Here is a 1,153,433-nt window from a genome sequence, read left to right on the forward strand (position 1 = left end):
GAGGGAAGCCCACTACAAAACCTTGATTGATTGGTTCCTAGTTCCCACCAAACTTAAGCTGATTTTCCCACAGACCTCAGATCTTTGCTGGCGCGGTTGCGGCCTACCGGGAGACTTTCGCCACATTTGGTGGGATTGCCCAACCATTAAACCATTCTGGGGAGAGATCTTAGGCCACATGAAAGAGATATTGGGATACCCCTTGCCGTACTCTAAGGAAGCGACTCTTCTTGGCCTTCGAGACGCAACCTTAGAACACCAAACCAGGGCAGATAAGGCAATCATGTGGGCGTGCATAGGGGCAGCAGAGAAGATTGTAGCAGCCGCATGGAAGAGGAAGGAAGATCCGTGCCGGCACAGTGGCACTGTCAGGGTTTTTCTCCTGTGGCTCCCAACCCTGCCCCTTTTCTTGATGGAACCGCCCCTTTCTTTCCTCCCCAGCTACCCGAGTCCGAGGTACGCCTGCCCGGAAGCGAGGATTCCCCTCATCTCTGGCCCATTAAGGATCACGGCGACGAGGGGACAGGCCCCGTCCCCTAGAGGTGGGACAGCAGAGCATCAGCAGCAGAAAAGGAACCAGCAACCTATGAGGTGTGTTCTCAGAGCCGGAAGACGAGCGAGACCCTCGAGACCCGGAGACGCAGGAGCAAGTACCAGCCGAGGGAGGACCGTTCGCCAACCGAGGACCCGGAGGAGCAGTAGCGGAAGAGCCAGGAGGCCAACCTCTTCGCGCTGCACCCTGCCACATTCCTGGATGGACGTGGCTTGAACAGGTGCGTGCCCGCATCCGGGGACCCGGGAGGGTGTTTACAAGCGCACCGGGAGGCAGGAGCGAGTGACGGGGAGGATCCAAGCAGGACGCCTAATGTGTGGTCCTGCTCCCTCTGGTGCCGGCTACCCACTCCCACACCTTCTTAGAATAGAGACGGTTGCTGCCTCCCTTCACCTCCTTCCCCCTATATACTTTGGACTACCGAAACTCTAATAGTGCTTCTCTCCCGTTTTGTTTTCCCCTACCTACCGGAGTATCCTGCTCGTCTACCCCCCTGCCAAGACGTCAAGGAGGAGAACACCCCCATCCCCCTGAAGAGAACGTTGGCTACAACCCTGTCTTGTGTATAATTGATTACATTCTAAATAAACACCCCAGTTAACAGCATCTTTGGTGTCGTGGTCCTACCTGCCCTGGCGACAGGCACTCACGCCTATGGAAGATACTCACGATGGAACGAATGTCTGATATCTTTAGAGATGACAATAAGAATTGTGAGCATAAATGGGGCCCATTGGTGTCCTATCTCACAACGTGGCTGCCGCTGGCGGTATGCCTCCCCCCACACTGAAGAGTCTACACTTGTTCCAATTTTAGGTGACCACTGGGAGGGTTCCCAGACAATATCTACTAATGGGTGGCAGGGGGCAGCCTTGAGGCCACGAGGGAGGAGACTACTCCACGTTCCGGACACTCGCAGAGGATAGCAAATTGGACATTTAGGGCTTCTCCACCACGAGGGTGGGGGGCGAAATAAAGTTGTAATTTCGATCTACAGACACAAAATAGGCTGCAGATAAACGTTATAAGATTGCAACTCCTGCTAAGTAAGAAACTGTGTTCTCTTTAGCTTATGGGGACTACAGGAGAATCATGAGGCTTTATAGCCTTGCTGTATGTGAACTGTAGATACTTTTGATAAACAGAAGTTTGACAAAAAGTATACAGCGCACAAACGATAATGTGTGGAAATGTCATCACCTGTTGTATTGATTTGTTTTGATCATATTAAAATATTTGTTTCCACCACACTTCAGAATTACCAAAAAATATGCTTCATTTGTGCTTTACATAATCTACACAGTTCATTTACAGGCATTTAAATGTTATTTTGTACTAGAAAAAATTTAATCTCACAGCACACCCCGAGTAGCCAGCATGATTGTCGCATAAATCCTCCCACTTTGAAATCAGAGAAAGAAAAGTGAACACCAAGCTCCCTGGAAGACAGAGAATTACACTTGACCTCGGTCTCTAAATGCAGAGCAAATGTGACAAAATAGAACAAGATTTAAAGGCCTGTTTACAGAAATTGAGCCCAGGTGCAAGAATACAGTAAATTCGATTTGGGCAACGGAATGGACGACTTCAAGTTGGACAGCCAAAAACAAATAAAGCCAGCAAATAGAAAGCAAGCGAATGTGAGTTACAATCCACAAATCCAATGGTGATCAGTCAGTGGAATGCATTCCCAGGGAAGCTTTCCAAATGTCTCAAAGATGTTGTTAGCACAGACAGCTGCGCTGTCAGGTAGGCTTCGACCTAAAATGGCCTCCTGCTACATGCATCTAATGTACTGTTGCAGAAACAGGCTGCCACGCACCATAGTGCATAGATGTTTGCATGCTGTGTAGTATAGGTTTGTAGTGGAGGGGTACCCTTCTAGTACAAATACTCTGCTTGGACCTTTTTTTCTTTTTACATTGTGCACATTGGATGTGTGATCCACAGTGTAGCATACATCCAGTGATTGAAATGTTTGGAAAAATGTCTCCTACTTAACACCTGTTTCAAGGAGGTGTTATTCTTTGACACAGAGCAAGCTCTGACAATCTTTGTGGATCTGGCTTTGAGCTAAAAACCATGGGTGGTAGCTTTGGATACCCAAGTGCCACCCACAGAACATCCCTGTTGACTAAACCTAGCGCTAAACAGCACAAAGCCATACTTGAATTAATTTAAGGCCAACTTTCCAACCCAAGGTGTTGGTAAATCTGCCCGGTAAATCTGCCCGTTGAGTCCCAATGACCACATTTTCAACCACTGGGATACAGACTGCTTGAGGGAAAGCTATGCAGCTGCTCCGGATGGGTTTACTACCCCATTGGTCTACAGAAGGCAACCCCCAAATCCTGTCCTAATTCCTGCAAGAAATGCCCGGAAAGGGTGTTGCCCTAGTCAAAACCCTGGAAGTGTGAAGTACTAGCCTACAACGCTCTCAACTTCTCTAGGCTCAGCACAAGTTCTCACTCTCTAACTTATGCCCTTATCTAGAACATTCTATCCCAGCAGATGCCAGGTGCATCCACCCTTCCATGGGGCCACCTACTCTTTGAACACTGGAGCCAGGGCCTAGCCCATGCAGTCCATAAATCATGCCTTCCATTACTACAGGAATTAAGAGTCTTCCCAACACCTCTCAGTTGTGTTTTCAGTGCGACCTGAAGGGTCTAGTGGGAGCAGGTACCCAAAGAATCCCTCTTATTATGTTGACATTGAGACACCAGCCTCAATATTCACCGTCCGAGGGAGGAGCCTAGCGCGTAACCAAGATGGCCGCGTAGGCTCAAGGCTCCCGAGGGCCTCCGCAACCTCCCACGTCTATCCTGAATTAATCCTGGTTTTGTCGACGGGCTTTTGTTGATGAGCTTGAGCTGAGGTGCCATCCGTTCTCCAAATTCAAATCGGGCTCGGGGAACCGGAATGGTTGCGATCTGAAGTTTACGGCCTGCTCCTGCCTTGGCCCCGAACTCGAGTTGGTGAGGTGCCCGGGTACGAAGTGAACAACAGCGGCATGCGGGGCCTGGCCTGTCACGTACCCCACACTTTCACTTTCGTTTTCGAACCTGTTTGCTGACATCGGCTGAGGGACCTTGATGTTCCAGAGGAGCGTGGATGGTGGAGTGTTTGGCCTGGATCTCGGACTATACACAGGCTACAGTCCGTGACGGCTGTGGTCCCTTGAATTAGCTGTCTGGTCCCTACTCCTGTACTGGCAGGTGCCGATCTCAGTGGTCACCGGACGATGGCGACGAGGCTGGACGGAGATAAGCAGAAACCCAAGAATACCCGGCGGGGAGTTTACACCCAGGCTAATAACATGGACCGCTATGCGCAGACAAAGGGATCCCCTGGTGGGTCGCATAAATCGCCGGAAAGGTCCAAGGATGTCTCGGGCCTATCTGCTGACTTGACTTTGATAGACGTCATGGGCGCCATTGAGGAGATGAAGGTTGCAGTGGGTCAGCAGTTTGATACCTTGGCTCGTAAATTGGATGCAGTCCTGATCGATGTAAATCTGGTCAGGGCGGATCTGTCTAAAACGAATGAGCGGGTCAATGCTTTGAACCACACAGCAACGAGCCTAACTGTGGACGTGGCCGCCCTGCAAACGGAGGTTCGTAGATTACAGCTGGCCAGTGATCTAACTGACCGTCGACTTGAGGATTCCGAAAGCAGGGCCAGGCGGAACAATGTTCGTATAATTGGGGTACCGGAACGATCGGAGAACCCTGCTGCGGACCTTTTTGTGGAGGATCTGGTGGTCAACCATCTCGCACCCAAGGGGCTGAGCAAATTCTTTGCGGTGGAGCGGGCTCACAGAATTCCGGGTGGTGCGCCGAAAGTGGGTGCTCCCCCGCGGCCTATAATTGCCCGACTTTTTAACTTTCGGGACAGAGATGCTATCCTTCAGGCGTCGAGGGTGAATGGGCAACTCTAACGTCAGCTTCTATCCAGACTTTACGCAAGCGGTCCAAAAACAACGACTGGGATTCTTGGGCGTCAAACGGCGCTTGAGGGACATGGAGCTGAAGTATGCGATGCTATTTCCGGCCAGGTTGCGGGTTGAGTTTGAGGATCGCTCGCACTTCTTCGACCGGCCGGAGGCGGTTGGAGACTGGTTGGATACCCTGCCTCGGAGTCGAGGTCGGGATGGTCAGACGGCAGAGAGTGGCGAGGGTTCGGCGGAACAGGACTAGAACTTTGGTTCCCGGTGATGGACTAGGCTGGTGACATTTTGTACCTTAGCTCTATGGGACTCAAGTTTGGTGCAATATGCCCTTCAAATGCTCGGAGGTTGTGGAGAGCATATTGGGGCCCTTCCCTCCTTCAGGGGTTCTTTTTGTGGTTCAGTATATGTTAGGGCGACAGGCACACTGCAAGTTGGGGGGGCTGTTTGGGCTCAAGCAGGGGTGCAGGGAGGGGGGAGTTGTGGTTTGGATATTGTGGGGGAGGCGGGGTGTTGGGGACTGTTTGTTTGTTTCACAAGGCAATGTGAGATTAGCTGCTGATTTGTCCTGGTTGTGTTCTCCGGGATGTGGGCATCATGCATGGGAGCGGGGTGGGGGGTAAGGGTTTGAGAATACTTTCGTGGAATGTGAACGGACTGGGGGATAGGATCAAGCGCGGGGTGGTGTTGCAGTTTTTGAAACGGATCTCGCCCGACATTTTTTTCCTGCAGGAGACACATCTGATTGGGAACTCCTTCCATGCCCTGAATAGGCGGGGCTATCGCCTTGCTGTTCACTCTGGTTTCACTTCTGGCTCTAGGGGAGTGGGTATCTTGGTCAGGGCCTCTCTCCCGTTGGAGGTGGACGAGGTGCTCCACGATGATAGAGGGCGATATGCAGCATTGGTGGGGAGATGGGAGGGTAGAACTGTTTCGCTCGTTGCTGTCTATGTGCCACCGGGATTGCAGACGGCTACATTTGCTGATTTGGGGCGTTTGGTCCTGGGACTCCCTGGGGGGGTTCTGGTGTTAGGGGGTGATTTTAACGCTGTTGTATCCGGTATAGAGGACCGTCACCCCCCAGGGATCTCCCTAGAGCCCAGGCCTGGCTGGGTGGCTTTCTAGATACTTTAGGACTTATAGATTGCTGGAGACTGATTCACCCGGGGCAGGCACAATACACCTTCCACTCGGGGGCCCACGGGAGTCTCTCGAGACTTGATTATATACTTATGCCGGCGTTCCAGGCTGGAATGATCGGGGAGGTGCGTCATTTGGCCCGAGGTATTTCTGACCATTCCCCTCTATTGTTGCAGATGGAGGTTGTTCCTGGGGCAGAGGGAAGAGTAGCGCCAATTAACCCCTGGTAATTACGTAACCCTAATATTCGCGCGGAACTGGTTAGGTCCATTGATCACTACTTCGACGATAATGTAGGGTCAGTGTCGTCTGCTGTCTCCCTATGGGAAGGTTATAAAACGGTGATCCGGGGGCATGCCTTGTCTCTTATTTCCCATGCTAGGAGGTGCGGGAGGGAAGAGGTGGTTCGCCTGGAAACTGACATAGCTGAGATGGAGGGGGATTTGGAGCGTGGTGTTACGGATGAGAAATTGCACGTTCTCAGCCTTAAACAGTCAGATTATAGAGCGCTGGTCACGGATGCTGCTAAAAGGATGAGTAGAGAGCAACAAGGACAACTGTATGATGTGGGAGATAAGGCCGGAAAGTTGATTGCTTGGTTGGACAAGAAGGAGAGAGCGAGTAGAGTGGTGCCGGTTGTGGAGAGAGTGGATGGCGTGTGTGTGACTGACCCGGTAGAAATTGTTAACTGCTTCGCGGATTACTTCCGTGGGGTATACTCTCCGGTCTCTGGGCGTTCGGAGGAGGACTCTCATCTGTTGCTTAGAGATATTGCATTGCCGTCCCTCTCGGAGGCTGGTAGCATATTGATGGAGGCGAAGTTGTCGCCGGATGAGATTGCTTTGGCCATTCGCTCGATCGCTTCTGGTAAGGCCATGGGTCCCAATGGTCTCCCCATTGAACTATATAAGTTGCGTCCAGATAAGATAGCACCGTATCTCCGTGACATGTTCCTCGCTGCACGGGCGGCGGGCTCCCTCCCCCTTGACGAACGTCTTGCCACCATAGTTGTGATACATAAAGAGGGGAAGCCGCGAGACCGCTGTGCCTCCTACAGGCCTATCTCATTGTTGAACGCGGAACCCAAAATTCTGGCTAAAGTATTGGCCAATCGTCTGGTTCGGGTCGTGGGCGACTTGATTCATCAGGACCAGTCCGGTTTTATACCTCATCGTAATACCGCCCTGAACCTGAGGCGGTTGCATGGCTTGCTTGCTAGAGCGGAGTTTATGCGTGAGCCGGCCATCTTGGCGTCTTTGGACGCTACCATGGCGTTCGATACTTTAGAGTGGCCGTATATTTGGGCTGCGTTAGCGAAATTCGGGTTTGGCCCTGAATTCATTGGGTGGGTAAAATTACTATACGCTGACCCATTGGCGCAGGTTGTGGTGAATGGTAGGGTGTCGGCTCCCCTCGCGCTGGGGAGAGATACGCGACAGGGCTGTCCGTTGTCGCCCCTCCTCTTTGCACTTTCTTTAGAACCTCTCGCTGCCTGGTTGCGTTAGGAGCCGTCGTTGCGGGGCATTAGATGGACGCCGGAATTTGAGGACCGTGTCTCCCTTTATGCGGATGACATCCTTTTGTATCTCACCTCTCCTCGAAAGTCGCTAATTGTATTGGTGGACGTATTGAATCCCTTCGGTCGTAATTCTGGCCTGGTTATCAACTGGGCCAAGTCATGTGTTTACGTCCTCTCGGGCAAGGCCCCCCTCCTGCCGCGGGGGTGCCCTATTCAGATTGCTACATTAGGGTTCAAATATTTGGGAATCTTCATATCACTGGACCCCGCGGTCCGCTATGAGCGAAACCTTCTCCCTCCACTCCAGCGATTGAAGGCCGACGTCGCGAGGTGGCGATGGCTTCCGCTCTCGACGCTCGGACGGGCGGCATTGTTTAAAATGATGTCGCTGCCTCGCTTCTTGTACGCTTTACAAAATACGCTAGATGTCGTGCCGGCCCGTTACTTCCGTGAGGTGGAGGGTCTTCAGCGCCAACTGTTTTGGGACGGGCGACCGAGGATCGCTCTCGCCAAGTTGACACTCCCTTGGTATGATGGGGGTGTTGCCCTCCCCGATATTAAAAGATACTATTGGGCGTCTCAGTTGGCGGCGGTGAACCACGGGATATACGGTCCTGCTTTGAATCCGGCCTTCGAGATGGATAAGTTATTACTTCCGGGCGGGGATTACAATAGGGCACTGTATTCGGCGACTCCGGATGCACGGTTGACAGGACCAACGCAAGTTGCGGTACGCGTGTGGCATGCGGCGAATGCTGCGATGGGGTGGAGGGATCGCTTGACTCGAGCGACGCCGTTGTATGCCTTCCAGCGCTTGGGTTGTCTGTGGAAAACGAAAGGCTTTGAGAAATGGGATATGATTGGTATAAGTAAGGTGGGTGACCTCTGGGCGAAAGGGTCCTTTAACCTCTTCGATGCCGATGACGGAACGGTTCCGTCATGCACGCCGGTTGGGCTGTGCTTATGACGGAACCGTTCCGTCATGGCCCCGCCCGCGCTCAAATCTTTCAGCACTGCGCGGGAATCCGCGCAGCGCTGAAGAGGTTAAAACGTTTGAAATGCTCAAAACTGAATACAAATTAAATGATAGGGAGTACTTCCGATATGCACAGGTCTACCATGCGCAGTGTTCGGTTTTTCCGGATGTTGCAGCTATCCCAGAATATTCCCCGTTGGAAGATAGGGTGTTAGATGGCTATGTGCCCGACAGCACTATTTCTCTGATCTATAAAAAACGTATTAATGATCGTACAGACTTGCTGACCCATCTGCGGGAGGCGTGGACGGCCGACGGATTGGAACTGGACGATGAGGATTGGGTATCGGTGGTGGCCTCCCCGAAAGAGGTGGCGATCCCGGCCCGCCTTAGATTTGTGCAGCTGAAGATACTCCATAGAGTGTATGTCACAGGGCCTGGTTTGATACGTATGGGTTATTCGAGGGATGGAATGTGTAGGCGTGGCTGTGGCTTGTTGGGTACCTTTCTTCATATCCTATGGGAATGTTCGGCGGTCGTACGATTTTGGAACGGGGTACATACTGTAATGGAGGAGGTCCGCATGTCGCTTTGTTACCAGAGGCTAGGAGGTGTTTGCTGAATGTCTGGGAACCAAATGACTATAATGCGGCGCAGACGCAGTGGGTGGCTTTGGGGTACATGGTGGCTAAGCGCAATATCGCACAGTTGTGGGGATCCCCGAGGCCGCCTACGATTTCGGTATGGAAGGAGAATATGGATTGGTGTATGTTCAGGGAAAAGACGGTGTATGTGGCGAGAGGCAAGCCTGGGAGGTGGACTAAGGTGTGGGGTCCATGGAATTCCTATCGTGGAAATATCTGCGCTCCGCCTCAGCCGCGAGAGGTCGAAGTCGCTTTGTCCCCCTAGCCGCACATTCTACGTAATTGTGTATGCTTTGTCCTCTTCTCCGCCGCCCCCCACTACCACCTCCTGTCAAGAGTTATTCCAGATAACGTGGATCTTCCCCCGTCCTGGGGAGCGCACGCTGCTATTTCGGACTCTCATTGCCTTGTTTGTGTGTTATTGTTTGTTTTAATAGAAAATATGAAACCGTCCTTTTTGATCGCCCTTGGACTGTGGCCGCGGCCTGTTATATGTGCTTACGAACTTTCGGGAGCATTTGCTTCTGGCTCATTTGAATGTATGGCGTTGCCTTGCTGGCTCCCAAGCTTTCTAGCGGCCGGCCCTTGTGGTTGTAGGCCCTTGTTTGTATCTTTTTAATGTGTAATAAAGGTTTCTTATAAAAAAAATAAAAAATAAATATTCACAGTCCATTTGCTCTGTTGAGCGGGACCGCTACTTCCACACCACAGAACCCCCATGCCTATGGTCACTCAAAAGTGCACGTGCACAAATGGACACAGAATAGCTGTGCATTGAGAAGCGGCCTGCAGCAGCCCTTTATCCACCTGATACTAATGCTACCTCCAACCAGTACCACAAGCTGCATTACAGCCAAACTTACAGCAAAGACGCTATTGACAAGTCCATAGCGGTGCACCAATCTGACATTAGTTATTCACAGCCCTTGCTATTATTGCGCAACTCCACAATGCTCATTTTATAAACCTCAGAAGACCAAGAGGCTCAGGTGACCTAGTGTGACACCTGCAGAGGACACAAATATTTCTGCCGTAGGTACATTTACCACCTGAGGCCATTTAATAATCTCTAGAACAGAGAGGGAGAAGATGCAGCTGAGTGACTTCCTCTAAGGAATGGTCACACCCAGTTGCTGCCTGATACTTTGAGTGCCTGCAGGTTACTTTGTTTAGTTTTTCATCAAACTTGGCAGCCTGTTGGATAAACAGAGTATCAGCCTGTCGGACTGGAGGATGGACCAGGCTGCTAGAGGTTCCTGTCTGAGGACGGTTCAGCTGAATGCCTTGCAAGAGCGACAGGAGCACTGAGTTAAACAACATACACAGTGGAAACATGAATATCAGCAACATTTGTGGAAGAGACCTGTTCTTCAAAGATGCACTTACATTCTTCTCAGAAAAATGTATAATCGTCATCACACTTATTTATGCATTCCAACAGCTATAAATTAAAACAGCCGACACGTGTTTCGCAGGGTAGTTAGCAGCAGCGGCTCCTCCGCTATGGCGGCAGAGCATCCCCCCCCTGCCAGTAGCAGCTGCAAAACTTGAAAAATAAAACGATGATAAAGCAGGTTTACTATAGTTTCATTTTTCTCCATGCCGTGGAGTCTTGGTGGCCAGGGGAATTATAGGCACAGGGGGACTGGTAGGTGCACTGTTCTCAGTGTGCATGACGTTTCGCCGTCCGTCTCAGGTCAGCCAAACCGTCATGCGCACTGAAGCGCTCTCCAACCCGAGCTGCGTTGCCGGGGTGGAGAGAGCAGGCACAGGCTCCCAGTCTCCCTGGGAGTGCAGATCGAGGGCGCTCAGGCCAATCCTTATGCTCCTCTCATGCTGTGAGAGCAGCGTCAGGATTGGCCGCAGAACAGTCTGGGAGCCTGTGCCTGCAGTGCAGCCAGAAGAGCGGCGATATTCAGGCCATTTTTTGTTTTTGTTTTGTCCCCCCCATCTCATTGTTTTGCCCCGTCACCAGCCGCGACTGGTGATCAGGCTCTGCGTTCTCAGGATTAGGGTCTACATGAGAAGTGGCGCGGCGTGGAAGCCCCATATGGAATTCCACTCTGTCCAATCATGAATGTCCCGATAATCAGCCAGTAAAGTGAATTTAGGTTTGTCTACAACAGCACCCAGGCCTCATCCCCAGCCACAGCGACTTCCTTTACTGGTAAGGGGGAGGGTGCGTTCAAAGCTGCACCCAGCCCGATACTTCTTCCTCTTCCCTCCCCTACTACAATCCCCACCCCACGCAGAAGCCCCCGATCCCATTGCTCAGAGCAGGGGGTCAATAGGAGTGATAATAAACCACACAGAATTTAGAATTGCGTTCAGTTTTACACCCTGTAGAATTGGGCCCATTCCACGGAGTTTAACATGCAAGTGCATGGTACTGCACGTGATGGTCCCTGGAGACATTGCGCCCCCATGGGGTGGTCTAACTTGGGCCTACCTTGCCACAAGGGCGCACTTCCCTGTTTGCGCCACTGTGGAACTTAAAACAAGTGCATCGGGTGCAAATAGGGAAAGTGCGCCGTATTATGGTGAATGTGCTACCCTCAGGGCAACTTCGAATTTGCCTGCACTTTCAAGAGGGGAGTTATATCCCCTTGCAGACAGGTGCAGTGAGTGACTGCACCCACCTGCAGGGGGATGTCTGAGGGGCCATGGCACCCCTCCACCTCCCCCCACCAGAGGGCTGCCTATAGGAGACACACAAAGTGTGCCACCTTTTTGTGGCACACTTTCAGTGCGCCCACGTCGGTAATACGGTGTGGGCACAGATGCAAAGTTACACCTGTTGTGCCCCTAGGGCACAATGTATAATATGGCCAATGGTGCACACCCCTCAGTGCTTACCTGGCGCATCATTCTCTTGGCACATGTCACCTTTGCTTCCCTGATACACTACACCTGGTGCTCACCTGAATCACAGTACCCGGTGCTCCCTTGAAACACAGAACCTCTCCTTCCATAGGATGTTCTCACCTGAGGCTGTATTACATAAATGGCACCCTTGCCCTGTTTGTGCACCTTTAAATAGGTGCGCTGAGCACAAACAGGGAAAGTGCGCCATGCGCTGCTCCCCAGCTGCATATCACCCAGTGCTCTTGGCTGCATATCACCCCGTGCTCTCGGCTGCATATCACCCCGTGCTCCCCTACTACACATCGTACTTTATCACCTACTGCACATCCTCCGGTGTTTCCCTGATGCACATCACTGTTCGGTCTTCTGCTGCACACAGGGCTCGAGTCGGGGGTACACGCGGGTGGACTGTGTCAAGAAGTTGGGCCCCACTGAAAAATATGCTGAATTTGTCCCGGTGTTTTTTGCAAACAACAAAACACATTCAGCAGTGCCTGCATGTTGTTGTCTGCTTTCAATCGCAACAACGTGGCGGCTGGGACGGGGCTTTCTTAGTTTGGACTTCTGCTGGAGCCAGAACAAAGGCTCATCAGGCCTCCTTTTATTCCAGTCTCTTGGCTAAGAGCAGTCAGGAGCCTCACACTTAGAAGCAAATGCAACAGAGGGGAAACAAAGGCTCACACATTGTTAGCACTTCACACATGCTTGAGAGGAAGCTTTTCACTTTGTTCAGTCCCTGTTTACAAGGTATGCATGTGCTGTAAGAATGTCAGATGCATTGGTCTTTCCCTGTATTTACTCAAAATAAATGTAATTTATATAGTGCTTACTACCCCTGAGGAGGCGTTGAAATAATTTAAGTACCACTATTTTTCTTGTAAAGCACTATGGGTAGAGGAAGTTTGCACTGACAAAAGGTAACATTGTTTTATGCACAGCTTTCAAAAGTGTGAATCTGCTGCCTCAATCAGGAGGGTTTGCGTGTATACTTGAAATGTGCTCCGATGTACTCATGATGGACCTGCTAAACATATATGTGAGGACTCAAGATCTGATGTCACCTCTTATGATGACACTTCCTCTGATGTCACACGCCGTGAAATCGCGCGCTGTGATGTCACACACCGTGATGTCACGCGTCATGATGCCACTTGCATTCTGATTAACCAGGTTAGTCCCCCCACTTCTTTTTTAGGTCGAGGACTATCCGGTCTGCCGAAGGCAGAACCGGAAGTCGGAGATTTAATGTTTCTGAGAGTGGCTCCTTAGCCCGCCTCTCTTTTTGCCTCTCCTCCATTGGCTGGCTTCCTAAACGGAGGCCAGCCATTGGAGGAGAGAGCCGTCCCTCCAAATAGGCTCCGTCTTTTCCAGATTCGGGGGCGTGTTCCTTGCTGTTCTTTCCACTTTCTAGCCACGCCCTTTCTCAGGCGTGTTTTTCTCTCCTCCAGCCAATGGCAAGAGGAGAGAAAAAGAAACACGCCCCCGAATCTGAAAACGCCGCTGCGTTTCTCCGAGGCATTTCTGCTTCGCCTCGGAGAAAGGCAGTGGTGTGCTTGTCCTCTCCCCCTGCCCCTCGGTTTGAAGGTGCTAATGAAGCCGTGCGGTGTTGTCACGCAATGAGCTTGTCACTCCTACGAGAATGTTTTCGAAGTGCTCTCAAACGTATGGCGTCTGGTCAGAAGTGCATCACGTCATGATGATTTCCATTGAACTTTGCCCTTCCTCCTCTTCGCTTCTCTCGGCTCAGGCAGCCAGACTCTCTCTGCAAGGAAGGTGTGCGCAGTGTTTACCTAACTTTGAATCAATATTGTGGTTCATTTGGAGCGGCGAGGGAAGGGATTCGCCTTCTCCCGGACCGGCGCACCCTGCGGTCTCCACCCACGTGCCGGGCTCCGGACCAGGGACCCTTTCATACGATAACCCGACGACCCCCACATTAGCTACCCCCTCACTGTGTGAGCGGGGCGGCGTTGGGTCTATGGGTGCGTTTCTCTCCTTCTGCATCTAAATGTTTCCCTGTGTGTGCCTACATGAGGATCTTTGTGCTTTTCTCTTTCTGTACCTGATTATTGTGAGCGTGTGCGTTTGTTTTCGTGTGACTTCGTTTCTCTCTCTCTGAATGTGTTTGTATGACTGCGTGCATTGTTCTCTCTCTGAGTCTGAATGTTTGCTATTTGTTCGTTTACATGCGTGCCTGCGTTTTTCTCTCTCTATCTGAATGTTTGTTAGTTTACGTGTGAATGTGTTTGTTTTTCTCTCTCTCTGTTTCAATGTTTGTTATTTTACACATGTGACAGTGTGCCTTCCCCTCTCTCTGTATTTTAATGTTTCTGTGTGTGTCCGTTTACATGTGTATTTCTCCCGCTCGGTATCTGAATGTTTCTTTGTGTATTCAAGTTTGTATGTCTGTCTATGTGTGTCTTACTGAAACCCTGTAGGTAAACGAAATTAACAGTAGGCGCCAGTACAGCGCGCGCGCACAGGTTCACTTGAACGCGCGAAGCGCCAAAAGATCCGATACTGATTTCTGAGGCCACACAAGGCTCTGGGAGGGGGGGAAGGGGGTGGGGGGGGGGACTTATTTACAAGCCCTTTCCGACACCGGGGCGTCACTTTTTCGAGATGTTTTAATCCGTTTTCGCCGCTAAATTAATGAAATGTGGAAAATCTGAATACATACAAACGGGAATGTAAAACTAATTTTAAATGTCATTCTTTCTTTATCCGAGGTAGATGAGGCGAGCGGGGTTACACAGAGGAGCAGTGATATGAGAAACAGGCCCGGTGGACAGAATGACGGGCCTCATGGCGCATCTTGCAGGGGTCACAACTCATCCAGCTCAATGCATTGTGGGACTTGTCCTATCGGGAGTACTGGCCAGTAACACCTGGCAATAGGCCTCTCAAAAGAATTCTATGACCTGCAGTCCTACACTTACGCTCTGAGGCTGAAACGTGTAGTTCCCAGAGCACAAGTATCAAGGGCCGGTTTTGCTGGACTTACAGCCACTCAAAATATCTGTATTTTCCGAAGTTCTTCCTTCAATTTCACTCCCTGCACCAGGACATGGCGCACTCAATCGTACAACCCGTTAGCCCCGAGGCCGTTGGATGCCCGCTTCCTCGCAGGGAGGGATGCCTGCACACACGGTCACAGGCAGGTACCTCTGCCCGCCCAGCGCCTTTTCCTCATTTCAACAGCTTCGAGCACCAGGTATGGGGCAGGAGGTGATATGTTTTCTAAAACCGGCTCCCACACTTGACTATACCGTGTGATCGTGAGCGATTAGTAGGGGGGAATGTGGGAGGCCTCGTCGATGCTGTTGGGATTAGAGAGACCCGTATGACAGGCTCGACGCCAGCATACAGCTGTAGCGAAGTCATGGCTACCGGAGGCTGTCACTGTTTGATCTTAGACAGAGCACTTTGTACCACCAAGATCAGGTAGCCGGTTGACTCAGGGTTCCACTGTTTAGCCCAAGGGCACACGTCTCAATCCTAGTGGGGACACGCAGACGTTTATCCCCAGGAGGTCACTAAAATGAGTAAAAATAAACATCTGTTATTTGGTGCCCAGATGTCCAGAGATGGCCACGCTTTCATGTAGCTACGCACTCAGGTCCCGATATATAACATTGAATAAAGCTTCAGAGACAAGTTTATGTCTGTACTCTGATCATACATTACGTCATTCCATGGATTACGACACCGCTGCTCGAGAGGCCCTGCCCGCTGTTGCTTAGTAACGAGTGAGCATGGCAGGCGATAGCAGAGGTGCACGCGCCGTACTCATGGACAGCGCGTGGCCCCTCTGCAAAAGACTGAAGGGAGAGGAAGGTACGCAAATGCAGTCATGTTTATTTTCGTGGGTTTCAGTGTTTTGCCAGGCGAAGAGGTGGTGTTAATTTAAGCTCGTAGCCCAACAGGTAAACACCGTTCGTGCTTAAAGGTGGCAACTTGCGAGATAATAAGTAGGTTACTTTTCGCGCATGCGGCTATTAATTTTTTATTTAACTAATTATATGGTTGTTATTATACATACCCAATTTCCCAAGACTGAAAAATTCTGGTCCGGGCAACAGTGAACAAAGGTAGCAGAGATGATGAGCCACGGTCCTGGGGCTGGGTACACACTATCTTGGCTCCAAGGCCGTTCGGCGTGTGTCTACCATTCTAAGATGTGGGAACGGGTCTATCTAACAGCGGAAGTATGCAACAATAGAGAGTACATTCATTAGTGCAGCGGAACTCGACCTTGAACAGTACAAGCTGAAGGTACAGGAGGCAGTTTTCTGCTGAGACAAGCAATATGAGACAGAAGCTTAGTTTCGATCACAAAACAAAATGTCGGTTACTAATAAAATGGCGCCATGAATGCTAGCTTAATGCAGCACATAGAATGAGCATGACGATAAGAACATTTCAAATCGAACAGGGCAGTAAGGGGAACAAAGGATTCCTTTGCGATAACAGAGGGAGTGTTGGGGACCGGGAGATTAGGCACAAGGGGGACAAGGGGTAGAGATGCACCAGGGGGGGGGGGACTACAAACAGGCGATGTCAGTGAGTCAGAACGATTATTTTGGTTGCAACCTGGAATGTGAAGGGCCTTTCTTCCCCTTTAAAAAGGCAAATGATTTGGAAATATTTGACAGACCATCAGTTTGGTGTAGTGGCTCTTCAAGAGACACACCTAAAGAGACAGGATGAGTTACGGCTGTGACACAAAAGCTACTCTCTTGTGTATAAATCCTCAGCCAGCACAAAACACAATGGAATGGCGTTGATGTTCAATAAAAATATACAATTTCAACCGGAAGGGATAAAAATGGACAGGGAAGGATGGGTGATGATGGTGAGAGGGAAACTTAGGGGGCGAACGGTCACCTATGTATCAACATATGTCCCCAACATGGCCCAGGCAGTCTTCGTGAGCTCTCTATTGGATATGATAGGGGGGTTTGCCGAAGGACCAATAATTGTAATGGGGGACTTTAATCTTACTTGGCACTTGGGCCACCCCCATAGATCTACAGGAGGGTAGTTTTCCTAAAACATTGAAACATACATTTCAAGAGCTGGGCCTTTTGGATGCCTGGAGGTCCCTTCACCCAGACACGAAAGATTATACGTATTACTCTCATGTTCACCAGACCTATTCCAGGTTGGATTATGTCTTTGTCTCCCAGGTGTTGCAGGGTTTAATTAAAGATGCCCAAATTCTTCCCCTCGCACTGTCAGAGCACAGCCCGGTCACTGTTAGCCTTCGGTGGGGAGAGAAGAGGCTGTGGCCAACGAGATGGTACTCCCCTCTCTCCCCCCCCCCGCCGATATCACAGCCCAGACAAATTATCTGGCCGCGCTTGAGCTCCCGAAAATTCCAGCTACTTGGAGGGATCAGCTGGATGCCCCAATTTCCGAGGAGGAAGTGAGACAAGCAATCTCATCACTAAAGTCCCACAAATCGCCTGGGACTGATTGTCTGACAGCACATTTTTACAAGACCTACGCATCAGAACTGACTTCCCATCTGACTGCATTATTCAATGCAATAGTGACAGGGCAAAAGGTGTCACCCTCTATGGCAGAGGCCCTGATTGCGGTAATACCCAAACCAGGGAAAGACCCTCAACAGTGCGCGGCATATAGGCCACTTGCCCTCCTGAACCTGGATGCCAAACTCTACTCGGCTATATTGGCATCCCGCCTAGAGAACCTTATGCCAGATATCATCCACCCGACCAATTGGGATTCATAAAAGGGAGGCAAACAGATGACAACATCCGCAGGACGCTTAACCTTATAGAATGGGTGAACAAGTTCAGGGTGCCGACGGGAATGGTTGGTTTTCACACAGAAAAAGCCTTCGATAGAGTAGATTGGTACTATCTCTTCCTCACTCTGAAGAGCTTAGGCTTCGGGGACGCATATATCAATATGATCAGAGCCAACTATGCATGCCCATGCTCAATTGTACAGGTCAATGGAGCAAACTTGAGCCCCTTTGTTGCTCGCCCCGAGTATCGAACCACTGGCGATTCAACTACTGGCATCCCCAGACATCCATGGGATAAGAATCGGGGGGAAGAAAATAGGGTTTTGTTGTTTGCGGACAACGTTCTACTGACCCTCACCACTCCCAGATCCTCACTACGAGCCCTGCAAAAGGAGCTGGAGAACGTATTTGTTTTTAATTTTATTTATTCATTTTGCGTCAAATATACAAAATATAAACGTGGAAAGTACATCACAACAGCACGGGTCACATATGCGCTATTTGGCGAGTTGGTGTTCTGGAAAGTATAGGCCACAGATCAGTTTTCCTTTAAGTAGACAAATAGAGCAGCATAACATAATGGACAGAACATATTCCATACATAGTCTTTGAGAGATCAGCTTGTATAATTGTAAAGAACCAGTTTCCCTTGCATCATGGTGTCAGTAGTGCATGAGGCGATCAGTGCCGGGAGTGTAAAAGGGGGGCCTTGTGAGTTGCACAGTTAGCTAGTGATGCCAAGTGAGGTCGTGGGTGAGAGCGGTGTGCTGTTGTTGGGGTCTGTGGGACCTGGCTTGTGAGTCGTAGGGTTTTCTGGTGTGCATCGCGTCGCTGCCCATGTGACAAACGGATTTCAGATATCTTTGGGCCTAGACGCCGTGGGCATCAACTCCCTGTACGCCATCAGCATCTCCTGACAGTGAGAGATATCCTGTATCCATATGTTTACTTTGGGCGTGTTTTGTGACCCCCAGTGTATCGCAATGCGGCGCTTGGCCAGGAGGACAGGCGGCCCGTGCCCAGAGGTGCTTCCGCAAGGCTGTGAGAGGGGTGCAGGCCTGCCGGAAGCCTGTTACGTCTTGAATGATATCAAATACCTTGTGCCAGGGAGCTGGAGAACTTTGAAGTTGTTGAGGGGGTTAGGAGTCAACTTGGGGAAATTGTACGTTCTAAACTTAACACTATCAGATAGAGAAAAGCTATCTGTGCAGGGGGAGACCTCCTTCACTTGGGCTACACATAAGCTTCAATATCTAGGAATCCAGATCACCCCCAGACTAGAGGGCCTTTTTAAGGCAAATTTCCCGCCACTGCAGTGCAACATGAGCTTAAACGTTGGAGGCCTCTGTTCCTATCTATGAACGCAATCAACATGACCGTCCTCTCGAAACTGCTATATCTTTTTCAGACACTCCCAATCGCATAAGAGAAAAGAGTTCTTATCAGGGGTTTGTTCCGTGATCATACGCTATACTTGGCAAAACGGTGCAGTGCGTTTACCCTCCATATATTAAGGCGGCCAAGGGCCGAGGGGGGTGTAGCACTCCCAGATTTCGGGTTATACTACAAGGCAGCTCAGCTACTATTGGTGGCGGAATAGTCCTTGAGGGAATAGGACAAACACTGACTCTACATGGACCGAGACATTGTGGGCAGGACAATCTGGGACGTACTGTGGAAACCCAAAAAGGACGGACCCCTCAACGCATTCCTTAGCACTCCCACTCGGACTAACCTCAGGTTTTGGGACGAGATCACCCGCGGCCAGGGCTGGAATTCTTTTCCGTAACTGTATACCCTGATGCATTTCAATCCGGAATTCCCCCCGGGCCTGCAGGCGGGTCCATTTGATGCTTGGAAGGAAGGAGGATGCTTGGTTCTCTCCGATTTATTCCACAATCACGACATTCTCACGTTTGAAAACTGTCAACGGGACTTCTGGGTTGCTCCTTCGGAACACTATCTCCAACTTAAAAATTGGGCACTTCATCTGATAGGGAGGGAGGTGGTGACGCGGGAGTTGACACCGATAGAAGTATTTGTAAGGAGGGTGGCCTCCATGAAAGGGGTAATCTCGTTTCTGTACAAGCTATCGGTCTCTACATCAGTAGGCCCGAAGCCACGATATATCCATTTCTGGGAACAGACATTGGGAAGGGAGGTGATGGAGGGGGAGTGGACAAACCTATGGTCTGACATCGCCAAGCACAATCCCTCACTAGACCTGAGGGAAGCCCACTACAAAACCTTGATTGATTTGTACCTAGTTCCCACCAAACTTAAGCTGATTTTCCCACAGACCTCAGATCTTTGCTGGCGCGGTTGCGGCCTACCGGGAGACTTTCGCCACATTTGGTGGGATTGCCCAACCATTAAACCATTCTGGGGAGAGATCTTAGGCCACATGAAAGAGATATTGGGATACCCCTTGCCTTACTCTAAGGAAGCGACTCTTCTTGGCCTTCGAGACGCAACCTTAGAACACCAAACCAGGGCAGATAAGGCAATCATGTGGGCGTGCATAGGGGCAGCAGAGAAGATTGTAGCAGCCGCATGGAAGAGGAAGGAAGATCCGTGCCGGCACAGTGGCACTGTCAGGGTTTTTCTCCTGTGGCTCCCAACCCTGCCCCTTTTCTTGATGGAACCGCCCCTTTCTTTCCTCCCCAGCTACCCGAGTCCGAGGTACGCCTGCCCGAAGCGAGGATTCCCCTCATCTCTGGCCCATTAAGGATCACGGCGACGAGGGGACAGGCCCCGTCCCCTAGAGGTGGGACAGCAGAGCATCAGCAGCAGAAAAGGAACCAGCAACCTATGAGGTGTGTTCTCAGAGCCGGAAGACGAGCGAGACCCTCGAGACCCGGAGACGCAGGAGCAAGTACCAGCCGAGGGAGGACCGTTCGCCAACCGAGGACCCGGAGGAGCAGTAGCGGAAGAGCCAGGAGGCCAACCTCTTCGCGCTGCACCCTGCCACATTCCTGGATGGACGTGGCTTGAACAGGTGCGTGCCCGCATCCGGGGACCCGGGAGGGTGTTTACAAGCGCACCGGGAGGCAGGAGCGAGTGACGGGGAGGATCCAAGCAGGACGCCTAATGTGTGGTCCTGCTCCCTCTGGTGCCGGCTACCCCCTCCCACACCTTCTTAGAATAGAGACGGTTGCTGCCTCCCTTCACCTCCTTCCCCCTATACCGAAGCTCTAATAGTGCTTCTCTCCCGTTTTGTTTTCCCCTACCTACCGGAGTATCCTGCTCGTCTACCCCCCTGCCAAGACGTCAAGGAGGAGAACACCCCCATCCCCCTGAAGAGAACGTTGGCTACAACCCTGTCTTGTGTATAATTGATTACATTCTAAATAAACACCCCAGTTAACAGCATCTTTGGTGTCGTGGTCCTACCTGCCCTGGCGACAGGCACTCACGCCTATGGAAGATACTCACGATGGAACGAATGTCTGATATCTTTAGAGATGACAATAAGAATTGTGAGCATAAATGGGGCCCATTGGTGTCCTATCTCACAACGTGGCTGCCGCTGGCGGTATGCCTCCCCCCACACTGAAGAGTCTACACTTGTTCCAATTTTAGGTGACCACTGGGAGGGTTCCCAGACAATATCTACTAATGGGTGGCAGGGGGCAGCCTTGAGGCCACGAGGGAGGAGACTACTCCACGTTCCGGACACTCGCAGAGGATAGCAAATTGGACATTTAGGGCTTCTCCACCACGAGGGTGGGGGGCGAAATAAAGTTGTAATTTCGATCTACAGACACAAAATAGGCTGCAGATAAACGTTATAAGATTGCAACTCCTGCTAAGTAAGAAACTGTGTTCTCTTTAGCTTATGGGGACTACAGGAGAATCATGAGGCTTTATAGCCTTGCTGTATGTGAACTGTAGATACTTTTGATAAACAGAAGTTTGACAAAAAGTATACAGCGCACAAACGATAATGTGTGGAAATGTCATCACCTGTTGTATTGATTTGTTTTGATCATATTAAAATATTTGTTTCCACCACACTTCAGAATTACCAAAAAATATGCTTCATTTGTGCTTTACATAATCTACACAGTTCATTTACAGGCATTTAAATGTTATTTTGTACTAGAAAAAATTTAATCTCACAGCACACCCCGAGTAGCCAGCATGATTGTCGCATAAATCCTCCCACTTTGAAATCAGAGAAAGAAAAGTGAACACCAAGCTCCCTGGAAGACAGAGAATTACACTTGACCTCGGTCTCTAAATGCAGAGCAAATGTGACAAAATAGAACAAGATTTAAAGGCCTGTTTACAGAAATTGAGCCCAGGTGCAAGAATACAGTAAATTCGATTTGGGCAACGGAATGGACGACTTCAAGTTGGACAGCCAAAAACAAATAAAGCCAGCAAATAGAAAGCAAGCGAATGTGAGTTACAATCCACAAATCCAATGGTGATCAGTCAGTGGAATGCATTCCCAGGGAAGCTTTCCAAATGTCTCAAAGATGTTGTTAGCACAGACAGCTGCGCTGTCAGGTAGGCTTCGACCTAAAATGGCCTCCTGCTACATGCATCTAATGTACTGTTGCAGAAACAGGCTGCCACGCACCATAGTGCATAGATGTTTGCATGCTGTGTAGTATAGGTTTGTAGTGGAGGGGTACCCTTCTAGTACAAATACTCTGCTTGGACCTTTTTTTCTTTTTACATTGTGCACATTGGATGTGTGATCCACAGTGTAGCATACATCCAGTGATTGAAATGTTTGGAAAAATGTCTCCTACTTAACACCTGTTTCAAGGAGGTGTTATTCTTTGACACAGAGCAAGCTCTGACAATCTTTGTGGATCTGGCTTTGAGCTAAAAACCATGGGTGGTAGCTTTGGATACCCAAGTGCCACCCACAGAACATCCCTGTTGACTGAACCTAGCGCTAAACAGCACAAAGCCATACTTGAATTAATTTAAGGCCAACTTTCCAACCCAAGGTGTTGGTAAATCTGCCCGGTAAATCTGCCCGTTGAGTCCCAATGACCACATTTTCAACCACTGGGATACAGACTGCTTGAGGGAAAGCTATGCAGCTGCTCCGGATGGGTTTACTACCCCATTGGTCTACAGAAGGCAACCCCCAAATCCTGTCCTAATTCCTGCAAGAAATGCCCGGAAAGGGTGTTGCCCTAGTCAAAACCCTGGAAGTGTGAAGTACTAGCCTACAACGCTCTCAACTTCTCTAGGCTCAGCACAAGTTCTCACTCTCTAACTTATGCCCTTATCTAGAACATTCTATCCCAGCAGATGCCAGGTGCATCCACCCTTCCATGGGGCCACCTACTCTTTGAACACTGGAGCCAGGGCCTAGCCCATGCAGTCCATAAATCATGCCTTCCATTACTACAGGAATTAAGAGTCTTCCCAACACCTCTCAGTTGTGTTTTCAGTGCGACCTGAAGGGTCTAGTGGGAGCAGGTACCCAAAGAATCCCTCTTATTATGTTGACATTGAGACACCAGCCTCAATATTCACCGTCCGAGGGAGGAGCCTAGCACGTAACCAAGATGGCCGCGTAGGCTCAAGGCTCCCGAGGGCCTCCGCAACCTCCCACGTCTATCCTGAATTAATCCTGGTTTTGTCGACGGGCTTTTGTTGATGAGCTTGAGCTGAGGTGCCATCCGTTCTCCAAATTCAAATCGGGCTCGGGGAACCGGAATGGTTGCGATCTGAAGTTTACGGCCTGCTCCTGCCTTGGCCCCGAACTCGAGTTGGTGAGGTGCCCGGGTACGAAGTGAACAACAGCGGCATGCGGGGCCTGGCCTGTCACGTACCCCACACTTTCACTTTCGTTTTCGAACCTGTTTGCTGACATCGGCTGAGGGACCTTGATGTTCCAGAGGAGCGTGGATGGTGGAGTGTTTGGCCTGGATCTCGGACTATACACAGGCTACAGTCCGTGACGGCTGTGGTCCCTTGAATTAGCTGTCTGGTCCCTACTCCTGTACTGGCAGGTGCCGATCTCAGTGATCACCGGACGATGGCGGCGAGGCTGGACGGAGATAAGCAGAAACCCAAGAATACCCGGCGGGGAGTTTACACCCAGGCTAATAACATGGACCGCTATGCGCAGACAAAGGGATCCCCTGGTGGGTCGCATAAATCGCCGGAAAGGTCCAAGGATGTCTCGGGCCTATCTGCTGACTTGACTTTGATAGACGTCATGGGCGCCATTGAGGAGATGAAGGCTGCAGTGGGTCAGCAGTTTGATACCTTGGCTCGTAAATTGGATGCGGTCCTGATCGATGTAAATCTGGTCAGGGCGGATCTGTCTAAAACGAATGAGCGGGTCAATGCTTTGAACCACACAGCGTCGAGGCTAACTGTGGACGTGGCCGCCCTGCAAACGGAGGTTCGTAGATTACAGCTGGCCAGTGATCTAACTGACCGTCGACTTGAGGATTCCGAAAGCAGGGCCAGGCGGAACAATGTTCGTATAATTGGGGTACCGGAACGATCGGAGAACCCTGCTGCGGACCTTTTTGTGGAGGATCTGGTGGTCAACCATCTCGCACCCAAGGGGCTGAGCAAATTCTTTGCGGTGGAGCGGGCTCACAGAATTCCGGGTGGTGCGCCGAAAGTGGGTGCTCCCCCGCGGCCTATAATTGCCCGACTTTTTAACTTTCGGGACAGAGATGCTATCCTTCAGGCGTCGAGGGTGAATGGGCAACTCTAACGTCAGCTTCTATCCAGACTTTACGCAAGCGGTCCAAAAACAACGACTGGGATTCTTGGGCGTCAAACGGCGCTTGAGGGACATGGAGCTGAAGTATGCGATGCTATTTCCGGCCAGGTTGCGGGTTGAGTTTGAGGATCGCTCGCACTTCTTCGACCGGCCGGAGGCGGTTGGAGACTGGTTGGATACCCTGCCTCGGAGTCGAGGTCGGGATCGTCAGACGGCAGAGAGTGGCGAGGGTTCGGCGGAACAGGACTAGAACTTTGGTTCCCGGTGATGGACTAGGCTGGTGACGTTTTGTACCTTAGCTCTATGGGACTCAAGTTTGGTGCAATATGCCCTTCAAATGCTCGGAGGTTGTGGAGAGCATATTGGGGCCCTTTCCTCCTTCAGGGGTTCTTTTTGTGGTTCAGTATATGTTAGGGCGACAGGCACACTGCAAGTTGGGGGGGCTGTTTGGGCTCAAGCAGGGGTGCAGGGAGGGGGGAGTTGTGGTTTGGATATTGTGGGGGAGGGGGGGTGTTGGGGACTGTTTGTTTGTTTCACAAGGCAATGTGAGATTAGCTGCTGATTTGTCCTGGTTGTGTTCTCCGGGATGTGGGCATCATGCATGGGAGCGGGGTGGGGGGTAAGGGTTTGAGAATACTTTCGTGGAATGTGAACGGACTGGGGGATAGGATCAAGCGCGGGGTGGTGTTGCAGTTTTTGAAACGGATCTCGCCCGACATTTTTTTCCTGCAGGAGACACATCTGATTGGGAACTCCTTCCATGCCCTGAATAGGCGGGGCTATCGCCTTGCTGTTCACTCTGGTTTCACTTCTGGCTCTAGGGGAGTGGGTATCTTGGTCAGGGCCTCTCTCCCGTTGGAGGTGGACGAGGTGCTCCACGATGATAGAGGGCGATATGCAGCATTGGTGGGGAGATGGGAGGGTAGAACTGTTTCGCTCGTTGCTGTCTATGTGCCACCGGGATTGCAGTCGGCTACATTTGCTGATTTGGGGCGTTTGGTCCTGGGACTCCCTGGGGGGGTTCTGGTGTTAGGGGGTGATTTTAACGCTGTTGTATCCGGTATAGAGGACCGTCACCCCCCCAGGGATCTCCCTAGAGCCCAGGCCTGGCTGGGTGGCTTTCTAGATACTTTAGGACTTATAGATTGCTGGAGACTGATGCACCCGGGGCAGGCACAATACACCTTCCACTCGGGGGCCCACGGGAGTCTCTCGAGACTTGATTATATACTTATGCCGGCGTTCCAGGCTGGAATGATCGGGGAGGTGCGTCATTTGGCCCGAGGTATTTCTGACCATTCCCCTCTATTGTTGCAGATGGAGGTTGTTCCTGGGGCAGAGGGAAGAGTAGCGCCAATTAACCCCTGGTATTTACGTAACCCTAATATTCGCGCGGAACTGGTTAGGTCCATTGATCACTACTTCAACGATAATGTAGGGTCAGTGTCGTCTGCTGTCTCCCTATGGGAAGGTTATAAAACGGTGATCCGGGGGCATGCCTTGTCTCTTATTTCCCATGCTAGGAGGTGCGGGAGGGAAGAGGTGGTTCGCCTGGAAACTGACATAGCTGAGATGGAGGGGGATTTGGAGCGTGGTGTTACGGATGAGAAATTGCACGTTCTCAGCCTTAAACAGTCAGATTATAGAGCGCTGGTCACGGATGCTGCTAAAAGGATGAGTAGAGAGCAACAAGGACGACTGTATGATGTGGGAGATAAGGCCGGAAAGTTGATTGCTTGGTTGGACAAGAAGGAGAGAGCGAGTAGAGTGGTGCCGGTTGTGGAGAGAGTGGATGGCGTGTGTGTGACTGACCCTGTAAAAATTGTTAACTGCTTCGCGGATTACTTCCGTGGGGTATACTCTCCGGTCTCTGGGCGTTCGGAGGAGGACTCTCATCTGTTGCTTAGAGATATTGCATTGCCGTCCCTCTCGGAGGCTGGTAGCATATTGATGGAGGCGAAGTTGTCGCCGGATGAGATTGCTTTGGCCATTCGCTCGATCGCTTCTGGTAAGGCCATGGGTCCCAATGGTCTCCCCATTGAACTATATAAGTTGCGTCCAGATAAGATAGCACCGTATCTCCGTGACATGTTCCTCGCTGCACGGGCGGCGGGCTCCCTCCCCCTTGACGAACGTCTTGCCACCATAGTTGTGATACATAAAGAGGGGAAGCCGCGAGACCGCTGTGCCTCCTACAGGCCTATCTCGTTGTTGAACGCGGAACCCAAAATTCTGGCTAAAGTATTGGCAAATCGTCTGGTTCGGGTCGTGGGCGACTTGATTCATCAGGACCAGTCCGGTTTTATACCTCATCGTAATACCGCCCTGAACCTGAGGCGGTTGCATGGCTTGCTTGCTAGAGCGGAGTTTATGCGTGAGCCCGCCATCTTGGCGTCTTTGGACGCTACCATGGCGTTCGATACTTTAGAGTGGCCGTATATTTGGGCTGCGTTAGCGAAATTCGGGTTTGGCCCTGAATTCATTGGGTGGGTAAAATTACTATACGCTGACCCATTGGCGCAGGTTGTGGTGAATGGTAGGGTGTCGGCTCCCCTCGCGCTGGGGAGGGGTACGCGACAGGGCTGTCCGTTGTCGCCCCTCCTCTTTGCACTTTCTTTAGAATCTCTCGCTGCCTGGTTGCGTTGGGAGCCGTCGTTGCGGGGCATTAGATGGACGCCGGAATTTGAGGACCGTGTCTCCCTTTATGCGGATGACATCCTTTTGTATCTCACCTCTCCTCGAAAGTCGCTAATTGTATTGGTGGACGTATTGAATCCCTTCGGTCGTAATTCTGGCCTGGTTATCAACTGGGCCAAGTCATGTGTTTACGTCCTCTCGGGCAAGGCCCCCCTCCTGCCACGGGGGTGCCCTATTCAGATTGCTACATTAGGGTTCAAATATTTGGGAATCTTTATATCACTGGACCCAGCGGTCCGCTATGAGCGAAACCTTCTCCCTCCACTCCAGCGATTGAAGGCCGACGTCGCGAGGTGGCGATGGCTTTCGCTCTCGACGCTCGGACGGGCGGCATTGTTTAAAATGATGTCGCTGCCTCGCTTCTTGTACGCTTTACAAAATACGCTAGATGTCGTGCCGGCCCGTTACTTCCGTGAGGTGGAGGGTCTTCAGCGCCAACTGTTTTGGGACGGGCGACCGAGGATCGCTCTCGCCAAGTTGACACTCCCTTGGTATGATGGGGGTGTTGCCCTCCCCGATATTAAAAGATACTATTGGGCGTCTCAGTTGGCGGCGGTGAACCACGGGATATACGGTCCTGCTTTGAATCCGGCCTTCGAGATGGATAAGTTATTACTTCCGGGCGGGGATTACAATAGGGCACTGTATTCGGCGACTCCGGATGCACGGTTGACAGGACCAACGCAAGTTGCGGTACGCGTGTGGCATGCGGCGAATGCTGCGATGGGGTGGAGGGATCGCTTGACTTGAGCGACGCCGATGTATGCCTCCCAGCGCTTGGGTTGTCTGTGGAAAACGAAAGGCTTTGAGAAATGGGATATGATTGGTATAAGTAAGGTGGGTGACCTCTGGGTGAAAGGGTCCTTTAACCTCTTCGATGCCGATGACGGAACGGTTCCGTCATGCACGCCGGTTGGGCTGTGCTTATGACGGAACCGTTCCGTCATGGCCCCGCCCGCGCTCAAATCTTTCAGCACTGCGCGGGAATCCGCGCAGCGCTGAAGAGGTTAAAACGTTTGAAATGCTCAAAACTGAATACAAATTAAATGATAGGGAGTGTGAGAAGTTGGCCTGATATGTAGTGCTCACTATTCTAGTGATCACTGTGTATCATTCCAAACGTCCCTTATTGATGATTGGTTGTAAGTCAACCTTATAGACCAGCTATCCTAGTAGCGTGGATACGAGCAGTCTTAGGCTAAACTCTAGAGGGCGTGTTAAGCCAGCTGTTTACCATCACATATACCCCTTGAACACCAAGTGAAAGGACACCACACAAGTTGTTATGAAAATAAAAGGGTATTTATTTATAACAAGACTACCCTGGCTCTTTATGAGTCAGGGAGCTAAGCACACTACAAAACTCTTGGGAAAATACTTCAGTTGCACAATTTACACAAATGCCCGAGGGGCACGAGAAACCATCTACACTAACAGTGAAATGCGAATGGTTAGAGTCTGGAGGTACTGATTCCGGAGGGTTCCGATCAGTGGGACTAAACGAAAAAGGAACTGGACACTTGTAGAGCGAACCTGCGATGGAGCACCGAGATGCTCGATTTACCTAGCCCGGAGGCTGCGGCTGCGTGAAGGTCGTCAAGATGTCGGGAGTCCTCGTGTAGTCTCAGGAGCCTGAAAGAAGAAGTTGCTGGCAGGCGACCAGTGACGATGTTCAGAGCGATCCAAGCCTGGATCGGTGATGAAGGAAAACCTGAAAGCAGAGGGGACTCAGTTCTCAACCGCTAGCCAGCGATCGTGTGGGTACCAGGAGGGTACCGGCTGAAGTCACCTCGACCAGGTGAGTGGGTGACGTCGGACTCGGCTGTTCCTCGGACCAGGAGGCGCGGCGGCGACCAGGATGGAGGGCGAGCTGTCCCACGAAGGTGTCTGCTGTCGATGATGCTGGGCCCAGGAAGGGGCAGCGGATCTTGGCAGTGGCCACCCAAGCGGGGGAGTCAAGATGGCGTCGGGAGTGGACCAGGAGGGTCCGGGGTACTCCTCTGTTGAAGGGGAGCAAGTGTCAGTCTGGAGCAACCAGACTAGTGATGAAAAATAATCTTGGAGCGTCGTGAAGAGGGCCACAAGCCGGACGGCAAGTGGTCGGACAACGCGGTGAACAGCAAGGAGCGGAAGGGCCCCCCACGCAGATCTCGCGGATGCTGGGGAGACAGACTTCGATGCTGGAGCTGCTCAGGGTTTAGGGCTTCTCAAACCCTAGGTGCACTCACTCGAGGGTCCCTCGGTGGGCGTGCTAGATAAGCGTCGTGCAGGTTCTGAAGATAGCCGGTCCCGCAGGTCTCGTCACACCTACGGCTCTCAGCTGGGCTGATGAGGGAGGTAAAAGGTCAGAGATGGCAGGGAACTCGGGTCTCGTCGAGCTGGGCAGTCTTGATCCGTAGGAGAGACTTACAGCAAACCGCAAGCGCTTAGTTGGTGCCTGCTGGAGCAGGGTGGCTACTCCTTAGCCACAAGGGAGAGTCTTCAGAAATAGTCAAGAGTTCCTTTCGTGGAAAGTGGTTCGTGATTCGGAGGTATCCGATTATCTGATTATCCAAATTGGGAAGGGGACTCGCTCCTACCTTTATTCTAAGAAAAAGGGGTTGGCCCGTGACTAGGTTCTACCTATGGGTGGAGCCAGGAGGGGGGTGGTTACACCCCTATCCTTTGTCCGGCTTCGCGCCAGCTCAGGGGCTGGTGTGCCCCCGAAACTGGTTTGAGCCGGGCTATGCACAGTGAGCACCGGGGTGCCACTGGCAATCACCTTCCTTTCAGCCCTGCCTACCTGGGATACACAACCCTGTCTGGGACGGTGCTAACACCGCCCTCGACAGGAAACCCTTTGTCCAAACTCCCTTCGCTGGAAGGTCCCCCAGCAGCAGGAGGTCAGACTTGTGTCTGGTGGCAGCATCCATTTTGTGATGCTGAGGCTTGAGTCAACTTTAACCGGGGTTCAGGGTTACTTCCATGTCGTGCCCCTCTAGAAGGGGGGAATGCTAACCCCGTCGCCAGAACTAGCGAGGGGTTCGTATTCCAATTCGTATGACACCTTACGCGACATGTGTAGGTGATGCGATGCCAAAGTTAGCAAATAGTTGGCCCGCGTCACCATGGAACGGCTATTAGGACTTGGTTCCGCAAGCCGTCGACGGGCTCGGCTCGCGCCAGAGCACCATCCCACATGACTCCCCGCACTCTGCCTTCAGGATTGATAAGGCCTGCCATAGGAGTGACTGATAGGAATCCATGTGTCCATTTTAGGGTTAGGTGTAGGACTACTACACCTACAGCAACGGGTGATTACACCACGTGGCCCCAGCTGTCGTGCAGCCAGTTGTGTCAGATTTGGGCGGCCATTCCAGGAGTGGCATAATACATGCTGCAGCCCCTGGTAGGCCCTGGGTACACCGATGCCCTGGATACCTGTGGTATGCTGAGACAGGGACTGACAAGGCGGCCCAGTTCCAATTAGTGGATGCACCTAACGTACATGTGTGTTAATTTCGAGAGAGAACAGCTAGGCTGTGGGTCTGATTGGCAGGCCCACAGCCGGAGAAAGTCGTAAACCAATGAAGCAAAAGCAAAAAAATCTGGGTGATCATAGGATTGCAGACCCTACTCTCCTACATGGAGTACTTCCAATATGCACAGGTCTACCATGCGCTGTGTTCGGTTTTTCCGGATGTTGCAGCTATCCCAGAATATTCCCCGTTGGAAGATAGGGTGTTAGATGGCTATGTGCCCGACAGCACTATTTCTCTGATCTATAAAAAACTTATTAATGATCGTACGGACTTGCTGACCCATCTGCGGGAGGCGTGGACGGCCGACGGATTGGAACTGGACGATGAGGATTGGGTATCGGTGGTGGCCTCCCCGAAAGAGGTGGCGATCCCGGCCCGCCTTAGATTTATGCAGCTGAAGATACTCCATAGAGTGTATGTCACAGGGCCTGGTTTGATACGTATGGGTTATTCGAGGGATGGAATGTGTAGGCGTGGCTGTGGCTTGTTGGGTACCTTTCTTCATATCCTATGGGAATGTTCGGCGGTCGTACGATTTTGGAACGGGGTACATACTGTAATGGAGGAGGTCCGCATGTCGCTTTGTTACCAGAGGCTAGGAGGTGTTTGCTGAATGTCTGGGAACCAAATGACTATAATGCGGCGCAGACGCAGTGGGTGACTTTGGGGTACATGGTGGCTAAGCGCAATATCGCACAGTTGTGGGGATCCCCGAGGACGCCTACGATTTCGGTATGGAAGGAGAATATGGATTGGTGTATGTTCAGGGAAAAGACGGTGTATGTGGCGAGAGGCAAGCCTGGGAGGTGGACTAAGGTGTGGGGTCCATGGAATCCCTATCGTGGAAATATCTGCGCTCCGCCTCTGCCGCGAGAGGTCGACGTCGCTTTGTCCCCCTAGCCGCACATTCTACGTAATTGTGTATGCTTTGTCCTCTTCTCCGCCGCCCCCGACTACCACCTCCTGTCAAGAGTTATTCCAGATAACGTGGATCTTCCCCCGTCCTGGGGAGCGCACGCTGCTATTTCGGACTCTCATTGCCTTGTTTGTGTGTTATTGTTTGTTTTAATAGAAAATATGAAACCGTCCTTTTTGATCGCCCTTGGACTGTGGCCGCGGCCTGTTATATGTGCTTACGAACTTTCGGGAGCATTTGCTTCTGGCTCATTTGAATGTATGGCGTTGCCTTGCTGGCTCCCAAGCTTTCTAGCGGCCGGCCCTTGTGGTTGTAGGCCCTTGTTTGTATCTTTTTAATGTGTAATAAAGGTTTCTTATAAAAAAAAAAATTAAAAAAAATATTCACAGTCCATTTGCTCTGATGAGCGGGACCGCTACTTCCACACCACAGAACCCCCATGCCTATGGTCACTCAAAAGTGCACGTGCACAAATGGACACAGAATAGCTGTGCATTGAGAAGCGGCCTGCAGCAGCCCTTTATCCACCTGATACTAATGCTACCTCCAACCAGTACCACAAGCTGCATTACAGTCAAACTTACAGCAAAGACGCTATTGACAAGTCCATAGCGGTGCACCAATCTGACATTAGTTATTCACAGCCCTTGCTATTATTGCCCAACTCCACAATGCTCATTTTATAAACCTCAGAAGACCAAGAGGCTCAGGTGACCTAGTGTGACACCTGCAGAAGACACAAATATTTCTGCCGTAGGTACATTTACCACCTGAGGCCATTTAATAATCTCTAGAACAGAGAGGGAGAAGATGCAGCTGAGTGACTTCCTCTAAGGAATGGTCACACCCAGTTGCTGCTTGATACTTTGAGTACCTGCAGGTTACTTTGTTTAGTTTTTCATCAAACTTGGCAGCCTGTTGGATAAACAGAGTATCAGCCTGTCGGACTGGAGGATGGACCAGGCTGCTAGAGGTTCCTGTCTGAGGACGGTTCAGCTGAATGCCTTGCAAGAGCGACAGGAGCACTGAGTTAAACAACATACACAGTGGAAACATGAATATCAGCAACATTTGTGGAAGAGACCTGTTCTTCAAAGATGCACTTACATTCTTCTCAGAAAAATGTATAATCGTCATCACACTTATTTATGCATTCCAACAGCTATAAATTAAAACAGCCGACACATGTTTCGCAGGGTAGTTAGCAGCAGCGGCTCCTCCGCTATGGCGGCAGAGCATCCCCCCCCCTGCCAGTAGCAGCTGCAAAACTTGAAAAATAAAACGATGATAAAGCAGGTTTACTATAGTTTCATTTTTCTCCATGCCGTGGAGTCTTGGTGGCCAGGGGAATTATAGGCACAGGGGGACTGGTAGGTGCACTGTTCTCAGTGTGCATGACGTTTCGCCGGCCGTCTCAGGTCAGCCAAACCGTCATGCGCACTGAAGCGCTCTCCAACCCGAGCTGCGTTGCCGGGGTGGAGAGAGCAGGCACAGGCTCCCAGTCTCCCTGGGAGTGCAGATCGAGGGCGCTCAGGCCAATCCTTATGCTCCTCTCATGCTGTGAGAGCAGCGTCAGGATTGGCCGCAGAACAGTCTGGGAGCCTGTGCCTGCAGTGCAGCCAGAAGAGCGGCGATATTCAGGCCATTTTTTGTTTTTGTTTTGTCCCCCCCATCTCATTGTTTTGCCCCGTCACCAGCCGCGACTGGTGATCAGGCTCTGCGTTCTCAGGATTAGGGTCTACACGAGAAGTGGCGCGGCGTGGAAGCCCCATATGGAATTCCACTCTGTCCAATCATGAATGTCCCGATGTTCAGCCGGTAAAGTGAATTTAGGTTTGTCTACAACAGCACCCAGGCCTCATCCCCAGCCACAGCGACTTCCTTTACTGGTAAGGGGGAGGGTGCGTTCAAAGCTGCACCCAGCCCGATACTTCTTCCTCTTCCCTCCCCTACTACAATCCCCACCCCCACGCAGAAGCCCCCGATCCCATTGCTCAGAGCAGGGGGTCAATAGGAGTGATAATAAACCACACAGAATTTAGAATTGCGTTCAGTTTTACACCCTGTAGAATTGGGCCCATTCCACGGAGTTTAACATGCAAGTGCATGGTACTGCACGTGATGGTCCCTGGAGACATTGCGCCCCCATGGGGTGGTCTAACTTGGGCCTACCTTGCCACAAGGGCGCACTTCCCTGTTTGCGCCACTGTGGAACTTAAAACAAGTGCATCGGGTGCAAATAGGGAAAGTGCGCCGTATTATGGTGAATGTGCTACCCTCAGGGCAACTTCGAATTTGCCTGCACTTTCAAGAGGGGAGTTATATCCCCTTGCAGACAGGTGCAGTGAGTGACTGCACCCACCTGCAGGGGGATGTCTGAGGGGCCATGGCACCCCTCCACCTCCCCCCACCAGAGGGCTGCCTATAGGAGACACACAAAGTGTGCCACCTTTTTGTGGCACACTTTCAGTGCGCCCACGTCGGTAATACGGTGTGGGCACAGATGCAAAGTTACACCTGTTGTGCCCCTAGGGCACAATGTATAATATGGCCAATGGTGCACACCCCTCAGTGCTTACCTGGCGCATCATTCTCTTGGCACATGTCACCTTTGCTTCCCTGATACACTACACCTGGTGCTCACCTGAATCACAGTACCCGGTGCTCCCTTGAAACACAGAACCTCTCCTTCCATAGGATGTTCTCACCTGAGGCTGTATTACATAAATGGCACCCTTGCCCTGTTTGTGCACCTTTAAATAGGTGCGCTGAGCACAAACAGGGAAAGTGCGCCATGCGCTGCTCCCCAGCTGCATATCACCCAGTGCTCTTGGCTGCATATCACCCCGTGCTCTCGGCTGCATATCACCCCGTGCTCCCCTACTACACATCGTACTTTATCACCTACTGCACATCCTCCGGTGTTTCCCTGATGCACATCACTGTTCGGTCTTCTGCTGCACACAGGGCTCGAGTCGGGGGTACACGCGGGTGGACTGTGTCAAGAAGTTGGGCCCCACTGAAAAATATGCTGAATTTGTCCCGGTGTTTTTTGCAAACAACAAAACACATTCAGCAGTGCCTGCATGTTGTTGTCTGCTTTCAATCGCAACAACGTGGCGGCTGGGACGGGGCTTTCTTAGTTTGGACTTCTGCTGGAGCCAGAACAAAGGCTCATCAGGCCTCCTTTTATTCCAGTCTCTTGGCTAAGAGCAGTCAGGAGCCTCACACTTAGAAGCAAATGCAACAGAGGGGAAACAAAGGCTCACACATTGTTAGCACTTCACACATGCTTGAGAGGAAGCTTTTCACTTTGTTCAGTCCCTGTTTACAAGGTATGCATGTGCTGTAAGAATGTCAGATGCATTGGTCTTTCCCTGTATTTACTCAAAATAAATGTAATTTATATAGTGCTTACTACCCCTGAGGAGGCGTTGAAATAATTTAAGTACCACTATTTTTCTTGTAAAGCACTATGGGTAGAGGAAGTTTGCACTGACAAAAGGTAACATTGTTTTATGCACAGCTTTCAAAAGTGTGAATCTGCTGCCTCAATCAGGAGGGTTTGCGTGTATACTTGAAATGTGCTCCGATGTACTCATGATGGACCTGCTAAACATATATGTGAGGACTCAAGATCTGATGTCACCTCTTATGATGACACTTCCTCTGATGTCACACGCCGTGAAATCGCGCGCTGTGATGTCACACACCGTGATGTCACGCGTCATGATGCCACTTGCATTCTGATTAACCAGGTTAGTCCCCCCACTTCTTTTTTAGGTCGAGGACTATCCGGTCTGCCGAAGGCAGAACCGGAAGTCGGAGATTTAATGTTTCTGAGAGTGGCTCCTTAGCCCGCCTCTCTTTTTGCCTCTCCTCCATTGGCTGGCTTCCTAAACGGAGGCCAGCCATTGGAGGAGAGAGCCGTCCCTCCAAATAGGCTCCGTCTTTTCCAGATTCGGGGGCGTGTTCCTTGCTGTTCTTTCCACTTTCTAGCCACGCCCTTTCTCAGGCGTGTTTTTCTCTCCTCCAGCCAATGGCAAGAGGAGAGAAAAAGAAACACGCCCCCGAATCTGAAAACGCCGCTGCGTTTCTCCGAGGCATTTCTGCTTCGCCTCGGAGAAAGGCAGTGGTGTGCTTGTCCTCTCCCCCTGCCCCTCGGTTTGAAGGTGCTAATGAAGCCGTGCGGTGTTGTCACGCAATGAGCTTGTCACTCCTACGAGAATGTTTTCGAAGTGCTCTCAAACGTATGGCGTCTGGTCAGAAGTGCATCACGTCATGATGATTTCCATTGAACTTTGCCCTTCCTCCTCTTCGCTTCTCTCGGCTCAGGCAGCCAGACTCTCTCTGCAAGGAAGGTGTGCACAGTGTTTACCTAACTTTGAATCAATATTGTGGTTCATTTGGAGCGGCGAGGGAAGGGATTCGCCTTCTCCCGGACCGGCGCACCCTGCGGTCTCCACCCACGTGCCGGGCTCCGGACCAGGGACCCTTTCATACGATAACCCGACGACCCCCACATTAGCTACCCCCTCACTGTGTGAGCGGGGCGGCGTTGGGTCTATGGGTGCGTTTCTCTCCTTCTGCATATAAATGTTTCCCTGTGTGTGCCTACATGAGGATCTTTGTGCTTTTCTCTTTCTGTACCTGATTATTGTGAGCGTGTGCGTTTGTTTTCGTGTGACTTCGTTTCTCTCTCTCTGAATGTGTTTGTATGACTGCGTGCATTGTTCTCTCTCTGAGTCTGAATGTTTGCGTGTTTGTTCGTTTACATGCGTGCCTACGTTTTTCTCTCTCTATCTGAATGTTTGTTAGTTTACGTGTGAATGTGTTTGTTTTTCTCTCTCTCTGTTTCAATGTTTGTTATTTTACACATGTGACAGTGTGCCTTCCCCTCTCTCTGTATTTTAATGTTTCTGTGTGTGTCTGTTTACATGTGTATTTCTCCCGCTCGGTATCTGAAAGATCCGATACTTATTTCTGAGGCCACACAAGGCTCTGGGAGGGGGGGAAGGGGGTGGGGGGGGGGACTTATTTACAAGCCCTTTCCGACACCGGGGCGTCACTTTTTCGAGATGTTTTAATCCGTTTTTGCCGCTAAATTAATAAATGTGGAAAATCTGAATACATACAAACGGGAATGTAAAACTAATTTTAAATGTCATTCTTTCTTTATCCGAGGTAGATGAGGCGAGCGGGGTTACACAGAGGAGCAGTGATATGAGAAACAGGCCCGGTGGACAGAATGACGGGCCTCATGGCGCATCTTGCAGGGGTCACAACTCATCCAGCTCAATGCATTGTGGGACTTGTCCTATCGGGAGTACTGGCCAGTAACACCTGGCAATAGGCCTCTCAAAAGAATTCTATGACCTGCAGTCCTACACTTACGCTCTGAGGCTGAAACGTGTAGTTCCCAGAGCACAAGTATCAAGGGCCGGTTTTGCTGGACTTACAGCCACTCAAAATATCTGTATTTTCCGAAGTTCTTCCTTCAATTTCACTCCCTGCACCAGGACATGGCGCACTCAATCGTACAACCCGTTAGCCCCGAGGCCGTTGGGTGCCCGCTTCCTCGCAGGGAGGGATGCCTGCACACACGGTCACAGGCAGGTACCTCTGCCCGCCCAGCGCCTTTTCCTCATTTCAACAGCTTCGAGCACCAGGTATGGGGCAGGAGGTGATATGTTTTCTAAAACCGGCTCCCACACTTGACTATACCGTGTGATCGTGAGCGATTAGTAGGGGGGAATGTGGGAGGCCTCGTCGATGCTGTTGGGATTAGAGAGACCCGTATGACAGGCTCGACGCCAGCATACAGCTGTAGCGAAGTCATGGCTACCGGAGGCTGTCACTGTTTGATCTTAGACAGAGCACTTTGTACCACCAAGATCAGGTAGCCGGTTGACTCAGGGTTCCACTGTTTAGCCCAAGGGCACACGTCTCAATCCTAGTGGGGACACGCAGACGTTTATCCCCAGGAGGTCACTAAAATGAGTAAAAATAAACATCTGTTATTTGGTGCCCAGATGTCCAGAGATGGCCACGCTTTCATGTAGCTACGCACTCAGGTCCCGATATATAACATTGAATAAAGCTTCAGAGACAAGTTTATGTCTGTACTCTGATCATACATTACGTCATTCCATGGATTACGACACCGCTGCTCGAGAGGCCCTGCCCGCTGTTGCTTAGTAACGAGTGAGCATGGCAGGCGATAGCAGAGGTGCACGCGCCGTACTCATGGACAGCGCGTGGCCCCTCTGCAAAAGACTGAAGGGAGAGGAAGGTACGCAAATGCAGTCATGTTTATTTTCGTGGGTTTCAGTGTTTTGCCAGGCGAAGAGGTGGTGTTAATTTAAGCTCGTAGCCCAACAGGTAAACACCGTTCGTGCTTAAAGGTGGCAACTTGCGAGATAATAAGTAGGTTACTTTTCGCGCATGCGGCTATTAATTTTTTATTTAACTAATTATATGGTTGTTAAAAATGTGTAAACTTTTTTTCCCGCTTGTTAACCCAAGAACCTACTCTTTAGCCAAATTCCGGAAACGGACCATTCTATGTGCATTAATGCATGTACAGCGCAGTGAGGCTGGGATCCTGTCAGATATCTTCCGAATCCGACACAGTTAGTATTGTTCGGGTCAGTGGTTCACACAACACTTAGTTTTTTCGGAAAATTGTACTCCTTCCCGATGATATTCATCTCTGCTTTCATCTACCTTTTGCAAAGTGTTCTAGACACCCATCTGGGCGTGCTTCATGCAACCCCTGACGTAGCAAAGCGATAACGAATATTTTGTAGTGCCAGAAAACTTGTGACGGAGAGCTATGAGTGAGATGTAAAATTGAACCCATTATTATAAACCATCACACGTGCAGGAATATTGCCTCTCTAGTTATAGTTACATGCATAGAGCATTTAAAAAGTTTTTTTTTTATTTCCTAATAACTTTTACCACTGTTGGCAAATTTTAAACAGACTTTTCACAAAAATGTATCTGACTGAATGATTTTTTATGTCTTCTCTTTCTTTCCGTTTGTTCCCCCCACACACCTTCCTTCCCTTTTAACTATCTCCCGCCCTCCCTTTCTTGTATTTTATCCCCTGGCTGCCGTCCCTTTCTTACCGTTTATCCCTTGACCGCCCTCCCTTTCTTCCCTAATTGAGTGTACCCAGGCCTACCAGCCTTTTATGGATAGCAATACATATTTTATTGAAGTGTGTGTATTTTTGGTCCAAATGCGGTCGCTTTCACTTTCGCGTGCTGTGCTCGTTTACATTTCTGTTGCTTTGCTCCCACCCCCACCCACTGTCTGTGTTCACAAAGCTCCCACCCCCCCCCCTCCCGTTGGATGGAAGCTGCAGGCTAGTTGGGGGCTAAATGAGTGATTGGTGCACACGCGGGGGCAGGGGATCGTCTGCCGAGCTTGGAGCAGAAAGGCTGAGGCATTTGTAAAAGGCATTTCAATGTGATACATGTGCTTCGGTAAGGTAGATGGTTTAAGAGTGTGGTTATGGCGTCGGGGGTGGGGCGAGTTGCACTCGAGTTCATTAAAGTATATTATATTGGAATCGATGAGCCACACACTCTCTATCTCACTACCTCACTCTTTCTATCTCACTAACTCACTTTCACTCTCTCTTTCACTACCTCTCTCTCTATCTCACTACATCACAACATCACTCTATGCTTATATATCACTACCTCACAACATCCCTCTCCCTCACTACCTCACTCTTTCACTACCTCACTCTCTCTATCTCACTACCTCACTCTCTATCTACCTCACTCTCTATCTCACTACCTCACTCTCTATCTACCTCACTCTCTATCTCACTACCTCACTCTCTCTCACTACCTCACTCTCTATTTCAATACCTCACTCTCTCTCTCTATCTCACTACCTCACTCTCTCTCTGCTAATGCAATAGGTATCACATATGCAACAAAAAAGCTAATGCCAATAGAAATGACAATGCCATTTATTTAGGGATACAAAAATAATAAAAAAAATAATGAGCAATACCAATAGCTCTACCTATAATATTGCCGAGACCATTGCATTGTAAATGCTTGTTTAGGACTTGTGCCCTGGCTGCACAACATACGTTGCCAACTACTACTATATAATGCTGTGTTCCACGGATGTGTTCAGATTCTGCTGCGCATCATACAGGCTGAAGTAAGGACGATACAGCATTTGCAAGAAGACTTCCCTGGTGCACATGACATTGTGCACCCTGCTGCAAAGCGTAATAAACTTCTGTGTTCGGGCATGTATGTATGTATGAATGCTTGGGTGCGAGTGCGTCTGATCGGATGTTACTGTCTCTGTGTAAAATTCAAACCGATTGGCCCTGTTAACTTAATAAATGCAATACTATACCCTGCGAGTACTGGCTATCTGGCTCATAAAATAGAAAAGGGACAACCGTGTTTGGCTGCAGATCTGAAGCAGCGGGGCAGGCCTGTCTCTCTTCACCGCAGGCACGCGAGAGCCCGTCTCCATGGTCTTGACTCGGCTACAAGGCCGTCTCTGTGAGGGACGTTTCCTGTCAATGTTATCAGCCGTGAAAAGGCCGCTTCCCGCTCCTCTGGAGGAGAGGAAGGACAGCTTGGGTCGGTAGCCGATCAGCCATCTCCTGCGTGCCCTCGAGATGTGACTCCCGCCTTCCCGCCCTCCTCTGCTCTGCAGGGGCTGCTGGTCTGTGACAGGGGCAAGCACTGGCTTGTTACAGCGTCGACCTTCCACCTCTCGCGCATGCGCAGATCTCCCTTGCCGCTGGCACTTGTGGAATGTTCCACCGAGCTCCCAGGTTTCCCACTTGGCTACCTCATAATGTTAATGAACAATATTCCTGGTCTCAGCAAGGAGGAGACCCCGCCCACCCCCCTGAGTGCTGTCCATAACTGACCTCTAGACATGTTACACTCAATGCACAAGGCCCCACTGCTGCCCAGCCAGGCGTCTGCTAAATTAACACCAATACATGCAAACACACGCGATCTCCGAGTAACTAGTGCCTACAATCTCCGCATCAGCTCCATGGGTGTGTTTGTCTGTCAAGCCCGGCCACCTCCAGGAGTCTGCGGTTGTCTAGGTGCTGTTGGTTTAACTGTTGCCCCATGACTTGCAGTGTTTGAGCTGTGACCGTCAACAGCCTCTGGGTATTTTCTTTTCCAGTTTGGTATGTTTTGCAGTATAAATGCTTACAGGTACCTGCTTTTGTGTAGGGAGAAGCGCTTCCGAAGCTTCACAAAGATATCACAACAGGTCGAGTATTAGAAGAAGCAGTGCAAGCTTCCCTCACTCACAAGCAGAATGAGGTCAGCAGGAGGGTAGGCTTATCCCAGTCAAAGAACAGGCACAGCAGCAAAAGAGGCGGCTACCCTCACAAACACACAACTTGTCCACCATATACTGCAGCCAGGCAATAGCAGTGCAGCCTTCCGGCATCGGTGTAATCTCTCACACAGCACAGGCAGAGCCTGCAACTCGCATGTGCAATTTCCCCTCATGCATAAAGCATATGCACAGGCACAGCTCAGCCAGCAGCTCTCCAAAGCCCATGTGCGACACAGCTGGCAGCCGGCTCGTCTGTCTTCAGCTCCCCAGTCCTAAAAGAGTGAGCAACTGCTTCTCCACAGGACAGAAGTTTCACAAAGTCCAAGTAACAATTCCCCACCCACCAAGATGGCTACAGTGTTGCCACATTCTGAAACCTGCCCCAGGCCCACAGCTGCTCCAGTATAAGCCCAAATTTAGCCCAATGCAGACCAGTGTCATCCCAAAAACCAGCCCAGAGTAGAACTCTCAAATTATGCAAAAATAATTTTCAGAAAATAGTTTAAGGATGAATCTAAATTCTCATCAATATACAGATAGTGGGAGGAGGTTAACTGGGCACCCGTTTTAATAAGTACTCTTTTTCAAGACCAGTCTCCACTGTGACTTTTCCACTTGTAGTTCTGTCACCACAGTTCCAAACCCGAACCTGGCATTCATGAATGAACTCTACAACAGCAGATAACACACTTTATGTCGACGAATGGGAATATCAATGCTATTTCAGTAATGTGACTCCAAAAAAGAATACTGAAAAAATCATGCAGAATTAACACCACACAATGATACACACATACACACAGTAAGAAACATCCCCTTGTATTAAAGTAATTGCAACACAACTTGTTTGGCACAGCTTACGTTCTATCTACTCACCTGAAGATCTTCAACAACAGCAAAAGAAAACACTTCTTCACAATGACAAATTTGAAAATCAGTTTTCGTGCAAAACAAGCGCACATAAATGTGAAGCAACAGTGTGAAAACTGAGTGTTGTATCAGCAAGATGAGAGTTCCACACCTTTTCAGTTAAAATGTGCTGATGGGGCCAGAAAAGAGACAGTCACTTACTCTGACCAATTGCCTGCCCTCCATTCCACAGTCCTAAACCGTGACCACTCACTCTGGAACTAAGTTATAGAGAACATTGTTGTTTCTACTGTGTTGCCGCTTCCGCTATACTAAAGCTCCTAGTCTTAACAAGAAGCAGATGGGTTTGTTTGGGGTACGGATGAACGCAAGGCTGATGGGGCAGAAAGGAAAATGAACCAATTTCCCAGAACTTTTGGCGACACCCTCAACACGGACACTCCCTCAACTCTACTGACACTGTCATCACTCTTCTTGCTCTATCCCACCGCTTTCCTCTTCATCAGTAGCGCTGTCCCACTTCCATACCACCATTGGCCTGGGCCATCTCATGAGGCTCCTTTACACCCATCACGGGCTTTAATTATTCATGCTATTTACTTTAAATGTAAATGTAAATGTAAATTGATACTTGTATAGCGCACTACTCACCCGCAAGGGTCTCAAGGCGCTTGTACGAATACCGCTGTGGAACCCATCCTGGCTTTCCCTGTGAGGCGTCCACTCCTGGGCACCACCAAGGTGGAGGCCAGGCATCCTTAGCGTTGTGGGGGCCGTTGTGGAGATTAAGCAAGCTATTGCCCAGCCCAGAGTTGCAGAGTGGGACTCCCTGATTGGAATGGCACCGAGGCGAGAATTATCAGGTCCGTGGAATTTTTGAGCCCAAGACCCGCCGAGGCGGGGAATTGAACCCTGGTCCCGGGCTAGACCTCTGCATCAGGGTCTGCCACTCTAATCATTGAGCCACACTTCTCCACATTCTCAGCAATGACTGTAAACACCCTAAGGTAATCCATGTCAGCAAAGCAGTCCATGTTTGCATTTCATGTGTTTTACTTCATGCAGTGTTCCAAAAGAGTATTTCCTTTATCCAGAGGATGCGTTTCTGTAGTTTCATTTTCACAAAACATACTTTTATAGAACAAACTGTGAAATGAGTCGCCTTCAGGTCTGGGTGAGCTCAGATTGCTAGTAGATATTTATGAGGGACACGATTGAGAGTCCCGAGGCTGAAGGCAGTACAGCTTTCTCACAGTGCCTGCCACTAGGTCATTAAGGTGTTCAGACTATATGCACATCCAATCCTTGGCCTCTCAAGAGAGCACATAGAGCGATGGATATATAAATGCCAATTGTAAATTAAAGCTGTACTATGCATGTGCACAATGAGGACTACAATGTGTAGGAGTCATATCATGCACACTGGTTGGCATTCTATGTTAAGAGCACTTGGTCTGTAGAAATAAGTCATCAGGTGAAATGCTATGCAGTTGTTGAGTGTGCTAATAAGTCCTTACTATCCAAAGTAACCATTTTTAACAACCTTGGAATAACAACAGATTGAGAATAAAAACAAGGTTCTAAAGCAGTGCCTTTCTGTTTTCATGCTGTTCCTTGATGCAGGGTCCTACCACACTGTTCTATATTAGAAGGATTGTGACATTAGCTGCAAATAACAACAGAATCTCAGCATTAAAAGCAGTGATGGCTGGTAATTTTACCAGGGAAGGGGGAGGGGGGGAACACATATGTTTATACATACACTCAGGCACCAAACATACAAAACTAACCTTAACTGCAGCTCTCCAAGAGGGAAACCTCAGAGGTCCCAGGAGGGTTGAGGCTGCTGCCTTCCTTGCCTCAGAGGTCCCAGGAGGGCTGAGACTGCTGCCTTCCTTCCCTCATTTATGACTGTAGGTCAGCCAATGAAGGACGGCAGCAGTCCCAGCCTCATCACAGAGTGGGAGGGGGTCAGTGAGACTGCTGGACCCACCACACTCTGTGACAAGGCGTCCCTGATTAACTCTGGGCCATGGGCACTTCACAGCTTAAAAATGAAGCGCCACGGTCTGAGGCAACTGGTGAAGCTCCCCCTCATCACAAGGATAAGGGCCTCAAGGCACTTTTGCCAGGCTGAAAAGGTCATGCCCACAGGGCTGTGAATTCCTTAGCCTGGCAAAGTTCAGCTCCGGCAGTTGGGGGTCTGCGCATTTAGCGCATGTCCAGCTCCTGCCTGCCTGCCCTGAATGTACGAAGGCGGCTCTTTATATGATATACCAAAAAGAGGTATCCCATGCAGAGTCCAGTAATTCCCTTACTAGCAGCCAGGGCCTTGCTCTAGCAATTCCAAGGTACTCTTTCAGGAGGTAGCGCAGTTGGGCAGCCTTAGGCTCTCAATACAGAGATCCACACCACTTTATATTAATAACATGCGTCTTTATATATATTTGGCACCAGAATCAATACGATCAGGTAAATACCTTTCGCAAGAGATTTACTTTTGTATTTAAAAAGTAAATTGTGCAATTTTCAGACTGCAATATTATCCTGTAGGAGGAAAACATGTATTACATGCAGACACTCAGCAGCGATTTGCGGGACCAATTTTCTGGACAGAAGGTGAGTATGGGGCAAGGTCCAAGGCCACACCAGCAGGTCACCTCCAGCAGCACTCGTCCAATAACTCCTGCGGTTTAGGGGGCAGCAGGTGGTGGAGAGTTCACCTTAACACGCCTGGGGGTCTCGGGTGCAGTGGGGCTTGGTGGCGTCGAGTTTTGGCAGTTCCGGCATCGGGTTTTTGGAGTTCCGAAGTCCTCGCGGTTCTTCCTTGGGTGCCTGCAGGATTCAGGGGAACAGATCCGCTGTATCACAGGAGTCCATGAGTCTTTACTGAAGGTAGGCCATCCTCTCAGGCTTTGGAGGCACGACAGCTTGCAGGCCGAGACAATTTTGATGCAATTCGATAGGGAGACATATTATATGCAGTGTCTCAAGGAATGGCACACAGGGCTGTGTCATGTTGTGTTTTCACTTTTCTGCACCAAGACACGCAGCCTGCAGCAGCAGTTTGCATGAGCTTGGTGATGGGTCCCTTGGGGGGCACAAGTCGTACTGCTGCCCTTAGGGACTCTCTTTAGTTCCTCAGGCCCTATGTAACAGGGGTACCATTTACTAGGGACTTACAAAGAGTACTAAAGGTACTGCCAAATGGGGAAAACAATCACACAGTTTTGGAAAAGAGATCTGGAACTGGGGACCTGGCTGGGAGGGACCCAGCGCACTTCCAGTTGAAATCACATCATAGGCCAGTCAAAAAGTGGGGTGACCATGTCGAAAAGGGCACTTTCCTACACTGAACAAGAAGAGTGTCTGTCAGCCTGCCAGACACTCTTCTTGCCTGAAAAAAGGTCCGGGCATGGCCTCTCTGCTCATGTGGACGGGCTTCTGCTGGTTAAAAGCAGTAACTTACTGAGCGATATACATACAACACAATAGAGTTGGGCAAGCCTAGCCAAAGATGAGCCATGAAAATATTTGCCATGTATATCATGCAACAAAAATTATGTTAGGATAAATTAAGGTGTGTTGACAATTAAAAAAAGTGCATTTTTAACACATGGAAGCACTTTACTTTAGGAAAAGACAGGTAAGAGCAGTTCCTCTAAATGGCCAATTTGGAAAAGATCGTGATGATTTTGCTGTTGAATCTGATCTGGGAAGGGAAAATTAAATTTCAGATCTTGTTGCCCTCACACACCTGTTAGGGTGTCATGCTTCATCATTGGGCGCTCCTCGTCGGACCGGCGCTGCAATGTCCAACGGGCCTGGTGGCATCTTTAGCGGAGATCTTTTGATCTGAGAACGCCGTTTTGTGTGAAGACCATGTGTATGACTGTGGAGGGTAATAGCTCCTAAGAATGTGGGGATTCGAAAAAACTAAAATAGACCCTGGCCCCTCAGTAATTTTAATTAGGTTAAGTAGGGCTGGGACTAGGTAAAACCAGGGAGGCTACTCAGGTGATTCTAGGTATCAGGGTAGCCTATAGTTGACAGGGGTCAACATGTTTCGTGTCGTGGATGCTCAAACTCGAGCGACACTTCTTCAGGACCGTGGGACCAATTATAAGTATGGGCAATCAAACACAAGAGATCTTTGAACAGCGTACACCCTGCACTTGTGTATGTGACAATAAACCAAAAAACAGGAGACTCAGTGAAATACAGTATTTTCCCAGGATCGTACAATTTGGTCAAGCAGGGTACGGCCACTAGATGGGTATCTATTTTCTCAATCAAATCGAAACAATTTGCTTTAACTTTAGGGGGATAAGATTAGATCACCCATAACCAGTAGAAACGAATGGGATATTGCGTCAGTAGTCAATATTTTACGTTGGCAGTTTTACACAGTGAGAAGCTTGTTCCGGGATATAAGAGCAAGCACTTCACAATAGCCAGAGACTACATTTCATGCTTTTTGACTAATGGGAAAAAAAATCTTTCTGGCAAGATAACTTTTTATCATACCTTAAAAATTTGCTGGGCAAACAGGGACTGCCAAGTACAATAGAAGCAGGCTGCAGTGTAGGCCAACCAGCCCTTGCCTTGATACTCCTGCTCCCCAAAGTCCACATTACATCGAGTCCGCGCCGCAAGAGGCAACGATTCAAAATAAAGGATGATGACAAGCCTGCCCCTCGTACCATCATTGGTCCATTTTCTATATATGGGCAGGCCAGCAACATGTAGCAGGGCCGTCATAGGCTACGAATTGACAGCTCTAATTTGAAACCATGGGTATCGCAGAGCCTAAGCAGCCTGCATGGAACTGCAGAGCATATGTGGGTGCTGCGGATACTACAAAGATTGTGCACACAGGGGCAAAGGTCACCCGAATGTGCACAACCCACCAGGGGGAAAAATATAGCCCATTTGTGCGGGAAACAGCCCAATCTGGCATTACTGGATGGCTTCCTTATGCAACACCTCCCATCATGCCCAGAATAAGAAGGCACTCCATCCTCACTGCTTATCTTTTTCCGTTCTGTGACGCAAGTTCCCAAAGTGGTATACAAGTAAGAATGTTCCTTGAAATGTTTATAATAGTTGTGCTTGTTGGGAGAACCTATAGTTGTTTAATTGTGCATGCAGAGGTCTCACTCTAGCCGACTAACGGGATCATTCTAGGGGGATAAGAACATACAGGGTGGTAAAAGTTGTTCCTGTAAAGTGTTTTGACCCCTTTTATCAGGAGAAATGGGTCGGAAACAAGAAAAATGACTAGAGCGACCACTGCCTGACTTTAAGATGGCAGCGGTCTCTCAATTACCACGATTTTTAGGCTGCCTTTTGGAGACTCCTGCTTTGTTCCAAGGCGGGAGACTTGGTTTGGAGAGGCAACATTGTTTCTCTTTACCTCCTTTTGTGGATTATGGAGCAGCAGAAAAGTGCTGCTAAGAAGCAGAAGTAAACAAAACACATGATGGGTGGATTTTCAAATTAGTTTTCCCTTTCTGCATCTGTTGCGATTAGAGGAACAAATTACACTGATTGCTTACGCAACTTTAGATTACAAATTATTACTATAATGACCATCTTATGTTTGCAAAATGAAGATGAAACGGATTACTTTATCTCGTATTAGGTTACAGAAGATTACTCTTACATTTTTTTTTACTGTATTATTAGCGATTGCTTTACTGGATTATATTACAGCGTGACATTGGTTTACCTCCTTTGCCCTGATTTTGTCCTCCATCAATTCCTGCCTTGTGTCTCCTCCCATGCCCCCACCTTTGTACAATGTTCCACTGCTTTGTAGCTTGGTTTGTTCCATATACATACTTAGTATTTTGGCAATTGTTCAGGGCCGCCTCTAACTCCATCCTTATTTTGCAGATCATGCCACCTACGTTTGGACCCAGCCATTTGCAAATCAGTCTTGACCCTGTTCCAGTAGCTCAAACTGCCAGGCCAGGTACTGCATGAACTAGAACACAATAAATCGAAGACTGATTTGGCTCTGGTTGGTGATCTTCATTCGGGTGAAGCTTGGTTCCAGTAGCAGAGGGAGCATGGACCCACATCTGGGCCTACCCATTGCCCTTAGGGCGTTGTATTAAGATAAACAAAAAAGTGATTGAGTAATACTTTAATTAGTTTCAGACACTGGTGATTACTCCAGGCCTCATGTCAGATCATTGTTTCTTTGCCCACCATGCCACCTCTAATTAGCTCCAATCTTGTGCAGATCAGTGTTGTTCCAGCTCCATTAGGATCAGTCGAGCCCGAACTGCCAAGCCAGGGTGTCTCTGAACCCGAACACAAGCAACCAAGACCAGTTTCACCCTAGTTGGGGCTCTTCAGTTGGGTGTAGCTTGGTTCCAGAGGCACAGTGAGCACGAGACCCATGTCTGGACATACCCATCGCACTGAAATAAACAAAAAAGCAATGGATGGAATGCTAGAAGTAATCTCACACCATGCCACCTCAGATTAGAGGCAGCCATATGCACATCAGTCTTGGTCTTGCTCCGACAGGAACAGTCCAACCCACCCCACTTCACAGCAGTACAAGCAAAAAGTTCCTGTGACCCCAGAACTGTTTCGGGCACTGCAGTGGTGGTTGAATCAAGAGATCATGACCAGAGGTTTTCCTCTGCAGGCAACCCCACCCAAGATCCCGACCACAGGTGTCAGTGGGATTATCTGGGGAGCAGTTTTAGAGAACAGATCAACCTCTGGGGGAATTGTCTTTTAGTTAGAGCTTTTCCACCAAACTGGAGAGAATTGAAGGTGATCCAAATGGCACTGCCCCATTTCACTCCATTTCCGAAATGTCACAATGTTCAAATCAGGACAGGAAATGAGGAGTCCTGGCATATATCAACCATCAAGGGGCCTCGCAAGTCCAGTCCTAGCTGACACTGGATCATACACGTACTTGTGGACTGAGGCCAATCTCCTGCCTCTTTACATGTTCCAAAGAGGGAAAATGGACCTGTGGATTACCTGAGCAGATTCTTACCCTCCTCGCTAGACCTTTCCCTGACCCAGGCAATATTCCAGCAGCTTGGGAAGTCCGAAGTGGATCTGTTTGCATTCATGGCTTGCTCGTTTGCTCTTCTTTTGTACAAGGGTTCCTTATCAGAAGGTTTGGAGGGTAGATGCACTCTCCTTTCCATGACCCTAGGCACTCTTTTATGCCTTCCCTACCATTTCCCACATTTTTAGGGAATTATGGATGGTGCAAGGTGACCAGTAGGAGATACTTCTAGTATTCTCATACTGGAGGGGTCAGCCTGGGTTTCCTCTTCTTCTTTAACTGGCCAACAGTGAGTGCGCACATACTCAGTATTTCCATTGAGGCCCTATCCACTGAAGTGCGGACCTCAGCCTTGTGTATCTTTGGGGCATTGGCACCTGAAAGGGCAAACTTGATCAGCTTGGTTTGCTCCTTTTAAGCGGCTAAATTTATTCAGTAGTCTGGTCGTCCACTACTGGTAAAAAACAACTATACAGTGGCAGAACTTTCAAAGGTGATGTTTTACTAGAAATTTAAACCTGGTTTCTAATGGTCCAGCTTCTGTTTAGATTTTTTGATCTACTGGGTTGACTTCCTACTGGGACTTGCAGATTCTACCTTGGGGGCTCAGAGGACACCTGCGAGGGCTTTTAGGCATCCACAGTTGGAAGTATTGGTTCACTTAGCAGCAAGGTTATTGAGGAGTTTTTTTTCCAAAGAGGCTGTTCTATCTTGGAACCTTAACCTAGTACTAAAAGCACTTCAGAAAACACATTTGAGCCTTTGGGGGTCTAACTTGAAGAATGTCATATAAAGTCATATTTTTAGCAGCAATTTTTTCAGGTAAAAGAATTGGAGAATTGATAGCCCTCTTAAGCTCAGAGACGTTCTTAAAGTTTTTTTTATACAAAGTAGTTGTTTTAAAAAACTCTTTATATTGTGATTTTCCAATTCAAACCATGCTGCTTTATAAACCAGTACACAACATCTTGCATTAAATCACATTTATCATCCCCCAGACATATAGAACATTTGAGTACAGAGTGAGTTGCTAACAAAACTGTGCATATCCGTTCCCCCAAGGTCTTTAACCCATTGGTTTTCACCTATCCCTTTGGATTGCCTCTTTTGTGACCGGGTCGCATTAAATCAAAATAATCTCGCTAGTGGCGCCATATCCTTGTGTGTTTTTGGGGACAGTCCCTTGCTCTATAGAGTGACTCTTCAGCAATGGAACAATAATTCATACCTCTTAACCACTCAAACAGGGGGGGGGGGGGGGGGGGGGGAGCTAAGATCGCCAGTGGTACACTAGGTCCTGTTTGGCCAGTATACACCCTATACCAGTCAGTAGTTTCTGGCCCTGATGATCTTTCTATTCTGGAAACACTCCCAATCTTGCCAACTTGCAGTCGCAATCTGTCAGGATCCCCCACCACTTCAAACAATGTATTGAATTTTGCAGTCCAATAACTCGGAATGATTGGACATTCCCATATCACATGCAACAGGGTATCTCTAGCCTGCCCGTATATCAGACAATCTGGTACGCTGCCTCCACCCATTCTCCACAGTCTGTCAGAGGTATAATATATTCTGTGGAAGTACTTAAATTGGATTAGCCTCAGACGGGATGGAACAACCAGTTGGCCTCAATCCAGTCCTCCTCATCCAATTTTCCAAGACCCAACTCCCATCTTTACCATAACTTCACCTTTGGGTATGGGACATTAATCATCAGTGTTCTCTACAGGTGTCCGGCATCCCATAATCCTCCCATCCTGCACATGTCTGTGTCCCTAAAGTGGAGCGAGTACAAAACCAACATAAACCCCAACCATAAACAGGAAGAAACCATAAGCAAAGCATTCTCTGGGTAGCGGATGGTAAACAAGCTAAGTCCAGAGGGTGCTCTTGGGTAGGGGCCTGTGAAGTCCGTCTCCCATGGTAAGTGGTGAAGTTGTCCGCCCGACTCACTGCTCCAAAGGCCATATAAGCCGTACAAGCGTGGCAGGGAGACCATAGTAGCCGCAGGTCTGGAAGGGGTCTGAGTTTGATTCTGGTCTCTACCCATCACCAGAGAGGCTGCGGGTGACTGCCTGCCGCCCCAACGCTATGGCATGGAGTCTGGGCAAATGCCCTTAGGCGATACCGGCATTCTTTTCCACCAGTTACGCTGTCTCTCTTTGTGCCTGTGGGGCCCACAGGCGAGCCCCCCTCCTCCTCAGGAATGTTCAGAAGTCTGGAAGCCTCCGCCAGAGGTTTAGGTTAATGGAGCCTTTCTTTCCAGTGAAAAATAAGTTAAAACAGTTGGGCCCAATTGTAAGAGATCCGTTTGCTCCTGAGGAAGAGTTAAAGCAGACAGGTCCTGGTATAACACCAATTTATGTCCTTGGACCCGTACAGGTTGTGTGTTCCTTGCCTTACGCAGAATGGGCTCTTTCAGTTGGAAATCATGAATGCAGTCAAGGAACTCAGTCGGTCGGACCCTGTCTGTTCTTGAGAGACCTACTCTATAAACCTTGTCAGCTGCACATACGATTCTGCTTGTGGTTCTGGAAGAAGAGGGCCTTCACACAGGCCGAGATGTCTGTGTCCTCAGCCCCAGTCAATTCCCCTCGAATATGCATATTGTTAGTGCAAGAAGGATTTTCAAAATCTTCGGTATAAGCCTGTAAGGTGACTTGTTCACGCAGTCACAGAACTTCTTGCTGCAGATGCTCGATTTCTTCATCTTATCCAGATTTGCTGTCCTCGAAAGTGGACACTCTGGAACTCACATGTGACCTCAAAGAGGTCAGATTAGACCTGGAAGAGGTTGGTGACAGTTTCACCGTTTGGATATCTTCACAGGATAAGGGTGTCTCTTAGGGACCTCAGAGGATGGAGGAAAGCTATTCCCATTGCCCCTCCCGCTGCTGGGTTGGCCAATGGTGCTGCTAGTTGGCTAAAGCACTCCTTGAGTACTCGACTTGGCTAGTGGGCCGTCCATCCTGTAATACCCACACATGGCGGTGTCAACCGGGGGTTCTTGTCTAAGTGTCCAAGTGCCCCAGGGCAGCCACACCGCCTTTACTTACCCCCAACAGCTACCTCGGTCTTCCAATCTGTGTAGGCAGGGGGGCTCCATCACAGATGTCTATTCCCGTCTCTGCCACTCTCTCCCACCTTGCTGTCACCAATAGTCCACAGGAGCCCCAACTTTGCAGGGGGAAAATCTCCATGCACTCCAGCAGTTTGAGTTTGGATTATAATGTCAAGGCAGTGTTATTACATTTATTCTTGCACGCTAGCATGCTGATCATCACATTTCACCGTGTGTTGAGGGAGTCCTCAAGGGCTGAGCAGATGAACACGTTTGCTTATTGTTTGTTAAGTCTGCTTGGTAATTATTTGTTTGGCGTGAATCTATGCCATTTAGCAGATCCTCACTCTATCTCACAATTTTTGTCTTTATCCAAGGATGAATCACGGATTATACTTGCCTGTGTGAGCAACTCCACTAGTTGACCGTCCAGATTAAACCAAAGGTCTTGTGTACCTGTCATAAAGGCGCAGATGCCTGCAACACCGTCATTACCATCTTTACCTAGACTGGTGTCAGCCTTCATTGTCAGATTCCCACATACTAACAGACAATTCAAACTTTTGGGAGATCAGAGTTGTGACTCCATGTTTCTTGTTTGTAGAGTTTGACACTTATTAGCCATAACCTCCTTTAGTATAATTTTTGTTTCTGCGAAAAGCATAAAATCCCACAGTATCCAAGTATCGTCCATCTCTTACTGGGTAATTAATGCCCTTTATGTTGAGGGAAAGGATTTTTATGAACGTTATGAGATATGGCTACTAGAGGGCTAGTGCAGAGGTAGTTTCAACATAGTTTATTATCAGTGTTGTTGAGGCTGTCTACCCATCCGAGCAAACCTACAAATGGCGACACCAGCACTGAATGATTGGTCTATGAATGAATGAAGATAACATGTGGAGTGGTCAGCTGCTCCTAGGAGCGTCTCAGTGCTGCAAGGATTCTCAGAACCGCAACCATAGACCAGTTAAGTTGATGTAAAAATGGCAATTATAAGTAGAAACCTTTCAATAAGCACCCAAGTCCCCAAAATTAAGCTGAAACAAGTGCATTGGAAAATGTTGCTTAACCGAAAGGAGCAAAATTAGAGGAAATGGAGCCTCCCCGCAAACAGGAGCATGGGAAATACATGGCAAACAAGAGAGAAGTACCTCTCCTGAGCTCTGCTCACGACTCACATTTGCACTGCATTAGGTGCAATGTAGTCCCAGGAAAGAATCTGTCACCCACCCATCACACCCTGCCCCTGAGACAGACATCTACACCAGATGGTATAAGCATGTCCTCTTGCCCATCTCTGTTCAATGATCCACAACTGTGTTATTAAGAAGTAACTCTTCTACAAATTGAGGCAAAAGCAGGGCCTACGAGCCCTGGTTCTAACATCCTTGAGAGCTATCATATACTGAAGTAAATAAAAACAATTGCAATGTGGGCAGCTTCAGTCCATCAATTTGCACTAACCACAACAGTCTCTTCCTGTTCAGCCTCAAGGTTAATTCTCAGATTGTTACTGGTTAAGACCCATTCTTTAATAGGATCACAAAACAGTTAGTAGACATTCAACGTTGTAACTAGTACACAGAACATTATCTTCCCACAGAAACCTTAACTTGTGACCATAGGGGCTTATAGTTAACTTGTGACATTGCAAGGTGAGCTAATTCTTACACTGACTAGTAGATTGCTTATCACACACCCATGATGATGGGAGAAGGAAGGAACTAATTGAACATACCTAACCATATGTTCATCTTTGCTAAAAACAAATACAATAAAAAAAGTAGTGTGACCATTTCCTATCCAAACGTACCTAGCAATGGAGGATCTGCTCACCATTGAGTATACCAATTTGCATTTCTGCTACATCCTTAAGTCAATTTTCACATGTTTACGTTTTATTCTGAGGTGTTGTTCAAGAAGGACGCCAGATCATTTAAGAGCATGAAAGAAACAGGCCTTCTTGTATATGACCCTGAAAATGAGACACGGCCACAAAGGAGAAACCAGTATTCATGTCCTTCAATCTATTTCTAAGCATCAAGAAGCCCTTTCTGAGCTGAAGAGTTGCCTTTGAAACTTCTTGAGAAAAGTCAATATTGGAACCTTCCCACTTGAGTTTAACACATATGTTGTAGTATCATTTCAGTGTTGAATCATAGCTGTTGAAAGAAGAGATCTCTCAGGGATGTTGCTCCTTTCAGTTTATATGATGGAACACAATGGGCCCTTTCCAGTTAAAAAATATCTCTGGAATGAAATGCCAAGTGTCTTCAGTTGCCATGCTTTCCGGAACTCCACACAATAGTTTGAATCAATCTCCCTCTACTCTGGGAGGCCAAAGATTCAAAGGTTGCCTCTCTGACTGCGGTTTTCTAAGTTAGCAACCGTGCAGCCTTTCCATCTTTTGTCCTGAGAATTTGTGTTGTTTCTTAAATGTATCTTGGAGTCCCTCTAACTGACCCATTCTAGTTTCTGAATCTGCGACGGCCAGTCATAGCTCTCTGAAATCTTTCCTTATACTAGCAATTTTAATTCGCATCAGGTTTGTATTCGTTTTGGTGCTTTGGACAAGGTCGTATATGGCTGCTAGATTCTTAATGATCAATGTCCTGGATCAGATCAGCCTTCTCCTTATGGGGAAAGCCTGGGATATTGTCTTCATCTTTAGTTTTCTAAAGATCTGGGGATTTCGGTTCCATATCCTTCATGTCTAACATGATCCATTGTTGTCCTGATGGGTCGGGTATGTGATTCTCAAACTTGCTGTCAGGGTTGCCGCAGTGAATCAGTAGCTTCATTCCGATTTAGGGAGCATGTGTGCCTGTGGCAGCTGCAAAACGTTACTTACTTTAGAATGAAATCCTCCTTAAGTGTGGTGAACAGATGTGAAGATACCTCTGGAAGGAGGGTAAAGAAGGTGAGCACGAACAATAGTAATTTAATAAAGAGTAGCAATTACATCATCCTTGCTGAACAGTAATAAACATCTGAGTATCAGATTGTACTACCTATATGCTCCATTCATTGGATAATACCATTCCAAGATGGCCAAAACAATTGCTAGTCCAGAAGACTTTAAGTGTGTTCAACTTTCAGATATATCTATTCTCTGTTGATTATACAGATGTTTTTAGGTTCACTTCAGCATTATTACAATGGGACATCCAATTATAGGCCCATCTCAGGGTGAAGCAATATGTGCTTTCAAATCTCACTGCCCTATGTCGGTCAGGGACAAACAGATGGAGCAGGAGCAAGAATGGACTGGATTTTCAGGCAGCGCAACGCATGTATGACTTTGGACAATGGAAAGCAAGCTCGGAAGCATGGGTATTGTTACAACCCTGAGGTCCATTGGATGGGCAGTCGAGACCAAGTCAGAAGGTGGAAAGAAAGGAAGTATGCTCTTCAGGAAAAGAGACATGAGCCTATTGTCACCTAGCCAGGTCAGCGCTCTCTAGACTCCATTAGGAAATATCAGGTTGGGCCCAGCTTAGTGGTACATAGAGCTTTACAATCCACATCCTGCAGTGTAGGCCAGTCTCATGGTGTTTCCATTGCCTGATAGACTTTAGGGAAAGAGCTCTACAGTTGCAAGTCTATTCTAACCCAGGCCACCCTTCCCCCAAGAATGCCATACGATTAAAGGGACAGCCCTACACTTTCTATCCTCTGGCACTTGGAATTACAAACTTACAGAAATAGTCAAAACTACAAGTCTTATTCACCGTGTAAAGTATGAAGAAAATATAAATGTGAGGCGTCTACTTTGTAACTCAAACTACATTTATTCATATTTGATATTCCATAAACAAAACACACTAACACAGAAAGTGCGAGAGCTCCCTTTAACTCGTACTCACTTCAGATACTTTGATGAAACCATCTGTAGATGATCAGTCCCTCAAGCACCTAACATCTAGTGGTAATATAATTAACAGTGCAATCTCAGTCATTGTTATGTGTCAGTGGCTGGATTATGTGCAAACGGATACAATTTCGTATTTCTCCTTCACAAACGCCATAGATGCTTAACATTACCTCACAGTTCCTTAGGCCCCTGTACGTAGCAGCAGAAATCCAGTCGGCTGCATCAGAGAAGACGATGCTGCTGGAGAACGACTCCAATTCATTTGCAGGCAGTATTGGCAGCATGATTCCAACTCTTTCAAAGCTTCTTTTATGGTTCCATGGCACACCGAGATACTGGCAGGACACTCCTGATTTCCTTCTTACTTGGTCCAAAAAGTGATTTCAATCAGAGGACTACTATTGGATTCTTTGGGCTGCAAGCCCAGTGCCAGCAGTGCTGCAGGTAAAGGGGACTCTCTGTATTTGTTTAATATTCCTGTTGTAGGACTGAGGTGTTATTTATGGTTTAAATGTTTTTATTAGTTTGCAGGCTTCAAACAAAACTACGTACACATAGCGATCATCATACACTGCAGTGACAATCATTGATCAAGTCGTTGTAAAGCATCATCTGAACAGTGTGCGCATAGTTGAATAGTAATCTTGACAAGGAGAAACTCTTAAATGAAAAGGAAAAACGGAAACCCTAAAAAGCCCCTTCCCCTACCCTCGCCCCTCCCCCTCCCCGTGCTCCACGTCCTTTCCAAGGCCTTGCCGAACCCCTATCGCCCCTATCGGCAAACCTCCCCCCGGACCTCTGTGATGCGTAACAGCCGGAGATATCGGGGGCATGTGACTTCCCTAAATTCAGCGGCCAAAAGCAATAAAAAGGGCTGCCACAACTCACCATATTTATCCCCCTTCCCCGCCATAGTCCGTGCTAATTTCTCCATACCCAGAACATACCACAAGCGGTGCAACCAGCCCGTGAAGGTCGGCAGCTGAGGGGTGCACCAGTGTGTGAGTATGTTTTGTGTAGCTGACCCTAAAGCGATGGCCATCTGTCTACCCCTACGAGATCGCAGTGGGTAAGTCAGAGGATTGGGAAGACCCAATAGTACATAGGCTGGAAAGCACGGTATCTCAGTCTCGAAGTGTTTGTCCACTTCATCCAGTACCTGGGTCCAATTGAGGTGTTATTTAAACAATATTTGTGTCTGGGTTGCTGGTTTTTTGAGATAGGACTATGCGAGGTCTTTGGTTAGGCTGTAGCCTGCTCACTCCCAGCCCAAGCTGATCACGTGCTTTAATCAGGAACTCTAAATATTCATAGAACGCACACTCACGCACACCAGGTGAGATCTATTGTACAAACTTCCCTGGAGGCAAATTTATATCAAACTCATTTATTTTAGCTGAATGCGCTGCCCTACCCTCTCAGAGCCCAACACTCCAAGGAAGGATGGGAAAGGAGGGCCTTTCTTCACAATCATTGAACTAAAATATATTGATACAAAGGCAACTAGGAAGTAACAAGAATAAATCTAGAAAACATGGAACAGCTGCTTTTGATCAGCTGTCCTGACAGACTCCATTATTAGAGATTTTATCCAACAACGCTAGAAAATATTAAAGCAAACTACTTTGATGCAAGTGCCTCTAAAAGTTACAAGAATATTACACTCAACAATAACATTGCATTTAAAGTATAATTTTGTCAAAGTTACAATGTATTTTCTTACAAAGCCCACATTCTTTAAGAGCTGAACGAGGCATAAAAACTCTTATCAAATGGGATCATGTAGATACGTTTTACTGTTAAATGACATTTTTATTACGTACATTTACGATCTATTAAACTCAGAATTAAATTGTTTTAACCTTCATGAGGGTAACAGAGTTGACAGTTGCAAGTCAGTTCACATTTCAACGGGTTGAACCTGTTTTATTCACTCTGTCCTCAGTCTTTGCAGGATGTTCTCTGGCTGGAAAGTAAGATCTCCATTAGCTTGCTTGCTCCTGATATAGTTACTCTGGCCTTCGTTATCACGGTCCTCTCTCGTGTCCCACTACAGGCTTCCTTTTCTTTCTTGGATCAGCCACGGATTAGAAGTCTGCAGGATAAAAACACTGATCACAACTTGAAGATCTCCCTTCTCTAAGCTATAGTAACCTTCCATACTAGATTTAAGCAAGACCCACCACCGGCCACCCTACCTTAGCCTACTCTTATAGCTTCAATAATGCTGGGGGGGGGGCTTCCTCCTTTGCGGTAACAGAGTGGAATGTGCAATACAGCTGCATATTAAACCCTTAATTATTCCAATATCTGACAGGATGGTGTCTGAGAAAAGATGTAGTCTACACCCACTTACTTTATGCACTCACCAGATGTCCCTCCCTCACTTGGCCTTGGTCTCTGTGCCCTCTTTACACCTTTATACTTGTCCTCTAGAGAATCTGTGTTTCTTTCATGTCAAGTGTACATTTTGGATTGCTCCAATTGTATGAATGAACTGTTTTCTTATTCTTTGAGCCTACAGAGCCACATATCCCTAGTCAAGCAATGCAGGTCTGCGTAACAAACAACACAAATATGCACATCTCCCTTACTGTGTCCTGCACTCCTCTCATATACTCACAGGAAATAGGCCTGTGCTACTGCCCCGAGAATTCCTCCTACCTTTACCTGGTGATACACATATCTCATGTACCTGTAAGACCCACCATTCCAGCACCACAATATTTTGGAGTTTCTTCTGCCTTCATCCATGAGGGATTACTTATGGCATGCTACCGTTTACACTCGCATTAATACCCTCCAATGTCAAATTAAACCCTCTTAAAACGCACACTGATCCAAAACACCAGTATGGCTGCATAGTACATCGACCCAACATATGAGACACTGGCTCACAACCTCAAATCCAATTGAAGATGCTTGTCGCATGGGACATATAATGGCACCGGTTAACATTTTGACAGGGGGGTACAAATTATCTGAATATGATATCGCTTACAGCCCTAGAATTTCAGAAACAAGAATTAAAGACAATAGGAGACAGAAAAAACATTTCATTTTGTTATTAAGATAGTTTTAGTAGTAGACATTCGTTGTGCTGAACAGTTAGAAGTTACCCACCCCAAAATAGTGCAACAGCTCACACAGTTGGGGCGTAAACTCCAGGACTTGCACAACAGGGTAGGAAAGGCAGACTATAAAGAGTATTTTGTGAAACAGCATGCAGAGGGAGATAGGGCTGGCAGGTTCCCAGCATGGCTGATAAAGTCGGAGGTTCTTAGGACCTTGACTGGTGCTATCAGGACCGCTAAAGAGAGTTGTTAACTTACAAAATAACAATAATGTCATATTTAGTGAATATTATAGATCTCTATATAACCCGCCTTTTGGAAGTGGGAAAATCTGAGTTGCGCATTTATCTAGACAACATTCCTGTGCCTTGTGTTGACAACCTGCAGGGTCAGTCACTAGAGGAACCAATCCAACTAGAAGAAATAAGTGCAGCCATTGCCCAAATAGCGAGAAAAGAGACTCCAGGAATAATCAATTCCTGTGGCGTTTTATGAAACACATGGGACTTTTCTTACCCCATAAATATTAGTCACATCCTTTTCGGCACGTCAGGAGGGGATTCTGCCAGAGTCCATGAGAGAGACGCTCATTGTGGTCCTCCCCAAGCAAGCTCAAGATTCTTTGGATGTGCGGTCCTGCAGACTACCGTCTATCCTTAATCTGGAAAACGCTACTGCACCCAGACCAAAACGGGTTCATACCTTGGAGAAATACCTTTTTGAACCTCAGACGGTTGCTTCATTTGATGGATACAGACTGAAGGGGGAACGATTTGCAGCTAGCAGTTTCTCTAGAGACAGTGTTTGACACATGAACCTGGTCTCATTTTATGTACGTCAGAGAATGGGCATGGGATTGGAGTTTCGGGTTGGGCCCAACTGTTTTACAGGAATCTGTTCTCAGGAGTTTGGACTGGTTTGACTATATCAGCATGGTGTAAGGTTCACTGTTTGCAATAGAGTCCCCCATCCACCTTAATCCTTGCTTTGACCATGAAGTCATTGGCTCGTTTACTGCGGCAGAAGGGATCCGAATGGGGGATTAGGTTAGCAGAAAGTTGGCATATGGTCTCTATGCATACTGACAACACTCGCTTATCTTCGTAGCCTTGTAGAGATTCTCCTGACCTTGATGTCCCGATTTTAAAAAAACTAGAGGAAATACTGTTTATTTCCCCTTAAGACGGACTTTGGCAACTCACCAGATTAATTGGCATCCACTAGACTTAATTGGTAACCAGACACGTTTAAATATCTGGGAAAACAGGATTACCACATGGATGACAATCTAATTAAGAATAACTTGAGATGAGTCATTATGAACAATGCAATCCATGGATTGCATTACTGCTCTCCCCTCTTGGCCAGGTGGCAATTTCTAAGATGCTGGTACCACTTAGGCTGCTACACTTACTTTCAGCCTTACTGGTAGTCCTAAAAAAAAAAAAAAAACACATTCCTTAAGGGATTACATGCACTTCGTCAAACCTGATCTGGGCTGGAGGCAGTAGGAGAGGAGCCTTGTCCAGTATTCAAACCCCTTTGGAAAAAGGTGGGTTGGGACCTCTGAACTACGAGCTGTATTTTGCAGCAGCCCAGTTGCAGTGACCCACGAGATGTCTGGGAAATATGGTAGTGGAAGAAAATACTTAACTGTATGTGACTGCACAAGAGTGAGGGGCGCAATTTTAGATGAACCCTTTGTTGGTACCTGCAAAGCAGACACAGCTGATAGTAATGGCTAAAGGTTGCTGGGAATGATATAGAGTGATCGACGGATGACCTCTACAAAGACATGCCACACGCACCTGCATTACCATAACGTAACCATGTGGCGCAAATCATGATAAATAACCATGGTTAGAGATGAGGGAGAGGATATTGGGTGACACCTAGGAGCATAGTATACTGTGGTCATTCCAGAATCTTATGGAAACATATGAATTGGGTCCAGGCCAACTTTTTACCTATAATGCTCGGGCACTCAAGCTTATCTTGCTGTGGGGTCAAGATCGGGATAAGACCCCAGGATGAGGGGTTTTGCTCCATCTACTTACCCTTGAGAGTGGTGGGAAAGCAATAAGAGTTTTATATAGTATGCTGAACTCCTAGAAAATGGGAAAAAACCTGACTGCCAGGGATTAAAGGACAAATTGCCCAGGCATGGACCTATCTGATAGGCAGATGGGGGGTGCATTAGAATTGGTAAAAAGAGTATCAAGAAACCATATGCTAGTATAGGGGCCTGAGAAAACGACCGATATCGCTGGTCTGGGCTCAACTGATGGAACAGTTCAAGGCGATAGGCGCCTTAGATCTAGCAGTATCACAAAATAGTATGCGAGTAAGTGGGGCGGATGCATAAAAGCAGGTGGATGCATGGCGACCGAAGCCCTGAGTAGGTATCGTTATTGTAGGCCCCTCTCTTTGATAGGGATCTCCATCATCTCCTGTGCACACGGTCCCCTCCTGTGTTCCTTCTGACGCCGGCTCCCCCCCCCCTATTATTCATTTCCTCCTTTCCCCCCCTGCCTCCCTCCCGTGCCCTTCCCTCCCTCCCTGTCCCTCCCCCCACCCCTCGGTACAGACCCCTAGTTGGGGGTATTTGAGCTTGGCGAGCGCCTGACGCAGGTACATCGGCGGGGGTGGTTCGGCCAAGCAGCAGCATATAGGTTCTTTGTTTGTTTGGGTGGGGTGGGTGGAGGGTAGTTGTGGGAAGGGGTTGAAATGAGTATTATATTGATATCTGCAACTCTGGGCAATAGCTTGCTTAATCTCCACAACGGCCCCCACAACGCTAAGGATGCCTGGCCTCCACCTTGGGGGTGCCCAGGAGTGGACGCCTCACAGGGAAAGCCGGGATGGGTTCCACAGCGGTATTCGTACAAGCGCCTTGAGACCCTTGCGGGTGAGTAGTGCGCTATACAAGTATCAATTTACATTACATTACATATATGCATTTAGCAGGAATGGTACAAGCTGCAGGGGGTAATGGTTTGGTTACCTCTCTCGCTTATAACTATTGCCATCGCTGGAACTGTTGCATTTCACAGATGGGGAGACTGGACTTCGTGAACCCAATATCAGATCACTGACTTTTTAGAAATGTGTCCAGTATGATAAATTAATGTAAGATGTAAGTATACTCTTCATGGGATGCTCAATAAAAATATCTTCAAAAAAAAAAAAGAAACCATATGCTAAAAACACCCAATTCAACTGTATACATCATTTATCTCCTACACATAGACCTATTTTCAGTGGAACCTCCACAGAGTGCCCTAAATGTATGGGCCTGGGCTAGAGTGATTGAGGCAATCTCAGAACTTGTAGTAAGAACCTTGAATAGTGAACTCCGGTTGGGTTTACTGGGACTGAGGTCTTGAATAAAAAAAGAACAAATATCAATGTAGGCTTTGTTACAAATATTGTATACATGGTTGAAAAATATTTCAGATTTCTTAAATCAAGGTTGAAACATTATTGATGGAGTTCCTAAGTAAACTGCTTCGTTTGTATACGAGTATTATAAAAATTATACAGGTTCATTGAACTTTCATAGGATCGCATTTATAGATAAATCCTGTGAAGATGGCAAGCAACTCCTTTTCTCCCTCTTGGACAAGACACGCAAAACAAAAAACAAGTTGACTACCTGCATGACCGAAATAGCTAACTGGATGAAAGCCAACTGTCTCAAGTTCAACTTCAACAAGACAGAAACAGTGATCTTCGGCGACAACTCTCCATGGGACTCCAACTGGTGGCCGGCCAAACTCGGACTCACACACCCAGAACACAAGCCAGGAACCCCAGAATAATCATCAAAAGCAAACTGGACATGATCACACAAGTTAATGCAGCCACTGCATCCTCCATCCACACCCTGAAGATGTTGAGTAAGATCTTCAAATGGCTTCCAGCAACACTATAATAAGTGTCACTCCCACCCTGGTCACCAACAAGTTGAACTATGGGAGAACCCTCTACGCAAGGACCACAAAGCAACTCACTAGAATAGTGCAAACCACACAGAACTCGGCAGTCAGACTCATCCTCAATCCCCCACACAGAACTCACATCACACCACATGAAATACACAAACTCCAGGTACACAAACATGCTCAATTAAAACTCCTAACACACACATTCAAGGCACTAACACAACTCAGGCCCCACCTACCTGAACAGTCTGTATCTCCTTCCACCAACCACCCCCACTCCGCAGGACTTCCACTGACACACGCATACACAGAACCAGATCAAGAGGATGGGCGTTCTCTTACATCACTCCTAGAGTATGGAATGACCTCCCACTCAACACCAAAGCCTCCTCCTCTTGTCTTGAATTAAACAAGAAGCTGGTGACCTGGCTTGTAAATTAACCAACCAACCATAGGCAAAGCTAGACAGACAACTGCTTAGCGCCAGGACACCCTCGCTGGCGATTGTACACTTTAACAAATACACATAACATAACAGAGATAAATATACAGGTGAAAACAAATATAGAAATACTGTAAAGTAAGATGGTTCTAGTAGTGTTAGGTGTATACTCTTAGTTGGTTCTCCTTTTATCATCAGGGAAGTGAGACCCCATATCTACTTAATTACATCATTTAGGCAGCAAAAGAATTGTAATCTTTTTCATGTACCAAAGGCATCAAGCTAAACCCTGAATTTACAGTAACGATGAAGCACATCCATTCACTCGGAGGCTGCCTTGCCGTTATATCAGTCTTGATTTCAAGAGCCTACCTTTATTTGAACATGGCAGAGTGTACTTTCATTGACAACACCAAACAATCCCAGATCCAAGAATAGCTCTCCACCAATTAGCTGAACTGTTCCACAGCAAAACTCTCCACAAACTCAACACTAGCATACATTATCGACAGAGACAGCTGCTTCAAAATCCAGGTCACGGGAAAAAAACACAAGAAAATCAGAAAGCCTGATACCAGCTCTCCCTTTTAAGGGAATAAAATCCAACCTCCTGGGCTCAGAATTCAGAACAACCATCTGGCTCTGGACCCCTCCCATTTGATTGCTGGCAACGTTCTATCCTTTCTTGCCCTACTGAAGAGAGTCTTGCACACCTTTCACTGCCCCAACATCTTCCTCGATCGGATGCAAAATGGTGCAGGACTCTGCTTGACAGAAGAACTGACAATCTCTGGAGTTAATGCAATAAAGTATCACGACTGCACATGAAACTAAGTAGTAAAAAAGGGAAAATAATAAAAGATAAGAAAGCTCAGGGAATGCACCATGGATCTGGAACAACATTTCTTCACACATTAGGCTCGGTCGTTACACCAGTAATTCCCAATAGCGCAAACAACGAATATATGATGTTACTTAGAATACCGTTACTCCGCAGGTATTTACTTCGAAGTTTTTGCTTCGCAAATACCATTACTACGCATGATTTTAGTGTGCATACTTTTACTTCGCAAATATATACAGATACATTAAAAATGCTTTTACTTCGCAGTTAATTATTACGCATACCATTACAACGAGTTATTGGTACGTCAAAACAAAAAATTAATCGTAATAGTAACCTACCCCTGGCATGCACCCTGAACCCTAGAAATGCCCCCTACACCCCAAAACCCTATCTCACCCTGACCCCTAAAAATATCCCAATACCTCAAAACCTAAACGCACCCTGAACACTAAAATTACCCCCTACACCCAAAGACCCTAACCCACCCTGACCCCTAAAATTACCCCAGCACCACAAAACCTAAAAGCATCCTGAACCCCAAAAAGACCCCCCACACCTCAAAACCCTAACCCACCCTGACCCCTAAAAATACCCTGGTACCCCAAAACCCTATCTCACCCTGAACCCCAAAATTACCCCAGCACCCCAAAACCTTAAACGCACCCTGAACCCTAAAAATACCCCCTACATCCCAAAATCCTAACCCACCCTGACCCCTAAAAATACCCCAGCACCCCAAAACCTTAAACGCACCCTGAACCCTAAAAATACCAGCTACACCACAAAACCATATCCCACCCTGACCCCTAAAAATATCCCAGCACCCCAAAACCTAAATGCACCCTGAACCCCAAAAATACCCCCAACACCCCAAAACCCTAACCAACCCTGACCCCTAAAAATACCCCTGTACCCCAAAACTTTAATTTGCATAGTAACTCCATTATGCGTAGTGTGCATGCTAAGTAATAGAACATGTGTAGTAAATGCATGCTAAGTAATGGCATCTGCGAACTAAAATATGCGCAGTAATGGTAATACGAAGTAATGACACATAGAAAAGGTAGAATACCGCAAACAACATGCATAATAAACCATTAAAAACAATGAAAAGAAAAATTCTGCCCATATCTTACTGACAACGTACAAAAAAATCAACATTTAAAAAAAAATCAAAAATTACAGCCTAAATCAATTCACACTTATTGTATGTTTAATTCCAGTGCCTCTAATGATCTGCCAGCTCCTCCCCACGGGTTCCTCAGGTACTGCCCATTCAGCCCACCTACCCTTTTTCAGCCCCCCCAAAAATCACATAGTTCGCTGACCCAGAAATTGCCCATTTGGACAGCCTGTGTGTAAGCAGGGAGGGAGCAGTGGCCAAGGGTGGCCTGGTGTGCTGTGGCAGGAACCACACATTTTGTGCACCCCACTGAGCAGCTGGGAGTAGGAGCCCTCTCAAGGTGTTCAGTAAGGTGGGGGATAGCAATTGTTCCAAGTTCTTGGGCTATTTGAAATTCTCATGGGAGATCATATGAGAATTCAAAACCTTGGCAAACATTCTGTGAAACAGTGGTATGTATAGCTGCGATAGATTCTCATTTGCCTTGCTAAGCAATTGCGACTGGACGGGTATCTTCATGACAACAATGACTCCGATGTTGCAAGAACACTTGCCTTATTGCCTTTGTCCCAATCTGCTCCCAATAGTCAAGGGATCATTCTTCAAGTCACGTGGCACCAGAAATCCGGCATCCAGAACCTATATAAAAGATGTGAAAGAAACAGTCAGTCATGGTTTTCGGTATATATATATATAGATATGCATAAATACTAGGACATATTATAGCTCAAATAAGTATACAGAAAGTAACACCCACATAAGACTAAACCTACGCAAGACCTTTAGTATATGAAGAACAGTTGCATTAAAAAAAAAAAAAAAAAAAAAAAAAAGGAGTCGGGGTAGGGCTTAGACTTAGAGGCTGGTATGATGGATGCCTTTTTCTAAGCTTTGGACGCGCTTTTGCCTTATGGCTTCAGACGCAAATTTTGGCACTCTTTCTGCCAAGATTAAAGAGATGGGCTCCAATTGAGCCCCATATGGTGGTGAGCTGCAAAATGGGAGGGTCTTGATGGCAGACATACTGGATCTGAAATGGGTGGCCCATCAGAAACAAAGTGACAAGATGATGGCCGGATGCAATATGCAGAGCCAGAGTGCTGCCTGTAATGGACCCGGAGAGCGTCACTGCAGTTGTTGTGGTGCAGGTCGCTTCCAAAGCAGATGCCAAACACTAGCTTAACCGGGGCTGGAATTACTGCACAGCCCACTGACCTGACTGGTGGAGGTGTGGGCATGGAGGAAGTATCTGCCCAGGAGGAGTGACATGGATATCAAACCCATATGGATAGCTAGTCCTCATTCGGTGTGCTTGCACAGCAAAGGTACTATAATGCAGAAAATGAAAATAAATATGTCGGACAGAGGTCACAGAAGAAGATAAAATCATTTTTGCCCCAGTGGCATACAGGAAGAAGAGAGATGTGAATTCACTTGACCCCTACTTCGCTATAGAAGATCCTGAGGATGATATAAAAGGAGTGATGGCTGACCTTGATAGGAAGGTGAGGAAATTGGACACAGCGGAATGGGCAAGGGAGGCTGCAGAATCTTACTTGGGGATGTTTTGAGACCCAAATATCAGGAATGGAGATGGGTTGAAGACGCTGGGTTCTGTGGTTAGATATATGGAAAAGCCAAATTAATCATGTGGAATCTGACTCATGAACCCAAGCTGAGTTTCAGCCTAGGGCGTCCAAAGTTTTACTGTTGCTGGATCAGGTGAAGACATGGGAGACTCAAGCGTGTATCCCAGGTGAGGGTTCTAGGCTCCCCACTATTCCTCCCTTTCAAAAAGGCGATGGCAGCAACAGAGTCATTTTAACAGAGCATTGCTCCACACCTGGGCATGATGGAAGAAACTTGATTAAAAAATTATAATATTGTAATTGAGACTTTTGGCTGCACAGAAGATAAAGGAGGAGGAACCATTATAGTGACATTGAATGACCCAATCCTGACAGACACGATCTTGGAGAAAGCTTAGTGCTTAAAAGGTGTTCTGCAAATGGGGATAAACAGATTTCTTTCCTAGGTTTAGCCCAAGCACAAAAACCAAAAGGCAAGATCTTCAAGAGATGTTCAAAAGTCTTGTGCGTCTGAGAGCTGCTGCCTCATTGTTTGTATACAGCTCACTTTAAGGTGACCAGGGAAGGTAAATCCTATGTCTTTACCCAGACTTAAGTGCCATATGGATCACTAGACAATATACAACGGTGTTTTATGTTTGAAATAGATGGTGGTGATGGCTAAATGTAGCACATTGCATTACTAATGTAACTACTTGAATTTTCTTGCAGGCATTTTGAGCCTGTAGATGTGTATAGGGTGCTTTCTTGTTGGCTTACATCTTTTGGCCATCATAGCATCAGATGTCCTCCTGTTTTGATGCTTACTTTGTTTCCGGCTCCCTTTTTCTCCTTCCCTTTTACTTATTTTTCATCATCACTCTGCCTGTCTTTCCCCATCCGCCCCACTTCTTCCTAATGAAAGATTGCATATTCCTTTTTGTCTTGTATAGGTTTGCTGAAAAATTTAAATGATGGAGTCTGCATATGGTGAAAGTACAGACTGATCAAGTCTATGGGGATTCTTGTGGTAAAACTCGGTTACTAATACTTAGAAATATAATATGGAGCATTACTGTGCTATGGTCTGTTGCACAATTTATCATAAATAATTGAAAATAAAGAGCCAGATTTTAAGTTTGATGTCTTTTTTTGTGTGGCCACTAGAGGAAGTTCTCTTTAGACTGTGCCCCTACTCTAAAGGAGGCCAACAGACCAAGGGTTTGGCTCTGTCGCCTATGCGATGGAGTATCTTGTCTGCCAAACTCTAAATTGGGCTCAAAGTTGATTTAAACAAAAAAAACTTTAAAAAAAAAAAAATTTTAAAAAAAAGAGAAAAAAACCCACAAAAAAAACCACACAAAACAAAATCAACCAAAGAAAGGAGTATGAAGCTTGTCGCTCTTGTAACAGGGACTGTTTGAACAATTGCACTTAAGTCCCATGAAGAAGCAGGCTGAATTGAGGTGGAACAATTTCCTGAAAAAGATGTTGACCCTGGTCTAGTGTAATGATTTAGGTGCATTACAGAATTCGATCATTGCATACATAGGTTTCATTAGGACGCGAAGAACCAGAACTCAATAATACAAAGAGAGAAGTCGAACAGGATAGTGTTAACTTAGGCATTAACACTGCACACTTGCAATATTCTTGTGGCTAGAACAGTGCTGTTTCGAACTTATACTCTTCCGTTGCTAGGTGTGAGTCGGTGCTGCTGTTTATCAAACCTCTACTGGCAAAACAAGAGGTGTAGATATCCTGAATTTCGACCAGGGGCTTCTACGTCATTCACTTCCCCTTTTCCCTTGGGGTATCCCCCAGACTCATTTAGTAGTGGAGGGACATTTGAGGGGGTGAAGTTGCCATTCATAGCTCCTGCCCAACCAGATAAACAGGATGGAGCTCAACAGTCCTAGGCATCTGGCAAAGATAATTCCATTGTGCGATATTATATATGTTTTGATGGCCACATGAACACCGGTTTGGATAACTGTAGATAGTGGAATGTTGTTACTGAAAAATATGATCCAGGAAAAAAAAAAGGCATGGGACAAGATCAGGGAGGAAACTAAAAGAAAATATGTTAAGTAGTGTCTCTAAAAAGGGAATTTTAAAAAGGGGGGGTGGAGACACGCATTGGGCTACAGCTAAAAGTGCTGAGGCAACCTACAATACAAATGTTATACTATATATATATATATATATATATATATATATATATATATATATATATATATATATATATATATACATATATACATACACACACACACACACACACACACACACAATCCCGCTTCCTTAGATGCTTCCAAGGAAGAAGGCACGGACATCAGGCTGTTAGGAATATGGCTTCTTTTATTATTTCAGGTCACCCTCGACCCAGACATACGAGAGACGCGTTTTGGCTTCGCAGAAGCCTTTGTCAATCTCTATGTATAAAGGTTTAAGGCTAGGGGATATCCAAATAGGATTCTAATGAGAGCAACAGAAAGGATCAAACTGTATGGACCTGGGGAGCCAGGAAATACACCCTCAAAGAAACAGGAAGGAGATCCCAACAGAGTCAGGGTCACTACTACCTTTAATACGGAATCTGGATGTGTAGCTAACATTTTAACAAAACAATCGGGAAATCCTTAAGAGCTAAAGGGACAATTAAGGCACACGTGGGTGGAACACGGAGTATCATCTAATGCAGGAGTAAAAACATCAGAGATATAGTGGTCCAGAGTAATTTTCAGACGAGAGTGCAGTGCCATTGGTTAGGTAAATAAATAACCCATGGATTTCGTTCCCTGTAACAACTGCAAAGCATGCAAATACAATCCAAGTAGAACATCATATGAAATCAGGAAATATAGTTCCTGTAGAACAGACCATAGAAGATACATTTGGGAACAAAATTTTCCAAGTTAAGAAGAGTATTCTAGAACACGTGAGGGCCATCAACAACAATGACTAAGTACCCAGTTGGCCGTCACTTTCAGGAAAAACATATGGGAGGCTGGACGCTTATGTGATATTATGGTCTGGACAAGGCAAGTAAACATCAGAGAGAGGGTGACCTTTGTTTGAGACTACATAGACTGGAATCTGAATATACTATTTGGAAACTATAGACCCAGGGGGACCCAAGATGAGTGTAGAGTTAGCGATACATTTGGAGGTATAGCGAAATGAGAATTTAGTTGTTGTTCCCTTTCCGTAAGACTCCAAGTAGCTGATCAAGGGAGATCATCTGTTGACATGTTTTTTATACTGATTGTCTTTTATATAATCTTTTTTCTTGTTGATTTGTTTTTTAAACTTTTTGTTTCACATGATAAGTTCCCCCAGGGAAGAGAGGTTGCCCAAGATTAAGTAGTGAGTCTGAAACACCTGCCCACTAGGGCAACGATTGTTAAGGTTTACAAAATGCTGGAACAGAAATGTGGTAAAATGGTGCCACAAATGATGTAAGAGATGGTAGCCTGTCTAAGAAATAATACAGTACAATTAATGATTTTTTTTTGTTATTCTTTACACTTTATTTTGTAAGATTGCCATGTGTTAATCGAACATAATGGAAATGATGAATTAAAAAGTTATAATGTTAAATGTTTTCCGACGATGCTACCCAATTGGGCTTTAAGTGGCCAAATGAAAAAATCTGTATGGTGCGAAAAAATACCAAACATCATGAAGAGGCTACATAATAGTAACCAAAGGCATGTGGTTTTTAGCCTGAGAAATGGCATGACACATCAAATCTTGGACACCATTTTTAGAAATGAACTGTGAGCTGAGATATTTGTTGTATTGTTACTGCCCTTTAAATTAGGAAATTGAGCAGTTGAGTACTACGAAAATTTGGGTGAAGGTTGTCAAAAGAAAAAAAGACTACATAAAGATACATTTTGTTTTTTCAGGTTTATTATTCTGCACAAATGCACTTTCTCCTTCAAAAATCTTTATGTTTTTAACCACGCCCATCCCTGAGCAATGCTCGAGGTGACGACCCAAAACGCGTTGGGTCTGCAAAATTCTGTAAATTAGAAAAGGACACTTTTTGCACACCAGTTCTGGACTGTGGTGTTCAATTTCTTGGTAAAGGGAGAGAGCGTAATGGAGGCATATCTGTTTCCGTGCCCCACATGCCGTGGCTGCCCCGGGAGGGATGGCAGCGTGAAAATGGAATCCGATTAGACACACCTAATTATAAATAACAAACACAGGATAAAGTGATGTTAGAGTTAACTAAGGTTTAAAAATGGAAAAACCACTGAAATTCACCGGTTATATTTTGGTGAACAAACTATAACTGGCGCCCGCGTAATGCACTGGTTATGCCCTCACATATTACATCACTCATTGGGAGTCTCATCAAGCACCATGGGACCAGGTGTTGGTTATGCGGTTCCAAGATTGACCACAAGGTTTGGGCAGAAGTCCCCCCGAACCCCCCCATGGGTACCCAACCTCTGTGCCAAGTCCTAACGAGTGCTAAACCCACAGTGGGTGGCCAAACCCCTGCAGCACACCTTTGGCAGTGTGCCGAGGTCCGGGCCCAAACCCCCCCCTGGTGTCCAGCCCTCCTCCCCATCCCCCAGACTTTACCATTACCCTCTGTGGTGGATTGTCCCTGTGCCCAACTCACTAAGGCAGACACCCCCACTGTGCAAAGCCTTTAGCTTGCACAATGGCAGTTTGCCCCTGGGGCAGGTCTATTGCTCTTTTTTTTTTTCTTAATTGTTTTTGGTACCTGCACCAATACTGCAGTGCCAGAGGGTTACCTTGCCGATTACTGCATTACCAGGTGCTAAGATCTCAAACCCCACAGCCCAAAATATTTGGTTTTTAATTTGGACTTAGATGAGGGTCCCACATGGACCTCGAGGTCAGGTGGTGACCACCCGGCCACGTTATGTGGCTGTTGTTTTGACTCTGGGACCAGGTCCCTGAATGGCTGCTACAACATATTCTCCATTATCTTGCCAGCCAATCAAGATCCACCCATCCACTCTGAATGGGCCAACCAAAACATATCTGGACACCAGCAGATCGCTGTCTTTTTACCCGCATTAACCCATTACTGCCCAGCCCGAGCACTTTTTTTTAATGCAAATTTCTTGAAAACAGCTAAACAGACTTACAACAAATAGCAAAAAGCACACTTTCTGAGCAAAGTTAACTTTTTTTTTTTTAAATTTGGTGCAATTCCCTTCAGCTGTTTTTTTCTGCATCTGAGAGCAAACTTTCCTCTGGGAATTAACATGGGAAATGGCACCTTGAGAGCCCCCCCTTTTTTTTTGTCCCCCTCTTCACAGATTGGTGATAAACTTTCCATGATGGAGTCAGTGTTTTTTAGATTTGTGCAGATTCGTAAAACAGCACCAAAGTTATTAAAGAAACAAAAAAATCCTTCCTATGAAAATTCTGACGTATCTGTAAATACAATGGGGCAACCATCAGGAAAGGTTTCCTTAAAATGTATACATCTGACTTTGTATGCGTGTATCTGTCCGTATTTTTTCACATCGAAGCTATGTTTCCGCACACAAAACAAAATTAAGCAAACACCCCTGCTTTGCTTGGAAAGGTATTTGTAATTGTATACAGTAAATAATGGTATAAAGGAAAAGATACACAATAAATTCTGAATAGAGTACATTTAATTTCCCTCTTCAAATAATTTCTTCTTGATGAATTAAATCAATACACGTTTTATATATAATCTACATTAAACGATGGCTCCTAATCCAAGAAAGGCAAAAACATAAAAATGACATATCACAACATTTATATACCAAATCATAAAGACATAAATGTATTTTTTTTTTGCAAAAACAATTTTTATTGCATTACTCAGACACAGTTGACATCCACAATGTTCATCTGGCCAGTGGCCGCCATCCGCATTAAAGACATAAATGTATAATACAATAACCCTACAAAAATTATTTACAATGGTGTCCTCCTTAAAGTTCTGGGCGGACCACTCAGAGGTAGTCCGGATGACACACAAACAACCAATCAAATAGTATCTCTCATTTTAGTGTGACATCCTGAAATTCAAAACCGATACTATAGTTCCATCGACTCCTCCATGGCAGGGTATTTGGACCAATTAATTAATGTGAGTGGCAAGATGAAGTGCCTGTCTGTTTTTCTGTGGTGGCTCCTGTCACATTCAACAGCTGTGATGATGGAGTTACGGGGGGGGGGGGGGGCAGGAAAAGAGAGGACAGTGCATGTCCTAATGATGCTGCTTCCCACGCAAAAATAATGAAAGATCTTTTCAGTGGCCCTGGAAGGTGAACTGAGAAACTGGATGCTTATTGAGCAAACTGCGATTTGTTACACATGAGGATATGAATGGAAGCTGGAGAGATACAAGTTTGTGAGAAGCAGATATGGAGGAATCTTCCATAAATAGTGAGCATGACTCACAGGGAACTGCACTGAAACACTGTCACAGGATTGTGGCAGAAAAGTATCACCTGTCCGCCACTGGTGACAAAGATCTTCAAGGCTGAAGAAATTCCGGTTTGGCGCATGAGAAGTCGGGCAGCGGCAGCCACAATGCCAAAGAGTGTAAATTGCTCTGAGAATTAGTCTAAGAATATAGTGGAATATGTAATATCCCTTTAGCTCACAGTTTTAATGTAGTTGTAGGCGTTCATTGTGGGTTAGAGGGAAGCACGTAGTGAGCCTGAAAAATGTCTATATCTGAACAGAGCCGCACAACTTAAAATCAAGGGTGACAAGCAGTGAAGACTTACAAAAATAAAGAGACCCCTTGGGTGGATCACCTCTGCACATGCAGCTTTGAACAGTGTAGCAACTTTGAGGCAACAGAAACTTGTATCAGTCATCTGGAACCATCAGTAACGTTGAAAGTGGCAGGCTGTTCCCTCCTACAGCGAGTCATTTTTATGTTGCGCATTCGGTTTGGTGAACTAACTATAACTTGCGCCCACTTCACACCCTGCTTATGAGCTCACATAATAAATCACAATTTAAAAAAAAAAAAAAAAAAAAAAAAATCAGTATCTCACTAGGCGCTTTATCAAGAGCTGTGGACCAGGTGTTGGTAATGAGATTCTGAGATTGACCACAAGGTTTGGGCCCAACTCTCTGCAGGAGTCCAACCCCTCATGGGTGCCCAACCTCTGTGCCCAACTCCTTAGGACCCACAGTGGGTGGCCATATCTCTACGGAGCATGATCTTTTGCAGTCCGCCGAGTTCCTGGCTCAACCCCCTCCACCCACATCCCCCAGGTGCCCACCCTTCATAACATATCATAACATGTGTATTTGTATATCGCACGTTCTCTCAGAAGGTTATCTTGGCACTAAATAACAGATGCTCGTTGTTACCCAACTCAATGGTACACAATTTTATCGACCTCAGAAGGATGAAATGCTGAGTGGACTCACTGGGATGTGAACCTGTGACGTTGAGGTCAAACACAAGCCTGTGCAGTGGACGTATTAGTCACTAAGCCACCAGAGTCAGCCATTGGCTGATGTGGGTTGGCCCTAGGCACAACACCCACTGTGCACTGCCTGTAGCTTGCACAATAGCAGTGGGCCCGAGGGTCTGGTCTATCTCTCTTTTGTTTTCTTAATTGTTTTTGGTACTGTGGTACCGGCACCAATACCGCAGTACCACAGGGGCACCTTGCTGGGTACTCAATTACCAAGTGCTAGTAACGCAGAACCCGTAACCCAAAATATTTTGTTAATTTTGATTTGAGAGGGTCCCACATGGACCTGGATGTCAGGGAGTGCCCACCCAGCCCCATTATGTGGCCTTTGATTTTCCCCTTAATGGCTGCTACAACATATTGTCTATTATGTTACCAACCAATCATGGTCCCCACCCCCCATCCATTCTGAATAGGCCTATCAGAGCATATCTAGACACCAGCGGATCCCTGTCTTTTTATCTGCATTAACCCCTTACTGCCCAGCCCGAGACCCCCTTTTTTTTTTTTTTTTTTTATAAAGGCAAACTTCTTGAAAACAGCTGAACGAGCTTACACCAAATAACAACAAGCATTTGCAATGCAATAGGTCTCGCATTTATTGGAGTTGGAGCTATTGGTATTGTAAATAACAAATCCTTTCTATTTAAGTATTCAAAAAGTAATCCCAAAAAAAATGCATTGTTATGTGCAATGCCAATATCTCAAACTCGTGTCAATGCGAGATCTAGTGCATTGCAAATGCCTGTTTTTAAATGCGAGACCTATTGCAGTGTAAATGCTTGTTTCAGTACTGCGTGCTTTTTAAAAGTTGTAGTCAATACTCAAAATGGAATCCATGTTATCAGCGTTCCCAGTGCTCCTTTATGTTTAATGGCCTAAATGAATCACAATGTTTAAAGCAGATTGCTAAATAGGATCTCCAGCCCCGAGGACAATGTCTCACTTCATGGTGGACAGTGTGTACCCTGTTTTCATGCAGTGCCAAGACGGGGTTAACTAATGCAGAGAGTGAGGTCTGTTAGCCTCCGAGGATCAAAGCATTCCTTGCAACAGTGCGCTGTGGCACGGTGTTGCCATGTGTACAGCACACACTTTGCAACAGCAAGATGGTTTGAAAGTTGGGGGTGACTTTCTAAATTTTCCAGAGTGTTCATCGGGTTTGTTGACAGCGTATTTATGCTGTCAGCCCAAAAATTGTTTGTGGTTGTGTGTGTGTGTGGTTGTGTGTGTGTAGTTGTGTGTGTGTTGTTGTGTGTGTGTGTGGTTGAGGGTGTGTGTGTGTGGTTGAGTGTGTGTGTGTGTGTGGTTGAGTGTGTGTGAGTGTGGTTGAGTGTGTGTGTGGTTGAGTGTGTGTTTGTGTGTGTTTGTAGGTGTGTGTTTGTAGGTGTGTGGTTGTAGGTGTGTGTTTGTAGGTGTGTGGTTGTATGTGTGTGGTTGTATGTGTGGTTGTGTGTGTGGTTTTGTGTTCGGTTGTGTGTGTGTGGTTGAGTGTGTGTGGTTGAGTGTGTGTGGTTGAGTGTGTGTGGTTGAGTGTGCGTTTGGTTGTGTGTGTGTCTGTTTGTGTGTGGTTTTTTGTTCTGTTAGTGTGTGTGGTTGAGTGTGTGTGTGGTTGTGTGTGTGGTTGTCGTTGTACTAAAACACTCACATGAATGGATCAGTTTGGCAGCGTGAAACCTATACAGCGTTTGTCAATAGCCACCTTGGGCAGTGCCTGTGTATACCCATGGCGCGCTGTAATGAGCACCGGCACAGAACTGAAAGTGTGCTGTGTGCGCGTTGTACTAAAACACTCCCATGAATGGATGTGTTTGGCAGCGTGAAACCTATACAGCGTTTGTCAATAGCCACCTTGGGCAGTGCCTGTGTATACCCATGGCGCGCTGTAATGAGCACCGGCACAGAACTGAAAGTGTGCTGTGTGCGCGTTGTACTAAAACACTCCCATGAATGGATGTGTTTGGCAGCGTGAAACCTATACAGCGTTTGTTAATAGCCACCTTGGGCAGTGCCTGTGTATACCCATGGCGCGCTGTAATGAGCACCGGCACAGAACTGAAAGTGCGCTGTGTGCGCGTTGTACTAAAACACTCACATGAATGGATCGGTTTGGCAGCGTGAAACCTATACAGCGTTTGTCAATAGCCACCTTGGGCAGTGCCTGTGTATACCCATGGCGCGCTGTAATGAGCACCGGCACAGATCTGAAAGCGCGCTGTGTGCGCGTTGTACTAAAACACTCACATGAATGGGTGTTTGGCAGCGTGAAACCTATACAGCGTTTGTTAATAGCCACCTTGGGCAGTGCCTGTGTATACCCATGGCGCGCTGTAATGAGCACCGGCACAGAACTGAAAGTGTGCTGTGTGCGCGTTGTACTAAAACACTCCCATGAATGGATCGGTTTGGCAGCGTGAAACCTATACAGCGTTTGTCAATAGCCACCTTGGGCAGTGCCTGTGTATACCCATGGCGCGCTGTAATGAGCACCGGCACAGAACTGAAAGTGTGCTGTGTGCGCGTTGTACTAAAACACTCCCATGAATGGATGTGTTTGGCAGCGTGAAACCTATACAGCGTTTGTTAATAGCCACCTTGGGCAGTGCCTGTGTATACCCATGGCGCGCTGTAATGAGCACCGGCACAGAACTGAAAGTGCGCTGTGTGCGCGTTGTACTAAAACACTCACATGAATGGATCGGTTTGGCAGCGTGAAACCTATACAGCGTTTGTCAATAGCCACCTTGGGCAGTGCCTGTGTATACCCATGGCGCGCTGTAATGAGCACCGGCACAGATCTGAAAGCGCGCTGTGTGCGCGTTGTACTAAAACACTCACATGAATGGGTGTTTGGCAGCGTGAAACCTATACAGCGTTTGTTAATAGCCACCTTGGGCAGTGCCTGTGTATACCCATGGCGCGCTGTAATGAGCACCGGCACAGAACTGAAAGTGCGCTGTGTGCGCGTTGTACTAAAACACTCACATGAATGGATCGGTTTGACAGCGTGAAACCTATACAGCGTTTGTCAACAGCCACCTTGGGCAGTGCTTGTGTATACCCATGGCGCGCTGTAATGAGCACTGGCACAGATCTGAAAGCGCGCTGTGTGCGCGTTGTACTAAAACACTCACATGAATGGATGTGTTTGGCAGCGTGAAACCTATACAGCGTTTGTTAATAGCCACCTTGGGCAGTGCCTGTGTATACCCATGGCGCGCTGTAATGAGCACCGGCACTGAACTGAAAGTGCGCTGTGTGCGCGTTGTACTAAAACACTCACATGAATGGATCGGTTTGGCAGCGTGAAACCTATACAGCGTTTGTCAATAGCCACCTTGGGCAGTGCTTGTGTATACCCCTGGCGCGCTGTAATGAGCACCGGCACAGATCTGAAAGCGCGCTGTGTGCGCGTTGTACTAAAACACTCACATGAATGGATGTGTTTGGCAGCGTGAAACCTATACAGCGTTTGTTAATAGCCACCTTGGGCAGTTACTGTGTATACCCATGGCGCGCTGTAATCCGCACCGGCACAGAACTGAAAGTGCGCTGTGTACGCGTTGTACTCAAACACTCACATGAATGTATCGGTTTGGCAGCGGCTGAGGGGGGGGCTTGCTTAATGAGACAGTGTGAGGAGCCATAGCCAGAAATACGATGTTGGTAGCATTCCGATAATAAACGGAGCCCTTTAAAGTTTTAAACTTGTGCCTTTCCATTTTTTGGGAGGGTGGGGGAGGATGGGGGAGTTTGTGCTGAACATGCGAGTCCGACTTTGTATTCTCCACAGTTCACGGGGCCCGCAGGCTAGAGTGCAATGGGCTTGAAGTCTGTAAGCAATAGAATGTGTACATTTCTGTGGTAGAACTGTGACTACACGCAAAACTGAACAGTGTTTGTAGTGCGCCTCGAGGCGTGTGCACGCGGGGTGGGAGTTCTGCTCGGATTGAAAGTGCAACGCATGGCCCGGGGCCACCTGGCAGCCGTGACTCACTCCTTTGGGAAGCTTCTGGCACTGATGGAGCAGTACGTGCGAGTGAGAGCGGGAGGAGCTTGTGAAGTGGGAGAACGGAGAAAAAGTACAGAAGGTGAAAAGGAAGCAAGGAGAGGGAGAAAGGGGCAAAGAGGGGGCAAAAGGAGGGTGCAAGGGAGGTACATGGGGAGCAAAGAGTGCGACCCCATGAGGAGAACAGGACACATGGAGAGGGCGAAAAGAGTGGGTGGGGTTACAGGTTATAGAGAAAGACCTAAAGCGAGCGCTTACGGGAACACATAAGAATGCCATTAATCAAGCAGGATGGCTCTGTCTCCCTTCACGCCCAGGGAGGAGGGAGATGCGAGCAGAGCATCAAAGGGCTGGGTGAGAAGGGAGGGGGGAATGCAAGGGTCAACGCGGCGAAAGTGAAAGTACTCCAGCAGAGCATCAAAGGGCTGGGTGAGAAGGGAGGGGGGAAATACAATGAGCAGAGGAGCAGCTGTGCACGTGCATGTGATCTCGTGCACTCAAGGTTTAGGCCAGCCAAAAGTGTGGGTAGCACTTTGAAATTCCCACATATAAAATGTCTCTTTCGAGCCTTTGGCTCGCGAGACCTAAAAAGCACACTTTCTGAGCAAAGTTCTAACTTTTTGGGAAATTTGGTGTCATTCCCTTCAGTTTTTTTTCTGCATCTGAGAGCAAACTTTCCTCTGGGAATTAACATGGGGAATGGCACTTTTTTATGAGTTCCCTTTTTTGCCACCCTCTTCACAGATCGGTGCTAAACTTTCAATGAAGGACTCCGTGTTTTTTTCTAGGTTTTGTGCAGATTCGTCAAACACCACCAAAGTTATTGAAGAAACAAAAATAGCTTTCCTATGGAGTGTCTGACCTAACTGTAAATAGATGCGGCGACCGTCAGTATATGTTTCCTAAAATGTTTAAATCTGACTTTGTATGCGTGTACATTTCCATAAGTTTTCATATTGCATCGATCTTTACACATACACAAATTTAAGCAAACACCTCTCTTGTGTTTTGAAAGGTATTTGCACAAATGAATACGAGTGGCAAGATGCAGTGTCTGTTTGCTTTTCTGTGGCAACTCCTGTCACATTCAATAGCTATGGTGGTAGTGTGTCCCATGGTGCAGGAAATATAGAGCTGGGGCACAAGCCCCCCTTACCGCCCCCCTCTAAAGATAACAAATATGTCCCAATGATACATCAGGTCAACGCCGTCACCTCATCCTGCTTCCACACGCTCCGCCTGCTTCGAAAGACATTCAGATGGATCCCCACTGAATCCAGAAAAACAGTCGCCCATGCACTCATCAGCAGTAGACTCCACTACGGCAACGCACTCTACGCCAGTGTGACTCAAAAACTCCTCAGGAAACTACAGAACGTTCAAAACGATGCAGCCAGACTGGTCCTCGACATCCCTCGCCGCAGCCACATATCCGAACATCCAAGAACTCCACTGGCTCCCAGTCAACAAAAGAATCACCTTCAAGCTCCTCACTTGCGCCTACAAAACCCTCCACGACTCAGGACCAGCATACCTGAACCACCATCTCTCATTCCACGTCCCCACCAGACACCTCCGCTCCACCCAGCTCACTCGCTCTGGCCACCATCCCTGGGATCCACAAGACATGAACCAGAGGAAGATCCTTCTCCTACCTCGCCACCAAGACCTGGAACACTCTGCCTACCCACCTCAGACAATCCCCGTTGCTGACCCAATTCAGGAAGGACCGCACGACCTGGCTCTTCGACTGAACACCTGAGCGCAGACAGACCAGCAGCCTCCCCCCAACCCTCCAAGCGCCTTGAGACCCTCACGGGTGAGAAGCCGCGCTTTACAAGCCCCGATTGATTGATGGATAATGCTGCTTCCCAGGCAAGCATAAAAATACATATTTTTTTGAGTTAACCTTTGTTCTTAATTGCACTGATGGTCTGTTTCACACATCGAAAAGCAGCATTACTCTGCCTACCAATTGTAGGTGATCCGTAACCTCCTCATGAAAACAGTACGGTGACTGCACATTTATTGATCTGAATGTGGTGACAAAGTAACACCAAAAATAATTTACATCAGTAGTACCCAACATGGGTTCAGGAGGGCCAGACTGATAGCAAAAAACAACATTTCAGGATAGCACCGATGTAAATCGTTTTTATTAGGATTTGTTATAGGGAAATTTATTTTATGTGTATACCCTGAAAATGTAACAGATCTGGCCCTCCTGGAACTACAATGAACACACCAGATATACGTTATCTCATTCTGAGACCTTACCCTAGCATCTTCTTCTCAATACCTTTCCTCTGGGCTCGGGCCTGACTGGGTTTGTTTAATGTGAGTCATGTCAGCACCTGCTTTAGGTGGGTATGGGCTCCATGCTACGCTTAGGAAGGGTTCACGAGCACCCGAAACCAGCACCTCTTAGACCTGTAGTGATTTTGGCAAACATGCTCTCCTACGTTGAGGCACTTGAACTGGATCCCTCTTCAATGGTTAACAGATTAAACCACACCAGCTGGTAATCACCAGATCCTATGCCAGATTACAATCTTTTGCCTTTCACAAATTTCACATAATTGACTTTCTCTCCTTAATCCAGGGATTCCCAGATCCCCAAATCCACTCGAAATACGACAGACTTCTGGTAGTTATACTACTGATTTCGGCCTGTAAATTTGTTCTAACCAATTGGAAGAATACTCCTGCTACCTCCTTCCGATCTTGGCTGAACTGGATTACCTACCCAAGGAGGGTGGACCATATCACCCTTCGGAACTCCCCCTGGATACCACAAAACGTCAGGGTCTGAAAGTCACTCAGCAACTACTTTGCCACGACCAAACTCCCATAAATTCCCAAATAAGCTAAAAATCGTCCTCCTTCTCAGACCTGCTTGGAATCTGCGCATATACATAGAAAGAAGGTCACCCCCCAAGACATGTGTACAAAATTGTGTAAGTTACCATGACCCATAGGCTTCATGTTAATGCACCCTGCTGAATATGTATTTTCTCCCTGCTCCATATACTTCTTTACGTAGGTTATGCCGTCTCTCTGCAGACCTTCCATGCTCATGGAAACATTACACTGTACCATCAACATATAACATGTGTTATACTTTGTGGTACAATTGTCTCTCCTGTATTATGCTTTCCCCTGGTACCCCATTGGGTATGCTGCTGTCCCCGTTTAGCTGAGATAGTAGTATACTGCACCTGTACTGTAGTTGGTCATGTCCGCCACCGAAACCCTTTTGTGAAACTCTCCTTTACCTTCCTTTTGTTCTAGATGTTGTTCTGGATATTGCTTTTCCATTTTGTACGAGTTATCCTTCAGTTTTTGTACAGTCCACAGACCATCGCCTGAACCTGCGCATGAAATCTGTTTATTGCACTTTATGTACCTTGCTATGCAATCACATCATTGTTTCTCTTGTTCTGTTTTGAAAAATCCAATAAAACTCTTTGAAATTAATAACTGAGTTTCAAATCCAATACTGGGCCATCGCCCGCCCAACGAGCTTTCCCTCTACAGTAAGCGAATGTCAGAATCGAAGTTCTAAGCCTTGTACATACGATACTAAAATACTTCGGTGTTAGCCGTGGTAGGATCGCAGCTCCATTACTGCAAGAGACAATCTGTCAATCATGTAACAGTTGTACAAAGGGTTTACAGCCAGGCTCCCACAATGATCAGGAGTACACAACACGCGGAACAATTATGATTACAAACCAAGAAGAATACCTTAGCACAATCCTTGCATCCCTCCGCTCATTTCCTATTAGTCAAAAAATCCAATTCAAGATACTATCTCGTATTCATGCTAGACGCGGTGGAAAGAAAAGCAGACAATGTCATTAATAGACTAATCCCAACCAGTAATCTCGACGGCTCAACCCAAACTTTTACATTTTCTACTTGCCTGTAAGGAGTACAAGGAGAAAAGTAAGACAGGGAGGATAGTGATAAAGCTGGGTGAAAATACTTCTTTTAAAACTTACCACAGAGATGAGACAGATAGCAGACCATTACAGCAAATGAACACTCCAAGGAAAGGCAAAAGGCAATCATCGATGACAGCAAACGGAATTGGCCTAATGCATGCCACGTCTTGTTCTACATAAATGTCGAAACAAAAATACACAGTTACCACTGGGATTATACAGTCAGCATTTGGCAAATTGGAGTCCCCTAGATTAGTAGTCCACATTCCTTTGCTATTTTACTATTACAACTAGCCTCCTCTATGCCCATATGATCCCACCAGAACAGCGATGTGTATATTCCATGACTACTCAGAGCAGTCCCATGCTCCTTCCATAGGGTTACACAGTGTGCATCTACATGGCTTGTTATTCCCTGTATTTTTCTTTTATTCAGTCCTTGAAATAAACAGCCAATCCATTAACTCTCTTATCTGTAGCTAGGTTTCACTATATCATGTATAGCACAGTGTTAAGCATTATCTGTACCACTGTGTGTCCAGACGTGGAACACAATTATTTACGCAAGAGGACATGTGTAAAAAGTGATCTCTCCTACAACTATCCTTTCTACCGGCCATCTTGCATCCCATATGGTGATTGAAACATCTTGGACGCTGATCTAACACATCTGGCATGGCTGTAATGCAATGCGTGTACAGGGTTTATCTCATTTTCACTAGGCGTTTACATTAAAAAGGATGAACTACAAACTTTACATCAAGTGAGCAGTTCAAGAGAGCTTTTTGAAATTTGTTGAAATTTCATATGAAGCAGAGCTGGCAGTATGATCACAAAGAGGGCTAGCCCAGTGGTTCCCAAACATTTGACTCCTGAGGACCCCCATTGAGTCACCACTGGAAGCCGGGGACCCCCAAGCAATTTGTAGGGTTTAAATTTCAAACATTAAAACAGTAATTCGAAAAACATTAATACACGTGTGCACACAAAACAAATACTCGATTTATAATGATATTATGTGCATATTTATAAGCCCCTATCACCATGGGAACATCACTTTTTGAGACGTTCCCTTGGCGATAGGGGCTTCACCTTATTTACAAGGCAGCGTTAAGCCACTTAACGTGGCTTAACGCTGCCTTGTAAATAAGACCCTCTTTCACCCAATGCTTAGCGTGAAAGGGGTGGGCAGTGGGTGTTGCGGTGGGCGTTTCCCCTGCAACACCCATTGATTTTGACGCAGCCCCCTATTTACAAGGGCAGCGTAAATGGGAGGCAGCGCCAAAATTAAGACCAGGTAAACCTGGTTTTAACTTGGCGAAACAAGGAGAAATGCTTCATTTCTCCTCGTTTTTGCAAAACGCCTTGGATTGTTTATGTTCAGCAAGGTGACCCTTCCTGCACATCAACAATCTTTTAAAAAAAAAAAATTACATTTTGTAACTTCCATATGTGCTGCATTAAGCAGCACACATAGAAGTGACAAAACGACATTTCAAGATTTATTATGTGCAGGAAGAGGGACCTTCCTGTACATAAACAATCTTCCCCTGTTAAGTGTAGCGCCAGCGCAGGGGAAATGCAGGGCTGCACCATATTCTTGTAAATATGGTGCAGCCCTGCGTTTCTGAAGTGGCGGAGTGTGTTGTTAACACCTTGACCAGAGCGCGAATTCCGCCGCGGTGCTGGAGAATTAATGAGTGGGCGGGGTTCAGACGGCCCACGGTCGTCCTCCGCACATGCCCACCGTGACATCAGACGGCCGGGGGCCGTCCGCAGCATGTAACGGGTTAAGCCAAGGAGGCTAACGACACTCTCCGCCACTTCTGTTGTATTTTATATTGAAAGAATTTGCAAGAAAATGAAAAAAGTTAATGGGAAGGTTGGTGCTGCATCCGTGACTAACTTCTCAATGGTTGGTTTTGTTTCGCAGTACGAGGCTCCTGCTCCTGACAGGGCCAGACTGGAAATCCAAAGCAGCCCTGGCAAATGATTTCAGACCAGTCCCCATACGGTGCACACCAAGTGCAGTGAGTGAGCCTGACCACTACAAAGGGGGTTTTGGGAGGCTCCCCCCCAAAACATTTAGGAAACAATGATGCAGTCTACAACACATTTATCATTATATATTGAATTGTATTAGCTTTTAAAGAATAGTAAATGAAGACCTGACTATGCACCAGAATACGACAATCTTTCTGGGGGGTCTTCAATGATTCCCCCACTATCACCCTCCAACAGTGCTTCTCATCTCCCCATAGCCCCTCTGTCACCTGTATTTCATTTTTTATAGCATCTCTCATACCATTGTAGGATGTCAGAGCACTTTACATCACACACATATAGAGACAGTGAATCATACGTGTAAATCAGTGTATAGAAAATGTTACTTCAGGCAAAGGGGACTACAAGGTGTAGAATTCACATGTCATTCATACTGGTAGGCATTTTTAAAGAGTGCATGGTCTGGAGAAGCACAAACTCAGGATTCAGAACATAACACAGTGGTTTGCATTGACTTTAACAATAAAAATGTATTTCCACCCAAATAAACGTTTTTAGCAGCATCAGGATAATGAAAGACTGGGAAAAAACACAAGTCACTAACTTGTACCTTGCAGTTTGCAAGCAGCTGTTTGATGACAGTTTATAGTTCACTGTGCTAGACTACGATTGTCACTTATGAACTGCACAGTAACAAAAGAATCTCTCTGACAAAAGCAGTAACCCACTGACCTATGCATATAAAATACAGTTTTTTAAAATGCATGGTACACGTTCTTTGCAGTAGGCATATTAACCCTCTGTGCTACATTAGATAAGTCAAAGCTGCCACTGGACAAAACTCATCTCTCTCCAGCAGGGACATTAATCACAGGCGTTATCTTGACACTTTTATTGTTCTTTGAAAACGGCTAATTAAACAAGATACTTTGCAGTGCTTTCAAAACTGCTGTCTGTGGACCCCCTAGGAATGTGTCAGGGATACCTGGGGGTCCGCAGGACCACAGTTTGGGAAACACTGGGCTAGCCAATTCTGCTGAGCAGCCTGCGTTTACTGGAAAAAAGAGCAGTCAGACATTCATCTCTAGAGTATTACTCAATAGTTATAGGAGGTCATAAACTACTGCCCTTCATGACAAAAAGCAGCAGGGGAGCCATTTCTTACTATGATATTACCCACATTCACAAAACACCACACTAGTGTCCTTTGAGCGGAGAGCGTACCAGATTTTCTAAAGACCATGCATGTGAAGTCTCTTATTTTAAAAAAAATAGGTAATGTTTCTGTGGACATTAACAGCCAGATGCCATCACTGGTTTTGGCCAATGTAATCAGAGATGGCAAATCAGATTTCAGTAACTGCCCCCAAATAGCTACTCTATGGGAAGCAGACGATGCTCTGAACATCTTGGGCAGTAGAGAGTCCTTTCTAAAATGAATACACTCACCAGCGATACAAGCACAGTACCAGCGATAAGTCTCTTAGTGCGGATATGTCCAATAACTTAGAGATGATACTTCAGGCAACCTTAGACAAGGGCCACAACCCTTCGAATACATCAGATTACAAAAGGGAACTTTTATACAAGGCTCATACAACACTATCCTTTCATTCTGAAACTCACCCTTGATTAAATCCTGACCTTTCACGTCTTGGCGATGATGAGTGGATACAGGCCTATCCTGGTCAGAGCCTCCAATGAAAGTAGGAAAACTAGAGCCAAATGTGCCATGGTATGCCTACCTTGCACGTTGATAGTGTGGCCTGAGAGGCAAAAATTGAAAGTTGGATCTTGTCAGCAGCAAGGTACCATTCAAAGGTGCCTTTGTGGAAGGAAGCCCAGGGCTCATGACCCATGTCCCTACTGAGATGAGCTTATGGGTCACCGGAGGCAGTCAAAGTTGAAAGAACATATCTCCTCTAATCAGAAGCAGCTAGGTACATTTCACAGTGAGTAGCATCAGGTCAAAGGAATTATTAAAGATTGAACGCTGCAAAACCACACATTCGGTCAGAACTTGAGTAATGGAGGCAAACAAATAAGTTGGGCAATATGGTCCGCTTTGAACAGTTAGTAGCAAGCCATCAAGCAGATATGGGAGAAGGGTGAGCAGTTGACATCCTTAAGCTCTGCTAGCACATTGCAATATTGTCACAAGGAAGGGAACCTGGAAGATGAGAGGGGGGATATTAAGCATGCACAGGTAGCTGGAATGAACACTTCTCAAGCCTGAACTTTTGTGGCAGTCTTAGACTTAAACACGCCTGCCAAGCATCACCAGCAAAGTGATGATATTAGCAGAACTCAGCAATTTAGTCCCAGAAAGATAAGGCTTACAGGAGGTTCCAGATGTGTTAAAGTCCAAATCCAGTTGGTGGATAGTCACAATTGGAAGACATAAGGCTTGATAATCAGACCCCAAGGTGACAATGTGGTCAGGGGGAAGCACCAGCCAGTTACGCTGTTCATCAAATCAATGGGTATGTAAGGGTCAATGAGTGCAAGAATGGCCCGGTTAGCGTGGGCATGGCGATGGTAAGAGTAAGTGCAACACAGGTGTGCATATAGGATGAGTTGAACAAGTGTGACCCCCAGGTGAACAGTTGCTTGTTGGGTATAGTGGAGGGTCAGTGATGGTGTTCAAGGAGTGAATCTACGCTTAGTGCTAGCATGTACTTAATGAGGGTGAGCATGAATTATGTAATGTAAAGATTAAGGGTAGTGTGGGGGTGCTCAGACTGATCAGATCTGAGCAGATGTTCAATGAGTAAGAAAATGTGAACATGCAATATTTGGACTTCAAGGTGAGCATGACTTCAGCCGACTTAGGGCAGACAGTGACAGTACTCATGGAGTCACTGAGTATTCGCAAGGACTCAATGACGGTGAGCATGGGGTATACAATGGTGATAATGAGAACAGTGAGGGCGAGTTTGAGGCCAGTGATAATGAGCACGAATTCTGCAAGTTTGTGCATGGCACAAGTAGTGGTGAGCATGATGTCCACAAAGGTGAGCGTGGGGTCCGTGAAGGTGAATTCGGGGTCCATGAACGTGAATTCGGGGTCCGTGAAGGTGAACATTGGGCCAGTGGGGATGAATAATGAGTAAGTGAAGGTGTGCTTGGGGTCAGTGATGTTTTGAACAGGGAGAGTGAGGGTGAGCACGAGGACAATGAAAGGGAACCTGGAGTCAATGAGGGTGTGCATGGACCCAGTGAAGGTGAGCATGAGGCCAGTGAGTGACAGTGTGGAGTCTGTGGAGGGCTGCGCAAGGCCAGAGGCGGTGAACATGGAGACAAAAAGGGTGACCTTGGGGGGTGTGATGGGGAGTATGGGGACAAAGAGGGCGACCTTGGGGACAGTGGGGGTGAATATGGGGAGAGTGGAATTGAATATGGGGACAATGAGGGGGAGCTGGGGGAATATGGGGGAAATGAGAGTGAACTCGAGGACAGGGAGGATGCGTATGAGGACAATGAGAGCGAGGGTGAGCATGGGGGCACTGAGCATGAATGAATGCCCAGCGAGGGTGAGCATCGGGACACTGAGCATGGAGACATTGAGCATGAATATATGCCCAGTGAGGGTGAGCATGAGCACAGTGAAGGTGAGCGTGGTGCCTGAGAGGGAGAGTATGGGGTCAGTGAAGGTGAATCCGGGGGCAGTGAAGGTGAATCCGGGGGCAGTGAAGGTGAATCCGGGGGCAGTGAAGGTGAATCCGGGGGCAGTGAAGGTGAATCCGGGGGCAGTGAAGGTGAATCTGGGGGCAGTGAAGGTGAATCCGGGAGCAGTGAAGGTGAATCCGGGGGCAGTGAAGGTGAATCTGGGGGCAGTGAAGGTGAATCCGGGGGCAGTGAAGGTGAATCCGGGGGCAGTGAAGGGGAGCATGCAGCTAGTGACTGTAGGCATGGGGTCTCAGAGGGGGAGCATGTGGTCAGTGAAGGTGAAGACAAAGATGGGGAGGCTGGTTCTGGGGCATACTGGTTCATTGAAGGCAAATATGGCTCAGTGGGACTTACTGTGGAATTGGTATGGGTGACTATGGGAACACTGAGGGAGAGAATGGGGTGTGTATAGGTGTATATAGGGTCATGTACAGGGAGCATGAGATTCGTGACTGTAAGCACAGGGTAGGCACTGGTGAGCATAGGGTCAGCAATTGCGAGTAAAGGGCCAGTTAGAAGAAACATTGGGGCAGTGTAAGTGGGGTTACTGGTGGTAAGTATGGGTTCAGAGAGTGTAGTTGTGGGGTTATTTAGGTTTGGAACAGGGTTAGTATGTGTGAGCATAAGGGCAGTAAGTGTAAACGTGTTCGTGAAGATAACACTCAGTAGGTATGTGTACACGGGTATTGGGGGGAGCGTTTGGGTATATAGGCGTTTGCCCGAGTGACGGCCTGTATGCTATCTGTTAAATATATGGGTGAGTCACTAAACGCGATATAGAATAGTGAAAGTGAATATGAGTCCGTGAAAGTCAGGCTGACTACAGGTTTGTTTGGGCGAGTTTAGCTCTCTGATGTAGAGTTTGTGCCATTAAGTGTCAGTTTAATGCAGCAAAAGTATTAATTAGCAATTAGCAAGTGGAGGCAGATATAGGGTATCAAGTGCGGGTCCGTGGGGGTAAGTGTGAGTTTAGCTCACTGAGGACGAGTGCGTCTCAAATATACACCACTGCAGTAAATGGGCTGGTCCTCCTTGGTGTCCCTGTGACTCTCTTCTGCGACAGGTGACAGTAAGCCAATGAGACCGCCCTCCCCCTCGGTGAGAATGGAAGAGTCCGCTGCTCGTCACACCGCCACCTGTGATGCGGGCGCGCTGTCCCCGGGCAGCGACGCCGAGCGTCAGGCAGCTGCTCCCCCTTTCGCCGCGAGTGAGACCGTCCGACGCGCGCCAGCCGATACCTAAGGAACGTGCCACCGCCGTGAGAAAGGGTGGAACTACGTTGCCCCGCCCCCGTTTTACCTGAGACCCCCTCTGGCGCGTGCTCCCCGCCGCCGCACGTGCAGCGAGCCCTCCTGCGTCACCCTGATGAGAGTGTCTGGACCATCCATCCATACCCCAGCGTAGGACTCGCCTGCCCTCCCTCTCGGCTGCGGTTGGTGCCGGCCCCACGCATGCGCAGTGTCTTCGCAGGGTCCGTTCGTTGGTCTGACAGCTCGGCCGGCCCCGGAGTGCGGGGGAGAGCCAGGGGGAACCCGAAGAGGAGCCCGGCACACGGGGCGCTGGAGGAGCGGAGCGGCCAGGCAGGTGAGACCCAGGAGTGTCCGTGCCCGCCCACACGCTCGCGATCCAGGTGAGGGAGGAGCGCGGAAAGAGGCCCGTGCGGCACAGGGTGGGGGTAGCCAAGGGGGCTAGGAATTGGAAAAGGTGGGCTCCGAGGAGTCAGTCACAGGCAAGGGCCTAGGCTTGGAAAGGGGACGTGAAAAGAGTGCGGAGAGATGTACTAGGTAGGGCCTTGGAAGGTGGGCACAGACCCTAGTGTGGAGCCCTGGGAAATAAGCGCAGGCCATTGGAAATAAGAAAAGGCGCAAGGCATCGGGGAGAGAGAGTCCCAAGCCGCCTTCCTAGGAAACGGCTCGTCTCCGCAAACAGTGAAGTTTCAAGTCATAGGAAGGGGCGCAGGCCTTGGGTGATAGGATGATACTTAGTCTTTAGGTTAGGAAGGCTTGGGCCGAAGGACAAACGTAAAGTACTCGAGCCTTTACAAATCATAGGAAGAACATATATGACAACATTTTTCACAGGAAAGTGGGAGATAAAAAAAAAAGAAATCGGGGGGGGGGGGGATATATTTTTTCCACTGATTTCTATTGAAGCATACGCACTTTTAGACGGGACTTAGCTCAAATCAAGCTATTTTGGTTGAAAAAATCGTGAGTCTCCAGCCTGGACAGATAAGGGTCTATTGGCATGTATGGAAGTAGGCACAGGGGAGAGGGGCATATTAAATAGTGCAGGGGCACAGCTGGACTCACTGCGAGTGGAGAGAGACTGCATGCTAATATAGAACAGTGAATGGGTGAGGAGACAACATCAGGGCAGAATGAAAATAACTAGTGTGGAGCCTCTCGTCGCTGTTCCGGTGCAATGACTACCTGGAGAGGCATTTTTGGGGACTTTATGTGGTGAACAGAGGATTGTGAAGTACTCTAGGTTAGTAAAATATTTCTTAGTATTGCAGGATTTAACATCACTTTTGTGGGTTTTGGACTTCTCTTTCAAGGAATTTTAGCAAAATAAATTGCAAATATTCTATTTTAATACACGAGCCAAAAGGCCTACCTAGTACTGTATGAAATGAGAGTATGTGAGTAATAGCATTATTGTATGATTACCTAAAACCATTACAAGCATATCAGAAATCACAATTATAATTCCTTCATACATAAAGATATTTCGATGCCTACGTAAGATGCTTCAGTGCATTTAGGCAGTTACCCTAAAACAAATATTAAGTGGAGCAGAGCAGAGACTGGGCAGTTGGGGTGTGATTTCCAGCAAGTTGCCCTTTAAAAGTGCCAGATGTATACATTTTTCAGATTTGGCCACCTCGGTCACCGTTTCCAAAGTGAATAGAAGATTTTGGGCCTCTATGACAGATCATGTACCATGGTGTAAAAAGATTGGCCTCCGGAGTGTACAACCGGTATTGTGTAGTGCCGGAGAGCAGCATAGTAAGCCAGCGATTTGTTTCTATAGTCATGCAGTCTACTACGTATGATGTTTTTAATCGATTTTCAGCTGGTGTTCAGGTCTCTTATTGAAAGTGGCTCCAGCCTTGACCACAATATTAGTTTAGACCATGTTTGACCAGTGCCTGATGGAGATGTGGCTTACTTGACTGATTTGCAGCTATTTTTAGGGAGTCATGTGTGCCCCTTTTCATGTAAAGTTTTAATATCCATTTCGAGGGAGCGGAGGTGCAATTGCTTTTTTATAGCAGCTTTAATAGCTGTATAGTTGATATTTTGGATCCAGTTTTCTTCTACGAGTTGCAGCTTCTCCTCTGCCATTTTGAGATTCCCTAACCAGGGATAACTCGGCTGTAAAAATTAATTTTATGGTCTCCTTCATTGTATTCTCTGGCGCGACACTTGACTGATAGAAATATTTTGCCAGGGCGGCCATACACAAGATTTTGTTTGATGAGGCCAAATTTAAATCTGATCAGAGTGTTCCTCGTGTGGGAATGCACACTTGAAACCCATGCATTGAGGCTTGTTGAGTTTGGCTGCCAGCATACCTGAAAACGCTTGCGATGCGTAGTTAACTGATGGTAGGAATTTTGCCCTGATCACCCTCCTAATGGCCTTGGTCGTTTGGCTGTCGAGGGTGTTGCTTGGTTTACTAGGCGCATGTACGACCTTCATTCCTTTGTTAGATAGTTATGGCTCTGAACGCATTCTAGTCTCTGTGAGCCCAGTCACCATTTCTTGACCCTTTTTTTCGGATGGCGCCCAAAGATTACAATTTTGGTTTTGCTTGCATTAATGATAAGTTCATTCTTTATATATTGTATGTGCTCAATGCATTGAGGGACTTCTGGAGTCCAACATTTCTGTGATGTAAAAGGATGGGGGGCGTCTCTGCGTATTGCATGAGGTAGATTTTTTTTGTGGCTAGGTTTGCATCAATTAATGCTGGGCCTAGATCGGCTGTATATAAGTTGAAAAGGATTGGCGTAAGCACGAAGCCTTGTTTAAGCCCTCGTTCCGTTAACATTTTTGTGGTTGTCATATATCTGGGGAGCTTGATCCCAAGCCCATTTCCTAGTGTAAAGGGACATGATGGCTTTCAATAATTTGAGGGGATGTTCCACTTCTCAAGCTTCTGCCAATGTGTGTTCCGGACGACTCCTTCAAAGGCCGCAAAGTAGTCAGTGAAGCAGACGAAGAAGGGCAAGGTATTTTGTGTGACCGCTTGGTGGACTATGTAGGAGAAGTTAAAATAGTAAGAAGGGGCCCCCCTCACACCAAAGGGACAGGGCACCGGGATGACAATTAGTCAAGTAAGGGAAATCCCTTACTTGACCTATGTAGGAGAGGGCCACTATGTTGTCAACTGTTGAGCCTCCCGCTCGGAATCCCGTTTGGTTAAAAGGCAGCAGGCCCTCGTCGGATACTCATTTGCCTAGCTCTTGTAATATGATGCATTAGCTTTCCCCTCGATGTCCAGCAATGCAATAAGCCTATAATTTCTGGGATTGGTGTTGTTACCCTTCTTGAAAATTGGCTGGAGTCCATGATTCCGGGATGTATTTGTGTAGTTTACATTCAGCGTACAGCGGAGCGAGGGCTGAAGCCTAGAACTGGGAATCTGCGCTCACAAGGACCCAGGCAAACTGTTTGGTATGGGTGTTTTTAGGGCCTCTATTACCACCTGGTTGTTGAGTACAGGGTGTTCGCTGTTTGTATATGGCATCGAGTCATCGTCTTCCTTATCCTTAGTTGGGGGGAGCTGAACTTAATTTTTTGTGCAGGCTCTTCTGGGGACTTAGTATAAAGGAGCATAACATGAGTTACCCATTTTTCTGCTGATACTGAGTTACCCCTTCTGCTCTTAGCATGGCATGGGGTGTTAACATACTTCCAGAATTGTTGGTGTTTATTAGGATTTTAGCCCCTTCAGTGCCCATGACGAGCTGGACTCGTCATGGGCTGCGGTGGCGCTGTGCCCATGACGAGTCCAGCTCGTCATGAACTCCGCCCGCTAATGGAAGGCGCGGCACTGGGCGGGGAAAGGGGCGGGCATGCAAGGGGTTAATTCACTTGGCCTCATGAGTTTTCTTTTGCTCTCTTATACGAGTTGCTTCTTTGCTGCCATTGCTAGTACCCCCCTCGAGGTGGTGATTCTTAAGTTGTTATTTACCCTTTTTGCATCCCTTAGTTTCTGGGTGCATTTTAAAATCTCTAGCACAAATCCCATTGTGTGATTCGTTTCCTTTTTGGCTTTATTTTGGCTATGTCCTTGCAGAAGACAGTGCAGTTGTAAAACCAGAGTGGTGCAGCCTTGATGACGTCTGACATTTGTAGCATGATTGGCCAGCCCTCCCATTGGCTCTTCCATCCCTCTGTCCTTATTACGGATGTAGGTGACCATTTTATCCTGAGAAGGAATTTGTAGTGCTTTTCACTTTTTTTTTTTCCCAGTGCAGGTAGTAGTTCACGATTCCCTCCTGTTAATTCATTTGCATCATCAGGGCGGCATGACCTCTCTCTGCCCATTGGAGGACATCAAAATTCGATATGGCTTCACTGAGACCCTGATTCAAGAATACATAGTCAATTGGAGTTTGGTTATTAAGTGTGTAGGTAAAATTCAAGGGTTTGATCCCTTTTACTGTCGCCTGTATTGATTTCAGGTTGTACATCTGTAGAAATGCGTTAAATCTCTGAGTTGTTTCTCTGGGGCCCCTAATGCTTGTGCTGTCCTCTCCTAAGTGGTGCATATTGAAGGCTCCCAATATGATAGTTTCTGAGCCCATGTGAGTGCTGGTTAATTTTCCCATGTGACCGAATAGGTTTTCAGTTTTTTCCAATGTGTTGCCACCATGGGAATTGAAGTAGACCTTGATGATTAGTGTCGACTCAGTTTCCCTGTTGCCTCTGAGACCCTCTAAAATTTCTGCTTGTAGCATTTCTGACTTGGCATTTATTTCTAAAATGGACATTTTTAGTGAATGTTTGATGTATTTTGGTACATCTCCTGAGGATCTCCCTAATTGGTGGATCTTCTTGGCGGGCGTATAATATTCCGCTTACCCTGATAGCAACATAGTTGTTGGTGCCCATGTCTCTTGAAGGCAGATGATGTCAGCTTTATCCAAAAATGCGAGTGTGACCTTACTTTACAAGATCTTGGTGATTCTGGTCCCATTCCAGGTACTATTTTGTTTGTTTCTGCCAGGCTTTTTGGTCTCCTGCCTCCATGTAATTTCTGCTAGGGATGTCTTGATTTCTCTCGGGCAGAGAATCAGACAAAGTGAAAAAATGTAATAACTGTTACAAGGGTGGAAAGCAGGGACCTGCAAGGGTGAGATAAATGGACCGGGAATATCTGGTAGCGAATTGAAGAGGCATAAATTGGATTTAGGACTACACAACCTTGGTATTCGGTGCGCTAACATTCAGTTGCACCAGCCTGGGCTTCTGAACAGAGCCGTTGGCACTACCACTCATTCTTTTACAAATTGAGTACTGCTAACAGGACTTGGAAGAGCAGCTTTTCCACGATTTTGGAGTATGTTACGCTCGAACATCAAAGGAGATTTTGGAAAATTGTCAGCAAATAGTACACCATAAGCACATTTCTTGTTATTTTTCTGTTCATACTGTATTTATGAGCACACCATGTTCAATGGTATCTGCAGAATAGAATGTCAGTATGCTACATTACATTTACAAGATATTTGAGAATCCTCCCATTTATAGGAAATCTTGGAAAATTGTTTACCAATAAAACAGGTTAAACTAATTTCTTTGGTTTGTACCTTGTTTTCTAGTACTCAGTACTTTGAAGTTATTAGCAGAATAGGATGCTAGTATGATAGACCACTCGTGCTGTCATCGCAAGGTTGTCTAAGCGCTCTAATACATAGAATGTTTAATCCTTATTCTGTGGTAGTTCATTGTCTTTTTGGAAGCAGGGATGATTACCACCACCCTTTATCGTAAACCTACTGACAGAAACAGTCTTCTCCTTTTCAGTAGTCATCACCCCAGGGCATTGAAACACAATTTACCTGTTGGCCAGTTCCTCCGTATCAGAAGGAACTGTAGCACCCTTGGTGACTATAAAAAAGAAGCAAACACGTTGAAGCAAGATCTGCTTCAACGTGAATATCCAAAACAGGTGATCAATGATGCTTACAAAAGGGCGTGGAACAACAACCGAGAGGGTTTGTTGGAGGACAGGATTAGAGAACCAGACTCCACCATCACATGTGTCACTACTTACACCCCCGATTCCAATCGGTTAAGAAACATCATTCGGAAGAATTGGGGGATTCTCAATACTGGTACATTGAACCTCTCTAAACCTAGATTCGCTTTCAAACGAACGAACAACATAAAAGATATGTTGATACACACTAGACCTAAGAAACACCCTAGCATGATACAGAACACTCTTTGGGACTTGCCACCAGTCCAGGGACACTTTCCTTGTGGTTCTTGTTCTGCTTGTCCCCAAACTAAGGTCACCAAACAACTGAATCTCTCGAATGGTGTCTTGTGGCGGTTGACTAAACATACCAACTGCAACACAGCCGTTTATCTGGTGAGATGTACTTTCAACCTGGTCTACATAGGGTTGACAACAAGACAAGTGAAAGTACGTATGATGGAACATAGGAGCACCTTTAGATGTGCTAAGACCAATACCAAAATGACTACCCATTTTAAAGAAAGACAACATCCTCCCGATTCCTTTGAATGGTGCATTCTGGAAGCACATCCTGGCATGTCGAAGGACGCCTTGTTCCGTTTAGAACAACGATGGGTCCTTAGACTGTCATCTGATAAATCAGGACTCAATGAGGATATCCCTTGGAGCCTGTTGACCTCATAACTGAGTGGTTCTTACAGTCATTCATTTTCTCTGCTCCTCTGTACGTTCCTAACTGGAGGTTTGGCACTAGCTAGAAATCCCATGCTCCCATCTCTGTGTTTGTAACAAGACCCTTGTATAACATGTTGGCATCACTGGCCTCTTCAAGCTTGCCTTGTTTTTCATTATTTACTAGCGTCTTTATCCTTATATTTTTTATATTGGGCTTTTTGTTATTCTGCAATTATACGATTTCGGGGGCACTTTTGTGATCGGAATTAACGCCATTCCAATAATTGAAACTATTCGATACAGTGCTTGCACCTTTAGGATCGCCAGACTATGATTGGTCCTTTTTCCATTGCGTGACTCTGCTCGGGTCACGTTTACTCTTCCAACATGTTGTGAGTTATTGTACAGCGCTTTAGTTGTCAATTCAACCACCCGGAAGCGCAGGGGACACGTACTCCACGCCTTGCCTTCCTATATACCTTAGTCAGTAACCTTCCGGTTACCAGACCGCGTGGACCGGCCGATCCGTGTGAGGTAGGATTAACTCTCTGGTTCAACTAAAAAACCGTGAGTAACCTTGCCACTTCTATTTATTTTTCTACACGCAACAGTATGGCCATATGTAGAGCCCTGCGGCACTCCCCGCTAAGATGGGCCTGAAACCCCAGCAACAGTAAGCAAATGTAATTTTTAAATCTTTATCCAGCTTGTTGTTGTTGTTACCGCCTATTGGGTGAAGTAGACCTTTTTGCAAAGGGTTTTTGTATGTCTGGGCAGCACCTTCGTACGCTATGCTTCCAGCACCATTTGCAGGGGTGGTACTAACTTAAACGGCCCCTCGATACATATACACGTGTCTGACCAATTTTACAGTGATATTAATTACACTCTTGATTACCAAGATGTTTTTATATTAGGTACTTTTTCTAATATAATCCTGAGTTCACCATCTTTGCTGATTTTATTCAGCATCCTTTTTAAGAACTAACATGCTTTTACTATATATCGGGACACTAGATTTCAGTGTCGACGGCGACCGGTACCATTATGGCCCGGAACGGACTCAACGAGGGTGAGATACTTTCGTGTGGTGTGTCAATCGGTTCTTGAACAACTAGACCTTCCATACCAAATCTCCACAGCGTAAAATTACCTTTTTATCTATTAATTTTTCCTTGTTCTTCATCATTATAGTACTTTCTTATTGATTGAATACTGTTTGAATGCATCAAGCATGTCACTGCCCTAGGGGTAAATCACATGTGTTTGATGCACTATCACTAACTGTTGAACCAATAGTATTGGCTATCATTGATATGATGTTGTATCACTTTGCTTTTGACTGTTCTAACTGTTTTTATCATTACAGGTTAATACTTGCTAATCTTTGTTGATACCAAAGGTACCCCCACATTTTTTAGGGTGCTGTAAAGGTGGCCGCTTCTCACTGGCTGTGTTGGGTGACCACCACCAAAAAATGTGTAGGTAGTACAAAATAAGGTCCTGAGGAATTGCCATCAAGTTTGATAATAGGGCAAGAAACATGTCGACCTCTTTTAAGCGTATTAATGCACAACATTGAGTGACGATACGCAATTTTTTCATTTTAACTAGGGAAGTAGCCAACCTCATTAAAATTATTTTTGATTGGACTATTTTTCTCTATTTTAACTTCACTTTACTCACCACATTCACCTACACTAGGACTCTTACTCACACTTCACCTATCGGCTTTGGAATAAAGATCTCCGTGAAGTAGGCCCCATCACGGGCGCCTGATCGGGCATTGCAGCGTCGGCCCGAGTAGGAGCAGACCCGATGATGAAGCAAGACACCTACTTGTCGGGTGTGTGAGGGTCTTTTTCCAACAAGGAGATTGCTCTCCTGTGTTTCACCCGGTTCAACCCTACAGTTATTACATGTCATTTTTTTCTTTCTGATAGGAACTTCATACTTAGTGTTCTCACGTAGTTCATTGTCTAACATTTAAAAAAATGTTCTTGGTTTTGAAATGCTTGGGTAATTTTATAGCCTAAAACACAAACCATTTGTGGAAAGATTTGCTATAATTGATGGATGAAGAGAAGAAACCGAGCACACAAGTGTAATTATCCATGGTAACCCCTTGTAACACATGTATATTAATTAGAGGTTGCCAGGGGTAGAAAGTGCTAACTCTGGCTTGCATGTGGTACCGCTGGCAATCTCCTTGCTATTCCTTGTCTCGTGTGTCTTGAGGGCAGTGGCAGGACCAAAAAGTGATTGTCTTTAGTTTGCACTCCTTTCCTTCCACGTAGCCAGTAGACAGCAGATAATTGGTTACTAAAGAGCTTAGAAAGGGACAAAGTGTCAAATTTTGATGCCATTGGAGGTCAAAGGCATGTCGTGTAATGCTGACTGCTTCTGGCATTTAGTGACTCAATGACCATTGCAGTGCAAAACCTATACCCAATTTGTGACATGCCCATGAACACAAGTAGGCACAGGGTATTAAAGAGTATTACCCTTCCGTTAAATATTTACGAACAGTGCAAGGACAATACTTTAGCCTATGGAATGTTTTCACAGATGAAAATACTTCTGTGGAATTCTTTTGTGAGGCATGGAAGAACTTCTTATGGGAATGTTCAGCAGCAGCATAAAAATACTTTAAGAAAGAATGGAGCATACAGGAGTCTGGCTTCTTACATGAGTGAGGGGGCTAAATCAGAACAATTGAAGGAGGTTCTGGAAAATAGGACCGAGCACAGTATGATAGAAACTGGATTGCATATAATCTAGTGTCTACTGTGCCGGGGCAGGCACGAAACGGGGCACAATAGACGACTTCCTTTGAATGGGTAGAGTTCCGGCTTTTTGGACCAGGAAGCAATAGCTCCATGACAGAAAATGCCATCATTTAGTTTTATTAATTTGTAGCATTATCCCTCTTTCGTACCTACCCTTTTCACTCCCACCCTCATAAGAAATTGCTGAAGACATGACCTCTCCAACCCGATTACCTGTGTCCTCCCAGAAACCCATATCTTCCTGCCACTATCTCTTCTGCTTCACCTTCTACTAAATGTAACTATTTGAGAGAGGCTTATGACAGCTCTGTCATTAGACAGGTGAAGCGGGTGGGCAGTCTTATGTATTCCAGGAGCTTTCTTTGGCTTGCCTTAGTATCTTTTGAACACTGTACCCTTATTTTGAAATCACAGTCATGCCCTTCCCTGTCACTGTGATCTATCACCCTGAAATCTACCTCCTTCCCTTTCCTGATCGCTTGTGTCCTGATTAGTTCTGAATTTCCTGCTCATCCACCATTGACCAGATGCTTATGACTGGGACATACAAAACATTGCTGCTCTGCCCGGTGAGATACAATGTCTTGTGAAAGACTCGCCTTATCCACAAGGCCCCTTGCTCATTCTCACGCCTTCCATTCCTTTTTTCTTCTGTCTTTCTATATGTCCACCTTCCTCAGTGCTCTGAGGCAGCTTTAAGGCGGTCCAAATAGTCATAAGTAATATTCTAACTAAAGTCCCTTTCAACCACAATTGTAGGTCTTTACTTTAAAGTGCTATGGGCTTCCTCATACTCTCTATCTGGGCCACTGACTGTCTTTTTTTCTATGTCTTATTCTCTCACTGTGGTGCTTTTTCTGTTTCTCCCATTTGCCATGTGTTGGCATGTGCACAGTGGCAGAGTAGAACACAAAGAAATCATTCATAAGAGAAATACTGCAGGAGCATGCTGTCACTATTGCATCACACTGCAAGGATTTCATAGACCAAAAGGTGTTTTTTTTCCCAAAGGTTTTTTTTTTTCAAGTCCGTATATGAATCCTTAAAGAACAAATCAACTTTGAGCAAAATTCACACGAACATAAAATATACTTGGCCTACAGATGTGCATATAAAAATGGTAACAATAGACATGCCTTTTTCAGGAAAAACTCTTTAAATATACCAAGACTTAAATATTGTTTGGATGTGCACTGAAAGAACAAAGTCGTATCCAGTGAGTACCTGAAAAAACAAGATTTGAGTAGCTCTTCACAAAGCCATAACCTGTGCAAGGTCTGTACATTTGGTTACTCTCCTATCAACATGAAATGCTATGTCATGAACATTTGTACGGGGCTTTTATCATTAATATGCCAGTGGAGTGTTTCTTTGTGGGTGCTCTTTTAAAAGTTTTCCAAGAAGTTGCTGCGACTGAATGAAAACCCCATCTGCTGCTTACCAATCCAAAATTTATTTGCCTGTTCCTACTGATGTAGAGGCCTACAAAAATACCTCGGCTTTTGTATGCACCTTCGCTGATTCCTGAAACTACTTCTGCATCCTGGGAGGCTAGAACATCTAATTTGAGTAACCTAAACATACTCAAAAGCAAGATCCCACCTGTCAAACTTAGCATATATCAACTTCTTTCAAGTTGGCTGGACTGATGCACAGAGCTGTATAAACTCTGGACACAATCTTTTTTCCACCAGGACTCTTCAGCAGTGACTGGAAGTCTTGCAGTCATCTGGTGAGACCAACACTCTCAATCAGTAATGACTTGCCTACCAGGGCAGTCTCAAAAAGCATACGACATTCTACAGGCACTGCAACAAGCTCAACTTGCACCTCACGGCATGTTTGCGAAACCAATCGCATAGCAGAAGTGAAGACTAGTCAAAGGCTTCAACAGGCTTATTATCCTCAAGACTCATGCCAACACTTCCAACTGAACAGCCCTCGCTCAAAGATACTGTAAAGTTTTTAAAAACTGAACGCTGGAGTATCAATAGATGTCACATGACTGCATTGGTAAGCTCGTTTCCTGACGTCACACAATGATTCATGCACTGGTCATCAAAGAAAGTAAAAATGCTACTACTCCCATTGGAGTTCCAAAATATCATGCCCATAGAAGAAACTTTGCAGAATCCTCTTATAATTCATCAACTGATGTACCCTGCTACCAACATCGCACTACACCAGGCTTTCTGTGATTCACTTGCAGACCAACTCTTCATGAAACCTGAATGCCCTAGAGAAATATCACAGAAGCAAGCCTTCATGCGACTTTCATCCTCTGATCTTAAAGCATAATACCAAGTTGGATACCACACAACACATTTGCAGCCTTCAAGCAACTTCCTAAAAAAACTCTAGGAATTGGGCTTGGCCAGCATACTGATTGGTTCTCCATCGGACACTTGTCCACCTCATGTGTCAAAGGTTTTACAGCTTTCCATTAACATCTCCATCTAGGCCAGAACCATCATCAACCACGCCACTTAACTTAAGAACAATAATGCAATTGATTCAGCAAGGTAGTGCCATATCTCCAATAAGATAATACAAACTGATTTGAAAGAGCTGCTTTGACTCAAACCTCCAACAATATTCCACTCTCCAGGTTTTAAACTGGCTGCTGTCCTGGCACAGAAACAGAACATACTCTTCTCCACAACTGACAGTGCCTCTGTCAGGGGAGAGTGGATGCTAATCAACCACCTGAAGATCAACTTATTATTGAAAACTGAGATACTCTAAAGTGGAAAATCCTATTCAAAAGCCTACAAAGAATGCAGTTCAGAGGCCATTAATCACACTATGCCTACCTAAAACCAAATACTTCTCCTTCAAAGCATTTTTCATTGCCTACTAGGGAATCCAAATGAAACTGTGGCCATCAACACAGACTAAATACTGCCCATTGGTACAGCTTCTTTCATTGTTTAGGCAGCAGACTTTAGCACTAACTTCTAACAACGATAACAAACTATACAGACTACATGAAATTCAGGAAGGTTTTAAAGACCTGGTTGTTCCCTAACAGACAGTACCCCTATCACCAAGCAGTGCCAGACCCTAACCATTCCACAAATTAGAGCCTGTCAACCACATAGATGGTATAGATGGTAGGCACTGGCCTATGAAAATGAACATCCCCCTCCTCTCGGCCCATAAGCATATCTTCAATATTGTTGCAACAAAAGTGTATCCATATGATCATCATGCCCCACACCAACATGCTTCACATCTGCGACACACTTTAACCCCTTCGACGCTTATGACGGAACGGTTCCGTCATGCACGTCGGTTGGGCTGTGCTTATGACGGAACCGTTCCGTCATGGCCCCGCCCGCGCTCAGAACCTTCAGCACTGCGCGGAAATCCGCGCAGCGCTGAAGGGGTTAAAAGAACACTGTAGCACCCAAGCACAACCATGGTATGTAAGTGTCTGTATCTCTCACTATCTTCGCTCCCGCCCATGCTGAGGTGCAACTACATGCTGCATCACAAAAGGAGCACGTCACTAGTCGCCACCATTGACACCAGTGCTCTGTTGCGATTGCATCCAGATATCCATTGGTAAACAAGCACTAAAAAAAAATATATTCATCCTGGACTGTGCACTGCATAGCTCTACATAGTTACTAAACTTAACTTAATGGATCAGTTTTAATTATGAGTTAATGGTTACAATGCTGGTGTAGACTATCTGTTACATTTGCAATATATCAGACATTCTGAAGTGCATCAGTTAAGGTGCTTTTTGAATAAAACTTAACAGAACCTTTCTCTAATTTGGAATGACCACCATTACTCTACAACACATGACCTAACTAGGCCTGAATGAAATTTCTATTACGCTGGCATAATCTAGCTTAATTTCTGTATTCTGGGTTACGCTTGTTGTGTGAATTTCCAGAAGTTACACTACGTTCCGTAATTAGAACCATTCATGGCAAAAACGTAACATGCTTCGCTATGAAGAAGAATATGAGTAATGGATAAAAAATTATAAGAGCAGATTTACCGCCTTCCAATAGAAACAAAGACCTCAGAACTCTGTTCAGTGTGAAGCCGTTAAAGGGCCATCATAAATGTGGTACCTGAACGAGTTGCAGTAACACAATGGTGGGCACTGACTTCATACATGACGACATCAAGTGGACAAGGAAACACTTCTCTAACTGCAGGACAAAAAATGTCATGTATGCAATTGTTTGTCCCTGCCCAAGAATTTATATTAGAAAAACCACACAAGAGATTTGTCAACGCGTAGCGCAGCACCGATCAAGGATTAAAAACAAAGTAGTAACAGCACCTATGGTGAACCACTTTATTGACTCCAATCTTCATGACCTCTATTTCAAATGGACCGTGCTATCAGTCATTAAACCATCACCAAGAGGTGGTGATGCTGAAGCTTTACTGTTAAGGAAGGAAGCTTATATGATAGCCCGTTTCAATCGTATTACCAAAGGACTGAACGAAATGTCAGAATTGGGTAGATGTTGAAACACCAATAACAGTTCCAGTCCATGACTTCCTTTCCCCGTATGCACTTAGCTAAAATAAGCCAACCCATGGAACCATGCACACAAATGTATTAATATAACCATCTAAGCACACATAAGCTTCGATAAGCTTTATTATCGATTATACCTCTGGATATGGGCTGTTTTAGATTCACACAAAGTAATGATAGTTGTGGAGTTAAGTAGGTAGCGCACATTCATGCCCAATAAACTCACTTAACCAGAAAGCAATTGGACAGGGTTAGTCTTAAAATACTTAGTGACCCGAAAGTACTTGCCAGAGAGAAACCAAGAATGTGATACGGATAGATGCCTTGCACTCTGCTGAACAAAAGTAAGATTATGCAAATTCTCCGTATGCAGACGCTTTAAATTTTCTTATTGCGTAATGGGGCATACGCTGACGCTCTGTTTTTATGTACACAGAGAGACGTTAAGCGGTTCGTTTCTGTGCACACTGAAATCACAGATCGAAGTAAGCCTATTTACCGCTTTCTAAAAGCTGTTCCATAGCGGCCCCTCTTAAGCCATACTAACAGGAACTGGCTTCTAATAAATCAGCAGCAAGCAACAGAGAAGCTTTAGTTAAAGCATCGCCGGTACGGCGAAAGTAAGTGTCTGCCCTTCCGTCTTTGGCTACAAAGTAACTAAATACCATAAATTATGTACACAACTGATGTAGCATTCATTTTTATTTTACATTGTGCCTTTCAACTTGGCTTTCAATAAATCGGCAGCAAGCAATGCTAACGCATTAGTAAAAGCGCCGCCGGATTGGCGAAAGTAAGTGCCTTTCCTTGCTTTCCTGGCTACAAAGTAATAGCATTCACTATTTTATGCACACAACTGATGGTGGATTCATTTTCATTTTAGATTGTGCCATCTATATACTAACTTGGCTCTTCGCGCCTGCAACGTGAAAAACTATTCCTCTGTTTGATCAGGTACTTTTCGAGGAGATTTTATCCCGAAACTTTAATATTTGGGAAGTTTAGAGTTCTGTCTTATTCATAATTCATACCCCCTCTTACCTTAGATAAACCAGTCCACGTCCTGAAGAGAATCCCGCAAACCACCCTGGGAATCGAAACGCGTCGGCAGTACACAACGCGGGGACTCTTGCATCTAATTAAGTTCCCCCTAGTAGAAATGTTATATGAATTTTCTTACTACTGGGCCTAGTGGCTTTTTCCCCACGGGTAGAAGCACTCTGAATGTGACATACAATTTGGATGTTAAAGGTTGTCCTAGTGGCTGCTACTTTTGTGAATTAACCCCTTCGCTGCCAGGCCTTTTCCCCTCCTGTGCCACGCCCTTTTTTGGCTATTTGGGGTAGTGCGTGCTGAGGCCCCTGTAACTTTTTGACCACATAAGGTATCCACGCCAAATTTGCGTACTTTTCTTCCAACATCATGGGGATTCCAAAGGTACTCAGGGTTTGTGGATTCTCCTAGAGGGGTCACAGAAATGAGCCAAAATACAGAAAAATTTGTTTTTTTTTTTTTGGAAAAATGGGGAAAAACGGGCTGCAAATGAAAGCATCTGGGTTTTTCCCTGCAAATGTTATCAAAAAAGGGTTTGTGGGGTTGAAATCACCATTTTCCCAGCTTTTCGGGAATACCAGACTTTTGTCAGAAACCCAACATTTTTTACACAGTTTTGGCATTTTTCTGGGACATAGCCTATTTTTGCTATTTTTTGTGCTTTTGACCTCCTTCCAGTTAATGGCAGAAATGGGTACAAAAGCAATAATGGATCCTGGAAAGCTATACATTTTCGAGAAGAAGACAAAATTCAGAATTCAGCAAGGGGGTCATTTGTGTAGATCCATCAAGGTTTTTTCTTATAGAAACTAACAGTTAAATATAGGATAAATTGAAAATTAGTTGAAAAAAACAGCCTTTTGTGTCAACGTTTTCACCTGTAACTTCTTCTAATTATGACAGCTCTTTGAAAGCAATATACCATTACATCCGCTGGACATTACTGGTTGTGGGGATATATAGGACTTGTAGGTTCACCAAGAACCCGACGAACCCAGAGCCAAAAACTGAGCAGCAACTTGCAATGGTTTTTTATTATGTACCGGGTATATAGTAATTATTCTGTAAAAATGTGTACATGGAAAAATCGGTATGAAAGACACCTATGTATTTCTGAAATGGGAACAAAATATAGAGTTTAGAAACAGTAGATATTTGCACATTTCTGAAATTGGGAATACTCATACTAGCATGAGAATTATCAGTCATTTTTTAGAATGACTTCTTTTTTACACAATATCTTTCATTTGGAAGGCAGAAATGCATCGAGAGTCAATAGATAATAACAGACACCCAGGGGAATCCAGGATGGGGTAACTTGACTGCCTCCCACCAGGGTCTGTTACCCAGAATCCCTTGCAAACCTAAAAATTTGTCAAAAAAACACATTTTCCCCACATTTCTGTGGTGGAAAGTTCCGGAATCTGCGTGGATCCACAAATTTCCACCCACCCCGCATTCCCCAAAGTCTTACGAGAAAAACGGTACCTCACTTGTGTGGGTCGGCCTAGTGCCCGCGACAGGAAACGGCGCAAAACGCTGCGTAGTCACACCTCAATTTCGCAGTGAAAAATGACCCTTTTTTGACAAAATGTCTAGCTGTAGTTTTTGAACCCTAGCTCTGCGGGCACCTTGGGAAACCTAGCAAACCTATACATTTTTGAAAACTAGACACCCGTGTGCTTCCAGGGAGGCATGGCTTGCGTGGATCCCCCAACGTTTCCTTACCCAGAATTCCCTGCAAACCTCAATTTTAGCTGAAAAAAATCACATTTTTCACACATTTTTGTGTGGGAAAGTTGTGGCATCACCGGGCTCACTCCAATTTCCAACCACCCAGCGTCCCCCCGGGTCTCCCGGTAAAAATGGTGCCTCACTTGTGTGGGAGGCCCAAGTACCCGCGACAGGCAAGGGCCCAAAACGCAGTGAGGCGACATCAAAATTGCCTATCTCAAAACCACCTGGTTTTGCAAGGGGGGTCACTTGGGTTTTTGGCCCGGTGCTCGGCGGCCATCTAGGGGAAACCTACCAAACCCATACATTTCTGAAAACTAGACACCCGTGGGCTTCCAGGGAGGTATGGCTTGCGTGGATCCCCCAACGTTTCCTTACCCAGAATCCCCTGCAAACCTCAATTTTAGCTGAAAAAATCACATTTTTGTGTGGGAAGGTTGTGGCATCACCGGGCTCACTCAAATTTCCCAAAACCCAGCGTTCCCCCGGGTCTCCCGGTAAAAATGGTGCCTCACTTGTGTGGGAGGCCCAAGTACCCGCGTCAGGCAAGGGCCCAAAACGTATTGAGGCGACATGAAAATTGCCTTCATCAAAACGACCTGGTTTTGCAAGGAGGGTCACCTGGGTTTTTGGCCCGGTGCTCGGCGGCCACCTAGGGGAACCTACCAAACCCACACATTTCTGAAAACTAGACACCCGGGGGATTCCAGGGAGGTATGGCTTGCGTGGATCCCCCAACGTTTCCTTACCCAGAATGCCCTGCAAACCAGTGTGGGTTTGGTAGGTTTCCCTAGATGGCCGCCAAGCCCGGGGCCAAAAACTCATGGGACCCCCTTTGCAAAACCAGGTTGTTTTGTGATAGGTAATTTTGATGTCTCCTCTATAGGTTTTGGGCCCTTGCCTGACGCGGGCACTAGGCCTACCCACGCAAGTGAGGTACCATTTTTCTCTGAAGACTTTGGGGAACGCAGGGTGGGTGGAATTTTGTGGACCCACGCAGATTCCAGAACTTTCCACCACAGAAATGTGAGGAAAATGTGTTATTTTGGACACATTTTTAGGTTTGCAATGGATTCTGGGTAACAGAACCTGGTGAGAGCCAGTGAAGTCCCCCCATCCTGGATTCCCCTCGGTGTCTAGTTTTCAAAAATGTACAGGTTTGCTAGGTTTGCCTACGTGCCAACTGCGCTAGGGCCCAAAATCCACAGGTATGCACATTGCTAAAAAAAATTCGGAGCTCAGTGGGCTTTCTGCCGCCTTGGGGGGAATCGGGGAAGGGGGTTTCATCCCGATATGCCCCTAAAGGGGCAGAAAGACTGTGGCTATTTTTTGTGGGGGTGGGGGCATTGGTATGACCATTTTGGGCAGCCCCCTCCCCCACGCATAAAAAAAGCTGGCGTACTCGCTGGCGCCTAGTGGGCTTTCTGCCCCCCCAGGGGGCAGATCAGGGGCCACTGCCACCATCTGCCCTCCCGGGGGGGCAGAAAGATTGGAATTTCTCTGGGAGTGGGGTGGGGTATTGTCATGCCCATTTTGGGGAGCCCCTACCCCTACACTAATAAAACAAAAAAATCCATGGTTTCTAGAGGGCATTCTGCACCCCCCAGGGGGGCAGATTGGGGGCTACAGCTCCCATCTGCCTCCTGGGGAGCAGAAAGACTCATTTTTATGGGGGGGAGGGTGGGGGCATTAGCGTGCCCGTTGCGGGCAGCCCCCACCCTAAAAAAAAACTAAAAACGAATCCCTGGTTTTTAGTGGGCTTTCTGCCCCCCCCCCGAAGGGGCAGATTAGGGGCCAATGCCCCATCTGCCCCCCGGGTGGGGCAGAAAGACTGTAGTAATTGGGGGGTGGGGTGGGGGCATGGGCCTGCCCGTTTTGGGCAGCCCCCACCCCTATATTTTTATTTTTTTTATTGCCCTGGTGTCTAGAGGGCTTTCTGCCCCCGGGGGGGGGGGCAGATTGGGGGCCAATGCCCCATCTGCCCCCCGGGAGGGGCAGAAAGGCTTTAATGGTGGCGGGTGCGTGGGGGCATTGGCGTGCCCGTTGCGGGCAGCCCCCACCCTAAAAAAAAACTAAAAACGAATCCCTGGTTTTTAGTGGGCTTTCTGCCCCCCCAAAGGGGCAGATTAGGGGCCAATGCCCCATCTGCCCCCCGGGGGGGGGGGCAGAAAGACTGTAGTCATTGGGGGGTGGGGGCATGGGCCTGCCCGTTTTGGGCAGCCCCCACCCCTATTTTGTTTTTTTTAAAAAAATCCCTGGTGTCTAGTGGGCTTTTTGCCCCCCCCGGGGGGGCAGATTGGGGGCTACTGCCCCCATCTGCCCCCCGGGGGGGGGCAAAAAGACTAAATTTGGCCAAAATTCTTTGGGGGGAGCAAAGGCCCTTGCCCAAGGGGCCGCTCCCCCCTCCCTGGTGTCTAGTGGGTGGATCCCTGCTTGGGGATCGCCCTCCTGTGGCGATCCCCAAGCAGGGATCCACTGGGGAGGGGTACTATTGGAAAGGGGAGATTCTCCCCTTTCCAACGATACCTCTCCCGTCTTTCTACGTGCTCAGGGGGCTGAGATTATCCCCTGAGCACGTAGAAAGTGAAACTGAAATGAGCCTCTTGGCTCATTTCAGTTTAACTTTCACTGTAATGACATCGGCGTGACGTGCGCACCGATCGTCATTACAGTGAAAGGGGGGGGGGGGGCCTCGGGAGCTGGGGAAGCTCTTCCCCAGCTCCCAAGGCTATTTTGGCAGAAAGGGAATCCCTCTGAGAGGGATTCCCTAGGGTATGCCTCATGACGAGCTGGACTCGTCATGAGCACAGCGCGACTGTTCTCCATGACGAGTCCAGCTCGTCATGGGCATACAAGGGGATAAGACTGGTGATATATTGTTTATATAATTGTTTTTGAGCATCATTCTCCATGTATTGTTGGTTTTATCACATTACCTTTTCACAAAGCTTGTATGTTTTTGTCATAGTTGTTGCTTCAATATGCATAATTTGTACTAATTGAAATGTAACCGCACTTACTTGACCCATGGAAAAAATGTGGATTAAGGTTAAAAGAATGAAGTAGCAAATAAATGCTTGAAGTCCATAGTAATTGTATTTATGGTCATTAGTCTGTTGAATTGTTTTAACAGCATTTGAATGTGATGGCTAGGACACCTCTTTTTCCTGTCAAACACTTAACATGAGCACAAGGTAATGGCGCAAACCACCAGAATGTGAGCCGGTATTACTTGCGTCGCTTCTGTTTTTTTGTGTCGTATATCTTTGATTTCAAAAGTTTTTATTAAACATTTTAGAGCAAAACAAGTGGTTAGCAGATGAACATGATTTGAGAGTACTGCAAGTATTGCGACAGTAGGTTGCATACATTCGTCTAGTTACCGTATGGTATTACTGTCAGCCATGCTCAGACATGTGGTGGGAAAGTAAAAAAAAGAGAGAGACAGACAGATGAACAAGAGGGGGTAGCTAGATAGTGGGTTAGGGTCTGTAAACAAAGGATGTCCCTAGTTCAGCGAAACAGGTGTCATTGTTCTGATACGTCAGGTAAATGAGACTGTTTTAAGAGACCTTTTGAACTGTGTATTAAGTCTTGGTGATATGAATGCCGGGGGGTGGTATATGTGGTATGTCTTTAAGCTAGCAGTTCAAGGAAGGTTGACTGGTTCACGATGTCGGTCTAGGTTGTTCCATAGAGTGTTATGTGCCAAAGTCCAAGGATATTGGGTAGAGAGGGCGTTAGGTGCATCTTGGGCCCAGTCATTGCACCATTTCTTTTGGGTTGTACAACATAATGAGGTAGACAGTGCCCTTAGTTTGGCATATAGCTTGGAGGCCAATTGTCCTCTTTTCATAAATGATGTTAGAAGAGATGGTAGCTAGGCTTCTTTAAAAGGAAAGACTTTGTTTGGATATGGCTGCTTTGATTTTAAGGAAGCCAGAAATTGGAAGGATCAATATCGTATTTGCGTCTAATATCTGAGAACGATAGGGGTTCTAGTCTAGAGCCGAGGTTCCCTACACAAGAAATACCTTTTGATCTCCACGAATTTACAATAGATATGTTGGGGTCATGTTTGATATCTTTATTAAACCAAATAGAAGTTTGTAGGGAGCCTGAAATTCTCACGGCCGAAAGGCGTAGGCCAATATATAGTAAAGCATTTCTAGTGTGTTTTAGAATCGATTTACTAAATATGTGATTATCTTTGGAGATGGTGAGCAGTGAGATCAGAGGTAGATTATCATTTAGGAGTTGTTCCAGGGACAGCCAAGGGGGTACGAAATCGGGGGATCTGTCTAGCTATTTTCCACCTTTGGCTGTAAAGAATGCTAGTTGATATTTCATAACGTCTGCCAGATTAGCCCTGCCTAGATGTTTAGGGAGACAGAGTTTTTTTATGGTTATACAAGGTTTTTTGGAGCTCCTTGAATTTAAGGAAGCGATCTATGGAATGGAAGAATTAATCTGAGCAGGGAATGGGGAGATCTGCTCAGGGTGTAGTTAACAGTCGGAGTGATAACCATATTTATGGACTCAAGTTTACCACACCACATCAAGAACTTTGTGGATCATCTGTCTAAGTTAGTTTGAGCTTTCTGAATAACCAAGTACTGGTTGTGTTGGATAGATTCAGTGAGGTTGTCATTGAACTCAAGGCCAAGGTATTTAGGAAAACTGGGTTGCCATGCTAGGCTGGAGGAACCTAAGACCTCTTTGGCGCAGTACCTCTGATTTATCTTTAAGGGTGTAACCCGAGACCACGTAGTATTCAGCGATCTTGGCAATAATTTCAGGGATAGCAATGTTTGTATGTTCTGTCATTATGAGAATGTCATTTGCGTATGCCACCATTTTAAAGGAGGAGTCCTTGATGTTAATGCCAATAGAGTTATTGTGTTCATTGATTGAGACTAGCAGAGGCTCAATGGCTAGTAGGAAAAGTGAGGGGGGATAGGGGTATCCTTGTCTTGTGCATTGTTTAAGTGAGAATAAATCATATAGGATACCATTAAATCTGATTTTGGCAGTAGGATTTGTATATAGTGCAGTGGTTCCCAATTTTTTTCAACCTGCGCCTCCCCTGACCTATTAGATGTTGGCCGTGGCTCCTCATTATGTTTCTTTTTTTGGGCGGGTGGGATGATGTAAGACCAGCATCGGGAGTACTTCCTTTTACCCACCATAAAATAATTCTGATGAAGCCGATGAGGTATTATAATCCTAGATGTAATTCTGTCCTATCCACTGCGTAGCCCCATGCAATGTCAACAACTGATTGAAGGGGCACAGGGTTCTCGGAGAAGTGAACTGTTACTGCATTGTGATGTAGTGCTCTTAAAAGAGGTGTGTCTTTAGCTCGTTCCCGAGCAGCGTTTTGGAGGCCCTGATAGATACAGGAATGTTGCTTCAGATCCAGATTTCTGCGCCTACTGTCTAGTTTTTCTCTTTTGCACATTATTGCATCCTGTCTAATGGTACTAGGCTGTCCTTGTTTCCTTAGCTGTGTGGTCCTTGAGTCTGAGATTGGTGTCCAGGGTGAATACAAGTAACTTGGTTTTGTGTTAAAGTTGGGGTCTGAATTGTTCCCAGTTCATGCCGCTGACTTATGTTGGCAAATAACAGCCCCTTGAAGGCCTGGGTTTCAGATCGGTGCTGAACATCCCCTTCTTACAAAGTCATGCGTGCGTGGGTCTAAAATTCGAAAGTTTGCAGAGTTCACATTGAAAGGCTTGCATTAGTGACTGTGTGTGAAATTAAACATTTGAACTGGGGAGCCACACCATGAAAGGAATGCAGACTAGACAATGCAAAGGGTCCAGGCGTCTTAGGACATTTGTAAAATAAACAGTTTCCTTCATGCAAAACAGTGGAAACCATTTTAACCAGGTTTTCTTCCGTCAAACTGAGCATTTTTAACCATTTTTAAGCCATGCTAAAACAAACATATACCTGACCCAAGCCATTTCAAAGTATAAATCGGATTACATATAAAGAGGCAAGTTGAGTATGAAAGGTGAAGGGATGAGCGCTGCCCCTGGAGGGATTTTCTTAGTAAAAGAGAAGGGGGTGAATGCTGGGCCCGAGATCTGAACAGAAAGGCTATTAGCATACAACTGATGGCTTTCCTGTGCCAAGTTTGCGTTTCGTACACCTACAGATCACCCATGGTCAGCCGGGCTCTGCTTCCGAAGATTAGTGGAACCTGAAAAGTGACGCTGTGTGTGAATGCGGTGCTCATCCTGTTTGCCCTCCTACAAAATGCTGACCTGGTTAAAACTTACATTTAAAGTAAACAAGTATAATGGCAGGACACGTTTGTACCAGTAACCAAAGAAAGTCCATAGACTTTCTAGATGGGTATCGGGACATACAGCTGTCCGGGATCACAAAGTGCATCTCCTAAACTTGGCAGGTAGACAGCCCTCAAAGCTACCAATTCAGGCCTCACCATCTAAGACCTAAAATTACAATTACCTTTCCAGGCAAACTTCTGTTTATTTAGAAAACGTGGCCGTCTGAAGGAAAAAGAGACACCTGCAGGCGGTTCTGTCCAGAGACAGGGTCTGGAGACACACCGCTGTTCAATGTTCCAGCAGAGCCGGTGGCTAGCTGCAGAGCCACAGCGACCGGCCTTTCCACAGTGGCGAAAATATCACTGCAACCTGCCAGGAACCGAGCCTGCTATGAAGCGAGCGCCCGACTCCTGAGTTATACAAACGTAACCTACATTTTCATAAGAAACCTTTGGTGCAGCAGTAGTTTGGGCAAGATGGCGGCTGGTCACCCGGCTGAGTGAGCTGGTGCTGTGAGCTGTCCTGGATAATCCCTCCAACTCTAGGATGTTACTGCTGCTGTGATGGTCGAAATTTTAAGCAAAAAGTGTTTTATTCTGATATTGATTTGAATCCAACAAAAAACGAATGTCCTGCTGAGGCGGCTCGCACAATTACAGAAAAGACTTACGGGCAAGATACTCTGGCTTTGGCTCGGGTCAACTCCGATTTTCTTTTGGTCTCCTGCGTCTGCCTCATTGCTCGTTTGGAATCATGGCCCCGAAAGTGCAGGTAAAGAATGTGACTGGGAAAGCACGAGCGCTGACAACGCAAGCAACTAGCCCCGGTAAAGCTGCCAGCAGAGCGAAGGAGCTTTATGCTCCTCGGGGGGCTGATGAGGCGGCGGCTGGAGATGTAGCCAACCTTGCAGTCCCGCATGCTATCTGCATTCAACAAACTACTGAATTGCTCAGTCAAAGCACTGCTGTTGGAAGTCCAGCTGTTCAAGGTGCACGCCCAAATGGCTCCTCGGATGTTAATGGATATACCAAGGAGCCTGAAGGGGGAGATATATTTTACTCGATGTCTGACCATACAGGCTTATCAGAGGATGAAGGTCCAGACAGAGAGTGGACAGATGATGATAGTGATCCCGCAGACTGGCGGTCCAATGAAGTATCTAAGGACGAAAATTCACCCGTGGTCCTCGTACGGTCCGCAAAGCTACGAAAATGAAAGATCAAGGGGCTCTTCTGCCAAGTAAGGACCCGGGGTCGCTGGGTTCAATGATGTGGGACTATTCTTTCTCCATGCAACCTGGAATAGTTGGTAACGCTGTTGCTGTGGTCAGGATAGTGCTGCTGGCCCCCCTCAGGTCCCTTCTGGGGAAATGACTTTGTCAATTATTTATCAGACCATTATGGCACATTGAGAAGAGACTTGTCAAGAGAGTGCTCGCACACAGGGTGCATGTCGTAGTATGCAAAACTAAATCCAAAGAGAGGCTAAAACATGCTCGGACATTGCTCTCAGAATTGTAGAGGCCGAGGAAAGGATTTCCACTCTGGAGGATGAGTTGACAACTCAGAAAGGACTTACAGACCTGATCAAAGTGCAAATGGATGACATGCTCTGGAAGTTGACTGATCTGGAAAATAGGGCCAGGAGAATTAATTTAAGGATCTTGGGAATCCCGGAAGGTAGGGAGGGGTCGGAGACTAGGCAGTCTGTGGTGGGGCTGTTTTCCGAAGCTTTCCCGGACACCACGCAGTGGGATTGGCAACTGGAAGTTCAACGTGCACATCGCTTCCCCTTCAAACAAAGGCAGAACTGTGACTCGGCTGGCGATGAGCCTCGGGCAATATTAATTTGTTTAAATAACTTCTTGGCCAGGGAGAAGGTTTATGACCTAGCTAGGCCAGACAGGAAGAGGGTAGGGAAAGATTGTGAATTTTTCGTTAGACCAGATTTTTGTCCGGCAACTGTTGAGCGGAGGTGGCAGCTCCGCCAGCTAATAGCCCCATTCCAAGCAAAGGGAGCACAAGCTTTCCTGCTCTATCCTTCCAAGTTGAAAATAATCCATCAGGGCCAGACTAGGTTTTTTCGTATCTGAAGATCGGGCGAAGGAGCTTTTGAACTCTATTTAGTTAACAATGTCTGCTTCTTTGGTTTACCATTGCAGGGGCTTTGAGGTATTATGACTGGGGTTGAGCCGATCTCTAGGGGTTTTATTTTTCTTAGTATTTCCTTTTGGTTATGATCAGCTCAGATCCTCGGATATTGGTTAAATAGGAGGAAGGATCTAGGGGAGAGTGGGGGGAACCAGCCTATTCCATCCCAAGGACCTTGGTCCTGTTGCCACATAAGGGAGGATGAAGGGTTTGGAGGGGCTATGGGTTGGGGGGAGGTAGGGGTTAAGGATGAGGGTGGGTTTGGGTTGAAGGGGTTGGGTTTTGGGGGGTGAGTAAGGTTATGGGTTTAAACTATAGTCGTGGCATTGTCCACAGCAGTTTTTGTGTTATGTTAGAATTTGTAATTAAAAAGCATATTTGTTTTGAGCGGAGATTAGGTTTCATGTTTTGTCTAAATGGGGCAGGGTAGATTGCGTTTAAGTTCATGGAACATCTGTGGCCTGAATGACGGGAAAAAACGGACCTTGTTCTCTAAAATTGTGCGAACTATGCAAGTTGAGATCTTTTGTCTGCAAGAGACACCTATACCCTGGGGAAAGTGGGAATGTTTGAAGGTTCCTGGTTATGATCTCGTAGCCTGTTCTTGACAGACATCCATGATTAGAGGTGTGGCCATTCTGCTAAAGCAAGTTGTTGGGTCTTGTAAAAAAGTGAGAGAGGATATTGCAGGCAGGTGGGTTGTAGCGGAAATGGTTAATAATGGTAGACCCCTATCTGTCTGCACGATATATGGGTCAAACTTAGACGACCTTGAAGTCATAAAATGTTTAAATTTAGATTTAGCACCCAATGTTTATATGTGGAGATTTGAATATTAATTTGGCAAGTAATTTTAATTTGATTAGTGACCAAAAGTATTTTGGTAGGAAACCCAGGGTTTTCAAGGCTCTTCAGACTTTAGTATTAGAGCATGGATTGGACGACGTTTGGAATAGGCATAATAAAGACGATGATGGGTATACATTCTATTCTGCCCCCCACAATAAAATGGTTCAGCTGGACTATTTTTTTTATTTCTGATCAGTTGGTAGGGGCAGCTTCTATTGTAGTAGCCCCAAGAATTTTATCGGATCATAATTCACTGATAGTCGAGTGTCCTTGGGGTCGGCTGGTTAGAGTTCCTAGGCCGTGGACATTTGAAAGAAACTTACTTTTGGACCAATCTTATCGGGATTACATGATAAAGTGGATAACTGAATTCTTAAGTATTAATAGGAAAACCGGCTCCGATTGTATAGTTTGGGATACATTTAAGGCTGCACTCCATGGTCAGACTAAAAGCTTTGCAACTTATCGATGGAAGATTATACAGGAACAGACCAAGGGTCATGTGGAGGAGTTGCAGGTGGCAGAAATGGCACTAACGCGTAATATTAAGGATGGCCTCGATATAGATCAGAGTCAGCAGGCGGTGGCCATAGCCAAGGCTAAATTATTGGAATTCTTTGGTCAAGACTTGGCCGCAAAGTACGTGCAACAGTGTACGATGATGTATGAGTTTGGGGAAAACTCGGGCAGAATGCTTGCCAAAAGATTGCAACAGAAAAGCTTGGCAAATCGAATCATAAGAGTTCAGGATCAGCAGGGTGTTATTCAGGACACGCAGGAGGGGGTCATGGATGTTTTTAAGAAGGTCTATACTTCGCTTTACGAGGAAGAGAGTGTTCGACTCCAGAGTGAGTTTCTGGCTGATGGCTTTCTTCAGAATATCGACACTCCTAAAGTTACAACAGGGCAGAATGAGGTTCTTTCTGCTCCAATTACTTGGGAGGAGGTCGAGTTGGGAATAAAATCTCTGGTCAACGGGAAGGCAGCGGGCCCAGATGCCATTCCTTTAGAATTTTACAAGGCGTACTCTTTAGAGATCCGCCAGGACATGTTATCAGTCTTCAGGGCAGCACAGGGAGGTGTCATACCGGATTCCTGGCGGCAAACTACGATCATGTAGTTTAAGAAAAAAGATAAATCCGAGCTAAACCCGTCATCCTATCGACCGATCTCACTTATAAATACTGATAGCAAAATATATTCAACATTTTTATCTTCTAGACTCGCGGAGGTTATCACCCCGCTAGTCTCTCTGCGCCAGCACGGCTTTATCCCGGGCAGGGATACGGCTGACCATGTTTGTCGGGTCATTGCCCTACTTGATTGGACTCGGGGTCTCCCCTCTGAGTGATCCTGTTGGACGCCGAGAAGGCGTTCGACAGGGTCTCCTGGGGGTTTCAATGGGCAGTGCTCCGCTGGAAGGGCTTTAACACCGAATTTGTCCAGGCTATTCAGTCACTATATATCTCTCCAGCCGCAACAATTTGCATTTCAGGGCAGGAGTTGGGGCTTTTTAACATCAGCAGGGGCACCGGACAAGGGTGCCTCTGCTCGCCCTTACTCTTTGCTCTGTACATTGAACCATTTCTCAGTAAAATCGAAGGGATCTTAAATATTCTGCCGGTTAGGGTCAGTGGTGCAGAGTACAAGACGCTGGCTTATGCTGACGACATTGTCGTTTTAACCAGCGATGTTGGGCCTGCCTTCGCAGCTCTAAAGATCCTTGCTGAACAATTTGGCTTATTATCGGGGTATAAGTTAAATGTCTCAAACGCAGGTTATTCAATCAGCCACCATGTCTCCCTCTGATGTCCCTGCTGTCACAGAAGCAGTGTATTTGGGGGTCAAAATTACTACCGCAGTAACGAATATTCCTGAATATTCTTCCAGTGGTCGAACCCGTCAATGCTAAGCTGGAAAGATTAGACCATTGCATTTGTCACTACATTGTCGTTGTAGTGTACTTAAAATGCTGGTTCTCCCAAAGCTCTTGTACCTGTTTAGAACTATTCCCTTGGAGCTCCCACAGTTGAGCTTGGTCAGGGCTGAGAGGGTCTGCTATAGGTTTCTTTGGGGATACCGCCGGTCACGCAGGGCGGCCAAGTGGATGTGTCTTCCTAGGGACCGAGGGGGCTGTGCGGTCCCCAATGTTTTATTATATTATTGGTCAGCCATGCTGCAACACTTTGGACCACTGCTGGTAGGAGACAGGGCAGTTGTCCCACTGTCTAGTAGACCTTCTATATATGAAATAGGTTTGGGCGAGGCGGCTAAGGGTATTTTAATGCGGATATTGGAACCTAGTTACTTAAAAAAAACAAGATTCAAAGTCATTGGGGCTCTGTTTTACAAAGGGCTATTTCGAAGGTTAATATTTACACGCCCTTTTAACGCTGTTGGCGTCTTGCCCCCTATTTTCCAGGATCAGGTCATTTTTAGATGGCAGCTATTGGGTTCGAACGATATGGGCAACTTATGTTCGGTTGGGCAAATTACTTCTTTTTCCTTAAGGGAAAAATTTCATGTAAATACCCAGATTTTTTCAAATATCTCCAAATCAGAAGCTTTATTAATAAATGCCATCACGATACCCCCACAATGTTTGATAAGATCATTGTAATTGAATTAGCTCAAAGGTGGGCTAGAATAGGTACTGTTTATCAACATCTATTATCTGGTCTTCCGGACGATCTTGACGCACAGAATATCAAGTGGGAGGGGAAATTGGGTATGGCTGGGGTGGATATAAGGCCTGCATTGGAATTAACAAGCCATGTCTTAGTCTCCGGTAGCTTAGGGACTCAAAGCTATATGGCAATGTTCGATTTGTATTATACACCAGCAAAGATTGCAAAGTGGGGTGGTCGGAAGGGCGATTGCTGCGCTAGGTGTGGGCTTCAAGCGGCCGATGCTATACACATGTTTTACTTGTGTCCAAATCTGGGGGACTTCCTCCGTGAAGTTGAGATCTTTATAAATACGGTGCTTGATATCCCGGTTGTAATCTCCCCAGAGATGGTCATAATGGGGTGTGAGGACACTGGGATGGTCGGAAGATCTAGATATGTCGTCGCTTTCTTGTTTGTAGCGATGGCTATGATTCGGCTTTGTTTTACATCTCAATGGTTAAGTTTAGAAGCCCTTACTATTTTGAATTGGAGAGCTAGGATGTTAACATTGTACAACTTGGAGTCCTCGGTGTTTCTACTAAGGGGGAGAAGGAGGTGGGAGTTGGCCTCTAAGATATGGGCCCCTCTAGAGGAATGGTCTAAGCGCTGATTTCGACTATGGAGAAGTTTCGCATGCCATCTATTTTATCTATGTCATCTATGTACTGATTATTCGTAGAGCTTTTTGCTCTGTTTCTGCCCATTAGGACTCATAATTGATTGTTCACTCGATTTAATGTTTTAGTATTTCCTCCGCTTTATTCTCATTAATTTTTGTTTCTGCTCTTTGCTTTATATATCTATGCAATGATGCTAGCCATGACTTGTTCTGTTTCTCAAATAAAGAAAATAAAGTTTAAAAAACAAAAAAGAAACCTTTGGTGCAGTTTGATAAAGTTCAGAATTAAAGTTTTGCTAAGGAAAGTCTGCTCTCAGATGTAAATGACTTTAGGAGAATCAAGTCTCCCAGCCCACTTTATTACCACACTGTGCTAACGCAAGGACATTTTCATTTGCATACTCATCTTGGCTCGAGTGCCCGAAGAAAACAAAACAGGTGGTGAACGTGACATAGTGGTTCCCAAACTGAGTGCTTGGTACACGGCACCCCTGGCAGGATTTGCCGGCGCACGGGGGTGCCCTGGCACACAGACTGGGAACCAATGGTATAGGATCATCACCATCTTGATAATTGACTCACCTAGGTTGAAACAGGACATTGTGGCTTTCAGGAAAGGCCAAACGACCTTGTTGAATGCTTTTTCAGCATCGAGTGCAATGGGTGCTACTGGTGAGTTTTTGGTTTTGGCAATCTGTATTGCATTTGCTAAGATCCTAATATTATCATTGGAGAGCCTGCCTTTAAGGAACCCAGATTGGTAAAGTTCGATCAGCGTCGGGAGCATTGGCTCAAGACGGTTAGCCAGGATTTTTGCGTACAATTTGTAGTCTAGGTGTGAGATCGGCCCGTAGTTTTTCGGTAGGTGTGGTCTTTTCCTTCTTTGGGTATTAGGGCTAGAGTTGCTTCTACATTGGTTCCTCCGATGTAAAGGCATCCAATTGGACCTGTGGGGAGCAGTCAGTTGGTGGGTTTTCATAAAAGAAGTGTGTGATGGCTTCCCAAATCGTGTCTACGTGTGTTTTGTCACTTAAAATGTCAAGATTGAGTCACCATGGCTTATCAGTAGGTGTAGATGCTGTCCAATTCAGTGAGGCCAAAATTGATGAGTGATTTTGTTGTGTAGTTCCTATAAACCTATATAGGATCTGCGCGTTTAGACAACATACACTGTGGGATTGGTGTCCAGACTGATTCCAGACACCCACACCGGACTGGGCATGTTCGCCTGTATACCAGCTAGCTCACAGTGCCACTGTAAACTCCTCTTACCAAGGAGAGAATAGTTCTTGGCAACTATTGAACATGACAACTCTGTTGCATTAGGGATCGTGGAAACAGTACAGTACTTTTCGCTCAGTCACTCGTGCTTACTTTGTCTCTGAGAGAAACAAAGAATAAACAATGGGGACATTTTTCAATAAGCATTTATTGAACCAGCATCATTCTAGTGTAAAATACGTATGCTGAAACAACCATGAGACAGAAACATATGTAAATGATTAAAAGCACCAATAGAGTAAAAGGATTGTAGATTCCTACCATAGTGCTTAAACCATGAATATATGCAAGCATTTAAATACATGTCAAAAAGAATGGGTACTCCTATGATGCAACACTAACTAGATGTACCTAAATGTACCTAGCATGTATGTAGGTGTAGAGCCAAGAATCCCTCTAGGCTGAAGCCAACCCCATTACCTGAAGTGAGAGACCCCATCTTGGGCTCGAGATAGACACCCTGCGAGGGATGTCAGACCACTGCGAGCTGGAGTATCCGCATGCAGGAACCTCAACGTCAGTGTGTCAGCATGGAAGTCTTTCTCTTCTGCCCGCCTTGGCAAAGATTTGGTGTATATATACCCAAAAGGTACCCTCAGGGGATTCTACCTTGCTGTGTCATGTCGGCCGAGGATGACGGAAGATATGACCCTTATACATTGTTATTATGCAGAAGATGGTAATCCTGCTGGGATTCTGAGAATCTTCATGCATGATTAATGAGGCTAGTTTTCGGGTAAAACCACACAACATTTTATGCAGCACATAACTAGGTAAAAGGTCAATACCAAAGTCAGTTATGTAGTGTAATGGTATGGTAAATGTAGGTGAAAGGTTAGAAACATAACACCCACTCCTCACCTGACCAGACGACATACTAAAAAGGTAATGTCCTTCTAATTAAAGCATAAAAACAGTTTAAAATCTCTTCTAAAAATGTTCCTAAAAGAAGGTTCTTTATGTATGGTAAAAGCTTCTCTAAGTCCATTAAAATATATATATTATATATAAATATATATATATATTATATATTATATATATGTTCTTCCCTGCACACAGAGAGACACATTTTTGGGTCCTGTGTGGTAAACGCATCATCACTGCTGCTTGCCTTCGCAGATGACGGTCACTGTAACACCTCACAGATCAGGTCAATTGAGCAAAGATGATCTTCCTCAGTTCCCACAGCCGACGCTGGGGCAGCATTTGTAATATCCAGTGCCTGTAGTGGAGCCAATATCCGATCCAACTGGAGCTGAAGTGTCCCATGGTGGCTATAAGAATGCCGACATCAACATAGGAATACGCTGGGGACACTGCAATACGTGGGCCGTTAACGGGTCCAGCAATGCATCCACGTCCGGTGGCGCAACCGATGGGGAGTGTTAGATAGAGATCCAACACACATTCATTTCCGCAGAACAAGCAGCAGAGGACAGGCAAAACACAGTCCATACCGACTGGTCGAAATGATAGGAACCAAGACTAGCTTAGCTCCAGAAGCCGAGTTGTGCCTTGTGGAGTACTATGCAGTCACGGTAACAGCACTCCAAGAGCGTTTTTTCCATCTCCTTGATTACTGGGACGTCCATTACGTAGCAGCAAAATTAAAATCAGGATACCCGCCACCAGTAGCAGGATTAGCAGAAGTCCTCCGAAAATGCTTCAGAATACGGGGTGTATAAAAGCTGGAATCACTCCGAAGACTGTCTGAAAGGTGCCTAACAGTCCAGAACCTATGGTCTTAAATAGGTGTACTATACCCTTTGTATCAGACATGTTAAATATACCCTGTACCATTTCTCTGAAATGGAAAGGGAAGTTAGTTCGTACAAGTGCCTGTATCTTAGCTGAGGACCTTGCTACTTGGAGATCAAAAGTATCTCGGGCCGAGGTTAAGGGCGCATCTTACTGTAACAGCATGGCTTTCATTCAGCTCAGAGTATCAAACCATGTGAAGGAAACATTCAGCGAAGGCCATAACGGCACCTCCCTGACTGTACGGGTCAGTGGAAACAATACTTGCATACAACAAGTAACCCTGGAACTTAGTGACAAGATATGCGATGCCTGGAAGCATCCCACAACCACCTTGATTATTCAGCATTAAGTATTAAGTAACTATTAAGTAACTACCATTCGAGAGCAGCCTGAACACTGGATTAATCATGGCAGCCGGGGAACCTTTCAAATGACAGGATAAGTTAGCAACTGAACCATTACAGGCTCCATGAAGCATAATGTCCTGGCAAATGAGAGAACCACTCAAAGAATTCTCGCAGTCTAGACCACTGAGAAACACTTCCGTGTCCCCATTCCTGCATCTAAACGTGTACGGTAATTCCCAAGATTCATGGATGAATTCCCTATCCATTACTTCATACCTGACTTCCTGATGGTGTTCTAGGCAATATTGAAACTTGAAAGTCATTACTGACAATGTTGTATGGCCATTCTGTGGACGGTGACTCTGACACCGTGAAAGGTAATCGGTCTAATTTTTCTATGCGCAGCATTGTATATTTCGCATCCCTTTGTGCCATTGTTATCTGCTTTTCAGTCAAATTATATGCATAGATGTACTGTTAATATATCGCCAGGGCACATAACCAGAGCGCAAAGATTGTAGAGTCCAGCTTAATAACACAATAGAACGTAACTGTGATTGTCCGTGTTGTAAGATGGACAGACCCTGTTCCAGTATATCTATAGCAGAAGATAAGATACAATGTTGCCCAGTGAATAAATCCTGGATGTTAATGTGATCATACCATTATCAACCACTGCTAAGGCCTTTTCTAAGTTAATTTTCTCAATTTCACTCAATATCTCGCAGCTTCCTGTTGAGAGAGTTTCCAAATTTAATTGTAAGTTGCATATAAGAAGTGTTTGGTACGACGTGGCTTACAGCAACCTAGCAAAGAATCCCTTAAATCCATGTTGTCTGACAGTAGGAACAAGTGTTTCACCTGAGACAGTGTTGAGGTTCTTAGCCAATCTAGGCATAAATTCCCAACACTGTATGATGTCAGCACCCCCGGATGTTCTCGTTGTACATAGTGTAAGCCGGGCCTATGGATACTCAATCATTCGGTGGTACCCCTGAATCTTGACTGATACCTATTCGTGTCTACAGGCCAAACTAACCATCCTTTCCAATTGGGTTCTGTTGAATTGTATGAAATGTCCTGCATGATGTTATCTAGTGTACCATCACCAATTTCTGTGTAATTTTGCCAACCCTCAAAGTGTGAACACGAGGTAATACTTGGTGTGTTCCAATCCCTAATCTTGGCTGACCTAAGACAGGTAGTCTGTTGCACAGTGTTAAGGAAGATGATTTGTTGTGGTATGTGGCATTCTCTGAATAGTGCCTCTGTTCCCTGCTGAATAGTGCCTCTGTTCCCTGAACCTGGCAGTCCTTAGTACCCAAGATATATTTTATGTCTATTGTGTCCTGTTCAGACAGTTCGGCAATAATGGATGCAGAGTATATCTGTGTTGTGTTGGTGAGCATACTTTTCTTTGCAGATGCAGGTGCAAGCTTATAATATTAGTGTGGATCTGATGTATTAAACCCAGAAAAGTAAGCAAACTTCTGTGCAAACATTTTTGAATTACCTTTCGGTGGTGTTGGGAAATGTTCCCATTGGTGGTATGTGAAAACATTACGTGGTGCACTTGTTTTATGCATAAAGTGATGACCATAATGTTGATAACAGTACTTAGTGTTAAAATCAATGGTGCCATCAAACAGTTCCTTCTTATTCTTCGTAAATGCTGCAGACAGTTCTAAATCAGAGAACATTATTTACAGTTTCAAAATATCAATCGTCACAGTATGCACTAGGTGATATTATTTAAAAACGTTTGAATACATGTGGTGTTTTCAAGAGTTCAGTGGGACCTAATACATCATATGAAACCACATCCCAAACTATACCCTCTTGAACTGGAACTGCTGTGTTGTTCACATAGGACAGGTCTCTTTGTTCACGATGTGATGACGTTTGAGGTTTCAGTACCAAGTTCACATGTGATGTTGTGGAGCGTTCTGGAACATAGTGTCCATTCACGAGTAAGAAAAAGACAGTCACTAACCCTATCCAGAACAGTAGGAAAAGTATTCCGGTGATTATCCAGAGTTGTAGCCATGTGAGACTAGATATGTCTTTTTCAGAAAAATTTAGAAATCTTGAAATTGTTTTTGGGGGGAAACTGGAGCTGGCAGTGACTCAGGTTAACTTGAATCAAGAGAAAAATTGCAAAAATCGATGAAGTATCCAGATGCGGCTCGATCTATCTTTGGTAGCTCAGCAGGTTTTGATGAACTGGTAGGTGTCTCCTGTAGAGGCATATTGATGTAAATGTCAGTTGTAGGTCAAATTGATATCTGTGTTTCATTTGGGTGTTGATGATCTGTTTCAATAGGAACGAGTTCCATTATGTTGTTGGTAACTTCATTACTACGTATAGAAGACTCTTCGAATGTTATAAGTCTTTCTCTCTGAACTTCCTGTATGGTAGCGAGAGGAGAACAGTGGCTACCCAGGAGCCCACGTGGCCTGCTATTTAGGATTGGCCACATAGTGTGGTTTGATCAGATCAATTGAGACTAATCTCTTTTTTTCTTTCCAGCAAGAGGTGGAAGAAGTACAGTTCATGTTCCTTCGACTGTCAGGACATGTACAGGCTTTCTGTAGGATGGCCCAAATTATTTCTTGTACACAATCTTTTCTCTGACCAGATCCCCGACTTTTGGGATCCAGGCAGTGCTTGCTGTGACTGATTTGACTTCTCCAGCGGTAGTGCATTTTACTTGCACGTTGCTCTGTAGTGCCCGGAATTCATTGAGATCCTGTAAAACAGCCAAACGTTTATTGAAATCAAAAGGTTTCTCATCCACCACTGTGCTTTCATAATAGAGATCTGGTACCCACGTTCTCGTTCTAAATAGGACTTCATAAGGGGTGACACCTCCTAGGGAACTTCTTAACATATTATTTAGTGCCCTCTGGACCCCATATATGTGACTGACCCAAATACCACCCAAACCTAATACCCTTGCTCTTAAAGATTGCTTTAAGTCCCGTTTTTTCCTCTCCTCGACCGAATTTCCCTCGGGATGGTACGGCGAGGAGTACTGCAGTGCTACGCCCAAACTTCCCATGGCTTCCTTGTAAGCTCTAGAGCTAAACACGGGGCCGCGGTCAGAATGTAATGTGCCAACTGCGTATGTCCCTATGAAGACTCCGAAATCTTTTATAACAGTTTGAGCGTCAGCCGAGCGCTGAGGCCAAACCCACAGGAATCTAGAACATGAATCCACTGCCTCAAAGATGTACTTGTAAGCCCCATCTGATAGTAAGGGGCCGCAGTGGTCCAAATAGACCCATGCGTGAGGTCTGTCTGATATAAGTAGTGGTGTTTTTGGTTGCTACGGTCGAACCCTTCATCTGCTGACAGATGTTGCACTTAAGTACAAACGCTTTCGTCTATTTCATTAGACCAGGCCACCAATAGCGTTGTTTTAGTAATGAAACAGTCTCCGTAAACCCTGCGTGTGCAGAACCCCAGACCCTTGTGTGCAGCTAGAATTAAACCTAATCTGCGATCCATGTTCGGTATTACTCTATCCCCCACTCCTGGAATTCGAGCATATGGAATGTTCTTTGAATCTAACTTGTAGGAGTACTTGAGTGGAAAACCTTTCGGCAAGGCTGTGCTGTTTTTGCGTGAAGCAATGACAGCTACCATTGTGCTTCCGTCTATTCTCGTACTAGAACGAGTGATTGCAGCTACGGCGGCAGTTCGAACTGCCCCCTTTGCTGCTTCATCAGCCAATGAATTCCCATCAACTTGAACGCCATCACGTTGATGACTCGGCGTGTATATCACATGATTTCTCGGCAAGTCTTTTTTCAACTCTGCCACTTCTTCCCAAAGCATTTTATGCTTTATTGTGCAAGGTTTTGAGTCTTTGAACCCATTCTGAACCCAGTAGTGAAGATATTCATTGGAAGACTGGACACAGCAAAACGAATCGCACACTATAAGTGTGGGAATTCCCGATCCGTTTGTATTAGTGCCAGTAATAACGCTTTTAATTCTACTAGCTGTGCAATCTTCTAAAGACTGTGTCTTTGTACTGCTAGGATGGAACTTGCCGTCCTGCATATGTCCTTTTACAGTCGTACAAGCTGTCTGTGTTGTTGTTTACTTCCTATGGCAGGCTGAGCAGAACCGTTGGTGTAAATAATGTATTCATGCTGATCTAGAGGCATTTTTTCATTCAGGAGAGGATATTCTTGTTCGTATTGCAGGAATGCTTGTGTTTTTAGTGTAGAATCACATTTGTAGTCTTACATCTGTTGCAGTGAGAGAATTAGCCCATTGTATCCATCTCGGATGTAAAGCTTTAGCATTTGATACGCTTGCCTTTGTAACAGCCTCTAAGGCTGGTACTGGAGTTACGACAATTATTTGTTTCCCCTGAATCAGTGCTCTTTCTCTCACTACAGCAGGCTGTACTGCTGTCAGAATTTTTTCTGTAGAAGCAAAACGCATTTCAGCATTTGTGTACAAGTGTGGTATGTATGCTATGGGCACTGTTTCGCCTTCATTGAAGGTTAGGTAAGTGTACCCTGGTTGACCCGCGATTACACGGATCACAAGATTTGTGGTATTTACACGTGTGTAAATATTTTTAAGCTATTATGTCAGCTTGTAGAGAACAAAGGATATCTGTGGGATCCTGTGTCAAATGTCTGATTGAAAAATCAGGTCTAATTAAATCGTAGAAAGGTTTCACTTTTCTGCGTAATCTAAAATGTGTGTTCTGCCAAAGTTTGGGAATCCCAATATGGATTGTACATTTTTCAAAGTTTAGCAGGTTGGAGCAGTGCACACTTTTCTAAAAAGTTAGCTGCTAGGCTTTTGCTTTCACTTGATAACTCATATCCCAAGAATAGGACATTGAGGTGGGCTGATTATTTTTAATTGAATTTGTAGCCCTCAGAGGCGAACCCCAAAATTATGTTGCTCACCCTGGTCAAATGATCCATTAAATCATCATCTGCCAGATAAATATAATCTAGATAGGACAATGCCTCCTCATCCAAATTTTGAAGTAACTATGTTACCCTAGCTGAGAACAACCTGGGGCCATTCTTATAACCTTGTGGGAGTCAACAGAATTGACGCTGAGAGCAGAGGGCTGAGAATGCTGTCAAATACCTGTTTTCAGTGCTATATTTTGGCAGAAGAATCCATTTGAGATATCTCGTGTTGTTTTGTATTTTTTCTGCACAATGTTATTCATTAATACGGCACTGTGTGCATTCTGTACTGCAAATGTCTTTGTGCATGTGTTCAGCTGTCTGTAGTCTAAAACTAGACCATATGAATGATCAGGTTTCATTACAGGAAACAAAGGGTTATTCATTGAAGACCCTTGTGTTCAACTTGATCTAATATCTCTCTAACTTGTTTTTTCGCTTCTTTAATAGGGTACTGTCTCTGAGAAGTCGGAGTATTTTTTTACTGGGATTACATATTGAGGTGGCTCAGCATCCCACCCTACATGGTTGCAATATAATGTTACAGCAAGTGCTACCGGCCACTGCTACGTGTATGAATGTTTTAAGTATATCGGAATGAGGTCGGAAAAAGCTGGTAAAATTACTGTTTCTCCCCCCTTCGGCTCTCCAAAACCATCTCAGGTGGCAATCTTTTCCCTAAGTTGGCAGGGTATGCCCAGACGTGGGTCCCTTGCTCACTTTGCCACTGGATTGAAGCTAGCCTGGCTGATGAGTGAGGTTAACCCGAAACCAGTCACATGATGCTTGTTTTCGGTCCAGGGAAGACATGGCTTGGCAGTTCAGGCTGGACTGTTCCCATGAGGCACAGGGACAAGACCGATTTGCATATAGCTGTCCCCTCCATTGGGAGTGTTATTTCATGTAACTGATGTGGGACACGTACCCTTGTATCGGGTGTTTCCACTGTGATGTGTTCATTCAACTCCGCTGTCACCAGAAATTCCATCAGGTTCTGGCGGGCTATTGTTACTACTGCTGCACTGTCTAGGATCGTCGTAGCCCATTCCCCTTTCAGAAGTTGAGTCCTCAGAATTCTGGGCATGTCTAACTTTAACACCTGCTACCTTCTACTTTTTTAATTGAGGTTTTGATTTTGGTTTATCTTCTTTTTTGATATTATAGTCCGAAATGCAACATGCGTCTCTGGACTTTGTCTGTGTTCTGATCTTTATTCCCTCCTGGAGTTTTTTGATGAACACTGAAAGGAACGAGAGGAACATGTATCCGTATTCTGATACCTTTCCGGTTTCTTACTGTTATCACGATTCCTAAGGTTGTACCTTCTTCCGGAGGGCTCCTGTTGTTTTTTATTTTCCAATTTCTTCTTGGAAGACTCCGGTCCCTTCTTGGTGTTATCCTTTTCAGGTCCACCCATGAGTTGAGGTTTTGTTGCTCTAGCTCCTAAACTATCTCTACCTAATTCGGCATAGGTGTCTTCGATAATTTTAGGTAATTAACGCTCCTGTTGTAAAGGAGTGAAATCCCTCAGGCGTTGGCGTATTGCCACCGCAGCTGCCTCCCCTTTTACGTTCTGCTCCATACTCATTCTGTATTTGTCTTACTATCTCTGGTATTACTGCTATTGAAGGGATACCATGAGTTCTGGTATATATGGCTGCGAAAACTGTACACCAAAGAGGTACAATCCTCTATCTGGGGAGCTATCCCCATTGGCAAGCAGATTGTTAGGATTCTGTGTTTTTCTTTAGGGCTTCATATGTACTTGGGCTACCCTGTGCCAGCCATTGCTACTGCTGACTTTGTCAGTGTCTGCTCATATTTGAGAACTGTGCCTGAAAAAAGAAGGGCATGAAGACTGGGGATGACACGAAGTATAGAATGGAGTGGCATTTCATAAACCTTGTGGTGTATAACAATCCAAAAAATGGGGTGGAAAGATGGGACAATGTTAAAAAGATTAGAAAGTAGGGAGATTGTCCATAGAAATCTGGCTGTTAAGAGAGTGCATGTCGTAGAAATGGGTGTCTACAGAAGAATCTTGAAATGGGGGTATGGAGAAGCAGGCCATACAAATGGTGGTATGAAGCAAGTTGCAGGGCTTTAACATGTTTATATTGTTGTTTTTATTTTTTGAGCGTATTTATTCAGTGTGCGGAACTGGCCAGGAAGGACAGCCCAGCTCTTTACACGTTAATATCAAGTGTTGTTCATGTCACTAATAAAAAAAAAGTTTTCGGGTCAGGTCAAAAGGATGGTTTAAGAGAGGTGTTAGGTAGGTGGTGTGGGGCAAACCCACAGTGATGGTAATTGTGTTCCTGATTATGTTCTAGATACTCTTGAAGGTGTCTAGTTGCTGGATAGGTTAGAGATTGGTCGATAGTTAATCAGCTGTTTGAGTCTTCTGAGATTTCTTGAGGAGGGATGTGGTAATATTATGTTGTGGAAGGCTTTGCAAAGCTCCAAAGAGGAAGGAGGTATTTATTGCAGAAGAGAGACCCTCCTCTAAAGAAGAGAGGACTTTTTTCATGCAATCTTCCTGCTGGAAATTAGACCTTTTGAGTATTTTTTTTTGGGCCAGTCTGAACAAGTCCTCCATAGACATTTTTTGGGAGGTGGTGATGGAGGTTTGCCATGGGGTTTGGGAATGGGGTAGAAAAGTATGGGGATGATGTTGCAGGAGACAGTGTCCCATATCTTGGAAATTTTGATTGCCGTAAAGCTGATTGGGCTGTTCTTAGGCCATCAGGGTTGGTCAGTTTGTGACATATATTAAAGCTCTCCCTCGTTTGGGTTAGTGGCTCTCCGACACAGCAGTGCTTTTGGATGCTCTTAACAGCTTCTTGATAGGTTCTCCTATGTTTATTACATTGTGCTGCATCTTTGCTAAAAATGGGAGTTTAAGAAAGGTTACAACTGGACATAGCCACAGACAGGCCATAGAAATTTGCTAGAAATTCAGGGAAATTTGATGGGAAATCCACTTCACAGAAGGCAAAGGAAACTCCCACTCCTATCAACAAAGGCCCTTCAGTGAAGATTGTTCTAACTCGTGTGAATGGGGTCTACTGTCCCAGAATTCTCCTTCTTCTTTGGTTGACCAGAGTTTCAGCAGAAGACAGTATGTCTCATGCCAAACAACGAAATATAACAGCTGCCAACTGACCTGATGTCTTGTCTTTCTGCTTGAGCCAGGCCTAGTTTTTAGTTGGCAGCACTTTGTATTCTGGTACTTTTAAGTCCATTTGTTTAATGGAAAAAAGCAAAACTGTAGGCCCTCATGATCGAAGGTGTGGTTGGCTAAAAGTGACTTTTATGATATAGGTTGAATCATTAGACCTCTTTTTGATCATACTTTCACCCATCCCTCAAAGATGCTCAAGCTTCGAAATAAATACTCCTATTACACATTTATCAAGAGCAGAAAGTGATCTCACAGAGACAAACGGGTTTAGCATGTTTGAAAGCATTGTTAGGTGTGAAAGTGCGTGTTGGTAGCCAAATATAAACACTTTGCGCAAATGTTTATTTGCACACTATGAATGCACACTGCACCAGTATGTTCTTTGCTATTCAGGATTTTGGTTATATAGATCTCTATGTCCAGTACTTGTATATGATTCAATGTCTGTGGGACACTTTGGTTCCGGTCCTGGACTCTCCGTTAACAAATGATTACATTCTGTGATTAGTAGTCTTGGTTTATTTCTATTCAAGAATTTAGACTAACTTGTAAAAATAAAGAATTGCGAAAAAGCAAAGTCAATACTGGAAACCTTATGTTCAAATCACATTGAGTCATCCAATAACCAATGGCAAATGTTGAATAATAACTAATTTGTTTGTTTGTGTCACACTTGCTGCCGCAGTTGTCTCTTTGGACTACATTGTACTGGTTTTACCACTGCCTAATATATATATATTTTTTTACCAGTCTGTTTATTAGCTGTCAAATAAAACTGTTCAAATATTTCAGCTTATCCGAGGCAAATTGTTCTATTCCTTTTTACTTGCTCTATTTCTTTTTTTAATTATTTGTAATTGTCTTTAATCAAAAAAAATTCAGTGCAGACAAATCGAAACAATAAGAAACAAAGGAAAAAACTGAACAATGGGGGGGTGGAGGCAGGGGAGGGGAATATTCCAAGTCAGCATTTACAAACTGTATCGGAGATAAATCATCAGGGAATCACATGTAAAAGCAATCCTACGCCATAAGTCATTGCAGTCATAAACATACATCACATGATAGAATAATCAAGGTGTTACAGAACTAGTTGCTATTATGAACCAGTGAAGTTTGAGTTCTTCCCAAAGTTGGGTGTGCACATACATAATGTTATCAAACTCTTTTGTGCCTGACTTGCTAGGTAGGTGTTGTATAAATTCCCAACATTTTTGGGTCGGCTTCTGGGGGTAGTAATTTGCTGTTTAGTTCAGCTTGAGTGTTGCAAAACCGCATGTCTCTAGTCAATTGGGTCAGTCAGTGGGCCCATGTCAACTAGACGCCTAATATCCTTTTTAAGACGTTCCGAGTAATGCAGTATGGCCAATAATGGATCCGGGCCAATCTGTTTGTCTGTGATGTCGCTTAGTTAAGCAAACATTTGCATCCAGAAGGATGCAATAGGGGGCAGGTCCATGCCAAGTGCAGGAAATATGCCCCTCTCTCCCCGCACCTCTCACAGCTGTCAGAATCTCGCAACCCAAATTTAAGAAGTCGAACGTGTGTGTGATAAACTCGGTTGAGGAATTTGAATTGAATAAGGCGATGTCTTCCGTTGAGGGAAATGCGTTTAGTGGCACTACAACAATATATACACATGTTATCATCTATTGCCAGGTTCAGGTCGCGCTGCCATTCCAGTCTTGCTTTAACATATTGGTTACGCGTGGGTCTTGTGTCTTTTTATAAATGTGTGCAACTAATCGGCACGGTGACTCGGTGCGAAGCATGGCGGTGAATGCCAGCACCTCCGGCTGTGGAAATCAAAAATAATTGCTGTTAGCAAGAGTTGAAGCCATCTTGTTTCCAGCATCCATTTTGTTAGCCTTGTGATTCTGCCGTCTTCACTGTTGCCTGGTTTTCTATTCTGCTTGAGCCATCAACTTTAGTTAACTCCTTCTGTACTGAGCCAGAGCAATGTATGAGCTCAGGAAGGCCTGTAGCTGCTAGAATGCACCTGTTTGAGAATGTAACTGTCTATCATACTACTGATGTAAGCAGTTCTGTTTCCCCTCCCACTTTGCTGACTAAGTGATATTCATCTGCCCCTGTTTGTCAGTATCTATTACTGTGTAGGCCTGTACCTTCTATTTGTAACTACATACTTACTCTGCAACAAACTGTGTATAAAAGGCCCACGGTTTTTGTATTCCATGTACTACCTCCCACAGCGCCTGAGAGTGTTGTACTGATGTAGTCCCACTCATGAGTGATAAATAAACTTGTTATTTTGAAATCCAGCTTCAGTGCCAATCTCTTCTTTGTTAGTCTAAGTACCTGTGGACAAACTTAAGGGTGAACCCCGCACCGGTGTGCCCCTGAAAAGGCACATTTGCACACGGCAGCTCCAGCAAGTCATCCCCTAGCAGCGCACTTCGGACCTTAAAATAATGGAATAGCATTAAAGTGGACATAGTTGTGTCATTGTCCACCAATTCGTCCCTTCCCTTCAAGAAAAAGGTCTCCGATGTATCTATACCCAATGCATGGAGAGCCCCAGTGACCTTTGGCGTAGTGAGTTCCGGGAGCCGCGCGCACCATTTCAGGGGCGTGATAGGAGAGTAAAGGATAGAGGTTGCTTGGCGGTTCAGCAGGTTTTGCCAGGCGTGTGCGGTCGCATTGATCGAGTCCAAGGTTCCTGCACAATGCTTTGCTGTGCAGAACAGAGCAGCCAACAGGTGTTCTGGGGCCATCGCAATCCGTTCTATGTGGAGATGGGGGAGGGGTCTGTTGATGTAGGCAATAGTATGCATGTGAGGCCTGAGTGGCCCGATAATAAAGATCTAGGTCAGGGGCCCCCAGCCCCCGCATCTCATAGGGGAGGGTAAGAATGTCCCACCTAACTCGAAGTTGCTTTGGCCCAAGCCAGTTTTATTAGCAGCGTTTTCAGGCGCTTAAATAAATGTGCTTAGGGATATGAAACTGGGGGAAAGATTCTATAAGGTTATCAGAGGCCAGAATCTATATGGTAAATTTTTATATCCTCAATTTTTATATCCTCAACAGTTGGAAAAAAGCTCCGGTAACGGAGCTTTTTTCCAACTGTTGAGGACGTAGACGAAGGAAACGCCGAACAAGAAGCAAGTCGGCACCTACAACCTTACGAACAGCAAGAGAAACTAGCCGCCAAAAGAGAGATCGAACCAGAAACACATGTTATTCCTTCACCCCAAGAACCAACTAAAAGGGCAAAGAAGATGTCACCAACCTATAACCGATAGAAAAAGATGCCCCATTGGAACTACATATGAGCCCTGACGAAGACCTTATGAATAAAATATAGGTCCAACACCACATAGGTCGAAACGCGTTGGCTAGCAGAGATCCAGATACGCTTGGGATAAAAATCCGACACTAGCGTCCCCCGAAGAGCAAAAACAACAATTTAGTTACTGCTCTCTAGAACTACTCTGAAATATTCCTCTCTGACCCTGCTCAGGACCACAATAAGCAGTTAATGTTGAGGAACCAATAAGTTTGAGTCCCCACAATTCACAAAATTGGATATCTAAGTACTGTAGTGCAATAATTTTTCCGTTTGTTTAAAGTACTTTATTTATGTTTGTTGATATGTCACAAAGTTACTGTGAAAATGTAAAGAATTTTCTACGTTTTATGTAAAGGACATGTGTTTGTCAAAATGAAGAAGTGTTCTACTTGTTTCAAATAATTGCAGATTGTAATAATTAAATTAAAACTCGCAGTCAATAAATAGACCTGCTGATAAAAAATAAAAAATTGTGATCTATGGTGTCAGAGGCATTTGCATGATATATAAATAAATGTGCTGGCAAATCAATCGGGATATTTGAAAACAGAAAGAGAAATCGGGGCACCACTACCATTTTCATAATGGAGATCCTACCCAGGAGCGAGAGAGGCAGGCGAATCCACTGATTGACATCATCCTCTAATTTAACTATGGCCTTGCCGTACTTTTCTAGGAGCACCACCTCTGAATCTTTGTGAATCTGGATCCCTAAGTAGCATACTGGATCTGTCGATCAAGTCAAGGGAAAGTCAAGGTCTACAGGAAGCATCACAGGAATTAAGGGAAGAATAATGGACTTTGCCCAGTTCAATTCAATTCAAAATAAGCTTTATTCGGTTGGGACATACAACCATAGAAGCACAATATATAGCACATGACATACTAAAATACCATGATGCAGATCCACATATAATATTAAAACACATACAGTTATCATTTTACAATATCCAACAGACCATGGTTATCTTCTCTTAAAATAAACAGTAAGCACAGAATAGCATTGCATATTTACATTAGGGGGAACCATCGAGGCTTTTCAATGTCCGGTATATAGTGCGTAAGTTAAAACAAAACTCCAGATGTAAACAATGGACTCAGAGCAGCGTACCTGATATTAATAGCGATAGAGAAGGATCAACTCGCAAAGGCTTAAAAAGTACAAAAGCTAAAGTGCAAAGTGCGTAGAGTGCAGGAGCAATAGGACTGTCCCTAACTTAATGAAGGATAAAGGTTCACGTTAGAACAGCATACTCTTTCTTATCTTAATTGAACTTAAAATAAATGTAGCAGTATAAAAACATACATCAGGGTCGTTGAGTGCAAAAAGTAGGGTCATAGCAGCATTGATGGTATTGGTTTCATACTTTTTAAACAAGGGCTTGAGATAGACAATCCTTATAGGCAGAAAAAGATCACATAAAAACAAAGTGCAAAGTGCTTTTTTTTGTGGACCCGTCACAAGGACAAGGGGTAACTGGGTGCTGGTTCATCATAGGAAACGCAACTAGATGGTGCACGAGGCCTAATCTCAATCTGGTTAATACATAACGATGGGAAGATCTTGTGACTAAAGAGAGATGGGATTGGAAACTTTGCCCAGTTGATTTTTAGTCCGGAGAACTCTCCAAATCTCACCACTGCTCGCAATATTGGAGAGAGATTAGCCGCTGGGCCCCGAACATATAGTAAGGGATCATCGGCATAGGATGAAATTATGAGTTTTATGCAGGGGACCTGATCCCTCTGTGGCTATGATATTGTCGAAGGGCGTAGGCCAGCAGTTATGCGACTATGGCATATAGCAACGGGGAAAGTGGACATCCCTGCCGTGTGCCTCAAGATCGCTTCAATGGCGCTGTGACTGTATTGCCCACTCGCACGCGGGCAGTTGGAGCGTTATAGAGCGTTTTCACTAGGTGCAGAAATAGGCTACCCAAACCCATGCGTTCGAGCACCAGTACCATGCAGTTTCATTCCACCAAATTGAATGCTTTTTCCGCGTCTAGGAAGATCGTGGCTACTTTGGTGTTGATATGTTGGATTGTGCTAAATACTGTACGTAAATTATGGGTTAGAGTCCTTCCCGGGACAAATCCCGCTTGCTCCCGGCCTACTAGGATTGTGAGAAGGGGGCCCAGGCGATTTGCCAGGATTTTACCGAACATTTTCGTGTCTACATTTAAGAGGAATAGGGGACTATATGCAGCACAGTCATGTGGAGATAGCAATCAGCAGGTGCCATAATTCCACTTTCTCCCAGCTCCTCAAACAGGGACATCAGATGAGGGGTAAGTTGATCTTTGAATTCTTTATAAAACGCAACGGTAGGGCCATCCTAGCCCGGCGCCCCGCCGGAGCGCATTGAACTCAGTGCGTTATGAATTTCCCAGGTCTCTAGAGGTCTCATTAAATACTCTCTGTGGCTATTCGACAGCCAGGGTAATTTTATGTATTCTAGATGGGCCTGCATGTCTGCATCCGTGCCATGGGATCTGGAGCGGTATAATTCAGCATAAAATGCTCTAAACTGCTCCGCTACCGCATCCTGGTCAGTTATCTTCTCACCCGTGTCCGAGAAGACCTCTATGGGTTGAGTGGCCGCACGGTGTCCCTTCACAAGGGCCGCTAAAAAGGCACCAGGGCGCTCCCCCTCCCCATAGGTTCTCGCTATAGCGCATTTTCCCATCAGTTTAACCTCTCTATCGGCCTCCAGGTGATATTCTTCTTATGTGGATTGGAGGGCCTCCGATGATTGTTACCTCCAGCCAGTACTTCCCTCTCGAGTCTCGCCAACTCCTGTTCCAGAAGAGCGAGCTGTCCTCTAATGGACTTAAGCACTCCTGAGTGCTTAGATATTGCTATGCCATGAATATAGACTTTTAACGCTTCCCAGACCGTGGCAAACTACTTGACTGACCCAACATTGGTAGTAAAAAACTGTCTGGCCTCTGCTATCTCAGACCTGAATACTTCATCTAGTAGGGCATACGGGGCAAACCGCCTGGTGAATGGAGGAGGGAATGATCAGAATAAGAGCGGGGGAGCACCTCGCAATCTCAAACAGCGTGCCCTAGGGATCTTGCCAAAAACCAGTAATCGATCCTAGTATGCAGGTTGTGAGTGGGGGAGTAGTGTGTGAATCCGCCAGCCTCAGACATCAATCATTTCAAGCTCAGTCAGGATATCTGCGATTGTTCTAGCTGCCCTAGACTGGCGTCGTATCGGGCCTCCCGAGAGGTCAATGTCCGGGTTCAGTATGCAGTTGAAATCGCCTCCCCATATAAGCGGAAGCGGGGGTAGTTGGAGCACTAAGGTTAACAAGTTGTGGAAGAATTGGGGGCATTCATAGTTTGAGCCATACACATTCATTAATATGCACGCCTGCCCCTTCCCTTACATGTGGATTTTGTGAATCTATCATCGGTGTCCGTGTGTATTTTTTCTAGGGCAAGTTGAGATCTGGGGTTAATCCAAGTAAGCACCCCTCTGGCGTGCGAGGTGAAGCCTGCTGTGTGAAAGGTCCCACGGATTCGTTTCCAAGGCCAGTGGGAGACTAGTCCTGGGGAGATGTGTTTCCTGCAACAGCGCCACTATATCGATATTGTGTCTGGCAAGGTATGCCATAACTTTCCTGGTTTTGTGTTGGTCATTGAGGCCCCTAATATTCCAAGTCAGCAACCGTATTCTATCCTCCGTGAGGGCTAGGGAGGTGATGGTGGGCACTCAGCAGCAATGTGTCGGTGCTCCTTAGTGAAGGGTAGGTGGGAGTTGATAAGCCTCCTAGGGTTGTTAGTGTGTGTTCCCTGTGCATTTTTTCCATCGTGACCAACATAAGGACAGTAAAAAGCTAAAAGAAAGAAACCCCTAGAAACTACCTTCCCCCCCCCTCCCACGCCATGCAATCCCCAACTTAGCACAGTCAGCGACCCCACCTCCTCCCACCCTGTCCATTCCCTTTAGAAAAATCAGGCAACAAGCCATGAAATGTGTAACACGTGGGGGCGGATATTACCACAGTACATCAGGCAACCATCGGCATTAATCCACGTAGGTTCGAATAAGTGTGGACATTCGGACTCAACTAGGCTTCTATCAGCCTTAGCATGCAATTAAGAAGAGATCACGGCCAAACATTTATAACCTTCAAAGAACCTCTTCCTGAAGGCGTGTTAGAGTAGGATAACTAGGAGCTAGTACTTTATGGTAGGATAAACAGTCACTAATGCAGCCAAATAGGTAAATAACAGTGATACTTGCAAAAGTTCTGGTTAACACGTTTCTCGGCTAGCGGCTTACAGGTGGGAGAAATGGCGGGAGCACCACAGACCAATAGCACCAAGTTCGGGTATGTAACGCATGCTTATATACTCTTTCGGCATCTCCAGCGGGGGATACTTTGGGGGGTGGGAGGGACTCCCGAGTTCCGGAATGTCATTCTGTGTCGTTTTGGCCCACCTCTGCATCTCCAGCTGTTGCTTCCTCCGGAAGGTCTTTTAGTGTCTTTTGCAATACTTTAGGATCCGAGAAAATACGGGATGACCCATTGAGGGTGACTCTCATCCTGGCCGGGTAGAGCATGGCATAGGCAATATTCTGGTCACGGATTTGTCTTTTAACAGTGGTGAACTGGCGTCTCGCTTCTTGGACTTTCATCGTAAAGTCTGGGTAGAGGGAGATTGCCGAGCCCTCGTATTGAAGCTCCCCTAGTTCCCTAACCCGCTGCAGGGCAGAGTCTCTGTCTCGATAATTCAGCAGTTTCGCTATCAGCGGGCGTAGGGGGAGCCGGGCCCTGGTGGCGGGCGTGGTCCCAGAGAGCGGTGGACTCTTTCCACTACAAATATATCTGAGAAAGTGTTGCGCTCCAGCAAAGTAATTAGGAGTTTTTCTGTGAACTGTTCAGCATTGGTCATCTGGGTGGACTCCGGAAGGCCAGTTATGCGGATGTTGCTTCTTCTGGAGCGGGCTTCCAGGTCCTCCGCCTTGTCCTGCAGGGTCGTGAGCGCTTTGGCCATTTGTTTTTTAATCGAGTCCGTTTTGGTTTGGGCCTCTTCTGCTTCAGTGATTCTATGATCTGCCATGTCTATACGTTCTGCATGTTTGTCGAATTGTTCTGACATTCTGTCCATGCGAAAGACCAGTGAGTCGATCTTCCTATCTATCACCAGTAAACTTTTCTGGACTGCTGTGAACATTTGTTCCACCTTCCCCAGTTCTTCTTCCGAGGCCTCCATCTGGGTGTCAGCAGAGCATGCGCCACCCGTGTCTCTGGTTCTAGTTCTTTTGGGATCAAAGATCAGTTTTGTCTGTGTCTTGTCAACCTTGCCCATGGCTTATGGTCTCGGGGTTCAAGGGCCGTTTCCTAGGTAGCAATGATAGGGTAGGCCGGACCACTGGTGTCTCAAGCCTTGCTCCTGAACTCCGTTCTTTGCTGGGCAAGCGATGTGGCCAGGCTACCTGCTAGGCGTGTTCGGGGTCTATTCTAGCATGGCCCTGTAGGTGCAGTACGCCATAGAGCGTCGTCTCTCCGCCCCGGGCCAAGTCGTCGTCGTCTGCGCTGTGCCTTCTCCATCTCCCGGGTACCAGGCAATCGCTCCGTCTAAGGTTCACAGCACACCCTCGGACCCAGAAGGGCAGGGATGCCGCAGCTCGGGGGTAGGTCTCGTAAGGGTTCTGCAAGCCTGCTTTGCTCCTCACAGGTCCAGAGGGGCCCCTGATGCAGTTGGGGCAGCTATAGCCCACTGTCCCCCTAGGTGCAGAGTTCCGGTGGCGGGGCTACAAATGGCGAAGATTTCCTCCCTGAGACAGGGGGAGCACAACAACCCCAGGCAGTCCAGCCAATGCTTAGGGGACAATCCCCAAGTGGAAAGCCACAGGTCACGCAGGAGCAGCGCGCAGGATTGAGTAGGTCCCAAGGAGGCCCGGCTCGCTCCCCAGCCACGCACCACGCGGGGGGGAGGCCAGGATCTCACCTTCGGGACGCAGCTGCAGGGATGACCGCAGAGTGGCGCCTAACAGGTGCGAACACAGGGGCTCCACAGGTGTGCAGCCTTCGTTAATCAGTGTTGGTAGGGGAGCAGTGTTGGGTGAGTGATCCTCTGCCACCGAGTCCCCACTGTTCGGCTACCAGGCATCGGGTGCAGCCACACCTCTTCTGGAGCGCAGCAGGTCCCGGGGGCTCCTCCAGCAGTGCCCGTATCGTAGCACTGGGGATTCCGATCATGCTCCCGTCTCCGCCGGTGGAAGGAGTGCTCGGGGCGCCGCAGCGTCAGCGGTCATAACTCCCCAATGCTGGCGGTTATTCTCCAGGCCGCGAGGCCCAGGCTGCATCGCACAGTTCCGGGGCTGTTAACTCAGCAAACGCGGTATCAGAGGAGAGCTCCGGGTGTCAACCGCTCAGATCTCTGCAGTGTTCCCGGCGGGGAGTGCTGAATGTCCGGATAGTTGTTGTATAATGCCGATGGCGCACAGAGCTCCCTTCTCATGCGGCCATCTTGCGGTGCGGCAAGCTCCGCCCCTCTACCACTGCCTAATTTAATACTGCTAATTCAAGTATTAGAAAGATGAAAGGTTGAATTGCCATTGACTTTTTAACTTCATATTTACAGGTTGCATACACATCGCTTCACCAAATACAGTAACAAGTTTGTTTATACTCGTGTTTCATGATGTAAAGATGATTCAATTGAGATTGCTTACCCTGATTGTTTTGTAGGCATGTGTGAGGAGCTTGAAGGTGATTCTTTTGTTTACTGGGAGCCAGTGGAGGTCTCTCAGGTGGCCGGTGATGTGGCTGCAGCGGGGGATGTTGAGGATAAGTCTGGCGGAGGCGTTCTGAATGGTCTGCAGTTTCTTGAGGAGTTTCTGGGTGATGTTGGTGTAGAGTGCATTGCCATAGTCTATTCTGCTGCTGCTGCTGCTGAGAGCGTGGGTGACCGTCTTTCTGGACTCGTGAATCCACTTGAAGATCTTTCGGAGCAGGTGTAGCATGTGGAAACAGGCTGATGAGACAGCATTGATCTACCGGCGGCTCATGGTGAGCGAGGAGTCAAGGATGATGCCAAGGTTTCGTGTGTGGTCTGTGGGTGTGGGGGGTGGGAGTTCCAAGGGCTGCGGGTCACCAGGAGTCACCCAGGCGAAGGGGGTGGAGCCCATCCTGAGGACTTTGCTCTTCTCTGAGTTGAGTTTGAGGCAGCTGTTCTTCATCCAGGTGGCGACATCTTTTATCCCGTTGTGGAAGTTGTTCTTGGTGACTGTGGGTTTGTTGGTGAGAGAGAGAATCAGCTGGGTGTTGTCTGCATAGGAGATTATGTTGAGTCCGTGGTTCTTGGCGATGGCTGCGAGAGGGGCCATGTAGATGTTGAAGAGAGTGGGCTCAGGGAGGAGCCCTGAGGTACTCCGCAGCTGTTCTCTGTGGGTTCAGAGTGGAACGGTGGTAGTCTGACTCTGTGTTCGGCCGGTCAGGAAGGAGCAGATCCATTCCAGGGCAGGGGAGTCCAGATGAGTAGGGTCTGTTGGAGTCTGGTGATGTTGGGTGTGAAGGTTGTGGGCGGGACGGGAGGGTGTTGGTTAACGAGGCTGTCGAAGCTGTTGTATATCTACTTAATCTTGCTGTGGAAGTTGTTGCAGATGTCTTGGGAGGGTGGGATGTCGGCTGTCTCTGTGTTGGGTCTGGGGAATTCTTTGACCACGGGGAAAAGTTCTTTACTATTGAGTGCATTGGTGTAAATCCTTTCTTGTAGGGCTGCTTTCTTTGTTGTTCTAATGAGGTGGTGGTGTGCGGTGACAGCAGTCTTGACGGCCGATTGGTCTTTTGGGGCCTTGCTGCTCCTCCATTTCTCCATCTACAGGTGCGTGTGGACTCATGAATGGCGGGACAGAACCAGCTGGCTTTCTTGAAGTGTTGTTTGCCTGGTGCTTTCTTCAGGGGAGCCAGAGTGTTGGAGTAGTTGGAGATCTATCGGCGGAGTTTGTGTGCTGAGGTAATAACGTCCATGGATTTTGGTGGAGGGGATTTGCTGAGGGAGGTGGTGAGCTGTTCTTCTGTGATCTTGTTCCAACTGCTGCAAGGCTAGCGGTGGGCATGGTGGTGTACGGTGGGTTTGCTGAAGGAGAAGTAACCCTGTGACAGCTCCCCTGTGTTTGATCTTTCCAACCCCACAACAGGCTAGTCTGTCCTAACTTGTGTCATATTTTCCCGTCCTGTGAACTACAAGGTTGCTGGTATGAGTGAGGATCAGTAAGAAAGCTGCAGATGTCTTGCCGCTAAAACTCATCTTCCTGGGAAAGTGAGCTGATCGGCCTAGTGTGCTATTCTGAAAATTGCTGGAAATTGTACCTACAGAGAGGTCCCTCCTACTTTTTATTAACAAATATCAGCATTTCAATCGCATTACAGAGGAAGTCATAAATCCAGCAGCACTACTACAATAGGCAATAGAAACCATTACCGAATATAGCCTGAAAAGTCTAGGGCGAAGGGGGATCTTCATTGCTTGCGGCAAGGGGAGGTTGACATGTATCCCCCCCGATAGGCATTCCACAAACCCCACACTCGAGTTCACTTCTTAGGGCATCCTCGGACCACATACACTGTTTTCTCCCGAAACATTAACCAGTCCAAATCTTTCTCCCAGTCTCTCACTGTAGGTGGGAGTAGTGCTCCCCACCGCTGGGCAATATTTCTCTTTGCAATCATAAGCCCCAAAGTAACCCAATGTGTTGTGTAATCATTTAGGTCTGTCGACTCCCATATATTTAATAAGCATCTGCGGGCGTCCAGGCGAAGATGTGTGGACAAGACTGCATTAATGGTGTCGTGTATAAGGCGCCAATAAGGTTATATAAACTCACATTCTCAAATTATATGCATAAAGGTGCCAACCTGACCAGACCCCTGTCTGCACTCGCCCTTGTCCAATCTCCCCATTCGTACCAGCTGAGGTCCAGTCACATAAACCCTATGGAGGATTTTAAGCTGGACTAATTGGAGACGAGCAGGTATTGCCACGACTCTGGGCGAAGAAACGGCGTCCTGCCATTCCTCGTCATCCATCTCGATACCATCTTTGGACCATTTCTCTCAAAGTGAAGAGGGTCTGGCATGTTATTTATACGTTTTTTTATATATCATTGAGATCGTTCTATCTGGGATGTGGCCATCTAGTACTCTATCTTCCCCCTCTTGTGTTTTTAGGACCTCCAGAGACTGCGTGTCGCTGGGAGCTGGAAGCGCGACGCTACGAGGAAGAAGCTTGTTCCCGACACAGCTGTTGCCGTCGCATCGCCGAAGCAGCGTGCTGCCGCCGTAACTGTTTGCCGTTGCATCGCTGAGGAAGCGTGTCGCATCGCCGGAGAAGCGTGTTGCCGCCGCAGAAGTTGCCAGCGCATCACCGGAGAAGTGCGTCGCAGGGCCTGTCGTGGCTCAAGAAACCATTGATTTCGCCGCACGGCCATCGGGCGTGCACGCATCGTCTCCAGCTTGTCGCATCGCTTCAAAGACGCCATCTTGTTGCATCGCACCGGATTGTCGCATCGCATCGAGGTTCCATCTTGTCACATCGTTACCGGGACACAGTAAGAAACAGACGCATCCCCTCTTCTCCGGTAAGGAACAGACACATTGCCTCCCCCGGAGCAAGGAACTGACGTATCGCCTTCCCTGCACCTCTTTTGTTTTTATTGCGTTACGCATCCAAGGTACGTTCAGAGTAAAGTGTCGCATTTGCCATCTACATTGAACGAAGCTATTTCTAACATTTGAAAGTCATATTTTTGAATACTCTATTGTGGATTTTTGTCGTTTGGTCTTGTGTTAAATCTAGATAAAGATTACTTATTTTTCTAAACTGGTGTGGTGTCCATTTGTAGTGTTTTCACTGAATTACTGTATTTGTTCACAAATGCTTTACACACTGCCTCTGAGATAAGCCTGTCTGCTCGTGCCAAGCTACCAAGGGGGTGAGCAGGGGTTATTATAGGAGTGTATCCCCCTTTCCTTGACTAGAATCAAGGGTCCCTATTTCGACAAAGGTGCAAACCATTGCCAACTAGAGACCCCCATTTCTAACACTGGGCAAATATTTTGTCTAATGGAGCCGCCTTTTTCTTTATTATCACATTAGAGAACACCTTCTAATATGCTAGTTCACAGTTTGTTGTACAAAAAAGCTCTTTTTATTTACTAGACACTAACGTTTGTATAACAAGAATTAAGCACACATATCTGGTACACATGATCCATGGCTTGCCTCTTAGTTCTCTGATGTCTGTCTATGTGGGGATATTTGTAGAGCGCACTTTTACTCCAAAGAGTGTCCTGGTGCTAAAGCTGAACGGTAGTAGCATGGAAGAAGAGAGCTTAGCGGCAAGAAAAAAGCCATGTTTTCAGTTTTGTTCAGGACAAGGGAGTGGATTCAATGCATCTGAGATGAAGTGGCATTTTGTTCCAGTGGAAGGGCCCCAGGAAAGAGAGAGACTTACCTCCCAGCCTGGACTTTTTAAAACGGGGACATAGGCCAGCAACAGATCGACGGAGCAAAGATTTCTTCGCGGAGTGTAGAAGGAAATGCTATGTTGAAGGTAACCTGGTCCCTCCCCATATAGGGCTTTCTGTGTGCCAAGCCAAGTTTTTAAAACTATTCGTTTCCTTTCCGGGAGCCAGTGCAGACTCCTCAGAAGGTGGGACACACGCGCATTCCGAGGGAGCTCAAAGATGGTACGGGCTTCTGCATTCTGGACAAGCTGAAGCCTGTCCAGCAAGAATCTAGGCATGCCAAGATAGACTCCATTCCCATAATCCAGCCTGGATATAATCAGAGCTTGAATCACCTGTTGTCTGACCGCTCTGGACAAAAAGAACAAATATTTCCGTAGAAGATGCAACAGAACAAAACAGGATAGCATTGTCATCTGGGCAGGAGCAGGAATATTTCTCAGTTCATGTTTAAAAACCAAGTTTTCATAAATATATTGCTAAAGCATGATGTGGTAGTGCACTATAATTTAAAAATAACACTTTTTCCATTGAAATGGCCACACGACGTTCTCACAAAAATGTAGTTTTACTGATAAAACTATATAGCGCATAAACAATGTTTGGAAATTGGGTTTCAGCAAAAAAAAAAAATATTTGCACATCATCAAGTAAAGTGTCCTGATTTATTTTAATGCTATAAAAATCTTTAGTTTCACCACAGAATTACAAAAATGTGTCTTCATAACTAGTGAAATATATTTTCACTTATTAGCTATTTCACTGTTGTGTTAGAAAAAAAACCTGAAATCTTACAGCCTTCCATTTCACATGTTTAGCACAGCGCGGTTGTCACGTTCACTTTACAAAATTCTCTAATTTCATTCACAGAAAGAAAACTAAATGTAGGAAGACAAACTGACTTTTGACCTGTCTCTGAAAGTCGAACAAATGGGACAAGATAAAGACTTAAAGGCATCTTTATTACTCATTCACTTTGTGAGCAAGGTCAACACCTGTTGTCAGGTCGCTAGAACTGGCTAGTAGGCCCTAAAAATACCTCGTCCTGATTAAATCTGGCTCGCCATAGCGAGTGGATTTTTCGAACCTTGGATGGAGCTAGCAAATGGGAAGCTTACGGGTGGGCAGAAAGCCACAAAGTCTATACAACATGTCTCGAAGAGACAGCGCGAGCCCTGTCTTGACGATACATAAAAAATGTTGGAGGGATACCACCATTTAAAAAAATAATAATAATAATGAAGAGTCAGTTTAAAGCCTTTATGGGCAATGTGTAAAAAACAAATTAGCAGCTCCTTTCTTAAATCTTAAAATATAGTCACAAAGGCACCCACAGGTCTATGTGAGTGCTGAGTCACAACATTTAGGAATTCTCAAAAGTTTACAGAAGTGGGCCTGGAAACCTGCCACAGTTTCAAGTTTCCAGGTGTAAACTTAGGAAACCAATATGAAATCTGTTTTTGCTTTAGCAATTATAGAAGTATATGCTGTGCTGTGTATCTGCAAAGACCTGGTTTGTGTGTGCTGAAGTGAAGGGGGTTTACCTGAGTAGTTCTACCTCGGCCTTACCCTCTACCTGACTGCAGTGATAGTTTGCTTTTGGTTGTCCATGATGCATATAACCAGTACGTCAAAGATCATATTCCTTTGTAACCTATCCAAAGCTGCCCTCAAATAACACAAACCCCACAGTCTCAGACTGAGATCTAAACCCTCCTTGACCAATACGCGTTGCTTTTTTAATTCTTAAAGAACATACAAATCTCTCCCTTTCAAAAAAAAAAAGTGTGCTAAAATTCAGCACATTGTTAAATATCCTAAAGATCGCAACACCTTTTGCATTGGCTAGCAGAATCAAGCCTACTCCATGGATGGCTCCTTATAATAACTTTAAGAGGGATAGTTGTCTTTGAGGCAAACACTTCTTATCCTCCAACGCCTCAAAATATGCATGGAATAGGGCTGTCCACATATCCCCTCCTCGCCGCCATTGTTACAAGAAGGATGTCGGGTCTGAACTGTGAAGAAACTGCTTTAATTGAAGATACAGGTAAGCGGACAGCTAGACCCCCTGCAAAGTGACATTCCACCCCCCCCCATAGATTCCACCCTTCACAATCTGTTCTACTTGTGTATTTCAACTTCCATACAGTCCACCCTAACCTCACACCATGCACTCTACCACACCATGCTTACCATTACTGTCCCTACCAACAGTAACATTAGAAGTTGCTGTCCTCCAGTTCATCTTCTCATTATCACTCAAACGCCTGAAAAAAGATTTTTGGACACTTATACAGCCCAAAATACTGTTGGGTACCAAATTCACATTCCTCTGAGTAGTCCCCCCACCACAACCTTATCTAGCCTCTTTTTGTCAACCAACCTCCTGAGCATGTTCACATACACCAGAACAACAGCACAGAAACTGACTCTCGATAAAATGAACTCCACCGTCTAGGCATTAATCACCTAACTGCTGTTATTGCTAACCAGAACTCAAATCTCCTATGCACTCCCAAAGCAAAGTGCTTGACATCAAACTGAAGCTGGATCATCTGCATGAACCGATCTAGGTCTGCAGTTTACACACTCCATATCTCTCTCACAGAGGCTACTTTCACACAATCCCCGTTAGACCTCATTTGACACACCTGCACCTGAAGAGCTTATCACACACATCCCCAATGCTTTGGAGAATTCCCCCAAGCACTTTTCCTCTAACACATGCCACTCACTCATACCTTTCCCTAAAATGTTATATTACTAAATTTTTTAAAGCTAACCGTCCTATGCCCAAGCAACCCCATTAATTTCATTACAAGACCGGAGGCTACATTATGCATTAATCCTTTAATGCAGATCACAAGCAGCCGCACTACATCACTAAGAGAAAACAGTTCTAGAATGCGGTGAGCACAGGCTATAAATGGCATGAGGGACAAACAGACTGCCTCTTTTAAATGCGGCTCACAAGCAGATAAGTATCATCTCCTCCTGCTTACTTTTAGACAATGTCATGATTTATATGCCTTCGTATTGTGTTTTCAATTTCTATCTACTGCTCTTCTCTATTCAAATGGTTTCCTCTTTTTACACTTCATTACTATTCCTTGGGGTTTTGCCTCAATAGCCTGTTTTGTGGGTGACCCTGGTTTATTTACCCCCCCCCCCCCCTCCCCCCTTCATACGACTTCCTATTAAGGTCGTCGTCTCATTTTCACCCCTCCCTACCTCCGTAGGGATTACCTTCTATCGTCTTACTTTCCCTTCTCAGCGAGGACGAACTCCCTTCCTTCATTTCTAAGGTATCACTCGCACATCCATTCCGCTCCCTTTTCTTCATGGCAAACCGGCACAGTTCGATTTATCCTGCTTATTTTAAAGGCATTGTCAAATTTCTCCGACGCGCTCGCACCGTCCTCGTGAGCGCGTCTTTCCCTTGGAGAAAAGCACCTTAGCAACGGTGCCGTCACACCACCCTCCCCCCTACGGGCCTTCCTCTAATCACCTCCCCGGCAGCAGCTGAGCTCGAGCGAAGCTTTCAGTTACTTCGCTGTGATCAGCTGCTGCCAGAGACCTTTCGTACTTAGTTACAAAAAAAAAAAAGGGGGGGATACTTCTTTTAGCCTATACAGGCTAATACCAATATTTAAAGGAGGCTAATACCAATATTTAAAGCTTGCCTGCCTATACAGGCTAATACCAATATTTAAAGCAGGCTAATTCCAATATTCAAAGCCTTCCTGCCACCATTTTAAGTTACCCTGATTATAAAAAGAAAAAGGTAGCTTAACCACCTTAACCAGTTTAATTATTTATTTCAAATAATTTCAAGGCCAATCTTAACAGCTTTTCCCAACATGTCAGACCTTGATTCAGACGAGGCTACTGCCAGCTCCCCCATTCATGACAAAAATTACTTTAAAGCTTTCCTTCAGAAAGAAATGAGATCCTGTATGCTTTCTACTTTCAAAGAGGTGATGTCCTCTAAGAGGTCTCTCTCCCTTCCCCGTGGTGATCTCCCCGATGGACTCAGTAGTCAGCGTAAAAAAATCAAAAAACTGCGATCACCCTTTTGACTGCAATTTGGGAGGTCGAAGCACCTCAATTGATATGGGAGGTCCTAGCACCTCACTTATGATGGGAGGCCATCGCGCCTCAAATGATAATGGTGTCCCTCGTGGCACAAATATGATGGGTGTCCCCATTGGCACAAATATGATGGGTGTCCCCCGCGGCACAAATTCCAATTCTAATCAGTTTGATGCAGTCTCCCTTACGATGAATTCGTACTAGACCTAGATGACCAAGACGTCGAATTAAACAACCCCGTTTACCTCGACTCCCCTTCTTCCTCTAAAAATGTTATCCTCAACCCCCTAGGAGAGGAAATGTTCTCCCCTCAATATTTCACACCCCAATAGCTCAAAATGGTTCCCTCAAGAACACGTCTCTAAATGTATTACTAGGTGGCTAAGAAACTATCTCGAACGAGACACCAGAAACACCCTGAGATCAGAGTGTCCAAGACCCTCCATCCAAGATAAGGTCTCGCAAACCCCCAACCTCGACCCCGACCTTATAAAATTCCTATTCAAATTGGGGAAGGACCCTAGAAAAGGCCTAGAAAGAGCTCTCAAAGGTTGTCAAGACCGCCTACTCGACATCCTTGGACCACTCACAAGGATTCTAGACCTAGCCGAAGAATCACACATTTCCAACACCCCCCTTGACGTTAACCTCATTCGAGGCTGGAGCCAAAGGGCCATAGTACTCCTCGGGAATGCCAACTCTAGCCTCAACATCGAAAGAAGGAGAACTATCCTCACCAAGATTAACCCGAAACTGGGTGATTTGGCAGAAAAATAACCCTCCGATAACCCTAAAGGACTCCTCTTCGGAGAGGACATGATTAAATCTATTGTTAAATACGTCGCAACCTTTACTGCCCTGGATAGGGCTCAAGCTAACATGAAGAGAGTTTTCAACTCCAACCTTTTTGGACAGGCTGGAAGAAGCGGCCGCTCTTCCGGCCGTGGCAACCAACAGCCCTTCTCAACTTTCAGAGGTACCGGTAGAGGCTTCTACCCATCCAACTGGCAATTCTATCGACAACGAGGTAGAGGAGAGGTCCACGAAACAGAGGCTACAGATCCAGAGGAAATCCCAACAGCTCCAACCCTCAAAGTAAGTCTTCCTCTTCCTTCCGCTTCTTCCCAAGTAGGGGGCAGACTAAAATACTTTTACCATATATGGGAATCGCTAACTCGAGACCCATGGGTTCTCGAAACCGTACAGGGTTTCAAAATAGTTTATAGACATTCCTTTTCAATCACGACCCCCAGAACCCCCAACACTTTCGGAAGAACATCAGAAGATTGTGGAAGAGGAAATCTCTTCAATGCTTCAAAAAGGAGCTATCGTACAAGTTCCATGGTCACTAAAAACCTTTGTCAGCACCCTTTTCCTCGTTCAAAAAAAGGAAAAAGGATGGAGACCAGTCATAAACCTTCGGGAAGTAAACAAGTTCCTAGTTTACAGACACTTCAAAATGGAAGGCATTCACCTTCTCAGGGACCTTCTCTTGAAAGGAGATTGGTTGGTCAAACTAGACTTAAGACGCTTACTTTACCATCCCTATGGCCAAAGAACACCAACCCTTTCTCCACTTTACTTGGAAGAATCGCCTTTTCCAATTCCAAGCTCTTCCTTTCGGTCTTTCCTCTGCCCCTTGGTGCTTTACCAAGATCATGAGGACTATTGTCTCTCTTCTGAGAGAGAGAGGGGTATTCGCCTCATCATTTATATAGACGACATCCTCATCATGTCTCAACTCTACTCTACTCTCAAATTTTGAAAGACCTTAATACTACAATGGAGCTTATCGAGAGTCTTGGCTTTATTATAAACGGGGAAAAATCTATCCTAACTCCCTCCAAGTCACTAGAATTTCTGGGCTTCACTGTAGATACCTCGAACTGCCTTCTCCCTACCAAGAAAATTGCGAAAATTGGAAAAGAGATCAGGTATGTTTTTAAGCAAGAATCTCTAACCCTCCGAGAATTAGCCAGACTTCTAGGCCTACTTTCCTCCTCCATCCAAGCTATCTTTCCGGTCCCTCTGAATTACCGTGCCCTTCAAAGAATAAAAGGGAAGGCTCTCAGGTGTGGTCTCTGGTACGGAGATTTGGTGACCTTAGACGAGGAAGCCAGGTCAGAACTTTCATGGTGGCTGGAGAGCTTGGATGCCTGGAATAAGAAAGCTATCTTAGGCTCTGCCCCGGAATTTATTCTGGAATCAGATGCCAGCCTCCACGGTTGGGGTGCTCGCCTCCTCGAGCTAAACACTGGTGGCGCTTGGTCTCTCGCGGAATCTTCCAGTCACATACATTTCCTAGAACTTACAGCAGGCCTGTACGCACTAATGAAGTTCAAACACTCTCTTCAAGGGAGATCTGTTCTCCTGAAGATGGACAATATCTCCGCAGTCTCTTATATCAACCGCCTTGGCGGTACCAAATCTGAAGATCTATCCGCTTTAGCCAAGAAACTCTGAATGTTTTGCTTAGAACACAAGATCTCTCTGAAGGCAGAATACTTTCCCGGAAAGTCGAACCTTTCTGCGGATTAGAACTGAAGATGCCTTTCAGACCTCACCGATTGGAAACTCAACGTGCATGTTTTCAATGTTCTCTTTCATTTTTGGGGTCCACTGGATGTGGACTTGTTTGCCAGCAGATTGACTTTCCAACTTCCGAAATATTTCAGCTGGATGCCAGACCCGGGTGCTCTGGCTGTGAATGCTTTTCTCCAATGCTGGTCGAACCTTCAGGGCTACACCTTCCCTCCCTTTGCTATGATACAAAGGGTCCTACAGAAGGTCAGAAAAGACCAATGCTCCTTGGTTCTGATAACCCCGTTTTGGCCGTCTCAGGCATGGTTCCTGACTACTCTGGAAATTTCCTGCGACATCCCCTTCCTCATTCCAGCGAGAAAGGGTCTGGTTTCCAACGCAGACGGAGAAGATCATCACCTAGTCACTTCAGGGAATTTGAACCTTCTTGCTTGGAAAGTGTCAGGCAATCCAACGAATTGTCTGGCCTTCCGTCATCTGCTCTCACTCTCCTCGGTGAATCATGGGCACCCGGAACGGACTATAGATACAATAACATTTGGAAAAAATGGGTTTGTTGGTGCATGGAGAGGAACCTGGATCCTATGGAAGCTCCTATCGTCAATATAGTTACATTTCTTGTCAAACAATTCGACAGGGGGTTATCCTATAGATCTATTAATTGCTACAGATCAGCAATCTCCGCTAGACATTCCCTTGTCAACAATAAGACAGTAGGTAAAAACGTTTGTAGAGTTATGAAAAGCATTAGACTGAAAAGACCTCCTAGATCTAAATACCAGTCCATGTGGGATGCTAAAGCTATCTTAGAGCTTTTTTCTTCTTGGCCCGATAATGCTTATCTTAATAGAAAATACCTCTCGCTTAAACTTGCTACTCTTTTATGTCTAATCTCTTGCCGTAGAGTTTCAGATGTCAAATGCCTAGATATTTCTTATAGTCATTATGATATGTTTGGGGTTAAATTTGATAAATTTAGAAGAACTAAAACCATGTCAGACTCTATTTTCTATCCTCGTTTTGATCTTTGCAAAAGGCTGTGTGTCGTGGATTGTATGAAAGAATATGACTTGAGAATGAAAGACCTTCGCCCTTTAGATGCTAAACAACTCCTTATCTCTTTTGTTAAACCTTTTAAACTAGTTGCTTCCTCCTCCATCGCTAGATGGGTCAAGTCAGTTATGAACCTAGCTGGTATTGACCTTTCTAAATTCCAAGCACATTCTCTCAGAGGTGCTATGGCAAGCAAATCCTTTTGGTCTGGCGGTAAGTTGAATGATATCCTTAAAGCTGCTGATTGGTCAAATGCTTCAACCTTCGCTAACCACTACTGTAAACCTATTGAGCATATGTCTGATGTTGTCCTTCAGGGCTACCAACATGCATAATGTAGCCTCCGGTCTTGTAATGAAATTGCGATTCTCCTATTTACATGACTAGAGAATCTGGATTTCATTAAAGACACGGAGGCTATCATTATCCCACCTGTCCCTCCCTTGGACGGAGTACTTTTTGCATTGTTGTATTACCGTATGCATATGCTTATATTTTGCCTTTTGCGGTAGCTCATGACCTTCTTACATTCTCACCTTTATTTTCAGACAGCTCGGCCTGATGTCCTGCTCCCATCCTTCGGAACTCTCTCCACCTTCAGTTTCAAGATCAAGTTGGATCTCTCCTTTGAACTTTTGTTGCTTTGTTGCATTTAAAAGAGGCAGTCTGTTTGTCCCTCATGCCATTTATAGCCTGTGCTCATCGCATTCTAGAACTGTTTTCTCTTTGTGATGTAGTGCGGCTGCTTGTGATCTGCATTAAAGGATTAATGCATAATGATAGCCTCTGTGTCTTTAATGAAATCCAGATTCTCTAGTCATGTAAATAGGAGAATCGCAATTTCACTCTCTCAACCCAGTCACCCCTGTCCTACACATTGCATCACACCTGCCCTCCTGAACTGTAGATCTCTGCTCTGTAATGTAACTTTCATATCTCTCTCCATCCAAAACTGTGATCTTGACTTTTTTTTTTAACAACTTTATTTTAATGTTTATCACAGAAAAGAAGTGCAAGGGAGAAGGAAGGGAAGGAAAATGTACACATGAGCGCTCAGACGTTTTCACTTAGGTCAGCGAGCCCCACGAATACAATTAAGTAATTAGGGCTTTTCTAAACCTATTTTAACACACTTCTTGCACTCCACTACACTAATCACTCGAATCCACATACCCCCACGCACCTCACGGCTTTATCTAAAAGAACTCCCTCAAAGAGCCCATTCGTGGGTGCCTGTCGGGCATTGCAGCACAGGCCCGACGAGGAGCACGCCCAAATGATGAAGCATGGCACCTCTTTCGGTGTGTGAAGGCACTTCCTCCAAAGGGAGGTTATTTCACAGACCTGACCACCTCTACCTATCTTAAGGAACTGCACACCGTGGAGATCTAGGCATAAACAATATGGCCACTTTAACTATGATCCACTTCCAAACATCCGTTAGCAATCTCCTGGTGTTATACATACCTTCCACCCCATGGCAACATTCCTTTTGGCTAATATTACTTCAAGGTTTACGCATTTATATATCTGCTTAGCTTCCTTGGTTCTCATCATTTGACCCAACAATCACACCAAGGAATCAAGCACCATACTTTGTTCTACCAGACACTTCTTTTATTGAGTCTAATATGTTTGTTCAGTATTGCTTTTTTTATGGCAAACCCATGCGTTATGGTGAAAGTTCTACCTGTGCCTGCAAGTATGTTGGGCAAGAGTTAGAGGCCCCGGGTACATTCTTGCTCTCCATGCTAGTGACAAATACATATGCTGTAAATATTTAAGTTTAGTTAACTGGTGATTCCTACTGACCTTCATTGTGTATCCTAGACTAGTGCCACAGTGTTTTCGTCTGCATTCTCTTTCTTTAATTTCATCTCCCAATAATGTTTCAGCTGTGTCATATTAGTGCAAAATAATGGTGTGTTCTTCAGAACCAGTAGGGTCACGACATGTCTGCAGTTCTCAAGTGTTGTAGGTTTAGTAAACTGCTCTGATCTACAGGTTCATTCTATTCTGCAGTCCAGGACTGTCTCACCACACTCACAATAGCATTATACATCATAAATAGTCCCCACGCGGGTCAGATTCCTTTCTGACTGCCTCAAAGGAGAGAAACCAACCTCCTGAAAATAGGTCCTCCATCACTCATATCCCCAATTTGTGCCATAACTTGTTATCTTCAATTTTAGACCGATTCTCAAACTGTGGCAAACCCCATAAGGGAATCACTGGTGTGTATACCAATTCCAATCCTGTTTTCATGGCCTGTTCACTCCAGTGGTGCTCGCCTCACAGCCCTAGGGTATGGACTCAAGAATTTTGTTTTATTTAGCAACACTATCAGAATGAAGTTCCTACCCAGTATGACTTTCATCCACTGTCCGTCCTGATCCCAGACACATCAGAGTCGCCGCATTTGCCATATCAGCAGTGCAGCCACATAATATGCCTCCATGTTTGGGGTTCCCACACCCTGCAAGGGTGAAAAGCTATTATCTATGGCTATGCTCTCTCTTGTGAGCACATATTGAATCCGACAATAAACTATCTCTGTAAAGAATGTTCTATGCAGTATTGCAGGGTGCGTAACCAAGTACTAGAACAACCTCAGCAAAACCAACGTTTTCTCTTTGGCCACTTTCCTCAGTGGTGACAAGGGGAGTTCACACCAGAAAGGAATGGAAGCCCTTATAGGTATTAAAGCTTTTTCCTGATCTCCTGTTTTCAGTCTCTTGCTTAACTGCTCCTTTTAACTCTTTTTCTTTTTTCTGTATTTCATACAGTGGGGAGTATCGACTCCAGGGTGGACTCATTTTCAGTGACTCTGCTTGTTAGCTTCTTCTAATCTGTGCGAAGCAAGTTTACCTCTTTTGGAACTGAATCAATGTTGTGTTTGAGTAGTTTTCATGTTGAGTATGGCATATACTTTGGTGTAAAATGTTTCCATATGTCACTTGAACTCTGTTGTTCACCATTCAAGGCCCTGGGTTGATCAGCCAGGGGCCGCTTCAGTTGATCTTGGCTTCTCCATTGCAGCTGCTGCCATGTATTCCATACATGTGCACCCACAATTCAACAAAGTTTCATATGGTCACGTCACTAACCTGCCTATTCACCTCATGATCTATACCAGGGTAGTGTTCAAAATTTCAATTAGGACAGTGCCTCTTATTACGTGACAACTTAGTGTCCCACCATTCTCTCTCCGACCACCAGTTTCATTGGGTCTAGAACCTTGCACTCCAATACTCTAGCAGCCTGTGTCATTCCAAACTGTGTTTAGAGGCCTTGCACACCTCTCACCAGTATGCCCGGTTAGTCCCATCCACTTCCAATTTGAAGACGTGCCAGTGACCCCCAACACTTGTGCAGCATAGCCCATGCATAAAGTTTTTCCCACTCCACTCCACTTCTTTTTCTTTTGTTTTCCATTGAGGAACAACATTGTCAGAACACATTTCCCCTCTTTTGCTTGTGGAGTCTCTCCACACTGTGTGGCACACTGCATGTGGCATTCTACAGGCTCTGTGGCTGGGCCTCTGCACTCCCAGTCTTGAGTTGTGCAGGGTGCAGCCCAAAGCCCCAGCATATAAATCCTTTTCCAGCCTTGGGTCCTCTGTGTCTGGGGATGCAGTGTCCTATTCAGGCACCTAAATCCTCACAGTCAGCAACACAGGTGACCCCCCCCCCCCCCTCCTCCCCCTCAGCTGGTCACCTATGTTATCCAGGGGCGTTCAGTTTCACTCAGTGCCCTTGGCAGCTCATATCCGCCTTTGTAATAGTCACTATGCTGCAGGCAACTATGGTACCATTTTGGACTCTCAGTTGCCTCTTCTGTATTGCTAATCTAATGTAATCCATCAAGACTGGTCTATCTTCTTGGTCAAAGTATAACTTCACCTTAAATACAGCATTGTTTGGTAAAGATCCTGGATTGAACATCCCTTACAAGTCAAGAAAAACAATGTGCCAGTTAAACGTTTCAACCAATCACTTAGCGTTTAAGGGAAGATGAAATCTGTAATGGTAAGGATCTTGACAGTATTCCTTTAGCCCAGGGATCTGTAGCACCCTGGTGAGAAATGTAGCACAAACTAGCAGTGGTGTAGCTGTATCGCTCCACTCTTACCACACAAACTTTTATTTTCTGCTAGAACTGGGTTTGACCATTTGATATCCAAGGTTACATGTATTGAAGTGTCTCAAGAGGCTTTACATCTGCCATGTCATATCCTGAAAAAGGACACTGTTGAAAACTTCATTTGTACCTTATTACACTTGTATAGTGTCCCATGTACGCATGCTGTGGAGGGAGTAATATTTTGATTCCAGTAATGTCAGTGCTTCTTGGTTAGTTACCCAACAGTTTATTAACAACAACAGATCCTTATAGTACGTTATGGATATCCTTCTACTCTCACACTTTGGTCATTTAAAGGCTAGTTTTACACCAGTAGACTTCTTGCATTGCAGCAGACTATGTGCATGGACATATCTGTAGCACGTGTGATATCTTTGAGTCTTTGCCCTGGCTGAAGTCCTAACAAATTGGCCACTTTTACATCGCCCCATAGCGCCATATCCATTTTGTCATGTTACCGTGTTATAATCATGCTGGTCAGCTACCCATGAAGCACTCTAAAATAAAAATGATTTTATTTTCTCCCCTTGGTTGCTTTCAAACTGAAGTGTGGTACCTGGTATTTATATTTTTGTGGAACTTCTGCCTAATATGACTTGACCAGGGACCGGAACGAACTTAATAAATGAACAGTTGTGAATGGGTTATGGATGCATTCCTGTTTGTCCAAGGTACAGTCTTTAAAATAGCCTGTTTTTCTATCCAAGTGTACCATGCCTAGAAACCAATGGTTTATATCTTATTGCTCTATCTGATTTTTGTACATATGTCCTACTTTTTTTCAGTAACTCTACTCTTGGAGACCGAGCAGTGGCAGCAACTGTACGAGGTAAGGAATGACATTGTTTGTATTCTTTTTTTTTTTTAGTTCAAAAGAGTTTTATTAAACCATGAACAGGAAAATGCAATACAAAATATCAATAGGGGAAGAGAGGGAGAGACAAAAGGGGTAGGAAAAGGGGAGGGGAGGGGGACTGCAAATGAAACGAATAAGAGAAATTGCACACAAAAGCAATGAACATGGGCATTAAAAAGAAATAAAGAAATTGTATCAATCCTGACTAACCAATAAATTACAAAGAGCATAAAAATAAAACAGCAGGGTAAAATATGCAGAACGTGAAAAGGGTATCATGGGGGCTTGGGAACTTCTTGTTGAGCAGGCGATGGAAGGGAAGAGCGAGCAGCACAGTTATCTAAGTATAACGTAATGGGGAGCCACAAGTCTGCACGTTTAGCTGCCAATTGAACAGGAAAGACAAATGCATTATCGAGTCTATGGTTATAACATACATTATACCACCACGCTTTGAAAGAAATGTTGGATGCATTTTTCCAATTGACAGTAATCTGCTGAAAAGCGACAGCCAATAGCAAGTCAACAATACGAGCAGACATATCTACATTATTCCAGCTAGTGAACAGACTGCCCAGGAAAAGGTGAATAAGAGAAAAGGGAATGCAAGTATGAAAAATAACATTGATTTGGGCCCACACCTGTAACCAAAAATCATGTACATGTTTGCAAAGAAATAGCATGTGTGGTAAGGTAGCATTGGGAGCATCACATGACCAACACTTGTCTGGGGTAGTAGGAAACCGCTTATGTAGTGTAGAAGGAGTATGAAGTAACCTGTTGTAAATAAAAAATAGGGATTGTGTCAACGAAGCCGCTCTGGAAGTTTTGCGTAGTTTTGTCCAAATTTTGTCCCATAAGGATATCGGCCAGTCTATCTCGAGGTCACTTTCCCAATGAAGTTCAACCTTGGATTTAGGTCTAAGTGACTCGGGCGCGTGAAGGTATTTATAAAGAAGAGATGCTTTGGGGGCAGTGCGAAGGAGAGAATGAAGTCGAACAATAGGGGTGATAGAAATAGGGGGAGGAGAAGAGGCCGAAAGTCGTAGATAAATCTCCAGAACAGCAGCCTTGAGGAGAAGATACTTGGAGAAAAAGGATTGGGGTAAGCCAAAGGAGGAACAAAGGTCAGGAAAAGAAACAAAGGTGGAACCGGAAAAGAGCTGCGAAATCCAAATCAAACCACGGGTTCTCCATGATTTCCAGTAAAAGGGCTTATTACCAATTAAGAGATATTTATTATGCCAGATAGTGGAAGAAATGAAATCAGCCACGGTCATAGGAGGGCCAGGAGCAGCTGATAGTAAGAGCTTAAGAGTATACTTGTGAATAGGAGTGGGAATCAACGAGGGCTTACGGGAAAAAGCAAGATATTCTGCAAAAGAGAATGGGGAGAGTAAAGTATGCTCAACCTTAAGCCATAAAGGGCAGGGGGAAGTGGAATCTTGTAACCAGAGGGAAGCTTGACGCAATAAAAAGGCCTTCTGGTATGCAGGGAAGTCAGGAAAGTTGACACCACCTTCAGAAGCCAGACGAATGAGCCTAGCCCGAGACATTCTGGATTTTTTGGAGTTCCATAAAAACGAGGATAACGTTGAGTTAATCTTGGTAAAGAATTTCACTGGAATGGGGACCGGAATATTGGAGAATGTGTATAGAACAATAGGAGATATCATCATTTTAATAGTGTCAAGACGTCCCCACCAGGAGAGGAATAAAGGATGCCATCTTGTCGTGAAGTCTGCAATCTTCTGTGAGCATTTGGACATACATAAAGAAATAGTGTCTGAGATTGAGGGGGTGATATATAGACCTAGATATTTAATGTGGGACGGACTCCAAGTAAACCGAGATTCAATAAATTCTTGCTTGAAAGTAAATTTGGTTAGGGGAAGGATCTCACACTTATCATGATTAAGTTTATATCCAGAGATAGAGGAAAGAATTTTTTTTTACTTCAGTCATGAAAGCAGGGATGGACTCTGCAGGTTTAGATAGAAAAAGTAATATATCATCTGCATAAGCAGCGAGTTTAACATGCGAATCTGCAATCTGGAAACCATGGATAGCAGGGTTTTGACGCAACCTGGAAAGGAAGGGCTCCAAAGCAAGGTTGAAAAGAAAAGGGGATAAGGGGCAACCCTGGCGAATGCCTCTACCTAGGTCAAAATAGGAGGAAATTTGACCATTAGCAAAAACTGCCGCTCTAGGATGAGAGTATAACAGGGAAACTAAAGAGATAAATCTAGGACCAAAACCAAACCAAGTGAGAGTGTGGAAGAGATAGCGCCATTCAACACGATCAAAAGCCTTTTCGGCGTCAAGGGCAATCGCCGCAAGTGAGTGCTGGTAGCGTGAGGACTTTGACAGGATATTAAATAAGAGTCTAGTGTTGTCCGTAATATACCGACCCTTAACAAACCCAGATTGCTCCTCGCCTAGTAGGTCTGGGAGAAGGTGGTCCAGTCGAATCGCTAATGTTTTAGCGAAGAGCTTGTAATCAATATTGACTAAAGAAATGGGCCTGTAATTTTTGCAATATTGTGCATCCTTTCCGGGTTTAGGTATGAGGCAGATATGGGCATCGGAGAAAGTCCCTGAGGAGGCACCGCAAGAAATAAAGGTATGAAGTAGAGAGTGAAGTCGTGGGATCAGTAGTTTAGAAAAGTGAAGGTAGAATTCGACAGTAAAGCCATCAGGACCGGGTGCTTTGTTGGGTTTGAGATGTTGCAATGCAGTAAGTAGTTCCTGGTGTGTGACTTCCGATTCTAAGGAGGAAAGATCTGGAGGAAAGTCAGCCGGTGTATGAATGGTGGAGAAGAAACGAGCAAGGGAGCTGGGGGTAGACTGGGTTTCAGAGGTATACAGGGTTTCATAGAAACGTGAAAATTCAGCAAGAATATCAACATCCATATGCTTTAAATTATCATCAGAGTCGTAAATGGATTCAATATTTAACTTATTGTGCTTAATCTTCAAATAATTAGCTAGGAGTTTTCCTGCTTTGTTCCTACCCCCATAGAATTTAGCAGTAGATTTCAGCAGGTACAAGGAGGCATCTTCTGTAGACTTCTCATTAAACTTCATTTTTGCTGCAATCAGGGCTGTCAGGCTGTCAGCAGAGTGTGAGGTAAAATACGCATGTTCCAGTGTTTTAATGTCAGAAAGGAGATTTTTAGTAAACCTTCGGGCGTTCTTACGTTTGTTCGCAACGTAACTAATAATAAAGTCACGTGCTGCTGCCTTAAAAGCATCCCAAATAGTGTGGTCAGAGAGAGTATCGTCATCGTTAAGGAGGAAAAATTCATCAAAAAAAGAAGTAAAGGTGGCTGTAAATTTGGGGTCTGTGAGGAGGGAATTATTGAAACGCCACCTCCTAGGGCCAACATTTTTAGGGAGTACATCAACACTTGTAAGGACGGGAGCATGGTCAGAGAGCAGTATCGGGCCTATCTCAGAGTGTAGGAGTGACTGAGCGAGGTTGTGGGAAAGAAAGATGTAATCAAGTCGTGACTGGGAGCGGTGACATGGAGAATAAAAAGTGTACTCCCGCAACTTTGGATTGGAAAGGCGCCAGGAATCTACTAGTTTATGCTGTGAAATAGCATGGCTAAACAGCTTGTGGGGCTTGTTGGGGACATAAGGGGCTTTGGACACCCTATCGATAAAGGGATCAAGAGGTTTATTACAATCCCCCGCCAGGATAAAGTTGTGGTCCATAAATTTAGTTAAAAGTGGAGAAAAATCGGCCCAAAAAGAAGGTTCACCTGTGGTAGGACCATAAACATTGAGAAGAGAGACTGGAACACCTCTAAGTGACAACTTAGCATAGACCCAACGACCAGAAGTATCCGACTCATGGGTGATAACCTGGAGGGGAAGAGACTTGCGACAAAGAACTGCCACACCATTGCGTTTGCCATCACCTTGTGAGAAAAACAATTCACCCACCCAACCACGCTTAAGCTTAACAGATTCAACCTCAGTTAAATGCGTTTCTTGGAGGAATGCAATATCAACATTCAATTTGGCAAGATGTGACAGAATCCGTTGTCGCTTAATCGGGGAATTAATACCCTTCACATTCCATGACAATATATTCAACGACATAATAGCAACTTATTTATAAAAAATGTGAGTGACATATCCAATGAGAGAAAAGCCCATAAAAAGTAGAGAGTACAGAAGGAAAAAAGAAGGATTAGTGGAAACATGTTGAAGAAAAAGAAAGAAAACAAGTGGTCATAAGTAAGAGCCATATCAAGAAAGGGAGAATAGAATGCAACAACGTCGGAGGTGACCCCGTAAGCTAGAAGTAAGGAAGAAGTAGAGAGAAACATGGAGTCAGGAGGACAGGAGATGCAATTCTTACAAAAGACAAGTGCAAAAGCAGTAGCAGAAGGCAGAGAGTATAAGAAAAAAATAAAGACACTGGAGTAAGGAGCTAGAGAGGGGAAAGAAGTTGAGAAGCGAGTGTAGCAGGAAAAAAGAAGAATGCAATCCTCATAAGAGCAAAAAGTTTCGATCAGTAATAATAAATCAACATGAAAATATGCGGACAAGCACACAAACATGAGAAGAGGTAAAGGGGAAGGGAAAGGAGAAAAACCAAAAGAATTGACGGGAGAAAAATAAGGGAGAAGAAAAAAAACAAAAAGGGTGAGAAAACAAAAGGGAAACATACCTACATGGGGACATACCAAGCGGAGACGGGAGGGGGGGTGGAACCACATGGAATGGACGATGCACCAGGGATCGGCAAAACGGGAAGCCGGGGAAGACTCAAAAAGCAGGTGAAAGGGATCTGTAACAATGAAAACAGAATCAATATTAAAACGTACAAAGAGACAAATATCAAAAGGTGTAAAAACAATACCAAACATAATCTCAGAAGAAAAACATGACAAAAATTTCTTTAAGTATACTAGCACTAAGAGTCAAAGGATCACCAAACAAATTATCAAACTTCTGAGAGGAGAAAAATGAAACATTAAGTCAATATGTCAACGAAAGAACCATTTTACACACTCAAAGAGAGGAAGCAGAACCAGAGGAGTCCATATCGTTAGGTTTGCATGAATTGATAAAACTTTGTAGGCGCACCGGATCTTCATAGGTGGTGGTTCTGTTATTGTATGTGACTTTGAAAAGACATGGATGGAAGAGACCATATCTAGCTCCCAAGGAGCGCAGGTCGGCTCTCATATTCAGAAAAGCTTTGCGTCTGGCAGCAGTAGCCTTCGCATAATCTTGCGCAAAATACAAAGATGATCCAGACCATGTGAATTTAGGAGAATCTCGAACTGCTGAGAGAACCTTTAGCAAATCCGTATATTCCAGAAAGTACAAGATGACGCCTCTAGGCCGTGACGCAGGCATAGTGTGAGCTGGAGGACGGCCCAAGCGGTGCGCTCGTTGAATGTTAAGGGCCGTCCCTTCTGGCATGTGAAGCAATTTAGGAAGGAATGACTTGAAAAAAGCAAGAGAGTCCGTCCCTTCAAGGCCCTCCTCCAGGCCATAAACGCGTAGGTTGTTGCGTCTGCTGCGGTTCTCCAAAGCCTCAACCTGCTTTTGGAGTGTCGAAACTTGAGAGTGTAGATGAGAGACAGTAACACAAGTGTCTTTAAAGGAGGATACATTGTGCTCAACTGATGATACTCTAGCCTCCAACTGAGAGCAAGTGTCTGTTAAGACTTGTAGTTTGGTGTTGGTTTCTTCCATGAAGGGTCGGAGAGCCCTAATTTCCTCCAATAGTAGCTCCAATGACACTGGTGAGGTTGGTTTAGGCGGCGAAGGTGGGTCTTTCTTTAGGCATTTGGTATTTGATTTCACTGATACGGTAGGGGCAGGCGAGGGCTCCATTGTCGTATCCAGGCGTGGAAAAAATGAGGTTGAAGAGTCTTCTAATTTGGAGAACTCTGTAAAAATCTTCGAGTTCTTTATGAAAATGCGCTTTGGCTTGGAGAAAGAGGAAGAGGAAGGTGGAACCTTTATTCTCCCCATAAAACTTTATGCACAAAAATCAGACCAGTGGTAGTATGACAGGAAAGCGATACAAAAAACCAGGCGCAGGACATGGAGGAGCCTCATCAAAAAAGAAAGAGAGGAGCCTTTGAAAAGGAGAAGCGCTCGCTGGTAGCTAATCACCATGCCTTCTTTAAAACTGCAGTGAAGTATAAACAGAGGTAAATAAGCCAGGAGCCCATACCAGCGCCGAGAGAAGAAGCGATATCGCGCATGCCACCAGCATTTAATGTAGGAAGAGACCACAGTGAATTGAGCGTTGCATAGTCTCGTTGTAATGGGCTGGACAGAGGTAATCCTACACACAGCTGCAATATCCCCACATTCAAAAGACTCCTCACGAAGGTACCAGCAAACTTGTCATTGAAGAGATACAGATTGCCTGCTTTATAACGCCACAAATCCCTCACAGAAAAAGCTGCCAGATGCCTTAAACAGCGAAGAAATGTTGAGCAGGTTCATTTTAGAGAAGACATATTTCATTCCGATGTCAGTCTGAGGGAACGCGCGTTCGCGCGCTAAGTACAAAATGGCGGCCTCGCAGGATACGGAGCCGGTGAGGAACTCACTTTGATGACATTGAAGTTCCCGCGCCGCCGTAGAAGTCAAGAGTGAGCCCACAACCGCTCCGAGCCATTAGGCAGCAATGCAGTCACTCAGCCGAGCAGCAGCTGAGGGCAAAGCGCCGAGTCTTCCCGGTGGACCACGGAGCTTCACCTGGGCGCCGCCATTCACTCTGGCGCCAAGCCACGCCCCCCGACATTGTTTGTATTCTAAGAAGTTATACTATGTATAGTAAAACTAGAAACGCATCTTTTTGAAATTTAAGTCCATACATATTAAATATTCACCACTGAAGGGGCTCATGTATGCCTCCTGCTACGAGGCTGCTCCCTTTTATGTGATATTTTCTAGATAGTCTGCGGTATAGCATTTCAGGTGTCTGTTTATCCTTGTTCTTTTCTCTAAACAGCTTATTCTACACTTTCTAATGTCACCCTTATTGGTTTTTGGAACGAGACAAACTAATCTAATGTCCTTTGTGCTGTAAATCATAGCCCACCTTATCTACGGCAGTGTCGGTTTGAACTGTTAAGCAGCGCTATCAATAAATAAATGGGGTCTATACCGGGATGTACCCAGAAAAGTTGTAAATTGCTTTTTTTTGATCGGCAGGATGTTTAATGTAAGGCTTTATGGTATGCATGGAATATTATAATAGCCATGGTAAAATTAACAATATTTCTTACAACAACTTGTAGGTGTTAGCTGCTAGTTTTTTACCCTGCAAATTATTTAACTTGCCGTACAGAAAAGCTTGTGTTGCAATTAACGGCTTAGATATATTAGACATTTAAGTGTTTCAAAATAAATGGCTTTCGGTTGGTGCTCATCAGGGTAAAACAAGTTTGTTGACAATAATCAAATCGAAATATGGCTCTTGTATTTAACATATAAAAGTACCTAATATCATGACATCTGTACGCATTTTTTTTATCACAGCTTTAAATACATGTCGGTCCACTGGTCTTTGGGGCCTCAGGACATAAAAGGTCAAGCATTACACAAATTGTGTACATTAAAACTTGGTAAAGAAAATATAATGAAACAAAACGAGCGCACACAAAATGGATACAGAAAGAGAAAAAACAGGAGAGGATGAGTAACGTGTATAAAATTTGAAAAAAATACGAATAACAGCAAAATCGGGGAAATTCGGTTGGATATCAAAATAGCGTGCACAAGTGCAATCGTGTTACTGATATTCAAACTTCAATAAGCCTGTTGTTCTGATGGATACTTCCAGCTGCTAGCTCCTCACACTTTTGAATCCTCCTAAGCGCTAGACTGGATCCAGAAACGTCTGCAAAAGGTACACTCATTGTGCTGACAGGCGTTGCTATAAGCTTCCATGTCAACGCTAGACTGCTTTGAAATGTGATGACCCACAAAGCTGTTGGGGGCTCCAGCCAGATTCCCCAGTCAGGTCTTTCCTTTGGTGCCATCTGACCTTGTTTGACCTCTACTCCAGGGATGGTATCAAATCTAGTTGTTTTAACTTGTACAGCAACGGGGCTACAGAGTGTTGGTTGCAGCTGTGCTTTTATTCAAAATAAAAAAGGTGCAGTAGACAGTGTGTAAATGCTTGGAGAGATACCTCTTTACGGTAATGCAATTTGTCTAGTGCGGCAACGTGGGGGATGAGAGAGCATAAATAACAACTGGTGTAAAATGTAGATGTGCCTATACTGTGCATGTGCTGGTACCTGGTACCCACATAGTTTCTAAAAAAACAGTGTGGAGAGGATGATGGTCAGTATCATTATCAACTGTTATGCGCATACTTATAGTAGTTGATGTAGGATAAAATAAATGGAAATAGACAAGCTCGAAAAACATCTGTATTAGTGCACCGAGCAGGGAAAAAAATTAAGGTACATAACTTTAAAATAAGTGTTTCTTGTTGAAGTGGTCGAAGGAGGCTTTACTCCGGTTACTTCTATTCTCTCCCCTCTTTTTACTGCTCGGTATCTGAAGGGATGGATGGCAAGGCTAGGGCCATGCAGATGTTGGAGAGAGAAAGAGATCTATTGCTTGTAGCTGCACATTTGTCACTGCAATTACTGTGGTGTCAGAATCTCTCCACTGGTGAAAAATTCCTGATGCAAATAGGAGTTTCCAATGGCAATGGTGTCTGTTGGTCATGCACTGAAGGGGTGTCAGCTGGAGGGGCACTGATGCGCGTGGCAGTTAGTGTACCCTGTTTAGAGCCAAACTTTGACACTTGTGTTTGCTGAGACAAATAGACATTTCAGCTTGTACTATTTCAGGTGCACTCCCAGTCTGCCACCTATGTGTATCTAGCAACACAACAGTGTTCATCCTTCTCCCTGTCACTATCTGATGTGGGGTCAAATGGTGGTCTGAGCCTTAGGTGTTTCTCAAAGTTAACAGTGCTAGTGGGAGGCGGTACAACCAGTTCTTTTCCAATGTAACACACAGTTAACTTATTTTGTTTTTAGTAGGCTGTTGAAGCTCACCAGGATGTTGTTACTTTGGGGGTGGTAAGCTAACGATAGCTTTTGTGTCAAAGTGGTGAGGTGGGAAAATATATTATTGACAGTATGTGCTAATGTCAAATATAATTCCCTCAGGAATGACCCACCAGGACCTTAACTCACGTAACCAGAAAATTAGCAGCAAACTTGGCATCACAGTGGACACAAAGTCCGACTTTATCACTGGTGGCGGCCAGTGCGACAGTGTTTATAGGTGCTCCCCAATGACCACCTCTGCCACTGATTCCCTCACTACCACCCTTTAACAGTGCCCCTCAAGACTCCATATACTCTCTCTCAGATGCATTTAATTAGTTCTGTAGCTCCACTAATACCAGGGTAGGGTGTCGAAACACTCCACACCACACATTACATAGAGACAATCAGTCCCACGCGTAAATCAATGTAAAATAAATATTTCATAAGACCGAGAACTACAAGGTGTAGGAGTCGCATGTCATCCATACTGATAACAACTCCGCATTTAAAATGTAACCTGTTGCTGCCTCTTTGCCTTCTTTCTGGTGACACTGCTGTTTCCTGTTGCGGGCACTGACACCCGCCAACGCCTGCTTCGGAGGCTTTACCTTGTTGCTGCATTCCGCCCAATCACCCTGAGGACCACATCATCCAGGGTGCAACGCGACTCCCACAGGTGTTTCGGGACCTGCTGACGAGGGGGAGGCACTGGACCATCTCCGCGCATAAAGCGCAGCCTCTACCCCTGCAGCGCGGGACGTGCCGGGCAAAGCCCGGGCCAAGGGCGTGCCCATCTGAGCCCGTCCGAGACAGATCGAGGCTGGGCTGGGCCACCCCCCTGTTAAGTTGTGTTACGTGAGTGTCCATGCTTAATGACTGGGCATTGGCCAATTTCAGTTGAACTTGGGAGAGCTTTTGGGGGTTTTAAAGTGTGAAGTTTTGGGATTATAGTATTTGAAGTACTGTAGGGAGTTTGTCTGTTATACCCAATTGATCAATCATTTTATCTGTATTCCCTTTATCGAGGAAGCCCAGCTCTTACACAAGTATGGGGGATAGCACCCCTCTGCCTATAAGGCCAAATACTTGACAGAAAGCATCTGTGCGAACCCCCATTGTGAAACCCACAGCTATCGATAAAATGTTACGGCAGGCAATTGGGGCTGTCTCCAGTGAGATAGAACGCACAGAGAGACGCCTCTCCCTAACACCAACAGGAAACAGGAGCTTCTGATTCTCCCCAAACAGTAAATCTCTTGATCACTCCTGATTTAATGCCTGCCCAAGAAAACGCAATCCTTGAAAATTTAAGTAAAACTGACACGGGGCGGGCAAATAGGAAAGGTGGTCAGCGGAAACAAGCTCATAAGGGGGGGGAAGCAAGCGAACCATATATAAAGGGTAGCACCAAAGCAACTGACAGAGGGTCACGTGGTTGGCGAAAGTAGTACAGAATCAATGGAGCCACCAATATGGGCGTCAAATTTGGTTAAGGAGCTCAAAACTCACTTTGAAAATCTTATAAAATCCGAGCTAGAAGTTGTAATGAGACGTATAGAGAAGCTGACCTCGCTGGTAGATTCTTGGGGGAGTAAAATAGATACAATTTTAAATACTATTGAAACTACTAAATCTTTAGATCAGGCCTCCGTTCACCAACGAAAACATGTGATTCCACCTGTCTCTACTGATCTACCCGTATCAAATGTTCCAATTGGGCCTATCCCCCTTACCCAACAAGTCGTAGCCCCAGTCCCTCTCCAACATGGGGCAACACAAGCTGGTGATATTGCACATGGCTCTAGGAATATGGCAACAACTTTCGATCTGCTAGTGGAACATAACTTATCCAGTAATTGCAAAGGAGAAAACGGGAATACACGCCAATCTAACTTAAGGACAACAAATCCTACCCTCCCACGTATAGACCTACCTCTAGCTTCTACTCCCTATGTAGTCATATTAGCTGGAGTACCAGAGTTGGCAATAGGTAGTGGGGAGTCCTTTCCTGAATTAAAAAATAAAATTATCTTTTGGCTAAACAAACATAGACCTCTCCCACCCCTAATACAGAGTGAAATCTTATTCGCTCGGAGGGTTAGCTGGTTGGGGCAGAGGCGGAAAGATATTTTGGGGGATTGTGTTCTGATCAACTTTAGGGACATCAGGGTGGTTCAACATATTCTTAAATCGGGATTGCCTTGGGAGAATAGTGGCATTCAGACTCCCCCCCCTAGGCTACTTCTATCCTCCCAGTCCTTTGTTAGAAAGAATGGGAAGTGTATATAAAAAGTGGAAAATGAGAGCCCAGACTGAAAACTTGCTAAACATGGGTCGGGGCTCCGAAATCACCTTGCCTTTCAACATCCCAGTTAGTAACAGATACAGTAGCCTAGATCTGGTTGATTGACTGGATCCTACAGCTAAACAAACAGTATGTACAGTTAATCAGTCAGTTGAGCATCAAAATTGTGAAAGACCTGAGTTTGTGGATCACCCTCCTATGAACACTTGTGAGGTTATAGTGGCACTTAGCAGCTCTGGTGCCCCTATTAATACTCCAGGGGAGTCTTATGGTACAGCACAGGGACTGGAGGGGATTCCCCACCAAGTGTCTCACCAGGAGGTGGGCCCCCTGCACATACAGATTAATACAGTAAAAGATCCGCAGAATACGAAGATCTTATCCTGGAACATAGCAGGTCTTATTTCTAAAATGGTCGTCCCCGACTGGGGAGAATATATTGACACACATGAGCTATGTCTCTTTCAGGAAACATGGTCTACTTTACTACTTTATAGAGCAGGATATGTTGCATACTCTATTCCAGCTGTCCAGGGGCCTAGGGGGAGACCCTCAGGGGGTCTCTGTATTCGGGTTGCCATACATTTGGGTTGTACTATTAAGCTGATAGACACGGATTCCCTGGACATCTTGTGTATCGTCCTTTCTTTTGATGACTCACTTAAGTTGGCTGTCATTAATATTTATTCTCGTCCGGTGAGGATGGGGCAAACAACACAGACCCTGGACCGTTTGGCCTCCTTCCTCCCCACTTTACCGGGGTCTGTACATGTAATCATTGGAGGGGATTTTAATTGTCATTTTGAACCTCTTAATGGCATAAGCACCACCATTACAAGCGAGGAAGACTCTGTCTGGGCAATCCCTGAATGCAATATTTACCCAATAAGGGGGTGGACCCCCCTTGTTCTCCACATGAACTCACTCACATTCAGCCATTCGCTTAGGGCATGTAATGGTCGATTCCCCTCTGATAGTCCGGGAAACCCTACTTTTAATAAAATGGGACAGGCTTCTACAATTGATTACATCTTGGTAGATGTCGAGAATTGGTTTAGAATTAGGGACTCTTCGGTCCAATCTCGACGTGAAAGTGATCATAATCCATTGGTGTTAGAGATAGCCTATTCCCAACTTAAGGATGATTGGGGTTCGCCAACACAATCTGTCCCAAATTTAATTGCAACAGAAGGAGGTAGAAGAGTACGCTGGGGAACATTTGTAGCATCCACCGAAAAAATAGCTTCCCTGTACACAAAAACTATTCCCTTTATAGAGATTGCTTTTGATATGTCTGAAAATCATCAAGGCCCTGAATCTTTGTTGTTGTTAAGTAGGAATCACCAGGATATGTTTTCAAAGTTGGCGGAGTTTTTTTATAATTGCGGTAATAGCTACAATCCTGACCCTAAACTCAAACATCCCTGGTATAACAAAGCGTGTAGGGAAGCCAAACGCGCATGGTTACTTTGGATTAAGAATAAGGACATTAAAAGTACCAAAGTAACCAGGTTACATTGCAAATAAATCCCTAGCTGAAGCCAAAGCAGCATGGGAGACTGAAAAATGGGAAGCAATCAAAAAAGCTTTAGATACTAGAGACATGAGAGGCTTTTGGAACTTAGTCAAGACTGGTAATTCCGAAGGCAATTCTGCTATTGAACCAAATCTGGGGGAAGAAGCTTGGAGATCTCATTTTGAAGTTTTATATTCTAGGCCTCTAGATGAAGTTGTAGCATATAGGGCAATAGATATAGATCAAATTTCTCCAAACATGGGTCCACCACCCTGTACATTGGCAGAAGTTAGACTGGCGCTGGACAAAATGTTACCAAATAAGGCACCGGAGTTGGATAGAATACCTGGTGACCTGTTTAGAAATGAACAAGTAGTGTGGGCACCCTATTTGCAGACTTTATTTAATGCCATCCTTCAAGGTATGGCACTTCCTCTGGTGTGGAAATTATTCCTATTTTTAAAAAAGGCTCCCCGCATAACCCGGCAAATTATCGGCCAATAAGCCTAATTGATGTTACCCAAAATATATTTGCCCGTGTCCTATTGGGCCGATTGCAATCATGGATGGACGAGATGAATGTATTAACTCCCTTACAAGCAGGATTCAGGTCCAAAACCTCGACCATCGATCAGATCTTCAGATTGCAATTGATCCATTGGAAAACTGTTATTTTGGGGGGTGGTAGCCTGTATCTAACCTTTGTGGACCTTAAGTCCGCATTTGATATGGTGCAGCGCGACCAGCTATGGGGTTTACTTTACGACATGGGAGCGCCAGTCTACCTTTGCCAGCAGCTGAAGCGCTTACATTAAGGCACCTACGCAAGGGTAAGATATGGCAGGAAAGGAGAACTGACAGCTCCCTTCCTTGTAGAGAAAGGGGTGCAGCAGGGATGCGTTTTAGCACCAACCCTCTTTTCCCTTTTTCTAAATGGTTTAATTGAAACGCTCCCGTCAGTGAAGGACATAGATTCACCAAGGCTAGTGAAAAGCAAAATACCAGCTTTAATGTTTGCGGATGACACGCTGCTCCTGTCTAAATCACCAATGGGTATGCAGCGTGTACTGGAAGAGTTTAGCGCATTATGCAGGAAGAGGAATCTGGAGATAAATCTCCAGAAAACTAAAAATATGGTCTTTCATGCCAACACTATCAATTGCCCACACCCCCAAATAGAGGGTAGGTCCCTAGAGAGAGTGTCCATTTTTGATTATTTGGGTATTACACTTAACGAAAAGATGGACTGGGGGACCCAAATAAAGAAAGCCAACTTAAAATTAACACAGTCAATAGGTGGCATCTTGAAAGTTCACAAAAATTGCACCCATAAAGCGGTTGGCCCGCCAGCAGAAATCTATAAAACCCAAGCAAGGGGAGCTTCACTGTATGGAGCTGAACTTTGGGGACATTGCCCATCCAGTATTTTATCTGTTACAGAGAATACCTTAATTAGGCAGTTGTGGGGCCTCCCAAAAAATACTCCCAAAAAGTACTCCCTTAATTCCACTTAGGATGGATTTGGGTATTGGACCTATAGCTATTCTAATTGCCTCTCGCCCTCTTCTATACTGGCATCGCTTATGGAGCACGCCCGAGCTAGCTACCTATAGGGAGGATTTGATGGATGTTATGTCCATATTGGGAGCAGGAAATCAACCTTGGCTGTCATATATTAGAAGTGCATGCCTCTCACTGGGGAGGGCAAATATCAATCAATCAATCAAGCATTTGTATAGCGCGCTACTCACCCGGAGGTTCTCAAGGCGCTTGGGGGAGGGGGGTCCGCTACTGCTCGAACAGCCAGGTCTTGAGTTGCTTCCTGAAGGAGAGGTGGTCTTGGGTCAGGCGGAGGTGGATGGGGAGGGAGTTCCACGTCTTGGCAGCCAGGTAGGAGAAGGATCTTCCTCCTGTTGTGGCTCTTCGGATGCGGGGGACGGCGGCGAGGGCGTGGCTGGTTGATCGAATCTGGCGGGTGGGAGTGTAGAGGGTCAAGCGGTCGTTGAGGTATCTTGGGCCTTGGTTGTGGAGAGCTTTGTGTGCGTGGGTGAGGAGTCGGAACGTGATTCACTTGCTGACGGGGAGCCAGTGCAAGTTTCTCAGGTGTACGGAGATGTGGCTGTGTCGGGGAATGACCAGGATGAGGCGTGCTGAGGCGTTCTGGATGCGCTGGAGTCGTTTCTGGAGTTTGGCTGTGGTTCCAGCATAGAGGGAGTTGCCGTAGTCCAGTCGGCTGGTGACGAGGGCCTGGGTGACCGTCTTCCTGGTTTCGGTGGGGATCCACCGGAAGATCTTACGTAGCATGCGTAGGATGTTGAAGCATGATGCAGAGACGGCGTTGACTTGTCTGGTCATGGAGAGGGAGGAGTCCAGGACGAAGCCCAGGTTGCGTGCGTGGTCTGTTGGTTAGGGTGCGCTGCCAAGGGCAGGGGGCCACCAGGAGTCGTCCCAGGCGGACGGTGATGATCCCAGGATGAGGACTTCCGTCTTATCTGAGTTCAGTTTCAGGCGGCTGTTCGTCATCCACTCGGCTACGTCTTTCATCCCTTCGTGTAGGTTGGTTCTGGCGGTGGCAGGGTCGTTGGTGAGGGAGAGGATCAGCTGGGTGTCATCGGCGTAGGAGATAATGTTGAGGTTGTGTTGGCGTGCGATGGCTGCGAGGGGGCTCATGTAGACGTTGAAGAGGGTGGGGCTGAGTGATGATCCTTGTGGTACGCCGCAGATGACTTCGGTGGCCTCGGATATGTGGCTAACCCCAGAAGAGACCTGTCCCTCCATCCCCAAAAAGTCTTAATCCCTAGCTTTTAAAGAACACAAATTTACCCTGTTGACCCAGAGTATGAATTCATGCTGCCTGACATCTAGGTTTCTGGATGTCAAGCAACAGTACAAACTGGAACTGGCTTTGGACAGTATTCAACCATTCATGGCAAAGAAATTGTTTTTACAATTTAGGCACGGGACGCTCCCGCTCCGTGCATTTACAAACAAATGGAAGGGAGCAATCAAATTAGATAGTCCTAGGTGCATTTGTTCTGAAGAAACAGAACTCCATGTTATGTTTTTCTGTCCTGCCTATAAAAGGTCTAGATCCAAGTGGGTCTTCCAACTTTGTAGAAATCTGGGGCTTAGAAATTATATCGAAGTTTTTAGGCTACTTAAATATGAGACACATCCACTATTTGTAGTCACTTCTTCAACATTTTTATTTGCGATGTGGTGCATACGTAGAGGCATCATAAAGGGAAAAGAGATGGGCAATAATTTGACTGTGTTCTCCCACTAGAAATGCTACTGTACTATATTTGTACATACCTTCACCTAGAGAAATGCTTTGAAATTTCTTCTTTTTTGAACGAGTAATTTTTTTTTTTTTTTTTTTTTTTTTTTTTGAAAACCTTTATTGACAGTTCAAGAAGAACAAGTATGGGCCTACAACCCCCCAGGGCCGGCCGCTAAGCAATCAGAGCAATAACAACAAGTAGAAACACAGGCAGCACTTCGGGGAGCAAAATCGTACTGCTAATACTGTGAACAGCGTAAGTAGGGCACCAGGAGAAAGAGGTTTTCATTTTATGATGAAACGAGGCAGAAGGATCAGGTGACAAGCAATTTTAAAAACAACGATCACGGATATGCGGAGTAATGAACGTTAGCGATTTACAGCAATCTATTCGGTCAATGGCGCAAACACAAGAACATCAGGATGGGGAAACACATAGTATACAGTTGCGCCCGCAGTCACCCGCCAGAACTCCCCAAGAACACCCCGGAAGTTGTGAACACATGGAACGGCAACGAGGCATAGCAAAAGGAGGTGTATCACGCTGATCCCAGAAAAGAAAACAAAAAGAATCAGAGAAGAAAAAGGAGGCCATGGAAAAAAAGATGAAAGAATACAGAATCCCCTCCCCCAACCCCCCACCCTGCACCTCTGCAGATGAGTACGGCCCCCCCCCCCAGCAGTGTGCCTGTCGCCCTGGAACCAGACCCGAAATGTAGGAGAATAGGGAAAAAGAAGTAGGAAAGGACCCCCACCAGACGGGGGGGTAGAGAAAGTATTTATAAACTGGAGGAGGGCCTTCATAACAGACCCCCGGCTTCTCCCTCCCGCACGGTAAGGTTCCCCTAAAGTGAACAAGGAACAGCACAAAAACAAACTTCTCAAACCTCGATGGGGAGCATTATGCACCTATTGTGCCAGTAGCCATGTCAGGAGAGCACACCACCCCAAGCCCGTCCGTCCACTAGGCGACCACCCCCGAGGGGCTAGCCTCATCCCTGACCACTCTTCGGAATTCTGCCCATGCCAACCCCTCGACCCAGCACCATACCCAATGTTCCTAGGCAGAGGAATGTCCAACAACAACAGAGAAGCGACGCACACAGGTGGGGTGGAAGTCTCTGAGCATCAACACAGTCCGCCGCTTGAGGAAACAGGCTTCCCAGTGCTGCCCTAGGATCTGCTCTGCACGCAAGGTTCAGGAAGGCAGAAGCAGCCAAAGCAGACATTAGGTGCTGGAGTTGTCTCTGGGTCGCAGGAGGGCATGCACGGGATGAGGCCACCACATCCCACTCAGGTCCGACGCCTCCGGGAAAGATCAGGCTCTCAGAAGGTCGAACACACTGTAGCATACTGGCCGGGGCGTCCAGTCGTACACTAACCTCAGGGGTGGCCGCCACAGCGTCCTCCTGCGCGCAGTGTGGGTAGACTCCGTGTTCGTGCGGACAGGCGGGCCGCCACTGCCCCAACTCCGACGCCACACCATCGAGCTTACTCCCCAAGATCACGAAACCATGAACCAAGGAGGAATGAAGAGTACCAATAGCCTCGAGGAGGTCGCCGTACCCCAGCTCAGCTCTTTGTGATCTCGCCGCCACACTCTCAAAAATCGTACGCTCACAGGCCCGCTGCGGCCCAGCGGACAGGATGGTAGGCTTCATCGACCCAAGATGGCCGCCAAGTATGCCCGACCCTCACCGGGGCCGGGACCCCGGGACAAGCGTCGCGATGTCCACGTCGCGGGTGACCGGGTTCCGGGGGCAGGCAAAAAAAAAACTATCCGTGGTCACGGGCAACAGTCGTCCCCACCACGGACCAGCTCCCGTAGAAATCCGGGGGCGGCCCGCAATGATCGGGGCAGGATACGGACGGCGGCCGGGCAGCTCACCAGCAAGGCAGGGGCAGCCACCGGAGGATCCAAGATTTGCGCCCCCGGTCATGCACTCGGTCAGCTACACTGGGCAGTAGAAATGACCACGCCGAGATGCAGGCCGAGTTTGGCACCGCTCCGGTGGGCCGACTCCACCCAGTCACCACCAGCCGCTGTTGTCGCACTGCCACCCGGCCACGGCGCCCACTCGATGTCCCGGCCCCAGGGTCGCACAGGCCGCAAGGTTCAGATGCAGTTTTCTCCGGCGATAGCACTGCTAGAAACCTCGGAGTCACACAGTCGGGAGCCCCTCTCCTTCAGAAACACGACCACGTAGCACAGGTTGAGGATCTCAGGCAGGATATTCGTGCGGGATGCGGAGGTTCACGGAGCCGGGAGTCTACGCTGCCGTCCCGGTCGCCATCTTGGCTCCTCCCCTGAACGAGTAATTTTAATGTTTTTCTTTTAAAACATTTTTTTTTAAAAATGCTTCAATTCTAATTGTTTTAAATGTTTTTAAATTTTCCACTTAGGAAATCCTGGGTATACTTGACACATAGGGTCGCCAATTTTAGGGGGTCGAGTAGTAGGGGTGATAGCAAACTATATAATAAAAATGTAGCATATTATCCTACATCCATTTAATGATATCTTGTACAACTATTTTTAGCCCTTACTTGTTGTCCATAATAATTAATTGTATTCTATGTAATGTTACAATTATTTGTACTTTTATGGTTGTACAGCCGAAATAAAGTTCTTTGACTGACTGACTGACAAAATGTAACACTATGTTTAGGAGTTCTGTTTATTAATAAGAATTTAATTCTACTTTTTGTAACATTGGAAAAATGAAAGACTGAATACCAAATATATCGCTGTAATCTATACCCTTTAGTATCTCTACAGCTCTTTGATGATAGTTAATAAGTCACTGCTTTATATTATGAGTTTAACATATAAAACTGTAAGTAACAAAAAGCTTTTGCTGACAAAAACAGTAACCGACGGTCATTTTGTGATTTGCTGGAGGCAAGGAATGCTAGCAAATTCTTTTAGAAACATAATATACTTGGATCCGGCACCCACCACCTGAAGTCCAGTGCCCAATGTGGTGGCACCAGTCACACTGTCCTAGAGCCATCCCTTATTACAGTGGAGGGCTTGCGTCGTCGGAGTATTATAGAAACTATTACCTTGATGGTGGGGTTTAATGAATCCTGCTGGCACACAGTACAGGTGGGTATGCACATTGTGATCATCTGATGTAAGTTGGAAACAAACCAATTCGGCCGTATTTGGAGAGATATGTTGTATCTGGCAGTGTGCGAAGGGAAACATAGCTAGTTTAGGGCTACAAGCAACAATCCTTGGGGCTTCACAGGCTTCTCTGTGGATATCTATCTGTATATTAAATATGTTTGTCTGTGTGCATCCAATGGGCCTGAAGGTGGTGATGTTCCACTAGCTAATAAAACTATAGCATGTGCGTTGCAAAGGGAGCGTTTTGCACTGTTGTGGTGATATAGGCTAAATCAAAGTATATTGCTTCCCCTTCCCCTTGATTAAGCGCTAGCACCAAAGCTGCTAGTTCAGCAGCCTGAGTTTAGTAACAAGGTCGCAATGGTAATTGTTCGATATCAGCAATATATTTGAAGAGTCATGCTGCATGGCTTTAACCACTAGTGCACCTGTGTGTCTCAAACCTGTGTCCTAATCTATTGTGGAAAACCCATCTACAAAATATAAAAAACAGTCTGGAATGTAGTCTTCTTGTGCTTGGCTATACTTATCTTGAGTATATGTGGCCTAGTCATGGATATCATCACCGGTATCTGAAATGGGTAAATCAAAGAAGGCTGCTGTGTTGACTTTATGACATTTAACTACCTTGATGTGAGTCAACTGAGAAGGACATTGGTTTTCTCTCGATATCCCCCCCTTCTGCTTTATCACTAAGACCCTCTGGCTTTGGCCATTTTCTGAGCCTCCCTCTTGGCCTATTCTGGGCTTGTGCAGCTACTACTTGTTTCTGTGAGTGGATTTTCTTTAAACTGCCCTTGGATCTGCCTCTAAGTCCCTTCTCAGTGGGAGGACTGACAGACTTCTGATTTTTCTTTGTACTGCCCTTATGTCAGCCCCTGGGTCTCTTTGAGTGGGAGGGCTGACAGGCTCCTGGGACCATGGGTGTGTGGTATTTAGTGGCTTTGTGCCATTCTGTGCAATGTTTTCTATCCGGTCTCTGTTTTTAGGGAATATCTCGACCAGGCTTCCTACAGGGGACTCCATGGCACTTTGGGGGACCTTGTCTTATATTTGAATAGGTACGTTGCTCTGGAAAGTGCATCAATTTCTACTCCATTAATTGAGAGTCCACTTTTTTCCAACCTCCAAAACCCCCCCTACTTTGACAGTTAGGTAGGCTTGTTGACTTAGTACCTGTATTTATGTCACCTTTTTTATATTCCAGAATTCTTTCATATGATCATATTGTTCTAATTATTTCTTATTATCCTGGAGATCCAGCCGTCTCCCTACTCCTGGCGTACATTCCCTATAAATACAATCTGTGTTTCTTCCCTTTCAACTCAATTAGTCTCAACATTCTAATAAATAATCTAGTTTTGTTGGGCCGGTGAACCCAAAACAGAGTCTAGTCTAACATTTTCGACTCTCTACACATTTAGGCATATGAGACAAATATTTTAGTTTACTTTTAGATTTATATTAAAATGTGATTGCAGTCTCAAAAATGACATCCTCTTCTACTGCAAGTTTGATTTACTGAATCCTGTGATAGGAGAATGCTGTCAAACAGTGACTGTATACCCTCAAGATATTCATCTATGTCCCCGTAAGATGTTATAAAAAAATTCCAATTAATTCTAATCGTCTAACGTTATTACATCAATTTATGTTGTCCTTAGACCTAAAGGTGATATGGTGTCAATACCTAGGCTTTCAAGAATGTCTCCCATTAAGGGATTGTTAGATGGCACTGGTATTGGTAGTCTACTGGGGTCAGTGCCATTGAAGAAACCTACAACCTGGCTGTTATAAAGATGGACAATTAATTTGGAGACCTGTTGTAATTGATCACTCGTGGACTCTTGAGACATGTGCCTAACTCGGTCAATTACTTAGGTTTCCTTTCCTAACATTCTACAGCATTCCTCACAAAGTAGGAAATCCTAAGTTTATACACTGCATAACATAAACAACATAAAACAACCATGACATTAATCTGTGGCCACATTTCTATTTACATTTACATAGACCTACTTATCTACTCTAAACTTCATACTAAGGCAAAACAAAACTACTGGTTACTTCTCCCCAGATTCATAGGGAGGACAGCTGTTTACTGCTTGTAACTACAAACTGTGACTTCCAGACTTAGTCTGGGGAGTCTGACTTGAGTGTTCTGATCTTACTGGGGATAAAGTTCCAGTGAACACCAGGTTTCCACCTGTTCCTTTGCCACAACGTCAGAACGTACGCGGGCTGTCCAGCCTAAAGTCCTACTCTTCCCATGACCACTTCCGGCTACTTTAACCAGGTCCCTAGTATTTTCCGGATTTACCACTGGGATCCTTTAATATTGTGTCAATACACTGTCATGCATGCAAATCTATTATATAACATATTCCAATGTCAAAAAATTACTTGTAAAATAAAAGGAACGAAGTTTGCACTGTTCTCAACTCAATGATGCCAGCTCCTAAATCCTACCTGTCGCCAGACAAGTTAGATGATCTTGAAAACCGGTGTCTTCCTTACTTCTTTTTAAATGTGCAGATTCATTCAAAGAGGACAGGCAGTGCCCTGGATGTGGCAGTCGGTGAGAAGAAGTGGAACTCCTGGCTCAAATGCTCGCCAATATGTTAGAGGTGAAAACAAACACCAAGAAAAACAAGTTGACACAGCAATATGGGTTTAGTACAACACTGCAGTGAAGATAAGTCACTACAGGAGAGATCAGTTCACCTCTGTGGAGATGCAACTTGATGTCTGAAGTTTTAACTCCGAAGCAGCCCTATTTATTACCCCAAGCCACAAAGCAGGTTACAAGTTCATCACTGATGCAATCAATATTCACACAGGACATACAAGATGTCATCATTAGATGTAACAATTTCTTGAAAACAGAAGGTCAGGTAGGTGGGCCTAGCCTCACATTATGAGCGTGGAAACCTCCTATGTGATTTGATTCTTGGAATTTAAGCAGAGCAAGGATATATTTATCGAACTGCGCAACTCGTGGTTATATCCTGCTCACCGCTGATTTGCCAAGCTTATCTGACCTTTTGCATGTGGTTTCTTCCATCAAGCCATCTAGCCGGTTAGGTGTGAAGCAGTGGTTTCTGCAGTAGAGAGTGACCAGCAATACGACTTTTAGGTGTGAATCCAACACAAGTGTGCATATGTGTGTCAGTATGTACTAAGGCAGGATGTGCACCAGGTATTTCTTCCTATGTACATGTTCAAGCTAAATGTGTAAGAATCCACAGCGCTTCAGAGGAAGCTGGCTCTTATATGATTGGTGCATCTTGGCTCGTACCTCTAGCAGATGGAGATTGTGGTAACCTATTTTTTTAGCCTCTGCGCTAATGCACTACTGGTTTCCTGAGTCTGGAGGGAGATATGATCTTAGTTTCATGCAGTAGCTCAACTTACTGACCGCAAGATGTTTCCTGACCTTCTAACGAACAATGTGACCTATTTATCTCTGCTAGACATATTGTTCTCCTAAGTCGCTGCTTCTGTGCAGAGGCCAGTATTGTTACAGGGTCCTAAAACGGTCTCTAACCTTGGCATGGAGGTCTCAGGCCCCAGATACCAGGCCAGTCTCAGACTTAATTGCCAGGGCTGGTTTGCGTTCTCAGTCCAGCCCTGATGCCATGTCACACTTTGAGATGATAAAAGTGCAGCCTGTAGTTCTGGATGACTCCCTTGTTGCCCCATGCCCAGGGTCCTCCTATTCATGAGAGTTCCTTCTTTGCAGTGGCGGTGCACAGGGCCGGGGAAGACTTGGGCTTGCAGATGCCTGTGGTGGGTACGAGGTTAATTTGTTGACTGAAATTCTTCAACTTTGGCCATCTACCTCTGAGCCCCTTGTTGATTTTAATTAGATTGTTACAGACTGCCTTTCAGGAGCATGGTCTAAACTTTCTTCTAGCCCTCCTGCCACATGAGCAGCCCGATTGCACAGAGCCATAGGCCATTTTCGACTTAGCTCCACACTCCGGAAAGCCTTATGTTGCTGGTTTCCACTTGCAAGGTTAAGATAAATGCCTTTTTGATAACTGTGCTGGGCAAGAAATCCAAACAAATTGGTTCTTTGGCACAATTGTTTTTATCTGCCAGTTTGGACCTCAAGTCTTTGAACACAGTGTGCCTCTTAGGCCTTTATACTCCTACTTTTAAGCCATGTCGATTAAAATTTTGCCTGCCCTTCCTGAAGATTTCAAAAATTCCTTCTCATAGATGATGCACAGCAGGCAGGATGTGACCAGTTATTTTCTTTGGGCTAACTTAGACACCATGGATTGCACGGACACAAGTGGTTATTCATTGCCATACCTGGATGTGCGCCACTGGCTTTTCCAGTAATGCTCAGGCTACTTTAATGCAAATGCATTTGATGGAGCCGTGCTCTTTGAGAAGGCATAATCTGTTCCATAGCACTTGAAAGACAACAGGGATATGGTGCGCTCATTGTGCCTTTTTCCCCTTGCCTGTTAGTTCCACCAACAGCACTGAAAGTTCCAGGGCTATTTGAGAGGTCTTGTGTATTGCCAGCAGCAGCCCTCGCAACCTATCCTTTTTGTGACTCAAAAGGATAGGCTGGTGGCAAAGGCTGTTGCCACCAGCAAGTCCGGTATTCCTCTTTCTCCACTTCACTTGCTGCATCTGTCCCAAGCTGCTTTAGTTTCACTTCAGTCGTCATTTTAGGCTAGTGGGGAGGGGGGGGGGGGGGGGGTTGGGGGGGCACATGTTTTCTATGTGCCCAACTGGTGTGAAGTTATTTCAGACTACTGAGTCTTTTTAGTTGTTCAAGTTGGTTACTCCCTCCTTTTTGTTTCCACCCCTTCTGAAGTTCCTCCAGTTATTATTAGGTCTCGCCTGACCCAGCGCATGCGCTGGCCTGGTGAGACTTATAGAGAGGGCTCCAAAAAGTGCTACCAGGCCAGCCTAGAGCTACAGTGCATGTGCGCGGGTGCGCGCGCCGCGCTTTAGCGCAATTACTTTCACTTTAGCGGCAGCCCGGCCGCTTTGATGTTTGATCGTGATCGGGATCACTTTCGCGGCCGCACGGCCGCTTGGCATAGCCAATAGGTCTCGCTTTTGGGACCTTATAAGTCTGTAGTTATGCATTTATAAGGTCCCAAAGGCGAGACCTATTGGCTATGCCAATGCTTGGTTAGACTTTCTCTCCAAGTTCAGTCTTTGCTTCCCAAGGGTGTGCTCAAGAAGGAATCGGATGGTACAGGATGTTAATTTTGAAACTTCCTAGTTCCTAAGGAGGATAGGGGGTTGAGGCTAATATTGAATATCAGACTTCTGAATACCTTACTGAGGAAGGACAATTCAAAATTTCAACACTTGGCTAGGTGCTACGGGCTTGGATGACAAACAGTGTGTGGTCTCCTTGGACTTTCGGGGTGCTTACTTCATGTGTCGATCCTGCATTTCCTTCCACACGTTTATCTTTAATTCGTAGTCTGGAGGGTGCATTACCAATTTACCATCCTGCTCTTTGACTTTATCTTAACCGCCCGGATGATCATCAAAGTGTCTGTGGTGGTGACACATGCAATTCGGCTGAGAATTCATTGATTCCTCGATTTATTATTCAGACATTCTCTCCAATGAAGTTCAATCTGTTTGCCAAGTGTGTAATCAAGATGGTATCTGAGGCAGTGCAGGGGTACTGGATATAAATCTTGAAACTTCCTAGTTCCAGGCTTCTGAGAGCACCATTACTTCAGCTAGTTACAGACCACCTGCAGGTGACCGTTTTGTTGCTGCTTACTCTGGGGTTCTAGATCAACAAACTAAAATCCTATCTTTGAACTATGAAGCAGGTTCTCTTCATTATGACCATCCTAAACACTGTGTCTTTGAAGGCCTTTCCAGCCACACAGTGAGCCCGGGACAGTCAGACTATCATCCCACTTGTTGTTTTGGACTTGTACCTTGGTTCTGGCCTGAATGTTTTGGAGTTTTCTTGGTTATCCTGCTTGGGCATCATGCCTGCTGGCAGGTAAAATAAGTATAGAAAACAGTAATGGATGACAGTAATGGATGGCATGCTTGAATTAATCTCAGTCACTGGTAATCACTCAGGCCGCATCCCAATCCATTGTTATTTTGCACACGATGCCTCCTCAGTTTGGACCCAGCTATTTGCAAATCACTCTTGACCCTGCTCCAGTCGGAACAGTCCAGCCCGAACTGCTAAGTCAAGTCCTCCCTGAACCGGAAAACAAGCAACCCAGGGCCGGTTTTGCCCTAGTCATAGGCTCATCACCTGAGTGCAGCTTGGTTCCAGTGTCACAGTGTGCATGGCACCCATGTCTCAGCATACCCATCCCACTTTGGGCGATTCAATAAGTATACAAAACAGTGATGAATGCAATGCTTGAATTAATCTCAGTCACTGGTAATCCCTCAGGCCGCATTCCAATCCTTCATTGTTTTGCACACCGTGCCACCTCAGTTTGGACCCAGCTATTTGCAAATCACTCTTGACCCTGCTCTAATCTTAACAGTCCAGCCCGAACAGCCAAGCCAGGTCCTCCCTGAACCTGAACATGGCATGTACTGGCACTACACTGGAACTTTAAGTTGCAGTGGGCCCAACTCTGGGTTGCCTGTTAAACAACATCCATGTCTTGGAAAGGCAGCCTAGGATCTTCACTAATGGATGACAGATGTCATTCTGATATTTGTCAGACTCTTTTCCACCCCCATACAGCACTCATGGTTGTGACAGATGCAACAATCCTGCTAGTACTGCCACCTGTATGATGTGGTACTCGGAGGACTCTGGTCTCCAATGGAGCAATGGCACTTTATCAGTTTTCTGGAGCTGTATGCAAGCTGGCTGCCCATCTGTGCTTTTCCACCTTTCATCAGGGTGCAGGTCTGTCTAGTAGATGGCACTGTTGCCATGTGGTAGGGCAACAAGCAGGGTGGTGCAAGGGTGTTGTTCTGTGTGTTGAGGATCTGCAACTGTGGTGGTCACTAGTTCCTCACAGGGTTTCTGTAACGATCAGTCACCTAACTGATTTCCTCAACACCAGGGTGCACCATTTTGTGGACCATGATTGCTGTCTGCATTGAGAGGAGGCTCAAAGTGTCTCTGCCCAATGGGGCATGCCTGTGGTAGACGTTTACTTCCTTCTAGAACATGTAGTGTCCTCCTACCTTTTGCACCTTGGAGTTTCCTTTTTTTGGTTCTTAAGGAGACTCATTCTACTTTTGGTTGGACTCATGCCTTCTTTATGCATCTTGGCAGCTGGCGCTTATCCTACAGGTCCTGAAGAAGGTCAAGCAAAACCTAGTGCAGGTTATCTTGATAGCCCTTACTGTCTGGCATCCTGACCTGGTAAATCTGAGCAAATGCCCTCCACTTTGACTCCTTCGAGAGAGTCGACTTTCCCAGCAGAGGGGCAGTGTCATGCCCCCTAACCTCATTTTACACCTCCATGCCTGGAAATTGAGCAGAACCAGCTGAGTGTATTTGTAGACCGTGGATTTGATCCTAGCTGCTCGCTACCCATCCACCAAATCTTTCTATGCTGGCCAATGGACTTAATTAATGCCCTGCTGTGAAGGCTGACTGTTCAACCCTTTTCAAGCCAAATTGTCTTATTTCCTTTTGTTTGTTTTTACCTCTGGTTCAGCAGGGTGTTGCCTTGGGCTCTGGTGAAAAGTACTTATCGGCTTTTTCAGCATTTCTGTTTGCCTAATCAGTCTTCCTATTCAAATCACATGTTGTGATGCTTTTTTTTTTTTAAGGCTTTATCTATATGTTTCCACCTGCGCCTTTTGTTATAATGTTGTGGGACCTTAATTTAGGTCCTTGAGTTTATGATGTCCACAACTTTTACTCCCAGTTACATTTGTTCACTTAGATTGACTCTTAAAACCGTCTTCCTTATTATGCTTACTAGAACGTGTTGTCTCAGGGAGCTGCAGGCTCTTTGTGTGCATTGTCCATAACCAATCTACTTTCCTGATTAAGAGGTGAATACAGATAAGGTATATTTTCTACAAAAGGTGCAAGTGCCTTTCAATGTGGGACAGTCCATTCATATTTCCTGCATTTATCTCTTTGCCTCCTTTTTGGAAGGAGTAAGAGAAACTACTCCAGCTGGATCTTAAGTGGCCCTTAGTTCTCCAACATTGGATCTCTTATGTTTTCTCATGCTTCAATCCTTCCCAGTTGTAAGGCTGGGAATCCCCGGTACATGCATGTAGCAGTAAACAGTGTAAAAATATACTGTATACAATACAAAAGGCTCATTGGCCTGAAACAGCATAGTATCTTTAGTAGCAAGACCACTTCTTTTGAAAGAATCCAAACTTCAGTCAAGGAGGTGGAAGCTTAAGCACTCCTACTTCCCCCCTAGAGGCCACCATAGCTCAGATTTCTACTGCATGTCGTGTGTGAGGGAGTCCCCTGTCAGAGCTCTGCGCTAAACTTCTAATAAACCTCAAATTGTTACTATATTGGTCTGCCCTGGAATGAACTAGCTCTATCTTCAGCACTGTGGTACTGTGAGTTGGTTTAGGGTAGATTATTAGATTTTCTGGACCACACAGATCATTAGATCTAACAACTAACTTTCACCAACTGTCAACATGTATAACAAAGAGAAGAAATCTCTATTCTATTTAAAGCTTGTTCATCTTGTGGGATCAAGAAGATTTACATTGATGACTCGCACTCTTAAATGTATTCATTGCTTTTGTCCAATTTATAAGCCATCGGAATGCAATATTTAAGTCTTTCTCAACTAAAACACTAAAGGCTAGAGAAAGGAGGTTGGCATTCTTCCTTATGGATAAGGCAAATTTTCCTCCTTCAGGGAAGGGTTTTGTGAAAACTGCCCCTTCAAGGACTTACACAAAGACAGTGCATAAGGGGAGACTTATTTTGTATCCTGGGCATGATTTATTTAGTAACCACAAACAAGAGAGGGAGTGAAGAGGTACGGTAAATAGTGGACTAAGCCTCCTCTATAACTTGTGAAAAAACAAAGAAAGTCCACACTTCATTCATAGAAAAAGGTTTTCTTCCAGAATTTTTTCTAAAGTGTGTGTTAGAAGACAATACGTTTTCCTAAAGGTGTATAGGAAAACAATATGTTTTGTTAAAATAACCCACACCCACCAAAAGGTCCCTTGGTGGCATGCTTCATCACCTGGTTCTTCCCGCCCCGCTGCGGGAAGGGACATGCTTCGACCGACGGAGACGTGGGAGCTCTTGTTAGTGAGGTGATTCTATGTGTTGGTGTGAGAGTGTAAGGGTCAGAGGCAATGAAGTGAGTTAAAAATACCTGGCTGCATGGAAGCTTAATTTTAATACTACCTGTAGCTGGTATTGGTAAAAAGGGGAGAGGAGGAATGTATGCTATAATGGGCGGTTTCCTCCCTGGTCTACATGTTTCAAAGCCTTCCTCTCCGCTTTTCTTCAGGGCCAAAGGGGTTGATCCCTAAATCAACTCTACAAGTAACCTTTGTGGTCTGCCTGATCAATGCCAGAGTCTAATGCGCATATGGTAAACATGCATTCATACAATACCTAATCGGTATGTTCCTGGAAAAAAAATCAATCTGGAAGGGTAGAATAAAACATGATTATCAAAGATTATATGCTCTTGAAAAAACCACATTACCAAACTTGTGGAAGGTCAATTTAGTGATATATTTTCACTCGTGCAGGACTACTCCTTGTTTAATCACGTGAGTGCCGTGCTGCCCTTTGTCATGACGAACAACGAAGACAAATAACAAAAAACACACATTCTATATGAGTTCATCTGTAGAAATCGATTCCTTATTTGATTATTTCGTAGTGTTACCATTGTTTTAACACTGGAAAGAGACATCAGGTGACTATCTGCCATAATACATTATGTGAGATTTATAAGAAAAGACTATCTGCCATAAAACATTATGTGAGATTTATAAGAAAAACACAATGAGGTAACGTACACTTTCGGTGCTTATCTAATGCCCCATGAGCTTAAACACGGGAGGGGAGGAGCGCTTGTAGTCAAACACTGTGGGAAGAAAAGGGTTCAATAATGAGTCAAAATGTAAAAACCCATACCTCGTTATTGGGAAATGCTTGTTGCCCAGGGTGATCGGCTGTGCTGTACATACATCGTCAAAGCTGCTCCCTTACCTAAGCAATGCCTACCCGTGGCTCCGATGAATGAGGGTTGTTTGTGGAGAGTCTGTTTAAGTATCCGGTAGCATCTGCATTGTGCGCGTGTGTGTGCCTGAGAGCTAGAATGCTAACAGCACAAGATGGCCGCCACTTAGGTACATAACTGGCTCCAGGTGATTGCGGTGACTTCTGCGTATGATGCGCAAGCGTGTGAGGCAACTAGAACATTAACACATACAAAATGGCCACCTCGCTGTGGCGTTACTTCCTGATTGTGTTTTTTTGTAGCAGGCGTGAATTCGTGGTTACGCTCTGCTAGTTCATCTAAGATCGAATGGATAAGAATTTGTGATAAAAAGGCAAATGTCCAACAAACAATATTTTTGTAGGTCTCTCGTAAAGGTTTAGTAAACTATCAAGGAATTGCTAAATATTATTAGAGGTCACTCCTATAAGTGTAGAAGATTATAGGAGGACCGAAAGATCCCATGATGTTTAAAAGTGGTAACGAAGAGTACTTTCTTATGATGGTTGGTTCTTGTTCTAGGTGTTTCCCAAAGGATACAGAGGTGGGACTATCTTGAGTCTGTGCAACCCATCATGGGGAATATCTAGAGTCTGTGCTACCCATCATGGGGGGTACTGCTGCTCACACGGGTGGATAAGGGTTACAGCTAGTAAGGTATTGCTCATAAGATATCTACTTAAGTTGCCCCCATGGTATGTCATCATTGAGTCCCCTTGTATGTGTGCCCAGGCGGAACACCCAGAGCTGTTCCTTTTCAAACAGTGTCGCCTCATTGTTCACTTGCTCAATGACTGTCCATTGTAGGTCCAGTATTGTGTGATTTGTTCCCAAGCACTTGACGTTACTTCTGTGTTCGCCAATGCATGTTTTGACAGGGCATGTGGTCATCCCAATGTAGTGCAGACTGCATGGGCAGGTGATCAGGTAGATCACGTTTTTGCTGTTACAGTTCGTGAAACTACGTTGTTCCCAACCTGTGCCATTGTTAAAGGTGATGTTTTTACTTCTTGTGGTCAGTTGAAATACACTAATGTGCCCACAGGGATGATGGCCCATCAAGGGCGGGAGTAGACTGTTTGGTGCCCCCTCTTCTGTTGTTTTTTGTGGCCTTGTGTGCACCACCATGTCTTGCAAAATCCTTCCTCTTCTGTGTGAAAACATTGGTTTAGGAAAATTCAAGTGCCCACAGTTGAGTATGCACCAGTGTTTATTTATTACCTTGGTTACTTGGTTGGAGCCAGTGTTGAATGTTGTTATACAGATTGGTGTCTCTTCCTTGGGTTTCTGTGGTGCAGGTTCCAAAAGAGCGTCCCTGTGGTTCTCCTTGCTCGTTTGAGCACTTTGTCCACTACCCTGGTCGGGTAATTCCTTCTTTCCAATTTTTTCGCAGATCCTCTGCCTGTTCCTTGAAATCTTTCAAATTGGAACAATTTCTCCTGAGTCGCAAGAACTGACCGTACGGGAGATTGTCCCGTAGGTGCCGCGGATGACAACTGCCATAGAGGAGGAGACAGTTTTTTGCTGCACCTTTGAAATGTGTCATGGTTATTAAGCCACCATCCTGTGAGAAGATGTTAAGGATCAGAAATACTGTTCCTTTGTTGGAGATGGTGCTCGTGAACTTCAGAAATTCATTTGAGTAATTCAGGCAACTCATGAACCTGTTGTCTGTTTCCCTGTCGCCATTCCAGATGACTAAAACGTTGTCTATGTAGCGCATGCATATCCTGATGTGTGGCTGGAAAGAGTTATTTGAGTTAAGGATCTTATGTGACTCCAAATGATGGACATACAGACCAGCTATACTGGGGGCGAAGGTACTGCCCATGCTGGTCCCGTGTTTCTGGAGGTAGAGTGTGTTTTTGTATTGAAAGACGTTTCTGGTAAGAGCTAATTTACAGCAGTCCATCACAATGTTATGCGGCGTTTGGTATTCCCAGTCAATCTCTGAGTACATCTTCAATGATGCGCAATGTTTCATCATGAGGGAGACTAGTGTAGAGGCTCTCAACATCCAAGTCCATGAGGAATTCACTTGTAGGGTCAAAATTCTTGTCCTGCAGGTGCCTCAGGACATCTTTCGTGTCCTTAAGGTAGGTGTCTGTCTTTTGTACAAGAGGTCGCAGGAAGGCATCTGCAAATTTAGACAAAGGTTTCAAAATGGATCCTATGCTCGACACAATTGGACGTCCTGGGGGGTGGATCAAGGTCTTATGGGTTTTAAGTATTGTGTAAAAATAGGGTATTGCAGGTGACTTGTTGATTAGAAATCCACCCTCTTTGTTTGAGATCCAGTCATGGGTCAGTGATTCCTCTACCATGCTAGCAATATGGACCCTTATTGACTCAGTTGGGTCATCTCTCAAGAGCTCGTAATTCCTGGGATCCTCTAAAAAGGCATTTACATTCCTGATCGTAGGCCTCTGAGGTTGGGATCACTATCACTTCTCCCTTGTCAGCAGGCTTAATGACTAAGTTGCCGTTGTTTGCCAGTTCCTTGATAGCTTGTTTTTGTTCTTTCATGGTGTTGTGGAAAATGCGGTGGTTATCCGGGTTGATGTCCTCTATCTCTTTCATAACTGCCTTCTCAAAAACCAGTAACTCCGTTGGCACCAAGGTATTAGGGGGAGTGAAGGTGGGGTTCATCCTAAGGCCTGTGTCATTTTCCTCTCTGGTCTGGTTCTTTTTCGTTGAAGTAGGCTCCGCGTTTCAATTTCCTCATGAACTCGTTGACTTCTTTGCAAAGTTTGAATTTGTCTAGTCTCTCCATGGGTACGAAGCACAATCCTTTTTCCAGGATTTCCTTTTGTGCCTGAGTCAAGACCTGGTCGGTAAGATTCACCACTGAGTGGTCTTTCTGCTGGTTGTCGGTTGGTTGCTCAGGGCAGCTGTCACACTCCTGGTCGATACCACTGACGATTCCTGTTTCTGTGGACCAATGGACTTGGCTCCTCCTTCCGATTCCGACCCTTCCTGGGGCCTGGGCGTGGCCCTAAAAAAGGTTTCTGAGGGTAATATTTTAAGTCTTGTTGGGGAATGTTCCAGTGGTTGTAGGGTACCGGTGGGCCTTGTGTCATTGGTGGGCCATAAGGAAAAAGGGAGTATGAAGGGGGTCCTTGGTAGGGGCCCCATCCTCGTGTCCCTCTGAAATGCGCTCTCCTTACCTGAGTGGTTCTCCCTTGATAGCCAGATCCAGGGTGTCTGCTAGAGCCTGAGCTGTTGGAGCCTGTGTCTGAAGTGTCCCCGTCTGTGTTCAAGTCCTGATGACTTGATGATGGAACGTAATCCTCTCGTATGTAGGGGTACACCCTCTCCTGGCTGAATCGTCTGGTATGCTTCTTTAATTATGTGTATTTGCTTTGTTTTAGGGTGGCTTCGAAATCATTCATGGTTTGGTTGAGTTCTTCAAGACATTTCTTCAAAGCACTGGTAGGTTGGTAACTTTTGAGGTGTACTTCAATAGTTTATATCAGTCTTTAATTTCTGGGCAATGTGGGTGGCAGTTTTTATTATTAGGATGAACCAATCCTGTGTACAGTGCCAGGATATTAAAGACCAATCCTTTTTAAATGCCTTGTCGTGCTGTAAAATGAATGGTTGTTCTGTACTATCAGACTTTGGGGGCAGCGTTTGCCCTTAAATATTCAGTCATCATCAGACCGTGTAATGCTGTCTTAATCTCGGTCCTTCTAAGTGTTGTCAGTTCATCCGAGTCGTTTTTATCTGGGCTGGGATCTGGGTTATTTAGTTCCTCAAAAGGGCTAATGGTGGCTAGGATCCTCTCAACCTCCTCGTTGGAGAAAATAAGGCCTGTGATCTCTGCCATGATACTGTGTTTGCTGACCTCTTAACCAGGAGATCAGGTCTACTACAAACAATTATAAGGGGAGGGCTACCCCTAGAAAACAGGAAAAAACTCCCACAGCTGTACGCTGTCTAAATAGTAACCACTAACAAGAGAGGGAGTGAAGAGGTACGGTAAGTAGTGGACTCGGACTCCTATATAACTTGCGAAAAAACAAAGAAAGTCCACACTTCATTCATAGAAAAAGCTATCCTTCCAGAACTTGTTCTAAAGTGTCTGTTAGAAGACAATAGGTTTTCCTAAAGGTGTATAGGAAAACGATATGTTTTGTTAAAATAACCCTCGCCCACCAAAAGGTCCCTTGGTGGCATGCTTCATCATCAGGTTCTTCCCACCCCACTGCGGGACGGGGCGTGCTGTGACCAACAGAGACGTGGGTGCACTTGTTAGTGAGGTGATTCTATGTGTTGGTGTGAGAGTGGAAGGGTCGGAGGCAATGAAGTGAGTTAAAAAAAAAATACCTGGCTGCATGGAAACTAAACTTTAATACTCCCTGTAGCTGGTATTAGTAAAAAGGGGAGAGGAGGAATGTATGCTATAATGGGCTGTTTCCTCCCTGGTCTACATGTGTCCAAGCCTTCCCCTCCGCATTTCTTCAGGACCAAAGCGGTTGATCCCAAAAACCACTCTACAAGTAACCTATGTGGTCTTCCTGATCAATGTCAGAGTCTAATGTGCATATGGTAAACATGCATTCATACAATACCTAATCAGTATGTTCCTGAAAAAAACAATCTGGAAGGGTAGAATAGAACATGATTATCATAGAGATATATGCTCTTGAAAAAACCACATCACCAAACTTGTGGAAGGTCAATTAAGTGATGTATTTAACTGCCATAAAACATTGTGTGAGATATATGAGAAAAGCACAATGAGGTAACGTACACCTTTGGTGCTTAACTAATGTCCCATAAGCTTAAACATGGGAGGGGAGGAGCGCTTGTGGTCAAACACTGTGGGAAGAAAAGGGTTCAATAATGAGAGTCAAAATGTTAAAACCCATACCTCGTTATTAGGAAATGCTTGTTGCCCAGGGGTAGCGGCTGTGCCGTACTAACATTGTCAAAGCTGCTCTCTCACCCAAGCAATGCCTACCTGTGGCTCCGATGAGCAAGGGTTGTTTGTGGAGAGTCGGTTTAAGTATCGTGTGTGTGTGTGTGTGTGTCTGTCTGTCTGTCTGTCTGTCTGTCTGTCTGTCTGTCTGTGTCTGTCTGTCTGTGTCTGTCTGTCTGTGTCTGTCTGTCTGTGTCTGTCTGTCTGTGTCTGTCTGTCTGTGTCTGTCTGTGTCTGTGTCTGTGTCTGTGTCTGTGTCTGTGTCTGTGTGTGTGTGTGTGTCTTCCACCTATGATGCGCGCGAGGCAACTAGAACGTTAACACGTACAAAATGGCCCCCATACTGTGGCGTTACTTCCTGATTGTGTTTTTTGTAGCAAGTGTGAGTTTGTGGTTACGCTCTGCTAGCTTATCTAAGATCGAATGGATACAAATTTGTGATAAAAAGCCAAATGTCCAACAAACAATATTTTTGTAGGTCTCTCATAAAAATTTAGTAGACTATCAAGGAATTGCGAAATATTATTAGAGGTCACTCCTATAAGTGTAGTAGATTATAGGAGGACCGAAAGATCTCATGATGTTTAAAAGCGGTAACTTAGAGCACTTTCTTATGATGGTGGTCAACAAGGGGGTTCTGGTTGGTTCTCGTTCTAGGTATTTCCCAAAGGATACAGAGGTGGGAATATCTAGAGTCTGTGCAACCCATAATGGGGAATATCTAGAGTCTATGCTACCCATCATGGGGGGGGAGGGGGTACTGCTCCTCATACGGGTGGATACGGAGCGCTGTTCCTTTTCAAACAGTGTCACCTCATGCAATATTTGTAAGTCTTAACTAAAATACTTACGGCTAGAGAAAGGAGGTTGGCATTCTTCCTTATGGATAAGGCAAATTTTCCTCCTTCAGGGGATGATTTTGTGAAAACTGCCCCTACAAGCACTTACACAAAGACAGCGCATAAGGGGAGACTTATTGTGTATCCTGGAGCATGATTTATTTAGTACAGCGCTTGCAGCCACCTCCTCCGGTAACAAACCAGATAAATGTCTCCAAGCGCTATAGAGAGAATCTACCTGTTGTAAAGAAGAAGACATTTTCAAAAGACTCCTCTTTAAATGGTACCTTGTCTACAATGAGATCTACAACTTCAGTTCCGTCAACGACGATCACACCATTGATAACCGCCATAATGACGTTGACGTCGAACAGACTGTGAAAAACTGCAATACTGTCGACGACCTCACAGTTGAGAGCCATACAGCTAACAAAAGACATAGGAGGAGATGTTTTTTCACCATTAAGGGTAACAATTTTGCCTCCAGCTCAAATATTGCAATCTGTTCAAGAAGAAGAGGATTGTGATTATGCATCACAGACCTACACAATTAGATGCAAGATATGTCCCAGAATTTGGAGCTAATGAAATGGACGACGAGGAGCCTTACACTCCTGCTGGTAAACATATTCATTGTAAGTTTGAGAGTACTCCGAGTAGTTTAGGGCAGAAACCACCAAGATATTATAGAGAACCAAATGTGGTCCAAGTGCTGATGGGATTTTTATCAATGTTGCAACATATAATGAATACTATCAACAAGTTATTACCACAGCAACCAACTAATAACCCTAACATGGGGTTAATTGCTGTACCCAGTCTGCCATCTCCTCAGTCTGCTCCTTTACCGAGTTCGCCTCCTCAGCACCCTTCGCTACTAGCTCCTCCAATGCTAAGGGAATCTGTTCAAGGAGAGGATATGGATGATGTTAACTCTAATGTTTCTGTATATTTTGATGTAGAGGAGGAGGAATGTGGATTTCCGCCAGATGGTGGCGGATAGGATGTTAATGGACAGGAATTCAGTGTCCCAAGTGGAAATGGTGATGGACCAATTCTGCAGGATTCTACTGATGATATCGCTACGTTTTATTCATTAATTGAAAGAGCTGCCAAGAAATTCAACCTACCAATGACGTCTGTAGATCAATCATGCTTTCTTTATGACTTTTCAGAGCAACCTCAAAAATGTGTTAAGTCCATACCCATTCTTAAATAGGTCTGGTCAAAGGGTTTGAAATTAATGAAGACAAGTGGTACTGTTCCAGCAGTGATACCTTGCCTGGAGGAAGAATCTAAGGCTCCGGATTCAGCTCCAGCTTGCCTCATTGATGATACTAAACTGGATTTAGTCATTTCTTCAGCTCAAAGAAGAACCAAGACCCCAATAATATCATATTGTAGACATAGATAGAAAAAACATTGATAATAAGGGGCAAATAAATTAGTCTATGGTAGCAATTTCAATAAAGACAGCCAATGCTTTGCAGATTCTTGGTCGTTATGATCGCCAAATGTGACATGATATTGTTCCATTCCTGGAACTCATTCCTGAGATTAAAAAGGAAGCGGTGAGAGCTATCATAACGGAAGGAGAGCTAACGTCTTCATTATTGACTCCGTATTGGATGCCTCAAACACAGGTTTTTACCAATTGTCAGGAGGTACTGAGCCAAGAAAACAAGACTGGTTAAAGTCTGCAGCCTTCCGTACTGATGTCCAATCTAAGATCCTAGATATGCCTTTTGATGGCCTCACTAACATGTAGAATGAAGCATTCCACGGTCTTAAGACTGACACTGACTCCACAAAGGCATTCAGACTTGAACAGTATCACAGATTTGGGATTTCCAGTTTTTGTGGCTCAAGAAGATTCAGTCATTATGGAGGTCAGGGACGTTCATATTATCCTCAAAGACAATCTGGTTACGATAAAAGTTGTTCCTTCAGTCAGAACCAATGACAGTCTTCTGGTGGGTCTTCAGGAAAAAAGCATCGTTTTTCACTAGCATGAAACAATGGTAATCAAAAAAGAGCTTGACTCTCAGGTTGTACCTCCTTTTCCATCTGGGTTTTAGAAGTTGGGGGTAGGGGAGAATTTACCTTTTTCCTCCTGCATGGAAGAACGTGACATTAGACATTTGGGTGATACAAATTACCCAATCAGGCGATATGTTGGTATTCATTCCAGAGACTCCCAGTTTGTCCACCACGAAAGGAACATCATCTTTATTTGAAGAAGCTGCAAATGGAAATTCTCATGCTTTTCTTCCAAGTAGCCATAGAAGTTGTCCCCAAATCATGAAGGAACCAATGGTTTTATTCCAGGTTCTTCCTAACCAAAAGGAAGGCAGACCAATGGAGAACAATAATGGATCTGATTGAGTTGAACTAGTTTCTAAAGAAACAGTCATTTTGGATGATTACCATGCAAGAAGTCTTCCTGATGATGCAGGAAGGGGATTTTTTGACCTCCCTGGACCTTTCGGATGCATACTTCCACATACCCATTCATCGAACACATAAAGTATCTTTGATTCTCAGTAGCAGGTCAGCACTATCAATTCAAGGTGCTCCCTTTTGGACTCAAATCAACACCTCGAATATTCACCAAATGTCTCACGCCAGGTGCCGCTTTTCTCAGACGAGAAGGTCACCAGGTGTTCCCGAATCTGGACAACTTGTTAGTCAAATCACCATCCAAGGAGGAAGCAAAAGCTTCTGCGAATGCCTGCATCAAGCTCTTCTAGAGATTGAGCTCACTTTGAGAGAAGTTATCACTGGAACCTCAGACAAAGTTCCAATTTATGGGGGTGAAACTTGACACTCAGTTGGGAAAAGCTTTTCCATCAGCAGAAAGGGGGAGGTGAGAAGGCTTCAGACAGTGGCAAGGACTATTGCTGGAAATCAATCAATCACAGTGAGGCAATACAAGTACATATTAGGCCTGATGGCATCATGTTTAGGCCTCATTCCCTTTATCAGGCTCCGTGTGAGACCTTCCAGCAAGAAGTGGATCTGCAATGGAAACAGATAGAAGGCTCATGGGAAGATAATGGTCCATGTCAAAAGGCACTTGAAGCAGACTTTGATGTGGTGGAGGATCCCAGCAAACCTAAATGCAGGTCTTTCTTTTTTGCTGATACCAAAAAGGTTCATACTCACTACTGATATGTCCATGGACGGATGGGGAATCTCATCGGCGAGAACTTTAATCCAGAGGCCTCTCGTCAGATGCAGAGAAGAGGCTCCACATCATGTGTTGGAACTCCGCTCCGTTTGACTAGGTTTACAAGCGTTTCTCCCCAGTTTGGCAAGTCAACTAGTCCTAGTCCGAACAGACAACTCAACATCCTTGTTCTGCATAGCCAAACAAGGAGTAACATGGTCCAAACTCCTTTCAGAAGGAGATTAGCTGCTGTGGAACGGAGTAGTTTCTCACAGGATAGACACTGCTGTGGAACATCTGCCAGGTTACCAGAACGTTCAGGCGGATGCACTCAGCCAGCAAATGTCGAATTGTCACGAGTGGGAACTAGAACAGAAACGGGTGGATTACATTTTCTGATCAGTGGTTTCACCCCACAATCGATCTGTTTGCCACTCTTAACAAGAAATGCCAGTGCTTCGCAATCAGGTTCCCGTATCCAGGAACGATGGGCAATGCTCTTTCAATTAGTTGGTCCAAGATATTTGACTACGCATTTCCTCCAGATCCCTAGGGTGTTGAAGAAGGTGAAGATAGACCATTGCACTCTGGTCCTCTATGCTCTGACATGGCCCGCCAATTTTGTTACAGTGAGCTACTGCAGTTCTCAGCACGTCCATGCATTCCAGGATAATTTACCGACATCATGGAGAGATTCTCCACCATGATCCCAAGTTGCTTTACTTGGCAGCATGGTACCTGCCCACCTACAATTTGCCCATTTGGATCAACTGCAGGAATGTAAACTGATTCTGGCTCAGGCTCGAGCTCCAGTGACTAATAAGACTTACAACGCTAAATGGAAGCGTCTCTGTGTCCGTTGCAGGAATAAGGGTCGTCATCCACTTCAAATAAATCCTATTCAGATCATTCCCGATTTGTTAAATTTGGCCAGGAGTGAACTCAGATATTCTTCAGTCAGGGTTCCATCTTGCTGCTTTCTCGAGATTTAGAAGAACTGATACATAAACGTCTACGAGCATTCCCACCTCTTTGACATTCTCCAGTTACATGGTAACTTGATACACTCCTCAGTCAACTGATGTTACCTCCAGTCAACTGATGTTACCTCCTTTTAAGCCTATACATAAAGCAGACTTGAAATGAGGTTCTTGGAAAACAGAACTTCTCCCAGCTCTAACATCTGCCAGGAGAGTGGGGGAGATTCAAGCACTCACCATCAGGGAACCTTTTCTCCGGTTTGATGGAGAGGGTAATTCTCAGATCCAACCCTAAATTAATTCCAAAAGTTCCAATTGATTTTTACCTTAATAAACCTGTAATTCTTAGATATTTCTTTCCAAACCCATCTTCAACTGCAGAAAGTTAATTACATTCTTTGGATTTACGGAGAGGTCTCACATTCTATATAGACAACACAAATGACATACTCGCATCAGACCAGCTGTTTGTGGCGTTTAGTCAACCATGAAAAGGTCAAGCCCTGTCCAAATAGGGTATAGCCTGTTGGCTCTTAGCCTGCATCACTTTCTGTCATGCCAAGGACAATCGTCCTGTTCATGGAACAGTGAGGGCGCATTCCATCAGGAGCATGGCTTCAACTGCAGCACTGTATGCTTGGGTGCCCTTGAAGGACATCTGCCACGTAGCCACCTGGAGGAGCATGCATATGTTCACAAATCACTACTGCCTATACTTGGACGCAGAAGCGGAAGCTGCAGTAGGATAAACAGTCCTGAGAAACCTGTTTCATTAAAGATGGTCCTGCTCTGTTGTATCTTATAATATGTACTGCTTGCTATTCTGATTCAAGCATGTGAAAATATAAAAGATCCCGTGCTGGAGCAGAAATGTGTTACTTACCTGTAACAACGGATCTCTCCAACTATGGAGTTATATATATGTGTGTGTGTATGTGTATATGTATGTGTGTATATACACGTGTGTGTGTGTATATATATATGTGTGTGTGTATATATACATGTATGTGTGTGTATATATGTAGAGAGAGATAGCTACATGGATAGATACGGATGGATAGATCTAGATGGACACAGATAGAGATAGACGGATAGATATAGAACGAGATCGATAGATATAGATTGAGATATAGATATAGGGATAGATATGGATGGATGGATAGATATAGATGGATACAGATAGAGATAGACGGATAGAGAGAGCAAGATAGAGATAGAGATATAGATACATGGATAGATATGGATGGATCGCTAGATATAGCTAGGATGGATGGATAGATAGATTGAGCTCATTCAGAGCGAGATAGTGATACTCGAAATATGATGACCCGTATGCAATTAGCAGTAGGATATATAAATAGAATGAAATATGTGGGTTTAATTCAATAATTGGTTTTGTGCACAATTGTGAAATATGTACTGAAAGAATTGAAGTAGTATCACTTTTTCGAGAAATATATAATAGATGTTCCAATATATCAGACAGTATGAAGATATTTGTCATGTTTTTCCACTTTCCCCCTTTCTTTCTTTCTTTCCCTTTTTCTTTCTGTTTCCTCCAACTATCACTATCCTAGATTAACTGTCTAAATGGACTAATAATATGGTTGAGAGGATTGAAGGCTCATTTTAGAGCTAGATCGTGAACTAGATGTACAGACAGAACGCGTCTTGAATATATGTCAATATTGAAATGTCTAAATCAGATCACGCAAAGTGATATATCAGGGAAATAAGTAATATGGAGTGAATATTGAAACATAGGAAATGTGGAAACGACTGCCTGTGTAACCTTGAATCTGTTAAATGCAGAGCATTTAAAGATGGCGGCTGTTATCTTGTAAAGCTGTTCGTTGCATTTGTGTCCTATTTTGATGACTATGGTCAAATAGGAAGTGAGATGAATTGTATATAAAAAACACGGTAAAACTGCTTTGCACTGGATGTTGAAAAAGGCGTTTGCCGAAACGCGTTCGTTGTTCCAGTAACCCGAGAATATCACTCGTGAGTGCCGTCTCCTCTTTTGAGGTTGGGAGCTCGATGTTTGTCGCGGCCCCACCACCGCGGATTTAGACAGGCACCCACCCAGAGTGCTCAGCGTTTATGGTGGACTTGAAGCTTGAAAATATATATAAAATATATAATATATATATATATATATAATCACATGCAACTGTCCCTCCTCCCCAGACAGAAGCTCATTATATTTTATTCTCACACTTTGAAATCTGCACTATGGTGATCTGTCGGGGAGCTTAAGCTTCCTCCTCATTGGATAAAGTTTGGGTTCTTTTAAATGTGGTGATGTGTTAATGAAGATACCATGTTTCATGCCTGTGGCCCTCTTGCCATGTAAACTGTATATTTTTACACTGTTTACTGCTATATTAATGTACTGAGGATTCCCGGCATGACGGTGAATGATTCAAGCATATGAATATATAAAAGATAGCAATGTTTGAGAACTGAGGTAACAGGTAAGTAACCAATATCTTTCTAAATTGGAAGGACTATAGAACACTGGATGGATGACCAACTCTTTGTTGGGTACGCCAGTGCAAAGAAAAGGAAGGCTGCTCTATAAATGGACCTTGGATTGTTTTGTGAAAAAAGTTATGATGCGCTTTGGCCCAAAAAATGTCCCCTGGCTACTTTCGAGCTCATTCAGCCAGAGCCGAGGCTACACCTATAGCCTTTGCTGGAGGCATTTTGATGTTGGATATCTGCCAGGAGTGAACACGGACCTCCATCCACCCCTTCATCGAGCAATTACTGCATTGATTCCGAATTTAACAGGTAGGGCTATTCTGCCCGCTCAGTCCTGCAGGACTTCCTAGTATAAAGTCCATTTCTCACACCCACCACCTTTTAGTGGGAACATTTTTGGTATTGAGTCAGGAGATGAAGAATTTGTGGTTAGAAGTATTCATCAGAAGAACAAGTTATTTGCCTTTGGTAACGCTCTATGTGGTGAATTGTCAAGAATTCCTGTCATACAAGGGAAACACGCCCTTATGTAAACAGGAGAGCTGTTACATAACTCAAGGGAAACACGCCCTTATGTAAACAGGAGAGCTGTTACATAACTCAAGGGAAACACGCCCTTATGTAAACAGGAGAGCTGTTACATAACTCAAGGGAAACACGCCCTTATGTAAACAGGAGAGCTGTTACATAACTCAAGGAAAACACGCCCTATAAAGGGAGGAACCGGGAGGTACAAGGCTGTCGGATATTGTGTTTACACCGACGTACCTGCTTCGTGAAGAGCAGTGTTCCGGAGTGGTGCTCCAGTAAGGCAAGAACGGAGGTAGGTCGAGTCGTTACTCCCTGGGCCGTGTCTTGCCCCATCGTCACCTGTGAAGGACCCGGAAGCTCTACCGGTCAACCATTGAGCTTCGCTTTTTGACTCGGCTGAGTCCAAGCGCAGTGGCGCTTTTGCTGGTTGGAGTCGTAACTCCCAGCCCGACCAGAGACACAGGGACTGCCAGCTGTAACGCACACCAGGAGGTGTTTGCCGCGTTACAGACTCGGAAGTCCACAGGATCGATCGAGCGGCTGCTCTCGGTTCAGTCTTCTTGCTTGTGATTGGGGTATCGGTGACGCATCACCAGGAGGTGACTCCGCGTCCCGGTGCAGTCTGAGGAAGAGGTTGAGCGGCTGCTCCCTTCAGGTAGAGACCCCGGCTGGGTGTTTCCCTGACTCCTCGATTCTCCCCAACACTCTTCGTGCCCCTCACAGCCTACCGATTGGCATTGTCGGCCATTTCATTTCTGCCCTCTGTTGGCATACGCCGGGATCGGCGTATATGCAGAGGACGGTTAGGACCATCCGTGCTGTGGGCTGGTAACGTACTTAGCCTGGAGGATTCCAGTGACTATAACTTTTGTTTGTTCTTTGTATTTTATTTGCCTTCATTAAAAGAACCAACCCTTCACAAGTGGTTGCGTCCTCATTGTCGTGTCTGTTAAACGATCCTGAGACGTTCAGGGCGTTACATGAATACTATAGCCAACAGCTGATTCCTAGCCGCCTGCCTGGCTCCCAATTCTGTGGTATGGCCTTTCAGTACTTCATAAGATTCCAAGTTAAGTTTTGCTCACCTCTTGTCAGGGTGCAGAATATGTGAAAGACAAAAGTGACCTCTGTGCAGGGGAGCTGCATACATGGCTCTGCGCCCTCACATCTGTAGTTGATGCAGAGGCTGACGACTCCACCTATCGGCACGTGAGAGCTGTGGCTGAAGTTTCTGGATTGTTTATTGGGTGACTAGCACCTTTCCACTGCTCACATTCAGGAAACTACTTATTTCAGCATTCTATGGGAGTGCATGTCGTCTCTTGTTGCTCTCTCCATTGTTTGCTGCTTTCCCCCCTCCAATACCTCTCTCAATGTTACCTCCTCTTCTTCGACCGCATCTCTTCCTTTTGCTTTCCCCACCCATTTTTTCCTTAACTTTTTTTTTCCCCCTGCACATCAAGTTCCTCTGTTGCTCCACTGCCCACTCCCAGTTCCTCCCCATGTTGACTACTCCTCCACCTGTTACTCTGTTTCTGTGCACCCCTCCTGTCATGGTACCCAGAAATCTTATTTTTCCTCCCGTTTTTATTTTATTTAGAGGGCCGTCAGGTCCGATTTGCTGCCGCATCCATTATATTGGAGAACAGTAAATAAAATTAAGAAAATAGTGACCACATCATGCCATGTGCACATGCCTGTGTGGTGACTTACACAAGCGCCCATACGTCGTCACGATAGGCTGCCATAGTGTCATGATATGTATTAATGTGTTTTTTTGCCTATGCTGCATAGCATTGGGCCTGATTTCTTGTACAGCATTACCAAAAACTATTAGCATAGCCAGTAGGTTGAAAAGGAGCAAACTATTGGCTGTTTCTTTATATTAATTTAGGAGATGTGGGTGAGCCCTAGGACATTGGCTGTCTGTCTGAGACTGCCCAAGGGCCCAGGCAGTCTGGGCCCGAAGTAGAGAGCAGACTTGAAGAGTTGTGCCGTCCTGGCTGCACTTGTCTTGCATCAGGTGCGTACCCACAGTCTGTACTGCACATAAACAGCAGTGCCCTCAGGCTGACATAGCCTCAACAATGACATGACTTAAATTATTGATTTAAATGCGCCATGCTCGGTGGTTGCTTCTTTTATCCGCTGCCAGCTAGTGTTTGCGTCTGTCTCCCCAGACTGACAGCTCGGAGGCAGCGAGGTGCCACACAGCGGGCATCAGCGCGTTCACTTGGAGAAGGGTTTGTAACACTTGTTGTCCTGGCTGCACGTTTCTGGTGGTGGCTGAGGTGGGCATGTCTGTTGTCCGTGAATCACAGTGGCGTTTGTTGACCTGAGAAACCATTGGCTTGTTGCCTCTGCAAACAGCTTACTACACCTCAAGCTAGTGCTCCTGCCAAACCTCTTGGGAGGCCTCTTTGTCTGTAAAGGAAATCTCTGCTTCCAACGCCCTTGCATCGCTTGACGCGCTATTTGTACCGTGATTAAACTTACAACTTGTAGGCTCGGGATCCAGTGAAGTGTGCAGCTCTTTCACTAAACTTCAGAAATCTGGTCGAGCCCCAGCAGACCATGATCTGAACGGGATTCATTGGCATAATTAGGGAAAATCATGCATAGCTTTTGCCCTCATGAACTATAATTGGGCAACCATGTCCTAAAAGTGTTTGAATGCGTACTGTGCCTATACTACCTCCAACTCACTTCTCCCTCATTGGCCTCAACGATGAAATCACTATGAACATTAGTGCGCTGGAAATGACGTGTACATACTGTTCAACGCTGAAATCACTACGAGCTTTGTGCGCAGGAAATGAGGTATACATACTGTTCAACGCTGAAATCACTATGCACTTTAGTGCGCAGGAAATTACGTATACATACTGTTCAACGCTGAAATCACTACGAGCTTTGTGCGCAGGAAATGAGGTCTACATACTGTTCAACGCTGAAATCACTATGCACTTTAGTGCGCAGGAAATGACTTGTACATACTGTTCTCCCTAATCGCATCCAGGCAGCAGCAAACCTTGTGTAGGTGTTCAAACTACCACCCACCAATCCTTGCAAAAACTCTTCACCTCGTTTCGTTTACTTTTTACCCTGTTGATTGTACCTGGTTTCTTTTCCTCCTCCCCTGGGGAGGCTGAGCTTTCCAACTATTTAGACAACTTCCCTTTCACTACCAGTGGCAGTCCGTATAGGTAAGCACGGTGAGGCGGGGATGGGGGTGAGGTGAAAGTGACGTACGACAGGATAAGGAATATAAAATAAATAAGTAAAACCACTTACCTTGAGCTCGCCGCATGCGCTAGTTAAGTGGTTTTAATTACTTCTTTATTTTATATAACTTATTCTGTCGTATGTTACTTTAACCCACCACCTCACCGCGCTTACCTGCACGGACCGCCTCTGTTCACTACTCTTTCTGTTCTTTCGGGATTGACAAGTACTCTGCCCAACTCCTCATCAATGGCAATTCACAAGTAACCTCCCGCCTCTCGTGCGTGGCACCATTGCTACTTCTCAGCTGCCTAAAAGACTGTAGCACTTGGTGTTGGTTCCCCACACCCCAGGAGTACTTGTGCTTTGTTTCCTTGTGATCTATTGTAAACTCACTTGCTGAGCATCTAGCTTTTCCGTCTTCTGGGATCCCTGCTGTCCTATCGCCCCACCGTAATCCTGTACGGTCTTGCCTACTTCAAAGTTCCTGTGATGGATATGCAAACCTCTGGCTATGTACTTTGCTTCTGTGGATATAGTTGAGGCCTTCCACCACAACGGGATGTCTTCTGTCGAGCACTGCCCTTGTTATTGATTGATCCTACCGGGTCTGGCCATCCCTCGTTCAGAGCTTGCAATGGAAGGCACCTTTTGCAACCTTTTGGTTAACTGTCCTTTTTTCTGCCCCAGAGCTTACGGTCTCCTCTTGCTCCTCGGAGAAGAGTACATTGCGAGAAGCGCGCCATCAGTTCCCCATGTTTATCATTCAAGTAAAAGTTTTGGAGTTGAACTCAATATATATGGCATTGACAATCTTTCTTCTAGTGGTGAAATCCAAGTAGTAATGAGCAACAAGGTAAATACCACTGCCCTTTTCTGTGTGAGGATCTGCCGACAACACCAGTGTCTCCAATCGCTGCTCGAGTAGGAAATGCTTGAGTAAGTCCTCGACCCCCGTCTTAGAGGCCTGTGGTTTTCCATCCATAGACAATTAGTCACTCATGTTACCACCAGATGCAGCCACTTTCTTTTTTGGATGGTCCTGCAATCCAGGTGCTATCCTGATGTCGTATTTTATGGGGGTGTATGCCTTTCCTACAATTCCTCTAATTCTGAACCTCCTACAAAAGATCAGAGCGATCCGGGAAGGCTTAGATATCCTAGTGACCTCTGTTGCCCTTGCTGCTTCAGAATACTACATCTGCCTACTGTGGAGGCTAGACCTGTTCATGGAGGAAGGAAAGAGTGCTGCCCCACTCTCTACCATCCCTCTTCTTGAGTGACCAGCTCCTGAGAAGCAATTGCTGCACAGTTAGGTCCTACTCCACCAGCACTCCGAGTTAGAGCAAATGTCTCGGATTCAATCAGATTTATAGAGCGCTTCTTGTCACCCGTGAGGGTATCCAAGCAGTAGCAGAGTCCCGATGATGAGCCAAATTGCCAGGTTTTCGGGGACTTTCAGAACTCTGGAAGAGATGGGGAGGTCCAGAGATGAAAGGGTAGCTCGTTCTATGTAATCTCTGCTAGAAAAGATTCTGCCTATTATCACTAGTGGAGATCTTGAACCACCTCACCTCGCTGGAATATATATCTTTGTCATGTCACCTTTTTGAGATGTAGGTGAAGGTGGACTACGAGAGGAGTTTCCCCTTGGTGACTGGAGCCTACTGGTTTAATGAGTTTTTCTATATGGCCATTTAGGTCATAGAAAGACACCTAAGGAGCCAAAGTCGTCTTTTCTCTTTGTGCAGACCCTTCACTGTCTGGCAAGACTGTTGCACAAGTCCTTGGAGTGTTTTGGACTTGGTTCTTCAGGAGGAAGACTTCTGTCTGGGCTCCCATAACTTCAGCCATCGTCATCTTCCTTGGTTTTTCGTAGTAACAAGGGTTTCTGTGGATCCACACCACCTTTGCTGTGACGGTACAGACAGATTTCCAGCCGAAGTGTGTTCTGTGACATTTTGTCCTTGCTCTCCTGCCTCACTGGTAAATGATACATTACACAGTCTGGATATCTGGTATGTTTATTGTGACAGAATCACAACCCTTCTACTGGACAACTATTCATGACTTTTGGATTCAGTTATGTCGGCTGAATGACTTCAATGCCCTCCTTTGCCAGATGGATAATGCCATGTATCACCCAATAAGCACTCTCTTGTGTCAGGATACATTCCACCAGGGCTAAGATACCAATTGTGACATTCTAGAGGCATGTACCTGTTAGAAATACATGGCCACATGCATCTACAGGGCCATCACTAGGATCACATGCCTTCTTTCTAGAGTGATGCAAAGTTGGTCTGCGAAGGTCTCTTCGTGGTGTGCGCTGCCCGTGCTTCCTTGGCATTCTCTTTTTCTGTTCTCCCTTACTTTGGAATGTACCAACAAGCAGAGAATAGTAAAGTGCTTGGATGTGATAGTAGGATAATGCTATCTGTATGGGGACTCTGCTACTCTTTACTCTTCGTGTGTAGGCTAGTTCCCATGATCAGCGCCCTCCTGTTGAACCCTCATCTGTCGAACAAAAAATGCGCCAATTGGTTGTGCTGCATCTCATTTAACAGATAGATCTGCCCTTTCCGGTCCAGCTACTAGGAAAAAAGGTGCCCTCAAGTGGATAATGGGAAAGAGACTGTAAACTAAGCGTTTCTGAATAACCTTAAAGGTAACTTTATCCATATGCCCTGTCCCCTCCTTTCCTTTGTTGTCGCCTTCCTCTCCAGAGTAACATGGGCAAATATCAACGAGGAAAGGTGCACATAAAATATCGCACTCCTTGAAAAAGTGGTGTGTGTATTTGGGGATGGCCATTTTTAGGTCGAGCGTACAGCGCTTGCGCTGTCGCTTAGCGACCTATTGTGTATACTCAAGGAGTTGAACTCCACCCATTCCTTCCGATGGCTTTCTATTTGTCTCGGTTGGTGTCCTTTAAAAATACTTTCTTTCTAGTGGGCAACCCGCCCTCTTTGTCCCACCGTCTTATTTCCGGTTTTCTCCATGCAGCACCCACCAAGTACTATATGATTACGCATTACGTGTGTATGTTTGGGGACTACTTTTCGTCTTCGTGTGTTTACCTGCCGCAGCGCCACACATGCTTCACGTCGCCCGTGCTTTTTATTCCACTTGTGTTCGTGCAGCCCACAACAGCGCCTACCGCGGCGCACTGTTTCATGTTTCAGCTTATGGACTCCATTGCCTTTCCCTGGCTGCAGCCTTCAGAGTCTTTGAATTATCCCCGGGCGCCACACCACATGTTTTAGCACAGTGCTCTCTTTCTTCATATCCCAAGTTCTTACCCCCATGTCGATCTCTTCCTCTCCCTGACGCTGTTATTCCCATGTTTTTAATCAGTGATTGTCTTTGCCTGTGACTTTAAATCAAGGCTGAGGTGATATGGACTGGCGTGTTTGCTGCGCCCCTCCCCCGAGGGCGAGGTCAACAGTCCCTGTCCAGTGGTGTAAAAACTCGGCTGTGTCGCTCCTCTTCAGGCAAGTACGAGAGCCGTCCATTGTTTTGCGTAACCCGGTATGGAGGCAGTGCAGTCCACAAAGATACCCCCATACGAGTTAACACAACACGCCCATCCCCTTACTACACGTACAGCTGTCCAGCAGAACCCCAAGCCACCAGTGTCTTCTCACCCTAAGATTGTGATTCTCCGCTTCATTGTGAGGCTCACAAGGCATAATACAGATCCAGACCGCTACCCTCTAAGCACTTCACAGCAGCATATATTATTAATACACTTAACCAAATTCATGCACGCGCACCCATAGTGTATATGGACCTTCATTACGCTCGGCTCCTTACTGAGGTCCGTTGCGGTCGATAGCCGTGCAGGGATCTGGTGGCTGGCATTCTCAGAATCTTGTTTTAATTAAGTAGTTCACTCCTTTACAACTTCATAATATAACGAATAACTAACACACTCTTTTTCACATTTGAAACCAATATTGTGTGCCATATCCGGTACTATATTACTAAGAAATGTCAGCAAGTTACATCATGATTCTACGCGCGCTACTTGTTATGTGACGTTTTGTTGCTAAAGCCTGTTACAAATTAGAATAAAGTGATGGGAATTGATGTTCTTCGTTTATGGCTACTTTCCGTTGCCACTTTCCAAGCACTGACATGAGGACTTTGGGCCACATGCATCAACGAGAAAACTGGTCGCAAACGGGCAGATTAGCAGAATCTGCCCCTTTGCGACCTCTATTTTTGCATTTGGGATGCATCATCCCAAATGCAAATATCGCAATTTAAGGAATCTCTAAATAGCGATTCCTTAAATTGCGATTGCATTTAAGGAATCCCAAATTGAGATTCCTTAAATGCAATGCATTAAAGTTAAAAAATTAGCGATTTCGCTAATAGGGGGAGCAAATTACCATGAAGTTGAACTTCATGGTAATTTGTAAAAACTTTGAAAAATGCACTTTTGTGCATTTTTCAAAGTTTCATGTTGCGCACACACATGCCCTTAGAGCATGTGTATGTGCAACATATGTGCACAGATCAATTTCAGGGGTGCAATAGGGTGTCATTTTGACACCCTTGCACCCTTGAAATTGCATGAGCAATTTGCGAGTACATACTGGTACTCGCAATTTGCTCATGCAATCTCCAATTCATTCCTATGGGCCTAGAGGCCCATAGGAATGAATGGGACGTCATTCCTTAATTACGACTCGCAATTTGCGAGTCGCAATTAAGGATTTTGTAGGAATCGCTATTTTTATAGCGATTCCTACATGCATAGGCTTTTGCAATTCCTTAATTGCGATTCCTTAAAAATCGCAATTAAGGAATCGCAAAGTCTTTGTTGATGCATGAGCCAGATAGTAAATAAGTACAGCTGACTTCGAATTGGGTTTTTAGTCTTCTTCTAGAGGCGGGGTTTGGCTCTTGTTTATGTGGCGTGATTTCGATCCAGACCAGTGTGAACAGAGGTTTGGCAACCCTTTTCTCTGTTGTTCCTTGCTGTCCGTCTGGTTATCCTCTGCATCATGTCTCCCACTATCCATGGAGTGCATCACGGCTGCGACCAACTACTTCATTCTTACCTTGACTGTGTGACTCAACTTGGTTGTACATTTATTTTAATCTTACACGGCCCCTAGCCCCACACGACACACGTGGACCGCAGCTGCTATTCGCAATTACTTGTTCCTTATTTTCCAATGGAGCACGCCATAAGAATGTAAAGTTTTGCAGAGCGTTTTCTTTTAATCCATCCAGTATCTCACTCAGCTCACAATTTACTTAATATAGCGGTGTTAAATCTCCCCAAGGGCATTAGTACCAATTTATATTACACCACATTCGTTTCATTGATTTATAACTTTAAAAATGCAGCCTTGTTGTAACTCAGCTAATTATTGAAGTCACCCTATTGTAATGTTTATCTGATTTCATTTGCCAAACTTTCTTTTCCTGTAAGCCATCTGCCCAACACACCCATCACCCCAACCCTTACATCCCATTCACCTTTTTTTTTTTAAATACGGTGCAAAATCAGCTCCACGCCATTGGAGCAATTTGCATAAGTGCCGGATTACATTACACATGGTCACTTACATTTATCTACGTATTCATTTCAGAGCACTGCCGAAAGCCATTTTGGTAAACAAAGTCCTTCTCCTATCTGTATATAAATTGGATTTGAGTGCCCTCAAAAATAAACCCATATAGGTTGCAGGACAAGTGGAAGCAGGAAAAAAATGCAGCTTTGTTCTTAGCTGAAACGTCACAGACACAAATAATAATTAAACCGACCTTTTTGTTTAATTTTTCCCAATTTAATTTGCCAAACGCTCCTTTCCTGAAAAGCAAAGGCAGCTATAAAATATTTTCAGGAAACTTCAAGCAATTACATTACGATATTTAAAAAACGAGTCAATACACAAATGTGAAAATCTACACCAAACCAAACAAAAGACGCACCGAACTTTTCATATTATGGCGAGCTGTGCTGGCAAGAGATTTTGCTGGAACAAATTTAGGTGGAGAATCATTTTTTTGGGAAATATATTGACTGTTTTAAGCAATAGAAAATCGTATTACTTCTCGAGCATCCGGGACATTTTACATTGGGACATCATTTCACCTAGACTTTTGAGGGCAGGGACTAAAACTTTGCACATAATATTTGACACGGCTATGTGGTGTATTTTTGCAAGGGGTGGTGGGACTGGACGTACACTAATAAATAGAAGAGCACTAGTCCACGGACAACATCATATAAGCTGTATATATGTATCAACTGATAGGCAGGTATGGATGAAATGAACCATCTTCCTTACAGTTACTGTGCTCCCCCTTCTGCCACTGTGCCCCCCGCTTTCACCGCTGTGCCTCCTTCTTCTGCCGCGGTGCCCCCCTCTTTCTCCTCTTTGCCACCCTCTTCTGCCGCTGTGCCACCCTCTTGCACCACTGTGCCTCTCTCTTGCACCACTGTGCCTCCCTTTTGCACCACTGTGCCTCCATTTTGCACCACTATGCCTCCCTATTGCACCGCTGTGCCTCTCTTCTGCCGATGTGCCTCTCTCTTCTGCCGCTGTGCCTCTCTTCTGCCGCTGTGCCTCTCTTCTGCCGCTGTGCCTCTCTTCTGCCGCTGTGCCTCTCTTCTGCCACTGTGCCTCTCTTCTGCCGCTGTGCCACACTCTTCTGCCGTTGTGCGTCTCTCTTCTGCCACTGTGCCTCTCTTCCGCCGATGTGCCTCTCTTCCGCCACTGTGCCTCTTCTGCTGCTGTGACTCTCCTGCCGCTGTGCTGCCCTCTTCTGCCGCTTTGCCTCTCTTCTGCTGCTGTGCCTCTCTTCTGCTGCTGTGCCTCTCTTCTGCGGCTGTGCCTCCCTCTTCGGCCGCTGTGCCTCCCTCTTCGGCCGCTGTGCCTCCCTCTTCGGCCGCTGTGCCTCCCTCTTCGGCCGCTGTGCCTCCCTCTTCGGCCGCTGTGCCTCTCTTCTGCCGCTGTGCCACCCTCTTCTGCCGCTGTGCCACCCTCTTCTGCCGCCGTGCCACCCTCTTCTGCCGCCGTGCCTCTCTCTTCTGCCGCCGTGCCTCTCTCTTCTGCCGCCGTGCCTCTCTCTTCTGCCGCCGTGCCTCTCTTCTGCCGCTGTGCCTCCCACTTCTGCCGCTGTGCCTCCCGCTTCAAACCCCAAAGCTGTCGGTGCCTGTGTGAAGGGGAAAGGGGACGGAGTACCTGCAATTCTATATTTCCAGTTTGAGGACTGGGAACAAAAATAGGTTTCGTCTTCAGAATTAAATGCATTTTATCATGTTATGTTACTAGTCTTTTTGTTTTTTTGGTTTTTGAGCGCTGTGCGGCATGGCTCTGAACTGTCTGCAATGTGTTTTGCAGCACTACTCTGTGCTGCCTGTACTGAGGGTTGCTGCATAGTTCTGGTATATACACACCAAGTAAGTGAGGATTAGTGTGCAAGGGTTTTGGTAGGTCAGTGGTGTTGGTTTTATGTGTGTGTGATCTTCAATACTTGCTCTTTTTCGTAGGTCATATTTTGTGATGGTTTAATGTGGTTGCTTCTGTGATGTGCTGCTTTTGACAAGTTGGCCTTCATTATTCACACAGTTCCACTCCACACAATTCAACTCCACACATTTCCAATCCACACCACATAGTGTAACACCAAACCACATAATTCAATTCAACAACACAATTACACAACACACCACATATAATAAATACACCACAGAATTCCACATCATGCCCCAAAATTCAACAGCACATCACATAATTAAACTCCGCTGCATACCACTCCATAACACAAAATACTATTCCACATAATTACAGTCCATAGCACACAATCCCACTCCACGCAATTCCAATACACCAAAAACCACATAATTACTAACCACATAATGCAACTGCACACCATACCACATAATTTTACTACACAATTCCACACCACACAAGTCCACAACTAACAATTTCAATCCAGCCCACATCATTCTAATAAATAATACCCTCCATAATGCATAGGTAAAACACATAGTCCTATAGAAGGTCAATACCTCTAACTCAATCAAATGCGAGACCTATTGCATTTTTAGTGCTTGTTAAACCTTCTTGTTCTTTCTTTGTCATGAGGCTTCTGTTTTTTATATATAAACAGTGATTATAGTTTTTAATACCGTCTCTTTACTAAATTCTTGATATTTCGAATTGATAGTCCCGAACAGCTTTTAGCCATCCTAAATGGATGAAGGGTAACTTTTGGAAACCTTTCTTTGTCTCTACTCTGTGCATGACTATGTAAGCCCAGTTGTGATGGGAGTTACAGTTTGACTCCTCTAGATCACACCATACCTTATAACCACCCCAAGGTCGAGCACAGCCACTACAATAAATAGCCACAGTGCTCCCACTGAATAGATGACGAAGCCCATCCCGCAGAATCGTCAAGGACCAGGGCATCTGGCCGAAATCACGTTGGAGCACTTAAGGCTAAAACTCATATATTGAAGCCACATCTTTATTTGTATTTTCTCAGTGCAAGTAAACTGAAGCAAGAACAAGTTTGACACTGTTACTTTAATTGAAACCGACTAATGGGCAGATGGTAGGGACTTCTCACGAGAAGGAATATGAAAAGTCCTCCAGATTAAGGTGCAGTAATATACACTTGTACTGATTCTATCAGTTTTGCCAGATTCATGCTCTGCAGTGGCAAGTTTTAATACGAGGTTAAGCTTACTACAAGATGCAGAAGTGTGCAAATGTATGACGTTAAAATGGCTTCTGAGCTTCAGAAATACATGACACTTGGCAGGTTTGTTACCATGAATGTACTCCTCCCATTAATATAAAACTGAAATAATTTTTTTTTTAAATGACATCCGTTCATGTTAAGGCACACAAATACTGGCATATTCATAGTAAAATACTAATATTGTGGCAAGGAATTGATTTTTTTTCTCAGCCCATTTTTTAATATGTTCCTGTGTCCATTCTCTAAATATGTGCCAGAATATATTCACAATAGCAATGTGGATTCCCTATTACAATTTTGAAGTAATGGTACCTTAGTACATATGTGTGACAATCAAGTTAATCTATCTTTGATAAAAATGATACAAGTTAGTAAAGTCTTATAACTAACCCTGGGCGGACAACTACGCTACGCTCGCGAAGTTTGTGTAGTTTGTGCTACTTCGGGCTACGCGAATTGCACGTAGCACAGTGCAAAATCGCGTAGCGTAGTTGGCATTTTTTGCTCGCTCGCGGTCCACAACGTCAACGTGGCGACCGCGAGCGAGCAAAATGACATTTCGGCGAGACTTTTTCCTTGTTCGCGATCAGCAGCATCAAGTTGATGATCGCGAGCGTGGAAAACAAACCTCCCGGCGAGATTCTCAACGGGGGGAGGTCAGGTTTCTCATTGCGAGTGGTCGCGTAGGCTCGCGACCGCTCGCGATGAGAAACTACCAGTCCGCGTTGAGAAAGCTGCCGCTTGAGTAAAAATCTACTAGAGCGGCAGGAAACGACAGCTCGCACTGTGCACGACGCCTTTTTCAATGATTGCACAGTGCGGACAAGCATCCGGCACTGTGCAATCATCGCGAACAGCGTACTACGCAGTTCACGTAGTGCCGCGTATCTCGCATAGTGCGCAGTGCACTTCGCGTAGCTACGCCTAGCGCTACTACACAAACTACGCCCAGGGTTACGTATAACCGGGCGTATTCATGACAAAGCAGATTTGATCCTTCTCATTCAGCGTTTCCTCTGTATACATTGACGTCCGTCAGTGATCAGCTTAGAACAATCCTCCGGTCAATAGGGCCCACCTGCTCATCAGTAATCATACTAGCTGCAAACCAGATGGAGACACTTTTAGTTTACATTTTACAGTGAGTCAAATGAATGAATGAAAGCGATACTCATAATAGTGCAACGTAGACCTCAATAAAAGGAATGGTTGACTAAGCATGTACACTAGTGTAAAAGTGTTGTTTGCATGCACTCGTGCCTCACTTTTCTGCACGTCCTTGAACTGTAATGCATTAAAAATATTTACATTTGTTCCATGCCGCCATCATACCCGGGCTTTCCACAATATCACTGGAATTACCCCAAGATATCATGGATTGCCAATACAAGGTAGTCGCCAACATTATACAAGGTGTTGGCTCCATTGTGTTATGAATACCCACATTATACCAATAATTTCCAACTTTATAGATGTCCACCGTGTGCCAGAAATTATCACTGTTAAGCCCGAACCAACTGCAGGCGTGACATTAGGTGTGGGTGTAATTGTGTCAAAGATGAACGCATTATGTGCGTAATTATCCCCATTTTTCAGGAATTCCCACTAAACAGCCAGGGCCATCATTGTTTCAAGGCTGTGCACAATATGTTAGAAATAAATACTTCACACTTGCACATGCACCCATGGGCATACACACAGATCCACACACATAGGTATAAACTGACACAACACACAGTCAAACAATCTGTAACTCTTGTGACCTGAGGTGTCCTGAATCATGATCCTTGTCACGTCCCCTTTACTTCCTTGGTAGCCTGGCGCATCAGCAGACCACACAAGACTACTGCTAAAGGCCAAACCTGGTGGGGGTGGTACATTTGCGTTTACCACTTGGTGCTTTTAAAGCAAGGAAGGGGGAGGCTAAGATTTTTGTGCCTTGGCGTGGGGAAGGAGAGGGCTAGGTGTGCTGGTGTACTGACATGGGCCCTCCCTGCATGTTCAGCCATACATGTAGTAAAAGTATGAGCCCACTTTTTCAGGACACTCGTAATGATCCCAGCATGTGCAAATCTTTAAGCGCCCTCCGTCACGTCTCGCATTCCAACATTACATTGGAGATGAGACAGACTGGACTCTGCATGTCATGAGGTCTGAGACATTAAGTGGTTCATATCAGTCATCAGTGGAGCTACCCCTGCTGCCCTGAAAACCCACCCAACCGGCTTATTGTTTAAAAAATCAATGCTGCCCTCCCATGGCACCATTCCTGTATGAGGCCTGTAAGAAGTATGGGCTCAGAGAAAAGGAGGAACCCGTTGCTGTTTGAGGGAGGCTGTGTATATCCCTGTTCTGCCAGGAAGAAAAAAGCTTCAATCCTGTCCCCTGCCTCACTGGTTTCAACATGGGCATGAGAAGAAGAGTTCTGAGTTGAGCGGCGGGAGTTGCTCTTATTTTTTATCTGAAGGGTCAGTGTGCAGTATAAAGGGATGTATGTAGTCGGGTGCCTTCAGTAGAGGACCTTTGCATAGTGCTATTGGTATGTCCTTGAAGGCCAGTGGGCAACAGATGTCCCAGAGTTGGCCACAAATTTGCTGTACTACCCAGTGAGTGATGAGAGACTCACACTTGGTCTGTGTTGTGGATAAACCCTAATCCATCACTTTTTGAACCCTGACTTCAAATATTCACATTTTTATGATGCCCAACATAGACTATAGAGGGCTGTTCAACTTAATAGGCGTACTCGTCAGTTTAGCCCCCTGCATCCTCACCAACACTTTCTAAAGGTGTTATTGAAATTTACCGCTTCTGTCCCCCTGAAATGCAGAGTTGACACAGTGGCAGGAGCATTCGTCACCCTAGATTATGTAAACTTAGAGGTGTAGAATCCATCTGGCATAGAGAACACACTCTTCTCCTTGGCACTAGACTGCACACAGTCTGTCAGACACCACTGTTCAAATCAAAGATATTCAAGCTCTAGGCCGCACCCATCTCGTTAACTCTGGATCAGTTATTCTTCATCACCACTATGAAAGCTTAGTAATCCACACAAAACATATGGCCGCTGACCCTTGTTTTGGAATCATCTCTGGGCTGGTCCATTGGCAATGGTAGTGCTTGATTACTTACAGGTCTAGTATCTTTGTAACAACTAGTTTGTTTTATTCCCGGACTCCGTAAGATGTCCTGCAGGCCTTGCTCTTTGTTAACAAGCTATCTCCTGTGTGTATGTTGTGGCCACAGATAGGTGTCAGCCCTCGGTTAGAGTGTAGAAGAGGTTGACACTCTATTCCAGTGTCTCATTAAACACATCTTGCTATCTAGGGGTCATATCAGGAGCAATCACTACTTCATTCACAGAGCAATCCTTCTTATTGCTCTACAATGGGTTGAGAGGTGGCACACTGTCCTCTTCATCCTCTTCTATTGTCACGATGTTCATTATGTAGCCTCTCCTGAAGTTCAGCTTCAATCTGTTTACAAGGAACAACCTCCCTGGTCCCTTCTGACACTTGCGACACCAGTGTCAATTAAATGATTGACATGAACATTTTTATGTATCACCCTGCATGGACCATACGCTTTGTCCTCCAAAGCGTGGAGGCAAAGGGGCTTTAGTACCATTGCCTCCTGACCCTCGTCATCAGTGTTGCTTTCTGGTCATACTACTTCTTAATCAGCTGTTGATGGGCCTGAAGGATTTCTTTGTCTATGTATTGTGCCTTCAGCTTTGTTATGTGTATTTTTATAGAACACTAATCACCTGTGAGGGTATCCAGATGCTTTGCAGGTGGCAGACTGCTGCCTCCTGGTGAGATTAATCAAAGAACGACATCAATAACATAATTCACTATATTCTTTGTAGGGCACTTAGGAGATCTGATAGAGACTTCTAGCCGCAGATTCCTTACCGTAGAATTATCCCCATGCGTCAGACTCTATCTGGAAATTTTTTGTGAGCGGTACCCCTGTGCGCTGTTAGTTGGTGTCGTTCAGCTCCTTGTGGCGTCCTCGCCCGCACCAGAAGTGAAACGTGTGGTGCCTATATAGGCTCCACCCCAGTGCGCTGAAATCAGTTTCTTTCATTTCGTGCGAGTCAGGGCAGATCCAGAGAAGAGCTACGCTCAGCCACCTTTTAACTGACTTTTTTTTTTTACCCTTTTATTGAAGATTTTTGAGACTGTCTCCTAGTGTGGCAGAGAGGTCCACTAGGAAGGCTGATTTCAAGCCCTGTGGCACCAGTCATCGACAGATGTCGGTGACGTATCCACACCTTGTCTGTCTCTGGTGCCTCGAGCGTGACCATTATGCCAAGACCTGCATTGATTGTCACGGTATGCACCCCAAGGCTTTGAGGGAGCGGTCCCTCAAACTCCTTGCTGCTCAATGTGCGACACTGTGATGGTCTTGATCCTGGTCAAGAGGAAGGTCCCGGGATCGGTCGCAGAGCCACTCCAAACGCTTGTCTTGTCGTCTGGGCAAGTCCCACAAAAGGAAGAACAAGAAGTCGAAGAGGTCTTCGACTTCATCCCATTTGTCATAGTCATCCGATGAGACAAGAAACTTTTGCATTTGAGGCCTTGGTCTGCGTTTGAGCCTCTTCGACCTTCCCCGGCACCCGCTCCATTGCTGACGTACCTGGTAGCGCAGTCCTCATACTCATCCCCGACTCAGACACGGAGCCGGATTCCACAGCGTCAACATAGTTTGATGCCTACTGAAGGCATTCCACCCAGGCTTAAGGGCTACGACTTGGGGATGATTCGAGGGGTCACTGGTGCGTGATGAATACCAGCCCCTAAATGTCAGAGGGCACCTGGTGTGAGGATCTGGTGGATGCCAATGGTCTGGACACATTCCCAGATACTGGCTAAGTCTCTCTTCCTACAGTGGCTATGGAGGATGGAGCCTCATTTCCTATGGTGATACGGAGGGCAGCTGAGGTCCTGGACCTTCAGTTGCCCTCCGTGACGGTCAAGTTGAACGTCTTGATGGAGGTGCGTCAGCCGGGAGTCGCCCCATATGAACTGCTTCTCCAGTTTAACAAAGCCTTCCTGGATATCCTATTTGGGGTCTTGTCTAAGCCCTGATCAGGGGCTCCTGTGAATAGGTCAATTGCCCACCCTTATCATCCTGCCCCAGGGGATCCAATTTTCCTCACCCAGCCCCCCACCCTTGACAGCTTGGTGGTCCAAGCCTCTACTTCCAGAGTAAATTGTGGCGCGTTCCCTACCACTCCCCCGGACAGGGAGTCTTTAGGCTGCATACCTTGGGAAAGAATGTTTTCTTCCACCAGCCTAGCACTGTGGTCGGTGAACACAGTGTGCCTTTTGGAACGATACTATCAGTCACTCCGTGACTCGATTGCGCAGGTGCTGCCTATGGTCTCGGAGGAGGCCCAAGCCATAGTCTCCCAAGCTATTACTGATGGGAGAGACACAGCTAAGTTTGCCATACGCTGTGGGCTGGATATGACTGACTCACAAGGCAGAGCAGTTTCATTTTCGGTGACCCTCAAGTGCCACGCCTTGGTGAGAACCGCTAGCTTTTTGGCGGATGTTCAGGCCTCGCTCATGGACATGCCCTTTTGTTGGCTACCGTCTGTTCGGACACAAGGAGGACTCCACACTAGAGCGCTTCAAGGACAGCAGAGCTATGGCCAGGTCCTTGGGCTTTTCAAGGGCCCAAGGACGCCAGTTTGCCTTTCGTGGCCATGGAAGGGGCTTCCAGCTGTGTCTACTGCCAAGCCACCACAGCCCGCAGGCTTCCCAGCCCCCCACCCCCACTCCCCCGGCAGCCCCTGCCTCCAAGCCTCTTTAGTTTGACCTGTAACCATCATGGGCATCCAGTGGGGGTCAGGAAGCGCCATCACCAGCACCACCGGAGGTTGATAGCATCCGACTGCTGGGTTCTCCAGATTGTCCATCCATGCCAATCACTAGCGACAGGCTGACATAGGACCACGTCTCTTTACTCCACCTATTGGCAAAGGGAGCCTGTAGGAAAGTAGGATCTGCTTTCATGCTCACCCCCACCTTTTGCTGGTGTCATTATCTTCTTTTCACTAGTCTGACTGGGATCCTGCTAATCAGGACCCCAGTCTTTGTGCTTCCTCTCTAAATTGGACATGGTGAGTACTTGGGTACTCACCCCTAGCACCAGTACAAGTGGTAGTACAGCAACCAAGGGATTAGTTGGGTTAACCTTGGGTTCTGAGATGGGTTCTGGCGTAGTCAGAACACCAGCTCAGGTTGGTCTAGTCTGTGATGGTGGCATTGATCCTGCCACCTTACTAGTAAGTCCCACTATCTTGGGCAAGTACAGACAACAACCTTTAATAAATGGAAAGGAAGCAATAGCTTTCAGGGACACAGGGGCCAGTGTCACCATGGTGACAGAGAAACTTGTGTCCTCTGAACAAATCATACTTGGACACGTGTACCTAGTGACCAACGCTAGCAATGTCAGGACTGATCATTCCTTGGCAGTTGTGAATCTCAGCTAGGAAGGGGTAACTGGACCAAAGAAAGTTGTGGTATCTCCAAACCTAAATCACTATAAGTACTCCCACGATGGTTCAACCAATAATAACAGTATACTGCTATTTCAAACGGTGGTATGCCCTATCCGAAGTTTAAGACACCACATAAGTGTGGGGAAGGAAGCAAGTCCTTTTTTTTTTTGTGAAACATTTATTGTTTTCATAACAACAACACAGTACCAGCCCCACTACCTCCGCCATCGAAAGGAGAACCTTACAGTTATCGTTGCTACCAAATATCCAGGAGCATAAACATCCTTCCCATGCGGACCCTCCCCCCTCTCCCACCCCATGTCAGTGTGCTCCCCTCTGCCTTCCCCTCTCTTTATGTGCCCCTCCCCTACTATAAGTCCTGTATGGGTGCTCAACCGTCCCTAGAAAACCAAGGCTGACTACTTTTAATGCGTCCAGTGCCCACTACCGCTCCTCTCCTACTCCCCACTCATCGCATCCTCCTGTCTGTCAGATGTGCTCCCTTCCCCCCCCCCCCGCGTCAGACATCAGCCCCTGAAGTTCCACCACCAACGCCTCCCATGCTCGGGCCGTCGCCAGAGCCTTCTCGTCATCCCTCCGAAGGGCCAATTGCAACCGGAGCGTACCCTCCGCGCCTGCCCATCTCGCAAACGCCGCCCTCCACCGCGAGAAGCTCGGCCTGCCCGGGATTTCCAATGCATAGTCAGTTCCCTCTTGGCCATAATCAACCCTAAATCGTAGAACTTGCTGGTAACCTTCGTCCGGCGGGTGTGGGGAAACCAAAGCAACAAGCAGGCCCCCATTTCCGGAGCAATAGAGCGGTCGGTCACCTGATTCAGGCAATCCATAACATCTGCCCAATAGTCACCCAACTGCACGCAGGACCAGAACATGTGTCGAAAATCAGCCCCCTCTCCCCCACACCGCGGGCACTGAGAGTGAGCACCCCCAAAATATTGCAATACCTTAACCGGCGTCAGATAAGCCCTGTGCAGCGTAAAAAACGGAACCAACTGAAACCGGGCATAGGAAGCAAGTCCTTTTGTTTTTATTTTCCCTCACACACCCTAGTGGTGTCATGCTTCATCATCGGGACACCCCGACGCCTAAAAGTCAGGGTGGGCTCAACCAGTATTTCAGGGAGCACTTGATGAGATGTTATTTGGCCAGGGGGTTTTAAAGATTAAAAGTCGGTGTCAAACCCCAGTTTCCCTTTTATTCTTGGGTTTGGCACTGATAATAAAAACAACATAAGCGGGTATCCAGGGATATTATGGTCCAAGGACCCTATTGCCAACATGTTTCTGTCCTAATAGCCCCATAAAGGGTGCCCGGACATTCTTCAGGGCGTGTACCCCCTGTTAGAATAGAAAGGGAACTTCCCTACACTAATACACAATGTAAGGGCAGGTAGCTGCTCCTTATTATAAAGATGTCGTTCTGTTAATAAATTCAATCCATCTGTGAAAAACAAACAAGAAAGACAAACAACAAATACAGCGCGTCAATTCCATTTTGTAAATCATCTTTTCAACATGAATAATGTGATTGTCTCTGTATTCTCCACATCATCATGCGTGAAAACTAAAAATAGAATGTGCGCGTGATTGTAGCATAACCACTTGTGTAAGTGACACTCAACAATTAAAGCGTGTGTATATTTGGTGGCGGTAATTTTCCGCATTCTATTCATACACACTCTTGTGACGTGTAACTGCTCAGGTAGCGGTATATATCTGCATCCCATTTCCACACATTCATTTGCGTGTGATTATAGGACATCGGTCTTCACAGTCAGTCTTCCAATACATCAGCACGAATTAAAAAACAAGTCCACTCCTATTCTATTCCTCTATAATAAATGCGTGTTGTCATTCTCACATATGTCGTATCGTACAGCTTACCCCAATTTAGGAGAGGATAAGCATCATGTGGGACCTCTATACGTGGGGTAGCCCTGTAGTCACACACTGTGGGTTGGTAATGTGACAGTAGGGCAGATCGGTACATTCCCGATCCAGCGATCGCGATATTTGATAAGACAGATCACAATCAGGAGATCCAGAACCATATCAGGTTATCGACATATGAAAAAGAAGAAACAAATAAACTTAAATGAAACGGGTACATGCTTGCTAACAAACACTCTGTGTCTCAATTGGTTGTTTCATCCACTCAGGTCACTCATCCAGATTACTCACGCCACCAAGGGTCCTGCCCCGTATGTACACCTAATCGGTATGGGTTCCCACGATCCGGACTCACTCGCGTCCTCATGGCCATGGTTTTAAGCTTCCACTTGAACCTCGAGGGACGATCCCGTCAACTTACGGAATCCCGAGTCTACGCCCCTTTGCGGAAGTGCGTTGTGCGCATGTCCCGCTTAGGGGATCCTGGGAGGTGAAGTTTTTTTACAATGTGGGGAGTTCCCGAGTAGTGAAGTTACCGTCTATGAGTTCTTTTACTTCTATATTGGTGTCACTATATATGGAAGCTGACCAATTACATATATATGTATATATATACATATTTCACAGTGTTATGCACAGATGTCGTTATGAACGAAGGATTCCTAATCTATTTAATGACGATCTATGAGTTGTTTACTACTCTATTGGTTTCACGATGTAAGGAAGGTAACCAAATTTATATGTACATATATATCTCCGCTATTACGGGCTTCTATTTATATATATAATACATATAACAAATTGTGGTTACTGGTGAAGGAGTCCTAATACTTCAATAATGATGGCATGGCCCTATCCCATTAGGAAGTATATATATCATAAGGTCATATTATATGGTACGGATGGATTCTTTTTGAATTAACTGCTTTGCTTAAAAAAGAAAAAGAAGGACCTAGTTAGATGTAATGTGAGGGTATACATTATTAAAATTATGTGGTTTATATAAACATGTTGAAATTCATATCCTCATATGTTTCCCTCAGGAGTGGGTTATTACATTATCTACTTGTTCCTGTTTAGTTGGTTCCAAGGAATGTGGTCATTTAGGCCAGTCACGTGGGTTTTCAATCTGTAAACCCATCTTAGTTCTCGTTCCAACAGTATTTTTGATGTGTTGCCATCCCCTTTAACTCTCTCAATTACGGACCACCATAAGTCGTTATCCGAATGTTACTTCTCTAGGTAATGGGCAGTGAGTCTGGTTGCCGATATGGATCTCCTGATCGTGCTCCTATGCTCATTAATCCGTACTTTTATTTTTCTCCCTGTCATCCCTATGTACATCAGCTGGCATGGGCATTTAATTACATAAATAACCTTTTCTGAGTTGCAATTGGTGTGGGACCTTTGTTCCCACTTGTGGTGCATACCCAGATCAATTTCTTTAGTGTGTTCCGTAAATGCACATGCCACACAGGATCCACAAGGATAGTGGCCTATAACTTGTGGCTGATTCCAAAGGGTGCTCTGATGTGTCGTTTTAGTTTTTTGTAAATCTGTATGGATCAATGTATCTCTCAAGCTCTTATTCCTTCTAAAGGAAAACATGGGTTTCTCAAAGTCCAACCTGTTCGATGTTAATATTGGCCATTTTTTGTTGATGAATTTCTTAAATTCATTGGAGGATGAATTAAAAGTAGTGACACAGATGAGGGTGTTTACTTCTGCCCTTTGGTGAGTTTCAAGGAGGACTTCCCGTGGGGTGTTGCGCGATCGTTTTTGTGCCTTCTCAATGACTCTTCTAGGGTAGGATCTTTCTTCCAGTTTTCTAGTCAGGATTTTTGCCTCCTTCTTGTATTCGGTCAGCTCTGCACAGTTTCTCCGTATCCGTAGAAATTGCCCCACTGGTAGGTTCTCTCTTAGTGCACGTGGATGGGCAATGTTGAAATGTAACAGGCTATTTTTGTCTGTAGGCTTAGTATATAGAGAGCTAACAATGCCATTGTCTTTTGCACTGATGGTGACATGAAGCAAGAATATATGGTCTTGATTGCGAGTCATTGTGAATTTCAAATGTGGGTTCTGACTGTTCAACCAAGAATTGAAGTATCCTAGTGTTGTTATGTCCCCTTCCCATACAACAAGGACGTCATCAATATACCGCCACCATTTTTTTATATTGTTTGAGAATGGATTGGGGGTCCATATACACTCGTCTTCGAACTGTCCCATATACAGACATGCTATGCTCGGCGCGAATGTACTCCCCATGGAAGTTCCGTGGATTTGTAGATACAGCTGGTCATCAAATCTGAAGAAGTTCTCTTTCAGTGCCAGACGCAATAGGGTGATGATCCAAGTCACTGGGGCCTCCCAGGTCCAGTCCTCCTTGTTCAAGATCGTTTGAATCACCTCAATACTTTCCTCTTGAGGGATGCTCGTGTAAAGTGCTTCAACATCTAAGCACACCAGTATGTTCTTCTCGGGGTTGTATGGTACATCTTGGAGAGTGTTAAGGAGATGTTTGGTATCTTGTATATAAGATCTGATGCGTGTGACTAGTGGTCGGAGAAACCAGTCGGTGTATTTCGAGAGGGGTTCCAAAAGTGACCCAATACCAGACACAATTGGTCTACCCGGGGGAGGGAATTTGTCCTTATGTATCTTAGGTATGGTGTAGAAAATAGGTGTCCTTGGGTCCTCACAGTTCAGAAAAGAGTGTTCTTTCTTGTTAATCCATCCTTCTTTGAGTGCTTCAGTGGTTACTTTTTTTTTTAAAACAAATTTTTATTATGTCAATATAGCCATCTCCATGCAGAGCCCTGTAACCCAGAGACGTCTGCCAAATCCTTCATACATGTACATAAAGGCAATAGACAATTGTATATTCAATAACTCCCCAACTCCCGTCCCAACTCCCCCCCCCGCCCCCAAAACCCCAAAGATCGCACTTCCTACCGCTAGTCCTACTCTCCCCCCTCCATCCATCCCGCTCTCCCCTCGCAGCGTACGCATCCCCGCACTGCCCCCCCAGGACCACCAACGTCCGTGTATAGCTGCCCCTATGGATTGATCTCCCTCTCTGCGGGGGGTTCCAGCCCTATTCCACGGTAGTCTGCCCATCGTTTCCAGATCTTAAAGTGTTTGCGTGGGCACCCCCTGGCCTCGAAGACGGGCCGCTCCAGCCCCATACAAAAGTCTAGGCCGTTCTTCCATCTCATCATGGAAGGGGCTCGTGTCGCCTTCCACTCCCTTGCAATATCCCGCTTGGCTAGAGTGAGTCCCAGCAACAAGAGATGACGTTTATATATATTGCCCCCTATATCCTCCATGACATGGAGTAGAGCCAGTCGCGGCGAGCGGGGGAGCTCCCACCCCAGTACTTCCGAGAGGCACGCCAACACTCCCCTCCAGAATCGATCAAGGGAAGCGCACTGCCAGATAGTGTGAAAGAATGTGCCCTCTTCCCTGCCGCACCTCAGGCACTCCGGGGATGCAATCAGCCCCGCCCGCCACAGCCGCACTCTCGTGAAGTACACCCGGTGCAGGTATTTAAATTGAACCAACCGGAGCCTCATGGCTATAGCAGCACCTCGCAGGGCGGCCAGCGCCTCCCTCCAATCCTCTTCCTCCAGGGCGCCCACCTCTGCCTCCCAGTCCCCCCGAAGTTTGCTCAGTGTGGGGGAGCTGTGCGTAACAAGGGATTGATAGATCCTGGAATTTTTTTTATCTGGTAGATCCCCCCTGAAGACTTTCGCCTCCAATGGGCTGAAGTCAGGGAGCGAATCCAGTCCCACCAATGCGGACGACAGGGCATGCCTGAGCTGGAGATATCTAAAAAATTGCTCGCGTGGCATATGGAAATCCTTCTGTAGCTCAGGGAAAGATTTAAGTATCGTCCCTCGCATTACATCTCCCAGCGTGGAGATGCCAATGTCATCCCATCCCTTAAAACCTTGTAGGGCCGCCAAGTGGGGTAGACGCCCATTGTGCCACAGGGGAGTCTCCCGAGTCAAGGTCCGCCACCATCCCATACGGCGCAAAGCCTGCCTCCAGATTTGAAACACTACCTGCGTGACCGGGGGCAGCGCACCCCTCAGGGATGCCGAGTAAAGGAGTGTATGCAGCGTGTGGCGTCCCATAAGTTGCCGTTCCAGCGCATATGCCGGGTCTCCCCTGTCCCCGTACCACCATTCGTTAAGGACTAGAAGATGCGAAGCTTGATAATATGCTTCAGTGGTTATTGATCTTATGGTTTTCTTAAGTCGTGTGGTGGGATTTCTAGAGAGAGGTTGATAAAATTTGGTGTCTGCCAAGAGGTTTAAACATGTCGTACGCTATGCTGTAATGCTCTGGATGACCGTTGCCCCGCCTTTGTCAGCTGCTTTTATTATGATGTCATGACTCAGACTCTTCACTGCTTCTCTCTCCATCCTACTCAGATTGTTATATGTGTCTATTCTGATGGGGAGCTCCTCAATCTCCTTTGTGACACTCTCCTCGAAGGCCAATACTTCAGGTGGCATAAGTGACGCTGGGGGGAAGAAATTTGATTTCAATCTGAGTGGTGTATACGCATGATCTTCATCAGATTCCTTTTTGTCCAAGAAAAATGTTTTTACGCTTATCTTTCGAAAGAACTCACTTAGTTCGCACCTCATCTGGAACTTGTCCAGATGGGTTGTGGGTACAAATCCAAGGCCCTTGTTGAGAACTTCTATTTCCTCCTTTGTCAAAGATGTATCTGTAAGATTGACTACTAGTCCCGTTGGTTGCTTGTCCCTGCACTGGGGCCCTTCGATGTACTTCGAGTGTTGATTGGTGTGTTGCTGTCCTCCCATTGGACTTGTTTGTTTGTGTTGTTTTTCCTGCCCCGTCTCCCTCTTCTTCCGCCCTGTCCTAGAAAACGATTTTGGTTAAAGTTGGGCTGGAAGAAGGGTCCTGGTTGAAACGGTTGTTGTCCTAGAAATGGGGTGGTGGTCCATGAAAAGGCATCGGTCCATAGGGTCCTGGCCAGGGATACATCTGTGGGAGTTGGAAGTTTTGGTTGAAGTTCCCTCTTCTTGGTCTTCTTGGTTTCCCTCTCCAGCTCTTATCTGATCCGTCACTGGACCAGCTATCTTGTTCTGTGTCTGAACGGCTCGAATCGCCTTGGTAAGATGATCCGGAGTCTGTTTTCTCCTGGGGTACATAGTCATCTCTGATATAGGGATATACTTTTTTGTGTGCAAATTTTTTTTTAGATCTTTCTGTAATTTGCTGATCTTGCTCTGCATCAGGAAATCTTTGTGTTCATTAATTTCTTTGTTGACTTCTTCCAGTTTTTTCCGATAAAGGGTGATTTTTACTTCTGTCATTAATGCATCCTCGCTTGTTTTTATTTTAACAAGGATGGCATCTGATAGTCGTTTCGCGGTGTTGATGATTAGTATAAGCCAATCGCGGGTACACCGCCACGCGATTAGAGACCACTCCTTCTTGAACAGTTGGTCATCAAGAAAGATTCTGGGGGCATTAGTTACCAGAAGTCCTCTGGGTTCTGCATTGCCTCTCAGATATTCAGTAAGGATTGCTCCATGCAGGAGGATCTTCATCTGTCCTCTTTTAAGTTCTTTTAATTCATCCCAGTTTTGGGCTTGGGTCAGACTTTGATTTATGTTTGTGTCTGGTAATAGAGATGGTCCCGCCAAAATTGAGGCTGCCATGTCATCAGAGTATCCTAACCCCAAGGCTTCTGACATGGGAAACTGATCTGGCAAATCCATATTTCTTAAAATGTTAACAGTGATGAGACAAATAGAGGTTGTCGGTGTGACAGGAAAGAACAGGATACATTTGTAGTTCTCAATGTGAGATACAGGGAAAAACTGTGATGAAAGACCGTGGATTATAGGTGCACTCCTATACGTAGTAAGCCCGAAAGGAATTGCCCACGGGTTTCTTTTTGTATGTGCTACCTAAATGTTCGGGGAAAGCCCCACAGCTGTCCGCTGCTCATAACATAATACACAAACCTATAGTAGGGAGGTTCCCTAGTTAGGCAAGGGGCAGAGAGGAATTCAATGAGGGAGTACGCCCTCCCGTGAGTAACACTAAATCACTATAAGTACTCCCACGATGGTTCAACCAATAATAACAGTATACTGCTAGTTCAAACGGTGGTATGCCTTATCCGAAGTTTAAGACCCCACCTAAGTGTGGGGAAGGAAGCAAGTCCTTTTGTTTTTATTTTCCCTCACACACCCTAGTGGTGTCATGCTTCCTGTACATTGTTGGGCAATGATCTAGAAACTTCAGCCTGGTCTGTAGTGGAGTTCAGGACTCATGCAGAAATTATGGGAATTTCTGCCAGTGTCTTTGCTGTAACCAGGGCTCAGCCAAACAGCTTAGCACTGTGGGAGAACCGGATCCTGGAAAAATGGACGAGATTGCTCCTAAGAGAAGGAGCAGGAAGGATAAGTAATTATATTCCTCCCAAGCTCCCAGTGAGTATCAGTTTCCTAAGGGGGATGATCTCATTCCCTGTGAAGGAACTGTCTCAGGGGAACTTTGGCCTGACCAGGCAGAGTTCTTGGGGGTAGAGGGCCCTTCCACGGCAGACTTGAGTTTTGAGAAGCATCCTGCCCCTCTTTTGAACCTCTCAGAAGTGTGGCTCACTGGTTAGAGTAGGCAGACCTGGAAGCAGAGGTCAGCCCGGGACCAGGGTTCAATTCCTGGCTCGGCTGGGTCTTGAGTCCATAAATTGTCCATGGACTCGATAATTCTCGCTCCAGTGCATACTCGATTCATGGGTTCACACTCTGCGACTCTGGGCAATAGCTTGCTTAATCTCCACAATGGCCCCTCGTGGCGGGATGCCTGGCTTTCACCTTGTGGATGCCCTGATGGGTTATCTCACAAGGGAATACCAGGACGGGTTCCCTAAGCAAGCGCTTAGAGACCGGTTGGTGATTTGCGCTATATAAATATCTGTACATTTACAAGCTGCTGCTAAGGAAGCAGGGAATGTCAGTGGGTCCCATAGGATCTATTGGGAAGATGGGCTCCTGTTTTCTGAAGGTAGAGACCACAAGCCTGGTGTACCAGGAGGTTGGTAATGCCTCAGTTCAGGGGTTTTCTTCTCTCCTTAGCACGACATTCCCCTTGCAGGGCAACTTGGGCAAAGTAAGAATTGGAACAGAATTGTCCCTCATTTTCAAAGGCCCCACATGTCAGAAGACACCAAGGAGTTTTGTCGTTCCTGTATCACTTGCCAAGCCAGTGGTAAGCCAGGTGGCACTACAAAGGCCCCCTTAAGTCCACTTCCAGTGGTTATGGTTCCCTTTGAGATGGTGGGGATTGACATGGTTGGTCCCCTGAATCCTGCAACTGTATCTGGGCACAGTTTCATCCTAGTGGTGGTGGACCATGCCACTAGGTAACCAGAAGTCAATCCCCTTAGAACCACTACAGCACCTTTAGTGGCCAGTGCCCTCCTGGGAATCTTTTCCAGGGTGGGCTTTCCTAAGGAGGTCTTAACAGACCGAGGTACCAACTTCATGTACAGTCATATAACTGCTATGTGGAAAGAGTGTGGTGTAAACTATAAGTTTACCACACCCTCCCCATCCACAGTGCAATAGGCTTGTTGAAAGGTTCAACAAGACCTTCAAGGGTATGATCATGGGAATCCCTGAAAAGCTCAGGCAAAAATGGGATGTCTTACTACCCTGACTTATAATTGCCTACAGAGAGGTTTCTCAGAAGGGGTTTGGCTACAGCCCATTTGATCTTCTGTTTGGACATCCAGTTAGGGGTCCATTGTGTCTGGTTAAGGAGGGATGGGAGCATCCTCTCAAACCTCCAAAACAGGATATTCTGGACTATGTACTTGGCCTGTGCTCACGTATGACTGAGTACATGAAGAAGGCAACTAAAAACCCAGAGGCCAGCCAAGAGCTTCAGAAAGTCTGGCATGACCAAAAGACTGTCCTAACTGTTTACCAGCCAGGCCAGAAACTGTGGGTGTTAGAGCCCGTGGCCCCAGCAGCTCTCCGAGACAGTGGAGCGGCCCCCACACCTTCCTTGAAAAGAAAGGTGAGGTCATCTACTTGGTGGACCTAGGCACTCCCAGAAGTCCCCACGTAGTACTCCATGTGAACCGCCTAAGACCTTTATGGCAACTGGTGAGGGGCAAGAAGAAGAGAGTGACCCTCTCCCTGATCTCCTCTCTCAGAACCCTGTTTATGGGTCAGTTGATGGAGTAGCCTTGGCAGGCAGCCTCAGTGACCAGCAGCAAACTAATTGCAGGAAGGTCTTCAACCAGTACCAGCATATGTTTTCTTTGACACACAGTCAAACCACCTGGTGTACCCATGAAGTGGACACCGGTGACAGTCTTCCAGTGAGGAGAAAAATGTAGAGGCAGCCTGACCATGTCAGAGATTGAATCAGGACAGAGGTCCAAAAGATGCTGGAATTGGGGGTCGTTGAGCCTTCAGATAGTCCCTGGGCTAGTCCAGTAGTCTGTGTGCCAAAACCTCACACCAAGGGTGGAAAAAGAGAAAAAGTTTTGTGTGGACTACAGAGACCTAAATGCAGTCTCTAGGACTGGTGCCCATCCTTATCCAAGGGCAGATGAACTCATAGATACTTTGGCCTCAGCCAAGCTTCTGAGTACATTTAAACGGACTGCTGGCAAATCAGACTAGCCGAGGAAGCCAAGCCAAAAACTGCATTTTCAACCCCTAGTGGGCATTATCAATTCATTGTGATGCCCTTTGGTATGAAAAATGCCACATTTCATAGGTTGGTGAACAAAGTTCAGAAAGGCCAGGAAGACTATAGTGCAGCATATCTAGATGATATAGCTGTGTTTAGCTCCACCTGGGAGGATTACGTGGTCCATCAATGGACTGGGCTGCTCCCACTACCCAGACTCAGGTCAAAGCTTTCTTGAGCCTGACTGGGTACTACAGGAGGTTTGTTAAGGGATATGGGTATATTGTGACTACTCTTAATGAACTTACCTCTTTTATAAGCAGAACGTTGCTCAGCAATAGAGAGGGAGGCCTTTGCTGTGGTTTGGGCCATGAAGAAGTTGAGGCCATACTTGTTTGGTACTCACTTCATTGTTCTGACAGACCATAAACCTCTTGTATGGCTCAAACAGATGACGAGTGAAAATCCCAAACTTTTGAGGTGGTCTATTTCCCTACAGGTGTTGGACTTTTCAGCGGAACATAGGCCGGGAAATAACCTGCCAACACAGACAAACTCTCCAGATATTTCCACCTAGAAGATGAAGACTCAACTGGGCTAGTTAGTCTCATCTCCTTTCGTTTTTTTTTGGGGGGGGGGGGGAGGAGATGGGTTGTGTAGAAAAGTAAGATCTGCTTTCATGGTCACCCCACTTTTACGCTGGTTTTTCTGACTAGTCTGACTTGGATTCTGCCAATCAGGACCCCAGACTCTGTGCTCCTCCTAAATTGGACATGGTGAGTAGTAAAGTACACTCCGGATTAGCTACTGGGGTACCCTTGCAAGTGCCTAGTATATGGTACCCAGGGCATAGGTACACCAGGGCTTTCCGATGGGCTGAAGCAAATATTATGCCACCCATGAGAGACCACTAAAATTGTGAAGACAGGCCTGCCATTGCAACCAGGGGAAGCTGGTGCTAGCACTACTTACGACAGGTATAGGTTTCCCTATTTCTGAGGTCACTACACTTAAAACTGTAAGTCACCCCTAAGGCAGGCCTTTCAATCCTGAAGGCAGGGTGCTTGGTTCTAAGTGGGAGGGTGCCCCTGCATGAGTGGGACACCCCTACAACCTACAGAGTTCATTCTCCCGGGTGGTAAGTGCATCAGCCATTATAACCTACAGAGTGGCCATGCGTCATTATGCAATGACCATCTCTAAACTGACTTTAACAAACACTGTCATGTTTGGTATCACCGTAGCACTGTAAAGCTCCTCCGGGAGGCCCTCGGTGCTCCCGGTACTACTCTTCCAGAACTGGACAGCAAGCTAGGGCTGCTGCCGACCCGAGACAAGATTCTGCCCTCCTGCTGCTGAGCCAAGCTCGAGCAGGGGAAGGCAGAACAAAAGATATCCTATCACAGGGAGGTGTGACCACCTCCCAGACAGGGTCTAGTGTATTGGATCAGGGTGGGGGCGCTTGCCAGCACCACTGAGACTACTGGAAAGGCACACTTGGTGCCCTCCTTGCATACTCCAGTTCAAACCAGTTCAGGGAGCTGTTGGCTCCTGCTCTAGTGCAAAACTGGACAAAGGGCATGAGAGTATCCTCCCTACTGTCCAGCACCTCCTTTGGGATGGATCCCTGAATTGTCCCAACCCTTTCCCAAGGGTACTTAAGGGCTTACCTGTGGGTGGGTCCCTAGATTCATCGTGGGAAAAGATTCAGATCACAAACCACTTCACTTCGTCTATCTGGACACTCTGGACTGTGCTTAAGGAACCGAGACTGCACCGGGAAAGATTATTACTGCTCCTGGTCTCGTCTTCCTGCTGGTCTTCTGCAACGTCAGTGTCCGTGCGCTATACAGGTTCTTCACCAGGCCTGTGGAACTCCAAGACACCAGAAGGAATCTCCCTTGGAGTGAAAGAGGCAGACACTGCAACGCAGCTGACCGGTCTGCTGATCCTGTGCTCCCACGGCCGCCGAAAGTCTCAGCAATACAGGTGGTGCTTCTGCAACTCCCTCGAGGCCTGCGCTGTTCTCTCACCAGGTTTGAGGCCAGTATCCCTCGTCATAACCGCTGGAACAGAATCCTTGTGCACATCAACTTGTTGTTGCCAAGGCTTATTGACTCGATCCTTCAGAGATCTTCAGGCCCAAAATAGCTCCTATTCCAAGATCCTCGCCTGCATTGCATCCTCTGTACCATGGACCGGCAACTCTTGGTGAGCTGCTTTAGGTTCTCTTGCGACTCCTATGCCTTCAGCTCGTGGGTCCTCTTTGGCACCAGTGGACTCCTCTGTTTGCTTGGGGCCTGCTCTGACTCACCTGTGCTTGGTAAGTCCCTTGGACCTCGCTGGTCCTGACCCTGCATCTTTTTCGTCTACTTCGTTGCTTGCCGCTGCCAGGCTTGTTGGTGGGCCTGCCGGACACTGAACCCTTGGCGCTCAACACCCGACATGGGACTGCTCGTATCTGGCTTCTGGTTGCCCACAGTGTCACCTGGTTTGCACAGCTATAACTTAGAAGGCACTTCCAACCTCCTGCATTCCCGACAACGGTGGGCATTCGGTTTCCGTGCCTCCTGGTCACTCCTGAGTGGCATAGACTCTGTCCCCTCTGCTTGCAAGTACCTCTCAACTTGAATCCACCTGTGGGCTCCACGGAACCCTTCGTCTTCTTCTCCAGTGGCATCTTTCTTGAAGTCCTACATTGTGTTCTATGGTGGTTTCCAAGGTATCTTGACCCTGGTGTAGGTATCTTGGTTCCTGGGGGGGTTGACTCTCCAGCCTTCCATCTTGCCCTGGGTGTCCTCCGGATCCACTGGGAATGGGCCTTTTTCTTTAAAACTTGATTTGCGTCGTACCCATTGACTAACATTGAGCACGCGGTCGTGTTCCCACTCTTCAGACGACCTCCGTGGGGTTCCTAGATACTGACCTTGGGTGGTTCCTTGGTTCCCCAGTTCTTCTACGTCTTCTGGGTCCATTCTTGACTTGAGTCATGGTTCGCATTCCACTATTTTAGTGTATGGTTTGGTCTCCCCCTGGAAACCACTGTGTATTTGTGCTACTTACTTGCTCTATTTCCTGAATATTGTGTGTTGTGTATTGGTATCTCCACGTAGGAGATGATACGTTGTGTTAGTGAGTGTCTGTAATAAAATATCTATTTTTATAACTCCACTGTGTGATTCTTTTCACTTAATCTATACCTAAAGATTATGAACTGGTAAAACAAGCTGCTTTACACTCCTTCTGGACTAAGCCTGAAGGCTGCTCTCCCCAGCTACCACTTAGAGAGCTTTCTAAGGCTGTCTAAGACCACTAAAATCACCATAAGGGTCGTCTGGATTGGTGCAGGGTGCTAAATTTAAATAAGTTAGCACCATATACCAAGCCAGCTTCTCACAGAGCCATAGAGAGGGTGCCAGCTACAGAAGTAGGTCGTGGTTGTTATTCTTGCTACTTTCTGGTGCCCAAAAAGGACTGGGGCCTTTGTCGTATCCTAGACCTCTGCCCTCTCAATTCCTTTCTGAAAAGGAGAAATTCAAAATGCTTACTCTTTCTCAAGTCCTGCCTTTTCCGGACTGGGAGAGTGGATAGTAGCGTTTGACTTGTGGAATACATACTTCCACATTCCTGTCCTGCCTACCCACAGTCCTTGCCTGCGGTTGACGGAAGGCCAGAAGCACTTTTAATTTGCTGTACTCCCCTTTTGGCTTACCTGCGCCCCCCCCGGGTATTCAAGGTTATGGGGGTGGTTGCAGCTCATCTGCGGAGTTCGGTAGTAGTGGTAGTCTTCCACGATCTCGATGACTGGCTGTTGAAGTTGGGCTTGCCCTAGGCAGTCTTCTCACACCTTCATACTACGGCGGACATCCTGCACTCGCTGGGGTTCGCTATCGATGTGCCGAAGTTACACCTCATCCCCTCTCAGATGCTCCTTTTTATCGCAGCGGTTTTGGCCATAGTGCAGTTTTGGGCTTAGCTTCCCGAGTAGCGTATCCAGGATATTCAGGCTATGATAACGGATGTTTCAGCCTCTATCCTGGTTTTCGGTGAGACTGACTCTGAGGCTGCTGGGCCTCATAATCTCCTGCATCCTGCTTGTGACGCATGCCTGTTGGCATATGCGGGCTCTGCAGTGGGACCTGAAGTTCCAATGGGTGCAGCGTCGGGGGAATCTCTCCAACATGGTCCAGATCTCGGAGAGCACTGCAAAGGATCAGACCCAGGTTTTCTCCTGCTCCCTTTGTTTTGCCTCAGTGGGACCTCAATTTAGTTCTTATTTTCCTAATGTGCGTTCCCTTTGAGCTGCTTCCTAAGTGCGACATGGACTTTGCTGCACACGTTCTCCAAGCACTACTGCCTGGACAGTCAGGTCTGTCTGCATGGACACTTTGCCTGATCGGTCCTGTTGGACTTTCTAGTCTATAGTGAGTTTACCTCCGGGGTGGTATTGCTTGTGTATCTATTCTAAGGTAAGGAATCTGCAGCTAGAAGTCTATCCGATGAACAAGTTACTTACCTTAAGTAGCACCTTATCTGGTAGAGACTCTATCTAACCGCAGGCTCCTTACCGATCCACCCATCCTCCCAGCTCTATGAATGGATTTTTAAGCACAGGGCTGCTTCCTTTTCAGGACCCTAGCTTTACACTCCAGTGATCAATGGTGTTCATGGCTTCGCTTTCCTGGCATAGAAAGTCCTGAAAAGAAACTGACGTCAGCACGCAGGGGTTTAGCCTGTATAGGCACTGTGCATGTCACTTCTGGTGCCAACAACAAACCTAGCGGCATGCAGGGGTACTACTGATAAAAAAAAATGTCCAGATCCAGTCTGACGCCTGGGTATAATTCTAAGAAAAGGAATCTGCGGCCAGATAGTCTTTACCAGATAAGGCATTACTGAAGGTAAGTAACTTGTTCTTCCTGCACAAACCTCTTGGAGCAAAGTCAGGAAGCCATGGATATGGTGTCCAAACAGAAGTTCGAAAGAACTGAATCCTTTACTATTTCATGTGATCTTCAGAAAGGCAAATAAGAGTCATGGCAGGAGAAGATCCACTTTCTCTTGAGGTTCTTGGGTAAAATACCCATCATGCTCTTAAGGATCTTATTAACGCATTCCAAAATTCAATTGGTCTGTGGATGGTGCACAGTGGAAAAGTAGCATGTGGTGTAGATTTAGAGACTGGGAACTGAACATTCAACACAGAAGCTCCTAATAAATATCCAGTTATGCAATATAGCGCAAGAGGAATAGGTTCAAGAGCCATGTTATAACTGTGATGTTACAGGAAAGGTTTTCTAAAAGAATATGCAGAGGGAATTTCTCAGATGCAGGCTTGTAGTAGAGGATCCGAGTAGATTACTATACCTGTGGGTTAGTTACTTGTGCTTGTATTCTGTTAGCTGATAGCTTTAGAATCAGAACACGGTCTCAGGAGTACCTTTGGGCTCTCTTGTAATGTCAGTGCCTGCAGATTTGCTTGTGTGTTGCAACAAGAATTGAGTTGCGAGGTCCATGCCTTTGTTGTTCAATGTTTCCAGCCCTGCCTGTTCCTAGTTGCAGGTGGCAAGATTACAGATGAGGGGATCATGCTTGAGAAATGATTGCAATCTCCATTGCTGTTCAGGCACAAATAATAAACCACCACCTAAAGAAGGATCAAGACTCATCCACATATATGTTGAAAAACTAATGGGAGACCATTATGTGAACTAGACCTAATTCAAGGAGTTCATTGTCCCTGATCCCCATCACACGACTCTGATTTTCTAATGTCTCAGAAGGGCAGCATTCAATGCAAGCATAAGTTGCAACGTTTAACATGAAGGGTGGTTGCTGAATCTTTTCATCACTACTGATGCACAGTAGTTCTTGGGGTGACTGCCCAAATATGGTCACTGGGTCTTCTTGGCACAGTTGCACCTCTGTGATGCAGGCTGACCCACTTTGGTCTTAGGGTCAAGTCTGCAAAGCCAATGAAATAGGTGCAAGTTGAGTTTGTATGTGTGAAGTTCACTCTGCATTTTTAGCAGTCTTTTACCAGACTGTTTTAGTGGGGCTTCTTCTCTGGGCATACTTCCCCTTGAAGGGATTCCCTCTGCACCCCTTTGTCAGCAGGGCAGGTGAACTTGTCCCAAAACCAGCCCCACAGCTCTCTTGAAACAAGTAGTTACAGATTTCTTCATGTGATGCCCCTAAACCTCTTGGAGACAGTCTGCCCCTGAAACCAGCTCTGAAAATCAGAGATTTCCCTGACACTGCCATGTCACCTGCAGTGGTCAATGATACATTCTTGAACTCTTATTCTACTTTTCGAGATTTCGATTGATGAATCACCATGCTCTGTCCTGCAACTGGTTTGAGACTGTTCCTTTATATTGTGTATCCCTCTTCTCCAGAGCACACTCCTGACTTTGTCTTCAGATTATTTTTTCAGCTGCAGGAGTCTGAAGAGGTGAGGAGTCTTCAAAGAGAACACTAATATCAAGAGCACAAAGAGGACAGAAGCCCTCCCGATTAATAGCTATTAGCCTTTTGGGTGCAACTTGAAACAAGATGTGCATTGCAGGGGCGTAAGTTATAGTTAGCTCAGGTAAATATAATTGCAGAATTTCACTGGTTTTGTGCAAGTAAAATCTCAGTCTAACTATAATGTCCCTGTAACCTTTGGTTTATTCAGTGAATTTCTATAGTTTTTTAACTAGTAGTCACATTTGCAGAGTGGTAGAGAAAAGGGGCAGTACCTCCGACCAGCTTTCAGGAATCCTGCTTTAAGGGGCTTACTGGAGAGGAGGTAACAGGAGGGCTTCTTGGCCCCCAAGGTCAATCAGCAGCCAAGAGTACTATATCCCTCAAGCAGTAGTGCGCTAGGAGGCATGTTTGCACAGTGGTGGAGAAAGGGACTATGGCCTCAAATAACGTTTCAGCAATCCGGCTCTGTGGGACTTACTGGAGGTAATAGGAGGGCTTGTTGGCCCCCATGGACCCTCTGCATCCAAGGGGACTTAATTCCCCAACCAGCACTGCTCTAGGAGGCGCATTTGCAGAGTGGTGGAAAAAGGGGGCGGGCCTCCAGCGACTTGCCGGTCTTTTTATTTATTTTTCTTTATTCGGGGAGGGGGGCTGCGTAGTCCTCTCTCCCTGGGCCAATTTTGGCCCGTGGACCCCATCTCCCGGTGCCAGGCTTATTTAAAAGGGGGAGGTGGGCTGCACAGCACCCCTCCCATGTCGATTTGGGCCACAGGGACACCATCCCATGGGGCCTGGCCTTTAATGTGGGGGCCCTGTTAGGGCACACACTCACTAAAGATGGGGACCGCAGGTGAAGCCTGAAGGTACACTGGTCCCCGTCGGCTCCCCGCCTCCTGTGGGAGCTGGCATTGCTTGTACACACTGGGACCTGCTGGCGTCCCAGTTCTGCTGGCTACGGTATGCACACTCACCCCAGCCTCTATCACGGGAAACTCTCTCCCCATCCTTTGGTAACATCCAGGTAAGTGTCCGTGCCAAGTGGGGGGGCGACGCGCTGTACTTTTATACACGCTTTGCGCTTTTAATTTTGGCAATAAATCTACTGGTTGTCTCTGAGCATGTGTCGGCCCGTTTCTGAGCTGGAATGGGGTTGGACCTGATGTGTCACCGGTAAGGCAAGCACCGGTTACCGACACACCTTCTCGGTTTGGAACTACGCGCATGGCTTGCTACTCTTGGGACTGTGTATAAAAGTACAGTGCGTGGCCCCCCCACTTGGCAAGGACACTTACCTGGATGTTACTAAAGGATGGGGAGAGAGGATGCGGCAGTTTGCAGCATTAAGGTGCCAACACTAGTGTCCTTGCCTTCATTGTTTCCTGTGATAGAGGCTAGAGCGAGTGTGCATACCGTAGCCAGCGAGTACAAAAATCATTATATTTCAACTCGCAGCGGGGGCACATGAAAACCCGGCCTGGATCATGGTGAGCAGCGCAGTCAGAGGCCGCGGAGATTGGTCAATTAACACACTCCAATCAGAAGAGAACCTCCACATATTTAAACATGCCCGCAGGTGTATTATCACTGTTTGTTGGAACTGGAACTGGCACTGGCACTGAGGAAGGTCGAAAGACAAAAACGCGTATGCCGAGCGTTTCACAACATTGAACTTGGTTCACGCTTTGCGCTTTTAATTTTGGCAATAAATCTACTAGTTGTCACTGTGTGTGTGTGTGTGTGTGTGTGTGTGTGTGTGTGTGTGTGTATAATATATATATATATATACTTTTTTTTCCGTTTTATTTCTTGCTTGGGTTTTCCAAAAGCCAAATCGCAAGGGCATTTCATGTAATAGACCACATTTTTGATGCTACACTTTGTAAATTTAAGATGTCTAATTTTAAATTGGTAGTGTACTGTCTTGGTGCACCATATGGTTAATTAATAGACTGAGCAAATTCTGCATTTTCGGTGATCCATGATAGGTGGGAGGTCCATCGTTTGGCTTAATGTAATGAATTCTTTTTTTTTCTCCATATTTAAATGGACGACCAGATCTTTAATGTTTTTGCTTTGTTATAGAGGAAAAGGTGGTTCTTTCATTGTGGGATCATGGTTCTTGAGGGCCTTATCAACTGCTTAATCTTTACTTGCATCTCCTTGGTGGGGGCATGATCAGTTTTTATGTAGCCTTCAGTATTTGTATCCTCAGTTTGTATCTCATTGGTTAAGCAACACTGCACACTAAAGGAAAATTGATCATGACCCCTCCTATGAGATACAAGATTATATTAGGAACCTTGTTGGTAAGACACTTAATGAAGGATGGCTGAAAAAATGAATATGACTTTTTGATAAACAAGAACCTGAAAAATACCTATGCTATACACAGTTCCTAAAATACATAAAGATTGGGAGAAACCACGGGGCAGCCAAAAATATCAGTGTTCAATTTTGAAACGTTTGAGAAAATTACTTTGAAACATTTTCTAAAAACATTTGTAAAAGAAGTTCTGTCTTGCATCAAGGGCCCAACTGACATGATAAACCCAATTGAACAACTCGACTATGATGAACATGTCACACAAGCATTCGGAGCAGACCTGATGATGATACCTGACATCTGGGCCACCTGCTGACGATATATGACAGCTAGTCTGCCGGATGTGTGAGGGTCTCTTTCCTAAAGGAGGAATCTCCTCCTGACTCATACTTTTCTACAATCTTTGATAGCCTCTATAGGAACAGCATACCTTTGTACGTTTAGATTCATGTCACACAAGCAACCATGGATGTGCAAAATTTATATACTCCTGTATTCTTCAGGAAAGTGTATTGAAGGCAATGGAATAGTGTCAAGAAACAAGATCTTGTCCACACCTGTTTCCTCCAGAGTTTACACTGCAATCTTTAAAATATATGCACATATAATCACATGCTTGAAAGTTGGGACATTTCCAGCTAAACCAGATATAGTATACTTAAAAAAGCAAAACATACCCAAACAGAATGTTATCTTATAGTATAGCCGTCGGCTATTGATGGGTAGAAAACTCCCACCTTGAGCAAGATTTGCTTAGAACATCCAACCTATTTTCCCAAAAATGAAAGCCTGAGAAGTGTTTTTCTGAAACTGCAAATACTGATTTTCAGACGAACTAAATTTCTAAATCATTGATTGTTTTTAGTGGACTTGCGAACCAGAAAACTGAAAAGCATACACTTACGCCAACACAAATAATAAAGACATGTCCAAGTAATGGAAACAGACTATCTGCATGTTATCCCTTTGTTAGAATAAATACAACCAGAATAAATGGGGAAAAACAAAAAATATATAATTTATTTACCATGCTTACACACCTGATCTACTACACTCATAATAAATGTACAAGACATTTTTATTATTTCTTGCTTCCTTGATTTTCATTAAGCACTCATGTTATTTTCATCCTACCTCTAAAGGAAAAATCTGCTTCCATGGTATTATAACTGCCCAAGGAAAAGACGCCTGTGGTCCTTTCCTCAAGCAAATAAAATATGACTTAGCCCGATACAGGTAGTATTTGTGCAAGATCACAGGTTGTCTTTTTCTTTTAAAAACTTAAGAACGTGGCAAATTAGCTCAGGTGCTTTGAGCTTCCTCAACTACTATTTATATGGCACCTTTGTCAGTCAGCAAGCATGTCGGTGAGGATGCAGAGAAGCTTTGAATTTTATGGTTTGCTCTGCTTGCTTAGGGAACGACTGCTTCAGCACTGTATGATGGTCTCCGTCCATGCTGAAAATGGGTGGTAACCATCGTTTGAATGGCAAAGTAGCAGTTGTGTTCACATTTCTGGTTATGGTTGTACTTGAAGTTCAGCTTTATATTTTTGTGAAATACAATAATTATTGCGTTTTCTAAGGACCTTGTCTTGCACAGGCGACCTTTAAACAAAGAATATAATAGTAAAGGAAATAAGTATGCTCTAAATCTGTTATTTGTAAAGTGCGGCAAATCACCTGTGAGGGTCTCAAGGTGCTGGCTGCTGTGTGGTGTTTTGCTTATTCAAACAGCTAGGACTTGATCCCTTTCGTGAATGATGTGTTTCCCAAGAGTCTTTTTATTTGTGGTGTAACACACTACACTGTAATCCTGAAGTCTGATGCTCAATCTGTGGTAGCCCATTGTAAGGTCAGTCCAGTTACAGGTAAGCCTTCCTCCGTAGTATACAATATAGTTTTCACCGGGAACTCATTGGCTTAGAAATGCGTGGTTAATTTATCATGATCAGATTGAAAAAACAGAAATTAATGTTCAAAGAAAACCTTTCAGTGTTCTTTACTACACAAAACCGCTTGTCACACCTTCTGTTCAAGGCTTGAATGTTTGCATGAATAGAGAAATCAATACTGCATTTCATACCAATTTAAACCACTTAACTAATTAAAGCAAGTGATCAATAGGCAATTATAGCTGATCTCCATACAAGAATGCCTCACACAGGGAAAGCTGTAGTGTGAGAGGGAGACCAGTAAGTCACAAATGAAAATGGCTAAAATGATGAGGGGAGAACCTTCATGGAGCTCCAGAGACTAATCTCCATCAAGGACCTCCAATGGCCCATATGCAACGTCCCTCTCCACTGTCTGTCAGTTTACTGAGGAAGATAATGAGGATCCACAGAGAGCCCACGATCCCGGTCTGCCCAGGATTCTACGTTGTAGGTATGGACTTGCTGTGCTGCCACTGACCACAACTGGGATGCTTTCTCTGACTCGTCACCTATTTTGTGTGTGGCCTTGTGCACTCTCTGGAGAACCATGGTTTCTCCACGGCACAGGAAGTGGTGAAAGTTGGTGTGCCGGCTGGTGGTACTCCTGACCCTCATTAGCCCTGCTGTACCTCTAGTTAGATGTGGATGGCAGCAAGTTGAGGCTTGGTGGTGTCATGAACACTGCAACAAGTCCCGTTTTAGACCGCTTTCATTTTCATCGTGTGGTTGTTTGCAGAGTCTTTTAGAAGAAACTGAAGCTTTAGACAGTTGCAAAAGTGTTCGTATTATGTCTCTCTCCTATCTAGGCTGACAAATTTTTATTGTTTTTGTTATGGATGTTGCTGTAACATCATGGACGCTTACTGTGGAGGCTGACATGTTTTTTGTTTTTAGTTCTACGAGCATACTATCTATGTGTAAATGATGATTCTCAGATTAACATGACTAGAGAATCAGTATTTCATTAAAGATGCGGAGGCTAACATTATGCATAACCTTTTATTGCCACTCCTGCATAGCATCCCCTTTAAAGAACCTCTAATAAAGAACGATCCAGAACTGGAACTTAAATAAACAATAAATGTCTCTTGCATAGAGCTTTCGCCTCTTTTAAATGCAAAACTGCAAAGCCACTCCTCCGTCTTCTGCAACTTGTATACTGCATGTACTTCTTACTCCTTTATGACTGAGATTCTGTAATCAAAAATATTGTCTATTGAAAAACTTATTTTTTTAATACACAATACTATAATGCAATGTCTCAACTTTACTTAAAAAAATATATAACCATTATTTAACACATCATGTCAATTGTATATTTTTTTAAATTTTACCTTATTTGATATGTGCGAGGAGGGAGGAATAATGTTAGACTCCGCGTCTTTAATGAAATCCTGATTCTCTAGTCATTCTACCATTATGCATGTTGAAAGCCCTTCAACACTACCTCAGACATATTCTCAATTGGTCTAAAGTAATCTTTTGCAAATGTTCCCACATTTGACCAATCTGCCAATTTTAAAATATTCTCCAGACTTCCACCATACGAACAAGACTTACTCGCCATTGTCCACCCCCCTTACTGAACGGGCTTCACGTTTTTCCTTATTCACTCCAGCCTGTTCCATTGCAAATCTCACCCACCTTGAAATTGTAGCCATTCTTTTTTTTTTTTTTTTTTTTTTTTAAATTATTTTTATTGCAGGAATTAGTAAATCTTTACATAATCGGCCAGCATTACATCTCAAGCCGGAGCGTTGAAACCCAACCCTCCGATCCCCTCCGGCAATTGCTTACACAGCCGTTCAGCCCACAACCCTGGGGTCGGGCGGCGAAAGTCCGTGGGGGCTCAGGAGGTTGTCGAGGTCGGCCCGGAGGATTCGTTGTCCTTCATCTGCTTTTCTAAACAACCCTATAACTCCAAAAACACCCCCCCCACCCTTAAAACCCCCCAATCCCAGAAAAACCCTCCCCCCCCCCGCCATCAGCGCGCGGCATCAACCGCAACCGGATCTTCTTGGGGACCCATGGGGAAAGCAATAAAGCTGAGCAGTGCAACCGTCTAACGGGACTCAGGGCGCGCCGCTTCCTCTCGTTCGGCATCGCCGGGGGCGCAATACTCCCTAAGGGCCTGCACGAGCATCTCCCACTCCAGCGCTGTCTCCTCGGCCTTCTCGTTACGCTGCCTCCAAGCTAGCTGGTATCTAAGCGTACTCTCCCCCGCCGCCCACTTCAACAATTCGCTGTGCCATCGGCTCCCCGTCGGGCCGGTCCGTGCCTTCCAATTCCTGGTCACCTCCCGTTTAGCAAGGAGCAGCCCCAAATCGATGAATTTACTAGATGTTTTATTCTTGGGGGTATGAGGGAACCAATGCAGGAGACCCACCGCCGCATCCAACGAAAGGGATCTCCCCGTCGTCTCCTCCAGGGTCTTCCCCACTTCCTCCCAATAGGCCGACAATCCCGGGCAGGCCCACAGCATGTGGAGAAGGTCCGCCTCCTGGGCCGGGCACCTGGGGCACTCTGCTGAGGCCGCCGCAAAATATCGCCTGATTTTCACCGGGGTCAAATATGCTCTATGGAGCACATAATAGTGGACTAATTGAAAGCGGGCGTGGCGTGTGCCCTTCCAGGCACGCCGCACCAGCTGAGCCCAGGTCGTCTCTGGGATCTCCTTGCCAATGTCCTCCTCCCATCGGTTTCTCAGGGTGGTGAGGGGAGCCAGCCCCTCCTTGAGCAGTCTACCGTAAAGGCATGTGACCGCCCGTACCGTGCCCGCGGACATCATCACGTTATTGGCACACTGGGGATAAAAGGGGTTCTGCCTGCCCGGACCTCCAGTGCGCCTGGATCGCTCGAACAAGGGCCGAGTGCAGCAAAAAGTCGCCGCGGGGAATCCCGAAGCGGTCAATGAGCTCCTGGAATGGCAAGAGCGTCCCGTCCTCATAGAGATCACCGATGAGCTGCAGGCCGGCATCCTCCCAGGTCGCCAGCCGCGACCAATCACCCCCATGGGGCAAAGCCGTTAGCATCCCCAGCGGTATTTCGGGTGCATACGGTGTTCGCTGGTGGCCCCGGGCGTGAGCCCGGTTCCAGCACAGGCGAACAGTCCGCTCCTCCATGGACAAGTCCTGCAAGGCCAATCGTTGCCTCATCACTATGAAGGAGAGAACATGCCTGGCCATACCCGTTCCCCTCCTGTCCTCGGGGCCCCGGAACTCCCGAGCGATCTCCTGGGTGAAGGTCTGGAGCTGCGCCGCTAAGTAATATTTTTCGAAGTCCGGCGCCGCAAGCCCACCCTCCTCCTTCGGCCTCATCAGGGTCTTGAGGGCCACCCGCCGGCGGCCCGAGCCCCAAAGGAATCCGACTATCATGGACCGTAATAGCCGAAACGTGGTCGGTGGGATCCAGATCGGTAGTGTCCGGAAATAATATAACAGCCGGGGGAGCGCCACCATTTTAAGCAGAGCTATCCGCCCTGCCACCGAGAGCGGCAGCGTGGCCCAAAAGCCCATACTGCCTCGTAGTGCTCGGATGCCCCGGGCAATGTTCCCATCAAGGAGGCCAGAAGGTTCGTGGTAGACATACACCCCAAGATATTTGAAGCAGTCGGGTTCCCATCTAATCTCCCTGCTTAAGGCAGGTGTAGGGGTGCCCCTGCGAATCGGGAAAAGACAAGTCTTAGTCCAATTCACTCGAAGGCCCGAGACCTCCCCAAACTCCGTGAGCGCCGTCGCAGCTCCACGTAGGGCAGCAAGCGGGTCTTCTAGGAAGAGCAACAGGTCGTCTGCGTATAGCGAGACGTAGTGCGGGCCCGACAGGGTCCATAGGCCCGCGTAATGGGCTCCCGACCGGAGATGCAACGCAAGAGGCTCCACCGCCAGCGCAAAGAGCAGTGGGGAGAGCGAGCAGCCCTGCCTCGTGCCCCGTTCCACCGGGTATCGTGAGGAAATCAGCGGTCCCGCCCGAACCCTGGCTGACGCCGAGGCGTACAGCACCCTGGTCCAGCTGACGAAACCCTCCCCGAGGCCGAACCTCTGCAGCACAGTGCAGAGGTAGTCCCATTCCAGGCTATCAAAGGCCTTCTCTAAGTCCACTGAGAGGACAACCGGGCATGGGGCGTCCACAAGCGGTTCCCCAAGCAAGCGGCACAACCTACGAATGTTCATGGTCGTGTTACGCCTGGGGATAAAGCCAGCCTGGTCCTCATGCACTAAGGAACTCATGTGCCCAAGCAGCCTCGTGGCCAAGATGCTGCTCAGTATTTTATAATCCACCGTCCGCATCGATAAGGGACGGTAGGAGCCCGGATCGGATGAGTCCCTGCCGGGCTTGAGGAGCGGGACCACCAATGCCTCACACATCGAGCCCGGAAGGCGCCCCAGCCTCCTCGCCTCTCTATATACCACCAACAACCTAGGGGCTAGGAGATCGGCATAAGCCGCATAGAACTCTACAGGAAGCCCGTCCAGGCCCGGGGTCTTATTTCTCGCCATCTTTTTAATGGCGCTACGGATCTCTCCCAGTTCTATGTCGGCCCCCAAGGTTTTAGCCACCTCCTGCTCCATTGCTGGAATCTCTAGGGGCCGCAAATAATTATCTAGCAGGGCAGGGTCTCGGACAGAGCGACTGCGGTACAAGCGCTCATAGTATTGCCGGTAGCAGCTCAAAATCGCAGGCTGAGTATACACCTGGGTTCCGTCTGCCCTACGCATGGACGTCGTCAGTGAAGTCTGCCGCGCAGGGTTGGCCAGCCATGCTAACAGCGCGCCCGACCTATCCCCCTCCGCGATGGACCGAACCGTATAGGCTTTATAGTCAAAACAGCGGAGCCGTTCGACCTCTGCTGCCACCGCCTCCCTCGCCTCCGCCGTGCGCGCCTGTAAGTCTGGGTGCCCTGGGCGGCGTAATTCCAACTCGCGGAGTTTCCGATCCGCTGTCTCCAGGTCCGCGAGGAGAACTCGCCGCACACCGACCTGTTTAGATATGCAGTACCCTCTCACCACCACCTTAAAAGCGTCCCACTCCAGCGCTCTCGTGCTCGCGGTGCCACCGTTGGACGCGAAGTACTCCGAGATCGTGTCACCCAGGTCCGCCTTGAAGACACTGTCCTCAAGGGTCTCGGGACGTAATTTCCAGGTGGGCACCGCCGGCACTCCAGGAAACCAGCGAAGGTCCAACAGGAGGGGGTTATGATCAGAAATGGTTCTGGTCAAATATTCAGACCGGACCGCCGCCGAAACCAATTCGGGCGACCCAAGAAAGCCGTCCAATCGAACGTGCAATTCATGGAGGCTCGAGAAGTAGGAGTAGTCCCTAGTTGTGGGGTGTTGCGCCCTCCAAATGTCCGTTAGGCCCCAGTGAGTCTGCCAGTCCCGACGGTCCCTAGCCAAACGACGAACCGGAGAATCAGGGAGGGGTGGGTGCGAGCGGTCATTGTCTACATCCACTACGGAATTGAAATCTCCACCCAGCAGGATGGGCCCGGAGAGGCAGTGGGCCAACGAGCCCGATAACCTGGAAAGGAAGGCAGTCTGGTCGACATTAGGAGCATACACACAGCAAACGTTTAGGTCTCTCCCTCCCAAGGTCCCCGAAATGGCCACATAGCGCCCCTCTGGATCGATCACTGTGTTCGTGACCTGGAAGGGGACCCCAGCTCTAACCCAGATCAGCGCCCCTCTAGCATACGCGGAGTACGAGGTGCAAAAGACCTGCCCCCTCCATCTACGCTGTAGCGCCGCCCCTTCCGCCTTGTTCAGATGGGTTTCCTGCAGTAGCGCCATTTGTATCCCCCTACGCACTAAATAAGCGTGGACCTTGTGACGCCTGGACATTGTATGAAGCCCCCGTACGTTCCAAGTAACACATTTCAGATTGGCAATCTCAGCCATTGTCCCATTTCAGTCTCGCAAAGTCTCCCCAGCTGGGTCCCAACCATAAAAGGACATCGATCCTCATAGCACTGATGGCGGCCATTGTCCCCAAACAAAACTGAACAACCCAAATATTAATCAACTCCCCATCCACCCTCCCCAGAACAGGACCCAAATAGCACCATCTAGTTCCCATCCAAACCACACTCCCCAACAACCCACTACACCTTACTAATCCTGCAGTCGCCACCACAGGAAGGCCTTAAGGGCCAGGTGCGGGCCGGACGGAGGCAATGGGCCCTCGTCGCCCAGGCCATCAGGACTAGAGCAAGCCCACAACAGTGTCACGAAAAGACCCCCTAGGGGCCAGTCCAGGGCACCCCGCCCATCCTACCCCGGTAGACAACCACTCTTACCATCACCCGCCATCCCCCCGCCGGGCCCCCACCCAAACTGAAGAAGCTCACCCAGTTACCCCTGTCCATCCAGTATGTCCTCCACTGATTGTGGTGTGATCTCCGGCGTATGGCCACTGTCCGGTACAGATCCCTCGGAGTCCGTTGAACCCCCCTCGTCACCCGGGGTCCCCTCCTCCGCCGTGGCATCGTCCCGCGACCCAGACAGCGCCGCCAGCACCTCCAGCACTCCCCTCCGCTCCGTCGATATCTCCACAGTTGAGGGACCCCCCGATCGGCCTCCGCGACCTCTAGTCCTCCTGGATCTCCGCCTCTGTCCCGGCTCTGCCATCCGTCTAGGCGAAGAGCCGGATCCACCTTTCCCCGCTCTATAGAGTTCGAGCCAGTGACAAGCGTCCTCTGGGGTGTCGAAGAACTGGGTTTTGTCATCGACAATTACGCGGAGTCTCGCCGGGTAGAAGAGCGAGTACTGGATACCCTCACTCCGGAGCTCGCGCTTGACCGCCAGGAAGGAAAACCGTCTGCGTTGGGTTTCATAGGTGTAATCCGGGAAGATGTTCACCTGACTATTCGCCACTTTGAATGGTCCATTGTGTCTGGCGGCATTGAGGATCAGGTCCCTATCCCTGAAGTGCAGCAACCGCGCTACCACCGGTCGCGGGGCACGGCCCTGCCGCGGCGGCCTCGCCGGGACTCTATGGGCACGCTCCAGAGTGTAGAAGGAGGACAAACCCTCCGGGGCCACCGTGTCTCGGAGCCAGGCCTCCAGATACGCCACCATGTCGCCATCCTCGACCTTTTCCGGCAGGCCAACCACACGAATGTTGTTCCTCCTGTTGCGGCCTTCTGCATCCTCCGCTCTCTGCTCGAGGACCGTGATCCGGGATAAAGCTTCCTTCATTTCCGCGGCCAGGGTGCGCTGCGCCGGCTCCAAGGTTTTCACCGAGCCCTCCACTTCCTTGACCCGGTCCGACAGTTTGCCGTGGTCCGCTCTAAGGAGACCCAGGCTCGTCGCCACCTGGGCAATGTCCTGCTGGAGGGCCGAGCGCGTGGTCGCTATCGCCTCCAAAACGCGGTCGAATTGCTGCTGCAGAGGTGCACCACCGGCCTCCTCTGGGCCTCCGCGTTCCTCCTTGTCCTGGGTCTCCACGTCCGAGACGACCGGGGCAGTCCCCTTGGCACCTCTAGGTTTCCCCATGTCGCCGGCCGTTCTCCGCCCGGGTCCCGGAGCAGACGTCCCCGAGTGTCGGCACCGGCTACGACTCCCTCGGGTGCTAGGCCTCAGGTCAAGTGCCGGAGATCTCCGTCTCCAAGGCCCGTTGGATCGTCCCAGCCGCGGCCCGTGCCACCACCTTGCCGTCCGGGGACACCGTGGAGGAGGCGGGGACAATCGTCGCCGGGCCGGGCAGGCCCACACGGCCGACCGAGTGTCACCAGCTCCACCGGACGACTCGCGGTTCCAAAGGGTTGCGCCTCCCATGGGAGTGGGTCAGCCAGGAGAAAGTAGCCAAGTACGATGCAGGGAGTGGGGCCACCGTCGGGATCTCCAGTTGTCCCAACGTGGGCTCCGCTGTGGTGTGGGCATCCGTTCATCCGAGTGCAATCCCCGGTAGAAAAGACCACTCTGACCGATGTCCAGTTTCAATCCCCACCGGGAGACCACCGAGCTGGGGGCGCCCCGTCGTCAGCGACGATCCTCCAGTCTATCGGATCCGGCCATGGGGACAAAGAAGTCCGGGCGCCATGTTGGGTCACACTCCGCAGTTCCCTTAACTGCGATTTGCACCGGGTCACCGCTCGTGCCGATCACGCTGGGGGCCCCGGCAGGTCTCCGTTGGGCCGGTCACCAAAACCTGGGGGTCGGGGTGCCCCGTAGCCGCCGATTTACAGGATAATCACGGGCTCAGTCCCGGAGCCGAGCTCTCAGGCGACCATCGCCATCGGCGCCCAAGCCACGCCCTGAAATTGTAGCCATTCTTACCGCCCTAAACGGTTTAACAAATTATATCAGGAACTGATATTCACCATCTCTTCTGTTCTCCAATACTCTATGTTCATATTCTTTCAAACAATTAACCACAAATACTTTTTTACATTCCTCATGTCTTGGATAAAATATTGAAGTTGACATAATCTTAGTTCTTTTCCGTATCTCAAAAAACACGCCATCTGGACTGAAATTCCTATTGTTTATCTCTAGACATTTAACATCTGATACTCTTCTTCATGATATCAGACACAAAAGTGTTGCTAACTTAACATAAAGATTCCTATTATTCAAATATTTATTCATTGGTCACGAAAGAAATAACTTTAAAACTGAATCTACATCCCACAAAACCTCATACCGTGCTCTAGGAGGTCTCTTCAGTCTCATACTCTTTAAAATTCTACACACTAAAACATTGCTTCCTACTGATTTACCTGCAGCCAAAGTTATGTCCTGCCGAAATAGCTGACCCATAACAATTTATTGTTCTATAGCTTAATCCTTTCTCAAATTGTTCTAATAAAAAATTCACAACCTCCACTACAGGTGGCTCCACGGGATCCAAATTCCTTTTCAAGCACCAACTAACCCAAAAGTTCCACATTCTTTTATACCTTCTCCTAGTCCCTGCTGCCCAAGACTCCTCGAGTAACACTGCAGCCCCTTGCAAAAGGCCTTTGAATACTCCAGATCTCCTGACACCTTCCAAACAAGAAGGTTCAACATTCCATTCTGAACCAAAGAATGTTCTTTTACTTTTTGTTAACAAGCCTTCCTCTGCCAGGATCAACAAAGGAATCTCGCATGCCAATTCCAACAGAGCTGGAAACCATGCCTGAGACACCCAGAAAGGTGTTACCAAGACCAACTGACTTCCTTCCCTCCTAACCTTCAGAGGTACTCTTTGGATCATTGCAAATGGAGGGAAAGCATAACCCTTAATCTCTGACCAATTTTGCTGAAGTGCATCTGTCGCTGCAGCCCCTGGATCCGGTAATCAACTGAAATACTTCACAGTCTGAAAAGTCACTCAATGTAAACAAATCCACTTCTAGTGCACCCAAAAGCTGTTCTATCCTCCTGAAATACTCTCTCCCCAGCACCGAGTCGCTGTAATTCTTCACATGTCTGAATTCCAATCTGCCACTACATTCTGTACACCTGGAAAATATTCTGCCCTTAATGGTATAATGTGTTCCAGACAAAACATCCACAACTCCTTCGCCACATCTGAAAGTCCCTTGGATCTGCAACCTCCTAATCAGTCTATATAAGCTACTGTTGAAATGTTGTCCATTTTCATCAAAACCATCTGTCCCTGCATTTTCTCCCTGTAACTTCTCAAGTCATACAATCCTGCCATCAGTTCCAGACAATGTACATGAAGATTCTTCTCTAGACCTGACCAAGCAACACCTGTCTCCTGAAATCCCAAAGCGTGTTTCCCATCCTTATTGACTGGCATCCGTCTCAGAACAAAATCCGGAATACATCCAAAAATTGCTCTTCCATTCCATACTTCCAAATTGTGCATCCACCAACCCAATTCTTCTTTCACCTTTTGATTCAACTCCACCTTGTCTCCGTACCATAAACCTCTACTCAAGGCATCTGTCTTCACTCTCTATAAGGCCCGATTATGCAAAGGCCCTGGAAAGATAGCTTGGATCGACAAAGAAAACAACCCTAATATCCTTGCTAAATCTCTCATAGTCAATTAAACTTCCCTCAAAGCTCTTGGAACCTTTTTAATCATCCTCACTTTCTTTTCTAGTAATCTTAAAACTTCCCCAATTGTGTCTGTTTTGAAACCTAAAAACTCCACATTTTTAGATGGTCTCAGAATCGATTTCTCTTGGTTTATCAAGAAACCTAAACTTTTCAACATAAACATTGTTTTTTTGATTTGTGGAACCAGTTCCAGTGCATCCGGAGGCAACAGTAAAATGTCCTCCAAATACACAATCAAACGGAATCCTCTCTCTCTCAAAAAATCTGCAACTACTCGCATCACCTTTGTGAAACACCATGGCGCCTATGATAGACCAAAAGGGAGACACAAACATTGATACAACTGGTTCTTCCATCTGAATTGTATACATTTCTGACTTTCTTCCTTCATAGGGATAGTGAAATAAGTATCTTTCAAATCCAACTTCACCAACCTGCCCTTTGACTGTAGCATGTCCCTTAAAAGATGGATCCCCTCCGTCTTGAAATGCCTGTAAATTAAAGACCAATTTAAATTTCTCGAGTTTACTACCGATCTCCATCCCCTGTCCTTTTTCTCCACTAAAAACAAAGTGCTTGCAAAACCTTTCATGTGTTCCTCTACCATGCAAATCGTCCCTTTTTGTAACATTTCCTTTATTTCTAGATCTGCTATTCTCACCTGTTCGTGGGATAAATCTAACCCTTTTGGTTCCTTTACCTGAATTGGTTCTTGTACAAATTCTATTTTGAATCTCTGTATCACCCTTAAAACCCATGGGTCTTTCATTATCTTTTCCCATTCCTTTTGGAACAGTCACAATCATCCTCTGACTTTTTTTTTAGGGCTAAACCAAAGTTTATCTCCATACTCAACTCATGATCTGGCAATTGACTCACTTCTTCCTCGACTTCCTCTTCCTCTGTTAAAGCGACCTCTTTGAGGAAAGAAACTCGAGGACCCCTGGAATCCTCTTCCTGCTCCTCTGTATACATAGTTATATTGTGACCTCTGAAACCCCCGACCAGCATATGGTCTCCATCTGCTGACCCTTCCATAAACCCTAACAAATACCTTTCTCATATTAGTTTGTGCTTTCTTTAGAGCTGTAAACATGGACACATGCTTGCCCAAACTCTTTACCATGCCCTCACCAAACAGCAAGCTTTTGCCTCCTCACTGGGTTCCTTGCCTGCCATATCTCCTAATTTAGGATTTATTTACATTGAAACCGATTTCCTGCGTTCAGCCAAAAGACCTGAATTGGCGCTTTGGCTCCATCCTCGCAAAAGTTGAACATCAACCTGTTCTCCGTTAATATAAGCTTCCTCTGCCAGGTCCATTATCTTTACTAATGGATCTAATATGTCCAACAATCGGTCTTGACATTGTTTCAAAGACCTTTCTAGACCCTTGCATGGGTCCCTTCCCATTTTAAATAGATAAGAAATCATCTGGATCAAGATTTGATGCGAAACACACTTTATCAATTTGTGGCCTTCAGCACTCAGCTCCTAATACATTTCTAACCTCTCGCTCCAAAGGTTTCCGTATCCATTGTTTAGTAAATTTACTGACCTGATCCAGAGGCCACCAATCAGCACTTCTTGGATGCTTTAACTCATATGGACTAAACATCTCTTTCCCTAAAGGATCTTTAATCACTGTCTTTGATGAAAAGCAATATCCTTTTTAAAATCATCATTTAAATCGTCTTGATCCACATCAAATATGTATTCATCATACATTTTATCACCACTTTGCATGACTTTATCGTCAATATCCATTGCATATTCTTCATCGGAATAATCCAACAATCGGTCTTGACATTGTTTCAAAGACCTTTCTAGACCCTTGCATGGGTCCCTTCCCATTTTAAATAGATAAGAAATCATCTGGATCAAGATTTGATGCGAAACACACTTTATCAATTTGTGGCCTTCAGCACTCAGCTCCTAATACATTTCTAACCTCTCGCTCCAAAGGTTTCCGTATCCATTGTTTAGTAAATTTACTGACCTGATCCAGAGGCCACCAATCAGCACTTCTTGGATGCTTTAACTCATATGGACTAAACATCTCTTTCCTTAAAGGATCTTTAATCACTGTCTTTGATGAAAAGCAATATCCTTTTTAAAATCATCATTTAAATCGTCTTGATCCACATCAAATATGTATTCATCATACATTTTATCACCACTTTGCATGACTTTATCGTCCATATCCATTGCATATTCCTCATCGGAATAATCTTGTGTGCCGCAACGGACACCTTTGCTTTGTGTGTTGCACGGGCACCAACTCTTGTCATGGAGTTAAATCTATCCTTGCTATGATTATTTAGGTTTTCCTAACCTTTTTAGCTTGTCTACTCTCTTTTCTACCTTCTTCAGAAAATTACCAAAAATCTTCCTCTGACCATATTTCCTTTTTTTTCCTCTCCATTACAATCTCTACTACCTACCTTATAGAAGCTTCCTCACATTTTCCTCACTTACTCTCCCTTCAACCACCTGTTGATTCACACTACCCTATTCTGAAGTCATCTTAATTAGATATTAAAAACTTTAACTTCTCTGCTTCTTATTCTTAACTGTAAATCCGCTCTAATCGTAATCGTCTACTCCCATAAAAAGCTGACCTCCTTCTTCAGCTGTTTGATTGTAAATGGTTACCTATTACAAACCACCTACACTTGTTTTTATTCTACATAATTTTCATTTATTGCCATTGTTTTTTTCCTCCAATCTAAGATGGCCGCCGTGACCTCACGTGATCACGGCAGACCAATCAGATCTTTTCTTTTCTCTTTCCCGATAGTGTGAGCACTCGCTGGCAACCTTCATGCTGCCAGCTTTACTTTTAAACACACAAGCCTAAAGCAGAGCAGCCCTACTCGAGTTTGCTCGTTCTGCCTCACGCGACTCCAGCTCTTTTTTTGCCCGTGCTCGTGCAGAGTACTTCACGAGCCTAAGCGGATCGAGAGCATGCAACCCCGCTGGCTCGCCACAACGCACTCGTGCCAATTCAAAATATCAGTAAGCATGCGCGCTATCTAACGCTCTTCCTTGATTTCCTCACAAAAGTCTACTTCAATTAATGCCTTGATGCGCTGATAGCCCAAATTACCAGTTAATATACAGAGTATTATTCTTTTTTTAAATAACTTTTAACCATTAACTTCCCTTTTTAAAAAAAAAAATAAACAGCATACCTAAACAGATAAAATATTTTCTAACTCAATACCCACATGCTGCTTCTGAAAATTAGAGGCTTTCACCTAAATTACCATATCTACTCTTTATCACACTCGCCCACAAATATAATCCAAGAATTGTACTTATCTGAACAGGAGGAGTATTTAAAAGAGGGGGAGAGCTCTATGCTAGAGACATCTATTGTTTATTTAAGTTACAGTTCTAGATCGTTCTTTATTAGAGGTTCTTTAAAGGGTCTGCTGTGCAGGATTGGCACTAAAAGGGTATGCATAATGGTAGCCTATGGTCTTGTAATGAAATCGTGATGACCAATTTATTGCCATATTAGTTTCTTCTTGTTGAGACTTGGTGTCTGCTGGTTTATATTATAAATATGAGATAAAATTGGCGATCAGATTCTATGCAAACCCAGGTATCTGACCCTTACTTTAAGGGCTTCACGCTATGACTATCACACCGGAGGTCACTCAGGTCTGCAGAGACAATCCGCCTCGGTCAGAGGCTTCCTTGGAAGTGGTGCAGAGAAGTGGCCTTCAGCCTTGTACTGCTTAACATTCATGGGTAAGAGCTGTGATCGTGAATTGGTATTTTTTTTTTTTTTATTATTTTTTTTTTTACTGAGAGGAGGTATGCTGTGCAATCCATTTTAGGAATCTCTATAGCATTTGCTATTTGTTGCTTCTGCTAAAATCTAGGTTAGTGCTTAGAAATAGCGATAGGGTGTTAGGATGCTAGAAACTTGCTAATCATGTTAGGAGCGCTTCTTTAGTTTTTGCTGGCTTTATCATGCATTGCTACATTTATTTTCTCATTCTGTGTGGTTACCCTTCATATTTTATGCACTGGAACTGGGTTTTAGAAATGAACATTTATTTTTAACCCTTGTCTTGCAGTGCTATTTTGGAGTGTGTTACTTATTTACAAAGAGTTTTAGTATTCCACTGTGTTCCTGAGTGGGACTGATTGTGACGAGAAAACACTTACTGCACAGTAGTGCTTGGTTAGGCAGTGTCAGTTCCAGGTTAGGCCAGTGACTATGAAAGGTGAGAGCCAGACACAGTCAGTCACATGAGGGCCATGAACCAACAGACGGAGGCGGTCATTCATTGAGAGTTCAAGAAGCCTCTTTCTGCAACTCTCTTCCCATAAACATCTTCTCAGTAGCTATTCTACTCAGATTTTGGAAAAAAATAAAAAGCGTTTTGTGCACGTATTGATTAGCTGACCTTAGATGTGGTATTTTTGTTTCTAGATTCCCTCTAGAGTAAACAAATAAATGTATAAACTAAAATACCTTTAATTTATAACTCTAGTCTATCACATATTGGGCTTTCCTCTGAAAGTCAGTATGATTAGGCCAAGTCAGACACTTTGGGCATTTGACTCTATCTCAGCCGTAATGCATAATGTGCTGAAATTTAAATATGATATTGAAGTACTATATTTAAACATCAAAACATATTTTAACTTCCGCTTCAAATTTATTTGGGGTTCTTATCGGTGTAGTAACATCATTAATTTACTTGATCAGTTTTCTAGCGTTACAGTCTTGTCTTTATTGTGTATGGAAAAATATAGGGCAGAATCTTGAGGTGGACACAATATGCACTCACAACACTCACCTGAGAAAATGTGATATTAAATGATCAGCCTCCAGTGTTTTTGCTGCCACAGTTCCTAATACATACAGCTTTCTTTATTAGATGAATTAATTTGTTACTCATTGACTGTCTAACAAATGTTTACTAAGCAATATAAATAATCAGATATGTTACCTGAAATAATTTGTTTTGATCCCCCGGAGATTATATCGTTTCTGGAGGAAAGCGAATAAGGTGGTCAGTGGTGTTCGTGTTGGAGACAATTTTGAAAGATTTTATTATTATTTCCTCCAACATATGCATCAAGGATAATTCTATTCTCCATTTGAATCTAGAGTCTTTCACACAATTATGTCATATAGGGGAACTTTATACTGGACCCTCAGCTTATCTAATTCAAAGGGTCAAAACATGAGTCTTTCATTTTTTTAACTTTAGTATTTTACAGGTATGGTATAGCACAGGATATTGCGGGGTAAGTGAATATATCCATTCAATTCCAGCAAGAAAAGCCATCAGTTTTTCAATCGAGAATCTGTCCTTACCTGGACTAGATGTGGGAGCAGTCTTCAGAATGTGTGGTTACCATTTGGCTAATAAGTGCCATTAATTCCAACTCTGTTCTTGGTTTTAGATCTTCACATGTGTCTATTATCTTTTCTAAAAGGGAACATTGTCTGTTTCTAGCTTAAGTATTTTGTTGGCCATTGTTTTTTTTCCCCAAAGATTTTAATGTTTAAGGTTTACAGATATTAAACTCCAGCTATGTATAAATATGTATTGCATGCCTTTTGAAATTATTATTTAAATAATAATGCTTATAAATAATTACATGGTAAAATGCTTACATTTTGTTTTCCGTGGATTTAAAGAATTGGCTTATTGGTCAAGGGTGGGGTGACTACTCACCTTGAGTAATAATCTCAACCCTTGTCAGGATGTCCATCATGTTTGTAATGGAGTAACCTGTCTGCCAAACTCTAAAACAGGCCCTTAGACCTATAAGTCCCAATCCACCACTGGAATACACTTCTAAAGCACCCCAGGACGTCAAGGGAGGCACTTAGAGACTCGGTGTCATTTAGAGGCCAGCAACAGGGTCCAGTTCAGTTCCAGTTGCCACTGGTCAGCTAGGTACTTCCAGGTAGCTTGTTGTATGCCTGTAGCTTGAACAGGCGGTCAGGCTTATGACCCTTTGAGTCCACCTCGTTGTCCTGGTTACAAGAAGGAGTAGGTTCAGTCCTTAAGGGTTCATTTCAGGTCACGGGCGCCTGGTCCAGTCCTCTTCTGTTCTCCCTCAGGTCCAGGAGCGTTCTGAAGTAGGTGCCTGGAAGTCCCACATTTATGCTTGGCACGAGCTACTGGGTGGGAGTGACTCCTGGGCAAGCCCTAACAAATTGGGTAAAAGCTCCTGAAGCCAAGCCTACTTAATAAAGGCATTTTCAAGATGGGAAAAGTCTTTTGCCTCACTAAATGTGGGCTTGGAGGTATGCGTGGAAGTGTACTATGTTAATCACAGCGTCCTCCCACATCTAATACCAAAATCTAGTTTGAAGCAGCCACTGTATGTTCAATAAACCCAGAGACCGAAGTCTGGTTGGACAAAATTTGGATTTTTCAGCAACAGACAGTGAATGTTATGTTGACTAGTAGAGTGCACTAATCACCCCTGAGGGTATTCAGGCGCTTGTCCAGGTGTGTCCCCATGTATTCCCTGAAGAGTTTTTCTAAGAGACCGGTTTTCAGCTTCTTGCGGAATACAAGAAGTGAGGAGGAGGCTCTGATGTGTTGTGGGAGTTCGTTCCATGTTTTGGGTACAATGTAGGAGAGCGATTGCCCTCCTCTGCTCTTGTGAATGGAAGGGGTCTGTTAGAGTGAAGCTGAGCGTAGGTGTCTGGCCAGTTGATGGAAATGGGTTGTACACCCCATTGACGAAACACGTGTTGGCTGGCCTATGAAGTAATACTCCATTAATAAACACTTCAAGAAAGAACATTTGTTTTCATCTTTATCAACGATTACACTATATATTGTCTATCCACTCATATGCGTGTGCACAGGGCCTGTTGTTTGTAGACGGACCTTGGTCCTGATTTGAGGGTTTAGGGGTTTCTCCCTCACCTGTAGCACCGCATTCGTAATTTACATGTGAGTTAATTTCACGCCATTTGGCAAGCACCACTCCATACCCTGTGAAAAATAACAACCCCCTTTCATTGTTTGCATTATTCACATTGAGGAGTTGATATTTCATGAGGAAATGATATTTAACTCTGGTTATTCCGATGTTAATGCTTCTTTTGATGTGTCTGAAGAGGATCAAGTTTGCCCATGGAGTTGGGGTTGGTCTTGACCTAGCACACAGGCCCAGAGACCTCCATTCTTGACCCCTTGTCATTCAGTAGGCGTCTGTGCGCACCAGTCATGGGTGGCATTCATATATATTTATCTATGGCTCTGCACCTTAGAGAATATTTGACAGACCAAATATTGCTGGGCACATTGAGAAATGCATGTAATTTCCTGAAGCTGAGCTAAGAATTGCTTCCTATTTCATAAGGCAAGCCATTTCCCTGTTATCACAGGTTTAAGGATACAAACCTCTTTGTTGAATGCTGTGTGAGGTTTTCTTGCAAACTTGACGAAAGGGGAGATGTTTTCCGTCATCTTGGACAAGCAGCAGGGCTTTGTCTAAACATTTGATTGGATTGTACAGTCAGCAAACTGAATGTGTTTTGGGAAATATAAAACCTTCTTTATCTCCGGATGGCTTGAGAGCAGTTGTTCACAATGTGGTAATTGGTGGACTTCCCACATCCAATTTTGGTTCCCTAAAAGTGGTGCACTGTGCCACAGCTCATTCATTAGAGTCAAGGAGAAGCAAATACATTATCCCAATGTTCATAGAGCTCCATTTGCTCTCCTTGAACCTAGGCTGATTTGTTTAGATTGCAAACCTTACCTGTAAAATTGAAAAAAATCAATGGAGGTTCCTATTCCCCTTAAAGTAACTCATTTTTTCACTCGATATCCCTACGATTCATAGAGACTAAAATAAACTGATATTCAGGTATGGGGCCCACCAAATGGCTTATTGAACTTTGATCCTACAACTTTGAGATTCAGAAGAAAACGTATTTTTTTTTTTTTAAAGTTTTTATTGTGCAGAGAAAAAGGGTACAAGCACGGGCCTACAACCTCCTGGGCCGGCCGCTAGTATTCAAAAATGATCGAGCAGGTCAAAAAACATTGACTGGCCCACAGGGGCTCCGCTAAATTACAGAAGATCAGACTGCACAAAAGGGACGTCAGGATATACCCTTTTTACATAAATATCAACAAAAGTAAAGAAAAACAAAAAGCAAGGCGAAAAACATTGAAAGGGCGTCTAACCACAGTAGAGGAACTCCACACCCGACCACCCTAGGGTGGTCAATAAAAAGGAGGGGAGTCTGAGAGGGAAGGGGGGGCCACGGGAAAACCAAATCTATACACAGATGAACAAATTAAGCAAGGAACCCTCAAGGATCAGGGGGACAAGGCAACCTCAGACGTATCCACCAGGGGGGGAGAACAGATAGTCCCTCGATACACATTCCACTGACCCCAGATTCTACCCCACGCCCCCGGTTTACCACGAGCCACATACACCGTCTTCTCCCTGAACATGCACCAGTCCATGTTCTCCTTCATACGGACACGGTGGGAGGCCGTTGGGAACCCCAAAGCTGCGCAATATCTCTCTTTGCGATCATGTTCCCAAGGGCCGCCCACCGAGCCTGGGCCGCATTATAGTCATTGGGCTCCCACACATTCAGAACACATCGGCGCACCTCCGGCAGCAGAGCGACCCCAGTGACTCGTTTCATAACATCATGCACCTGGCGCCAATATTCCGCCACCTCGCGGCACTCCCAGAGGATGTGGAGAAAGGTGGCACTGAGCCCGCAGCCACGCTTACAGAGCCCGTCGTCAGAAAACCCCATCGAGACCAAACGGGGACCCGTCACATAGACACGATGGAGAATCTTAAGCTGGACCAGACGGAGACGGGCCGGGATGGCAACCTCCTTAGGGGATGACAGCGCAGACTGCCAGTCCTCGTCGTCCAACTCAACCCCATCACCCGTCCACGCCTCCCGAAGTCGCACCAAGAGATCAGCCCGATTATTTATTAGTTTTTTATAAATCAGGGAGATAGTACTGTCGGGGACGTGTCCGCCGAGTATACGGTCCTCGAGAGGCGAAGAAACAGGGACCGTGGTCCCCTCCCCAAAGACCGAGAGCAGGGCGTGCCGAACCTGGGCATAGCGGAAGAACTCCCTTTCACTAAGCTCGTACTCGCTCTGAAGCGCCGCGAAGGATTTAACCGCGCCTTTAACCCATAGGTCCCCCACTCTGCTAATGCCGATCGTATCCCAGTGCTCAAAGCCTTTTGTTGTCCAGAGGCTTCCCAAGCGCTCTGAGGCGAATAAAGGAGTAACACACGTCAAACGCTCACTCCAGCCCACAGCTACATTCGCCGCCTTCCACACCCGTACTGCAATCCTAGTAGGGCCTGTGAGGGTCCTTCCGACAGATCGAGAGTAAAGCGCTCTGTTATAGTTACCGCCGGGAAGCAGGAATTTATCCATCTCATATACCGGGTTCGAACCAGGAGCGTACGTAGCATGGTTAATGGCAGCCAGCTGGGAGGCCCAATAGTACCTTCTAATGTCAGGAAGCGCGATGCCCCCGTCATACCAGGGAAGAGTCAGCTTTGCCAAAGCGATGCGCGCACGACCGTCCCAAACCAGTCTTCTCTGCAAACTCTCCACTTCCCTAAAGTAGGCCGCCGGAATGATATCGAAGGAGTTCTGGAGTGCGTAAAGAAATCTGGGAAGGGACATCATTTTAAACAGTGCTGCGCGACCAAGTGGAGACAAGGGCAACTTACACCACCGAGCTGTATCCACCCTCAAACGCCGGAGGGGAGACAGGAGATTCTGCTCGTAGCGGGCCGCCAGGTCCAACGAAACGTACACCCCCAAGTATTTAAAGCCGGATTGAGATGTTTGGATCGGAAGCCGAGGCAGCAAGAGAGGAAGGCCACCGGAGATAGGATACACGCAAGATTTGGACCAGTTAATTATCAAACCCGAATTTCTCCCGAAGGAAGTAAGAACATCAAAAAGCACATTGAGCGACTTCCGCGGCGAGGTGAGGTACAAAAGAATGTCATCCGCGTACAACAAGACCCGATCCTCGAAGCCCGGGGCCCACCGGATCCCTCTGATCGAGGGCTCCCAGCGGAGCCAGGCAGCGAACGGCTCCAAGGCGAGAGCAAAGAGCAGAGGGGACAACGGGCACCCCTGCCTAGTACCCCTCCCGAGAGCGAAGGGCCGAGAAACCCGCCCATTGACAACAACCTGAGCCACTGGTCCAGCATAGAGGAGCTTAACCCAACTAATAAATCCCTCCCCAAAGCCAAACTTCGCCAATACGGCCCAAAGGAATGGCCACTCGATGGTATCAAAGGCCATCGTGGCGTCTAAGGAAACCAATATGGCCGGATCAGAGAAGGACTCCGCCCTAGCGAGGACACCATGGAGACGCCGCAAGTTGAGAGCGGTATTACGATGCGGGATAAAGCCGCATTGATCCGGATGTATCAGATCACATATAACTCTCAGCAAGCGATTAGCGAGGACCTTGGCAAGGATTTTCGGTTCGGCATTTAGTAGGGAAATAGGCCTATATGAGGCACAGCGGTCTCGTGGCTTACCGTCCTTGGGAATCACAACTATGGTAGCCAGACGCTGGTCGTCGGGAAGGGAACCCCGCTCGAGCGACTCCAGAAACATACGACGGAGGAAGAGCGCGATTTTATCCGGGCGTAGTTTATACAGTTCAATCGGCAATCCGTTGGGGCCCATAGCCTTGCCCGAGCGAAGGGAACGAATCGCGGTAGCGATCTCGTCAACAGACAGGGAGGCCTCCATCTGCTCACGATCCTCAACGGATAAGTCGGGCAAGGCAATATCCCGCAGCAAGAGACGAGAGTCATCCTCATCTCTATCAGATACCGGGGAGTACACCGCCCGGAGGTGGTCAGCAAAACACTCCACAATCTCACCAGGGTCAGTCACACACACTCCATCCGAAACCCGAAACTCCGGGACCACACGATTCACTCTCTCCTTCTTGTCCAACCAAGCAATCAGTTTACCCGCCTTGTCCCCGGCATCATACAACCTACCCTGCTGCTCCCTATACATGGTCTTGGCAGCGTCAGTAACAAGAGACTTATATTCAAACTGCTTCAAGCTGAGGGCGTGAAGCCCGTCCTGAGTGACACCCGTCTCCAAAGCTGCCTCCAGCCCCGATACTTCAGTCTCCAGCTTCACCACCGCCTCATTCTTAACCCTCTTAGCCTCCACTATCTGGGATAGGGCATGCCCGCGGAGCACTGCTTTGAAGGCTTCCCACAGGGACACTGAGGACAACACCGACCCCTCATTCTCGAGAAAATACAGATCAATCGACTTAACAAGGCTATCACGAATTTTGGGGTCTCGCAAGTACCAAGGGTTAATAGGGGCGATCCGCCCAGCGGACCGCGTCCCGGTGTCAAAAAGCAACCACAGCGGGGAATGATCAGAGATACCCCGGGCCAGGTGCTTAACCTCTCGAATCCGGGCGGTCTGGGCCGCGGGCATAAGAAAATAATCCAATCTGGAAAGACTCCCATGGGCCCCAGAGTGTAATGTGTACTGACACTGTGTCGGATGCATTAACCTCCAACAATCCACCAGACCGAGGGTATCCAAGAGCCCGCCGAGCCACGCCTGGGCAGCAGGGAGGGCCCTGGGCGGGTGGCGATCCAAATCTCCCGAAACGACCGAATTAAAATCCCCACCCAAAAGCAAAAGACTGTCAGGAAGCTCAAGCAGCATACGACCCAAGTCTGAGAAAGTGGAGTTCTGGAGGCCCGGGGGAACATAAACCGAAACCAAGGAAAGGGACTGTCCCTCCCACCTCCCAGTCAGGGCCGCATAGCGCCCTCTATCGTCTAGGACAACCCTGGTGATCTCTAGCGGAAGTGAAGATCGTAGGAGAATGCCCACCCCTCTAGAGCCGGTGGTGAAACCGGAATGGGCCACAAGTCGGTAGCCCCCCTGTTCATGGCATGACAAACATTACCAACCAAATGCGTCTCCTGTAAGAATACCACATCAGGAGTCAAACGACGCAAATATTGCAGCACAACACCCCGTTTGATACGATCCCCCAATCCATTGACGTTCCAAGACATCAATCTCAACCCGTCCCCCCCCCCCCCCATCCCCTCCAGTAGATCAAGGGTCCCCCAACAAATAGCGCAACACCTGAGACTGAAACAGAGCCAATACCTCGCCTTGAAAACAAAAAACACAAATCCAAACAACCCCTCCCACCCACCAACCCCCCCCCCCGAATTCAACTCCCCCCACCCTGCACCCCTGCGGTCCAAAAAACCACCCCAACTTGCAGTGTGCCTGTCGCCCTAACAACCCCATTCTACGAAAAGACCCCGGAGGAGGAACGGGACCCGTCCCTGCCCGCCCCCAACACAGATCATAATTAAACAAAATGTACAAAAGAAGTAGAACCCAGCTGAACCAAACAAAATGTCAAAGTCAAGGACCAAAAGTCACTCCAAAAGAGGCCCGCCACCCTCGGCACCAACAGAAGGCCCAGGCCGGTCACCCCGGTCCGGTAGAGAATCCAGCCAGTCACTCACAGTCGCAGGACAGTCAAAAAAGGTAGTCTGGTCTTCGTATTCCACTCGGAGCCTAGCAGGAAAAAGCATAGAGTACTTAAGACCCAGGTCCCGGAGACGGCGCTTCACCCCCTGGAAGCCCATCCGCTGCTTCTGGACAAGTTGGGTGAAGTCCGGGAAAAAGTTAACGGATGAGTTCTCATATCGGACCGGGCCATGTACCCGTGAGGCCTGCAGGATCGCATCTCGGTCTCTGTAGTGAAAAGGTTTTGCAACAATAGGCCTCGGGGGAGCCCCCGGTCGCGGCCGACCGCCCGGGACTCGATGGGCCCGCTCCACGGCAAAGAACTTACTCAGGCCAGTGGGGGAAAGCTGGTTGAGGATGAGATCCTCAACCATAAGATCAACCGGGCGATTGTCGGAGGTCTCTGGAACACCTATGACGCGGATGTTATTGCGTCGAGCCCGTCCCTCGAAGTCCTCCAGCCGCCGGGCCATCAGGTCGTTGGCCGACTTGAGGTCGCCAAGAGCAGTCTGCAGGTCCGACACATCCGTACCAAGGGTGGACGTCCGCAAATCCAGCGATTGAACCCTCTCATTTGTCTTGGAGAGATCCGCCCGGATTAGCGTAACATCAATGGCCACCGTGTCGATTTTACGGGCCAAGGCCTCGTACTGCTTAGCGATGGTCTCCTTGATGCCATTAATGGCGCCCATGATGTCCTGCAATGACAAATCCGGAGGGACAGACGGAACACCACCAGCGTCATCCGGGAGAACACTGGCCGTCCCAGGGGACCCTTTACCTTGAGTGTAGCGGTCCATGTTGTTAGTCTGGACCGGTCCCCCACGTAGGGATGTCTTGGTCTTACGCCTCTCGGGATCCCCCCTGCCACCCATGTTGAACCACGCTCGCCGCAGGGGACCACCGAGCAAGCGGCAAGGGGGCACAGGCGAAGCAGACAAGAGCCGTACCAGAGACCGCAATGTGTCGGTGCGAGAGGATCAAAGTCAATAGGCACACTGGTATCAGGCGGAGGCAAAGGCACCAAGCGAAGGCCGAGTGAAAACCCCAGCCGCACAAAGCAACTCCACGGTCCAGCCACTCAGAGATCCAAAAGTGAAACCGAAAGTGATGGGGCGGCCGCTGGCACAGCCCCGATGCCGTTGTTGTTCAACTATGCCCCGGCTCCACAGTTCACCTTCGCACCGGGCACAGCCATCAGTTGGGCCTCAAAAGTTCAAACCACCGTAGATCAGGTCTCCCAGGTCCGATTTGGTTTCTGAAAAGAGTTTAGGGTTCAGCCAACGTTCATCTTCCAGAATCCGTCAACCAAGTCAGGATAAAGTAAGGAGAAATTCCGAGGAGCAGCGAGGGTCCGGGGAGCCCTGTGCTCACGCGACCATCTTGGATGCGTGCTAGGCTCCTCCCGAAAACGTATTTTTAAATGTATTTCATTTGCCTGATTGGATTTCTTTACTTATATTACTGTCTTACAACGCTTTTGGTACTTCTGGGTGATGTTTATTCTACAGCAGTTGTTAAAATAAATGAATGTAAATATAAATATTAGCTGTAGTTCAGTTTCCAGTACTGCAGAATTCCAGAAAGTGTATGTACCTGAGTAGTGGTCGTTCTCCAGTATTGGGGTGTCTTTCATAGATTCACATGCTTGAATATTCCCCGTCGTCGAAGTGGGAGTCCCACGGTACATAATATAGCAATATAGTAATAACATAAGCCTATTAGGCATAAAAGAAAGTAAAACCATAGAGTTTTCATGGATAGACAACTTGTCCCCTCTATAAAATATTACTGTCGTTATGTTCTAGTCCAAATCCAGCCAATCAGGTGTCCGCACCCTCTAGAACCCTCTCCCCAGAGACTCAGGCTCTCAGATTTTCTACCGCACGTCGTGTGAAGGGAGTCTCCCTGAGCTTGCTCAGTTTTTCTTCTCATATTTCATCAGAAGATTGAATCTATCATGTCTACTACCAAGAAATCCCTCTTCAGACCTTGTGGGAGTTGTGCTAAACTGAGACTTCATTCTGAAGATCCTCACAAGAAATGTATTTGTTTATATCCTGAACATCAGGTAAAGGACTGTAAAATTTGTAGAACCTTCTCACAAAAAACTTTAAAAGATAGAGAAGGGCGTCTCCTTCTGTGACTTCAGAGAATCCTCTTTCAGATGTGGAGAGTGTGTCTTCCATACAAACTGCTCCCTCTTTGAAAAGGTCCAGTGACTCTCAAAAGGTTTCTCCTAGACCTAAAGTGGTGAAGAAACATCATGGAGAGAAGACTGCTACTCAACCTTCTACTTCAAGAGGGGTGATTCCCCCCCCCCCCCAGGATCCTCTCTGTATCCTGTACGCCCCCGAGATCTGATTCTCAGGCGTCTAAGACTCCATCTGCGCAGTTTTTACCTCAGAAACTGCCTCCCTCGTCGACGAGCTCATCAACGCTTCCTCCGTCGACGAGAGCTGCCATCGTCGCATCTACATCGACGACTTCGGCATCTGTCTATGAAGCCAACGATGATCGTGTCGTCTGCGTCTTCACTGTCGACGTTGGTATCAGTTAAGGTGAGACCCATTTCATCGACGCTGCCTTTAACTTCGTCGTAGACGGCAATCAAGCATAGAAAGAAGCAGACGTCGTCGACGGGTGCTTCGTCGTCGACGGGTGCTTCGTCGTCGACGGGTGCTTCGTCGTCGACGGGTGCTTCGTCGTCGACGGGTGCTTCGTCGTCGACGGGTGCTTCGTCGTCGACGGGTGCTTCGTCGTCGTCGACGGTGGCTTCGTCGTCGTCGACGGTGGCTTCGTCGTCTCTAGACTTGCTACCACTAGGGGCTTCAGGCTCTCTGCTTCAGCGACGGCATTCGTCTCTGGATACCCTGATGCCACTTAAACCTCCTGTGCAGCCTCCTGAACTGCTTTTTTCATCTGATAATGAGGAATACGAGGATGATAGGTTTCGGGCTGCTCGCAGTCCTTCAGAACTTCTAATTAAATGTCAGGACTCAGATGATGATGAGGAGGACTTGCAACAAGATGATTTCTCAACTTATGACACGCATCCAGTTCAAGAACTTCCTATGGCACAATTGCCTTTAAGTCTTATTTCCAACCTACAGTACATGCTGGATGATTATAATCGCCGTTTTCCACGGTCTGGGCATACTACTCCAACGCCGCAGACACCTCAACAACCTATTTTAAATAGGGAAACCGTAGTCCCACCTACATCAGTGACAAGAGATAAAGGTCTTGCGGTTCCTCAAATCATACTGGAAGATATTGTTGAGGAACAGAATGATGACGGTGACAAAGAGGAGGGTGAGCTGGATGATGCTTCCCTCTTTTCTGATTGGGACAACTATCAGATACAAACACCTTCTCCTGCTGATCCAGCTCCTTTGGATTCTCCACCAGTTGACATTGGTGGTTTTCATTTGCTCATGGAAAGAGCAGCTAAAAGATTTCACCTCCCTATGACAACCAGAGAGGAGGATTGTTTCTTATACGATTTCAAGGATCAACCTCAAAAGCAGGTCCGTTGTATTCTGATCATTGATTTTATTTGGCAAGAGGGCCTTAAGTTGATGCAAACTCCTAATTTCATTCCGGCTATCCTTCCTAAGATAGACAAAAAATACAAAGCTCCTCCAAATTCTCCTGCCTGTTTAACTTCGCAAACAAAGCCTGATTCCATTATTACTCAGGCAGCCCAACGCCGATCTAGAAACCCTTCATCTCCTTTGTCGGCACCTCCAGATCGAGAAGGTCGACGACTGGATGGTATAGGGAAAAAAATTTCCACTATGGCAGCAGCTACAGTACGAGTGGCCAATTCTTTGGCGATCCTGGGCCGCTACGATCGCCAAATGTGGTCGGACATTTCATCTCTAATTAATCTTATTCCTGAAGCATCTAGACCAGAGGCTTTAAAGATTCTCCAAGAGGGAGAAAGAATTTCTTCGGAAATTATAGATTGCGCCATTGATGTGTCCTCTTCTGGCTTCCGTCTTTTGGCTGGTGCAGCAGTCCTCCGGCGTCAGGGCTGGTTACGGGCCACGTCTTTTCGTCGAGAGGTACAAACAAAGATACTGGACATGCCTTACGACGGTGAATCACTTTTTGGCCAGCATATAGATGATGCCCTTCAAGCAATTAAGAAGGACACTGACACAGCTCGTGCTCTGGGATCTCTGCAATTCAAAAAGCAACCTTTTCGAGGCGCAAGAGGTCGTGGTTCCTCTTCTTCCTTTCGAGGCCATTCAAACCAATACAGGCAAGGACAGAGCCGCTACTCCTCTCAAAATCAGCAATCTTATCGGCAGCAACATTCTTCCAACTACAGACAATACAGAGGCAAATCTTCTTATAAAGGAAAGGATTCCTCTAAGAAACAATGACTCTCACTACCCTCAGTCGCGAACTCCTCAAAAACTTGGAGGTCGAATCTCCCGCTTCTACTCCAAATGGTCACAAATTACTACCGATCAATGGGTTCTCGATATTGTACGCAGGGGACACGCTTAGGAATTTGTAAAGATTCCTCCAAATTCTCCACCAAGAGGTTCCCCTCCTGCCCACTTAAAAGAGCTTCTGAGTCAGCTCAATATTTTATTGAGAAAAGGCGCGATCGAAGTGGTGCCAAAACTACAGAGGGGCAGGGGGTTCTATTCAAGGTTCTTCCTCATACAGAAAAAGTCGGGAGAATGGCGTCCCATTTTGGATCTACGAGCCTTGAACAAGTATATAAAGACACAAACTTTTCGTATGTTGTCCCTTCAAGAAGTACTCCCTTTTCTCTCCCAAGGAGAATTTATGACAACTTTAGATCTCCAAGACGCTTATTTTCATCTTCCCGTATTATCAAGACGCAGAAAATTCCTCAAATTCAGGGTGGCCGGAAGAGATTTTCAATTCAAGGTTCTGCCATTCGGCCTTCGTTCTGCTCCCCGAGTGTTCACGAAAGTCCTTGCACCGGTGGCAGCTTACCTTCGTCTTCAGGGAGTACAAATCTTTCCCTACTTAGACGACTGCCTTCTGAAGGCAAAGACTTTCGAACTAGCGTCCAAACAAACTCTATTATGCAGATCCCTCTTCCAATCTCTGGGCCTCACACTGAACATAACAAAATCTCAGTTGCGCCCTGCTCAAAACAGATTGTTCTTGGGAGCCATTCTGGATACCAGTCTAGGGAAAGCTTTTGTGTCGCACGAACGACGACAACGTCTTCGCGATCTAGCGGCTTCTATCCATCAAAAAGAGTTAGTTTCTGTCCGACAGTTGAAATCTTTCCTAGGGATGTTGCCCTCCTGCATTCCTCTAGTCCCTCACTGCCGCCTGAAGATGAGACCCGTCCAGGAAGAACTGGACAAGCAATGGGCTCAGGTCTCAGGGACTTTCAACGACCTACTCAGAGTCACCCATCGTCTAAAAAGAGCTCTTTTATGGTGGACTCACGAAGAAAATGTCTCCTCGGGGCGCCTTTTTCTGGCAGACACTCCACAATTCACCCTCACCACCGACGCATCTCTCGAGGGGTGGGGTTTAACTGTGAAAGGCAAGTGGTCTGTTCATCAAAAGACAAAACACATCAACCTTTTAGAATTACTGGCCATTTTTCTGGCTCTGAAAGCTTTCCGAACCATCATCTACGCCAGCACGGTGTTGATCCGGACGGACAACACAACGTGCATGCACTACCTCAACAAGCAAGGGGGTACGAAGTCAGTTTTGTTGTCCCTTCAGGCTCAAAAAATTTGAGATTGGGAGATTCAGCATCGCATCCTTCTTGCAGCAGTCCATGTTCCGGGAGCGTCAAACAATCTTGCAGATTCCCTAAGCAGATCGTCCACAACCAATCACGAATGGGAATTACACCAACCCATTCTAGATTACATCTGTCAGCTATGGGGTCCCCCAAATCTGGATCTTTTCGCAACTTATCTGAACCGAAAATGCCAGTTCTACGCAAGTTGGCTTCCCCAACCAAAGTCATGCGGGAATGCCTTTTTGATGAACTGGTCCAAAATCTATGCTTACGCTTTTCCACCAATACCTCTAGTCCCCAAGGTTCTACGGAAAATGAGGAAAGAACCCCGTCAGCTAATCCTTATAGCCCCCCAATGGCCTCGACAAATCTGGTTCATGGAACTGCTGCTCCTGTCTCAGTGCGAACCGATCATGCTTCGTCCTCTTCTGAATCTTTTGACCATGGAACACGGTCAAATTTGTCATCCCGGCCCTGCATCTCTACACTTAGCGGCTTGTAACCTGAGCACTTTGAATTTGTGAATTTGGACATCCCTTTAGATTGCAGAGAAGTCTTGGCAAAAGCTAGAGCTCCTTCTACTGTGAAAGCATATAAACTCAAATGGAAACGATTTTGTTTATGGTGCAGTGATGCCAAAATTCATCCTATACATTCCAAGCCAGAACAACTTTTGCCTTTCTTTTTGCACCTAGCGAAATCAGGCCTCTCATACTCTACCCTTAAAGTCTTTCTAGCGGCAATCTCACGATTCCGACAAGATGGCTCTAACTCCCTTTACTCGTCAAGAGTAATTCAACAATTTTTCAAAGGGCTTTTTCGGATGTTTCCTCCGATACGTCGGCCTCCTCCACTTTGGCATCTAAGCATTGTATTGGCGCAGCTTATGAAATCACCATTTGAGCCAATCCATAAGGTCCGTCTCAAATATGTCACTTGGAAGACTTCTCTCCTCCTGGCTCTTACATCCTCACGCCGGGTTAGTGACCTGTAAGCATTTACCATTAACCCACCTTTTCTTCAATTTACTAAAGACTCTGTCCTGCTTCGCACCAATCCGGCCTTTATTCCTAAGGTACCATCTGATTTCCACCTCAATGAGCCGGTTGTTTTAAAAACATTTTTTCCAAATCCTCAGACTACTACAGAAAAGACTCTTCATTCTTTAGATGTCAAAAGATGTCTCAAATTTTATCTTCAGAAAACCGCTGCTATTCGCAAGAATGACCAACTCTTTGTGGCCTACGGACGGATGCGACAAGGTTATCCGGTCACCAAACAATCTATAGCACGCTGGATATCTTCTACTATTGCCTTTTGCCATCAACAAGCAGGAAAACCTCTTGCTGCTGCTGTTAAAGCGCATTCCACCAGGAAGGTTTCTTCTTCTACGGCGCTATTTGCTGGGGTGCCTCTTCAATCCATCTGTAGAGCGGCAACATGGTCCAGCAGACACACCTTTACGAGACACTACTGTCTGGATGCGGCAGACAACACGGACACTGCCGTGGGACAAGCAGTCCTTCGTAATCTTTATAAATAAGGTGAGCCTCTGATGCTTCCCTCCTCCAGTATACAAGGTACTTTTCTTTATTGATTTTTATTTATATATATATATATATATATATATATATACGTATATATATATATATACGTATATATATATATATATGCATATAGTCTTTTGCACTGTGTTTGGTATTGCTTTGCTTCTTATGTACCTTGTATTGTTCTGATATCACTGCTCACTACTCTTATTCAAGCATGTAAATCTATGAAAGACACCCCAATACTGGAGAAGAACAAAAGTTACTTACCTGTAAACTGTGGTTCTCCAGTATTGGTGTCTTTCATAGATTCACATGCGACCCACCCACCTCCCCTCAGAGGCTCTAATCATGTATTTGACTATTATGTCACTCTTGTGCTACGAAAATCTGAGAGCCTGAGTCTCTGGGGAGAGGGTTCTAGAGGGTGCGGACACCTGATTGGCTGGATTTGGACTTGAACATAACGACAGTAATATGTTTTAGAGGGGACAAGTTGTTTATCCATGAAAACTCGATGGTTTTACTTTCTTTTATGCTTAATAGGCTTATGTTATTACTATATTGCTATATTATGTACCGTGGGACTCCCACTTCGACGACGGGGAATATTCAAGCATGTGAATCTATGAAAGACACCAATACTGGAGAACCACAGTTTACAGGTAAGTAACTTTTGTTCATATGGTCTTTGTTGATTGGTGACAAAATGCGATTAGTCATGTGAAAACACTTCTGTCGGGTTCATTCCTTTTTCCAGCACTTTCTATCATAGCTGTGGGGTGAGTGCTGTGAAGGTTGAGATGCTTCCATCTCCACCTCTAGCGCCATCACTATATTCCCTCAGTTCTGCTTGTCAGTACCAGGGTTACTTGTGTTTGGCATAGATTTCCCAAGGTTGTCCATGAAGCGGGGTGCCCTACCCAAGAAGTCTGCTCCGAGGGTGGCATCCTTCGTCAGTAATGCCCTGGTGGAGTCTACTGGAATTTAAGCAGTAGATCATTGTAGCCCTACAGGGGTGTTAGAGCTGGCTTCGTGATTTTGTTTTCATGAATTAGAAATTGGTGTGGGATAGCATGGTGGGCTATATAGAGTGGTCGAAGTGGGGGAAAAAAAAGTTGGGGAACTGTGGGTGGAGAATCAGAGGGCGGGAATAACCCATGGACTGGGTCAGTGGGCGGAGTCAGACGTGTGGCCAGAAAAAGCAAAACATCCCAGTTTTTAGTATGTGTTTGGTATTTCACTGACCAGTTACTTTGTATTTCACTGACCAGTTACAACTTATTACATTATTTAATTCAACCAATGGATACACATGTTTATTAAAGGTTGAATATGAGTTATTCACATTAAAATGTATTCACAAAGTGGGATACGTTTCCAATCACAGAATGTCCCAAAACACTTAAAAGTGAAAGTACAAGCCATTTGTCTCCAAGCCATGCAGTTTCTGTCATCAGCACTTCTCCTCCCTTTTTCCACAAGTGCAGTTCAAACATGAATGACAATATATCCCAGTTTGCAAATGTTTTCCACCTAATTATGACTCTGCCATATTTGCCACATAACACATCATCTGCTGCATAATCTGATGATTCTAACTAATAAATTGTTTGTAGCTCAAATGGATCAAAAGTTACTAACAAATGTGACTTGTGTTGGTGTGAAGTGGAGGGCCCTTTGCAAAGGTTGACTGGTAACCTTTCTCACTGCTGCATTTGACTGTTACACTGGTACTGATGAGGCAAAACATTTGCAGAGACTTTTAGTATGTATAAAAATGTCAAAATAATAAAGTATCAGAAAATATGCAGCATTATGCTGCAGCCTTTTTGTTTGCTGTATAATTTAGTCAAACTGTGGCATAATTTTGTTCTCTCTTGCTGCATAATTCTACTGGCCCCAAAGCAGGCAGCACATGTTAAAAGTGCTTGTGCATGGAGCAGAGAGGCCACGAAGTTTGCAAACTTAGTTTGGTGTGCGTGCAAATCCTGCATTGCCAATCCCTGGTGAGTTGCACTAGTACTGCTGAAACAAGCCCAATTGAGGTACCAATGGGTGAGGCGGACTGACTTAAAGGGTCATGTGACCTCAGTGACCGAGTCACTGTCACTCTGGGGTATGTTGCTTGATAAACCTGCCCGCAAGACTGGAGGTGATTTTCAGCATGGATTGTGATGGACAGGCCTTAAAGGTTAACCCACACTTGCCACTGGTAGGGTCCACCTGCTGGTGCTAAGACACCAGCGCTTCGACAGTCTAACTGGGCCTTCTAAGGTCAAGCATGTGAATGTGCTCCCTCAGGAGAGTGGTTTGATGGAGTGGTCATGAAGGCTGAACTTGGTTCCCCAGTTGCAAATTCGGCTGCTCTAGTCATAGTGCCACATCTTCTCCCCGTCTAAACACCATACCGCCCCACTGAGGGAAACTAGTACTGCCTTCAGCTATAACCCAATTGTGCTGCGCTATAAACACCTGGATGCAACTCAATTCAAATTATGCACCAGACGAGTAATATGCTGCCTAAAAAACAAGTAATAACATCTTGGAAAAAGCAATTACTCATAGGGAATGCAAGATAAAGTAAAGCATGTGAAATGTAAGCAGGAACAACGTGGTCTTAACAGGGCGCATCAAGGAAAAATGCTTTATTTATCCTTGTGTTTGCTGTTTTTGTGTGCTGCATTGTGCAGCACACATAAAAACAGCAAAACGCTATGCATGATTGTTTATGTACAGTAAGGTGTCCCTTCCTGCTCATAAACAGTCATTTAAAAAATGACGAGTTGCAACTTCTATATGTGCTGCACAAAGCAGCGCATATAGAAATTACAAATCCCCATTTAAGATTGTTTATGTGCAGGAAGAGACGCCTTCCTGAACATAAACAATAATTCCACCACAACGCAGGCACCCTTGCACTATAGTGCAAGAGTAACTGCATTGGCGCTAGGCATCTGAAATTATCACCAGCGCTGGGGAAACGCAGGGCTGGTGCAGTCTTGCATTTCAGAAGTGGCAGAGAGTGGCGTTAAGCCAAGGAGGCTAACGCTGCGCTCTCTCACTTCTTTGTAAATATGCCCAGTTGTTTAAAGCAAGACGACAAAACAAAAGTGCGCTTCACTGGCAAACTCTGTAAAGGGGCCCTAATGTGTTTTGGTGTGAATTAAGCCAATCTGGCCACTTTGCGACCACTCTGATTTGCTTTATTTAGTTATTTTTCAACCTTTTTTTTCTCTTTCCCCTGAGGCTGCACTTTGGAATAGAAAAATGTCAGAAAAATACATTGTGGCATGCTATGTCAGTATTTCTTCTGTGTATGGTCCATTGTTATGTAAATTGGTATTAGTGAGGCTATTGGTTCCCTTCATGTTCTAGTTCGGAACTCTGTTGTGCCTGTTTGAACGCTACAGGTCTTCGTGATCCTGGGCCCTCGGTACCTTCAGCCCACAAATAAAGAACTACTCAATTCTTTGAGAAGCGTCTTCAATACATTACAAACATTTGCAGCAAAAGGGCTTCTTTCTTTTTTGCATCCATTTCACAGGGGAACAAATAAAGGAAAGAGAGTGTAAGAGCCGTTTTTAAAGTCACGGTTTCCTCTGAGAGAGATGGAGGCAGCTGCCAGCGGCAGAGCGAAGGCGGACACTGTCCTGGTCTTTCCTGGGCAAGAAGGAAGAGAGACGGAGTCCTTTTCGTTCTCTGCCCACCCGCCCGTTCTCGAACGGCCCCTAAGGTTCAGGGCCTTTAAGATCCAGTGTAGCTCTCGGCAGCGCGCTATAGATAAATGATAACAAAATGCCAAGTGTACAGCGCACACCACACATATACTTGTGATTGGTGCCTAAATAATGATCATTTGTATTTGCTAACTCATTGTATATACTTCTAAAACGAGAGCGAGTTGGCCGGGTCGCTGTTGATCCTTCACCCTGCATGTTTTTCACAGATCTCCACAGCCCGTTGTCAAAGAAACACACGTATACCTACTAGTTCGGGACTGCATCCAGATTTGAAACAGAAAGAAAAGATGTTGTTCAGCAGTGCGCAGTTCTTTGCAGTTCTGAATTTACGGTGACGGCTTGATTTCTGTTTGTGCAAGGCTGTTGTGGTGTACAAAGGGCAGCTTTTCCCATCGCGGGTGCATTTGTTTTCCATGACAGGCTTTAAGGCCAACCGATGGGACGTGATTCAAGCGGCACTGGATTAAACGGTGCCAAAGTCATTGTACAGCGTGATGGAAAGCTTCCTGCTGCCTTTTATTCCAGATCCAGAGAGAAAACACTCCATAAATCGAGAACGTGCCACAGAGCCCTGCTGAAACATTGCTCCTTTCGGAGCAGATCTGTGTGCAAAGCTATAGAATGCGCTTTATGCTTTATTTATATTTATACTTTATTTTAACTTGTGACATTATTTGTTTTACTGTGGAGCTCTGCCGCCTGCTTTTAAAATACATTGCTGCTATCACTTGCACTTTTTTAAAACGCTCTAACTTGTGACAGTACCTGTTCCGACTTGTGGAGCTGTGTTCAATGCTCCGGGGTGGGGAAGTGAGGGAACCTGCACATTTCAAAGGCTCACGCTGGGTCGGTGCCAGGTCAGCGTTCTAGTTGCTCAACCCGACGCACAGCTGACGCCATAAATACACCAGATGGCGCGCCAAAGGCACGCCTAAGGCAAGCCCGTCTGCGCCTGTCCGCACCCGACCAGGGGCCAGAACCCCTGCATCTGGACCCCCAGAAACTCTCCGCTATCCCAGCTCTGTGCTGAAGCAGCTAAACAAAATTCCTGGTCCCAGCTGTATGCATACCATTTCCTTGGAGGAATATTATGATGGATGCCGATATTGTGATTTCAGATTTACCCCACAGGTCTCCCCCGCGGCTCCAAGGGGCCCCACTTATCAGCTACTTTCGCTTAACTGCAGATCCCAGCCCAAACATACCGCTGAGATTTGCACGCTGCTAAAGGATCTGAGGTTTTGTTCCTCACGGAAATATGGCTTAACCCCTGTTAAGAACCTGACACGGTCCAAGCACTTACTCCGGGATACTTAATCCAGAGAAAAGACAGAATGTCAGGGATGGGCGGTGGTATTGCCATAATATATAAAGATCACCTGACCTGTAGACTACTAGATAGTCCACTTGCAGACTGTGAGAATGTTCATTCTACAATCGAATTTACCCCCTCACTGTCATTTTCGGGCATTCTTATTTACCGCCCACCTGGGTCAATGGGCCAATTTGACAAATCCCTGATGGAGACTGTCATAACCCTGGCTAGCACTTCGGCTAACTTCTCTCTTCTGGGAGACTTCAATTTGCACTTCGATGATCCTTTAGAATCATCAGTGACCGAACTAACGCAAGACCTGATGGCATGTCAAATTGTCCAGAAGGTCTCCTAAGCAACTCATATCAAGGGTCACCTTCTGGATCCAATGTTTTCTAACCTGATGGACCTCAAAGCCAAAGCGCCCACACCCATACCTTGATCGGTAAAATTTCCTTATTTCCATAATATGGTCCCCATCAACCCTCGCACCGCACACTCACACTCAAGGCGAACACTGGTCGACCTTGGTCCAAACTCCCGTTGGAAGAGTGGATCCAGGTAATGAAAAACACAAAACCAAATATGGAACTTAATCCTATCCGAGATTACATGAAGTTCACACACCGGATCGAGGAATCACTGAACACAGTGCTTCCAAAGAAATGAATCCAGAAGAAAGTAGGTTGCAACAAGACCGCATGGTTCTCCCCCGAGCTGCGGGTGCTAAAACAAAAATGCAAACGCCCAGAGAGGATATGGAGGAAAGATTTCTCTGCAGCATAAAAACAGGAATATAGGATAGCCATTGGTAATTATAAGGCTGAAATAAAACGAGCACAAGCCTCCTACTTTGTGGAAAAGATTTCCGGGGCAGCCAATTCCTCCAGGGAGACCTTCCTGATTGCAAAAAAACTTCTTAAAGCTCCAGATCCCCCGGCGGCCCCCGAACCGTCAGGAGACCGCTGTAATGAACTTGCAGAATTCTTTGCCACCAAGGTCCACAATATTCTTAAACCCCTCCCACAAAAAGATAATGGCACCCCTGAGTCGATCGCCGCAGGCCAGCTTGGAGATAAATACAATTTGGAGATCTTCACACCGCTGACTCAGGAGTCATTCTTAGCTACCTTAACTAAGGTTAAATTGGGGTCACCATTGGACGCTGCACCTCTTAACGTTTTAAAGATGGCAGCATCTACGGTGGCCCCTAGTATGACCTGTCTGATCAACTCGTCCCTCTCATTAGGGCTCGTTCCCCCCCGAATGGAAGAAAGTGATGGTAAAAGCTTTGCTCAAAAAACAAGGCCTGCACCCGGCAGACTTGGGCAATTATCGCCCTATCTCGCTGCTCCCGGCAATTGGCAAAATTGCAGAGAAAATTGTCAACCATACCCTCTCCACCAATCACCTGCTCCACCCCTCACAAACAAGCTTTCGTCCGCGCCAGGGCACTGAGACCGCCTTACTGGCAGTTGTGGAGGAAGTAAGGAAGATTCTCGATTCGGGAGGCACAGCCGCCATAATACTCCTCGACTTAAAAGCGGCCTTCGATGCGGTGAACCACCAGATCCTGGCTCACCGTCTCAAAAATTTAGGAGTGTCCGACAAGGTGCTATCATGGCTCCAATCCTTCCTGGAGGATAGGTGTTTCCATGTGTTTTCAGGTGACGCCCTGTCTAAATCGGTCCCACTCAAATGTGTAGTCCCACTGGGCTCATCTTTGAGCCCAACCCTTTTTAATGTCTATATGCATCCACTGGCGGAGGCGGTTGCACCCTTTGGGATCCTTATAGTTACATATGCCGACGACACCCAGCTGGTGGTGGCTTTGACCCAGACTAACCATACGCCCCCGGATCTCCATCATTGCCTTGAGAAAGTCACTAATTGGATGAGTTTCTCCCAACTAAAACTCAATGGTGACAAGACTGAACTCATGCTACTTGGCAACCAGCTAAACTTCAAAGCCAACACTATGTGGCCAGCCTGTATGGGTTCAGTACCCACACTGAAAACAGAAATAAAAAGCCCGGAAGTCTGGTTGGACAAAGACCTTGCATTCAAAGTTCAAGCCAGAAAAACCACTGCGCTTTGTTTTGGCTTGCTAAAAATGATTCGCACAGTTCTGCCGCTACTACCAGATCAAGCTAAAAAACCTTGGTCCAAGCACTTATCTTATCAAGAATAGATTATGGTAATGCCCTTTACCCGGGCGCCCCCATCCACGTAATCTCTAAATTGCAGACCGTGCAGAATTCTGCTGCAAGATTGCTCACAGGGAACCCAGAAACTAAGCTCTGCAAAAACGGCACTACGCAAGCTCCATTGGTTACCGGTGCAGGAAAGAATCAACTTCAAGGCCCTGTGCATCGCCCATAAGTCCCTTGGTGGAAATGGGCTTCCCATCATCAAATCTCAGTCCCCCCCCCCCAACCCCCCACAAGGCCACCAGAAGCCTTCGTTCGGATGAGATGTACCTTGCAGTGGTACCAGGGGTAAGGAAGGCCAGAAGTGGAGGCCGACGCTTCTCATATAATGCCTCCAAGCTGTGGCACAGCTTGCTGTTGCAGCTGCGTAGAAAACGTAACCACTTAGCTTTTCGTAAACAACTTAAAACCTGGCTCTTTCCTGAGAAGGTAGTCCCTACTCTAGTGATCACACAGCGCTGGGATGCTTCCGGGTAGCCATGCGCTATACACAAATCCCTTCTATTCTATTCTATTGTACCTTCTTTGCAGAAATCTGAGGTCCTATTTGTAAGGTTGAGAGAAACCACCGGTGACAGCTCAATCTTTCTAGGATCTGATGTGATTGGATAACCGTATCAACAAACCCCATCTGTAAGCGCACTTGGCTTCCACCACTCCAAACCATCTTCCCAAGACCCAGACCACGCTACCGTGGGTTTTACAGGGCGGATCAAGATTCACGCCAGTATCCACGCAGGAGGGTATCGATTATAGGTAGTGCTAGTGATAGGGTTGGTGCAGGGAAAGTGGTAACAGAAACTCAAAAATCCAGACTCAAAATAATAGTGGGATGTTAGACTTTGTATCCTTAGCGGGGTTTTCCTGACTTTTTGTTTGTACCGCCTGTATTTTTGATGGCATGCTGTATTTCGTTTTTGCTGGCTTAGATGCTTTGGGCACTTTGCCACTGCTGATCAGTGTCAAAGTGCAAGTGCTCCCTGTATACATTGTTGTAATTGATCATCTATGATTGGCATATTTGATTTAGCTGTCTAAGTCCCTAATAAAATGCACTGAGTGTGCCATGGACTGTAAATCAAATACTACTAGTGGGCCTGCAGCACTGATTGTGCAACCCATATGAGTAGCCCTGTAAATGTATCTCAGACCTCCCATTGCAATGTTTTCGCACACAGTTTTTGCTGTGTGAGCTTTGCTGTGTTGACCTGCAGTGGCTGCTTCAGCCAAGGAGAGGACAAAGACAGCAACTTTGCTGTGAATCTGCTTGAAGAAGAATCTCCAACATCCTGTGTGCGCAAGCCTCCTGTTCTGAAGCCTCAGGGGCACAAAGACTTCACCTGCAACCCACCGACCAGCACCTGGACTCCTCTATGGACTCCTGTATTCAAAAGGGTGCCAATTGTGTGGTAGTGGTGCAAATCAAGGAAAACAACTCCGACTCCATGAGCGATGCCGACAGTGACGCTGTGACCTGCACTGAGGCTGCTTGTGAAGTGCACAACGCTCTGCCCCGCCTGCACCGCAGCTCCGACCCTCATTTGACGCCTGCAGTTATCGGCCTTCCCAACACCAGTGCTCGCACAGACTCCGTCACAGCCAGCGCCTGCATCCCATTATCTTGGAACCGATAACTGACGAGGGTGATTTCATGAACTCTTCTACTTCACATAGCCTCACCAGAACAGATGCCTCATCGCTGCAGCCGCCTAACTTCCCCTGTACTGGACTCAACGCCCTGCCTCCCTCGTGGCAACCTGGGAACCAGCCTCAACACAGACGCTTCACCTCCATGACACCATGCATCGTCAATAGACTTTCCAAGGTACTGTTGTTTGGGAGTCCGTGTGACTCCGTGCCTGATGCCTCGCACCTCATGGTCGGCGTCATACTTTGGATTTATGCCTGTCATGACGTTATAGTAGCCCTAGTTGGAGCTATTTGTTTTTACAAGTGCTACATTTGAGAGAACTGTTCTAAAAGTAATATTTGGATACATGTACATTGGATTTTTGTCGTTTTGGTCTTGTTTGGTTTAGATAAAGTTAGTTTATTTTTCTAAACTAATGTGGTGTTCATTTGTGATGTTTTCACTGTGCTACTGTGTGTTTGGGTACAAATACTTCACAAATTGCCTTTGGGATAAGCCCTTCTGGTCGTGCCAAGCTACCAAGAGGGTGAGCAGGGGTTATATAAAGTGTTTAACTCCCTTACCAGAAGCAAGTGTCCCTACTTGGACAAAGGTGCATACCTCTGCCAATTATAGACACCCATTTCTAACATGGAACTGCAAAAAATAATCCTGGAAGCCAATCCTATCCTGCATTTGGTTCTCTTGATTGATCTTCAAATGATGTCTTGAAGTATGGTTAATGTGCTTGTAGTATCAGTCTACAGCACAGCGTAATCATAGAAATTTTGCTGCTCTACCTTGCCAGTGCTGGCATGTTCTGCAGGCAATGGATCATAGAGTTTATTTATATAAAATTCATACAATACATATGAGATGCAGAAGACTGTCTTAAAGTACTGGCCTATATGTGTAACTTCCAAAATAGGATTACCAGATTTAACAAAGTATTGCATTCTGGATGTTGTAGTCTTTGCTCCCTTAATTTGAACCAAAAGGCATAAGACACTGAAGAAAGAGATTTGTCAAAGGAAATCCCAGGAGTAAAAAAGTTGAGTCTCCGTGGCCTGACCTCATCCACTGACCCTGTACCAGTATATTGTGTGGAACAGAAAGTGATGTTAGGGCAGCAGTGTTGTGTTCTTAAAACCCAAGAACATAGCCAGTTTCTCTAATATCCAACAGCAACTTACTCAAAAAATAGTTGACTTAGTCATAAACGACTCATATTTCTTAGAAATAGGGCATAGCGCTCAATTCACAAAGATTAATTAGGCTGTGACTTATTCATATAGTAGTTCTGGCTGACTCCAGTATTCCAAAAATGTCAAGAGCACTACAAGAGTAATCACACTTACTGACCTCAACAACTTTGTGAATCGGACCCTTATTGGCGGAGATGTGGTCATTTGCTGTTTTGTAACTGAAATTCTCTTCCATCTTGGCCGTATTTTAATTTTAAACTCGTTTAGACTTTTTAATCTGGTGTTAAAACTGAAACTGAAAATATGTCAAAAATAAGTGCACAGTATGCTAGAAGAGAGTAATCTCCACTCTCCTCCCAAAGAATGTAGCAATCGTTATGCTCACAGGTTTCCATATACCAAGAGATGCGGGTGAACTGTCCTTTATGCACTTCCTTTGCTTCCTTGAACTAGGGATGATGTTTTCCTCTTCTGTGGCGAGGAACAGCACTGTTTCAAACATGCTTTTTCTATTTTCAATGGCAAAGAATACAGTATGCACTGTTGTCAGTTCTCCTTTTTCTGTGTTTGGTTGTAACCTCACTTGTCACACTTATAATCTCTGTGAAGGCTTTGCAAAATAGTTCCCTAAAAAGTGGTTGGAGAAAATTCTATTTCAGAACACTGTTCCCCAGAGAGATAGGGCAGTGGTGCTGAGAAGTTCATCCAAAGCTGTGGTGTGTCCTGTGTGGTTTGCAGTGCTGGAAACTTTCACTTTGTGGATGCTCATTGGACCTGGTCCCACCTTTTGTGCCAAGTCATCATACTGAACACTGGAAAACCCACCTAGTATTAGATCACTCCTAAGAAAAAAATGATTTCCTCTTACTAAGGTTCACAGCTCAGACTAGTGCGTTGTTCCTGGTTGCACATTGGCATTCATGGTACTGGTCACAGTGTTGCAGAGTACGGTGTGCTGTGTTTGTTAGCTTTGTCCTTTATAATAGAACAAAAATTCTCTTTTGGATGTGTAACTGTAGTTTGTGTAAATCTCCTCCCAAACAGTTTGAGATTGGATCCTCTTCCTCAGAGACCTATATTCAGACTCTGTTTGGATTCTGCATGACAGCCTTCCATGTGGCTGAACAGTTAGAGCTCAGGCAGTTGCATTCTGTTGGAGTTAAGTTAAGATATTGGTAACAACTTGAGTCTGACCTATATTTCTCAGTTTTGCGTCCGCCTGGTCATATTTTGTGTTCTGCTAGTCTGGTCTTACTACCCAGTTTCATAGTATCATTATTTGATCGTTCAAGGCTTGATTTGTTTCAAGTTCAGCAACTCATTGATAACCCTGAGACATGCATATCCGTGTTTGCACACCTTTCATCCTGGAGTCACTTCACTTGATGTCTTCTAGTCTCAGTGTTTGCACGCCCTCATCCTGCAGTCACTTGATGTCTTCCAGTCTCAGTGTTTGCATGCCCTCATCCTGCAGTCACTTGATGTCTTCCAGTCTCAGTGTTTGCATGCCCTTATCCTGGAGTCACTTGAGGTATTCCAGTATCACTGTTTGCACGCCTTCATCTTGCAGCCACTTGATGTCTTCCAGTCTCAGTGTTTGCACGCCCTTATCCTGGAGTCACTTGATGTCTTCCAGTCTCAATGTTTGCACACCCTCATCCTGGAGTCACATTGATGTCTTCCAGTCTCTGTGTTTGCCCGTCCTCATCCGTCAGTCACTTGATGTCTTCCAGTATCAGTGTTTGCACGCCCTCATCCTGGAGTCACTTTGTCTTCCAGTATCAGTGTTTGCACGCCCTTATACTGGAGTCATTTGATGTCCTACAGTATCAGTGTTTGCACACCCTCATCCTGGAGTCACTTGAGGTCTTCCACTCTCAGTGTTTGCACGCCCTTATCCTGGAGTCACTTGAGGTCTTCCAGTCTCAGTGTTTGCACGCCCTCATCCTGGAGTCACTTTATGTCTTCCAGTACCAGTGTTTGCACGCCCTTATCCTGGAGTCATTTGATGTCCTACAGTATTAGTGTTTGCACGCCCTCATCCTGGAGTCACTTTATGTCTTCCAGTACCAGTGTTTGCACGCCCTTATCCTGGAGTCATTTGATGTCCTACAGTATTAGTGTTTGCACACCCTCATCCTGGAATCACTTGAGGTCTTCCAGTCTGTGTTTGCACGTCCTCATCCTAGAGTCACTTGATGTCTTCCAGTCTCAGTGTTGGTATACCCTCCATCCTGGATTCTCTTGAGGTCTTCCAGTATCAGTGTTGGCGTGCCCTCATCCTGGAGTCACTTGAGGTCTTCCAGTATCAGTGTTAGCATGCCCTCATCCTGGAGTCATGTGAGGTCTTCCACTATCAGTGTGCCTCTCAGTTCAGAATGTCTGTATGGGTGTCTCTGTGTTCCAAGTCTGGGTATCTCCCAAGTGCCTAACTACTGCTCCAGTGTGGTGATCCCCTCCATCACCTATACTAATGCTATCCTGCCCTGAAACAGTATTTACCTTTTGTTGGTTGAAGGCTCACTCGTATAAGAGTAAGAATTTTCCACCCATCCTAAGTGTAGTTGGCGCCATATCTGTGGTATTTCTGATCCTTTTAAAATTAAACCTGGAGTTCTGCATTGTCTAAACAGACAATACAGGACTCCAGGTTAAACATATGCCCATGTACTTAGTCTTCGTGGCTCAGATTTAGGGCTTAGCTCTTCTCAGCGTTAGTGTCTTTTGATCCCCAGCCCCAGTGTTAATGTTTCTCACTCTTGTTTGACTAACTCCCTGCATCAGGTGAATTATAGGTCCTTTGTGTGCATGTCTCTCAGCCTCACGTGCAATTCTTAGCACTCTCTGGTGTTAAGTCTCCAATTCCCCTTATTTACTGTTTTGCTGCTTCAGAAAACTGTAAGACTCCCTTGTGAGAGACCTCGTGCCGACATGCCAGCGTTTCATTGTAGACTGCAGGTGGTGTTTTTGCCTCCCATATACCAAGCCTGCCATCCCCGCCGGCACGCAGCTCGTGTTTGCTATTTGTGTTCCTGCTTCAGATTCTGCTGGGCACCCAGCAATTCTATCCGCCATACACTTCTTTAAGGGCATGTAAATAATGTGCTGCCCAGACCAATAATGCTCCTTAGTACTGTTGCAGGATCTCGAGTATATTTCAGGAGTTCCCTTTCATAGGCTGTAAAAGCAATAGTTTTTTAAATAATACATTTTAGAAACTGTTGCAAAATGCATCTTTAAGCGTTGTTAATAAGAAATTCTTGCAGGTAGATGGGCCCACTCGCTGTCTGCTTTGGTAAAATATAGGCCATGCACAGTTTAATAGCAACATCATTGTAGACGGCTTCTAAAAAAGATATAATAAAGGAAGGTTATTACAATTAAAATTAAGCTATTGTGCGTTTTGATTCCGAAAACAATTCATAGGTATTAAATGTTAGTGCCATTGTTGCAGCTCAAGATTTTAAAGTCTTTTCTGAGGGCAAGACACACTTGATTGCTATAAGGCCTGGCTCAAATTGGTTCAGTCTTGTGAAATTGTTCAAATACGCTTTGACATAAAAATCAAGTAAACTCAACCTCAGATAAGACTGGGTGGTATTAAACACAAACAGGCAATTTCTCTCTCCTTATACGAAGTGTTTCATAAAATATGTTGTGTCTCACTTGCAGGACATCCTCTCCCTTTCTGAAGTCGTACGGGTCTTCCTAGTTAGTAGGTCACCTGCCAGATACATTTTAGCTGCTGGAGTACAAATGATCATCGTATAGACCGAAGACGAAGTATCAGAGCCCACAGGTATGAAGTCGCTTTGACCGCTATACATTTCATTTATATTTGTACTTAGTATTCCAGCTAGCAAGAAAGCTGTTGAGAGAACCATCAAATGTTTAGTTTATGATATCGGGCAAACGTATGGTCCGAGAACCTAAGAAGAGAGCCAAGATTCAATCATGTCAAAAGCAGTGAAAGCACTTTATGTTCTCTCAAGCTCCTCCAAGAGCTCAATAAACTTCAGTTAACACTTGACATAATATTAGGCTTCATAGCGAAATCATCCTTGTTTCCCAAAAAACACAGTGCCTAAAATGTGAGCCATCATGCAGAAACCAGTAAAATACAAATATTACTTCTAAAAATGAAGTCTGGTGAAGTGAGGAGAGTTGAGGAAAACCATTCAAAAAACGGACTCCCCAAAGATCAGACTGTGTACAGGGGAATCTTGAAAGGGCTGGTTAAATGTAGATTCTCCAAGTTTGTGTAGAGAGAATCTGGATTTCATTAAAGACACGAAGGCTAGCATTATGTATATTACTTTTTTGTCAGCCCCTTGCAGCACTTCAAAGTATTACATCACTAACATCAAAATTCTAGAACTTTCGAATGTTCAACATTGTATATAAACCCTGTCACTGCAGCCATCTTCCTCTTTTATCTGCTGCTCCTTGCAAAATAAGTATGCTGTTAGAGTGATTAATTTTAGAAGTTTGTTTTCTAGTCAATGCAATTTAAATGATATGAGGTTTAGTGTGTTTATTTTGTATGATAAGTAAGAATGTTTTTGAGGGGAGGAGCCTAGTGCGCAACCAAGATGGCCGCGTAGGCTTGTGGCTCCCGAGGGCCTCCGCAACCTCCCACGTCTATCCTGTCATAATCCTGGTTTTCTCGATGGGCTTCTGTTGATGATCTTGCGCTAAGGTGCCACTCGTTTTCCAAATCGAAATTGGACTCCGGGAACCAGTTTTGTGGCGATCTGAAGTTTGCGGCCTTCTTCGGCCTTGGTCCCGAACTCGAGTTGGTGAAGTGCCCGGGTGCGAAGTGAACAACAGTGGCATGCCAGGCTGGGCCAGCTCCGGACCCCGTGCTTTCACTTTCGGTTTTGAGTTGATCTGCGGAAACTGACGTCGGGACATTGGGTGAGCAGCGCTAAGGACGGAGTGCATAGCCTGATTCTTGCACTGTAAACGGGCCTATTTCAGTTGGTGGCCCTGATCTCCTGGCCTTCCTCCGGGTGCTGGAGGGTGCTGACCTTGGTGGTCGCCGACGATGACGACGAGAGTGGACGGCGATAAGCTGAAACCCAAGTCTACCCGGAGGGGAGCCTATTCCCAGGCCAACAATATGGACCGCTATGCGCAGCCAAAGGGATCCCCTAGTGGATCACGTAAATCGCCTGAGCCGCCCAAGGAGGCCTCGGGCGCATCATCCGAATTGACTCTGTTGGATGTCATGGGGGCCATTGAGGAGATGAAGGCGACGGTGAACCAGCAATTTGATACCTTGGCTAATAAATTGGACTCGGTGTTGATTGATGTCACTTTGGTCAGAGCGGACCTGTCCAAAACTAATGACCGGGTCGACTCATTGACTCAAGCGGCGTTGAGCCTTACGGTGGATGTGGCCGCTTTGCAGACGACGGTGCGGAGGTTGCAGCTCGCCAGTGACCTGACTGATCGTCGCCTTGAGGACTCCGAAAGCAGGGCCAGGCGGAATAACGTCCGTATTATCGGGGTGCCCGAACGGTCTGAGGAGTCTGCTGTGGATCTTTTTGTGGAGGATCTAGTGGTGACTCATCTAGCACCCAAAGGGCTGAGCAAGTTCTTCGCTGTTGAACGGGCCCACAGGATTCCAGGGGGTGCGCCGAAGGTGGGTGCCCCCCCGCGGCCTATCATTGCCCGACTTTTTAATTTTCGGGATCGAGACGCTATCCTTCAGGCATCGAGGGTGGCTGGGCCAGTAAAATTTGAGAACTCTAATGTTAGCTTTTACCCAGACTTCACGCAAGCGGTTCAAAAGCAACGGATGGGATTCTCGGCCATCAAACGGCGCTTGAGAGACATGGAGTTGAAGTATGCGATGCTATTCCCGGCTAAGCTGCGGGTCGAGTTAGATGGTCGCTCACACTTCTTCGACCGGCTGGAGGCAGTGGGAGAGTGGCTGGATGCCCTACCCAGGAGTCGAGGTCGGGAAGGTCGGATGGCGGAGAGCGGAGAGGGTTTGACGGAGTAGGAATGGAACTGTGATCCTCTCGATGGACTGGACTGGTAACGTTTTGCACCTGTGGCTGCACTGGACTCCAGTTTGTAACTCTTTGCCCCGTGGTATTTGGAGGTTGCGGGGGGCTTGCTGGGGCCCTTTCCTCCTTCTGGGGTTTTTCTTGTCCTTTTTGTAGTGAGTTTCATATTGGGGCGACAGGCACACTGCATGTTGGGGGGGCTGTTCGGGCTCACGCAGGGGTGCAGGGAGGGGGGAGTTCTGTTGGGGTTGATGGGGTGGGGTTGGGGTTTGTTTGTTTGTTTCACAAGGCGGGGTAATGTTTTTTGTTGTGCTATTATGATGGTGCTCTCCGGGAGGGGGATCGTTTGTGCTGGGAGGGATGGGGGGTAAGGGGTTGAGACTTCTTTCATGGAATGTGAACGGGCTGGGGGACAGGATAAAGCGGGGGGTAGTCCTGCAGTTCTTGAAACGTATTTCGCCTGACATCGTGTTTCTGCAGGAAACGCACCTCATAGGGAACTCTTTCCATGCCATGAACAGACGAGGATATCGCCTTCTGGCCCATTCTGGTTTCACCTCTGGCTCGAGGGGAGTGGGCATTTTAGTCAGGACCTCTCTCCCGTTGGTGGTGGATGAGGTGCTCCATGACGACAGAGGGCGGTACACTGTGTTGGTGGGGAGGTGGGAAGGTAAGCTGATTTCGCTGGTCACGGTTTACGTGCCGCCGGGCCTGCAGACGGCCACCTTTGCTGATTTGGGGCACCTGCTACTGGGGCTTCCGGGGGGGTTTTTGGTCTTGGGGGGGGGGGGGGGGGGGGATTTTAACGCGGTGGTTTCCGGAGTTGAGGATCGACACCCCCCTAGGGACCTCCCTCGGGCCCAGAACTGGCTGGGGGGCTTTCTGGATACCCTGGGACTGATAGACTGCTGGCGGTTGAAACACCCTGGACAAGCGCAATATACCTTCCACTCTGGGGCCCACGGTAGTCTTTCGAGGCTTGATTATATGCTCGTGCCTGCGGCCCAAGCTGGGATGATCGGGGAAGTGCGACACTTGGCACGCGGTATATCTGATCACTCCCCTCTTTTGCTACACCTAGATATCGCCTTGGGGGCGGAGGGGAGGGTGGCGCCGATCAACCCCTGGTACCTACGAAACCCCACGATCCGTGCAGACCTGGTTAAGTCCCTGGGACACTATTTTAATGACAACGTGGGGTCGGTGTCTTCCGCCATCTCCCTTTGGGAGGCCTTTAAGACGGTGCTCCGGGGCCAGGCTCTGTCTCTCATTTCCCATACCAAAAAATGCGCGGCGCAGGAGGTTGTTCGGCTAGAAAATGAGATCACCGAGTTGGAGATTGATTTGGAGCAAGGTGTTACGGATGACAGACTGCATGTGCTGGCGCTTAAGCAGGCCGACTACAAGGCGCTGGTTACCGAATCTGCTAGGAGTATGAGCAGGGAGCAACAGGGGCGTCTGTACGATATGGGGGATAAGGCCGGGAAGTTGATTGCCTGGTTGGATAAGAAGGAGAGAGCAAGTCGAGTGGTGCCGGATGTTGAGAGGGTGGATGGTGTGCGTGTGACGGACCCCGGTGATATTGTTGATTGCTTTGCGGAGTATTTTCACGGGGTTTATTCTCCGGTCTCAGAGCGATCGGAGGAAGACTCTCGACTACTGCTTCGAGACATTGCTCTGCCATCACTATCTGATGAGGATAAATTATTGATGGATGCGGCCCCGTCGCCGGATGAGATTGCTTTGGCTATTCGCTCTATTGCCTCTGGTAAGGCCATGGGTCCTAATGGCCTTCCCATCGAATTATATAAGTTGCGCCCAGATAACATTGCGCCGTATCTCCGGGACATGTTCCTCGAGGCTCAGGCGGCGGGTTCCCTCCCTCCTGACCAACGTCTTGCTACTATTGTTGTTATCCATAAGGAAGGGAAGCCGCGGGATCGGTGTACTTCTTACACGCCTATCTCTTTGTTAAACGCGGAGCCCAAAATCCTTGCTAAGGTACTGGCCAATCGCCTGATCCGGGTTGTGAGGCAGAGATGTCAACTGGTTCTTTTGACGCCATTTTGGGCTGGGTAGACTTGCTTTCCAGGACTTTTGGAAACAGTGATAAAGGAACCTCTCTTGATTCTGGAGTCAGAGGACATGCTTCAAGGGGGAGGAAGAAGGTTTTCATCCTTTGGGTATGGAAGGGGCTTTGAGCCTTCATGATTGGAAGATTACAGGAGAGGAGTGCAGTTCAGAGGACTTTCGGAGCAGGCTCAGGAGTTGCTCAGGGAATCTTGGGTGCCAGGAACTAGGAAAAGATATGTGGGAGCGTGGAAGAATTGGGTTAGTTGGTGCTTGGAAAGGAGTTTGGATCCCATGGAGGCATCTTCCATATTTGTTTGAGACGGGTTTGAGATACAGAACTATTAATTGTTCTAGGTCTGCAATTTCTGCAGGGCGTGGTTTGGTAGGAGGTTGTCCAATAGGTAGAGAATCGTTAGTATGTAGGGTTATGAAAGGTGTTAAGTTGAGGAGACCCCCAAGGCCAGGATACAGTAGCTTGTGGTATGTTAACAAGCTTTTTCGTTTGTTTGAAGGCTGGCCTGCTGATAAGTATTTGAGTCTGAAGCAGTTATCTGGTAAACTGGCGAGTCTATTGTGTCTGGTCTCTTTCAGGAGAGTTTCTGATGTTAGAACGTTAGATGTTAGTAACCGATGTTATAATCCAGACGGGGTTATTTTTACAATTACCAAGAGAAGAAATGTATGTCTTCTATTAGTTTTCATCCAAGATATAAGGAGCACCCTAAATTGTGTGTGGTTAGAGTTTTGAGAGAATATGAGAATTACTTGTCGGAATTCAGAAGGCATGGTGATAATCAGTTGTTGTCATATGTGAAGCCTTTTAAGCCGGTAACTACAGCTACTATTGCTAGATGGGTGAGGTTTTGTATGTTTTGAAGCGGGCACAAGTTTTCAAGAGTATGGTGCTCATTCGGGGAGAGAGGCGATGGCGAGTAAGGTTTTCTTGTCTGGTGGTCGTTTGCAAGAAAGTTTGCGTGCGGCAGATTGGTCAAATGCTGATGTATTTGCAAAATGTTATTTGAGGCTTTTGAGTCATGTATCATCCGTGGTTTTATCACAGCTTTGAGTATGCATAATGCTAGCCTCCGATCTTGTTATGAAATGTAGATTCTCCAAATTTGTGTAGAGACAATCTGGATTTCATTAAAGACACGGAAGCTAGCATTTACCCCCCCCCCCCCCCCCAGATTCGAATTTGGAGGGGATGCGGAGTTGTTGGGATATTTCTTTTGACAGAGTCTCAATGAAGAACGGTTAATTTGTGATTTTATTGTTTTTCAGATGTCCAGTAAATGAGAGCATAAGGACGTTTTTGTTCATGCAGTTATGTTGTTGTTTGCCTCTGGAGCAGCTTAAAAGAGGAAGATAGCTGCTGTGACAGGGTTTATATACATTGTTTAACATTCTAATGTTCCAGAATTTATTTATTTTTTTTAAAAATTTTTATTAGAAACCATTAGCACACAATAAAATACAGACAAGGGCCTACAACCACCAGGGCCGGCCGCCATAGAGCCAGAGGGCCCGCAGTGCAACGCCACACATTCAAATGAACCAGAAGCAAAGCGCCCAGCAGTTCGTGAGCACATATAACAGGCCGTGGCCATAGGCCAGGAGCAATCGGAAACAACAGTTTCGTTTTCTATTACATATAAAACACACTCAAGGCAATGAGAGTCCGAAATAGCAGCGTGCTCTTCCCAGGATAGGGAACAACATACAGTGTCCAAAGCAGTTCCTGTCCGGAAGCGGCAGAGGGGGGCAACGGGAAAACAGAGCATGGAACACACCTCACACCCTCCCGCAGAATGCGCGGCTAGGGGGTCAAAGCGATATCGACCTCTAATGGCAGAGGCGGGGTGCAGATACTTACACGATATAAATTCCAAGGACCCCATACCCTAGTCCATTTCCCTGGCTTGCCTCTCGCCACATACACCGTCTTTTCCCTAAACATACACCAATCCATATCTCGATCGTGGGCGGCCTCGGGGAGCCCCACAACTGTGCAATGTTACGCTTAGCCACCATGCACCCCAAGGTCACCCACTGTGTCTGTGCCGCATTACAATCATTCGGTTCCCAGACATTCAACAAACACCTCCTAGCCTCTGGCAACAGGGCAACGTGCGTGACCTCCTCCATTACAGTGTGGATACCGTTCCAAAATCGCGCAACCTCCGAACATTCCCACAAGATATGAAGAAAGGTGCCCGGCAGGCCACATCCACGCTTACACAGTCCATCCGTCGAATAACCCATACGCAGCAAACCGGGCCCCGTGATATACACTCTATGAAGGATCTTCAGCTGTACAAACCGTAAGCGGGCCGGGATCGCCACCTCTTTCGGGGAGGCCACCGCCGATACCCAGTCCTCATCGTCCAATTCCAAGCCATCGCCCGTCCATGCCTCCCGCAGACGGAGAAGCAAGTCCGCGCGATCATTAATGAGTTTCTTATAAATCAGAGAAATAGTGCTGTCGGGCACGTAGCCATCCAACACTCTATCCTCCAGTGGGGAATACTCGGGGATAGCAGCAGCGTCCGGAAAAACCGAACACAGCGCATGGTAGACTTGAGCATACCGGAAGTACTCTCTATCGTTTAATTTATATTCCATTTTAAGCATTTCAAACGTTTTGAAAGCTCCCTTCACCCAAAGATCACCCACCTTACATATACCAATCATATCCCATTTCTCAAAGCCTTTCGATCTCCACAAACAGCCCAACCGCCCAGAGGCATACAACGGCGTCGCCCGAGTCAAGCGATCCCTCCACCCCATCGCAGCATTCGCCGCGTGCCACACACGTACCGCCACCTGCGTGGGTCCCGTCAACCGCGTGTCCGGGGTTACCGAGTACAGCGCCCGATTATAGTCCCCACCCGGGAGCAGAAATGTATCAATCTCGAAGGCCGGGTTCAGGGCAGGACCGTATATTCCGTGTTTCACCGCCGCCAACTGAGACGCCCAATAGTATCGTTTAATATCGGGGAGGGCGACCCCCCCATCGTACCAAGGGAGCGTCAACTTGGCGAGAGCAATTCGCGGCCGCCCGTCCCAAAACAGTTGGCGCTGAAGACCCTCCACCTCCCGGAAATAGCGGGCTGGTACGACATCTAGAGTATTCTGCAAAGCGTACAAAAAGCGAGGTAGCGACATCATTTTAAACAATGCCGCCCGTCCGAGCGGCGAGAGCGGAAGTCGTCGCCACCTCGCGACGTCGGCCTTCAGTCGCTGGAGGGGAGGGAGAAGATTTCGCTCATAGCGGACCGCGGGATCCAGTGAGATAAAGATTCCCAAATATTTGAACCCCCGGGTAGCAATCTGAATAGGGCAATCCCGTGGCAGGAGGGGGGGCATCCCCAGAGAGGACGTAGACGCACGACTTGGCCCAGTTGATGACCAGGCCGGAGTTGCGACCAAAGGAATTCAGTACATCCACCAATACAATTAGCGACTGTCGGGGAGAGGTGAGATACAGAAGGATGTCATCCGCGTAAAGGGAGACACGGTCTTCAAACTCCGGCGTCCATCTAATGCCACGCAACGACGGCTCCCAACGCAACCAGGCGGCGAGAGGCTCTAAAGAAAGTGCAAAGAGAAGGGGTGATAACGGACATCCCTGCCGCGTACCTCTCCCCAGTGCGAAGGGAGCCGACACCCTACCATTCACCACCACCTGAGCCAGTGGGTCAGCATATAGTAATTTTACCCAACCAATAAACTCAGGGCCGAACCCAAATTTCGCCAACACGGCCCAAATATATGGCCACTCCAAAGTGTCGAACGCCATAGTAGCATCTAAAGATGCCAAGATGGCCGGCTCACGTATGAATTCCGCTCTAGCAAGCACGCCGTGCAACCGCCTCAAATTTAGAGCGGTATTCCGATGGGGTATAAAACCGGACTGATCCTGATGAATCAAGTCGCCCACGACCCGAACCAATCGGTTAGCCAACACCTTAGCCAGAATTTTGGGTTCTGCATTCAACAGCGAAATGGGCCTGTAGGAGGCGCAGCGATCTCGCGGCTTCCCCTCTTTGTGTATCACAACTATGGTGGCGAGGCGTTGGTCAGGGGGGAGGAAACCCCCCGCACGTGCCGCAAAAAACATGTCCCGAAGATACGGCGCTATCTTATCGGGACGCAACTTGTATAGTTCAATGGGAAGACCATTAGGACCCACAGCTTTACCCGATGCGATCGAGCGAGTGGCCAGAGCAATCTCATCTGACGACAACTTCGCCTCCATCAATACTGCATCAGCCTCCGATAGGGTTGGCAATGCAATGTCCCTAAGCAACAGATGAGAATCCTCCTCCGAACGCACAGAAACCGAAGAGTATACCCCGCGGAAATGAGCCGCGAAGCAGTCCACGATCTCAACCGGGTCAGTCACCCTCACTCCATCCGTCCTCTCCACAACGGGCACCACCCTGCTCGCTCTCTCCTTCTTATCCAACCAAGCAATCAGCTTTCCGGCCTTATCTCCCACATCATAGTCGCCCTTGCTGCTCTCTACTCATCTCTTTAGCAGCTTCCGTGACTAGCGCTCTATAATCTGATTGTTTGAGGCTGAGAACATGCAATTTCTCATCAGTAACTCCACGCTCCAAGTCCTCCTCCATTTCAGCTATCTCAGCTTCCAGGTGAACCACCTCTGCTCTCTCGCACCTCTTAGCATGGGAGATAAGGGACAAGGCCTGCCCCTGATCACCACTTTATAAGCCTCCCATAGGGAGACAGCCGACGACACCGACCCCACATTATCAGTGAAGTAGTGATCAGTGGACTTGACCAGCTCCGCGCGGATCTTAGGGTTACGAAGATACCAGGGGCTAATGGGTGCCACTCTCCCCTCTGCCCCAGGGACAACCCTCAGTTGCAACCATATAGGGGAATGGTCAGAAATACCTTGGGCTAAATGACGCACCTCCCCAATCATCCCAGCTTGGATCGCCGGCACAAGCATGTAATCAAGTCTCGAGAGACTCCCATGGGCCCCCGAGTGAAAGGTATATTGCGCCTGTCCCGGGTGCATCAATCTCCAGCAGTCTACAAGTCCCAAAGTGTCCAAAAAAACCCCCAACCAGTCCTGAGCCCTAGGGTGATCCCTGGGGGGGGTGACGGTCCTCCAACCCGGAGACAACTGCATTAAAGTCACCACCCAACACCAGAACCCCCCCAGGGAGTCCCAGGACCAAACGCCCCAAATCAGCAAATGTAGCCGTTTGTAAGCCCGGAGGCACATACACAGCCACGAGCGAAATAGTCCTGCCCTCCCATCTCCCCACCAGTGCCACATATTGCCGCCTATCATCGTGAAGCACCTCGTCCACTTCCAATGGGAGAGAGGCCCGAACCAGAATGCCCACTCCCCTAGAGCCAGAAGTGAAACCAGAGTGAGCGGCAAGGCGATAGCCCCTCCTATTTAGGGCCTGGAAGGAGTTCCCAATCAAATGTGTCTCCTGCAGGAAAACAATGTCAGGCGAAATCCGCTTCAAGAACTGCAACACCACCCCGCGCTTGATCCTGTCCCCCAGTCCATTCACATTCCACGAAAGGATTCTCAATCCCCTACCCCCCATCCCACTCCCGCACATGATACCCACATCCCGGAGAGCACAACCCGGATACGTCAGCAGAGAACTTCACATTGCCTTGCAAAACAAAAAAACAACCCCCAACAACCCCCCTCCCCCACAGTCCCGGAACCACAACTCCCCCCTCCCTGCACCCCTGCTTGAGCCCATACAGCCCCCCCAACTTGCAGTGTGCCTGTCGCCCTAACATATACCACAAAAAGAACCCCAAAAGGAGGAAAAGGCCCCAATAAGCTCCCCACAACCCCCAAGCATTTGAAGGGCATGTTGTGCCAGATTAGAGTGCAATTGAGCCAAGGTACAAAACATCGCTAGTCCAGTCCATCGCCAGGAACCAAGTTCTAGTCCTGCTCCACCACATCCCGTCCGCTCTCCGCCGTCCGACTGTCTCGATCCTGTCCCCGAGGCAGGGCGTCCAACCAGTCTCCAACTGCCTCCGGCCGGTCAAAAAAGTGGGACCGACCCTGGAACTCAACCCGCAACCTCGCCGGGAATAACATCGCATATTTCAGCTCCATGTCCCTCAAGTGCCGTTTGACACCCAAAAATCCCAGCCGTTGTTTCTGGACCGCTTGCGTGAAGTCCGGATAAAAGCTGACATTGGAGTTCTCAAACTTCAGCGGCCCGGCCACCCTCGACGCCTGAAGGATAGCATCCCTATCCCGAAAGTTAAAAAGACGGGCAATTATAGGCCGCGGGGGAGCACCCACTTTGGGCGCACCACCCGGGATCCTGTGGGCCCGCTCCACCGCAAAGAACTTGCTCAATCCCTTGGGCGCGAGACGATTCATCACCAGATCTTCCACAAAAAGATCAGCAGCAGATTCCTCCGATCTTTCCGGCACTCCGATGATACGAACATTGTTCCGTCTAGCCCTGCTTTCGGAGTCCTCAAGTCGACGATCCGTCTGGTCACTGGCAAGCCGCAACCTACGGACCTCCGTCTGCAGGGCGGCCACGTCCACAGTTAGGCTCGACGCCGCTTGAGCCAAAGAGTCGACCCGCTCGTTGGTTTTGGACAGGTCTGCCCTGACCAAATACACATTGATCAGGACCGCATCCAATTTATGAGCCAGGGTATCAAACCGCTGACCCACAGCAGCCTTCATCTCCTCAATGGCGCCCATGACGTCCTGCAGGGTCAGTTCTGACGACGGGCCCGATACCTCTTTAGACCTCTCAGGCGATTTATGCAAGCCACTGGGGGATCCCTTTGGCTGCGCATAACGATCCATGTTGTTGGCCTGAGTATAGGATCCTCTCCGGGTTGACTTGGGTTTCGACTTGTCCCCGTCTAGTCTCGCCGCCATCGTCCGGAGGCCACCAAGGTTGGCACCCGCCAGCACCAGGGACAGGGACCAGGTGGCTAATTCAATCGAACACAGCAGTCGCAGACAGGAAGCCCGTGTATCGTCCGAAAATCAGGCCAGACACTCCGCCATCCGCGCACCTCTGAAACACCAAGGTCCCTCAGCCGATTTCAAAAAACAGACTTGAAAACGAAAGTGAAAGTGCGGGGTACGTGGCAAGTCAAGCCCAGCATGCCGCTGTTGTTCACTTCGTACCCGGGCACCTCACCAACTCGAGATCAGGACCAAGGCAGTAGCAGGCCGCAAATTTCGGAGGGCGACCATTCGGGTTCCCGGCGTCCGATCTGAATTTGGAAAACGGGTGGCACCTCAGCGCGGATGCATCAGCAAAAGCCCGTCAAATTTACCAGGATTTAGTCAGGATAGACGTGGGAGGTTGCGGAGGCCCTCGAGAGCCGTAAGCCTACGCGGCCATCTTGGTTGCGCGCTAGGCTCCTCCCATGTTCCAGAATTTTGATGTTAGTGATGTAATACTTTGAAGTGCTGCAAGGAGCTGACAATAAAAGTAATATACATAATGCTAGCTTCCATGTCTTTAATGAAATCCAGATTCACTCTACACAAACTTGGAGAATCTACATTTAACCTGCCCGTTTAAGATTCCACTGTACACAGTCTGATCTTTGGGGAGTCACTTTTTAGAATGGTTTTCCTCATCTCCCCTCACTTCACCTGACCACATTTTTAGAAGTAATATTTTCATTTTACTGGTTTCTACATGAAGGCTCACATTTTAGGGGGCGTGGTTTGGACGCCGAGAGAGATGGCGGCTCGGTGATTCTCTCTGCCCGTGCGTGTATCGTATGAGGGCGGAGGAACGAGTCTCATCGCTCCTGTAACGCTGCAAACAGCGAAATCAGTAACCGGAATGTGAGGGGGCTCCCGAGGAGAACTTTGGAGGTTTTTCGCTGACGGGAAACGGCTCTACCGTCGATTCGAGTGCTCCGCTTGATGGCTGAGAGGGCTGTGGCAGGAAACGGGTCCGCGTGACTGCCGGTGTGTCGGCGGCCGGATTTAAAACCCGAAGATATCGGTCCTGTTTGCGGACGGAGTAGGCGAACAGCTGGTATGTGGGAAGGAGTGCGTTTGTGTTGGGGCAGATGTGCTGCTTGACCCGGAGAGGAGTCGTTGGCGCCTATCGCGCAGGCAAGATGGCGGCACCCGCTGCATATACGAAGATCCCTTGTGCTGCTACAACGTCGCCTGGGGGGTAAATGGAGTTGATTGTGGACTCTGCTTCGTGGGTGTGATGACTGCCTTCTGGAGCAGGTCTTGGATGGTCAAGACGACAGATTTATAGCCGTGATTAACTCCTATCAGTACGGCTGGTGCGACGCCACACGTGCAATGACGGAAATGCCGGCATATGGGCGAGAATGTGACAGTCTGCTCCTTCCAAGGTAGAACCAAGCTAGCGCGGCCGAGCCTGAAACACCACCTGCAATGAGGCCTGCTTTCCTAATTCGGTGACATCAGAGCATGCATATGAGGTTGTAAAGCTACGAATGTCTTCGGCACTACGCTGCGAGGGGTCAATCTTCCATACTGCTACCCTGTGACTTCACCTGCACCTCCTTTGCCTTGATACGCGGTTCTCTTCTGTGGTGGCGTGGCCTAGCCTTGTTCACGTATGCTGTTTTCCACGATGGGGTCACAAGTCTCTGCCCTTAGGTGAAAAGTGCGTGCTTCCTTCCGGCGATACACCGATCGTGTGGCTAACGGTTGGGGTTGTGCCAGGTGATTCGTCCATGTTACCACGTGTGGCAGACTTATTAGATCAATGTGAGTTTACCCGAATTGGCTACTTCAAGTCGGCAGAGGTGACTGTGGTCGTAAGGCACTCTACAAGTGAGGGTTGAAGCCCAGGAAGACAGTTGTGACTGGCCACGGAATCTGCACGACTGGCAAACATGGCTGATAGTAAGGACTCTGTGAAAAGCATGAAGAGACTCAAATCTGATCAATCGAATCCAAGTTCTCCCAGCAAGGGAGGGAAAAGCAAACCGGATCCAATGGAGCTGATACTTAATAAGCTGGATGAAGTAAGGGAGTTGGCTAAAGCGACTAAAGATGAGGTAGTGGCTATTAGGCAGGATAATCGCGAAACCAATGCAAAATTGTTGGAGGCAGAATCGAGGATTAGCGGACTCGAGGATCTAGAAGTAAAGTCATGTGCAGCCATCAAGCGCTTATGCATAACCACGGATCAATCTATGCGGAAACTGGCGGAGTTGGAAGACAGGAATAGACGGGGAAACCTCCGCATTTTTGGCCTTCCGGAAGGGTCGGAGCATCAGCATGGGAGCTGTGTGGCCTTCCAGGAGTCTTGGTTCACCCAGGCTACTAACCTGTCCTTTCACCATCCTCTGGAGTTTGATAGGGCTCATAGAGTGCCAGGCAGGATAAGTAAAAATCAAAAAGGCCCTAGAGCAATTGTGTGTAAGCCGTTGCGATATCAACATGTAGAGCAGATTCTTGATTTCATGCGGAAAAACAATCATATTTTATGGAAACCGGCCAAAATATACATCTCACAGGACTACAGTAAAGAGACGGTGGAAGTTAGGAAGGCGTTCCTGGCACTTCGACCGCTACTAAAGAAAAGGGGCTTCCAATATGGGTTTGCAGGCCCAGCAAAATATCGTGTGATGGTCCATGGCTCTCCGCACCTTTTTTCGGATCCTCTGAAACTGAAACGCATGCTCGATGGGCCGGAAGACTTAGACATGGAAACAAGTTCCTCAATGGGTGCAGTAGAACAGGCCTCGGCCTCAGGGTATAAGTGATCGCTCCCTGCTATCCTTTGCCATTCATAATTTCGTATAAGCTCCTTCCTTAGGTGGAAGGTTGCCAGCAGCACGACTCTCTGCTTCAAGACACTCCCCAAGGAAGTTCTGTTGGCTGTATGCAGTTGTTCCTGATATCTGGTCACATAGTATGTTTTGGTTAATGCCTCTCGATCTGATGGGTGTCAGCTCACTTGCCCAGATTGTTAATGGCCATGTATCACAAGCTTGCATATGTGGGTATGCAAGGATTGTTGGGGGCGGGCTGTTGCTTGGTTGCTGGTTTTAGACCGGCGGTAGAGGTCCCTGAGGGTTGTACTATTGATGCAGGTTGTTTGTCGTTACAGGGGGTAGAAACAGGCCTCAGTTCGATTGGGTTAGTTCCTCTGTTCTATGTTTTTCATCATGCTGTAAGGTCATGCACGGGGGGGATTCCGACGCAGTCTCTTTCCAGTCACCATGCCTACATCGTACAGTTGGGGTGGGGAGGGAGGGGGAATGGAGGGGGTTTTGTGGGTAGGGTTATGTGTTTTTTGTTTTTTGCTTGTTTTCTCTGGCTTGCATGGTCTTCATCTTCTTAGTGCTCATGGGTGAGGGTGGTGCTGGGCTCTCCTACGGCTCTAACAGTGCTTACATTGTGGATTATATACAAATCGATATGTTGATGCAACCTCCTGATGCTGCATAGCTCAATTAGTTCTCCGATGGGAGTATGTAATATGGACAGATTGAAGATATTGTCGTTTAACGTTAAGGGTCTGAACCAGCCGGTCAAGAGACAGAAGATTTTAGATTATGTGAAAAGACTGAGGGGTGATATTGTTTTACTTCAGGAGACGAAGCTTGAGTCTAAGCAGTTTTACCACCTGAGGAATAAATTTTATAATGAGGTTGTGGGTGCTGAGGCTGTAAACAAAAAGAATGGTGTTCTGATACTTGTTGCGAGGAAATCTAAGGTGGAGATCTTGTCCTCTGAAGCGAGTGTAGACGGTAGGTGGGTAACGGCCAAAATGAGTAGGGATAATACAGAGTTTTATGTTACTAACATATATGCCCCCAACACTAGTGACTTGGTTTTTTGGGACAAACTGCATAAACACCTTGAAACTATTCCAGATAATGCGGTCCATATTTTAGCTGGGGATTTCAATCTTCCAATGGATGCGACCTTAGATAGAGACTCACACTGTCCCTTCAAATCAAACAAATCTCATAAAGCTTTTCTTAATTTGTGTAAACGCTTTAACTTGGTGGATACATGGAGACTCCAGAATCCCACGGGGAGGGATTATACTTTTTACTCTTCCCCACATGACTCGTACTCCCGGATTGACTTTATCCTCATAACACAGAATGGCGTCCCTAGATTAGAATCTACTACCATTGAACCTCGTGTATTGTCTGATCACTCGTGCATCTCTTTATCAATTGCTAATGTCAAACCATCCTCTCGTCAGACATCTTGGCGTTTGAATGATGAAATCTTAAATAGTGACAAGCACCGGTCCACAATACAGGAGGCGATCTCTTCCTACCTGCAGATTAATAAACAGGGAGACACGTCCGATCTCATTAGGTGGGATGCTTTGAAAAGTACCATAAGGGGAGTGTGTATCAAGATTAGGTCAGCAATGAATAAAACTTATAATGCGAAGTTGGAGGCCTTGGAGATAGAAATTAGGAATCTATAGATTAGACACTTAAAAGATAGGGATGACATGTCTCTTGCTGCGTTGGCGAATAAAAAATACGAATATAATAAAATAGTTAGCGAGAGAGCGGGAGTCTGGCTCGATAAGGGTAGGCGGTTTAAGCTTTGTGAGTCTAATAAGGCAGGCAAGTCCCTAGCCTCATATTTGAAGTTCAAGGTTCAGAAGAACTCTATTAGTGTCATTAAGGATGCTTTGGGGCACTCACATTCAGACCCAGACAAAATAACGGAGGTGTTCAGAGTATTCTACGAGGACCTCTATGCTAAGAATGAGGCGGTGGAGGAATCCAGGATTAGGAAATACTTAGATGAGTGCGACCTTCCACAGCTTTCTGTTGAGGACCAGGTCAGTCTCAATGGCCCAATTAGCACTTCAGAGATAGAGACTGCAATTAAACGTCTAAAAATAGGGAAAGCTCCAGGCCCTGATGGGTTCACGGCGAAATTTTATAAAACCTTCCCCTCTCTTTTGGTCGAACCCCTCCTACAGTTATTTCAAGATATTAATAAATCTGGTGAGGTTAGATGCACTTTGGCAGAAGCAATCATTGCTGTACTTCCCAAAGATGGGAAAGACCCCTCGCTACCGAAAAATTATAGGCCAATTTCACTGATTAACATAGACTGCAAGCTCTTGGCTATGATACTCTCCGCTCGCCTCCAAGGGGTTCTCCCACAGTTGATCCACCCTTCCCAAGCAGGCTTCCTTAAAAACCGGTTGTCCAGTGACAATACAAGGATTTTGGCGCACGTATTAGAAAAAGCGAAACTTCTGGGCACGCCAACTGCAGCAATAACACTAGATGCTGAAAAAGCATTCGATAAGGTTGATTGGTCCTTCCTCCGTGCTGTCCTCCGTAAATTCAACCTAGGGGAGTCATTCACTAGGCTGGTAATGTCCCTTTATTGCTGCCCTTCGGCTAAAGTTAGGGCCGGTGGATCTTTTTCCTCCCCCTTTTGTTTACAGCAAGGTACGCGACAGGGTTGTCCCCTGTCTCCCTCACTGTTCTTGTTGGCAATTGAACCGTTCCTATATCATATAAGGAATAATCCAAAGATAGCTGGTATACCGTTTGGAGACTGCACTGTTAAATTAACGGCATATGCAGATGATGTGCTTATTATGTCAGAAAGAGCGGATGAGGCCATACCTGCACTCATGACTGATATTGAGGACTTTTCCAGAGTCTCTGGGTATAAACTCAATAAAGACAAAACGGAGGTCAAACTCCTAAACAGTGTTGGGGATAAAGGGATTATCGGGGACTCCGGTCTAACATGGCAGCCTCGGTGTTTTAAATATCTTGGACTAGATTTTGATAAAGATTTGATCTCTACACTGAGAGTAAATGAGGACTTGACCCTGAAAAAGATTTCTACATTACTGGAGGGTTGGTCTCCAAAGTTTCTCTCATGGTGGGGTAGAGCAGAGACGCTTAAAATGATGTCAACCCCGTTGGTCAACTATCTGGCCAGCATGCTCCCTATGACGTTCTCTAATGCTTTTATCACTAAGGTGGATCAACTGTTTGGAAATTTTCTGTGGCAGGGCAAGAAGGCCAGAGTCTCGATGAAGAAGCTGCAATTGGCTAAAGACAAAGGTGGTCTGGGTCTCCCCTCCTTCAGGAGCTATCAGACAGCGTTTCTGTGCAAACAAGGTGCTCAGTGGTTGATAAAATCCCCTGTTTATACACCACTATGGATTAATATTGAGGAGGCACTAGTAGATCATGCGCCTTTGGAGGCCCTTCTCACAATGGACCTGTCACATCTACCGCACTCCAAATATATCATGCTGAATACTAGAAGGGCTTTGCTTAGACTCGACCAAACACATAAAACAAAGTTGACATTCGCTAGGTCATCGTTTATGTCCTTGTGGAGAAATGCCCGTCTCAAACATAATGGTAGTAGAATATTCTGGGAGTCTTGGTCCAAGAAGGGCATTAACTTGGTGAAGGACTTATATGATGATAAGGCTCCATTGCCGTTCTCGACCTTGCAATAGAAGTATGATCTTACCCCGATGGACTTTTATGATTTCCTAAAAATTAAAACGGTACTGACGGCGAGTAATTTCTCTCCGTTTACTCCATGGTTAATACTTCATATCCCACGTCTTATGTCTGCTGGTCACTTCGTGTCGAGGGTGTATAAAATGTTATTGCCTTTACCCATGAAAAAACACAAAAGGGTGGAATCCATATGGGAGGCTGAGCCAAATCTAACAGGCATACCTTTTGACTGGGAGGTGATCCATAAATGGGCCCTTACACACAAGGTCTCACCCATCCTATTTCAAACGAAATATATGCTCCTCAACAGAGCATTTTGGACGCCTGACAAACTTTTCAGATGTAAATTAAGAGAGTCTCCTGTGTGTTGGAACTGTCAATCAGGTTCTGGGGATCTTGCACACATGCTCTTTGCCTGTCCTTCGTTAGGGTATTACTGGGGGAAGATATTTGACTGCATTTATCACGTATTCAAGATAAAGCCAGTACAGAACTTTGTTTACGTCATTCTGGGGGTGTTAGACCCACAAATAACATCAGACCAAGATCGTCAGCTGTTGGACTTAATGTTAACAATGGCATGTAAAGTGATTCTTTGCAAATGGAAAAATGCGAAGGAGGTGAGTTTTAGAATCTGGCAGGAGTGGTTATCTTTCCTGAGGGGTTCTAGTAACCCGGCTCTGCAAGCTTCTGCCTCGAGCCCTTCTGCCAAAGGGCTTTGGAAATCATTGGACGCATCCTCCTTTCATTATGAGCCACCTTGAGATGTACACTGTGGTTGGGTCCTGCTGATCGGGGTGGGCTGTGAGTTGAGTCGTGATTAACCTCTTGAGCCCAGGGGCGCCGCGCCCACACATTGAGCAGTATATATATAGATGTACCTGTATAGTGTTGATGCGAGCCGTAGTGGATTTTCCTTATATCATTTGTTTTTGCTATTGATTTTCTATTTTTGTATTTGTATTTGTTGGACATGTACTACTTTGAACCTTTTGTACGGAAAAGTTATTGTATTGTCATTGTTACTTCAATAAAAATGATTTGAAATAAAAAAAATAAAAAAAAAGGCTCACATTTTAGGCACTGTTATTTGCGATACAAGGATGATTTCGCTTTGAAGCCTAATATTATGTCAAGTGTTAACTGAAGTTTATCAAGCTCTTGGAAGCGCTTGAGAGAACATACAGCGCTTTCACTGATTTTGACATGATTGAATCTTGGCTCTCTTCTTAGGTTCTTGGATCACACGTTTGGCCGATATCATAAACTGAACATTTGATGGGTCTCTCAACAGCTTTGTAGCTAGCTGGAATACTAAGTTTAAATATGAATGAAATGTACAGAGGTCAAAGGGCTCTGATACTTCGCCTTCGGTCTGTGCGATGATCATTTGTACTCCAGCAGCTAAAATGTATCTGGCAGGTGACCTACTAACGAGGAAGACCCTTCCGACTTAAGAAAGGGAGAGGATGTCCTGCAAGTGAGATGAAACATATTTTATGCAACACTTTGTATAAGGAGAGAGAAATTGCCTGTTTGTCTTTAATACCACCCAGTCTTATCTGAGGTTGAGTTTACTTGATTTTTATGTCAAAGCGTTTTTATGTCTCACCTAGCGATCGAGCGCCATGCGATGCTCGCGTAAGTGAGATCTATTCTTGCTGACTTGCTTAGCGATGCGGGACAAGATAGGTGCATGCGCTTTTGAAGACATGAGCTGTGCACGCGTACGGCTCCGGCGTTATTACAACTTCTGCTGGCACCATACGCATGCACATCTCATGTCTGTGCGTGCCGCACTTACGTGAACACGTGTGGCCAGCGTGTAATTAAACGCGTATGACGGCGTTACATTAACTTGCCGGCGAAAACCAAACAGACTCGCGTTTTCGTATAATTAAACGTGTATGACTGCGTTACATTAACTTGCAGGAGAAAAACAAACACTCGCGTTTTTTAAAAAAAAGCTTTCATGTCAATTGCAAGCAAACCTACCCCACCCTGCACGTTCTAGCTCACTAGAAGCATTCCGTATAGCCGCTTTTAAAAACCCTGTCCTTATCTCATCCTCCGCACGCTCCTGGTTGGGCCCTTAACTCAGTTGTTGCTCTGTTGGCAGCTGGCAGCTCCACAATCTCCACAGCCCACTCACAGCCGCCTCTGCCTCACCCTTGTCTATAGCTTTTTGGCATGGTGGTGCAACAGTCATCCCCTGCCAAGTCCCAGTTCGTGGCTAGGCTTCTCAGTCGCGTCGCTTCACCATTACCCAGCGTGCCCGGACAGCCAATGTGCACACTCACGGTGTGTCTTCTCTGGCCATCTCAGCGCACCCGGACAGGCAATGTGCGCGCACGACTTGTTTTTTTAATGCCAGTCCCCCCGGGGCACACGCAGGCATCCACTTCTGTCTTTTTGTAGCGATCAGCTGTCCTGACAGAAGTGGATGCCTGCTTGTGCCCCGGGAGAACTGCACACGCCAAATCCCACTGCGTGTTCTGAGGTGTACCAGATTTCAGAGAAGCAGAGGGAACAGCTTCAGATGGAATTCCCAGTGTTTTGTGTAATTTATAGAGGCTGCCGTTGGGATCCACGCCCTTCAGGGGCTGGGTGGCGGAGGGTTGGGTGGGAACGAGGGAGCAGGCAGACAGCAGCTTGGAGTCCGCATCAAAGATGGGCGCAGAGTTCATCTGTGGCAAGAAGTCCGGGCCTGAGGTTTTTGGCAGCCTTGCACCGCCATGTCTCTGCTCATGATGACATCACCCTGGCCTCCGGAGTCTCCATTCTCCGGGTCCAGGAAGTCTCAACTAGAGTAAGGGCGAGAGGTCAAGAGCCAGTGAAGGACTTCCAGAAAAGGAACTCAGCTAACGAGGGAGGGAGCGAGCCACCCGTCACCAGGGACAGTGGCGTATATTCCAAGAGACTCGATAAGTGCTGGAGAATCTCAATTTTTGAAGCAAAAAAATTGCTTTATTTTGCGGTCTCCCACCTTAAATTGCCTCTACTTCAATATGTCAATAGGGATGTCCACTTGCTTGTTAAACAAGCATTTGCAATGCAATAGGTCTCGCTTTTACATGAATTTATGCTATTGGCATTGTAAATGACAATGCCTTTTATTTCGTTTTAAAAACTAAAACATAAATATAAGGCATTGTCATTTCCAATGCCAATAGCTCAAACTTGCGTAAATGCGAGACCTGTTGCATTGCAAATGCTTGTTGAAGAATTTCACAAGACTGAACCAATTTGAGCCAGGCCTTCTAGCAATCAAGTGCGACTTGCCCTCAGAAAAGACTTTAAAATCTTGAGCTGTAACAATGGCACTCTAACATTTAATACCTATGAATTGTTTTTGGAATCAAAACGCACAGGGAGCTCATTTTTAATTGCAATAACCTTCCTTTATCATATCTTTTTTTAGAAGCCGTCTACAATGATGTTCCTATTGAACTGTGATACACACGGAGTGTAACTGCATGTATATTTTACCAAAGCAGACCGAGTGGGCCCATATACCTGCAAGAATTTCTTATTAACAACGCTTAAAGATGCATTTTGCAACAGTTTCTAAAATGTATTATTTAAAAAGCTATTGCTTTTACAGCCTACTTGAGATCCTGCAACAGTACTAAGGAGCATTATTGGTCTGGGCAGCACATTCTTTACATGCCCTTAAAGAAGTGTCTGGCGGATAGAATTGCTGGGTGCCCAGCAGAAACTGAAGCAGGAACACAAATGGCAAACACGAGCTGCGTGCCGACGGGGATGGCAGGCTTGGTACATGGGAGGCAAAAACGCTTCCCTGCGGTGTACAATGAAACGCTGACATGTCGGCGAGAGGTCTCTCACAAGGGAGTCTTACAGTTTTCTGAAGCAGCAAAACAGTAAATTAGGGGATTTGGAGACTTAACACCAGAGAGTGCTAAGAATTGCACGTGAGGCTGAGAGACATGCACACAAAGGACCTATAATTCACCTGATGCAGGGAGGTAGTCAGACCAGAGTGAGAAACATTAACACTGAGGCTGGGGATCAAAATACACTAACACCGAGAAGAGCTAAGCCCTAAACCTGAGCCATGAAGACTAAGTACATGGGCATATGTTTAACCCGGAGTCCTGCATTGTCTGTTTAGATAATGCAGGACTCCAGGTTTAATTTTTCAAGGATCAGAAATACCACAGATATGGCACCATGTAGGATGGGTGGAAAATTCGTACTCTTATACGAGTGAGCCATCAACCAACAACAGGTAAATACTGTTTCAGGGCAGAATAGCATTAGTATAGGTGATGGAGGGGATCACCACACTGGAGCAGTTAGGCACTCGGGAGATACCCAGACTTGGAACACGGAGACACCCATACAGACATTCTGAACTGAGAGGCACACTGATAGTGGAAGACCTCACATGACTCCAGAATGAGGGCAGGCAAACACTGATACTGGAAGACCTCAAGTGACTCCAGGATGACGGTGTGCAAACACTGATATTGGAAGACATCAAGTGACTGCCGGATGAGGGTGTGCAAACACTGATACTGGAATACCTCAAGTGACTGCAGGATGAGGGTATACCAACACTGAGACTGGAAGACCTGAAGTGGCTCCAGAATGAGGGTGTTCAAACACTTATACTGGAAGACCTCAAGTGACTCCAGGATGGGGGCGTGCCAACTGTGAGGCTGGAAGACCTCAAGTGACTCCAACATGAGCGCGTGCAAACACTGATAATGGAAGACATCAAGTGACTCCAGGATGAGGGTATACCAACACTGATACTGGAATACCTTAAGTGACTCCAGGATGAGGGCATGCCAACACTGAAACTGAAAGACGTCAAGTGAATGCCGGATGAGGGCGTGCAAACACTGAGACTGGAAGACATCAAGTGACTGCAGGATGAGGGCGTGCAAACACTGGTACTGGAATACCTCAAGTGACTCAAGGATGACGGTATACCAACACTGGGACTGGAAGACCTCAAGCGACTCCAGGATGAGGGCATGCCAACACTGAGACTGGAAGACGTCAAGTGAATGCCGGATGAAGGCGTGCAAACACTGAGACTGGAAGACATCAAGTGACTGCCAGATGAGGGCGTGCAAACACTGAGACTGGAAGACCTCAAGTGACTGCAGGATGAGGGCGTGCAAACACTGGTACTGGAATACCTCAAGTGACTCAAGGATGAAGGTATACCAACACTGGGACTGGAAGACCTCAAGCGACTCCAGGATGAGGGCATGCCAACACTGAGACTGGAAGTGCGCAAGTGACTGCAGGATGAGAGCGAGCAAACACTGATAAGGAAGACATCAAGTGACTGCCGGATGAGGGCGTGCAACCACTGATACTGGAAGACATCAAGTGACTGCTGGATGAGGACGGGCAAACACTGAGACTGGAAGACATCAAGTGACTCCAGCATGAGCGCATGCCAACACTGAGACTGGAATACCTCAAGTGACTCCAGGATGAGGGTATGCAAACACTGAGACTGGAAGACCTCAAGTGACTCCAGGATGAGGGCGTGCAAACACTGAAACTGGAAAACATCAAGTGACTGCCGGATGAGGGCGTGCAAACACTGAGACTGGAAGACATCAAGTGACTGCAGGATCAGGACATGCAAACACTGAGACTGGAAGACATCAAGTGAGAGCAGGATGAGGGTATGCAAACACTGATAAGGAAGACATCAAGTGACTGCTGGATGAGAGCGTACAAACACGGAGACTGGAAGACATCAAGTGACTGCTGGATGGACAAGGGGTAAGATGGCGGCCACCTAGAGGTCGATTGCTGCACTAGCGAAGCCGCTCTGGGTCAGGTTATGATGTGACGACCCCTTTCAGGCTTACAGAGCATGGTTAACCCCTGAGGGGTTTGGAAAACTACCTCCCCTTGTCCATCTATGGGGCTCCGGGACTCTCGTAAAAGACTGGGCGCCTGTTATAAAATTCGGGCTACAGATAGCTAGGCGCTTCATGTCCACGTTTTTCTCTCACCTGACTCACCCGGCGAGCCTGAGTGTGTGGAACAGCGGAGGGATGGCTCCGAAAGTGTCGGGGAATGCTGCTGGTTCCAAGGCAGCGGCACGAAAGCTGCGTGGTGAGCCTGCCGTGGGTTCTGCAGCGCTGGAGCAAAGTGTCCTGGAACGAACGCCGAGCGACCCGCAGCAGACGTGTACACCGGATCAGCTGTGGAAGGGGAAAGACGGGGCTCCGGGGAAGAACCGTCCAGCTGGTCCTTCGGTAGCCGATATGCTGATGCGGAGCAGGGAGCAACAGGCGGAGGTGGGGGGGGAGAGCAGCGGCGGTCCAGAATATGGAGAAGACCAGGAGAAGTAAACGAAATGAAGGGGTGAGCCCGGGCAGGTCTATGGAAGTTCCTCAAAGCACCCAAGGCATTAAATCTAACTCAATTATCAGTGATTCCAGGGAGGCCGATAGTGAGGCCGATCCACCCGCTGCTGAAGCCACCCCCAGTGACAATGGCATCGGTTATGAGAGGACTTCCCCTCCAGAAGAGAACGTGGGGGAGGGGATGATACAGTAGCTCTCCCTATGGTATCTTCGGCCCCTCTGGGGGCGATACAAGACGCAGGTACTATTAGTAAAAATGCAGATCCGGCCTTCATTTTTGAAGGAGCGATATTTGAGAAGGGGCTACTGCAATCTGCCTCAATGCCGGGGGCTGATGATGCAATGTGGGGAACGGATCTCCCAGGGAGTGGGGGCAAGGACAGATCGGATATGGATAAAGATAAGGAGCCCAGTGATTGTTTTTTCTCTGTCTCCGAAGGGGCTGAGTGGTCTGTTGATGATCGAAGCTCATCACTAGGGGGGGGGGGGGGAGTAATTTGGACTCGGACTATGAGGATACTGATTTAGACCTCCCTACAATAACTAAGAAGCCTAAGGCGCAGTCAGATATACAAGGCAGAGGAGGAAAAGATTTAAGAAGAGGCTATTCATCTGCCCTCCACTCTCTGATAAACTCCCCCCGGTAACTGGTACTATCCCCCCTATGCTGGAGGTTATACATCAGGCCATCCTTTCCCACAGGGAAGAAACGCACCAGGATAATCGCAAGGCGCAGGCCGCCATGAGAACAATGCAAGGGGTCGTCAGGAAGCTCTCCAAGGCATGTTTTAATGTAGATGAGAGAGTGTCGAACCTCGAGGAAAGAATAGTCGCGACTGAGGCAGAGGCAGCCAGCGCATCAACCCAGGTGGAGGCTCAAAACTCACAGATAAAGGATATCCAATGGAAGGTCGAAGAATTTGAGAACATGCAAAGGAGAAATAACCTTAGGGTATTGGGGGTGCCAGAGGGAGTGGAAGGGTTGGACGTTAGGTTATATATAATCAAACTGTTTAAGGCCGCCTTTCCTGAAATGCCGGAATGGAACTGGACTGTTGAAATTCAAAGAGCACACCGTACCCCGTTTAAATGACGTGCCCCAGTGAGAGAGGGAGATAAACCACGAGCAATTCTGGATTTCCTAGGGAATTTTCTATTGCGACAGGCTATTTCAGAGAAGGCCAGACCATAAGCAAAGATCTAGTGGGGGGGGTCTCATTTTTCGTTCGCCCTGACTTCTGCCATTCAACGGTAGAGAGACGTTGGAGGCTGAGACAGTTAATAAAACCGTTTCAGGAAAATAATATCCAGATATAACTTATTAACCCTGCACAACTCAAGGTGATTCATGAGGGACGTACACACTACTTTACCTCTGAGATAAAAGCCAGAGAGTATCTGGACGCGGTAGACAAATAAAAAGTTTCGGTTGTGAGGTGAAGAAAGGGAGATGGAAAGGGGAATAAAACTGCTAGGTTTAGGTGATTCTATGGCTTAACGAGAAGTTGGGTGGTGGGGGGTGTTAAGAAATGTTAGGAAATGTTAGAGTCTTATAAACTTTAGTTTGGGGTTAATTTTGTGTAGTAGATTTATAATTTAGTAGGATTAAGGGGGTAAGAGGAAGCTATGGGGATTTGCCTAGGGGGACCGAGTCGCTAATGCTGCAGACATCATATGCACAGACCTAGGTCTGAGCGTTCCTTATGGGTGGAGAGAGTGGGGGTGGGAGCGGGGAGGGAAGGATGGGGGTTGGTGGGGTTGGAAGGGGGGGGGAGAAGAAGATGGGGAAAATGGAGAAAAGGAAAAGTACCTGGTTTTATTTTTTTGATGGCTGATGGCTTTCTGCTTTTATTCAGATGTATGGGCTGCTACAAAAGAAAGTTGGGATCTTAGAAGGGTTAAATGGGGAAACTTAAGATATGGAAGGTTAATATTGGGGGCCTAAATAATTGGAGGAAGAGGCAAATGAATGGGTATTTTCTAAGGTCAAATCATATAGATGGATTGTGTGTACAGGAGACCCATCTACCATGGGTAAAAAAAAAACACCTGCTAAGAATAAGGGGTTTTGAGATATTGGCCTGCTCCTCACTGACATCTGCAGTTAGAGGGGTGGCAATACTGGCCAGATCTACTTTGGGAGGGGCTAAGCGCCATCTGGCAGATTCCTGTGGGAGATGGGCACTGGCTGAACATGATTTAGGATTCACAATATGTACGATATATGGTTCTAATCAGGATGACCCCGAGGTATTTGAATATCTTGAAGTGGAATTATTGAATTGGCCGAGACCCATTCTAGTATGCGGAGACTTGAATATCTCTGCTAACTTAACACATAATGCTGTTTATGCAGGCCGTAAGCCTAAGGTATTTCGAGCATTGACCTCATTATTGGATTCGCATGGTTTGGCAGACATTTGGGGGTATAAGGAACCTACCGATCCGGGCTTTACTTATTGTTCATGCCCCGCCAAGAAACATACTAAGTTGGACTATTTTCTGATTTCTTTATCTGAAATAGAGAAAGTTAGTATTAAAAAAAATGCCTAAAGTCTTGTCTGATCATAGTCCACTTATTTTGCAATATGATTTAGGTACTTTAAATAAAAATGACTCAAGGTGGACTTTTGAGAGGAAGCTATTAGCCGATCCCAGATTTGTAGAGCATTTGAGGAAATGGGGACAAGATTATTTTGATATGAATAGCTATAGCTCATCCAGAAATGATGTTTGGGATGCTTTTAAGGCAGCCTTGAGAGACGAGGCGATTAGCTTCTCGGCTAGGCTAAAACAAGAGGTTCGGTTAGAGAATGAGAGATTGGTCTGTCAGCTAGCAGCAGCAGAAGAACAACATAAAAGGATATTGGGCAAGGGTGCGAGTCCGCTGGTAGCCAGCAGAATATACTTACCATTAAAGCAGAGCTGCATAAGTGGCTAGCCCAGAAAGCTGCCGATGAGTATCAGACACATGGGGTAAGATATATGAGACGGGTGAGCAGGCGGGCAAGTTATTAGCACTACGGATCAGTCAAGAAGTAGTAGAAATATAATCTCAAAAATAGAAGAAGGGGGACGGGAATACATAGAGCCACCCGATGTACTGAAAGTTTTTTTAAACTTTTATCAAACATTGTATAAAGAAGAGGATGGTTCTGAGGCCGCTAGTATGGGATTTGAAGATATAGGCCTCCAGCTGGGTAATATGGATAAAGAAATGCTGGAGAATGACTTGGCAATGGGTAAAGTGGTGGAATCACTACAGGAGTTAGCAGCAGGAAAGGCTGCAGGGCCGGATGGTATTCCCATTGAAGTATATAAAAGTATCCAGAATGAGATTGCCCCCTATATTATTGGATTTATTTAATGGTATAATATGCTCCGGTCTAATTCCAGAATCCTGGAAGGAAACAACTATTATTGTGTTCCATAAGAAAGGGAAGCCCAAGGAGAATCCCGGGTCATATCGTCCAATATCCCTCACTAACACAGATACTAAGATCTATGCCAAGGCCCTATCTATACAGCTGGGAAGGGTCATGGGCGGTCTGGTCTCTCCGTGGCAACATGGGTTTATCCCAGGTCGGGGAACAACTGACCACATCAGGCGGGTTATTGCACTGTTTGATGTGCAAGCTGCTGCGGGGGGGGGGGGGGGGGGGGGGGGTGGCGGATGGCCATGATCCTTCTAGACGCGGAAAAGGCTTTTGGCCGCGTAACGTGGAAGTATTTGTGGGGGATATTGGACCAAAGGGGTTTTGGACCTAGAATAATGGGGGCTATTAAAGCCATGTATTCCGACCCTAGGGCTAGAATTCAGATAATGGGAGGCAGCTCGGAAAAAAATTATATTTCCAGAGGGACACGTCAAGGCTGCCCCTGTTCACCAATCCTTTTTGCCCTGTATATGGATCCGCTGGTGCGGAGATTATTTGGCTGTAAAAATATTAAGCCGGTAGTATTTAATCGGTTTGAGACTAAATTGCTGGCATACGCTGACGACCTGGCCATAATTACTCCGGAACCAGATATGGCACTGACAGCTATTACAGGGATCACTAGGGAATTCGGACAGGGTACGGGGTATCTGTTGAACGAAAGTAAATCTCAGATCATTTGTACTAATAATATCAGAAGGCGAGATGCAAGGTATTCTGATTCAGCAGTCTACTTGGGAGTCAGGATAGGCTCTGCAACAGAAACAATTATAAAAGATAATTTTACCCCGCTCCTAAAGTCAATGACAACAGACCTTAGAAGAATAGATGCCTTGCATCTCTCTTTGATAGGGAGAGCTAATGTACTTATAAATGACTATGCTCCCTAAGGTATTATATATCTTTCGTTCTATCCCGTTTATGATTGAGGAAGGTCTAATAAAATCTATAGAGGCAGTTTTTATGAATTTTATCTGGCAGTATGGTAAAATAAGGCGTTCTATGAGATATTTATCTCTTCCATATGAAAAGGGAGGGCTGGCAATCCCCAATATTAGATTCTATCACTGAGCTTGTTTGCTAAGCCAGATGGCGATTTTATTTGACCCGGCCACAAATTTAGTGGACACTCCATTTGGTAACAATAACCCACCCTCCACCTTTGAATTATTGCTGGGTAGAGAAGCTCTGGGGCTTCTTCTCCGGAAAACCGATAGGCGTTATTATAAGAAAATGCGGTACAAGGTTCTGGAGGGTGTTTGGGAGATTTGGAAACGTGTCCAAAAAGCAATAAAAATTCCCCAAATTAGCTACTATACACCATTATGGAATTCCAGTATGTTCCCTCAATTTAGTAATGATAGAATGGGGAGGCTCTGGGAGCAGCATGGAATAAAGAGAATAGGTGATATCTTTGAGGCGGGCAGCCTGATGAGATTTAAATATATTCAGCAGAAATTCTGCATACCGGATAATCAAGGCTTTAAGTTTTTTCAGATTCATGAGACTCTGATGGGTATTAGACCACGGATTACCACTGGGGGTAGAATCAATATTTTGGATTATTTATTAGGTGGTGGAACCATGATTAAATTGATATATAGGTCCCTGTTATCAGGGACTCAGGATGATTTGGAAAAATTTGAAGCCGCATGGGCAGCGAAACTCGGAGATCCGGATGTGGATATAGATAAGGCATTGCAACTAGCGGGGAAACTCTTTCGCTCCACGAATTTAAGAGCCCAACATTATAGGACTCTTTTTAACTTATATTTTACACCAGCTAAATTATTTGTGTGGGGCAAAAAGGAGGATGATAGATAGATGCCCGCGGTGTATGACAGGGCCTGCTGATTTACTGCATATGTTCTATAACTGTGAAAAATTAGGTGTAATTCGAGGAGTTGCTAGGTGTTAAAATAAACCTATCCCCACCTTAATGATAATAGGAACCGATAGCAATCTGGGGCTCAATAATGAGGCGGAAGCCTTTGTATTTATATCTGTGGCGGTCCTCAGGATTTTACTTGCGGCAGGATGGAAGGATACTGTAGCACCCTCCTTCCAGATGTGGTTGGTTAGACTCCTCGGAATACATAATATTGAATCCACTCTATATATCCATCGGGGTAGGAAAATGAGTGAACTAGGACTAAATATCTGGGCCCCTATTAAGGGCTGGAGGGACTCCCGTCTGTAAGAGGCCCCAGGGATACCATCTGAAGGATGTCGGATATGTATTTTTATCTTTGGCATGGAGATACCAGCTTAGGTCCATTCTGTAATAATGAAATATTCTTCAATTCTTAAATTGTTTTAGAAAGCCACGCCTCAGTTTATTTATTGTATAATGTATTGTGTGAATGTATGATTTATTTTTTTTGTCCTCATTCTGCAATAGTTTGTGTAAGGAGTTATCAGGGACCCCACCTTTCTCTTTCCGACCCTTCACTATCCCATTTTTCCATGGCCCGGCTGGAGTGTTTCCCTTTGTTTATTGGTAGGGGTCCCTTCATTTCCTTTCCAATTTCAATAAATCTTTCCGAAGGGGAGTGAGCTAGCCATCATGGCTACTCTGGCAGACCTTCTACCGATTTATTTATTGCCATCGCGTAATCAAAGGACTTTGAAAAGTACGGATCATGTTTTCAGGAGAGGTACAGTCGCTTTTTAGATTAATTGAAATTTTTCCCAAATTTCCCAGAATTTATATTTCTTACCCGCATTCCTCCTCTTATCCAATTTATATATTCTATGTATAGAGGTGAGCCATTCCCAATGTGTGGGTGATACAGGGCTTACCCATTTGATACATAATTCCCTTCTAGCCAATAGAATTAACACGAAAAGCAAGTTCTCTTGTTTCTTAGTTAGCTTAATTGGACATTCTGACTGATCAACCCCAAATATTACAAGATCATTACTTACATCAGTTGGTCTTTCTAGTAACGTGTCGAGAGTCTTACCCACATCTTGCCCGAATTTTTCGAGCTGGGGGCACTGCCGGAACATATGTAGGTCGTCCGCTTTCTCCTTACCACATTTTGGGCAATGCTTTGTTTTTGTCCCGCTGAACTTTGACAACCTCTTCGGAGTCCAGTAGGCTCTATGAGTGGTAAACAAATGATTTCTCCTTAATGCGGCAGATTTCACAATAGACCAACATTTTTCCATAGATACTCGCCAGATTTTTTTCGCGTCCAGCGACGGCAGGTCTCTCCCCCAGATCGCTTCCGAAACCAAGCATTCTTCCTCGCCAGCTGATATTAAGGCCCAGTACCATCTTAGGGGTGCAATTTCCTGCATCTCCGTCACTATTACGGTATTTCCTTTCTTGCTTTCTGTTAGAGTTTTTACCCAGCTAGTAAGTTGGTAGAATTTGAATTTCGATAGAGAGGAATTTGTTATTGTTTCCAGATGGTCACATTCAATGATGTTATTTTCTGACATCAGTTGACCCCATTTTAATACTCCGGATATTCTCAACGGGACAGCAAGCCTGTCTTTAAGACATTCCGGGGTTCCTGGTGAATCCCATATGGGAGCAAATTCACTGTAATATGGTATCTTCAGAGTATTTCTGATAGGATACCATAATTTTGCGGCTGACTTAAGGACCTTCAATTTCACCTTTTTAAAAAATTCCGGATGTCCGAATTTATAGAGAAAGTGACCTACGCATGCTACGGAAGATCTTCCGGTGGATCCCCACCGAGACCAGGAAGACCGTCACCCAGGCCCTCGTCACCAGCCGACTGGACTACGGCAACGCCCTCTACGCCGGTACCACCGCCAAGCTCCAGAAGAGACTCCAGCGGATCCAGAACGCCTCGGCCAGACTCATCCTCGACATCCCACGAACCAGCCACATCACCGGACACCTGAGAGACCTTCACTGGCTCCCCGTCAACAAAAGAATCACCTTCCGCCTCCTCACCCACGCACACAGAGCCCTACACGACCAAGGCCCGAGCTACCTCAACAGCCGGATCAACTTCTACGCTCCCAAACGCCACCTCCGATCAGCCAACCACGCCCTCGCCGCCGTCCCCCGCATCCGAAGAGCGACTACAGGAGGAAGGTCCTTCTCCTACCTGGCCGCCAAGACCTGGAACTCCCTCCCGACCGACCTGCGCCTGACCCAAGACCACCTCTCCTTCAGGAAGAAGCTGAAGACCTGGCTGTTCGAGCAGTAGCGGCACCCCCCCCCCCCCAGCGCCTTGAGACCCTACGGGTATGTAGCGCGCTCTATAAGTGTCACTGATTGATTGATTGATTGATTCTCTTCCAGTCATTACTTGTAGGTAAGCAGGGTAGTACTCATAATCTTTTAATAAGATCCTCATATACTTAAATTGGAAGGCCCTATAGTATTCTAATATATCCGGGCTGGCTATTCCCCCTTGTTCTTTCTTCCTTCTGAGTTTTTTCCATGCTATTCTTGTTCCTTTTGATGACCTAATAAAACTGTTTAGTTCCCCTTGTAACTTCTTTATTGATTCCCTCTTAAATTCTAATGGGATTGTACTAAAAATATAGGTAAAATTGAATTTTGTTTTAAAACTCTTTTTATTTTAAAGACTTCGACAACAAGGCATAGTTTCACAGAATCACAACATAGGTAATGGCAAAAACAAGGTTCATCAATACACAATATGCTTTTGCCGTTGGAGTCACGGGGAAGGGGAGACATCTAAATCACTCAATCTGGGGGGGGGGGGGGTGGGGGGGGGCACATATTTCACCTCGGTACAAATTCCAAGGGGTCCACATCTTAGACCACTTCCGGGGGCAACCCCTCGCAATGTAAACAGATTTTTCTCGTTACATGCACCAATCAAGGTCTTTTTTCCATTCCGCAATTTTGGGTGATTGTGGGGCCCCCCAGTGCTGTGCGATATTTCTTTTAGCTATCATACAAGCCAGTGTGACCCAGTATATGGCGTAGGCGTTGAGGTCCGTGGGTTCCCAGATATTAAGGAGACACCTGGGAGCCTCTGGTCAGAGTTCAACCTTTAGGACTTCACTCATAATCGAATGTATCTTCTGCCAGTACTCCTGAATTATCCCACAGTGCCATATGGTGTGTATGAAAATACCCGGTTGGGTGCATCCCTTCTGCAGGACCCATCAGTTTGTCTCCCCATGTGAACCAGTTGCGGCCCTGTTAGATATATTCTGTGCAATATTTTGAGTTGCACTAGGCGGAGCCTTGCTGATATTGCAACTGTTATAGGGGATGAGATCGCGGTCTGCCACCCGTCATCATCTAGTTCTATACCGTCGCCCGTCCATTTCTCTCTCAGTATGGTCAAGGGGTCCCGCATGTTATTAATCCGCTTTTTGTAAGTCAGAGATATGGCCCGCTCGGGCAGGTGTCCATCAAGGAGTCTATCTTCCAGGGGGGTGCTATCAGGTAGTGCGGTGTCTCCTGGCAGTGCGGTCCGCAGTGCATGCCGGACCTGGAGATATCTGAACAGCTCGGAGTCAGCAAGTGAGTATTGAGTCTGCAAAGCACTGAACGGTTTTATTCCCCCCGCCTCCCAAAGATCACCAATTGTGGAAATACCGATCAAGTCCCACTTATCAAACCCCTTTGAGTTTCCCAGGTATCCTAGTTTTTGTGAGTCCCAAAGCGGGGTAGCAAGCGTTAATCTGTTGGCCCAGCCCAGTGACTGTGTCGCAGTGTGCCATATCTTGGTCGTGTGCTTGGTAGGCCCTGTCAGGGGGAACCTACCCGGAGTGGAGTATAGTGCTCGACCGTATGCCCCGTTAGGCAGGAGCCAGCAGTCCATACGGAACCCCGGGGCATCGGGGGGGGCCATAGGTGCCATGATTTATCGCGATCAGATGAGCTGCCCAATAGTATCTTTTAATGTCAGGCAGTCCAATTCCACCATCGTACCAGCCAAGCGTGAGCTTTGGTAATGCTATACGTGGCCTGCCGCCCCAGAGGAGATCCCTCTGAAGGTTCTCTATTTCCCCAAAGTACGAATTAGGAACGGGATCTGCGGCATTTTGCAAGGCATAGAGGAATCGCGGTAAGGACATCATTTTGAATAATGCCGCCCTACCCAGTAAGGAGATAGGGAGCGACTTCAAGTGTAGAACGTCGCTTTTAAGGCGTTGCAGGGGTGGGGTCAAGTTACGTGTATATCGGAGTGTCTGATCCAAAGAGATAAAGATGCCTAGATATTTGAATCCTTCAGTGGCGATCGATATTGGGCAGTTTCGGGGCAATTGCGGGGTGCTACCGCTCAGGACATATATGAGTGACTTCTGCCAATTGACTCTGAAGCCAGAGTATCTCCCAAAGATGTCTAGGATGTCAAATAGGACATTAAGGGATCTCTTAGGGGAGGCGAGGTAGAAGAGAACATCGTCCGCGTATAGGGATATTCGGTCTTCCCATCCCGGCGCCCATTGCAGCCCGCGAATAGCCACGTCGTTGCGGATCCACGCTGCAAGGGGTTCGAGGGCCATAGCGAACAGGAGGGGAGAAAGGGGGCAGCCTTGGCGGGTGCCACGACCAAGCTCGAAGGGAGCGGATTTTCTATTATTTACGACTACCTGCGCCATGGGTGCGGCGTATAGGAGTTTCACCCAGCTGATAAAGACCGGACCAAGGCCAAGTTTTGTTAGTACTGCAAATAGATAAGGCCATTCAAGGGTGTCAAATGCCATAGTGGCATCTAAGGACGCTATGACTGCGTCCTCTCGTATTGTGTGGACCCTACCCAATACCCCGTGTAATCTGCGCAAGTTCAAGGCCGTATTCCGCCGGGGCATAAAGCCCGACTGGTCGGGATGGACTAGGTCCCCCACAACCTTAATCAGTCTATTAGCAAGCACCTTAGCTAGTATTTTGAGCTCGGCGTTTAGCAATGAGATAGGCCGATAGGAGGAGCAATCAGTTTTGGGCTTCCCCTCTTTATGTATTGTGACGATCGTGGCCAAGCGCTGGTCCAGAGGCAATATCCCCGTCTCTAGGCTGCAGGTGTACATGGACCTGAGATAGTGTCCTAATTTGTCAGGGCGGAGCTTGTACAGCGTGATAGGGATATCGTTGGGGCCAAGAGCTTTACCTGGACGCAGTGCTCGTATTGCTATTGCGATTTCCTCAGTGGAGAGGGAGCTATCCAAGAATTGGCGGTCCGCCTCCGACAGGGCAGGAAGGGAAATGTCCCTTAGAAGCTCTAGGGAGTCCTCAACGGTGTGGGGGGCCACAGATTTGTATACTGTAGAATAGTGGGTTGCAAATTGAGTGGCTATCTCTTGGGGGTCCGTTACGGAGTTTCCGTCCACTCCCATGAGTTCAGGGACTAGGCGGCTAGCACGCTCTCTCTTATCGAGCTAGGCAATCAGTTTCCCCACTTTGTCTCCCCAATCATATATACGGCCCAGTTTTTCTTGTCCCAGTATTTTGGTGCGGTCAGTAACAAGGGCTCGATATTCATCCTGACAGAGTCGGAGTTCATGCATCGCTTCGGGTGTAGGGTTTGAGTTAACGGTATGTTCAAGCTGCTGCACCCGATGTTCAGCGTCAGAGATGTCCTTCAGTCTTTCCTTTTTGTCCCCCGCTATGAGGGACAGGGCCTGTCCTCGGATCACAGTTTTAAACGCTTCCCAGAGTATTTGCGGGGAGTCGACCGAATGTTCGTTGTCTGTAAAGTAGTCGTCAATAGCCTTGATCAGATCCCTACGTATCCTGGGGTTCTTGAGGTGCCAGGGATTGATGGGGGCGATGCGACCTATTTCTTTATGATCTAATACTACATGGGCCCATAGAGGGGAGTGGTCAGATATACCCCTAGGGAGATGCCTGATTTCGTGAATATGAGCAGCCTGGGAGGCGGGGGCAATCATGTAGTCTAATCGGGAGAGGCTGCGATGTGCGTTAGAGTAGAAAGTGTGTTGTATTTTGTCTGGGTTGTATGTTTTCCATATGTCCACTAAACCCATTGCATCCAAAAAATTTGAGAGGGAGTGTGCCGTTTGGGGCAGTTGACGCGGCGGGTGCCTGTCCAGCTCGCCCGATACAACAGAGTTAAAGTCCCCGCCTATGACAAGCTGCCCCACTGGTAGGGTAAGTAGTAGAGCACTAAGGTCGGCAATTGTAGTTGACTGCAGCCCAGGGGGTACATACACTGAAAGAAAGGTTATGGTATGTCCCTCCCACGTACCAGCTATACCCACGTATCGCCCACGGTCATCTACATAGGAGGATGTGACCGACAGCGGGAATGATTTTTTAATCATGATCCCCACTCCTCTCGAACTAGACGTGAAACCAGCATGTGCCACCATCGAGTATCCTCGCCTGCACATTGCTCCGCATTTGTTACCTATGAGGTGCGTTTCTTGGAGCAGAACTATGTCCGGGGACAGTCTTTTTATGTGCTGGGTAACCACACCCCGCTTAATTTTGTCCCCCAATCCGTTAACGTTCCAACTTAAGACTTTAAATTCCTTGTTGCATTGTGTACCCATTTGTGTGTCGGTGAGGAGTGAAATATCGATGTAGAGTTAAACACTATGCCATCAAATATAAAATCATACATACCAACCAGAAAAACCAACAGTCCCTCCCAACTCCCCCCCACCCTGCTGCCCTACACTCTGGGCTTCAAACTACCCATCAGAACAAAAATGCAGAGTGCCTGTCGCCCACAATAAGGGAAAAAGAATTAGAAAGAAAACCAGCTAAAGGAAGAACGTGGGGGGAGGCTATAGCAGTACCCCGAGCCTCACTCCCAAGTGTTAGTACATCGAAGCCATCATGCAAGAGAGTCAAAATGAGCGATGTCACGCAATGCCATAGCACTACGCTCAGTCCTGGATCTGATCGCCCCGCGGAGCCCTCCCGGTGGGCCCACTCACATCAGGAGTCGGTGACTCCACCATCATCAAGCGGTGTCCTGCACGGCTACTCCCCGCGTTTCAGTCGCCTGAGGGGCCAGTCCTCCGAGAATCCCCGCGACCGTCCAGCCAGTCAGAGGCGGCATCCGGATGGTCGAAGAAATAGGTTTTCCCATCCGCCTCCACATGCAACCTCGCGGGGAAGAGCATGGCGTACTTCAATTCTCTGGCCCGCAGCCGTTTTTTGACCTCTTGGAATGTGCGCCGTCGCATTTGTACCCCGCGGGTGAAATCGGGGAAAAAGGTTATATGTGCATTATCCAGGCGAATCGGGGGGACAACCCTGGTGGTCTGGAGGATAGTGTCTCTGTCTCGGTAATTTAACAGACGGGCCAGTATTGGGCGGGGTGGAGCCCCCGGCTTCGGGCAACCCCCCCCCCCGGCACTCTATGTGCCCTTTCTACAACAAAAAGTTTTGAGAGACCCTTAGGCTGGAGATTAGTTGTGATTAGTTTCTCAATAAAGCATGGCCCTCCATTTTTTCTGGCACCCCCAGGACGCGTATGTTATTGCGCCTCATTCTCCCTTCATACTCGTTGAGTTTCTCCTCGGTGGATTTGCGGAAGGCCCGCAGCTCAGCAACCTCAGGCTGCAGCTGCGAGGTGTCGCCCGCTAGTCCCTCTGTGGTGGTCTCGAGCTGCTGCACCCTCTCCCGGTAGTTGGCAGGGTCGGCCCTAATTAGCGTCATTTCGGAGGAGAGAATGTCTATGGAGGTTCGGACTCCGGTAATGGCTGTCATAAGATCCTTCATAGTGGGCTCGGTAGGATCCTGTGTCGCGCCGTGCTGGGCCACATCTCCCGGCGCCCTCTTATCAGGTTGATCGGCCTTTGTACATGTGTACCGGTCAAGTTTACTTTGCTTAGACGCTCTGGCTCCCTTGGTGCCGGACATCGCGGGGCCGGTGGTGGGTATCACACAGGTAGTAAGTCAGATCGAAAACAGGGGCAGCACCCGGGCAGAATGATCGTGGCAGCTGCTGCTCCAAGGAGATTGTTCAGCGCAGGACACGTAAGTATGGCGATACAAAATAGCGTCCCCTCGCCGTGTACAGGTCGCGAGGGGCAAGCGGGACCTCCGCAGCTCACCCCCGGCAAAGGAGAGTTCAGTTCAGGGGAAGGATATGTGGCGCCCAGCCCTGCAGACTCTGCCCACCACCTCGCCACCACACCCTCGCCACGCAATCCCTGACTTCAGTCGGGAAGCCAAACTGCGCCAATGTGGTGTGTCCCAAGGGTAGTGCTCCGCCCAAATTCTAGGTTACCCGCGGATCGGGTGGCAAAGGATCCCCACAGTCCCTTCAGCATGACGCAACCAGGTAGAACGCCACAGTCACCAGGGCAGCACAGCTGAGAGCGTCCACGATCAGCCCCTCGCCGCAGCGCGCCCCACCTCAGCACAGAAAACAGAGGCTCACCACTCCGCCTCCAGAGTCGAACACGCAGCTCCGGTGGTAGCCATTATCCCCCAGCCGCGACCGCGAGGAGCGCAGGTCGGTGTCCTCCGCCGTCACTGGAGGCGGGGGGGGAATCCCCCGCCCCAGTGGCGTCCCGCGGGTCCCCCGGCGGCAGGATTGGGGACCCCAGAGAGGCCCCCCAAACCAGAAGATGATGCAGCTCCACGGGGGTGGGGAGAATCCCTTCCGTCCGGTACGACGCCGCCGATGTGCTCCCAGTGCAAGGGTGGGGGGGGGGGAACAGCGCCGCTGCGTGATGTGGGGTGTGCCTCTCACCCTCGAGAGGGGACACCCAAGCCGGCGTCACAGCGCCGTCAGCCTCCAGGCACCTTCCAGCGAATCGTAGCCGTCCACACCTCCGCGCCGGCGTCCAGGCTCACCTTAGTCCCCGGCTGCGGCAACTCCCCTAGGCCCCAATATGACGGGACTCGTATCTCCGGATCGGAGGCAGCACCGGGGCCCCACGAAGCAGGGGCCGGGTCCGCTAGTCGCGGGGAGTCAGGTTTTAGTGCTTGATGGCAGGATAAGTAGCAGGATAAGCGTGCGGGAGGAGGTTATCGGCGGAGCCGAGGCACTACACGTCCATCTTGCCTCGAAGCTAGGCCACGTCCCCAAAATTGACATTTTTATTATATTCGATTTCCCCAGAAACATCAATGGAAGACCCCCCCATACTTTTAGTTGTTTCTTGACCTCAGCACTAATTTTGTTAAAGTTTATCTGGGCTATTTTATCCAGGTCTTTGACCAACTCTATGCCTAAGTATCTTATCTTTTCCTTGACCAAGTGATTATTACTACGGGTATTCCATTCCATCATTTCTGTTTTTTTCCTGATTAATCAGGTATCCGGATGCTTTCCCAAAATTATTCAAGGTTTCTCCTATAGTGTTAATCGACCCCTCCAGATCGTTCGTGAAGATCATCAAATCGTCTGCGTAGAGGGCTACCTTTTTCTCCCACCCTTGATAAGAGAAAGGGGATATTCCGAGGTTGTTTCGAAGATTATATGCAAGGGGTTCGATATATAGATCAGAGCAGGGGATACAGGGGACAACCCTGTCTCGTACCTCTCTTGATCTCTATATTTTCTGTAAGATTCCCATTGATTAGTATCTTTGCCCTTGGGTCTCTATATAGCCTCTTCACCATTCCTTGAAAATTTTCTCCCAATTCATATTTATCCAGGACACTATTTAAAAACAACCAGTTCACTCTATCGAATGCCTTGGCTGCATCAAAGGTGATTATGGAAAGGGGCATCTTTCCCTGTACGGCTAGATCTATTGTTCCAATCAGTTCGTGGGTCAGGTCTTGAATCTGTCTACCTTTCACAAACCCCTTCTGATCGTTGTTAATTAGGGCTCCTGCTACCTTCCCTAACCTCTTTGCCATGATCTGTAAAAATCTTGTAATCACAATTCAGTAAAGATATAGGGCAGTAGGACTCGCATTTTCCCGGGTTCTTCCCTGGTTTTAACAAAACGTTAATTACCGCATCATTCCACGAGTCTGGGAACTCTCCCTTCTCTTCAAAGATGTTATTTAACAGATCTGTATACTGTGTTTGTCGACCTTCGCGCGGCCTTTGACCTGGTTCCCAGGGTCAAACTTTGGACCGTCTTAGCAAATCTTGGAGTGCCTGCCCCCCTGTTGAATATTATAATCCGTTTACACAAGGGGAACTTCGCTCAAGTAAGGTATGGGAAGTCTGGTACTCTCACCCCAAGATTCTTTATGTAAACGGAGCCTTCACGTACTTGAATAGGGTTGTAAATAGTGATGCTCCTAAGTTGGACCGTAACAGGATTCCGGTGATAATGTTCGCCGACGATACCCTGCTGCTCTCCAAATCTCCCCTGGGTTTGCAGAGGGTGCTAGATGGGTTTGAGCTTTTTTGTTATGAACAGGGATTGGAAATCAACACGTTGAAAACCAAATTCATGATTTTCAACCCTCCACTTAGAACACGCCCAAACCCCTCTATAGGCGGCATTATCCTGGAAAGAGTTCACACCTTCGAATATTTAGGCCTTACCCTAAACGAAGGATTATCCTGGTCCTCCCATCAAACAAAAGCCCACCTAAAACTAGCCCAGTCGACTGGTGCAATTTTAAAGTTTTACAACTCTTCATCTGAAAAGCCCTTAGCTCCACCTCTTGAAATCTATAAGCTTCAGGTTCGTGGACGGATTCTATATGGTGCAGAACTCTGGGGTTCTAAATGCTGTAATGAGATCCCACTTGTGGAATCCAAGTTTATAAGACATCTAACAGCTTTACCCCAAAGTACCCCTTTGTTTCCCGTAAAATTGGATTTGGGTTTACGACCAATAGAAGAAGTCATTGTCTTAAAGCCATTGATTTTTTGGAGGAGGATATGGTCAACACCTGAGCTGGAGGTCTATAAGAATGAGTTAGCGGAAATACTGAGTCTTCCAAGTGCAGCCAAATTTCCTTGGTTATCATATGTAAAGAAACAATTGACTGCACTTAGACTATCGGATCTTTGGTCAGACCCAGAGTTGGCTTGTACTACTATTTCTCGGAAAAAACGTATTAAAATATATCATGAGCACAAATTAGCAGAGACTATTTCTAAATCCCAACCTTTTATCTTAACCCAATCTTTTTTAAAAGTTAAAGACGATTATCATTTAGAGCTGGCTTTAAGTGAGATTAGACCTTACTTTACTAGGAAATTGTTTTTACAGTGGAGATACGGCACACTGCCACTAAGAGCATTTACAGCCAAATGGTGGCATCCCACGTTGCAAAATTGTCCAAGTTGCGATGCAGAATTAGAGTCAGATTTACATATGTTATTCTTCTGCCCCGCCTACAGAAAGAGTAGGAAATATTGGATTATACCTATTTGTAGGAATTTAGGGTTTGCACATTGTATGGAAGCCTATAGAGTTTTTAAATCAGACTCCTCTAGGCAAATAGTATTTGCAATTTCTTCATTCCTTGCAGCAATGTGGAGGACAAGAAGATTACAACTGTCCTAGTTTGATTTTGTCAACTTGCCTTTTGTCCCAAAATTGATGATTGTCTGCCGTATAATCTAATTTAACTTAAATTTTATTATTACTGTTAGTATTGCACAGGTTCGAGTTTTGGAATGATTGTCTCATATCTGTTTTTTTCCTTTTATGATAACTGTATTGTTTTTACTTATGTTTGTGCTTTTATGACTAAATTAGTCGCAATAAAGTTGGAAAGAAAGAAGAACAATAAAGAATTCATTAGGTAGAGCATCCGGTCCTGATGCCTTTCCTCTCTTTAAACTCCTAATGACGTCTTCAACTTCTTTATTTGTGATTTTAGCATTTAAATCTTCTTTTTCCTCCTGTGTTAATATTGGAAGATCTAGATCGTCTATATACTCTCGGAGTTGTTCATTTGTTGGTTTAATATCTTCGGTATATTAAGTCCACAAAAAATTTCACAAATTCCTGCATAATCAAGGAGTCTTCAGAACTTGTTTCATCAGAGTCCCCAAGTTGGATGTTTGCTGTCTTATTTCTAGTCTGATCTGTTTTCGTCTTCCATGCCAACATCTTACTGCACCCCTCTCCATATTCATAATGGGACAGTTTGCTGGTCTCCCATTTCTCTCTCACAATATTCTCCAGTAGTTCTGCCAGAGCTTCCTTTTTTGTTGACCTTTCAAACTCCATTTTTTCCCTTTTAGATATTATCGTTTCTGTCACTAATTGCATATCCAGTGACTTTATTGTCACTTCAAGTTGACCAATTTCTTGTTTTATTATTTTTGATTTATGGGCCGCCAAACTTAACAACTTTCCTCTGATAACTGCCTTATAGGCGTCCCAGACTATTTGTATAGAAGTACTGTTTTTATTAATTTGAAAATAGAGTTCTGTTTCTCTTGTAAGTACTTCTATATTTTGCGGATCTACTAGAGTTGTACGTGCCACTGTTAAAAAAAAAAAAAAAAAGGGAAATAAATAATGAAGAAAGACCCGACAGTAGTTAATATATTATCTTGGAATGTCAACGGCCTCAGAACTAAAAGTAGGAGACGGAGAGTATTTGAATATTTGAAAACAATAGATAGTGAAATCATAATACTACAGGAAACACACCTCTTGAAAAATGAATGGGAAGAAATAATAAAAACTTTGAGGTGGGTGGACTCCTACGCCTGTACAAATCAAAATTGTTGTATTAAAGGAGTGGCTATTTTATTTAAGAAATCCCTTAAGGCAAGAATAGAGTTGGTGGAAGTTGACCGGAAAGGGCGTTGGGTGGTAACCAGAGTAAGAATAGCCAATAAACAGTACACTATTGTAGGTTACTATGGACCTAATACAGACGACCCAGACCCTTTACAAAAATGGTGTACTCAACTATTAACAGAGACCTCCCCGATAATTATAGGGGGAGATTTAAATCTTGGATTCTAAGATGGATTGTCTCCCCCAGAGAAGAGAAGTAAACTTGACTAAAATGAGGGAATGGCTGGAGATCTGTATAAAAGACCTGGGCTTGGTAGACATTTGGAAAGAGAAAGGAGAAAATAGGCAAGGTTTTACATTCCAAAATAAAAAATTAAACCTGTTGTCCAGAATAGATTATTTTTTAGTAGATAGAACCTTAATAGACAGCACTCAGAAGGTACAGCACTTGCCGGCTCATTTATCCGAACACTCAGCAGTATTATTAAAACTCCAAATGAAACACAACCCCACTCAAACAAGATGAACAGTGAATGTATGATTGTATATGTATCAGATTTATGTATATTGGATCATTATTAACACTATAATGGAAACTGTATTTATTATTGGAAATACCAGGTATTTTTTCATTAAAAAAAAAAAAAGTGACTGCTGGATGAGGACGGGCAAACACTGAGACTGGAAGGCATCAAGTACTGCAGGATGAGGGCGTGCAAACACTGATACTGGAATACGTCAAGTGACTCCAGGATGAGGGCGTGCAAACACTAAATTGACTACAGGTTGAGTCCCTGCAAACACTGAGACTTGAAAACATCAAATGACTCCAGGATGAGGGCGTGCAAACACTGAGACTGGAAGACCTCAAGTGACTGCAGGATAAGAGCGTGCAAACACTTATACTGGAAGACATCAAGTGACTGCAGGATCAGGATGTACAAACACTGAGATTGGAAGACATCAAGTGACTGCAGGATAAGAGCGTGCAAACACTGAGACTGGAAGACATCAAGTGACTCCAGGATGAGGGCGTGCAAACACTGAGACTGGAAGACATCAAGTGGCTGCAAGATGAAGGCGTGCAAACGCTGCGACTGGAAGATATCAAGTGACTCCAGGATGAGGGCATGCTGACACTGAGACTGGAAGACATAAAATGACTCCTGGGTAAGGGCATGCCAACACTGAGACTGAAAGACGTCAAGTGAATGCCGGATGAGGGCGTGCAAACACTGAGACTGGAAGACATCAAGTGACTGCAGGATCAGGACGTACAAACACTGAGACTGGAGGACATCAAGTGACAGCAGGATGAGGGTGTGCAGACACTGATCAGGAAGACATCAAGTGACTGCTGGATGAGGACGGGCAAACACTGAGACTGAAAGACATCAAGTGACTGCCAGATGAGGGCGTGTAAACACTGATACTGGAAGACATCAAGTGACTCCTGGATGAGGGCGTGCAAACACTGATACTGGAATACCTCAAGTGACTGCAGGATGAGCGCATGCCAACACTGAGACTGTAAGACCGCAAGTGACTCCAGGATAAGGGCGTGCAAACACTGATATTGGAAGACATCAAGTGACTCCAGGATGAGGGTGTGCAAACACTGAGACTGGAAGACATCAAGTGACTGCAGGATGAGGGCGTGCAAACACTGATATTGGAAGACATCAGGTGACTCTAGGATGAGGACGTGCAAACACTTGAGACTGGAAGTGACAGCACTCGGTACAGAGACACTTTTTCAGTGGGAAATTTAAATTTAAATAGGGAAGAGAAACCTCAGCTCTGGAAATGTAAGAGGCAATAACTGGGAGACCTAGACAAATTGAGTCAGAGACGTTTTTAGTCACAGACAACAGCAAGACAAATTCACCAAATTGAAGTTTGGGCTACCGGAACAGGAAGAGTCCTGCACTAGGAGAGAGCCACAGATCCCACAACAGTGAGACACCAATATCAAGACAGACCAACTGATGCCAACACTGGGACGAACAGACACTGACTGTGACTCTTGAACGTGATGTTGACATGTTATTTCATATTGCTCCTTAAAACTGATGTCCTTTTTTCGACATTGCTAGGATGTTTTCCACACTGTCCCTAAAAAATGCTGCCAAGACTTCTACAATTTGCCATGTCTTATTTGTACATTGTTTCATAATATTGCCATACCCCTTTTCAACATTGCCCTGCCATTAAACCTTTGTGACTAAAAAAGGGACATGCCAGCTTCTGCATTATACTGCTTGCACATTTTTGACTTGCTATTTTCTCATTGAGATGTTCTATTTCACATCACTGTGTCATTTTCCACATTGTTATGAAAGTTTCACATTGTCCCCTGCAAACAATCAAGGCAGTGTTCACATTGCATTGTCCAATTTTACATTGCAATTCCAGTTTTACGTTACTTCCTTTTTATGCATGTTTCTTCTGCCCTCAGAAAATGTCCATGCTAATCTCCTTGTTGCACAAAATAACCACTTATTGCCAGAACACATTACACCTAGAAAACTGCCATCCCACTTTCCACATAGCCCCAGTGCACTGCTTGTTTCTACGTCCCCATTTTGAATTCCATTTAGGCTCACAAAAATACAATTTCAGGTTCTACATTGCAATACCATTTTACACATTGCCATGCTAAATTCCACAAAGCCATCCCAATTATATGTTGACCCTAGAAAATGTGTATTTCTTGTTTATACCCGGCCAAACAAATTTCCAGAAAGCAATTCCGGTTTCCACATTGCCATGCAGTTTCACATTGTTCCTGTTTAGCATATAGGACTGTGTCAACTTCTGCATTGTGGTAGATCATTTCCAGGCTACTATCCACATTGTGCAGAGCAGCACACGTGCAATACCCAATTTTAACATTGCTTCTCTTTAGTTTGTCATGTCAGTTAAACATTTCAGTGCCATTTTCGCGTTGCTGGTATCCACATTGACGTGCCAGTTTCCATTTTGCTACTCCTGTTTTCATGTTGTGCCATCTAGGCACACATTTTCATGCTAGGTTGTAAATTGCTCCAAAATTGCACGTGCCAGTTTACAAACGACCTTGCAATTTTTTCAATATTTCCCATGTCAGCCTCCTCCTTGAAATGACAGTTCGCACATTGCCTTTACAGAATGTCATGGCATTACCCTACGTAAATGTGTATTTTCATGACGCTCGCTACACTGCCCGTAGTAAATTGCAAGTTTGTGCATTGCCCCTAGAAAATTGTTGTGCTACATACCAAAATTACTAGCCCATGTTTTCTTGGACCTCAGAAAATTGTCTTGGTGGTTTTTCTCAATGCAGTTGCCACATCAGTTTCCAGATTGTCCTAAAAAAATTTAAAGTATAGGTTTGGATATTTCAGATCCTGTACTTGTTTTACTTGCTTGAATACCCCGTTTTTAAAACTATTTATTCATTGGTTTTATTGTAAGGACTTTTTCTTAGTCAGCTTCTTTCTTCACTTACAAAGTGCTCATTGCCCCTTATCTAAGGACTGTGAGATGCTCCTGTCTATTGAGATTTTATGGATAAATGTTTTGAGTATTTTTTCCAATCTGTCGCTGATCTTAAATATGTGCAATATTTAATCGCATTTTCTACAAAGCGCACCAGAATTTACTGCAATATTTTTGTAAAATGACAACTTACATTAGTCGCACTCTGACAAGCCCAAGGAATGTGAGATGCACTTTTACAAAGTAGCAGTCCCAAGATCTTGTTAACTCTACTAATAATTTTCCATGTAGCAATAAGAGATGCCAGTTCGAGATGACAAATCTAACTTGCGTGAAACCTTTTTGTACCTTAGGGCCCGTTGTTGCATTACGATATCTCTGAGGTTGGAGTAATTATCACCTAACAGCCAATTTCAGAAATGATTTTAAGCTCTGCAAGGTTATAAGATCAGAATCAAGAGTAAGTTCCTTGCACTTTGAAGATAGATATAATTTCAACTGTAACTTAGCCCACACATTTCCTCTGTTTTAGATAAAGACAAAAACAGACCTCATTCTGTCTTATGTATTCTATTGCTTTATCTCCAGCTCTACTGGTCCCGCAATAGCATTTGACTCGTATGCTTTTCTCGTTTTGTATAGTCCAGAAGAGCATACTAAGCAGCTTCTGTGCTTGCTGCAGACCTACCCACCTCCAAGAGCAACAGTGGTCAGGGAGTTGCCTTGCTAAGTTTCAAAAAGCAACAAATGAATTATATTCTAATAAATTTAGTGTTGGGTGATGTGCCCTACAAAAACAATGGTGGATGCATAAATTAAGTATAGACTTTACTTTATGATCTTAACCGTAGTAACGATTCAGCTGAGTATCTTATACAGCGTTTATTAAAAAATCTTAAACCTGTTGTAATACTTTTCATTAAGATTGTAGCAAGCTGCGACCTTTAGCCTAAGGGGGACATGACCAATACTCCAAGATAACTTTAAGATTTAACTTTATATTCTGACAGTGTATTGACCATGAATAGTTTAGTATATAGTTTGGATTAACATTGGATGAATTCTCTGTATTATAAGTGTTCAATTTATTCAGCAGTCTTTGCAGACCAACTGGAGTTCGGGTCAGATGTAAGAGACTTCTTAGCGGTCACAAACACTCTTATTGGCAAAGAGTGTTTACGACAGCTACAAAGTTATTTTCAATGTACTAAGCTCATTTTATTAGTCACTATAGCTTTACTAACTCCTAAAATGTGTTTCCTTATAAATAATAAATTGCAGTTTGGAAGGCCTGTTGTGGGCATCCCTACCAATTTGTGATTCAGCTCCCTAAATATCAGTGTTTTGCAACTGAAATGTTAGTCCCAAACCACTGAAAAATTAGAAACTCCCAAGTTGTTGTTTTAAATCATCCTCTAAGAGGAAGATGTCATCTTCCAAACCCTTCCCTTTATGAATAGCGGTGACTGCTTCAGAGGGAATAGGCTCACTGCAACTTTTCAAGCATGAAATCGTTTTTTTTTCTTTTTAATAAATGTAAAAGCAACCCCCTTTTTTTTTTTTTAATAAATGGAATAGTCGTCTTCTGCCCCTTACAGGCCACCCCCCCCTGTGATTTCAGCCAGTTATGGTGATTTGCAAATTGCAACCTGTCTAATTAATATTCACTGGGCAGGTCGGACTGGAACTTACTACGATTCGGTACATAGGTTGGTTTACAAAAAATATAGTGGTTGCTAAGCGAAGAGTCTCAATTTGCATACAGTTTTTACTACCAGTATCATATACCTAGGCAATATCTGGGCCTAAATCATCTCAATACTTCATGAGATTCCGCGGATAAACTCCCACTTTTGGCCAGAGACTATTGAGTTTTTTTAAAACGAGCTGGAAATACGCCCAAAAAGCTTGAAAAGGGAATAAAACCATAACACAGCCATGTTTTAAGGCCATTTACTGGGGGAATTCTATTAGTACTGGTACAGCCCTCTGCAAAACAAACCTTCACCCAGGTATTGCGATATGGAATGCTCTCACGTTCAAGCAGCCCATGGTTAACCTCTAGTCCTGAAACATACAAGAGGGTAATGGAAGGCTGCTTGCAATTTGTCTAACCACTGGGCAGCAGCTCTGGGTAGCACTCCAACCCTTCGTTCTTTTGCTCACCACGCCACCTCAGTTTGGACCCAGTCTTATGCAAATCAGTCTTGACCATACTTGCAATGGGAACCGTCCAGCCCGAACTGCCAAGCCAGGTTCCTCACTGAACCGTTGTGCAAGCAACCGCTAGTCTTATCAGATCAGTCCATAACAATTGATGATTTCCTTAGTAAAAGGCGAATGAATAATCCATTCAAGTTCACAAGTATAAACCTTTATATGTGGCTTTCCTGGCGAAACAACGTAACACAGATATGTTATTAATCTTAGTGCAGCCTCCTCCCGCGCTTCTCTCTGCTCCAATTGTCATCCTTTGTGGCGACATTTCTATTTTAATGTGTATATATTAGGAATGTATCACTATATGTTTTAGCAAGTGACTCTTTGTTGCATAGAATGTTTTGTATTGTTTGTGTTTTTTGTTATGTAATATGCAATTTGTGCTCACTTTAAATGTTGAGTTTGTGTCTCACACTTGAATTTTGATTCCCCTTTTTAACAAATCAACACATGATCAAATTTGTGTTTGCAAATGTATAAAGAGAAAATTATAAATATAAAAATAATGACATACAAATAATGCTTAAACTTTTTGATTAATAAAACTGTGAATTATTAACCCATTTCTGTGGTACATGGTTGTTGCTGTATATTGATTGTGGAGATATTCCCCATAGCTTAACTATTTTTTGAGAAGAGGTTTTTGTTCATATTGTGTTTCCCTTCCCTGCTACCCTCTTCTCATATTCGTATATCAGGGACCCTCTTGTTGTTTACTACAGCCCCCTCCCGATGCCTGCTTGCTTAGTAAGAAGTAACTCATTTTCAGTAATCCATTATTGAATACGGTTTATATGCTTTAATATATAAAAATCTAAATGCAGATATAGACACACAGTAACTCATTTTCAGTAATCCATTATTGAATACGGTTTATATACTTTAATGTATAAAAATGTAAATACAGATATAGACACACAGACGTGTGTGTGTATATATATATATATATAACATTTCCCATCACAGTCCATTAAAGCTATTAAACAAAGTGCACTGTGAACAAAATGTTCACAGTGCGCTTGATTTTGCACTTAATTTTGTCCAATTTAAATTGAAATGTGTATAATCATTTGAGGCTGGGGCTCTCTAGCTTCTAGCCAGTCTAGTTAATTTAACCACATCCTCTTCACATAGGTTCCTGAGCCCATCAAAATAATTTCTAACACGGATTGGACTCTGGTTGAATTGTAACCAAGCCATAAGTTAATACGTATTAACCATTGTCTTGCTTTTACTTGTGCCTAATGCTGTTTAGTGCCTCAATCCCTTAAAATTTTCATTACTGGAGCATTCATGCATCCGCTGCCTTTAAGTTCCTTCAAAGTCTGCTTCAACTTGGATAATGCCTTGCTAATACTCTTTTTGCCATTGTAGACTTCTGAACGAGTATTGTTTTTTTAATGGCTATTTACTTACTGAATGGCCTAAGGTTATTAATCATTTACACAAGTACACGCATTTCCTATTGAACCAAATTGTGTCAGTAGATTTGCATTGGACTCGTCGTGTGCATTTGTTGTAGTATGTTATAGTACAGAATATGATCTAAGGCCCTTATGTATAAGCACATGTCCCCATAGAAACAGAATGGAGTCAACTTTCTATTACATCAGGCCATACGTCCTTACTTTTGTTAGTATATGCAAAATTAAGTTTGGTACTTTCCACATACCTATTGTCAACATCTTCTTTAAGCTTGTGAGAACATTTAATGGGTTGACCACCTCAGGTTACAATCTGTGTTTGAATTGTGTAGTATTGAAAATGTCTTCCAACTCTTCTGCCTCGGGATGATGATCACCAATTACATTTCCATCCATCCTCCATAAGGGAGTCACTAAACTGCACTTAAAAGGTTCTCGGTTTCAGTAACGAGTTATGATACACATCCCATGATCATATTTACTATCATTGAGATAATAGATGCCATTTAAAAGAATGAGTAACGCTTCTGTTGCATTGTCGTACAGGAGGGAGGTAAATATTCATAACAAGCATTCAGCGAGCTTTAGGGTTGCCTATCAGTCATCAATCATGTTAATCTTACACCAAGTTGATATTTTTTGTAAACATCAGTACCTGTGTACTTAGTACTATTAATGAGTTCATTTTCATTAATTCACCTTTTGATTGACACCTTACAATAGGACTAGTTAAGATATCAAATGATTTGCGTTCATTCCAGGAGACTTTCTTGTTAATTCTACTGTAAGCAAATAGTCTCAACACTACTATGATATATAGAAGGCATGGGGTCATTGCTATTAAAAGCCCCAGTATGATTTCAAAACTAGGTTTCCAAAAGTCGGTGTTACCCAATCTAGAATTGATGGGTCAATCTGCGTTATCCAGATCAGTTTCATAAGTGGAATTCTAGCCTCTATGGACGCCTGCAACCAGCTCCAGTCTTCACCTTATCGGTCTTAGATGGAATGTTTGTTCAGACTGCACAAAGGAAGCCCGTTCAAAAGTCTACACTTGATCTTTTTCACTCCGAGCCGTGGCTAGCTGTGAACTCAGTGCAGTCCTTATTTAGTAAAAGATCTTGGCTTAAATTGCTTGTTAAGGTCCCAGATTTATTGTTGGGTGTAATTGATTTCTGAGCCCCTTTTGTGTACCCCCGTAGGTAGTGCATTTAGCAGGGTATGATGACAGTTTACTAAAACAATTAAGTGGAGTATCGCACCGTTCAATATAATCTGTTATCTGTCCTTAGTAGATACCTGTAGTCGCAATAGCACTTGATGTTAATAGAGATAATATTTGGACCATATTTTTTAATTTTTATTTCAAAATAAGCTTTTGTAGATGAAGGTGTTGACTATAACTTTTTTTAATCGCACATATTTGTGAAAAATAACTTGCCTATGATAAGTGACATTCTACCATTTTGGGTTGTGGTGATGAGACAAGTTGACTTGAATATACATTAGAAAAGTAGGTTAATGTTAATAAAGTTAATAAATGTAAAAACCAAAACTCCATAAAGAGGGTCTGAACTGAGTTTGTTATCATCCTTTTTGATTTCCTTCTCGTACTCTTGAAAAAGAAACCTATCTGATTGTCAAATCTTTTGTTTTTCAGTAGGACCACACGAGGTGCAAAGCCTGTTTTTCTGAGACATCTCCTCTACATGTGACAGGTGAGCAACAAAATCCTGCATGAATATTTAATTTTATTGAGCTAAACGCAACAAGGAACTTTGCCCACTGCCCAGTGTTGTTTTGCTAAATAAAGTTAGAGGTGTAAGAGAGTAATAATGCTTCCGCACAGGTGTATGCATTGTTCCACCCTGATGCATAGGTCCATGCACAACGAGATCTTTCTTAGAGTACTTGAATCTTCCGTTATTGAACCAGAACAGTTTTAGGGCGCTAACTCTTCAGTCCATAATCCATGTGGACTGCAATCTGCCCAGAAAGATCGATATGGCTTATGAAAAAGAACTTGTTTACCATGTTAGCTTTATGGAGCTGACATCCCAAGAAATAGGTGCAGATTGCGATTGGCACCATTGTGACCACAGCCGGGGTAGAGGAAATCCCAGTGCAAGAAGCAGATGTCATTTTTATGGTTTCTTTTTTAACGCATATATACATACGTGACATTCTGCCATAATAGCATGAGGTCATGTGTGCTCTCTTTACTGCACCAGGAAAAAACAGTAATTGTTATTGACAAAGCTCTATCCATTGGTAACTTCGAGACTTAAAAGCTAGCCATAGACTCCACCAGAATCTACCACATGCCAAATTCCCCCAGCTGTATACTCAAAACTGTGAGATCACAGCATCCCCAGTTTAGTGATCTGTCAGTTCCCAAGTTCCTCTTTATTCACAAACGACATACATAACATATCTGAAAACTTACATTGTTCACCTTTATCAGTGCATTCTGTAGTCACACAAGTGTATCCACCATTGTAGTGTAGTTCCTATTTCCCTAATAGGTTCTGCGCATTGGAATAATATACCCTATAGATTTGGCATAGGACTGAGGTCAGTATGCCCCTATCGAGTATATTAAACTGAATTAATTTGTACCAGCTAACTCAGAGGCCACTAGAAACTCCTTGTAAACAAGAAGGGGGTAGTTTCTGGCAACCGCATAAACATGACCACTTTGTTTCCCTTTAGAATCGGAACACTCTCAGAATCGTGGAAACATTAGATAACAATTTCACTCAGCTAATCGTGCATGCTTAGTTTCTTCAGAGTTTACACAGAAAGAATAGACGGGCGTTTCAATGAAAGGATTTATTGAACAGTCTTGTTTCTCGTGTAAGAGATATGAGCTGTTATAGTCACAAGACAGTATGCAAGATATATTATGTACAGTGTAAGCAGTAGAAAGAAATAATACTGCGCTAGCATTATCTTTTAGCTATGACACATATATTCATATACATAAATAACATAGGCTAAAAATGCGAGTACTCATAAGATGCTTCTCTAACTAGTTCTACCCCAGTGCACCTAACCTAAGTGTATTACTATGTAAGAAGTAGGTGCTGTATTCTATAGGATGTTATTCTATAGTTTAGTATGGCATGCCAAGAGTCCCTCTAGGTTCTAGTCTGCTCCATACATTGAGAATGAGAGAGGTGGGAATCTCTTTCCGGGCTTGAACTCTAACACCCCGCAAAGTGAGTCAGAACACTGGAAGCTGGATTCTCTGCGAGCAGGGATGACCGCGTCTCTTGTCAGTGCGTCAGGCCGGGACACGGGCTCCTCTAAAGTCGAGGTCTCTTCCTACTTGCTTGGGCAAGGGAAGGTATATTTATACCTGGTTGGTGCCTTGGAATGTTAGCATTGACGTAAAGTCGGGCAGAGGAAGACGTCAGGAATGAACCCTTAAGGAATAGCTGTTCATGCATAATAAATGGGTTCTTGGAGAAATCAATAAACCTGGGCAAGGGAAACTCCCAAGAGCTTAAGGTTCTGGTTTCTAAGAACTCGTTGTGACGTTGGGGTGGACGGATGTATGTGACCATGCCTGTATTTGGATAGCATGGCTAATGCCTAAATAATGACTGGGATCTTATGCCTATATAAGGACAATGCGAATTGTGCCTATATAAGGACATGTTTCATGAAAACCTTCATATAGACACCTAAAGTGGAATACAGCACCCACTCCACTTTTAAATGAACAATTATACAAAATGCTAAACATAAAATGCTAAACATTAAACTGAGTACCACACGTTGCTAAAAACATTTGTAAAAGCATACTAAAAGAAGTCTATTAATTATTTTCGTAAGAGAACCATAGAAAGGGTCTATACATACACAGTATATGGCCCACAACCCTTTGTAGGGCCGGCCGCATTATTTAGGGGAGGCATGTGAAACGTTGGTAGTGGTTATCAATGTAGGTGTTACACAGCAAGTCGCCTACAACCCATGGTAGGCCGGCCGCGTATTACAAGAGGTACTGCGTAAGACTGTAATGTGGAGGAGCCTCGAGACCCATTTTCAATATGAATAACATAATAAAAAGGAGAAAGAAAAGAGAAAGTGAAAAGCCTGTAGAAGGAGACAGAGGGAGATTAACGGGTAGATAATTGTAAGAAGACGGAAAAGCTAGGGAAAAGAGAGAAAGCTAAGACAGGGGGGTAAAGACAAATAGAGTGAAACCGGGGGGAGGAGTCGCATTCCTCGTGAAGTCAAACAATGGAGGTCCAAGGCAATGTCGAAAAGGAGGAGGGTGGCGGGCTGGGGGGAGGAGGAATGGGCAAAGGCGTTTAATAGTCGGATCATGATCTGAGGCACAACATGGTGGACAAGGGGCAGGGTCAGTGTGATTATGCAGTTAGTCTGTCAGGTTCGGGTAGTATCACGGTGTCCTCGAAGAGGCGTAGAGCCCAGAGCTTCGGGGGCAGAAGACGTGCGTTTTCCATTTTACAAAGGTAAGTGACCAGTGGCTGCCATATTTTGGTGAAGCGAGTGTCGTGGGACTGCAAGCGCGCAGTAAAGAGTTCCATAGTCACTGTGTGCCAAAGGTGCGTGAACCAGATGTTAATCGGGGGGGTAGGGGGAGTCTCTGCTTTTTTCCATTACAAAGCGAGGAGTTGTTTAGCGGCCCCTAGCATGTGGAGGGTGATATGCCAATCACTACGGGTAAGTGCGTGCATATTGTAAGGTTTGAGGCCTAGGAGAATTGTGACTGGGGATTCAGGCAAGGGGAAGCCGAGCACCACTTTATTATGACTAATAACCTCTTTACAGAATAGAGTCCGGAGCAGACAGGCCCACCAAATGTGAATTAAATCGTCCGGGGAGCTCACGCATCTCCAGCACAGAGGAGAGGAAGCGGGAAACATCTTGTGCAGTCGAGAGGGTGTGTAGTACCTCTGTGTCATAATCTTGTATGTCTTTTCCCGTTGAGTGACACTGTGATAGACCTTCGGTATATCCCGCCACAGGCGGCTCCACTTGGCTGGTGCAATTGTAGAGGAGGATGCTGACTGCCATTGACGTTGATATGGATGAGGGGCTACCGGCGGGGAATGTTGTAAGATCTGATGGGTCCGAGAGATGAGTCCCTTCGAGTCGTCAAAGGAACGCACTAAGTGTTCAAAAGGGGTGAATGCTCGGGTGGCGGCCTGCATTGTAGCAGACGTGGACACCTGTTAGAAATGGGATCTCTAGTTGGCTAAGGCTTGCGCCAAAGCCAGGCAGAGACCACCACTCTAAGTCAGGGCTGGGGAGTTACACGCCAAAGATAGCCCCTGCTCACCCCCTTGGTAGCTTGGCACGAGCAGTCAGGCTTATCCCGGAGGCAATGTGTAAAGCGTTTGCGCGCGCACACAGCAACAACACCCTAGGCCCACCACAAAAGAAACTCCACACAAGGTTATGTATAAAAAATAGCCTTTGTATTATAATAAACACATTAGATGATAATCACATAATTTACACTGTGCCAACTGGCACTGAGCAGAATTTTACAGGGGACTATTTACACAAGACAGGGCCACATGGACCACTGTCAGAATTAGCACCAATCACCAATTGTGAATGTAGAACATATACCAACTGTAACACAAATTATAACTGTAGAGCACAACCAGTAACTACTGGCGCAATAATGAGAAAAAGCATTAGTAGTTAACACCTCTTCAGTAACTCTGTCGAAGGCACAAATTGCGGTACTAAATAAAGGAACATCCTTTGTGCCAACATTTCATACCACACCATTTAATACAGAGATTGAATTTTATAAGTTTATGAGGAAGCTTAGACTCTGGTATTTCTTCTCCAATCAGATCCCCACGAGCACAATTTCTATGGACTCGGAATACACAGGGTTTAAACCTAGAAGTACTTGTATTCCTCCAACATCACACAAGGTTCTTTTTTTTTTTTTTTTTTTAAACCGTTTATTACAATCTCAAATATATACAGGTATGGGCCTACAACCTTCCGGCCGGCCGCTAAAGTGACAGAAATAAATGACATATATACAATAAGGCACTTGGCGTTACAGAGACGCTAAAACAGGAGGTATCAACAACGTGGGCCACATGACTCTGAGCCCACAATACGGTTTCGTTTTATACAACACAACAACATAAAACCACACCCGCAAGGCAACCCGAGAGTGAAAGTGACAACATATGCTCCTCAAATGGGGGGACCCCAACCATACACTAAAATCGAAGGAGGGGAAGGGGAATAGGCCGGGGACTGGGAAAACACTGTGCCCGGGATTGAGGGAGGGGGTCATCTAGGGGGACGGAGCTGGTGAAGCGGGAGGCAACAACGGCGGCTCGCAAATACCCCCGCGGTAGGCGTTCCAGGGGCCCCACACCTTCAGCCACGCCCCAGGCTTACCCCGCGCCACATACACCACCTTCTCTCGGAACATGCACCAATCCATGTGTTCTTTCCAGGCCGACACTGCCGGGGGCCTCTGGGATCCCCACAGTTGAGCGATGTCACGTTTAGCAATCATATAACCCAGCGTCACCCATCGCGTCTGCGGAACCGAGTAGTCGGTCGGTTCCCACACATTCAGCAGGCATCTCCTCGCTTCAGGCACCAGCACGACATGCGTAACCGCTCGCAGGACCTCATGCACACCACGCCAGAATCGCTCCACCCTCGGACATTCCCACAGAATATGTAAAAAAGTCGCCAATGCACCGCACCCACGCTTACACAGTCCATCCTCGGCATAGCCCATACGCAGAAGCCCTGGCCCCGTCATGTACACCCGGTGAAGTATCTTAAGCTGGACGAGGCGAAGGCGAGCCGGGATGGCCACCTCCTTCGGGGAGGCCACCGCGGAAATCCAGTCCTCGTCGTCCAGCTCCAACCCATCGGCAACCCAAGCCTCGCGGAGCCCAATCAGTAAGCCCGAGCGGTCATTAATCAACTTCTTGTAGATGAGGGAGATCGTGCTGTCCGGAACGTGGCCATCTAGCACTCTATCCTCCAGTGGGGAGGACTCCGGGATGGCGGCCACGTCTGGGAAGACAGAACCCAGTGCGTGACGGACCTGCAGGTATCGAAAGTATTCACTGCCCTGCAGCTGAAACTCCGCCTGCAGTGTCTCGAATGTTTTGAATCCTCCCCTCGTCCAGAGATCCCCCACTGTACTGATGCCTATCGTGTCCCACCTATCGAAGCCCTTCGAGGTCCATAGGGAGCCCAACCTCTCAGACGCATACAACGGTGACGCCCGGGTCAAACGGTCCTTCCATCCCATTGCTGCATTGGCCGCGTGCCATACTCGCACCATGACACGCGTGGGTCCCGTCAGGCGGGAATCGGGCACGCTAGTGTAGAGCGCTCGATTGTAATCGCCACCGGGCAGGAGCGTCTTGTCCATTTCAAATGCCGGGTTTAAGGCGGGCCTGTAAAGGCCGTGATTAATTGCAGCTAATTGGGAGGCCCAGTAATACCGCTTAATATCCGGGAGGGCAATCCCTCCGTCATACCACGGGAGCGTCAACTTTGCCAGGGCTATACGCGGCCTCCCGTCCCAGAACAGGCGGCGCTGCAAACTCTCCACCTCACGGAAGTAGCGCGCCGGGACCAGGTCCATCGAGTTCTGGAGAGCGTATAGAAAGCGCCGTAATGACATCATCTTGAACAATGCCGCCCGGCCGAGCGGCGAAAGCGGCAAGCGCCGCCAGCGCGCGACGTCCTCCTTCAAGCGCTGGAGGGGGGGAAGCAAATTCCGCTCGTAGCGGGCCACCGGGTCCAGCGTAATATAGACGCCCAGGTAACGAAACCCCTGCGAGGCAATCTGGATCGAGCAGCCCCGCGGGAGAACAGGAGCCTCCCCGGAAAGCACATAGACACAGGATTTAGCCCAGTTGATGACAAGACCTGAGTTACGGCCGAAGGAGCGCAGAACATCGACCAGGACAATCAGTGATTTACGCGGGGAGGCTAAGTACAACAGGATGTCGTCGGCATAGAGGGACACGCGGTCCTCATACTCAGGGGTCCAACGGAGACCACGGATAGAAGGGTGCCACCGCAGCCACTCCGCCAGGGGTTCCAAGGCCAGTGCAAACAGGAGCGGCGACAGGGGGCAACCCTGTCGCGTGCCCCGTCCCAGCACGAATGGGGCCGAGACTCGACCATTCACCACCACCTGCGCCAATGGGTCAGAGTACAACAATTTGACCCAGCTGATGAATCCCGGGCCAAATCCAAATTTCGCCAACATCGCCCAGATGTACGGCCACTCGAGCGTGTCAAACGCCATGGTGGCGTCCAAGGACGCCAAGATGGCCGGCTCCCGCACGAATGGAACACGCGCGAGCACCCCGTGCAAGCGCCGCAGGTTAAGGGCCGTGTTGCGATGGGGAATAAAGCCGGACTGGTCTTGGTGGACCAGATCGCCCACCACGCCGACCAGCCGGTTGGCAAGCACCTTGGCGAGGATTTTAGGCTCCGCATTTAAGAGCGAGATCGGCCGATAGGATGTAACCCGGTCTCGCGGTCTCCCCTCCTTGTGGCACACAAGGTTCTTGACTCTTTTGAGGCACTGGTCTAGAGAGACCTCTCTTCCTTACTGACACCACTTAAAAAACATCAGAATATGACAACTTCAGATAAAAGAGCACTCCAATCATTGAAGAAAAATGAATCATTGACATTTCTTCCCGCTGATAAGGGGGGTGACCTGAATGTAATGGACCGCAATTTTTACGAGTCCAAAGTTAATGAGATGCTGTCAGATGAGTCGACCTATTTACCACTCGGTCAGGATCCCACTTCTGAATTTCAAACAACTTTACTACACATACTGACACACGCCAAAGACATGGGATGGATCAACACTAAAACATTTGAGTTCTTGTACACGAAATTCCCACGCAGACCATTCGTATACATGTTACCAAAAATTCACAAGAATTTGCATGATCCCCCTTTTCGTCCCATAGTGTCAGGATGAAATTCTATCCATGAACCTCTGGGTAATTATCTAGATACATTTTTGCAACCCTTTGTGCAATCAGGACCCACTTACGTTCAGGACACAACTCACTTTTTAAAGTTACTGGATGAGCTCACTTTACTTCCTGGAGAATCAATATGGCTAAGTACAGTTGACGTTGTGTCCCTCTACACCTCCATACCCCACTCTGAAGGTATTGAGGCCATAGAGTGGGAGCTATTACAACAGGGGAATATTCTAGCCAATGAGGTTTTCCTTCTTGAACTACTACAGTACAGTCTTTTCCACAGCTACTTCAGGTGGAAGGAAAGATATTTCCTTCAAACTAATGGTACATCGATGGGTTTTGCGGGGCACCTAGCTACGCAAATATCTTCATGATGAAGTTTGAACAAGAGAACATATTGAATGATTCATCATGGACAGACCATCTCATCGTATACCGACGGTATATTGATGATATCTTCATTATGTGGCATGGACAGAAACAAGACCTGGAGAGGAAGCTCAGTGAACTTAATGAATTTAACCCTAGGATCCAATTCACATACACTTTGGATGACCGGTCCATATCCTACTTGGATGTAGACATTGAATTACAGGAATCTACTATCACCACCAAGGTTTTTAAGAAATCTACTGACCGCAACAACACATTATTGTATACCAGTTTTCATCCGGAATCTTTAAAAAGACACTTACCATTTTCCCAATTTTTGAGAATTAAACGCATTACTTCAGACCCGGCTCAATTGACAGAAACTCTAGACAACACTAAAAAAGATTTTTTGACACGAGGGTATCCACAACAGATCGTGGAAGAAGCAGCAGCAAGACTAGAGGGGTTTCCAAGATCAGCACTTCTAGAGAAGAGAACCAAAACACCTGAGAACAAAGAAGTCTTCGTTTCTATTTTCTCGACCCCCTCACCTGCCATCAAGTAAATTATTCTGAATAGATGGGATTTATTGCTGACAGAACCAGACTTTGGCGATCTTTTCAAAGATCGCCCAATTTTCGCGTAGAAACGATCACGTAACCTCAAAGAACTACTTAAAAAACAGGACACACAAGTGACACAACAACACAAAGGCATGATGAGATGTTATAACTGCTCACACTGCAACAATGTGATTTTAGGCACACACATAGCACACCCCTGGTCAGGGAAACCGATTAAACTTAATTTCTCAGCCAACTGTAACACTCAAAATGTTATTTACATGATACGATGCCCATGTGGCCTGTACTATGTAGGCAAGACTGAAAGGTCTCTACGCACTCGCATCACATAACATAAAAGTAGAATCCGTACTAAAAATCTCAGTTCCCCCTTAGCAAGTCACTGGGTAGATGCACATCACACCATCGCACAACTAAGATTCAGTGTCATAGAAGTAGTTCAAGATCTAAAGGACAGGGACATGGCCAAACACATCATACAGAGGGAGACGTTTTGGATCAGGTACCTTGATACCATGAATCCCAAGGGATTGAATGATCGCATGGAATTTGCATGCTTTCTATAGAGCATTAGTTCCATGCCACAGACTAGTTGGTAGACTCAGCTTAATCCGGCAGGACCACAACCTTGAGAGCTCCCAACAGCCCCTAGGTGCCGTTTACGATAAGATGTCACTACACATTCCTCAGTCTCAGTATAGGGATACTCTCACATAGTAGGTGGTTTACTTGTCATTACTTGCCCCAAGATAAGCATGGGATCTAAAGATATTAGATATTTTTTTATAACAAATACCGATCACTCATTTTTGGGATTAGTTTCATTGCTCATTCATTTCGTGATGATCATTATTCTAATAATGCACAGCATGAGGAACTTTTATGTGTGAGGATTCTTTAAATTAACTGAAGTCATCTTTGTACAAGTAATGTCATAATAACGAATGTAGAATGTAACCAGCCATCAACGCATTTGATCTTGTTTGTGTTAGCTATTCTTATAATGTACAGCACAAGGAACTTGCATGCATGAGGATTCTTCAAATTAACTGCAGTCATCTCTGTACAAGTAATGTTCTAACAGCGAATGTTGAGTGTAACCAGACACAAACGTATTTGATCTTGTTTGTTAGCTATGCTTTCCTAATTCTTATGTATGTGGACCCATTTGACATGTGACCTTGTCTAAGCCGGATATATAACATAGACAAAGAGCTCATTTACTGCAAATTCTGATGCAAAGTTTATTTATTAATGCTATAAGAGGATCACAGTGGCATACACTCCAATGTTCATGTTTAATGGAGGATGACGAATTCATTCATTTTTTGTGCATTCTGATGTAAAGCATATTTATTACAGCAATAAGAGGAGAATATTGGTACACACTCTAAGGTCTATGTTCAACATAGGAACATTGATAACATCAATCACCCTTTTACACAATTGTGGTTGGCTTTCTGTTTTCCCTACGAGCACCAATATTAAAACAACTTAGTTTTACTCTGAACTTAAATTCAGTATTATCTGCCGGCAACACTCTGTTTCAATATGGCCGACATATACTACCAATTAGGCGTTCATTTACCGTCCGTTATCGGTTTCATTAGCACTAACGTGACTCGCGCTCGAGCACTCTTTTATTGGCATAACGCACGGGGCTTTACTCCACCAGGACGTTTGCATGAGAGTGGCAACTTTTGATACACCACATGTGAGTAATATTTGGGTTATGGCATATAATTGAGCCGTAAGACTTTAAAGTCTAGCAACGCCCGTTACATTTACGTTTTACGTGTATTTTACAGAGAGCACTCTACAGCTTCTCATGGTGTTTGGAACGCATACGCACCTGAAGCTCGAAACGAGCTTGACACGATTCGGGTTCTCTGGTTTTTTGCTTGCAATTTTGCATAGATATACACAGCGACGTGAAGTAGTGGTGAGTTTCCGTTTTGCACCTCGCAATTAACAGTGAGGTTCACGTTATGACGAACAATTTGTGCTTACACTGGCTTTTTGTTCGACAGAGCGCAAGTCATTCATTCAAATAGTAGCTTTGGGCTCGAATACCAGCCTACAGTTGGTTTACTTAAAGGTAGTTATTGTTGTTGTTGAAATTGACAGACACAAATTTATTTAAATTTTCTGCGTACTGGGACAGATGGCACCCTGGTGTTCTGAGGGCAGCGTGGTTCTTTGACTTTCTCTTTTACAATCACTTTTCTGGTCTACCATTAACCCTAGATAAATACGTATAGCTCCACTCTAATCCTCCTGGTTAGCAGAGTACCATTCTTTTCTATTAGCATTTGGATTTCACCATTGATAAACAAATTCAGAGATATTTTAGAATGTGATGAATTCTTCTGTTAATTTCATTTGTAGATATCCCCTGAAGAAGGGTGACGATATCACCCGAAATGCATTGGGATTGAGTAAAGTTTTTTGATCTACTAGATGGATTGTTGGATGTACAATTTGGACTTGATTTTCAATCAGATGTGTTAATAAAGAAGAGCACATCAAGAAGAAGGATTCAACTTTGGTTTATTGAGTTATCATTTGGATATTTTTGATTATGTCATGAAGTTTGTTTCATTACGTGTTTATATTGTGTACAAGCAAGTAAAGCACATTTAAGTGGTAATGAATAGTTAACACACACTCACAATTGAGTGCATACGGTAGTGCACATCCTGTCTAGAACATAGCGCTCTAGTAAATGTTTGCAATAATGACCTCAGCATTATCACAATAGAATCAGGTATAAAACCTATCCTGTATACATCACAGGGGCATAAACACATTATGCAATTTCTCATAAGTCTAACGCATGAGACTTTACCTCCTAAGTATAATTACACTAGGGGCGTATATCACACAGGGAAGTATAATCTCCCTAACATAAACCTAAACAGGTAAAACAACCTCCTATGCAGAAATCATATCTAGAGGTATAAAGCACCGGGTGCGCAAAACATACTACACACGGTATATTCCCTAACACCATAATCATTAACACAGGGTGCGCAAAACATACTACACACAGTACATTTCCTAACACCATAAGCATTAACCCAGGGTGCGCAAAAACATACTACACACGGTACATTTCCTAACACCATAAGCATCAACACAGGGTGCGCAAAACATACTACACACAGTACATTTCCTAACACCATAAGCATTAAACCACAATAGAACTTCAATCACATTAGGGTCCAGGTTGCGCCAGAACCTAAACGTAGCAGCTGCCCACTACTTGCTGGGCAGCTGGGGACAAGAACAGGGCCTAAACGCTGCAGCTGGCACTAAGTGCTGCGCAGCCGTGGAAGTCAAATATGAGGCATGGGCTCTCAATGGCCCTTGAAACAATAAGCCAAAACGTTGGAGCCACCTAGGCTCTAAAAACAACATGTCCCCCAGTACTGTGGAGCCACACGGGGCTCCTGAAATTAATATGCGCCAATACAGAACAGAACTTGCACCAAATCCCTATGGGGCGCACTGGCGTTTCCAATAACATATGCCCCCGACCCTTGGAGCCACACACCGGCTCTGGAAACAAATGTACCCCCCCCCCCCCGTTGGAGCCACGGCTCATGTTGGAGCGGCCCGCTGCCATCCGGGGCCGCTCTACCAGCATCACGGATACCGTGCCTTTACCAGGCACCACAACAAAGAAACAATTATGCCCCGTAATCGTAGGAGCGGCCCGCAACGGCGGGTCCGCTCATGGACACTACACAGCGGCATCGGTCATTTCTCCCGCCCAGCCCTCACTCACCGGGCTGACGGGACACTCCTCCTTCTCTCGACACCACGGGCGGCACGCGGGGCTCTATCTCCCATGAGAGCCCCGCTGGGGATCCCGCTGTACTACTCTTCACCCGGGCCCCCTCCTGGGACCCGGGACTCGTCCTCACTACTCGGGGAAGCGTGGTAGGCTCCCGTCCTCCCCCTTGGCACACCGGGGCTCCCCTAACCTCATGGGAGCCCCGCATCGATAACTTCCGGTCCGGCCGCCGGCCCCGCCCAGAAGCAGGCGAACTTGGCCTGGCTTCCGCATCGGCGGCCATTACTCGGGTCGTGGCGGTGATTTTCTCCATAATCGCGGGGTGTGCACACGCAATAAAAACAAGGGCACAAGCGGGGTGGGCACCCGCCAAACACGGGAAATCGCGGGGTGGTCACCCACTCTTTGAAATAACGCTAAGCGGGGTGGGCACCCGCAACGGCCGCCAACGCGGTGTGGGCACCCGCAAGAGAAGCATAAGGCGGGGTGGGCACCCGCTAAATCGGCATCAAGGGGGGAATCCCTACATTGGGGATTCCCTCTTCCTCCTCATGCAGCGCAGCGCTGCCAAGGCCCACATGTTCCTCCTTCATGGGGGGAAAGATAGCGCTTCCCAGGCGCTAGGGGCAATAGAAAGTCCTGGAGAAAAAGAGTAGGTCCAAACCAGGAAAGTCCTCCAGCATCCAGGGGCTGGGCAGGGCCCAAGGAGGCAAGCCTTCCCCTGGGCCCCAGCAGCAGCACGCCCCTGGTAGATTCAAGTCAGAACACAAGAACGTTTTCATGGGGTCACAGCCCCTCTTTTATACACAGAATCCTTTGTCTCCAAAGGTGCAGGGAAGGGGCGGACCAGATGCATCGATTTCCTGAGCACTTTGTTTTGCTCAGCCCCTCTCCCTATTCACAGGACAGGCCAGGGACATCAGACGCACCACAGGGGGTGGAGTCAGCATTGTGGAGGGAAAGCCCAGCCCTATTCAGGTCCCAGGTGTACTCCCCCCTGCCATCACATGCAGATCTCTCCATTCACCACCGGGGCAGACCCATCCTGACTCCTGGAGCCAGACACACCAGCCAATCGCAAGCAAGACAGTCACTGCACATTTATTACACAGACATGCCAGCTTCTAGAAGTGGCACTTCTACACTAGACACCGTAACGCCGCAGACATCATTGCGCAGCATTCACTCTCACGAGTTTGCACATACCAAACTCAACCCTGCACTCCTCTCACATCAGGACTTAACACGGTCACTCAGATCCCCCATGCATTCCTATGGGAGGGCAGGTCCGTCTCACTAAAACATACACAGAGCGCACGCACTTTCCACTGGGACACAGTGTAAAAGCGCCTAGAGGTCTAAAACCACTAATGCAACATAGGAATAAGGCTAGGATAAATGCAAAAAGTTCTAGGGGTGAACTTGCCAGAAGGGCCAAGTCCAGCAACACCCAATGACGAAGCTGTACGTACTGAAGCCTAGCTCGGAGTCGGAACTCCTCCTTGCATTGAGCAAAGGGTTTGAGTGAGTCTCCTATGAACAGATCCTGGATCAATCCGCAGCCACCCTCCAACCAATTGGAGAATACCTGCGGGTTAATAGCCGGCGGGAATAGCGAATTTTCAGCAATGGGGGTTTGGGGGAAGGAAAGATAGTGAGTCCCTTAGAGACGGCTACCTTGTCCCAGACGTCCAACACCGTCTTGGTAGGTAGGACAATGTAGGCGCTACGGGAGCGTACGGTCTGGGGGAGCCGGGGAAGGTCCCAAATGGTTCGTCCAGTTACTGCCCTGTCCATATGGAACCAGACCTTTTTGCTCTCCCTCGCCACCCACTCAGAAATGAAGCGAAGGTGTGAGGCCAGTAGTATTCTAGTAGGTTGGGACACGCAAACCCACCCCTGTCCCGTGGGAGCATGAGAATTCTGATGGAAAATCGCGATCTACGCCCGCCCCAGATGAAGTTAGTGAAGTCACGTTGAAGACTTTGGATCTGGTGCTGCGGAATAGGGGTGGGGAGACATTGGAATATATAAAATTTTAGGGAGCACTGAAATTTTTACGGCGTTAGGGCGGCCCAGCCAGGAGAGGGTGAGAGATTTCCAAACTCTCAGGTCCTCTAAAACTGACCTCCTGCAATCCCGCCAGTTCGTTTGGGACCATGTGGCAAGTGAGGGGGTCAGCTGAAGTCCCAAGTAGCGAATGGAGCTAGCCGCCCACTGGTAGGGGACAAGGGATTGTAGTATAGGAATCTCTTCCCCGGGGATCGTGAGGTTCAGGGCCCTGGACTTCTTGTGGTTAATTTTGAGACCGGATGCCAATTCAAAGTACTGCAACAAAGAGAGGCGTGCCAGGAGAGAGGTGTGCGGGCGGGTTAGCGTGAGAATAAGGTTGTCCGCAAAGAGAGCCACTTTGTGTTGTTGGCCTCTGAGGGGGATGCCGTGAACATCAGGAGCTTGTCGGATCATCATTGCCAGAGGTTCCACCACAAGGGCAAACAGGGGGGCAAGGGGGACAGCCCTGCCGCGTGCCCCTGTGTATGGAGATGGGGTTCGTGAGTTGACCATTGACTCGCACCCGAGCCTGTGGGGAGAGAGAGAGGGGGCCATGATCCTGGCTATCATGGACAGGCCTAGCCTGATTTTGTGCAGTACAGCTCGGAGGAAGGGCCAGTCCACTCGATTGTAAGCCTTCTCCGCGTCGAGCGATAATAAACATGCCGGTATGTTCCAATGGTGGGCCTTCCCTACAAGGTGAGCGACTCGATGTACATTGTCCGCTCTCTGACGATGCCGGATGAAGCCAATCTGGCCCTGTTCTTTTAAGTCCGGGCAAATGCGGGTCAAGTCGCTTGGCCAATATTTTAGTGAATATTTTAAGGTCCGTGTTTAAGATGGCTTTCGGATAAAACGAAGAGCATAAGGTGGGATCCTTGCCCGGTTTGGGAATTGAGGGCAATCTCTGCCAGTCCCATAGAGGGGGACGGTCCTTTCGTATCGGTAAGAGTTAAAAAGTTGTAGTAGATGGGGTTGGAGCTTTGGCAAGAATAAGCGATAGAAGGACAAGGGGAGGCCATCTGGGCCCGGTGATTTCCCTAGAAGCAGATCCTTCAGAGCGCTTGCAAGCTCTTCTTGAGTAAGATGTTCCTCCAGCTGTTGAGCATGATATGGACTGATTGGAGTCCAAGAGCAATTGTCCAGAATGGCTTGTACCCGACCTGGAGGCGGCCCGTCCGCAGCATTGACAGCCGAGTAATGTGCGTGAAAGGTGTTGCGTTTAGCCAGCTCTGTAGTGGTCCGCGAGCCATCACCAGTCTGGACATTGGCTATGTGTGCTTTGGCAGCACGCAGTCGCAGGCGTTTAGCCAGGACCGTACCCACTTTATCCCCGCCTTCAAAATAGCGTTGTTTCAGCGTTAGGAGAGCCCGCTCAGCCTTGTTAGTTCGAAGTGAGCGAAGTTGGCCTCGGAGGTTCGCTAGGCGTCATTTGTAAGTGAGGGGCGCTCCTGGTCCTATCTCTCCCGGGCCTTGATGTCCTTAGAGAGGTTGTTTTTCCAGGAGGCGCGCTTCGCGTGCCCGTGCAATTGCAAGAGACGTGATATGACCTTGGATCGTGGCCTTGAATGCATCCCACACTAGGGGGTTTCAGGGATGTCATTAGTTGCGAAGTAAGACCCAATGGTGGTTCGCAGTCTTGCCACATCAACTGGGTCCCGAAGAATGTGCGGAGGCAAGCGCCAGTGTGGGATCCGAGGGGCACAGGCAGAACGGTATCTCAGGAGGTGTTCGAGATGAGCATGATCTGAGACAGAGATGTCGGATATGGAGGCCGAGAGCGATTCGCTGATCAAGGCATGGGAAATAAAAAAGTGGTCGATGCGCGAGTATGTGCGGTGCACATGTGAGTAGTAAGAGTATTTGCGCATGTCAGGGGAGTGGTAGTGCCAGGAGTCTAGTAGGCCAAGGCCCGACAACTGCCTCCTGAGAACCAAGGACATAGCCCCTGTCCCGTGAAATGAGGCATCGCTGCGATCCATTTCAGCGTCCCATACCATGTTAAAATCTCCCCCTATGATTAATGAGGGGTCTACCTGTGGGAAATGTTCCCGCAGGATCGCCCGGAGGTATGAGTCCTGCGCCTAATTAGGCGCATATATATTACACAGTGTAAAGAGGCGGTGTCCAAATCTGACCCCAACCTTGACAAAGCAGCCATCCTGGCTACGAAATACCCTAGATTCCCCCTGCCTGATGCCAGGTCTACAGAGTATCGCCACTCTAGCCGTTTTAGTGGGGGCTGTAGCCCAAAATTGAAGAGGATATCGAGGGTAGGCCATACGAGGGACATCAGCCTTTGTAAGGTGAGTCTTCTGGAGAAGGATGATGTCTGGATTTTGTTGCAAGAGGTAGCGCCATATCTGGTGTCGCTTGTTGGGGGAATTAAGTCCCTTAACATTGAGGGACAGGATCTTCAAGCAAGGGGCCGTGGTTGTGTCAGGGCCTGAAGCAATCCATCACGCCATTGTGAGGAGCGTGGTGGTGTAGCAGGGGAGAAGGGCAGAGAGATGACGCTTCAGTTGAGAGGGAAAGATCGCCTTGATGGGTACCCCCACCCGCCATAGAGAGGGGTAGAGAGAAGGTGAGAGAAGGAGAGAGAGAGAGAGAGAGAGAGAGAGAAAAAATAAGCAATCAAAATATATAAAACCAACATTGGCCAACAGGGCCCTGTTCCAGTCTAGGGACATTCGAGGCCTAGAGGCACAGGTGATCCCGGAGAAGTCACTCCCCCAGGAACAGGGAGGGGGCGGGTCTCCAGCCGTAGGAGGTGTCATCTGGGTAGACAGTCCAGCACCGTCAGCACTGCATTCGCGGAGCTGGGGTGATGTCGACTCAGGGGGCAGGACGCCAACACATCAGGTACAGGAGACGAGTACAGAATTCAATGCACTCTGCCACCGGCAGAGATGGGGGTCTGGCCAGTCAGGGAGAAGAAGGTTGAGAGCTAGTTGCAGAGCGGTCCCCCTACATGGAGCGAATATGCAAAATAATGTAAGTTTTGGCTGGCAAAGACGATTGCTCCCCAGGATGCGAAAGGCGCCGGTTGAGGCGTATTTTGGACCAGGAGGGTTTGGCACTAGCCCTGCATGTGGAAGACGTGCAGGTCTAGATGGCGGCGTAAGAGAGAGATGGAGAAGTTGCGCCACTTCCTGGAAAGACCTCACCATCCGGCGTTTGGACTCCCACTGGAAGATGACCACGAAGTGGTGGCACCACTGTTACTGGATATTCAAGCTTCTCAGCTTGTCAGTCACGGGCCTGAATTCTCTGCGTCGCCGGAGCGTGGTGGGCGCGAGGTCCTGGAAGATCTGTATATTGGCACCTTTATAAGTAAGTTCCGGTTTGGAGCGCGCCGCTTTGAGAATTGTCTCCTTTTCCGTAAAAAAATGGACCTGGGTCAGAATATCGGGGTGGAGGCCCATACGATTGGAAGGGCCAGAGACTCTGGGTGCTCGGTCCAGAGCCGGTGGGGAAGCGTCATCATCGCCCCAGCCCTCGTGAAGGAGCTGCGCCACATATGTCATGTTGCCTGTCCCCTCGGCCTCGATAGGAACCCCCAGGATGCGGAGGTTATTTCGACGGCTCCGGTTTTCCAAGTCCTCCTGCTTCAGTTATAGGTCGATATGTTGCTCTTCGAGGATAGCCAGGTGCTGCCAAAGTTGCTCTTGGTCCTCTGTTCACGCATCCACAGTCCTCTCAAGGCCATCCACCCTTTCTCCGATTTCAGTGACCTCCTTTCTGAGTTCCCGGACACAGGAGTGGGCCTCTGCGTGCAAGGAGCCAATTTCAGTTTTGAGCTCCGCCATGAAGCTGGCCATGAAAGACTGGGTGACAGGCGGTGGGCCCCCCCCCCCCCCCCCCTTCCTGTCTGCGAGGCCATCTCTCCAGAAGCAGCAGTGCCCGATTTGCTCCAGAGCGCGGCAACAAGGTTGTCCTTTGGGGGTGCCGCTGTGTCCTTCACCGACTTGGTGCGTGTCATCTCCCATCAGGGTCCAGTACTCACCAATGCCAGGCGAGAAGTTGAGGGGTGGGCGAAGGGCCGTGAGAGGGCAGATTAGGGGACCGATTGCACCCGATGTAAGTCAGGCAGCAAGGCACGGGGCGCAGCGGGTGAGGACCCACAGTCAATATGAAAGGAGGGAGGACAGGCAGAGTTTTATCCAGATTCTTGCCGTTAGAGCGATCAAGCCCCTATGACTGGGTCGCGCAAGCAGAGGCCACCACAGGCCACGCGGAGCAGGCAAGCCAACTAGGCCTCAGGGGCAAGGGCCAACTCGGGCCGCTGTGTCCAGGATAGGAGGCCAGGCAGCAGGCGCCAGTAGCTTTACTGTAGGAGATGCAAGGGAGATCCGTCCTTGTGTACCAGCCCGTGGCTCAAAACGCAGAGGCGGCCCTCTGCGATAATACTCCCCTGTTATGGCTCTCAAGAGTGGTATCTTTAGCGCTACTCGCCCTGTATAATCCGCAGAGTTCAAAGGGGCCGCTCCTCGCTCTCGCCCAGGGCCCAGGCAGTCGACTCCGGGTGCTGCAATGCGCTGTGCCCCACGTCCCAGGATCAGGATAGCTTAGGGTCCCCCAGGCCTTTGGAGGAGATCAAAAGCCCGCCAGGACCGCAGCGGTGTGGGGCAACCTCCACAGTGTCCCCAGCCAGCAACGCAGCGAGGACCAAGACGGTCCGCAGGTCCGATGCTAGGATGGATCCCCCCTGTGTGGTGTGTACGCAGAGGTTAGGCCAGCTCACCTGGAGGCTTCAACCGCATGGTCTGTATTGGCCGATTAGTCCCTAAATGTCCCCGCCAGGCTGGGGAGGGCTTCAGCGGGCCCCGCGCAGGAGGCCATGAGACGGTGGTCCAGCGATCAAGCGGGATGTGGCTGCAGCAAAGATCTTCTCCCAGGGGCAGCAGTCAGGCCTCCCGACCCCCCACACCTCTATCACCAGACTCACTATGTGTCGGGTCTCGGGCCCGTCGCAGCAGGGTCAGAGCCGGGCTCTCCTAGGCCGGGGCTCCTCTGCGCGCCACTACAGTCCGCCGTCAGCCATACGATAGCACAACTCACCGCAGAAGGGCGCAGGGGTCAGGAGGGTCACACCAACAATCATCCACTCTATGCGCACCTAGTTTGTTCGGAGCTGTGCAGGGGCCCAAGATGGCAGACTGCCTGTGCAGTGGGGGGAGACCCCTCTCCGATCGTCGGCGTTTCAGACGCGCTGTCCGCCTCGAGTGTGCTCCGGAGCCCTTGGCAGGATAGCGCGGCACTGGAGGAGTCAGGGAAGGTGCAGGGCAGCGCTCACCGGCCATGAGGGGGGCTCAGGCCTGGAAGCTGCAAGATGGCAGCTGCCACGATCCGGGCTGGGAGGCCAAAGCAGAGCGGCTGCACCACCGCAGCAGTTGGGCCAAAGTCATCGTCCGCTCGTAGGGGGGGGGGCCCTCACACTCCGCCACACATGTGCCCCGAAAAAGGCGCCGATAAAGCCCCAGCTCCGCTATAATTGCTTTAGAAGGCAGCAAGCGGCCAGAGCTCCCGTGGTGTTCGTCTCACTCAATCAGCAGCGAGACCACGCCCAAAAGATAGGATTTTAAGAATTTTCTGAAACAATGATGATCGCATTCAGAATGGAGTTGGATTGGAAGAGAATTTCACAAATTTGCAGCGTTGACCGAGAAAGCCCCATTGCCAAAACTGACCATCCTTGTACTTGGAATCCTTGCAGGAAACTGGCTACAAGTGTGCCATGTATGACTGTGCGTATACCAAAAACATTTTTTGAGAAGAAACTCTTATAAATTCTTATATAATGGTCTCTGTGGTATTACTAAAGCCTTGGCTGTAATTCTCTGTTTTATCAGTAGCCAGTTTAATTGTAGCAAAACCTGTGAGATGTGTGGTTTCCTAGGCATCTTGGTCACAAGGTCAGCTGCCAAATTTGTATCCATTGCAGTAGATTAATTAGGTATTCAGGTGAAGCCAAATAAATGGCATTACTATAATCCAATTTGGAATGTAGAAGGACATTCTTTACCAGTACATGAAGACTGTCTGCGATGTATGTAAGAAACGTTCTCGGGGTTATTAAATGGCCAAAACAAGCTTTAGCAACTTTTGTCACTTGTGCATTAAATGACAGATCGAGTTAACCTCAAAACCTAGATTTCTGATGGATACTTCTACCTGCAGATTCCTCACCTTGTGAACATCTCTTGATGCCAGTCTGGATCGGAAAGTCTTCTGTAATAGCACCTCAATGTTGGGTAGGGGTACTGACACAATTACGGAGTCAACCTCTGAACATCTAGTGATGTCACTGGAGGTGTAAGGTGCCCAGCCAGTGTTCCAATGGCAAGTTCCATTTTTCTGTGTGACCAATGCTGATCTGGAGCTCGTCCATCCTTTCAGCTGATGCTTAAGTATGTCTGCTTAAGAAATCAGGCTTTAAGCTATTGTGAGGGCCAGATGTCCATCACTTATCTTCATGATATCTGCTTGTGGTGCTTAGGCTGTGTCCATGAGACCAGTTCTTGTGACCCCCTCCAAGAGTATGCATCCCAAGGCCATCACAGAGAGATAGGCACAACTCTAGATGGCCAGGGGAAAAGAACGTAGGAGTAGGTCATCCTCATTCACTCTACCTCCTAAATCTTCCAGGAAACAAACACAAGTAGAAGAGGGGGCATGGTAAAGTCTCTCAGGTATATGGTTCGCACAGATTTCTCTTAGAAACTGAAGTTGATTCTCATTCCTCCAGAACTGATGCCCTCAGTGCCATCTGATGACTTTGACTACTGCCTGATGACTTTGACAATACCTCAAGATCCTGCTCCAGGGCAGTTCTTAACTCTACCGAGAGTTCTCTGCCAGAGAGGCAGATCCTGCATTCTTTCTGAATGCCATGTTTGAGGTGTTAAGAAGGGCTAAGGCCCCCTTCTGGTTTGTCTGTGGTCCCCAAGGGATCAGAGGGCCACCGTTTGGACTTTCACCCACAAACCTTCCATCGGCTACATTCACACCCTTCCTGCCCCAACTTCGGCTCCATCCGTGCAGACTCTTCAGCCAGGACTGCTACTAAAAAGATCCTAATCCTCTCTCGCCGGCACCAGCTCAAGCAATGTCGCTGCCACCAGTCTAGATTCCTACTCTGGCACCAGTGGCTTAGAAATCTGGGCTGATATCTGAAACTCAGCCTTTTATCAATCCAACTGCACCTTTTGGTCTAGGAGAGAGGCACAAAAACTTGTAGAGGAGAGTCCGTATAGGAGAGCTGAAACTTTCCATGACTTCTCCGGGATGGATTCAGATTCAATAGAGGATCCTTTTTGTGATGAGATGCAGGTATTCTTCATTTACTTTATTACTGTTCTTCTAATTCTGATCTTTTTCAGGAATTTAGAGATGTGGTGGGTTAGATACTTCTGAGCTTGAAATGCTAGATTCTTCTTGTACTTTACCTCCAGAGGTTTTTTCATATTATTCAGTTAAGAAAACTGTAATCATTTTTGGAATTACCTCTGGCGTAAAGCCCCTAAGGTCCTACTCCCATTTTATGTAGGCCCCTACTCCCTCTTAGATAATGAATGTAGGTTGCCGTATTCTAAATCTTAGACAATGGAATTTACCATCTTGCCCGATTTATGCAGAATCATTGTCATGTCGGCCATTTAATGCAGATGTTGTCTGACCTTATTTTCCTAAGAACTATGAAAGTTTCAAGTCCTTTGACAAATGACATAGATAGAACACCTGACGTGACATTCTTCTGGGTGAAATGTCTCAGTTTCACCATGTCAAGGTTAAATAAGAACAAATACAGACTTGTAGCCAAAATAGTGAGACATTCCTAAATTTATGTCAGAAATTCCAATCTCTGATAAGATTTAGTATATAAGGACTGCTACTTGACTACATGTCAGAGGTCTTTCACCCAGATTATTCCACAAGATTCTGCCAGAGACCGTCTCACCTGCTGCCTGCACATTTCGCAGATGCTACATCTCACCTGAAGCTGATAAAGTTTCATCCTGGTAGAAGACCGCAGCTTGTCTTGCCCTTCGCAGGGAACATAGTCTTCACGCCTCCAGTGATAAAGACAGTCTTTGCTGTCTACAAGGTATGCACTGCATCTGTTCTCCCAAAGAAACTCTAGACTGCAAGTTACTTTGACTTTCATGCTCTCTTAGTGTAGTGCATAGAAGTAGACGTTAGGGTGTTAGGTGCTAGATGACATTTTAATGATTTTAGAAATGTTCATTTTATTCTCGTTATTTATAACGTGCCTTCATGCTGTTTTTATAATACTCTGTGTTGTTGTTTTAAATATACTGAGAAACAGGTTGTTTCTGTAGTAATAAGTACTTTTTACTTAAAAGGATTCATGCTTCTTAGTGCAGTGGGTGTGTGATATTGTGAATAATGAGAAAGGTTTGGTTCGAGGCATATGAGCTGCAGATCACACACTAAGATAGTAGATCGCCATCTGGTGTTGGGCTCGGATGTTTGCAGGTTGTTGCTGTCTTCGGAAGAAGTCTTTGTGGTCACGAGATGGGTGACTCCTCCCTTGGACGACAGTGCGCATGGGCATCAACTCCATCGTCAGATTGTTTTTTTCCGCCATTGGGTTCGGATGCAACTTTTCCGCTCCGGTTGGAAATCTCAATTCCAAGCTTTTCGAAGCGCAAAACTTCCACAAAACATCGAAGCACCTTCATTCTCGACATCGATTCATCCGCTCGATTCCGGACGTCGACGCGGGCCGCTGGGCCTATCCACGCCGTGAGGCCTACAGCTCTTGGAAAGGACGGCGTTCAAAAAATGCCCCTAGTGTGGAGCAAAATTTCCGCTCAGTGACCACCACAAAGTCTGCAACATGTGCCTGTCACCCGAACACGATGAGTCCAGCTGTCCAGCCTGCGCATCCTTAAGATCCAAAAAGACCATTCAAGATCGAAGGGCTTGACGACACATCATGGCACAGAGAACAGCTCCGGAACCAGAGGACATCTTTGATGAAGGCCCCGATGTCCCAGAAGACGATTCCGAGGATCTACAAATCATCTCCGAAGCAGACGACTCAGACGACACCATCACTCCTGGGCAACGTGTGAGTACTACTGCCCCTGCCCCAACCCCTCCAAAACCAAAGGCATTGGTCAAGACTTCGCCTGCTGGCCCCAGTCGAGACCGAAAACATCCTTCAGAAGCCCCGCCTCAGGGCTCGGCTCCGAAGAAACATAAGCCTTCCGGTAGCTCGGGACCGAGCAAACCGCATGTCATTGTTCAACCGGCACCGAAGACAAAAGACCTCTCGGCACCGAAATCAGCTCCGACTCCTTCTGCCCTGAAAACACCAAGGCCAATAGATAAACCGGCACCGAAGGTTCCCAAGCCTAAAGATACAACTTCGGCTCCGAAACCATCATCGGCACCGAAACCAACGGCTAAGGACTCTCATACACCTCCTAAAGCCAAAAACTCCACCGATCAACCAAAACCTCGATCGGAACCGAAAAAATCGGCACCAAAAACTGTCCCCGAGGAACAAGAACTTTTTCATCCAGATCCCATCGACGTAAGGCAGAAAAAGATTTATATTAACCCAAAGACTGGACATGACACCGTGGTGCCATGTATAAAACGGAAAATGGACACACCACCTGCCCCAGTTCCTGTAAACAGGAAGGACTGTGCAACATCGCCTATACCCCCTTCCTCTCCTATACTGCCTTCTAACCCACCCCCTCTGCCTACACCACCCTTACCTATACCCTCCCCATCACATACACAACCTCCACAGGATGATGATGATGACCTAGGGGGTGGGGGTGACCCTAATGATCCGTTCATGGATCCAGATACCTCACTACTTGATGATTGGGCATTCCCTCTACCAGACATGCCTGACCCTCAGCCATATCCCTCCAAACCATCGTCTCCAGACAATCACTTGGGGTTTGGCCAATTATTAAATAGAGCGGCACTTTACCACGGCGTCACAATGCACTCCGACGCACCAGAGGAATACTTCATATTAGATACTTTTGAACAATCTCAAAAGTCTGTCCAAATTCTGCCAATGATTAAGGGAGTCATAAAACACGCCCGAGGTATTTAAAGACCCCGTCCATGCCAGGGTTCTTAACCCGAGGATGGAAAAGAAATATAGGCCTGCCCCTGAAGATCCTAATTACATCAAAGGGCAGCTCCCTTTGGATTCTTTGTTTGTTTCCAATGCTAGGAAACGCGCCAACTCCCAAACCACAGGAGATACACCACCCCCGACAAAGAATCCAAACTATTAGAAGCCTCTGGCAAAAGAGTAGCAGCACAAGCCGCTAATCATTGGCGTATTGCCAACACCCAAGCCCTACTAGCACGCTATGACAGGGCCCACTACGACCAGTTAGAGAATCTATTACAACATCTGCCAGAGCAATATAAAACCCAGGCAAATGACCTTATCCAGGAGGGAAAACTTATTTCAAATGCGTCAATTAAATGTGCCCTTGACGCCGCAGACACCGCCTCTAGAGCAATTAACACTAGTGTGCTCCTTAGGCAACATGCCGGTCTACGCATTTCAGGCTTTAAGCCAGAGGTGCAAACTACCATACTTAGTCAGCCATTCAACCAGGAACAACTATTTGGGCCAGCAGTAGACACTGCCCTTGAAAAAATGAAGAAGGACACCGAGACTGCTAAATCCATGGGAGCATTAGTCTCCACAACCACGTGGCTCCTTTCTGCGCTCCTTCTACAGAGGAGCCTCAAAAAATGTGGGTGCGGACACCTCCTCTACATTCAAAACCGCTACACAAACATCCCCCAGTAGAGGATATTTTAGAGGCGGATACAGGGGAAACAACAACAAGGGGCGAGGTCGAGGTAATAACACTCGTACCTCCCCTGCCACAAAACAGTGTCTTTCCTCCACTCCCCCCAGACCATTCCACTCCAGTCGGGGGAAGACTAAAATAGTTCCTACCTGTCTGGAACTCCCATCACAACAGACAAGTGGGTAAGACAAATTATCCAGTATGGTCACTGCCTGGAACCCCCCCCCCCCCACATATACCACCCAAACAGCGTTCCATGTCACCAGACCATCTTACGCTCCTCAAACAAGAGGTTCTCTCATTGCTTCAAAAACACACAATAGAACCAGTTCCCTTACAACATCGGGGTACAGGGGTATATTCACTGTACTTCCTAATCCCCAAGAAGGACGGTACTCTAAGACCAATACTCGACCTCAGGCCCCTAAATCTGTATATAAACTCAGATCATTTCCATATGATCACTCTTCAACAAGTGCTCCCACTACTGCAACAAGGCGATTTCCTTGCCACACTAGATCTCAAGGACGCCTACTTCCACATTCCCATACATCCTGCCCACAGGAAGTATCTAAGGTTTGTGGTGGACGGACAACACTACCAGTTTACAGTCCTTCCATTCGGGGTCACAACCACGCCCAGAGTATTCACCAAATGTCTGGCAGTAGTAGCAGCACATCTCAGAAGACAACAAATTCATGTCTTCCCGTATCTAGACGAGTGGCTAATAAAAGCCAAGTCATTCAACAAATGTGTTCTACACACTCACCACACCATCCAAATCTTACACAACTTGGGATTCACAATCAACTATCCCAAATCTCATCTCCAACCCTCTCATATACATCAGTATCTAGGAGCCACCATCAACACCTCCACAGCACTAGCATATCCCAGCACAGCCAGGATAGCCAATATACAGGCTCTTATCACCAAATTTCAAATACAACACTCTCTTCCAGCAAGAGTGTTTATGCAATTCATAGGCATTATGGCATCATGCATCTTCATTGTGCCTTATGCAAGACTTCAAATGCATCCCTTGGAAGAATGTCTAGCACGTCAGTGGAACCAGGCTCACGTACAACTCACAGATCTGGTGTTGGTGGACAGCCGCACACATAGTTCTCTATAATGGTGGAACATAACAAAGCTGTCCAAAGGGCGGCCGTTCCTAGAGCCTCTTCCACAGAAGGTGCTGACAACGGATGCATCACTCACAGGATGGGGAGCCCATCTCCTCGGCACACCACTCAGGGCAAATGGACCACTCAACAGAAAGTGCTCCATATCAATTACCTGGACCTGCTAGCAGTGTTCCTAGCACTAAAATCATTCCAACTACATCTCCAAAACAAAACTGTCCTCATCCGGACAGACATGACAGCCATGTATTACATACAAAACAAGGAGGCACACATTCTCTCCAGCTGTCCCAGCTCGCACAGAACATTTGGAGATGGGCCATTCATCAGAAAATATATCTACTTGCAGAACACCTTCCAGGGGTTCACAATCAAATTGCCGATCTGTTAAGTTGACAAACACAACAGATCCACGAATGGGAACAACATCCCCAAGTCCTACTGCCCTTTTTCCAACAATGGGGCCAACCAGACATAGATCTGTTCGCCACACACGAAAACGCAAAATGCCCAACCTTCGCTGCCAGTTTTCCCCACCCGGAGTCAAAGGGCAATGCGATATGGATGAACTGGTCAGGCAGATTTGCGTACGCTTTTCCGCCTCTCCCACTCATTCCATTAGTGGTACGCAAGCTCAGGCAACAGTCTCTCAAACTGATCCTAGTAGCTCCCACATGGGCACGCCAGCCGTGGTTCCCAACACTACTGGAACTCTCACTAGTTCCACACCAAAAACTGCCTCGCCCCCCGTCCTTGTTAACCCAGATCCATGGAGAAATCAGACATCCAGGTCAACTGAATCTGGCGATCTGGCTCCTGAAGTCCTAGAGTTCGGTTACCTCAACCTGCCACCACACTGCATGAACATTATAAAAGAGGCCAGAAGACCTACCACTAGAGCTTGCTATGCTGCAAAATGGAAAAGATTTGCCATTTACTGCACTAACAATAATATAAACCCACTGGATGCATCCATCCAGGACATCATTTGCTTCTTACTGCACTTGCAAAGATGTAATTTGGCATACTCATCCATACGTCTCCACCTAGCAGCATTAGCAGCCTACTTACAAAATCGACAACACTTGTCACTCTTTAGAGTACCTGCGATCAAAGCCTTCATGGAAGGACTTAAAAGGATTATTCCTCCCAGATTACCACCCTCTCCAGTGTGGAATCTAAACATTGTTCTTACCAGGCTCATGGGACCCCCATTTGAACCTCTGCATAAATGCGAACTACAGTTCCTCACATGGAAAGTGGCTTTCCTTATCGCTATCACATCCCTCAGAAGGGTAAGTGAAATCCAGGCTTTAACCATACAAGAACCATTCTTACAATTACACCGTAACAAAGTGGTTCTTAGGACAAATCCGAAATTCCTTCCAAAAGTCATATCTCCGTTCTATCTAAACCAATCAGTAGAATTACCAGTGTTCTTCCCAAATCCAGACTCGGTAGCTGAAAGAGCTCTTCATACCTTAGACGTTAAAAGAGCCCTTCTTTACTACATCGACAGAACCAAATCAATCCCCAAAACAAAGCAATTGTTTGTAGCTTTCTCTCCACCACATAAAGGCAACCCCATTTCCAAATCTGGGATAGCTAGGTGGACAGTTAAATGTATCCAAATATGCTACCACAAAGCTAAAAGCACACTAACGGTTCCCCCTAGAGCGCATTCCACACGCAAAATAGGGGCTTCCATGGCATTCTTAGGAAACATTCCCTTAGAAGAAATTTGTAAGGCAGCCACATGGTCTACAACACACTCCTTCACTAAACACTATTGTGTTGACGTGCAAGCAAAGCAACAAGCTTCTGTGGGACAGGCTGCCCGTAAAACTTTATTTCAAACTGCTGCAACCGATACAGGCGACCACCGCTAGCGTAGATACTGCTATATAGTCTATCCTAGTGTGTGATCTGCAGCTCATATGCCTCGAACGGAATATGCTACTTACCAGTATGCATCTGTTCTTGGCATGTAGTGCTGCAGAGCCACACACGCCCACCCACCTCCCCGGGACCTGTATCTGTTCCAGCATTGTCTTACTTAGACATCACACATGGACATCTCTCTCTTTTCTACAAACTCCATCATTTCCCATCATGGCGAAAAACAATCTGACAATGGAGTTGATGCCCATGCGCACTGTCGTCCAAGGGAGGAGTCACCTATCTCGTGACCACAAAGACTTATTCCGAAGACGACAACAACCTGCAAGCATCCGAGAACAACACCAGATGGCGATCTACTATCCTAGTGTGTGGCTCTGCAGCTCTACATGCCAAGAACAGATGCATACTGGTAAGTACCATATTCCTTACTGTTACTATGGTGTCCCTGATCTCTTCATAGGGATTGTTAGTAACCCAAAAGCAAAAGCTCTATTTCAATAACCCATTGAGTAGTGTTCTGCAGGGTTACAATAACCTGTCTTTCACATTCATCGTAGGTGCATTGAACCAAGCTCACTCTTGTCACCGTGGGTGGGAAAGCACACCTTGTAGACTACCCCAGAGTTTTCGTTTATGCAACACCTCTACCCTCTGGATCCAAAATCTGCTATTTTGCCTGAGGCTCTGAAATCTGCTTCACATTCTGAAGAGCCTCTTTCAGTGAAGCATTGTTAGATACCGTGCTTTCTGCCTGGTATTGACCTTTTTTTAAAATTTTTTTTTTTTACTTTGGCTGTAAATAAGTGCATAGCTGGAAGGTATAGGCCTGATCCTGGAGGCACTAAAATCGCTTAACGCCACTTGAGTAATGGATTGTTACACTCAAGCTATATGTGCTATGGCTAAGTTAATAATTCCCAAACTGCCAGATCACCTGCAGTGTAATTTTTCAGAATTAGTAAAGGATGGGCAAGGAGCTGGCTATAATATTATTAGTCTTAACATGCTGCTGATTCGTTAGCACAATCAGTGGGCTACTCACTTTCTTTAAGACGCCATACTTGGCTGGAGACCAAGTTTTTCAACTGATATCTAGAGCACTCAAATGGATCTCCTATTTGATGGGACAGAATTGTTTGGGGATGAGGCAAACTCTGCACTTGAACTTTTAAATCTAGCAAAGCCACGGCTCAGTCCTAGACCTTCCAACACCCCATAAAAGACTTATGTCAATTTCAGATGCTCTGGGGATTCTCAAGAGCCTTTTGGTTTTCATCAAAGGCAAATTCCTCAGCAACAGCAAATGGTAACACCCTATTTAGACAATATAGCGGTGGGGTCGTTAAACTGGGCTGCCCATCTCTTCCTATTCTTCCTTCACTCCTCTTCCCCCCGAGTCCAGCTCGGAAAGCAGTTCTAGTTTGGTCTTGTTGGATCACGAAAGATCAGTGGGGGGCTGGGTATTTTCTCATCAGGGCTGCAGGGCTTTAACTTCAGACTGGTGGATACTCTATATAATAGAAAAGGGTTATACTCTGCCATTTATTCAGTCCCCCCTCACATGCACCAACTCCAGGCTTGTCAGATGAAACAATATCTTCATGTTTTGGGATAGGAACAGGCATTGCCATTAAAGGATGGAGCAGTGGAACTAGTGTCACAGCAGGAAATTGGGCAGGGGTGGTGTTCACCATACTTTCTGATTACCAAATAGGGTGGTGGTCTCCACCTTACTCTGGACCTCGGAGTTTTCAACATCTTACTTTTCAAGGCGAAGTTCAGGATGCTGTCCTTGGCTCAGGTACTTTTGGCGTTGGAAGAACAAGACTGGACGGTGTCATTGGACTTGCAGGACGTATTTCCATATACCGATACTGAAGTTGCAGACGAAGTACCTGCGGTCCGCTGTGGGTTTCACTCTACCAATTTATGGTTCTTCCTGTTGCCTAACTACTGCATGCAAGTCTTTACCAAGGCAATTGCTGTGGCAGCAGCCCATCTCATAAGGTCAAGAATGCCAGTTTTTCAGTATTTAGTAAATTGGCAGCTAAAAGTTCACTCATCAGAGATTGTGTCTCGTCACTTGCAGTCCATGGCTTCTCTGCTGTTTGACCTGGGATTTTCTATAAACAAGCTCAACTCTCACCTACAGCCCTCTCGGCGTCACCTGCTCTTAGCGACAGTACTGGATACAACATCTCTCTGAGCTTTTTCACTAGTTCAGTGGATTCAATACAATGTCTATGGTTCTGTTCTTTCGTGGTGGAGTCCTAATTCCAGTTCTGATGATCTTACACCTGCAAAGTCTGCTTCCCTCTTGTATACTACTGGTCAAACATGCATGTTCGCATATAAAGGCTCTTAAGTGGTGCCTCCACAAGTAGTGGTTCCAAAATGGGGAAAACCTTTCGGATACCGCAGTCATCTCAAGATTCTGTGTTGGATCTCACTTGGTGTGAAGAGGCAATCAATCTAACTGCAGGGTTAGTTTTCTGTCCTCCCACGTTGGTGGCTTCGATGGTGACAAATGTCGTCACTCTGGAGTGGTGTGCTCATTTGAAGATCAAGGGTTTTTGTTCTCCAGGAGGGGCAAGTTCTTCACATCAGTGTGCTAGGACTCCAGGCAATACGGCTTGCCTGCAATGCCTTTCTCCCCACCATTTGCAATCAATCTATTCAGATTTTGACAGACCAATAACCGCAATGTGATATGTCTACAAACAAGGGGTAGTGGCATCTCACTTTCTGTGTTGAGAAGCGTTGAGACTCTGGTCGTGGGCTGATCAGCATGACGTTTGGCTGGTAGCAAAGCATCCACCAAGTTCTCTACTTAGTAAAGCTGACCACCTAAGTCAACTGTACTGAGCAGACCACAAGTGGAATCTCCACCCAGAGGTGGTTCAGAACATATTTGCCTAATGAGGCATTCTACAAGTGGACTTGTTCGCTCTTCACTACAACATGTATTGCCTGAAGTTTGTGCTCTCCAGTATCCATTGCGAGGAACCTTGGGGAATGTATTCCAGATGAAATGTAGTTTTCTACTTAATTACACGTTACTTTATTCTTCCTGTTATGAGGAAGATTCATCAAGAATGGCCCCCAAGTAATGTTCATTGCCTTGGATTTGGCCAAAAAGGCTGTGGTATTCTTTACTTCTGTATGTTTCAGTGTGTACCCCTCTTTGACTTCCTCTCCAGGTGGATCATCTGTCCCAGTTAGAGGGCCAGGGTTACATCTCAACTTCAAGTGCTTACACCTCCATGCCTCAAGATTGATCTTAGACACTCGGTTTCCTTTCAGTTACCATCTGATGTGGGAGATGCCATTCTATCTGCTCGCCCTGACTCTACCAAAACGGTCTGTTCCGGAAGGTGGAATAAATGTATTGCTTGGTGTTCTGATAAAACACTGGAAGCTTTAAGAGCCGGTCTCAGATATTTTATGCTTTACCCTCTCGTTCGACTGTTGTCGGTACGGTCAAAGATTAGCTGGCTGCCTTGTCTGCATTTCTTTGCTCTCTGGACTGACCATCTCTGCTTAAATCACCAATTATTTTACTTTTGTTTTAAGGGACTCACAAACAATTTTTCCCCATGTTCCATTTATTATGCATCAGTAGGACCTCCATTTATTTTTGGCATTCTTGATGGGTTCTCCATCTGAACATTTACATAGTTTTCATATAAAATTGTTAATTTTCAAAACAATATTTTAGTTGCCATTAATTCAGTGAACGCAAAAGAAACAATTGATGGACGGAATGCTGGACAATGCAAACATTCACCCCCAGTCACAAAGATCTGGGTTTAATCCATCATTCTTTTGTTCACCACACCACCCCAGTTTGGACCCAGCCATATGCAAATCAGTCTTGACCCTGTTCCTTGTGGGAACAGTCCAGCCCGAACTGCCAATTCAGGTCCTCACTGGACCAGAAACAAGCATCCTGGGACCGGTTTCAGGGCATCACCCTTCTTCAGCCAGGCTAGCTTGAATCCCAGATCTCTTGACTGGGGGTGAATGTTTTGATTTGTTCTGCATTCCATCCATCAATTGTGTGTCTTTTGCTTTCTCGCCCTAAGTGCGCCAGGTATGCCCAGACGTGGGTCCTGGGCTCACTGTGCCACTGGAATCAAGCTATCCTGGCTGAAGAGGGGTGGAACCCCGAAACCGGTCCTAGGATGCTTGTTTCCGGTCCAGGGAGGCCATGGCTTGGCATTTCGGGCTGGACTGTTCCCATGAGGCACAGGGTCAAGACTGATTTGCATATGGCCAGGTCTAAACTGGGGTGGCATGGTGAGCAAAAGAATGATGGATTTAACCCAGATCTCTTGACTGGGGGTGAATGTTTTGATTTGTTCTACATTCCATCCATCAATTGTGTGTCTATTACTTCAGTGAGGCGCATCAGTGAGTTGCAAGCACTCTGTGTCCGTCCAGCCTTTGTCAATTTCCTTGACAAATTGGTACAAAGGACCAGAACTGCTTTTTCTACTTTTCTACTTAAGTTTGTAACCCATTGTATCTAGTTCAGTCTATTACCCTTCCACGAAGCTCCTAAGGCTGGATCCAGAGAGTGGTGAGGTTTTACTTAAATTAAACAAAAGGCTTACATATTAATGACCAGCTTTTTGTGGACTTTGTTGTTGAAAGAAGTGGAAAGTCAGTTCAGAAAAGGGCTTTATTGCGATGAATTATTTTATGACATCCTTCATGAATTATCCATCTTTGATTCAGCCCCTAGCTTTGTGCTCCAATCAGGGACAAAGCTGGCTGTTTAACAATTTAAAAGCCCATTTTCTTTGGTCTGTCGGTTGTGCTCAAATTTTTCCAGCTCCTTTCCTAGAAAAGTGTAGTAAGAAGATAGAGCTATAATTGCTTAATGACCTGGCTGTTTCAAAAATCCTGACTCAACTGTCTCCTAGACTGCAAGTCATACTGGTTTGCATATGCAGCTTGCGAGGCTATTGCTCACATTTCCTTTATTTCCAACTCCATCTGTAAGAAGCTGCTACATTATGCTGCAACAGCTTTGGAGATCCTTTCCAGGACTCAAGGGCAAAACCAAAACAAACTACTTGTAGGTGACAACCCAGCCAGCACTCTTCTGCTGCAATGCACAACTAACAGTGTGGGTACTTGCTGAAACAACTGTGTGCCCTTTCCAAGAGGTGGGAAAGCGTATGGAAATGCTACAACATAGAACAGAATTTTAGAACATTTGTGGCATCCACAGACATTGCGGGTGAAGCAGAGAGAATATCCAAATTGCCTTCAGTACAAATGCTTCATGAAAGAAAAGATTCTGAGACTGGTGTGAGGAGTTGGAAATAGGGACTGTATCATGCAGTCTGCTGTTCAGTAGCCGGCAGAGGTTCAAGGGTTACAGTTGCCCTCAAGAAAAGAATACATTTGCAATGGTCACAGTTGGCACAAAGATTTTTGCAAGAGCGAGTATGGCTAAAGCTGTCTCAAATTATCAAATGGAAGGCAGAAACTCTGCAGGTAGCTCAATGTCAGTGGGCACGTGCCATTTGTTTAGAGGTAGATGTCGATAATTTATAGCCACATATCACAAGTATCTTACCAGGAGAGGACAGGGTTACATAAGATCGGGGAGAAACAAATTTCACTTTTTGATATTAGGTCATTTAGCGACCAGTAAATCATATTGACTAAGGTCATTAAGTGGCGTCTCATGTCTAGTATCAATCAAACAATCATCAACTACAAATGTTTGAGCACATTTTCATGAACGGGAAATTGTATTTGCTCCCTCACCCTGGCAGAATCTACTTCAGAATTTGATATATTATCTATAAAGCACTCCTTTAGAGAACCCTTGCCACTAGGCTTAACGTGGCTGGTAGACCATGCACTACTAGGAGTACATGCCTTGTCAGGCTGGGAGAACGAGCTCTACTAGGAGCACATCCCTTTGCCAGGATGGGAGAACATGCATCACTATGAGCACTTCCTTTGCCAGGCTGAGGAAACCTGCACTAATAGGAGCACATCCCTTGCCAAGCTAGGAGAACATGAACTAGAAGGAATACATTGCTTGCCAGGCTGGGAGACCATGCACTACTAGGAGCACATCCCTTGCCAGGCTGGAAGAACGTGCACTACTAGGAGAACATCCCTTGCCAAGCTGGGAGAACACGCACTACTAGGAGCACATCCCTTGCCAAGCTGGGAGAACACGCACTACTAGGAGCACATCCCTTGCCAGGCTGGAAGAACATGCACTACTAGGAGCACATCCCATGCCAGGCTGGGAGAATGTGCACTACCAGGATCACATCTCTTGCTAGGCCTTATGTCAAAAGACTCACAAAGAACACACACCAGCAGGCTTTCGTAGCATATGGAACAAACATCCAATGCGCCTAAGATTTGCTCCTTTGGTGATGCAGCTTAGCTCCTGACAGCAATGCTGCTTTCATAGATTGCATCCCTTCCCTCTCTCAGTGCATCCCAGTATGGTGCTGTGGTGTGTGTGTGCATGTGATTCGTATCATCAGGTTATGTATCCTGCTGCTTTGTTTAGTGTCCCACTACTCTCTGGGACTAGGCTTGCTTTAAAAATGCACCCAATTGAATAGCACAAACTTTAGTGTTTGCACCTCATCATAAGGAAGTTCAGAGAACGCCCACTAGAGAGCCTCCTTGATTGTATGATCTGAATTTTCAGTCTGTCCTTAGGAGATAAAGATAGGTAAATGGTGTATTCAGCATGCTCTTCGTTCCATCTATGGCCCTGAGTTCTACTCAGTCCCTTTCATGCTTCCTTATATCATTGTGACTGATTTGACCTAGATCTCTCCTCGCGTTCACTTACTTTTCCAATGCCTTTTATAACACAAGAATTAATGGCCTTGTTTGTTGCTTTAAAAACATCACTCACATTTTGTTTGGCAATAATTTATAAGAATTACCTTTTCATACACCTGCTAATGCTTTATAATGAGAAAATACAATACAATGCAAACGTATGTTGCATTACAGTGTTAGTTTTCATTTTTAGGTGGAGCCTAGGGGCAGCGAGCATCCGCTGCTCGCTCTGCGTGGCATGCAGTAATGGAGTATGCACTTGAAGCCCCGCCCACTCCGTCCACATTTGTCATTGGCTTATGCCATTGCCCTTCGTAAATACTGGCGGCTGATTCGTACATAGGCTTGTTAGTCCCTCCTTAGCACCGCCTTGTCTTCGGATGTAACCTCCCACGAGGACTGGCCCTTTTACTTCGGTTGTTACACGGTCTCCTTTATAAGTTGGTGAGCCCTATTTTTTTTAATGCTTTTCCCGTATTCCACCCATGACATCGGAACACCCGCCCACTTTTTTTTTTGTAATAGTAATGTATTTTTATTCAAATAACAGTGCCGTCTACTGTATAGCGGCTGCACTTATTTAATTATTTCCTATACGGCAAGGTCCTCTTTCACTTTAGCGGCTACACCAATTTAATGTGTTAATTACCAGCGCTGGCCGCTTTCACATTTGCGGCCGTGCTACAGAACCTTTTGGAATTACTTTATTTTTTTTAAACTTTGGGTGAAAGCGCCATACTGGCCCCTTTCCTTAGACGCTGCTCACAGTGACCTGAAAATGCAAGCAGCGTCTAAAAAAAGAAGCATGGCCACCATTATAGTGGTCTCTCGTTTGCGAGAGTTTGAGCTCTTGGCATTAAAAACAACAATATCTTTTATATATGTGTTCCTTTTAAAAACGCATAAATAAAAGGCATTGTCATTTTCGATGCCAATAGCTGAAACGCTCGCAAATGCAAGACCTATTGCATTGAAAATGCTTGTATAATCAGTGTTCACTCTAACTCCTGGACTGAAATAGTTGCAGTAACATTGTACGTGGTGCAGATCACGCCTTAGCGCGCACACTTCATCTAATAAAAGGAGCGCCTCTTTAAAGCGCCTACCCCAGTGATGTGGTGGAACCGGGCTTAAGTTTCGATTTTACTTTCTTCCCACGTTTGAATATTGAGACATTTTAAGGATTAGGAACTGGGGGATAGGGTCGGGACGGAGAGCGGGAAGGTGTTGAGAGGTCCGCTCGTCCCTCCTGGAGGCACTCTAAAGAAGGCGCTATCTGCCCATCCCATCAAACCCTGGAAGAGGCAGGACTAGACCAACCCGCCTCCCCCCACCCCCTGACACTCACTGACTCTAAAATTTTAGTCATGTTGGAGGCACCCTCCTTACTTTGGAGAAACAAAGGCAAGAGGGGGGCTTCCTCTGAATATGTGCTACCCTTAAGCCAGTTGGGCATCCCCTCGGAAGCACAGTCTTCTTTGTGTCTCTTGTATACAGACTCTTACCACTGGACTCTTAACAAGGACCCTTGGCCCTCAAGCTAGCTGGCCACTTCCTGGGAAGAGCTCATATTTATTTATTAACTGATTTTAAAATTGCAATAATGTTTATTTTTCTTTATTGTTTCACCTTAACTTAATATTGTGGGCATTTAGTCATCAGGAGGGCAGCCCTATTAATTTCCGCTCTGAATTTATTTATTTATTTATTTTAGAGGTTTTATATAGTGCTGGCTGGACCCAGAGGTATCAGAGCGCTTTACATGGGTAAGAAGGTGGCCACGGTATAAAACAATCAGTTAACAGCATGTAAAACCAATATGTCAACAAATTAGAAACAGCTTGAGTATATATAAATCAAATACACAGGTAGGAAGAGCGGATGCTATATACATATGTAAAACAGAGAAGTGGGAGATCAAATTTCTTATGGAGGTATGGGAAGGGGATAGGCATGAAAGGGCAGCAAGGGATAGGAGGTTAGACGTGAGACTGGGGAGGATGGAAGCAACAGGGGGGAATTTGGTAGGGGGGTAGTGGGAGGGGGAGACTATTCTGAGAAGTGGGTTAAGGGGAAACGGTATGAAGGACGGGGGGGCCAGAGAAGTGGAAGGGAAAGGGCAAGTTCAGTGCGCTGGTTTGGATCCCTAATATTTATTGACGAGGTGCATTTTTAGGTCTTTTTTGAAGCTGGAGTAGGAAGGGTTACATCGTAGGTTTTTTGGGAGGGCATTTCAGGTGTTTGGGGAATTTCCGGAAAAGGGGCAGGACTGAGTGGATTTCTTTTTTTGCAGGGGTGGGACTAGGAGGAGTACGTTGGTGCTTCTCAAGGGTCGTGTGCTGCCTGCTTTGCAGATTTTGTTGGCCAGGTATGGTGGTGTAATTTGATGGAGGACTTTGTGTAATGCAAGCAGTTTTGTAGGCGGACCTGCCTACAAATAACAAGATACCCAATACTGAATAACGGGATACCCAAGCTCTCTGTCAGGCAGTTTTCAAAGAAAGCTCTCTCTTGTACAGAAGGATTATGTAACATACTTACATTATTGCAGATATGAAAAAAAACGGCGGTTGCATATTTACATTTTTTAGGATGTGTATTCAAATGGAGGCTATTCATACCAAGACATTCAACAGATGATTCCAAGTGTGCTGAGCTGGATCAGAGGTCCAGGCCCTTTTAGGTCGAGCCTGGGCAGCGCCTGTGCTTCTCTGCGAGGCATGTTGTATTCAGGTAGGGACTTGAAGCTCCGCCCACTCTCTGCCCATATTTTCCATTGGCTTGGGACATTGTCCTCTGTAAACTGGCTTTTCATTGGTCAATAGGCTTAGTACCGCCTTGTCTTATTTTGCAACCTCCCATGATGACACCCCCTGTTACGTGTGTTGTTACTCGGTAGACTTTAATTACAGCCTCTGAGCACTATTTTCTCAAATATCTTCAGCAGGCAGGACACGCTCTCTCCTAACACTTTTTTTTATTTTTGTAGTGCGGGCGCCGAACGCCTATTGCAATGCAATAGGACTTCCAAATGCAAGAGTTTAAGCTATTGGCATTGTAAATGACAATGCCTTTTATTTTTCTGCTTTGAATTTGAATTTTTAAAAATTTATAGAGCGCACGTTCACTATGCAGTTTCTTGGCGCTGGAGGGATTCCTGGGCGGGGAAGGGCCCGGGGGGCTAGGGGCTAAAAGCTTCCTGGAACAATAGGGTCTTAAGGGCCTTGTGGAACTCCATATAGGAGGGGGAGAGTCGGATGGTGAGCGGGAGGGTGTTCCAGAAAGTGGGCGCGAGGACCGAGAATTTCTGGCCTCCCGATCTTTGTTTCTTGAAACGGGGAATGACAAGTAGGGATTTAGTGGATGAGCGTAGGTCTCTAGAAGGGCAGTAATTGGTGATAGCAGAGTTGATAAAAGCAGGAGCTGTACCCGCCCGAGCTTGAAAAGTAAGGAAACCAAGTTTGAAAAGGGCCCGTTGTTTGATGGGAAGCCAATGAAGGGCAGTGAGGAGAGGAGAGGAGTGGTGAGATTTGGATAGGCCATGCACCAGGCGAGCTGCCTGGTTCTGCACCAGTTGAAGGCGTTAAAGTGCATAGGCGGGAGCACCATTATAAATAATGTTTCCGTAATCGATCTTAGATAAGACCATGGCCATTACAATCAATTTGAGTGCAGAGAGAGAGAGAAAAACCGGGATACTTTCCTAATGATACGCAAGGAGAAGAAACAAGAAGAAACAACAGAACTAATGTGGGAATGAAGTGTCAAATGATAATTGAGTGTGATACCAATGGTCTTGACTGAATGAGAAGGGGTGGGAGGTAAGCCAAGAGAGGGGGGCCAAAATGAGGGAGACCAAGGATTACCACTGCCGCCAGTCAGTACCAACTCTGTTTTATCCGGGTTGAGTTTGAGATGGTTCGCATTCATCCAATCCCGGATAAACAGCATGACGGACTGGAAGCTGGTGATACCTAATGAGGGGGAGGAGAAATTAAAAATAAGTTGGAGGTCATCGGCATATTTGTAGACTGTGACCTCCATTTGTTGCAGTGCAAAAATAAGGGAGAAAATGTAAAGGTTAAATAAAAGGGGGGAAAGAGAGGAGCCCTGAGGGACACCACAATGCACTCTACGAGGCGGGGCAGAGAATTCGGCCAGATGGACAGCCTGTGTGCGGTCTGCCAGGAAGGAGCCTATCCAGGCCAGCACCTGTCCCCCTATGCCCGCCGCCCTGACACGGGACAAGAGGATGGAATGGTCCACCGTCTCAAAAGCGGCGGACAGATCCAGGAGGACAAGGGCCTGGGGGTGTTGGTATCAAGCCCTTCCCTGAGTTGGTCCATGACCGAAATGATCACCTTCTCAGTGGAGTGGCGGGGGCGAAAGCCCGCCTGGCAGGGTGCAAGGTAGTTACTGTCCTCTATGAAGGAGCTGAGCGCCTGGGTGACATGGGACTCAGCTACCTTTCCCAGATAAGGGAGAAGGGATATAGGGGCGGTAGTTTGCCGGGAAAGCAGGGTCCGCTCCGGGTTTTTTTAATATGGGTAGGATTATGGCAGTCTTGAAGGGGGCAGGGACAAGGCCATGAGTGAGACAATCATTCAAGAGAGTGAGGACAGGGGATGGGCACTCAGCAAAAATCTGACGGAGAGTGCGTGCTGGACAGATGTCAGCTGGAGAGCCCGACTTGACATGCCTAAGTAGGGGAGACAGAGTTTCTCTAGTCAGTGCGGGAATAGAGGTGAGGGACAAATTATTACCAGGTGGTTGGGGGTGGGTAAAAGTGGGCGAAGGGGAGAGAATGTTGGCTTTAATGCAAACTATTTTTTCGATGAAAAACTCGTTAAGCGAGTCGCATAGGGCCTGAGAGGGGGGGGATCTTGGGCAGAGTTCTGTCCGATAATGCCAGCTCGTGGACGGTGGCAAAAATCTTGCGTGGCTGGCTTTCTGCAGCTAGAATACGCCCCGAAAAATATTCTGTCTTGGCTGCCAAGATGGCTTGTTTATATCCGCTAAGTGTAGTAACATAGTGTAGCCTCCGGGTCGGGCAGTATGCTCTTCTCCAAGCTCGTTCAGCCTGCCGTACCTCCAGTTTCTTTCTGCTTTAAGGCCAGGGCTGAACCACTTATTGGCATTGTGGGTGCGGTTGATGGTGATCCGCTTCAGAGGGGCCACTAGGTCGCAGGCTTTGGCAAGCCAAGCTTTAAAAACAGCACATAAATAAAAGGCATTGTCATTTACAATGCCAATAGCTCAAACTCTAACAAAAGCTAGACCTATTGCATTGCAAATGCTTGTTAACGCAGCGGTTTACTGTTCATAGTCTTCCAGACTTCATTGCCAACAAGCAGCATTAGTGTTATTTAAAGACATTGTGCTCCAGCAGAGAAAGCTATTTGTGGAACTGAGTTGGGGGTGGGTTTAAGCATCAACACACAAATATCCTCATTAGTATATGTTATTCTTACCTCCAGAGTGCTGCAGTTTCAGAAGGTTTGGGAATATAGGGCTGCATTACGCAGTCATCATCAGTGATTCATGCTCCTCGGCAACCGACATAGCCTTACAACACAGTGTATACTCCCAAATACTTCAATGCGCAGCGGCGTGTGCACATTTACTATGGTTATACCCACAGCCTGTCTTCTTTAACAGATAACAAACATCATTCGAGCCACCCCCTCCCCCCCAAACAACTGCCTCAGTAAATGGACTTGCATTTTCGTCGTGTTTCATTGTTATAAGACGGTCATCCTCTTTTAGTTACCTCCTCCAGGCGGTATGGTGCCCATTTGGAGACGTAGAACTGATGTTTTGTTGGTGCTTTCCTGTTTTGTGCCTGTGAATCGTGCAGAGGATATCCGAATAGGTCTGCTCGGCCGTACTTTCTACTCTATTGCAAAGTTTAACCCCTAGGTATGTGATATGGCATTGTGCCTGGATGGTGGCTTGCTGATCTCTAGGGGCACCAAGGCCTAAGACCTGTGATTTCTGTGCGTTCACCTTGAACCCCAAGTGCAAGCCAAATTCCTCTAGCTCCAGGAGCAAGATTGGAAAGATGATCAGTGGATTTGTCAGTGTTAGTAACACCACATAGTCCGTCTTTGTGTTCCGTCCTGCCAGACGTAACCCTGGTGAACTTGGCGTTCCCTTGAATTGCCTCAGCTAGGAGTTTCTTATATAGGGCAAATAAGAGGGGTGACTGGGCACCCCTGTTGTGTTTCCCGCTGTATGGCGACCTGGCCAGAGGTTGTGCCATTCATTGTATATTTACCTCTGGTCTCTTTTACCCATTAATACCCATTTCTGGAATTTGTACCCCACACCACTCTTATTAAGGACCGCAGAAAGGTAATGTCAGTGAACTCTACCAAATGCCTTCTCAGCGTCATTAGATAGTAGAGAAGTTGGAATTTGAGCTCTTGCGATTTTTGTCTATAATATGAAGTATGTGTTTTGTGTTATCTGGGTACCTCCTCTCCAGATAGAATCCTGTTTGATTCAGGGGAGAGATGGGTCAGTGGTACGTGCAGGCCGATGGGTCTTTACCTGGTTTTGGTATTACTGCAGTTACCGCCACTTGCATCGAGGGACTAAGTGTTGCGATATCAGTGAAAGAGTTATATAGCTTTGTCAGAATAGTGGCCAATTGTTGACAGACAGCCTTATGGAAGAGCGGGGTAAACCCATCTGGGCTATGTGCTTTCCTCAATTGCAAGCGCGATTTGCTTGTTGTTACTTCCTGCACAGTGAGATCATTCTCTAGTGTGTCTGATTGTTATGGTGTAAGGTGGGAGTGGTATTGAGTCCAGATAGCTCTGGATTAAGCTGATGGGGGACGGGTCCGCCGTGTACAGTATAGTGTAGTAAAGTCTGAATGACTCCCGCCATCCCTTCCGGGGTTCTTTTCGAGTCTCCTGCCAAGTTAGTGATGGAAGCTATGTTCTTCTGTTTAGCCTGAAGTTTGCCTGCCTTGTCCCCCACCCACCCCACCAATTCAGTATCTGTTTCAAGTGCAGCAGAGAGTATTCTTTGGCCTCCCATTCTATTGCTTTAAGCTGTTGTCTGGTTGTTATGAACTGGCAACAAATTTTAAGGGTGTCGGTGCACTTGTGTTCGCTCTCAAGATCACACACCCTCCCTTCAAGCTCTTGTTGTTTTCCTCTCCTTTCTACATTAATTTTAGCAGCAATAGCTATAACCTTCCCCTGTATAGCCGCCTTAGGAGCATCCCAGAGTGTTGCCAGCGAAGAGAATTACCCTTGGGTGTCCTCCAGGTAACTGGTAATGCAGGTCCGAATGGATTCTACAAAGTCTTGTTATTTAAGGAGATTATTGTTGAGTCGCCAATGTTTTTCGGGGTGGATCGTGAGAGTCTCGAAATACCAGGAGTACGGGGGCATGGTCTGAGAGGCAGATGACGCCAATGGCGACGTGTTATTTAACTTTGCTGTGCGTTGGGATGTGCCCAGGTAGTAGTCCAGTCTGGCATACATCTGATGTGATGCAAAGAAATACGTGTAATCTCTCTCCGTGGGTTGATGTGCCCACCAAATATCCACTAGTCCCAGGCCTGGAAGCCACGTGTTGTCTGTGTACGACGTCGCACCCTTTTGTCCCACTCTTTCCACTGTGTGGTCAAGATACAGTGTCGTCCTATTAGTGCCGCAGCATCGGGGGTTCTCGGCGTCCGTGAGACAGCCTTGCAGAGGAAGCCCTCCTGGTTAACGTTGGTGTGGATGTTACAGAGAGTAAAGTTGGATGTTTGATACAATATTTGTATTGCCAATATCCTACCTGGGATTTCGGCAACCTGAGATATTATTTTACCCATAAGCTTATTAGCTAGTAGAATCGCCACGCCACCCTTCTTGTCAGGACTGAAGGAGAGAATGGTGGATCTTTTGTAACATGCATATGTCATAGTCCGAATCATTCAGGAGGAGGAGCGTAGAGTCATGTTTCACCAGGCGTTAAGTCTCCGTGCATTCAGGCTAATAATACCCAGAAGTGGGCAGGTGTGACTCTAATGGACCTGGCTGTGGGTTTGGTGCAATTAGAATCTCTGGTGCATATGGAATGCTGGCAATCATGCTGTGAGAACAATGTCAAATGACAAAGAACATAAATAACAATAACAAACCCTCGCTACCCCTATCCCCCCCAATGGAGTATCTTGAGCTGGCACTGGGTATAATCGGTGCCCATCGAGTCCATGGTCAATCTCTTCAACGCACAGTACCTTTCTCACATGCTCTCCTGCCCGGTCCCCAGCATTGAGCAGTCTTATGGGCGCTGCCCAGCCCCTTCCTGCAGAGAGGTGTTAGTGGGCCTTCTTATAGTTATGATTCAGTCTCTCATTTCCATCTGAAGCTTGTTCAATAGCTCTTGAAACTCTTGCTGTTTTTCGCTCGCCGTGGGTTTCTTCCGTGCCACTCAGGTCCATTTCCCAGGGTGCTGTGTAGATCGCTCCAACGGGAGGGAGGGGTTTGGCCCCGTCACCTCCACTATCCGTTCAGAAAACCCAAATTTGTAGCCGCCCCCTCAGGGGTGCGGGCAACGTGATTCTCCATTCGACATGAATAATGAGCAAAATGGGTGTGATTTGTAGGAAGGTGGTGATTGGCTGCATCCGTTTGCGGTGTTGGAGTGTATTTACAGCTAAGTCCTGGTATAGGTACAACATGGCCCCTTGAAACTGTAGATTATGTATCTGGCATGCCGCCTCCATGATGGCGTCTTTCTTGCAGTAGCTGTGCAGGCAAGTAAGTATATCTGGGGAAATCCGTCCTGAACCCACAGCTCTGTTGACTTTGTGTGAACGATCCAGTTCCAAGTCTGCTTTGGCTAAGTCTGATGGAACATGGTGGAACAGACGTTTAACATAAGCTTCAATGTCGTCTTTGTCAGTGCCATGCGGGGCACCTCAGATGCGTATGCTCAATCTACGGGACCTGTTCTCTAAGTCCTCCAAGTGTACCTGAAAGGACAGTTTTTTTTCATGTAGGTCCAGCAATTCCCACCTATGGGCGTCCAGTTCCTCTTCCCTTGCGTCGTTGCCGTCCTCTATGGGGGGAGACCTTTGGCCCAACTCACCCATTCTTCATAGCAGATCTGTAATATTTGATGAGGCCTCCTCCCGCAGCAGCGTGATGTCCTGGCAGAGTTCGTCAAACAAGTTTTCCATGAAGGCTCCGGTTGGGAGGGGTGTTCCGCCCTTGTTGGCGACTGTGCGGGGATAGTGCTCTCTCCTAGTCTGGGTGTGGGCTGTGGTCGGCATGCATGTTAGCCCGTTTGGAAAATGCTTTGGCTAAAATGTCCTTGAGAGTAGAGTCTTTGCAGGATTTGTGGGACGTCATAATGGTGATGGTAAAAAGCGAGAGCCCCCTCAAGTTGCCTAACTGTTCTGGGAATCCAACAGTGGGGTAACTCGTGCAATTAAGCCTGAAAGCATCTCTTCCTGCAGTTCAGGCATGGGCCTGGTCCAAAGGGTCAGGGTCGAGCATTTGGCCCATAAGGTGAACCTCTGGACTGTGCACCATATCCTTCTCACGGCTTCCCCTCCCCCGTAGCATGTGGTGTCTAGCCTCTCTAATGTGTCTCACCGGCTCCGGTGCCAAATTGACAATATTGTCTTAGGCCCTGGGACGCTACCATTGGTAACAAGGCCTGCTACATCCCCAGGGGTCCAGTCACTCAAGGTCCTCAAGGGATGGACGTGGATTAAGGGAAAAGTTCACTGGGCCCGAGTCAGAGGCTCTCCGCATCTTCCCTTTCATTGCACAGGCCGGTTCTCGCTTTAGGCTTCCCTACCCGCTCCTCGGCCCGTTCACTGGCGAATCATCTCTGGGGTCCTTCCCTAGGTGTGTATTGCCTCCACCGGGCCTCCATATGGTCTCGGGTCGCCAGGCCTCCATACGGCCTCGGTCGAATGTTGCCAAATGAAGCCTACTACACCCTGACGCTGCATGGGCCCACCTGCCTCAAAACCCGCCCACATCTGCAGTCCGCTCCTCCTCTAGTCTGTGGGCAGGGTACAGGCCCCGTGCAGTCCCATCTTTGTGGCCAACAGTCCCTTTGGTAGTCCGCAACATGTCCCACGGCCACTCCACTGTTCTGGTGCAGGAGCGACTATCAATCCAAAAGCCCTATGTAGACGATGAACGAGCCTCTCACCAGGTTCACAGCGCATTTTGCCCCAGACAGGAGAAGATGCCTCAATCACTCCATTTCGGGAGGCAGAGGCAGTCTTTGTCGTGCGCCTGGTGGGGCAGCAGTGCCTTCTGATGTGAGACCTAGTGCTAAGCTCAGGAGAGACACTCCTACTCCGTTGCCTTGTTGGCCATGCCCCCTTTGATTGTTTTTTGACGTACGGGCAGTGCATCATTCAAACTTCAAAACGTCTCTAGCAAAGATGTATGTTAGAACACACCCTCCTACTGGCATGCAATATTTTGAAAGGGACCTTGCTCTTTTTCAGGGTATCCTATTGATCTAAAGTTTGTTTTAGGCATCTATCGTCATCCGATATTTTGATAGCGGCAGGTATACAATCTTGACATTGTCCAAAGTTGAAAACACCTGGTTATTGTGGCAAACGTATTTGTTTTTGTCTTCTGAAGCTACATGTCTCTTTGTTAGTATCTCACTCAACTTTGGTACCTTCCTAAATGTCACAGGTTGATACTGTGGCATAATCAAGTGCATATCTTGAATTAACTGATATCCATATCTCTGCAAATTGGCCTGTGGTCCGTGTTAAATGCTAAAATAATTCTTGGACTCTTATTGCTTCATACCAATTTCTTTTTTTTTAATCACTTCTGTGTCATTATAAAACATTCTTCATTTTTAGTGATTATGAGATGATATTGTGGGGCATAGAGCTTTCTGCTTGGACTTGTTTTTTAGGTTGCATTATGCCGGAAAAAGGTCAGCTTTTCCACTACTTGCATTTCAATCTGAGAGCTTTGTTCTAAGGATCGTGCCGCTATACATTTTGTCATGATGGTTTTTATTAACAGAGGCCTTGCTGAAAAGTAGTAAGTGACTCAATTTTTCTGCCTACTCAGCATGTCTTTTCTTTCTTGTAATTCGCAAACACCTAATCTAAGTATGTATGGCTATTTATTGTAAATGTTTGCTATTCGGACTCCCCCTTATGACTCTTGAATGAAAGGTGCACGTCACCTCATTTTTCTTTACTTCACTTAATATTGGCCAATTTAGGTATGTTAGTTGTTCTCAAAAGGATAACACATGTTTGTGAACATCTCAAACGGCTTGTACTTAGTTTCCTGTTAGAAAATGTTTGATACTTGTCCGTTTCTGTCTTGCTTATAAGTAACTTAAGCAGTGCTTGCACAGATTACTCATGAGAAACTTAAACATTTTTCAGTTTACTAGCGGTGGTTCTGGAATTGTCAGATGGGATATTTGAAAGTTTCAGCGCTCTGCCCATCATCTCCTTGTGTTTCTTTTGTTCGCCCTTAGTTGCAGGGTATGCCCAGATGTTGGTCCCTTGCTCACTTTGCCACTGGATTCTAGCTAGCCTGTCTGATGAGGGGTGTTACCCCGAAACTGGTGCCAGGATGCTTGTTTCCGGTTCAGGGAAGACCTGGCTTGGCAGTTCGGGCTGGACTGTTCCCATGAGGCACAGGGTCAAGACTGATTTGCATATAGTTGGGTCTGAACTGAAGTGGCAAAAGTGAGCTTAAGAACAATTATGGATTCAACCCAGATCTGTGACTGGGGGTGAGTGTCTGAAAAGTTTCAGCACTCCGTCCATCATCTCCTTGTGTTTGCTTTGGAATATTTGTAAGTCATAACTTTTTCTGAAAAACTTTGTGATTGAAGTGGGATGTCCCAAGAATGCCACAGCTATCCTGATATGATGTCTTAAATTAGGCTGATGCTCTATGGTGCTATTTAAAAAATCTAGTTTTCTCAAGTTTGTAATATGTGCGCTCGGCTGTAAGCTAACAGTAACTGCACACCATGGTTACCTTTTATTTGACCTTGTCAGCCTATGAATTCTTCATTGAAAAGGAATGCATTCCTTTCAGAATGTCTTATTGTGTTGACAGCTGCTCAGTGTGCTCACTTGATCCCTGCATAGGTGTTTGCTTTATGTTGGTGCACATGCTGTTCCTGCCCCGCATTCAGTCACCCAGAGTGCATACGGATCAGGAGTGCTGTGTTTCAGACTAGGGGGTCCATGTCAGAACCCGCTCCTGTCACAGTGAGCGGTTCTCATTGCCACCTGCACTCCTGCTTATGTGAATCTGTAACCTTTCTGAAGTCTTTAAATGGTAGTGCTGGCAGGAGTAAATGAAAACACATTGCTAATTATCGTATCTGAGAAAGCTTTCTCTTTCTCTCTCGCTGGTGATGTGCTGCATTAAATATTTAAAGAAATCGAGTCGTTTGCGCCTTTGATTATCGAATTTACATTTGAGATCGCCTCAGCAATGCCAGCAAAAAGGTAACATTTTTGTGACAGTCTACCTAATCATTTTGCATGTCACTGAATTCAGTAAACGAACACATAAGATAACTTATGATGCGCTCGCACTCACAGAAGCAGACGGGGTAAAGAGAGAGCCATTTTTTTCGCAAGTCAGTGCTCAGCTAATTGCTTTTCTCTTCTTAATTGGCTGACATCGGCAATGTCGATACATCTGATTGATTGACACTAAAACAACCTGATCCGTTATGAAGAGTAGTGCAGTGCCTTTCAGTTAAATTGTTATGAAACATATTACGATTAAGCACTCAACCTTCTCATGTTTACTTTTTAAATGAAAAGTCCCCTCGCATTGGGGCAGCCAGTTTACTACACCGCACAAAGGTCCTTCTTTTTTAGGTCGAGCGTAGCGCAGCGCTGCTCTAGGAGATGACCTTTTGGAATCGGTCTGCACTTTTCAAACACTCGTGCTGGCATCCACCTTGCGCGAGCGGGCAGTGGCGCACAGGGTCCATCTGTTCCCAATTAGCGTGGCCGCGCGCGCTTGTTGACATTTCTCTACTCGCGCTCCCCTGCCTGTCTCACCCTCGCCCTGAACGACTTACAACAGTCTCAGACAATGAAAAATGCAGATTCCATGAAAATGTACTTCATGGTAAAGGGTGCAGCTGGAAACAGACGGGATGCAGAGGCATCTAATGGCATCACACCACGAACCCATGGCGGTGCTGGCAAAACATATACAGCGCTGAGAAGCCACAATCGTGGCACCATGCATTATGATAAAACATTGCCAGGAACGTTTCAAATGAATGTACTCCACGGAGAGAACATTAATTACCTAAACGGGTAAAAGTGTTTTTCATTCAGCACTGGCCGAATGATTTATCTGAATATTGTTGATATCCACTGCCACTCACGTCACCCGCCAATGCCGCTCTAGCACCTACTACAGTGGCGTAACGCTTCCAAAGCACTTCCAGTTTTAGTAGACACTGTAACCAACGCTAAGAGGCGTCGATTTCTGTACTTTAAGTTAAATTCCTATGTTTTACCAAGACCACACAGCTAGAAAACATCAGGATTTCAACGCCCCCTCCCGAGTCAACGTCATCAGACGTTTGCCGTCGGTTGTCCACATCTCCCATAGTTACCAATGGGAAGAAGGTGTTACTAAGCTGCTGCTGGGTACATCCAACAGTATTTTGTAAACAAGTTTTTGGATTGGGCTTCTTGGCGCTAGAGGGGTTCCCAAACATTGCCCTTAGTGGATTTACATCACTACAAGACCCAGTGAGCACCTCTACTCCATTGACGCCATTCAACACAGTTCACGAGGAACCCCCATATTGTCTGCCACCCAACCCACGCGCCAACCACCCATTGTTCTAGCGTCATGTTGATTTGACCAAATAGTGGGGTCCTGCCTTTTTGCAGATGTTTAGCGTTATACCAGTGAAGCCGGGTCCAAGAGGGTCACCGCACTACAAGGCAAGGAAGGCCTCCCACCTGGTAACAGTTTGTTCTGGCGGTTTTGGTTAGAACCCCTGCGAGGCGCTGGCGGTATATGAATGTTAGCTGTAAAGTAATCTGCGTTTTAACTGGTCAGCCCAAATCGGTAGTGCACAATTTCACCATAATGCACATTTCATTGTCGCCAGTAGTGCATCAAACAATATTTAGCACAATTAAAATAAATGCTGATAGGTTTTAACACCATTATATTCAGATACCGCCGACATCCGTTCATAGGCTGCAGCACATATAAGCGTGCCATGCTTGAACCACGATTTGGAAGGCAATACCACACACACTGGGGACTCATTAAACCCGCAAACAAGTTCCATTCGCGAGATTTCATAGCGCCTCGACCTTGCATCCTGCAGCAGGTCCGCCAAGGGGCTTGGAAGCTGCAAGGGCCAAGTGTGCACTCATCAAACCCAGTTGATCCCAAAAGCCATCAGGAAAAACACCGGAAAGGTCCGTCTTTCACATTTTCCCCAGGGGCACCACATTTATTAAAAATTATTGCAGCCTGTACAATTTGTGTACCCCACATCGACTCAGATTTTTAAATTTTTACATTTCAGCGAGTATTTACACAGAGGAAGATAAAAATTAAACTTTCAAGTTCGTACAATATAGGGGTGAGGTGGGGGGGGGGGGGAGGGGAGGCACAACTGAACCGGAAATGTAAACTTCGAAAGTTCCATGTGCCACCCAGGGCCCGGCCTAGTGCATCACGAACCTTGCATTTTGCCAATCTATAACATTTACAGCGCCCATAAAAGCACCAACTTGTACATTGTTCTAGACTACATATACAAACGATTGTTTTGTATAATATGCTTCACCAGGAACCTATACAAATTATGTACATAGATTTCAATAAATAGATAGCATTTGTAAAAGGGCTTTTTATTTCCCTGCGCCCCCTGAAAGACACTTCCAAAATGAGCACTGAGTATACGGAATTTGGCACTGCCACCCTACCTTTCGCACCGTACATTGCACAAGAGTGACGAGGAATGGTAATTTTGTTGGGCTGGATTGCCACATTTCCAAAATCCTGGAAAACTGGAGGAGCACCTCTTCCAACCTGGGTGCGACCATGTCAACCAGAAGCCATGAGTTCAAGCTGCTGAGCTTATACAAGTCTTTAAATTCATTCAGCCACTCATCAAGAGTGTAGGATGGTGCTGGAGCCTGCAAGAGTCCAGGTAGCAAATAACTTAGGAGCCAGTGTAGAAAGAGTAGTAGCCCATGGACTTGGAGGTGTCTTTGTAGTCTTCTGGGGAGCCCAGGTCTTTGCATTTTATGGCTGGAGAGTTCTCGTTGCTCGAAGTGCTGGGGGAGAGGTGTCACCCCTTGCACGCCCCCGTGTAGACCCCAGAGTCATTGGAGTCCATGGATTTGATGGAGGGTGGAGTCTCCACCCAGGAAGAGGCGAGGTCGTCCTTCAGTTTCTCCTTGGGGGTGTGCTGGTCATCACCAAAGCTTGGAGGGCTGCTCCTTGGAGGCCACGGGGAGCCCGTGAGAATCTTCCTCTGGTAGGGCGAGTCTCTGCCACCCCAGCTAGCCATGGATGCAAAGGCCGAGTCTGGGTATTTCCCCAAGAAGCTGAAGACCTGGCTTTTCGAGTAGTCCCACTAGGCCCTATGAGTGGCTAGACTCACACCTGCTCAGCGCCAGGATACTGTGCCGGGTGATAGCGCGCTGTACATATCTGTATAACATAGCATGTTGCATGAAAAAAGAAATCTTGAAAAAAGCAAATACATCTAGGATGAAGTAAAATGTGAAATGTAAACAGGGCTTGCATCGCCAACGGGCAATATCCTAACGTTTTTATAGTGTTTGTTGAGGAATGGATCAGTCTTTTTGCCTGTAAAGTTAAGGACATGAATGTAGAGCCCGAAAATATCCAGTTTCCAGGTTGTTTTTTTAATTACTGCCAGTTCTAATGCCACGCAAGACCCGACCCACTTATAGCCCTGCTCTCTGTCCCCAAACAACTATCAATCCAGGCCCAAACCCAACACAGTGAAGAGAGTGCTTTGTGGTCGTGCGGGTGGTATGAAGCGCTATAAAAACAAGCTTTGGCATAGCCAATAGGTCTCGCCTTTGGGACCTTGTAAGTGTTTAGCCATGCAACAGTTGATGTTGTTGCACCAAGGATATTGTGCTGCATAACTAAATACTTATAAGGTCCCAAAAGCGAGACCTATTGGCCATGGCAAAGCTTGTTTTAAAAAAGTGCTAAGGGAGCGTTAGATCCCATTATTAGATGGCCTTTCCATATAGTGGTATCTTGGTACTTTATTGCTCACAAGATTCACTGTCTTACAAAGCGCCCCTGCTGTAGGTACTAATGCTTAGTTTACTCCATCCCTCGATTTTTTTTGCTTTGTCCTCTTTTATTGTTACCATCTATTTCTGCAGCATGATGAACTCTTTTAGTAGTTCAAGTAAAGTGTCGTTTTTAGCACTTCGAATAAGACAATTACAACCCCTCCACGGCTGTAATTGAGTTTGTGTCTAGGTGACCTTGTTGTAACCTCGCAGCTTGACAGGTGGTAGGATGTTTCCTCAGCTGCTGGTTCGTGTAAATAATCAAATCTGGGAAGGTCAAGAGCTTCAGGTTTTACCAAAGTTACCGTAAATTGCCATGTATATAGAATAGTAACATTTCTTAAGAATATATCTTCCCAGGCGTGGCAACCTTTTAAGTGCCAGAATGGTCCTGAAAACGTTTGTCCAGCACCTCTCCAGCATCGCCAAGTGGTGCCATGTGGCATTAGCCCCGGACTCTGTCCCTCGCATATGAAGAAAAAGCTCTATCCACCAACACAAATAAGTACCCAGAAGTGGGAGAAATCTTCTTCATCGAGGAAACTGCCCTGGGAGTGTTTCAATGTCGGACTCTTCCACTTTGATGTAAAAAAAAAAAAATCCTGACACTTGAAAAGGTGAGCCTTGAGTTTCAGCCTCCATCGGCTAAACCTGTGCAGTTTGAGGATTTCGGCTGGGTTTGCTGAATCTGTTGAGAATGTCTTCTGTACCCTCTGGCCACTCCCCAGGCTCTGACCCCCAACACAGCTCCTGCACTTGCTCCAGCACCCACCTTAGACAAAGTCCTTAGTGCCTAAAGATGGCAGCCATGTGCTTGCAGTAAAAAAATTAATTTAAAAATAAATTAACCATTGTATACAATTTAAATAGACTAGTACGTGTGAGTCTTAGCAGAAAGGCATACCTAGAGGAGGATTAGAAACCCTTTTTAGTTCTTAATGCACTTCATAGGAACATATTCTGCTTATTGCTACAAAGAAAATGTACTATTGGCTTTGAATTACTGCATCCTGAAGACATAGTTTAATCACAAGGATGACAACAAAAATTCAAAGTTTAAAAAAAAATAGAAGGTTAAAGAACGGAAAGAAAAATATATTGGTGATCTACGAACCCACTAACCCCGTTACTGAAGTGCAATTTGATTGAGGCAGATGTGCACCTAAAGTTGTATCTCCTGTACCACTATTTTAGATTTCATAATTTTGGATTAGCACAGTTTTGCCTAATATGCATCTGTATCAATATTTCAGATTAAAACATTTTTTTATAAATATTCTTTCGCGTTTGTTTTACAATTAGCGTTTAATTTTTGAATGTTTAAAGTTAGTTTTTTCATTTTCCCACCAATAATTTCATTGCAAATGTTGCAGTGATATTATCAATGATGTCTTAGAACATGTCATGAGTGATATTATAATGTTGGGTAATTAGCAGTGCCTGGCGAAGTCGCAAGTTTGTTACCTTAGGGCATGGGTACTCACAAATATTTTCCCGGGGGCCGCAAAGTTTGGTCTTTGGTGTGACCGAGGGCCACACTTATGCCAGTGGAGGAGGGTGTAAAGTAGGTGTAGGGGAAGCGCAGCAAGTATATTTAGGGGCTTAACTCAATTGCGCAAGGTGAAACTTGGAACGAATCCCGGCTTCTCCACTTGACCAAATTGTGTGACTCAGGGGAATTGCTTTATTTCAATTACCCACCTTTTTCATCATTATCACATGTGTTAGGACCTCGAAATACATGACTTCAGGATATGTGTTGTACAAAAGCATCTCCTGTGCTTGGATATAATCACTAATGGCATTGTTGTCAGTGGGGTGGAGGGAGGGGTTGTGAAGCATGAACGTGTCTAAATTCATATTTGAAAGCCATCACTTTAAAAAAAATTACTTCTGAATGCACTGCTATATTTTGAGTTACTAAGATTAAATGGTTCTACAGGTAATGAAATACACGTTTGGAATTTTGAAAAGACACTCCTATTTTTATACATTTGCTGTCTTTAAAAATGAAGGTATTCCTAAAGTTAAGGGCCTAGTTACTTCCTTTTCCTAACCACAATTAACCTTTAAATAAGTGCTTGCTGTATATTCATTTTTTTTCTAATGTTAGTGCTGAGTTCAGTAAACAGCAGTTCAGTGCTGCTGCTGCCAAGGGGACCGCATGTAAAGTTCAGGAGGGTCGTATACGGTCCCCGGGCTGTACTTTGAGAATCACTGCCTTAGGGCATGAGTTCTAGTTACTTGAGATAACTAGAACTAGTGATTCTCAGTGGTTTTGTTCGTTTAAAACGGTTGATTTTAACTGACATTTTCACCTAATTATAACATCCTTTTAAATCTTGTTTTTTCTGTGAATTTCTACCCACGGGCAGTGTTACACCTGTCAGCCGTAGGGTGGTCTTCCCCCAAACCTTTTGCTTCCCTCCTCCATGTTTGCTGATCTTGTTTTTGCTGGCCTTAGGACTCTGCACACTTTACCACTGCTAACCAGTGCTAATGTGTGTGTACTCACTCCTTGAAAACATGGTAACATTGGCTCATATCCAGGTGACATATTTAATTTACTTATGATTGCATGTGCTCTTTATCTAAAATGTGGTAACTTTGGCTTATCCAGAATTGGCATATTTGATGTATAAGTCCCTAGTAAAGTGGTAATGCATGTACCCAGGGCCTGTAACTTAAATGCTACTAGTGGGCCTGCAGTACTGATTGTGCCACCCACTTAATTAGCCTTTTCAAACATGTCTCCGGCCTGACATAGCCTGTCTGTGTGGGCAGCTTTAACTTGTCATTTCGATCTGGCAAAATAAACCACATTAAGACCAGCTCATTCTGGATAAACCTTGTGAAGGAGCTCGTAACTAACAGTCATGCTGCCAGCTGCGGCTCAGAAATACAAATATTTCAATTGTATATGGACAGCAGGACCCCTGACGAAGGGCTCATTAGCCCGAAATGCATTGGGTATATATACGCATGGTTCCCAAGAATGCAAAGACTATTCTCACATGCTACAGAATAAGACCTGGATTGGCATTTCTGCTGCAGTGTGAAGTTATACTATCCTTGCAACAACATTGAAGAACTTTTGGAATAAAATATGGATTACAATGGATTAAAATTGGTTTATGGATATCAGTCTCCTAAAATGAAATCCTTGCATAGCTGTAGTGGCTTGAATCTAGAGGGCGATTACCTGCCAGTTTGAACAGTAAAATAAACTTTAGCCAGGCCCAACCCTTCATTTTTAATAAATATAGGCCACCTCCAGGGTAGGCCCTGGACAGCCCAGAGGGGTGGGCGCAATGTATTTAAAAAGAAGGACATGCACTTTTATGTTTTGCATGTCCTGATAGTAAAAAACACTTACATTTGTTTTTCACTATTGCAAGGCCTACCTCCCCTACAGGATAACATTGGAGTTACCTTAGTACATGTAATAAGCTGTAATAAATGTTTGGTGTATTTGGAAGTGTAGTGAAAAATCCTCACTTGTGGTAAAGTCGGATTTTCAATGACAATTTTGAAAAAGCCACTTTTAGAAAGTTGGCTTTTTCCTGCCTTAGCCATTTAGTGCCTGCAACCTGTCTGTGGGTCGCATTACTGAGCACAGTTGGCAGTTAGATTGTGTGTTCCTGCTAGACAGCCACACACAGGGAGCTTACGTGTGCCTGGATGGGCTATCTCTGGCAGGATAGGGGTGTGGAGTTAATCACATTGACTTGAATAGGCTGTGTCCTACATCTGCATAAAAGATCGCATACCCCCTGCACTTAGCATAGAGGCAGGAAACCTGTGCATTTCTTCAAAGGTAAACCTCTAGAAGCTTCTCTCACTTCAAAGGAGGCACCAGGTATAAATATTTGACTTCAGACACCAACTCTTCAGTATACTTCTGGACCTGTGGAAGTTTCTGCCAGGAAGAAGGACCCATGTTCTGCTGAAAGGGCTTCCATTCTGCTGGACCGCTGCCCTGAAGGACTGCTGCCTGCTGTACTGACCTGCTGCCTGCTACCCTCTTGCCTTGGTGAGAAGGACTGGACCTGCAACCTGTACCCAGGGCCACCAGAGTGACTCCAAGGCTAGTCTCTTGTAACTAGCACCTGGACTCTGCAACTGTGAGTTCTGTCCTGCCAAGTGTTGCCATACCAGTCCTGGGCCCTTGGAAGTGAGCATGAAGGTGCTCTGCCAGTCCATCTGTGGATCGAGCAGAACCGACGCATCACCCCTGCTGCTTGTATGTTCTCTGCAGCAGGACTCGGCAGCGCGGTCTTGCAGGTCCTCGGAACTGACGTATTTCCTCAGCTGTGCAACGCACCCTCTGTCTTATTTTACATGGTAAACTTCTCGTCAAGGGCAGCCTTGATGATGCAGGATCTTGCACTGCAGCCTTGTAGCTCCTCGGCGGTGCGATGCATCCTCAACGCTGGGCGTCGCATAGCAAGCTTTTCTCGTTGATTGGATCTTCGACAACAATACAGGACCTCACATCGCAGCCTTGCAGCTCCTCAGAACTAATGCATTGCCTCGGGTCTGCGACACATCCTCAACGCAGGACCGCGCAATGCTCTGCAACCAGGATTTAAGGTAGTCTTGGTCAGCTGACCTAACTGAGTCTCTGTAGCCTTCCTGTGTTCAATCGTGGTCAGCTTGTGGCTTTGTCCTGGTCCAGCAAAACCAGATATCCCCAGTTGGCGCTTTGAGCGTTTTGACGTTATTGTCACTGAAATCTTTAAATCTGCACATCTCCGGTTCAACTGATTGGATTTTTGTCGTTTTGGTCTTGTTTTATTTATTAAAAATAACTCTGTTTCTGATCTGTTGTGATATCCTTTTTGTGATTTTGGTTTTCACTGTGTTAATGGTTGAAGGGTTTCACAAATGCTTTAAACTTTGCCTCTGAGTTAAGCTGACTGCTCTGTGCCAAGCTGCCCGGGTTAATTTAGGGTGTACTTGTGACTTTACTCTGACAAAGATTGTAGTTCCTGCTTGAGTAGAGTTTCAGCCCTCTCAGCCATCAACTCAATTTTTTACAGGCAGCCAACCCAAACTCTTGCACGCCCTCCATCTTTGCATGGCATGGGGTTGTACGCAGGTGCTGGCAACAACCAACTACAAGGGTTCTCGACAGTAGCCGCAGCAACTCCTTTAGAGTATGTCAATGGCTTCTGCACCTATCTTTTTTTGTTGAGACTGGAATGTCGCCTGCATTGTACACTGTCATGTTCTCCTACCATGAGTGTATGTGTCGCTTTTATTTTAGTCCTGCTGTCACACAGAGGACTAGCCATGTTCCTGAATATGCAAGGTCCAGGATCTGTCCTGTGAGCTGGAGAGGTGCACCAAGTGTGCCCTTATAGTAGACAGTCAGGCCTCTGGTTTAGGACTGCCCTTTGATCTATCCCTGATTACTGCTTCATATGTACTGGTGACAGTCTGGTACAGAAACCACTCATTTCATTGTGCACATGTGGGAGTTTCAGTTTGGACTCACCCCAAGTGCTACCTTCTGCAAGAACCCACTCTTTACAGAAAGGCTGTGTCTGGAGAGCCAGAGAAGGACACTTTAAAGAGAATCACCCTAAACTGGTTCTGAAGTTTGAGACAGTGGATCCACATCTGCTAGAGAATGTGCATTAAGTGGAACTCAAAGCACCCTACTTTGTTCCAGTTCCAACATCTTCATGGCCAGGGAAGGGAATGTTCTGCGGATTTCTGAATGGGCTACTGCATGGCAGCCAGTCTTCCAGGGTTGAGGGGACATCACCTAAAGTCTACACTTGTTGCTGGAGGAGCGGAGTTTCTGCCTAGTGCATATAAGCCTGCCTACCTGCTGATTGAGGGAATGAGGGTTTAGTTTGCATTGGCCTGCAGGAGGAGAGACTGTCCCAGAGGTGAAGGTCCGTGTGCTTCTGGTCAGGGGAACTCCCAGAGAGGGAGGACTGACTCTTAGCGAAGCCAAAAGTAACCTGTGCTGCAGAGGGTCTCCCGGTCTTGCCATATTTCCCGACAAGAACCATGAAAAACCTACGTGCTTTCACTCATTGCCCAGTGTTTGCATCGTCCCAGTCTGGGTTGGATCTGATTTAGTGTTCTGATGAGCCTAGCCAGGGGCTGCATCTGCCTCAGCGACCTCACCAGCCAGGACAGGGCCCACAGCCACTGTATGGTGGCCTGAACTGCTGATCGACCCTGGAATAATGACCTGTAACACTGCTGGCTTCTGGCTATGGTCGGACTGGGCACCAAATGTGCACAAGTCGAGGGTAAAGGACAAAGATTCGGCATTCCCACCCAATACTCTATCAGGTTTAAGAATTCTGGTAAACAAGTGAACTTGTTACGCATTCAACTTGTGGGGCACCAAAGTCTACACTTGAGCCTTATTGATGCTTGTGCCATAATTTCTGGGGATAGTTTCATTTATGGTCACCAGTGTTGAAAGGAGGTGAGGGGTGCAGTGCCACAAGATATTCGCAGCGTTTATCACTACCCAGTATTTTGGGTTAAATTGTGTAGTTGTGAGTACTGCTGTCAGACTGAAAGGTACTTTCCTACTCCTGAGCTAGACACCTTCAGGAGCAGCTTTTGCAGCAGGACCTTAACATGGGGACACTAACTATGCACATGTATGCAGCAGTATCTTACTTTTCACAAGAAACCAGGCACTTAATCTCAAAGCAATATTTTTATGAAAAAAGGAGACTCCCGCGAAAAAGGAAAATTTTGGTAGGATTGTCAACATCATGAAGCCCATTCGTTGTTTGGTTACACTTCGATTGTTGCTGCAGTGCAGATGGTAACCAGGTAAAGTTGTATTTTCCTTCCCCAACTTCCACCCCAACCTTCTCACTACTGCCTAGCCCAGTAGGGGAGGTAATCCTGTGTAAAAAGGCACTGACTGATGTAGCCCCTCACAGGTGAAATACTTGCAGCAGAAGGGTGTAACGCCCTGAACGTCTCAGGATCGTTTAACAGACACGACAATGAGGACGCAACCACTTGTGAAGGGTTAGTTCTTTAAATGAAGGCAAATAAAATACAAAGAACAAACAAAAGTTATAGTCACTGGAATCCTCCAGGCTAAGTACGTTACCAGCCCACAGCACGGATGGTCCTAACCGTCCTCTGCATATACGCCGGTCCCGGCGTATGCCAACAGAGGGCAGAAATGAAATGGCCGACAATGCCAATCGGTAGGCTGTGAGGGGCACGAAGAGTGTTGGGGAGAATCGAGGAGTCAGGGAAACACCCAGCCGGGGTCTCTACCTGAAGGGAGCAGCCGCTCAACCTCTTCCTCAGACTGCACCGGGACGCGGAGTCACCTCCTGGTGATGCGTCACCGATACCCCAATCACAAGCAAGAAGACTGAACCGAGAGCAGCCGCTCGATCGATCCTGTGGACTTCCGAGTCTGTAACGCGGCAAACACCTCCTGGTGTGCGTTACAGCTGGCAGTCCCTGTGTCTCTGGTCGGGCTGGGAGTTACGACTCCAACCAGCAAAAGCGCCACTGCGCTTGGACTCAGCCGAGTCAAAAAGCGAAGCTCAATGGTTGACCGGTAGAGCTTCCGGGTCCTTCACAGGTGACGATGGGGCAAGACACGGCCCAGGGAGTAACGACTCGACCTACCTCCGTTCTTGCCTTACTGGAGCACCACTCCGGAACACTGCTCTTCACGAAGCAGGTACGTCGGTGTGAACACAATATCCGACAGCGTTGTACCTCCCGGTTCCTCCCTTTATAGGGCGTGTTTTCCTTGAGTTATGTAACAGCTCTCCTGTTTACATAAGGGCGTGTTTCCTTGAGTTATGTAACAGCTCTCCTGTTTACATAAGGGCGTGTTTCCCTTGAGTTATGTAACAGCTCTCCTGTTTACATAAGGGCGTGTTTCCCTTGAGTTATGTAACAGCTCTCCTGTTTACCTAAGGGCGTGTTTTCCTTGAGTTATGTAACAGCTCTCCTGTTTACATAAGGGCGTGTTTCCCTTGTATGACAGGAATTCTTGACAGTACATCCTCCCTCTCAGCGGCTCCCCACGGGTCCAGCGCTGGCAGGAAAACGCCGATGGAACAAGGAGACCAAGCGCGGAGCATGAACCCCTTCAGCCGGTTCCCATGAATGCTCCTCCGGGCCATAGCCTTTCCACGCAACCAGGTACCACAGCTTCCCCCTGCGCCATTTGGACGCCCGTATGCCCGACACTTCATACTCCACCTCCGACTCCACGCATACCGGCCGAGGTGTCCCAGACGGCTTGGAGGGTGCTGGTTTGAGCAATGATACATGAAAGACAGGGTGTATCCGCAATGACTGGGGCAAGCACACCTTCACGTTCACGGGACCCATACACTTGGTAATTCGATAGGGGCCCATGTACTTGGGATGGAACACACTGTTCTTTCGAAACCTCATGTTTCTTGTGGATATCCAGACGTAGTCTCCAGTGCGGTACAGTGGCCCGGGCCTTCTCTTCCTATCTGCCGCAGCCTTGTATCTTCTCTTGGCCTCTATTAGGACAGCCCTTGAGCGCATCAATGTGTCTTTTATGTGTGCCACCCTGTCCGCTGTGGCGGGAATCCTGTCCTCTCTGAACGGATGTAGAAATGGCAAGAACCTGGGATGTTGGCCATAGTTGCTATAGAACGGAGATGACTGTGTGGAGCTGTGAGTGGCGTTGTTATAGGCTATCTCTGCAACCCATAGCAAGTCGACCCATTCTTCCCTGCCCTGGTCCACAAAACATCGCAGATACTGTTTGAGCGTTTGGTTCAGGCGCTCGGTTTGGCCGTCCGTTTGAGGGTGGTAGCTGGTGGACAGGGCGGTCTTAACATGCAGCGCAGTGCACCAAGTCTTCCAGAATTGCGCAGTAAACTGCGACCCCCGGTCCGACACGATCACCCCAGGTAATCCATGCAGTCGTACCACATTCTTTAGGAGTAGTGACGCCAATTCCCCGGCCGTAGGGACTCTCTTGCAGGGGATGAAGTGCCCCATTTTCGTCAAGTAATCCACCACCACCAGTATTGCCGTCATCCCCTGGTCTACCGGTAGGCCCACCACGAAGTCCAGTGATATGCTATCCCATGGTCTATCCGGGGTTGGAAGTGGATGTAAGAGCCCTTGGGTTCGGCCATGGTCGGCCTTCATGGTAGCACACGTAGGACACTCCTGTCCCCACCTCCTGACATCCACTCTCATGGTTGGCCACCAGAAATGCCGTCCCATGCTAGCCACCGTTTTTTCAAAGCCCAAATGACCTGCGCATGGAGAGTCATGGCACCAGATGAATGCTTGTTTCCTTAGCCTAGGCGTGGGTATCAATAGGCACCTGCCCTTCAGGGGTATCCCGTCCTTCAGCTGCCATTCTCTGTGACTGAGGAGCCACCTCCGCCATGCGAATGACCTGATCCCTCTCTTTATTCCCCTCAGGAAAGTATCCGGTTGGATAACCCCCAATACCATCCTCGGGGAAATGATGGAACGCTCGGTCGCAGGCAATGGTTCCTTAACTGCAGATTGACGGGACAGGGCGTCCGCCTTTCGGTTTTCCGTCCCCGGCCGATATGTGATGCGGAAGTTGAACCCCGCAAAGAAGATCATCCACCGCAGCTGCCTGGGAGAAAGGTGTCTAGTGGCCGTCATGAACTGTAGGTTCCGATGGTCCGTGTACACCGATACCACATGTCTTGCCCCCATCAACCAATGCCTCCATTCGGTGAAGGCGTCCTTGATTGCGAGAAGCTCCTTCTCCGCAATATGGTAGTTGCGTTCGGCGTCGTTGAGTTTGCGGGACATGTACGCAACGGGATGAAGCACCCCTGTGTCGTGGTTGCGTTGGGACAAGATAGCCCCCAGCGCCACATCCGACGCGTCCGCTTCCACCACGTAGGGGAGATCCGGATCGGGGTGAGCCAACACCGGCGCCTTACCAAAGGCGCTTTTCAGGGCCTCAAAGGCTTTGTTCGCTTCAGGGGACCAGACAAACTCCTTGGACTTCCTCAGTAGCTGTGTGATTGGGGCCACCACTCCTGAAAATCCATCTATAAACCGCCTGTAAAAGTTGGCGAAGCCAATGAAACTTTGGACGTCCTTCACGCTTTGGGGCACCGGCCATTCTTTCACCGCCTTGATCTTTCGTTCTGCCATCTCCTGTCCCTCTGGACTCAGCATCACTCCGAGGAATTCCACGGATGTGACGTGGAAGTCACACTTGCTGAGTTTACAAAACAGCATGTTTTCCCTCAGCTTTTGGAGCACAGCTTTGACGTGGTGTACGTGCTCCTCCACACTGGACGAATAGATGAGGATGTCGTCGATATATACGACCACGTAGATATCCAACTCCTCTCTGAATACCTCATTCAAAAAGTACTGAAAGGCTGCCGGGGCGTTGCACAGACCGAACGGCATGACGAGGTACTCAAAAAGGCCGAACCTGGTCTTAAAGGCGGTCTTCCACTCGTCTCCGTCCCTCATGCGCACCAGATGGTATGCCCCTTTCAAATCCAACTTGGTGTAGATACGAGCTTTCTTGACCTGTTCCAGAAGTACACTGATGAGAGGCAAGGGGTACCGATTTTTTATGGTTATCGCATTCAATGCCCTAAAGTCCACACAGGCTCTCAGCTCCCCATTAGCCTTCGGGATGAAGAAGAGTGGCGAGGCGGCCGGAGACTTGGACGGGCGGATGAATCCTAGCTTGAGGAGTTTATCCAGGTACCCCCGGAGATGCACGTTTTCAGGCTCCGTCAGGGCATACAGCCTGCCGCTGGGAACGCTGGCCCCTGGCACCAGGTCGATCTGGCAGTCAAACTGTCTATGTGGTGGTAGCACTTCCGCCTTCACCTCATCAAATACATCCTCAAAACTGTGATAAGCCTGGGGGAGAGCCACATCTTTTTCTGCCGCTGTAGCCACCGTCTGACTCCCGCTCTCATCTGCGTCAAGGGATTCCGTTCTTATTCCACAATGCAGGATGCAATACGGTGACGTCATTTCGATGCGATGTGTTGGCCAATCCACAAAGGGGTTGTGTTTCTGTAGCCACGGCAATCCCAATATGACGCCATATTGGGGCGCTCGGATGATGTTAAAATCGATTTGTTCCAAATGGTTCCACCCATATCTCATCGGAAGGACCCCCGTGTGCTGCCCGATGGGCCCCGTCACCAATCGCCTACCGTCTACAGCATAGACGTCTTCGGGTACAGCTTTGGGAAGAAGCACTAGCCCTAGCCTGCATGCCTCGTTGTGGTCCATAAACATGCCAGTGGCCCCTGAATCCACCATGGCCACAACGGGTATCCACTGGTCATGCACTCCCACGTGCACCGTGATAAACAGGTGTCGTTGTCCCTTAGTGACCGAGTTGGAAAGTGAAGGGATGGATGAGTGACTCCGAGATGCCCCTTCTCTGGTCTTGGAGCCCTCCAGTTTTCCGCCGGTATGTCCACCACGGCTGTTACCGACCGCTTGGCCCGATAACGTGACGTCTTCGGTTTGGCAGGGCATTCACGTACGTAGTGGCCTTTTTTGCCACAATATAGGCACAATCCTTGTTTACGGCGTGACTCTTTCTCCGTGGCTGTGAGGCTCGCTCGTATTGCGCCGATGTCCATGGGTTCTCCCTTGGATGCGGTGGAAGTTTCAGGACTTCCCACCGTCACATAGGATGGAAGGGATTTTCCTTTTCTCCCATGATCCCCCTTTCTTTCACTTAGCCTATGTTCCAGCCGTAATACCAGGTTGATAAGGCCCTCACATGTCTTGGGTTGAGGGTCAATATGAGCCACGGCGTCCTTGAGCTCATCGCACAGCCCTTGATGGAAGAGCGCCGTCTGTTTAGCAACAGGCCACTTGGTTTCCGCAACCAGCCTTCGGAACGCGTTGAGATACTGCACCAGGTCGTTGGATCCCTGTCTCAACTCAAGCATTTCACGGTCCGCCGTGTACGAGTCAGCCCTTCTGTCGAATACCTTCAGGAATTCCTCGCGAAAAGCACCCCAATCACATAAGATGGGGTCGTCCCTGCTCACCAGAGGTACGGCCCATTGTGCCGCGTTTCCAGCCAAATAGGAAATAAGGAAAGCCACACGAGCCTGACTCGTGGGGAACGCCTTTGGTTTGCACGATAAATGTAGCGCCACTTGTGTGAGGAATACCTGCACTGTGTTAGGATCCCCACTGTACCTCTCTGGTGTCGCCAAGGGGATGGCTACCGGCATTTCCACTACTACCGCAGGGGTCTGATTCGTGAGAGAGGTGCTGGGCGTGAGCGGGTCCAATTGGATAGCATCCAGTCTGGCTTTTACATCGGCTGTTTCTTGCCTAGAGGCAGCCACTTCAACTTGCATGGCCGCTAAAGCAGCCAGCACATCATCAAGTGTTGCCATGTCTGTTATCGACCGGGAGACAGTTAGTGTTATTAAGGTCGGATATTTTGTAACGCCCTGAACGTCTCAGGATCGTTTAACAGACACGACAATGAGGACGCAACCACTAGTGAAGGGTTAGTTGTTTTAATGAAGGCAAATATAATACAAAGAGTAAACAAAAGTTATAGTCACTGGAATCCTCCAGGCTAAGTACGTTACCAGCCCACAGCACGGATGGTCCTAACCGTCCTCTGCATATACGCCGGTCCCGGCGTATGCCAACAGAGGGCAGAAATGAAATGGCCGACAATGCCAATCGGTAGGCTGTGAGGGGCACGAAGAGTGTTGGGGAGAATCGAGGAGTCAGGGAAACACCCAGCCGGGGTCTCTACCTGAAGGGAGCAGCCGCTCAACCTCTTCCTCAGACTGCACCGGGACGCGGAGTCACCTCCTGGTGATGCGTCACCGATACCCCAATCACAAGCAAGAAGACTGAACCGAGAGCAGCCGCTCGATCGATCCTGTGGACTTCCGAGTCTGTAACGCGGCAAACACCTCCTGGTGTGCGTTACAGCTGGCAGTCCCTGTGTCTCTGGTCGGGCTGGGAGTTACGACTCCAACCAGCAAAAGCGCCACTGCGCTTGGACTCAGCCGAGTCAAAAAGCGAAGCTCAATGGTTGACCGGTAGAGCTTCCGGGTCCTTCACAGGTGACGATGGGGCAAGACACGGCCCAGGGAGTAACGACTCGACCTACCTCCGTTCTTGCCTTACTGGAGCACCACTCCGGAACACTGCTCTTCACGAAGCAGGTACGTCGGTGTGAACACAATATCCGACAGCGTTGTACCTCCCGGTTCCTCCCTTTATAGGGCGTGTTTTCCTTGAGTTATGTAACAGCTCTCCTGTTTACATAAGGGCGTGTTTCCTTGAGTTATGTAACAGCTCTCCTGTTTACATAAGGGCGTGTTTCCCTTGAGTTATGTAACAGCTCTCCTGTTTACATAAGGGCGTGTTTCCCTTGAGTTATGTAACAGCTCTCCTGTTTACCTAAGGGCGTGTTTTCCTTGAGTTATGTAACAGCTCTCCTGTTTACATAAGGGCGTGTTTCCCTTGTATGACAGGAATTCTTGACAAGTGCCTTGCACCTTAGGTTTATAGGTGTGTAATAATATATGTGGGGCACATAACAAAACGTAAGCTTATGATGGCTGATTATGGGAAGGCTTTAGTGGCCACAAAGTTGTATATGCTCCATTTGCCTTTTTGAAAGCCAACATTTGTTTCTGGATATGTGCTTCAGCTCCGCCTATACCGATGCTTACGTTTCTGATACTAACAGCAATAAGCAGTGGGATGCCGGTGAGAATCTGTTATGGGCATATGTGACACCACTTCTGAAGTACTGGGACTATTCCGTATTGTGGGTCTAGTTCAGGCCAGTTCAGTGAAGCATTGGTCTCATATCTAGTCTACTGCTCATGTTAACCTCTAAAACGAGACGCACCCAGACAAGTTGTGGTCTGTGTCAAACACTTTCATATCTCACTGCTGTGCCAGGACCTCTCAGCAAAATGGCCCATGGTTTGGTGGCAGACCTCTGAAGACAATGGCTCGTGAATCTCAAACCACAACTTTTAACACTTTGACCCGGTTTGCCTAAAAGGTCTTGTCAAGTCAAGTGAAGATGAGACCGCAACATGGACAGTTTTTGGCATTATATATGATAAATGTTTTAAAACGGCCATGGCCCGTTAACAAATGCATAGTGTTAGAAATGGGATTTCTGGTTGGCTAGGGCTTGCGCCAAAGCCAGACAGAAACCACCACTTTAGTCAGGGCTGGGGAGTTACACGCCAAAGATAACCCCTGCTCACCCCCTTGGTAGCTTGGCACGAGCAGACAGGCTTATCCCTGAGGCGATGTGTAAAGCGTTTGCGTGCGCACCCAGCAACAACACCCAAGGCCCACCACAAAGGAAACTCCACACAGGGTATTCTATAAAAATAGCCTTTGTATTATACACAACACATTAGATAAAAACACACACTCTACAATGTGCCATCAGGCACGGGCAGAATTTACAAGGGATTATATGTACAGGGGACAGGGCCACATGGACCACTGTCAGGAATTAGCACTTTGTAGAAATAGCACTTAGAACGTAGGAATAATATTTTAGAACATAGCACATACAATCACTGTAGCACTAAAAATAGAACATATAGCACACAACCAGTAACTACTGGCGCAATAATGACCTCAGCGTCATCACACTAGCATCAGGTAAGTACCACCTACGCAACCCTAACCACCTTTAGGAAAATATTGCGCAGGGAATCAGGACCTCACTAGCACCACCTGTGTTAGGGAGAAAACAACCACCTAAGTATCACAATACCTGTAGGGGTCTAAGCACATAAACACATGATGCATAACATTCAGAGGTGTAAAGCAAAGCACATGACGCATAAACACACATTCAGAGGTGCAGGTAGGAACAACAGCGCAAAAACTCACATAAGCCACCACCTGTGGCAGTCCCTAGGCCAACTGGCCTTGTCGGGGCTAGGACACCCTGTGTCCAGCAGAGTCAGGGCGCGCCTGCGCAGGCTGCGCAAACCAGGTGCACAAGGCACAACCTAAACGTTGCAGCTGCCCACTAAGTGCTGGGCAGCTGGGAAAATGAACTAGGCCACCCGTGGGAGCGTGCAAGCTCCACAAGACAATGCCCCAAAAACGTGGTGGGAGCCTCGGGGGCTCTAAGCAACCAATGCGCCGTCGTGGGAGTCCCTCTGGACTCGGAGCAACACTAATGCCCCCCTTGAAGGCGGTAGCCCTTCAAGGCTTTAGCAGATAATGTCCCACGTTGTTGGAGCGCCCCAGCGCTCTAGAATGATGTGCCCCACGTTGGAGCCTCGGGGGCTCTGTTACAAATATCGGCCCAAACAACGTTTGGGCGGCCCGCTGCCTTCTGGGGCCGCCCGATCCTGAAATGCCCGGGTGCCTCATTCAGGCACAACAGAAATGCAACCCGCAGCAGGAGCCTCTCGGGGCTCCAAATCCCAGCACAGCGCGGAGAACCGGGCGGGGACACCCCCACTTACCGGACTGACGCGAGGCTCCTCCGAGTGAAGTCTTCTCCCTCCTTGAAGACCTGCAGGGCTCCCTCCACACACGGGGGCCCTGCGCGGGGAGCCGCCGTCGCCGTCCTCACTCTCCCGGTTTTCTGATCAGATGTGCCTCTTCACCTGGGCCCCCTCACTTTCTTTCTCGAGCGCGGGGAGGCGGGGTAGGCTCCCGTCGTCCTCCGTACGTCCCGGCGCGGGGTAGGCTCCCGCCCGGGTTTTCGAAGATCTCCGGCTACCCTGACCTCTTCTGCTTCCGTCCACCGGCCCCGCCCACAACCAGGCGGTCGTGGATCGCGGAGGCAGGGGGATCTTCTTTCAGCAGCAACGAGGGGTAGGCTCCCTCTTTAGCAATATACGGCGGGGTGGGCACCCGCCGTAGGGAAGCAAATAAATAAGCGGGGTGGGCACCCGCCAACCAGTTACGGCAATGTCCCTGGCAGGGTGGGCACCTGCCAGGAGACTCTAGAATCGGCAAGGACGGGGCACACGCCGGGTGAGCACCGGCTTTTCGAAATAGCGCGCTCCAAGCGCTAAGGAAAACAAGGGAGAGCGCTCCCAGCGCTCACGGCCAGTTCAGCGCTTCCAGGCGCTTAGAGATCCAAATAAAGCGCTCCCAGCGCGTTAAGGGTGCCAGTAGCACAAAGTCCAGTAAAGTTCTCCCCTGCATGCAGCAGGGCAGGGGTGGGGGGCAAGACTGGACCCAGAGCCAGCTCACTGGGCCTCCAGGCAGGGAGGTAGTCCAGGTGGCGGTCCTCTGGTCCAGCAGCAGCAGCAGCCCCCCTCAGGCAGGATCCTGGCAAAGAACAGTTTCTGTGGGGACACAGCCCCATTTTTATACAGTCAAACCCTTTGTTCTGGGTTCAGGGTGAGGGGGAAAACCAGTCGCAGCTGGTTGGGGAGCACCCTTGATGTGCTCAGCCCCTCACTCTATTCACTGGCAGGGCTAGGGTCGTCAGTCGCACCACAGGGGGCGGGGCCAGCATTGTGTGTGGAAAACCCTGTCCTATTCAGGACCCAGGTGTACTCCTCCCACCCATCTAGCTGCTGATCTCCCCATTCACCACTGGGTGACTCATCCTGACTCTGGGGAATCCCTAGCCCGTCACATGATATGACCAGCCAATCACGCGACAGACACACTGCACACAGAAGTGCCCACTTCTAGAAGTGGCACTTCCACACTAGGTACATGCACGCCGCACACATCATCGCGCAGCATTCACTCCCACGAGTCCGCACATACCAAACTCGGGCCTGCACACCCCACGCATCAGGAACTACTAGGGACACATACATTCCCCATGCATTCCTATGGGAGGGCAGGCCTATCTCACCACATGCACTCAGAGCGCGCACGCACTTTACCCTGGGACACAGGGAAAGTGCGTAGAAACCAAAAAATCACCACACCAAGTCACCAGTAAAAAGCAAAAAAAGTTCAGGGGTGAACCTGCCAGAAGGGCCAAGTCCAACACATAGCTAGATGAACACTTTAATCACAATTTCATCACAACAGTTCGATGTTCAACATTATTAGACCTGCTCAAAACACGAATACAGTTTATTACTATCCACTGTGACCATCCTCCACAATTTACTATTTTGTGGTAATTTACATAAAATAGCAGTCCCAGTCCCTAGATCTCACTACCACTTGTGTTTCATAAACTTTGTCCCGCTACTGCTGAAGAACCTCCAAACTAATTTTAAAACATTTATTGCTGATGATGTAAGTGGTAACCAAGCAACATAAGTGCAAATATCGTACATAGTTCCAAAAAGAGTTCTAATTCGGTAATCTCAATAAATAGTTCTAGACTAACATAAATAATATAGTCTGTATGTGTTAGATTTCAAGCATTATAGGCATAGCATGCAGTGTATGGATGTAATTGGTGTTAAACAAACCTGACACAGACAGTTGCCAGCACAGAGGCTGACCTTACTACAGCTTTTCACATCGACACTTAAACTAGACTTAAGGTGTAAAACAAAGTCGTGAAAAACTGTCCATGTTTCTGTGCGTTCCTCAGTTGACTTGTCAAGACATTTAGGCTGTGAAGCTCAGGGACAAACATAGTAGGAAAGGGTGCTGAACATGGCACAAAATAAGGGAATAAATGCATTGCGAAGCATGCAGTGCTTGCAAATGCCTGTTAACAGCAACTGACATCACAAGAAAGAACTGTGTTCCATCTTTTTGTTTGTGTGGGGAGCTTTATATAGCGCAAACTAAACCCAAAGGTATCAGAGCGCTTTACATGAGCACCAGTTACGTTACAGACGAACACATTCATTTTTGTTAGGCACGGGGAGATTAAGTGATTTGCCCAGAATCACAGAATGTTGAGCGTCCCTGCTGAGATTCGAACCCTGTTCCCCAGCTCCTAGACCGACCGCCCTAGCTAATAGGCCACATTCTCTCCCCATCTTGGATGGAGAACATCTGTTAGCATTCTGTGGAAACCCACCATCTTGGAGATGTCTGGATATATGGCTTGAGCACACTCCCTTTTTAGGTCTCGCCTGGCGAAAGCAGCGCAAGCGCTACTCTCGTAAGAGACCTTTTGGAATCGATTCTCCTCCGTGGGCTCATGCACACGCCTGCATGGACAAAGATGGCTGCTCTCGCCATCTGTCCAAAGCAGACAGTATGCGCGTGTCCCCACGGACTGTGGACAGTCAAACGCCATTTTGCGAAGCTTTCGTTGTCATAGCAACGAAAATGCCGCTTCGCGTGTGCTTTTAATTAGCATGGCCTTCGCGCGATCGCTCCGATCGCTTTCACGGCTGCTTGTTATTGTGTTCCTTCTTCCCCTCCCACTCAGCACTTCTGCTAACCCCCGCCCTCACGGCCGCTTGTTATTGTGTTCCTTCTTCCCCTCCCAATCAGCACTTCTGCTAACCCCTCCCCCCCAGTCCGTACTTGTTTACGGGGTGTTCGCCTTTCGTTGGTTATTGTTTTCCAGACTGCACAACGTCCATCTCTGTGGCAGGGAGACAAAAGCAAGTCCCTTCTGCGAGCACTTTTTTGCAACTCTTTCAAATGTGCTGTGCTTTTGAACCGTCATCTTCCTCCATGGTGCCGCGTGTGTTATTTGTTTTTTCTTCAGGCTCTAAGATCATTTGGAACCTGTTGGTATTTCTGATCACACTCCAGGCTGTCTCCTCCCTGTCTGAAGTTACTAGGTGCGTGATTGATTCGGCACATTACACGTGCACTGACTTCACGCACCCGCTGCATTTAATACTTCAAGTTCCTTCCTTATCGATGCATTTCACGGCCCTACCATGACTGACCGGCCGGGGGGCGGCTGGCGCTGCCTGCTTAGGACCGTCGGCCTCCTGTTCTGGGTGAGGTGCTGCGCCAGCGTGTCTCACAGGGAAGCGGGGGGTTACTTTCCAGAGGCTCACCTGCCCCGCCACCAGCACGTATGTTCACCATTCTGCCAACCACCTGCCTTCCACACCAACGGGCCCACTGCCCTGCTTACAACCCTCCTTTCTCACCTGCCCTGCTTACAACCGGCTCCTGCCCTGCTTACAACCGGCTCCTTTCACCACCTCCTCTTACCTGCTCTGCTTCCAACCACCTCTTCTTACCTGCTCTGCTTCCAAACACCTCCTCTCCCCTGCCCTGCTTACAACAATCGGCCCCTCCACTTCCCTGCTTACAACCACCACCTTTCGCCTGCCCTCCTTACAACCACCTTCTCTCCCCTGCCCTGCTTACAACCACCATCTCTCACCTCCCTGCTTTCAAAGCGCCCCTCTCCACGGCCCTGCTTACAACCACCAGCTCTCACCTGCCCTGTTTACAAACGGCCCCTCTTCCCTTTACAAACGGCCCCTCTGCCCTACCCTGCTTACAACCACCATCTCTCACCTGCCCTTCTTACAAATGGCCCCTCTTCCCTGCTTATAAACGGCTCTTCTCACTTGCCCTTCTTTCACCTGCCCTGCTTACAAACGGCCCCTCTTTCCTTTACAAACGGCCCCTCTGCCCTACCCTGCTTACAACCACCATCTCTCACCTGCCCTGCTTACAAACGGCTCCTCTCACCTGCCCTTTTTACAACCACCAGCTCTCACCTGCCCTGCTTACAAACGGCCCCTTTCCCCTGCTTACAAACGGCCCCGCTGCCCTACCCTGCTTACACCCACCCCCCTCGGGGTGGCGCAGTCCTGCCTCCCAGCCAACGACCCTTGCGCCCCATCCTCTCGACATCACTCAGACGCGCTGATACCGCTGGTGCTGCAGGCACAGTGGCCCCGGGCCCCAAGCGGCAAATAAACCCTGATAATCGCTCCTTTTACTACAGCCCCAGCAGTGACAGGGCCTGTTTTCCATGTTTGCACCAGAGCCCAGAGCATCCTTTCTATGGTACTTACTTGCACCAAGACTTTACCAGACTCACCTCGCCTCCAAAGTGTACACCCCAAACATGACACCCCTCTTTTAAGCCAACTAGTGCACGTCGTGTCTCGTCAAAAGGTGCCAGTGGGCAAGTAATGCCCTTGGTGGCAAGTAGGATACCTTTAAAACTGCACTGAATGTACATTTTTTAAAATTAGAAAACGGTGAAACTTTTATTTTACACCCGTGTTAACACATACAAAAAGAGACCTTTAAGCTATGCAATACGTACAGAAAGGTTTTCCACACAAGCTAAAGATGTTTATTGTTCTTCTCACAGTTATTCTGCATAGCCCGTGCTTAAAAAAATAAAATAACAAGCATTAAAAATGCAATAGGTCTCGCCTTTTATTAGGTTAAAGCCTTTTGCTTTACTATACAATACCATTAGCAAAGCAAATGGCTTTAACTTAATTAAAGGCGAGACCTATTGCATTTTCAATGCTTGTTGAAGTCATGGTGTTTACGAGGTAGACCAAAAAGAAGCAGGACTAGTGCCCTATTTCACATTCTTGCCACCTCCAACCACATACACGACTAGTTTGCAGATCACCCCTCAGGGTGGTCACAAGCGCAGAGAAACCACAACTGTTCAAGCTGCACAGCCACACATTAGCATGCCTAGTGCGGTATCTTCCAACACGCTGCCTGTTTATGTGGACTGCACTACTTCTGCTGACGCGTGTAGGAACCATTGTAAGTTCTGGTACGTTTTTTGCTCCATTCTCTGCACAATTACAACAGAACTTTATCACAGTTGCTAAATATGGATCTAATAGGATTTAGTAAATACATTGCTCTCAATGAGTATTTGTGACATAGTATACATTTTTGGAATGCCACTGACAGCGGAAACAGTAGCTTTCAAGTGCAGTGAAGATTGTTTTACCTGTACCGCTTTGGATTTCAAACCAACCTGTCTTTCAGTGTCTGCCAATTAAACACCCCTCTAAAAGCCTCCCCTGCCCACATTGTAAACTCCAAACAAGAATGGAAATAACTCTCCTGATAATGTCCCCAAACTCTATGAAGATGCTCAACAAACATGCAGTGCAATTCACACGAGGGCCGTAGAGGCTGGCCAAGTGGGTGATTCCCACCACCCCCTGCTCCCAAAGACTATTATTAAATGTTGCCCATCTCCAATTTGTTAAATAACATTTTGTTGTGACCAAACTACCGTGTCACATTGCTGTAGAGTGGTTTCTGTTCTTTCCATTCTATTTTTGCTCACTGTAGTAAGAAGCTTGTACTATTACCATAACTAATAACTATCAGTCTTAATGACTTATAGATCAGAGACAGCCATAATAATATCCTCCATCTGCATCCTGTGTCATCACTCTAAATGCCTAAGGGAGTAGACATGTATGATCGTAGTCATAATCCTCAATTGGTTGCAGTCCGTTATCTTCAGCCGCTTCCTTACTTCGTCGGGCAAGCATGATGCGTTTTTATTTTCAGGAATGTGATCCCAGCTTTGGGATTTGTGGAAAAAAGGACTTTGTTGTTATGCTTAAGTTTCAGCTTAGTGGGATATAGCACAGAATATTTTATCCCCTGTTGTCACACTTGTTTTTGTGCAGTAGAAAGGTTTATCTGACTTCTTGGTTGGCGATGGTGAAATATGGAACATGGATCTCTGGTGGTTCAAGTCTCTCTCCTCACGTGTCAACCTCAACACAGCATCCTGGCCCCTATAGTTCAGAACTCTAGCTATAATGGGTCTGGGAGAAATCCGGGAGAGGGCACGCATTCAAGGATCAATGAGCTTGTTCCATTATAAACACTAAGTACAGGTTTGGAGCTTTGAACAGATGAATCAGCATATCTTCCATGAAGAGTTGCGTTTTGCCGGTATTCATGGACTCCCGAACCTCAAGGATGTGCAGATAATTACGAAGCGAGCACTCTTCAATGTCTTCGTTTTTGGCTCATGTTTGCTCAAGTATTTTCTCCAGCTGTTTTACTGTTTTCATCTGTTCACCTCAAATTATCCTCTAAGTTGGAGATACGCCTTTCTGAAAGATCCATTTGGTACACAAATTCTTTTAAGTGATCTTGCATCCTATCCACCCTGAAAGGCAGGAAGTCAAGTTTTTTAAATTATTGTTTGTAGGCTCCTTTTCATATCTAGAAGGAGAGATTTTACCTCTACGTTCTCTGCCTCCTCTTCAGCACCTCCAAGTTCAGAATCTAACAGAGCCCTTTCTTCCTCTCTGGCCACCTCTTGATTTTGTGGTTTCAAATGTGATTTTTTTTGCTTGCTTATGATCCATTACTTTTCTCAGCAATCCAATGTTTCAAATTTGGGACCCCTCGCCCCACTGCATAGAGATAGGACTACATGTGTGCTCATTTGCATTATTCATGGCCTTCCAAGCAGTCTGCCGCAGATTGCGCAGCCCACAAAGTGCCCAATCTTCTCTTTCTGGGCCTGGTGATAACCCAAAGGCAGGGCTGTCTCTTCAGTCACTGACAGCACCCTACAGAGCGAGATCCACACACACTGTGTGGGGGCCTTGGACTCAATCGTGGGGTCCCCTTCTTTTCTTCATATATTCGTCTCTCTGTCCCTGCCCAGTTCTGAGCTCTCCGCTCTGGCAGTTAGTGTCTCCTCCTAGTTAGAAGACCCGCCTGTCATACAGATCTCCATTGGCGTGGGGCCAGCTCACTTTGCAGTCCTTGTCCATAGCGCACCCCACATAAAAACCTCTCCATTCTGATATTTAATAGATGACCAGTCATAGTCTGCATTCTAAAGCGGGAGATGGGTGACTGGAAGGGAAAAATGTTGCTTTGCCAAACTTCTCTTCTTCAATGCAGCTCTCAGGTTCCACATAGCCATCACTCAGATCCATAACTCTAGACTCAACCCACTGCATGAAAAGGTATGCCAACTCCTCTGTCCCAGAGTTTCACTCATCTCCTCCTTTAAATATTCTGTCCTCCATTTCTAAAACTGACTGCGACAAATGAGGCATTATCTCAGATAGTCCACTATCTTTATCGCTGGTCAGGCAAAAAGATTAGTCACATCCCATTCACCAAATGACCTGTCCATCCTGGTAATACAACCCTTGGGGAGGTAACCTCCAAAAGCAATTGTGATCCCCGCCCAAAGAGAATGGAGTCCTCTCTCAAAGACAACAAACTCTGCGATCTTATTGAAAGCCATGAAATAACAGGTGGCGACTGTGAACCTGTAAGTGTCTAAACTTCAGCCAACCTCTCTGAACCAGTAAATAAGAGATCCCCAGTCATCCTCTCCATCCTGTTCATCTTAAACCGCAGACCTCCCTGTTCCTACACAGAGCCCAAGAAGGAACTGGGCAACCTCATTCAAATTCCCATCAGACTCCTTTTCCAACTCACCTACCCCTCGTTAGGTGCATGCTGCATAACTGCTGTTCTGCATTCATTTTCTGCATGGAGATCTCTAACACCATTGTAAATTATGACATGGATACCATAGTATTGAAAGACAAGAACCCCTCAAGCAAAGTCTTGGACATCCTTCCCTGTCTGTAATACTCCATTCCAGGGTCTGACTGCTAAAACAGACTTGGTGGTGGAGTAGCCATTATCAACAAGAACACGTTAGCCTTCAATTTGATGTAAAACGCATAAAACCCACTGGCATCTAAGCAGTGAGATGGAAACGACAGACGTGAGGAGAGTACCTCTTAATAAAACTGCTATCCTAGTACTAATTTGAGAATAACCAGATTTTAACCTGTCTCCTGAACACTAAGTAGAACCTGTGGCCCTGCTGTTTTTCGGTAGAGAATTCCAGAGCCTTGCCGCTGCCACCGAGAGAACCTGGTCTCCCCACCTACCTTCAGAAAACTTCCTATTGTTTAGTATGAATCCTTCCACTACCTATGTCTGGAAATGTCTGCTCACAAGACCTCTTCTCTCAGACTTAATGTCATCTACAATCCGCTCAATATTAATACTACACTGAGAGAAGAATGCATTGAATTCATCACGACCCAGCTGTTGATATTTGAGGCCAGCATCTTTTTCTGTCATTTTAGTCTGCACTGGAGCGATTTTAACAGTTCTCTTAATGCGCCTTTCTCATTGACGGTTATCTCCTGCAATATTGCCAAAGGCCCACACAACTGTAAAGGTACTATTCTAGATCTAGTCATCTCAAAGTATACTCGCCTCAGTGCTGATGATCCCATCACCATGGATTGGTCATATCGCCTGCAAGTTCCATTTATACTACCTTTTTCCATCTGAAAACCTTAGGCCAACAGATAAAGTCGTTTAGCGAAATAAAGAACAGTGACATTAATGCTTTTGCCAGCAGGGCACGACAAAACCTCCCTCTTTTCACAGAAAGACAGTAATGGCACAACTGGGGAATACAACAGTTGATTGAAGTCAAAAGATTGAGAATATGTGCCTGAGAAAAGCAGGAAGAGTTTTAAACCCATACTATTCTTGTTCTTGAAAGATTTTTATGGAGAGAAACAATGCCTTAGAAAACTACAAAAAACCTGGACACAAGCCCCATGTCCTTTTATTCTGATTCAACTGAGGATGGCCAGAAAAATCTATAAATCTTGAATTTTCCCAGCCAAATGCTCTCACATTAAATCACTTCTGGAAGCCTCCAATAATAGAAGAAAACTTCTCTTTGAAACAGTTAAACAGTCCAACGTCTAACACCCTGGTCAGTGCACTGGAAGATAAGTGTAAAGACTCTGGAAAGTTGTTTGCTGTGCAAGTATATTCTATTGAACTCTCCCTTTCCCCTATAACAGCCAACCCACAATTATAAGGCCTGTAAGGCGCATTGATATTGGTCTTGCTCTGACAAAGTCTCAAACAAATGTACTCAAAACTCTATTCAAGTTCAAGCCATCGAGTAACTTCAATGATTATGTATGCTGAATCCATCAGCAAGATGTTTGCCTGACATCCGCTACCATACTGGGTCACTTAATATAGTTCTCGACTGTCTAAAAATTGGCTGTGTCTCCCTCTCAGTAAAAAGAATGTGTGCTGACACCTGTGAACTCGACTTAGAACCTGTGTTTGCCCCTTCCCTTCTTACAGAAGGTGATTGAAAGCTGTGTAGCCACCCAACTAACTCTTCACATTCAGGCAAACTGACTCCTTCATTTACAATTTTATTTCAGGTGGCTGCATCACAGAAAAAGATATTCTGTAGATTTTAGATGAAGCTCTCTGCTTCCTTAAATTTTGTTAACTCCTGGCTTTGATACAGTCAAATATTACTCACTGCTTAACTTCCCGCAAGAACAAATGGGCATTGAGGGAACACTTGTAAACTAGCTTACTTCCTATCTTTTGAACTGCTCCCAAGTCGTCAAAATAGGGAGTTATCAAACCAACAAAGCTAACCTTCCACAGGGCTTGATTTAGTTGCCTACTTAATTTAACCTGTGTTTGGAGCCACTGGGAAACATCCTTGGAAATTCTGGTATACTATATCACCAATATAAGGATGATTTCCCAAACTATTTCCTTTCTGAAGAGCATCTAACTGCTCACGAACACCCTGGTCAGGAGTTGTCTACCACCTGAAATCAAATCCAACAAAAACGGAATTCCTATTAGCTTTGAAAAAATCCACCAAACACGTTCAAGTTTAGATTGACTGTTTTCTACTAGGTAGCAAACCAGCTATTGTGTAGATTGCCGAAAAAATAGCTCCAATATGGCCCAGAATGCAAAATACTAGCTCGGGTTTCTCTGGTGCATCAGGCAGTGATCCCTAATCAGGATTTAAAGTCTGTAGTCCAGGCGCTAGTTCTTAACATATTAGACTATGGAAACTCTCTTCTCTATGGACTCTCGAAAGTCATCCTGGCCTCCCTCAGATCTGTACTCCATGCAAATGCATGCTTTCTCCGGCTACAAGAAACTTGACCACATCACTCCTTATTTCTTGCTTTTCAGTAACTCCCCATAAAAGCAAGGACACAATTCAAGAGTTGCTGCATCGCTCACAAAAGCCATTCTTAACTCTTCACGTGCCTTCCAGGGTAAGAACTGCAGATTCAGATGCCCAACGGAGGTTGAAGAATGCAGCATCCCTTCTCTTTGAGCATCAGACTTTAAAGTAAGAGTGGTATATGAAACCTTCCTTCTCTGGTAGTGCAACTAGGATTTGGAACTCTTCCCCCAGTCCTATGTCTGGCTAACTTTAAAAGTAATTCAGAACCCTCCTTTTTGAAAGGTAGTTTGGCTAATGACTGTTCCAAATTTGATACCCTAATTTCCATTGCTTCTGCATGACTTTGTAGTTATGGTTCTTACTTTTTTTGTTTGAGTGCGTATTTGACCTCTTAATATAAGTGACTTCTGCTCTTTTGTAAACCACTCTAATGCCCTTGGGTTACATTTGTACTATATAAAACGGCACAAATCAAAGTACAAGACACTACGCCAAAGCAGCAGTTAGTCAACCCAGTCACTCCAAGGCCTTGTTGACACACACAACTCCCTCAAAGCCACCATCTATGAAAATGAGTTTTACCTTTATCAAAGCCCTTTCTTGAGAAGATCTTTCATTCCTGCTCCCCTTTTTAAATGTCTTCCTCTCTAAATGCATTTTCCCTGATGCTCAGAAGATGGGCCATATCCTCCCACTCCTGCAGAAACCTACACTAGACCTTTAAAACCTTGTCAACACCCATCACTCCTCTATCCTTCATCAGTAAGATCACCAAGTATGTCTACGCACAACTTCAAGATCACATCAGTGCTAACCATATCCTGAATGTCTTTCAGTCCAGCTTCAGATCTCCATGCAGCAAGGATACAGCAACCGTACAAATCATAGACAACATCTTCCTGACCACAGATGAAGATGAGACCTTCCTCCTGATCTTACTGGACTATTAAGCTACCTTCAGTACCATTGACTACCCCACCCGCTTACATACCCTGAAGTCTTGCGTGGAATTAAATGGAAGCCTCGTTCACTGATTCTCCTCCCACCTATCTAATCAACACCAGTCCATTCATGTGGGCACCTCCACCTCCCAGAAGATGCTGATAACATATGAAGTTCACCATGGTTCCATCTTGTTTTTCATCAATTTCAGCCTCAACTTCAAGCCACTTAGGGCTATACGTCTAGATAACAACATAAAAATTCACCAGTCCGCCAAAAACATAAAGCTATATTTAAAAGTCTTTTTTGCTCAAGGCATACGACAATTCAAATACTGCCTGTGCATCATTCAGTCCTGGATGTCCAACACCTACCTGAACCCACCAAAAAGGACAACAAGAAGTTAGTAGCTTACGCCTGGTTCAACAACATGACCTGGATGGAATCGAACTCCAACTTACTCCCAGTGTCAAGTCACTCAACTTTCCTGGCATTAGGCTCGTGTCTCACTACTTGGTAACGGCTACTTCACAGGAGGACCTTTTTAGAGACCACACCACCATTGTCTCATGGAATATTAACAGTCTCCTGAATAAATTTAAAAGAAGCGCTGTCCTTAGGTCCTGCAAACGCTATTGAGCACATATCCTACTCCTCCATGAGACCCACTTGTTGGGTAATAAATGCCGCTTACTTGCACGATTTGGTTGTAATAGTCTTCCATACTGACTTCACATGAGGGTTAGGTGGGGTTGCAATCTTGCTTCACAACAGGGTCCCTTTCACACATTCGCAGACTTGGCATGATGCTCAAGTTTGTTACAAGATGGGACTGGTGAATGGTTCACTTATTAATGTTTATACGCCCCCTCTACTAACACCCATGTATTTTTGATTTTTTTAGACGCTTGGACGCCTGATATCCCAACTGCCACTTTGTACTTAATTCTCAGTGCGGATTTTATGGCATTGCAGAGTGGACCCTGTATAGGTTGTTCACCTGAGGGAGTCACGGACAAGGAGAGGAATAGGTCACACTCATACCTTTTGGAAAAGTTGAGGCAGGCTGGAAGGCAGTCACGGACAGACAAACTTGCTCAGGCTGGAACAAGGGAGGAAGGCGCTTGAGCTGGGGAGGATCTACCTGGGAGACAGCAGTGCAGGGGTAAGGGGGGGTACAGTTGGGGGGTTGTTGGGGTATGGGAGAGGGAGGGGGTTGGAGAGGGGTATAATGCAATAGTATCATTTGTACGAACTGGCAATGAGCAGAAAAGAGGATGAGAACAATAGCATAAACCATATGGGTATGTAAATGTCTTGACATGAAGATAATGGAATTGTACATGAACCAAATGCCAATAAAATCTGTTTAAAAAAAATAAATAGGTCGTTCACCTGCCGGGCTAGGTTGCAGGAACCTGCAGCCGTAGCACGCTTTCTGGCAGTGATGGATATATGTGATACTTAGCTTGTATTTCACATGCAAGCAAGCAACTACACATATTACACCAGTCAACACAGTTCATATTCCAGGTTAAATTATTGACTTTTTCCTGAGTTGATAATGCAGCATATAGGGCAGATGCAGATATTTGCATGTGGCCTATCTGACTGTTCTCCTGTTAGTCTCACCTTGAGGGGTTCCGGTGCCAGAGTCACAGGTGGGTGGTGACTCACAAAAATTAGATGTTTGCTCCCAGGTTGCCTTCTGGAAGGAGTTCGAGGCACATTTATGTGACAGATGCATCGGTTATATGACTGCTCATAACGGGTGCCGGCTGCTGGACATTACACAATTAGAATCAATTCTCCTTAGGCTGCCCCAGGCCTGATCCCTAAGCATAAATGTATTCATCTCAAGTCTAGAGTGAAACAACTACCTGTTGGGGAAGCAAGAGTGGCCTTGATGTCTACGCCATGCCAGGTCTACCAAAGGGGCAATAAAGCATTCAGGATGTTTCGCAGGTTGTGTAGACACAGACTCATTGCGTCCATTCAGCAGTCTGATGACCCGATGGTGGTTAGCAGTGGGGTTCTTGGGGAATTTGTGGGGCACTGCACACGCCTCTATTCTCACTGCAATTCCTTTGAACCATCTGAGATGAGCGAGTTTGTTAGGGCTTACCGACTTAGAGACTCTCCCGTGGGAAGTTTGCTCAGTGGGTGGGTATGATTTCTGAACAGAAACGATCAGAAGCCCTTGAACCATTCCAAGTGGGCAAAACTTCTGGGCCTAACGGATAACCAGTGGAGTTTTTAAATGCGCAGCGAAACACACTATCCCTGCGGTGAAAGCAATGCTTGATGAGGCCCCAGAGTAGGGTGGCCTACTACTAGATCTATATCTGACAGACATTACTCCTCTCCAAAGTCCTTGAGACCCGCCTAGTGACCACTACTCACCTTAAAGCCCTTCAAATCCTTAACGGGGGTAGTAAGTGCTATATAAATGCAATAACAATAGAAAAGGGTATCATTCGCAGCTGGAGTATGGCATGTGTGTTAGAGCTGGCCTGAGACAGCAGTGATGCCCTGAGGTGGAAACCCAGCTTGCAGTAGCGGCTTTTGTTCTTTAGCTGGCTGTGGGAGCCCAGCTTGCACCTGTGGTTCTCTAGCTGGCTGTGGGAGCCCAGCTTGCTGTAGTGACTCTGGCTCTCTAGCTAGCTGTTAGAGCCCAACATGCGATAGCGGATGTGATTCTCTAGCTGGCTGTGGGAGCCCAGCTCATGGTAGCGGCTCTGGTTCTCTAGCTGGCCTCAGGAGTCCAACTCATGGCAATGGCTGTGGTCCTCTAGTTGGCTGTTGGAGCCCAGCTCGCATTAGCAGCTGTGGTTGTTTAGCTGGCTGTGGCAACCCAACTTGCTGTAGAAGCTCCCATTCTCTTGCTGGCTGCGGGAGCCCAGCTTGCGGTAGCGGCTGTGATTCTCTAGGTGACTGTTGGAGCCCAGCTCTCAGTAGCAGCTGTGGTTCTTTAGCTGGCTGTGGGAGCCCAGCTCGCGGTAGTGGCTGTGGTTCTCTTGGTGGCTATTGGAGCCCAGCTTGAAGCAGCGGCCATTATTCTTTAACTGGCTGTATGAGGCCAGCTCGCAGTAGCATCTGTGGTTCTCTAGAAGGCTGGGGAAGTCCAGCTCACAGTAGCATCTGTGGTTCTCTAGCTGGCTTTAGAAGCTGTGGGTATTTAGCATGCTCTTGGAGCCCAGCTCGCAGCTGTGGTTCTTTAGCTGGCTGGGGAGCCCAGTTTGCAGTAGCAGCTTTGCTTCTTTAGCTGGCTGTGGGAGCCCAGCTTGCAGTAGTGGCTGTGGGTCTTTTGCTGGCTGTGGGACTCCAACTCGGGGTAGCAGCTGTAGTTCTTTAGCTCGCTTTAGGAGCCTAGCTCACAGTAGCGGCTCTGGTTCTGTAGCTGGCTAGGGAGCCCAGATTGCAGTAGTGGCTGTTGTTTGCTAGCTGCCTGTGGAAGCCCAGCTTGCAGTAGCAGATGTGGTTCTCTATCTGGCTGTGGGAGCCCAGCTCGCAATAGAGGCTTGGGTTCTTTAGCTGGCTACGGAGCCCAGCTTGCAGTAGCTGGCTGTGGTTCTCTAGCTGGCTGTGGGACCCCAGCTCGTGGTAGCAGCTGTGGTTGTTTACCTGGCTGAGGAGCCCAGTTTACAGTAGCAGCTGTGGTTCTTTAGCTGGCTGTGGGAGCCCAGCTTGCAGTAGTGGCTGTGGGTCTCTTGCTGGCTCTGGGAGCCCAGCTCGCAGTAGTGGCTTTGGTTCTCTAGCTGGCTGGGCAGCCCAGCTTGCAGTAGTGGCTGTGGGTCTCTTGCTGGCTGTGGGAGTCAAGCTTGCAGTAGTGGCTGTGTGTCTCTTGCTTGTTGTGGGAGCTCAGCTTGCAGTAGTGTCTCTGGGTCACTTGCTGGCTGTGGGATTCCAGCTCGGGGTAGCAGCTGTGGTTCTTTAACTGGCTGTGGGAGCCTAGCTCGCAGTAGCGACTCTGGTTCTGTGGCTGGCTAGGGAGCCCAGATTGCAGTAGCGGCTGTTGTTTGTCAGCTGGCTGTGGAAGCCCAGCTTGCGGTAGCAGCTGTGGTTCTCTAGCTAGCCAGGGAGCCCAGCTTGCAGTAGCGGCTGTTGTTCGCTAGCTGGCTGTGGAAGCCCAGCTCGCAGTAGCAGATGTGGTTCTCTATCTGGCTGTGGGAGCCTAGCTTACAGTAGAGGCTGTGGTTCTTTAGCTGACTAGGGAGCCCAGCATGCAGTAGCTGGCTGTGGTTCTCTAGCTGGCTGTGGGAGCCCTGCTCGCAGTAGAGGCTGTGGTTCTTTAGCTGGCTAGGGAGCCCAGATTGCAGTATTGGATGTGGTTTTCTATCTGGCTGTTGGAGCCCAGTTCGTGGTAGCAGCTGTGGTTCTTTACCTGGCTGCGGAGCCCAGTTTGCAGTAGCAGCTGTGGTTCTTTAGCTAGCTGGGGAGCTCAGTTTGCAGTAGCAGCTGTGGTTCTTTAGCTGGCTGTGGGAGCCCAGCTTGCTGTAGTGGCTGTGGGTCTCTAGCTGGCTGTGGGAGCCCAACATACACTAGCAGCTGTGGTTCTGTAGCTAGCTGGGGAGCCCAGCTCGGGGTAGCAGCTGTGGTTCTTTAGCTGGCTGTGGGAGCCCAGCTTGTGGTAGCAGCTGTGGTTCTGTAGCTAGCTGGTGGGCTCAGTTTGCAGTAGCAGCTGTGGTTCTTTAGCTGGCTGTGGGAGCCCAGCTTGCAGTAGTGGCTGTGGGTCTCTAGCTGGCTGTGGGAGCCCAACATACACTAGCAGCTGTGGTTCTATAGCTAGCTGGGGAGCCCAGCTCGGGGTAGCAGCTGTAGTTCTTTTGCTGAATTTGGAAGCCCAGCTCGCAGTAGTGGCTTTGGTTCTCTAGCTGGCTGGGGAGCCCAGCTTGCAGTAGTGGCTGTGGGTCTCTTGCTGGCTGTGAGAGTCCAGCCCAGCTTGCAGTAGCGGGTTTGGTTCTCTAGCTGGCTGGGGAGCTCAGATTGCAGTAGTGGCTGTGGGTCTCTTGCTGGCTCTGGGAGCCCAGCTCGCAGTAGTGGCTTTGGTTCTCTAGCTGGCTGTGGAGCCCAGCTTGCAGTAGTGGCTGTGGGTCGCTTGCTGGCTGTGGGAGCCCAGCTTGCAGTAGTGGATGTGCGTCTCTTGCTGGCAGGGGAGCCGAGCTTGCAGTAGTGTCTCTGGGTCACTTGCTGGCTGTGGGACTCCAGCTCGGGTTAGCAGCTGTGGTTCTGTAGCTAGCTGGGGAGCCCAGCTCATGGTAGCAGCTTTGGTTCTGTAGCTAGCTGGGGAGCCCAGCTCAGGGTAGCAGCTGTGGTTCTGTAGCTAGCTGTGGGAGCCCAGCTCGGGGTAGCAGCTGTTGTTCTGTAGCTAACTGTGGGAGCCCAGCTCGGGGTAGCAGCTGTGGTTCTGTAGCTAGCTGGGGAGCCCAGCTCGGGGTTCCAGCTGTGGTTCTGTAGCTAGCTGGGGAGTCCAGCTCGTGGTAGCTACTGTGGTTCTGTAGCTAGCTGGGGAGCCCAGCTCGAGGTTGCAGCTGTGGTTCTGTAGCTAGCTGGGGAGCCCAGCTCAGGGTTGCAGCTGTGGTTCTGTAGCTAGCTGGGGAGCTCAGCTCACGGTAGCAGCTGTGGTTCTCTAGCTTGCTGTGGAGCCCAGCTCGCAGTAGCGGCTGCGGATCTCTAGCTGGCTTTGGGACAACAACTCGCGGTAGCAGCTGTGGTTCTGTAGCTTGCTGGGGAGCCCAGCTCGCCGTAGCAGCTGTGGTTCTGTAGCTAGCTGGGGAGCAGAGTTTGGGGTAGCAGCTGTGGTTCTGTAGCTAGCTGGGGAGCCCAGCTCGCGGTAGCAGCTGTGGTTCTTTAGCTAGCCGGGAGTCCAGCTTAGGGTTGCAGCTTGTAGTTATATAGCTAGCTGGGGAGTCCAGCTAGCGGTAGCAGCTTGTGGTTCTTTAGCTAGCTGGGAAGCCCAACTTGCGGTAGCAGCTGTGGTTCTGTAGCTAGCTGGGGAGTCCAGCTCGGCATAACAGCTGTGGTTCTGTAGCTAGCTGGGGAGCCCAGCTCAGGGTAGCAGCTGTGGTTCTTTATCTAGCTGGGGAGCCCAGCTCGCGGTAGCAGCTGTGGTTCTATAGCTAGCGGGAGTGCCCAGCTCCGGGTAGCAGCTGTGGTTCTGTAGCTAGCTGGGGAGCCCAGCTCGGGTTAGCAGCTGTAGTTATGTAGCTAGCTAGGGAGTCCAGCTCGCGGTAGCAGCTGTGGTTCTTTAGCTAGCCGGGAGTCCAGCTTGGGGTTGCAGCTTGTGGTTATATAGCTAGCTGGGGAGCCCAGCTCAGGGTAGCAGTTGTGGTTCTGTAGCTAGCTGTGGGAGCTCAGCTCGGGGTAGCAGCTGTGGTTCTGTAGCTAGCTGGGGAGCCCAGCTCGAGGTTGAAGCTGTGGTTCTGTAGCTAGCTGGGAGTCCAGCTCTGGGTTGCAGCTTTGGTTCTATTGCTAGCTGGGGAGACCAGCTCAGGGTTGCAGCTGTGGTTCTGTAGCTAGCTGGAGAGCCCAGCTTGGGGTAGCAGCTGTGGTTCTGTAGCTAGCTGGGGAGCCCAGCTCGGGGTAGCAGCTGTAGTTCTGTAGCTAGCTGGGGAGTCCAGCTCGCGGTTGCAGCTGTGGTTCTTTAGCTAGCCGGGAGTCCAGCTTGGGGTTGCAGCTTGTGGTTATATAGCTAGCTGGGGAGCCCAGCTCACGGTAGCAGCTTGTGGTTCTGTAGCTAGCTGGGAAGCCCAGCTTGTGGTAGCAGCTGTGGTTCTGTAGCTAGCTGGGGAGTCCAGCTCGGCATAGCAGCTTTGGTTCTGTAGCTAGCTGGGGAGCCCAGCTCGGGGTAGCAGCTGTGGTTCTTTATCTAGCTGGGGAGCCCAGCTCGCGGTAGCAGCTGAGGTTCTATAGCTAGCGGGAGTGCCCAGCTCTGGGTAGCAGCTGTGGTTCTGTAGCTAGCTGGGGAGCCCAGCTCGGGGTAGCAGCTGTAGTTCTGTAGCTAGCTGGGGAGTCCAGCTCGCGGTAGCAGCTGTGGTTCTTTAGCTAGCCGGGAGTCCAGCTTGGGGTTGCAGCTTGTGGTTATATAGCTAGCTGGGGAGCCCAGCTCGCGGTAGCAGCTTGTGGTTCTGTAGCTAGCTGGGAAGCCCAGCTTGCAGTAGCAGCTGTGGTTCTGTAGCTAGCTGGGGAGCCCAGCTCGGGGTAGCAGCTGTCGTTCTTTAGCTGGCTGTCTGCCCATCTGTGCTGGGTCATACCTTGATTCCGCTCACGTAGCGGGTCATCCCTACCGCAGTGATTGACTTTCTGCTTGCCTGATAAATGCTTGCTCATCTCCATTAGGGTGGGGGCTGTAACTGAGAAGTCAGCGTTTCACATTCACTTAACTCCACACCAGGGCTCCCTGCAAATCCGTCAGCGATCACCTGCTGCGGCTGCCGTCTGTGCATTTACACATCGCTGCCGGGTCTCGCTTCATCTTCCCAGGGATAACGACTGCCTTGTCCGTCCTTTGGACGAATGGGCAATTCTGTACGATGTCCCTTTCACATGTGCCGTGCTCATGTAGGCCATCAGGTTTTCAGTGCTGCCTCAATCTTCTCAGTTAATTCGTACATATATCATCAAACTTGACCCATAGTTAAAATGCAGGTGGCTGGGGAGCCGAGCTTGCAGTAGTGTCTCTGGGTCACTTGCTGGCTGTGGGACTCCAGCTCGGGTTAGCAGCTGTGGTTCTGTAGCTAGCTGGGGAGCCCAGCTCATGGTAGCAGCTGTGGTTCTGTAGCTAGTTGGGGAGCCCAGCTCAGGGTAGCAGCTGTGGTTCTGTAGCTAGCTGGGGAGCCCAGCTCAGGGTAGCAGCTGTGGTTCTGTAGCTAGCTGTGGGAGCCCAGCTTGGGGTAGCAGCTGTGGTTCTGTAGCTAACTGTGGGAGCCCAGCTCGGGGTAGCAGCTGTGGTTCTGTAGCTAGCTGGGGAGCCCAGCTCGGGGTTGCAGCTGTTGTTCTGTAGCTAGCTGGGGAGCCCAGGTCGTGGTAGCTTCTGTGGATCTGTAGCTAGCTGGGGAGCCCAGCTCGGGGTTGCAGCTGTGGTTCTGTAGCTAGCTGGGGAGCTCAGCTCGCGGTAGCAGCTGTGGTTCTCTAGCTTGCTGTGGAGCCCAGCTCGCAGTAGTGGCTGTGGTTCTCTAACTGGCTGTGGGACAACAGCTCGCGGTAGCAGCTGTGGCTCTGTAGCTTGCTGGGGAGCCCAGCACGCCGTAGCAGCTGTAGTTCTGTAGCTAGCTGGGGAGCAGCGTTCGGGGTAGCAGCTGTGGTTCTGTAGCTTGCTGGGGAGCCCAGCTCGCCGTAGCAGCTGTGGTTCTGTAGCTAGCTGAGGAGCCCAGCACGCCGTAGCAGCTGTGGTTCTGTAGCTAGCTGGGGAGCCCAGCTCGCCGTAGCAGCTGTGGTTCTGTAGCTAGCTGGGGAGCCCAGCTCGCGGTAGCAGCTGTGGTTCTTTAGCTAGCCGGGAGTCCAGCTTGGGGTTGCAGCTTTGGTTATATAGCTAGCTGGGGAGCCCAGCTCGCGGTAGCAGCTGTGGTTCTTTAGCTAGCTGGGGAGCCCAGCTCGTGGTAGCAGCTGTGTTTCTATAGCTAGCGGGAGTGCCCTGCTCTGGGTAGCAGCTGTGGTTCTGTAGCTATCTGGGGAGCCCAGCTCGGGGTAGCAGCTGTGGTTCTGTAGCTAGCCGGCGAGCCCAGCTTGGGGTAGCAGCTGTGGTTCTGTAGCTAGCCGGGGAGCCCAGCTCGGGGTAGCAGCTGTGGTTCTGTAGCTAGCTGGGGAGTCCAGCTCTGGGTAGCTACTGTGGTTCTGTAGGTAGCTGGAGAGCCCAGCTCTCGGTAGCAGCTGAGGTTCTGTAGCTAGCTGGGGAGCCCAGCTCTCGGTAGCAGCTGTGGTTCTGTAGCTAGCTGGGGAGTCCCGCTATCGGTAGCAGCTGTGGTTATGTAGCTAGCTGGGGTGCCCAGCTCGGGGTAGCAGCTGTGGTTCTTTAGCTGGCTGTCTGCCCATCTGTGCTGGGCCATCCCTTGATTCTGCTCACGTAGCGGCTCATCCCTACCGCAGTGATTGACTTTCTGCTGGCCTGATAAATGCTTGCTCATCTCCATTAGGGTGGGGGCTGTAACTGAGAAGTCAGCGTTTCGCATTCAATTAACTCCACACCAGGGCTCCCTGCAAATCCGTCAGCGATCACCTGCTGCGGCTGCCGTCGGTGCATTTACACATCGCTGCCGGGTCTCGCTTCATCTTCCCAGGGATAACGACTGCCTTGTCCGTCCTTTGGACGAATGGGCAATTCTGTACGATTTCCCGTTCACATGTGCCGTGCTCATGTAGGCCTTCAGGTTGTCAGTGCTGCCTCAATCTTCGCGGTTAATTCGCACATATATCAACAAACTCCACCCATAGTTAAAATGCAGGTGGTAGACCACCACCAAGCTTTTTGTCACTGGTGGTAGAGGGGCGTCTTGCACGACCCTCGCCCCCTGCAGCGATGCCGCTTTTCTTGCTTCTAGTTGTGATCTAGCGCTTTCAATAGCAGTTTCCTGGTGTCCAGGACAGGCACTTCCGTAGACTTGAGCTGTGTGAACCAAGTGGATGCGCCCGCCGCTTCACCGTGACACCAACTAGGGCGATGACCCGTGTCACGGCAAGCAGAGCAGTCGCATACCTGGACCCATTCTTGCGGTGCCAGAGCACGTCTCCTCATCCTCGGTTGACCCAAGGAGAGGCTTCCTCTGGCAGAGCCTTGTCGCTAGAAGTCCCACCGGCTGGCAGCGATCAGTAATAGGGCTGTCCCAAAATTAACCCAACATAGTGCTTTCGAGAAAACTGCATTAATGTAAGAGACTTCAGACTTGCCAAGGAAGAGAAAGAAAAACAGGAAAGGAAAAAACACGAGGCAACAGCCTTCTCCGTTTATTCACCCAGGACCTGGAACAGCATCCTTGTATCCTTCAGGTTTGGCCCAGCTGGCTCCAGTTAAGAAAGTGCAAAAGAAACACTGATGTAGTAGCAGCCTGCTTCAACTCCCAGAAGCCAGCTTCCTCTCCTAGCACTGTCTTTAACCCTTTACAGCCACCCACTGCATTTCAGATACGTTGCTCTGTACGGTTATCAAATACCTACGTCCATAAATACATACAGCAGAATGAAGTGGGCCAAAGTCCCGGCACACATCCGCAGCCAAGCCATGGGAGATACAATACTATGGTCTATAAACAGGGTCTCTGGAATTATGAAGCAAGGCGGGCTGTATTATCCGGCAGATTTGACTAAATTATGTGGCAAGCAAAGGCAAGGATTGTATAGTAATACGGCACAGTTTCTGATAGTACTATTAAATTATTTTGACATTTTTACACGTTAATACTGTCTGGGAAGAGTTTCACCTTCAAAGTACCAGTTTAACACCCAAATACAGCAACGAGCGACTGAAAGATGGCCAGTCAACCTTCGTGAAGGGGCTTCCATTACGTTGGAACAAGTGTAGCTGCCCTTTTAGTAACTTTTGATCTCATATTCTAAGTTCATGGCTTCTCTTCAGATTCCGTATGCATAGCTAGCCTCTCGATTTTAATGCATAGTTTTGCCTTAAATTCCAGATTCATGTTTTCTCTTCGGATTCAGGGAGCGTAGCTTGCCTCAAGATTCTGGATGTACAGTTAGCCTTAGGATTCTGGGTGCTTCGCTTCCCTTTATGTTCTGTTTTTATGGCTTCCTTTCAGTTTCTGGGTGCATTGCCTTCCTTTAGATTCTGAGTGCACGCCTACTTTTAGAATCTGGGTGCATGCTCCACTTCAGTTTCTGGGTGCATAGGCTCCCTTTAGATTCTGGGTGCACGGCCTACTTTTAGAATCTCTGTGCAGGCGTCCCTTCAGTTTGAGTGCATAGCCTGCCTTTAAAATCCGGGTGTACGGCCTACTTTTAGAATCTCTGTGCAGGCATCCCTTCAGTTTGAGTGCATAGCCTGCCTCCTGCCTTTAGATTCTGGGTGCACAGCCTACTTTAAGACTCTCTGGCAGGTTTCCTTTCAGTTTCTGGGTGAATTGGCTGCCTTTAGATTCTGGGTGCAGGCTTCCCTTTAGATTCTGGGTGCTTCGCCTGCCTTTTGATTCTGGGTGCAGGCTTCCCTTCTGATTGTGGTTGCATAGCTTTCCTTCAGATTCTGGGTGCATAGCTTGCCTTCAGATTCTGGGTGCATAGATTGCCTTCAGATTCTGGGTGCATAGCTTGCCTTCAGAATCTGGGTGCATAGCTTGCCTTCAGATTCTGGGTGCATAGATTGCCTTCAAAGTCTGCGTACATAGATTGCCTTCAGATTCTGGGTACATAGATTGCCTTCAAAGTCTGCGTACATAGATTGCCTTCAGATTCTGGGTGCATAGATTGCCTTCAGATTCTGGGTGCATAGATTGCCTTCAGATTCTGGGTGCATAGATTGCCTTCAGATTCTGGGTGCATATATTGCCTTCAGATTCTGGATGCATAGATTGCCTTCAGATTCTAGGTGCATAGCTTGCCTTCAAAGTCTGCATACATAGATTGCCTTCAGATTCTGGGTGCATAGATTGCCTTCAAAGTCTGCGTACATAGATTGCCTTCAGATTCTGGGTGCATAGATTGCCTTCAGATTCTGGGTGCAAAGATTGCCTTCAGATTCTGGGTGCATAGATTGCCTTCAGATTCTGGGTGCATAGCTTGCCTTCAGATTCTGGGTGCATAGCTTGCCTTCAAAGTCTGCGTACATATATTGCCTTCAGATTCTGGGTGCGTAGCTTGCCTTCAGATTCTGGGTGCGTAGCTTGCCTTCAGATTCTGGGTGCATAGCTTGCCTTCAGATTCTGGATTTGTGGACTGCTTTTAGAATCTGGGTGCATGCTTCCCTTCAGATTCTGGGTGCATAGATTGCCTTCAGATTCTGGGTGCATAGATTGCCTGAAGATTCTGGGTGCTTAGATTGCCTTGAATTTCTGAGTACGTAGCTTGCCTGCAGAGTCTGCGTGTATGGCTTCCCTCAGATTCTGGGTGCAGGCTTCCCTTCAGATTGTGGTTGCATAGGCTGCCTTCAGATTCTGCGTGCATAGATTGCCTTCAGATTCTGGGTGCATAGCTTGCCTTCAGAATCTGGGTGCATAGCTTGCCTTCAGAATCTGGGTGCATAGCTTGCCTTCACATTCTGGGTGCATAGATTGCCTTCAAAGTCTGCGTACATAGATTGCCTTCAGATTATGGGTGCATAGATTTCCTTCAGATTCTGGGTGCATAGATTGCCTTCAGATTCTGGGTGCATAGCTTGCCTTTAGATTCTGGGTGCATAGCTTGCCTTCAAAGTCTGCATACATAGATTGCCTTCAGATTCTGGGTGCATAGCTTGCCTTCAAAGTCTGCATACATAGATTGCCTTCAGATTCTGGGTGCATAGATTGCCTTCAAAGTCTGCGTACATAGATTGCCTTCAGATTCTGGGTGCATAGATTGCCTTCAGATTCTGGGTGCATAGATTGCCTTCAGATTCTGGGTGCATAGCTTGCCTTCAAAGTCTGCGTACATATATTGCCTTCAGATTCTGGGTGCGTAGCTTGCCTTCAGATTCTGGGTGCATAGCTTGCCTTCAGATTCTGGATTTGTGGCCTGCTTTTAGAATCTGGGTGCATGCTTCCCTTCAGATTCTAGGTGCATAGATTGCTTGAAGATTCTGGGTGCATAGATTGCCTTCAGATTCTGGGTGCATAGATTGCCTGCAATTTCTGAGTACATAGCTTGCCTGCAGAGTCTGCGTGTATGGCTTCCCTTCAGATTCTGTGTGCAGGCTTCCCTTCAGATTGTGGTTGCATAGGCTGCCTTCAGATTCTGCGTGCATAGATTGCCTTCAGATTCTGCGTGCATAGATTGCCTTCAGATTCTGGGTGCTTGGCTTGCCTTCAGATTCTGGGTGCATAGCTTGCCTTCAAAGTCTGCACACATAGATTGCCTTCAGATTCTGGGTGAATAGCTTGCCTTCAAAGTCTGCATACATAGATTGCCTTCAGATTCTGGGTGCATAGCTTGCCTTCAAAGTCTGCGTACATATATTGCCTTCAGATTCTGGGTGCGTAGCTTGCCTTCAGATTCTGGGTGCATAGCTTGCCTTCAGATTCTGGATTTGTGGCCTGCTTTTAGAATCTGGGTGCATGCTTCCCTTCAGATTCTAGGTGCATAGATTGCCTTCAGATTCTGGGTGCATCGCTTGCCTGCAGAGTCTGCGTGTATGGCTTCCCTTCAGATTCTGGGTGCAGGCTTCCCTTCAGATTCTGCGTGCATAGGCTGCCTTCAGATTCTGCGTGCATAGATTGCCTTCAGATTCTGTGTGCATAGATTGCCTTCAGATTCTGGGTGCTTGGCTTGCCTTCAGATTCTGGGTGCATAGCTTGCCTTCAAAGTCTGCACACATAGATTGCCTTCAGATTCTAGGTGCATAGCTTGCCTTCAAAGTCTGCATACATAGATTGCCTTCAGATTCTGGGTGCATAGCTTGCCTTCAAAGTCTGCGTACATATATTGCCTTCAGATTCTGGGTGCGTAGCTTGCCTTCAGATTCTGGGTGCATAGCTTGCCTTCAGATTCTGGATTTGTGGACTGCTTTTAGAATCTGGGTGCATGCTTCCCTTCAGATTCTAGGTGCATAGATTGCCTGAAGATTCTGGGTGCATAGATTGCCTTCAGATTCTGGGTGCATAGATTGCCTGAAGATTCTGGGTGCTTAGATTGCCTTGAATTTCTGAGTACGTAGCTTGCCTGCAGAGTCTGCGTGTATGACTTCCCTTCAGATTCTGGGTGCAGGCTGCCCTTCAGATTGTGGTTGCATAGGCTGCCTTCAGATTCTGCGTGCATGGATTGCCTTCAGATTCTGGGTGCATAGCTTGCCTTCAGAATCTGGGTGCATAGCTTTCCTTCAGAATCTGGGTGCATAGCTTTCCTTCAGAATCTGGGTGCATAGCTTGCCTTCAGAATCTGGGTGCATAGCTTGCCTTCAGATTCTGGGTGCATAGATTGCCTTCAAAGTCTGCGTACATAGATTGCCTTCAGGTTCTGGGTGCATAGATTGCCTTCAGGTTCTGGGTGCATAGATTGCCTTCAGGTTCTGGGTGCATAAATTGCCTTCAGATTCTGGGTGCATAGATTGCCTTCAGATTCTGGGTGCATAGATTGCCTTCAGATTCTGGGTGCATAGATTGCCTTCAGATTCTGGGTGCATAGCTTGCCTTCAAAGTCTGCATACATAGATTGTCTTCACATTCTGGGTGAATAGCTTGCCTTCAAAGTCTGCATACATAGATTGCCTTCAAATTCGGGGTGCATAGATTGCCTTCAAAGTCTGCGTACATAGATTGCCTTCAGATTTTGGGTGCGTAGAGTGCCTTCAGATTCTGGGTGCATAGCTTGCCTTCAGATTCTGGGTGCATAGCTTGCCTTCAGATTCTGGGTGCATAGCTTGCCTTCAGATTCTGGGTGCGTAGCTTGCCTTCAGATTCTGGGTGCATAGCTTGCCTTCAGATTCTGGATTTGTGGCCTGCTTTTAGAATCTGGGTGCATGCTTCCCTTCAGATTCTAGGTGCATAGATTGCCTGAAGATTCTGGGTGCATAGATTGCCTTCAGATTCTGGGTGCATAGATTGCCTGAAGAGTCTGGGTGCTTAGATTGCCTTCAATTTCTGAGTACATAGCTTGCCTGCAGGGTCTGCGTGTATGGCTTCCCTTCAGATTCTGGGTGCAGGCTTCCCTTCAGATTGTGGTTGCATAGGCTGCCTTCAGATTCTGCGTGCATAGATTGCCTTCAGATTCTGCGTGCATAGATTGCCTTCAGATTCTGGGTGCTTGGCTTGCCTTCAGATTCTGGGTGCATAGCTTGCCTTCAAAGTCTGCGTACATATATTGCCTTCAGATTCTGGGTGCGTAGCTTGCCTTCAGATTCTGGGTGCATAGCTTGCCTTCAGATTCTGGATTTGTGGCCTGCTTTTAGAATCGGGGTGCATGCTTCCCTTCAGATTCTAGGTGCATAGATTGCCTTCAGATTCTGGGTGCATAGATTGCCTTCAGATTCTGGGTGCATAGATTGCCTGAAGATTCTGGGTGCATATATTGCCTTCAGATTCTGGGTGCATAGCTTGCCTTCAGATTCTGGGTGCATAGCTTGCCTTCAAAGTCTGCATACATAGATTGCCTTCAGATTCTGGGTGCATAGCTTGCCTTCAAAGTCTGCATACATAGATTGCCTTCAGATTCTGGGTGCATAGATTGCTTTCAAAGACTGCGTGCATAGATTGCCTTCAGATTCTGGGTGCATAGATTGCCTTCAGATTCTGGGTGCATAGCTTGCCTTCAGATTCTGGGTGCATAGCTTGCCTTCAAAGTCTGCGTACATATATTGCCTTCAGATTCTGGGTGCGTAGCTTGCCTTCAGATTCTGGGTGCATAGCTTGCCTTCAGATTCTGGATTTGTGGCCTGCTTTTAGAATCTGGGTGCATGCTTCCCTTCAGATTCTAGGTGCATAGATTGCCTTCAGATTCTGGGTGCATAGATTGCCTTCAGATTCTGGGTGCATAGATTGCCTGAAGAGTCTGGGTGCTTAGATTGCCTTCAATTTCTGAGTACATAGCTTGCCTGCAGAGTCTGCGTGTATGGCTTCCCTTCAGATTCTGGGTGCAGGCTTCCCTTCAGATTGTGGTTGCATAGGCTGCCTTCAGATTCTGCGTGCATAGATTGCCTTCAGATTCTGCGTGCATAGATTGCCTTCAGATTCTGGGTGCTTGGCTTGCCTTCAGATTCTGGGTGCATAGCTTGCCTTCAGATTCTGGATTTGTGGCCTGCTTTTAGAATCTGGGTGCATGCTTCCCTTCAGATTCTAGGTGCATAGATTGCCTTCAGATTCTAGGTGCATAGATTGCCTTCAGATTCTGGGTGCATAGATTGCCTGAAGAGTCTGGGTGCTTAGATTGCCTTCAATTTCTGAGTACATAGCTTGCCTGCAGAGTCTGCGTGTATGGCTTCCCTTCAGATTCTGGGTGCAGGCTTCCCTTCAGATTGTGGTTGCATAGGCTGCCTTCAGATTCTGCGTGCATAGATTGCCTTCAGATTCTGCGTGCATAGATTGCCTTCAGATTCTGGGTGCTTGGCTTGCCTTCAGATTCTGGGTGCTTGGCTTGCCTTCAGATTCTAGGTGCATAGCTTGCCTTCAGATTCTGGGTGCATAGCTTGCCTTCAGATTCTGGATTTGTGGCCTGCTTTTAGAATCGGGGTGCATGCTTCCCTTCAGATTCTAGGTGCATAGATTGCCTTCAGATTCTGGGTGCATAGATTGCCTTCAGATTCTGGATGCATAGATTGCCTGAAAATTCTGGGTGCTTAGATTGCCTTCAATTTCTGAGTACATAGCTTGCCTGCAGAGTCTGCGTGTATGGCTTCCCTTCAGATTGTGGTTGCATAGGCTGCCTTCACATTCTGGGCGCATAGCTTGCCTGAGGCTTTATTTCCGCTTTTCTCTGTATTCCAGGGTCAGAGCTCCGTATCTTGCTCTCGCTGGAAGTGGGGGATGTATGTTAATATCTTCAGTAGTCTTCCATGGAACCGAGCCGTCGCAGCTCTAGTGCTGGACACAGTTCATCGGTGTGTGCTGCTTCAGCATCACTGAGCCTGTCGGGGATCTTGGGAGCTGTTCCAAAGGAATTCTTCATGTTTCTGCAAGGATTTAATTTCGCATTAAAATAAGAATCTATACATCAACGTCTACTTTAACATCTTCAAATGTCACAAGTGATCCATTAAAATGAATTGATTCAGTGACTTCTTCATTTGTGAAAGAAGCCAGGGCAATCATAAGATGTTTGAACGGAATCTGATTTGTTTACTAATACCACTTCATGAAGTCTCACCTATTGGCTACCTTAAAATACTTTATCGACTTTTACGTCTTGCAATCATTTTAAACAGGTATTTATTATGTATTTTAATAGGATCCGCTTCATAGTTGATAATCCTCCTTTCTTTGAAACATTCGAAAAATTGTAATAAGGTTTATAATGGTGCCAGTGTTTATCAGCTCAGTTGAAATCCTTACACACTTTCTAGCCGTGTTTTTTGCATCAGCAGATGGTAGAAATGTGAACATCCCTCAGTGCCCCGGACCACTGCACCTGCTGCACTAATGATGTGCTCCGTGCTGGGAAAGAGACTGCAGTGGGCTTCTCACCCAAACCCTAGTCACCTCTGTGCCACTGCACCTGATGCACTACTGATAACTGCACACACTGCTGCAGTGAGCTCTTTCCTCCCTCTGCCCTGGTGCCACTGCACCTGCTGCACTAATGATGTGCTCCGTGCTGGGAAAGAGACTGCAGTGGGCTTCTCACCCCCACCCTACGCACCTCTGTGCCACTGCACCTAGTGCACTACTGATAACTGCCAACACTGCTGCAGTGGGCTCTTTCCTCCCTCTGCCCTGGTGCCACTACACCTGCTGCACTAATGATGTGCTCCGTGCTGGGAAAGAGACTGCAGTGGGCTTCTCACCCCCACCCTACGCACCTCTGTGTCTCTGCACCGGATGCACTACTGATAACTGCACACACTGCTGCAGTGGGCTCTTTCCTCCCAGTGCTGTGATGCCACTGCACCTGATGCACTACTGATAACTGCACACACTGCTGCAGTGGGCTCTTTCCTCCCACTGCCGTGGTGCCACTGCACCTGATGCACTACTGATAACTGCACACACTGCTGCAGTGGGCTCTTTCATCCCACTGCCCTGGTGCCACTGCACCTGATGCACTACTGATAACTGCACTCACTGCTGCAGTGGGCTCTTTACTCCACTGCCCTGGTGCTGCTGCACTACAGATAACCGCTCACACTGCTGCAGTGGGCTCTTTACTCCACTGCCCTGGTGCTGCTGCACTACAGATAACCGCACACACTGCTGCAGTGGGCTCTTTACTCCACTGCCCTGGTGCTGCTGCACTACAGATAACCGCACACACTGCTGCAGTGGGGGGCTCTTAACTCCACTGCCCTGGTGCTGCTGCACTACAGATAACCGCACACACTGCTGCAGTGGGCTCTTACCTCCACTGCTCTGGTGCCACTACACCTGCTGCACTAATGATGTGCTCCGTGCTGGGAAAGAGACTGCAGTGGGCTTCTCACCCCCACCCTATGCACCTCTGTGCCACTGCACCGGATGCACTACTGATAACTGCACACACTGCTGCAGTGGACTCTTTCCTCCCAGTGCTGTGATGCCACTGCACCTGATGCACTACTGATAACTGCACACACTGCTGCAGTGGGCTCTTTCCTCCCACTGCCGTGGTGCCACTGCACCTGATGCACTACTGATAACTGCACACACTGCTGCAGTGGGCTCTTTCCTCCCACTGCCATGGTGCCACTGCACCCGATGCACTACTGATAACTGCACTCACTGCTGCAGTGGGCTCCTTCCTCCCACTGCCCTGGTGCTGCTGCACTACAGATAACCGCACACACTGCTGCAGTGGGCTCTTTACTCCACTGCCCCGGTGCTGCTGCACTACAGATAACCGCACACACTGCTGCAGTGGGCTCTTTACTCCACTGCCCTGGTGCTGCTGCACTACAGATAACCTCACACACTGCTGCATGCAGTGGGCTCTTTACTCCACTGCCCTGGTGCTGCTGCACTACCGATAACTGCACACACTGCTGCAGTGGGCTCTTTACTCCACTGCTCTGGTGCTGCTGCACTACAGATAACCGCACACACTGCTGCAGTGGGCTCTTTACTCCACTGCCCTGGTGCTGCTCAACTACAGATAACCGCACACACTGCTGCAGTGGGCTCTTAACTCCACTGCCCTGGTGCTGCTGCACTACAGATAACTGCACACACTGCTGCAGTGGGCTCTTTCCTCCACTGCCCTGGTGCTGCTGCACTACAGATAACCGCACACACTGCTGCAGTGGGCTCTTTCCTCCACTGCCCTGGTGCTGCTGCACTACAGATAACCGCACACACTGCTGCAGTGGGCTCTTTACTCCACTGCCCTAGTGCTGCTGCACTACAGATAACCGCACACACTGCTGCAGTGGGCTATTTCCTCCACTGCCCTGGTGCTGCTGCACTACAGATATCCGCACACACTGCTGCAGTGGGCTCTTTACTCCACTGCCCTGGTGCTGCTGCACTACAGATAACCGCACACACTGCTGCAGTGGGCTCTTTACTCCACTGCCCTGGTGCTGCTGCACTACAGATAACCTCACACACTGCTGCATGCAGTGGGCTCTTTACTCCACTGCCCTGGTGCTGCTGCACTACCGATAACTGCACACACTGCTGCAGTGGGCTCTTTACTCCACTGCCCTGGTGCTGCTGCACTAATGAGAACAGCGATCCTGTGCTCCATGCCGGGTGCAGGCAGCAGAGGGTTCTCGCGCCACCGAGCACAGAGCAGGCTGGGGTCTGGTGCCACTGCACCTGCTGCACTAACAGCAGCTGTGCCTTGTGTTCCATGCTGGGAGCAGGCTGCAGAGGCTGCCTCACGCCCAGGGCTCTTGTGCTCTGTGCCGGCTGCCAGCGCCCGTGGTCTCCATGTCCCAACCAACACTCACTTCTTTTGACACTTCTCTTGCTGCACTATTCATCGGTGCACCCTGTTCCATACTGGGATCTGGCTGCAGTGGAATCTTTGTCCCCGGTATCCCCCTGTCGCTGCACCTGCTGCCCTTGCCTGTCCTTTTCTTCCTGTGTGTATTGTTTCCCTCTCTGAGCTGCCTCTTTCCCTCACCCAAGCTTCACTGTACCTTCCACCCCTTCCGCTCCTCCTTGCCTGGTTCCCTCTTCTCACCGCCCGACCCCCTGCTCCTCTTACTGCTGCCCCAGCTGAAACAATGGACGCAGGCAAAGCCTCCCCTCACTCGTTTTTACCCTGAAATACCATCCCACGCCAGGAATGAAAGTGGGCGTTTTCTTGACTTATATATAGAGAAACACATAAGTTACAGACAATAGCCCTTGACGGGTGAATTATTATTACTCTGTGGAATCTGACAGATTAGTGTAGTAGGCAAGGCTTTTTCAAGTTAACCCCTCTCACGAAGACCTAAAAGTAGGTTTGCATTGGAGAAGCCTTGTTAGGCCTCATAGGATGGGTTGCATATGGTTTTGACAACTATACTTTTATAGTTGTTTGTAATTGTATTCGCATTAACGGGCATTATTTCATAGTGTGCACTTTTTAAATGTGGCCCAACAGCTTTCCCTGTGTTGCCAATCTCTAGTAATGAAGACAAAATGGAAATACGTGTATTAATGGTCTTTGGGTCAGCCCTCTTAAGTGTAATTAACATTCTGTTTCCACCCATGCCGGCATATAGAAAGGGGTAGTTGGTCAGCCCACTTCGGCCATTGGCTCTGTTGCCCTGTAAGTGGTGGCATATTACCTGGTTACATATCCACATCCACCTGAAATGGAATGTGCTTCAGTCCCAGTATGTTGGCCCCAGGCAGTTTATTTCTGCATTTTCTCTTCTTATAAGTCTCATTTCTCTCTCTCTCTCTTTTATTTCTTTATATATTCATTAAGGGCCCGGCAGGTCCCTAAACAATGCTACCAGGCCACTCATTTATCACTCATTTTGCCTTTGTTCTGCTGGGGTATGTGTGACCACTGCTTCCAAACCGGGCACCACCAGCCGTGAAGGGTGTTTCCCATTGTGTGTCACATTTTTCCCGTTTCAAGGTAAGGGCGCATTTAGAAGCAACATGTCCGCCATCTTGAATTGGTACAGCAATTAATCATTGCATACAATACCATCTCAAGATGGTAGATTACTGCAGTGTTTTAAAAAAAAAATGTTTTTAAAACTTATTCTTGATTGAAGCACACGCCCTCCACGTTTATTCTGTTGCATGTTTCATTTTTCTGCTGTATTCTTTTGATTTATACTGCAGATGCTTCTAAGCTGTAGGGTATGTGTGCGCTTTATAGTGGATGGCTGAATGTAAGAATCAGTCAGTGGGTGGATGAATGAATGCATTAGTGCAAGGATGAGTGACAGAATGCATGTGTAAGATGCTGTTTTCAGTACCTAAAGCCACCTGTTCCAGTACCTAAACCCACCTGTAACTAAAAAGATGCTTTGTTATACGTCGGACCTGTCGACATTGCCAGTGCTTGTTTTGCATGCCTCATGTCTGTGCTGCACCCACTTAGAGCCATTGCTTACTCTTTCGTTTTCCGCAGCCTCCTGACACTTGGCTTTGCTGTAGCCACCATTCTTATTTTTACAGTCCATGATCCACTGAACGTTGTCGCCTTACATTTTTTAATTTCTCTGTTTGCGATAGGAGGCAGCTCTTTTTTTTCATTTCTTTTTATTCATCATGCAGAGCTTATTCCCTCCCAAATCACGACTTTTAGGACAGCTTTATTCTATTAGGAAGCGGAGCCCATGCGTGCATACTGGGCGACTCCCTAAAAACAAGACAAATCGATAGCACACTGCTATATCAGGGTCCTCTTACTGACAACACTTTTAACATTTTTACGCAATTTGCTAGAATAAAATTTGGTAACTTCGTTATGTCTCCAATATTCCGGGTTTTTTTGGTGCCGAAGTTACTGCTCTCCAAGAACTTTGACCGATTATGAAGCATCATCTCTGGGCTGGTGCAAGGATGAAAAATTCAAATGTTTTGATATCTGAGCGCACGTTTCTCAAAATACTTCTTGGCGCTTGGACCCTGGAGTTTTGAGGAAGAAATAATACAAGAAAATATGCGATTTCAGATCTTTGAGTGATTTGCAGAGATCTAATATATCACGAATGTGCAATGTAAGGGAGTTTCACATCTTTAAAATGAGTAAGAAAAGATACGCCCTATATTGAAGCATTCTGATGTCCAAACCATATAAAAAGTAAAATTGTATTGGCTAAATGCCACTAAAAGTTCTGGAAATTAGAGCAAATAGAACAAAGAAAACGAAACTAGATTTCACGATTTTCCATCGAGTCACTTAGTCATTAACATCAAACTCGTTGGGAACCAGTGCAAAGTAAAAAACTCAGTCCAGTACATCAATCATCGGATAGGAGTAGTGGGTGCAGCTCCGTGAACAATTTATATTTGGACTCAAACCGTTTTATAAAGCAGAGTTCTTTCCCGCTTCCTTAATATTCACATTGTACCCAACAAGGTCTATTCAAAGGTGGACACAATGATTCGTGGGTCATGATAATTAGTTGTGATAAGCAAGAAAAAGCTGATAGGGAAGTGCCCCTTGACAGCTGGTGTAGGTATGGAGGTTCTCTGATTCTCTAGGTGGTCGCTTCCCTTCAACGCTTTTCTTGTTGCTTGTAGTTTGGATAATTTAACATAGTCCCTTTTTGTCACACTAACATTTTACACTTGGCCCTTCAGGCTTGTTTGATCCTTCTAACAAGGTGTTTGCGGAGTTTGAATCTCGCAAACCAGAAACTGTTGTGGAGGTGGTGGTGTTCTGGCTGATTAGCTTATGACTGCATATCAAAACCACACTTTGGTCGGGACCTGGAAGAGACTTGTGTATATGAATGCACTTCAAGGAGCTTTGCGTGCTGTTATTGTGACTCTTTCCTCTGGTCAGGGCCTGGATGTTTGCAGCAAAGTCTCTTAGAAAGAGAGACTTATCATGTATATGAATGCACTTAAGGACCCCTGTGTGCTGGTATTGAGACTCCTTTTTAGGTCTCGGTCTGGTGAAAGCAGCGCATGCGCTGCTCTGTCATGCAGAGGCCTTTTGGAATTGATACGATTCCAGCATGCACGTGGGGAGACAAATGAGACAGAAGATGTGCACGCGGGGATTGGATGCTTTACTGGCGGCGTGGTACACTGGGGACTTTTTTTCTCGCCGCCAATAAAGGCAGTCCCCGCATGCATGTCTTCTGTCTGTTCCATGACGGCCGAGCTTGTTAGGTCTCGCCTAGCGAACGCAGCACATTTGCTGCTTTCACCTTGGCGAGACTATTGTTGTGGGTTTGGTAGGCGAAGGGAGACAAACCATGTCCGCGAACGGACAGGCAATGTGCACACGCATGGTGTCTCCTCTCTGCCTCACACGCTCCCACCATGCGCTCACACTACAAGGCAGACACGCGCTTGTTTTTATATTTGTTTTGTCTTGCTCCGGCCGTTTTGCAATCACCACATACTTTAAAATAAATCCAGCGTTTCGTTTGCCCAGTTTAATACGGTCTGCTCTGTCAACACAGAATGTGCTAGAATGCTGAATTTTGCGTCGATTCAAATCTGAGCTCTGCAGTCAGTACTTTGCAGCAGGCACATTAACCAACTGAGACTTTTTTTCTATGACAGGCGTGCCCAAATTGTGCGCTTCTAATACTGCTGGAGCTCTCGGAATAAGTAAGGTCATTACCCTAACTGCGCAGATATCACCTTTCTTTTTCACAACATTGACAATGTGTGTAGCAGACAATTCAGGCAATACTATGACTCGCGATTAACAAATCGTCTATTTTATCCACCTCAATGGTACTCCTTTTATCAGGGTCATACAGAAGATAGGGTTTGTCAGTCGTGCTGGAGGTCCGACCTGCAAAGTAAAAACAGCAACTATAGCGTGTTACCAGCCCACTGAGCTACCAACAATTACACTGCAACTCTGGATTGTGTTAGGGGAAGGTGCCGCTGTGCAGAAAGGAAGCCATTAGCTGTACCTCTCAGGCATGCTTTGAGTCAGGATCAGTGTCCGCTTACATGACGTAATTGGCAGAGTTCCCCCGGCTAGAGGTTTAAGTGTTGGTGTGCGTGTCCCGTTTCCCATCTTACGCTTTAAAGTGGTTTTCCACATGAGGCACACAACAGATGACCTCACTGTCTCAGGAATGTCTACAAAACCTACCTATAGCACTTTTCATCTAGGTTTTCCCCTACGTAGAATAAATATACCTTCTTCAATAGCTATTTTATCCCGCTTTTGAATTAATCATCACTAATAGGAATACGGTTCAACAAAACCTCCTACACGTGGGTACCAATGTTTAAAAACCTTTCAAACACCTGAGCATTTCTCTCTACCGCTAGCATTTATTTATTGAAGTGCAATAAATAGAATCCGTATAAAAAATACTAAGGCACATATTTACAAGACCCCCTGTATCCCTCTTGCGTGACCTAAGTGGTTCATAAATCTCGAGTAATGCAATGCAGCACAAATTAATGTGTTGCATTACTCTGCGCCAGGGAGGTGTTTCCATGGGCATTGCGTGGGTGTTCCTATGCAACTTCCATGGATTTTGATGCATTTACAGATTTACCACAAGTTGTAGACCTGGGAATGCACCAAAAATCTATTACACATTCTTTAACAATTGCCTTACCTAACTAGATATTTTTGGAGCTGGAATGGTATTGGATGGAGATCTATAACTACTCCCACGTCAACTACTCCCTTGCAGAACTAACTAGACAGGAGGTGCTGGGTTGTGCGTCTCCCCAAACAGGGCATTAAGTGGGATGAAAAAATAGCATGCCACCCAGTCTGTATTTTGGTCCCCCTCAAAATTCTATTCAGGAAGCATAACAATTCAAATGTTGAGACGATTGAGAAATATGCAAACTACAATCACTATACTTCTTCCAGTGGATAAATGAAAAGGGAATACAAAATGTAGTTTCTCTAAAGCACAGAATGAAGGCAATTTGAATACTGATGGCCCTAAACCCAGTTCCAATTTAACCCAGACACCACAGCTGTGGGCTTATATCCCTTATTGCTTCCGCTCAGAACCCTACCGTTGCTTCTGCTACTGCTCTTAGTGACGTCACCGGCACTAATGGTGCTGTCTGCACCTTGAAAGGTTCAGAACAGATGTGATCCAGGGGGCTGCATCGCTTTCAAACAGATGCAGAACGGAAACTTTTGTTTTCTGGCTTGAAAATCTGGACATAAGCGTTTAGATCTCGCTTTTGTCGCTAACAAAAAACACTTTCCCGCTATCCCGGGGGGAAATAAATTAATAGAATGATCTGAACGGGTGCAAAGGTCACGGCTTCAGTTGGAAGATTCCATTCCTCACTGCATATTATTTGAAGTTTGGGGATAGACCATGCTTTTAAAAGGACTCATTCAAATTACAGTCTGTATTGTGTTAAAGCTCAGAATACGGCATGTGAAGTACCGGGTTTTTAGAACCCAGCGGTGCAGGGGAACACACCCTAAGACTTCGGATTCTTCCTGTTTCAGACCCACAGAAACACAGAGTCTTCTAGGTGAATTCAAAGAACGTCTTTATTGGCTGCAGACCAATCACAGATATCCGAGAAGTACAACACGATGTATGTTCTCAGGAGACTGCTCCCTTTACAAAACCAGTCTTCTCCTTATATACAAAATATCATGCTTCAGGCACACATTCCTCGTTTTACGATATGGTTATTCATATGTATTCATTACAAACGAAAAGGCAGAGTCATGATGACCATCCCACATTTCAGTTCAGCCAGCCCACAATTATTTACCCAGCAAGGCTCAGATCCCTCATCAGATATCAGCAGACCCCAATAAACACGGGCACCTCCTGCTCGTAAAACAAGCCATAAAGTAGGAAACAGAGTCAGGTGTGAAAACAGCTTAGTCAGGGATCGTGTGCGAACAGGGGCTTTATGATGGGTCGAGCCCTGATGCAAATCACATTAGGCCGCGAGAAAGGAACCGGCCGGACAGGATTGACCTCGGGCAGCGGAGTCGGCTTGCACTGGTCAGAGAGAAGTCACCGAAGGTGTACGTGTCCTTTAAGCCTAGGCATGGCCTTAGTGCGCAGTCTATGTGAGGGCAACCACAAAAATGGCTACTACTGTAAAACGGAACCCATGGATAGTATCGTATACACGGTGAATGCATCAGTGGAACATGATGAAAACACTCATACATACCGCGTTGCTCATTTGCGGTTCGCTGATACCAAACTTGGCATGGTGGGACCATGCCACCTACATGGTTCTGATTTTTACAGTACCACAGACCCTCCTTTTGCCCTTACATAGGCAAGAACTATACTAATCTGAGTCCAAGTCTACATTCATGAAGTCATGGAGATGTTGCTGTAGCATCATCCTATTGCTTAGCTCGTCCTTCGATATAGGTTTCCTTACACATGATGTAACACAGAGGCTACACATTACAGGAGCACACTGTATACATAAACAGAACAGGAAAAGAATGGCTAAGATCATCCCAATGACTATTAGAATCTTCCATCCCCAAGCTGATATCAGTCCCCAGAACCACCCAATCAGTGACCAATCTCCTTTGTCTACGTGAATGGATTCGGAAATCTTATGCAGTTTGGAAATGGTCTGGTAGACTGTCGGAGCGTTATCCGGTATGAAAATACAACAGCTTGATTGGATGACCTTGCATACCCCACCACGGTCTGCAAGTATGACGTCTAGAACCATACGGTTCTGTAACGTCATGAGGCGATCCGCTTGAAGCTCAGCTGTCAAGTTACCAAGGGCACCAGCCGTCACATTAACAGTGGATTCAACTACACGGGTCAGTTGTCTCAGGTTCCGACTATTGACCATTGGTCCCCAAAACGGCAGGAAACCCAGGAAAAAGTCTCCCGCTTCCTGACCGGCAGTATCCTCCTTACTAACAACGCCTCTCACAACTCTTGTCTTGTGATAATCAGAGGCGGCAGTAAATGTTGGCGGTAGCAAATTCGCAACATAGCATGTGCCCGAGAAATTAGGGGGCAACCATGTATATGCTCGATCATTGCAGTCAAAGTATGTACCCTTGGCAGCCAAAAACGCAGGGGAAAACTGTGATGGAAAAGTGTATGTTGCAGTACAGTTACTCTTCCCTAGTTGAGCTCTTGGATTCTGACCATTACCTTGTAGACAGAACCGACCTATGTGGGGTACGACCCAAATCGGAGATGAACTTTTGCGCTGTTTTTCACCCAAACTGATGCTATACCCAGTCGCGTTCCAACCTACATAAGCTCGCAACTCGTCCTTGGGAATAGATGTATATGCATCGATATCTCTACTCATATCTGCAACTCCTTTCATCAAGGCTTTATTATTCGAGTTAGGTCTAATGGAACGCGGTGGTCGCTGGGAGTAGGTTTCAAGCGCAAAAAGAAACATGGTCTGAAATGCCCATGATGAACCATTATAGCTGAATGGCAGTACTAGATATGGGATGCCCTTATTAATGGTGTGCGGCATCAAACCACACACCCAGCAGTTCGTTGTATTCATAACTAGTTGGTGCTGGTGCAGGAGTTGAATGAACGAATTGTTTACAAATTCAGCACGTCTAGCTTGTTCGTGTTCTGGCAGAGGGTGGAAAGAGTGTTGGGAAACAGTAGGAAGAGGTGTGGGCTGTACAGTGGGTGCAAGTGACGCTTGGAAAGATAATAATACGCAACCTACAGAAAACATAATTATGCTAGAGAGTACAAACAGACATAATACTACAAAACATTTGTTATTCATTATTTTACATATTCTGCTCTTGAAATTAATTTCCTCGGTGGGCTTCTTCATCCTGAAAAACTCCATCCTCTAATCGTGCTGCTCGCGGCAGATGAGTATCTTCTGCTAAGGAGTACACCTGTCAGTTCAGGGAACGCCCTAGACCAACCAGAACCGTTGACCTAACGTCTTCGGCTTGTACCCCAAAGTCTTGGCACCGCGACCCTGCATCTGAACCCGGATGGTGGTTCGAAAAATAAAAAGTCAAAAAGTTTCTCAGATGAGAGCTGCACTTTTGAAAATATCAAAGGAAAAAGGAATTTTTATTTGTCCATAGTTCTTGGCCTCAAATTATACCTATTTCTGCCAGACACTGTCTGGTCTTGAAACGGGAGTTCAGGCTCTGTGGTATCCAATCGAATTGATGGCGATATAGCTTCCTGCAGAATGTCGTCACTCTCTCGCTCTGTATTTGTCCCCTTTACACGTGCATCGCTAAATGGCACAAAACGAGGCACAGTCTCAGCCTCGGAGTCAGCGATCCCCTCCTGGACCCACCGATCAGCCGGTAGGGGCAAAGGGATCCTTTTACAGTGTATGCCGTGTATCCAATTCTTTTTCCCTTTCACTCGAACTGCCGATCTTGTTGATAGCAGTACTAGGTAGGGGCCGATCCAACGGGGCTCATCATTCTTTACACGTTGAAATTTCTTAACTAGGACCCACGTTCCAGGATTAATAGGGTGTCCTGGAGCTTCAGAGGCCTGGGGCAGAGTATCGTGAACCTGTTGGTGTAAGACACGCAATTTAGCCGTCAATTCATACAGGTAATCAAGCAGTACTGGATATTCAATTTCACTGAACTTTGTCGGCCTTGGCACTCCCCATACATTGGCCGGACGGCCAAACACTATCTCATAGGGACTAAGTCCCACTCGCGAATGTACAGTCATTCTTGTTGACAGGAGTGCTAAGGGCAGAGCATCAGGCCATTTAAGGCCGGAGCTCGCCTGAATTTTGGCCAATTTAAACTTCAAGGTGCCATTGTAGCACTCTACTAATCCAGCTGATTGGGGGTGATTTGCAGCGTGAAACTTTTGCTTAATGCCTAGTCCCTCACACACATTCTTCATCACTCGGCCTACAAATTCACTCCCGTTATCACTCCATACCATCCTTGGCATTCCGAACCTAGGAAAAAATTCTTTAACTAGGGCTTTAGCTGTGGATAAGGCAGTATTGTCTTTTAGGGGATATGCTTCTATCCATTTTGAAAAGGCACAAACAACAACCAGTACATATTTCAAATTGTTGCACCTTTCCATGTGGATGAAGTCTAGTTGCAGAACTTCAAAAGGATATGATGGAGGCGCAAAATGACCAGGTGGAGTTGGGGTTCCCCTACCAGGATTGTATTTCAGACATACCATGCAATTTTTGACTACATTCTCTGCACATTTAGGGATTCCAGCATTCTGCCATACTGGAGCCAACAACTTACAAATCCCTTTCACACTGATATGTGCCATTCCATGCGCCATCGTAACCACTGGAAGCACATACGCATCAGGTAACAACTAACGCCGGTGTTCTGACAAATCAACTGTATACAACAAAGACCTGTTCACACTGTGAACGATTCTTTTATACATCCGTTTCAGTTGTCATAGGTTTTAGACACTCTTTACAGCTTGCGATTATTTCGTCTAAGCTATTCAACGGTGTAGTTCACAAACAAGAAAGAAAGAATGAGAAATTTTGCGTACGAGGTGAGTCAAACTGACTATCAATGTGTCTTAACCTTATGTCTCCAACACCCAAATATGGTGAAAAAAAGAGTGAGAAGGAGTGTTGGTGCCTCACGGTAGCGCCACCAAAGAGGGTTAAGCAGGATGGTACTCGCCTGCTACCTCAAATTCTCATCATCAGCTACCAACACTCCAAAAGCAAGAAAATTGTGTATGGAACCAATAATTAACTGTACAGGTGCTAAGGTGTGTAGTTGAAGAAAAAAGAAAGAAACAAAGAGCTGTGCTATAATGTGTGCACCGTATCGAACCCCTTAGTGATATACACTGATATCGAAAACTGAGCTAAATCACACTGGCTTGCATATTTTATTCTAAGCTGCGTGATGGCTCATATGTTAAAATGACAAATCAATCCAACAACCGTTTTCATCTAGTTTACCCTCTCTCTCTTTCCACACACTTAATTCTTTTTCTGTGGCTTCAGCTTGAAGGGACTTCACACTCTCTATCGTGTCTTTACACATTCCAACATCACCAACCCATCTTGCGGGGCCTGCAACATACATTCGGGTTGTCACATCTTTTATTGTTTCTTTCGCGATCTCGTCAGCAAATGCATTACCACGCCCAACATCATCGGTAACCTTCTTGTGTGCGCTGCATTTCACAATCGCAACTTGTAATGGCAAGGTCAGTGACTCAAGGAGATCATTCACTAACTCACCATTCTGAATCTTAGCTCCATGCGAAGTCAGGAACCCACGTTCTTTCCACAAACGCCCAAAACTATGGGCCACACCAAACGCGTACTGACTGTCAGTATATATGTTCACTTTCATTCCTTTCGACAACACGCATGCTCTTGTGAGTGCAATTAATTCTGCTGCTTGAGCCGAATTATGTGGTATGCGTGCAGTTTCAACAATCGTGTGCAGAGTCGTGACAGCATACGCAGCAGTCGTATCACCATTCGGAAGCTTGAAGCATGAACCATCCACCCACAAGGTACCATCACATTCAACCAGGGGAGTATCTTTAAGATCCACTCTCCCTTTTGTTTCTTCTTCTGTTCTGAACAGACAATCATGCTGTTCAACCTCATCTGTGTCTGCTGAAATCGGCAATGGCTTGGATTCTTTCTGGGGTCAGCTTCCTTCCCTCCTTCGAGAAGATATGACCTAAATAGGTCACCTCTTGTCGACAATATTGCAGCTTAGAGGGAGACACTTTGTGATGGAAGGTAGACAAATGACACAACAATGATGATGTAGCTTGCTTACAAATCTCCTCAGTATCTGCGGTGATTAGTAAATCGTCAACATACTGGATAAGGGTAGCACCTTTAGGTAAAACAAGGGCATCAAGCTGTGCTTTTAAAGCCTGACTGTATATTGATGGGCTTTCACAGTAGCCCTGTGGAGCACGTTTAAAACGGAAGCTTCGACCTCCTAAACAAAAGCCAAAAATATCTCTGCTCTCCTCTGCAATCGGGATACTAAAGAAAGCATTCTTCAAATCAATTACTGAGAACCAAGCCGTGGAAGCTGGGATCATAGTCAACAAGGCGGTTATATCAGGGACCACTGAAAACTGTGGCACAACAACCTTATTGACCTCTCTAAGATCGATCACAAATCTGTAAACAGGTGGCTGCGAAGGGTCAGTACGTTTCAAAACAGGCAGAACCGGACTATTGCAAACGTTGCCTCTTGTCTCTTCAATGACATCCTTCTCAATTAAATCATAGATAATTGCTAACAACGCTTTTTCACCTTCCTTAGAGATCTTGTAGTGGGGAATGCGGGGCAATTTAACATTGGCTTTTAAAGTGACAACATAAGGCGGTATATCCAAAAGGCCCACATCGTTAGGGCCAGTGGCCCAAAGGGCATCAGGAAGAGACGTCAATTCGGCTGGCAATTCATTCTTTGACAAATACATGGGAGAAATTACTTCCTTACCCAGCGTAAGTTTTACTCCTGAGGGAGAACAATATAATGTCGCATGTAATCTCTTCAACAGGTCTAATCCTAACAAGTTTTCATTACATCCTGTCGTTAGGATGAGGGGTGCTTTCAGCTCACAAGGTCCAACAGAAAGGGCCATAGGACTTGAGAACGGGTTCCTAACCGGGGCGCCAGAAAAACCTACGGAAACATTCATTTCGCCAGACAAAGGCGCGCCAGGGAGTTTGGAGCGCATAATAGAACTCTTTGCAGCACCAGTTTCCAGCAGAAAGGGCTCTGTTATACCCGCTGTAGTCACCTTAACGTACGGTCCGCTCTGGTCCACTGGCACTGCAACAACTCCCTCTCTCTGTCTACGGCTGTCCTAGTAATCATCCCCTTCCGTATTATCATCTTCTGCATAGTAGTCATTATTATAGTACTGCGCTGTCTTGCCGGTCGCATTGGCTTGCTGATCAAAACTATTCATCGTATTTTGAGGCGGAAGAGGACGCGCGTTCTGGGGAATATTTCCACGCCCTCTACCTCTTGGGGCTTGCTGGCCACCTCTACCTCTTGTGCCATAAGCATTATTCGTGCGTTGTAACAATCTGAGACAATTATTTTTAAAGTGACCCTCCTCCTTGCAATACGAACATTGATTGGGACCGATAGGGACACGTGGTTGATATTACCCATACATTTGCTGATTATTCTGAAACTGTTGGGGTTGCTGATAGATACCCTGTGTTTGCCTATAATTATTCTGACCTGCACGTGGCGGATAAGCCTGCTGTAAAAGAACCTTCGTTTTCAACTCTTTCGTTTTCTTATCTGTTCTATCCTTCTCATCTTTATCCCTATTTTCATAATACTGTGCTGTAGCCAGTATTTGTGCTGAAGAGGAAACTGCCCAAGAACTCTCCGAATCTTTTAATTTCTTACACAACTCTGGAAGCAAATTATGCACAAATTTATCGACAAATAACCGTTGGCCACCTTCTGTACTAATGTCCTGACCACTGTGGTCGACAAATGTTTCTTCAAACCTAGTGAAAAAATCGGACACTGTTTCATCTTTCTTCTGTTTGCACGCGGATAATTTATCCCAATTTCCACGTATCGCGGGCATTAAAGTTTTCATATAATTAATTATTCTACCAGGGAGTTCTGCTACCACGGGATCAGGCTTGGCACCACCGACCTGTCCATTGTCCACATTAATGATATTAGGCCATGTGTCACCTAATTCTGCAGCATGATCTGCATTGCGAATCAATCCCCACAAAGGCTGCGGAACAACATTTCCTAACAACATATCTATGTCTGCCAGATTCATGACACACGATTCTGCAGTCTGTGATAACTCCTTATAATATCCTGCAGGGTTCTTACGGGGGTCAGGCAATGTCTGTTTAAGGGCTAAAACTTCAGATCGTTTCCAGGGAACATGTACCCAAACACGCTGAAAATGTGCCAGAACAGGTGGATTAGCATTCGCATCACCAGGTCTCCAAACTGGAGGAACCTCACGCATCGGATATTGTTGCGCTTTTACTTGTTTCCCTTCAGGGAATTCCTGCCCAAACAACGATTGCTGAGAATACCCATTCCTGAAAGACAGCAGTGTCGCAACTGCTTTCTCAACATCAGAACCCACAATCGTACCTTTTCCAAATTCAAATCGCACTTGACACAACTCTTGCGGACTGGAATCTACATCATTATCTTCCAATTCCTCACATAGAATTTCACACATTTTCTCAAAAACGTACCGCTGTTGTGGCGCTTCCCACTGATGAAAAACATTAACAACAGACTCTACATCATATCTAGAAGGATAAACAATCCATCTACGTGCCATGCGGTCCAGTTCTTCTTTCTCCCTAGGACCAGGTATTTGACTACGTAACTGCTTACGCTGTGGACCAGGGGTCGTAGTAGACGACCCGAAGAGGGGTGATATAAGGCTAGTGACTGCACTAGCTATTCGCTGTCGTGCAGAAGGAGAAGTCGAGGCAAGAAAAACGGGTGCAGATACAGATACAGGGGTGTAGCAGTAGGTAGGGCACCAAGAGAGGCAGCTGATGTGCTCGGAAAAGTCGCAAGGGGCGCAGAAGTGGTAGGTAGCAAAATCGGCGGCCCTTGGGAAGGTTGTGCAACCGGGACAGGAGCTGGCTGGGGAGGAGCTGGCGGCTGCGGGAAAGCTTGCTGCACATTAGCTGGAGGCTGCACATTGACGGGCTGTGGAGGCGCTGTAGCATTTTGCGCATAAGGGGGTGGCGAACTTAGCAAATGGGACATTAGGGAATCTTTCTCTTTCTCTTTTGACTCATCTTGTTGAAGGGGTGGCAACACTGGGTAACATTTATCAATGACTAGTTTGCGTTGCCTATGCAACTGCTCATCCATTCGGTCCTCTTCATTATCCTTAAACTGTAAAGCTGCTTGCATGATCGACATACCTCTCTCTCTTTTATGTTTCTTTGCTAATTTAATTTCTTTTTGTTTGGCTTCCTTTCGCCATAGGCGAAAGGAATCAAACATTGCCGGCCGGCCGGGCTTTCTTCTTGAGCAATTTAACTTCTAAATTATCTAGAATCTGTGTCGAAACTACCATTTTGGGGCCATTTTAAAACGCCATCCTTTCTAGTGGATCGGACCCATACTTCATTATACGTAATGGGGCCCACGCCATGTTTCACATAAAGCTCATAAGTTGGAGTTCCAATTGGAGGAACCGGACACGAATCCTCCAATCGGGAGTCCCTTTTACAACCAACACAAAACAAATTTCCAAATATACTAGAACCAGGCATCTTTGCTCACTAGTCTAGTTTCAAACTTCAAAGGATTATCGAATACGATAGTCTTGTGAATACACGAGTCCTCTGGCTTTGGCACTTGCAAGACCCAAATCAAAGCGATCCCGAAGGATACCAAACAAACTGGGAGATGCTCCACTTATACTTAACTGAGGTATCGATGACTTCACCAGAAGACTCTCTCAATTGTTTCGCTCTACCAAATCGTCAAGGGTCCAAAACAGGGCGATTAATCAGGGCAGCAGTCCTTAGTAGCCGTCGGGACGCGGAGAACCTCGCAGAAAAGACTTTCGGACCACGTCGACATGCAGGGGTCGATGAAGTGGCGGCCTTCCTCCAGAATTTCCACACGAAGCTCCTCGCGAACCTCTGGGTGTGACCGGTACCACTGAAATCGCCCCGAGTTGGGCGCCAACTGAAGTACCGGGTTTTTAGAACCCAGCGGTGCAGGGGAACACACCCTAAGACTTCGGAGTCTTCTAGGTGAATTCAAAGAACGTCTTTATTGGCTGCAGACCAATCACAGATATCCGAGAAGTACAACACGATGTATGTTCTCAGGAGACTGCTCCCATTACAAAACCAGTCTTCTCCTTATATACAAAATATCATGCTTCAGGCACACATTCCTCGTTTTATGATATGGTCATTCATATGTATTCATTACAAATGAAAAGGCAGAGTCATGATGACCATCCCACATTTCAGTTCAGCCAGCCCACAATTATTTACCCAGCAAGGCTCAGATCCCTCATCAGATATCAGCAGACCCCAATAAACACGGGCACCTCCTGCTCGTTAAACAAGCCATAAAGTAGGAAACAGAGTCAGGTGTGAAAACAGCTTAGTCAGGGATCGTGTGCGAACAGGGGCTTTATGATGGGTCGAGCCCTGATGCAAATCACATTAGGCCGCGAGAAAGGAACCGGCCGGACAGGATTGACCTCGGGCAGCGGAGTCGGCTTGCACAGGTCAGAGAGAAGTCACCGAAGGTGTACGTGTCCTTTAAGCCTAGGCATGGCCTTAGTGCGCAGTCTATGTGAGGGCAACCACAAAAATGGCTACTACTGTAAAACGGAACCCATGGATAGTATCGTATACACGGTTAATGCATCAGTGGAACATGATGAAAACACTCATACATACCGCGTTGCTCATTTGCGGTTCGCTGATACCAAACTTGGCATGGTGGGACCATGCCACCTACATGGTTCCGATTTTTACAGTACCACACATGTGCCAACATGTCTCGCCTTTGGGACCTTATAAGTATTTAGTTATGCAGCACAATATCCTTACTGCAACAACATTAACTGTTGCATGGCTAAACACTTATAAGGTACAAGGTTTAGCCATGCAACAGTTGTTGTTGCACCAAGGGTATTGTCCTGCATAAGTAAATACTTATAAGGTCCCAAAAGCGAGACCTATTGGCTATGTCAATGCTTGTTAAAGCTGTTAACCACATGCCTGTTTTGCGCTGTACAAAGGTATAGACTTTATAGTCCATACCTTTGTACAGCACAATTAGCACTTTACTGCCTGAGGCTTATAAAAGATAACACAACCTCCCTAGTGGCACAGTGCCCCTCTGCTCGCGCGGCATGTACTTCACAGCTTGAAGCTGGCGTTGGTAAACACAGCAGCTTGTGGCATGTGAAAGATAATACGCTGTTCCAGGGACGCAGGCAGCGCCGAATCTATACTAAAGTGCGTGCATGTTGCACTTATTGGGGAATTTGCTTGCTCCAATCTGGAACCTGAGCAGCAGTTCGTTTCCGGATTCTCCGAGCTTCAGCCTTGAACACCCTGTTATGTGCTCATGTATATCTAACGCTTCATCCAATAAGGTTCGTATTTGTTTTAATCTGTTTGATCTACGTCATGTAATGGTTTTAATTAGCTATGCATGGGAAAGAGGTACATTTGGAAATTTGAAGTACACCTACTTGCTATGAAATGTAAATACTGTTTAACATTATTTAAAGTGGTTAATACTGTCATTTACGATTTTTATTGTTCGTGTACAGCTACCATGTTTAGTTGGCATATTTTTATTTTTGGAACATGTGCTTGCAATAATAAAAAAACTAATAGGAACAACCATCACATCTGCTTGCCAAAGCAGGCCTATGGGCTTTGCAAATGCATGTTTGCACATAGTGACACTGCTGACTTCACATCCAGAACTAGACATTTGAGGAAGCCTATGTCATAGCCAGTTATCGGGCAAATGAAATGATTTGCCAGAGAGTGTTGGGCCACATGAGGTACAGGAACAATGAAAATAAGTATTGGAAAATCTAATAGGGTTTACTCCTTTATAGAAGCATTGGCATTCACAGTTGATGTGTAAGTACTACCTTAGGTAACTCAGTCTATCACACACAAACACACACACACAGACACAGGGTCACACATGTGTCTGTAATATACAAATGATGGGGAAATGAAAACACCCCGTGGTTCTCTAACTTGCATTCAATTCTGTAACATCACAGTACTCTTTCTTGCTGCCTGATAAGCAATCAATATGATTAATATGCGCCCATCTACTGTGATCAATCATGGGATGGCCAACCATGGAGATATAACTCCTGCAGGCAGGCATGCTGGGGCTGTCTTAAGTTTCCGACCATGTTGCTACTGTCTACTGATTCCAGCTTCAGTAGCACTATCTACTGTGGTCTTCTATGGTGGTGCTTTATACCGTGACCAGCCGTTGTGGCACTACCTCTTATGGCTAACTACAGCAGTATTAGCTGTATTAGCTGCTACCAGCAAACATTGGACTTTCTACTCTAGGCAACCAGGAAATGGTACTGCCTACTGCAACCCACAAGGTGGCCCTATCTACTGCAGCCAACCATTATGATACTATTGCCCAGTTACTCCCCAGTAATCTTCATTGCTACGAGTCCCGGTCTTCCCGTTCCATTCCTGAGCCCGTCCCTCACTCCCTGTTTGTAGGTCTCGGCTGGCGATAGCAGCGCGCATGCGCTGCTCTCGGCATTCGAGAGCTTCTTGGAATCAATACAGATTCTGAATCTCTTGGAGACGGAGTTGAAGCCCCGCCCATCTTTCTAATTGGGTAGCGTCATCTTCCTTGCAAAACGCTTGCTTCTGATTGTAAAGGAGGCTTCTTAGTCCCTCCTTGTTGCCGCCTTGTCTCCTTTTGGCCCTGCCTACCGGGATTGGATTGTTTACTGGCGGCGTGACACTCTCCTTCATTAGTCGGTACGCACTTTTTTCTTCACATTCGGCTTTGGCAAAGTCAGCCGTGTGTTTATTTTCGCATATACACGCGGCTGCCTTTGCGGTATCGTGCTTGTTTTTTTTTTATGTTTAATTTGTCGTACTTTGTTTGCCCATACTAAAAAACATTCCTGTTTTGTGTTTTCAACTTAAAACTATAACGAACAACCGCAGAGCATTTTCGACTTAGTTAAAAATCCCACAAAGCATTTCTTTTCCGTCTTTGTTGGCTTTATCCGAGTTTGTTTTCCCTTTTTTGTCAGAGGGTCGTGCATGTGGTAACAATTACCTCAAACATACTGACCGAAGGAAGCCCTGAGCCTTTTTTTGTATCTAGTTGTGAGTGGAAGAGTGAGTGGGAGAGCTGGAGCGGGGGGTGGGGAGACTCTAAATCAACACTTAAAGACGATTGTTTTCACTTTTAAGTCTGGGTGGCGGCGGGGCGGTGGGGCGGTGTTGGATAGAGAGGTCTAACTGACGGCCCCTGATAGGAAGTGTTTTTGTACCGGAGGCTCAGATGGGAGGAGAGGGGCTTGCGCGACTCAGACGTGTGCGGAGAGGACGGGGAAGTTTGGATAAGACTTCCCCAAATCCTTTTGAGAAGAATAATGTTCCTTCGCGGTGTGAGCTTGGTCGGAATATGCGTCTTATTCCGTTCTGCCCAGTGTCCGCACATCCAGCGAACGCCTCAGCTGCAGGGAGCTGACGTGTAATCTGCGCGGACTATACAATATCATGCAGTCGGTGGCAAATATCGAAATAATGCCGCACTTCACACCGGTAAAGAAAGCACTTGGCGGGTAAAGCGAGTGAGTTAACTGATCATTTTAGCAGAGTCATGAATGAATGGTGTTGTGAATAGAAACGTACACTGTCTCAGAGAAGGCGCAGTACCTTTCATGTGAAGTCGGCTCACACGCAGGGTTTCTGATGGATACATCTGCCAGTGGATTCCTCACCATGTGAATATCCCCTGTGCCAGCATTCCACTGAACATTTTTCCCCCAGCACTCCACGCCGACGTGGACGACGTCATAATACATCTGCTCCGCTCACGACTCCGTATGACGTCACCGGAGCCATAAGAGAACCACGTCGGCGTGATGACGTCAGTTCCCTTTTTTCCGCGCCGTCGACGCGCAACGGTTTTTCCAGTACTCTCCTGTTACTTTGTAGCTGTTGGGTGTTACTGTTAGGGAAATCTGTAATGTCTTCGACGAGGAAGTCGGGCTTTAAGCCCTGTAGGGAATGTGGGGGCCACATGTCTATGACGGACCCCCATGAGGACTGCTTGTGGTGCCTTTCGTCAGACCACGATGTCGAAGATTGTGTATGCTGTAGGAGGATGAATCCGAAGGCATTGAAGGAAAGGAAGGCTAAGCTGTTTATGGCCAAGATCAGTAAGGAGAAGAGAGGGAGAAAGAAGGAACGGTCGAGGCCGGAGTCGTCGACTTCGAGGTCATCGAAGTCGAAGAAGCATCACAAAAAAAGGAAACATTCTTCACGACGCCGGTCTTAAAAGAACAGGAGGTCGAGATCGGCTTCGCCTCGACGACGTCGAAGTAAGGACTTGTCACCTTCTCCTTCTAAGTCTCCGGGAGGATCTCCTTCGCCGAAGCGGACTCCAGCGCGATCACCGGCGCAGTCACCGGCGCCGTCTCCGGCTCCAGTGGAGTCGCCTGTTTCTGATGGTGAGCAGGAACAAAGGAAGGAGCCTTCTCCGGGGCCTGAAGATTCTACGGCTCCAGTGGAGGACACTGCGGCGCCGCTGCCAGGTACTCCGCAGAGGGATACAGGTTCAGTACCTTATCCACAGTTCCCGACTCCAGGTACTGATTCTTCGTATTTTTTAAATGCAATGTATGGAATTTTTAATCGGGCGGCCTTCCCATCCGGTGCACCGACTGGTCCCGTGGGTCCTATGGCGTATACGTTAGGGGTGCCGCAGCATTACGCTCAGGCCCCCTTTATGCCGATGGCGCCTTCATGGCAGTTTCCGGCGCCGTCTGGGGATCCATCGCGACTTCGGCTGGATCGTCCTGCTTCGGAGCCTTCCTCGACGCCGTTGCCGATCCATCGGCGCCGCGTCCGGCGCCGCCGACTCCGTCTATGGCGCCGCCGACTCCAACTCCTCTGGCTCCACCGACGCCAGGTACGACGTCGGCTCCCAGGATTCGATCAAGAAGGGAGGCCCAAAGGGTATTGGAAGAAGAAAGGTATAGAGCGGAGGTAGAGGAAGGTGAAGTGGACACATCCTCTGATGAATTTGAGGGGATACAAGAGGCTAGTGGCCTTGATACGACCCCTGAGTGGGAACATACTTCGGCTGGATCCTCTCCACCGCAGGAGCTTGCGCCTTACCATACAGTGATTAAAAAGGCCGCAGAACTGTTAGATTTGCAGTTACCTACTGCAAAATATAAGTCTAACCTGCTGACGGAGGTGCTGCACTCTCCTACTTCAACTACAGAGCCTTTACTACCTTTTAATGAGGCAATTTTGGAGCCTGTTTTGGAGGTATGGCGAAAACCACTTTCTTCTCCGGCGGTTTCCAGACAGGTGGCGAGAAGATACAGGGTGGCGCCTGAGGATCCGGATTTTCTATCTAAGCACCCGTCTCCAGAGAGCCTGGTTGTACAGGCATCCTGCTCAAAGCACGCTTCGGGGGCTTTCCCTCAGTCTCCTGCAGATAGAGAGTCCAAAAAAGTAGACCAGGCGGCTAAGAAGACTTTCTCTTCAGCAAGTATGGCACTAAAGTCTTCCAATGCCATGTGCTTGCTGGGTCATTACGTGCATGCCTTAATGGACTCAATGAAGTCTTTAGCCCCTAAGCTGCCTGAGGGTGATAAGGCGTCCTTCATGGAGGTAGTTGCAGACACTGAGGCTGCTGCCAGACAGGTGATCCAATCAGGACTCGATACGGCAGATTCGGTGGCGAGGATAATGGGCTCATCCATAGCCACAAGAAGGCAGGCATGGCTTAGTTCGTCTGGATTCTCCACGGATGTTCAGGCCACATTAATGGATTTGCCGTTTGATGGGCAGAGGTTATTTGGAGAGAAGGCTGACTCTGCCCTACAAAGATTTAGACAGCAGGTTAACGGCTAAGTCTTTGGGTCTGCAAGCACCTGGTAAGGGATCTGGTTTTTAAAAATTTAGGGGTTTCGGAAGATCATCCTTTCGCTCCTTCCGACAGCCTCAGCAGCAACAGCAGAATCCCCTCTATAGGTCCTATAGAGGGAGACAAAGGGGTCGGAGAGGTTCTGGACGCAACTCCTCTTCTTCCTCCTCCTCTGCTCCCAATGAGGCTTCAGGGAAGCAGCCCTAGATCCCCCATCCCGGATCATTTAAGACCTGTGGGGGGCCAGGTGTCCTACTTTCTGCGGGGTTGGAAATCTGTTACAACAGACCTTTGGGTTTTGAACCTCGTGGAGACTGGGTACGCCCTTCCCTTTCGGGAGTTTCCTCCCCCTTACCCTCCTTGCCAAGGTTACTGCTCAGAGGACCATCTGCTTCTCCTGCAGAAGGAGGTTCTAGCTTTGCTTCAAAAGGGTGCAATAGAGGTGGTTCCTGAGCAGGAAAGGGGTCAGGGATGCTACTCCTGGTATTTCCTGATTCCCAAAAAGGATAGCAGATTGCGTCCGATACTGGACCTCAGAATCTTGAACTTTTACCTGAGACAGGAGAAATTCAAGATGCTGACCCTTGCGTAGGTTCTTCAAGCGTTGCAGCAAGGAGACTGGATGGTGTCGCTCGACTTGCAGGACGCGTACTTCCATGTCCCGATCCTGAAGTCGCACAGGAAGTATCTCCGTTTTACGGTTGGGTCGCAACACTACCAGTTTGCAGTTCTCCCGTTTGGTCTTACTACCGCACCTCGAGTCTTCACAAAGGTGATAGCAGTGGTGCCTGCTCATCTCAGGAGGTCGGGGATTCCGGTTTTCCCCTACCTGGACGACTGGCTTCTGAAGGCAGAGTCCCCAGAGATGGTGCAGCGTCATCTGCAGGTAACATCTCAGCTGTTAATTGACTTGGGTTTTTCGATCAATGTGCCCAAATCTCACCTGGTGCCCTCTCAACGCAACCTGTTCATAGGTGCGGTACTGGACACTACTGTGTGTCGAGCATTTCCTCCTCCACAAAGAATTCTCGACATTCAGGAGATGATCCCTTTATTCCACAATGGAGCGGTTGTTCCAGTTCTGAAGGTCCTTAGCCTGCTCGGTCGGTTCGCTTCCTGCATTCTGTTCGTCAACCATGCACGCTGGCACATGAGGGCGCTCCAGTGGTGCCTCCGCAAGCAGTGGTATCAGCACAACGGGGATCTCAGGGAGTCGATCAGGCTCTCCAGAGAAGCTGCAGCAGATCTATCTTGGTGGAGCGTGGGGGACAATCTGTCGCAAGGAAAGCCCTTCCATCTGCCTCCGTCGGTGGCCACAGCGATAACGGATGCCTCCACCCTAGGGTGGGGTGCTCATCTGGGGGATCTGGAGATCAAGGGTCTTTGGTCTCCGGAGGAAAGGTTGCTTCACATCAACCTTCTGGAATTGCGGGCGATTCGTTTGGCGCTCAAGGCCTTCCTCCCTTCCCTTCGCGGTCAGTCTGTTCAAGTTCTGATGGACAACACTACCGCGATGTGGTATGTCAACAAGCAGGGAGGAGTGGGATCTCTTTGTCTATGTAGAGAGGCCCTGCGTCTATGGTCCTGGGCTCAGGCGCATCAGGTTTGTCTGATCGCAAATCATCTGGCCGGGGTGTTGAACGTACGTGCGGACAGTCTCAGTCGGCAGTTCTCCGCCGATCACGAGTGGAAGCTCCATCCGGAGGTGGTTCGTCACGTCTTTCGGACGTGGGGGACGCCTCGGGTGGACCTGTTTGCCACCCGCGAGAACGCGCACTGCCCGTCATTCTGCAGTCTCCAGTTTCCGATGCAGGGGGCGTTGGGGGTTGCGTTTCAGTTGAGTTGGGGCTCACGACTCCTTTACGCGTTTCCTCCCATACCCTTGATTCCTCGGGTTCTGAGGAAGATTCGCCAAGACCGGGCCCAAGTTATTTTGGTCGCCCCGGATTGGCCAAGAAGGGTGTGGTATACAGATCTTCTCCACTTCTCCTCGTGCCCTCCGCTCCGTCTCCCTCTGAGGGCAGACCTCGTCTCGCAGTCGGAGGGGCAGGTTCTACACCCCCACCTCCAGAGCTTACACCTTCATGCCTGGAGATTGAACGGGGCAACCTGAGTTCTTTCTCTCTCCTGCCTGATGTGGTGGACGTTATTTTATCGGCCAGGCGACACTCCACCAAGTCCATTTACTCCTACAGGTGGTCGAAATTTGTTAAATGGTGTGAGGAGAGATCTATTGACTCTTCAAAAGCCCATCTTTCTAATGTGCTCCAGTTTGCTCTTTCCTTGGCTCAGCAGGGCTGTGCTGTGGCCACGGTCAAGGGCTATCTTTCGGCCTTATCGGCTTTTCTGTGTCTTCCTGATCAACCGTCACTATTTAAATCTCCGGTTGTTCTGAGGTTTATCAAGGGACTTACAAATATGTTTCCTCCCACTCCATTTGTAATGCCACAGTGGGACCTTAATCTTGTTTTAACCTTTCTGATGGGGTCCCCATTTGAGCCTCTGCACAGCTGTCCTTTAAGGCTGTTGTCCATTAAGACGGTCTTTCTTGTAGCCATAACCTCGGCAAGGAGGGTGAGTGAGCTTCAAGCTCTAAGTTCCAAACCTCCTTTTCTTACATTACATGCTGAAAGGATGGTTCTCAGGACCAGGGCTGCTTTCCTGCCAAAAGTTGTTACTCCGTTTCATTTGGGGCAGTCCATTACTCTCCCTGTTTTTTATCCACCTCCTCATCCCTCCAAGGAGGATGAAAGACTCCATTGCCTGGATCCAAAGAGGGCTGTGAGTTTTTATCTGGACAGGACTAAAGACTTTCGTCTAGATAATCAACTCTTCATTGGCTATGTTGGTCATTCGAAGGGAAGAGCGGTGCACAAGCGCACGCTATCGAGATGGATCATCCTTGCCATCAAGATCTGCTACGCCCTGGCTGGTAAGACTCCTCCTGAGGGTATTAGAGCTCATTCAACTAGAGCGAAATCATCTACATCTGCTTTGGCCCAGGGTGTTCCTGTGGCTGATATTTGTAAAGCCGCGACTTGGGCCTCCCTCCATACTTTCGCAAAGCATTATTGCTTGGACTCTGAGATGAGGAGGGAGGGCCACTTCGTGCGCTCTGTCTTACAAGACTTTCTGGTATAGGAAGGTGGACACCCTCCTCCGGGAGTGGGGACTGCTGTGGGAATCTATTCACAAGGTGAGGAATCCACTGGCAGATGTATCCATCAGAAGAACAAGTTACTTACCTTCGGTAACGCTTTTTCTGGTGGATACAGTACCTGGCTGTGTATTCCTCACTGGCCCACCCGCCTCCCCGTTGTCCACCTTTGTATACTATGTAAGAGGTCTTGTTTGAAATGTTTTTATACTTTCTTGTACATTTGTAGGAAATGCTTGTTTATTTAGCATTCCTTTTCTTTGTATGCTATGTATATGTGGTTGTATATTGTATACTGTGTATACTTTGAGTCTGTCGTTGGTCCACCTGTTCGCCTCGGAGGCACGGAAAAAATAGGTGGAACTGACGTCATCACGCCGACGTGGTTCTCTTATGGCTCCGGTGACGTCATACGGAGTCGTGAGCGGAGCCGATGTATTATGACGTCGTCCACGTCGGCGTGGAGTGCTGGGGAAAAAAGTTCTGTGGAATGCTGGCGCAGGGGATATTCACAAGGTGAGGAATCCACAAGCAGATACTGTATCCACCAGAAAAAGCTTTACCGAAGGTAAGTAACGTGTTCTTCACACACATAAATGCAGTTAACACAATGCATTTGATGTCTACAAACGCTGTATTTTGATAATGCGATTTTAAATACAAATTTTTAAAACTTGATTTTCTTTCACACGCTTTCAGTCGTGTTCTTTATAAGCGAGCTCCTATATTCTGGTCTGGTATGTTTTAAAACGACGGGCTTGTAAGGCTTCATTGCATTCCTTTATTTAGACAGTGCTAAGATTCACGTGACTATCCAGTTACGATAATATTTTTAACTCAACCGCGCTATACACCATGTTTTAAAGTATTAAGTATAAGTATAAAGAAATTTCTAAAGCGCTCTAATACCGGAGGTGTCTTGGCGCTGTGGTGTGTGTAGTGAGGCAAGAGAGCAAAACAAGTTATGGTTGGGTCTTAAATAGGTGATGCTTCAGCATTTTCCTGAAGAGGGCATGATTGGGCTGAAGTCGTAACTCCAAAGGCTGGAGGTTCCAGTTCCACAATCTTGCTGCACGCCTGCCAAAAGAGTGACCACCCCATCTAGCCAGTTTGAATCTGGAAGTACAGATAAGGCCTTGGTTAGCAGAACGCAAGGCACGGGGCGGGAGATGGGATATAAATCTCTCTCTTCAATCATTGGCGCCACCCCCAAAACGGGCCCGGTGAACCAAACAAAGAGCCTTAAACTCAATCCTCTGCTGGACCGGAAGCCAGTGCAGGGATTTCCTCCCTTCAGAGGTAGGGCAGCCCCTGGGTAGGTTTAGGATAACTCGAACTGCAGCATTCTGTAGGGACTGGATTTTTCCCACCTGAAACTTGTCCATCCCCAAAAACATGGCGTTGCAGTAGTCCAATCTGGACATAAACAGAGTGGCCATCACAGTCTTCTGGAGCGCCTGAGGGATGTAAGGGAGAATTTTCCGGAGAGTTTTTAGGAGATAAAAACTTGATGACGTTAGGCTATTGATCTGGGCAGACATATCCAGTTTGTCATCCAGAATCACACCCAGATTCCTTACCTTCGTGACCGGGAGGAGGCATTGCCCAGCCGCCGCTGGCCACCAAAGGGAGTTCCAGATGGAGGGACCCTTTCCAAACTCCATCCCTTCCGTCTTCTCGGTGTTGATTTTTAAGAAGCTCAGGCGCATCCAATCTATCACGTCGATCAAGCAAGCATGAAACTTGGCCGCTGTTTGGTCGGGGTGATCCACAGTTGATATTACTAACTGCGAATCATCCGCATAGGATACCAGCGTGAAGCCGTGACGTCGGACCAGACTAGCAAGAGGTCTAACATAGATATTAAAAAGGGTCGGGGACAGCGCTGACCCCTGCGGAACTCCGCACGGGAGGGAGAAATTAGTCGAACGTAACCCGGACCATTGTAGGCTTTGTGTCCGATTAGCTAAGAAGGACGCCAATAATGCCCACACACGATCCACAATCCCAACTCCCTTCATACGCTGGAGCAATACCTCATGGTTGATGGTATCTAATGCAGCGGACAGGTCCAGGAGGACAAGCACCGCTCGCCCCCCTCCGTCCACTGCATCCCTAATCCCCTTGGCTGTGGTAGAGCCGATTCCGTGGAATGTCTAGGTCGGAAGCCGTGCTGTGACCTATCCAATATATCGTTCTTATCAAGATATTCCATCAGACTCTGATTTATGGCCTTCTCTGCGATTTTAGCTACTAGAGGAAGCCCGGAAATAGGACGGTAACTAGAAAATTTCGCGGGGTCAAGTGAGGATTTCTTCAAAAGGGGTTTTACGCTCGCCGTTTTCCACATATTTGGATAGTGTCCAGCGGCTAGTACTTGGTTGATCAGAGCCGTAAGAGTAGGTATGATCTTGTCAGCGGCCTGGAGTAAAATATAAGGCGGACAGGGGTCTGATGCGGCTCCCGATTTTATAGAGCCCAATAGAATCCCCACCTGATCGCAGGACAAGGGAGGGATAGTTGACAGGCTGCAACTGGATATCTCGTGAGGGGGAGACGGGGACCTACAGTGTTAAGTAGATCAGCATAGATGGTAGTAACCTTATTTTTAAAGAAATCGGCTAGCTGATCGCAAAACAACTGATCCGGTCTAAACTGGCTCGACTGTTGGGAGTTCGCCAAGAAAGCTACTGTTTTAAACAGTTCCTTGGACGAATTGCCAGCCTCCGAGATTTTCCGAGAGAAGTAATCCCTCTTAGCATTCTGAATGGCGAGTTTGTAGTTAGTCAATGCCAGACCATAAGCTTGCTTACAGATCCTGTCGTAACTTACTCTCCACAACCGTTCCTGCCGCCTACATTCCACCTTGAGTCCTTTCAGCTCTGGGCCATACCAAGGAGCACCAGACGGACGTCTGTTCTTGGTGGCTACCTGAAGAGGAGCGACCTGATTCACAGCATTCGTAATCCAGTCAGTGAACTGCGCAGCGGCTGTGTCATTGTCAGTGTCCAGGGTAGGGGGGGGTACCCAGCGTCTCAAAGAGGGAAGAATGAGTGATTCTACTCCATCTCCTAAACATAATTCTGGAAGGTCTCTGCGGACCTCCTCCAAGTCTAGCCCTAACTCCAACACTAAAAAGCACAGCCCGATGGTCGGTCCACGGAAGAACTTCAGTCCCAAGATATAAAAGGTCAGGGTGGCTGGAAAAAAGACCATCCAGCATATGTCCCCCAATATGGGTCGGGTCAGAGACCAACTGCCTGAGACCATATCCCTCCATACTGTCCAACAATCTGGCAGTGTCCGAGAGATTCTTAACCTCCAAATGAAAATTGAAATCCCCAAGAATGATAGAAGGCTCGAACTTAGTACAGGACTCCAGATGTTTTTGGAGAGCCCCCAAAAAGACGGCCCGTGGTCCAGGTGGTCTGTAGACTAAGAGCCCATAGGAGACAATTATATCTTTAGAAAAAATACTAAATTGTAGTGCTTCCGCATCCAAGTTTTCAACCACCTCAACCTGTAACTTCAGGTGGTCTCTATAGATAATAGCTAAACCGCCCCCTCTGCCATCCTTCCTATCCTGGCAATGTAGTGCATAGCCTGGGGGTAGAGCCGAGTTCCAATCCGGGCAGGAGGCCACATTGGTCCACGTTTCTGTGATAAAAGCCAGGTCGGGGGAGAGAGCCGTTCTAATTCTACCTGATGTTTAGCCACAGAGCGTGCGTTCAAGAGAATCCCTAGCAGGTGATTACCTAAAAGTGCCTGTGAGGTAGGGATAGACGCTCGGGTCTGTGTGTCGTATGGAGCAGTCTCCAATTCACCCTCCATCCTTATTTTATCCCCGATCCTACATGGGACGGTACAAAGCTCTCCCCCGTCAATACTGGCCTCTCTAACCACCGAATAGTGACAGCCCGGGCACCGATAGTTGCATATGTCCTCATGCCCATATAAGGGAATACATTGGGGGGTGCTTCTCACCCGTAGCGTCATCAACCTCTCCCGAGTATAGTACAGAGGATGCTTGGTGACCAAGGGCAAGGCATCTGGCGCGGACGGGCGCAGACGGGCTTGCCTTTGGCGCGCCTTCGGTGCGCCGCCGGCACGTCCGCTGCGCGCTCGCGCCAGTGTGAGCTATGTAGTCAGTAAAGGCGCGAAAACTCAGGTATTGAGACCGTACCAATGCTTAAAACAAAGGTTCCCACACGAAATGTCACATTAATTAAAAGGTTAAAAGTGGTCAGACAGTAATCCACTAAAACAGGAGCCCACTCGCAGCCCGAAACCCACACTCCAATTAGTTCTCAACTGCACAAACACACCTGGGCGTGCTTTTTTTACACTTGTTCACAGGAACACTTCAGACCTTTCACATGATTGCTAGAAAGGCTGCCCAACTTCCCCTGATTATATTCCTGCTGATCATGGCTGCTGAGAGGTCAAAAAATACAAAAAGTACGGAAAACGATTGAAACAAAAAGGGCAGAATTCGATGTTTTCCTGTTGGTATTCCAAAATCAATAACAAGCTGCTGATGGATACTGGCTCATAGTTAAATAATAAAAGATCAATGAGCACAGGACTGCATCTCTCTCTCCCTCTCCCTCTCTCTCTCTCCTTCTCTCCCTCTCCAGCGAACACCGCTTTTACAGGACCTGCTTTGTCCTATTAGGTCATCAGCACTGATGTCCTTTTACACTACCAGGCGCTGATTGCATTAGGAGGATCTCAGGCATGTGTCCCTGGGATGCGCAAAGTTCCAAAAAGAGTTCACAAGCAATTTTGTGCACTTTGAGTGCAGGGATCCCCCCAGATAAAGTCAGTGGGGCTTACTGGTGAATGTGAGGTGTGTAGCACATTTTTGAGGTTTCATCTAGGCCTGGACGGAGTTTAGCGGAACTCCGCAAAATGACCCCCCAAAAAAGCATAAAAAATGCAATAGGTCTTGCCTTTTGTTAAGTTAAAGCCATTTGCTTTGCTATATAATACCATTAGCAAAGCAAATGGCTTTAACTTAACCATAGGCGAGACCTATTGCATTTTCAATGCTTGTTCCTCTGGCCATGACCTAGATGCTTGCACCAAAGTCTCTTGCTGCTTCCTTAAAAAGTTGTAAAGAAGCTTCTGTATACACTTGCCCTTCAAGTAGCTCTCTGTGCTGTTATAGTGGCTCCTCTTTCCTCCTGTACACCACAGCTGCCAGTGCTCCTGCTCCTTAGCACTTTGGTCTTTGATGTCTAAGGCTGACAGTTTTGTCAGCAAAGATGTTTCTTGTGTAGGGAGAACAAAACCATTGTGGTTGATGCATTTTACGAGCCTTTCAAATACCATTGTCCATTCCCTAAACTGGCCCACACACTTTTTTAAAGAGTGAGAAATTGCCACTATCTGGTAGACTCTGGATCAGGGCCCCTGCGTTCTGTTGTCACTCTTCCAGAGAAATCCAAAATTAGTCAGGGTTTCACGCTTCTCTTGCCAGATAAAAGGCATGGTCAGCTGTCAGTGAGATGAAGTAAACATTCAGCCCATTGGACGTGTGGCCAGTGTTGCACGCGCTCCCCCAGAGACAACTGCCTCTGTCATTTTGCGTTTATTATTGTGCACAGTATCAAAGTTTATTTTATTCATGTTCAGTTAATTAAAATCATTACATGTAAGGATGCATACGGTGCAGTTACATTTTGAATACTAATAAGGGATTATCAAAAGAGTATCAATTACAGTAAATAATATTTCTAAGAATAGCACAGCACCCTATGCACAGTATTACAATTATGTAGGGGTAAAAAGAAATGAGTACAAAATATTTTGGCAGGTTTGTGCTGTTGAGGTAGCATCCAAGGTACTGGAAGTGAGGAGAAGGTGCAGTTAAATAAATGTTCCTATTGCACTATTGCTTAAAATCATTGCGATGATTACAAAGGGGAACTTTATAGATAGTAATTTGTGGTAAAAAAAAAAAGATACACCATTATTCATAAATACCTCATCAATAAAAGCTCAGTATAAAAATGCCTGCAAAGAATCAGAATCTAATGATGGAATAGGCTTTTAGGTCTGTCTCTCTTAATGGTCAGTCTCCAGCAAGGCTGCTCCAGCTTTCATACAGCAAGCTGCCAGCTGTACAGAATCTCCTCTCAAACATCTCTCATGTCCTTGGCAGGTCCGGACGTTTAAAATGCGCCAAATTGGGAAAAACCAGAACTTTCTTAAAGAGGTCAATGCCTTGCAGATACAGAGCACACGGGTCGGCAATTCCTCCCTGTTGAAGCGGAGGCAACATTGCTTTTCCTTCACCTCGAGATTCCGCCGTCCATACCAGTATGCCTTCAACAGGACTAATCCAAAGCGCAGGCCCATTAAGTGACGCTTCATTAGCAAGTTAACGGGTGAAGAAAGGTAGGATGGCTGAGGCCCTTTGTCATAGAGTTTTGCAGCCCAACTGCCGTGTCCCAGGTTGTTCACTGATTGTGCATCACATTCTGCTGATATTACATTCGCTTGTTTTGTCACTAGCATGGCCACCACAGGGGTAGGCAACACGCTTATCCACAATGACTGTGCATTTAGGGCCTACACGGAGGTACACGTTTGTTACAGGATTGCTTATTAATGCCCAGATATGGCTTTTTAAGGTACAATCCTGGGCTTGCTTAGCTTTCAGACAGTAAGCTACAAACCTAGCTCTTAATAATCATTTCTGTGATGTCAACCTGAATTCTGAACGAGTTTGAGCATGAGAGGGGCAATTCAGCAGCAGGAACACTCTATGATGGCAAGAGGATTGTACTGTGTCTAGCCAGGTTGCCATTCTGCCTCTGAATATAATCGCCCTATAAGCCACTGTAGGAAGGAATTTGCTGCTTATTACCTTAAGTAGGGCAAATAAGTCTGGTGTGCTCATTGATTTTTTACACCTTGTTAAAAGCCCCTTCTAAAGAATTTGCTACCCCCTGTTGGGTGGTGATGTGTGCGGCTAGGCGTCCCTTATGACCAAGACAGACACTGAGGGATTTCTATGTGTTCACCACTTCTATGGCTTTTCCCTCAATGAACCAGGACCCTTTTCTTGCATGTTGCCGAGTGACTATCCTCACTTTTGTTTCCTGACCAGATCAGCCAGAGGTGTCATATACACATTAAACAAAGTAAAAGACAAGGCCGACCCCTGTGGGACTCCGCAGGGAAGGAAGAAATCCTCTGATGTCATTCCTTCCCAAAACAACTTCTGCTCCCTGGCACTAAGAAAGTGTGGTAAATAAAATTCCTTTACCTGGACTGAATTTGATACAGAAACATTATAAAATAGCTCAGTAAAATGAGAGGCTGAATCCGTGATATTAGAGGTTCGGAATGGGCTTTATTCCAGTGATCGATTATAATCGGATGCTCCAAGTTCCATCACCACGGGGGTTCAGGAAGTGAAGTACATACTTTATTGACAAGAAGTAACTTTTATAGTACATACATTACAATGAAGCGAATGCAGTAGGCGTAACATTTGATAAGGAAATTGACGATTTGTCTGCGTAACCAAAAATGGGTGTAATAAAGAGTAAAAAGGAACATAATTGGTTATGATGTCATACATAGGTGGATCTATAAGATAATACTTGGCCTAGATGCGCGCGCAGCAGCATGACGTGTAATTGACGTGTAACTAGGGGGTGAAGGGGACTTGACATTTAGCTCTACATGTGGAGACAAAAAGTCTGGGGGGTCAAGTCAACCTAATCCCAAATCATATCTAACATCCTATGTTTAAAGAACTATGTTATCCACAAAAGAAGGACTCTCGGACAGAATCTATTCTATACTGACTGTGCGTGCGTGTACAAGCGTCTAAGTGTCTACACTGGATGCGAGGGGGTAGGAATATTCCATGGTAACAGGGCTATGAATTACTTGCATGAGGACAGAGAAGCCGAGCCTTTGCTCAGTAGCTGGAAGAATGTTTACTTAAACTACTAGGCAGGAATGCATCGGCTGAGGGGGAAGCAGATAATTCGAAGGTGAAATACAGTTCTTGGCAGAGAATAGGCTGATGTCAGGCTTCGGGAGCCGCGTAGAGAATGAAACAGAGTTCATGGTCACGGATGCAGGCTCAGACTGGAGCTTTCAGAGGCAGAAGGCAAGAGGAGTTTTGATGACAGAATCAGGGCCTACTTGCCTGGACTGTAAAATGGCATAAGTGAACCATACAAAGCCGGTGGCCTTTCATATTTAGGAATGGAATATCCGGCCTGTTCATGGCGGATCTGACAGAGGACATGTTGACGGTGGACGCACATGTATTTGCGTCTTCATAACTGGAACTGGAGGGAACATACATGTACTTGTGACATGCACATAGAACCGTTGGGGTCCAAGATAGGGGACATAACTGACCAGAAAAATCCATATTTCCACATTCCCTCCTTGTCCCCTACTTGCCCTTCAAGAGATATCAATCTTCATCAATCCATTGATCTGTTCATATAGCATCATTTGTTCTTCTTTCTTCTTCCGTGACGAATGAAATCTTGGTGGTGGAATACACGATGTGGCACACAGACCACAGATCGCTGGTCCACATTGTAGACATAGACAGCAACTGAATAGTATGAGAAGGCCAATACCTAGGAAGGATAAAACTCTCCATCCCCAGGCTGATACCACATTCCAAAACCAACTGGACCAAGTCCAAGTGCCTGGGTTCTGGTGTATCTGGTTTACAATCTTATGAAGGCGAGTGATGGCTTTATATACAGATGGCGAATTTTCTGGTATGAATACGCAGCAACTTGATCCGATGACCCTACAAGCTCCGCCCCTATCAGCCAGGATGACGTCAAGGACAAGACGATTTTGAAGCACAACAATCCGCATAGCAGACTGCTCTTCTGTTAAATTGCCTAAGGCGGAAATAGTCTCATTCACTACTGCTTCAAGGGTTCTAGTTAATCTACGTATCCGCTTACTATTAGTAACAGTACCTATATAGGGAAAGATGCCTTTATTAAAATCTACATACTTGTCCCATGCTGTCTCAGTGTAATCGACAATGGGGAGATCTCTCCGCTCTCTGTTGTGTACTAAATGGATATTTCTGTAATAATCAGGAGGAGCTAGGAAAACAGGTGGCAAAAGGAATGCAATGTAGCAGGTACCATCCCAATCTAGAGGTAGACGCATATATGCAGTCTGACCACATATAAAGTAGGAGTGGCGAGAAGCTCTAAATGAAGATTTGCCTTGATCACTGAATTCTACTATAGTAGTGCATTTACTATGGCCCATATGTATGGAACCAACCTTTCTTACACACAATTCACCCTTCGCTGGGAATACTGACATGGTGGGTAAGACTAGTTCAACTTCGGATACGACATTTAGAATCATGAGATTAGGTGTAAAATTACCTAATCCATATACTTCATTTTCCAGATCCGTTCCTGTTCTCTTGGGGCGACCCTCCTTGTCAGGGTAGCAGACCTTGAGTAAAACTAGGTTCAGGTTTCCCCATACCCAATGATCTTGGTAAACTGCTGTGTCTGAGTCTATGGAATTGATTAAACTAAACCATGCTCCACAGGAGCCATTATGTGTAAATGGATGTGGAAAGAAAGGCAGGACTCCTTCATAATTCTGATAGGGAGGGAGTCGGCCACACACCCAACAATTGGTGGCATTACTAGTCTGGTGGGAATGATGTAACATACTAATGAAAGTGTTATTGCGCAGCGCAAGTCTATAAGACAATTCATGCGGAGGTAAGTCACTAAAGGAATGTTCAGCAGTAACATTATAAACATGTCTAGAAATAGGGTAATATATGTGCAACAATATACTTGCAGTAATTATTAAAAGACTCAAGAAAAACAAAATTAATAATGTCACTATGCAGTGGCTACGCAGTGATTTACAATACGCCTGTCGTTTCATCATTTTTCGCGACTGTCCGTGATTCAGGTCTAGAGGATACATGTCAGAGACAGATTCAACCGCTTCACCTAGGAGAGGACTTAAACAATCAAATTGTCTGACGTTCTAGGCCTCAATTTTAGTTTATAGAGTTCGGTTTCAGTCTTTTCAACCAAAGGAAGTTTTGAATCAGTCTGTGAGGGAGTGCAGGGCACAATGTCTATATCCGAGGATAGTCCATGAAATTTCTTGATATGACTTGAATGAATCCAGCCCTTGCGGCCCTCGATCTTCACGGCTGTTCTTGTGGTCAGCAGAACCAACTTGGGTGTCTTCCACCTGGGCTCCAGCTGAGTCTTTCGGTCGAAATTTCTCACACACACGAGATCACCCGGAACTACGTCATGGGGTTTCACCTCAGTGTTGTCGGGAAAGGCTGCAGCTACCTGTGAACGACAAGATTGTAGTGCAGACATCAAGGAAGCCAAGTAATCTGTCAGCATATTACAGTCAACATCAGTTATCTTGCGTGGTATAGGCGTCCCCCACATATTTGGTGGTCTGCCGAAGATCACCTCATACGGGGATAGCCCTGTTCGTGAGTGTGCTACCATTCTCATGTAAAAGAGTGCAACGGGTAACGCTACTACCCAGTCGACACCTTTCTCTCTGCATATTTTGGACATTCTGATTTTCAGTATCTGGTTATGTCTTTCTACGAGACCTGCTGCCTCGGGGTGTCGGACACAGTGGAATTTCCACTGATAACCTAACAGAAGTGAAACGTGTTTCATTAATTCGGATGAGAACGGCTGGCCGTTATCTGAGTGAACAACACGTGGTAAACCGTATCGTGGGAAGAATTCTCGAACCAACTGTTTGGCAGTAGTCGGGGCAGTGTAATCTGAAACCGGGTACGCCTCCGTCCAACGGGACAGAGCGCAGACAACTACGAGAACATATTTGAATCCTCGACATCGTTCCATCTGGATATAGTCCATCTGGAGTACTTCAAAAGGATGATGAGGAGGATGAAATCCACCCTGTTCTACGGGAACGCTTTTTCCTGGGTTAAACTGACAACAGATCATACAGGTACGGACCTTTTGTTTGGCTGCTGTTCGTAAATGTTTATTGAACCAAATGTGTTGAATGCTGTCTAGCATAGCTTTTTCTCCTAGATGTGCTGGACTATGTATAGTGTTAATTATAACTTGGACCATTGAATCAGGAAGGAACCATACAGACTTTTCCTTCATCATCCATCCTTGGTCCGTTTGAATCCCTCCTAATTCAGTCCATTTCTTTATTTCGTCTGGTGTAGCATGTGTCTGTATGTCAATTACGTCAAGAGTAGGATCTTTAACTGTCATACAATGTGTCGGCATCGGGACTATTGTCTTTGTCATGTCGGGGGTTTGAGTTTGAGCAGTCTGTTTAGCTGTTCTGTCGGCTAGATCATTGCCTTGGGAAATGATATCAGTAACCTTCGTATGAGCCTTACATTTCATAATTGATATTGCAGTGGGTAGATGTATTGCATCTAATAAGGCATGAATGAGGGGTCCGTGCTGAATGTGGGCCCCGTGAGAAGTTAAATAACCTCTCTCTCGCCACAGCACGCCGAAGTCATGTACAACTCCGAATGCATAACGTGAATCAGTGTATATGTTGACTTTTTTATTCGTGGCTTGAATACAGGCTTGTGTCAGAGCGATAAGCTCTGCGGCTTGAGCTGACAAAGTATTTATACGATTAGTTTCAATGACTTCAGTATCTGTGGTGACTGCGTAAGCGGCCACTAACTCTCCTGTACTTGTTCTCATACATGAACCATCTACATACAATGTCAGGTCTGGATCTGGCAATGGGACATCGGTTAAGTCTTGTCTGGGTTTCGTCGTGATTGTAATAACTTCAATACAGTCATGGGCTAGTGGGTCTGTTCCGGTTACTGGCAAAAGTGTGGCAGGATTCAATGTGTTACAGCGTCTGATTTCTATATGTGGCTGAAACAATGTAAGTTCATATCCTGTAAGTCGCGCTATAGTCAAGTGTTGTGTTTGCGTTCTATTTACAAGAACCTCTACTGCATGTGGTACTTGAACTGTCAATGGATGTCCTAACACTATGGCATCGCTTTGTCTGATTGCTAAAGCTGTCGCTGCTACTGATTTCAGGCATGCAGGCAAAGCCTGAGCTACGGGATCTAATGTACTAGAAAAATAAGCACATGGTTTGTGTGCTCCTGCTTGTTCCTGTGTGAGTACTGACAAGGCAGTACCTTCGCGTTCTGTAACAAAGAGTGTAAACTGTTTTCTGTAACATGGCGTTGCTAAAACAGGTGCTTGACATAAAGCTTTCTTTAGGCTCTCAAAAGCTTGTGTATGTTCCTGAGTCCAAGGGAGAACAGTCGATGTGGCTGCCTCCTGTGTGGTTAACTGAATGAGTGGTTTTGCTAGAAATGCGTATTGAGGGATCCACTGCCTGCAATATGACGTGAGGCCTATGAAAGCTCGTACTTCCTTTTGTGTCTTGGGTATTGACATGTTAGCTATTAACTGAATGCGGTCGGGTGTAAGCTGCCTTCCCTCCTTGGACAGCGAGTGTCCAAGATAAACGACTCGCTGGACACAGAATTGCAGCTTAGAAGGGGATACTTTGTGCCCCTTTTCGGCCAGAAATTGTAAAACTGTCAGTGATGCTTTCTCACATTCGGGTTCGCTTCTCGCGGTGATCAGCAGATCATCGACATATTGAAGCAAGGCAGTGTTAACTGGCATGTGGATACTGTCAAGTTCTCGTTTCAGTGCTTGGCTATAGATGCTGGGGCTTTCTGTGAATCCTTGAGGTGCGCGTGAGAATTTAAAGCTACGCCCATTTAAACTAAATCCGAACAAATATTGGCTTTCCGGATCTATTGGGACGCTGAAAAAGGCATTCTTGAGATCAATTACAGTAAAGAATGTTGCTTCGGAATCAATAGCTGTCAGTAATGACGAGATATCTGGGACCACAGGAAATTGTGGCACAATGCATTTGTTTAACTCGCGCAGATCAATAACCAATCGATATACTGGCGGGGCCGTAGGATCTGTTCGTTTAAGAATCGGAATTATCGGTGAATTACATACATTGGAGTCTGTTTCTACAACTACTCCTTGGGCGATGAGCTCGTCAATGATTTGTAGTAAAGCCACTACAGCATCTGGTGGTAACTTGTATTGTCGCATTCGTGGTAGCACCACTCCTGCCTTTAATGTTACTCGATATGGTGTAATATTCATGCAACCAACATCAGTAGGGCCTTGTGCCCATAGACGTGTAGGTAAAGTCTGCAGTCGGGGATCCATGTCTCTAGACACATAGTGACCTTTAAAATCACGTAAGAACAACCTTACACCTTCCGGAGAACAACATATTATGGCTCCTAGAGCTTTCAGGGTCTTTATTCCTAACAAGTTTTCTGGACATGATTTAGTAAGCAATAAATCTGTAGTTCGGGTCAGAGGTCCTATCGTAAGTGGAAGAGGCTGTGATACTTCATTAACAATAGGTTTTCCTGAAAAACCAAGGGAAATATTCTGAGAGCCTGAGAGGGGTGCCCCTGGAACTTCACTACGTTTTATAGTTGTTCGACTTGCCCCTGTATCGAGTAAAAATTTTCTATCTTGACCTAATAATTCACTATGTACATAAGGTCCTTCTTGATCTACTGGAATCTCGATAAGGGGTAAGTCCACTTCCCTCTCTAGGCTAGTTCATGCGTAACGCTGATACTCAGGATATTCATACTGTGCGGTCTGATACATTTGTCGTGTTGTGGTTTGTGTGGCAGCAGCAGGCAACGGTGGTGCAGCTGGCACAAACTGTATTGGCTGTTGTGCGGCTGGCATGGCCTGGGCATGCTGCATAGCTCCTTGTTCATTCTGATCTTGTCTGAGTGGCCGTGATCTTTCTTGTGTTTTACCTATGGCGATATTATGTTTTAAAACTGGACAATCGTGTACGTAATGACCTGGCTTTTTACAATAATTGCATGTCCCTTTTACAGGTCCTGCTGAATCGGAATGTGTCATACCCTTTTTATGTCCTTCAGCTGGAACTGTCTGGGAAACTAGCATTTTCATTTTCGTGTCTTTCATGCGTCTGTGTTCATGTTCTTGTTCCTCTCTAATTCTATTGTGATGGTACTGTAACATTTGTAACATTTGTGATGGAGTGTTACCTTGCCAGGTACTCTCGAATTTTAATACTCTATTCTTTACTGGGGGCAGGGCATTTTCTACTAATTTTGTTACAAACAGATGCGGGTATGATTCGCTACTTGCTTTTATGCCACTATTTATACCAAAACATTTTTCGAATCTAGCATAGTAATCACTAGTGTCTTCATCTTGCTTCTGTTTACAGGCTGAAATTGTACCCCAATCTTCCTTTTTCGTAGTTAATAAACGTGGCAGTACCTGTACTAGTAAACCTGGTAATGCTTTAGTTTTATCCCCAAGTCCTGCTCCTGCAGTTCGGGCCTTTTCTTCCGCTTCTAACACTGACCATTCTATCTTTTGGTCTCCTACCTCCCACTCTTTTTCCTTGAGTTTCTCATAAATGCCAGCAGGCATCAACACCTTTAATATTGTCATAATGTCGGGATAGGTATACTCTCCCATGAGTAACATGTCTTTAATTTCTCGGTGAAAACCCGCTGGATCTTTGTCATGACTGGGTACCACTTTCTTCATTTGCAACAATTCTATTTTTGATATGGGCGTATATACAAATACGCGCCTAAACTAGTTGTCCTCGCCTTTTATTGGGTGCACTTCTCGTAAGGGATTCTGTCTATCCATGTGATACGTGGTTCTTTCCTTGACGGGCAATGAAACATGCTCTGAGCATACAAAAAGAATATACTGCTTTCTTGATTCTAGAATTTCTTTAATTAATTTAGTACCTGGACCTCTCCATTTATTCATAAGCAATTCAGTCAATATGTCAGGTAAGGGACCAGGGTCCGAATGCTGACTCCGATATAGTATAATGAGTTGTTGAATCATATAGATCCCAGCTAACCTCTGTTCATCTGGGGTGAGATTCAAAAATGTGCGTACTACTGTATCATCACTATATTTTCCGGGACTGTCCACCCAATGGACAGCTGCCCTGGCTAAATCTTGTTCATCCATAGAATCGAGAAAATGATAACCCCTTCGTTCTCGGAGTAGCTTGTCGGCGGTTTGGAACGAATGCTCGTTAGACCTTATATTAATTATAGGTATTTGGAAATTCCTGTTATTATCTGGACATATCGGACGTATTGAGTCAGTATGACATCTAGTCTGATTCCTATTACAAGATCTTCCTCTACCTACATAGGCTATGGTGTCCGACTGTCCTGCGGGCAGTCCTGACCCTTCTTCCTCGCTTTGTTCGAACTCGTCTGCCTCTAATCTCTCTTCGTGTAGGCGCTCTATTTCTTTACGGATCTTTCGGCACATGGCTATTATACAATTTTTTTTATCATGTCTTCCTTCTGATATATTCTGGCTCCATCTTGTAAGAATTTGCATTGCTTCCGGGTCTACCCCCGGTCGGTCTACATTTCTGATCACACAGTTTATGAGGAAACGTAACAGTTCCCCCTGTATCTCTACTTTCTGGTATTCCATAGCTCTGTTAATACATTCTGGATCTCGCCCTGTTTGGACAAAATGATATATATTATCTAGATGCGCAGTAATTCCTGGTAATTTCCCTAAATATACTGCGGCTCGTCTGATACGCAATGATGCCAGGGTCATTTCGTCCTCTTTACCGGGCACCGGGTCATATCTACAATCTATAAGAAGTTCCTTAAGCGCACGGGAACTTACGAATTTTGGTGTACGTGAATGCGCTGACTCTTGAAAAGTAAGTTTATTTATTCTAGGTGGCGTAGAAAAAATATTGGTAGCACCTCCCGTGGCCCCATCTGGGGCGTCGGGTGTGAAAGGATTCGTCGAACGTGACACAGCAACTATAGGTGTGGACACAGCTATAGAAGTACCTGTAGGAACAGATGCAGAAACAGATGTGCTTGCCGGAACTTGTGACTCGATTTGTTGCTGTAGGGATACGGGTGCTGGATCTTGGCGTGAGACCTCCCTGGTATGCGGTCTATGTGGGGCGGAATTAGCATACTCGGGAGCTGCGTCATCTAAATATGAGGAAAGAAAAACATCTTCTGCGGTTCTAGGATGCCCCTTAGGATGTACCTTGATTGGGAATAATGGGGGTGGCAAGTCTTTCGGTATCTCTGGAGTAGCCTTAGGTAATCCTTCGGCCAGAAGGGGATACATACCATTCATAAGGGCATTTCTCTGTCTGTCTACTTGTTCTGATTTCACTCGGATACCTTCCTCAATTAATAGATTTTCTCGATCTTTGTTTGAACTCTCTTTACTCTTCTCTTCCTGTCTACGTGCTTTTTCTGTACGTCTATGAGATTCTTTACGCCATAACTCGACGGCGTCTTTCTGTGACTGTCTGACTTTCCTTTTCCATAACTCTTCCTCGACTTTCATGATGCACTCTGCATCCCAGGTTCCCGCTGCGGGCCACCTCTGACTTTCTGGTAATCCCTTGGTGTAGTCTACCCATAAATCAAGAAATAATATAGCGTCTAAGCCATGTTTGTGATACATGAAGTGCCCTGGAGTATCCCTAGGAGGAATAGGGACGGCCTCTTCGAGTACCCCTTTTCTAGTAGTGATCTGTCTTAATTTCGAAAAGAGCGGCATATTGACAACTGATCTGATACTTAATCTTGAACACACTTAATACGAAAGCACACTAATGAACAACCATTCATACCACAATATGCAGGACGTTTAACACATTAAACATTAAACATTAAACATTTTTTTTTTTAACCTTTAAAATAAACAACAATGATGATCGTCTGCATAACTAATCACCAAGCTTAATTCTTGACTATAACTAGATACTTCGGAATACTTGATATACTGCTAAACAGTACAGATACACTGCTAAAACAGTGCAGACCGGATTTGTGTACCCAAACCCGTCTTGACCGGCACAACCTATGTGCACGTCAGAAATGCCTCCCCAGTAATGGTACTCACCGGGTAGCTTCGGAAACGGAAGGCCTCGGTAACTTGAACTTGAACCGGACTGGACTCGACTCGACTCGTCGGAAACTGGGCTTGACTTCGAACTGGTGGGTCTCTGTATACCTCGGATCTTGCTCTCTCAGCTAGGCTCTGGTCGGGATACTTCGCACTTCTCACCGCCTCGTCTGGGTGTTGATCGCAGTCTCAGTCGCCCCCGCTTGACCGGAGGGAGATACAGGAAATCCTGCTGGTACGCGTTATTGTCCGTCCAGCTGTGGCAGGAGACCGGGCCTGCAACTCACCGCCGGCGCGTGAGATGAGAAAGTGTCCCTGTTCGGGCGCCATCATGTGGTAAATAAAATTCCTTTACCTGGACTGAATTTGATACAGAAACATTATAAAATAGCTCAGTAAAATGAGAGGCTGAATCCGTGATATTAGAGGTTCGGAATGGGCTTTATTCCAGTGATCGATTATAATCGGATGCTCCAAGTTCCATCACCACGGGGGTTCAGGAAGTGAAGTACATACTTTATTGACAAGAAGTAACTTTTATAGTACATACATTACAATGAAGCGAATGCAGTAGGCGTAACATTTGATAAGGAAATTGACGATTTGTCTGCGTAACCAAAAATGGGTGTAATAAAGAGTAAAAAGGAACATAATTGGTTATGATGTCATACATAGGTGGATCTATAAGATAATACTTGGCCTAGATGCGCGCGCAGCAGCATGACGTGTAATTGACGTGTAACTAGGGGGTGAAGGGGACTTGACATTTAGCTCTACATGTGGAGACAAAAAGTCTGGGGGGTCAAGTCAACCTAATCCCAAATCATATCTAACATCCTATGTTTAAAGAACTATGTTATCCACAAAAGAAGGACTCTCGGACAGAATCTATTCTATACTGACTGTGCGTGCGTGTACAAGCGTCTAAGTGTCTACACTGGATGCGAGGGGGTAGGAATATTCCATGGTAACAGGGCTATGAATTACTTGCATGAGGACAGAGAAGCCGAGCCTTTGCTCAGTAGCTGGAAGAATGTTTACTTAAACTACTAGGCAGGAATGCATCGGCTGAGGGGGAAGCAGATAATTCGAAGGTGAAATACAGTTCTTGGCAGAGAATAGGCTGATGTCAGGCTTCGGGAGCCGCGTAGAGAATGAAACAGAGTTCATGGTCACGGATGCAGGCTCAGACTGGAGCTTTCAGAGGCAGAAGGCAAGAGGAGTTTTGATGACAGAATCAGGGCCTACTTGCCTGGACTGTAAAATGGCATAAGTGAACCATACAAAGCCGGTGGCCTTTCATATTTAGGAATGGAATATCCGGCCTGTTCATGGCGGATCTGACAGAGGACATGTTGACGGTGGACGCACATGTATTTGCGTCTTCATAACTGGAACTGGAGGGAACATACATGTACTTGTGACATGCACATAGAACCGTTGGGGTCCAAGATAGGGGACATAACTGACCAGAAAAATCCATATTTCCACAAAAGGATGCCAGAAGGGTATGGGCGGTACCTTCTATCCCAGTTTCCCTCAGCCGCTGTGCTAGGGCCAGGTGATTAACAGTATCGAAGGCAGCCGACAGGTCAAGAAGTACCAAGATTGCCTTTCCCCCACTGTCGACTGCCCTACGAATCTCCTCAACCGCCCTAACCAGTGCTGACTCCGTCGAATGCCGTGGCCTAAAGCCATGTTGTGACGGATCTAACAAACTATTAGAATCTAGGTAGGCTGTAAGTCCTTTATTCAGATGTTTCTCCAATACCTTAGCTGCGAAAGGAAGGCCAGCAATGGGGCAATAATTAGTGACATTGGCTGGGTCCAGAGTAGATTTTTTTAAAAGGGGGGTTATGGCAGCGCGTTTCCAAATAGCGGGATACTGACCAGATCTTATAATCTGATTCAGAATCGGAGTGAGATGTTTGCAAATTGGATCCGCTGCACGGTGCATGAAAGAGGGGGGACATGGATCAGTTGGTGCTCCGGATTTCAGAGAGAGCAAAATGTCCATAACCTCCTCTTTGCCCATCGGTTTAAAACTATTCAGCCTACATGGAAACTGTGTGAGGGACCCTAAGGAATTCTGAGCTTGTGTGTCGTTAAGAAATTTACCATAGATTACCTTGACCTTCTCTTGAAAATGTTCTGCGAGAGCATTACAAAAAGTCTGGTCAGGTTTAAACATATTGACTTGCTGGGGCTTCATCAATGAGTTAACTGTTTTGAATAATTCTCTGGAGGAGTTACCCGCCTCCTTGATTTTAACTGAGAAGAAGTCTTTTTTTGCCGCCACTATTGCCTCCTTATATTCACGGATAGCAAGATTATATAGTGTTTTCTTTGAGTTATCATAGTTGATCCTCCAGAGACGCTCCGCCTTTCTACAAACAATCTTTAGGTTTTTGAGTTCAGTAGTATACCACGGGGAAGGTAACTTCCCTTTTTGTATTTTTACTAGTTTAACTGGTGCAACCTTGTCAGCTGCTCCCAGAATCCAGTTATTAAACTGCTGTACAGTGATATTATTGTTGCCAATTCGTCCAGTAGGACCTGGACCTAATACTGATTCAAACACACCCTCCTTTACTTTATCCCAACGTCTCATGGGAGTTTTGGTCAAACTTGCTTGTGTTGTGGGCTGTTTTTTTATACTTTTAAGCTTAAAATAAATGGCCTTGTGATCAGTCCATGGTAGCTCCAATACCTTAGAAAAGGAAATGTCTGCTCCATTAGTAAAAATCCCATCCAGCGTAGGACTAGCTGTATTCGTGGGCCCTACTATTATCTGAGTTAGATTGAGAGCTGCCATATTATCTAGAAGTCTCTCAGTTTCAGCATTATTGATCAGCTCCAGATGATAGTTGAAGTCGCCTAGGACCGTAAAAGAATGACAGTCAGTGTACGATTCCAAGAGCGACATCAATGTTTGCGTGAAAGTTCCTCTTGGTCCAGGGGGTCTATATATTAAAATGCCCTGGAAGATCTGTAAATTATTCACTTTTATGCGGAACTGCAGTGCTTCTGCTGGGAGAGTCGAAATGTTCTCTATATGAACTTTAAAATTGGCTCGGTGGATAATAGCTATCCCTCCACCTTTCCCTGTTTTATGTAGGGTTTCCCTTAGTCTTGGGCATGATACACTGTCAAAGGTGGTTTGAAAGTCAATGTATCCTAAGTACAGAGCCCTTCTCTTTCCTGCTAGTGTGTCTTCTATCAAATGGGCAATGCAAATAAGAATATCTTCAATATGGCAGCCCCTTTGGAGGCCGGTTTGAGTTGTGGGAATCAGCTTGCTTTCTTCTACCCAGCCTAGCAGCTCTTGGGGTAAGGTGCTGGCTTAACACTTCCCTTCGACATCTAGCAGAGCCATCAGTTGATAGTTCTTGGGGCGTGCTGGAGAGCCTTTTTAGGTCGAGCCTAGTGCAGCGTGCATGCGCTGCTCTGGCAAGACTTGTAGTAAGGGGGCTTCAAAAAGCTCACCACACGCTTGTGCGTGTGGCCTATTGCTTGCGGTTACCTGCACAGGCACCATCTGTTTTGAATTATCGTGCCCAGACGCGTGCGCGATAAAGCAAAACAGATGGCCTGGTGCTCGACTCGCGGGACGCTGAATATCTTTTTTTTTTTTTACTTTGAGCGCGAGGCGCTGTTTGCACAAGTGTTAATAAAAGGCGTTCTTCACTACATTTATGGAATACTGTGATTGCTGGTTACTGTTTTATCTGAACAGTGACTCTGGTACTTTCCGTTTATGACCACTAACACATTTCCAGGCATAATCCTTTATATAAAAAAAGTATTTTTTTGTTTTACCTTTTTTATTTTCTTTTGCGAGCATTTACGGTGAATTAGGGCTAACGCACCATGGGCGATCGGAAATGATTGGAATTTGGTTTACTCAATCTGCAGGTTAGCGGTTTAACGTTCATTTGGCTCCGGAAGTGATGTGCACGTTATTGCAAGGAACGTGGATACACATCGGTAGGAATATAGGCAGCAGCACGGCGCTTTACTCATTTACCGCTGCTGCCGCCGGACACAGGCTTTTTCGAAACACCAAGCAGGGATTTCTGAAGTAAGTTCAAAGACCTAATGCTTTTTTGGTTTATCTCCGCTTGCAAATTAGAGGACACTTAGAAGATTGTCTAATTGGGCAATTTCACTTTTAGTTGGGGCGGACACCTTCGGCCACAAGACGCTAGGGTTACCAGTTGTATATTCTTCAATTTCCGCTTCTGAAGCATGGGACGCTTTGAGAACTGCTCGATTGGGGTACTTATACTCAGTTGGTGGCGGACGCCTCGTGGCACTTTTTGCTTATGGAAGTGTCCTTTGGCGTATTCAATAAACAGAGGACACCTGGGTGGTTTCTGAGCTGGGAGAACGCTATAGTAGTTGGTGGCAGATGCTGCACGGCTCTGCTTGCCTGTGGGAGCAACATTGGCATTTTCCTGATAATTTGTGGTTGGGAGTGTTTGGAGCAGTTATTTACATTTAGCCAATTTTAAATATATAAGAAATATTGTGCAATTTGAGTAAGGAGAGCTAAGCAGACACACTATATCTTTACTTCTCAAATTTTTGTGGGATTACAGCTAGAATAGTAAATTGGACCCTTCATATATTCATTTTCACAAAAGTTTGTGGGATTGGAGTTAGAAACTCTTACTTCTCCCTCCCTAAAAATGTAAGCACCTTCTTCAATGTTTATGGGACTGGAGACTGAAAAGTAAATGTGTAACCTGCTAGTTACATGCACTTTCCCCAATATTTGTGGGCCTAGAATTAGAATAGTAAATCTGGCTCCCACAACGTTTGCATTTATAAGCACTTTCTCAATGTTTGTGGTGCTGAAGTTAGCATAGTAAATCTTCCCTCCCCACGAAACATATGTAGTTTCTTAAATGTGTGTGAGACTAGAATTAGAATTTTAAATGTGTGATATCCCCCATATGAATGCATTTTCAACATAATTTGTGGAACTCAAGTTGAATCTGTAAATATGGCACCGTAAATATATGCAGTTTTCTCAATGTTTGTGATACTGGAGTTAGAACAATAAATCTAACCCTCCCTCCAAATATATGCACTTTTCCCATTGTTTATGGAGCTAGAGGTAGCATACCAAACCTGGTCCCCTATTATATGTACTTTCCTCAATGCTTGTTAAAATTGATTTAAAATATTATATCTGTCTCCCCCTTCCAATATAGACATTTTCCCCAAAGTTTGTTGGAGTGGAGTTCGAAAGTTCAGTCTGATACATATATATTTTTTTCTCAGTTTTTTCACCGAAAAACAAAGGTTACAGGTATGTTATAGTTAGGAATTAGCATTTAAAAAACCTTAGGAATTCACTAAAAAATCAAAGGTTGCAGGGACGTTATAGTTAGGCATCAGGTGATGTAATATGTGTGGTCATAAGCAGTGTACTGCGGGGGAACAAGTTATAATTAGCTCAGCTAACAATAACTGCTGAATTTCACTGGTTTTGTGCGAGTAAAATCTGAGCCTAACTATACCCTGCCTGTAACCTTAGGTTTTTTCAGTGCATTTCTAAGGTTTTTTTAGTTCTATTTCGTAACTAGAACGTCCCTGTAACTTTTGTTTTTTTTAAGTGAATTTGTAAAAAAGAATTTATACCTTTTTCTAACTATAATGTGCCTGTAACCTTTGGTTTTTTCAGTGAATTTCTAAGGTATTTTAAATGCTAACTCCTAACTATAACATCCCTGTCCCCTTTGTTTATTTCAGTGAATTTCTATGTTTTTTTAAAGTAGTAATGGCCTCCAAGGTCCCTCAGCATCAAAGAGGACTTCATTCCCCAACCAGTAATGTGCCAGGAGATGCGTTTGCAGAGTGGTGGTGAAAGGGGGCTTGGCCTCCAAAGACCTCTTATCAATCCCACTGTGTGGGACTTACTGGAGGTAATGGGAGAGGTTATTTGCCCCCAAGGACCCACAGTAGCCAAGGGGACTTTATCCCCCAACTAGTAGTGTGCCAGGAGGCGTGTTTGAATAGTTGTAGATAAAGGGGGCTGACAATAAAGTCCCCATAGCAATCCTGCAGTGTGGGACTTACTGAAGGTAACAGGAGGGGTAGTTGGCCCACAGAGGTCCTCCAGAGGCCTAGGGGTCCAGGTGTTTTCTACTCTGCTCCCTTTTCTTTTTTTTAGGTCTTGCCTAGGCAGTGCGCATGCACTGCCCTAGGAGGGCCTTTAGTCATCGATCTGCTCCTTTTCAAGCACACTTGTGCTTGTGCTGGCATCCACCTTGCGGGAGCGAGCAGCTGCGCGCGTGGTAATTGAAAACAGATGCGCTGCTCGCTCCCGCAGGGGCATGCAAGCACGAGTGCCTAAAAACAACTGTTTGCATTCGCCTTTTTTTTCACTTCTGAACTGCTTGTTGTTGTTGGACTTTGGTTTCGTTTTCACCATTATAGTGTCTTAAATGACGTGATATGCAAGTGGTCGTTGCCTTAAAAATCAAACTCTGTTAAAGGTGTTGCATATAACATAGAGGACATTTGGCAACTAAGGATGTAGCTGCTAATTATATTCTGTGGTCTGGTGTACATAAAGCAAGGTAATCGGTGCACTTGTACGCTGATTACTGAGGTAAAATATACCCCGCGCTGCGAATGAACGTACACAATGTGCCGTCAGCATTGGCAAGGTGTAGAGAGTACGTGCAAAGGCACATTGAACACCTCACGCGGCTGCCGCAATTACCAGGCAAAATGTCCCCAACCCCCTTGCGCCCCCACTTCTCCTAAGTGTGATGATCTCCGCAGTACTCACCAACGTTGGAGTAGTCACTGCATCCTGACACAACAGAAATAACCAAGAAGGTAGAGACTAGTTCCCATTAGATGAATGACCCTCTGCAACGACGTAAACATCACGTGACATGCGCGTCACGTCCTAGTTATGTGTCATTGCATGGAAATACATCGATAGCATATTGGTGATGGTAACGAGACTTGAGAACAAGTACGTTGTACAGACAGCCAGGAAAGCTGTGCTGTCCATAAGACAAAACAGTTTAGAGAACCCCCTGTTTGAGACGTGAATGCAGGCGCTTGGGAGCTTAATCTGCTGGGCTGGTTAGGTAAGGCTTGCAGGGTATCAAGTGAGCTGTGACATTCCAGGACTGATTAGGATGCTAGTTTGTGGTGTAAGGGGAGATTTATACATGCACCTCAGTTTAATTTTTTATTTGTAAAGTCTGTGTCATGCTAGAGTCCGTGCCACGGTGTGAGTGTACTTGGATTGGAAGTACATCCCTTTGCAAAGGAAAGTTTCTTCCACCCGGCCTTCAAGCACCCTTTTTTCAAACAAGCATGTACAATGCAATAGGTCTCAAATTTGTGACAGTTTGAGCTATTGGCATTGTAAATGACAATGTCTTTTATTTATGTGTTGTTTTTAAAACAGATAAATAAAAGGCATTGTCATTTACAATGCCAAGAGCTTAAACTCTCGCAAATGCAAGACCTATTGCATTGCAAATGTGTGCTATAAAAATTTTTTTTTAAAAAAAGCGTTAGGAGAGGTCTAAGCTATTTGAGAAAATAGTGCTCGGAGACTGTAATTTAAGCCTACCGAGCAACAACACGGTAACAGTCCTTGTGTAACGTAACTGGTGCTCATGTAAAGCGCTCCAATACCTTTGGATCGAGTTCGCTCTATATAAATCAGCAAAAAAAAAAGAAAAATGGGGTGTCGCCATGACCACAGTCCTCCCATGGGTTTCAGCGCCTTCCTTTCTTCCGTTCTGAGTACCATGGTTCCAACTTCCACCCGGTTCCAGTTTCTCGTCCAGGGGGCCCAGGTACCTTCCATCTCATGGTGATGGGCCTTTTGGTTTAGAAACACCGCAAGATCAGCTTATTACTTGGCCACCTTATGTGTCTTGGGTGGTGCGTGTATCCCCAGCAGGCACCTCTCGATGCTCCTGTGCCATCCTCCCTGTGATATGACATACCACCAATACACATCATATCACAACTCACCATTACATTCCACACCATGCCACTGCCCTAACGTCACTACACTAAGCATAACTTGCACACAAAATTTACAGTTTTGAACACACCAGCTACATTGCTCTACAACATACCTTAAAAACATTGCCAATATTTCTGGCTAAACACTTATAAGGTCCCAAAGGCGAGACCTATTGGCTATGCCAATGCTTGTTTGTGGATTGGGACTAGGAGTGAGCCTCTCCATGTCTCCAGAATGCTTCCCCCTAGTCGGCCCTCCTGGAACAAAGGCACCATCACTGCCACCCATCTAAGTGTTGCCCATTTATATACTGCTGCTGAACTGCCGTTTTGGCCTGGCACCCCGCCTACTCGCATTCGCTTAATAATTTGTACTACTTGGGCTGATATTACTTTTGGGGTTTCTGCATCATCCAGTGCCACTAGCCTATTGTCACCATTGTGTTCTGTGTTTTTCATTGGCCCATTATTTCTTATCCCTCTGCGTCTACCAAGACAGTCATTGATCATGGGGATCCACAAAGAGGGCTTGGATATGATTTTTCTAGTCATTAGGTACAGTGTTTGTGGTGGTTGGCTGATGGTCTGGTTTAAAGCATTTATTCACCCAGATTCTCCTCTGATTTTAGAACTTCATATGGGTTTTTCCACCTTCAGTCATCCTCCTCCCTCTTATGAGCATACCAGGCTTTTCTTTATTCTTGTCTGATTGCACTGACCTGTGTGCATAGTTGTGCATTTTCACCTTTGTCCTTTCTAGTCCTGCACATTGCATTGTTAAGGCTACGCTGTAGGGTTGCGATTTGCTGCTTACTTTCAGCTAGTTGGTGGGATTTTGATGGTACTTTATCTGTTCCTGACTTTGCCACAATGTTTACATTTTCCATCCGGTCATCCACTACCGATTCCCATTAATTTGCCATCATTGGGGTGTTGCTTTCTTGTTGGAGCTTGTCCAGGAACAGGCCTACCCTTGCTCCGAGCTTGATTTGGCTATTCGTGGACCAACTTACTTTCTTTACTGGCTCTAGTTGTTCATCAGAACCGATTGGTCTTATTTTAGGATGAGCGTGTTGCAGGGCTGAGACTTCACAGGTGAGCATTGCATGGTCGCTTGCCATGGTTGATGTTACGGCAAACTTTTGGATAGTCTGAAAATGTGCAATTGACACCCATATATAGTCCAGAGTGGCCATTCTAAAACAAGGGGCATGTGTGTAAGCCGCTGGCGAATCGGTCTGAAATCTCCCATTTAGCACTTGTAGGCCCCATTGATTCAAGAAAGATGCCACCCTGACTCTATGCATATCTGGCCTTTGATATTGACTCCTTATATCGTCCGGATAGAGTGCTGAACATTTCCTCAAAGCTGGAAGTAAAGTGCTTATTGTTGCCTCTCGTTTTTCCCTGGCTGGGTGCAAATAAATGCAACCTAGGATGACTGATGTGGGGTCAGATCTTGCCTTAACGATTTTGGTCAGTGATAATTTGAGGAAGATGTCATCGCTATGCCCTTTACACAGAATTGTGGCTTTTCCTGCCACGTCATTTATCACATAGGTTGGCACCCCATCCGAGGTGTCGCCCCCTGTCTGAGAGGCTATTTCCATTGCTTCATAAACTGTAAAATCTGGCCAGGGAGCCGATTGCAGGGCCCAGGTTTCTTGTACAGCAATGATATCGAAACTCCTTAATTTGCTTATAATTGGCATTTTAGCTTCACTGTTTAACCCACGTATATTCTATGAGCAGATTTTTAGGTTTGGGGTTAACACTTCTTTTCTGTTGTTCCGTGATTGTTCCCTAGGGACATAAGCTGAGTGCAGAAGGAAGCCATGTCCAGACTGAGTTCTGTGCTTGCATAGTAAATTGGCGGGTGCCCCCTCCTTTGCTTGTTGAAATCTGCAAGAGTCCTTCCTTAAGTGCAATAATTCTCGGCCCCTTAGGATGGAATTTGCAATTCCATTTATCTTTTGTTGCAGCCCTTGGTTTGGTTTTTGTTTGTATGTAAGTCTTCAATCCTTCCCATTAAAACAGCTGTGTATTTTGGTGAAGCCACTTCTCTAATCTGGATTCCCCAGCTTTCCAGTTGTTTTCTGTTCCTTCTCATGGCGCTTGCCACTTCTGCCCTGAAGAAAGTTATTCCCGTGGTCTCATTTTTATTACCGGGATCGGGGTAGGACGAAAAGCCACTCCATCAATATCAGACCAGGTAATTTTTTCTAGTCTTGAAGGATGGCGGCCAAGCTTCAACACGTTCCCTCTATTGAGAGTGTCCCATTTCCCTTGTGAGGTGTAATCAGGGTATAATATCACCTTGAACCTTGGGAAGTTTGCAATATCCAAACTATAGCGCCACATAAACACATAGGAAATAAAGTTATAAATTGTAAACACAATGAAAAATATTTGATTAAAATGTATTTTGCGATATAGTTTTTCTTAAATGCATAGTAGAAAGTATCCAGTGATACAGACAAGTATGTCATTCGTAAAGTTAGAGATCGCTGGCCCAGGTGTGTTGTAGGTGACCTCCTTCCTCGTGTTGTAGGTGTTTCCTTGAGAGGCTTGGGTTTAAGTACTCCAACTCGAAGCATTTACAACCTGCTGAGCCTTTTCACAAAAGTGTCCTTTTATGATACTCAAACTGTCCTTCTCATTTCATTTCCACATCCTTCGACACCTGTGAATAAAGCTTTCACACACTGATTATGAAAGATCCTTGTGCTGTCTGACCAGGAATGAGGTCATTTAAAAAAAAAAAAATGACTATCCGTGGTATCCATTAGTTTTGTTTAATATTGCTGCAGTATGCCACCTTTTAAAACCTTCAGAATGCACACGAAAACAGATGACACGTATAGAACAGAAGCAACAAACGTGTGTTTTAGATAATGGTTAGGACATTTTAGGGCGCACAGGGCGTTGCATTCAACGTGGCTCTGTTTTTCAAATGTGCCTGTTCCGATATTGCTAGGTTTCAAAGACCTATTTAAAGGGACAGGACTTGATTCCAGCTGTTTTCTCCATAGGTATGCTGTTAATTTTAGAGCCAGGTATAGTGTAGTCCATACTTTTTCGGCCGATATTCACTGTGGTACCAATTTTCATTATGTTAGGGGTTTGCCCCTGTAAATCTTGAGGTATAGGACATGATCTTCACAGTGACCCTGCTTGCCATCATTACCAATATTGTAACTTTGGGGCTGGCCTGATACAGCTGGTTTATCTAGATTTAGAAATGTTCTGGTCATCCGATTGGAAATCTTAGAAGTTCTGACCGGTCTCACTAAGCAGGATGGTTGATTCCATAGGCCAGGACGGTCACTAAGCCTGGTTGATGTGATCTTACACAAAGGGAGGAATTATAGACATAAAAGAACTTTTGCTGTTTCTGGAAGTGGGTGAAGGTAGGGCATCTCTTATGGGACGTGTGTGGGTTTCACAGGGAACTCAGTTAAGCAAAAAATAAAATAAATCACACAATGTCCAGGGTTCCTAATTTAAAAAACAAACGTCAAGTCAACACCTAAAAATGAAAGTGATATATTCACTAAAGACTTAAAAATACCCAATTCGCATATATGACTGTGCAGCACATAATGCACTGAGTTGATACATTTTAAAGATGCTACAAACAACAGAAATGGACCAGTTCATGTAAAGTCAACAAAACTACTAAATAGAACAAGCATTGGCAAAGCCAATAAGTCTCGTCTTTGAGGCTTTAGCAATGTTTTGTAGCCGTGGTGTAAAGCAGCATGGATGGTTTGCTGTGCAGCTAAAACTAATTTTAACAAGTGCTACGACACAGCCAGCACTAATGCACTTTTTTTTAAAGTAACAAAAGGCAATGTCCGAGCCAAAAGTCTCAAAGGCTAGAGATATTGGCTTTGCCAATGCTTGTTAAGTCTCGGCACAACACTCCTGCGAGTCTGAGCAAATTGTTTAATCTCCCCATGTGTGAAAAACAGAAGAAAAAAAAATGACATTTGGCAAAAATCCCATCTCGGAAAGAAAGCAATTGCCCAATGTCCAGGTCTTAGTGAAAATACATTTGGAGGCAGATAACATCTGTTCTCACAGTAAAAGCAGATAACTTCTGATGTCACAATAAACATCAATTTTAAAGGATAAAAGAGCTTATTTGAGGTATGTGTAGCATGATAAAATATAGCTACAAATAGCAAGAGATTCAACAAGGGTGACAGGGAAGAAGAAAAATAAAAGCAGTACCTCAGTCACAGTGCAATCAGCAGAAGGACAGCAATGAAGCGAACACATTCAGTACTTGGTTCATGCTCCAGCCGAAAGAAGAGGAAATGAAATTTGCATGCACTGGCCAATTAGAAGGCAGCAAATTTGAGTGACAATGAAGGCAACGAATGTTAAGCAATGGGTGGGCTGCAACTCCAGTGTTGTATACAATGTCTCTCGCAAGTGAGAGGACATGCAGTGCATGCGCTGCTGGAGGTGAGACCCAAAACTAAATTGAGGATTGTCACAGGTAAGTATTTTTCTCTCTTTAGGCCTTCTTTAGTTGGCTGTCCAGCCTGAATTATTCAATAAGCTTTCAAAGAAGAGATATGGAAAGGACCTAAAAGCTTCAAATTGAAAAGCACAAAATAAGTATTTTTCCTCGCCCCTGAATTTCAGCCAAGTGTCCCCTTAAGGAACATCTTCTAAACTCCACCATGGACAAAGGCAGCAGGTTTTTGTTTCCAGTCACTTCATCAAGCATTCAGAGATGGTGCAGGGATTACTTAAAGTGATGCTATGTCATCCTGTGGAACAGACAAAGGCTTTCCCAATACTTTGAGAAATGTCCCCAGAAAATGACCGAATCAAGGAGAGAACCATGTGCAGACTGAATTTTCCAACCTACATACTTATTCCATATTAAAACATGTCTTTCAGAGATCCCCATTCAGAGTCCAGTCTTCAATAGAGCTTATAAACTCATAGGTTAAGAGACACACTGAGGGTAGGTACTCATCTTTCATTATGTATTTTCCCACATTGGACGGGTTACGTTAATGAGGATAGCATAAAGTAGGTGGAGGCTCAGTTGCTTGAGGTGATCTCTGTGGGGCACCATGGAGACCAGGCCATGATGTATTTGAATGTCATCCTCATACATCTGAAAATGTAGCTGTTGAATTGCTCCTGCACATATTTAACTTCTCAAGGGATAGGTAAGAGTCTTCCGCACCCTTCATGTTACTTTTATGCTGAAGGAGAGCTGTTCACTTGTTCTGATTTGATTTTGCTGGAACAATTGAATCCATCAAAGTGCAGTCTCAGATGCTCCGGCCAAAATCCATTAACACCATTTGGTTTTCTACTCTTAACCATGTGTACCTCTCTGAGGTTTTAATAATGGATAATGAGTTACTTGCTACTTAAAGTGGTTTTCCACAATGGATTATCAACAGAATTGTACAGGATCCTCCCTGTTCCGGAGGCCTCAGATAAATAAATTCACAGGTATGAGTTTCATGTACTTCAAAATGCCGACAAATATCCATTTTTATTATTGGTCGCCTTTCGAATGGCTGTGATTTAGGCCTTGGTGTTTTTTGGGGCGGTACAGCCTCTGGGACTCTGAATCTGGGACTTCCCTAGAGTTTGATATATCTAATTCAACTTATTCGAAATCCAGCCTGGCAAAGATCCGATATCCAGGCATTTTGGCAGCTTACACTCACTACCCGGAGTACAAGAATTATCTTTGAAAAGCCAACTTGCTTCCATATTTCTTTAATCTTGCCTCCAAATGCATGTACGTCGGAACCTCTGTGTTTACACAATCAACAAAGCTCATGTGGGAGGGCATGCCTTTTCCTTTCTTGTCCTGAAGGCATTGAAAAACCTTCCTCTGAGGGTCTGCAGTCAACAAAATATGTTGGTATTCTGCAGAGCTCAACAGATGGTTTTTATCCATGTCTGGTATTCCATAGTTTGTGTTTCTGGGGTCAGATCAATCCAGTGCTGGGATACCGTTCACTGGTTGCTGACCACAATTTACACATTTTCAACATAAGTGTCTGTTGGATACATACTGTACAGTGGGCGCTTGTCCAACAACTCCCAAAGGCCTCTAACCTGAATTGGGGTTGGCATCTTAGCAGGTGGCCATTGAGAAACCGTGGACAGGTGACGAATTTGCTTGACTCTTCCCCCTGGTTATCTTTAGGGTTGACTCTTTCTGGTCTCATGATTCATGAATGCTGACAGTGTAAGGGATGTCTTGAGGCCGGTAACACCGATTGAGCAGCCTGAGGAGTGGCAGGTGACCTAATGGAGCTTGTTATGTTTCAAGGATGCGGTGGCCAACTATTGACTCCAAATATTCTGTTTTTTGACGGGAAATGTATCAACTGGTGACGCTTCCCAGGCTAGAAAGACAGACTGTCCAGGAATTTATCATTGTTGTCATCATGTTTAACTGTTTTAATTTGAATAAATCTCTACTTAAGATCGTTTCTGTTTATTTTACTAGTGGTAAACAGTAAAGTGGGATTTGCATGTGTGGCTGAGTGAGACTGAGTAGTAAGTGCAGTACTGGGGATGCATGTATGGCCAAGAGAGCCTGGGTGAGCTCAATACTGGGGATGCATGTGTGGCCAAGAGAGCCTGGGTGAGCTCAATACTGGGGATGCATGTGTGGCCAAGAGAGCCTGGGTGAGCGCAATACTGGGGATGCATGTGTGGCCAAGAGAGCCTGGGTGAGCTCAATACTGGGGATGCATGTGTGGCCAAGAGAGCCTGGGTGAGCGCAATACTGGGGATGCATGTGTGGCCAAGAGAGCCTGGGTGAGCTCGATACTGGGGATGCATGTGTGGCCAAGAGAGCCTGGGTGAGCGCAATACTGGGGATGCATGTGTGGCCAAGAGAGCCTGGGTGAGCTCAATACTGGGGATGCATGTGTGGCCAAGAGAGCCTGGGTGAGCTCAATACTGGGGATGCATGTGTGGCCAAGAGAGCCTGGGTGAGCTTGATAGTGGGGATGCATGTCGAACTGAATGAATTCAGTTGTGGGTGTGCCTGTGTGGCCGAGAGAGCCTGAGTGAGTGTAGTACTTGGGATGCATGTGTGGACGAGAGAGCCTGAGTGAGTGCAGTACTGGGATGCATGTGTGGCCAAGAGAGCCTGGGTGAGCTCAATACTGGGGATGCATGTGTGGCCAAGAGAGCCTGAGTGAGCTCAATACTGGGGATGCATGTGTGGCCAAGAGAGCCTGAGTGAGCTCAATACTGGGGATGCATGTGTGGCCAAGAGAGCCTGGGTGAGCTCAATACTGGGGATGCATGTGTGGCCAAGAGAGCCTGGGTGAGCTCAATACTGGGGAGGCATGTGTGGCCAAGAGAGCCTGGGTGAGCTTGATAGTGGGGATGCATGTTGGACTAAATGAATTCAGTTGTGGGTGTGCCTGTGTGGCCGAGAGAGCCTGAGTGAGTGTAGTACTAGGGATGCATGTGTGGCTGAGAGAGCCTGAGTGAGTGCAGTACTGGGATGCATGTGTGGCCAAGAGAGCCTGGGTGAGCTCAAAACTGGGGATGCATGTGTGGCCAAGAGAGCCTGGGTGAGCTCAATACTGGGGATGCATGTGTGGCCAAGAGAGCCTGGGTGAGCTCAATACTGGGGATGCATGTGTGGCCAAGAGAGCCTGGGTGAGCTCAATACTGGGGATGCATGTGTGGCTGAGTGGGACTGAATGAATTCAGTTGTGGGTGTGCCTGTGTGGCCGAGAGAGCCTGAGTGAGTGTAGTACTAGGGATGCATGTGTGGCGCAGAGAGCCTGAGTGAGTGCAGTACTGGGATGCATGTGTGGCCAAGAGAAGCCTGGGTGAGCTCAATACTGGGGCTGCATGTGTGGCCAAGAGAGCCTGGGTGAGCTCAATACTGGGGATGCATGTGTGGCCAAGAGAGCCTGGGTGAGCTCAATACTGGGGATGCATGTGTGGCCAAGAGAGCCTGGCTGAGCTCAATACTGGCGATACATGTGTGGCCAAGAGAGCCTGGGTGAGCTCAATACTGGGGATGCATGTGTGGCTGAGTGGGACTGAATGAATTCAGTTGTGGGTGTGCCTGTGTGGCCGAGAGAGCCTTAGTGAGTGTAGTACTAGGGATGCATATGTGGCAGAGAGAGCCTGAGTGAGTGCAGTACTAGGGATGCATGTGCAGCCGAGAGAGCCTGAGTGAGTGCAGTACTAGGGATGCATGTGCAGCCGAGAGAGCCTGAGTGAGTGTAGTACTAGGGATGCATATGTGGCAGAGAGAGCCTGAGTGAGTGCAGTACTAGGGATGCATGTGCAGCCGAGAGAGCTTGAGTGATTGCAGTACTGGGATGCATGTGTGGCTGAGTGGGACTGAATGAATTCAGTTGTGGGTGTGCCTGTGTGGCCGAGAGAGCCTGAGTGAGTGCAGTACTAGGGATGCATATGTGGCCGAGAGAGCCTGAGTGAGTGCAGTACTGGGATGCATGTGTGGCCGAGAGAGCCTGAGTGAGTGCAGTACTGGAGATGCATGTGCAGCCGAGAGAGCTTGAGTGATTGCAGTACTGGGATGCATGTGCAGCCGAGAGAGCTCAAGTGATTGCAGTACTGGGATGCATGTGTGGCCGAGAGCCTGAGTGAGTGCAGTACTGGGATGCATATGTGGCCACACGGACGCGAGAAGACGGATGCAGGATTCTGACTGTTTTCATCTAATTTTAAGTCTGTGAATACAAGAAAATAAGGAGTCAAGTACCGGTTGGCCCCCGGTAAGAAGGTGGAAAGTCCTCATAAGGGAAGAAAATTATCACCACAACTCAATTATGAAGGCATATCAGAGTGAATAATTAATACGCATTGGAAAGGACATCTTAACAAACGTACAAACAAGAGATTCCTGCAATAACGATTTTTGATCCAGGATCATGTTAAAAGGTTAGCTGTAACAATCTATCAAGTGTGAATAACAAAGAGACCCGAAATACTAGTCTTGAAAAAGATGGAATAATAAGACATAACCATCGAAACGCGTTGACGCCCTTTGTTTTTTTTGTGTGGCAGAACCTGTGGAAACACTTTGTCCTGCAGATGAAAAAATAGAGCTCATCCAGGCTTAGTGCATATATTGTTCTGTGTGATCTGTCTAATTGATGACAAATTGTAGTGTCTTATGATATAGGTTTTTTCTCTTTGAAAATCGTGTTACATTATAATGTTGTTTTTATATATTGTTGATGTATTGTTTTTATGAAAAAAAAATTTAAGAAGAGTACTATATCACATAATTGACGTGACCTGTTTTTATATACAAGAAAGTGCAATAAAATGAATATGACCTAAGTGTTGGCTGTGAGAATAAGATATTCCTTTACGTAATTGTTAGAGTGTGTATAGGATAGAATATGTGTGGATAAGATTGTTTTTTGTATAATGACACAAGGGATATCTTAACTTAAACTATGCATATGTGGCCGACAGAGCCTGAGAGTGCAGTACTGGGGATGCAAGTGTGGGCTAGAGAGGTCAGTTCAGTACTGGGTGGCCGAGAGAGCTTGAGTGAGTGCAGTACTGGGATGCATGTGTGGCCGAGAGAGCCTGAGTGAGTGCAGTACTGGGATGCATGTGTGGCCGAAAGAGCCTGAGTGAGTGCAGTACTGGGATGCATGTGTAGCCGAGAGAGCCCGAGTGAGTGCAGTACTGGGGATGCATGTGCAGCCGAGAGAGCTTGAGTGAGTGCAGTACTGGGATGCATGTGTGGCAGAGAGAGCCTGGGTGAGTGCAGTACTGGGATGCATATGTGGCCGACAGAGCCTGAGAGTGCAGTATTGGGGATGCATGGGTGGGCAAGACAGGTCAGTTCAGTACTGGGTGGCCGAGAGAGCTTGAGTGAGTGCAGTACTAGGGATGTATGTGCAGCCGAGAGAGCCTGAGTTAGTGCAGTACTGGTGAGGCATGTGTGGCCGAGAGAACCTGAGTGCAGTACTGGGATGCATATGTGGCCGACAGAGCCTGAGAGTGCAGTACTGGGGATGCATGTGTGGCCGAGAGAGCCTGTGTGAGTGCAGTACTGGGATGCATATGTGGCCGACAGAGCCTGATAATGCAGTACTGGGGATGCATGTGTGGGCAAGAGAGGTCAGTTCAGTACTGGGTGGCCGAGAGAGCTTGAGTGAGTGCAGTACTAGGGATGCATGTGCAGCCGAGAGAGCCTGAGTTAGTGCAGTACTGGGATGCATGTGTAGCCGAGAGAGCTTGAGTGAATGCAGTACTGGGGATGCATGTGCAGCCGAGAGAGCTTGAGTGAGTGCAGTACTGGGATGCATGTGTGGCCGAGAGCCTGAGTGCAGTACTGGGATGCATGTGTGGCCGAGAGAGCCTGAGTGCAGTACTGGGTTGCATATGTGGCCGACAGAGCCTGAGAGTTCAGTACTGGAGATGAATGTGCAGCCGAGAGAGCATGAGTGAATGCAGTACTGGGGATGCATGTGCAGCCGAGAGAGCCTGAGTTAGTGCAGTACTGGGATGCATGTGTAGCCGAGAGAGCCTGTGTGAGTGCAGTACTGGGATGCATGTGTGGCCGAGAGAGCCTGAGTGAGTGCAGTACTGAGATGCATGTGTGGCCGAGAGAGCCTGAGTGCAGTACTGGGTTGCATATGTGGCCGACAGTACTGGGGATGAATGTGTGGGCAAGAGAGGTCAGTTCAGTACTGGGTGGCCGAGAGAGCTTGAGTGAGTGCAGTACTGGGATGCATGTGTGGCCGAGAGAGCCTGAGTGAGTGCAGTACTGGGATGCATGTGTGGCCGAGAGAGCCTGAGTGAGTGCAGTACTAGGGATGCATGTGCAGCCGAAAGAGCCTGAGTGAGTGCAGTACTGGGATGCATGTGTAGCCGAGAGAGCCCGAGTGAGTGCAGTACTGGGGATGCATGTGCAGCCGAGAGAGCTTGAGTGAGTGCAGTACTGGGATGCATGTGTGGCAGAGAGAGCCTGGGTGAGTGCAGTACTGGGATGCATATGTGGCCGACAGAGCCTGAGAGTGCAGTATTGGGGATGCATGGGTGGGCAAGACAGGTCAGTTCAGTACTGGGTGGCCGAGAGAGCTTGAGTGAGTGCAGTACTAGGAATGCATGTGCAGCCGAGAGAGCCCGAGTGAGTGCAGTACTGAGGATGCATGTGCAGCCGAGAGAGCTTGAGTGAGTGCAGTACTGGGATGCATGTGCAGCCGAGAGAGCCTGGGTGAGTGCAGTACTGGGATGCATATGTGGGCAAGAGAGGTCAGTTCAGTACTGGGTGACCGAGTGAGAGTGAGTGAGCTCAATACTGGGGGTACATGTCTGGCTGAGTGGAACTGAATGAATTCGGTACTGGGGGTGCATGTGAGGTCGAGTGAGAATTTCACGCTTGGGGTGCTTGTGTGGTTGAATGCGACCGAGGGAGTGGGGGGCCGTATTGGGAGTGCAGGTGTGCTGAAGAGTGAGTGCCATGCTTGGCGTGCCTGTGACCAAGGAGACCGGGTCCCTCTTGTACTGGAGCTTGTCCTCTGAGTCAGGTGTGTCACCCCATGCCTGCCTGACCAGGCGCCCCCTTAGATTCCCATACACCGTGATGGTGGCCAGTGGCCACCCTTGGTAGTCGTCGCTGCACCTTCCCTGGAACTTGTCTCAATCCTCCACGTGGCCGTGGGGCGCTCTGCACGTGCCTGCTCCCTCCCCAGCAGTCTTGCTATGAAGGGCAGGCTGCTGGGCTCCGCAGCTCGACGGACCTGTAATACGATCCATAAATCTGTCCCTGCCAGTGCTGCGAAGCGCCGGTCAGCGCTCCGCCGTCTGCGGCTGTCCTGGAGCCCCTGAAGGGTTACTGCCGCAGGCCCCTCCTCTTGAGCCCCCGTAGGGGCGGATCGGAGCCTGGCTGCTGCCTACATGCCCCCGCCAGTGCCCTGATCTCCGGCAGACTGGCCTCCTACGAGGGACATGTCTCCCACCCCGGTGCGCTCTCCATCCCGCTCCCCCTGCGGGAGCCTGAGCCCCGACGATCACCGGGTCACTCCCTTCAGGAAGACGCCCACCCGGGATCAACCGGCCCTCAGGTAGGCAGGGGGATGGGGGCGTCCAGGGGGCTGTCCGGCCGTCAGGTACGCAGGGACATGGCGCGCGTCCAAGGAGCTGCCCCAATCCAGGATGAGCCGGCCATTGGGTAGGCATAGGCTGCCCCATTCGGTCCGCCGTCAGGTGTACTGAGGTGTTCCCTGGATGAGGTGGAAAGGGGCGTCGGGGACGTCCAGGGGCTGTCTTGCCTGCAGGTATACTGAGGCAGGGGGGTGGGTTCAGGGGACTCCCCGGCCCTCAGGTGTAGTGAAGCGGGAGGGGACGTAGAAGAAAGAGGCGGTCTTTTTCAGGGACGAGCTGGCCATCAGGTTGACAGGGGCATGTCCCACCTCTTCAAGAGAAGTACCCCCCCAACCCCCACAAGTCTTTGAAGTGGGCTCAGCCAGAGGCGTCAATAACGGGCCCCAGGGAGAAGACACCTTCTGACGCACGTTCATCGACTGGTTGCTACTATATTGTGTTGCACTGTCCCTAGACCGCCTTCTGTGGAGAGATGCACTTAAGAGTTCAGCATCCCTCCTTTTAATTTATATATTTATTGCAGTTTATATAGCGCGAACTTGGCACAAGGGCTTTAGAGCGCTTTTTATAAGCACCGAATTGTAATATATATATATATATTACATGGGGGAGGTTAAGAGTGTTGCCCAATATCACAGGATATTGCGCTGACACCTGGACCGGAACCTGGTTCACATTTGTTCCAAAGTCGGCAGCTCCGGCCAGTTAGGCACATCTCCCTGGCGCTCCTCATTACGGGCCTCTAGAAGGGGTGCTATTTCCGTTAGTAAAGTGTCGAGCAGCTCTTAGACCCCTCACCCCTGCTCTGATAACCGCCTCCCCCGTCCCAGTGCACGTGATGAACGGGCCACAGCTGGTTGCTGTCCCATCCTTACATAACCAAACCGCGACATGCCTGTGGCATTCGGTGGCGTCGTTAGTGATGTCCTCCCACGCCCTCTCCGAAGCTGGACCCGGGCTCAGAGGTGCTGTGTGGATGCCCAGCATGCCGCTGAGCCGGGGTCCAGGACAGTGCTTTAAATGGGAAAAAATAAGTGCAGGTACTCATTAAATTGAGATAGAGGTGTAGTGAGTGGGCGGGGCCAGGGTGGGGCTAAGGGCAAGACATTATGATACTTAACGACTTCTATAATAGTTGCAGCACTCAACAAAACACATGATAATTGTGTATATATAAAAAAAGCAGGTTAACTCATTACACAAAATGAAAGAGAAATGCGATAATATGTTAACATTTCCTTTTTTTGCAATAGTTGCAGCTTCTTAATGCCATACTGTTAAATGCTGTTGTTTGGCACAATACTATATATTTTTGGGCATGTGAGTAGGAAGAAACTGAAAATACCCCCACTTCGAACCAAAGCTCTTATGGCACCAAGAAAATGAAGCAAATCATCATGACCCTCCCCAGAAGATATCTCTGGTCTCTTCCATCGATCTATCCTTTCATCCTACCATTTACCTACTGATGCCCACCATTTACTCTTTACATTCTGTTGTCTATTCAGTTTTTCATCCATCATTCAGTTTTTCACCATTCCGTCTGTCCAACCTTCATATCCAAACCTATCCATCCATCTTTAAACCTATCCATTCATCATTTCACTCATACATCCCTTTAGCCACCCTTTAGCTCATCCATCAATCCTTTCTCTCATCTATCCATCAACCCTTTCACTCCTTTATACCATCCAACTCTTCATTCCATCCACCCTTTCTCTCAATCCCACCTTTCACTCATCCATCATCCACCTTTTCATCCATCCCCCCTCCCTTTCATTCATTCATCCATCCAATCTTTCACTTATCCACCCATATCCGCCCTTTTATTCAATCATCCACCCTCTTTCACCCATCCATCCATTCACTCACTCATCCATCCACTCATACATCCACCCTTGCTTACTCATCTATCCACTCACTCACCCACTAACCCTCTGTATTACGTTATTTATGAACCTTTGTCGCCGAGCAGACATGTACACACAAAGTGCCACCCATTTTTCTTACAAAAAACAGGCATACAAATGTAGGCAAATACACAAACCTAAGCAGACACACAAAAGACTCCGGTATGTTAAAAGCCATGTTATGCTCTTCACCCTGGCTTTTTTAATTGCCACTGCCAGGGGACTGCCATGATTGCTGTGTTTGCGCCAATGCAGAGGATAGTGTGAATGTGGATGACAGCACAGGGCCTGAATGGACCCCAAAGCTGCCAAGGTTTCAGATTGCCATGTGTGACATTTTCATATTTTCATTGTAATTATGAGTGACATTTCAACGACTGAGTGACACTTTCTCGCTAGCAAAATTAAGCAATGAAGACGAGGGAATCATATAAATATCAGAAAAGACATCCATTTGAGTATAGCTGCTAATGTTTCAGATTGCTTATGTGTGACATTTTCATAGACTCAGTGGATTTACGAGAGTCAGGCAACAACTAGATGTGTAACACTTAGAGTGGCACTTTCTTGCGAGCATAATCATGGTATGTAGTCAATGGAAATAGACAAATATCAGAAATTACACACTCGTTTAAGCAACAAGGAAGTCAAACTCTGCAGTAGGTGCTTTTGAAGCTATTATTCAATTTCTAAAAAAAATCAGCGCCCTGCACCCCAACCTCAGCTTCAGGTGCGGCTGAACCACATGTAACGAAGGGCTCTCTGTGACAAAAGCAGCAACCCACTGAGCTATCCACATACAATACAGTACAATACAATTTGCTTTTTTGAAGGAGGCATATGAACTCTCTACGCTACTTAATTGTCAGAGTGAAAACTGCCAGTAGAGAAAACTCTGACCTCTCTCCAGCTGGAACAATAATCACATGACATCTCTGACTTAGCAAGTCTAACTATGCTGAGAAAATAAAGGGTGCTGCTTCGTAGTGTCACTGTCAAGCAGGGATGTTAAACACTTGGCACTACTAATAAATCAGCAAAACTGCTAGTTTAGACAAAAGGTAGCGCTGGCGTGGCGAGTCTGGGGCAGAAGTTGGGCTCTGCTGGGCACAGCAATAGCACATCATGTCCAGGTCAGGAGAAGGTGAGCAGGTGATCGATTCTGGAACAGCGGCTTCCTCCTTTAACTCCATGTAGCAGGGGAATTCCTGGGTGCCCTGGGCCCCGGCTGGCAGGCAGGAAATGCAACATCCTGCCACAGCCTGGGCGCTGACCGGACATGGCTCCTCCACAACAGTGTGACAGAGCAAGAAGGACAGTGTTAGATCATGTAAGGAGGCCTTAAGGCATATCTACACCACCATAAAAAACCGAGCGCACTGACCAAGCTTTGTTATATCAAAGATTAAACGTTTCTCAAATTAAAGATGTACCCTATGGATCCCTCGTGGGTGGGAGGGGCAGGGGTTGGGAGGAGAAAAGACAGGAATTGATTTGTACACATGATGTTAGTAATTGAATATTTTATGAGGGAGGGGGAATAACCCCCACGCAAAACGATTGTATTCGCTTGCATTAAAATCAATAAAATCATCTTGTTAAAAAATATATTGACAGAGCGAGAGTTTAAGAAAAGGTAGTGGTTACAGGTGAGTGAGTGTATTATGTGTATGCGGGGAGGGGGAAAGTGAAAGAGATGCAAAGGAAGTATGTGCAGTAGATAGAGAAAAGAGGGCGCTAAGTATGAAATATATGGGGTGTGAAATATGCAGCTGGAGTGTTTCAGAAACATAGGAGATAGTGTCTAATCTAGAGAGTGGTTTGTAGAGGAGAACGGGGTAAATTTGGACACTCCAAAGACAGCTATACCTTCCACAGACCATGTGTATATTTAGGAAATTTCCCAGAGGAAGGATCAGGATGCCGTGAGTCAAGCGAGAGAGACGTTGCATCTGGAAAGGGGTGTGGGCGTGGCTTTTACTATTCCTGTCAGACGGGGGCGTAGCTCCAAAGTTATCATCCCTTGGCCCCGTTCTGTTGGGCACTGGCACTTCTGGCTCCCAGCTAACGGGGCTGATGGTTCAGCCGCGTGACAGCTCATGTGATGTCCTGGGACGGCAGTGTGCGAAAAAAACTACATTTCCCAGGGAGCTCAGCAGCGCCAGACTCATGTGGCGGAGAGAGGACCGTGGACCGCTAGAGATGCCTGTAGTAGAGGGGGGTGAGGCGGCCGCTGTTGTGGCCCCTGAGGAGGCAGCCCCAGCTCTGCCCGGGCCCGCACCTCTGTGCGGCCCCCTATCCCTTCTTTGTGGGAAGGGCCCCTCCGAGGCTTCCGGAGCCGTTGGTTCGTCTTCCACCCGCGGCGCTGCCGCCTCACCTACCACAAGGGCCCACAAGATCCAGCGCTTGACAGCATCTATATCTCCGACGTAAGCTTCGGCCTCAGCCCCGAGGAGGAGGAGGGCCTGTTTCACATCCGAAGCGAGGGGCGCGACTGCGTGCTGAAGGTGAGGGGGCGGTGCTCTCCAGTGAAGAGAAGGGCACTAAAAGTTTAAGGGAAGTGAATAGGACCTGCCAAATGGGAAGCTTTGGGTTGAGGAAGAAGGGCTGCAGTGCAAAGGGTGGGTCTTGAAAGTTATAGAGTAACGCTGTGAGTAAAAGGGAGGTGCTGAAACGAAACTGTTTGGTGGCACACACTGGCAGGAATTGAGAGGGGTGGGTCCTGGAAGTTAGCGCGCGCAGGAGCGGCAAAAGTGAGACTGATCGCGCTCCAGATGGCGCCTCGGGCACTGAAAGCTGGCTGCTGCGCGCGTGCGTAACCACAAGCGCTAGGCCAGCAAAAGCGTGGGGTAGCACTTTTAAAAGCCCACTACTAAATGTCTCGCATGGCAGCGCATGCGCTGGCTCAGGCGAGACCGGGACAGGCCAGACATAAAAGTATATACAAACCCCACAACTTCCAACGAAGGATCAGCAGTCATGAGAGAGATAACAAAACACTTGTTAATGGCACAAGTGAAAGGGACGTGTTTCAGCAAACGCCTTCTCGAGGGTGAGAAAGAAATTTGTCGAAACGCGTGTGTTTCACTTGTGCCATTAAACAAGTGTGTTCTCTCTTCCGTGAGTGCTGATCCTTCTTTGGAAGTTAGGGCACGTATATTAAACCGTGAGTCCTCCTCTCGTGCAACTGGGTCCTTCAGCCAACCTCCTCCTGCACAACCCGATAAACAGATACATTACTCAGAGTTTTTTCAGCCTTCAGAGGCCCATGTGAAAGGAGAGCATTTCAATTCTGCTTTTGCAGAATAACCTGACCTTTGTCCCCCAAAACGGGGACATGTATTTAATATGAAGAAAAGTGTCGGGACACCCGGACAGTCCACTGAAAACCGGGGACTGTCTGGGGAAATCAGGACGTCTGGTCACCCAAGCATTATGGCCAATGCTGCAGACTTTGGAACTGAGGAACCAGGTTCGAGTCTCGTTGACAGAAAATCCTGTGATTCTGGCCAAATCACTTGATCTCTCCATGCACATTGTCAATGAATTTGGCCGTGTATAATGTAACTGGTGCCCATGTAAAGCGCTCCAATTGGGCCGCGGGTCTATCCGGGGACCATTCTCGTCACCAAAACGTGTTGAATTGGACAAGAAACCGAAGTCTCAGTAGGTGGAAAGTGTTTTATTTCTCATCAGCACACGGCCACTGCTCAGCGCTTCCCGAAGTCGGCTCACAACTGCCCGAATCTAAATGCTTCCCCAGAACGGCTGTCTACTACATGTTCTACACCAACTCAGAACAGAAGATTCACACTATATAAAACTGCATAAAAATACGCAAAAACAAAGCCTTACCATAAGGAAAGACAAATGTGTATATATATATATATATATATATATATATATATATATATATACCCATTTGCTGGCTGATTTGTAGAAAGTGAAACCAGAAAACCTGGATAAATCTTCGCTGCTTAAATTGTGTGATCTTAGGCACATATTTTATTTCACCAACACTTTTCTTCTTCATTCTGGTGTATGAAAGCTCTTTGAAATATGTAAGCTCAAAATACTAGTTGTACACAAACCAATTTGACTTGATTTAATACACTATTATGTTGGTCTAGAATAACCTGGGGGGCACACAGGGTTTGCATGACAATTGTCTTGCCTTTTAGTGTACTAATGGTTTATGTTTAAAAAGTAATACTCTTAAAAAGTAACTCGCAGTGCAGTGCACTAATGTGAGATTTTAATGTCAAAGCTTCACATTACAGAAATGCGCTTAAAAAAAAAACAAAAAACGTTTTGAAGCTGCTTTATTATATTTGATGTGATGATTGTTGTGTGATTTCCATAGCAAACATTTTCAGGGCTCCACTCATGCACAGGTTCGAAGATGTGAGCCAGACCATTGGCTCTGCTCTGGCTCGACTCACTGTTAATTTGTTGCCTTGCCCACCTCTGTGCCCCAGGCTCAGGGTGGCAGTATCCGTAAGCAGTGGTCGTGAGCAAATAGGACGGAGTCAGCTTGTATGGGGCGGGGCCAGACTTGTAGCTAAAACACAACAGAACATTCAGTAACTATTTTGTTGGGCTTTCAAATAAGGTGACCGCATATAACAAGCGCCTTGAATGAAAAAGAAATGAAAGTTAAACTATTCTGTTGGAAATGCATTGTTCTGCTAGGAAAGTTAGAGCTGCAGGGTCACCGATTTCAATCCGGGTTGGTGCATTCTGAAATAGTGGTGTATTTATACTGCTTTGAGGCGCCAGCCTGCGACAGAAAGCACTGTGAATATGTACTTAATTAATTTAAAGCATGTATTTCAATAAAAAATTAGCTGTACACAATAAAATCTAGGTTGTGAAAGAATATATAAAAAGATAGGGTTCAAATGCTTACAGTGCTTACAATAGGTATATTTTTAGTAATATGCAATAAAACTGTACATAGTGCAAACTTTTTATAGGTTTTCACTTAAAAGTATTACTAAGTTTTATAGTACTTCTCACAAAGAATAACTAATTGCCACCATAAATCTTTAAAGGATTATATTAATTAAGACTTTTACTGGCTCTCAAGCAGCCTTTACATTGGCAGATTAACCATTTGCCAAATGTACTTTTGTTTCAGGTAGCAGGAATTCTGGAGAGAAAGCTTGTTTATTCTTAAGCTGTCTGTTCTATCTCTCCGTTCACAGTGGAGGACACCTGCTCCTCCCCTTTCAGCCAGTGTCAACTCAGTGTGGCATTAACCATGTAGGAATAGTGTTTTTTTTTAACCAGGAATTATGAGAAGTATTGTGGTAACATTAGAAAAGGTTGGAGTATCGTTCCTATTAAATCCCTTCTGCTTCGTCCTCTGTCTGTAGGGCAAAGTGCATGTTTTTTTAGGTCTAGCATTAGAGACCGCTCTAGCTGTATCTCCAGACTCATCATAAACAAATACATACATCTACACATACATAGATGGAATTTGGACCTGCACTCTTCATGCACTGGTTTGTTCAGCTGTCATTGATTTTTTTGCCTTTGTCCGACCTACCATGAAGATGAGGGAGTGGGTCAGCAAACTTCAATAATTTGCTCTTTTGCACTGTGACGACATTTTTCATGATTACGTCTGTATGCCCACGAAATGATAAGTGTAGTGCAGCGCCTGGGCTGGTGGGCTATTAGTTTAAAATTATGTTACCTTTATTTCTATTTTCTATTCTTTATTATTTAAAAAAAAAAAGTTTTTAGTCATTCTGTTGTGTGAGACTTGTCTTCAGGTTACAGTAATTAAAAACCATTATTTCCTTTCTTTGCATCAACAAGTATCATATTTTACTATGATGTGTATTAACACCGAAAATTATATTTATGGCTGTTCTAAATAGATCAACTTATTAGGAAGTACCAGTACTGTTCCATTAAAATGTTATGCAATTTTTTTTAAATGTAAGCATCAATTGCAAGCATATGGCGGCCACATTAGCAGCATGTTATTTGTAATGAATGTTTGCAATAATGAACAAGCATTGGCATAGCCAATAGGTCTCGCCTTTGGGACCTTATAAGTGTTTAGCCATGCAACAGTTGCATAACTAAACACTTATAAGGTCCCAAAAGCGAGACCTATTGGCTATGCCAATGCTTGTTTTAACTGCTGCAATCTATTGAAGCCTCACGGAGAACATCAAAGTGGCCGTGGGGCCGAAAGTGATCGCGATCAGACATCAAAGCGGCCGCGCGGCCGTGAAAGTGAAAGTAATCGCGGTAAAGCGTGACGCGCGCGCCCGCGCACATGCACTGTAGCTCTAGGCTGGCCTGGTAGCACTTTTTGGAGCCCTCACAAAATGTCTTGCCAGATCAGCGCATGCGCTGGGTCAGGCGAGACCTAAAAATTGCACCAGCTTGCTGAGGCCATGCCTATTGGCTTTGCCATTGCTTGTTTGCCCTTGTTTGATAGCTTAGGACTAAGGCTCCCAGTTTTACATTTTTACTGATTTTTACAGATAAATACAGATGGAAAACAACGTGTTTCCTGTCTGCATTTATTTTTAAAAGTGGAAAAATACTGAAAATTATGCTTCTAATGAGTGACATTCCATGCTGTCTATTGTGAATTTCAAGACAACAGATGAACAGATAGATAGCATGGGTAGTTAAAAAACAGGTTAATATATCTTTAAATACTGGCATATCAATTCAAGAACAAGTTTATTTAGACCAATGATCTTTAAACGTTTTTAAAACTACATTAATACAAATTGTAAAATCACAATTCTTAAAACATCATAAAAAATTCCATATAAAACACACGATTGTCCTATCCACAATGCGTATACCCAGGTCAACTAAAACTACAAAACAATCTTTCAGCTACATTCACCTTTGAGGAATTCTTTAACTTTTTGAATGAACTTCCCCATGGCACAGGCTATGTCCAATGTAGTCATTTCCGTTAATAGGTTTGCTGCCTGGACTCTATTTTTAATATCATACTTTAAAAAAAACGGACGTAAAAGTTATTTTCGTATATCTACAACCTTCAGATAGTCTAGTAATATATGTAAAATGGCACGTGTTGTTTCCAAAGAGCAGCCACACTTACCCTTATTATGAATCATCAATCTTTTTACTCCGCTATTAGCACAGCAGGGGTTAACCCCAATTCTTAATCTTAATAATTCCCTTCTTAGCCAGCGGCTGGGTAACCTATCATTGTAGGGGAACTGTTGTTCATTTTGCCACACAGTGGCCATAAAATGTACCAAACTTTTCTGTAAGAGATAATCTTGATCCTGTGCTCGGGAAATCTCATTTCCCTGAGCCCTAAATTCTCTCTTATCTACCTCAATTTTGAGGGTCTGGGGACACAGCGTAACCCTCAACATTCAACATGCTTTACTAATGATAGCTCTTATGCCTTTTGCCTATGTTAACTCACTCTTTAAGATATCGTTACTGCACCATTGTGAGATTTGAAACTCTTCTCCCATTCCCTGGCGCTGCCAGAAACGTACTAAGGTCATACAAGCTAATATGCTCCATGAGTTGGTTCCCAATTCCAATCTCACCGCCTGGTCCATGAAACCAGGGTTCGAGCCTCGAGGTCGCGTCCACATCCTGTGATTCTGGGCAAATCACTTAATCTCCCCGTGCCTGAATGTGTAATGTAAATACGGTGCTATGTAAAGCGCTCCAATACCTTCGGGTCGAGTTCGCGCTATATAAATATGCAGAAAAAAAAAATGAGAATACGTTTAAGGTTTTACCTTCCTCAACGTCCTGTTTTTACCACTCAAATAGATCAGTTAAGCACCATAAAGAATTGTGGTCGAACCATTGCTATGTAGGCTTTTAGAACCGGTCTATCCGACATTTCACCATAAACCCCATTGAATTTTTTCAATCCACTAAACGATGCTAATGTCCTCGGCTTTAAAGAGTCAAGGTGGGTGTGCCAATGCAGACTTTTCTCGAACCACATCCACAGGTACTTGTATTCCGCTACCTTTTCCAACTTCTCAGAACCCAGAAACCATGTAAATCCTATTTTCCTCCCACCAAAGCATAGAATCTTTGTCTTGTCCATATTGACCACAAGTTTTTTTACACCACAATAGCTTTCTTTGTAAGACAATCTCTTTTGGTCAATTATAACAAGATTGACCGCATATAACAGACATGAGATATGTTTCCCATCCAGCTTCGGGCTTGCCCCTCTTTCATTACCTAGGATACGGGGTAGGTCTGCAATAAATAAGGAGAAAAGCAGGGGAGCCAATACGCACCCCTGCCTCAACCCGTTGCCAATCTGAATTTTCTGGGATAAACTCCTCTCTACATCTAAAATTATCTGGCCCAGGTATCAGTATGAAGTGGTTGGATCAACCCCAACAGATCCATTGGATGTTTTACCCGATCAACGTCTCCCACAGCGACTCATGGTCCACTAGGTCAAATGCTGCGCTGAAGTCCACAAAGCAGCAGAACAAGCTTCCCCTCTGCTCTATCGACTTCCGTGGATTGGACCTGAGTGCAAAACAGTGGTCAATCGTTGAGTGATCTTCTTTATACCCCCCCCTCTTCCGTGGGTACGATTCGATTTACTTCAGCCCAATCCTTAAGCCTTTCCAAAATTACTTTGGCAAATACCTTTTCACCTATATCAAGCAATCAATAATTTTTCGGGGCTTTTAAATCTCCTTTTTTATGGATTGGTCTTATTATTGCTCCTCTCCAATTACCTGGAATAATGCCTGTATTAAGAATTTCTAAACATTTTTGCAAAAAACTCAGCCCACCACTCAGGCCTTGATTTTATAAATCACTGCAGGCAAATTGTCAGGGCCTGCTGCACGGGTTAGCTTTAAGCTTGATATAACTTTTCTAATATAACGGGGGGTAAAAATTTCCTTTATTCCCTCCCTCACTCCGGGCCAAGAAATTATCCTCCCTCTCTCTACCAACGGCCGCTTTCAATAAATTTCCCCCAGATAGCTCACCCAATCATCTTCAGGGACAACACAAAGCAAAGTTCCTAAGGTTTTGCTGGAGCTTTCTTGGACCAGTTTCCAAAAGCCTTTCACATCTTTGGACTCTATGACAGTTAACATCTTTGCCCAGCTACCATCTCTAAGTTCTTTTTTTATCCCTAATGATCATTTTATATTTTCTCTTTAATTTCAGGAGAGTACGAGCCAAGTCAGCATTATATTTCACTATTAGTCTTCTTTGCCTTTGCCTAATACTTGCTTTTACTTTGCGACATTCGTCGTCAAACCAGGGTCGTTCTTTGCTATGGGTTTTGTTTTTACTACCTACCCCAGATTTACCAAATTTCATTTCCACCCTTAAACATTCCACCAGTTGTCTTATTGTGTATTCAAACCAGTCAATTCCATTATTAGTCCGAATGTTTTCTAGTGGAAGGGTCTGCTGAACGGCGATTCATTTTCCAATAAATTCCTCTGGTATACGGGTTGTAAGCCATCTTGGATAGTCCACATGTACCTGAAGAGCGGTATCTCTTTGTTTACCCCTTGTTCCGTATAATTCCAACTTAAGAGGATAGTGGTCACTGCCTTCCACACGTACCACCTCAAAGCACGTAATTAATTCAAAATTCCAGGCATGTGTGAACACATATCATAAATGTGCGCTTTTCCGGTTGATCAGTCACCATTCTTCCATTCACGCATACCAAACCCATAGAGCCCAATAGTTGACCAAAAGCCTTATCTTGGGCCAAAATATCTCTCCTAGGAAAAATGGCATCCTCTATGTTATATGAGGATAACAGCTCCTTACACCAAGGATCTATTCCACGGGGATCTAATTTGTGATTGAAGTCACCCAGCACAAAGAGAACATCTTTCTGGTACTTATCAGAAACAGTCATCAAATCTTCTTTTAAATTTTCCATTTCCACCTTATATTCATTCTCCTTCCCCTTCTGTATGTATACATTTACAATGGCTATACCTTCGTAACGAGGAACGGGACCAACAATAACACTCTACACCCTAATGCCCATTTACATTTTAATTCCCCAAAATAATTCCCCAAAATCTACCTTCCTGGCAATTTTTGTAGACATCAGCATCAATTGCCCCCCCGAGAGTCTACCAAGGGGTTTCTTCTTTGCCGCTTTTGACTGTTGAGCAAACCCTACGGTTGCAGGGGGTTCGTCGCACAGCCACGTCTCCTGTAAGCACACAATATCGTTACTCTCAATGATCTTTTTAAAATTTTCCTTGTTCAATATCCTCTTATAACCGTTTATATTCCAGGATAATATAGACGGGCTGTGCGACAAGCCTTGCTCCTAATCATTCTCGCTCAAGTACCCTTCTTCCTCGTAATCATGGGATGCTGGAGATTCTAGGGTTCTGTATCTATTTCCAGCCAATATATCTATTTCACTGCCTCTAATGGTGATTTCAAGTTCTTCCTTGTTGTTCCAGCAGGTATCCATCAATCTTACCTGAAGAACTCCCAACCCTGCATGATTTGTGAGGAATGTCTTCCCCTGCATGTTATAATCCCACATATTTTGATCCAGCAATGCTTCCCTTTTTACTAATCTAATGCCTTCCTTTTGTAACTCATTCCGCATTTACTAGTGCTGTTTTTACTAGGGCTGAGTAAAGGAGGACCTTAGTTACTTCACCCCCTTAACTATTTTCCAAAAACCCCACTTCCCTAAGATCCTCTGTGCGGATATTCCATAAATGTGCACATTTAGATAGGGAAAAGAGGACTTGAAATCTATTTAGTGGGGTTAATTTCCTCACTTTTTCCCCACCTTTACCCTGGCTTATTGACTTTAAAAAAAAAAACCTCAACATCCTTGACTTTCTTCACTTGGCCTATGTAACTACGATTGCTACTAGGCCCCATTTGTAAATTCTTTTCCATCCTCCTTACCATATCACACCCTTTTTCTTTCTCACGCTTTGTTTTCTTGGGGTTATTTTTAGTGCTCCTAATTTTTTCTATGCTTTTTACCCCCTCCTCCTTTCTTCAGGTTTACTAATAGAACCTCCTTTATCCTGGACATTTTTCTTCCCCGGGGCTGAGCCCACGATCTTATCTGAATTCCCAAGTTGTTTCACAAGTTGTTTCGCTACCCCCTTCTGACTTCCTTTCCATCTTGAAACTTGGACTTTTCTAGGGATATTCTCCCACATCCTAGGGTGTGGGATACACTGCTTAGAATTCCTCCTTTCACCCCTTTGTATTATAATCATTGGGTAACGAGATATATATATACAGTAGGCTCCTCCTTCTGGGTGATGGTTCTCCTTCGTCACTCCTTCCTCCCTGGTGACTACCCCTGCTTGACGGTCACCAACTAGCCTGACTATTGGGGGCATTAACCTTTTTATTTGTATCAATTCCTCTACCATGGATTTAAACTGTTCCTTTTGGGATTTTAAAATCTCATTGTTCAACATCGAAACCTCGAACAGGCCATGCAGTGTTTTTTTGAAGAATAAGCATTACTTCAAGCATTGAGACACTTGATGTTCCCGTAACTTCCAAACTATGCATAGGTGCACCCGAATGTTCATTTCCTGTGCCTTGGGAGCTTTCAGCACCTTCCTTTCTATAGGCATAGTCCTTTGTATGAATATTATCCATATTACTCCGGGCCTCGCTACTTGAGGCTCCCTCTTCATCCTCCCCCCTCAAATTCCTGATCGTATGAGGGTGGGAAGAGTCTTGGTGATGAGGACAGCCTTGGTTCCAGGAGAGTCCCTGAGATATTAAAATTGGTAAAGTTTTGAGAGTCTAAATCCTGGATTGTCGTATTAACCGGGGTTGTATGAATCTCAACCACACTCAGTTCTTTATCTACCGGTTCTTTCCCCTTAAAATGTTTCCCCAGAAAATCTTTTATCGAAGTTGAAACAGATGCTCCTCCCTTTGCCGCCCCTTGTTTCGCTATCTGCGGGGTTATGTTCATTGAAAGATTAATCCTCTGTATAGTTTTATTACATCCTGCAGGGCCTCCTTGGTCTCCATCACCATTTCCTTTTTCTTTCTGATTTGCATCCATAACCTCAAACCCCAATTCGCTATTGTCTGTCTTTTTAGCGTGTTTTGGGGCTTTCTAGACTTTTGCTTTTCCCAGCGCCATCCTTTTTAAAGTTCCTTTCCTTCCCTTGGCCTCAGGTAGTCTTATACTTTATACACCAACTATCCTTCCTTCAGTATTAAATAATTATTTTGCTCCTTAAATTGCTTTAAGAAAACGTAACATCCAACTTCCACTTACCTCTGCTGTGCCTTTGCCTACATGCCTGTGCGCTTGAAAGTTTTTGTCCTCTCATCTCCTGTCGCCGCCTCCACCCAGTTCTCTTCAATCTTCTCGGTCTTCTCCACACCTTTACTACAGTATTTGGGTGTTGATTTTTGTAAACACTCTCCAGGCTTTTGCTGACTTCACTTGCTTTTACTAGCGGCACTGGTTCTCCTTTGAGTCGCGAACTCTAATACATGCCGTTAATGCAGCTCTACCTCCTGATCTCGCTCCCCTATGGGGGAGCCGGGGACTGCCCTAACCTGCTACACCATTTACCTCGTCTCTTTTCTAGACCCGAGCCCTTTCCACTTGGTCGGGAGGTGTGCTGAGCTGGTAATCGTGGCCCAAGTTGCAGCTGATTAATGCAAGGTTTCCTGCGAGTTTTCCTGCTCTTATAATAACTCCGAGTAACTCTGGTACCTATTCCCAGGTATTTCCGCGCCTTTCCACGTCTTCCGCGTCTTCCTCCTCGGGGTCTTCCTCCCGAGGCTCTGTGAGCATTTGGGTGTGCGGGCTCGAGCACAACAGGACGCACATATGCTCGTTGGGCGCAGGCTTCAACAGGCTACAGGCAGTTACATCAACAGCAGAGGGGAGATCTCAGTCAGAGGTGCGGGCATATGTTAAAATATATGTGTTGTAAATTGGTAATATTTACCTGTGGGTGTAGTGTTTTGCTATATTTGGCTGCTGAATTTGCTAAAACGCGACAGGCGTCAAAGTATGAGCGCATGTTTATTGGTTAAATAAATGTGGATATGTACCAATTTTGACTCCACTTATTCTCAAACCACAAACTAAATATGGACAAATACTTAAGAGAAGGCCCAAAAATAAATATGGATAAATACAGACGGAAATGTTAAAAAAAAGAAAATAAATACCATGAAACTGGAAAGTAATCGGAACATGATCCGTCCAAAGTAGGGGTCCAATGATATGTATTAAGATGGTTTTAATATTCGAGAATAGTAGGTCTAACGTGTGTCCTACAATGTGTGTCGGGCCAGAAATCCATTTGAGATTGTGAGGTCTAATAATGCTTTTGTATTCAGTTAATCTGTTTTTTGCTTTGCGTTTTGTGTTCCCAATTTGTTTTCCCACATGGCCATTTTATGAGGTAAATGCAGTTCGAGCTATCACAAGTATTACACTTGTTTACAAGTATTACACTTGTTTAAGTCGTATCTTCCCACCGGTGATGGGATGACATACAGTGTCGCTCTTTATAATTGTTTTACAGTGCACACAATTCAAACATATAAACGTGACTCTCTTCAAGGTAGCAGTCCTTTTTGTAGTTGTTTCCCGTTTGGTTCAGCTCTCATTATGTCATTCATATTTTTATGCATTGAGCCCACGAATGTGGCTTCTGAAGATATAAATTCTTTATTTCCTCATCATTTTCACGCAGTATCCTTTTTTCATAATTATTTTCTTAATCTTAGGACTCTCGTCTGAGAATTTGACAAACTCTAATTTTTGTTCAAGAATCTTCTTTTGCTTGGTACCAATTAGTGTTGTCCTATCAACTGCTTGTCTTCGTTATTTCGCACATTCCAGTAAGTCATCTCCATAACCTCTTTCTGAAAAATGGTACTTGCCAGAATTGAGAATGAAGAAGAGATAATGCAAATCTTTGGAGCATGCTTGAAGTTTCTCCAAATGCACTAAAGAGCGGCAGGTTTTTAAACATTAACTGGATAGCTACCAAAGAGCTCTTAAAAAGACCCATTTTATGAAGCGCATTGAAAAAAATAGTAATTCATCCAAATAACTCTTTAAAATCGTAAAGGAACTTGCACAACCAGTTTGCCTATCACAAACCATAACCCTGTCAGCTTCCAACTGTGAGGATATAGGGAACTTCTTTAATAATAAGATTGATAGTATTTATGCCACTTTTGACACACAACCTCATCTAGATGAGATCCCTTAGGAACAATTCCGCACCCCAATGTCAGGCAATGCAGAACTGGGGAACTTCGCAAATTTCTCAGTAGAACAAGTTGAAAAAACAATGAAGGAAGTCAAATTGGGCTCTCCACTAGATTCCTGCCCTCATTTTATTTACATGAGGATGCCCCCATCCCTTTAAGCTCCTCTCTGACGCAAATTTTTAATCTATCTCTGGCCACCTCAGAATACCCACATCCCTGTAAATAAGCTTTAATTCTCCTTCTAGCAAAGAAAACCGGCATTGACGTGTCCATCTTGTCGAACTATTGACCCATCTCCTTGCTCCCCTACATGTCTAAGGTATTAGAAAGACTAACCAATGCCCAGCTTACCACTTTCCTAGAAAGCAGTAATTTGTTAGACCCTTCACAGACAGGATTCAGAATGAACAATAGCACTTAATCCACTCTCCTAGTTGTTTTAGGCAACATCACATTAGAAGTGAATCATGGGAGGGATGCTTTCCTGATCTTTCTGGATCTGTCCGCGACATCTGATATGGTGTCCCATCATCTATTGCTAAATAAACTTTACGAGATTGAGATCCATTCTAAAGCACTAAAATAGTTTGGCTTCTTCTTAAATAAGAGAAACCAATCCGTGCAACTAGACACCTTCAGGTCGCCCCCTCACACACCCAGATGCGGAGTCCCTCAGGGTTCCTTCCTTAGCCCAACTCTTTTTTTATTGTGTACGTCTTATCCATTGCAAAAATTGTCAGGAAATGGTGTTGTGCGATATGCTCTAACGCAGATAAGACCCAGCTGGTAATTTCGATTGGGGGGGGGAAAAATCAGGAAACAAGAGTCAATCTGAAAGCTGTCTTAAAGAGGTGTCAAGTTAGATGAGGGCACACTGTTTGAAATTAAACGCCGAAAAATCAGAGATCCTGCTCTTTGGTGGAGCACAACAGATTTGGGACTTCTCCTGGTGGCCAACCTCTCTAGGCCCAGCCTCTGAGCCTTAGAAAGTGGCAAAAAACTTGAGGATCTTAATAGACAATTCCTTATACATACAGGAGCGAGTCAATGCCAGTTGTGGCAAATGCTTCGACATACTCAAACTCCTTAGAAAACTCTTCCAATGGATTCCAGTGGACTGGCACTTATCCATAGTCAATACACAGGTGACTCGTAGACTGGATTATGGGAATGCGATCTACATGGGCATGGGCATTTCCCATCTTTATGTAATCCAGAATGCTGCAGCTCGACTAATATGCAACAAAGGCAGATTTAGCTCAGCCTCGGATTGTTTGAAAACTCTTCGCTGGTTACCCGTGGTATTTACTGGACCCTTTGCAACAGTATCATAGCACAGTACAACTTCCTGAGAAGACATAGCTGTATCCCATATTTCCTAAGCCTTTTTGACATTAACCAGCAGACTTAGTAAGTGCCTCTGTGGGGGAAAAAATGATGAGCAAAGCACACTAGTTATGAGCACGTTGATGGCCACATCTGCTGGTCTTGCTCTGTCACTCCTGCATATCACTAAGCCTTGGTCGTCCACCTGTACTGCTTTCTATTTGTTTGTGTGCGGACCCAATCAGGAGCCACAACCCCAACCTTAAAGGTATATTAGTTGAATTAAGAAAACTGTGCGCAATAATTAAACCAAGGCGAACACAAGGAGATGATGGACCGAGCACTGAAACTTTTCAGACACTCACCCTCAGTCATAGATTTGGGTTGAATCCATCATCGTTCTTTAGCTCACTTCGCCACCCCAGTTCAGAGACAGCTATATGCAAATCAGTCTTCACCCTGTGCCTCATGGGAACAGGCCAGCCTGAACATCCAAGCCATGTCTTCCCTGGACCGGAAACAAGCATCCAGGGTCCGGTGTCGGGCTAACAACCCTCATCAGCCAGGCTAGCTTGAATCCAGTGGCAAAGTGAGCAAGGAACCCATGTCTGGGCATACCCGGCCAACTTAGGGCAAACCAAGCAAACACAAGGAGATGATGGACGGAGCACTGAAACTTTCCAGACACTCGCCCCCAGTCACAGATCTGGGTTGAATCCATCATCGTTTTTTAGCTCACTTCGCCACCCCGGTTCAGACGCAGCTATGTGCAAACCATAATATTAATTAAACCAGTCCTCATTGGCCCCATACCATCCCACATCGACCTACAAAACTGGTCCATACTGGTATGTTGGGCAGGTGCTTCTGGCAGTGCACAATTGCCCGACTCACAACCAAAGTCTGTTTGAGAAGCTATTTCTAACCCCAGATGATCGTATGTTCTGAGCCGTTGCACTCACGTCAGTAGAGGCAAAAGGGGTGAAGATGTGGCTTAACGGCTAGAGCGGCCAACCCTGAAGCTGGGGAACCAGGTTCGAGTCTGGTGGGAGGCTCAAACATCCTGTGATTCTGGGTTAAACACATCTCCATGTTGATTTAAAAAAAAAAAAAATGAATCTGCCCGTCTGTAACGTAATGCAATGGTGCTCAAGTAAAGCGCTCTTATACATTTGAATCGAGTTTGTGCTAGATAGACCAGAAGATCACCATCACTGCCGGCTTATATTTGGGATGTGGGTGAGCAGTGAATCCATAACACATGCTGCAGTGACGCAGGGCTTTTGGACAAAGGGCACAGTCGGATATTGTAGCACAGTCTAGAATTTCTTATCTTGAAGTTATTTTATCTCCTCTTCTGGTAAACACTACCATCACGGAGCAAGTAAGGGAGGGGCGTTCTCAGTTGGCCAAGACTCGCTGGTTTGGCACAGGACCTTTTGAAATTGTAACAGTGCCTAAGGCAGCTCTATTTTCACTAACTGTCTGTGTCAGCAGACAAGCATGACGGTCTGCATGATTGGGATTACCAGAGTTTCAAGAAGGACTGTTGGCACGGAAAAGTCCTCTGCATGGTTATGGACATGTACCCCTGCCCTGAGTGCCTAACTGTACTGTTGTCTGGATCCCCAATACTGAATTTTGGTATCCTAGGCAAACACAGATCATGCGTGTGCGCCATGACACAGGCCTGTCTCTCAGATTGCAGTCGTGCTGGACCAGGAGGGGTGAACAGACCACTATCTTCATAGTGGTGGAAAGCTAATGCCTTCACAAAGTGTTAAGCAGCATGGGATCTGTGGTGGCTGCATATCTTGTAGTGATCAGTAGGAGTGGACAGGTTCTTTTTAACCTGTAACACTGGAGTGAGGCCTACAGGCTCACTCACCATTTTAAAGTTCCACGGCTGTGTGCTTAACTACCCCTTCGCTTACATCAGTTGGATGTAGAGTGCTGCACAGCCCAGGAGTGGTGACTCTGAGCTGGATGTATGTGTGCCAGGGGAGGGTACAGTACAGGGACAGAGCTTGCATGGTGAGTGTGAGTACTGGGTGTGTATAGAGCAGAGAGGGATACATTACATGAGAGATGTAGTGCTGTGCAGTGCATGCTCAGTGAAACTATGTGCTGGGTGTATGTGTGCTTGCGAGAAGTACAATACTTGATGGGTGAAGTGTTGTGCATTGCGCGCATGATGAATGTGTCTACTAGGAGAAGCCGTGTTTGCATGTAGCACAGCATGGCACAGTACAGAAAGGATACAGTACTGAGCAGAACGCACTAAGTGTTTGTTTGTGTGCTGAATGTATGTGCGCAAGTGGTGCAGTACTGGACAGTATATGTGCTGTGTATGTACACTTAAGTGGCCTGCAATGTACATAACATGGAGGACCCTGGGTTCCATTTGGAAAACCCACGCCTGCCTTGTGAAGACATGTGGAGTAGAGGAATCCACCACCCCAGACATATTTGTGCATTGCTGCATTCCTGTAAGCTGGGTGGGACACACTGAAGAAGTGAGAAAGAGAGAGACTCCACCTGTACTTTTAAAAAGTTGCACTTTGATTCAGTGAGAGATCACACAAGGGAAAGACCTGGACACTTCTCAGAAAGGAGATGGCATTATAGGGTAATCATAAAGAAAAGGGCTGGGAGCCCGGGATTACATTTTTTATTCACATATCACTGTGGCTGACATACAGGTGTTAACTCTAGTCACTCCCATGGCCTATACAGTGTGACTATCCACTTGGGAGTCTCTCCTGCTATGACAAACAGTTTGTCAAGAGGAAGAAGAGAGAAGAAAAGTGTGCACTTCAAAAGAAGCAGAATCCCAACATAAAACTTAATAGACCCAGACCCTAAATCACCTTTGGTGTCTGGAAATGGACTGTAAGAAGGGGAGGTTGTGATCCCCAAAATTTGTCATCTGTCAAGCATCCAGACTGCTAGTCTCCCTGATGGGTGAGGGGACATCACCCAGGGAAAACAAGACCAGCTGCTTTCAAACCTGGGGCACCAGCGCCTGCCTGCACCAGTGTGCCCTGTGAGGAAGAGGAGAGTGCTAAAGGGAGCGAGATCCAGGTGGGAGTGCAGAAGAGTGGACTCCTCGTGAGAGAAGACTGCTGCTGCACTGATCGGGTCGTTGTCCATGTGCAGATTCCAGGTGGCGACCGTCATGTGCCAGGAAAGGGCACCCTACAGATAACCTTGAGGGGAGTGCTGTGCGGGGAGCGGAAAACCTTTGCGGCCCTCGTTAAGGCTGCGCCGTATGCCAGGAGGGGTCACCATGAAAGTTGTTGCTGGATACGAAGGGCTGAAGCCTGTGCAGAGTCTAGCAGCTACCCTGTATGCCAAGACCACATAGTCGTACTTTGTCGGTCGGATTCATTTATTTACCATGTGAGGGCACCCTGCCTGGTCTGAAATTCACTCCTGTCAGGAGAGTGAGTGGGCTACAGGCACTCTTGTGCCTTTTTGAAACATATACTGACTTCAAACAATAACATATACTGACTTCAAACAATAAAACAAAATATCAGCTCAGTAGAGATTACGTTATACGTACTGGAACTCAGATAGTGGAATGGTAGTAGTCCTGTGCCCAACAGTGTCCCGTGATTTCGGCCTTTTCATCTAGCAGCTTGCCTTAAAGCAACACACATGCGGTCTCCCAGAACTGACCGCATACATGTCCTGATGGTTTTCTAGTCGATTCCCCTACAATTGTTAGATATATTCGTTTGTTGTGGCTGAGAAGTATAATTTACCGTCTCTGCCTCTGACTTGCCCTGTCAGCGACTCAATGTTCCAGAAAACGAATGTCATACATTTAAAGAATTGTGCACGCCCCCATCTCTTACAGCTAGCACACTTCAACAGTCTTTGGGGGGGGGAAAGGCTTACTCTAGTTGAAATGTATTCCCCTTTTTTTGTACCCTTTATACAGAGAATCTAGAATACATCTTATATTACTGTGTCTTAAAGCGATTTTGTTTTACCCAGCATTGTCTTCTTTTGTTGCCGAGTTTAGAACATGTGGAACAAAAAATGGATCCAGTGTACCAGTTAGTAATACCTGTGTAGCTGACATTTGAGCAGGCTTCCTTTTAAATCCTTGTTCACAGTACTCACACTTCGGCTCAAACGTTGGGTTGAAGATTGTCCTGATCATGTATTCCTCCCCCAAAGAAGTACCTTCTTGTAAACCTTTATTGAGGAACACTTCTTATCATGAGATAAGTCCAAAAATATATTTAGTCAAATGTGTCCAGACCTCCATTATGTCTCCGTGATAAGTTGAAAGTATAGTTTAAAAGTAATACAAATTCACGTTCCGGTCTCCAAAAACCATACCCCTCCCAACCCAGTAACTTTGGAAAGAGATTCTAAAAAAGATATTAAAAATAGGCGAGAACGCATCCATCAGTGCCAAACCAGAGCCTTATGTTTCCACCTACGTTCCATTTTCCCTTCTCTCTGTCCAATCGCTATACCTGACCAAAGTTATGTTGGCCGTGTTAAATGTTTTCTCCAGACCCAGAAGATTTCTTGTTTACCATTGGTGTCCTGGCTACTATTGCACTACTCACTGCATGTTAAGTATTATTATATGGGTTTTTGCTCTGCAAGGGCAGAGTGGTCAGGCAGTCACCGCGTATGTAGGAAGATGAAACGGGTTTTGAATGTAGATTCAGCATGAAACAAAGTAAAAGCTCTCAATATAGTGCATTGTCCCAGTAAAAGCTATTGCGATCAAGCCCCTTTATGGAGTGATCGGCACTGCCTCCCTCCCTCTTCAATACCAACACACTTCAAGAGCTTCTGTACACCTCGTTGCAGCTTAATAAACAATATGAGGTGAGACGAGTGACGGTCAAGGCCAACTCCTGTTAATAGATGACAACAAGTAATGGATTGATGGATGGGGGGTACCCTTAACAAAATGAAAGGTGATGGGTTGAATGTTTGCAAAAGTCTCTGCCACTTTGTCACTTGAGGCCGCATTCTAGTCCGTAAAAATAAAACAAATTGGAGGGGCATCTCTTTTTAAAATAAACAAACAAAAAGAAGAAAAAAGGAGGTAGCTTTCACGCTGGAGTTTGACTGTGGGACCAATTGTTTCTAGGTCACAGCCCAGACTTTCATTTTCCTAACTTTTCAGTTCAGTTCTTAAACTTTATTCGATCTTGTATAAAAACAGATCATAAAAGCATCAATTCATCAAGTAGATCATAAGACGGTGTTAAGATCTACATGAAAACCACAGTTTGAAACATTTAAAAGATCAATTCAAAGGGAGTAATTTCATTGGTGAACTCTACCAGGGCAAATATTATTTAAAATCATGTATGGGGCAACCATACGCAACAAACAGTTCCGGTAACAAGGGCCCCCACCCTTTTTCCAGCAATTTAATTGAGAGAGTCCCAGTTCTTCCGCCTTCTCATGCATGCTCAGAGAAACAGGCTACAGAGAAGCTCATAAAGGGGTCATTGAGTGCTTTTAGGAAATACAATGCCACCCTGCTTTGGGTAAAATTATGGCGCCTAAAAACCGGGAAGATAAAAGTTTTCCTTCCAATGTAATAAAACTTGCAAAAAAACACTATGGGCCTCATGTAGGTAGCATACCAGTTACCACTTCTAAAATACCGAACGATACCGAATCGGTATTTTAGAAGTGGTAACTCGTATGTAGGTAATGAGTCGGTATTTTTTACCGATTCGTTACAATTCGGTAATTACCGAATCGGTATTTACCGATTTGGTAATGAGGCATACCTTCCCATTGAGGGGAAGGTATGCCTCATTACCGAATCGGTAAATACCGATTCGGTAATGGTGGAGAAAATGCAAGGGTGGCAGGGTGTCACATTGACACCCTGTTGCACCCCTGATTCGGCCATGTGTGCACATGTGGCACACATACATGCCCTAAGGGCATGTATGTATGCCACATTGCACACTGCTACGCGCTTCCAAATGCATACACACATACATTAATTATTTACCACCAACTAAAAGTTGGTGGTAAATACCGACTCATAAACACACACACACACTCCCCCTACATATCATTTCTGACATCGGAATTTACCGATTCGGTAAAATTACCGAATCGGTAAAATTACCACATCGGTAACGTTACCGATTCGGTAATTTTACCGATTCGGTAGTTTTACCGATTCGGTAAATACCGATTTCAGAAATTGACCCCCTACATACCAATAGCCAATATACCGGTCGGTAACGGTATAATTACCGAAAATCGGCCGTTACCGACCGGTATATGGCTACCTACATGAGGCCCTATGTGTAGTTCCGATTGGGAAGAATGATTGTCACAGGGGCAAATCTGACAGTTTGAACTTCCTCACTGGGAGGGCTAACATCAGAGGGATATAATTCAGGCGGAAACGTAGTAAAATGAATCTGTGATGAGCTATATTAATGCACGAGAGAAATGAAAAACCGTCACACACTCTTGCAGGAGTGAGATCGTAAACAGCTACCACCCTTTGTTTATGATTTTCTTCCCTCCTGAGAAAGTCAGCACTTTGAAGGTATAGCTCGGTTATTTTCATCTTCGAAATCTTCATACACAGTGCGGGGTCACTAAATAAAATACCCTGCCCTATTGCGATCAATTTGGCCTCTGCGTAGCTGAGCCAACTAAGCCTGCTACTGAGGTCCAGTTTCATGCAGGTAGCAATTATACGTTGTGTTAGATCAACCGTGGACCTACGCCAGATCGAAAGCCAAAGCAGGATTGGGGCCAATCTAATGGAATCAAGCAAGTGAGGTAACCCCAATTCCAAATGTAAGTATAATTTGATTGTGATTGGGGTAAGGATACCCATTTTTAAAAAAAGTTGTCTTTGATTCTGTGGAGAGGGTCAGCGTTAACCATCCCCACACTCCAGCCCTGTACGGCACCATTGCCTTTGTTTTTTCCTGGCTCCCAATTTTCTTGCAAAGCCCTTAATAGCCTGCAGGTTCCTTTCCATAGCGTAGGCTCTTCCCTCAACCAGGTTTTTCCAGGAGTGGTTCTTGTCAAATAGGACCCCCAGATATGAAAAGGAGTCTACCACTTAGAGTTTCTTTGAGGCCAGCTGGAATTGGGGGTGTTTTTCTCTTCTTCTGGCACCTGCTATGACAATGAATGTTTTTGCCTCATTTACTCTAAGACCTAATGAAGCCATAAATGAGGCATATGATGTTATAAGGACTGTAAGGCCACCCCTGTCCTGGCAATTATACGCCAATATCGGTAGTGGCTTGTCAAAAATAGGACGTCCATGGGGGCTTGGGTCAGGGCGGCCTCCACTCCGTTAGTATAGATGGAGAAAAGAAATGGGGCGGGGACACAGCCCTGCCTTACTCCCCTCTCGATTTTAAATGAGCGTGTACATTCCCAGTTTGCACCGTACCGAACAGAAGAAGAAGCATTGACATATAGATGGCGGATAAAGACAATTATCAGTGAGTCGACCCCCATCTCTTCCAACATAAGCCACAGCTTTTGGTGGGAAACACAATCGAAAGCTGCTGAGAGGTCCATGTGCGCCATGTAGATTTTCACCTCTTTCGCTTTCGTGTACTTGTCAATGCAAAGTGACAAATTTAAACATTGGTCCGCCGGCCCCTTTCTCCTCTGGAACCCATATTGCGCTTGAATCAGTATGTTATTCTCTTCGGCCCAGTTCTCCAATCTGGCCAATAAAAGCCAGCCCATTAGCTTTGCCGTGGTATCCAGAAGGGAAATGGTGTGGTAGTTCTTAGGGGAGCCCCTATCCCCCTTGTATATGGGGACAATTACACTTTGGTTCCAAGATGGTGGAGGACACTCGACTGCTATTCTATTAAACACATTTGTTAATAAGGGGACCCACAAATTATAGTTTTGCTGGAAGAGAACAATTGAGATCCCATCAGGGCCCGGGGCCTTCCCTGGTGGGCAAGGCTCCAACCCTCTTCTAACTTCTGTTAGTGAAAATTTCAGGGATTCAGTGGCCTTTCGGCAGGATCAGCCAAAGCTAGGGGTGGAGTATTTTTGAGGCCAAAGATGCTTTCAAAATAAGTCACCCAATCCTCCTCGTCCACGTGAGACGCTAATGAAGGATCCTTAGAGTCCTTAAAATAAGCTTGCTCCAGGTCACTCACTGCCTCTTCCCTTATCCTCATCTTTCTTTTTTTCCCTGGCCTGTTTGTAGTTACTCTACATCAAATTGAGCTCTACAGGATCTCTACGGTGGGTTTTAAGAGCCTTCTTGAGCGCTGCACTCACTGTCGAACAATCATGGTCAAACCATCCTCTTTTCTGGTTCAAATTCAGCGATTTAGTGTGAGTAAGTGCCATTTTTATTTTCGTGAGGAGTGCTATAAAGTGGGTGACTAAGTGTGGAGACATGGTACCCTCAACCAGACAGAGGGTAATGGCTTCCCTTACTTGCGCAATTATTTTATTGCCGAGATTCAGCTTCTCTACCTGTGCTCATTTTAGCTGGTATCCATTTTTCCTAGATAACAATGAGTTATCTGCTACCTGTTGATATTCTTTTACCTGACAAGGAAGATCTAAGGAGTTAAGGAGGATGGCATGATTGTTGAACGGTGTAAATAAGTTTTCTAAGTGGGCCACTTTGCTACTTAATATGAAAGAAGCTAAAATAAAATCAATCGTTGATGCCTGAGAACCCCGCCTGAAAGTTGTCCCTATCTGGCCGTGTTTAGTGTTGTTAATTATACCCAAGTTACTTTGGTACAGGAGGTTATTCAGGGTGTCTCCGTACTCGTTGTGCAAAAAGTGGATGAGTGGATTATCCTGGGGATCCATTAAACCACACATTTTAGAGTCAGAATATTTGCAAAGGTGAGCGTTAAAATCCCCCACCCAGATGATATGTGGTATACCTATTTTCTTAGTTAGAGTAATTATTCCTAGCTCCCTAATTAGTTCTTCGGCTACTTTATTCATATTTCGCCCGAATTCGTTATTATAAAAATTTACTAAGATCCACGGTCCCTTGTTTTTTAATTCCAGGCAAAAGATCTCGAAGTGGGTGCTTGGGGGGGCCAGTCTGTTTAATTTGGAGTGGGATAATATTGGAGATCACAGTTAATAGTCCCCCCTTTGCTCTGCCTGATAGAGGGCACTGCAGGAGTATGAAAAGAGTGAAAACCTGCGAAATATACCAGCTCCTTTGCCCAGGTCTCCTGGAAACAATCTCCATGGAGTGCCACAATTTGAACCACTGTTCATTATCCACTTTAGATGCAATTCCTGCCACATTCCAATATGCTAAAGTAATATTATTATTGTTCTTACTACACTGGGTGGTGGCGATCAAAGGTATTGCCTGTGTTCCATTTGGTAGACCAGCAGCCGTGCTGTACCAGGGAGCAGTGATGGTCAATCACAGGATTCTAGGTCGGAAAGAGGAGCAACCTTACCCCCTGGAGATGCTACTGCGAGTATGTGACAAGGATGCACTCTGGAGGATTCGGCCAGAGAGTAGGGGGATGTGTTAAATGTTGTTAGGCTGGCCAGCCGCTGTTCGATCTGGGTTAGCTTGGTTTTAATTGGGTCCAAGAGTATCATCATCCTTTTACTTATTTCTGCCCATAAATCCTCTTTGATGAAAGATTGCAGTCAGAGTATTTACCATTTGAGTCATTTCAGTTTTCCGTGAATCAATATGGGAGCTTTAGGTTGTGTGACTGTGTGACCCTTGACTTTGTGACGCGAGTGGGTTTAGTCTGTTTGGTGATATTGGATGTACCTGCCCTACTCTGCTTTGCCAAGGGGTCATTTTGCAGTTCCTTTAGTGCTGTAGCAGTTTGGGGGAGGGACTCTGCACCCTCATCAGGTATAACAAGTGCGAGACCGGACATGGAAATAGAGTCCTGTTGCCCAGGTGGAAGTTCACCAGAATTTATAAAACGGGGAGGACAGACATGTAAAGAGTCTTCCAAAGTTGCCCCCAAAGGTGACCTCGATAGAAAGAGAAGCGACTCCATTGACCGGGGCCTTTGAGTTAACTGCAATTCATGGGTGAGAACGCTCTCAGCTCTAGATAACAATGCATCCAGCGTTGCTACAGTGCCTCCACCCGCCTTCTCCACAGGGCCTTTACGCTTTCCCATATAATAGGAACACACAGCAAGAAGAAATGGGAAACCAAACAGTACCTTTTGAACAACGCAAGGTGTTAGAGGCGAGGCCCAACCAAGCCTCCTGGCTATTTATACACGCTCCTGCTCGAGGAAAGGTGGGAGGTGTAGTCCTCGTTGCTGGCAGGCGTGGAGCAAAGACTCAGGTGAAAGCAGCTACACACGCCGCGGGGCCGTGTTGGTTATTTATACGTGCTCCTGTGCGAGGAAAGGTGGGAGGTGTAGTCCTCGCTGCTGGCTGGCGTGGCGTGGAGCAAAGACCCAGGTGAAATCGGCTACACACGCCGCAGGGCTACGTTGGATATTTATACGTGCTCCTGCTCAAGGAAAGGTGGGAGGTGTAGTCCTCGTTGCTGGCTGGCGTGGCGCAAAGATCCAGGTGAAAGCTGCTACCTTTCAAATGGTTAACCGGTTTATCGGAGTGGTGGTGGGGAGGAGGTGCTACCACAACCCACTAAAGCAATATGTTTAGCGCTGTTGCTACTCTTTGGCTACACCAGTGAACGCACACTCCCTTTTCTGCCCACAGCCTCCTGCCGATACCAGTCGCTATAATTTGAGTGTGTTCTACCTTTTATCTGCTGTGCCACCTGTAAAGTAGAAGAGAGTAAGGGGAAAAGGCAGCAAACTAAATACAATTTTAAAAAACACAGTGAAATCTGCCTTTTGACTAAGTTACCGCTATAGAAATGCCACATGCATACATATGTGCATTAGATTGCGGGAGGTGAACACTATGCTGCAGGAAGGTCACAGGCGCATAGTGTTACCACAGTGCATAGTCCTGGAGTCTTGGGAGTAATTTTGTGTTCGAGGCATATGAGCTGCAGATCACACACTAAGGATAAGATCGCCATCTGGTGTTGGGCTCGGATGATTGCAGGTTGTTGTTGTCTTCGGAAGAAGTCTTTGGTCACGAGATTGGTGACTCCTCCCCTGGACAACAGTGCGCATGGGCATCCACTCCATCCTCAGATTGTTTTTTTCTGCCATTGGGTTCGGATGAACTTTTTTCCGCTCCAGCAGAAAACTTATAGCAATCACTACAACTCTCATAATTTCAAAACTCGACGTCGAAGACCATATCAGACCGACTCCGGACGCGGCTGATGGAAAGGACACCCTTTAAAAAATGCCCCCAATGTGGAGCAAAGTTCCCTCATAGCGATCACCACGAGGTCTGTAATGTGTGCCTTTCACCAGACCACAACGAATCCAGCTGTCCAGCCTGCGCCGCATTCCGTTCGAAGAAAACAATCCGGGACCGAAGAGCTCGACGCAATATCATGGCCAAGCCGGTTCCGGAACCAGAAGACATCTTTGCACAGGATGTCACTGACGATGACTCCCAAGATCTCCAGATCGTGTCCGAGGCCGACGATTCAGATCCGGGGCAGCCTGTGAGTACCAGCCCCCCTACCCCAACACCACCCAAAAAGACATTGGTGAAGACTCTGCCAGCTGGCCCCAGTCGCGATCCAAAAACATCTTCTGAAGCCCCGCCCTCGGGCCCGGCTCCGAAGAAAAGTAAGCCTGCAGGTGGCTCGGGCTCGAGCAAACCTCATGTTATTGTGCCTATAATACCTTCGGCACCGAAGCAGGCTTCGAGACCGAAATCTCCATTGGGCCCGAAACGTCACTCGGCACCGAGGTCTCCACCGACACCAAAAGGCTCGTCGGCACCGAAAGGCTCATCGGCACCGAAAAATCCACCGGAACCGAAAAGTTCTTCGGCACCCAAAACATCTAAGGTGCCAAAACAAGTCCATAAAGAGCCAAAAAAGTCGGACAGTGAGGAACTCTTTCGGCCTGATCCTAAGCAAAAACGGATTTACATAAATCCGAAAACTGGACATGTCACAGCGGTGCCCTACAAGAAAAGGAAGCTGGACTCAACACCTCCTCCAGCACCTCCAAAGAAGAAGGACTGTGCCACTTCACCCATACGTCCTTCCTCTCCTACATTACCTCCTATTCCATCCCCCCAACCCCCGCCGCCTTCACCTCTACCATCTCCTTCTCACACACCACCTCCACAGGATGATGATGATTTTGGGGGAGGGGGAGACCCAGATTTCTTTACTTATCCCACTGATCCTACTGATCCCTTTACACTCCCGGACACAGCACCAGTAGATGACTGGACTTACCGTATGCCTGATGTGCCTGACCCCGCTCCATACCCCTCAAAACCCTCCCCTCCTGATGACCATTTAGGGTTCGGTCAGCTTATTAACAGAGCAGCATCGTTTCATGGTGTCACCATGCACACCAACACTCCTGAGGAGGATTTTCTACTCGACACTTTTGAGCAGTCCCAGAAAACAGTCCACATTCTACCCATGATTAAGGGAGTGATAAAGCATGCCACTGAGGTTTTTAAAGACCCTGTCAGGGCCAGGGTTCTCAACCCCAGAATAGAAAAAAAATACAGACCGGCGCCACAAGATCCTGCGTATATCAAGGCGCAACTCCCCCTAGACTCACTAGTCGTCTCAAATGCCAGAAAACGGGCCAACTCCCAAACAACCGGAGACACGCCACCCCCAGACAAAGAGTCTAAACTCCTGGAGGCTTCCGGCAAAAGGGTTGCCGCTCAAGCGGCTAACCACTGGCGTATCGCAAATACACACGCCCTATTGGCTCGTTATGATAGAGTCCATTATGATCAACTAGAGGATCTCTTGCAACACCTGCCTGAACCTTTCAAAACACAGGCCACTGACCTCATCCAAGAGGGCAAACTAATATCCAGTGCCTCCATTAAATGTGCATTAGACGCAGCGGACACCGCCTCTAGGGCAGTCAACACAAGCGTATTGCTTAGACGCCAAGCATGGCTGCGCATTTCCGGCTTCAAGCCGGAAGTACAAACCTCCATTCTTGCTCAACCCTTTAATCAGGAGCAACTATTCGGCCCTGCAGTAGACACTGCCCTAGAAAAAATGAAGAAAGATAATGAGACTGCCAAATCTATGGGAGCATTGCAGTCTACTCAACCCAGAGGCTCCTTTCGTCGCTCCTTTTATAGAGGAGCTTCCAAAAATGTGGGAACAGACAACTCTTCCACCTTCAAAGCATCAGGTCAAACATCCCCTAACAGAGGATATTTTAGAGGAGGTTATTGGGGAAACAATAATAAAGGCCGAGGACGGGGAAACAACAACAACACCCGCACCTCTACAGCCACCAAACATTGATTTGCCACCACTCCCCCCAGACCATTCCACTCCGGTCGGGGGCAGACTTCAACAGTTCCTACCTGTCTGGAATACCATCACTACAGACAGGTGGGTAAGACAAATTATCCAATCTGGCTACTACCTCGAACTCATAAACCCGCCCCCAAACATACCACCCAGGCACCGTCCCATGACGTCTCACCACCTCACGCTCCTCAAACAAGAAATACAGTCTTTGCTTCAAAAAAACGCAATAGAACCTGTTCCACTACAACATCAGGGCACAGGAGTATATTCCCTATACTTCCTCATTCCCAAAAAGGACAAAACCTCAAGACCCATACTGGACCTCAGACTACTGAACCAGTACATACAATCGGATCATTTCCACATGATCACTCTCCAACAAGTCCTTCCATTACTTCAACAAGGAGACTTCCTTGCCACATTAGACCTCAAGGACGCATATTTTCACATCCCTATGCATCCCGCTCACAGGAAGTATCTACGATTCGTGGTAGACGGTCAGCACTATCAGTTTACAGTTCTCCCATTCGGAGTAACAACTGCACCCAGGGTGTTCACAAAATGCTTGGCAGTTGTGGTAGCATATCTCAGGAGACAAGAAATCCATGTCTTCCCCTATCTGGACGATTGGCTCATATAAGCCAATACTCTAGACAAATGCGTTCACCACACCCACCGCACTATTCAAACCCTACACAACTTGGGATTTACCATCAACTATCCCAAATCTCACCTACAACCCTCCCAAGTACAACAATACCTGGGAGCCACCATAGACACAGCCAAAGCCGTAGCTTATCCCAGCATAGCCAACATACAAAGTCTGATCAAAACATTTCAAACCGAACTCTCTCTCCCCGCAAGAGTGTTAATGCAACTCTTAGGCATGATGGCGTTGTGCATCTCCATAGTACCCTACGAACGCTTTCAAATGCGTCCCTTACAGGAATGTCTAGCACAACAGTGGAATCAGGCCCACGGACAACTTACCGATCTGGTGTTGGTGGACAGCCGATCACTTCACTCACTGAAATGGTGGAACACCATCAACCTGTCCAAAGGGCGGCCGTTCTTAGAGTCCCTTCCACAAGTTGTGCTGACCACCGACGCATCTCTCACGGGGTGGGGAGCCCACCTCCTTCAACACACCACTCAGGGACGGTGGACCACTCAACAAAAACAGTTCCATATCAATCACCTAGAACTTCTAGCGGTGTTCCTAGCACTGAAATCCTTCCAAGTGCATCTACAAAACAAAATTGTCCTCATCCGCACGGACAACATGACCACAATGTATTACATACAGAAACAAGGAGGGACACATTCTCTACAACTGTCCCAACTGGCGCAACAAATTTGGAGATGGGCAATTCCCCGAAACATCTACCTGCTAGCAGAACACCTCCCAGGGGTTCAGAACCAGGTGGCCGACCTCTTAAGTCGCCACACACAGCAGATACACGAATGGGAAATACACCCCAAAGTCTTACTCCCATTCTTCCAGAAGTGGGGACAACCAGACATAGACCTGTTCGCCACACAAGAAAACGCAAAATGCCCAACCTTCGACGCCAGGTTCCCACACCCACGGTCAAAGGGCAATGCAATATGGATGAACTGGTCAGGCAGATTTGCGTACGCTTTTCCCCCTCTCCCTCTCATTCCATTTGTGGTACGCAAACTGAAACAACAGTCGCTGACACTTATCCTAGTGGCTCCCACTTGGGCACGTCAACCCTGGTTCACCACACTTTTGGAACTATCGCTCGTTCCACATCAAAAACTGCATCTCTCCTCGGATCTCTTAACCCAGAACCATGGAGAAATCAGACACCCAGATCCTCAAACACTGAACTTGGCAATCTGGCTCCTGAAGTCTTAGAGTTTGGGTACCTCAACCTTCCTCCAGACTGTATGAATATCATTAAAGAAGCCAGGAGACCTACTACTAGGGCATGCTATGCTGCAAAATGGAAACGATTTGCCATTTACTGCGCTAACAATGACATACAACCACTGGATGCTTCCATCCAAAACATCATTTGCTATTTATTGCACTTGCAAAGATGCAATTTAGCGTATTCCTCTATACGTCTACATCTAGCGGCATTAGCAGCCTATTTGCAAAATAGACAATACCTGTCCCTCTTTATGGTACCAGCCATTAAAGCATTTATGGAGGGTCTTAAAAGAATTATTCCTCCAAGGTTACCACCTTCCCCGGTGTGGAACCTTAATATTGTTCTAACAAGGCTCATGGGTCCCCCATTTGAACCAATGCACAAATGCGAACTGCAGTTCCTAACATGGAAAGTGGCTTTCCTCATCGCAATCACATCCCTGCGAAGAGTAAGTGAAATACAAGCCTTAACTCTCGAAGAACCCTTCCTACAACTACATCGGAACAAAGTGGTTCTTAGGACGAATCCAAAATTCCTCTCTAAAGTCATTTCCCCTTTCCATCTAAACCAGTCAGTGGAACTGCCAGTCTTCTTCCCTAATCCAGACTCAGTAGCCGAGAGAGCACTTCATACCTTAGATGTTAAAAGAGCCTTGCTTTATTACATCGACAGAACCAAACCTTTTCGGAAAACCAAGCAACTGTTTGTTGCTTTCGCTCCACCACACAAAGGCAACCCTGTTTCCAAATCGGGTATCGCCAGATGGATAGTCAAATGTATCCAAATATGTTACCAAAAGCTAAACGTACTCTTACCGTTCCCCCTAGGGCGCACTCCACGCGTGTAATAGGGGCCTCTATGGCATTCTTAGGGAACATCCCCTTAGAAGACATTTGCAAAGCAGCCACATGGTCTACTACACACACCTTCACTAAGCATTACTGTGTTGATGTGCAATCCAAACAACAAGCTTCAGTAGGCCAAGCTGTCCTAAAAACTCTATTCCAAACTGCTGCAACTGATACAGGTGACCACCGCTCGGGGAGACACTGCTATATAGTCTATCCTTAGTGTGTGATCTGCAGCTCATATGCCTCGAACGGAATATGCTACTTACCAGTATGCATCTGTTCTTGGCATGTAGAGCTGCAGAGCCACACACGCCCATCCGCCTCCCCGGGACCTGTATCTGTTCCAGCATTGTCTTAATTAGACACTACACATGGACATCCTTTCTCTTTACTTCTTACACACTCCATCATTTCCCATCATGGCGAAAAACAATCTGAGGATGGAGTGGATGCCCATGCGCACTGTTGTCCAGGGGAGGAGTCACCAATCTCGTGACCAAAGACTTCTTCCGAAGACAACAACAACCTGCAATCATCCGAGCCCAACACCAGATGGCGATCTTATCCTTAGTGTGTGGCTCTGCAGCTCTACATGCCAAGAACAGATGCATACTGGTAAGTAGCATATTCCTACCTGAGTTTGTCGTTTATTACATTATGTAACCGTGTTAAAAAGCTCCTTTTGTGACCAAGGTAAAACTGCTCCTGGGCATATCAGAGTATTCAGCTGCCCATACAGCCAAACTGATTTCAATCAGATGTGGGCGAAACTCCTATCCAGCCTCTAATGAGATCTCCCTTGAGCGCTGCAAGGACGTAGAAACCAATCATTGTGTGCAATATGTAATTTATCCTTACAGAAGTCTCCATTCATACATGATATGGTCTCCATGCACAACACACATTCAGAAGAACACAGCACAAATTCGAAGGAAGCGAAGGATCTTAGTTATGGGAGTTAGTGTGGATTTTAGTAGGAATATCAGTAGACCGCTATCCTTGGGGTACAGGTAAAATCAGATGCCACAAACCATTAGTCTCCTCACTGCCAGGTGATTTGCAGAAAACACCCTCCGCTATGAAAGTTGATACTCTTAGAGTCCACCAGAGTCCAGTTCTCTGCTGGGACGCAGCATGAAATGCACTTAGATCCTTTTCTATTGGTCTTGGGAATTCAAAGCCACACTGCAAAAAAAGGAGAGTACCACGTAATGAACAGAAATGAAACAAGATGTGAATTCGCCTCTCCATGAGGAACCTTTGCATAACCATGGCATTTTCCACTGTAAGGTGTACCGAAATAACAACAGGATTTGCCAAGCTCACATTCTCCTCAGAGGACTCAGAAACTAGCAGTTAGCAGCAACTACTTTTAAATCATATACCCTTTAGTCCTGGTACAGCCATCTCCACTTCCCTCACCGATCATAAATTCCTTATGTCTTCATCCGTGCATAGAGCCTTCTGAACTGGCAAATAGGTGACTTGTGAGCTCTTCAGAAAATCCCTTTTGTGAGAAGTTGGCCTGGTATATGCTGTTCACTAGTTCTAGTGACCACCTTGTACCATGCCAAGCAACCCTTATGGTGTGGTTGTAAGTCAACCTTTTCGGACTAGCTGCCCTAGTGGTAGCGTAGGCTAAGCAGTCTTTGAGGCTAAACTCGTGATGCGTGTTAAGCAAGCTGTTTTACCAATAGTAACCCCCTTTTATACCAATGAAAGGACTCCACACAGATATATATTCAAAATATATATGTATTTATTTCTCAAAGTAACCCCTAGTCTCTTTATGAGCACAGGAGCACAAATCGTCAAACAAGATTATCACAGAATACACAGAAGTTGCACTTTATATGGATAGGCCCTGGTGGCCACTCGAACCATATACTAAAATAGTGGTATAAGTACCATGAACAGAAAAGGGAAAAGGCCTAGGGCCTCTAGAATCGCTGGGCCTACAAGGAGCTAACGTCAGTTAGTGACCAGGAGGTCCACGGGTGGCGTGTGCAGAGCAAATAGTCACACGCGTGCTCCCATAGGTTTCAATGGGTGCGTAAAAAGTACAAAGTTACTGCAAAAGGAATCTTCCGGATGACCTAGGAACTTGAGATTTGGAACACAGGCACTAGAGATGTAATACTACACTTGGGCACAGGAGTGCCAGCTTTACCTCACCCACAGGAAGCGGGTGCATAGGCCTCGAAGTGCGTCGGGTTTCTTCTATCGGTTCCGTGGGGCCTGTAGACAAAAGTGCTGCAGGCGGTCGGTCGGGAAGAGATGCAGTGGATCCAAGAGTGGATCGGAGATGTTGAAGACCTGTAAGCAGAGGGGACAGTGTTCACAGTCACTAGCCAGTGACCAGCGTGGCACCAGGTGGGTACCAGGCGATGTCGGGTGCAAACAGGAAGGAAGGTGTAGCTTGACTCTGCAGCCACGTGGTCCCTGAAGGTCGACGACGTCCAGGAGTCGAGTCACGAGCTGTCCCACGCAGGCTCTCGCTGTCGGCGGTGTCGGCGACTTGATCGAAGCAAACAAGCCTTGGCAAAAGCAATTGTTGTAGGCAAGGAGATAAGCTGATGGTTCTGACCAGCAAGGTCAGAGGAACTGCTCCTTTGGAGGGGAGCAAGGGCCAGTCTGGAGCAACCAGACCAGCGGTGTTTGTCGTAGATTTCGTCGCCAAGATGGCCACTAGCCAGCGGGCCAGCAACCGGTTAGGCGCGTCGAGTGGCAAAATGCAGAAGGGCCCCACGCAGAGCGTGGAGATGCTGGAGGGCTCACCTTTGGTGCAGATGCTGCTCGAGGGTTGGGCTTCTCAGGACCCAAAGCACAACTTGGAGGGAGCCTCGGTTGTTGCACTGGTCAGCTTGTCGTAGTCGTTTCAAGATGGCTGGCTCCACGTGTCTCGGTGCCTCCACGGGTCTCCTCTTTGCAGGGACTGCGGATCGGGCGGTGAGAGGTCTGGAGGTCCAGGTCTTGTCAGTCTCTGGGCTCGGGCTCCGGCGGGAGGCGGCGGCAAAGCAGACGTTGATTCGCTGGATGGTGCTTGCGTTAGCAAGGTGGTCACTCCCTGACCACAGGGGAGATTGGCTTCAGTCCTCTGTGCAGCAGAGCGTCGAAGTTCCCGTCTTCTTCTTAGTTTTAAGTTGATTCCAGGATGTCTGAAGTCTTAGGACACAGCTCCTACCTTTATTCGGATTCTAGGGGCCGGACTACCTGCTAGGTCCCTCCCTATGGGTGGGACCAGGAAGGGGGGTGGTTACACCCCCAATCCTTTGTCCAGCTCGCCCCAGGCCCGGGACTGGTGTGCCCCAGGACCGGTTTGAACTGGCATATGCACCGAGGCTCCTTGTGAGCCACAGGCATGTCTGGTTTCTTTCAAGCCCTACCTGACCAATACACAAAATCCTGTCTGGGGTGGTGCACGCACCTCCCCTGGCAGGAAACCCTTTGTCCACACCTCCCAAGCTGGAAGGACTCCCAGCAGCAGGAGGGCAGACTTGTGTCTGTGGTGGCAGCATCCATTTTGTGGAGCTGAGGCTATGTCTGATTTTACCCGGGTTTCAGGTACTGTACATGTCGTGTCCCTCTAGAAGGGTGGAATGCTAACCCCGTCGCCAGAATTGGCGAGGGGTTAGTATTCCAATTCGTATGACACCTTACTCGACATGTTTTGATAAAGCCAGACCAAAGATAGCATTTAACCGCGAGGTTCATAATGCACTTAAGAATACATGGTATGACGATATCTGGAAACAGTAGAAGGAAGTTGTTCCGACCACTGCAGACAGGCTCAGCTCATGCCAGAGCACCATCTCACATGGAACCAAGCACTCTGCCTTCAGGATTGTTAAGGCCTGCCATAGGAGTGACTTATAGGTTACCAGGTGTCCCATTTAAGGTTAGGTATAGGTATACTACACCTAAGTAAGAGGTGATTACACCAACTTACCCCAGCTGAGTGATCAGCCAGTTGTGTCAAATTGTTAGGCCAAGCCTGGGGTGGCATAATACATGCTGCAGCCCTTGGCAGGCCTTGGGTACACCAATGTCCTGGGTACCTAGTGTACACTGGTACAGGGGCTGACAGGGTGATCCACTTCCAATTGGTTATGCACCTAGGGTGCATAGTTTTAATTTAGTAGAGAGAACAGCAGGCTGGGGGTCTGATTGGCAGGCCCACAGCCTCAATATGTCAAAAACCAGTGAAGCAAAAAGCAAAAATTTGGGGTGACCATAGGATAGCAGACCCTACTCTCCTACACAACCCCCCCCCAAACGCTGGGACATTAAACTAGCCTTGACCAGTCTCGTCTTCATGTCCTAAGTGGAAGTACCTGGAGAGACCATCTGCATTCCCATGGTCAGTACCTGGCCGGTGCTCCACTGTAAAGTCCATCCCCTGTAGGGAAATGGACCACCTAAGCAGTTTGGGGTTTTCACCCTTCATCTGATTTAGCCACAAGAGGGGCTTATGGTCGGTCTGAATCTTGAAGTGAGTGCCAAACAAGTATGGCCTCAGCTTCTTCAGGGCCCACACCACAGCAAAGGCCTCCCTCTCAATAGCTGACCAATTCTTCTCTCTGGGGGTCAACCTTCTGCTAATAAAAGCAATGGGTTGGTCTTGACCATCTACATTAAGTTGTGACAGCACAGCTCCCACACCCAACTCAGAAGCATCTGTTTGGACAATAAACTCTTTGGAGTAGTCAGGACTTTTCAGGATAGGTGCAGAGCACATGGCCTCCTTCAGGTCATCAAATGCCTTTTGACAGCTTACTGTCCACTGAACCTTTTTGGGCATCTTCTTGGATGTCAGATCATTAAGAGGAGTCACAATGGACCCATAGTTCTTAACAAACTTCCTGTAGTACCCAGTCAAGCCCAAGAAAGCTCGAACTTGAGTCTGGGTGGTTGGAGGGGACCAGTCCTTGATGGATTGTATCTTACTCTCCAGTGGTTGAACTTGGCCTCCACCTACAAGGTGGCCCAAATATACAACCTTACTCTGCCCTATCTGGCACTTTGTAGCCTTGATAGTGAGGCCTGCCCTTTGCAGAGCCTCAAGAGCCTTCTTCAGGTGGATCAGGTGATCCTCCCAGGTGGAGCTAAAGACAGCAATGTCATCAAGATATGCTGCGCAAAAGTCATCCAACCCAGTAAGGACTTGGTTCACCAGCCTTTGGAAGGTGGCAGGTGCATTCTTCAGACCAAAGGGCATCACCACAAACTGGTAGTGCCCACCTGGGGTTGAGAATGCTGTTTTGGCCTTAGACTCCTCAGCTAATCTGATTTGCCAATAGCCAGCTGTTAAGTCAAATGTGCTCAAAAACTTTGCAGAAGCTAGTTTGTCTATGAGCTCATCTGCCCTTGGAATAGGGTGTGCATCTGTCCTGGTGACAGCATTGAGTCCTCTGTAATCCACACAGAACCTCATCTCTCTCTTGCCATCTTTGGTGCGAGGTTTGGGGACCAGAACCACTGGGCTAGCCCAGGGGCTCTCTGAGGGTTCAATGACACCTAATTCCAGCATTTTATGTACCTCAGCCTTTATACAGTCCCTGACGTGGTCAGGTTGTCTGTAAAGTTTGTTCTTTACAGGCAGACTGTCACCAGTGTCCACCACATGGGTACACCAGTCAGTTTGACTAGGTATTAAGGAAAACATATGTGAAAATGATTGTAGAACCTGTCTACATTCAGTCTGCTGATGGGCAGTGAGGTTGCCTCCAAGGGTCACTCCTTCAACTGAGCCATCTTCAGGGTTCTGCGACAACAGGTCTGGGAGAGGGTCACTCTCTTCCTCCTGTCCCTCATCTGTAGCCATGAGCAAGCCCATGTCTGCCCTGTCAACATATGCTTTAAGCCTGTTAACATGGAGTACCCTGTGGGGACTCCTGGGAGTTCCTAGGTCGACCAAGTAGGTGACCTCTCCCTTCTTTTCCAGGATTGTATGGGGTCCAGACCATTTGTCTTGGAGTGCTGCTGGGGCCACTGGCTCCAACACCCATACCTTCTGTCCTGGCTGAAACTCAACCAAGACAGCCTTTTGGTCATGCCAAGCTTTCTGTAAGGCCTGGCTTGCCTCAAGGTTTTTGGATGCCTTCTCCATATACTCAGCCATCCTGGAGCGGAGACCAAGTACATAGTCCACTATGTCTAGCTTAGGCTTTTTGAGAGGTAACTCCCAGCCTTCCTTCACCAAACACAGTGGGCCTCTCACAGGGTGCCCAAACAACAATTCAAAGGGGCTGTAGCCAACTCCTTTTTGTGGGACCTCTCTGTAAGCAAACAGAAGGCAGGGTAGAAGGATGTCCCATCTTCGCCTGAGCTTTTCAGGTAATCCTTTGATCATACCCTTTAGGGTCTTGTTGAATCTCTCAACAAGCCCATTGCATTGTGGGTGATAAGGGGTGGTGAACTTGTAGTTGACACCACATTCCTTCCACATAGCTGTTAAGTATCCTGACATAAAGTTGGTACCCCTGTCAGATACTACCTCCTTAGGAAACCCCACTCTGGAGAATACTCCCAGCAGGGCCCTGGCCACAACAGGTGCTGTAGTGGTCCTAAGGGGAATTGCCTCTGGATACCTGGTGGCATGATCCACTACCACCAGTATAAATCTGTGCCCAGATGCAGTGGGAGGATCCATGGGACCCACTATGTCTATTCCCACTCTTTCAAAGGGAACCCCCACCACAGGTAGTGGTATCAGGGGGGGCTTTGTTGTGCCACCTGATTTGCCACTGGCTTGGCAGGTAACACAGGAGCGACAAAACTCCTTTGTATCTTCATTCATATGAGGCCAGTGAAAGTGAGGGACAAGTCTGTCCCAGGTCTTGTTCTGGCCTAGGTGTCCTGCTAAAGGAATATCATGGGCCAAGGTCAGAAGGAAGCCCCTAAATTGCAGAGGTATAACCAACCTCCTGGTAGCACCAGGCTTGGGGTCTCTAGCCTCTGAATAAAGGAGCCCTTCATCCCAATACACTTTATGGGTACCTTGAGCATTCCCAGCAGCCTCAGCAGCAGCCAGCTGTCTGAGGGGTTCAAGAGAGGGACAGGATAACTGAGCCTGCCTCAAGTCAGCCCTTGAAGGTCCCCCTGTCCCCAGAAACTCAACCTGGTCAGGTTCAAGCTCTTCAGGGACAGTTCCTTCAGGGTCCTCTAGATCAGCTTCCTGGGAAGGCTGATCATCACTCTGAGGCAGGGGGGAAGGCACAGCCTTGACCCTCCTGTTCTTCTTCTTGGTAGGTGCTTGGTCCATTGTTCCAGGATCCAAGACCTGTGGTTCAGTGAGGCACTTTTTGGCCTGTGACCTGGTCACAGCAAGGACATGTGATGATATACCTAACATCTCTGCATGAGTCCTGTACTCCACTTCTGACCATAGAGAACTCTCTAGGTCATTGCCCAACAAACATTCTACTGGGAGGTCTGCACTAACCACAACCCTTTTGAGGCCAGTTACCCCTCCCCATGAGAAGTTAACAACTGCCACACTATGTGAAGTAGTGGCATTGCTGGCATTGGTCACCAGGTAGTTCTCACCTGGTATGTACTGTCCAGGGTCCACAAAGCCTGGGGTCACCATAGTGACACTGGCACATGTGTCCCTGTAGGCTTGAGCCACTTTGTCATTAATTAAAGGAGTCTGTCTGTACTTGCCCAGGTTACTGGAGCTCACAGTCAGGGACAAATCAATGTCCCCATCACAGATCAAGACTGCCTGTGTCAGGGTTCTGTCTAAGTCAGAATCTCCTTCAGTTCCCATAGTGATTCCCACTACACCCTTTGTCTGGGGACCAACACTGCTAACAGTAGTACTGGGAGCAGGTGCCTTAGGGGCAACAGTGTTGGGGGCTCCACCCTTTTTGCAATCACTAGTCCAGTGAGTTGTATTTTTGCAATGATTGCACCAGGGTTTCTTTTGACCTTCTTTCTTCTTTTTGGACTGTTGTTGGGACCCACCCTCCTTAGCAGTAGTTTGGGGCCCTGTTGAAGACTTCTGGTCTTTAGATTTCTGATCTCCACCCTTTTGGTCTGTTTTCTTCTGATCACCCCCTTGGCCCTGGTTCTGGTTCTTTTGCTTAACCCTGGTTCTGACCCATTTGTCTGCCTTCTTTCCCAATTCTTGGGGAGAGGTCAGATCAGAGTCAACCAAGTGTTGATGCAGTTGCTGGTTTTGACAGTTATTTAAAATCTGTTCTCTCATCATCAAATTATACAATCCTGTAAAATCAGATACCTTACTTCCCAGCAACCAACCCTCCAAAGCCTTAGTGGCACATTCAATGTATTCAGACCAGTCCTGAGTCTGTGTCTTTTGGGTGTCTCTGAACATTAACCTGTACTGCTCAGTGGTTAAGCCTAACCCATCAACTAGAACACTCTTCAGGACTCTGTAGTTTCTGACATCCTCTTCTCTAACAGTGAGGAGTCTGTCTCTGCCTCTTCCCTCAAAGGAGAGCCAGAGGATTGCTGCCCACTGGTCTTCAGGAACCTGCTGTACTTTGCAGGCTCTCTCAAGAGCAGTTATCCACTTGTGGATGTCATCCCCACTTTTGTAGGGGGGCACAACCTTAGACAGGTTTCTATTATCGAAAACCCTATCTTTGTCCTTAGGGACAATGCTGCCACCAGTGGGTATAGACCCACTCTCTTTATGCTGTCTAGCCTTGCTCAGTTTCTCTTCCATCAGGGCTACTTCTAGCTCCTGCTTCCTGATCCTCAGCTGGGCTTCTTGCATCTTGGCCTCATGTTCCCTCCTCTGAGGGGTGGTCATCCTCCTCCTGGAGTGACCTTGAGAGCCTCTAGAGCCATGGGAAGCATTGGAGTCACCTGAGCGATTCCTTTGCCTTCCAAGCCCTGTGTTAAGTCCACTGGGGAGATCCAGTGGGGTGAACCCACTGTCAGTCCCCAATAGCCTTGGTTTAGCTGGGCCAAGTATAACACTTGGCACTGGGCTAGTTCTCCCTTCATCCTCACCACTGTCTGTATCCCCCTCACTTTCCTCCTCTGTAGTATGGTTTTCATCTAAGGGATGGCTATTGGAAAGGGGTACCTCAGTGGCATCTTCAGAAGGGGGGCCTCCTGTTCCTGTCCCTAAGGGGGCTAACTGGGAAGCTCTCTTGAGCTCTCTTTGATTCTCATCTTCTTGCAAGAGTGCTCTGAGCACAGCAGAGGTAGGGTTCTTGGGCTGTTTAAGGCCTCTAAGAGTTGCCAACTGCCTGAGCTCATTCTGATTAAGGGTAGCAAAGATGGATGGTGCCCTCGGGGGGTCACTCTCAACAGAGATGGGTACAGTGGACCCCTCTGCCCCAGCCATTGCTCTTAAGTGTGGGTGGATGTGTTGCAATCTACCTACACTTGGGTTTACCTACTAAACCTATCTAGTAGTTGTAGTCAGGGTGTGCTACTCCCTTTGCTCTACAACAACTAAGTTCAGTAGAACTTAAGTATATCTAATCTTGTTTTATATGTACCTACAGGTACCTATGTGATCTTTCAATTGGTAACCAAGAGATTACAATGGTAAAACACAGCAAGCTCAAATCCAACCGCTGCTCACCAATGTGAGAAGTTGGCCTGGTATATGCTGTTCACTAGTTCTAGTGACCACCTTGTACCATGCCAAGCAACCCTTATGGTGTGGTTGTAAGTCAACCTTTTCGGACTAGCTGCCCTAGTGGTAGCGTAGGCTAAGCAGTCTTTGAGGCTAAACTCGTGATGCGTGTTAAGCAAGCTGTTTTACCAATAGTAACCCCCTTTTATACCAATGAAAGGACACCACACAGATATATATTCAAAATATATATGTATTTATTTCTCAAAGTAACCCCTAGTCTCTTTATGAGCACAGGAGCACAAATCGTCAAACAAGATTATCACAGAATACACAGAAGTTGCACTTTATATGGATAGGCCCTGGTGGCCACTCGAACCATATACTAAAATAGTGGTATAAGTACCACGAACAGAAAAGGGAAAAGGCCTAGGGCCTCTAGAATCGCTGGGCCTACAAGGAGCTAACGTCAGTTAGTGACCAGGAGGTCCACGGGTGGCGTGTGCAGAGCAAATAGTCACACGCGTGCTCCCATAGGTTTCAATGGGTGCGTAAAAAGTACAAAGTTACTGCAAAAGGAATCTTCCGGATGACCTAGGAACTTGAGATTTGGAACACAGGCACTAGAGATGTAATACTACACTTGGGCACAGGAGTGCCAGCTTTACCTCACCCACAGGAAGCGGGTGCATAGGCCTCGAAGTGCGTCGGGTTTCTTCTATCGGTTCCGTGGGGCCTGTAGACAAAAGTGCTGCAGGCGGTCGGTCGGGAAGAGATGCAGTGGATCCAAGAGTGGATCGGAGATGTTGAAGACCTGTAAGCAGAGGGGACAGTGTTCACAGTCACTAGCCAGTGACCAGCGTGGCACCAGGTGGGTACCAGGCGATGTCGGGTGCAAACAGGAAGGAAGGTGTAGCTTGACTCTGCAGCCACGTGGTCCCTGAAGGTCGACGACGTCCAGGAGTCGAGTCACGAGCTGTCCCACGCAGGCTCTCGCTGTCGGCGGTGTCGGCGACTTGATCGAAGCAAACAAGCCTTGGCAAAAGCAATTGTTGTAGGCAAGGAGATAAGCTGATGGTTCTGACCAGCAAGGTCAGAGGAACTGCTCCTTTGGAGGGGAGCAAGGGCCAGTCTGGAGCAACCAGACCAGCGGTGTTTGTCGTAGATTTCGTCGCCAAGATGGCCACTAGCCAGCGGGCCAGCAACCGGTTAGGCGCGTCGAGTGGCAAAATGCAGAAGGGCCCCACGCAGATCGTGGAGATGCTGGAGGGCTCACCTTTGGTGCAGATGCTGCTCGAGGGTTGGGCTTCTCAGGACCCAAAGCACAACTTGGAGGGAGCCTCGGTTGTTGCACTGGTCAGCTTGTCGTAGTCGTTTCAAGATGGCTGGCTCCACGTGTCTCGGTGCCTCCACGGGTCTCCTCTTTGCAGGGACTGCGGATCGGGCGGTGAGAGGTCTGGAGGTCCAGGTCTTGTCAGTCTCTGGGCTCGGGCTCCGGCGGGAGGCGGCGGCAAAGCAGACGTTGATTCGCTGGATGGTGCTTGCGTTAGCAAGGTGGTCACTCCCTGACCACAGGGGAGATTGGCTTCAGTCCTCTGTGCAGCAGAGCGTCGAAGTTCCCGTCTTCTTCTTAGTTTTAAGTTGATTCCAGGATGTCTGAAGTCTTAGGACACAGCTCCTACCTTTATTCGGATTCTAGGGGCCGGACTACCTGCTAGGTCCCTCCCTATGGGTGGGACCAGGAAGGGGGGTGGTTACACCCCCAATCCTTTGTCCAGCTCGCCCCAGGCCCGGGACTGGTGTGCCCCAGGACCGGTTTGAACTGGCATATGCACCGAGGCTCCTTGTGAGCCACAGGCATGTCTGGTTTCTTTCAAGCCCTACCTGACCAATACACAAAATCCTGTCTGGGGTGGTGCACGCACCTCCCCTGGCAGGAAACCCTTTGTCCACACCTCCCAAGCTGGAAGGACTCCCAGCAGCAGGAGGGCAGACTTGTGTCTGTGGTGGCAGCATCCATTTTGTGGAGCTGAGGCTATGTCTGATTTTACCCGGGTTTCAGGTACTGTACATGTCGTGTCCCTCTAGAAGGGTGGAATGCTAACCCCGTCGCCAGAATTGGCGAGGGGTTAGTATTCCAATTCGTATGACACCTTACTCGACATGTTTTGATAAAGCCAGACCAAAGATAGCATTTAACCGCGAGGTTCATAATGCACTTAAGAATACATGGTATGACGATATCTGGAAACAGTAGAAGGAAGTTGTTCCGACCACTGCAGACAGGCTCAGCTCATGCCAGAGCACCATCTCACATGGAACCAAGCACTCTGCCTTCAGGATTGTTAAGGCCTGCCATAGGAGTGACTTATAGGTTACCAGGTGTCCCATTTAAGGTTAGGTATAGGTATACTACACCTAAGTAAGAGGTGATTACACCAACTTACCCCAGCTGAGTGATCAGCCAGTTGTGTCAAATTGTTAGGCCAAGCCTGGGGTGGCATAATACATGCTGCAGCCCTTGGCAGGCCTTGGGTACACCAATGCCCTGGGTACCTAGTGTACACTGGTACAGGGGCTGACAGGGTGATCCACTTCCAATTGGTTATGCACCTAGGGTGCATAGTTTTAATTTAGTAGAGAGAACAGCAGGCTGGGGGTCTGATTGGCAGGCCCACAGCCTCAATATGTCAAAAACCAGTGAAGCAAAAAGCAAAAATTTGGGGTGACCATAGGATAGCAGACCCTACTCTCCTACACCTTTGTAGTATGGAGATGGTCTCTATATAGGTCCCTATGCTATCTCATTTGGAAGTAAACATTTAAAAATGCTGCAGTCAACCCTGATATTACGCCAGTGTGCCCGCATTTCTCCCTACATCTTTCAACAGGCTCCCTGACCCTAAATATGACATTCAAATGCTCTGCCTCACACGTCGTGTGTTTTACAGATGTTCCTTCTTTCCTTCTCCAGAAACTTCTCTTTTATAAATGGGAGTACCATTCTAACACAAAGTGCACATGCAGCCTTTCACCTTTCGACATCCTTACCATATCCTAATTATCTCCCCTGTAGCATTTATTTTTTAAGTATTAGCATTTAGGTGCTCTGTAAAGCATCCCATGCCACATTTCTACAGTCAGTGCCTTTGAAAGGTGGTTTTACAGAATCCAATGTCAATGTAATTCAGTCTTGCAGAACTAAGTTATTTTGGTTAAGTCTCAACTCGAATCAGAGTGCCTTCTGAATCTCTTGATGTATATACTTTCTTCAAGGACATTAGGTGAAAAAGCCTTGATTGGGTAGTATAAGCTCGTGGTAATATGTTCAGTTGTTGGGGAGTTAGCCAGTGGAGAGAGTTTGTCCCAGATCTGACCAGCCAAAAGACAGTAGAAGTTGTCGCAATATCCTTTTGAGCATTGTTTGAAAGTTTCTGTGGTTAGCCTATTGTGGGCTAGTGATCTATGCTAGAGAAGATGGGTGTTCTGGCTTCTCCCGATCTTGTGGAAGCCCTCATAAAGTCTCGCGTAGTAGAGGAATGCTCCAGATGGAAGCTAACAAATGAGAACCATTTTCCATGCATCATTAGGATTTTGAATCAGTGTGTGGTCAGAAGTAAACATTCCTAGGATAATTAACATCTTGGAAGCCTAGAAATAAATTGCTGAAAAGAACGGTCAGGGACCATTCAGTATGCCCTTTTACTTCACACACTTTGCGTTCAGAACCTAAATGATCTTTAACTCTCTTTGCATACTATTGGTCCCTGGTATCAGACCAAGGCCTTTTCACAAATCCAATATTTGCTTTTACCTCCACCGCTTCTTTTGGGATGGAGGATTTTTATTTTATTCATTTTCATTTATGCGAACTCCATTTCAAAGAGTAGTCTTAAACTTTTAAAAGGCGTCCTTCTCATTTATTTCCCTTAACGAATCAAATATCACTTTCCATTCTTCTTCCTTCTAGTGTATATACTAAAAGTTTTAATCTGATTTACACCATGTACCATTGTTGTACTTTATTTCCTGATCTTTCTTCATTGCATCTTTACTCCTTCGAAGGCAAGGCCTCAAAACTAAATATAATACCCCAGCCAGTGCTCATCAGAGATGTGGGCAGTGATCAGATCTAAGTACCAAAATCAACTGGACATGCTAGTCCATTTCTCTTGACCACCTCATAATCACTAGTGCCACTTTTAGTGCACCATCTCTCACCTTTCTACTGTACCGATCAAGCCCAAAAAAGTAATCAAGGCTATGAAACCTAATTCAATTGTTCTTGATCCTTGCTCCAACAGGGTGGCCACTGACTCGATATCTGGCCTCGCACCACAAACCAATTCAACTCGCTTTCCAGAGCCACCACTACAAACTATTTCAAGGGCTTCACAATCTTTCTGCTCAAAAGTGCAAGCTTTGCCTCACAACAAGCAACAACATAGACGTATGAAAGCGTATCCAGCAAAGTTTAGTACCAGCAACACAATTGCACATCAACAAAACATCCAGCAAAATGTAAATATCAAGCACCTCATAGTTAAAATCCAGTTTGAGCATAGCATCCTTTCTTGCACTTCCTCAGCAAATCATCATGGTTGATCATTGGTTATTTTCATCAAATCTTCTCTATTAAAGACACTTTAAAACAAGCATTGGCATAGCCAATAGGTCTCACCTTTGGGGCGTTATACGTGTTTAGACAGAGCTATTGGGTTTGTTAACGTTTTTAATATGTGTTGTAGAGCATTGTGAATGGATGGATGGATGGATGGAAAGACTCAATGATGGAGAGATGGATGGAAGAGCGTGAAGGAAGGGATGAATGCAAGACCAGAGACTGGGAGACAATGAGGGTTAGAGGGCAGTAGTGATGGATGGTGGAAAGATGGAGGGAAGAAAAGGCGAATATTTAAGGAAGGACATAAGGGGAAAGTAATATTTTTAGCCTGCTAAAAACATAAAATACAAAATAGTTGTGGGAGTAAATTGGTTGATAAATGGAGCGTGGTAATGGGAAGACCGTAGGGTTGTATGCAAGGATAGACGGATGAATGGAAATGGAAGAGAATGAGTGTGAGGAGGGTGTGACTGATGGGCGGGGAAAGGCGGGATGGACATAACTGCAAGTTAAAAAAATGGGGTTGTGGCTGGATGACTTAATGAATGGACAGATGGATAACATAAGGACTGGATGGTTGGATGGAGTGTGAGTGGTGTGATTAACGTAAAAATGGAGAGAGGCTGGTCCACGAAAGACTTTGATAAGTGGGATTTGATCAGCATATCCCACCTGGGCGATCTCTGAATTAAGGACACTGTGGTCGCCTTTGCCACGCTTCAACAACAGTATGAACTCTCCACCACGGAATTATTCCAATACACGCAGATTAGACACACCATCACCACTGCCCTACAGAAAGGCACAACCCCCCCAGAATCATCGCCACTGAAGGATCGTTTGCTGGACGGCTATCTTTCCCCCAAAAAGCGATCTCCCTCACATACAAGAAATTGATTAACAGTACCCCCGATTCTCTAGGGCACCTGCGAGAGTGTTGGGAGAGAGATGGCTTAGAATTTGATGACGAGGAGTGGTGGGAAGCGGTTGCCTCACCCAGGGAGGTCGCCATCCAGCCACGTCTGCGATTGGTCCAGCTCAAGATACTCCACTGAACATATGTCACTGGGCCACAGCTAGTTCATATGGGGAGGGGTGACTGGGGGCGATTGCAGGTGCCGTTGTGGGCACACGGGTACCTTCATCCACATAATTTGGGAATGCAACCAGATACAACAGTATTGGCGAGAGGTACATGAGGTAATGGAGGAGGTGCTGCATAAGACCATTCGTCCGGAGGCTAAGCGATGTCTCTTAAACATGTGGGGTCCTACTGATTTAACAACTATGGAAAGGACCTGGGCTTGATTGGGGACGATGGTGGCCAAACAAGATATAGCCCGGCAGTGGGGAGCGGCGGCTCCGCCTACCTTGGCCTCCTGGGAGAGAAGTCTGGACTGGTGCATGTTCAGAGAAAAGACGGTATATATGGCACGAGGATGCCCCAGAAAGTGGTCCGCAGTGTGGTCTGGGTGGTACGCATATAGGGGAGGGATGTGTGTGGCCCCGGTACATTCCTCAGAGGAGGATCCACTATCCCCCTGACCTAGCTCAAGGGATAAACTGTCATCATTTCTGTAGTGTATATTATTTTACTATTGTCACCACTGTGTTATCACACTATGACCGTACTTTGCCGATTGTCTTTTATGCTGTGTCGATTTTGTTTTTCTTTTGTATAAAGCAATAAAAAGATATTAATTTAAAAAAAAATAATGGAGAGAGGGAGACAAGGGTGAGAAGGATGGATGGAATTTGGGTGGATGGAAATTGTTTGGATGTATGGATGGAGAGCGAGAGAAGTTGAGAGGGTATTTGGATGAACATGGATGGCTCAATGGAGGTAGAAATATTCCTTTTAGGAAGGATAAGGCTTCTGCTGTGCTCTTCCGGTGGCACACTGATTACACTTCTCGCGTGACAGGAGCCTCTTTAGTTATTTAGTTTCACGGGCACTCATTGATTGATCGATGCTGCTGGCAGTGATTAAGGAAATAGTCTGGGGTGGCACTGTGGTGTTTTTATTTGGGGGCTGGGCGGTGTGTCTTGACACCCCTCTCACCCTAAATAAGGCCATGGATGAGCTCACAAAGCACCCCTCGTGATAAAAAAAAACACAGATTCGCCCCATCAGACACACCAATTTGCAAGAAGGGAAAAAACGCCAAAACCTCTTCTTTTTTCCATCCATTTTATTCATGCCCTTTTCTAGCACTGGCTGAAAGGCTCTCAAACAGACGCCATGTGGTTCCAAGTGGAGAGGGCCCTTTGAAGGTTCCCCCTGCAATTATGTAAACTAGCCATTCAGGCAGCTGATAGAATTGGAAGGGGTTCTGCCCCCAGGCCCCTCCCTGCAGCCCCTCTCACTGGGCCCAGCCTCCCCTGTTTGGCTTTTCAAAGCAAACCTAACACGATGCCTTTCTTCAGGACAAAGAGAGGCGAGAAGAAGTGAAGTAAAAAAAAGTGCCCAAACTTGTACATTGAAAGTCAAGGGAAGCCTCAGCAGTTTAGAAGCCATAAATACCGCTGAAAGGGAGGCGGCAGCAAAAGGCCAAGCCCGTTCAATTAAGAGTTTCCCAAGCAAACAAGTGAGGCCTTTTTGTGCCCAAGTAAAAGTCACAGCCCTCTGTTCTCATCACAGCGAGGCATTCAGAAAGTTGATGGCCTTGCAGCCCCAGCCTATATTTTACGCGGTCTTCCTGGATTGCTGCAAACCGCTATTTTTGTTTATATTGTAAGCGAGAGCGAATGAATCGCAGGAAAATGACCATTTTAGTATGCGGTAAATTACCACTTTACAGAAAAAAACAGGGGGAGGAGCTGGGCGAGAAATGTAAAAGCGCAAAATACAAAATTGTGTCACCGGGGCGTGAATGAAAGAAAATGCGTAATGGAAAGGATGTAGGGAACAGAATGACAGATTTAAGAAATAAATTATTGAATTATTAGGGAAGAATTTAAAAGGGGAGAAGGATAGATAATGAGAATGAAAGAAAGGGATGAGAAAGAAAAGAACTAAAGGGGAAGAGTAATTAAAAAGTCAATGTAAAAAAAAGTGATTTAACGAGCACAGGAAATTTTATAGGAAAGTAGTTGTAAGCGAGTAAGAATGAGCTTGAAAAGCTAGAACATCGTTAAAAAGAGCAAAGGAATGGAAAAAATCAAGACTGAATGGATAAAATAAGAATTGGGGGAGTATTATGAGGAAAAAAGAAAGAAAGGAGAACGAAAAACAAGTCAGGAAAAACAGTGGAAAGGGGCATTAGCCACAATAACAGCCGTCAGCGTCTGGAACGTTAATGAATCGGGCACTTGCATGGCAGTGGGATAGGTACCGTTAGCATGCGTAATCAATGAAACACATACAGACCTGGGTCCATGTTGTTGCATTTAAAAGAACACACCGGCAAAACAGTGAAACTAGCCCTGGTCAGACTACATTCAATTCACAGAGGCCGTTACTTTTATACAGTCACAAGAATAATAAAACAAGCGCGGCCACGAAAGTGGCTCTGCTCACTCCCGTAGGCAAAACGCTGTGGGAGTAACCAGTAAACAAAGAGGTGGGACATGCACCCGCCTTTGGCGAATTGTGTGCTTTCATTTTTTGAAAGCCACACACAAAGGCCAATAGGATTTCACAACCAGACGCACAAGCTTTGTGAAAGCTTTCTCTGTGTCTGGAGTGATTACAAGAGGCCCTCTCCTAGTGCAGCGCATGCGCGCTGAGCTAGGCGCGACCTAAAAAGGAGAGGTAACAGAAAACAAGTATCAACATATTCATTAACAGTTAGGTAACACTGTTCATTAATCCCAGAAATCACTCCAGATGTTTTCTGTTTGTTGTAAAACAAGATTTTTTATTGCACATCAGATGCTTGACATAAAAAACACAGCAGAATAGCCAAAGTGTTTCGCTCACACATCAAAGAGCTTCTTCAGGACTAAGTAATGCTCCATTCATATGAGTTATCCACTAGTAGGATCAAACACAGGTCCCCTATTAATTTTTCAATACACAGATTGCAAGAGAAAGTCAATATTAATTCTTTTTGCCAAAGACCTTAATCTCATCAGTATATCAGGCACAGAAGTTCAATGAGCTCTCTGCCTCGCCCAGCCGTCTTGTGTTATTTGCTGTTGGAGGCGGTGGGCGCCATCTTAGGTAGGGCTGGGGGTGCGCTCTTGTCGCTCCGCCCTCCCGCCCTCCCAGGCTATTTAGAGTTGCTCTGTGAAGCCCTCGCTGCCTATTTAGAGCTCTCCCTAGTGAGAGACGCTAGGGCTGCGAGCGTTTTTACCTGGAACTTACTAGCTGGCATAGGTATCTGTGAAAATTGTGATTTAAAACTGCTAAAAGATCGTTTTTATAACTTTTTACCTGGGGGTTTTAAATTGAATAGTTAGCTGGGGAATTGAGTTAGGCACACTGACATTTCTCCAACACGCTGATCTTCCTCTCTCTGCCTCGCCCAGCCGTCTTGTGTTATTTGCTGTTGGAGGCGGTGGGCGCCATCTTAGGTAGGGCTGGGGGTGCGCTCTAGTCGCGCCGCCCTCCCACCCTCCTCACACCCTACATAATGTGCATCCCTGCCAGACGGCGCAGCGGGCTGGCGCAGCGGGCGCGCCGGATGCGCGCCGAAGCCGCGCCAAAGCCAAGCCCGTCTGCGCCCGTCCGCGACCGGACACAGCCCAGGGCCCCAACCCCTGGCCCTGATCGTAAGCTGACCTGGAGTAGGAGTGACTTAGTAAGTTTATCCTCGATCGTGTGCACCCGAGGCCACCATAGTGTAAGGGTAGGGGAGAATGAAGGGTGTAGCTATTGTCAATTCCGCTTTAGCTCAGCCCTACCAGACACCAGGGCAAGCAATCCCTCGCTGTCCTGCGGCCTCGTTAATGTTAGGTCGCTTAGCCGTCACAAACATGACGTTTATGACCTTCTCACTGATAAACATTATGATCTGCTGTTTATTACCGAAACGTGGCTAGACGCCAATTCTGATCCTGATACCATTCAGGCTTTACCTGATGACTATCAGATGGTGCGCCTGGACAGACCGATAGGCAGAGGAGGCGGGATTGCGATCGCCTTTAAACAACAATGGCCATGCAAACTAGAACTAGTTGACCTGGCGGGATGCGAAGCGGGTGTTTTCACCATAGCAATTGATGGGAGCATGACTATAAAGGGCCTGATAATTTATCGCCCACCGGGACCTATGGCCAGTTTTAAAAGAAACCTCCTAGAGTGGGTCACAGAAACAGCGATCAGGAGGGACAAGTTTTTGCTGTTGGGAGATTTAAATATACACCTGCAAGACGCACTAGACAAAGGAGCAGTGGAGTTCCGGGAAGAACTGCACACCCTACAGCTAGAGCTAAAAGGTCAGCTGCCAACACACAACCGTGGGCACCTGCTCGACCCAATATTCGCCAATTGGGAGGGTGTTTTAGCCGCTCCCCCAGTGCCCTTGCCCTGGACAGATCATTTTCTCGTTCCGTTTACTATTTACTTGTCTAAGCATATAGCTAGCGCTCCCACCCCTCTTAACTACCCTCGACGTAGGTGGGCAAGATTCTCCCTGCGAGAGTTTAATAAGGCTCTTACCGTGGAAGGGCCCCCAGGAGGAAATGACGTGACAGCGGCAAATAAATTGCTGAATGACCGTATCACGGCTGCTCTGGACCACACAGCCCCATTGGGTTGGTCTAATAAAGCTGTCCACAGACAAAGAACTGCTCCCTGGTTCAGCGAGGCGCTGCGCTGTGCCAAAAGGGACTGCAAACGAGCAGAAAGACAATGGAGAATGGCTTATGATGATCGGATGAAAGAGGCTTACCTCACAAAACGACGATCCTATCATAATAAAATCCGTAGAGAAAAAGCCACCTACTATGCAGATAAAATTCACGTGGCGGAAAACTCGGCTAGGGAATTGTTTAGCATATATAAATCCCTTTCCACCCCAATAACCGTTACTCGAGATGAAGATCACTCAGTAACAACATGCAATCGCATTGCTAACTACTTCGGAGACAAAGTGCGCAAGATTTACTCTGCTTTTCCCGACACGCCACCCTTAGCGGAAGAACCTGCAGATTTAGCAGGAGCTGAAACTGACTCAGATCTGCTACTTCATTTCACCACTCCTCTATCGGAGGATCTCGTTAAAATCTGCAGATCCGTCAGATCTGGCTCCCCACGCGATCCTGCTTCCCCAAAAAGGCTGAGTGACAGCATAGAGACACTGGAACCTTACATCAGGCATTTGCTAGATGTCTCCTTTCGATCCAGTTCTCTACCTGTGGACTGGAAACAGGCTGTGGTGCTTCCCCTCCGCAAGAAGCCTAACATTGGCCTCGATAAGCTGGATAACTTACGCCCCATCTCTCTCCTGCCATATTTTTCGAAGGTAGCAGAGAAGGTGGTAAATAAGCATCTAATGAAATATGTGGAGGACAGTAACCTTCTTCATCCGACTCAATTCGGGTTCCGGCCACGCCACTCCACCGAGTCTGCCCTTCTTAGGGCCTCCGAAACTCTCAGGCAGGGTGCTGACGAGGGTCAAACCATGGCTCTCATCCTTTTAGACCTTAGCGCGTCGTTCGACACTGTGGCACATTCCATCTTGCTACAGTGTCTGAGCAAAGGTGGGGTGAGAGGGGCAGCGTTGAAATGGATTTATTCATTTCTCGCAGGCCGAGGCTTCCAAGTGAGGCAGGGTGACTATTACTCTGAGCGAATTGCTCTGGACCAGGGGGTGCCGCAGGGCTCGTCCCTGAGCCCAACACTTTTTAATCTCTACGTAGCCCCGATTGCCTCCTTGGTAGAGAGCTACGGCCTCCGAATGGTTTCCTATGCCGACGACACGCAGTTGGTGATCTCCCTGTCGCGCGCACCCGATCTTTCGGCGGACATCTTCAGAGCCTGTATGCAAGACCTAGCTGCCTGGATGTCCGCAAACTGCCTTAAGCTTAACGGAAATAAGACCGAGGTGCTTGTCGTAGGGGGAGACCGATCGGCGTGGACGTCGGCATGGTGGCCTCCATGCCTTGGCTCAACACCTATCCCATGCCTGAAAGCAAAGAACTTGGGCATTTGGTTCGACTCCGACCTGACCTTCGGCCCTCAGATCAACCGGGTGGTCGGATCATGCTTTGGGACCCTCAAAAGTCTCAGGAAGGCATTGAAGTTTTTACCTGTAAAGGCCCGTCAAACCCTTGTGCATGCACTAGTCACCTCAAAGATGGACTATGGCAACCTCCTCTATCTAGGGACTCCGAAGAAGAATCTGAGCCGTTTACAGGTCTTACAGAATGCCGCTGCTAGGCTAGTACTTAGACTACCCAGAAGAGCCGCATCCTCGGTGGCCCTTCGGTCCTTGCACTGGCTCCCGATCAGAAGTAGGGTTGATTTCAAAGCACTCTGCATGTGCCATCGGATCATCAACGGGAGGTCTCCTCTCCCTTTGAAAGGACTGCTGACACCTTATGAACCGTCCCGCTCCCTCAGATCTTCTGGCTCGGGACGCCTTGTTGTCCCCAAGGTGTCCAGAGCACGGATGGGCGGAAGATCCTTTAGGTACCTTGCAGCCGTCAGATGGAACACATTACCCTTAATATTGCGTCTCGAACCATCTGAACTAATCTTTAGAGCCAAGCTCAAAACTACACTATTCGAACAGTAAAGTATTCCACTTCTGTAGGTTCCAGTTAGCAGCCGCTCCTTAGCGCGGGGACACGCCGCTGTGCGTCACCAAGCGCTTTACAAAACTCCCTAAATAGAAATATTACATCAAGTCCTTCAGCCGTCCTAGGATGTAGTAATGTGTTGTAGTTGGTTTTTCGTTGCCTCTCCTTTAAAAAGGAAAGGATCAGCTGAGTTGCTTGGGTCTTAGGCAGATGACCTCTAGAGGAAAGCAATATATTTGTGCATAAGAAGGAGAACTAGTTGGATTGTGTGGTTAGATATACCATAGTTGTCAAGTTACTGTTTATTCCACAAAGGACACTGCAGCTTTGGCAGCCTTGTAAAAATAAGCCTTGTCTTGAACTACAGTCTTTAGTTTTGTTGCATGAAGTATTGCATGTTTTATGTTCTTGGCCCTGAGAGCTGCTTCAGGACCAAAGTGTCTGCATGCTGTCTGGGCAGCAATGGTAAATTCCCGGCCTCTTGGAAAGGGGCAGAGATAATATCGATTTTTAAAAAGGGGGATAAATCCGTTGCAGCTAATTATAGACCAATAAGTCTTATAGACTCCATCCAAAAGATCATGGGCAGACAGATCTTACATAAGCTTCAGTCATGGATGGATGATGAACATATTCTTACCCCACTGCAAGCGGGCTTTCGCCCCCGTACAAGTACCATCGACCAGGTTTTCCGCTTTATTAACAAATATTGGAAGACAGTGGTTTTGGGGAAAGGAGCCCTGTATGTGGTATTTGTTGATTTGAAAGCAGCATTCGATCTGGTGCCACGACGTCGGCTGTGTGGTGTCCTAAGTGGAATGGCGATGCCTGATGATTTGCTGTCTCTGGTCATCCGCCTACATGAGGATAACCATGCGCGGGTCCGGTGGGGGGCAAAGGGTGAGGTCACTGATTCATTCCCTGTTGACAGGGGAGTGCGCCAGGGTTGCGCGCTTGCGCCTACCCTGGTCTCGCTCTTTGTGAACGGGGTGGCTGATTTCCTCTTGGAGACCCCCACCGATGCCCCTGTGCTGGCGAAAGAACGCATACCTGTCCTCATGTTCGCGGATGATACTTTGATAGTTTCTAAGACCCCTAGTGGCTTACAGAAAGCCCTTAGTAAGTTTGAGGCCTTCTGCTCGACCTGGGGCCTTGTAATCAATACAGAAAAGAAAATTTATGACATTTAATGAGTACAAATCTTTTCGGGGCAAGGTTTTTATGAATAATGTACCTCTTGAAAAAGTAGATGCCTTTACGTTTTTGGGGGTTATGCTTCAGTCAGACATGAGCTGGTCTAAACAAATTAACACAGCTACCCTAAAGCATAAGCAACAGGCCGGGATTCTCACAGTTAACTTTAAAACCTTTCTCCAAACCAATTAGCCCATTGTTGGAGATTTATGGCATGAAAGTTCTAAGCTCCACTCTGTATGGTGCGGAATTATGGGGGTTCCAGAATCTTTCTACCATAACAGTTGCTGAAAACTCATTTTTGCGCAAGGTTACCGGCGTCCCGAAAAGTACTCCTATGTGCCCACTATTGTTTGACTTGGGAAGGAAAACAATAAGGGATCTGGCAAAACTTCGCCCTCTTTTATATTGGCGAAGATTGTGGTGTACGGTCGAACTTTCACATTACGCAAGAGGACTGAAAGATGTAATGGACACAGACTGTTTTCATAGGATTAAATGGCTAGGGGAGATAAGGTTGTTGCTGGCGAATCTAGGTCTGAGAGAGCTTTGGGAGGATCCCCAAAATGCTTCTTTTCCATCAAAGAAGATACTGAAGGAGATGTCTTGGGATATGATAACGGCATCAACACGAGCGAAGGGTGCAGTAAAACAACTGTCTGGTCTGTTCCTTGAACTGAAGTTAAAACCTGCACTAGAACCTTTTTGGGACTTTATTGAAAAACTTCTAGACAGGAAGTTATACTTCCAAATGAGGTTTGGTACCCTACCCGTTAGATCATTCTCTGGCAACTGGGTTGGGGTTACTATGAAAGTCTGCCCAAAATGTTTTGAGAAGCAAGAAACTGTTAGTCATTTGTTGTTTTTTTGCCCACTGTATAAAGAGCCTCGTGCAATGTGGGTCATACCTATTTGTAAGCTTTTGGGCTTTAGGAAGCATGATGAGGCCTTAAGAATCCTCACAACAGACCCATCACAGCCAATAGCAATCGCCATGGCTAAGTTTTTAGGCTGGGCCTGGTCCATTAGATCTAGGGCGTTGTCTAAGGTTGTCTGATTGAATTAGTCTCAGTTACGAAGATAGGTAAACCATGGTATGAATTGTCTGGGATATTTTGAGCGTACAACTATATAATTGTTTTTGGAGCCAATTTACTCGGCAGTATTCACTGTTTAATTTGTTATTAAATGTTTTAGATTTCAGAATATTTATTATCTTAATATTATGTTGTAATGTATGTTGCTTTTATGACAAAACTGTCGAATAAAGCTATAATGAATGATTTAAAGTCAGGGTAAAAACTCACTGTATGGATTTTCGAAAAATAACTCACCAGTCTACTTCACAGCATGTACTATCGTATCTTGCTTCCTGTAGTTGAAGACCCAAGTAATGATGGGAACCCCTATCTTCTACAATGTTGGATACATGCCAACCCTCCCGATTCAGGCGCTAGACTATCGATTTCAAGGCTAGTCTTCGCCTCCCGGTTCCTGCATGCAAAAATCGGATTATTCAACGGGCTTCTGCTGATGGGGACTAGTTTTGTGTGACTCGAGAGCATGCACTGCCAGTAACTTGGTCCCGCAGGCCAGTGCACTACATTTATTTCACGCTCCCTCTGCCTGCTATAGTGTTTTCTTCTTGCGCCTGACAAGTGAAAAAAAAAACCTTGCAGCAACACGCTTGCAAGACCCATACATGACAATAGAACCGATTAAGGCCTCGCCCTCGTTAGAAGTCAATGTGAGAAATACATTCTCCTGATTAGTTTTAAAAAATCTCCCACTTTCCTCTTCTAAAATGTTGGCATGTATGATGTTGGGTGAGATGTGGCTCAAATACATAAATATTGCCCCTTGCTTGGATGCTCCATTGATGCATAAAACTCTCACCAAATTGATGTTGGAATGGAGTTGCTGTATGGCAGTGCTGATTTGAACTCCTTAAGATCTGTCCACCATGTACTGTTATGCAATATGAGTGTGGGGACTAAGAGTTAGTAGTAAATTCCTGTGTGGCTGGGTTTAAATGGGTGACTGTTATTTTCCTGGTTAGCAGGGTATTCAATGGCAATGCAGGTAATCTCTGATATTACTACTGTTTGGGGGCATGGGTCAGCAAATGATCCACAGGTAGCGCAGAACAAATTGGTTGTTAGGGGTCCCAAAATCAACCCCAAGGTTTTTATCTCGTAATGAACTAGGGATAGACTATTTGGAAGATAAGGAACATTTTGCCCCCGTTGGGCTCTGGATTAAGATTTGGCTAACTCCAGAACTGGGGTTTACTCGAAAAATAGTGTAGGACTGTCTTGTGCAAAGTAACACGGGAGCTATTCCTTGGCTAAAATACATTAAAAAAATACTGTTTCCGATCTAGGAATGAGTGACCATTTTGAACAACCAGGAGAAATAAATTCATATTCTTAGGGCCAGGTTAAGGAAAGGTATTCTGTAGATAAAGAGGAGGCCAGCCGTATGATAGTGCTGGACTCAGTAAAAGTTCAAGTGTATGTGTCACTTTCAATTTAACAAGGGCAATGGAGAGGATGTTGTGCAGCGGCCAGAGCTGCCGACTCTGGAGCTGGGGGTCCAGGTTCGAGTCTCGTCGCAACATCCTGTGATTTTGGGCAAATCACTTAATCTCCTCATGTCCATGGATAGCACCTGGATACCCTAACAGGTGATAAGCTGTGCTATTTCAATCTACAAACGTAATGACACCGGAGCATACATTTTACCTTGTACGGTTGAGGTCAAACCCAATACATTACTTTAGTGGCCTCCCCCGTCACAGGCACCTGTTTTCTTTCATTACCATGTTGCCCATGCGATGGGAGGTCACACCAGTTAACTAAACACTTTGTTATTTTGCACTCTGTTCATTGCCACCAGAAAACGGTTTCTCCATCCAGTACTCACTGGAAGATCCTTCGTGAATCATCAGAAGGGAATGCTTTTTCTACAGCATTTTGAGTCACACTTAATATGTCGTTCTGTTTTGAATTTTATTACACAAGCGCTGGAATTAAGGAAAAAGTATGGCCAATGATTCCCTGTCACTTGTATATACTAACGGGGAGAATATTTAGTGCTGGCCTGCTTATGATATGATTTCACTGTGAAATTCTTTTTAGCCTGTTCTGCACTTTTATGAAGGAGAGCCTATAAGGGAGAGGCAGTAGAGAGAGACTAGATATATTCTTTCTAATTTGCTGTGATGAGAAGTACACTGTAAGCCATGTATCTTGGCAGTAGTTGCACTTTTATACAGGATACATTTGATAATACAGAGAGGTTAGGCATCCCACTTTTAAAACTTTGTGGTGTTCTACTTTTAGGTACTGTACGTGTTTTGTAGTCCCGTTTGTTAATATAAGGGTGGACACGGGCAATTAAGGTAAAGCTGTACCAAATGTATCTTTGCACTAGTGTATTCTTTCTCAAAAGCATGTCCTCTTCACAGAAAGATTTTGTTATCTGCTTTGCAACAATTTTTATCATGATATTTTATCTCTTGCTGTGAATTTTAAGGTCTGCTATGGGCCGAATAAAGTATTTTGAAGTTGATACTACTACTCTTTGCTGCATACCTTTCAGTGCCAAATGCAAATCAGGCACTTGGGGATATGACTTTGGCTACTTGCTAGTTGGGTGGGCTGGGGCTCGGTGGTGACCTTGGTCCCTCTGAGAAGGCTCCTGGGGGCCTCCCCAAGTGTGGGGCAGATGTGGCATTCGTTAACAGCGCTGTTGTGATTGTGTATCTCCTCTTTGAGATGTTTGATTTGGTTATGTTGGTTTTTCTGTTGGTGTTTGGTTTGGGATACATTTCGGTACTCATTGCCAATTAGAGCTGGGCAATCTGGGAGGAGGTGAGGTTTGTATTCTGTGTTATTTGTGTTCTTACTTGCTGCCATATTACTGGTCAGTTCACTGATCAGGCTAGTGATGTGCAAAGTATGTGTGCTCCGTGGTTTGGTGTGTGAGGATTCAAGCTATTCTGGTTGATGAGGGATGAAACCCCGACACCGGTCCAAGGATGCTTCTTTCCGCTCCGGGGAGGACCTGGCTTGGCAGTTGGTCTAGACTGTTCCCATGAGGCACAGGGTCAAGACTTATTTGCATATGGGCAGGTCCAAACTGGGGTGGCAAGGTGAGCAAAAGAATGGTGGATTTAACCCAGATCTCTTGACTGGTGGTGAATGTTTTGATTTGTTCTGCATTCCATCCATCAATTGCGTGTCTTTTGCTTTGTGGTACCCTAAGCATCCGGTAGGGGGAAATACTCAATTCTCACTCCAAAATAAGGATGCTGGAGACGCCATTTGGGTGAACCTCATGCCTCAAAGCCATCCATTATGTCAAATGGGTGAACACTGAATTCTTATGTTTTTGGTGACAAAAAGTGAATAAAATCGTAATTAGGGGAGGGTTTAATTTGTTGATAGTCAGACCTGATGTCAAGGCGGTGTTTCAGGGGTTATGTGCTTTGGTATATCTGAAAGAAACACGTTAGTGATAGATTCCTTACCTTAGAATATCCCCAGGCTTCAGACTGGATCTGGAAAGCTTTCGTCAGCAGTACCCCTGCGCGTCGATAATTGTCGTCGTACGACTCCGCGTGCGTTGCTGGCGTCGTAGTCGCCGAGAGGAGGTCACTGGAGCTACTTAGACGCACCCACGCGCGCTGACGTCAGTTCTTTCTTTTTCCGCGACGGCAAGCGCAGATCCGGCGAGAGCGATACCCCGTCACTTGTTGACTAAGTATTTGTTTGTTATACTTTGTAAGTAAACTTACCCCTAGTGCACAGGGATACCCGGTTTCTAGCTTTGCATAGGGATACCCGGTTTCAAGCTTTGCAGGGGCTGTCCGCGCACGATGTCGCTGACGGACCCGCACCGTGTGTCTGCCTGGGACGTGACCACGACACCGAGTCGTGCCCCCACTGCCGGGCCATGGTTCCGAAAACTTTGCGGGAGCGGTCCCGAAAGTGGCTGGAGGCCCTGGAGTCGGCCCCACGTCGTTCCAGGTCCCGGTCCCGTGGGAGGTCGAGGGCCCGGTCGCAGAGCAAGCACCATCATTCGAAGTCTTCACACTCGGAGACAGGTAAGGCGACGCACAAGAAATCGAAGAAGTGTCGCCACTCTTCGTCCTCCCCTCGCCAGTCGCTGGACGTGGCTGAGGGGGCAGGTAGCACTGCCCCTGCGGCTCCAAGGGAGCCTGAGCAGTTACCGTTGGCTTACCCACCTTTCCCGGGTCCATCAGCGACTCTGGCCGAATTGCAAGAGTTTATGTCTGCAATGGCCCGTGTGGCCTCGTCAGCACGCCTTTGGGCCCCGCGGGCCCCACTGTTCCACGTTCCTTGACGTCGCCGGCTCCGGTCCCGACATCGCCGATGCCCAGATGCATCCATGGCTCCGGCCGTGGCTCCCTGTTCTTGCCGTTGGACCCCGTACGGCCCCCATCGACATCGGCACGGCGCCGGAAGGATGTCTCCCGACGCCGATTGGTAACTTTTACCCTTTTATTCACCCATGTCCTCGTCCACTTGTGGAGGAAGGGGAGGACTGGGAGGGCTGTGAAGACCCTCTCGCAGCACAGTGCGAGTCTGTCCCCGACTGGGATGAGGAGGTGGAGGCCGGTGGCCCGGATTACACTCCGGCGCCTGGTTCACCATCCCCTTCAGCTACTATGGAGAAGAGTGGTACCTTTTCCACGGTGCTACGTAGGGCGGCCGAGGCTCTTGGCTTTGAGCTCCCTACTGTGGCTGTCAGGACCAATCTACTGACTGAAGTGCTTCGGCCAGCCTATTCTTCTACAGAACCGCTGTTGCTGTTTAATGATGCACTTACTGATGTGCTTCTGGGCACCTGGTTCTGGCCCATCACAGGGGCCACGGTGGACAAGGGTGTAGGCTGACGTCATCACCCGGCCCCGGGCGATCCTGCCTTCCTCACCCAACACCCTGCACCTGAGAGTTTGGTGGTTCAGGCCTCAACGTCTCAGAGTGAGTTTCCTTCTGCTTTGCCAGACAAGGAATCCAAGAATTTGGAGCAGTTTGACAAGAAGATTTATTCTTTCGCAAGTTCTGGACTTCGGTCTGTGAACACTGCTTGTCTCTTGGGCCGCTATTCCCATTCTGTATGGGATGCGGTTGAACAAGTGCTACCTCAGTGTCCCGAGGCGGCCCGGGCGGTTATCTCCCAAGCTCTTATGGAGGGGAGAGACGCGGCCAAATTCACTATACGTTGTGGTCTTGATACCGCAGATTCGCTGGGTAGGGCGATCTCCACAACGGTGGCGCTCCGTCGTCATGCCTGGTTGAGGACGACTGTTTTTTTGGCAGATGTCCAGAATACGTTGTTGAACATGCCCTTCGATGACACTCGCCTCCTTGGTGATAAGGCGGATCCACATTCGAGCGCATCAAGAATTCTCGGGCCACGGCCAAGTCCTTAGGCCTTTCGGCTACACATTCTCCTTCCGCTTCTAACCTTCGTTCCTTTCGAAGCCCCGGAAGGGGCGTACAAACACGTTCTTTTCAGAACAAGCCTGCGCAGCAACAGTCCCATCGCAGCCGCGGACGTGGGGCTCGCAGAGGCAGGTCACGGGGCCAGCGTGCGGGTCAGTCCACCAACACCCCCGCTGCCAGTGCCTCCACACCTTCCTAGTCTGGTGTTTTAGGCCCACCAGACGCCAGTGGGGGGCAGGATTCGTCATCACCTCCCCCACTGGAGCACCATTACATCAGACAGGTGGGTTTTGGAGATTGTTCGATGGGGCTACCCCCTCCCCTTTGAGTCTACCCCTACCCCCCCAGCCATGCCACCGCAGTTCCACCGCATGTCGGGGGATCATTTGGCACTTCTCCAGCATGAAGTTATGGCCCTCTTGGCCAAGGTGGCCATCGAGCACGTTCCAACGCCAGAAGTAGGTCGTGGTTGTTACTCCCACTACTTCTTGGTTCCAAAGAAGGACAAGGGTCTTCATCCCAGCTTAGACCTTTAAAGCGTAAATCGCTTCCTCCGGAAGGAGAAGTTCAAAATGCTCACTCTGGCTCAGGTCTTGTCTGCTCTCGACCCACAAGACTGGATGGTGGCACTGGACCTGCAGGACGCTTATTTTCATATTCCCGTCCGGCCGGCCCATCGGCATTACCTGCGATTCATGGTGGTCCAGAAGCATTTTCAGTTCACCGTGCTCCCCTTTGGCCTTACCAGCGCCCCTCGGGTGTTCACAAAAGTGATGGCGGTGGTCGCAGCTCATCTGCGCAGATCAGGGGTTTCAGTCTTCCCCTATCTTGACGACTGGTTGATCAAGGAGGGCTCGCCCCACACAGTCGTCTCCCACCTCCAGACTACTGCCGACCTCCTGCATTTGCTGGGGTTTTCCATCAACGTGCCGAAGTCGCACCTGATTCCCTCCCAGAAGCTTCTCTTCATCGGAGCGGTTCTGGACACGGCACAGTTTCAGGTTTATCCTCCCGAACAGCGAGTCCAGGACATTCGGGCTATGATTCCGATCTTTCAGCCCTTGTCCTGGGTTTCGGTCAAGACGTCCTTGAGGCTGCTGGTACTCATGGCCTGCTGCATCCTGCTGACCAACCATGCCAGGTGGTACATGCGGGCTCTGCAGTGAGACCTGAAGTTCCAGTGGGCGCAGCATCAGGGGAACCTGTCCGACTTCGTCCAGATCTCGGAGGGCCCCTGCACAACAATTGCAGTGGTGGCTCACAAATCAGCATTGGGTCAGCGGCAGATCCCTCTCCCGTCCCCAACCGGAGCACACAGTGGTGACTGATGCGTCCCTACTGGGATCAAGCGGCCACATGGGAGAGGTGGAATTCAGAGGCCTCTGGTCTCCGGTGGAGTCCCGGCTCCATATCAACTTTCTGGAGCTTCGGGCGATCCTTCTTGCACTGAAGGCATTTCTTCCCTCTGTCAGGCTCTACGCCTCTGGACATTGCTGGAACGTCACGGCATTTCCTTGACGGTTCAACACCTGGCAGGTTCTTTGAACGCCAGGGCGGATGAACTAAGCCGCCGGTGTCTGATGGATCACAAATGGCGTCTTCACTCGGAGGTGGCGCAAGGTCTCTTTCAACAGTGGGGAGAGCCTTGGTTAGATCTATTTGCCACAGAAGAGAACGCGCAATGTCCGCAGTTCTGTGCGTTGGAATTTCCAAGGCGGCACTCGCTCAGCTACGCTTTCGTCGCGAGTGGAGCTGCGGTCTGTTGTATGCCTTTCCGCCTATACCTCTTCTACCCAGAGTGCTGAAGAAAATCAGGCACGACCGGGCCCAAGTCATCCTTGTGGCTCCGGACTGGGCTCGAAGAGTTTGGTACTCCGTATGAGCCTGGATCCCCCGATACGACTGCCTCTGCGGGAGGATCTTCTGTCGCAGCAGCAGGGGACGGTTCTCCACCCGAACCTGTCCAGCCTCCACCTACATGCATGGAGACTGAGCGGCGACAGATGATTCCATTTGACTTGCCTCCTGAAGTCTGTGATGTCATTCTGGCAGCCAGTCGTCCCTCCACTAAATCGGTATACGCCTGCAGGTGTAACAAATTTGTGGCATGGTGGACAGCCAAGACGGTGGTCCCTCTTTCTGAGGTCCTTTTGTTCCTTCTTTCTCTGGTCTGGCAGGGCTCTGCTCTGGGCACTATCAAGGGCTACCTTTTGGCCATTTCAGCCTTTCTGAGGCTTCCAGATTAGCCTTCTCTTTTCAAGTCCCCTGTTGTACAGAGATTTTTAAAAGGCATTACGCATATGTTCCCTCCTGTTCCTTTCATAATGCCTCAGTGGGACTTGAATCTTGTTTTGACTTCTCATGTGTGCTCCCTTTGAGCCCTTCACAATTGTCCTTTACGTCTTTTGACTTCCTGGTGGCTATCACCTCTGCCAGGAGAGTGAGTGAGCTTCAGGCTCTTTCTTGTAAGCCTCCTTTTCTGTTGGTTCATCCGGACAAGGTTGTGCTTCGTACTCGTCCTTTCTTCTTGCTAAAGGTTGTCACTGCCTTCCACATCGGGCAGACTATCACCTTGCCAACTTTCTTTCCGCCTCCGCACCCTTACAGAGAGGAAGAGAGGCTCCACCCTCTGGACCCAAAACGTGCGCTCTCCTTTTACCTGAATCGCACACAAGCATTTTCGGGTGGATGACCAGCTCTTTGTTGGCTACGCAGGCACCAAGAAAGGCCGGGCTGTTCACAAGAGGACTATCTCCCGCTGGGTCGTCTTGTGTATCAAGGCCTGTTATTCTGTGGCGAAAAAGGAACCTCCGGTGGGGCTGCGTGCCCATTCTCCCAGGGCGACAGCAGCTACTACTGCATTGGGACGCGGTGTCCCCCTGCAGGACATCTGTCAGGCTGCCACGTGGACTTCGCTGCACACTTTTACAAAGCATTATTGCCTTGACAGTCTGATCCGTAGAGACAGCTTCTTTGGCCGTTCTGTTCTCCGTGACTTTCTGGTGTAATCTTGTTCGCAGACCCACCAACGGGGTTGGTATTGCTGGGGTATCTATTCTAAGGTAAGGAATCTATCACTAACTAATGTCTCTTACAGATATATCTTTACACAAGTAGTAACTTGTGCGACAGACCACTTCTGTGATAGAGAAGTTTTAAGTATTGATTGTAAAATAACTTCAGGGTGACCTACCAGAGACCCTGAAGTTATGAAGGAGCCATACACATTCCTTAGCAGGCCACTTGAGAACTGCCAAACAAGCCATAGTGCCTTCCATGCTAGATTACTGCAACTTGCTCTTCATTGGCCTCAAGGATTTCAGATCGTAAAATTAACCCAGAAAGCTGCAATCAAACTAGCCTCAAGATCCGATTTAAGATCTTTATTCGGTCACTTGGTAGTGATCATAAAAACACATAATTCATTACAAACACATTTTATACAAGCTACAAATACATACAACACAACTCATAAAAGCAATTATAGATCAAAGTGCCCAGTGCCTCTTTTGTCAACATTATATCCGGAAGTGCAAAATATTGTTGACAGATTAATTACTTGTCAGTCTACCGTGGGACTTTCTCTTTCTCATGCATGCCCATAAAAAAGTGGCTACAGAAAAGCAGACAAATGGATCCAAAAGAGATTTAAAAAAATACAAAGCCACCCCACACTGACCAAAGTATACCGCCTTAAAATTGGGAGAATTCGAGCTTTTCTTTCTGTCTAATAAAATGTACAGAACAAGGTGAAGGCCAGTTTGGGGCTAGTAATTGTCACAAGGACATGGAATCAAATCTGCATGTTTAAATTGCTTTTCCGGAAACCCTAGCATCAGGGGAATGAGGTTCATGCGAAAGCGAAGAAAAATACATTTGTGTTGGCTGGGCGCGATACAAGATAAGTAGGAAAAACAACCCTCTTTTCTTTGGGGGATGAGATCATATACAATTAACCCTTTTTGTTGTCGATTTTTTTCTCTACAGATAGAATTTGCCCTCAGCATGAACACCTCAATGATTTTCTGTTTAGAAACCATTTTACAGGATGTAGGTACCCTAAATAGATCACCCTGCCCAATTGCGCTCCCTTACGCTTCAACGTAGCTGAGCCAACCAATCTCATTATAGTGCTCCAGTTTTAAGCAGTCAGCAATTATGCACTGTGTCAAATTTACAGTAGACCAAACTGCCGAGGGGAATGGCCGCACGGTAGCCGAGCTCTATTGCGCTACTCCCGATCAATCCGAAATAAAACATCGTGCCCCGGCCAGAAATGCCTGTGGGGGAGCCCAGCTGACCCTGACAACGTGCCCTGCAGCTGTCATGCCCCGTAGCCCTGCCTAGCGATAGCGGGAGTATAAAAGGAGCGTAAACGCTCACGAACGCGCTTAGCGTTCTGGCTCTTAGCCTCATTTCCGTCCGTATTGCTGTGCCTGACTTCCGATTCCGCTGCTTCCGGGTTCCATTGAGCGTTCTCTTCTCCGGAGGACGAGTCCGTTTCGCTAGCGTTCCTTAAATGCTGGTATATACCCCCGCAGGACTTTTAAGTCCGCATCTTCGCTGGAATCAACTCCTACAACCTCCCCACTCCAACGGGAGATTCTTAGCGACATCGATTTCGGAGATACTTCGCAACTCCGCCCACCGGGTGTTCCACCCGGGATCTCGGCGCTAACATCCAGCTGAGCAGAGCTCAGTCCCTACGCTCTGCATCAAAGAGAAAGGAGGCATTTGAATCTTAGCCTCGCTCCCCTTCCCCTTTTTGTTTTATTTCCTTTTTGGTTTTCTTTGCCCGTGTCCTACCCCACATAATAATTTTGGTCTTATCCCTTTCTCGCTGTGCGCGGGGTTCCACAAGAGTGCTTCTTGCCTGGCATTGTGGGGGTTCTCCACTGTGCTGCTAGAATTTGGAGAATACTCGGGGATACTTGCGTGAACCACTTGGTAATATCGAATCTCCACGACAGAACTACGGTAACAGCGCTTTGCGCTGCTGCCTTTGTTTCTATCTTTATAACCATATCTATGTTTGCTAGTTATTGAACGTTTAAGGGGGCTACTTACTGTTCATATTCCTTTTGCGGATTACTCCACGATTAGGTGCAGAATCTACACCCGCAGCAGATTTAAACCATATACGCTCTCAGTTCTACCGTAGCATAGTGGGGGTAAGTGGTGCACATAACACATGTGTGGTTTATAGTTGGGATGTTAACTCCATTCTAATTTCATATTTCTCTGTTGTGCAGGATCCTCTACTTTGGCACTGTCCTAGGTATTCACTATCCGCTTGGAACTAGCATTAGGATGGTATGTGTGACAAGGGGTTGCAATTGAGTATTAGGGAAGCATCATCATTGCAAGGCTGAATTAACCCTTCTTTCCCTACAGCTGTCGTCAGCCTCACCTGTCCCAGACGTGGAACCCTTAGCCTTACTGAAGTATCCCCGCCTTCCCTTGTTTTGTTTCCCTGTTTTCCCCTGGTGTGCCATCCGTTACTCTAGAGTCTGATAGTCGGAAGGCCACGGGGGAAGGCTGTGGTATTCTCTCCAGATTCCTGACGCTCCTGCCGAACCTCCTGGTATTCATAACAGAACGCTAAGCCCACGTGCTGTGTTCTGCCCGAGCGTCATGGATCTAGGAGCGGTCTCCCTGGCAGATGTTGCCGGGATGTTGCCAAGGGGTCTCTTCATATGCTTTTCAATTGAACAAGCACATCGTGTACCCGGGGGCAGACCTAAACCTGGAGAGCCTCCCCGACCTCTTCTTGCAAGAGTGTTTAATTTCCGTGATAGAGATGCCGTACTCCAGATGGCGTGGACAGCCCCACCACTGGTGATCGACAACAGCAAAGTCACTTTTTTCCCTGATTTCACCCTGAGGGTTCAGAAGCAGCGGCGTAGCTTCCTGTACGTGAAGCGTGCGCTACGGGACCAAGAAATCAAATAAGCCATGTTGTTTCCGGCAAAGCTGCGGGTCGAGACAGAGGGTTATGGTTCTTCACCAGACCGGAGGACGCCTGGGACTGTCTCGATGGCTGTCGAACTGTTGGCAAGCGTCCCCATAAATCTGTGGGAGACGCTGGAAATGCTGGCAGCCGGCAGCATGGGTCCCCGCCTGACAGTGACTTAGTGGCTCAGAGCCCGAAGGGATGAAGGTTGAAGATCCACAAGTATAAGTGACTGCATCTTGAGTCAGATGACTTCCAGAGCATGCATATGGTAGCGGCTGTCAGTTTTAGAGTGCTTCACCTTTTTCATGGGTTCCGGCAGACCAGAGTTCAAATAGATCCACTTCCATTTTGTTCTTGGTTTTCTGTGGACACGATAATGCTATCTCTTGACTATTGCAACAGTTTATTCACTATGTTTGGATAACGTTATGGGAGCGTAGGCCGGGGCTGTTCCTAATGCGCCAGGGAGTGGGGTTGAATCACGTTCCCAAAACTGTTGAGGGTGGGCAACAGGCACTCTGCAAGTTGGGGGTGGCGGGTGGTTTTGTACCCGTTGTGCAGGGAGGCAGGGTGGGGGGGTGGGTTTTGAGTTTGGGGGGGGTTGTTTTTTTTCGGTGTTTTGTTTTTTGTACTTGCACAATGTTATTATTTGTTTTCCCTTTCATCAATGGGTCTAATAGTTCTATGCACGTATTCACTACTATGGTATCGTCATGGGGAACACTGGGGTTACTTAGAGGTGTGTTCACTGGTCCACTCGTGGACCCTACTGCTACCCGGTCTGTCTCATTGCCTCACTGCATGCTCGCCCGCTTCCACCGCCCCTGTGGCACAGTCATGAGCCTGTCTTCTAAGTCCGGACTCTATGTCGTCCACACATTTTTACACACATGGTACCACACTTAGTTCTTAAACTCCTTACATGGAATGTCAATGGCCTGGGAGACCAGATTAAGCGGGGAATAGTACTGCAATACCTGAAGCGAGAGGCACAGGACATTGTCCTACTCCAGGAGACACACTTGGTCGGTAACTCCTGTGGGGCACTGAATAGGTGGGGGTATCGATTGGTCGCTCACTCAGGGTTTACCTCAGGTTCACTGGGGGCTGGAGTGCCCCTCTGCAAGGGATGTCCGTATATGATACACAAGGCTTGGACGGATGAACAGGGTAGATATGTAGCACTTTCTGGCACCTGGGAGGTACAGACTATCAACGTCATATCCATATATGTCCCCCCTGGATTACAGCGTCCTGCGTTGCTGGACATTGGAGCGCTCATACTTGACTTGCCATTTGGGTTATTGGTGTTGGGGGAAGACTTCAATCTTGCAGTTGACAGCTCAAGGGATCGCCTCCCACCCCGTAGGGACTGACTGAGTTCTCGTCCGCTATGGGTTTGGTGGATATCTGACGATGGCAAAAAAAAAAAAATAATAATAATTTATAGTAGACCTGTGCCATATTGAAAGCCAGAGGAGAATTGGGGCCAATCTAATGGAGTCAGCTATATAAGGCAGCCCCAATTCACTGTGTAGGATAAAGTTGGAGAAGGATTGGGGAAGCGACACCCTATTTTTTTTAAAAAGGTGTCTTCAAGTTTTTGAAGTCTCTCAATCTTGGCCATCCCCCAAACTCCCGCTCCATACGTTACCGTTGCCTTTGCAGCGTAAAACTTTTTTGATGGGGTCCAGGGGGCTTGTACCCAACTTTTTGGCAAAACCCTTGATAGCTTGGAGACTTCTTTCCATACCAAGGGCTCTGGCACTTACCAGGTTTTCCCAGGAACGATTTTTATCAAATAAAACACCAGGTATGGAAACAAATCTACTACCTCGATTTTCTTTGTTCCCAGATGGAAGCAGGGAGGTTTCGAAGCTCCAGCTATGATAATAAAAGATTTTGACTCATTCACCCTTAGATCTAGTGAGGTCATGAATAAGGCATACGTTATCAGGCCTTGCAGGGCCACCCCAGTCCTAGAAATTAGCACAGCATCGTCAGCATATGCTAATATTGGAAGGGGAGTGCTGTCAAAGATGGGCACGTTCTGGGGGGGTCAGTCAGGGCGGCCCCAACCCCATTTTTTGTAGATGGAAAAAAGAAAAGGGGCGAGCACACATCCCTGCCTGACTCCTTTCTCAATCTTGAATGGACGAATGCATTCCCCATTGACGCTATATCTAACACAGGCTGTGGCGTTTGCATATAGCTGACAGATGAACAGTAGTATTGGGGGATCAATCCCCATCTCCTCCATCATGGACCACAGCCTGTAATGGGAGACACAGACAAAGGCCGCTGTCAAGTCCATGAAGGCCAATTAGATCTTCCCGCCTTTCCCTTTGGTATATTTATCAATACATAATAAGTTGAGGCATTGGTCAACTGTTCCCTTCCCCTTCTGGAAACCATATTGGGCCTGCATCCGGATGGTATGATCTTGGGCCCAGACCTCTAGCCTAGCTAATAAGATACGACCCATGAGCTTGGCCGTGGTGTCCACTAGGGAGATGGGTCTGTAGTTCTTCGGGCTACTTCTATCCCCTTTCTTGTAAATCGGGACTATTATACTGTTCTTCCAGGATGGAGGGGGACCCTCTATCAATATACTGTTAAATACGTTTGTCAGTAGAGGGGCCCACAGCTCATAATTATCTTGAAAAAAATCAGTCGGCGCCCCATCTGGGCCCAACGCCTTACCAGGGATGCAGGCCTTCAGCCCTTTTATAACTTTACCAAGGAAAACATTCAGGGGAACCTTGCGAATGGTGGATTGCCTCAGCAGGCGTGGTTGCCTGGGGGTTATCGTGACCAAATATGCCTTCAAAATATCCCACCCAGGGCGTGGCTTGGCGAGCCAGCATGGCGGACGGCTTTTAGGTGAGCTCCGTCCAGCCCGCCACATATCCTATGATTATCCTGCTCCCCTGGCCGAGTTTCCCATCGCCAGACACGGCGGAGGCTTGGTGATCGCGGCGCTCCTGTTTCCCGCGCTCCGGGACCGAGAGCGGCGCCTGGAGGCTGAGACGGGTCCGGTGCGGAGTTGGGGCCTAGCGGCGATGTGAGAGCCGCGGCCTCGATTGCAGGCTGGTGGACGAGTCCTGCGTTTGGCGGCGGCTGCAGAGTGGCCGGGAGAGCCCCGGCGAGCAGAGGCAACCTGTGTTCCTGGTCGGCGGGCCTCCCCCCCTCCCCGGGATAGACTGGTAGCAGGTCCGAGGGACGACGGACGTTGTGGAGCGCACCAGCGCTTGCGGCAGTGGTCGCCATTTTGGACCCGCGCCGGGGGAGCTCCTGGGCCCGCGTGGTGTCCGAGGTCTACGGGCTGAGGGTCGTGGCCCCCACACGCTGCAGAGTTGGCCCAGGCGGGCCTGGCACCTGAAGTTGAGCCTGGGAGACGGAGGCAGCAGAGACTTGCGGGTGAACCCTCGCCCTGCGCGTCGGCCCACCGGGACCTCCTGCGACTACGCCTGGGGACGGCAGTCGAGTCGGTCTGCGGCGCCAGTGGAAGAACTGCAGGGTGAGTGTTTTGCTCCCTGTGGCTGGGGTGTCGGGGCTTCCCCACCCAGCCCCCCCCTCACTGACCTGTGATCGCCTGGGGGTTCGGCGGTGCTGTTGGCCCGCGTGGGGGGTGCAGGAGGGTGGCCGGGAGGACCGCAGCGCTTCGGGGATAGCCTGGAGGCATATCCTGTCTGTTCCCCCGGGTGTGCACTGGACCCGGCGTGGGACCTAGTGAAGTCTAAGGCCCGGGAAGCATGGTTGCACCGGGGCCTACGTGGTGACTCTGGGGTGTCCCTGGGGGGCCCTTGCCGCCCGTGAGTCTTGGAGAGGCATAGACGCCTGCCCGCTGCGAGACGTGAAGTGGGGCCGCTGGCTCCGCGCTGGCTGGAGCCGCTTGGCTGGGGCCCCCGAACGGCCGCCTCGGCAGTCAAATCGAGCTGCGCGGCCCGGAACTGGTCTGCGGGGTTGGACTGCGCCACACACGGGGGCCCGGCGGGGGACACCAGAGCAGCTCTTCTAGAGGGACGAAGGACTGTGGGGATCCGCCTGCCTCACCATGACAAGGGACAAACCTGGCGGAGGGCCTTCTAAACAGAGCACGCTAGATAAATATGCGGTGGGCTCCGATGTAATGCTGCTACGCCAGGACCTGCGCAATGCTGTGGCACGTATCACCGAGGCCGAGACGCGGGTCTCTGGGGTAGAAGACGTGGTGACTACCCTGCAGCAACGAGTGGTGGCCCTGGAGACTACCCAGAGGGGCCTGGCATCTAGGGTTGAGGACACGGAGGGTCGGGCCCGACGCAACAACCTCCGCTTTGTTGGCTTTCCGGAGGGCTGCGAGTCTGGGAATATGGAGGAGTTTCTCACTCAGTGGCTGGAGGGTTGGCTACCTGCCGGCTCCTTGTCCAATTGCTTTGTGGTGGAGAGGGCGCATAGAGCCCTGATGCAGAAGCCTCCCACCCCGCCCCCCCCCCCCCTCCCGGGGCCAAGCCGCGGCCGGTGATAGCGAAACTGCTCAATTATCATGATCGGGATGTGATCCTCAAGCAAGCCAGAGCCCACGAACCCCTGCAGTTTAATAACGCCCGTATCCTCATATTCCCGGACTATACCAAAGAAACTCAGCAACTGCGGCACTCTTTCCCTGCGGCTAAGGCCCGTCTACGGGAGCTCAAGCTTCCCTATGCTTTGCTCTATCCGGCCCGGCTGCGGGTCGCCTACCGCTCCCGCACGTTCTTCTTTGACTCTCCGGAGGAGGTGTTCACTTGGACGGATGAGACGGTGCGACTGCGTCCTCACTCTCCACCGGGGAAGGAATCTGACTCTTCCTCGAGCGGGGTGGCCCGTGGCGGGCCTGGTGGCCGGGTAAAGAAGTCTCGCCGCTCGAGGTCCAGAAGGCGGTCCAGGTCTGGGGGTGCGCATACGGGCGGGGGGGTCGGCATTGGAACAGGTGACGCCAGCGGACTGATTCTCTTTTATATGTATGGTCATGCCTCTTGGACAGCTATATTCTGTGGCCAGGGGAGCTCTGTTTGGGCTGCCATCCTGATTGGTCTTGCCAAGAAGGGATGGAGACTAGGGGTTAATGGACTGTAGTTTGGGGATCCATTGGTGGGCTTGGGGTGGTACCCCCTGTTGGGGTCTGCTGGCACTGCCTGCCGCGACAGGTACTTCTCTGTTCTTGAGGTACGGGGTTGGGGGAGGGGGTTGTAGGGGTTGCATTGGGAATTGTTGCTGTTTTCTTATCGCACTGTCTTATCGTGGTTTGGGGTCGCCCTGCGGGACCTGTCCTGGACAGCTGGGACTCGTCTGGCTTCTGATGCTTTGCCATAGCCGTCGACACGGGTAGATTGCTGGGTCCCTCGGGGTCCCTGCGTATTTTGAGTTGGAATATCAGAGGTGTGCTGGATAAGATCAAGCGTGGCGCTATCCTTAAGCAGGCCAAACGCGCAGGGGCAGATATCCTGATGCTCCAGGAGACACACCTTATGGGGACGAAGGCGCTGTGCTTTCAACGGTTTGGCTATGCGCAGGTGTTCCATGCAGGCTTTGTGCGGGGTTCATGAGGAGTGGCGGTGCTGGTCCATAGGCGAGTTCCCTACAATCATGTAAAAACGTGGAATGATACACAGGGTAGATATCTCTTTTTGCAAGGGGAGTTGTGGGGTGAACCTGTGATCTTTGGGAGCGTGTACGCCCCGCCGCCGCTGTCCTGGAGCTTTGTTGAGAAGCTGATGATTGTATGGGCGGATATACCGAAGGGACTAGCGGTGGTGGGGGGCGACTGGAACGACGTGCCGGATCTAGCCCTTGACAGGCGGAGGCCCGATGGCGCCCCGGCCGGGGGCAGTTCCACCAAACTTCATTCCCTCATGATAGGTCAAGAATGGGATGACCCGTGGCGCCGGTTGCATGGCAGGTCCCCGGGATTCACATACTGTTCGGCGGTCCAGGACTCCCTCTTCCGTATTGATTGTATCTTTGTGTCTCGGGACGACACGGGCAGGGTGGTGGCCGCGGATATGCTCCCCAGGGGGCTTTCGGACCACTCGCCGGTGGCTGTTACGCTGCGTGTCGGCCCTAAGCAAGGACCATTCCGATGGCGTCTCTCTGTCTGGAACCTCCAACAAGCAAAATACAGGGCACACATGGGAGACGCCTTAGATCACTATCTGCGGCGTAACGTGGGGACGGTATCGACGGCGGCGTCCCTGTGGGAGGCGATGAAGCCCACGCTCCGTGGGGTTGATATCTCCTACTGTGCCTCAGCACGCAGGGCCCGTAGAGACTCACTTGCGCGGGCTGAGGCGAAGATCTTGGAACTGGAGGAGCGCAGTGGAGGCCGGGCGGGGACGACCGATCCGCCGCCAATTGTTGCTGGCGCAGCAGGAGCTCTCCTCCCTGTTGCTGGATGAGGCCCATCAGGCGTGGTTGGCAACCCGCAGCAGAATTTACCAGTGGGGGGACAAATCAAGCAAACTCCTGCATAGACTGTGCCAAGGGGCGACGAGGCCCCTTGCTCTCCCGGGTGTCGTTGGGCCTGATGGAGTGCCGATTTCGGACCCGTTGGCAATCGCTGAGAGCTTTGCGGAATATTATGCGGACCTCTATGCGCCCCGAGACTGTTTGGCCGGCAGAGGTTATTGCCCGGTTCCTGGATGACCTTCCACCCAAGGCCCTGACGGATGAAGAGAGTGCGGATCTTGATCATCCGTTCACGGGGACGAACTAAACTCCGCTCTTCAGGAGCTGCAGTCTGGTAAGGCGCCGGGTCCCAACGGATTCCCGAACTAATTTTTTAAGAGATACTCCCAGCAGCTCGGCCCTCGTTTTTGCAGGGTGGTAGAAGAGGCCAGGGAGGTGGGTAGCCTGTCCAGAGATTGGCGGCAAGCGGAGGTGGTGGTATTTCATAAACCCGGCCGGCCCCCTGAGCATCATGCCTCGTATCGCCCCATCTCCCTTCTCAACGTGGAGGCTAAGGTCTTGGCGAAGGCGCTCGCTAATCGCCTCCGTCCCCACATTTCGGGGCGACCCGCCACAACAGACGCAGGGCACATGCGGCTATAGCGGCTGCGGGCCGCTTGGGAGTACATGCGGCATTATTACTTGCGGATATGGATTGGGCCTTCGATTCCTTGAGCTGGACATATTTGTTTGCCCTCCTACGCCGATTAAATCTAGGGCCTCGTTTTCTCTCCTATCTGACTTTACTCTACACTGACATTACAGCGTCTGTGCGAGTGGCGGGCTGTGTCTCCTCTGTCTTCCCTATTGGTCGCGGCACTAGGCAGGGGTGCCCTCTGTCGCCCTATTTGTTCGCCCTGGCGGATGGCCTGTCAGATCGTATTGCCCTCTATGCCGACGATGTGCTATTCTTTCTTACGCAACTAGATAGGACTGGCCCGCGGCTGCTACGCATTATGCAGGTGTTTGGGGAAACTACTGGCCTGCATATGAACAAGCGCGAAGTCTACCATTTTGGTCCTGGGAAGCGGGGCAGGTCCGGGTGCTTGGGCGTCTGCGGTGCAGGTGGCGAGTGGAGGGTTGAAATATTTGGGAGTGTTCCTGGTCGACGTTAGGTCGACCTCGTGGGAGGGGAACCTGGTGCCGGTGTGGAACAGGGTGCGGGATGATGTTTGTACTTGGTCCCACATGCCTCTCTCCATATATGGCCGCTCGGCCATCTTCAAAATGGTTGCCCTGCCTCAGATGCTATACCAACTGCAAAATCATCCATATCCTATTCCCATGGGCTGGTTCCGCCAAGTCAATGCAATACTGGGTCAGTTCCTTTGGGGCGGAGGGTTTGTGAGGGTGGCGTATCGTACATGTTTTAAGTCTACATTTTGTGGGGGACTCGCCACCTCAGATATTCTCTCCTACTATATGGCATTCCACCTGCTGGTCCTGAATGAATGGTGGTATGGCGACAGGTCGGATCTGGCGTATAGCCTTGAGCGCCGCCTAATGGGGGATCATTCGCTACATACACTCCTCTATTCTGCACCGTTGCGACGTTTACTACCGAGTGTGACGCAACTGGTCTTTCAGATTTGGAGACAGGCGCTGCGGAGGATGGGTTGGTGGAATCGCCTAACTGGGGAGACGCCACTATGGAGAAATGGAGGTCTGCCGCAATTGGCGCCCCTGCCCGGATTCCAGGACTGGGATGCGATAGGGATCTCCACTTTGGAGGACGTCATGAGGGGGCCTATTCTGAAATCCTTCCAGGAGCTACAGAAGGACTTTCATATGCCGCGTACTCAATTCTTTAAATATCTGCAGTTCCGACATGCCCTTTCCCCCAGTCTGGTGGGTCTGGAGGAGTTGGACGATTTTAGTCCAATTGAGACAAAGGTGTTCATGGGAGACCTACGAGACCATAAGATTTCGAGAATATACCAGTCCCTGGTAACTCACTGCTCCCCGTCTCTGCAGCATCTCCGTGGGGCTTGGGAGGAGGATGTGGGTCAGCTGGTGGACTAGGACTGGACGGAGGCCCTGGCCTCTCCGCGTGGGGCGGCTGTCGCCGTGAGCCTTAGACTCATACAGTTTAAATATCTGCACAGAGTTTATTTTACCAGAGTTAGGTTGTATAAGGCGGGCCTGGTGGCCTCTCCGCATTGCCTCCGCTGTCTGCGTGCAGAGGGGACGCTGTTACACACGGTGGGTATGGGATTGCTCTGTATTAACTAGGTTCTGGCGGGGGGTACTGACATGCCTTTCAGAGGTGCTGGTTTGGGATCTCCCACGGTCCCCTAAATTGGTGCTCCTGCATGTGATGGATGATATAGGGGGCAATGTCTATAAGCGCCATCTGATGCTCCTGGGTTTTACGCTTGCCAAGCAAGATATAGCGAGGGCTTGGAAGGATACAGTCGCACCCTCAATATCTGTCTGGAAGGCCGGTCTAGATTTTTGTATGGGACTAGAGGCCCCCATCTATGTGGCACGGGGCTGGCCTCGAAAGCATTATAAAATCTGGAAGCGCTGGGCGGACTACAGGGGACTGGAATTAGAGCCTATTCCAGAGGAATAATTGTGTGGGCGGTGGACCATCTCCTCCCGGTTTCAAAGGGGCATGTCACACTGGTGTATCGGGTGCAGCGGGGTCTTAGGGCCATGGTTCATAGAGAGAACAGAATAGTAGTCGTGAATAGATCTGCTGCCTTGACTCGATGGACAGTGCGATGGGTGGGGGGGTGGGGTGGGGCATGGTTTTATGTTCATTTAAGTGGGGGGACTGCCTTGGTTCTGCATGTCTCTTTTGTAATCTTCATAAGATATCTCATGAGAAAAATGTCAAAGCTGGTATGTTGTCTCTTGATGCGGTTGAAGTCTCTGGGTCACAGAGCTTTGCTGAATTTGTATTTGACGAATAAAATTTGTTTACAAAAAAAAAAAATATCCCACCCAGGCATCCTCACTCACTTGCACATCCAAGGATGGATCTTTGGGGTCTTTAAAGTAGGGAGCATTTATAACTTTCCAGAAGTCTCTACTGCTCCCCAAATTTGTGGCTTGCTGTAATTCGTCCCAAGCTTCATCCCTAATTTCCTTCACTTTCCCTTCTAGCAATCTTATAATCCCTTTGTAGCCTACTTATCTTTACTGGATCTCTCAGCTGCGATTTTAGGGCATTAACCAGCGCTCTTCTAGCATGCAAGCTTGGTGAGTTGAACCACCCTCTTGCCATTTGGCCCCTTGCACTGGTGGGTCGAGTGAGTGCTTCCTTTACTTTTTCTAGCAAAATTCTAAACTGGGACACTAGTAGTGCTGGAGCAGACTCTCTCGATAAACAAAGTAGGATATTGTCCCTTACTTGTGCTGTAAGTGCATGTGCCAAATTCAGCTTAACCACCTGCGCCCACTTAAGCTGGTACCCGTTTTTTCTGGTTAGAGAGATGTTTCTAGTTAACTGTTGTCGATTTTTCTGCTTATACGGGATATTTAGTTGGCTCAATAAAATTGCGTGGTCGCTGTAACATGTGAAGGTGGTTTGTATATGGGCAACTTTCCCCTTAATTTTCGAGGCAACTAAAATAAAGTCAATAGTGGACTCATAGCTAGAGTTCCCAAATGTTTTCTCTAAGCTTCCCCTTTCTCTATTGTTTGATATTCCCAAGTCTCTTTGAATAAGAAGTTTTTTGAGACTATCACCATTGTCATTATGCGTGAAGTTGAGAAGGGAGTTGCCATCATTGTCGGTAAGCCTGCACACCATGACCTTTTTCTACTTACAGAGGTGAGCATTGAAGTCCCCCACCCAGATAATATTTACGGGGCCCTTTCTTGAGGAAGAATTTATTTTATCTAATTCTCCGTTTAGTTCCTCCACCACTAACTTCCTGTGACTCCCAGTTTCATTATTATAAAAGTGAATTAAAAGCCTAGTGCTGTCATCTAAGACCTCAAAAAGAATCAGGTGGAAGTGTTTATTTTGAGGTCCTACCATCCTTAATTGTAGGGGAAAGGTATTAGATATTAAAGTTAATAACCCTCCCTTCGCTCTGCCCGACGTGGACTCGACTGCAGGTGTGTGGAATGACCGGCTACCCGCAACAAAGACAGACTCCAAAGTCCAGGTTTCTTGCAAACATATGGTCTCAATGGGATGCCAAAGATTATGCCACTCTTCTTTCCCTAACTTTGAATGCATTCCAGCTATGTTCCAAGCAGCTAGTTTGAACTCACTAATAACTGTCACACTTGTAAGCCGAGTGTTCTCGGGACTCATCAGACTCCCTTGGCTTATGGGGGCTGGAATAGCTGGAATATCTGGCTCTGGGTCATTTGTGCTCTCATGGAGTGGACGAGTTGTTGGAGTTAGTCAGTCACAGGTCTCCAGATCTGAGAGAGGTGCAAATCTATTTTAAAGCCCCACCCCCATAATGCTGTTGTGAACCCCCCTATAACTTGGGTAGTGGCCTTGATTTTGGCTCTGATCTCTGTGCTGTTCACTTCCCCGTATTAATCCCTGCATGCAAAAATACTCAAAGGATAAGGGTATGATCTGGGTACACCTAGGTGGCATTTTCTGGCGGTTACTTAAGAGTGCTGCCTACATATCCGTTGTTGAAATTCACCACCACACAGTCACCCTCGATAGATTTGGTGGATCTGCCCACCCAGCCCACTCTCTGTGCCATGATGATCTCCCAATTAAGTTAATAGTTCCTCATTTCTTTGTCCATTAAGTGTTGCGAAAGCCGATGCAAACACTTATCCATTAATTGAGGGGTGGATTCAGTCTGCTTGTCCCGTAAAGGTGGTACATTTGGCAGGACCAAAACTAAAGGAGAGGCAGCAGGCGGGGAGGTGAAGAACTTGTTGTGCTTGATGAACTTTGTTGTCGACTCCTTCCCTTGAACTATCATAATGCTGATTTGCCTGGGGATCCCATCCGCACCCCCGCAGGACTTGGTAGCCTGTTGTGCCCCGCCCATTAAACCTATATTATGAAGAACAAGGGGACCCAATTACAATCGGTCAGGGATCTTGGGTAGTTAGGTATTTCTAAAGACAGTGGTCCCTAGACAGAAAATTAAATGAAGTAAACAAATCAATATAGACCCAATCAGTGCTGTATTTTAAGGCCTTCCAGCCGGACAGATTTTTAATATACAATCAGATAATTATATAATAAGAAAAAACAATTTAAGTGGGACACAAGCCTGCATCCGACTATATGAAAAGGGACAAACAACATAAAGCAGGAGGCTCAGGCAAAGCAAACTGTTTGTTTAAAAACCACATTGATCGAACAAACAAATTATAGAGAAGACACCTTTACACAAAATAAGTAACAATGAGAGAGTGTATAAGGTGTGCAAAGTGTCGATGACGTTTCGATCCTTAAAGGAACATACAAGGATCATCATCAGGACATTAGAATATTATGCCTGCATACATATGCCTGCAATGGCTATCAAGGCGAAGGATTCAAGACTGAATGAATGGGTATGGGAGGAGCTGCATGTACAGTCTCAAAATCGTATCCGTGATAGATCGAAATTAGATGGTGCTATGCGGACGATGTACAAAGGCGCTGTGAGAGTGGGATCAGGTAGAGGTTAACTCCGTACGTGGAGTAAGGGATGTGTTGCTGAAATAAGCGAAGTTTCTGGCGGTTAAAGGCTAAGATGAAGCCTGATCAGCGATAGAATGTTCAGTCCGAGGAAATTGGTATCTCACAGCGGGGACGTCCTACTCCATGGCGAATACAGGGGTAATCTTGAAGAGTTGGGCTCCCCGCCAATAGGCTGGCATATAGCAGCTGTTGTGAGTGGATTACTGGGCAGTGTGGCAAGAGTTGGAGCAATTTGCGGGCAATGCAATGAGGTTGGCCTACGCAACCCTGAGTTTTTTACTGGCCTGGTGTATTGTTTTTTCCCTAGTGGCACTAGCGGGAACCCTCTCTTCAGGCGGGTGCTCTGTCGGACAAAGGAGCAGGGTGTTTGTAGCCTCAAGAGCGGCTAGGCGCTCCCTGATGACTGTCAGCTTAGTTAGAATTGGTTCCAGCAAAGAAGACATCGGTTTAGTGAGTCCAGACCAAAATGCATCGTCCATTGATCCAGATGGAGGTACTGTGCTTACACTGGGTGGGGATAAGAGAGACTCTGAGGATGTCTTAGCATTTCCACGTTTAGGTTTCTGGGGACGATTTGGAATAATTGGCTTCGGCTTAGGCTTCACCATCGGACCACCCCTTTGTCGTTTGGGAGGGGGTTTGTGACAGGGGTCAATACTTGTGGAAAAATCAGCCCCCCTGTTTGGCACATCAGGGGTAGTCGGTAAAAATGACAACATTTCCACCCCAGTGCTGGGTAGGCTGGGAGATAGAGTAATTAGTTCTGATTGGCTACAGCAAGATTCCTCAATTGTACACCCTGTTCAGCAGTTTTGCGCGAGCATAAGGAGATCTAAGGACAAATGCCTCTGTGTAAGTTCGATTTCATGTGTGAGTACACTTGCCTCTCTGGATAAAAAGGCATCCAATGTGGCAACTGGCCCCCGCCCGTTTTGTCCATATTTACTTTCCTCTTCACTATGATACCCGGAAAGAATGAATCACAGTACCTTTAGTTAGATCCTGGGCATTAGAGAATGGGCCCAGCCTCTTCCGGGGTCTGACGGGCGTGGACTGGCCTGCCCTTGGCCCGGGTGCACCGCGGCTCGGAGCACTCCTTATCAAGCGCGTCCTCGTGCTATGCCTGTCGAGAAGTGTATTCTTCACTAGCGTAGCCCCCAGCACACCAACAAGCCCAGGGAAAAGGAGCTACAAGCGCCGCTGGTCGGCGCACTCCTTATCAAGCGCGTCCTCGCACTATGCCCGTCGGGAAGTGTAGTCTTCTCTGGCGTGGCCCCCAGCACACCAACAAGCCCAGGGAAAAGCAGCTACAAGTGCCGCGGGTCGGCGCACTCCTTATCAAGCGCGTCCTCGCTCTATGCCCGTAGGGAAGTGTAGTCTTCTCTGGTTTGGCCCCCAGCACACCAACAAGCCCTGGGAAAAACAGTAATCCGCCTCAATTATGGACCGGCCATCGAAAAGCTCACAACTCAGTTTAAACGGTGGGTTAAACGTCCTCTCTCCAGGATTGCCATTATAAAAATGGTGGTTCTCCAGCGTTTTCTATACCTTTTTTAAATCTCTCCATCGCACTCACTATGAAGTTTTTCGACACTTTGCGATCTCTACTGCTCCGGCTGATATGGGCTGGAAAACAACCACGCATAGGGTGGGATACCCTTTTTTTTGCCATACGAACAATGAGGTTTTTGGAGTTCCTGATTTTTATCTATATTATCTTGTCGCGCAGGTACACTTTACGTACTATTGATACCACCCAGATGCCCATCTCCAGTTTTTATAACCGTAACGGTCTCAGATGTTCCCCAGCCCTCTTCTGACTATATTATTGACGAGGCCTGCCTCGCAACCCTGATGAAATTCAAACAGTACCGACAGGCTGCTGGGCATGGTCCAAGTTGCGACCGTATTTACACGCTAACTCTTTATACTCCGCACATATACCTCTAGCTGACAACCCATGGATTCCCCCCTACAATGGAAACCCTCACCAAACAGACCCTTAGCAGACATAGACTGCGCATGGTAGGAGTTTTTTGGGAGATTCAAAACTGCAAACCACAGGTGAGGTGCCTCTTTGCGGCGCTGTATTCTTCATGGATAGATTTGTCCTACACTGAGTCCAGAACTCACTGGCGGGGGCACTCCCGGAAACGATGGCTGAACCCGCAGAGTTCTCCCCACTCGCTTTACTGATTACTTTGCCAGATAGGACACATCTGGTATCGAGACTATATCACTTGTCTCTGAAGCTGAGACCCACAGCAGATGCAAAGGCAAGCTTGGCTTTGGAGCAAGATCTGGAAGCATCATTGACAGACCAAATATGGGCATACTGCTGTGAACAAACGCGCTGTGTGTCAAGTAACCACCGCCTCAAACTATTACATTTTAAGTACCTACACCATGCATATATTACACCATATTTATTGGTCAAAATCGACCCCAGTACTCCGCATGTATGCACTAGATGCACTGCGTAGCGTGAGGATTTCGTACACTTGGCTTGGAGTTGTGGACGGTGCTGGCATACTGGGGGGAGGTCTTTAGACATTTATCCTTAATGGTAGAGCATACAATACAACCAACGCCACTAATGGCATTGTTGGGGTATGTAAAACCTCTAAAGAAAAATATACAACTATTTACTGCAATAGCTCTATTGATAGCAAAGCGACCGGTTTCCCTGCTTTGGGGTAGAACACAGGTTCAGATCGTGAAGGCCTGGATAAGAGACCTAGTATATTGCGACACTACAAGCGAAATATATGCCACACTGCAGCCCCCAACCTCACATCCACGAGATATCTGGCAACCACACAAAACCTATTTGCTGACACACCCCCAGACGAAAACTGAAGTCCTCACTCTTGACACTAAATCAATAATGTCAAGTGACATTGCTGAGAGGAAATGACATGTGAAGGGCAGTCCTCTCTCCCCACCCCCATTGTGGTAAGGTTTCGGGGAAATGGGGGTAGTGCGCCGCATGAACATAATAATACATTTGGGCCGTACTTGCGCTGTGGAAAACTGTATATCGGAAATGAATCGATGTGAGTGGAATGTGATTATTAACGGAGTATATTGTCAGGTGATAAATAACACTGTTTAAAATAGAAAGTGCATTACCACACGTAAGGAATTGTGAAAAAGTGGACTGGCTAATTGTGGACACAAGGTCCTTTGTTGCAGATGACGGCTTAATTCTCTGTACCTGTTGTTATGGTTTGGGTTATAATTTAGGAATATGGATGTATACTGTTGAAGAGTTTGAAGATCTGCTTATCAATGATTTCTTCATGTATCCTTGTATACCACAAACCTTAATAAAGAAATGTTTTAAAAAAAAAACTAGCCTCAACATTTGAGATCACAACTGTGCCACTCTCCGGCGACTTCACTGACTCCCTGTTAATTCTCTTCATGTATATATGTTTGTGTTTGGTATTTCTATAGCTCGATCCTAGCCAAAATGCACTGGAGCAATGTACAAGGTCTAAGATAAGCATAAAACCAACGATCAAGCGGACATGTAGCTGGACAGTTATTGCACTGTGATGTAGTGTTCTTTAAGGAGGTGATCTTCAATTTTTTTCTAAATGGAAGCATTGTTGGGGTGGTGCTGATGGATACGGAGATGATGTTGCAGATTCTGGGTGCATATATGGGTCCAATCCAAACATCTATTTACTACATACACGCCAGCTCTTAGGCACTGGAAAACATGCAAAGCTTCTGAACAGACTATTACTGCTTAGCCAGAGGCAGCTCATCATATCCACCAAGACCACTCTTCTGTCCATTCTCAAACTCAAACCTACACTGGAGACCTCTTATGCAACAATATACCAGCAGCCCTTGGTGCCATGACTAACATACTGCCTATCTGAGAATTACCAAAGGTCATGATTTCTCCCAGAGCGGCAATACCCTTGATAAGCAAGCCACTGCAGTGCCCAATGTCCAGAACTGTAGTAGTGTCTTGTAAGCAAATTATTATAACATAGTTTTGTTAAGTATCATTATTGATATGTAAGTTTAGAACCTTCACATTTATCTTAATTACTTGGTATTCTGGCTCTAGGCATTGGTTCTTACCTTGTTGCTCTATGGGTAATATTGCATGTTCCAAGTCAGTTGTTGAATTGCATATACTACTGCTTCTGCAGTGCTTCGAATAAAGGACTTAACAACGAAGTTCATCTGACATCTTTTATTTACCACAAGAATTTGTGTCCCCTATCCTCCCACTGAGCTATTTTACCTGTATAACAGCAATGAGGCCCACCTACTTTTAAATTAGAGTATCACTTAAGCTTTGATCTTGCTACAGCATCTGCATCTACTGTCAAAGGTCTAATGGCTAAAGCTATCGACTTTGGAACTGGGGAACTAGGTTTGAATCCCAGCCTCGGCTCATCACCTGTGGTTCTTAGCAAATCACCTAATCTCCTGTGCCCCAAACAAATGTACCACATAATCTGGCTCTCATGTGACACACTCTAATGCCCTTGGACCAAGTTCATGCTAAATAAAACTGCCAAAAAAGTCCTGCAGAGTGCAGTAACTATTTACATATGTTAGATGTTGGTTGTGGGCTCATGCCTTGTGTGGGCTCAATTGTATTCATTTGTATGATGGGTCTAATTCTAGCAGGTTATGTTGGAAGGCTGGGGCAGTTGAGAAAGGACAGCCGGTTGGAAGGACTTGTACTCTAGGCTCTGTATCATGGTTAATGAATTACCTTTGGAACTACCACGTGGTTGTGTACTTACTTACCTCTACAGCACATAATACTAATCAAAATCAAAACCCTCCATTTGAAAACCTTGTGCTTTCTTTTGCATTCCACTTAGCTTTCCCCTGGAGTTTACCATCTTGAGGTCAGATGACGTGGTAGTGCCAAAAGGAGCTCTTCTCTGCAACCTTGAACATTTGACTTCTGACCGTGTACTGTGCATCTGGATTCCTGTGCCCGGTCTGCAGGCCTTTCCGCTTGACTTCATTTTGCCTAAGTTTGCATCTCAAAGTGCACATGTTTTCCACATTTGTCTGCCGTTTGGTAGATTGTTTAAAACGCACCTGTTGTGTAGTTCCTACAACCCCCCAGTACCTGTGTGTTTTGGATGACCTAAACTGAGGGCTTGGTGTGCAGACAGACCCTGGACACCCTCACCAGATGAGTCAGGTGTTAGACCTGCTAGCTCTTCATTGCCACTACCACCCCTCTGTACTATACATTGTGGTAGGTAGTTTCTGGCAACCACTGAACATGACAGCCCTGATTCCTCGTGTATCGTGGAAACAATACGGTATCTTTCACTCGGTCACTTGTCCTTGCTTTTCTCAGAATACATAGAATGCCGATTGGAATGGTTTTAATAATTATTTATTGGTCAAGCGTCAGTCTAGTTTGAAACATGTTAGCTGCGACAATCAAAAGACAGGAGCAGACAAATGTGATCACTAGTACCAATATATCGTAAATAGCAGATACATTTCTACCATAGTCCTAATAAGATTATTAAAAGCATATTACATAAAACATTAGCATTGTGTACTCCTACGATGCGTAGACTACCTAACCGTGCCTACCTAGAGGTGTAGGTGAAGCATGTATATGGAAGTGCTATGATATGTCCTAATGGAACCTAATAGAGCTAAGAATTTCCCTGTGAAGTACTAACCCCTCACCTGATGGTTCTGAATGAAGGACCCTATCTATGCGTCGAGGATGGCACCCCGCAAGGGGTGTCAGATCTCTGCTTGTCGAAGGATCAGCTGGCAGAGCCTCGTCTCAGCTTGGAAGGTATTTCTCCTCTGTCTCTAAGGGGGAGTGAGGGTCTTTTTAGGTCTCGCCTAGCAGAGCGCGCATGCGCTCCTCGCTCTGCGAGGCGTCTTGTAATCTATTAGATTTCTGAAGGGGGCTTGAAGTCCAGCCCATCATTTTCATTGGCTGGTGTCATCATTTATTCTAAACGCTGGCCTCTGATTGAAAATGAGGCTTCTTTGTTACCGCCCTGTTTCCTTTTGGCCCCGCCCACTCGGACTGGATCGTTTCCTTGCGACGTTAAACTGTTCCTTCATTTAGTCAGTAAGCAGCACTATGTTATGCACACTGTGGAATCTTTCGGACGCAGGCACTGGTGCGCAGCAGCGCGCCCCGGCGGCCATGTTGTTTGCTCGGGGAATCATCCATCGGCGAATATTTTACATATGTACAGTGATCTTCAGCTCACCAGAGTCGGCGGACACGGCTGCATACTGATTGCATGGTAAGCAAGAAGGCCCCTGAAATGCACCTTTTACCGGACTCATGTGCATGCAGGCAAGTTGTATACACGCTTTAATATAGTAGTTTTGTACTGGGTGCAGGCTCACCCACTCTCTCTTCACTGGTACGCTGTAATTAGGGCTGCTCGCAGCCCCGACAGCCCGGAGAGGGAAGCGCCTCTGAAAGGCTGGGCTGGGAGAGGCAGCAGGGAGGAACCTAGACTGATGCGGCGCTCCAGATACTGAAACTGTGTGCCTGATAATGAGATAATTATGGGATCACATACTTCTGGTTGCTGTCGACTTCAAAAGCTTTTAAGAGCAACCTGCAGTCTCTCCTGTAGCCTTCGTGACTACAAGCAGACATTTTTCTTTAATGGCGAAGTACAGTAACCAGAAAGGGGAACAGTGGGGGCATTGTTCGACAGCTGAAAACACCACAAAACCCCTGATGGCCCGCTGCAGTGGTTACAATGGAAATAGTTTAAATAAAAATGCATCTTTGTTACACCCATGCACGTCTTTTCTGTTGAGAGGGTACATGTTTTTTAAATGGGGAGCGTCACCAGTTCCCTAGGTTGCACCCATCTAGCTTAAAAAAGTTAAAACCAGTGAACATGATGTAGATTTTATAGTTCTTGCAAAGCATTCTTAGTCATGCAGAAATGTAATATTTTTCTGAGACAGAGCAGCTCCCTCATACTTTTTGCTGTGTCCTCCCCGTAGAAACAACTGGACAGTTTTTGTGTATTCTTGTACCTCTTTCGATTGTATTTTGTTGAACGCAGGGTGTGGGGGGTGCAGAGTTTTCTAAGTAGGGATTTACACATTTGGCCCTAGGCCTGGGGTGTGCGCGCGGGGGGTTTGCCCTGAGAGTTATGAGACATGGCAAATACAGAGCTGCTTGTTACTCACGACACACGGTGTTGTGAATGTGTGCCACACCTCGCCGTTAAAGCCTCGTCTTGGGAATGTATTGATCAGACGCCAGGGGCGGGTCATCTCTCTAGCACGAGTGGCTGCACACACAAAGCGCCAGGCAGCCCGGGATGGACATCAGTGAGCAGAGGCAGAAAATGAACTCCAAGAGGAAGGGCAGTGAGACACCACACTCACTCACCAGGACGTGTGTAAACAAAGCTACAGCCAAACACGTGAGCTGAGATTAGATGCCAGTTTTCAGACTGGAAATAGAAAGGCCAGGTGCTGGTCTGACGGAGGCACTGTCGGATGGAAATGGCACGCGTCCGGCATGAACTCGATTTTTGACATTTTTTGTGTGAGAGAAATGTATGGTCTACGCGAGCACAGGTAACTTCAGACGAAGGGGGACGTTGTGGCCAGTTCTATATTTTGAGCAATGATGTACTCATTTTTCCAGGGTTAGCGGTAACAAGCGTTTTAGTGAGTGTTTCAGTGTAGGAGAGTAGGATCTGCACTTATGTTGCCCCCACTTTTTTTCTGATGTTAACACTGGTTTCTGGCTATAGTCTGGCTGGGTCCCTGCTAATCAGGGCCCCAGTCTCTCTGTTCTCTCTAAACAACTTGGAGTGCATACTAGATGCACTAGTGATTGGATACTGTGGTACCTTATGAGCCCCTAGTATATGGTACCCTAGGTACCAAGGGCATAGGTACTTCACAGGCCTACCAGGGGCCGAAGCATGTATTATGCCACCCCTGAGAAGCAGACTAAATCTGACACCACAGGCCTGCTACTGCAGCCTGGATGAGGTAGTGTTAGCACTCCTCACTGAGGTATAGGTTCCTATATCTCACCATACACACACATATAAACCTATCAGTCACCCCTAAGGCAGGCCCTATCAATCCTGAGGGCAGGGTGCTTGGTTTACAATGTGAGGGGGTGCCTCTGCTTGAGCAGGACCCCTCTGCAGCTGGCAGAGTCTATTCTCTGTGGCTGTTTGTGGATGCGGCTAAAGCATTTACTCTTAAGTGCATTATAACCTACCGGTATATGCTAACTTTAGAATGACTGCATCAAAACATGTCGTGTTTGGTGTCAAACAACTTGGAATCATACCCCCACACCAGTAACTGGTGTGGGAGTATGATCCCACCCTTCTAGAGGGGACCACATGTACCCACTGTGGAAACATGGTAGAAATCTGAAAGAGCCCTGGCATCACAAATGGATGCCACCAGCACAGACACTGCGCTGCCCTCCTGCTGCTGATTGAAACTCGCAGTGGAGGAGGCCCAACAATAGGCATCCTGTCACAGGGAGGTGTCACCACCTTCCAGACAGGATTTAGTGTATTGGGGCTGGGTGGGTGCACTCTTAGAATGCTTTGAAGTCCTGCACTGGGGGAGCAGTAGGCTCCTCTGTGCATATGCCAGCTCAAACCGGTTCAGGGGATACCTGTCCCTGCTCTGGCGCGAAACTGGACAAAGGGAAGTGGGTGTAACCACCCCCTACCCTGACCCTCCCAGAGGAGTGGTCATAAAGCTAGTCCCTCCCTTTCTTTTAGTATAAGATAGGGAACCCTTGCCATTGCAAACTAGATATCCCTGGACGACGCTTTACAAGAAGAATCCTGGCCCTTTGACGTTCCACTACCTTGGGAAGACAGAAGAATCTCCCTTGGAGTCAAGGAGTGACTCCCCTGCTTGGCAGGCACAAAAACTTCAATCAACGGTCGCAAACTTTCCCGCTGGAGTCCGAAGTCCCTGCAGCCCCGTAAGTGGATTTCCTGACTTCTCGATGGCCATTGTGAGTCCCCAGCAAAGCTGAAGCGAGTGGACCCCACGAGTGACGAGGAACAGCAATACCCGGCTACCGTGCACTATTGTCGAGTGCAACCCCTTCACGACGTTCTACGAACTTGTGCATTGGACCACTTGTGGCTCAAGCCTCCAGCAGGATTTCCCTCGTAAATCAGAGGCCTACCTCGCCCCGAGTGATCGTGGGCTCCTGTGAAGTGAATCCTCACAAGGCATCTTCGCGATCCCTTGCCCGTTGGCTTGTGGGTCCCCTGAAGACTTTCTCATCTAAACAAAGGGCTCCCCTGGTTGCTCCAGGCCTGCCCTCACTTACCCTCGCTGGGTGAGTCCCTCAGACCTTGCTGGTCTGCACTGCTGACTTAATTTATTTTCCAGGAGACTTGCTGTTGCCAAGGCTTGTTGGCTCCAATCCGGGTGCCGACACCTCAGTAAGCTGCAGACTTCGGGGGACACGCCGATTCCAGCTCCTGGTCGTCCTCTACGCCTCCTGGACCTCGGGACTGAAGAGTCAAAACACCCTTGATCACCTGAAATCACCCAACTTCCGTGGGCATCCATCTTCCTGGCCCCGGGTCACTGGCAAGTGACTGTCAACACTGTCCCTTCTGCTTTCAGGTCTTCTTCATCTTGAATCCAGCCTTGGATTCCACCGGACACTTCTTCAGTCTTCACAAGCTGCAAAACTTCTTCGGCTTCCATTGAAAACGACGACGCGACCCGACACCAAAAGACACCTATGCACCCGGCTTCCCTGGGTGAGGTAACTCATGCACTCCGGTGCTCCAGTGGGTATTGGCCCTCGAACTACTTACCTTGTAAGTGACTTGCTTGTAGACTTCCTAGAAGTACCCTTAAACTTTAAAAATCCAACCGCAACTTGCTCCATTGAAATCAATAGGGAACCCACGGCTGTGTTCTCACACTGCACGTGTCTCCCGTGGGTCTTTTACTTACCTGTCTTGGGTGGATTAGTGAAGCCCCAGCAATTCTACAGGCCCTAGGCCTTTTCCCCTTGCAAGTCGACATTCCTAAACCTCTTTTTTAGTATATGGTCTGGTACGCCCGTAGGGCCCCAGCCATATTTGTGCTTAATTTATTGTGAAACTTTGATATTTGCATATGTTCCTGACTTCTTATCTCATAAAGAGATTAGTGTGTCTAGTAATAAATACATATATATTTGATATATATACCTGTGTGGTGTCCTTTCATTTGGTAATTCAAGAGATTATAAGGTAAAACAAGCTGGTTTACATTCCTCTGAGACTTAGCCTGAAGGCTGCTCTCCACAGCTACCACTAGGATAGCTTTCTTTAAAAGGTTGTCTTAAACTTATCTACCATAAGAGTCGAATTGGACTGGTGCAAGGTGGCCACTATAACTAGTGACCAGCATATACCAGGCCAACTTCTCACATTCAGGTTGTCAAGAATTAAGCACTGTTTCTCCCCTGTTCCTTTTGAACCTAGTTGCACATTTCCTGCCCGCTACTGCTTTGTCAGGAAGTAAATAACATGCAGCCCGTGTGAACGGGAGCAGTCACCCATTCTGTGAGCGCTGTACACGTTAACATGTGTGCTCCGGTGCACCCACCAAGCACGCCCCGTCCATAAGCTGTCAAATAATGCACAGCCCTTTCGAACAGGAGCACTTGTGCACAGCTCTATGAGCGCCGTACCGCCGCCATGTGTGCTCTGGTGCACGCACTGAGCCCACCCCGCCCATAAACAGTAAAATTACGTGCACCCCCTATGAACGGGAGGAAAACTAGGAATACCCTAACCTTTTCTAACTGCCCTTCTTCTGTACTGCCTCCTTCCCTTCGGTTTCTTTCAACAACCATATGATTCTCCCCTCGCCTGTCTCTTCCCCCAACATTCTGTTTTTCCTATAACCTTCTCTCCTCATACCCTTCTGTCTCCTCAATGCCCATCGGTGACATTCCTTGCCCGTCTGTTTCTTCCCAGCCTTTCTGTCTTTAATCCTTCTCCTGTTTCTCCACTGCCCTTATTTCACTCCACTTGCCCTTCTGCTTTTCCCTTTGCCATTCTGTTTCTCCCACTGCCTTCCTATCTTTACCCGTGTTTCTGTCTGTACCCCTGCCCTTCTGTTTCTCCCCTTGACCTGCTGTTTCTCCCCTTCCTTCCTGTCTTTCCTGTGCTTCTTTCTCTACCTCTGCCACTCTTTCTCCCCGGCCATTGTATCTTTACCTGTGCTTCTCTTTCACCCCTGCACCTTTGTCTGTTCGCCTCCTATTCTGTTTCTCTCCCTGCCTTAGTCTTTACCCATGCTTCTGTCTCCACCCCTGCCCTTCTGTTGCCCCGCCCTTCTTCTTTTGTCATGGCGGTCTATCACCCCCCTGACTGCCTGTGAAGGGCACAAGTCCTAACAAGCATTTTCATTGCAATAGGTCTCGCATTTACGCAAGTTTAAGCTATTGACATTGTAAATCACAATGCCTTTTATTTATGTTTTAAAAACGAAAACAAAAATGAAAGGCATTGTCGTTTGCAATGTCAAAAGCTCAAACTCGCGTAAATGCGAGACCTATTGCATTGTAAATGCTTGTTTACTAAAGTGGTCACTTCAGGGTTTTTCCATAATCGATGTGTTTTGAAAACATTTGCTAATCCCCTGCTAATCCTTTTCCAAACAAATATGATCATGCACTGCTGGCTGTTGGCCAGGGATGAAAAAAGTGGTGACCCTTATACAGAATAAATCTACCGTGCCTGGGGACTTGTTTATGTACGTCAGGTACAGGGATTAAGATATGGTACCAAGAGCTTGGTTGTCGAAGATACAGAAGTAAGTTGCTAGGTAAAAGGTCACCTATGTAAGACCATTCTGTTGTGTGGATAGAACAAAATGTATGTAATCTGTATGTGTATGATGGGACTAACCTAAAGAACATGACACGCTTTATCTACCAGTGGGGCTGTGATGCCCCCTCGTGAATTGATATAGTGCACTGGTCTGAGAATCGGCCCTCGTGGCACCCCACTGTGCGCCTTTGTTTTCATCTGAATCAATCTGATGATACCCAGAGCCCAGTGTTTCGTCCCGTCTTCCGAGTGTGGCCCAGCCGACTGTATAGAGGTGAACTTGGAGTGCACCGTCCACCCTGCCCTGCCTTGATAGGTTTCCTTCCCACCAAGTCCTAAAACGAGGCGAGATGTTTGTGTCGCAGAACTGCACTTCCTGAAAGGTGGGTATTGAGAATCTGGTAACCCTCTGCTCGAGCTCTTGAAGTCTCCTTTGGTTTATAAGGAGACATCCTTGTCACGTCAGACCGATGGGCGTGTAGTCAGCACTCAGTGAGTGTGCGCAAACCACAGACTGATGCCTGAGCCAGGAGGCGGTGCGTCCGTCAGGCTGTCCTCCACTGGGCTCCAAATATGGATGCACTCCGTGAGTGTGCACAAACCACAGACTGATGCCTGAGCAAGGAAGCGGTGCGTCCCTCAGGCTGTCCTCCTCTGGGCTCCAGATATGGATGCACTCAGTGAGTGTGCACAAATCACAGACTCATGCCTGAGCCAGGAGGCGGTGCGTCCGTCAGGCTGTCCTCCTCTGGGCTCCAGATGTGGATGCGCTCCGTGAGTGTGCAAAAACCACAGACTCATGCCTGCGCCAGGAGGCGGTGCGTCCGTCAGGCTGTCCTCCTCTGGGCTCCAGATGTGGATGCGCTCAGTGAGTGTGCACAAACCACAGACTCATGCCTGAGCCAGGAGGCAGTGCGTCACTCAGGCTGTCCTCCTCTGGGCTCCAGATGTGGATGCACTCAGTGAGTGTGCACAAACCACAGACTCGTGCCTGAGCCAGGAGGCAGTGCGTCAGTCAGGCTGTCCTCCTCTGGGCTCCAGATGTGGATGCACTCAGTGAGTGTGCACAAACCACAGACTCATGCCTGAGCCAGGAGGCAGTGCGTCAGTCAGGCTGTCCTCCTCTGGGCTCCAGATATGGATGCACTCAGTGAGTGTGCGCAAACCACAGACTGATGCCTGAGCCAGGAGGCGGTGCGTCCGTCAGGCTGTCCTCCTCTGGGCTCCAGATATGGATGCACTCAGTGAGTGTGCACAAACCACAGACTCATGCCTGAGCCAGGAGGCAGTGCGTCACTCAGGCTGTCCTCCTCTGGGCTCCAGATATGGATGCACTCAGTGAGTGTGCACAGACTCATGCTGGAGTCAGGAGGCAGTGCGTCAGTCAGGCTTTCCTCCTCTGGGCTCCAGATGTGGATGCACTCAGTGAGTGTGCACAAACCACAGACTCATGCCTGAGCCAGGAGGCAGTGCGTCAGTCAGGCTGTCCTCCTCTGGGCTCCAGATATGGATGCACTCAGTGAGTGTGCGCAAACCACAGACTGATGCCTGAGCCAGGAGGCAGTGCGTCAGTCAGGCTGTCCTCCTCTGGGCTCCAGATATGGATGCACTCAGTGAGTGTGTGGAAACCACAGACTGATGCCTGAGCCAGGAGGCGGTGCGTCCGTCAGGCTGTCCTCCTCTGGGCTCCAGATATGGATGCACTCAGTGTGTGTGCACAAACCACAGACTCATGCCTGAGCCAGGAGGCAGTGCGTCACTCAGGCTGTCCTCCTCTGGGCTCCAGATATGGATGCACTCAGTGAGTGTGCACAGACTCATGCCGGAGCCAGGAGGCAGTGCGTCAGTCAGGCTGTCCTCCTCTGGGCTCCAGATGTGGATGCACTCAGTGAGTGTGCACAAACCACAGACTCATGCCTGAGCCAGGAGGCAGTGCGTCCGTCAGGCTGTCCTCCTCTGGGCTCCAGATATGGATGCACTCAGTGAGTGTGCACAAACCACAGACTCATGCCGGAGCCAGGAGGCAGTGCATCAGTCAGGCTGTCCTCCTCTGGGCTCCAGATGTGGATGCGCTCAGTGAGTGTGCACAAACCACAGACTCATGCCTGAGCCAGGAGGCAGTGTGTCACTCAGGCTGTCCTCCTCTGGGCTCCAGATGTGGATGCACTCAGTGAGTGTGCACAAACCACAGACTCATGCCTGAGCCAGGAGGCAGTGCGTCAGTCAGGCTGTCCTCCTCTGGGCTCCAGATATGGATGCACTCAGTGAGTGTGCGCAAACCACAGACTCATGCCTGAGCCAGGAGGCAGTGCATCAGTCAGGCTGTCCTCCTCTGGGCTCCAGATATGGATGCACTCATTGAGTGTGCGCAAACCACAGACTGATGCCTGAGCCAGGAGGCAGTGCGTCAGTCAGGCTGTCCTCCTCTGGGCTCCAGATATGGATGCACTCATTGAGTGCGCGCAAACCACAGACTGATGCCTGAGCCAGGAGGCAGTGCGTCAGTCAGGCTGTCCTCCTCTGGGCTCCAGATATGGATGCACTCAGTGAGTGTGCGCAAACCACAGACTCATGCCTGAGCCAGAAGGCGGTGCGTCTGTCAGGCTGTCCTCTGGGCTCCAGATATGGATGCACTCAGTGAGTGTGCACAAACCACAGACTCATGCCTGAGCCAGGAGGCAGTGCGTCACTCAGGCTGTCCTCCTCTGGGCTCCAGATATGGATGCACTCAATGAGTGTGCACAAACCACAGACTCATGCCGGAGCCAGGAGGCAGTGCGTCAGTCAGGCTGTCCGCCACTGGGCTCCAGATGTGGATGCACTCAGTGAGTGTGCGCAAACCACAGACTCATGCCTGAGCCAGGAGGCAGTGCGTCAGTCAGGCTGTCCTCCTCTGGGCTCCAGATATGGATGCACTCAGTGAGTGTGCGCAAACCACAGACTCATGCCTGAGCCAGGAGGCAGTGCGTCACTCAGGCTGTCCTCCTCTGGGTTCCAGATATGGATGCACTCAGTGAGTGTACGCAAACCACAGACTCATGCCTGAGCCAGGAGGCAGTGCGTCACTCAGGCTGTCCTCCTCTGGGCTCCAGATATGGATGCACTCAGTGAGTGTGCACAGACTCATGCCGGAGCCAGGAGGCAGTGCGTCAGTCAGGCTGTCCTCCTCTGGGCTCCAGATGTGGATGCACTCAGTGAGTGTGCGCAAACCACAGACTGATGCCTGAGACAGGAGGCGGTGCGTCCGTCAGGCTGTCCTCCTCTGGGCTCCAGATATGGATGCACTCAGTGAGTGTGCACAAACCACAGACTCATGCCGGAGCCAGGAGGCAGTGCGTCCGTCAGGCTGTCCTCCTCTGGGCTCCAGATATGGATGCACTCATTGAGTGTGCGCAAACCACAGACTGATGCCTGAGCCAGGAGGCAGTGCGTCAGTCAGGCTGTCCTCCTCTGGGCTCCAGATGTGGATGCACTCAATGAGTGTGCACAAACCACAGACTCATGCCGGAGCCAGGAGGCAGTGCGTCAGTCAGGCTGTCCTCCTCTGGGCTCCAGATATGGATGCACTCAGTGAGTGTGCACAGACTCATGCCGGAGCCAGGAGGCAGTGCGTCAGTCAGGCTGTCCTCCTCTGGGCTCCAGATGTGGATGCACTCAGTGAGTGTGCACAGACTCATGCCGGAGCCAGTGCGTCAGTCAGGCTGTCCTCCTCTGGGCTCCAGATGTGGATGCACTCAGTGAGTGTGCACAAACCACAGACTCATGCCGGAGCCAGGAGGCAGTGCATCAGTCAGGCTGTCCTCCTCTGGGCTCCAGATGTGGATGCGCTCAGTGAGTGTGCACAAACCACAGACTCATGCCTGAGCCAGGAGGCAGTGCGTCACTCAGGCTGTCCTCCTCTGGGCTCCAGATGTGGATGCACTCAGTGAGTGTGCACAAACCACAGACTCATGCCTGAGCCAGGAGGCAGTGCGTCACTCAGGCTGTCCTCCTCTGGGTTCCAGATATGGATGCACTCAGTGAGTGTGCACAAACTCATGCCGGAGCCAGGAGGCAGTGCGTCAGTCAGGCTGTCCTCCTCTGGGCTCCAGATGTGGATTCACTCAGTGAGTGTGCACAAACCACAGACTCATGCCTGAGCCAGGAGGCGGTGCGTCCGTCAGGCTGTCCTCCTCTGGGCTCCAGATATGGATGCACTCAGTGAGTGTGCACAAACCACAGACTCATGCCTGAGCCAGGAGGCAGTGCGTCCGTCAGGCTGTCCTCCTCTGGGCTCCAGATATGGATGCACTCAGTGAGTGTGCACAAACCACAGACTCATGCCGGAGCCAGGAGGCAGTGCATCAGTCAGGCTGTCCTCCTCTGGGCTCCAGATGTGGATGCGCTCAGTGAGTGTGCACAAACCACAGACTCATGCCTGAGCCAGGAGGCAGTGCGTCACTCAGGCTGTCCTCCTCTGGGCTCCAGATGTGGATGCACTCAGTGAGTGTGCACAAACCACAGACTCATGCCTGAGCCAGGAGGCAATGCGTCAGTCAGGCTGTCCTCCTCTGGGCTCCAGATATGGATGCACTCATTGAGTGTGCGCAAACCACAGACTGATGCCTGAGCCAGGAGGCAGTGCGTCAGTCAGGCTGTCCTCCTCTGGGCTCCAGATATGGATGCACTCAGTGAGTGTGCGCAAACCACAGACTCATGCCTGAGCCAGGAGGCAGTGCGTCAGTCAGGCTGTCCTCCTCTGGGCTCCAGATATGGATGCACTCATTGAGTGTGCGCAAACCACAGACTGATGCCTGAGCCAGGAGGCAGTGCGTCAGTCAGGCTGTCCTCCTCTGGGCTCCAGATATGGATGCACTCAGTGAGTGTGCGCAAACCACAGACTCATGCCTGAGCCAGAAGGCGGTGCGTCTGTCAGGCTGTCCTCTGGGCTCCAGATATGGATGCACTCCGTGAGTGTGCACAAACCACAGACTCATGCCTCTGCCAGGAGGCAGTGCGTCACTCAGGCTGTCCTCCTCTGGGCTCCAGATATGGATGCACTCAATGAGTGTGCACAAACCACAGACTCATGCCGGAGCCAGGAGGCAGTGCGTCAGTCAGGCTGTCCGCCACTGGGCTCCAGATGTGGATGCACTCAGTGAGTGTGCGCAAACCACAGACTCATGCCTGAGCCAGGAGGCAGTGCGTCAGTCAGGCTGTCCTCCTCTGGGCTCCAGATATGGATGCACTCAGTGAGTGTGCGCAAACCACAGACTGATGCCTGAATCTGAAAGAAACACGTTAGTTAGATTCCTCACCTTAGAATATCCCCAGGCGTCAGACTGGATCCTGAAGATTTTTCGTCAGCAATACCCCTTGCGCGTCGCTAGGCGTCGTCTGCGGCTCCGCGTCCGTCGTCGGCGTCGTGCGCCGGAATGACGTCGTCGGAGTACTTAGACGCCGCCCTCGCGCGCTGACGTCAGTTCTTCTTTTTTCCGCGCCAGTAAGCGCAGATCCGGGAGAGCTACCCCTTTTAGTCTTTTTTGACTAAATCTTTTTGATCACTTTTGATCCTTGTCTGTCGACATCTGGTGCCGGTAAGATGCCTGGGTTCAAGGCTTGCGAGGATTGCCATCGACTGATGTCGGTGACCGATCACCACCGCCGGTGCCTCTACTGTTTAGGCCCCGACCACGACGCGGAGTCGTGCTCCGATTGCCAGGCCCTGACTTCGAAGGCTCGGCGGGAGCGGTCCCGCAAGCTTCTCGAGCTTCGCCACTCGGCTCCGCGTCGTGCGCGATCCCGGTCCAGGAGGAGGTCCAAGGATCGCTGGCGGAGCCCTAGCCGATGCCACCATCGATCGTCGGGCTCCAAGTCGTCGGGTAAGTCCAAACGCTCTAAGAAGTCCAAGAGGCGACATCGCTCTTCGGACTCCCCTCGCCGGTCGCGCGACTCGGCCGAGGGTCCGGGTGGTTCCACCCCCGCGGCTCCGGCGGAGCCGCAGGCGCCGCGCCCGTCCCCATACCCTCCGGTCCCTGGGACTAACGCGACGCCGGCGGAGGTCAGTGCCTTCCTCTTGGCCATGAGCAGCCTGGCCCCGCCGTCGACGCCCGCTGGCGCGCCTTCGGGCCCCGCGGACTCGACTGGGCGACCTTGCCTGCCGGCGGCTTCGGCCCCGGCGCCGTCGACGACTCCGGTCTCGACGCCGCAGGTCCCCGCGGGGCCCATGCCTGGGCCCCCGTCGACGCCGGTTGACCTAACCACTCCTCCACCGGCGCCGGCGAATGAACCACCGACGCCGCCACCGGCGCCGCCGGCGCAGACGCCTACACCCCCGGTGCCGCCGACGCCTTCGGTGCCGACTCCGGACGGCGTCCAACCCCAGTTTAGCCCTATTCCTGACCCGGCGCCGCTTGAGACCTATCATCTCTACAGTCCGGCTCCGATCATTTCTCCTGTTTATCAGGAATCGGAAGACGGGGGCGACTGGGAGGGGTTCGAGGACCCTATGGCTGTTCAGTCGCAGCTTTCACAGGACTGGGCAGATGAACTGGGGGAGGCCAGTGGTCTGGATACCTCGCCAGACACTGGATTCACTTCTCCGACTGTGGCTTCGGAGGAGGGTGCAGCATTTTCTGTGGTGCTGCGCAAGGCGGCCGCAGCCCTTGGGCTCGAGCTGCCTGCCGTGGCTGTGAGGACTAACATCCTCACTGAGGTGCTTCAAACCGCAGCAAGCTCCACTGAGCCTCTGCTGCCGTTCAATGAGGCCCTCACTGACGTTCTGCAGGGCACCTGGTCCAAGCCCTCCACAGTTCCTCCTGTGGATAGGAATGTTGCCAGGCGCCACCGCCCTGCTCCGGGCGACCCCAGTTTCCTGTCCCAACACCCCACCCCCGAGAGTCTGGTTATCCAGGCCTCTACCTCCCAATCCTCCTTCCCGACCGCTCCGCCGGACCGGGATTCCAAGAGACTCGAGCAGTTTGGCAAGAAACTGTTCTCGTCCCTTAGTTTGGGCCTGCGGTCTTTGAACACCGCCTGTCTCTTGGACCGTTATTCCCATTCTCTGTGGGATACGGTGGAGGACGTGCTGCCCCTGTGTCCGGAGGAGGTCCGGACACGTCTTACCCAGGCTTTGGCCGATGGGAGGGATGCAGCGCGGCACGCCATACGATGTGGGCTTGACACCACGGACTCGCTGGGTCGGGCGATTTCCACCACGGTGGCGCTCCGCCGCCACGCCTGGATGCGGTCCACGTCATTTTCCGGGGATGTCCAGAACACCCTCATGGACATGCCCTTTGATGGCACTCGCCTGTTTGGTGAGAAGGCGGACAGTGCGCTGAACCGCTTTAAGGACTCCCGGGCTACGGCCAAGTCCTTGGGCCTCTCGGCTCCGCGGGCGCACACCTCCGCTTTTCGCCCCTTTCGTGGCCAAGGAAGGGGCGCCTCCTCTCGTCCGCCAAGCCACCAGCCGCAGAACCAACCTGCGCGCGGTCGCGGACGTGGTTTCTGCCGTGGCGGATCTGGAGGACGACGTGGTCAGCCCACATCCACCCCGGCAGCATCCGCCTCAAAGCCTTCCTAGTCCGAGCTTTCAGGCCCATTCCACGCCAGTGGGCGGCAGAGTTCGCCATCACCTGCTCCACTGGCGGTCCATTACATCGGACAGGTGGGTGCTGCAAATCGTCCGAAGGGGCTACTCCCTCCCCTTCGAGACGACCCCTCAAGCCATGCCACCGCAGCACCACCGTATCTCGGGGGATCATTTGAATCTTCTCCGCGAGGAAGTTTCGGCCCTCTTGGCCAAGGGGGCCTGTGGTAAATATTTTGTTACCGGTACTATTTTTTATGCGGTAAAGTCTATTAAGAACAACTCAGTAAAATGAGAGGCAGAATCCGTGGTATTAGAGGTTTTAAAAAGGCTTTATTCCTATACAAAGGAATACAATTCGAATTGTAGGCATTCTATTCCATCACCACGAAAGTTCAGGAAGGAAGGGCATATATTATTGACAGATAAGCAGTTTTATAGAAAATACATTACAATGAAACAGATGCAGGAGGCGTAACAGCTGATAAAAGGTGCATACGTAGCTAATAGAGGGCGTAATTTAATAAACGTCATCATACATGATGTCACAAGTGGGTGGATCCATAAAAGAATCCTGCAATGTCAGCAGAAATAGTTGGCAGAGATGCGCGCGCAGCCGCATGACGTGTGATTGACGTGCAACTAGAGGGTGAAGGGGACTTGACATTTAGCTCTACATGTGGAGACAGAAGTCTGGGGTTATGTCAACCTAATCCCAAATCATATCTAATATCCTATGTTTAAAGAACAGTGTTATCCAAAAAGAGAGGTCTCTTAGGATAGAATCTTATTCTATACTGACTATACTGACTGTTAGTGCGTGTACAAGCGTCTAAGTGTCTACACTAGATGCGAGGGGGTAGGAATATTCCATGGTAACGGGGCTATGAATTACTTGCATGAGGGCAGCGAGGCCTGGCCCTTTGCACGGTAGCTGGAGGAATGTTTACCTAAACTGCTAGACAGGAATGTATCGGATGAGGAGCGGAGGAGATAATCTTGAAGGTGAAATACAGTTTTTGGCAGGCGACGGGCTGGATCAGGCACCGTTAGCCGCGCAGGGAGTAGGACAAAGTTCATGGACACAGATGCAGGCTCAGACTGGAGCTTTCAGAGGCAGAAGGCAGAAAAAGGCTTGATGACAGAATTCGGGCCTACTCGCCTGAATCTGTAAAATGTGGAAAGTGAACCACATAAAGTCGGTGGCCTTTCATACTTAGGAATGTAATATCTGACCCATTCATGGCGGATCTGAAAGAGGACATGTTGTCGGTGGACGCACATATATTTGCGTCTTCAAAACTGGAGCAGGAGGGAACATACATGTACTTATAGCATGCACATGGAGCCGTTGGGGTCTACGATAGGGGACATAACTGATCACAAAATTCACATTTCCTCAGGCCGTCGAGCGCGTTCCGAGTCCAGAAGTAGGTTGTGGTTGTTATTCCCACTACTTTCTGGTTCCCAAGAAGGGCAAAGGGGGCCTACGCCCCATCTTGGACCTCCGGAACGTCAATGCCTTCCTCCGAAAGGAAAGGTTCAAGATGTTAACCCTGGCTCAGGTTCTAGCTGCCCTAGACCCCGGAGACTGGATGGTAGCGTTGGACTTGCAGGACGCATACTTCCATATCCCCGTCCTGCCGGCCCACCGGCGTTACCTGCGGTTCACGGTGGGCCAAGAGCATTTTCAGTTTACCGTGCTCCCCTTCGGCCTCACCAGTGCCCCTCGGGTGTTCACGAAAGTGATGGCGGTGGTCGCAGCTCATCTGCGCAGATCAGGGGTTCCAGTCTTCCCCTATCTCGACGACTGGTTGTTGAAGGCGGGCTCGCCCCAGGCAGTCGTCTCCCACCTCCAGACTACGGCGGATCTCCTGCATTTGCTGGGATTTTCCATCAACGTGCCGAAGTCACACCTGAGTCCCTCTCAGAAGCTCCTCTTCATCGGAGCAGTTCTCGATTCGGCGCAGTTCCGGGTCTATCCACCGGAACAGCGGGTCCGGGATATACAGGCCCTGATTCCCATCTTTCGGCCTCTATCCTGGGTTTCGGTCAGGCTAGTGTTGCGGCTTCTGGGGCTGATGGCCTCCTGCATCCTACTAGTGCATCACGCCAGGCGGCGCATGCGGGCTCTGCAGTGGGACCTGAAGTTTCAGTGGGCCCAGCATCACGGCAACCTGTCCGACCATGTCTTGATCTCGGAGGGCACTGCACAACAGTTGCAGTGGTGGCTCACGGACCGCGATTGGGTCGTGGGCAGGAGCCTCTCCCTTCCCCAACTGGAGCATGTCGTAGTGACGGATGCGTCCCTCCTGGGCTGGGGTGGCCATATGGGAGAGGCGGAGATCAGAGGCCTCTGGTCTCCGGCGGAGTCTCGTCTCCACATCAACCTGTTGGAGTTGAGAGCGATCCGACTTGCACTGAAAGCCTTCCTTCCCTCTGTCAGGGGCAGTGTCGTGCAGGTGTTCACGGACAACACCACCGCCATGTGGTATTGCAACAAACAGGGCGGGGTGGGGTCGTGGACCCTTTGTCAGGAGGCTCTGCGCCTCTGGACGTGGCTGGAACACCAGGGCGTCACCCTAGTGGTTCAACATCTGGCGGGCTCTCTGAACGCCAGAGCGGACGAACTCAGCCGCCGGTGCATGATGGATCACGAATGGCGTCTGAACTCCGAAGTGGCGCAAGGTCTCTTTCAGCAGTGGGGAGAGCCTTGGTTAGATCTATTCGCCACCGAAGAGAACGCGCAATGTCAGCAGTTCTGCGCGCTGGAATTTCCAAGGCGGCACTCGCTCGGCGACGCTTTTCGTCACGAGTGGAGTTGCGGTCTGTTGTACGCCTTTCCGCCTATACCACTTCTGCCCAGAGTGCTGAAGAAGATCAGGCACGACCGGGCCCAAGTCATCTTGGTGGCTCCGGATTGGGCACGAAGATACTGGTATCCCGAGCTACTCAGTATGTTGACCGATCCCCCGATACGTCTGCCCCTTCGGGAGGATCTTCTGTCGCAGCAGCAGGGGACGGTCCTCCACCCGAACCTGTCCAGCCTCCACCTCCATGCGTGGAGATTGAGCGGCGGCAATTGATGCCATTTGACTTGCCTCCTGAAGTCTGTGATATCATTCTGGCAGCCAGGCGTCCCTCCACAAAGACGGTATACGCCTGCCGGTGGAACAAATTTGTGGCATGGTGCACAGCAAAGGCTGTGGATCCCCTTTCCGCCCCTCTTTCTGAGTTTCTCCTCTTTCTTCTTTCTCTGGCCCGGCAGGGCTCTGCCCTGGGCACCCTGAAAGGTTATCTTGCTGCCATCTCCGCCTTCTTGCGGCTTCCTGATCATCCTTCTCTTTTCAAATCCCCTGTGGTTACACGCTTTCTAAAAGGCATTACTCACACGTTCCCTCCTGTCCCTTTTGTAATGCCTCAGTGGGACTTGAATCTGGTCTTGACATTCCTGATGTGCGCTCCCTTTGAGCCTCTTCACAATTGTCCTCTTCGTCTTCTGACTCTTAAGACTGCTTTTCTGGTAGCCATCACCTCGGCTAGACGGGTGAGTGAGCTCCAGGCTTTATCTTCAAAGCCTCCTTTTCTCTCTGTTCATCCGGACAAGGTTGTCCTTCGGCCTCGTTCTTCCTTTCTTCCGAAAGTGGTGACTCCATTTCATCTTGGGCAGTCTGTCACCTTGCCCACCTTCTTTCCGCCTCCGCATCCTTCCAAAGAGGAAGAGAGGCTCCACCGTCTGGACCCAAAACGTGCGCTCTCCTTTTATCTGGACCGCACGAAACAGTTCCGGGTGGACGACCAGCTTTTTGTTGGGTACGTGGGCGCTAAGAAGGGGAAAGCTGTGCACAAACGGACCATCTCTCGGTGGGTCGTTTTGTGTATCAAAATTTGCTATTCTTTGGCGAAAAAGGACCCTCCTGTTGGGCTGCGCGCCCATTCTACTCGGGCCACAGCGGCTACTACTGCTTTGGGACGGGGAGTCCCTTTGCAGGACATCTGTCAGGCGGCGACGTGGGCTTCGTTACACACGTTTGCCAGGCATTATTGCCTTGACAGCCAAGTCCGGAGGGATGGCTTCTTTGGCCGTTCTGTCCTCCAGGACTTTCTGGTGTGATCTTGGTTCGCAGACCCACCACTGGGGATGGTATAGCTTGGGTATCTATTCTAAGGTGAGGAATCTAACTAACGTGTTTCTTTCAGATGAACAAGTTACTTACCTTCGGTAACGATGTATCTGTAAGAAACATTAGTTAGTTAGATTCCTCACCGACCCACCCATCCTCCCCGTTCTGCGAACTGACATCTAGGGTTAAGGTTGTCCTTTTCAGGCCCCTAGATTTTATTTTTGGCACTAGTGTCGGTCTTTGCATGGCTCTGCGTTCCTGGCGCGGAAAGCTATGTACAAGAACTGATGTCAGCGCGCGAGGGCGGCGTCTAAGTACTCCGACGACGTCATTCCGGCGCACGACGCCGACGACGGACGCGGAGCCGCAGACGACGCCTAGCGACGCGCAAGGGGTATTGCTGACGAAAAATCTTCCGGATCCAGTCTGACGCCTGGGGATATTCTAAGGTGAGGAATCTAACTAACTAATGTTTCTTACAAATACATCGTTACCGAAGGTAAGTAACTTGTTCGACAGGAGGCGGTGCGTCCGTCAGGCTATCCTCCTCTGGGCTCCAGATATGGATGCACTCAGTGAGTGTGCACAAACCACAGACTCATGCCGGAGCCAGGAGGCAGTGCGTCAGTCAGGCTGTCCTCCTCTGGGCTCCAGATATGGATGCACTCAATGAGTGTGCACAAACCACAGACTCATGCCGGAGCCAGGAGGCAGTGCGTCAGTCAGGCTGTCCCCCCCTGGGCTCCAGATATGGATGCACTCAGTGAGTGTGCACAGACTCATGCCGGAGCCAGGAGGCAGTGCGTCAGTCAGGCTGTCCTCCTCTGGGCTCCAGATGTGGATGCACTCAGTGAGTGTGCACAGACTCATGCCGGAGCCAGTGCGTCAGTCAGGCTGTCCTCCTCTGGGCTCCAGATGTGGATGCACTCAGTGAGTGTGCACAAACCACAGACTCATGCCTGAGCCAGGAGGCGGTGCGTCCGTCAGGCTGTCCTCCTCTGGGCTCCAGATATGGATGCACTCAGTGAGTGTGCACAAACCACAGACTCATGCCTGAGCCAGGAGGCAGTGCGTCCGTCAGGCTGTCCTCCTCTGGGCTCCAGATATGGATGCACTCAGTGAGTGTGCACAAACCACAGACTCATGCCGGAGCCAGGAGGCAGTGCATCAGTCAGGCTGTCCTCCTCTGGGCTCCAGATGTGGATGCGCTCAGTGAGTGTGCACAAACCACAGACTCATGCCTGAGCCAGGAGGCAGTGCGTCACTCAGGCTGTCCTCCTCTGGGTTCCAGATATGGATGCACTCAGTGAGTGTACGCAAACCACAGACTCATGCCTGAGCCAGGGGGCAGTGCGTCAGTCAGGCTGTCCTCCTCTGGGCTCCAGATATGGATGCACTCAGTGAGTGTGCACAAACCACAGACTCATGCCTGAGCCAGGAGGCAGTGCGTCAGTCAGGATGTCCTCCTCTGGGCTCCAGATATGGATGCACTCAGTGAGTGTGCACAGACTCATGCTGGAGCCAGGAGGCAGTGCGTCAGTCAGGCTTTCCTCCTCTGGGCTCCAGATGTGGATGCACTCATTGAGTGTATGCAAACCACAGACTCATGCCTGAGCCAGGAGGCAATGCGTCAGTCAGGCTGTCCTCCTCTGGGCTCCAGATATGGATGCACTCATTGAGTGTGCGCAAACCACAGACTGATGCCTGAGCCAGGAGGCAGTGCGTCAGTCAGGCTGTCCTCCTCTGGGCTCTAGATATGGATGCACTCAGTGAGTGTGCGCAAACCACAGACTCATGCCTGAGCCAGAAGGTGGTGCGTCCGTCAGGCTGTCCTCCTCTGGGCTCTAGATATGGATGCACTCAGTGAGTGTGCACAAACCACAGACTCATGCCGGAGCCAGGAGGCAGTGCGTCAGTCAGGCTGTCCGCCACTGGGCTCCAGATGTGGATGCACTCAGTGAGTGTGCACAAACCACAGACTCATGCCTGAGCCAGGAGGCGGTGCGTCAGTCAGGCTGTCCTCCTCTGGGCTCCAGATGTGGATGCGCCCTCCTCCTTTGTGTGCTGGTCTCAACGGAATGGAGATTAAGGGAAAGTCATCAGGCTGCGTATCATTAGCGCAGTTGTATAATCCTGCGAGCGGCTTTATTCTATATCCGCCCTCGGTTGAAAAAGAGGTCAGGCATCGAGAATCGCCGGAGGATGCTTTGCATCTGTACACCGCTGGGCCTTCAGATGGTCTTGTCGTCAGACGTTCTGTGGGGCCTAAAGCTCACGATTGGAAGCGGGTGCTCTTGGAAACACCGACCGTGGAAGCTAAGCCAGGTATTGAACGCAGGGCAGGGCAGGGCTGCGTCTTAAGAAGGCCTTTCGTGTTTGACCTTTGGCCTCTATACACAACCCCCTATCCTGTCACTAGGTTTAATGTCACAGTGTACAACACCAGGGTTTCTCAGCCTGGATTGGCTGAAGTGCTGGCTATTTTAGGTTTCTCACAACTTTCGCAAAACGCGGTATGTAATCTGCCCTAGGCTAATGTTCTGGGGCCTTGTTGGATTGCCGGATAGATCGTCATGTTGCCGGATTAGAAAAGTATTTTTTTCTTTTTTAGGAAGTAGGGGGTATTTTTTAAAATATTGCTTTTTACAGAACATGGAAACCTAATGTAAGCTAGAAAATGTGGCTTGTAACAGACAGTGCCGCGCCCTTACTCACAGTATCTAGTTCTCTGTGCACGTAATTGCTCATCTTTGACCCGTGAACCCATTCATTCATCCAACCATCCGTTGAGTCATTCGTACGTTCACTCACCCACCCACCAATCCACAGTGCCACGCGCCCGCACACATACAAGGCACTGGCAGTGCTGAGCCAGACCGGATGGGTCGGCCAGTGCTTGTTTTCTGGCGGTTCGCTAGGAGATCTCTTTAGGAGGATGCACTGGCTGAGGGTTGTGACGAAGACATGAACTTTGAGTAGTGGGGCACATACCACATATTAATAACCAAATTAGATAAGGCGGACCCCGGTGATAGTTGAAGTGCGAAAGGTGCACGGTGTCCATTGATGAATGGAGACACTTGGAACCCCCATCAGGATCCCTTCCAGCTCATAGCTGTGGAGGTAACATTACTGCCGATGCGGACCCCGAAGGATAAACACCTCACTTTCAGACTCTAGAGCAAGCGGGAGCCAAGGCTTTATTGATAACACGGAGCTTGCTGTGCTGTGAGCCAGCCTTCAGTTGATGGCATGTCACTGTAACACGGATGTGGAACGGATGCTGCATGATTCTCTCTTTACATGGGCTGCTGCTTGCCAAGTACTAGCTCCTTGGAATCATTCTTGGGATCCGAAGTGTTAGACTGCTTCCAAATTCCAGCCTTTACTCACCTTTGTGAACTGTTTCTTGCGTGTTTGAATTTAGGGGTCTTTCTCCTTTTACCGGACCCATTATTCTGGCCTGGTTACAACCTCTATTAAAGATGCGGTACAGGAATCTCTCCAGTCAGGGTGGCTTATGATTCACCCTGGTTGGTGTAATAACACTGACATTTGTCTACCGTTTCTTGTGTATGGTGGAATACTTGTAAGAAGCACTTTAGCAAATGGCTTATTGGCGCTCAGGGCATTGATAGGTTAATGAGAAACAAATATTTTGTTATCAGTTTTCTGAATGTAAAGTCAGGAACGATTCTCATCGCATAGCCAGGAGCAGAGTACTCTAGGCCTGAGCTGCGGCCACAGAGAGTTGCTGTTTACGAATTGTGAACTGTTATGAGGGTATGCTGGGTGGAGTAGAGGGGGCCTGCCGGGCGTATACCATGAACAGTCCTTGGCCATATAGTCAGGAGTTTTTGGGGAACTTGCTGTGTGGGCGACTATAATGGCTTTTAAAACTACAGTGGTGGCTGGTGACATTTGAAAGTGGTGAGGCGTAAACGTTGGCCATGACTTTTATATAGCGAGGGATGTGAGCAAGTTCAATGGACAAACCTGGGGTCCCGGGTGAGTCCCTCTCCTCAGAAAGAAATGATAAAAAGATTGGAAAATGGTGCATTTTAAAGCAAATGAATGTAGCAATAAAGCAAGGCTTATTAAGGCAGTGGAAGCGTATAGTCTTGAAATATTAAACACATTATAAACTGCCCCATATCTTCCTGAATTAATATGTTCAGCAGGTACTGTAATGTGTAAATTATACAGCATGACAACTTTAGCCCTGACAAATGTATGCTTGCCCAGTGTCTTGCACTGCATGGAGAATTCACTTTGGAAAAATATGCTCCAACCAGACCGAGAAGCACCCACAGATGCTGGCTGCAACCAGTCATATAGAACTATGTACAGGCAGGTCTTTAAGTCGGATGTAAAAAGTGGGGGCTCTCTATAAAGGAACATGTCAAATACATGTCTGTGATTCCCATAGTGTCCTACCTGACCGGTATCTTGATTTCTCTTTCAGATCTAATGGTATTCAGATAAATGACAAAACTGACATACACCTAAAGCCTGTCAGTATGATTGGATTCATCAAAGGGTGTTAGCTGTTTAAGATAAATGAGTAACAACGATTTGTTATAAATATTTAACAGTGGAAATGTTTCACTTCTGAAACTGTAAGTCTGTGAATTAAATAGCATTGAGGCCTGTGGAAGGAGTTTTGGCCTTCAGTTATGTGTGCTTTATATTAGATATGTATGCTCTTTTACTCTCCATATCTTGTCCATCTGCAAATCTTCAACCACCCCTCACTCCTCTTTTGCATCCTCTTTTCACTCTTCCCTGAATGCACTTCCTTGCATCTGTCACTTCACCACCCCAAACATGCATTGCACTCCCTCAAATCTATGGACTTTAATTTCTCTTACTTTTGCCTTGCAAATATTTCAACATCTGTGTACCCCCTTCACACACATTTCCACAGAATTTCAGTTGCAAATGGAATACATAAACATTGTTCTGTGTGCTCTACAGAGAGGCCAACCCACTGACAGGCACTTTGTTTGGCTTCAGCCTTAGAACCGGGGTGCTCAATCAAAGCCCCCCATAAACACCTGGCATGGCTCAAAGTATGCACAGAAAAAAATACAGACAAACAATAACAAAATAAAATAGCTAACTCTTGAAGAATGTAAGATTAAGTAAAGCGTGTGAAATAAGAGATGAACTAAATCGTTGAAATGCATTCCCTTAACATTTTTACACATTGTTTGCAAGTCAATCCATGTTTTTGACATCAGTGTTATTTGGGGGCATGAAGACACAACCAGGTTTAATGTCATATATCAGAGAACTGTCCACTCTAAGCACATATTTCTCACCGTGCTTGACTCCGATATTTCAATCAACTTCGCAAGGTAACAAGAACCCTGCTTGTTATTTGGATCCATTTCGCGGGGGAACAAATACAGCAGCTCCTCTTCTAATGGAGCCTGCAATCTGCAGTGAGGGCCTGGGGTGTCACAGTGGGGCAGGTTAGCGTGATGAGGAGTCTCAGCACAATATACATAACACAGCATTAGCATTCTAACACTTACCATTACCGAGAACAAGGCACAGGATCAGACGTGTCTGCATCCACTCTCACATGTGACAAAAGCGTGGGACCTATGCCTTTGAATGACGGACGTCTGAAGTCATGCAGGGATGAAGTCTCCGATGCCCGAAACCGTGACGCTGATTGCCTCACTACCCTGCAGAGTGCATACAACCATAGACCACAATGGCAATGAAGGGCTTTAAAACAGAAAGCACTGTGTCCTGCATTACAGTTCAAAAAGTTTACTGCCTGGTTTCCTCTCCTGCTTCAGAGTGAGGTGGGGCAGGCAGCCTGAAACAGGCAGCCCGAAACAGACAACCCAGAATTAAATACATCGATTTATTTAGAGATACGATAGTATCTCTAAATAAATAGATCTATTTAATATGTTTTTATGTAAATGTGTAGGAATTTCAGTGGGGCACAGCCCCTGAGCCCTAACGGAGAAATTGCCGCTGTAAAAATATATAGCAAATCGGGAGCTTGTTTAACTATGGGGGTGATATGTTCATATTTAGGCAGGGCAGTAATCAGTCAAGCAACTCAATCTGTGTCCGTTCTGGAGATGGTCTCCATTTGGGTGATTGTGTGCGGTCTCGGACACACTTGGCTTCTGTGAAGTCATTCTTGGGGCTTGTAATTCCAGCTTATTTGTTGCTTTAGTGTTTAGATACCATGCTCACTGCAAAGTAGAACAAGTTTGTTTTGGTGTATTGTGATTGGGTGATCAAACGAGTAAGCCAGTTTTTCTTGATCCCAGAAAACTGACTTTTCTTTATTTTTCTGAGAAAGCCTGATATATATATATATATATATATATATATATATATATATATATATATATATATATATATATATATATATATATATATATGGTACCCAATGGCTACTAAGAAGTATCCATTGGCTACCATAACTCAGACTTTCGAAGATAAATAGATATGCAGTTTCGTGAAATGGTCTGGTCTAAATTTGGGGAAAAAGATGTATGATTGGTTTGGGCCAATTCAAGATATTTTTTCACCTTTCACTAAGCATTTTTTGTGGACATAATGAGTTACACTTGTGTTTCCCAAGTGGCTGGGTACTTTCTGTCCTAGATGTATAAATGGTTTCAGAAATCAGTGTGCGAGATGCAGCTAGCAGAAAACTATAGACTGCCTTCAAAACCACAACTGTCAGTAAAATGAGCAAAGGCCAGTTAGGACCCATATTGTTTTTCTACAAGTCTCTTTGGGTTATCATACATTTAGCATGATGAGATATGAACTGGCCCAGTGGTTCCTTACAGAAACTGATCTCTTACTGTGCCTGTGGTGTCTTTTCATTTATGAGAGCACCTTTCTTCAATCGTCCATTCACCAACTACGTGGGATGCTTACATCACCTAAACATCTTAACCATTTGTTGGGAATATGCTTCTTTGTGAAGTTCTTCATCACAGTTTTGAATCACCGAGGTGGCCACGGAACCATTCAGCTATCTGCAGATTTATCCCCTGTGCCTTTTCCAAAGACCAATTGAGGATCTGAGCCATCTACAAATGCATAGAGCTCATTAGATCTTAAGGAGAAACTGCACTTGAAAGTAGAAGCGCAAAACCAGTATTTACTTCTCCAGCTCTTTGTGAAGATAAATGTCAATAAAAATAAAAGTGATTAACCTATACCAACTTTCTGAGCTTGCAAAGAAGCCTGCACTCCGATTCTCAACAGTACCAAGTGACCAGAGAAGTGGCTGCACTTAATATACACAATTTCAGCTAACCATGGTGTTTAGGACTGCTGGACCAAAACATGCACTTAGGATCCCATCATGCAGGCTTAAATATACTCTAAAGGATTTTGTACCGAGGCAACCATTGCGAAACCGATCACACACAGCCTACAAGACTGCAGGCTTAAATAAACTCTACTGGGTTTTGTACCAAGGCAACCACTGTGGAACCCATCCGACACAGCCTACAAGATTGCAGGCTTACATAAAATCGACAGGGGTTTGTACCAAGGCAACCACTCCGGGACCCCATCAGACACAGCCTACACGACTTTTGGCTTAAATAAACTCTACTGGGTTTTGTACCAAAGCAACCACTGCGAAACCAATCGGACACAGCCTACAAGACTGCGGGCTTACATAAAACACAATAGGGTTTTGGCAGACACTGCTGAACCCATCAGACACAGCCTACAAGAGTGCAGGCTTACATAAAGTCTACTGGGTTTTGTACCAAGGCAACTGCTACGGAAACCACCAGACACAGCCCACAAGAGTGCAGGCCTACATAAACTCAACTGGGTTTTGTACCGAGGCAACTGCTACGGAAACCATCATACACAGCCTACAAGACTGCAGGCTTGAATAAACTCTCTAGGGTTTTGTACCAAGGCAACCACTGCGGACCCCATCAGACACCGCTTACAAGACTGTGGGCTTAATTAACTCTACTGGGTTTTGTACCAAGGCAACTGCTACGGAAACCACCAGACACAGCCTACAAGAGTGCAGGCTTACATACAATCTACTGGGTTTTGTACCAAGGCAACTGCTATGGAAAGCACCAGACACAGCTCACAAGAGTGCAGGCTTACATAAACTCTACTGGGTTGTGTACCAAGGCAACCACTGCAGACCCCATCAGACACATCTTACAAGACTGCTGGCTTAAATAAACTCTACTGGGTTCTGTACCAAAGCAACCACTGCAAAACCCATCTGACACAGCCTACAAGACTGCAAGCTTACATACAATAGACAGGCTTTTGTTCCAAGTTAACCACTGCACAACCCATCGGGCACAGCCTACAAGGCTGCGAGCTTACATACAATCAACAGGGTTTTTTTCCAAGTTAACCACTGGTGAACCCATCGGACACAGCCTACAAGACTGCAGGCCTAAATGAACTCTACTGGGTTTTGTACCAAAGCAACCACTGTGGAACCCATCAGACACAGCCTACAAGATTGCAGGCTTATATAAAATCGACAGGGGTTTGTATTAAGGCAACCACTGCGGACCCCATCAGACACAGCCTACAAGACTTTGGGCCTAAATAAACTACTGGGTTTTGTACAAAAGCAATCTCTGTGAAACCAATCAGATACAGCCTACAAGACTGCAGGCTTACATAAAACACTATAGGGTTTTGGCAGCCATGGCTGAACCCATCAGACACAGCCTACAAGAGCGCAGGCTTATATAAACTCTACTGGGTTTTGTACCAAGGCAACTGCCACGGAAACCACCAGATACAGCCCACAAGAGTGCAGGCTTACATAAAATCGACAGGGGTTTGTACCAAGGCAACCACTGCGGACCCCATCAGACACAGCCTACAAGACTGCGGGCTTACGTACAATCGACAGGGTTTTGTTCCAAGTTAACCACTGCTGAACCCATCAGAGACAGCCTACAAGACTGCGGGCTTACATACAATCGACAGGGTTTTGTTCTAAGTCAACCACTGTAGAACCCATCCGACACAGCCTGCAAGACTGCGGGCTTACACACAATCGACAGGGTTTTGTTCCAAGTTAACCACTGTAGAACCCATCAGACGCAGCCTACAAGACTGCAGGCTCACATTAACTCTACTGGGTTTTGTACCAAGGCAACTGCTACAGAAACCATCAGACACAGCCTACAAGGCTGATGGATTAAATAAACTCTACGGGGTTTTGTACCGAGGCCATGCCAGGCTGTCCTTTACAATCTGTTGAAGTTTTCTTCTTCCCCGCCCCCAGCTCCCGCGGTCACCAGTGATGTAGAGGACCAGTCTGGCCGTGACATTTTGAACGTTCTGTAGTTTCCTGAGCTGTTTCTTGGTGATGCTTGCGTAGAGTTATTTGCCGTAGTCTGCTGGTGATGAGTGCATTGGTGACCATCTTTCTGGATTCTGTGGGGATCCATCTGAATGTCTTTCGAAGCAGGTGGAGCGTGTGGAAGCAGAATGAGGATACTGTGTTGATTTTGCAGTTCATTGTGGGCGAGGAGTCGAGTATGATGCCGGGGTTGCGTGCATGGTCCTTAGGGGTGGGAGGGGTTCCCAGTGCGGCAGGCCACCAGGAGTCGTCCTTGCAGCGCAATTGCCTTTTATTGAGCTGTGTCCAGAATAATGCGCTACACAATGCAAAACATTGTAGGAAAGAACTCTTTTATTTTTTTATTTTTACTTTTTTCATGGCCTCCCCCCACGTTTTGCCTGGTATGTTATGTGATTTCGTGTTGAAGTGCACTTGGTTCCTGCTAACCAGGCCCCCAGTGCCAGACATCTCCCCCAAAACCAGTACAATTGTTTCCCTCCATATTGACAATACTTTTAGAATCCTCTAAGTCCCTAGTAAATAGTACCCCTGGTACTTGCGGCCTGAGATACTATAGAGAGTCCTGAAGGGCTGCAGCACGAATTGTGCCAACCTAAGGGATCCCTCACCAAACACATGCAAAGCTGCCATTACAGGCTGTGTGTTTTGGTGCAGATAAAAGTGAAAACACAACATGGCACACATCCCTGTGTGCCATGTCCCCTAACACTGCATACAATATTTGTAAGTACATCTACAGCAGGCCAGACAGCCCTAAGGCCCCAGGGTGCCTAATATTACATGTAAGGGCATACCTGCATGAGTAGATATGCCTCTTGGCTGGTTAGTTCCATTACTGTGTGTGCAAGTGGCCAGGGAAGCCATCTTGAGACATGTGCTGGACACAGTTGAAAACAAGTTTCCCAGTTACATGATGGCTTCACTTAAGACATGGATGTTTGGTATCAAACATTTTGTATTAATAAACCTACACTGATTCCAGTGTTGGATTTAATAATACATGCACCCAGAGGGCACCTTACAGGTGCCCCCTGAAAACCTACCAGCTCATAGTGTGTTGGCTAACTAATTTCTGCCAGCCTGCCACCAGGGAAGAGTGTCTGACTCCCAAGGGTGAGAGCCTTTGCTCTCAGGAGGTCAGAAACAAAGTCTGCCTGGGAAAGGGTGATAACACCCCTCTCCCACAGGATGGCCTACTAATTGGCATTCCAAGGCAGGGGAGCTTCAAAGAAGCTACTGCCTTCGAAATGCAAGTATGGTTCCTCTCACAGGAGAGGTAGCAGACCCCCTTTGTCCAGAGTCATTTGGCACCTGGACAGGTGGGAAAATTAGCTGCTCAGGCAGGCATGTCACCGCCAGGCTAGTACCACCCCTAATTTGGCCTAATTTGAGGTGGACATGACTTTTAAGAAGTGGCCATCTTTGTGTTGGCACACTTTGGAAATCTGGGACAGGGCTCTGCCCACTTCCCACAGGAAGTGGTCATATAGGGGGCATAGTGACCCCAAGGGTAAGTACTACTCTGCACACCCCTAAATTCAGTATTTAGGGGAGCCCCTGGCACCAGGAAAACAGATCCTACCGACATGAAGGGCGTGAAGAGTCACATCTTCAAGAACTGAAGACCCAGCAACTGACCTGTCACCAACCCTGCTGGCCTGCCTGATGATTTCGACAATTGCGCCAAATGTCCACTTTTCCAGCAGCTGCTGTGTCCTCAAAGCCCAGGATACCTGCCAGCACTTCACCAGGAACCAAGACCTCCTGGGAAGTAGTGGACCTGCATCTTGCAGACAACCAAAGACTCCTGTGAGGACTTTGTGACCGCAGAAACCTGACTCCCCGAAGACACCACTGCACCTGTAACTCCAAGCTAGAGTTGAAGTGGGCCAACTGTGTCATCGTGGTCCCCCAGCCCTCCAGAGACTGAGTCCACTGTGGTTTTGCCCACAGTGAGCTCTCTGATATTGCCTGCAGCCTCTGCACGCAGGTCCCCTGTACCTCCACTGCTCCTGGTAAGAAACATCCGATGCCCTAAAGACACCTCTGCACCATCGCCAATGGGCTGTGGAGAAGATGACCAATGGTGTCCCTACGTCCCGAGCTTTGTGAGGCGTGAGTTCCTTGTTGGTTCAGCCAGACTGGCCTCCCAGTCCGAGCCTGTAACCTCTTTACATGAAGACTGATTCCCATAAAGTAACAATGGGCACCCAATGCTGTTTTGCAACCCTGCCTGCACCCGGCAGCCCTTGGGCAGATGGTGATTTTCTGGTGCTGTCTTGTACTTTTCCCACCACTCATATTAACTCTTGGAGATTGGTCCTTAAGTTGCTGTACTGTACATGAATGCCACATTGACTTTTCTTCCCATAGCATAACATTCCAGCTTCTAAAAATTGCACTGTCGACTTTTTTGTATTGAAAAGAATTCATATTTAAAAACGTATTTACTGGAACGATTTGCTTCTGGTGCCTAAACATATATAAAGATAGGTGTTAGTTTTATACATTGGTGTGGGTATCCTTATTGAGTTGTGAGTCTAATTTATTGACCAGTGTGGGTATTTTCAGATGTCTTTCACTCCTCTGTGATAAGCATAAGGCTGTTCGACCACATTACCTCCTTAAAGAGCATCTTGTAATTGCAATAGTAAGCCCCCTGTTCACTCATAAGGGAAGCCCTGGACTGTTTACACCATAAATACAAATTTTGTATATCATATAAGAGACAGCTTCCTACAAACATAGTGCCTGAGATTAGCCCAAGATACCCAAAATGTTGAGTCCAAACCACGTGTATTTATATAGCACCTCACACTTCACTTGTGTAGTGTTAAACACTGTAAACAACAGCTGTTGCTATTCCCCAATCAATGGTCCACATTTTACATGAGTCTAGCAAAGGATGAGAGATTGACCGGATCTTGCTAGGATTCAGACTAGTGCCTGCAGGCAAAGAGCATATGTCAGAATAGAGCATTCACTCGCTGTGTCATTGGGGACCAGGATGGGATTGAAGGATGATCATAATTCATAATGCATTTTAAGTCAAATTCCCACTTTAAGAATAGTACACAGATCCAAAGCAAGAATTGCTTGCAGCTTTCAAAGAGTGTGCAGTGAGGCTAAAGGGCTGTAGGGAACAGGCAGACATATTTTGAGTTCACCGGATTTTATTTCAGTTGGATCATTAAGGCCCAGAGCTCTCAGTGACACACAAGACAGACATGCATGGCATGTGGACAAGCCTTGGTGCCTGAGATGACGGCCTTTGCATATGCCTCTTATTGGGCCATGTTAAAGGAAGGACGCCAAGGTACCAATGTGGTTTAAAATAGCACGTCTATGACTCTGCAGATTTGCTGCCCGCAGTTTCCTTTCACATTGTGTGTTAAAAGACTTAAAGAATATAGGGCCAGATGTATCGATGGCGATTATCAAATAGCACATTTTTGTGATTCCCTATTTGGTAATCTCAAACACCCATGTACAAATGTGTGTTTTACACATTTTGTGATTCCCAGTGGGTCACACATAGATCTACCTCATGAATATTAATGAGGTAGGTCTCAGTTTGCGACCCATTGGGAATTGCTAAAATCACAGGGATAGTGGCCTGCTGGGATCAGCAGACCACCATTTGTGAAATTGCTTTTAAATAAAGCAAACTTTTTTTAAAATTATAAATGCAGCCTGTTTTCCTTAAAGGAAAACTGGATGCGTTTAAAAAAGAACAAAAAAGTGAAATGTTTTCTTTTAATTTTTTAAGAGTAGTCCGTGGTCCTTAGGACTACTACCCTCTCTTAAAAAATATTTTTACAATCATTCACAGAGAGCCAGGGGTCCGTTGGGGACCCCTTCGCATTTGCAAATGGGTTACCTTCTACTTGAAGTAGGCGGGAAAATGCAAATCTCTCTGCCTGGCCTTTAAAATTTTGAAACTCTCTTCCCCTTGTATTCTGACCGATGTATTGGTACCATACACACTCACGCGCCATCTGCGCTCTATGGGGTTATGCCTGGCTCCTGTCCTGCGGGTAAAACGTCTACATGCCGGGGGACGATCTTTCCGCAGCCTTGCGGGTAAGCTCTGGAAATCCCTTCCCCTCCATATTCGCAGTCTGGATAACTATCTGACATTTAGGAAGGCAATAGAAACTCATCTCTTCCCTTCGGTTTAGGATCTAGTTTTCAGTCTCGCTGCAGTCAGCGCCGGCACGCCTCTTCGCTGAGGCAGCGGTTGCGCTTTACAAGTTGGGCTAACATAACATAACAAATGTTTTGTTTTCACAATATCACTGTGATTTTTAATTAGGAAGGGATGCCCTAAACACGCCCCTTCCTAATTCCAAATCGCAAACCCAATTTGCGATGCAGTAATAGGTTACCAAATCCCAAATGTAGATTTGTACATTCCAAAAAGCCTTTTTTGCTCTTGCAAACAAACTAGATTTTGCAGATCGTGCCATTTGCGAACGTAAAAAAGCTTTGTACATCTAGCTATTGGTTTTTACTTAATGTGTCCTTTTATGATAACATTGTAAAACGGGGCAACTCATGTTAAATTAATCTAAAGATATGAAGCTACCATGTCACTGTAATTGTGAAAGTCTTAAGAGTTTAAAAATCGCGCCCTTCCCCATGGAGTGTAGCAAGCTTCACCAAGGACATCATTTAGCACTGGGAGAGTCCTCTGAAGAAATATTAAACCATCACTGTCCTATAGTCAGTCTGGTCCCTAAGTGTCCAGAATTTCCTTGTGCACAAGTCAGTTGAACTTGGGCCATATCCATGCTGCCTATTGTATCAGACAGGATCCCAAACAATTAATTTTTTTTAAAAACTGTTAGGGTTGAAGACCTGAATTATAAACTTTATTTTAAAACATACAATCTGACCTTATATTCCCATCATCCCGCAATGTTTACAGTCCTACAACTTTAATTCAGTGCACAGAGTAACACCAGACACAGAGGGGAAGGTCTAAATAATTAACATTGGAAAATGTTTTTTGTTCTTCTTGTATATTATTTTAAACCTAAACAAGAATTGTTTTGTTGAAAATATAATCGGTGAAAGTTGATGCTACAGATCCTACAAGGACTAGAAGAACTTAATTTGGAAACATGGGTTCAGATTAAGTCTTTTTAAAAAAAAAAAAAAAAAAGGTAAAAAATACATGTCTTCAAATAATAAGCAAGTTCAGTAGGTTGAAATGTGTTGCTTGTTTTGTTGCGGGTCTTAGACAAATAAATTATAGCATAAAATCCTTCCAATTTAATGCAGCCAATTCTTGGAGTCTTAAGAACTAGAAGTTTGATACTTTTGAGTTGATTCCTCCATGGCTGCAATATTTCATATTGAGTTGTTCGCGACAGGCAATAGCTGAATCACAAACCAAACTAAAAGAGAGAGAGAATATATGTATAAATATATCTGTGTGTTTGTGTGTGTGTTCGTGTGTGCGCGTGTGTGTGTGTGTGTGTGTGTGTGTGCGCGTGTGTGTGTATATATATATATATACACACACACACATATATACGCATATATACATACACCAATTCAAAGCTGTAATACTGTGCCTAGAGTGGCAAAAGGCTTTTGTCATTTTACAGCTCGGCATGGTTAGCACTGTGCTAGCCCTATACTTAAAAGCTTTGCTGTAGAAATGGCAAATGACTTTGTTCATTTCTATCTCTGGGTGGATGGCACTGGGCTAATTCCACACTTAAAGACTTTGATAGAAAAGCAGACATTTGAGGTGAGCAAATTTAGAGTGTGGCTGGTTTTAAGGGTGCTGTATACTGGAGCTGCTTTCCACCTAAACTTGAGAACTACCCAGAGTTCTCTGCTTCTTTTTTATATCAAGTTGTCACGGCTCCCGCTTATCCTCAGGATCAGGTTGAAGCTCTATGGGGTCCACCTCTCGACAGCCCCAAGTCCGGATGGAATAGATCCCCTCGGACTAGTGGGATGGTCGAGCGAGGGAAGGAAAGGGTAGGAACTGCAGGGAGAGAAACCTAGGAGTAAACAAGAAAGAAAACAGCTTTACAATGAGGTTCCACTTCTAGTGATTCCTGTCTGTCAATGAACAACAAACGGAAGGGATTCTTGCTATGCATATACATTTATAGCTACCTGTAAAAGAAAACAACGATGACTTTACACAGGGTGAGACATGAGGGTAATCACAAGGTAACGGCTTGAGCCTGTCATTAGAGAAAAAGCAGAGTTAGCCTCCACAGACAATAACAGAACTCAACAGTCACTCCGATTGTAGATTATCAACAGGAAGGACCTCTATGCGCATACCTTCTCTAGGATCATGCCAGTCCCCTACTAAACTTTGATCGTTTAGCCCTGGATACCCCCAACTGATCTCCCCTGTAAATGAAAAGATAACATAGAGTCCATGGTTAACTGTACATCCAGAGAGTCTCCTTTAGAAAGTTCTCAGTCGATATGCACCACAATGGACAAGCTCTATTCATGTGCATTCAATGAAAGGATATGGTAGCAACCCAAAACATCGTCATCAGTGCTAAAGAGGCCAATAATCACTCGGGATACTTCTCATAACTGTTAGTAATCCCCAAGTACCTGCCACTACGAAATACCGTACTGCCCATATCCGGGCGAAGAGGGTTCTCGCTGTATCCCCACAACGAGAGGACTGTGGCACGGGAATCGTCTCACGGAAAGGCTTTCCCCTGCATGAGACCACCGGAGATTGGTGTGTGTCTCGCCAACAGGAGAAAGCGAAGAGCCTCGCTGTTTCTTCACAACGAGAGAACTATGGCAATGCAAAAGTATCAGGAATAGGCATTCTCCCGCATGAGACCACTGAAGCTAGCGTGTGTCTCTCCAACAGGAGAAAGTGAAGTGCCAGCCTTTCTCTCCCACATGAGACCACCTCTGCAAGCGTGCGTCTCACCAACGGGAGGAACACGGTGTAAAATCCCGGTATATCCCGGTATACACCGCGGTCTGACAGGAATGAGAAATCAGGATGGTGCGCGCCCGCACCCTTAACGTCCAGCTCTCCGACTCAACGAATACTCCAAGAATAATCGGCGTCTTCGTCCAGGCGCCATCTTCGGATATACCGCTCTGCTGACAGCATGTCGGGAGGGGCGTGAGTAGGTCAGTGCGTGCGTCGTCAGTGCAGACGGAGTGTCCCAGCCTGTCCTCTACTCCGTGTCCGCTGTGTAGAACTATCTGGTCCGATGAGCCCTGACAAAAGTATACATCACACTAAGCCTTGAAGCGTGTTGTTTTGACTTCTACTGTGTGCTACCTTGTGTCTGGACAGAGCTATACGTCTCTGAAGAGCTCCAGTGAGAGCAAAACACTTATCAGGGGTTGCTTTTATTCATTTTGGGTTGGCCTGGTTGGTATTTTACTAATTCAAATCTGTAATACTGTGCCTGGAGTGTTAAAAGGCTTTTGTCATTTTACAGCTTGGCATGGATAGCACTGTGATAGGCCTTTGCTTAAAAACTTTGCTGTAGAAATGGCAAAATACTTTTTCCCTTTCTAGCTCTGCATGGATGGCACTGGGCTAATGCTATGCTTAAAGACATAGATAGAAAAGCAGACATTTGAGTGAGCAAATTTAGTGTGTCGCTGGTGTTGAGGGTTCTCTATACTTTTGCAACCATATATAATTTCCTATGCCACAAGGATTACAAAACTGACAGACTTGTTTCGGACCCCTGGCCTTTTTCACAGACCTTTACAAAAGTCAAGGGGCCAAAACGCGTCTGTCAGTTTTGGAATCTTGGTGGCGCAATACATGATATGTTTGTAAATTGTCCCTGGAGTGCACAACATTCTTTAGTGAAAATATATATTGATATAGATATATATAGAGAGTGAGATATAGACAGGGAAAAAGAAACTGAGTTATAGTCCGGCTCAAAAACAGTAACATTTGCTAGTTGTGGTATGCAATGCACACAACACATACCATAACTGATGTTATATTCTTGGTATTTGTAGAGCACACAACTGACCTAGAAGGTTGTTCCTGCTGCTGAAAAGCAGGAGCAGCGTGGGCTGAGACAGTGCCTGAGACTAGATGAAGAAGAACCATGTTTTCGGTTTCTTGCAAATCTCAGGAACAGGATTTGGCTCTGATGTGATGTGAAATTAATACAAAAGTAGGAGGAAAACTACAGTGAGGTTGATTTTCGTTTTTTTTTAAAGTTTCTCATTTCCACTTGTGTTCAGAAAGCAGACAATTCAATAAAGTTGTTCAGAGCAACGAGCAGTTGGATACACAGCTAAGAGACAACAAGCCAACACACTGCTCGAACACGCTGAGTACACTCCCAGGAGACATGGATGTTCTTACATAAACTAATTTGCACCTTTGGTTTCTACTGGACTTCGGCATTACAATGCCCAATGCTTTGGATATTGAATTTGTGGATGAATCTACATAGACAGTTTTTACCAGCCCTGAAGAAGTCGAGGTTCCAAAGACCTATCGACGAAACACGTGTTGGCTTGTTGTCTCTTAGCTGCGTATCCAACTGCTCGTTGCTCTGAACAATTGTATTGGATTGTCTGCTTTCTGAACACAAATGGAAACGAGAATTACTACAAACTAAATGTGAAGACTTGGACTACTGTTTGGACCTGAACTGAATGAAATGTATTGAAATTGACTACCAATAAGATACTGTTGTATATATGAATATTTGAGTGCTCGGATTTGTGTATCTAATATTTTTGCTCTTCTTCGGGAGGGCATATAGGATTGTGGATGCTAACCAATCCTTCCCTTTAAGCACCACTTATTCTTCCTTTGCTATATACTTTCCCCTAAATAAGAGTGCAGTGTGCCCATGTTTCTGCTTTATACCTGGTTACCATATCTCTTTACATAATCTAAATTATCACACTAACGTTACTACGGACCCTGAGGTCCCTGTCTTGCTAACACATCTGGAAATGCTAAACCCACAGTTAATAAAAACCGGCCTCACCCACCAAGCAGGACATACGTTGGACCTAATTTTTTCTACTAGTAAGCTCCCAAGTATTGACACCCCACTGACATGGACAGATCCCTTTTTGATCAACTTCCTAATTCTACTTACCATGATGCCCAAAACATCTAAAGCTGAGCACCAGTCCACTACCAGACCCTGGAAGCAGATCACTGGCGACTCTTCAAGTAGCCTTCTCCACTTTCAAACCAAATAATCTGTCAGATATCAATACAACTCTTGCACAGTAAAAAAGATTCCCTTGCACAGGCATTAAACATTGTGGCCCCCCTACAAACCCCTCACTAGGAAATAAACCACTCATTAGGAAATATCCCAGACCCAGCGCGGCTTGGTACTAGGCGGAACTGAAATTGGATCAGACCCACGGCAAAAGGCGTGAGTGCAACTGGAGGCTGTCTAAAAGCAACTCAGACAAACAAATATTTAAAGATGCACTTCGCTCTTACCATGCTAAAATAAAGACTGTTCGTAAACAATATATTATTCTTAAAATCAACCTGGCCGGTAACTTCTCCAAGAAACTTCTTAAAATTGTAAAAACATTTGCCCAACCACAGGCCTGTTATCCTCCCCTTCAACCCCCCCCCCTCCCCCCACCTCCCCTCCACCACCAACCCCAGCATCCCAAGTGTTCTGTGATACCCTGGAAACTCATTTCCAAACGAAAATTGACACCATCTACGATAGCTTTCAGTCTACATTCATCTCCTCCACCGCTAGACACAGTACTTGAGCTTTATGACACTCGATTGTTTCGAGCCAGTCTCACTAACCCAAATGATCGACTCACTAGCCAAAGCAAAATCTGGTTCTCCTGCTGATCCCTGCCCTCCAAAAATCATTTCACTTCTCTCCTCCCATCTTGCCCCGGCCATCACTGAACTATGCAACCAATCTTTGACCCTAGCCAAGGTTCCAAGGCAATGGAAAGCAGCCCGCGTAACCCCCATTTTGAAGAAACTAACTGCCGACCCTAAAGACTTAAACAACTACTGCCCCATATCTCCTCCCCCTGCTAAGAAAGACATTAGAGGCCCATGTTAACAAACATTTTATGGCATACCTCGAACAGAACAATCTGTTGGATATCTCTCAGTCAGGTTTTGTACCATCCCACTGCACAGAGACTGCTCTACTTGCAGTAGTAGATACCATTAGACTGTCACTAGACGACGGGCAACCAGCTATGCTGGAGCTGCTTGATCGATTGGTATAGAAAACAGTTGGTCCTAGACTTATTTACCACGCAATGAAGGCAAAAAATATTTACGATTTGATATTCAATTTAGGCATGCATACAATCAGCAAAAAGTATAAATAAGTGTGCACCAGGCATAAAGAACAACATTGGCACCTATTGACTCTTTAAGACATATCTGTTTTTATTCACAGACACATATTAAATCAGTAAGTACATTACCATGCTCAGTAATAGTTAGGAGGTTGCTCAAAGGAAGGGGTCTAAAAAAGTAGTGCTCATGCGTGCAATAGATAAGGTGAATAAAGGTGAAAATGGCAGAGTAAAGATAATTCAAAATACAGAATAATTACAATCATTCCAAACAAAAACTGGTTGTAAGTAACATCAAAACCAGTTTGTCATCGCCTGTCCACCATCAATCATTTTTATAGTCGTTATTTATCATTTCCAAGAGAAAACAGAGAAGTATCATCTGTAGGTTGGACGGGATAGTGGTGGCATGTGGTACAGGCCCACTTGGGGATGAGTGTCGATGTTTCGACCCTACTTAAAAGCATAGAGGGTAACTACATCCTCAGCTCGTGAGTCTTCCTCAGGACAAGGGAGGTAGGAGACAACCTATTTGAAGGTGCCCGTAGATTAGTAGTTCTGATCACAGCTCCTGGGGGTGGGAAGTCCGCACCGCCTTTACGGTGTAATGAAGATTATTACAAGGTATGGGTAACAAAAGACCCTGTCATCGTCTGCCAAAGTAAATTAATGGTGCGAGAAAATCTCCATCACTGGTGAGCTAATCCCCCCCCCCACCCCCCCAAAGTAATCTTACAGAAAGGTTAAGCAGCCCAGGAGAGTCGACACCTCGCTCGTTGGCACCATTTAACATCATCTCGCACACAATCCCATTACAAAGTCTGCAGCAGACAGGTATCGGGGGTTTAACCCTTAACTGGTCGAACCACTTCCTTAAAGACCGATTCCAAACTGTCTCTATGGGACTTTACCACTCAAGGAAATTTTCCCTAAATAAAGGAGTCCCCGGGGTTCTTCCCGGAGTCCAGCACTCTTCAATGTATACGTAGCCCCCTTGGCCCAACTGATCAAATTCTTTGAATTTGATACACACTCGTAGGCTGACGACACCCAGCTGGTCGTCTTTCGGCAGGATATCGAGAATGTCAGAGAAAGATTCTCTACCTGCATGAGGGAGGTTGCTTCCTGGATGTCCTCTGTCTCCAACTCAATGGGAGCAAAACAGAAATTCTCTCATTCGGCAAGGCCCAAAGTCTCTGGACTGAAGACTGGTGGTCGGCAGAATTGGGCCCCAACCCCTTTGCCCAGTAGAATCGCTGGGGACCTTGGCATACTCATTGACAATCAACTTTCAATGCAAGACCATATGTTCGAGGCATGTGGGCTGCTGAATTCATATCTGTGCATAGATCGCCGCCTAGTGTTGGGTCCGGATGTTTGCACGTTGTTGTCCTGGAAGAGTCTTCGAAGTATCACGAGATAGGTGACTCCTCCCCTGGACCACAGTGCGCATGGGCATCCTCTCCATCCTTAGATTGTTTTTTTCCGCCATTGGGTTCGGATGTGCTTATCTTAGCTCAAGTTAGGAAAATTCTGTTTAAGGCCAAAAGGCCTTTAGTTTTCGTCGGTACTGTTCCCGTTCGGTATCGATTACTTCATTTACTAGTTTAGAACCTTCTTCCAGCCTTTCGGATCCGTTTGGTCCGAACATCGAACTTACATCGACGATGGAATCGAGGACTCCATTCAAACGGTGTCCTTTATGCCACGCAAAATACCCTCACATCGATGTCCACCCGGTATGCAACAAATGTCTCTCACCGGATCACGATGAGTCGAAATGTATGGCCTGTGCCCGATTCCGATCGAAGAAGACTCTCCGGAATCGACGGGCGGCGAGACGACGATGAAGTGCTTTTTCAAAGGGAAGAAGTCATCGACGAGGTAGGAGACTACAATGAGGCCTTTGGGGCCGAAGAAGATAGCTCCAGCGAGGAGCCAGGCCCACCCGTCGATACGGAGGCCGTCAAAGTGCGTCATTCTAAGGCTCAGGTCGAGGGATCGCCTCCGGGCCTTACCCAAGATCACTCTCAAAGTTCTTCGGCCCCGCCTTCGGGCCCGGCCTCGAACATCCCTCACGAGCCATTATTAACGAAGACGACTGGATTCCCTTCAACGAAACCGAAACCAATCGTCGCACCAGTTCCACCGAAACCGAAAGTGAAACTGGCTGTAATCGGCTCGAAGGCCTCGAAGCCCTCCACTCCTTCGATGCCAGCAAAGGCCGTCGGCACCGAACGAAGTAAAAGGGATTTCGGCGCCGAACTCACTGCAGCGGATATCGGTACCGACCCGAAGAAAAAGGCCCTCGGTCCCCCCAAGGCGCCTCGGCCTCCGAAGTCGTCGGACCAGACCACCAAAGTCAAAATGGCCGCTCCATCTACGTCCACGTCGAAAACAGCGGCACACGCCAAGTCGTCGACTCCATCGACAGTCGATACCTGTCTTCGGATCGCTGACCCCATGGCTCCAAAGCAGTCGACGCCTACCTCCACGGTGCCGACCGGCTCCAAAGAGCCTTCGGCGTTCTCAGTGCAACAAGTCGCGGCCTCGTTGCAACGCATCAGAGAACGGGCAGCCGTCCGATCCACGCCGGGCCCGACACGTGCAAGGCCCCGAAAGTGACCGCGGCGCCAACCAACATCACTTCTGGCTTGCCGCCGCCCACGGCGCCGAAAGTGTTCGAGATCCGAACACGTGTCCGCCAGACACAGTCCCCATCTACTGGACACACAGACTCTGAGCCTTCACAGCCACAATTCATCGACGCCGACACTGGTAAACTGATTCTCCGCAAACGGAAGATCACACCAGAAAGAGGACTGGACTCTTACAGAATACCTCTCAGGCACAAATTGCCAGCTGGGTCGGAACCAGTTCTGTATGAACGCTTACAAACCTCCTATCAGGATCCCCAGTCCTTTTCTCCTACGCCTTCGGAGACGGACGCAGTAGAGGACTACATGGGAGATGATACCACCTACCCTGGGGATGTCGATCCTGATGAGCCTCTGCAGGACCCAGATCAGGCATGGGATGACCCTACAGACCAGGGTACCGCGCCAGATACCCAGGACACGCAGCTTTACAGCGCCAAGACCTCTCCCACAGAGGACACTGCTGCCTTCAATGCCCTCATAGAACGGGCTGCCGCCAATCATGGAGTAGAACACCATTCTGACACTGTTGAGGAAGACTTCTTAGTGGACACTTTCGCCTCTTCAGAAAGAACTGTCAAAACTCTGCCCATGGTGAAAGGAGTTCTCAAACCTGCAAAGGACATTTTCAAAGAAACAACTAGGGCGCGGGTGCTAAACCCCAGGATTGAAAAAAAATACAAGCCTGCACCCGGAGACCCTATGTACATTAGAGGTCAGTTACCTCTGGACTCCATGGTGGTTGCTAACGCTCGCAAACGAGCCCATTCGCAGACAACAGGTGATGCTCCTCCCCCAGACAAAGAGTCCAAAGTGCTGGAGACATCTGGCAAAAGAATTGCAGCGCAAGCCGCAAACATCTGGCGCATTGCCAACACACAGGCACTCCTGGCCCGTTATGATCGTTCACATTACGACACGCTAGAATCACTACTCCAGCATTTGCCAGACGAATACAAAGAGGCAGCGGAGCTCCTCATCAGAGAGGGACAACTCCTTACCAATGCATCCATCAAGTGCGCCCTTGATGCCGCCGACACAGCAGCAAGGGCAATCAACACCAGCGTCATGTTACGACGACACGCATGGTTGAGAATCTCAGGTTTCAAGCCAGAGATCCAAAACAACATCCTAAATCAGCCAGTCAACCCCGACTACTTATTTGGCCCTGAGGTTGACACTACCCTCGAAAAAATTAAAAAAGACACGGACACTGCGAAATCGATGGGGGCTCTGCAGACGCAGCAATTTCGTAGTGGCTCCTTTCGTCGCCCTGGGAATAGAGGAGCAACTAGAGGCCAGGGGTCACAGCAGCAATACACTAAAGGGGGCACACAGAGTACCTACGATAAAGCCAACAGACGTGGATATCGTGGCTCCAGCACCACGGGCAGAGGACGTGGTTATGGCAACACCAGGTCCTCCCCCAAAAACAAACAGTGACGCCCTCTCCCTTCCCCCCGACCACATAACACTTGTCGGGGGGAGACTCCAGCGGTTCCTGTCCACGTGGAAAGCCATCACCACAGACAGGTGGGTCAGGGACATTATCCAGCACGGTTACTGTCTCGAATTAACCTCCACTCCACCCAACATACCGCCAAAGCACCGTCCTATGTCCATAGAGCACTTAGCATTATTGCAGCAGGAAGTGCTAAGTATGCTGCAAAAAGGTGCAATAGAGGTCGTGCCCGTCAACCAGCAGGGGACAGGGGTGTACTCTCTGTACTTCTTAATCCCAAAGAAGGACGGGTCACTCAGACCTATACTAGACCTGAGACCCCTCAACCACTACATTCTCTCAGAGCATTTCCATATGCTCACCCTACAGCAGGTTCTCCCGCTGCTCAGTCAGGGAGACTTCATAGCCACACTAGACCTCAAGGATGCGTATTTCCACATACCCATACACCCATCACACAAAAAATATCTCAGGTTCACTATTCAAGATCAGCACTATCAATTCAAAGTTCTCCCCTTCGGCGTGACAACAGCACCCAGGGTTTTCACCAAGTGCCTCGCTACGGTGGCTGCACATCTACGGAGACAACACATTCACGTCTACCCTTACCTGGACGACTGGCTTGTTCAGGCAAAGTCAGCCCAGCAATGTCCCAGCCACATGTCCCTCACCATTCACCTTCTTCACAGTCTGGGATTCTCACTAAATTACCCCAAATCACATCTCCAACCCGCACACGTACGACAGTACCTGGGCGCGACCATAAACACTCTGGCAGCCACAGCTCAGCCAAATTTAGTGAGGATCAACAGCATGCAACTGCTGATCTCAAAGTTCAAACCTCAACACTCCCTTCCAGCGCGAGTGTTCATGCAGTTGATAGGCATGATGGCCTCCTGCATCTTCATAGTCCCGCACGCAAGACTACATATGCGCCCGCTTCAGGAGTGCTTGGCACGTCAATGGAATCAGGCTCACGGGCAATTAAAAGACCTAGTGTTGGTGAGCGGTCGGGCATACAACTCTCTGCATTGGTGGAATCCACAAAACCTTTGCAAGGGCCGACCGTTCCAGGAGCCTGTTCCACAAATAATACTGACAGCGGACGCCTCTCTCCAGGGTTGGGGAGCTCATGTACTCACTTACACAGTGCAGGGACTATGGACAACGCAACAAAAGAAGATGCACATCAACGTTCTGGAACTGATGGCAATCTTCCTAGCCATGAAGGCATTCAAAGTACACTTGTGCAACAAAGTCGTGTTGATCCGGACGGACAACATGACTGCCATGTACTACATACAGAAGCAGGGAGGAACACACTCTCCACAGTTGTCTCATCTGGCTCAGAGCATGTGGAAGTGAGCCATTCAGAGGAACAGATTCCTCATGGCGGAACACCTCCCCGGCAAGGACAACCAGATAGCGGATCTGCTCAGCAGACACAGCCACCAGATGCACGAGTGGGAGCTACACCCATCAGTACTCCAACCGTACTTCCGACAATGGGGTCATCCAGAGATAGACCTATTCGCCACAAACGAAAACGCAAAATGCCAAAACTTTGCCGCCAGGTTCCCACATCCTCAGTCACAGGGCAATGCGATATGGATGAACTGGTCCGGCAGATTTGCGTACGCTTTTCCCCCAGCGCCATTGATACCGCTAGTGGCACGCAAACTGCGACAACACTCTCTGACACTCATCCTAGTTGCTCCCACATGGGCGCGCCAACCATGGTACACCACCTTTCTAGAACTTTCCGTGGTGCCGCATCAAAGGCTGCGGATCAAACCCGCACTTTTAACGCAGAACCATGGCGAAATTCAGCACCCAGATCCGCAACAGCTGAACCTGGCAATCTGGCTCCTGAAGTCTTAGAGTTTGGCTACCTAAACCTGCCACCTGACTGTATGGAGATCATCAAGGAGGCCAGGAGACCCACTACCAGAGCTTGCTATGCGGCTAAATGGAAGAGGTTTGTCATTTATTGTAACAACAATGACGTTAACCCGCTAGACGCATCCATTCAAAACATTATCTGTTACCTCTTACACCTATGCCGATGCAATCTGGCATACACCTCAATACGTATCCATTTAACCGCAATAACAGCCTATCTCCAAAACAGGCAGCACCTCTCTTTATTCAGAGGGCCTGCCATCAAAGCCTTCTTGGAGGGACTCAAACGAGTAATTCCCCCAAGACACCCACCAGCACCGGTGTGGAACCTCAATTTGGTCCTCACCAGACTGATGGGTCCACCCTTCGAACCTCTCCATTCGTGTGAGATTCAATTCCTCACCTGGAAAGTAGCTTTCCTAGTAGCAATTACTTCGTTAAGAAGAGTTAGTGAACTCCAGGCACTAACCATTCAAGAGCCATTCATTCAGGTTCACGCAAACAGGGTCGTACTACGTACCAACCCCAAATTCATGCCTAAAGTAATATCGCAGTTCCACATGAATCAAACTATCGAACTGCCTGTTTTCTTTCCAAATCCACAGAATGTCGCTGAGAGAATGCTCCATACACTAGATGTAAAGAGGGCCCTCATGTACTATATAGACAGAACTAAGGACTTTAGGAAGACAAAACAACTTTTTGTTGCCTTTTCTCCACAACACAAAGGCAACGCCATTTCCAAAGCAGGTATAGCCAGATGGATCGTTAAATGTATTCAGATTTGCTACCTAAAAGCTAAACGCACATTAACGATTCCCCCAAGAGCCCACTCAACATGGAAGTTAGGGGCCTCCATGGCTTTCCTGGGAAACATTCCTTTACAGGAAATATGTAGAGCAGCCACATGGTCCACTATCCATACATTTACCAAACACTACTGTGTAGATGTACACTCAAAACAGCAGGCAGCTGTGGGACAGGCTGTTCTCAAAACTCTTTTTCAGACTGCTGCAGCTGGCACGGGTGGCCGCCGTTAATAGGAGGTACTGCTATGTATTCTATGCACAGATATGAATTCAGCAGCCCACATGCCTCGAACTGAATATGCTACTTACCAGTATGCATCTGTTCTTGGCATGTAGGGCTGCTGACATTCATATCGCCCACCCTCCTCCCCGGCGCCTGTAGCGGCTGCAGCACTCAGAATTACTGTATAGCATGGTCATCACTTACTGTATCTACTCCATCACTGCCACAATGGCGAAAAACAATCTAAGGATGGAGAGGATGCCCATGCGCACTGTGGTCCAGGGGAGGAGTCACCTATCTCGTGATACTTCGAAGACTCTTCCAGGACAACAACGTGCAAACATCCGGACCCAACACTAGGCGGCGATCTATGCACAGATATGAATGTCAGCAGCCCTACATGCCAAGAACAGATGCATACTGGTAAGTAGCATATTCAATCCTACACATGTGGCACCTGCTATGGCACTATGGCCTTCTCAAAAAGATCTTTAAATGACTCCCATTGAACTCATTTAAAACACTTACACAGGCGCTGGTCATTAGAAGTATAGATTATGGTGATGCCTTGTTCCTTGCCTCCAACAAATCCCTTCTGGCCCAACTGCAAGTCTTCCAAATACAGCAGAACGTATTGTTAACAACCTGCAACCAAGGACTCCATCTGCCCCCACACTCAGAGCCTTACGTTGGCTCCTGATTTGCAAGAGGGCCCTGTTCAAACTGCTGTGTATAACTTACAAATCTCTATCAGGCTCTGGCCCAAAATACCTGCAAAACAGGCTTGCTTCTTATATACCTAGCAGGAACTTGCGATCTAGCAACCAATCCTTTTTACACCGCCGCCAGAGTCGTATGGCTAAATAAGGAGGCCATGCCTTTTCCCACCTGAGCCTGCTCCATTGGAACAAACTACAACTGACCATACCCACGTGCCCTAGCTTTGCGGGATTCAAAAAAACATCTTAAGACCTGGTTGTTCTAAGACCTGGTTGTTCTAAACTACTACCTCTATTTCAGCTATCTGCCTTCCAAGCGCCGAGATATCCCTACCGGGATGAGTTGTGCGCTATATCAAGTAACAAATAACAAAACATCTAAAGTTAATAATTTTCTCTGCTTTGAAGTATCAAAGTCGTGAAATAACAATATCACTATAAATCTTTTAAGAGATGAATTGATGTATGTATCTAATGACAGTAGTGATGTTTGTTTTCTTTTGTTAACAAGAGCTGTGCAGTCAAATAAAATGATTGTAATAAAAATCAAGTCGGTAAACCAGAGACTCCTACCTGCATGTCCCAACTGCCTCCCGCCATGTATCTCCTGCCTGTTTAACATGCGACCTTGCAGAGCAGGTCTCTAAAATCAGACCTGGTTATATCCTCTTGCTACACCATACCATGTTGAAACTGTGGAATAGGTGTCTGACCTGTTCTAATCATTCTTCTCTGTTTTCTCACCAGCTGGGGGATGGCCGTCAATGTATATTCCACATCTGTGACCATCGAAAACCTGAGCCGCCATGACATGCTAGCTTGGGTGAACGATTCTCTGCAGTTAAACTACACCAAGATTGAACAGCTATGCTCAGGTAAGGCTACAGCGATCATCCATGAGAAGGCTTCCTTTGTGAGGTGCTTGTCGTTGAGAAATGCCAATAAATTAACAAGATGGCGTTCCAGAACATCTGCACCAAATTGAATATTTCAGCAGCTGATCGATTGAGGTTGAATCATGCTTCCTGTGGCGGAAGCCGGGAGAATCGCTAAGGATGTTAAACTTTGTTTTGTGATATATTGTTGTTAAAACTACCTACCACTTCTCCTACGTGCACTCCCTGCGCAGCGGACCTCAGCGCTGACGAGGGAAACCACCCACATTTGCCGCCAGCAGAGTGGAATCACTGCTGCCACGCCCACCCCCCTCTGGCCACGCCCCCTTGCATCCAGTACTTAACGCGCGCTGAACTGCTAGCGCGACTAGAGAACTGCAAGCTCCTGAGGCGGAAACCGGGAGAATCGCTAAGGATTTTAAACTTTGTTGTGTGATATATTGTTTTTAAAACTACCTACCACTTCTCCTACGTGCACTCCCTGCGCAGCGGACCCCGGCGCTGACGAGGGAAACCACCCACATTTGCCGCCAGCAGAGTGGAAACACTGCGGCCACGCCCACGCCCCCTTACATCCAGTACTTAACGCGCACTGAACTGCTAGCGCGACTAGAGAACTGCAAGCTCCTGAGGCGGAAGCCGGGAGAATCGCTAAGGATTTTAAACTTTGTTGTGTGATATATTGTTTTTAAAACTACCTACCACTTCTACGTGCACTCCCTGCGCAGCGGACCTCAGCGCTGACGAGGGAAACCACCCACATTTGCCGCCAGCAGAGTGGACACTGCGGCCACGCCCACCCCCCTCTGGTCACGCCCCCTTGCATCCAGTACTTAACGCGCGCTGAACTGCTAGCGCGACTAGAGAACTGCAAGCTCCTGAGGCGGAAGCCGGGAGAATCGCTAAGGATTTTAAACTTTGTTGTGTGATATATTGTTTTTAAAACTACCTACCACTTCTCCTACGTGCACTCCCTGCGCAGCAGACCTCAGCGCTGACGAGGGAAACCACCCACATTTGCCGCCAGCAGAGTGGAATCACTGCGGCCACGCCCACCCCCCTCTGGTCACGCCCCCTTGCATCCAGTACTTAACGCGCGCTGAACTGCTAGCGCGACTAGAGAACTGCAAGCTCCTGAGGCGGAAGCCGGGAGAATCGCTAAGGATTTTAAACTTTGTTGTGTGATATATTGTTTTTAAAACTACCTACCACTTCTCCTACGTGCACTCCCTGCGCAGCGGACCTCAGCGCTGACGAGGGAATCCACCCACATTTGCCGCCAGCAGAGTGGAATCACTGCCGCCACGCCCACCCCCCTCTGGTCACGCCCCCTTCACACCATAAAAATGTGTATTCCCCAGAAGCGCAGCGGACAAGCGCAGCAGGCGCGCCGTTTGCGCGCCGAAGGCGCGCCTAAGGCAAGCCCGTCTGTGCCCGTCCGCGACCGGACCGCGCCCAGCGCCTGCCATGCTGCCAGTGAGCAGCTGCACATAAGTAGGATAGTTTGGACCAGCGCTGAACTACTGGCGCTGAATACAGCTAAACCATGTCTAGCGTCCAGGCTCGATTTAACTAATCTTGATCTACCACCCTCCTGCTCGCTGTGTAATAAACCACTTTGTGATGTTTCACCTCAAATAAATACATACTCAAAAAGATCAAACCGTCTGACAGCTAACACCTCTACCACTCTTTTTAGAGCTGGTTTACTGAACTGTAGATCCCTCCCTAAGCATGCTGACGATATCTATCTGCTAATAGCGGATTCGGAGTGGGACGCATTATTTCTTACAGAAACATGGCTCAACGAGGACAATATGGCATCCATTCCTCTGGCTGTCCCGCCGGGTTTCAAATTAAGCTTCTCAAACAGAGAGAAGGACAGAAGGGGTGGCGGAGTGGCTATTATCTTCAAGGAAAAATACACTCTGACGTCCTCTACACTTACTATTCTCCCTGGTATAGAGGGGCTACACTTCTGCCTTCAAATTAATCCCCAACTGTCTCTAGCCGGCCTGATCATTTACAGACCTCCAGACTGCTCCCCGACCCACACCGGTGAACTTATGGACTTTATAGTCCAAAGCTCTCTAGCCCATCCACATTACATTGTAGTTGGTGATTTCAATGTTCATGCAGACAGGCCTGATTGCCCTCAGGCCACCCAACTCATCACCATGCTGCAAGCCGCTAATCTAACTCAAATTACTTCTGGACCAACTCACCAGGCAGGCCATATGCTAGACCTCATTTTTTCCAACATATTGGATACTTCAGCTAAACTCCCGTTACCATTGTTATGGACGGATCACTTCCTAATCCCATTTTTAATCTCATTCCCATCCCACTCTCAGACAACAGGGAAACGTTCCTATGTGCGGAGAAAATGGGATAACCTATCAGCAGAGACCCTTTGCCCCGCTCTCGCAGCTGCCCCCCCACTACTGACTTTAGACGTGGATTCTGATGCAGTGCTGCTGAATCACTGGATAGGCAACACAGTGGAATCTATTGCTCCTGCTAAAGTCGCCACGTCACGCAGAGAATCCCCCTCCGCCCCTTGGTTCTCTACAGAACTGATGGCTGAAAAAAGCAAATGCAAAAGGCTAGAATCAGCAAAAATCTGCTACAAAAAAGCCCTACACGGGCTACATCAATCCATAAAAAAAGCCCAAAAATTATTCATTGTGTCCTCCATTCACCAAGCGGAGCAATCTAGCAAAGAAGTTTTTAAGATTGTTCAATCCTTTTTTAAACCTAGGGCTATCGAGACGGAAATTATCCCGTCCGCAAGACTCTGTGAAGACATCTCTGATTTCTTTGACAAAAAAATCATGAAGGTTTATGACTCCTTCACGAGCCCGAGCCTACAGTTATGGCGGACTTTGTTAAAACTGAGCTGCCCCCCCCCCTTCCCTAACTCAATTTCACCCTATTACTTTCGCTGAGGCACTGAGAGAACTACAAAAATGCAAATCTGGGGCCCCTGATGACCCATGTCCACCTAAACTCTGGAAAATGATGTCAGACGCAATTGCAGCACCCCTCCTACATATCTGGAACATGTCCATCGAGACCGGCACGTTTCCTGATTGTTGGAAACATGCTACACTTCTCCCTTTGAAAAAAAAGCCAAATGGTGCTCCCGATGACCTGAGTAATCTCCGTCCCATCTCCCTACTAGCAGCCCCAGGAAAAATGCTCGAAAAGCTGATTCAACGTCAACTGAACAGCTTTATCGAAAAAAAAGGAACTCTACATGAAACACAGTCAGGTTTCAGGTCCGGCTTCAACACCGAGACGGCCCTTATCGAGGTTGCTGAGTCGATCAGGTGGTCCTTAGATTCAGGAGCATCAGCTATGTTGGTGTTCCTGGATCTATCTGCCGCATTTGATACAGTGGATCACAGCAGATTGCTGCGAAGGATGAAGGACATGGGTCTGGAAGACAAGGCATTGAGCTGGCTTCACTCTTATCTCACAGACCGCTCTCAGAAAGTGGCACTGGGCACCATCTCCTCTAAGCCAAAACGCCTTTGGTGTGGTGTCCCCCAGGGGTCGGCACTCAGCCCGTTACTTTTTAATGTTTACTTAGCCCCACTCTTTACCTTGATTGCCAAATGGGGGGTCAAGGCGATTTCGTATGCAGATGATACGCAATTAGTCTTCCCCTATGCGGAGGTGTCGGAGGCAGCTTTTGGTAAAATTAAGGGCTGCCTTCGAGATGTAGCCAGCTGGATGAATACTAACAAATTAAAACTGAATGCAAGCAAAACGGAGGTACTATTCTTTGGGAAAAGTACACATCCTCCCCCCGACCTATGGTGGCCTCCCGAAATGGGCCCAGCACCATCCCCTGGATCCAGTGCAAAGAATCTGGGAGTAAGATGGGACGAGAATCTCTCTTTCTCCTCTCACATACAACAGGCCACTACAGGTTGTCTCTATAAACTCAAAAACCTCCGAACATTTCTTTCCTATCTACCAGTTGAGTGTCGCAAAATGGTCGTCCATGCGACAGTCACATCCAGACTGGACTACTCGAACGGCCTCTACCTTGGTCTGCCGAAATATCTGGTGCAACGCCTGCAGATCGTGCAGAATGCGGCTGCGAGACTGATAAAGCACATTCCTTTCAGACATCATGTCTCTCCGCATCTGCACGAACTGCATTGGCTCCCAGTGGCGAGCAGAATAAAATTCAAAGCTCTTACCCTAGCGTTTAGAGCACTAAAAGGAACCTGCCCTAACTATCTAAAACTCAGACTTCCCCGCTACCATCAAGAGAGATACCTGCGATCTAACTCCTTGCTTCAGTTAGCTGTTCCGCGAGTTAGGAAAGCTAGACTTGGGGGCTAGGTCTTTTTCTGCTGGCACGGCGAAACTCTGGAACACCCTTCCCTTTGCCATCCAATCTGCTACGACAGAAGCTAGTTTCAAGAAGCTTCTAAAGACCTGGCTCTTTACGCAGAAAACCTAAGCAATTCACTATACATCTTGCCCTGCTGAAGTACTCTTTTAGCGCCGGGACACCTCCCCGAGAGGTAGCTGTTCGCGCTTTACAAAAATCAGTATTATTATTATTATTATTATTATTATTATGATGTTTCGATAGCAGGAGTTTACTGATGCATCTCCTGGACATGTTAACATAACTTTCTCTTTTCACTCTTAATTTAGACGTTGGCATCGATAAGAAAATGGGGTGTGCTTAAAGGAGAAAATGTTGAGCACAGGTTACCAAGGCCTTGACTAAATTACTTAGGTACACTCTTCGTAGTACACCTTCACCCTGTAGGTCTTAGGAGAGTGTCTGGAATAGACAGACAATGGTGATTTCAAAATAATGTGTTGCCAACCCTATTCATAAATTGGTCCAAGCACTCTCCTCATATGCCCCTTTCTAAATTACGATTTTGGTGCACTTGAACTTCTAAATAAATAGTGGTGATAGTAAACAAGCATCTTGTACACAAGATGTGGTATCCTATTGCACTGTAGTACAGGGCTCAGCCTGCTTGCTTAATTGAAAAATCAAGAAGAGCCCCACTGTATTGGAAATGACTATCCTCCCAGTGACATTTATAGTTTTTAAGGAAAACAGTATGTTTTCCTAAAATAACCCTCACCCACCAAGATTTTCCATGGTGGCATGCATCATCATTGGGTTCTTTCCGCCCGCTGCCAGACGGGGCGTGCTGCGACCGGCGGAGACGTGGGAGCACTTTGTAGGATGTAAACTATAAGGTAAATGATGGAATAAGCGTGGCAGGGTCTAAATAGTTGGCATCTAGAATAGGCATCAAATTCACAACAAAGGAATACTGTCATTTCAAGTGAACAAGGTAGCTCCCGAAATCCTCAATGCACTGCTTTCATAGTTATCAGCCCAGTTATTTTTTTCCTACTGTTTGGATCAAGGGTTTCAGAACTTTTGCTTGACATCTTTTAAAGGCCTTTGCTTTTGAAAGAGTTAATTTGATGGTTATAATTTAATGTTTTTTTCCTATATTTCTCAGTATAATTCCACTCCTATAACACAGAAATGTCCAAAACCACAATCACATGGTTTGCTTTTTATCGGTTTTCCGTACAGTCAAACCATAGGCGATTGCATGTCCTTTCGGAGACTTCAGAGACTGACAGCAGGAGGCAGTTTGATTTAACCTCAGGTAGTGGAAGCTCTCCAATCTACCTCAGAAATATCAAGGATCCCACCCATTAAAAGATCAACAAAGGGCTACCCTTCTTTGCAGGAAATGGGTGAAAGGTTGTCTGATGCCCGGGCGGGTCCTTCAGAAAATGAACTGTTAACACCATTATGGCAGTGTGGGAGCGCGGGCCGGATAAACAGACGCGGAGGTTGAATATAGTGAGCCAGTGGATAGGTTTTTATTGTTTTAGCAGTTGATATGGCCGATGGTTTAGATATCAAGGACTCTTGATGTGGTCTCAGGATCTCTTCTGCTTCGTTCTCTTCTCGACGGTCTCCTCCTTCGGTTGGTTGCTCTGCTCTGGTCGGGATGGATTCCCCAGGGAGGCTCATGAGAGGGATAAAGAAAAAAACGGAAGGCCGTCAGGGAGTTTGTCCTCTTTGGACTACGCTAAGAAAGATAGATCCGACACCGCACCCGTGTGTCTCAGGGGATGGTCGGTTTAGGACACTGCACCGAGGGATTCAGAGTGGAGTGAGGAATTCAAAAGACCCGATCACCAATCTCGTCGCAAGCCCAAGGGGGGGTGTGTTTGTAGCTTTGTAAAAATAGGGAGGAAGGGAAATGAGAGACGTTTCTACACTGCAGCACTGTACCACCACCACAACACACTACACCCTGTGTTCCCGTAACCCCCCTCCTCCCCGTTACCCCTGTCTCCCACCCTCTTCCCCGTCCCGTTTCCCCGTAGTTTAGCCACTCACCGGCCCCGCCGCAACACTTCCTGGTTGCGGCCGCTCTCCAGCCTCCTCCTGTGGGGTCCACCAGTCCTCGCACCACGCTTCGTCCAGGACCTCCGCGGCTTCCTCCTCTTCTGTACTCTGCAGCTTCGCGCCCACTCCTCGCTGCTCCGGCTCCTCGTTCCGCTGTTCCCCGCTCTCTGCTTCGCTTCTTTCTTCTTCTCGTTCTCGCTCTATCTTCGCTGCTTCCTCCGTCTCCCGTCTCTCGCCGGCACAAGTGCGCCCGTCTCCTCTAGTAGTCCTTCTTTTCTCCTGCAGTAAAGAAGGACATCCGGGTTTAGTCCCTCCCCCTTCCGGGTCACTCCTGTCGGAGCCAGGACCTGCTCGAACCTGAGGGTCACGGGGCGGGGCCGGCCTCCGTAATGGTAATGGCCGATCGTGTGAGTTCTCGAGGTCGGTCGCCCCGGGCTGAGTCCACAGGTAGGAGCGGGGAAGGGGCGTCGGCATGGCAATGTCCGGGGATCTCTCACAGGCAGTCACCTCTCAGCATCAGAGGGCTCCATTGGAATCCCAGACTATTACAGCTGAGTCCCAGAGCACAGAAAACCCAACTAATGTCCGTGATCTCTCTCAGGACTGGAGGTTCTCTTGCCCCACAGATCAACTGACTGTAACATTTTGCCTTTAAATGCATCCGCTAATTCAGGTGACCATTCCAGTTCATCTTCGAATGCCTTAAGATCTAGGAACTGTGGTCTGAATTCATAATCCTTCCCAACACCTGTGTTATTTTGTCTTTCTTCTCAAATATACATTTATGAAAGAAAGTGCTTATTGTGTGTTACTTTTTTGTTCATAAATGACTTACCAGATATTTATTGATTTATATTACATGATTAAAAAAGATGCGCTGCATAAGATGCCGAATCTAATCTTTTTGGGAACTTCATTGCTTTTGATTCCAGACTGGAGACAGTTTGGCTAAGATGAATACAGAAACCTGGTAGGTTATCACAAATACTAATTCATTGCTGTGAACGATGGTTGCAATGGACTTTCTTACAGACATGCCAAAAGACCAAGGTTAAAAACTATTTTTTATAATTGTTGGTTCCATAACTAATATGGGTTGTTTCATTCTAGTTAAAGGATTGTCTACAGCAAAGTCTACACATCCGCCATTTGTACAGCACATAGTTTGCTTCATAGTTTAGCCTGTGAGGTGATCTAAGATAGGGGACCACAATTTGCATCTCGATTCTGGACACCTTTTTGGGAACCTCTTGGCATTAAGGTGGCTTTGTCTTCTCATCACCCACAGACAGATAGTGTAGGAAAGTGGGTTCTCTGTTGCAGTAAAGCCCTCACCCCCATTTTTTGCCAGATGTCTGATGCACTTTGACTTGAGGTTTTCTGGGTCCCTGCCAATCAGGTTCCCAGGGCCTGTGTTCTTTCCCAAAACTGTACCTTTGTACTCAATTGTCATCTCTCTGGCCACATGTAAGTCCCTTGTAGAAGGTACCATGAGTACCAAGGGCACTGTGACCAGCTGCAGCTCATATTGTGCCACCCGTAGAGGTCCTGCACCTTAATACACTCACACTGCCATTGCAGTCTGCGTGTTTTGGTGCAGAGAAAAGTGAAGAGTCGACTTGGCATACATACCTGTGTGTCATGCCTGCAACCTGTGCCTGTGCCTATGGTATAGGTAAGTCACCCCTCTTACTAGGTGTACTATACCACTGGTGAGGTTACAGTTGCACGAGCACTGTACCCCTACATTGTCTAAGTCCATTCTTAGACATTGTAAGTGCAGTAAAGCCATAAAGAGTATATGGTTTGTGGGTTTGTCATTACGAACTCCACAGCACCATAAGGGCTTTCGTGAATTCTGGGAAGTTTGGTTGCAAACTTCTCAGCTTAATAAGCCCACACTGTTGCCAGTTTGGAATTTATTATAAAATGCACTCAGAGGACATCTTAGAGATGCCCCCTGAAAAACAACAAGCCTCTGGTGGGTTCCCTGACTCGTAAACATCAGCCTGCCACCACAAGACAAGTTTATGGACCCCTGGTGTGGGAGCTTTCGCTCCCTGGGCCCAGAACATAGCTTTTCCTGGGCGGGTCAGGAAGACCCATATGTGGCAGGGGAGATTCAAATGCGTTGCTGCCTTTGCAGTGTGATCCCCAGCCTCTTCTGCTACCAGGAGCAGGCCCCCTTCCTGTCTCACCCCCTTTTTGGCGGAAAGACAGGTGGGAAAAATTAGAACAGCCCAGAAGGTGTGCCCACCTTTGCCACCCCACCCCTCAGGTGGGGGAGATGAGGTGAAGCCCACCCTTCAGTGCCCGCCATCTTGCAGATAGCAGGCACTCTCCAATAACGGTTAGGGATTGTGCCCACTCCCCCATGTGGGGTGAGCACACCAAGGGTGTGGTCACCCTAAGGTCAGGAGCCCATTGGCTACTATCTCAAGACTCTTTAAACACCCCTTAATAACTACAGTAGTTAGGGGGCAGCCCTAAACCCAAAAGGCAGAATTCTGCTACCTACGGAGAAAGAGGACAAAAGTTGCACAGCATAGGAGACTACTGAGAAGAACTGACTTGGCCCCTGCCCTACCGGCCCATCTGCAGTTTTCGGTGATCCTTCACCAAAAGTCGAATTATCCTGCAGCAAGCGACCTCCAGAACACCTGGGAGGACTGTCTGCCTTCAACAAAGACCGAATCTGCTGCGAACAGCAGCTCTGTTCAAAAGAAACATCAAAGAAAAGCTCTGAGCCAACTGAGGAGGAAGAAACTACATGCCTGGAACCACCACTGCGCTCGTCGCCTATGGCCCGAGTCAAAGTGGCCCACCCGTCCGAGTGAGGTGTCCCAGCACTCCAGAATCAGAGTCCACTGTGAGTTTACTCCTCCAGGACTCTCCGTCGCCTGCAGCCTCTGCACGGAGACCCCCTCCACCCCCACCGACGAGAGGCACGTAAGGTGAAATCCGACTTCAAAAGTCACCCCTGCATCCGGGCGCCCTGCAACCTGGAGAAGAGGACCTGAGGCGCACCTACGTCCCCAAGCTCTCCAACGTATCTGCCCAGCTGTTGGTTACTTTTGGAAGACTTCCTGGCCCGAGCCTTCAGCCAAAATCCCAAACCAGCATTCTCCATAGGATTACATTGGACTCTCGACCTCCCCTAAGAACCATGCACCCGGCCGCCCTTACACCGCTGGTGGTGTGGACTTGGTGCTGACCAGGGACCCCCTTTGTGCTGACCTTAACTGTAGGAGCTTGGCTCTCAAGACCAAGTGGCCTACCCGTGAGCACCCCTCAACCGAAGGGCCTCTTAGCCCCGTTGACTAACATTGGGCCCCTGCACTCTGCACCCGGCCGCCCCGATGCCGCTGGTGGTGCAACTTGAGTGCCCATCTAAACCTTGGGGAACCTTGGTACTAAAGCCCAAAACTCCCACTTGTAAGATGTTTACTTACCTGTGAAACCGCTAATACGTGTTGAACTGATGTTTGTATGGAGAAGAGATAACTAATTGCAAAGTCTAAAAAGTCTTACTTACCGTGTATTGTAAGATCGTTCTGTTTAGTATTTAGGCCTCAGTATTAAGGTAATCTGAAAGTAATTAAAAAGTATCCGGTAAGTAATTACTGTGTAATTCAAACTGCTTCTTAAAGTGATACCAACATGGAACAATTTCAAATCCGTTTGCGTTTCTGTGTAAAGGTTTGCAGTTGAAGGTATATTTTTCCTGCTTGGTTCTAGAAATAAAATTCAAGATTACCTTTTTTTTATACTTACCCAATTGGTCTGGATTCTGTCTCTGAGTGTGTGCCATCAGTCTTGATTGAGTGAATATATTAAATGCTGAACACACTCTCTGGATAAGCCTAACAGCTTCCCCACTTTACCACAAAGAGAGCTGTTAGTACTTAACTTATTTAGCCTCTGCTATACCTCTGGGGACTCTCTGGACTCTGTGCACACTGTACTTTACTTTGGTATAGTATATGCAGAGCCAGCTTCCTTCAGATAGGCAGACAGAATTAGTTAATCAAGAGCTAGAAAGGCATTTCCATTATGACCTTACTCATCAAATTAGTTGGGTACAACATGTCTGGCTTGATGACTCTTTTCACTGCAATAGGAGTAAACATGATTCTTTATTTTGCCGTGATATCATGCCAGAATACAATCTAGTCTACTGCCCACTCCTATAGAGAATTCTACACAGAAAATCAAATCTCTTCAAGCAGAATGGAAAAAAAAGATAAAACACCATGCAGGAAACAGTTACTGTGTCAGAAATTTCAGAAGGGAACCCCAAAAACAGACTTTCTTACCAGTGTCACACATTGTAGGCACTTACCCTATGCATGGTCCTAAAAGACATCTCAAGAATGGGAGCTCAGTCAGAGGCCACTGAGTCCATGGGAGCTCAGTCAAAGGGCAAGGACTCCATCTTCAAGGACTGCCACCAACTGAATTCGAAAATCAAAACGTTTTGGCTAGGCAGTGATTCCAAGTCCTATGGAGGAGGAGGCAGTCTGAAGATTGAGTAGAAGGGAAGGTTCCTGTTTGCCTGTGGTTCCAGTGATAAGTGTGCACGGGATTCACATCTGGGCATTCCTGCCCACTTAGGGCGACACACTAAACTATACAAAAAAGTGATGGATGGAATGATTGAATGAATCTCAGCCACTGGTAATTACTTGGACTGCGTCCCAATCCACTGTTATTTTGCACACCAGGTCACCTGAGTTTAGACCCAGCTATATGCAAATCTTTTTTGACCCTGCTCCAAGCGGAGCAGTCCAGCCCGAACTACCAAGCCAAGTCCTCCCTGAACTGGAGCACAAGCAACCCAGTACCGGTTTCGCACGAGTTATGGTCTCATCAGCCAGGTACAGCTTGGTATCAGCCACACAGTGTGCACAGGACCCACGTCTTGGCATACTCGTCCCACTTACAGTGACACACTAAAGTATACAAAAAAGTGATGGCTGGAATGTTTGAATTAATCTTAGCCACTGGTAATTACTCGGGGATGCATCCCAATCCATTTTTATTTTGTACGCTAGGCCACCTCAGTTTGTACCTAGCTATATGCAAATCTGTCTTGACCCTGCTCCAATCAGAGCAGTCCAGCCTGAACTGCCAAGCAAGGTCCTTCCTGACCTGAACACAGGCAACTCTGTACCGTTTTTCCCTGAGATATGGGCTCATCGGCCAGGTACAGCTTGGTTCCAGCAAAACAGGCCAAGTTGTCTCAGGTCCTGCAATACACACTTTCTCTTCCTTAAAGTGGTTGTGGAATAGGTATTTTCAAGGGGTATTTAAGCTGCTTTGTCTGCATTCCTCGTGTCTGTTGGAAAGGATTTGACAAACATGTATCCTCCTACTCCTTTTGCTTCAGTAGGACCATAATTGAACTTTTCTCGTGGGGGCTTCGTATGAGCAGGAAACATCCTTTTCAACAAAAACATTATTACGAAAATCCTTTAGAACAAAAGCAGCATCACGATGCCGTCCCTAGTTCGCCCGTCTTTATGCCAAATTGTTCACTATCACATCAGAAGACTAAGGGAAGGGGAAGGGGAAAGGGTGGCTTTAGGCTAAGGGAAGGGGCGGTGTTTAGAGCTAAGGGTGTGGGGAGGGGTTCAGGGCTAAAGGAAGGGGTGGTTTCAGGCTAAGGGAAGGGGCAGTTTTTAGAGCTAAGGGTTTGGCAAGGGGTTTAGGGCTAAGGAAAGGGGTGGTTTTAGGCTAAGGGAAGGGGCGGTTTTAAAGCTAAGGGTATGGGGAGGGGTTTAGGGCTAAGGGAAGGGGCGGTTGTAGGGCTAAGGGGAGGGGTTTAGGGCTAATGGAAGGGGCGGTTTCAGGTCTAAGGGTATGGGGAGAGGTTTAGGGCTAAGGAAAGGGGCGGTTTTAGGCTAGGGGAAGAGGCAGTTTTAGGGCTAGGGGATGGGGCAGTTTTAGGGCTAAGGGTATGGGGGCGGTTTTACAGCTAAAGGTGTGGAGGCAGTTTTACGGCTAAAGGTGTGGGAGGTTAGGGCTTAGAGTATGAGGGGGGTTTAGGGGTGTGAAGCCCACTGACCAAATCCCTCGGCACCATCCCTGAGGTGCAGTGTCACCCATGAGGCAGGCGCAGCCTGCGTTTTCCCTGACTCGGGCTGCAGCTCTGGCATGGGCCATGGACTGTCGCCCCCTCACACCTGAAATGCCTGCAATGTCTGCAGTCACCAGTGAGAGGAAGAACAGAGCATAAACTAAATACCAATCATCAAAGCAGCGTGTAAAATGGCCATTGAAAAGATAGCCAAAAAACAAGTAAGTTAACTGTATAATTTCTAAAAGAAGAAATTGGCATGATTACGACATTCATTTTTACAGTATGTAAGTTAGCCCTCCACGTGCCAGCGTACTGATGTACTTCAGTCTACAAACTGGCGTGATAATGCCAGCTTCGAAGTAACGCATTTGTTATGAAAGCCGTCGGCTTAATGGCTTTCGTACTAACATCATACATTCCGTTTGAGCACCATACACAGTTGTCCAATGAGGATGTTGACTCTCGGACTTGAAATTTTGTCACACCTCGCACACTGCGACTGCTATCAGGAGCAGAAAAGTTAACACCAGTCTTCATAAACAGGTATACAATGTAGCAAAGGACCGGCCACAGCGGCGGAGGCAACAGGAATCTCTTACCAAGATGAGTGAAGAATTACTGCATCAGTAGCTCTCCTCGAAGAAGTGTGAACCTCAGCGTTTGTTAGTAAAGGCAGATCACCGTGCTGATAGCTTCGGCGTGGAGACAGACTGTGGAGCTTCGCAGAAAATCGCCGAAGAAACAACCTTAAAGTGAAGAATTCAGCCCAGCACAAATCACCGCTGTCAATCACGTCTCTCCCGGTAAACCGGATGATGAAAACCACCTACAATGGGGAATTCAGCCCAGCAGCTTATCACCGATCCTTCACCATCTCTTCAGCATTTATCGTTATCCCGCTGCTAATCTCTGAAGAAAACTCCGATTCAAAAATCGAAGGTGCGCGGAGACAGAGGGAAAAACCGCATAGTTGCAGCATGGAGCAGCAAACGCCTTGCGGCCGCCATCATCGACCTCGACCTCGCAGGGGAGGAGGGGCAGCAGTAGGGTTCTCAGGTGCTACGTCGAGGCGTGGAACTCCACCGTAGCCGTCATGGGAGGCGGAAGTCATTTTGATGGATCGAGGAAATGGAAATGTGGAGTTCTTTGCAGCAGTGATTCAATTGGTAGAGTACTGACTTTCTACACCCATCCTATTATAGTTGGACAGAGTGAGGTGTTAGTCCAGGCTGCTAGAGTTGTCTGCCCCGCTGCTGCACTTTTATATCTTGTACTGCAGCCGCTGTGCGGGTTAGATTTTCGGTCTCAGTACTTTTTGACGGGCTGGACTCCGCCTTTACTGTAACTTGTCGCACTGTTGCTACTCATATTCACCGGTGAAAAGTTATTTCGCTGTTACCAGTCTCAATAATGGGTAAGCAATTGACGGCCAAGGCCAAGGCCAAAATACGACGCCAACAATTAAAGGAGAATTCCGAAAGGGCCAAGCGGGCTGGGTCGGCCGCGGAGAGAGAAATCTCCTCTGTTGAAAATTCTGAGAGCTCCGGGGAAGGCGAGGACGGTCTCCCGGGCGGCAGCCCGACCCAGGTCCACCATCAGAGTCCTTGTAAATCCGCTGTTAGTGCGGCAAAGGAGGTAATTGAGTCACCCGTGGGGGGAATGGCCTTGGCTCTATTAGGTTCAGAAGCTAAATTACCTGAGATAACTCAGAGCTTTAATCCAGCGGCCTTATTCGATCTACAGGCGTCCAAAGAGGCCACATCAGTCTCTGCTCTCAAGGCTTCTAAACAATTCCCGTTATTTGAGCGAAAAGCAGCAAGATATGACCCCAATAATACAGCTGGTACTCGTGCAGTATTATCAGGGGCTCCAACTCCCTCAAACCTCTCTACTTCTCCAATAGTCATTCCTCCCATCGAAAATCTTGCTTCAACTGCTGGTCCAAGTACTTCCTCGATTATTTCCAGTGGGGTTACTTTGTCTCAGAGTCCGATTATGGGGATGGATACTGAAACTACTGGGGACTTTCAGATCTCAGTTAAGGACATGCTGAACTTAATCCTGCAAGAAATAAGAGAGATGAAGCAATTTCAAAAGATGGAAATGGAGGTGATTTGTAAGCGTCTGGACAAAATTGAAGACTCAATGGCTTCATTTTCTAATCGTCTGCAAGAGTCTGAGACCAGAATTTCTAGGGTGGAGGACAATCTGATCATCGCACAGAAAGAGATCACCACTGTTTCTAAATTTTCGAAGGCTTTCGAATCTAAATTGGATGAGTTAGAAAATTATAATAGAAGGTCAAACCTTCGAATAGTAGGTGTACCTGAGAATATCGAGGGGTCGGACATGACAAAATGGATCACTTCTTTTTTTTCTCAAGAGGTCGTCCCTGAGTTTAAGGGAGACTTAACAATCACTAGGGCGCATCGAGTCCCAGCTCGTCCATTCCCTAACTCTCCGTTTCCTCGGACTATTATTGTCAATTTTGCCGATGTTCGGGTTAAAGAAATAATCCTATCTCAGGCCTTCAAGCAAAGACAATTTCACGTTAATCCTACCACTAAGTGTCGGATTTTTTCCAATATGTCGGCTGCTGCTGCTAGACGGAGAAAGGACTTTGTAAAGATTCTTCAGTTATTTAAGGACAAAGGAGCCCAAGCATCGATTGCACAGCAATCAAAGTTAAAAGTTTTGATTAAGGGCAAATTCTATTTGTTTACAGATGTTGATGAGGCTCGGGAGATGCTTGACAAGTTGGCTCAGGGTTAGGCTAAAGTTGGATCGTGATTTGATTTGGTCAGATGGTTACTGAAGATTCTCCTTTCTTTTTTTTTTTTTTTCTTTCTCTTCTTTTTTTTTCTCTCTTCTCGCATATTTTATTTAGGGGGAGGGGGGTGCAGGTGGGAACTGGGGGGTCATGGGAACGGGGGCGCATTACCAAGGCGCTCTTATGAGAGGGGTTAGTGCCATGTGGCCAGCCTGGGAGGGAGATATAGGGGTAGTACAGGGCCACGGGACTAGGTCTAGGGGGGGGGAGCACCTGGGTGGAGGGAAGAGCACTTGGGTGGAGGGAAGGGGGGGTGGGGGGTAAAAATGGAAAATGGAAATTCTTGTGGTTCGCGATGAAAAATATGTTGGCAAGAAGTTATTCTTAATAATTAATGTCTATTGGAGGGGTTAGAGTTGTCTCTTTCAATGTCAATGGATTGAATAATAAAAAGAAAATGCACACTATCGAGCTCTGGATTAAAACAGAGCGCCCAGCAGTTGTGATGCTGCAAGAAACTCATATTTCTGTGGATAAAATTAACTCTTTTCCCATGTTTAAAAATTGGTCTTCATATCGTGGGTTCTCATGTGCTCAAGAATCTCAAAGGGGAGTCGCGCTTCTTATTAATCGTAATTTAGATGCAGAAATTATCCAGTTTGAAGATGGAGGAGCAGGGCGGTGGTGTTGGGCTACTTGTGTAATTAAAGACAGGAATAGGCCGATTACCTTTGTTAGTTATGCCCCAGTGGAAGATCGTGCCCCCATCTATGAGGAGTTATTTCAATCACTACTAATGGTCAGGGGAGATATAGTTATAGGCGGGGATTTTAATATTCTTATTGATATAAAACTAGATTCTACTGGTCTCTTAAAGAAACAATCTAAACCGAAGTCATTAAGGTCCATTATGAAGAACTCCGCATTACTCGATCTTTGTGACCCATGGCGATTAAAATTTCCTCATAAACAAGAATTTACTTATTGGTCGGGAAGACATAGATCCTCCTCTCGTATTGACTTCTTTTTGGCCTCTAGTTTATTAAAATTTTCATATCAGAAATTTTTGCATAATGGCTTTTCAGACCACGCAATGCTGGTAATTGAGTTTAAAGTAGGGGAAGAAATTAAGCCCCCCAAGAGATGGATATTTAATAAAATGTACCTACAAGATAGTAATTGGGTTTCCTTTCTAAAATCGGAAATTGTTGACTTTATTGCCCGTAATTCATACACGGCTCCATTACATATTATCTGGGACTCACTAAAAGCCTTTGTTCGTGGTATTATCATCGCTAAAGACGCAGAAGAATGGCGTACTATTAAACAGACTAGGACCTTACTCTACCAAAGAATCTGTTCCCTAACTCGGCTTCGACAATCCAATTTTTCTAGTCTTGCGCAAAAAAAATTAAATGAGGCCAAACGTGAACTAAGTACGCTTTTTGCTACACAGAGTGAACAGCAATTTCTTATACAATCTCAAAGGAGCTATGAGGAGAGTAATTTTTCTGGCAAACTCCTTGCGTGGCAGGCTAAGGAGCAAGCTGCTGCAAATTTAATTCGTACTTTGAAGTCTCCTATCACCTTGATAGACACATCACAGCCTGATGTTATTGGTACTATAATGCTCTCTCACTATAAACAGATATATAGTCATCATCAGGAAATAGACCATTCTAGGCTCTTAAATTTTTTTGCAAGATATGATATGCCTTCTCTATCTCAGGCAGACAGTGGAGCAATGATGAGTTTATTTTCAACGTCAGAGCTGGAATTAGTGGTAAAGAACCTCCCAATTGGTAAGGCCTGTGGCCCGGATGGCCTCCCCGCTGAATTTTTTAAGGTTTTCTTCTGCGTCTTTTCTGATTTTTTACTACAATTAGTTAATTATATGTTAATGGGTAGGCAAGTTCCAGATTCTTTTGGGGAGGGCACAGTTGTTAGTTTTCTCAAAAAAGGCAAAGATCCCAAAGATCCCAATTCATATAGGCCTATCACATTACTTAATACTGATTATAAGATCCTTACTAAATTATTATCAATACGTTTTAATCACATTGCCAAGGATCTTATTCACCCGGATCAGAATGGCTTTGTGGCAGGCCGACAATTAGCTACAAATACACATTTTCTTACTGAGGCTTTAGATTATTTTCAGATAAATAAAATTTCCGCTTTAATTTTATTATTAGACGCGGAAAAAGCTTTTGATTTAGTGGTATGGACAACTTTATTTGTTATTTTAAAGCACTTTGGAATTCCTCCACAGATTATTAGCTTAATTCAAAATTTGTACACAGGTGCCAAAGCCAATATAATTATTAATTCAGTTATGGTTGGTAAAGTATCGGTTCAACGGGGCACCAGGCAAGGTTGCCCCTTGTCCCCTATTCTTTTTGCATTTTTTATTGAACCATTAGCCACAGCTATTCGGGAATCCGTAAATATCTCTCCTCCTATTCCTTCTATGGCAAAAATCAAACTATATGCCGATGATATTTTGTTACTGATTAAGTCGGATATTCAATCTCAAACTGCCGCTCTTCAGCTTTTTGAAGAATTCGAACATCTGGGTGGTTACCGAATTAATAAAAAAAAAACTGAAATATTAGTTTGTGGTGGGGGTGAGGTTGAGCTACACACTGATTTACTCGGCTGTATTAATTCAAGACCGAAGAGGTATTTAGGAGTTATGTATTCTGTTTTGGTTTCCGATTTAGTTATGTTGAATTTTGATCCTCTTCTACGCAAGGTTCAATCTTTATTTAATAGATGGGACTCGTTGCCATTTTCCATCCTGGGGCGAGTGGCACTTATAAAAATGTCTATTCTTCCGTTATTTAATTTTTTATTTTCTGCCATTCCCTGTTTTTTGCCCAGTGGTTTCTTCTCAAAAGTACAATCATTATTCACAGGGTTTATATGGGCAAAAAAAAGTCCCAGGATAGCAATGCGGATTCTTTACGCCGATACGGAATTGGGAGGTTTAGCCGTACCCAATGTTAAAGATTACTATAGCGCATATTTTGCCCAATATTTAGAGCGGTTCAAATCTGGAATGCAGACCCCAACTGTGTTTATTAATTTTCTTTTTGACAGAATTTGTCATGAGGTTCAGATTCCTTCTCCGTTACATATTCCTAAATTACCGAAACTTACTCGTTATAAGACGATGCTTTGGTTCTTTAAGCGTCAGGATGTCTTTCTCAAAAGATATTCTCTCCCGCAATTTAATATTAGAACCCCCTGAAGAAATGCTCTCCTTTTTTTGGGAATGAAAATTGGAGTCGACATTGCACTACAATGGGCACTTTTGGGATTTCATTCTTTGTTAGATTTCTTGAGGGAGGGGACATGGCTGTTACCTGGAGAGATGCAGCTTATTATTCCAGGGAATTTTATGTTACTTGGTTCGTATGTTTCAATCTTTAAAACGTTGGTACAAGTTGAACCAATAAGCATTGGTTCCTCCAATCAGCTATGGGACGATTTGTTTATGACTTCTAGGACGAGGAAGCCAGGGGTATGGAAACGTGTTTTAGCACAATATACTGAGGACGATCTTAGCCAAAAAGCAATTAAAAAATGGCAAGAACAGGAGAATCATGTACTTACTATCAATACTTGGAAAATTATAAATAAACTGAATTTTAGTGTTCTTCGAGGATCTAATTGGAGAAGAATGTTATTCTTCAGTAAATGGCTTCTGTATCGTACTCCTGCTGCCATTGCTAAAATGTTTCCTAACACTACTGCCACCTGTTTTAGATGCCAGCAATATACTCCTGCAAACTGGTCCCACACTATAGCTAACTGTGTTAAAATTATGCCTTTTTGGAATGAGATATTCGAATACTTGCAAAAGTATTGTGGGATTCTGATTACTTATAATGTTAAATTAATATTGTATGGATACGATTCTGATCTTGGCTTGACAGAACAGAGGGTTAAACTATTATTTATTGCAATGGCAGTTGCAAGGTCATTAGTCCTGCAGAACTGGAAGTCAACTCAAGTTCCTCTTTTTAGTGCCTGGCTGCAAAAAATTAGGAATGTTAGAAAGACTGAAATGCGATATGCACAGCGAATAGGTGGGATTATGAAGTTCAATAGAATTTGGAGTCTTTACTTTGTGTAATGGTCGATTTCCGTATTTCGTAAATTATTCTCTCCATGTTATTCTGTATTTTTATTTTCTGCTTGCCAATTTATGCAAATTATTTTCTTTATGCCATTTATATCTTTATTCTCTGTTCGCCAACTTATGTTATTGTCAAATTGTAACTCTGACACAAGAATTTCAATAAAAAAAAAAATTTAAAAAAAAGAGGATGTTGACTCTCAAAACTGTTTTTTGGTGGTGATCACCTTCACCAGATGGCTGAGTGAGTGGCAAGGTCTTAGTTCTCGTCCTCCTAGTACCTCTTTCTGTCTCCACAAATTGAAGTTGAGAACTACGGCTGCTCTCCTGCCAAAAGTGGTAACTCCTTTCCACCTGGATTAGTCCATCACTCTCCCATCCTTTTAATCCCTGCTTCGGACCGCAGATGAGGAGGAGCTGTTGCATCAGTGAGAGCCTAGATGGGTGATCAACTTCTATCTGGACCGCATCAAGGATATACTTCTGGATAACCAGCTCCTTGTCAGATACTGCTAAGAAGGGTAAAGCTGTGCAGAAAGACTCCCAAGATGGATCAGTCTTTTGTATCAAAATCTACTATGCCCAAGAAAGACCCTCTAGAAGGTATAAGGGCTTGATCCAGCAGAGCCAAGTATACTACTTCCGCCCTTGTCAGAGGCGTCCCTATCACAGAGATCTGCTATGGCAGCATCTTTGGCATCCTTGCATACATTTGCCAAGCATTACTGCCTGGATTCTAAGTTGCGTAGGAACAGACACTTTGCCAGTTCTGTTCTGCAGGAGTTCTTCATCTAACCATCCATCAACCCTCCTCCAGGGGTTGGGTATTGCTCTGAAATCTGTTCTACAGCTAAGGACTCTGCAGGTAGAAGTACCCATCAGAAGAAAAAGTTACTTACCTGCGGATACAATCTTTGTGGCGGATACTCTTATCTACCTGCAGATTCCTCACTGACCCGCCCACTTCCCAATTTGATTTATGTGTATTGGAAAAGGTAATAAGATTCCAATTTATCTTTTGGTACAGCACTACTCTGTTGATGTCAGTGAACTTCTCTTGTGAAGGTGGAGGCCTACTGATATCAGTACCTCTGTCATTCCCATATGGCTAGCTTGAAAGTAATGTAAATGCAAGTATCATGCATGTGCCCACATGTATAAGCAAGGAGAGCCAAGCAGGACTGCAGATGTATACCTTGCTCTGCGCTCCCCTTCTACCATACGTTTACCGCATGTGTTATGTTATATCCATTTATTAAAGTGCAGCGAATCACACCCGAAGGTGTATCTCGGCGCTCGACTTCCACTTAAGCTGGTCTATTCATTAAAACAGCCAGGTGTTTTTTTAACAAACTTTTGTTGTTTCTCGTGATGGATTAATTTAAGATAAGTAAATGGCGTTAGCAAGACTGCAGTTATCATGGATCTCCAAGAGCTGCAGTTTGACCTCCAGCACTGATGTCTCGGTGTCTGTCTAGGCCTGAAGCCTGACTGATAGTAAGTAAACAAGAGTGTGCATTCTGGATAGTCTTGAACTTGAGATGGGTCTATGGATTGCCTTCGTTTGCCAAGAATGGTGAATACGGGGATCCAAAACCACACTTTTCACCCATGAAAGAAACGCAGCTTTTTTAAAAGGGTCAGCATGTATTCCCTCTTCAAAGAATCATTACCTATCAAAGAGATATCCTCAACTAACATTGTAGCATTTTCATTTACCTGAAAAACTGGTAAATGCTAAAAGCCCAATTGCATGCCGGGATGCCAGTCTCTTGTCTCAAGGGGACATTGTCTTAGCTACTCTGACGCAGTGCGTAATAGCGGTATGTGGTGGGTTTGGAGATTTTCTTAACTTTGCAGATTGAAGTGGGGTCTAAGGCCTGTTAAACATCTTCAGATTTTTGGGTAAATTATTGGCTTTTTGTAAACTGCATAAAAATGAATGCTGTAAAACATACTCATTCAATCCTGCCTTAATTTTTACAACTCTGTGCTTACTTCAGAAATCAGCTAATCAACTACAGTTCATACAAATTCAGCTGCTTGACTTATCTTTAGCATAAAGAATTGTAATTCTGTTTACGGGCGCATGAAGATGCTGCTGCCTGCCCTTCAAGGTGTTATTTTTAAAGTAACAGTATGGATGCATCAGATTTTCTGTCTGAATCAGCCGCTATTTTTCATCAGGACATTCAAGAAGTATAATCAGAGCAACAGCTTTGTTTCACCTCACATCTAGTGCCGTCTTCCAAGAGATCTCAATCACACAAGAGATCCTTCTCTTAATAAGGGTCCACATTGGGAACATTTTACCTCTGGGAATGCGCAACATTCTAAATAGTTTCGCTTTCTGAAAGCAGCTTAAAAATTTTTCATTAAGATCTTTGGTCCTCATTTTCATTGCTACCCTTGTTGCTCTGTGTAGGATGCTCTACAGCGCCTAGAGAACCTCTGATTAGGGTGTAGCTCACACTCTACAAATGGCCATATACAGTAAAATAGAAAATATGTAATTTGGTAACTAGAAAGTTTAGTAGTGTACACCGCACTACTTTATGCAAACAGTTCCTTTTTGGATCTTAGAACTGAGATGAGCGAATTTTCCACAAAAGAAGTCACCTAGGCACTTGGATAGATCCTGTAATTGCTTACAAGGGTGACAGCAAGCTCTTTATAAAAGTTGGTTGTGTATAGATTTATGCTTTACTCATGCATGCCCCATGAAAGGCACTTTCAGCAGAAAAAAATGCCTTTTTATGTATGCAGCTTTGAGCTCTGCATTTGTGTTCATCATCCATTAAGATGGTTTTCCTCCATCTGAAATGCGTCCTTGTGCAAATCAAGTCACATCTTACATGGACTACAGTTTCCTAGTTAAGCTGTGTTCTCATTTAAGCTATTAAATAAAGAATTTTGATTGCCCAGTGTAGTTAGGATACACAATCTAGTGATGGCTGAGCAATCACTGATAAGTGATCCTAGCATCAGTTGGGTGTGTGTGGAAGAGCTAATAAGGCTTACAGATTATTCTACTGTCATAGAAATTGCCAAAGTTAAGTCAGTAAAGCGTGTGGAGGAAGTTGCATAAAAACCCAGCAAAACGTCTAACTAGAAAAGCCCTTGAGTAACTAATTGCACATTGTAAAGACAGAATGTATAATGCAGCCTGGTTCTTTGGTTAAAAAAGTGTTATTTATCCTAGGTAGGGATTTTACATTCAGCTAAAACCTTGAACTACACTTAGTATTATTAAAACACAGAATGATTGTTTCTTTTATCAAAAGATAACTGTTGATAATAGATGCGATCTACTGTATGACATTATCCCAGGTTGTCTTTGTTTTGCATGCCATTCTCTACATAACAATATGCAGACACTAGGTAAAATGCAGACACTCGAGAATAAGATATGCACAAGCAATGTCACCACTCTTAAGTTACCTAGATGAGTTGGTAACACCCAAAACAGCAGCATTTCTTTACAGAAGTTAGTAAAAGAAGTAATTGGCCCTGTAAAATAGCATTGACGTGAAGTGAACCCTGGTACACAAGAGGGCCAAAGTATCAAAGTGCTGAAAAATAGTGCATTCAGAAGGGACTGTAGCAAAGAACAAGCGCCTAAGAACCATCTCATCAACAACACTGAAATGGAACCTGAGGAGTAAACTCAGTGGTAGGGACAAAGAACAATTCAACCACAGCAGAGGACTATAAGAACATTGTCAATAGAGACATTAATCCCACAAGATAGAGCACGATCTTGTTTTGACTGGCCCAAAGATCTTCATCTACTCAGTTACTTAAGTTTTCGGTCTCTTGTCTTTTTTTATCTAACTGCCCCCCTCCTTTCGCTTGCCATTTAATAACCTGTTTCTTTGCTTCAATTTTTTAACTGTCTTCTTTTTTTTAATGAATGTATATTAATATATTTTTAAACCTACGCTATGAGTTACACAAGGCCTGTTATGCAACAAAAATGGCTTTCAAATGTTCATTATTCAATTTAATTGAATACGGTTTAATTCAGACGTTCAAGTTGATGATGTAGTAGTTTAGGAAGAATAATATGAGGATCTAAAATCTAATCTGATGTAGTAGCCCAGTTGCTGGATTAGAGCATGTACAATAATTGGTCTACAGGCAGTGGAGTCCGAAAAGGAACTGGAGTTAGTCTTAAACAAGAGTAGGATGACAGCTAAAATCGGCTCTGTGCAACATTGTAAACAGATGGTAAAAAAACTTCCAACTCCTGCTATATGACCTACGCTGCATGCCCTATTAACGTATCAACGTTATGTCCTGTAGCTACCACCACACACATTGTGGAAACAGAATCCTGGTTCTATCAGTTCAGTGTGGGACATTGACTGACGCAATCCTGATTCTTTTTAACTCCACAAACCGCTTTGTGTTAATTTTTCTGCTGTTAAGCCATTGAATTATTTATATCCTGATGACCCTTATAATGCTAGGGGTCAAAATGTCGTTAACAATTGAGACCTAATATTTGTAACGTTGTTCAGGTTACTATCTACTTTGACTCAATCACTTGTGCCTACTACTGAAATCAGTTGAATGTTCCATTGTTGTTTGCTCTTTTATACACACTATTACTCTGGTTATTTTTCAGTCACAGTGTGATAAGTCGAGCACTGAACACATTTTTTATATCACAAACAAATGGGGTGCCTGAAATGAAGTTCCGGGAGGTCGTCTGTTATCGCTAGACTCTGCGAGAGTCAGATTAAAATGGGAAGGCCATCCTTAATGGAAGAGCATGTCTCACACACACTTCGTCATCTGAATCCTCTCCCCACCCCGGTAAGATGGTACTACCAGGGTGGACTCAACCGACTTACTCTTATGACTTGTAAAGCGCTCTGTTACTCGCAAGAGTCTTGTTCGCGCTATATAAAACCTTCAAAATAAACCTCTTCGAAGACTTGGCGATAGGAGGGAGTTCTTACATAAAACTTACTTGTCAAGGCAGGATCCAGACAATCTAAAAATACCTCAGAGTTTCTTCGTTATCAGTTTTATTCATAAGGACTCTGGGTATGTCTAAAAACACTCAGCTTGGTGGGTAGCGAGAGCCCTGTGGCTCAAACCCATCTGCTGATCACCAACATGTTTCTGCCCTCAATAATTAGCCTATTTGGTCTGGGTCATTTGTCATGGCTGAAGGATCCCTTCAAAAATAGCCAAGCAGCCTAATTTATCCTACATGGTAATGCATGTGCATCACCAAACCACATAAACACCCAGGTGAGTCCTACCTGGGTTTCTTTCCAAAAGATTATCGTAGAAGACCTTTCAGGAGGCAATATTAGAAAAAATACAAATGTATATAAATGGGATGCAGTACAATTCCTCATACAGAATCAGCAAATATATCTTCTAAAGACTTATAAGGGTCCAATTTCTCTGTTGGTACCACATCACTGAATGATTATAGCTAGATACCTGCTCTTGATTGAAATTTATTTTGTGATTATTGTAATTGTGCCACACAGAACATTTCATGTACATGGTGTTCTTGGTAGTATTTGGGCTGCACCTGTTGTATTTCATTAGGGAGGTTTCTCAATGCATTAACTGCCTTTCCGTTTAATACATATTTTCTAAATTTACCCCTGAGCTATCCTACATCGAAAATAATATCCTAGCATGTACGACTGACAGTTTTCATCCTCTGCCAGTGCTTACCCCTTGTACTTTCATTAATTGCCCTTAGGAATATAGGTGTGTCTTTCATACTCACCTATCGCTCCCTCTTTAAAAACAGCCACATTCCTAGAAGGAATGCACACTTTGGCTGATTAAAGTATCAGTCAGGCACAATGATGGGTCATAATGCAGTAAAATCACTCGGCTCTTATGATTCCTAATTTTGACAGCACTGTTCTGGAGCTCAGTTTGTTGCTCTATAAATGATGTTGTCGAGAATGCCTTGGGAGGACCTGTAAGATGAGAAACTGGTCCAAGATCCCCTCCATGATTACAAAAGTCCTGCGAAGCATGATGACAAATGTGGAAGTTTACACCAATGAGTATCCAGTCTTAATCACTAATTCTGAGAGCTGCATCAGACAACGTATCAAGAAGGAAAAGTAGAAATGGACTGATTGAGCCGAAGTAGTTGGAGTGAGGTCATGCAGCATGATACAATCTGACCAGCGAGACAGAGAGGAACTAAGAAGTTTGCCATAATCCATGATCACCTGAAATGTGCAGATCTTGAAGTAGTCCAGTGGAGACTATTTAACTTGCTGAAAATAACTCGACTCTGCATTCTGTTCTTGTGAAAAGAATGAAAACACTTTAAAGTTCGTTTTGGAGACAACTTTAGCTTAAAAATCTTCACTAAGGAGTATGACCAGCATGTGCAGTTGTCCTAAGTGTATACCCCTTCTACTAGATAAAAGATAACATGCAAGGAAGAAACAGTGATCACCTTTGCTGTAATGTGGTGGAGAAAGTGGCTAAAAATACATAATTAATGCTTGAGATTAGACAAATGCTAATTTGTAACAATTTATGTCGTCACAATGGTAGATGCCGGTCCCACTGTCTCTGAATATTAAAATAGACAGAGTTACTGATGACCTCACTTGCCCATCTACTCACTAGGTCCTTCCTCACATTTTCTGCGCTTTGCTTTACTCAGGGCGGAGACCTTTAGCTCTTTAAAGAGTGAAGAATATGATGATCATTTATTCATGGAAATATTTTCACTGTTAGCAGTGGGCTTACTGCAGATATTGGCATCGGTGTTTTATTATAACTATTGTTCTGCTTCCAGGGCATTAGGGTTGTGTGTGTTTAATTTCAGAGTGACTGACATTCCCTATATTTTTTTCCTCAGGTGCTGCATATTGCCAGTTTATGGACATGCTCTTTCCAGGGTCCATACTCCTGAAGAAGGTCAAGTTCCAGGCAAAATTGGAGCATGAGTATATCCACAACTTTAAAGTACTACAAGCTGCTTTCAAGAAGATGGGTGTCGATAAAGTACGTTCTGCTTATGATCACTTTATTCTCAAAAGAAACAAGGAACCATAGCACGCTTTCACTAAATACCAGCTGTTCTTTGTTTAACAGATAAATGTGAAGTGCACCTCGATCTGTACCGTCTCCCGCATCTCAAACTGGCGTCTTGCCCATTCACGGTTAGACACCAGCTTGGGAGGCGGGAGGCGGTACGGATCGAGGTGCTGCTCTGCTCTACATTCTGGAATAATGGTGTTCCCCTAAACATATGGGGTCCTGTTGAATAAATGGTTAATATCCATACCAGGAATCTACATTGTTCTAATATGATGAACTATGGCTTTCCTTTGGTTGCAATACCCCGAAAGACAAATTGATACCCTGACGAAGTCCACATGTAGTGGACGAAACGCGTTGGCTGTTCTGTATTGCATTTTTTATGAAACAAGAAAAATAAAGATTATCTTGGACATCACGTACAAAGAATGGACTGATTGAATGTGGAAGTTTAACGGGTGGTGCCATTCACATTTATCTGTTAAACGTCTTTAATCCTTCGAGGTTGCACCTTGGAAACAGCAGGTGCAGTGGATTTTCACGCAATGCTGCGTTTAACAATAGATGCTTGGACTTAAATTTTGTTGGGGGGATAAGGAGGGAGGTGCGACTGCCTTATTGGCTCGCTATTTCATTGTTTTGTACAACTGCACTTTGTCTACATTTATCTGAACTGTGAAGTTAGCTGTTGGCATTCTCCACATACACTTAAGCTGAAACAGTGTTACATCTAAATGGGAGCAAACAATGACGCCTCTTCATCCACAGTGTGGTGTAGCGGAATCAAGTGTTACATGTAGGATGGCATGCACATTTTGTTTAAGCTTACATTGGTTCTTGTTGATGATAATGCCGGTAGTCTGTGAGTGTGGGCTGTAGGACATATCACAATTCAAGCGATTCCTTTGATTCAGGATTTTCCTGATTTTTTTTTATCTACAAAAGTCCCAGGTCCCAGTAAGTATAGACTCATCACCTACCTCTCCAACAAACTGAATGACAATGTGCCAATATCCCCCAATTAAGTAGTAGTCAATATAAAGTGCTATGGAGCATGGCAAGATAATGTCCCCATAGTACCGAATTGGAGAGTTTCTTCATTTTCTAATGTTTTAATCTGCTGGAACTGAGCTTAAGCTGCCACTTTGAAGCTTTGTTTGGTAACCAGCCCATGCTTTTCTCTTAGGCTTCTTTTTGAGTAAGTAGCAGTGAGATGTAATTGCAGTGAGCTATAGAGACTGCATGATAAGGTATCTGTCTAGAGGGAATTGAGGTTTCCCAGGAAAATGTTGTCAGAGCTGGTGTTAGTTTTTTTTTTTTTTTTTTACAAAGATCTACATTTATTGTTCAATGAACTGGAGGTTGTTACCTAGCGGGTGTTGGACAATATGGAATTGTGTGTGGTTCTAGGCAAAAGTTTTCATTTCTATTGACAGTCAAATGTGGAGAACTCTTCCAATGTCAGTCACTTGCATGAGATCAAGCATCTGGAGATGACTGCTACAGCTTTGCCTTCTTGATCCAGACAAGTAATTAAATAGCCTAGGGGCATGAAGAGGTCCCATAGTAGTTGTGAGAAACTATTTAGCCACCTTTCGCTTAAGTAGGAAGAAGGAGAGAGATGCATAGCGCTGACCTTGAGCGGCATGGATGACTGGAGTGGGCAATCTGAAGAACTTACCTCACCTCACATCAGGCAGACCCACCTAGCCAGAGACACCAGTCCCAACTTCTCCCGAATTTCAGGTCTGTTTTGTGCTGGTCACAGGTAAGAAGGATGCAGAATGCCTCTGTGCCCCCAAGGTTGTTGAGGTAGGGTAGAGTGTCATGTGGATCTAGCAGATCTGGGATATTCACCCGATGCTGTATTCCGACCAGCATTTCACACCGAGCCCTCATCTAAGGGGCCCATCTTGCCTAGTATCTTGTAGTAAAGCCATCTTCAGCTTTGCTCTAAAACATAGATGAATCTGCCCTCTGAACCACCATTTTGGTACTTGCTAACTCAGTTTAGCCATGCAAGAATGTTGTCATACATAGGGTCATGGCCCAGATCATATAATGCACCACGGATAACAGAGGAAGCATACAGGGTTGGTGTATTCAGCCACCAAAATTCCGCCATGGCAGGCACCAGGGGATTGTGGTTTAACTTCATCACGTCTTTCCAGTACAGAACAGGGGCATCCTTTCCAGCAGAGCCACATTCAAATATAGTAGGAGTTTTCTTAACCAAAACTGACAGGTGGGCTGGGCACACACTCCACATCACAGCCTTAACATGCAAGATCTGCAGCATTGACACTAGAGACCCATGGTACAGGTAGGATGCACTGGTTAACACTAGGTTTATCTTCAGAAGACTTAGAGTTGTTGACTGGAAGGCTGGTGCACCCTTTAGTGGTATTTTTTTAAATTTTGCATACCTAGACCAGGGGTGTTATGGTCACTGCATTTCCGTATGTACTCATAAAGTCTTAAACAAAAGATCGTAATTCTCCAGTATATCGTGTATCAGAATGTGCCCTAGAACTGGTCCCACAGAAAGCTGGCGGCTATTAACTAAAGGATATCATGAGGGGGCGGAGCTAGCCGGCAGCTATGGCGGACGCGTGATCGCGGAGCTCCCGCTCTAAGCCCCTAAATATCCGTCCATATGATCCTGAGCAGCGGCATTGACCGGTGAACTGGCTGGGGGGTTCCTCCCGACACTGGGCTGAGTCGCCCCGGAGGCCCGGCGGCAGCGAGCAAGACCCGGAGAGCTGACACTGACGGACGTCGAGCGAGGGAGCGGACTGGGCCGTGATCCCTGGGCTGTCCTGTGGCTCTCCCCACAGTGCGTAGCGCGACGTGCGGCCGACTGGCAGGGCGAAGACCCGGCGTCCTGGTCCGGCAGCTGAGACCTCGGGAGTTGGCGGTGAGGCGGAGACGGCCGCGCCGAACGCACAAGCGGAGAGCTGAGGACCTGCAAGGGGTACGGGGTGGCGGATGCGGTGCCCTCCCCCCCTGGCTGGATTGCTGCCTGGGCTCCCGGACCCCCTGCCAGACGCGGCTGCCCACGCCGTGTGAGACCCAAGTCCCCCCTGGGGTACGGGCTCGGAGGCCCCCCCCCCGTGACATCTTGGACTCGGACAGCGGGGGTGAAAGGCGTACTGGTGTGGATCGGCCCCCCCCCCCCCCCCCCCTCTGGCTGGCCTGGGGAGCGGCGTAGGCCGTGGGGCCACCCTCGAGACGGGTAGCGACAGGGAAGCGCACTGGTGCTGAGCCCGGGTGGACACTTAAAGAACTGGCGCCCACCCACCCCCCCCCCCCCCCCCACCCCCCCTGCGCCATTGGAGCTGACCCAGGCCTGCGGAGAACTTGGAGGGATTGCTGCTCGTTCACCCTAGCTGAAGATATGTGACTTTCCGCGGCGGCGCCCTCCTCTGCTTCTCCCTGCCTGGCGGGATTCGGACGTCTGGGCCGAGGTGAGTGACGGCGGCGACTTGGAGGAATAGACCGCGTGTCTGGTGCTGTGACCTAGCTGCGGGTGCTGGAGGGCCCGCTGGGGCTGTCGCGCGGAACAGAACGGGCTGCCGCCGCCAATGTGAGTAGCTATCACCAGCAGTGGCCCTTGGGGCGCCCTTCCTGTCCCAGATAGCGACGGAACACGTGGAGGAGAGTGGTCCCACAGGCTCGAGTGGGGAGCCCCTCACTCTCATTTGGGCCTGAGGCGGTGGCCGGACACTGGGAGCGGTGCAGGCAGATATACGACTCTGTGAACAGGATGGTGCTGTAGCTGGGGAGCGAACAGAGTTCGGAACTGCGACGCAGGGTGGTCGGCGCCCCGGACATCTGCGAGTCGTGGTGGGGGTGCCCCGCGGTGCGGTCCCCCCGGGAACGGGACTTTGCCCCGGAGAGACGGGCGTGTGGCGGTCGCTGACCCTCCGCAAAAGCGATAAATCCCAGCCCAAACTGTCTTTTGACCCCCGCAAGCCGAAGGGGCCCGACGAAGCACCACCGGCGCGGCCTCCGGATGGAGCGGCTGCGGAGAGCTCTATGTGCGCCGACATCAAGGCAATGCTGGCGGCAATGGAAAAAGGGCTGCAGGGCAGTCTGACCGCGATAGACACCAAGCTAGATGCGCTCACATACCGCATGGACCGCATGTCGGAACGAGTGGATAAGAATGCTGAGCGGCTGGATTCGTCCGAACAGAGAATAACGCAGGTGGAGGAGGCGCAGACGTCGTGGGACTCGGACCGCAGGCAATTCAGTAAGCTGTTGCAGGTCATTCAGGACAAGTCCGAAGATTTGGAGGCCCGTTCGAGGAGGTCAAACGTCCGCATCACCGGCGTGGCGGAATCGCCGCACACCGGGCGAATGGAACTTTTCGTGGAAAAATTGCTGCGGGCATTGCTGGGAGAGGACGTGTTCTCCCCGATGTTAGTTGTCGAGAGAGCCCATCGTTCGCTGGGCCCTCGCCCCAAGCCTGGTGCGCCTGCAAGACCCATAATAGCAAAACTACTGAATTATAGAGATAGAGACACGGCCCTGCGAGTGGCGAGGGAAAAGGGGAAACTGCAATACGAAGGGATGGACATCTCCATCTATCCCGACTTCACGGCGAAGGTTCAAGAGGAGCGCAGACAGTTCGCACCCTACAAAAAGCAACTCCGCGATTTGGGCCTAGACTATGCCATGTTATACCCGGCGAAGCTCCGCATCAACAGGCAGGGGCACTCGCACTTTTTCACGGACCCGAGGGAGCTGCAGCGATCTCTGAAGGAGTGGTCGAAGGAGCAACGACGAGGGCAGCAGGACGGCGCGGCTGCCCGGGCGGACGCATCTGGCCTGGAGGAGCAGGACTAGATCGCTGGCGATGGCCGCTTGCTACGCCCTGTCTCCTTGTGGAGGGCCGTTGCCCTGTTGTGGAGGTAGTCGCTTCCCTGGCGGTATCGCAGCGGCTGGAACATTGTTGTTGTGCAGGAGACGACGGCCACTCCGGAGGACCCTGAGGCCGTGGCTGGGTGAGAACTTTCTGATGTGTTTGGGGATAGGCCTGGGAGCTGTGGTCCTGGACTTGGAGGGGAGGCGGGGGCAGGATCCTTTGCATGGTTTGGGCGAGGGCAGGATGTCCCTGCGGACTCAATACCTACGGGACTCAGGTTGGTGTGGCGCCTGGGCCTCATTGCACGGGCCGGTCTACGAGACAAATGGGCTATGGCCTAGTTGGCAGCTTGGGGGCGCTGGGAGGGTGCCTTGCAAATGTAGACGGGAGGGGTTGCTCGCTGCTGATGGGAGTGTTGGGGTCCCCCCCTTGCACTAATAGTGGGAAGACGATAATGCCTCGTGCTGCACAGAGACTGGGGGCTTGGCAGTGGGGGCACGGCCATATGGTGGACAGTTGAGAGTTTTTAGGGTAGCTGTTCATCGGAAGCCCTTGCCCCAGTGCTGATAGCTTACGTGGGATCTCTGAGGGCTGGTTTGGGGATGGTTTTGTATGTTTGTTGCGGGGTAGGGAGGGGGGTGGGTTTGGGGATCTGTCTGGCCAAGTTGGGGGTGGTCGGCTGTGGGTGGTGGGTTGGGAAGTTGGGGGGAAGGTCTGCCGTTGGGGCCTGTGATCCGCACTGTCTGTTGAGTGGCACGCTTTTAGACTCACTGTTGTATGGCTGTTTCAGACTTTCTGGAATCGAGTGGTGGGAGGGGACTCCCACTTGGCTTGTGCGCAGCGGTAGTTGCTGTATGTTTCTGCCCGGATGACTGGAATAAGTGAACGGACAGGGGACACTGGAGAGGGGGCCATTAGAGCACTGACGTGGAATGTCCGGGGGCTGAACGATCATCGCAAACTCAGGAAAGTCTTAAATTATCTCCACCGACACCACATTGACCTGGCACTGCTACAGGAGACTCACCTTCCTCTTACAAGTAGACTGTTAGCGGCGAAGGGGCTAGTGAGCACCAGCGCGGCGGCAGGCTTTACATCACATTCCAGAGGGGTGGTTACTTGGGTAAACCCACGATCGAACTTGCGGCTGACGTCGCTCACCTCCGACCCGGACGGGCGTTACTTAATAGCGAGGTGCACTGGTAAGGGCCATGACTTGATCGTAGTTAATGTGTACGGCCCCAATTATGACTCTCCTGAGTTCTACGACACACTGGCAGCGCAATGTAGGCTGCACGTGCACACTGGCATGGTATGGGGTGGTGACTTTAACTTCACATTCAATCCAGAGCTAGACCGCTCCTCTGGGCCGGCTCGCCGCCCGGCGACCGCCGCCCAACACATGAAGGCAGAATTAATCAGGCTGGACATGCTAGACATCTGGCGACATCGCCACCCTGGTAAAGGGGGATACACGCATTATTCGGCATTCCACGACGTACATACAAGAATAGACTATTGGTTGGTGTCGCGGACACTGCTCGCGTGCGTCAGGGACTGCGAGGTGCTGCCGCGCACACTGTCGGACCACTCCCCTCTTTTGCTCGTACTGGCAACCCCGCACAGACGAGTGCCGCCGTTCACGTGGCGGCTGCCGCCTTACTCACTGCTGGATGAAGTGTTCCGAGGGGAACTGGCGGACGAAGTAGACTCGTACTTTGAGGTGAACGCGGGCTCGGTCCAGAGCTTCCAAACGGTGTGGGATTCGTTCAAGGCTTATATTCGCGGAGTTGCAATGACTAAGCATTCGGGCGTGCTTAAATCCATCCGGCAGCAACTTGGGGCCCTGGAGAGGCAGATTGCGCAGCTGGAGGAGCTTCGGGGGGCTTCGGCAGACCCCGAGGTGGCTGCGGGGCTGCAGAACCTGGTCACTGAGTTCAACAGTGAGGCGGACCGTGAGGTGCAACATATGGGGAAGTACGCCACGGCTCGCACTTATGGCGAGGGCGAGCGGCCGGGATCCTTACTTGCGGGGATACTCCGTAGCTCTAGGCGACCTCTGGTGATAGACGAACTTGTCACAGCCTCGGGCGATGTGATCACAGATGAGGCGGGGATTACAGAAGAATTCAGGGCCTATTATGCGGGGCTGTATAAATCCCAGTCCTCCAGCATGGAAGAGGAGATAGACGACTACCTCAGCTACATCAAAATGCCGTTTTTGTCCAACTCGCGGCGGGAATTCCTGGCGCTGCCCATACAAAAAGATGAGATCTTGGAGGCTCTGGGAGGAATGAGGGCTGGCACTGCCCCGGGAGCTGACGGTGGCCTTTTATAAGGCCTTCCAGGACCAGCTCCTCCCGCACCTCATGGCTCTTTTCGACGACATATGTCTTGAAGGCTGCATGCCTGACACGATGCGGGAGGCCCTGCTTGTCACAATACTAAAACCTGGGAAGCCTCCCAACTTGTGCGGCTCCTATAGGCCTCTCTCCCTGATTAATGTCGATGCTAAGATATATGCAAAGGTGCTGGCCACGCGTTTGGCGCTTTTGGTGCCGGAGCTCGTGGCACCGGAGCAGGCAGGATTTGTTCCATCCAGGAATCTTACGTATAATATCCGCACGGTCCTTGGAGTCATGCAGCATGTGCGCCCAGAGAGTAAGGCCATAGCGCTTTTCCTAGATATGGAGAAAGCGTTTGACTCTGTGGAATGGCCGTTTATGGTGAGGGTGCTGAGGAAGCTTGGGCTGGGAGAGCCGTTTCTACAGATGCTTGGTGCTTTGTATTTCGGGCCCACTGCCCGGTTGCGCCTCGGCGACCGAGTTACGGAGCCGTTTGCAATCACTAGGGGGACCAGGCAGGGCTGCCCTCTATCCCCGCTCCTCTACGCGCTGGTGGCGGAACCTTTAGCGTGCGCAATAAGAGAATACCACAGATTTGAGGGCATCAACTTTCCCTCCTATAAGATAGGTATTTCTACCTACGCGGACGATACGCTGCTGTACGTCCGAGACCCGGAGGAGAATCTCGCTTCCATCTTGCGGGAGGTGGTCCGATTTGGGGCGCTGTCGGGCCTCAGGGTCAACTGGAACAAATCACTAGCGTTCCCGTTGACTCCGGCCACAATGCAATTCCCTATGGAATACCCTTTGCAGTGGACGACGGACTCAATCCGCTACCTGGGAATTCGGCTGCATGGGGACCCGGAGGTCTTGCTGAGGGAAAACTATGGGGTAGCTTATTCAAAACTTGTAGACGAGGTGGAAGAGTGGAACAAGCTCCCTTTGTCGCTGATGGGCAGGATTGCCATCATGAAAATGATCGTCCTACCGCGGTTTCTGTTCCTCTTTAACAACATCCCTATAGTGCTCCCCAGGTCTTTCTTTACGCAGCTGACGCAGACCCTAACCCGACTGGCCTGGGGTGGTAAACAACCTAGAGTCCAATGGAAAGTGCTTACACTGCCATACGAGATGGGGGGGCTTGGTGCTCCGGATCTGGAGAGCTACTACAGAGTGGCGCAGGCGTCCCATTTGCATACGTGGATACACGCCGCACCTGACGTACCGCATGTGTTGCTGGAGCGCTTGTTTGCGGATCCACTCCCACTCCCAGCGACGGTCTTTTTACCCATGGATCGTAGGGTGGGTCTATTGGACTCGCTCGGTACTACTAACCATGCGTGGCACACGATCATGAGAAGGCAGGACCGTGACCTTTTATACTCTCCGCTGATGCCGGTGGAGTGGGCGGTTTGGCTCCCCCCTCTGAGGGGAGCGGGGGTGAAACGGGCACTAGGTGAGTTGGGAATCGTCAGGATGGCGGACCTGTTTCAGGAAGGAGGGGTCAAGACGCTGGAGAGTGTGGCCTCGACTCATCAGGGGATCACCTTACTCCAGCGCTTTCAATTCCACAGGGTACGGGGCGCGTTGCTGTCTCTTTTGGGGCCTTCTGGTGAAGAACCCCCCGAAATCCCGGAGCTTTCCTATGTCATTAAAACTGCGGCGCCGACCAAAATGGTCTCGACCCTCAAAAAAATAGGCGACCAGCAAAGGGAGCCCCAGTGTTCTGCAGCGCGGCGAGCCTGGCAGACGGATCTTGAAATGGACATCTCGGATGAGATGTGGAAGTACTGCTGCTCTAGCACCAAAAAGATTTCCTTGAATGGTCGACATCGATTAATACACTTTAAGTTTTTGCAGCGGGTCTACTACACCCCGGAAAGGCTGCATAGGTACGGGTTGCGCCCCACGGCGGTTTGCGAGCGTTGCCATGTACCCGTCGCGGACTTCCTACACATGGCCTGGCTTTGCCCAGGAGTTGCCCGGTTTTGGACGGCGGTGTTCCGGGAGTTGAGCCAGATCTTGGAAAAAGAGATCTCCCCAGATCCGGCCCTGGCGTTGTTGGGCTACTCCAGGCCTCTTCCGCGGGCGCTGAGGCGCTTGACGGACATAGCGTTATTGATCGCGCGACGCGTCGTGGCGGCCTGCTGGATGAGAGGACCGCTTCCTACTAAGAAACGATGGGTTAGCGATATGCTGTATTGCAGTACGCAGGCGGAAACGTACAGCGAACTGTTACCCCCTAGGAGTCGCCCCAAGAATTTCTGGGCGCTGTATAAAACATACATGACAGCCGGAGACCCTGAGGAGGTTAGTCAGGAGGGGACACAGCGCGAAGCCCCGGGGGCGTGCAGTGGGGAGGCGGGCGGAGTGCAACAAGAATAGGACACTATTGCGGTGTGTATGACAGTGAACCGTCGGTGACGGTGGCCGGGTTGTGGGAGGGGGGCTGGGGTGCCTTCTGTCTGCAGCGTGTGCATCTTAGCAGTGTGTTTGCGGGGCGGGAACGAGAACGGCAGGATTGGTATGGCCTGGAAGCAAGAAGCGCAGTGTCTGGTCGTGGTTTTGTGCCTGGGTTTGCGACAGCGTGTGCAAGTAGAAACAATACAGGAGGAGACAGTGGCATGGTGGTGGACGGGGGAGGGGGTTGGGTGTCGAGATATGGTTCACGTAACCTCAGAGGTCTGATCACACTAGCGGCAGGTTGACCATGCGTGGAAGTTGGGCTACTGTGCAGGCTGGGGGCGAATACGTGTTTCGCGCATCGGTAGTGATCCGGTCAGGTCTGCTCGATGTAGAATTGCAACGCCGCCGGTCCTCAGGGATGTCGGCTAAATGGCTGTGTGAGAGAAACTGGACCGGTTCAGTAGAGCTCGCTGGAGCAACCCATTGTATTAGGAACCTATGGCAGCCTGACACGGCTATTTACCATGTCTCAATAAAGGTTTTTTTTAAAAAAAAAAAAAAAACTAAAGGATATCATTGAGAACATGCCATTGCTGAGATATCAATTGAAGCGTTATGGAAAGTTTATCTCACAGGACACTCATGATACAATGGCTCGTAAACATTCATCAGTGCCGCTACCATACGTTCAAGTTTGTGAATGTGTCATGATCTGCAGAGAATATTTGGGCTTTGAAACATCTCGAAGTTCCATAAGTTCTCTCTTCAGTTGCGAGCAAAGTGCAGTGCTGCTCAGGTGTCGTTATTGTAGATGCTAAGATGGTTCAGTCATTGTCTTATGTGCAGATATGGAAGACATTGTTTTGTCAGCTAAAAAGGCTCATAATTGTACACCTGATATTACACGAACTTGGCATGGCAGCCTATTGTGCTGACTACCATAGGTATTTCCAAAAATGATTATTTAAATTAATCTGAGCATCATGTGTCAGAAAGACTTAAGAAATAAAACTTTATAGTAAGAACCCATTGCATCAACTCATACCTTCCTGATTAGGCAGGAAAAATACCAATGAGAGTGTGCTGTGTGCACAAATCTGGGCGAAGAGTCAAGATGGCCGTGGTGAAGGAGCTCTTGCTGACGGCTTCTGGGGTTTGGGATTACCTATCAGTACATATCTCTTGCTTGCCCCTTGTCAACAACAATCACCCTGTGAATACAGACAGTTTGAAGAACACAGACATACTCAACAACTACTTACCTGATGCTCTGGTTGTTATCTTGGCTCCAAGACACTGACCGACTCACGTTTTGGAAGTATTTTAGCGTGGCACCTGGCAGGTACATGGCGGTGGATGTCCACCGCAACGGGAGAGAGAGAGAGATGAGCTCGGTGGTGAATGGATCCCGGACTGCATGATCTGGTAAACCAGTGAGTGCCTACCTCCCCCTCTGTCAGAGCTTAGCATCTTAATTCAGCCTTCACCAGGGGCTAGCAAGGTTGAGATCCCCTCGTCCAAGGTTAGCTGCTGCACCGTAAACGTTCCTATAGACCTGTCCGCAACACTTCTGCCTGATTAAAGCAGGAAAGCAGAAGAATTCCTGAGAGGCAGGTCACCATCGCCTCTTGAGCTCCGCAATGGCTATTTCCCGTACATTTGATTAAGTGCCCTTAGCACTAGTGTCTTCAACAAATCCCGCCCGCCCTTCCCGAATGGACTCAACATGACACTCACATGAGAGCAGTCGCGCGCCAGCGATTCCTGAATGCGCTCGCTGTCATCTCGGTTTGAATAAATACCCTAAGCACTTGTGCCTTCGACTACCCCCACCATCCCTGCTCGAATGAATGCACGCCTACATGAGAGCGGTCGAGCGCCAACGATCGCTGGATGCATTGCCTCTCATCTCGCTCACATCCCCTGGAGCTAAGCAGCTTTGGGTCTTAGCCACCTAGCTAAACAACCTCCTCCAACTTCCTGAAATCAAACACCAGCCCCCATCAGTTTGCCAGGCTTTTGTCCATTGGCTACAGTGTAGAGTGAGCCTAGCGAGGGGGTGATCCAGAGTAACCTGCACACCCTCCTCCTGTGCACTACGACACCTACTTTACCACTATGATCAGGGCCCTCGCTCTGAACCCGACGATATCCTGATACTGATAAGTCTGGTGTCCTAATCTTCTCCCTGGATAGTGTGTTCACTTGAAACAAGTGCGCCTACGTGACTAACCCAGCTTTACCGGTCCTCAAAACCCTCAAGGCCCAAACCTTTATTTTGTGTATCCGTCTTGGTCTACTCACAGAAGATGGCGCCCCCTCTCTTAGAAGTGCAACTAAAACAGGACTTGCACCCTCCTACACACAACCCTGGAAAAGCGGCGGCCTACCTTTGACTGTTTATAACTATTAGGATATAAGGGAAGAAGGATAAAGGAAGAGAAGGAAGGGAAGGGATAGAGAAGAATGGAGGGAAATAAGGAAGAGAACAAGGAGAAAATATTAATATTAAAAAAAGGGAAGGGGAAGGAAGGGAAGACGAGGAGTGAAAGCCTATCTCTCCCTCTTTTCTTCTCTTTCAATCTTCTCTTCTTCTTTTCTTCTTTCTTTCTTCCTTGTGGGCGCATATTCTCTCCTCAGAGGTACCATCTCTCTTCACCTAATGGAAATAAAGCTAGATCCCTCAGGTCTCCATGCCTTCACCATTAATTATCCTCCAAATCTATCAAAAAATTCATCTAAAGGGCACAAACACAAGCTACTTAAAATCCGCCCTGAAACACTTCTCTCAGATTCATATTTCTGTATCAATAAGGGTAAACTAACCAATGGCCTCATCTTTTACTCCAGAAAACTGGCAAAATGGAGAAATGTCTTTTATTCCATGTTCCGGATCACTGACACCAGAAAAACTCATTATGGCCTCAAACTTTCTGTATTGCCCTCGCCATTCTGCAATGCGAACACTACCATATCCCTATACAACAACGGTATTATCCTAATGCAAGCTTCGAATGGCAGTTTAGCTACTATCCTTAAGAAAGCAGTGAACAATAAGAGTTCACATCCATCCTCAAATCACCCTGGTTACCATGATGGCACTCTCACACAACATCAAACGTCCTGGGTGAATCCAACATCACCCAGCCCTCCCCATATCTTTAGTGATCTCTACCCCGCCCACCCGCCTGATTTAGCAACGCCGGAGTCAAATGGTTAGTTGCCTTGCACTTACACATACTCCCCCCAGCCTCTATGCGGACAAACTATGAGTTTCCCACCCGGTCATCTGCTCAACCGGATCTCCCACGTGGCCTCTCCCCCCTACCGGAACTCACACCACAATCCTTAACCAACTGTAACCACTTTGACTTGATGAGGTCTCTATCTGCATGTGCCACTTCACGTACGAACTCCAGAAATTGACAGCCATCACTATCTAGCTTCTGATCATGCATAGACCCACTAGTACTGTAGGGAATTGGCCCAGTTCCCAAACAGGCTTAAATCTTGCCCATGGCCCGCACAACTTTCATCTTAACTTAAAACTATACTCTTCCCCAATGCCTCTTCTCATCCCAGGAGATTGAAGGCTGATTTATCTGACAGCGACATCCGCAACCTAATCCTCTCTTATACCAACCCAGTAGACACTAACAAAACCTCCAGGGTCATATCCAAGCCATTCAAGCTAACCCCTACAGAGAACCCACACACAATCAACAGATGTATAAATAGCAATAAACTCAAGTGCATTAACATCCCTCAGACTGCTACCAGCCATTCTACTAGCCAACTAAAATGCGTACTTCTCAACTGCAGATCAGCTAGTAAACATGCACCCAATATCTATGATCTCATCCCAACAAATGAGCCTGACATCGTTATCCTCACAGAAACCTGGCTAAACCACTCCTCTACTCAAATCCTTGACCTACTAGTCCCTTCCAGCCACGACAAAACTTGATTTGACATATCTATGAAACCAGGCGGTGGAATAGTTTGCATATACAGAAACACACTCTCTGTGTATCAATCAGAAACTGTCACCTTACCCACCAGTGAATATTTCTGCATCAACATCTCGAGCAATAACAGCCTCATTTGCAAACTACACACATTCTACCACCGCCCCCCCCCACTCCCCCCCCCCGAGGCAATCTGACATTCATTGAATAAATCATGGAAATCATCACATCCAACAATGACCCCCAAGTGACCAAAATCTTCCTTGGAGGCTTCAACCTCCACTGGAATTACCTGAAGGACCATGCAGAGAACTGTCTAAAAACCTTCCTATATGACCCAATTCTGCGATAAGGGAGAAACACTGGACCTTATCATATCTAAAATTAACAACAATACACTGGAATCCATTATCCCCTGCGGCTGTTCTGACCACTACAGCATCATCTTCTTTATCAACTTGCAGGTGACCCCGAAGAGATACCAACCCAATAAACAAAACAATGGAAAAGGAATCTTCGAAACATCAGTACCAACGTCTTAGCAACCCGATGTAACACTGACTTGACTTACCAAGCAGGATCGATATACATGACATCACAGAGTTGTATAATTCCTCAATTTCTGGCATCCTTGATTCTATTGCACCCCCTTCAACAAAAAAACATTTCCACTAAAATCTCCGAATGTTGGTTCAATGACAATCTAAACTCTGTGCGACACTATCTAAGATCAGCCGAAAGAACCTGGAAATCGGTACCCTCCACCGAACACCTGAAACACCTTAGATCAGTGAGGAACTCATTCAACAGAAACATCAAAGATGCAAAAGCCGACTTCTTTAGAACTCAGCTTAACCAAGCCAAAAATCATTCCCAAAAACCTTTTGAAATCATCAAACAACAATCGCTCAATGCACCAAACCTGCCACACCATGGTGATATCACTACCCCAACCTGTGAGGAATTGGCCTAATTTTTCTTTGAGAAAACAAAGACCATTGAAAACGACCTACAGTCAAAGTGGTAACTTCTTCCAACTATAGGGCTTGCTTCCCCACTCGCCTCTCTGGGCTCGGACCCATTTGGTCCCCCTGGAGATGTCCCCAAAAACAATGCCTCCTGGCACACTTAATAGATATTCGGAATGGTGCACAATTCAAGTTCATTGACCTGATGCAAAATGTATTCTGATTGTATTGAACTTGTCAATAAAGGTTTTGGAAAATTTAAAAAAAGGTTGAGCGCTGGATCCGTCTACTGCTGTCTATGGCTGGCCGCAAAGCCCTCATCAAATTGAACGTCCTTCCTCGTTTTTTAGATCTATTCGTTAATATACCTATCCCCTTGACAAATGCATTCGTTTCACAGCTGCGCAACCAACTACTCCACTTGATATGGGCTGGTCAAGGCTACGAATTGCATAGGCTACACTTACACTCCCCTACAACTGCGGTGGATTCGTGGTCCCTGATCTCAACTTATATTATTAGGTCACGAAGGCCCAGTTTGCATACAACTGGTTTCACCCTGATGCCCGCATACCTTATATCAAACTGGAAATGGACCTAGCATTCCACGTGACGCAATACTTCCACAGGGTATCTGACTGGATCCCAACGACATACAAACATTGTCTACCACATGCTGGGCCTGGCAGAAACTCTGCCTGCTTCTAGGCTCAGGCTCTCTATACTCACCTAGACTCCCACTGTCTCAAAATCCATACATACCATCAACATCCGAGACATTGGTCCAACACACCCTACAAAAAAGACATCTTCGTACATTTCAAGGATCTTTTCCCGGGTGGGCACATTATAACACTTGCAGACCTTGCTCCGTGCACAGAAATGTCCCATATTGACAGATTCATTATGACTATACTACTGAGCGCCCTGCGAGCGGCAATCCCGTCCTTCCCGTTCCCCCCCCGGACAAATACACGCCTCTCTTGCTCTTAATAGCTGACCATGACGGTGCTCATCTAGTTACCAAATATTACCGTACCTGCATGGCACTCAAATAGGTACGGGGCAGAGGGTCACGACGTCATTGGGAAGAGGACCTGGGACTACCGCTCACTGAAAAAGGAAAGAACCACAGTTACACCCAGGGTCTGGCCCGGGGAGGGAACTAGAGGCGTTAGGGCACTAGAGAACGGTCAGCCTCCAACCAAAGCTATGAACCACAGAAAGGACCGTCCCTAGTTGTGTCTTAAGAGATGCCCAATTTAGTGGGGGCAAATCACAAAAATTGACGGACTGGCATCACACACCACCAGGTGTCATGCTTCATCATCTGCCAGTCCTCGCCCTCTAAAAACCGCGTTTGATAGAGGGCGGGCATACACCTGAAGACAGGGATGCACTTCTAGACTAAGTGGGGGCCCAAACAAAAAAAGGAGTGAGTGAATTTAAAAACCATCATAGTATACCTGAACAATTTTTATTCTATGGGGTTACTATGTGGGATTAAAATATATAAGTGCGGTGAGTGGGGACCTTATCATCCCGTCGCCGCTGTGAATCAGTGATTGTTAATAGGGGGTCAACATGTTTCTGCCTGTATTGTCCACTTGGGTACGTGGCATTCGTCAGGACCTTAAATATTGGGCTCCAATCTTACCACTGGGGGCGTAGGCCTATAGCCAGCTGCCACCTGTTTAGAGAAACCTGTAAGAGAGAGGGGGTGAGACAAGGATTTCCCCCTACCCCTCCCATGGGGCAAATAGGTTTTTCCAATAGGGTAAGACTTCTATATTTGTTTCACATGAATGTCAGAGTGAACACAGATGCCTGACACTCATATACATTTTTCACCTTTTAACTTTAGGAGAGAGCAGTAAGTATAGAGCGTGACTGTGACACATCAAGGTCTACCGAATGACAACCATTTTGAGTATTTTATGTTCCCCTCTCTCTTACAGGTTTCTCTAAACAGGTGGCAGCTGGCTATAGGCCTACGCCCCCAGTGGTAAGATTGGAGCCCAATATTTAAGGTCCTGACGAATGCCACGTACCCAAGTGGACAATACAGGCAGAAACATGTTGACCCCCTATTAACAATCACTGATTCACAGCGGCGATGGGATGATAAGGTCCCCACTCACCGCATTTATATATTTTAATCCCACATAGTAACCCCATAGAATAAAAATTGTTCAGGTATACTATGATGGTTTTTAAATTCACTCACTCCTTTTTAGGTCTCGCGAGCCAAAGGCTCGAAGAGACATTTTATATCTGGGCTTTTCAAAGTGCTGCCGTGGCCTAAAGCTACAGTGCACGTGAAAGTGCACGCGCGCAGCGCCATGTGTCTTTCCTACGTAGCGATCGTAATCACGATCACTTTCACTTTCGCGGCCGCGTTTCCAAAGCTTGTTTTGTCTGCTGTTCTGCGCCTTTTATCGTTTAAATATTGAAGCAGGATCATGGACTGTATCCTGCTGCTATATTTTTTCGTGTGGATCACTGTGTTTTAAGCACTGCAGAGCAGTTGTGCCTGGATGACACTTTAGAGAAAAGAAAAACAGAAAGCACATTGCTGTTGTTATGTGTCAAATTTTCACAGAAGCCCGTAAATTCCTGCCCAACCCTGAAGGAAGCCAAACACGTGTTTAGTTTCTGCTTCGGACCGGCTCAAGTGACTTAATGGCTGTCTTTGCTTCCCTTCCTGTTTTAATGATGTCGCGAGGCACACAAACATTCAGCTGCCCGCACTGCAACGACACAAATACTGCAGCCGTTCGAAGCGCTTGTCTTTGCTTGGCATTTTCCTTGTGCTTTGATTTAGGTATGGTCATGTCTCCATTGAATTGGCAGAAACAAAGCCACAGCCTGATGGCAAAAGAGGCGCAGATGTAAAGGCAATACTCTCACTTCTTTAGGACCCTCGCACAAGTACTTCCCCTCCTTGCTATGGCTTCTCCTCACATCGGCACTTTAAGTATGCAATGTGGGCAGACAATCTGAGAACAGAATTTAGCACAAACCAATATCATTATCAATTTGAAAACCCACGCACATTATATACATTACCTATACACTTATGCTTCTATATTGTGTGTTTCTCTTTTGGCTGGTAATTAATAATTTTTGTTAAATTCATAACCGCACATATATCAGAGTCGGTAGTGTAGGTGCATCACCAGGGAAATTGCGTAATTTGCAGTTAAATGATTAACAATAAAAGTTCTTTAAGTCTTCACCTGCGGTAGAATACAATACAAGTCTAGTTTCCTTTGCGGATGTGCGCCATATGAGTCCTTTCATAAAGCACAGGATTTCTTAAGAGCCAAACAGCTACGTCGCTTGAGGCAATGTGTAGGACACGGGTGTCCATACCATGGTTGTCGGCGTCTCATGATACAAATTGTTGTGCACACAGGAGCGCAGATGTATCTGAAAATAAAGCCCCCGGCAGGCTGCATTGCTCGCACGGTTTCACTCACAGGCAGGGGGATCATTTTCACAAACAAGATCTCCGAGTGAATGGGTCTTTAAATAGACTCTTAAACACGCGCTGTTAAAGTACGCAGGATTGTGCGTGCTGGAGAAATAATCTTTATTCTGGCTGCCCGTATGTTATATGTCACTTCGCCAGCTGGTGGCAAGCTGGGCACGATGGGTGCTGCTCCGGTTGAAGTGGGGTTGGCACTTCACACCCCAGAAGAGCAATACTTCCTTGGTCCTAAGGGTATCCGAGATAACTCCCGAGGCGACAACCCTTCAGTCACAGCCTCAAACTGACCATAAATCAAGTTGATAACAGACTGTGTCAAGCGCCCATTGTCAACAAATAACGCCCCTCCACCTCCCCTTTCAATGGAAAGCTGGATGACGTAATTACAGGTGGTAAACTCAGGGTTTCTATTCACTAACTCCACCCCCCACCCCCAGCGCTGAACTCTAAATACTGTAGGCCACATGTGTCTTGTTAACCAGACACAACCAACCACCAATACCCCCACCCCCGCCACCCCACTCCCGTCCCGAGAGCTTGACCAGTACCTCAGCAAAAACCATTTGATGGCCGGACAGAGACTATGGCTTACAAGGGAATGCATGGGGAAACAAACCTGCTCTCAAACTGTAGACTTTATAGCACATGCAGACTTGTTCAGTACAGCCCTATCAACAAGTAATTATTGCCAACATATCATATTCATTAGTTAAAAGGACTTTGGACGCCGATGGCTAGTTGGGGTTAAAAGGGGTACCAGAGGCTTTACCACGTGATTTTTGTAGTTATTCCTGGTCCACCGGCTGCGGATGATATTTACTAAAAACATTAAGCAATGCACATCTCTGGTAATTTGACAAATGGCATGTTTGCTTATAACATTTGTGGTGCAGACTTTTGTAACAGTAAGGAAATGTACAGCGCTGCCTCGGCCATCTTTACCTAAAACTGAAATTCAAGGGGCGTGGGAGGGTGCTGAGAGGGTGGTTTTGTTTACATGTTCTCCCCTTCACCGAATGCGAGCGGTAAGAGGCAGGTGCAGTGTGTGCCCTCCCTTCTCTAATGAGGAGGCAGGGCGCAGCTTGGAGTAGATACAAGGTTGATGTATATTCCATCACATATGAACCAAGGGCCGGGAGCGCACGCCACCTGCGAGCCGCCCCTGCTTTGAACTGAATGACGCTGCCGACAGCCTTGCAGACGGCGTCCACTCACTCCACGAAAACAATACACCACTCAAATGGCAAGTATGTGTACGACTGGCATGCGCCGGCCTGGAGAGATCACACCACCGACCTGTAGGTCTCGTAGCTACACGAGACCAATCACTACACCTGCCCCCGCTACACCTCCCAACACACCCATAGCTTCAAACCAGTGCTTACAACTGCAGTTCATGCCAAATAATTCTTCGGTATGCTCCTTGTTCTGGCTGCCAGCATTCAACCCTTGTTGCTTTCCCTCTCCTACAGATTAGTACAGTAAAGGGCGTAAAACAAAGACATATCAAGCATTGGCATAGCCAATAGGTTTTGCTTTTGGGACCTTATACGTGTTTAGCCATGCAACAGTTGCATAACTAAATACTTATAAGGTCCAAAAGCGAGACCTATTGGCTATGCCAATGCTTGTTTTGTTTGGGCCCCCACTTAGTCTAGAAGTGCATCCCTGTCTTCAGGTGTATGCCCGCCCTCTATCAAACTACCGCTCACTGACCAGGAATGGGCCTGCAGCCATGAGCAAATTAAGGGGGTCTCGCCCAACCATCGGCATAAACTATTGCATTTTAAATTTGATACTATATTACGCCAATAGAACTGGCTAAATACGACTCCTCCAAAACTTCACAATGCTCCAAATGCTATTTATTAGACGCAGACTTTTCCCAGATAACCTGGACCTGCTCTGTCATATCCACCTACTGTGCTTCGGTATTTCAGGTGCTATCGGCCATGATCGCCACATCACTTACGCCACCCCCCAACCTGGTCCTACTGGACATTGTCTCAGACATCCCGACTTACTACCGCAGGCCCGCAGCGATAGCATTAATATTGGCCAAAAGGGGAAATTGCTATATATTGGGGGGCTCGACAATGTCCCACAACAGTGGCATAGCTTTACAGCATGGCATACTGTGATATGCAGACTGAGATTTAATCCTTCCTACAGTCCTCTACCTCCCCACCTAAGAACATTTGGCACATATACCATGCATACATACTTACCCTGCAACATGATTCCACCGATTCTTCTCTGTCAGCTACTCCGGAGCCCGGTGAGGACCTGTAACCTACTCCATGCAAAACCCCATGAGTAACTCATGCACACATTCTCTATTGCATGTACTGTTCTACTGCCTAAACCTTATCGACATACCTACAGAACAATATTCCTGTTTAATAATACTTACCTTGAGTGTCTATGCGATCATCCCCTTTTCCCCCCTGCCCTCTCCCCCCCTGATTCTTTTACCGATATGACATACATTATATACTCTGTTTCTAGCTCTTGCCTTCATTCAACATAATATAAATTATGCTATTGCTATTTGCTGGCTAATCATTATGTACCTACAAACGCAGTATAGATCAAAGGCACGTAGCTCTTTCCTTCTTTTCCGACCAGATGAAACTATGGTATCCTTTGGTAAGTCTGTTTTTGATTTTCTGTGCAAATAAAATCAATAAAAAAATTAATTAAAAATGCTAGATCAAAATGAATCATGTCTTCTGATACTAATTGACCTTTCCTCTGCTTTCAACACTGTTAAACATGACAGTTCACTGTCCCTACTGGAACGAAAGATGGGTCTATCAGGTCCTGTACTGCAATGGTTTACGTCATTCCTCGACAACAGAACCCAAAGAGTCAAGGTGAATCAATCCCTCTCAGCTCTCTGTGGTCAATATGGGGGTACCACAGGGGTCCGCCCTTTCCCCCAATCTCTTCAACTTATTTGTTTAACCTCTTGCAAATGCACTGAACTCTGCGAACATTCTTTTATCACATGTATGCAGATGACACTCAATTGTATCTGAAAATCTCCTCCCCAGAAGACTTCATTTCCCTCATCTCTACCCTGCAGAACACTCATAACTGGCTCACTGGTAACCATCTCAAGCTCAACACTTCCAAAATGGAGTTCTTCCTCAGCGCTTGTCTTAATCGCACTCCGAAGATCGACTTCTGGATGAAGCATCTAACAGCCTTCAACTGTTCTCCTGACATTATTGATTCTGCTAAATCCCTTCGAATTACACTAGACAAACACTTGAATATGCTGAATCATATCAGTAATGCCACCAATGGGTCCAATTACCAGATGAGTATCCTAGGGACCTTAAACCCTTCCTACCACTGGACGAGTTTAAACTGGCGGTCCAAGCTCTTGTGTTGCCTAGATTGGACTACGGAAGTTCCACTCTATGCGGCCTTTTCTAAGTATAATCTGGCCCCACTAAGGGCCTCCCTTAATGCTGTTGCAGATTGATAACCAGTACAAAAAGAAATAATCACATATCTCCAGCCCTAAAAACTCTGAACTGGCTCTTGTACGAAGCAAAAATACAGCTAAAGATTGCTTGCATGACTCATAGAGTTATCAGGGGGATGCAGATCTACACGAAGTGCGAGCTCACTGCTACTAAAACCCCAGATTCTTCACAAAAAGAGGACAAGCTACAGAACCATCTCGGGTTTCAACTCAAGATATGGAACTCTCTGCCACCGGATGTCTTTCGAATCTCATTTACCTCATCGTTCAAAAAAGAACTTGAAAACTCTTCTAATAAGCAAGTTTTTGCCCTAAGATAATCGCCCTATGTTCTTTGGAGAGCACATTATGTCCTATTGTTTATATACCTTCCTATTATACCGATACTCTGTATGACTACTACATTGATGTGCAACCATAGATATCAGTTTTACCATACTACTCTCATATATGTGACGAGTGTCTGTTCTTACAACTGTATCCTACCTACCCTGTTATGTAAAGCGCTCTGATACCCTCTAGGGTCATGTTAGCGCTATTCAAGACTTTATTAAAAAATATATTAAATTCTATGAATAAAAGACCAGATGGAATTGGAAGACTGAAGGGAACCATTTCATGCCCAGGAAAGTAATTAAAGCCTGTCTCTTCGACTTAGCAGTATATACGCCTTAATGTTCACTTCCAGAAAGTGCAAAGAGATCCCAAGAGAACTTCTACCCTTAGATGGCCATTTCCAGAGTTAGGCAGAAATATACTCTCTCTCACAAGGGAGACACTTTTTTATATTTTAAACATTCTCAAAGTGTACAAGTATTAGACATACATTGTATCAATGGAGATGAATCGTTTTTCTTTTCAGCCAGCAAGAGACAGAGAAAGCACTGTTCTTGTTCCTGGAACCACCAGGACAGGTACAGGTTTTCTGTAGGATGGCCCAAACTCCGTCTTGTCCGGGAACTTGTCTCTGACCAGGTCCACAACCTTTGGGACCGATATAGGTCTTACTGGAACCGGTTTCACTTCCCCAGTGGCGGTGCGTTTTACTTGGACATTGCTTTGTAATGCCCATAATTCATTGAGTTCCTGTAAAACAGCCAAACGATCATTCAATTCAAATGGTTTTACATCCGCCACAGTTTAGAGATGGTCTCTTTTCTTTGAGTTTCTCTTACAGCAGGCACGACGTGCTTCGCTTACATTCAGCGCGCCTTATCTTTTCAAGCAGCCGGGACAATGGGGGGCACTTCTTTCCAATGCCATAGGTCTTGCATTCTTTTTATAGCCATTGATTGCAGAGGTGTTCTTATAATAGACGCAAGCCATATAGCATAATTACAAAAGAATGTGGTAATGAACAGGCAACACTAACAGTGGCCACAAGCCTTTAGGGTGTGCCGGAAACAAAGATGGGTCACAGAGATGCCGGCCACCTTTCTGTTAGATAAACCAGGCTCGCAAACAGGAGACTGTGCCTTCATGGTGAACTTAGCTACATACAAATGTTGATGGTCACAAATGACTTCCCCTGGGATCTAAGTGTTCGCTGGCCTGTAGTGGTGGCTTGAGCCTTAGGATTAGAACTACATTTTTCGAACAAGAGATCTCTCACTCGGTCTGTGTTACAGAATTGGTATTGCGCCCCATACTCGTGACAGGTGTTTAAGCCCCAGTACGTTTTTTGTACATAGTATGGTGTGAGTAACAGATTGTGATCTAAGTGGGAATATCTTGGTTCAGGAGCGAGGTTCGGAGGAGTGCGCCAACATTGGTGGCGCGCAAACATACAATAAAGTGAAACCGTATAAGAAAGATGGTGATACACAAGCACATACCTGCATGTGACAATTGAGTACCACTCCTTCCAGCATCACTGCAGGTCAAGCTGTACACCAGCTCAGGAACTTATTCACAGTATAGATTATCCGGGGGAGGGTGGGAGTCACAACTGAATACAGATACGACCTAACATTTAGCGGCGGTCAGAGAAAGGCAAAAACAGCTACAGACTTGTCCCACATACTCGCACAAGATTGGGCATGAAATCTAAGCAGCAAAAGCTTTGCGAAGGCATGCACAGGTATGCCCAGTATCCATGTTGCTGCTTTGCATATTTCACATATGTAACGCTTCCAAGTAGTGCTGCTATTGCAGTATTCATTGTCTGTTGTAAATGTCCCCCAGGAGGGCCACATAATAGTAAACTACCAGGGTAGATGCACTATAGTAGGTCTTAAACAGTTCACCTAGGTAACGAGGAGTGGGCATAGCCTATGCACTTACTGTTGTTGGGCCAAATGCAACAAAAAGCTGAGGGTGTCAACATCATTTTTGCACAAGCTAAAACTCCTCTCTGGAACCAACAAGGCTCCCTGAGAATCTTTGCAACTAAAAAGGTACATCAAGAATGCTGAGGATTTAGGAGTTTGTAACCTGCATTGAGTGAGGAGCACTGCACAGGCCACAAAAATAAAAGGACAGAGATAAGGAGTACTTATTGAGTAGTTTGCATGTCAAATGGGAAAGCCTGTAGGGTTTCATGGGTTTTTCACTGCCACATAATGTTCTGGAGGGGTCCTTCCTTATGAGCAAAATACCCTCAGTCAACTTATTGGATAGAAATGGTGCTACTTAATGTGGCACATTTACTAGGCAGTCCTTGCAGCACAGGGGAGCAGGAACCAAAACCGGAAATCGTCATCCTCTGATAAAGCTCCTCATTGTTTTAGGATGCTCTAGTGGGATTTGGGCCAGTTATGTATGTGAAAGAGGAATTCCCTACAATGGAGGTGTTGAACAATATAAACCAACTGACTTGCATCTGAGCAGCTTGAGTTCTGAAGTGTGATAATTTTCAATTAGGTACTCGTTAAGCCTCCACTGAACTGGGGTCTCAAATTTTGACTTTTAGCATCATGCAATATCTACCAAGATTGCTTATAGTTGAACACTTTAATGTATGATTAAATGTCACCAGATCGGGCCTTGTTGGGCCAGCCAAGACCATTCACTTCTAGTTTGGGAGTGGCTTGAAGAGTTGCCCCTGTAGTTTGGTTTCATATGAATTTGAAAAACAGTTGCTTCAAGTGTTCTGGGAAGGAATAGATTCAACCACCCTCACAACCTCCATTACCCTAATTCTACTGTGATCACGAGGGTTGCCCCACCATCTATGCAGCCGACAGTCCATACTTTGGAAGAAGTGTTTGAGTACCCATAATAAAATCTAAAAGATTGAAGTTCAGTTTTAGGGGTGGGCAGAGTTTCTCCCAGTTCTGCAGAAGGAAATTGGTATGTCATTGATTTTTAGTACCAGGAGCGTATTTTGCACTTCAGTGTGAACAGCACCACTCAGCACACCAGAGGGTGCTGCGTCTTTGCTGCCACCAGAAGAGACTTCTACTTAAGCAGCAGATTTCCCAACACGAACAGCCACAACCACCCGAATTGGGACACTCACCAAGAGCCATTCTGTCATCTAAAAATTGATCTAGGAGACAAAATCTCAGCCATGCGGGGGTTGGCAAAGTTTTGCCAGAACTCTATGTTACACGAGTATTGCAAAGTGGGCAAAACACCAAGAACTCCACTGGCAGAGGGGAATTTGTTTTGCCCATCCCTACTCCTAATACAATGTAAATGCAGGAGGTGGAACAAGAAAGTTGTGTTGCAAGAAAAGAAAACTTGCTAAAAGCACGGAAGGCCATGGTAAGTGAACACACAAGATAGGCAGTCTTACAGAAAATGGCATATAACATACATGCTAAAGACTGACATGGGGAAATTAGGTCTAGAGAGTAGGAAATGCCACTGTACAGCACAGCCCACTGTACAACTGTACACTGTACAACTAATCAAAACCTAGTAACAAAACTACAAGCTGTCATTTACAGCTTCATTAATATAATGTATGTTTAATACAGTATTTGCAAACATGGGTCATTATGTTCAAAGAAAGCTGCTGGTTCCTAAAATATTTAATCACATCCAGATTGTAACACTCGGTAACAGGCCAAACACTTTGTATCGCGAAGTTGCAGGAAAGTCACCAAAGAAATAGATATGATGAAGACAAGCTCCTGTACAGTAAAATTGAAGATGCTTTCTTTGGGGTTCACAACAGTTTTTGCCAGTCATGCTTAAAGTTCCTCTAGATGAATGCCTTCAAATGAATGCAATCTTGCAAATGACAATTAACACCCAAGTCAACAAGACTGGTGTAAATAGTTGAAAACGTTCACTGATCCATTTGCACATGGCTTATAAAGCTTAGAAAAAGGACTTGGGCATTATCCGGAGGAGGTGCAAAGCATTTTATTTCACCAACATAATGATTTGGTTAAAACAAGCCCTCCACTCAAGAGTCACGGTGAATAGATGAAAAAGCTGAAGGCGATACCAGTCCAATTACACGTAACTCAGTCCTTTTGTGTGGATGAAAAAGCAGCAGCCAGTTATTATCAATCCAATGTGCTTAATGTAGGTAGTTACTGGAATAAACAAAATAAATTGTGTTAGTCTACTTAACAAGTATGCACATATCTCCATAGCATACCGCTTTGTGACAAATAGAGTAAACTCTGAAAGGGTACAATCAAAGGGCCAAATGTGCCACAGTACAAACAAACGCAGTTCTGACCGAGTTCAGAACATGCTCCTTTATAGGCTTTTCAAAGCTTTGTCCTAGGACAACTTGGAGTATAGTATAACGGGGGTTGAAGGACATAGTAGCTCCAAATGCATGGGAGTGCATGTAACCAAGGTTACAAGCCAGTGGCTAAAGTGTGTGTGGGGGGGGGAAACTAACGAAAACTTAACTTTTCCAATGAGTCCACTAGTTTGCCATTGCTTCACCTGCTTCCATAAAAAGCTTTTAAAATCAAAATGTGACAGTAGAGTTAAGGATTTTAGTAGCTTATTCAATATACAAAACAGACTTCTAATACCTGCTGTTCTAGCTATTTAATAGTTTTGAGGCCTCAAGTAGTATGAATTTTCAAACTTAGACCAAGTTGCACGGCCTCCCGACGAGAGCCCTGGCACTTTAATTTAAGCACATTACTGGATTTATGCGGAAATACGTTTTTTCCCCACCAGCAGCTTAAAGGTGACCTACCCCCTCAAAACAAATCCCTACCACGGCACAGCACAAGGGGCAGCGTAGTGGTTTAACTAGCATTTTATCTGAGCCAGAAACCAATTTATTTACATTTACGCAAGGAAAAAATTAAATGCCAATCCACAATCTTGCGTAAAACGCTACAGCAACACAATTCCAGTGGCTCTACTCTAGGAGCACAAGTGCGCCAACCATGGTCGCACCTGATGCAGAACGAAAATAAGCATTAAAAATGCAATAGGTCTCGCCTTTCATTAAGTTAAAGCAATTTGCTATGCTATACAATACCATTAGCAAAGCAAATGGCTTTAACTTAATCAAAGGCGAGACCTATTGCAATTTCAATGCTTGTTTAATGTTATCACTATTCCTAATGTTGTACCTCTTTTCAGAGGCCTTTCGTTGGGGAGACCCACCCCTTGATCGTGAATTCTTTTCTGAACTATTATTTTTACAATTTTTGTTTTCCCATTCCTTTTTAGGAGGAGTGGGTGCTTGCTTTGAGTTTTCTGTGTCGGGACTACCCGCCATTTGTAGCTTCCCTGCTTTGGTTCCCAAATTATCTCTACCTAATTCTGCATACGTTTCTTCGATAATTTTTGGTAAGTCTTGCTACCTAATTCTTGGTGCTATTTCCCTAAAGCGGCTGTGTGTGGCCACTGCTGCTGCCTCCCCCTTTATGTTGCTCAGCATTATTACAGAGACTTAGGCAAAATCACCCAACAACAAGTCCAGGGCAGGACCTGCCCCGTACTCATTCTGTATATGTTTCAACGCTTCTGGAACTACTGCTAAGGAAGGAATACTGTGTATTCTGACGTAAACGGCAGCAAAGATTGTTCCCCAAGTGCTACAATCCTCAATCGAGGGAACCATCCCCATTGGCAAGCAAATGGTTAGCATTCTGTGTTTTTCCTGTGGACCCATATGGGGAAAAACTGCTTCCAGCTGTGCAATTTTTTGTGCTCTCCAGAACAGAATTAATTTCTCCCGTTTGGAAGTAATTGTCCCTATTACTGATTTCCGTGTCTGTGGGTTAATTGTAGGTGTGGTCTGATGTGGACCAGCTGGAGCATTTCTCGCAGGTTGGACTGTTAATGTTCGCAAGACGAACTGCTCAATGTCTGTCTAGCCGGACTATGCCTTTGTATATTCTACGTGCTTCATCCACTGTTAGTGTATCTATCTGTGGATGTGGAGTATATGTTGCTAAGACTAGCCAGGTCGCTCCTTCTATGCTGAGCAGACCGAGTCTCACAACAGATGTTGTGTGTGGGAGGGCGCCTTTAAACAAGCTTTTATGCTGCTGGTAAGTTAACGGGACATCAATGTCTTTGTATGGAATGTATTCTTCCGGTGGTTCTGCTACAGTGTATGTGTGGAACAATTTAGTTACCGAATCTGCAGGTGGCAACTGAACCCAAGTATAGACTACCTCCTATCCAAACACCTCATGTGCCTCAATCACTAAGGTAACACAGCCACCAGTTGCTGGTACACCGTGTTCTAACAATTTAATAGTAACTGCATGTCTGCCGTTCTCTGTGATGTTAAGAGCGTTTGCAATTTTGTTTCCCCCGTGCCTGAACCACTAATCGTGAACTCAGTCATTCTCAGGTGAATAACCAAAGTTCTAGTACCTAAGGTTTTTGCACAATGTGAGAACTTTTTATCCTTACGAGCTTGCTAAAACCTTCAACCAATACACAGAGTATATCTGCTCAGCTGAGGCGGATTTTCTCTTCTCACTTCAGGCATCTCTGAAAGAGTGAGAGTAGGGCTTTCTGAGAAAGCACGACTGAACTACTCAGAGTTTTACTGTTAATATAAGAACGAAACCAATGTTGCTGGCGCTATGTCCTGTAGTTTCAAGGAGTCCCCCAGGACCTGCGCGTATTGGATGACCTAAACTGATGGCTTGGTGTCCCAACCGCTTCCAGACACCCCCACAGGATATGTCAGCTGTTAGACCTGCGAGCTCTACAGTGCCACTACCACACACCCTAGAATCTACAGTGGTGTATGTAGTCTATGGCAACCACTGAACATAATAACCCTGATTCCTCAGGGATCGTGGAAAACAGTACAATACATTTCGCTCGGACACTTGTGCTTGCTTCCTCTTAGAAAATACAAAGAATGGCGGTTAGGACGTTTCAATAAATGTTTATTGGTCCAGCTAAATTCTTGTATAAAACATGTGCTGCGACAATCGGGAGACAGAAGCATACGAAAGAGATTGCTAGTACCAATATAGTGATTAGTAGATATATTTCTACCACTGTTCTAATAAGATGATCAGAAGCAGTTCAGATAAAAACAGTAGCACTTGCATATTCCTAAATGCGCACCCTAAGTAGTTTGCCTAAATGTACCTAGCCTAACCTGGATGTGTAGGTGCATATGCGTATAGCTATGTGTATCTGTAGCCAAGAAACCCCTAGGGATGAACCAGCCCCCTCACCTGATGGTTTAGAACGAAGGATCCCGTCTCTACGTCAAGGATGACAACCCGCAAGGGATGTCAGACCACTGCGTGTCGAAGATTTGGCATGCAGGACCCCCTTCTCAGCTTGGAAGAAACTCCCCTCTAATTTGTAGGGGGGGAGTTAGGATCTTTTATACTAAAGTGGTCACTCCAGGGTTTTTTATAGAATCGATATGTTTTTAAAACAACCATGGATGTTATGAAAACAATCATAAATGTTTGAAAACAATCACCAATGCTTTTCTAAACAAGTGTGATCATGCACAGCTGGCTGTTGGCCAAGGATGAAAAAAGTGTTGACTCTTATACAGAATAAATCTGCTGTGCCTGGGGACATGTTTATGTACATCAGGTACAGGGATTATGATAGAATACTTAGAGCCTGGTGTCAAGGAGACAGGCGCAAGCTCCTAGGTAAAAGGTCACCAGTTTAGAATCGTTATTGTCGTGTGGATGGGACAATGTATGTAAACATGGGGTATACATTAATGGGACTATCCTAAAAGACATGACAGTTTCTCTTTTATTTGCTTGCGGGACCTTATACCAGCCTCTTGTAGGAATGTTCTCGGTTCAGGGAACATGTTTCCCTTCAGAATTGTCAATCACTTTCAGGCCAGCATATTATTTTTCAAGTTTTCACCTGCAATCCTTTTAAAAATTGACAAAACTGTCAGTGAAATGTGTATATTTATAGATGTGTATTTGGTGATGAGATCACTGTTTAGACTTCATGTGTTGTACACTATTCAGTATATGACCCACATGAAGTGTTTGTAGGGATCTGCTGTAATGTAAACCAATTTAATTCACTGTGTTTCCACCAATGAGCAATGAGTTGACTTAATTTGCAAATGTAAAAAAAGTGCTAAACCTACGGTGAAATGCTGGATCAAGAACATCCAGTGGAAAACATTTTATTTACAGAGTGCTGTAACATTGTTAGGGTACTCTATTGTATTATCCAGAAGAGGCATGCGCATTATAGGTCATAGCTGTAAAAAAGAAAGTGCCTAATTACTAGATAGATTCCAGTATTAGTATTCTCTATTTGCATTAAATAGAGATGCACTCTTGAAATAGTCAATATATGTTTGTTGTCTTTTCCCACAGATAATTCCAGTAGAAAGATTGGTAAAAGGAAAGTTCCAGGATAATTTTGAGTTTGTTCAGTGGTTTAAGAAGTTATTTGATGCCAACTACGATGGAAAAGAATATGACCCTTTGTTATCAAGGCAAGGGCAAGATGTGGTTGCTCCTCCGCACCCAGGAGAGCAAGTCTTCAACAAACCCAGAAAACCAATAGGCACAGCAGGTAAGAGTGGCTGTCCCTCTGCAGGATTGTGATGGAGAACCCATGGATAACACAAACTGCAGACTAAATATACCTGTTTAATCTATAATTACCTAGCCTTTACTCTAACAAAGTGTGAATCAACTACCCTCACGAGTGTTTCCACAACACGAGCAGTGTAAGCCAAGAATGTGCAGCTCCAATTCATGCCCCAGCATTTATTTATGTAGGTGCTTAACATGTAGACCAGAAATGTTTTGCACAATAATATTAGCAGTCCACAGAATCTTGAGCGCCTGGGTAGATATTAGCAAGTAAAATGCTCATATCATTAGATGACCATTCCACTTTTTCCCTCAAAACTGTACACTAGACTGCTGAGTCTCAATAAGGTCTCCTTTCTCTCCCCTTTCTTTCTAATATTTACCTCCCTCCCCGGTTCCATGTGAAATGGCCGCAGTAAAAATGACAGCTGATGATTTGACATCTGCAATATGAAATTAGTTGAGACTTGTTTAATAAGATTGTGGACAATGGAACAAGATGCATTTTACACATGTAATTCCATTTTATTTGCATATATATTTAATTGTGAAAGTTCCAAGTCTTAAAAGATACTGTTCTTCAGTACTACTATGTAGGGATTAGAGAAGCGTTGTATCAATCTGAAGTAAATGTCAAACAGCCACTGGTTAGTGAACTTTTAATTTAATTTATTTTTTTAATTATCATTACAACATAAGGCCAGAATACAAAGAAAAAAACAAAACAAACTAAATTTGAGCTGCAATATTGCATAAAGTTACTATGTTTCTGGCATAATAGTTAATAGCAACACTAAAATATGTAGTGTAAGAGTCTGTATTTGTATAAGCATGTTCAAAGTCCCTCTCAAGCTATTTCCTTCTCTGTCACCAGGTAGGTCGTTGAGAGGAGGCCAATGTATCCTTATCGCATAATGTCTCCACGTATGTTTTGAGTTGATCTCTACAATAAATAAGATCTGTGATCTATTGTTGCTTCGTCAGCACAGTCCATTTACCCCAGCAAATTGCTATTCTTTTTGCCATCAGTAGTGCTAGTGCCACCAACTTCCGCATTGCCTGTGTCACATTTTTATTGAAGCCCAGAAGGCATGTTCGAGGTCCTTTCCATAGGGGTTTGTTATCTGCTTTCGATATCGGAAGACTGGGGGGAGGGTGGGGTGGAATTACTTCTAAGTCAAGTCGATAAAATTGGTTTGTACTTCTCCTCAGTTTTCCCTTAGTCCATACCTGTACGATTTGGGCAGGCTGTGATAGAATTGGTGCAAGTACTCAAAGTGTATTTTCTGCAGGTTACCATTAGAGGACAACATGCCTGTTTGTGTACATCACTTCACCCAATCTGGTTGTGTCTGTTGTGAAGTCAATACTTTGTTCCATCTATTAAGTGATTTCTCCATAATTATTTGACTCTCTGTATGCATGCATGCATGCTATTTAGCAGGGTTATCTTTTTTCTGAGTGTATGAGTGGTCATCAGTGCTCTTAGTGCATGTAGTATTGGGTCATATTCAGAAACTACGGGAACGCTGCTTGAACTGCAGCACAAAGGCACTAGTCTGTAAATGTTAATAATGGCGTGTGATTCACGCTACATAAAGTGCAATACGCAGTGGAAAGCTTCTAGGACCAATTGCAGTCTCTCACCCAGCCAGCGCAGGAGAAGGAAGACCTCAAAATGCACGCTATCTCAAAATTTCTCTGCTGAAAAGGCGCACCAGATCCCTGGTGAACAACCGAACCTGGGGACCACCCCACAGGCAATCCTGGCCCGAATATTCAATTTTCACAAACGAGATGCTATGCTACAACTGCATGCAGCGCTCCTCCACTGTCATATGAAAACAATACGATCACCTTCTTCCCAGATTGTATGGTAAAAGTCCAGAGGCAGAGGATGAGTTTCCCCAAAGTTAAAAAAAAAAAAAAACTTTAAGAGACAAGGCACTCCATGCTCTTCCTGGCGAAGCTGCTGATCGAAGCTGAAGGGAAGACCTAGTACTTCTCAACTTCTGCTGATGCTTGGGATTGGCTCGAAGGGTGGCGAGTGATGGGGAGCTCCAGCCCCAAGGCAAAAAGAGAAAGGCAGACAAGGAGACCTGTGAAGCACACAGAGCAACATGCTGGAGGCCCCGGACAAGAAGATCATGGAGGAATATATGACAGAAGAAGCCCAACAGACCCCCGGTTGGCAAAGGGCTCTCGACCAAAAAGCCACAGCACCCTAGTGAGAACTTGTGGGGGACTGCTATTCTGAGAAAAGTGGACAGCCTTCAATATGTTAACAATTTCTTGTTCCTCAGCATGCATAAGATAGGTGGTAGGTGGATTGGTTGAGCCACAGTCCTCCAAACTTCAGGTTGGGGTGGGACTATATGCACTCTGCAGTGTAGTTGGGGATGCGAGTAGTTAAAGGCCTGTAATGCAGGGAGGGGGGACTTTGTGTTACCCGGTTCTGGGGGTGAGTTCAGTAAGTATCACACGGAAGGGGGGGGCACAATTTCTATATCCAGTTTATGAATTTAATCTGTTGGAAACAGTTGCAACTGGACTGTTACACCAAGCAGGGTGACAAGACAGGGCTCCACAAAAGACCCCATGCCATGGCCCCATTTTTTGATCCGTGGGCTAGCGGGAGGGGAGGTGGCATGGAGACCCACAAACAGATCATGTCTGACTCTGTGGCCGCTCCCACGTTGCGGCTCCTGTCCTGGAATGTAAATGGCTTGGGAAACAAACTCAAACATGGGATAGTGCACCAGTACATCAAACGCCTGTCCCAGACATAGTCCTGTTACAAGAAACTCATCTAATAGGCAACGCTTTTAGGGCTTTGGACTGATGGGGCTATTAATTAGTGGATCCCTCTCACAGTGGGGCAGATCTGGACGGACACACCGGGCAGATACACGTTGATATCAGGCACATGGGAGGGGGAACTGTGATGACGGTGACAGTATATGTTCCGCCAGCACTGCACAACATAGCCTTCCCAGACCTGAGCAAAATGTTGTTGGGCTTACCAGAGGGAGAACTTCAGATAGGAAGATATTTTAATACAACACTAAGTGATCAAAGAGACCGATCCCTCCCACGATGCCCACCATATAGACACTCTCATCTTTCTGACTTTTTATTGGCCATAGGACTGGTTGATGCATGGCGAACCCATAATCCGGACACACAACACTACACATTTCTCTCGGGAGCACACAACAGTCGTTTGAGAATAGACTACATCCTTACCCTGGCTGACCAAGTCACCAATTTTCGTGAAGTGCAACACCTGGTGAGAGGAATCTCCAATCACTTCCCTGTGTGGGGATACACCGCACCCCCCGAAGGACAATCTCGTTGAACCCCTGGTACCTAAAAGTTCCACACATTAGGAACGGGTTGGTGCAGATAGTGGATCACTACTTTAGAGAAAACTAAACCTCAGTTGAGTCCCCACAGATCCTATGGGAGGCCTTCAAAGCGGTTGTCAAGGAACAAGCACTCTCCTTCTTGATAGGGCACAAAAGGGACAGGAGAGCGACCGTAGAGGCGCCGGAAAAGGAGATAGTAGATTTAGAGGCAAAACTAGCAAAGGGAAAACCATGACAATACTAGGCATACTCCAGACCTTAAGAGACCGGAATACAGAGACTTAGTGACTGAGGCAGCAAAAGCGAGACACTTGGCAACAAACACAAAGTTTACGAAGTGGGTAATAAAGGGAGAAACTATTAGCATGTCTCGATGGGCGCGAATGAGCAGGCCGATGGGTCACCACTATAAACTCTGAAACTGGAGCAACTATAAAAGATCAGCAAGAATTCATCGAAGCCTTCGCTGCCCACTACTCTCTTCTCTACCACCCACCCCCCCAACTCAAACCACCGCAAAGGATGGCGGAGAATTGTTGCCAGACTTGCCCCTCCCCACCCTTTCCCCTGAAGACGTAGCACGGATGGGATGGACTGTGATCTCACTGATGAGGAGGTGACCCAAGCAATCCACAGTATTCAATCAGCTAAGGCAATGGGACTGAACTGCCTCCCGATAGAGCTCTACAAGTTGGTGGCCTCCAGGGCTGCCCTTTATTTGCGAAATATTTACTTACAGAGTCGACAGAGGGGGGTGCTTCCCAAAGACCAGAGATTGGTCTCCATAGTGGTCATTCACAAAGAGGGTAAGCCGGTGGAAAAGTGCACCTACTATCGCCCCATCTCACTGCTTAATACAGATGTCAAGACTCTAGCCAAAATACTAGCGTCCCTACTCATATAAATCGTCCCCAAATTGGTTCATCCAGACCAATCCTGTTTTATGCCAGGGCGAAATACAGCACTCCATCTACGAAGTCTTCAAGGAGTGTTTGGTCGGGTAGAGACCATACAGGAAGATGCAGTGGTTTTATTGCTCGTTGCCCGCATGGCCTTCGATATGGTCGAATGGCCATACCTATTTGCCATATTGGACAATTGAGTTTTGGTCCTAACTTTTACGCGGAACTCCTAGCACAGGTGGTGATAAATGGGCAAGTTTCCAGTGTTTTTCCTCTCCGGCGCGGAACCTAACAGGGTTACCCCCTGTTGCCGCTAATTTTTAAGCCTTTGGCGACCTGGGTTCAGTTAGATCCACTGATACAGGGGCTGCGTTGGGCAGAGGACTGGGAGGACAGAATATCTCTGTATGCTGACGACATATCCTCTATGTCGCGGCGCCCCTCTATCAATAGAATATTGAATATATTTCCAATTATGGCAGGTATCCCTGATACACAATTGGTCCAAATCCACGATATATGTACTGTGTGGCCCGACCTCAGCCCTACCACTGGAGTGTGCGGCGGAGGTGGTACAGACTGCTTTTGATAGCTCGGGATATATGTTACGACCAACCCAGATCTCTTCTACACCCACAATCTTCAAGCCCCACTGACCCAACTGCAGGGTGGTGTTCACCATTGGAGGTCATTGCTGCTCTCCTTGCTTGGGCGGGCAGCCTTATTCAAAATTATGGCGCTTTCGTGGTTTCCCCACGCTCTGGAAAATGCTCCGTTCCCAGTTCCATGGGTCCTATGGCCATAGAAAGTGAGACCAGAGTACTACTGTGGGACTGAAAGCCCCCGCACATAGCCACGATGAAGCGGACGCAAGGGTGGTATTACAGGGTATAGCACTACCTGATATCCAGAAATATTACTGGGCTGCCCAACTGACGGTCATCAATCGGTGGGTGCACAGGCCTCAAGATGAACCCGCATATTGAATGGACAGGTATGTCCTGCGTCCAGGAGGATATATGCAAGCTCTGTATACCAACCAAAACGCCTCCGTCTTACAGGACCAATGGAAGAGACTGTTCGACTCTGGCACTCTGTGCATGGAGAGCTCGGTTGGCAGGGCAAGATTATACAATCTGCACCGCTATGGGACGCAGAAAGACTAGGCATGCTGAGTAAGTTCCCAGGTTTCTACAGATGGGATCTTATAAGCATCTCAAGAGTGTGAGACCTGTGGTCGAGGGGGGATGTCCTCCCATTCCCCAATTCGCTGCAGAAATATGACCTGGCAACAACGGAAACATTCCAATACCTGCAAATAAGACATTCCCTCCTTGCGGTTATTTCAAGAGGGGACGAACTCCCAGAGGCTTCCCCATTAGAAGGCAGACTGCTAACAGTTTATATGGATCGTAGAGCAATCTCCTTGACGTACCTAAAGCTAGTTAATAACTCCCCGACCCCCTCCTCCATCTCCAAGAGCAATGGCAAACAGATGTGGGAGACATAGCAGACAAAAACTGTCCGTAAGCCCTAGCTTTTCCTAAGGAGATGGCTATATTGGCGAGGTTGAGACTGCTTCAACCTCAAATACTTAATAGTTTAACTGCTGTAGGCAATAGGAAGGGAGTGTACCTTCTATCACATATGGGAATGCGCAGCGGTGAGAGATTACTGGGATGCCATAATGCACTGCATGCAGGAAGTCTTTTGGGTGGAAATGTTCCCCTCGCAATCCTGGGTAAGCTTGGGGATGACGATAGCAACATTGGCCCACTTGTGGGGAGTGCCCACTGCACCAACCCTTCGAGACTGGGAAAAAGACATGGACTGGTGCATGGTGGCCGAGAAAGTTGTCTCCGAAAGTAGAGGTTGTCTCAGGAAGTGGAAATAGGTCTGGGGTAAATAGAATGTTTATCAGGGAAGTCTGTGTATGGCCCCCTCTGTGAGGATGTGTAGTGCTGCATGCCTGGGACATAGTTTCTTCGATGAACATGCTGACAGGACCAGACGGGGGAGTCCTCCCAAATGGTGGAAATATGAATCTGTATGTTGTATAACCTGTTAATATCCTTGGCTATTGTGGTGTATTTGTTGCCAAATACTTTGTTGTATAATCAATAAAAAAAATAAAAAAAATTGAATGAGGTATGATGATGTGGGTTACATATATCCTCTAGTTTAATGAACATTCCCCTTGGGTAAATATGCTTCTTGTGGTGTAGTTACACTTTGCTAAACAGCTCTAGTGTTTTCTCCTCGTGTGTTGCTGATATCAGGGGGTGGTGCGATTAAGTATGTCTTACTGAGCCAGTACTCTTAATCGCTGCCATGTATTAAATGTACCATATTAATTTCTCTTTTGTCTGTGCCCACACACCTGTGGGGTAGAATAGCATTTAATGGGATCGGATCAGCGTTGTCATTGCTACCGCAACATGTGGGGTGTGTGCATGTGGGTTATACCACTAGTGTGCAAACAGGGGAGATAAATAGTAGAGCTCCAGACCAGAAGTGCCAGAGTTGCCTCCTGTGTAGGGTAGAGTGAGTATTTCCCATCGCACCCTGAGTTGCTTTCTAGCCCGGGCCAGTATATTGGGGTGTGCCTTAAGTGTCTTAAAAAATATTGCAGTAGGACTATGGGAATATTTACAAATAAGTAAAGGAATTTGGATTGTATACCCATTTTCATAATGACTGGTCTGTTTGCTATGGATAACGGTAGCCTAGTCCATCGTTGTACCTTGTCCTTGAGTCGCAATGCTGTATTGCTGTAATTACTACTTATAATCGTGTCTAGGCCTCAATCTGACCATGTCCCGAGATATCTTACAGGTCATCACTCCACCTCAGTGGGTGCTTCACTTCGCCTGGACTAGAGGTCTGAGTCAATGGGAAGATCAGGGATTTGCCCCAATTAATTCTGAGGCTTGAGTTTTTCCCAAATGTTATGTATTCCTGTATTGTGCAAGGTGGGTTTTGGGGTTTTTAAACACACAGGACCATGTAGTCGAAGTATGAGGAGATGGCTAGCAGTCTCTGTGTAAAGCAAAGTGCTCAAGCAGCGTGGCGCTGTCTTATGGTACAGGCCAGTGGTTCCAGTGCCATCACGAATAGTAGCAGGGGAGAGGACAACCCTGTCTCGTCCCCCTCCAGATGGGTATGGACTCAGAGGTATACCCATTTACAAATATTTGGGCCGTTGGGGCAGAATACAGTAGTTTACTGGTTAGTGAACTTAACTCAGTAGCACAAGCAAATAAGGTGAGAACACATTTGCAAGAAACCACAATCAAATTCAAATGGGAATATATGTAGATATATATCATAACTACAGTATAAATTGGATTATTGTGAGGGTGAACCATTCAATATGTAAAGTGTGTATGCAGTACCAAAACAGTCCTATGCAAAAACGTAAAAATCGCAACCTGAATTTGAAAAATTTATTACAAATTCAATAAACAAAATTACATAAATCCAATAAGGAGAATCGGAGATCTGAAGTTTAAAGTTTTAAGTGAAAATAGCTCCACAAAGCACATATGATAGTCAATGGTTGTGGTAGACCGGGGCCTAGGTGCATTTTGAGACTGACCCGAAGACGCATGAGTCTGATATACCACAGGTTCATCATGGTCAAAGATGTTACCTTGTGAAATAGTCTTTTACTTCCCAACAAACCAAAGTAGTATACTTGTAAGGCCCTCTGGACCTCAGGGGAGGGCTCTTAGAGACTCAGGTTAGCAGGTAGAGGCCAGCAGTAAAGTCAAGTCACCACTAGTCAATTAATCAAATCAGATAAAAGACCTCTTGCAGCTTATGATGTCCATGTAGCTACACAGGAGGTCAGCCAACTGACCCTTGGAGTCAACTTTTTTATCCTGGATTCAAGAGGGAGCAGGTTCAGTCTTTTAGGGTTCCTCTCGGGTCACATAGAACAAGTCTATTCTTCTGTTGATCTTCTGCTAGTCAAGAAAGTGTTCTTAAGAGGGTTCCTGGCGATGCCACATTAATTCCTGGCACTAACTAATGTTTCAGAGTGATTCTGGGCCCGTCTGAAACCACTAGGGTAAAGGTTCCCAGGGGTAACCTTACCCACCTTTGCTGCAGTATCTATATAAACAGGCTCAATAAGACATGTCAGGTTATTTTCAAGGTGGCTAAAGTCTTCGCCACACTAAACTTGAGCTAAGCAGGGTGTGTGTGGGGGTGGTTTACTCTGGTAATCCTAGTGTCCCCCTCACATCTAACACTAAAATCCAGTTTGAAGCAGGCACTGAAACTACAACAAACCCAAAGAACTCTAGTAGGACAAAAGCAGGCAACCAGACAGCGGATCCACAAGTATTGTCTTAGCTTTCTGTTCTCTTGCTTTTAAGTGCGCCCCAAGTGTAATTTGTGGATCAACAGACCTGTCAAGCAGGATTTTACAGTGATGTGTCACCAGATGCCCACAGCCCCCATTCTGAATATTCTGCAGAAATCAGAGAAATAATCTCTGCCTGTTTAGGACAGCCTATTGTTTGCCCCTCAGAGGCATTTCGCAACTGTTCACAGCTAAGCGCTGTCAATGACTTAGGCTAATTAGCCTTCTGACTGTTCGGGTAAGTAAAGGGTAACTTTCTAAAAGTTACTTTTCCTTAATACTTATTAGAATTCAGACCAGATCATTGAATTGGATTTTTAAGAACTTTAAAAAAATAGTTGTTTAATTATTTTTTTAGCTTGTCCCATTCCCGAGATACAGTATTAGTATATTAAGCTGTGCACTTCTTTCTATATAAAACAGCTATACCTGCCACTGAGAAATAAGCTTTTTGTGTCATGGCATTGTAGGGACATAATAACATTAATTTTTTTCATGTCACACTTTACAGTACCATGCACCTCACCTTGTGTGCTCCGAAGCATACATAGGGGTGACTTATTAATACTTAAAAGGAAGGTTTTCTCCTTTCAAAAAGGACAATTTTGACAGGTCGCCCTGCAGAGTTTATACTGGAGCAGTCAAGCCGTGGGTGTACTTTCTACCCCTTGCGCCCAACCCTAAGCCGTGCCCAGCTAAAGGCTGCGCACAACGATATAACAATATAATTTGGAATGTCATCATTGATGTCATTTAACATGTCATGAGTGATGTAGTATGTGAGTTCAAAAGCAGTGAAGATCTGGTTCCCAAGTTATTCAGTTCACTAAATTATAACTTGTGAATATCAGAGGTTTTTGGTTCGTAAATGTTAGTTCTTATCTCATTTCAACAACTAACCATAAGGTCACCTTACTATTTGTTTTTCTGTGGATGAAGAGATGGATAGAGAGCTACAGAGGTAGAGAGATAGATGAGGAGCAGCAGAGATTGAGATTTCAACAGAAAATATTGTAACAGAAAGTGTACTCTGATTATAAAACATAGTATGCTAGCTTGCCTAACTTGCTGGCCCAAATGACCCATTTGGGGACGAAGTGGGAGGGTTTGCACCTTATGTTGTTTTACAGCAGAAGATTCAGGAAACAAAATTTCGGTAGCACAGTGGCTTTTTTTATTTTTAAAGTACATTTACTACAAATGATCTTACCTTTTTTCAGTATTTTCTGTTTGAAGTATTTTCTCTGTTCTTTTTTCTACATTTTTGTTTGAATAAAGTTATTATTTCTACAGTCTTTTAACATTCTACTCAGTTACCCATGCATCTTTGTTCACGTACATTGGTCTCTCAAGGTGATGTCTGCAGTATGTGACATGATTGTGTGTAATAATGAAGATAGTACAGGTGATTTTTGGGTGCGAGTGCAGGTTGGGATGTATTGTTCCCCTCCATTGTCCTAACCGCTTGGGCCAGTGCCACCCCCATCAAATCATTAAAGATTTTGGCAATCTTTAGTCTGATCCCTGTCATATGTCCATTCAGAGGGTCATGCAACAGACAGGGGTTACTGGGCCTACCGTAGGGGGATCTGAACTTTAACTCCTAGTATCACGGGGCCTGACCTACTATGGGTCTTGAATAGCTAGGCCAAGTACAACCCCTTTGCTGCCTGACTTTCAGTGGTAGCGCAGGTTGAGAAAACCAGCGATTTTCAGGGAGAGAGGTAGGTACAAGACAGACGCAAGGCTCAAAGTACACACAGTAACCACAATAAGCTGATTGTCAGTCAAATACCTGATTTTGTGACAAACTCCGTATTTACTCCAAGCACACACAGTATATCAACAGCACACTAAATAATACCCACAGTCCGTTAATATCAGCGCACTAGCTTCGTCCTGGGCAGTTTCCCTGAGTCTCCCTTTCCTAATGGACCTGATTATTCTCCATTTGATAATGGTGTCACTATGCAAAAACGTTTTGTTCTGACCTTAGGAGTCACTTTGAGCAGCACTACACGCTAAGTTCCTGGAAGTACCAAGAAGAACTGCCAGCCTATAATAATCTTACCCGACTTGGTGCAGCTGGCAAGTTCAGCGAGAATCTGGGGGTGTCTTTTCAGGCTCTGGCCTTGCGATGTGGGATGGGCAGTCTGTCTCACTGTCTCCTCTGAATGCGTGTTAGGGATGCCAGTGTCTCAGGGTGGCCCACAGCGGTTTTGGACATCGCTTCAATCAATCTATCAGTCAATTTGTAAAGCGCACTACATACCCACAAGGGTTTCAAGGCGCTGAAGGGAGGGGAGGAAGAGGGTGCTGTTGCTACTGGTCAAACAGCCAGGTCTTGAGTTGTCTCCTGAAGGTTAGATGGTCTTCGGTTTGTCGTAGGGTGAGGGGGAGGGTGTTCCAGGTCTTGGCGGCGCGGTGGGAGAAGGATTTGCCTCCGGCTGTGGCTTCTGATGTTATCATGGGCAGTAGTCTCTAGGCCCCACTGACCAGTAACTCTTCCTTAAATAGGAGACCTTTGATTTGCACAGAGGATGCTCGGCTCTCCTTCCTCTAGTGTGGATGTTCCCACCCCAGCTCTTAGGAATGTCAGCAATCCACTGCTCGGCTCTCCTTCCTCTAGTGCGGGTGTTCTCACCCCAGCTGTTAGGAATGTCAGCAATCCACACTTCCTGTCTGGGGTAGCAGTCACCTCTACCGAGTCTTTCTAGGACCTGAGCTTCCAAAATGGAACCCAAAGTCCTCTGTTATGTGCCTAGCACAGGCATAAACAACATAGCAGACGCAAGCTAATATACGAGCTGTCCGGTGCTACATACAGTCCTCATGGAGATCAAGGGTAAGTTAACTTCATCACTCTGGAACTTTACATGAGTAGGCTGGAAGGCGCTGCTCCTGTTTACACAAGTAAAAAGGCATGGTCAGACCTCTAAGTCTTATGAAGCACAAAACGAGTATGCTGACAAGGGGTAACTCCTGACGAGAGCAGGAGCCCTCTACTACTAAGAGAATCGTGCTTGGTGCACCCCTCCCAGTGTAACAAGACTGCATTACCATGAGATACCCCTAGGTCATGGCACACAAACACACATGATTTGTGTTCACCTATGACCAAAAATAAGTACCTGGGGTCCAGATAGCCATGCAGATGGGGCACTCAGGGTAGTACTCAGTGGTGCCTGAGCAGTACAGGGATCCACTATTGAAGCACTTTTTTGCTTTCAAGCTCGATTTAAATCCATAAAGAAAAATTTCCTAGCAATTGTAAGGTTTCAATTCTATTAAGGACACAGAGATGAGTATTTGCCAGCACTTTCTTCATTTATTAAACAGCAGCCGTTCTATAAACACATAACCTACATTTCCGATCATTCATGAGGAAATGAAAAGTCACAGTAACAACTGTCCAATCATGGCCCAGGGAAGCCCTTCTCAGTCTCTGTCCACCTGTCCTCGCCCTTTCTTCCTGCGACCAAAGCAGACTGTTGAACTTCTCGCTCCTGTTTTGGACAACTCCAATCCTGCAAGAACCAATACAGAACATTTAAACCCAGACCTCAGGCGAACCAGCCAGGAATGCAGTGTCAGTTAACATAGCAAATGCAAAGAAACAAGCATGCTCAACACAGACCAGTTAATACAATTATGAAACTGATGAAAAAACTGTTACTGATATTTACACCCTGAACGGAGAGTTCTGATATCATTAGGTGGGCGAAATTTAACTGAGAAACGTGTGGGTTAATCCACGCCTCCGTGTCCTTGGTGGAATTTAAATTTTCTTTTACGATTGCTAGGAAATGTTTAATTCTATGTCAGGAGCCGCAGGCGAGGATTATGCCAGTTTAAAACTGTTTTACCACCAGGCTCGCAATGGAAGAGACTGGTTCAAAGTAAAACCTTTTAAAGGTCGAATAAGTCCAAACCATACATTATATCCTCTAAACGAGCCCGAAGGGTGAATGCCTTAGATGCCATAGACCCTCTATCAGAATGAGCTCCGAATACCTTTGTGTAAATACCAGCTTCTTGCATTTCCCAGCGTACCTAGTGCGCAATGGTTACGGAGGAGATAGCTCTATGCGTTTTACCAAGAGCATGAAGCAGCTGTCTTTCCCCATGGGGGTCGGAGTTCCTCGGTCATTGACCCACATATTGTTTGACACAGCAAACAACCCACAGTTTGGGGGAATCCGGAAAGGTCGGATATGAGATCATTCTGGAGTTGCACTTCGTCCTACAGGACACATGGAAGGAAACCCCCATCAGGGGTAAAGGTGTGACCAGTAATGTCTAGAGCCTGAACATCTGAAACCCAGCAGCAAGAGACCAAGCAGAGCAACATAGCTAACTTCACTGACAACGTCTTCCTAGAAAGATAGTTTTTTTGTGGCTACGAGAGGAAGAGATTCAACAGCTTGTTGACATCCCAAAGCCCGAGCATCTCGGTACAGGGGAAGAGACAACCTGATACCCTGGAGAAGCTTCCAGACCAACAGATGTTCATCAACTGGACCGCCCCTTCCCCCCACGTGTGTATGTCCCTCAGAGATTGTGGACCTGAAGATGTTGACTTACCTATACGCCTGACCTCCTGCCAGAGAAGCCAAAAAATGTAAGATGTGGACAACATCTGTCGCCATGGAATCCAAATCCTGCTGCTGGTACCAACCCAACCATCGAGACCAGGCCGAGCGGTAACCGTATTGTCCTCTGAAACAGCAGGTACACAGCTGTGTGCGAAAGCCCTGGGACTTGCTATTGTGACCTGTAATCCTCCATGCCATAAGCAGGAGGGATCTGCTGACCACCAGCAGGTGGAGATTCCGTGAGGGATTCTTGAGGAGAAACGGTTTGTGGGGTAGACAGATTGGAAAATCCCAAGAACGTTCCAGAAGAACTGGAAAACAGACTTACAACATTTCAAATCGGGGTTACTACCATCAGGGTTACTTATTGACGATGGGTCAGCGCTACGAGTTTCATTATCAACGCAAATGACAGGAAGGCATAATCCGTCTCCATGGATTAGCCTTGGAGAAAGGCATTGCTCGCTATTGATTCAGGATCCGGTCTCCAACTCAAAAACTGCGAAAGTTGACGGTCCAGCCGGGGAGCAAAAAGGTAGACTGTGAGAGGACCCCAACAACTCGACAGAGCCTTAAACCACTGTGGAGACAGTTTCAACAGACTCAAATCCTTGAGCCCAGGAGATGCCCTGCCACCACTGACACATGATGTTCAAGGCAGTATTCCCAGAAACTCTGTGCCACATCTGACTTCGCTCTTTAGCGCGTACCTCCCAGATGGTTGATGTAACGGACTTCCGCTACATAGTCCATTTTCAATAGTCCAATATATTGCCGCAATAGAGCCCGCCATTAACTTTAGGCAATTGATGTGCAGGGCCTACTCGTACACGGACCATCTGCCTCCAGTGGTATATTCCCCACAACCCTAGCTGCTGGCTTTGGATACTATTGCTTAGTCTAGTTGAGAACAGAAAATGGACCGTCCATTCCAGGCCTCCATATGTGTGAGCCACCACTGCAGCTTGTCCTTGACCTTTTACGAGAGGGGAATGCCAGGGAGTACATGAGGCCACGACCCAGGTGGGACTCCTTCAGGTGTTTCAGGACCCAGAAGTGAAGGGGCCCTGGAAAAATGGCCTGTGTGGAGGAGGACAGAAGGCGACTACCCTGGTAATCTGTCGGAGAGAAGTTCAGGGCCTTGCCAGGGTACTGCACACCTTGTGTAGGACTTTGGCCTTGTTCCTGGACAGAAGGCTCAAGTTGGATTCCATCTAGTTCATCACGAACCCCAGGAAGATCATAGATTGTCATGGGGGTCAGGGCTAACTTCTCTCGATTGATGATCAAGCCAAGGCACTGAAGGAGATTTAAAGCACTCCGCAGGTGCAACTTCAGAGCCTAACTGCATTGGTCTATGATGAGTAGATCATCTAAATAGACTATCATGTGAACCATGGAGCAGAGGAGAGGCCGAAAGGCAGGGTGTTGAACTAGGAGGACTGGGACTCCCATTGGAACTGTAGGAACCAATGATGTGGGGGATACACTGGGATCATTAGATAAGCATCCTTTAGATCAAGGCGCACCTGAAGATCTCTAAAAAGATGTATTCCCTACATATTGAAGTTGCAGTAAACCAGCCACTCAATAAACTCCTAGAGATTTATCACTGGGCAATGTCCCCTATCTCATTTCTCTAAAAGAAAAATGTAGGAACCCTGAAGCATTAATTTGGAACCCTGAAGCGTGCGGAGAGGTTAGGAAGATAGCCACTTTTGCCAGGGGTTCCTGAACCTTCCGGTGGATAAGGGCTGCCTCCCGGCCCGAGAAGGCAATTAGTCGTGGCGGGGACGGCTGGAAGGGAGAGCAGTGGATTTCTATGTGGAAGCACTGTACTGTCTGCTGGACCCAAGCATCTGTAGTAATAGTCCTCCAACCTGCCCCCCAAGCGCTTGTGAGAAATCAGCTGCAGACTCCCCATGGGAGTTGGTGGAGGAGCTTTCTCCACGAGAACCGCCTTGGGAACCTCTGTGCTGTGGAAATCCCTTTGTGGGGTAGAATCCCCTAAACCGGGCGTGATCCTGCCACTGGCCTCTTCGTGATGACTGACCTCTGCCGGGGGCTTGTGTTGGCTGGCGGCTGGCTTAGCGGCCCCCTGCCACGACCAGTCCCAGCGAAAACCCAGGAGGTTAAAGATGCGTTTGATTGAGGACTGCGCTTTATCAAGCGAATTAAATGTGGAGACAAACTTCCTGAGCTCCTTGATGAATGGCTCACCAAAAAGCCCGCTGTGCTCAATCTGCCCCGCCTCTAAGGTTACCAGGTCCCCTAACTGAGCGTCGATGTTAATGAGGCGAGATCGGCGCCTCTTCGTAGAGATGGCTCAGTTCGCGTTTCCTAAGATCACCGCCGTTGGGCTCAACTAGAGAGTACCTTGGGGGATTTAAGGGCGCCTGATGTTTAAGCATCCAACTATGTCAAGAATTTTGGTCAATGGCCCATTAAGTCCAACAGCTTATTGTGGCATTGCTGCCAGGAGGGTTAAATGCCCTTTTTGGGGTCTCGCACATATTTTATTTTTTTTAATTTTTTTGACATTTGATACCAATAAAAAACATACAATGCCAACATGTAGTCAACTTACAGGCTGTGGCTCAACAACATTCTTCATCCATTATGAACAATACATTAGTGTAGCTGTGGATCTCAGTAATAACAGTGCAAGCGTACAGTTATAACTAGTCAACCGGGTAGGTTTGTAAGTACTGCACCAGGTATTGCCAGTAGTCTCTGGGCCGAGATCCCATCGGCAGCTCCTCCTCATAAGTTTGTAACGTTTCTTTACAATACGTCAGGTCCTGCATCCAGTGCCGAATCCGGGGCGTCCTTCTACCGCCCCAGCACAGTGATACCTTTCTCTTGGCCAGGAGCAACGCAACCACACAGAATTTTCGCTTGGTCGCCCTTATCCCAGGTAGCAGTCCCAGCAGACACGTTCTAATATCACATGCAATGTTAGCGCTCCCACCATTTTCCCCACCATCTGCGTCACCTCCACCCAGTACCCAGCCACCTCGCTGCAATACCATGCCAAATGTGCGAAATCTGCGCCCTCCATCCCGCAGCGACAGCATCTAGAGTCTGCCCGCAGACCATATTTGTAAAGTTTTTCTGGGGTGTAATATGTGCGATGAAGGTATTTGTAATGAATCATACGCAGGCCCCCATTAGGTGTCAGCATACTAGTAAGGGAGCAAGCAGTAGTCCACTCCTCCTCCGTCAGTGGATCTTCCAAGTCACTGCTCCAGTTACCCATTGCATTATATGTATTGCCCGCTATGTCCTCTTGTAATGAAGTATATAGTCTCGAAACCAGGCGTCCAGCCGTGGCATTCGTTATCAGCAGTTGCAGCGTAGCCAACATCGGTGGCTCCGCAGGATGTGTCGGGTATAACGCCTTCAACGCTCCCTGTAGTCGGTGATATGTGAATTGGAATAGCAGCGTTTGATTACTTATAAAGGTCAGTTCTGCAATTGACCTGAAAGCCCCATCTTCATAGAGATCACCCATTGTGACAAATCCCACCTGCCGAAGCAGTCCCATGCCCACCTCCTCCTGAGTAACCGATAGCTCCGGGTGATATTGTATCGGCAGTGCCGGTGCATACAGTGGCAATTTACCCGCCTTCCTGCCCATAGTTTTCCAAGCCTTGTTGGTCGTGTCTATAGTATTAATATCGCGATTATGCAGTGGGGGCCTCTGGTGGGTTAGAATAGCCTTCAAGGGAATTGGGTGCGCGTCGCCCTCTTCTATTGCTGTATGCGTTAAATAGGGGATTGGATGATACCAAACATGAGCATGCTGAGCCTGAGCACATAAGTAATAAAGGAAAAAGTCAGGGACCTTAAACCCCCCCTTGGAGTATGGCAGCGTGAGAGCACGCATTCCGATCCTGGCTTGTCTACCCGCCCATATTAGACGAAGGGCTAGGGTGGAAATCCTACGGAACACCTCGAGTGGGGGCTGTATATGAATGTTATTAAATAAATACAATAATTTCGGCAGGATGACCATATTTACCACGGCTAGGCGGTCCGCCAGGGACAGCGGCAATTGAATCCATCGCTCTACCTTATCCTCTAGTGCCCCAATTGCCCTTCCGTAGTTCGTGCGAATTACGACTTCCGGATCGCGATGATACCAGATACCTAAGCATCGAACCGGGTCTGATTGTTATGTTATGTTATGTTATGAAAGCTTGTATAGCGCGCAGCTACCTCCAACGGAAGTGTCCCGGCGCTGTTACTAATCATATGGACCTGAACGGAAAAAGAGCTGTGACCAGTGAGGAGGTGAATTAATGCAAAAGAAAAAGCCAGGTTTTCAAGGCCTTTCTGAAAACATTCCTTCGGCATGGAATTCCAAATAGTAGGTGCCCGGACAGAAAATGACCGACCACCCATTCTGACCTTTCTAAATTTAGGTACCTTAAGAAGATTCAAATTATTGGATCTTAGAAGTCTATTTTGCGAGTACCTTTGAATTCTGGCTCTAAGATATAGAGGGCCGATATTATACAAGGCACGATGGGTTAGTACCATAGCCTTAAAAAGCACTCTTTTCTTCATAGGTAGCCAGTGTAAGCTGGCCAGATGAGGGGAAATTCTATGACGAACAGGTATATTGCTGATTAGTCTAGCAGCTGCGTTTTGAATTAGCTGAAGCCTGGCTATCAGATAGTCTGGAAGTCCAATAAATAGACTGTTTGCATAATCCAGGCGTGAAGTAATGGTGGCATGTACCACCGTTTGACGACCGTCTACAGGCAGGAAGTGAAGAAAACGACGCAACATTCTAAGCTTCCAAAAACAAACTGCGGAGAGCTGAGCAATGTGATCCTTTCCTGAAAGCTCTATATCCATCTTAACGCCTAGGTTCCGAGCCACCCTAACTGGAGGCGGTGCAGGATTTAAGGTGGCAGGCCACCAACAATCTGAGGACAATGGAGATTGATTATTAAAAAATAAGACCTCCGTCTTTTCTGTGTTCAACTTTAAACAGTTGTCCGACATCCAAGATACTATGTCCAACATACAGCTCTTAACATTCAACATCCTTCCCTCATCCTTTTCATGAAACGAAAAAAGGAGCTGAGTGTCATCAGCATAGTTGACAACACGTAGGCCATGTTTCTCAATTATAGGGGCCAAGGGAGCCAGGTAAACATTAAACAGTGTCGGGCTCAATGCAGAGCCCTGAGGAACTCCACATGACAGCAATTTTATTTGTGAGGAGTGCGGACCCAACACCACCTGTTGCGAGCGTCCCTCCAAAAAAGACTGAAACCACAACAAAACTGCTCCTGATAGACCAACATTCTTTAATCTGTGCAGTAAGATTTTATGGGACACAGTATCGAATGCCGCAGAAAGATCTAATAACACAAGCATTGCACAGTGTCCTTTGTCCACAGTTTCTCTCAGAATCTCCGTAGTCTCCAGGAGGGCGGTCTCAGTGCTAAAAGTAGCTCTAAAACCTGACTGGGAGTCATGCAACAGGTTGTTGGAATCTAGAAACCTCGAGAGTTGCCTCTGGACTTCCTTCTCCAAAACCTTAGCTGGAGCTGAGAGTAAAGATATAGGGCGATAGTTTTTTAATACCAAGGGATCGACTCCTTCTTTTTTTAATATGGGCCTAACCAAGGCTTTCTTCCATTCCGCTGGATAGTTTCCAGTTTTCAACGACTGGTTCCAGATAATATTCAGGACCGGATTTAGCCCCTGAGCAAGAGTCTTGTAGAACCTGGCAGGCAAAGGATCTGCCGGAGAACCAGATTTTACAAGTTCAAGGTCAACCAAAGATTGAGTGTCTTCAAAGGTAGCAAAATTAGTCCAGGCCTGATTTCCATACCCATTACTCATGGAAGGATCCGGTTCTTTGCAAGGAGGAAACAAAGAATATATTTGCCACTCCAAGGGGTAGTCCAAAGCGCAAGGGCTCGTGGTGTCCGTGAGCGGCACGATCAGGGACTTAGACCAGTTTATTTTTAGGCCCGAGTGCTGTCCGAATCGGATATACTCCCTTAGCAAAGGGTTCAAATTAAGCTCAGGGTCGCGTACATACAGCAACATGTCGTCAGCATACAATGATATGTGCAGTGGTCTTTGTGGGAACTGCAGTGCTGAATAGTGATGTTTTTTTCTGATCTTACAGGCTAAAGGTTCCAATGCTAACGCAAAGAGCAGAGGCGATAATGGGCATCCCTGCCTTGTCCCCCGTGCTATGAGTATTGGGTCGGAGATGTAGTTGTTGACCCTAATACAGGCAGTGGGCGCCGTGTACAATAATTGTATCCCCTGCATGAAAATCTGAGGGAATCCCATGCGTTGCAGTATCGTTTGCAAATAGGGCCATTCAATGGAATCGAAAGCCTTTGCTGCATCAAGTAGCACAGCAGCCGCCCTGGTAATGGGAGTTAAATAGTGTGACAATGCGAAGAGCGTCCTGGTATTATGAACAGTGGACCTGGATGGGATAAACCCCGATTGGTCCGGCAATACCAGTTTGGTCATTAGTGGCTGTAACCTCATGGCCAGAAGCTTAGCTAGTATTTTATTATCAACGTTTATTAAGGATAATGGCCGATATGATTCACAGCGTTCCGGGTCTTTGTCCGGTTTCAATAGGGTTATGATCATAGCTTCTCGTAATGACGGCGGTAGCCGCTGTCGTTCATGGGCTTCACCGTACATGTCCACCAAATGTGGTACCAATTGATCTACGAATGTCTTATAGAACTCACATGTGAACCCATGTCAGGCCCGGACCCGGCGCTTTTCCTTTAGGAAGAGGTTAATGACTTCAGTCACCTCCTCCTCAGTTATAGGTGCAGACAGGTATTCTCTCTGCGCGTCCGATAGCCACGCAATCGCGACATCCGCCAGATATTCCATTATCTCTTCCGGCGTAGCCGTAGACTGTGATGCATAGAGAGCTTCATAGGTGTCAGGCATGTCAAACCGCAGCTCGCCCTTGCCATCTCTTACCGCCCTGACTATCTGTGGCCGTCGGCCTGAGCATATTTTCGCTGCCAGACTTTTACTCGGTCTGCCACTTTCACCATAGCTCCGCGCCTCTTGTCGCCTGCCAATATATTTTAGTTCGTCATCTGCATAAGTTTGATATTCCGTGAGGACAGTTCGAATTTCACCCAGAAGCTTCAATTCGCGCGTACGTTCATATTCATGTTCTAGGGCCCTTAGTTTACCCTCACGAATAGTAAGCTGCTGCCGGATATCTTTAAGGATGCCAGCGGTTGTACCTATGCATACGCCCCGAATAGTCGCTTTAAATGCTTCCCACAGTAGGCCCTGATCTTCCGTGGTGGGGGCATTGATATCAAAATACTCCTCAATGGCTTGGGTCAAAGCCTCCTTATACCTCGGATCCAACAGTGCCCTGGCATTAAACCTCCAGCTATATGGCGGCGGTGTATAGTGCGGTATCACCAGTGACAGCAACACCGGATTGTGGTCCGATAGTGTTCTGGGGAGGTGTTTGACGGTGTCCACCCAGTGTACTATCTCCTCAGATCCCAGCCAATAGTCAGTGCGTGACCAACTGCCATGTGCAGCTGAAACATGCGTTGCTTCCGTGCAGGATGGGTTTCGGGTACGCCAGATATCCAACATCCACCTATCTATCATGATGTCTCTCACTTTGCTCACTGCCTTTCTATGCGGCTCTTGCGTGGTACCTGATCTATCCAGTGTGTCATGTAGTGCGAGATTGAAATCACCTCCCCAAAGTACGGGCATGTCTGGTAGCTCACTAAGCATGCGCCAAATCTTGTGGTAAAAATCAGGGTCATCTACATTTGGACCGTACGTATTTAGTATGGCAAGTCGCTGTCCCCGCACTGTTCCCGTGACAAGGACTGATCTCCCATTTTCATCCGTGAGCGTGGTATCTATAGTAAACTGTACTCCCCTTTTTACCAATATGATAACCCCCCTAGCGTACGAAGAGTACGAGGAACCATGTGTGGTCTCCGCCCACCGACGCCCCAACTGTGAGTCAGCCGTGGGTGCAAGGTGCGTTTCCTGCAGTAGGGCAACATCTATCCCATGTCTGTCTAGATATGCAAAGATTTGTCTAATTTTTTGGGGATTATTGAGCCCTCTGACATTCCACGTTAATAAATTCAATGGCTTAGATCGTGTCGTCCTATTCGTTCCTAGTCATCTATAACCCTTTTAGATTTAGCCAGTTTAGAAGCTGCACCTATGCACCAAGACCCACACAGCCACATATTTACATGTGTCCAAACAGTTTCATTGGATTCAGCAATGCATCTCAAACGCTCAAGCCTGTGAAAAAACAAAACCCAACCCCCTTGCATCCCCCCACCACCCACTTCAGCATCCCAACCATGCCAAAGCCATACCCCAATATCAATTAAACACATAACTCAAACTGTGTTTGGGGAGCTCCCGCGTAGGGGGTCCACCGAGAGCACACAACTCCACCCACCGAAATGGATGTGGTCAAGCTGTAACGCCCTGAACGTCTCAGGATCGTTTAACAGACACGATAATGAGAACGCAACCACTTGTGAAGGTTTAGTTATTTTAATGAAGGCAAAAATAATACAAGGAATAAACAAAGGTTATAGTCACTGGAATCCTCCAGGCTAAGTACGTTACCAGCCCACAGCACGGATGGTCCTAACCGTCCTCTGCATATACGCCGATCCCGGCGTATGCCAACAGAGGGCAGAAATGAAATGGCCGACAATGCCAATCGGTAGGCTGTGAGGGGCACGAAGAGTGTTGGGGAGAATCGAGGAGTCAGGGAAACACCCAGCCGGGGTCTCTACCTGAAGGGAGCAGCCGCTCAACCTCTTCCTCAGACTGCACCGGGACGCGGAGTCACCTCCTGGTGATACGTCACCGATACCCCAATCACAAGCAAAGAAGACTGAACCGAGAGCAGCCGCTCGATCGATCCCGTGGACTTCCGAGTCTGTAACGCGGCAAACACCTCCTGGTGTGCGTTACAGCTGGCAGTCCCTGTATCTCTGGTCGGGCTGGGAGTTACGACTCCAACCAGCAAAAGCGCCACAGCGCTTTGACTCAGCCGAGTCAAAAAGCGAAGCTCAGTGGTTATCCGGTAGAGCTTCCGGGTCCTTCACAGGTGACGATGGGGCAAGACACGGCCCAGGGAGTAACGACTCGACCTACCTCCGTTCTTGCCTTACTGGAGCACCACTCCGGAACACTGCTCTTCACTAAGCAGGTACGTCGGTGTAAACACAATATCCGACAGCGTTGTACCTCCCGGTTCCTCCCTTTATAGGGCGTGTTTTCCTTGAGTTATGCAACAGCTCTCCTGTTTACATAAGGGCGTGTTTTCCTTGAGTCATGTAACAGCTCTCCTGTTTACATAAGGGCGTGTTTTCCTTGAGTTATGCAACAGCTCTCCTGTTTACATAAGGGCGTGTTTTCCTTGAGTTATGTAACAGCTCTCCTGTTTACATAAGGGCGTGTTTTCCTTGAGTTATGTAACAGCTCTCCTGTTTACATAAGGGCGTGTTTTCCTTGAGTTATGTAACAGCTCTCCTGTTTACATAACCTCTCAACCGCTAAGCATCCTGGGAGATGTAGTCCGTTTTCGCTGGTTACCGTTTTCCTCCCCTCGCATGACAGGAATTCTTGACACAAGCTTAGGGATATATCGCAGACCCACCCCAGCCCGCAAGTCCAAGGCGCCTACTGACCACGTGTCAATGCCCCTCAGATCTCTCTCTCCCATTTTGTTGCACATAGTTAACGGAGACCTTCCCACCAATCCCAAAATTTAGCACCAGTAAGAGCTGTCCGGTTTCCTGCCCTGCAGCCCATGTCCGCCAATGTCTTACATGCCTCATAGTCTCGCATCGGCTAGGCCACCTCGGGCTTCTTCAATATCACCCCATAGTAGCAGGTATAGTCAGGTCTTACCAGCTTGTGACGTGTCATTTTCAAGGCCGAGCACACCTACGTTTCCCAGTTAGTCCTGGCCATTTTCTTGCTCCGTCCGCCTCTGCTCTTTGCGCTTGGCAAGAAATTTTTTAAGGAAGTCCTGTGCTGCTTTCGGCGTCTGTAAAATGGTAGAGCGACCCTCGTGTACTACTCTTAGCCGCGCAGGATACAACATTGCGTATTCAATTTTGAGGTCTCGCAGCTTCTCCTTGACCGTGTTGAATTCTCTCCGTGCCATTTGCACCGACATAGTGAAATCAGGGTAGAACTCCAGATTGTTTCCCTGGTAGCTGATCTGCTTTTTCTCCCGTGCCAACCTTAAGATCGTATCGCGGTCTCTATAGTTGAGAACACAGGCCAATATTGGTCGTGGCGTGGCCCCTGGTTTCGGTCGCGGGGCAAGAGATCTGTGGGCACGTTCAACCACGAACATTGTGGATAGGCTCTCCGCGCCAAAAACATTACCGAGTAGTTCCTCAACGTAGGTCTCCATGCAACCTGTGTTCGTCGATTCTGGAATCCCCGCAATGCGCACGTTATTGCGTCTGGACCTCGCTTCCAAATCCTCCGCCTTGGCTTTAATAACGTCCAGCAGCCGCTCCATCTCCGTGCATTTTCTGGTTGTGCCATGTGACTCATCCTCCACCGCCGCAATGCGAGTTTCCGCCTCGACCAGGCGTTCCCCGTGCTTGTCCAACTTGGCCGCCATGTTATCCACCCGCAACGTGATCGTGTCCAGCTTGCCATTGATGTCTTGTAGGCTTCTTTGTATGGCCTGCAGAACCCCCTCCATGCCCGCCGATATCTCCGGGTCAGCGTGCGATTCAGCGCCCTGCGTCGCTGCCGTGTCTTTGGACGCTTTCTTCGTCTCAAATTGAATCTTGGTCTGCATCCTGTCCGTTTTCCCCATGTTACCTCTAAGTGAGCCCACGACCGCCGCGGCCACCGCTTCCGCAGGATAGTCTAGCACCAGGTTCGGGGAACGCAGTTCACTGCTTCAAGCTCAGCCACCAGTTCAGCACATCACCTACGCTTGTGCCCCTGCCCTGGGCTATGTCGTGATTGCGGTCCGGCCCGCAGCAAATTAGTCACACAGCGCACCAAACACCGCTCACCTCCTCCCGATGTGCGATCAGGCACCGCGGCCGTGGTCACACCGCAGGGACACGTCGCGAATAGCTAGGCCTCCATCGATTCACCAGCGACCATGTACCCTGAACTGCAAATCTCCTCCAGCCGATGCAATGCAGCACTACGGAGCCACTCCAGGCACACCCTCGCAATCGCCCTAGGATGTCTCACCCAGCCGTCCGCTCTGGCCTGGTCTCAGTCCCGGCTATCACCGTTGTCTTCCAAGAGCGAGGTGGTCAATCGCAGCCCTCCAAGAGCCCGCGGGGCTATTGCAGAGATCCCGGGCACTGCAGTTTCCCATGCGCTGTGTTCGTAGATGCAGGTGCAGGCATCTCGGTACTATATGCTGTGTCACACCATGCAGCCGCCTCTCAATGGCGCTTCCTGACTCTGCCTCAGCGGACGAGCTCCCGCCGGCCAACGGCTTCTCCACTGCATGTCTCTGGTTTCACCTCAAGGCCGCCCCGCACGCACTCACCCACGCTTCCACGTTCCACACCGTGTGTCCGTGTACATTAATGAGCGCTGCAGCGCGCTAGCCACGAGGCATCTGGCCTAGGGGCCATCACACTGGCGACGAGAGGCAGAAACGACCCCATGCTGTGGTGCTGACAGCCATCTCTTCGTGCACTGTTACTGTGCCCTCCACCCTAGCTCCTTGCTGTCTCACCTTGGTGCAGCTCACCTGCTATGTGCCCTAGGCAGGTTGCGAGACCCCATTCTCAGCCTCGTTCCTCGGGGGTCTGCCTGCTGATGGGTGTGTGCGTCACACGTGGCCGGCGGAGTCTGCGGAGGTATGCACCCGGCACCCTGGTGAGCGGAGGTTCCCACTGCGAGGCCTAACACGGCCAGGCCGCTGGAGAAGCCCTGAGTGTGTCCAAACTGACCTCAGCCAGGCGGCTGCCACTGTCCCAGGAAGGTAAGCAGCGCACGTGCTGCAAAGTGTCTTTGCGACTGCGCCAAGATGGCGTCGATTCCCGCCATTGAGCCGTTTGTGGTCGACGGAGCTTCCTCCTCCCTTGCCCCACAATGGAGAGACTGGACCGATCGCCTCCAGATCTACTTCGAAGGGGCGGGCATAGCCCGAGAACGGCGCAGGGCCCTACTCCTCCACCTGGGAGGCAAAGACATCCATCGCAACTACAAGACGTTGGTGGAGGCTACACCTAAGACCTACGTCACGCTTCTCAATGCCCTGAATGCGCACTTAGAGACGATGGCGAACAGGGACTACGAACGGTTCATATTTCGCCAGGCCAAGCAGGAAGCAGAAGAATCGCTGGACGCATTCCATGGGCGCCTGAAGGAACTGGCCAGCACATGCAGATTTCGATACGAACAGGAGGAGATCCGAGGTCAGATTATACAAGGATGCTACTCGTCCAAACTCAGAGTCAACATTCTTCAGGAGGACGTCAAATCCCTGGCGGACATCCTCACTCTGGGCCGGTCAAAAGAACTGTCGCAAGCCAGGGCGTCGCACATGGAGGCGGCGCTCCACCGCCCTGTCAAGACGGAGCAGGTCAACGCGGTGGACACGACCAATGTGGTTAGGCCCAAGTCGCGCCAAAACGCAGGGAGAAAGCTGCAAGATAGGAGAAAGGGATGCGGATACTGCGGAGGCACGCCCCATCGCCTGCAAGACTGCCCAGCAAGAGGGAAAAGATGCAGTGCATGCGGGTGGATGAACCGTTTTGCGGCAGTCTGCCGGTCCACAAAGTCACGGAAGGAGGCAGCCCAGACGGTGGCGGAAGAGCAAGACGGAGAGGACATGGATGATGACGCAGGGGAATACCCGGTCCACTACGTGTTCGCGGTAGACCAGCCACGACGGAAGAGACGACGACTCCCAAGGTGCAAAGTCAAGATCCACAACCAGGACGTGAGAGCCACATAGACAAGGGGGCGTCGATCGAGCTCATGGCGGCCAATGTGTATGAGCAACTGAATCCCAGCCCCCCACTGAGCGAAGCAAGAATCAGAGTATTCGCGTGTGGGCAGAAGACGCCAATCCCGCTTTTGGGGTGTTTCAAGACGGAGATGAGCCACAATGACATCAGGATCCCCACCACAGTGTACGTGACCCCTGAGGGAAACGGGATGCTGATCAGTGGGCAGTCAGCGGAAGAGCTGAGGCTGATATCGTTTGCCCTGGCGGTGCAAGAGGAAGAGTTAGAGGCCATCCTGGAGGAGTTCGAAGACGTTTTCAAGGGCATCGGATGCCTCAAAGGTAAAGAAGTATCCCTCCACATCGACCTGTCGGTCCAACCGGTGGCGCTGAGGCACAGGCGCATTGCATTCCATTTGCGCCAGAAGGTGGAGGACGAGCTAGAGGCACTGGAGAGGCAAGGGATTATTGAGAAGGTCAGTGGACCCACCCCGTGGGTGTCCCCGAACGTAGTGGCGAGAAAACCGAAGCAGCCGGGGCAGGTCCGCATCTGTGTGGACATGCGACTCCCCAACGCCGCGGTGAAGAGGGAGCGTCACCTAACCCCCACCATTGACGACATCCTGGGAGAACTGAACGGTGCCAGATGGTTTTCAAAGATGGATCTTCGGTCCGGATATCACCAACTGCCGCTGTACCCGGACTCTCGCTACGTCACCACCTTCTCAACTCACGTCGGCCTCAGGCGGTACCGACGCCTCAATTTCGGAATCTCAAGCGCCGCGGTGGTATTCCAAAACGCTATCCGAGAGGTCCTCAGCGGGCTACCAGGGGTCCTGAACGTAAGCGATGATCTCCTGGTGTACGCCTCGTCGATAGAAGATCACCATCGGAGACTGCGAGGGGTCCTCCAGAGGATCAAAGAATCCGGACTGACCCTACACAGGGAGAAGTGCCAATTCCTAAAGAAGAAGATCAGTTTCTTTGGGTACACATTCTCCGACCAAGGAGTCGACCCGGACAAGGTCAAAGATGTACAGGACGCTCCAGCACCTTCCACCATCTCGGAAATAAGGAGTTTCCTGGGGATGGTGAACTTCTGCGGGCGGTTCGTCCCGGACTTGTCGAACCTCATGAAGCCCCTCAGGGAACTGACAAAATCCACCACCCTGTGGCAATGGGGACCAGAACAGGAACAAGCCTTTAAGGACACCAAGGCGGCATTGTCGGCTGACACCACCCTGTCATACTTTAATCCGGCCCGGTCCACCAATGTTGCAGTGGATGCCAGCCCATATGGTCTAGGGGCAGTGCTCGCGCAGCTGCAGGAGAATGGTGAATGGGCCCCGATAGCCTATGCGAGCCGCTCTTTGACGGACACAGAACAGAGGTACTCGCAGATCGAGCGAGAAGCGATCGCCATCCATTGGGCCTGTCGACATTTTCACGTCTACGTGTACGGTAATCCATTCACCGTGTCCACAGACCACAAACCCCTCATTCCCCTGTTTCAGGGATCGGCATCGAAGCCCCCGCCGCGGATCGAAAAGTGGATCCTTCAGCTACAGGAGTACGACTACCCAGTGGAGTACAAGCCAGGCTCCTCGAATCCCGTGGACTATCTCTCGAGACATCCCAGAGTAGCCACTAAAGCGGAAGAAGGGGACGCTGAAGATACGGAAGAATATGTCCGGATGGTATCGGAGAGGTCCCGGCCATTGCCCATGAGCCTCGAAACGATCGTAGCAGCCACCCAGAGGGACGAATGTCTGCAACTAGCCCTGACGGCCGTCCAGTCAAATGACTGGCGCCCCATCCAGTGCTCCATGGCCAGACGAACGCTGCAAGCCAAGGCCATCCTAGAGTCGCTCATGCGGGTCAAGGATGAACTCTCGGTTGACACCAGCGGGTGTCTTCTTCGGGGCCCGCGACTGGTGATCCCATCCCGTCTGACCCAGCAAGCGGTGGACCTGGCACACCGGGGCCATCAAGGCATGGTGAAAACAAAGAGTCGGCTGAGAGCCAAGGTATGGTTCCCGGGGATGGACCCTATGGTGGAGCGAACGGTCCGAACATGCTCCTGGTGCCAGGCGTCGGGTCAGCCGGATCACCCCCACCCCGTCATCACCGAGGAAAATCCGCAACGACCATGGGAGAGAGTGAGCGCAGACTTCGGGCACCTTCCAGATGGACGCTATGCCCTGGTGATCATCGACGACTACACAAAGTACCCGGAGGTCGAGGTGGTGGGAAGCCAGACCGCCGCGGAGGTCATCACAAAGTTCGAGAAGACTATCGCCATGCACGGAATATTTGAAGTGGTCAAGACAGACAACGGCCCACCCTTCCAAGGGCAAGAATTTGCGGACTATCTTAAGGAGTGGGGAATCCACCACCGGAAAGTGACCCCGCGCTGGCCTCAAGCCAATGGGGAAGCGGAGAGGTTCATGCGGACCGTCAACAAAGTGGTACGCATTGCGCACGCCGATGAGTCGCCGCTCGAGAGGGCCATCTACAGCTTCCTGAGAGAATATCGGCTGACGCCTCATCTCACGACAGAGGCAGCCCCTGGACCGGCGAGCATGGGCCGAGTAGTGCGAGACACCATCCCGCATCACCCAAGCTGGATCCCGCCTCAGATTGACGCTGGGAAGGTCCTAGCCAACAGGACCCACTCCAATGAACAGGCCAGTGCCGACCGGGGAGCCCGGACGTCAACCATTCAAGTAAGGGACAGAGTCTATCTCAAGGACAGGTATCCCGGGAGCAAATTCCGGCTCCCCTTTGAACACAAACCTTGGACAGTAGTCCGCCGAACTGGAACTCTGGTCACCGCGAGGAGAGGGACCGAGGAGGTCACCCGGAACATATCATTCTTCAAAAGAGTGCACCCCGGGACCTCAGACCCGCGTCTGTCGGAACGCCAGGTCGACTGGCCGAGTCAGCCGCCAGTGGAGGAAGGCCTAGAAGGGGATCAGGGGTCCACCCCCACCGAATACGAGAATCAACCAGACCAGAGTGCAACGTCGCCACCAGGAATACCAGGCGGAAGGTCGCCCAGCCCTCAGGTGAGGTCCCCAGGGAGCGCAGCCTCGCAAGGAGTGGTCCCGACAACACCATCGGTGCGGGGACAGCGGTCCGGATACAGCCTAAGAAGAAATCCGGCGCCATCCTCCCAGCTGGCTGATTTCCTAGTGTGACGGACCTGGGACTGGAATTCCAGTGACTGGTAACAGATCTACAGGGTCAAATATTTATAGTTTGTTTTGATAAAGGTTAGAAGGAATGTAGTATCCTCCGACGTGGGGTAGCGGTATAGTCTACCCGCGTCGGAGGTGAGGTGCGAGCGCTGACGCATGACGTCAGGCGCTCAGTATAAATAAAGGGGCGTGGGCCGCTAATGGCAGTCGGGACCACGCTGGAACCACACCGTGTGTCCGTGTACATTAATGAGCGCTGCAGCGCGCTAGTCACGAGGCATCTGGCCTAGGGGCCATCACACACCCCATGGGTGGCGCTTACGTGGGTTCTCAGGGAGTGCGGGCAGCATTGGAGGTAGGAGGGTCGAAGGGCCAACTATGTCTTCCTAGGGAGGGGTTCGGCACCGTGATAACTTGCGCGCGGTCGGGGAGCACTTAGCCTTTGCAATGTGTCAAACAGCGACAGCGTTGCCCCATCGCGCATCAGGGATAGACAAAGTGCTTGCGTGAGTTGCGGCTCAAATGGTGCCCTCTAGCTGTCGGAGGACCACCGCGTGCCGGCCCCTGCGGCTCTGCAGAACCATGAATAGCAATGAGCAGCCGCAAAAGGAGCAACAGATTGTTCCTGCAGTTGCAGTACAGCAAACCTACAAAACAAGGCGAAAAGAAAACCAATGCCCTACAGTATACCCAAAATAAAGCATGTAATACACAATTGGGGGAACAGATCAAGAGTGGGGACCGAGGTCCCTGACTTAACTTTGGCTGCAGCAGCAAAGAAAGAAGACGAGGACAAGCAGGCAAAGGCTGAGAAGGGCCAAGCTGGGCCATGACTGGACAGTTATTACTGTGACTTTTCATTTCCTCATGAATGATGGGAAATGTAGTTTGAGTTTATAGAATGGCGGCTGTTTAATAAATCAAGAAAGTGTTGGAATAATTCTCGCCTCCAGGTCCTGACATAGAATCGGTTTGCCAAACCACAGGTTGTGTATAAAACTGAAATACTCTTTCCTATCTCCTCTTCTTAACAACTGTATTTGCAAGCTTAGGTTTTGAGATTCTGCGCTCAATCATCGTCCTCTTCTCCTAATTATCTGTGTCTGCTGTAGAAAGAGTCTTATGGATTCTGGAAATGTGTGTGTTTTATTATCGGGGGTAAAGAGTACACAGCATTCTAATGTAGTTAAATTTCCACTTTAAATCAGGCAGGTGAGGACAACTTGGTGTCAGTGAAACCGCTATTATTAAAGTTATCGATTTTATACTTGAAATCCTGTTTTAAATAATTCTTGGATTGGCTGAACTGTCAGGTAGATGAGAAGTTGTTAAATATTAATAGAATCTCTATCGAAAATTATTTTAAATGTATTAGTTCATAGTGTTGTTTATCAATTATAAAATGTTCATGTAAAATTTAGAAATACAATATTTTTAGTGGTTTTGCCAATTCACCCTTTAATCCCATCACTGCCATTCACATTATGCCATGTTGCCGGAAGCGTAAGCTTTGCCACTGTCAGCCACATTGGCAATACTGTTTATCACCAGAAGTCACATTCCTAGCTTAAAGAAATAGAAAGTACTTATGTTGTTGTTTTGAACTCTTGCCTACTTGAATCTTTTGTCACCCTTTATCGGATTACTGAAGTTCCACAGAGAACATCCCCAACAGGTCCCAAGAATATGACGCCACCAGCACGATTGCCAAATGCTTCCATAAATTCAAATTTACGGAAAACCCTACCTGCAACCAGGAACGGCGGCAGTGAAGTCGATGCACAGATAGTCGAACTCAACCAGCAGGTAAGAGTAACATTTTCCCTTGGTACATTTGAAATTAAGCTGTTTCATTATAAAATTTGACACCTTCTCTCACACTTTAGTTGTATTCCATTTTATCAAATGCAAAAAGATCTTGGAATATTTTGTGTCGATTTCTGGTGCCTGGAAGCACCCTGTCATAAAGAGGGTCTCACAAAGGTGCCCCATCTACACTAACACCAATATTTCTCCTGGCTGCTCAGAACCACTTGGGGAAGACTGGTCGGACTAGAATAGCTTGCACAGGGCCAGGGCAATAGTGCCAACAATTATGCTCTGAACTTTTGACCCTCCAGTCCCCGTGCTATTCCACTGTTAGGACACCTAACACACCTCTGCCAGTGCACCTCAGTGCAGACTGCAGTATCCCCACTTACAAATTCCATGTATGTGCATGTTTTACACCCTCATAGTCCTCATTTATCAATTTACCTAATTCAAAAGCTATCTCAGTTACACATGAATAACTAAATCTGTGTTCATAGTATACACACTGCGTGAAATCCTCTGGTGTAAGGTAAGACCTTTTAATAAATTTATATCAACTTATTATTTTTACTATCTTTTTAAAAATGTTTTCAGTAACACGTCTTCCCTTCCAAAACATCGCTGTGAATACTGGGACAATTGAACCACTTTCCCACGCCTTTACTAGCACATACAGCTGGATTTTCAGATGTAACTTAGCTGGACATGGAAGTGGGAAATGCCTGTGAAAGTCTTTGTGAATCACCTACAAGCTTAGGTTGGATGAGCATTTACTACATTTGTTTAGATTTTCCCTGTCAACTTCTATGAGAGAAAGTGCTTACTGGTGTAACTGTAGTTAAAAGGTTTTACCGTTTTAATACACTTATGAGCAAACTGACAATGCATTTGTGTATTTACACAAGCTTGATGCTTTGTGATTTAGGTGTAGCTCAAGCACATGGATGTTACAACTTTTTCTGTAGCTGAGTTAGACATACATCTCGAAATATACTAGGTGATTCCTACTCTGACTGGCTGTACTTAATCCATGCACTTCATACAGATCTTTGAGTACACCTGAGGGTTTTTCCTTACTAGAATGTGGAGGTTTTAATATCAACCTGCCAAAATATCGACTACAACAAAATCATGAAGTTTAGTACATACAGGTTTACAGTACTTCTGCTTCAAGTACATATGTATCTGTTGACTGCTGATCCATATCTAAAAAAGGCTTGTATCGGCTAAAGTTCAATGTGAATTGTAGTCCTAAGATTGGGCTGTTGCTTATTTGTTATTACAAGCTGCCTAATAAACAGAAATATATATATTTTTTTAAAGTACATACAGGTAAGTATAGATTTACAATTTATAATTCAACCTATAGGTACTTTGAAAGAATATATATCTATATTTAGTCACTGAAAAAAACTAAGATTACTGGGACGTTATAGTTAGGCTCAGATTTCACTCATACAAAACCAGTGAAATTCAGCAGTTAGTTAGCTGAGCTAACTATAACTTACACCCCTGCAAGGCATTACTTATGACCTCACTTACTACATCACTCATGACCTGGATTTGGCTTTGTTAGTTTTTAGGCAACTAGCTGGAGCAGCAGTTCTCCGTCACCAAGGATGGTTCAAGTCTACCACCTTTCATCTTGAGGTGCAAAGTAAGATCTTAGACGTGCCATTCGATGGGGACGCACTGTTTGGCGAACACATTGACGATGCCTTACAGGAAATAAAGAAGGATAGAGCTAAAGCTTTAGGAACACTCTAGTATAGGAAGACACCCTTTCGAGGAGCCCATGGCAGAGAATCGTATTCCTTTTGAGGGAACTATATGATTACCAGCCACAGACTTGCCAATATAGATATGGCTATCAACAACAGCAATCGTATAGAGCCCCTCCAGCTGCTGCTTACTCCAGACAGCAAAATAGAAGAAAGCACCCCCCTCAGACCAGGGACAATGCTAGAAAACAGTGACATCTCCCCAGCACCTGCAACAATTCAACCCCAATGCCATAAATATGTGTTTACATTTCGACTAATGGAGAAAAATCACTTCGGACAAGTGGGTCCTGGACATAGTAAAGTATGGTCATACCCTAGAATTCATAAAGATCCCATCTCCTCCACCTCTGAAGAGGCTTCCACCTCATCTCAAACTTCTCAGAAAAGAAGCCGTGGTTATGCTCCGGAAAGGAGCTATACAAAGAGTGCCTCACTCTCAAGTGGGGAAAGGTTTTTGTTCCTGTTTCTTTCTGATAAGAAAGAAGTCAGGAGAGTGAGGCCAATTCTACATCTAAGAAAATTAAACAAACATCTGTAGAAGCAGTCCTTCAGCATGGTCACTCTTCGGGAGATACTACAGCTTCTCAGTCATGCGGATTTTATGACGACACTAGATTTGCTGGATGCATATTTCCACTTCTCTATTCATCCCAAACATCAAAAGTTTCTCTGTTTCACTGTGGCAGGTGCTCATTTTCAGTTCAGAGTTCTCCCTTTTGGTCTGCGGTCAGCACCAAGCGTATTCACCAAATGTCTGGCTCCAGTTGCTGCTTATCTCAGGCTGCAGGGCCTGCAGCTGTTTCCTTACCTAGACGACAGGTTAGTGAAAGCACTGTCTTTTCGACAAGCCTCAAAAGCAACGTCTATCTACCTACAAATGTTTCGTTCCCTGGGGCTACCTCTCCATTTTCAGAAGTCAGTTCTGCAATCGTCTCAAAATACGCTTTTTCTCGGAGCAGTCTTAGACACTATCCAAGACAAGGTATTCTTGTCAATAGAAAGGCAAACACATCTAATTTCTCTAGCAACAAAGTTAAGAGGAAAAAAGTCCGCTTCTGTGAGGCTGATAAAATTTCTACTGGGCATGATGTCTACTGCAATTCTAATAGTACCTTGCACTCATCTCAGAACAAGATCAATACAGGAGGAACTAGGCACTCAATAGCTTCAAGTGACTGGATCGTTCGACGATCTGGTGCGAATAACTCCAGTCATGCAGGCAGCTCTGCTCTGGTGGCAATGCCCCCGAAATCTCTCAATGGGGCTAACTTTCCTTTTTCTGATGCCTGATTCTGTCCTCTCTACTGACGCTTCTCTAGAAGGATGGGGGGGGGGGGGACGTTTTTAAGACCTCTGAATAAGGGGCAAGTGGTCCAAAGCGCTTTCAAAAATGCACATCAATTTTCTGGAGCTCGGAGCCATTTCTCTACCATTACAGGCTTTCTTCCCAAGTATTCAGGGAGCCTCGGTTCTGATAAGGACAGAAAATATCACAGGCATGCATTACCTGAAAAAACAAGGAGGCACCTGCTCCCACATCCTATTGTAGGAAGCACAGGAAATCTGGAGGTGGCTTCTCTCTCACCACAGATCTATTAAGGTGGAACATCTCCCAGAAGTAAAGAAAAGTCTGGTGGATACCTTGAGCAGGACTTCCAAGTCTTGCCACGAATGGGAGCTAGATCAAAAGGTTCTCGAGTCCATCTTCCCGATGTGGGCCAAGCACAACTTGGATCTCTTCACTTCCGAGATAAACCGGAAATGTCAATTCATTTCCAGCTGGGGGCCAGGGATCTTCGCCTATGCATTCCCTCCCTTTCAGTTAATTCCAAGGCTTCTGATGAAACTGAAAAGAGAGCCATGACGATTGATTCTCATTGCTCCACATGGGCCAGCACTGGTTCACAGAGCTTCTCCTTCTCTCAGAATGCAGAACTTATCGCCTTTCAGTACCGTCGACACTGTTAACATTGAGCAGGGGCCAGATTCTCCATCCAACTCCAGCCCCACTGCAGCTACATGCGTGGTTACTGAACTCGCTGAGTTAAAGCAATTAGACATGCTGCAAGACTGTAAAGACATACTTTCTAACGCAATGGCAGTTAAGAGGTAAGTAACTTGTCTTCTTCTTCTGCCCTCCTAATTCAGTAGGAGAGCGCTTTGGGATTTAGTGACTGAATTGCTGGAGGTTCTCTGAGAGATAACAGATAAAACATCTTTGAAATTGTTAAGGAAAGCATGATTTCAACTGACATTTGAATGCTGTGAAATACTGTTGATCGTTTCACTGTAGTTCTCTGCCATTGAGTCTCTGTTGTATGTTCTTCCTCGCTGAGACTTTCTTCTACTCAAGTGCTACACAAAATGCTTGAGTTACCCTTCTTTCAGCTGTATTAGGATATCTGGCCAACGAGGCAATCCAGAAAATGTAGACCGAGCCAAAGACCTTAACGTCCATGGACTTCAAAAAAGCAAAGTAGTTCCCTTTAATTCAGTAAATATTTTCACATCCCTTTTTGGTAGACACAGATTCAAGTGAGTTTATTCTTTGTTTTTCCTGATGAAGAAGACCATTACCAAACAAGAGTTGTTCCTTATTCTAGATCCTAAAAGGGTGAACAAGTGGATAAAAAAGAGAAATTTAGACTCATCATATGTTTCCTCATCTGGGACAGGGCGAACAGATGTGTGGCCTGGATTTGCCAGACGCCTATTTCCGTGTGCTAATTTATGGAAACCCCAGACATTTTCAGTGTTCTAAGGGTAGCAAAAATCATGCTACCTTTTTGTCTGAAATCCGCTCCCACAGCTTTCTTAAAAGGTATGGCAGTAGTCCTAGCTTCTCGACTGGAAAGGAGTTTTCATATACCCTTATTTAGATGATTGTCTAATCGTAGCTTTGCATCAAATGTTTTTTCATGACCTTCAGTTCACAATAGACATGCTTTTCCAGTTCGGTCTTCATTACAATCCACATTAGTGCAAGCTCAATCTATTCAATACTTAAGTGCAAATACTAGACACGGAATAAGGAAATGTGTATCTTATGCATTTGAGGTTTTTTCCATACTTTACAGATGTTTAAAATTAAGTCTGGCTCAGTCTTGTTCGTTAGATCCTTTCTTGTGAAATCCATGCCCTGGTCCATGTCTCTCGTCTTGAATGCAAGGCTGCATATGAGACCTCTGCAGAAATGTTTGGAGTACCATTAATGTCTGAAGTCGGGAGAATAAGGTAGCTAAGTAGAGATGTCAGCAAAGGCACTACAGTCTCTTCAGTGATGGTGCTGGTAAAAGAACTTTCTAGTAGACACGCCTTTCGCCTGATGGTCCCTTCCTAATAAGTGGTAACTAATGTGTTTTTTTAATAATGGATTGTTCACATAGACAATCGCAGTGATTTTTGGTACCCTGGAGAAAAGACCCATCATATCACCATGTTGAAGATAAGGGCAACTCCCTTCACAGTACTCAAAGATGACCCTCTTCTTCTGCAGGAGACTAGACAACATGTCCTCTATGTACTGTTTGAGAAAACAGAGAGAGAAGAAATCTGGAAGGCTCTCACAAGTAGCCCAGATAGTATGGTTTTGAATGCTTGCGAGGGACCATAGTTCATCTTCCAGTTTTACAGAACACAAAAGCAACTAGAATAGTTGCTATTTATCAGAGCTAATTTGATAGGTTTAAAATGACCAAGTGCTGAAAAACCTCTTCTCTTGCTGGGATCAGCCAGAAGTAGATTTATTTGCAACCTACAAAATGAAAAATGCAGTGCTTTTACCTACATGTTTCTGGAGCCTCATCCCTTGGGGAATGCCCTTGGATAAGCTGATTGAGAGGCTTTTTCTAGAATTTTCCCCGAATTCTGCTTCTCCCAGGGTGATTTAAATTGATTGCGAAATCAAGATGATTGTCATTGCCCTTGACTGGCATCTTCAATTTTGGTATCCTGATTTTCTTCAGATGTCCCTTCTGCCAACAAGATACTCCGCAGATCTGCTCTCCGTGATGTCTGGCATAATTCTCCATCCCATCCTTACATTGCTGAACTTGGCTGCCTGGCTCTTGAGTTCTTGCTCCATCATCTGATCCGCTCTCCGTGATGTCTGGCATAATTCTCCATCCCATCCTTACATTGCTGAACTTGACTGCCTGGCTCTTGAGTTCTTGCTCCATCATCTGTCTCCACAGGAAGTAACTTCACTAAATTTCCCAGCATCCATCTGTACAGGAAGTGACATCACTGGTTTCTCAACAAAACCAGCTTTAAAAGAAGAAGCCAAGCAAGCAGTCTTCATTCCCTATCATCCATCTCCACAAGAAGTCACATCACTGTATTGTTCAGCATCCATCTGTAAAAGAAGTGACAACACTTCCTGCCTTCTCCATACTTCCATCAGCTCTTCATGGCATCTCACTGCCCGTGCCCCCTAGCAAAGGGCCGACATTCCTAGGAAATTGCCTGTTTGAGCCTATTACTGCCTGAAAGTGCCTTTGGGCAGAACCCCTGTCCCACTGAAACCCATAGGGTAAGATATAATCACGTGCATCACCCAGCACACTATACTGCCAATCGCCACAATCATACCATATGACAAACACATAGCATCCTTACAGCACATTGACCCAACCTCATACACATCCTTTTAACCCTCACATTCCAGCTCATACTAGTCAGCGCTTACTCCCCTTCCAGACATCACAGACCTCATCACCTCACATAAACTTGACAACCTCTTCATCAGACAAGTATGGTTCAACTCACACCCTCACACACCCTACACAACAGCATCTATCTTGTGGACCGTGCACTGCAGAAGGGAGGATATCTGGCTGTCATCCATAAATCCTCCTGGTCCTGCGTACTAGGCAAGCTAGTGACACAGAACTCCATGAATCTCTTTACATGCCTCTTTCTACTCTCCATGCAACTGCCACCTTCCATCTCATCCACATGCCTCCCGGTTGAGAACAAGGATTGAAAATGAATTCTCAGATCTCCACATCACCTCATCCATCTAACATACTCATACCACCAACTTCACGTCCACCACCAACACCCTTCTAAACATTACTTTTTTAGAAAACTGTGTTAACATCCATGCTTCAACTTAAACATGCAAGTGCACGCCAAAACCTTCCAGCACCCCCATGCTCTAAAGATCTCGCTGAAGACCAACGCTGCCCCGCAGACAGGAAAGAAAATAGAAGAAAAACTGAAATCCCAATAACTTCATGATACTCAAGTCCCTCTGCACTACATGGAGACAGCTCATCACGTTGGTCAAAGCAGAGTGCTATAACACACAATCAATTAAGCTACCACCTGAAGCAGAACGCTTTTCAAGATGGTCAAGCACTACATCTATGCCCGCCTGACTCAGTGATCCCACACTCCACAATTGTAATGACATCCACCTCTTCTTCAGTGAAAAATATACAGAACGGAAAGCAAAACTGCAGCATAGCTGCTTCTCCTCTGACACTCACCCCTTCTCATAGAATCTTGCATTGGTTATCCCTCAAGGCCTTTTCTCTTTTAGTTCTTGTCGACATACTAAGCTCCCTCAAACCCACTTTCTATGAAGGTGATGTCCTATCCTTGATCAAAGCTCTCTCACCCCTTCCTTGCCAATGCATTCTTCACTCAAGGCATCTTCCAGGAAGCTCTCAAGAAAGGATAGATCCTCCCACTCCTATAGAAACCTACAATAGATTCTTATGACTCTCTCTACCCTTCCTTGACAGGATCATCAAAAATGCAGTTTACGCTCAACTCCAAGATCATATAAGTGCTAACCATCTTCTGCACAGCTACTAATCTGGCTTCTGATCACACTGCAGAATGTAAGCCTCCATCTTACACATCATAGTTGACACCCTCTTGGCCCCAGACGAATATAACCCCTTCTTGTGATACTGTTGGACCTCTCAGCTGCCTTCCATACATTCGATCTTTCGATTTTTATCCATGCCCTGGAGTCCTGAATGGAATTCACTGGCAATGTCTTTCAGTGGGTGTGCTCCTATCTTTTCAACTGACACCAGTTCATTAACATGCCCACCTCCAGATCCCAAAAGATCCTTATCACTTGAGGAGTTCCCCAGGGTTCCATACGGTCCACTATTCAGTCTTTGGGGCTCTACTCACATATACCAGCATCAAAATTCACCAGTATGCCAATGATAACGCAACTCTATTTGAAATTCTCTTCCACTCCAGACATCCTGTGCCTCAAACACTGCCTGCACTTCAACCAGACCTGGATGTCCAGTGCCCGTCTAAAGCTCCACTCGACCAAGACAGAATTTTTGTTATCTGCCAGGAAAAAGCAAGAAATATTACTAACTTGGTTCAGTGCCATGAACCCTGATGGCTTCAAAACCCAGCTTTTACCAAATGACAAGTCACTTGGATTCATCCTAGACACCAACCTCACCCTCAAGAAAAACATTGAAAAAAACAGATAGCCTGGCCTTCGATTCTAAAAAAAAAAGTGAAACGGTTTCTTCCAGAAAGCAACTTCAGAACTGCTATTTCAGTCCTTGCTCTCTTGCATCTCGGAGGTGGCAATGTCGTGTAGCCTCCCACACTCCAGATTAGCCTCCTTAAGGGCATCCAGCTTTCTGCAGCATTTCTTGTCCAGCGTTTAAAGATAGATGATCATATCTGTCCCATTCTGATGGAACTCCATGGGCTCGCCTTGTTCGGCCTGCACTATCTTCTGAGCCAGCTGAATCATTTACAAAGCAGTTACAGCCAGCACCTGCGCTTATCTTGCACATAAGTGCACCATCTCTGACTCTGGGCACACCTGAAACGAGGACAGAATTGGGCTGGAGACTAAGAGGTATGATTTTTTTTTTTTAAAACAAGACAGAAGGCATTTCCAATCTGTACACCCAGGATCTAGAAAACATTTCTGTATCCATAAGGACTGCCCCACTGCTGCTTCAATTTAGGAAAGAGTTGAACATCCATAACACCTCACCTTAATGGAGTAATAGTACACTTCTGCTTCCCAAATCCAGCTACTTTTCCCTTTATTTGTAGACTGCATGCTTATATTTGATCCAGTACAGGGCTCAGTTGCCTTTTAGCAAGGTTTGAAATAGACAGATACCACGTACATACCTGCAGTGTGTACGTTTGAAACTGCCTGATTACAACTGCCATCCTGGAAAAGATAAAGGATCGCTTCACAAGAGCTTCACAAGAACTTCACATGCATTCAGTTGGAACGAGTTCTGCTTATGGGGTATGTATAAGCAACCAGGCAGGCCAGAGAAAATGCTCTGAAGAAATGGTAGTACTTCACCTTCCTTATTTGTCCCGGTATACAGTTTTCCTGTTCCAGAGTATATTTGTTTGTCATCAGTAATAATTATAGGTCTTTTCCATAGTCTTTTCACACTTTTGTATGAACCTGTGGGTATGGTGAAGAAGCAGACAGGGACAATGCGAGATAGGCTGAGGGATTTATTAGCAGCGACCAGTCAGTAATATCGTTGTGGTACGCAGTTCAACAAAAAGAATAGGATCTTCAGGGTCTTGATGTGTTTTGTGCCTTTGTTTCTCTCCTCCTTCCGTCAGAGGGAGAAAGGGGTGGAGCCTTCAAGTGTCCGGTGTCCCGTTTAGGACGGCCTAGCTCCGCAAGGCATATCAGGGATCACAACACCCAGTGCCCACAACATAGGGGAAGAAAAGAAAATAAATACCCTGTAAGAAGGTGGTCCTGTCCACTTATAAACGAAAGGGATCGGGGAGTGCAGGGAGTAGTCACCCGGGACCGACACCAGTGAGCGTGCGCAGCTTCTGCAATTGTCCGAGCAGCCCCTTTGGTAGCTAGTTTTCCCCACCCATGTCGGGTTTTGTAGTCCCAGCATCCATTCCCCATGCAAGCCTGAAGCAGCTCCGTACCTTGTTAAGCCACGTCCCTCCAGGGGCGTGGCTGGCTTCCTCGTGGTACCGGATAGGGTCCGGCTCCCACACAGGGTCGTGGTGGGTGGAGACTGCCTCTTCTTCCGATTCCGGCACCGTCTTGACTGCGCCCTCAGTTCCGGCCAGAAGCGTCGAACCCGGGGGCAGAAAGAAGGTTTCGGCTCTCCTGACGTTCTCTTCCGACTTGGGTACCTCCGTCCTGCAGGTTCCTGTCAAAGCTGCTTCCTGGAACGCCTCTTCATTTTTATCCAAGCCGGGACTCCCGATGCGATCATGTGACTAGAGCAAGGACGCGTTGTAGTTGTGTCCTTAAAGTGGTAGGACCAGCTATCCTTGGAGGCAGGAGCCTGGAGATGGAGGGAATAGGGAGAGAGGTAAGGGGAGTCCGATTCAGGCCCTGAGGGTGGAATGTCGATCCGGGATGGTAGCGCCTCCTCACAAAACAATTTTTATTGTTTTTCTTAAAGACAGTATAAAAAGCAGTGTTACACTGGGCAGAGTAAAGGATAAAGACTGCAAGAAGGTGAAATTCTCCTAGATATCGGTTACATTTTCACATCCATGGACTCCATTTGCATATTTACATTTGAACATGGCCTAATAGTCCCTTCGTGGTCCAATATTTACTCCATATGGGAGCAGTGATTCATGCCTCCAAGCCATTCCCCTATGATGGATGAGCTGTCTGATCTCCATCGTCTTGAAGTATGTTGCTTGGTTAGCAGTAAGCCAGTTGCAGTGTACCGGCACTTCAGAAGCATCTATGCTCTACATCACGGGTACTCATAGTATGGCCCGCGGGCCGCCAGCGGCCCGGCATGCCTTCCTTGGCGGCCCGCGGACCTTGCAGACCTTGTACCTGTGTTTTAAAAAAAAAAATAATAATTAAAGAGTGTCCGCAAACACCGCTGCAGCAGCGCGGACTCCGAGACATTCTGTTCTGTTCTGTTGGGGCCGGGCAATTCCGGCAATAGTCAGAGTGGAGATGCAGGGGCGCTAAGAAGAGGTGAAATACAACAAAGCCTCATTAACAAGTAATTGGTCTTTTAAAGACCTGTGAAGTACTCTGGTGCGGCTGTGTGTGTGTGCCCCCGGAAGCTGTCTCACCCCGGGCTGCCACACGCTCGGGTGAGGTGACAGAGGGAGGGTGACAGAGGGAGGGTGACAGAGGGAGGGTGACAGAGAGAGAGGGAGACGGAGACAGAGGGCCGGAGGCAGAGAGGGCCGGAGGCAGAGAGGGCCGGAGGCGGAGAGGGCCGGAGGCGGAGAGGGCCGGAGGCGGAGAGGGCCGGAGGCGGAGAGGGCCGGAGGCGGAGGGGGCCGGAGGCGGAGAGGGCCGGAGGCGGAGAGGGCCGGAGGCGGAGAGGGCCGGAGGCGGAGAGGGCCGGAGGCGGAGAGGGCCAGAGGCGGAGAGGGCCGGAGGCGGAGAGGGCCGCAGGCAGAGAGGACCGGAGGCAGAGAGGGCCGGAGACAGACAGAGGGAGACAGACAGAGGGAGGAGGGCGACGGAGGGAGACAGAGCGAGGGAAACAGAGGGAGGGAGACAGACAGAGGGACGGAGACAGAGGGTGACAGACAGAGGGAGACAGACAGATGGAGACAGACAGGGAGGAGGGCGACAGAGGGTTGGAGACAGATAGAGAGAGACAGAGGGAGGTAGACAGATAGAGAGAGAGACAGAGGGAGGGAGACAGACCGAGAGAGAGAGTGAGGGAGACAGGGAGAGAGAGAGAGGGAGACAGAGAGCTAGAGAGAGGGAGGGAGACCGAGAGCTAGAGAGAGAGAGATGTGTGTATGCCTAGTGGCTCAGTGGACGAAGGCGTCCGCTGCAGGGGCCTGTGTTCAACCTCAAGGTCACAGTTTTGTTTTTTGCTCTAGCCCCGCCACCCTCCCCCCACTGACCCCGCCCCCACTGATGCGGCACTCGGCCACAAACCACACTGTAAATTTGGCCCGCGAGAGAAAGTTTGTGAGTACCCATGCTCTACATAATCCCTAGGATCGCTGATTTCGGCAATAACACAACTTTCAAATTATTATACGCTCATGAAAGAAGCTCCCAATCCAATTCTGGCATCTCAGGCTATTTTGGGATTGGCTTCAACCCATCTTCCACAACCATTCAGAAGTGGTGTATATCCTATAAAGACAGCTGAACTGTAACAGACACAATCGAGTTGAAATCAACAACTATTGACAGGCATTTTTTTGCATCTCTCAATTCATTCTCTGTTAAGGACTGAACATCTTGGTCTACCTAAGGTCATTTTTTAATTTTACATTAATCAGATTATTTTCATGTTGATGATTTTTAAATCCTTCCTCTTCTACAGAAAGATCTTTGCACTCCTTCGATGTTAAGCCAGATATACTTTATTATATAGATAAGAGATTGGTAAGGACAAACATATATTTATAAACTATACAGCTGTTCATACAAAGCTAGTCTTTTCTGACAAACTATAGCCAGGAGCAGGTCCTTGTGCCACCTCTCTCGCTGAAGCCCAGCAGGTCTTCCTGACACTGCTGCTCGCTTCCCTCATCCTCGCTGCTACTTGCCGCCACCAGCTGCTCATGCACGCTGAGCCTGCATAGGCAGCCTTGTTGTGTGTTCAACTGCCCATCTGCAGGATGTATAGTTAGCCTTAGTGTGATAGTTAGCCTTAGTGAGAGTTAACTGTTCCTTTGTCAGATTGAGCCTTTATTCCTGTATGCCTTTTTTCTGTTTGTCTGTCCCACCGTGCTGGCCAGCCTGCTGCTCGTTTTCCTGCCGTTTTTAGGAAGCTCCCGCTTCTTGCCACCAAGCACCTCACCCTTCTCCAAGGACCTAATTAATGGAGGCCGCAGCACTTCTGCGCCTGTCGGCTCGTGGAGTGCGCTAGGAACCCTGGCCCCCGTCACCGACAGATACTCCACAGCTGAGTTCCAAGTCATAGGCCCCAGACGCCGGGACAACTGCTGTATCGCATCTCCTTGATCAACGGTAGAACTCTTCACCTGTCGCCGTTGTTATTTCACCTGTACCTCAGGACTCCCTCCCACACAGTATCCTGTGCCACACCGACCCCGCCGCTTGCGGACACCCCAGAACAACTCCAGTGCATCCTGCTCAATGCCCGGTCCCTCTGCAAACCGAAATCTGGGACACCATCACCACCTTCACCCCAACGTGATCTTTATCACAGAGACCTGGCTCAAATCCCTCCTCCACTCCCAGCATCGCCACAGCAACACTTGACAGCTACAAGCTGATACACCAGGACCACACCCACAAACAAGGAGGAGGCGCTGCAATCATCCACAAGGAAACGCTCTCTGCACCTCCACTAAAGACGACACCACAATGATCATGGAACACCTCAACTTCCAACCCCAAACCAATGGCAAGGCTACCATCAGAATCACCCTCGTCTACACACCACCAGGACCACGCTTCTGCAGCACCATTTCCAAATACATTGCTCCTCTCTCAATCGACTCCAAGCACTACATCTTCCTCAGTGACCACGAACTTCCACCTCGACAACACGAAACACACCAACTCGACCAAAACTCCATGAGGGTATGAGCAACATCGGCCTTTCCCAACTGGTCTCCAACCCCACACACAGTGGAGGACACACACTAGACCCAATCTGCACGTCCAGCGACTGGGTAAAATACAGCCATGTCACCGAATTCACCTGGACCGACCACGCCAGGGTCCACTTTAACGTCGCAAACACTACCACAGGGCCCCCAGGCTGTCATCCTCCGAGTAAAGTGATGGTGACCCTATGGAAGGACGCCCCCAGCACCACCCAGTCTGACGCTGCAACCAACCTGGAACAGGCCGTCCAGAAGTTCTCCGCCTGGATCACCAACTGCACCAACAGTTGCCCCTATCAAACCAATGAAAACCAGCTGATCCACCAAACGAACCAATTAGTATACACCAAAACTCAAGACCCTGAAACACAACTGCAAACGACTGGAAAGTAGATGGCGCACCTGGAGAGACCCCATTGACTGAGACACCTTCAAATTAGCCCTCAACAAATACCACCAATGCCTCAAGGACATGAAAGAGATGCCTTGGCATACCACATCAAACAAAGCACCAACCACAACAAGGAGCTCTTCAGCATTGTCCGAGAGTTCTGCCTGTCAGCCACAAGAACATGATCCACCCTTCCCAGGAGCTCTGCGACACCCTGGCAAACTACTTCCGCAACAAGATATCCATCATCTACAGCTATTTCGAACCCCAACCCACTGACCACTACAGCCTCCTCACTCAGACGGACACCACCTTTAACCTCTCGCTAAACGCATGGAACCTACATACCACATAGAACACCAGAGCCATCATGAGCCACTCCAGGGCACCCACGGACCATTGCCCCAACAAATTCTTCAACCTCTGGAGCAAAAAATCAGCATAGAACTCACATCTATCCTCAACACCTCCATCACCACAGCCACTTTCCCCAACAGATGTAAACACACCGAGGTCAGGCCTCTCCTGAAGAAACCCTCCTCCGACTCCAGCGAGCTCAATAACTGCTGTCCCATCTCACTGCTCCTTTTCCCTCCAAAGTCCTCGAAAAAGCCATCAACCGCTAGCTCTCTGACCATCTAGGAAACCATGACCTGCCAGACGTCTCCCAATCCCGCTTCGCGCCAACCACAGCACTGAGGCTGCCCTTATTTCTGCCACTGGTGACATCAGAGCCCTCTTTGATCCGGATTAAAGTGCAGCCCTGATCCTCCTTGAGCTTTTGGCTGCATTCAACACCATATCCTGGGAGTCGTCCTCAAGTGGATCGTATCCTTCCTCACTGGAAGCACCCAGAGAATCCGCCTGCCACCCTTCACCTCTGAGCCTATAAGCATCATCTGCGGTGTTCCTCAAGGCTCATCCTTAAGCCCTACCCTGTTCAACATCTACATAACACCCCCGGCCAACGTCATCAGAACCCATGGACTCAACGCCATAACCTACGCAAACACCCAGCTCATCCTCTCGCTCACGGAAGACTCCTGAACTACCAAAACCAACTTCCACGACGCCTTGATGAGTGAAGTGAATGAAGGCGAACTGCCTAAAACTCAACATGGGCAAGACTTAAGGGCTGATGTTCAGAAACAAGACCTCCCTGTGGTACGAAACCTGGTCGCCTGCAGAACTCGGACCCATACCGACAGACCACGCCTCCAACCTCTGCATCATCTTGGACAACAAACTCAACATGAAATGCCAGTCCAACGCAGTCTCCTCAGCCTACTTCCACACCCTAAGCATAGTCCGAACTATCTTTAGAAGGATCCCTGTCAGCACAAGGAAAGCTATCACTCAAGCCCTAATCACAAATCAGCTAGACTGCGGAAATGGGCTCTATGCTGGATTCACCACCCAACTCCTCAAGATTCTCCAGATGATACAGAATGGATCGGCAGAGTCATCCCCAACCTCCCCAAATGGACCCACTTCATCTCCTACACCTGAAACCTCCACTGGCTCCCAGTTTAGAATAGATGCCAGTTTAAGATGCTGACACGCCCACAAGGCCCTCCACAAGCAGGGTCCGACTTACATTAACCGCCGCCTGAACTTCCATCAGCCTGCACGACACCTGCGATCCGCCTTCCTCACATACTCTCCCTGCATCCGTCTATGCTACAGTAGAGTACGTTCTTTCTCTTACCTTGCCGCCAAGTCCTGGAACGACCTGCCCCTCCACCTATGAACATCTCCCTCTCTCGTGAAATTCAGAAGGGGACTCAAGACCTGGCTCTTCTACAGAACCCAGCAAGGTCACAGCACCTGGATAACCTCAGGGGTGACTAGACATGCTCTATAAGTACTGTAGTATTCCAAAGCTCTTAAAGGCATAGGCTTAGTTTGCACTTAATTATAGTGATTACATTAGGGCTCTATATTCTTCTCTTATTTTCCTCAAAATGTTTTTTTGTACTTGTGTTTTCAGCCACATGTACTGTTATGTTTGCATTTTGATTGATAGGATGTGTTTAAAAAGGTAGTTGATTTGGACTTCTTTGGCCATGTTGTCAATTTGGTTTGGCAAACTGAAAAACATGAAATTTGTTTCATGAATTCAAAGAGAATACCCACTGTGAAGAACTAGAATTGCAAGTAAGTAACATTTCTTTATATTGCACTCTGGGTATTATGAATCAGTGTATGTTTGGGAAGCTTTACTCATTAAAACTCAAACAATCTCACCGTTTTTTTTTTTTGTTTTTAAACGATTTTTCAACTTCACAGTGCAATTAAGCTCATGCTACAAAAGAGAAAAAAATTGCTAGTCAGTAATACAATTTTCAGGTACTGGGAGCATCATTTGATAGAATATTTGCTTTGGAACTAAGGGCCTCATGTAGGTAGCCAAATACCGGCCGGTAACGGCCGATTTTCGGTAATTATACCGTTACCGACCGGTATTTTGGCTTTTGAGATGTAGGGGGAGAATTTCTGTATTCGGAATTTACCGAATCGGTAAAATTACCGATTCGGTAAATTCCGAATACAGAAATGAGATGTAGGGGGACTGTGTGGTGTGTGTGGGGATTCGTTATTTACCACCAACTAATAGTTGGTGGTAAATGACGAATATGTGTGTAAATGCAATATTTTGCCCGTAGATGTGTGCAATGTGGCAGACACACATGCCCTCAGGGCATGTATGTGTGCCACATGTGCACACATGGCCGAATCAGGGGTGCAACAGGGTGTCAATGTGACACCCTGCCACCCTTGCATGTGCTCCCCCATTACCGAATCGGTATTTACCGATTCGGTAATGAGGCATACCTTCCCATCAATGGGAAGGTATGCCTCATTACCGAATCGGTAAATACCGATTCGGTAATTACCGAATTTTTCCGAATCGGTAATATTTACCGACCAATTACCTACATAGCATTTACCACTTCATAAATACCGAATCGGTATGATTCGGTATTTATGAAGTGGTAAATGCCAGCCCACCTACATAAGGCCCTAAATCTTTTAATAGAATAAAAATATCTATTTTTATCCTAAATATATGTTAAAATTAGTGCAATATAAATCCACAGTCCATGCAAATTGCACATATTTAGAGAAGCACTGTAAATCATCTCTAATTATTATTCATGTTATATATTAACATTCATTGTGTTTCAGACAGTTCATGATGTTGTGGAGTCATTTCAGTTCACATGGGGTTGGTTTGTCCAACAAATTGCACTTCCAGGCTATTGTAAAAATATTGAATTTCTGTTTCAATTTCATTTTTCTCCTTTTCAATATCAGTGTATCTGCCCAACCAACGCATTTCATCTATTAAAAGGACTTCATCAGAGATCAATTCTGCATAACATAACTAATTGTTTTCTTCAACATGAAAATTCCTAATGGCAGTGTCCCATCCTTAGATATTATTTATAGACGTGGAATAGGGTTCGTGATTCACGCTACTCCAACTGTTGGCAAACAGATGAAACCCGTTGGCTGGGCTGATAGATTTGTATCGAAAAGTGGAAAAACGAAATGCTTGGTCCTTAAAGGAGTTCTTTGGCAGTTGTACTTTGGGAGTTAAGCTCCATAATTGTGTTATTTTTGTGGCACTAAACTGTGCGGTGGGTTAGGATCATTACTGCTGGAGGCATCAGATTCCTTGCTAACTGTAGGTAGAATTAACCACTGCTCAGATATTCTTATTCATGTAAGACAAGGATGTGGACATAAATACACTAATGACATGTCCTATATATTTTTCGAAGCAAACGCCATTTAATTCAATAACAATTGTATTGTGAAACAAGTCATATAATTGATGAACATATTGAGATTTCTTTTCTTTCTTTCAGTGTGTTGATTTATTTTTATTTTCCAGATAATCTTTTTTCAGCCAACACGTGTTTCATCGTGTATTGGGAAATATCCCAACGACTTAATCAGGGCAGAAAGTAATACAAATATCACCATTTGTTTCATGATATTTTGACACAATATACATGTGATTGATTACAATGCATGCTCATTAAAACACCAAAAGTTGGAGCACCATTGAAATCCGCATGCATGTTGATTATCGTTAACAGCGTGGAAAACCCTATCAAAACAAATCTCGAAGTTGAAGTAACTGTTAAGAAGAGGAACCACAAAGTCTAGTGCAGGGTGGTTACATGTGCACTGTTTAGAGCTCATGCACGTGAGCAAAGCTACTGACACAAGTGTAAGGCATGTGACAACGTGGATTATGCTAATCTTTTTTCTTAAAGCCCAGAATTGCATAAATAGGACAGATACGTCTCTGTCCAAAACCAGCTTGTATTGTGGCTGCTAAATGTGACAAAATAATACCTGGTCTGGTGCAAGGTTCCGCGATCAGACCTGTATAAATTAGAGGAGTTGCAACGGGAAGGGGCACATGGGCCATGAGTTTACAGACTGCAGAAGAAAACACTGTATGTCAGGGGCTTAACCCCTTGAGTGCCCCGCCCTTTCCCCGCCCTGTGCCGGCCCTTTCATTAGCGGGCGGGGTTCATGACGAGATAGTCTCGTCATGGGCACAGCGCAACCGCGGCCCATGACGAGACCATCTCGTCATGGGCACTCAAGAGGTTAACTCCTAACTGTATGTCTCCGCAAAGGAGGAAGATAAATCCGGTATACGGTAGTTTGTCGAAGTCTAATGTATCATAATCCCACAATGTCCACTGTCGTCATGGGATGGTTTTCCCACTGTGTAAATGAATAATACACCACTGAGTAAAGACATGCCATATACCTGAAATTTAAATATTGAAGCTGAGATAGTGTCAAACTTACCTGATAAGCGGCCAGTACAGCACCCAAAAAAGTGAATATGTGGCAGGAAATTACTCTGCCCCTCGTTCCGTGCTCAGTAAGCGGAATAGTCCCTGTAAGGGAAAATAATGCCTGAATAAGAGGCAAAGAAATATCTATCATTGCAACCGTATAATAGCTCATTCTTAATAATGGCAAGTGAAGTATAGATAGTATGAGAAGACATCTTGTCCAAAATTGAAATAACGATAATAATATCGAGGGCATAAATGATCGTGATACCAGAGTACGCAGAATCACGGCACTGCGGTTAGATGCAGAAACTAAATACGGCCAAATTGAATGCAGGAGGAACGGAACACAAACACCTAGTCCTGCCAGTCTTCGTTACTGTCACTTCGGTTCCGTGCACCCACAGCTAGCCGAAAGGATATTAGTATAATGTGCCTTACAGTGCAGGTAAAAACAGAGTGTCAGTGTAGATAAAGATTGGGATATAATTACAAGTATTTTTAATTATATCCCAATCTTTATCTTCACTTAGTCAGGCATTATTTTCCCTTACAGGGACTATTCAGCTTACTGAACCCGGAACGAGGGACAGATTAATTTCCTGCCACCATATTAATTTTTAGGTTGAGCCTGAGCCAGCGCGCATGCGCTGCTCTGCAAGGCTTCTTGTAAGCACTCTAAAGTACTTTGTGTGGGTCTGACTCCCCCCACGCATGTTGTTGGCTTTTGCATGTGTCTTTCAATAATGAAAGCACGCACATGGCTAAAGGTGAGCGCATGTCCCACCTTTTTTTTTTTATGTTCACTCCCACGGCGTTTTGCTCTTGGGAGCGAGCAGCCGCGCGCAGGGTGGCAGCTGCATTCCTCGTGGATCAGGTTACACACAACGCGCCGTGCTTTCCCTTTTGCTGGTTGCTCTTGAAATACATTTTAGCATTGTCAGTGAGGGTTAATTTCATTCTAGTGCTTTCGCTTTTGCTTGTTGCTCTTGAAATACGTTTTAGCATTGTCAGTGAGGGTTAATTTCATTCCAGATGTGTTGTGGTTAGGCTGATCTTCGTATTCTTGTTGCTGGTCTCACAGTTCTAAATGAACCCAACTTGCTCTCAGAAAATAAGTTCTAATGTGTTTCTTTATTTCAAATACTTTATAAAAAATTGAATTCTTTATCTTCATTTATATTTTTTATGTGTCTTTTATTCTACCTGTAGTCTACAATTATCCTATTGAAAACGAACTCATTAGAAAGTGAGCAAGTTTTCCATATTTCTTTCTCAAACCCCTATCAGCCCGTCACCAGTTGCATAAATCTCACAACCAGAAGGATGTGGCGAGTGGTGATGTTATCAACCGCAGGCTATTTCTTCCGGATTGTGAAACCGGGCTCTCCATGAGTCTACACTTGTTACACTGAAGCTCCTTTCCTGCTTTTCACATCAGAGGTATGTTTTCATACAGATTTGGTTGCTATGTCAAAACAGAGGCCCTACTAATGAGGTCAATCAATAATGGCTTGGTGCAGGCGGAAACTCCAACAAATTCCGCTGCACTTCGTAAACCTTTTCAAACTCCAGTGTTTATTTTAAAGACTCTTAATCGCACTGCCGCTTTTCGACCTCAAAAGGGTCTTTGTCACGGTAAGTCAGTGCTTTCTCGGTTACTTCTTTTATACAACCAACCCATCCTGCCACTGGGGTATCTAGTAAAATGTAAGCAGTATAAAAACAATGTAAAATGGTGACTATTTTTTATACATTTATGGGCTATTCACGTAGATATCCTTACAACGTGATATGTTCCATCAGAATGAGAGATTATACCACCTTGACATAGAATCACAATTACCATTGCCCCCTGCATTCTGTAGAGAGAGAACTAAATGAACAAGTATTATGAAAACTTTACTACCCACAGGCAGGCACTATGTGAAACTCGCTCTGTCTTCAGCCTCAGCTCCAGAAGTCTCAATCATGGCCTGTTATAACCACGCACCTACAACAAGCTGTCACACAGACACCTAGAGGCCAGTTGACAATATACAAGAGTAATATGATGAACAGAAAAAAACTATAGATACACAACATCCTGGAAAACTGAAACACTCTTAGGAAATGTAAGGATAAAGGAAATCATGTAGAATGGAAACAAAATTGTATCTCTGACATGGAGTATCTAATACTTTTTACAGCCATTGTTCATAAATTGAACAGTGTCTTGCCTGTAAATTTAAGGAACGGATTATAGGGCCCGAGAGGGACTCATTTCAATGTCAGTTTATAGGTTGAACCTGGGCAGCGCTGGCGCTGCTTTGCGGCATGCTGTATTGGAGTATGGAATAGAAGACCTGCCCACTCTCCGCTCATATTGGTCATTGGCTTGTGTGATTGTCCTTCGAAAATTCTTTCAACTGATTTGTTAATAGGCTTGTTAGTCCCTCCTTAGTACCACCTTGTCTTCTTTTGTAACCTCCCATGAGGACTGGCCCTTTTACTTTGGTGTTACATGGTACATCCTTTTTAGACCATAAGCACTATTTTCTTTAATGATTTGATTTTGATTTGAGATTGTACTTATAAAGCGCGCTATCACTCCGCGAGGAGTATCTTGGCGCTAACGTCATATGGTGAAAACACAGAATGTTGACTTAATGAGAGTAGTTAGATTAGAGCAAAACAACAGTCGTCCGAAATACCATAGATCCAGGTTTTAAGAACTTTCCTAAATGAGAGTTCAGTATTACAGAGTTTGAGCTGGGCTGGCAACTTATTCCATGCTCTGGCACCCAAAAATGCTAGGGTTCTTGCGCCTTTTAGTTTGTATCTATAGTTGGGTAATTTAAGAAGGTTTGCCGAGGAAGATCTGAGTGGCCTAGTGGTAGTGTAAGGAGTAACACGTGCCGACAAAAATTTGGGACCAACCTTCATCTTTGCCCTAAATGTAACAAGAAGAATCTTACAAAGAATTATTTTGTGGACCGGGAGCCAATGGAGTTTATTCAAGGCGGCAGACACTGAGGATTTTCTGGGAAGTTTAAGTACCAGGCGGGCTGCCGCATGTTGTACCACTTGAAACTTCTTTAAGACTGATCTATTGACTCCAGCCAGTAGCCCGTTACAGTAGGCCATACGAGAAAGTATCCGGGCCACTGCTACGGACTTTCTAGCAGACAAAGGGAGAAACCTGAAGAATTTTTTTAAGGTTTTGATTAGGCCAAAGCACATTCCTGCGACTGCTTTGGTATGAGGAAGAAAGGAGAGGGAGTTATCAAATTGGACTCCTAGATTCTTGGCTACCTTGACCACCTCAGGTGGTGGAGGTGCCCCATCGGGCCACCACTTAGACGGGTGGAAAGAAGTGTCCATCCCTATGGGGAGAATCTCTGTTTTATCAGTATTACACTTCAAATGTTTAGTCGACATCCATTGAAGGACCGCAGTTAAACAAGCTTTAAAATTCATTTCAGCTTGCGTGGAGTCGTTCTCCAAAGAGATAATCATTTGAGTGTCATCTGCATATGATAGAACCTCAACCCAGAAGGAGCTAATCAGAGTGATAAGAGGAGCCACATAAACATTGAAAAGTAGTGGGCTTAGGGAAGATCCCTGGGGGACTCCTGCTGAAATGGGTCGTTCGGAAGAGAGGAAAGGGCCAAGGGGAATTGCCTGTCTCTGCGAAGTAAGGAAGGATTTAATCCATCTCAGCACCATACCTGAGATGCCGCTGCATTCGAGACGCCTCAAAAGAATGTCATGAGAGATCGTGTCGAATGCAGCTGACAAATCCAGCAGAATCAGCACCCCCTTCCTACCTCTATCTGCAATCATTTTCAGGGAATCAGAAACTTCGATAAGGGCTGACTCCGTGGAATGTTTGGGCCGGAAACCCGCTTGGCATGGGTGAAAAATCTGTTGCTCTTCCATAAATTTTGTAAGTTCCTTTGAAACAAAAGTTTCCGTGATTTTATCCAAGGTTGGAAGAAGTGAAATAGGGCGGAGATTAGAGAGCACAGCTGAATCAATGTGTTGTTTTTTTTTTAGCGGTTTGACCAGTGCCAACTTCCAATCTGCTGGGACAATGCCGAGCTAAGAGACAAATCTGATTGATCATGGGGTTTGCTACCTCTGCCAGTTTGTGGAGGACAGATGGAGGACAGGCATCCAACGGAGATCCAGATTTGCATTTTTTCATAGCCATGAGAGTCATGTCTAGTGATACCGGTGTGAATGCAACAATAGAGGCAGAGCTACTCGTCGGAAGGGATTCAAGGGTACAATTGGCGGCTGGAAAAATTTTCTGAATTGTGAGGATTTTTTCCTCAAAAAACAGAGAGATCTGATGTTGCCGTTACCACTTTTATGACCACTTCGCTCAATCCACAGGAGCGACGAGAATGCCCCACACTCCCAAAGCCCTTCCCTGGGTGAGCCCTATGCAAAAGAATACACACCCACAGGAGAACCCTCGGAGATGTGGGGCGGAAATGTGAAGGCAGCTACACTTCGGAACCCCCAGTTGGTTGTAGTCTGAAGGAACAGGATGACACAACCTACAGAGGAAAGAATGAAGAGACGTTAAAGATATCAGTCCCTCTCTACGTTTGAGACCCACCCACCTCGGTTAATTACTTAATGCTGGCGTTATGTCTGATACACAAAAACAATGTCCCTTACCAACTGACATCTCCTTTAAGGCCTAGGGTGATCTGGAGGACACAGCAGGCATCCGCAGGTAAGACTTCTAACAGCGTGCACACACAGGAACCACCAGCGTGGACTTGAAACAGGCATCAAAAGGTAAGCCTCTAACAGAGTGCACAAGGAACAACTAGCATGGGCTTTAACAAAAGGCAACACTGCCACACTAAGAATATAACTGGATGCCTCTGAGGGTAATGAGCAACAGCAGTTTATAACAACAATAGAATCCAAGTAGGGCGTAGGGAAAATAGACCCTGCTGATGTCACACACAAGACGGAAACATAAATACACAGGAAACTCCTGCAAATCTGGAGCGCACAACACTCGCTGTACTATTTCAGTGGCAAGGGACAAAAGAAACACGACCTCTATCTGGGTAAGATTACAGTCGGCTAATTTTAGGAACAGTGAACGCCAAAACTGCGCTCTCCTATGTCTGTACAGAGAACGGGGAGAAGACACGGCAGAGGGAGAGATCAGAGGCTCACCAGGAAGGCGGGGCGGCAAACAAACGCGGATCTCCAAAGCAACCCGGTTCGTAAGCAACCGCAGTAAATTCTCACTGAAGGGGAAAGCCTCACCCAAACATACACGGGACCACACGGGATCAAGCGAAGGCAGCACTAGAACCAACAGGAACAACAACTTCGCAAGAAATAAAGGGGGCGTGGACTAGGGTCGGAACTCCGAAAGCCAAGCACCGGCTTCGAGTTACATCCGGGTTTATATGGAGGCAACTAACAAGACTCCACCTCCTCAAGGGACCGTCATAAAATTATGTATCAGCAAAAGACCAGCAACCGATTCTTTACTTGCCAGTCAATCCCTAAGAAAGAATCGCGCAAGAACCTCTACCTCTAACAGTTCTCCCACCCAAAGGCCGACTGACAGGGCGAAGTTTAGTAGGGTGGAGGGCATGAAACCTTCGGACCAAAACAGGGGCATGTACATTTTCAGCCGGTTCCCAAGAGCAATCTTCAGGAGAATAGCCCACCCAGTCGATTAAATACTGTAATTTACCCCTATAGCTACGGGAATCCAAGACTCTATTTACTTCGTATTCCGTGTCCCCACCCACTAGGATAGGAGGAGGAGGCTGTTCAGGATTCAGAGAGGGTTTGTATGCTTTGAGTAAGGAGGTGTGGAATACAGGATGAATCTGCATGTCTTCGGGTAACTCAAGTTTTATTGACACAGGAGTGATAATCTTTAGGATTTTATACGGACCCACATAACGAGGGTGTAACTTTTTTGGACCCCCTAACCTTAAATTCTTGGTGGACAACCAGACCTGATCGCCTACTTGATAATCGGGAGCAGGTTTGCGATGTTTGTCAGATTGTGTCTTCATAGCTTCCTTGGTCTTTTGTAATTCTCTGGTGGCAATTTCCCATATCTCCAATAGGGTGTCATGATGTTGTTGGACAGCAGGAATATGATCTAAATGACTGGGTACTGAGAAAGGAAGAAATCTAGGATGATGTGCATGTGCAAAAAAGAAGGGAGATATCCCTGTAGAGGAATGTGTAGAATTGTTGTATGCGAATTCAGCTAAGGACAGAGCAAGTTTTATAGCCAGGAGTTCCCTTTCTCCGATAGTATAATTCTGTTCTGCAGGGAGAATGGTTTTAGAAAAATATGCAACAGGATGTAATCTACCAGTTGCGGGATTTCGTTGAGATAAGACACCACCTACTGCATATTGGGACGCGTCAGCCTCTACATAGTAAGGTTGTGTGCTGTCGGCATGCCTAATGATAGGCGCTGTAGTGAACCTACTAGTTAAAAAACAGGTGGTTGTTGGAACCCTATCACTGACTCCCACAATCTTATGGCAAGGAATGAGAGGAGGGGGTTCACAATTCTTTTGTCAGCTCCCAAACGAGAAAGTGCATCCGCTTTCCCTTGTTGTGGTCCGGGACGATAGGTAATTACAAAATCATATTCACTGAAAAATAAAACCCATCTCATTTGTCTTGGTGTTAAGGCTTTAGCGGATTTGAAGAACTGTAAGTTACGATGGTCTGTGTAAATTGTCACTGTATGTGGAGAACCCAATAAATAATGTCTCCATTCTTGAAAAGCAAGTTTTATAGCCAGGAGTTCCCTTTCTCCGATAGTATAATTCTGTTCTGCAGGGAGAATGGTTTTAGAAAAATATGCAACAGGATGTAATCTACCAGTTGCGGGATTTCGTTGAGATAAGACACCACCTACTGCATATTGGGACGCGTCAGCCTCTACATAGTAAGGTTGTGTGCTGTCGGCATGCCTAATGATAGGCGCTGTAGTGAACCTACTCTTTAGCTGAGAAAATGCCTCTTCCGCCTCAGCGGACCAATGAAAGATAGCACCTTTACGTAACAATTTGGTAATGGGAGCAATCAAGTCTGAAAAATGATCAATAAAGCGTCTATAAAAATTCGCAAATCCTATGAAGGATTGGACCTCCTTTACAGTAGATGGACTAGGCCAATGGATCAACGCCTCTATCTTTTTTGGATCCATATGTATTCCTTCAGGGGAAATGACGAATCCTAAAAAGTCTACTTTCTTTGTGTGGAAGGTGCTTTTATCCAATTTCGCGAATAAATGATTTTCCTTCAATTTTACCAAGATCTTTTTCACATGTTCCTCATGTTCTTGTTCTGAATTAGAAAAAATCAGGATATCATCTATGTACACTATTACGAAGAGATCCAAATATTCACGCAGTATGTCGTTTATGAAAAATTGAAAGGCAGCGGGGGCATTGCAAAGACCAAAAGGCATGACGCAGTATTCGAAGAGACCGAATTTAGTTCTAAAAGCGGTCTTACATTCGTCTCCCTCCTTGACTCGTATCAAGTGATACGCCCCTCTTAGATCGAGTTTGGTAAATATTGGGGCTCCTCTCACTTGATCCAATAGGACCGAAATGAGGGGTAACGGATATTTATTTTTTATGGTCACTTTGTTTAAGGCGCGATAATCTAGGCACGCTCTTAACCCTCCTTCACGTTTAGGGATGAAGAAGAGAGGGGATGACACAGGAGAGGTGGAGTGTCTGATAAACCCCTTCTCTAACATCTCCGAGATGTATTGTTGGAGATATTCTGTCTCAGGTTCAGTTAAGGCATATACGCGACTCACTGGCAAATCGGCCCCAGGACTTAAATCAATTCTGCTATCATAACTCCTATGGGGAGGTAAGGCCGAAGCCTTTTCCACGTCAAAAACTTCACGAAATTCACTATACATGGTAGGGAGGCCCCTTTCGGCTGCTTCTATTACACAACACAAAGGGGTATCCCACTCCTGGGCTTCTTGATAGCAATGTAGCATGCAATATGCAGATTTCAAAGTGATTTTCCTTGCATTCCAATCAATATGTGGATTATGAACCTGTAACCAAGGCACCCCAAGTATAGCCCCGAAATTGGGGGTGTCAATTAGATCGAATACTATGTCCTCTGAATGCCCATTGTTACAAACCATAGTCAAAGCAGGAGTGTGGTACGCTATTAACCCAGAGGACAATTCAGTTCCATCCACCGCTCGAATGGGCTCCGGTTTGCTCTTAGGAATAAAAGGTATCTTCAATGTCTGAGCCAAATGTATGTCAAGAAAGTTACCTGTAGCGCCTGAGTCCAGCAGAATGGGTAGTGTCTTGCGACCCTGTGCAGAGACTATCAAAGTAACAGAGATAGTAAAATGGCGAGCTACAGGAGTTCCCTAGTTTCCCTCATGGTACTCAGATTCCTGACAAAGGGCCACCACCTTAGAACTGGGACAGGTCTTGGCAGGACAACTTCTGGCATAATGACCACTTTTGCCACAATATAAACAAAGATTTTGCTTTCGTCGTCTCTCTTTTTCTTCGCTAGTCAATGGATTTCTCATACCGCCGATTTGCATCGGTTCACTTGATTCTTTCTGGTCTTTAATTTCCTTTTTCTCTCCCCTAACCACCCAAAAGCGAGCTGGGGTTCCTCTACATTTATCTCCTTTCCGTTCTGATACCCTGTGATTCAGCTTGACAACTAAATCTATGAAAGCATTACACTCTTCAGGTGGATCTACTATGTGGGAGAGAAGATCTTTCAGATCGTCATTTAATCCTCTATAGAATAAGGACGTCCTTTTGTCCTCTGGCCATTGTGTCTCAATTATTAGTCTATTAAACTCTGTTACATAAGTGATTAGATCTTTGTTCCCTTGTTTCAAGTTAAGTAACTCACTGTCACTAGCTTGTACATAGGCATGCCGAGCAAATAACCCTTTCAACTTATCTTTAAACAGTGTAAAATTATTCAAAAGAGGGTCATTACTCTCCACTAAAGGAACGGCCCAGTTTGCCGCATTACCTCCTAAATAGGAAATCACAAAGGCTACTTTAGCAGCATCATCGGGGAACGCCGAAGCCTTACAAAGAAAATGACGTTGACATTGATTAAGAAAAACGTTAAATTTCGCGCTATCACCGTAAAACCTTTCAGGGACTGCCAACAGGACAGGAATCTGTGTCTGTACGGACACCTGAATAGCTTGGGGATTGAGTGTACTAGTCCCTGGATTTTCGACTGAGGTAGAAGGAAGCGTAAAGCGAGCAGGTTGTATTGTATGTATGTGCGCTTATGTGTTTGTGGTGTTTCTCCTACCACTCTTCTATCGCCTTGCCGATACCTTTCTAACTCGGTGTGGAGATGAAGATTCTCACCTCTAAGTCTCCCTACTTCTCTTTGGAGATCTATAATAGCTACCCCCAACTCCTCTACCGTGGGACTATGCAACTGAGTCTCTGGGGAGGGAGTAGCCCCTTCAGGATTCATCGTCGCTCGGGTGGAACGAATTTGTGGGCTTGGCTTTCTGTTGCCGTTACCACTTGTATGACTTCGCTCAATCCACAGGAGCGACGAGAATGCCCCACACTCCCAAAGCCCTTCCCTGGGTGAGCCCTATGCAAAAGAAAACACACCCACAGGAGAACCCTCGGAGATGTGGGGCGGGAATGTGAAGGCAGCTACACTTCGGAACCCCCAGTTGGTTGTAGTCTGAAGGAACAGGATGACACAACCTACAGAGGAAAGAATGAAGAGACGTTAAAGATATCAGTCCCTCTCTACGTTTGAGACCCACCCACCTCGGTTAATTACTTAATGCTGGCGTTATGTCTGATACACAAAAACAATGTCCCTTACCAACTGACATCTCCTTTAAGGCCTAGGGTGATCTGGAGGACACAGCAGGCATCCGCAGGTAAGACTTCTAACAGCGTGCACACAGGAACCACCAGCGTGGACTTGAAACAGGCATCAAAAGGTAAGCCTCTAACAGAGTGCACAAGGAACAACTAGCGTGGGCTTTAACAAAAGGCAACACTGCCACACTAAGAATAGAACTGGATGCCTCTGAGGTTAATGAGCAATAGCAGTGTATAACAACAATAGAATCCAAGTAGGGCGTAGGGAAAATAGACCCTGCTGATGTCACACACAAGAGGGAAACATAAATACACAGGAAACTCCTGCAAATCTGAGCGCACAACACTCGCTGTACTATTTCAGTGGCAAGGGACAAAAGAAACGCGACCTCTATCTGGGTAAGATTACAGTCGGCTAATTTTAGGAACAGTGAACGCCAAAACTGCGCTCTCCTATGTCTGTACAGAGAACGGGGAGAAGACGCCGAAGCACAGCAGAGGGAGAGATCAGAGGCTCACCAGGAAGGCGGGGCGGCAAACAAACGCGGATCTCCAAAGCAACCCGGTTCGTAAGCAACCGCAGTAAATTCTCACTGAAGGGGAAAGCTTCACCCAAACATACACGGGACCACACGGGATCAAACGAAGGCGAAGGCAGCACTAGAACCAACAGGAACAACAACTTCGCAAGAAACAAAGGGGGCGTGGACTAGGGTCGGAACTCCGAAAGCCAAGCAACGGCTTCGAGTTACATCCGGGTTTATATGGAGGCAACTAACGAGACTCCACCTCCTCAAGGGACCGTCATAAAATTATGTATCAGCAAAAGGCCAGCAACCGATTCTTTACTTGCCAGTCAATCCCCAAGAAAGAACCGCGCAAGAACCTCTACCTCTAACATCTGATCACATAATAACTGAGAGGCAGGCAGCTCTCTTTCCTCCGCCATCGGTGAAGTAAAAGATTTCACAATTTGAAAAATCGACTTCTGATTGTCTTGAGCTGCGTTGATTTTGTTTGTAAAGAATTCCTTTTTTGCCAGTTGAACCTGGGAGAAGTATGCTTTCCTTCCTTCCCTAAAAAATATTTTTTGTTTCTCCATATAACCCTTTCTCCACTGCCACTCCAGTTGCCTGCAATGCAGTCGTGCTTGAGCCAGTTTGGGCGTAAACCAGGGAGTATTTAAATTTTTGGGTTTTAACGGCTTGCTCCTTGTGTCCAAGGGCATAATGGCTTTGCCAATGTTGGTGAGCTAGGACTGAAAAAGGTGAGAATCAGTCTCTGTATTGCCTGTTAAGGAAGGGGCGAAATTTTTAGCCACCATCAGTAAATTAGGATTTTTAACAATCTGTGTCCATGAGGGGCCCTGCTGAGGTTTATTAAAAATGTTCACAATCTGAGTCATTGGAGGCATTGAAATTCTAAGAGGGACAAAAGAGTGATCAGACCAGATTAGGGGAACAGGGGAATCTGCAGTAAGGCAATGTAAATTTGAGCAGATCCCATCGAGAGTATGACCTGCCAAATGGGTGGGGCCACTCACTATTTGCTGTAGTGAGAACAAGTCTAAAATTTGAGAGTAATTATATGTTCCAGATTCAGAGTTATCCTCTAAGTGAAGATTAAAATCGCCTAAAAGCGTAAAATTAGCATATTTGAGCATGAGGTAGCTTAAGGAGTCGTTAAGTGAATTAATGAATTTAGCACTTTGACCAGGAGGCCGATATATAAGAGCACCAGAGAAACACAAAGTGGCATTCAAAGAGAGGCAGAAACCTAAACTTTCCACTTCCAGCAACGCATCCTGTTCAAAGAAAGTGCAGACCAATGAGTCACGTAATATAATAGCCAAACCTCCACCTCTACCCACCGGTCGGTCCTTCCTATGTATAAGATAGCCTGATGGGACAGCGTCCGCAATATCTGGGCTACTCCAGTCCTTAAGCCAAGTCTCTGTTACAAAGAGAATATCTAGTTGAGAATCTAAAATAAGGTCTCTGATGTCTTGGCTATGTTTGCCGATGGAACGTGCATTGATAAGGCCTCCGATGAGAAGACCCCCGTTCCTAACATTGCCAGACCTGGAATATACATTCTGATTAGAAACTCTAGTAGAGAGTACAAATGGGAGGTCTGACAGGCATCTACCACAAGAGCAGGCTCCATAAATGAAATCAGGGTGAAAAAAATGTTGACAAGGAGAGGTCAGATTTAAACTCTTTAGGACCTCAGCCTTGTAAACTATCCTAACAGGTAGAACAGTATGTCCCGTCTTTGTCACGTCCTTGGCGCGGACGGGCGCAAACGGGCTTACTTTTGGCGCGCCTTCGGCACGCCCGCTGCACGCGTCCGGGCCAGCTTGAATATAAATAGCTGCCTGGCGCGAGGATCCCCGTCTCCGCCCCTCCTGGAGGAGCGAACAACCGAGGTACTGATAGGCTAAGGCGTGGGAGGGGAAATATCCGCTTCCCTCCTACTGCAGCCACGGCATGCTTTCCTGCAACATTCGCGCTTTCACTTTCCAAGCAGCCTGGGACAATGGCGGACGCTTCTTTGAATATGTCTCGCATTTACAAGAGTTTGAGCTATTGGCATTGTAAATGACAATGCCTATTCTTTGTGTTAATTAGCAAAACAGATAAATAAAAGGCTTTGTCATTTACAAAACCAATAGCTTAAACTCTCGCAAATGCGAGACCTATTGCATTGCAAATGCTTGTTCTTGGTGCTGTACTGGCTGCTTATCAGGCACGTTTGACACTATCTCAACTTCAATCTTTAAATTTCGGCTATATGACATGCCTGTACTCAGTGTTGTATTATTCATTTATACAGTGGGAATACCATCCCATGATTACACTGTTGTGGTATTATGATACTTTTAACTTCGACAAACTAAACGTATTCCGGATTTATCTTCCTCCTTTGCTGAGACATACAGTTAGGAGGTTAGCCTCTAACGTACAGTGTTTTCTTATGCAGTCTGTAAACTCATGGCCCACGTGCCCCTTCCCTACAATGTCTCTCTTCCTATTGAAACTCCTCTGATTTATACAGGTGTGATAGCTGAACCTTGCACCAGACCAGGTATTATTTTGTTACATTTAGCAGCCACAAAACAGGCTGGTTTTGGACAGAGACATATCTGTCCTATTTATGAAATTCTGGGCTTTAAGGAAAAGATTAGCTTAATCCATGTTGTCACATGCCTGACACTTGTGTCAGTAGCTTTGCTCACGTGCATGAGCTCTAAACAGTGCACATGTAACCACCCTGCACTAGACTGTGAGTGACTTAGCACTGGTTTGTCTTCCTAACAGTTACTTCAACTTCGAGATTTGTTTTGATAGGGTTTTCCACACTGTTAACGATAATCGACATGCACACGGACTTCAATGGTGTTCCAACTCTTGGTGTTTTAATGATCATACATTGTAATCAATCATATGTATATTGTGTCAAAATATCATGAAACAAATGGGGATATTTGTATTACTTTCAGCCCTGGTGAAGTCGTTGAGATATTTCCCAATACACGACGAAACACGTGTTGACTGAAAAAAGATTATCTGGAAGAGAAAAATAAATGACACTGAAAGAAAGAAAATAAATCTCCTATGTAAATAAATAATATGGCTTGTTTCACACTACATTGTTATTGAATTGAATGGCGTGTGCTTCGAAAAATATATAGGATTTGTTCATCAACCTTAGGGTTGTATGGGGGAAGAGCAGGGTGTTTCTCCTCCACCATTGGATGCACCGGAAGCGAAAACCCTGTTGTCTGAATATGCATGTTAATAGTGTATGAGCGCTCGACACCTCATAAAACACCTAGTGCTGTTATTTAATACACTAATGACATGCCTTACACTGCTCTTCATGTCATGCAGTTGTTGGAGTTGAAACTAACAGTGGACGGCCTTGAAAAGGAACGAGACTTCTACTTCAGTAAACTGAGAGACATTGAGCTTATCTGCCAGGAACACGAGAGCGAGAATGCAGGCGTCCTTTCGAAAATCATTGATATACTCTACGCCACAGAGGTCAGTGCTGCGCAGTGCCAAACTGGTAAAATGCAGGTCTTAGACCCTTCCTCCACCGTCTCATTGGAATGTGACCCCACACTTTTACATCAATGACATAAAGTGAGGAATAGTCGAGAGTCTGTGTGCTGAGTCTATAACATGCGTACTAGCTGGTTTGGGTTCATGCTTGTCATTGATGTTCTCTTTTCTTTGTTTAAGTCTCTTCCTACATCTTGAAAACCCTATTTAAATGGGAAACAAATGTTGCTTCCTATATATAATATATAGATTAGGGGTTTTATCTCAAAATGATATGTAAAAATGTTATTTGAGGAAACGTGGCCTAAGAATTAAAAGTTGTTATAGTGGGCTATATTTTAGATGCTATGTATTTACACCATGTGTAGCTGTAGATCACATGCCGAGCACACACTGATGTCTAGTGTTGGGCTTCGGTGACCAGTAGTACCGCCTCTGAATCTCACAAGGCACCAGGCACAGACTCAACTTCAGATGTTTTTCTTCCTCCATTGCACTTAAATGTGCTTCACATGCTCTGTCAACTTTGCAACCAAAAATGTTGAAAATGTCATTACTGGACAAATTTGCAGCATCGAAGTCCACACTAGACAACATAACCAACAAAAACCTCTCCGGTAGCTGTCAAGTTGAGGACCAAAGGAGCAAGTCGTATGAGAAGGACTCTTATGGGGAAACGATATGGCGAACAAGGTTTATGTTTTGCTGTTCCAGCAATAGCAAGTTCTTACGGTCGGGCCACAACAATGTCTGTGACCTCTATTTACAGAGGATTTACAAAGAGACTCCTGATTCGATATGTAACACCTTTCTGCCTTAACAAATGATCCAACAAAAGCAAGGCAATTGGTAAACACATATCCAGTGTCATTGCAGCAACCTCCAGTGGAGCAGTAGCCAAGGATATCAAAGTCTTCCTGTCTGATGATAATAGGGGAAGACCATCCAGTATACTGCTGGAGGACCAAAGGGAGCGGAGTCCTATTTTGATATCCTTCAAAGACTCCAACTCCACATAAGTTGAATCTCCAGGGCCCATGCTGAAACCCACACTCAGGACAAAGACTACATCTTGTTTTTCTGGTTTGACACAATACTTTCAGACTCCGAAATCCGTCCGACCACAAACAGGAACTTCCCTATGGGGTTCAGCCTCGAGAGTCAGTAATTCCTGCAGCGGTACAATTCAGAGAGTGCCTTACCTTATCTAAGGAACTGTCTCTAAAAAAAGGCCCAACACCAGGTACTACTGAAAGGCACAGTCAACGCCAGAGGAAGGCCGGCCTAAAGGTCAGGATTCTTGAAGCCGAGAGGCATCTCAGAGCCAAGAAGAATGTGCAAGCTGAGGTAGCGGCGAAAGTACTATTGATGTCAAAATTGGCTTTGTATCCCCAAAAGGCATCGACACTGAGCCCACTGACTCAAAAGATAGTTTAGAAATGCCAGATGTTAGGCAAAGAACAATGTTCATAGACCCACATACATGCCCTTTGCTGCCAGGCCACTCCTGGAGACCCCAGCCCTTCCAAACAAAAACAAATTTACATATGAGGATGTAGTTTCTGAGGATATTGGGAATTTTCCAATCCCTAAGAAAAAATGGGACACCCCATTTACCTACCCACTACTAATGTCGCCATAGTCCATACACTCCAGTTCGATGACGAAACATGTCATCCATCACCAGCATATCTAGAGCCTGAGCCAACTGATAAGCAAGATGATGCATGGAATGACTAGAAAGTAGACACTCAGGATGGCACAGCCATAGAGTCCTATCCAGTGAAAGCATCCCCACCAGATGACACCAAAACCATCATGAGGGTTGCAGCACATAACAAGGCTCGCAATGCATATGGAAAGGAGAGGATGACTTCTTAATTGGGACTCTCTCAGACAGAATAAACAACAGTTTTTACCCATGCCTAAAACCAGTTTGAAGGGCTCCCCGGATATTTTTTTATGAGCCTATAAAGGCTGGTGTCGCCAAGCGTTCTAAAAAGTTCAAACCAGACTCTGTATATCTGTGGCATGTGCTCCCAGAAGCTGTAGTAGTACACACTGCCAGGAAGCATGCACTCAGTCAGATAACCGACCATACGCCACTTACGGCTGTGGGGAAAAGCGTAGCAGTAGGGGATGCAACTAAGTCTGTAGGCCAGAAGTTAAAATCATTTCCAATGGGAGCGTCAGGTTGGCCTTGGATTCTGACGACTCAACCTAAAGAGAGCTGAACATAAGCATTCTCCTCATTGACATGCATTGCTTAGGAATATCAGGATTCCATAGGCAGTGGGTGCTCTCCAATGCAATCAAGGAAGAGGTTGTTTCAGGAAACCTCAAGCATTTCCTTCAGTAAAGGCAGGAGGGGCTGGAGGTAGACTGACATACCAGCCACAGCAGTCCTCTCCAGAAAAACAGCAGCAGTCCAGACAAGACAGTATGCCAGAAGGACAGTTTGTGGCAGTGGGAAAGGCGGGACACAAGGAGGAGGTGCTCCAGGAAGACACACCTCTGCTACTATGCATTTACCTTCTCAGCATTCCCCCAAACATTGAACAACTGTTGGGGGAAGATTGGGGTTATGTCTCTGAGAATGGGGAGGAGATAACCTTGGATCAGTGGGCCCTAACCACTGTTGTCCATGGATATTGCTTAGAGGTTCATACCAGTCGTCCGAGCTTCTCACCAAGCCCTAATAAGAACGGATCAGCTCAAACTATTAGAAGATGTACAGGCATTTCTACAGAAAAGGCCATCCAAGTAGTGCCTTGTCATCAGTGTCAAGGAGTGTACCCGCTGTACTTCCTAATCCCCAAAAAGGACAGCACCCAATATTGGGTTTGGGAGCATCGATTTGTAACACAACTTCAGAATACTTCAAGATGGTCATTCCACTTCTCAGTATGGAAGGCTACATGACGTGCTCAGTATACAAATGCATGCTTCCACATCACCATTCATCACAGGCATCTCTTTTCTTGAGGTTTATGGTAAGTGGGATACATTACTAATTTAAAGTTCTTCAATTTGGAGTAACAGCAGCTTCAAAAGTATTTCCAAAGTTGCTTCAGCGGCTCACTGGGTGTAGTAAGCACTATATAAATATCATTTAACAATTACAAAATTCTTAGTGGCGGCTCATTTGAGACAGAAAAATGTATGTATTTCCATGTACCTAAACGATTGGCTGGTAAAGGGCCAAAGTCGCATGCAGTGCTTTACCCACACTCGACAACTCATTCACCTTCAACGCAAACTGGTGTTTACAGAGAATGCAACAAAAAAACCACAAGGGGTTTCTGACAGAAACACTCAATCCAATGACAGCAAAAAGCTTACCCCAGCAGAGAGGGTTACAGCATTTCAGCAGGTGGTTTGCTTTACCTAACGTCACGTGGTCAGTGAGAATAATGACACTTAGGATGATGGATTCATGCTTTGCCTTCTTACTCCAAACAAGGTTACACATGCAGCATTCTAGCATGCGACTTGAAAGTGGGATTTAGTGATGGAGGAACCCAGTGTGCAGCACGAGCTGCTGTGGTGGAACAAGAATCATGTATTACTGGGCAGATCAGGTGGATCCCCAGCTGCAGATGACCTTCAACAAAGATGCCTCCCTCACAGGCTGTGGAGCTCACTTACAGGAACGAACACTTCAAGGACAAAGGGCAGCTCTGGCCCAAACCATACACATCAGTGTCGTGGAAACGGTTTCAATTCAGTTTTATTACATTTCAAACACAATAGTACAGTACACATACAACTCAGACCATGTTACATCGCAAATCACTATGAAAAGACCATGACAATAAATCCACTTTGACCAGTGTATAGGACTTGGAGCACTTCAGCTAGCTTTCGGAGCATGTCTAACTTTAATTGAGAACACATTTGTCTTAATGTGCACAGACAGCATGACCACTTTCAAATATCTACAGAAACGAGAGAGGGGAAGAAGGCGACTTGCCCCAGCTGTGGTGGCTCAAGAAATGTGACATTGTACAATACAACATACTTGTTAGCTGAACACCTACCTCTGGTTGACAGGCTTGACGATCTAAGCAGGAAGCATCCAGAAACTCAACAGATATTTTCCAACGTTGGGGATTTCTGTGGTAGGTGTCAGAACGCAACACATAATCTTCCTGTATCCAGAACTGCAGTGCCTGGGTAATGCTATGTGAATGGGTTGGTCAGGGATGTTTGCCGACGTTTTTTCCCAGCTCCCACTCATTTATTATGTGGTGCGGAAAATGTGTCAATCCTCATTGACACTGAAAATAAATGCCTCAGCATCAACCATGCATCCAAATCTCAAATCACTGTCTTGCAATATGACACCTGATAGGTAAGAATTTGGTGACTTGCATCTACCCCAAGAATGCATGCAAATTCGAAGGTAGAAAACCTATTCCTCATTCATATTATGAAGCTAAATAGAAACTTTGTATGGTTTACTGTTCTGATCACCAGATTCAACCCTCATAGGCCACCATACAACACATTGTATGTTTTATTCTCCGCTTAGAAAATTCAGGATTAGTCTTTACCTCTGTAAATGTTCATTTGTCAGCCATAGCAGCCTACCTGCAAAATAAAGAAGCTCAATCAATATTTAAAGATTATATAGATATAGTAACCCCTCCAAAACTGCATCCTCTCCCTTTTTTGGACCTTAACAGTTTGATTGCCAGGCTCATGGGAGCGCCTTTTGAGCAATGCACTTTGGTCCTCTGCAGTTTCTTTCATGGAAGGTGGTCTTTCCAGTAACAATCACCTCCCTCGAAACAGTAAGTGAACTTAAGCATTTTATACAAAAAAGGAGCTCGCTATTGTGTAGACGTTCACACCAGACAAGAGCCACTAGTCAGATAAACTGTTCTTAAAACTATGCTTCGAACATCTCCCACTCATGCGAGCAAACAACTGCATTAGGGATGTGAGTACTGCTATCAGCTATAAGGACCAACATATGGCTGGATTTCATTGACGTACAGGATACCTACTTACTTGCCCTAGTGTACCTCCCCTGATTTGAAACTAGCACTACCAGTACAGGCTACTGCATTTTGGATTCCGCATAATCTCTGTGGTCTGAATCAATATCCTGTGCCCTGTGACAGTCGTTTTTTAGCAGAAGAGGGTCTACTGCTATCCACACCTGGAACATTGCTCATATAAGCATTGGCAATGGAAAAAACAGGGTCTGGCTTGTTCCTAGTGGTGGATTCCTTTTTTTTTTGTCCATTGATACCATGGCAACCTTATTGGTCTAGAGACTTCGGGAACTGCAGTAGTTTTGCAAACGGGTGGTCCATAGGCCATGTTTTACACGCGTGCCTTGCTGGTTCACCTAGAGGAAGATTCTGAGTAGGTGCTGGATGATCAGTCAAGCGCTTCCCAGTCTAGCAATTCCTGGATTCAACCTTGCAGTTATTTATATGCTCCCAAATTCTTGGTGGGATGTTCTTTCAGCTTAACTCCTCAGAGAATGGGCATGCGGAAGGAATCGGAGCCTTTCATCAGGACTTTTTGGAACAGTGATCATGATCATTACATTAGTTGTGAACAGTAACCTTTGTGTTCTCTTTTAATGTTCATTGTATTGTGTGATTTATGTTTTACTGTTAAGTTTACATTCTGTGTATATATTTTTAAGTTATTAATGTATTCAAATTAACTACTCCCGCTGGGGATTCCATCTTTACTGAAAGTGTAATCATTGTTACTATATTTTGTCTCACCAATCACCCACCCTCATGAATCAGGCCTAGACTTCTCCGCCAAGGTACCCTGCAGGGTCAAGAAGACTTTAAAGGCCATCTCATTCCTACTACCAGTCATGCTGGTCAGTAGTGAACATGGAGTGCATCACCCTTGATACTGTAAGATGGTCCCTACAAATTCATCTATTTGGAGAAAAGCCTCATAAATGTGAATGGCATTAAACATCAAAGTAGTCATCCTACTGTTTTATTGGCAGACCCTGGCACAGTAGTCAGTCACAGTTCATCCATGTACATTACACTGGCTGCCAGTCTAAGCCAGGATTGATTTCAAAACACTAAGCCTCACCTACAGAAGCCTGAAAGTCTCCGAATGTGAGTAACTACGGAATAAACTCACACACTCCCAACTGGGGTGCCTTACCCGCTTCAACCAAGGAAGCTTCCTCAGCAATTTCAGAACCCACTGCAGGTGAAGTGCAGACACACTTCTAAGTCAAGGGGGCCCACATATGGAACAGCCACTAATGCTGCCTTTGCATCACCCAACCTCTTTGATTTCAGGTCAAAACTATAAACCCATCTCCTTAACCCACCAACTTAAAAGATCCTAGAGCTTAGTGAAACAGTAGGGTAGCACCCTTGGAAAAGCAGTCATGAGCCAAGTGAAAGCAATTCTACACTTTGGCTGGAGGACCACCAATAGACAATCAGGAACTTGCACAACGGTGCTGTGCTCGGATGCATTAGGCTTATTATAAAAACTAATCAGCAGCTCCTTTAACCTTACCCCTCCAACTGCAGGGGGATAAGAGGCAAATTAGACATTATGGAATTTGTTTGATACACAATAAAGAGTATATTTAGGGGGGAGGTGCCCTTCCTGGCATCAGCCACCCCCTTCCACATCTCCTTACTGAAAAAAGGTCTTTCTGCTTCTCTTGGGAAGATTATGTAGTTCCCCTCAGCCCTAAATCTGCCCCCTAGGAAACAGGAACCTAAAACAAGATGATTGCTATGACTACATAACACACAACTTCCTTCCAATGCCAGTGGGGGATGGCTACAGTCTTTGGGCCTGGGATCGACTTCTAAAACATTACTCCAGTATTGGAACTTTTATAGATTCACATGCTTGAATCATTCCCCGTTACGGAGAAAAAATACTATCAATGACTTTACATTTTTCTTCCTTCTTTACAGGCAACATGGTGGTATCCACACATCACACCTTCTTGGATTGTCCTTGGTTTCTAGTTGTCAGATATGCCTGGTGTGTGAGCCGGCCTGGCCCAAAAACTGCATCCAACAATCTCAGTAATAACATTTGATGCATAAGTTTAACATTAGGCGTTGAAAAAACTGGTGCGATTCATACCATCCAGATAGTTTGAATTTCTTCTGATCGCTAAGAAAATAAGTTACTTATCTGTACCTGCTGTTCTCCAGTACTGTAATCTTTCATAGATTCATATGCTTGAATCATTCCCCGTTGTCGAGATTGTGAGAAGTTGGCCTGATATATGATGTCACTAATTCTAGTGTACACCCTGTATCAGTCCAAACAACCCTTATGGTGATTGGTTGTAAAGTCAACCTTCTAGACCAGCTATCCTAGTGGTAGCATGGACAAGAGCAGTCTTAGGCTAAACTCTGTATGGCATGTGAAGCCAGCTGTTATACCATTTGTAATCCCTTGAATACCAAATGAAAGGACACCACAACAGATATATATAAAAATAGAATGTATTTATTCTAGTCAAAATATCCTCAGCACTCTTTATGAGATTCGAGATAAGTACAACACAGTCTTATTTAAGCATACATTAAGTCACACAGGTAAGTAATACAGTTAGGCCCTAGGGGCCACGCAAACCATATACTAAGTAAGTGGTATAAGAACCACTGTCACGAACACAGGGTAGGCCTAGGCCTAGGCCTAGGGAATCGCTGGGGCTACACTATACTACCAAAGGTTAGGAAGTGGGAGGCCCACGGGATTCAGGTGCAGAGTGGAAACACTCACGCGTAATGCGTAAAAGTCGATAGAAATAGTAGTTATTAGAAATTAACAGTTTTACGACACTTCTGGAATAGCTAGGAGTTCGAGACTCTGAACTAGACCCTAGGATAGTCAATACCCTTGTGAGCACCGGAGTACTCAAGTTACCTAGCCCACGGGCTGCAGGTGCATAGGTGTGAATTTGCGTCGGGTTTCGTTGTTGACTCCTATGGATGCCTGAAGGAAAGTTGCTGACAGGCAGTCAGTGAAGAGTGTCCAGTGGATCCCAAGGATGGAATCAAGAAGGATACCTGCAAGCAGAAGGGACAGAGTCTAGGTCACCAGCCAGGAGCCGGGAAGGAACCAGAAAGGAACCAGGCGATGTCGTGCAGATGCAGGTGAAGAGGTGAAGCTTGTCGCAGCAGCCACGGGTACCAGGAGACGTCGAGGACGACCAGGACCAGGAGGCGAGCTGTCCCACGAAGGCTCTTGCTGTCGGCGGCGTCGATGTCGAGTTAGGACCCAACAAGCCTTGGCAAGCGGAACCCACGCAGAATGGAGGACTTTCTTCTGGTGCAGACCAGGAAGGTCTGGGGTGCTTCTCTTTCACAGAGGAGCGAGTGCCAGTCTGGAGGAGCCGGACCAGCAAGATCAAATCAAAGGTTCGTCGTCGCAGAGGTCACTAGCCAACGGGCCAGCAACCGGACAACACGTCGAGCAACTCGGGTGCAGAAGGGCCCCACGCAGAACACGTGAAGTGTGGGGAGCTGGTCTTCTTTGCAAATGGTGCTCAGGATGGGGGCTTCTCAATTCCCCAAGCACAGCCTCGAGGAAGCCTCAGAAGTCGCGCTAGTCAGTTACTAGCCACTTTTCCCAAGTCGCCGGTCCCACGTCCCTCGTCGCCTCCACGGGTCTCAGCTTCGCTGCAGATGTGGATCTGGGTCAGAGGTGTCTGGAAGTCTCTGCGCTGGTCAGTCTCTGCAGTCGTCCCTCGTAGGATCAGTCGCAAAGCAAGCAGCGGTCGCTGGATGGTGCCTGGTTGCCCAGGGTGGTCACTCCTTGGCCACAAGGGAGATTCTTCAGTCTTCTTCCTGAGGTCGAATGTCTAAGGTCCAGAGTTTCTGTTCAAGTTGCAGATTCAGGATAATCTAATTTTTCAGGGCTCAGCTACCTACTGATATACTGGGCTAGTGGGCTGGGCTACCTGCAAGGTCCCTCCTATGGGTGGGACCAGGAAGGGGAGTGGTTACACCCCCTTTCCTTTGTCCAGTTTCGCACCAGAGCTGGGGCTGGAGTGCCCCAGCGCCGGTTTGTACTGGATTATGCATGGGACACCTTGTGTGCCCCAGGCAGTGTCTAGTTTCTTTCATCCCTCCCTGCCCCAATACACTAAGTCCTGTCTGGGGTGGTGCTCGCACCTCCCAAGGCAGGAAACCTATTGTCCAAGCCTCCCTCACTGGAAGGACTCCCAGCAGCAGTAGGACAGACTTGTGTCTGTGGCAGCAGCATCCATTTTGTGATGCTGGGGCTCTGGTTAACTGTAACCTGGTAAGTAGGTTTCAACATGTCTTCTCCCTCTAGAAGGGAGGAATACTATCCTCACCGCCAGAAATGGTATGGGGGTATTATTCCAAAGTGTTAGACACCTTACACGACATGTTTTGATAAAACCAAACCATAGTTACCATAACCGTTTAAGATTATAAGGTACTTTAAGAGTATATGGTATATATCATAGAACAGCTATAAGGACATGGTTCCGAAAGCTGCAGACAGGCTCAGCTCATGCTAGAACACCATCTCACATGTTACCAAGCACTCTGCCTCCAGGATTGTTAAGGCCTGCCATAGGAGTGGCTGATAGGTACACATGTGTCTATATACACCTAAGCAAGGGGTGATAACACGACCTTGCCCCAGCTGAGTGATCAACCAGTTGTGTCATAATGGAAGGCCAGGCCAGGGGTGGCACAATACATGCTGCAGCCCCTGGTAGGCCTAGGGTACACCTATGCCCTGGGTACCTAAGGTACACTATACAGGGGCCAATAAGGTGATCCTTACCAATTGGGTTATGCACCTAAAGTACATAGTATGAATTTAAAGAGAGAACAGCTGGGCTGTGGGTCTGATTGGCAGGCCCACAGCCACATCTAAGTCGAAAACCAGTGAAACAAAAGCAAAAAGTGGGGGTGAACATAGAAAGCAGACCCTACTCTCCTACAGAGATGGGAGTACCTGGTACCTTAGAAAAGTAATGTCACAAAAGCTATAGAAAATAAAGGTCTTAGCCCATTCAGTTTAGTATCATATCCTAGTCATTAATTAAAAATGAAACAAACTTAAGAGTCAACCAATCCGGTCACACCACACTGTAGAATCTTCCTGAGGGAAGCTCCAGTCACTCAGATTTTCTACCATACTTCGTGCTAGAGAGTCTCTCCTGAGCTCTGCTCAGTTTTTCCTGTCAGAACTTTTCAGAAGATTTTTCTACAGACTTTGCCTCTTTAAAATGTACAGATATACTCAAAATCTCTATGTATCTGTGGTTTGGGTGTATCAAACTGGCTTTTAGTATGTTAGACACACCTAAGAAGAGGCTCTGCAGACCCTGTAGCACTTGTAGACATAATAAGGCTGCACATTGATGACCCTCATCAGGACTGTTTTCCTCTAAAACTTTGAAAGACCATGAGGGGTGACACCTCCTGTGGCTGCAAAAGCTTACGACCAGAGAAAATCCGGCCTCCGATAAGGAGAGTGACACTTCATCTATGTCTTCCTCCAAAATGGCTCTCAAAAAAGTTAGGAATGATCCTGCAGCTCATTCCTTTAATGAACCACCAAAAAAGGTGTACGAAAAGACCTCTCAGGTCTCTCATAGACACCGCAGCCCGTCCAAGTCACCTCATAAAACTGACCTTCCTTCAGAACGAAATGGGAAAAGGAGTCCCGTTCCTTCTCCAATGGACTTAAAAAATCCACTTCTGAGCCCCCAACATCTCCACCTTGGGTAAAGCACACATTCAAGAAGCTGCCTTCTGCTCCGCTGACGACTGGCTCGTTGACAAGAAAATTGTCGTTGATGACTCCGTCGACGACGAGGACTGACCCTGTAGCATTGACTGCATCTACCACCAACACTATCATGGTGTTGACGGCAGCATCTTTCCCGTTAAAGACTTCATTGTTGACCAGCCGTACCCCTATATCGTTAACAATAAGGACTACCTCCTCATCGATGCTCCTGTCGATGACGACACCACCACTGTCAACGACGGTACTGTCGACAGAGGGTTTCCTGTCGACTGTGCCTACCCCATCGAAGGTGATTTCCCCATTGACGAAAGGCGACAGAAGCCTTCAATCTCGTTCACGCCATAATCGTCGAATACAAGCACAAATTCTTTTTATTTAAATAGAGACTAAGCTAAAAAAAAAACAACAAAAAAAAAAAGGCTCACACCCGCTCATACATCTCCAAGTAAGGTGCCTTCACCGCTGCCTTCCCATCTCCTAGACAATGAAGCCTCTGAAGATGATGGCCTCTTTGGTGCAGCACGTAGCCCTTCAGAGCTTTGTCAAATGCCAGGATGATTTTGATGAGGTTGACTACTATGATGCCCCTCAGCAGCACTACCAACACCCTCAACAATACCGAGAACACATGGTATGTCTTCCATCAGCACTTGTATCGAACTTACAATTCATGCTTTCAGATTACAGGAAAAGGTTTTCTCCAGCGTCTGCTCCTGTTCAACACAGTCAGCTACGACAGCTTCAGTGCCTCTTCAGCCACCAACACCTCCGTCTTTTCAGCAATTGCCTCCTCCAGTAGTCCGTTCTCCAAAAGTAGCACAACTGCATGATCCCACCTGATAGGGGGAGGAAAGAGAAGGAGAACTACATGATCACCAAGATGAGTGGGATGTTACGTGTTACCAACACCGTCATCTCCATCACCTCCCCCAGTGGATTCTGCTCCAGAGGACATAGGAGGTTTCCACAACCTCTTAGAGCAGCGACACATTTCGAGTTGCCTATGCACGCAAAATAAATGACTGTTTCCTTTATAATTTCAAGCAACCTTTTTGGAAAACGGTCAGGGCCATGACCATAATTAATTACATTTGGAATGAGAAGCTTAAAGGTTATGCGCAGTCCAGCCTCAATACTATCAGTATTGGCACGACTAAGTAAAAAATACAAGGCGCCAGAGGACTCACCAGCCTGCCTAATGGGCCCCGGAGGACGCTCCAGCCTGCCTCACTGGTCACCCCAAAACAGACTGTCATTTCCCAGGCTGCGCAATGAAAATTCAGGAATCCCTCCACACCCCTATCCGTGCCTCCTGACAAAGAGGGTCGATGCCTAGATAACATTGAGAAGCATTTTTCAGTCATGTCAGCGCTGACAGTGAGAGCAGCAAATTCCCTGGCTCCACTTGACTGAACTTTCGACAAATGTGGTCTAATATTGTCCTGTATCTGGATAAACTTCCAGACAACATCAAGGGTGAAGCAAAAAAAGTATTACTAGAGTGCACATTAGAGATAATGAATTGGGCCATGGACATTGCCACCACTGGATTCAGGCCGCTGGTCGGGGCAGCTGTATTACACCATCAAGTCTGGCTTAAAGCTTCTACTTTCAGGTCAGAGGTCCAGACGGAAATATTAGATCTACCTTATGATGGAGAAGCTTTCTTTGGGAAACACATTTCACATACCCGGCCAAGTCGTTGAGGACCTTACAATACAAAAATCTGCCATTTAATGACGCTCGAGGATGAGGGCAACCGTCTTATAGAGGGGGATACCAACAATACCGCTATCCCACATATTCCTCCTCTAACCAACAATTTTGGTCCCAATACCACCTATGACAACCACCATCGGCAGCCTACAACAGACCTCCTCCCCGAGGACAATCTGGATGACAAGGCAAGGAAACCAGCCGCCGACAATGCCTGTGTCCAGCCGCGGGCTACTCCCATCCTTTTTCCAACCAGGTTAGCAGGGAGAATAACCAACTATCTGCACTGTTGGAAACAGATAACAACCGACCAATGGGTTCTAGACCTGGTTCAATTCGGACACACTTTAGAATTCATCCAAGCACCTTACCCAGCCCCACCTCAACCTTCCATCCAAAATATCTACGCCTTCTCAAGTGAGAGGACAAAACCATGCACAAGAAGGGTGCTACAGAGAGAGTTCCCTTATCTCAGAGAGGCAAAGGTTTGTACTCTGGTTTCTTCATGGAGAAATCAATTCTAGACTACATATCGTCCCTAGACCTTCAAAATACATATGTCCATGTCTCCATCAATTTAAAATACAAGAAATTTCTCAGGTTCACAGTAGCCGGCAGCCACGATCAGAAAGCTGATGATTCTGGCAAGGCTAGTACAAAAAAGAAAGTCACTTTACATTCGCCTTTACAAACCTCTCCTGGGAATGTCTTCTTGCATTCGTATAATCTCATACTGTTGTCTGCACCTACATCCACTTCATGAAGCACTGGACTTCCAGTGAGCACAGGCTACAGGAACCTTCGACATCATACAGGTCACTCCACCCATAGTCAAATCGCTCACCTGGTGGCACAACCTGTAATGCTAACAGTCCATCTACCTTTCTTAACTCAAGCCTGACGTTTAATGATTACAACAGACACTTCCCTGGACGGGTGAGGAGCTTACCTCCAGGATCTCCAGGTCAGCGGCAAATGGCCACCTTTCCATCGAGACATTTACATCAATCTACTCGATTTAAAGGCAATACTTCTTGCTCTTCATGCCTTCCTATCCACAATTCAGAAGTCCGCAGTGCTGGACAATACAACGATGCACTGCATAAACAAGCAAGGTGGCACCAGATCTCACCTGCTCTCCCAGGAAGCTTAACTAATCTGGAAAGGGTCCATCTATCACTAAATACATCTGACTGCAGAGCACGTACCCAAAAACCAGCCAACCATAGTGGTCTCCCTGAGCAGACTGAAAACATCTTGCCATGAGTAGGAACTGGACCAACACACGCTGGATCAAATCTTCCTCCAGTTGGGGAAGCGGGCACCTTCTTTCGCACAATATGGGGCTGCCCGGAGGTACACTGATACTGGGCCACAATTGTAGCAACATTGTCTATGGTTATAGGACAAGGCGTCCCAGTGGAAGCCCGTTGGCACATACTATGCGTCACAGGGGAAGATAACTGGCCTAAGTATGTAAAGGATGGTTAATGCTGGCAAGCTTGGTTGCGAAACGAAATATAGCCATAGCATGGGGGAAAGCTCAGCAGCCAACAGTGAGAGAGTGGAAGCAAGACCTTGATTGTTGCTGTCTGGAGGAAAAGGTAATCTACCAAAGCCGAGGCTGTCCCCGAAAATAGGATAAAGTGTGGGGAGCATGGGTTAAATATAGAGGATTGTAGAAGCTGAAACTATATTTAACTACAAATAGATATGGTTGTGGTCGTCTGGGCGAGTAATTGCAGGACAAATTGTTAATAGACTTGGAAATGAAACAAGTGGGGAATAAACACAAGGTTTGCCTCCAAGTACTGGAGCTTATGTGTTGGGGGAGGCGAGGGGGTGGGGGGGACACTTTTTGGCTGTGTTGTGTACTATACATAAATGTGTTGGGATAACAAATGAAAATAAAAACAACTGATGAAAATAAAAAAATCTTCCTCCAGTGAGACAAACCAAAACTGGACCTCTTTGCTACCCCACACACACACACACACAACGCAAAATGCCAGTTCTTGGCATGTTGGCATCCTCATCTGGGGTCATGGAGGAATGCATTTTCGATTGCATGGTCCGGCATATTTGCCTACGCCTTTCCTCCAATTCTTCTCCTTCCAGTCGTGCTGCAAGTTGATACTCATAACCCCATCATGGCCACGCCAGCACTGGTTCACAGAGCTTCTCATCCTTTCAGTTTAGCGTCCCATTCGGCTCAAACAAATCCCATTACTGCGGACGATAACCCAGGGACAAGTTCTACATCCAGACCCCAAGTCTCTTTGATTATCAGCCTGGCTCCTGAGTCCCATGAGTTTGGATCCCTAAACATTCCTTCAGATTGCAGGGACATAATTGCCAGGTCAAGGGCGGACACTATTAACAAAATGTACCGCTTAAATTGGAAAAGGTTTTGCAAATGATGTCAGAGAGCTAAAGTACATCCTATCTCCTCTTCACTTGAAGAGATTTTACCTTACCTTTTACACCTTGCTCAGTTAGGCTTAGCTCACGCCTTCATTAAGGTATATCTCACAGCCATTTCTTGCTTTCAGAGATCACCAAAAACGCCATCCCTATGGTCTGTCAGGCTCATTAGGCAATTCCTCAAACATTTCCATCGGTGAGGCTCCCTCCTCTGCTGTGGCAGCTCGACACGGTACTTTCGCAGTTAATCAAACATCCTTTCGAGCCTATCCATAAGGCAGATATAAAATGTCTCTCCTGGAAGGTAGCTCTCCTCCTCGCCCTCACATCGGCAAGAAGAGTTAGTGAAATTCAGGCTTTCACAATCAAGCAAGCATTCCTCCCGTTCAGGGACGATAGGGTTATATCTGAAAGAAACACGTTAGTTAGATTCCTCACCTTAGAATATCCCCAGGCGTCAGGCTGGATCCGGAAAGATTTTTGTAGCAATACCCCTTGCGCGTCGCTAGGCGTCGTCTGCGGCTCCGCGTCCGTCGTCGGCGTCGTGCGCCGGAATGACGTCGTTGGAGTACTTAGACGCCGCCCTCGCGCGCTGACGTCAGTTCTTCTTTTTTCCGCGCCAGTAAGCGCCGATCCGGGAAGAGCTTACCCCTAGTCATTTTTTGACTAACTTTTTTGACTTTTTTGGTCTATCGACTCGACTCTGGTGCCGGTAGGATGCCTGGTTTCAAAGCCTGTGACGCCTGTCATCGCCTGATGTCGGTGACGGATCACCATCGCCGGTGCCTTTATTGCCTGAGGGACGACCATGCCGCGGAGTCGTGCCTCGATTGCCAGGCCTTGACGTTGAAAGCTAGGCGGGAGCGGTCCCGTAAGCTTCTCGAGCTTCGGCACTCGGCTCCGCGCCGCTCTCGGTCCCGGTCCAGGAGGAGGTCCAAGGACCGATCGCGGAGCCGCAGCCATCGTCATCGCTCGTCGGGGTTTTCGGGTAAGTCGAAGAACTCCAAGAGAAGACATCGCTCTTCGGACTCCCCTCGCCAGTCGCGCGACTCGGCTGAGGGTCAGGGTGGTCCCACCCCCGCGGCTTCGTCGGAGCCGCAGGAGCCGCGTCCGTCCCCATACCCGCCGGTCCCTGGGACTGACGCGACTCCGGCGGAGGTCAGTGCCTTCCTCTTGGGCATGAGGGGCATGGCTCCGCCGTCGACGCCTGTAGGCGCGCCTTCGGGCCCCGCAGGTTCGACTGGGCGACCTCGCGTGCCGGTGGCTCCGGCCCCGGCACCGTTGACGGCTCCGGCCCCGACGCCGCAGGTCCCCGAGGGATCCAGGCCTGGATCTCGGTCGGCGCCGGTCGACCTCACGACGCCTCCTCCGCCGACACCGGTTCCACCCCCGACGCCGTCCCCGGACGACGTCGTTCCCCAGTTTAGCTCTGGGCCCGGCGCGGCGCCGCTACTGGCGCCGATTGGTGAACGCTTCATCTACTGCCCGGCTCCGATCATTCCTCCTGTTTATCGGGAATCGGATGACGAGGGCGACTGGGAGGGGTCTGAAGACCCTATGGCCGCTCAGGCCCAACTTTCTCAGGACTGGGCAGAGGAATTGGGGGATGCCAGCGGTCTGGATACCTCCCCGGACGCTGGTTTCCTCTCTCCTCCGACTGTGGCCTCTGAGGAGGGTGCAGCCTTTTCAGTGGTGCTGCGCAAGGCGGCCGAAGCCCTAGGGCTGGAGTTGCCTGCTGTGGCCGTGAGGACTAACGTCCTCACAGAGGTCCTTCAACCGACAGCAAGCTCCACTGAGCCTCTGCTGCAGGTTAATGAGGCCCTCATTGACGTTCTGCAGGGCACTTGGTCCAAGCCCTCCACAGTCCCTCCTGTGGACCGAAACGTTGCACGGCGCCACCGCCCTGCTACGGGCGACCACAGTTTCCTCTCCCAACACCCCACTCCCGAGAGTCTGGTTATCCAGGCTTCCACTTCCCAATCCTCCTTCCCGTCCACTCCTCCGGATCGGGAATCCAAGAGGTTGGAACAGTTTGGCAAGAAACTGTTCTCATCCCTGAGTTTGGGACTGTGGTCTTTTAATACCGCTTGCCTTTTGGACCTTTATTCCCACTCTCTGTGGGATGCGGTGGAGGACGTGCTGCCCCTGTGTCCGGAGGAGGCCCGGACACATCTCTCCCAGGCACTTGCTGACGGGCGAGATGCAGTGCGACATGCCATACGGTGTGGACTTGACACCACAGACTCGCTGGGTCGGGCGATTTCCACCACGGTGGCGCTTCGGCGTCGCGCCTGGCTGAGGTCCACGTCATTTTCGGGGGATGTCCAGAGTTCCCTCATGGACATGCCCTTTGATGGCACTCGCCTTTTTGGTGAGAAGGCGGACAGTGCGCTGGCTCGGTTCAAGGACTCCCGGGCCACGGCCAAGTCCTTGGGTCTTTCGGCCCCGCGGCCGCAAACGTCCGCCTTTCGTCCCTTTTGTGGCCAAGGAAGGGGCGCCTCCTCACGTCCGCCCAGCCACCGGCCGCAGAACCAACCTGCACGCAGTCGCAGACGTGGATTCCGCCGAGGCCGTACTGGAGGTCAACATGCCGGTCAGTCCACATCCACCCCGGCAGCATCCGCCTCAAAGCCTTCCTAGTTCGAGCTTTCAGGCCCATTCAACGCCAGTGGGCGGCAGGGTTCGCCATCACCTGCTCCACTGGCGCTCCATCACGTCGGGGCCCAACTGGATTGTCTAGCACAATCCAGTTGTGCTACAACGCCTGAGATACAGCGGAGCAGGGTTATGAGCAGTGAGTGGAGTGCTATGTGAAGTGATTAAGAGTTAAAAAAGTCTCTGGGAAATGCCCTGTGAAAAACTTTAATTATAAGGGTCCCAGGACTAATGTAAAAAAGGAGGGGATAAAATTAGGAATGTTATTTTCCTTATATCCCTAGAAACTAAGGTCAACTAGTTTCAGCCTTCATTATAGTTCTAGAGGCTTTCGTCAGGACCAACCAAAATTGAGTTAAAAATAATTTTGGTGAATGGCCGTAAAAATATATGGGCCAAGTGTAACTATCAGCACACACCCTAAAGTGTGCTGTGAGTGTGGTGATGAGGTACTCACAGTAACTCCGTTTGAGGTTACCTGCAATTGAAGAATTAATTTAGAAGTGGGGAGCAGTTGTAAATCATGCATATATACTAAATGCATGCTCCTTTCGACTAGAAGGCTAGTGATATCGAACTAGACTAATTTGGTGAGGGTGTACGGACACTATAGAGGTTTGCGTGGCTACAATGTGCCCCACGAGATCCGTAGGTGAGTGATTATTGTTGTATTGGGGCACATGGTGCGCATAATCGTTATCCATTTTTTTGCGTGCCTTTAGCGCGGTCATACACGTATTATACTTGTAGAGTTGTGACTGTGCAAGTATTAAAAACACTGGTAGCTGATGTGCTAAAGTAGTCATGTGCACGTGCAGTATTAAAATGAGCTGATTACATGGTGGTATATATCAACATTATGTCCGCTGTGTGTGCCGTTCAGCAGACAGCCATTCGTGGTTAAAATTGAAAGACAAACAACAACTAGATGACAGACAACATAAAAATACAGTCTCACTTGAGTAGAGAGGTTGTTAATCCTCTGGAGTTAGATCGCCGTATGATTCTCCGCTTGCCCTTAGTGGAGAAGGAATGGCAAGGAGAGTGTAAGAGCGTGAGCGCCCTTTACTAGAAACAAAGGATTAAAGTAGCGTAGTATTTAGGGTCTAGACCGGTCCATGGTGGACCCGTAAGTACTCACAGTTTGTAAGGGAGAACAGGTCCGTGATACCTAGGACGGCGATCGGTTCCGCTTGTTCAGCGCCGATACACGGGTGGGGCGTGGTTAAAAAGGACGGCAAACAGGAAGTTGCGTGTTGCCGCTGAGAAGACTAGAACGTCTTCAAAGTGTATGGAAATGAAAAGCATACTCGGTGTCCCGTGTACGGAGCACCGAGTAGAGGTGACAAAAGAAGTAAAGATTCTGGGCAGATAAACATTTTAAATTATTAAAATGATTAAGGAGTCAGAAGTGGGACATTGTAAAGAGCTCCTAACTAATTAAATAGGAGAAATCCTCCGATGTCAAATATGCCAATGTAATTGGACGGAGGGTAAAAAACAGGGTCACAGGCTACCGCTTAGGGCTGTGGGATTAGTAGCGGTATGCCTATGTGTGACACGGGTTAACAGGCTACCGCTTAGAGCTGTGTGATAATATTTAAAAGTAGCGGTGTTTGGTGCAGATCAGCTAGTAGTGGCGGTGAAGGGCGCAGGGGTCTGTGCAATACCAGAAGTGGCGTTTGCACAAGACTGGACAGAATAAATGTTTATAGACTATAGAGTGATCAAAAACATCAATGTCGATGTATGCTGTTCCAAGGTACATTATCGTTGAGACCTGTAATGTGGGTTGAGAGTCTATAGACCCAGCGTTGTTCTTTTTCGAAAAGACGTTCCTGGATGTCGGTTGGGCTGGGGTCTAGTTGTTCAATAACTACCCATGACATGTCATTGGTGGTATGTCCCTTGGCTAGGTAGTGTTCAGTGAGTTTTGTGGTGCTGCGTTTGCAGCGGATGTTACTGCGATGCTCGCAGATTCTGGTTTTGACCTTTCTGGTGGTCATCCCAACATAACGCAAGTTACATGGGCATGTGATGAGGTAGATGACGTTAGCCGAATTACAGTTGGTATGTTTCTTGATTGTCCAGACCTTGTCCTGTTCAAGATTGAGTGTTTTTGTGGCTTCAGTGAGATGACAAATACTACAGTTGCCACATGGGTAGTGGCCTGTTACTTCTGGAAGTCCCCATGCATTCAAAACTGTACTAGGCATGCTCAGTGTCTTTTTTGGCCTGGTCGGTACTAGGCTGTCTCTGAGATTATGAGACCTCTTGTATGAAAATAGAGGTTTTTCCCATTGTAGTTTGCCTGAGGTAACAATTTTCCAATTGTTTTGAATCAGTTTAGCTACTTGATTAGAGATGGTGTTGAAGGTGGTTACACACGTGAGTGGTATGGTGGTTGACAGATTCATCTTGGGTTCCAAGAGACCTTCACGGTTTTGGTTGCGGGCTCTTTTTTGTGCTTTGTGGATAACTTTGTTTGGGTATCCACGGTTTTGGAGTTTTTTTGTTAGTTCTTCTGATTGGTGTTTGAAATCTTTAAGATCACTACAGTTACGGCGCAATCTGAGGTATTGGCCGAAGGGCAGATTGTCCCTTAGAGGCCTAGGGTGGAAACTCTGGAAATGCAGAAGAGAATTTTTCGCTGTTGGTTTAAAGTGGGTTTTAGTCATCAGAATTCCATCTTTTGCTTCAATTTCCAGGTCTAGAAAGGTGATTTTGGTTTTGCTTGTAGTGTGAGTGAATCGAAGGTTTGGGTCTAGTGTGTTAATCCAATTCAAGAAATCGTTGAGTCTTTGGTTATTACTTGTCCAGATTAAAAGTACATCATCGATGTATCTTTTATAGAACGTGATGTCTTGATTGTAAATTGATTGAGGGTTGAGGATATATAGTTCTTCAAAATTTGACACGTACAGTCCCGCTACACTAGGAGCGAAGGTGCTCCCCATAGAAGTTCCGTACTGTTGTAGGAAGATGGTGCCTTCATATTCGAAAAAATTATCTTTGAGGGCTATTTCCGCACATTCCATTATGAATGATTTTGGGGTGTTGTACTCCCAGATTGTTTTATCAAGGGAGGTGCGGAGCACCTCTAGAGTGTCATCTTGGGGTAGGCTAGTATAGAGGCTCTCAATGTCTAGACTTACTAGGATGGAAGTAGTAGGGTTGAATTCCAGGTTGTTGATTTGGCTCAGTAAGTCTTTAGTATCTTTTAAGTATGCAGGAGTCGATTGTACTAGAGGCTGTAGATAGAAATCACAGAAGCGAGACAGGGGTTCAAGCAATGAGCCTATTCCAGAGACGATGGGTCTGCCCGGTGGTGGTATTTTATTTTTATGTATTTTTGGTATGGTGTAAAAATATGGAATGGTTTTACCACCTGAGGTAAGGAATAATGCCTCTTGTTTGCTAATGTAGCCATTAGATTCTGCTTCATGAACCATGATGTCGATTTTGGTCTTGACTCTGTTAGTGGGATCTTCATTCAATATTTTGTAGTTCTTTGGATCATCTAGGAGGCGTGTGCATTCTAGATGGTAGGCATTCCGATTTTGAATAACTATCCCCCCTCCTTTATCAGCTGGTTTGATGATAATGTCTCTGTTGTTTTTGAGACTCCGGATGGCATTGAACTGTTGAGTTGTAGTGTTGTTAAATCCTTTGTTCTCCTGAGTATTTTCTATGCCTTTGTATATCGCTTGTTCGAATGCGATGAGTTCGGCTGGTGTAGTATGAGGAGGAGGAATGAAAGTTGATTTCAATTTAAGGGTGGTGTCCCCTTTTGCTTCTTGTTGTGATTCCTTATTCGGTGAGTTTTCAAAAAAAGCTTTAAGTTTAAGCTTACGAAAGAATTCTGATAATTCACAGTGTAGTTTGAATTTATCAAGTTTCGCTGTGGGTGAAAATCCAAGGCCTCTATTGAGGACCTCTTCCTCCGCTGTAGTGAGAGTATGGTTAGAAAGATTGGTTATTAGGTTCTGCTTGTGCTCGGCTGGGGTTCCTTCGTTCTGCTGCGTGTGTTGGCACTTGGGTTCTGATTGTCTTCCCAGTGTACTTGGTTTCCTCGTTGGCGTCTTCCGCGTCCCCTCTGGCCTGATCCTAAAAAAGGGAACCGTTGGTTGGGGTTGCCAAATTGGGGGTGGGGTTGTTGAAATTGTGGGTTCCAGCCATAGAACATTGGTTGAGTCATGGGAGGGAAAGGAGCCGGGTAATTGGGTACCATTCCTGGGTGCATGTTAGGCCATGGTTGTTGCCAGTGTGTGTTTCTTCCTCTGCCTCTTCCCCGTTGTCTGTTTGTGTAGTAACTTTTCTCTGATCCTGAGCTCTCATTACTGCCACCACTATGTATTGAGGAACCTTCTTCCGAAGACATAGAGTGGCTGGATCTCGTAGGGGTTTTGTAATCTGCGTCAGAATATGGGTATGTTTTGACATATGAGAATTTTTTTAGGTCTTTTTGAAATTGTTGGATCTTGGATTGTGTTAGCTCTTCTTTGTAATCTGCTATTTCCTTATTGACCTCCTCTAGTCTTTTCTTGTATGATGTTAACGTGGTTTTGAAGTGTTGTTCAGTTGCCTGGATTTCTATAAGGATCGCATCTGAAAGTCTTTTTGCTGTTTGGATGATCAGAATGATCCAATCTCTTGTGCAGTGCCATGCAATTTGTGCCCAGTCTCTACGGAATGCTGCATCGTCTAGGAAGATGCGTGGCGCGTTAGTTACTATTAGACCTTTTGGGGCTGTATTGGAACGCAAGTATTCAGTCAGTATAACCCCGTGTAGTATAGTTCTGATGCGTGTTCTTTTTTTCTCAGAGAGATTTTCCCAATCTGCGCTCTGAGAGATTGTTTGTGCCACATTGAAGTCAGCTAATAAAGGAGTAGCTGCTAAGATGTTATTGACATCCTCGTCAGTGAACGTGAGTCCTGCATTTTCTGCCATGGTGTGCCAGAAGTTGTAGCTTGTGCTTGTCAAATGAATAGGAGCAAAAATAAAAAGTTTTTGGCTCTCACAGCTGTGCGCTGTAATGACAAATAAGAACAACAAGAGAGCGAGGAAAAGGAAAACTTGTCCTCTTCCCCAGAACGATATGATCAAACAAAATGGACAAGTTTCATGACTTAAAGCAAACTTTTTTCGCTGTCATTTGTTGAAAACAACGTGAAAGGAGGGAGAGCACAACTGCTGTGTAAGAAACCCCTCACCCACCTACCTAGTAGGTGGCATGCTTCATCATCGGGGCCCAACTGGATTGTCTAGCACAATCCAGTTGTGCTACAACGCCTGAGATACAGCGGAGCAGGGTTATGAGCAGTGAGTGGAGTGCTATGTGAAGTGATTAAGAGTTAAAAAAGTCTCTGGGAAATGCCCTGTGAAAAACTTTAATTATAAGGGTCCCAGGACTAATGTAAAAAAGGAGGGGATAAAATTAGGAATGTTATTTTCCTTATATCCCTAGAAACTAAGGTCAACTAGTTTCAGCCTTCATTATAGTTCTAGAGGCTTTCGTCAGGACCAACCAAAATTGAGTTAAAAATAATTTTGGTGAATGGCCGTAAAAATATATGGGCCAAGTGTAACTATCAGCACACACCCTAAAGTGTGCTGTGAGTGTGGTGATGAGGTACTCACAGTAACTCCGTTTGAGGTTACCTGCAATTGAAGAATTAATTTAGAAGTGGGGAGCAGTTGTAAATCATGCATATATACTAAATGCATGCTCCTTTCGACTAGAAGGCTAGTGATATCGAACTAGACTAATTTGGTGAGGGTGTACGGACACTATAGAGGCTTGCGTGGCTACAATGTGCCCCACGAGATCCGTAGGTGAGTGATTATTGTTGTATTGGGGCACATGGTGCGCATAATCGTTATCCATTTTTTTGCGTGCCTATAGCGCGGTCATACACGTATTATACTTGTAGAGTTGTGACTGTGCAAGTATTAAAAACACTGGTAGCTGATGTGCTAAAGTAGTCATGTGCACGTGCAGTATTAAAATGAGCTGATTACATGGTGGTATATATCAACATTATGTCCGCTGTGTGTGCCGTTCAGCAGACAGCCATTCGTGGTTAAAATTGAAAGACAAACAACAACTAGATGACAGACAACATAAAAATACAGTCTCACTTGAGTAGAGAGGTTGTTAATCCTCTGGAGTTAGAACGCCGTATGATTCTCCGCTTGCCCTTAGTGGAGAAGGAATGGCAAGGAGAGTGTAAGAGCGTGAGCGCCCTTTACTAGAAACAAAGGATTAAAGTAGCGTAGTATTGAGGGTCTAGACCGGTCCATGGTGGACCCTTAAGTACTCACAGTTTGTAAGGGAGAACAGGTCCGTGATACCTAGGACGGCGATCGGTTCCGCTTGTTCAGCGCCGATACACGGGTGGGGCGTGGTTAAAAAGGACGGCAAACAGGAAGTTGCGTGTTGCCGCTGAGAAGACTAGAACGTCTTCAAAGTGTATGGAAATGAAAAGCATACTCGGTGTCCCGTGTACGGAGCACCGAGTAGAGGTGACAAAAGAAGTAAAGATTCTGGGCAGATAAACATTTTAAATTATTAAAATGATTAAGGAGTCAGAAGTGGGACATTGTAAAGAGCTCCTAACTAATTAAATAGGAGAAATCCTACGATGTCAAATATGCCAATGTAATTGGACGGAGGGTAAAAAACAGGGTCACAGGCTACCGCTTAGGGCTGTGTGATAATATTTAAAAGTAGCGGTGTTTGGTGCAGATCAGCTAGTAGTGGCGGTGAAGGGCGCAGGGGTCTGTGCAATACCAGAAGTGGCGTTTGCACAAGACTGGACAGAATAAATGTTTATAGACTATAGAGTGATCAAAAACATCAATGTCGATGTATGCTGTTCCAAGGTACATTATCGTTGAGACCTGTAATGTGGGTTGAGAGTCTATAGACCCAGCGTTGTTCTTTTTCGAAAAGACGTTCCTGGATGTCGGTTGGGCTGGGGTCTAGTTGTTCAATAACTACCCATGACATGTCATTGGTGGTATGTCCCTTGGCTAGGTAGTGTTCAGTGAGTTTTGTGGTGCTGCGTTTGCAGCGGATGTTACTGCGATCCTCGCAGATTCTGGTTTTGACCTTTCTGGTGGTCATCCCAACATAACGCAAGTTACATGGGCATGTGATGAGGTAGATGACGTTAGCCGAATTACAGTTGGTATGTTTCTTGATTGTCCAGACCTTGTCCTGTTCAAGATTGAGTGTTTTTGTGGCTTCAGTGAGATGACAAATACTACAGTTGCCACATGGGTAGTGGCCTGTTACTTCTGGAAGTCCCCATGCATTCAAAACTGTACTAGGCATGCTCAGTGTCTTTTTTGGCCTGGTCGGTACTAGGCTGTCTCTGAGATTATGAGACCTCTTGTATGAAAATAGAGGTTTTTCCCATTGTAGTTTGCCTGAGGTAACAATTTTCCAATTGTTTTGAATCAGTTTAGCTACTTGATTAGAGATGGTGTTGAAGGTGGTTACACACGTGAGTGGTATGGTGGTTGACAGATTCATCTTGGGTTCCAAGAGACCTTCACGGTTTTGGTTGCGGGCTCTTTTTTGTGCTTTGTGGATAACTTTGTTTGGGTATCCACGGTTTTGGAGTTTTTTTGTTAGTTCTTCTGATTGGTGTTTGAAATCTTTAAGATCACTACAGTTACGGCGCAATCTGAGGTATTGGCCGAAGGGCAGATTGTCCCTTAGAGGCCTAGGGTGGAAACTCTGGAAATGCAGAAGAGAATTTTTCGCTGTTGGTTTAAAGTGGGTTTTAGTCATCAGAATTCCATCTTTTGCTTCAATTTCCAGGTCTAGAAAGGTGATTTTGGTTTTGCTTGTAGTGTGAGTGAATCGAAGGTTTGGGTCTAGTGTGTTAATCCAATTCAAGAAATCGTTGAGTCTTTGGTTATTACTTGTCCAGATTAAAAGTACATCATCGATGTATCTTTTATAGAACGTGATGTCTTGATTGTAAATTGATTGAGGGTTGAGGATATATAGTTCTTCAAAATTTGACACGTACAGTCCCGCTACACTAGGAGCGAAGGTGCTCCCCATAGAAGTTCCGTACTGTTGTAGGAAGATGGTGCCTTCATATTCGAAAAAATTATCTTTGAGGGCTATTTCCGCACATTCCATTATGAATGATTTTGGGGTGTTGTACTCCCAGATTGTTTTATCAAGGGAGGTGCGGAGCACCTCTAGAGTGTCATCTTGGGGTAGGCTAGTATAGAGGCTCTCAATGTCTAGACTTACTAGGATGGAAGTAGTAGGGTTGAATTCCAGGTTGTTGATTTGGCTCAGTAAGTCTTTAGTATCTTTTAAGTATGCAGGAGTCGATTGTACTAGAGGCTGTAGATAGAAATCACAGAAGCGAGACAGGGGTTCAAGCAATGAGCCTATTCCAGAGACGATGGGTCTGCCCGGTGGTGGTGTTTTATTTTTATGTATTTTTGGTATGGTGTAAAAATATGGAATGGTTTTACCACCTGAGGTAAGGAATAATGCCTCTTGTTTGCTAATGTAGCCATTAGATTCTGCTTCATGAACCATGATGTCGATTTTGGTCTTGACTCTGTTAGTGGGATCTTCATTCAATATTTTGTAGTTCTTTGGATCATCTAGGAGGCGTGTGCATTCTAGATGGTAGGCATTCCGATTTTGAATAACTATCCCCCCTCCTTTATCAGCTGGTTTGATGATTTGATGATAATGTCTCTGTTGTTTTTGAGACTCCGGATAACCGATCGCCGTCCTAGGTATCACGGACCTGTTCTCCCTTACAAACTGTGAGTACTTACGGGTCCACCATGGACCGGTCTAGACCCTCAATACTACGCTACTTTAATCCTTTGTTTCTAGTAAAGGGCGCTCACGCTCTTACACTCTCCTTGCCATTCCTTCTCCACTAAGGGCAAGCGGAGAATCATACGGCGTTCTAACTCCAGAGGATTAACAACCTCTCTACTCAAGTGAGACTGTATTTTTATGTTGTCTGTCATCTAGTTGTTGTTTGTCTTTCAATTTTAACCACGAATGGCTGTCTGCTGAACGGCACACACAGCGGACATAATGTTGATATATACCACCATGTAATCAGCTCATTTTAATACTGCACGTGCACATGACTACTTTAGCACATCAGCTACCAGTGTTTTTAATACTTGCACAGTCACAACTCTACAAGTATAATACGTGTATGACCGCGCTATAGGCACGCAAAAAAATGGATAACGATTATGCGCACCATGTGCCCCAATACAACAATAATCACTCACCTACGGATCTCGTGGGGCACATTGTAGCCACGCAAGCCTCTATAGTGTCCGTACACCCTCACCAAATTAGTCTAGTTCGATATCACTAGCCTTCTAGTCGAAAGGAGCATGCATTTAGTATATATGCATGATTTACAACTGCTCCCCACTTCTAAATTAATTCTTCAATTGCAGGTAACCTCAAACGGAGTTACTGTGAGTACCTCATCACCACACTCACAGCACACTTTAGGGTGTGTGCTGATAGTTACACTTGGCCCATATATTTTTACGGCCATTCACCAAAATTATTTTTAACTCAATTTTGGTTGGTCCTGACGAAAGCCTCTAGAACTATAATGAAGGCTGAAACTAGTTGACCTTAGTTTCTAGGGATATAAGGAAAATAACATTCCTAATTTTATCCCCTCCTTTTTTACATTAGTCCTGGGACCCTTATAATTAAAGTTTTTCACAGGGCATTTCCCAGAGACTTTTTTAACTCTTAATCACTTCACATAGCACTCCACTCACTGCTCATAACCCTGCTCCGCTGTATCTCAGGCGTTGTAGCACAACTGGATTGTGCTAGACAATCCAGTTGGGCCCCGATGATGAAGCATGCCACCTACTAGGTAGGTGGGTGAGGGGTTTCTTACACAGCAGTTGTGCTCTCCCTCCTTTCACGTTGTTTTCAACAAATGACAGCGAAAAAAGTTTGCTTTAAGTCATGAAACTTGTCCATTTTGTTTGATCATATCGTTCTGGGGAAGAGGACAAGTTTTCCTTTTCCTCGCTCTCTTGTTGTTCTTATTTATTTATTTATTTTGCTCCATCACGTCGGACAGGTGGGTGCTGCAAATCGTCCGAAGGGGCTACTCCCTCCTCTTCGAGACGACCCTTCCAGCCATGCCACCGCGGAACCACCGTATGTCGGGGGATCATTTGCATCTTCTACGAGAGGAAGTTTCGGCCCTCTTGGCCAAAGAGGCCGTCGAGCGCGTTCCTGGTCCAGAAGTAGGTCGTGGTTGTTATTCCCACTACTTTCTGGTTCCCAAGAAGGGCAAAGGGGGCCTACGCCTGATCTTGGACCTCAGAAGCGTCAACGCCTTCCTCCGGAAGGACCGGTTCAAGATGCTCACTTTAGCTCAGGTTCTAGATGCCCTAGACCCTGGAGACTGGATGGTAGCTTTGGACTTGAAGGACGCTTATTTCCACATCCCCGTCCTGCCGGCCCACCGGCGTTACCTGCGGTTCACGGTGGGTCAGGAGCACTTTCAGTTCACCGTGCTCCCCTTCGGCCTCACCAGTGCCCCTCGGGTGTTCACGAAAGTGATGGCGGTGGTCGCAGCTCATCTGCGCCGATCAGGGGTTCCAGTCTTCCCCTATCTCGACGACTGGCTGTTGAAGGCGGGCTCGCCCCAGCAAGTCGTCTCCCACCTCCAGACAGCGGCTGACCTCCTGCACTCGCTGGGGTTCTCCATCAATGTGCCGAAGTCGCACCTGAGTCCCTCCCAGAAGCTCCTTTTCATTCGGGCAGTTCTCGATTCGGCGCAGTTCCGGGTCTATCCGCCGGAACAGCGGGTCCGGGACATTCAGGCCCTGATCTCCATCTTCCGGCCTCTGTCCTGGGTTTCGGTCAGGTTGGTGCTGCAGCTTCTGGGGATGATGGCCTCCTGCATCCTGTTGGTACCTCACGCCAGGTGGCGGATGCGGGCTCTGCAGTGGGACCTGAAGTTTCAGTGGGCCCAGCATCGAGGCAACCTGTCCGACCATGTCTTGATCTCGGAGGGCACTGCGAACCAGCTGCAGTGGTGGCTCACGAATCGCGATTGGGTCAGCGGCAGATCCCTCTCCCTACCCCAACCGGAGCATATCGTAGTGACGGATGCGTCCCTCCTGGGATGGGGGGGCCATATGGGAGAGGCGGAGATCAGAGGACTCTGGTCTCCGGCGGAGACTCGGCTCCATATCAACCTATTGGAGCTGAGGGCGATCTAACTTGCACTAAAAGCCTTCCTTCCCTCTGTCCGGGGAAGTGTCGTGCAGGTGTTCACGGACAACACCACCGCCATGTGGTATTGCAACAAACAGGGCGGGGTGGGGTCGTGGACCCTTTGTCAGGAGGCTCTGCGCTCTGGACACGGCTGGAACATCTGGTGGTTCAACATCTGGCGGGCTCTCTGAACGCCAGAGCAGACTAACTCAGCCGCCGGTGCATGATTGATCACAAATGGCGTCTGAACTCGGACGTGGCGCAAGGTCTCTTTCTGCAGTGGGGAGAGCCTTGGTTAGATCTATTCGCCACCGAAGAGTACGAGCAATGTCAGCAGTTCTGCGCGTTGGAATTTCCAAAGCGGCACTCGCTCGGAGACGCTTTTCGTCGCGAGTGGAGTTGCGGTCTGTTGTACGCCTTTCCGCCTATACCACTTCTGCCCAGAGTGCTGAAGAAGATCAGGCGCGACCGGGCCCAAGTCATCTTGGTGGCTCCGGATTGGGCACAAAGGTACTGGTATCCCGAGCTACTCAGTATGTCCATCGATCCCCCGATACGACTGCCTCTTCAGGAGGACCTTCTGTCGCGGCAGCAGGGGACGGTCCTCCACCCGAACCTGTCCAGCCTCCTCCTCCATGCGTGGAGATTGAGCGGCGACAGTTGATGCCATTTGACTTGCCTCCTGAAGTCTGTGATGTCATTCTGGCAGCCAGGTGTCCCTCCACAAAGACGGTATATGCCTGCCGGTGGAACAAATTTGTGGCATGGTGCACAGCAAAGGCTGTGGATCCCCTTTCTGCCCCTCTTTCTGAGGTTCTACTCTTTCTTCTTTCCTTGGCCCAGCAGGGTTCTGCTCTGGGCACCTTGAAGGGTTATCTTGCTGCAATCTCTGCTTTCTTAAGGCTTCCTGATCGGCCTTCTCTTTTCAAGTCCCCTGTTGTCTCACGTTTTCTCAAGGGCATTACTCATATGTTCCCTCCTGTTCCATTCGTAATGCCTCAGTGGGACTTGAACCTTGTTCTCACTTTTCTGATGAGCGCTCCCTTTGAGCCCCTTCACAACTGTCCCATTCGTCTACTGACTCTGAAAACTGCCTTCGTGGTGGCTATCACCTCCTCTAGGCGGGTGAGTGAGCTCCAGGCTCTGTCAGCTAAGCCTCCCTTCCTTTCGGTTCATCCGGATAAGGTTGTCCTCCGGACACGTCCTTCTTTTCTTCCTAAAATCGTGACTCCTTTTCACATTGGGCGAATCTGTCACGCTGCCCACCTTCTTTCTGCCTCCGCATCCTTCAAAAGATGATGAGAGGCTCCACCGTCTGGACCCAAAACGTGCACTGTCATTTTATTTGGACCGCACAAAACAGTTCCGGGTGGACGACCAATTTTTGTTGGATATGTAGGTGCGAAGAAGGGTAAAGCTGTGCACAAGCAGACCATCTCGCGATGGGTCGTGTTGTGTATTAAACTCTGCTATTCCTTGGCGAAAAAGGTCCCTCCTGTTGGGCTGAGAGCCCATGGAAGGGTTCTCAGGGTTTTCTGCAGAAGCGTCAGGAATCTGAAGAGTAGGTCTCAGTCCTCCCCTACGGCCTTCCGTCTCTATCAAACACTAGAGAACCGGATGACACGCCAGGAGAAAACAGGGTAACAAAACAAGGGAAGGTGGGTGTGGTTGGACCAAGGATGAAGCTCTTCTCTGCGCTGTAACATAAAGGCCTAATCACTTTCAATTATCACAATGTTCACTGCAATCATTAGACATTACCAACTCTGGAATCCTACCTACCGCTGGGGTTTTGCCTTTCTCTATGATGGGTGTCACCTCCACTCAGGAGTGGTGTGAATCTTGGGAGTGCAGGCTTGGGACGAGCAGGCCAGAAATTCCTACACCACACAAAGCAAAAGGTTCAGGGACTATCCCCCTATATAACATATGGCTCTCCTTATACAATCAACTCACCCTATTACTCAACAATGGAAACACAGATTCCCCAGCTTAGGTCCAAGTGACATGTAAAAACGAGAATCTCATTCAGGTGTAGGTAGGGAGCTGGAGAGATGGAACAAAACAACAACGGTTACCTCCACCCAACAGTAATGTGTTATAAGTAAAATAAAGGTTAGCGCACAGCGCTGTTACCGTGCTTCAGGTGTACAACGGCCACTGGTATCGTGGTCCACGCTAGCGTCCCCTTCGGACTACAAAATGTTCTTCTGCCCCGTCGGGAAACTCGCACCACTGCGAGGGGAGTAAGTCTGTGTTACAGAGTAGAGGCTGTGAGGGGATGCCTGGTGTGTGGCCCAACCTGTGAGCCAAGCGCCAACGAGGCGCGACAGTCCACGAGTAACAGGAGGCTGACTTTCGGGGTAACGAGGGGTAGAGTGAATCTCGTAACGAAATATCCGATACCTTTGAAATACTGAGAGGGAGCGGCTAGTGGAGCCAAGGCTTTGGGAACTAGGAGAACCTTGGATGTGGGGGGCCTAAGGAAATGGGTTTGGCAACAAAAACAGGGAACAAATACCACTCACACTGAACACCGCCACCAAGGAGTGAATGCAACTTTGTGAGGAGCTGCAATAGGAAAGGGAATTTAATACACTCACGCTTGATGCCGCCACCAGTGACGGAAACGTATGACAGCGAGAACAAAGCGGCACAAACCGCACAAAAGTAGCAGACTCGCTACTGGGATAAGATAGCGTCTCCACGAGAACGCCAGGAACGCGGGCATAACCCGCGAAATACTCAATACACAATGAACGCGACTCCGGAAGCAGGAAACCACAAACCGGAAGTCAGGCAACACGAACCAAGGACGGAAACAGGTCTCCAGGCTAGAACGCTAAGCGCGTTCGTGAGCGCTTAGGGTCCTTATATACTGACCCGTCTGTCGATCCGAACCACGGGGCATCACAGCCCATTCCACCCGGGCCACAGTGGCGACAACTACCCTGGGACGGGGAGTCCCCTTGCAGGACATCTGTCAGGCGGCGACGTGGGCTTCACTGCACACGTTCGCCAAGCACTATTGCCTGGACAGCCAAGTCCGGAGAGATGGCCATTTTGGCCGTTCTGTTCTCCAGGACTTTCTGGTGTGATCTTGGTTCGCAGGCCCACCTCCGGGGTTGGTATTGCTGGGGTATCTATTCTAAGGTGAGGAATCTAACTAACGTGTTCCTTTCAGATGAACAAGTTACTTACCTTCGGTAACGATGTATCTGTAAGAAACATTAGTTAGTTAGATTCCTCACCGACCCACCCAACCTCCCCGTTCTGCGAACCGACATCTAAGGTTAAGGTTCTCCCTTTCAGGGCCCTAGATTTTTTGGCACCAGTGTCGGTCTCTTCCATGGCTCAGCGTCCCTGGCGCGGAAAGCTATGTATAAGAACTGACGTCAGCGTGCAAGGGCGGCGTCTAAGTACTCCGACGTCATTCCGGCGCACGACGCCGGACGCGGAGCCGCAGACGACGCCTAGCGACGCGCAAGGGGTATTGCTACAAAAATCTTGTAACTTGTTCTTTATGCTCAAACCCCAAGTTAAATCCTAAAGGCCCATCAAACTTGCATCTTAGCGAGCCTGTGAATCTTAAGTAGTTTTTTTCAAGCGCTCCGACGTCACCTGAACAAGCAGTACAAAAGCTGCTTAGTGTTTTATTTGGACAGAACTAAGGGTTTTTGCAAATCAACCAACTCTTTGTAGTCTGCAGCGTACCAAGCAAAACAGAGCATCTCTAGTTGGTTATCTAGCGCCATCTATTCTGTCATCAGAAGGCTGGTCGGCCTTTGAACTCAAAGGTGCGTGCACATTACACAAGAGCCATTTCCACTTTCATGGTGGTGTTTGCTGGTATGTCGATATCTGCAGAGCAGCAGCCTGGAAGTGTGTATACACCTTCATGCAACATTACTGCTTGGAATCAGAAGCTCTTAGAGATGTGGCAATGGGACAATCGGTTCGAAGGCATCTTTTTCAATAAAGGTGAGCTATTTCTTTCTTCCTGCACCCAGCTTAATTCTTATGCACATTTTGCTTACTGCTTGTACGTTTCTATATATTCTCTTTTACACTAGATGATGTGTTGTATTTATTTAAAAAAATGATTATTTCTGCTCTCCACTCTAATTCAAGAATGTGAATCTATGAAAGTTCCAAAACTGGAGTAAGAAATTATGTTAGTTACCTGTAACTGTAGTTCTCCAGTATTGGAATATTTCATACATTCACATGCGACCCAACCGCCTCCCCTGAGAAGCTCACCTTCATTCCTCTCAGTACAGTACAGTACAGTACTATGTAGACGCACTAGTGCTTGGAACATCTGAGGAACTGCAGCTTCTGTCAAGAAGCTTCTACAGGGTGGTGTGACCTGATTGGTTGACTCTTAAGTTTGGTCCTTTTTTAAATAATGACTAGGATACGTTACTAAACCGAAAGGCCTAAGGCCTCTATGTTCTATGTCTATTGTGACATTACTTTTCTAAGGTACCGGGGACTCAGATCTCGAATGATTCAAGCATGTGAATCTATGAAGGTTTGCAGTATTGGAGAACTACAGTTACAGGTTAGTAACTTATTTTCTTAGCAATCAGAAGAAATTCAAATATTTGGATCGCTATATGAATCACACCCGTTTTTTCATACGCGTACCAGTCATATCTGACAAGTAGAAACCAGGGATAAACCAGGAAGGTGTGATGTGTGGATACCAGCATGTTGACTGTAAAGAAGAAAGAAAAATATAAAGAATGTAAAGTTATTGATAGCATTTAAAAAAAATCATTGCCGGTTTCTTTTGCTATTTATTATTCATTCAGCGGCTAAACTGTCTAAATCCTTTCATGATAGTATTGCTGGGATCCTGCAAACATTTCAGACTAACTCCAACTCTCATGGTGCTACTGGTCATATTGGTACCTGATGCCTGGTTACCGTATATTCCAGCCCGAACCTCTCACTTGTTGGTCTTCTTTTTTCTTCATTAGAATGCAATACAAAATTGCTAGTATTTCATCTAGCCCTCTCTTGACCTATATAATGCAATAATACTTACATTTCACCTATTTCACTGAAATATGCATCCTGTCCTTAACATCTGTGAAGATTCCTCAACTAGGGAAAAAGGTCTTACAGTTCTGCTTTTGACAAAACTCACAGCTGACCTTCTGTCATGACCAAAGTTAGACCTATTTGATTATTGCCCTTTCAAGGGGAACTCCCAAACAGTATAGTGACTAATCAGCTGCCTATCTTTATGGAAAGTAACAACATCCTGGACTCTGCCCACTTTGGTTTTCAGCCCCGTCTCAGCATTGAGACAGTTCTAGTTTCTTCTCTAATTACATTCATGTGTTGCGAGATGAACAGGGTCAAGCCACCATGGTCCCACTGCACCTATTGATGGCATTTGATACGTTCCCTCATACTATTCTGGTTGAAAGTCTATCCAGGATTGGGGTGAAAGACCTAACCTTGCATTGATTAACTTCTTTTTTGACAAATCGTTCTAAGGCGGTCTCCCTTCCCTTTACAGATCTGCTATCAAGACAGTCATGTGTAGAATGCCACAAGACAGCCCTAAACCTTTCTCTTCTTAATATTTATGTAGTCCCACTCAAATCATGCCTTGCACATCAGGTTTTATGCCTTTGCTGATAATCCCCAATTGATCAACCTTCTGAATGGCGACCATACTGTCCTTCAAAACAAGTTAATGGATTATGTGCGCTCCATCTCTTCTTGTATGACGCAAATTCAGTAGGTCTTAATTTAGACAAGGACAACTGTCTTTGGCAATTTGACCTCTACCTGGGATTGCTGTCTAGGCACTGGCCATCCTCATTACGCCCCCTGTCTGCTCGGTCCATGATTTTGGGGTAATCTTTGATTTCTGTCTGCCTTTTGAAGATCTGCTTCATTGTTTTCTTAAATGAGGTGTAGTGTACTGCCTCTACTACCTGCTTTCTGCCTCAAGAACTTAGTCTAGGCAATGATTATCTCTCAACTGGGCCAATGCAATTACTTATTACTTAGTCTTCCCCAATGGCTTATTCATCAAACAGTCGGTTCATAACACTGATGCTTGAATGATTGTAGGGTTTACTAAAAGTGCCCATTTCTACACATTTAAATTTCTATGCACTCGTTCCTATTCAGGAGCGCTGCTTGTTCAAGGCACTCTGTCTTTATAATTGATGTCTCTACTATTCTGTTACTTTTTATCTAGAATCACTTTGTGTTCCCTAGTTCAGGACCAGGTTGTTTTTGCTCCTCTGTAGTTGACTTGCTCTGTAGCCCTTGGTTCCACCATTCCTGGTTTTGTAGTATTGCCATCTGTGTTGTAACTAAGGAATTAACTGGTCCTCCTTTCTCTCCATTAACTACAAGAAAGCATTCTACTTTCAGTACATTTCTGAAAGCGTGATTGTGTTCTTCGCCTTAGGCCATTTGTCTTCTTAGTCTGTATTCTCAGGTCATGTCTTACTAGCACTAGGATACTGTGTTCCAGGGTAACAGCAGACTTTGCAAGTTAAAATCAGTCACCAGACTGGAAATGAATCTTTCTAGGTTTGTCCACGTCTTCTTTTCGGCATTAGCTACCCGGGATCTCAGTCCACAACAGAGCTGTTTTTAAGATCATCTGCCTGGCTCGTAGGGCCCTCATTGGTCACATCCCCAAGCAATACTTGGTAAAGATCTCACCCGCCTGTCCCAAGAGAAACTTACGCTCTGCCAAACAAAAGACTAGTTGTAATATGATGGATTCTTTGGAGCCGCTGTGACGGTCGGGCTTTCTCATAATTTGCACCAAAAATAGACAAGCTCTCCACAGTTTAAAATACTGTAAAACTTGGCTCTTTTTTCTGTCTTAATAATCCCCTTCCTCTGGTCTCTCCAAGTGCTCTGTTTAGTTTGTTGCACAAGGATGGCTTATCTTGGGCAACAGAGTGCTCTATAAACTTACATTAGTTTACATTACCTCAGTTCCACCTTTCTGTTTTTGGGTTGGTGTATTAATAATGCTATATATGCATTATGTTCCTTCATGTTTTTATTGTCCTTGTCTGGTGAGGCAGAACTGAGCAGCTGTGGTTGTCCTGCCTACTTATATCAATGTTGAGTGTAGTGTTTTGGTTAGCAGGCAATTGTCATTGGTCCTTTTCAGTGATGGTTGGATTATCCCATGCAGTTTTATGATTGCATTATTTAAAATAAAAAAATAACAAATCTGGCCTATTCGATCTCCATTGTATGTTTTAATGGAGCTGAATTTAAGGATGAAGGAGATTCTGTTATCTCTATGTTTAGTGTTTTGGTGATGCCAGGTCACTTACTGGTGCAAGTCTGGTTCTTTGCTGCTATGCAGGAGTGCCCCCAGCTGTAAAATGTTGTGCGGTTATGGTTTTGTTCCTTGTCACTCTCCACACCTTGGGCTTGCAGGGATGAAAGTCTTTGAAGGGCAGTTTGGAACAGCTCTTGATTTAGTCTCTCCTCAGATCCTCCTAGGAATTAATTGTTGTTGTTGTGGCATGTGTAATGAAAAATACACATGCTGTGCATATTCCTGCCATCTACTGTTGGGCTTGGATATGTACAACTTGTTTTTCTTCAAAAAAGTATTTTCAAGTTAAGTGGTGTTGTGACTCCACCTATTGTAGGTAAATCACATGGGCATTGGCTCCATAGTTAGACTGTTTTATTCTGCCATCGGGATCAGATGTGTATACGGGAGCTCTGGTTCAACACCACACGTTCTTGCTAGGTCTTAGGCACCCTCCCTCATTGGTCTGAACAATCCCGCTGTGCATCATTCTCCATCATCAAATGCTGCTTTGACTCACAGTCGCCGAACTCTCCTCATCGGGGCTCTGCCCCCCTCAACTCTAATCACTTCCACAGCCCAAGAATGCCCATGTGATGGAAATGACTCCTTTTCGGTTCTACTCAACTTGACACGCCAAGTTCTCCAGGACAGACATGCACGAAGTCTGTAACTAGTGCCTGTCCCTGGCCCACGGGAGGAATCCTGTGTGGTGTGTCTTGCATTCCACAGCAAAAACACACTTTGGAACTGAAGGACACAACACGCTTTGGGTGGGAGTAGGACACCCTGGACATCTTTGACGAATGAAAGGAGAAAGCTTGGCAGATGCCTGGCACATTTGACGTCAAAATCGAAGCGATGTTCTCATCGGAGGATGCTGACTCTGAGTCAGACATTGAATCTGAAGGTCCCCACCGGCTCAACACCCTGTGCTGTAGACCACAGTGAGTACAATTATTTCCCATCTTTCGGAGGCACCGACCTACAGCACCCATGCCTCATCTGATGGCTCTGCGTGGCCACTGCCTCATGGCAATGGTCAGCACCGAACTAACGAGCTGGACCCAACACTCATGTTACCCTCAGCAAAGAAGTTTGCTTTGAAACCTTAACGTCCACCACTGATTTGGTTCTCTATCCGAAGACACCCTCTTGGCAGCAATCAGGGGTTAAAACTTTGGAGCTGAAATCCTCTTTGGGGTATTCTGGGCACCCGCCTTCTTTGGCTCCATCCTGGCCATCATGGGTGGAGAAGTGTGGCTCAATGGTTAGAGCGGCAGACCCTGATGCAGAGGTCTGGCCCAGGACCAGGGTTCAATTCCCGCCTCAGCGGGTCTTGGGCTCAATTTCCTTGGACCTGATAATTCTCGCCTCGGTGCCTATTCTAATCATGGGTCCCACTCTACAACTCGGGCAATAGCTTGCTTAATCTCCACAATGGCCCCAACAGCACTGGGATGCCTAGCTTCACCTTGGGGGTGCCCAGGAGTGGACATTTCACAGGGAAAACCAGGAAGGGTTCCACAGCGGTATGAGCACAGCGCCAGGACACTCTGGTTGGGGTATAAGTGCGCTATACAAGTACAAATTCATTTCATTGTGTTCAGGATGCCGGTCAGCCGGGCATGATCCACATTCTGACTAATCCTGTCCAGCCATCCAAGAACTCCATCCCTCACAAGAGGAGACTGACTTTCAAGGAGGCTCTAAACACTCCTTTGGAGTTGATGCCAAAAAAGTCGGCGCCAGGACAAAGGCACCTCTCCGTTACTGCCTGGTCCTTCCAGTCCTCCTCCTGCATCTCGTCCGTCCCCTCCTATTCCTACACCCCCTCTGCTACCTGTGGACCCTCACCTACATTCACCACAGGGATCTCCACTTTCAGGCAGTGGGGACACCCAGGATCTCCCTACAACCCTTATGATCCACCATATGATCCTCAGGCTCCTGACCCTTGGGAGGATTATCAGGTAGATCCCCCAGCAGACACCACCCTGTTTTGTACCCAGTCAAACTCTCTCCAACTGACAATACAACCTCATGCCACAACAGGAGACACTTTATACATGTTTGAGTTTCATGTTCAGTCTAAGGAGGATAATTTCCATCTGAAAACCCCCTTCTCCACTCAGAGGTCCCTCCAGCACTTACCAATTTTGAAAGGCATTATAAAACCTACCGGGGACCTCTTCAAGGAGCCAGTGAAGGCAAGCTTCATCTCGCTCAGATTGGCAAGAATTTTAAGGCTCTTCCTCAGACCCTCCTCCCGCCCCAATCAGTGGGCATTCCAGCCCCTCATCCCCCTCCCAAATTAATCGGTGGTTCACACAGCCAGGAAGAGAATGAACCCCCAAGATACTGTGGAAGTGCCCCCTCCACACCGGGAGAGCAAGAAAATATATTTGACTGGCAAGCGCATTGTAGCACAATCTGACACTCACTGGCACATCTCTAACTCTGTTGGCTTGCTTTCCTAGGATGATCTAGTCCACTGAGATCAGATGGAAGATCTTATTCAACATATCCCAGGACAATAACGCAAACGGGGGCATGAGATAGTAATAGAGGGGAAAATCATCTTCAACGCTAACATTCGCTACACTCTGGATGCGGCAACCACTGCTGCGTGCAGCATTGATACTTGTCTCCTCCTCCGCTGCCATGCATGGGTACATGTGTCCGGTTTTAAACCAGAGGTACAACACCTCCTCTTTAATATGGTCTTCGATGGCAGGCATCTTTGGCTGACAAGTTGATGAGATGCTCGAAAGAATCAAAATGGATACTGACATGGCTAAAGCAAGAGATACACTACAAACACCTATTGCCTGCGGCTCCTTTTGCTACTCACAGTCCCACGGTGCAGCCAAAGCGGCTGCAACACAATAGACTTCTACTAACTTCACCAGGCAACAGCAGCAAACCCCTTCACAGGGTTTCTGGAGGGGATGGTATAAGGGTAACAGTAGCAGATGCTGAGGCAAGAGGGCAGTTACCAAAGGAGCGACAGCCCCAAACAGTGACCCTCTTGCAACACCTGTCTGGGGCAGGTTTCAGGGGTTCCTGCCCCACTGAGAGACCATCCCCTCTGACCGGTGGGTAGACGTTGTACAGGAGGGGTACTGTTTAGAGCACACCCAAATATCACTTATCATTCCCCTACACTCACACAAATTGTCCACTGAACACCAGCATCTGCTCCAAGAGGAGATACACGCGCTACATGCTAAGGGGTCCATAGAGGTGGTGCTGCTGCTACATCGCAGCAGAGGGGTGTACTTTTGTACTTTCTGATGCCAAAGAAAAATATCTCTATCAGGCCCATACTTGACCTCCAGCCCCTCAACATGTACATCCTTTTGGAACATTTTCATAAGGTCACACTTCATGATGTCATCCCTATTTTGCGGCAAGGCGACTTCATGACCGCCAGCGACCTGAGCGACCCCCATTTCCATATTACCATCCACCCAGCACATTGAAGATTCCTGCTGTTTGTGGTTAGTGGACACTATCAGTCTAAAGTGCTGCCCTTCGGGGTCACAACCGTCCCCAGAATATTTACCAAGGGTTTAGCTTTGGTAACCGCTCACCTCAGACAGGGCAGCATCCACGTGTTCCCTTACCTCAACGAATGGCTGATCAAGAGTGCCATGCAGAAACAATGTCTTGCGCACATGCAGACACCCACAAACCTTCTTCACATGCTAGGCTTCATCATAAATGTAGCCAAATCCCACCTTCAGCTGCTTCAAGTACGTTTACTCAGGGCTACTCTAGACTCAAAGGTGGTAAAAGTTTATCCCAGTCTCGCCACGGCGGTGTTTCAGAGCCTGCTGCCTCTTTTTCTGCTGGACCGTCCGGTAACGATCAGGACACTGATGTGCTTGTTAGGCATGATGGCTTCCTGCATCGCTATAGTTCCTTATCCAAGATTATGCATGCATACCTTACAGAAGTGCCTAGCAGTACAGTGGTTTAAAGCACAGTGTCTATGGGAAGATCTAGTGTTGATTTGGGGCCATACGCATTGCTCTTTGCAGTGGTGGAGCGCAAATGACCTTTTCTAGACCCAGTCCTTCAGGAGACCATTACTACGAACGCCTCTTCCCCCGGATGGGGAGCGCACCAAAAACATAATACAATACAGGCCTTGTAGTTGCCTACTAAGCAGGGTCTGCACATTAACCACCTGTAGGTGCCAACTATCAAACTTGCTTTCCAAGCATTCCTTCCGGTCATTCACAAAATAGTTGTGTTAGTTCTGACAGATAACACCACAGCCATGTTCTACCTACAGAATAAGGGGGGGCATACACTCACCCCAGCTGTCTGCTTTAGCCCAGAGCATCTGGCAGTTGTCGATACATCAGAAGGTGCATCTGGTCATCCAGTACATTCCAGGTCTGGACAATAGATGCATCAACAAGTCCACGAGTAGGAACTCCACCCCCCGGCCCTACTCCATTACTTACAGCAGTGGGGTTTTCACCACTGCCGAAAATGCAAAATGCCATAACTTCGCCGCCAGCTTACAACATCCGCAGTCCGTTGGCAATGCACTATGTATGGTCAGGGATATTTGCCTACACTTTTCGCTTCTCTCGCTCCTACAATTTGTAGTCCGTAGGCTGAGGCAGACATGCTTAGTAGCTTCAACCTGGGTATGCCAGCCATGTACTCCACTTTGCTAGAGCTCTCTCTTATTCCCCATGAGATGCTCCCCAACAGGCTGGACTTCCTCACACAAAAACATGACACTCTCTGACACCCCAGTCCTCAGCAGCTAAACCTTGCAATTTGCTCCTGATGTCTCCGAGTTTAATTATCTCAACTTCTCAGAGGAGTGTATGTCTATTCTTTTCTAAACATGCAGGCCTACTACTAAAGCCTATTCCGCAGCCAAATAGACATGTTTTGTTCCTTATTGTCTTTCCAGACATATCAATCCTTACACCATCGGTACAAGACATCTGTTACCGTCTCCATCTCCACCATTCAGTGCTCTCCTACATTTCCATTCGGTTACATCTGGCTGATTACCTAAACAATAGCCAACACATATCGCTCTTCAGAGCACCAGTCATTAAGACCTTCATGGAAGGAATTTTGATGGTTAACCCTCCCCGGATGCCTCCTGCTTCGGTGTAGAATCTTAACATTGTTATTACGAGGCTGATGGGACCTCCTTTTGAGTCACTTCACTCTTGCCCGCTGCAGTTTTTTTCATGGAAAGTAGCTGTCCTTGTAGCCTTCTTTTGCTTCAGATGAGTTAGTGAGATGCATGCTCTTTCTCTGGAATAGCCTTTGTTCCAGGTTCATAACATAGGGTGGTTCGCAGAACCAACCCCAAATTCCTCCCCAAGGTGGTCTCCAGCTTCCACTTTAATCTGACAGTTGAGTTGCAAGTCTTTTTTTCTACATCTAGAATCTGTAGCGGAATGCGATTGACATACTTAGATGTCAAAAGGGCGTTAATGTACTACGCTGACCGAACAAAACCGTTTCGTAAGACACAACAGCTGTTTGTGTCCCACTCTAAACCACACGGTGTGCTATTTCCAAGGCAGGGGTTGCACATTTGCTTGTAAAGTGCATTCAAATTTGATACGCTAAAGCTAAACGGTCCCTGCCCATCCCTCCCAGTCCCAATTCACTCTCAAGAAAGGGGCTTCTATGGCTTTCCTAGGGAACATAGCATTAGCCGCCATCTGTAAAGTAGCTACTTGGTCGACTCCTCACACTTTTACTAAACACTATTGTGTGAATGCCATGGCTTGACAACAAGATGGGGTGGGCCAGGCTGTTCTATGCCCCCTTTTCCAGTCTTCTGCAACATCCTCAGACTAAGCCCCTGCTTTTGGAAGGACTGCTTTACAGTCTACCCACAGCATGCACATGTACAGCTATACATGCCACAAGTGAAAAATTGTACTTACCCTGTAAGCATCTGTTTGTGGCATGTGGTGCTGTAGATTCACTTGCGCCGGCCCTCCTCCCTGGTCGGTCTTCTGGAGTTTGTGGCAGGTGATCTTATCTTAATCCTTTACTTCATATGGTCATTGTGAGAAGTTGGCCTGGTATATGCTGTCCACTAGTTATAGTGGGCACCTTGCACCAGTCCAAAAAACCCCTTATTGATGATAGGTTAAAGACAACCTTATTTGAAAGCTATCCTAGTGGTTGCTATGGAGAGCAGCCTCCAGGCTAAGTCTTGAAGGAATGTAAAGCAGCTTGTTTTACCGGTCTATAATCTCTTGAGTGGCTAAATGAAAGGAGACCACACCAGGTATATATATATATAAAATATATGTATTTATTCCAAAACACACCCTACTAGTCACTTTATGAGGCTAGAGGTAAAAGCACATGTTACCCTTCAAATATCACAGTAAATTAGCATAATATACGATAGGCCCTAGGGGCGAACCAAACCATATATTAAGAAAGTGGTAAAAGAACCACGACTTGACTAGACACAAGGCCTAGAGCCTGTAGAATCGCTGGGACCCCAAGGAACCACCCAGGGTAGTGACACAGGGGACACACGGGGGACGTGTGCAGTGTGAGAACACAGCCGCGATCTCCCGTTAGCTTCTATGGGGAAAGTCACGGTTAGAAGTTTAAAGTTTAAGGGCACTTTGGAGTGGACAAGGAACAAACCCTTTTGGACTTAGATGGTTCTAGGGCCAACACCCACGGGAGCACCGGAGTACTCGTGTTACCTCACCCAGGGAAGCCGGGTCTATAGGTGTCAAATGGTGTAGGGTCGCGTCATCGTTTTCAATGACCGGAGACTGAAAAGTGCTGATGTCGTGAAGAGGAGAAGTGTCCGAAGAGATCCAAGCCTGGATCGAAGATGTGAAGAACCTAAAAGCAGAGGGGACAGAGTCTGGGTCACTTGCCAGTGACCAGGGGCACGTTAGACGAATGCCCACCGATGTCGGGTGCTTCAGGTGCGAAGAGGGGAAGTTTGACTCTTCAGCCACGAGGACCAGGAGGCGTCGAGGACGACCAGGAGCTGGATTCGAGCTGTCCCACGAAGGATGTCGAGTGCTGTAGCGTTGGTGCCCGGATTGGACACAACAAGCCTTGGCAACAGCAACCCACGCAGGAAGAGAAATGCTTTGGTGCGGACCAGCAAGGTCCTGGGGACTCTCCAAGCGATGGAGAGTCAGGGCACATCTGGAGCAACCAGGGAACCCCAATTAAAGTAAGTGTTGCCTTCGTAGGGACCCACCAGTCAACGGACCAGGGATCGTGAAGGAGCCTCGAGCGAAACCACAAAGAGCGGGCTCACGGAACACTTGTGGAGTCTAGGCCAGCAATCTTCGGTGGAAAAGGTGCTTGGGGTCTGGGCTACAAGTAACCCAATGCACAGCCTCAAGGGACGTCGAGAAGCTGAAGCATTTGCAAATGTGCACTGTGTCCAGGGGTTCCGGTTCCACGGCACCCACGAGGGCAACGGGTCTCCGCTTTGCTGGGGACTCGGGTCAGCCTCTGGAAAGTCTGGAAACCCACCTCCTATGTTGCAAATTCTTCGGCAACCGGCGGGAGCTTCGAAGATGAAGACCGGACAGATGCGTCTTTGGTGCCTGCTAAGCAGGGGAGTAACTCCTTTACTCCAAGGGAGATTCTTCAGTCATCTAGTCGTGTAGATCGTCGAAGTTCTGGGATTTCTGTAGCAGAGTTTCGTCCAGGTATAAACTAAAGTCCTAAGGACAGGGATTCCTTCTTTATACCCAAGGATGGGGTTGGACTTACTCTGGGGACCAACCTATGGGAGGGTTTGGAAAGAGGGGTGGCTACACCCATTTCCTTTGTCCAGTTTCACGCCAGAGCAGGGACTGGTAGCCCCTGCAACCGGTTTGAGCTGGACTATGCACAGGGACACCAAATGTGCCCCCAGTGCAGATATCATAGCACTCCTTGAGTGCTCCCACCCAACCCTAATCCATTAAGGCCTGTCTGGGAGGTGGTAACACCTCCCTGTGACAGGAAACCTATTGTCCAGGCCTCCCATGCCTGAGTTTCGGTCAGCAGCAGGAGGCCAGACCCGTTTCTGTGGCTGGCAACATCCATTTTGTGATGCCAGGGCTCTGTTAGTTGGTACCGGGTATACCGCTGCTTTCATGTCTCTCCCTCTAGAAGTGTGGGATCATACTCCCACACCAGTTGCTGGTGTGGGGGTATGATTCCAAGGTGTTTGACACCAAACACAGCATGTTTCCGTGCCACCAGACCAACGTTAGCATTTACCGTTGGGTTATAATGCACATAAGAGTATATGGTCAGGCTGCATCACAGACAGGACCCCAGCCAGACTAAAGTCGAAAAACAGTGGAACATCAGCAAAAAGTGGGGTAACCATTAGAAGCAGATCCTACTCTCCTACAGTCCTCTTTACTGTATCTCTCTGCTCTGTCTACATCTTCAACCTCCATGTGGAAAAACAATCTACCTATGGAGCCGATGCCCAATAGCATTACCTATGATGATCACCACACCTTGTGACTCAAATAAACTTCTTTGAACTAAACCAAGTTGCACACGTCCAAGTCCAGCACTAGCTGGCAGGAGTATGCACATCCTGTGAATCTACGGCACAACATGCCACAAACATATACTTGCAGGGTATGTAACATTTTCCTTTTTCCCCCCAGTAAAGTTTTATTAAATTTTACCTTGATTACATAGAGGGCCAAAACAATCATCTTACTACACCCTCCTTGGTAACAAATGCCATTTCTTCGCAGCCAAATTAAAGTTGAGCCTAACCCAGTAGACCATCAGAACCCATAAGAGAACAATGAAAAAATACACCAGGTTGTTTTACAATTCACACATAAGGTACACAATAGTACAAAGATGACCAGGGCAACATAGCATATTCTATTCCTAGGCCACCATCCTTGAGGATCTCAAGGATCTAGGACAGCTGTAGTGCGGACCCTTTCCCAAGAGATGAGCCACCTAGGCTAATTTATAGTCCATAACGGTCAAATTCCACTTTAATTTCTCCGCTGCGATCATTGTCCACAGCCTGCCAGTCCATTCTTGTATAGAAGGGATTATCAGGGTTCTCCATCATAGTTCCAGGAGCTGCTTCACAGCAAGAATCCTATTGAAAATTATTCTCCAGTCCCCTTTGGGTAATGTCACCATTTCTACGGGGTGAATTTCCGGGACAATAATAATGGGGTCAGGTTTCAGTGTTAATTCCATTACCCCCTGATATGTCTAAGAATCTCTTTCAAATAGCTTGTGAGCCTGGGACATGAACACCATACATGTAGTTAATCGCCCTCAAACCCACAATCCCTCCTGCACAAATCGTCAGCCATCCCATACATTTGCTTCATTTTAACAGGTGTAACATACCACATTGTCATAATCTTGTGCATCTTTTCTCTGTTCTGCACACTTCTTTTAAGTGAAGAGATATCGGATCATAGTTTCTCCCAGTCTGCCCTAATAATGGTTATGAAGTTCTTAGACAATTATGTCCTATAAGGCCACTCTTTAAGGGGGTGTTTTAGATAGAAAAGCATAAATGTGAGATATTGAGCATTTTAGGCCATCATATGTAGTGAAGAGTGTCTTTTTCTTAAGGACCGAGTGGCTGCTGGTTTAATGGTTGGATGGAGGGCCCAGTAACAAAGCTGGAAATAATCATAAATGTTAATTTTCTTGTAGTTGATAATCCTGTTTGCAGTTTTGGAAATCTTTGATGCACCCACCCGATAGAGGCCCCAAAGCATACTACAACTTTCACTGTCCCTGAGTGAATATCCCTCTAATAGTCCCAGGAGAGAAATTGGAGTTGCCTACCTGAAGGGTGCCAGGAAAGTGATTAGGATGCTACTCTTGTTGAGAGTGTCCCAGATGCTAAAAGTGGTTCTGAGGATCTCCGAAAAATAACATACAATAGGCAGACCACATCTGGGCAGCCAGGGAACCGCTCAAGGAGCTTGTCCCATCACTGCTGCCACCATGTGGTCCCTTAGATGCTCATTTTCATGAAGTACCCATTTAAAAACAAAAATGGGGATTTGCGTTCCTTGATAATACTTCTGAACGTCCAGGAGGCCTACCTCCGGATATCCTGGAAGCTGTCATCGCCCGTGAGACTTTGTGCCTTCTTCCCCGCCCAGATAAAATAGTTTGTATCCCTTTGTATGGATTGGAGACCCCTCTCTGGTAGGTTTACCCGTAGTTTTTGGAATAGGTAGAGCAGTCTAGGCAGTCTATTTTGTTTAACAGTAGCTACGCTATCCAGCCAGGAGACATGGAAATATTTCCACCTATGGAGGTCTTCCCTAATTGAGCCCAGTAAACGGGGGTAGTTGGAGGCATTAAACATGCGTTTACATGGTGTTGGATATACTCCCAGGTATTTCAGCTTATTAACCGGGGCCCACCGGAAGTAAACAATAGTCATCACTATACACTTACCTCCCACTCCGAGCATCTCGGATTAAGAAAGGATCACTTTGAGCGTGGAAAGCCTCTCAAACCTCTCCAATAAGATAATTACCCATGCTATCTACTGCGTTGGATCTGCTATTCAGAAGAATATTGTCGGCAAATAGATGTACAGTGTCCTATCATCCTGTGAATGGCATCCCCATGATGCGTTCATGTCGCCATATGACAGCCACTAGTGGCTCAATGGCTAGGTAAAAAAAGAAGCAGAGAAAGCGGGCAACTCTGCCTGGTTCCTTTCATAAAGGGGATCTCTGCCTTAGTTTCCTAGTTCAATAGGACTCGAACTGTTGGGTGTTGATGAGTAGCGCTCAGCCAGACTTGCATAAGGGGTCCGAAGCCCATCGCCTCCAGTTCTTTGGTTAGAAAAGGCCAGCTGACCCTGTCAAACGCCTTGTAATGACAGGGCCAGCATTGGTATCACCCGATAGTTAGCATTCTCAATTAAATGTAAGACTCTTCTAATGTTGTCTGCAGCTTGTCTGTAAGAGACGAAGCCGGATTGGTCTGGGTCTATCAGATAGACCAAGCAAGAGAGTGTCCTATGTCAGAGTATCTGTAAAATATTTTACATCTGAGTTTAATAGCGCCAAAGGCCGGTAGGCCCCGTATTCTTTAGCTGGTTTCCTGGTTTATGGATCGACGTAATAGCAGCTGCAGCCATCTAGGAGGAACCGTCCGAGATGTAAGGAAGGAATGTGGATTTATTTTTATGATATGGATTCATGTGGTGAGGAATAAACGTAGAAGCATCCATCAAAAGAATGATTTACTTACGTTAATGCAGATTCATCAACAACTCTTCCTTATCCCCATTCAGAGGAGTATTAATGTACATTTACTAAGGTTTCACGTTAGTTTCTCTGCACTGTATTTTTGTCACTTTCTTCGGTCGCATCTCAACCTCTAGCAGCATTGGTGGGTAAAAGGATGGGAAATTAATTCAGAGCACTGGGGTGGCACTATGTACTGCTCTGTGGTATCACTGGAGGACTGGTATTAAGTGAGAGACATGGCGCCACTTCTAGCCTGTCTGACACTAGAGGAGATATTTGAGGTAAAGAGCCTGCAGGTAAAAAAGTAGCCACCAGGCACATTGTTACTTGAAGGTTAGTAATATATTCTTTTTACCCATAGTTTAACGTTTGCAGGACATCTTGGGGAAGGAAACCTGGTGGGATCCAAGCAAGCAACACTGCCTTAGATTCTTCTAGACCTCTAAATTAAAAAAATGTCTAAGGTTTCCTGGGTGCCAGCCAACTGCAGGGTCAGAGTTTAAAGTCACCAGTAATCACAGAAGTCTCATTATCTTCCTCTTCTCAGAATCCTGTAATATGTTTATGGGTTAGGGCCTATCCTGTTCTCTGTGATGGACCTAGCTACATATGCTGTGTATGTTTTTAATAGAAGTATGAAAACATGAAATGGTAGGGCAATTGCTATTACCAATTTATTTTCATAACACTTATGACTTTCTATTGTAGGTAAGTGTCTATAAAAAACAGTTAGCAAAAGTTCTCTCAACAGTTGTATGACATCATGGGTGTTCATAATTTTTAAGCGGTGTGAATGTTACCGAAGGACAACTCTGATCCTTGAGTACATATCAGAAATACATAATTTTGTTGATACCCAATTTCCCAACAGATCACTATGAAACATCATTCTAAGCCACTGCTTGATTGTTGACTCGGAGTATTGCAGATCTCTAGGTCTGTGATCTATAGAGGATGTAATGTTGTATGACTTTAGCAGATAGGTTTCAGAATAGAAAGTTACAGATGTAAACCCTCCTGAATATTTCTCTTATTTCAGCATTTATTTTCACTACTTTGTGAATTAAATGATTAGTTTATATGGGAAAACTTCGAGCAGTCTACACAAATGGCCCATTACTGCATTCTTAATGTTGCCTAGCTCTGAGAAGCTAGACAAAATTGAGGAGATCATTAGTCATTTTGTAGCAATTTCCCCCACAATTTGGAAGTAGGTAAAAACCACAAAAATAAGCTGTACTGTAAATGTTGGCCGCCTCTTACAAAAGTGCAAAAACAAAGGTGAAAAAAGTATTGTTTTCCCTCATCACCTGATTTAGAAAGCTGCCAAGAGTGTGATTGCATCACAGTACACCTTTTGTTAACACTATTTTGGAAATAAAGTGCTCAGTGTTGAACAGCTCTCTTTCAAACTATTCGGAAAAAAACATTGCCTTATTTTATCTGTTTTTGTAAACCATTCAGTGAATCAAAAACCCCGGTTTCTTTACAGTCCTAACAGGTGTGAGGGGGAAAAAGGCCACGCATTTTACCTTGACATAAACTGTTGGAAAAAAGTCAGAGAGGTTTAAATGCAAACTATGCAAGATGTCAAAAATTGGCTTTGGTCCTGAGGGGGAGGGGCGTCAGCAATTAAGGGGGTAAGGGTCAACTTGAAAGGGTTATGACTCGGCTCTTAAAGAGCTATAGAACAATTGTCTAATGAAAAAAGTATGTTAAGTATTATAATGTGCTACGCCAAAGAAGATTCCTAGTTGGATTGGTTGAAACTTATTGGAATCATTTGAATATATTCAATTCATGACTCTATTTTGGGAATGGCAGTCAGTAAACTTTATTTGTATCGATTAATTAAAATCTTACAAAAGAAAAACACATTCAGATTCATAAAACGGAGTGTAAGCTCCAATCAGTATTAAAACTGATGTAAGTCCAAGAATGCATAAGTGCTGTCAGACGAGCAACTGGCCCATGATCCTCCCAGTGCGCTGGGTTAAAGTGCAAGTGTACACAAAAAGGGTTTGATCAGACTGCTTTGTTGGGGTGAGGGAGTCACACAACTATCTTGTGAATGGAGTGTTCAACCTTGTCAAAAGGTTCCAGGAGGCCAGAGGTTTCCCATGGTTCTGATAGTTGTGACTTCCCCAGCTGTCAACCTGGCCCAGATGTCGCGACAAGTATGGAGGGTCCTGAGAGCCAGTAGGTAATTTAGGTGCATCATGCAAATCAGCAGCTTGTAAAGGTGACGGTCCAGAAGGTTCGGGGGTCAGAGATGTTATCAAAGTGCAGCTGCAGGGTAGCAGCTTAAAAGTAAACAATACACAAAATGTGACCCTCTGGTCTGAGTAAAGAGAATAGCAAAGGTATAGGGCATCCTGAGTAGGCCTGATACGTCCCTGAAGGAAACCCTTTCTTTGGACGAAATCCCTCACCCACCATAGGTGGCATGCTTCAACATTTGGATTCTCCTCGTGGCGGGAAAAACCTAGTCCTGTCGCAGGCTTCATCCCCCCTTTCTGAGAGGGAGGAGCTCAGGAATGTTTTGTTTCCCAGTCGAGGGATATACTAATTCCAACAATGAGTAATAAACTAGGTTTAATGAAGTACGCAGGGCAAAAAGAATAATAAGTGAAAGGAGTGTGTTAAAACTAGCTACCAGGTACACAGTCTACCTTTTTTAATGTGTCCTGGAGCCAGGAATAAAAACCAGAGCACTAGCAGGATTAGCATATGCCTGTGAGTTAGTGACAAACTAATAGGTATACATGTTTCAGCCAATTGACCCTCACTAGAGGTGTCGCGGCTGTCATCAGGACCAGTGTGTGCTGCTGCTTGCTATTCAAGTACTTTCCACAGTTGTGGATAACCGTATAAATTTAAAAAAAATAATAAGGGGTAGTTTAAGATACAAAGCCAATGATCTGTAGTCTTCGTTGGCGATTCACTGGTGATACCTATATGAAAACAAAATCACAAGTTTAATGATCAGGCAAAGCATTTATAAGTATTACTGGATATCACTATTCTTTCTTCATAATGATTTGTGAGTTTAGAGCCATATTTATAACTATTTGGATATTGTGTCCTAACTTGATCAATTGATATATATAGAAAACCAATGTGTGTTTCCATATCTTATCCGTATACTGCAGGGAAAGTGCCAGACCCTAATCTGACATGCAGCTCAGGAAGGGGGCACCACTCTGAAACAAAAAGGAGGGAAAAAAGCATGTGAAAGAATGTAATATATTCATAACTCTTGTACGCATTACAGAGGGAACGATCGTACGACTATATCAGGAAAAATGCTTGGAAGCAAGGGGATACTAATGTGTAGTTTCTTGTTATTGTTATGTGCTAAAGATAGTCCAGAATGAAGACGTAACAAGCATTGGCATAGCCAATAGGTCTCGCCTTTGGGACCTTATAAGTGTTTAGTTATCCAGCACAATATCCTTGGTGCAACAACATCGTGTTGCATGGCTAAACACTTATAAGGTCCAAAAGGCGAGACCTGTTGGCTATGCCGATGCTTGTTTTGAGTGAGTGGCTCGGGCAGGTATGCCACTGTGAGGTAGAGATGCTGCAAGTGCTTTTACAGGAGCCCCTGTGACATTGCGCCTCTTCAAAATGCATCTTGGGTCTGGTGTAATACTTCTATTATCGTGGTGGTGGTGGACATGGTGGTGGTGGACGTGTTGGTGGTGGTGGACCTGTTGGTGGTGGTGGACGTGGTGTTGGTGATGGACGTGGTGGACGTGGTGGTGGACATGGTGGTGGTGGACATGGTGGTGGTGGTGGACATGGTGATGGTGGTGGACGTGGTGGTGGTGGTGGATGTGGTGGTGGACATGATGGTGGTGGACATGGTGGTGATGGACGCGGTGGTGGACGACTATTGGATAGGAGGGTGCTGGCAGAATGCTGAGGGAGAGGAGGATCTCGAAGGGGGCACATGGGAGAGCAGAAAGAGGCAGAATATTAGATACAACAAGCCCTCGGCTGAAAAAGAAGGCGACGTTGTTTTGGAAAGAGCCTCGTACTGAAAAGAAAAAGAGCAGCACTCATGAAAGCATGGTGTGCTGCGCTGAAACTGCTTGGCGGCACATCAAAAAAAGTAATGAAAAGTGGACTCTCGAAAGAAGTTCTTGGCGGCACATGAAAATAATGAACAAGCGTGAGGGAGCGTGGCGCAGCCCCGCTGCAGCGAAAGGGCAGGCAAATTCACTTGTGCTTGTGCTGCCATCCGCCTTGCGGGAGCGAACAGCGGCGTGAGACCCATATGTTTTCAATTACCACGTGTGCCGCTGCTCGCTCCCGCAAGGTGGATGCCAGCACAAGCACGAGTGTGCTTGAAAAGGAGCAGACCGATGACTAAATGCCCTCCTAGGGCACCGCATGTGCGCTGCCTAGGCGAGACCTAAAAACGGGGTTAGGATTCTTGATCTGTACAGACGTCATCACCGCTTCAAGCTGCGTTGGTGAAGCTCAAAGAGACCATTCAATGAAATGTGACTGAATAGGTCAATAATAAGCTGCTTATAAGCTGGGAACGAACCGTAGTCACCGGTCTCGTCCCCTTCTCAAGCGTCTTATGCGAACCTATACTGCATGACGCTAGGGCACTTGTTACTGTGTATATGGGTAAGATATGGAAACACACATTGGTTTTCTATGTATATCAATTTAGTAAGTTAGGACACAACATCAAAATAGTTCTAAATATGGTTCTAAACTCACAAATCATTATGAAGAAAGAATAGTGATATCCAGTAATACTTATAACTGCTTTGCCTGATCCTTTAATTCGTGATTTTGTTTTCATATAGGTGTCACCAGTGAATCGCCAACGAAGACTACAGATCACTGGCTTTGTATCTTAACCTACCCCTTATTAATTTTTTCACTTTATACGCAGTTATCCACAACTGTGGAAAGTACTTTATTAGCAATCAGCAGCACGCACTGGTCCTGACGAAAGCCGTGACTTCTCTAGTGAGGGTCAATTGGCTGAAACATGTAGACCTATTAGTGTGTCACTAACTCGCAAGTATATGCTAATCCTGCTAGTGCTTTGGTTTTAAATCCTGGCCCCAGGACGCTTTAATAAAGGTAGTCTGTGTTCCTGGTTGCTAGTTTTAACTCACTCATTTCACTTATTATTCTTTTTGCACTGCCTTCTTCACCCAACATAGTTTATAACTCATCATTGTTGGATTTAGTATATCCCTTGACTAGGAAACAAAACATCCCAGAGCTCCTCCCTCTCAGAGAAGGGGTTGTAGCCCGTGGTGGGACTAGGATTTTCCTGCCACGAGGAGATTCCCAATGATGAAGCATGCCACCTATGGTGGGTGAGGTATTTCTTCCTAAGAAAGGGTTCTTTTCAGGGACTATCAGGCCTACTCTGGATGACCTATATCTTTCCTAGACTAGAGGGTCCCATTTTGTGTTTTGTTTAGTTGTTTGGGGAACCGACCCTTGCAGGTCTTTAAACGTTTCCCTTGGACCCACTCCCTCTTTTAGTGTGTATATAGCAGCTTAAAAGTACCTGCTACTGCTAGAGGTTGACACACCCAGGACTTGTCTGACGGCCTCACGAGAACCTGCTGTGAAATTAGTTTTAGCTGTTTGATGAGGTTAGGGACTTCACACAACAGTAGACAGGTGGTATAAGTAACTTTGTCGAAGATCTCCAAGGAGCCAGGATAGCCCAGGGTTTTAATAGTGACTCCGCCCCGGCTCACGGCCTGGCCAAGATATTTATGTACTCGTAACCAGCCCCCTGCTGGTGGCCCTTCTCACTGCAGCTCAATTGCTTCTTTAGTTCGAGTTTGTTTAAAATTCCATGAAGCAGCAGTTCGAACTTCGCCCAGCTGTGTATAGGTAATAGTAGACATGTTATCAAGGATCTCTTACAGGTCAGGGTGGCCTAGGGTTTTGATGTTAATAACTGCACCCTGGCTAGCAGCCTGGCCCAGGTGTTTTTATTTGTATGACCTGCCCCCTGCTGGTGGCCGTTTTCACCGCAATTCAGTATGCTCATTGTGCTCTTTTCCTTGTTTACTTTTTGTTGAAATTTGTTTAAAAATGTAATGAAACGACAGTTCAGAATGGGGTCCTCAGGCTCTAGGCAGGATATAACTGCCTGCCTGCATGTTCGGATCCCTTTACTTATTAATGAAGATTTCCGAGACACCTCTTCTCCACTGCCATCTCGGGTCAAAGCAAAGAAGGTGCAGGATGTTCTCTTTGCTGGAGCCTCATAAGCGGCAGCCTGTCACCAGGGAACAGCCACATGGGTTTTTCCGGTAGTGTAGGGGGCGGCCCACACGGCACTGCAACAACTTGCATTTTAAAGGACGGGAATATGAACAGGCTAAGTATGGTGCTCATTTGAGCTTCGGGCAGCTGTTGATAACCATCCAAGCATGACCTCTTTTAGCGAATTCCTTTTTGTCTTTGAGAAGATAAATTTTGTCCATTGCAGAATTGACTGGTGTTTTGAAGGCGTTATATGACAAGGGCAGTTCCCAGAGATTCCCAAGGTGCAAATTTACTTTGCTCCAGATACTCTTTGAAGCTACTTTTGTAATCACTGCTACCCGGCTTGTTGATTGCAGACCACAGTTGTGTTTAAAGTATTGAGCTCTGAATGTTTTAATTTAAAGCAGCACTTAGCAAATGCCCCTTGCCTCCCAATAGATTTCCTTGTGAGGCCAAACTCCAACCGGATTTGACTTGGAAATGAACTCTGTGCTAGATTTAACACATAATGATAGACTTTTAGGTGGAGTTTGTCCAATAGGGCTAAGTCACAGTCAAGGAGAGCCTCACTGCCGTAGGTTAGAGTTGGAAGAATTTTTGCCTCCATTACTTTCAAGATTGGATCAAGTGTTAGGCCTTTCAGTTTCTTGCGTAAGGTGTTAAAAGCTGCGATTAAGGCGTTGCTCTTGTTTATGATGGCTGGACGCTGTTGGTTTTCCTTTCCCTTGTCATCTAGCAGCGTCCAAAGACACTTATATTCTTTTGCTGTTTCTAAGACGTGAGAGCTAAGGTACCATGTAATTTTGTTTTTACTGCATTGCTAGAAATCATCACCGTAGTTTCATTGCGTTAACTGACCAGTTTGTTTTGTGTAGCGTGCAAGTGCATGGTATATATATCAATCTCTGCAAGCTTGCTTTTGTTTGCCTGCACAAGACCACGTCGTCTGTGTATAGTAAATGGTTTACTGCTACTGCTCCGAGACGGGGAGTGTGTTGTTAATTTTGTCAAGTGCAGGGGAGAGGTCGGCCATGAAAAGCTTGAATAGACATGGGGCCAACAAACATTCCTGTTTTAGGCCTTGTTGAGTGTAGATCTTTCTTGACAGCAGGAAGCCAGCTCTGTTTTTGATCCACACCCATGTTTGACTGTTAAGTGACACAATGGCTCGGAGCAGATGTGTAGGAATGGTCCAAGCCCTGAGCTTTCTCCAGAGCTTCGCTTGATTTACACAGTCAACTGCCAACTTGTAGTCAACAAAGCAGAAGTAGGTCATGCAATTTTGCTTTCTTGTTTGGTCCAGTAGAATGGACAGGGCCAAGATGTTAGAGATTGTGCCAGAACCCCTCCTGAAACCCGATTGTGTTGTAGGATTTATTCGATTTGTATCTGCCCAGGCAGTCAGATCAGCTAAGATGAGAGATGCAAAGTGTTTAGCTTCATTGTCCAAAGGTTTGATGACTGCGCCTCGCCCTGAATCATCTGAATTTTGTGAATGGATATTGCTCATGTGATATACAAAACAGAATTCTGAAGAGGATATGAAGGAAACCGTGGAAAGTTGTGGTTTCTTTTAATGCTGCCTAGATGATTGTGAATTACATTTTTATAACTTCACATAACATAGAATAATGGGAGGAGCAGCTAACTCTCAGTGTGCATTTTGTCCAAACACCTTTAAAAGAGCTAGGCATTAGCAAAACACTGGTCATTCCTGACTGCCCATTGAAACCCAATTGATAAACTTTAATACAAGTTGAGAGTTTTGCTATTGAAGTGTGGGTGAGGTGATGTTGGGTTTACTGAGACTTTTTCATAACTTTTACCAAAACTGACTGCTCAAATTGCGCAGTAACCAACCCAAGCCTGCTGAATAAGCACAGTCGCTTTCAAAAGGCACACAATTTTATATCTTGAATTTCCAGAATCCCACAAGGAAGTATTCTTTATTGGTACGGTTGGGTTGCCACCCTGTGCAGCAGGGCGGTCTGATAAACCATTCCTTTGTGTGTTGGAATCAGTAGCCGGCAAATGACACACTTGAATGACATAATTGGTTTTAAATACAAAGTACAGTAAAACGATGCGAGTTGGAAAATCCTCAATCACAAGAGGAGGAAATCCACCCACATTTATCAAGTGTTCCACGTGAGTCTCGCAAACTAGATTTCCTTTTGTGACCATGATAAGAGATGATTATATTAAAAAGATAATGTGTGCTGGAAAGCAATAAATTACTGAGAAATGGATAACTGGAATAAACAATTAAGAACCACACATCACTAGATGGTATAATTGAAAGGTGAAGTGAATACAAGGACCATACTTGGAATGTAGTTCAGTAACATATCTTATGGTTATTCTACAAGGTCTGCAGTAGTGATGAAATTGGCAAAATCTTCATGTTGTCACTGGGAATAGATCTTTCAGAAGGAGCACTGCTAAAGAAACATGAGATATAGAACCAGCCAGTCAAAAACTCAAGGGACTGTAAATGGGATTTGCTGATGCGAAAGACGCTGTGGGCTGACGCCCCAGGGGAGACTTCGTCTACACTGAGAGATCCCACTGTGAACTGAATGTGGAGGACTTTAAAGTAAATACTTCTGTACAGTATTCCTCAATTTAGGCACCAATGGATTCATGTCCTTGTAGCCTATTTGTCTCTTTCAAGTGATGAAAAGACTGATGGGATCTTGAGCATCCTAAAAACTTGTTATAAATTAGCAAGTACCCTGCTCATATACTCTAAGTCAACATTTGTCGGATCACATGGGATTTTTTATCTAAGTGTAAGACTTATGCTCTGCTTGGCTTTGATGACCCACCTAAATCTGCAGGATTGTCAAGCACCATCCTGTATTGTTAATAGTAAGTGCATAAAGTAAAACACATTTTCTGATAGAAATTTCTAACTGCAGATTTCTCAGATTCTGAACACTCTCCCAGGTGTTAGACTACATTCTGGAAATCTTCAGCAATACTTCTGATTGGCAGCAGGTGGCGCCAGGGGCTCCACATCAGCATCAATCCACACCTGATGTGATGTGCACAGACCAACATAAGTGCCACCCATGTGCGCTGACATCAGTTCCTTTCTTTCCACGCCAACAGATGTGGGTCCAGAGCTACCCATTGCCTCATTGAAACATTTCTTCAACGATTTCTATTAAAAGTAGGTTGCAAGGGAAATATGTCACCTCCCAAATCTACATGGCCTAAACCCTGTGGGGACCTTTACAACAAATGTCTGTGACTGACCCACATGTGGCTTGATTGTGCCTGGGTTTGCACCATGATTTCAAAGCCTGCAGTGATTTTTGCCTTGATGTACCCCAAGGCCATTTGAGACCAGGAAGCGAAGTTCTTTGAGGCAAAGCACTGCAATTCTTTGTGCCGGATTGGTTGAGGTCTAAAGGTAGGTTTCAGTCCCGCTCTCACGACAGGTTGTCTCCATGATCCAAGTCTTTGAGCAAAGAGAAGAAGAAGCACAAGAAGTTCAAGTGGGAATCGGCCCCATCCCGCCACTTTCGATCTCCCAAGAAGGTGCAAGAACAGTATGGTGCTTCTAGATCGCATTCTTGAACTCACTCTTTAAAGTCCATTCCGCTGCTTGTTCTGCGTCAACTGCAATTTCTGGTGCCATTGGCAAAGCCGCAGCAAATTGAGGATTTTCGCTAAGCCATGATGGGGCTTTTTGGCATGTTACTGGCTCCCTCGGGCATTCACGAGAAAATGATGGCCTCCAGCATCCTTCTGGTCAAGTTCCCCAGATGCCATATGGGGTCTCTGCAGTGAGATCTTAAGTGCCAGTGTGTACAGCACTAGTGGGATATTTCTGATCTGGTCCAAATTTCAGAGGAGACTGCAAAAGATCTCCAGTTGTGGCTGTTGGACCGCCATTGGGTCTTCCACAGACCCCTCTGCTAACCCTACCCAGAGCTCACTGTAGTGACTGATTCATCACTTTTGGTCTGGACAGGCCATCTGGAAATGGTGGAGATCAGACAAGTCTGGTCTCTAGCATAGGCCCAGCTCCATATCAACTCTCTGGATCTGAGAGCCAATCCCTGCCATTAAAAGCTTTCCTGCCCTCATCAAAGGGAAGCTGGTCATCAAGTGGGGAGATCCCTGGCTCAGTCTTTTTGCCACCTAAGAGAGCACGCAATGTCAGCTCTTTCGAGCGTTGAAATTTCCAAGGAGTCTCTAGCTTAGATATACGTTCCTTGTAGAGTGGAACTTCTACCCCTTGGATTCTGTACCCCTCTCCGTCGATGCCTCTTCTGAAGAAAACAAGGACCGACCAGGCCAAGTCATCCTAGTGGCCCGAGATTGGGCAGAGAGAGTATGGTACCTCGAAATTCTTCACATGAGCATTTGTCCCCCAATCATAATATCCTGTTGCAGCAGCAGGGCAGGTTTCTGCACCCAAGCCTTTGCAACCTATACTTCTATGCTTGAAGATTGAACGGTGACAGTAGTGGTTTCGACCTTCCCATGAAGTAGTGAATGTCATCATGGCAGCCAGACGTCCCTCAACCAAATCTGTATATGCCTGCCGTTGGGATAAGTTTATGACCTGGTGTGTTGCTAAACAGTTGGACCTAATCCATGTCAAACACTTTGAAGTTCTGTTGTTTGTGTTGTCTATCTGTCGCTTAGCAAGGTCTGGCTATAGCCACTTTTAAAGGGTACCTATCAGCTGTTTCAGCCTTCTTATGGTAGCTGGACCCGTCATCATTATTTAAATCCGCCATTGTGATGCTTTTCCTCAAACACATGCCCCCCTCCATTTGTTATGCCCCCATGTGACTTATATCTGGTCATCACTTTCCTCATTCATGTATCTGCCTTTTGATCCCCTCCTCAGTTGTTCTCTCAAGCGAATGGCAGGTCTTTTCTGTTAACTCGCTCTACACCACATTCTACTTCTACAAAATAGTTAACCAGACTTGAGCCTCCTTCCTTCTGTAGGTAGTGACCTCCTTTCTTCTTGGTCAAACCATCACCCTGCTGGACTTCTTTGCTCCACCTCACCCCTCTAAAGAGGAGAGGCCAGGACTCCTGGGATGAGGGGTGATGGGCTTGTTGTAGCAATATTATATACACTCATTATTTCTACAGCGTCCCTAGTATTTTGCAATCTATATTCAACTTTAAAAGTGGGTGATAAGAGGACACCTCTGATAGATTCCAGTCGGGTTTTGCAGTATCATTAAAATGGTTTCCAACATACCCTTGATACATTGTTAGGTCTTGGAGTCCAGAGTGAGCGGTGTGCGTCATAAAGCACAGAGGCATAACAATTGCAATCCCAGTGTCTGGCCCATTGGCTAGTCGCTGATCATTGCTGTGATTTCCAGAGTTGCAATTTGCTGCATTTTTAGCTCAGCCGTAACTTTTTAATCCTCCAGCACTTGATTGTGGTCTGTGTCTTCAGTTGTGGAGTATAACTTGATAAGCTTGCTTGAAACATAAATGCTTGCTTTACTTCATTAATCTAATTTGGAGAATTAACCAATCCCCCTGCAGCAGTCCAAATTGTAGATGTGTATGCTCTCTTTGTATGTAATACATAAGCCAAAAGGTGACCTTACTGTTGTCTGACTAAATATGCCTTTTGTCCGAATATGCACATGCGTTAAGTTGCTTGTCAGTATTCTGCCCTAACACACAAGATCCACATCTTCCTGCCCATCAGTCGTCACTTTAATTTCCAGTGGTCTAATCTTGGCTGTCCTATTAAAGTTTGACTTTACCCATATAAGACCTGTATAGACATACCTCTCAAATAAGCCTTAAAACCATCCTGTTCTACCTATGTGTTGTGACCAAACCCACATTTTTGACAAGTATTGTGGGAAATGATATACTCCCTCTAGAGACAGCATCCTGCAATGCAGTCACCTGTTGTCAACATGTGGGGGATTCTCATCAGTTGATCACCCAATGTAAGGTGAATCAGCATTGAGTTGTGATCAGAATTTGTGCACCCAAGGTATTTTACTGTATCATTTATCCAGGCATCTGTTTAGAGTGCAAACTATGAAGAATACCAGTCCAGTATGAAAGAGTAATGTGTGTATTGTGTTATCGTCTGATGCGTTGCTTGTCTAACATCCATCAGATTTCAGCTGAGCATCCAGACCATGAATCCTCTGCATTTTGTTTTTTACGTCACAGCTCTACCCAGAAGTGGTGTCACCGCTTAGGTTTTAGACCCCTATACATACAATAAGTGTTGTCTACGTAGCCAAACTGAGGAAGTTACAGCATATAGACAGATATCTCTGTGGGCCTACCACCCAATGAACCTTAAGTTAGGACATATATCCTACAAGGGTATATTCTTCTTTGGAACACCTCTAATGGTACCCCAGGTCTGATCCAGTGTAACATGTCTATCACGTATGATGAATATGTTGTGAAATAAAGTTGACACTTCCATCTTTTATGTAATTTAATGCCTATCAATTTAAAAAGGTGTATTTCTTGTAAGCATGCAACATCCTTCTTATCCCTATGGAGAGAGGTTTATATCTTGTACCTTTTCACTGTATTAACCTGCCCTTATACATTCCTGGTAATGATTGTATGTGTGTCCAGCACAGCCTTGTTGTCGAGATATGCATTGCACTCTAGTCGACCACTAATCTGAAAACTCGAGGAAGCTGGAATAGAGGGCACCTCTCTCACTTGGATCACATCCTTCCTATGCAATAGAACCAATATCATCCTTACTCTTCCATTCTCTTCAAAACCATATAGCATTAAGGCAGGAGTCCATCATCTCATCCATGTTTTTCAAGATCTCCCACATGAAATCATTACTGGACATGATTAATTGTTTTCACTTCAGCTGCTACAACTGCGCAGAGATTAGTTATAGATTCCTTACCTTAGAATTACCCCCAGGCATCAGACTAGATCCGGAGAATTTTTCTGTGCGTCTGTAGATGGCGTCCGTCATGGTCGCCGCAATGATGTTGCGGTGTCTACTTAGATGCTGCCCCTGCACCTGAAGTCAGTTCTTTCTTTTTCCGCGCCAGCCAGCGCAGATCTGCAGAGAGCTTGTCACTTAGTAATTGTTTTACTCAACTTTTGTCAACGTCTTTTTTGAGTCTTTCGACTCCTGGTAAAACGAAAGATGTCCCATCGTCGGAACGGCTTCAAGCCTTGTGACTCTTGTTACAAATTGATGTTCGTTACGGTTCCGCACCTTGTGTGCCTTTGGTGCCTGGAGCACCACCACGACCCGAAGTCGTGCTACGACTGCCAGGCCATGAATCCGAAGTCTTAGCTTGAGCGGTCCCAAAAGCTTTTGGAGACTCCAAGTCGTTCGAGGTCCTGGTCAAGAGGAAGGTCTCGGGACTAGTCGCAAAGCCACCACCACTCGCCATCGAAGTCTTCGCACTCCTCAAGTAAGTCAAAGCACAAGTAGAAGGCGATAAAGCATCGTCGCTCTTCGTCTTCTCCCCGTCCGTTGGCCAACGTGGGACGCGGAGTGTCGTTGCTCTCCGGCTCTGTCTTTGGAGCCCTCTTTCAGGACGGCTCCGCGCTTCCCTCCCTTTCCAGGACCCAGAGCGTCCCCTGCCCAGCTTCGAGCTTTTTACGAAGCGCTTCACAGCATCTTTGGGCAGCCTGACTCCGCTTACGTGCCTTCAGGCCCTGCGGACTCAACTGGGGGCTCTAGACATTCGATGCTTGTGGCTTTGGCTCCAGAGGGCCCCCGGGGATCCAGACCTGGATCCGGATCAGCGCCTGTGGACCTCACAGGACCTTCCCCGGCGCCGATTCTAGTGATGACGTGCTGGTTGTGCCCCCAACCGGCGTCAACCCCAGCCTCACCCCCGAAATGGACACGGAGCCTGACCGACGTCGCCCGATGTCAGTACCGGTGCCTGAGGGTACTTTTCTACCGCTGTTCATCCCTGGCGTTCCCTATCGCCCTGAGCGCAACCAGAGGTGGGTGAGGAGGACTGGGAGGGGTCTGGAGACTCTTTAGCTGACCAGCTTGAGGAGCCGGACTGGCGAGAGGAACTGGGTAATGCCAGTGGTTTGGATACCTCCCCAGACTGCGGCATGCTCTCCCCCCCCCCCCCCCCCCTACCGTGGCTACAGAGGAGGGAGCTTCGTATGCAGTGGTGTTGCGTAGGGCAGCTGAGGCCTTGGGCCTGGAGCTTCCTACGGTGGCAGTCAGGACTAACCTCCTGACAGAGGTACTTCAACTGGCACCGGCCTCTTGGGAGCGCCAGCTGCCTTTTAATGAAGCTTGGTCCAAGTCCAGCACAGGGGCTCCTGTAGATAGGATGATTGCCCGAAGCCACCGCCCGACCCCGGGCGGCCCACTTTTCCTCTACCAACACCCTATCCTGAGAGCTTGGTAGTCCAAGCATCATCTTCTAAGGGCGCATTCCCTACTACACAGATAGGGAATCCAGGGAGCTGGACCACCTTGGGAAGAAGATATTTTCTTCCGCCAGCTTAGCGCTGCTGTTGGTGAACACCGCATGCTTCTTGGGCCGCTATTCCCATATGGTGTGGGATTAGGGTTGCGCAAGTGCTGCCACAGTGCCTGGAGGTGGCCCAGGCCATTCTCACCCGCGCAGTGGCAGAGGGTCGAGACGCAGCTAAGTTTGCCATTCGGTGTGGGCTGGATACCGTTGACTCTCTGGGCAGAACCGTTTTCACATCGGTAGCCTTGAGGTGCTACGCCTGGTTGAGGACGTCTAGTTTCTCTGGGGATGTCCAATGCACCCTTTTAGACATGCCCTTGATGCCCGTTGCCTGTTCGGTGACAAGGCGGTCTCGGCGCTTGAGCGCTTCAGGGATTCTATGGCTGCAGCCAGATCCTTGGGCCTCGCAGCATCCTCTCGCCCTCCGCAGTCTGCCTTTCGTGGTTACGGAAGGGGTTCTCCGCCACGTTCCTCCCCATCTGGCCACAGGGCTGCGCAAGCCACCCAGCCTCCTCGTAGCCGCGGATGTGGGACCCATCGACGCGGGTCTGGGGGCTAGCGGGTGGGCCAGTCCACCCATCAACCCCTGCAACAGCCTCCAAACCCTCCTAGTCCGGCCTTTCAGGGCCACCAGTTGCCAGTGGGCCGCAGGATCCGCCATCACCTCCCCCACTGGTGAAACATCACGTCGGACAGGTGGGTTTTGCAGATAGTCCAAAGGGGCTACTCCCTCCCCTTCGACACTACCCCTCCCTCCATGCCACCAGCACTTCATCGCATTGCGGAGAATCACTTGGCCCTTCTCTGCCAAGAAGTTGCAGCTCTCTTGGCCTCTTGGCCCAAAGGAAGCTATCGAAAGCGTCCCTGTGCCAGAAGTAGGTCGTGGTTGCTATTCCCACTACTTTCTGGTATCTTGGACCTCAGGGCACTCAACCGTTTCCTCGGGAAGGAGAAGTTCAAAATGCTCACGTTGACTCAGGTCCTGGCTGCCCTCGATTCTGGAGACTTGGAGGACGCATATTTTCACATCCCTGTCCTGCCAGCCCATAGGCGTTACCTACGGTTCAGGGTAGGTCACGAGCATTTTCAATTTACAGTGCTCCCCTTTGGCCTTACCAGCACCCCTCGGGTGTTCTCGAAAGTGATGTCTGGTGTCGCAGCTCATCTGCGCAGATCAGGGGTTCCAGTCTTCCCCTATCTCGACGACTGGCTGTTGAAGGTGAGCTCGCCCCAGGCTGTCATCTCCCACCTCCAGACTATGGCAGACCTCCTACACTCGCTGGGGTTCACTATCAACGTGCCGAAGTCACACATGATTCTCTCTCAGAAGCTCCTTTTCATCAGAGCAGTTTTGGATATATCACAGTTTCGGGGTATTCTCCCGAGCAGCGAGTCTGGGATATTTGAGCTATGATACCGATGTTTCAACCTCTATCCCGGATTTCGGTGAGATGACCCTGATCCTGCTGGGCCTCATGTCCTCCTGCACCCTGTTGGTGGATCATGCCAGGTGGCATATGTGGGCACTGCAGTGAGACCTCAAGTTCCAGTGAGCCCAGCATCAGGGGAATATTTCCGACGTTGTCCAGATCTCGGAGGGGACTGCACATCAATTGCAGTGGTGGCTAACGATCCAGGATTGGGTCAGCGGCAGATCCCTCTCCCTTTCCCAACCAGAGTTCACAGTAGTGACAGATGCGTCACTCTTGGGATAGGGCGGCCACCTGTGAGAGGCGGAGATCAGGGGTCTCTGGCGGAGTCCGGTCTCCACATCAACCTTTTGGAGCTCCGGGCGATCCGTCTTGCACTGAAGGCATTTCTTCCTTCTGTCAAAGGAAGAGCAGTGCAGGTGTTCACAGACAACACCACCACCATGTGGTACTGTAGCAAACAGGGCGGGGTGGGGTCATGGACCCAATGTCAAGAGGCTCTTCGCCTTTGGACATGGCTGGAACATCAGGGCGTATCCCTGGTGGTTCAACACCTGGCAGGTTCCCTGAACGCCAGGGTGGACGAACTCAGCCTCCGGTGCATGATGGATCACGAATGGCATCTTCACTCGGAGGTGGTGCAAGGTCTCTTTCGGCAGTGGGGAGAACCTTGCTTAGGTCTGTTTGCCACTGAAGAGAACGCGCAATGTCAGCAATTCTGCGCGTTGGAGTTTCCAAGGCGGCTCTCACTAGGCGACGCTTTTCGTTGCGAGTGGAGTTGCAGTCTTCTATATGCCTTTCCGCCTATACCACTTTTGCCCAGAGTGCTGGAGAAGATCAAGCGTGACCGGGCTCAAGTCATTCTTGTGGCTCCAGACTGGGCACGAAGAGTCTGGTACCCCAAGCTCTTGAGCATGGCCATTGATCCTCCGAACAGAATGCCTCTTCGGGAGGATCTTCTATCGCAGCAGATGGGGACGGTCCTCCACCCGAACCTGTCTAGCCTTCACCTCCTTGCGTGGAGATTGAGCGGCGGCAGTGGACCGCTTTTGACCTTCCTCCCGAAGTCTGTAATGTCATCTTGGCAGCCAGGCGTCCCTCCACTAAAACGTATACGCCTGTAGATGGAACAAATTTGTGGCATGGTGCACAGCAAAGGCTGTGGATCCCCTTTCTGCCCCTCTTTCAAGGTTCTCCTCTTTATTCTATCTTTAGCCCAGCAGGGCTCTACTCTGGGCACTCTTAAAGGCTACCTTTCGGCCATATCTGCTTTTCTGTGCCTTCCTGATCAAACTTCTCTTTTCAAGTCTCCAATTGTAAATAGATTTCTAAAGGGCATTACTCGTCTCTTTCCTCCCTCTCCTTTCATAATGCCCCAGTGGAACTTCAATCTTGTTCTTACTTTCCTTATGTGTGCGCCCTTCATGCCACTACATAATTGTCCTCTTCGTCGTCTTACCTTGAAGACCGCTTTCCTGCTTGCCATTACATCTGCACTCGGGGTGAGTGAGCTTTAGGCTCTTTCCTCCAAGCCTCCTTCGCACTAGGCCCTCTTTTCTGCCCAAAGTGGTTACCTCTTTCCACATAGGTCAGACCATCACATTGCCCACCTTCCTTCCGCCTCCACACCCTTCCAAAGAGGAGGAGAGACTCCACCGTCTGTACCCTAAACGTGCACTGTCCTTCTACCTTGACCATACTAAAGATTTCCAGGTGGATGATCAACTCTTCGTAGGTTATGTGGGCGCCAAGAAAAGTCGGGCCATGCACAAACGTACCATCTCTCGATGGGTTATCCTATGCATCAAAATCTGCTATTTTTTGGGGGGGAAAGGAAACTCCAGTAGACTGCACGCCCACTCCACAAAGGGCGACGGCAGTCTAGTGCTTTGGGACGTGGAGTTCTGTTGATTGACATCTGCCAGGCAACCACGTTGGCATCCCTGCACACGTTCACAAAACATTACTGCCTGGATAGCCAAGTCCAGAGATACGTCTTTTTTGGCTGTTCTGTTCTCCAGGACTTTCCGGTGTGAACTTAGTTCGCAGACCCACCTCCGGGGTTGGTATTGGTTGGTATTGCTGAGGTATCTATTCTAAGGTAAGGAATCTATAACTAATGGTCCCTTTCAGATGAACAAGTTACTTACCTTCAGTAACAATGTATCTGTAAAAGACATACATTAGATATAGATTCCTTACCGCCCCATTCATCCTCCCCGTCCTGCGAACTAACTTCTAGGAATAGGGACTCCCTTTCAGGGCCCTAGTTTTGTGCACCAGTGGTCAGTTCTTGCACGGATCTGCGCTTCTGGCCTGGAAGGTCGTGTCAGAACTGACGTCAGCGCGTAGGGGCGGCGTCTAAGTAGACACCGCAATATCATCCGGCGACCACGACGCCGACGACGGACGCGGAGTTGACCGACGCCACCTACCGACGGGCAAGGGTACTGCTACAGAAAAATTCTCCGGATCGAGTCTGACGCCTGGGGAGTAATTCTAAGGTAAGGAATTTATAACTAATGTATGTCTCTTACAGATACATTGTTACCAAAGGTAAGTAACTTGTTCAACACGCAGATAGTTCTGAAATTGGAAAGTCCCATGGCCATTGAAAAATCCAAAATCTTCAGTTGCCTCCGAGCCTTTTCATGGGTATATAGATATTCATCTATAGAGACATCATTATGAGTATGTACATATATATATAGCTATATGGGTACTCACCCGCGAGGGTCTCAAGGCGCTGGGGCTACTATATTCATATACGCAGGGTGTTTCTTATTTCTGAGGCTGCACCTGTAATTAAATATTCCTAGTTACACGTCTTTGCCCATGCCTTTTTATAGAATCCTCTCAACCTTTTTATCCCACTTACAGTACTAGATAGCACCCCTATGGATGTAGGCCCCATTGCCTAAGTGTTGTCTGCGCTTGAAGAATATTTGCATGTACTTCCATTTCTACCCATGTCGTACGCGACAACACACCTGTCACAGCAGGGTGGCTCACGATTTTTTAAACCAAATAAAGATTTATTTTAGCTATCTCCTCCCTAAAATTGCCTCCAATTCCATGCAAGCCAAGTAAATTCCTCTTATTTTTATTTATTATTTAAACTTCCTTCTTTCTTGCTCCCAAATGTTGGCATTATGCCGTATATGGTGTTTACTTCCCTGTGCTCATGGAGAGGTCAGGCCTGTCTGGAAATGTGTGTGTACTGGAAGAAATAATGTGTACTGGAAGTACCTATGGTTCAAGTACACGTCAGTACTTAATAACACATAATGTGTATGAGAGACAGGACAACTTTACTTTCCTAATAACTTGCATTTGGTGTCAAATACATTTGGCAAAAAAGTAAACTATCAGCAAGTCTAAAAAAATAAATCAGGCGTCTTCTGCTTACCTTGGAAGTGTTTGGACGTGGGGATCCAGTGAAATAATGGCGGTAATCTCCCTCGACATGCCATCAATTGAGCACGCGTATATAGATATTCATCTATAGAGACATCATTATGAGTATGTACATATTTACAGCTATATGGGTATACACTTCATATGGGAGTGGCACTATTATCTGTATGTATATATGAACACATTTATATATGTGTTCGTTCCTCTCCGATAGAACCCAGAGAGTCCGCCTCCCTCCCTTCCGCTCAGAGGCCACCAAGATCATCTGCGGCGTACCCCAAGGTTCCTCGCTCAGCCCAACCCTCTTCAATATCTACATGAGCCCCCTCGCCGCCATCGCACGCAGACACATCAACATCATCTCCTACGCCGACGACACCCAGCTGATACTCTCCCTCACCAAAGACCCAGCCACCGCCAAAACCAACCTCCAGGAAGGGATGAAAGACGTCGCAGAAAGGATGAAGCTCAGTCGCCTGAAGCTGAACTCAGACAAAACGGAAGTCCTCATCCTCGGACAATCCCCATCCGCCTGGGACGACTCCTGGTGGCCCACAGGGCTGGGCACCGCACCGACACCCACGAACCATGCACGCAACATGGGATTCATCCTGAACTCCTCCCTCACAATGACCAAGCAAGTCAATGCCGTCTCAGCCTCGTGCTTCAACACCCTGCGCATGCTCCGAAAAATCTTCAGGTGGATCCCCACCGAAACCAGAAAGACCGCCACCCAGGCCCTCGTCACCAGCCGACTGGACTATGGAAACGCGCTATACGCAGGAACCACTGCCAAACTTCAGAAACGACTCCAACGCATACAGAACGCCTCCGCACGACTTATCCTCGACATCCCTCGCCACAGCCACATATCCGCCCACCTGAGAAACCTGCACTGGCTCCCCGTCAGCAAGAGGATCATGTTCAGGCTCCTCACCCACGCACACAAAGCGCTCCACGACATGGGCCCCGAATACCTCAACAGCTGCCTCTCGTTCTACACCTCCACCCGCCAGCTCCGCTCCGCCAACCTCGCCCTTGTCCCACGGATACGCAGAACCACCACCGCAGGAAGATCGTTTTACCTGGCAGCCAAAACATGGAACTCCCTCCCCGCACACCTACGACTGACACAGGACCATCTCACCTTCAGGAAACACCTCAAGACCTGGCTATTCGAGCAGTAGCAGCACCCCCCCACCCCAGCGCCTTGAGACCCTCGCGGGTGAGTAGCGCACAATATAAATGTACTGATTGATTGATTGATTATGTCTACATAAGTTTACAAAACAAATAAATTAACTTTTCCATATGTAACAAGAAATGTATATTTATACTTCTGTAGTAGGGGATCTCTGTGTATAGTCATAATCTAGTGAATAGTCCCGCCCATGTGCGTGGACCCCGGAGCAATAAAAAATAATCTCTAAAAGGTGACAAATCATGCAGACCTGCATACACCTTTAAGAGAGAATTTAATTTAAAGACAGATAATGCAGCCTATACCCACAGGCTACACTGTCCAGTACTTCAACTAGAATTCCACCAACATCCACAAACAGCACTGCCTGTCTAGTTTTTCTCCCCATAGGAAAAAACCCTGCCTCTACCAGCAAAAGCCTCTGGAATGATAGAGAGGAAGGAGTGGACAGACAAGCCCCATAGGCTGCCATTATGTGGCTTAAAACAGGATACTGTGCCTTTAAGAAAACTTTCCAGGTTTCCAGAACTTTCCCCAGTATCCCAGAATGCCCAGCAGGTCCCATTTACTTTCAGTTCTTTTTTCCGGCTCCTGCTAGCAGGACCCTGGAGCATTGAGCTCTCCCCTTTTCAGGGTTTTTTGGAGATTTTGTCAATTTTTGTCACTTTTTCAAGTGCTTAGTAGCTGGTACTGTCAACATGCCTGGCTTGTTCGACAAGTGCCCGGAATGTGGTAGAAAGAAGGCTAAAACTGATCCACACGAGGTGTGTATAGGTTGCCTTCCCCAGTCCCTAGTGCCTGAAGACTGTACCATCTGCCACTCGTTCTCAGCCAGGACCCTGAGGGACAGAATGAAAATCAGGCTTCAAGTTCTGAGGAGAGAAGACTGAAGGCACCAGGTGGGTCTGGAGGGGCTGATTTGGCCCATACTGAGGCCTCTGGGGGGCTCCCCAGGGGCAGGAAGACCAGTAAGCTCTCCCACTCCCCGTCGACGTCGAGGGCGTCGACGGCGACGTCGAGGAGGATGACCACCGTGTGAGAAGTTGGCCTGATGTATGATGTCACTAGTTCTAGTGTACACCTTATATCAGTCCAAATACCCTTATGGTGATTGGTTGTAAAGTCAACCTTATAGACCAGCTATCCTAGTGGTAGCATGGACAAGAGCAGTCTTAGGCTAAACTCTGAATGGCATGTGAAGCCAGCTGTGATACCATATATAATCCCTTGAATACCAAATGAAAGGACACCACAACAGATATATATATAAAATAAAGTGTATTTATTCTAAGCAAACCCTCAGCACTCTTTATGAGATTAGAGGTAAGTACAACACAGTCTTATTTATGCATACGTTAAGTCACACAGGTAAGTAATACAGTTAGGCCCTAGGGGCCACGCAAACCATATACTAAGTAAGTGGTATAAGGACCACTGTCACGGAAATAGGATAGGCCTAGGCCTAGGGAATCGCTGGGGCTACACTATACTACCAAAGGTTAGGAAGTGGGAGGCCCACGGGATTCAGGTGCAGAATGGAAACACTCACGCGTAATGCGTAAAAGTCACTAGCAATAGTACAGTTTAGAAATAGATAGATTTAGGACACTTCCGGAGTAGCTAGGAAGTCGAGACTGGAAAACTAGACACTAGGATAGTCACTATCCTGATGAGCACCGGAGTACCAAAGTTACCTAGCCCACAGGCTGCGGGTGCGTAGGGGTGAAGTTGCGTCGGGTTTCGTCGTCGACTCCTATGGATGCCTGAAGAAAGATGCTGACAGGCAGTCAGTGAAGAGTGTCCGGTGGATCCCAAGGCTGGGATCAAGAAGAGAGGAGACCTGCAAGCAGAAGGGACAGAGTCAAGGTCACTAGCCAGTGACCACGTGGAACCAGGAAGGAACCAGGTGATGTCGTGAAGATTGCAGGTGAAGGTGAAGCTTGTCGCTGCAGCCACGAGGACCAGGGAACGTCGAGGACGACCAGGACCAGGAGGCGAGCTGTCCCACGAAGGCTCTTGCTGTCGGCGGCGTCGAAGTTGGACTAGGACTCACCAAGCCTTGGCAAGCGGAACCCACGAAGAACGGAGGACTTGCTTCTGGTGCAGACCAGGAAGGTCTGGGGTGCTTCTCTTTTTCAAAGGAACAGGAGCCAGTCTGGAGGAGCCAAACCAGCGCTGAAGATTACGGGATGCGTCGTCACAAAGGCCACTAGCCAGCGGGCAAGCAACCGGACAGACGCGGCAAGCAGGAAAATGCAGAAGGGCCCCACGCAGGACTCGTGGAGTGTGGGGGGCTGATCTTCGGTGCAGATGGTGCTTGGGGTTGGGGCTTCTCAATCCCCGGTGCACAACTTCGAGGGTGCCTCAGAAGCTGCGCTTGAAGATACTAGCCACTTTTCCCAGGTAGCCGATCCCACGTCTCTCGTCGCCTCCACGGATCTCAGCTCTGCTGTGGATGTGGATCAGGGTCGGAGAAGTCTGGAAGTCAAGGCTCTGGTCGGGCTCTGCAGTCGGTCCCTCGTAGAACTTTAGCAAAGCAAAGGGTAGTCTCTTGATGGTGCCTGTTTGCACAGGGTAGCCACTCCTTGGCCACAAGGGAGATTCTTCAGTCTTCTTCTTTCGTCGAATGTCGAAGGTCCAGAGTTTCTGTTCAAGTTGCAGGTTCAGGATAATCTAAAGTCTTGAGGCCCAACTCCCACTCTTATACTAATCTGGGGGGCTGGGATACCTGCTAGGTCACGCCTTATGGGTGGGACCTGGGAGGGGGGTGGTTACACCCCCTTCCCTTTGTCCAGTTTCGCGCCAGGACTGGGGCTGGAGTGCCCCAGCACCGGTTTGAACTGGACTATGCATGGGACACCTTGTGTGCCCCAGGCATGTCTCATTCCTTTCAGCCCTCCCTGCCCCAATACACTAAAGTCTGTCTGGGGAGGTGCTAGCACCTCCCCAAGCAGGAAACCTATTGTCCAAGCCTCCCTTGCCGGGATCACTCCCAGCAGCAGGAGGTCAGACTTGTGTCTGTGGCAGCAGCATCTATTTTGTGATGCTGAGGCTTTGGTTAGAGTTAAACAGCAAAGTAGGATTTTAGCATGTCTCTCCCTCTAGAAGGGAGGAATAACATCCTCATCACCAGAAATGGTATGGGGGTATCATTCCAAAGTGTTAGACACCTTACACCACATGTTTTGATAAAGCCAAACCATAGTTACCATAACCGTTTAAGATTATAAGGCACTTTAAGAGTATATGGTAGGCTATATCATAGAACAGCTATAAGGACATGATTCCGAAAGCTGCAGACAGGCTCAGCTCATGCTAGAGCACCATCTCACATGTTACCAAGCACTCTGCCTCCAGGATTGTTAAGGCCTGCCATAGGAGTGACTGATAGGTACACATGTGTCTATATATAAGGGTAGATATAGGCATACTATATCTAAGCAAGGGGTGATTACACGACCTTGCCCCAGCTGAGTGATCAGCCAGTTGTGTCTGATTGGAAGGCCAGACCAGGGGTGGCATAATACATGCTGCAGCCCCTGGGAGGCCTAGGGTACACCTATGCCCTGGGTACACTGTACAGGGTCCAATAAGGTGATCCTTACCAATTGTGTATGTAGCTAGGGTACATGGAGTCCATTTTAAAGAGAGAGCAGACAGCCTGAGACCCTGAATGGCAGGATCTCAGGCCAACTAAGTCAAAAAACCAGCTAGACACTAGGCAAAAAGTTGGGGGTAACCATAGTCAGATATCCACCTTCCTACACACCGTCTGTTCGCCGTCTCCCCAGGGCTCTGGGGAGAAGCGGCGTCAACGATCGACGTCGAGGGACCTGAATAGGCCGCCGTCGACTACATCGGCATCGTCGGCGACGACGCCGTCTTCGGCGCCGTCCAGCAGTCGGCGTCGAGATCGGACCCGGCGTCGGCGCTCGCCGTCGAGGGGAGATCGCCGTTCGCCGTCGATGAAGAGGAGATGGTCGACGTCGCCGCCGAAGAGGAGATCGACGTCGAAACGCTCGAGGTCGAGGAGATCGCCGTCGACGTCGAGGCACAGGTCGACGTCGAGGCACAGGAGAAGATCGACGTCGAGGAGAAGATCGACGTCGAGGAGAAGGTCGACGTCGAGGAAGAGAGAGTCACCGGAATCGGTGTACTCTGTGGTGAATACGCCTCCTCGGATGCCTCCGTCACCGCCTCCTCTCCCACCTCCTCCGACTCCTCCTCCACCACCACCACCAACGCCGCCTCCTCCACCTCCACCACCGCCGCCACCACCGCCTCCACAGCCGCAGACACTGCCTCCGCCGCCCCCACCTTGGTCGCTGCCACGCACTCCAGTGGGACCGCCGCCGGTTCCCCTGCATTCGGTTTCCCTTCCGAGGTACCCGACTCCGCCGCAGGGGACCCCGAAGCCACGACGCCCGCGGTCGCCTAGACCGGCGGACAGGCCTAAGCCGAAGAGGTCGCGCTCCCGCTCTCACAGGAGGAGAAGGTCACGGAGCCGAGGACGGTCATCGTCGGACTCAGGACGACGCCGTAGGAGGCACAGGTCCAGGTCGCACACGCGCTCCTCGACCAGAGACTTTTCCCTGACGCTGTCGGACTCACCGGGGACTAGGGTGTCTCCGGTGGACGACTTGGTCTCTTTCCAAGAGGTGCTGTTGAGAGGGGCAGCAAAGTTGGGTATCACGGTGACGGTTCCATCACCCACGACGTCCGTGATATTCGAGACACTTCATAAGAAACATCTGTCTCGCCCTCTACTGCCTCTTGTACCAGGACTGGTGGAACCCGCGTTGGAGCTGTTCCTCACTCCCGCGATGACGAAAGCCGCCCCCTCCAGGCTCATGAAAAAGTATAGGGCCCCGGAGTCGGACCCTACCTTTTTGAGAGTGGACCCGAAGCCAGATTCGGTCATCTTGACGGCGGCGAGGAAACAACATGCGACCGCCCCTTTGACGACGGTCCCGCCTGACAAGGAAAGCCGCTGGCTGCACTCTGCGGGCAGGAAGGTGTGTGGGACCGCCGCCACTACCATGAAGGCGGCGAGTGCAGGGGCTTTGTTGGGCCGTTACGACCGGGCCCTGTGGGAGTCCCTGCAGCAGTATGCGGACCTGCTGCCCCTGCACAAGAAGGAGGACTTCTTGGAGACAGTGCGCGAAGGCATGCTGGTTTCTAATCAGGTGATCGGCGCAGCGGCGGATGTATCCTTGCTGGCCGCCCACGCCTACTGTCATGGCGTTCACCAGAGGCGGCATTCGTGGCTGCGCCTGACGTCCCTCAAGCCAGAGGCGCAGCAAAGAGTGGCCAACCTGCCCTTCTCGGGGGAAACCCTGTTCGGGAAACATGCGGACGATGAGATGGCCCGCATGAAGGCGGAGGCGGAAACCCTGACGGCCGTTGGGTTGGAGAAGGTCGAGAAGAAGAAGCGCCTGTTCCAGAGGCGGTTCGGGTCTTCGGGCAGAGGGCGTGGGCAGGGTTCGGGACAGCAGCAGCAACAACAGCAGCAGTTCCGCAAGCCCTTCCAGAAGCGCCAGAGGGGTAGAGGAGGCCAGCAGGCTACTACCACTACCAAGGGCCCGGCCGGGTCTCGGCCCTGAGCGGCTACTTCCCCCTCAACCGTTACCCACTCCAGTGGGGGGAAGCATTCAATTTTTTCCGGCAGAGTGGAGAAAAATTACTCAGGACAAGTGGGTGCTGAATATTGTTTGCAATGGATACAGTCTTCGGTTTATCAGCCCGCCTCCAGCGATTCCGCCGGTCAGCTCTCGATTCCAGCTGAGAGAGCTCCAGGCGGAGGCAGACATCTTGTTGAGAAAAAAGGCGGTAGAAGAGGTACCTCTGTCTCAAAGGGGAAGAGGTCTGTACTCTCGGTTCTTCCTCGTTCGCAAGAAGGACAAGAACGAGTTCAGGCCCATTCTGGATTTGCGACAGGCAAACAAATGGATTCGCAGAGAGAAGTTTTGCATGCTATCGTTGCACCAGATTTACCCTCAGCTGCAACGGGGAGACTGGCTCTGTGCCATAGATCTACAGGATGCGTACTTCCATGTGCCCATAGCGAGGAAGCACAGGAAGTTCCTGCGATTCCAAGTCGGCGCCAATCACTATCAATACACAGTACTGCCATTCGGGCTAAAGTCTGCTCCCAGGACCTTCTCGAAGTGCATGGCGGTGGTGGCGGCACACCTGCGGAGGAACAAGGTGTTTGTCTACCCGTATCTGGATGATTGGCTGATCAAGGCTTCATCCTTCTCGGAAGCACAAGATCACTTCCGATGGACGTGCGCTCTCTTGCACAAGCTGGGGTTACACGTCAACATGTCCAAATCGGTCACGACTCCGGTCCAGTGCATACAGTACCTGGGGGCCTCCATCGATACGCGGTCAGCAAGCGTGTCTCCTTCGGAGGAGAGACGGTTATCACTTCTTCGGAAGGCTCAGGACCTCAGGACTGCTCCATCGACGACAGTGAGGAAGGTGTCTTCTCTACTGGGATCGATGGCCTCCTGTATCTTCCTCACGCACGGCTACACATGGGACCACTGCAGGAGTGCTTGGAGGATCAGTGGGATCAGAGGACAGGCTCTTGGGACGACAAGATACGACTGTCGCTGCATGCTCTTCAGTCTCAGAAGTGGTGGTGTTCGGCGGAAAACCTCCTCAAGGGGGTTCCCTTCCACAAGGACATTCCCACGACGAGTGTAGTGACGGATGCTTCTCTCCAGGGCTGGGGAGCGCATTCCGGGGACTTGCAGATTCAAGGAAAGTGGTCTCCTCTGGAATCGACGTACCACATCGATTTCCTGGAACTCAGATCTGTCTTCCTGGCACTGAAGGCCTTCCTTCCGTCCTTCCAGACCAACTCGCTGCTGATACAGACGGACAATACAACCACGATGTATTACCTCAACAAGCAGGGGGGGTCGAGATCGCGCACTCTGTCGAAGGAGGCGCAGGCGATCTGGCGCTGGCTGCTGGCCCGAGGACTGACGATTACGGCCACGCATCTGCCAGGGGTGCAGAATGCTCAGGCGGACGCCTTGAGCAGGCTGATTCAGGAAAACCACGAATGGGTCATAAACGACGAAGTACTAGGAGAAGTCTTCGCAAGGTGGGGTCTCCAGACGTAGATCTGTTCGCCACCGCCGAAAACAGCAAATGCCGAGACTTCGCATCCAGGTACTACCAGCGGGGGACGCTGGGGAATGCGCTATGGATCGATTGGTCGAACAGCTTTCTGTACGCTTTTCCACCCATTCCCCTGATTCCGGCGGTGCTCATCAAGCTGTCCCAGTCCAGGGCGCGGATGATCCTGATCGCCCCGGAGTGGCCCAGGCAGTGGTGGTTCACGGACCTTCATCACCAGTCTCTCCTTCCTCACATGCGGTTGCCGTGCAGGGCGGACCTTCTCACGAAGTTCGGGGGGCGGATGGTGCACCCCAACCTCTCGTCTTTGTGTTTGGCGGCATGGCTCCTGAAATAGTGCAATATGGCCATCTGAATCTACCAGACGATTGTATGGACATTCTGAAGGAGTCTAAGCGACCTTCCACTAGGACATCCTATGCTTACAAGTGGAAGAGGTTCTGTATCTGGTGTAAGTCCAAGAACTTTGATCCGACAACATGTAAGGAAGATGTCATCCTTCCATACCTTTTACATCTGGCGCAGTCTGGCCTTAATTTCCATTCCATTAAGGTTCATCTGGCTGCTTTGACTGCTTACAGGAAATGCCCTTCACAGACTTCCTTCTTTCAGATCCCTGTGGTCAAGGATTTTTTGGAAGGCTTGAAGAAAGTGTTTCCTCCCGTCAGACTTCCCTCGCCTTCCTGGGACTTGAATGTGGTGCTGTCCAGACTGATGAAGGAGCCTTTTGAACCCATTCACAAGGCTTCATTGCAGCACCTATCCTGGAAGGCGGCGTTCCTAGTGGCCATTACATCGGCCCGCAGGGTGAGTGAACTTCAGGCATTATGTTGTCAAGAACCTTGTACTGTATTTCATGCTGCTAAGGTTGTGATGCGTACTCACCCTAAATTTCTTCCTAAGTGTGAGAAGTTGGCCTGATGTATGATGTCACTAGTTATAGTGTACACCTTATATCAGTCCAAATACCCTTATGGTGATTGGTTGTAAAGTCAACCTTATAGACCAGCTATCCTAGTGGTAGCATGGACAAGAGCAGTCTTAGGCTAAACTCTGAATGGCATGTGAAGCCAGCTGTGATACCATATATAATCCCTTGAATACAAAATGAAAGGACACCACAACAGATATATATATAAAATAAAGTGTATTTATTCTAAGCAAACCCTCAGCACTCTTTATGAGATTAGAGGTAAGTACAACACAGTCTTATTAATGCATACAGTAAGTCACACAGGTAAGTAATACAGTTAGGCCCTAGGGGCCACGCGAACCATATACTAAGTAAGTGGTATAAGAACCACTGTCACGGAAATAGAATAGGCCTAGGCCTAGGGAATCGCTGGGGCTACACTACACTAGCGTTAGTTAGGAAGTGGGAGGCCCACGGGATTCGTGTGCAGAGTGGAAACACTCACGCGTAATGCGTAAAAGTCAATAGCAATATTACAGTTTAGAAATAGATAGATTTAGGACACTTCCGGAGTAGCTAGGAAGTTGAGACTTGAAAACTAGACACTAGGATAGTCACTATCCTGATGAGCACCGGAGTACCCAAGTTACCTAGCCCACAGGCAGCGGGTGCATAGGGGTGAAGATGCGTCGTTTTCGTCGTCGACTCCTATGGATGCCTGAAGAAAGATGCTGACAGGCAGTCAGTGAAGAGTGTCCGGTGGATCCCAAGGCTGGGATCAAGAAGAGAAGAAACCTGCAAGCAGAAGGGACAGAGTCAAGGTCACTAGCCAGTGACCACGTGGAACCAGGAAGGAACCAGGCGATGTCGTGAAGAGTTGCAGGTGAAGGTGAAGCTTGTCGCTGCAGCCAGGAGGACCAGGAAGCGTCGAGGACGACCAGGACCAGGAGGCGAGCTGTCCCACGAAGGCTCTTGCTGTCGGCGGCGTCGAAGTTGGACTAGGACTCACCAAGCCTTGGCAAGCAGAACCCACGAAGAACAAAGGACTTGCTTCTGGTGCAGACCAGGAAGGTCTGGGGTGCTTCTTCTTTGCAGAGAAGCGGGAGCCAGTCTGGAGGAGCCAAACCAGCGCAGAAGATTTCAGGGAGCGTCGTCACAGAGGCCACTAGCCAGCGGGCAAGCAACCGGACAGACGCGGCAAGCAGGAAAATGCTGAAGGGCCCCACGCAGGACTCGTGGAGTGTGGGGGGCTGATCTTCGGTGCAGTTGGTGCTTGGGGTTGGGGCTTCTCAATCCCCGGTGCACAACTTCGAGGGTACCTCAGAAGCTGCGCTGTAAGTTACTAGCCACTTTTCCCAGGTAGCCGGTCCCACGTCGCTCGTCGCCTCCACGGATCTCAGCTCTGCTGCAGATGTGGATGAGGGTCGGAGAAGTCTGGAAGTCAAGGCTCTGGTCGGGCTCTGCAGTCGGTTCCTCGTAGAACGGTCGCAAAGCAAAGGGTAGTCTCTTGATGGTGCCTGTTTGCACAGGGTAGCCACTCCTTGGCTACAAGGGAGATTCTTCAGTCTTCTTCTTTCGTCGAATGTCGAAGGTCCAGAGTTTCTGTTCAGTTTTGCAGGTTCAGGATAATCTAAAGTCTTGAGGCCCAACTCCCACTCTTATACTAATCTGGGGGGCTGGGATACCTGCTAGGTCACGCCTTATGGGTGGGACCTGGGAGGGGGTGGTTACACCCACTTCCCTTTGTCCAGTTTCGCGCCAGAGCTGGGGCTGGAGTGCCCCAGCGCCGGTTTGAACTGGACTATGCAAGGAACACCTTGTGTGCCCCAGGCATGTCTCATTCCTTTCAGCCCACCCTGCCCCAATACACTAAAGGCTGTCTGGGGAGGTGCTAGCACCTCCCCAAGCAGGAAACCTATTGTCCAGGCCTCCCTGGCTGGGATCACTCCCAGCAGCAGGAGGTCAGACTTGTGTCGTGGCAGCAGCATCCATTTTGTGATGCTGAGGCTTTGGTCAGAGGCTAACAGTTGAAGTATGATTTTAACATGTCTTTCCCTCTAGAAGGGGGGGAATAATATTCTCATGTCCAGAAATGGCATGGGGGTATTATTCCCGAGTGTTAGACACCTTACACGACATGTTTTGATAAAGCCAAACCATAGTTACCATAACCGTCTAAGATTATAAGGCACTTTAAGAGTATATGGTAGGCTATCTCATAGAACAGCTATAAGGACAAGGTTCCGAAAGCTGCAGACAGGCTCAGCTCATGCTAGAGCACCATCTCACATGTTACCAAGCACTCTGCCTCCAGGATTGTCAAGGCCTGCCATAGGAGTGACTGATAGGTACACATGTGTCTATATGTAAGTTAGGTATAGGAATACTACACCTAAGCAAGGGGTGATTACACGACCTTGCCCCAGCTGAGTGATCAGCCAGTTGTGTCAAAATGGAAGGCCAGGCCAGGGGTGGCACAATACATGCTGCAGCCCCTGGTAGGCCTAGGGTACACCTATGCCCTGGGTACCTAGGGTACACTGTACAGGGGCCAATAAGGTGATCCTATCCAAATGGGTTATGCACCTAAAGTACATAGTATTAATTTAGAGAGAGAACAGCAGGGCTGTGGGTCTGATTAGCAGGCCCACAGCCACATCTAAGTCGAAAACCAGTAAAGCAAAAGCAAAAAGTGGGGGTGAACATAGAAAGCAGACCCTACTCTCCTACACAACCCCTCCCCCCAAACTTAGGGACATTAAACTAACCTTGACCAGTTGAGTCTTCATGTTCTAAGTGGAAATATCTGGAGAGTCCATCTGCATTGGCATGGTCAGTCCCAGGTCTATGTTCCACTGTGAAGTCCATCCCCTGTAGGGAAATGGACCACCTAAGAAGTTTGGGATTTTCACCCTTCATCTGATTTAGCCACAAGAGGGGCTTATGGTCTGTCTGAATCTTGAAGTGAGTGCCAAACAAGTATGGCCTCAGCTTCTTCAGGGCCCAAACCACAGCAAAGGCCTCCCTCTCAATAGCTGACCAACGTTTCTCTCTAGGGGTCAGCCTTCTACTTATAAAAGCAATGGGCTGGTCTTGACCATCTACATTCAGTTGTGAAAGAACAGCTCCCACACCTAACTCAGAAGCATCTGTCTGGACAATGAACTCTTTGGAGTAGTCTGGACTTTTCAGAATAGGTGCACTGCACATGGCCTGCTTCAGGTCATCAAATGCTTTTTGACAGCTTACTGTCCACTGAACTTTCTTTGGCATCTTCTTGGAGGTCAAGTCATTAAGTGGTGTCACTATGGACCCATAGTTCTTAACAAACTTTCTGTAGTACCCAGACAGGCCCAAGAAAGCTCTGACCTGAGTCTGGGTAGTTGGAGGAGCCCAGTCCTTTATGGTCTGGATCTTGCTCTCCAGTGGTTGAACCTGACCCCCACCAACTAGGTGGCCCAGGTATACAACCTTGCTCTGCCCTATCTGGCACTTAGTGGCCTTGATAGTGAGGCCTGCCTTTTGCAGGGCCTCTAAAACATTCCTCAGGTGGACCAGGTGATCCTCCCAGGTGGAGCTAAAGACAGCAATATCATCAAGATAAGCTGCACAATAATCATCCAACCCAGTAAGGACTTGATTCACCAGCCTTTGGAAAGTGGCAGGTGCATTCTTCAGACCAAAGGGCATTACCACAAATTGATAATGTCCTCCTGGGGTCGAGAAAGCAGTTTTGGCCTTTGCACTCTCAGCTAGTCTGATTTGCCAGTAGCCTGCTGTTAGGTCAAATGTGCTCAAAAACTTAGCAGCTGCCAGTCTGTCAATGAGCTCATCTGCCCTAGGTATTGGGTGGGCATCTGTCCTAGTGACAGCATTGAGACCTCTGTAATCCACGCAAAACCTCATCTCTCTCTTACCATCTTGGGTGTGAGGTTTTGGCACAAGGACTACAGGACTAGCCCAAGGGCTCTCTGAAGGTTCAATGACTCCCAGCTCCAACATCTTTTGTACCTCAACTTTTATGCAGTCCCTGACATGGTCAGGTTGCCTGTAGATTTTACTCTTCACAGGCAGACTGTCACCAGTGTCCACCTCATGGGTGCACCAGTTTGTCTGACTTGGGGTCAGAGAGAACATATGTCTGTAGGCCTGCAGAACTTGTCTGCAGTCCTGTTGCTGATGGACAGTGAGGCTGTCAGAAAAGACCACACCATCAACTGAACCATCATCAGGGTTCTGAGTCAACAGGTCTGGGAGAGGGTCACTCTCTTCCTCCTGCCCCTCATCTGTAGCCATGAGTAGCCCCATGTCTGCCCTGTCAACATATGCCTTCAATCTGTTGACATGAAGCACCCTGTGGGGGCTTCTGGGAGTCCCAAGGTCCACCAAGTAGGTGACTTCTCCCTTTTTCTCAAAAATAGTGTGGGGTCCAGACCATTTGTCTTGGAGTGCTGCTGGGGCCACTGGCTCCAACACCCACACTTTCTGTCCTGGCTGGTAAACAGTCAGTACAGCCTTTTGGTCATGCCAAGCTTTTTGGAGTTCTTGGCTTGCCTCAAGGTTTTTAGAAGCCTTCTTCATATACTCTGCCATCCTGGAGCGGAGACCAAGTACATAATCCACTATGTCTAGTTTGGGTTGTCTGAGAGGTCTCTCCCATCCTTCCTTCACCAAACACAGGGGTCCTCTTACAGGATGCCCAAACAAAAGCTCAAAAGGGCTGTAGCCAACCCCCTTTTGTGGGACCTCTCTGTAAGCAAACAGAAGGCAGGGTAAAAGGATGTCCCATCTTCGCCTAAGCTTGTCTGGTAATCCTTTTATCATTCCCTTTAGGGTCTTGTTGAATCTCTCAACAAGCCCATTGCACTGTGGGTGATAGGGTGTGGTGAACTTATAGTTAACACCACACTCCTTCCACATTGCAGTCAAGTATCCTGACATAAAGTTGGCACCTCTGTCAGAAATGACCTCCTTTGGAAAGCCCACTCTGGAGAATACTCCAAGCAGGGCCCTTGCCACAACAGGAGCTGTTGTGGTCCTCAGGGGAATTGCTTCTGGGTACCTGGTGGCATGGTCCACTATCACCAGTATGAATCTGTGCCCAGATGCTGTTTGTGGGTCCATTGGTCCTACAATATCTATGCCCACTCTTTCAAAGGGGACCCCCACCACAGGTAGTGGTATGAGGGGGGCCTTTGTGGTGCCACCTGATTTGCCACTGGCTTGGCAGGTGACACAGGAGCGACAAAACTCCTTAGTATCTTCTGACATATGGGGCCAGTGAAAGTGAGGGACAAGCCTGTCCCAAGTCTTGTTCTGGCCTAAATGTCCTGCAAGGGGAATATCATGGGCCAAGGTTAGAAGGAAGCCTCTGAACTTCAGTGGTATGACCAACCTCCTGGATGCACCAGGCTTGGGGTCTCTAGCCTCTGAGTACAGTAGCCCTTCATCCCAATACACTCTATGGGTACCTTGAGCATTCCCTGCAGCCTCAGCAGCAGCCAGCTGTCTGAGGGGTTCAAGAGAGGGGCAGTCTAATTGAGCCTGCCTCAGATCTGCCCTGGAAGGTCCCCCTGTCCCAAGAAACTCAACCTGATCAGGTTCAAGTTCTTCTAGGACAGTTCCTTCAGGGCTCTCAGAATCATCCTCCTGGGAGGGCTGATCCACCACCTGAGGCAGGGGGGAAGGCACAGCCTTAACCCTACTGCTCTTTCTCTTGGATTGTGACTGGTCCATAGTTTCAGGATCCAGCACTTGTTCAGTGTTGCACTTTTTGGCCTGTGACCTGGTCACAGCAAGGACATGTGCATCTATCCCCAGCATTTCTGCATGGGTCCTATACTCCACTTCAGACCAAACTGAAGTTTCAAGATCATTGCCCAGTAAACACTCTACAGGAAGGTCTGAACTAACAACAACTTTCTTGAGGCCAGTTACCCCTCCCCAGGAGAAGTTAACAATAGCCACACTATGGGAGGTAGTGGCATTGCTGGCGTTGGCCACTAGGTAATTCTCACCTAGTATGATCTGTCCAGGGTCCACAAAAGCAGGTGTCACCATTGTGACACTAGCCCCAGTGTCCCTGTAGGCCTGAGCCATTCTTTGGTTGATAAAAGGTGTCTGTTTGTACTTGCCCAGGTTACTGGGGCCTACAGTAGAGGACAAAGCTAAGTCCCCATCACAGATCAGGACAGCCTGAGTAGGTACTCTGACTAGGCCAGAATCCTCCTCAGTTCCCAGGGTTAACCCTACTACACCCTTTTGCTGGGAACCACCACTTACAGCTGAACTAGGGGGTACAGTTGCCTTAGGGGCAATGGTGGCTGGGGGCTTATCCTTTTTGGTGCACTCACTAAACCAATGTGAGGTGGACTTACAATAGTTGCACCATGGTTTCTTTTGGCCTTCTTTCTTCTTATCCTTTTTGGAACCACCCTCCCCCTGAGCCTTTTGGGGGCCTGGTGAAGACTTCTGGTCTTTTTGTTTCTGCTCATTACCCTTCTGGTCTGCCTTTTTCTGATCACCGCCCTGGTTCTGGTTTTTCTGCTTAACTCTAGTCCTGACCCATCTATCTGCCTTCTTTCCCAATTCTTGGGGAGAAGACAGATCAGAATCAATCAGGTGTTGATGCAATAGCTGGTTTTGACAGTTGTTAAGTATTTGTTCTCTCATGATCAAATTATACAATCCTGTATAGTCCTTAACCTTACTTCCCATTAGCCAGCCTTCCAGAGCCTTAGTGGCACAATCTACAAAGTCAGTCCAGTCCTGAGTCTGTGTCTTCTGGGTATCCCTGAACAACAACCTGTATTGTTCAGTGGTTAGGCCAAACCCATCAATCAGAGCACTCTTCAGGACAGTGTAATTATCTGCATCCTCATCACTAACTGTGAGGAGCTTGTCTCTTCCTTTCTCAGAGAAGGAGAGCCACAAGATAGCTGCCCACTGACTTTGGGGTACCTGCTGTACTTTGCAAGCTCTCTCCAAAGCAGTTATCCATTTGTGGATGTCATCCCCACACTTGTAGGGAGGGACAATCTTGCTCAGGTTTCTATTATCATAGTGCCTGTCTCTATCTCTAGGAATGTTGCTGCCACCAGTGGGTTCTAACCCACTTAACTTTTGTTCTCTAGCCAGAGCAAGCTTCTCTTTGGCAAGGGCAAGTTCTTCCCTCTGAATCCTCAGATTAGCCTCCCTCATTCTGGCTGCATGCTCCTTTCTCTCAGGTGAAGTCATTCCCCTGTGAGAGGAAGCATTAGAGGTGTTAGAGACATGGGAGTGGATGGATTCCCTTGAAGGGGATCTGTCCCTCCTGCTTCTCTGTGAATGCCTACTTGTGGGTCTGTATGGGGGGACCCCATGCAAACTCCCATGTAAACTTAAGTTAGCCTGGCTAAGTCTCCTTACTTGGCTCTGGCTGTCTACCTCCCCATCTGAAGCCCCATCTGACTCCTCTGTGGTGGGTAGACCCTCCTCTGTGCCTAGGGCACCTTCCTGAGATGCCCTCTGAGCATCATACTCCTCTAGGAGTTGTTTTAACTGAAGGAGGGTAGGGTTTGCACCCTGTTTTATTCCTCTGGAGGTACACAACTGTCTCATCTCCTGGAATGTTAGGGTATCATATCTAGAGGGGGTCTTTTGCAGACCTGATCCTCCTGAGAGAGCATCTACTTGATCTACTCTCAGAGACATGATCTAGTGAGGGTGTGGTGTGTGCACCTACCTACACTAGTTGTATCTACTAAACCTTTCTAGTAGTTGTAGTCAGGGTGTGTTATTCCCTTCAACCTACAACTACAAAGTCCAGTAGGACTTAAGTATAATAATCTATGTTATATGTACCTAGACAATATCTGTGTGATCTTTCAATTTAGTATCTCAAGATTACAATGGTATTACAACAGCAAGCTCAGATCCCAACCGCTGCTCACCAATGTGAGAAGTTGGCCTGATGTATGATGTCACTAGTTATAGTGTACACCTTATATCAGTCCAAATACCCTTATGGTGATTGGTTGTAAAGTCAACCTTATAGACCAGCTATCCTAGTGGTAGCATGGACAAGAGCAGTCTTAGGCTAAACTCTGAATGGCATGTGAAGCCAGCTGTGATACCATATATAATCCCTTGAATACCAAATGAAAGGACACCACAACAGATATATATATAAAATAAAGTGTATTTATTCTAAGCAAACCCTCAGCACTCTTTATGAGATTAGAGGTAAGTACAACACAGTCTTATTAATGCATACAGTAAGTCACACAGGTAAGTAATACAGTTAGGCCCTAGGGGCCACGCGAACCATATACTAAGTAAGTGGTATAAGAACCACTGTCACGGAAATAGAATAGGCCTAGGCCTAGGGAATCGCTGGGGCTACACTACACTAGCGTTAGTTAGGAAGTGGGAGGCCCACGGGATTTGTGTGCAGAGTGGAAACACTCACGCGTAATGCGTAAAAGTCAATAGCAATATTACAGTTTAGAAATAGATAGATTTAGGACACTTCCGGAGTAGCTAGGAAGTTGAGACTTGAAAACTAGACACTAGGATAGTCACTATCCTGATGAGCACCGGAGTACCCAAGTTACCTAGCCCACAGGCTGCGGGTGCATAGGGGTGAAGATGCGTCGTTTTCGTCGTCGACTCCTATGGATGCCTGAAGAAAGATGCTGACAGGCAGTCAGTGAAGAGTGTCCGGTGGATCCCAAGGCTGGGATCAAGAAGAGAAGAAACCTGCAAGCAGAAGGGACAGAGTCAAGGTCACTAGCCAGTGACCACGTGGAACCAGGAAGGAACCAGGCGATGTCGTGAAGAGTTGCAGGTGAAGGTGAAGCTTGTCGCTGCAGCCAGGAGGACCAGGAAGCGTCGAGGACGACCAGGACCAGGAGGCGAGCTGTCCCACGAAGGCTCTTGCTGTCGGCGGCGTCGAAGTTGGACTAGGACTCACCAAGCCTTGGCAAGCGGAACCCACGAAGAACAAAGGACTTGCTTCTGGTGCAGACCAGGAAGGTCTGGGGTGCTTCTTCTTTGCAGAGAAGCGGGAGCCAGTCTGGAGGAGCCAAACCAGCGCAGAAGATTTCAGGGAGCGTCGTCACAGAGGCCACTAGCCAGCGGGCAAGCAACCGGACAGACGCGGCAAGCAGGAAAATGCTGAAGGGCCCCACGCAGGACTCGTGGAGTGTGGGGGGCTGATCTTCGGTGCAGTTGGTGCTTGGGGTTGGGGCTTCTCAATCCCCGGTGCACAACTTCGAGGGTACCTCAGAAGCTGCGCTGTAAGTTACTAGCCACTTTTCCCAGGTAGCCGGTCCCACGTCGCTCGTCGCCTCCATGGATCTCAGCTCTGCTGCAGATGTGGATGAGGGTCGGAGAAGTCTGGAAGTCAAGGCTCTGGTCGGGCTCTGCAGTCGGTTCCTCGTAGAACGGTCGCAAAGCAAAGGGTAGTCTCTTGATGGTGCCTGTTTGCACAGGGTAGCCACTCCTTGGCTACAAGGGAGATTCTTCAGTCTTCTTCTTTCGTCGAATGTCGAAGGTCCAGAGTTTCTGTTCAGTTTTGCAGGTTCAGGATAATCTAAAGTCTTGAGGCCCAACTCCCACTCTTATACTAATCTGGGGGGCTGGGATACCTGCTAGGTCACGCCTTATGGGTGGGACCTGGGAGGGGGTGGTTACACCCACTTCCCTTTGTCCAGTTTCGCGCCAGAGCTGGGGCTGGAGTGCCCCAGCGCCGGTTTGAACTGGACTATGCAAGGAACACCTTGTGTGCCCCAGGCATGTCTCATTCCTTTCAGCCCACCCTGCCCCAATACACTAAAGGCTGTCTGGGGAGGTGCTAGCACCTCCCCAAGCAGGAAACCTATTGTCCAGGCCTCCCTGGCTGGGATCACTCCCAGCAGCAGGAGGTCAGACTTGTGTCGTGGCAGCAGCATCCATTTTGTGATGCTGAGGCTTTGGTCAGAGGCTAACAGTTGAAGTATGATTTTAACATGTCTTTCCCTCTAGAAGGGGGGGGAATAATATTCTCATGTCCAGAAATGGCATGGGGGTATTATTCCCGAGTGTTAGACACCTTACACGACATGTTTTGATAAAGCCAAACCATAGTTACCATAACCGTCTAAGATTATAAGGCACTTTAAGAGTATATGGTAGGCTATCTCATAGAACAGCTATAAGGACAAGGTTCCGAAAGCTGCAGACAGGCTCAGCTCATGCTAGAGCACCATCTCACATGTTACCAAGCACTCTGCCTCCAGGATTGTCAAGGCCTGCCATAGGAGTGACTGATAGGTACACATGTGTCTATATGTAAGTTAGGTATAGGAATACTACACCTAAGCAAGGGGTGATTACACGACCTTGCCCCAGCTGAGTGATCAGCCAGTTGTGTCAAAATGGAAGGCCAGGCCAGGGGTGGCACAATACATGCTGCAGCCCCTGGTAGGCCTAGGGTACACCTATGCCCTGGGTACCTAGGGTACACTGTACAGGGGCCAATAAGGTGATCCTATCCAAATGGGTTATGCACCTAAAGTACATAGTATTAATTTAGAGAGAGAACAGCAGGGCTGTGGGTCTGATTAGCAGGCCCACAGCCACATCTAAGTCGAAAACCAGTAAAGCAAAAGCAAAAAGTGGGGGTGAACATAGAAAGCAGAACCTACTCTCCTACACTAAGGTTATCTCTGATTTTCATGTCAACCAGACCATAACTTTACCTACGTTCTTTCAGAATCCCTCTTCGCCAGCGGAAAGGTCTCTCCATTCCCTGGATGTTCGGAGGGTGTTGAAATTTTATCTGGATAAGACCAAGGATATTCGTAGGTCTGACCAATTGTTTGTTAATTATGGCTCAGTCAGGACTGGTCTTGCGACCTCTAAGCAGTCCATTTCTCGGTGGATTGTGTCCTGCATACAATTGTGTTATCAAAAGGCTAATAAGACCTTAGGGGGTAAACCTAAGGCTCATTCCACCAGGGGCAAAGCTGCCACGACGGCTTTGCTGCGTAATGTTCCGATTGCGGAAATCTGCAAGGCGGCCACTTGGAAGTCGGTCCATACCTTTGCTGCGCATTACTATCTGGACACGGATGCCAGGGCAGATGCTCAGGTTGGGCAGGCTTCGCTGCGAAATTTGTTCGCACAGTAGTGGTAGTGTCTTGTGTGTTCTCCACCGCTTTTGTTGTGTGGGGATGGGCTTGCCATTCTATTCACTAGATTATGACTATACACAGAGATCCCCTACTACAGAAGGAGTAGTTTCTTTTCTGTAACTCCAGTTCTGTAGTAGGGGTATCTCTGTTATAGTCATAAGCGCCCGCCCTCCTCCCCGGTGGAGAGATACTTATTCATATGTAGAATTCTACAGGTCTGGCGTGCTACGCCTTCAAAAAGAACTGAAAGTAAATGGGACCTGCTGGGCATTCTGGGATACTGGGGAAAGTTCTGGAAACCTGGAAAGTTTTCTTAAAGGCACAGTATCCTGTTTTAAGCCACATAATGGCATCCTATGGGGCTTGTCTGTCCACTCCTTCCTCTCTATCATTCCAGAGGCTTTTGCTGGTAGAGGCAGGGTTTTTTCCTATAGGGAGAAAAACTAGACAGGCAGTGCTGTTTGTGGATGTTGGTGGAATTCTAGTTGAAGTACTGGACAGTGTAGCCTGTGGGTATAGGCTGCATTATCTGTCTTTAAATTAAATTCTCTCTTAAAGGTGTATGCAGGTCTGCATGATTTGTCACCTTTTAGAGATTATTTTTTATTGCTCCGGGGTCCACGCACATGGGCGGGACTATTCACTAGATTATGACTATAACAGAGATACCCCTACTACAGAACTGGAGTTACAGAAAATAAACTACTCCATTACGTCCTTCAGTATCTCATTGTATTTAGAAAATATATATGAAGATGAGTGTCTGCATTTTGGTTTCTGCTCTTTTCTAGGATGATACATGTGCATCACAGTAAAGTTTGTACGTATGATTAAAGGGAAATGTAATTATAATAGAATTGCATAACAATATATTTGATATAAAAATCATGTCTATACAATCTATATACACAGCATCCATGGGTATGTCTAAACATGTAACTATTATTACATGCATCTACATACGTTTTGGACACAGATATAAAGGGATTTAGTCCTTGTACATCAGTATTGAGAAGTATAATGCGTGTACGCTATGTATATTACTATACACATAAGTAGATCTAGATGTGTGGGTTTGTTATGTGTGTTTTATTTTCGTTATAGCAAAAAGGGAAAATAAATACAATAAAGTTATGTATTTTGTATTATATATTTGTGTGTGTGTGTGTGTATATATATATATATATATATATATATATATATAGATAGATAGATAGATATAATGCAAAATACATGACTATATTGTATTTATTTTTGCCTTTTGCTAAAACTAAATAAAACACTCACATGTGTGTGTACATATATAGATATATATATATATATATCTAAGACGTGTATGGGCCATCAAGCGCTGACTTCTTGCACAGTCTAGACCTCCTGGTTTTCTCCACCATTATATTTCGTTTCACCGCCCATTTGTCAGACTATTCTCTGCCAGCTGCCTGATCTGTAAAGGAATGCAATTTTGTCCCATACCGTATTTTCAGTTTGTATAGAAATAAAAGCATATATTTTTAATGTAATGATCAAAGGATTTACTTTGTCTCCAGGAACTTGTTGCATTATTGCTGTAACACTGTCATGAAGTCCAGGAAAAGAAACTCCTTATTACCCTGGCAGCTGTAGGGTTCCTTCTGGTTTGCCAGTTGAAAGAAGTGGTCTCAGTTCTTATGGTTAAATGGCCTAACCACTTAAGCACCCTATGTGCCCTTTCAGCATAGAACAATTTGGAGAGGCGCTTCTGCACCACCTGAATGATGAGCCATTCCTCAAGATAGAGCTCCCTGCATGGACCCTCAGCCTTCACAGAGAGTCCAATTATTTTCTTGTTATTCTTTCTAGATTGCCCTTTTGTGTCTTCCGAACAATATTCCAAATAGCGCACACGCTCCTTTTGGTGTGAGATGTGTTTCTGCATGTCTTGTATTGATGGTGTCATTACCATCAGGGTAGTTTTAACCTCCGAGGCCCTGCCTTAAAGCTTTTACTGGTCCACTCTATGGATGTTCAGTTCAGCAGATACTGTATCAATCTTCAATTTCAGGGCCTCATACATTTCCCCATTGGTTGGCAGGATGATGTCCAGCTTGTCCTGTCTTTGAGGTGGAGGACCGCTCCATTGTCCCTGGTGCAAGGTATTAAATAGAGATCCCAGAAAGCTGAATTTTCCATAGATGTGGCATTTGGACCGTGGCAATCTAAGTCCCCAATTAATATAATGTGAAAGCAGTAGTCAGCATAAGGTGGGGTTCCCCCCTTTTCTACAGCGCCCCACCATGAAAAGCAACTCTACTGTTTCTTTACTGAAATCTGCGTTCGTCCGCTTGCAGTTTATGGGTCTGCAACAGAGGAGTAATTAACACACATACTTAATTTCTTAAAGAATAAGAGCCAGAGTCCAAAGTTTTGCTTAGCAGCCCATGCACTACGCTATTTATTGGTGGTGAGCTGAATACCCAGGCTGGAAAGTCTTGATTCTTTCTACCTTATGTCTCTTAAATCCACCACTAGATACTTTTGTTCCCTTTATCTCACTCTTGCAGGTTTTTTGTTTCGTCTATCATTTTCAGTCTTATTCTTCCCCTTACTTTCCTCCTTGAATGTGTTTTTGTTCTCTTGTTTGCAGTAAAAGTTTGATGAGGAAAAGTAAGTGCCAGTCCCCAAAAATGAGTGAGGTGGTCCCCACCTGCAGACACTAACTCAAATTAAGTGCTGCCACTGGACCCCACCTACAGTCACTGGCTCGAAATTAGGCACTGAGACAATTGTTCCCTGAGCATCGCATCAGCCGCGCGAAAACAGTTCTCCAGCATGATAAGCAGACAGGCGATTGACTGCTTTACCTTTAATGATTCTACAACCTCTTGTCTAATCCGTGGGCCTCAGACTCCTCACAGCGCAGCACCGTCTGCAACCAGGGCAGTGTTTTTTCTGGGGCAAGGCTGAGAGACCCTGTGACACCTTAAAGCAGTGGTTCCCAAAGTTTTTCTATCCACGGCTCCCGTGACCTATTGACCATTGGCCACGGCTCCCTACTATGGTTCCTTTTTTTGGAGGATTGGGGTGATGTAAGCCCGGGCCTTGGGAGTACTGCCATTTTTCTCCCTGAAAATAATTGGGATGAAGCTGATGAAGGTACTATATTCATATACGCAGGGTGTTTCTTATTTCTGAGGCTGCACCTGTAATTAAATATTCCTAGTTACACGTCTTTGCCCATGCCTTTTTATAGAATCCTCTCAACCTTTTTATCCCACTTACAGTACTAGATAGCACCCCTATGGATGTAGGCCCCATTGCCTAAGTGTTTCTGCGCTTGAAGAATATTTGCATGTACTTCCATTTCTACCCATGTCGTACGCGACAACACACCTGTCACAGCAGGGTGGCTCACGATTTTTTAAACCAAATAAAGATTTATTTTAGCTATCTCCTCCCTAAAATTGCCTCCAATTCCATGCAAGCCAAGTAAATTCCTCTTATTTTTATTTATTATTTAAACTTCCTTCATTCTTGCTCCCAAATGTTGGCATTATGCCGTATATGGTGTTTACTTCCCTGTGCTCATGGAGAGGTCAGGCCTGTCTGGAAATGTGTGTGTACTGGAAGAAATAATGTGTACTGGAAGTACCTATGGTTCAAGTACACGTCAGTACTTAATAAAACATAATGTGTATGAGAGACAGGACAACTTTACTTTCCTAATAACTTGCATTTGGTGTCAAATACATTTGGCAAAAAAGTAAACTATCAGCAAGTCTAACAAAATAAATCAGACGTCTTCTGCTTACCTTGGAAGTGTTTGGACGTGGGGATCCAGTGAAATAATGGCGGTAATCTCCCTCGACATGCCATCAATTGAGCACTACGTTTCCAGCTTTAGGCATATCCCTTACAAATAATCGACATCATGTTTTAAGTCTCACTAGTTTAACTGAAGCCAATAACTCCTTCAACATTGTCTAGGGTGAGAGACAATCCACTTGGCTGTTGCCTTGACAGTGCAAGAGCAGAACACCCTGCCTCATGTTACCCTTCTCTCTTCACTTTTCCGTGAGAGCCTAGTACTTTTCTTAGATCCCATTGCCTCTTGTTCTTTGTAGTTTAACTGAGGAGTCATCCTCCTGGCCCTCTAGAATTTCCCCTCAGAAACTTACATTTTCAATATTGGTAGTGAATGATGTGTCAGTGTAAAATAGTGTGGTTAAAGGACCTAGCCCTACTTACATTGTTTCAGCTATGGTGGCAGCATGACACAGATTTAGTTCTCATTTTGTTCAATCTGTGCCCAGCTCTTCCCTGGCCTGTGGTTCTTGCATAAAACACATTTTACTTATGTCTCTACAAGTTAACTTTTTCTCATCGCCTCTGTTCTTCCCCATGCTCCTCGCTTCCTAGTAACACTGCTGTCACCTCTAGCAAGAGGCCTTCGATCTAAAACAGTAGTATCTAATGGTTGTAAATTGTGGCCCTTGAAGGAAGAAAGGAAGCTCGTTGTTAAGAAAACAAAAGTAGGATGGAGAAGAGGGAGAAAAGAAGAAAAAATGAACAAAAGAAAGATGGAAAAGACAGAATGAAGTTTTGAAAAAATGAACTAAAGATGAGTGATAGAAAGAAGGAAAAGAAATAAGAATATTTAATGTTTTGTTGTCTTGTAATTATATTGACATTAAAGAACAGTAATTCCTGTTAGGTCGATAGATATTCATGCGGGACACTTACTCGCAGGCAAATTGTTGGACTTGTCAAAATTGGCAGTTGGGGGGGGGCGTAGCTTGCAGCCGAGCGTAATGGCCGCAACCTACCTGAGCTCCGGCTAGCACGAAGACATCCCCTAATAATGCGACCACTAATCCGCGATAGAACTGGCTCACAAGACGATTTCTCGGCATCAGAACACTGAGGGCTCATCCGGCCAAGTTTGGAGCAGAGACAGCATTGATTCATCGATCTGCGGACAGGCGACGAAGAGCGGCCTCGCGCGGAGCAGCGGTCTCCCGTACTCCGTCAGCCCACGGCCCCACCCGGCCTGGCGAGAAACTCAAAGAGCGGTAAAAGGTAGGCGGCGCTGGACGCGTTAAAGAGACTGTGCCCCGACGGCCTCACCACACGATGCAGCTCAGCAATGAGAGGGCCCCGCAAGACCCGCTCTAAGCACGAAAGCTTCCGGCAAGAGACAGAGGCCCTGCTGCGCCCCACGATTCCCATCCTGCGGGCCATCACGGCCCCGTGCGGGAGGACGCCGGCGGCGCTCGTAAGCCTGTGGCGCCTTTCGGTCCAGCCAGGACCCACAACCCAATCCCCTGTGGCCCCCAGGCTTTGCGGATGAGATGGGGCCAGTGGGAAAAGAAACAACGAAGGCCCCGTAGAAGCTATTTTTCCACCCGGCCAGTACCATGGACATAAAGGAAGGAGCGCGACAGAGGGGAACGCGCTACGACTCACAAACGGTGAGTACGCAACCTGGCGGCTCAGCCCCACGCATTCTCTGTGACATTGAAGGGACCCCATGTCACCCTGGTGAAACGGGAGGCTTCCAACTAGGAAACAGGATCTCCTGGCACCCCAGCGCCATCACCACATGAACAGTTACTACACAGGACATGGGGCACAGAGACACACGGGGGGAGGATTATAACCCCCCCCCCCCTCCAACTACCACACAGCAATAAAGTGCCAAGACCATCAGACAGGGCCTGCTGCAAGTGTGGGTGCCACGCAGCCTGAGTACTTCAAGGATCCCATTACCTTAGGCCCATCACTACAATTAGCGGAAGCGTGCAGCACTAACGATACCACGTAGATAACCACATCCTGCGGAGCTTGAATAAGGCACTGGTCGGCCGGCCACTGGCCGCAGACTACCACCCCATAGTACCAAGACAGCGCTCTGCCTGATCCGGGACAAGCGACCATCGTAGGCCCCCACATAGTGAAGCAGGAAACCCGACAGGCCGCAAAGTGACACGCAGTCACGAGACAGGCGGCGGTGAGGACTGCGCAACACCAGACTTCCCGCGGAGCGGATCCAATGGGGGGCTGGGGTCATCGCGTGACCCAGCAAGCCAAATTGGACAAGTACGCGTTTTCCAATGACGCAACGGACACAGCCGCCCAACGGGCGCCTACGGAAGTCAATGTCACGCCCGAGGGCCAACAAGAAGTCACATTGCAAGATATAATGTCCGCTTTGACAAACGTCCAAAGAACACTGGGGTCTATTTCTGCAGATGTCATTCCTCCGAGCAGACTTCCAGAAAATGGCTTCTAGAGTGACCGAGGTCGAAAACACAACGGCGTCGCTCACGAAGGACACTGCCACCCTACAGCGAAAGTTCCAACAATTAGAAGCTCAAAACCGACAGATGGCAGCTAAACTGTCCGACCAAGAAGGCAGGTCGAGACGCAACAAACTGAGTCCGAGGGGGTGCCAGCCATGGACCTCTACATAGAGGACCTCATCAAGACCCAGCTTCAACCAAGGGGACTCCAGTTTTTTCTCGGTGGAAAGGCCCCACCGGGCGGTAAACCAAAACCTGGAGCACCCCCCGACTGATCCTGGCTAGGATTTTTAAGTTCAGAGACCGCAACGCCATCCTCCAGACAGCAAGAGTGGCTCCGCCACTGCACATAGGAAACTCAGTAATTTCGTTCTTTCCAGACTACACGGCGGCGGTCACCAAGCAGAGAAGGAGCTTCCTCAAGGTCAAGAAGGAACTTAAACGCAGGGAGCTCGCCTATTCCATGCTCTTTCACACAAGGCTCCGGGTGGTAGCAGACGGCAAAACCTGGTTTCTCGAAACACCAGAAGACGCCCACGACTGGCTGCAGGGTTGGCGTCGGGTCAATGGATCAAGAAAAGACAGTAGACAACAACAACGTCACCCCTCGGAGGCGGCGTCACAGGGCCGGAGACAAGTAGGAGGAGAAGATGACTAGCCTCACACGAACACAGAGCAGTGAACCACCAAGGGTGGCTGACACCGACTTGGCATCGATGAGGCCACGTAACAGAGACATCCAATCACCCCACGCTATGATGCACTACCACAACTCTGATCGCCCAAGATGGTCCGGGACTGGCCCACTAAAGTCATACTACTGAACTTCTTTTTCCTATTCCATTGCCATACTTACTGCAACAATTTGACCTCTCCAGAGTCTTTAAGCAAAGGGATGTTCAAAGTGCTCCAGATGTCCTCTCCCCCTTACACAAGTACTGTTTATGGGACTAAAGCACTCTGCACTGTTGGGGTGACGGGTAGTTGGAAATCCGTCTAGCAGGGAGGCAGGGAGAGGAGTGGAAGGGAGGTGGGGTTGGTTAAGGTACTGTTTAAGTTTGTAATTTTTATTTTAGGTATCTTTAATTGTTTAATTCTGATGCCATACACTTCAGGTTTAGTACACGGAGAACCCACCGACTTGCATGCACGACTCCAATGTCCCATAGTCGCCTTACAGCCCCGGGAAACATGGTTCCTGACCCCTTGCATTCACGTCTGGAAGACACACACAAGCCTAGCCCTCCTCTCACCCTCATATTATTATTACTAAATTAAATTTATAAGGCACGCAGCTACCCCAGACAGGGTATGTCTAGAGTCTAGACTAGGTAACTAAGCCAATTGCTGGGTGCAGAGCCAGGTTTTAAGATCGCGTTGAAACTTAAGATAGGAAGATTCGTGTTTCATGTGATTAGGAAGAGAGTTCCAGAATCTGGGTCCAAGGTATGAGAAGGAGCGTCCGCCCATTCTAGCCAGTTTAATTCTAGGAAGTGCCAGGTTACCTAGACAGGAGGAGCGCAGGGCGCGAAGCGGAGTGTAAGGGTGAATCAATTCATGCAGGTATGTATGTGCTAAGCCTTGCTTGATTTTAAAAATATGGCAGAGGGCCTTAAATTTAATTCGACTTCCAATGCGAAGCCAATGAAGGTTGTCAAAGAAAGGGGAGATGGAGGTTTTTCTTGGGACATGGCAAAGGAGACGAGCCGCAGAATTTTGGACCACCTGGAGCTTATTCAAAAGTTCTTTGTTGCTCCCCAGATATAGTACATTCCCGTAGTCCAGGTGGGAGATGACAAGAGCCTGGACCACGGTTCTCTGAGTTGAGACGGGGAGCATCCAAATGATCTTTCGTAGCCATCTAAGTGTAGAAAAACAGGTACTGGCGGTGCTGATTGCTTGTTGCCGCATAGAGAATTGACTATCAATGATGAACCCCAAGTTGCGAGCTTGAGCAACTGGCTTGGGACAAGGACCCATTTCTTGGGGCCAATGATGAGGGTTCCAAAGATGTTTATCTTTGCCCAAAATGATGACTTCGGTTTTCTCCCCATTCAATTTCAGACAGTTAGCATTCATCCATTCCGAAACTTGATGTAAACCGTTCCGTAATGAGGATACAGGAGTGTCTTTAGAAGATGAGGAGAAAATGATTTGAGTGTCATCTGCATAGGAGTATAATGTGAGTCCTGCGTCCTCAACGATGGTAGCAAGGGGTCTCACATAGATGTTAAAGAGCACTGGGCTCAAGGTGGACCCCTGGGGAACTCCATATGCAGATGAACGAGAGGTAGAAGAGGAGCTGGATGAAAAGACCTGAAAAGTACGATCGCTGAGGAAGGAGGACAGCCATAAAAGGGCAGATCCTTCCACTCCTGCTGACTGAAGGGATTTCAACAGGATGGAGTGAGACACAGTATCAAATGCGGCACTCAGATCTAATAAAATGAGTGCCATAGTCTCACCCTGATCCAAACAAGAGCGCAATTTTTCAGTTACTCCTAGTAGTGTAGTCTCTGTTGAGAAATGTGTCCTGAAACCAGATTGGGAAGGATGTAGAAAATTAGCATTTTCAATATGGGTAGTAAACTGAAAATTAATATGTTTTTCCAAGATTTTGGAAAGTACAGGTAGAAGTGAAATGGGACGGTAATTGGCTAAAACCGAAGAGTCAGCATTGGGCTTTTTCAACAAGGGGCCACCATTGCGTGTTTCCAATCCAAAGGGACAGAGGATTCACGTAGAGAGGAATTGAGGAGCCCCTTAAAGATTCCCAATACAGCAGGAGAAAGTTGTTTCAAGATGTTAGCCGGTAAAGGATCCAAAGGGGAGCCCGACTTTACCCTGGTTAGGCAATTGGCAAAAGAGTCATCATCGAGGAAGGGCCACTGTGAGATTTTTAATGTGCCAGGCGGATTCACGTGATTGTTATCTGGGCCCAGTTTATCAGGGGCATCACGAACAGAACAGTTCAAAGTACTATAAATCGTTTTTACCTTGGTGATGAAAAAATTAGCGATGTTATTACATCTAGTAGAATCAAGAACGGGAGGTGGAGGAAGAGTGTTTGCACCAGCCAGTTTTTTAACCATGGAAAACAAGGCTTGAGGATGATTTAAAGCATTATTATATCCTGGAATGTTAATGGCTTAGGTAACAAAATAAAAAGCGGGCTGGTACTACAATATCTCAAGAGACAAACTCCATCAGTGGTCTTGATGCATTAAACTCACTTGGTGGGAACAGCCACCAAAGCACTGATAGATGGGGGTTTAAAATGATAGCGCACTCCGAATTCACCACGGGATCTAGAGGAGTGGGGATACTGGTTCGTAAAAGTTGCCTGTTGATAATACAGAGCACCCAGACAGATGACCAAGGGCGCTTTGCGGCACTTTCTTGTCAGTGGGAAGGACGAGCTTACAACCTGGTCTCAGTATATGTTCCCCCTGCACTCCACGGTCTAGCCTTCCCAGCCCTCGGTAAGTTCCTGCTTACTTTACCCCTGGGGAAACTGATCATAGGAGGCGACTTTAACGCCGTTCTCGACGCCTCCTGGGATAGATTGCCACCGAGAGACCAAGGGAACCCCTTCCCACAATTACGAGATTTCACAGAAGCGCTTGGGCTGGTGGACATTTGGCGCGCATGTCATCCCACGATGCGCCAATACACATATCACTCAGGAGCCCACAATAGTATGTCCAGGATTGATTATATCTTTTCCTCCCTGACAAGCCTAGAGACGGTCATGGAGATCACGCACCTTCCGAGAGGAATATCTGATCAGTCCCCTATATCGGTAACATACACATCACAACACACTGGACGGAGACGCATTTATCCAATATACCCAGGATACTTGAGGATCACAACTATTGGGAAAAAATTACACAAAACCACAAAGCACTACTTTCAAGAAAACACACACTCTGTGGCTTCTCCTAGTACTCTATGGGAGGCCATATTTTGGCCTTTCTCAAAGACCTATGTCTGCCAACTTTGTCAACCCAGGAGGTGGACACATTGGATGAGCCACTTACAGTTGACGAAATCACGGCTGCGATTAGGGGGCTGCAACCGGGCAAAGTGCTGGGTCCCAACGGTATTCCCGTGGAACTCTACAAAAAAGCAGAGAGGCTAGGGCCTCACTTATTAAACATGTACGAAGACAGTCTAGATAAGTGAATACTCCCCAGAGATCAGAGGATAGCGACACTTGTGACGATCCCCAAACCAGGCAATCCTCCTCAGGACTGCACCTCCTACCGTCCAATTTCACGCCTCAATGTAGAAGCAAAAATATTAGAGAAAGTACTGGCATCCAGACTCCAACCGCAATCCACGTCTCTTATACACCCCGATCAATCCGGTTTTATGCAGGGCCGTAACACAGCAATGAACCTACGACGGCGTATTGGCCCGTATGCCAACTATCCGAGAAAAGGCGGTCATCCTATCATTAGACTCCAGTATGGCCTTCGATCGGGTGGAATAGTCCTTCATGTTTGCATTGTTACAACATTTTGGCTTTGGCACCAACTTTTGTGCCTGGGTCCGGCTACTATATACCCAACCCATGGCACATAGTAGTTCATTGGACGAATATCTGAGGACTTCCCTCTGGGGCGTGGGACCAGACAGGGTTGTCCTTTGTCCCCACTTCTATTTGCCCTTGTACTTGAGCCACTGGCGACTTGGATAAGAAGAGACCCAGTGATACGAGGATTGTGATGGACAGAGGGGTGGGAGGACCGTATATCATTATACGCAGATGATATATTATTGTACATGACCTCCCCCAGCCGTTCAATTAATTGTTTCTTAGATATCTGTGAGTCCTTGTTCTGCTCGATTTTCCCGGCCTTCTTGTGAGGAACAATGATGGAATGTGACTTCAGTCTCTTATCATTCAAGTCTAAGGGTTAGAGTAGTGAATGGAGCCTATTTACTAGGCACTTCGACATGATTCTGTGCTCTTCCCCATAGATCAGGGCTTGCACACATAGCCTAGGGGATAGATTCGTTAGTATTAGGGATAACCTGTCCTGTAGTGAGGGTATTTCATGGAGCCGTGCTGAATTCAGGCCTGGTAGGCCTCAAACGGGAGAGACTCCATCTTTCTTTCTGCTCCGGCAGCTTGGGATGCTTCTAGGTCAAATGTAATGTTTTAGTTATGAGGTGTTATTCGCTTGGAGAGAACCGGTTCAGGCCGGCCCTTATCGAAGGATTGTATTTTTCTTCATGCCGAAGACACTACATCAGGCCGGCCGGCTGGGAACGTGTCCTTGGTACGGGGGGGTACAAGAATTTGGTGGGCGGCAGGTTACAGGCCGGAATTTTCCATGAGGAAACGCACCTCTATATTAGTGAAAGTCTGAGGCAGTTACATGTTCAGTCCGTAGGCGGCATCTAGCCGTTAGCAGTAAAGCTACTACGTATTCCAGGGAAGACAGACGCCATCTTGAAGGCGGAGAAGAACCGAGAGACAGATACTCTCCTAGCAGAATAGCCAGAGAGGAGAGAGTAGCCGAGAAGGAAGAGGTCCCAGTGACTCGGAGAAGGGTGAAGAGAACAGCGCATAGTGGTGCAGACATGTATCCGTGACTGCGGAGGTGTGACTTCCAGGCGAGCCGAGGCACAGACGAGAAGGGAACCTAGATGACCACTGAGTGCAGGCTACATACTACTAAGGTGATGTCGACCCTTTCTTATTAGAGTGTACAACTTAATCTTTCACTTTTCTTTGCAGGTTATGTGTTATATTGTAATGTTATGTGATTGCGTATGTAATGAGTAATAAAGTATCCAGTTTGTAGTGAACCAACATGTGCTGCGTGTTCTTGTATGAGAGGGTAGCCTATTCTTCTAGTCAGCTGCGGCTACATGAACAGATGTTAACCCTGATCAGGTAAGTGGTAACTGAATAAGGGAAAGAGGAGCCCCTCGAACCGGAGAACAGGCTATGCTCGAACTGGCAGTCCTTGTGTGATCTGATGAATAGTGAGACTGATTCCCTTTTTGTATGTTATGGTGATCATAGGATGAACTGTCGTATGAGACTGCCGTCTGGGTAGAGAGGTCTGGATTCGTATGGGATCGCGAGGCCGCCACTTGTGATACTGCCGTCTGGGTAGAGAGGTCTGGATTCGTATGGGATCGCGAGGCCGCCACTTGTGATACTGCCGTCTGGGTAGAGAGGTCTGGATTCGTATGGGATCGTGAGGCCGCCACTTGTGATACTGCCGTCTGGGTAGAGAGGTCTGGATTCGTATGGGATCGCGAGGCCGCCACTTGTGATACTGTCGTATGGGCAGAGAGGTCTGGATTCGTATGGGATCGCGAGGCCGCCGATTGTGCTGAGACTGCCGTCTGGGTAGAGAGGTCTGGATTCGTATGGGATCGCGAGGCCGCCACTTGTGATACTGTCGTATGGGCAGAGAGGTCTGGATTCGTATGGGATCGCGAGGCCGCCGATTGTGCTGAGACTGCCGTCTGGGTAGAGAGGTCTGGATTCGTATGGGATCGCGAGGCCGCCGATTATAAGAGGTCCTGGTATGTATAGTAGGAATTCCCTGTCCTTAGGTGGTAAGATATATGTGGTTACCTATTGTAGATAGGCCCTAGGGAGAGGGAGGGGGTAACGTTCTGGCTGGGTTAGTGAGGCTCTGATGAGCGGGTTCTATCTGATCCGAAAACCCAAGCAGAACAGTCCTATGGCAGATTTTCATGATACACGATTAACTGGGCGAAATCGGTTCTATTTGTTCTCCATGGTACCCCAGCGCTTACCCAAGGGAGTGACGATACAACTCGGGAGTGATGGTTTTAAATACCTGGGCATCCATATCACACCAGACCATACCCAATTCTACCAGCGCAACCTCGTGCCCCCTCTCCTGAGACTCAAAAACAACGTGAAACACTGGCGCGAACTACCTTTGACCCTCCTGGGCAGAGCAGCCTTATTCAAAATCATGGCTCTCCCAAGGTTCCTATATGCACTACAAAACATGCCAACCCCTGTCCCCAACTCCTATTTCAAAGCCATCGAGGCTGAGGCGGGACTGCTTCTCTGGGACGGAAAGCCCCCTTGCATAGCCATATCCAAACTCACTAGGAGCTGGTACGATGGTGGAATCACCCTGCCAAATGTGCAACTATACTACTGGGCCTCACAACTCATAGTAGTAAATCAATGGCTACACGCCTCGCAGGAGGAACCAGCCCTCCGGCTTGACAGAGACACCCTTGGTATTGACGAACCCCTGGAGGCGCTATACAACAAGGCCACCTCACCAAAAAAGCTATCGCTCTCACTTATCGCAAACTAATCAATAATCAGAAAGATCGTACACACACCTTGCGAGAAAAAAGGGCAGGCCAAACTGGGGGACATGGACGACAAGGACTGACAGGAGGCATTGGCATCCCCGCGAGAGGTGGCAATTTCGGCCCGACTACAACTTGTGCAACTGAGAATACTGCACAGGACGTACTACACTAGAAAGATGCTTCACAAGATTGGACGGACTTGGACACCTTTGTGTTTGCGGGGTTGTGGGCAAAAGGGCACATTTTACCACACATAGTCGGATTGTCCCAACATAATACACTACTGGGAGACAGTCGTGGCAACAATCACCCGAGTCTGTGGCTTCGAGGTCCCCCCGGAACCACGGAGGTGCCTGCTCATTATTTGGGAGCCAACAGACCTCAACCATGCAGCACAGGCCTGGGGGACCCTTGGGATTACACAAGCTAAACGGAATATCGCACAGCAATGGGGCGCGCCTACTGCCCCCCGACATCAGCACTGGTGTCAAGACCTAGATAGAGCAATGGTGGCAGAAAAGGCAGTATTCATACACAGAGGGTGTCCTCATAAGTGGGTGCGAGTGTGGGGCAAATGGAATTCGTTCTGCGGCAATATTTGAGCCTCCCCAGCAGAAGAATCGGACCCATATTTAAGCGACTAACCCACACGAACTATCGTAGAACCGCCTAAATACCCAGGATTGGAGATTCAGAAATGTATGTATGTTGTATTGTGGAGTAAGGCAACTGTGTACAATGTATCACCTGAGAAACTACCCTGTAATAAGTATATCACGATATTGGCAACTGATATATGTAATCAGCATTGTTTTGAACTTATAATAATAAAAAAAATTATAATAAAAAAAATGGCAGTTTGGCTAAAATAGATTTTATTTAGCGGAGTTTCATTTGGCTCCAATATTCACTCACCTTGTAGCAATCAGCGAACCTATGGTTCCCCTTTCCAAACTTACTATTGCATTTGTTGTAAATATTAGTCACTGTCATACGAAATTTGAGCCATTGTTTAAGGGATAAAATATAGTTAGTAAATGGCAAAAAATTATTGAGTTAGTCAGTCAAAAAAAAGCTTCATTCGATTCAACGAGCAGATCATAACAGCATATAGACAAATACACATTCATTAAAAAAAGAATACACATTAAAAATATTATTTAAAAACATTGATATCGGTTAATTGATCAGCAAGAAATTCATCAAAAACTGTCGTCAGTATTGATTTGCAGATGGACAACTTTACTTTTTGTTGCATGTATCTTGACATTTTATTCTGCATGTTCTTCCACAATTTCAAATCCAATTAGTTATTAGTCTTTCCTGAATTCCGCTCTTGTGAATGTATATAGGTTCAAGGTTTTCATTAGAGATGTAGATCTTACAATGAGATCTACAATATATGAAATATGTCAATTAATACAACTTTCAAAAAGAGCTAAGAAATGTAAACATTTTACAACACATAAATCACTGACTGGGCAATTTATCATCTCCATAGCAGCTTTAGCTGTTGTAATTCCATATTTTTTAAAAAGTGGTTTTAAAAATCTGTTGGTTGTATTCGACAGTATGGACATCATTATAAAGTACGGTGCAAATTCCTGCCCTCCAAACTACATTCTTCCGTGCATCTGTCATAGTTTTTAGCGGTACACATTTCCACCTACATAGCATTATACATCTTCGCACCCTGTGTTCCAGGTTCCACCCCAAATACACTTGGGAACTGCTGCCTGACATGATTGAATGACACAATGAAAATGGGTTTTCGCTCTACATATATCCATATCATTCTCCGTGGAGGAGTTTGTCATGGTATGCTTTAAAAAATGTTTACGTTGAATATAGCTCATATTCTGAATATCTGATGTAGTCAATAAAAAGCACCGAAGTGCAGATAAAATGTTAGTTACAAATGATCTGACCTTTGTAGTAGGAAGTAGACATTCCGTGGCCATAAGACTCCTTAAAGACGTTTCTTTGGTGTTTAGAATACAATGATACCATTGTAAAATAGCAACTAGTTCTCTTATGCAAGTGCTCACCAATCCTAATTCTGGCCTTAGCGCTTCTTTCGAAAACCATGGAATTTAAAATGCAAATAGTGCAAAGAATATTACCCTCTACCTCATGCATAAAGTCCCATTGATTAAGATATAAGAAGGTCAATGGAATCTTCATTTTGTTTACCGTTAAGAGATTAATAAAGTGCCTTTAGTGCATTTCCATGAGCATAAGCCTTGATTTAATAAATGTACAATGTGTTCATTGTCGGCCAAATTTGTGGTCATAATTCTTCCAAGATAAGGGTATGACTTTACTACTTCTATGGTAGAATTATTATAGAACCAGCTATACTTTGTGTTGGTTCAACAACCCTTTGGACAAAACCTCATGGCCTTGGTTTTATTTATATTAACCTTTAGGAACTGAGCGTCTGAGTAAGATAACAAGACATTTCTGTAAGTCATTAGGAGTCGGGTCAAGCAGAACAATTTCACCCTCATAAAGGAGTGTCCCTAAAGGATAGGAGCCTAATTTCGGGGCATCACCTGCAACCTTACTCAACTCATCGGGCAGATTTGCCATATACAGAGAAACATGTTGGGGCCTGTAGGCATCCCTGCTTCAAACCATTTCTCTTACTTCCTAACATAGCATGACACCTGGTAGCTGTGTGAAGAGCAATTATAAGTTTTAGGAGGCCCCCTGGTATTTCCAAGGATCTCGACTTTTTGGTTCCACTTTTCAATCTTACTACTGCATTTGTTGTAAATATTAGTCACTGTCTTTGAAATTTGAACCATTTTTTAAGGGATGAAATACAGTCAGTAAGTGGCAAAAAAATGATTGAGTTGCAGATGGACAACTTTACTTTTTGATGCATGTATCATGACATTTTAATCTGCAATTTCTTCCACAATTTCAATTCCAATCGTTTATCCAAGACTCCTGAAATTACACCCTTCTGAATTTGTTAAATTAATATAGAGCTGGAGGACTGAAAACCATGATATTTGGTGATCTTGCCCTTTGAAAGATGTTACCCTGCAGTGCATAATGTATTTTTAATTGGAAGTAACATAGCTGATACGTTTTCAGATAGTGTGTGTGACATTTTTATGATTTCTGTGTACTTGTGAGTGACATTCCACTGCTAAATGTGTGACACTTTGACACTTTTTCACGAGTAAGTTAATAACCAGTATTTGGGTAGCTCACAGTGAGGGTTTTCTATTGCCTCTAGATGTATCACACAACAATGTACATACACCAAGTAGAAGCATGTCTCAAGTGGTGGACTAACAATGAGACGAAGGGCAGAAGCAGCTCACCACAGCTCTGAGTGATCCGTCCCTTCACTGATTATTCTCTCAGTGCTTTACACTCTAGAAGCCCTTTCTGCACATCTCCCTCATCTTCTAGGCAATTGGACTGTCAATTGGCTCCTTGCTGCAGGGATTACATCATTATCTTTTTCTCATCGATGGCAGCCGATTCCTTCAAGCCTCCTGCCGGTCTTTGCTTCTAGCAGGACTTCAAGCCTTGTTCTCAATCAGGAAAGTTATTATTAAAGACACTTACTCACAAACTCTCCACGGTTCATGACTGTGGACCCCTGGCATTGGTCGGTGAGATATCTCTGAAACACTGACTTTTGAGCATCTGTCAAGTATTTATCCTAGTTTTGTAGATGCAGATGTGTATCCCAGACCTTATCTCTGTTTTGGTTGAAGTCTGTTTTTATAGAAGTGGGATGGACACACACTCACTATCCCCCTCCCCCCACCACCTCCTCCCATCTTCTCGCCCCTCCCATCTCCTCCTCCCACCTCCCTTCCTCCTCTCTTCTCCCCCACACTTCTGTTCCTCCCTCCTCTCTCTGTTCCTCCCTCCTTCCTCTATAAAACAGTGGCACAAAAAAGAGCGGATCATCTCTACCTTGCTACTACGAAAGACTATCGTTAGCGAACCTCTGGGGAAGAATAAAGTAGGTGAGAGATAGGGGCTGCCCTCTTCTAATGGGGCTTCTGTATCCCATTTGTTTGAGCCCTGACCACTTTGGAGCTTCTAGTAATGTTCCCTACTTTTCCACCAAATCGAATCCCGGTCTGCCAGACTCACCTATACCCCCATATTGTCAGCTGTACATATATAAGGGAGTCCCAAAATGGATCCTTGCCGGTACACAGCTAAACACCACATACATACTTCCATTACCACTGTTCCTGCTTATTTAGAGCAAATATATCTGTGACATTAATGTTCCTTTTGGGTGGGAGGAAGGACCTGGTTGAAAGGAGCTGGCTGGCCCTTACAAGCTGAAAAGGGCAGAAGGCAGTTCCCCTACTGAAGGCAACAGGTAAAAAAGGTCTCCTGAGTCTACTAGAATTAGTTACTAGTGCACCTGTCAGTTCCCCGCAGCCCGGAGAGTTGACAGGAGTCACTGTCAGGATAGAGGAGTACACGCGGTGTTTCTGCAGACTGCAGACTCGCTCTGGACCTCATGATATTTAACAAAAGATCCTCCTAGCGCATGCATCATTGTTATGATGCGAAAAAAGAATTACAGAGAAATGCTGCAAGGGGAACTTAAGGGCAGGGGTTCACACTGTCCCAAGCCGCACAGAGGGCGTTTCCATGCCAACAAAAATTGTATTGAATGTCCCCTACTTCGGCTAAACCCTTTTGAAAATTCTTTGCCCATTTATTATATAATACAATGCAAACATGGAATATTTGAGTATCCCAAAGAGGTGTGCATTGACTGCAATATTGTGGTTGATTTTGTGTGCTGAAGCTTTCAGACCTCAACAACTTCTGTGAGGTTATGGCTCCTAGTGTTCCTAGTAATGAATAAAATGGGTACGGTAGGTCTTACACATAGGTCCTTCAGAGCAGGAGATGCGTTTTGACTGCAATATTGAGATTGATTTTGTGTGCCCAATCAATCAATCAATCAATCAAGATAGCTTTATTCGATTTTAGGCATTTTTAAAATCATAAAAGCTCAAACATGAATAAAAACAATTAAAATGTGTCAAAAAAACATTAGCCTATCACACTGTGCAAAAGAGTGCATTCAAGTAGGTCAGGGTATACAGGGATCCTTTTCAGACAGCAGCAATCACTAATGGGTTTTGGGCATTTAGACTTTTTCTAATTCTCATAATACTTTTCAAGAAACCAGTCATAATACATACTAAAAACGTCTTATCTAGAAATTGTAGATGTAAAAACGCTGGTCTATATTGTCTCATGCCAGCTCTTTTTAACCAGGGGAGGATCCATCTTTTTCTTTCTTTTTCATAAAATTTACAAAACAAGATCACATGGAGAGTTGATTGTATAGATACATTGTCGCAGGGGCAAGCAGATAGCTCTCTGGACCAGTCATTAATATCTGGATAACTGACTAGTCGGTGAAAGTTATTAAACCTAAAACGGGTTAAAAGGTATCTATCATAGCCCCCCGTACAACATAGGAGATACGGTTGCATACCATAGGTAGATAAAGTCATTTGATGCTGAACCACCGATTGCTTATTAACCTCCTTAGACAATCTGAGTAAGTCCAAGTGGGTAGAACATCTTATTTTAAGGTCCTTTCTAGAGATAGAATTCATTTTTTCGGGGAAAGAGTAAAACTCCGGGTGGCCTAATATCACTAACACACACCCGCCCCGTATATTGCTATGCTTAAGCATTTTGCCTGGTAGATTTTAAGTAATATATCGGGGGTCTTTTCCCCATTTTCTTTGAGAAGTTTGCGAGGGCAGCAGTCGCCTTCATAAATAGCAAACTCCTACTTTTCACAGCTGGGCCCCATGAGCCCGTATTGGTGAATAAAACACCTAAATAAGAAAAGGAGTTTGTGCAATCTACTCTTTTGTCCCCCAAAGGGAGACTATTGCTTTTAATTCTCCCTTTCCCACAACTCATCACAAATGTTTTCCTTTCATTTAATTTCAGGCCTAGTTTATTCATAAAACAAGCATAAGTTAAAAGTGCTTTCTGCAGACCAAGTTGTGTACGGGCCATTAAAACCGCGTCATCCGTGTACAGGAGGGCAACTATCGGCCGCTTATTGACATATGGAGGATCCTGCGCCGTTTCTTCAAGCTCCTGTTCCAGGGCATTGGTATAAAGATTAAAAAGAAACGGCGCAAGAACACATCCTTGTCGCACCCCCCTGTCCACCATGATGGGGGCAGTACATTCCCCGTTCATACCGTAACGCACCTTGGCTGTGGCCCCCGAATATAATTGTTTTAAAAACTGAATCAAGACCGGGTCGGCGTTTAAATTAGTAAGAATACTCCACAGTTTGTTGTGTATCACGCAGTCAAAGGCGGCTGTTAGGTCTACAAAAGCCAAGTGGAGTTTCCCACCCTTTGCCTGCGTGTACTTCCCAATTAAAATACTTAAATTCAAAGATTGTTTGACTGTCCCTAACCCTTGTCTAAGACCATATTGCACATCACTAATTATGTTATTATCGTCGGCCCAGGTTTGGAGTTTATTCAAAACAATTCGTCCCATAACTTTCATTAATGAGTCGAGTAAAGAAATCGGGCGATAAGATGCCGGATTTGCTCGCTCCCCTTTCTTAAAAATCGGGACGATAACGGACTCAGCCCATGTTTTCGGAAAACCATTTGTACAACTTGCTTGTAATACCCGGGTTAACAAGGGTGACCAAAGTAAGGGAGTGGTTTTAAAGAGATCAATAGGGAGGCCATCAGGTCCAGGGGCCTTGCCCCCCTTACTCGCGTTAATGGCCACAGTTACCTCATCGAGAGAAATTTCTAGATCGATAGAGGTAAAGGTATTTGTATTGTACACATGTGGAGTTAAAACATCAAGAGAAATTTTATCATGTCCTTGTATACTATAAACCTTAGAAAAATGATCTATCCAGGCCTTTTCATCTATTGCTATAGTGATGGATGCAACGTCGTTAGGTTTAAAAAATGGCGCGTTCACTGCCCTCCAGAACATGGAGCAATCTTTACTAAGTGATGCTTCATATAGGGTCATCCATGCCTCCTGCTTTAGTTCCTTCTTTCGTTTCTTTCTGGCTAAATTATAAGATGATCTGCATTTTCTAATCTCGTCACAGTCTCTCTCTGGTTTATGTAAGGCCTCTTTTAAGCTGAAGTATGCCTTTGTGCATTTTTTATCGAACCATCTGTTTCTGGTATCTCGTCTGATACTATTCCCAACTTTTAGGGAATCTTGAACGATGGAAGTAATCTGTAGGAAAGCATTCACAATGATTTCATTAGAGGACTCTTCCCGCAGGCAAATTAAAATCGAATCGTTAGCCTTAGTAATAATTTGCTTGTTCAATTTAGTCGTATTGCAATTGTTCCATCTTAATTTGTATCCGTTTTGGCTAGAAAGACGAAGACCTTGAGTCCAGGCCAATGTATTATCAACTCGCTGGGCTACTATATTTGGTAGTATTAAGTCGATACTTAGGGGGAGATGATCACTCATAACATTTCGGTGAGTTTTAAAATTTGCTACCCAGTTTGAATAGTAGTTTGGTATAATAATAAAGTCAATTAAGGATTGGCAACCCCTACCTACAAAGGTGTAATTAAAGTCAATGCAAGGAGAGCACAATTTGTTTGCAAAACCCAGATCATGAAAAAATAAGAGTTCATTAAACTTATCACCCCGTTCCGTGTGCCCAATCTTTCAGACTTCTTAAAGGTAATTCATAAAGCTATTCTGGTAGGTCTTACACATATACTTCAAAAAGTTAATATATGCCACTGTAGTGGCACGTCTGGCGCATCCCACCACCTGAATTGTTTGGTCGCATGATCCTTGATCTTGTAGTACTCCATAAAAACGTAGTGCTCGTGCCTTGTTATTCATAACACAATGTCTTTGGGACACCAATGATTGGCAGTTACATCACAAACAGTTGTTTGGGCAAAATACCAACTTAATTGTACTTGATTTCAGCTGTCAGTGATACATGTTGGGTTCCGTTCTCATTATATGTCAAGTAACTTATCTAGTCTAATTCCGTTAACTCCCCGGTATTCGACCTTAGTTTTAACCATATCTGTATATTTGTGATTTGAAATCAACAGTGAGCATTGCACAATGAGACCAATCTGAACGGCAGGTGATTGATGCTACCTACCTTATTTCACAACTAAGCGTCGACCAGTTAAGCTTCTATGAGCCCCGTTACGTATGTAAACTGGGGTGGCATGGGGAGCAAAAGAATGATGGATTTAACCCAGATCTCTTGACTGGGGGTGAATGTTTTGATTTGTTCTGCATTCCGTCCATCAATTGTGTGTCTTTTATATATGTGACACTGCACTGTCACTTCTATGTTTCTTAATCTGTCATCTTTCTCATGCAGGAAGGATTTGCACCTCCAGAAGACGAGGACGTTGAAGAAAACCAGCAAGATGACCAAGACGAATACTAACCTCGACATTTACTCATCTCTGTTTCCAAGCTCTTGTCATGCCATGAACAAATTTGCTTTCCCCATAGCCGCCCCTTCCAGTCGTTTGCAACATTAGAGGTTTGGTTGGTACAGCCTGCACTCTTACATTACAACAGTTCAACAAAGCAAATAATTTCCTCTAAATTGAGCATATTCTGCACACAACCCACTAACTTATTCCGTATCCTAAGAGAAGTATATAAATGTATATATCTAAGAATTCAGAATGTAAATAGTAAAGTTGGTGGCTGACAGGGCGGTGCACTTGTTTTGGCCTTTTAAATTTAAAGGCTTGGTCCGATTTGTCTACGGTTTACTGGTCTTTTATTTATTTTAGGTTCCCATCTTTGATGTGAAATTCAAATTTTGCATACAGAAAGATTGGTTTGTTTGTTCCATTCTCTTCGTTTCCCCTTCATCTTTCACTCGCCCCTCAACACACACGCTTTAGTCCCCAGCTCCTTTGCAGCTTCTTTCCAAGCTATTGACAGCGTTATCTACATCTCGACCCTTTAACTCTCCCAACTGGACAGACTGTATTATACTGAAAGACAAAAATGAGTTCATTTGTATATTTTATGGTATTGGATTTTACTTGCACTTTTGCCTGCTATGTTCAGAATAATTAAAGTGGTGATGTTGGTAAGGAGCTGCCCACCAGCATGGATTTTCTGCTGACGGTGACCATGGGTGACATATTCCAGAGCAGCCAGACTAACCTTTTGTAATGAATGGCATGCAGTGGGGGATGGTATGCTCTCTTTTATCAGGGGCAAGACGGGAGGGGGGTAATTTTATGTTATTTATTTATTAGGCAATTAATGAAGGAAGACTGAATGCTTGTGATGCCTTGGGGTGGTGGGGCAGCAAGGGGAGAGGTCATTTCTGAAATAGTGTTTTCATTTTATTCCATTTTTGCGGGGCTTTGATGGGCACATTAGTGAATCCAGAGTTATTGAAAGTGGCAAATGGTGGCATGAAGGAAGTAATGGGGACAGTGTTCAGGGCATGAAGGAAGTAATGGGGAGAGTGTTCAGGGCATGAAGGAAGTGTTCAGGTATTGAACCGCTCAAGATGGAAGGTTCACAGAGCGACATGGTGAAAGGGTAATACTATTCAGGAAGGCGCATCAAGGCCTGTCTGTGCTGTCTCCTACTCCTGCATGGAGTCTCGGCTCAGCGCTGCACTCGTTTCCGTTCTCTGAGCCACATGCTGCTGCAGCCATCCTCCCTCATTTCAAAGCACATTTAAATCCGAAGGCAGGGGTCAGAAAGGATTTGCTGGTGGATTTTTTCAAAGTTTGACGTTATTTTGTTTTCAATTGGAAAAGAAGTAAGGCTTCTAGATCCAGGGCAGAGAATGTGTGTGTTTTTATTTTTTTATTTGTGCCACTTGGGCTTCATTAACACTGCATTGACAAAGGAAGCCACACAGTTACTGCCTAAAAAGACCACGCATTTAGTGCATTGCCCATCCGATTGGTATCGTGGCCATGGCACCGCAGGGCAGAACTTGCATCTGTGCTAAGTTTTATTTCAAATAAACTTGTGTGGTCAAAAATTGCAAAAAAAAATGTTGTGCTTTTTGTGTCAGTCTTCTTTGCGGGACATGGGGAGGGTGAATATGAAAGGGCGGATACTTCTTAAATTGAAGTGGTTATCTCCAAAATGTGCAGGCAGAATAAAGCAGTCATTATTTAAACTTTTGCATTCATATTATGAAAGGTTTTTTTGGTAGTGACTTTACAAAAGGATTATCCAGTCACTGTGCACAAACTGTTTTTGTAAATGAAGAAGAAACTGTAGAATACCATATTAATCGTAGCAAAAAAACAGCGCACAGAGCTGCTATCATTTATTTTCCTTATCAATCTGCTAGTAACAGTTACGAATGACGGAATCATGCCACGTTACCCAGGGCAATGGCTGTCTGCACTGTCACGGACATATTGGTGTCTGTTTTGGTGTTACAGACACCAAACATTACAGTGTTTTCTCTATTTCTATGCAGAGACCGTCAAGGCACCTCGTCGCATTGAACAGGCTTGCACCATAAACATACTCTGCATGATAAAACCAATAATAATTTAAGAATATAATTTATCAGCGTGTAGAGTAGGTGTAAAGCTATGTTATCAAGCCTCGTTGAAACAAAGGGTATACCCAAAGATCACTGGGACCTGGGTGCAAGGCAGTATATAAAGAAGTGGTCCCAGAACATAGATGCTTGAAAAGCAAAGTCCAGAACAAAATCAAAAATTGAATAAACAATTAAATGATGCTAGAGTGTTTTTTAATAACACGAAGCAATTTATCATTTTTGAATTTAAACAGCAATTAGCGAACACTATAAGAAAAAGGGTTGGAGGTGCCCAACGGGGTGAAAAGAGGGGGGAAAAGGTGATTTGAGTGAGGTAATAGAACAAGTGACATATAACATTTGACAGTATCACAATTAAATTGTTGGGCATGTTGCTCAATGCCACGCAATCACAATGAAATGCTTCATTTGATATACAATCCTTTTTACAGCCATGTACATTAAAACAAGTACAGTGCACATTGCACTATTGGTGGTACTGGTATGTGTGGTATGTCGACGTTTCGACCACTTAACCCATGTAGGTTGATTGGGTCCTTACTGACGGGGTCTTCCTCAGGACAAAAGTGACAGTGTAGCGAGAGCGGCACCTACAAATAAAATAAAAAAGGATTACATCAGGTACCAAGACGGAAAGTGCTTGGACAAAAAAGGGATGAGTCACTATATTTACCGTGTTTGGGTGTGGGAACCTAATAGGTACTGGCTTTGCGCCAAAGACACTAAGGCTCCAGGGCTCCAAAAAGGGTGAGAGTGAAGGACACCTGAAATAATAAGGTGTCAGTAAAGGGGTGATCCGAAGGAGGATTGACTCAGTTGCCAAATTCAAAATTCTAATCAAAATATTTCCAACTTACTAAATAAAGCAAATGAAAATTAATTCTCGCAACGTTCTGGAGACAGTAATCAATGCTGCATAGATAACCGTGGCCATGCCATCGGTAGGGGTGGTGAAATGAATCACAGACAGTATAGACCTCTATATATGAAAAAGGGAGAGAAAGCGAGGGGGTGGATTTTAGTCAAAAAACTGAGGACATTCAGCGCACAGGTCAAAGAACAAATGTCTAAAATCATTAGATTAGTTTAAAAACACACTCAAGGGTGACATGCATGCTGCATATGGCAGGGAAGATCAACTGAAAAGTGATCTAAGGGAACTTATCATGTGGAAAAACGAAGAGGGGAGTCGCTTACGCGCATTATTTAAAAACTGAAGATTCTGCTAATAACGAAGAGGCAAGGAGCTTCTCCAAACAGACTAGAAAAGTCACATTAAATAAATCAAATTGGACCACAAGGCACGAGTGGAGACATAGTGACCGTGAACCTAGTGGCGAGATACAAAAAGACGCTATATCAAAACAGCGGCTCCCGCCCAAATACTGGCGGGGAGGAAAAATATAAATAAATGAAGCGGAACGGAGCAACAAAGTGTCCGTGCTCGTATACAGAAGCCCAGCGTGGTGGTCAAATTACCATGTACAAAAAACGGCACGGGCTCCAGGAGGGGACAGGGAAGGAAGAAGGAAACAGAGGGGCAGTGATCACAAGCGTAATACGATCCACTGTACTAACTATTTTGCTGGAGTAGCTCTTACCGTAAATTTCAACGGGCTTTTCTCTTCGGGAAATGCGAGGGAGCTGCTGTAGCATGGACTCTTCATTTATGTTATGTGCGAGGACGCTTTACGCCGTATGACGTCCCGCGTGTAGCAGCAGCTAGATGCTTGCAATGTCACAATTGTAAGTGTATTGAAAGAAAGACCCCGAGGTAGTGTGTTCTTTAAAGGTGTGTTAAATGAAAATGAACACATTGTCGGATTAGGCACTTTGTGTTTTTGTTGCAATTTAAACAGGAATATAAATCAAAGAAAACCTTTTGTATAAATCCAGGAGACAACAAAACATGATTTACAAAATTGAAACCGCCCAATCAATAGATGTGATGTCACACCAAGTCGAGAAAAACATGATTCAGAAGATGGCATAAACATTGAAGTAGGGTCAACGTAAATAACATTTGGACACAAAATAAATCGACAATGCAAGAATTGTCATGAAGTTAGATAACATAGTGCATCACATATGTCAAGTATATACAGATTACAGGGGCATATACTAGAATCCGAGTTATTATACATAATAGTGAAACATCTGGTAATGTTGTCGATTAATACAGTGAAAGCACAGAATGAAGCAAATTAAAAGGAAAATCTTTAAGTGCTAAGACAAGCTAATTGGGCATTGCTGGGGTCTTGTTCATTCAGGCCACTGTTGATAGTGTCCAAACGGATCATCCATTTGGATTCTCTTATGGTAAGGATAGAAGCTATATTGCCCCCTCTTGGGCCCAGCTCTGTTTTTTCAATCGCCAACCATTGCATTTGATCAGGGCTATGTCCCCTCTGACTGTAATGCTCAACTAGGGGTGCTCCTGCAACAGAGCATCTGATCCTACTTTGGTGTTGTAGTATCCTCGCCTTGATTTTCTGTTGTGTTTGGCCAACATATAGGAAACCACATGGGCATATAATCCCATAGATCACGTTGGTGGAATTGCAGTTGGTAAAGGAATGTAACACAATTGTATAATGTTTGTAGAGGAAGCTTTTAGTTTGTATCGTCGTAAGGCAAGCTTTACAAGATCCACACTTGTAATGTCCTTTGACGGGTGGTAAGTTCCAGAGTGACTGGATAGTTGGTTCTACTGGGTTCTCCAGAAAAGAGTGTACCACGTGATCCTTGATACTCATGGCCTTTTTGAAAGAGTGCATGGGTAGGTTAGGTTGGTCGATCTCGGCTGACACTAGGTTCCAATGCTTGTTTATTTTCTTTTTCACAGCATTGCTCCGGGTGGAAAATGTTGTGACACAGATCATTCTTTTGGACGCGGAGTCATCATTGTCTTTTGCCGTTAATAAGGTTTCCCTTGGATTAAACCAGGCCCTCTTTTGAGCTCTTTTGACCAAACGTTTGGGATAACCTCTTGAAATCAGTCGGGTACTAAGATCTTCGGACTCCATCAGGTAGTCTGCCCGCTTCGTGCAGTTTCTGCGAATTCGTAGAAATTGTCCTACCGGAAGATTGTCTCTCAGGCCGCGTGGGTGATAACTGCTGTACCTTAAGAGAGAATTGCGTTCAGCAGGTTTTCTGTAAAGGGTAGTGAATAGTTTGTTTTCTTCACTAAAAATTTTTAGATCAAGGAAAGCCATCTCATGGGCATCTGACTGAATAGTGAACTGTATATCTTGATCGCATAGATTCAGCCACTCGTGAAAGTGATTGAGTTGAACTATATCACCATTCCAGATAAGTAATATATCATCAATATATCGTTTCCATAAATCGACATGTTGGTGGAAGGGGTTATTGTTGAGAACATGTAATTTTTCAAAACTGTTCATATAGAGGATGGCTAGATCCGGGGCGAAGGCCGCCCCCATCGCTACACCCTTTGTCTGTATATAGTAGTTGCCTTGAAAGAAAAAGAAATTCTTCTTCATAGCAATAGTGAGGAGGGCTATGATGAATTCCGTAGGCACCCTCATCGGAGCAGGTCGTTGGTTGAGAACTTCTCGCATCACACCCAATGCCGGCTCTTGTGGGATGCTTGTATATAATGAGACGATGTCACATGTGACAAGTAATTGTTCATTAGGGTCAAAGGGTTTTTGGTCCACCAAGGTAATAACTTGCATGGTATCCCTCAAGTATGTTTCCGTCTTTTCAGCAATAGGTTTCAAAAAGAAATCTATGTACTTGCAAAGTGGTTCCAATAGTGAGCCACAACCAGATACAATGGGGCGTCCAGATGGATTAAGCATATCTTTATGTATCTTGGGTAAGGTGTAGATGGTGGGTAATCGTGGGTATTTTTGATTCAAATAGTCGAATTCTAGTTTGCTTAGAAAACCCAGATCAAACGCTTCAGAGGTAATTTGGTGGATTTCAACAGCCAAATCTTTGGTAGGATCTGATCTCAACAAGGAATAACTGACACCATCTTGTAGTTGCCTCATAATTTCTGATTTATATGTGGTTGTGTCCTGTACTACTATAGCTCCGCCCTTATCACCGGACTTGATCACAATATCCTTGTTATTCTTGAGAGTGATGAGAGCAGCTCTCTCAGGTTTGCTAGTGTTGGGTATGGTATGTTTATATGGTGATAATAGAGTATTGACATCATTCAGTACCATACTTTCATATGCCAGAATTCTATTGCTCATTGCCTTGATAGGAGGGACAAAAGTCGAGGTAACCCTTAATCCTGTAAGGGATTTAGATGGATTATCTTCAGAGTTCCTAAAGAAATATCTAAGGCGGATTTTTCGAGAAAAAAAACGTGCAGTTCTGTCCTAATATTAAAGGAGTTTGGGTGCGCCGTGGGGACAAACGATAAACCTTTAGAAAGGACTTCTTGTTCATCTGTGTTCAAGACGTAGGATGAGATATTAACCACTGGATTGTTGTTGTGCTCTACCATCTGTATACTTTGCGTTTCGTGGAAATCTCCCTGTGGTTCTCCGGTTGGGAACGGACCTGCTTGGGGATCGCACCCCTGCCTCTGTCCCAATTCGTATTGGGTGGATTCTGCTGGCCTCTCGGTGGGCCTCTTGGCCAATTCCCACCCCGTCCTCGTGGGGGTCTCCATTGGCCTTCCCCTAAAAAAGGAAAATAACCTTGGGGAGGAAACCAATTGTCCCGATAGCTGTAGTCGTAGCTAGGGCCTGGTGTTTCCTGATCACTATCCGAGCTCACCGAGGAATCGGAGAAAGAAGTAAAGTTCCTCCTTCCCCTGTAGCTACCTCTACCTCTACCTGTAAACCGACCCAAATTATCTTGTTTGTAATGGTCGTCGTTTAGGTAGGGATAGGTGTTTTTCTTCTCATAGAATCTAATATCCTTAGATAATTTATCGAGCTTCTTATTCTGGGTGGTAGTTTCAAAATCTTTTAAAGATTTGCTGAGGTTCTCAAGAGCATTTTTAGCATTAGTCAATGTCGAGTCCCCTGCTATTTCTTGTTTGAGGGCTGCAATCTCTCTCGTGAGTATTTGAACCTGTTCTGCTGCTGTCTCAACTTCTAATACCATCCAATGTCGTGAAGCGTTATTGGCGACAAAGCTGAAGCCTTCCTTGAATTTGGGTATATCAACGAATATAGCAGGTTCGTTTCTAATCTGTAATCCAACAGGTATTATGTTGGCCTTTAGGTATTTTGTAAGCAGATGTCCATGAAGTCGAGTACGTATCAATTTCTTTTCTAGGCGCTCTAGTCGCGCTACTTTATCATTGAGTGTGAAATCTATATTGGGTGTGTCTGATGATAGAAATTGGTTCCTGGGGCCCTGTAGCAGCTGGTTGATGTAGTCCTCCGTATAAGAGAGGGTTTCACTCTCCACCATTTTAAAAGGAAAGAATGTGAAGTATCACATAAAATACCTCGCAGGTATGCACCTGCACATGAATCGTTGAAACAAAGGGTATACCCAAAGATCACTGGGACCTGGGTGCAAGGCAGTATATAAAGAAGTGGTCCCAGAACATAGATGCTTGAAAAGCAAAATCAAGAACAAAATCAAAAAATGAATAAACCATTAAATGATACTAGAGTGTTTTTTAATCACACAAAGCAATTTATCATTTTTGAATTTAAACAGCAATTAGCGAACACTATAAGAAAAAGGGTTGGAGGTGCCCAACAGGGTGAAAAGAGGGGGAAAAAGGTGATTTGAGTGAGGTAATAGAACAAGTGACATATAGCATTTGACAGTATCACAATTAAATTGTTGGGCATGTTGCTCAATGCCACGCAATCACAATGAAATGCTTCATTTGATATACAATCCTTTTTACAGCCATGTACATTAGAACAAGTACAGTGCACCTTGCACTATTGGTGGTACTGGTATGTGTGGTATGTCGACGTTTTGACCCCTTAACCCATGTAGGTTGATTGGGTCCTTACTGACGGGATCTTCCTCAGGACAAAAGTGTTTGGGGGTGGGAACCTAATAGGTACTGGCTTTGCGTCAAAGACACTAAGGCTCCAGGGCTTCAAAAAGGGTGAGAGTGAAGGACACCTGAAATAATAAGGTGTCAGTAAAGGGGTGATCTGAAGGAGGATTGACTCAGTTGCCAAATTCAAAATTCTAATCAAAATATTTCCAACTTACTAAATAAAGCAAATTAAAATTAATTCTTGCAACGTTCTGGAGGCAGTAATCAATGCTGCATAGATAACCGTGGCCATGCCATCGGTAGGGGTGGTGAAATGAATCACAGACAGTATAGACCTCTATATATGAAAAAGGGAGATAAAGGGAGGGGGGTGGTTCTTAGTAAAAAAAACGGAGGACATTCAGCGCCCAGGTCAAAGAACAAATGTCTAAAATCATTAGATTAGTTTAAAAACACACTCAAGGGTGACATGCATGCTGCATATGGCAGGGAAGATCAACTGAAAAGTGATCTAAGGGAACTTATCATGTGGAAAAACGAAGAGGGGAGTCGCTTACGTGCATTATTTAAAAACTGAAGATTCTGCCAATAACGAAGAGGCAAGGAGCTTCTCCAAACAGACTAGAAAAGTCACATTAAATAAATCAAATTGGACCACAAGGCACGAGTGGAGACATAGTGACCGTGAACCTAGTGGCGAGATACAAAAAGACGCCATATCATAACATGATAAGTCCCTTAGATCGGCAGTCAGCTCCGCGCCGTTCGAGGTCCCGGTCGAGGAGGAGGTCGAGGTACCGGTCGCGGAGCCGCAGCCATCATCGCTCGTCGGGCTCCAAGTCCTCGCATTCCGGTAAGTCGAGGCACAGCAAGAAGTCGAAGAGATGACATCGCTCTTCTGACTCCCCTCGCCGGTTGCGCGACTCGGCTGAGGGTTCGGGTGGCACCACCGGCGCGGCGCCGCTAGAGTCGCGTCCGGCCCCATACCCTTCGGTCCCTGGGCCCGACGCGACTCCGACGGAGATCCGAGACTTCCTCGTGGCCATGAGGAGTCTCGCTCCACCGTCGAGGCCTGCCGGCGCGCCTTCGGGCCCCGCAGGTCCGACTGGGGGGCCGTCGTCAACTTCGGTCCCGATGCCGCAGGCCCCCAGGTGATCCAGGCCTGGATCCCGGTCGACCTTACGACCCCTCCGCCGGCGCCGACCCCTTCGGTGCCGCCCCCGGCGCCATCTTCGGACGACGTCGTCCCCAGGTTTAGTCCTTCGATGGCCGTCGCCACTTTGCCGACAAAGCGGATAGTGCGCTGGAGCGCTTTAAGGACTCCAGGGCTATGGCCAAGTCCTTGGTTCTCTCGGCCCGCGCCCGCAAACTTCCACTTTTCGCCCCTTTCGTGGCCAAGGAAGGGGTGCCCCCTCACGTCTGTCTAGCCACAGGCCGCAGAACCAGCCTCAACGCGGTCACGGACGTGGATTCCGCCGAGGCGGAGCAGGGAGACAGAGCCGGTCAGCCCACATCTACCCCAGCAGCATCTGCCTCAAAGCCTTCCTAGTCCGAGCTTTCAGGCCCATTCCACGCCAGTGGGAGGCAGAGTTCGCCATCACCTGCTCCACTGGCGTACCATCACATCGGACAGGTGGGTGCTGCAAATCGTCCGAAGGGGCTACTCCTTCCCCTTCGAACCGACCCCTCCAGCCATGCCACCGCAGTACCACCGCATGTCGGGGGATCACTTGTAACTTCTGAAGGAGGAAGTTACGGCCCTCTTGGCCAAGGGGGCCATCGAGTGCGTTCCTGGCCCAGATGTAGGTTGGGGTTGTTAGTCCCACTACTTTCTGGTTCCCAAGAAGGGCAAAGGGGGCCTATGCCCTATCTTGGACCTCAGGAGCATCTACGCCTTCCTCCGGAAGGAGAAGTTCAAGATGCTCACCTTAGCTCAGGTTCTGGCTGTCCTAGACCCTGGAGACTGGATGGTAGCGTTGGACTTGCAGGATGCATATTTCCACATCCCCGTCCTGCCGGCCCATCGGTGTTACCTGCGGTTCACGGTAGGCCACGAGCACTTTGTTTACCGTGCTCCCCTTCGTCCTCACCAGTGCCCCTCAGGTGTTCACGAAAGTGATGGCGGTGGTTGCAGCTCATCTGCACCGATTAGGGGTTCCAGTCTTCCCCTATCTCGACGACTGGTTGTTGAAGGCGGGCTCGCCCCAGGCAGTCGTCGCCCACCTCCAGACTACGGCCGACCTCCTGCATTTGCCGGGGCTTTCCATCAACGTGCCGAAGTCGCATCTGAGTCCCTCCCAGAAGCTCCTTTTCATCGGAGCGGTTCTGGACTCGGCGCAGTTCCGGGTCTATCCACCGGAACAGGGGGTTCGGGATACTCAGGCAGCCTTTATCCCGGGTTTCGGTCAGGTTGGTGCTGCGGCTACTGGGTCTGATGGCCTCCTGCATCCTGCTGGTACATCACGCCAGGTGGCGGATGCGGGTTCTGCAGTGGATCCTGAAGTTTCAGTGGGCCCAGCATCGGGGCAACCTGTCCGACCATGTCTTGATCTCAGAGGGCACTGCAAGACGGTTGCAGTGGTGGCTCACGGACCGCGATTGGGTCAGTGGCAGATCCCTCTCCCTACCCCAACCGGAGCACGTAGTGGTGACGGATGCGTCCCTTCTGGGATGGGGGGGGGCCACATGGGAGAGGCGGAGATCAGAGGCCTCTGGTCTCCGGCGGAGTCCCGGCTCCATCTCAACCTATTGGAGCTGCCGGCGATCCGACTTGCACTGAAGGCATTCCTTCCCTCTGTTCGGGAAAGTGTAGTGCAGGTGTTCACGGACAACACCACCGCCATGTGGTATTGCAACAAACAGGGCGGGGTGGGGTCGTGGACTCTTGTCAGGAGGCTCTGCGCCTCTGGACATGGCTGGAACATCAGGGCATCACCCTGGTGGTTCAACACCTGGCAGGCTCTCTGAACGCCAGGGTGGACGAACTCAGCCGGCGGTGCATGATGGATCACGAATGGCATCTGAACTCGGACGTGGCGCAAGGACTCTTTCGGCAGTGGGGAGAGCCTTGGTTAGATCTATTCGCCACCGAAGAGACCACGCAATGTCTTCAGTTCTACGCGTTGCAATTTCCAAGGCGGCACTCGCTCGGAGACGCTTTTCGTCGCGAGTGGAGTTGCGGTCTGTTGTACGCCTTTCCGCCTATACCACTTCTGCCCAGAGTGCTGAAGAAGATCAGGCGCGACCGGGCCCAAGTCATCCTTGTTGCTCCGGATTGGGCACGAAGATACTGGTATCCCGGGCTACTCAGTCTGTCCATCGATCTCCCGATTCGACTGCCTCTTCAGGAGGACCTTCTGTCGCAGCAGCCGGGGACGGTCCTCCACCCGAACCTGTCCAGCCTCCACCTCCATGTGTGGGGATTGAGCGGCGACAGTTGATGCCATTTGACTTGCCTCCTGAAGTCTGTGATGTCATTCTGGCAGCCAGGCGTCCCTCCACTAAAACTGTATACGCCTGCAGGTGGAACAAATTTGTGGCATGATGCACAGCAATGGCTGTGGATCCCCTTTCCGCACCTCTTTCTGAGGGTTCTCCTCTTTCTTCTTTCCCTGGCCCAGCAGGGCTCTGCTCTGGGCACCCTCAAGGGATATCCTTCAGCTATTTCTTCTTTCTTACGGCTTCCTGATCAGCCTTCTCTTTTCAGATCCCCTGTTGTTGCTCGATTCTTTAAAGGCAGTACTCGTATGTTTCCTCCTGTCCCTTTCGTAATGCCTCAGTGGGATTCGAACCTAGTGTTAACCTATCTGATGTGCGCTCCCTTTGAGCCACTTCATAATTGTCCTCTTCGTCTTCTGACTATTAAGACTGCCTTCCTGGTTGCCATCACCTCTGCTAGACGGGTGAGTGAGCTCCAGGCTCTATCTTCTAAGCCTCCTTTCCTTTCTGTCCATCCGGACAAGGTTGTGCTCAGGAGTCGTCCTTCCTTTCTCCCTAAGGTGGTAACTGCTTTTCACATCGGCCAGTCTGTTACACTGCCCACCTTCTTTCCGCCTCCGCATCCCTCGAAAGAGGAAGAGAGGCTCCACCGTCTGGACCTAAAACGAGCGCTGTCCTTCTATCTGGACCACACGAAACAGTTCCGGGTGGACGACCAACTCTTTGTTGGCTACGTGGGTTTTAAGAAGGGGCGGGCAGTGCACAAGCGAACCATCTCTCGGTGGGTCGTTTTGTGCATTAAGGCATGTTATTCCTTGGCTAAGAAGGAACCTCCTGAGGGGCTGAGGGCCCATTCCACTCGGGCCACAGTGGCTACTACTGCCCTGGGACGGGGAGTCCCTCTGCAGGACATTTGTCAGGCAGCTACGTGGGCCTCGCTTCACACGTTTGCCAAGCATTACTGCCTGGACAGCCAAGTCCGGAGAGATGGCTTCTTTGGCCGTTCCGTTCTCCAGGACTTCCTGGAGTGATCTTGGTTCGCAGACCCACCACCACCGGGGTTGGTATTGCTGGGGTATCTATTCTAAGGTAAGGAATCTAACGTGTTTCTTTCAGATGAACAAGTTACTTACCTTCAGTAACAACATATCTGTAAGAAACATTAGTTAGTTAGATTCCTTACCGCCCCACCCATCCTCCCCGTTCTGCGAACTGATATCTAGGGTTAAGGACATCCCTTTCAGGGCCCTACATTTATGGCACCAGTGTCGGTCTCTTGCATGGCTCTGCGTTCCTGGTGCGGAAAAAGCTATGTACAAGAACTGACGTCAGCGCGCGAGGGCGGCGTCTAAGTACTACGACGACATCATCCCGGCGATCACGACGCCGATGACGGACGCGGAGCCGTAGACGACGCCTAGCGACGCGAGAGGGTATTGCTGACAAAAATCTTTCTGGATCCAGCCTGACGCCTGGGGATATTCTAAGGTAAGGAATCCAACTAACTAATGTTTCTTACAGATATATCGTTACCAAAGGTAAGTAACTTGTTCATTCGCACTGGTAATCAAACACCCAAAAAGTGATGAGGTGCATGCTTGCAATCTGTCTAACCAGCGGCAGTCGCTCTGGGTAGCATTCCAACCCATTGTTGCCACTCACTGTGCCTGTTTTCCATTCACTGTGCCACTCTAGACAGAATCCCATCTAATACTGATCCTGTTCCTCTTGGAAACAGTGAATCCCAAAACTTGGTCACCTCACTCCACTGCCCTGAAGCCCGCTGCTTTTTATTTAGAAAATTTCAGAGTTACCTCCCACCCGAATCCCACTGACTAAGATACGCCCCTGGCAGGAGGTTAATGTTAGAAATCAGAGGGTGTCCCTGTGAACCTTCCCGCACCAAACACGAGCCAGAACACCTTCCTTAAGGAAGCAGCCACATCAGGACTCGAGGAAGGGTTTGCAGACATACTTATAGGAGGAGATCTGAATGCAGTAATCAATAGAGAGCAGATGGGACATTGACAGTAGATACACTGGTTGGATAAAATGTGGCTGGTGGACACCTGTCGATTCCAGCACCTATATAGGGAGGACTACACGTTTCGCCCTCATTCCCATTATACGTAGCGCAAGGTCGGACCACAACTTGGTGTCATCATCTCTGCAGAAGGAAGTACTCAACACTGAAAGCAGTTCCCTTACTCTTTCGAGCCACACACCAGTGTCAGTAAATGTTCACTTCTAATCACAGGCACAGGTTAGTGCTTTAGATGCAGACAGGGCAGAATATGTGCTAACCTTAACCAAACAAAATAGCAGAGGAAACAATGCAGGCAATCTCTTGGTCAGCAACTTCTGTGCTAAAATTACATCAGAGTGGGTGCAACTAGTCAAGGGAGACGTGGAACACAGATGAGAGCTCATACTATTAGGGTGGGTGCAACTAGTCAAGGGAGAAGTGGAACACAGATGAGAGCTCATACTATTAGGGTGGGTGCAACTAGTCAAGGGAGACGTGGAACACAGATGAGAGCTCATACTATTAGAGTGGGTGCAACTAGTCAAGGGAGACGTGGAACACAGATGAGAGCTCATACTATTAGAGTGGGTGCAACTAGTCAAGGGAGACGTGGAACACAGATGAGAGCTCATACTATTAGGGTGGGTGCAAATAGACAAGGGAGACGTGGAACACAGATGAGAGCTCATACTATTAGGGTGGGTGCAACTAGTCAAGGGAGACGTGGAACACAGATGAGAGCTCATACTATTAGGGTGGGTGCAACTAGTCAAGGGAGACGTGGAACACAGATGAGAGCTCATACCATTAGAGTGGGTGCAACTATTCAAGGGAGACGTGGAACACAGATGAGAGCTCATACTATTAGGGTGGGTGCAACTAGTCAAGGGAGACGTGGAACACAGATGAGAGCTCATACTATTAGGGTGGGTGCAACTAGTCAAGCGAGACGTGGAACACAGACGAGAGCTCATACTATTAGAGTGGGTGCAACTAGTCAAGGGAGACGTGGAACACAGATGAGAGCTCATACTATTAGAGTGGGTGCAACTAGTCAAGGGAGACGTGGAACACAGATGAGAGCTCATACTATTAGGGTGGGTGTAACTAGACAAGGGAGACGTGGAACACAGATGAGAGCTCATACTATTAGGGTGGGTGCAACTAGTCAAGGGAGAAGTGGAACACAGATGAGAGCTCATACTATTAGGGTGGGTGCAACTAGTCAAGGGAGACGTGGAACACAGATGAGAGCTCATACCATTAGAGTGGGTGCAACTATTCAAGGGAGACGTGGAACACAGATGAGAGCTCATACTATTAGGGTGGGTGCAACTAGTCAAGGGAGACGTGGAACACAGATGAGATCATACTATGGCGTTGTATAAAAGGCGGTGGAGCCCATTAACACAACATTTGAGCAATGTCTGGAGGGGGTTGAAGTACAGTCCCTGACAAAGGACCAGGAAGAGAGTTCCGACTGGCCCTTTAGACCAGAAAAGAATATTTCATGAATATCAAAACTGCATAATGAGAAATCCCCAGGACTGGTGGCGCCTGGTGCGACAATCTTTTTTGGCCCCCCTAACTCTCCCGTATGACCTCCTCCTCTGATTCCCTCACTACCACCCAGGCAAAAGTGCCTCTCATCTCTCCATAGCCCCCCTCTCAAATACATTGAATTTGTTTTAAAACACTGGTAAAAGCTGGCTTTACTATTCCACTTAACTATCCACATAAGATATAGATCTGTTCTTTGCAGCAGGCATTTTAACCCTGTGCGCTACTTTATGGCTGCCAAAACTGCCACTAATCAAAACTCCCATTTTTCTTCCTAGCAGGAACATTAATCACAAGTTATGACATTTTTATTGCCGTCTGAAAGCTGGACCACAAGGAACTCTGCAGCAGGTGCTTTTAAATCCTATGTTATTGCTAAACACAGCACCCCGCCCCTGAAATCAGTGCCCCCCTCCAGGTCAGCGCACAGTGCGGCTGCACCGGTTGAACCGGCCCTGCCCAGGACATAGCGGTTTTCCCCTGCATTTTACAAGGTCTACTGCACAACACTCGTCCCAAGTATGATCAAGCTATTTCATTCATTTTTGTGGCCAGAGACTTGCCCTACGCTGGAAGCCAAAGTGTCAGGTATCCCAAAACCTGGCAGAGACTCCGCGAGGTGCCACCCCTACTGCCCCATATTCCTGCTGAACACCAATTCTAAGATTATTAGAGCCGGATGGGATCCACTATTTCTAGTAGTAGTCCACCCTAATCTGTCAAGACTGCTAGGCAGTATTTAAAAGATCAAGGGCCAGATGTACGGCCATTGACTTTTGCGACTCGTAAATTGCGAGAAATTGTGAGTCGCAAAAGTCAATGTACAACAGTGTCTGAGACACTTTGTGAATCCCAATGGTGTCTCAAATTGCATGCCTCATGAATATTAATGAGGCTGTTGCAATTTGCGACCCTATTGGGAATGACTGGCACTCCCAGGGATGGTGGCCCGCTGCGGTCAGCAGACCTCCCATGTCTGGGACTGCTTTTAAATAAAGCAGTATTTTTTTCAAATGCAGCCTGTTTTCCTTGGAAAACGGGATGCATTTAAAAAATAAAAATGTAACTTTTCATTTTTTAAGGGCAGTCAGTGGTCCCTTGGACCACTGCCTGCCCTTTAAAAATGTTTGTGCATGCATTCCCAAACGGGAAGAGGACCCCTTCCAGTTTGCGAGTGCTTTACCTCATTTCTGAGAAGGGTGGTAAACTGCGAGTGTTTTGCAACCACAATTGCGGTTGCAAAACATTCTTACATAGCTTTTGGGGTCGCTATAGCCCTTTCCTAATAGCGAGTCGCTAAACACTGTTTTGTGAGTCGCAAAATATTTGCGAATCGCAAAATAGGCTTAGTACATGGCCCACAACTATTTTGCATGCGCCAACGGGTCTAAAACCCATTTGCGCATGCAAAAATCCAGCGTACATCTGGTCCGAAGCACATTATTGACAACTTCCACAGAGCATGCAAAGGTACCTTCCTGCTTTGGTTAGACGCAGACAAGATGTTTGAGTCAACTGGAGATTCTTGGACCACCAACTAGATAAATTCAGTTATAGGTCCAGATTTTAGACCTGGTTATTAAGTGGATATAGGACCCATTTGCACGGGCTCGGATAAACAAGGTCACATCCAGCGCATTTAGCTAAACTGGAATGTCCACTGTCGCCCTTTTCTCTCTGCTCTCCCAATCAACCTGCTTCAGGAAAGATCCAGCGCAGGGGGGAGATTAAAGGTGTGTACATAATGCAGGGCTATTATATGCTCACCCTTTATGCAGATGTAATCCTGATGTTGCTCACGAACATGATGGATCAGTTCCGAGTAACAAGGGAACCCAAGAGTCGTCGGGGTCCTTGGGTAGAGACTGTGATACTAAACAATAGCCTTTGACATATAGATTTATCATGTTTTCAACAGTGTTCTCAACAAATTCTCAACCAAATAATTATTAACGACAATAAACTAAAGCTTTCTTTGTAAAAGCAACTATTAACAATGGCACAGTGGGTGTAGGTGGAAGAACGTGCTCAGTTCTCTCTCATCGGTGATACACATGTGACAATAGTGATCAAAAGTGCATTTTTAAAAACAAGAACGGCGCCGCTCGTTGAATTCTAAATATTACAAATAGTGTCTGCGATTAAAGTCTGTTTCAATCCCTCAAACAATAACCGGATCATCCTCAGGGGTTTTTATATATCGGAGTCAGAGATTCAGAAGTCAGAAATGGATCTTTACTGAAACTCAAGTGATAATATCTTAATTACAGAGTATGCAGCAAGGACGTGGAACCTGGTCAAGGCGTCCCTGGTTATATGGTTGGTGGTCCCATGCACCAGAACTTTAAGGATGAGGGTAGGTATGCCAGATAAAGTAAATCAATGGAGCAAATACACAAAGTGGGCGAAGTACAATGACCGTAGCATCCAAGCAGGGCTACTGAGGGGTGAGGGGAACAATGTCACAGCGAGCCGGGAGTTGTGCAAGCCATTGTACAACTCCACACTTCCAGAAAGGGTTGGATGAATAAGGGCAAAATGCTATGGGTAAAACAATCTCAGTTTAGGACCAAGGCTTATCATGGGGAGGCTGGTGTGAATAAAAGACCCCTTGCTTGATGGAGTTAGCATACCTGACCCGACTGCCAAGCAGGTGAGAAGCAGAGTGAAACAAAAATAAAGCTGCAGCAATTCAGCCCTTTACATATCAGCGTAGCGCTCTGCCGATGCAGGTATTTGTCTATGCTTCTGAGATTTCCCCTCCCTTACAATAATTTAATATGTCCATTATTAATTCCCCTTTTTCTTCAAAAATCTCCCAGAACAATTTTTTGGCATCTTCTGCATGTATGTGCTGATTCTGTTACATGCTGTCAAGTGAATGGCGATATATTGTATATATTGTTTTATTCATGTTTCCTTGTTTCTGTCACCCATGCCTTATCCCCCCCCCCCGCCCTTTCCCCCCCCCCCAAGAAACATCTTCTCAGGCTCATATATTTTAGGAGTCCTACAAGTGATCCCGTCATCAATAGAGATCGGAATGCCGTCAACTTGTTACTCGGGTTCGACTTCCTTAGTAAAAAATAGAAGACCAGAGGCGTTTAGCAAAACGAGGACATTTTGTTTAATTAAACACTGCGGCCGGGAGAACAGTTAAAGATGCGAAATCTGAGGACTGTCTCAATTTACATTGGGTTCGCATGCATCTCTTATACAATATTACAACAAGCAATCAAGCTTTCGGCATACAATATAAGGTGAGGAATGTCGGTTGCTGCTGTAGTTATAAATTAATGGTCAAATGGTTACTACAGGTGGGTCACGACCCTGCGTGGACACACTGTGGTCAGTGGTGAAAATGTCCAGCAAGGGGAGCGTGTAATCACTATGTTAGCTAAGTCCTGATTGTCTATGTGTTCCTAACTCATGTGGCATCTGACTTTATGCTGTTTTTGGAAACAAGCGTCCCCCATCTCGGCCATGTGCGCTTCATTGGGGGGAGTCTCCCCTGACCATTGTGATGTCGCTGGGCCTGTCTGTGGTATTGATCAAGAGTTTCCTGCCTGCGTGTTTGCCTGCCAGCTATGCACCCTCCCACCTGAGACCCATAAATCAGGGATCCCGGAAGCCAGGGTAGCAGTGCCTGCCTAACTACATACTTGTACGTCACGGTAGATGTGGAGTTCGGAACGGGTGATTCTATGAATAAGGACGATAGTTAATTTTTATCGATAAAAACATTGATATCCCTATTAACATTCCCTCATCTAGTTCATACTTCAACTACACTATCTAATTCTTGCATTTGTATCATTACTTTATTAGGCTCCTGCTGTTCCCTCTGCTCACTTTTGACTATGATAAACTTTCCAGTTAGTTGCATTTTACCTAATTTGAGGGCTGCATTTGTACAGGAGGTGGTCCCCAACTGTGCAACCCCACAACCCAACAGGAACGCAGTAACAATTGGTAACAGTGATTTACACAGATTGGATATCCATCGTGGGAGCCAGAAGAACCAATTTGAAAACCACTTCTGCTCAGGGACACATCCTTCTTCATGCTTTTCCGTAGATTTGTTCCATTGTCCATGTCATTCCCTGGGATGAAAGTGTGGCAGGCAGCGCTGATCTTGGCGCAGACCCCTGCCTCCATTGCGGTCGTTATGTCCAGCACATACTGATGCTGCATTACTATGAGGCAAATGGCTCGCATTTCTTCCTCGATTGAATTTAGGCCAAGCTCAGTGCTGTTCATCATCTTGAGAATTTCCCAGCAGGTGATGTGGAGCCAATGATTTGTCTGGAGGGTGAAGATGGGTGTCGACCTCCCAGCCCCCAGCAGTGCCTCTGTGAACAGTCTGAATTCTTCTGGGATGTCCTTGAACTGAGCCCAGCCAAAATAGTCTGCCACTCTCTTTTTGTGAGATTAGTGCTGAAAGGTGGTCTTTTTCTTCAACGGGTGCTGGTAGAACTCTGTTAGTTCTTTTCCAGCAAATGACCACGGTTGGGGTGTGCACAGTCACCAGGGATCACAGTCCCCTCCGACCGGGAACCAGGTGGGTGTAGGCATGTTCGCCTCACTGCCAGTAGAAATCCATAAGCGTGGAGCTGCGCCATTGCATATCCGGAATGTGCAATATCACTCCACATCTAGCCCATTGAAAGCGTTCCTTTTTCTCTGAAACATAAGGAACACAATGTAGGTTTCCGTACAATCAGGGGTTGCCCTTACCCCTCAAGCCAAGTGTATATACCAAGCTAGATGTCCCAGATTTCCTGACATGGGTTAGCAATGCTTTCATTGAACCCTTCCCTGTGTGACTCATTCCCCTTTTTTATCACCAAGCTGGACAGCCCTACACAGGAACTTCATGTTGGGAGATCACTTAGAGAAGACCGTCCCAGATACTAGATGACTAAAGACCACCCTCTGTCCACAGATGGATGCAGGCGCTGACACTGAGTTAGGGGTTTTGCTACCTCCAAAAATCTCTTATCTGGGAAGTCACTGGGCCAAATAGTATCTTCCCCTATGGTGCACTCTCTACACATCCTGTCCAGCTCCGTTTGGATATCATTGGGTTCAGTGAAGAGGTATAACGCTGTTGCGTTGGTGTCGTATTTGGTCAGGTTTACAACGACTCAGTGAGGCTCTATCTTGGGCTAAATCTGGCCCTTATCCTACATAAGTAAAGGTGAATAAGGCACTTTGATTTTTTGGCGGCTACCTCTTGGGACAGGTAAAGCGTATCTGCGCCTACCGCATGTGAGATCAGCGAACAAACGTAACATGACCTGGCTGATAATTGGGAGACAACTGAGGTCATGTGTTGGTACGAAGTGTTATGTAAGGGGCGCTATGTAGTGCATGCAGGATGCTAGTGATTGGTTTAGTGTAGTTGTAGGTGACATATGAGAGGCGCTGTAGTTCCCCATTTGTGAATCCCTTTTGACCCTGCAGTTCCTAAATGGTAATTAAGTGCGGTATTACCAGTAGACAGAGGGTACATATGCACAGAAATGCACATAAACTTTGTTGTGATATTGTAGTTTGAGGTGTGAGTCCCTCCAGAGTCGTCTCAGCTCCTCTAGGGACTGTGTTTCTTCTGACCATTTTGAAAATATTTGCGGTATTAGTTCATGGGTGCCATCGCCATGGAAGGGATCGATTACACGAAAAAACAGTGCTCCCACTCTGGTGTTAAGTGCGCCGTTGGGTTTTCCTCCTTCCATTGGAGTGAATTTGGAAATTGCCCTTTTTATCTTTCTTTCTAGTGTAATTTGACGACACGTAGTGTTGGTGCGCTTTTGCTGTCTTCTCTGTTACCTGGTTTTGAAAGAACTTTGTTGATAACTCCTAAACATTACATTACACATGCTCTGTAATCTGGTAGAGACATCTAGCCGCAGATTCCTCAACTTTTGAATTCTCCCCAGGCGTCAGACTGGTTCAGGACATTTTTCATCTGTACCTCTGCACGCCGGGGTAGAGTTGTATGACTCCGCAATGACGTCAACTCCGGTTGTGACGTCAGTGGAGTCATATAAGTCCCCTCCAGCACGCAGACGTCAGTTTCTTCTTTTCGGCGCTGCAAGACCAATCCAGTGAAGCAGTTCGTCAGGCCAGTTTTCCTGGCCTACTTTGACCGTTTTTGTCGGTTGGGAACAGTGTTTCCTTTTTCCCATGTTGTCAGACTTTAAGCCTTGTGGCTCTTGTGTGCAAGAGATGTCGGCTACAGACCCGCATTCCATTTGTATGTGGTGTTTGGTAGCACACCTCGACTCCGAGGTTTGCGGCTCCTGCTAGAAGCTGAAGCCGAAGGCGCTCAAGGAACGCCGTATGAAACTCCTGGTCTGTCGTGGTCCTCGGAGACTTCACGGCCTTGGTCTTCTTTCCATTTGGAAGTCAATTCACGGGGCCGTTCTAGGAGCTGATCACAGGGACATCGCTCTCCTTCGACATCCCAAGGTAAGTGCAAGGACTTGAAGTCGCGGCACACCCATGTAGAGACTCCTACTCCCACGGCTCCTCCTGCTCGCCAGTTGAGGAGGCCGTATACGACTCCGCCTCGCGACTTCCCAACTTTCCGGGAGGCGGGGCATCGATGGCCCAGATGAGAGAGTACTATAATTCTCTACATCTCATCTTTGGGTCCCCACCCTCCTCTGGAGAGCCGCCAGGCCCCAAGGAGGTTTTTCCGTGATAGTCAAAGTGAAACAAGGTCCTATCTTCTCTTTTTCTAGGTATATACTGGTTTGATTGTTTTCCTTATACAAGGGTTGTATGGGGGATTTGAATCTTTTGGTTCTTACATGGCTGACCACGTTGTGGCATTGCCATGGTGGTATAAGATCCGCCTGTTGGTGACACCCAATGTGGTGTTCCTGCAGTTAGCAGATATTATTGTTTCAATACTGTCTTTAGCAAATTATGTGGTATGCCTACAAAGCCCTTCATAACGACAGGCCTGCATACCTCAACCCACGCCTCTCCTTCTACACTCTCACTAGACATCTCAGCTCTGCCCAACAGGCCCTGGCCACCATCCCACAGATCTGCAAGACCACGGCTGGAGGAAGATCCTTCTTCTACCTTGCTGCAAAGACCTGCAACTCCTTGCCACTGCACCTCCAGCAAAACTGGCCCTGTCCACCATCCCACGGATCCACAAGACCATAGCTGGAGGAAGATCCTTCTCCTTCCTCGCTGCGAAGATGTGGAACTCCCTGCCTCTGCACCTCAGGCAATCACCATCACTGCCACAATTCAGGAAGGACCTCAAGACCTGGGTCTTTGACTGAACCGCAGATCCTCCCCAAACCCCTCAACCATCTATCCCCCCACTCAGCCCTCACGGGTGAGTAGTCGAGCTTGTTTAAGAAACCTGATTGATTGATTTATAATAATACCTATTGAATAGGTTTTTCCATCCCTTTTTTCCTCTGATGTTGGGCTTCATACTCAAGAGGTCACAAAAATGCAGAGTACAAAGAGGCAACACAATCAGCATTAATAGCACAAGAAAAAATAGATCCTTTGATGCGCGAAGCAGACAGATGCAGCCTGTCTGCTTCACGCATCAATGTTTTTGAAATTTTTAAAAGAAATATCGTGTACACCGAAGTCTCCAGAAGAATCAATTTTTTCTTGTGCTATTAATGCTGATTGTGTTGCCTCTGTACTCTGCATTTTTGTATTCTCACTGTTAGATCCTTTGGTAGCGGATCTTGGAGGTGGGCAACAATACCAATAGTGATCTGTTGCGTTTGTACTGAGTGATTAACCAGGTAGTGCGGCTTTAATCATCCCTTGCTGCCGTTTTTTCTTTTTCAAATACTCAAGAGGTCATTTGCTTGTGATGTTTCTTCCAGTTAGGAAGTTTACGTAGGCCTCATGCTTCTTTGGAATCGGTTTGGTATGCTGTATGCATTACTTTGGATTTTCATTATCTCTTATAGGAATATCTTGCTTATACCTTATTGGAGACCTCTTATACAGAATATGCTTATTCTTTACACCTACTCTGAATTTCCACTTCAGTGCAATTTTAGATCTGGTTTTAGAAGATTTCCACTAGGACTTTCTTTTTTGGTCGGTCCTTCATTTAGTTGCAGTACTTTTCACTGGTTTTGGCGCGGTGCACTGTATTCTGGATTCAGGGGAAGTACAGATTGCTTTTATTTTGTGTGGTGTTTGGCAAAGATAATGCTACCCTATGAGAGGTTTATGCCAACTTTATCACGAGGTGTGTTCCTTGCCTGCGCATGGGGTTTTGTCCCTTGAAATGTATTTATCTTTTTTGGATATGTTACAAATAGCAGGTTCAAGAGTTCTATTTTGTATTTCTCAAAATGATTGTGTTACTAACGCTTACCTCTATTTATGGAGGTTCTATGGCTTGCTTTCATTTTTGGAACATGGTTGTTCCGCGATCACTGCTTGTTATGTTATCTGGAATGCAGTGTTAAAATAGTTTTTGACCCTAGATGGTTAACTTTTATGGCAATGTCCAGTTTCTGAGTTTTCCTTTCCATATACTTTGATATGCTAGCGTGGTTGCGTTTTTTCCTGTCGAAGTTGGGTGTCCTCTATCTTCTTGGGGACAGTTTCTTTCTCAAATCAGCAATTGCTCTTTTTGTGACTTGCAGATCTTTTAGGATTCAGATCTGTATATGTAAATGAGCCCTCGTCTGATTTAAGTCAGATTTCGGTTCTGTCTGGTATACCTTGCGATTAAAGATTACAACTGGATATCTCCTTTTGAGATTTCCATGGGTTGGGGTGTATTTCATTTTGACCTATTGGGCCAAGTGTGGTCTTAAGTGTTTTGCTGTTGGCAAGGTTTTATCTTCCTGTTTTTTCTTTTAGGCTGATGATTCCAGCTCCCAAGATACTTAATCTTTGGCATTTTACCTTAATGCTAAGTCACATAGGGTATACAGATATTTAATGTATCTGTTGTGCATATTTGGATATAGATTTGCTATATACAATAAGATGTTATGTATTGTTTTTGCAAATCTTACTTTGAGTTGCAGTTTGCTTCTCTCTTTACTGTAGTTTTTTCTGTGACTGTATGTGATATCTCGTAGATATATGTGTATAAAAGTGTGTGTTATGAGTATGGATATATATATGTATGTAGAATATTAGCTATATAGATTTGGGCATTGTTTGTTCATTATTTATGGCATGTTCATATCTGGATAATCACCATCTTTCAACCTCTACGGGTTTTATGCGTTGTGGGAATCTTGTAGTGGCCATTTTATCTAATTACGTTTTCTCCAAGGATACACTTTGATTTGAATCAGTCCTTGTACTTGATTTGCTCTTTCCGACCTTACGATGAATGTGTTTATTCATCTGCGCTCTAATGTAGATGTGTTCTGAAAACTCTCTTTTTATAGATTTCTTAGGACAAGTTAATTCGAATACTCCCTTTCTGGTGTAGGGTAAGGTATTTTACATGGCATTTGTTATTGCCTTTGGCCTTTCTAGTTCATAGGCTCATTTCACCCTTTAGAGGTCCTGTACTAGTGTCTTACTGTTGACTATTGTTCTCTGACACATTATTATTCCGCTGCCCTTTGGGCATAGTTTTTTCCGTGCATGTAGGGTTGTTTTTAATTATGTTGCCTGTGGTCATTGCCACCATCTTTATAAGGAGCTTGTGCTCTTTTTCATCTAATTTCTACATATATCTGGTCTATTGTTTCGACTGGCTTGTTCTCTCTGAGAACTTTTGTAGGAATAGTTTACAGACCCTCCTCCATGTGGGTATAGGTATGGTATGGAATTCAAAAGTTAAGGAATTTGCAGCTAAATGTCTCTATCAGATGAACAAGTTACTTACCTTCAGTAACGCACTATCTGGCAGAGATACAGTCTCGCCCCAGAATCCTTAACGCCCTGCCCATCCTCCTCTCCGAACGATTTATAGTGTAAGAGATATTCCCATTGACAACCCTGGTTTATACACCGGTGGTCAGTGTTAAAGTAGCTATGTGCTTCATCGAACTATTTGATCTTTCCTTATGGACCTTGTCTGGGTGTAAGGGTTTTACCCTTTTTCACTACTGGTTTTATGCACCAGTGATTACTCTTTCATGTAGTTGTGTGATTCAACAAACCATTTGGTCTTGTCTTGTAGATCTTGTCTTGGTATTACCATACCATTCATTACTGTTATCTAGTTATTGTTTCAAAGATACATTGATCTTTTTTGGCATACAGTTTCTATAGTGGCTCTGCATTGTAGCGCGGAAGGTTTCACAGAAGAAACTGATGTCCGCGCACCGGAGGGGACTTATATGACTCCACTGATGTCACATCCCGAGTCGTCTACATCACGTTGTCTCCCAGCGCGCAGAGGTACTGCTGAAAAATTTCCAGATCCAGTCTGACACCTGGGGAGAATTCAAAAGTTAAGTAATCTGCAGCTAGACTATGTCTCTACCAGATAATGGGTTACCAAAAGTAAGGAACTTGTTCTTTTAACCTAGAGGTATGAGCTCCACACTCCGCTAGCCTGAGCTAGTGGGGCACCGGAAGGTGACCCCCTGTTGGGCATGTTTTAGTAATTTCGGAAAGTAAGGGTGATTATTAGTTATCTAGACAGATCAAATCTTTTTATAATCCAATGAGCTCCCCCCCCTCCCCCTTCCAATCCTAACTGGGTCATTAGATTGGTGCTAAATATGTTTGTGGGTGGTTTTCATGAGCATAGGGAGGGATGGAATTGTGGCTTTTAGTGGAAGTCCTACAGTGATGCTAGTCTTTGTCATCGGCGCTTTACCCAGTGACTAGTGGTCCTGCTGCAGTACTTATTTTCCCGGCTGGGGGCTACCTCTTTTGATACTAGCCTCAGTTGCGCTTGTTATGTCCTGTTTAGCTTAGTACCGCTATAGGTCAGTAGAACATGTGTGAAGAGAGGCGTATCACCTTTGGTGTTGCTATTGTCTGGCACATACCGTGAGCACGCTTTGGTGCCTGTGCACCTCTTTATTCCCGGCACGTGGTGTGTGACTTGGCGTAGCCCTCCTTTGTAATTTCCTAGTACTAAGCTTAGGCTTATCTTGAACCCTCCTTTGTATCTGGAATTTAATTTTTGCTCTAGCTATGGCCGGTTGTCCCTTTCGTTTTGGGTGTTTCCCTGAGTCTTGCATAATCTATTTCTTCACTTGTTGTGCTGGGGAGAGGGTCGGGCTGCTCTGTGGCCCCCTTTCCTCCCACCTATGCAACCTTGTGGTGTCCGAGGTCGGGCCAACTGCTTTCCCTAGATGGTGCCTGCAAGGTTGGAGCACCGTTAGTCACCAGGCTTGGTATGGAGGCGAGCTCACCCGGTGCCCTATGTTAGTCTGGATCTGGAGCGGAGATTCGGAATCCTCCCCTCCTGGGAACCTTCCTCTCCCTTGGACCACACCCTGCTTCTTCTTAGCATACTGGTGGGTATGCTGTCCCAAGCTTGTGGCCGGAGTCTCAAAGGTCATACGTGGCCTAATGAACTGGTGCATTTCTCGTCAATTTGTAAGGGTGTGGCAGGGTTTGGAAGCTGAAAACAAGACGGCTCACAAAACATTGAAGAAGGCCAGCTAAGCTAATTTTTGCCTTGTAACAAAAAAAACGTGAAAACCCCGGGACTTCTGACCAAACATTGCAAAAGTCTGCCAGATGATGATGAATAATTGGTACTGCCTCAGAAAATCTGGGAAGCCTGGTCACCCTGGTGAACCCCCCAACTGAAGGCTAGGACTTGACATCATGCTGAGGACTCTCAGCTTATGATCTCTTTGTGTGTGCTCTGTGGAGTTTTAGGTTTTCACCATCCCAGGCGCAAGGAGAACCTAGTTCCCGCCACTCAGGATAACTTTGTTTTAGAACTAAAAGGGAGGCCTCCATTTGATTTGGAGACTTCAAGCTTTTGGGGGCGCTGTTGGAACTACACACCATGAAGGAAACATTGGCCCCGGATATTGTGCCCGAGAATGGGGACCCTTTGACTTGTTGATTGGAACGCGTCCCATTTAACTTTGGACAAGGGACTTGGGTGGCTTTAAACAGTTTTCGGACTCGCCCCCTTTTTAGACTGCCCTGGGGTGTGGCCAGCCAACCCTGCCCTGGGGGATTAGCAGCGGAGTGGGGCTCCGTGAGTTTACCCCACTGGAGGGCAAACTTAGTGTGGGCCCCAGATCGACACAGCTCTGTCGCTCTGAATTTCTGGATGTAAGTAAAAACAAGCATTTGCAATGCAATAGGTCTCACATTCACGCGAGTGTGAGCTATTGGCATGGTAAATGACAATGCCTTTTATGTATATTTTGGGTTTTAAAACATAAATAAAAGGCATTGTTATTTACAATACTAATAGCTTAAACTCTCGCTAATGCGATACTTATTGCATTGCAATAAAGGGCCTTCTCAGCTGCTTGTTAGATTGTAAACATCAGAGGAAGAGACCGGCCTGCGACGTCTTCAAATTAGCGTTAAATAGTGCAGTGAAGAAGATGTGTAAGTGTTGTAAATTACACAGACACAAAGTGTGAAGTGAGAGTTACATATGATCTGAGCTATAAACACTAAAAAAGCGCTCCAACACCTTTAGATCTGTGATTAATTGGCGGCTCAGGAGGAAGAGCGGTGGGGCACTAGTTCCTGCCCTCTTCGTGATTTGAGTATGCAATGTGGCATTACGTAATGTCATTGTTATCTTTGGCCTAATAAAAAACACTCCAGCTGTAGTATGGCCTTGGCTTCACTTCCTGGTGCAGGGAGGGCTGTGCTTTATGGCAGGCATGGAGGGAGGGATGGTCTTGGCTGCAGCTCCGTCCTCGTACAGTGCCCCTGCTACTACTAGTGAGCAAGAGGCGCTGTGGTGGTATTTGTGGTGGTGGTATTGATGGTGGTGGTGTTGATGCTGTTGGTGGTGGCGGTATTGGTGGTGGTACTGGTATTGGTGGTGGTACTGGTATTGGTGGTGGTACTGGTATTGGTGGTGGTGGTGGTATTGGTATTGGTGGAGGAGGTATTGGTGGTGGTATTGGTGGTGGTATTGATGGAGGTGGTATTGGTGGTGGTGGAATTAATGGTGTGTGGTATTGGTGGTTGTGAGAAGTTGGCCTGGCATATGCTGTCTCCTAGTTATAGAGACACCTTGCACCAGTCCAATTCGACTCTTATTGATGATAGGTTTAAGACAACCTTTAAAGAAAGCTATCCTAGTGGTAGCTGTGGAGAGCAGCCTTCAGGCTAAGTCTTGAAGGAGTGTTAAGCTTATTGTTTTACCATAATAACCTCTTGAATAACCAAATGAAAGAGTAGCCCACACAGGTATATATATAAAATATATGTATTTATTCTAGACAGAATCCCACAGTCTCTTTATGAGGCTAGTGACAAAGTTACAATTCAAACAAGCATTTATAAATACAATAAATAGCACAGGAATCACAGGGCCCCAGGGGGGGACCAAACCATATATCAAAAAAGTGGTATAAGAACCACGACAATTCTACAGACAATGCCTAGGGCATTTAGGATCGCTGGTCCCTTAACCTCTTCAGTGCCCATGACGAGATAGTCTCGTCATGGAGCACGGTCGCGCTGTGCCCATGACGAGACTATCTCGTCATGAACCCCACCCACTAATAAAACGCCCGGCACAGGAGGGGGAAAGGGCGTGGCAAAGAAGGGGTTAAGAATCCACCCCAGGTTATGAGGAAGGGGACCCACGGGAGGCGCGTGCAGTGGAAATAGCTGCTATCGGGATCTCTATTAAAGCCTATGGAGAATGTTGCGGTTTGATTTACACAGATTAAAGTCACTTCTAGCAGGAGTACAAAGTTAAAACTTTAGACTTAAGCTTTTGAGGAGCCTACTACCACGAGAGTACCGAGGTACCACTGTTACCTGCCCCAGGGAAGCTGGGTGCATAGGTTGTTTTCGATGTCGGGTCGCGGGCTGATTTTCAATGGGTAAATGTTCAAAAGTGCTGCTAGCCAAAAGCGTCGATGATGCTGTGAAGATTGAAGTTGTAGAAGTTGAAGAGAAGAACCTGAAAGCAGAGGGGACAGAGTCTGGGTCACGGCACAGTGACCAGGGAGCTCAAAGCAAAGAGCCCTTCAATGTCGGGTGCTTCAAGTGGAAAGAGGTGTAGCTTGGATCTGCAGCCACGGGCTCCGGGAGGCTTCAAGGAAGGCCAGCTTCTGGAGGGCGACTGTCCCACGTCGGATGAGGGTTGCTGCGGTGAGAGTGTCCGGATTAGATCCACTAAGCCTTGGCAACCGCAACCCACGCAAGATGAACAAATCAGCTACTGGTGCAGACCCACGAGGTCTGTGAGAGGTCTCCTTTGGAGAGACTGTAGAGCAGGCCTGGAGCAACCAGGGGAACTCTTAGATGTCGAGATTGTCCTCCGCTCGGGCCCACAAGTCGAGAGACAAGGGACCGCGGAAGGCAGCAAAATGGAGTGCGTAAAAGGGAGCCCATGGGCCACCAGAGGGGGCTAGGGCGCTGATCTTTGGCACGGATGCTGCTTGGTGGTTGGCTCAATAATGGGCCAAAGCACAACTTCCCCACTGGTCAGGGTCCTGTGCTGCGCAAGAGGTGGCCGGTGTCCTGGGGTATTGGGAATCTCGGCACCCACGCGGTCCACGGTATACAGGTTTGCTGTGCACACTCACTGGCCTCTGGGATGCTTAGGAAACCCACCTCAAGGGTGCTGGAAGTCGTCGAAGTCCGTGGGAGCAGCGAGGTTCCAACCGGGTCACTTGCAGTGTTTCAGGTGCCTGCCAAGCAGGGGGATAACTCCTTTATCCCAAGGGAGATTTCTTCCGTCAGCTGGGCAGCAGCAAGTCGAAGTTCAAGACTGTAAAGTTCAAGATTAATCTGAGGCTCTGGGGCCACGTTATTCTCCTTTATCCCCAAGATTAGGGGAGTGTCCAGAGTAGTGTCCACCAATGAGTGGTGAGGCGGGAAAGGATGGCTACACCCTCTCCCCTTTGTGTGTTTCCCGCCTGGACGAGGGGCAGGATGCCCCTGAACCGGTTCCAAGCGGTGTATGCAGAATGAAGGCTCTGCAGCTGCCTTCGTGCAACTCTGAAAGGACATTTGGTGCACCCACCCTGTTCCAATCCACATTTTCCTGTCTGGGGAGATGCTAGCACCTCCCTGCCACAGGAGCCCTATTGTCCAGCTGGCGAGCCTGAGGATTTCCCCAGCAACAGCCAGCCAGAGTCGTGTGGGTGGCGGGTAGTAGCCATTTTATACTACATGTGCACTTTTAAATTGGTGTCTCAATTCTGCCGCTTTTCCCATATCGCCCCTCTAGCAGGGGGGAATCGTACCCTCATGCCCATGGCTGGACTGGGGGTATGATTCCTACATGTTTGACACCAAACACAATATGGTTCTGTGTAGCCATTCTCAAGTTATCGCGTTATCGCAATAGACTTATAATGCGGTTAAGAGTATATGGTATGACTACACTACAAACAACCCAGCAATGATTTTACGAAGGTTGCGGGGAGGCCCTACTCATGTAGGGGTCCCCCTCACACATACCTCAGCACCCTGCCTTGTAGAATTAGCAAGGCCTGCCATAGGGGTGACCCATGAGAGTACATGTGTTGTATTGGGGTGGGATATAGGGTACCTATATCCCTGTAAGGGGTGCTAGCACCACCTTACCCAGACTACAGTAGTGGTCTGGTGGTGTCAGTTTGTATGGCTGTCCCAGGGTGGCACAATAAGTGCTGCATCCCTGGTAGGCCTACTGAGGGACCCATGCCCTGGGTACCTAGGGTACCATCTACAAGGGACTGTCAGGGCACCCTCAGCATCCACTTGGTTGGTACCTAGGGTACTCACATCGTTTAACAGAGGAAGCAGATAGGCTGGGGTCCTGGATAGCAGGGCCACAGCCTGGCTAAAGTCATAAAAACAGTCAAAACATCAGCAAAAAGTTGGGGGCAACTATGCAGTCGATGCCACTCTCTTACTGTGGTGGCAGTGATATTGGTGGTGGTATTGGTGGTGGTGGTGATGTTAATAAAACAGGCTTTTGATAACAACCCGTCAGGTGGCTTTAGTACAGATGACATGTAACACAGATGTGCTGTTGTCAACTTCAGTCCATTAGCACAGGATTATGTGCTACTTGGAATTCACATGACTTAATTCGCTAATCATTTCTAAATCCATTTTACTTTGGGGCTGGAGGGGAGGTTGAAATAGACACAAGGTAATACTGGGTTAAAGTAATAGAAAGCAGGCACTCGTGTTATGGGGGCAGCCGTGCTGCTTAAAAAAACACAAGCGGTTTCAGCTGAAGCAGCGTATGTCCGGCCTGCAGTAAGAGAAACTCAATAAAGTAAATAGTGCTTATAGATTAAATAACAGTTCCCGTGTAGCAACCAAAGTAATAGGCCCAGTTGCCATGGGAGGGTACAAATGAAGACAAGGTCGTATTAAGGAGGGACTAACAAGCCTATTAACGAATCCGAAGGCAGCATTTACGAAAGACAATGACACAAGCCAATGAAAAATATGGGAGGAGAGTGGGCGCAGCTTCTCTCCCATACTCTACCACAGCAGTCTCACAGAGTGAGCCGCGCGTGCGCGCTGCTGCTAGGCTCGACCTAAAAATGTGAACTCCCACTGCTGTCTTTTACTCTCTTTTTGATCTGGTAGTAGTTTGGGGGGATGAGGGTAAGTGGGTGCTAGTTATTAACCTCTGGGTTTTAACTTGGTGGGGTACACATGCTTGTGCTGGGGGCTTTATTTTACTGTGCATTTTAGCTCTGTGTGTGAAGGTGCTACCTCCCCACACTGTCACCTCTCCCTGTGGGTGTTGTGGCCCCGGCCCCTGTTGCGTTGGGTTCCCTGTCTGTCTCTGCTGCTGCTATATGCTCACCCAACTGCGGTATCCCTGCTGCACACAACATGTGGCGATCGGCGGACCTCCCTGTGACTGGATGTAGGATATATTCTGATTCCCCTGTGCTTGATGCTGAGGAGGGACATTTTGTGGTTTTGTGGTGGCTGACCGTGGCTCATGTATCTCTGCTGCTTTTGCTGCTCATGGTATGCCTTTAAATGGCATTTCTCTGCCAGGTGGCCCGGCCTACGGCAATTTTAGCACTCCCTAGGGTCTGGTTGATGCCAGCGTCCCTGGCCTCTACCGCCACAGCTTGTTTGAAACCCTCTAGTGTTTTTAGGTGGAGCCCCCATTGAGACTGGTGCCATCTGCACGGTTGCCATCGCTGCTCCCTCAAGGGCAGTCTTTTTCAACTTGTGTTAAGCCAGTTTCACTGTGTCTCCTTGGGCCTGCTCCTGCTTCTCTCTATCCTTTTCATGCTTCTTTTCGTGATAGTGGAGTATTTTGTTTGTATCTCCTGCCAAGGTTTGGTATCTTACCCAACTATGCTGTCCAGCCCACTCTGTATCTCAGTGGGTAGCCCCTTTTTAGGAATATTGTAACCTTCTGGCACTGCCCGGGGTTGTCTCATTTATGGGAGTGAGTGCTAACCCACCTCGAAAAAGGTGATTAAATGGAAGTTCCTTGAAGACCCCAAGCTTATTCTCCTGCACATATCTGATGACCTTGGTGGCAACCAATAATAGGGGGCACTTATGGTTGGGCCTCGTGGTCTCAAAGAGAGACATTGCCAGGTCATGGAAGGAGAAAGAAGCCCCACCTTTGATCGTGTGGGCCAAAGGCATGGACCACTGCATGGGTATAGAATGACTGAATCTGAAAGAGACCTTTAGTTATAGATTCCTTACCTTAGAATTACCCCAGGCGTCAGACTGGATCCGGAGACTTTTTCTGTAGCAGTACCCCTGCGCGTTGGTAGGTGACATCAATCGACTCCACGTCCGGCGCCGTGGTCCCCGGAATGACGTTGCGGTGTCTACTTAGACACCGCCCCTGCGCGCTGACGTCAGTTCTTTCTTTTGCGCCAGCCAGCACAGTTCCGGAGAGAGCTTGCCCCTTAGTCATTTTTTAACTAAACTTTTTTTCAACTTTTGTCGATGTCTGTTTTGAGTTTTTCGACTCCTAGTAGCACGAGGAATGTCCCATCGTCGGACCGGCTTCAAGCCTTGTGACTCTTGTCACCAGTCGATGTCTGTTACGGATCCGCACCTCATGTGCCTTTGGTGCCTGGAGCACGACCAAGGCCATGAATCTAAAGTCTTTGCGGGAGCGGTCCCGGAAACTTTTGAAGGCCTGGCAGTCCGCTCCACGTCGTTCGAGTTCCCCGTCGAGAGTAAGGTCTCGGGACCGGTCACAGAGCTACCACCACTCGTCAACGAAGTCTTCACACTCCTCGGGTAAGCCGAAGCACAAGTGGAAGGCGAAGAAGCATCGTCGCTCTTCGCCTTCTATCCGTCCGTCAGCAGACACAACGCTGGACCCGGAGCGTTGTCGCTCTTCAGCTCCGTCTTCGGGGCCCGCTTCTGGGACAGCTCCGCGCTTCCGTCCTTTTCCCGGAGCGTACCCTGCCCAGCTTCGAGCTTTTTACGAAGCGCTTCACAGAGTCTTTGGGCAGCCCGACTCCGCTGGTGCGCCTTCAGGCCCTGCGGACTCGTCTGGGGGCTATAGGCCTTCGATTCAGGCGGCTTCAGGTCCGGCGCCGGAGGGCCCAGAGGATTCAGGCCTGGATCCGAATCGGCACCAATCGACCTCACGGTACCTTCCCCAGCGCTGATTCCAGTGACAATGCCCCCAACGCCGGTTGTGCCCCCAGCCTCACCCCCGACTTGGAAACGGAGCTGGACCAACATCGCCCGACATCGGTACCGGCGCCGGAGGGTAGATTTGTACCGCGGTTAACCCCTGGCGTTCCCTAATGCCCTGAGTACCAGCCAGAGGAGAGTGAGGAGGACTGGGAGGTGTCTGGAGACCATTAAGCTGACCAGCTTGAGGAGCCGGACTGGCGAGAGGAACTGGGTCATGCCAGGGGTTTGGATACCTCCCCAAACCTCGGCATGCTCTCCCCCCTACCGTGGCTACGGAGGAGTGAGCTTTATATGCAGTGGTGTTAAGTAGGGCGGCTGAGGCCTTGGGCCTGGAGCTTCCTACGGTGGCAGTCAGGTCTAGCCTCATGACAGAGGTACTTCAACAGGCAGCAGCCTCTTCAGAGCCCCTGCTGCCTTTTAACGATGCCCTCAGTGACGTCCTTCTGGGCACTTGGTCCAAGCCCAGCACAGGGGCTCCTGTGGATAGGATGATTGCCTGATGTCTTGGGCGACCCACTTTTCTTCTCCCAACACCCTACCTCCGAGAGCTTGGTGGTCCAACACTCGTCTTCGAAGTGCGCATTCCCTACTGCACCCCCAGATAGAGAATCCAAGAAGCTGGACCACCTTGGGAAGATGTTTTCTTCCGCCCGCTTAGCGCTGCGGTCGGTGAACACTACATGCCCCTTGGGCCGCTATTCATATACGGTGCGGGATACAGTTGCGCAAGTGCTGCCACGGTGCCTGGAGGAGGCCCGGGCCTTTCACACCCGCGCAGTGGCAAAGGGTCGAGACACAGCTAAGTTCGCCATTCGGTGTGGGCTGGATACCGCCGACTCGGGGCAGAATGCTTTCCACGTCGGGAGCATTGAGACGCTACGCCTGGTTGAGGACGTCTGGTTTCTCTAGGGGTGTCCAATCCACCCTTTTGGACATGCCCGTTAATGGCTGTTGCCTGTTTGGTGACAAGACCGACTCAGCGCTCGAGAGCTTCAAGGATTCTAGGGCTACAGCCAGATCCTTGGCCCTTGTGGCATCCTCTCGCCCCTTTCATGGTTATGGAGGGGGTGCCCCATTACGTTCCTCCCCATCTGGCCACAGGGCTGCGCATGCTACCCAGCCTCTGTGTAGCCGCGGTGGTGGGAGCCAGTGACGCAGGTCTGGGGGCCAGTGGGCTGGCCAGTCCACCCATCACCCCCCTGCAGCAGCCTCCAAACCCTCCTAATCCGACCTTTCAGGGCTACCAGTTGCCAGTGGGTGGCAGGATCCGCCATCACTTCTCCCACACGTGAATCATCTCGTCGGACAGGTGGGTGTTGCAGATAGTCCGAAGGGGCTACGCCCTCCCCTTTGAGACTACCCCTCCCTCCATGCCACCAGCACTCCATCGCATGTCAGAGGATCAATTGGCCCTTCTCCGCCAGAATGTTGCACCTCTCTTGGCCAAGGGAGCTATCAAAACGGTCCTCGTGCCAGATGTTGGTTGTGGTTGCTACTCCCACTACTTTCTGGTACCCAAGAAGGACAAAGGCCTGCATCCTATCTTGGACCTCAGGGCCCTCAACCGCTTCCTCTGGAAGAAGACGTTCAAAATTCTCACGTTGGCTCTGGTCCTGTCTGCCCTCGATCCCAGGGACTGGATGGCAGCGTTGGACTTGCAGGACGCCGATTTCCACATCCCCGTCCTGCCAGCCCACAGGTGTTACCTATGGTTCACGGTAGGCCATGAGCATTTTCAGTTTACCGTGCTCCCCTTTGGCCTTACCAGCGCCCCTCGGGTGTTCACGAAAGTGATGGTGGTGGTCGCAGCTCATCTGCGCAGATCAGGGGTTCCAGTCTTCCCCCTATCTCGACGACTGGCTGTTGAAGATGAGCTCACCCCAAGCTGTGCTCTCCCACCTCCAGACTACAGCGGACCTCCTGCATTCGCTGGGGTTCACTATCCGCATGCCTTAGTCACACCTGATTCCCTCTCAGAAGCTCCTTTTCATTGGAGCAGTTTCGGGCTTCTCCTCCCGAGCAGCAAGTCCGGGATATTCAGGCTATGATACCGATGTTTCAGCCTCTATTCCGGATTTCGGTGAGAATTACCCTGAGGCTGCTGGGCCTCATGGCCTCCTGCATCCTGCTGGTGGATCATGCCAGATGGCATATGCGGACACTGCAGTGGGACCTGAAGTTCCAGTGGGGGCAGCATCAGGGGAATCTTTCCGACGTCGTCCTGATCTCGGAGTGGACTGCACGTCAATTGTAGTGGTGGCTCATGAACCAGGATTGGGTCTGCGGCAGATCTCCCTCCCTTCCCCAACCAGAGTTCACAGTAGTGACTGATGCATCTCTCCTGGGATGGGGCGGCCACCTGGGAGAGGCGGAGATCAGGGATCTCTGGTCTCCGGTGAAGTCAGGTCTCCACATCAACCTTTTGGACCTCCAGGCGATCTGTCTTGCACCCTAGGCATTCCTTTCTTCCTTCTGTCAAAGGAAGAGTAGTGCAGGTGTTCACAGACAACACCACCGCCATGTGGTACTGCAACAAACAGGGCGGAGTGGGGTCGTGGACCCTATGTCAAGAGGCTCTTCGCCTTTGGACATGGCTGGAACATCAGGGAGTATCCTTGGTGGTTCAACACCTGCCAGGTTCGCGGCCTCCTGTACTCCTTTCTGCCTGTACCACTTCTGCCCAGAGTGCTGAAGAAGATCAAGCGCGACCGGGCTCAAGTCATTCTTGTGGCACCAGACTGGGCACAAAGAGTCTGGTACCCTGAGCTCTTGAGCATGGCCATCGATCCTCCGATCAGACTGCCTCTTCGGGAGGATCTTCTGTAGCAGCAGCAGGGGACGGTCCTCCACCCGAACCTGTCCAGCCTCCACCTTCTTGCGTGGAGATTGAGCGGCACAGTTAACAGTTTTCGACCTTCCTCCCGAAGTCTGTAAAGTCATCTTGGTAGCCAGGCGTCCCTCCAATAAAACGGTATACGCCTGTAGATGTTACAAATTTGTGGCATAGTGCACAGCAAAGGCTGTAGATCCCCCCCCCTATCTGCCCCTCTTTCAGAGGTTCTTCTCTTCATTCTATCTTTAGCCCAGCAGGGCTCTGCTCTAGGCACTCCTAAAGGCTACCTTTCGGACATATCGGCATTTCTGCGCCTTCCTGATCAGCCTTTTCTTTTCAAGTCTCTAATTGTAAATAGATTTCTAAAGGGCATTACTCTTCTCTTTCCTCCATCTCCTTTTGTAATGCCCCAGTGGGCCTTGAATCTTGTTCTTACTTTCCTTATGTGTGCTCCCTTCGAGCCACTACATAATTGTCCTCTTCGTCTTTTTACCTTGAAGACCGCTTTCCTGCTAGCCATTACATCTGCTCGCGGGGTGAGTGAGCTTCAGGCTCTTTCCTCCAAGCCTCCTTTTGCAATTCATCCGGACAAAGTGGTCCTTCGCACTAGGCCCTCTTTTCTGCCCAAAGTGGTTACCTCTTTCCACATAGGTCAGACCATCACATTGCCCACCTTCTTCCCACCTCCGCACTTTTCAAAAAGGAGGAGAGACTCCACCGTCTGGACCCTAAACGTGCGCTGTCCTTCTACCTTGACCACACTAAAGATTTCTGGGTGGACGATAAACTCTTCATGGGTTATGTGGCCACCAAGAAAGGTCGGGCCGTGCACAAAAGTACCATCTCTCGATAGGTTGCCTATGCATCAAAATCTGCTATTCAATGGCGAAAAGGTAACCTCCAGTAGGACTATGCGCCCACTCCACCATAGCGATGTCAGCCTCTACTGCTTTGGGACGTGGAATTCCGTTGATTGACATCTGCCAGGAAACCACCAGGGCATCCCTGCACTGGTTCACAAAACATTACTGCCTGGATAGCCAAGTACAGAGAGACTGCTTTTTGGGCCGTTCTGTTCTCCAGGACTTTCTGGTGTGAACTTAGTTTGCAGACCCACCTCTGGGGTTGGTATTGCTGGGGTATCTATTCTAAGGTGAGGAATCTATAACTAATGGTCTCGTTCAGATGAACAAGTTACTTACCTTCGGTACTGCAGGGGTATTGCTACAGAAAAGGTCTGCAGATCCAGTCTGACGCCTGGGGGTAATCCTAAGGTAAAGAATCTATAACTAATGTGGGTCATCATTACCAAAGGTAAGTAACTTGTTCTTTATTTATTGAGGGGTTGCCCCCAGAAACACTTTAAGATTGGGTTGAATACAGAGGGATACATCTAGAACCCTGTGCAGCAAAACCCTGGGAGGATGGGGTGATCAAAAGGATGAGGGAGGCTGGAGGGCCAATAATCTAATGAATCTTGTATTAAAATGTCCTTCTATCTTACCGTGTTGGAATGTCAAATTGCAATGTGCATGAGACTTTGTGTATTGATGCTGCGCCCACTGTGCTTGATATATAAAATCGATAGAAATATATTTTTTTTTAAAGAAAAGAATATTGTATAAAAATGACTTGTGGGCCTGAATCGGCCCACGGCTGTCCTATCCCCATCGTTCCTTCATTCTATTCAGGAACTCGTTTATGTGGAGAAGTGTGGCTCAATGGTTAGAGTGGCAGACCCTGATGCAGAGATCTGGCCCGGACCAGGGTTCAATTCCCGCCTCGGTGGGTCTTGGGCTCAATTTCCCCGAACCTGATAATTCTCGCCTCGGTGCCTATTCTAATCATGGGTCCCACTCTGCAACTCTGGGCAATAGCTTGCTTAATCGCCCCAACAGCGCTAGGATGCCTGGCTTCACCTTGGGGGTGCCCAGGAGTGGGCACTTCACAGGGAAAGGCCAGGAAGGGTTCCACAGCGGTATGTGCACTGCGCCTGAGAGACCCTTTCGAGGGTGTGCGGAGCGCTATATAAATGCACTACATTTACATTTACATTTTCCTCTGGCTTCATGGTCTCCGCCATTAGCCCCCGTACATCTGGATGGCCAGGGAATATTTCAGGCGGTCCATATCCGGTGCTGGAATGAACTAAATGTGGTCCCGTCGTGCTGAGTATCTGTTAGTGTTATTGTTGGAATGCGGGTTTTGGCGAGCACCATGTTTGTTTGTTCCCCAATTAGGCTGCTTAACAGACTCTTAATGTTGCCTATAGCTTAGTTGAAACCTGTGGTGTTCTTCTCAGAGCACATAATCCTTTTTCCTGCCCCAGGCAGCAACGACTGTAACTTTGTTCTTAGTCCCTCTTTGTCCATCTGGGCCCATGGCACATATATGACCCCGCCGCTTCCTTCTGCAGTAGTGGGCACATTCTTGAACTGGATGGCCCTGCGGGTTTATCCTCAACATAGTGTTTGCACCTTGCGAGGCATTGCTGCATGTAGGGGAAGTTCCAGTTGGGATTTCCTCCTTCACATCTGATGCAATACTCCGCTACTGCCATGTCCTCTGGCTCAAACGATCCTTTCCTAGGCCAAGGCCTATCATATTAGTCCCTCTCCTCGGTCCAGTCTGCTAACCGGTCACAAAACGGGTACACAAGACCATTGCCTTCCTCTCTTGCTATTATCTTCCTGGGAGGTGGTTTATCTTTGCTGTGCACCAGTGTGGAGCAACGCAAGTCCTCGTCACTGCGCATGTCTCGTGTGCACGGAAAGATCTCATATTGTTTTTCCTGCATTGCAGGAGGGAGAGCACCAGACTGTCTTGATCCCTGATTTCTTGATCATCCCTTCTCCTTTGACGACTGGTCGATGCAACTCTGAGCAGTGATTGTAATCTTCTGTCTACCTCCGTTTTGTACCAATGCTGTTCCCTGTACCTATCTCCGCTTCCCTCATTGGGGGGGGGGGGAGCTGTACTGTACTCTTGCTCTAATTCATTGTTGCATCCTCTCTCTCTCTCTTGAGCATGAGCTCACGCCTCTCTTCCTCACGCTGTCTGGCCTGTCTCTTATGCTCTGAACTATGTGCTGCTTTCATTGACCTGGCTTTGCTTTCGAGTTCACCTTTAGTTTCCTCCTCAGCTACCAGGGCAAATCCTGAAGCCCAGTCCTTGCCATCGGTTCCTTGGGGACTGGAGCTCCCTTTCCCTCCCAAGCTCACGGAATCACTGTTGTGAACTGCCACAAACTTCCCTGACACCCCCTTACGCTCACCTGCCCCAGTAAGAATGTGTAGCCTACCCACTCTTGAGGTGTTACATGTGTGGCGGACGGAGCGTCAAGCTTTTTGGGCCTTCCCTAGGAACTTGGGCTGTGCTGGAGGTGTCTGGGCCCGCTTGGCTTTGGTTCTTTCGGGATGTTTAGATCAGACTGACCTTTCGGTGGGGGGCTCTTCGGCTTCTATCACTGCAGGGTTTGAGTAACCTAATTCAGGGCGAGCAGGTGTGAGCACATCCATCCCTGCATATGGTGAGGAAGGTGCCGACGGTTTATTTGCTAACGGCATTGTAGAGCTATCGCTCTTGGACTCTTCAAAGATGGCCAATATTTCTAATAAACTCTCTCTCTTGTCTCTCTTTTGACCTTCATACATAGTTTTTATGTGTGTTTTTGTGTGCTAAATTATGTTAATGTCAAATGTTCCCTCCTTAGGCCAGGGAAATGTGTGTGCCTTTGCATGTGAATGCCACTCTTGGCAAAACTTATTTAGTCTTTTTATCTGCTTGAGAAACCTAGTTTCCATGTTCTTTAGTGGGGAATCCACGGCAATTTAGTAATTTGGCTTTTCGAATCGTAGGGGCAATTCGTACATGGTGCACTCTTACAATCATACGTACAATAAGCTCAGCAATTGCAATTTCTTACATATTACAGTTCAAACGAGCACTTACATGAAACAAGATAATAGTGCATACGTAGTATTGTAACACGGCGAATGCAAGGAGTTAGCACAACACCTGCATTAATTCAATTTTCACACAATAAAGTTTTCAACTAAAGTCAATGCAATAAAATTACATAAAATATTAAATTTAATCAATGATTGATATAGAGAAAACATACATTTACTTTGTCAAAAATAAAACTCAGTTATTCATTGCAATTAATACTCTAGCAAGAGAGCTGGATAGTCTGCCACCATCCGCTCCTAGACAAAGGTGGTAGTCACAGACACCAAAAAGTAGTAACTTGGGAATCACAGGCCCCTCTGGACCACTCACAAGTTATACCATGTTTCCTGGGTACACGTTTTCCCTAAAGTCCAAATTACACCCTGTGTCAAGAGTATTCTCTGTGTCATGCGCAGAGGTCCAAGCGACCAACATCTCTCCGTTTAGCACTGATAAATCCTTTTTAACTAAAAAAAACTGTGAGACTGAGGTGCCAACTCCGCCCATAAAGGAGAGCTTATCCCCAAAATAGCGTCCTTGGAGCCATAAAGGCTATACAATAAATATTCCCCTTTCTTAGCACGCTGACTATCGAAAAAAGGTGACTTCAGCGGGATCGCCTCTGAGGCCGCCATACGACTGATACAGTTAGGACCCTGTCAGTGGCAGGGCGCTCAGGTTATCTTTGTACGCTTCTCCCTAGTTTGCCATACGCCAAATGCTTTAAAAGATATTTCAGGTTTGTAGTCTCTTACCATCTGTGTCGGCTGCTTCAGGACGAATCTCCGTCCCGCGGATTCAGCAGAACTTCCAATAAATTGCGATGTCTGCCCACCTTTTGTCGTTGCGCAACATGAATCCATCCAGGCGGGGTCACCTTCCTCAGCTGCAGTCGGGTACGAGGTCCCAATCCCGTCTTGCAGGCTCGCTCGCCAAAATGTTGCTCTGGTTTGACTTCCTTAGTAAAAAAACATAAGACAAAAGGTGTTTGGCAAAACAGGAACTGTTTGTTTAATTAAACAGTGCAGCCGGGAGAACAGTTACAGGCACAAGTTCAATTTACATTGGGTTCGCCTGCATCTTATATACAATATTACCACAAAAAATAAAGCATTCCGGCAACAATTCTATTGTGAGGAATGTTGGTTGCTGCCATAGAGTCATAAATTAATGGTCAAATGGTTACTGCAGGTAGGTCACGACCTTGGGTGGACACAGTGTGGTCAGTGGTGGATGTGTCCTGATGTCTGGCATGTGGAGCGTGTGATCACTGTGTGTGCTAGGTCCTGATTGGCTATGTGTTCCTAACTCATGTGGCATCTGGGTTTATGGTGTTCTTCAAAGCACACGTACCCCCTTGGGCCATGTGAGCTTTATTGGGGTCACTCTCCCCTGATCATTGTGACGTTGATGCGCCTATCTGTAGGATTGATCAAGAGTTTTCTGCCCACGGGTTTGCCTGTCAGCAATGCACCCTCCCACCTGTGATCCATCATACTGTGATCCTGGGCCTGGGTAGCAGGGCATGCCTGATAACGTACTTGCGTGTCGAGGTAGATGTCGAGTTCGGGACAGGTGATTCTGTTAATAAGGACGATAGTTCATTTTATCGATGAACGCATCAATATCCATATTAGCAGACTAATTAGGTAAACCCGATGAAATTTGTATCTTAACTTAATATAAAAGTACATAATCCTAAAAAATTTATATTTGATTTCCATGAGATTTTTTGTTATTTTCAATTCTCTCTTCTTTAAACATCTCAATCACTGTCTTTGTTGCTCCCCTGGGAACAAATAGAAGGCTTGGTGACAAATAATTTCCTTTAGAAGGGCACTTAGAGTCCTATGGTTAACCCTTTGCCACATCAGAAACTGTATCTTTTTGTGTTTTGTATTCAGCTTGATCCTTGGATGTAACCTGTTTTTGAGTATCAGTGTGCAGCAAGCGAAAGCTGATTGTTTCATGAAGCTGCAGAATTTCATGAATCTGCTTCCTCCTGCCACTCATGAAAGGTGAGCTGCCCGTTGAATACACTAGGACTGCCTGGTTGGGGGACAGTTTGCGACTTTCAAATGGAATGTGGCGAATTTCACCCATTTTGCATTTAAGAAAATGATTCCCCCGAGCCCCACTCAAAATGACACTAGTCCCTAGGATACTATATCGAATGCATATTTTATCACTACTGTTGCCAGCCAACACCGTTACGAAGAAAGCGAGCCATTGGCACATTTATTTGGGTGGGTAAACTGCTAGAATAGTGTCAGACCCAGTTTGGGGGGCCATGAGTCAAACATGGTTTATGTGACCTCAACTTTGGGGGTTGAGGTTTTTTGCCTTTGATGTCCTGGGATTTGTCCGGCAATGGCTATACAAAGTGGGCCGAGATACACTTCACTCTGTCACAGCAGTCACAGGTTTTTCAGGGAGGTAGCGTGGGAGTGTTACTCAAGGTAAGAACTCAACAAACACTGTGCAGTACAATGACTAATAGTTGTACTTTTAAAGAGAAAAGTACTTTAATGCACACATACTAAATTCTATGCGCACAACATAATCAAGATAAAATTCAGTGGTGTGTTCAGGTGGCTCTTCTACCAGCTACGTTTCGCTTGTGCACCCTTCTGATCAAGGCAGCCCCCCGCCCAGAGTCAAAGTAATAACATGATTAGGCTTGAACGCAGTTCACCTCCTCTGCAGCAAAGCGTGCTCAGTCTACACAGTTTCAGTTCTCACTGGGTGAGGGTTGGTTATTTAGTCCATATTGGATTAGGTGCACTCGAGCAGTAGCCCTTCTTCATCACCACACATAGCTGTTAAGGTTCCGGGAGAGCGCGCAAACGGGCAGTTCCAGCAGAGATTCTTCTGTGACTGTGGGCTTCTGCTCTACAGACACGTCGTCAGTGAGGTTGCCGCTTCACATCTCCGATAGGTGAAGGTGGCGAGACAGGGGTGTCTGCAGAAATATGGATCACACATGAAACAGTTGATTGGTGGGGCCCTCCTTGGGCCAATCACATCATGCCCATGTACAGGCTGATCTTCAAGCGTGGTGTGGCCAGACACAGACTGATCTCCTCAACAAGGTGGCTCAGTTCAGGCCGCAATTTCTTCTGGCGCGACAGCTACTGTCAAGACATGATTTCTTCTGTGCACAGAGGTCAGATACATGTTCTCTTCCTGGCACAACAGGAGGTACAGGCCATGTCCACTTGGACCTCAATCACATCTGTGCTTTCCTTCAGGGCCCTTCAGGTCACGTCATCATGGTTCCCGCCAGGAAATAGGGTGGAGAGTCTGCTCTCTATTGACACCAGGGTACCTAGATCGCTGTCCGAAGTTGTCCTCTTTTGACAAACTTCACCGCAAAGATGTTGGGCTGCACCTTGCTACTCCTGGACAGTCACTCCTTGTGAGAAATTGGGTTATTGATTGACTTGGGTGTGAGCCCAGGTCAAGCAGCAACCACAGTTCTTGTCAGGATAAGGCACAAGCGAACCCCAAATATACCTGTGCACACCCCATGGTAGCTTGGCACAGAGCAGTCAGGCTTAATTTAGTGGCAATGTGAAAAGTATTTGTGCAACACTTGAAACAGTAAAACGGTGAAGACACCATACAAACATGATCCTACACCAAGTTTGAAACAGAGCTAAATGTGATGTATAAAATACGTCCAAAACTACAAAAATCCAATCAGTAGAACTGGAGTTAAACATTTTTAAAGAATAAAATGGAAAACAACACCTAAAAGCACAAAGCAGCAGAAACGGGTCAAAGTCAAGCGTTCAGGCTGACCACGATGGTGCACAGGTCTGATACAGCCCCGGTTTGGCCCACTGGAGACTTACATTCTGAAGTTTTGTGTCAAGAGTCCTGTTCGCATTGGAGAGGCGCAAGGGAGAACACCACGAACGGTTGTCAGCCTGGCACAAAGAGAGGGCCAGGTTTTGTGGCCTGGTTGGCTGGTGCTTCGTATTGGCTCCCCAGCTAGCGGTCGATGCTGCAGTGCAAAGAGATAGGTTGCAGACAGCTCGCATTGATTTTCAGTGCAAGTGGCGAGGTCTCGGCGGAAACTGGCCCATTCGTGAAGAGACCAGAAGCTTGATTTAAGCTCACTAAGCCACACCAAGGGTCCAGGACCTGAGGGGCACCACTTAGGGGTAAGGAACTTGCTGCAACTGGATCCAGGAGGTTAAGGAACTCGCTGCAACTTGGTCCAGTAGCTGGTTGGGGAGCATTTTATGTCCTTGAGGCTCAGATCAGGAGGCCAGCAGACTAGACCTTGGAGTCACTGTGGGGTCCTGGTTTCAAGATGAAGTTGCAGGTCCAGTTCTTTTTACTCCGGCAAGAGGGCAGCAGGACAGTAGTTCCTTTAGAGAGGAGTCCAGCAGAGTAGAAATCTTTGTAGCAGCACAGCGGTCCTTTCTGGCAGAGTATCCACAGGTCCGGAAATGCACTGAAGAGTTGGTGTCTGAGGTCAGGTATTTATTCAGTTGTGCCTTTGAAGTGGGGAGAAGCTTATAGAGGCATGCTTTTGAAGTGCACAGATGCCTTGACTTCCTGGCCCTGGTTCCAGACTAACTACAAGGGGTATGCAGCCCTATGTGTGGAGACAAGACACAGCCTATTGAAGAAACTCTGAATGTGGGCAGTGGACCAAAAACACAAACAGCACCTATGTTCACCTATGCTATATGTGACCAAAAAAGTCTGTCCCTGTGTGCAAATCTCCAAATGCACCCCATGCCCAAAGATGCCTCCCTTCATAAGGAAGTATAGAACAACAATACACAATAGGAGCTGCACCACAAATGAACATACAAATAAATAGAAACAATGTCAAAGTAACACAATTCAATATGACACTTCATTATGAATAACAGTGTCTATACAGTCCATGGGTATTGTTTCTTCCTTTATTATGTTTTATTTCATTCATAAAAAACCATCAGCCAAGTCTTGGACCACACCATCCCTTCAAATTACTGGAGTATCTCCCTACTGTCTTGTATATAGGTTGGGAGGTTCACTACAAATGGTTGTAAGCATCCTTCAACATATTGGGAGAGACGTTCAGTTGGTGAGTCAATGCCAGAAATGATTGGCCGACCCGGTGGGAATGTGCCATCTTTATGGATCTTGGGGAGGATGTATATACATGGAAATTGTGGATCACTGACAGTGAGATATGCATATTCTTCATCCAAAATTAACCATTCTCATGCCAGTCTAAAAGTCTGATGTTGATATACGTGACAAGGGGGGTCATGGGCAACCCGCTCATAACATTTAGTATCAGCTAGTTGTCTGCCGATTTCATCCATATAGTCGCTGGTATTCATTATGACCACATTGCCCTCCTTGTCCGCCTCCTTACTCACAATGGAATTGTCCCTGCCTAGCTCTGTGAGAGCAGTCCTCTCTTTTCTTGTCAGGTTATGGTTACTGTTATTCTCTTTTCTGGGATTGTCAATGAGAGCATGGATGTCTTTGGTTACCCTGTCCCTGAATATGTCTATATTTCTATGGGTGCCACTTGGAGTGAACTCTCCTCAATCCTTTTTCGATGTTGTAGCCTAGATATTGTACTTCCTTTTGACAGAATTGTAATTTTGACGGAGATACTTTAAGTCCTCCATCTGCCAAATGATTTAGCAATGCTATGGTATCTACTACACAAGCTTCTCGAGATTTTGACCCCACAAGCAGGTCGTCAATGTATTGAACTAGTACTGAACTTTCAGGCATTTTTAGATCTTCTAAGGACCTTTTCAATATCTGGTTAAATATTGAGGGGGCTTTCTGTATACCCCTGTGGGATTCGGCACCATGCCAAAATACGTTCGCCAAACTGGAACGGAAAAATCTGCTGACTGTCATGATGCAATGGAATGGAAAAGAAAGCATGACACAGGTCAATTACTGTGTACCATCCTGCATCATGAGGAATCTGATACAAAATCACAGATGGATTTGGTACAATAGGACAACATGACACAACAATTTTGTTTATTTTTCTCAAGTCTTGCACTATTCTAAACGTTCCATTAGGCTTTTTCAGGCCAATAATTGGTGAATTACATGGACTGCTTATTATTTCTCTCAAAATGCCTTGTTTAATCATGCATGTTCTCTATTATTGGAGTAACTCCTTCAATTATTTCGGGTGTCAATTTGTGCTGAGGAATATTTGGGTAACTTATTCCTTCCTTTACAGTCACTTTTACAGGATCTCCATTTTTCATTAATCCCACATCTTCTCCTGTGAAATCCCAGACTTACGCTTTTACTGTCTTTTTCAGTTCTTTTGGTAGTTCTTCAGGGTTAAATACAGCAAATGCCTCAGTAATCTCAGGTGCCATATTAGCCATAGTCATTTTATACAGTACATCTTCATCAGGGGTCTCAAATGCTATACCATCAGGAGTGCAAAATATGGTGCAATTCATTTTGCACAGTAAATCTCTTCCTAACAAATTTACAGGGCTTGAATCACACACGACAAAGCGGTGCATTTCAGAAAATTTCCCTATGTTAACTTTTACTGGTTCAGTGAGATATGTTTTAATCTGTCTGTTGGATACTCCAACTACTTGGATTGTTTTGTCCGAGAGAGGAAGATTTTTAACAACAGCTGACCTGACAGTTGAACGAGTAGCACCAGTATCTACTAGGAAAGTAATATTTTCATCATTTACCTTTCCATCCACAAAAGGACCTGTCTGGTCTACTTCCAGAGTCGCGCCAAGTTCACACTCTTCTTCCTCCCCTCGGCACCGTCAATAGCTTTCTTCTGACTCACTCATCGCGTTGTAACCAATACTGCGAAACAGCACTAGCACGCAGCAGCTTAGTTACCTGTTCTTCGCTGTAGAATCCTGTCTCATTACTGTATTTCTGAGGATTTACGCTCTGTGGAAAAGGCGGTTTTGGCGCCTGATTCTGTTGGCAACAACCTGCTGCTGTCGCTGTGGTTGACAACTCACCTCTTTCTGCACCTGCGAATTCAATGATGCATTATCACCATTAGCACTCGGGGGAAATTTACACTCTGTTTTCCAATGCCCTATTCTTCCGCAATTATGACATGGCCATTTCTTTTTGGCTTCTTCTATATTAAATTGTCCCTTCCCTTCCATTTTCCAACATTAAATGTAGGTTTCATACCTGCACCATTTGCCTGTTCAATCATTTGAGCTTCCTGTCTTTCTGCCACTTTTACTGTGCCCACATAGCCTTTTCTTTTAATTTACGCTGTTTTGCTTCAATTTCATCACTAAAGTATTTTGCATGTCTCAGTACTTCCTCTATTTTCTTATTTTCCAGTCCACTGTATGCTGTTTAATCATTTCACTTATTTCTGGACGCAGCCCATATACAAATCGGTATACAAAGTGACTTAAATCCTTTTCACTCAAATTTTCGTCACCACTAAACTGCTTAAAGGCGAGTATTAACCTTTCATAATAAGCATGTACCGATTCTTTAGCTTCCTGATGAGTTCGGTCAATTTTTACCCAATCAGTCTCCTTGGGAGGTACTTTGTTTTTCAGAAAGGTAATTACCTGTTCATATTTTTTCATTACTTCAGGATCAGGGGCACCAGTTTTTGGGTCTCTAGGATACTCTTGTGTAGGCCAGCTTATCATAATTTTACATTCTGTCCATAAATCTTCTGGTACTATTATGTCAAAAAGACTATTTAAATCAATCCATAAAACTTTTGATAATTTTACAAACCTATCTACCTGCCTATACCACTCGACTGGCTTTTCGCGTAGTCGAGGAAAATCATTGGTAAATGACAAAATATCTTGTCTAGTCTAAGGGACATGTACATATCCTCCGCCTGGAATTTCTCTCATGGGACATTCTGTTACTACCTTTTCCTTTTCTCTCACTGGGAAAGCTGCAAACGTTTTGTCTGAGACATCATCTCGTTTTTGAAACCACCTACTTTTCCATTTATCTACATCCCCCCATTTTCTTAACAAAATGATTGTCTTTAATCTGAGTTGTTCTTCCTGCGGTATTCAGATTTTCAATATCTTTTTCAGAAAAATCTACTCCGTATGGTTTTTGTAAAGCCTTTACTTTTTCAAAGCCTATACCCATTTCATTTGCCACTTCTTCTAGTCTTTCGTGTAGATTCCTTGCTCTCCAGGTTATACTTTTACATAAAAATAATAATTCTTCATCCTGATAAGCTTTTAACTTCTCCGTGGGGATAGTCCCTACTATTAATTCTTCCAAAACAATCTTCAGCTTGGCCACATCTATATATTGGGATTCTGTATCTTTCTGCTGTAAACTCCTTAACCATTCACTTAATTCCTCTGAAGTAGTTCCTACAGAATTTTTCTCATTACTTGGTTGTTCTGAACTCTTTGGTGATCCTGGGACTGATTCTGTCGTCATTATTATTCTAGCCACTAAACTTTGATTTACTGTCAAATTTTTAGGCGTACTTTGTTCTGAAATACTTATGGTTTGTCTCCATGGATTCTCATCTGAACTCTTTCTTGGCCTCTCGGTCTGTTTATTACTGTTATAAGGAATCTTCAGACAATGCTCACTATCCTTTTGTTTATCAAAAATATGCATTACAGTTACGGCTTCCAAGTTTTTGGTCAATTCCCTAATCTTTTCAGTTAACTCTAAGGTGGTTTTCGCTAATTCAGCTGAATTTTCATTACCCGTTTTACCATGTTGTTTGTTTCCTATTTCTCTGAAAGGATTATTTCTTCCTACCTCCTGTGGTACTAATTCAAATTTTATATTTCGTGGTGTCTCTCTCATTGGGGCACTTGGGGTCAATAATGTGGAATCTAATTGATATGGGGGTGGATTTTTATAAAATATGTCATCAAGAACATCATCCTCCAATTCATGCACACCATGCCCTCCTGACTCTGTATTATTTCTCTTTTCCATACATTTTCTATTGCTAATCTCTTCAGCATGTCTCACAGGAAATAAACCATCAATCATATTTGCGCTTCGCCATCTCCTCATTCTGTCATCATGATTTTCCTGTCCATATGATCTACCAAACATATACTTATACCTTCCGCCACTTCTCTGTCGTTCTCTGTCATGCATCTCATCTTCCCATTCTGTCAATGCTTCAAACTGAGTTGGTCTCGGTTCTAGATTCATCATTCTTTCTCTCAAATTTCTCAAAACCGCTAAATTAAATGAACCATGTTCCGGAAATGCCAAGACTCCATCATCTTTTGTATACTTTGCCCAATTGTCCAACCAAATACATGTATGATATCCGTATTTCGCAACCATAAAGGATACGGGCGATTTTGGTGGGGGAAGCAACTGTCCTTCTCTAGTCACAGTCGGTTTGTACTTTTTAAATAAGCTCTTTATTTTTCCGAACCAGGACTTTTTCTCTTTTTCTGGTGGATCGTAATACATCATTTTTTCTTCCGTGTTTCGCTAGATTTTCCCTACGACTATTCTGTTATTCTCCAATCGTAGCGCGACTCACACTAACGCACCAATCAGGAGCGTCTATGTCACTTCTGTAATTCTCCAATACCAGTGCGACTCACACTAACGCACCAATCAGGAATGTCTACGTCTCTTACTGACTGCCAATCCCAGCGCGGTCTTTCTGACGTCAGCTTTTCTCGCTACTCCTGCTTCTGCTGACCCCTCCTTTACAAAATTTATCTGCAAACTTTTTACATTCACTTTTTTACTAAAAATCTGTTAGTAACAACATATAAATGCCACCATTATCTGTTTCGCTAACAAAAGAATAGTTAATGACCTTTATTACAAGAATTCCGTCTTTCCAGAGAGCAGCAAACAATCTGCCCTACTATGGAATCGTTACTTCCGTTGATAAAGTAGCACTTCCCTATACCTTACCCTTCTAACAAGCATTAGCTAACTGTTTCTCTAGAATTAAGACACCTAGTTGGAGACGCTCTGCTCCTGAGAAATAAAACCAGAGTTTCACAATTAACCTGAATGCTATTTCATTCACGCACTTTCATACGGAAAATGTAGTTCATTCACACAGAATTCTGTCTTTCCCGAGAACAGCGAACAGTCTACCCTACTACAGAATTATTGCACTCGTTAATAATGTAGCACTACCCTCTACTTTATCCTTCTAGCAAGCTTAGGGAACACCTATTATCTTTCCAGTGATAAGCGTAATCAGAGTGCCTTTTGGACTCCTGGTACCTAAGACCAAAATTTCACAGGTGACCTTCGCTATCAAACATTTCTCTCATACAGAAAATGTCCCTAGCAGTAACACACGGCAATGTTACCAAATCGAACCCAGACAATGCGTCGTGCAACTCCAATCGTCACACGTTTTCCCGGTGTACCTACAGGGCAACAACAATTCCGTCTTTCCCGAGAGCAGCGAACAGTCTGCCCTACTACAGAACCGTTACAAACTTCCGACTTCCTACATCCCAGAAGCCATCAAACAACATAGAACTCGATGCAACTCAACATAGAGTGTTAATACATAAACCAATTCTTGTCCACAATCAATAATCAATTTACAAGCAATAATCACCAAACCAATACAATAATAACCATCATACTGCTACCAGAAAAACTGATCCAGCGCAAGACTGGGAAAATGGGGAACAACATATACCGATATCCTCCCTGCGACGTAGACCCGTCGTCACGCACACTCATTCATATATGCATTCATTGGTGGGGTCCATAACACCAACTCACACATGTCAACATTCACGAGTCTACACACACAGGAGGGGTGAGTAATTCAAGCGCTGGACATGTGGGGGAACACCTTATAACCTATAGGGAGAGAAGAATTATTTTACAAAATATACATTAGCATTCGTCGCCTATAGATCCCTATTCTCAAACATCAAGGCACTCCACCCACATGATTGGCGGACCAATTAGTTGGATTGGTTGATGGTGATTTAGAACCAGCGAAAAACACATTTTAAGAATCAGAATCCTTACTACTCTTAATGAAAAACCACAAACTCATATTTCCTTGTTAATCAATTTTTGTTTATCTAAATTTTCATAATGATTTATATTTGCATTTGTCTCGTCAAAGTTTTGAATTTCTAAATCAATTCAAGTAAATCGCAGAACATCATATTTACCTAATCTGGCTATTTGGGATCCCCTAATTCATTGGCTCTGCATAACCGAATCTGTTGCAAATTGTCCGAATAAAACAGGCCAAAGCTCAAAGTCCAAAGTCCTTTGCTCGGCACGTTACAGTCCCCAATTTATCAAAGGACCAGAAATCATGCAAGCATCTATCATAGCCCGTGAATTTGGAAAAAGTTTGCAGTCATCAAGCGGTCGGGCAGCATCTAGACCATCACGAAAGGCGTCACAAACTCTCTCTATCTATTCTACCACCTTTTTTTTTATAATGATTTCAGGTTAAAGAAGATACATTTTTAGGCCTAGAACAGTGTTGTTTGGCTGGTTGGGATCGTCCGATTCTTATTCCCAGAGTCTCCGTTCAGTCCGAGTTGTGAGGTCACGGGTTTACATTAGTATCGGCTTGTTCTGGTCTGTGAATCCTTAATTGTTCCCTTATCTTGGCAGACCACCAAACTGTTATCCTTGACCAGGGACACGATGTGTAAAGGTTGCTAAGAAGTTCACGATACCGTCCAGGCATGCCTATTTGACTCCACGCCTCATGAGAGACGGTGGCCACGTCTGCATACGATGTCAGCGGCCATTTTGGATTAGGCCCAGATGTCAACTTAAGCGAAACAAACACAAAAGAATAATTAATATATAGAAATGATGATTCTAATGTTAACCCCTTACTAATCCCTCTATGTGTTTGTATTTATCTAGCATATAGCGACATTTAAAGCAATCATATTCACCTTTTCGGTCCTCCACGAAGATGCAACGTCACAAAGCAACATATCAAGCGATATTCTATTACCACATATACTATTTATTAATATGCGTACAGATTTTAGTTAACAGAGTTATTTAGCCATGCAAATAGCAAATCCCATGTGTAGTTTGTTTTTATAATATTGATTAGTATACATGCAACACTCGTTTAATAATATTATAGTTAATAGATTGTATAATTAGTATTTTCATGCAAGAATAGAGGAGGTATACAAAATTTTGCACTACTTGCTTCATCACCGGCAAAGAGAAACGGCCAGAGTCGTTTGGTGTCCAAGACCTCCACAGTCCGCTGCATGACCGAGCCATGTAAATATGGCCTGCATCAGTAGACCTGCGAATGGATTCATCTACTGGTCGCTGAGGATGGTCAGCTAACTTCAACACATGGCCTGTGTTCCTGATTCCAGAAACATACTTCAACGCGTTCAGAGCACAAATTACAAATCCAAGCTTGAAAAGTTTAAAGTTTGAAACTAACATTTTACCTAAAGATGAATGAAGATTATGGAATTGTGCTTGTCCTTAAAGGCATGTATTTCAGTTTTCTAAACGCACTCACACTAAAGGGTGAATAGGGTACGCCATAGGGTACGCCTGCAGACCATGTGAAGTACAACACGACCACTTGTAGAAAATGATTGTTGTTTATGAGTACAGAGACTATGCCTTTCAATACAAATGTTTCCAAACAACAATGGAAGTGCTCCAGTGAATACACAAGTGAGGACACAGACCTCATTGCTAGTGCACGTGAAAGATGAAACTAGTGTGTGTGTGCCAACTAACAATTTCAAGAGTAATCTTGGTATAATGTTGGTATAAAGTTTTTGGCTTCACATCAAACATCAAAACGTGTACAAGTTGGAATCTACTTGTCTGAATGACTATTAATGAGAAAAAGAAGTCCAAAAACATCAATAGTCAACAATGCAAATTTCAACCCCAACAGAACCACTCAAGAGGGGCCTTCATTAGGACATGGTGCTGTGCGAATGGCCAGTAGCATTCCAGTTCAAATGCACCTATGGAATTCAGATTTGAAGCGCATTATACAATGGAAGCAAAGATGATGCAGGGGCGACTGGCATATACTAGTGTGGGGGAGTAAGGAGAAACAGGGCAAAGCATTCCCGTCAGCGAAGCACACCCGGCCGCAATCAACTGTACAATCCTGTTGACTGAGTGCCTGAGCAGCAGAACAGTCCCTATTTCTTTTTATTCTAGACGTGATATCACATCATAACTGGAGTTTACATTCTAACTTTTTTAGACTCTAAAGACTTTTTTTTACTTTTATGGTTTTAAACTAAGATTCTCAAATTTAACATTTCAAATATGATCTATCTTTCAAGCTATTTGTTTTAAACTTTTGATCTCTCTAGGTTCTCTGCACCATGGATAGATTCAGAAGCTGTTCTCCCCCAGACATCACTCTTAATACTATGGATGGGCACATGAGTACAAAAGTATTTTAAAGCATTATATTGTGCAGACCCTAATAAACAAAATTAAGCATCAAAATCATAAGACACAAATTAGTAATTACTTTTATTATTCAAAATGGCTGTGGCCTAGGGCTCGCTCAAGAGTAAGAACAGAAACTGCGGTGACGTTTCATAAATTCAATGGTTACATGCAATAATAACAAAATAAACTAAGCAAACATTTCAATGGGGTACTTCAGACCATGAACCCAACTTGGCCCCACTGAATGTGAGACACTATCAGTCATCCTAGCCTTTTATCCAACATCGCTTTACATTCTGAGGCTTAGAATGCCTTGCGGCAAAAAGTGAACTCCAAGTCCCAGAAAGAATTTGGCTGTCGGCAAAAAGCATGGACTGGCCGAAGGTGCCACACATGACATGCGCCCCCTGTAGGTATGAACAATCACACAGATGTGGTCACATGACCACAATAGGAGGGGAAGGGAGTTCTGCAACAGGGCTGCTGTGTCCATGGCATGTCCGGGGCAAACTCTCGCTTCTCCACAACAGACGTATCAAGTGTTATATGTAGTACACCTGACAAGTCTGAATCACGGCTGAACACTGAGTCAACCAAAGCAAGAGAGGAGTCACTCCAAGAACACAGCATCACACGACATTCATGTCTGCAGCTGGGTTTTAAGAGCCCCCTCGGTTTCCTGGGATTGTACTGTGGACCCTGTAGTAGTATATTGTATTGGGTTGGGTTGACACCTATTTTGAGCACAATACATGTTCATTACTATAAATACTTTTCACAAGGTGCTTTTGAAGGTGACAATAGTTATACTTGCAGAGGCGTCTTTGGGACAAGCCTTGCATTCAAATTCCAGTCGCCATCAATGCTCCCCACACGACACTGACATCAAAACCATGACCCTGCTCGATCATAGACCTGGCGGTAACTAAATACTGACTCTGACACTGGACCCTTTCGGGCCCTATACTCATGCCCTTAGCTTTACAGGAAAAAACAGATTGATTTTTTCAATATCTGAGTGTAAAAACCCTTAAGGTAATCCACGTCAGCGATGCAGTCCCTGTTTACGTTTGACGTGTTTTACTTTGTTACATTGCAGCGGCAAATTTACATACCTTGGTAGCTATGTTTAACTTTAGAAGAAATAAAGTTTCTCTCTTACAGTGAATGAGACCCTTGGATCTGACATGATGACGCGTATTTACCAAAGTTGTGCCAGTCCTCTTGGGAGAGTTCACTGTTTAATTTCTGTTGAATAAAAGAGGAGGGGACTGTGACCTCCATCACCACTGTAGGCGAGTAGGGCAAAACCTTGAAGAATGGTACCTCCATACGTTTGATTGCTTTGACCGTCGTCGGCACCAGCTTGCATATTACAGTTCTGCCCATTGCCCTGGAGCACCTTCCCCCCTTCCTGGTACACCTGGATCAAGAAGGGCCTGTTAGAGATAAACAGACTCGAGACAACACAAGGTGGATGCCACAACTTGCTAATAAAACTAAAAGAGCAGATATCCTTGCCTAGCTTCTGTCGCTGAAGCACAAAAGTCTTCACTTACTTTCAGGTACCCTGTGACTTGGGCAGCTGAGTAAGAGCTGGAGCCCCTTATGTTGTTTGAAAAACTCCCAAAGCACAGACATAAATCCATTGGTTTCTAGGATTTACAAATTGTTTACCACCAGAGAGACCAGAACCATCATAAGAAGCACAAGAGATGTAGCCCTGAGCAGGGATGTGGGTTCAAAAGATTGAAATATGCTCAACAGAGTGAAGTACTGCACCCCCAGGTCAAAATGAAGGTAAAGTTTCAGGGCAGAGTCACCAGTAAGCTAGCTGGACCTTCTTCGCTCTTTGGATGGTCTCAACATACCTAAGCTCTGCCCAAGAAGGAGACCGAGAACTTGGAATAGAAAGAGAAGACCACATCTCCGAGGTGAAGGAAATGTCACAAGGCTGTATCAAGGAGGGTTTTTGGTTACCCATGTCAAGAACTATACTTCGAATAGAAATCAAAGAACAGCGTGCTCACCAGTGGTCCTGAAGCGGGCAGTGTCTGAGGTCTGCCACGACACTGCAACCTTACCTGTGCATCCATCAACAACCACACCAGTAACCGGACCTGTGTGACCCAAAACCAGATCTGCGACAAACAAAGCTGTGAGTGCGTCCCCTCTCCGCTGCTTCAGTGCCCAGGACACTCGGGATGCTCAACCGTGTCCTTGGCTTCAACCAAGAGCCGCAGGTCCCTTTAGTTTGCATCTGGTCGCCACTGCTATATCCTTGAAACAGCATTTGAATCAGCCTATGAAGTGCCCGCAAGTATTCCCTTTCGTTACACAAGCAAACAAGTACATCAACCAATACAAATGGAGCGATGTGTCTCATGGCCATGCAAGACTCCAGACATTGTGGTTTAGCTAAATGTAATGTTGTTACCATTGTATCTTTGCCATCCATGTCCAGACCCTCCATGTTATTTAATGATACAGAGTGTCAGTAGAGCCTCACTCAGAGAATTGATTATGGCATAAGACTTTCTAAAGTTACTGGGCACGTTCCTTAACTGTAAATGAAGTCTTATTCTGTTTACATAAAGAATAACGTGGCTTAGACAACATACTTATTGTGATAGATAAAAGTGCTGGCTGAACTAAGAGTTTATTTATGTATTTATTTATTTATTTATTTATTTATAAAGTGCCGGAATCGACCCCCAAAGGGGTATCTCTGCGCTAGGACGTGCGGCATGTGGTGGACAGCCCATTATAGACTAGAAACAAAAGAGAAAGGTCTTGAGCTGCTTCCTAAAGAGGAGATGGTCCGTACACTGCCTCAGCTGTAAAGGAAGTGAATTCCAGTAGCGGGGGTCCAGAAAAGAAAGGGACTTGCCCCCCAATCGGACCCTTTGCCTCACAGATTTATTATGACAGACACAAGTGGAAGCTGAACTAAGAGTTCTGCCTCATACCCCACTTCAAGAGTGATCCATGAGTTTCCCGCACTCATTCATGAAGGTAGATGATATAGGTGCCGGAGTGCGGGTTTCTTATAGGTTATCTCTCCTGTAGCCTATTCGACTGTTGGAGTCTTCCTAAAAATAAATATAATCAACGTCATCTGTTTGTCCTCAATATATTTCGAGCTCACAGTGAAGTGGTGTCACTTTTCAATCATGGGCGACACCGGAGTCCAACAGTCGAATAAGCACCAGCACCTCTATCGCCTTCCTTCATGAATTATTATTATTTTGTTTTTTGTTAAACCTTTATTACAAATTTCAAAAAATATACAGACACGGGCCTACAACGATCGAAGGGGGGAGAGAGAGACTGTTTAGATTGTTGCTCAGACCACCGCTTCTTAAAATCTTATTTTTTTAAAACATTGATTGCTCCTGTTGAATTTGTACTGTGATTTTAACATATTTTTAACGAGGGGAATCTGTGTGCAATTACATTTCAGCGCGTAGCCCATTTCGGAGCAGCCCTCCCGAAGTGAGTCAGCGCTCTAGTTTCCGGGTCGCACACTATAAAGCACGCTATGACGCGACCGCGCACCTGATCGAAGGGGGGAGAGAGAGACTGTTTAGATTGTTGCTCAGACCACCGCTTCTTAAAATCTTATACTTTTAAAACATTGATTGCTCCTGTTGAATTTGTACTGTGATTTTAACATATTTTTAACGAGGGGAATCTGTGTGCAATTACATTTCAGCGCGTAGCCCATTTCGGAGCAGCCCTCCCGAAGTGAGTCAGCGCTCTAGTTTCCGGGTCGCACACTATAAAGCACGCTATGACGCGACCGCGCACCTGATCGAAGGGGGGAGAGAGAGACTGTTTAGATTGTTGCTCAGACCACCGCTTCTTAAAATCTTATACTTTTAAAACATTGATTGCTCCTGTTGAATTTGTACTGTGATTTTAACATATTTTTAACGAGGGGAATCTGTGTGCAATTACATTTCAGCGCATAGCCCATTTCGGAGCAGCCCTCCCGAAGTGAGTCAGCGCTCTAGTTTCCGGGTCGCACACTATAAAGCACGCTATGACGCGACCGCGCACCTGATCGAAGGGGGGAGAGAGAGACTGTTTAGATTGTTGCTCAGACCACCGCTTCTTAAAATCTTATACTTTTAAAACATTGATTGCTCCTGTTGAATTTGTACTGTGATTTTAACATATTTTTAACGAGGGGAATCTGTGTGCAATTACATTTCAGCGCGTAGCCCATTTCGGAGCAGCCCTCCCGAAGTGAGTCAGCGCTCTAGTTTCCGGGTCGCACACTATAAAGCACGCTATGACGCGACCGCGCACCTGATCGAAGGGGGGAGAGAGAGACTGTTTAGATTGTTGCTCAGACCACCGCTTCTTAAAATCTTATACTTTTAAAACATTGATTGCTCCTGTTGAATTTGTACTGTGATTTTAACATATTTTTAACGAGGGGAATCTGTGTGCAATTACATTTCAGCGCGTAGCCCATTTCGGAGCAGCCCTCCCGAAGTGAGTCAGCGCTCTAGTTTCCGGGTCGCACACTATAAAGCACGCTATGACGCGACCGCGCACCTGATCGAAGGGGGGAGAGAGAGACTGTTTAGATTGTTGCTCAGACCACCGCTTCTTAAAATCTTATACTTTTAAAACATTGATTGCTCCTGTTGAATTTGTACTGTGATTTTAACATATTTTTAACGAGGGGAATCTGTGTGCAATTACATTTCAGCGCGTAGCCCATTTCGGAGCAGCCCTCCCGAAGTGAGTCAGCGCTCTAGTTTCCGGGTCGCACACTATAAAGCACGCTATGACGCGACCGCGCACCTGATCGAAGGGGGGAGAGAGAGACTGTTTAGATTGTTGCTCAGACCACCGCTTCTTAAAATCTTATACTTTTAAAACATTGATTGCTCCTGTTGAATTTGTACTGTGATTTTAACATATTTTTAACGAGGGGAATCTGTGTGCAATTACATTTCAGCGCGTAGCCCATTTCGGAGCAGCCCTCCCGAAGTGAGTCAGCGCTCTAGTTTCCGGGTCGCACACTATAAAGCACGCTATGACGCGACCGCGCACCTGATCGAAGGGGGGAGAGAGAGACTGTTTAGATTGTTGCTCAGACCACCGCTTCTTAAAATCTTATACTTTTAAAACATTGATTGCTCCTGTTGAATTTGTACTGTGATTTTAACATATTTTTAACGAGGGGAATCTGTGTGCAATTACATTTCAGCGCATAGCCCATTTCGGAGCAGCCCTCCCGAAGTGAGTCAGCGCTCTAGTTTCCGGGTCGCACACTATAAAGCACGCTATGACGCGACCGCGCAGCGGACGCGCGCAGCGGGCGCGCCGGCGGCGCGCCGAAGGCGCGCCAAAGGCAAGCCCGTCTGCGCCCGTCCGCGCCAAGACCGCGACCAGCGCCATGTGCCGTACGACCGGTATCAGACTTGGGTACCAGCCGGATGAACTACGCGCCCTAAACACTGGTAAATGTCCGCGGCCGACTCCTTTGGTCGACCATGATGCAATAGGCCCTAACTGCTGCTCAATGTGTGGCCTAAAGACGGCCTTCTTTGCGCCTTATGGTACCTCTGGCCCTCTGAATCACTCCGATCCTAGCCCTCCAATTCAATGTTCTGAACAAAAAGTCCCCCGTGATCGGAAGGTTAGCTCGGCCATTACCGCAAAATCGTGTAAGGAGCTGCTCTGTATTCTCCTGAACACTAGGTCAATGGCAAAACATAAGTACGAACTGGAGGATCTCATCTCAGCCACCAGTTCTGACCTGATTTTTCTTACAGAAACCTGGTCATCGGTTACCTCTGCTCCAGACTGGAACATTGCGGTCCCCCCTGGATATTCATTGGCGCATATAGACCGGACAGGATCGGTTGGGGGGGGTATTGCGCTTATCTATCGCTCCCACCTCAAAGTTTCCTTTAAACTAGAATCCTTACTAGAGGCCGAAGCCATGTCATTTATTATAAAACTTAATAATGTGGAACTTCTATCCGGCCTCCTGGTCTATCGACCCCCTGGAGTAAGAGCCCCTTTCACAAAATCTCTACAGACCTTCCTTGAATCGTGTTATGATACCACAACTCTTACAGTCCTAGGTGATTTTAATTTCCACCTAGAAGATTCTACCAGCTCAGACTCCTCCAACCTTGTTGACATCATGGCAGGTTATGGACTCCGCCAAATCATAACTCAATCCACCCACTTGGCAGGCCATACTTTAGATGGAATCTTCACCAATAACGATAGGATTGCTGTTAAAAATATTCAACGGGTCCCTTGGACGGACCACGCAGTAATCCTCTTTAAGGTGGACCTCCATCTACTTATAACGGGACGAAAATCCCGCCCTCGGCTGGTCAACACTCGCCCTTGGAACAACATCCAAGGTACCGAACTAGCTCAAGCCTTGCTAGAGGGTATCCCTCACCCTAAAGATAGCAATGACGGGGCTATCAAATTTGATTCCTGGATCAGCAAGGCAATTGACAACCTAGCCCCAGTGAAATCTACTCAGCCAAAAAAACGCCTATTGACTTCACCTTGGTACACACCAGAACTGAAACTTGCTAAAATCAAATGCAGACGGCAGGAACGTCTTTGGAGATCAGATTATAGTCCTGCATTAAAGAAGGAGTACAATCGTACTCTGGATATGTACAAGTCCTTAATAAAACAAGCCAAAGTCACTTACTTTACTAATAAAATCCAAGAGGCTAATAGTTCGTCGAAGGAACTCTTCAAAATAGTGACTCTGCTTTCTAGGAGTCCCAATGATTCCATTTTTTGTCCTGACCAAAAATTCATCGACAATCTTGCCCTTTTTTTTTTTTTTTTTTTTTCAACGCAAGATTCAAGATGTCTATAAGGAACTCCAGGAACTCCAATCTGCTCCTGGGAATAACATAGGTCAGCCTTTGGAGTTCCTTACACCACTCCACAGCCTGTCCCAATTTTCTCCTCTCAGTGAGAAACAGGTCAGTGACATACTTCTCCAAATCAAATCTGGATCTCCTCTAGATCCCTGCCCTCCTCGCATTTATCACCTGGCTCCTACGGTGATAAGCGCATCTCTGACTCCCCTGCTAAATGAGATCATTAGCTCAGGTGTCTTTCCTTCAACCTGGAAAAAGGCGTGTATAAGGCCGATTCTTAAGAAGCCTGCACTTGACCCCCAGGTCACAAAACATTATCGCCCTATATCTTGTCTTCCTTTGCCTGCCAAAGTCTTGGAAAAAGTGATCAATCAGGAGCTAATGCAATTCATCGATACTAGCAGTGCCTTAGATACCACACAACACGGTTTCAGACCGCGCCACTCCACTGAATCTGCCTTAATTATGGCTACAGAGGAAATCCGAAGAGCCATGGACAGTGGGGGCAGGGCCACTCTTGTCTTACTGGACCTAACGGCGGCGTTTGACACCGTTAACCATGTAGTTCTACGTGACAGACTGATCCAGCTGGGCATAAAGGACTCTGCTCTGGCGCTCCTCCAATCCTTTCTCGAGTCCAGATGTCAGCAGATCCACTGGGATGGTCTTCAGTCTGAAGAACTTCCTCTTCCTTGTGGTGTGCCTCAGGGTTCGGCATTATCCCCCACATTGTTTAATCTTTATGTTACCCCACTGGCTAAATTAATAAAGGATCATGGGTTAAACTTGGTTTCTTACGCTGACGACACACAGCTAGTAGTGTCCTTGTCACAAAGTGTTGAAGCTACAGCGGAGAAATTTAAAACCTGTCTATCCAAAGTGATGAGCTGGATGAGCCGAAACTTTCTAAAACTTAACACTGAGAAGACGGAGGTGATAGAATTTGGCCACAAGCCGTCCATCTGGAACCATCTCTGGTGGCCATCTGAGGCGGGCATCTGTCCAGTCCCCGCACCAAAAGTAAAGAACCTGGGATTCCTGATGGACATAGACCTTTCATTGACGTTCCAAGTCAATCAGGTGACCTCGGCCTGTTTCCTCATGATTAAAATACTTCGGAAGGTCCTCCCTTTCATCCCGTTTACCTTGCGGAAAACAGTAGTGGGGGCCCTAGTCCTCTCCCGTATTGACTACTGCAACGCATTGTACATCGGGACTGGGGAGCGTCAACTTGCTAAGCTTCAATCTTTGCAAAATGCGGCTGTTAGAGTTCTGCTTGATCTTCCGAAGCATCATCCCACATCTTCTTACATGAGGAAGCTCCATTGGCTTCCTGTTCGTAACAGGATCCAGTTTAAGACTTTATGTCTAGTGCATAAGGCTGTACATGGAGGAGGGGCTGATGACATGAAATCCTTATTTTCTACTTATGTCCCCCCTCGCACACTCAGATCTTCTACTATGGGCCTAGTTTGCCCTTCAAAATTTAAGAGGGCGCGATGGGGAGGCAGGGCCTTTTCGTTCCAAGCAGCAAAACTTTGGAACACTCTACCAACAGCACTTCGTTTGGGAACTAACATGACCCCGTTTAGAAAGGCCTTGAAGACCTGGCTGTTCACCAAATCTTAAGCTAGCCCCACCTCGTCCCTTCAATCACAGCGCCAAGACGCCTCGGCATAAGTGCGCTTAATAAATAACTCAGTCAGTCAGTCAGTACAACCTCCAGGCCGGCCGCCAACAAATGACATAATCATAACCACACCAATACAAGCAACAACAACAAATAACCAAGTTGCAGAGTAGTGTCACTGGCGGCGTTGAGAGGTCGCAAACATCACATATAGCGGTTTCATTTGAAGTGATGAAAAACAAACAAACAACGAACAAACCCACACAGCAGCAAAATTCGAAGTGGCAAAAGGTGCTCATCACAGCAGGGAGGGATCCATAGAAGGACAGTAACAGGAGGGGGGAAGGAGGGCAGGTGGCAGAGACAAAATTATCACAGTAGAACAGGATCGCAGGAATGTGCAGACTAAGGGGACAAGGCATCATCCGGGTCCCGCGTGAGGGGTGGGGTGCAAATTCCTCCGCGATAGGAGTTCCAGGGACCCCACACCGTTTTCCATTTCCCAGGCTTGCCTCTCGCCACATACACCGTCTTCTCTCGAAACATGCACCAGTCCATATTTTCCTTCCAGGCCAAGACCGTGGGTGGCCTCTGGGAGCCCCACAACCGTGCAATGTCACGCTTGGCCACCATATATCCCAGTGTCACCCACCACATTTGCGCCACCGTATAATCATTTGGTTCCCATACATTCAACAGACACCTCCTCGCCTCCGGGAGCAACGCAACATGCGTGACTGCCTGCAGCACAGCATGCACACCACGCCAGAACCGAGTCACCTCCGGACACTCCCACAGAACATGGAGAAAAGTCCCCGCCATACCACACCCACGCTTACACATCCCATCCACCGCATAACCCATACGCATCAGGCCAGGTCCCGTGACATACACTCTATGAAGTATCTTGAGCTGGACGAAGCGAAGTCGGGCCGGTATGGCCACCTCTTTCGGGGAGGCCACCGCCGACACCCAATCCTCGTCATCCAGCTCCAGTCCATCAGCAACCCAAGCATCCCGAAGGGCGGTTAACAGCCCCGATCGGTCGTTAATTAGCTTCTTGTAGATCAAGGAGATAGTGCTATCCGGCACATACCCATCAAGCACTCTATCTTCCAACGGGGAACACACCGGGATAGACGCAACCTCCGGGAATACGGAACGCAACGCGTGCCGAATCTGTACATATCGGAAGTACTCCCTATCGCGCAAGTGATACTCAGCTTTCAGCGCATCAAACGTTTTAAATCCCTCTTTCGTCCAGAGATCACCCACTCTACTGATGCCAATCATGTCCCACTTCTCGAAGCCTTTCGTCGACCACAAACCACCCAACCGCTCGGAGGCATATAATGGCGTCGCCCGGGTCAGCCGATCTCTCCACCCCCATCGCCGCGCTCGCCGCATGCCACACCCGGACCGCAACCCGAGTCGGGCCTGTCAAGCGCGCGTCAATCGACCTGGAATAGAGCGCCCGATTATAGTCGCCGCCCGGCAATAACAGTTTGTCCATCTCAAAGGCCGGGTTGAGGGCCGGCCCGTAAAGCCCGTGATTTATCGCCGCCAACTGGGAGGCCCAATAATACCATTTGATGTCAGGGAGGGCAACCCCCCCGTCATACCACGGGAGCGTTAGCTTGACGAGAGCAATTCACGGCCTCCCATCCCAGAACAATCGGCGCTGGAGACCCTCAATCTCCCGAAAAAAAACTAGCAGGCACGACATCCATCGTGTTTTGTAAGGCATATAAAAACCGCGGTAGCGACATCATTTTAAACAGCGCCGCCCGGCCAAGCGGCGAGAGCGGCAACTGCCGCCAACGCGCCACATCCGTCTTCAGACACCGGAGAGGGGGAAGTAGATTCTGCGTATACCGGGCCACAGGATCCAGAGTGACAAAAATACCCAGATACTTAAAACCCTGCTGGGCAACCTGAATAGGGCAACCCCGCGGAAGGATGGGGGCCTCCCCAGAGAGGACATAGACGCAGGACTTAGACCAGTTGATGACCAACCCGGAGTTACAGCCGAAGGAGCGCAGTACATCCACTAACACAATCAGCGACTCACGGGGGGATGCGAGGTACAAAAGAATATCGTCCGCATAAAGAGAAACACGATCCTCATATTCAGGAGTCCACGAATCGAAGGGTGCCATCGCAACCATTCCGCCAGGGGCTCCATAGAGAGTGCAAAGAGGAGAGGCGGTAACGGACAACCCTGACGCGTGCCCCTGCCCAGTTCAAAGGGAGCCGACACCCTACCGTTTACCACTACCTGAGCCAATGGTCCGCAATACAACAATTTCACCCAACCAATGAATCCCGGGCCAAGCCCAAACTTTTCCAGCGTTGCCCAAATATACGGCCACTCCAGCGTATCAAACGCCATAGTCGCGTCCAAGGACGCCAAAATGGCCGGCTCACGAATAAAGGGAACCCTCGCAAGCACCCCATGCAAACGCCGCAGGTTAAGTGCAGTATTACGATGGGGTATGAAGCCGGACTGATCCTGATGTATCAGATCACAGACCACACTAGCCAAGCGGGTAGCTAACACCTTGGCGAGGATTTTAGGTTCCGCATTCAGAAGCGATATGGGCCTATAGGACGTGACCTGGTCCCGCGGCTTCCCCTCTTTATGAATAACCACAATGGTAGCAAGGCGTTGGTCCAGCGGGAGGGAGCCCGCTGCACGGGCCGCGATAAACATATCGCGAAGATGAGGCGCTAGCGTGTCCGGACGCAGCTTATACAGTTCGATGGGGAGGCCATTAGGACCCATGGCCTTGCCAGAGGCAACTGACCGTATGGCCAGGGCGATCTCCTCAGACGTCGGAGGCGCGTCCATCAACAATTTATCATCGTCCGAAAGGGACGGCAACACAATGTCCCTGAGCATAATGCGGGAATCCTCCTCCGGGCGATCGGAGACCAGGGAGTACACCCCACGGAAATACTCCGCAAAGCAGTCAACAATTTCTAAGGGATCTGTAACACACACACCATCCACTCTCTCAACCTGCGGCACCACACGACTCGCTCTCTCCTTTTTATCCAGCCACGCGATCAGCTTCCCAGCCTTGTCACCCATGTCATACAAACGCCCCTGTTGCTCCCTACTCATACTCTTGGCAGCTTCAGTGACCAGAGCCTTGTAATCCGCTTGCTTGAGGCCAAGAACATGCAGTTTGTCTTCCATAACACAACCATCCAATTCACCCTCCAGCTCAGAGATCTCGGACTCAATACGAACCACCTCCTCCCGCTCGCACCTCTTGGAGTTGGAGATGAGGGACAGGGCCTCTCCTCGAAGCACCGTTTTAAAACCCTCCCATAGGGAGACAGCAGATGACACCGATCCCACATTGTCTTTGAAGTATCGCTCAAGAGATTTAATCAGGGCTGCACGAATAGTGGGATTACGCAGGTACCAGGAGTTAATCGGGACCACCCTCCCCTCCGTACCCAGGACAACATCAAAGTGTAACAAAAGGGGGGAGTGATCTGAAATTCCCCGGGCAAGATGGCGCACCTCCCCGATCCTCCCCGCCTGGGCCGATGGCATTAGAACATAATCAAGTCTCGAAAGGCTACCATGGGCCCCCGAGTGGAAAGTGTACTGTGTCTGTGCAGGATGTTTTAGCCTCCAGCAATCCACTAAACCCAGGGTGTCCAAAAGGCCAGCTAACCAGGTTTGGGCCCGGGGGAGGTCCCGCGGAGGGTAACGATCCTCGGCCCCCGAAACCACTGCATTAAAGTCCCCTCCCACCACTAGTACCCCCTCCGGCAGCCCGAGGAGAAAGCGCCCCAGGTCCGCAAAAGTGGTCGTCTGCAAACCCGGCGGGACATATACAGATACCAACACAAGCACTTTACCCTCCCATCTGCCCACAAGTGCCGTGTAGCACCCCCTGTCATCATGGAGCACCTCATCAACCTCCAATGGAAGAGAGGTTCTAACCAGTATGCCTACACCCCTCGAGCCAGAAGTGAATCCCGAGTGAGCCAAGAGGCGAAAGCCCCGCCTATTCATGGCACGGAAGGAATTACCAATGAGGTGTGTTTCCTGCAGGAACACAATGTCGGGAGAGATCTGTTTTAAAAACTGCAGGACCACCCCACGCTTTATCCTGTCCCCCAATCCGTTGACATTCCAAGAAAGAAGTCTGTCCCCTACCCCCCATCACAGCCAGCACCAATCAGCCCCCCCCCCGGAGAGCACATGGATCATAGAACAACAATACTCCTGCCTTGCGATACAAACAAACAAAACCCGACCCCAACCCAACATACCAAGTAAAACTCCCCCCTCCCTGCACCCCTGCGTGAGCCCAAACAGCCCCCCCAACTTGCAGTGTGCCTGTCGCCCTCGCATAAACTAAACTACAAAAGAGACCCCCGGAGGAGGAAAGAGAACCCCCTTTAGACTCACCACTACCTCCAGGCAGGGGGGGAGAAAAGGAGAATATTCAAGTAGACCCTGAGCCCAATAAAAAGGTGGCACCCTCAAAGGGTAGTATCAAGATCAACACACTAGGCCCGGTCCAGTGGGCACTCGCCACCCGCGGCCCCCGTCCCCCCTCGATCAGGTGTCCCCGGCAAAGTGTCCAGCCAATCTCCCACCGTCTCCGGACGGTCAAAGAAATGAGAGCGGCCCTCGAACTCCACCCGCAGCTTGGCCGGGAAGAGCATGGTGTACTTTAAGTTCATCTGGCGGAGCCGCCGTTTAACGCCCATGAATCCCAGTCTCTGTTTCTGGACTGCCTGTGTAAAGTCCGGATAGAAATTCACCTCAGTGTTCTCGAGCTTGAGCGGCCCTTGTACTCTAGAAGCCTGCAGGATCGCATCTCTGTCCCGAAAGTTAAAGATACGGGTAATGAGAGGCCGCGGGGGAGCTCCGACCCTTGGCTTGCCACCAGGAACCCTGTGGGCCCTCTCCACCCCAAAAAAGTTGCTCAATCCCCTAGGCTTCAGTCGGTTGGAGATCAAATCCTCCACATAGAGATCCGCAGCCGAATCCTCCAACCCCTCAGGCACTCCGATAAGGTAAACATTATTCCGCCGTCCCTACTCTCGGAGTCTTCCAGTCGCCGTTCAACGAGAGTACTGGCCTGCTGGAGCCGACGCATCTCCGTTTGGAGAGCAGCCACATCAACCGTCAGACTCGACGCGGTAAGGGCCAAAGAATCAACCCTCTCATTTGTTTTCGAGAGATCGGCCCTGACGAGGTTGACATCAATCAGGACCGCGTCGAGTTTTTGCGACAAGGTGTCGAGCTGATGGCCCACCGCGGCCTTCACCTCCGCTATGGCGCCCATGATATCCTGCAGGGTCAGGTCCGATGGTAAATCCGGGGCATCTGCAGACCGCTCCGGAGACTTATGCGACCCGCCAGGAGACCCCCTCGGCAAGGTATAGCGGTCCATTACGTTAGCCTGGGTAGGGGCCCCGCGCCGGGTCGACTTGGCCTTCAGCCTCTCTCCATCCTGCTTCGTCGCCATCCCACTGCAGGCTGTGCCCCACGAGTCAGAAGCGGCGGGCAAACCGTCAATCACGAAGGCCCCAGCGGTCGCCTCCGAAAGATAGACCGGGTCCCGGCAGCATAGGCAGTGTCCCCAGCAGGCCAACCACCACACCTCGCGGAAGCGCCTAAGCTGCGAAAGCGAGGAAGGCGAGCAGGCTCAAAAGCGAAAGCGAAAGTGTGGGGTACGCGCCCCTCCAGGTCCGTCGTGCCGTTGTTGTTCACTTTGCCACCGGGTCACCACCCAACTCGAGTCCGGGGTCAGAAGTGAAGCGGGCCGCAAACTTCAAGCGATGCCCACCACCGTTCCCAGGGTCCAATTCAAAGACGGAAAACAGGCACCACCTCGGCTCAGTGTCACCAACAAAGTCCCCTCAACCAAATCAGGAGAAAGACAGGATAGATGTAGGAGGTCGCGGAGGTCGTCGGGAGCCTCGCACCTACGCGGCCATCTTGGTTGCGCGCTAGGCTCCTCCCTCCCTTCATGAATTATTGATAAAGGAATACACTATGTAATTACACGGCTTGAAAAAGTCCAGTTGGGGATGAAACACCTGTGGGCTGATGACTATGTACTTCGTTGGAGGCGTGTAAACACAATAAAGACGACAAAAATATATCACATGACCTTGGAGTTATGGACTGTTTTTTCGGGTTATTTGTCCTCAAACATTATTATTTATACAAATTGTTGGAATGCTCCAGTATATGAAGTTGCTTTTGGCCCTGTACAGGGTTGTGCTGCAGAAATACCCCATCCAGGCTACATCCAGCCAGGAAGGGTCTTCATATGCTTACCGGACCCGGACACCACCAGTAGGAGCAAGTCAACCTGTGGCCTGAGAGAGCCAGGACTTGAAGACTGAGTCCAAACGCGTGATCATTTTCTATGCGCCTACAACAGAGAGATGCGCTACATGCCCTCACTTACATCCATCTTGAGAAGAGCCTCCGCAACTGCCCCAGATTGGGCAGAGATCACCTGCACCTCAGTCTAAGAGTGAGCGCTCCCCTGAAGCTGCTTGCCATGAGCTGTGGCCCACTTGAAACGAAAATGCACTTTGACAAACTGGTCCCACTGTAAGTGTGGAGACAATTTTAAATATGAGTGGTAACTTAGTTGATGTTCAGCTGTGTCTACACTGGATATACATAGACCCCTTTAGCTTAACTATGGCTCACTTGGAAGAAGCTCTGCACACCTATGTAGAGGAATGCTGGGACCAGGGGAACAACTTACCATCATTTCTTTGACTAACCCATGAGCGGAAACTACTTTTTCCAAAGATAGTTCATCAAATCCCAGTAGGAGATAGACACTTTTTACAAGGAGAAATCACTATGAGCTTAACCACAATCCTTAAACTGAATAGGTCACTATCAAGAAATGATTAGAATTATGTCTAAAATCTGTATCTCTCTTTGTCAGGGGTCTTTTTGTGACCCTCAGAATCAGGAATTCACTGCAGTGCATTTCACCAGTAAACACTGAAGGTCATATCAGCAAATCAGTGGAAAGATGCTACTCCATAAAGCCTTTTGCCTTAAATGGCACCATGAGTGAAACATCTGGCTAACAAATAACCGTGAATTGTACCCCACATTTGAACTGTGTGATTCATAGCTTTGCCTTGGGCCCCATGACTCCTAGGAGTTGACCACACCTTTGGATAATATTGCTTAAATGTATTTTACTCCATTTTTTTAAATATGTATTCATTGTTTTTTTTTTTTTTGTTTTTTTTGAAACCGTTTATTGCAGTTTGAAAAGTTACAGGTATGGGCCTACAACCACACGGCCGGCCGCTAGAGCATCAAAAACATATTACATGCGTACAGCAAAAAAAGTCTCACAGCGGTGCAAAGTAGGAAAACAGGAGTAATCAATGGTGCAGGCCTCACGGCTCCAGGCCCACAGTACGGTTCCATTTTCTTAAGGCAAAACAACATAAACAAACCACAACCGCAAGGCAACCCTCGATCCAAAGTGACAACACGTGCTCCACAAGTGGGGGATCCAAACCAGCAGCAAAACTCTGAAGAGGGGGACGGGAGTAGATCAGGGACTGGGGGACCGCGCGCCCGCGGCCAAGGGAGGGGGGCCATCTAGGGAGACGGAGCCGGCGAGGCAGTCGGTAGCAGCGGCGGCTCACAAATACCCCCGCGGTAGGCGTTCCAGGGGCCCCAGAGTTTCATCCACGCCCCAGGCTTACCCCTCGCCACATACACCACCTTTTCACGAAACATACACCAATCCATATGCTCTTTCCAGGCCGACACCGCAGGGGGCCTCTGGGATCCCCACAATTGAGCAATATCACGCTTAGCTATCATGTATCCCAGAGTCACCCACCACGTCTGCGGTACCGAGTAGTCATTAGGTTCCCAGACATTCAGCAAGCATCTCCTCGCTTCAGGCAGTAGCGTGACACGCGTAACCACTCGCAGAACCCCATGCACACCACGCCAGAATCGCTCCACCTTCGGGCACTCCCACAGTATATGCATGAAAGTCGCCAACGCGCCACAGCCACGCTTACACATTCCGTCACCGGCAAAACCCATACGTAGAAGCCTTGGCCCCGTCACGTAGACCCGGTGAAGGATCTTGAGCTGGACGAAACGAAGGCGAGCCGGGATGGCCACCTCTTTCGGAGAGGCCACCGCGGAAATCCAATCCTCGTCGTCCAGCTCCAGCCCGTCGGCAACCCAAGCCTCGCGGAGACTAGTCAGCAGGCACGATCTATCGTTAATCAATTTTTTGTATATGAGGGAGATCGTGCTGTCCGGGACATGGCCATCCAGCACTCTGTCCTCCAGGGGGGAAGACTCCGGAATGGATGCGACATCCGGGAAGACGGAGCCCAGCGCATGGCGGACCTGTAGGTACCGAAAGTACTCACTGCCCTGCAGCTGAAACTCCGCCTGCAGCGTCTCAAAAGTTTTAAATCCCCCCCTCGTCCAGAGATCTCCCACCGTGCTGATTCCGATCGTGTCCCACTTCTCGAAGCCCTTCGACGTCCACAGGGAGCCCAACCTCTCAGATGCATACAGCGGAGACGCCCGGGTCAAACGGTCCTTCCACCCCATAGCTGCATTAGCCGCGTGCCAGACACTCACCATGACACGCGTCGGTCCCGTCAGACGGGAGTCGGGCGCGCCAGAGTAGAGCGCGCGATTGTAATCGCCACCGGGTAGGAGCATCTTGTCCATCTCAAATGCCGGATTCAGGGCGGGCCCGTAAAGGCCATGATGAATTGCAGCTAGTTGGGAGGCCCAGTAATACCGTTTAATGTCCGGAAGGGCGACCCCTCCATCGTACCACGGGAGCGTCAGTTTAGCCAGAGCAATACGCGGCCTCCCGTCCCAGAACAGGCGCCGCTGGAGGCCCTCCACCACATGAAAGTAACGTGCCGGGACCAAGTCCATGGTATTCTGGAGGGCGTAGAGGAAGCGCGGCAGGGACATCATTTTAAATAAGGCCGCTCGGCCGAGCGGCGAGAGCGGCAGACGCCGCCAGCGCACCACGTCCTCCCTCAAACGCTGGAGGGGGGGCAGCAAGTTCCGCTCATAGCGGGCCTCCGGGTCAAGAGTAATATATATACCCAGGTACCGGAAACCCTGGGAGGCAATCTGGATCGGACAGTCCCGTGGCAGGACCGGAGCCTCCCCGGAAAGCACATAGACACAGGATTTCGCCCAGTTGATGACCAGGCCTGAGTTACGACCGAAGGAGCGCAAAACATCAACCAGGACGATCAATGATTTGCGCGGGGAGGCGAGATACAAAAGGATATCGTCAGCATAGAGGGACACGCGGTCCTCATGCTCGGGGGTCCAGCGGAGGCCACGGATAGAAGGGTGCCACCGCAGCCACTCCGCCAGGGGCTCCAGGGCCAGGGCGAACAGAAGAGGCGACAGGGGACAACCCTGTCGCGTGCCCCGCCCCAGCGCGAATGGGGCCGATACTCGCCCATTCACCACCACCTGCGCCAACGGGCCCGAATATAGCAATTTAACCCAGCTGACGAAACCCGGGCCGAACCCAAACTTCGCCAGCATCGCCCAGATATATGGCCATTCAAGCGTATCAAACGCCATGGTGGCGTCCAAGGACGCCAAGATGGCCGGCTCCCGCAAAAATGGGACACGCGCGAGCACCCCGTGTAAGCGCCGCAGATTGAGCGCCGTGTTGCGGTGTGGTATAAAGCCCGATTGGTCTTGGTGGACCAAATCGCCCACCACTCCAACCAACCGGTTGGCCAACACCTTGGCAAGGATTTTGGGCTCCGCGTTCAAAAGCGAAATCGGCCTATAGGATGTGACTCGTTCACGGGGCTTCCCCTCCTTGTGGATCACCACAATTGTAGCCAGACGCTGGTCCAGCGGGAGGGAGCCCTGCGAGTGGGCCGCAAGGAACATCGCGCGCAGGTGGGGCGCCAACACGTCCGGGCGTAGCTTGTATAGCTCAATGGGAATACCATTGGGGCCCATGGCCTTGCCGGATGCAACCGAGCGAATAGCCGAGGCAATTTCGTCCGAGGTGGGAGGGGCGTCCAGCGAGTCCCTATCCTCCACCGTAAGGGAGGGCAGTGCGATGTCCCGAAGCAAGGCATGGGAATCTTCCTCCGAGCAGGGAGAAACCGGGGAGTAAACTTCGCGGAAATAATCCGCGAAGCAGGAGACAATGGCTTCCGGCTCGGTGACACACACGCCATCCACGCTCTCAATCAAAGGCACCACGCGGCTCGCTCTGTCCCTCTTATCCAACCACGCAATCAATTTGCCAGCCTTGTCACCCACATCATACAATCGCCCCTGCTGCTCTCTACTGAGGCCCCTGGCCGCCTCCGTGACGAGGGCCCGATAGGCCGCCTGCTTTAAATGCAACACATGCAACTTGGCGTCTGTTACCCCGCTCCCCAGGTCACCCTCCAGTTCTGCAATCTCGGCCTCAACCCGGGTCACCTCCTCCCGCTCGCGCCGCCGGGCATTGGAAATAAAGGAGAGGGCCTCCCCTCTAAGAACCACCTTGAAAGCCTCCCACAGGGAGATGGCAGACGGGACCGACCCCACATTCTCATCGAAATAGCGCTGTAAGGATTTGATCAGGTCGGCACGAATGGTGGGGTCGCGCAAATACCATGCATTAATCGGGGCCACCCTGCCATCCCCCCTCGGGAAGACATCGAAATGCAACAACAATGGGGAGTGGTCTGAGATACCCCGTGCCAAATGGCGCACCTCCCCCACCCTCCCTGCATGGGCCGCCGGGACAAGGATGTAATCAAGCCGCGAGAGGCTACCATGGGCCCCCGAGTGGAAAGTGTACTGTTGCAATACAGGATGCTTCAGGCGCCAGCAATCTACCAGGCCCAGCGTGTCTAAAAGGCCGGGCAGCCACACCTGCGCCCGGGGGAGGTCCCTAGGGGGATGGCGATCCATAGACCCAGAGGCAACCGCATTAAAGTCCCCTCCAACCACCAACAGGCCACTCGGAAGGTCCAGAAGGAGGCGCCCTAGATCCGCAAATGTAGTGGCTTGTAACCCAGGCGGGACATAGACTGATATGAAGATAAACACTCTACCCTCCATGCGTCCCACCAGAACAGTGTAGCGTCCCCTCTCATCATGGCGCACCTCGTCAATCTCAAACGGGAGCGAGTTCTTGACCATAATACCCACCCCCCGCGAGCCCGAAGTGAAGCCGGAGTGGGCCGCCAAACGATATCCCCGCCGATTCATTGCATGAAAGGTGTTACCTATAAGGTGCGTCTCCTGCAGGAAGACAACATCCGGTGAAATGCGTTTTAAATACTGCAGGACCACACCACGCTTAATCCTATCCCCCAGGCCGTTAACATTCCATGACAACACAGTCAAATCCCTACCCCCCATCATACGTCGAAACAATCGGTCGTCCCCCACCGAGCATCTTAAGAACAACAAAACAGTTGCGGGTTTGCCCTGCGGTGCTAACAAACAACACACCCCCCCCACCCCCCGGTCCCAACAGAACTCCCCCCTCCCTGCACCCCTGCATGAGCCCAGACAGCCCCCCCAAAGTGCAGTGTGCCTGTCGCCCCATAACTAAGTACTAACTAGTCCCCCAGAGGAGGAGGGAAGCCCCCAGCAGACCCCACCCGACCTCCATGGGAGGGGAACATACGAAAGCAATATGTGGTAAAGGAATAACATCCCGAGCAGGGCCTATACAGTCACCCCTCAATTCTGATCCGGCGGGCCCTCCCCGCCAGCCGCGCCCGCCCCGCCCCGATCTCCAGGCAAAGTGTCTAACCAGTCCCCAGCCGCCTCGGGCCGGTCGAAGAAGTGCGTACAGCCATCCACCTCCACCCTCAGCTTAGCCGGAAAGAGCATTGAGTACTTGAGGTTTAGGTCCCTTAGGCGACGTTTAATACCAAGAAAGCTCTGTCGCTGCTTCTGGACCGCCGGAGTAAAGTCTGGGTAGAAGTGTACATCCATGTTGTCCAGCCTGACTGGTCCCTGTTGCCTGGAGGTCTGGAGGATGGCATCTCTGTCCCGAAAATTAAAAATCCGGGCAATAAGAGGCCGCGGCGGGGCACCGGTCTTAGGGCGGCCCCCGGGGACCCGGTGGGCACGCTCCACCGCAAAAAGCTTACTCAGCCCCCGGGGCTGGAGATGGGTCAGGATCAATTCTTCCACGAAGAGATCCGCCGCCTCCGCCTCTCGGCCCTCCGGCACACCAATAATACGGACATTATTCCTCCGGGCCCGACCCTCGGAATCCTCCAGTCGCCGGTCCATCAGGGCGCTCACCTGGCCAAGCCGGCGCACCTCCTTCTGGAGGGCCACCACGTCCGTCGTAAGGCTCGTTGTGGTGTGGGCCAGGGAGTCGACTCGGTCGTTTGTTTTTGACAAGTCTGCCCTCACAAGGCCCACATCCACCAGGACCGAGTCAATTTTTTGCGCCAAGGTATCGAAACGCTGGTCCACTGAGGCCTTCATCTCTGCGATGGCGCCCATGACGTCCCGGAGGGTCAGATCCACTGGACGGGCAGATGCCTCCGTCGGGCCCACCGGGGGTGACCGCGATGTCTCCGGAGAACCCTTTTGGAGCGTGTAGCGATCCATACTATTGGCCTGGTGCGCCGTGCCACGGCGGGTTGTCTTCATCTTCGCCCGGTCGCCATCTTGTTTGGTGGACATGCTGGCCCTTCCACCGTCGTGCCAAGATCTCCAAACAGGCCGCTATACCAATTCACGGGCTCCGGGGGGGGGCGGGGGCGACCACCGATCCGCAGGGCGACCCACAGCCGGCGGGTCAGCCGGGCACTTGGACAAGACCACACCACCGCACCCCGCTCCGCAGCCCGACCCCGCTTGAAGCAAGGAGGGCGCAAAAGCGAAAGTGAAAGTGCGGGGTACGCGAGTCGCCCAACCCCGCTCGCCGCTGTTGTTCACTTTGTCCCCGGATCGCCCCACCACTCCAATCCGGGGGGCCGGCGAGGAGAAGGCCGCAACCTTTGATCGACGCTCCCACCGGTGTTCGGGGTCCGATTCGAGCCCAAAAAACGGGTGGCGCCTCCGCTCGGGTTCCCAAACACAGTCCCCTCAACAAGGACAGGATATCGCCAGGATTAATTCAGGAGGTCGCGGAGGTCCTCGGGAGCCTCGCACCTACGCGGCCATCTTGGTTGCGCGCTAGGCTCCTCCTCCCATGTATTCATTGTTAGAGTTTCTTTTACTCCTTTGCTTCCATAAGTACTTTTTCCAGCGTCATAATTTGTAAATAAGTCTTTCCTTTTGGAACCGGACATCAGACTGAGACACTGGGACATACATATCCTGTCTACATTTTATAACATTTCCTTGCTACAGTAAGCCTGACACAAAGCGCCTGTGTGTCTTTTTTAACATATACTAAGCCTTAAAGAAGTCCCATGTGGGACGAAACGCGCCGCATCGGCTATCAATTCTGTGCTGTGTTTTTATGAAAGAAAATTTGAATAAAAGAATAAAAGGAGATTAATTTTCCAGTAACACGACTGGCAATGTGATTTATTTGGGAGACACAATATTAATGTTATTTGTATTTAATTGTTGATATTTTCACTCAGTTCTGTATATTATAAAAATCTGGAATTGACCTTGTACACTAATCTCCATTAATTAGTAATTTATCTTTTTGATAATTTGTAAGCATGTTAAGATCTCAGACATTCTCAGCAGATGATGCAGATCCTACACCATGCACCTGGAACCTGAGAGGGTTCCAGAGGGTACAGGCAAGGGCATTCTTTCATAAGTGTGCCTGTAAAATGTGACTCTGGCTTCATACTTGGAACATGTGCACTGATGATCGGGATGAGCGCCAAAGAGGAATGCTGCACGTTAGTGAAACACTTCGGATGAGACACCAAGACGGTAAAGACACAGACTCTGAGGCCAGGGATCACCAAGCATCAGGAAGCCAAGTGAAACCGTAGGAGTCTGATTCCGAACCAGTAAGGAAAGTGGTTGATGTGGAAGAGCCCTCAGTGAAACCAAGGGAATCTCTGGATAAGATGATTGGGTACCTTCTCATCTCACAAGAGCAAATAGATTAAATCTATCCCATGTTGGTGACCTTAGAAGCTTCTTCTCTGACAGGTGCGCCTCTGCATCATACCCTCAAAGTGGATGGGGACCAGACTTCATGACACAGTAGATCTGACTTCTAGGGAATACCTATTGGGATCTGTGCCATCTCACCTGTGGAGTTCGCCCAGGTTGTGTGGCCCCTGCTAGGGTCTGAAATGGGCGAGTAGTCAGGGCTGGACCTACGGTGGTTCTGCTACAGACGCTGATTTTAACCTCCAGATTCCAACCGACCCAGTCTGGCATTTCAGACCTGCAACTTCGAGCTAACATCACAGTTACAATACAGCTCATCTCCACAGTTTGACCCAGGTAGGCAAAGCTGTATTGAAACAGTGTCCCTCGGTGCCCCCATGCGCACAGCCTATGCAAACAGGGTGTAGAACAACTTCAAATAACCATTCATGCATCTTTGTGTACCTGACAGGCTTACTCCAGGCACGTGCCTGTTGCTGCAAGGAATGTGTTAAAGTAAACAGCCTCCATGCAAATCTAATGAAAAGTGCCATGCCAGAGTATGTGTAGGTACTCAAAGTACGTTCCCATAGAGACTTCTAACCGCAAATTCCTCCGTTTAGAATATTCCCCAGGTTTCAGACAGATCTGGAAAATCTTTAGTACCGCTGCACATCGGTAGGAGGCGTTGACTGGTTAAAATCATCTGCATTGGAAGTGATTTGTGAAGTGCCTATATAGGCACCACCCAGGCAGCTGACATCAGTTACTTTCTTTCCGTGCCAACAGCCTGGATGCGGAGAGCGACCTCAGTAACTTTTAGACCAACTTTTTCATCCCTTTCGTTGACCTTTTTTGAGCAATTGCTCCCAGTGTGCTAGGGCCATGTCCCCTAACTAATGTACAGGTTTCAAATCATGTGGGGAATGTCACAGACAGACGTCTGTGTTTGACTCCACTTGGTCTGTCTTTGGTGTTTTGGGTCGGACCACAACTTGTATAATTAGTTCTCGCAATCGGCCGTCTTTGAAATCAAAGGCATTGTCATGAAAGTGTGGTAAGTCCAAGAAACACAAAAATAAGTTGTTGAAGTGTTCATCTTCCCCCCTCTCCCTTGTACTTCTAGGTCCCGCTCACGCAATCCTCCTGTGAAGCCGAAGGCCGGTTCTGCTTCATGCCTTCCTGAATTCTATGGCAGGACCGGAGGCTTCGGATTATGCCTTCTTCCTTCGCTTCATTTTTTACAGCAGCAACTCAACAAACATCACAAACTACATTTCCCATGAACACTTGGGAAATCAAAAAGTCTTAACAGGAGTCCTTCCTCTCTGTCCACACTCCGACCGGCCAACATAGTCCATCTTCGCTGTTTCCTCTTCCTCTTTCTTTGCTGCTCAGCAGCAAGTTAAGTCATTTTTTAAGTCTCGCCTGAGCCAGTACATGCGCTGCTCTGCGAGACATTTAGTAGGTGGGTTTTCAAAATGCTACCCACATTTTTGTGCTGGCTACAAGCTTGAGTGCACAATGGCGTGCACGCGCACAGCTGCTCCCCGCATTCCCCCCTCCCTTCTCGCCCAGTCATCTGCCTTTCCTGCGCCAGCCTTCAGCACCATCTCCGCCCCTCCCCCCGTTGCTGCGCGCGCATCCCTAGCGTGCTTTAGCAGGTCATCGCGATGACTTTCGCTTTCAGAGTGATCGCGATCGCGATGACTTTCGCATTTACGGCCGCGCGGCGTTACTTTTACTACCGCGCGGCCAATGCTTGTTTGCACTCTTGCACCCTTTTCTCTGTCTCTTTATTTCCTCTGTTTGTTTTCTGTTGTTTTGCCCCTTTCTTCTCTCTCTTTGCCTCTCATTCTTGCTCCAATTCGCTGTAACCCTTTTTTTGCTCTCCTCTTTTTTGTTGCAGTTTCTGCTTCCGCATATTCTCTCTTTTCTTTCTCACTTTTACCTCTTTTAGTTATGCATCCTGTTTCCTCTTGTTTCCTCTTTCACTCTCACTCTTGCTTGCCTCAGTCTTGTTTTGCCTGTTCCCCCATTCCACTCAGTTTTTCCCCTCACATTCTCCTACATCCAATTCCCGCCTCCCGTACCTGCCTGATTTTCCTGCCCCCAAACCTCAAGCTGACCAGTCCCGGCCACCGTATCTCCTTCCTCATCCGCCAGATCTTTATGGTGGCTTCACCGCAGTCACCTAGCTGGCGTGCCAAATCCGACCACTCAGCAGATGCGCACCTCTCCCTCAAAGCAAATGCCTCTCCCCTCACTGTGCCAGGGCCTCCTCCACCCAGATGCTTGGAGCCTTGACCTGCTCCCCCTGCCTCTTCTCCTGCAGCTCGCCCTCATTTCGCCTAAGCGCACTACCAGTGCATGGAACCCTGCCCCCTCACCACACACCCCAGTCCCATCTCCCTCAGCCTCGGCTGCTCGCTCCTCATCATGAGGCAATCACGTACCACGCTCCAGTGATATGTAAAAGAACATTTATTAGGACAGGAATGCAAGCATTTAAACTGCTTCAATGTTTATCATAACATCAAAACTTCTTAAACATGATCCCTTTCTCCACCCCAGCATTCTCACGCCATCTTGCTTCACTCATTCTTTACACCTTTCTCCCAATAACCGTCTTCGATTCCCAGACTCTTTCTCACTTCTTTTTCTCAATCATCCTCCAATGAAGCCTCCTTCGCCTGTGCTTCCTACTTCCCCCCAAAGGGGTGGATCCGCCCACATCTGACTCTCCACCCCTCCAACTACCTCCACCCAGAGCAAGCATTGGCATAGCCAATAGGTCTCGCATTTGGGACCTTATAAGTATTTAGTTATGCAGCACAATATCCTTGGTGCAACAACACCAACTGTTGCATGGCTAAACACTTATAAGGTCCCAAAAGCGAGACCTATTGGCTATGCCAATGCTTGTTGCCTTATCTCCTGTGTTTTGGGGGTTTATGGTGTGTTTCTAGTGTTTGTTGCTAGCGCTTGTAATATCTTTCTCCTTGCATATTCCCTGGTAATCGCGGGACGCTTATAGCGTGCCTAACGCGATTTTCTCCCAGAGACTGGTACAGTGTGGTCCTCCCGCCGGTAGGGGGCATACGTTCCTCCCTGTGGGCAGCGCGAGTTTCAAAACTCGGATCATGGAGTTTTCCGATGAGCGCTGCCCTCAGGGAATTGCCTGCCACCCGGTGTGAAATCCTTAAGGGTCGATTTTGCCATATTTTCTGCCTGAACGCCTCGTGAGGTGTGTAATAAGTGCTGGTTCTTACACCCTGCGGGGTCACAATTCGCACCAAGTGCTGTGGGACACGGTCCCGGGTGGCTTGCCCTGTGACAGGAAAGGGCTGGAGTGTCCCCAAGGCTCTGCCCATGTATCGTGCGTCTTTGGCCACCTACATTCGCCTGGGCTCCCTTCCAGCCCCAAATTCTAGTGCCTTTCAGGCCTTTTTCATTTGTGCTACCGCACACGCGCTGCCTGAAGTTTCTGACACCCTGCGGAGCCTAATTTACCTCAGCATGCATGGAGAGCATGAACACTACCAGGAGGAGGATCCCCTAAACTACCTCCCCTGGGATGATGATTTTTATCAGACAGTAGATGATTCTATCTATAAGGTTGTAGATCAGGCCATGGGGCCCCTTGAGCAGTGTCTGTCGGCGCGCTTGGACGAAGCTTACGCGAAGTTAGTGGCTCTTATCCCTACTCCTACCCCTACCCCTGTGCCCACTCCCTCTTCTCCACCTAGCAAGAAGCCCTGCACCGAAGGGGTTGATACGGAGGCGTTTGTGCGCTTAAAGAGCGCCTTTTTGACACAGGAGCCCCCTCAACCTGCCCAGTTGCCCCCTGCTGAGGGTATTCCATCAACCCCGCGGACCACCTCATCTGATCCCCTTAACGATGGGGACTCCCCCGATACCGATGAGGAGGCGTGTTCCTCTAGATCTTGGCTCCCAGCGCCGGACCATGCCCCAGAGCGGTCTTCGGACATGTTGGACCCGGACGATATTGTCCATCCGAGGTCTTCGGATTGGGTCCCTGGGGACAAAGTGGCCCACATTCAAGCCGGTGCTGGAGGTAGCAAGGCTAGTTGTCGACAAGTTTTGAACTGGCATAATCCGAAGCCTTCGGTCCTGCCATAGAATGAAAATTTGCCTAGCCTTCGTGCTGGTAAGTTTCAATTCTATTAAGGACACGGAGGCGAGGATTATCCCTCCAAATGACTTCAGAGAAGTGGACCCTCCCCGTATGACTGTAAGTAATCCATTCATGGGCTTCTCTTGGTTTAGTCATGAGTTGATGATGATGTTGCACAATTGACGTCTCCTTGTGATATGTTACATTGGATTTCGGTTCCCCCTCTGACACTGCCTCCTTTGTAGGAAATTATGGTACCAAACAGGACGCATGAAATCCGACAAGATGGGCTTCGTGAGAAGAAAGAGGAAGAGGAAACCGCGTAGATGGACTATGGTGGCCGGTCGGAGTGCGGACAGAGAGGAAGGACTCCTGTTAAGACTTTTTGATTTCCCAAGTATTCATGGGAAATGTAGTTTGTGATGTTTGTTGAGTTGCTGCTGTAAAAAATAAAGCGAGGGAATCCGAAGCCTCCGTGACCTTAATAGAATTGAAACTTACCAGCACGAAGGCTAGGCAAATTTTCATTCACCAGAGCAACCCCTGCCAAACTTAGGGAGTTCTATGCCTCCATGCACTCCATCTTCTGGCCCCACAGTGCTAAAAGGTGCCCTAGTTGGAATACAATTGGTGGGGCCTCCCACAACGCCAACTGGGCCCTCTGGATTAGTTCCCAGATCCGTGCTCACTCCGGCCTTCACTCCTGACATCCCCAGTTCCACCACAACATTATTAAATTGAATTACTGCTTGATGACATTTTCTTCTTGAAACAATTTTTAGACCTCTCAAAAACTTGTCTTTAGCTAATTTAAATAGCTCTAGGGGAGTGAAGTACTTAATTTCTTTCTAGAGATCAGATACTCCATGTAGAGCTCCTACCTCCCTCTTATCTCTGATTAATTTGGTTTTAACCTTCTTAATGTGTTCACTCTATGAACCCATGAACAGTTGCCACTTACAACTTCTAACAATAAAGACAGTCTTCTTGGGGCCATCACATTGGCCTGGAGGGTCAGCGAGCTGCAGGTGCTTTTTGTTCACCCTCTGTACACCAACTTCTATGCAGACAAACTGGTTCTCCATACCCTTGCCTTTTCTCTGCCGAAGGTGATGACACCTTTCCATGTCAGCCATAGCATCGCATCATATTGCCCACCTTCTTTACTCAACCTCACCCCTCCAAGGAGGAGAATCTCCCACTTGGACCCAAAAAGAGTCTAGTCAATACACAAGGTAGTGGTGGATAATGAGTCGCACAATCACATAGACAATTTGAATCAGATAATGGGGCAGTTCAATACAATAGGTATATCCAACTATAAGACACTCTGTAAGAAAGGTGCCAATCGAGGTCAGGTATCCCACTACCAAGGATATCAATTGAACAGGTCACACATGGCCCGTAATATAGACCTACAGAAAGACCCCGGCACTCTTCATCTAATTGAAAACAATACACATTTGTTAGAAATTAATCACATACGCTGCACGATCCAAGTAATAGAGAGAAAAACCAATTGACATAAGGAATGTCAGGAAACGAACAAATGTGTGCTGTGAGTTCAGTTTTAATGATTTTTAAACACAGAGCACTTCATCTAGCATATTACATCATATATCAGACAAAACATCAGACAGAGAAGATTTTCTTCTTCGTTAGTATGTATGTCTCAATTCTTGCAGTTCTTGTAAGTGCTAAGGTTTGACACGCAGAGTATTCTCTCTGAAACAGCCAACGCGCGTTTCGTCACCACCGTGACTTCCTCAAGGCTGTAAGATAATAGTAGAACAAACATTGAAGTGTCCCAAAATTGATGCACAAGCTGCTATAAAGGCCCTTTCCAAAGAATTTTTTTAAATTCAAATATTATTAAGAGCAGTATATATGTCATTGACAAGAAGACTGTTTAAAAACGATTCCTATATATACTGTCACCCTCAATATATGAGCCAAAGAGTGAGTGAAAAAGACATGCAGAGATTGGAGTAATGTGAAAAGCATAAGAAAAACTCCAAGTTTGGAAGAAACAGTCATACCACATAGTATCTGAGATGAGACCCCGTTCCTGCAAAGAGGTGAGTTTCGTCTTGATTAGTGTGGTAATCTCACCTAGTGGGTTGTGTGTTAGACCTATGTATGCTAGTCCTTCCGCAAGTTGTCTCTCAATCTCCTGAATGTATTCGGTTTCTCGCATGATTACTATATTTCCGCCCTTGTCAGCTTCTTTTATGACAGGAAGGCTACGGACGGGAGGATTCTTAGGACGACAAGTCAAACCAACTGAAAAAGTGTTCGTGGCTATGCAAGAAAAAATTGGAAACCGGCGAAATAAAGAGGATCTGTGAGTCCGTGTCCACTCCCAAAGTATGTTAAGAAAAAACAGCCCCATTGTTAAGGAACAAAGAAAGAAGAGGAGAATAATGTAATGAAAATCTAAAAGGGTCCCCCTATTTGTCCCTAATGTAACTGAACTTAAAAGAACAGTCGAAGAATAAGTATAGAGACATTATATAGTCCAAATTCTTGTATTGTTACATCACCTTCAGTTATGATGGTTGCACAAAAGTTAGCAATGGCTATAGTAGGGCCGATCCCCTAGATTTCTCCGAGGTCCCCAGAAAGTAACTCGATGACTCCAGATATTCACTGTCTCTTGGGGTTGCAAAAATCGAAGCTGGAAAAGGAGAAAAAACGAACCAGTCCTAGCAAGATTAGGTAGTCCATTCAAGAACGCATTAAAAATTCTAGAACCCAGGTCAGTGCATTCTATTGTCTGTACCTATAACCGGACAGCTAGACATTCACCTTTGTTTGACTTCAATTATGGGGTAGAGCGTATTGTGCTATATTGGGGTCATGTAAAGCCTCCAAAATCCTGGAGAGTGTTGAGATCCAGTGAGCAAAACGTAGTATGATGCGATTTGGCAGAAACTACATGTAAAACAGACAGAAAATAAAGTTATAAAATGTTTTCTAAAGAATCATTTTGAAGGTTGTCAGACCTAGTTATTTGTAAAACACATCAAATAAGTGTGACTTACATACACGTTAGAGTTTAAGAACACAGGTTCTTAAATCCAGAAGTGATAGATGTCTCTGTCATTTTAACCGATTAAAAACACATCCATGGAAAACAGAGAGTGTACACATTCAATGCATAGTAAGAGAAACTAGTTTGATTAAAATGTGAGTTTCCTCATATTCAATACCAATGTTAAAATAGTAAAAATAACTATGTCTAGTTCAAAGAGCACTTACGCAGTCACCAGCAGGCTATATAGGCTCTGCTATTCTTCAAGTATCCCGTAAGTTCTGCTAAGGAACCATGATAAGGTCCTAAAGTACAAAGAAAATATAAAAGTCACAATCACTAATGTTTCCTGTCCAAAATGTAGCTGGTGGTTGCAAGTTTGAGCCATTTGACAAACAGAAAAAGATGGGTATTTCGTCTTTGGCCAACCTTAGTGCTACGCTATCCAGTTAAAACATTTAAGGCAGAAAATCTCTGCTTGCGAGTGTAGCTACTATTGATCGTCAACGCGGACTTCCCGTCACACACCACACTATCCACTACATTTACCTTCAATCTTAAAATAATGTCGTTGCAAGTTTTACCCATTTTTCAAACCGAAAAAGATGGGTATTTCGTCTTTGGCCAACCTTAGTGCTTCGCTATCCAGTTAAAACATTTAAGGCAGAATATCTCTGCTAGCGAGTGTAGCAACTAATGATCGTCAGCGCGGACCTCCCGTCACACACCACACTAACCACTACATTTACCTTCAATCTTAGAATTATGTCGTCCTAAGAATCCTCCCGTCCGTAGCCTTCCTGTATCAGGTAGTCCCACCCGAGGTCTGGTTTATAAACCAATTATGTCCCGGAAGTGTTCCCTGCATTGTGCCGAGTGAGCGAGCAAACACGTACATTAAAAAACGGAATATCGTTCGTCGGTACGGGCGCCATATTGGAGTGGGGAAATTAGAGAGAAATGAAATTCGTTTAGTTATTTCTGAGCCATATGTTAAGGTCACCACTGACCCGATATTCTAAGTCGTGGGATATCCGAAAAGTAGTGAAAGAGAGAAGTGGAAGAGATGTGATGCATGAGATTGATTTAAAATAAATTGAAGTTGGCATAAACGCATAAACCTCAGATGTCACTAAAAGATAAAGTTTCAAAAACAATAAAAAAGCGGAAGGAGAGGGGAGTGCACAAAGATTAGGAGGGGAGTGCAAATAGACCCCCATCCACCTTGATTTTAGAGTTCAATAGACCATTCTACCGGTTTACACCTGTACATTTTCTGACAAGGCCATTTAGAGAATGCTGTAGACAGAGAACAGAGCAATCGTTACAATTCATGCAGTAACGGTATTGACTTATTCATGGTAATCGTCCAGTACAACATAGCACATAGCAAATTCAGAGGAGAGCACAATTAGACCCCCATCCACCTTGATTTAAAGTTCAATAGGCCATTCTACCGGTTAACACCTGTACATTTTCTGATAGGGCCGTTTGGGGAATGCTGTAGATAGAGAACAGAGTAATCATCACAGTTCATGCAGTAACAGTATTGACTTATTCATGGTAACCGTCCAGTACAACATAGCACATGAATGCAGAGGGAAGACTCAGTTAATTGAGCAAAACCACCCACAACAGGCGAGTTAGACTAGAAAACACCAATGTGATAATTGCGTATGGAATTATTTGCATTCGGTCTCCGTTAGTGTATCAACATGGACGAAAACATTCTAATCACACTTCTACAGAAATAACAACATGAGTATACAACATAGGATCACATTGCACATCACAGTAACTCTCTTGATTTTGATCACATAATATAGAAACATGTTATAGTATTCTTTCTTAGACAGAGAGTCCCTCTGTGACACAAGCTAGAGATATAAGTGATCACTCAGACAGGAAAACATGTAGTTCCTTATCAAAATTTAGGCCCTGTTCTACCGCTCTCAATTTAATGATCCATTGTGTTTCCGTTCTACGTAGCCTTAAGACCCGGTCACCCCCTCTTTGCTGTGCTTTAATTTGAGTGATGCCATGAAACCGGATATCTTTCATATTCTCTAACAAGTGTGAATCATTAAAGTGGACCGCAAAGGGATACTCTCTGTTGTTGTTCCTGACTGCTCTGATATGTTCCTGTATTCGCTCTTTAAGGGGACGCAGTGTACTACCCACATAGATAAGACCACAGATACATACTAGGCAATAAACCACATAGCAAGTGTTGCAATTTATGAATTCACTCACCGAATACTTGACTTGGGTGTTGTATTTGAAGTCCATTAATTTGTTCAGTGCGAAGGGACAGACATTGCATTGTGTGCATTTAAAGAAACCCTTCGGTTTGTTTGGAAGCCAAGTCGTAGTTTGACCTTTGGGGGGCAAATAGCTGGGACATAAGATGTTACGTAAAGTGATGCCCCTCCTATGGGCAACCATTGGTTTCTTGGTGATGTGTTTAGTTAAAGATTTGTCTAGATGTAATAGATGCCAGTGTTTTAATAAGATTTTGTAGACAACATTGCTGTGTGTATGGAAATTAGTCACAAGTGCAAGCTTGTCGTTTCTTTTCCATTTCTTCCTATGTGTGTTGTGTAACAGCGATTCTCTCGAGGTCTTGAGTATTTTAGTTTTGGCCTTCTTCAGAACAGTTTGTGAGTATCCTCTCTGTACGAAACGTTCTTCTAAGATGTTTAGTTCTGAGGCAAAAACTGAAGGGTCTGAGCAGTTTCTTCTAATCCTAGTCATTTCCCCCAGAGGGATTGCATTGATCTGTGAGCTAGGGTGTGCACTGTTCGCATGTAGGACTGAGTTACAAGATGTTTCCTTCCTATATAGTTTAGATAGAATCCTGTTGTCCTCTACATATAGAACTACATCCAAGAAGTCTATTCTGGTTCGATGAGCTTTATGTGTAAAGCTCAGGTTGTACGTATTGGCATTGAGATGATTCACCAATTTCAGAAGATCTCTTTCGTTACCTGACCATATCATAAAGATGTCGTCTATATATCTGGACCAGTAAATGATGTGTTCAGTCACTTCCGGGGGGCCTTCACGCCAAAGGTGTCTCTGCTCAAAGTTCCCCATATACAGATTGGCATATGACGGCGAAAACTTAGAGCCCATTGCGACTCCCACAGCTTGTCTGTACCAGCTACCCAAATGCAGGAACACGTTGTTCTCTAGTACTAGGTTAGTTAAATCTAGGAGCATCTCTGTGTGTTCATATAATGTTGCATCCCTTTGCCCTAGACATTCACTTAGGACCCTGAGTCCCTTTTCCAATGGTATGCTCGTATATAGAGAGCGGACATCTAGTGTCACAAAGGTATATTCACTAGACCATTCAAAGTCCTCTAATTTGTTTAGCAGATCTCCTGTGTCCCTAAGGTATGACGGTAAGTTATGTACTAGGGGTTGTAGGTAGACATCAATAAATTCTGATATTCGCTCAGTAGGTGAACCCAGCCCAGAGATAATGGGTCTGCCCTGTGGGAACACCCCCGGTTTGTGAATTTTCGGTAAGATATAGATACATGGTGCTCGAGGGGAACTGTTAAAAAGGTATTTGTGTTCGGTGTCTGAGATGAGACCCTGTTCCTGCAAAGAGGTGAGTTTCGTCTTGATTAGTGTGGTAATCTCACCTAGTGGGTTGTGTGTTAGACCTATGTATGCTAGTCCTTCCGCAAGTTGTCTCTCAATCTCCTGAATGTATTCGGTTTCTCGCATGATTACTATATTTCCGCCCTTGTCAGCTTCTTTTATGACAATATCGGTCTTTTTTGCCAGGGATTTAAGTGCTTCACTTTCTCTTTTGCTTAGATTAGATTTATGGAATACAGCATTTGGAACAAAGGAATCCTCAAGTTTATGCAAATCACAGGTGACAGCTTTGTAAAAGGCATCAACCAAGTTATCTGATGGTAGGGGTGGTATAAACTTAGATTTAGGTTTAAGGCCACTATCTAGCCCCAAATTAGGAACAATGTCCAAATCTGCAAGGATATCTAACATGGTTGGCGGTGTCCCAGAGCAATCATCAAGTGATAACAGCAGATGCAAGTCTTGTATTTCCTTGATTGTTTTATTGCAGGGAGTAACAGTTGTTTCAATACATTGTACATCTGTGCATTTGCTTTCAAAAAAATTTTCAATTTAAGACGACGCACAAACTTGAAGAGATCGATGTGAATGCGTGTGAAATCTGGCAATGAGGTAGGACAGAAATTGAGACCCCTACTTAGTACATTTATGTCACATTTGGTGAGTTCACAGTCAGAGAGATTGACAATTGTTACATTCTGCTGTACAGAATTTACTGTTTTGACGCTATCTGGCAGTAAGTGTGTTACGTTGTTCAATTCTTCAGATTGCGTGAGACCGATATGGTCGTTGCCCCTTCTCTCATGTTTAATCCGTTTTCTTCCCCTCCTTGTTTTTTTGGGATTGGTCTGTTGTACCCTTGTCTGGTACCCTTCCTGTATCTGGTCATTTCTTCTAAAAAAGAGGAGGATGTATTGTCCTGTGTGAGGCTCTTAAATCTAGTCTCCACATCCCCACCCAGACTAGCTTCACTATTAACGCTTGAGATATCAGAGCCGCTGGTGGAAGCCACCACACTTGGTGTGTTCCGTGCGGTGTTTCTCTCAATGGGCGGTTGTTTCACTTCGTCAAATTTCTTGGCGAACGTAAACACCCTGTTGTTTTTGTAATCATTTTCGTCTCGCTTAAGCTTCCTCATTTTCTTATCCTTTATGTACAGCTGATGTGCACTTAGCACCTCCTTCAGAATTTTGAAATTCTTTTCTGTCGCTTCTTGCAGATTGAGATTTTTAATCTCCATCTCCAGTTTTTCTATCTCCTCCAGCAACTTACTCCTTTTCCGTTCTGCATGCCTAATCAGAATGTCCATCATATTGTATGATGATGAGCATATGAGTTCTTCCCATTCTTTTAATAAATCTGGGTCAAGATCTTCGAAGATGGGGAAAATTATAATTCTAAGGCCACGTGGTACCTGTTTGATTTCAATGTATCTTTTCAATATAGTTAAGTCCCACCGCCTGGAAAGTTCTTGCTTCCTTAGTCTCTCTAGTCTAATGAATTTGAGTTTCAACCCCTCTTGTTCTGGGAGTTTTGTACTATTTGGTGTATGTTCCACGGTCCCTGTAAATAATTCCCTAATCAATTGCTCTCTCTCATCATTGAAATTCGCCATTCCAAGAGACTATTTTTATGTTAGTGAAACCAATAGGCGTAGTAATTTCTATTGGTCGTATCCCCCTGCAATCTGAAGAATTGAGTGCAGACTCCCACACTATAAGTCTAGTCAATACACAAGGTAGTGGTGGATAATGAGTCGCACAATCACATAGACAATTTGAATCAGATAATGGGGCAGTTCAATACAATAGGTATATCCAACTATAAGACACTCTGTAAGGAAGGTGCCAATCGAGGTCAGGTATCCCACTACCAAGGATATCAATTGAACAGGTCACACATGGCCCGTAATATAGACATACAGAAAGACCCCGGCACTCTTCATCTAATTGAAAACAATACACATTTGTTAGAAATTAATCACATACGCTGCACGATCCAAGTAATAGAGAGAAAAACCAATTGACATAAGGAATGTCAGGAAACGAACAAATGTGTGCTGTGAGTTCAGTTTTAATGATTTTTAAACACAGAGCACTTCATCTAGCATATTACATCATATATCAGACAAAACATCAGACAGAGAAGATTTTCTTCTTCGTTAGTATGTATGTCTCAATTCTTGCAGTTCTTGTAAGTGCTAAGGTTTGACACGCAGAGTATTCTCTCTGAAACAGCCAACGCGCGTTTCGTCACCACCGTGACTTCCTCAAGGCTGTAAGATAATAGTAGAACAAACATTGAAGTGTCCCGAAATTGATGCACAAGCTGCTATAAAGGCCCTTTCCAAAGAATTTTTTTAAATTCAAATATTATTAAGAGCAGTATATACGTCATTGACAAGAAGACTGTTTAAAAACGATTCCTATATATACTGTCACCCTCAATATATGAGCCAAAGAGTGAGTGAAAAAGACATGCAGAGATTGGAGTAATGTGAAAAGCATAAGAAAAACTCCAAGTTTGGAAGAAACAGTCATACCACATAGTACCAAAGTCAAACCAACTGAAAAAGTGTTCGTGGCTATGCAAGAAAAAATTGGAAACCGGCGAAATAAAGAGGATCTGTGAGTCCGTGTCCACTCCCAAAGTATGTTAAGAAAAAACAGCTCCATTGTTACGGAACAAAGAAAGAAGAGGAGAATAATGTAATGAAGATCAAAATAGATCTAAAAGGGTCCCCCTATTTGTCCCTAATGTAACTGAACATAAAAGAACAGTCGAAGAATAAGTATAGAGACATTATATAGTCCAAATTCTTGGATTGTTACATCACCTTCAGTTATGATGGCTGCACAAAAGTTAGCAATGGCTATAGTAGGCCCGATCCCCTAGATTTCTCCGAGGTCCCCAGAAAGTAACTCGATGACTCCAGATATTCACTGTCTCTTGGGGTTGCAAAAATCGAAGCTGGAAAAGGAGAAAAAACGAACCAGTCCTAGCAAGATTAGGTAGTCCATTCAAGAACGCATTAATAATTCTAGAACCCAGGTCAGTGCATTCTATTGTCTGTACCTATAACCGGACAGCTAGACATTCACCTTTGTTTGACTTCAACTATGGGGTAGAGCGTATTGTGCTATATTGGGGTTGTGTAAAGCCTCTAAAATCCTGGAGAGTGTTGAGATCCAGTAAGCAAAACGTAGTATGATGCGATTTGGCAGAAACTACATGTAAAACAGACAGAAAATAAAGTTATAAAATGTTTTCTAAAGAATCATTTTGAAGGTTGTCAGACCTAGTTATTTGTAAAACACATCAAATAAGTGTGACTTACATACACGTTAGAGTTTAAGAACACAGGTTCTTAAATCCAGAAGTGATAGATGTCTCTGTCATTTTAAGCGAGTAAAAACACATCTATGGAAAACAGAGAGTGTACACATTCAATGCATAGTAAGAGAAACTAGTTTGATTAAAATGTGAGTTTCCTCATATTCAATACCAATGTTAAAATAGTAAAAATAACTATGTCTAGTTCAAAGAGCACTTACGCAGTCACCAGCAGGCTATATAGGCTCTGCTAATTCTTCAAGTATCCCGTAAGTTCTGCTAAGGAACCATGATAAGGTCCTAAAGTACAAAGAAAATATAAAAGTCACAATCACTAATGTTTCCTGTCCAAAATGTAGCTGGTGGTTGCAAGTTTGAGCCTTTTGACAAACAGAAAAAGATGGGTATTTCGTCTTTGGCCATCCTTAGTGCTACGCTATCCAGTTAAAACATTTAAGGCAGAAAATCTCTGCTTGCGAGTGTAGCTACTATTGATCGTCAACGCGGACCTCCCGTCACACACCACACTATCCACTACATTTACCTTCAATCTTAAAATAATGTCGTTGCAAGTTTGAGCCATTTTTCAAACAGAAAAAGATGGGTATTTCGTCTTTGGCCAACCTTAGTGCTTCGCTATCCAGTTAAAACATTTAAGGCAGAATATCTCTGCTAGCGAGTGTAGCAACTAATGATCGTCAGCGCGGACCTCCCGTCACACACCACACTAACCACTACATTTACCTTCAATCTTAGAATTATGTTGTCCTAAGAATCCTCCCGTCCGTAGCCTTCCTGTCATAAAAGAAGCTGACAAGGGCGGAAATATAGTAATCATGCGAGAAACCGAATACATTCAGGAGATTGAGAGACAACTTGCGGAAGGACTAGCATACATAGGTCTAACACACAACCCACTAGGTGAGATTACCACACTAATCAAGACGAAACTCACCTCTTTGCAGGAACGGGGTCTCATCTCAGATACTATGTGGTATGACTGTTTCTTCCAAACTTGGAGTTTTTCTTATGCTTTTCACATTACTCCAATCTCTGCATGTCTTTTTCACTCACTCTTTGGCTCATATATTGAGGGTGACAGTATATATAGGAATCGTTTTTAAACAGTCTTCTTGTCAATGACGTATATACTGCTCTTAATAATATTTGAATTTAAAAAAATTCTTTGGAAAGGGCCTTTATAGCAGCTTGTGCATCAATTTTGGGACACTTCAATGTTTGTTCTACTATTATCTTACAGCCTTGAGGAAGTCACGGTGGTGACGAAACGCGCGTTGGCTGTTTCAGAGAGAATACTCTGCGTGTCAAACCTTAGCACTTACAAGAACTGCAAGAATTGAGACATACATACTAACGAAGAAGAAAATCTTCTCTGTCTGATGTTTTGTCTGATATATGATGTAATATGCTAGATGAAGTGCTCTGTGTTTAAAAATCATTAAAACTGAACTCACAGCACACATTTGTTCGTTTCCTGACATTCCTTATGTCAATTGGTTTTTCTCTCTATTACTTGGATCGTGCAGCGTATGTGATTAATTTCTAACAAATGTGTATTGTTTTCAATTAGATGAAGAGTGCCGGGGTCTTTCTGTATGGACCCAAAAAGATCTTTGTTTTTCTACATTGATCACATCAAAGAACAATCAGCTCTTTGTTGGGTTCGCTGGAGCTAAGAAGGGGAAAGCAGTGCAGAAACAGACCATCTCCAGACGGATTGTACTCTCCATTGATATCTACTATGCATTGGCCAAAAAGGCGGCCCCCTGAGGGCTTGGAAGCTCATTCCAGAATCAAAGCTGTGACCACTGTGTTAGCTCGCGGAGTCCTGATCCTGGATATTTGTCAGGCTGTGACGTGAGTGCCTCTGCTCACGCTCTTCAAAAATCAATGCCTTCACACAGGGGCTAACTGTGTCAATGTACGCAGACAACATTACTATATATATATGACAAACCCAAGGGACAACTTTGCACCTATGACAAGGGAGTTGGTGAGATATGGGGGCAATTCCGGGGTATTGATGAACTGGAGCAAATCCGTTATTATGCCGCTGCCATCTGGGACTCAGGCCTTTGACACTAAATACCCAATAGCATGGGCTGATGGCCCTATGCGGTATTTTGGCATCTGGATAAGCAACATCCTGCAGGAAATCTGGACGGCCAACTATGGCAGGGTAGTGGACTGGATAGAGGACCGAGTGAAGCGGTGGAAGACACCCCCCCCCTCATCTCTGGCGGGCTGCATCGCTGTAACCAAGATGATCATCTTGCCCAAATTATTATATCTATTTGTGAACATTCCCGTTCCCATCATGGCGCAATTTTTCAAGTGCCTCAGATCTCTCATGATAGAACTGGTCTGGGTGAGGAGACAGCCTATGGTATCCTGAGAGATACTAACGCTGCCATTCGCAAGGGGGAATGGGAGCCCTGGAATTCACCCTTTATGCTTACAGTGCCCAGGCATATTTTTACATTTTTGGGTACACCCCATACCATTTCAGCCTCATGTGGCAATTGAGATATACAAGGTAGCACCTCTTCCTTTAAACACAGCACTTTACCAAACATACAAACGCCCACGCAACGAAGTGGACACCACTGAAACTTTACGTTGGGCCTGGGGAGGGCTACGCAAAAGAGCAAACACTGACACACTGTATGCTCCCTCCATGCTGCTGGCAAATAACCCAATGTACCCTCCACTCATGGATGGCAAGGCACAGGCGCGCGCTCGCACTCACACCATATCCAGACAAGCCAGGACCTATACCCAGGGGATAGTTCTCTAACTTTGCATCAAATGTGTGGCCTGCACCTCAGTCCGCACTAGACACGCTGCTATATTATCAACTACGTGCCTCCTGCCGGAGTAGATTCTGTGCATTTCCAAATCCACCCCCGACGCTGCCAGCGCTCGAAAACATAATAACTGTGGAATCGGGCAGGAAACTAGTATCTCATATTTATAACATAACACAGAGAGACTTTCCCCTAGTAGTGCCTACATCACATAAAGTATGGGAGGAGAAACTAGGGGTGAACATCACTAACCAGCAGTGGGGCTTCTGCTGCAGACAGTTGGAGCAGCTGTCACCCAACTATCGTCTCAGGCTCATTCACTTCAAATATATTCACCGCACTCCCACACAGCTCCATCGGATGGGGCGGGCTGCGTTCAGATAATAACTGCTGGCGGTGCGGGGCATCCCAAGCGACCTTCTGAAACCTTGCCTGGCAGTGCAGATCTATTGCCAACTTTTGGTTGAGAATTCTGTCTCACATCAAGAACATAACAGGGCAGGAGCTGCCGCGCACACCCCTGGTGGCACTGCTGGCTAATATTCAAAACACACCACCACAGTCAACGAGGCTCACTACAATTCTTCTGCTGATGGCAAGAAGGCAGGTGGCCTTGCATCGGGGTCCCGCCCCCCCCCCCTCCCCCCCGACAGTGAGGGACTGGGTCAAAAATGTTACTTACTGCAGGGACCAATTGTCTTGCTATTGGGAATTATTACCGACGCAATCCCGCCCAAAGGACATCTGGGGCCCATTCATGAGTTGGCTGGGCTCCGCCACTGTGGACGACCCCTGATATAACAAACAGGGGAGAATGGTCCTCGGTGCGTACCGCGGGGTCAACACTGCTGAGGATGTAATGCGTCTATGATATGACCTGTATGTCAAGTGATAGTGGAGTGAAGTACTGGTCTGTAGCCTATTTTATGTGATGTGGACACATACTACCGGTATAATGTGTATTTCGGTATCCCTGGATGGCCAGCTGTCCTGATGGCTACGTAATGTACTGCCTTTTTTGTGTTACTGTTCACTGGTTCGTAATAGAAATGCAAATAAAAACAATTTAAAAAAACCAAAAACATTACTGCCTTGGCAGTCAGGTTAGTGAGAGGAACTTTGACCATTCGATCCTCCAGTACTTTTTGATCTGCACCAGTTTGCAGACCCACCTCCTGGGAAGTTTTTGCTTTGATATCTATTCTAAGCTAAGGAACTGTGGCTATAAGTGTCTTTCAGATGATCAAGTTGCTTATCTTCGGTAATGCCTTCTCCGGTAGAGAGTCTGTCTAGCTGCAGATTCCTTAACGACCCTCTCAGCTTTCCGCTTCTACAAAGCGGTCTACCTACCTTAAAATGTTCCCGTAGGCCTTTAGTTTCTGCACACTGGTCAATCAGCCTTCCGATGTGGCTCCATGCTTCAGACGTAGAGAGGCACGTAAAGAAACTGATGTCAGCGGGCTGGGGTGTCATCCATATAGGTACTGCACATGTCACATCTGGTGCGAATGAATGGCGCTGACACAGAGCCATTCACTGCCACCTACTGGCACACAGAAGTACTTCTCAAGATTTTCCAGATCCAGTCTGACAACAAATATTCTCAGAGAACTGAGTGGACAATTAGCTCTTCATTGGGTTCACTGTAGGCAAGGCAGTGATAAAAACAGACCATCTCTTGATGAATTGTACTCTGCATCAAAATCTGCTGTGCATCAGCTAAGAAGCCCCCTCCTGAAAGCTTGTGGGCTCATTTCACCAGAGTCAAGGCGGCTACTACTGCATTGGCACGCAAAGTGCCTGTCCTAGACATCTGCCAGGCTGCTACATGGGCATCATTCAGCATGTTTGCGAAACACTACTACCTAGACAGTTAGGCCTGTCGAAAGGTCATTTTTCCCTTTTGATCCTTCAGGATTTTTTGGTTTCAGCCAGTTTGCAAACCCACCTCTGCTGAGTTATTGCTGTGGTATCTATTCTACGGTGATTAGAAATCTCTATCAGAAGAGCAAGTAGCTTACCTCTGATATGTTTTGCTGGTAGATACTCGATCTACCTGCATATTCCTTCTTGGCCCCCCCCGTCCTTCCTGTTTTACAAACTGGAGTCTTTACCTCAAGTTTAAATTAGACTCTGCACATGGGTCAAAAATCATTCTGGAGTGGCCCCGCTTTTTTGGCGCAGGAACAGTCACAGAAGAAACTGATGTTAGCGCACTAGGGTGGCATGTATATAGGCACCGCGCATGTCACTTCCAATGTGAACGACGTCCAACAGGAGCCTCCAATGCCACCTACAGACACACAGAGGTATTGCTCAAGATTTTCCATATTTAGTCTGATGCCTAGGGAATATTCTAAAGTCAGAAATCTGCGGTTAGATAGTCTCAACCAGAAAAAGCATTACCGAAGGTAGGTAACTTGTTCACCAAAGCACCCTCTGTATCGAACATGTTGGAAGATAATACAAGGTTGTAATTGGAATTTGTTGAGATGAGAGGTTTAGTTCACAGCAGGCTAGCCAGAATGCAGACTGCCGGCACAAGTGTTGTGCACTGCAGGCATACATTTGAGTTAAATGATCCCTGATCAAGTCTGGGTTGAAAGCATAACTGGGGTGAAGATGCTTAGATGTATGTTGGATGAGCAAAAGAAGTTCAGAACTGTTGTGTTACCTTCAATTCTGCAAATCTGCAAAAATATATATTATTCAATAGAATATCTAATCCTAAAGGCCTTACAAATGCATTTGTGATTAAATAAATGTATCCCTGTGCACATTTCAAGGCAAAATTAGTCCATGAAAATAATAAGTGTTGTAAAGCATGCAGGATCAGGGTGGCATAGCCGGCTTGCACAGGAATGTAATAATACCAAGTAGTGCGAGATTACCCCATCTTGAGAGTAACCTACCAGGAAGTTATGGAATGTTTTACAGAGTGGGCAGACAGTATTTCCTACACAGACCAAACCGGCTGTGAAGGGAATCCCTCTCTAAATAGATCTGCAGGATCGGAGGGAACACTGCGAGTAAATGTGGTAAATACACCAGTGGAGATGTGGCTTCAAGTCATACAGACCTAATCCCCTTGATGGACTGAGAAAAGGCTGAGGACCAGCCATAGCTACAAGAAGGTCCAGGGAGCAGCAGCAAACGAGGAGGCCACAAATAGACCATGAAAGAAGGCTGCATAAATCAAGATGAAGGGACCAGTGTATAATGCTTGATTAAATTACTGATTATCTTCATTACTCTGATTCTTTCTTCTTCGTTCCCTTGTTTGCTTCATGAGGTTCTACCTCTGAGAACTCTCTCAGTCACCAACTACTTGAGGTGTTCATTACAGATCTGTGAAATAGACCTTACTCTTCTCCCTATACATTGTAACACCTCCCAGGGATCTTCCTGAAAAACCAGGTCCCTCTGTCAGAAAGCTGATGAAGGTCCGATGAAGGTCAAGAGAAAGGGAGGGGGCGTCATAAATATTTGGACAAGGAATGGAGAACTGGAGTAATGAAGATGACAGTGAGCAATCCAAGCCTTAGCTCTTCCTCTCTTACCTCATCCCATTCTTTACATCATGAGGATATACCTAAACTAGACACCTTCGTCGCATTCCGATAGCCGAACTTTCAGAGAAATATCAAAAGAAAGACATAGTTCATGAGTGAGGCAAAAACATAAACCCTAGTTATCACATCTTGGTGATCAAAACAAAGGAACCATCATGTCAAATTATTCATAAAGAAAACGTTTGTTCAACCTGTGGTTAGTCTGGAAAGAACTGCCTTCCTAAAACATAACTCAGACACTTTACCTACATTTAACCTATACAGAGATTAGCTGGGGTAGCAGCCCTACACATATAAAAATTGGAACACCTGCTCATTACACTCAGAAAGCTCAGAGGATCCCTATCCACATCCAAATATGCTAGTGGAATAACTGACTTAATCCACCCAGAAATAGCAGGTTTAGATGATTTACAACACTTTTAGCTGATCCAAAGTTGATAATGCCAAATTGTCTGATTTCTGCTGCCCTCTGGAGACAGATCATAAAAGCTCTTAAAACATCCAGAAAATGAAATGAAGAACACAGTTCAGCAGAGGAACTTGCCTCTAAAACTATTTCTTTTAAAGTGTTAACTTTATTAGGAAAATCTGGACCTAAAGACAAAAAACATATCATCGTAAATCTTCATGTGTGAATGCCGATAAAAAAAGAACCCAATTCACCAATTCTCATTACTGTAGGGATAGCTATCAGGAAGAAGGCTTTAAGAGTTAAAGGCTTCTCGGACCCTAAAGGCTCAAAATAAGCTCTCTGTATCTTAAGCGCTGACCTCTGCAATTTTTATTTTTTATTTTTATTTTATTAGAAACCGTTAGCACACAATAAAAGACATACAAGGGCCTACAACCACCAGGGCCGGCCACTATAGAGCCCGAGGACCCGCAGTGTAACGCCATACATTCAAATGAACCAGCGGCAAAGTACCCGGCAGTCCGTAAGCACCTATAACAGACCATGGCCATAGGCCAGGAGCGGTTTAAGACAACGGTTTCATTTTTTATTAAACATAAAACACACTCAAGGCAATGAGAGTCCGAGATAGCAGCGTGCTCTTCCCAGGACGGGGAACAACATACAGTGTCCAAAACGATTCTGGTCCAGAAGCGGTGAAGGGGGGGCAATGGGAAAACAAAGCATGGAACACACATCACACACTCCCGCAGAATGCGCAGCTAGGGGGTCAAAGCAATATCGACCTCTAATGGCAAAGGCGGGGCGCAGATACGGCCTCGATATAAATTCCACGGACCCCATACCCTACTCTATTTCCCTGGCTTACCTCTCGCCACATACACCGTCTTTTCCCTAAACATACACCAGTCCATATTCTCCTTCCATACATCAACCATGGGTGGCCTCGGGGAGCCCCATAGCTGTGCAATGTTACGCTTAGCCACCATATACCCCAAGGTCACCCACTGCGTCTGTGCCGCATTGCAATCATTCGGTTCCCAGACATTCAACAAACACCTCCTAGCCTCTGGCAACAGGGCCACATGCGTGACCCCCTCCAGTACAGTATGGAGACCGTTCCAGAATCGCACAATCTCCGGACATTCCCACAATATATGAAGGAACGTGCCCGGCAGGCCACATCCACGCTTACACAATCCATCCATCGAATAACCCATACGCAGCAAACCGGGCCCTGTGACATACACTCTATGGAGGATCTTCAGCTGTACGGGCCGGGATCGCCACCTCCTTCGGGGAGGCCACCGCCGACACCCAGTCCTCATCATCCAGCTCTAAGCCATCGCCTGTCCATGCCTCCCTCAGACGGAGCAGCAAGTCCGCGCGATCGTTGATGAGTTTCTTGTAAATCAGAGAAATAGTGCTGTCGGGCACATAGCCATCCAACACTCTATCCTCCAGTGGGGAATACTCGGGGATGGCAGCAGCGTCCGGAAAAACCGAACACAGCGCATGGTGGACTTGAGCATATCGGAAATACTCTCTATCGTTCAATTTATATTCCTTTTTAAGCATTTCAAACGTTTTGAAAGCTCCCTTCACCCAAAGATCACCCACCTTACATATACCAATCATGTCCCATTTCTCAAAGCCTTTCGATCTCCACAAACAGCCCAACCGCCCAGAGGCATACAGCGGCGTCGCCCGAGTCAAGCGATCCCTCCACCCCATCGCAGCATTCGCCGCGTGCCACACACGCACCGCCACCCGCGTGGGTTCCGTCAGCCGCGTGTCCGGGGTCACCGAGTACAGCGCCCTATTATAATCCCCACCCGGAAGCAGGAATTTATCCATCTCGAACGCCGGGTTAAAGGCAGGACCATATATCCCGTGGTTCACAGCCGCCAACTGAGACGCCCAATAGTATCGTTTGATATCAGGGAGTGCAACCCCCCCATCGTACCAAGGAAGCATTAACTTGGCGAGAGCAATCCGCGGCCGCCCGTCCCAAAACAGTTGACGCTGAAGACCCTCAACCTCCCGGAAATAGCGGGCCGGTACGACATCCAGAGTATTTTGCAAAGCGTACAAAAAGCGAGGCAGCGACATCATTTTGAACAATGCCGCCCGTCCAAGCGGTGAAAGCGGAAGTCGTCGCCATCTTGCGACGTCGGCCTTCAGTCGCTGGAGGGGAGGGAGAAGGTTTCGCTCATAGCGGACCGCGGGATCCAGTGAGATAAAGATTCCCAAATATTTGAACCCCAGGGTAGCAACCTGAACAGGGCAGTCTTGCGGCAGGAGGGGGGCTTCCCCGGAGAGGACGTAGACGCACGATTTGGCCCAGTTGATAACCAGGCCGGAGTTGCGGCCAAAGGAAGTCAACACGTCCACCAATACCATTAGTGACTGTCGGGGGGAAGTGAGATATAGAAGGATGTCGTCCGCGTAAAGGGAGACACGGTCTTCGAACTCCGGCGTCCATCTAATGCCTCGCAACGACGGCTCCCAACGCAACCAGGCGGCGAGAGGCTCCAAAGAAAGCGCAAAGAGAAGGGGTGATAGCGGACATCCCTGTCGCGTACCCCTCCCCAGTGCGAAGGGAGCCGACACCCTACCATTCACCACCACCTGAGCCAGTGGGTCAGCGTATAACAATTTTACCCAACCAATAAACTCGGGGCCGAATCCAAATTTCACCAAAACGGCCCAGATATATGGCCACTCCAAAGTGTCGAACGCCATAGTAGCATCTAAAGATGCCAAGATGGCCGGCTCCCGTATAAACTCGGCTCTAGCCAGCACACCGTGCAACCGCCTCAAATTTAGGGCGGTATTCCGATGGGGTATAAAACCGGACTGATCCTGATGAATCAAGTCGCCCGCGACCCGAACCAGTCGGTTAGCCAACACCTTAGCCAGAATTTTGGGTTCTGCGTTCAACAGCGAAATGGGCCTATAGGAGGCGCAGCGGTCTCGCGGCTTCCCATCTTTGTGTATCACCACTATGGTGGCGAGGCTTTGGTCAGGGGGAAGGAAGCCCGCCGCACGTGCCGCCGAAAACATGTCACAAAGATACGGCGCTATCTTATCAGGACGTAACTCATATAGTTCAATGGGAAGACCATTAGGACCCACCGCCTTACCAGACGCGATCGAGCGAATGGCCAAAGCAATCTCATCTGACGACAACTTCGCCTCCATCAATGTTGCATCCGCCTCCGATAAGGTTGGCAGTGCGATGTCTCGAAGCAACAGATGAGAATCCTCCTCCGAACGCACGGAAACCGGAGAGTATACCCCGCGGAAGTGATCCACGAAGCAGTCAACAATCTCAACAGGGTCAGTCACACGCACTCCATCCATTCTCTCCACAACGGGCACTACCCTGCTCGCTCTACCCTTCTTATCCAACCAAGCAATCAACTTCCCGGCCTTATCCCCCACGTCATACAGACGCCCTTGCTGTTCTCTATACATCCCTTTAGCAGCTTCCGTGACTAGCGCTCTATAATCTGACTGTTTGAGGCTGAGAACATGCAATTTCTCATCAGTAACTCCACGCTCCAAGTCCTCCTCCATTTCAGCTATTTCAGTGTCCAGGCGAACCACCTCAGCTCTCTCGCACCTCTTAGTATGGGAGATAAGAGACAAGGCCTGCCCCCTGACCACCACCTTATAAGCCTCCCATAGGGAGACGGCCGACGACACCGACCCCACATTATCAGTGAAGTAGTGATCAGTGGACTTGACCAACTCCGCGCGGATCTTAGGGTTACGAAGATACCAGGGGCCAATAGGTGCCACTCTTCCCTCTGTGCCAGGGTCAACCCTCAGTTGCAACCATATAGGGGAATGTTCAGAAATACCTCTGGCTACGTGACGCACCTCCCCAATCATCCCCGCTTGGGTCGCCGGCATGAGCATATAGTCGAGTCTCGAGAGACTCCCATGGGCCCCCGAGTGAAACGTATACTGCGCTTGTCCCGGGTGCATCATTCTCCAGCAATCTACCAGTCCCAACGTGTCCAAAAAACTCCCCAACCAGGCCTGAGCCCTAGGGAGATCCCTGGGGGGGTGACGGTCCTCCAATCCAGAGACCACGGCATTAAAGTCTCCACCCAACACCAAAACCCCCCCAGGGAGCCCCAGAACCAAACGCCCCAAGTCAGCAAATGTAGTCGTCTGCAACCCCGGGGGCACATACACAGCCACCAGTGAGATGGTTCTACCCTCCCATCTCCCCACCAGTGCCACATATCGCCCCCTATCATCGTGAAGCACCTCGTCCACTGCCAGTGGGAGGGAGGTCCTAACTAAGATGCCCACTCCCCTAGAGCCAGAAGTGAAGCCAGAGTGAGCGGCAAGGCGATAGCCCCTCCTATTTAGGGCCTGGAAGGAGTTCCCAACCAAATGTGTCTCCTGCAGGAAAACGATGTCGGGCGAGAGCCGCTTCAAGAACTGTAACACCACCCCGCGCTTGATCCTGTCCCCCAGACCATTCACATTCCACGAAAGGATTCGCAATCCCCTATCCCCCATCCCACTCCCGCACATGAAACCCACATCCCGGAGAGCACAACCCGGAGAAATCAGCAAACAACTTCACATTGCCCTGCGAAACGAAAAAACAACAACCATCCCCAACAACCCCCCTCCCCCACAGACCCAAAACCACAACTCCCCCCTCCCTGCACCCCTGCTTGAGCCCGAACAGCCCCCCCAACTTGCAGTGTGCCTGTCGCCCTAACATTTACCACAAAAGAACCCCAGAAGGAGGAAAGGACCCCAAAAAGCTCCCCGCAACCCCCAGACATTTGAAGGGCATGATGTGCCGGATTAGAGTGTAACTGAGCCAAGGTGCAATGAATAGTCAATCTAGTCCATCGCCAGGAACCAAGTTCTAGTCCTGCTCCACCACATCCCGTCCGCTCTCCTCCGCCCGATCGTCTCGATCCTGTCCCCGCGGTAGGGAATCCAGCCAGTCACCAACCGCCTCCGGTCGGTCAAAAAAGTGGGAACGACCCTGGAACTCAACCCGCAACCTCACCGGGAATAACATCGCGTATTTCAGCTCCATGTCCCTCAGGCGCCGCTTGACACCCAAAAATCCCAGCCGCTGTTTCTGGACCGCTTGCGTGAAGTCCGGATAAAAGCTAACATTGGAGTTCTCAAACTTCAGCGGCCCAGCCACCCGCGACGCCTGAAGGATAGCATCTCTATCCCGAAAGTTAAAAAGTCGAGCGATTATAGGCCGCGGGGGAGCACCCACTTTGGGCGCACCACCCGGAATCCTGTGGGCCCGCTCCACCGCAAAGAACTTGCTCAATCCCTTGGGCGCGAGACGGTTGATCACCAGATCCTCCACAAAAAGATCAGCAGCAGATTCCTCCGATCTTTCCGGCACTCCGATGATACGGACATTGTTCCGTCTAGCCCTGCTTTCCGAATCCTCAAGTCGACGATCAGTCTGGTCACTGGCAAGCCGCAACCGACGGACCTCCGTCTGCAGGGCGGCCACGTCCACAGTTAGGCTCGACGCCGCTTGTGACAAGGAGTCGACCCGCTCGTTGGTTTTGGACAGATCTGCCCTGACCAAATTCACATCGATCAGTACCGCGTCCAACTTATGTGCCAGGGTATCAAATCGCTGACCCACAGCAGCCTTCATCTCCTCAATGGCGCCCATAACGTCCTGCAGGGTAAACTCCGACGCTGGGCCCGCCAGCTCTTTAGACCGCTCAGGCGATTTATGCAGGCCAGCGGGGGATCCCTTTAGCTGCGCGTAACGGTCCATGTTGTTGGCCTGAGCATAGGATCCCCTCCGGGTTGACTTAGATTTCGACTTGTCCCCTTCGAGTCTCGCCGCCATCGTCCGGAGGCCACCAAGGTTGGCACCCGCCAGCGCCAGGGACAGGGACCCATTGGCTAAGTTAAGCCGACACTGCGATCGCAGGCAGGACGTCCGTGGATAGTCCGAAGAACGGGCCAGACACTCCGTTGTCCGCGCTCCTCTGAAACAGATCTAGGCTCTGGATGCTTCCGTTACACGCTGATCTAGGCTCTGGATGCTTCCGTTACACGCTGGTCTATGCGCTGTATGCTTCCCATACACGCTGGTCTAGGCTCTGTATGCTTCCCTTACACGCTGATCTAGGCTCTGTATGCTTCCGTTACATGCTGGTTTATGCGCTGTATGCTTCCGTTACAACGCTGATCTAGGCTATGGATGCTTCCGTTACACGCTGATCTAGGCTCTGGATGCTTCCGTTACACGCTGATCTAGGCTCTGGATGCTTCCATTACACGATGGTGTAGGCTCTTTATACTTCCCTTACACGCTGGTCTAGGCTCTGTATGCTTCTGTTACATGCTGGTCTATGCACTGTATGCTACCGATACATGCTGGTCTAGGCTCTGTATGCTTCCGTTACACGCTGATCTAGGCACTGGATGCTTCCGTTACACGCTGGTCTAGGCTCTTTATGCTTCCCTTACACGCTGGTCTAGGCTCTGTATGCTTCCGTTACACGATGGTCTATGCGCTGTATGCTTCCCATACATGCTTGTCTAGGCTCTGTATGCTTCCCTTACACGCTGATCTAGGCTCTGTATGCTTCCGTTACATGCTGGTCTATGCGCTGTATGCTTCCGTTACAACGCTGATCTAGGCTCTGGATGCTTCCGTTACACACTGATCTAGGCTCTGTATGCTTCCGTTACACGCTGATCTAGGCTCTGGATGCTTCCATTACATGCTGGTCTAGGCTCTGGATGCTTCCGTTACACGCTGATCTAGGCTCTGTATGCTTCTGTTACACACTGGTCTATGCGCTGTATGCTTCCGTTACAACGCTGATCTAGGCTCTGGATGCTTCCGTTACACACTGATCTAGGCTCTGTATGCTTCCGTTACACGCTGATCTAGGCTCTAGATGCTTCCGTTGCACGCTGACCTAGGCTCTGTATGCTTCTGTTACACACTGGTGTATGCGCTGTATGCTTCCGTTACACGCTGATCTAGGCTCTGGATGCTTCTGTTACATGCTGATCTAGGCTCTGGATGCTTCTGTTACACGCTGATCTAGGCTCTGGATGCTTCCGTTACACGCTGATATAGGCGCTGGATGCTTCCGTTACACGCTGATCTAGGCTCTGTATGCTTCTGTTACACACTGGTCTATGCGCTGTATGCTTCCGTTACACGCTGATCTAGGCTCTAGATGCTTCCGTTACATGCTGATCTAGGCTCTGTATGCTTCGGTTACACACTGGTCTATGCGCTGTATGCTTCCGTTACACGCTGATCTAGGCTCTGGATGCTTCTGTTACACGCTGATCTAGGCTCTGGATGCTTCTGTTACACGCTGATCTAGGCTCTGGATGCTCCCATTACACGCTGATATAGGCTCTGGATGCTTCCGATACACACTGATCTAGGCTCTGTATGCTTCTGTTACACACTGGTCTATGCACTGTATGCTTCAGTTACACGCTGATCTAGGCTCTAGATGCTTCCGTTACACGCTGATCTATGCTCTGTATGCTTCTGTTGCACACTGGTCTATGCGCTGTATGCTTCTGTTACACGCTGATCTGGGCTCTGGATGCTTCTGTTACACGCTGATCTAGGCTCTGGATGCTTCTGTTACACACTGGTCTATGCGCTGTATGCTTCCGTTACACACTGGTCTATGCGCTGTATGCTTCTGTTACACACTGGTCTATGCACTGTATGCTTCCATTACACGCTGATCTAGGCTCTGTATGCTTCTGTTACACAATGGTCTATGCGCTGTATGCTTCTGTTACACGCTGATCTAGGCTCTGGATGCTTCTGTTACACGCTGATCTAGGCTCTGGGTGCTTCTGTTACACGCTTATCGAGGCTCTGGATGCTTCTGTTACACGCTTATCAAGGCTCTGGATGCTTCTGTTACACGCTTATCGAGGCTCTGGATGCTTCCGTTACACGCTGATCTAGGCTCTGTATGCTTCTGTTACACACTGGTCTATGCGCTGTATGCTTCCGTTACACACTGATCTAGGCTCTAGATGCTTCCGTTACACGCTGATCTAGGCTCTGTATGCTTCTGTTACACACTGGTCTATGCGCTGTATGCTTCCGTTACACGCTGATCTAGGCTCTGGATGCTTCCGTTACACGCTGATCTAGGCTCTGGATGCTTCTGTTACACGCTGATCTAGGCTCTGGATGCTTCCGTTACATGCTTATCGAGGCTCTGGATGCTTCTGTTACACGCTTTTTGAGGCTCTGGATGCTTCCGTTACACGCTTATCTAGGCTCTGTATGCTTCTGTTACACACTGGTCTATGCGCTGTATGCTTCTGTTACACGCTGATCTAGGCTCTGGATGCTTCTGTTACACGCTTATCGAGGCTCTGGATGCTTCTGTTACACGCTTATCGAGGCTCTGGATGCTTCTGTTACACGCTTATCGAGGCTCTGGATGCTTCTGTTACACGCTTTTCGAGGCTCTGGATGCTTCCGTTACACGCTTATCGAGGCTCTGGATGCTTCCGTTACACGCTGATCTAGGCTCTGTATGCTTCTGTTACACACTGGTCTATACGCTGTATGCTTCCGTTACACGCTGATCTAGGCTCTAGATGGTTCTGTTACACGCTGATCTAGGCTCTGTATGCTTCTGCTACACACTGGTCTATGCGCTGTATGCTTCCGTTACCCGCTGATCTAGGCTCTGGATGCTTCCGTTACACGCTGATCTAGGCTCTGGATGCTTCTGTTACACGCTGATCCAGGCTCTGGATGCTTCCGTTACACGCAGATCATGGCTCTGGATGCTTCCGTTACACGCTGATATAGGCTCTGGATGCTTCCATTACACGCTGATCTAGGCTCTGTATGCTTCTGTTACACACTGGTCTATGCACTGTATGCTTCCGTTACACGCTGATCTAGGCTCTGTATGCTTCTGTTACACACTGGTCTATGCGCTGTATGCTTCTGTTACACGCTGGTCTATGCGCTGTATGCTTCTGTTACACGCTGGTCTATGCGCTGTATGCTTCCGTTACACGCTGATCTAGGCTCTGTATGCTTCTGTTACACACTGGTCTATGCGCTGTATGCTTCTGTTACACGCTGATCTAGGCTCTGGATGCTTCTGTTACACGCTTATCGAGGCTCTGGATGGTTCTGTTACACGCTTATCGAGGCTCTGGATGCTTCTGTTACATGCTTATCGAGGCTCTGGATGCTTCTGTTACACGCTTATCGAGGCTCTGGATGCTTCTGTTACACGCTTATCGAGGCTCTGGATGCTTCTGTTACACACTGATCTAGGCTCCGGATGCTTCTGTTACACGCTTATCGAGGCTCCGGATGCTTCTGTTACACGCTTATCGAGGCTCCGGATGCTTCTGTTACACGCTGATCTAGGCTCTGGATGCTTCTGTTACATGCTTATCGAGGCTCTGGATGCTTCTGTTACACGCTTATCGAGGCTCTGGATGCTTCTGTTACACGCTGCGGCTTTGGATGCTTCTGTTACACGCTTATCGAGGCTCTGGATGCTTCTGTTACACGCTGCGGCTCTGGATGCTTCGGTTACACGCTAATCGACGCTCTGGATGCTTGTTACACGCTGATCTAGGCTCTGGATGCTTCTGTTACATGCTTATCGAGGCTCTGGATGCTTCTGTTACACGCTTATCGAGGCTCTGGATGCTTCTGTTACACGCTTATCGAGGCTCTGGATGCTTCTGTTACACGCTGCGGCTCTGCATGCTTCTGTTACACGCTGATCTAGGCTCTGGATGCTTCTGTTACACACTGATCTAGGCTCTGGATGCTTCTGTTACACGCTTATCGAGGCTCTGGATGCTTCTGTTACACGCTTATCGAGCGTCTGGATGCTTCTGTTACACGCTGCAGCTCTGGATGCTTCTGTTACACGCTGATCTAGGCTCTGGATGCTTCTGTTACACGCTTATCGAGGCTCTGGATGCTTCCGTTACACGCTGATCTAGGCTCTGTATGCTTCCGTTACATGCTGGTTTATGCGCTGTATGCTTCCGTTACAACGCTGATCTAGGCTATGGATGCTTCCGTTACACGCTGATCTAGGCTCTGGATGCTTCCGTTACACGCTGATCTAGGCTCTGGATGCTTCCATTACACGATGGTGTAGGCTCTTTATACTTCCCTTACACGCTGGTCTAGGCTCTGTATGCTTCTGTTACATGCTGGTCTATGCACTGTATGCTACCGTTACATGCTGGTCTAGGCTCTGTATGCTTCCATTACACGCTGATCTAGGCTCTGGATGCTTCCCTTACACGCTGGTCTAGGCTCTGTATGCTTCCGTTACACGATGGTCTATGCGCTGTATGCTTCCCATACACGCTTGTCTAGGCTCTGTATGCTTCCCTTACACGCTGATCTAGGCTCTGTATGCTTCCGTTACATGCTGGTCTATGCGCTGTATGCTTCCGTTACAATGCTGATCTAGGCTCTGGATGCTTCCGTTACACACTGATCTAGGCTCTGTATGCTTCCGTTACACGCTGATCTAGGCTCTGGATGCTTCCATTACATGCTGGTCTAGGCTCTGGATGCTTCCGTTACACGCTGATCTAGGCTCTGTATGCTTCTGTTACACACTGGTCTATGCGCTGTATGCTTCCTTTACACGCTGATCTAGGCTCCTAGATGCTTCCGTTACACGCTGATCTAGGCTCTAGATGCTTCCGTTGCACGCTGACCTAGGCTCTGTATGCTTCTGTTACACACTGGTCTATGCGCTGTATGCTTCCGTTACACGCTGATCTAGGCTCTGGATGCTTCTGTTACATGCTGATCTAGGCTCTGGATGCTTCTGTTACACGCTGATCTAGGCTCTGGATGCTTCCGTTACACGCTGATATAGGCTCTGGATGCTTCCGTTACACGCTGATCTAGGCTCTGTATGCTTCTGTTACACACTGGTCTATGCGCTGTATGCTTCCGTTACACGCTGATCTAGGCTCTAGATGCTTCCATTACATGCTGATCTAGGCTCTGTATGCTTCGGTTACACACTGGTCTATGCGCTGTATGCTTCCGTTACACGCTGATCTAGGCTCTGGATGCTTCTGTTACACGCTGATCTAGGCTCTGGATGCTTCTGTTACACGCTGATCTAGGCTCTGGATGCTCCCATTACACGCTGATAAAGGCTCTGGATGCTTCCGATACACACTGATCTAGGCTCTGTATGCTTCTGTTACACACTGGTCTATGCACTGTATGCTTCCGTTACACGCTGATCTAGGCTCTAGATGCTTCCGTTACACGCTGATCTAGGCTCTGTATGCTTCTGTTGCACACTGGTCTATGCGCTGTATGCTTCTGTTACACGCTGATCTAGGCTCTGGATGCTTCTGTTACACGCTGATCTAGGCTCTGGATGATTCTGTTACACACTGGTCTATGCGCTGTATGCTTCCGTTACACACTGGTCTATGCGCTGTATGCTTCTGTTACACACTGGTCTATGCGCTGTATGCTTCCGTTACACGCTGATCTAGGCTCTGTATGCTTCTGTTACACAATGGTCTATGCGCTGTATGCTTCTGTTACACGCTGATCTAGGCTCTGGATGCTTCTGTTACACGCTGATCTAGGCTCTGGGTGCTTCTGTTACACGCTTATCGAGGCTCTGGATGCTTCTGTTACACGCTTATCAAGGCTCTGGATGCTTCTGTTACACGCTTATCGAGGCTCTGGATGCTTCCGTTACACGCTGATCTAGGCTCTGTATGCTTCTGTTACACACTGGTCTATGCGCTGTATGCTTCCGTTACACACTGATCTAGGCTCTAGATGCTTCCGTTACACGCTGATCTAGGCTCTGTATGCTTCTGTTACACACTGGTCTATGCGCTGTATGCTTCCGTTACACGCTGATCTAGGCTCTGGATGCTTCCGTTACACGCTGATCTAGGCTCTGGATGCTTCTGTTACACGCTGATCTAGGCTCTGGATGCTTCCGTTACATGCTTATCGAGGCTCTGGATGCTTCTGTTACACGCTTTTTGAGGCTCTGGATGCTTCCGTTACACGCTTATCTAGGCTCTGTATGCTTCTGTTACACACTGGTCTATGCGCTGTATGCTTCTGTTACACGCTGATCTAGGCTCTGGATGCTCTGTTACACGCTTATCGAGGCTCTGGATGCTTCTGTTACACGCTTATCGAGGCTCTGGATGCTTCTGTTACACGCTTATCGAGGCTCTGGATGCTTCTGTTACACGCTTTTCGAGGCTCTGGATGCTTTCGTTACACGCTTATCGAGGCTCTGGATGCTTCCGTTACACGCTGATCTAGGCTCTGTATGCTTCTGTTACACACTGGTCTATACGCTGTATGCTTCCGTTACACGCTGATCTAGGCTCTAGATGGTTCTGTTACACGCTGATCTAGGCTCTGTATGCTTCTGCTACACACTGGTCTATGCGCTGTATGCTTCCGTTACCCGCTGATCTAGGCTCTGGATGCTTCCGTTACACGCTGATCTAGGCTCTGGATGCTTCTGTTACACGCTGATCCAGGCTCTGGATGCTTCCGTTACACGCAGATCATGGCTCTGGATGCTTCCGTTACACGCTGATATAGGCTCTGGATGCTTCCATTACACGCTGATCTAGGCTCTGTATGCTTCTGTTACACACTGGTCTATGCACTGTATGCTTCCGTTACACGCTGATCTAGGCTCTGTATGCTTCTGTTACACACTGGTCTATGCGCTGTATGCTTCCGTTACACGCTGGTCTATGCGCTGTAGGCTTCTGTTACACGCTGGTCTATGCGCTGTATGCTTCCGTTACACGCTGATCTAGGCTCTGTATGCTTCTGTTACACACTGGTCTATGCGCTGTATGCTTCTGTTACACGCTGATCTAGGCTCTGGATGCTTCTGTTACACGCTTATCGAGGCTCTGGATGGTTCTGTTACACGCTTATCGAGGCTCTGGATGCTTGAGTTACATGCTTATCGAGGCTCTGGATGCTTCTGTTACACGCTTATCGAGGCTCTGGATGCTTCTGTTACACGCTTATCGAGGCTCTGGATGCTTCTGTTACACACTGATCTAGGCTCCGGATGCTTCTGTTACACGCTTATCGAGGCTCCGGATGCTTCTGTTACACGCTTATCGAGGCTCCGGATGCTTCTGTTACACGCTGATCTAGGCTCTGGATGCTTCTGTTACATGCTTATCGAGGCTCTGGATGCTTCTGTTACACGCTTATCGAGGCTCTGGATGCTTCTGTTACACGCTGCGGCTCTGGATGCTTCTGTTACACGCTTATCGAGGCTCTGGATGCTTCTGTTACACGCTGCGGCTCTGGATGCTTCTGTTACACGCTAATCGAGGCTCTGGATGCTTGTTACACGCTGATCTAGGCTCTGGATGCTTCTGTTACATGCTTATCGAGGCTCTGGATGCTTCTGTTACACGCTTATCGAGGCTCTGGATGCTTCTGTTACACGCTTATCGAGGCTCTGGATGCTTCTGTTACACGCTGCGGCTCTGCATGCTTCTGTTACACGCTGATCTAGGCTCTGGATGCTTCTGTTACACACTGATCTAGGCTCTGGATGCTTCTGTTACACGCTTATCGAGGCTCTGGATGCTTCTGTTACACGCTTATCGAGCGTCTGGATGCTTCTGTTACACGCTGCAGCTCTGGATGCTTCTGTTACACGCTGATCTAGGCTCTGGATGCTTCTGTTACACACTGATCTAGGCTCTGGATGCTTCTGTTACACGCTTATCGAGGCTCTGGATGCTTCCGTTACACGCTGATCTAGGCTCTGGATGCTTCTGTTACACGCTGATCTAGGCTCTGGATGCTTCCGTTACACGCAGATCTAGGCTCTGGATGCTTCCGTTACACGCAGATCTAGGCTCTGGATGCTTCCGTTACACGCTGATATAGGCTCTGGATGCTTCCGTTACACGCTGATCTAGGCTCTGTATGCTTCTGTTACACACTGGTCTATGCGCTGTATGCTTCCGTTACACGCTGATCTAGGCTCTGGATGCTTCTGTTACACACTGGTCTATGCACTGTATGCTTCCGTTACACGCTGGTCTATGCGCTGTATGCTTCTGTTACACACTGGTCTATGCGCTGTATGCTTCCGTTACACGCTGATCTAGGCTCTGTATGCTTCTGTTACACACTGGTCTATGCGCTGTATGCTTCTGTTACACGCTGATCTAGGCTCTGGATGCTTCTGTTACACGCTTATCGAGGCTCTGGATGGTTCTGTTACATGCTTATCGAGGTTCTGGATGCTTCTGTTACATGCTTATCGAGGCTCTGGATGCTTCTGTTACACACTGCGGCTCTGGATGCTTCTGTTACACGCTGCGGCTCAGGATGCTTCTGTTACACACTGTTCTAGGCTCTGGATGCTTCTGTTACACGCTTATCGAGGCTCTGGATGTTTCTGTTACACGCTTATCGAGGCTCTGGATGCTTCTGTTGCACGCTGCGGCTATGGATGCTTCTGTTACACGCTGCGGCTCTGGATGCTTCTGTTACACGCTGATCTAGGCTCTGGATGCTACTGTTACACGCTTATCGAGGCTCTGGATGCTTCTGTTACACGCTTATCGAGGTTATGGATGCTTCTGTTACACGCTGCGGCTCTGGATGCTTCTGTTACACGCTTATCGAGGCTCTGGATGCTTCTGTTACACGCTTATCGAGGCTCTGGATGCTTTTGTTACACGCTGCGGCTCTGGATGCTTCTGTTACACGCTGATCTAGGCTCTGGATGCTTCTGTTACACGCTTATTGAGGCTCTGGATGCTTCTGTTACACGCTTATCAAGGCTCTGGATGCTTCTGTTACACGCTGATCTAGGCTCTGGATGCTTCTGTTACACGCTTATTGAGGCTCTGGATGCTTCTGTTACACGCTTATCAAGGCTCTGGATGCTTCTGTTACATGCTGCAGCTCTGGATGCTTCTGTTACACGTTGATCTAGGCTCTGGATGCTTCTGTTACACGCTGCGGCTCTGGATGCTTCTGTTACACGCTTATCGAGGCTCTGGATGCTCCTGTTACATGCTGCGGCTCTGGATGCTTCTGTTACACGCTGTGGCTCTGGATGCTTCTGTTACACGCTTATCGAGGCTCTGGATGCTCCTGTTACACGCTGCGGCTCTGGATGCTTCTGTTACACGCTGCGGCTCTGGATGCTTCTGTTACACGCTGCGGCTCTGGATGCTTCTGTTACACGCTGATCTAGGCTCTGGATGCTTCTGTTACACGCTTATTGAGGCTCTGGATGCTTCTGTTACACGCTTATCAAGGCTCTGGATGCTTCTGTTACACGCTGATCTAGGCTCTGGATGCTTCTGTTACACGCTGATCTAGGCTCTGGATGCTTCTGTTACACGCTGATCTAGGCTCTGGATGCTTCTGTTACACGCTTATCAAGGCTCTGGATGCTTCTGTTACATGCTGCAGCTCTGGATGCTTCTGTTACACGCTGATCTATGCTCTGGATGCTTCTGTTACACGCTGCGGCTCTGGATGCTTCTGTTACACGCTTATCGAGGCTCTGGATGCTCCTGTTACATGCTGCGGCTCTGGATGCTTCTGTTACACGCTGTGGCTCTGGATGCTTCTGTTACACGCTTATCGAGGCTCTGGATGCTCCTGTTACACGCTGCGGCTCTGGATGCTTCTGTTACACGCTGCGGCTCTGGATGCTTCTGTTACACGCTGATCTAGGCTCTGGATGCTTTCTACAATTTCGATTTCAAAACACCGGCCCCTGGATTTCCACTCAAACTGCATGGACGCTCAGAGCTTTCCTGTGAGGTGAGTATGCTCTAAGGAGAGGGGACGTTTCTTTGTTTGGTGAACATCTTCCCTACCTTCTGGAAAGTCCGACCAGATGGTGCCATCCATGCTCCAAGACTGTATGTCAGCGGAACGACTGGTGGAGGATTACTTTTCCACCAGACACATCGAAAGGCTGGTTATGGCATTCAATGAGTGCCCAGGCTGGTCCTGTTTGGGAGATGAACATGGTTCTGGCAAGGTTCATGGCAGCACTTGTTTTATTCATGATCTGCCCTGCATTGTTTACCTATTTTGGAAGACAGCCACATTTGTAGACTTGTATTTGACAATTAAAAATTGCGAAATCCAAGTTGCTTTGTGTAGAGAATCATGTCACAATGTTCTTCAAAATCAAAGCATTTCTTGGCACTCATCCAACGTTTCCACCCAAATCCCTCTGGACTTTCATGATAAACATATAGTGGTGGATGCAGCGGGAAGCAGACTCAGCTGCTCATCCTTCCAGTGTCGCACAGGAAGGACCAAGCTCTTTAAACGCCCCCGCCAAGGATGTGTCTGAGATGGGGCTTGGCTTTCCAGGAGGATTGTTTGTATACAGATGGCCCATGTCACAGCCAACAGAGCCCTGCAGCAGAGTGACAGCAGGTGCCAGCAGGGCCAGCAGGGCGGCCCCCGTCACTGTAGCCAACACTGTGGAATCACATCATCAGACAGATACATGCTTCTCATCCTTCCTTCACATTGAGCAATAGGGCTACTAAACTCGCCCTGACCTGTGGCTAATCCTAATCTGAAAGGCTCAAAACCAGCATCATTTGTATTGCCCAGAGGTCACGCGATACATTTATATTAATACATTTTAGAAAACACATAAATACTGTATTTTTAAAAAGCTGTTATTGTGCAATAGATATGAGAGTTAGAGCTCTGTGAACAGCCTACATTTTTGCAGGAAGTCAAAACGTGTATCTATATACAAGAAGAACAAGCATTGGCAAAGCTACTAGGTCTGGCCCTTCGATGCTGCATCCATGTGCACATGCACAGACGCGCAGTCACCTTATGCCCCCTCCAGCCCTTTGGGGGTAATCCTGGACAGTGTGCATGCAGTAGGGTTCAGTGGGGTGCGCCCTAAGAAAAGGAAGTGTGACCTCGAGAGGTGAGTGAGGTGACTTGTCAGCGAGCCTCTCCCTGTGACTTCCCTTTTCACGGGGACATCAGTGCATCAGCCCCACACTCTGTCAGTGGGAGCAGGGCGTTCAGTCTGCAGTAGTCACTGCACTGATCATGCGACTTCAGTCTGCAGTGACCGGAGCGGGAGGTGCTCTGAATGAAGGTGAGTTGTACCAGAACATTGAAGCCTTTTCACAGTGATCCACACATGTGCACTGACACTAGTGGAATCCTACAGGGGAGCAGCCTGTCAGGGTACACACATGGAAATACAGGGCGCAGAGAAGAGGGCATCCTGGCACCAGTGTACCCCTCTCATCCTCCAACCACTCAACCCCCAAGGTGATGACACACTCTTAAATGAAAGCCCCCAAAACCATTGGACAACACAGTGCACACTCATGCAACATGGAACTACAGCCTCCCTCACAGCTGTCAGCAGCTTCAGGGGTGGTAGCATTTCTGTCCTGGTGCTGGTATCGAACTGGGACCCTCATCTACGAATGCCAAGAGGCGGGGCACAGCTGCAGCCTGAGTGATGCTGCCTGTAGAGACTTGGTAACAGTGGTGGCACCAAGGGACAGCCAAAAGCCTGGACATGTGTACTTTTTCTGTGCATTGGGAGCGCTCGGAGGCAAAACAGAATTATGCTTGGGGTAGTGAAAACCAAGATGTTTTGAATAATGTGCATATCAGCAAATGGTGGTCAGTGTCTTCTTGGACCTTGATGTGCGATGCATGGAGACTCAGGTGGTGTAAACCCTCCTCCTCCGCAAGTCGATGCACCTATTCCAGCAGTTTCTGCTCTCTGGCTTGCAGAGGTGTGTCATTCTGAAGAATTTTGAACCAGATGTACTAAGAACTGGTCACAAAATACTGGTTGCAATTTGCAACCAGTATTTTTGCGACCTGTGAGGTAATTTACGTACCAACCTATGCACTATAGGTCAGTTTGCAAATTACCTATTCCCAGTGGGTCGCAATTCGACCTACCTCATGAATATTATTGAGGTAGGTTGCAAATTGTGACCCACTAGGAATCGCAGTCATGACAGGGATAGTGGTCTGTTGGGGTCAGCATATCAAAATGCCTGTGACTGCTTTTAAATAAAGCAATAGTTTTTTCAATGCAACCTGTTTTCCTTAATAACAAACGTGATGCATTTATAACAAAAATGAAAAGTTTAATTACATTTTTTTAAGAGTAGACAGGGGTTTATAGGAGTCCTTCCTCCTCTCAAAAATGTTTTTGTCGGCATTCACAAAGCGGAAGGGGTCTCTTGGGGATCCCTCCCCGTTTGGGAATGGCTTACCACCTCCTTTGAGATGGTAAAAGTTTCATGTTTTGCACCCGGAATTCGTTGCAAAATTTAATATATATCATTCTGAATGAGCATTTGGAAGGGACGCCCTAAGTACGCCCTACCAAATATCAAATTGGCATTTGGGACCAGATGTACAAAGCCTTTTTGCAGTTGCAAAATGGCTCGTTTGGCAAAATTTGGCTGTTTGTGATCGCAAAAAGGCTTTTCTGATGTGTCAAACCCAAATTGTGATTCTGGAACACATTACCAATTTGGGTTTGCGACCACATACCAATTCGGTATTTGGAAGGGGTGTGCTTAGAGTGTCGAATACTGATTTGAAGCAGTGGGCCAATCTATGAAGCATTTTTGAGTTCGCAAACGGCCCGATTTACAGAGTAATCCTCATTGTGTCACCATCTGTGACAATACCACCAGTGTGAGCCTCACTATGTCTCCATCAGTGGAAGTACCACCAGTGTGAGCCTCAATAACTGTCACTATTAGTAACACTACCACCAGTGTCCACAGCTGTGATTACGTTACCATTAATGCCAGTACCACCACTATAAGCCTTATAAAAGCTGTCTTCACTAGCTGCACAAGATAACAACCACTGAGTACCCTGTACCATTACTCCTTGTAGGAAATCCAGGCTATTTTATTCCCTAATGTGTTTTCTTTGGTGACCCTCACACACCCTATTGGTGTCATGCTTCATCATCGTATCTCATCCTTGTCCCTAAAACCGTATTTCAGGGAGCATCTAAGATACTGTCTCCAACGGGGTTCTGGATGCTTTAAGATAAAAAATACATAACCCTTTAATATAAGGTGTCCCTGCTATAGTTAACAGCTGTGTGGGTGTTATAGATTGGATATAAAGTCCTTACACCCTAGTTCTCGTTGACATGTTTCAGCCCTCAATCCTTAGGTCACTCAGGGTCTGGGACATTCTTCAGGACTAATGCTAGTACCCCACAATCTGCTCGTCACTGAGTCCTGACTCCCTAGTCCTACCTGTCAGGGCTCTCTAAGACAATACAAGACAAAAAACATAAATCAAGACATAGTAATACAGGCTTACTTTCCTATCATTGAAGCATGTATTAATGCCTGTTTTCCAAAAAGGAAGAGAGATCAATCAATAGCTCATGCATTTGCTCACGTAAAACATTGAACGGCAGAACACAAGCTTTTTCATACTAAGTGGATGACGTACAAAAACACTGCGTAGAGGATAGTGTTACATTACGGGGCAGAGCCAGGGTCATCTGGTAGGATGGTGCATATACAATGATCGGGGTGCCAGGGTTGTAGGTGAGAGTGACTCGAAGGCTCAGTGTTGAGTGTGGTAAAAGAAACTGAAGGGCGATTTGAGACTTGAGGGCTCACAGGTGGGTATAGGTAAAGGGAGTTGAGGGTGATGAGGGCTCAGGAGTGGGGAGAAGCATAGGGAGGTGAGGGTGGCTGGAGTGTTCAGGGATGCGTAGTGATAAAGAGAGGTGAGGGTGACTTGAGGACTCAGGGTTGGGTACAGATAAAGGGAAATGAGGATGACTTGAGGGTTCAGGGACTGGCAGAGATAAAGGGAGGTGACGGTGACTTGAGGGTTCAGAGTGAGTAGACGTAAAGGGAGGTGAGGGTGATTTGAGGGTTCAGAGTGAGTAGACGTAAAGGGAGTTGAGGGTGATTTGAGGGTTCAGAGTGAGTAGACGTAAAGGGAGGTGAGGGTGATTTGAAGGTTCAGGAGTGGGTTACAGTAAAGGGATGTGAGGGTGACTTGAGGGTTCAGGGGTAAAGGGAGATGAGGGTGACTTGATGGTTTAGGGGTGGGTCGAGGTAAAGGGAGGTGAGGGTGACTTGAGGATTCAGGGATAAAGCCAGGTGAGGGTGACTTGAGGGTTCAGGGGTGGGTAGAGGTAAAGGGAGGTGAGGGTGACTTGAGGGTTAAGGAGTGGGTAGAGGTAAAGGGAGGTGACATGTGGTGACTTGAGGGTTCAGAGTGAGTAGACGTAAAGGGAGATTAGGGTGATTTGAGGGTTCAGGGGTGGGTAGAGGTAAAGGGAGGTGAGGGTGACTTGAGGGCACAAGGATATGTAGAGTTTAAGGGAGGTGAGGGTAACTTGAGGGTGCATGGGTGGGTAGAAGTAAAGAGAGGTGAAGTGACGTGAGGATTTAAGTGTGGGTAGGGTAAATGGAGGTGAGGATGACTTGAGGGCTCACAGGTGGGTAGAGGTAAAGGGAGGTGAGAGTGACTTGAGGGCTCACAGGTGGGTAGAGGTAAAGGTAGATGAGGGTGACTTGAGGGCACAAGGATATGTAGAGGTTAAGGGAGGTGAGGGTGACTTGAGGGTGCATGGGTGGGTAGAAGTAAAGAGAGGTGACGTGACTTGAGGATTTAAGTGTGGGTAGGGGTAAATGGAGGTGAGGATGACTTGAGGGCTCACAGGTGGGTAGAGGTATAAGGTGGTGAGAGTGACCTGAGGCCTCAGGGGTGGGTAGAGGTAAAGGGAGGGGAAGGTGACAAGAGCTCGGTGGGTAGAGGTAAAGGGAGGTGAGGCTGACGAGGACTCATGGGTGGGTAGAGGTAAAGGGAGGTGAGTGTGGCTTGAGGGACAAGGGGTGAGTAGATGTAGAGGGAGGTGAGGGTGACGAGGGCTCTGGTGGGTAGAGGTGAAGGGAGGTGAGGCTGGCTTGAAGGTTTAGGAGTGGGTAGGGGTAATGGGAGGTGAGGTGAGGGTGACGAAGGCTCAGGAGTGGGGATAGTTCAAGGGAGATGAGAGTGACGAGGGGTCAGAGATGAGTAGAGGTAAAGGGAGGTGAGGGAGGATGACGGCTTGGGTGGGTAGAGGTAAAGGGAGGTGAGGGTGACATCAGGGCTCAGGGGTGGGTAGGTGATAATAGGAGGTGAGGGTGGCTTGAGGTTTATGGGGTGCATAGTGGTAAAGAGAGGTGAAGGTGACGGGGGCTTGGTGGGTAGAGGTAAAGGGAGGTGAGGGTGACTTGAGGGTTCAGGGGTGCGTAGTGGTAAATAGAGGAGAGGGTGGCTTAAGGACTCAGGGATGAGTAGGGGATAAAAGGAGGAGAGGGTGGCTTGAGGGTTATGGGGTGAGTAGAGGTAAAGGGAGATGAGGCTGCCTTGAGGGTTTAGGAGTGGGTAGGGGTAAAGGAAGGTGAGGGTGGCTTTAGAGTTCATGGGTGGGTAGTGGTAAAGAGAGGGGAGGGTGACTTGAGGGTTATGGGGTGGTGTAAGGAAATGTCTTTTTTTTGCATGATAACCTCAAACGGTTTTTGATGCTGTTGTTTTTTCGACTCTAAAAGTACATTGAGACCTGCTACCCAGACCTCAGTGCCAGTGCTCTGACCCTCAAAATATATGCTCAATTGATGTATACTCCAAATGGCATTAGTTAACTTATTTATAGGTCCCTAGTGTACGGTGCCAGAGGTACCCATGGCCTGGATGTGGAAGTGTCCCTTTTGGGCTGCATCACTTATTGTGTCACCTGAGTGTGACAAAGTAAAGCATGTCTCCCAGCCTGCCACTGCTGACTGGTGGAGCAGTAAACTGCTAACTTGACTTTGCCATTTAAACTAATAACAACGTCTAGACCTCCCAATTTAATATATATAAGTCACCTCAGAGGTAGGCCCATTTGGTCTTAGGGAAATGTGCTGTATATTAGAAAGTAGGACATATATTTTCATATGTCGTAACAGTAAAAACCCCAAATTGTCATTTATGCTGTGGAAAGGCTAGTAGCCTCATTGGCAAGAACAGAGTTACACGCCAACAGCCTAAGATGTGCTAACTTCTGGGACTACTAAAGTTCGTACTTCAAGACATCAAAAGAATCATTACCTTAAACCTGCCTTGATGTACAAGTTGAATTTAATATAACTTTTGGGTAATAGGCAACTTTAGAAAGTTGCCACTCTATTGCCCAAATTTTCCAGTGGCCAATCGAAGATGCTGGCCACAAGACAGCCTTCTGCCCTCCTGGGAAGAGGTGTGAATGGCTCTCAGGATAGAAAACAATAGAGGCCTGCTGTTGGAAGGGATGTTACCTCTCCCTAGTGGGAAGCCACACAGGGGTTGAGCCCAAAAGGCGGCCTTCAAAGGGGAAGCAACCTTTGAAGGGCAAATGGTGGACTCACATGAGAGGCTGTTCTTTTGTTGTGATAGACAGGTTGGCATCAGAGACATAGAGAGGAGAACAGTTGAAAAAAAAAATTCCCGTGGACATATAGACCTCAGGTAGCCACACCTCTAGGGTGGGCTACCATGCTCCACACACTGAGAGAAGGGTTTTGCCATCTTAGGAGTGGGCAGGATATTGCACTCTTGATAGCTAGTTGCCACACATTGCAGGAAGTCTTCATCAGGTGGGAGGGGACTTGGTAGCCCTTTGAATAGTAGTCACCGCATCCCCGAGGGAAAGCTGTGAGCACAAAAGTGGCACCCCTGGCACCCAGACCTCATATCACGTCTCTATTGGATCGAGGACCAAAAAAGTACTACCCTGCTGCTCTCTGGACATGGCAAAGAGAGACTGTGCTAAAGACTGAACTGCACCTGCTGCTTCTGGGCTATCAAAGAGACGACTGTGCCTGTGGTGCTATGTTCGGGGAAAGGTTGACCCCTGAGCTCCAGGCAGAAGAGGTGAACTCCAAGAGTCAGTTGGCTGATTTCCTCTTACAGCTCCAGGGTCACAAAAACTGAAGAAACCGCTTTGGCAAAGTTGATAGCCTCGCTTGCTTGTTCGCCCCTGCCCATCGGCGCGCAGCCCAGGAGATGGAACATCAACACTGAAACGTTGCATCCAAGTCTGATGGACTCGGGAAAGTTGTAAATAGCAGTTTGGTCGCCCAGGACGAACATTAGCTGCGGTTAAACAGAACCGCTGGTTTAACTGTGACTGGAGACCAGAAGACAGTAGCAACTGTTTTTTTGGCTTGACATCACCTGGATTTCGAGGGACATTGCCCCATTGCACTCCTGGACCAAGGGGCATCCTCAGGAACACCTCCGTCGACTGGATCAGCATCCTCAGCATCTTCAACATCCAGTTTCCTTTGCATTAAGACCATTCCATTGAGGTCTATGGTGGTATGCCCATAGAGACTGGACTGGACACAAGACTGCTTTGACTTCAAGGTGGTTGTTCGACTAAGCCTTACTGGCCGCCCTTGACTTGCTCCCTGCTGGAGTTCATCCTCCTAAGCGGACTAGAGTAGTCAAACTCAACTTTACTAAAGTTTCCAAAAGTTTTTCAAGTAAGCACTAATCACAAAAAGCAGCGTTTTACAATGTGCGTAAAAATGTATAACTCTGGAACCCTTTGGTGGATTTAGTTTGTTATGGTATCTAAAAATTCATAAAAATAAGATCTATTTTTTATAAAATTGTGTCGCATTTCCTTTGTGTTGTGTTTCCTTCTCATTCAATTGTTTTGTGACTTCTAAATGCCTTGCCCTTGTTCCTTTTGAAAGCCTGACTACTCGAAGCAGCAGCTACCCAGGGTTGAGCTAAGGATTTACAAATGAACCTGACTGACCCATTACAGGTGTGTGAGTTTATTACACGGTGAGGTCGCACAACCACACCATATAATATAATAAACATTTCTTCCCATGTGGGTAGAGGTAAAAGATGATGAGGGTTACTTGATGTACGGGGGTGCGTGGGGTAAAGGGAGGTGAGGGTGCATTGAGGGCTTAGAGGTGAGCAGTGGTGAAAGGAGGTAGAAGTGATATGATTGGATAGAATAACATGGCACGGCCTGTCATTGTACAGTATATTACGGTATGGTGTGTTATTTTATAGTATATGATGGTATGAGGATGGTGTGGCATGTTATTGTATAGTATATTATGGCATGGAATGTCATTGTATTGTATGACATAATATGGTATGGACTGTTACTATACTGTATGGTATAATATGATATGTACTGACATTATATGGTATGTCACAGCCTGTTGTTGTCTAGTATATTATGGTATGAATATAGTATGGCATGTTATCATATAGTATATTATGGTATGAGTATGGTATGGCATGTTATTGAATAGTATATTATGTTATGAGTATGATATGAAACCCAGCCTAGATCCAGATGACTTAGGCAATTATAGCCCAATTTCGCTGCTGCCGGCGATAGTAAAAATTTTAGAAACACATTTGAACGCTACTCTTTTTGACTTTCTGAAACCCATGACCTCCTGCATTCCACCCAGACCGGGTGCTGTCGTAAACACGGAACTGAAACTGCCCTTCTGGCCGTGGTCGAAGACTCTAAACAAATCCTGGACAAAAGGAGGAGCAGTTGCGATCATCCTCCTTGACTTAAGTTCAGCCTTCGACACAGTCAATTTTACCATCTTAATAGAGAGACTCAGGAGGCTAGGGATTCAAGATCAGGCGATCACCTGGATACATTCATACCTAGACAACACAACAGAACCTTTCAGGTTTTTTCAGGGGACGCAATGTCTAGGAGACTAGCCCTCAGCTGCGGAGTCCCGCAGGGATCCTCGTTGAGCCCCACAATATTAATGTATATATGCGGCCACTCACTGAGATCATCCTGCCTCACAGGATTAAATTGTCACCTACGCGGATGACACGCAGCTGGTCATCACTCTTAATGGCCCCCGTAATTTCCCCTCCGACTTCGAAACATGTCTGAATAACGTAGCCTCTTGGATGGAACACTCCTGTCTCAAACTTAACGGCGGAAAAACAGAACTCATGCTCCTAGGTAACCTCTCCAGCATGGATCTTAAACAGATATGGCCCAAGTGCCTAGGCACCCCCCTACTTTCAAAACTAGGATAAAAAGTCTGGGTGTTTGGCTAGACAATTCTCTCAAATTTGACCACCAAGCAGTGGGGGTGACAGGGGCTTGCTTTGGTACACTCAGACTACTTCGAAAGATTCTCCCTCTCATTCCAACGGCTGCAAAAAGAATCCTGATTCAGGCCTTGGTCCTGTTAGTCATAAGCTTTTATTCGATATGCAAGATATCTTGTAAGCACAATAAAAATACAATCATTACAGTGTACCAAAAAACAATGCTACAAGAAGCCAGTATAAAATTCATAAAAAGGTAAAAGGACATGAAATGCCCGTTATTAAATTAGCTAAAAAAGAATTAAACAGCTACTGACAATCTCTTACAACGAATAAGCCAAAACAACTTTAAAAATGTTGCTATTCCACACACTATAGGGGGGGAAGTGTCCGTGGTTAGGATACGCAAGGCTACTAGGTGGCTACGTGTGCCCATGTTTCGACAGAGGGGTTTCAACCAGGAACTCCTAGGCCTTGCATAATCCGGGCATTCAAATAAGACATGCGCAATGGACTCAACCCTACTCGGGCAACATGCACAATTGGGACAAGTACGGGCCGCTGATGACCAACTCGATACCACTGCACCTAGGGGGAGGGATCCAACTCTAAATTTAAAATAAAGGGCTCGGTCAAAGGGGAGAGTGATCAAGTCCAGGTAGGGTTCAAAAGCCACAATGTCTTTAATTTGTAAAAAGGCGACAGTGGACTTGCAGTGGTTAGAGTTTGTAATTAGACGCTCCACAGTCCATTTCCAGTAAAGCGCCTTAACAACTTCTTTTGGAGGGGCTGAACGTGATGACCAACAGCCTCCTAGTCCGATCTTCTCCAGAAGCTTTTTAGTTTCTCTTAACCACTTTATCTTAGCCCAGCCCCCCAGACTCATTATTTCCCCCAGGGCATCAGCATAGGATTTTAGTTCTTCACCCCTCCAGATTTGTGTCCATAGCAGGAGCGGGCGAAGCTGGGCCTGATCTTTAATGTTTTTACAGCCCGTGTCCAACCGCACTGGTACAGATGGTGTGCTCAGTGGAACGGAGATAAAGGATTTCAGTAGCTTGCTCTCCGCTGTCTCTAGGGCGTCCAATCGGCAGTGGCCCCACAGTTCTGCCCCATACAAGGCTGATGACACTACTTTGGCCTTGTAGATATCGATTACTGGGGTAAGTGATCTCCTAGGAGAGGCCCTGAACTCCCTCATGAGAGCACCTCCTACTCTCCGATGGTTGAGGACCATTTTATCAATATGATTAGCCCAAGACATCCTATCCGTAATCCGAATACCGAGGTAATCGAATTCGGCTACTTTCTCTAAGGGGATCGAGTTAAGTGTGGGTGGACGGCCCAATTTCTTAGGAGGATTTAGGACTAGATATTTTGTTTTGTCCACATTTATTATTAGTCCTTTTGCAGCACAGAACTCCTGAAAACGCGTTAGTAATTTCTGGAGGCCTTGAGGGGTCTTCGAGATCAGGAGCGTGTCATCCGCAAAAAGCAGGGTGGGGATACGGACTCCTCCGAGACAGGGGGCGTCGGCTGGTTCTTGTTGTAGATGTTTTACCACCCCATTCACATATAGTGAAAATAGGGTGGGTGCCAAGACACAGCCCTGTCTTACGCCCCTGGACACTGGAATCTTCTCAGTGAGTTCTCCGTTTTTACCCCAACGGACCTGAGCAAAGGTATGGGCATGAAGGCTAATGAGAAGGGACAAGATGTAAGGGGGTAATCCCAACTCATAAAGTACCCTCCAAAGATCTTCCCGGGGGACTAGGTCAAAGGCAGTCTTCAGGTCTATAAATGCCAAATAAAGACTACCCTTGCCCAGTTCCACCACCTTCCACCCCAGTAGTGCCAGCCTGAACACCTGCTCTATTGTCCCCATACCAGCCCAAAAACCTGCCTGAAAGTCTGATAGGATTTTATTCTCCTCCACCCAATGGAGAATCCTTCCAAGGATAGCTTTACCAGCTATCTTTTGGGTGGAGTCAATCAGACTTATAGGGCGGTAGTTCCCCGGTGTATCCCTGCACCCTTTTTTATAAATCGGGACCACCACCGCCCCTTTCCAGGATTCTGGCACTGCCCCTCCCATCATGATATCATTTAGAAGAGCTGCTATGACCCGTGCCCATTCCGCTGGATATGCCCTCATAAGGTCCCCCGGAAGGCCGTCTGGGCCCGCTGCCTTGCGAGGGGCTACCCACCCTATAACCCCCTCAATCTCTAAAGGAGTGAAGAGATCATAGGCATGAGGTTCAATTGCTCGTGTGAAGTCCATCCCCACGTTGCGTTCCCCATCTAGGGGGAGGTATAGGGTCCCAAAATGTTTTACCCAGCTTTGAGGCGGGATGTTGCAGGGTCTCACAAATGCATCGGGTTTTTTCCGTGTGCTTATGAGATGCCAAAAGGCCCTTGAGTCCCTAATTTTACTAGCCTGGAGCAGGTCTTCCCAGTATTTATCTTCCCACTCGCTCCTGGCAAGTTTAAGGGACTTATTGTAGGCCTTCCTTGGTTCCTGTATCACACTACGGGACTTGACTTTGAGCGCCTCAACTAACTTAGCCTTATGAACCCTGCATGTTTGGGTATACCAACCATCGACTGGTTTTTAAAGTCTTTGTTACCCGACTTGTTATGGTATAATGTAAAGACGTTAGTTAAGGCTTCTACCAGGGAGACAAAAAGCCCACTCACTCTACCCACCCCTTCCAAGGAGGTTCCAAGGGTTGTTACCGCGTGGTTTAAGTGGAATTGAATTTCCCCTACCTTTGCCTCTGATAAAACCAATTTGGCCCATTTTATTCGTCTACCACAAGGGGAGACTTCAGACTCATCCGTGCGGCTACCCGGTTAATGTTATCCTTACTTGAGGGGCGCCACCACTGGACCATACTTAAAGAGAGCAAGTTGTGGTCACTTTCAGTCGAGGGGACCACCTGCATGTCCCTTACATAAGGCCATAGGTATACGTCTATTAGAAAATAATCTAACCTAGAGGTATGTCCTGGCCTATTGTACGTGTGGGCACCCAACCTATCCGAGGATGTCCTCCCATTTGCTGCCCTTAAGTTGAATTCAAGGCTCAGGGAGTATAACTGGAGCGCCACTTCTGACCACCTTCTAATCGGTGGGATTTCCAGTACCGGAATCCCCAACCTGGTATCCTCCTCGTCTTGGTCGAGGGAGACGTCCGAGCCCAAGGGCTCGAACGTACAATTCATATCACCAGCAACCAATGTACGAGACTTATATGGGGTATTATTTAACAAGGTCTCGAGGAGAGATATTACAGGAGACTTTCTCCCGCCCACGGTTCCCCGGGCATAAACATTATAAACATTTAGGACAATTCTTCCCCTTTGATCTATTAGGGTGATGTTTTGTATGGCAGGGGAACCTGTGGGAAACTCCACGACTCTGCAGTCTAGAGAAGCCGCGACCCAGATGAGAAGGCCGCCCGCTGGTCGCCCTCTCCCTGTTTCCGAAACCTGCGCAGAGGAGGAATAGGAAGAAAAGCCCACCCTATGGACCGGTACACAGCTCCATGTCTCTTGGAAAAGGCACAGGGAGTGCTCATCAACCGAAGCAGTAAAATCCGGTAGAGCCAGTTTTCTTGCAATCCCTGCGACATTCCAGCTGAAAACCTTAAAGACTAGGTCCGTCACAGCTGAAGTGTCGCTGGGCACCAGAATGCCCCTGTCTATGGACCTCCTCGGAGGAATATGAGGGGAACAGGGATCATGTGGGGTGGATATAAAGTCGCCTATCCCACTTGTAAGATTTCTTTTGGTAGGTAATACTCCAGCTGGGTCTGCTCTACTCCCAGTTTCCAGTCAGTAAGGCCCTGATGCCCACAATTGGTTCTCCCTAATATGCCCTGAGACCCCAGCCCAGTTCTGGCCAAAAACAGGGGGACTTAAACTTCCTCCAGTTGAGCCAACAATTTGCCTTTAACCCCCGGAGCCCCCATACTTTTAATAGGAGTGCAGATCGATGGTACTACTCTTGGGTCTTGGAAATTTATGATTATACAATCCCCCTCCTGCGTTTTTTTCCCCTGCCCTACCCAATCCACTCTGCGGACACTTAAGATAATACCATCCACACCCAGCGGGATTGGCTTGTTTGCCTTCAGCCAGTGGATACACTTGTTCTTGAGTGATTGATGGTTTTCCAACTGGCCTTCCTTTAGAGGGGGCACATTAACCATGACTGCAACAAAAGGTCGACAGTCTGGTGGGAGGTTTACTGGGGGGATCCGTCGTGCTGGCTTACTGGGGGCCGGTGAGGGGGTAGATGTGGCGGTAGGTTGGGGTGCAGACCTAGGGGCTTTCTCTAGCGCTAACCCGTTAAAATTGCTACGTGCCCCTGGTTTTTGGGAGACTTCCATTTTGCCACTAACTATCTGTGGCTGCTTTTGTTGAAGAGGCTTAGGCTTATTTTTGTCAGGCTCTATGTGAGTTGTTGAACCCTTATGTTTTGGCCCTGCTTTGGGACGGGGGGGAGATATGAGAGCTGGAATTAATGGACTATTGGGAACAACCTTGTTAAGACATATTGGGTGCTTAGGGTCTCTCTGAGGTAAAGGCTTGTTCCCCTTTGCACCCAAGTCCTTGTTTTCAGTCACTCTAATTATTTGTTTAAATGTTGTTTTAAGTGAATGAAACCCGTCAAGGGTTGATTGCTCAAGTTTGTCTATCCTTTCCCCTAGACCCTTGACTTGTGTTAGTAACGGTTTCAAGAGGCTGTATACCTTCTCAAAAATATTTTCAACCGTTGCTGAGTCAAGGAGCTTTGAAAACTTGACAGTGTTTGCGTCTGGGTGTAGCCCCTTGGAAGAGATCAGAACATCCCCATCTATGTCAGTTTCATTCGATATAGGCTTACCCCTTGTGGTTCTCGTACCAGATCCAGAAGGCTTTCTTAATCTTTGGTAAAGAGCGGCCTGTCTCACTAGGCAACCCTTTTTACGTTTTCGTGGCTCTTTGCTTAGGGGCCTATTCTCCTGTCTAGTGATTGGAGTTTGGGAGTTAGGGGAAGACCTAACTAGCTCCCCTTCTGGTAAAGCTAAGGGCGCAGTGAGCGGTGTTGAGGGCTCCAGATCACTGATAGCTTCGCTTGGGAGATTAGTTAATAACGATGTGGACAGCTTACCAAGGCCATCGTCTTCCGCTGTAACTATAGGGAAAAGAGCAGCCAAATTTTCCAGCCTACCTATATTTTGCTCTATACCAGCCAACTGGGGGGGGGTCTGTGAAAACACCAGGCACACTAGGTGGAGAAACGGGTTGAACCTGGGCACTGGCCGGTACAAACGATTGAGCGTCGACCCCCAAGGATGAGCGTCTTGAGGGGAGGTAAACCTCAGATAAACGCCGCTCAGACATAGCAATCTCCTTTTCAATCACCGCCGCCACCCTGGTGATGAAGCGGTCCATAGTTCCTATGATAGGGCTCGCGACATTTGGCCCCCTTTCGCCTTCGTTCCTTAACAGCTTTCCAGAACGAGTAGACATAATTTTCCGGAAACAGAGCGGGGACACACACCGGGCGTATGTACTCACAGTTGCTGGAGAGAAAAGGGACGTGGCCCAGCCCAGCCTCCTTCGGCCTCTGACGGCCACAGACGGCCCGCCCTTTGCCCGGGCTTAGCCCGGCGCCACCCGCGCGCGAACCCGCGACGCGGGGGCTCTCGTCCGCTTAAGTGCGCCTCCGGGCGCAGGAGAGGCGTGTCCAGCTTCCTGCCGCTAGGGCCGCTGGGGAATGTAGTTCTCCCCTCGCTGCGGCGGCGCCAAGGTTCGAGTGTGGCAGCGGCGGCAGGGGAGACAAGCGCAGGGAACAACCAGATGCAGGTAGGTGAACACGTTGGCCCAAAAAGCTGAAGCCCCCTTGGTCCTGTTGTGACTAGAATATGGAAACTCCCTCTACCTAGGGGCTCCCAAAGCAACATTAAGGAAGCTCCAAGTTGCTCAGAATTGTGCCGCCAGGATGCTGCTCGGGATTCCAAAAACCAGCCCTAAAGACCCTACACTGGCTGCCAATCCCAAAAGAGTAAAATTCAAGGCTCTTTGTATTGCCCAGAAGACTATGTGGGGAACTGGCCCGGTTATCAACAGATCCCTCATCACCCCCTATCGCCCTAAAATGGACCTGCGATCGGCTAATCTCAATCTTGCAGTGGTTCCCATAATCAGTAGGACAAGAAGCGGAGGAAGATCCTTTTCATACAATGTGGCAAAAATCTGGAACACACTTCCGCCACACCTCCGCTTAGAGCCCCATCTCTTTTCGTTTTGTAAACTTCTAAACACCTGGTTATTTCAACAGTCGGCCCTATAATTCCACCCGTTGCTCTGTTCAGTCGCTAGCGCTGGGATGCCCGAGGGTAGCTATGTGCTCTACAAATGCTGAATAATAATAATAATGCTAATAATATGGTGTTATTATGGAGTACAACCTATGAACTGCTTACAGCATGCATACACATGCATTTAGTCAAGAGCCGAAATCACCAGTTGGTACAATTTAAAAACATGTAATTTATGTTGGCTTTCTCAAATTGGGAAGGAAGACTGCATTACACGGAATGCAACCAAAACGAGGACGAATCATAAACAAATGCACCTTTAGTGAATGCGGCAACACGTAACTTTATTACAGTTTATTAAATTTTGTAGTGATGCGGCTCAGACAAAACTGGCCTGGAGAAAAGTGGCTTACTGGAAAGTGAAGTTCTGAAAACTCTGGAAAGCAAACAACAAGTGAGGAGAACGGCGGGCCCAAAACAAAAAAGCAAAAACAAAGGTGCAGAAAAGCATCTAAAAACAAGATAAAGGGCATAAGAGCATGTAAACTGAACAAACCAACAATATATACTCAAAAAGGTACCACAATCTCAGCCCAAGCAGAGCAGAAGAACTCTGATTAAGAAATCAATCAGTACTTGGTCCATGCTCCAGGGAAGAAAACATAAACAAGGAGTCATAGTGAAGCTGACATTCACCTACACGAGCTCACCAATGAAAAGTAAGAAAATAAGAGTGACAGTAAAGTCAACCAATGGCAAGTAATTGGTGGGCTAAAAGCCTTACGCTCTAGCTCAATGTCTGGGGCTGAAAAAGTCCTGGCCCCCAAAAATGAGTGCTGGTTCCCACCCCCCAGTACACCCACCATGGATTAAGCACTACAGAGAAGACAAGCACTGAAGCTGACTGTACCCACAGAAACAGTCACTGCAGTGATCTCTGAAGCCTGGAATTGATCTCAATTGCCAACACCCCTAAACCTTCTACTTTCTAATATTCAGCTTCCAAAAATTGTCCATTTGAAGATGATGGAGAATGAAAAAAGGGCCATACATCTTAATCTGTATAGTGTTAGCTCTTGGGCTATTTTTACATTACCACCGCCCATCTTCCATCTTTGGACATTCAGTAGTCTGCTTGTTAATGACATCCAGCTAAATTGCTGTAACATTCTGGGGTGGGGCAGGGATATCTGGTAGGCTGGTGCCAGGGTGTTAACTGCGTCGGCGCAATTTTCCTTAGGGTGGTACATATAGTGACCAATAGAGTAGGAGCTTCAACTTATATTTTCCTGCTCCCTTCATGGTTTATACAAATTGCTTTGTCGACATTACCCTGATTTTTATCAGCAAGTAATGTGATTTTGGCTAATTTCGTGGCTTTACCCTGCCAGTGAGGCAGAGGAGCAGCTGTTGAATCGCAAGACACTCAGGTCATTTCAGGGACAGGAGAGAAGGCAAACAGATGGGCACTTCTGTCCCCAAGTGTCTATCCCTGGGATCCATATGTTTCTGAAGATGGTAATAAGCAGTCACACACCTGAGGCACCGAGCAGCTCCCCGCACTCATGCTCGCTAATGGCCGGGCGTCACAAATTATATAGAATTACACATAACCAATCCACAGGGAGCGCAAGTAAGAAAAAGTCCTTGTTATGATCAAACATGGACGCTGTTATCTTGTAGGCTCTGTCATGGGATTAGGAAGGTCGGTATTAATGTTTAAAGTTAGATTTTGCTTAATTACAGGCATATGAGAAACTAGAAATAATATAAAAGGCCTGGGGCTATGAAAAAGACACATTTTCAAACAACCCAACAGATGTGGCTTGAAATAGAGAGATGCAGACATTAGCTGAAAGACAAGTACTAACGCCAGTAGGTCTCCGCAGGAGACTCCCCGCCTATCTTCTCAACGAAACATCTAAAATAACTCTTGCCTGTTGGAATCTGAGAAGAGGCTTCCCATTATGAAGTCTGGTGGTCGCAACAAGTCCATCCACTTATTCTGTGCACGTGTGATGATGATACACCTACTGCAGTGTGCGTGGAACCAGACTTCGGCGAATCAATGTGACCAATGGGGTCACTGGGAAAAGGAGCAGTACGCGAAAGAAGGAGACGTCATGATCGGTGGAGTCTTCACCGTCAACCAGTATTTTGAGTCTCAGCCACAGAACTTCATGGAGCCTCCAAACAGAGCAGAGGAGGTCTGTCTGATGTAAGTTTTTACTGAGGTTCAGCCATGTTACAAATCCATCACCAGTCGCAGGAGTCTTGGCATATCATGGGGGGACAGACTAAAGCACAGCATAGGTGCGCGTGCAGAGTATCGAAGACAGAATATCGAAGAGTCACAATAGCATGACCAGAGTAGCGAGAGACAAAATATAAAAACGTAAGTTTTCATAGATATGATACACATAACTCCACCTATGCGTACATACAAATATTTTTTCAAGCTACATAGACGTGGAGTTCAGAATAGTAAGTCCATATGTCCCTCTGAGCACTTACCTCTTCAATATTTTACTCCTCAATATTTTCGTCACAGTATGGACATAAATAAGTAGGCCTGACGCTGCTTTTTACCTGGGCACTGAAATAGGAGTGTGGGGTACAGCCCCCAAAATAACCATGCTGGAGTTCAGGAGGTGAAGGAGCGATAAATATGCTTTTAATTTTGTTTTCATCTTGTCAGATCTGCTGTGTGTTCAAAGACAGAGGTCAAATGTCGGGTTATATCTTCTGTCAAATTCCTGCTTATTCTTTTAACATAGAGACTGGAGTTTTCTTTCTCTGACTGCAAAGTGAGAACATTTTGAAAAGTGAACTATGTGACAGTCTTGCTGGGGTACAGGGAGTGTGAAAGAAAAGGCTGTAGGATGTCAGTTTTTATCTAACACAATTTAAATACCTGTAAATGAACTGTGCAAATAATTCAAAATATATCAGCAGTTGGGAAAGTACAAATGAAGCACTTTTTTTCTAATTCTGAAGTATGATGGAAACGTAGCTTTTAATGCGATCAAAACAAATCGAGGCACTTTACTTAGACTGTGAAACAGGCAAACTCGCCTGGACTAAGGTCATTCTATCCTCATAAGGGTACCAAATGATGCTTTGTCACAAAATCAAAGTGATCTTAATGCAGCAGCTAGACTGTAGCAAGGTTAGAAACCTCATAATCATGTGTCTTATCACCCAGTGGAGCTACGATTATTACTAGTCAGGATATTTTCAAATGTCTCCTGGTGTGGGGGAAAAGGCTATTGTTCTGTGGACCTCAGCCTTGGTGCCAAACGTGCTCTTCAAGTTCTGCGCTCCACTGGGTCTCAAAGTTTCGGAATCAGCACTGCGGAGGAGAGACCATTGCCAACTGCAGCCAAAAAGCTGGAATTCTTTATTTTTGCCTTTAAGAGTTAACAGATAATGTAACTTTAAGTAAAGAATTTCAGACTTGATTGTTTCTTCATTTGGATTACATTTTTCCATTTTAATTTCCTAAACTAGATCTTTTTCAGCTGCCACAGCCCACAGCCCTCCAGAGCCAGGATGGCTTGAGAGGCAGCAGATTGCTTTATAAATATTTTTCTTCAAGCAAGAAGATGTTAATTTACAGGTTTTGGAGCATAGTAAACTCAAGCCGCCTGGAGATCGCACCAGAACTAAGGTCTCTCTAGTAATGCTTGTGGTTATTTCAGCCAGACACAATTTGGGAAGCTGACAGTCACAAATTCAATCAGAGGGATCCATTGGTTCTGTGGTTGGAGAGCTGCTGACGGCACACGGCAGACAGCAAAACTCTGTACAGATCAACAGCAACCTGTGCTTAATTTGTAAAAAATGAAGTGCCGGGTCCTTCTCGGAAGGCCACTGCAGCTTGCATGCCCCATTGCCCCCACCAGCAATGCCAGTGACAGTACCAACATAACACCTAACCATCTCACTCCTACAAGAGGGACAATTCATACTATTTCAGGACACACAAAGCTATAATAATGGTGTGAGAGGCTGGTAGTATTCATTTTCAATGCAAATTGACTTAATAAACACAGTTATTGTGCTCCTTCCAAACTTAGACAGCAGCACGTGTGTGGTGGACTGTCACTAGTGCAGGTGCTGACAATTAAGTGCTGGTGCCGAGCACCGGAAACCACCGGCTCAAATTAAGCACTGGGCCAGCAACACCACCCGCATGTCAGGATTGAGCTTTCCTCGAGCCACCGTGTCCCTGCAGAGTCTCTTTTCTGGTGTCTTTTTTTGTGTCCAAGTGGATTCTAGCAGAAGGTGACAATCAGCTAATATCTTTATGGAACTGGAATGTATTAGAAATTACCAATACATTCTGGGTTGTCCATAAAGCTAGCTAAACACTTGAAAGTGAGCCATGTCCGGTCTCACCAGTGACTCTAAATTGTTCAATTTCGGCATTAATCTTCGATATTCCAAACTTAAAGTGCTATTTTCATCCGCAGAGAAAGGAAGAGAATCTTTCCAGGGCTTGATCCTCAGTACCCATCAGAACAGATAAAGTCAGAAGGGGGGTCTCGTGGTCACTATAATCCACCGCCAGTGACCGACTGCAGAGCATGCGCAGTCAGGTACCTCCGAGCCAGCACGTGCATGGCATCGTCCACCTGGAGTGAGGATTCCCAATGCCGCAATCGCAATTAGACGGGCTGATGACAACAGGGGAAGTTGATAAAGGGCACTTGGTAGTTGTACAAATCTCAGGGCACTTTGCCTGAAATAACAACTACAAAATATTTAGCAAAAATGTACAAACTGTCTCTGATACTGCCCTCAATCAGTAGAAGTCACAGATTTCCATAAATAGAAACGCCACAATTCTTTGTGGCGAAGGTGATCCGAAGGAACTGATGTCTTACAAAGCTGTCATATTGCATCCTGGTATGTACAGGTTTCCAGATTTCAACTCTGAAACATTGCGCGTGATCATGACACGCAGACAGCTGTGGGACACGCCAGTTCTAATGCCAAGTTTGTTCCTTAAATTGCTCAAGTGCCTCACATGTTAGAGAGCTTTACTCTCTGTTCAAGCAAACATCGAACAATTCCATGTTTTTTTGCTGTCTTTATACAATAATCCACGTGTAAATTACATCACCAAGACAGGCTTAGCATTTTCGTGGTAAAACCTTTTTTGATCGTTGTCACGACTATGTCACTGAATTTTGAAAACGACTTTTTATGTATGTAAACAGTGTGATGCTTTTTCTCTGGGTCCTGGGGATTTCAGTGGTTCCTCACTTAAAGTATTATTGTTTATTGGGTCCAGGATCTCATTAGTTAATTTTAATAACATAACCTTTGTGCACCTTATTCTGTAATTTACAAGGTGGAGCATAGAAGGTTCCCACCTTTAGGTGATAGAACAGTTTGGAATTTAGAGTTTGTATGACCCATGTAATTTCACCCCTAAACGCCATGTGTATATTTTGTGTAAAAGGCCAAACCAGGCTCCCTATTCACATGTAGCAGTTCTTCCTATCACAGTCTGCATCAACAGAGAAAGACATTTATGAAAACATTAAGTTAGGGTGATAAGACCATTTTTGAGGGCTCGACCTGTGCTTGACTTTTTGGCACAGGTGGGCACAAAGTACAAGGTGCTGATGGGACCGTTTCGGTTTGCAATCCAATTGCATTAAATCCTTTGTCTCAAAAATGATGATGGCATATTGATAAATGAACCATTTTGCATTCATTTTTCATACAAACAGACATAGGAGGAGATGTTAACAAGCCAGTCATTTTAAAAGCTCAGCCACTGTGCTCACTTGCCTAGAAAACTTTAGTGTTTAGCGCACATAACCTTGGCTGCGGCGACCAGAGGCCCTTCATTGCCGCACACAAAGTAATACAATTAGAGGGAACATTGGGTATGGTCCAACTACAATTTTACATGTAGACATCTCCGGGAACACCCCTTATAATTCAAATGGTTCTGGACTCAGGATGACTGGCCATAGTTAACAAAATATAAAACCATAACTTGAATTAAGAAGAAAAAGCTTCTTTTTTCCTCTGTGGCTGAAAACACAGATGTGGCCTCACTAAATGCCTGGTGTGCCAGGTAAGATGGAGAACTGGAAGCTGACCATACGCACAGGTCCTTGTCCTTTAGCCACAAAGAGGCTTCTTGGTCAACTCTGGCCAGCGGGCCTGCAGGACCCTTGTAGCTCACACCCTTGAGATGACCTCCAAGCAGGCTTCTTCCAGCTGGACTTTGCTCTCTTGGTTGGATCAGCTCTTCTCCGCCACTGGGCGGTGCAACATCTTCCAAGGCAGTCGCAGAAGAAGGCTTTCTATGTCCTGGGCTAGAGGAAAACAGCAATAATTAGAGTCATGTTTCTGCCTCTGTAGGCAGGTCAATTAGCCTTCTTCAGGAGTCCAGACAAAGATCAGCTACTGCTGGAGAGGACCAGTATTTCTGTCGCTTTGGAGGCACTGACTCGGAAGTCAGGGACAATCACAAAACAAGCTTTCTTCAGAACATTATCAATGATAGGTAGAACAGAGTGCATATTTCTGCTAAGGATGGGAGGCTGTTAAGAGTGGGTCAAAGTATGTATATTAGTTTCAACTCATACTTTCAACTCTCAGTCAATGCTTTCATAGTGTTAGGTGATGCCCAGCACAACACAGCAATAAGAAGAAGGGAACCTAGGCGCTACAGCAAGAGGTAAATAGTTGCCAGGTGTTATATTCCATATAAGTACCCCAATATAGGCCCGGGTGACATTCCAGCCTTTCACCTATATTCATCCCTACATTACATACATAACGGGCTGCTAGGACTGACCCTTTACCTATTTACAGTAATGCTCACAGAACATGGGGTTTTCCCTGAACAATAGCCTCATACATTATGCATGAGTATCCGTGGATTCTTGGAAGCACAGCAGGACTACCATCTCCTACATAATAACTATGTACAAGGTTCATTCCCGACATCATCCTAAGTCTGACAATGGACAGCGGCAGAGTGAGGTAGAACCCCCTGGGGTTACCTTAGGGTATATAAACATCACATCTTGCTGAGATAGTCAGAGGAGATCACAACTTCCATGCCGACACACTGACGCGAGACGCTGAGGTTCCTGCATGCAGACACGCCAGCTCGCAGTGGTCTGAATATCTCTTGTGGGGTGTCCAACTCGAGACCAAGATGGGGTCCCACAGTCTCTCACTTCAGGTAATGGGTTGACTTTATCCTAGAGGGATTCTTGGCTTAACATCTACACACATGCTAGGTACACGTAGGTACATCTAGTTAGGATTGCATCGTAGGAGTACGCATTTTATTTTCATGTATTTTATATACTTGCTTGTATTTATGATTATAGGAAATCGGTAGAAATCTACCATCCTTTTACTTTCCTAGTGCTTCTCATCATTTATATCTGTTACTGTCTGATGATTGTTTCAGCACACCTATTTTAGACTTGAATGACGAATGTTCAATAAATACTTATTGAAAAACGTCCCCACCGTTTATTCTGTGTATCTCTCTGAGACAAAGTGAGCACGAATGACTGAGCGAAAAGTATTACACTGTTTTCACGATTCTCAGGGTTGTCAAGTTTGATAGTTGCCAAGAACTGTTCTCTCCTTGATAAGAGGAGTTCCTAGTGGCACTGTGAGCTAGCTGGCATACAGACCAACATACCGGATGGGGGTGTCTGGAATCAGTTCAGACACCAAGCCCGCAGTGTATGTTGTCTAAATGAGCAGATCCTGTATAGGTTTTATAGGAACTACACGACACAGGGGGCATACTGTGGCATAGTTCTACGGATATTGTCCATGCAAGTTATCACGGTGATAGGGAAATATCCTGACAGCCTTAAGAGGACCTCCATTTTGTGCAGGGACTTGAGGTGTCATAATTTAACAATATATTCTTCATTTGTAGTCAGTTTTCCAAGAGGGCTAGCAACTTACGCAAAAATCACCCAAAATTAAATTGATACACAAATAATTGATAAAGTGTTCGCACCATAAAGGGAATATTTAGACTCTGGTCAATACACATTATTTTACGAGTGTAAACAAATCCAACAAATCTTTTGTTTTCTTTTTTATAAAATCTCTTTCAATATATTCTTCCCCTCTGAGGAAAGTCCCAAATATACAAAAACATGCAGTAGACCCTGCGGTCTCCACAATCATGTGAATTTCAATTCAATTTACTATAGTTCAGATGCAAGCGCCTGTGTTCCAGACACCCACAATGTGCCCCATCTTCAAGTCAAGTAAATACCTAATTTACAAAGGTATAGAAGTTATCAAATAGTATTGCACTGCACCTTTAAGTGCAGATTTATACACTGAAAGCAATCTTGTTGTACACCTGCCATGAGCATAATGGTGTCAATAGCTGGGTGTGCGAACCACTTCCTTCATTTATGTTTTCATTGCTTGCTGGTACTGACATTGTTGTACCTCCACTGCTGTGGTCCTTAATGCTATGACTGCTGCAGTAAATTCAAGGTCGAAGAACACATGCCCAGATTTATCAAGGACTTGCATTGCAGTTGCGTCCCGCAAGGCAACGCAAGCCCTTAAGTCAGATTTACTTTGCCATGGAGAGCTGCCTTCTAAGTGTGGAGTAATGCAAGGTCGCACAAGTTGCTGCCTTTCATTACGCTGCATTGGGAAGGCATTACATGAATACAGTGTGGGTGTTCCCACGCATCCACCCATGGTTTTTGGTTCATTCCAGTTTTCCTAAAATTAGTAAACCTGGGAATGCATCAAAATGCCACGCCTTCCCAGGGGAGACGTAAAGTGGAGAAATAGCTTTATTTCGTTTATTTCTCCTCGTTATTTCTTCTTTGTACGTGTGCTGCATTCTGCAGTACACATAGTACAAAGAAAGTGCCTCTGAGGATTGTGTTTGTGCAGGAAGGTGTCATGGTTCTCCTAGGGAATACCTTATCCTTGAATACATCACCCACCTGGTGATTGCTGCGTCTTGGGGTGTCCGACAGAACATACAAAAGCAGTTTCTCCACAGCCCTATTGTCCATTTCTTCTTCTGTATTTCTAGGTAATATCCCTAATTCACCCCAATATCACCTCTTTGTTTACTGTCATTGGAAGTCTCTGTCCTGCCTTTGGTTTATTGCTTCACCTCCCCGGTTGTCTTCTTGTTGTATAATCAAGCACTGGTTAGTTGTTGATTTGCAAGCCTCGACGCCATGTACATTAACTCACTTCATCACTATTCGACAGACTTTGAAGATGGCCACATATGTGTCCAACGCATTATGTCTAATGAGTACAGAAGGAAACTCCACTGAACATGTGCCTAGAACTGCTGGTCGTCCTTGTAAAATTTGTTGCATATTCCAACTGTCGCCTGATTGGATGTCTCTTACTCTCGTTTTAGGCTCCTTTCTAAATACTACAGGCACTTTTTGGCTTTTCAATTCGCCATTAATGAGATCAACAACAACCCGCATCTTTTGCCAAATATCACTTTGGGATTCACCGTTTATGATTCATGCAGGCAGGAAGATAAAGCAACCGAGAGTGTCATCAGAATACTGTCAATGGCGACCAACCCTGTTCCCAACTACGCCTGCGCGACGCGCTCCCAGCTGGCTGGGGTCATCGGAGACCTCGGTTCTATGACGTCTATGCCAATGGCACAGCTGTTGGGAATCTATGGGTACGCCCAGGTATGTGATATGCCACATTTCATTGCTGCATAAGTAGATGCACACACTCATTTAATCGACTGTAAAATGCACACAAATGAATGATAGTGAATTTGTTCCCCCTCATACTTGAACAAACAAAGCAAAAACAGCAAAAGAGACTAATCAATGTTAATAAAAGTTCTACTACTCAGGGACAGTCATCCATCTCTGATTCTAGCATAAATGAGGCAAATCTCTTTCAGCTTTGTCCTGGTTTTTATGAGAAAAGAGTCAATGTCATCTACCCTATTGATGTAATCTACTAGCAAATAATCAAATGCATGCACTTATCAACCCCTTCACCATGAACCAAGTGACACAAGCTAGCCATTTCCATGAGATACTCCAGAACTTGGTAAAATCCTGGTAGATGCATTTAAAATCTATTTAACGCAGGCTACTCCAAGCCGGGAAAGCAGGAAACTTGCAAGCATACCTCCAATATTCAAGAAGGGTGCCAGGCACCAGCACACCAACAATAAGCCAATCTCCATGCCTGGCACCAGCCCACCAACAATAAGCCAATCTCCCTTCTCTATTTTCTTTGGATTCACTATCAGGTGATTAGCAGCTGTTTGATCAATAACCGTAGCGATACAGCATAGTTACAAGGAATTAATATCGGTGTCCACATCAAACTCACGCACATACAAGCGGGCACCTCTTGTAAGTATACAAAATTTACCTGTTACCGTTACAAGCTATAATTCCTGTGCGTGTTCTATTTGTTGCAAGACCTAAATCTGTACGGACATAAATTTGCACATATGCTATTTGCTAACATATAATTGTATTGTTTTGCATAATATTTTTTGAATGTAACTTGGGCTCTGGTACGTAACATGTAAGCTTGTAATATGCATAATCTATCTAAAAAAGTCAATAAAACAGATCAAGCAAAAGAAAACCAGGTGATTAGCAGCTCTTTCTAAATCCTCATTGATTGGCTGATTCATTGATATTCCCCTTTAAAACCTAAGGCAAGAGTGTCCCTTAGCAAAGGCAATAATAGCTGGAGGGCGAGGGCTTCATGTCCTCTCTCAAGTAGGCTTTCCTCAAGGAATTTGTTCTCTTGGAGAGGGATTTGTATTCTACATCATCATCATCTTCATGAAATATGTACAGCTCAAAAAGTTCCTTTGCCCCACATACTGACATGCAAGCTGCTGTCAGTGGATTGAGCGGGACAAGAAGGGAGGGGGCTTCAAATCCAGAGAGTCGAACACTCGCCATCAGGAGACTCCACGTTCATAACTATGACCGAGTTCGTCAGATCTTTTTCAGTAGCTTGGAGGCTCAGCCAAGGCTTTGTCCTTTCACCAAGTCTATTCAATATGGTTCTCAATGACCTGGATCTCTTTACCAAATCATTCTTCTGTTCATCAGCAAACTCAGTCCTCCAGTTCTTCTCTTCAGGAATGTGGTTGAGTTTATAGCAAAACCTTTGGAAACATTTCCACAAGCTGCTCTGAGTTTTTGACAATTCTTGTTTACAATCGTGATCATTATTATTTTCAGTGATGCAAAAGTCATGTTTTTTGACAAAGGAAATTTGTAAAACAGACATTTAGCTTTAGAGACTGTGAACATGAACACATTGCTAATATGAGCTAATGGCACAACCGTATAGCTTCCTCAGGGTCCTGTGTAGACGGGTGGGTTGGTGGTGGCACATCATGCCTCTGGAATCTGCAAATTCACTAATCCTGGGGTACATGACAGTGTTGTTGTCGCTTTCAATTTGTGCATGTCCAAAGTCTTCCCTGCAGTTCGATAAGGTGCCACGTTTTTGGGAGAGTGGGTGTTCTGTAATCTCACCTCTGAAATTCCAGCAGAAAACAAATTATCTAAATCACTGTAGAATATGCCATCCTCTCCATCTGAGGCTCTCTGTGTCAATTTATGAGAAGTTGGTATCACGCGCTGCATTGCACTGACATTTGAGATGTTGTGCATCCATATTTGGGCTAACACTAGAAGGAGCCCTCATATTCCCTGGGAGAGTTACTCGGTATAGATGGATCACCCACGCTGCAGTGGTTCACACAAGTTTGGAGTACCCATCACACACTGGTCTATCAAACTTTGGGACCACATTTATTTGATCATGATTTCCCAGATTGGGAGATAAGTGTGGGAAACTACGATGTTGCATAAGTATCCCCATAGAAATGTACCCTCTGCTGACAGGCCCATACCCCTTTAGCAATGTACGCATCTGGATAACATTGGAGGCTTTCCCGTTGGAATTTAGCAATGTAAATGGAATATTCTGTATAATAATCCCCAAATCAGTTTGTTCTAATAAAATTGATTAGACCATAGTGCGCTTCCTAATGTTGCGCCCACTGCCTAAAGGACCTATGTTTAAATGAGCTTGTACAACGTTTCCACCCTGCCCAATGATCAATTTCTTGTGGAGGCAGGATGGGATTCTTCTAAACTCCTTAAAATTTGATGAACGTTTTGTTGGAGGGAAATTATAAACATTTTCTACTTAAGGTGGCTTGAGGAGTTTGCTTACCTAAGACTTATGAAGAAATGGGAAAAGACAAAGCATAGATTTGACAGTGAATGTTACTTTTCATGAGCCTTTTATTGTAAAGATTGCTTTGCCTGTGGCAAATGGTTTAATGGTCCTACGATGCGAATTAGACAATTTTATGAACCAGCTTCCCTTACACGGCAACCCGTTGAAAATTAATATAACAAAGACAACACAGACTTTAGGCTCATTTTCATTTTGATTTTTCACCCTTACAATTCATGGATATGAGTGGGTGCTACTAAATGTTGAGGGTGTGGTGCAATGGCCACTAATGTTACCTCTCCCACCCAAACTGGGATCATTCAAAGCCTCAAATGCTGCATGCGCACCATCCAGACCTGGTTGTCCAGCACCTACCTGAAGCTCAACCCAACAAAGCGAGAATTCCTGTTTTTTTGCCAAAAACAACAAACAAGATACAGTACAAACCTGACCCAGTGAAATGACAGATCTCTCTTTAAAGAAAGTCAAATAATTTCTTCCAGAAAGCGACTTTAGAACTGCTTTTCTATCCCTCGTACTCTCACGTGTGGATGGCGGTAATTCCTACTCCATAGCCTCCCAGATGCCACACTGGCAGCCCTTAGGGGCATCCTAGACACCATAGCATGTCTCATCCAGGGCCTGAAGAAATATGATCGCATCACCCCCATCCTGATGGAACTCCTTTGGCACCACTTGCCAGGCTATGTCATCTTTAAAACCAGCGGCATCAATACAAACCCATCACAACCAGCACCGTCACATATGTTGCAGACAAGCTGACCATCTCTGGTTGTTCTTGGCACACGTGCAGCCAAGACACCATCAGACTGGAGACTAAGAATCTAAAAAATAAAAAACAAGACAGCAGATATTTTTTATCTATGCACCCAGGATGTGAAACACCATTCCTGTATCCACCAGGACTGCCCCAACGCTGCTTTAATTAGGAAAGAGTTGAAGACTCACCCCTTTAAAGAAAACTACATCACAATGCATTAGCCATCCACATCTCGGCTTCCTCTTCTATTACCCTATGAGTTCATGCCTGTCTTTGACCATGTACAGTACTCCACTGCCTTTTGGTTAGGCTTGCGGCTATAGAAATACCTTATACATAGATACATACGTACATGCATACATACATGCGTACATACATACGTTCATACATGAGGTCAAACACAGATCCCTGGCGTGGATGCATGGTGTGTGGGGCCACCCCTAAAGAGGAACCTGTGCCATGTTCTTGTTCGATATGCAAGGAAGAGAAAAGCCTTTATATTTTCACATGAACGAATCAATGCTGAAGACATCTATTTAGATCCCAGGGCAATATTTGAGGAGTTCATCTGTAAAAAGCCTCACAAGACATGGCACACAGTGGATTGAGCCGACACTGAAAGAATAGAGTGACTCAATTAAAGACAATGAAGTTAACACTTAGGAGGGTATATCTGATCGCACCGCAGCTCAACATGGGCTGGGCAACTGTTGTGCACTTTTGCACTAGGAAGACACCTCGTTGACAGAGAGACCTGCCTGACACCTGAGAAATATGTGAACAAGAAGGTGTGGGGAAGGTGTGTTGGGTAGCAGGGAAGAATAAGGGATTTATACACCGCTGGCTGCGGGGTCAGAGTCAGGAGATCTGAGTGAGAAGGCATCCAAAACATAACAATGCATAAGAAGGCATCACAGCAAATGTCTGGGAGTGAAGGTCAGCGCAGAGGGAAGAAAGCTGGTGCATCTCACACTGGTGCCAGACAAAGCTCTTAAGCTGACTCTGTCAACCATAACCTTGAAGTAGCTGGACCACTGACAGCCTTGTGCCTCTTAAGGTTGAGATATGACTTCACAGTTGGAGAGTGATTGAACCTGCCAGGTGACCAATATCACAGCAGCCAAAATGATCACCAACCATCCTCTCTTACCCTCCATAAAGTCTTCTAGTGAGAATGGAACTGGCGGATACCCGTCATTATAGGTGCTAACATTACTGCCCTAATCTCCTCTCCCCCCCACCCCATGATGGCACCATGTACGTCTAAGCGTCCAAAGTGTTGTATCTCACTATATCAAAGCTGACAATTTTGACCTACAAAGATATTGTATCCACTACCTTGTAAAATATGTATATTATTAATTCTGCTGTTCCTAATTCCACCTATACTTATCTTGAGAGGTAAGGGTAAATGGAATTAAGAGTAGCAATCATATCCTTACCTTACAGTGCAGTGGTAGGTTGACTTAGTGCTTACAGCATTATTGCCAAGTGTTATAGTGATGCCCGCGCCACCCTGCTTTGAGCCACGTGAAGCCGAGGCCTACTCGTCTCCTGACGGAGTCATCTGGTGCGACTCATGAATCCTGAAAGAGACTTGCAGCTCAGCACAGACAAACTGTCATTCTCAGGAGCATTATACCTTGGTGCTAGCGAGACCTCAAATTGGTAGATTCACCGAACAGGGGTTACCTAAGGAAGATGTGTTTGACAGGGGCCTAGCTCCATGAAGGCCTACAAGAGGGTGATTGGAGTGTGGTATATTCCATAACTTCCCTTCCAGTGGGATGGGCTTGTGCACAAGATCAACAAGGCCTGAAAGGGAGAATTGGTGGTCTAGGAGGCATACATTGGGGTCCATCACTTGTGGTGGCATGCCCCTGCAGGCTGGTGTGTGCCACTGTCATCTACGGACATCTACGCTAGTGCAATCTCAACAGTTTAGGAAGATCTCAATCTACAACACAAGGGGGCCTTGAAGCTCCCTCCTTGCAGGAAAACCAACATCTCCAGGCATGTTTCAGTCTTGTTAGGCCTCATCAGTGATGTGCAGTGTGGGTTCAAAGGCATGTTTCAGTCTTGTTAGGCCTCATCAGTGATGTGCAGTGTGGGCTCACAGGCATGTTTCAGTCTTGTTAGGCCTCATCAGTGATGTGCAGTGTGGGGTCACAGACATGTTTCAGTCTTGTTAGGTCTCATCGGTGATGTGCAGTGTGGGTTCACAGGCATGTTTCTATCTTGTTAGGGCTCATCAGTAATGTGCAGTGTGGGTTCACAGGCATGTTTCAGTCTTGTTAGGCCTCATCAGTGATGTGCAGTGTGGGTTCATATGGCACAGCAATTTCTAACTATTTGTTTATTTGTTAGTGCGTTTCATAGAGCGCTTTGTGTCTTCTTTCAATTAGTCAGCAGAACTCTCACTCACACAGGAAAAAAACAATGGATGAAAATGCTTAAGATAGTCTGAGCGCCTGATAATATGACGTCATTTTATTCCAATGTCTTTAAGCTTGAATTTGTCATTAGAGATTGGGGTCAATCTAGTGACGAACCACTCTGCTCTTCTCACGCCTGTCTCCTTCCCCCTCTCCTGCTCTCTCTTCCCTATCTCCTCTGCTATTCCCCATCTAATCCTTCTCTTGTGTCCCAGTTCCATATCATCCCTCCTTCTATGCTTCTTCTGTTCTCCTCCCCTGTATCCCTGTTAAACTAGTCTGCTTCCTCCCTGCATGTCCTGTCTCTCCTACCACCTTCATCACTTCTTTCTACTCTGTTTCTTTCATTTCCCCCTTTCATTCTTCACTCACTTCTCCTTTTCCACTGTCTGTTCTCTCCTTGCATCCCAATCCCTCACTTCTTCCTTCCACTCCTTCTCCTCCCCATTTCCCCTCCACTCCTCCTTTTTAGCTTTATCTTTCCCCTATCCCTATTTCTGCCTCCCTACTCCTGTTACTTTTTCCTTCTTTCCTTTCTCCGCTGCCCTTTGTCCCACCTCACTTCTTCCTCCTCTCTCAGCCTGTCCTTCTTGCTCTCAACTGCTCACCCCATTTCTATGTTCCTTCTCTCCCTCTTCTCATCAACGTTTTTTCCTCATTATCCCTATCCTTGTTCCTCCTACATCTCATCCCTAATGTCATCTTATTCTCTTCCCTTCCTCTTCTCTACCTTATCTCTCATTGTCCTCTTTCTTCTCTCCCACCTTTTCCTATGCTCTCTTGGTCATCTCATCTGCCGTTTGCCCTTTAATCTACATTTAAAGGATTTTTTAATTGAAAACCGGAAAAGAACAGGACAGAACACAACCAGTGTTTTAAATGGGCAGGTACTGTCCGGTACTGAGTACCTGCGCTTCTTTCATTTTAAAGGAAGAGAACCTGCACTTTTCAGCAGTGATCCAATACTCTTCCAACATCGCTCCTTGGCCTAGGTGGGGTTTCAAGTAGTGTTCTCAAACTTAGTGTTATTACGTGAGTATCCGACTACCATTCCGAATTTGCCAGCTGAGTAGATTTCCTGATGTCCCTGAAAAAAGCATGGGCCACCTTTGGGTGCAAATGTAGGAGTTGCCATCCCTGAAGACCAGCATTTCTGGTCTCGTGGTCTGTAGTAGCTCCTTTCTTTAGACCTGTGTTCCCGAGCAAAAATCTGGGACCAGGAGGGTTCTGCTGCCCTCCACTTGTAGAGCTGATTTTAAAAATGCAGGATGACAAACATCTGGGACCTGAAGGGCTACAACGATAGTACTGCCACCACATTCATCTGGGGGACCAGCACGCCTAGAAGGCAGCCTGGATGTCCTCTGCGTGAGTCTACCTCCAGAAGGCTTGGGTGGTGTGAAGGTTGGAGGTGGGCAGAATACCTCAGAAAACAACTCCTGCATCATTTCGGTCACTGATCCTCCAGGCGGTGTAATAGAGAAGCCCATAACTTGTGCACTTTTGGTTTTCCACTGACTCTATCTTGCTGTTGCTCCACCATGAAACTCTTCTTGTGTTACTCTGGTCCACATGCAGAAGAGTCACGCCTACTTTCTTTACCATGTTCTCCATTCACTTCACCTTAGCATCCAAATGTTCTACTTCAGCCTCAGCTGGCACAGATACTTTCTCCATCTTGGCCAGCATTTTTAAGATGGGTCATGGGCCGCCATTCTAAGCATCTTCCTCTGCCATATCCCTCACAGTCATCTCTCTTCCGTCATCATCACAAATCTATTTCTTCCTGCGATTGAAAGGCTGTTGAAAGTCCCTTTTATCTTTTCTCAGGATTTTTTCCAGAAATGATTCTGTCTCAGGTATTGCACACTGTTGTCAGGAGTGCAGCGGGATCCTTCCCCGGATCCACTATTATTGGAGATTCCCAAGGGAACTCCTCCCACCTTGCTTCAGCCTTCAGCTCCTGGACCAACTGTAATGCAGAAGCTTGTGTTGTCCCCAGTTCCACCAGAGCCTGTCAGTGATTTCAAGGTGTGTCTCCATCCTCCAAGGATGCCGGCAGTGCTTCTGTGACTGAGGTCCTCTTCGCAGTCATCCTCCCCAAGCACCACTTTTTCCTGTTTGTCAGCTGCAGGGAACTGCACCTTGCTGTGGTGTACTTAGGCAGCCTGAGCTAGGCTGGGGCTGCAGATTCTATTCATGACATCGTAGGGTTCTACGGGATTAAGTGTTCTATTACCTGCCAGTTGGAGCCTAGCTGTGCCTGGCACGACTGCAGCTGGGTTTCTCTCTCTGGTTAATAAATGCTTTACATATAAGGAGCGTCCTACGTTCACTACAGTTTTGGCGACGATTTGAAGAACACATACCAGGCACCAGGAGGTAGAGAAGAGAGCCATACCCAGCCATACCCAGCCACTTTGAGTTTATCTACGGTCACCTACTCGTTTTGGTGGTGTGGTTACCAGCTACAGGTCAGAGGGGCGCATGTCGTGTGGACCGCACATTTATGTTGAGCGAGTATTAAGGGCTGGCAAGGGTTCGAGGACAAGGTCAAATGTGTGTTGAGCTGTGCAGAGAGGTATACCTCAATCTCATGTACAGCTGTCCACTCTATCAGGCAGCAATAGGCGACAGATTTTAAGTTTCAGCAGCTAGCAACGAGTAACAGGCGTGATGCAGTATTCATTTGCTTTTGCTCAGCCTGCGTGTCCTTCACGTTCTAATTCTTGCCAGCACTACTCATGTGTTCTGCCGGTTTGCTTGTTATAGTGCAGCCGTTCCGTCTCCAGCAACATTGAAGAAGCGGGGCAGTACAGCGCGCAAGCTGGACCTTCCGGGTGTAGAACGAGTGGAGCATTGACCTCAATTAGAGAGTTAATTTCACTTGCACATCCGCTTTGTGACACGCACACTGCAGTGCATTGTGTCCTTTTCTGGTTTGGTCTTCGCCGTGTTTAAAGTGAATCCAGTGACACGCACTCTCTTAGGTTGGCGTGTCCTACCACAAGTGCACCCAGTGATACGCACACTTTGGTCTTTGCTGTCTTGAAAGTTAATTCAGTGACACGCACATTCTTAGTTTGGCGTGTCCTGCCCCAAGTGCACTCAGTGATACCCACGCTTACAACCTGGCGGGTCCTGCATCAAGCATGGTCAGTGATACGCACACTTGTACAGAGAAAGTGTTCAGTGATACGCACACTATGTTATGTGCGTGTCCTGTTTCACCACCGGTGACGCGCACACTGCTAAGACCCTGACTCTGATTGATATTATCTGGTGTATACTTATGTGCATTTTATTTGGTTGCTTTCTCCAATAATTTACATACGTATTACACATTTAGTCACGTAAGAATATAAGTGTGAACTCAGCTATTGTTATACCCCTGCCTTTCCTGGTCGTGTCGTGAGAACCTCCTACCGAGTGGGAGGACTGGTTAGAGACATTTGAAAATTATTTACTGGCTCTAGATGCCTCCAGATTTCCAGCTGTGAGGAAGAAGACTGATTGGGTTGTTTGGGTAAAAAGGGTCAACATATCTTCAAATATTTACCACCAGCCATAAATGCTCAAGGTGAAGACATTGAGGATCTTTACAAAGAGGCTGTTCTACATTTACAAACCAGGTTTGCAAAGCAAGTGAATGTGGTCTTGCGACGTCACAAGTTTTATACGGAGCCACAAAGTGCTGAGAAGTCAATAGATGAATTTGTGCCCCAATGAGAGAACTATCTGCTAAGAGCCAGTTTGGGTTGATGACGGAAGAGGTAATAAGGGATCAACTCATTGTGCAGTGTAATAGTAAGAAAATACAAGAAAGGCTATGGGCTGAAAAAAATGCCACATTGAAGATGCTGCGGCCATTGCTAAGTTGGTGGAGGAGTCGGAAAGGTGTATGCGTGAATTGAAAAACATCAATTTAGACACTAGGTCCAGTGACATTGCATTAATTACTGAGGACAATGATAAAGTGTATGCCGTAAAGGGAAAGACTCATGGGATCAGGGGAAGCACTTTTAAGAATAACAACACGAGGGGGATGGTGTCGGGGCAAGGCCGGTCTTTTACTCACTTTTGCCACAGATGTGGGAGCACTTTTCACATGGCTGATTCAAAGTTGTGCTTTGCCATTGGTAAAGAGTGTCTCCAATGTGGTAAAAAATTTCATTTTGCGCAAATGTGTATATTTGGGGACAAGCTGGTAGCTGTGGTGGAGGATGATAAATCAGAATTCAGGGTGCCCATGGTACAGGAAGAGAGCACTGAGGAAACTGAGGATGGTGAGAAGAGGAGGGTACGACCTAAAGCAATTTTTGACTTAAATGGGAAAGAAGTGTCTTTGATGGTAGACACTGGGTCTCTGTATACCATAACTCCCAGGGATTTATTTTTGGCCACTTGGCTGGAATGTCAACTAACTGTGTCATATTGAAGGGGTATCATGGAGCTGACATGGGAGTTATTGGTTTCATGTCTGCCTCAATCAAATTTGCTGGAAGGCAGACGTTTTTGCAAGGTTTATGTGACTTCAGAGGGACCTCCCATTTTAGGTTGGTCGTACCTGAATGACCTAAATATCATGGTCAATAAGAGGGGTCAAAATCAGGTCATGGTGATTGAAGATGATAGGGTTGAGGATTTCTTGTCACGCCATAAGGAAGTCTTTGCAGACAGGATTAGGGTGGCCAAAGGCTACGTGCTTGAAATGGATAAAATTAAGAAACAATGCAGTGCCTGTTAGACATGTTGCCAGGAAGGTACCATTGGCTGCTAGGGAGAATGTCAAAGAAATTATCACTCAGAAGTTAGATGATGGAGTGATTGAAGTTGTGGAAGCGCGGGGTGGTTATCTCCGGTGGTTATTACAAAAAAATCTGATGGATATTTAAGGTTCTGTGTTGACTTGAGGAGTCTCAATGAGAGTCTCATTATGGACAATTTCCCTTTACCTAATATTGGAGAGATGGTGTTGATGGTGTCTAAGGGAAGGTATTTTTCAAAACTTGATTTGAGGAGTGTATTCCATCAGGTGGAGCTACATACAGAGTCTAAGCACTTTACGTCCTTTAAAACAAACAAAGGCACGTTTCAGTTTTGCAGGCTTCCTTTTGGGTTGTGTTCAGTTGAGAGCGTGTTTCAGCAGTTAATGATGAGAATTTTGTTAGGGTTAGGTAAAATGGTGGTACTTCAGGATGACATTTTGATTTTTGGGGAGGATATGGTTGAACATAACACATTTTTACATGAGGTTTTGACACGAACTGGCGGTGCTGGTCTGACCTTACGTAACAAAAAGTGTGTTTTTCTTGTTCAGGGGGTGGAATATTTAGGTTACTTGATTACTAGGGATGGTGTAAAACAAAGTCAAGTTGGTGAGTGCAAGTCCCCTATGACCAGGAAACCCTCAGATCTTTCAAGGGTCTTGTGGAATAATATTCAAAATTTGTGAGGAATTTTTAGCACAAAATAGAACCTTTAAGATAATTCCTGAGGAAAGGTAAGACATTTGTGTGGGGAGATTCTCAAGAAACAGCGTTTAGGGTAGCTAGGAACGAAATTGCCAAGGCAGATGAGTTAGCACCGTTTCGAGCTGAGCTAAGAACTGTTGTTACAGTGGATGCAAGTGCTGTTGGAGTTGGAACTGTTTTGGCACAGCTGCAGGGTAAGGTGGAGGGAACTGTAGCTTTTGCTTCAAGGTCACTGACGGATGCAGAATGGAATTATTCTGTCATTGAACGTGAAGCATTGGCTGCTGCATGGGCAACAAACTACTTGAGGGTGTTCGTATGGGGTAAGGCATTTTTTTTTATAGAACAGATCATAAACCTCTGCTAAGGGTTCTAAGTCCGGGAGGAATAAAAAACTGTTCGGGAAGATTGGCAAGGCTGGCTGTAAAGGTACAAGAACTTGATTGTAGGTTGGAGTACGTCCCGGGTTGGAAGAATAGAGTGGCCGATTCCATATCAAGGTTGCCAGACAGAGCTGCAGATATCGTGGAATTAGACACTGATGAGGTAGTTGCCACTTTGGAGGATCTTGTGGAGGAGTCAAATGGTGCCATTTGAGAGCAGGATTGGAAGTGTGCCATGGAACAAGACGCGACTCTGGGTGCGCTGATGGATTTGGTCAGAACAGGGGCTAAGAGAGAAAGTGTTTTCTCTTTGGGGGTGAGACCATTTCTTAAGGTGATAGATGAACTGTCTATGCATGACAAAGGATTATTCCCCTTGCAACCTCAGGCCTCGGTTGATTAAACTGGCTCATGAGGGGCACTTGGGTCAAACACTGATCATTAAATGGTTACCTGAAAAGTTTTGGTGGCCTCTCATGGACAACTAGGTGAGAGATTGAGTTGTGAGGTGTGAAGGCTGCATGGTCTTGGCACTCAGAAGCCCCGCTTTCTTTGGGGATTACAGTCACCGCACCATCAATTTCTCTGTTGTGTGCAGAAATGGAAAGATGCCTTGGGATGGTTACCCGTGGCTAAGCAATGTAAGTGGTGTATCAAGCACAGCGAGCAGTGTTAATTCTGCACGCCACCATTAAAACAGAGAGGACTTTGTGCCACATGTGTATCGCACTTCTTCTGCATATGATGAAGAGGCTAAAGGAACTTCCAAAAGCAATATTACTTTATCCTTAGAGAACTCAATTGCCACTTTAACAGCAATGTCTAGAAATTGTTAATTCACATAGGTCACCAGTGAATGAAGGGCTTAAAACCATGTGAACTAATGGTGAGAGAAACCAACTCCTAGCTCTGACAGCCTGAGACCTTCCTATTGTTAACTCAACACTAGCAAGCTACCACACTTGTCATATAAACAGTTTAGAATGAAGAAACCCATGATCAAAGGCAGTGTGTAGCTGATAAGCATGATTTCATATATGTATATGATCTTTTTTGTAGAAGTCAGATGTTCTTTGTCTCTCTCTCTCTCTCTCTCCTAGGAGCAAGATGCAAAGTGTGTTCCCAGGTTTTCACGGCCACCTCTTCTTCTCCCATTCCCCTTGCCCCTGGCGATCCTCATCCCTTGTCTCGTATGTAGAATGCCACAAGGGTTGTGGTTTGTAGGGGCGCGGAGGGGCTATGCTGCCTTTGCGCTGCCTCAGTCCTGCCAAAAGAATGCAATGTGTTGCCAGCTCATGATGAGCCTGACCAGTGATGGAGGGGCAGGTGGTAAGCTTTTCCCTTGTACTTATCTCATCTAATGCTGTAACCTCTGCCAGAGTAACAGTGACGGCTCTAGCAGCTACAGTGGGGTGGGGTTCTTGGTGGGCCTCTTCTGTCTGCAGCTCGGCAGACTAAAGCTCATAATTAACTTGGGAGGGTGGGTGAGTGAAAGAAAGGATGGGTGGATGTATGGATGGATGGATAGATGAAATGGTGGATGGCTAGATGCATGGATGAATGAGTGAAAGGATGGGCGTAAGAATGGAAGAGTGAAAGGCAGGGAGGGTGTATGAGTGAAAGAGATGGTGGATAGATGGATGGAGTGAAAGGATGGGTTGATGGATGATGAGATAAAGGATAGATAGTAGAATGAGTGAAAGGATGGATGGATGAGTGGAAGGGTAAATGGATGGATGAGTTGATAGACGGATGAATGGAGTGAAAGTATGGATGGATGAGCGAAAGGATGTGTGTAAAGATGGATGAGTAAAACAATGGATCAATGGGTCTACCTGGAGGGGGTATCACCCCTTTATGTATCTTTGGTAATACATAAAAGTATGGAACCACTGGAAATGCAGTTTTCAGGAACATTGCTTCATGGTCTGTAATCCAGCCTCCAGGTAGACCCATAATTTCGGGGATAGGGTCACTCCTCAAACCCTTGTCTACCTTTGTAGATTTTTTTCTGAAACCTCTCGTGAAAACGATGCCCACATATGTTGAGGATACGAAGGATCTATTGCGCATCATAGATGGGATGCCTTTTGATACCACACAAGACTTCCTAGTGAGCTTTGATGTGGAGTCACTTTACACCTGCATCCCACAAGATGAAACCCTGTCTGTCATCAAAGCACTTCTGGAAACAAGAGATCTGCAGAGTCCTACGCCAGTTGAGTTCATCATGTTTTGTGCAACACTGGCGATGAAGGAGAATTTCTTTCAATTTGAGGATGAGCTATTCCTACAGATCTCCGGAACATCTATGGGGAGTATTTTTGCCCCTTCTCTAGCCAATCTTTATGTTCACCAATTCGAACAGGCGGAGATACTGTCCATCACAAATCCGTTTCTAGGTCACATTTTGTCCTGGAAACGGTACATAGACGACATCCTAGTCATCTGGCGAGGGTCTATGGACACCATTGAGAGCTTTCACTCTTGGCTGAACAACAGGAATGGTTTTTTGAAGTTCACATGCGAGGTTTCGAAAGAGAACCTACCCTTTTTGGATCTTTTGATCGGTTCTCAGGATGGAACACTCACCACGGAACTTTATAGGAAACCGATGGCTCGGAACTCTTTGTTACATTATCAGAGTTTTCATCCGAGAGCTCTGCGGGAGAACTTGCCATTTGGGCAATTTCTCCGTATCCGGCGAAATTGTTCAACTGTCTCCAAATACTGTGAACATGCTACCCAGCTCTCTTCCCAATTGTTGGATAGGCAATATCCTAAAAAAACTGTAAGAACATCAATGAAGAGAGCTTTTAATAACCACAGGGAGGCTCTCCTCGAAAAGCGAATTTGTAATCCGAGCACTGATGATAAGAGGATTACGTGTGTCAACACTTTTTCGAGCTACTCGAATGCACTGAAGAAGAGCATTCTCAAGAATTGGAGAGTGGTCAAAATTGAAGGAAAGGCATTACCCCCTCCTTTATTTGCTTATAAAAGGAGTCATAACATTAAAGACCAGCTGATACATACACGTCCTCGATTAATGAGCAAATCCATAGATGCGCCCCTTTGGGGTCTACCCCCAGTTAAAGGCCACTTTCCCTGTGGGAACTGTTCGGTGTGCCCTCAGACTTCGCACACCACGGAAATAGACATCGGTACGAACAGACCATGGTGTCTTGTTAAACATACTAACTGTAACAGTGCCAGGGTTATTTACCTGATAAAGTGTCCGTGTGATAAGAACTATGTGGGGATGACATCTCGTAAGATTAAACTGAGGATTGCAGAACATAAGAGTACTATACGGTGCAAAAAGAGCGCTACCAAACTCACTAGCCATTTCATTACAGCAGGCCACAAAGAAACCGATTTATGTTGGGTAATACTTGAACAACCATATATTCCCCCACATATTGTAGACATCCAACGATTTCTCCTTTGTAAAGAACAAAAATGGGTTTATCGTTTACACTCGGATGTCACAGGGCTTAATGACGATATCCCTTGGCTGTTGTTATGAGCTATATGTGCGCCAATCAGTTTATTTCTTCTGACCTATAGCGCAGCAGGCAATACTTTCAATTCCAGCTCCCACCTGTTAGATAAGTCTGGTCTAAAACCTGTTATGGCCCGTTGAGCTGTTTTTTGATCAGTGTAGATAGCCCGACACATGCGCACTGTCTGGGTGCAGAGTTAGCATATTTATTACACATGCGTAGTCCGCTACGGCTGTGACCCCGGCAGGGTCCTGATGCCGTCTCTAAATCCAACAGGCTTCTCTCTGGTCACCCCGCTGAATAGACGCAGCTGCGAACAATCAAGGTTCCTATAAAGCACTTCCGTCCTTTCTCGTCGGCACCTCCGGTCTTTACTCATAGACCGCCCCGGGGTACCGACGGATAGGTAAGTGCAACCTCTCTGACTGCTTTTCTTAGCTTTGATCCTGGGACCTCACTGTTTTCCACTCACACAGGAGTTTGACAATACTCGAGTATATGTGAGTGATTTTTGAGATAAAGTATTGGGTTTCGTCTTTATTTTAGTTAGGAACCTTTGCCTGACACTGAAATTAAGATCTTTTTGAAACCTTCGAGTTCTCTATTCTGAAATTTAATCTCAGTAAGAGTCATTACGATTTTAAAACCATGCTGTTTGCCATCACATCTATATTATACATGGACGATTGTCTATATTTTTTTAGCCTTTCTGATGGGGAAGAGTATTTATCTTTTGGCATGTTAGCTAGCAGCCTTTATTCTTTCTCCCCTCCATTAGAGCGGGGCCCCTTTCCCTGAGCTGAGACCAGGTTGAGGTGAGGGCTTCACCCATAGCTTTGGGGTAAGTGCAATCTAATACATGTTTGGGTGCACGAAGCATTAATTTATGCTTCTATTGACGGTATTTGTTTACTGTTGTTCTGCTGTTTCGGACAAAATTGATGATTTTTGCATTTTTTATTCGTGTCTCTTTGCTTTCCTAGGTATCCGGTTCTTACATCTGTAGAGTTGACCGGTGTGGTAGGATTGTCTGTATTTTTCATTTTACTTTTACACACTATTTTACATAGTAGCAGCAATTAAAGGTCCTGATGAATGCCCTTGATACTACATAGATCCCAATGGGCAGAAACATGTCGACCAGATACTATGGACAATGAGCATAATGACAAAGTATTTATGCTAAGTTGCCATTTTGCTTTTTAATGTTGGCAGAGGTACTCTACCAATTAAAGCACTTTTGAGTTCCCCTAGCCATTTTTATCGTCACTTTTATGATTTAGTGCTGCACTTTTAGGACCCCTTTCACATAAGCGAGAGGTTACTACATTTCTCTTGTTATTATTGGTGGAGATCTGACAGCAACCCTTGTATGCTACTTCTCTTTACTCGCCACCGGGTCGTTCCATCAGGAACAGGGGCGTTGTATCAAGAGACACAGACCCAAATGATGACAAACACACTGACTCCTTGGTGAATTGATGGGTTCTGTTCCTAGAAGGGTTCTCTATTAATAAGAGATGTCAGAATCAGTAGATACGCTTTTCTCTTCTTTTTTGTTGACACAGCATTAGACCCGGGTTGATCAGTGTTATAGTGGTTGTAAGTCAACCTTTTCGGACTAGCTGCCCTAGTGGTAGCGTAGGCTAAGCAGTCTTTGAGGCTAAACTCGTGAAGCGTGTTAAGCAAGCTGTTTTACCAAATGCAACCCCCTTTTATACCAATGAAAGGACACCACACAGATATATATTCAAAATATATATGTATTTCTTTCTCAAAGTAACCCCTAGTCTCTTTATGAGCACAGGAGCACAAATCGTCAAACAAGATTACAGTAGAATACACAGAAGTTGCACTTTATATGGATAGGCCCTGGTGGCCACTCGAACCATATACTAAAATAGTGGTATAAGTACCACGAACAGAAAAGGGAAAAGGCCTAGGGCCTCTAGAATCGCTGGGCCTACAAGGAGCTAACTTCAGTTAGTGACCAGGAGGTCCACGGGTTGCGTGTGCAGAGCAAATAGTCACACGCGAGCTTCCATAGGTTTCAATGGGTGCGTAAAAAGTACAAAGTTACTGCAAAAGGAATCTTCCGGATGGGCTAGGAACTTAAGATTGGAAACACAGACACTAGAGATGATTCTCTACACTTGGGCACCGGAGTGCCAGCTTTACCTCACCCACAGGAAGCGGGTGCATAGGCGTCGATGTGCGTCGGGTTTCTTCTATCTGTTCAATGGAGCCTGTAGTAAAAGATGCTGCAGGCGGTCGCCCCGGAATAGATGCGGTGGATCCAGGGGTGGATCGGAGATGTTGAAGACCTGTAAGCAGAGGGGACAGTGTTCACAGTCACTAGCCAATGACCAGCGTGGCACCAGGTGGGTACCAGGCGATGTCGGGTGCAAACAGGAAGAAAGGTGTAGCTTGTCTCTGCAGCCACGTGGTTCCTGAAGGTCGACGACGTCCAGGAGTCAAGTCACGAGCTGTCCCACGCAGGCTCTCGCTGTCGGCGGTGTCGGCGACTTGATCGAAGCAAACAAGCCTTGGCAAAAGCAATTGTTGTAGGAGATAAAATAAGCTGATGGTTCTGACCAGCAAGGTCAGAGGAACTGCTCCTTTGGAGGGGAGCAAGGGCCAATCTGGAGCAACCAGACCAGCGGTGTATTTCGTAAAGTTCGTCGCCAAGATGGCTACTAGCCAGCGGGCCAGCAACCGGTTAGGCGCGTCGAGTGGCAAAATGCAGAAGGGCCCCACGCAGATCGTGGAGATGCTGGAGGGCTCACCTTTGGTGCAGATGCTGCTCGAGGGTTGGGCTTCTCAGATCCCAAAGCACAACTTGGAGGGAGCCTCGGTTGTTGCACTTGTCAGCTTGTCGTAGTCGTTCCAAGATGGCTGGCTCCACGTGTCTCGGTGCCTCCACGGGTCTCCTCTTTTCAGGGACTGTGGATCGGGCGGTGAGAGGTCTGGAGGTCCAGGTCTTGTCAGTCTCTGGGCTCGGGCTCCGGCGGGAGGCGGCGGCAAAGCAGACGTTGATTCACTGGATGGTGCTTGCGTTAGCAAGGTGGTCACTCCCTGACCACAGGGGAGATTGGCTTCAGTCCTCTGTGCGGCAGAGCGTCGAAGTTCCCGTCTTCTTCTTAGTTTCAAGTTGATTCCAGGATGTCTGAAGTCTTAGGACACAGCTCCTACCTTTAAGCGGATTCTAGGGGCCGGACTACCTGCTAGGTCCCTCCCTAAGGGTGGGACCAGGAAGGGGGGTGGTTACACCCCCAATCCTTTGTCCAGCTCGCCCCAGGCCCGGGACTGGTGTGCCCCAGGACCGGTTTGGACTGGCATATGCACCGAGGCTCCTTGTGAGCCTCAGGCATGTCTGGTTTCTTTCAAGCCCTACCTGACCAATACACAAAATCCTGTCTGGGGTGGTGCACGCACCTCCCCTGGCAGGAAACCCTTTGTCCACACCTCCCAAGCTGGAAGGACTCCCAGCAGCAGGAGGGCAGACTTGTGTCTGTGGTGGCAGCATCCATTTTGTGGAGCTGAGGCTATGTCTGATTTTACCCGGGTTTCAGGTACTGTACATGTCGTGTCCCTCTAGAAGGGTGGAATGCTAACCCCGTCGCCAGAATTGGCGAGGGGTTAGTATTCCAATTCGTATGACACCTTACTCGACATGTTTTGATAAAGCCAAACCAAAGATAGCATTAAACCGCGAGGTTCATAATGCACTTAAGAGTATATGGTATGACGATATCCAGAAACAGTAGAAGGAAGTTGTTCCGACCACTGCAGACAGGCTCAGCTCATGCCAGAGCACCATCTCACATGGAACCAAGCACTCTGCCTTCAGGATTGTTAAGGCCTGCCATAGGAGTGACTTATAGGTTAACATGTGTTCCATTTAAGGTTAGGTATAGGTATACTACACCTAAGTAAGAGGTGGTTACACCAACTTACCCCAGCTGAGTGATCAGCCAGTTGTGTCAAATTTGTTAGGCCAAGCCTGGGGTGGCATAATACATGCTTCAGCCCCTGGCAGGCCTTAGATACACCAATGCCATGGGTACCTAGTGTACACTGGTACAGGGGCTGACAGGGTGATCCACTTCCAATTGGTTATGCACCTAGGGTGCATAGTTTTAATTTAGTAGAGAGAACAGCAGGCTGGGGGTCTGATTGGCAGGCCCACAGCCTCAATATGTCAAAAACCAGTGAAGCAAAAAGCAAAAATTTGGGGTGACCATAGGATAGCAGACCCTACTCTCCTACACAACCCCCCCCCAAACGCAGGGACATTAAACTAGCCTTGACCAGTCTCGTCTTCATGTCCTAAGTGGAAGTACCTGGAGAGACCATCTGCATTCCCATGGTCAGTACCTGGCCGGTGCTCCACTGTAAAGTCCATACCCTGTAGGGAAATGGACCACCTAAGCAGTTTGGGGTTTTCACCCTTCATCTGATTTAGCCACAAGAGGGGCTTATGGTCGGTCTGAATCTTGAAGTGAGTGCCAAACAAGTATGGCCTCAGCTTCTTCAGGGCCCACACCACAGCAAAGGCCTCCCTCTCAATAGCTGACCAATTCTTCTCTCTGGGGGTCAACCTTCTGCTAATAAAAGCAATGGGTTGGTCTTGACCATCTACATTAAGTTGTGACAGCACAGCTCCCACACCCAACTCAGAAGCATCTGTTTGGACAATAAACTCTTTGGAGTAGTCAGGACTTTTCAGGATAGGTGCAGAGCACATGGCCTCCTTCAGGTCATCAAATGCCTTTTGACAGCTTACTGTCCACTGAACCTTTTTGGGCATCTTCTTGGATGTCAGATCATTAAGAGGAGTCACTATGGACCCATAGTTCTTAACAAACTTCCTGTAGTACCCAGTCAAGCCCAAGAAAGCTCGAACTTGAGTCTGGGTGGTTGGAGGGGACCAGTCCTTGATGGATTGTATCTTACTCTCCAGTGGTTGAACTTGGCCTCCACCTACAAGGTGGCCCAAATATACAACCTTACTCTGCCCTATCTGGCACTTAGTAGCCTTGATAGTGAGGCCTGCCCTTTGCAGGGCCTCAAGAGCCTTCTTCAGGTGGATCAGGTGATCCTCCCAGGTGGAGCTAAAGACAGCAATGTCATCAAGATATGCTGCACAAAAGTCATCCAACCCAGTAAGGACTTGGTTCACCAACCTTTGGAAGGTGGCAGGTGCATTCTTCAGACCAAAGGGCATCACCACAAACTGATAATGCCCACCTGGGGTTGAGAATGCTGTTTTGGCCTTAGACTCCTCAGCTAATCTGATTTGCCAATAGCCAGCTGTTAAGTCAAATGTGCTCAAAAACTTTGCAGAAGCTAGTTTGTCTATGAGCTCATCTGCCCTTGGAATAGGGTGTGCATCTGTCCTGGTGACAGCATTGAGACCCCTGTAGTCCACACAGAACCTCATCTCTCTCTTGCCATCTTTGGTGTGAGGTTTGGGGACCAGAACCACTGGGCTAGCCCAGGGGCTCTCTGAGGGTTCAATGACACCTAATTCCAGCATTTTATGTACCTCAGCCTTTATACAGTCCCTGACGTGGTCAGGTTGTCTGTAAAGCTTGTTCTTTACAGGCAGACTGTCACCAGTGTCCACCACATGGGTACACCAGTCAGTTTGACTAGGTATCAGGGAAAACATATGTGAAAATGATTGTAGAACCTGTCTACATTCAGTCTGCTGATGGGCAGGGAGGTTGCCTCCAAGGGTCACTCCTTCAACTGAGCCATCTTCAGGGTTCTGAGACAACAGGTCTGGGAGAGGGTCACTCTCTTCCTCCTGTCCCTCATCTGTAGCCATGAGCAAGCCCATGTCTGCCCTGTCAACATATGCTTTAAGCCTGTTAACATGGAGTACCCTGTGGGGACTCCTGGGAGTTCCTAGGTCTACCAAGTAGGTGACCTCTCCCTTCTTTTCCAGGATTGTATGGGGTCCAGACCATTTGTCTTGGAGTGCTGCTGGGGCCACTGGCTCCAACACCCATACCTTCTGTCCTGGCTGAAACTCAACCAAGACAGCCTTTTGGTCATGCCAAGCTTTCTGTAAGGCCTGGCTTGCCTCAAGGTTTTTGGATGCCTTCTCCATATACTCAGCCATCCGGGAGCGGAGACCAAGTACATAGTCCACTATGTCTTGTTTAGGCTTTTTGAGAGGTAACTCACATCCTTCCTTCACTAAACACAGGGGTCCTCTTACAGGGTGCCCAAACAACAATTCAAAGGGGCTGTAGCCAAACTCCTTTTGTGGGACCTCTCTGTAAGCAAACAGAAGGCAGGGTAGAAGGATGTCCCATCTTCGCCTGAGCTTTTCAGGTAATCCTTTGATCATACCCTTTAGGGTCTTGTTGAATCTCTCAACAAGCCCATTGCATTGTGGGTGATAAGGGGTGGTGAACTTGTAGTTGACACCACACTCCTTCCACATAGCTGTCAAGTATCCTGACATGAAGTTGGTACCTCTGTCAGATACTACCTCCTTAGGAAACCCCACTCTGGAGAATACTCCCAGCAGGGCCCTGGCCACAACAGGTGCTGTAGTGGTCCTAAGGGGAATTGCCTCTGGATACCTGGTGGCATGATCCACTACCACCAGTATAAATCTGTGCCCAGATGCAGTGGGAGGATCCATGGGACCCACTATGTCTATTCCCACTCTTTCAAAGGGGACCCCCACCACAGGTAGTGGTATTAGGGGGGCCTTTGTTGTGCCACCTGATTTGCCACTGGCTTGGCAGGTAACACAGGAGCGACAAAACTCCTTTGTATCTTCATTCATATGAGGCCAGTGAAAGTGAGGGACAAGTCTGTCCCAGGTCTTGTTCTGGCCTAGGTGTCCTGCTAAAGGAATATCATGGGCCAAGGTAAGAAGGAAGCCCCTAAATTGCAAAGGTATAACCAACCTCCTGGTGGCACCAGGCTTGGGGTCTCTAGCCTCTGAATAAAGGAGCCCTTCATCCCAATACACTTTATGGGTACCTTGAGCATTCCCAGCAGCCTCAGCAGCAGCCAGCTGTCTGAGGGGTTCAAGAGAGGGACAGGATAACTGAGCCTGCCTCAAGTCAGCCCTTGAAGGTCCCCCTGTCCCCAGAAACTCAACCTGATCAGGTTCAAGCTCTTCAGGGACAGTTCCTTCAGGGTCCTCTAGATCAGCTTCCTGGGAAGGCTGATCATCACTCTGAGGCAGGGGGGAAGGCACAGCCTTGACCCTCCTGTTCTTCTTCTTGGTAGGTGCTTGGTCCATTGTTCCAGGATCCAAGACCTGAGGTTCAGTGAGGCACTTTTTGGCCTGTGACCTGGTCACAGCAAGGACATGTGATGATATACCTAACATCTCTGCATGAGTCCTGTACTCCACTTCTGACCATAGAGAACTCTCTAGGTCATTGCCCAACAAACATTCTACTGGGAGGTCTGCACTAACCACAACCCTTTTGAGGCCAGCTACCCCTCCCCATGAGAAGTTAACAACTGCCACACTATGTGAAGTAGTGGCATTGCTGGCATTGGTCACCAGGTAGTTCTCACCTGGTATGTACTGTCCAGGGTCCACAAAGCCTGGTGTCACCATAGTGACACTGGCACATGTGTCCCTGTAGGCTTGAGCCACTTTGTCATTAATTAAAGGAGTCTGTCTGTACTTGCCCAGGTTACTGGGGCTCACAGTCAGGGACAAATCAATGTCCCCATCACAGATCAGGACTGCCTGTGTCAGGGTTCTGTCTAAGTCAGAATCTCCTTCAGTTCCCATAGTGATTCCCACTACACCCTTTGTCTGGGGACCAACACTGCTAACAGTAGTACTGGGAGCAGGTGCCTTAGGGGCAACAGTGTTGGGGGCTCCACCCTTTTTGCAATCACTAGTCCAGTGAGTTGTATTCTTGCAATGATTGCACCAGGGTTTCTTTTGACCTTCTTTCTTCTTTTTGGACTGTTGGGACCCACCCTCCTTAGCAGTAGTTTGGGGCCCTGTTGAAGACTTCTGGTCTTTAGGTTTCTGATCTCCACCCTTTTGGTCCGTTTTCTTCTGATCACCCCCTTGGCCCTGGTTCTGGTTCTTTTGCTTAACCCTGGTTCTGACCCATTTGTCTGCCTTCTTTCCCAATTCTTGGGGAGAGGTCAGATCAGAGTCAACCAAGTGTTGATGCAGTTGCTGGTTTTGACAGTTATTTAAAATCTGTTCTCTCATCATCAAATTATACAATCCTGTAAAATCAGATACCTTACTTCCCAGCAACCAACCCTCCAAAGCCTTAGTGGCACATTCAATGTATTCAGACCAGTCCTGAGTCTGTGTCTTTTGGGTGTCTCTGAACATTAACCTGTACTGTTCAGTGGTTAAGCCTAACCCATCAACTAGGACACTCTTCAGGACTCTGTAGTTTCTGACATCCTCTTCTCTAACAGTGAGGAGTCTCTCTCTGCCTCTTCCTTCAAAGGAGAGCCAGAGGATTGCTGCCCACTGGTCTTCAGGAACCTGCTGTACTTTGCAGGCTCTCTCAAGAGCAGTTATCCATTTGTGGATGTCATCCCCACTTTTGTAGGGGGGCACAACCTTAGACAGGTTCCTATTATCAAAGACCCTATCTTTGTCCTTAGGGACAATGCTGCCACCAGTGGGTATAGACCCACTCTCTTTATGCTGCCTAGCCTTGCTCAGTTTCTCTTCCATCAGGGCTACTTTTAGCTCCTGCTTCCTGATCCTCAGCTGGGCTTCTTGCATTTTGGCCTCATGTTCCCTCCTCTGAGGGGTGGTCATCCTTCTCCTGGAGTGACCTTGAGAGCCTCTAGAGCCATGGGAAGCATTGGATTCACCTGAGCGATTCCTTTGCCTCCCAAGCCCTGTGTTAAGTCCACTGGGGAGATCCAATGGGGCAAACCCACTGTCAGTCCCCAATAGCCTTAGTTTAGCTGGGCCAAGTATAACACTTGGCACTGGGCTAGTTCTCCCTTCATCCCCACTACCTTCTGTATCAGTACCCTTCTCACTTTCATCCTCTGTAGTAGGGACCTCATCTAAGGGGTGACTACTGGAAAGGGGTACCTCGGTAGCATCTTCAGAAGGGGGGCCTCCTGTTCCTGTCCCTAAGGGGGCTAACTGGGAAGCTTTCTTGAGCTCTCTTTGATTTTCATCATTTTGCAAGAGTTCTCTGAGCTCAGCAGAGGTAGGGTTCTTGGGCTGTTTAAGGCCTCTAAGAGTTGACAAATGCCTGAGCTCATTCTGATTAAGGGTAGCAAAGATGGATGGTGCCCTCTGGGGGTCACTCTCAACAGAGATGGGTACAGTGGACCCCTCTGCCCCAGCCATTGCTCTTAAGTGTGGGTGGATGTGTTGCAATCTACCTACACTTGGGTTTACCTACTAAACCTATCTAGTAGTTGTAGTCAGGGTGTGCTACTCCCTTTGCTCTACAACAACTAAGTTCAGTAGAACTTAAGTATATCTAATCTTGTTTTATATGTACCTACAGGTGCCTATGTGATCTTTCAATTGGTAACCAAGAGATTACAATGGTAAAACACAGCAAGCTCAAATCCAACCGCTGCTCACCAATGTGAGAAGTTGGCCTGGTATATGATGTTCACTAGTTAAAGTGACCACCTTGTACCATGCCAAGCAACCCTTATGGTGTGGTTGTAAGTCAACCTTTTCGGACTAGCTGCCCTAGTCGTAGCGTAGGCTAAGCAGTCTTTGAGGCTAAACTCGTGAAGCGTGTTAAGCAAGCTGTTTTACCAAATGCAACCCCCTTTTATACCAATGAAAGGACACCACACAGATATATATTCAAAATATATATGTATTTATTTCTCAAAGTAACCCTTAGTCTCTTTATGAGCACAGGAGCACAAATCGTCAAACAAGATTACAGTAGAATACACAGAAGTTGCACTTTATATGGATAGGCCCTGGTGGCCACTCGAACCATATACTAAAATAGTGGTATAAGTACCACGAACAGAAAAGGGAAAAGGCCTAGGGCCTCTAGAATCGCTGGGCCTACAAGGAGCTAACTTCAGTTAGTGACCAGGAGGTCCACGGGTTGCGTGTGCAGAGCAAATAGTCACACGCGAGCTCCCATAGGTTTCAATGGGTGCGTAAAAAGTACAAAGTTACTGCAAAAGGAATCTTCCGGATGGGCTAGGAACTTAAGATTGGAAACACAGACACTAGAGATGATTCTCTACACTTGGGCACCGGAGTGCCAGCTTTACCTCACCCACAGGAAGCGGGTGCATAGGCGTCGAAGTGCGTCGGGTTTCTTCTATCTGTTCAATGGAGCCTGTAGTAAAAGATGCTGCAGGCGGTCGCCCCGGAAGAGATGCGGTGGATCCAGGGGTGGATCGGAGATGTTGAAGACCTGTAAGCAGAGGGGACAGTGTACACAGTCACTAGCCAGTGACCAGCGTGGCACCAGGTGGGTACCAGGCGATGTCGGGTGCAAACAGGAAGAAAGGTGTAGCTTGTCTCTGCAGCCACGTGGTCCCTGAAGGTCGACGACGTCCAGGAGTCGAGTCACGAGCTGTCCCACGCAGGCTCTCGCTGTCGGCGGTGTCGGCGACTTGATCGAAGCAAACAAGCCTTGGCAAAAGCAATTGTTGTAGGAGATGAAATAAGCTGATGGTTCTGACCAGCAAGGTCAGAGGAACTGCTCCTTTGGAGGGGAGCAAGGGCCAGTCTGGAGCAACCAGACCAGCAGTGTATTTTGTAAAGTTTGTCGCCAAGATGGCTACTAGCCAGCGGGCCAGCAACCGGTTAGGCGCGTCGAGTGGCAAAATGCAGAAGGGCCCCAGGCAGATCGTGGAGATGCTGAAGGGCTCACCTTTGGTGCAGATGCTGCTCGAGGGTTGGGCTTCTCAGATCCCAAAGCACAACTTGGAGGGAGCCTCGGTTGTTGCACTTGTCAGCTTGTCATAGTCGTTCCAAGATGGCTGGCTCCACGTGTCTCGGTGCCTCCACGGGTCTCCTCTTTTCAGGGACTGTGGATCGGGCGGTGAGAGGTCTGGAGGTCCAGGTCTTGTCGGTCTCTGGGCTCGGGCTCCGGCGGGAGGCGGCGGCAAAGCAGACGTTGATTCGCTGGATGGTGCTTGCGTTAGCATGGTGGTCACTCCCTGACCACAGGGGAGATTGGCTTCAGTCCTCTGTGCGGCAGAGCGTCGAAGTTCCCGTCTTCTTCTTAGTTTCAAGTTGATTCCAGGATGTCTGAATTCTTAGGACACAGCTCTTACCTTTAAGCGGATTCTAGGGGCCGGACTACCTGCTAGGTCCCTCCCTAAGGGTGGGACCAGGAAGGGGGGTGGTTACACCCCCAATCCTTTGTCCAGCTCGCCCCAGGCCCGGGACTGGTGTGCCCCAGGACCGGTTTGGACTGGCATATGCACCGAGGCTCCTTGTGAGCCTCAGGCATGTCTGGTTTCTTTCAAGCCCTACCTGACCAATACACAAAATCCTGTCTGGGGTGGTGCACGCACCTCCCCTGGCAGGAAACCCTTTGTCCACACCTCCCAAGCTGGAAGGACTCCCAGCAGCAGGAGGGCAGACTTGTGTCTGTGGTGGCAGCATCCATTTTGTGGAGCTGAGGCTATGTCTGATTTTACCCGGGTTTCAGGTACTGTACATGTCGTGTCCCTCTAGAAGGGTGGAATGCTAACCCCGTCGCCAGAATTGGCGAGGGGTTAGTATTCCAATTCGTATGACACCTTACTCGACATGTTTTGATAAAGCCAAACCAAAGATAGCATTAAACCGCGAGGTTCATAATGCACTTAAGAGTATATGGTATGACGATATCCGGAAACAGTAGAAGGAAGTTGTTCCGACCACTGCAGACAGGCTCAGCTCATGCCAGAGCACCATCTCACATGGAACCAAGCACTCTGCCTTCAGGATTGTTAAGGCCTGCCATAGGAGTGACTTATAGGTTAACATGTGTTCCATTTAAGGTTAGGTATAGGTATACTACACCTAAGTAAGAGGTGGTTACACCAACTTACCCCAGCTGAGTGATCAGCCAGTTGTATCAAATTTGTTAGGCCAAGCCTGGGGTGGCATAATACATGCTTCAGCCCCTGGCAGGCCTTAGATACACCAATGCCCTGGGTACCTAGTGTACACTGGTACAGGGGCTGACAGGGTGATCCACTTCCAATTGGTTATGCACCTAGGGTGCATAGTTTTAATTTAGTAGAGAGAACAGCAGGCTGGGGGTCTGATTGGCAGGCCCACAGCCTCAATATGTCAAAAACCAGTGAAGCAAAAAGCAAAAATTTGGGGTGACCATAGGATAGCAGACCCTACTCTCCTACAAACTGTCATTGAAGAACTGCATGGTATAGGTTAGAACATTGTTGTTTACACCAGTCTTTTATTATCCTAATGTTACTAAAAAAGGTTGAAATATATTCGTATTAGTGAAGCCAACCCCAACCACTGTGTTATGTTTTAAATCTCTAGAAGAAATTATCTTAAAATATGCTGTTTAATGGTGGATCACATGTGATTCCTAAATCTTGTAATCCTCCTTGTGTTATGTAATGTTTCCTATAGCCTGAATGATTAATTGTCTCTATATAATGTGTGTGTGATGTAAAGTGCTCTGACATACTACACTGGTATGAGTAGTGCTATAAAACAAAATGCATGTAAGAGAGGGGCTATGGAGAGATGAGGGGCAATGTTGTAGGGTGGTAGTGCGAGAATCCGTGGAGCAGAAGGTCATGGGCGGGGGACGCCAAAAAAGACAGTGGCATAGGGCGCCACCAGCGCTAAAGCCGGCCCTGACAACACAGTTAATACAGCACACAAGGGAAGACATAATGAACAGGGCACACAAAAAGGATCAGGGCTCATAGAAAGGCAGAAAGGAATCAGGAAATAGAGCAAAGTAACAATACAGAAACAGGGCTCAAGAAAAGCTTGACTGGATTCTAAGAAATGGAAAATGGAATAAGAAAGGCAGAATACATAACTAGAAGACACACCAAACAATGGACTGGGAAAGCAAGACAAACATAAAAATCTAGGAAAAGCAGACAAGCGACTAGAGCAATGATTGGCTGTAAGAACGAAAAAGCAGCAACCCTGGAATGCAAGAAAAGGAATCTGTATACGAACAAGAATAGGAGCAAAGGACCATGAACCAAAAAAGTGCAGATAATGCTAGATTAGAAGTAAAATATAGCCCTAAAATAGGATCCAGGAACAGAAGCAACTATAGCAGCAAAACAGGATTCACAAACAGAAAAACAGGAACTTAGGAACAGGAATCAAGGAGTCCGAAATCTAAGCAGCAGGAACCAGTAGTTGGTTGTAAAGCCAAAAGTAAGGCTAAGTTAGACTAGAGACTAAGGGGCATATGTATCAAAAAAGCGATTTGCGATTCCCAAAATGCGATTTTTTGCGAATCTCATTTTGAGAATCACAAACTGCTATGTAAATAAAAAGTTGCAAACAATTTGCAATTCACAAAAACTCTCAGAATACACTGTGAATCCCGTATTAGCGATTCCTTATTTGCGAAATCGCAAATTAAGAATCGCAACAATAGGGAATCTGCAATTCAGGTGCAGCTTGATGACATCACACCCAGGAAGTGGGAGTGCCATGCTGCACCTGATTGCCTGAGGCTGAGTCAGAGACTGTGAGGAGAGGCAGAGAAGTGAGCACAGCATTTCCAAACATCAACAATGGATCCCCAGGAGAAAGAGAAGGACAAGGAGGGGGCAATGAGAAAGAGAAAGCATAAGTTTAGCGAGAGGGAGCAGGAGGTGCTGATAGAGGAGATGGTAGTCAGCCATGAACTGTTATTTGGCAAAAAGGCACTACATGTCCCAGAGTCCAGAAAGAGGAAAATCTGGCTGGATATCCAGGCGAAAGTAAATGTTGTTGGTGTGACCCAGCACACTGTCGAGGAGCTGAGGAAGAGATGGTACGACATGAGCCAAAGGTCCAAGGAGAAGGTGGCAATCAGGCTGGTGGAGGCCAAGAAGACTGGTGGGGGAACACCAACTGCAACCGAGTCAACACCCCACGAGGAGTTGGTGGAGTCCACCCTCCTGCCCGAGAGCGTCAGTGGTGTGGCTGACATACACAGCTTCGACCCTGCAAACACCAGCCAAGGTAAGATGCATACCAAAAGCAGCCGCACAAATCACCATCCCATTCACACACTCAGGAATGCACCAAACACAAAGTACGCATGCTACTCCGATCCACTTTTTCCAGCACACACAGCAATGCATCATGGGAGATGTAGTCAGATGCATCACACAGTGGGGCAATGAGAACACAATGTTGAAGCAGTATGGGAAATCCTGTAAAGGCAAAAAGCAAATAGCACTCCTGGGCTCAGGAGAGAGCGAGGAGTTGTCCAGCAGGAGCAGCATAACCCCACCAGTGCCCGAAACAAGACGGCACAGTGGGAGACAGGGTGCAACATCTGAGGAGTCAAGGGAGGGCAGTCAGCCCCCAGAGCAGGCAGCAGCAGTCCGTCCCAGGAGGAGATGAACTGGCAACACTGAGTCACGCAAATGGGTGAAGCAACCCATTCAAACTGGACTCCTGACTTGCATACATACCTGCACTGTGGCCATAACATGTGCTACGTATAGCGACACTCATGGAGTCAGTCAGGCTGTGTGACGAAATATTATCCTGCAGCTTAGGGTTTTAATAAACACAGACCTGCAACAAAATATATTTTGCATCATGTCATTATTACTCACCTAGAAATAGTTCTGTGTGATCTCATCCCGTCTCTGTCGTCCGGCAGCTGCCCCAACTCCAACTGCTGGTCTGCCAGGGGGACCTGGGCCCTCATCGTCAGAAGTATCAGTATCACTCAGTTCTATTGGGATGCCTTTTTTCATAGCTATGTTGTGGAGCATTGCACTGGTAGCCACAATCTTGCAGCAGGTCTCAGGGCTGTATTGGAGTGCTCCTCTGCTTTTATGCAGGCAGCGGAACTGGCTCTTGAGGATCCCAAACGTCCGCTCTATTACACAGCGCGTACATTTGTGTGCACGGTTGAATCTCCTCTCCTTGCATTGGCTGGATTGAGGTGTGGTGTCAGGATGAAGTCCCACACTGCATATGCACTGTCACCTCCAGGAATGGAAACGAGAGGTGAGACAATGTCCCCCACCCCAGTGATGTACTGTATGTAGGAATGTTAGACATGCATTTACCTAGCAGGTAGCCCTCGCCAAACTCGCCAGCATTGAGACCTCTGTATATCCCACTATGTTGTGAGTACTGCCTGGGTATTTAGCTACAATGCCATTGATGATATGTTTGACATTGCAGATTACCTTTATGTTTAGCGAATTATATGTTTTTCGGTTTCTGAATACATATTCATTGTTTGATGGGGGTGTGAGGGCCACATGGGTCCCATCTATGCAGCCAATTACGTGGAGGAATTGTGCAATCTGGTGGAAGTTCAGTTTTGTTTGCTGTAATGCCTGTTGCGTGCTGGGAAATTGTATGTGATGTAGCCTCTGTACCATAGCATCTAGGAGTGCATAGAAGAAGCGCGACAGGCCACTCTGGGAGACCCCACCTGCCACTGCTATCACCCCTTGAAAACTCCCTGAGGCCAGTAAGTGCAGTGAGCACAGGACCTGCACATGGGTTGGAATTGTTTGGGTCCTGCGTGTTGGGTGTTCCAGATGGGGTTTCAGCTCCTCTATCAGGTCTGAAATGGTCTTTGAGTCCAGCCTGTAAATCTCATGGATCTCATCATCAGTCTGCTGGAACAGAGTGATGCGCACTCTGAAGATCCGTTCCTGTCGCCTCCTCCTCTCTGCTGCTGCCCGAATTCGCAGCCTCCTGGCTATCACATATAGCGCTGCCATTGTGGAAGTCCCTGTTGCATTGTGGGCTTGTTTATATAGCTTGCACCGGGGTACCACCTGTATTGAATTGGTGGTAACTCTTCTGTGCAAATTTGCGATTTTTAAGAATTCGCAATTTGCGATTTTTTCATACATTGGTTTGCATATTCTCAAACTGTGATTTCTCTATTTGTGATTTTTGCAGGCTGCGTATCGCAGATTGCGAATTCGCAGGACAAATTGGCAGATTTTGGGCCTCACAAAAAAAAATCGCTAAAATTGCGATTTTTTTTTTTATTTTGCGATGCGAAAATGTGTCATACATAGCGATTGTCTATTTGGTAATCGCAAACACTTTTTTTGCGATTCACAGTGTTTGCGATCGCAAAATAGTTTCATACATATGCCCCTAAACCCCTTAATATGAGTTTCCCAAAGGGGGTGAGATGATGATTGCACACACGAAATCCGATACCCTGGAATTTTAAATTTATTGTATATGATAATAGTCTCAAATTCCCAGTTCTACCTTTAAATATGGGACATAACATGCATATTTAGGTGCTTTCTGCACCAAAAGTCACAAGTCCTGATGTTTATTAGGCACTTTCTCCCAATGACCAAAAACAGTAAAGTCTACATCCACAGCCTTTAAATTTTCACCAGTTTCATAGCAGCGGGTCAAACCTGCTAATATCAGCAGGTCAAATCTGCATATATCAGCAAGTCAAATGTACTGATTTGCAGATGGTGAAAATTGCAGGGGTGTGGATTTTAGCATGTTTGCTAATTACAGAGAGTGATAAACTTTGCACAATTTATATTTTTGATCCTTGTGGAAACAAGTGTTTAAACAAGGGGCGGAATTTGTGTGCCCCCCTTGTAATCAGTAATTATACAGGAACAATGGTCCCTTACAACATAGATAAACGACAATGATCAATACAGTGATATAATAAGGACTGTGTTATAGAATTACCAATAGGATAATAAATACTTTTATTGACATCATGAAAAAAAGAGCATAGAAATGGGGGCAGGATTCAAGAAGAAAGTTTCGAAGAACTCCGGCATAGTCATGTGTGGCCACAATACTATCAACAGTTGGGCCACAAGCATATGGAGACGCCATTGCACAAGCGTGCAGTAGTTAGTTGAACAATTCAGTGTCAAGGTGCTAAGTTCGACGGTGTTTCAATCCCTAACATAATAATGAAAACATTATCAGGACAAGGAAATATGGCCTGAGAAGGATGACTGCTAATAGAACCATACAACTAGAAAAAACAATATAATGGTGGAGATGGTGGAATAGACCACGTAGGTCCACAGAGGGATCTGGAAACATTCAGGTTGCAGTGTGAGTCCAATTGCATGTGGGAAATGAGATAGTCTGCCAGATCCCAGGGAAGCAGAAGGTAACTCAGCAGGTGTCCAATGGCGAATAATTAGGGATGAGCAGACCCGGGCCAGTTTCTCCTGACGTTTTTAAAAGAAATCCTGCCAGATGCACCCTTCTCGACCTGTTTTGTCATAGAACGAGCACATAGGATGCCTGATGTCCGCCCGCCGCCGGGGCCCTTCCCCTCGACCCTTGATAGCTCGCTTTTTGAACTTTCAAGATAGAGATCTGATATTGCGCGAGCTGCGAAAGAAGGGGGAGGTTAAATACGAAAACACTCGAGTGATGGTATTCCCGGACTACTCAAGGGATATACAGAAGCAGAGACAATCTTTTGATCAGATCAAGGCGAAACTTCGAGCGCTTGAAAATCAATATATGTTACTGTTCCCAGCTAAGCTCAAAGTTATTTTTCAAGGCTCCACATTGTTTTTTCAAACTCCAGACGAGGCATGGTCGTGGATTGTGGAACGGTCCCAGTTCCGGCATAGGACACTCCAGGCTTCAGACCAGTTCACAGAAAAGCGGAAAGGCTCAAGCCAGGAAAGACCCAAGGAAAAACGTCGGAGGCGAGTGCTGAAAGTCCGGAACACAGCCGGGGGAACACCGGGGAGGTCTTTGAGGCCTAGAGAAAATAAGTCACAGTTGTCGGACTCAGATGAGGAGACTGTGCAGGTACACCAGACTCGAACCCTGTTGAGATCAAGCACCCACTACTTGAGAGCATTCAACGACTGGAAGTTCCGGACCCGATCCTGCTCGACACAAGTGCGCGACGGCAGCATCCGCCCAGCAATGGGGAAGAGGACTGAGATGAGGGGCCGGATGTCCACCAGAAGACAGTAAGACAGCCCTAAGGCCTAGCGGACATTGCAGGGCTTAGGCCTGTTAAAGGGAAGTATATTGTGTGTTTCTTAAATGGGGGAAGGGAGGGCTGCAGACCTCTTAGTGGAGTACCCGTGCCAGAGTTGTCATGTTGACTAATTGGGAGATGGTGTGGGTACCCGAAGAGCGTGGGGTGGGGGGTAAGTTAGACATTTTCACAGGTTGTGAGTTGCGATCATTGCAAGGGGGGGACTGTTCTGTTCAATTCAATTTGATCAAATGAATACCGGGGTTGAGAAGAGAAGTGGGGAAGCGGACAATCCTCTGGACAGGTGCTGAACCAAATGCGGATTTGCAATGGCTGAAGACAGGTTCACAGTATTGACATGGAATGTCAACGGGTTAGGAAATAAAACAAAACAGGGTTTTGTATCACGTTATCTCAAAAAGATTTAAACCCAACATAATATTTCAACAGGAAACACACCTGATGGGTTTGAGTTGTTCCTTCCTGGGAAGGGGGCATTACACTACCTTGGCACACGTGAGCTTTACTAAGGGTTCGAGAGGAGTGGCAATTCTTATTAAACGGTCTCCACCCTTTCTTTTCACTCAACAGTGGGTGGACTCAGATGGGACATATGTTGCAGTGCAGGGAATTTGGAATCGTAACATGTTTTTGCTTATATGTGCATATGCGCCCCGCGACTACATCAACATACATTAGATAGATTAACGGAGCTCCTATTACACTCTGGACCTGCCATACACATAATAGGAGGGGACTTTAACAAAGTGATTGAACTCTACTGTGACCTGGGTCCCATGGACCTACAATGTTGGCAAGATTCCAGACGGCTCTTGGACTGACCGGTCTGTGGTGAAGGCATCACCCAAACGTACGTGCCTATCCCTATTTCTCAGGGGCTCACAGGGTGTTTTCAAGGCTGGACTACCTCTTCGCTCTGGCGGGAGATGTTAGGCAGGTGGAAAAAATAGAATACTCAGCAAGGGGCATCTCAGATCATTCACCACTCCTAACGGTGGGTGGAAAGGGTGGCCACCAAGTAGCGCACAGGAGACTGAGCTCATGGGCCTTAAAGACAAAAGAGTTGCCAAAGAGCTTAGGGTGGACTCCGAACTTTACTTTCAAGAAAATATAGGGTCAGTAGAGTCGGCAGCCACCTTGTGGGAGGCATTCAAGACGGTGCTTCGAGAGGGAGCAGAAAATATAATTGCCCATAAAAAGAGATGGGAAACCCAGGAGCTGGAGGTGCTAGAACGCAAACTGTTAAGTTTAGATGAACGTGACACCTCAGCACTTACTGAACATATCCTTCGCCAAATCGAAATAACTAAAAGGGACTACCAGGCGCTGGCGACCAAAGAGGTGAGGGCTCAACAATTGGCAGTACAACATCAGCTCTATGAGACAGGTGATAGGGCAGGGAAACTGCTTGCATGGCTAGGTAGGAAAGAAATGGAGTCGAGATGGGTAATGTCCATTAAAGACCAAAACACTATGCACACCACACCCACAGCTATAGCAGGGGCCATTGCACGATATTACACTGAATTATATGCAGCTAAACCACAGACAGAGGTGGCACAAATAATTCAATAATGTCACGGGGCCACGGGCTCCCCTGTGACGTCCGACACATATTCACCTGGCCGATGCCCTGTCTTTTCCCAACAGCCTCACGAGGAGGAGTATGACCCCAATATAACCGAAGATCCGCTGAGTAGGACGGGCGCCTTTAAAATTCCCGGGAGTGATGCAGAACCCGCCCCCAACTATCTCGTGACCTGCCCTCTACCACTGAAAAGAAAGCAGCCTCTCTACGTCAGGGGACCCAACCCTCGAGGACGAGAAGCAGACGGGAAGGACCTCACACCGGAAACCGAGGAGTCGGAGGACTTCGTAGACGCCACGGGGGACGAAGAGTCGAGGAGTCCCACGGACGAAGGCGGAGGCGGAGGACGAAAGCCAGGAGGCCAACCGGAAGGTGTTTCGCCCGGCCACGTACCTGGAGGCGCGTGGCTCACCCAGGTACGCGGGCGTATGGCAGGGTGGTTCGGGAGGCGGGAGAAGGTTTAGTCGGCTCTCCCTTCTGTGTACCCACGTCCTATCCGGGATCACTGCACTTCCTGTAATATGAGCACCGGTGTCCCTCACACCCTTCCCCAACAATACCGATAGAAGCAGGCGATTACATTGCTCTTCTTGTCTCCCTTGCCTTACATGCTCCAACGACGGCCCCGCCTTGAACAAAGAGCCAAGAGAAGCCTCCAGGCACCCTAGCAGCATACCGACCCGCCCAAGGAGATACGAGGAAGAACGCCCATAGAAAGACTCTGTGGTTTCTTGTGTACACCTCCTGACTGAGCCGTAAAGGTTGCTTGCCATTAATGTGCTACTACGCCGCAAAAGAGAAATAAAAACAACTTCAGTCTCGCACTATCTGCCTCCACGTGTCTGCCTATAGAACGATCCCCCTCAAACGTAGACCTGAAGGCCAGCTCAGGGTTGCATACGGTGACAAATACTTAGATGCAATTGAGCTACCCTCTCTTTCCCAGGTGGAGAGAGACGGACTAGAGGGGGACTTCACTCTGGAAGAAGTGACAGAGGCCATCTTCTGCCAAAAATCAGGGAAAACCCCGAGTCCAAATGGACTTCCGGGAGAATTTTTTAAACTAAATAGCAGTCTGTTGGCACCACGCTTGCTCAATCTGTTCAAGACGTCAAAAAAACAAGGGATTCTCCCAAAAGATCTCCGAATGGCCACTGTGGTGGTAATTCACAAGACAGGGAAGCCACCGGAAGACTGAGGGTCCTACCGACCCATATCTCTGCTCAATATTGAGACAAAGACTCAGGCCATGGTTCTTGCGATGCGTCTCTTGATAGTTATTACCCCCTTGATACATAGAGACCAATCTGTTTTTTTGCCAAAGCTTGCCACACGTTTTAACTTACGACGACTTGCTAATTGGATGGCCACGGTTCGGAGCCGGGATAGCCCCCATCTGCTCCTTTTGCTCTACACTGAGAAGGTGTTTGATACTACTCATTGGACCTTCATGAGATGCACCTTGGAAAAGTTGGGATTCAGTCTAGTATTCAGGGACTGGTTGGCACTCCTATACAAGGCCCCTAAGGCTAAAGTCCAGGTCAACTGGGTCGTTTCTGTGAGTTGGCCGATTCAACGAGGCACTAGACAGGGTTGTACCCTATCTCCCCTACTGTTTGCCCTCATTTTGGACCCTTTGGCCTGCGTGGTTAGAACCCACCAAGGACTAGGTGGTTTTGTAGATGAGTCCCGATTTTTAGAGGAAGAACGCATATCGTTATATGCGGATGACATTCTGCTCTATGTCACAAACCCAGTTGAGATACTCCCCCCAAATGCTGCAGATCTTTGAGGAATATGGTCGTCACGCTGGCTATAAGATTAACTGGAGTAAATCCACCTTATATCCACTGAGAGGGGTGGTGGAGCCCCAAACCTACCTGAGCTGCTTACGACTGTCCACAGAGGGGTTCACCTATCTGGGACTCTATATTACCACCGAGGTAGCAACTAGCTTAGAGCACAATATCAGACGAGTTCTTTCGAATATTCAGAAGGATGTCAAGAGGTGGAGGAAACTCCCTCTGACGATCATGGGGAGGGTCGCTATGTATAAGATGATAACGCTCCCTCAGCTGCTATATATTTTACAGAATACCTCTTACAAAATACCGGAAACTGAGTTCACCACTCTTAACAGCGAGCTACGCTTGCTTTTGTGGGATGGGGCCCATTCACGAATAGCGCTGCAAACGCTGCAGCGAAATCCGTCCAACGGGGGATTGGCCCTACCGGATATTAGAGCCTACTACAGAGCAGCCCATCTCATAGTAATCAATGACTGGAACCATGCACCGAGAGACCACCCCACTTATAGATTGGAAAGGTTACAATTCCGAGACCGTACACAATTACACTATATATATGGAGGTAAAGGCTCTACACGGCTCCTACCGGCTACCCAGCGATTGCTGGAGGTGTGGAAAAGTGCTGAGAAGCAAATGAAATTGGACATGAAGCCAACATGGGAAACCCCTTTATGGGAGGGTACTAAATTGCGCGAGATCAGAAAATTGAGAGGCTTTAAACAGTAGGATCTTATAGGAATCTCCAAAGTAGGGGATGTACTGGAGGCGGGTTAATTGGCTCCGTTCGCCTCGCTTCAAGCCACATACCAGCTTCGTCACACCCAAGCCTATGCCTATCTCAGACTGAAACACGTCTGGCAAGCGGAGGGACTAGACACAGAGACACTGCCAGAGTATGCCCCGTTAGAAGGCAGACTTTTACAGGAGGAGATTCTAACTCAAGCCATCTCCTTGACATATAAAACACTAATTAACAACATGCCTGATAAACTCGGCCTGCTTCGAGCCAAATGGGAACTCACCACTGGCCCTTTGGAATACATTGACTGGGAGGCCGCCCTTATGCACCCGCGCGAAGTAGCGATTAAACTGAGGCTACGGCTCATACAGTATAAAACTCTACACAGAACCTATTTTGATAGAGCACGACTACACTCTACGGGGAGAGCAGATAACCCGGATTGCCTTAGATGCCACACAGAACACGGTGCATATATACACACCCTCTGGGAGTGCGGTAGGGTTCAAATATACTGGAGTAAGATAGTGAAGGAACTAAACAATGTACTGGAAGCCCAACTTTGGTTGGACGCAAAATTCCTCCTATTGGGCATCCCTCAGATGTAGACCTGCCGTGTAATAAACTCCTGTTGGCCAACTTAGGGCTGGTGGTAGCCAAGAGAGACATAGCCAAATGCTGGGGTGCCCACCGACTCTCTACACTCAAGGAATGGAGATCATGTATGGATCTCTACATGGTCACAAAGAAGGTGACCTATAAGGCAAGGGGTTGCCCCCGAAATTCCGAAAGATATGGGTGCCGTGGATAAAATATTATGGCTTGCAACTGGAGGAGGAGGGAATGGATTTACCCCTGGGAAGATCGGGGATGGGGCCTTGATGATTGTGATGCCTGACCCATTGTTGATGGGTGTGGTGATACAGATCAGGGTACCTAAATTATGCCCACTACCACAGATAGAGTAATTTCACAGTTGCACGCACATACGTTCATCATACGCTAGGGCCCATTTCACTAACATACGCTCCAATACCCTACCAGCAGCAAACCTGTGGGAAGAAAACTCCTAAAGCACCCTGCATCTATATCTAGGCGATAGGACCAGTTTAGTGGTTGCCTAACATAATATAAACAATCTATAAACAATAATCAAAAAGTATTCAATAAACAACAAGGAAAGAAACAACCAATACCATGTTTAAAAGTTATATTGCTTTATCTAAAATTAGTCAGAATAAAATCAGAATAAATCATTTCTCATAGTTACCTATTCTAACTAGTGTCAGAACGGGTCAGAACCAGTCTCTCAAAAGTCTTTTCAGGATAAGGTCCTCAGCATCAGTCCTCAGCAACGCAAGTTCACGCAGCAAGGCGACGAAAGAAAGTGCGGGGAGAGCCCTCCCTAAGCTAACATTTTATAATGCAAAATACAATGAAAACCCACATGAATTTGACAAGTAAAACTGTATCACTGAGCAGAACGAAAAGGAAGGGATGTAACTTTGCAACATCTTGAAATCTCCGCTCAGGAAAAGTCATAATACACAAATCACGGAACAGGAACCAAGAACTAGAAACTATTAAAGTATCCATCTCGCTCATTTCCCTCGGCAAACCGGCTTTAGCACAATGTTCTTTCTGAGGTTCATTGTTCACCAAGGACACATCATTTCTTTTGGAGATCCTCCAAGCTTGCTGATGTCCTCCCGGAAATTTCCATATAAGGACTACCGTCAGTTTTTCTGTTAACTGAACTCCAGCAGGGGTCTCCCTTGTCACATCACAGCTTTTGCCTGCACCAGAGCTCAGCCAGGCTTCAAATTATTCTCAGTTATTTTCATGAAGGCCTCCATAGGCCACAATAGACCATCTTTAATTAAAGAGACAAAATAAAGATTACTACATCATAATGATTAAACAGTGTTAACCCCACTAACACCCTTATGTGTATGCATTTATCTAGCTTTGCAACATATAAAGCATTAATTCAGACAGCATTTTGTGCTTAAAATAAATAGCACACAGCAACGTTTAAACATGAAAACTTGCACGTTATTGTAAATACAAAAACAGCACATACATGCTAACCCTCGTGTAACCTTCTCTTGTGTTAGGACAAACAGGTTGATTAGTGAAACACACTTGCACAAGACTAATAATTAGTTGTTAACTATTAATAATTAATAAAACGCATAGACATGCCAGAGCTTCAAAAGCCCCAGAATTTTCTAACAGAAAACTCTGCTCCAGCAATCCCCCCTTTGGTGATTTTATCACCAAATAAACCCAAAAAAAAAATTAGTGAAATTTTAGTCCCATTTTTAGGAGAAATCGGAAATGTCTTTTCCCCTTACACAACATTAAACACCAGTCACTCTTTCATCATCTCTCTTAGTCTCTAAATAAACACTCTCCCTCAATTCTTCTAATTCAATTTCTTCTGGTTCTCTTTTCGAATTATTCGATTTCTTATTTTTCTTTTCATTTTTCAATTTCTCTTTCCCTCTCCTGTTTTTACAACACACACACACCAATCTCAGTATCAGCAAAGCAACAATTATACAAGACAAGGGAAACAATATTCTACCTACGATAGTACTACCTATTTTTGTAATAAAATCCTTAACAGCTATCATCTTATTAGCTAGTTTAGTCCATAAACTCCCAGTTTCAAGTGGTACTAAATCTTCATGCAAATCAGTAATATTTTTTATATAGACCTTCAGGTCTCTGCTTTCATCAGGAATGTAAGTGCAACAATGTTGAACTTTCAAGATTCCACAAACTCCACCCTCCTTAGCCAAAAGAATATCAAGGGCAAGTCGATTTTGCATAGACATGGCACGTACGGCACTTAACTCCGTATTTACCAAAAGAAATCCTCCTGCGGTATTTGTCGATAAACGATCAACCACTGTGGACAATTTCCGAATTCCATAAGCATTTAAAGAAATTCCCACTGCTGGAATCAAAACCCCAAAAATATCTCCCACAATTTCAGACCAAGTTTCTCTCTTAAAACGTTTTAATAGGTTAATATCTTCTACATCACTTATTTTATCTGTATGAAAAATCTTAGGAAAAACCAAACCCACATAACATGTGCCATACCAATGGTCAGGCAACTTGTAATAAGCCTTGTTCCCACACACATAGTACACTCCTGGAAAAATAGTATCTTCTCCACCTCTGAAACCCCAACCAGTCGCAACAAAGTATGTATCATGGCACTCACTAGTCCCTACAAAATATGTATCATATTGGGATCTCCTTCTGGTAATGCATAGTTTACCCTTCTGCGGTGCATCTAGAGCCAAAGTTGGACTAGCCCCATTTCTCAACTCTTTTCCCATCTCAATGTCCCAAATAGTTTCACTCACTTCATATTTTCCCCCTTTCTCATGCATGTTCACTCTTCTTTCCTCTACCATATCCAGGAAAGCTTTCTCCTCTTCTTTCAAACTGCAAGTTAAATTATTCTTAAAAATGTAATCTAATGTTAGTCCTTTTTCTTCAATAAAAATCTCACCAAAAGTGTTAGCTTCTTTAGCTGGATTCAGCTCTTTGTTCATTGGCAAATGCCCAAAAATACTATCTCTGTTAGACATGTTATAATCTATTTTCCCTAACAAATAAAAAACACTACTTAAAATACTACAAGAAATACCATATGTAGCTGGTAAATGGTGATAAGTAACACCCTCTGAAACGGATGCAGGTAATTGCATGCAGACATAGCAATCCCTCACTTCCATCGTCTTCACATATTCATATAACAGTTTAGAAAAAACATTACTAGAAAAATTATTAATCGACCTATCCTTGTGTATGTAACTATTTCTAATTGGAACTACTTTTTGTGAATTCTTCTCTATATTAGTCATATTTTCTGTGTCCATCCCAAATTCAACCTTAAAAGTAACTAATAAAACTAAAATACCCCATAGAAGCATTAATATTCCAGTACAACAGCAGCACATCTTGCACCACTTTTTTAAGAAGGCACATCTATTTGGGTTATTCTCTATGTTAGCCATTCTGCTTTAACTTCTACTCCACTACAGTAATTAGAACTTCAAATCTCCAACGTTTGTTCCAAACTCTTCAGCTTCTTCAAAGATCCTTCCGTTCACTTAGTCCAAGTGAATCCTTTTTACTCAGTTTGGATACTCATCATTTTTCACTCCAATTTCTTCAACATCAAATTGTATCAAATCTCCAACGTCAGAATCCTCAGTATCTGACTTTTCTCTGATGTCAGTCAAGAGTACTTTCAGAATTTCACCAGTATTTTCCTCAACCACTTTTCTCAAGACCACTTCCGGATTATCTTGAGTCACTGTTTCTTCTTTTCCTTCTTCAGACAGTGTCACATAAGACCATTCCGGTGATCTGTACTTTTGGTTGGGTCTTTTAACTCTTTTTATTTCTACTGGTTCTTTTGTTCTTCTTGATTCTTCTTCTTCAGCCTTTGAAGTTTGACTGGATACCTCATTCACTTGTTCAGCTCCCGATGTATTTGCTCTTATTATCCTGTATCTCAGTCTTTTCACTCTGTTGTTAGGCCAACGATCTCCTTTCACAACCTTTTTCAGCTTTTCTTTAACACTCCTTTCTCCAATCGAAGTTCTCTTTCTCAGAACTCGACCTTCTGTTTGTTCATTCTCATCATCCGATTCTGTTTCAATTGCCTTTTGCTTTCGTTTCTTAGCAGTTTTCTTTTCTTTCACAGATTCTTTCACCACTATTTGAGACTTCCCTACTTCTGTCCCTCCTCGGGTCTCCGACACGCAATCTTCTTGCTGTCTATTTGTCCCTTTACCTAACTCCTCATCAATGTTCCCTACACCTCCTCGGGGGTCTTCCGCAATCTGTCCCTCTCTATCTTCTTCTGACCCTGTTTCTTCAAGAATAATCTCAAGTGGCTCTTCAATCTCCTCCTCTTCTGATTCAGGAGTAGTCTCAATGTGTTTCCTCTTTTCTTTTCTTTTTCCTCCACTGCTACTTGAAACTTCAGGCTCTTTCACAGAATCAGAATCTGATCTCCCTTCTGATACTCGCAGTGAATCTCTTGAAGCTTTCTCTGCTTCTTTTCTCACTGATTCTGTATCTTCAGGATCTTCACCATCACTGGAATCTGACTCTTCATAATACTCTTCACCAGTTCCCTCTCTCGGACTTGGAATTCTCAGAGTATGACTTGCATGTACCCAGTGTCTCACTCCAGCACACTTTACTGCAGTCGTTGTAGTCAGAATAACTTGTCTTGGCCTTCCCCACCTTGGAATCAAGCAATTTCTTCTTCTGTGCACCTTAATCCTTACCCAGTCACCTGGACTCAGATCATGGGCTTGCTTCTTCTCAAGTGTGGTAGCTTCTTCTCCAACCTGGTGAAACACAGAATGAACTGCGTCAGCCAGGCCTTTACAGTAATCCAAAATCATGTCATCAGTTATTGTCATCAACTTATTCACAGGCACGAATGCATGGCGCATTGCACGTCCCATAATGATTTCATGCGGACTCAATCCTGTAGTTCTATCTGGAGTAGATCTCATAGTCATCAAGACTAGAGGCAGAACATCTGGCCATTTCATGCCAGTGGCTAAGCACATCTTTCCAATTCTGTTTTTGATTGTGCCATTAATCTGCTCAACCACACCAGAAGCCTCTGGTCGGTATGCACAATGTAGCTTCTGCTGTATTTTTAATGCTTCACAAATCAAACTAATGAGTTCATTTTGAAAGTGTCTACCTCTGTCAGATTCAACTGTAACTGGAAACCCAAACCTAGGAATCAACTCCCTCAACAGTAATTTTGCCACTGTTAATCCATCATTCCTCCTTGTCGGGTAAGCTTCCACCCACCTTGAAAACAAACAGACTACCACTAGGACATACCTCAGTCTGTTTACTTGGGGCATTTCAATAAAATCAATTTGTATCCTTGTGAAAGGACCTCCTTCTCTGCCAATTGTCCCTAAACTCACCACTGTCTTTTTCCCAGCGTTAAATTGCTGACAAATCAAACATCTTTGACAGATGCTTTCCGCAATTGTCCTAAACTTTGCATTATACCAGGTCTGTTTAAAGGACCTAATCATCGCGTCCCTCCCCAGATGTCCCTGGCCATGATACATCCTTGCCATTGCCGACAAAATTGAGTTTGGCATCACTGGTCTGCCATCTCTGTAGACCCAAACATGGTCTGTTTCTCTTGGAGCACATCCTGCCTTAACCCAATCTCGTTTCTCTTCTTCTCCTGCCTCATCTTGTAACTGTTTTACTTCATCCCACGTTTCTAGGACATTAGTAAACATCACAGAAGGGAAAGACATTTCTTTCTTTTCTCTCTCCCTGTTAATTGATTGATTCAGTTTTGCACAATACTGTGCCACATCGTTAGCATACCTGTTGCCAACAGTGATAAAATCCTCTCCTGAAACATGTGCTGCACATTTCACAACTGCTAACTCCTTAGGCAGCTGTATCGCCTCAAGCAATTTTCCAATCAGCTCAGCATTCTTTATCGGAGTTCCACCCGATGTCAAGAAACCTCTTTGTAGCCACAGTTGGCCAAAATCATGCACCACTCCAAACCCATACTGACTATCAGTCAACACAGTTGTTCTCAAATCTTTCCCAATCTCACAAGCTCTCGTCAATGCCACTAATTCAGCAACTTGCGCAGATTTTACTCCTTTCAATGGTGATGCTTCCATAACCTCTGAAACTTTGCACACTGCATATGCTGCACAAAGCACACCATTATCATCTCTCAGGCATGATCCATCCACAAACAGCACATGATCATTCTCAGGCAAGGGAACATCCTTGATATCTGGTCTTGGTTTCGTACAGTACTCAAGCACATCCAAACAATCATGATCATCTTCCATCTTTATACCCACATTCTCAATATCCGGCAAAAGTGTCGCTGGATTCACATTCGTACATCTTTCAAGAGTCACATTTGATGTTCCCAAAATCACTTTCTCATACTTAGTCAACCGACTATTTGACATATGCTGAGTTCTGCTTCTTGTCAAAAGAATCGCCACATTGTGAGGTACGAATACCCTTACAGGATACCCCATTATGATTCCTTCACTCTGTTCCAGGCTTCTGCATGTTGCAGCCACAGATTTTAGACAACCTGGTAAACCCACAGCTACAGGGTCAAGTGTCGATGAGAAGTACGCAATAGGCCTTCTCAATTGTCCATGTTTCTGGATTAACACTGAAAGTGCACATCCATTTCTCTCACTGCAGTACAGTTCAAATTCTTTTTCATAGTCTGGCATACCCAGAGCTGGAGCTTCACACATTTTTGTTTTGAGCTCTTCAAATGCTGCCAATTGTTCAGCATCTAGATCCAATGGATCTGTCATGTCACTTTTTGTCAATTTAATCAATGGCTTTGCTATCAGGGAAAAATTAATTATCCACTGACGACAATATCCTACCATACCCAGGAACATTCTCACTTCTCTCTGAGTTTTTGGAGCTTTCATTTCTCTGATTATTTTGATCCTGTCAGTAGTCACTTTTCTCAGACCCTTCTCAATATTATGTCCAAGATAATGCACTTCTTTCTTACAAAACTGTAATTTGGCTGGGGATACCTTTAACCCTCCATCTGCCAGATGATTCAGTAAAGCTATGGTATCCACTTCACAAGCTTCACGTGTCTTTGATGCCACAAGTAGGTCATCAATGTATTGCACTAGCACTGAGCTTTCAGGCATGATCAGATTTTCCAACGATCTTTTCAACAATTGATTGAATATCGAAGGACTCTCCGTATACCCCTGTGGGATACGACACCATGCTAAAATACGCTGGCCAAACCTAAATGCAAAAATTGGCTGGCTGTCATGATGTAATGGAATTGAAAAGAATGCATGACACAAATCAATCACTGTATACCACTCAGCATCATGTGGAATTTGATACAGAATCACCGATGGATTTGGCACGATGGGACAACATGCCACCACAATCTGATTAACCTTTCTCAGGTCCTGCACGATCCTGAACTTGCCATTAGGCTTTTTCAGTCCCATTATCGGTGAATTACACGGACTACTCAGTAGTTCTCTTAGGACTCCTTGCTGAATCATTTTCTCAATTATAGGAGTTATCCCTTCAATTATCTCTGGTGTCATTTTGTACTGAGGAATGTTAGGATATGCAATTCCCTCTTTCACTGCAATTTTCACTGGATCTACATTATTCATCAATCCCACATCCTCTCCTGTAAAATCCCAAACTGCTTTTTTCACTGTGTCTCTCAGTATTTGAGGCAGATCCTCCGGATTGAACACTGGAAATGCACCAATTAATTCATTTTCTCTATTTTCTAGAGTCATGCGGTAGAAAACATCATCATCTGGTGTCTCAAAAGCTATTCCATCTGGTGTACAGAAAATCGTGCAGTTCATCTTGCATAATAAGTCCCTACCTAACAGGTTCACTGGGCTTGTGTCACAGACAATAAATCTGTGCATGTCTGAAAATTTCCCTATCTGTACTTTCACTGGTTCAGTAAGACGTGTTCTGATTTGTGTATTGGCTACACCAACTACTTGGATTGCTTCATCCGAGAGAGGAAGATTTCTAACATCTGTTGACCTGACAGTTGATCTTGTCGCACCTGTGTCTACTAAAAAAGTAACACCTTCTTCATTTATTTTCCCATCTACAAATGGTCCTGCCTGGTCTATTTCTAGAGTTGCACCAAGTATGCACTCTTCTTCCTCTCCTCGGCACCGTCAATAATCACCTTCAGACTCACTCCCTTCACTCTTTAACAAGTACTGTTGTACCTTGTTAGTACGTCTTGGTTTGTTTACCTGCTCATCATTGAAGAATCCCGAATCCTGACTGTACTTTTGTACCCCTCTATTCTGCGGTAAAGGTGGCTTTGGCTCTTGACTCTGCTGCTGTCTCACAACTTTCTGCTGTTGTTGCTGTTGCTGCTGGTTATTCCCTTCATTCTGCACCTGTTGATTTAAGGATTTACCCTCATTTAATGGTGGATTAGGACATTCCGACCTCCAATGTCCCAGTTGGCCACAGTTGTGACACGGGAACTTTTTCTTTGCTTCCTCAAGACTTCCTCTTCCTTTACCTGCAAACCTTGATCTATTCCCTGTATTATTTCCTGGATTATTTGCCTGTTCCACCAACTGTGCTTCCTGTCTTTCTGCAACTTTCACCTGTGCCCACATTGCTTTTTCTTTTAGCTTTCTTTGTTTTGCTTCAATTTCATCACTGAAATATTTTGCATGTCTCAGAATCTCATCTACTTTTTTACTCTGCCAATCCACTGTGTGTTCACGAATTCTCTCACTAATCTCAGGTCTAAGACCATATACAAATCTGTATACAAAATGACTCAAATCTTTGTCACCCAGGTGTTCATCTCCACTGAATTGTTTAAAAGCCAGTATCAGCCTTTCGTAAAAAGCATGAACTGATTCTTTTGCTTCCTGTTGTGTTCGATCTATTTTAACCCAGTCTGTCTCTTTTGGAGGAACTTTACTCTTCAGGTATACCATCACCTGATCGTACTTCCTCATCACTTCTGGATCTGGTGCCCCTGTTCTCGGATCTCTTGGATATTCCTCACTAGGCCAACTCACAACTATTTTACACTCAGTCCACAAGTCTGCTGGAACAATTATATCAAACAGACTATTCAGGTCAACCCACAGCACTTTTGACAATTTCACAAACCTGTCTACCTGCCTATACCACTCGACGGGCTTTTCTCTCAATCGAGGGAAATCATTCGTAAATGATAAAATATCCTGTCTGGTCCATGGAACATGTACATATCCTCCTCCAGGTATTTCTCTCATAGGAAACTGCTCCACTGGTTTCTCTTTTTCTCTCACTGGAAATGCTGAGTAAGTTGTTCTATCTTCAGATTCATCCCTTTTCTTATACCACCTATCTTTCCACTTTTCCACATCACCCCATCTACGCAATAATGCCACCATTTCTTTAATCTGTCCTGTTCTACCAGAATTATTCAGATTCTCTATGTCCTTCTCTGTGAAATCCATCCTGTACGTTTTCTGTAAAGCCTTTATTTTATCAATGTCAACTCCTTGCTCATTTGCTATCGCTCTCAGTCTATCATGTGTATTTCTTGCCCTCCATGTTATGCTCTTGCACATAAACAATAATTCACCATCATGATGACTTTTCAGGATTTCTGTCGGAACCGTTCCTGTCACAAGCTATTCTAATTCTATACGTAATTTAACCACATCAACAACTTGTGAATCTTTATCCTTTTTCTGAAGAACCTTCATCCAGTCATTTAGGTCATCAACTGTTATTTCCGCAGTTTTTCTCGCTGAAACTATTTTTCTCTGCGGTTCTAAAATTGGCATCCCTAAACTACTAGAATCACTAACATTCATGAATTCATTACCTGTCTCATGTCTTGTTTGTCTCAGGTCATTTCTCCCTGTTCCTTTACCTGAATCTCCTGAAGGACCAGCTGAATTATTTGCAATATATGGAACTACCAGCCCATTTTCACTTACTCTCTGTCCATCAAACATAGGAATTACCGGACCTATAGTAACAGGCACTGTAACAGCTTCCATATTCATCGTTAACTCTCTAATTTTCTCAGTCAGTTCTGTTGTCGTTTTTGCTAATTGTCTGGCATTCCTGGCATTTTCCTCTCTGAAAGAACTATTATTTCTTGATTCAGGTGTCATTTTTTCTTTCTCAACTGTATCTCTTATCGGAGAAACAACTGGTGTACTCTCTTCCGATTCTGATCTGTATGGAGGTGGTCTCTTGTACATCATATCATTCAAGACCTCATCTTCAAACTCTCCATATCTTCTCCTATCTGTCTCAGAAACCCCCTCTTCTGAAGGAGCCGAAGCTTCAACTGTTCTCATAGGATATAATCCTTCTGACATGGTAGCATCTCGCCATCTTTTCATTCGATCCTGATGTGTCTCACGATCATGTCTCCTCCCAAACATATACCTGTACTGACCTCCAGTTCTCTGTCTTTCTCGATTTAATACTTCTTCTTCCCATTCCACTAAAGCCTCGAACTGTGTAGGTCTCGGCTTCGGGTCTAGATGTGCCATCTTTTCCCGTAAATTTCTTAACACGGCCAGATTAAATGAACCATGTTCTGGGAATGCTAAAACACCATCTTCTTTAGTATAGCCAACCCAATTCTGCAACCATATACAGGTATGTAATCCATATTTCGCAACCATGAAGGATGCAGGTGTTTTCGCTGGAGGTAGCAACTCACCCTCTCTTGTCTTAACCTCTTTATCCTTGCTAAACCACTTCTTAACCTTTCCAAAGAACGTCTTTTTCTTTTTCTCTTCTTGATAATACATCTTAACAAGCACTTATTAAACTCTCTACTTTTCTAGGTTGAAGACTCAATTCTCGCTAACGCACCAGTCCTGGAGCGTCTACGTCACTAAGCAGCTCTTCCAATCCCTGCGCGACTCACACTAAGGCACCAATCCTAGCGCGAACCCTATTCTGAGTCACTATCCAATCAGTACGCGAACCTTCTGACGTCAGTAACCGCTGCAGTTTCTGTCTCCTGTCTCTGTCACTCGTCTACCCCTCCTTTACAAAAACTCTCAGTAGACTTCGTGTGTCACAATTTTTACAAAATCTATTAGTTACAACATGGAAACATCTCCATTGTCTGCTTCGCTAACCACAGAATAGTAAAAAGAGAGTCTATTTCTCAAGAGTCAACAACTTTACATACATCTCATAACTGTTTCCTCTAGGACGTATCCAAAAGAGTCTTACAATCAATAAATGTATATGCATTCACGCACATTCATACGAAAAAAAATATAGTACATGCACACAGAATCCTGCTTCCCGAGAACAGCACAACCTGTCTCTGTACAGAATTATAACTCACAACAACTAAACAGCTTACCTCTGCCCAGTTCTGCAAACAAGCTCAGAGAATACCTATTACTCCTCCCGCAATAAGCTTTAACGGCAATCCTTACGGATCCCTGGGACTTAAGACCAGAGTTTCACAGATAACCTTCACTATGATTCACACTCCTTATATACTAGAAATGTCTAATAGTAACATACAATGTCACTGATTCCGAACCCAGACAATGTGAACGCGCAACTTCAATTGTCACACGTAATTCCTTACAATCCCGCCTTTCCCGAGAGCAGCATATACACCTTCCTCTGCCCTACTACGGAATTGCTTCCACAGCTTCCAAGTTCCAGAAGCACTACATTTAACTCAACATAACGACTCCAACATTTAGTATTAGTACATGTACCAAAAACATCAAAATAAATCAATAATCAATAAGCTAATTTACAAGCAATCTTATCTTATCAGATCAAGACAACCATCTAAACCATCCTCTGCTACCAGAGAAACTGATACAGATCAGGGTACCTAAATTATGCCCACTACCACAGATAGAGTAATTTCACAGTTGCACGCACATACGTTCATCATACGCTAGGGCCCATTTCACTAACATACGCTCCAATACCCTACCAGCAGCAAACCTGTGGGAAGAAAACTCCTAAAGCACCCTGCATCTATATCTAGGCGATAGGACCAGTTTAGTGGTTGCCTAACATAATATAAACAATCTATAAACAATAATCAAAAAGTATTCAATAAACAACAAGGAAAGAAACAACCAATACCATGTTTAAAAGTTATATTGCTTTATCTAAAATTAGTCAGAATAAAATCAGAATAAATCATTTCTCATAGTTACCTATTCTAACTAGTGTCAGAACGGGTCAGAACCAGTCTCTCAAAAGTCTTTTCAGGATAAGGTCCTCAGCATCAGTCCTCAGCAACGCAAGTTCACGCAGCAAGGCGACGAAAGAAAGTGCGGGGAGAGCCCTCCCTAAGCTAACATTTTATAATGCAAAATACAATGAAAACCCACATGAATTTGACAAGTAAAACTGTATCACTGAGCAGAACGAAAAGGAAGGGATGTAACTTTGCAACATCTTGAAATCTCCGCTCAGGAAAAGTCATAATACACAAATCACGGAACAGGAACCAAGAACTAGAAACTATTAAAGTATCCATCTCGCTCATTTCCCTCGGCAAACCGGCTTTAGCACAATGTTCTTTCTGAGGTTCATTGTTCACCAAGGACACATCATTTCTTTTGGAGATCCTCCAAGCTTGCTGATGTCCTCCCGGAAATTTCCATATAAGGACTACCGTCAGTTTTTCTGTTAACTGAACTCCAGCAGGGGTCTCCCTTGTCACATCACAGCTTTTGCCTGCACCAGAGCTCAGCCAGGCTTCAAATTATTCTCAGTTATTTTCATGAAGGCCTCCATAGGCCACAATAGACCATCTTTAATTAAAGAGACAAAATAAAGATTACTACATCATAATGATTAAACAGTGTTAACCCCACTAACACCCTTATGTGTATGCATTTATCTAGCTTTGCAACATATAAAGCATTAATTCAGACAGCATTTTGTGCTTAAAATAAATAGCACACAGCAACGTTTAAACATGAAAACTTGCACGTTATTGTAAATACAAAAACAGCACATACATGCTAACCCTCGTGTAACCTTCTCTTGTGTTAGGACAAACAGGTTGATTAGTGAAACACACTTGCACAAGACTAATAATTAGTTGTTAACTATTAATAATTAATAAAACGCATAGACATGCCAGAGCTTCAAAAGCCCCAGAATTTTCTAACAGAAAACTCTGCTCCAGCAGTGGACATGTCAGAAATGAACCTTCATATATGTATGCATATAATACTGGACTCCAGCCTTATGCTCTCTTTCAGAGGAACTGTTGCTATAGTTTTTGCCTTGCACCACATGCTATCACCCAATAATCAACCTATATTGTGTATTCATGATTTCTTTGATTGTAAGTTTAAATTGTCAAAAATCAATAAAAACATTTAAAAAAAAAGAATTACAGACTCAAGTCTTGTGACTTCAGTCCATAATTCTTGTGATCACCGCCAGTTGACCACCTGGTTCTTGAGCCACTCCTAGGGAACGCTGTACCCTGCCCATCCGCGGCAGGGCCACTCCCCCTCTACATGCCTTCCAGACCCACATGGAGGAATCCCCCACACCTACAGGTCTGTACCTATGACTTGTGACTTGACTCCATAATTCTTCCCATACCCATCCCATTTAGGGTGACAAATGCAAAAAGAACTTTGCTTTTGTCACCCTAAGAGGGACAGATATGCCCAGACATGGGTCCGTGCTCACTGCGCCACTGGATTCAAGCTAGCCTGGCTGATGAAGGGTGATGCCCCGAAGCCAGTCCAGAGATGCTTGTTTCTGGACCAGGGAGGACCTGGCCTGGCAGTTCGAGATGGACTGTTCCCATGAGGCACAGGGTCAAGACTGATTTGCATATGGCTGAGTCCAAACTGAAGTGGCATGGTGAGCAAAAAAACAATGGATTAAACCCGGATCTGTGACTGGGCTGAATGTTGGATTTGTTCAGCATTCCGTCCATCGTTTGTTCCTTTTGCTTTGACCTTTGTAATACAGTCAATATTAATAATAATTTTGTAGATTCAACACATGTGAAGATTGATATAAAAATGAATATTTTGGTAGAATGTCGCTTGAAGCGCAGGCTTCCAGCAAACTCCCTGACTCTTCTGGTTGGTTCTCTGAGATTAAAAGACCCCCTGGATTATCATTTAAAAGCAAGAAAGGATGCTCCTGCAAGCCTCTCTTCAAGTTCTTGCTTCATTTAAAAGGACATTCAAACACAAAAGCGTTCCTACGTTGTTGAACAACTCTCTAGACTAATCCACGCCACAGGGAGTATGTGGCTGATGAAACTAGAGAAACCTCAAAGTGATGAAAGAAAAAAAAAAAAACATGGCTTCTTCTTCTGTGCCCTTGTGATCCAGATCCAAAATCATGGGACTCCCCAACAGAATATGATCGCGAACCCCTGAGTGTCCCATATCTCACAGACATTCATGGACCTTGGGCTGAAAATGGCTCCTTTGAAAAGTTGGGCCCCCAGCACCACAGGATCCTGTGTTACACCCCTGACTTGAACATACCTAGTTTGCCCTAGTCTCCGTTACCTGCACCTACTGGAACATAACCATTGTGCTAAGTAAAGCACGCTGCTTCCCCTCTCAGCTGGGTTAATGCAATAGAAACGCCCCCAGTAAATTCAAATAAATCACTTCAGCTTTTCCCAGCATACCCGAACCACCCCAGACCCGGAGTAGCTGGTGGGAGATTTTGAGGTTTCCCACACCAGCAAAAGTTTTTAAAAAAGCAACAAAATGTATCAATAATTTGTGCCAGTCCATAATCACCAAAAGTGGCACAAACTGGTGAAAAATGTTGATTTGGGAATTACTTTCCATTGCAAAACTTGTCTGCACTGGAAAATTCCATAAAGTAATGCAAAGTAGCACTACCTTTCTCTACTTTGCCTCAAGGGGTGTCCCATGGGTGGTACACATGCGTTCCTATGATTTTGATGCAAAGCCCTATGTGCTAACATTTGTAGACAGTGGTTTGTGCCAAACAATTATGCCTCTTTGAGGTAGCCTCAAGACCTTTCTAACTGTGCTCGAGCGCTGCACTGTACAGTACACATACAAAGTGGGAAACGTTTACATGTCTAAACATAATGTTTTTTGCAGGATGGATATCCTTCCAGTGCCCAACCTTTGCCAGACTCACACAGACACCTTTGCACCATGGTCCGAACGTGTGTGTGGGGTACCAGGCAGCCAGAGGTGCGCCAACACTTGGGAAGAAAGCAGAAGTGCCTTATCTGTGTACAGCTCTGTCCCGCTCTCTCCCTTTCACGCAAAGCAGCGCAGCACCTTTGATGCTGCTCGGCATTGTGGCAAATGATGGTAAATTTGCTCAAAATTGTTGTGCAAAACATTTTCATTAAACATTAGGTAAAAGCTTTGGATTTGTGGTTCTGATTACTACTGCATGATATATGCCGGTGCTGCATGTTTGCTGTCATTGACTAACGCATCCGAGGCGATTCCATCAGCACCAATGGGCACCTCCATCGATGTCGCGAAGAGGGATGCGCCTTGAAGCGCCATACGATCCTCAGGCAAACGCACACAGCGAAGCGGGCTGCCGACAGTGCCTGCCCCTCCGTTGTCATAAGGCGAACACCGGTTGTGGGGCTCACAAATGCATACAATGGGCCTTTTTAGTTATAAACAACAGTGTAGAGCATGAATACCTGAGTGTAGAAGCTGCTACCGCCCAATGCAGCAGGTTGTTGATGACACCCGGAACATCACTGCCAACTGTCTCCCCTGCCTCCTGGTCCTCCTTGATCTGTCAATAACCTTCGGAGCCATTGGCACCATCTGCTACCAAGGGCCTGGGGCAAACTCTCACCTGTCTGCACGTCCCCTCCCACCGACAGACAGTATATCTAGATGAACGTATCCAATCCAAGCCCCTACTCCCCATGATCATTCCCCGCACACAAGCTCAACCAGGCTCAGAGTTTGACTAAACCAGGCAATCAGTATGTCTCACTGAAGGCACAATACCAGAAATTCTTTTTAGATAACAACAGGCAGATTAAAGTGCACTCAAGGCCACATTACGTACCAGCATGCGTTTTCAAGAAAAAACTCACCAACTCCTTGGCCTGTGTAAACCTGCAAAAGCCCTTGAGCGACCTGGGCTTGGAAAGCGACCGGCAAACACTGGATTCGCATTCTCCACCTGTCTAATGCGGACAGCATTTTATGAAGTGCTACAAAGAGGCAACCCTTGCATGATTGGATGGCTTTCTTGTCAAACTCAGTTCGCTGCCCTTTAGTGTTTTTTCCAGATGTCCCTGTCTTTTCCCTACAGATGTTGAAGAGAGCCTAATGGGGCAGATGGGGAGACCTTTCCCTGCGGTCAGCCATTCTTCAACGTACGGGGCCTTCCAGTAACCTATTTTAACACCTCCTGGTTATGGTACTAAGCATGTATATTTTCGCATACAAATATTTGTCATTCATTCAGAATTTAATCTCAATAGTGTGAGTTTAGGCTGGGTAAAAAACTTGTGTTGTCCTGATGAAAGCCACTGACCCCAAGAGCCATTTAAATGTGGTTGAAACATGTTGACTGAATAGATGTGAGGTAAATTGTGATCCAGCTATACGTTTCTGTTTAATCTTGTCGACGGTATCCTAATAAAAACAGTGTGGTATTCTAAAGACAATCTTACTCTATTTCAGTCCCAGTATATTTTAATAAGAGCTGTCCAAATGCAGTCAACAGAAACTGAGTGGGATAAGATACTAATCCAATGATGAGGAATGCCACGAAACACGAGAGAGGGTTTTATCTAAAAGGATAGGGACTCTTTACTAAATTAAATCTAGTCATTAGGGTTATATTCCCAGATAGTGAAATCATGTTTCTGGACATATTGTAGTGTGAGGGTGAAAAAACTGCCAGCTTAGAATGTGATATTCAGTGTTCAACCAGCTTCGCCACAAAGACAAGTAATAACTCCCTAAGCTAGGCAAGCGCAGCATCCTGACGCCACTGCTCACAGCGGAGCATATGAAATACATCTTGGGCACATTGGTGGGTTGGGGGGCCAGAGGATTCGCACAGAGGACACACTGTCGCCTATTGGCCCACGAGATGTGCATTTGGCTGGAATCGCCCTCAATGTACCAATCTTTGCTAAAATTGATATTTTGCCATTATTACATCCACACATGTATAAACTGCCTTCCTTTATCATAAATGACAAAAAACTACAGTTCGGGTCATAGTGCACCAAATTCATGACCCCACCTGTTAGAATTAAAGAACTAAAGAGAGACACAAAGGTACAATATTAACAGATAGGGCCTGGGGAATAACGTTTTTTAAATACTATGTTTGGAGGGGCCAAAGCAAGATTTAATTAGCATTGGAAGTATTAATTGTAATTGTTTCTAATATGCCCCCTGCTTTGGTGCCGATATTTACTCATAAGTCTTGATTTTATTGTGAACAGTGTTTTCACAGGTATAAATGTCGAAATTGGTTTCACTCTCTCACTTAGTCACTCACTGTCTGTGTCACAATCTTTTCCCTTTCTCCTTCCAGGAACGCCAAGGCCTTTTTCGTCCCAACCCAAGATGGCCACATTGAACTTCCGGGTTAAATCAGGCTTTAGTATTAAAACAGACTTTTTCGAAGGGCCCAGTGCGTTGCAACTGGGCTTGATGTCTCCTGGACTTGTCGCTCGCTCCTGGACCCTTGGATTCCAGTCTCTCGTCATCATTACACTGTTTGTCGCTCTTTCTTCAGACCTGCTGTAGCTGTTCTACCTGTTTCATTACAGTTGCTAACTATCCAGCTAAGGGTTCTCTCTGTTTCTAAATAGTCTAGTCGGGTTTTCCTGGTTTCTAGGCTTTTCCTCTAGAAACAATGGTTCTGTTTCTTTTCCTACCCTGGAGTTCTATTGAAAGGAAAGCCAGTGTGCGGAGGGAAACATTCACCCCAATGTCACCTCTTCATCCTACACTTGACAAACCATCTTGCAAAATGAACCCTACTAAATGGACGGTGAGTCCCTTTCCTGTCCTTTCCTGTCTCCATTGCACCACAGGTGTGATGAAATTTGAGGTCCACGAGGAAAGAAAGTCGAAAACAAGAAAGAAACTTTCTACACGATTAATTTCCAGCTTCATTTCTTAATTTATGTAAGACGCTCTAATGCCATCTGTCCAAAGGTGCAAGGTCCAGTCTATGTAAAAGCCACAATAAAATAGAAAAATACTCCCAGATAAGTTGCTGCTTGCAAGCTCCAATGCTGAAGGTTATCAATGTTGCCAGATTGTCAGTCCCTTCCCAGGACCAGTGCTGTCCATGTTCAAGACCAAATTCAGCCCAACGCAGACAGTTTCGACCCAGAAATCAGCCCAGAGTTGCGACCTTTAATATATGCAAAAACAGCCTTAAGGAAACATTCTAAGTATCAATGTAATTTCTATTCAATATGCGTATACAGGGAGGACGTTCAATGGGCACCTATGCACTTCTGCAATCATGTCCCAATTCTTTTAGTAAATACTGATTTTGAAGATCGGACTCATGGGATCTAAGTGTAACTTCAGTCACCACAAATCCAAACCTGAACCTGGCATTGAACGAACTTTACAAGAGCAGGCGATAACCCATCTTAATTAATTCAAAGTCTGTAAACATAGAAATTCTTTAAGTAATGTGGCTCCTCAAACAGGACATTTAATGCATTTCATGGACCTCGCAGGATTAACACCACTCAATGATACACATATAAATAAACCACCCTGGCCTTAAAGCAATTCCAGAACAACGTGTTTGTTAAGCTTCGACTAGAGGCCCACTTGCTCTCGTAAAAAGGACAAAGGCCAAAAAGGAGGTAGTCGCTTGCACTGAATAGTCCTCTGTCCTCCACTCCAAAGTCCTTCACCATGACCATCTACTGTGACAAAAAAAGATAAATAGGACCTACTGAAAGGATCTAAAAACACAGAATGTCCACTCTTCTTTAAGTTAAAAGAATAACTTTATTCCAGATTCACAGCAATACATCCATAGCCGGGCAGTCCAGGGCAACGGCTCCTGGCAACGGTTCTAACCGTCCTGAGAATACCAAGTAGAACGTTCGCCACGTTCCACGAGTGTTCCAGGGATAGGGGTGGGTGGAAGAAACCAATATGTACTAATTACAACACATCTTCCCCCCACAACACATTTTGAACACAATAAGATTAATACATAACATAGTCTTTTTGCCAACTTGGGTTGGAATGCACCCGTTTAATGCACATCCTAGAATCAAGGTTAGTACCCTGATGGTTGCTGTCAATTCTCATATTGCTTCCCTGTTGAGTTACATCATCACTCCTGTCATGGAATATTCTGTCCATGCTCCAATACTGTCCATCATCAAGTTTCACTACATTCTTGAAAACTTTGCTTATTACCTTTTTTCCAGAGAATTTAGAACACCCTGCCTTTACAAAATCAGGTAACTTTACCCTTACCACATCTCCTACTTCAAAAACCCTAGCAGGTCTCCGTATTCTTTCGTTGTACCTTTCTACATATTTTTTTTGATTGATGTGTATCTTATCCATGATCTTACTTCTACTCACCTCCTCTTCACTTCCCCCAACAAGCCACAACGGGCCTAATTTGGTACCCGGCTCTCTACCTTTCAGAGATTTGAATGGTGACACTCCCGTGACAGAATGAGGGGTGATAAGATAAGACCAAATCATGTCCTCCAGTGCCTTCTTTACATTGCTGCCATTTTTCACATTAAGTTGTATGCAATCTTTAATCATGCGATTTATGCGCTCTACCAACCCATTAGCTCTAGGGCAGTACAACGGTGTGAGTTGATGTTTGACTGAAAATTTGTGTAGGAACTCTTTCATACCTGCAGAGGTAAACTGTACCCCATTATCTGTGACCAAGATCTGTGGTACCCCTTCTGTGCGAAATACTTCTTGGAGAAAACTTTTTACACATTCAGTAGTGATGTTTTCAACTACCTTTACAATTATCCATTTGGAATGGTAGTCCACTAACGTAATGATAAATCTACCTCCTAGGCCATTTACATTTAATGGACCTACTATATCCATAGCAATTTTTACCCAAGGAGCGGTCGGAACCTCCACCGCAAATATTTTCCCTTTGCTTACAACTTTGCTCTTATCGCTCATCGCACACGGTATGCACTCTCTTATTTCTCTCTCCACCATGCTGTCCATTTTCGGCCACCAATAGTGTAAACGAATCTTACTTTTAGTTTTACTGCAACCTAAGTGACCCTCATGTGCTAAGTGCAATACTTTCTCTCTCATTCCCTCTGGTGGTACCAGTTTGTTCCCTCGGTAAATGTTATTACCTAGTATGTGTAACTCATTTCTCACCTCCCAAAACACCTCTTCACCTTTTTTCAACATCTTTTGACTGCATGGCCATCCTTCTTGGATTAATTCTTTTACCCTGAAGAATAGTTCATCTTTAGCTACTGCATCTTCCCATTCTATCTCTTCCAAGCCATCAGAGATAGTGGAAACTACAATTTCATTTCCAGGTTCTTCTTCACTTTCTTGCCTTTTAAGCGGTAACCTAGACAAACAATCCGCGGCTTGATTCTTCTCTCCCGGTATGTACACTACTTCAAAATTGTACCCTTGTAGGCCAAGGAACCATCTTGAAATACGGGGAGTTGTCCTATCTATACTTTTAGATGTAAAAATACTTACTAGGGGTTTGTGATCTGTCCTTACCTTAAATGGTATGCCCCATACAAACGTTCTAAAGTGCAAAATAGCCCAATAGCATGCTAATGCCTCCCTTTCAATTACTGAATAATGTGATTCAGCTTCTGTCAAGGCCCTTGAAGAAAACGCCACTATTTTCTCTCCATTTTCAGTTATTTGGCTTAGAGTGGCTCCCACCCCTTTCAAACTCGCGTCAGTAGTAATGATGGTGCGTTTGCTAGTGTCAAAACATCCTAGGAATGTAGCCTCTGATATCCCATCTTTAATCATTTTGAAAGCTTCTTTGCATTTACCATCCCACTCAAATTTTGTACCTTTCTTAAGTAAGCATCTCAAAGGGTAGGTCGTGTCTGCAAAATTCTTTATGAACTTTGAATAATATTCTGAGAGTCCCAAGAAGGACTTAACTTCTTCCTTGCTAGTAGGACATGGTGCTAATTTGATAGCATCTACCAAGTTCGTTTTCGGCTTGATTCCTTCCTGTGAAATTATGTGTCCTAAATAGGTAACTGACCGGACCCCAATCTGGCATTTTTCCTTCTTCAAGGTAAGTCCTGCTTCCCTCAGCCTGCTTAGTACCAACCGCAATATATCATTATGTTCAATTCCATTCTTTCCATACACCAACAGGTCGTCTTGGAAACATAAGACTTGTTTCAACCCCTTCAAGATGTTCTGCATTGCCCTCTGGAAAACCGCCGCCGCTGAGGCTAGGCCAAACGGCATCCTACAAAATTGAAATGCTCCAAACGGCGTTATGAACGTGGTGAGAGCTTTACTATCAGGGTGTAGTCTTATTTGATGGTAAGCTGAAGACAGATCAATTACCGAAAAAATCTCAGCCCCATTTATCTGATTTAGCATGTCATTAATGTTGGGTAATGGATACCTATCAACCCATATATTCTTATTCAATTCTCTCAAATCAATGCATAACCTGATGTTTTTTGTATTCCCTTTGGCCGTGATGACTATGGGTGCAACCCATTCAGCACATTCTACTGGCTCAATAACCCCTTGACTTAGGAGTTTATCCAGTTCCTCTCTCAATGGTTCTTTCATTAAGATAGGAATATTCCTACATTTGTGAGCTACTGGCTTAGCTTCTGCCTTCAATGTTATCTTGTGTTGGTAATCCTTCATACACCCTAACTGTTCTTTGAAAATCTCTGGGAACTCCTCACAAATCTCTACTCCACACACACTCCTTTCCACAAGCATGACTGGTGTTACAGCACTGGGATCCAACTTCATTCCCAAATCCTTCTGGTGACCCCAACCCAACAAATTTGCCCCTTTCCTTGCAATGTACACTTTTCCCACTGTACTCCTGTCCTTAAAAGTTATTTTCATAATGGCTACACCATCTAGTGGGATAGGATCCTTATTATACCCCACTGGAATTACATCCGGAGTGTGCAATCTAATTTCTTCTTCCTAGAATCTCTTCCTGAATGTTTCACTGTTCATAAACGTGAATGGTGAGCATGATTCTGCAAACATCTCTACCTTTTCTCCATCCAGCCCTATTTCACATTTAGGTAACTCAATATGATTCACGCTACTTCCATCTAAACTTCTCACTTGTAACACAAAACTCCTTCTCTGTCCTTCTCCATACTCCACACTGTTCACTGCTCTACTTGACATAAATTTACACGCTCTAGCAAAATGCCCCTTCCGGTTACAATTCCTGCACGTTGCTGTCCTTGCAAAACAATTCTCACTATTAGCTAGGTGACTACTACTTCCACATCTGTAACATTTTAACCTGTTCTCATTGTATATTCTCTCTTTGTTAGCTACTTCCTTCCCTTCTTTTTTCTTCATATTCTTTATGGCACACACTTCCTTTAATTCCTCACCTATTTCCTTCACAGTGTTGTCTCCTGTGACATTCATCTCCTTCATGCATTCTGCTGTGTGCTCCACACTCTTGGCAATATCGATTGCCGTCTTCAAATCTGGATTTCCCACTAATAATTTTCCCTGAATCTTCTTATTATTTGTACAACGTACAAGTTGGTCACGTATCAAAGATTCTGTCAAATCATTAAATTCACAAGTATTTGCCATTCCTCTTAAACTCGCAACATAGTTCCCTACTTTCTCATTTTTTTCTTGTACTCTACCATAAAATTTATGTCTCTCCAGAACCACGTTAATTTTGTCAGCAAATTGAAGCTCTAGTTTCCTCATACTCCTTTCATACACATCTTCCCTCTCTCCTTCTTCTTCTTCTTCCTCCACTTCTGGCAAGCTGTCAAATATTTTCCTTCCCTCTCCACCCAAATTATGTAGTAAAATATGCTGTCTTCTTATTGCTGAAAACCCACTTGCTCCTATTGCTATGAGATAGGATTCAAAGCTCTTTTTCCATTCCTTCCACGTTACTAATGGTTCTCCTGCCTCAGACAAAAAAGGTGTAGGTTGTAACATACTTGCTGCCGCCATGTTCTCACCTGTAACACACACTCACTTTAATACCAACGATTTTCCACTCCTACTTCCTATGATTTATCCCTCACACTCTCCAAAAAAAAAAAAAATCTTAATATTTTACTACAATTACTTCACCAATTTAAATTTTTTCCTACAGTCTGAGTCCCCAGGTTACACTCTTCCCCTCCGTATTCTCAAAATACTCTCTCTTTCTTCTTAAAGTCTCGCAAAACACCTCCAATAAGTATTCTCCAGACTATACTGTCGGTTTTTCTTTAGATTACTGATGTCCACCCTTCCTCACTGACGAGCAATTCACTGCAACAGCTTCCTTTACACCGCTTGCAGTTCTCTAAGTTTTCTTACTCAAGTCTTCTCATGTGTCCTTCCTTCACTTCTTCTCCTTTCCTTGACACGCAGTTTCCTGTCGGCACTTTGTCCTCTGCGACGATACGTCTGCACTTCTCCTCAGATTCACTCTGCTCAAGTCCGCTGTTTTCCGCTTTACTCCGCACAGCGCATGTGCTTAAAACGCTACTTCAATTTCACGTCCGTGTCTCCCTTTTCCTGTCAGCAACTCCTCCCTCACTGCGCAGGTCTCCTCAGTGCCGCTACACCAGAATGCGCATGTGTATTACCAGACACTTCCTCAATTCTTCATCTGTGTCCTCTAAATCCGTCAGCGAAGCACTCGCCTCTCACTTCAGAATGAATTCTACCAGACACTTCCTCAATTCAACATCCGTGTCCTCTTTATTTCGTCAGCAAAGCACTCGCCTCTCACTCCGGAATGAATTCTCCACAGTTCCTTCAGACTGTGCACAGTAAGTCTTCTTCACTGTTTCTCTTTCTCTCGTTATTTTCCGTTATTCTTCTGCTCCGGCCACACATGGAGGGAATGTAAAGCGTCGTCCTCCCCACGATTTCTCGTCGCCAATGAAAGGATCTGAAAACACAGAATGTCCACTCTTCTTTAAGTTAAAAGAATAACTTTATTCCAGATTCACAGCAATACATCCATAGCCGGGCAGTCCAGGGCAATGGCTCCTGGCAACGGTTCTAACCGTCCTGAGAATACCAAGTAGAACGTTCGCCACGTTCCACGAGTGTTCCAGGGGTAGGGGTGGGTGGAAGAAACCAATATGTACTAATTACAACACCTACGTTATTGCCTTCATGTTTCAGTAAAGGCTAGACTAAAAATCCCAGTTTTAGCAAGAAGCAAAATGGTTTCTTTGGGGACCAAACGAAAACTATTGGAGTGGAAAAGAAAAGGACCCCTTCCCAGAACCTTAGGTGACAGCCTTCCCCAACATCTCAACACTAATGTTCCCTCAAGTCTGATGGCACCTTCTTCACTCCACTTGTCCCATTCAATTCTCCTTGACCATTAGCACTGTCTATTGGTCATATCCCCATTGACCAGTGCGGTCTCATTGGGCTGTGCAGCTCCTTTAAACATATCACCCACCCATGACCTTAGGTGGAGCAGGTCCTAAAGCTGACTTTGAAATGGGTCACTAAGGGGCCCCATATTCATGTCCTTAAATTTCAAGTCAAAGGCATTGATCAATTTCTCAATAAAGACTCTAAGGTAATCAATGCCACCAACGGAATTCCTGTTAGCATTTAACCTTCATTTTCATTTCACCTTCTTTTATCTAAGAGTATTTTTTTTCCCCAGGTGCGTTTTCTCCAGTTTTGTTTTCATGCAATGTGTTAAAAACAGGCCTTTTTGCAGGTGATCCCCCACTTTTGCCCCCAATTTCACTAATAGATGCTGGTGTTTGACTCTGAAGGACTTTAACCCCTTTATAAAACCGTAGTTTATGGTTTCAGTAGTGCTACCCAGGGCATGGGTGTTAAAGGGATCACCATGTCCTGAAGCACTATTTGTGCCATCCTGGGTGACCAAAGTAAATAGATGACAGCAGCCCTGCCACTGCAGAATGCAGGAGCAGTGTAAACTGCTCAAACTCGATTTAGCTGCCTCCCAAAGAAAGAAACAGCCTTCCACCTGCCCCGAGGGACACATTTGCACCAGGACAAGCAGGGAAATTATGTAGTCAAGAGATGTACACCCCCACAAGGCTACCCACACCTCTAGGGTGAGCTACCTGGTCTGCACAGCTGAGGAATATTCTGCCTATTTTTAAAAGTGGTAGAATAGAGGGTTCAGATTAGAAAAGGCGATACACCCCGGAGGTTGTCACCTCAGGGGCAGATTAGCCACTGGGGCTGGTAGTCCATTGGCCACTTGCACCCACACCCCTAATTCTAGGATTTAAGTTGCACCCCTGACACCAGAACCTCAGTTCCTATCTGACTTGCAACAAAGGACACAGCAGAAAGCTGAGTCTGCCACAACAGGAGCTGCAGACACCAAAGGCGTGATACTCTGCACCTGTGGCAACCTTACTGGAACAGCACACCTGCGACTCGTCGTGGACCAAAGACTGGTGCCCCACATAGAGGGTCCCTTGAGGGCCAAAGTCAAACCAGACTCCCCTGGACTAGTGGTACTAATCCCCTGCACACTGCAGGTAAAATCAACATACCAGGACCAAAGAATCTCTGCCCATCGGGTCCTTTTAGGGTTTGCCCGAAAGTAAATGGTCCAGTGCATTGTGAGAAACATAGTCCTGACCTCCAGCAAGTTTCAGGCGGCTATCGTTTTTCCCCTGATGTCAAAACAACTTCTTGCCGACCTTAGTGCTGCCAAGGCTTGTTGGTGGCCAGTCCTGCAATCACCACCTTTAATTGACGCTGCAACTCGAGGGAACTTTGCAACATCTTCATCCAGCACCGGCAGGGGTCACGTTGTTGACTTTTTGCACCCGTTTCCTCACCAGCACCGTGTACGGGGTAAAACCAGCTCCCCCATGTCTCCCTGTACAGCACCACGGACAGCCAGTACAGCTCAACACCTGGGCTTCTTGAGCCAGTAAAATCAAACTAACTGATGTGGTATGGTGTGGCACTACCTTCCACCTCCTTGGGTTCAACACAACTTGACCTGCAAGTGACTGATTGTCACTAGTCCTTTTTACCATTGACCGCAATGCTAAAGTTTTGCAGTGATTCATTATTCCTTCTAAAATCCATAACTCCAGTTGTAATTAAGTGATTTACTTAATTTTGGTGTCTAAATTTCTATAAAAATCTGCTTTATTTTTAGAAATTGGTGTTGGATTTCTTTTGCGTCGTGTCAATCACTTTTCGTCCACATTGGTACTCTGAAATGCTTAACACGTGCTCCTCTAGTAAAGACTAACTACTCTTTGCCACTCTATCTGGACGGAGCTAAGGATTTATTATTGCGATGACAAGGACCATCTTTGGGGTTTGTGCGAGGATCGCATAGTGAAGCCTACCTAGAATCACTACATAATACTACACCTTCCTGCAAAATGTATGTCACTTGTATAGTGTATATTGCGAAATGAGTCACCTCCAGGAGTCTGGGTGAGTTCAGGGTGTGGGTGGATGTTTATGGTGGGGTGTGATAGAAAGTCCCTATGCTGAAAGCAGTCTACGTTTCTCACAGTGCTAGCCAGTGGGTCATTAAGGGGTTAAGACTACGTACACATCCAATCCTTGCCCTCTCCCCAGAGCACATAGAATGATGGTCTTGTATAAATTGTACCCATGTAGCCAGAATCTGAGTTAAGGCCAGTTTCATGTGCCCATCTGGGCAAGGTGAGGCCCGGGCTATGGAGCCTTTTTTTCCCCCCACATCTTTCTGAAATTATCCATCTGCATATCTTGCGTCATCGCTCTCCTCTTCACTCTCTCCTTGTTTATGTCCCTTTCATCAGTGCAGAATCTGTTGGGGACTAAGCCACAGCCAGTAGAATTTATCGGCCCAGATCGCGCCGGGATAGTGGAATATGGTCTATTTGTCCCACTGTAGTTTGAAGACATGAGGAATCATTTAGAAGCACCCACAACTTATCTGCTTTCCTTTCAGAGAAGCAACCTGTAGACTATAAGGATGGTTTCTTATGTTTACTTCCATGTTTACTTCCAGCTGGGACCAACACAAAGACCTCACTTAAACGGCCACTAGCCCTCCTCCTGTTGGTGTCTCATCCAGACTGGGAGCTATCTGGACTCCAATAGGTAGATGCCAATCCATCCATTTTGTTATCACTTTACAAGTGCTTAGAGAAACTACGATTTGGAGGCAGGATTTTGACTTTATGTATGAGAGATATGCAGGCACTATAAGAATGTCTGATGTGTCTCTCTGTATCAGTAATTACTTTAGTATTAAATTACATTTTACTTTTTTTAAATTTAATTCATTTTGTAGCACTAATTATCCAAGGGCAATGTAGGGTGTCAGAGCACTTTATATCACACACATATTACACATGGAGTTATAAAAAAGTGTAAATCAATGTACAAGGAATGTTACAAAAGAGAATGAGGGATACACGGTGTAGGAGTCACACATCATTCATCCTGGTAGCTGTTGTATGTTAAAAGTGCTTGGTTTGGAGAAGAACAAAGTCCAGCTTTAAAACATAATACAGTAGTTAGGGTTGTCTATACAAAAAAAGGTGTTATTACCATCCAAACGAAGCCTTTTTTGAAATCGAAGAATAACAAAAGAATGGCAAAACGATAAGGTTCTACACCTATGGCCTGCAGCGTGAATGCCGCCCCTGGATTCCGGTTCTTACCTGACTGTGATGTATCGGCAGGATTGTAACTTAAAAACTTGAAGTAACAAGAGGTGTGCTCTGGCGCAGGCACGTTACCCCTCTGTGCTACTTTATAGTGAGTCAAACCTGTTATTAGACAAAACACAAATCTTTGCACGAGGTGGATTAACAAACACATTTATCTTACTGTTATTAGTATATTTGATTCATCTCATTTTTTTTTTGCAAAAACAATTTTTATTATATAACACAGGTACAGTTGCCAAATGTTGTGATCAACATATTCGCGGTCTTCTTCCAGTAATAAACACCAGTACATAATACAGTAGAGACCACTTTCAACTATCAGCGCCCTGTCCCCAACACTCCCCCATGCAGACAATCCCTCCCCCCACCCACATGTCAGTGTACCAGAGTCACAGGTACCGGGATAAGTCGATCGCGTAGTTAGCCGTTGGCGCGGCCGTGGGCCATTCCCCACCCTCATGGTCAGGTGCCAAGCAGAGCGGAGAAGGAAGCCCCCCCACCCTCAAGCGTTATCCATCAGACGCCTCTCCGCCGCTACGCCGCTGCCTGTGGCTCCAGCGCTTCAGCACCCTCCTCCGCATCTGTGCCCCACCCCCGGAGGTCAGCCACTAGTGCCTCCCATGCATGTGCCACGGCTAACGCCTTGTCATCGTTGCTCCGCAGCGCTAACTGCAACCGAAGCGTACTCTCGCTACCCGCCCATTTTGTAAAGGCAGCTCTCCACCTCGCAAAGCTGGGACCAGTTCTCGTTTTCCAGTGCAGGGTAATTTCTCTTTTAGCCATTACCAGCCCTAAGTCGCAAAACTTGCTCGTGACTTTCGTGCACGGTGTGTGGGGAAACCATAGCAGCAAACAAACTCCCATTTCCACCCCCAGTTCCCGCCCCGTCACCTGGGTCAAGCAATCAATGACCTCCCCCCAGTAGCAGCTCAGAACGCCACAGGACCAGAACATGTGCTTATAGTCAGCTCCCTCCTCCCCACAGCGAGGGCACTGCGGAGTGGGACCCCCAAAATATTGAAATAGTTTAGCTGGCGTCAGATATGCCCTATGCAAGATGAAGTATTGCACCAATTGAAACCTGGCGTTACGCGTGCTCTTCCAGGCCCGTCTCTGCAATGTGGGCCACGTTAAGTCCGGAATGGGCTTCCCGACGTCCCGTTCCCATTTAACCTTCAGTGCACTCAAAGGGGCTAGATGTTCCGTCGCCATTCTCCGATATAGGCACGTAATGGCCTTGGTTGTGCCCGCCGCCATGACCACATACTGACAGCCGGCAGCGGTCTGCGGTTCAGAGTGCCCCGAATTCCAGTGTTTTTGTAGAGCTGCCACCAGGGCCGCGTGGAGTAGATAGTCTCCCCTCGGGATCCCGAAGGAGTCCTGCAGTTCCTGGAATGGCTGAAGCACTCCGTTGAGGTATAACTCCCCCACCATCTGTATCCCAAGGTCTTCCCACTGAGCCAGCCCCGACCAATCTCCGCCGTGAGGGAGGGCCGTGCATATCCCCAAAGGGATCTCCGGGGCATAGGGGTGAACAGTGCCGACCCTCCGCAGGCTGCGGTTCCAACACAACCGGAGCGTTCGTTCCTCAAGCGTCAGTTGCGACAGCTCCAGCCGCTGCTGGAAGACAATAAAAGAAAGGACATGTCGCGGGATCACCCTGCCCCGTGGGTCTTCGGGGCCCCTAAACTCCCTCGCCACTGCCTGCGTGAGCCATTGCATCTGGGCAGCCAAATAATACCATTCGAAGTCGGGCACAGCAAGCCTTCCCTCGGCTCTAGGCCGTCGCAGCGTGGCTAGCGCCACCCGTCGCCTGCCAGATCCCCAGATAAAACCCGTGACCATGGCTGTGAGCCTGCGGAAGACCGACACCGGCACCCAAATAGGGAGCGTGCGGAAGAAATACAACAGCCGCGGGAGCGCCACCATCTTTAGCAGCGCTACCCGCCCAGCTACTGAAAGTGGGAGGGTGCTCCAGAATCCAATACTGCCCGCCAGGCCTCTGATCGCCCTCCCTACATTCCCCTCCAACAGATCTTGTTGGGTGCGGTAGATGTGCACTCCCAGGTACGGCAGACAGCTAGCTTCACAGCGGATTTCTCCCAGGGTGGGGGGGGTCCGTTCCCACTGTGCGATGGGGTACACACAAGTCTTGCCCCAGTTGACTTTCAGGCCCGACAGGCAACCATATTTGATTCATCTCATACTCTGCCTCAAGCATGATGTGTGACAGAAAGTATCTTTTATTCCTGGCCCGGTCGCCTAGAAGCTTGACTGTCTTCCTAAGCACTAGTCACTCTGTACTGGAGGACTGGACACACACTGTCCTTTCAAACAGGGCCACCATTAGAAGCATTTTCAGGCACTGAATGAGAAGGACGGCCCTGTCGCGGAACACCACTGAGAGGTGGTGCCAATAACGACACAAGCAGTTACATTGAAGTGCACGACTTGTCCTCGTGCCTTCATGTAATCACTTGTCTCATTAATGCATGGGAGCCCATGATAGGCTGCTGCCTCAGAGTTTGGGGTCTTGGAGGGGATTAGCCCGGGAGAGGTGAGGGCAGGCTGAGGAGGCTTTGAGCCTGCAGGCTGATAAAGCACCCAACTGAGCTCAGGGGCAGCATGCATAGTGAGAGCACTGTGCAGCCAGAGACATTGATGATGCACCGCCTCATCCGAAAAAAAGATGCACACAGGGCACGACCCAGCCCAAAGATCTGCCACTGCCAGGTGGTGTTATTACTCGTATGTGAGAAGTTGGCCTGGTATATGATGTCCACTAGTTAAAGTGGGTACCTTGCACCAGTCCCAACAACCCTTAGTGAATTGTTTTTATAAATCAGTAATAGGGGATCTGGATAGATTCATAGACAGAAAGAGACCTAACATTAATAAAAGTGATAATAAAACTACTGGGGAACGTGAGGCTCCGAAGATTCTAGGAGATGATGATGACATAGTGATCAAAGAGGCAGGTAAGGGTGGAAATATGGTTGTGAGGAAACATGCTGACTATGAACAAGATATGTCGCAACTGATTGATCAGGACGCTATGAAGCCCTTACCTGTTGCCCAATAGTCACACTGACGGATAACATCAATAGACATCTAGAGCGGTGGCATGAATTGGGGTTACTGGAGGATGATGAACGCATATATTTGAAAATAGACCGACCGAAATACCCTTGTATATATACACTCCCGAAAATTCATAAGGGCCTTCCCTTCCCTCCAGGCAGACCAATAATATCGGGTAATGAAGGGCCTACAGAAAGACTTTCAGAATATGTAGATATGTTTTTAAAACCCTTGGTGAGCAACCTGCCATCCTACATGCGAGGCACAAAACACATTTTGGGTATTATGGCTGACTTAAATTGGGATGACAACATGAAGTTGGTGACTCTAGATTTTAGGGCGTTGTACACCAGTATTGGAAGGGACGCTGGACTGTAGCAATCAGACGTATTTTGAACACCAGGTCGGCGAGCCTATGGCATCATATTGACATGTTGATTGCCATGATTGAACTAATTCTGGACAATAATGTGTTCCTATTCAGGGATAGATGGTATAGACAAACACAAGGAGTTGCCATGGGCTCCAGATTCTCTCCCTCGTATGCAAACCTCTTTATGGGTTGGCTGAAGGAGAGTTAGATCTGGGGTACCATGGGCTCCGAGCGGAATAACTCCATTTTATGCTGGGGTCACCTTATCAATGACTGCTTAATGGTAAGGACTGGCACGGTTGAGAATTTTGATGGCTTTATTGAACATCTTAATAGCAATCAATCTAATATCAAGTTTACTCATGAACACAGTAGATACAAAGGCAATTTCCTGGATGTAGAATTATTCATAAGGGACTGTAAAATGCATAGTAGGCTACACCGTAAGCCAACTGCATGCAATGCAGTGTTACATGCAAAAAGTGCCCACCCTAGACACCAGATTACGGCAATCCCTTTTGGGGGAACTCACATGTGCTAGAAGGAATTGTAGTTATGATCCTGAGTTTTTGGAATGTTCACAAGCTATGATTGCACGCTTTAAGAGGAGGGGCTATGATACTAACACACTAAACAAATCGGCACGGAGAATAAAGTACATGGTCAGACTTGAGACACTGAGGGAACATACTAAAACTACTGTACAGGACGAGATGGTATGCATAGTGACTGAATACACTAGCTGGTCAAAGATTCTGGTGCGTCGTCTGAAAAGGCACTGGCATATACTACAGGCAGAAAAATCCCTTGAGGGGTGTATTATGAACAGACCAGATATCACGTATTGTAAGGGGACATGCCTTAGGGGCATATTAAGCCCTAGTTACCCTATAGCCAGACCAGAGAGCAATTGGCTTGCCTCTCCATACAGGGATTTTAATAGTTTGGACAGTATGTAGCTTGCAAATGGGCAAGTGATACGAAAAAACATTTTGAGGGACTCAAACTTAAGAGACACATGATTACCTCCAATATTAATTGCAATACATGATTACCTCCAATATTAATTGCAATACCAGATTTGTCATTTATGTGATAGAATGCAAATGTGGGAGAAAATGTGTGGGTAGCATGATAAGAGCCTTGAAAGAGATAATATGTGAACATATGAGAGCGGTAATACAACGTGATATAAGATATCCTATCTCCACTCATATAGTGGATAGTCCCCTACAAGATAAAAATAAGAACATTTATTTTTATGGTATTGAGCACGTCCAGAGACACCCAAGAGGGGGTAACAGGGAATTGGCCCTCTGCAGAAGGGAAGCTCTTTGGATTATGAAATTGTGTACCGTGGAAACTGGCCTAAATGTGGATCATGAATTACATTATTTTTGGGGGGAAATGATATGTCACCAGTAGCTAAGGACATCCCGGTGACCCCTCGTCAAACAACGAGTACTACTCACATCGATGGGGGTCACAAACTGTGTCAATAATTTTGAACACAGAGTACACTTTTTCAGTATTAATTGTGTGAGTATTCTTATTGAGTTCTAAGCATGAATGTACTGAAGAGATATTATTTGTGAGGAACATTCAATGTCTGATGAAAAATTGTATTTTGGTATTGAGACCTCGAGAATATTAACACAAATTTGGGGTGTTTGTCAGTGTATCGGGAGTTGGATACAACTAAACTAGGTATATATATTATGTGCCCCTTATATGCAAATTTCTGCTAATGTACTGGGGGTGGTTCACCACCAAAGCATGTCTACATATAATGTGTCTCATATATGCGAAGCTTACACCGGAAACATTCTCTCTATCTACCTACAGAGATTGTGAATTGAGAACATACCTTGATCTCATACAAGCTTAACCCAAAGGAGAAAATGGGCTGCAAACTAGTTAAAAATCTCCTTTACTTACCTTATTTTGATGTGTGCATTGTTTAATGTTTCTGCACAAATATCGACGAAAATTTAGAAGGGCTTTTTATATTTTGCCCAAATTGTATTTTCTATATCCTTTATTTCAATGTAATGATGTTTTTAGGAATTTTTTTCTACTTTGTCTTGTATATTCAATGTGTTTTATTTCAAACTTTTGACCTATTACAAGGGCCGTAGCTTGGTCAGTAAGATTGGGGTGGGGGGGGGGGTGTGGGGGGGATGGGTTGGGTGAGCTTCAAATTTCCCAACAATTACCCTGACATATCAAGGTAACATACATTATATAAGAAGCAGGGCATGAGTGGGCTCAGGGGGCAGTGGAAAGGGAGAGCAGTGTTTATTGTAAAATAACCAAGTTTTTAGAACATCAAAACAGAGAGGAGAGAGAGAGTGTGACAGAGTGCATCTGTGTGTGTGTGCGTGTGTGTGTGCGCATGTGTGTGTGCGCGTGCGTGTGCGTGTTTTGTCTCAATGCGCATGTTAAAATCCTAGGTGAAATCCAACAAGGCTTCGCCATACCCAACTGAAGGCCTCTGAAGCCAACTATTTACTGGAGAATCCATTTATTGGGGGGTCTAACACCCCAAACACCCCCCCCTCCTGAATCTACGCCCCTGGCCGTAACTAACCTAATCCACCTCTATGCTTGTTTAAGTGGACATAAGTAGCAAGACCACAGACCGTCCATAAGTGGTGACCATCAGTTTGAGTGAAGAACAAGGAGATGTTCACTGAACATGAGTGAGAGGTGGACGGGTCAGCTGGAGCTAAGATGAAACATTAAAGAGATTTTACTCTTTATTATTTCCAGTTTGAGGAGCTGTGGTTTAGAGCAGCCCTGAAGGTGGAGGGGAGGGCATGACATGTCTTTCAGTGCAGAGGGAATTCCAATGGGGAGGTCCCACTTGGTTAAACGCCCTGAAAATGGGACTTAGCAAAGAGGTGTGGATGTGGCAAGTGTGAGCTTAGCAAAGATTGCAGGGAATAGCTTTTTTAGGCGGTTTTCATCTGGGAAGTTGGAAGCTAATCAATTAAAATCTTTGAAGACATCGATTTGCAGCTTATACGGGGCCGCATGTGCTAGGAACTCGTATGCAAAAACTGGTTGCAAATTGGGCACTGACGTTTTCTGATTTTTTTAACCAACTTATGTAGAGCTGAGTCGGCTGACAAAAAACACAGAACCACAGAAGGTCACAGAACGATCAGTGTTCATTGGGCAGGTTACAATCGAGACTCCCTGTCATTGGCCACAATCACACAGATGGTGGCCTGCAAGGGTCGGCGGACCACCATGTCTGCAATTGTGTTTATGTGAAGATTTTTTTTTTTTTTAAATGCAACCATTTTTTCTTCAAGGAAACAGGAATGCATAGAAAAAAGCTTTGTCTTTTTAAAATGTTTCACTGACACTTTTTTAATGTTCACAAAGGGATCAGGGTTCAACTGGGCCCCTCTCCTTTGCAAATCAGATACCACCGCCTTTGAGGGGTCAGTATCTGATCAAAGATTTACAGATGCACTCGCGGTCACAAACCATTGAGGCTCCCTCCTGTTTGCGATTTGGGCACGGTTATGAGCCAGAAACAATTTTAAAATTCGTAATAGGGCTTTTATATGTAAAGAAAAGCCCCTTTGTATGTATGTATGTATGTATGTATTTCACACTTATAAAGTGCACTCTAACCCTACGGGCATCCTGGCGCTAAGACACAGTAAAAAGATTAAACACAACTGCGAGCTGTGCCGGACAGCTGGTTAGGTTCAAGGGAAGAGCCAGGTCTTAACTTGCTTGTGGAATAACAGCAAATCCTTTGACCTCGCAAACCTTGGGATTTTGCGAATCGCAGAGTTTGCTATCACAAAAGGGCTTTGCACATGAGCCCCACGGCTCTGTGCTTACGAGTGATAATGTTCCAACCTGGTGGCAGTAGTGTGAGGTAAGAATGCATCTGGGTAAGTGAAAGAGACTACATGTGGCAAACTGTAATAGTTTGTCCAGCAACCAAAATGAGCCTTGTTCACACCACTAACTACACCTTTGCTGTACTCTAATTCCTGAGGACATGTTTTGAGGTCGTGGTCTTGCTTGTGCAGAAGGAGATGTTAGGTTGAGCTTTCTGGATGTTTAGACCTTGGTATCTGCTGGTGGTAGCTTTGCCTCTGATGGATGATTCCGTATACGTAGTCTAGTCAAAGTACACTCCAAGAATTCTGGCTGCTGATGTCAGAGTGAGAGTTTTGTGGGGGTAAAGAATATAGGTTGTGGCAAAGATGTGAGAGCTAGATTTGATGGGACATAGGTAATTATTGAGGAGCTCAGCACGAGAGAGTGGTGTTCCATCTCAAACCAGACACCTGTAAGGCAGGTACGAACCAGAGCTTGAATGCACAGGTTTGAGATCAGGAAAAGGAAAGAAGATTTGTTTATCAGCTGCAGAGAGATGATGGGCAAAGCCAATGAGGAGATCATGGCAGAAGAGAAAGGTAGTCGGCGAAAAAAGCTGATGAGCACCCAGAAAGCGAGAAGAATTATTACAAAAAGAGGAGAAGAAACTTGCTTTTTCGATGATTCCAAGAGCAGTAGGGTGTCCAGCAGAGTGGAGCGAAGAATGGTATCTATCGCTGCTGGCGGGTCAAAAGGTATCAGGAAAGAGCAGCAGCGGAGACGCACTTATGGTTGGATGAGGTATTGAAGTTGGCAGCATGATAGAGGGTAGTTTCAGTGAGGCGAAGAGATCACAAGTAGAATGCTGTAGGATGTTTAGTAGATGCTTAGTAAAGGTTTATTAGATTGTGTAAGGATAGGAACAATGTGGGGTGGTTATAAACAAGATAGTATGACATTTTGGAGAAGAAAAGAAGTTTAGAGACAATATTTAGGACAATATTAAAACGGGGTTGCTTGGTCAGCGTCAGTGTTTGGAGTAGAGGTGAGATCACATTTGACTTGAAGCATTAAGGGTCAGTGCTTGAGCTGAGACTGTAGTAAGATAAAGATATAAGATGTCACTAATGATTTAAGAATCTGTGTGGTGAGGTATTGGTTTTAACTGATAACATTGTTTGTTATTAAAGATCAGTATTCTATGGTTGATGATATAGTATATGGTATATATCTGAATACTTGAAGTTGATTTATTTGAGCAGTTTCTCTTTCCATTTAGTGGGCTATAAACCACAGAGAAGAATATTTTGGGTTATTTTATGAGTAATCTTTGCATCTTTTTTCCCCAGATCAGTTACGGTGCAACAGACCCTTTACTAAGTGATCGGAATCAGTTTCCCACATTTTTCCGCAGTGTCCCAGATGAACGTTCCCAACATGCCGGCATTGCTGAACTACTTGTCCATATGGGCTGGACCTGGGTGGGGATTGTGGCATCCCACGATGACGATGGCGAACAAGAAAGTGAAGAACTTGAAGCTGTGATGACCAAGTATGGAATATGTGTTGAATTTTCTGAGAAGGTGTCTTCAATGCCCCAAATGGTGACAGAGAATGAGCAGAGTGCAATGGTTATCTCAAAATCATCATCTAATATCATTGTTCTCTGCGGCTCGTCTACTGCTCTCTTCGTGTTTCTACACACTCACTTGCTACCTGTTCATGTTGGAAAAGTCTTTATCATGCCTGAAAAATGGAACATATTTGCAAGTCTGGGCACACTATTCCCATCCCCCTTCAGTGGAAGTTTGTTGTTCGGATTCCGGCACGGTGAAATACGCGGGTTAAGGGATTTCCTCCAGGATATTCATATCTCCAACCGCCCTGAGGACATCTTCATTAACGATTTCTGGGTGATGAGCTTTCGCTGTGCACCTCTGTCGCTGAGTGGGGTCAAGAAAGAAATGTATGATCTCCTCTTTGACGGTCCTCTTTCTAACTGCACAGGGAAGGCGGATGTGAAAACCCTGACGGCCTCTAATTATGACCTCCATAACTTTAGGACTTCTTACGCTACTTACAATGCAGTCTATGCCATGGCCCATGCCTTACATGAGATGTATGTAAAGCGCTCTAAGATGAATCCACCGGAGCACAATATGGAGTATGAGCTGAAAAAGAAGGTACTTGTCTTTTGCATTACCATAGTGTAGGATAATGATGATCATTGTATGTGGGTGTCATCCCTCAATCCACCCCAGCCTATCTAGTACTTCCCCACATACCTATGATGTAACTTGATCAGAATCGACTCAGGGTGGCTAATGTGTGGCAGATGGTTATGTGTTCCTGTCCTGTTGGCCCAGTCACTAAAGCATTTAGAGCAAATGTATTTATCGTGAGGAGTGTCACCCGAATTCAATATAAGTGAGATAGATTATAAACAGGATATAATACTCTGTGCATTTGCATATACAGTATATGCCATGGCCTTTTTCGTTGGCATTTGATTGAACAAAACGTTTTTGACTAAAACCAGTATGTAAGGGGTTAAATTTCTACAGTGAGGTAAGATCACCCTGAAGAGCCCTCATCACCATTTGCAGAGGCATTTCCATGTGTAAAGTAAGCATTACATGCAGTCTGCAAGGCAGTAAATAGAGGCTTTCTCATGCCACTTTTGATGTACTGTGGTAGTTTACTCGACTTTGACCTTTGCACTGTAGTAATAAATGTATGAATGTGTGTTTATTAGTACAATTGTTTAAAACGTGTTGTTAGAACACATTTATTTTAATTCCTATTGCGCACATTTATTTATATATGTATGTATATATATATATATATATATATATATATATATATATATTCATTCATTGAAAAAAACTAAACTTACAAGGACCTTATAGTTAATTAGCAAATAGAATTTAAAAAACCTTTGAAATTCACTAAAAAAAACAGTGGATACAGGGACGTTATAGTTAGGGTCAGATTTTACTCATACAAAACCAGAGAAGTTCAGCTGTTCTAGTTACCTGAGTTAACTATAACTTGCACCCCCGCAATGCACTGCTTATGATCTCACATCAACATCTCAGTTGACATCACTGATGACATCATCCGGCGACTGTGAGTGTTTCTAAAAAGTTTATGAGTGTTAAATATATATATACCAAGGTGTATTGATGAATGAGAGGGTGTATGAGTGCCTGTATGGATGATTTAGTGGGTGCGTGACTGACTGTATAAGTGAGTGATTATACGTCTCTCAGTAAATGTATGGGTGAGTGACTAATCTGTGTGAATGTCTGTATCAGTCTGTCAGTTGGTGTGTAATTGGCTGCATGGGTTGGTGAGTAGGTAAATGCGTGCCTATATGTGTTATTGATTGGTTGTCTGAGTACCTGTAGGGGTACATGAGTGTCTATGTGGGTGGGTGAGGGTGTGTGTGACTCCCTGCATGGATGAATGAGTGGGTGAATCACTGGCTGTATGGGTTCATGAGTTTGTCTGAGAGGGGCTGTATGGGGGAGTGAGTGAGTATGTGTAAGGCTATTTCAGTGAGTGACTGGAAGTCTCGGTGGTATATCGGTGAGTAACTGCATATGTGAAAGGCAGTACATGTGAGTGTTGGAGTATATAAGTGGCTGTATGTGTGAGTGAGTGATTGTGAGAGTGGCTGTATGGGTGAGTGTGTGCTTGTGTCAGTGACTGTAAAGGTGAGGAAGTATGTGTTACTATCTGTATGAATAAGTGAGTTGGTGTGTGTATAACAGTATAGGTGAGTAAATGGCAGTGTGATTGACTTTGGGTGAGTGAGTAGGTGTGTGAGTAGCTCTATGAGTGTCTGACATGGATACTGAATCACTGATTTGATGACTGCCTCACTAGTGTTTGGGTGTTTGCATGAGTACCTGACTACTCCCTGACTGACTATGAAAGTATCTTCATTACTGTTATATACATAACAGTTGTGACTATATATCTGATTCATTGGTTATCTCTTTCTGTCACTATCAAACTTCCTATTTTACTATACATATGCTTTTCTACTGAGCTATGTGTGACTGAAGTCTAGATATCACACTTGTAGCATAAGAACAATGTCTCAACCGGTAATCATTAAGGGGGGCAAATGCAAGGAGTGTATAAATCACTGAGGGGAGGGGAGGGGAAGAAGAAAGGGAGACCACAAGAGAGTTTGATAGAATATAGATTCTTATTCTTATTTGTAAGTAGTTGTATCAGCACTACAGTACAATTCATACAAAAGTAACAAAAAAACACAAGTGTGCACTGAGCGTGCTAGTGACGGTGAGCTGTGCAGTGACACAGGAGTCAGAAAATAGCGTGAGCGGCACAATGCAGCATACAAAAATAATTGAGTGGTCGGTGATACAATGAAAATTATATACAAGGTAGGTATTTTGATTTTGACTTATTAGATTGACCACAAAAACGCCAAGGTTTACGCTGAGTAGTCGACGGCGTTTCGATCTGTTCAATTCCAGGTCATCATCAGGACAATGGTTACTGATTTCAGTATAGTGCTGTACAAAAGGAGGAAGGAGAAATGAGGCACTGGAAACCAGTAAATGATTGAATGATTAAATGAGCAGGAGGGAAAAGAAAAAGAGAAATAACTACCTGTAATGGTAGTTGTGAATCAATCCAGTCGAGGAATAGGGATAGCCCGATGGCGAAGGTGAAGTGGTGGATCCAGAAAGGGACCACTGGTGGGGGAAAGAAAGTGTTATGCATGGGTAGCTCTATGAAGAGCCTAGAGAAACAAGCCGGAATATCCGGTGCGGAGATTAAGTAAAAACAGGGGCAGTGGCGAAGTAGTTACCTGTATGTGAGGTTTCAGAAAATCCATGTTCGAGAAGCGTGGTAAATTTGTACCTGGGTCCGCGTTAACCGGACCTGAAAAAGGGGAGGGCGGTATTAGGAGAAGAACACATGGGCAGGTGGTCTGCAAGAAAAAGGTGGGGGCGGGAAGGGAGCAGGAATATACCTAGTTGCGGCGAGGTCAGCGGTCCTCGGTGGGGTCACATAGTCCTTGTAGGCATGCAAGATAATTTAAGGAATGCAACCAAGACGGGCGAGTCAAGCGCCCTGTTAGTCAGCCAGAAGTGCTGTGGAAAGCTGGCAAGAGAAAGCCGGAAGAAGAAATACAGGGCGGGGTCACGTGTGTGCATGAAACTAGTATGAGAGTCTGACAGTGTGTGAGTGGCTGCATGGGTGTATGAGTGGATATGTCAGTGGCTGTATTAGTGAGTGAGTGGGTGTATGAGTGGCCGTATGGGTGAGTGGCTGAATGTGTGTGTAGACCTATGAATCAGCGAATGGGTATGTAAGTACTGGTATGGGTGTGTCAATGGTTTTGAGAATGGTAGTGTGAAAGTTGGAGTGGATGTATGAATGGTTACTTGGGGTGTGAGTGGCTGTGTCAGAGATTCTGTGAATGATGTCATCAGTGACGTCATCAGTGATGTCATTTGAGATGTCTTCAGTGATGTCATCAGTGATGTCATGGACCATGTCATGAGTGATGTAATATGTGAGGTCATAAGCAGTGCATTGTGGAGGCGCGAGTTCTAGTTAGCTCAGCTAACTATAACTGCTGATTTTCTCTGGTTTTGTACGAGTGAAACTTGAGCCTAACTATAACATCTCTGTAGCCTTTGTTTTTTTAATTGAATTTCTAAGGTTTTTTTAAATTCTATTTTCTAATTATAACGCCCTGTAACCTTTGTTTTTTTCACTGAATTTCTAAGGTTTTTTAAATGCTACTTGTTAACTATAACCTTCCTATATCCTTTGTTTTTTCCAATTTCTAAGGTTTATTTAAATTTTACTTCTTAATTGTAATGTCCATTTTTTTGTAAGTGAAGCTGTAGGATTTTCATACTTTCTTTCTATAATTGGATATTGTGTATTATATTTATATAATACACCACTCATTTTTTGATTTAATATGTCTTTATCAGAAAATACATTAATTAACTGGTTTTATTTTGAGAAATGTCGTAAGTCAGCACAACATTGTTACATTTACAATGGGGATCCTGCCATCAGTAAATGGATTTCATACTGAAAAATACACTTACAGACATACATAACCTCTTCTACATTTCTAGGTACCATCACCTCTTTTCCTTAAGGACTGCCATTCTTCATTTCATAACATTGTCCGCTTTCATCAATAGCTTGAACTAATCTGTTATCCTGGAGATAGCTTTCTTCATCAAAGAGAGGTTCTGTATGAGAAGTATGCATCCATTCTCCACTAAAAACTGTACAAAAATGACTTCTGTTCACTAATCTTTTGGTCTGGTTTTGTCTCTTCATGCACAACACTATTTTGTCAAGAGTCTTCATTCTATTTAGAATCAAAACAAAAAGCTTCCTCTCCTAAGCAAAGGCCTTATCAACTACTCTCTCAACACGTTCTTTCTGTTTCAGTGCCTCTCTCCTTCTTCTATACTTCTTCATATTTCTCTGTAGATTCATAACCACTCTACTACGAAATTGCTTCTGTCTCCTGGTTAAGGTGCGTCCATGACTTTCAAAAAATTTTCTGTTCTTGCAATGTACACTTTGTCCACTCTTATTGTTTCTAATACTCATATTCAATTTTCTTTATTTTGTAATCTTTGTAAATGTGTGCATATACTTTTAAGAAATTACTTTGTCCTCTTACCAAGTAGCTCTTTTTTCTTTCACCACTTTTTCTGCATTTTGCCTCTTTTGTAACTCATTTCTGCAAACATACTGTAGTTGCTTTTGTTGCTTTTTCGTCTGAGCTGTTGCAGGCATTGTAACGGGGTGTGTAGTTATGTAGATATTGTTCAGTAAAAAAACCAAGTATATTTACATTTTTACCCTAGCAATCTACCAACTACTTTACTACTGACTGACATGGTGAAAGACCAGTTTATCCCTTCTGTAGTAAATTTTAAGATGAACATCGAGTCAAGAAGGCATATTTACGAGCCCCATGCACTTTCCGGAGCATCATTTTTTTTTACACACAGGCACCGTAATGTGGTGCTCTATATTTACAAAGCCACATAAAGCCACTCTGCGTAGCTTTTCATGGCCTTATAAATACAAGTGCTTTTCAGGCAGCACTTTACGTGAAAGAAAAATGTCATGGGTGTTGCTCTGGGTGGTGCTCCCTAGGGGAGGTGTACGGAGATGCAATGAGGAGAAATACTTTTCTTTCTCCTCATTTTCTCCTGTTTCTATGCGTGCTGCATTCTACAGCACGCATACAAAGAGGGAAATACCTCTTGTGATTGTTTTTGTACCGAAAGGTGTCCCTTTCTGCACAAAAGCAATCAATCAATCAATCAATCAATCAATCAATCAATCAATGACATTTACAGAGCGCGCTACAAAGCAATCATCCCCACTACACAGGCACCCTTGCACCATGGTGCAAGGGTGCCTGCGGTGGCGCATGGCAGTCACTTCTGCCCCAGAAAAGGGGAGAACATAGGAATCTATCATATTGTTGTAAATATGACGCATCCTTGTGCTTTGAAAGTAATGCAGCATGACGCATCCAAATGGCTTGCAGCTCCGCACTGCATTACTTTCATTTAAATTTATCCTGAAGATTACAAGTACATACAGTGCCTCAACACTATAAATGCAAACACAACATAATAGCTATTGGATGCCTCTCTACCACTGTGTTAGTGCTTTATTTACTATCTCAGTACTGTTCTTTTTAAATGTATCCGATTAAAATTTTGGGATACGGTGCATATAACAATCTGCACGTTAATGTCTATCAAAGCATATACCTCACTACTTCTTCCAACCACATCCAAGAGTATGTCACAGCTTGCATATATAATTCACAAGATGTTTCTAAAAGACTACATATTGTTCAGTAAAAATTGAAAAACATGCATTTGTGGTTGAATATACGAATACTCCCTGGATGATTGAATTGATGCATACATAGTACCTAGGTGATTCTTTGAGGATACGGGTACTGCCTAGATGACTCCCTGAGCATATCAGAAACCCATGGGTCGTTCCATATCTGTATAGTTACTGCCTGCGTGTTTACTTGAGTATATCACTACTATCTGGGTGTTTAGCTGAGTGCATAAGTAGTGCCTGAATGATTAGATAAGTGCATGACTAATGGCTCAATAATTCAAAACATATATTGATACTGGTTGGATGATTAAATGAATGCAACTTTAGTGTCTGGATGATTGCAGGAGTGCTTAGAAAGTATATAGGAGATTTATAGAGTGCATGGAAAGTATATGCATGATTGTTTAAGTACATGCATAGCACCCAGCAGATTAGATGAGTGCATCAGTAGTGTTTCAGTGATTGCATGACTACTTGGCTGCTGCCCAGGTATTTTTGGTTCAGTAAACAGGTAGTGCCTGGGTGTTTAGATAACTGCATTGGTAGTGCCTGGATAATTCAATGAGTGCATCAGTAATGTCTGCCTGATTACACGGGTGCATGACTAGTGTCTGAGTGATTCCATGACTCCATTGCTAAACCTTGAGAGATTGGATGAAAGTAAGTGTACTGCTGGGGTGATTGTATTAGTGCAAGAGTATTCTCTCAGTAATTAAATGGGTACATAGCTACTAGAGGAATAACAGGTTTACTACAATACTACTCTCTATGTAATTAGATGACTGCATGAGTAGTACCTGAGTGTTTGCATGAGTTCATGCATGTGCCTCAGTCTTTCATTCACTGCATGGGTTGTAAGTGTATGCTTAGATGACTGCATAGATTCTGCAAAAGTTTTTTTTTTTACATAGTTTTATATAGCGCAAACTTGACCCGAATCGGTTCTCAAAGCGCTTTACATAGCACCAGTTGCATTACATGAGGACACATTCATTTTTGTTAGGCACGGGGAGATTAAGTGATTTGCCCAGAATCACAGGATGTTCAGCTGTCATTGCCGAGGCTCGAACCCAATTCCCCAGATTCGAGGGCGAATGCCCTAGCCGTTAGGCCAACTCCTCTCCCCAAGTGTTACAATGACTGCATAGTCACAGCCTTGTTAATTGCATAAGTAAGTGGTTACTGTCTGGGTGATTAGATAAATGTATAAGTAGTGCCTCCATAGTTAAATGACTACATCATTTCTGCTTGCCTGATTGCAAGAGTACAAGTGTAGCGCCTAGGTAACAGAATAACTCCATGGATACTGAATCACTGATTTGATGACTGCCTCACTAATGGTTGGGTGTTTGCATGAGTACTTGACTACTACCTGACTGACTATGAAAGTATCTTCATTGCTGTTATATACATAACAGTTGTGACTATATATATGACTCATTGGTCATCTCCTTCTGTCACTATCAAACTACCTGTTTTACTATACATATGCTTTTCTACTGAGCTATGTGTGACTGAAGTCTAGATATCACACTTGGCATATAAATGCATACATAGCTCGCTTGCAGCATACATTGCTTTGTTACTGAGTATCCACATGCATCAGTAAGTTTCTGAATAAAGGAAACCACCATTTAAAAAATGTCCAAAGCACAAAACATTTTGGGAATGATATAGCTGCATAATTTCTCAAATACTTCTTCTGCCTCTAAAAAATATATTCAGCATTTTCCAAACACAGTTACACACCAAATGAAGCAAGTGCAAGAACTCTCAAGTCATTCTGCACTATTAATCCTTCTCAATTTAAAAAAAAAACATGTATAAAGAAAAAACATCATCCTTACCATATACATGACATTTTCATCATCCTTACTGAACATAGATCACCATGTAAACATATATGTGATTTCTTAATAGATGTACACCTTCAAACCATCTTTCCAATAATATATACCTCTCTGCATCTTTAAGAAAACTAAAATGTCCCACCCTATATATAGCTAGGTGCAACCACAAGAACCATATCTCACATCTAAGCATATGCAATGCGGTCATATCAGTTAAAACCACAGTGACAAACACTTCCCAATACATACGTAACAAATATTACTTCTTTCTAATTCATATACAGGCAGACAACATGTTCTCATCTTTTATTTGTGACTACACTACTCCTGTAATATATCTTTCATATCACTGTGTAAAATCTTTTTTTTAATCAAACTCCCATATACATCTTCATTTCTAATGTAATTTTATAAAGAGTTAAAAAGTTTTAAAAGCTATGTACATACCAGTGAATTCAGTTTGTAGACTATATTGTTGTTTTAGCTCTTTGTGGATAGTTTGACACTGTTAGGTTTTCTAAAAACTAAGCACAAAAATGGTACACCAATCTCATACAAAGCAACCATATCAACCATTTCAACTTTGCACTCTGTGATCATGAGAAAGGCAGCACATTAAATCATGCTTTTCATTTTAGACTACACTATCTCCTCTTGTGAATGGTTCGTATCTGTTAACCCTTTCCTTCAAAAAGAGATTCCGATCTCTGTGTGTTCGTGATGTATTTGCAGTCCAAACCTATACCTAGCTTCATTAAAAATAAAAATAAATTCTAAACAACTGTTTATTACATAGTCCTGAGGTGGAAATTAAATCTTGCCATTACTTAAATTGTGTCATCACTCCTCAACTTAAAAAAAGGTTCTGTCTCTTTAACACCCTTCCCCCCCAATATACTCTTAGCTCAGTGTACTTAGCAACCCAGTGCAACCAGTAGGGCACAAGTTCATAACACATTCTAGAAGGTACATGCTACTTCCAAATAAGATACAGCAGATGTGCTTTACTCCACAGATTCCAAAGCATATCAATGTCAGTATTACATTTCTTTTCTTAAACAGCAACCAATAATAAGACTTCTTGGTAAGGCATCCAACACACTACCTAATTTTATTCACTTTCATGCTGACAGCATCCAATGAAATATATCTTTTTTTTTTAAAAACACCTCCATTTTAACTGCTTTTCCTTTGGAAAACTACCTTATTCAGCTCCAGCCTTCTCCTGACTGATATTGCTCCATCACTTCAAAGCGCTTAGAGTATGGATTGTGGGCCACAGCTACATCTATTGAGCTAAAGAGGCTGCAAAAAAGGGAGGTATTGACAGAGACTTGGGTTTGCCAAATGTGCAGTTACTTGGTTTGCCCAGAGAGGGTTAAAGTTTCACCAGTTGCTGGCTTTGGTTAAATCCATTGTGGATTCCCAAACTCCTCACCTCATGATTGTGCTCTGTGGTGGCAATGACCTAGGCACATTGACTGGGGTAGGGCTGGAAATCCCAGTGAAAGAAACCTTTGCATAACTGATCTCGCTTTCCCTTCACACTGTCTTGGTGTACTCTAAGATATGCCAAAGACAGAAATGGATGTGGTCAAATCAATTCTGTCCACAGATTGACAAAGCCAGGAAATATGTTTCTGAAACTGTTTCTGCATTCATCAGAGACCAATGCATGGGCTTTATCTATAACAACAATCTGCTTTTTGACAAGCATGGAATTTATAGAAATAATGGAGTGCACTTTACAGATGAAGGTAACTGTGTGTTTCTAAGTGACCTGAAACTCTCCATCCGGTCCTATGTATAGCAGCCATATACACACAACCAACGCAAAGGCTCCATTCAGAGCTAACATTAACATTGTTAATTTTCTTTACAAAGATCCTTTTTTTTAGTTTTTGGTGATCCCCGCGATGATGTCGCGATCCTCACGAATACGTCACGAGAATGGAATAAAGAGGCAGACATTCAGTGACCATCAACACATCCAAAAATAATATGTTATGTTAAAGGGTATTTGTAAAGAGCGCAGCTACCCAGGAAGAGTGTCCCGGCGCTAATGAACCTCGGAGCTGGACTGCTGCTGTCCCTGAAGGGGTAAAAACCTTAAGGTTGTTCCTGGAACAGCCAGGTTTTCAGCAGCTTCCTAAAGGTAAGTAGGTCTGACACCTGTCTAAAGGTTACCGGCAGGAGGTTCCAGACTCGGGCAACCTGAACTTGGAAAGAGCGGCCTCCAGTACGGGTGCGGGAAAACTTAGGGACAACTGTCTGATGCCGTGCAGATGACCTCAGGGTTCTGCAGGGAACATATTGTGTGACTCTCCTTCTAAGTTAGTGTGCGCCCGTACCGTGTAAAGCCTTAAAAGCCAGAACCAAGGATTTAAAGCAGATTCATTTTCGGACGGGAAGCCAATGCAAAGCCTTCAGGTGAGGTGAGATCCAAGCTCTTGGTCCGAGCATGAGGACCGCCCTGACGCATTCTGGACCACCTGAAGTCTGTTCAGTAAGTACTCCGGGAGGGCTAGGTATAGGACATTTATATAGTCCAACCTTGAGACAATGAGGGCTTGGACCACGGTCTTCCTGTGGGTGAGAGGCAGGAGGGGGAGAAATTTCTTGAGCATCCGCAGGAGACCAAAACAAGATCCTGCGACTGACTGGATTTGGGCTTTTATGGACAGGGTATCATCCAACTTAACACCCAGGTTCTTGACCGTGTTAACCGAGGCGAGGGGAGGTGACATGTCTGATGGCCACCATTGTTTCCACTCGCCCCGAGATGGAGAGCCGAAGAAAATGATCTCCGATTTCTCTGGGTTACATTTAAGTTGATTCTCTCTGAGCCATGTGAAAACCCAGTCAGGCATTTATTGATCTTCTCCCCAACAAAGTCCTCGCCCTTATCACATGTAAACAGAAGCTGGGTTTCGTCAGCGTAGGAGACTATTGTCACACCGCAAGCTTCCGCCAGGGGAGCAAGGGGGGACATGTAGAGGTTGAAAAATGTCAGGCTCATAATAGAACCCTGAGGGACACCCACCTTCATAGGCTGAATGGAAGCGGCGAAAGGAGGAGACCAGACCTCTTGGTATCTATCCTGCAAAAAAGAGGAGAACCACTTAAGCACCGGGCCACCCGGGCCGCACTCCTGTCATCTATTCATGAGTCGGTCATGTGGCCCGGTATCAAAGGTCACGGAGAGGGCCATAAAAAATCAACACCGCTTTCCCTCATTTATCCAGCTTCTCCTTACTGGACTCAGAAATTTCAAGCAGAGCTGTCTCTGTGCTGAAATTAGATCTAAAACCGGACTGGCTCTGGTGGAAAAGGTTGTTTGTTTCCACGTAATCCGTAATAACTAAGTTCACATATTTCTCTAGGGCTTTAGAAAAAAATGGGAGGAGTGAGATATGTCTATAGTTGGAAGCCACCAAAGGGTCGGCAGAAGGCTTTTTTAGCAGCTGTAGAATTTTTGCATTTTTCCATCTGCATGGCACCAGGCCAGTCCTCAGCGAAGAGTTAAGGACAATATTAGCAGCTGTGTTAATAATCTCGGCCAGGACTTTTGCTGGGCAGGGGTCCATAGGGGAGCCTGACTTAAGGCCTTTCATAATCTCCAAGGAAGTCTCCATTAGAAGAAGGGTAAACTGTGTTAAAGATGGACCCTTCGCGGTAGCTCCGGGTGTTAGAGATTCTGTGCTCCATCCCACAACCTAGAGGGTCTTTGCAAAGGAATCTTGGATAGTTTTGATCCTATCATGGAAGAATGAGGCAAGTTGGCTTGTCCATTCCATAGTAGGAGCCTGGCAGCCGCAATTGTGGAGGAAAAGTCTTTCACAATTTTGAAAATGTCCTTGCTTTTGTTACCAGATGACTCAATTTTGGAGGAGTAAAAAATGTTTTTGCCTCATAGATTTAATTGTGATTGACTTTTAAGGCTTGTTTATAGAATTTTCTGTCCTCTGAGTTAAAAATGTTTACGCCATACTCTTTCCAGACATTTGCAGGCACTTTTGCTCTGCCTAGGAGCTTCATTGAACCATGGGGCAGAAATTCTAGCTGACTTGGAAGAGCAGGTGGAGGTAGGAGCAAGCGCTTGGGAGCGTTGCTGAGCCAGTTCTCCAAGCAGGGAGCATCCCTCTCCAGATTGCCACTGATTGAAAGTGGGTGATGGACTAGCGCTTCGCTCAGGGCTGCTGGAGTAATTAGATGGAAGGGTCTTGAGATAGTTGCTCTCTGCTTCCCAAGCGATTGAAGGCATCTTACCAACCTACACACCTTGAAACCTATCAGGTAATGGTCTGACCATACTAAAGGTAAAGGCACATCTATTTGGAGCTCTGTGTTAGAAAAAATCTTATCAAGGGTGTGACCCTTATCATGGGTGGGGTGACAAACATAAGGGGACAGGTTGAAGATGGCAAGGTACTCAGTCAGTGAGGTGGTCTCTTGCTCTGCTGGTTTGTCCATATGAATATTCAAGTCTCCCAGTACCAGGAAGTGATCATACTTGAGGAGTGGGGGTGAGATTAACTCATTGATGAACTTGAGGAAATTCCCGCCTGGCCCAGGGGGTCTATATATTAAGACTCCGGCTAGGGATTCTATAGTGACTATGTTGCAGGAGATGTCATTTTTTAAAATAATTGCTACTCCACCGCCCTTGCCCACAGCACGATCCTTCCTCAAGATCTGATAACCTGAGGGGATGGCAGTAGCAATGGTGGGGTTAGAGGCCTCAGTGAGCCATGTTTCTGTCAGAATCATTATATCTGGGATAGACTCTTGCAGCAACTCAAAAACATGCTGTTCATGCTGTCTCAAGGAGCGAGTGTTGAGTAAAAGTGCTTTGAAATGCCCACCTTGGCTAATCAGGGAGCCCGTTCTATGACCCCTGTCCACATAGTCCTCCCTCCCCGGGTTAGTCCCTTCGTTGTTGTCAGAAACCACCCATTAACCGTGTGTACACTTTGAAGTAGCGCTTTCAGGGTTCGTACCAACGTGGTTGTGGCAGCGAGATGCCTTACCAATATTTAGTAGCATGGATCTGCTGTAAATTAAGGGCTGTACATGATGTGCATGAGAACCGGCAGCATGGCCGGTGCCGGCCGCCTCCGGGACGCTGACGGGCGCAGACGGGCTTGCCTTAGGCACGCCCTCTGTGCATCTGTGCCACACCTTTTATTTCCCTGAGGTGAACAACTGGAGCGCTTACCCATCAAGATGGCGGCGCTCCGTGTCACCGTTGGAACTCGCTAAGCAGAGTTCGATTCCCACCACACAGTCAATTTCAAATTCAAAGTATTGACAATTAGCAGCACAGTTTAAAAGCAGCACGTTTTAGCACGGTTTAAAAACAGTATTAAAGTGCAAAGCGTCAGTTTAAAATAGTAATTTCAGAGATAGTAATCCGGTAAGAAAAGTCACCCGCCAGCAGGGGAACTAGCAACAGACTAGCGTGAGGCTAATATGTGAGAAAATCCATTCTGAACATTGCCCTATACATATTAATATATACATACTTCTTTCAAAGCATGTTTAAACTCATATTTTTGTACTGCTTTTCTTTAAAAAATATCTTTCATACCTATTTCTTGTTTTCACTGTAATTTAGGACGACGCGACAACCTCGTTAACCACGACTATCGTGCCTTTTCCATAACGTAAAAACACAAACACGCACACACATTACAGTATTTTACAAACTAGAGGTTTATTACTGTACACCTCAAACTCATGTTTTTCTAAGTGTATTTATAGAACAACCATCTCTAAAACCTATTTTATATTTTCATGGTGACTCCGAATATCGCAATATCGGTAATCGCGATCCCTGCGGATACGTCACGAAAGCGGAAAGCAAAAGCAGAATTTCAATAGTCACCAATTATAACTATAATTAATTCTAACCATCACAGTAGATAACTCACTATATAAATAACTCTATAAAAAACATTTATCAGAATCTCAATATCTTAATAACAATGCGTACTAATGATACACGATATATATTTTTTATATTTCCACCAATATTCGTCACAATGTCGGTAGTTGCGACGTCCCCGCGACTGTACACAGAGGTCATGCTAGCGGTCGGGGCTTCATCACGAATATCACTCATGATTAAAAAAGACATTTTGGATACATAATTTGTGTTACTAACACCTCCATTTCTAAACCATGGGGTCAGAGTATCTCTACCCTGACCCCTTATGTGAGCTTTCACACAGACTTTCAGGCCCTGGAACCGTTCCCAATAGATAAAATGGCAGCTGCAACGTTCTATTCAGGTTGCGTCCAGCCAATCAGAGCATTCCTGTTGGCGCGTGCATTCTCAATTTATCGCGAATTATCAGCGGCCAGAGATATCACTATAATTGAAAACTTACATCTCTCAAAAACTACTGAACGGATTTACACCAAATAAGCAAAAGGCATTTCCTTGAACTGACATCTATCTCCCTGCCAAATTTGGTGTAAGTCCGTTCAGCGGTTCGGGCTGTAGACATGGCTAAAGGTTCCAATTGGAATTAACATTACAAACACAACCTTAGTTCGTGCCGCAAATTCTTGGTCCCCACTGTACAGATCACCCCTAAACTTTCCCAATCAATAGTAGCCACCGTGACACTTTTTTAGCAAAATTTCATGGAGATTGGTCAAATGACGCCAAAGTTATAGACAAGTCAAAAAGTGCTTTTCCTATGGACACTAGGTCCAAAGTATAACTATCTACTGGTGACTACCAGTAGGTTATTTATATATATATAGATATATCTATACATATATATATATATATAGATAGATAGATAGATAGATAGATAGATAGATACATATATAGATATATATATATATGTATATATATTCCAACAAAACACCTCTGCTCCCAGAGATTCTTGAAGAACGCACTCACTCGGGATCTGTGGTTAAGTAATTTTATTTTGTCCAAAAGGCAATAGCCATGCCCAACGCGTTTCGGTTCGTGCCTCGAACCTTGTTCACGGGAATGTTGACCGGCTGCCCTGCCGGAGGAGACTCGCACTGCCCCACACAAGAAGCGCCGGCATTCTAGAAGAGGGCGTTGGAGGTGAAATATATTTATATATACACACATACACACACACCACACATACATACATCTCACATTGGGGATAAAAGACCACGAACCTCCTCGTATATTAATTTCACAAATGGAAACACTGCACTCCTGGAGGCTTCTTTGGCAATCCACATTTAAGAAAACAACATTCTGAAGGCAGGGCACCACGAAGCGTTTTGACGTATTGTATTTAAGGCATGGCAATAAGAACTTTGAATGATCACCATTTGAGGAAGACATAATTTGAAACGCGTTGTGGTGCCCTGCCTTCAGAAAGTTGTTTAATAAATGCAGATTGCCAAAGAAACCTCCGGGAGTGCAGCTTCTCCATTTGTGAAAATTAATATATATATATATCTATATATATATATATATTCACTGAAAAAACCATAGGTTTCACACATGTTATAGTTAGCTGGACATTTCACTCGTACAAAACCATTGAAATTCCCCAGTTATAGTTAGTTCAGCTAACTATAACTCGCGCGACCGCAATCCACTGCTGATGATGTCACATATTACATCACTCATGACATGGTCAGTGACATCACTCATGACATCACTGATGACATCTCAAATGACATCACTGATGACATCACTGATGACATCATCCTTGTGTAAGAGTGGCAGATCTCCTCTTATCCTAATATAAACTTTGATACACACATTGAAAAATACAAACTAAAGTTTTGAAAACTATAGAGATGCCAATACCAGTTAGAACAACCTATTCAGTAACTCCAAAATCAACATACGCATCCACTCATTCATCAACACTTCTATACAGTCACTCATACATGTACTCAGTAATCATATGTACTCATACACCTATACATCCTGTTACACACCTACACTCATACATAGAGTTACTCACACACATACTCACACATGCAAATAAACATCCATTTACTTGCATATACAGCTATACACACACCACTACACTTACTTCTACAGAAACGTACACATACTTACTCTCTTAAACAATCACTTATAGAAACACATACTTATTTATACAGGAACTCTTCCAATCTCTCACTCTCATATATCCTCACTTATATACATCAATACTCACATATACTAGTTTAAAACATATGGACTTACTCATAAAGACACTATTGAGACAGTCATTCACTCTCTTACTCACCCATACACACACTCATCCACCCATACTGTCCTGCTCACATACTGTCTTCAAAACACATACAAACAGTGAGTCACTCATTCATGCATCTATACGCTAAGTAACATCCCCCACTGAACCATACAGACACTCATACTGATACTCTAAAAACAAACTAATAACCCATATACACACTCATGTAGCTACTCACCAACCCATGCAGCCACTTATACACAAAGTGAGACACTGATACAGATATTTAAATATTTAAACATTACTCACTAATACTTGTATTCACTAAGATACTGTTAATAAGTCAGTTATACAATTAATTTTACAAAAAAACCCATCCATTTAGACACTTATGTTACCCCTTTATTCTTCCATTAACCTTTAGATATACATATATAAAAAATATTTATTTTCCAGAAACACACATATTCACTGGATGATGTCATCAAAGATGTCATCAGTGATGTCATTTGAGATGTCATCAGTGATGTCACTGACCATGTCATGAGTGATGTAATATGTGACGTCATCAGCAGTGGATTCCGGTCGCGTGAGTTATAGTTAGCTGAACTAACTATAACGGGGGAATTTCAATGGTTTTGTACGAGTGAAATGTCCAGCTAGCTAGAACATGTGTGAAACCTATGGTTTTTTCAGTGAATTTGCAAGGTTTTTTAAATGCTAATTCCTAACTATAACGTGTGTGAAACCTATGGTTTTTACAGTGAATTTGCAAGGTTTTTTAAATGCTAATTCCTAACTATAACGTGTGAAACCTATGGTTTTTTAAGTGAATTTGCAAGGTTTTTTAAATGCTAATTTCTAACTATAACGTGTGTGAAACCTATGTTTTTTTTAGTGAATTTGTAAGGTTTTTTAAATGCTAATTTATGTATGTATTATTATATTTTTTATATATTTATTTTACAATAAACTACCTATGTATATAGTTATAGATTGACTGTATCCTGTAATATGGAATGGCTCAGCTCTTTTTTTTAAAATTTGGATAAAGTTGAACAGCATAGTTAATATCTTCTATAAACTTATAAACAGTTTGAAATGTTTTTTTTTTTAAGGGTTTTTCACGGTGCGCGCACCGTGCGCGTACCGCGCAATATTTATAAAAATTTGTTTTGTTTTTTTGGGACCTTAGGGGTCTTTCATGGTCCCCCTGAAAAGGCCTAGGGGGTCAGGGACTCTCTACCCTGCCCCCTTTTCACGTTCTCCACTTGTGTTTTTAGCTCTCTTCTGCCTCTAAAACTCAAAATGGCGGCTGGGGGTGCGCGCACCGTGCGCACACCCCGCGATTTAAAAAAAAAAATAATAATGTTTTTTTCACCCTTCGGGGTCCTTCAGGGACCCCCTGACAAAGGCTAGGGGGTCAGGAACTCTCTACCCTGCCCCCTTTTCACGTTCTCCACTTTTCTTTTTCACTGTCACACACAAAATGGCGTCCGACACTTCCTGATTTCGACCGATTGGAATGTTGACTGCCATCTAACCACCAATCAAAATTACGCTTGCGGACATTTGGTGCGCGCCCCGTGCGAGCACCGTGCGCGCACGGTGCGCGCATATAGATATTCATGTACTTTTAACTGCAATTTTCTCAGGAACTACTGAACAGATTGACACCATATATGCAAAAGGCACATGCCTGACCTGAGGACTACCTCTTTGCCAAATTTCAAGTAATTCTGTTCAGCCGTTCGGGCTGTACCTTCGACTAAAGGTCTTATGGGAAAATGCATGGGGAAAACGCGTTTTGGGACCCCCCTTTTTTCTCAGCCCCCGCTTGACGAATCACCCCGAGACTTTCAGGGTAGGAGCTGAGCGGAACGCCCCATTAGTTTTGAAAATTTCACGAAGATAAGTCAACCGGCGCCAAAGTTATTCAAAATAGAATTTTCAGATTTCCTATGGGACCTCGGTCCTAACTATAACTATATACCGCCAGTAGATTATATATATATATATATATATATATATATATATATATATATATATATGCGCATAGAAATTCCACAATTCATGCGGACAAGACGAGCCACTCCAGTTCTGTATTCTTTAGTATTGCGGGTTTATTTGCCAGAAAAACGACGCGTTTTGATCTCAGCCGAGATCTTGGTCACATGACCTTTAGTGAGTTTCACATATATTTAAAGGTGCAGTATAGAAGCACGACGCAGCGTGCAGAATTAACATAAAAGAAATACCTGTACACATACAAATGTGTTTGTTCAGTTAAATTGTTGATAACGTTTCAAAACAAACTTTCTTATTTAGTTTACATTGCTGTGTTAAAACTTGATTCCCTAGCGTAAGTGGAGGAATTGATTGTGAGAATGATTCATCGTGCATTATAGAAAAAATCATAGCATAGTACTTATCTAGGTATCTATGTATTACTGAATAATAATTAAACCAAAAGTGACAGTGAAATAAAAGGTATAGTACCTTGTAGTTGATTTCACTCAATAGTTGTATTACTGGTCATCATCCAGTGCTTCATCAAAGTGATACTATTCTTAATATTAATCAGGTGATAAATTTGTAACGCTAATGATAAGTAATCAGAATGATGCTGTAGAGATGACAGTTCAACTGAACTTGCTGGATCTCATGTGCTCTTAACCATATATCAGTGGCTATTCTTCGTACGTTATCAATCTGTCAAAAATAAAAAAGACAGCATAAGAATTAAGATTCATAGCATATGACCTATATCTACCATTTCCATCAATATGTCAATTACAATACAATATATAATATACTTTTGTGATCCTCATAATGCATTTATATAACAAATGTTCCTCCACTGTAGCGACTAAGAAAACGAGAACAACACATAGAAAAAATAAGTGATTAAAATGTATCATTCATTAGAATAATACAGCCTAGAAACTCCTGATTTGGCGGCGGGAAGCGTTAACAAGTTTATAAATGCACATATAGCTCTTCATCATTATTCATGCCTGTTGGGAACATACTACCGGCAAGCAAGATCAGCCTTGACTCAAGGCGACGTAAAGCTTGGATTCGGTTTCCTCCTCTAGGATGCTTGGGGATGGTTGCTAGACCAACGTATTTACCTTTGGTCCAATCACCCTCATGTGCCTCATTGAAGTGTCTTGACGTGCTGTAGCTAAGATCGCGGTTAGTGATGGCCCGCCAGTGTTCCAGAATTCTTTTTTTAACTGGAAACGCGGTTGACCCCACATACCATTTATCGCACAGGCAGATGATAGCATAGACTACGAAATCAGAACCACAAGAGATGGATTTACTGATCTTCCATTTCTTTTTTGACCTACGCAGTGTAACTTCTTTTACATTCACACTATTGCTGCAGGCTTTGCATTTACTGCATTTGTGGAAGCCAACCCTCTGTTCTAGCCAGGTTTTCTTATTGTCAGTCTGTAGGTGACTATTTACTAATCTGTCTTTAAGCGATAAGGTCTTCCTGTACGTTATAGCTGGTGACTTTCCTTGCTTTGTTTCAAGAAGGGGGTCTTGAGTAAGAATGTGCCATCTCTTTTTTATGATTTTTCTCAGCTCACCTGCCTGCGTGCTGAAAGTAGTAATGAATCTGACTGGTGTGTCAGTGTTATCTCTTCTGTTTGATGTTTTAGGAGGCGAGAAGAGAGCATCATTGTGGCTGATTGAATCTGCTTTACTGGCACCTCTCTGTAGCATCTTGCTAGGGTATCCCCTATTCTTGAATCTGATCATCATGCTTTGTTTTTTTTTCATATAGTGCTTCTGTGCTGCAATTTCTTTTAGCTCTCAGAAACTCACTATATGGCACACTCCATCTAAAGTTGGGCGGGTGGCAACTAGCTGAATGGAGAATGGAATTGCCTGCCGTCTTTTTTCTATACAAGTCTGTGGTCAATTTGCCATCTTCTATTGTCAGTCTAATGTCAAGGAAGTCAATACTCTGTTGACTATATTGCATGGTGAATTTCAAATTCATAGTATTGCAGTTCAAATAGTTTACAAATTCAAGGAGATCATACTCATTGCCTTCCCACACAAGGAATATGTCATCTATGAATCTGAGCCATAGTCCGATGTTATTTGACCATGGCTCCACATCTTCACTCCAGAGTACCTGCTTCTCCCACCAGCCCACCACCAGATTGGCATAGCTTGGGGCGAAGCAGGTACCCATGGAAGTACCTTGCAGTTGTTTATACCACCTCCCATTGAACATGAATACATTTTCGGTCAGGCAGATCTCAATCATTTGCAAGAGCATGCGTGTATGTTCCAAGAATTCGATATTACTGGCTTTTAGAAAATATTGGCATGCTTTCAGACCATCTGTGTGTTTTATGCTTGTATACAAGCTTTCTACGTCTAGGCAGACTATCCAGTATTTGTTCTCCCAGTGCAGGTTTTGGATTTTTTGTAGAAAATCTTTAGTGTCTCTTAAGTATGAGTTGAGATCTTTCACATAAGGAAACAGAAAATGGTCAATATATTCAGATGTTTTTTCTAGTAGACTATTCTTAGAGGACACAATGGGACTACCAGGGGGATTGACAGGGTCTTTGTGTACCTTGGGTAACAAATAAAAGGTGGGCGTGGTAGGAGTCTCATTTAATAGGTACTTTCTTTCATCCCAATTCAAAAGTTTCTGGTCAAACCAGTCATTTAGGTGGCTGTGGTACCTATTCAATAGTGTATCCAAATATGATTTGTCTACCCTCTCATAGCAAACGGGGTTATTCAATTGTCTCAGGGCCTCTTGTATATACTTTTCCCTATCCATTACCACAATGTTCCCACCTTTATCTGATGACTTAATGACTATTGTGTTGTCTTTCTGTAGATTGGAAACTGCTTCCCAGTGATCTTTGCTCATATTAGTGGGTCTGGGATTTGTATCAATAATTTTAAGTAAATCCTGGCTGACCGTCTCATGAAATAGATCAATATTATCCTTTGGTGTCTGGGGTACATATTTAGATGGGGCTCTGAATTTGCTCAGACCTGGAGCACCTATTTCAATTCCTAATGTTTGTAGAGTGATTTCATTACTACTAAAATCTAGTGGATTTTGTGTATTAGTGGCAGTGATATTCTGATTCTGTAAATTCTGCATGGCCATCAGAGCTGGAATGTCGGCTATTGTTAATGCTTGTGCAGTATTGGGATTAGACTCATGCGGATTGATACCATTGTTGATGACATTACTATGTAGTGTATGCAGTTTAAACAATTTGATTTTACGTACAAAATGATAGAGATCGATTCTGGTTTGGGCATAGTCTATATGGTTATCAGGAGAAAAAGATAACCCCAATTTTAAGACCTGTTCTTCAGTAATTGTTATAGGTCTGATTGAAAGATTCATTACCGTTAATTGTTGGGCGGTGTCTTCCATTATTTCTTCTTGTTGCTCTGGCTTCTTGTTCCCATACCAGTGTTGCTGTTCCTTTGTTCTCCTACACCGTCTGTTCTTGCTCTTGTGTTGGCGCCTCTTCCTCTTCCCCCCGGTTTTCCTCTGTAGGACTGTTTGTGGTTCCTCTGTATGAGGCGCATTTCCTCGGAAAAAGACGATAATTCCCCCTGGTTAGATGCGCCACTGTCAACAGATTCTTGATCGGAACTCAAATCTGTTATTGAGCCATCTGTGCCTTTGTCAATTACTCCCAATGCTTTATCTTTCGCCATATCTGCTCTGATTTTGTTGAATTTTCTCGCAAAAGTTAATATTCGCCCTGTTCTGTAGTCTCTTTCATCACGTTGGAATTTTCTCTTTCTTTTCTTTCAATCACTCCTTTTTCAAACATTTTGATTCTTTCATCAACTGATTTAAGGACAATTTTCACCTCATTCTGGTCTGTGTTTTTATCTAGTTCATCCATCAGTATTTGAATTTGTTGTGTCAATTCTTTATGTTCCTCCCATGCATTTTTTATCAACATGTGCAACATATATATATATATATATATCTTCTGTGCAGAGCCGTGGAGGCCCATGGCAATAAAGATGTGCTGCAGATTTTACCTAACTTGTGTGCGTGCCCTCTTCTTGTTTTGCATGAAGTTGGTTTGGTGGAATATATATCTATCTATATATATATATGTACATATATATCTATATCTATATATATATTTATTTGCATTGGTTAGGCTTCCTTTCCAGACACACTCCTTTTTGAAACATATGATTTTGCAATAATATGTTTTAAGTGTTGTATTTTAAATAATGTGATTTAAATACCTCCAAACGACATTTTTATGCATTTTACATGGAGATGTTTTTTATGTATTTAACATGCATTTTAAATGGATTTACTCTAATATTATATATTTATGGCTGGTTTTGCACAAATTAAATGGCAAAGATTGTATCACTAAAAAACACAAAACAACAATCAAAAAAACATGTATTTCTTCTATGTTTACACATTGTTTATCACGTGTATGGCACCTTGCACTTTAAATATAGTACCAGGGCTCCAAAAGCGCGTCATGTGATCAAGGCCGTGTTTGGCCGAAACGCGTCAGGGCGATTATGGTGGTTGAGAAATAAAATATTTGCAAGCACAAGAATTGAGTTTGTGTCCGTCCTTTCCTGAGAGAAGGGAAGCAATGAAGAACGGCGTATGCTATATTCGTGCCGAGAAGGCTTACTCGGCAGTAACAGCAGTAACAAACCCCCTCCTCACCTTGAGGAGGAAGTGACAGGAAGCTACGTCCGGTGTTTCATGCCGGAATTTGGATGCAGTCTCTGATGAGAGAGTTACCAGCCCCCGGATATCCAGAAAATAGTCTCTACCTCCACAGCGGAATCGAGAAGCGTGTCGGAGGACCCGAAGATCGACTACCACGGGATAAGGTAGGAACACTTGGAAAATATCCAGTAGAGGAGGTGTGTGGTAACACGAGCACCGGAATTGTACCGCGCTGCCTAGTGTAAACCAAATCAACTCGTAATATTAAAGCTCTGCCGCCATGACCGCAGACACGCTGCGGAGCCGTGAAGCAGCAGCTGAATTGATTTTTGATGATGCCCCAAATAGATCGGAACAAACAGTGGGACCAAGTGGTCCATCTCAAGGGGGCAACACAAATGTTAAAGATTTATTTAAAAAATTGGAAAAGTTAATATGTATGGAACAATCTAAATGGTAGGAGCACAAGTCTCTGGGCCACTATCTACAAGAGGGACGCATTCATAGAGGTTTACAAATTATGATTGCTCCAAGTTACGAGAACCCAGACCCACAGATGCTACGTGAATGGGCGAACTGTAACCTTGACTCATCTAGACGATTAGTAGAAATACTCGTAAAGTATGCTGAGAGTGACCGGATCAAATTACAAGAACAAATTGATTAACTAAATTCTGAAAACATGAAATTAGAGGTTACTCCGATCATTAAAAAGCACCGAGCTGAGATGACGGCCAGGTTGACGAAAGAGGAGGAAATCATTAAAAAACGTAAAACTTACAAGTTTCAGAGAGATAAACAAGACTACGAGCAAGGACAAGTTTTTACATTTGTAAAAAGATATGAGGCACTTAAAATTTCAAAACAAGTCATCCAACGTGACAATGCACAATCCAGCGGGAGGGAAACAACAATTTTGTCAACCTCGGCCTCTGATTTAAGTTCCGCAGTTGAGAGTGAGGAGGAAACCGACCAAGCAGGGATGCCATTGCGATTGGGGTTTCACAAATTCTCACTAGCGGAGGAGGTAAACTGTCTCAGACAGGACAGAAAACAAAAGCTGAGACCACGAAAACAAGTCGTACAAACAAACAAAACGTAATGCAAAACGAAGAGAAAGGCGCAAATGCAAGTGGAGGCACTATCAACAAAAAACCGCAGTACAAAAAGAAATGGTAACGGAAATAAAGCACAAAACTAATACTGTAGTAAATCTATCGCCCATGAGTCTAACTAAAGCCGAAACACAACTTTTGGAATTAGGACTCTCATACTGTCCCAAAAGCAATTTTGACTTCACAAGAACTCGTGTGGATGTTTATCAATTAATTCGCAAACTGAAACTCAAGAAATACTATCTGACCAATGCGAGTTACTAAACCACAGCTACACAAGTTGAGACTAGGAATCAAGAACCAGCTTGTATGTTGACAGCAGCTGATTCAGATCTATTGGCAAAAATACAATAATTAGCGCAAGAAAGTGCAACCACCACTATTTATGTGGGAAGTCCAAGTGGTAATACTTATGGCACGGTTTGAACTAATTTTAAACCGAGATCAACTTTCCAACCGCTGGCAGCAAGAGACTCCCTGGACATCTTTGGTGAATTAGTAACTGCTGAAATCAAAAGTCTAAAATTTAAAACTGCCAGGTCTCAAAAGAAATACAGGTATCAACAAAATGAGTACAATAAACTGATGGAAAAATTGCAAAAGAATGAGCAAATTATTGTTTGAAATTCCGACAAGGGAGGAAACATTGTCATTTGGTCTCGCCAAGAATACATGAAAGAAGCATTATTACAACTGGACGATACAAATTGTTATAAGAGATGTAATATGCATGTCTTGGAATTAATATTATTCCAAACTATACGTATGGCGCAGTGCGGGCCTGCTAAGCACGGATGAACTTAAATTCTTAAAAAATGAACATCTAATAATGCCTTTTATCTATCTGATACCCAAACTTCACAAAAATGTGTCAACACCACCTGGCAGAACAATAATCTCGGCAAGAGGAGGTCTGTTAGAGAACACCTCCAAATATATAGACTTCTTCTTGCAAGAGTATGTTAAAAATCGACCTTCCTTCTTACAGGACTCAAGTAACTTCTTGAGAATATTGAATACCTTCAATTGGGACTCTAGTTACTTATTAATGTGTCTTGATGTAACGTCCCTCTATACAAGCATCCACCATAAAGATGGAATCAGAGCGATAGAACACTATCTGAGTTCCAGACCACTACATTCATGTCATCACAACAGAATGTTGATTACAATGACAACATATTGCCTCAATAACAACTATTTTCTGTTTTCAAATCAGGTTTTTCAACAAATAAGAGGTGTAGCTATGGGGGGGGGCTACTCCTGCCTTCACATGGGTTGGTAGGAGGAACTGATTTTGAACAGAGAACACAAAGCAACTGTAGATGGTCATGTAAAAATGTGGTTACGTTACATTGACGACTTATTTGTAGTCTGGCAAGGCACAGAGCAGTCCGCCCAAGAACTTGTGAGCAAGATCAATCACAATAATGTCAACCTTCATTTTACTGCCAACATCAGCAGTACCAGTGTATATTTTCTGGATGTGGAGGCTTACATTAGAAATCAAAAAATTGAGACTAAACTGTATCGCAAACCAACTGCTGGTAACAGTTTATTACATGCGACAAGCCATCATCCACGGCATCTCATCCAGAGCATACCATATGGAGAGATGCTTAGGCTACGTCGCGCATGTAGCAATGCTTCAGATCTTGCAGAGGCACAATCCTTGAGTAAACTAAGATTTCTGGAACGAGGCTATGATGAAAAAACTGTCAACATAGCCATCAAGAAAGCCAATGATTTAGACAGGAATAAATTACTTGATAACAACCCTAAAAAACCTAGCACAGCTAATGCAATAGATCCCGAAACCAGACTTATTTTAACATACAGTTGTCAGTAAAACTCTTTATGCAAGATCGTCAATAAGAACTGGCCAGTGGTCAAAAGTGATTCTGTGATTTGTAGATTGCTGCCTAAACACCCCAGCATCACATTTAGAAAATCTAAATCCATTTGGTATTCACTGGTCAGTAGTAGTCCAGAGATTGTGAAAGCAACCAATTGGCTCACTGCCCGCAAAGGATTTGTAAAATGTAACAACTGTATGGCGTGCAGGTATGGAGTAAACAAAACCACACACAAAACACCTTTTTCAGAGGAAGCTGTAAAAATCACCAAAGTTCTCACATGCCGCACTGAATTTGTTATTTATTTGTTGGTTTGCTCTTGTGGGTTAAAGTATGTGGGCAGTACCAAGTTACAGGCCCACAAACGTACACTGCAACACGTGAGAGCAATTACCAACAATGACCCAACATATCCAATAGCACGTCATCTTAAAGAAGTGCACGGCAGTGACCTAAACCACCTTACATACTTTTTGATTGACTCCATCCCAGTATCTAGACGAGGGGGGAATAGAGAGGCGAAACTGATACGTCTAGAAACACAGGATATCATAGAATTAGATACTAAGACCCCCAATGGACACAACTCGAGTGAGGATTTTTACACATGGTTATAAGAAAAGAATAATGATAACCGTAAATCCTACATTTGAGTTTGGTAAAGTTGGCTAACTTTTCCATGAAATATCATGGATGATTGATTGAGGAAAATGTTGTTTCTTCAGCTTGCTGCTGTAAGCATACATGCTTTAAATACAGATGTCTAGTGGATTTTTAACTCTGGACCGAAGTTTTTAACTTCATTTGTTTTATCTAATTTTAGGAACAAGGTTTTGTTCCTAGGTAGCACATGTGTTTTTTACACTTTATTGAGCACTTTAGATTAACATAGAAGACTAAAAAATTAAATCAGACCCATATTGTAAACACACCCTATGGATCAATACGATTGTGCCAGCCATATTGGGTTTGGTCAAAGCATTGTGGTTAATAATGTATTATAAAGACATTCTGAACATGCTTTTTTCCGTTTTGAAACATATGATTTTACAATAATATGTTTTAAGTGTTGTATTTTAAATGATGTAATTTAAATACCTCCATACGACATTTTTATGCATTTTACATGGAAATGTTTTTTATGTATTTAACATGCATTTTAAATGGATTTAACCTAATATTATATATTTATGGCTGGTTTTGCACAAATTTAATGGCAAAAATTGTATCACTAAAAAACACAAAACAACACTCAAAAAAAGTATGTATTTCTTCTACGTTTACACATTGTTTATCACGTGTATGGCACCTTGTACTTTAAATAGAGTACCTGGGCTCCAAAAGCGCATCATGTGATCAAGGCCGTGTTTGGCCGAAACGCGTCAGGTCGATAATGGAGGTTGAGAAATAAAATATTTGCAAGCACAAGAATAATTGGGTTTGTGTCCGTCGTTTCCCGAGAGAAGGTAAGCAACGAAGAACGGCATATGCTATATATATATATATATATTCACTGAAAAAACCATAGGTTTCACACACGTTATAGTTAGCAATTAGCATTTAAAAAACCTTGCAAATTCACTTAAAAAACCATAGGTTTCACACATGTTATAGTTAGGTGGATATTTCACTCGTAAAAAACCAATGAAATTCCCCCGTTATAGTTAGTTGAGATAACTATAACTATAACTCGCGCCCCCGCAATCCTCTGCTCATGACGTCACATATTACATCACTCATGACATGGTCAGTGGCATCACTCATGACATCACAGATGACATCATCCTATTTATGTGTTTTATAGAGCACGAACTTGACCTGTTAAGAGTATCAGAGCGCTTTACAGGAGAGCACAGCAATATACAGACAGACTTAAGATCCACCAGCAACAGCTCGAGTAGTAAGGGAGAGGGGGGCCGAATACATAAGGGAAAGAGGAGCACGTATTTACAGTTTACATAACCAATTGCTCAAGACGAGATACCATATTTACCGATTACGTTTACAATTATTCAAGACAGGCCCCAAGTTTCTGATGGGGTCACAAGGTAGTCCGAAGGGAGGTATTGGACGGCCATAGATCGGGCCGTAGTGGTGGTTGAGGAAATATTTAACCGAGAAATTTGCCCATAAGGAAGGATTTGGCATCCTTTTTGAAGCGAGTCAGAGAGGGGATTCTTCTGATGTTGGGTGGGAGAGAGTTCCATATTCTTGGAGCAGCCCCTGAGAAGGCCCGATTGTAAGTTTTTTTTTTCTGAAAGCGTGCAGGTTGGAGCAAGAGGTCTCTGGCAAATCGGGAGTTTCCGGTTCCTCCGGAGATCACAAGTTTCAGATATGCAGGAGGGGGAACAACCTTTACAACGCAACTTTTACAACGCACTACACTTACAACGCATTTTTTACAACGCAACATCCACTACAATGCATTCCATTACATCGCAGGACACTACAACGCATTTTTAAAAACTACCTTTACAACACATTCCATTACATCGCATACTACCTTTACAACGCATACCATTAGAACGCATAATATTATATTAAAACCCCTACACTATCCAACACTTACCCTACTGTTGCACCCCCTGGAGTTAGAATAGTAATTTTTACCCCTATACTATCCAACACTTACCCTACTGTTGCACCCCCTGGAGTTAGAATAGTAATTTTTACCCCTATACTATCCAACACTTACCCTACTGTTGCACCCCCTGGAGTTAGAATAGTAATTTTTACCCCTATACTATCCAACACTTACCCTACTGTTGCACCCCCTGGAGTTAGAATAGTAATTTTTACCCCTATACTATCCAACACTTACCCTACTGTTTCACCCCCTGGAGTTAGAATAGTAATTTTTACCCCTATACTATCCAACACTTGCCCTACTGTTGCACCCCCTGGAGTTAGAATAGTAATTTTTTACCCCTATACTATCCAACACTTACCCTACTGTTGCACCCCCTGGAGTAAGAATAGTAATTTTTACCCCTATACTATCCAACACTTACCCTACTGTTGCACCCCCTGGAGTTAGAATAGTAATTTTTACCCCTATACTATCCAACACTTGCCCTACTGTTGCACCCCCTGGAGTTAGAATAGTCATTTTTATCCCTATACTATCCAACACTTACCCTACTGTTGCACCCCCTGGGGTAAGATTAGTAATTTTTACCCCTATACTATCCAACAATTACCCTACTGTTGCACCCCCTGGAGTTAGAATAGTAATTTTTACCCCTATACTATCCAACACTTGCCCTACTGTTGCACCCCCTGGAGTTAGAATAGTAATTTTTACCCCTATACTATCCAACAATTACCCTACTGTTGCACCCCCTGGAGTAAGATTAGTAATTTTTACCCCTATACTATCCAATACTTACCTTAAATGCAATGTAATATTATGCGTTGTAATGGTATGCGTTGTAAAGGTAGTATGCGATGTAATGGAATGCGTTGTAAAGGTAGTTTTTAAAAATGCGTTGTAGTGTCCTGCGATGTAATGGCATGCGTTGTAGTGGATGTTGCGTTGTAAAAAATGCGTTGTAAGTGCATGCGTTGTAAAAGTGTGCGTTGTAACGACGTACATCCATGCAGGAGGGTTAGAGTATAAAGCTTTGTGTGTGATGCATGCTAGTTTGAGCTGTATTCTTGCCTCCAGGGGAAGCCCGTTGAGAGCTTTCAGGTGTGGGGAAATATGATCGTATTTCCTTGTGCCGATAACTAGTTTGGCGGCCGCATTGAGGCAGGCTTTAAGAGGTGCCAGAGAGATCTTGGGTAAACCCGAAAGGGTTGAGCAGCCGTATTCCAGTCTAGAGATGACAAGTGCTTGGACTGCCATTTTTAGGTCAGGGGCATCGAGGAAGGGTTTCAATCTCCTAAGGTAGCTCAGGTGGAATCTGGCTGTTTTGGCCATCGAATTGATGTGGTCCCGCATGTTCAGGTTGCTGTCAAGGGTAATTCCCAGGGATTTAGCCGAGTTCACAATGGTCGGTGGGCAATTTAAGGCTGTGATAGCCTTAATCCATGATTGAATCTCGAGGTTGGTATTGGGAGAGGCGATCAGGAGAAATTCTGTTTTCTTTGTATTGAGTTTAAGTTGATTGGATGCGAGCCATTGGACGGTGAGTTTCAGGGCTTCGTTCAGGAAGAGAATCTCTTCGAGAGATGAGGTTTTGCTGTAGCTCCGGGTGTCATCAGCGTACATATGATAGGAGATATTAGCTGCGCGTAATACTTCAGTAAGTGGTTCTAGGTAAAGGTTGAAAAGAGTGGGGGACAGGGTTGATCCTTGAGGGACTCCAACCGTGTCCGGGGATGGTGACGATAGGTTGCCGTTGATTAGGAATCTCTGTGACCGGTTGTGGAGGGTTGTTTTCATCCACCCTCCTTTCTCCTTCCCAGAACACGGGCAATAATGTGTTGCGCTCCTCTGTCCTCCCCTTTTGCGGAGTACACTATCAGAAACGAGTGTGCAGAGAGCCTCTCCTGTGTAGATGATAATCGGGTCCCGCGCGGCCCTCTGCTGAAGAATAAACCACATTGTGCTTGGTGATACGTCTCTAGCCAAGCAGGAGACTGTTTATACTTCAAATGCAATTGTGTCCAGCTACAGGGCAACTGCTGTATTGCAAACCTTAACCCCTCGAAACACCCATCATTTAAAATCAAATTCAATACATACAGTAAATATGGTTTGCAGGTTTGCTTCAGATAATGTAATTTGTCAATTATCTGTACCGCTATCCTTACCTATTATACATTACCCTCCGACCTCTCACCTCTCCACCCTGTGTGACGTGCAGTTTTACATTAGGTAGCAGCTGAGCACCAGAACTAAAGTAACATGCTTTATTTAAAAATCAAAATCACATTTACATTCTCTCCATGTCATCCTGGAAAAGAAAGACCAAGCGATTCCCAAAAAATCCTGGGATGTTAAGCCGAGACTCAAACCTGGTTCACAGTCGGCAGATCTCGCCATACCATTACATCCTCTCCACAGAGGAGTGCGTTGTTTGTAGACAACAAGCATTAGCAAAGCCAATAGATTTTGCCTCTGTGAAATGTATTGGTTTTGTCATTGTTTCTGTACATGTTGCACAGCAGTTGAGCTGCTTTACAACATGGCTTAAAGAAGAAAAAAAAGCACTATGACGCATCACAGCGCCTTTTTTTAGTTTAAGTTATGTTGCACAGCAGCTCAACTGCTGTGCAACATGAGAAAAAAATTGACAACGCCATTAGACCTTGCATAGGCGAAACCTATTGACTTTGAGATGCTTGTTCCTTTCATGTCCCACCCTCTCTTTGGTAGAGAGGAACTGCATTTCCTCTACAATTATCAGAGCCCGACATCGTGAAGGGGGTCTTTTCACCCAGTATTTTGTCCACGTTGGAATATCCCATCTCTCACTTGGTGGACGTTGAAGGGTTAAAAGTTGGGCAAAGGATAATTAGTCTCCTGGGAGCTCTGGACACAGCTGACAATTACTTGACACCAGGCCAGTGTAGGCGGTTGGGGTCCAGCTCTATCTAAAAGAAGGCTTACTCAATGGTGAAATGTGTGTGCAAACATGTATTAGTGAATGAATGTCTGGAGGTAGGTGACACTGTTGTGCACCTGGCCTCCATTTTGTGCATTGGTCAATTCATGGTACTGGACCTGGTTTAAGGAACATCCTTTTAGTGGTTGGGTTTTCCTGAGCTCGAGGGAGAGTTGTACATTGCAAACGCCTGCTGTTTGCGGGTGCCATTGGCACAATCCCAGTGTAAGGCCTTCTTAACCACAAAACCCCAGGAAAGGATGGGTTCCGGTTGCCGGCTTGGGGAGGTGTAAGTGTCCGTCTCGAAGGGTCTATGGTGTGCTTCTTCTTAAAGAGGTGATTTTAAGCTCCTTTCCGACCTGCAGAACAGACAGTGTAAGGCTGATGAGCTGAGGAATATTATTCCAGGTCCTCTGTAGATGGAGGGAGAAAGTCTGAACCCCTGGTCTTCTCTTGTTTGCACTTCTGGCTTCCAGCCCGTCGATGTCTGGTCTCCCTATCTTTGGTCAACTAAGGTGGGTGGCTCATTTTTCAGGCAGGTATAGCAGTGAACTTTATTTGCTGCTCTTAAGCAGGTTTTGACATTAATGGGGACTTGCTTGGGGCATCATAACTCCAAATACTATGCTTAGAAGTAGCTGAGTAAAATTCTAATCTCTCACCAAATGCACAGAGTGGACAGAAGTACATATTTACCTATTATGCAACCCCATTTTGGAGCAGCGCATAGGTATGGACCTTATTTCAGCATAAACAAGAGACTCCCACATGTGAGGCATTCCTGAGATCTGCCTGTCCTCCAAGAACCAAGGTAACCAAAAAAGGGAAAAAAGCAGAACCTCAAAACTACAAAGGATGAGTATAAAAGGGGGGGGGGGGTCTCCGTCAGCAACACCCAGTGAGTTTTTCTCACATGTTCCTCCAGTGTTTATGTGAAGAACCAAGTTATTTTAGGAGTCACACATACCAGGTTAATTATCTAACTCCAGAACCAACTTATGATTACTCAGTGTTGACCAAGTGCTGGATATGCTGTTGTTGATCTGTGGGTCACCGGACTGACAACTTAAGCGTACTCTCTTGTGTACTTCATCTCTCATTTTAAAGACACCCCACAGAACTAAAAATGTGCACAACCAGGTAATTCTCACCTATTGCATACCTCTCCATGATTAAAAAGTGATATTTTATCACCAGTCATAATGTAGTGTCTCTGAAAAGTTGACTAGTTACGCTTTCATCAGGACAACAAAGTGTGTTCATATCACATATAGGATCATTTAGAGCCTGGTGCTGTTCCACCAGCTGCCAGGTCAGCGAATGCTACAGCTCCGCTCTATGGACCGTCTGCCTATTTTGAGATCCCTCTCCGCCAAGGAGGGATCTCACGCCCTTCGGAGCACCCGCCCTGAAGGCAGAAGACTCTGCAGAGTAGGAGCCTTGCTGGTTTCACTCCATCCGTCACTTTTTTTTAGCTAAACAATGATCCTGATGCACAGGGAGGTTTCTCCCTGCATGTCTGTATCATTGTTTTATTTCCCTTCCTGAGACCGACATGCCTTGCATAGTGGAGCCGGGAAGGAAAATCTAGTTACGGTTGCCCTGACCCAGGAAGGGAAAATGGATATCCAGTGATGGTTGTCCCGGCCTAAGTAGGGCGGGGCAACTGTTACTGTCATCTGGCAGCCCTGTGGTAGGTCGCCAAGTCAAGGGTGGTGAAGCCAATTGAGGCTCCACTCTTGGAAACTTTGCAGTTTCTATCTATCAGTCGCGGCTGGCAGCAGTAGATAGTAGTGAGGCGGGCAGCAGGTGGTGGGTGGGTGACTGCACACCTTAAACAAATAAAATAAATAAATAGGCACTTACCTGATGAACAGCCTCCTCGCTTCGGTCCAGTTTCTTGTTCTCTGCTCTGCCTCCTGCGCGGGCCCCTCAACAACTCCCCTAACCAATCCTGGCGCAACATGAGAGCAGTACCAAGATTGGAGGCAGCAGCCTTTATCGGCTCTCCCAAGGGCACTGGAGGCCTGTGCTCGGTCTAACCCAGCGGTCTTAACACAGCTGGGTTAGAGGTTTTGAAGTGCGCATGTCTGGCTGGCCATCGCCAAGACGGCCGGCCCGCCTTCCTCCCTGCTGCTGTCACTCAGCAGGCCCCACCCTATCCTGGCACTCCATTCGGGATAAGTGGTTGAAAGATAAAATGGTAATTAATTAACTTTATTACCATTTTATTTTTCTTCTCTGGGTCTTTTTTGGGGCATTTTGGTTAGTGGGGCGATGCTCCTCCTCTCAAACGGAGGAGCTGCCCCTGGTTTCTACGCTTCTAAATGGGACAGAGAAATCAAGAGTTCGGCGATTTGGGCATTATACGGACTCCACCAAACTCTAAATGACCGTCATGATATATAATCACCACCAGATATTAGTTCTCAGTAAAGATCTTTAAATATGAAAAGGGTACATGGTGCGTCCATCCTCGGTATAGGTGGTACAAGCCCCTACTTTTCTCCACTCTTTTAATGTGCTTATAGAATGTTGGTACCCGGGGAGCCATTCCACCAGGAAACACGCAGGCTTATGTGGCGTCCTTTCCAAAACCGGTGTATCTCTGACAGGTCAGAGTAGGACTTTCAAGATTCATCATTGAATAATTCGGTCGCTGCAGTTTATTGTAATGCCCTGCTGTGTCTGGCTATATTTTCTGCTTTATGTCAAGTATCCAATCTATCTTTTTTCTACGAAGAAAGTCTCTTTTGAAAAATAGATAACCTCTAATGACACATGTTTGTTTGCAGCTGCATGGCTATATAAAGAACATTCGTTTCCAGAACACGGTTGGCGAAGTGGTATTTTTTGATGACAAAGGAAACTTTCCTCCTGTTTATGACATCATCAATAACATTGAATTTCCTGATGGGACTCGCAAGGCCAACACTGTCGGGACCTTCGACGCATCAGCCCCCGAAGGGAAGCGCCTCCTCATCGACAGAAGCGCCATCGTATGGCCCAGTCGGTTCCGCCAGGTTAGACTGAGTACCGTGGGCGCACGTCTCGAAGCATTACATCGAATGTTGACGCCATTTTGTAACGTATTTTTCCATAATGTGTGCCTGGGCCTCACGTTTATAGAGAGAGAAACTAAACATGAAAAAGGAATTGAAAAAGAAAAAATATTGAATGTTTTGCAATCAGAAGTCAGGTAGCCGAGGTGTAGTTTATAGATGAATTTATTAGTCTTAGTTGCAGATTAGAATATTCATAGTAGGCTCTTGGTTTAGTCTATAGTGCAGCCCACAATTCCTTAGGTTAGCCCCACCAGGAGCAGCCTGCCTGCTGCCCAGCCCAGGCCCCAACTGACACCCCCCACCTCACAGGCCCCAAACATTCCATTGCATCACCACCCCTCCAACATTCCACACAGCACATTCACACTGGCTGAACAGCAAGGGCCAAAGCAATAGGGAAGATGCATAGATAAATACACAAGATATAACATGTCTCCTCCCTTTATAAAAGACATAAAAAATACACAAATGCAAGATGGCATAAAGCATTACGTGCTGGAACATGCATAGAGAAAATAGGGAAGCTGCATAGGTAAATACACAAGATATCACACATCCTCCCCCTTTATAAAACACGTAAAATGTAGCAGAAGCAAACTAGTCAAAGAGCTTTTTCTTAAAAATCACAAGGTACTGGACAGCAGACTGAGGAAGAACCCTATCAGTCCTACATCACCATACAAGATTTAAAAAAAAAAACAATTCAGCTCTTATTATCACCACCAACCATACCAACCGGCACACCAACCAACCGTAGAAAAACTCACTCATACAAGAGAAAAAAAAGTCAAATACTACATTAAAGAACCCTCGTTCTTACACAGAAGAGATTGGTGATATTCACCCCACACAAACATCCCAAAGCCAGGGCAAATAGTGTAGCACGTAAAAATAGGTGACGATCACCCCAAACCATCACCCCTCATGTAAGGGCATCTAGTGTAAAGTGTAGTAATGGGTGACTTCCACCCATGCTGCCATCCCTCATGTAAGGGCATGTAGCGTACAATGTTGTTTTTGCATTTGTCACCCCAAGTGGTAAGGGTATGCCTAGACGTGGGTCCCGTGCTCTCCATGCCACTGGAATCAAGCTATCCTGGCTGAAGAGGGGTAAAATCCCGAAACTGGTCCTAGGATGCTTGTTTCCAGTCCAGGGAGGACCTGGCTTGGCAGTTCTTTATGCTGATGCCTGCATTGACATGAGTGGGCCGTCTTCATTTTCTACATTTATTATAATCGATTCAGCCGCTTTTTCCTCCCCTAATCACAGGATAAATTGCTTGTAATTGCCAGTTTTCTTTATGCAATTGCTTTTTCAAAGAGGTCATTTTATTGCCTTTTTTCGTGTCCAATTCTTGTCTTTACTGTAACAGGTTTGTTACTTGGAGCTTCAAGCTCGAAGGTCTACCATCTTGGGGTTCATGCCTTCTCCACCTTAAGGTATGCATCTCCCACCAGGCTCACCCCCTCCTCCCTCCAGCTTCCTTTGTCTGGTCAAAGGTGTCTCCATGGTCATCACTCTGTTATCACTACGGAACAACAGTACTGGCAGTTGTGTGTTTTCCTGGCTGTTCTTCTAGTGTTTTCTTTAACTCCCTCAGCCGCACAGTCCCACCTTCTAATTGCCAACTCTCGGTAACACTCGAAAAACAGGTTTGGTTTCCATGGCAACTTCTCCTTTCTGTTTTTGGCTCTTTACTGGTTGCCTCGACTCTTCTCTCTGCTTTAATTGTCCCGCGCTGTCCACCTGCTACGGTGAATACTTGTTTCTCCACATTAGTAGCCGATTGGCACATACATTTCTGACCCCTCTCTTAAATACCGTAAAGGATTCCGAGCCTTGTTTTCACTTACTCGCTTGGAATAACACCTGGACACATTTGCAGTCACATACACACAAGCACACACGTTTTATTTTTCTAGTGCAGAAACACAGACACCTAAGTAGAGGCACACTGATCATCTCACACATAAATCCACATGCGCAGAGTGTGTGGGGTGGGGTGTGGTGGGGTTCGGGGTGGGGTGGCTGTTTTCTTTGATTCCATTTTCTGCCCTAGTTGGTGTTGATGGCAATGGCCCCAGGTTCATAAATGGTGTGAAACTTACATTCCTGAGCAAATCTGAGTTGTGTGGTAATTACTGCGCTCCAGCAATTTTCCCCAGACAGATTTTGCCACTAAAAACGTGACGACATTGTTCAAGTGTCCTGGAAATGGACATTACATGCAGTAATGGGTACAGTACACACTGATTCTGAATAATATTCCCCATCAGAAAACATGAACTAGAAGGTAGTTCCTGCACCGAGAAACACCCAACCCAGGTAACAATATTTTTCAGATGCTGCAAATGCCGCCATGTTTTGCACCAGTTGTAATGGAGCCATTGTAAAGGGCAATGCATCCCGCTGTTACATGCTGGCTAGTCACCATTCGCAGCCTGAGAACAGACTCCACAGCGAATAAGGAATGCAGGACCAGAAGGGAAGCTTTGGACCACTTAGACCTAGCTAAATAACTTGCAGAAGAAAAACTTACTGGACCAATCTTACATTGCACCAGGAGCGAGCTTCAAGGGAACATCTGGAGTAGCCCACATAGCCGCCTGGCACATGAATCTGAGAGGATCAAGCCAGGAGAAGCCACCGGCTGTCTCTGCCCTTGTGGAGTGGGATCTGACGTAGGATGGAAGATGGGCTCAAAGCATATTGTAACAATGAGCAATGCATAATGGTACCCATCAGTGTCTGCTGGCGTCATTTCCTCCAAAGTCACAAAACGCAGAGCCAACTAATGCAGATGACTGGTTTGGTCCAGAGAAAGCCGAAAGACCCACCTCACATCCATATGGTGTTGCGGAAATATGGGATTGTAAGAAGAATGTCAGGAAATATATCTGTCTGAAAATATCTCTTTGTTCGGTTAGAACTTTGAAGCTGCTTTGGAATGACGGAGGAGTGAGTCCAGAAAGGACTCTGTCTCTGTAGAACTCTGAGGAACGCCGGTGATGGCTGTAAGGTGTGGAGCGCTTGCAGCCCACTTACGAGCCGGGGTGATGTAACTACGAAGAAAGAACTGCTTAGTGTACTAGGTCGGCATTAGCTCAAACGCTTTGTGCATCAACCTGGCCGGCAACAAGTTCAGGTTCCAAGAGTCAGTGAGATAATTGACCAGAGGAAACAAGTGCTTAAGTCCCATTTGTTATCGCTTGATGGCCTCGTTGGCTATGAAGGACTATCCTGGCATGTTGGGCTAGGCCACAGTGGCCAGGATGTATGTCTTGCAGGTGGTCACCTGCTGGCCAGTTGCAGGCAGGTGACATCATTCACTGAGAATGTGACCGGCGGATGTTCTTTGCTCTGCCCAGTGACAGACCCCTATTCACTTGCTCGAGTACTGACTTCTAGTGAAGGTTTCGAGACAGCCACCAGGATCATCGAATTGTCTGAAGAAAGGTTGTGACATCCAATTGTAGGCGCTTTAGGAGCTATGTGCTCAAGCTGAGTAGTTGCAAGCACATGTATGACACTGCTCTGCCCCCCACCCCGTGGACGAGAGGTCCTTCCTTTGGGGGGGGGTGACTTTGGTCTTTATGAAGAAGGTCGAGGTTCGAAACCCAGACTTGGCAGTAACATGTCAGGTCTTATAGATATGGAACATTAGCATGTACCAAGAAACTGGGGTCTCCCTATTTAAAGCACTAGTGAGGACACAAAGGGCCATATGTAGGTAAAACGTGTTTTGCGATTCTCTAATTGCAATTTTTAGGGAATCGCAATTAGAGAATTGCAAAACGGAATGTAGGTAGGATTAGCAAAATATTTTGCGATTCCCACCTATTCCTTATTTGCGAATCCCAAATTGAGATTCTCAAATAAGGAATACCTTGCCATTCATTCCTATGGGCTAGAAGGCCCATAGGAATGAATAGGAAGACATTCTCAATTTGCGATTCTCAATTAGAGAATCGCAAATTGAGAATGCAATTTCAAGGTTGCAAGGGTGTCAAAAGGACACCCTTTTGCACCCCTGAAAGAAACATGTGTGCACATGTGGTGCACATACATGCGCTACGGGCATGTATGTGCGCCACATGGCACTTTGAAAAATGCAAAAAAGTGCATTTTTCAAAGAAATCGCAAATTACCACCAACCTGAGGTTGGTGGTAATATGCGATTCCTTAAGCCAAAATCGCACAACTTGGGTGCTTCCTACATTGCATTTAAGGAATCGCAATTTGGGATTCTCTAAATGCATTAGCAAAATAAGGAATCGCAAATTTTGCAAATCCTTATTTTGCGTGTGGGTTTTTGTGTGCTACATAGCACACTGCCCAAATTGCAATCGCAAACGCCGAAATTCGGCGAATTTCAGCATTTGCGATCGCAATTTGGCTTACTACATATGGCCCAAAGTCCCTGGGGAAATGGGGTGGGGGAGGGTGGAGTAGTCAAGCTTCAACTTGAAACTGAATTGGGAACAATAAGTAGATTCGATCAGTTAACTTTGCAGAAGTAACAGGAATCGAGAAGAGACAATGGGAGCAGGAAAAGCAACAAACGAAACCGGTATTGGCCCTGTTCCTTACCGGAACAGCCCAGCCCGAACTGCCAAGCCAGGTCCTCCCTGGACCGGAAATAAGTATCCTGGGACCGGTTTTGGGGAATCACCCCACTTCAGCCAGGGTCCCGTGCTCACTATGCCACTGGATTCAAATTAGCCAGGTTGATATGAGGTGATGCCCCAAAACCGGTCCCAGGATGATTGTTTCCGGTCCAGGGAGGACCTGGCTTGGCAGTCCGGGCTGGGCTGTTCCCATGAGGCACAGGGTCAAGACTGATTTGCCTCTGGCTGGGTCCAAACTGGGGTGTCATGGTGAGCAAAAGAACAATGGATTAAACACAGATCTTTGTGACTAGGGGTGAATGTTTGCATTGTTCAGCATTCCGTCCATCAATTGTTCCTTTTGCATGTACAGCAACAGCATGCAGCGCTCTGCTTTAGGGGCAGCTACATTGCAGACGTCACTCAGGCACTGATTACAGGCAGATTAGGGGCAGCTGCAGTGCAGACGTCACTCAAGCACTGGTAACAGGCACATTGGGGTAGCTGGAGTGCAGACGTCCCTCAAGCACTGAGAACAGGTATGTTAGAGGCAGCAGAAGTGCTGATGTTCCTCAAGCACTGATAGAAGGCACATTAGGGCCCGCTGCAGTGTAGGTGTCACACCAGCACTAATAACAGATACATTAGGGCAGCTGCAGTACAGATGTCACTCAATCCCTGAAAGCAAGTGAACATTATCAGAAGGATATATTATTGGTGCTAGGTGATTTTAATCATAGATTAGATCCCAGAAGGGTGGACAGCTGGCACAAGGAACTACTAACATCTTATAATATTGAAGTGGCCAACTTCCCTAGAGGAGAGACCTCTCCACAGGATACAAAATTTTCTCAGTTGATGGGTTCATTAGGTATGGTATGTCTAAATGGGAGAATGTAGTTGGATCGGCCAGCAAGTCGCACTTTTATGAAGGGCCAGCAACTTTGCCCAATAGATTATGTGTTCGCCCATGCTTGGCATTTTGGGCTAATCAAAAATTTTGAGGTGGTGAAAATGGAAGGCAGTGACCACTACCCTCTGAGGACAGAATTATATTTAGCAAGCAGTAAGAAGAGAGAAAGGGTTCTACAGGTACATGTGGTTTACCCTAAACGGCTGACAACCAGGATAACAAAGGAACACATTGAGAAATAAAAACAAACCCAGCTGACGATCCCGGTAGAAGAAATCCATTCTAGAAATGGAAGCATCTGGTTCGAAACCATCATAAGTAAGCTAGTGGACACCCTAAAGATAAAATGTAAACCAAGAAAGTCAGGGCTTGGAAGCCAGAGAGCTAATAAAAATATGCATGCCTGGTTTGATGATGAATGCCGAGTAGCAAAGGCACAGATCAGGCAGAAGGAAAGAAGGCTCAGGGGTAGGTTTAATGTGGAAATAGCTCAATCCCTCCAGTCACTCAGGGTAAGATATAAAACATTAATTAGAAATAAAAAAAGAACTTATAAAGATAACTGCTGGGCAAATATGTTGGAGGTAATTGAAACCAGAGATGTAAAAGGTTTTTGGAAATTGGTCCAAGAAAGTGCGGTTAGAAAAGCAGGATCCCTAGACTGTATGGTCCCTGAGGACGACTGGGTGGGTTATCTGGGAGAGATATATGGGAACTGGCCAATACAAGATAAGGCTGAGATGCCAGCTTGGCCACTGGTGAGGGACGACCTAAAAGAACAATTTTCCTCCAGTTATATAAAGAAAATAATAGCAAATTTGAACCTCACCCGTGCTGCTGGCCCAGACAATCTTCCAGCAGTAATAATAAAGACTAGACCAGAATGGTGGGCAGAGTTTTTCACAAAGATGTACCAAGTGATCGTGGAGACAGGAATTGTACCAGAAAGTTGGAGGGGTGCAATTATAAAACCAATTCATATGAAGGGCGATCGGAAATTACCGCAGAACTATAGGTTGATAAATCTCCTAGATGTAGGGGAGAAAGTTTTTGCAAAAGTCATTTTGAGACTACTTAAAGAGTGGACGGAGGAAAATCAGATTATACCCCCAGAGCAGGGGGGTTTTAAAGCGGGCCATTCCACAATTGACCATTGTTTTGCTCTCTGGTCCATAGCGCGGAAGTCGATCGAACAGCGGGGAAATTAATTTTGTTGTTTTGTGGACTTCCGCGCAGCTTTCGATCTGGTGGACCGGGAGCTATTGTGGGAGGCCCTAATTTGTTATGGTATCTCAAAAGATTTGCTAAGTCTGGTTCAAATGCTCCACACAAAGAGTTGGGCCCAGATAATTTTAGATGTGGATGGAAGTTTAACTAGGAAGATTGAGATTGGAAATGGATTGCGGCAGGGATGCGTATTGGCCCCCCTGCTGTTTTCCTTGTTCTTGGCAGATTTGCCATCGACCCTAGAGACCGCCAATGGGGCAAGCCCAAAACAAGATGGTAAGCATATTGCATGTGTGCTCTATGCGGACGACCTGGTGATCATGGATCAGACAGAAATCAGCCTGCAGAGGAAACTAAAGATATTTAACGATTATTGCTCCAAGAAAAAACTTGTGGTTAATATGGACAAGACTAAAGCCCTGAGATTTGGCCGGAAGAAAGCTGGGTTTGTATGGTTTTTGGGGACCGAGAAAGTAGAAACAGTCACAGAATATAGGTATCTGGGAATGTGGATTGAAAGAAATTTGAAATGGCATACCCATCTAGATGCGCTAAAATTAAGAACATCAGCATCAATTAGCGGTTTGAAATTGTTTAACAAAACCTACGGTGCGATGTCAGATAGACCAGTGTTAAAAGCTTACTCTGCCATGGTACCTCCGCAGTTTCTGTATGGCGCAGAACTTCTATACTTGAGCGGCAAACAGGGCTGGGATATTGAGGAAGGCAAATGCTTAAAAAACCTATTCTCACTCCCCTTGTCGGCAATGGTACAGGCCACAAGACTTGAGTTAGGACTGACCTCATGCGGCATTCTAGCCAGTATGGCTCTTCTCCGTTTTTGGTAATGCCCAGGAGTAGGTGAGAACACCAAAATATCACAATGGTGTAAAAACGAAATTCAGAACAGTGAATTAAAATGGGCAAAAGAGTCTAGAGCTATCATGACGAAACTATGTTGTACGATGAAGGTCAAATTGTGCCCCATCACTTATACGATTAATTGTGATAAGAAGGTACTTAGGATGTTGGGGAATGAAATATCGCAGGCACAGGATCAAAACTACCTTGCGAATAAAACCTCAGTACACATTATTAATATGGCATGGAAAAATGAACAATGCTTTCCCTACGTTGACAGGTTACCCGATTGCCGTTTGCGAAGAGAGGTTTTAAGGGTAAGAATTGGGGTAAACCCGTGTTATGTAAATAATGTGGTAAAAAGTTCAACGATTGATAAGATGGGAAGATGTACTTGTACTTTGGGCACTTCATGTGACTTGTTACATATTTTAATAGATTGCCAGAAGTTTCTTGATATTCGAATTATGCTTTTAAGACCGATTTTTAGGAAATATGAGATAAAAACTAGGGCCCAGGCTGTAACGTTGGTGACTGAAATGAGCCACTTAGACATTGCCGTTGCTTTTGGGAAGTTTATGCAAAGAATGAAGGCACTTCTTCTTATTGGTTGTAAATGAGTTTTAAGCCACCAAGAATTAATTAATTAATGGAGGGTGTATTAATTGTATGCGTTTTAAGATGTGTTTAGTGTATTTAAGGCTATGCAATTTTAGATGTATTTTAATTATATATGTAAGGTTTGAGGACCAATGGTCTAAAACGTAAATTGAACTGACACTCAAGCACTGATAACAGACACCTTAGGGCAGCTGCAATACAGATGTCGGTCAAGCACAGATAACAGGCACATTAGAGGCCGCTGCAGTGCAGGCGTACCTCAAGCACTGATAACAAATACATTAGGGCAGTTGCAGTACAGATGTCACTCAAGCACTGATAACAAATACATTAGGGCAGTTGCAGTACAGATGTCACTCAAGCACTGATAACAGGCACATTAGAGGCCGCTGCAGTGCAGATGTCACTCAATACCTTTTTGTATTGGTTTCACAACTTCCACTTCAGTTAGTATATCAGGTCTGTTGTTACATAGATAGGGTGTGATAAGCAGACCCTGTGATGTAAAACACTTGTAAATCATTCAAGGAGTATGTAGTAAATTACTCCAGTGTGAACAAGCAGTTGTACAGTAGCATGAGACGACAGGATGATGGAGTGTTGCCCAGCTGAAGAAGACCTTAAACCCGCTACATAACCCAGCAACTGAGTTAACTTGTGAGAGAGAGAGGAGGTCAGGGGCTAGAGAGTACGGGGATGGACTGTCGACACTTTGGAGCGATAGGAGACCATTATTTGTCTTACAGGGTCTCTTAGATGTAGGCAGCGGCTGGCAGAGCGTGAATGTGGGGTCCATTCAGCATAATCTGCAGAAAGCGTGTCGGGTGTTTGTACTAGTAACAGGGGGTTTCTGCATTGGTGACATGAATGCACGCTTCATTCACGCACACTGAACAGGCAGGAGCGTCGCTTGGTCAGCAAGATTGGGGGGGTGAGCTTCAGATTCCCAACAATCACTCTGACACATAATGTTAAAATACATTATACGACAAGCAGGGCACACTTAAGGGGCAGCGGAAAGGGAGAGGATAGCGAATTGGTAGGCGTCTGTGGTGAACTGATAAACAAATGAGTGCTGGGCTCTGATAAGGAGGCAGCTTGCACCAGCCCGTTTCTCCTGTTAGCCCCGCCTAAAACAGAACCAACTACTAACCAGTAAAGGGAGGAAAGGATGTGGCGTAATGGCCAGAGCTGCCAACTTCAGAGCTGGGGGACCAGGTTCGAGTATCGGCATCGGCTCAACAACTTGTTGTTCTGAGCAAATCACTTAAACTCCCCATAAATGAATGTGTCCTTAACTGGTGCTCAGGGAAAGCGCCGGAGTTAATCATTCAGTACTGATGCTAAGCACCGGAAACCACCGGCTCAAATAAAGCACTGGTAGGGGTACTAGGTGAGAGAAAACATAATATTTCGTAAAATAGCATGTTTGAAGACTTTTAAAGCAGAGATGGAGAGAGAGTGTGTGTTCGTTTTTGTCTGTGTTTATGTAAAAATTCCTTGTGAAATCCATCAGACAGATCACCAAACCTGACTGAAAGCACCTCTACCCAAATAATTAACAAAAAACACATTTATTAGAAGGGTGTATTACTCCAAACACCCTCCCCCCAAAGCTACGTCCCTGTGAACAGGCACAGAACAGGGAGCAGTGCAAACATGTCTGCCCCCAGCATGCTAAGTAAAATTAATTCGGTGGGGACCACATCACTGTAGGTTTTCCTCACACGCGAGGAACTGCTAAAACCTCTGCAGAAATATTTATTTATTTATTTAGGAATTTATAAAGCGCAAACTATCGCCAATTACAGGCATCCTGGCGCTGACAGACAATCCAGACAGCAAAGCAGCCATTTAACCATTCCTCCCACACACACCTTGTTCATTGCAAACAGCAGCAGCACAAGCCTCATGCACACCCCAATGTAGCACACCCCAATACAGAGCACTGACAAAAGCACTGAAAGCTTCATTCTCACTCAGCACAGGTACAACACAAGCAGCAGGAAGGCATACACCACCAAGAGACGGAGGGGCAGAGTTACTAAGGTTTTACGCAACGCAGGGCAGCAAGCAAAGTTACTGCACTGTGTTGCCTGAAAGGGAGACAGTATTTTCCTTTTTCCATCATAGAACAAGCATTGGCATAGCCAATAGGTCTCGCCTTTGGGGCCTTATAAGTATCTAGTTATGCAGCACAATATCCTTGGTGCAACATCAACTGTTGCATGGCTAAACACTTATAAGGTCCCAAAGGCGAGACCTATTGGCTATGTTCAGCTATGCAGCAGTTGATGTTGTTGCACCAAGGATATTGTGCTGCATAAATAAATACTTATAAGGTCCCAAAAGCGAGACCTATTGGCTATATGCCAATGCTTGTTCTATGATGGAAAACGCGCTAAGTAGCAGCTGTTTGCTCTGTTTCAAAGCATATACTTGTGCTTGTGGCGCGCCGCTGCGCACTCCCGCAAGGCGTATGCCGCCACAAGCACTAGTATGAGCTTGGAAAAACAGCTGCACCATGGCTAAAGGTCTACTATGCAGTGCATGCGCACTGCGTAGGCAAGACCTAAAAAGGAAGTAACGAAGAGAGAATTGGCTTGCAATAAGTGCATTGTTTTTGAGACACCTATCCAGGACTTCACCTGTGGGGGCGCTATTGCTTTACTGTATGAGAGAATTTAAAAAGAGTTGTTTACTACTTGAGGGGCACTTCTGGCCAATTTGTTGACACCTTATGTGCCTGGTCTCCATCTTCGCTCCCTGGGGCAACACTTAGTGGTGATTCCCCACATGAAGCGTCTCCAGATTGGGGGGCGGTCTTTTCGCTGCCTGGAAGCTAAACTATGGAACGCGCTGCCTCTTCACATTCGCAGCATGTATAGCCTGCTGACATTTCGCAAAGCCATCAAGACCTTCCTTTTTCCTGTGGTGTAATCCTGTTTTCTCTTGTCTTTCTTTTTCCTTTTTTTCTGCTTGAGCCCTTCTTTTGTTTCTGCTACTCTACTGTTAGCGCCGTGACGTCTTTTTGCTGAGGCAGCTGTGCGCTTTATAAACCCAGCAAACATAACATGAGAAGGATGACAGCCTATCTTTGGCATTCCTTCAGAATGCCACCCTTCACTATTCTGTATCCGTTCACACTGCACCTAAATGAACTAACTTATCAAGGAATATCTTATAATGGTCAAGACATCAAAGGGCTGCTGGCAGGAAACCCCTCAACGCTTGCTCAGAACACACCTTACATTGGGCACTGATCCAATCTTCCCTGCTATCTCTGATTTCTATAGCCTCTCAATCCCATTGGCTTCTGGTCCCAATAACAAGTTCACATGGAGCACTTACTTTACATCCTCAGCCGAGCTTAGGATTCTGAGAAGTTTTCAATTCCCTTCTACTTATTTCTGAGCTCATAGAGATGAATGGACTTTTGTACGCGGCTCACTACGGGTTCTGCTCGCTGCATGGGACAGAATCAACCCTTGTTGTGGTTTTTCATGAAGTCAGAATGCGAGGAGATCAGGAGAGAAGATCCGCCATTGTCCCCATGGACCTCCTAGCGGCACTCAGAGCCATTCCTAATTCTACCCTGCTTCACCGTCTGTTCCAATGGTGTATTCACTGACATGTCCTTCTCTGGTTTCACTCCCTTCTTTCTATCAACTCCTAGGCAGTTCATCTTCCTAACCACTCCTTCGAAGAGTTTGACAGGCTCCCCTTTAAAGTTACATTTACTTCTTCAACACCAAAACGCTGCGTAAAATGGATCCAACTCCTTCTCTTAGCAACTGCACAGCAGTGGTCCAATCTATCAGCTTTCTCATCTTATAGACAGTAACTCTCTTTTTTGTGATCTGAAACTTTACATGTTCTCAGGACTTCAGATCATATAGAATTCTGCATCCTGCCTCATTGTGGGTATTCATCCCTGCCCATCATCTCACCAAACCTGGATAAACTATATTGATTACCAGTTGCCAAATGCAGTACTTTAAAGTGTTTTTGCCTCTGCCAGACAATAGTGACGGGCAAGGTCTCTATATATCTTCAACAGCACTTCCTTCTCTACAATCCCTGCCAAGTCCTACGGTCTTCTTTGCAATCTTCTTCAGCTGTAGAGAGTCCTAAATCTTGTCTACCTAAACTTTAATCAGTCAATCAATCAATCAATTCAGCATGAATTGGCTTCCTCTCCCAAGCCTCCTTAGCTCTGAAGACCGAGCTTGAAACCGTCAGAAGAATGGTCCCTCATAGTGTTAGACAGTATAATCCAGGTGCGGCAGCCCTGTAGATCAATGTTCCTGGTTTGAAACCTTTAGGGGCTGACAAAATTACTAGAATTAAGTCGGGTAACAATTACATTTTGTTATCAACACTTCTAAACTTTGCACGGCACACCTATATGATCGGTTTAGCTTTTCATCGAAAGTACTCCACATTGTTCATAAACTATACTATTACTCATCAACATGAAATTGCACATTTGGAATGACCCAATATTAGTCAACTAAATATAAGGCTGGTTCCACCTAACAATGTTTTGATGACACAGATCTTACCAACAATGCCTTAACCGCATACGTTTGACTTCCGTATGGGCATCTATTGGTTAAAACCTGATTTATTTTACTGTTATTTAGGAACCACGTTCTACGTGCAGTGAGAGCTGCCAACCTGGTTACAGAAAGGTTATCCGGCCTGGAGCTGCCGTCTGCTGCTATGACTGCGTTCTATGCTCCCACGGCGAGGTTTCCAATAAAAGCGGTAAGAAATATGTACATCATTTGCTGGAACCTAGATTGAAAGCTGGTCTAGTGGGAGCAATTCCTCAAGTGTGGTTGGATGGATTACCATGTTGGGGAGATGCATTAGAAGCTCTGGCTTCTGGAGATATTCCACTCTACAATTGAATGGTTTAGGTAAAGGGCTTGGTGAAAGCTAATCCACAGTGTCAGGATACATGACAGATTTTTGTGTTAGACCCTGGCATCCATAAAACCTACCATTGATTCAGCCATCACTGGTACCCGGCCATCATTGACCAACAATGGACGCTCTTGGTCTAGGTCAAGAGAGAGTGGACACCTGAGAGTAAGCCGGCTTTACCTGCATGTGGTTTGTGGGCTGGAAAGATGGGTTGTACTTGGTAGTCCTTGGCAGCATCTGTTAGGGAGGCTGGTACCACAGAAATGCACAGGAAAACTAGGTTCTTAGAGAATCTGAGGCTGTTCTCCTCGTTAGAAGTGTGAATGCGATAACTCTTAAATGTGGAGAGAGATACAAACACAGGAGGTCCCCTAGTAATAACTCAAAGTTTACAGATATGGTAAACAGGACTGAAAAAAGCAATACAAATTACCTTAATAGTTTAAATGCAACCTCGATCAAAAGTTGGATCCCCTAGAAAGGTCTATAGTGGAATTGTGCAGACTGTAGCATCCCATGGAGAAGTGTTGATGCTCTTAAGTACATATATTGACTATATCCCTGGAGCAACTCTGAGAGGTAGGCTTCCTCCTACAAAGGACTTTGGACCTGCAGATCAGTTCTCAATCCAATCTGCTGCGGAATCCCGGGCGTCCAAAGGGCTCACACGTCTAAATGAGATCTGTGAAATCAGGTACCGGAAACATGGACTCTCCTTGTAGGGCATGCCGGGGGTAAAAATGAGCACTTCAGCATCTGGAAAAGAAGTGTTTCCAGGGTTGACCCAAACCCTTGCAACTTGTAGTCCTGTATGGAACTTCCCACAGCCTCTTATACTGATGCAGTATGTTGTTTCACTGCTTTTCTACTGCCTTAGGAGGTCCTGACACTGTAGAGAAACACAATGGAACAAAACAAAGTCAGTAAAAGCCTAAGAGTAAGGGAACTTCCAAAGACCTTTGGAATTTTATTTCAATCAACTATTTATCCAAAATATAAAAGACAAAATACAAGATCTGAAGAGAACATCCTCTATCAACCAGTTGAGCTCTTCGCCGTTAGGGTGGTGGGTGTTGCATCTGATTTATGTCTGCTGAAGGGTTTCTCCCAGCCCTCAAACTGGCAATATAATTTGGTTAAAATAATTTGCCTAAATACTTGCCTATGGTGTAACCAAAATTAAAAAGCAGTCTTTCGATACTGGAGTAGTCCAACCACCACTGAAACTCTTACAGAAAGCCCATGTGGAGAGCTGAGAGTTCCTCAATGGACAGAGCATAAGGGCAATGCCTTTCCAGTGATGTCTTAGCTGAGAACCTGCATGCACCTGGACCCACCTGGACTCACTAAGACAAGTCAGAGAAACTCTCAGGTACTGGAACCTCCACCATCTCCAGGCCAGGAGGTTGGCATGAGGTGGGAAGAGCAGTTTCAAACTTATGAATCGACGACACTGGTGCTGTGATCTTAGCCGATTGAAACCTTGTTGGTGTTCTCGTGGCATCAGGCAAGGAAACGCAGCCTTTGGATGTATCAGTAGAGTACAGCGAAAGATGCAATAAAGCGTACATGAAAAAAATGAGTCGGACATCCCTTTGGATAGGATCGCTCTGGAACAAAGGGCAGAACAGAAGAGTCCTGGCACAGGCTAGATGCGATCACTTAGTTGTGCTGCTATGATCAAGGGCTACACGGATTATGCACAAAATATATTTTAAGAGATTTCGGATTACAAACCTAGGGTGATTTTATTCAGCAAAGGTTCAGGACAAACAGAGGGCAAGGGGTGCAAGAACACATGGTGGTAGAATCCAAAACTGGGCATAGTGCCCAACTTGGTGCAGAGTAAGAACTGAAACTAATATAAGGCTCCTTGTCTACCACCTACGAGTGAAGCTATGATGGGGGGCTTTGGGCACTAGTCTGAGATGGCAGGAGCTAGATAGGGTGGAAATGTGTTTGGCACACGCGCTAGATATTAACTCACGGCTTTCACGAAGTCCTGGTATATGTCACCATCCCTGCCCCTGAGCGTCCACACGTTGCACATGACCGGTGTCATTACTATTCTTTGTGAGTGGCACTCATTTCAGAAACCTTGGAAGATGAAGGGTGGTCTTGTCAGGATTAAACCCCCCGATATCAAGGATATACACATTTTTGGGGAGCCGGCCTATTAAGGTATAATAAAAAAATGAGGCATGCTAAAAATGATCACTGTTCCAATATTAATTGATTGAATTTTAAATCTAGATCTATTGTCAAATAAATTAACTATCAATATTAATGCAATTCATGTACATTTTTGATAATTGTGAACGTTGTATTGTTTGGTGGCATCTATATCATGTTCATGACCTGGGAACTTCTTTAAAACTTATAGAATCCATGATAAACATAAACAAAGACATCCAAAAAGTAATCTCTCACATGATGGAAAGAGCGAACCTCCTAACTTAGAGGACTTCAGAGCGCTTGATGATATACATAGAGATATACAAAACCCTCAATGATATGGGGAGCAAAAAAAAAAAAAAATAAGAAAAAGTCCAATTTAATGTCGAGGTAACTAAATGCCTCCTTCAACCACACAAGCAGGATATTCGGTTCCCCGAGGCTATTATCTGGGGGATTTATGCCAAAATCAAGACCCAAGTCAACATTCAGGATATACAAATTTTCATTAAAAAATTGTGCAACTTTGTGTCTTATAATGCTGCAGTGTGATTGGCACCCACTGCACTTTCAACTGTCTGTCTTCTCCACAAAAGTTGGATTAGTGGCCGGAATTCCAAAGTTCTGATTTTCAGAATCAGGATATGATGAATTTGCAGACCTATAGTTCCCTTAAGTTGGCGGGATGACTCCGTATGTTCAACGCTTGCTGCTGACAAATGTGGTGATGTTAAGAGCACAGGTTAAATGCTGACATGGCCAAATCAAACTTCCATCCTTCTAAAGTCACCAAACTAACAATCGTTATATTAGCTAAAAGTAACACCTGTTATTTATTGCGCTTAGAAATGTAAAAATTAGAAATAAGATATAAAAACATATTATTTACACTGGAAGAAAATACACTGCTGTAGCAGATTCCTGTTATCATTAAGGTTAGTGATGTTGGGGGGCATAGGGAATGTAATGACCTCACCCAACCTGAAGCATTCAGTCAATACCATTCCCAATGGCTTTTTACACCTAATTTTAGGGCATAAGAGCTGAAGTCAGTGTGGAAGTTGAGTGTGAAAATGTCTCAAACATCACCATGTTTTGGGGCTGAAAAAGAAATGGATGTATCCATAGGAAAAATATTTTTGTGTTAATTACTCCAGGAATATGTCTTTCCTCGTTATTTTCTCCTCTTGTAGTTTGACTCAAAAATGTTCCATCTGGAGTGAAATGGGAGATGACTGGAGCAAGTCAGATCTACATCTGCTTTTTTATAGCACCTCAGACTTTCTTCCTCATTGGTTGAATCAGGAAAGATCTCAAACAACTACATTTTTTAAATCTTCCAAACCTCCTAGACATTATCCACGCCTCTTTTTCTTCCATCTGAGATGTTAGCCATATATCTCGTTGGTACACACAGAGCTCTGCTGCCATCTGAGGCTAAGTCCATCCCTTAAAAATTCTCCCAGTGAAATAAAATTAAATAAAATGCACACTCACAAAGATTTGCTCTACAGTAAATCTAACGCTCCTTAAAGTACCTTCAAGACGCTATTGAGCGAATCTATGTGAACTCCATCAGCACTCAAGGATCTCAAATATGCTGCTGGCAGCTGCTGAACTGGCCTAGTACACAAGACATCTTTGTATGATGTAAGATGGCTGGTGTAAATCTGAGAGGCCAATGGCCACATCTTACATTGCTCCAAGTAAATGCAAATTTGAATGATTGTATGACACATTCATCAGGAGTAACAGAAGTAAAAGTTAATTGAGGTCAATTTTCTAAATTTGTGCCCGGGACTGACTGACCGACATTCCTTCTTTACTTCCAGATATGGACGACTGCATGAAGTGCCCGGACGACCAGTGGCCAAATGAAAAGAAAGTCCAGTGTGTGCAAAAGGTCATTGTTTTTCTGTCTCATGATGAGCCTTTGGGCATAGCCTTGACGTCCATCGCCGTCGCCTGTTCGCTTGGCACCGTCCTCATCCTTGTCGTTATCTTCAGCTACAGGCACACTCCCATCGTGAAGGCCAACAATCGCGACCTGAGCTTCGTGATCCTCCTCTCGCTCCTCCTCGCCTTCCTCTGCTCGTTGATGTTCATCGGACGCCCCGGGAAGGTGAGCTGCGTGCTTCGACAAGTCGCCTTCGTGGTCAGCTTCTCCGTTTCCATTTCCTCCATACTGGCTAAAACCATCACTGTTATCCTAGCCTTCCAGGCTGCCAAGCCTGGGCACCACCTGAGGAAGTGGATGGGTCGCCGAGTGACCAGCTCGGTGGTGGTCTTCGGCTCGACCACTCAGGTTGCTCTGTGCTGCGCTTGGCTTACAACGTCTCCTCCGTTCCCCTTCTACGACATGCGGGCTGAGTTCGGGCAGATCGTGCTTGACTGCAAAGAGGGATCAGTGCTGGCCTTTTACTCTGTGATAGGCTACTTGGGGTTCCTGGCCACAGTCAGCTTTGTGCTGGCCTTCCTCGCGAGGAACCTTCCGGATAGCTTCAACGAGGCCAAGTTCATCACGTTCAGCATGCTGGTGTTCTGCAGCGTCTGGCTCTCCTTCATCCCCACCTACCTCAGCACCAAAGGGAAGTACTCGGTGGCAGTGGAGATGTTCGCCATCTTGGCCTCCAGCTCTGGGCTATTGGGCTGCATCTTTGGGCCTAAATGCTACATTATCCTACTGAGGCCGGAGCGGAACAACAGGAAGCAGCTGATGACAACACGCATTGCGAAGAAAAGGGGGGCCTAGAAAACTGCCCTTCTTGAATATACACTCCTTAAAACAAGGGGATCTTGTCAGAAGCCGAGGAACAGCTTTCTTGTGCTAAAACTGTTCCGCCAGTGACAGTAAAACCATTAGACGATGTATGGAGTGACAAAAGAGCAGGGAAGAAATGCCCTCGCTTTATTTCTCCTTTCTTTTATTCTATGAGTAGTTAATATATGGTCCATTTATCAAGTTCAAAGAAATGTTATAGACAACTGAGCTTCGAAAATGCCTGTACATCCACTCGTGCCAGTAGAGCAGTGTTATAGTGTTGTTTTGCCTTGTACAGTATCAAAGGCAACTGGCGACTCCGTGTGGCAAGACCAGAAACTGCACCCAAGATCTCTTCACACGAAAGATAGGGCCGGACACACAGCATTTAATTATTTGAAATGTTTATTTATTGCGGGCCAGATCCCAGGTAGTAAGTACCAGGAGGGCCTTGTACTGTAGAAGAAGTACGCAGCACAGATTGTTAAAATGTGAAAAAATACAGAGCTGTCAGTGGTCTAATACAAAATGATACATGGATTTTTTTTTTCCAACCATCTGTTTATTGAGTTTTACATGTTTAGTACAGTTTAGAGCCATTCGTCACATGGAATCTGTTTTTCATACAAAACAGCAGGCACCACCTTGGTAACATGAACGTAAGCTAAACAGCATCATTGCCTCATCAAAACATGAGTCATGGAGGGTGTCCGCATCCAGCACAACCTATTGGAATAGACTTTGTCAGATGCTAGTCTTTAGCACAACGGAGAACAAGCATTGGCAACACCAATAAACTTGGTTTAAAACGAAAGTTCTTTTCATTTATTTGCACGTGTGTTTGTGTGGGTGGATGAATCTGAGAGTCAATTGGTGGTTACATGAATGGATACATGAGTCAGCGCGTTAATTTACGGATGAACAAAGGAGTGACTGACGGATTGCATGGATGAAGGAGTGAGTGGATGGATCGATGACTACCTGAATGGGTGAAGTAGGTTATGGGTAGGCTGAAAGAGAAGTCCCCAAGACAGGTGGCAACCCTCAGCAAGAGACCTCATCGGATGAGGGAGAGTACAGAGGAAGTACTATCTGCAGACCACAGAGTGACCCCTGGGAGTTAAAGGGCACTCACAGTGGCTCTCTTGGCCTCTTGCGTCGCCGTGGGCGCCAGGTACTTAGGCGTTCTTCACGCTGAAGAAGCAGAGTGTAGATTTAAAGGCAACACAATCAATTCAGGCAAAACAGGACAAGCACTGGGGTGCAACTGGAGAAGCGAGCCGCACCCCTCACAGTGCAGCCCAGTGCCACTGACAGCAGCCGGTGAGACATATTGCACAAAATATAAATCAAGGAATGCATCCTCCTAGGAATCCCTAAGGAAGGCGCCTTGCCGCGGGTTAAAGGGATATTCTGTAACCGAGGACTCGTGGTGGCCAAGAGAGACATAGCCCGGTACTGGGGTGGGGGGAGCCCGAAGCTCCAAGAGTGGAAAAGGGGCATGGAGTGGATATGGTGGCAAAATAAGTCACATGCAGCAGCAGGGGCTGCCGCCGAAAGATTCGTAAGGTATGGGGTGGACGGCTGCGCCTTCATGCCCTGGTAATGCCGCGGCAAAATGAGAGAGTCCGGATGAGGTGTGAGCCAAACGGGCTGCGGGGCGGTGTGTCATGTGGCCATCGATGATATGCCTTCCTGCTTTATGGCAAACGCATCGGCTGACGTGGGTCTGGGAAGCGGGAGGTCAGTGGGGGGAGGGGGTTATTCAGCAATCACTATTTTCAAGCTTCTGGTTGTTGATTTGGAGGTTTACGCCCAATACCCCCCTGTATGATGCCTCTAATTGATGTGTCCTACAGAAAATCTAATACAAATATCTTAAAAAACAAAACAAATAATAGAAATGAAGCTGAAACACTAGAAACTATAAAACACCACCCAGAGGATGGCCTGGCAGCTGAAATAAAGAAAAACAATAAACCAATCCTAAGCAACAGCCATTTGTAATCATGGCATTATTATAGAGAAGGCAGTCCACAAGAACATCAAGGGCAGCCTTGAAACATCGAAAGGGGTGTGTATTCGTATGGGTCATTTGTGTGGGAGGGCACTGTGGACTAGCAGCACAACAGCGTGTGGGCGGAGGCTCTGGGCTACTGCACCACATTGCACCTACTTGCCACATACTTTGAACGACCAGGCATCGGCCAGAATACACGCCGCGGCTGCATGGGGAGTACCATTGTGGGGTAAAACCATGAACGGCAATTCACCAAAAGTCTTGGGGTAGCAGAAGTGACATCACATGCCCTTTGACCTTCAACTTTACTCACACACATTCACACGTACACTCACTCTTTCTCTCACTCGCAAGCACACACACAACATACATTTATAAGCACCTCTTTTTACTTACCGCATCTTCGGGGGGGGGGGGTCGTAGTCTGGCTAATCTCACTCCATTCTTTATGGCACTAATAGTAATTAATAGAACATTATTCAGGAATTTGTGCAATAAAAGAATTGAGAGAAAACAAGGAACCTGGAGCCCCATCCAGTGTCTACTAGGATGAGTTGCCCCGGTCACTGATTTTGCCACCTCTGACTCCAGGGGTCGCAAAGGCAGTGCCAGAGGTCACAAGAGGCAAGTCAGGGGTCGCAGCTGCGACCCCTGAATGAAGTCCATGACCGTGGGGGCGGTCGGGTAGACTTCTTGAGCCCCCCATATTGGAATGATAGAAACTGTGTTGAAGTGAGAGGGCAAGCTGCAGCATTCCTGCACATACTTGTGTGACGCAAGAGCAGGGGGTTTGTGCAGCCAATAGCATCTCCTGTCTCACTGTGTCCCCTGTTCAGTCAATTCAAGCACAGTAATGTTTTAAGAGCAGATTCAGTCCCAGAGAGGAACTACTTTGTTGCCCAATCATCAGTACAAAATGTTAAGTCAAAATATAAATGCTCTTATGAACTCCCCCCCCCCCCTCGCTATGCCACTGTTGAAAGACATTTCAACAGTGGCATAGCAAGGGGGGGGGCGCCCCTGGTGGCACAAGTTTTGGGGGCGGCAGCCTCCCCCCACTCTTATCTGCCGTATCGGGTGGCAATCCCCCCCCCTGCTCTTAAATCGGCCGCACGGGGCAGCAGACGCAGTGACCACCACAGGTGGCAAAGGGCTAGCTACGGCACAGCATTCCAAACAAGCATTGGCATAGCCAATAGGTCTCGCCTTTGGGGTCTTGTAAGTGTTTAGGCAGAGCTATTGGCTTTGTCACTGTCTTTAAGCTATGTTGTAGAGCAGCGTGGGTGCTGTGCAACATTTTGAAAAGTTATAATAAAAAAGTATTTTAAGCATTTTTGTTACCTTATATATAACCAATAAGATATTTTTTTAACTTCCAACACATTTTTTGAATCATTGTTTTTGTACGTGTTTAAATAATTGTTCAAAATAAAGTGTTTTCATAATTTTATATTTAAAACTTCTGATGTGTTGATGCTTGGTAGTGTGTTTACGAGCTTAAGTGGCATGTAGTGCTTCCCGTCTCGTGCATGGCACGGTATGGAAGTAAACACGAGCATGTTGGAATGATAATCTAATTCTTCAGGCCCAACCCCCATCAGATTTCCGTGAAGTTTTTAGTCACTGTGTTTCTCTCCGTACCTCATAATTTTGCACTTGTTACCTCACTGAATACACAAGGGAAACACTTCAGGCAGCATGACCAATTGAAGTGTTAGTGGCATGAAGAAGGAAGGCTAGTCCGGTTGTAGGCCTGTGGCTCCCTTTATATGTCTGTGTCCTTGCCTTGATTAGCTCATGTCCATAGGCTTTCAGAAAACTCATTATTCTTTGAATTTTAATATCTGTTTTCAGAAAAGCCAGTTCACATTTAATACAAACACAAAATGTATAATGCATGCTAATAAAGCATGAAAACAAAAGATGTTTAGATATGCATTATTTGCAGACTACAGAAAATAGTTGTATTTCTTCTGTTTGGGATCAGCACCTTCCGCAATAAATAGTTTTTGTTTACTGTTGAAGGGTGATTGTGTTTACAACGTCAGTTTGCTACGAGAATGTTCAAGACATGCAGGTAGTTTTTTAATATTGGGGTGTTATCTTTCATTGTCTGTCTCTCACAAAAATTGCAAAATTAATACGATGTAACGCATACAACCAGGTTTTCTGAAATGCTCTGCTGTGCGGTGCACTCGATCTACGGTGGTGAGTTATGCATGCATTGCTTCCCGTCCTGTGCATGGCAAGGAATGGTGCTCTGCTGTGCGGTGTGCAGACGCATCGAAGAAGCAGTCCTTGTGCCCACAGATGCACGCTATGGCCCCTGTGCAGGCTGTGTACCCTCTCTGCTAGGCGGTGACTGCTGGGAGCGCGCACAGTGAATGAATGAAGCGCTCTGCACTCAGTGTGTACAATGCGCGTCACTGGGCAGGCTCAGAAATGGATTGAGCTTAAAAGCAGCAGCACTGACCTGATATAGGTCGCCGCGAGGAGGAGCAGGAGGAACGGAGCGAGCAGCAAAGCCCAGCAGGCTTCCATCGATCCCAGCCCGGGCACAGACTACAGGGAGTAAGGCAGAGAAGGGCATCACGGGACTTGTAGTGCAGTCCACACCAGGCGGCAGCCAATGGGAGGTGTGCCTTGTCCACGAGTCCTGGGAGGTGCTGTAAAGGTGCCATCTGAGAGTGGGAGGCAGACACAGAGAGGGAGGCGGCGTGGGAGAAAGAGGGAGTGAGAAGGTGTGTGCGTGGGCGCACAGTCTGCTGTTTTTCGAAGCACATACTTGTGCCTGTGGCGCGCCCCTGCTCGCTCCTGCAAAGTGTATGCCGCCACAAGCACGAGTATGAGCTTCTAAAAAGAGAAGAGCGACGGCTAAAGGTCTCCTAAGCAGCGCATGCGTGCTGCGTAGGCGAGACCCAAAAACAATAGCTGAAGGGAGTTGATCTAAACAAGCCACAGACGGATGGGGGCTGACCCAAAGTGACAGAGGATGGGAGTCCACCAACAGGATTTCCTCTGCTAAACTATCCCTGTGTTATAAGGACTCCACTGGTGAATTGCAGACTACACCTCAGATCAGACCTAACACTTACTATGAATTAAATTCCTAAACGGGGAACTAACATCATATGTATGAAGCACTGCCCATCCTTTCCTTTTTGTTACAGATGAGAACATGACACTGCCTCTCCCTCCTCCATATGTGGCTTTATCATTCCTCCACTCCCTTGATCACCACCTTTCTCTCCACTTTAATTTCTCACCCTCCTCTTTTCATTTTCTCTGTCCCCATCCACTACCCTTCAATTTTACCAAATATGTCATTCTTCTCTTCCACATACACTACCTTCCATTTTATCCATCTTCACTCTCTGATGTTTTATCCATTCTCTGTCCTTTTTTCTCCTTTCATCCTCCTTTATTCCTCTCTCCTTCCCTTCAGTTTTACTTCTCTTATCTCCTCCCTCCTCGCCATTTTCCTCTTCACTGCCTCCTACCGTACTGCCTTAAATATCTTGTGAAGGACTCCGGGCAGTGCACCCATCAAAGTTAAAGAATATCTGCCTATGAAAGTACTGTGTCCAAGCAGAGGAGCAGGTAGAGGATAGAGAAGGCGAAGCAACCTGTGGTGATCTATGTCTGGAACGCTGCTCTGTCGTGGAACCCGACCCGCTCGGTGATTCACGCGCGGTGATTCCACGACAGACAGTTATATCTCTGGGCCCCTGTTAGGACGGAGTCATCCCTCCTCCGCAAGCTTCAATAAAGTACATTTGAATACGAAGGCCTGCTTTCTCCCTTCTTCAATTTGGCGACGACCGGATTGACCCGCAGAGCGCACCGCTCAAGAGAGGAAAGCTGAGAAGAGCTTTCCTTTCGTGAAGAAAGCAGCATTATTGAACAGGGGCCAGAGACGGACGGAAGCAACTCTTCACGAGATGAGAGTCGGCACATTGTCTATCGACTATAGTTTTCTTGAAGTTGACCTTCGCTTGAGGATTTCACTACGATCATTTAAGTATCCTGCGCGGGGAACTAAACCGATGAAGGACAAACACACTTGGATACCACTGCGGTTGTACAAAAGTAATCCTCAACTTCCCACAGCAACAAGGAACGTCAATGTCTTTGTGCCGATAACTCTTACAGAAAGTCACACTGCAAACCCCATAGAAAGGAGGCAACAGACGCGATTCGGTACCTAGACCCAGTGGCGATTCCTAAAAAAATAGAAATTTCACAGTGTCACAGTTAAGGCACTTAAGACTACATTTAACACAAGACAATAAATAGGTTTTCCTTGTTAATTGGATTATAATCGTTTTATATTGTCGTTTTATGTAATCGGACCCTACTGTATTGGTATTCGCGACGCCACTGGAGATCATTATCCTCGATTTTTATCTTTCAAGGAATGACACATACAGCAATTACATGTAATGTGTATAATGTAATTTCCTATAAAAACAAAAGACTGCCTCTGTAGGATGAATATTGCATTCCATAACTGTTAAAGTCATTAATAAAGTGTGTTAAAAAAAAACACAAGACAAAGGATGGGGCAGGTATAGCCTCCTGAAAACCAGGAGCCAACCCCTGTACAAAGGAATACACTTCTACACGGGTGAGGATACAATAGCACACTTACCAGACACAGGAGCCCAAGAGGAGAGTGAGGGCAGACACTGGAAAGGACCCGAAGGGCTGGAGCAAATAGTAAGGAGCTGGGAATTTAAGGAAAACTGGAGAACAGACGGGCAAGTCAAGCACACGGATTCTAGGAGCTGCAACAAGCAAAAGACTGGAAATTCAATAGAGACTGCACGAGAAACACACCGAAAGGGAACATAAACAAGGGACAAACTCTAAGGGACTGGGAGAAAATACAAGAGCTGCGACAAACAAATGAACAAGCAAAGGGAATTAATGGCAGCAACAGAAAAGACAAAATGGGAACAATCACAAAGGAAGCAGCCCAGGGGCTGGATCAGATTGCAGGAAAAAAGGGACTAAAGCAAATTCAAAGCAGGGCTGAGAAAAATCCACTCGGGGTGACAAATGCAAAAAGAACAATTGATGGACAGAGTGCAGAACAATGTGGTACATTCACCCCGGTACAGAGATCTGGGCCTAAATCCATCGTTTGCTCACCATGTGTTTGCACGGAAACAAGGCACAGGCTCCGGCGGAATCAAGGCAGGAACTGGACAGGAAAACAGGCAACAAGAGGTCCTGTACACAGAGGATGAAACTTAAACACACAAACAAGGAGCTTCAGGCAGTGGCAGCTTCTAAGCAGCTCCAGGCAGCAGCAAGCCCAGCGACCAGTCACCTGATTGAGCAGCACAAGACTAGTCGCAGGTGTGTGCAATGCCCGTCTCTCAAGTCCTGGAGGAGAGAGTCCAGTGCTTAGGAACAGCCGGACTACTCCCACTGAGAGGTCTGCACAGTGAATGCCGGGTCTCAGGGCAGTGCATTCTGGGATCAGTGGTCCATGGAAGCAAACACAGGTTTTCCAAATAGGCCAGGACTGACATGGGACGCAGGTAGAGGTCATACCCGGACGTATGATTAGGGCTCCCTGTTTTATGGTATTTATTTTTATAACATTTCCATCTGTATTCATCCATACTTAATTTTTTGGACATCTTATTTGTATTTATCCATCTCTATTTTGTGTTTTGAGAATAAATGGAGTTGTAAAATGGTATATTTCCACATTTATTTAACTCTTGGATGTGCAATCATACATGAATGCCTGTCGTGTTTTAGCAAATTATGCAGCCACATATAACAAAACACTACACCCATAGGTGCGTATTAGTGTTATACTACAAATGCATGTTAACATATGCCTGTATTGAAGGAAATTTGATTTTGTTGTGTAAGTCCCCATTCTGTCTGTCTACTCAGCTTTACCTGGAATCATGAAAGACATCATGGTGAGCCACTCATAAGAGGCACAATTCTCAGTATTTTTCTGCTTTTAAAAATAAATGTATTTATCTGTGAAAATCAGTAAAAACGGAAAACTGGAAGCCTTACTTATGATGAGTTTTAGTGGTGATTTTGAGGCTGCAGTACTGCGACCCGCAAAGGTGGACGATGTAACACCTCTATCCTTTCATGCCTGATGTCATTGTAACACCTCTATTCTTTCATGCCTGATGTCACTGTAACACCTCTATCCTTTCATGCCTGATGTCATTGCAACACCTCTATCCTTTCATGCCTGATGTCATTGTAACACCTCTATCCTTGATGTCATTGTAGCACCTCTATCCTTTCATGCCTGATGTCATTGTAACACCTCTATCCTTTCATGCCTGATGTCATTCTAACACCTCTAGCCTTTAATGCCTGATGTCACTGTAACACCTCTATCCTTGCATGCCTGATGTCATTCTAACACCTCTATCCTTTCATGCCTGATGTCACTGTAACACCTCTATCCTTTCATGCCTGATGTCACTGTAACACTTATATCCTTTCATGCCTGATGTCATTGTAACACCTCTAGCCTTTAATGCCTGATGTCACTGTAAAACCTCTATCCTTTCATGCCTGATGTCATTGTAACACCTCTAGTCTTTAATGCCCGATGACACTGTAACACCTCTATCCTTTCATGCCTGATGTCACTGTAACACCTCCATCCTTTCATGCCTGATGTCATTGTAACACTTATATCCTTTCATGCCTGATGTCATTGTAACACTTCTATCCTTTCATGCCTGATGTCCTTCGAACACCTCTATCCTTTCATGCCTGATGTCATTGTAACACCTCTATCCTTTCATGCCTGATGTCATTGTAACACTTCTATCCTTTCATTCCTGATGCCATTGTAACACCTCTATCCTTTCATGCCTGATGTCATTGTAGCACCTCTTTCCTTTCATGCCTGATGTCATTGTAACACCTCTATCCTTGATGTCATTGTAACACCTCTATCCTTTCATGCCTGATGTCATTGTAGCACCTCTCTCCTTTCATGCCTGATGTCATTGTAGCACCTCTCTCCTTTCATGCCTGATGTCATTCTAACACCTCTATCCTTTCATGCCTGATGTCATTGTAACTCCTCTAGCCTTTCATGCCTGATGTCATTGTAACACCTCTATCCTTTCATGCCTGATGTCACTGTAACACCTCTCTCCTTTCATGCCTGATGTCATTGTAGCACCTCTCTCCTTTCATGCCTGATGTCACTGTAACACCTCTATCCTTTCATGCCTGATGTCACTGTAACACCTCTATCCTTGACGTCATTGTAACACCGCTATCCTTTCATGCCTGATGTCACTGTAACACCTCTATCCTTTCATGCCTGATGTCATTGTAACACTTCTATCCTTTCATGCCTGATGTCATTCTAACACCTCTATCCTTTCATGCCTGATGTCCTTCTAACACCTCTATCCTTTCATGCCTGATGTCATTGTAACACCTCTATCCTTTCATGCCTGATGTCATTGTAACACTTCTATCCTTTCATGCCTGATGTCATTGTAACACTTCTATCCTTTCATGCCTGATGTCATTGTAACACTTCTATCCTTTCATGCCTGATGTCATTGTAACACCTCTATCCTTTCATGCCTGATGTCCTTCGAACACCTCTATCCTTTCATGCCTGATGTCATTGTAACACCTCTATTCTTTCATGCCTGATGTCACTGTAACACCTCTAGCCTTTCATGCCTGATGTCACTGTAACACCTCTATCCTTTCATGCCTGATGTCATTGCAACACCTCTATCCTTTCATGCCTGATGTCATTGTAACACCTCTATCCTTGATGTCATTGTAGCACCTCTATCCTTTCATGCCTGATGTCATTGTAACACCTCTATCCTTTCATGCCTGATGTCATTCTAACACCTCTAGCCTTTAATGCCTGATGTCACTGTAACACCTCTTTCCTTTCATGCCTGATGTCATTCTAACACCTCTATCCTTTCATGCCTGATGTCACTGTAACACCTCTATCCTTTCATGCCTGATGTCACTGTAACACTTATATCCTTTCATGCCTGATGTCATTGTAACACCTCTAGCCTTTAATGCCTGATGTCACTGTAAAACCTCTATCCTTTCATGCCTGATGTCATTGTAACACCTCTAATCTTTAATGCCCGATGACACTGTAACACCTCTATCCTTTCATGCCTGATGTCATTCTAACACCTCTATCCTTTCATGCCTGATGTCACTGTAACACCTCTATCCTTTCATGCCTGATGTCACTGTAACACCTCCATCCTTTCATGCCTGATGTCATTGTAGCACCTCTCTCCTTTCATGCCTGATGTCATTGTAGCACCTCTCTCCTTTCATGCCTGATGTCACTGTAACACCTCTATCCTTTCATGCCTGATGTCACTGTAACACCTCTATCCTTGACGTCATTGTAACACCGCTATCCTTTCATGCCTGATGTCACTGTAACACCTCTATCCTTTCATGCCTGATGTCATTGTAGCACCTCTCTCCTTTCATGTCTGATGTCACTGTAACACCTCTATCCTTTCATGCCTGATGTCACTGTAACACCTCTATCCTTGACGTCATTGTAACACGGCTATCCTTTCATGCCTGATGTCACTGTAACACCTCTATCCTTTCATGCCTGATGTCATTGTAACACTTCTATCCTTTCATGCCTGATGTCATTCTAACACCTCTATCCTTTCATGCCTGATGTCCTTCTAACACCTCTATCCTTTCATGCCTGATGTCATTGTAACACCTCTATCCTTTCATGCCTGATGTCATTGTAACACTTCTATCCTTTCATGCCTGATGTCATTGTAACACTTCTATCCTTTCATGCCTGATGTCATTGTAACACTTCTATCCTTTCATGCCTGATGTCATTGTAACACCTCTATCCTTTCATGCCTGATGTCCTTCGAACACCTCTATCCTTTCATGCCTGATGTCATTGTAACACCTCTATTCTTTCATGCCTGATGTCACTGTAACACCTCTAGCCTTTCATGCCTGATGTCACTGTAACACCTCTATCCTTTCATGCCTGATGTCATTGCAACACCTCTATCCTTTCATGCCTGATGTCATTGTAACACCTCTATCCTTGATGTCATTGTAGCACCTCTATCCTTTCATGCCTGATGTCATTGTAACACCTCTATCCTTTCATGCCTGATGTCATTCTAACACCTCTAGCCTTTAATGCCTGATGTCACTGTAACACCTCTATCCTTTCATGCCTGATGTCATTCTAACACCCTTATCCTTTCATGCCTGATGTCATTGTAACACCTCTATCCTTTCATGCCTGATGTCATTGTAACACTTCTACCCTTTCATGCCTGATGTCATTGTAGCACCTCTATCCTTTCATGCCTGATGTCATTGTAACACCTCTATCCTTTCATGCCTGATGTCATTGTAACACCTCTATTCTTTCATGCCTGATGTCACTGTAACACCTCTAGCCTTTCATGCCTGATGTCACTGTAACACCTCTATCCTTTCATGCCTGATGTCATTGCAACACCTCTATCCTTTCATGCCTGATGTCATTGTAACACCTCTATCCTTGATGTCATTGTAGCACCTCTATCCTTTCATGCCTGATGTCATTGTAACACCTCTATCCTTTCATGCCTGATGTCATTCTAACACCTCTAGCCTTTAATGCCTGATGTCACTGTAACACCTCTTTCCTTTCATGCCTGATGTCATTCTAACACCTCTATCCTTTCATGCCTGATGTCACTGTAACACCTCTATCCTTTCATGCCTGATGTCACTGTAACACTTATATCCTTTCATGCCTGATGTCATTGTAACACCTCTAGCCTTTAATGCCTGATGTCACTGTAAAACCTCTATCCTTTCATGCCTGATGTCATTGTAACACCTCTAGTCTTTAATGCCCGATGACACTGTAACACCTCTATCCTTTCATGCCTGATGTCATTCTAACACCTCTATCCTTTCATGCCTGATGTCACTGTAACACCTCTATCCTTTCATGCCTGATGTCACTGTAACACCTCCATCCTTTCATGCCTGATGTCATTGTAACACTTATATCCTTTCATGCCTGATGTCATCGTAACACTTCTATCCTTTCATGCCTGATGTCCTTCGAACACCTCTATCCTTTCATGCCTGATGTCATTGTAACACCTCTATCCTTTCATGCCTGATGTCATTGTAACACTTCTATCCTTTCATTCCTGATGCCATTGTAACACCTCTATCCTTTCATGCCTGATGTCACTGTAACACCTCTATCCTTTCATGCCTGATGTCACTGTAACACTTATATCCTTTCATGCCTGATGTCATTGTAACACCTCTAGCCTTTAATGCCTGATGTCACTGTAAAACCTCTATCCTTTCATGCCTGATGTCATTGTAACACCTCTAGTCTTTAATGCCCGATGACACTGTAACACCTCTATCCTTTCATGCCTGATGTCATTCTAACACCTCTATCCTTTCATGCCTGATGTCACTGTAACACCTCTATCCTTTCATGCCTGATGTCACTGTAACACCTCCATCCTTTCATGCCTGATGTCATTGTAACACTTATATCCTTTCATGCCTGATGTCATTGTAACACTTCTATCCTTTCATGCCTGATGTCCTTCGAACACCTCTATCCTTTCATGCCTGATGTCATTGTAACACCTCTATCCTTTCATGCCTGATGTCATTGTAACACTTCTATCCTTTCATTCCTGATGCCATTGTAACACCTCTATCCTTTCATGCCTGATGTCATTGTAGCACCTCTTTCCTTTCATGCCTGATGTCATTGTAACACCTCTATCCTTGATGTCATTGTAACACCTCTATCCTTTCATGCCTGATGTCATTGTAGCACCTCTCTCCTTTCATGCCTGATGTCATTGTAGCACCTCTCTCCTTTCATGCCTGATGTCATTCTAACACCTCTATCCTTTCATGCCTGATGTCATTGTAACTCCTCTAGCCTTCCATGCCTGATGTCATTGTAACACCTCTATCCTTTCATGCCTGATGTCACTGTAACACCTCTCTCCTTTCATGCCTGATGTCATTGTAGCACCTCTCTCCTTTCATGCCTGATGTCACTGTAACACCTCTATCCTTTCATGCCTGATGTCACTGTAACACCTCTATCCTTGACGTCATTGTAACACCGCTATCCTTTCATGCCTGATGTCACTGTAACACCTCTATCCTTTCATGCCTGATGTCATTGTAACACTTCTATCCTTTCATGCCTGATGTCATTCTAACACCTCTATCCTTTCATGCCTGATGTCCTTCTAACACCTCTATCCTTTCATGCCTGATGTCATTGTAACACCTCTATCTTTTCATGCCTGATGTCATTGTAACACTTCTATCCTTTCATGCCTGATGTCATTGTAACACTTCTATCCTTTCATGCCTGATGTCATTGTAACACTTCTATCCTTTCATGCCTGATGTCATTGTAACACCTCTATCCTTTCATGCCTGATGTCCTTCGAACACCTCTAGCCTTTCATGCCTGATGTCATTGTAACACCTCTATTCTTTCATGCCTGATGTCACTGTAACACCTCTAGCCTTTCATGCCTGATGTCACTGTAACACCTCTATCCTTTCATGCCTGATGTCATTGCAACACCTCTATCCTTTCATGCCTGATGTCATTGTAACACCTCTATCCTTGATGTCATTGTAGCACCTCTATCCTTTCATGCCTGATGTCATTGTAACTCCTCTATCCTTTCATGCCTGATGTCATTGTAACTCCTCTAGCCTTCCATGCCTGATGTCATTGTAACACCTCTATCCTTTCATGCCTGATGTCACTGTAACACCTCCATCCTTTCATGCCTGATGTCATTGTAACACTTATATCCTTTCATGCCTGATGTCATTGTAACACTTCTATCCTTTCATGCCTGATGTCCTTCGAACACCTCTATCCTTTCATGCCTGATGTCATTGTAACACCTCTATCCTTTCATGCCTGATGTCATTGTAACACTTCTATCCTTTCATTCCTGATGCCATTGTAACACCTCTATCCTTTCATGCCTGATGTCATTGTAGCACCTCTTTCCTTTCATGCCTGATGTCATTGTAACACCTCTATCCTTGATGTCATTGTAACACCTCTATCCTTTCATGCCTGATGTCATTGTAGCACCTCTCTCCTTTCATGCCTGATGTCATTGTAGCACCTCTCTCCTTTCATGCCTGATGTCATTCTAACACCTCTATCCTTTCATGCCTGATGTCATTGTAACTCCTCTAGCCTTCCATGCCTGATGTCATTGTAACACCTCTATCCTTTCATGCCTGATGTCACTGTAACACCTCTCTCCTTTCATGCCTGATGTCATTGTAGCACCTCTCTCCTTTCATGCCTGATGTCACTGTAACACCTCTATCCTTTCATGCCTGATGTCACTGTAACACCTCTATCCTTGACGTCATTGTAACACCGCTATCCTTTCATGCCTGATGTCACTGTAACACCTCTATCCTTTCATGCCTGATGTCATTGTAACACTTCTATCCTTTCATGCCTGATGTCATTCTAACACCTCTATCCTTTCATGCCTGATGTCCTTCTAACACCTCTATCCTTTCATGCCTGATGTCATTGTAACACCTCTATCCTTTCATGCCTGATGTCATTGTAACACTTCTATCCTTTCATGCCTGATGTCATTGTAACACTTCTATCCTTTCATGCCTGATGTCATTGTAACACTTCTATCCTTTCATGCCTGATGTCATTGTAACACCTCTATCCTTTCATGCCTGATGTCCTTCGAACACCTCTAGCCTTTCATGCCTGATGTCATTGTAACACCTCTATTCTTTCATGCCTGATGTCACTGTAACACCTCTAGCCTTTCATGCCTGATGTCACTGTAACACCTCTATCCTTTCATGCCTGATGTCATTGCAACACCTCTATCCTTTCATGCCTGATGTCATTGTAACACCTCTATCCTTGATGTCATTGTAGCACCTCTATCCTTTCATGCCTGATGTCATTGTAACACCTCTATCCTTTCATGCCTGATGTCATTCTAACACCTCTAGCCTTTAATGCCTGATGTCACTGTAACACCTCTATCCTTTCATGCCTGATGTCATTCTAACACCTCTATCCTTTCATGCCTGATGTCACTGTAACACCTCTATCCTTTCATGCCTGATGTCACTGTAACACTTATATCCTTTCATGCCTGATGTCATTGTAACACCTCTAGCCTTTAATGCCTGATGTCACTGTAAAACCTCTATCCTTTCATGCCTGATGTCATTGTAACACCTCTAGTCTTTAATGCCCGATGACACTGTAACACCTCTATCCTTTCATGCCTGATGTCATTCTAACACCTCTATCCTTTCATGCCTGATGTCACTGTAACACCTCTATCCTTTCATGCCTGATGTCACTGTAACACCTCCATCCTTTCATGCCTGATGTCATTGTAACACTTATATCCTTTCATGCCTGATGTCATTGTAACACTTCTATCCTTTCATGCCTGATGTCATTGTAACACCTCTATCCTTTCATGCCTGATGTCATTGTAACACTTCTATCCTTTCATTCCTGATGCCATTGTAACACCTCTATCCTTTCATGCCTGATGTCATTGTAGCACCTCTTTCCTTTCATGCCTGATGTCATTGTAACACCTCTATCCTTGATGTCATTGTAACACCTCTATCCTTTCATGCCTGATGTCATTGTAGCACCTCTCTCCTTTCATGCCTGATGTCATTGTAGCACCTATCTCCTTTCATGCCTGATGTCATTCTAACACCTCTATCCTTTCATGCCTGATGTCATTGTAACTCCTCTAGCCTTTCATGCCTGATGTCATTGTAACACCTCTATCCTTTCATGCCTGATGTCACTGTAACACCTCTCTCCTTTCATGCCTGATGTCATTGTAGCACCTCTCTCCTTTCATGCCTGATGTCACTGTAACACCTCTATCCTTTCATGCCTGATGTCACTGTAACACCTCTATCCTTGACGTCATTGTAACACCGCTATCCTTTCATGCCTGATGTCACTGTAACACCTCTATCCTTTCATGCCTGATGTCATTGTAACACTTCTATCCTTTCATGCCTGATGTCATTCTAACACCTCTATCCTTTCATGCCTGATGTCCTTCTAACACCTCTATCCTTTCATGCCTGATGTCATTGTAACACCTCTATCCTTTCATGCCTGATGTCATTGTAACACTTCTATCCTTTCATGCCTGATGTCATTGTAACACTTCTATCCTTTCATGCCTGATGTCATTGTAACACTTCTATCCGTTCATGCCTGATGTCATTGTAACACCTCTATCCTTTCATGCCTGATGTCCTTCGAACACCTCTATCCTTTCATGCCTGATGTCACTGTAACACCTCTATTCTTTCATGCCTGATGTCACTGTAACACCTCTATCCTTTCATGCCTGATGTCACTGTAACACCTCTATCCTTTCATGCCTGATGTCATTGTAACACTTCTATCCTTTCATTCCTGATGCCATTGTAACACCTCTATCCTTGATGTCATTGTAACACCTCTATCCTTTCATGCCTGATGTCCTTCTAACACCTCTATCCTTTCATGCCTGATGTCATTGTAGCACCTCTTTCCTTTCATGCCTGATGTCATTGTAACACCTCTATCCTTGATGTCATTGTAACACCTCTATCCTTTCATGCCTGATGTCATTGTAGCACCTCTCTCCTTTCATGCCTGATGTCATTGTAGCACCTCTCTCCTTTCATGCCTGATGTCATTCTAACACCTCTATCCTTTCATGCCTGATGTCATTGTAACACCTCTATCCTTTCATGCCTGATGTCACTGTAACACCTCTCTCCTTTCATGCCTGATGTCATTGTAGCACCTCTCTCCTTTCATGCCTGATGTCACTGTAACACCTCTATCCTTTCATGCCTGATGTCATTGTAACACCTCTATCCTTGACGTCATTGTAACACCTCTATCCTTTCATGCCTGATGTCACTGTAACACCTCTATCCTTGATGTCATTGTAACACCGCTATCCTTTCATGCCTGATGTCACTGTAACACCTCTATCCTTTCATGCCTGATGTCATTGTAACACTTCTATCCTTTCATGCCTGATGTCATTCTAACACCTCTATCCTTTCATGCCTGATGTCCTTCTAACACCTCTATCCTTTCATGCCTGATGTCATTGTAACACCTCTATCCTTTCATGCCTGATGTCATTGTAACACTTCTATCCTTTCATGCCTGATGTCATTGTAACACCTCTATCCTTTCATGCCTGATGTCATTGTAACACTTCTATCCTTTCATGCCTGATGTCGTTGTAACACTTCTATCCTTTCATGCCTGATGTCCTTCTAACACTTCTATCCTTTCATGCCTGATGTCATTGTAACACTTCTATCCTTTCATGCCTGATGTCATTGTAACACCTCTATCCTTTCATGCCTGATGTCCTTCTAACACCTCTATCCTTTCATGCCGGATGTCATTGTAACACCTCTATCCTTTCATGCCTGATGTCATTGTAACACTTCTATCCTTTCATGCCTGATGTCATTGTAACACCTCTATCCTTTCATGCCTGATGTCATTGTAACACCTCTAGCCTTTCATGCCTGATGTCACAGTAACACCTCTATCCTTTCATGCCTGATGTCACTGTAACACCTCTATCCTTGATGTCATTGTAACACTTCTATCCTTTCATGCCTGATGTCACAGTAACACCTCTATCCTTTCATGCCTGATGTGACTGTAACACCTCTATCCTTGACGTCATTGTAACACCGCTATCCTTTCATGCCTGATGTCACTGTAACACCTCTATCCTTTCATGCCTGATGTCATTGTAACACTTCTATCCTTTCATGCCTGATGTCATTCTAACACCTCTATCCTTTCATGCCTGATGTCCTTCTAACACCTCTATCCTTTCATGCCTGATGTCATTGTAACACCTCTATCCTTTCATGCCTGATGTCATTGTAACACTTCTATCCTTTCATGCCTGATGTCATTGTAACACTTCTATCCTTTCATGCCTGATGTCATTGTAACACCTCTATCCTTTCATGCCTGATGTCCTTCGAACACCTCTATCCTTTCATGCCTGATGTCATTGTAACACCTCTATTCTTTCATGCCTGATGTCACTGTAACACCTCTAGCCTTTCATGCCTGATGTCATTGTAACACCTCTATCCTTTCATGCCTGATGTCATTGTAACACTTCTATCCTTTCATTCCTGATGCCATTGTAACACCTCTATCCTTGATGTCATTGTAACACCTCTATCCTTTCATGCCTGATGTCCTTCTAACACCTCTATCCTTTCATGCCTGATGTCATTGTAGCACCTCTTTCCTTTCATGCCTGATGTCATTGTAACACCTCTATCCTTGATGTCATTGTAACACCTCTATCCTTTCATGCCTGATGTCATTGTAGCACCTCTCTCCTTTCATGCCTGATGTCATTGTAGCACCTCTCTCCTTTCATGCCTGATGTCATTCTAACACCTCTATCCTTTCATGCCTGATGTCATTGTAACTCCTCTAGCCTTTCATGCCTGATGTCATTGTAACACCTCTATCCTTTCATGCCTGATGTCACTGTAACACCTCTCTCCTTTCATGCCTGATGTCATTGTAGCACCTCTCTCCTTTCATGCCTGATGTCACTGTAACACCTCTATCCTTTCATGCCTGATGTCATTGTAACACCTCTATCCTTGACGTCATTGTAACACCGCTATCCTTTCATGCCTGATGTCACTGTAACACCTCTATCCTTTCATGCCTGATGTCATTGTAACACTTCTATCCTTTCATGCCTGATGTCATTCTAACACCTCTATCCTTTCATGCCTGATGTCCTTCTAACACCTCTATCCTTTCATGCCTGATGTCATTGTAACACCTCTATCCTTTCATGCCTGATGTCATTGTAACACTTCTATCCTTTCATGCCTGATGTCATTGTAACACTTCTATCCTTTCATGCCTGATGTCATTGTAACACTTCTATCCTTTCATGCCTGATGTCCTTCTAACACTTCTATCCTTTCATGCCTGATGTCATTGTAACACTTCTATCCTTTCATGCCTGATGTCATTGTAACACTTCTATCCTTTCATGCCTGATGTCATTGTAACACCTCTATCCTTTCATGCCTGATGTCCTTCTAACACCTCTATCCTTTCATGCCGGATGTCATTGTAACACCTCTATCCTTTCATGCCTGATGTCATTGTAACACTTCTATCCTTTCATGCCTGATGTCATTGTAACACCTCTATCCTTTCATGCCTGATGTCATTGTAACACCTCTAGCCTTTCATGCCTGATGTCACAGTAACACCTCTATCCTTTCATGCCTGATGTCACTGTAACACCTCTATCCTTGATGTCATTGTAACACTTCTATCCTTTCATGCCTGATGTCATTGTAACACCTCTATCCTTTCATGCCTGATGTCATTGTAACACCTCTATCCTTTCATGCCTGATGTCACTGTAACACCTCTATCCTTTCATGCCTGATGTCATTGTAACACCTCTATCCCTTAATGCCTCTTTGTCTCCTAACCTCTCTCTGTCTCAAGTTTCCTTTTGCCCTTCTCATCCCTTGACCATCACCCACTGTCCTTCTCCTGCTTGGTCTCTCCCGCTCGTGTTATGCATCTCCTACCTCCCCTCTCATCCATGTTCCTCCTGTCTCCCTTTCCTCCTTTCAGTTCCCGCTCTCTCCCTTTTGTCTATCTATCTCTTCCCCTTGCATCTCTTCCATCCCTCTTTGTCTCTATTTCTTTGTTTCTCTCTCTATTCTCCTAGGAGCTCCTGTGCAGATGTGTGAACAGCTGTTTGTGAGTGGCGATGGTCAGAGAGCCCTCTGCAAGTGTCTATCAGAGGCCAGAGTAGAAGTGACCGCCTCTTTACAAGCTTGTGTGTTAAGAAATGGGGGCAGTGTCTGACACCCGAATGAAAGCAGCATTGTGGAAGCAGGGGCCTCACCCAACAACAGACCCACTACCCAGGCGAGGTCAGACAGTGGGCAGAATAGGAAGGGGGCTGGGGGGCTAAAATAAATGGAGAAATGCATGAAGTGGGGTTCAGTGTGCTTTACCCACAGCATGTTTAAACAAGCAGCAACAAGGGAAACTTAACATAATGTGAAACAGACTTGACCCCTGGCACAGAAACGAGCACTGTCCTTCGAGACATACCGGGCACATTCAGCCAAGGGGAGAGAGGGCTCGCATAAGATTGGGACACCAAGCAAGACAGGATAAGCGACAATTAAAAAACAAAATGCAATTCCATGAGACCAAAGTTCAGCTGAGCTTGGCATGGGCCACTGCGGGTGTTGCGTGATCTTAAACTTAAGTAAACTGTTATCAAAGACTTGTGTTTCGTGTTCCTACTTCAGTGCACGTCTCTCTTTGGAATCAAGAATCTTTTCCCGCCATTCCTGTCCCCACCTGTGACTTCTTGCTGTGGAGGGCTTCCAGATGCAAGGCAGCAGCCCCCATGCGGCTCCCCTGCCATTGATTCGCACAGCCAATCATCCCCATTTGAGCTTGTCACTTCCTACCCCTGACCGAGGAAAGGATGGCCACGCGCCAGGAAAAGAATCAGCTTAAGTGCTCGGCTAATTGTGTGACAATCTCCTTTCCTAGCGGTGAGATGGAGGACTGGCCCAAAATGTGTTTGTCTAACCCCTGATGAGTGGCACTTGGCAGGGCTGGCTGTTTGGTGTGTGAGTTCACGTCTCATGTGGTCAGCCTTGATGTGGCTGGTTATTGTTGAAATGCGTTTCACCTCTAGATGGGTGGTGAAGTTCGGAACAATTACTCCTTGCAATGCCAGGTGTGTTGCAAGTGTTGTAAGTCTTGTCATACAACTCAACAGGATAAGTACTAATGAAAAAATATTGGATGTTAAAAACATTGTAAAAACATTGCACAGGATTTCCTTATAAGCTTATAAAACAAAAAATAATGTTCCCTTAGTTTCCAATATATTTTTATAATTATTGTTGTTTGTATATATTATTATGGGTGGTCATGAGTGGTGCTGGACTTACTCCGAAGCTGCATTAGAGTAGATTTACTATTCTTTTGGGTCCTTTTTGGCTGTGGTAAGTGAAGTTTGAAAATAGCAATGGCCTTCCTATTGGGTGGGTGTTTCTCACTCCTTAAACCCCTCTCTACCCCTCCCTTAAGCCCTCCTTACCCCTCCCTAAAGATCTTCCATTTTGTAGTAAGTATTCTCCATTTTCCAGCCACTCCTCCCGTCCCTCCCACATTTCCTACAAAAACGTATGCATACTTTACATAATACAGGGCCCATCTATGCAGCTGAACGACAGTGGAAAGGCCTTGGAAGTTTTAACCCCTTGAGTGCCCCGCCCTTTCCCCGCCCTGTGCCGGCCCTTTCATTAGCGGGCGGGGTTCATGACGAGATAGTCTCGTCATGGGCACAGCGCAACCGCGGCCCATGACGAGACCATCTCGTCATGGGCACTCAAGAGGTTAACATACCGGGAACCCTTGAAAACTAACTGAAAGCTTTGTATCCATAACAGAAGGAATAAACCATTGCATCAGCTGTGTCTTCGCTATGCGAAGCTTGTGAGGAGAGAAGATGCGCAGGAGAGAAAGATTGGAGGGGATGACTATAGCAATGAACGACAGAAACAGCATCCATTTTATCCAAGATGGCATCTTCCCATAAATACGGCAGAACTAAATCATTATAATAAAAACACATCCATACATCACATTAAACTTGTTTCAACTGTAATCATGTTAACTCATCATTTGCATATCGGATCCAAAATTAAATTATTTCTATTCATTATTATTTATTGCACAAAAATATAGGTTTGGAAAAATGCATCGACATAGGCATCACAAACTCTCAGGGATGGCCTCTTGGGCGACTTCTAGAAAATCGAAAACATCAGAGCTGCTTTTCCCTAATCCAACAACAGGACTGGTGGGAAATGCTCAGGTTGTTCCTTTTAGACTGTTTCCTATTTTGTTCTGAGCTATCTCTTGATTACACCACAAACATGTTTTGATACTATGCTGGGCTCGTCTGCATATCTCTGCCCATGAAGATCCTTAGACGTTCTACTCGAGGTGGGCAGGACACGGAAGGCTTGAGCCAGGTGTCAGGGTTTGGCTTCGCTTGACTTCCTCTTGATATCTTGAGCCAAAAAGTATGGAGCCTTTGTGTGTCTTCTGCGGCCCCCACCTTCTTGCCTCAGGAAACAAGACTCCTCTTGCCCCTCCATTGGCAGAAGTGGTGCTGCACAGGGCTGTGGCTGTTTTGCAGCTGGGCTGATGGTGAGGACCCTACAGAGTGCTGTGAAAGTGCTCTAACGGGGATGTTATACTACTGATTTTAGATAAAGTCTGTTATTAAGGCGGATGATTTGAAAAAACACTTCCATTGCATCTCTTCTCAAGCACACTCATACATTCACAGCATTCTTTAGGGTGTTGATGGTAAGCCCATCTGACCCTCTGACCTCACCCCCAGGGTGTCATCAAAAGTACAAAAAGCCTCCTAGGTATGAAAACCTGCAGGCAGCTGATTTCTGCATTTCACTTGTGTCATCTATATTCCACGGTCTCTGCCTGACTTTTGTTTTGTTAATGCCTGGCTTCTTAAAATTGGCCTCTCTGTTAAGTTACGAGAAGTTGGTGATATCAACATTAAAACACAATATCCTTCCTTCCCTTATCCTTCCAAATCTTCTAAGACAAACATCTTGCCTCAGCTTCATATGACATTTATCCACCACGGATTACTGATGTAGCTCCTCTAAGTACTAAACAGAAAGCATTAAGCTTTGGTGTAAAACAGGAGACAGAAAATAGAGGCCCATTTAGAGAATGAACTGCACAATGTGGAACCAGGAAACTTGGGATCAATCTAGGTTTTCCACTTGGCCAAAATGTGTGATTCTAGGCAATTACTTTATTTCACTGTGCCTCCTTTCCCTTCATCAAAACAAAGTGTACAAAAAACTGCAACCAAGCTATGCCTGCCTGATGAGCCCTACCTAGAGCAGAACCAGTTCTGGGTTGCTTGAATTCTGATTCAGGGAGGACCTGGCCTGGCGGTTTGGGCTAGATTTCCCACTGGAGCAGGGTTAAGACTCATGTTCATATGGCTGGGTCCAAACTGAGGTGGCATAGTGTGCAAAATAATGATGGATTAGTATGCTGCCCGAGTGATTTCATGTGACTGAGATTAGTTTAAGCATTCCATCCATCACCTTGTTGTGTTGCAGTTGACGCCCTAAGTGCAACAGAAATGCCCAGACATGGGTCCCATGCTCCCAGTGCCACTGGAACCAAGGTATACCTGACTGACGAGCCCTAATAAGTGCAAAACCGGTCCTGGGTTGCTTCTATTCTGTTTCAGGGAAGCCCTGACCTGGCAGTTCGGACTGGACTGTTCCCATGAGGAGCAGGGTCAAGGCGGATTTGCATATGGCTTGGTCTAGGCTGAGGTGGTGTGGTGGGCGAAAAACAATGGATGGGGATGCAACCCCAAACAAATTGCCAGTGACTGAGATTAATTCAAACATTCCATCTATCACCTTGTTTCCTTTCACTGTCACATGTGAGAGCACATTGAAATACATCCATTCCAGATGTGTGCTTTGTGAAAATCTCTTTTGTACAAAGTTTAATAGACGATATTGTTGCTCCGATTATAACAACAACTTGGGCCATGTATGGAGGCGCAAGGGAACTGACGCGCCTCTTGATTCAGTGGTGGCATCATCTTCAAGAGAGAAGTGGTATGCATGTTTCTGAATTCATGTTTAGAAACTATCAATTTGAAGAATGTTTATCATATACGTGGTTAATGTTTGTTGCATGAATTGCAGGCCAAATGTATTGCTGTCCCTCCCCATGTGATGACATTTATAACCAGACCGTCAGCTGGTCTCTCCCTCTTAAATTGATGACTCACTTCTACTTTCTACATCAATCAAAGTGCTGACTATCATTGAACTCTGGTAACCTTAGTGGTGCCAAATTCTTGGAAGAAAGTATTGTCTGAACCTTATCGAAAAAAAACTAAGGGGCATATCTACAAGGCGGCGATATAAATTTATCGCCACTGTTGCGGCCGTTTTCAGCCGAAAAGCGGCGATAATTTTATTGCTATATCAGCAAGGTCACGCTATCGCGTGAAACCTTGCCTTAGCGCATGAATTCCAAACACCCATCTTTGCATCTCTAATGAGATGCAAAGTGGGCGTTCCTCCACAGGATAACGGGACAAATGTCGCTAAGCGACATTTCTCCTATTATCCAGCTTCACGCAAAGCAGCATAGCGACAAGAAAAGGAGCGATATCCTCTGTTATCGCTACTTTCCTTACGCCTGCTTTGAAACTGACTTACAACAAACAAATGATGGACGGAATGCTGACAATGCATACATTCTCCCCCAGTCAAGAGATCTGGGTTAAATCCATCGTTCTTTTGCCCACTACACCACCCCAGTTTAGACATGGCCATATGCAAATCAGTCTTGACCCTGTGCCTCATGGGAACAGTCCAGCCCGAACTGCCAAGCCATGTCTTCCCTGGACCGGAATCAAGCATCCTAGGACCGGTTTCTGGCTATCAGCCGTCATCAGCCAGGATAGCTTGACTCCAGTGGCGTAGTGAGCACGGGTCCCACGTCTGGGAATACCCATCCCATGTCTGCATTGTCAGCATTCCGTCCATCATTTGTTTGTTGTAACGCTTTTCGCCCTAAGTGGGATGGGTATTCCCAGACGTGGGACCCGTGCTCACTACGCCACTGGAGTCAAGCTATCCTGGCTGATGATGGCTGATAGCCAGAAACCGGTCCTAGGATGCTTGATTCCGGTCCAGGGAAGACATGGCTTGGCAGTTCGGGCTGGACTGTTCCCATGAGGCACAGGGTCAAGACTGATTTGCATATGGCCATGTCTAAACTGGGGTGGTGTAGTGGGCAAAAGAACGATGGATTTAACCCAGATCTCTTGACTGGGGGAGAATGTCTGCATTGTCAGCATTCCGTCCATCATTTGTTTGTTGTAACGCTTTTCGCCCTAAGTGGGATGGGTATTCCCAGACGTGGGACCCGTGCTCACTACGCCACTGGAGTCAAGCTATCCTGGCTGATGACGGCTGATAGCCAGAAACCGGTCCTAGGATGCTTGATTCCGGTCCAGGGAAGACATGGCTTGGCAGTTCGGGCTGGACTGTTCCCATGAGGCACAGGGTCAAGACTGATTTGCATATGGCCATGTCTAAACTGGGGTGGTGTAGTGGGCAAAAGAACGATGGATTTAACCCAGATCTCTTGACTGGGGGAGAATGTCTGCATTGTCAGCATTCCGTCCATCATTTGTTTGTTGTAACGCTTTTCGCCCTAAGTGGGATGGGTATTCCCAGACGTGGGACCCGTGCTCACTACGCCACTGGAGTCAAGCTATCCTGGCTGATGACGGCTGATAGCCAGAAACCGGTCCTAGGATGCTTGATTCCGGTCCAGGGAAGACATGGCTTGGCAGTTCGGGCTGGACTGTTCCCATGAGGCACAGGGTCAAGACTGATTTGCATATGGCCATGTCTAAACTGGGGTGGTGTAGTGGGCAAAAGAACGATGGATTTAACCCAGATCTCTTGACTGGGGGAGAATGTCTGCATTGTCAGCATTCCGTCCATCATTTGTTTGTTGTAACGCTTTTCGCCCTAAGTGGGATGGGTATTCCCAGACGTGGGACCCGTGCTCACTACGCCACTGGAGTCAAGCTATCCTGGCTGATGACGGCTGATAGCCAGAAACCGGTCCTAGGATGCTTGATTCCGGTCCAGGGAAGACATGGCTTGGCAGTTCGGGCTGGACTGTTCCCATGAGGCACAGGGTCAAGACTGATTTGCATATGGCCATGTCTAAACTGGGGTGGTGTAGTGGGCAAAAGAACGATGGATTTAACCCAGATCTCTTGACTGGGGGAGAATGTCTGCATTGTCAGCATTCCGTCCATCATTTGTTTGTTGAAACTGACTTAGCCATGATATCCTATGGAAGGTGGATATCATGGCTAAGTATGTGAGGCCCTATCAGCAAGCTATCGCCAAACTTTGTGGGATTATCGCTGGGTTTCCAGCGATAATCTCACGTTTGGCAGTTAGCGCTAGGATTTTTATTGCTTTTGAGATAAGCGTTGCTAATAGCACGCTATCTCAGCGATAAAAATCCATGCTAGCCGGCGATAAATATCCTAGCGCTAAGTGCGCTTAGCGATAATTACCGCCGGTTGTTGCTGATATGCCCTTTATTCTGTTCATGTTCCTATTTCACTATTTCCTTTAACTTAAAAAAATTGTGAAAGTGTAGCCAACTTTGAGCTTTTCAGTTCCTAGACCAACATACCCTTCTTGATTCCATCTAGGTGAGCGTTCATCCCTCCCACAACACACAAATGTTGCTGGTGGCAGAGTGAGATGGCATAAAAGCCATCTTGGATGCAGAGGAAGAAGGGTGACCGGCTCCCTGCAGTTCATTACAGACACTGCCTTCAGCCCTGAATGTTTCACCAACAATACACTGATTCCAGCTGTTAGTTCAATTAGTTCAATAGAAGCAAAACAAGACTACAGCACTCAGAATGCAGGACCTCTCACACAAACGTCCAGGGCTGGACACTGTGTGCATCATAAAATGGTGGCAGGTGGCCACCCTAGGCAGAAGATTTGTCTTCGTCCTACTCGAGCTGTCCACTACATTCGACACGGTCTTCCACCCCACTCTTGTAAACCATCTTCTTCAGCTGGACGTGAAGGGCAGTTTTCTTGATGGCTTCCCTTCTGCCTTTACTGGAAGTTAACAGACTTCCTACATTTCAAGCCAATTTTAAGCCCCTTCTCTATGGGGGCCGCTCACGGCTACTAATTAAGTTACACTTAATTTAATATTATGCTCGCCCTTTATTGTCAAGGCTTTGGTCTTTTGGATTTTAATTCTTTTAGTATGACAATAACTTGCAATTACTTGTGTAGCTTGAACCCACTGCCTCAGGCACCCTGGAGTCCCTTCATCAGTGCTCATCGCCGCTGTGGGTTGGTTGAGCCAGTTGTTGGTGGCCCTCTTCCACGGTCCATCCTCTTCCACCACCCTTTAAGGTAGTAACCCTGGGATACTTTTTGACTCCCTCACTCCCTCTCATCAACAGAGGAACAAACTCACCTCTAGAAGGAGACTATTTGTTCCTAAGGACACTGAAGAAAAAGCTTTCCTCCACTTCTGCTACATAGTTGCGCAAAAGGGCGTGGCTTGGGCAGTCAGTGTGGGGGTGAGCTTTAGAATTTCCAACAATCACACTGGTTAAAATACATTATGTTAGAAACAGGGCATGGGGAGCTTAAGGACCCATCAAAAGTGAGAGGAGTGCGGATTGTTAGGGATACTTAAAACTCAATATTTTGTAAAATGAACCATTTTTAAGCTCTTTAAAACAGAGATGTGTGTGTGTGGGTGTGTTTTTGTCTGAATGTGTATGTAAAAATCACAGGTCCGACAAGCACCTCACAATACTCGACTTAAAGCACATGTACCCAACCATTTACTCTAGAATACATTCATTAGGGATGTGTATCACCCCCAAACACCCCCCCTGAAGTTACACCCCTGGTTGCGCATTTGTGATTCAAGCCATAGTAACAGTGAAACTGGAGTATGGCAGTTCTGCCTATCTGGGCCTCCCCAAATACTCTATAAGCATATTTCTTGCAAGGTTGTCTCTTAGAGTTCGACGGATGGGACATTCCCCCATAAACGTGATAGATTCCCCGTCTGCCATATTACTACTAATGTGGAAGAGAGATATTCCACGTTTTGATGAAGTACCATCTGCCAAACTCCAAATGTATTTATTTATTTAAGAGTTTTATATAGCGCTAGCTAGACCCGAGGGTATCAAATAAATGACTCACTCCAGATTTGTCTTCATGTAGTCAACCACATTTCTTTTAAAAAGCCTCTGTATCGCCGATGCAAGGGCTCGGTCCTACTTTGATCCAAAACACCTTTGGAAGCCCACACACACGTCCATCTGTCTCTCCTCACCGACTGAAGGTCCCAGACATTCTTCGCTCCAGATTTTGTGGAAATTGTTTCTCTTTCCTACCCATCAAGCTCTGGAGCTCAGTGCTGCACTCTGAGCTCTAGGGTGAACCACAGAATATTGCGAAACATTTTAAACATCGGGTTTCTCTTGAACACTGACACTATTGAGATGATTTTTTGCACTTTTTCGATAACTGGTTTCCCAAAGCACTGCGATCACTCTCAAAGTCATCAAAGTGCTACATAAAATGTTGGTAATGCATTCATTCATAGAGTGAAAGAACTAACAAGAGCAACTTAACAGCAGCATTCAGTGGAGCAAACATGCAGGCATGGACCCTAGAAGGCCACCATATGGAACCTACTGGCTCCTCTTCTTCATGGCCACCACGCCATGGCCAACACCTTCCATACCGTAGACCCGGATAAGACCTTCCACTTCCAGAAGCCATTAGTGATGGTCCATCACTGCTCTGGCTGAACATGTCAAGGCCATTGATGGACAATGGACTGATGCCGGTAGCTCCTGACCAGTCCCATGGACCTGTCTTCCCTGAGAGTACCTTGTTAAATAGCAGCACACGCCAGACTACAGATGCGGCTTGTTTTTCATCAACAGAATTTGACCCAGAGCAACAGGAGGAAAAGGGAGAAGGAAAGGGAAGGTAATCTGTAACAAAGGGGGAAAGCAGGGATGACAGATAAGGAAATAAGAGGCAAGCAGTTGAATCAAGGCCTGCAATCCTGTTATTTATTAAATAAAAATATAGAAATTACTGGGTGGTGGAAGAAAGAGGTTAGAGGTGGGATCAAGCCTGGAAAGTCTTGGTGTTAATTAATTAAAGAAATGGGAATAGTAGGCTGGAGGAAGGAAAAGGCATGAGGTAGAATCAAGATCAGGCAATCTTGTTATTTTTTTTATAATACAGGAATTATTGGGTGGTAGAAGAAAGAGGTTAGATGTGGTATCCAGACTGGACAACCCTGGTATTCATTAAAGAAATGGGAAGTGTAGGCAGGAGGAAGGAAGAGTCATGAGGTGGAATCAAGACCAGGCAAGTTTAGTATTCATATAACAAAAAGTCAGGTAGTGTAGGGTGGTGGAGGGAAGAGGCCTTGAGGTGCACTCAAGCGTTGGTAGGCATGTTAATCATTAGATAAATAGTCAGGAAGCGTAGGGTGGTGGATGAAGTAAGCATGTGATGGAATCTAGAGCAGGCGCTCTTGGTATTCAGGAGATACAGAGACAGGAAGTGTGGGGCGGTGGAAGAAAGGCATGTGGTAGAATCTACAGCATGAGCTCTTGGTATTCAGGAGCTACAAAGACAGGAAGTGTAAGGCGGTGGAAGAAAGAGGCATGTGGTGGAATCTAGACCAGGCACTCAGTATTCGGGACATAAAGAGACAGGAAGTGTAGGGTGGTGGAAGAAAGAGGCATGTGGTGGAATCTAGACCAGGAGCTCTTGGTATTCAAGAGATACAGAGACAGAAGGTGTAGGGTGGTGGAAGAAAGAGGCATGAGGTGGAATCAAGACCAGGCACTCTTGGTATTCAGGACATAAAGAGACAGGAAGTGTAGGGTGGTGGAAGAAAGAGGCATATGGTGGAATCTAGACCAGGCGCTCTTGGTATTCAGGAGATATAGAGACAGAAGGTGTAGGGTGGTGGAAGAAAGAGGCATGTGGTGGAACCTAGACCAGGCGCTCTTGGTATTCAGGAGATACAGAGACAGGAAGTGTGGGGCGGTGGAAGAAAGGCATGTGGTAGAATCTAGAGCAGGAGCTCTTGGTATTCAGGAGATACAAAGACAGGAAGTGTAAGGCAGTGGAAGAAAGAGGCATGTGGTGGAATTTAGACCAGGAGCTCTTGGTATTCAGGAGATACAGAGACAGGAAATGTAGGGCGGTGGAAGAAAGAGGCATGTGGTGGAATCTAGACCAGGCACTCGGTATTCGGGACATAAAGAGACAGGAAGTGTAGGGTGGTGGAAGAAAGAGGCATGTGGTGGAATCTAGACCAGGAGCTCTTGGTATTCAGGAGATACAGAGACAGAAGGTGTAGGGTTGTGGAAGAAAGAGGCATGTGGTGGAATCTAGACCAGGAGCTCTTGGTATTCAGGAGATACAGAGACAGAAGGTCTAGGGTGGTGGAAGAAAGAGGCATGACGTGGAATCAAGACCAGGCACTCTTGGTATTCAGGACATAAAGAGACAGGAAGTGTAGGGTGGTGGAAGACAGAGGCATGTGGTGGAATCTAGACCAGGCGCTCTTGGTATTCAGGAGATATAGAGACAGAAGGTGTAGGGTGGTGGAAGAAAGAGGCATGTGGTGGAACCTAGACCAGGCGCTCTTGGTATTCAGGAGATACAGAGACAGGAAGTGTAGAGCGGAGGAAGAAAGAGGCATGTGGTGGAATCTAGATCAGGCACTCTTGGTATTCAGGACATAAAGAGACAGGAACTGTAGGGCGGTGGAAGAAAGAGGCATGTGGTGGAATCTAGACCAGGAGCTCTTGATATTCCGGAGATACAGAGACAGAAGGTGTAGGGTGGTGGAAGAAAGAGGCATGTGGTGAAATCTAGACCAGGAGCTCTTGGTATTCAGAAGATACAGAGACAGAAGGTCTAGGGTGGTGGAAGAAAGAGGCATGAGGTGGAATCAAGAACAGGCAGCCTCGGTATTCAGGAGATACATAGACAGAAGGTGTAGGGTGGTGGAAGAAAGAGGCATGTGGTGGAATCTAGACCAGGCACTCTTGGTATTCAGGACATAAAGAGACAGGAAGTGTAGGATGGTGGAAGAAAGAGGCATGTGGTGGAATCTAGACCAGGCGCTCTTGGTATTCAGGAGATATAGAGACAGAAGGTGTAGGGTCGTGGAAGAAAGAGGCATGTGGTGGAACCTAGACCAGGCGACCTTGGTATTCAGGAGATACAGAGACAGGAAGTGTAGGGCGGTGGAAGAAAGAGGCATGTGGTGGAATCTAGACCAGGCACTCTTGGTATTCAGGACATAAAGAGACAGGAAATGTAGGGCGGTGGAAGAAAGAGGCATGTGGTGGAATCTAGACCAGGCACTCGGTATTCGGGACATAAAGAGACAGGAAGTGTAGGGTGGTGTAAGAAAGAGGCATGTGGTGGAATCTAGACCAGGAGCTCTTGGTATTCAGGAGATACAGAGACAGAAGGTGTAGGGTGGTGGAAGAAAGAGGCATGTGGTGGAATCTAGACCAGGAGCTCTTGGTATTCAGGAGATACAGAGACAGAAGGTGTAGGGTGGTGGAAGAAAGAGGCATGAGGTGGAATCAAGACCAGGCAGCCTCGGTATTCAGGAGATACATAGACAGAAGGTGTATGGTGGTGGAAGAAAGAGGCATGTGGTGGAATCTAGACCAGGAGCTCTTGGTATTCAGGAGAGACAGAGACATAAGGTGTAGGGTGGTGGAAGAAAGAGGCATGTGGTGGAATCTAGACCAGGAGCTCTTGGTATTCAGGAGATACGGAGACAGAAGGTCTAGGGTGGTGGAAGAAAGAGGCATGAGGTGGAATCAAGACCAGGCAGCCTCGGTATTCAGGAGATACATAGACAGAAGGTGTAGGGTGGTGGAAGAAATGGGCATGTGGTGGAATCTAGACCAGGCACGCTTGGTATTCAGGACATAAAAATACAGGAAGTGTAGGGTGGTGGAAGAAAGAGGCATGTGGTGGAATCTAGACCAGGCGCTCTTGGTATTCAGGAGATATAGAGACAGAA

At 46.5% G+C, this 1,153,433-nt stretch overlaps 3 protein-coding genes across 11 annotated transcripts; 2 read left to right on the forward strand and 1 right to left on the reverse strand.

Annotated features, from left to right (window-relative positions):
• Positions 1-56,853: 56,853 nt before the first annotated feature.
• On the reverse strand, positions 56,854-574,370 carry LOC146822122 (uncharacterized). Of its 3 annotated transcripts, XR_014963236.1 has the most exons (5): positions 574,077-574,370; positions 160,854-160,973; positions 81,969-82,083; positions 65,467-65,551; positions 56,854-57,577 (listed from the first exon to the last, which is right to left on the reverse strand). XR_014963236.1 is itself a non-coding variant. In XM_085613223.1 (4 exons), the coding sequence occupies exon 1, from the start codon at positions 87,826-87,828 to the stop codon at positions 86,584-86,586; it is 1,245 nt and encodes a 414-aa protein (XP_085469349.1). In that variant the 5' UTR covers positions 87,829-88,758; the 3' UTR covers positions 56,854-57,577; positions 65,467-65,551; positions 81,969-82,083; positions 85,542-86,583. The 3 variants fall into 3 exon arrangements, 1 of the variants encoding a protein (XP_085469349.1); XR_014963235.1 differs by lacking the exons at positions 160,854-160,973; positions 574,077-574,370 and adding an exon at positions 88,884-89,021; XM_085613223.1 differs by lacking the exons at positions 160,854-160,973; positions 574,077-574,370 and adding an exon at positions 85,542-88,758.
• Positions 89,040-856,744, forward strand: MAPRE3 (microtubule associated protein RP/EB family member 3). Of its 7 annotated transcripts, none has more exons than XM_085613228.1 (10): positions 89,040-89,168; positions 156,099-156,142; positions 189,009-189,069; positions 333,125-333,182; positions 624,825-624,952; positions 651,262-651,407; positions 681,710-681,911; positions 713,005-713,159; positions 745,476-745,628; positions 855,082-856,744. In XM_085613228.1, the coding sequence occupies exons 5-10, from the start codon at positions 624,832-624,834 to the stop codon at positions 855,148-855,150; spliced, it is 846 nt and encodes a 281-aa protein (XP_085469354.1). In that variant the 5' UTR covers positions 89,040-89,168; positions 156,099-156,142; positions 189,009-189,069; positions 333,125-333,182; positions 624,825-624,831; the 3' UTR covers positions 855,151-856,744. The 7 variants fall into 7 exon arrangements, with proteins under 7 accessions (XP_085469354.1, XP_085469352.1, XP_085469356.1 ...); XM_085613229.1 differs by having other exon boundaries at positions 89,080-89,214; XM_085613226.1 differs by lacking the exon at positions 189,009-189,069.
• Positions 856,745-986,199: 129,455 nt separating this feature from the next.
• LOC146822124 (vomeronasal type-2 receptor 26-like) lies at positions 986,200-1,121,656 on the forward strand. The gene is made up of 6 exons (XM_085609968.1): positions 986,200-986,450; positions 993,651-993,942; positions 1,068,465-1,069,298; positions 1,103,108-1,103,350; positions 1,116,254-1,116,377; positions 1,120,547-1,121,656. Exons 1-6 carry the CDS (start codon positions 986,200-986,202, stop codon positions 1,121,464-1,121,466), a joined length of 2,664 nt encoding a protein of 887 aa, XP_085466094.1. The 3' UTR covers positions 1,121,467-1,121,656.
• Positions 1,121,657-1,153,433: the final 31,777 nt, after the last annotated feature.

This window comes from Triturus cristatus, chromosome 6 (genome assembly GCF_964204655.1).
Source record: "Triturus cristatus chromosome 6, aTriCri1.1, whole genome shotgun sequence".
Lineage (NCBI taxonomy): Eukaryota > Metazoa > Chordata > Amphibia > Caudata > Salamandridae > Triturus > Triturus cristatus.

Coding starts and splice junctions, on each gene's coding strand:
- LOC146822124 (XM_085609968.1), top strand. CDS start 986,200: ATGAAGTCTGGTGGTCGCAACAAGTCCATCCACTTATTCTGTGCACGT. Junction 986,451..993,650: donor GCAGAGGAGGTCTGTCTGAT/GTAAGTTTTTAC, acceptor CTCTCGTTTTAG/GCTCCTTTCTAAATACTACA. Junction 1,069,299..1,103,107: donor AGTATGAGCTGAAAAAGAAG/GTACTTGTCTTT, acceptor GTTTGTTTGCAG/CTGCATGGCTATATAAAGAA.
- LOC146822122 (XM_085613223.1), bottom strand. CDS start 87,828: ATGCCTACAGTCACTAGCTGCATGCTCCCCTTCACTGCCCCCGGATTC.
- MAPRE3 (XM_085613225.1), top strand. CDS start 491,718: ATGTCTCCCACCCCGGTGCGCTCTCCATCCCGCTCCCCCTGCGGGAGC. Junction 491,834..624,824: donor CGGGATCAACCGGCCCTCAG/GTAGGCAGGGGG, acceptor TTTTCTCACCAG/CTGGGGGATGGCCGTCAATG. Junction 745,629..855,081: donor ATATACTCTACGCCACAGAG/GTCAGTGCTGCG, acceptor TTTCTCATGCAG/GAAGGATTTGCACCTCCAGA.